The sequence below is a fragment of the Equus caballus genome, chromosome 11 (assembly GCF_041296265.1).
Source record: "Equus caballus isolate H_3958 breed thoroughbred chromosome 11, TB-T2T, whole genome shotgun sequence".
NCBI classification, from domain to species: domain Eukaryota; kingdom Metazoa; phylum Chordata; class Mammalia; order Perissodactyla; family Equidae; genus Equus; species Equus caballus.
In genome coordinates, this window is record NC_091694.1 from 51,869,717 (window position 1) to 53,004,733 (window position 1,135,017).

The 1,135,017-nt window shown below is 46.6% G+C and overlaps 10 protein-coding genes, 2 long non-coding RNA genes and 1 pseudogene across 47 annotated transcripts; 6 read left to right on the top strand and 7 right to left on the bottom strand.

Annotated features, from left to right (window-relative positions):
- Positions 1-5,113: 5,113 nt before the first annotated feature.
- On the bottom strand, positions 5,114-77,092 carry PIK3R5 (phosphoinositide-3-kinase regulatory subunit 5). 4 transcript variants are annotated; one of them, XM_070228205.1, is made up of 20 exons: positions 76,631-76,769; positions 37,088-37,191; positions 34,512-34,627; positions 32,527-32,627; positions 30,372-30,440; positions 29,422-29,560; positions 17,612-17,681; positions 14,775-14,949; positions 14,032-14,185; positions 13,277-13,360; positions 12,313-13,024; positions 12,019-12,181; positions 11,564-11,689; positions 10,905-11,033; positions 10,608-10,701; positions 10,309-10,385; positions 7,795-7,888; positions 7,643-7,725; positions 7,055-7,167; positions 5,114-6,941 (listed from the first exon to the last, which is right to left on the bottom strand). In XM_070228205.1, the coding sequence occupies exons 3-20, from the start codon at positions 34,612-34,614 to the stop codon at positions 6,794-6,796; spliced, it is 2,634 nt and encodes an 877-aa protein (XP_070084306.1). In that variant the 5' UTR covers positions 34,615-34,627; positions 37,088-37,191; positions 76,631-76,769; the 3' UTR covers positions 5,114-6,793. The 4 variants fall into 4 exon arrangements, with proteins under 4 accessions (XP_070084306.1, XP_001504884.1, XP_023509262.1 ...); XM_001504834.5 differs by lacking the exon at positions 37,088-37,191 and having other exon boundaries at positions 76,631-77,092; XM_023653494.2 differs by lacking the exon at positions 37,088-37,191 and having other exon boundaries at positions 10,905-11,030; positions 76,631-76,770.
- A 42,698-nt stretch (positions 77,093-119,790) lies between these two features.
- NTN1 (netrin 1) lies at positions 119,791-306,369 on the top strand. 5 transcript variants are annotated; one of them, XM_070226530.1, is made up of 7 exons: positions 119,791-120,303; positions 135,890-136,971; positions 241,119-241,307; positions 256,146-256,295; positions 259,473-259,526; positions 290,583-290,657; positions 306,003-306,369. In XM_070226530.1, the coding sequence occupies exons 2-7, from the start codon at positions 135,954-135,956 to the stop codon at positions 306,329-306,331; spliced, it is 1,815 nt and encodes a 604-aa protein (XP_070082631.1). In that variant the 5' UTR covers positions 119,791-120,303; positions 135,890-135,953; the 3' UTR covers positions 306,332-306,369. The 5 variants fall into 5 exon arrangements, with proteins under 5 accessions (XP_070082631.1, XP_070082632.1, XP_070082634.1 ...); XM_070226531.1 differs by lacking the exon at positions 119,791-120,303 and adding an exon at positions 135,070-135,147; XM_023653496.2 differs by lacking the exon at positions 119,791-120,303 and adding an exon at positions 135,150-135,436.
- A 9,810-nt stretch (positions 306,370-316,179) lies between these two features.
- STX8 (syntaxin 8) lies at positions 316,180-558,947 on the bottom strand. 4 transcript variants are annotated; one of them, XM_001503237.5, is made up of 8 exons: positions 558,217-558,360; positions 552,786-552,885; positions 547,421-547,515; positions 538,540-538,650; positions 513,024-513,148; positions 492,919-493,011; positions 409,988-410,089; positions 316,180-316,352 (listed from the first exon to the last, which is right to left on the bottom strand). In XM_001503237.5, exons 1-8 carry the CDS (start codon positions 558,303-558,305, stop codon positions 316,285-316,287), a joined length of 783 nt encoding a protein of 260 aa, XP_001503287.3. In that variant the 5' UTR covers positions 558,306-558,360; the 3' UTR covers positions 316,180-316,284. The 4 variants fall into 4 exon arrangements, with proteins under 4 accessions (XP_001503287.3, XP_070082635.1, XP_023509266.1 ...); XM_070226534.1 differs by lacking the exon at positions 316,180-316,352 and adding an exon at positions 318,188-324,421 and having other exon boundaries at positions 558,217-558,361; XM_023653498.2 differs by lacking the exons at positions 316,180-316,352; positions 409,988-410,089 and adding an exon at positions 449,263-450,340 and having other exon boundaries at positions 558,217-558,947.
- On the top strand, positions 556,374-556,442 carry LOC111775817 (U4 spliceosomal RNA; annotated as a pseudogene).
- Positions 558,948-558,993: 46 nt separating the features above from the next.
- Positions 558,994-599,591, top strand: CFAP52 (cilia and flagella associated protein 52). Its single transcript, XM_001504842.5, has 14 exons — positions 558,994-559,140; positions 564,584-564,783; positions 565,177-565,313; positions 567,599-567,727; positions 570,196-570,295; positions 571,187-571,303; positions 576,892-576,992; positions 579,853-580,023; positions 586,859-587,007; positions 590,198-590,343; positions 592,937-593,088; positions 595,394-595,496; positions 598,248-598,359; positions 599,212-599,591. The coding sequence occupies exons 1-14, from the start codon at positions 559,071-559,073 to the stop codon at positions 599,385-599,387; spliced, it is 1,863 nt and encodes a 620-aa protein (XP_001504892.2). The 5' UTR covers positions 558,994-559,070; the 3' UTR covers positions 599,388-599,591.
- Positions 590,339-601,630, bottom strand: LOC111775735 (uncharacterized). The gene is made up of 3 exons (XR_002811696.2): positions 600,404-601,630; positions 594,412-594,498; positions 590,339-591,100 (listed from the first exon to the last, which is right to left on the bottom strand). It is a non-coding gene; the product is annotated as an uncharacterized lncRNA (long non-coding RNA).
- An 80-nt stretch (positions 601,631-601,710) lies between these two features.
- Positions 601,711-660,501, top strand: USP43 (ubiquitin specific peptidase 43). Of its 2 annotated transcripts, none has more exons than XM_023653501.2 (15): positions 601,711-602,376; positions 610,021-610,152; positions 617,147-617,250; positions 624,906-624,998; positions 626,477-626,612; positions 629,099-629,234; positions 630,531-630,666; positions 632,895-633,006; positions 637,220-637,323; positions 642,706-642,783; positions 643,626-643,752; positions 643,859-644,192; positions 646,580-646,738; positions 647,718-647,879; positions 658,710-660,501. In XM_023653501.2, exons 1-15 carry the CDS (start codon positions 601,867-601,869, stop codon positions 659,783-659,785), a joined length of 3,399 nt encoding a protein of 1,132 aa, XP_023509269.2. In that variant the 5' UTR covers positions 601,711-601,866; the 3' UTR covers positions 659,786-660,501. The 2 variants fall into 2 exon arrangements, with proteins under 2 accessions (XP_023509269.2, XP_023509267.2); XM_023653499.2 differs by having other exon boundaries at positions 601,734-602,376; positions 643,859-644,207.
- Positions 660,502-689,476: 28,975 nt separating this feature from the next.
- Positions 689,477-696,708, top strand: LOC111775736 (uncharacterized). Its single transcript, XR_011423077.1, has 3 exons — positions 689,477-691,101; positions 694,731-696,156; positions 696,493-696,708. It is a non-coding gene; the product is annotated as an uncharacterized lncRNA (long non-coding RNA).
- A 25,320-nt stretch (positions 696,709-722,028) lies between these two features.
- DHRS7C (dehydrogenase/reductase 7C) lies at positions 722,029-737,904 on the bottom strand. Of its 2 annotated transcripts, none has more exons than XM_001503245.7 (7): positions 737,635-737,904; positions 737,253-737,412; positions 730,714-730,826; positions 729,220-729,430; positions 727,419-727,511; positions 723,320-723,475; positions 722,029-722,288 (listed from the first exon to the last, which is right to left on the bottom strand). In XM_001503245.7, exons 2-7 carry the CDS (start codon positions 737,404-737,406, stop codon positions 722,080-722,082), a joined length of 936 nt encoding a protein of 311 aa, XP_001503295.2. In that variant the 5' UTR covers positions 737,407-737,412; positions 737,635-737,904; the 3' UTR covers positions 722,029-722,079. The 2 variants fall into 2 exon arrangements, with proteins under 2 accessions (XP_001503295.2, XP_005597837.1); XM_005597780.4 differs by having other exon boundaries at positions 729,220-729,433; positions 737,635-737,782.
- A 6,986-nt stretch (positions 737,905-744,890) lies between these two features.
- On the bottom strand, positions 744,891-750,909 carry GSG1L2 (GSG1 like 2). The gene is given in 8 exon segments (XM_070228381.1): positions 744,891-745,003; positions 745,006-745,067; positions 745,069-745,128; positions 746,432-746,528; positions 749,014-749,154; positions 749,157-749,177; positions 750,687-750,721; positions 750,872-750,909. Coding segments are annotated over 8 exon segments (567 nt in total).
- Positions 750,910-762,382: 11,473 nt separating this feature from the next.
- GLP2R (glucagon like peptide 2 receptor) lies at positions 762,383-828,472 on the top strand. Of its 7 annotated transcripts, none has more exons than XM_070226538.1 (13): positions 762,383-763,033; positions 769,295-769,382; positions 771,148-771,252; positions 775,699-775,838; positions 794,830-794,936; positions 796,849-797,002; positions 798,647-798,806; positions 799,613-799,673; positions 800,523-800,592; positions 809,603-809,691; positions 816,340-816,478; positions 824,661-824,702; positions 825,690-828,472. In XM_070226538.1, exons 1-13 carry the CDS (start codon positions 762,392-762,394, stop codon positions 826,023-826,025), a joined length of 2,133 nt encoding a protein of 710 aa, XP_070082639.1. In that variant the 5' UTR covers positions 762,383-762,391; the 3' UTR covers positions 826,026-828,472. The 7 variants fall into 7 exon arrangements, with proteins under 7 accessions (XP_070082639.1, XP_070082642.1, XP_070082643.1 ...); XM_070226542.1 differs by lacking the exon at positions 825,690-828,472 and adding an exon at positions 825,331-825,609 and having other exon boundaries at positions 762,639-763,033; XM_070226543.1 differs by lacking the exon at positions 825,690-828,472 and adding an exon at positions 825,331-825,607 and having other exon boundaries at positions 762,640-763,033; positions 775,717-775,838.
- A 5,370-nt stretch (positions 828,473-833,842) lies between these two features.
- On the bottom strand, positions 833,843-840,982 carry RCVRN (recoverin). The gene is made up of 3 exons (XM_001503254.7): positions 840,494-840,982; positions 837,300-837,411; positions 833,843-834,315 (listed from the first exon to the last, which is right to left on the bottom strand). Exons 1-3 carry the CDS (start codon positions 840,872-840,874, stop codon positions 834,200-834,202), a joined length of 609 nt encoding a protein of 202 aa, XP_001503304.2. The 5' UTR covers positions 840,875-840,982; the 3' UTR covers positions 833,843-834,199.
- Positions 840,983-845,080: 4,098 nt separating this feature from the next.
- Positions 845,081-1,064,150, bottom strand: GAS7 (growth arrest specific 7). Of its 18 annotated transcripts, none has more exons than XM_023653502.2 (14): positions 1,063,434-1,064,150; positions 932,189-932,309; positions 904,875-904,955; positions 893,858-893,943; positions 884,909-884,962; positions 876,817-876,906; positions 872,851-872,966; positions 870,249-870,323; positions 865,623-865,701; positions 858,909-859,037; positions 857,818-857,941; positions 853,723-853,802; positions 852,105-852,203; positions 845,081-851,403 (listed from the first exon to the last, which is right to left on the bottom strand). In XM_023653502.2, exons 1-14 carry the CDS (start codon positions 1,063,614-1,063,616, stop codon positions 851,290-851,292), a joined length of 1,431 nt encoding a protein of 476 aa, XP_023509270.1. In that variant the 5' UTR covers positions 1,063,617-1,064,150; the 3' UTR covers positions 845,081-851,289. The 18 variants fall into 18 exon arrangements, with proteins under 18 accessions (XP_023509270.1, XP_023509271.1, XP_070082647.1 ...); XM_023653503.2 differs by lacking the exon at positions 1,063,434-1,064,150 and adding an exon at positions 997,581-997,711; XM_070226546.1 differs by lacking the exon at positions 1,063,434-1,064,150 and adding an exon at positions 971,393-971,596.
- Between the last annotated feature and the right edge of the window lie 70,867 nt (positions 1,064,151-1,135,017).

Genomic DNA, 1,135,017 nt, shown 5'->3' on the forward strand with positions numbered 1-1,135,017 from the left:
AGTTCTTTTTTTTTTTTTTTTACAATTTTAGTGTTTAAAAAAATTACCCAAGCAATTCACAAATATATTTTTATTGTAAAAACACTCAAACGTTATAGAAGTATATAGACTAAAAAAGAGAGCCCCTCCACCCCCACCTTCCCAGTTTCTCTTCCTTCCCCACCCAGTGGTCATCACTGTCCATAGCTTGGAGTGATTTATACAAACTGTTCTTCTAATCACTTTGTTTCCTTGGAGATCATTATATATCAGTATGTAAGGATCAACCATAGCCTTTTCTTAAGTTTAAATGTCCTCATTTTCTGGACTAGTGACATTTACATGGGTCGACATGGAAAAGATACAGAGAAATGCCAGCCCACTCCCTCTTCCACAAGCCACTCTTCAGTTGGTGGAGGAAACTTCCCTACCCAGGGGGCTCTTGGCGGGTGCACCTGTCTCCCTCCCCCAATTCCTTGGTGCCCTCAGGCCGCTCTGGGACCCTCTGGGACCAGGTGAGGGGCAGAGAGAACTTGGGGTTGCTGTGGAGGGTGCAGCCTGGTCTCTCCTTGCCTCCCCTCTTCTCAGGTCAGCCTGGAGAGGAAGGCCACGTGGACACTCCTTCCCTGCCCCCAGCCCCAAGGCTTTAGCTTCCTAATACCACGGGTTCCCCCCCGGGGCTGGAGGAGCTGAGCTGGGGGGCTGGCCTGCAAATTTCCCAGAATGCCGAGGAGGTGCTGGAGCCTCTTGTCTGTATAAAATACCTACCACAGTCGCTGTTTCCTTCTCACAGATGAATTCCCACCAGGAAGAGGGCCTGGCCAGCAGGTCAAGAGGTTGGAGGTTGACTAGGATCAGCGAGAAAACTTAAAGATGCCAAGCCTTTATTATCTATGCAAATTGCTTCCCCCCATGCACATGTGCACACACACATGCATACACACATGCGTGTACACACATGCATACACACGTGTACACACACGCGCATGAGACACGCCTCAAAAAGGGAGACAAGCACCCTAGCCAGGCTCTCATTAGTTCGAGCTGCCTCCAGCCACACAGGCCCCTCCTCCTCTCTGGGTCTGTTTCTTTATCTGTAACCTGAGGGAAGGGAGAGCCTGTTCGCAAAGCCCTCACCAGCGTTCTCAGCCTCCAGACGATCCTGGTTCTGGCCTCCAAGACTCGGGGTTATGGTTTTCTTAGAGAGGGCCTCTGGTCCCAGTGATGAGATGCCCCTTCTCTTGGGTGAATGGGGTGCGGGTGGGATTGGGGCTTGGGGTAGGGCTGCCCTGCTCACCTCCCTCCCCTCACACTTCCTTCTCCCCAGAGGTCTCAGGGGACCCCCTTGAGCCAGTTCTTGGGCCTGGAGCCACACTTGCTGAAGGCTTCCTTCCTGACCGCCGCCCCCTCAGCATCAGACAGCACAGACTTGCCTGGAGCCCGGCCAGCCCACTCCGGCCCCAGCTTCCCTCTCTTCCTCCAATGCCCTCCCTGCCACTTCTGCATCCCCACCTGAGGGTGCTTGGAGAGCGCAGCTTCTGTTTTGAAGCCGTCACAGCTCCTCCAGAATTCCATTATAAGGAAGCAACCCTCTCAGATATCTGTGTAAACTTTACTGTTCTGAGCCTCAGTTTCCCCACCACTCACATGAGGGGGTTGAGGGAGTGGCATAGCTTGGTGATTAAGAGCAGGGACTCTGGGGCCCGGCCGTGTGCCTTGAATCCTGGCTTCCCCTTTCGCCATCTCTGTGACCTTAGGCAAGTTCAGTTTCTCCATCTGTTCCATGGAGTATAACAGTACCTACCTCATGGGGCTGTGGGGAGGACGTGCACGATAACACAAGCACGTGAAGCACAGAGACCATGCTTGGCACGTGTGCAGTAATGGCTGTGTAGTGTCTGCTGATACCTCTCAGCGTGTGCCAGCCAGACTTCAGTGGAGTTCCCCTGACCAGGCTGCAACGACTATGAGGCTCAGCCTTCCAGCTCTGCCTTTCTGATTCTCTGAATGGGCAATTTCTTCCCACTCACCATGTGCAGAGAGGGGCACATGCACGTGGCTGCTGTGGCCACAGGTGCCTTTCCAGGAACCACACACTCAGAATTGCCAGGTATTGTGGACTGAATGTTTGTGTCCACCCAAAATTCATATGTGGGCCCAGCGATGTGATGGTATTAGGAGGTGGGTCCCCTGGGAGGCAATAGGTTTAGATGACGCCATGTGGGTGGCGCCTCCATGATGGGATTAGTGTCCTTACAAGAAGACAAAGAGAGGCCAGAGCTTCCTCTTCCACCATGAGGACCAGTGAGAAGGCAGCTGTCTGCACACCAGAAAGAGAGCTCTCACCAGATCCTGAATCTGCCAGTGTCTTGATCTTGGACTTCCCAGCCTCCAGAACTGTGAGAAATAAATGTCTGTTGTTTAAGGCCTCCTAGCCCTGTAATGGCAGCCTGAGCAGACGAAGACACCTGAACCTGGACACAGGTGTGCCTGCCACATGGAAGAGAGAAATAAGGTGGCACAGGTGGGGACAGTCTGCCACCGGCCGTCTTTGCCCCCAGAGAGATGGGGAAGGCACCCTTCCCCAGAGAGCTGGCTTCCTTTACCCCAATTTTACTGGTAGGGTTGGGGAAGAAATAGAGGGATCCAGAGATTTGGGAAAGGAGGGAGCAGTTTCTCCCCCAAGAAAACCGAGAAGCCCTCTTCCCAGGGGGTGGCTAATATCCCAGTGCTGGAGGGTGTGGTAGGTGTGACAGTGGAGAGGGGGAGTCTGAAGGCCCCCGCAGGCACCAGACAGGCAGGGTACACACACATCTCCTGTGTGTGAGAAGCTGCAGGGGCCAGAAACCTCTCTGCTGCCTCTGCTTCGAGCAGACTGAGGACGCTGCAGGTGTTCCCTACCCCAGGGGCTGTGGGAGAGCTGTTCCCTGGAGGAGGCATGACTCGGATGTCAGGGACCTCAGGGAGAGGTCTGAGGATGGTGACAGACCACTACGTTCCGGACCTCAGAGGAAGCTCCAAGGCAGCAGAGGAAAACACATCGATAAATTTGACTTCATTAAAATTAAGACCATCTGCTCGGCAAAAGGCACTGCTAAGAGAGTGACAAGGCAAACCACAGACTGGGAGAAAATATTTGCAAAACATGTATCTGAGAAAGGACTGGTGTCCAAAATATACAACGAACTCTTAAAACTCAACAATACGAAAACAACCCAATTAAAAAATGTGCAAAAGATCAGAACAGACACCTCACCAAAGAACACATACAGATGGCAAACAAACACACGAAAAGATGCTCCACGTCATAGTCATCAGGGAATTGCAAATTGAAACAACAATGAGTCACCTCCACCATTAGAATGGATAAAAGCCAAAACACAGGCAACACCAAATGCTGAGGAAGATGTGGAGGCACAGGAAGGTTCGTTCATCGCTGCTGGGAAGGAGAAAGGGCACAGCCACTTTGGAAGACAGTTTGGCACTAAGAAAACCAAAACTAGACATACTTACACCATATGATCGAGCAATTGTTCTCCTCGGTAGCTACCCGGATGAGCTGAAAATGTACGTCCACACAAAAACCAGCACGGGAATATTTATAGCAGCTTTATTCATAATAGCCAAAATTGGCATCAACTGAGATGTCCTTCAGGAGGTGAGTGGATAAACAAACTGGGGCACATCAGTACAATGGAACATTATCTAGCAACAAAAAGAAATGAGCTATGAAACCCAGAAAAGACACAGTGGAAACTTAAATGCATATTGTCAAGTGAAAGAAGCCAATCAGAAAAGGCTACATTCTGGAAAATGTATAATTATGGAGACAGTAAAAGATGTTTGGTTGCCTGTCTAATTAAGCTAATAATGGCTTCAATTTCTTTAACATATATTAGCCTAGTCAGACTATCCATTTCTTCTGCCAGATTGGCAAATTGAGAAGGGAGCTCTCAGTTTAATTGATGATCCTTTGAAGATAAAGCATGTTTTTTTTCCTCTGGGTATCTTTAAAATCTTCTCATTGCCTTTTCTTCCCCAGGAGTTTGACAATGAGACAACGAGGGGGGTGCGTGTGTGTTTGTGTCTTAGAATGAAACTCCAGACTGCATTGAGAGTTCACCAGTTTTTCCATTATTATCCTCTCTCTGTTTCAGAATCCAACCCAGGGCACCACATTGCACTTAGTTTTCAAGTGTCTTCAGTCTCCCGTGGTCTGTGAGTTTCTCAGTCCCTCCTTGTTTTCAGGACACTGACCTTCTAGAAGGTTACTGTCAGATGATCCTGTCAAATGTCTCACGATCTGGGTTTGTCTGATATTTCCATCATGATTAGACTGGGGTTACTGAGCTTTGGAAAGAATATCAGAGGTGAAATGCTCTTCTCACGTGACTTTGTTTTTATCCTGTGTGACGGCTGCTGAGTTTATTGAATCTATGGGTTGATGAGCTTCATCGATTTTGGCCAACTGAATGCTGGGTGAAGAGTGACTGTGCCCGGTCCAGACCCAGCCCCCAGGAGGCATCACAGATCTCTGATTACCCCTCTGTGCTACCATGCTGGCCAAGGTGCCCGAGGGACCCCCAGAGCACACCTGAACCCAACCTGCAGCTTGGGGCCAAGCCACTCTGAGCTCAGCCTGGAGCAAGTGATCCCTAGACGTCCTGTTAGATGCAGGAACAAGAATAAAAGGTCACCGTTGGAGTCCACTGACTGTCAGGTGTGCTTCACTACTTGCAGGAGCCAGAGCATCCCACGGTTCCTCCTTCCTCCATCCCGAGCACTGGTGCTGGGAGCCTGGTGCTGACCTACTTCTCCCGGGCCACAGGGGTCCTCCACCACCCCGTCACCTCCTCTTCTCTCCCTCCCTATGAGCCAAGTTTAAAAACAGCCCCAGATCCAGAGGGCCAGCACTGAGCTCACTTCCCTTCCTCTCAGCAGCACGATGAGGCTTAAATGATACAGTGTCAGGGAAAATTTCAGCACAGACGTATTTTCTATAGAGAGGAAAATTACAAAAAGATAAAGAAAACAATCCCCAAGAATCTTATTTCTGCTCTATGTGAAATGATTTATGTGAACTGTCCAACTAGCAGTGAATTGTCACGCAGCAAAATAACTGTAGGTCATGAAATACAGGAGTAATCAAGTTTTATTTGACAATAATATTAAATTCCATTTGTTTATTCTAGGACATCTGTTTATCATGTAGTAGGCCAACCTGCTCACACAACAAAAAATTGAAGGTATATGGCCGACCACTCTTCTGGAGCCTGGAGCAGGTACAGATGGCTAGGACAGGGGAGGACAGTGGTACAGGGAAGCAGCTGACTCTGGCCACTTCTTTCAAGTCGTGAGTACTCTGGGCTGGGGTTTCACGGGCTCCTATAAGCCCAGAACCTTTGGAGCAGGATGGAGCAGGGGGAGGAGGGGAAGGAGCGACTCTGTGCAGGATACGATTGTCTGCTTCCATGGTACTTTCCCCCCTCTCCAGTCCAAATCCGGGGCCAAACGCCGCCCTTCACACTTGCTTCTAACTTCTCAAACCCCTCCAGCCTGGCAGTTTTAAATTTCTGGCTCTCATGCTATCGTTCATTTACCCCAATCAGTTACTAAGCTCCGTGAGGCCAGGCACTCCATCCTCTCCTCCTCTGGGATCCTGCCCACGCTCCAGAATGGTGCCAGTGGACTTTGGGGCTGGAAGATTCCACACACAACGTGCAGGAGCCCAAGGAGTGAGATGGGAGTGAGGGGCACAGGGGCCAACCTGGGAGAGGACGAGGTGAAGGCTGGGGGCACCTGTGCAACCCTCCTCTTACCCTGACAAAGGAAATTCCTTCTCCAGAGAACAAAACTGACCAATCCTTAGCCCTCGTCTCCTTCTGTTCCGCCTCATCAGTGATTTGGGAAGGAGAGAATGGAGAGGATGCCCGAGGCCGTGAGAGCATCCCAGTGCCAGGCAGGGGAGTCAGCGTTTAGGGGGAAAGGCTGCGAATCGTTACTAAGCGCCTGCTCTGAGCTAGCCGCTGGGCCAGGCGCTTGGCACACAACCTCCCTTCCATGCTTTAAGGAGGCCTTACTTCCACCATCTTAGTGCTCAGGAAAGGCAGGCTTGAAGGAGCTAATTAACTTCCTTCTGGTCCTTTGGCTGGAAGGGAACCGAGGCACTACCCAGTCTAAGCCTGTCCTGTCTCCCAAAAATCTCGAGCCAGAAAAGGGCTCCAGAGAGAAGCTGTTCCAGGTCCTGACAGTAGACAGGTAAAGTGTTAGTGCTGTTTCTCCAAAGACCCAGTGGATTCGAGGGAGAGAAAGAGTGTGTGTGTGTGTGTGTGGGAGAGAGCGAGAGAGAGGTGGGGAGGATGGTACTGAGGTCAGAAAGAAGAGTTTCATCCACATTCCTACCACCTGAACCCCAGAGGAGGGAGACGGAACTCCACACACACGTCTCTGGCCAAGTAAGGGGTGGGCCTGGCCCAGGCTGGGAGAGGAGGCCTACACCACACTCCAGAGCACCAGAGCCTCAGATCTTCTAGAAAGGCTCCCAGACCACGCCAGTGACCAGGGCCTTCAGAGGTGAGCTCCCCATCCCTCTCCTTTCTACGTGAGGAATCTGAGGGGCTGTGTAGGCAGGCCCCTCTCTCCCTAATGCCTGTTTCTTTCCCAGAGCCCTGAGGCCCCAGAAACCATCCACCCCCTGCCCATTGCAGCACCCACAGCAGGACCCGACCCAGCACAGGGCCATTCAGTTCTCCAGAGGGAGCACGGCCCTCACAGCGACTGTCCTGCCGGGAGGGGCTTCCCGTGCAGGCCGGTGCTAGGGCAGAGCTCCACTGAAAGTCATGATGGGCAGACAGAGGAGGGAGCAGATGTCGGGCGTGGCCTGGGCCGGCAGGTAGGGGGGCCTCTGGGGTGGGGAGCAGAGGCTGCTCTTCTCTGGCTTGTAGCAGGGTGAGACCTCACACCTGTGGGGCAGGGCAGGAGTAAGGGCAGGCCTGTGGGTGGGGGTGGGTGCAGAAATGGACCCTTCCCTGGGACCCCGTTTTGCTGAAGCAGAGCCGGAGGCCCCCTTTCCTACCTGACCACACTCTGCAGGATCTTCCTCTCGTCCTGGTCCAGACACACGGCAAAGGAGCAGGCGTTGGAACCAATGATCTGCACCTTGTCCACTTTGATCTGCGATGTGCTAATCTGGAAGGGAGGCCCCGGTCAGTCCCCAGAGCCCCGGCCACAGAGCTGCCAGCCCTGGCCAGTTCTTTCCCTTGGAACTGCCCAGTCAGGTCTGGGGGAGCCAGGATGGGAGGACAGCCGGCTCAGGGGGGGTCCTGAGGGCTCCCTCAGGCCCTGCCTCCTCCAGCCTCTGCTCTTTCCTGAGTCTGGAAGAAGCAAGCGCCCCTGAGGAGAAACCACACCGCCCACTGCCCTCACCACGAGAGCCCCAGGGGTGCCTCCGCCTTGGACCCAGGGCCCTACTCGCATCCCCCACAGCCCCTTTCCACACCAACGCATCCTCTCCCAAGGGCACCCCTTCCTCCCAGACACCCCACCACTCCACACCCATGCACGCCCCTCACCTGGCCTCTCTCCCACCCACATGCCCCCCGAGGCCTCAGACACCCCTCCTCGTGCACACGCGCGCCCGCTGCTCTCCCGGGGCGGCCCGCACCTGGTTGAAGCCCTTCTTGGACTTGGAGTTCTGCCTCTTCACCACCTCGGTCAGACGGAGCGTCAGCGCCTCCGTGCTGGAGTCTGAAGGGCAGGGGGGCTCAGGCCCGGCTCGGAGGCCGCCCGCCCCCCCGCGGCCCACACGCCCCTCACCTAGCTCCTCCGGCATCCGGCAGGCCTTGTGGAGGTTGACGGAGGTACAGACCTTCTCCATGTTGCTCCAGCGACTTCGTCCACTGATGGCCCCCTGGAAACAGTGGAGCCAGACCCATTCAGCCCAGGGTCCCCCGCGCCTGCCACCTCCTCTTCGGAGGGACACCGCAGCCCTGCCAGTGATGGGGGTCGCCCGCAGTCAGCACACCCCAGGAAACCCTCTCATTCTCCCGAGTCCGCCAGCTTCTTCACCAAGAGCCCCTGGACCCCTGGACAGAGCTTGGGGACTCCCAGGAGGAGTGTCAGCTCAGTGGCTTGGTCCGTGAGCACAGGAGCTGAGAGCACCTCAAGGTGGGGTCTTGATCTCCTTCTAAGCCCAGAGAGAGGAAGAGACCAGCCACGGGCCTGGAGTCTCCGGCAGAGCCAGGCCGGAACCCCTCTTTGGGTCCTTGTCTGAATGTGTCTTTCACTGGGGACTCCAAACCCAACGGTGTTTCTCTTGGCTCAGCTTACTCGACCTCACAGGAGACTTTGATACTGCTCAGCCCTCTTCTCTCCTGGTTTCCCCACCGCCTCCCTGGCCTCTGCTCTGCGCAATCACCTCCCTCTGCCCACCATCCCATGAAGCAGGGCTCAGGACCTTCTCCGAGGTCTTTCTCCACTAGGGAACCTCACCCGTGCCCGGCTCCATGACCACCTAGACACCCGTCTTCACAGTGGACCTCTGAGTTCAGGCCCATCCATCCAGCTGCCTGTTCTGACTTTCTCCTTCTACCTCTCAAAGGCACCTCCAAGTCAACACGACCTAAAACAAACTTATCATCTTCCCCCACTGGACCTGGGCTGCTTCTGAGAAAATGGTAGTATCATGGTACTCACTCAAGACTGAAATCCAGGAGTTTGGCCCTCTCCTTTTCCAAGCCAGCCCTGAGCCCTGCCGCTCAAGTAATCCACATACAGCTCCCATTTCTCCATCTCCAGCACCAGCACCAGCACGCCCGAGTGTGGGTGGCCACACTTCTCTACTGGACAACCACCAGAACCTCTGAACTCGCCTTCCTGATCCCTTGTGGACCCGGCCAACATGTTCTCCACAGAGCTGCCAGAGGGCGCTGCCAACCTCGAATCTGATCTTATCACACTCATTCCTAGCCCCACCCCAAACTTAAACCCCTTCAAAGGATACCCCATGCTCTTGGGACAAGGACATAACCCCTCTCATTGCAATCGAAGCCCTTGGTATTCTGGCCCTACCAATTTCTTCAGCCTCACTTCATCATCCTGTTCCCACTCACTCTCTCTGCTCCAGCCCCTCTGGCCTTCCTCCAGAGCCCTTTGATATTCAAGTTCTCTCTCACCACAGGGCCTTTGCACATGCTGTTCCCTATACCTGGAGAACACACCCCTCTCTTCTTAGTTTAATTAACTAACCCCTGGTTTTCTTTCTAATGTTGACTCCATGTCCCTTCTCAAGAAAGCCTTGTCTAAATTTCCTGACTGGGTTGAATAATCCCCCTAGAGGTTCTCACAGTTCCATTTACCTCTCCTGCATCTGTGTGTCACAGTTGTAATTATACATGTTGTGGGATCACCTCACCCATGTCCACCACCCCCTCTAGACCGGAAGCACTTTGTTCCCTCTTGTGAATGTTTCTGTGCCCAAAACAAAGTCTGGGACACAGTAGGTGTTCAACAAACACCTGGCATGTAGGACTCAGTGAGGGTCAGTCCCTCCTGCCCACCACTTTGGCCACCAAGTGTAAGGTAGCCCCATCATCACTATCCCATCCGCCCTTTTACTGCCTTGTCATTGGTCACCACTCTTTGGCATTATCTTGGCCATTTTTGTCTCCCGGCTTCTTGTCTGTCTCCCTCCTCTGGGAAAATGAAGGTGGGCCTAGCCCTCCCTGCTATTTCCCCTTGCCCAGCACGGAGCCTGGTACGAGGAGGTGCTAAATAAATAGCTTTTGAATGGCTGAAGGAAGCAAGGAAAGGAGGCAGGAGATGAGGCAGGAGGACGCCCCCTCTGGGGGTCCAAGTCTCCCTGGCCTGTACCCCGGGGTGTGATGCGCTCAGAGACCCATGCCCTCTCGTGTGCTCATGGGCACCCCCTCCCACCCCTGCCCCACAACTCTCCCCCCACCAAACCCACCTCCCACGCACCCGGCCAGCCCCACAGCCCCACAGCCCCCGGCCTCTCCCTGCTCTGCCCCTGGAAGGCCCAGCCCTGCCCCCTCTCGCCCAGCCCTGGAGCCGGGCCCCAACGCCTCATGGAAGCTGCTGAGCACATTCAGGTCAGGGGAGAACACAGCAGGAGGGGGCCTTTGGAGGCAGAGGGGGAGAGGGAGGTCCACTCCCTCCCCTCCCCCTTCTCTCAGCCTCCAGGAGAGCCTGGGAGCCCGGGAGCCTGCTGCGGCCCTCCGGCTTCAAGACCCAGAGACAGGGGGTCGGGCTCTGGCAGGGAAGGATCAGCAGCAGATCCCGGAGAGGAATGGGCCCCAGCATCGGTCTTACCTTGCTGTAAATAATCTGTAGTGTTAGAGGGATGGCCTCCCGGTCACCATCGATGCCCAGCCTCTTGCTGCCAGGACCTGTGCCACACATAGACCCTTCATTTCTTCTCTCTTCGGGGGCCCCTCAGAGACCCTGGGACTCCGCCTCCCTGCCCCACCTCCCTGATGACCCCTCCTCCTCAGGGTGCCACCTCCCAGGCCCCGCCTCTCTCTAGCCCCGCCCCCAGGGGGGCCCCACCTCCTAGCCCCATCTAGCCCGGCCTCCCCACCCATTTCCACTGGAGCTCAGGCAGCACCCACCCGAAGCCTTGATGGCGCGTGTGGCAGCAGAGTGACCCAGCTCCAGGGAGTGGATGAAGATCTCTGTCGTCTTCTCCCCGGTGATGAACGTCAGCTAGAGAGGGCAGGAGCGTGGGCATCAGTGTGGACCTCCCGCAGGGGCCCACCAGGCTCCTCCAGCACAGGCGGGCGGTAGGGGGGCGGTAGGGGGGCGGTAGGGGGGCGGGCCCTGCAGGGCGATGCTGACCGCGGGCTGCCAGTGAGTGTGGGGCGTGGGGCGTGGGGCGTGGGGTGTGGGGGCTGGGGGCTGGGCCTTACCTCTGTCTGATAGACCTGCAGCAGCACCGGCCGGGCGGCAAAGCGGCAGTAGTAGAGCAGCATGTCTGCCAGGATAGGCAGCTGGGCAGGGGAGCCCTCCAGGGGCCGCGAGTCAGCCTTCAGAGACTGCTGTTGGAGGGTTGGGGCCCCACGGGAGGGACAGGCGGACAGAGTGAGAATGGGAATATGAGAGGAGAAGAGACAGGCAAACGCAAACACACACTCACACACACACACACACACACACACACACAGAATAGAGACAGAGAGGCAGAGGGAGCCAGGCAGAAGGATGGTGAGATGGAAGCAGGAAACAGAATGGTCAGGGGAAGACCCACAGCCCGGCCCCCATATCCTCCTCACTCAGCACATGGGCCTCTGGGGAGGCCCCTGCCAGGTTGGACAAAGCTGGGAGTTGAGGACGGGGGGCTGAAGCCTAATGCCCCGGACCCTTCTGAGGACCCTCCCTGTCACAGTAGTGACCCCAGCCCTGGGTTCAGGCTCAGTCTTGCTTTCCACCCACCCTCCCTGCTGGTTTCCAAGTGAGCCCTGGTCCTCCACGGAGGCCTCAAGTAGATCCCCCAAACTAGGGCCTTCAAGCAAAGCTCGGTGATGCAGCCTGTGGGCCCTCTCCCCCGACCCAGGGGCCATGGACTTACCTGGCAGAGGACTTCAGGGGGCAGGTGCATGAGGCCCAGCACGTTGCGCTCATACCAGGGGTCGAGCATGCCGAGGTAGTGGGAGATGTCATTGGTGCTCTCCTCCCATGGGGCCGTGCCCAGCTCCTGGGGCAAGGGGTGAGAGTCATTCCCAGTCACTCAGGAGGCCTGCCATGAAAGCTCCGGAGCCCTCGATGGCACTTGCAGCCCCAATCTGAGCTTCTCCCTGCCCCTGCACAAGTCTGACAACTTTCAGTCTATGTCATCCAGCAAAATGCCATCCCCACGAACAGGGCAGGGACCACTCCTGGGGGTAAGGCCCAGGCAGGAGGAGATACCCCATAAACACAGGTGATTGCTTTTGGTGACTTCCAACCAATCCCCTTCAGGTAAGTGGAACCTGCTCATGTCCACTCTACTCTCCCACCCCATTTGGTTCAGGGCTGGGGACATACTGCAGGGCTGGGGTGCCTTGGGGAGTCTGTGGGGAGTGGGGGTGTCTGGCTCCGAGGGGACGGGCAGGTGCTGGAGCTGGTCCCATGGCTTCGCTTCACGGGCACGTAGAAGAACTGAAGCTTGAAGAACCGTGTGAGGAGTGGGCGATTGTTCTCCAGTTGCCTGGCAAGAAGAAGATGGTGAGAAGGGAGCTCCTTGGTCCCTCTTGGACCCTAAGCGTCAAGCCCCAGATTCCACCAGCACCACCACCCTGCTACCCAGGGCAGAGTGACACCCCCCCTTACAGCTCTTACCTCAGGTTGCTATAGGCCCGAGCCACCTTCCCCGAAATCCGATCGGAGCCAAAGACCACGACACGTAGCGTGGAAGCCTTGGGGTCCTCATCCCCACTCAGAAAGGGGCGGCGGCGCCGATGGCGTGATGCAGGGGCCAGGAGCCAGCCGGGCAGCTGAGTGCTGAGCTTGGGCTGGGGCAGGGAGCGGGAGCGCTGGGCCCGGGTGGGGGGCAGTGTCAGGCTGTCCAGGGGGCTGCAGAGGCTCCCAGCCCGTCGCAGGGGCAGGGTATCCGAGCTGCCCTCCAGGCTCCGAGAGTCCCTCCGCAGGACCAGCTGGCTGGTGCTCTTGAAGAGTTTATAGATCCTGTTGAACTTCTGCCCAGGCCTGCGGTGGCCCCGACACTCCTGGCTGCCAGGCTTCTTGGGCCACTCAGAGGAGCTCTCCTCACTGTCCTCCACGTAGCCACTGTCCATGCCATCCGAGAGGCCAGAGACAAAGGAGGTCAGCAACTGACGGGAGAGCGTGGGCCCTGAGGCCTGGGACAAGGCAAAGGACAGGGCGGAGTCGTGGGAAGCTGCCGAGCTGGTGGAGAGCACTGAGTCCCTCTCGGCACAATGCCCATCAGTTTCCAAGTCCTCCTCCTCCTCCTCCTCTTCCTCCTCCTCATCATCCCCCAGGATTCCTGGCTGGAGCAGCTCCTGTTCCTTGAGCAGGATTTCCTGCAGGATGTCTGCAAGGAAGCAAGGGGAGGCAGTGTCTGGGTGTCTGGGCCCTGGAAACCCCTCTCACACACCCTTGGGAGGGGTGACAGGCTCAGACAGAAGGGAGCTGAGAAGAGGACAGAAGGAGGGTCAAAGCCAGCCCAGGACTCAGAGCACTGCCCCCTGCCCTGCTTAGAGTCTGCTCAGGTGGGAGGGCTGGTAGGGGTGGGAGGCAGCCGCACAGCCCCGGGGCTGAGAAGACAGCCCCAGCCGCTGCTTACCGAAGCTGTCCTGGTTCCAGCTGTAGGTGTAGCACCTGGCGACAGGGATGGGGATGGTGCGCAGCTTGCCAGGTTTTGCAGTGCCTGAAGAACAAGGCGGGCAGGGGGTGAGGCTGGGAAGGGCCTGGAGACCGGTCCTCAGCTGAGAGAAGAGACCAGAGATGGGAGAGGACCAGCCAGGGCCGCACAGCTGGGCGGGCCAGGGCTGAGCTGGAAGGCGGGATGCTGGCTCGCAGGCAGAGGGCCTTCTTTCAAGCCCACCGTGTAGATGCCATGTCTTTTATAAGCTGTGAGCACGTGGCCAAGTCACAATGTCTGTGCCTCATATTACAGGGTCCAAACGGGGAAACACTGGCACTATCTGAGCAGGTGTTTGTGGGAATGGTGTCTCTTCTAGATGGACTTGTAGAGAGGGTGTTTCCCAGGGGCTAGGTGGGGCCATGTGACTGAGGTGGGCTCAAAGGGATCGTGCAGACGTGATGTGTGCAACTTCTGCATTATCTTCCGCGTAAAACAAGCCCCTTGCCCTCCATTAGCTCTCTCTTTTCCTCCTCTCACGAGCCCTCACGTGACGGTAACCCAACCCTAACGCTGCAGACAGGAACCCGGCCCTGGGGGATGGGGGAGCCAGATGTTGAAGAACCTGTGTCCCTGACTGACTGTGTGGAGCAGAACCCCCAGGCCGACCGGGCTGCTCACCTGGGAGCTGGGACAGGCCGTGGGGAAGAGGGGCCCCGCTCTCCTGGGAGCCTCACCTAAGACACCAGGGAAGCCGGCTTTCTCTCCCACCGCCTGCAGCTTGGTCCTGAGCCACTGCCGCGCCTCCGCTGCATCCCCGATGCCAGATGCCAGCTCCTGGGCCTCTGCAGTCTCCGTGAAGATGTCCTCGAGCTCTGCCAGGGTCTTGGACTGAAAGCCCAGGAGGAGATAGGCTTGCTCCTGTACCACGGCCTGGCGGCCGACTTCTCCAGCTCCCAGGGTCTTATTGAGGGCAGCTGTGACCAGGCCATATCACCCACTTCTACCCACGGCAGCTGACCAAGGAGCCAGGTCTCCTCCCCCACTCCCTATTCTCAGCAAGTGGTCATGAGAGAAGCCCAGAGCCAGGGCACTGCAGAGTAGGGAGGGACTTCAGAGGTTACCACTGTGGCCCAGAGAGGGCAAGGGGCTGTCCAGGGCCACACAACCAACCTATTACAGAACCTGGCCTGGAAGCCAGGTCTTCCAGCTTCAGCCTAAAGCTCGTTCCTATACCACCCAGCCCATGCAGTCCTCTGAGGCTCTGTGCCCAGCCCCACTGCCCAGGGTGCCACCCACCTCGGTCAGGACCCAGCACAACAGAAACCCTCTCAATGAGGCCAGCCCTCCAGCCAGTGCCCTGCCATGTCACTCAGGGTGAGGGAGGCCAGTGTACCCGAGAGACCAGCACTGAGATGGAGCAGAGAGGGGACTGTGCAGGAAGGGGGTGGTGCTAAGCCCCAGGGCCCCAGGCACATACCTGCAGCCTGCAGTGCAGGCCTGGGAGGTCACAGTGGGCCCCAAAGGTGGCCTGGAAGGCATGCAGGAGCAGGGTGATGTAGGCGCTGTGGGGCGTGTGCCCAGGCGTGCTCAGCTTGTCGGCCACGGCGAGGAACTCGGCCTGCACCTCCACTGGGTTCAGCAAGAGCACGGTGCTGGGGGCCCAGAGGACAGGTCGTGGGCACTGGGCAGCCACACAGCTCACCCCTTGGAGGCCCGGGCCTCTCACAGCCCAGGCAGGGCCTGAGGCCAGGGGCTCGAGGGTCCCAGTTCCAAGAAGAAAGCTCATTGTCTACTTTTGACTATTTTTCAGCTGGTGTTTTCAAAGGCCTTTTAAAAATTAAACTTAATTTTCAAAAATAAATTTTACATTAATTTTAATCTAAATATTTTTCCTATAGGATATCTGAATGGATGCAAGATTACTCAACAGGACTGTATTTTAGGTGAGGTGGCTTGAAGCTGGGTGGTCATTTTGGGAGAAGGGGGAGGGAGCAGGGCACCCATGATGTGTCCTGCAGTGTGGCCTCAAGTTTCAGCCCACGCCCTGCTCTCAGGCCAAGGCTCTGGGCACGGGGTGACATCTGCCAGGAGGAAGGGGTGCCACGTCAGGGCTGCATCTGACTCCTCTGCTCCCAGGGGACGCCTTTACTAACTTCCAAAGCCATCACACGGGCTAGCATGGGCTGGGCGGGCGGGGGCAGCCGCCTCTGTCTCCCTTCTTCCTGGACCCCTGGCCCTCTCTCTCTTGGTGCCAGTGTTGCAATTTTTCATCATGTAAAATTTCAAACATACTCAAGTGTTAAGAGAACTGTGGACCCTAAGGTGTTGATCCGTCAGTTAACAGTTAACAAAACCTGGCTGTTCTCAGGTCACCCACGCCAACCCTCCATCACTGCATTTTTTTGAAGTGTATTTGAGCATCGTGGTATTACACCTATAAATGTTTTAGTATGAACTGCTCACACTTGCTCTTGCTCTCACAAACCTGCTGTGTTTAAACCCAGTGCATGGGGCCGGCCCAGTGGCGCAGCGGTTAAGTGCGCATGTTCCACTTCTTGGTGGCCCGGGGTTCGCCGGTTGGGATCCTGGGTGCAGACTTGGCACCGCTTGGCAAAAGCCATGCTGTGGTAGGCGTCCCACATATAAAGCAGAGGAAGATGGGCACAGATGTTAGCTCAGGGCCAGTCTTCCTCAGCAAAAAGGGGAGGATTGGCAGTAGTTAGCTCAGGTCTAATCTTCCTCAAAAAAAAAAACAAAAAACACCATAAACCCAGTGCAAAGAAGCACCAGGCAGGAGGCGTTCCCACCAGTTTCTGTGGACGTCTGTCCCAGAGCCGGGCCCCAGGGTCAGGGCACAGCAACAGGACCAGGCTCTGTCCGAGTCCCCATCATTTGGGAAGAAACTAATTTTGATTTCTCTATTTGTAAGAGAAGGGAGGGGAGCTCAAGTAAGCAACCTCTAATGAACCCCTCTCCATCACTGAGTGCCGGATCATTCCTTCTGCAGTCATGTGCTGAGCTCCAGTGTGCAGGACCAGACCAGCCAGGCCCACGCCCTCACCACCTGCTTGCTTTCTCTGCACGCTTGTTCCCCACTTATCAATAACAGAAGTGAGACCATCTCCTTGCTCTAAGCTCTTTCTACTAACCTCTCTGTGCCTTAGTTCCCTGATCTAAAAATTCTTTCTCAAGGGTTGACATGAGGATTGAATGATATAGCGATGCTTATAACAGCACCCGGACCTCAGTAAGTGCCGGAAAGGCAGTGGTGTTTTCTTGCCATCCACCTGCCTCGGCCCACTGGAGATGTCTTGTTTGCTTACTAAACTAACCTTTACTAAACATTTTTATGTCCTTTCTGTCCCTCTCAAAATCTACCAAGGACTTTTGTGTTTGTTTTCACCTAGAAAGAACTCAATAGCTGTTTGCTCAGGGGGTGAGTGAGCATTGAACCCCCAGGGCTGAGGACGGAGAGGGGCTGACGAGGAAGAGCTGTGAGCCGGTGATGCTGGGTGCTCCAGGCTCCCAAGAGTCCAGGTGAGACGCACCCACACACCTGGGGACCTGCAAGGGCCCTCAGAATGGAGGCAGCTTCTCTAATGCTTTCCAAACTGCTTTACCCCTGAGTGGTAATGGAATCAGTTTGGGGAGTCGCAACCAGAAATGCTTTTTAAGTGAAATGGAACAGAATGGGACAGGCTCGTCCTATGGGGTAGGGAAACGTTTCATGAAATTTGTTTCAGCTCTGTGTGTGTGTGTGTGTGTGTATACATGCTAGGCTGTCATATAAAATGCATTTCTTATTATAGGTTCTGGTCCAAAAAGTTTGGAAAATGCTGTTTTCATAATAGGCAGAAAGATATGGTAGAAAGAGCATGGGCTTTTGAGTAAGACTGAGGTTCAACTCCTGACTCAGACAGTTACTAGCTGTGTGACCTTGGGGAAATCACTTGACCTCTCTGACCTCCAGTTTCCTCATCTGAAAAGTGGGGGTGAAGTGAGGTAATGTGTGCCCAGCACCTGGCATGATCAATGCAGGTGGTTTTAACCTTTTTTTTTTTAAGTCTCAGATCTGTTTAGGAATCTGATGGAAGACCCCTGGTCTAGAAAAATGAACCTGTGCACAAAACATCACCAGCAGTTCCAGGGGTTTCCTGGTCCCCTTGAAGCCTGTTTGTTGGTGGCTGGGGTGGAGGGAGTGCAGCGATGGAAGGATGCTGGATGCACAGGGTGGGGCAGCGTAGGAATGGTGAAACTGGGGTGGGGAGTGTCCCCCACCCCCCACCCTGGTTCCCCCTCCCAAAGGGCACTCACACGGTGGAGGAGCGCTGATTCTTGATGGGCAGGCCCTGCTCGGCCCTCACCAGTCTCTGGTAGGAGATTCCTGCGGCCAAAAACCAAAAAGAGTTCATGGGTTTACCTGCTCCTCCAGTGATCACGGCCTTTCGCCTCTCGGCGAGCCCAGCACTGGAGAATTGGGTTGGAGACTCCCAGATGAGGCTCAGGGCAAGGGTAGATTAGACCTGTGGCCTCTGGGGCCCTTAACCGTCGACGATGCCCAGGCCCCACCTTGGCTTGACCCGCCTGGCAAAGCTTTGCTCTTTCTTCAGAGACTGTGGGTGGAGCACCCTGGGAGGAGAACCAAGGTCAGGGTCTCCTGCTGTCTCCTGCTGTCCAGTTATTCCTGGTTCCTGTCACTGTGACCCTTTCCGACCCCCAGGTGTCCTCCTGCAGAGGGTGTGCCAGGCACCCCTCGCCTATTTGCTCACCCTGAGCACCAGCCAGGTGGTGAGTTTCTGCAGCTTCTGCCTTCCCGTCAGCGTCCCACGTGCTCTCAGGGGACCCTCAGGGGACCGCGGTCTTGCCTGATGTCCCTCCCTAAGGCTGAGCCTCTGCACCACAGCCCCCCTCCCAGCCTTCCTCTCCAGCTTCTTCCACCTCTCCATCTCCTCTGACTTCAAACGTGCAGAGAAGAAAGGAGCCAAAGTTTTTCCTTTTTTCCTGCAACTTGACTCAGTTCTGTAGCTGGAAAATAGAGCCTTCACAGTGTGAATTGAGTTCTATGTCAACCACGGAGAGGAGACTAAACCGCATTTTGCTCTCCTCACCGACGAGGATAACAGAGGCGAGGGCTGGGATCCAGGGGGCAGGGCCACCCGGCACTGGGGCTGAGCTGGGAGCAGGAAGACAATTCCCTCGGGTTTAAGTGGGAAGCCAAGACTGGGGTTAGAGCCGGCTGTAAACAGAAGGCCGTGCTTTTTGTTTAGTAAATGGCAGAGAATTGCCGATTTATGCTCTTCTAATTTAGGACCTAATTGCTTTGATTTTGGGCCTTTCATTTGATGTTTCTCTTATGTAATTATGTAATTAATGTTAGGTCTGTTTTGATAGGGGAGTCCCTGACACCGTGGCTATTACTACCAGGACTTGGGACACCATCTGGTGGCCGCTCACGTGCATGACAGAGAAGAGCTCCCCTGGTCGCCCCCTCAGCCCCCCAGGAAAACGCTGTAGTGGAGGTGACGGCTCACCCCCCACAGGCTCCTGGCCACCAAACACACAGACAAGCAAAGTCTTCTCTTGACCCTCCTGCACTTTCACTCTGTAATGTTTTTAGCAGGTAACGCACAGCCCGCTGACCCATCGCTTCACTCCAGTTCTGCCTCTACTGACCCGGGACACACAGTAGGCTGTGCTCCAGGGGCGGCAGCGGTGAGATGGCTCTCCCTCCACATCATGTTTCCCCCTGCACGCCAGCCGGCCTTCGGCTCCCCAGCCCACCGCCCTCCTGAAGCTTGACATGGCCTCCCCATCCCAAAGCCCAACGCCCCGACCTTCTGCTCCTCCTCCTTGAACCATCTTTTTTTTGAGTGTTTGATACTGTTGACCACTTTCTCCTTGGAGCTTGCTCTTCTCTATTAGTCTTCACGACAAGGAACGTTCGTTAATATATTTCTCTACCAGTCTGGTGATCTCAGGATCCTTGAGTAGACACATCTTGGGACTGCAGTGCAGTCGGACCCAGGAGCTGCTTCACGTCTATGCAGACTCCGTACAACTTTGTGTTTGCCTGGTTTTGCTGCTGGGGGCATTTAGGAGGATGTCTGTGCCTCTGGGTACACCTGCCCCAGAGGGAGTTGTTTGCAGAGTTGAATATTCTAGATACAATAGTTCCCAAGTGGGGCAGATATCACCAGCTGGAATTCCTCCACCCCGCCAAAGACACCCATCAAACACCCCCTCCTTGGATTCTCTTCATAATGGACCCCCCTGCTTCTAACAGGGTTTGGGGATAATGGAGCACTGGACTGGGGCCTGGGCTGGGGACCCATCAGAAAAGACTGTGCACTGTGAAGGGGGCTCTGAGCCTCTAAACTTTTGTGCAAACTGACTCCTTTAAGCCGGGCCACCTCCCTACCTGCTGGTGCGTGTGGTGAGGCTGGAATCGTCTCCCAGTGTCTGGTACGCCAGGCGGGCCTCTGTTTTCATTATGTTACCTAGTGGCCCTGGGAGGTGGGGACTGCTGAGGCGGGTGTGTGATGTCAGTCTCAGGGCCACCCTCCCTCCATCCTCCCTCCCTCCACAGGGAGGCTGCATCAGGGGCCTAGGGCGATGGGGGCCCCTCTCCCATTGATCTCATCACGCCCCCTCCCCTGGGCACCTCAGCAGATGGGAACGACTCTCTAGGACTGGCTTCCTCAGACAAAGGCTGGTCCAAGGGCTGAACAAAAAATGTGCCTAGGTTGTTCCTATGTCAGGTCCTAGCAAGGAGGAAACAGAAAGAGCCACCTCGTCCAGGAGAAGGCTGGGGACTGGCAAGTGGGAGCGGGCAGCGGGCAGTCACAGTGCAGTTCAAACACCTTGCCCAGGCACGTGAGCCCCTTCACAATCCCAGCCTCCCCTACCCATCTAAGTTTCTGCCCTTTTTTAAACTCGTCACTAGAAATGGCCATTCTGCATAGGACAGCTGACTGTGAAGACAGAGGATGCATGACAATCACTGCTTGTGTCACCAAGCAGGAACGGGTACCAAGTTGATGACGCTCTTACAGACGCATCCGTGACGAGAATGTGGCGCAGGGAGGCAGGCAGCGACACCCTGACCCAGCCGGCCTGTTAGTTTTCCCCTGCGAAGGCAAGGGCCACAATTCCACGGCTCCACAGTGCTCACAGGAACAGGGGAAGAAGCCCGGCCTTAACTGTACGGCCGTCCCAGCAGGAGACGATGCTGTGCTCCTCCTCTCCAGGATCCATGATTAACGTCAGCTCATGGTTGAAGGCTGGAGTCTGCTCTGCACCACACTCTGACACAAACACTCCCGGAGATGGGTTTCTCTTATACTTTCCTCCTTTCTGGGGGTCCCCTGAGTGGCACCTTCCTGCCCCCTATCTCTGGGGTCCTGGGTTCTAGAGAGTCTGGAGGAATTGGGGACTTGAGTCCTGGGAGGGAAGGGGAAGCACAGCCTTTGGTGTGATAAATAAAGGTAGGGGTGGGGAGGACATAACACGGAAGGCTCAGAGGCCCTGACAGCTGGGAGTCTGGGAGCAGAGACCTGGAGGGTGGGAAGGGATGTGGGCTGTGCCAGGTTAGGAGGTGAGAGTAAGATACTGAGGGGAAGGAAACCACTCGGCAGAACTCCATGCAGGCAGAGTGGATTTGGTCCTTGGGATAAATAGGCCACTGGGGAAAAAAAGACATGCTGTTCTGTACAAGTACAGTGACCCCAGGAAAATGTCTGTGGGATGAGGCCTCCGGCCTTGCAGAGCCACCAGGCCTGGGGGTGAGTGACATGAGACCTGCCACCCCAGCCCTTTCACCACCCTGCTTAAAGTCACCCCGACAGGACCAGTCTGGGTCTTCCAGCCTACTCTTATAGGAAGTCATATATGGCAGAGACTTCTAGGCGTCAACCCAACACCCATACCTCTTCTTTACTAATAGGACACTGCATGATAGATCTAGTTGATAAGTCACATTTCTCAACCTCCCGTGCAAGTGTTGGGTGGGGCTTCTGGAAGACCCCTTTTTTCAGTGCCCCCATCACTTCCTCCTTTCTGTTAACTGGACTGGGCCAGATGATGGCCAGAGCTCCAGCAGCCATCTTAGACCATGAAGTGACCTTGATGGTGACGTTTCCTGCTAAGGATGGTGGAGCAGAAAGATGGGCAAAGGCTGGTCTGGAATGTTCGTGAGACCGTGTCAACCCTGGACTGCCTTCTACCAGATTTTTTATCTAAGAGAAAAATAAACCCCTATAAGTTTCCTTAATTTCCCCCTGTCTTTCAGGATCTTGACAAAACAGTCCTGATCAGTTACAGTAGAACGTCCCTCGATTTGGGGTGTCTGATGACATCCCAGGACTGGAATGGTATTAGGCATTTTTAGCAAGAATACTATAGAAGTGATGTTGTATCCTTCCTAATTACTATTTTTAATTGTAAAAATTTCTTTCATTGACATTGTGCTTCAGATATTCAAATTTTTAAGGGTTATTTGTAATGCTTTTGGGTTTGTGTTTTTTTAAGAAAAGCTGCTTTTAGTCAATCATGATTAGGACTTTAAAAAGTAGGGAGTGGATTTCAATTATAAGTTTACCTCTGCCAGTTGTGTTCCTCTCCTTGGGTTCTTATCAAAGTGGGTCAAGAATGAAATGAATCTCCCCCATGACATTGTGATATTATAAAAATATACATATGGTCTTCCTTCGTCCCCATGCCTAGGAGAGATCTCCTAAAACCCTCATAATTTCCTGAGAGATAGGAGCATCTTTTGTTATTTAGACCAGACCTGAGTTTATGCACTGAGGTGACTCTTGGTGGGCCCCTAGATAGCTTCAAGATGGAGGCTGGTCCCCTGAAGGAACCAACCATGTGATTAGAGGGTTGGAACTTTCAGCTCCACCCAATCTTCAGGGAGAAGAGAGGGGCATGGAGGTTGAGTTAATCACCAATGGCCATGATTTAATCATTCATGCCTACTTAATAGAATCTCCATAAAAACCCTAAACAATGCGATTCAGAGAGCTTCTAGGTTGGTGAATGCATTCACAGGCCAGAAGGGTGGTACACCCCAAGTCCACAGGGACAGAAGCTCCTACACATGGGAACTTTCTGGATCTTGCCCTATGTACCTCTTCATCTGGCTGTTCATCAGTATCCTTTATAATATCCTTTATATACTAAACCAGTAAATGTAAGTAAAGTGCTTTCCTGAGTTCTGTGAGCTGTTCTAGCAAATTATCAAACCTGAGGAGGGGGTCATGGGAACCCCCGATTTATAGCTGGTTGGTCAGAAGTAAGGGAGGCCCGGATTTGTGACTGGCGTCTGATTTGGGACCAGTCTGTGGGACTGAGCCCTCAACTTGTGCTAACTCCACGCAGTTAGTGTCAGAACTGAAGTGAATTGCTGGACACCCAACGATTGTCCAAAGAGTTGGAGAATTGGTTGCGTGTGGGGGAAAAAACCCACACATCTGGTGTCGAAGCTTTTTCTCACATCTGAGTAAAAACAACACAGACCCCCACCTACTCGGCAATGATGTTTTCCTTTCCTTGAAGGGGTTTAAACCTTTCATTCCATAATCAGAGACAAAAAGTGGAAAATGCAAATGCCTATGATCAGTAATGTCCCAAGAGAAACTTATTGCCACTGAAGAATATCCAGAATTCACCTGCTACCAGCTGATAGGCAGAACTGACCTAACCCAGGCTTGTTCGGGCTTTGACAGGAGGTCAGAGGTGGGAAGGCAGTAAGTGAAAGGAAAATGTGCAGGAGACATCGCCCAAGGGCGGAAGGTGCCGGGCTGCCGGACAGCACAGGGTCTTCCCATCACACACAGTCACCTGCCTACGTCTCTCGGTAGAAACAGCTTTATGCAAACGTGTGAATGTGGCTTTGGGAGTCAAAGAATACATTTTTTGGAATCAAAAAGATGTGAGTTCGAGTGGCAGAAGTCTTGTTAGCTATGTGACCACAGGCAAGCTGCTTAACTGTCCAACCTTCAGTTTCATCCTCTGCAAGATGGGAATAATACTGACTGCCCAGGATGGTGTTCTGAGGATGCAGGAGACCAGCCCCCAGTAATGTAGAGTGCACGGTAAGCACTCAGTAAATGCAACCATCGCCATCACTGCCGTCATCACCATCGTCATCATCAACAATTACAGTCCTACTTTTGACAAGGAGGCCCAGAGAGCTTATGTAACCTGTCCAAGGTCATCGGCTACTAAGCGACAAAGCATAGGTCCTTGTCATACCAAGGCCCGTGTTCCTTCTCTCACACCTGGCTTTATGGCTTGGGCAAGAAACACTGAACTTCCCCGAGTCTTGGTTGTCTCACGTATGAAATGGGAATGATACCGCTTTTCCCTCTTACTCCAGAGGGCCGTGGCCTGGATGAGACGCAATCGTGGAGGTTTGTATCCTTTGAAAACTGCAGAGTGACCCGCACATGAGATGCCTGCTGTTGCCCCTCAGGATTACAGATAAATCCTTTGTAGGCAAGTATTGTGGTCTGCACAGCTGTGCCGGCATAGAGTAAATATTCAACAAACATGTGGGCGGAACCCAAGAGGGCTGTGGTGGGCAGGCCCCGACAGCACTGACGTGAGGTTTCCTGCCGCCCCCAGAGTAGAGGCAGTAGGCGACCCTGTTGGGGGTGGAGTCAGGAAGAAGAGGAGGCCCACAGGCTTGATGACCCGCCAGCTTCCTCTGCCACCCAGCCACATCAAAGTGGAAGACACTGTTTCACTCATCTCCATGGCAACTGGCTCCCTAAGGCTCCATGGGTGGAGGGCCCGGCTCCCCAGGTCCCTTGTTATCTTCTCCCTGTGACCTTGCCAGGACCAATCTCTTCAGCCATCACCACCCCAAACCCTCTTGCCCCCAGCAACCTGAAATCAATATAAGCCAGCATTAACCCTCAAAACTGCTCTGAGAGGGAGGCATTATTATAGTCTTATTTTACAGATGAGGAAACCGAGGCTCCTCCACGTTAAATGTCTCTCCTAAGGCCTCATAGCTCCAAGATTTGAAACCACAAAGGTCTGGTACCCAGTTCTGGAAACCGCTAAGTGGTTCAGCCTCAGCCTCTCCTCCAAGAGCTCAGTCCGTGGCCTCCCTGCCAGACCCTCCCCACTTCTTCCCGTTGCCTCCCTCAGCTAGGATTACTGCGGGTGGGGCACTCAGCAGTAAGGCAAAAATGTGACCATCTGCCTCTAAAAAGTCACACTGAAGTATTTTCTAACGAGCCCACTTAAGGGTCACATAGAAGAAGGTAATTTGGGTTAACTTAACTATTTGCTATTGATGAGGACTCAGGTTCTGTGAAATTAGAGCCTAATTTGGGGATGTGAGATGAGTGATTTTTTTGTGTGTGTGTGAGGAAGATTGGCCCTGAGCTAACATCTGTATCTGATCCTCCTCTTTTTGCTTGAGGAAGATTGTCGCTGAGCTAACATGTGTGCCAATCTTCCTCTATTTTGTATGTACGGTGCCACCACAGCATGGCTTGATGAGCGATGTATAGATCCAGGGCTGGGATTCAGACCTGTGAACCCCAGGCCACCAAAGTGGAACATGCAAACTTAACTACTGAGATGAGTGATTTTTATTCAGTAGAAAAGATAACCTCAAAGATTACAGTTCTATTCTCCTATATAACATTAACTCATTTTGTGTCTAATTTTGCAGTCTTAGTTTAGCTTACCTGAGAAACTCGTATCAGTTTCTCATTCCCTCCTTTAAACCAGCTCTACCATCTTGGGGGTTCCCTCAGTCCCAAGTTGAATGCATCTTTGACTCAGGCTCACCACACATTTGTATGTGTTAGGTTTTTTCACTGTTGGAAGATGACTCTCTGACATGAGAAGGAGGTAATGGTTTCCTATTTCGGTTCTGCTTTCCCTGGAAGAGGAGAGGTTCCTAGCATGGGCAGCCCCGCCTGAGCCTCTCTCCCCCAAGCTTTTGCCTTCTCCCCTGTCACCAGCGTGTCTGAGGCCTCACATGGTCCCAGGGGCAATGTCGAGAGGAAGGCCCTCGGCAGTGAGTGACAAAGGTTCCAAGGGTCCTCCCTGCTGAGTCCAAAGGACCCTCCTTCCATTTCCATCTCCGGTTGCTGCTCTGCCTGGCTTAGAACCCCATTGTCCCAGAGTCTGGGCCTCACCACAGCTGGCCCCTCTGCCCCACATCTGCTCTCTGGGCTGCCCAGATGAGTTCTTTCTCAGTTGCCCACAAAACATCTTGAGGCATGGCGTGCATCCAGCTGAAGACAGCCAGTTGGTTCTATTTGAAACTGGGAAGCGGTCTCCTCGCATACGGGGGACAGCCCTCCCCCAACCGCACATCTCCCTTACCCAATTCAAAGTAAGAAGGGTCATTTAGATCTTTGGTAGAGACTAAAGGCCCTGCCAAGGCATCTGCATTTTAAACCCTTTCTGTCTAAATTACAGGAGGGAAGAAAATCTTTGCAGTCTTGTTAAAGGAATTCTGGTCACCAGCAAGAAGCCCAGAAGCGATCTACATCTGTTTATTTGGCAGGGCAGTGGGGAGAAAGGGAATGAAAGAGACTAACCTTAAACTGGCTTGTTCACTTAGGGCGCCCTAGAAAGTTCAGTTGGCAGCCTATCTATTCATCATGTGCCCGAGCACCTTTCCTAGTCCAACCCCTTCTCCTCAGGGCCTTCCTGATTTCTTAAGTTTCCCACCCAAGTCTCTAGCATGAGGCAGGTCTATGTAACAGGCAGACTGTGAGGGCAGCCTGCTCTGCTCCTTTGTAACAGCAGACAGCTGATTGGTTGGAGAAGGAAGTCGTGCACCCTCCAAAGGAATTTACACACAAAGCTTCAGTCCTGCGCTTTCTAGGGTCCATGGGTTGTTGGGGAGTAAGATTTGCTACTTCTGTCCTGTGTGTGTTTAGTGTGTATGATGAGAATGAAGTCCTGTAAGTACTAAACAGGGCCTGGTGCATATGTAGATTTAAAAGAAAAAAACAAAACTGGAATTACAACCTACATAGTATTTGGGGGCCTGCTTTTTTTACTGAAATTACTCAGCATCTTTTGAGCTCAGTAACTCTATTTCTACAATACATTTTTTTTTATTAATATTATGGTAGATTACAACCTTGTGAGATTTCAGTTGTACATTTTTGTTAGTCATGTTGTGGGTACACCACTTCCCCCTTTGTGCCCTCCCTCCACCCCGCCTTTTCCCTGGTAATCACTGATCAGTTCTCCTTGTCAATATGTTAACTTCCACCTATGAGTGGAGTCATATAGAGTTCGTCTTTCTCTGTCTGGCTTATTTCGCTTAACATAATACCCTCGAGGTCCATCCATGTTGCTGCGAATGGGCCAGTTTTGTCCTTTTTTATGGCTGAGCAGTATTCCATTGTGTATATATACCATATCTTCTTTATCCAATCATCAGTTTCTGGGCATTCTACAATACATTTTTAATGACTGGATAGCATTCCACCAAACGACTTTGCTACAATATGCTCACCTATGTACAATTTTTAGGTTTTTGGGAATTGGTTGATTATTAGAAAGAATGCAGCGATGAATATGCTTGCAGCTAAATCTTTGCTCATCCCTAATTATTCATCAGGATGAATTTCTAGGAATGGAATTGCTAGGTGGAAGCATATTCTTCTTAGTGCTTTAGAAAAGACAGCCCAGGGGCCGGCTCCGTGGCTGAGTGGTTAAGTTCGCGCGCTCCGCTGCGGCGGCCCAGGGTTCAGATCCTGGGCGCAGACATGGCACCGCTCATCAGGCCACGTTGAGGCGGCGACCCACATCCCACAACTAGAAGGACCTGCAACTAAGATATACAACTGTGTACAGGGGGGGTTTGGGGAGATAAAGCAGAAAAAAAAAAAAAGATTGGCAACAGCTGTTAGCCCAGGTGCCAATCTTTAAAAAAAAAAAGAAAAAGAAAAAAGAAAACACAGCCCGCTTTTCCTGACCAACACTGGTATTTTAGTTCTTTTTTTAATTTTTGCCCATTTGATGGGGGAAAAAGGTGTCTCACTGTTTCATTTGCATCTTCTTTATTACGAGGGCGGATGACTGTTTTGGGGGTGGTTGCTCAGACATTTATGGCTCTTTTTTGATGTGCTTGAGTCACGTCTTTTATTCATATTTCCATTGGTGTGTTTGTCTATTTTTTAACTGACTCCAAAGAACTCTTTATGGGTGTGAATATTAATTTTTACTGCAAATATTTTTCTTAGTTTGTCATTTACCTTTCGCTTATAGTGGGTTTTTCCATAAAAAAGCTTAAAATTTTCTACTCTCAAATATATCGGCCTTTTCTTTTATAATTTTTGCCTTGGGGGTCACGTTTTGTGACTCTTCTCTGCTCTAGCCTCATGTAACCAATTTTTCTTCTATTACGTTTACGGACTTGTTTTCCCACCCTTAAACCTTTAATCCATCTCCAAGTTATTTTTATGTTTGAGAGGGAACTCAATTTTTATTTTTGGAGATAGAATTCTAACTCAGGAGATAGAATTCCAACTCATTTTATATGGTGTGTCAATTATCCTAATACCACTTATTAAATGATCAATTTTTTCCATCATTGGTTTAAGGATGCCACTTTGTTGTATAATATTTATATATATCTAATCTATTTTTAGCTATTCTATTTTGTTCCATTACTTTATCCATTCTTATACCAATAGTGTACTATTTTAATAACTACAGCCTTTGTGTACCTTCAAAGACCCAGTAAAGGAAATATCCCATTCTTACTCTTCTTTAAGAATACATCAATAAATACAAAATAAATGCTACCGTAGAGCATTTATTTTTTCAGATAGACTTAATCTATCTTATTAAATTTTAAAAGATACTGTTGGCATTTTGATTGCAGTTAGATTTATTTCCATAATACCTGATGTTATCACAATACTGATTCAATCTAACCACGTCTCTTAAATTATTTATCCTTCAGTTAAGTTTGTTTTCTCTGTGTAAGTTATTCACGTTTTGTAAATTTCTTTTACATTTTTAGTTGCCATTGTAAATTTCTTTTTCTCATTATGTTTTCTTACTGGTTGATGTTGTTATATGGGAAAGCTCTCAGCCACCTATCTGACAGTTCTCTGGGTGATTCCCTTAGTCTTGACAGATAAGCAATTGTTTGATCTCTGCGTAATTAAAATTTTCTCTTCCCCGGAAGAGGAAACACTCTTTATTTTTGTCTTTTTGCATAGGCAAAATACTTATAAGCATGAAGAGGAAACTTATTGACTTAAATGGAAATACCTCTAGTATTTCACTGTGGGCTATCACCTTATTAAGAATACTTCCATATATTAATGGTTTCCATACATTAGAGGGGTTGTGAATATCAGGAATGGATGTTGAGTTTTATCCAATGTTTCAGAGGTTCAGAGGCATCTACTGAGATGTTTATGTGACTGTTCCTTTGAGCGGCCGATGTGATGAATTACTTTAACATGGGGCCACTTCTCAGTCAATCAGACTTAATTATGTTTCCTTTTGCTCTACAATAGTTCTCTCAGACCTCATTTTCATGTCTGTTATAGCATCTGCTATAATTTCTCAAGAACTCCTACTTTTCAGAACGTGCATATGAAAACTTGGACAGCACCAGGCCCTGTCTGCACTTGTCATGGTGCCCAGCAACCTGTCCATTCCTAGCGCCAGCCACCTGCCCTGGCCAGAACCAAATCTATCCACACGTGCATTTCCCTATTTGCTCCTGAGGCAAAGAGAACAAACAAGGGCCTCTGTCAATATTGTGGGGGCTTCTCCGTTTGGCCTGGGCAGCCCCTGAGACCCCCTGGCTAACCAGAGCACAGGCACAGACCGTGTAGTGGGGTCTCCTTGCCTTGCACCTCGGCTCAGCTTCCCCTAAGAATTCATCCTGGAATTACCGCCTGTGTTCACTGCTTTCAGCCAGCTGATGCTCACACGCACGGTGCACACAGCACCAGGAGGAGGAGACTCTAAGGTGTGAAGCAGGCCCCGGGCAGAGATGAGCTGAAGGATGTGAGGTGAGGAGGGTTGTGGCCAAAGGCCAGTTCCAGGAGAACTGGAAACCTCCTGACCGTCTGATCCCTGCCCCACGTCCCTGCTGCCTCTGCGCTTACCTGGGGCCTTGAGTTCAGCGTCGATGAAGGTGAGCAGCTCCTGGCAGATGCTGCAGTAAGGGACAGGCCAGGTCAGGAACCGGTGGTAGGTTCTGGCTGCTTTCAGAAGGAGATCTGAGTCTGGCGGGAAGTGTGGTGTCTGGGATGGAGAGGGAGAGGCAAGCAGAGGGGTCTGGGTGAGAGAAAGCTCACAGATATTCCAGAACAGACCCTGCTCCTTTTAAGGAATGTTCCACATAGGGCACACATTTCCTGGCAGCAGTATGTCCAAGGACAAGGTCAGGAAGAACTGGAAGTTACCCACAGGGAGTGAGTTACAGATGGGCAAAATGGCGCACAGGAGTGTCTCTGTTATGAGGGCCTTGTTTTTACCAAACAACACAGTTTAGCCCACACATGAGAGTGGCGCTCTGAAAAGCTGTCACCTTGGTGTTCATCCAAATGAGTGGCTGCAAGATGCCACTGCTGCTACTCATTTTGGGGAATGGTCTTCAATGCCTAAACCACCTTTATTTAAATAGCCTCACTAGAGGCAAACGTTTCTTCTTCGAAGTGCATTGGCTCAATGCACACGGAGTCATTTGGTCTCACCGGCCCGGATGACACAGGATGATCACATCGGGTGATACTGACCACCGGGGTACAAATTGTGGTGGACATAAAATCTCTCAACAGAATCTGTTTTGTGGCTCGTGAACACACTGTGACAGCAGCTCCTCCATGGGAGCCCAGACATGCTAGGCACAATGGCGTCCATGAGGAGTTACTGGGGGCCTCTCAAGATGGCTGCTCTGAAGCCATCAGAGGGTTGACACCCATTTCAAGCATCAATGTTTGCCAGTTTCTTTCTCTGTGTCAATCTCTAGAGGTGTGAAGGCTATGCCCCCCATGGCGGTCATTCTTGCCTCTCCTCTCCTGCCTCCCCCAGCCTGGCCCATCCTGGAACTTACACAGAGGACGGTGGAGTAGAAGAGCAGGGCCAGGGGCGCAAGGAGGTCATAGGTGCCCTTCTCTTGCACCTGTGGGGAGGACGAGACAGGAGGGGTGAGGCTCATTCACAGGGTGCAGAACAGATCAGCACTTTCTTGCTCTATTTCCTTTTCTTCCTTTTTTAAGTGAAAAGCAGTGTAACCACAGACAAAAAGAAGCACTCATAATAACCCCCTTCCAAACTCAACCATGGTCAGTGTTTCAATGGAATTCTCCTTATACCATTTTTCTGTATGTATTCTCCTCTGCAAAGTTGTAATCAGAGTGCATACATTTTTACTCTTAATGTCTTTTACACATAATATTATGAATGAATTTCCGTTTTCCTACCTGGCCTCTAGGATCATCTTTTTTTTCCCTTCTGGTTATACATTTACCTGTTACTGTGTTGTAAATATTTTTTTCCAGTTTGTTGTTTGTCTTTTAATTTTATGAATTTTTTTGATGTACAGAAATTACAAATTTTAATTTTTTCATTTATGGATTTTTGCTTTTGCGTACAAGGATCACATAAATATTCACATATATTTTCTTTCAAGCTTCACTTTCTTAAATTTAAATCTTTAATCTACCTAGAATTCTACCGCTGTAGGGTGTGAATTGGGAATCTCTGTATTTTTCCAAATGTTTAGTCAATTTCCCCTAAAACAATTAATAAATGTTACGGATCCAATTTTATTATATATTAAATTTTGTTTATACCCTTGGTTTTTTTATTAGCTGCATAATATTCCTTCTGGTAGATCTCTGTAATTTATTAGCTTCATCTTAGACATTTAAGATTATTTTCTTTCTATTTTAAATACTTTTGCAAGGGAAACCTTTGTGCACATTTCTTTTTCTATACTTTGGATGCTAGGATAGCATTCAAGAAGTGAAATCAATGGATCAAATACTATAAACATTCTTACGATCTTTAAAATGTATTGCCAAATTGCTTTCCAAAAGGATTTTGCCATTTACCACATCTCGTATGTATGAAAGTACCAGTTTCGCTATAACCCTTCCCTGCATTGGTTATTATAATTTTTTTTGCTAATTTGCTAGGCAAAGGCTGACTCACTATGGTTCTATTTTGCATTTATGTTATTATAACTGAAGCAACATTTTCCCGTATTTGTTTATAAGTTCTGTTTACTCTTCTTTGAATCATCTCTTTGATAGAGCCCACCCACCACACCACATACACACACGATTTAGAATGCTTTCGTCAAAATGCTAAAGGTCTCTCAGCCCATTCTGGAACCCGGGGGGGTTGAAGACACACAGAAAGCCCCGCCATCTCCGCTGTGCCTGTGACCACAGCAGGCTCAGACTTAGAATTCTCCTTCTCTTTACCCTGAACAGACTGTGTGTCCAATACACCTGCTGCTCAGTCCTGTCTCCAAAGCCCTCCCCTGCTGATGCATGGTGCTTGATCCTTTCTATCTGGGTTTGTAAGTTCAGCACTCCAGAGGTGGTTTGGCTCTTCTGAGTTGGTCTGCTGGTAAATGGTGGTGCCAGAATCGGAACCTGGGGGTTCTTGATAAACCAAGACTTTCAAAGGGACAGCTAACTGAAAAAGTCACATGTTTTCCAACTCAGTCATGTATTAAAAAAACCCAAAAACTTAAAAGAGAATGCTTTATAAAAGAGAGAGAATCCTCTTTAGGGACGCATAGCTGTTCTGGAACCCAGCCCGGCTCAGCATTCGATGCGCTTCTCTTCTTAGTCAGAAAAGCCTATTTATTGAACTGTTAGAGGAGGTCTCAGTTTATCTTTCTAGTCAGTTTTCTCTTTTGTGTCTTTGTTCCTATGGATCTTTTTGAGGAAAGGAATTTGGTCGAGCTTCCTCTTTCCTTTCTACTCAATTCTTTGACTTACAAGCAATATCTGTCTTAAGAAGCAGCTTAAACTCAGGACCTTGGTTTACATATCTCATGTTCTTGTTGAAAAGACCACACCTGTTCTTAGAAACTTTCAATCCACAAGCATGCCTGAAACAGAAAGCTTCTGAGTTCCCAGTGCCTTTGCCAAGCCCTTTGGTGGTCCAGGCACCCCAGAAATGACATTTGTTGGTGATCTATCCGTCGACTCTATAAGGCCGATCCCAGCTCTGCCCTTCAATGCCCTCACCTCTCGGGTTTTCTGCAGGATCTGTTCGAGGAGGATAAGGAAGTGGCCCGGGTCCCTGCTGACCAGCTCCTGCAGGCTCCAGCAGTTTAGACACAGCCCAGCTGGAAAGGGAGAGAGAGACCAGTGGTCAGTTTGGGGTTGGAGAGATGTGGGAATCCCTGGGACTGTACTGGGGCTTTCCTTTCTAAAGTAAGAGTCTCAGAAAATTCTGGATCAACTCTCAATCCTATCATGTCCCATCAAGACATAATGACAACTTTCTTAGTCCTGCATATACAGGAGGCTCAAGAGACACAGAGATGGGATGGGATCCCCTTTAGAGGCCAGTGAACAGGCCATGGTTCTGCTCCCCGAGCCTCCAGAGGGCACCTGATCCCACAGCCTCCCCCGCCCTGGTTTCCTACAGGGGCAGCTGGAACCTCCAAGACACAGGGAAGGAGGGCAGACGCAGAGATTAATGGAAGAATCAGGAGGGGAACCATAGTGAACTCCCCCCCCAGGACACAAGGCTGAGTCTGTGACAGCCATGGGACTTCCCAGGACGCCTGGCAATGCAGCCTGGGAAGGGGAAGCTACATTCATTTATATTTTGAAAGCTACAATGAGCATTTCGTCACTCTGCAACTTCCCCAGACTTTCTTATTTTGTCAATGTCTATTTCCCTGCAGTCAGCAAGGGTAAACCCCTAAAAATTAAAGAGGTGATGACGGAGGCCTCTGTGTGCGTGTGTGTGTGTGTGTGTGTGTGTGGTGGGGAGTGAGAACAGCAGGAGTGGAAGTGGCCTGACCACGAGTTGCATCCAGCTTAGGCTCCAGGCTCCCTCCTGTGCATGGGCTCCTTCCAAGGTCGTGGAGGCCCAAACAGTGAACCAGGTGGTCACAGGTTTTTGTAAAATTTGCAAAAGTCAGATATTTTTGTATTCTTTTACTTAATGATGGCCCCTTAATTCTATAAGTGTAGGCTCCATCAAAACCTGGCTAGGAGGCAAGAAGGAAGAAAACTACCATTTATTGACTACCTACTCTGTGCCAATAAGGTATGAGGCCTTTGCATACATTATCTCCATTGAGCCTCTCATCGTCCCTTCAGGAAGTGGTTCCTGTTATTATTCTCATTTTATGGACAAAGCAGGTGAGGTCCTGAGAGGTTAAGTGACTTGCACAAGTTTATACAGCTAGTGAGAGACAGTTTGTTTAATTCCAAAAGCCAAGGAAAGCCTCTCAGAGGAGGGGACGTTTGAGCCGAGACCTGGATGAGAAGGAGCCAGCTATGTGCAGTTCTCAGAGAAGAGTTCCAGGCAGCAGGTGCAAAGGTCCTTAGGTAGGAAGGAATCAGGTGTGTTCAAGGAGTAGTGGATGTCTATCTCATGGGGTGGTTAGGGAGGCAAGTGAAATATGTGAGGTGAAAAATCTTTACAAGCATAAGGTATTATTACAATTAGGTACCAGCCTTCAGAGACACAACTGCCCCAGGCTGCAGATACCCCCGTTTCTCAGGCCTGGGGAGCATGGAACGTGGAGGTTGCCTCCTCCCTGAAGCTCTGCTGAGACTCGCCCTTGTTCTCTGTGGAAGAGGAAGATGGGACAGTGGAGGCAACTAGAAACCAAGTAAACAGAGGCATTCTGGGGAGAGCTGTCTATGAATTCTCAGCTGCTCTTTCGGAATCAGCAGCTGTGGTTTTTCGAAGCATGTCAATACCTTCTTCAGGAGCTGTGCTTCCAGCACAGGCTAAGGAAGCAAGATACAGCCCCGAGGAGGCTGAGGAAGACAGCATGGGAGACAGGAGAAACTGCCACACACGAGGGCCTACTCTCCATCAGGTGTGTGCCGAGCACCTGCCCAGATGAGGTCCAGGGGCTTGCTCAAGTCACACAGACAGGGTTGGAGCCAGAATCTGCCAGTTTTTGTGCCTGGTCCAGTGCTCACGGCGGCCCCTGAGGCTTCCTTGGGCCCTAAGGGTGCCTCCCCAGCTCCCTGGGACCTACCTGACCAGGAGGTGGAGCAGCGGCTGAGGCTGAGCCCATGCAAGCAGCGCTCCAGGGCATGCTGGATGCGGTCCTCCGTGCACGTCGTGGCCCCTGGCTGCATCCTGAGTCATCGCCTGCATGGGGGACAGACACTGGTCAGCCTGGAGACCCCCAGGCTCGAGGAGCGCAGGGCCCAGCAGCGCAGATGACAGAGACAATGGGCACTCACAGCCAGTGAGTGGGCTAGAGCTGTGGGCATACACAAGGAGGCTTACAGCTGCCTCCAGGCTGGAACAGCCCCTGGTGGGGCTGCCTGAGCAGCAGGACTGAGCGCTCCTGCAGCCCAAGAACACAGAACTACAGGAAGGGAGGGGTCAGGGATGGCAGCTGAGAGGTGGACAGGGGCTGCCTGCCCCACTGGGCAGTCGCCGGGTCTCCAAGGGCCTGGGGAGTGCCCAGGGAATGGCCAGACCCCAGTGGGCTGGGCAGGAGGATCCCAAGCGAAAAATCAGAGTCACTTGGGGAACTTTTTCTGAATTTCCAGGCCTGCATCCCCCAGCCCTCAGGGAGCCTGTTCCTGATGAGAAGGCCACAGAATCTCTGTCAGTGTGCTGGGTGCTCCAACGCTGGGGCCCAGTGCGGGTTGCTTTCACATGTCCCCCACCTCGCCACAACCTCTACTTGGGTGTCTAGGCCACGGGCACCCGTTCCTTTTCTCCCTCACCTCCACTTTGGCCATTTTTCTTTGCTTCTCTGAGGCTTGGTGATGTTACATTATTCGAAGACCTCATTGGCTTCCCCCACCTTGTTCTACTGAGGGGAGGCCGAGGGTGCTTAGCTCAGGCAGGAGGGCCGCTGAGGAGGGGACTTAAGAAGGTGTTTCAGCACGAGATGGGGAGCTGTGTGAAGTGCCAAATTCCCAGAGCAGGCCCTCCAGTAGGGCCGGCCCAGCTCCTTAGCTGTGCGTGAGGGCTCCCGGGTCCCTCAGGAAGCCATGACAGGTGATTTAGCACAGTGAATGAGCCTGGCCTCTGGCATCAACAGACTTGGACTCAAATCTGGACTCTGATATTTGCCAGCCATGACTGGGCAAATTCTCTAACTTTTCCAAACCTCAGTTTACTTATCTGTAAAATGGGGAGGACAACGGTCCCAACTCCATAGGGCTGTTGGGAGGATTAAATGCCAGAGTGGATGTGCTGAGCAAGCTTTCAAGACACGAAGCCATCATGCCGCAGCCTTTGCCACAATCACTCTCTGCCTCAGGAATTTCATGGCATTCACTGGGTCCCGGCAGACCCCACTGCTGGCCTGTCAGGCCGGGTCATAGAGGGAAGCTGAGGAAGCAGTGGGCCAGTTCTGTGGAACTGGGGATGGACCAGGAAACCACAAGCAGAAGCACAGAGCTCAGGGCTGAGCCATGCAAACGACATGCAAAGAGCTATGAATCCTAACATGGACCCAGCTGCACCCTGGAGCATTCAGCTCACAGAGGCTGTAGCAGGCAAATCCTCCAACTTCCCCAGCCTGGGAGGAATCACGTGCCCACTGAGGGACAAAAGCCTTTGTGAGCTGTCCAGCATCACTTCATGTCAGTGATGTCTCGAGGATGTTGCGGGGGTGGGCACACAGGAAGCAGCTTGCATGCGTTCATTCTTGCAAATATTCACTGACCACCTACTATGTGCCAGGCATGAAGGACACAGCAGTGAATGAAGCTGGTACGCTCCTTAGAGGGAGACACAGACGTTAAATAACTTAACAGCCAAAGAAAGAGGTTATCACAGAAGGTGATGCATGCTACGAAGAAAGCGATGGTGCTGGAGGGAGCTCAGAGGGTGGCGCCTCGCAGGTCCTTCATTTACAGAAGGGGAACCTGAGACCCAGGGAGGATAAGGGGCAGCCTGGGGGTGGGGGCTGAGTGGGGGGAATCAACACCGGTATAAACAGACCAGGGTATCAAGCAGGACTTCTTCTATATTCCCAAATTAGCTGAGGCCCAAATCTCAGCACAAAAGGTTCTCAACAACCGACATGCTCAAGTTCTAAGAGTCGCAGTGAGCTGTCAGGGATGGGGCAGGCCACCATGCTGGGGGCTCACGGGGAGGTCAGAGCTGGCACAGCTGCCCGACCTCCCCAGCAATATAAGACTGGGAAAAGGTCAACCATTCCGAAGGGCTCTCCTTTCCTTGCCCAAAGCCAAGGGCAGAGGGGCTTTCAGAGAATCCCTTATTCAGACCGGATGCCTGCCAGGTGGGGACACTGCCATCTGGTTCTCAGTTCACTCTGTTCAGCCAGCAGGCTTACTTCCCTGCTCCCTGTGAGCCATGGGAGGGCTGAGAGGAGGAGCAGGAGGGCCAGCTTGCAGGTCCACCGTTGGGTAAGGCAAAGATGTGAGCTCCTTGTATGTACGTGTGGGGTGGACACTAGGGACTAAAGCTGGACTTGAGCTGTTTTGTTGACACTGGAGGGTCCCCAGAAGGGAGAGGGAAACAGCAGGAAGAGGCTGAAGGTTGGACCACCTTTGAGGGAAGCTGGAGAGAGCAGGATGAAGAGATGGGAAATCTGTGGCACAGAGAAGTTAAACAACTTGCCTAAGGTCACACTCTAGGAGGTGGCAAAGCCAGGCTATGAACCCAGGGAGTGTGGCTCTTGACCAGTACAGTACACTGCCCCTCGGCACAGTCAGATGCAGTCACTGGAAGAAAAATAAAACCAATTCACGTTTCTACCCCAGCAAGTGAGACTCAACTGTAACATGATCTTGCTCTAAGAGACCTAGACTCCCAGTTGCTAGGAATCTTGAGCCCACCGTCTGTCTACACCAGCTGCCCACTGCAGCCCTGCATCCTGCCAAGAGAGGGTCAGGGCTCACAGAAGCAGGGCTCTCGGTTGGACCAGGCGATGACCCGAGGTGGTGGCTTGAGGGGCTCAGGCCTTCTCTAGCTTGAAGCAAAGCTGAACCATGTGAACTGGGTTTGAAGATCTCTCTGCCGGGTCCCTGCTGAGATGGACAAGTCAGTTGTGTTACGAGGCAGGAATGAGTCACTCCGCCCTATTGTGTCCCACTATAACTGATGCAAACACAAGATGCAAATGACCATTCTTAGCCAGCACCACCTCTGCTACACCTCTATCCTTAGAGGGTCAGGACACACTGTCCTCGGGCTGCTGTGGGCAGCCTTCAGAGAGGCTACAGGCTGTTCCCTCCATAGCCTGCTGGCTCCTGCTTCTTCCCTTCTCCGGGCCCCCTGTGACTTCCCCATCTCCTGGACTCAGTGTCCTTGGCTGTTCATTGGAGACAATCAAGACCTTCTCTACAGCTGGGCCAGTATCCCCAGGGCACTGGGCAGAGTTCCTGCTGTGCCAGCCTCTCTGGCGTCCTGAGGCCACCTAGAGTCGCCCCAAGCTCTTCTGAGAGACAGAACCTGCCCAAGGCACTGGGCCCTGAGAGATGAAGGAAAGGGGAGCCTGGCCGAGGATCCTCAGCTGAGCTGCCCCGGGGGTTAATTCAGCACACCGCGGCTCATGGCCTGGCCCTTTGGCACGCTTATTTCCGTTTGATGAGTCAGTCATCAGCCGTTTCTTGTGACTTGTCAGCAGAACCCCAGTGGCTTTGGGGTAGAGAGGAAGGGGGAAGAAGGTGGCAGCCCTTCCTCTCCAAGGATGATGCCTTTTTTCAAAGGCTTGGCAAGCAAGGCCTGGCTTCCCCTGGCATCCCACTCCTAACCACCTTGCCACCTAGCTAAGAGGAGCTCCTATTGTGAAATTCTAGCTGCTGCCGGGAATGGAACCGCCCCCCCCACCTGCAGTGGGGTAGTGTTGAAACATTCAACAGTGGGGCCTGCCCCCAACTCCAAGTTCCTCTTCTGAGCCAGTAAGGATGAGTCCTTACTGGGGATCCTGAACAGGACAGTGAGGCCTGGAGTTGGGGGGGGGGGGTCAGTGCCCAGAGGGAGATCTCTTCACATGTTGACATGATCCTATGGTACAAGAAAGGGGTTGTCTTCCCTGATGTGCAGGACATGAGAGGGGCAGGGTCTGTGGGTCCAGCTTCCTGAGGCAGCCCAATACGGGGCAGGGAGGAGGGCTTCTTTTCCTGGGGGACTTCTCAAAACAGTGCAGAATGGGGGCTGGCCCCGTGGCCGAGTGGTTAAGTTCGCGCGCTCCGCTGCAGGCGGCCCAGTGTTTCGTTGGTTCGAATCCTGGGCGCGGACATGGCACTGCTCATCAGACCACGCTGAGGCAGCGTCCCACATGCCACAACTAGAAGGACCCACAACGAAGAATATACAACTATGTACCGGGGGGCTTTGGGGGAGAAAAAGGAAAAAAATAAAATCTTTCAAAAAAAAAAAAAAAAAAAACAGTGCAGAATGGCCGAACTGGAGGGCCCATATCTCATAGGGAGGGAAGTGTGGGCCTCCAGGCTCTGATGGGCACTCCACACTGCTTCCCTGGTATTCTGGAGTATTCCAGGCTCAGGCCCATGCTTTGAAACCTTAGTCCCACAGGTGGGGATAAGAGAAGCTACAAAGTGTGTGGTCCTGCGCTGGCCCCACCTGCTTCAGTCCTGGTCACTCCTCCCTCTCCCCCGCCCTGTCATCCTCTGTGGCTTGAGCTCCTTCTCTGCCACCTCTCCTTCTTGTGACTGCTTAAAGCAGAATCTCTTCTGCCTTAGTTTTCATTTCCAATACAGGAAGGATACACCAGAAACTAAGGAGAAGGAGTGAAAAAGGGGTGGAAAGGATAAGGGGATGGGATGGGGGATCACGAGGAGCAACGCTTCTCTGCGATAACTTTATGCACGGCTTCAACTCTTAGAACCACAGCAAAGTACTTCACATATCCCAGATTAAATAAGTAAATCAACCATGATCTGGCGGGGGGCGGGGGGGCGGGGGGCGGCAACAACAAAAATGGAATAGAAACAATAACGAATTAACCTAACTGTATTAGAAATGATTAACATAACCACATGGAAAGGGATGGGGAATGAAAGAACTAACCTGAGTAACTTCGAGAAATAGTATTTTGACGATACTCTAAGGCTGAAGACAAAAAAAAAAAAAGACACTACATAAAAATACAGTTTTCTAGTTATTAAACCTGTTTCTCACGAGGATATGGGTTAAAAATCCTGAAACGTCTTTATGTGTATGCTAGAATTGAACAAATAAATAAATGTATCATAGATAATGAGAGCTGGTTTCTCACTGTTGGAGAGAGAAGTTAGAGATAAGGAAAAGGAGAAGTCCAGAATGAACCCACCATTGGTGTTGGACTAGAATTGGAGAAAGCAGTATGAACTCATGGTTTTTAATGTATATACAGATAGATACATACAGGGGTGAAAAAAGGTGTGTGTGTGCTTGAATTAATATGCATACATGTATTTTCGAGCTCTGCCTTCTGAGAGAGCCTAGAAACAATGACGTCCGAGTAGCAATGAGCACACATAGTGCCCAGACCTTGGTTTCTAAATACCATTCTCCAATCAAAGGGACCAGGGCTCCTTAGAGAAATGGCTGATTCTAGGACTGGGTCAGGAAATATACAAGATAAACCCAGAGCATCTTGTAGAGCCAGAAAGTAAGTCAACACTTGAAAAAGGACGGAGAATGTCAAAAGGACATGGGAACCAGCTTGAAGGAGTTTCCAATGGCAAGAGCCAGGGCAATTTGAACAACTAAATAATGAAAGAGTTGGATTATAATTCATAGGATGAAATAAATACCCTTGAGTCTACATTAATGTCATAAATAACAAAATAAAAAAATAAATGGAGGAGAAGGGATAGGTCTTCTTTACAAAAGAATTCCAATTAATAAATGTGTGAGGGGGGCTGGCCCCGTGGCCGAGTGGTTAAGTTCGCGTGCTCCGCTGCAGGCGGCCCAGTGTTTCGTTGGTTCGAATCCTGGGCGCGGACGTGGCACTGCTCATCAGACCACGCTGAGGCAGCGTCTCACATGCCACAACTAGAAGGACCCACAACGAAGAATATACAACTATGTACCGGGGGACTTTGGGGAGAAAAAGGAAAAAATAAAATCTTTAAAAAAAATAAAAAAATAAATAAAAAAATAAATAAATGTGTGAGGAATGAGAGAAATACAAAATCACCATTAGACAAACACCACAGTAATAACTGTTGCAGATCCACCAATAGATGCTAAAATCTTTGGGTGAAAATATGAGAGGAAACAGGATATTTGCATAGTCTCAGAGTATTTCCCCGAAGAAATTGATCAATTACAAAGAAGAAAATAATAATTTCACAGTGGAGAAACCCAGCACTACCCTAACCTCACAACCAGGGTGACTATCGCCAATCAGACATATCAACATCACGTAGCCCCGATACAATGCACTGAGAGGCATATGACATCACTTCTGCGGGATTCTTGCCCAAAATGCAGAACCATGCAACCTAATCATGAGAAAACATCAGGTAAAACCCAACTGGGAGAAATTCTATAAAGTAACTGATCAGTAACTCACCAAAGTGTCAAGGTCATAAAAGTTAAAGAAAGACTGAGGAACTGTCACAGATTGGAGAAGATTAAGGAGACAGAAAAACTAAATGGAAGGCAGGACCCAGGGGTCCTAGACTGGATTCTGGAACTGAAAAGGGATATTAGGGGGGAAAATGGCTAAAATCTAAATAAGGTCTGTAGGTTAGTTAACAGTATTGTACCAATGATCATTTCCTGGTTTTGATAACTGCCCCATGTCACGGAACTTGTTAACATAGTTATGTAGCCTTACACACCCTTTATATATCTTTCCAGGTGGTTATCCAATGCCTTGCTGCCCTTCATCAACTTGTTTAAAGTAGTTATTTCGTTTATAGTCACAGTTCCTAATCACTGGTGGGTGGACCAGTGCAGGGCTGGCTCCCTCAAAATCCCCAAACCCAGTGTTCCTAAACTGGGGTGGAGAATTTCTGGGGCTCTTGGAGGGTCGCTGAGGGCTCTCTGTGAGAACGGCCAAACCGTATTTTCATTTTGATGGCAATCTAGAAAAAGGCAGTCGTTAATATATTCTGGAACATCTTGTTAACACCCACCAAATATTACCATAAGATGTCGATGCCCAGTTTGCATTTGTGACTATCACCAATTTGGTGTCACCTAAAAGGACAGGGTGTGCCAGGTGTGTTCCTGGGGTCTGTGAGAGCTCAAGGTTGTGCACAATGAGTTAATACGTGGAAAACGTTTAGAGACAAGTGCCTGGCACATAAGAAACATTCAATGAATGCTATCTATTAGCTATCGGGACGCTTTCCTAACATCCACATTTCTGTTGTGCAAATCCAGATGGCTCTGAGATTGGGCCAAGAAAGAAAACACTGCCTGGATGATTCTGATGCACAGTCAGGCTTGGAAAGCAATGTTTTCTATTTTACAAATACACCCCCCACCACACACACATATACTAGACTATAAGACAAGGGAGGCACCTTAGAGACCATCTAGTACAACTCTCCCATCTACAGATGGGAAAATGGAGGCTCTGAGCAGTGAAGGGACTTGCTCAGATTAGAAAGTGGCAAATCTATAACCAGCATCTGAGCCTAAGGCCCAGGATAGTCATGGCACCTCTGGCTTGTGTGGGAATCAGCCTCTGCTGCCTGGCAGTGAGTGACCTCAGCTCCTCTCCTCAAGGTTATTTTTGGAATTCTTTTTCAAATTTCTTTCAGAGTGTTTGGGCTGTTTAGGCATTCAACTTCTTCACATGTCAACTTTGTGATTAGATTTTCTGATAATATCGTTCATTTTAATCAGATTTAAAAACTTGTTAGCAAGGATCTGAATCTCGAATTCCTAAAGAATTTTAAAAATTACTTCTGAATCTGTGATTTTAGCCCCTCTCTTTATCTTAATGTTGTAACATTATGTCTTCTTTTAAAATACGGATCTGGATTTGTATTAAACATCTTTACAGTACATCACAACCCCTTACATCATTATTTTTGACATTTACAGTAAATAGTATAGCTATGATAATGGCAGTTTTCTTTGGACAGTGGCTTTAAGTTTGATTTAATTCATTGCTTGCTGTTTTGTATGTTTGTTTTGCACCCTTCCATTCCTATATATATGTTCTCTTTTTTTTCCCTGCTTTTTCTCCCCAAAGCCCCCCAGTACATAGTTGTATATTTCAGTTGTGGGTCCTTCTAGTTGTGGCATGTGGGACACCACCTCAGCATGGCCTGATGAGTGGTGCCATGTGTGCGCCCAGGATCTGAACCGGCGAAACCGTGGGCTGCTGGAGCAGAGCCCACAAACTTAACCACTCGGCCACGGGGCCGGCCCCTTATGTGTTCTTTATTTTGATTCATTTCTTGTTCAGCTGAGGTATTTCGAGTCACTTCAGAAAGAATGTGTGGGTGAGGTACTTTCTAAGACTTTATTCGTCACATGTTATTCCTTGAGGCTCACTATGAATTACAGCTTTGCCAATTATAGAATTGGCATAATTCATAATTGTTTCACCCTCAAAATGTTCATAGAAAGCCAAAATAATCAACTGAAAAGTGGCTATAACAAAGAAGAGAATTAGGTAAGGTGGTTGGGTACAAATTAAAATAGAACTTATTATCATTCAATTATACAAATAAAAAAACAGAAATTGTGTCGGAAAAAAAGACTCTACATATATAGCAACAAAAAGAACCAAATAAGAGAAAATACATTTTAAAAATATGCAGGATTTTAATGAAATTAAACTTTTGAGGGATACAAAAGAAGGCAAATAAATGAAAATGTATACTCTGTTGTCAGATGGGAAGATTCAATAGCATAAAGAATTAATTCAAAATGGATCAGAGACCTAAACACAAAGAGCTGAAATTATAAAACTCTTAGAAGAAAACATAGGGGGAAAGCTTCATCACATTGGCTCTGCCAATGATTTCTTGGATGTGACACCAAAAGCACAGGCAACAAAAGAAACAATAGATAAATTGGATTACATCAAAATTTAAAACTCTATGATCAAAGGAAACAATCAACAGAGTGAAAACGCAGCTTACGGAAAGGGAGAAAATATTTGCAAACATATATCTGATAAGGAGTTAAGATCAGAATATATAAAGAACTCCTACAACTCAACAACAACAAAAAAACCCAATTAAAATTATGGGCAAAGAACTTGAATAAACATTTCTCCAAACAAGATATACAAATAGCCAATACGCACATGAAAAAATGCTCAACATCACTAATCATTCGGGAAATGCAAATCAAAACCACAATGAGATACCACCTCACGACCATTAGGATGGCTATTACAAGAAACAAAACAAAACGAAAATAAGTGTTAGCGAGCGTGTGGAGAAACTGGAACCCTTGTGCACTGCTGGTGAGAATGTAAAATGGTGCAGTCCCTGTGGAAGATGGAGATTCCTTTAATTAAGAAATTAAAAATAAAACTGCCTTATGATCCAGCAGTCCCACTTCTGGGTATATATCCAAAGAAAATGAAACCATTATCTTGAGATATCTGACTCCTAGGTTCACAGCAGCATTATTCACAATAGCTAAAAAGTAGAAGCAACCCAAGTGTCAATCCACAGACGGATGGATAAAAATATGTGGTATATACATACAATGGGATGCTATTCAGCCTTAAAAAGGAAAGAAACCCTGTCACATGCTCCAACATCGATGAATCTTGAGGACGTTATGCTCAGTGAAATAAGCCAATCACAAAAAAGAAAAACACTGTATGATTCTACTTATATGAGGTCCCTGGAATAGTCAAACTCATAGAGACAGAAAGTAGAAGGGTGGTTGCCAGGGGTTAGGGGGTGGGGGGAATGGGGAGTTGTTTAATGGGTACAGAGTTTTCGTTTTGAAAGATGAAAAAGAGTCCCGTAAATTAGTTGCACAACAATGTGAATGTACTTAACACTACTGAATTGTACAATTAAAAATGGTTAAGACGGCAAATTTTATGTCATGTGTATTTTACCACAATTTAAAAAAAGAGTAAAGAAAACAAAGAAGAATAATTAATGGACATCTTTGTGATATTACACAGGAATGTCAATTCTCTATAAGTTTCAGCCTAGAGAACAGGAGGAAGGAAAGAGGGGAGGCAGGCGGGCAGACTGGCTATTACAGAGTGGCCGTTCTGTGTCGGGTACCATGCTGGGCACTTCCACTTGATTACTTAGTCTGACGATCATAATCACCCCTTGACAGAATCACAGTTATGCACAATTCCTGCAATTCGGGGAGGGTAAGCCATTCATCTGGCCAAATTCTTGCGGTCAGAGTTCCTATGACCTGAGCTGGAAGCACGTCCAAGGTTGGCCTGACTCCCAAGGCCCACGTTGTTTCCTATGCCATGTTCACGGGAAATGAGTTCTCTTTTCTAGACACCCAAAGGGCTGAGTATGTGGTTTCGCCTCTGTGCTATAATTTGAGGCTCCCAGGGAAGACATCTTGCACAAAAATTGCCTGAATTCTCATTGCCAGTGATTCATTCTCCATGAGTTAGGGTTGCTCACTTCCTCTGTCCCAGCTTATTTTTCAAAACATAAGATTCATGGAGGGACATTTAGCTAACAAATGACTCTATTGCGGCAGCAACAGTAGATAGCGGGCAGCAGAAGGACGCCAGGACCAGGAGAAGAAGGAAACGTGAAAAGGTAGGTGATGATAGCGTGGGGGGCAGGCAGGGGGTGGGATGAAGTAGAAGTGTGCAAAAAGGGAGAACCACTAAGGGGGCACAGATAAGCCCTTTCCTGCCTCCCAACTTCACTCTTCTTTACCAAGGAGAGGGCACAGGGATGCTCAGGAAGACAAAGTTGCAGTTAAGACCAAGAAGAGATGAGATGAGCAATGAAGGAGGGAAGGAAAAAGATGCTAACATGTAGGCAGCACCGACTCTATGCCAGACACTGTGTTTCGGGCTTGAAGCACATGATCTCACTTATTCCGAACAACTCCATCAAACTCTGAATATACAAGGATGAGCGAAGGGCAGCTCCTGTGGCTAAATCCTTTTCCCAAGGTCACATAACTAGCAAGTAGCATAGGCAGAATTCGAACTCAGGTCTCTGACTCCCTTCTACCAGGCAATCATCTGGAAGTGTACTGGAAAGAAAACAGGATGCATGATGTTGTCCTTGCATATGACAATTATCATAACAGCAGCTCATGCTCACTGAGGGCTTACTATGTGCCAGGCACTGTTCCAGATGCATTCTATGAATTAACTCATTGAATCCATAGGAGGGAAACACTCTTTTATCCCCATTTTACAGAAGAGGAGACTGAGGCACAGAGCGTTCTCTCATCTGGTTGGTGATGTTTCCTTTCTTGGCACGTCTTAGGCAACTTAGCTTCTCCATGCACATAAAGGAAATTGTCATAGAGCTAGAGACGGGCAAATTGAAATTACTACCAAGATGGGGAAACAGAGAAAGACGATGAGAATTTGCCAAGGTATAAACTCCAGACAACAATCAAATTCTATGGGCCCCTGGGCTAAACCATGGGCACCTGGCACTGGAGACTGTTTAATCCTGCCACCTTTCAAATTCAAAGCCTGTGTTGTTTGCCAGCAAATACTCGCAGAGTAATAAAGTGGCAAAGGAATGTAAATATAAAAACTCCAGAAAGGCCAATTTCACATATATTGGCAGCTTTCTGATTTTTCTGGGTATGGAAAAAGATTGTGATCGTGATAAATCGCATTCATTACAGGCTGCTCAATTTCTGCAGAATAGTTTCTAGTTTGTAAGACAGATGTGAATATTTCATAGTTTCAGGCAAAGAAGATTTTATGGAGGACTGTGACTTCCAGATGCTTTACCATAGGAATAAATTTGGGACAGACTGTCTAACCCATTATCTCCTCCCTCGACCATTTTTTCTTCCCTCCCAGAGTGAAAACCATTTACTACCCCATCTTCTCTCTGTTAATCCAACAGCAGGTAATTGCTGTCAGACACCAGCATACCCATCTTCTTTAGTCTCCTTCTTTTCATTCTCTTTAAACTCCTGTCCAATTATATACGAAAAAAATCTCTCTCCTTCTCCGTCTCCATCTCATTCATGAATATGGTTTATTACTGCAAGAGAAACTTCTCTAACAAGAAAAGAAATCATTAAGGTTTGTGGACAAGACTGAAATCAGGCCTCCTAATACTTGGCCAGGTGTGGTTTTTACAACTTCTTATGAAATAGACACTGATTTCAAGAGTCCCATTTAGACTAGTCTGGAACTCTCTAGGACTGTGGGGCTATTTCCTATACTTTAGGACAGCAGGCACTGATATAGTCTTTCCCAACTTCTTATCAAATATACTCATGAAGACATAGAAAAAAAGGAAGACATACGCACCCAGTCCAAACTGAAAACCAGTGTTGACAGGCCAGAGTCAGGGACTGACATCATGGCTAAATCAGATGGAAATGGATCAAGGAAATCCAGGCTTCAGTTCAGGCCAAAATCTCTATAGAAGGTACGCAGGGCTTATACCATGGCTGATTAAAGTTTGGCCCCCACACGGACGTGCAACTTTTTGGATACTTGATCCCCTTTTGTCTTTTCCTTTAATGAAGATTGGTGGGTCACATTTGCTGAGACGGGGAAGTTTGGGAGGACAATTTGGAAAGGGAAAACAAGACTCCTGCTTTGTCCAAGTTTAGATCCTATTTTGACCCAATGGAGAGGTCTTGACTACAGCTCTAAATTTGGGAGTTAATGGAGTATAGTGGTCTCTGAGGCCATGAATTGTGGGAAGAGGGAAGATGAGGAGGCAGGAGTTTGGCCCCAGGGCATCCACTGTCAAGAGGTGACACATGAAGAGTCAACAAAAGGATGCTAAGATGCAACGCGTGAAGTAAGAGGAGAACATGTCACAGACACTCCAAACCAGAGTGCTTCAAGGAGGGAGTGTGGAATGCTGCTGCAAGATCCATAGAACGCGGGCAGAGAGGTGGCCACTGGACTTGCTGATGTAGAGGGTTTTGGTGACCTTGGAAGAATAAATACAGGGTAAGAAGACCCAATGGAATAGGCTGAGGCGAGGAAGAGAGGTGACAGAGAGGCAACGCCTTTGAGAAGGTTTGCTTAGCAGTATCGGGTTTTATGAGATGCCCCCGTATCCTTCTGCTAAGTTCCTCTTTTTTTTCCTTTATCTAGCCCAAGTTCATTTCTGGTAATTGTGGGGAACAAAAGGACCCTAAGATGTTTCCAATTATGTTTTTTAAAAATCTATATCTACATCTAATAAAACCCTACTGTACATGGTTGCTTGCCAAAGTGTTAACAGTGGTTATGTCTGGGAGGCAAGATTAGATATAATTTTTATTTTTACCAGAAACATTTTTATAATAATATATATATTTTATGCATTATTTTTTATAACAAAATAGTAGGTAAAAATATTGAAAATAGACGAGGGTTCTAGGAAAGCAGAGTAGATGTACTTTTCCCTATTCCTCCTGCTATAAACCCTGGACATTATATACAAAACTAACATAAGAGACTCTGAAAGATGGAGAGAAGAAGGCAGACTGGCTACGGACCTTGAGAACAAGGAGTGACATGGTGGTGAGTTTCCTGGGTTTTCTTTTTGCCTCGTATATCCCAGACTTGGAGCTGAAGAGCCAGCAACCTGGAAACACCAATGGGTATAGACAAAAAGCCCCAAGAAAAGCCTGCTTTATCTGGCCAAAGGACCAGGAAAAGTGCAGCTTAGCAAGACAGAAAACTTTCAGACAGTAACTGCTCTACTCCAGCCAAACACCACAGAAAAAATCATGGCGCCATCTCCACTAGCAAAAGTCAAAAAGGGAGCCTAGACTTCACTCTGGACAGGCTATAATGAGGTGCCGCAACCTCTCCCCCCAACCATGGGTGGTGTCTGAGAAAACCAAGTAGGGAGCCAGGCTTTTCATCCCCACGAGCAGTTATGAGCCTCCTCCCACCCCACGATGTCAGTGGAGACCACTGGGGAGCCGGGACTTCCAGCCCCGCCAGACAGTAAAGAGCTCCCCCACCCAACTCTGGGGTGATGTCAGAGGAAGCCTAGGAGGGGACTCAGGACTTTCACTACTGCCCAGTGGTAATGAGGTCATTTCCTCCTGCCATGGTGTCAGTGGAGAAGTAATGAAGCACTCCTGTCCCTCCCAGCCAGGGAGGGACAGTGGATACTCAGTGGGAAGCCGGAATTCCCACTCTACCCAACAGTAATGAGGAACATCTCCTGGATGTCAATGGAAGCTGTGAATGGAACCTGGACTTCTACCCTCATCTGGCAGTAACGAGGCGATGCCCATCACCCACTTCCCATTTCAGGGAAGTGTTAGAGAAAGTCAGCTAACGTTGAAGGTTTAAATAAGATCCAGAGCCTCATAACTCTTATAACACCCAAAATGTCCACATTTCAACAGAAAATAACTTGTCATATCAAGAACAAGGAAGATCTCAAACCAAATGAAAAAAGGCAGTCAATAGATGCCAGCATCCAAATGACAGATGTTAAAATTATCTGACAAAGATTTTAAAGCAGCCATCATCAAACACACTTCAATGAATTATTATAAACAAAGGAAAACTAGGAAAGTCTCAGCAAGAAATAGATGAGAGAAATAAGTACCAAATGGAAATTTTAGAACTGAAAAAATATAATAACAAATAAAAAACTCAGTGGATTTGCTCAACAGCAGAATGAAGGGGACAGAGGAAAGAATTGATGAACTTGAATATAGAACAGTAACATTACCCAATCTGAACAGACAGGAAATAAATTGCAAAAAAGGGAACAGAGCCTCTGAGGCCTGTGGGTCCATAACAAAAGGTCTAACATTCACGTCACCAGAGTCCCAGTGAGGAAGGGCAGAGCTGAGAAAGTGCTCAAAGAAATGATGGCTGAAAATTTGGCAAAATACATACAACTACAGATTCAAGAAGTTATGTGAACCCCAAACAAGATAAAGCCAAGAAATACACACCAAGACACAGCATAGTCAAACTTCTGAAAACTAAACTAAAGAAAAAAAATCTTGAAAGCAGCAAGAAAGAAACACCACCTCCCCTTAGAGGAAAAACAATTCGAACGACACATTTCTCATCAGAGGTCCCAAAGGCCAAAAGGAATGGAACAAGATTTTTCAAGTGCTGAGAGAAAAGAACTGTCAACCCAGAAGCCAGTTAAAATATCTTTCAGGAATGAAGGGGGAGTCAAGACATCCTCAGGTGAAGGAAAAGTAAGAGAATCTGTCACCAGCAGACCTGCTCTAAAGGAAAAGTTAAAGGGAATTCTCCAAACAGAAAGAAGATGATAAAAGAAACAAATCCTGAAACATCAGGATTGAAGGATATGGCAAGCAAAAATCTGGGTAAATAGTATAGACATTCCTTCTCCTCTTGAGTTTTCTAAATTACGTTTGATAGTTGAACCAAACATGCACCTCTACACTTGATTAGAACTGGTAAAATTATGACATCATTAGACTGTGGTATGTTACGTATATTAAATGTAGTACCCAGAGCAACCACTAAAACATTATAGATAAGTCAAAATGAATTCTAAAAATATTCAAATAATCCACAGGAAGGCAAAACAAACAAACCAACAAACAAACCCAGAAACAACAACAAAAACAGAGAACCAAATGGAAAACAAATAATAAAATAGCAGACTTAAGCCCTAACATATCAATAAATTACATAAAATTTAATTGGGCTAAATATACCAATTAAAACATAGAGATTGGTAGTGGATTACAAAATATGACCCAACTATTTGCTGTCTACAATAAACTCACTTCCAAATACAATGGTACAGGCAAGTTGAAAGTAATAAGTGGGCAAAGATATATCATGTAAATGTTAATCAAAAGAGAACAGCAGTGACTATATTAATAGCAGACAAAGTAAACTTCAGAGCAAGGGAAATTACCAGAGACAGAGAGGGAAATTATATAATGACAAAAAGGTCAATCCACCAAGAAGACACAGCAATCTTAAATGTTTTTTTCACCAAACAACAGAGTTATAAAATATGTGAAGTAAAAACTGATAAAATGGAAAGGAGAATAGACAAATCCATAATTATAGTTGGAGACTTCAACATCCCTCTCTCAATAATTGGTAGAACAACCATATAGAAAATCAACAAGGATACATAAAAACTCAATAACACCATCAGCCAGCAGGATCTAATCAATATTTATGGAATACTCCACTCAGCAACAGCAGAACACGCATTCCTTCTCAAGCACCCACGGAACATATGCTAAGATGAACCGTATCCTGGGTCATAAAACCAAACTCAACGCATTTGAAAGAACTGTAATCATACAGAGTATGTTCTGGGACCACAATGGAATCAAACTAGAAAGCAATAGCAGAAAGATAACAGGAAAATCTCCAAACACGTCGAAACTAAACACGTGTAAATAACCCAGGGATCAGAGAGGAAATTTCGAGGGAAATTACAAAAATACATTGAACAGAATAGAAACGAATATACAACATAAAATGTGTGGGACACAGCTAAAAGAGTTCTGATGGGGAAATTTATAGCATTAAATACATACATTAGAACTACCACGTGGCCCAGCAATGGCATCCTTGGGAATTTATCTCAGAGAAATGAAACTTACATTCACACACAAAAAAGTGTACGTGAATGTTTATAGCAGCTTTATTCATAATAGCCAAAAAGTGGAAACAACCCAGATGTCCTTCAGTGGGTGAACAGCTAAACTATGGGACATCTATCCCATGGAATACTATTCAGCAACAAAAAGGAAACAATTATTGATAGACAGAACAACCCGGATGAATCCCTAGAAAATTATGCTGAATCAAAAAACCAGTCCCCAAAGGACTATCTACTATATGATTCCATTTATACAATATTTTTGAAAGATATAATTATAGAATGCTCATAGACTAGAGGAAAATATTACAATATATATTACCTGACACATGACTTATATCCTAGAACTGAACAGACACTTCACAAAAGATATATAAATGGTTAATAAACACATGAAAATACGCTCAACATTAGTCATCAGGAAAATGCAGATTTAAAACCACAATGAGACTACACTACAGTAGAATAGCTAAAATTAAATAGATTAACAATACCGGGGCCAGCCGGGTGGTGTAGCAGTTAAGTTCGCACACTCTGCTTCAGTAGCCCGGGGTTCACCAGGTTGGATCCCGGGTGCAGACCTGTGCAATGCTTATCAAGCCATGCTGTGGCAGGCATCCCACATATAAAATAGAGGAAGATGGGCACAGAAGTTAGCCCAGGGCCACTCTTCCTCAGCAAAAAGAGGAGGATTGGCAGCAGATGTTAGCTCAGGGCTAATCTTCCTCAAAAAAACAAAAAGAAAAGAAAAGATTAACAATACCAAGCTGGCGAGGATATGGAGTAACCATACATTATTGGTGGAATCATAAAATGGTCCAACTGCCTTGAAAATCAATTTGGCAGTTTCATAAAGTTAGCAAATACCTACCATTTTGACCCAATAATTCTCCTTCTTTACCCAAAATAAATGAAAACATATGTTGACAAAAAGGCTTGTGCAAAAGTGTTCTTAGCAGCTTTGTTCATAATAGCCTCAAACTGGAAACAACCTCATCGATCAACAGGAGAAGGGATAAACATATTTCGTATATTCATATACATTACTACTTAGCAACACAAGAAATAGAAAAGAACAAACCACTAACGCACGTTACTGCATAGACGAATATCAAAAACATGCCATGCAAATGAAGCTGGATACAAAAAGACAGAAACTTTATGGTTCCATTTACAAGAAGTTCTAGAACAGGCAAAACTAACCTATGGTGAAATAAATATAGTGGTTGCCTCTAGAAGATATAGGGGGCAAGTTGACCAGAATGGGCATGAGGGAACTTTCTGGAATGATGGAAATATTCTATATCTGGATAGGAGTACAGGCTACACGTGTGTATATATTTGCCATAGCCCATCAAACTATACAATGAAATTTGTGCATTTCACCGTATACAAACTATACTTCAATAAAAATGTTTTTAAAAACTCATGCAATACATAAATATATAGGATAAATCTTTAAAGTTTTTCTTAGCGTGATTGATCACTTGCACTCCACTTTCCCTTTTCAGACACACACACATTTGCCACCTCAGTTGGCCGGTTATCTTCCCAGTCCTTTTGAATGCATTTATATATCCACATAAATACCCACACACATGCATTTTCTTCCTCCATACATGGGATCACAGCATAGACATGGTTCTATGCAGAGCTGTCTGTGAAAAAGCACATCTGATTGTCATGCCCTCCCTGCCCCTTAAAGCTTTATAATGGTTTTTCCTTGGCTTAGGACAGAGTTCGACCCCTAACCCGGCTTTCAAGACCCCAAGAGGTCTGGGCCTTTTCTCCCTGGCCAGTCTCATACCCGCAGCTTCCCTCTCCTTAATGAACTTCTTCCTGCGTGTGCTCCCTCTACCTGAAACACTTCCATCACCTCCCCCTGCTTTTGATGTGGCTCCTAAGAAGCATTCTTCTGTCTTCCACTCACGAGATCATCTCTTCAGGGAAGGCCTCCTGACGTCAGGTGGGCACCCCACCCACTTTGCTTCCCCTATGCCTGTGCTGTAACTGTTTCCTCTACCAGACTTTCAGTGGCCCGCTCACCTTGCAAACCCAGTGTCTAGCCCAAGGTCCAGACAGATTCTCCCTGGATAGTTAGGTGAGTGTGCAAATGTGCTCGGAAAACCAAAAACCCCACCCAAATCTGTGGCCGTGACGTTATGACCATACAAGCAATAGGGGATATTCCTATTGGGGAAATCACATCTACTGTAACTTCCCGGTGAGTCAGTCCTCAGAGGTGTTGATCAAGTCATTTTTGGCACCCACGGGTGGGCAGCTTGCCTCACAGACCAGCTTCCTCCTGTATTTCCTCTGCCAGAGGCCAACGGAAGAGATTCAGGTCAGAAACCAAGCTTTCCAGGAGCTGTTCCTAAGGCCACAGAGTACAAATGCAGGACAATTTACGGCGCTATGAATTTCTTTCCTTCTGTACATTAGTCCCTCCCTTCACTCTGTCCCCACGCTAAGAAGGCAACCACTTTGGGGAAGGTTTGCGGCAGAGAAGAGAAAATCTGTGACCTCCTGGACAGCTCCTGGCAGGATGGGCGGGGCTCAGACCTGGATTTCAGTTGATGTAAGATCAAAGAAATGGCTATTTCTTTTTTTTTCTTTATATAAACTTGAATTCTTGGAGCAGTTTTAGATTTACAGAAAAACTGAACAGAAAGTACAGGGTTCCCATGTACTCCCTCTGCCCCCCACCTGCTTCCCGCCCACGGTTTCCCCTATTATTAATATCTTCCATTACTGTGGCGCATTCGTTACAATTGATGAACCAATATTGATACAAAAGTATTAACTAAAGTCCACAGTTTACATTAGGGTTGACTCTTTGTGTTGTACAGTTCTATGGGGTTTGCCAAATACAAAATGTCACGTCTTCACCACTACAATATCATGCAGAATAGTTTCACGGCCCTAAAAATCCCCTATGTTTTCTGTATTCGTCTCTTCCCCTCTCTCTAACCCCTGGCAACCACTGATCCTCTTACCGTCTCTACAGTTTTGCCTTTTCCAGAATGTCATATAGGTGGCATTATACATTATGTAACTTTTCGGACCGGATTCTTTCACTCAGTAATATGCTTTTAAGGTTCCTCCATGTCTTTCCATGGCTTCATAGCTCATTTATTTTTATTGCTTAATAATATTTCGTTGTCTGGCTGTACCATGCTTTGTTTATCCATTTACCTACTGAAGGACATTTTGGTTGCTTCCAAGTTTTGGCAACCAAGAATAAAGCTGCTATGAACATTCATGTGCAAGTTTTTGAGTGGACGTAAGTTTTCAACTCATTTGGGCAAATCCCAAAGAGTGTGATTGCTGAATCATATGGTAAGACTTCTTAGCTTTCTAAGAAACTGCCAAACTGTCTTCCAAAGTGGCTGTCCCACTTTGCATTCCTACCACCAGTGAAGCAGAGTTCCTGTCGCTCCACATCCTTGCCGGCATTTGACGTTGTCAGTCTTTGGGATTTCAGTCATTCTAATAGGTGTGGTATCTCATTGTTTTAACTTCCAATTCCCTAAAGATATATGATATTGAGCATCTTTTTATAGTTCTTCTTTGGTGAGGTGTCTGTTCAGATCTTTTGCCTAATTTTTAATTGGGTTGTTTATTTTCTTATTGTTGAGTTTTAAGAATTCTTTGTATGCTTTGGATACAAGTCCTTTATCAGATACATGTTTTGCAAAATCTTTCTTTTAGTGTTTCTTTCTTGTCTTTTCATTCTACTAGCCTCAAAGAATGAGTTAGAAAGTGATCCCTCTGCTTCTATTTTCTGTAGCATGTTATAGAGAATTGGTAGCACTTGCTCCTTAAACGTTTGTTAAAATACACCAGCAAGACCATCTGGGCCTGGTGCTTTCTGTTTCGGAAGGTTATCAGTTAGTGATTACATTTCTTTAATACAAGATACAGATCTATTCAGATGATCTCTCCTTGTGTGAGTTTTGGTGTCTTTCAAGAAATTGGTCCATTTCATCTAAGTTATCAAATTTTGGGGTACTGAGTTGTTCATAATATTCCTTTATCTTTTTAATGTCCATAAAATTGGTAGTGATTTTTAAAAAATTTAATAGAATTCTCATAACAAAAAATTCATTTCAAAGTGCACACTTTAGTAGTTTTCAGTGTATTCACTATTTTGTACAATCATCACCACAATCTAAATCCAGAACATTTCCATCACCCCAAAAAGAAACTTCATACCCTTTTAGCAGTGGCTCCCACTCTCCCTTCCCCTACCATCTGGTAACCACTAATCTGTTCTCTGTTTCTATGAATGTCGTTATTCTGGATATTTCATATAAATGGAATCATACAATATGTGGTCTTTTGAATCTCGATTGTTTTTTAATTAGCAGGTTTTCTAGGTTCATCCATGTTGTAGCGTATAATAGTACTTATTCTTTTTTACGATTGAGTAGTATTCCATGGTATGGGCATACCATGGTTATTCTTAAATACCCCAATTTACAGACCAAGATTCATAGTGGAATCATGGGGGCTACCTGCTCCCAGCCCAGAGCAAAAGAAAATGATGAGAGACATCATTCAGGTATGGTCCACGTTTTCCCTTCGGCATGAGGGACAATAACAAATGAGCCTTGCCTGGAGTTTCCTCTGTAATAAAAAAGATTCCTGCTTGAGTCTTGTGGGCTTGAATACACTGCTGTAGCCCCCGGTGACTCCCCATGATGGAGTTCCTGCTGCCTGCCGGGCACCAGACCAGGCAGGCACTTGCACGAGGAACAATGATTCAAGGCGGACTTTCTTTTACCTCCATTTATACAGAAGGAAACTAGGGCTCTGAGAGATAAACTCACTTTCCCAGGGTCTGTAGCAAGAATGCCGACTCAGGTCTGCCTCACACCAGAGCCCTCCTTAGCTGCCAGGTAACACCTGGAATTCCTTGCCAAACTCTTCCAGTGGCAAGAATTCCTACCCTTTTCTATGCCCTAGACTCACTTGGCAATCTGGAGAAGTCTACAGACCTCTCTTCAGAATAATGTGTGAAATGCAGGAAATAAAATACATGGGACTGCAAAGAAAATGGATTACACCGAAACACAATTATCAATTTTTTTAAATAATCAGACTTGTGAAATGGTAGTATGGGTTCTTCTCATTAACACATTAAATAGCAAAATCTAGCAGTGGGTCTAACCACAATTATCACTTTGAAGTAGTAAAAAGCATAAACGACCTTTGAGGTACGAGCAGCAACTGCAAAGTAACATGAAAACATCTGGATTTCTACCGGTGACCAGCTCGCAGGTGCTACTAACGTGACTGGGTTTGTTGCCGACACTCATAATGGAAGGAGACGCTAAACTGCAGTTAGAGCGAAAACTAAGATGTCACGTGTTCCCCATCCAAGTTCACGGACCCCTGGGTGAGTGTCTCTGCTCTCCGGAGGCTGCGTGACCCAGAGGAATGAGAATGTGGGCTGGGGAGGGGGGAGGCCCGCCCCGTCCCAGGGCCTGTTGTTGCCTCTGGATGTTCACCCTAGTCAGCCTCCTGGTGTGAGGAGGGGTCCCCTTCTCGCCCACTCTCCTTGTCTTGTTCAGAATTCCTCCAACCTGCTTCTTTTCTGGGAAGCTCCCTATATCGTATTTCAGTTTCTCATGCTGGTCCTCCTTCTTAGTCTTACACATCCTATCTCTCTTGGGACAGTTTAATGCCTTTTTAAAACAACACCCTCTGAGAGGCTTGGGGAGTTTCTAATCTCTCATATCAGACTTCTTGTATGACTTCAGAAGGGCAGCCCCTAAGCGCGGTTCCCCTGGGAGAGGGGGAGGCCCCAGCTGAAGGTGTGGTGCAGAGGCGCTGAATGAAACCCAGGGCAGAGCCCGCAAAGGGGGGCCATGGGGGCAGAGCAGCTCCCTGTGCAGAGAGCCACCAGCCTTCTTGCCTCGTGGGGGCCTGCTTGGGGAGCGGAGGACAATGCTTAAGCCACATAACCTCTCTGGACCTGAGTTTCTTCAACGGTAAAAAGGGAGATGGACCTTTCCATAGTGGCAAATGTGGGGTGGAGAACGGACAGCAGAAAGGCTTGAGTACACCCCTAAACCTACCATCAGACATGCCCAGAGTCCACCCTTGACAAGATGAGACCCAGGGACACCAGGAAGCAGCACACTTTCTGGCACTCACTAGAGGCCTCATGCACAAAATGACCACAATAAACAAAATGACCACAGCTCCTGCGCCTGCCCTCCTCCTGCATTTCTGAGACACAGCCAGGGAGGGGATGGCCTGGGGTGGGGCCAGAGCATGGATCTAGACCTCCTCACCCCCTTCCCGCTCCTCCTCTTTAATCAAGGCATCCAGTCTGGGGACCTTGGAGAGCCCCGTTCTCCTGGCCTCAGCGTCTCCATGGATAAAGTGACTTCTGAGGGCCCCTCCAGCTCCAGCCTGACCCGGACGGATGAGGGATTTCCCTTCCCAGCCACAATCGCCCCCGTTTGTCAGCAACAGGACAGCTGCCCCAGCTGCAGCAGGTCCCGGTGCACAGAGACCACTCTGCTTCCTGTCTAACCACCGTGATCAAGGTGGGGGAACACGCTGGAGGGGGCGGAGAGGGACAGGTGCGGGGAAGCACATGCCCGAAGTTAATGCATCACCAAGACACCACACCTGTTGCCATGGTTCCCTAGATCTGTCCCCCTCCCTGAAGCAGTGACTGGGGGTCGGAGAGAAGGCGGCAGAAGGCAAGAGGGAGAGAGGAGAGAGGATGCATGGGAAGGAGAGGAATGATAAGACGCAGGCTTGAAGGGCAGATTGAGCAGAAATACCCTTAAAATGTCCTGAGAGGGAGACAGATGAAAGGAGCTCAAAAACAAAAACAAAGAAGCCAAAATGTACACCAACAGCCCCAAGGTTTCCTGTTTTTCTAACAAATCACCAATGATTTCCAAGAAAAGCAAGCTGTGCTGCGCTCGGCCCTGGGCACAGCCGCAGAATTTGCACATCTGGCCTGTGCTTCGAGAGTGCGCCCAGCAGTCCCCGGGCACAGGATGTGGCAGAGCCACCCGCCCGAAAGGCCTGCAGCTTGAGGATGCTCAGAGCGCTGGCCAGGAGCTCTCCAGGGAGCCACCCCAGCCTGCCCGCACCATCAACACGCTCAGGGAGAGCGGGAAGAGCTCCCAGAGCTTGGAGGACGCTTTCGGAGGGTTTATGTGGATGGGCTTCCTCATGCCTGTCTGAATTCTCTGAGAATGTCCAGTCAGGAGGGTGTGGGGGCTCCAGGGAGGCCCACTGGGGCCAGGGTTCCCAAAAGACTGGCAGCAGACAGCTAAAGGAGCGTGAGGGACCCTGCGACTCCTCACAAGTGAGACCTGGCTGCCATCCCTCTCCCACGGTCTCGCCTTCATTCCTTCTTGCTGCAGAGGGTCTCACAGGGTTCTGAGCTCTTTCAAAAGCCCCTGGATGGATGGGCAGACCCCACAGCTGGGGCCGAAGATCAGTCTCCTCAGCCAGGGATCTGCACCCCTTCTCACCTTGGCTACCTGCTCCTCTCACAGCCTCCCCAGGAACCACACCCCGCCCCTGCTGGCTTGACTCTCTCCAGGAATGCACAGCTGCCCCCTGGAGAGCCCCTCTCTGCCCCCCACCCCATGTCCTCTTCCCTCTTCCACCCATAACCAGAGCATCCTCCTCAGCCTTCCTCTCCCTACTCCTGCTGCCTCACCCACGTCCTGATGCCCCAGGTCCTGAGAAAAGATGCTACGTTGCCTGCTGGCCCATCCAGGCTGGGGAACCAGGGGTTCGTCTGCACAGAACACTGAGCAAGCTCACCTCACCCATTCAGGCTGGGTGCTGTTCAGACGCAAGTTCTGGGCGCAGCACGGATCTTGCTGGCAGAGGCCCTGCTGAGTCCTACCAGCGCCCCCATGGGTGCATGGCAGCAGTGCTGGGAGGCAGGCTGTGGGCGGAAGTTGTGGATGGAAGGAAGGGAGACAGAAGTGGCCCAGCTGTGATCTGCCTTCAGCCTTATTACTATTTGGCTGCTACCCTAGCTGGGCAGACCCGATCCTCAGGTCAGCATCACACACACTTACATATTTTGCTGAATCACATGAATGTAAGTTGCAGGTTGCGGACATCATAACTCCTTCCTAAATATTAGATTGAACCATATTAAACACAAGCAGATATCAGCAAGTTCACACGGTTCAATCTAATACTTTAGCATGCATCCCTTAAGAACAAGGAGGATATGTTATCACACCGGGCAAATGAATAATAATTACGCAATGTCATCCGCTACGTCCCAGGGGACACACTCCCGCAGAGCACCTGCTCTGTGCCCAACTCCCCACCACCTCCATGCCTTGGGGACCTCATCCATACAGGGGACAAGCAATGGGAGGAGGAGGCTACTGGTCCCAGCAGCCACTTACACTGGAAGTTTATGCTGGACAGGGTGCAAAGCAGACATCTGAAAAGCCACCACAGCCCAGTGACAACACACATGGGAAGTCCTCCCCAGGGAAATGAAGGTACATTATGAGACTGTATTTTGCAAAGATGCTCACAACATCTCTCACTGCACGGCCTCTTCTACAATGCAGCCTTGCCACTTCGCATCGAGAGGTGGAATCGAATTCCACTCCCCTTAAACCTGGGTGGGCTTGTGGCTGCTTCAACCAAAGATGACAGTCGAAGAAACGCTGTGTGGTTTCCCAAGCGAGGTCGTTAAGGTGGTGCAGCTACTGCCTCATTTGCTAGATGACGCACACTTGCAGCTCTGAGTCGTCACATAAGAAATCTGACTATCCATCTGCAGGGTGCCATGATGTGAGGAAGCCCAAGCCACGTGGAGAGGCCACTTGTCAGCACTGTGACTTACAGTTCCAGTCCCCAGCTGTTCAAGTCTTCCCAGCTGAGGCCCCCAGACATCGTCAAACACAGACAAGGCATCCCACTGTGCCCTGCCCGAATTCCCAGCCCACAGGACCCCGGAGCACACTAAAATGGTTGTGGTCTCCCACTACATTTTGGGGTAGTTTGTTACACAGCAATAGTATCTGGAACATACATATCTGGTGTAGGCCCCACACCCTGACAGAGACCAGGCCACGTGGCCAAAAGTCACTGGACCATGTGTCCAGAAGAGCCCAGATGGAATAGCTAGAAAGAAGGCTTCTCAGAGATGGGTGTCATCCACCAGGCAGCTAAGACAATCACAGCAATTCAGAGGTGAAAGGGCCCTTAGAGGTTGTCCAACCTAAATTCATTTACACAAAAACTTTTCTTATCAAGTGAATATGACAAGATATTTTGCTGGATGCTGTGGGAGATACTAAAATGACTAATACACTGCCCTCCATTTCAGATACTGAGCTTTGCTGATGCCAGCATGGAATTTGCCACAGTCTGAGGACTGGAATGACCATAGCAACACACTAGGCACACTCCTGCCTCAGGGCCTTTGCACTGGCTATTCCCTCTGTTTGGAGTGCTCTTCTCCCAGATGTCTGCGTGGCTCACTTTCTCACCTCTTTCCAGTCTTTATGTAATGTTCTCAACGAGGACTTCTAGCAAACCTCACCTCTGGCATACGCTGCTGTATTTTCCCACCTCTCTTATTACCAACTGACACCCTATACATGTTACTTATTATTTATCATGCTTATTGTCTGTCTTTCTCCTCCAGCTCATTAGAATATAAGCTCCATGAGGGCTTAGAAGAGTGCCTGGCACGTTTTTGCTGGATGAACAAATGAATAAAGAATGAGTAAGTGAACGATAAAGAGAGTTGGAGGAAGAGAGAAGAGAGGAGCACATGGGATCACACACACCTAGCTGGACTGAGATGGACGCTGCTTTTCTCCTATGGATCATAAAACTAACCCACACCATGGCCTGGGGATGGCAGCGCACTTTGCCTGGATAGCAGCTGGAAGTCTCCTCAGGTTAAACCTGCCATCTGATAGACCCTTGCTCCTCTCAGCATCCCATCGCTTGGAAGGTCGAGCAAGCAATGAGTAAAACTACCACTCTACCTGGTGTCTTTGATTCTGACTATGAATAATGAAAGGTTTGTAAAATAGGGGTGAGAGGAAAACAGGGACAAAATGCCCACATCACCTCAAAATTTGGACTAAGCATGGAAGAAAATGTTAGACGTAGTCAGACACACATCTTAGACTTCAAGAAAGCAGACTTCTACAAGGATGGCTTCACAGAGAAAGAAGACTCTGAAAATTAAATTCTGGAGGCAAGTCATGGAGACTCATCAAAGAGAAAAGAGGGGGAATGTAAAGGGGCCAGCGGCATGCCCTGGGGCATACGCAAAAGATGGAAGTGAGGTGCCCAGCTAAGAGTGAACACAAAAGAGCAAGAATGAGCATGGATGTGACAAGCACAGCTTGAGAGGCAGCCCTGATGGCCTAGTGGTTAAAGTTCAGCACACTCTGCTTCGGCAGCCTGGGTTCAGTTCCCGGGCGTGGAACCACACCAGTCATCTGTCAGTAGCCATGCTGTGGCAGTGCCTCACATAGAAAAACTAGAAGGACTTACAACTAGAATATACAACTATGTCCTGGAGTTTGGGGAGGAAAAAAAACAACACCCATTAACAAAAAAACAGACAGCTTGAGAAAAACATTGAAGACATCAAGAAGCGCCCATAAAATTATTTTCAGAGCCTAAACCTGGAAAGATTAAGCTAGCCACTCTGGACAGCCAGGGCAACAGTTACCAATGCCCAAGACAAGCAGAACTGCTAGGTAGCTATTTCTGCCATCTTTTTTCTCAAGGAAAATGATTATCCTGCTGGAAAGGACAGATCAAAGATGGTTTATTTAGTCAACAGCAAATGTGTATTGAGCATCTATTATTTGAGGGACTTACTAGGCACTGGGGGTCCAGAAATCTCAAGAAGCTCATGGTCAGAGGGGAAGACAGGCTCCTGAGAGGTCACCATACAATGTGGTAGGACCAACAATAAAAAATATGAAAAAGATAGACAACTCGACAGAAAAATGGGCAAAGACTTGAACAGACCCTTCACAAAAGAGGATCTCCAAATGGCCAATAAACATGAAAAGGGGCTCAATTTCATTGGTCATACCGGAAATGCAAATTCAAACCACAATGCAACACCACTGACACACACCAGAATGGCCAAAATGAAAAAGGTGGAACACACTGTTTGTGAGGATGTGAAGAACCTTGAACCCTCCCCACTGCAGGTGGGAGTTTAAACTGGTGCAACCGCTGTCCGAATGGAAAACCGTTCAGCCATACCCACTACAGTGCAACCTGTGCATGCCCCATGACACAGCAATTCCACTCCCAGGTATACACTCAAAGGACACATCGCCAGAAAGTTCAGAGCAGCACCATTCAAAATTACCTTCGAACTAGACACTACCCAGTGGGCGAGGCATCCCAGTGGAGGTTAACATGGGACAGGTGCAACAGGAACTTGGAGGAGGGAGAAGGCCAATTAGCAAAGCTTCTCCAAGAGGGTAACACCCAAGACAGCTCTTCAGGAAGGAGAAGCTGCTCCGAGATGCAGACATGGTGGTGGGAAAATGGACAAAGGCAAGAGGTGTGAAACAGCATGGTTCCTTTAGGGAATGGCCAGGCGTTCAGCCTTACTGGAAGATAAAGGATGACGCGAGGTACGCTGGGAGGTGAAGCTGCACGGGCTGGGGTGGCAGTCTGTGAATGGCCTTATATGCCAAGCTAAGTGCTTGAGGGTTTACTCAAGGGCCATGTGGAGCCATCGCCAGATTTTCAGCTGGTGAATGACAGATCAGCCTTTTTAGATCACACCAGCAAGGTGAGGAGGACAAGACTTGGGGAGAAGGGTCTGACACAGAGAGCCCTGAAGTCAAATAGGGAGTTCGTTGCTTCAAACGAGTTGAGGACTGCAGATGAGGATAAATACAAGTCAGAGTCATAAAGAAACCTGAGGTTGTGAAAGGAACTGCTACTGATAATCTTTAAAGAATTGAAAAAAATGAAAGATGTACGAGAGAAAGACGGAGAGTGAGACAGTGACAGTCACTAGAAAAGGCTGTCTCAATTTTGGAGAACATAAAAAAAGTAGAATGTGGGAAACTACAGTCTCTCATCTTGCCAGCTCCCTAGCAATGTCCTTTACGTGTCATTAAGAGCAGCTTGTGAACACTCAGGAAAGGATCCAGGGACCACCAGGGGCTAGTGGATTCACTGACTAAACAGGTAATACAAGAAAATGCACAAAAATAGCATATCTGAATTTTAGCAAGTCCTGCTATAGTCTCATGACGATGTAGAAAACACAAGCTGAATGATAACAGAGATAGATGGATTCACCACTGGCTTCATAACCTCACCCAAAGGGTTTTGAGCATCTTCATCTGTCGGGACATCTCTCCCAAAATGCCAGAGAATGCTGCTTTTGGTTCTTTAGAGCATGCCCTTCTTAAAATTGTGGTCAATATAAATAACATAAAATTTGCCATTTTAACCATTTTTAAATAGACAGCTCAGTGCACTAAGTACATTCACATCGTTGTGCAACCATCACCACCATCATCTCCAGAACTTTTTCGAAACTTACCCATTAAACACTAACTCCCCATTCCCTCTTCCCTCAGCCCCTGGTAACCTCCATTCTACTTCCTGTCTCTATGAACTGGACCACTCTAGGGACCTCACATAAATGGAATCATACACTATTTGTCCTTTTGTGACTGACTTATTCCACTTAGTATAATGTCCTCAAGGTGTATCCATATTGCAGCATATGTCAGAATGTCATTCCTTTTAAAGGCTAAATAATGTTCCATTGTATGTATATACCACATTTTGTTTACCCATTCATCTGTAGCTGGACATTTGGGTTGATGCCACCCTTTTGTATAGCATATCATTTTTTATTAATGATTTTCAATAGGGCTTAGAAGGCATGCTTACTGAACAACAGAAGGGATAAAGAACACTTACATGACAGTGAAGATTCAGAAAGATCTCAAACTACTACAGTTCAAATGTGAATGAGACATAATTGTCCTTCCATATCCACTCTCCTTTCTCCTATAGGAATACAATTTTTTAAAATTTTAGATTACATTCCCCAAATTCTCTTGCAGCTAAGTGTGGCCATATGACTACAATCTGGCCAATGGAATATAAGTAAACGTTGATGAGCGCAATTTCCAAATCATGTTTTTAAAAGGAAGAGGCATGCCTTCTTCTTCCCTTTTCCTGCTCTTACCAGCTGGAATGCAGATGTGATGGCAATTGCTCGAGTAGCCATCACGCACCATGAAATGAAAGCTACATGTTGAGGAGGGCAGAGCAACAAGACAGAAGGAATGTAGGTTCCCAACCTAGGAAGCTGTCGTACAGTCTGGATCACTTGTGTTCACACTCTTACATGAGAGAGAAACAAACCTCTATCTTGTTTAAGCCACTACCATTTTGGGTTTCTCTGACACAATAGAAAAACCAATATACTAACTAACATTTCAGTCAACACTGAGTTATCTAAGAAGCAAAATTATGTTTTTGTTTGTCCATTATGATGTTATTTAGATATAGCTAGTGGGATTTTCCCCAAATTTGTGGAATATGTTTTATGGTCTGACTTTAAATAGACATCACATGGTGTACCCAAAATTCCCTTGTAAGGGACACGTCATAAAAGCTGAAGTCACCCTCCAGAGAAGTGGCAGACATTTGCTCTATGGCGTGCCCACCTCTGCGTGTCCCTCTGTGGGAGAGCAGCAGCAGGGACTGAGTTATTAAAGCTCAGACATTCTTTGGAGCAACTGGGTGGGCCGGCTAGTACTGAAGCAATGCAAGTTGAGAGAGTACTGTTTTGGTAAATGAATTAGAGATAATCTTTTACTGGTTGATAAGAAGGGTACCATGAGGATAAAGTATGGGCATTACAAAACTTTTCCTCCTTAAACAAGATCCAATAGTTTAATGAAAAATTATGTCTCTAAGGCAAAACTAGGGCGACAATAAAAAGATCAGTGATTGCCAGGGGTGTGGGGAGAGGGAGAGACGAATAGGCAGAGCACAGAGGAATTTTAGGGCAGTGAAAATATTCTTTATAGGGGCTGGCCCAGTGGCACAGCGGTTAAGTTCGCACGTTCTGCTTCCGCAGCCCGGAGTTCACCGGTTTGGGTCCTGGGTGCGGACCTAGCACCGCTTGTCAAGCCATGCTGTGGCAGGCGTCCCACATATAAAGCAGAGGACGATGGACACAGATGCTAGCTCAGGGCCAGTCTTCCTCAGCAAAAAAAAAGAGGAGGATTGGCGGCAGATGTTAGCTCAGAGCTAATCTTCCTCAAAAAAAAAAAAAGAAAATATTTTGTATATTATAATGATGGATACATGTCATTATACATTTATTGAAACCCATAGACTGTACAACACCAAGAGTGAATCCTAAAGTAAACTATGACTTCAGGTGATTATGATATGTCAGTGTAGGTTCATCCTTGGGGAAAAAAAAAATGTGCCATTTTGGTGAGTGATGTTGAGAATGGGGGAAGCAATGCATGCGTGGGGTAGGGGGTATATGGGAAATCTCTGTGCTTTCCTCTCAATTTTGTTGTAAACCTAAAATTGCTCTTAAAAAATTGTCTTTATTAAAAGAAATAATAATGTTCTCACCTCCATCTACTGCGCAAGTCTTAGGAGTAACACAGCCAATGAGAAGTAATCTCCCATCTTCGAAAAAGCTGGATGGGTAGGTAGAGGAAGGGAAATGGGACTCTGTGAGGGGACTGAGCTCTGAACCCAAGATGGAAGAGAACCGTGGCCCCAACCCAATCTCTTCAACATTCCCTATGCAGGAGCCTTGATGGGAACCCAGTAGAGTTGAGCCATGGCCCAAGAAGGGGCATTCTCAGCCAGCTACATCCATCTCTGAAGAGAGTGTTGGATGGGGATAGCACCTTGCCTTGGGCGTGGGGTGGGAGAAGAAGGGGAGTAAGAAGTTGCTGGCACCTCCTTCTTTATCCATTGTACCCAATACATGGCCCAGTACTGTGGGCTTATGTCTATCAATTCTCACAAGTCCCCGCCATCTTGTTTTGCTAGCTGACTCAGGTACCTTCTAGAACAACCTCCTCTCCCAACGCCCAAATAGCTCACATGCCTTCCACCTGAGCTCCTTAGCCTCACTCATTCAGAAAGGAGTTTTCTTGATGCCACACTAAGGCTAGTCCATGCTCAACCCCACTTTTCACCTCCCTCCTCGACCCCACCCCTCAGGCCAATCTCTGCCTCTCTCAAGCAGAAGGTTTTATTATCAGTTTCTTTAAAGGGCAATGCCCTTATTTTTTAGTTCCTTTGTACTTTACAGCAAACCTCCCTACACAAAACAATGTTATTGCACGCAGACCCACAGGCTAACTTGTTGACGTCCCAGGAGGCTTTTGCATCTCTGCCCTGCAGCTGGGTGGCTCATGTTCTGTATCCTTTCTGTAATGGGTTCACAGAAAGAATTTACCACACAGAAAACAACCTCAGGTCATTAGCGTCATGTGATGATCCCATAACGGGGATCCCATGATCCCACTCTTTGATCACCCACTCACTAGAGAGGGAACATGGAGTATTCCTATCCCCGGGGCCAAGAGAGCCTGGGGCACTTTCCCAGACCTTTTCAGATGCTTGTATTGGAGCCCAGAGATAGCAAGGGGTCCTGCACGTAAGCTTGTGTTCTTGTGGGTGCCATGGCGGTCGTTCCAGGCTGGTGTGTGGGTGCCCCAGGGCTGCCACGGCCCTTTGAGGAGGCAGGGAGGCCAATCTCCGCCTCCTCGGCCCATTTCTCAGGTAGTCACGGGGAGGGGTGTCACTCTCCATCTTGGGTGAACTCTGATTCAGAATGGGAGGGCTCTCTGTCCTGGGGAGTCCTTTCCACTGCTCTCTCCTACGCTCAAAAAGTCCTTTTTTCCCTCCAAAACCTAACTCCCCTCCAAAAGAAAAAAAAAGAACCTCATCCTTGCTCACCCTGAATTGGAGGGAGAGAAGGGAGCCTCTTTTGCTCTAAAGTGTTCCACATTAGACTAGCAGGGCCACATTCGTGAAAAACGCTTTGTAAGCTCTAACAGACAATATGCAAATTAATAACAATTATTAGTAATACTTTATTTTCTCCCAATTTAAGAACTTGAGTTCTACATCTCCCTTCATCTCCTCCAGGATCAGCATGGCCAGGCACCCCCCGGGATGTCTGAAGAATCCCCAGAAATCCTCCAAGCATTTCTTTGCCCCATTCCCCCTGTAAACACAGCTCCCGATTGCCCCACAGCCTGCTGGGTAGGCGGGACAGGAAGCCCCTCTGCCGTGTAAACACCATGTTGCAAACAGACACTTCCCCAGGCTCCTGTGAAGCAGGGCTCACCAGCCTGGAAGTGGCTTGTTTGCCGGTAGTTCCCCAGGGCTTCCCTGCTGTCAGACTTGCTGTCCCGGAGGGTGGGAAGAAGATTTTTAGGGAGCAGGGTCTCAGCATCTGGAGTCCGCAGGCCCGAAGCAGTTCAGAGGAGGACCCCTCCCTCATCCCATACTGGAGGGCAAAGACACAGGGTGTTGCCTCTTCAGATGCCCACAGAATCCAGTGAGGTGCCTAGAGGGAGCAGTCTCTGGGGGTTGGGGGAGGATGACTGAACCCCACAAAGATCTCAGATGGGGGTAGCCCAGCCTGCCAGATCATCAGCCATCCGAGGCTGAGGCCCAGGCCTCCTCTGTGCTGGCTGCTCAACCAGGCAATCATTCATTCAGCAAACACTGAGTGAGCACCACCGAACGCTGGCCCTGCTAGGCACCGGGGAGTCAATGCTAAACAAAATGATTGGGAAGTTTTCCTCATCAGAATGGGGATGGGAGAGGCAAGAACACACAGTTAGGTCTTGGGGGAACTGAGTCAGACAGTCTGGTTGGAGGAGAGGGTAAGGATTCATGGAGAAGACTCGAAGAGCGGGATTCAATCTTGAAACCTGAACACAAGACCAAGGACTCTGGACTTTCCCTATGAGCTGAGTTGGCATCAAAGGCTTCTGAGCATGGTGACGCAAGAGTTTTCGTAAGAAGAATCTCCTGGTGAAGCCAGGAAGAGATTGTGGCCCAGGAGGACCATGAGCAGGCGGATGGTGACGAAAGCTGAATTGGGTGGCAGAGAGAACAATGGGGAAATGAGAGAAGTAAGAACCCTGAGGAAAGGAAGTGCCATCAAAACTGGCTGGATAGTGGAGAACAGGAAGACGGAGGGAGGACCCAGAGATGACTCCCAGGTTTCAAAACTGGGAGTCTGGTTTCACCAGAGACAAAAATGGAGAAGTCCGTAGAGGAAGCCTGCTTTGTGGATGAACAGTTGGGCTCTGGACATGGGTTGAAGCTGAAACAGCGGAAATAACCAGTATGGACTTGGAGACAAGGGTTTGGGTGAGGGAGATCGGGGCAGGTACATCGGGGATGGCAAGAAGAGGGATCTGCAGAGGAATGGTAGGAGGTGTCCATGGAAAGAGAAAAAACTCCAGGTGAGAGCGTTGGGCATCAAATGCTACAGAAACTTCAAAGAGAGATGCAGGCTGCGAGGAGGCCATTAGAATTTGCCATTACAAAGCCACCAATGACCTCAGAGGAAGCCACCCAGGAGAGAAGCCTGGGTGGAGGGAGGCGTGGCGCCACTGTGGTCTGAAGAAGGATTTGTAGCCTCTAGGAGTCCTGCCATATGACCACGAGAGAAGGAGCAGGCCATCAGCCCATCAGAGCAGCTCCTACAGGTTCCTTGGTGGTCTAGTGGTTAGGATTTGGTGGCGCTCTCAGAACAACTCCTACAAGTCTACACTTGGAGACTGGACTCCGAAAACTCACAGGATGTCAGAAGAATAGAGTCCATTGAATGCAGGAGGGAACAGTCTCAGAGAGATGAGGAGGCAAGCAGGAGACAGCTCGAGCAGAGGTCAGTCTCCTATAGCCTGAACATCACACCACAGCCCCCTTGGTTCTCTTAAGCACAATAACAAGCCAAGGAAAGCTCTGAGCTTTTAGTTTTCTCAAAATGAAACTCCCAAGATATCAGTACAGAAGTGAATACAAAACACACAGGCCTATGAAACGTTGGCTTGAAAACCCCAAGAACAAGAGGCCTTGAATTCCCAACTCAACCTGGAGGTTAGGTAGGTTGATCCTGAGAGCTTATCTGGGACAGCCACAAAGGAGGGTGATTCTGAAGTGGGGCTCAATTGGTTTATTTCATCAGGTGTTGGATGGAGCCAAGAACAAGAGACCTCAGAAAAGCCCACGCTCCAGCATAAGATGTGGGCAAGGATCCTGGCGTCCAGTCACGGCTCCAGGGTCTCACCATGAACAGCTATAGTTTTCTAACCACCAAAGTGCTCCCACTCTAGGGGAACAGGCTGTGAAGAAGGGCTTCAGGATTTGTGAGAGAACTGCTCAGCTTTGAGATTTGTTTATTCGAGGCCAATGAACTTCTTAAATTTACATTATATTCTCAGAACAACCAATTTTTATACAACCAGTCAGACAAGGTCATTATGATTTGGAGAACTAGACTCTTAGAAATGGAGCAATCTCAGTTTCCATTCTCACGGCTATCACTTCTACATCTGACATGTATTTTCTCTGAATGTTTCCCCGGACAGGGCACTCCCTACCACAAGGCCACCCATTCCATTGCTGACTGCTCTGAATTTCCCCAAGATCTTCCTTGGAGCAAGCTGAAGTCTATTTCCTTACAATTTCCCTTCATTGGTCCCTTTTCCTTCCTGGAGAATAACCATCATGGAGCTGGTCTTCACCTTTCCAAAGGAGGCTGCCCTTCAAATATCTAAAAATAGATATTATTTCTCCTTTGTGTCCTCTTGCTAGAGAAAAACATCTCTACTGCTTTCCTCAGCGTGTATTATCGTCACCATCCTGGTTACCTTTCTCTAGGTGTAAAGTGGTTTATCAGCATCCCCACTAAATGCTGCACCTGGAGCTGAACGGCACTCCAGACGGATCTAAGCAGCTCAGTGTGGAAATGGGCCTGCCCAGAGCTGAAGGGCATAGAAAATGAGGATTCATGGGGACTGCCGGAGGCCAAGAATCAAAGATGACTCTCAGGTGTCAGCTTGGGAACACTGAGGTGACAGGTGTGTACCTGGAGGACTAAGGAAGAGAGAAAAGGAGAGGAAGCCTTGAAGTTTGAGAAACCAAGAATCTGGCAGCCCGGGAGCTAAGGACCAGAGCTGTTCTCCCAGCTTTCAAGGAACAGGTCATTCCTCTGCTCTGTAAGCTGTCCCAAGGTGCGAGAGAAGGTGAAATGCCTCCAAAATCATTTTGCAAAGCCAGCACATCAAAAACTGATAACAGCAGTACAGAAAAGGAAAATACAGGCTCACCTTACTCAGGAGCACAGATGCAAAAATCCTAAAGAGAATCACAACAAATCACACCTAAGTGTATTAAAAGAATAAAACACCTTGACCAAACAGACTTTATTCCAGAAGCGCAGGGAGGGCTCAATATAAGGAAGTTAATGATATAACGTGTCACACAAATCTATCTCAAGGTGCAAAAATACAAGGATGTCCTAGTAGATGCTTAAAGAAGTATTTGACAAACTTTACTTCCATTCCTGCTTTTAAAAATCCTTGGAAATGAGGAATTGCAGACTTCCTTCACACATGGGTCTTGACTTCAAGGTGCTGGCTCTAAAGAACTGTGACCACATCAGAGAACAAAGCTCCAGGCTCATTCCCGTCCCTGGGGACTCAGGAGGCTGTGGGAACATCCGTGGCAAAACGCAGCAGTGGCTGCCTCTCTGCTTCCTAGGCTGTCTCTATTCACGCGAACAGCCACAAACACACATCTTCTCCGACTCTCATTGCCAGCCTTAACTCTAGTTCTCTAGTTGGGGGGCAGAGCAGAGGGCTTCTTGTCAGGACGCCACCAGCAAAAGTAATGCCCTTTAATCCTCTTGGAAATGGGTTGAATTCAAGACTTGATGAGAAATCCAGAAAGCGTATGCATGGCGGTGGCTCAGCCAGTGGCCAGGGCCTCAGCCCCCCGCGCACCACCTTGAGGTCTCACCAGTGAGTCACCAGCGGCCTCCTCTACAGTCTGCAGGCTTTCATTACTCACCTTCACCCCCAGCTTGCCTCTGACAACAGCTTACTCTCGCGCGGTGCAGTGCTGGGCGTTATCCAAAGACATCAGTGTAGAGAAGGTTCTGTTTTCCAGAACAGGGGTTATTAACCTGGGCTCCTTGGTGGACCGCAGAGGCCTGAGAAGACCCTGAAGGTTTACGCAAAACTTTGAAAGAGAGAAGGAGAGAAACTGTGTGCGTGCGTGCACGTGTGTGCTCACGTGTGCTTTTTACGGGGAGGGGGAGGAAAGGATCTATCATCTTATCAGTTTTCCAAAGAGGCCCATTCTCTAGAGAGAGCTCGAACTCTCCTTTGAGAGCTGTAGGTGTAGATGTGAGCTAGCGAACCAGAAAACGCACCGAGGAGGTGGGTCACCTCAGCCAGGCCACGTGGAAGTGGCTGTATGAAGACTGCCTGACTAGAGTCAAAACCACCAAGCCATTCAGGGACAAAGGCTCGGACCCCAAACCCAGAGGTACGTCTGCAGAGACTTCGTGGTTCTGGGAATACAACTTTGGATGAAGAAGAAGAATGTGGGGGCTGAACAAGCGACTTCTTAAATGATCCAGAAAATCAGGGTTTCTTAACCCTGCAAGAGGAGCAGCTCCCGAGAGGCACAGAAAGAAGGCCTAGCAAACAACGTGGTGGTTTTCTGTGGATGGGGGCTCCCTTTGCTGTTGGTGGCCCATGTGAAGGCACAAATACAGAGGACTCCCGCCAGGAGCCCGCAGAGGCAACAGCGAAACACGCTCTCTGGTGACAATCAGTGAAAAGGAAAAGGGAGGCACCCCGTAACAGTATTTATGGCTTTAATGCCATTAAGCTGGACCTTGGACTGTGGGGGAGGGACAAGGGAGGAGATGAGGAGCAGGGCAGGATCCCTGGGTCTATGCCAGCCACTGGGAGAAGTGCTTGCCAGCAGTTGTCTCATCTAATTCTCACAGGAGAGGGGTCCCCAGACCCCACAGAGTTTTTGAAAGGGAGACCTGAGAGGATGCACCCAAAGAGCACTTAGCACACGCCTGTTAAATGTTAGATGTGGTGATTATCAGCATCACCATTTTCTTTTATTTCTTGTCTCAAGTCTCAACTAGAATATGACTTCTTTACGGCAGCCCTTCCTTAACTCCCAAACTCTACTGGGCTTTCTTTACTTAATCGCACAAATCCCCATAATTCTCACAATTGTAATTAAATGGTCTGAGTGTCTAGTGTCTTGGCTACCAGAACTATGATTTCCACAAGGGCCGGAACATTATCTGCCTCTCTCAGGATCCTCAGAGACCAGCACATGCCTGGCACACAGCAGGTGCTCCTTGCAGAAGTACTGAGCCAGTGCATGCAACATCGGAGGTTAGGAAGGGGCCGGAGAGAGCAGCCAGCGCCACACCTCCACCCTGATGGGGAAACTGACACCCAGAGAGGTGCATGGACTTACCCTAGGTCACATGACCAGGAGTGGAGGACTCGGGTGAAAACAAAGCCCCCTGACACCACGGCAGGCAGAAAAACCTAGAAGCCACCTTCAGCCCTCGCACCCCAGCCCTGCCCCCCACAAGGAAACCACACAGGCTCATTTGCCTAGGTCAACAACAGCAGCAAGAAGACTCGGGAGGACACGAAAATGAAAAGCACACCACTCCCTCCTGACCCCACCTTCCTGCGCCCCACACCGTCCTGCATTTGGGCAGCTTCTACTGTTCATGTGCACAACCTTCTTGTCTATGAGATCCTGGGGAGTGACATGGTGACAGCTCGACAGCCACGCTGAGCATCCGGTAACTCTGGTGAGCAAGCCACCAAGTCACTGGTCACACCCTAAGGGCCAGGGCAGTCAGTGCTCTGGTGGGAGGACACAGCAGCCATCGTAAGGACAGACAGAGGGGGTCAGCAGTGATGTGGAGTGAGGAGGAGAGTCGGGAAAGACTTCAAAGATGAGGAAGCTTGAGCAGGGCATCCAAGGATGAATTCACAGTCCATCAGGCAAGTAGAGAAAGTGAAGGGTAATGTGAGGGAGAAGGAATAGCATGTGCAAAGGCACAGAGGTTTGCCAGAGCTTCGGGAGATGGAGCACGTAGGGTGGACCCAGGCTGGGCCACAAGAGGCCTTGCTAGCCGCGAGAGGAGGCCTTCTCTGGAGGGCCATGGCAGCTTGGAAGGGTTTGCAGTTGAAAAGCAACTTGCTCAGATTTGTCGTCTTCCATCACCATGGCAGCAGGACAGAGGCTAGACTGGGAATGGAGGGAGTGGGAGGCTGGAGGCAGGAGTCTTGCACTGAGGCCAAACTCTAAAGTCCAAAGCCTAGCGTCCCAATTGGTAGACTCAGGAAGGACCCAATGTCTGCTCTGAGCCACCAAAGTCAACCACTTCTTCCCATTTATTGGCCCCCACCCTCCTACTGGATATACCTTGCTCCAGCTAAATCTCACTTATCCAGAAGTCATTTAACTGATAACCCCAACTATCCAGAACCTAGCTGCTAGCCTAGAAGCAAACACTAAAGACCTGTGGACAGCCCAACTCATACCCCAAAAGTCACGCCCTGCAGGGCATGCATTTCACACCCAAGGGCACATGCAGGCTGCCACTCAGGTCAAGAGTAGATGCCACAGTCAGTCCAGCTCTGGCACTTTCCAGCAGCGTGGGCTTGACCCTTAGTTTCTTTATGCATAAAATGGGGGCAATGGTTGTGGCTCCCTCGGAATGTGGCTGTGAAGATTAAAGGGCATGAAGTACTTAACCCAGTGCCCAACACCATGAAATTATAGCCAATGGGGAAAAGGGCACAAAGAAAGATGAAAGAAACAGGGCAGAAAATGTGTCCTGAGCAGACCCAAGGTACGAAAGAGAATGGCAGGTAGAACCATGTGATACTTTCAAGAAATTACTAAATCAGGCAAATGTACAATGTGCTACATTTATAAGGACAAGCAACACATTTTACAAAGATTTCCTTTAAAACTGGATACACTGAAAAGTTTGGGTGTTTTGAAGGTAGACCTACTGGAAAAATTAATGCACGCAAATTTGCTTATGGAAATGGCATAATTCTGTGTGTGCCTGTGTACACCTAAAGTATCCACCCAAATGTGTAAAACATACATCATGTTTAACAGCATCTAAGATGCCACCAACTCTAAGATGCACATTATTTTGTGTGCCAAGATTGCTGTCTATTATAATGGTAAGATGCGTCTTGATTTCAGAGTTGTTAAAATGTGAAACTGCACACCTTCAAGTTGGTGGAATATCCTAATATGCACTAGACATTTGCTATGAGAGTGTCTTATCTTCCCCTTGGGTGGAAGTCAGAGCAGTCTTTCCTTGGCCCCCCACTCCCCATCTATGCCAGAGGCTCAAAAATCAAACTTAACACCTCTCCCTTGACCTGCTAGTGATCTATCTTGCCCCTCCAGAAGCTTCCTCTTTTAAGAAGCTGATCCAGGCTTTCGGCCCACCCACAGCTGAGCCAAACAAGTCTTCGGGTTCGCAGGGATCCACCAGGGCCGCCTGCTCAGCCTCTTGGCATGAGCCTCTTCGAACGAAGGCCAAATTTGCACAGCTTGAGTGCTCAGCTGAACCCAAAGTGGGGCATCCAACTCTAGGTTGCCCAAGCCCAAAGGCTACCGGCTCTCCTCCTCTTGCACTTCTTGGCCAGCAGGCCCGTCATCAATGACTTACCTGGGACTGTGGAGAAGCCGCCAATAGCCAGCCTCCTCCACAGCCTCAGCTGTGGAGCCTCCTCATCATTAACCCTCCAGCAACCCCAAACACACTTTTTGCCCAGTACCACCTATTATTCTTGCAAGAAATGAAAAGGGGTGCACGGGAGGGAGGGAGGTCAGGCAGGGGAGGCAGAGGGGGCCAGCCTGCACTGCAGCTTGGGAAGAGAAGATAATTAGTCATCCCCAACCTAAGCTGGAGATAAGGGGGAGGGATTTCTTGAAACTTCAACGTGGCCCCGCATACAAAGACCCCGAGCCTTTCTGCCCCACAGTCCTGGCGAGCTATGCTTCAAAAAGCAGGGGAGGGTGTCCTGAAGCAGGAAGAGACAGCTTGACCTCTCGGAGCTGTCTTCTTTGTCTTCCATAGACTCACACCATCCTGGCCACGCTAAGGAGGCAGGTGAGCCCTTGATGCCCACCCACTCTCCCGTTCGGTAAACGCCCAGGGAGCAGCTCCCAGGTGGAGCCGCTCTTATCACGATTTTCTCATTTAATTTTCCCACAAGTCCATGAGGTTGCTTTTAGAGCCCATTTTACAGGTAGGGAAATAGGCTGGGAGAGGAGCAGTAAGATGCTCAAGGTCACACAGCTGGGCCCGGCTGGAACTCAGGTCTCTTTTCCACGTCACACCGGGTTCCCAAGCAATGGCTCCAGCATCATCACTTAAAGAGCTTATTCAAATTTTAGAAAAACACAGATTCCAGATCCCACTCCTGGAAAGCTGTGCTATAGGGCCAGGGCCTGGAGAATATGTGTTTTAACAAACTCTGGGAACCAAGGCCTTGCCAAGAAAGTGTGGGTGGGAAGACACAGAGACAGGGAGGGAGGAAGGGAAGGGCAATCCAAGAAGGGAACGTCGAGGCAGACCTGGCCTACTTTTAGCCCTCATTTTGCCTAAACCCACCCCTCCTCTCTGCTCGAGGCTTGTGAACTCACTTGATACCACATCCTGCTGCTTTCATCTCGCCTTCCTTTTCCCTCTGAACGATCTCCTTCCTCCTACTGACCTGAACTTCTTGCTTATTTACCCCAGGCCTGGGATGGGCCAGCCGGCACGCGCACGCGCAAACACAGGCACACACGCACACGCAGTCACGCAGGGACACCCGGGGTGTAAACACGGATCCTCTGACAAAGTCAAGTTTGTAGTTCTCTAGAAGAGCAGCCACCGTCTGGGGGCCCACGCTCGCTAGCAGGGGGTGGGCTGAGGCCCGATGGAGGGAGCCTTCGCCAGGCACTTCCACGACTCCCAGATCCCGACGGCAAAGGACTCCTGATGCCACGCTCACAGAGAGCTCCCAGGAAGAGGGACCTCGACCCCACGACACAGCGTGGCCTGTGAAGGAGGCAGGAGGCTTGCGGCCACACTCGGACTGCACAGAGGCGTCCAGCAATGGCTTCTTAGATAAGGATGGACAGTCCCTGGGACACGCCTTCTGTCTCCGGGATTATTGGGAACGCGAGTGTGCGGACCTCACGCCCGGGCAGTGGACCAGATCCACGGAGCCGGAAGACAGCAGGATCTGTCCAGCCTACGCGCTGCGGTCGCTGCCCTCAGAACCCACTGCTCCGCGACGGTCCCCAGCGGCCCCGGCTCTGCCTGGAGTCCCCACGCGCGCGCTCCGCGCCCTCCCGCCCCGGCGGCCCGGCCACACACCTGCAGTCCCCGCCGGGCGCCGAGCCCCTCTCCAGCGGCGACTCCCTTCACTTCGGGGTACGGTCGCGACCACCACGACCCGGCTGAGGCCGCACCACCAGGGCCAGCATCTGCCCGGGCTCCGCTCCAAGGGCGGGCTGGGGGCGGGGCGGGGGCGGGGTCTGGTCAAGGGCGGGGTCGGGAGGGGCTGGCCGCCCAGCCGGCCTCTCATGCCACCTGGTGGCCGGGCAGTGTCGGCGAGGTGCCAGCCCGGCCGGTGCATCCTCTGAGTCCCGCGTGAGCCCGCAGAGCTCTGAGAAGCAGCCCCCGGCTCTGAGACCGTCTGCCCTCGGAAGGAACAGGCCCTGGCGGGTGGGCGGCCACGGCACCGAGCACCAGCGACCCCCCAGGAGTCAGGTGCGGCCGTCCAGGGGGGCGGAAGCGCGGCTTTGTCCCCGCAGGAGGGGTGGGCGGAGCAGGAGAGAGCCTTGTGGTGGGGGCTTTGGGGAAGGAGGAGAAAGGGGAAGCTCGACGAGCTGCTTCCTTCTCTCGCTGAGACCCAGCGCCTCACTTCCTTCTCCTACTTCTATTTTCTTTGGGTGCTCTTAACCTTTAAAATGCCTGCACCCCTGCTGTGCAGACGGGCACCTTGACCCCCACCCTTCTGCAGAGACCTTCCTCGTCATACCAGCCAATCCAGACTTTCAGCGCTGCACCTCCAGCCTCTGGTCTGACTTTCTCACCTTCCTTGGCTGTCACTTCAGCCATTTCTCAGCCCCTGAAGCGGGGAGGGGTCGTCTCCGGAGCCAAGGCCCTCTGCTTGCCTCCTGCTTTCTCCTCACAGACGACGTGGCAGATGTTGTATACCAAGAGTTGGAAGCACTCGTCGGGGAATCCTGGAAGTCACTGCATTTCCCTGTGCCTCAGTTTCCTCATTTACAAAACGGGGATAAGAAAGTTGACTCCTGTGCAGGCAGCCCTTGCGATGAAAGAATAGCACTTTGTTTCAGAGTTAACAAAGGGCCAGGCTGAAATTTCCACTTCCACTATTGAATGGGACTCTGTGTCACCATTTCTGGTAGAGGCGTTCACAATTGACCACAAGGTCATACGTTACTGTTGATCAAAAAACCACAGCCCTACCTGAGGCTTTGAGAGATGTGAACACCGATGACTTTTCTTTTCCTGACTCCCTAAATACCAAGAAAAAGCAACTTCCCCAAAGGCATAGAAACAGAAAGCACCCGGGTGAACACAGAGGGCCGATTCCAGCCTGTAGAGATGGAAACTCAGAAACCATCTAGTACTTTTCCTACTCGTCATCCACCACCTGAATCCCCTACCTGCCACCATTTTACAGATAAGGAACCAGAGCCACGAAGGACTGCGAGAGGACACCCCTAAGTTCATACAATTTGATAAGGCTGGGCAAGGACTCTAGTCTCCCCAATCTCTACTTTTTCTACCACGAAAAGGAGAAGGGCGAAGATGGAGACAGCCCAGAGGTGGCCAGGATGGGGAGGAAGGGAGAGAACTGCTCTGGAATCAGGCATTGAGTAGCAAGAAGGACAGAAGGGCCAAGGGCCAAATTGACATGTTGGATTATGAGACCACTTTGAAAGGTGAAAAAAAAAACAAAAAACAAAAAAACACCGCTGGAGAAGTTATGGCATCCTTGACTTCTTCCAGGTCCTTAGTATTCCTAAACCTGAAGATAGAGGAAAGCTGAAACAGTTGCCTGTTAGAGCTTACCACCAGGGAGCTGAGCATCCTGTGAAGCCCACCTGGTCCCATCCTGCATCCCCTCAGAAGCAGGCATTCTCTTCTCCACCAGCAGGTGTGACCCAGATGTTGAGCATGCATGTTATTCCTCCCTCACTTGGCTCAACCTGTCTCCCTATCCCAAGAGGGCAGACCACCAACCAGGAGATCTGACCAGCACCTGACACCTATTGACCAGAATTAGAACTACAGCCACCCAGCACATTTCTTCCACCCTTTTCTACTCCCACCTCCCCAAAGCAGCTAGTAAGACTCAGAGGTGCCTCTGTCATTCATGTGGTGTCTGATTATGTACCACTTTGTACAGCTCTGTTGTTGGTTCATTTGAAAATATATGTCTGTTTGTAATCTCTCTCTTTCCTTTCTCTGTTTTCGAAGAGGAGTCTACCCCTTCTCCTCTTCCTCACCTTACATTTATTCCTCAATACTCTGAGAAAAATCACCAAGGAAGCCCCAAATGCTGAATCCAGTGTCCTCATTTCCACATTTGATGCTACCCCTTCTTGAGAATTACTCCTTTGACTTCCCTTCCTCCAACTCTGACCACTAATTGTGTTTTCTCTTTCTGGCTTCGTTTCTTCATCATTTCTGAAACATTGGAATGCATAAAGTTTTGTTTTGCTTTGTTTTGTTTTTTAGTGAGGAAGACGCCCCCTGAGCTAACATCTGTTGCCAATCTTCCTCTTTTTTTTTTTTTTTTTTTTTTTTTTGAGGAAGATTAGCCCTGAGCTAACAGCTGTGCCAAACTTCCTCTATTTTGTATGTGGGTCACCACCCCAGCATGGCCAACAAGTGGAGTAGGTCCACACCCAGGAGCTGAACCCATGAACCCAAGCCACCAAAGCGGAGCATAGAACCTTAACCACTATGCCATGGGCCGGCCCCCATAAGGTTTTATTTGAGGCTACCTGTCTTCTCCCTGGGCAATCTCATCCATTCCCGTCATACTGATCCCTTCCAAATCTGTAGCCCAGACTTCTCTCATGAGCTCCAGATCTAAAATTCTAAGTGCTTACTGCACATCTCTACCTGGATACCCAAAGGCACCTTAATCACTCTGTGTCCTGAAATGAATTCCTCATCTTTCCCCAAACTCTTTCTCTTGCCTTCCCTAACTCACTTAATATCTTTACTATCCACCCAGTTTCAATGCTAGAAACCTTGCTATACAAATAACTTATATCCAGAATATATAAAGAACTCCTACAACCCAAAAATAAAAAGACAAAATCTTATTTTCAAATGGGCAAAAGACTTGAACAGACACTTCACAAAAGAAGACATACCAACAGCCAATAAGCTCCTGAAAAGAGTTCTCATTTTACAGCAATTAGAATAGCTGAAATTAAGACTGACAACACCAAATGTTGGCAAGGATGTGGAACTCATATATTGCTTGCGGCAGTGTAAAATGGCACAACTGCTTTGGAAAACTGATTGGTAGCGTCTAATAAAATTAAATATACATCTCCCTCTGACCTAGCAATTCCACTCTGAGATATGTATCCAAGGTGAATGAATTTATATGTCCACACAGAAACATATATATGTGAATGATTATATCAACTTTATTCATAATAGCCCCAAACTGGCAACAACCCAAATATTTATTAATAGTAGAATGGATGTAAAAAAAAAATTGTGATATATTCATATAATGGAATGCTATCCAGCAATCAAAAGGAAGAGATTACTGATCCATGTATCAATGTGGATGAATTTCACAAACATTATGTTAAGCAAAAGAAGCCAGACTCGGAAGAGCTGCTCCGTGATTCCATTTGTATGCAGTTCAAGAGCCAGTATGCCTTTTTGTATGGTTCTGACTTTCAGAACCATGATAGTTTTTTACCTATCCCAGTCCCCGAAAACTAAATTAATCAATAAGTAAAATCAAAAAAAAAGGGAAAAAACTAATCTGTAGTGATAAGCATCAGAATGATGGTTATCTTGGGGGAGGGGAGCAATTTAACTGGAAAGGGGACATGAGTGAACTTTCTGGGGTGATAGGTATGTTTTGTATCTTAATCTTGGTGGCAGTCACCTGGTGTGTACATGTGCAAAAGTTACTGAGATATTCACTTAAAAGTTGCATAGTCTGCTCTCTGTGAATTCTACCTCAGTACATAAAACTTGTGGGAAAAGTAAGTTGGTGTTGGGCTTTTGTACCTCCATGCCCTTCCTCACTCTGATCCCTCTGCTTGGAACCCCTCTCTCCACTGATTTACCTGGCTCATTACTTACTGTGTGTTCATGATGACCAGCAAAACCACCTCAATTGCTGTTATTGGATAAATATAGACTCCCTCTGGCAAAGATGAGCAAACAGAGAAAAATCAAAGAGATGAAAACACAAAAAGATTCAGAAGTTTAAAAGAAAGGTACGTGGTCAGAGAAAATTAGTATCTTTTGAAACTGAGTTTCCACAAATAGAAGAATTTTTTAAAAATATTTCTCATACATGTTTTCAATCATATTTGAAGGATATTCCATTTATAAATGTAGTAGACTGAATCATTAAAATAATTTCAAGCTGAGATCAGGAAACATTTTTGGATTGCTAAATTTGAAGCTCGGTAGAGACAGTGGACAGCAGCGTGGGAAATGGAGACAGCTGAATATGTGAATTGAAAGCTTGAGAATGGGGGTTGGCCCAGTGGCGTAGTGGTTAAGTTTGGCACACTCCACTTTAGCAGCCCGGGTTCATGGGTTCGGATCCAAGGCACAGACCTACACCACTCAGCAAGCCATGCTGTGGTAGTGACCCACATACAAAATAGAGCAAGATTGGCACAGATGTTAGCTCAGGGCCAATCTTCCTCACGAAAGTAAAAAAAAAAAAAAAAAAGCTTGAGAATGTATCCTAGGATTCAGAGGAGAAAGGATGAAGGATTAAGACTATGAGAGAAAAGATGAGCCATGACATTTACAGTGAAGAGATCTAACATATATATATAATAGGAACTCCACAAGGAGAGAGAGAAAGGGAAAAAACAAAATATGTGGTAGAAGAAATTATATCTGAACCGAAGAAAGATTTGCATTTTCTATTCAAAATCCTAACCTTTCCAGTAAAAATAGTTTACCAAAAATCAACTTTAAAAAGACACAACATCTGAACGACCAATAACCACGAAATTTTGTAAATTAACAAAGAAATTCTGTCTTGACTGTCTCTGTGCCTTGATAGCTACATCGATGACTTCTATCAAACTTTAAACTTAAAAAAAATACTGCAATGAAGAACAGAGTGTGTCGCCTTTCATGTGAGAGAGAGGAGGATACAAGAAAGTATGATTGTATCTGCTCGTTTGTGCAAAGAGAAGTACAGGAGGGATGAACAAGAAATTAATAACATTGGTTACCCACAGGGAGTGGGTGGGAATTGTGTGGAAAGAATGGGAGACTAGGCATGGGGATGGAAGGGATGGGAGAAATGGCAGTTCTCTGAGTATGCCTTTTTCTATGGTTCTGACTTTCAGAACCGTGATGGTTTTTTACCTATCCCTGCCCCTGAAAACTAAATTAATAAATAAAATCAGGACATGCTGGGAACCCAAAATGGAATACAAACAGTCACAAATGAACCTAACCCATTTATAACTGAAGAATGTAACCACATTGGGGAGAGTGGAGACAGAAAGAACTAAACTGAGTAAATTAGGAAAACTGTGTTTTGACTACATACTGTAAGGCTAGAGACATGAAGAACTGTCCACACACACCGTGCTCTAGTTAGTAAATCTGTTTCTCATAGGGGTATGAGTTAGCAATTCTGAAACTCTGTTACGTGTTTAGTAAGATTGAACAAACAAATAAAAACGTTGTAGGTAATGAGAGCCAAGTTTCTTACTGTTAATAAAAGAAATACAAATAAGAAAAAGTGGAAGGCTTGAATGAATCTTGTGATGTTAGACTGGAAGCAGATGTATTAGTGTGTATGCATGGTTTTTAATAGATACATACACGGATAAACAGATACCAATGTATGTGTATTTCCTAGCTCCATCTTCTGAAGGGGCCTAGAAGTAATGACGTCCCAGTAGCAATGAGGACACCTAGCTCTCAGATCTTGGTAAAAAGGACCCGAGAAATAAAAAGGAACCAGCATTCCTTGGAGAAATGGCTCATTGAAGAACAAGATGAATCTAGAACATCTTATGATACTAGAAAGTAATGAAGCACTCAAAAAATGATTGAGGCTGTCAAAAGAACATAGGAACCAATTTGAAGGGACTCTCAATGGCCAAATCCAGAATGATTTGAGTGATTCAATAAATAATAACTGTTATGGATTACAGCCTATAGAATAAAATAAATCCATACTGACGTTAAAATTGAATAAATAAATACATGGAGAAGAGACAACCCTTCCTTAATGGCAGAATTACAATGAATAAATGTACTAGAAGGAATGATAGAATTAGAAAATCACCATTTGGTAAACATCACAGTAATAACTTTCACACGCAAGAATCATCAATGGAGGCTAAATGTGGTGGGTGAAAGTATGACAATGAATGGAATATTTGCTTAGACTTAAAGTAGCTCCCCACAAAATGCTTATTAGTTACAAAGGGAAAAATAGTGACTCTATAGTGGAGAAACCAGGGAGACTCCACCTTAACCAAGTGAAAAAAATTAACAGTATCGTAACAAGACATAGCAACATCATTTACCTCTTGATGTGATGCACTGAGAAAGGTCAACATTGTTTTTGTGATATTCTAGTCAAAAACGCCCTCACTCCATCTAATCATGAGAAAACATCGGACTAACCCAAACTGAGGGACATTCTATAAAATCTTCAATAGTGTAAAGGTCAGGAAACACAAAGAAAGACTGAGGGGCTGTCAGAGATTGTTACACAATTAAATGCAATGAGGGATTCTGGATTGGGTCCTGGACCAGAAAAAGGAGACTGGTGGATCAATTGGCAGAATTAAAGTCTGTGGATTCATTAATATTGTTGTATCAATATGAATTTCCTGATTTCGATAATCATACTATGTTATGTATTATGCTAATACTGGGAAGCTGGGTGAAAGTTTTATGAGAACTCTATATTGGCAACTTTTTTTTGTAATTCCAAAATTATCTCAAAATATAAACTTTAAAAAGCAAAACATAAATGTTGCAAATCTTACGAACTTTTTTTTTTAATTTTATTTTTTTCCTTTTTCTCCTCAAAGCCCCCCGGTACATAGTTGTGTATTCTTCATTGTGGGTCCTTCTAGTTGTGATCTTACGAACTTTTGAAAAACTTGCCATTTTCTTTTCTCTGTTACTAAATCTTAGAAAGAAAACTGTGGACCACTCTTCCTTATGATACAGATAGAAAAACCTGAAATAAAGTAAGTGCAAATTATATCCAGCTTTTAATTAAAATAGTAATATGCCATGGCAAAGTAGGGTTTGTTCAAGGAATGCTGACATCCTGGATGAGCCTAAAGGGACTCAGATGTATGTGATGCCTTAATTGAACTTGTTGCCCACAAACATTGGTGGTTAAAAGTCAGAGGCCTGGGAGGAGGGGTTTAGGGGTGGGCCCTGGGTTGCAAAAATGAGGAGTGGTCTCCAGTGGAAGCTCCAGAAGGTCAACCAAGGAGAGGCTTAGAGTCTGATTGGTCACCATTTTAAAATTTAGATTGGACATTTTGGGAGGAGCTGATGGATGTCGGGCCAACCTTCACCCCCCCCCCCCCACCCCGGTGTTGCTACTGATGGGAGTGTGACAACTGTCCCAGGTCAGCCTCGCAGGTTGGCATCTGAACCTTATGGGGAAAGAGCTTCAGGCAGAAGCAAAAGGAGCTGTTTCCATTGGGATCTTGGAGACCTGGGTCGCAACAGCAGAACAGCTGGGTGAGTGGGGGGGGGGGGGGGAGCACACACTGGGAAAGAAGCTTTGAAGGAAGCTGGAGAACTGGAGCAGGATCAGAAACTCAAACGTCTCCAAGAGCCAAGCAGGTCAAACTCAGAAAGAACTGGTGAGATGGTGTTCACTTACTGTATTGTGACATTTCGTAACAGCATTGATTATACTCTTAGCCTCCTGAAACAAACCCTGTTGAAATTTCTGTCCTCTTTTTTGAATTCAATTAGTTTTTCTTTCCCCACACAGCTTTTCCATGTTATTCTTACGATTTCTTTTCTGGTGGCATCCAACGCTGTATTCTTTCAACAGGCACACTTTGCATATTAAACATGTAGGAATATTCTTCCCTTCCTCTAAGAAATATGCTTGCTCCCAGTTTTCTTGAAGCATATAACCCTCTTGGTTTTTCCACATTTGCTAGAGATGTGATTACAAGAAATATCTCATTTTCACATAATTCCATTACAGTCGTGCACCAAATAACAACATTTTTGTCAATGAGAGAGCCCATATATGACGATGGTCTCATAAGATTAGTACCATGTAGCCCAGGTGTGTAGCAGGCTATACTATCTCGGTTTGTGTAAGTAGACTCAGTGATATCTGCACAACTGCAAAAGAACCTAGCGATGCATTTCTCAGAGCGTGTCCCTGTTGTTAAGGGACGCATGACTGTATAAGAAAGACAATTGCACAAATACAAAAACTGGCAACTGATCCTTGACCTTGATGTCTGGGAAACAATATGGTGTGGAGACAATAGGCTGTGGAAAGGATGCAAATGAGGTTACTTCTAAAGGGGCCCCCCCCTAGGGGCCCAGCCTCCAGCCCACTGTGGCCATGTGGGAATTGCAGGACTTGTGTGGTAAAATTTTGCAATTTTTAAAGAGAAATCAAAAAGTGGAATTTTTATTCTGAAATCTCCTGGTTTTTAAATGCTGTAAACTAATTCAAAACAGTATTTGCAAATCCTTTGCTGGCCAAACCAGACATGACCTACCAAATATCAGTTTGTGACATCTCTTCTATATTATATAGGTGGGACCTGCACCAGTGAAACCTGAGTTATTTCTGTTAACGTGAGCTAATTTGTTCCCACTGGCTAGGGAGATACTTCATTTATGCAAGGAGGATCAATGTTAAAAGTTTAATGTTGTTCATCATATGAATAGGACTCAGGAGAAAAACAATATAATTATCATAATAAGATGTACTTTGATGAAAACTCTTAATGATTAAGAATAAAAAAGAATTTGTCAAGATGATAAATATATCCATCTCAAGCCAGCAAACCATATGATGCCTAGTGATGATGTGGAATGGTATGCAAATATAGTCCTTAATAACAATGCATTCCTATGAAAAGGAGAAGCAAAACAAGGATGTCACACTGTGAATAGTGTCAACAATATTCTAAAATTCAAAGAAAAACAATGAGAAGAAAAATAATTAAGAGACATAAATTTGGGAAGGAAGAGTCAAGCTTATCATTATTTGCAAAAGATATCAGTGTCTACCTGAGAAACCCCAGCAAATGGACCCAGAAATGTTTAGAGCTTATGCAAGAGTTCAGTAAAGTAGCTGGACACAAAAATAAATACATGAAATTCAATAGTTTCTATACACCAGCAATGACCAAATAGAAAATAGACCTAATTCACCCCAGCAACAAGAATTCACAGGAATAGGAAATTCAAGGGACCCAGAATAGTCAAAACGATCTTGAAAATGAGGAACAAAGTTGGAGGACTCAAACTCCCTGATTTCAAAACTTACCGCAAAGCTAGAGATAAACATAAATCAGGGGAATAAAATTGAGAGTTCAGGAATAAATACTCACATTTACGATTAACTGACTTTTTGACAAGGGTGCCAAGACAATTCAAAGGGGGAAAGAGTTATTTTTTCAAAAATGATGCTGAGACATTTGGATATCCATATGAAAAAGAATGAAGCTGGATTCCTACCTCACACTACACACAGAAATTAACTCAAAAATGGATCAAAGACCTAACCATAAGAGTTAAAACTATACAACTCTTAGAAGAAAACATAGGTGTAAATCTTCATGACCTTAGATTAAGCAATGGTTTTTTTGTTTGTTTGTTTTTATTTTTTTGAGGAAGATTAGCCCTGAGCTAACATCTGCTGCCAATCCTCTTTTTGCTGAGGAAGACTGGCCCTGAGCTAACATTGGTGCCCATCTTCCTCTACTTTATATGTGGGACGCCTACCACAGCATGGCTTGCCAAGCGTACCTGGGATCCAAGCTGGCAACCCCGGGCCACCGAATCAGAACGTGCGCACTTAACCGCTGTGCCATTGGGTGGGCCCCAGCAATGGTTTTTTTAAGATATGACATCAAAAGCAGAAGCAACAAAAGAAAAAAATAGATAAGGCAGACCTCATCAAAATTAAAAACTTTTGTGCATCAAAGACACCATCAAGAAACAAAAGACAGGGCTGACCCCATGGCCGAGTCATTAAGATCGTGCACTATGCTTCTGCGACCCAGAGTTTGTCAGTTCAGATCCTGGGCGTGGACCTATGCGCTGCTCATCAAGCCATGCTGTGGCGATATCCCACACAGAAGAACTGGAATAACCTATAACTAGGATGTACAACTATGAACTGGGGCTTTAGGGAGAAGAGGGAAAAAAAGACAATCCACAGAATGGAAAAAAATTTGCAAATCTTATATTTGATAAAGGATTTTAATCTAGAATATATAAAGAACTCCTATAGCTCAATAATAAAAAAACAAATGACCCAAATGAAAAATGGACAAAAGATATAAACAAATATATCTCTAAGGATGATATACAAATGGCCAGCAAGGATGTGAAAAAATGCTTACCGTCATTAGCCATCAGGGAGATGCAAACCAAAACCACAATGAAATACCACTTCATATCCACTACAAGCAAAAAGACAGATAATAAGAGGTATTGGTAGGAATGTGGAGAATTTGGAACCGTCATACATACTGTACACTGCTGGTGGGAATGTAACACGGTGCAGCTGCTTTGGAAAATAGTCTGGCAGTTCCTCAAAAGGTTAAACAGAGTTACCATAGGACCCAGCAATTCCACTCCTGGGAACATACCCAAGAAAAGCGAAAACATATGTGCACACAAAAACTTATACACAAATATCCATAGCAGCATTGTTCATAACAGCCAAACGGTGGAAACAACACAAATGTCCATCAACTGCTGAATGGATAAATAAAATGTGGTATATTCATGCAATGGAATATTATTCGGCCATAAAGAGAAAAGAGGTACTGATACATGCCACAACACAGATGAACCTTGAGAACATTATGTTAAGTAACAGAAGCCAGTTACAAAGGGCCACATACTGTATGATTCCATTTATATGAAATGTTCAGAACAGGCAAATCCATAGAGGCAAAAAGTAGACGGGCAGTTGCCTAGGGCTGGGGTGGTTGAAGGAAAATGGGGATTGAATGCTAATGGGTATGAGAGTTCTTTTTGGGGTGGTGATGATGATTGTACAACTGAATATTCTAAAAACCATTTATTATACACTTTAAATGGGTGAATTGTATGGTATGTGAGTTATAGCTCAATAAAGCTATTATTTAAAAAAACGTAGACACTTTTTTTATGGGATACAAAAGAAGCCTTGCATAGAAAGAAAGACATTTCATGTTCTTAGATTGGAAAATGATATTATAAAAGATATCTATCCTTCCCCAATTGAGTATGTCAACAGAATGCAGCTTCAAGCAAAAGCCAAATAAAACTGGAGGGGGAGGAGATTGACAAAATGATTTTACATTTCGTCATGAAAAGTAGTTGTGTGAGAACAGCCAAGAGACGTTTTCAAAGGTTTAGTAAAGAGGGAAGAGTTGCCATCTGAGATATGAAGATGTTCGCTAAAGCCAAAGAGTGAAAACACCGTAGTACTGATGTAGAGAGTGTAACAGACAAATGGGGCCAAATTGATCTGTCAGAAACAGACAGAGGTATCTGAAGGAATTTAACATATGATAAAGAGGATAGGATCAATTATCCCATAGATTGGCTAGGACGGCTAACCAACCATTAGGAGAAAAAAGTAAGTGTGGTTTCTACTTCAAATCTTATACCACAAAAAATTCCTGACTAATTAAACATCCATATGTAAAAAATCAAATAAAACAAGAGTCCAGAAGAAAAAAGGGAAATGTGTATATAATATTGGAATTGTAGCTGGCCTTTTAAAGCATGACACCAGAATCAGAAATTATAAAGGAAAAGATTGATTTGAATATATAAAAAGTGAAATAACTTCTGTACATGAAAAATCAACCATAAACACTAAATTAAAAGGCAAATGGCACACTAGGGCAAAATGTTTGCAACAAATAACAAAGGATATCATCTTTAACATGAAAATATATTTTTTTACATTAAAAAATTTACATACCCTAAAGAAAAGTAATCTGAGCAGATAAGCAGACAATTCACCAAAGATATACAAGTAGCCATGAGTATGTGAAAAATGTTCGACTTTATAAGGAAAAATGTAAATTAAACCAATGAGATAGGAACTTCTATCTGACAACTAGGCAAAGATAAGACAAATTATATTACCCAGAGTTTTCAAATATTTGGAGGCCCAAAATCTCATAAACTGTTACCATAAATATAAATTTGGTATTGGATATGAAACATATTAAAATACATGTACTCTTTAACCCAGTAATTCTATTTCTAGGAATTTGTCTAAAGGAAAAAATAAATCATTCTTCTATGCACCAGAATATTAATCACCAATTTGCTTATAATTATAAGGAGTGAAAAATTGTAAGCAACATTAATGTTTAAAAATAGAGAACTAGTTTTAAAATATGGCTAATCTATACAAGAGTGAAATATTATGAACAATTAAATAATAATAACATTATTATAGAAGAATATTTAATAACATGGAAAGACATCCATGAAATATTAAGTTTAAAATGTAGTTTCAAAATGGTACATAACTTCTTGACCCAGAGATTCCATTTCTGGAATCAATCTTACAAAAATTTTTGTATAGGAGTGTGGGGGGCGATGTGTACATACATACATGGGCTTCTGGTTAAAATGGCAGATAGTACAGATAAAGGAAATATTTCCTGCCTTTTCAATAATATAGAAATACTGGATAAAATCTAACAGCAAACAATTTAAATATAAAGCCAAACGGAAAACCAAGAAAGTGAAATCTCCCAGATGAACAACATACAATAAGCTAACACACACACACACACACACACACACACGCCAGCAAAAAACTAACCCCCCCAAAAAACAAACAAAAATAAAAGAAACAGAGACAAATAGAAGGCAAACTAACAGAGTAGAAACAAGCCACAATATATCAATAATCATAATGAATATAAGTGAAATTAAGTGACCTATTAACAGTTGGAGATTATTGGATGGATAAAACAAATAAAATTCAATTACTTGCATCTGATAAGGGGTATAGCTGAGGTATGAAGACACAGAAGCATTGAAAGTAAGAGGATAAAAAAAGAAATACCAAACAAATAGTGACTAAAATAAAGGTGCTCAGTTGTGCTAATTTCAGATTAATATAGATTTAAGTATTAGAGGTAGAGATAGTCATTATATCATGATACAACTTTAATTTACCAACAGATAAAACAAATTAAACTTTTATGAAACTAACTTTAAAAATCCAAAAAATATATAAAGCAGTGATTAATAGAAGTACATGGAGAAATTGAGAAATCCACCATCATTGTGGGAGCTTTCAACAAGCCTCTCTGAATTATTAATATTTTGAAAGAAAAAATGTAGTAAAGCTATAGAAAATTTGATCAAAAACAATTAAACCTGATTTGATAAACGTATAGAACTCTGCACCCAATAACTTAAAAAATCATATTCTTTTCAAGCCCACATGCAACAACGACTAAAATTAATCATGAGCGAAGCCAGAAAGCAAGTCTTAACAAATTTCCAAGAATTACTGTCATGCAGACTACATTCCCAGACAGCAGTGCCATTAAGTTAGATGTCAATACAAAAAAAAGTTGAAAATTACCATAAAAATTGGCACTTCTGAATATCCCCTTGGTCAGAGAAAGAAAAATCACAATAGAAAAATTTTTAAATATTTAGAACCAAGCGATAATGAGAATATTACGTATCAAAACTTGTGGCATATAGAAAAAGTGGTAAAAGAAGGAAATTTATAGCCTCTTAAATCCTAATCTGAGAAAAGGAGAAAGGCTAAAAATTAACTAGCTAATTGTCTAATTTAAGAAGTTAGAAAAAAGACAACAGAATAAGTCCCCACACCACCGCAAAAGAAGGAGATAATAAAAATGAGCCAAAATTAATGAAATAGAAAACAAATATTCAACAGAGAGAACCAAATAAAGCCAAACGATGGCTCTTTGAAAAGACAAACACATATCTGGCAAGATGGATAAGAAATAGAAATCACAAGTAAATAATATTAGGGGTGAAAAAGGAGACATAACTACAGATACAGTGAACATTATGAAAATAATGTAATATGATGAACACCTTTATGCTGATGCATTTTAAAACTTAGGTCAAACAGGATTTTTTTCCTAGCAAAAGTAACAATAAAACCAACTCAAGAAGAAATAGAATGCCTACAATTCCATAATTTATTAAAATATTGGGGCAGTAATTTAGTTATTTATTTAATATTATTTATTTTATTTTATTGAAGTCACATTGGTTTATAACATTATATAAATTTTAGGTGTACATCATTACATTTTGACTTCTGTATGGACTGCATTGTGTTCACCACAAAAGTCTAGTTTCCATCTGTTACTGTACACATGTGTCACTTTACCCCTTTTGCCCTCCCCACACCCACTTCCCCTCTGGTAACCACCAATCTGTTCTCCATATTTATGTGTTTGTTTGTTTACCTTCCACATATAAGTGAAATCATAAGGTACTTGTCTCTCTCTGTTTGACTTGTTTCACTTAGCATAATACTCTCAAGGTCCATCCATGTTGTTGCAAAGGGCATGATTTCATCTTTTTATGACTGAGTAGTATTCCATTGTGTATATATACCACATCTCCTTTATCCATTCATCCATTAACAGGCACTTAAGTTGCTTCCAAGTATTGGCTATTGCGAATAATGCTGCAATGAACACAAGGGTGCATATATCTTTTCAAATTAGTGTTTTCATGTTCTTTGGATAAATACTCAGAAGTGGAATAGCTGGATCATATGGTATTTCTATTTTTAATTTTTTGGGAAATCGCCATACCATTTTCCATAGTGGCGTCACCAGTTTACATTCCCACCAGCGGTGGATGAGGGCTCCCTTTTCTCCACATGCTCTCCAACATTTGTTATTTCTCGACTTTTTAATAATTGCCATTCTGACAGGTGTGAGGTAAGTTTTGATTTGCATTCCCCTAGTAATTAGTGATGTTGAGCATCTTTTCATGTGCCTATTGGTAATCTGTACATCTTCTTTGGAAATTGCCTGTTCATATCCTCTGCCCATTTTTTGATTGAGTTGTTCATTTTTCTGTTGTTGAGGTGAATGAGTTCTTTATATATTTGAGAAGTTAACTCCTTATCAGATATATGATTTGCAAATAGTTTCTCTCAGTTGATGGGTTGTCTTTTCATTTTATTGATGGTTTCCTTTGCCATGCAGAAGCTTTTTAGTTTGATGTAGCCCCATTTCTTTATTTTTTCTTTTGTTTCTGTTGCCTGAGAAGACATGATATTCAACAAGATACTGCTAAGACCAATGTCAAAGAGCATACAGCCTATGTTTTCCTCTAGAAGTTTTATGGTTTCAGGTTTTTAATCCATTTTGAGTTAATTTTTGTGTATGGTGTAAGATAATGGTCTACTTTCATTCTTTTGCATGTGGCTGTCCAGTCTTCCCCACACCATTTATTGAAGACTTTCCTTTCTCCATTGTATGTTCTTGGCTCCTGTGTCAAAAATTAACTGTTTATAGATGTGTGGTTTTATTTCCAGGCTTTCAATTCTGTTCCATGGATCTGTATGTCTGTTTTTGTGCCAGTACCATGTTGTTTTGATGACTATAGTTTTACAGTATATTTTGAATTCAGGGAGTGTGATACCTCCAACTTTGTTCTTTTTTCTCAGGATTGCTTTGGCTATTCGGAGTCTTTTGTTCCATGTAAATTTTAAGATTCTTTGTTGTATTTCCATGAAAAATGGCATTGGAATTTTGATTGGGATTGCACTGAATCTGTAGACTGCTTTAGGTAATATGGACATTTTTCCAATCCATGTGCTTGGAATATCTTTCCATTTCTTTATGTCTTCAATTTCTTTCAATAGCATCTTATAGTTTTCAGTGTATAGGTCTTTCACCTCCTTGGATAAATTTATTCCTAGATATTTTATTCTTTTTGTTGCAATGGTAAATGAGATTGTATTCTTGATTTCTCTTTCTGGTAGTTCATTGTTAGTGTAAAGAAATGCAACTGGTTTTTGTATGTTGATTTTGTACCCTGAAACTTTATTGTATTTGTTAATTATTTCTAATAGTTTTTTGGTGGATTCTTTAGATTTTCCTATGTATAGAATCATGTCTTCCACAAATAGTGACAGTTTTACTTCTTCTTTCCTAATTTTAATCCCTTTTATTTATTTTTCTCGCCTAATTACTCTGGCTAGGACTTTCAACACTATTGAATAAGAATGGTGAGTGTTGGCATTCTTGTCTTGTTCCTGTTCTTAGAGGAGTAGCTTTCAGTTTTTCACCATTGAGTACGATGTTGCCTGTGGGTTTGTCATATATGGCCTTTATTATGTTGAGGTACTTTCCTTCTTTACTCATTTTATTGAGAGTTTTTATCATAAATGGATATTAGAGCTTGTCAAATGCTTTCTCTGCATCTATTGAGATGATCATGTGATTTTTATTCCTCATTTTGTTAATGTGGTGCATCACATTGATTGATTTGTGGATGTTGAACCATCCCTGTGTCCCTGGTATACATCCCACTTGATCACAGTGTATGATCCTTTTAATGTATTGCTGCATTCAATTTGCTAATATTTGGTTAAGGATTTTTGCATCTGTGTTCATCAGTGATTTTGGCCTATAATTTTCTCTTTTTTGTGTTGTTCTTGTCTGGTTTTGGTATCATCTTAATGTTGACCTAACAAAATGAATTAGGTAGCATCCTATCCTCTTCAGTTTTTTAGAAGTGTTTGAGAAGGATAAGTATTAAATCTTCTTTGAATGTTTGATAAAATTCACCAGAGATGCCATCTGGTCCTGGACTTCTGTTTTTTGAGAGGCTTTTAATTACTATTTCAATCTCCTTACTTGTGATTAGTCTATTCAGATTCTCTATTTCTTCTTGATTCAGTTTTAGGAGCTTGTATGAGTCTAAGAATTTATCCATTTCTTCTAGATTATCCAATTTGTTGGCATATAGCTTTTCATATATTCTCTTTTAATCCTTTGTATTTCTATGATATCCATTGTAATTTCTCCTCTTTCATTTTTAATTTTATTTATTTCAGTCTTCTATCTTTTTTTCTTAGTAAGTCTAGCTAAGGGTTTGTCAATTTTGTTTACTTTTTGAAGAACCAGATCTTAGTTTCATTGATCCTTCTATTGTGTCTTTAGTCTCCATTTCATTTATTTATGCTCTGATTTTTATTATTTCCTTACTTCTACTGACTTTAGGCTTTGTTCTTTTTCTAGTTCTTTTAGGTGTAATGTTATATTGTTTATTTGAGATTTTTCTAGTTTCTTGAGATAGGCCTGTATTGCTATAAACATCCCTCTTAGTACTGGTTTTGCTGCATTGCATAAGTTTTGGTATGTTGTGTTTTCATTTTCATTTGTCTCCAGGTATTTTTTGATTTCTCATTTGATTTCTTCATTGATTCAATCTTATTTAGTAATAAGTTTTTAGTCTCCACATATTTCTGACGTTTCCAGCTTTCTTCCTGTAGTTGATTTCTAGTTTCATACCATTGCGGTTGGAAAGATGCTTGACATGATTTCAATCTTCTTACATTTATTGAGGCTTGTTTTGCTTCCCAATATATGGTCTTTCTTTGAGAATGTTCCATGTGCACTTGAAAAGAGTGTATGCTCTGCTGCTTTTGTATGGAATGTTCTCTCTCTGTAACTATTAAGTCCTTCTGCTCTAGTGTTTCCTTTAAGGCCAATGTTTCCTTGTTGAGTTTCTGTCTGGATGATCTATCCACTAATGTAAGTGGATGTTAAAGACCTCTACTATTATTGTGTTGCTGTCGATTTCTCCCTTTAGATATGTTAATAGTTGCTTTATATACTATGGTGCTCCCATGTCAGATGCATATATATTAATAAGTGTTATGTCTTCTTGGTGGAGTGTTTCTTTCTTTTCTTTTCTTTTTTTTGCTGAGGAAGATCATCTCTGAGCTAACATCTGTTGCCAATCCTCCTCTTTTTTTTTGGCATGAGGAAGATTAGCCCTGAGTTAACATCTGTGCCAATCTTCTTCCACTTTATACATGGGTCACCACTATAGCATGGCTGATGACTGGTGTAGGTCTATACCCAGGATCTGAACACACAAACCCGGGCCACTGAAGTGGAGAGCACTAAACCCAACCACTATGCCATACTACACCATGAGGTGGGCCCCCAGAATGTCTCTTCTTTCATTATATAATGTCCATCTTTGTGTCTTGTTATCTTTTGTTTTTTTGAGCAAGATTAGCCCTGAGCTAACATCCACTGCCTCCTCCTCTTTTTTTTTCTGAGGAAGATTGACCCTGAGCTAACATTCATGCCCATTCTCCTCTACTTTATATGTGAGATGCCTGCCACAGCATGGCTTGATAAGCAGTGCATGGGTCCATGCCTGGGATCTGACCAGTGAACCCCAGGCCAACAAAGCAGAGCACGCAACCTATGCCACTGGGCTGGCCCCAATTATTGTTATCTTTTTTGACTTGATGTCTATTTTGTCTGATATAAATATGGCTACACTTGCTTTCTTTTGGTTGCCATTTGCTTGGAGCATCATTTTCAATCCCTTCACTCTGAGCCTGTATCTGTCTTTAGAGCTGAGATGGGTCTCTTGGAGGCAGCATATTGTTGGATCTTATTTTTCAATCCATCCAGCCACTCTGTGTCTTTTGATTGGTGAATTCAATCCATTTACATTTAGAGTGATTATTGGTATATGAGGGCTTAGTACTGCCATTTTATCTTTTGTTTTCTGGTTGTTCTGTTTCCATTCTTTCTTTTTCTTTGTATTTCTCTCTGTCATTTCTGTTTGGTGGTTTTCTGTCATGTTTTTCTCAATTTCCTCTATATTTATGATTTGTGACTCTGCTCTGATATCTTGTTTTATGGTTACCACAAGGTTTGTATAAAAGATCTCAGATGAGATAGTCCTTTTTCTGTTGATAGCATCTTATCTCCATTAGCTTATGCAGGTTAGTCCTTTTCCTCTTCCCCTTCTATGTTTTTGTTGTCACAAATTATCCTTTTTTGTGTTGTGAGTTTGTTACCAAATTGAAGTGGTTATAGTTACTTTTGATGCTTTCTTTCTCTGTAGCTTTTGGGTTATAATTAAATGTTTGCTAACCTATTCTGATATAGAATTGCAATTTCCTGATTCTGTCTGTCTATTTACCACCTTTCTCAAAGATTTGTAAACTTTTGCCTGTGTTTCAGGTGGGAAGGCTCCTTTCAACATTTCTTCTAAGGCAGGTCTAGTGGTGATGGACTCGCTCAGCTTTCATTTGTCTGGGAAAGCCTTTATTTCTCCATCATGTATTAAGGATAACTTTTCTTGGTAGAGTATTCTTGGCTAAAAGTATTTATCTTTAAGTATTTTGAATATATCGTTCCACTCTCTCCTAGCCTGTAGAGTTTCTGCTGAGAAATCCACTGATAGCCTGATGGGGGTTCCTATGTAAGTTATTTTCTCCTTTCTGGCCTCCCTTAATAGTCTCTCTTTGTCATTGACTTTTGACAGCTTTAATATTACATGCCTTAGAGAAGATCTTTTTGCATTGAGATAATTAGGAGTTCCACTAGCTTCATGTACTTGTATATCCAGTTCCTTCCCTAGGTTTGGGAAGTTCTCAGCTATTATTTCTTTGAATATGCTCTCTGCTCCATTCTCCCTCTCTTCTCCTTCTGGAATACTCATTATCGTTATATTGCTTTTTCTAATTGAGTCAGATATTTCTCATAGAATTTCTTTAGTTTTTTACCTCTTAGTTCTCTCTCTTCTTCCACCTGAATCATTTCTGGATTTCCATCTTCAGGCTCACTAATTTTCTCTTCTATATGGTCTTCTCTATTTCCAATACTTTCTGCTTTATTTTCCATCTCATTAATTGTGTTCTCCATCTCCAGAATTTCTTTTTGTTTGTTTTTTAGAGTTCAATGTCTTTTGGTGAAGTGGTCCTGTTCATTAATTTTATTCTTGAGCTCATTGAACTGTCTTTCTGTGTTTTCTTTTTTAGGAAGATTAGCCCTGAGCTAACTACTGCCAATCCTCCTCTTTTTGCTGAGGAAGACTGGCCCTGAGCTAACATCCGTGCCCATCTTCCTCTACTCTCTACGTGGGACGCCTACCTCAGCATGGCTTGCCAAGCGGTGCCATGTCCGCACTGGGGATTCAAACTAGTGAACCCCACATTGTGGAAGTGGAATGTGTGAACTTAACTGCTGTGCCACCAGGCCAGCCCCTGTGTTTTCTTGTGATGCATTGAGTTTTTTCATGACAGCTAATTTGCATTCTCTGTCACACTGCAATCTTCTGTGACTTCAAGTATGGTTTCTGGAGAGTTGTCATTTTCTTTCTTTTCTACTGTGTTACTGTAGTTCTTCACGGTGCTTGGTGAGTCAATCCTCTGCTAGCACTTATGTTGTGGTAAACACCTTTCTTATTTGGGTACGGCTTTCGATACCTTGGTTCTGAACTTCTTCTGGTTGTATTTGAGAGGCTGCACTTTTCACCCTCTACTTCCTCTGCCAGAGGCATCATAAGTGCCCTCCTTGTGCTGCTTGTCCCTCTGGGGTGCTGGTGCCTTGCTGCTTATGATGTTGCTGCAGTCTTGGGTGTTGCCACTGGGATCACTGGGCTACGAGAACTTCTGCTGCTTCCTGCATTCCTGGGTCTTGTGCTCCCCTATGGACTCTCTACAGGCTCTCCACGGGCTGGGGTGCTGCTTCCCTGTGCACCACCTGCACTCCTGCTCCCAGGTTATCTGGGGGTGCTGGCAGCACCACTGCCAGGGGCACTAGGTTCACAGGTGTTGCTGTTCCTGCCAGGGGCCTGGAGTCTTTTATGCAGCCCCCACTGCTGGTAGAGCCAGTGTTGAGAGTGCTGCCACTGGGGGCTGGGTCACAGGTTCTGCTGTGGCTCCTGAAGCCTCAGGTCACAGGTGCCACCTGCTACTGCTGAGGGAGGGGCAAGGGCTAGGCCGTGAGTGCCATTGCTGCTCCTGCAGCCTCTGGTCACTGGCACACACCAGTGTGCTTTTTGAAACCTCAGGTCAGGGCACTACCACTCCTGCTGGGGGTATCCACACTTTGAATGTCGTTCCCACTGCTGGAAAGACTGGGGTCAGATTCACTGCTGCCTGGGGATGGGGAGGGGCTTGTTCACTGGCACTGCTGTGTTTCCTCAAGTCATGGAAAGACCAGTGCCACTGCCGGGGGGAGAGGGCTGGGTCGCTGGCACCACTGTGTGTTCTGAAGTGTCAGATCATGTCTGCCACCTGCCACCACTGAGGGTGGCAGGGGCTAAGCAATGAGTGCTGTGTCTGTTCCTGCAGTCTCTGGCTTCTGGAATGCTCTAGTGTGCTCCTTAAACCTCAGGTCAGGGCACCACCACCACTGCCAGGAGCATCCCTCTTTTGAATTGTTGCTGCTGGGGGAGGGGGGTGCTGCTCCCCTAGTTCTGATGCCTTCCAGAGTTCCAGTACACCTTCAGATGTGTGGATGCGTGGATATCTCAGGCATTCTGGTGTGCTGTGCAGGGAATCCTTTGTTGCTCAATGGACGTCCCACTGGCTGTAACTTAGAAGGGAGAGACAAAGGGAACAACACACTCCACCACGACACTAACGTCACTGAAGCAGTAATTTAAAATCTTTTCACAAAGACAATCCCAAGCTCAGGCCATTTTACGAATGAGTTCTAGCAAACTTTCAAGGAAGAGACCATTCCAATTGTGTATTAACCCTTTTAGACAATTGAAGGGGAAGGAATAGTCCTGAACTCATTTATTTTTTTTATTTTTTTCTTTTGTTTTTTTGAGGAAGATTAGCCCTGAGCTAAAATCTGCCAATCCTCCTCTTTTTGCTGAGGAAGACTAGCCCTGAGCTAACATCCGTGCCTGTCTTCCTCTACTTTTTATACGTGGGATGCCTGCCACAGCATGGCTTGCCAAGCGGTGCCATGTCTGCACCCAGGATCTGAAACAGTGAACCCTGGGCCACCAAAGCAGAATGTGCAAACTTAACTGCTGCGCCACCAGGCCGGCCCCCAACTTATTTTATGAGGTCACCATAACCTTGATATCCAAACTCAGTAAAGTTAGTAGAAGAAAGGAAAATTATAGGCGACTCTTATTTGTGAATCTAGATGCAGAGATATTAGAAGGCCAAAAATAATTCTACATATGACCACTCGGCTTTATCCCAGGAATGCAAGGGTAATTTGACATTAGAAAATTCTATGGTATCATTCCTCATGTCAACAGTATAAAGGAAGAAACATCATATAATTATCTGATTGGATGCTGAGAAGGCATTTGGTAAAATTCTCAATTTATGAGAAACAAAAAAAAAACCTCTTAGAAAATCAGGAATAGAACTTCCTTAACCTGAAGTAGGGCATCTACCAAATACCTATAATAAATGAATAGTGTTAGTGAGGAAATATTGGAAGCATCCTCTTTAAAATCAGGCACAAACTACTACATAGATGAACTTTGAAACTTTATTCTAAGTGAGAGTAGCCAGTTACAAAGGACCACATATTGTATGGTTCTATTTATTATGAAATATCCGGAATAGGGAAATTCATAGAGACAGAAAGTAAGCTGGTGGTTGCTTAGGGGCAGGTGGTTGGGGGAAATAGAGAGTGACTGCTGATGGGTATGGGGTTTCTTTTGGGGTGATGAAAATGTTGACTGTAGTGATGGTTGCACCATTCTGAATATACCAAAAGCCATTTCATTGTATTCTTTAAATGGGCGAGTTGTCTGGTATGTGAATTTTATCTCAACAAAGCTGTTTTTGAAAGAGCAGCTAATGAGCTGTGGGATGTTGCCAAGAGCAGTGAATTTAGAATAAAAACATCTGGATTCAAAAAAGGAATCAGGCACAAGACAAAGATGTGCAATATGACCGCTTCTATTCACCATTGTATTAGAGGTCCTAGCCAGAACATTAAGATAGCATCAACCACACAGTGTGAAGGCACTGCAAAGGAAGAGAAAAACGGTCATTGTTCATAGATTATATGATTGTCGATATAGAAAACTAGAAAGAAGACACAGAGAAATTAGTAGAAATAAGAATAGATGGTAACAAGGTGCCCGGCTATAGGATCACTGTACAAAAATGGATTCTGTTGCTGTATAGCCGCAACTAACAAAAGACATATTTTAAAAAATTTACAACAGCAACATAAGCAATGAGAATAAATATAAAACATGTGCCAGGCCATATGCAAAATATTGTAAAACTTCACTGAACGACATTTACGAGGACCTAAATATTTGGCAAGATATCCCATTTTCGTGGACAAAAAGTATCATAAAGGTGTCAGTTCTCTGCAAGCTGATCTATAACGTTCAAGCAATCCTGGAGAAGCCCTTCCAGAACAGCAGAGTGAAGACCTCCAAATGTGTGTTCCGTAAAAGCAGCAAAAAGACTGGCAGGAAAGAAACCCACAAAACTATCGGCAACCTGCAAAAACAGAAACCAGTTTAAGAGGCAAAGCATTTATTTGGGATCAAAGAATTGCGATTGGAGGAGCACAGATTCAGGTAGAAACCCAAAGAGTGTCCCAATTATAGGAGAGGGTTCAGGGCTTTATGGGAAAAAGGGGGGAAGATGAGGTAAGTCCTATTAAGGAAGAGGTCGTTGGTGCTCTGTGAGGTCAGGCTAGGCTTGTCCTTCATAGATTGCTTAGTGATTCGGTCATCAGCAAAGTCCAATTTCATCAGTCCTTACAAACAGGATATTCTTGTCCTTACTGACTTCTTGGAATGTTGGCGGTTTGGTCAATAAAGAAAACAAGATGTGTAAGAGAATTTCTCTGAAATGGCTCCTCTGGCTCTGTTTTAATATGGCTCCACTCATGTCCTCTTTCATACTGTCAAAATTAACTTTTTCAGAACTCTGGAAGTTCACCAAAAGCTTGTGACAATCTGAGGAGCCTTTATTCCAGAATAGCAACTGACTCTCACTAACAACGCTGAGCTTTGTGGCATTTTTAACTTGCCCTGTTCCCATCTCCCTGTCCCCAGCTCTGGAGTAGACTGAAAAACCAGCTGCCTTGGAACCAGGGTATCTGCGAAAACCAGCAGTCTTGCAGCTACTGGGGTGGGCAGAATGGGTCTGGGGCACCCCAAAATGCCCCATCCCCCAAGAACTGCCGCTATTTGATGTGTCTGGCAGCTCCCTAGAAAAGCCCCACTCACAGGGCTTGTTGTTATTTGACCTGACTCAGAGCTGGCGCTAACCCAGGGCATTTGTTGAAAACAATCAGCAGTAATTGCTGAACAGCACAGACGCCTGAGGCAGCACTACCAGTTAGGGCAGACAAAAGGCTGGACAAAAAAACTCAAAGTAAAATCTGGGTAATGGGCTGTCTGTAGCAGGCTTTGAAAAGCTCTGACATACTCCTGGTGATCTAGAAAGGCGCATGTGCAGGGCTGTGTGCATGCCCAGGAAAGACCTGAGAAAGCCTAATCCTTCACCTCTGTCTGACCTTGAGGATCTCCTCAAGCAGGAACTGAAAGCTGAGGCAGAGCGGTAAACTGCCAGAGCATTGGGGGTGTGGCCAACAGACACACACAGCCCCCTGGCAAAGGGTGGGATATTTATTGATTTAAGGTATTTAAGGAAAGCTCTATCTAATCATTAGCCGACCACCAAGCTAACCAAGCTGCCTTCCTTGGCCATACACAATAAATGATACAGACTCTAGAATTACTCCAGGAAGATCGCTAAACAAACAGCAGCAGTAACAGCAACAACAACAAACAGCCACAACAATAAACCCTGGGGAGGAGGTATGAATCTGATTTCCAGCTTTAAAATGTCCTGTTTTCAACTAAAAATTATGACACTCAAAGAAACAGGAAAGAATGACCCATACACGGCAAGTAAAAGAGTCAATATAAACTGTCTCTGAGGGAGCCCCGGTGTTGAACTTACTAGACAAAGACTTTAAATCAGCCATCATAAATACATTTAAAGAACTAAAGAAAACCACGTCTAAAGGATTAAAGGAAAGTATGAGAATGATGTCTCACCAAATTTGATGAAGATTCAATGCAATCCCAAGAAAAATCCCAATACAGTTGTAAATGGAGCTTGCTAAGGTGTTTCTAAACTGTGTGGGGAAGAGCAAGGGGCTAAGAATACCCAAGACTCTCCTTAGGAAGAGGAAGAAGTGGTTGGGCAGATGTGCTGGGTTATTTCCTTACAAGAGATGAGAATGTATTAAAGCTATGACTGTGTGGTACTGGTGCAGGTGTAGACAAATAGGTCAGTGGAAAACAGATCTACACATATGTGGAAATGTGATTTATAATGGAGATGATATTCCAGGTCAGTGAGGGAAGGGGGAGCACATCTGATAAACAGTGCTTGCTCAATTGGTTATCCATCTAAAAATAAAATAGAATCCTTACCACCTTATACATAACACAAAATTAATTGCATATGGATTCTACTTTATCCAATTAGGGAAAATTTTCAGTTTGCTGAGAATTTTTATTCTGAACAAGTGTTCAATTTTATCAAATGCTTTTTCTGCATCTATTGAGATGATCATATGATATTTTTATCCTTCATTTTATTAATATGATGAATTACCTTGATTTTTTAAAAAATTTTTTGAGGAAGATTAGCCCTGAGCTAACATCAGCTGCCAATCCTCCTCTTTTTGCTGAGGAAGGCTGGCCATGAGTTAACATCCGTGCCCATCTTCCTCTACTTTATATGTGGGACGCCTGCCACAGCATGGCTTGCCAAGCGGTGCCATGTCCACACCTGGGATCCAAACCGGAGATCCCCGGGCCGCCAAAGTGGAACATGCAAACTTAACCGCTGCGCCACTGGGCTGGTCCCTACTTTTATTTTTAAATGTTAAACCAATTTTATAATTCTGGAAAACACTCCACTTTATCATAATGCATTACCTCATTTACATGTTGCTGGGTTTAATTTGCTAATATTCTGTTTAGAACTTTTGCGTCTATGTTTCGTGACAGAAATTGTCCTGTAATTTTCTCTTATAATGTCTTTGTTAGGTTTTCATATCAGGATCTACCAGCCTCATGAAAAGAGTTAGAAAGTATTTCCTTGTTCTGTATACTGTGCAGGAATTTATGTAAAATTGGTATTATTTCTTCCCTAAATATTTGAAAGAATTTATCAGTAATGCCATCTGGGCCTAGAGTTTTCTTTGTGGGATTAAAAAAATTGTTTACAGATTTATTGAGGTATAATTGACATACAATAAAGTGTACATATGTAAAGAGTACTGTTTGAGAAGTTTTGTCTACATGTATAGATCCATGAAAATACATCACCACAATCAGGACAATGAACATACCTACCACTCCCATAGGTTCCCTTGTGCCCCTTTTTAGTCACTTCCTCCCACCCACCCCCTGCCTCCAGACAACCGCTGATCTACTTTCTGTCACTATAGACTAGTTTTCATTTTCTAGAATTTTAAATAAATGGAATCATAGAGTATATACTCATTTTCGTCTGTCTGGGGTGTTTTCCAACACCAACAACCAATTCTCTAAGTCTCTGGACACTAAGTGGGTGTTCAACAATTCAGTTCAATTCTGACACTAACTACCTGGAGTTAGCACAGACCTCACAGCGTAAGGGCTCAGTCCCACAAGGCTGGCCCAACCTCAACTGCTAGTTGCAAGTCCCAGGGCTCTTGTCCTTCTGACCAACTATGAATTGGGAGATCCCATCACCGCCTCCTAAGGTTTGGTAATTTGCTGGAATGGCTCCCACAACTCAGGAAGGCACTTTACTGATGTTGACTAGTTTATTATAAAGGAAACAACTCAAGAATAGTCAAACGGAAAAGATGCATAGGACAATGTGTGGGGGAGGGGTGGACAGAGCTTCCATGCCTTCTCCAGGAGCATCACCCTCCCAGTACCTCATGTGTTCAACAACCTGGATGCTCATCAAATCCCATTGTTCAAGAGTTTTTATAGAGCTTAATCTGTAGGGTATCTCTCCTCCCCTTCCTGGAGGTTAGTGGGTGGGGCTGATAGTTTCAACCCTCTAATCACCTGGTCTTTCTGGTGACCAGCCCCAGCCTGAGGCTATGTAGGGGCCCTACCCTAAATCACTGCATTAGCATAAACTCAGGTGTGATCCAGAGGGCTCAGTACAAATAACAAAAGGCACTCCTGTAACTCAGGAGTTCCAAGTGTTTTAGGAGCTCTGTGCCAGGAACCAGGAACAAAGACCAAACATATTTCTTATTTAGCCACATGCTGGATTCTTTCATTCAGCATAATTATTTTGAGATTCATCCATTCTGTTGCATGTATCAAAAGTTTATCCCTTTTTATTGCTAAATAATATTTTATTGTATGGATTCGCCATAATTTATCCATTTACCTTTGATGGACATTTGAGGGTTTGTTTTTTTTTCAGTTTTTGACTATTACAAATAAATCTGCTGAGAACATTCATGTACCAGTCTTTGCATGGACATATGCTTTCATCTCTCTTGGGCAAATACCTAGGAGTGGAATGGCTGGGTCATATGCTGGTGTATATTTAATGTCTGAAGAAGCTGCCAGTTTTCCAAATTGGTTGTATTATTTTACATTCCCATCAATAGGTGTGAGTTCCAATGTTCCACATCCTTGCTAACATTTAGTATTGTTTTTACAAATATATTTTTTAAATTTGTTCTAATATGTGTGTAGTGGTATCTAATTGTGGGTTTACTTTGCATTTCCCCAATGACTAATGGTATTGGACATCTATTCATGTGCTTATTTGTCATCTGTATATCTTTTTTGGTGAAATGTCTGTTCAAATATTTTTCCGACTTGGGAGTATGTGTGTTTGTTTTCTTATCATTGAGTTTTGAGAGTTCTTTATATATTATAGATACAATCCCTTTACTAGATATGTAGTTTGCAAAGATTTTCTCCTAGTCTATAGCTTTTCATTCTCTTATCAGTATCTTTCAAAATGCAGAAGTTTTTAACTTTGATGAAGTCCAACTTATCAATTTTTTATTTTATAAAAATTGGCTTTTGGTATAATATCTAAGAAATCTTTGCTTAATCTAAGATCACAAAGATTTTTCTCCTTTCTTTTCTTCTAGAAGTTTTACAGCTTAAGGTTTTGAATTTAGGTCTCTGATCCATTAGCATTCATTTTTGTGAGGTATGGACCCAAAGTTCTGATTTTTTTACATATGGATATCCAATTGCTCCAGCACAATCACCTCTTTGTCAAAAATCAATTGACCATTTATGTGTGGGTCTATTTCTTGACTCTCAGTATTCTGTTTCATTGATCTCTTTGTATGTTTTCATGCCAATACCACTCTCTTGATTACTACAGTTTTATGATGCCTTGAAATCAGATAGCGTAAATCCTCACTCAATTCCAACTCCTCATTGGAACTCAAAAAACTCAAAGTTGTTTTGCTATTCTATGGTCTTTGCATTTGCAGATAAATTTTAGAATCACTTTGTCAGTTTATACCAAAAAGATGCCTACTGGGATTTCATTGAATCTATAGATCAATTTGGGCAGAATTGAAATCTTAGAAGGATTGAGTCATTTGGTCCATGAATATGGTATATCTTTCTATTTACAGGAATACCTCTTTTTACTGTGCTTTGCTTTATTGTCCTTCACAGATGCTGCATTTTTTACAAGACTCTTCACCAGCAAAAAGATTATGACTTGCTGAAGGCTCAGATGATGGTTAGCATTTTTTAGCAATAAAGTATTTTTTAATTAAGGTATGTACATTGTTTTTTAGACATGATGCTATTGGACACTTAATAGACTACAGTGTGGTATAAACATAACTTTTATATACACTGGGAAACCAAAAATTTCATGTAACTCACTTTGTTGTGATATTCGCTTTATTGTGGTGGTCTGGAACCAAACCTGCCATGTCTCTAAGGTATGCCTGTATTTAGGTCTTCCTTAATTTCTCTCAGTGATGTTTTATAGTTTTCAGTATGCAGGTCTTTAATATATTTTATCAGATTTATTGCTGGGTATTTCATATTTTTTGATGCTATTGTAGAAGGTATTGTTTTTTGTTTCCAATTACTTGTTGCTAGTCTATCGAGATAGAATTGATTTTTGCATGTTGATCTTATATCCTGAAACATTGCTAAACTCACTTCTTAGAGCTTGTAGCTTTTTGGAGATTCTTTGGGATTTCTACCTAGACAATCATGTTGTCCATGAATAAAGCCTCTTTTACTCCTTTCCTATCTTGTTTTCTTCTGTGCTACAGTTGTAGATTTTCTATTGAACCACGTTTGGGTTTACCAATCCTGTCTCCTGTCGTTAAGGCCATCGGATTTTAATTTCAAATTCTTATTTCTTATTTCTGGAATGTCCACTTGATTCTTTTTTAGTTACGATTTTCCATTGAAATTCTCCATGTGTTCGTTCATTTTGTCTTTTTTTCTGTTTCATTTAACATATTTATAATAGTCATTTTAAGGTCCTTACCTGCCTACTCCAATATCTGGATCACCTGCCAGACTGCTACTGTTGTGTGTTTTTTCTCTTGATTATTGGTCATGTTTTCCTGCCTTCATACATGTCACATTGGTTTTTACTGTATGCTGGACAGTGTTTATGAAAGAACCACGGAGACTGAAGTCTACGTTATTTTCTCCCAGTGAGGGTTTGCCCTTGCCTCTCTTAGGCACCTACCATGAGGAGCTGACCGTCTGAATCCAATCGGGAATGAGCTAGTGCTGCAACGGGTCACAGCTTTACTTCCACTCAGTCTACTTCTGCTTTCAGATGTCTCCATGGCGAGACCTATCATGTGTTTGTTGTGTGTCCCTGTCTCCAGCAGGACTTTGACTTCTTGCTACCTTTCCAACACACCTCCTGGGCTCCATGCCACCTCAACACTCAGCAGATATCCCATGGAGAAAATCAGCCTTCAGTCTGAGGACACGCTAGATTCCAGTCCATCATGCCAGCCCATGCAACCATTAAAATCACTGATGATCTCTTTCTCTTATTAGAAGCCTCCCTCTATGGCAAGCCTGATCCTCAGTCTGTGCTCAGATTCAACTAATGTCCTTTGGACAAGGGTGTGGATCTTGGCTCACATAAGAAGCATTCTTCCTTTTCTGAAATTTTAGTTAACTAATTCTCTTTGCTTCCACAGCTCCTTAATGTGTTTAAAAATATGGCTTTTGTCGTCTATCCAGTTGTTTCTAGTTGTTGCAACAGAAGTTTACCATTCCACTGCTTACTACATTCTACTGGGAAGTAGAAGTGCCCATATGAATTAAACACTTAAATACGAAAAACAAAATTTTAAAACTTTGAAAAGAAAATATGGGAGAATATCTTTATGACTATGGGTTAAGGAAGGATTTCTTAAACATGATACAAGTCTTCATTATAAAATGGCTTCATTATAAAATAAGATTAAGATATTTAAACCACTTTAAAATTAATAATTTTATTAATTAAAAAACACCATAAGGAAAGTAAAAAAGACAAAACTCAAACTTGGAGAATATCTCTCCAATACATATAACTGACATTTAACATCCAGAATATATAAGAAACTCTTATAAATCAATAAGTTAAAGAAAATATCTGAGCATAAAATGGGCAAAAGACATGAACTTGCATTTCACAGGAGGTAAAAAGCCTAGCCATTAAACATATGAGAGGATGCACAATCTTATTAGTAATTGGCAAGTTAAAACTGCAAAAGTGGGGAGAACAGCTACCTCTAGGAAAGAGAGAGGGTTATGATCGTAGAGAAGCCTGTGACAGGCTTGTCGGGGGAGGGAGTAATAATTTACTTCTTAGTGATAGTTACACATTTTATAATCATTTATTAAGCTGTACACAAATGCTGTATGTACCCTTTTCTTAATGTGTATTGTGTTTCACAATAAAAACGTTTTTAAAGTTCTTTAAAGGTAGATATCTTTTTTCTTTGTATCAACATATGCAGCAACGTTATACTCTTCTTAGATCTGGAAGCTATTTTCTCTCTTTAAGGTAATTCAGCCTAGTCCTGTTAGACTCAGCTCTGTCTCACCATATTATCATATGTTTCTCTGAAAAGGCAACCTCATTGCCAGCATTTGCTGATGCCTAGGAGGAGCCTCATTGCCACCTTCATGCACTAATACAAGCAGGATTTGGAAATTTCAAATTTTGATGTCTCAACTCAAGCCACTGTGTCAACTGTGCGTGGTTCTAAGGCAAAAGTGTAGTCGTCACTCTCCCTCCACTCTCCTTGATCCCGGGTGTCCTGAATCCCACACCTGCACCATGGGTCAGCAGCCCCTTCCTCAGCAGCAGAAGAGGATCTGATTAACCCAGCCCCTTCTAGAGCAGATGTCCTTAACCATTTTTATGTCACGGACCCTTTTGGCAGCCCAGTGAAGCTTATGGACCTTGTTTCAGAATAATGTTTAACATAAAATACATAGGACTATGAAGGAATACAATTATACTGAGTTAAAGCTTTAACATAAATTTTTTTAAAAATTGGAAATCTAGTAACATATATACTTCTTTCTTTCTTTCTTTCTTTCTTTCTTTCTTTTTCGAGGAAGATTGGCCCTGAGCTAACATCTGCCACCAATCCTCCTCTTTTTGCTAAGGAAGACTGGCCCTGAGCTAACATCCGTGCCCACCTTCCTCCACTTTATATGTGGGACGCCTATCACAACATGGCTTGCCAAGCGGTGCCATGTCCGCACCTGGGATCCAAACCGGTGAACCCCGGGCCACCAAAGCGGAACATGCACACTTAACCGCTGCGCCACCGGGCCGGCCCCTGTACTTCTTTATTAATGTAAGTAACATGATCCAGTGGCAGATCTAATAGCTGGCATAATTTCAAAGTAGTGATAAACGTAAATGATATTTCAAGTTATCTGCAACAACTGGAATGTGATATAAAAATACTTGTTAATTTGTTGATGACAAAGTCACAGGTAACTATTTGTTGACACTACTGTGATTTGTTGCACATATTTATTATTAAAAGAAATGCTAAATTTCAGTTGGAGGTGAGCGAAAAATTAAGATGTATATTTTTCCCCTTTAAGTTCAGTGACTCCAGGTCGTGAGCCCTGCAGTGTGAATGGAGACTAGCTCCCACTAGGGGGTGCTGGTATTTTAGAAAGAGGAGTGTACTCCTCTAGCTGAGGGAGAGTAAACTACCCATGACAGTCTCCCGCTTTCTCTGGCAGGTGCCAGAGCTCGCAGTCCCACACCACCTCCTCCTCACCTTCCACCCACCTCCAAACCCTCACCTGCACACCCTGTTGACAGTGGAGGTAAAACTCTTGGTCTCATTGTCTGTAACTCACACAGCAGCTTCCTGGGGCTGAATGATCTGCCAACCAGCACTCAGAGGGGTTTGCCAACATGGTAGGTGCCATTCAAGGCTGCCCAGTCTAGGCCCTTGGCTATGACAATAGTCATGACTCCAGCCCAGTCAAGCCAGCAAGAACCCACAGGAATATCACAGGCTCTGGTTTCAGGCCAACTTCTTGGGCTCTGCCATCCTCCCTCCTGCGGCTGGTGGGGAGCCAGGGCTCACAGTGGCAGCTTCTGATGAAATCGAAGGAAGGTCACTAGCCTTCTAAGTGCTTTCTGTGTAATGTCATTTAATCCACATAACAACATTATAAGGTCAGTACTATTATTATCTCCATTTTGGGGATGAGGAAATGGAAGCATGAAGGTTGAGTGCCTAGCCTGAAGTCACACGTTAAGTAGGTGGCAGGGCTAAGATTTCTAATTTGGGTTGTCTGGAGTCTGCTTCTTAACCACTCCATCACACTGCCTCTCAAATGATTTCAAAGCTAATAAAGGCAAGATAAAGACTTTCCCAAATAAACAAAACCTGAGAGAGTTCATCACCACTAGATCTGCCTTACTAGAAATGCTAAGAAGAATTCTTTAAGATGAAACAAAAGGACGCTAATTGATAACACGAAAACATATAAAAACACACAACACACTGGTAAAGGTAAGTATATAATCAGATTTAGAATACTCTAGTACTGTAATATGGTGGTGTGTTCAGCATTTAAGTCTAATAAAGGTTAACTCCAATCAAAAAGTATTAAAAATGGCTATAGCTAAAATTTGTTAATGGAGGCATAATATTCAAAGATGTAAATTGTGACATCAAAAACATAAAATGAGGCAGAAGTAAAAGGGTAGATTTTTTGTATGTGATCAAAGTTAAGTTGTTAACAGCTTAAAGTACACTATTATGTCTGTAAGATGTTTCAAGTAAGCCTCAAGGTAGCCACAAAACAAAATCCTATAGTAGATACACACAAGATAAAGATAAGAGAATCAAAGTAGGCTGCTACAGAAAGTCATCAGTTCACAAAGGAAGAGAGCAAGAGAGAAGAAAGGAATAAAAGAACAACCAGAAAACAATTAAGAAGATGACAATAGTTAAGTTTTTACCTATGAAAATTATTTTAAATGTAAATGGATTAAATTCTCCAAACAAAAGGCATAGAGTGGCTGAATGGATTAAAAAAAGCAGGACCCAACTATGTGCTGCCTACAAGGGACTCACTTCTGCTTCAAGGACACTCATAGGCTAATGTGAAGGGATGGAGAAAGATATTCCACGCAAATGGAAACCAAAAGAGAATAGGGGGAGCTACACTTATGTTAGACAAAATAGACTTTAAGTCAAAAACTGTAACAAGGGACAGAGAAGGTCATTATATTGATAAAGAGATCAATTCATCAAGAAGATATAACAATTGTAAATATATGTGCACCCAACATTAGAGCATCTAAATATATTAAACAGATTCTAATAGATCTGAAGGAAGTAATAGGCAATACCACAATAATAGAGGACTTCAGTGCCGCACTTTCAACAGTGGGTGGATCACCCAGGCAGAAAAATCAATAAGGAAGCACTGGGCTTGAATTATACTTTAGACCAAATAGACCTAACAGACATATATAGAACATTCCATTCAACAGCAGCAGAATGCAAATCCTTCTCAAGCGCACGTGGAACATTCTTCAGAAGAGATTATATGTTAGGTCACAAAACAAGTTTTAGCAAATTTTAAAAGACTGAAATTCTACCAAGCATCTTTTCTGACTATAGTGGTATGAAACTAGAAATCAATAACAGGAGGAAAACTGGAAAGTTCACAAATATGTGGAAATTAAGCAATACACTCCTGAATAACCAATGGGTCACAGATAAAAATCAAAAGGAAAATCAAAAAATATCTTGAAACAAACAAAAATGGAAACACAACATGTCAAAACTGAAGGGATGCAGCGAAAGCAGTTCTAGGAGGGAAGTTTATAGTGATAAATGCCTACCTTTAAAAACCTTAAATAAACAACCTAACTTTACATCTAAAGGAATTAGAAAAACAAGAATAAACTAAGCCCAAAGTTTGCAGAAGGAAAGAGATAACAAAGATCAGAGCCGAAATAAGTGACACCGAGAACAGAAAAATAGAAAAGATCAACAAAACTAAGAACTGATTTTTTAAAAAGATCAACAAAACTAAGAACTAGTTTTTTAAAAAGATCAACAAAATTGACAAATCTTTAGCTAGACTCACCAAGAAAAAGAGAGAGGACTCAAATAAGTAAAATTAAAAATGAAAGATTAGACATTACAACTGATACCACAGAAATACAAAGGATCCTAAGAGACCACAATGCACAATTATATGCCAAAAAATTGGACAACCTAGAAGAAATGGATAAATTTCTGGAAACATACAAACTACCAAGTCTGAATCATGAAGAAATAGAAAATCGAAACAGACCATTAATAAGTAAGGAGATTGAGTTGGTAATCAGAAACCTCTCAACATGGGTGAATTCTATCAAACATTTAAAGAAGAGTTCATGCCAATTCTTCTCAAACCCTTCCAAAAAATTGAAGAGGAAGAAATACTCCCAAACTCATTTTACAAAGCCAGCATTACCCTGATAGCAAGGCCAGATAAGGACACTACAAGAAAAGAAAACTACAGACCCATATCCCTGAATAGTATAGATGCAAACATTCTCAGCAAAATACTAGCAAACCAAATTCAACAGCAAATTAAAAGGATCGTACACCATGATTAAGTGGGATTTATCCCTGGGATGCAAGGATGGTTCAACATATACAAATCAATGAAGGTGATATACCACATTAATAGAAAGAAAGACAAAAATCATATGATTGTTTCAACAGATGCAGAAAAAAATTTTGACAAAATTCAATGCCCTTTCATGATAAAACTCAACAAATTGGGTACAGAAGGAAAATACTTCAACATAACAAAGGCCACATACGACAAACCCACAGCTAATATCATAGTTAACAGTAAAAGGTTGAAAGCTTTCCCTCTAAGACCAGGAACGAGATAAGGATGTCCATTCTTACCCCTCCTATTCTACACAGTACTGGAAGTCCTAGCCCGAGCAGTTATGCAAGAAAAAGAAATAAAGTCATCCAAATCAGAAAGGAAGAAGTCTCTGTTTGCTGATGACATGATCTTGTCTATAGAAAAGACTCCACAAAAAAGCTGTTAGAACTAGTAAATAAATTTAGTAAAATTTCAGGATGCAAAAGCAACATACAAAAATCAGTAGCATTTCTATATACTAACAATAAACTATCTGCAAAAGAAATTCTAAAAATCTCGTTTACAATAGCATCAAAAACAAAAAAATACTTAAGAATAAATTTAACCAAGGAAGTAAAAGATCTATATACCAAAAACTATTAGATAATGATGCAAAAGATTAAAGAAGACACAAATAAATTGAAAGATATCTGAAGTTCATCAGTCAGAAGAGTTAATATTGTTAAAATATTCATACTACCCAAGGCCATCTATAGATTCAATACAATCCCTATTAAAATTCCAATGGCATTTTTCACAGAAATAGAAGAGTCATATGGAATCCCAAAAGACCCCGAATAGCAAAAGCACTCTTGAAAAAGAACAAAGCTGGAAGCATTACACTTCCTGATTTCAAACTATACCGCGAAGGTGTAATTATCAAAAGAGTATGGTACTGGTATTAAAACGGTCACATAAACCAATGGAACAGAACTGAGAGCCCAGAAACAAGCCCACAAGTATATAGTCAACTAATTTATTTGGTTTTTTTGAGGAAGATTAGCCCTGAGCTAACATCCGTGCCCATCTTCCTCTATTTTATATGTGGGGCGCTGCCACAGTGTGGCTTGATAAGTGGTGTGCAGGTCGGCGCTCAGATCTGCACTGGTGAACCCCGGGCCACTGAAGTGGAACACCTGAACTTAACCAGTACTCCACCAGGCCAGCCCCTATAGTCAACTTATATCTGACAAGGGAGCCAAGAATACTCAATGGGAAAAGATAGTCTCTCCAATAAATAGCATTGGGAAAACTGGATATTTGCATCCAAAGGATGAAATTGGACCCCGATCTTACACGACTCACAAAAATTAACTCAAAATGGATTAAAGACTTAAACATAAGACCTGAAACGGTAAAATTTCTAGAAGAAAACATAGAGAAAAGTTCCTTAACATCAATCTTGGAAATGATTTTTCAGATATGACACCAAAAGCACCAGCAACAAAAGCAAAAAAACAATAAGTGGGACTAAATCAAACTAAAAAGCTTTTGCACAGCAAAAGAAAGAATCAACAAAATAAAACAGCAACCTAGGGAATAGGAGAAAATATTTGAAAGCTATCTATCTGATAAGGAGTTAATATCCAAAATATACAAGGGACTCATACAACTAAATAGCAAAAACAAACCAACCGAGCAATCAGATTAAAAAATGGGCAGAGGACTTGAACAGACATTTCCCCAAAGAAGACATACAAATGGCCAACAAGTACATGCTCAACATCCCTAATCACCAGGGAACTGCAAATTAAAACCACAATGAGATATCACTGTATACCTGTTAGAATGTCTATCATCAAAGAGAAAAGAAACAACAAATGTTGGCGAGGATGTAGAGAAAAGGGAAGCCTTGTGTACCCTGTTGGTGGGAATATAAATTGGTGCAACCACTAGGCAAAACAATACAAAGGTTTCTCAAAAAATTAAAAATAGAACTACCACATCACGCAGTAATCCCACTTTCACGTATATATCCAAAGGAAATGAAATCACTATCGCAAAAAGATATGGGCACTCCCATGTTCACACAGTATTATTTACAATAGTCAAGACATGGAAACAACTTAAGTTTTCATTGATGGATGAATAGATAAAGAAAATGTGGTATATACACAACGGAATATTGTGTATGGAACAACAGAATATTATTCAGCCATAAAAAAGAAGGAAATCCTGCCATTTGCAACAACATGAATGGACCATGAGGGCATTATGCTAAATGAAATAAGTCAGACAGAAGAAGACAAATACTACATGATCTCACTTATATGTGGAATCTAACAACATTGAACTCATCAAAACAGAGAGTAGAATGGTGGTGGCCACGGGCTGGGGGGGTGGAGAAAATGGGGAGAGGTTGGTCAAAGGCTACAAACTTTCGGTTAGACCGGGGGTCTAAGGCACAGCACGGTGACTCTAGCTAACAGTACTGGATCGTATACTCAAAAGTGGCTATCAGAGTAGAGCTTTCCTGTTCTCACCATAACGACAATAACAACAAAATGGTAACTATGTGAGGTGAAAGACGTGGTAACTGACCTTACGGTGGTAATCATTTTGCAGTATACATGTGTATCAAGTCATCACATTGTACACCTTAAACTTACACAAGGTTATATGTCAATTATATCTCTAGAAAGCTGGAGGGGAAAAAAAATGTTAAAAAGAAGGATACAGTTTCTGGAGTCAGATGACTGGCTCTCACACTTTGCAGCTGGGAGACGTTGGGACAATTACTTAATCTCTGTGTGCCTCAGTTTCCCGATTTGTAAAACATGGCCGCTAGTGTCTTATTTCATAGCATCATGGGCGTTGGAAGAACTAATGCCTTAAAGCTCTTGGGCCGGGCTGGGCACAGAGTACGCAATCCATAAATGGCAACTCTTATTGTGATTTCTTGACCACACCCAGCTACTTCTGACTGAGGGCCTTCACCTGTGCTGTTCCCGCCCCTGGGAAGGCTCTTCCCTACTCTCTTCAAATGGCTAACACTTCCTCAGCCCTCAGGTTTCAACATAAATGTCACTTCCTCAGTGTGCCTGGCGTCCCAGCGCCCCGGCCCATGCCAGCCTTTGTTATCCTCCCTCACGGGGCCCCCGTGCTCCTTGTAATGCTCATCTTAATTGCAATCACGTAGCTGTTTGTGTTATTGTTATTTGAGTGTCTGTCTTTCTCGCCAGGCCGTAAGCCCAATGAGAACAGTGTCTATGTCTGCCCAGTTCCCACTGTCGCCATAGCGCCTGGCATACAGGAGGTGGTCAATAAGTGTCCGCACTCTAGATAAAACGCACAGACTTACAGCTGCAGGTGCATGATGCCTGGGAGAGAAGCCATCTGGACTGTTGTCTGCAGAGCAGAAATACATAGTCACAGGCGTCTGACCCTTTCGTTTGATGACGGGCAGGCTTCTGAGCCCTCCAGCTGCCCTTTTTAGGCCAGAGAGTCTGGAAGGGAATTCTTGAGGTGTCAAAACCTGTGTTGTAGATGACCAGCTGGCCTTGAGACATCAATTGGCAGAGGTGATGGAATGTGTACAGAAAGATGCAGCTGCCCTGCTCAGGAGAGATCCAGTCTTGGTTTGCTAAACCAGCTGAATTCCAGGAATACCAGTGGGGGATCGGGTCATGTCATACCTGCCTCTCAAGACAAACAAGCTGAAAGCTGGGCTGGGAGCTGGGGAGGAGGTGTCAGAACTGCCTAGAGAAAGGAAGAGCCAGATGCACAGACCGGAAAAAGCCCCACAGCAGGTGGAGGTGGACATAATTAATGGAGCCCAGTGAGCAAGCCTGTACATGCCAACATGTCAAAACCTTGTTCCAAGGAGCCCTGGTCTTGCTAGCCCCATCCCCGAGAAAGCAGAGCAAGAATAGCTTGGATTGGCACGCCCAGCAAATGTACCGCAGGAAATTCTCATAAGCCAGGGGTTTGCTCAGAGGCCCTGACCCCTGTGGCTAAAATCAGGATTATGTCTGTGCTGATTGACTTCTCAGCTGGGTTTTAGGAAAAGCCTCAAAAAGACCACTGGGTTGTACCCGAGATTGGCAGACGGCGCCAATCTCCGTCAGACCGCACCGCCCCCCCCCCCCCCCCCAAATCTGGACAAAAAGCTAACATGAAGGGAGACACTCAGAGGAAAAGGCCCTATCCCACAGCCTCTCCCTCTCTCTGGAACCCCCCTTTGAGTCCAGGCTCTGGCCCCAGACAAGTGTATTTGTGTGGAATAGAGAAAATCAAATGCCCTTTACAAGTTGAGCCCTAAGCAGACCGAGTGCCAGCTTTGCTAGGAATGCCCAAAGCAATTTTGATCCTGGACCAGTGGTTCTCTCCCAAGATGCTATTGTTCATTTGAAAATTTGTGAAGTGGTTTTGGCCGTCACAGTAATTTGGGGCCACTACTACTATTTAGTAGTCAGGGACCAGAGGTGCCAGATACCTGTAATGCTTATAGGCAACCATCGTGTACAACATGGCTTCCCGTGCAACTTTCAATGTCCCACTGAACATTCGTAAAGACGAAAAATCAGCTGTGCCCAGAGCCTAATTTTACTTTGTTTATAAACACAGAGAATTTGTTTTGTTTTTTCTTGATTCACAATTTTAACATACACTAACGTTTCCAGGAAGGCAACTTGACCAAGAACTGGTGACCGCTTTGGAAAATCGTGTTCCCCGGGGCATTGCCACTCTAGGTGTTTGAATCACCAGAGCAACACGCCTCCGTCAGACGTCGTTTGTTACTGTCTTCCCGGTAATTCTACTCACGGATGTGAGCATCGACTATTTCATTACGTCATCTACTGTAGTGGTGCCCAAGCATTTGAATGTTGAAATGCATGTTATTTTACTGTACATGACTTTATTTTTATTTCTTTGTTATATTACTATCAGGGCATTATGTTGATATGGGGGAGGAAATTATGTGTGTCGGAAAACTATATTGTCTATAAATTTCATTTCAGGATGATAAGGGAGGGTGTTACAAAATTGTGATAAAAGGGAGAGTGGCATAGGAAAACTCACCCACGTGCTTCACCGCCATGGTTGGACGCAGTGCACGAGTTTGGGCGGAGGTAACATTTTACCCAGACCATGCACTGTATTTAGACCTGCACTCTTTTCTGTGGATTGGAGAAAACTTTTTCCAGTGATGTGGCACTGATTAGAGAAATTTGCCGCATTATACGTGATATTGCTATATATAGCTCACAGATGGAACCACAACCACAGCCGGCAAACTATTTGCACGGTTTATCAAAGCCCAGAGTTAACTGGAGGAGGGACCCAGGGGCCATTTTCGTTGCCCGAAGTGGTGCGCCTGCGCCACCTAGTGGGACATGGGAAAGTAGCAGGTCTGCGAGAGGTTAAGCACGTTAATTTGCAGATGGATAACAATAATAACTGAATAATATTTCAGCTGACACTTATGGGGTGCCTACCACATGCTATTATTTTGTATATATTAACTCATTTGATCTTCACATAATCTTTATGATATAGGAACTGTTATCCCCCTTTTGCACTTGGGGAAACTGAGGCACAGAGAAGGTAAGTGATTTGACTATATTCAAGTAGCTAGCGGGAGGCAGGGTTGGGATTTGAACCCAGGCTATCTGGCTCCACAAGTGCTGCTCTTGACCACTGTGCTATGGTCTTGCCAGTGGTTGCTCTCTTGGGAGACACTATTCTGAGAGTCAAAGACTGGGCGTCTGCGGGGCCACCTGCAGCCATTTCTTCCAGGGCAGGAGGATTGTCAAGAGAGAGGAAGGAGAATTGAAAGTTAACACCTAGGTGTCGGGATTTGGTAAGATCCAGAAAACTCTTGCCTTTTTATGGCCCGTGGAAATCTTCCTGCAGAAGTGTCGGGAGGGTGTTTCACCCTTTCGACACATAGTAGGGTCCTGACATGGCTAAAACCCAATGACACTGTAGCTTCATGAGGGCAGAGCCCACATCTCCTTGTTCACTTCTATGTCACCGGTAGTTATCCCACCTGACATGTACTGAGCACTCCATAAGTATTTTTTAATACAACATCTATATTGAGATATAATTCACATACCATACGATTCGTCCATTTAAAGTGTACAATGGTTTTTAGTATACTCACAGAGTTGTGCAACCATCACCACAATGTTTACCACTCTGAAAAGAAACCCCATTCCCATTAGCATCCACTCCCTATTACCCCCAACCTCCATCCCCAGCCCTAAGCAACCACAAATCTGCTTTCTGTCTCTATGGATTTGCCCATGCTGGACATTTCATAATAAATGGAACCGCATAATATGTGGCCTTTGGTGACTGGCTGCCTTCACTTAGCATATTATTTTCAAGGTTCACCCATATTGTAGCATTTCATTCCTTTTTTATGGCTAAATAATATTGCATTATATGGATATGTCACATCTTATTTATCCATTCATCAGTTGAGGGATATTTGGGCTGCTCCCACTTTTTGGCTATTATGACTAATGCTACTCCAAACACTTGTGTATAAGTTTTTGTGTGGACTTATGTTTCCATTTCTCTCGAGTATACACCTAGGAGTGAAATTGCTGGGTCATATGGCAACTGTATGTTTAACCTTTCGAGGAACTGCCAGACTGTGTTCCAATGGCTGCACCATTTTTTTCCATTCCCACCAGAAATGCATGAGGGTTCCAATTTCTCCACATCCTTGCCAACACTTGCTATTATCTGTCTTTTTTATTACAGATATCCTAGCGGGTGTGAAGTGGGCTCTCATTGCGGTGGGGCCATTGCATTTTAATCATAGTCTAATAGACTCCCAGACTGTTGGAGGTGGATGGAACCACAGCAATCCTGTAGCCCAATTTGTTCATCTTACAGGAGAAGCAGTGAAGGTGAAGGGAGAACACTGATGCAAGGTCACAGTTAGTAAAAGGAGGCAGTCACAGAACCTATATACATTTTTCTTTTAAGAAAGTAAAGAAACCTAAAGCCAGATGGCCAAAAACAACATAAAAAGGTCTGAATGATGTTATTCTCTAGAACCTAGGAAAAGTTTCTGCAACTATAAAAACCAGAAGATGACAAATCATTAACTAATAACTGGTAGTCACAATGACATAGTCATGTTCACAGATCCGCTATGTGTCTTAGCCACAGAGCAGAGGAAGCACTCTCCATCGCTTCCCTTTTTAATGCTAACAACATCCCTGTCTTGCAGAGTTGTAAGTGTAAATAAAGGATTACGGATCCTATATCCTACAGGATTCTCTATCTAGCGTCTGCCGATAAGTTATCTGAGAGACATTCTTGGACACTCAAAGACTCAAAAAGTCCACCCTCCACACGCTCTTCTCCCAAGGGTCACTCAAAGTGGCATTTCAGTTGTGTGAGAAATGAATCAAAATAAGGATCTCAGGAGTGAGGAAGACATTTATATACAGAAATAACAGTAAACAATGAAGACAGAAAAGCTGAGTTAATTATTAACGCAGTTTGAAATGTCAACACAAATGTCAAAAAATGTTTTTTGAAAGAGAAGACACGACGTAAAATTTTAATAATCGCCTGAAGCTAGAATCGCAGTTTATGCCTGCACACCGGTGCCCCGTGGCAGCGGTGCGCTCTGCGGCGGGGTCCCGGGTGGGGCCGCGCGTGTGAACCGCCTCACCACCCCGAGCTCGGAGGAGGCACGCGGGAGAGAGGGCTGCTCCACGCTCTTCCCAGGCTGACTCCTGCTTCTCGCCTGATGAATTGGAGTTCCTTCAACCTTCCCTCGGGTCCTCTTAAACTTTTCTGTTTCAAGAGTGTGAATGACACATTTCCCTAGTTTTAAGTGGCGACAGGTCTCTCTCTCTGTCAGTGGTGGCTGGGAGAGGCGTGTCACTCGCCATCTTGGATTAAGGGCTAAAGGATTAGTTTAGCACGGACCTAAGGCGCGTCCTGAGGTGATGACAGTGGGGACAGAGTCGCATATCCTTGGACGACACTCTTCAAACCTCTCCTCCCCACCCCTCCCACCGCCAGCACCTGGTCAGAAAATAGATTCCTCCAACCCCGTGGCCAACCCAAGCTAGAGCGGGTAGGATTGGTGGCTTTCTCCTGGGCATCCGTGCGTCCCAGATTATATCCATCCTGTCCTCCTGGGCTTCTGGCTCAGCTCCGCTGGAGCGGGCGCTGCGGACGCGGAGTGCGAGCGAGCGGCTGGGGCTCTGCCCGGGGCGGGCTGGGAAGCAGGATGGCCGCGGGGGTGAGGAGCCGCCAGGGCCCGGCCGGCCTGACACCACCTGGCGGAGTCTTGGGGAAGAGTCTTAAAGGCGCGCGCTCCTCCGCGCCCGGCGCACTCCAGCGGGAGCCGCCGAGAGCTCGCCTCCCTCTCCCGCCCGGCGCCTCGGGAGGTAAGTGCGAGCCGCCGAGCCGGAGTCCGGGCCCGGTGCGGGCGGCCCGGGGCTGCCCCGCGCTCAGGAAGCTCTGGCTGGGGCTGCGGTTGGAGGGCGGCGCCCAAGTTTTTTGAAGGCCTCGGAGGGCAGCTGGAGCGGCGCAGCGCCTGGGCGGGGATGGCGCGGGTGGCCGCGGGCTTGGGCCGTCTGGGGGCGGTCCCCCCCGGCGGTGCTTCGAGGAGAGGCACCCGCGCGCGGCGCACGCCCGACCCCCGCCCGGCGCCCTGCGCACTTGGCGCGCTCGGGCCGTGGTCTCGGCGAGCCCCTGCCTGCTGGAGCCGCGACCCCGGCTCCGTGCCTTCCTGCCCGCCCGGATCTCTCGCCGCTCGCTCGCCCCGCGGTCGCGCCGGGTCACGCCGGCAGGTCGCGCTCGGCGGCCGGCCAAGCCCTCCTCGGCCCCGCCGCGCCCGCGCCCCGGGCCACCCCGCCCGGCCTCTCGGCGCTGCGCCCCTCGCCTTCCTCATCTCCAGCCGCTTGCTATTTTCACACCTCCCGGTGCCCCGGCCCCGGCGCCCGATTCAGTGCTTAGTAATTAATTTGGCGTTTCAGAATGGTCAGCGGGCTGGATAATGGGCGCATTCATCCCCCGGGCTAATCTGAACAGAGGTGGGAAGAAAGGCTTTCACAGACAGAAAATGCCATTCGCCGGGCGCTCAAAGGGGCTGTCACTCCCAGAATAAATCGCCGCCGCGCCCGCCGCTTCTCTGGTCATTTCCATACAGCTCCGGCCCGCGCCGCGGACCCGCCGGCCTCGGCCTCGGCTCCCGGGAATCACTCACTCGAGCGCCTTCGACGGGAAAGTCGGGCGAGAGCGAGAGCCAGGCGGGGGCCGAGGGGAAACGGGGAGGCAGGGGGCTTGGGTTAAGGCCGCAGGGGACAAAGAGCTTGATTAGAAAATCAAATGCTAAACTAGAAGGAGGCGCAGCTCATTCAAGGCGTGGACGCTGGAGCTGGAGCTTGGGGAGCAGCCGTCCAGAACCCCGCGTTTTGCAAAAGAGGAGGACTCGCAGCCCACAGCCGTCCGTCCCAAACTGTAGATGGAATCTAATCCACAGGCACAGGTCGTAGAGCCCGGGCCCGGCTGGTGCAGTCCCGAGCCGCCCGAGAAGTTTCGTGCCGGGTTCCCTGTGATGTCAACTCTTTCGCGCGCGGGCCGGGGAGCTGACACCGTGTCCTCTGCGGCCTCCTTCTCGTCACCCTTGCCCGGACGCGAGGGTCTGCCCCGCGGGCATCAGCTGAGTGGGTGACGGCTGCTTTCTTCTGACCCCCTCAGTGTTGGACATGAACGGCCTACGGAGTCGGAAAGCTGGGGCCTTTCCTTGGCGGCGCCCCTGCCCTCTGACCGAGCGGCATCGTGCGCTCCAGCCGCAGCCCTAACCCCGCGGACCGCGCACCCGCAGCGCCACCAGCCGGGCTGTGGAGCCTCCAGGCGGGCAGGGCCTGCTTGGCTCTATCCAGGGTGAAGCTCCAGGCGCCTGATTTTCCTGCCATCGGGTCTCATCGTACGACCATCTTGCTGGGCACATTTAGCCCTGGACCCTTCCTCCTAGTGAGACGCTCCGGCCGGGGGAGGAGAAGGAGCTGTGGCTCCAAGGTCGAACCTCAGCTGGGTTGAGAGGCTGGAATGACCAGGGAAGCAACTGGCGGGAAGGGGCATTTCTGGAATGGCTAGATGGGTGTCCCAGGGTGTAGGGGAGATCGAATCCCATGCCACTCCCCAACTCCTGAGTGGAAGTCACTCTTCCATTCTGAGTCTCAGTTTCCTTGTCTGGAAAGCAAGGACGAAATGAGACCATATTTGGCCCCAAGTGTAGGACCCTCAGTAACAGGGTCCCACACACCGCTCACACCCCTAACCCCCAATGCTGCCCCATACTCCCTGGCATCTCTCCAAATCATCACCAGCACCTCTCCTTGGAGCTTTAATAACTCCCCAGATTTTCCCCAGGCTGCTTCCACCCCCCTTGCTGCCTCTGGGTTCTGGTAGCCAGCTCTCCTTGAAGCCACACTTTCGAAGTAAGAGCTGGAAGGGGCCTTTCAAATGTTCTGGAGCTGTTGTACAGATGGTGATATGGAGACCTGAAGTGGCTTGTCAGTGTCACCCAGCTAGTTAATCAGAGGAATTGAACCAGAGTGGACTTCATGGCAGAGTCATGAATCTCAGACTCTGGGCATCAGCCCTGGCCCCACCCCCAGAGAGAGGTTCGCTGGATCCGGGAAGGGCCCAGAAATCTGCATTTTAAACAAGCTTCCCAAAGCATTTTGGTGCAGGTGGTACAGGGATGATATTTAGAGAAACACCTTCCCCAGCAGCCCCTTCTCCTCCAGGACCACGAGCCCTACTTGCCTTCTACGTCTCACACTTGATCAGCAGAACAGTCTTTTCTCTTATCCCCATTGGAGTCCCACAGTGGGTGGGTCTACTTCCAGGAGGTACATTGGGATGCCTCAAATGTGCAGCCTCTGACGGGGCAGCTGTGGGTGACCTGAGCACCCCACCAGGTGAGGAATGGTCTAAGTGGGCCATAGGCTGACTGGACATTGAGCCTCCAAATCTACAGGCCTCCTCCTACCAACAGGCTTTCACAGCCGGGCCTAACACTGCACACCGCGGGCCCCACACAGACAGTACAAATGTACCCGGAGGCCCCCCTTAGCAAAGCAAACCCTGCCCACACCAGGGACAGAGCAGCCCGCCAGAGGGGATCCGTGCCAGCAATAACCCAGGTGTGAGCTGTGGCCCAGAATACTCACACCTGCCTCTTCCCGACTCAGGGGCTCAGAGGAGAGAAGGTGTGTGCCGAGGAGGGGCAGGGGGGAGGCCTGGGAGAGTGGAAGAAAGTTGGGGGCTGGGGGAAGCCGTCAGGAACAGAGAGGGGGGCCAGGGAGGGGACAGGTCCCTATTTATGTAAGGCGTTTGTAGCTGTGGATTGTAAAACTGGGCAGGATTCTCTGGAGTAATTCATAGTGTTTGGACAAGACAAACATTGTTCTGCTTTAAACAAACCTCCAGAAAGGTCAGCCTGGTTCATCCCTTTGCTGCGAGTCGCTGAGACTATCCAGATGATGAGAAAATCAGATCTTAGCTGAGGGGGCCCAGGCAGCAGGCAGCTGCCTCCTGAGCCCTTGGGATCCAGGGTGAGGGCACCCAGCCGAGGGAGAGTCCTTGGCTCCCGTTGAAAAGGGCTGGCTCCCACTCTGGAGCCAGGAGACGACGTGGTGTGTGTGTGTATCACAGATTACGGGGTTTTGATGATTCCAGGGATCATCCAAGTTCTAGAACGAGGCCACGTGACCTACAATGCGAGTCTTCTTCATGTGAGCAAAGGATTGATGGGAAACAAAGGTGCGTGGATGCAGAACCGAGTTAGACCCACTAATCTCAAGCCCAGATATGCTCCTGGACACCAAGAAATCCCTTCCTCACATGTGCACACCCTGGCTGGGCCCCTCTGTGTTCACTTAGCAAACAATTTTTGAGTCCCTACTACATGCCAAGCTCTGTGCTATGTTTTGGGCATATAGCAGTGAGCAAGAAAGATGTCCCCCCCCCACCCCCCAGTCGTGGAGCCTACAGTCCGGCTTATCCTCCCCCTCCCTGTCTTTCCCAAGAAGAGAAACTTTTCACAATTTTACTTCTAGCCTCTCCACTGCCACCATCACTTCAACAAGCTCCCTGGCTGAGACCCAGCATACCAGTTCCCAGACCGGGCCTGACAGCGAGTAGCGTTCTCTAAGTGTGAGCGCCACTATGATTTGATTATGACGATGATTGTGACCATGGTTGTGATTGGGATTATGATTGGGATGGGGATTATGACACTCCACTCGGGAGGGATCTCCCTGACCCCAAGCTGAAGTGGATACTTTTTATTGATACTTATTATTCACTCTCGTTGACTTATTAATTAGTAATTGGTAATCAGTAAAGTATTATTGATGCTTATTAACACCCAAGTACAGTCTTTCTGTAGTGCTTGTTGTCACTGTCCTGTACGTGATCTCCAGTTGCCCAGGGCAGTTTGTCATCTTCTCAAGAGGGTGGCGTCCCTGTGGTAACCATGGTGATGGTAGTGTCACTGAGCCAGCAGGTTCCACACAACTTTATAAAAGTTATATTTGTTTAGGGCTTTGGACACTTCAGGGTCTTTTGTACGTGCTTTTTCACTCCGTATTCCTGATATCCATGCAAGAGAGGAAGGAAGCAAGGAAGGAAGAAAGGAAGGAGGGAAGGAGACAAATAATATTACTATCCACATTTTTCAGAAGAGGAAGTTGATGCTCAGAGAGATGAAATGACTTATCCACTGTCTTAATTCGTTCAGGCTGCTGTAACAGAATACCAGAAAATGGGTGGTTTGAACAACAAACATTTATTTCTTACAGTTCTGGAGGCTGGGAAGTCCAGGATCAAGGTGCTGGCTGATGGGTTTCTGGTGAGAGCTCTTCCTGGCTTGCAGATGGCTGCCTTCTGGCTGTGTCCTCACGTGGGAGAGAGAGAGAGAATCTCTCTTCTTTTTTTTAAATTTAGTTAAATTTAATTTTTGAAATTTAGATATAATTGGCACATAACATTATATTGATTTCATGTCTTTTCTTAAAAGGACACTAATCCCATCATGAGGGCTCTAACTTCTTGACCGAATTACCTCCCCAAGGCCCCACCTGCAAATCCCATCACACTGGGGATTAGGGCTTCAACATATGAACCTGGGGGTGAGCGACACACTCATTCCGTCCATGGCACCCACGGTCACAGAGCTGTAAAGGTCAGGAGAGCGCATGATTGGAGCACAATCCAAACAGACTTCTTGGGCCCATGCCACCCTGCTGACCACCCAAGGAACTCCCTGCGAACAAGGCTAGGAACCAGGGCTCCTGGGAGACCCCATAAACCAGGTGCTCAGCCAGAGGCTAGGAAGTTGCTCCCTAGGCCAGGTCATGTCCAGCCAGCCTCGGGTCTGGTTTCTGGCATCATTCTGGGGGCTAGCCTGCTGGCACTCCTTGCCTGATCTCAGCATCAGTGAGAAAGAGGTCCCCTCCTTCCCCCCAAAGCCCAGCTTCCTTTAATACCTTATTGTGGTTGCATAATCCATGCACTTACCCCATCTGTTTGGAATCAATGGTCCATGTCTATTTTCATCCAGTGAAATTAAGGAATTAAGTCCCTTAGATTTTCTTGAAATTAAGTCCCTTAGATTTTCTCCTTGTGTGATGTGTAGACCAGCAATGCCTCATTTTACTGATATTTGGGGAAACTGAGCTATTCCACAAAATTCATTTTTGCAGTTAACAAAAGCTTCCTCCTTTAAGCATAGAAACTTTATGTAATCATTTTTCCGTCAAAATCATGATTTTTCCCCCCCACCTAAGTTAGCAGAATCAAATATAGCAGGTGTTCCCTAGGTTGGTTGAATGACCTGCAGCCCATTCCAATGACCCCCAGCTATCTTTAGGAACATCAGCTCCTGGGCAATGTGCTCAGCCTGCCTGCTTCAGTTTCCTCCCTTGTAAACCCGCGGAGCCCTGGATGGACGCTCTCCTATTCTCTAACTCCCCCGGCCTCTCACGGTAATGCCCTCAGGAATGTGGGTGGCTGCAGGGCCTGTCCTGAATCCCTGGGTGGTGGCTGGGATAGATTCTGTAGCTGTCACTTCTCAGTGCGTCAGTGTTCAGCAGTCAGCCACTCCTCAAGGATCCTCATCTGTGGTTCTCTGTGACCCTGGAAGAACAGAAGATGCCTGACCGCAGTTTATAAACACTTCTAAGTAAAGAACTCCGGCATCGCTGTGGACCGAAATCCTTGGATATCCTGGCTGCTCTTCTCTCAAAGGCCCAGGGGACTACTGGACTTCCTTCTGGACTGTCCTTTGAATTATAAGGGTGATGCAACCCTGGCCTCCAGAAAAGGGAATCTACAATACCTTAATACAAACAGCAAGCGCTTGGCGGGCTGAGGTTGAAGGCGCTGAGCTCAGCATTGTCAGAGGTAAAGACCGGTGAGATGTGCTTAGTGCTCGTGAGAAGAGGACCCAAAGCAAAACTACAGGAATGCTTCAAGGCCAGAGCGTTGATGTGCTCTCTTTTTGTTCCTTTTCCTTACTTGGAGAGCACCTTTTAAGACTTGCAGGGGACTCTCTTTATTTTGGCATTTCTGGGATTTGTTGGTGTATTCCATTCCCATGGGCCCTGTAATAAATCCCCACAAACTTGTGGCTTAAAACAGCAGAAATTTATTCTCTCACAGTTCTGGAGGCCAGAGGCTTGAAACCAGGATCACTGGGTTGAAATCAAGGCCTGTGCTCCCTCCATGAGCTCTGGAGGAGAATTAGCTCCTTGTCTCTTCCAGCTTCTGTGGCTGCCGGTATTCCTTGGCTTGTGGCCCCATCACTCAAACTTCTGCCTGTGTCTTCGCATGGCCTTCTCCTCTTCTGTCTTGTCAGATCTCCCTCTGCCTCTGTCTTATGAGGACACTTGGGGTGGCATTTAGGGCCCAGTCAGATAATCCATGACAATCTTCCCATCTCGAGATCCTTAATTTAATCACACCTGCAAAGACCCTTTTCTACCATATAAGGTAGCATTCATAGGTTCCAGAGATTAAGACGTGGATATCTTTGGGGGGCATTTTTCAGCCTACCACAGCTGGTCACCACCATCAGTTGTCCACTCCTATTCTGTGACAGGGCAGTCTGTTAAACACTAGGGGTTCAGAGGGAAAAGACACAGATCCCCCCTCAAGAAGCTCATGGATTAGTTAGGGAAAATAGTCTATGATATTAAAAGCTAAGAGAAAAGCAACTCCATGCCCTTGGAGGTACTCAGGACGGATTGCAAAGAGTTCAAATTACTTATCAGTGTCTGCAAGGCCCTGTATACCCTGTACCTACTTCTCTGATGTCACCTCCTACCGCTCCCCATCTTGCTCTCCAAGCCTCTACCAGGCTGGCCTCCTTCCTATTTCCTCACACAATTCAAGTTCTGCCTCAGGACCTTTGCACTTCCTGTTTCCTCTTCCTGGAATGTACACTTATCCCCGCCCCTCCGCCATATTCCCACAGCTCTCTTCCTCCCTTGACTCTGCTCTACTGGATCCTTCTCAGAGAGCCCCCAGTACCTCGTCTAAAGTCCACCTCCCCTCCTGGCACTCTCTGTCCCCTCCTCGGCATTGTGCTCTTAGCACTTATTACAGTCAAATCGTTCCTGTATGGGCCATCTCCACCTCCACAAGCATTTTGAGATTTGATGACTAGAACTTCCCCAAAGATCCTAAATGCATCCTGTTTTTATTTCCGGTTCTCTTTCTGAGAACGTATTTAGCTTGTTTTGCCCTTAGTAGCACCTTGGGCTAAATTTTAAGTGGATCAGAATGGGGTGGTGGGGGCTGTTCTTCTAGGGGTAATTTGTGAATGTGAGGAGCCCTTTTTCAGTTGACTGGTGTGTGTGGGGTGGGACCTACTGGCATTTAGTGGACAGGGGTCAGGGATGCTAAATATCCTGTAGTGGGCAGGACTGTTCTGCCCAGAGAAGAATTTTCCTGTCCCAAATGCCAATAGCACCTCGGCAGACAGACAGTCTCAGGGAAACAGTTTGTACTTGAATCCTAAAATTTTTCGACCATAACTGATACCTTTCACCCTGTAAGAGTCTTTGAAATTCTTTCTCCCAAATCCGTCACCTTCCGCTACACCTGTCTGTGTTCCACAGCCTAATCACACAACCTCTCAAGATTCTCCAACTCATCCCCTTCCTCTTGGCATCACTCCAGTGTCACCTCTAAACGTTGAGGTTTCACTGAGGGGACAGAGTCCCCCCTTCAGATTTTGTGTAAATCTTCAGTGAGCTGAGCCCCAAGTCTGGGCTCAAAGGCCCCCCACTATTTTCTCCACCCAGAGAACTGTCCTTTTATTTGCACCCTTTGTTTCCTTCCTCCAGGGCCGATCTTCCATCCATGACAAAGCTTCCCCCCACGGTGACCCATTTTCTTTATTTTAATAGCGTTCAGGGTGGGACCTTGTCAAAAGCTTTTCGCAAATGAAAATAAATTACATCTGCTGGTTCCCCTTATCCACAGGCATTTTCACCCCTCAAAGAACTCTGGTAGATTAAAGGATTTGGCGGATTTGGGGTTTGTATGGGCTTCTATGCCCAACTCCTGAATCCTCAGCCAAGAAGCCTGCGATAGGGGAGGCCTGAGCTGAAGATGCAGATGAAGAACACTGAGGAAAGGGAGAAATCTCCAGGAACCCCAACACACTCTACAGGCCTGTTCTTCCGTGCTCTAGACCTTTTCCAGAATGGTTGCATCTCCTGAAACCCTGTCAAGGGACCTGGGATCTCTTGAGCAATCTCCATGAGGCTGATCACGTGAGCTGGGCTCTAGAAGACTTGAAATGAGAGGATTCCCCTAATTCTTCCAGAGTGAGGGATCTGAGAGCCAGATCTGAGGATTATGAGTATCAAAAAATAATAATAAATAACCCTAAACTATCATATATTGAGTATCTACTCTGTGCCAGCTTCTTTCCTTTCAGAGACATCTTTTTAATCACCCTAACAAGCCTGTAAGGTAAGTGGGATGACCCCCATTTCATCGCGAGAAAACTGATGCTCAGATGGGTAAAGCCCCTTGGTCAAGGTCACACCATTAGGAAGTGGTGAATTGGAATCCAGATTTGCCTACATCAAGTTCCTTCCATTTCTGAAAGAAACACAATCAATCCAGGGCACACTGACCCTTTTGGAAAGGCTGGATGCTGGGATCGCCTCTGCTGCTACAATTTCCAGCCTATGTTGGGAGTTCTGGGAACCAAATCATGTAACGTCTGTCCTCTTAACTGAACCGGATGTGCTCAGAAGCACAGCTGAGCCAGGGCATAGCTCATACCTCTGGTAGACCTGAGTCCCTTCCCCTGTCTAGAGATGGCTGAGACCCATTTGTGTCAGAAAGCTCATTGTCAGCGAAGAGCGTCTTGCCCATAGGTGCTGACTAAGAGCTCCACACACTGGAACCAGACCATTTTAGTTCAAATCCCTGCTCCTCTACTTATCAGTGATGTGATCTTCAGCATATCACTGCTCTGTGTCTCGGTTTTCTCCTCTGTAAAATGGAGATAACATACCTATCTCGTAAGGTCATTATGAGTATTATGAGTTAATGATTGATAAAGGGCTGAGAAGGGTGCTTGACACCCAGTAAGCATTATATAAATGCTTGATTTAACAGGCAAAACCCTTGGTCAAGACCCAAGATGAAGGCTTCTCTGGTCATCTTATTTCTCCTAAGCCCTTACTTTCTTCCTGTCCTCCTTTCTTGCAAACCCTCAGCCTGTGCCATCTGGTAACCCTCATCCCTGGGATGTGCCCTCCTCTGCATCCTCACCCTGTTCCCTAATTGCTCCCCCACCTTCATGCTTACCGTACAGCCTGGCCCTCCCCTGAGCCTCCCCTCACACTGCAGCCCTCTTCAGGGGGCTGTTCTTCTTCCTCATCACACAAACCCAAGGCCCGGGAGCTGGGAGCTGTTGTCCTCCTCAATCCCCAGCGTCCCTTCCATCTTCATTAAAACAACAACACCCTGCTCCTTTAAGGCCAGGACCACTCAGCTATTCCACATTCCACATCTCTTCCTCGGAATCATCTCCCCATCTGGGTCACTCTTCTCTTTCTTTGAAGACACCAGCACTTGGTTCAGTCTTTGTCTCTGCCCCAAGCCCTGAAGCTGGTCCTGAGTGTCTTTAATACCCAGGTGGACAGCCCGTTGGGCACCTTGGCCTCTGTTTCTCCAGTCACCTTCCCCTCAGCTTCCCAGCAGGACCCACCTCTTGTCTTCAGTGGGTCTTGCCATCACCAAGAGATTTTCCACCTCTGATTCTCAATTCAGCCATGTACTTTTGGACCACAATTTCCTCAGTTATCCCCCACCACATCTCTTTTTCTATCTTCCTGAATCTTCTAGACCAGCTCTGTCTGATAGAACTTTCTGTGATGATGGAAATGTCCTTCATTAGTGCTATCCAAATCACAGGTAATTGAGGAATTGAGCTTTAAATTTTATTTAATTTTAATTCGTTCAAGCTGAAATTGAAACAGCTACGTGTGGTTACTGGCTACCATAGTACACAGCATAGCCTTATACCCCTGGCTTTTCTATTTCCTCTTCCATCTGTGGCCTGCCTTCACTTCCTCCTTTCCTTAGCTTTGTCTCGGTGTCCATCACATCAGCCACCCTCTTCTCCTTGTCCTTCTGTCCCACCTCCTGGAACAAACCCTCAACTCTACATTAATCAAACTATTCGACTTTCTCTAGGTCTACACGGGGCTGCAGAGCATTGCTGGGGGGTGGGGGTCTTCTGACTTGGCTGGTTGACATTCTTTCTCATAGAAGGTCACCAACCTCAATAAGACCTTTATCTGCCCAGTGAGCATTATCTTATTCACCGTAATGACCCAGTCAAGCCTTCTCCCCATCCTCAAACCTCCAATGCTCCTGCCTGCTCCCTCACTGTCAGCAGATGGTGTCACTTCCTATTCCATTGAAACAAGAGAAGCTTCAGACCGCCTGACCACCAGTTTTACAAGGCTGGTTTTATCTGTCTTCAACTCTCCTGCTGCTCCTTCCTGTCAACATTTAGGCATGTTCAAATAGCCCTATCCTATAAACAACAACAAAAAACCCCAGCCTCCCCTCAATCGCATGCCACCTGCCTGCTATCACCCTATCTCTTTCAGACCCCTTGTTTTCACACTTCTTGAAAGTTGTCTACACTTGCTATCTCTACTTTCTCACCTCCCATTCACTCCATAACCTGAGGCAGTCTGGCTTCTGTCCCTACCACTCCTCTGCCACTGCTAGTCAAGGTCACCAATGACTTCCTTATAGTTTAATCCAGAGAACTCCTTTCAGATCTTATCTTGACCTTGAAGGCATGTGACACTGCTCACAGCCCCTCCTTCCCTGAAACTCTAGGATACTGAGTCTTAAGTCTCCGTTTCTTCCTCCTGCTCTGGCTCCCTCTAAGTTTCCCTGAAACTGCCACACTCTCCTCCTCCTCCTCCTCCTCCTCCTCCTCCTCCTCGGATGATCCTCGGGCTTCACAGGTAAGGCTGGGCGCCAAGAATGGCAGCTCCCCCTCCCGACGCATTCCTTGCAGAAACACCTGGGAATTTGCTTTCTCACCCAAGAGCCACACTATTGTGTTTTGAACTCCAGTTGGTACCGTGGATCCTGCTGCTCAGAGCCTGACATGCCTTTTCGGGTGTGTATTTATAACCCTCACTTGGAGAAGCTCTCACAACACTCGGACATCTGTTTTTTTCATTTGTTCCCTCAAAAGGCAGTATGCTTTAGGAAGGGACACTGACAAATGAGAGGGCACTGGGAGAGGCTTCAGAGTGGTCAGAAAACAGTGCCCTGTGAGAACTCATTAAAAGAAGTGGGAAGAGTTTGCCCAGGAGAGAGAAAACAGAGGACAACAGAGGGCTGATTTTGAAAATACGAAGAGGCAGAGTCTTGGTCTGGGCTGCTGTGTGGGACTGGAATTGGACCAACTGTACGAGCGACAGGGATGTGGGTTTTCAATGGACGTAGACCAGTTCTACTGTGTCCCAGAATGTTCCAGACCTCCAGGATACAAAGTGACAGTCTGCCCCCCAGGAACTACTAAAGAAGATCAGTTTAGACCTAAGTGACCACAATAAAAGTGGAAAGTGCCCCCCACCCCTCACTTCCGAAGACCAGTGGCATAAGCTCAGCTGGCAACGTGGAATAGCTATCCCCCGCCCGGAGTGCAATTGCAAACCTGCTGCCACGCAAGATCCCTCAAAAGCCCTGCGGACAGCAGCCAAAGCAGGGGGACGGCTTGGCGCGCACTCGGGGATCTAGTCTTGTAGATACCCCAAAATCGACCCAAGTCGGGTGGGCGGTGCGCTGGGCTCCGATTTGCCTCTTTCAGGCTCCTCCTTGCCAGACCGTCTATTCCTGACTTGTGGGCGACGCCACCAGCTTAGATTGTGGGCCACCAGAGAATCTGCCCCTCGAGCTCACTGCGGTGACCGGTGTGGGGATGTTGTCGAGGACCTTTGCTCATCACCTCACAGTGTGTCCCTCTTATGAGGCCCCCCGGGAGAAGTTCCTGTCTGATTTCAGTACAGAATAGTTGTAATTCTCTTGAGTAATAGGTCTGTTTTTATCTCATGGACATTGAGAATTGTGTAACCGACATGGTCTCCTTTTCACTTTGGCTGCGGGAAAGCTTAGGGACAAGTTGGTAGCCTGCCCACAGGAGGTGAATAGGGCATTCCAGGGTGCATTTCAGCTTATTCCCATCTCCATTTTGTCTTCCCTCTTGGTTTTTCTTTCTTCTCTTAGTGTTCCTTCTTATTTTACTACACAAAATCAAGAACATACAAGCAAAAATAAATAAAAATCATCTGTAATCTCACTATCCAGAGATAACCACAATTAACAATGTTGTCTTTTTATGCCTACTTTGAAAAAAATAAAAATGAGAAGTAGACTGTGATAGTGTTTTTTGGGGCATAGTGTTTTGTAATTTACTTTTTTCACTTTATAATATGTCATGAACATCTTTCCATGCAATTAAATGTTTTTCTTTAAATAATTTTAAATTTCTATAAAGATCCAGCAATTTAAGACTAAGAACTAACACGTGTACATCCACTTACTATGTGCCTGGCTTTACATTTATTTACATATACATATATGTGAACATATATTCATGTAGATTATATAAGTACAATATGTATGTATACATATTATAAGCTATAATCCTATGTGTTCACTCATTTCATGCTTACGAAGCTATGAGGTAGATATTATTGTACCCCTTTTACAAATGAGGAAACCAAGGTATAGAAAGATGCAAAACTTGCTACCATCACAATCTGGCTCCAAAGAATGTGCGTGAAAGGCTGCTGTGCTGCCTCTCAGATACCACGGGGCTTTCACGGTCCATCATGGCTTAACATTTCCTCTATCTCCTCTCACCTCACTTTCTAATTTATGTTATTTTGCCATGTTTTAAGTACCCTTGTAAGTCACCCGAAATCCTTTCTGCCACAAGGCAAGGCATAAATAAACAGTGTAGAGAGTGGTAAATGGCACAAGAAGGCAAAGCTACAGTGCTAGTCCAGGGGAGAGGATGAATACAGGCTGTCCTGCAATGCAGAGGAGTTATTTCCTTGGGCTGTGGTGAGCGCCCATCCCTGGAAGAGCTGGCCTGGGTGGCCGTCTCTCACGGAGGCTGGGGAAGGCGTTCTTTCAAGGAGACTGAGCCAGGCCAGGTGAGCCCTGAGGCCGCTTCTTAGATTCTCAGAGTTTATGAAAATGCCACTAAGACAAAATAAGGCACTTAGTGGAGACAATGCGGCAAGTCAGCCCTTGGGCCAGAGCTAGGAGCCTGGGCTTTCAATCCAGGTCTAGCACTAGATTACACATCCCAAAGCAACAAACTAACAGGATTTCACTTCCAAACTCTCGGTCCAGTGTATTCTTTCCCCAGAGCTCTTTGACTGCTGCTGCAAGACGGTCAAAGGATGCCGTCCCTGTCCTCAGTCCTTTTGTTAAGGTGGCAGAGAATGAGACAAGGAGGAGAAGCTGGGTGGCCTGAAGGATGCCCCGTAAGACTATAATTGGGTGGGATTATCCATCTGACAAATGTGAGAAGAGGAAGGAGCCCAGGTTTCTATTCCTGGATTCGATTTTTACCAGCTGGGAGATCTTGGGCAAGTTTCTTCACCTCCTGAGACCTCAGCTTGCTCATCTGCAAAACGGAGTTAATACCTACTTTGCAAAACTGCTGTGGGGGCTCCCATGCGATAGTACACAGTATAGCACCCTTAAAAACGTGAGCCAGGAAGTACCCATAAGCCTGCCTCCCGGGATCTGGGGAGGGTTGGGCTGCCCCCAGCTTGAGGCCTGGCAGACCCTTCTGCGAGGGGCGCTGGCCAGTGCCCAGATGCTGTCGGCTTCTTTCCCCTTCAGTCTCCTGCCCAGCACAGCTCCCCGCCCCATGCATGAGAGGCGCCGCGTTCCGACAGATAGGCCCACCACACGGTGACAACGATGCGGGGGTGGCGAGGGAACAGCCCCGTCTCTCGGGACCCCAGGGGCTTCGGGCAGGAGGGGTGAGTAGGCAGAGGCTGCATCCTCCTCCTCTTCCACACGATCCCGGCCGTCTGCCCAATGGGGCACGGCCCTGTACGCGGTGCCACCAGGGCCATCGGGCTGGGTTACAGGAAGGCCCGACCTCGGCGCAGCAAAGAAAACAAACACAGATGTGTTTGGCTGGGACCCAGAGGGAGAAAATCGTCCCCTCCCCCCCCGCCCGCGCGCTCCCCCGGGCGTGGGGCCGGCGGAAACCTGCGGGGCTCTCCGGGCAGCGCGGGGCCGGGGCGAGGCTGACAGTCCCCGGCCGCCCCTCCTCCCTCCGCGGGGTGCGCGCCGGGCCCAGCCCCCTCTCCGGGGTTTCCCCGGGCGCTCTTCTCGCTTTCTCTTTGTCTCTGCTGCTCTTTCTCGCGCTTCCCGGTTCCCACCCGCTCGCGCTCCCGCTCTCTCCGCGTCCCGGGCCGCTTCCCTTTAACTTTCTTCTTTCCCGGGGTTAAAACTTTGCTCGCGAGCGGGCGGCTGCTCGCCGACGTTATTGGCCGGCGCCCCGCCCGGCGGCCCCGCCCCCCGCCCCCGCTCCCCTCCGCCCCCCACTCCCAGCGCGAGTGGCGGCGGCGGCGGCGGCGGCGCCTTCGGGGGCGTGCGTGCGTGTGTGTGAGTGCGCGCCAGCGAGCGTGAGTGTGTGTGCGCCCCGGGCGCGGGCTGGGCAGCACTCGGACCGCGGCGGGAGCGGCGGGAGCCGGCGGCCGCGTCGTCACTCGGGCGAGCGAGGCGGCGGCGGCGGCGGCGGCCGGGCCGGGCTGGGGCTGGGGCAGCGGCGGCCGCGCCGGGCATGGAGCTGGCAAGCCCGCGCTGAGGCGGGACGCGCCTGCACGCCGCGAGCGAGAGGCTCTCCGCCGTCCGGCGCGCGGGCTCCCCGGCAGGGCCGGGCAAACTTTTCTTTCTCTTTTGCCCTCTCCAGAGGTAAAGTCCCGGACGCGGACTCTCCGGCGGGCATGCGAGCTGGGGCAGCCGAGAGGGACCCCAGGCTGCGGGAGGAAGGGGCGCGGGGCCGTGCGGGGTCGGGGGCTTCCGCGCTCTCCTGCGCCCGAGACTTGGGGTGCTAGGCGGGCCGGCTGCGGCCGGGCGGACGGGCGCGGGCATGCCCCTCGGGCGGCGTGGAGGCGGCGGTGGCGGGGAAGCCGAGCGTTCGCCCGCCGCCCCGGCTCGCGGCGCGGCCGGGAAGAAGCGCGGGCGGTGCGGGCTTGGGGGCCCCCGGATTCGCCTGCTCCTGGGACTTTGGGGAGCGAGGCGGGCAGTCGGCCGCGAGGTTGGTGCCGGGGAAGCCGGGCGTTTGCCTGCGCCCCCGCTCGCCGCCCCGCCGGGGGTGGAGGGCGCGGGGCGGGCTGGCTGAGCGCAGCTCCCCTCTCTCCGCAGGCGCCTTCTGCGGCGGGCGGACCGACTCCTCGGCGCGGCGGGGCCGGGGCACGCTGGCCGCAGCATGATGCGCGCAGTGTGGGAGGCGCTGGCGGCGCTGGCGGCTGTGGCGTGCCTGGTGGGCGCGGTGCGCGGCGGGCCCGGGCTCAGCATGTTTGCCGGCCAGGCGGCGCAGCCCGACCCCTGCTCGGACGAGAACGGCCACCCGCGCCGTTGCATCCCCGACTTTGTCAACGCGGCCTTCGGCAAGGACGTGCGCGTGTCCAGCACCTGCGGCCGGCCCCCGGCGCGCTACTGCGTGGTGAGCGAGCGCGGCGAGGAGCGGCTGCGCTCCTGCCACCTCTGCAACGCGTCCGACCCCAAGAAAGCGCACCCGCCCGCCTTCCTCACCGATCTCAACAACCCGCACAACCTGACGTGCTGGCAGTCCGAGAACTACCTGCAGTTCCCGCACAACGTCACGCTCACGCTGTCGCTCGGCAAGAAGTTCGAGGTGACCTACGTGAGCCTCCAGTTCTGCTCGCCACGGCCCGAGTCCATGGCCATCTACAAGTCCATGGACTACGGGCGCACGTGGGTGCCCTTCCAGTTCTACTCCACGCAGTGCCGCAAGATGTACAACCGGCCGCACCGCGCGCCCATCACCAAACAGAACGAGCAGGAGGCCGTGTGCACCGACTCGCACACCGACATGCGCCCGCTCTCGGGCGGCCTCATCGCCTTCAGCACGCTGGACGGGCGGCCCTCGGCGCACGACTTCGACAACTCGCCGGTGCTGCAGGACTGGGTCACGGCCACCGACATCCGCGTGGCCTTCAGCCGCCTGCACACGTTCGGCGACGAGAACGAGGACGACTCGGAGCTGGCGCGCGATTCGTACTTCTACGCCGTGTCCGACCTGCAGGTGGGTGGCCGCTGCAAGTGCAACGGCCACGCGGCCCGCTGCGTGCGCGACCGTGACGACAGCCTGGTCTGCGACTGCAGACACAACACCGCCGGCCCGGAGTGCGACCGCTGCAAGCCGTTCCACTACGACCGGCCCTGGCAGCGCGCCACTGCCCGCGAGGCCAACGAGTGCGTAGGTGAGTGGGGCGCAGCCCGGGCGCGGGCGGCGGGCGGGGAACGCGGGAGGCTGCTCCGGGGCCTCCCAGCCGCCGGTTCTCGGTCGGGAGCGCCGGCGGCAGCCGCACCCGAGGATGGCCCGCTGCGTGGATGTCGCGGGATTGGTGGGAGGTGCGTTTCGGCATGTCCTGGACCCGGGAGGGCAGAGAGCGGGTCCACTCACTCGCGTGGCACTGGCCGTGGACACTCGGGTTTTCACCCAGTGCGCTCGGCGAGGCCAGGAAGAAGTGCCGGAAATGCTGCGGGGAGAGGGTTTTACAGAAAATTTGCCGACTGGTCCCCCTAACCCCTCATCCAAATGCAAACACTGATTGCATTACCTCAGTTTGGCGGGACCCCGGGATCCACATCCGCTCCATCCCCCCTTCCTTAGGGCTGCAGCTGGGCGCGCTGTTGGGGACCCAGGCCCGGGTCCCGGGAAGTTACAGCTCCACAGCTGCAAGTCCCTTGGGGGATGGCAGAGGGATTTGCAGTTTGGGGCCAGGTCGGTACCGACGAGTATCACTCCTGGTCCCTCCATTTGTCTTTTATGGTTTGATTTTTTTTTTTTTTCTTTTGGACAGCGTGTTTGTGTTAGCAGAAGAATGATGTGATTTAAATTAATTACTATCTACAGGTTACAAAGGAGAGTTCAGTAATTATTTTAAACTAATTCAATCTTGGCCCAAAATGAAGTATACCAGATTTTTTTTGTGAGCGTCAGGGTTTGGTGAAATTTAAACAGTTTTGAATTAACGAAGGGACCAGATTCTCGAGTTTTAATGGGGTTTTGGGTCCCGAAGGAGAAAACTGACCAGACTGGCACTGATGAATATTATTGAGTCAGAAGTGAAACTTAAAAAAGGGATTCATTCTATTTCTGAATTGTACAACTTTGCTTCTGTAGAAACTCTCTGGCATCAGTTTCTCCCCAGGGGGAAAAAAAAGAGAGAGAGAGAGAAGGTAGGAAGACAATACTGAACTTTTCCAGTGTGAGATGTAAATTTCCAAATCCCACATTTTATTTTAATGAAAATTATTTAGTTTGCAAATGTGCCATTTGGTGTGCATCTTTTGGGAACATATGTATTTTTCCTCCCCCATCCCTCAACCCCAAACAGCCAGTGTGAATCTCTTCAATTGCTTCACCCTCTGAGGCACATGGCAGAGTTTGCTCGTCCCCACAAACGCACGTTTTGAGGTCTGGTTCTGATTAATTGTGTCATGTTGTTGTCGAATAGTTTGTGCCTCATGACTGTGGATGCAGACTTTTGAGCAAGCGAATGGAAAACATGTCTTGGAGAGCCGGGTGGGCACCGAGGCCCAGTCCGGCGTCCTGGGCTGCATGGCAGGGCCTCCATTTTTGCACTCAGTGGGTCCCGCTTTTGCACACCTAATTGTTCTTGCCCCTCCTTTAAGGGACAGAACTGGTTGCCAGTTGGAGGAGACTTTTCAGGATTCCACAGCCAGACAGTAGTTACACCCCGACTTAGGGCTCTTTGAGAATGAAATTCCTTTGATCTGTTCAATTCCTTCAGAAGTGTTGGTTTTTCCCATCTCTTCTTCTTCCCCCTTTCCTCTTTTCTTTTCTTCCTTTTGTGCGTAAGAACCCTTTATTGACATTTAAAGGGCCTCCCAGGGTTTTGCTATAAGTTTTAGTTTGTACGCGAGTATGAAAGATAACTTCACATTGTCATCTGTGGGGTCTAATTGGACAAACTCAAGTGAATACATTGAGGAGAATAAACTGGATGTTGTGGTAACATTTTACTGGCTTGAAGATTCGTCTTAGTTGGTATTGTTCAAATTCACAACCCACCCCCTATCCTCTCCCAGTCCCTGTGGATGTGGAGACTTAACCAGCATTTGTTATAACAATGGTCATGCATTTGAAATAATCTCTATAGTTTAGGATTTTGTCTTTTGACCAAAGCACTAACCATGTGCACAAATTAGATTGACTGCTTTTTTTTTTAGCCAAATTGAGCAGTCAACATATTAACTAATGTAATTAGCAAGCCTTTTTGTTCAAAAGTTTAATTAGGCCTAATAAGTACATAATCTACATGACAAATAATCCGGTAACAATATTTTCAGTTTTTACTGAAGATATGTTAATTCTCAGTAGTTAAAGTATCTTTAAATCTTAGCAGTTATTCAATCATCTCCTAAAAGCAGAGCCAATTCAACTATGTTAAAGTTATTTATAGTTTCCTTTTTGAATAGTTGCTCTGATACCTTGTAGATGTCGCTGGCAACATCAGGGTGAAGTTCTCATAAAGTCTTAATTGAAGTCTTAGTGATTTTTCCATCATTCTGCAAAAGAGAAAGCCAGCAAAGACAATTTAAAAGTGATTTACAATTAAAGGTCGAGCTTTTTATGAAAAGGCCCTGTAGCGGAGATATCGGAATGAATTAGTATTTGACAGGTGTTCTGAGACACTACAGGGCACTGTGCTAGGAAAAAGCATTAATAAATCCTTCAAACACTAACTTTTGTACTATCAGTGGCTCAGGTTTTTTTCCCCCAACATAATCCCATCTTGTGAATTTCACACTGTTGACATATAAAGTCAAGCTACCCGGATTATTTACAATGAAGGCAAAGTAAAGAAGTATATATTTTTTTATTCCAAAAAAGCAGTCTTGATAAAAATGGAGCATTATCACCATGCTAGTTTCTTCTGTCTTTGCCTTTATAAAATAATGAGACGTGATTTATAATAGACTAAAATGGCATCTTTCCCCAGGTTAACCTGCCCCACCCCGCTCAAAAAAAACTCCTAAAACTTTAAAAAACATTGATGTTGTTTGACTAAATGTTTTTTCTTCATAGGGCTGAGGTACTTTCAGATTACTAAGAAATCCGTATATCCTATAGGTTTTCTTTGGTCAAGGTTTCTTTTTGGTGTCGTTTCAAGGTTGAGTTCTCTACGGAGAGTAAATGTGAACTTTTGTGGAGCCCAATTTTATTTTAAATCAATTTTGGATTTCTTCCGGGGGAAAAAAAAACACCCTCAAAACAATATGAAAGACAAGACTATGTATAATGTTACAGCCTCGACAGCTCTCGGTGGAGTAACTAAATTCTTTCTTCCGCCCATATGTATCAGCAGTGTTCACATGCTTTTATACACATATGCATTTATATTCATCGTGTAAGGAAGCATCCATGCATGGTGGGGGGGTGTGTACATTCAAGGGAAAATGCATGAACAATTTTAAACCACCTGGGTTGCTAGGCCCTTTTTCCCCCCTTCCTTTTTTTCAAAAGAGCATCTGAAGACCATATTGTGTTTCATAAATTATTGACATCAGTTTTAATCAGCGTCCCCCTGACGTCGGAGCTGTGTTAGTATTTAGTGCCTGACGAAGCATGCTGTTTAATCTTACTGTGGGGATGTCAGCATGAACCCCTGCCTGGTTTGTGACAGGGGGAGCTTATGAAAACTCGTTTTGCGACTCATTCTATGGCTTTGCGTTGCCCAGCTGAAACCCAAAACCCACACAAAAGACGTCTCTGCAAGATGAGCACCGTGCTGGGCTGGCCTCCTATGGTCCTGGGTACCTGCAACATAATGCTCGTAATTGTTTAAACATGGCTTTGGGAGGGGGTTCTTCATGCTGTAGATCGTTCTGGTGCTTGGGCCTCCCATCATCCCCGGCGAGAGAGGGAGGTTATGTCGGTGGTATTGCCATTGAGAAATCCAATGCCCCGCTAAAGACTCTTGGAAAATCAGAAGGCTAAAATTATTTGCTGCCTAGTCCAGAGTCTGGCACATAGCTGTAGATCAATGAATGTTTTTATAGTCATGGTAATTATTATATTGTTGTCATTATAATGATTAACCCTTGAGGGCTTATTTTTTACCAAGCATTCACATTAATTTAGCCGTTTGATCATCGTGACTATGCTAATAATAGGCGCTATCATTATCCTTATTTTACGGATGAGGAAACCATAACCTAGAGATATTAAATGGTTTACCCAAAGCCATATAGCTAGTGGGTGGTAGAGCTGGGACTCCAGCCTGATGTTTGTGCTTTGTGCTGTTGCATCCTCTATGCTACCTCCCCATAGCATGGATGGCTAGATGAATGAATACATGAACGGCAGTTACATAGCCATGTGTAGGAGAAAAGTTGCAACAACTTGTTATTTCTTGCTGGAACTGGAAGTGGTTCCCTAGTTGTGTTGTGTTGTGTTATATTATATTATAATATTTCTTATATTCGTACATACTTAAATATGAAATTGTGTATAAGAAGTTGTCCTTTATTTTAGCCATCAGGCCTAGTGGGAGCTGGGAGTTAGGAATATAAGTGAAGAGGGTTTAAGTTCTTTCTTGTGGGTTCTCAGCATCCACAAGTGTTGCTGATGGCCAGGTCTTTCTTGATTTTAGGGCCGGGGGTCTCTCTCAAAGGTGGTGGAACAGAGCTTGTCATCGGAAAATCCGCCTTAATAGGGCCTTCTCCTTTTGCCCTAGTGCTCAATATCCCCTTGCTTCTCTGAAACATATTGAAAAAAAATCTAGGAAGTGGCTGAGAAGTGTCATTCAAGAGAGGAGTTTAATGGCATGTCCTGGTTGTTGGCGTGGTGCTGGTAGGTGCAGTTGGTGTGTGTCAGCCGCACAAGGCTGTCATTTATCTCTGTTGGCCCCACAGCAGCTGGAGTGAGGGTCTCTGCGGGGGTCCTCATTAGCACCTGGTGGGCAGGGAGGCTGCTCGCTATGCTGCCCGCCGCCCGCCGCCCGGAGAAGGGACACAGAGCTGCATCAGGGTGAACCTTCTGGGGCGGGTCTGTGCATTTCCAGACTCTGCCAAGGTCTCCTTTGGCCCTGCCCAGACTTCTCTCTGACCTCCTCCTCCTGTAGAAAGATGAGATCCTCGGAAAAGTATTTGAGACTTTATGTCCAGAGTAAATATTGGAAAGGCAGTGGGTTGAAATTCAGATGTTCCCTGGAAGGAATCCCCTCATTTTCTGCTCACAGCTGGTATCGATATTTCCTTCTCGAGATGAGTTGTGCTTTTCATTAAGTAAATTTTTTGTCTTGGGATTAAACCAACATTGTATTCTTAATAGACTTTTATGTTTACACTTCAAAAGTCCGCTGGGTTGTTATTCGTGTTATCTTGATGGCTTCTACAGTGTCTGCTATGCACACTGGCCTCACCAAAATAAATGGCTCTCTGGGGAACTGGATTATAAAACAGCCTTATCTGTTGATGCACAAGTACAGATATTTTGTGAGCCAGTATTTTTTTCTTCCTTTCAGAAGTGGTAATCATACCTTGGGTTTCTGCAGTGCCTTTCATTAGAGGGAGACCGGAGGTCTCGGAGGGCTTTTGAAATTCTTAGGATTTAAGCCTAATACTTGCAGAGCAGCCCACAGCGTTTTGCCTGTCGTCTGGAAAGACACACATCAGCCCTTGTGGTCTCCGCAGCCTCGGAAGGTGTGGCATTGGTCTGGGCGGCCGGGGAGCTGCAGTTTCGAGCGTCAGTCCACGGTGGTTGTCAGGTTGCATCCTGAAGACAGACCACAAACCCCTACTAAGTGCTGGGCATTATACCGGATGCTTTCTTGCAATTAATCAGGTTGCCACAGAAATGGAAGCTTTTCAAAGACACATGTCCCTGCCACCAAAGGGCAGTTTTTACACAAACAGAACTAAGTGTGGACAGGTCTGCAGGGCACATCTTGGCTTATTCAGCGACGCCATTGCGAACAGGGGATATCAGCAGCGCTTGTTTCGAAGGCTGATCACATAAAAGCCGTGTCCTATTAGAATCCAGCTCCGAGGGACGGTCACTCTGAATAGCACCTGAAATGGGCGAGCTGCCTGGGGCAGTCCTCCAGACGCAGGGCTGTTTGCCTCCGTGTGGTTCCTTGTTCCCAGGTTTGACTTGTGTAGCACAGCATACTGAGTTCAGTATGCATTCCTGTATTTTTATTCCAAAAATGTATCCCTACTGTAAACGCAGAGTTAGACTTTCATTTGCCTTTGAAACGTTGTATAATTGATGTGAGTTTCCCCCTCGTCAGAAGGCAGAGACCCATTCCAGTTGTCAGTCCTTTGCCTGTAGAGATAATACTCCCTTCTCATCCCCACTTCCCAGGAGGCCTTGGCTCGGTGTGTGTTCATCCCTGACTGCATTATTTTATGCCGCTTCTACCCTCTGACGGAGAGAGGGGACTGCGGTCGTGTGATGGATGAGATGCAGAATGCCTCTTGTCTGAGCCTTTCTCTTCCAACACTTGAGCGCCCGCCCTAAGACCCCTTCACGATGGACGTTTCTATCAGAGGTGGCCACTCACACTCAGAGAGAAAGGCAAGGTGTCGTTTGAGGGGACAGGTGTCCAGGAGTACTGCCAAGGAGTGGAGAAGTGTGCTTTGCCTTTGCCCGTGTCGGGGCCATCCCTGGAGATCCCTGAGCCTTTTGCCGTCAGGATTAGTATATTAGCTGTAGTCAAGGTGGGATGATTTCATGTTGCAGTGCATTTATGCATGTAAAGAAGATGCAGAAGAAAGATGTCTCTGTAGGGATGGTAGACTTCCAGCTGATTTAAAGGGGTGGCTTTTCAGAGGTCACAGTCATTTTGTCGGATAAGAACCTTGAAAGGCAGAAAGCAACACCCTAGTTCACTCCGTCAACTGATAACCAATGACTCTTCCCAACTCAGCCTGGGAGAAGGAGCTGGAAGTCTGTCTCTGTGGAGGACTCAGGACTAGCCTGTGGGAGGTATGTGAGGTATCAGCCCTCTGCAGGTGGTAAGAGTTCTGGTTGGCGTCCCATCCATGCTCCCTCCTGGCTGGTGCTATTGCTAGAGTTTCTGGATTTTCCCCAGGTCCTTTTCTGCCTACAAGTAAGAGAGTTTATTGGTTGTCATGTTCAGTTTTCACACATTCCAGAGGCTCCACGCTTAAATTAGACAATCTGTAGGACCGTAGGGACCTTTAAAGGGACTGGATTTCAATAACCGAGTCTTTAATAACAAGGAAATAAGATAGATCTCTTTTAGTTTCACAAGCACTTGTATGTTGTGTGTTACCTTCCATATTTGATGGCATGTCCAAAGTGACGGATGCTTCCTGCCTGCCTGATAACTATTGTCAGGGCTTTTCAGTTTATCTGTTCCTGCTTGGAATGGCTGTGGTGAGTACTTAACAAATGTACCACCACTCCCCCATTCCGAAACCAGGGCAGACATTGCTAATCAATCACAGCACTCTTTTCTCCTAAGTCCAGAAATGGTCTTAGGGTATTAGAATTCTCTTCAATGTAATACCCTAGGCAGCCATTACTACTTAGAATTAGGCTAGGAGGTGAAAATCATGGGACATTTTTGGTCCGAGAAGACCTTCCCCCGCTCCTGCAGCCTGCAGACACAGAGGTATCCTGTAAGTGGACGTTCCTGGAGCCATCAGTGGTCAGGTGGCTCTGTTAGGGCTGGGGATGTAAAGAAGTTGAAATCCATGCCCTCCCTGCAGGTGGAGTACACTTTCATTGGGGAGCTTGTGCATGTGCGAAGGTGAATACTTGTACCCTTGCACACGACCATAAACCCAGGGGGCCCCCAAAGTACGGAACTTTGCCGAATGCCCGGGACGCGGGAGGCGCAGAGGCTTTGAGAAAAAGCGGGTTTCAGGTTTGGCTCCTACACCCCAGAAGGATTGGATTTCAGTTCCCTTCACATTTTCCTCCCGCATGTGTCCTGTCCTAGCGTTTCTGTTTTCTTCTGTGCCCAGAGCGTGAGAGACTGCACTTCCCTCAGGAGGGTGGTCTTCCCGGGAGTGTCAGCTCTGAAGTCCCCCTGTGGGCTCCTCTGGACTGGGAGAACTCCAGAACTGTCCCCAGACTCGGAGGAAATTACGGCCCAGCCTGGGTCAGGGCCCCGGTGCATGAGGCTCCCGGGCTCTAACCACCTGAGACGTTGTGTCCTTGACCCCAAGCCACGCTGTGTGGCGCTGAGGCACAAGGACTCTGCACAGGCCACTTCCCTCAGCGCTCTGCTTCCATCTGAGCTGGCGCAGAAAGTGTCGAACAATAACAGCTCCAACCCCAGCATGAAAAAGGAAACACATTGTGTTTACAGATACAGACTTTGGCGTCCGAAACTTGAAAGTACCTTTGGGTTGGGCGCCCTGGGGCAGGGCTGTTGGACAGCGGCCGCCCTGCTCCGAGTCCTGCGGCCAGCTTGTTTCCTCTCCCTGAAGCCAGGCCTCAGAGGTGGGCAGGTTGGGCTCAGCCAACTCTTTATTCCCAGACCCAGCCCTGTCTCACTTCATGGCTCAGACCTGGAGAGAATTCACGGTGAGAAAGTGCTCGGCCATCCCAGCTGCCATGAGGAAGGAAGCTGCTTCTCAGGCCAATCCACCGAGATCGGTCTTTCTTAAACCACGTTTTCAGGCAGATGTGCCATCGTGATGCCCAGAAATGTTAGGGAAGAAGGGGACTGGGCATTCCCCTGTATTTTTCACCCCAGTTTATTGTTGGAACCAGGGTTCGAGAGCTGTGGGTTTTTTTTTTTTTTTTTGAACCAAAGATGTCTGCAGAAGAATATGATTCACATTTAAGTGAAAAGCAAGTTCTGATTTTTCTGATCCATAGAAAATATTTAGCTCTAGAATCAAGATCAGAGAGCACAGCATTCTATTTCATACTGTATGAAATACCAAAATGCATGTGTTAGAAGTTATGGTTGAGACAACTCATCTCTAGCTTCAGATTGCCTGGGTTCTAGACCCTACCTGAGCGTGAGTCCCCAGAAGGGTAGTAACGAGCAGGAGTGACCGAGAGACAAGACGGGCTGTGTGAGCTTGGGCACGTTACTTGAGCCCTCTGGGCCTTCGATGCCTTAATGTCCTAAGGGTTCCAGTCAAGACCACGTTGGTATATGAGGTGGCGTGGGGAGTGAGAGGAGCCATGGGGGGGGGGGTGCTCAGAGGAGGGGGACAGGAAGGGGTCACACAGCCAGAGGCAGAGTGCTCATCTTTGACTTTGGGCTTCTGTCAGCCCACGTTTCTGTAGTCCTTACTGTTGCCGTGCTTTGTTCTCAGCAGGTTACAAATGTTACCTCATCTAGTCCTCATGATGGCCTGGTAAACTGGCCTAAGTAAACTTCTTTATTGAAGTATATACAGAGAAGCACACAGATCTTAAGTGTGCAGCTCAGAGACCTTTCGCCATGTGAACACACCTGCATAGCAGCACCCCCAACAAGAAGATGCCGGCACCCCAGAAGCTGCCTGGTGCTCCCTTCCAGTCACCATGCCCCCTGCCCGCCATATATTGGTTTTGACTGTTTCTGAACTTTATTTGAGTGGAATGGTATTCTGGCCTCTTTGACTCAGTGTTACCTTTGTGTGTAGTAGTTTGATTAGTTCTCATTACTATATAGTGTTTTGTGGTATAATGTATCACAATTTATTTATCTGTTCCATTTATGGTGGACATTTGGCTTGTTTCCAGATTTTAGCTATTACAAATAGTGCAGCGGTGGCCTTACTTGTCCATGTCTTTTGATGTGTATATAATGCATCTCGGTTGGGTTTGTATCTACAAGTGGAATCACTGGGTCATGGGGTAGGTATCTGATCAGCTCTAATAGATAGTGGTTATACGTTTTGTAGAAAGTTGCGGTACAAATTTACATTTGTACACCATTTTACAGGTGGAGAAACTGAGGCACATGGCGGGTGTGTAACTTGCCCCAGGTCACACAGCTGGCAAGGGGTGGAGTAGGAATTAGTGTCTAAGCCCTGTGGTTCTAAAGTCGTGCTTTTTCACCAATGTGCCTGGTTGCCTCTCATCTTTAATCTGTATGTACCCTGTCAAGGAAAACTGTTAATACTGGAACAAAGGTCACTTTGGGCAAGTCCCGTCACTATTCTGGGCCTCAGTTTTGTCTTGCATAAAGTGAAGTGTTGGGACCTGAAGACTGCCTTCATCTCTGATGTCCTGTGTGCCGGGGGCACGCACCTCCTTCCTGAGGACTTTTCCGATCTATATTACCCACCCCCCTCCATTCCCATCTCAACCAGAAGAAGCTCTACAACTTGAATGATGTATTTCCCGTCCCCTCCCTTCCATTGGAGGTCCCTCAAAAGACTGCTCAGGCTCTGACTGGGGTCCTCGCTTGGACCTAACTGCCAAGACCTCTGGGAATTTCCCGCTTCTCACTCACCAGCTCTTCCCCTGGGGGAGGGAAGACTCGGAACCTGCTCCTCCTCTGCCCACCAGCCTGTCAGCTCGTCAGTCTTCTCTCTTCAGATCATGCGTGTTCAGCTGGATGCATGTTCACAGAGTCAACTCACTTCTGTAATACCTCAGCCATCAAGAAAGAAAATATTTCCAGAGGCCTCCTTATGCCCTTCCTAGTCACCACCCCACAGTGTAACCACTGTCTTGCCTTCTAACACCATAGAGTTAGTTTTGCCTGTTCTTGAACTTTATATAAATGAAATCGTACTGCATGTTCTCTTCAATATCTGTCCTCTTTTGCTCAGATTATTTCCTTGTAAATATATACTTACCCTATAGTCTTATAAAAACATATCTTATCCTATAAACATAACTTATCCTGTAGTCTTTTTTAGTTTGATGGATGTTCTCAACTTCTTGGGGTACTGATCATCCTGCTTGTTTTGTCTGCTGACCTTTGCTTATGGTAAATGATTTCCTCACGTGTTTCATAATGTTTGACTGTGAGCTTATCTTTATTTGGGGTTTTGTGGAAATCCTATTGGTCTTAGTTTTGGAAATGTCCCCATCAAGTGATTTTGCCAGACATCCTAGAGGTATCATTGGCTTGGGACCAATTTTTCCATTAATTAATCATCTTGAAAATTCCTGTATCAAATGAGGAGTATGCGTTTGCTTCTAGTCTCTTTCAGTCCTGGGGTTTCTTTTTCCCACTGAGGAGTTTTTCTTCCTTTACTCAAGAGTTTTGGGTAGAGGCAAACTTTGCTGTCGCCTTAGGCTGACAAAGATTTTTTGCCCCCCTTTCACTTAGGGTGCATTTGTAAAGTCCAGGCTTTTTGCCACTTGGATTACTGGCACAGTGTCCTAACTAGACTCCCTGCCTCTACCCTTGTCCCCCAAGCCCCGAGTCTGTCCTTATGGGTGGTTCCCTCTGCCCAGATAGCCGAATGGGTGGCTCCCGTGGCTCCTTCAATCTTTGATCAGTTGTCATTTCTCAGTGCAGCCTGCTCTGAGTATCCTAATTAATAGTACCCTAAAACAGCTCCCTCATCCATCTGTCTCTTTCTCACACACACACACTTACTCTCTGCACACTCACGCAGCCACACAGACTCGTACACTTCTGATCACCCTTATTCTGCTTTACTTTCTCCTTTTTCCCCCATACTACTTACCACCTTCTAACATACTATTTAATTCATTTATTTGTTATGTTTCTTCACTGTCTTCCCATCCTCCCACTTGTTCTGTTCTAACACTTGTTAGAATGTATATTTACATCAGGGCAGGAATCCTTGTCTGTTTTGTTCCCAGGGGGCCTGGCATATACCAGGTGCTCATTAAATATTAGGAAAGAATGCAGGCTCTCATTTCTAACTGCTGGCCTTGTAAGACCCGAGGCCGCATCTCATGTCTGTGTGTGTGCTAAAACCCAAGTCCAAGACATTAAGGCCTATTTCCAGGTCTAATAACAAATACTTCTTTCTCCTCATCTCTCTCCTCCCTCCATTCCACTCCCCACCCATACACACCCCATGATCACCATGGCCTCAAGGTTTCTCTGAATACTTTGGCTTTCAGTTTGTTATTTCCTCTAGCACCTGGGGATTTCCTTTTATTTCTTGTGAGATCTGCTATGCATTAAATATTTGTTAAAATTACATTTCATCTAGTATGTCTACATGTTTGCAGTGGTAGGGGTTCTGCATTAGCTCAGTGCCCCTTGTTGCCAGAACTCAAAGTCATGTATTTTAATCTTTCTCCCATCTGGAATTAATTGTGACATATGGTGTGAGGTAAGGATCTCCCTTTTTTCATCAAATATTTATCCAGTTATTCAATGGCAGCTATTGAAAAAAAAATCATTCCTTCTCAGTGATTTGAGATGCTGTATTTATTAAATGCTTAAATATTGTATAAACTTAGACTGTTTTCTGGATTTTCCATTTTGTTTGACTGATCTATTTTCCTGCCACTTCCTGACTGTTTTAATAGTGTATTTCATCATTTGGTGAGCTCAGTATTTGCTCATTTATTCTTTTTCATTGGTTCTTTTTCAGTTATTCTCATTGCTATTCATATTTGTGTATGTATAAATGCATGTATGTACATATGTGTAGGCTTTAGATGAGGTTGTCAAATTTCAATACAAATGCCGTTGTAATTTGATGGCAGTGTTGTTAAAAAGAACTTGGTGATCACTGATAATCTTACACTTTTTAAATTGTAGTTGTGTCAATATGACTGTTATACTTAATGATTTGATTATTGAAATGTCTCCATTACGGTTGTTAGGACATCAAAAGGGTAGGATGTCTGGATAAAATCACAAATTGTGTGTTTCTCTTTGGTTCTTCCAGATAGATTTTTTTTTTTTTTAAAAGGGCTTTTTTTTTTTTTCCCCCTTTTTCTCCCCAAAGCCCCCCAGTACATAGTTGTATATTCTTTGTTGTGCATCCTTCTAGTTGTGGCATGTGGGACGCTGCCTCAGCGTGGTTTGATGAGCAGTGCCGTGTCCCCGCCCAGGATTCGAACTAACGAAACACTGGACCACCTGTAGCGGAGCACACAAACTTAACCACTCGGCCACGGGGCCAGCCCCCCAGATAGATTTTTAGAACAGTCTTAATGAGATATAATTGAAACTCAATAAATTGCACATATTTAAAGAGTATTGTTTGGTGGGTTTGACATACGTCTATACCTATGCAACCATTACCACAATCAAGTTAAAGAACATACCCATCAGACCCAAGTGTTTCCTAATGCTTCTTGGGGATTTTTGCCACACCTCCTGCCCCTTTCCCCCATTATTCTTTCCATCGTTTTTTTGTTAGTTTGCCTTTTCTAGAGTTTTATATAAATGGAATGGTGTAGTATGTATCTGTTTTCCAAAATGGTTGTATCACTTTCCCCTCATACCAGCAGTGTATGAGAGTCCTAGTTTCTCCAATTCCAGTTCCTCATCAGCATTTGATATGGTGAGTCTTTGTAATTTTAGCCATTCTAATAGGTATGTAGTAGCTACTTGTACAAATTTGTCTTGCAATCCAGAATCATTGAAGATTTCCATTTATTTATGTCTTCTTTTATACCCTTCTTTAGACTGTATACATTCTTTATATTAGCCTCATACTTTTTTAAAAAAAGTGTATTTCTATGTATTTATAATTTTGATTACTTTTATGAAAGAGATTTTTTTCCCTTCTCATTTTGTTTTCTAACTGAGTATTGCTGACATATATGAAAGCTGTTGATTTTTATGTAAGTGTTTTGCAACCTGCAAATTTCCTGAACTCTTTTAAAATTAGTTCTCATGGTGTTTCAGTTAATTCTCTTCTCTTGGGTTATTTTCATATTCACCTATAATCTACAGATCATGGATATTTTAGCTCTTCTTTTCTAATACTTGTACTTTATTTTTCTTGTCTTCATGCGTTAGATAGAACTTCAAAGTAAGGGTATATAATAATGGTAAGATATACCCTTGTGTTGATCCCGACTTGAGTGAGAATGTTTCTGGAGTCACACCATTAAGTATGTTATTTGTTACTAGTTTCAGGTAGATATTCTTTATTGTGCTCAAAGGAATGATTTTTATTCCTGGTTTACTGGGAGGTTTGCTTCTTTTTGTTTTTGTTTTAAATCAAGAATATGTGGAATGTTAATCCCTTAGGTATCAATTAAAATGATCATATGATATTTCTGCTTTGACTATTAATGTAATGAAGTATACTAGTTGATTTCTAAAATTTTTAACAGCTTTGTTGTAATATAATTCACATACCATAAATTCATAATTCACATGCCATGAATTCACCCATTTAGATATACAATTCATTGGTTTTTAGTATGTTTACAGAGTGGTGCAGCCACCACCAAAATTAGTCCCAGAACATTTTTGTCATGCCCAAAAGAAACCTTGTACCCGTTAGCAGTCACTTCCCATTCCTTCCCTCCCACCGCCACCCAAGCTCTAGGCAACCACTAATCTAATTTCAATTTCTATAGATTTGCCTATTCTGAACATTTCATGTAAATGGAATCATACAGTATGTGGCCTTTTGTGACTGATTTCTTTCAATTAACGTTTTCATGGTTCATCCATATTGTAGCATGTGTCAGTACTTTATTCCTTATATGGCTGAATAATATTTCATTGTGTGAATATGCACATTTTATTTATTCCTTCATCAGTTGATGGATGTTTGGGTTGTTTCTGTGTTTTGGCTATTATGGATAATGCTCCTATGAACGTGGATGTACAGGTTTTTCTATGGATAGTTTTCATTTCTCTTAGGTGTCTACCTGGGAGTGGAATTGCTGTGTCATATTGTAACTCTGTATTTAACTTTTTGAGGAACTGCCAGACTGTTTTCCAAAGCAGCTGCACCGTTTCACTTCCCCACCCACAGTATATGAAGGTTCCAGTTTCTTCACATCCTCGTCAATACTTATGCTCCATCTTTTTGATTATAGCCATTCTGGTGGGTGTGAAGTGGTATCTCATATGGTTTTGTGATTTTCTAAGGTTGAGTTATTCTGGCATTCTTGGAATAAGTTCTGTTTGGTGATACATTATTCTTTGCTAATATTTTATTTTTGATTTTTGTATTTGTTCAAATGTCAGATTTGTTGGAACTTTTCTCTCTTTATATTGCCCTTTGTATCAGGGCTGTTCTAGCCTTATGAAATGAAGTGAGAAGTTTCCATTCTTTTCTGTGCTCTGGAATAATTTAAATAGCATGAGAAATAGCTATTCCTTGAAGATTTGCTAGAATTAGTCCATCTGGGCCCCATGCCATTTTTGGAAGTAGTTATTTGATAACCATTTCAGTTTCTTCCATGCTTATATGTTTATTCAGGAATTTCTCAACTGCTTTTTGAGTCAAATCTGGTAATTTATTTTCCAAGAAAATAATCATTTACCCAGATTGTCATTTTTTAAGCATAGTGGTATGTAGTAATCACTGAAAATATTTTTCAAAATTTCCATATGTGGCTCTATCATCTTTCTAATTTTTAATAGTGAATATTTATCCTCATGCTCTTTTTGTCTAGGTTTGTTTGTTTTCTTGACATTTTTGAAAGTGATTATAATAACAACTGATAGTATCTATTTAATACTCACTGTATGCCAGGTCCTCTGCTAAGTACTTAGCATACACTGTCTAATTTTTAAAATCTTTACAACTCTTTGCATTGAGTACTATTATTCCCACTTTACAGGTGGTTGAGAAGTTCAGAAATTTAATTTACCTGATGTCACACAGCTTTAAAGCCCAGAACTGTAATTCAAACAGGATTGGTCTGCTCTCAGAGTGGTGCTCTTAGCTACTATTTTAGGGTGCCACTTAATTGTGAATGCTTTTTATTGTTTCTCGTTTTCTAATTTCTGTTTTATCTTTAGTAATCCTTTTTTTTTTTTTTGTGTGGAAGATTAGCCCTGAGCTAACATCTGCCAATCCTCCTCTTTTTGCTGAGGAAGACTGGCCTTGAGCTAACATCCATGTCCATCTTCCTCCACTTTATATGTGGGATGCCTACCACAGCGTGGCTTGCCAAGCGGTGCCATGTTCACACCCAGGATCTGAACCAGCGAACCCTGGGCCACCAAAGCAGAATGTGCACACTTAACTGCTGCACCACCAGGCTGACCCCTACCTTTATTAATCTTTTATTTAACCTTTTTTTGTGGTCTTCCTAACTTTTTTAGTTGAATGCTCAGTTCAACTAACATCATTGTTTTCTTATTCCTATTAAGCAGTAAAACCATTTAAGGCAATGACTTTTCCTCTCTAGAATAGCTTTGACCACTTCCCCTTAGTTTTCATTTGCACTGCTCTTGTTGTCACTGCCTTTACAATGACTGCATCACTGTAGTTTTGATATTCTTTTTGCTACTGGAGTTATTTATGAATTGGATTTTCATTTCCAGGGGATTAAGTCCTTAAAATACGTATTTCATTATTAATGTCCAATTTTGTATTATTGCAGCTGCTACAGTTTTTCTGTGTATGTGTAACAATCTCATAAGTGTATATATGTAAGATCACTTCAGTCGCTATTCCATGGGAACTGAAAGAGAACTCTGTTTTTAGGGTACAGAGTTCAGTATATTTATTATATGTTGTATTGATTACATTCTTCAGATACTCTATATTCTTGTTTTTATTTTTGTTTACTTGGAGCAACAAAACAATATTAACAGGAGACTCTAGGAAGAAGGACCTAGCCACCCACTTCCAAAAAATTGGTCACAAAGGCCCTATGAATAGCAGCAGAGCGTTGTCTGATATGGTGCCAGAAGGTGAGAGGATGGTGCCAAAAGACCGGGCAGGGTTCTGCTTTGCTGTCCACAGGGTCTCTAGGAGTCTGGATCAACTCCACAGCACTGACAACAACAGTGGGACACTTTAACACGTCACACTCAGTATTTAGCAAATTAAGTGACAAAATCATCTAAGCTTTTAAAAATTAAGAGATGTGCAAAAGCATATAACGCAAATGAACACAAAGTAAGAGCAGGGGTCACAAAATAGTGTCTGAAAGGTAGTATTAAGAGCAGAATGCATGAAATGGGACAAAGCTGGTTGTTTTATACTGATATCAGAAAAAATGCACTGTATCGTGAACTTGAATGCATATCACCTGGGCCTCTGTCTCCTCCTTGGTGAAAAGAGGGAGTTGGCAAATGAGTTCCCAGTCCCTTTCAGCATTCCCATTCCATGGTCATGGTTTTGGGGTTCCCTACTAAGTGGTGCCAGGGAAGGAATTAACTAGGAATAAAGATGAGAAGCAAAGAAAAGGACAGGATGCTTCCTAGCTGAGACTGGAGCAGTTTGGGCCGACAGCTGGGGCTGAGTTTATTGCTTTGGCTCGTTCCTGTCTTTACATGAGCATCTGCCTCATTGCCTTTTGGCCTGGCAAAGGAGGTTTGCTGAAATAGCAGTCAGTCTGCAAGGACAAGATGGTGAGGCTGCAAGAACTCACTGACATGGGGTGCCACATCCCATCATGAAATACGACCCCAAATGGCTTGGTTTGGCTCTGGAATACAACCCCCCTACGCCCACCCCCCACCCCCAGGAGCTCTCAGCTCTCTGAAAGACAGCTTCCTATGGGGACAGGCAGGTGACCCAGTTCCATGCCTGCCTCTGTTTCTCCTCACTCTCCTGCCAGGGGGTGATTAATTCGTGGAAATGGATGGAAGGGATGCTGAAGAGAGGTGTGTGTTTCACAGAATACAGAACCATGAGAAAGGCTGAAAATTAATGAGCTAAGTATCTAATTTAAGAAGTTAGAAAAAAAATTAACAGAATAAGCCAGAAAAAGGGAGAGGGGAGATAAAAATAAGAGCAGAAGTCAATGAACTAGAAAACAAATACTTTACAGAGAGGATCAACCAAAGCCAGAAGTTGGTTGTTTGGAAAGACTAATAAGGTAAACAAATATCTGGAAAAATTGGTCAAGAAAAAAAGAGAAGGGACATATAAACAACATTAGGAATGAAAAAGAGACATAACTAGAGATCTGGCAAAGACTCAAAAAAAAAGATTATATTATACTATGGACAACTTTTTGCTGATAAATTTTAAAAGTGTAACTCTAACGTCTTGATCAAACCCTTGGGATATTTCTCGTAGAGCTGCCCATAGACAATCTACATCAAAATCTTCTGTGGAACCAAAGAAAAAACAGAAATGGGACTTCATCAAATTTTAGGACACTATCGAGAAAATGAAAAGACAGCCCACAGAATGGGAGAAAATATTTACACATCGTATATCTGATAAAAGTCCAGAATATATAAAGAATATAATATATAAAGGAATCTTACAACTCAACAACAAAAAGGCAAAATTAAATTTAAAAACAGGCAAAGAACTTGAATAGACATTTCTCCAAAGAAGATGTACCTGTGGTCAATAAGCACATGAAAAGATGTGAACATCATTAGTCATCAAAGAAATGTGAATCAAAACCACAATGAGATACCACTTCACACCCACTAGGATGGCTATAATCAAAAAGATAATAACAGGTGTTGAAAAGAATGTGGAAAAATTGGGATCCTCGTGCATACACTGCTGCTGGGAACGTAGTATTTTAGCTGTTTAGAAAATAGTTCCCCAAAAGGGTAAACAGAGTTACCATATGACCCAACAGTCCACTCCTGGTGTATACTTAAGTGACACGAAAATACGTATCTACACAGAAATCTGTATACAAGTCTTCATAGTGGCATTATTCATAATAGCCAAAAAGTGGGGGAAAAACCCAAATATCCATCAGCTGATGAATGAGTAAATAAATTTTGGTATATCCATACAATGAAATATTATTCAGCCATATAAAGGAGTGGAGTACTGGTACATGCTTAAACATGGATATATCTTGAAAACTTCATGATAATTGAAAGCCACTTACAGAAGACCATATACTGTATGATTCTACTCATAGGAAATGTCCAGGATGGGCAAATTCATACAGGAAGCAGATTAGTGGTTCCCAGAGACTGAAGAGAAGGGTTGAATGAGGAATGACTGTTAAACGGACATGGGGTTTCATGGTAGGTGATGAAAATGTTCTGGAATTTGATAGTGGTGATGCACAACCTTGTGAGTATACTGAGAACCGTGAAATTGTACACTTTTAAAGGGTAAATTGTATGGTATGTGAATTATATCTTAATAAAAAAAGCCTTGTGGGGAGTGGGAAATGCTTGTTAAAATGAGTATTTCTGAGCCTTCCCCTAACATATTGAAGTCACGTCTCTGGGGGCAGGGCCTAGAAATCTGCACTTTGGTTAATACTTTAGGTGAAACCAGTGCACAGAGGTTTAAGAATCACTGTGCACTTTCCATTTTAGTAGTATTCCAGTCAATAAATGTAAAAAGTGATGGAAATAGAAAATCACTGTTTGGAAAAAAATCCCAGTAGTAGTCGTAGAGAATCACAATGTCTTCTACGGTGAGTGAAGTTTGAGGAGAAATAGAAAGTTTACATAGTGTCAAAGTCTCTCCCCGCAATTTCAAAAGGAAAGATAGTAACTTTCCGTTGGAGAAACCAGGCAGACATCACCTTAACCAAGTGCTCAGAACTGACAGCCAGTAACAAGAGATATTGACATCCTGTGCCACCTGATATGATGCTCTGAGAAGGATGCAATATCGCTTCTGTGGGATCTTGCTAAAAATATGTAATCTGAATCTAATCATAAAGAAATGTCAGATAATCCCAAATGAGAGACATTCTACAAAATAACTGACCAGTACTCTTCAAGAATGTCAAGGTCATTAAAGACAAAGAAAGAACGAGGACTGTCACAGACTGGAGGAGAAAAAGGAGACCTGGCTGGACACCTGGCTCCGTCACCTACCAGTTAGACTGTGAGCCTCTCATCCTCAGTTTGTCATCTGTGAAATGGGATTAGTCACGTTTGTGTCCTAGGATCCTTGGAGGGATGAAGGAGACGATGTATGCACAATGCAAAGTCGGTGACTTACGCGCAATGTCAGATTCTGGGTCAGATCCATCCTGGACCAGAAAAGGACATTAGTGGGACAGTTGGATAAGTTTGAGTAAGGTTTGTAGATTAGATTTCAGTTTCCTGGTTTTGATAATTGTGGGATGGGTATGTAAGATATTGATGTTTGGGGAAGCTGGGTGAAGAGTACATGGGAGCTCTTTGAACAGTTTTGCAACTTTTTTGTAAGTCTCAGATTGTTTCAATTTGAAAAGAATCACGATCCTAGAGCATTGTGATTGCCAGTTGGAAAGGCACTGGTGTAGCAGAGGGAACTCAGGCCTCGGCCGGACACCTGGCTCCGTCACCTACCAGCTGGACCTTGAGCCTCTCAGCCTCAGTTTGTCATCTGTGAAATGGGATTAGTCACGTCTGGGTCTAGGATCCTTGAAGGGATGAAGGAAACGATGTATGCAGAATGCAAAGTCGGTGCCTGGAGATTGCAGCCCTCCCCAGCGGTTCAGAGCTACTCTCCCCGCTCCTCCCGTGAGCAGTCTCCAGGCTCTCTCTCATCTTGGAGCGAGAGACTCGGTCCTCTGGGCTGAGCTGTTTCGGCCTGGCGAGGAGCCATCTGAGAACCCTGGCGTGGCCGCTGAGCAAAGGTGTGTCTCGGGAGGGGGAGGGTTTGACTGAGGCTGGGATGGGGAAAGCGGCCTGGCCTGGGAGCTTTCTCACAGGCCCTCCTTGGCAGGCTGCTTAAAGTTACACCAACTTCAAACAAAAAGGGTTTTCAGACACAAAGGAAGGCTCAACCTGGCCATGCCAGGCCTGGCTTGGCATTTGAATTCACAAGTCCAAGTCCTCGGAGCTCACAGACAGGCCAGACCATCCCAGTGGCTCTCCTGCCCCCACTCCAGGAATGCCAAGAACCTACAGCGGAGCTCCCGTCCCAGGCCTGCTCCCATTGTTGACCCCGGGTCCAAATTAATTAGAGTTAAATGAGATCCAGTCCCCCATGGCGTTGATTCTGCTGACAGCTGAGACTGGGCGACAGGCCCAAAGGTGGTGGTCCTTCCACCTGCCTCCGCTTCTAGCTCCTCTCCACTGTGCTGCATGTGGGTGTATGTGTGGAGGGGGTTTTCTTAATGGATTATTTTAAAATAAAACAGAGCAGGTGGTGTTAGCTTCCCACCCGGGCAGGTACTTTAGGTAATTTTTCAGTCTGTGTTTTTACGGAGGTCCCTCCGTGTTCTGTTACTCGGGTCCCCTGTGTGACCAGAGGGACGCAAGAGGGTGAGCCAGAGTTAAAGGCACAATCAGAGAACATTGGAGTGGCTGAGTGTATTTTCCGTGTGCTTTCCCTATGACCCGGCAGTCCCACCTCTCAGCACCCACCCTCAAGAAGCACACAGGTGCGGAAAGAGGCCGTGCAGGTGCATTTGTCCCGGGTTAATACAGATCCAGCTCCATCTGTATACCTCTGTTATCTTTGTTATTTTATCTCTGTATATCCATTATGTATATCTAATCTATATATAGGTAATACGTATTTCTATCTCTCTGTCTCTATATCTATTTCTATGTCTACATACACAGAGAGAAAGAGGGAGAGAGAAAACACAGCCTAAATGTCTGCCAGTAAGGAAATGGCTAAATAAACTGGTATTTTCACATCGAAGAATACAGCGCTGCAGATAGAATCACAGATGTGTGTGCGCCCACGGCCAGGACTCTGGTAGACAGTATGATACCACGTATGTGTCAAAATAAGATGAGGCCTCAGCCGTCACTGACACGTGTTCCCTGAGCAGAGGGACTTCCTCCTCCTCGTCTCTATTCCTGTCACAGTTCTGGCTCGCTGGAGGCCCTCGGGAGCCACTTTTGGAATAGCAGTCGTTTCAGGAAGTTTGTGACTTCACTGAGTTTGCTGTTATTATGTGGATTATTAATTTAGTTCATTAAATTAGTGAAGAGCCAGGCGCAGAGTTGATTCTTTCTCAGTGCTGAACTCGACCATGTAATTGGCAAACTACAGCCTGTGGGCCAAATTGTGCCTGTTGCCTGTTTTGTAAATAAACTCGCATTGGAACACAGCCACGCCTGTTTGTTGATGGATTGTCTGTGGCTGCTTTCAGTACAACAGCAAGTTGAATAGTTGCAGTAACCGTGTGGTCTGCAAAGCCTAAAATAGTTATTATCTGGCCCTTTACAGAAAAAGTTGGTTGAACCTTATCTTAAACCCTTCTCCCCGTCCAGCTCATTTCTTCCAATACCTGGGGAATATTGAAAAGAATTGGCCCTGAAAGAGCTGTTTGTAAAAGCCTGGACTAATGGTTTCTTCATTATCAATTAATCATTACAAAAGTCACTGCATCCCCTTGCTTCTCCAACATACAAAGTCCTGCAGCAACGCCCGTGGAATGTAGGTCCTCTGTGGGCCTCAGTTATGGAACTTCTGAAATGCTGTTTCCTAAGTGGCCCCCTGCCCCCGAGCAGGCTTGATCCTGCAAGGATAGTCCTCTGGCCATTATCTCTGTGTCCCCTAATGCTGGCACATAGCAGGTGCTTAATAAATATACAATGGGCAAATATGTCAGTGAAAAGTATTTAAAAAATAGAGTCATCTTCAGTCTCTTGCCCCTGGGGCTCCCTATTCAGAGAGCATTCACCAGAAGTTAAGGAAATCTGTGCACCTCAATGAAATGACCAATTGTAAGAATGGCACGCAGATGGCTCATGGGTCTAGTTGTTGGTGGGTGCAAACCAGTCTAGAGGGTGTGTTTTGCCTCCCTTCCCTGACGGCCGATGAAGGTGGACGGTGAGCTGGGTGAGGTGTGGAACATGCCATCTTGCTATGAATGCCTGGGCCCCGCCAGGTCCAGGGACACCATACCCGTCATGTTCTTCGAGGCTGCCAAGACACTTTTCCCAGGGACTGGATGCTCACCCGTTTGCTTTGGCAGGGATCCCTATCGGGTGCCTGACATCTGAATTTTAAGCCACATATAGGAAGTGCGAGGCTGCCATGGGAAAGGAGAATCCACTGTAGTGGGAACTCAGGGGCCGACAGTGAACACGACTCTCTCTCCTGGAGAACCTAGCAACTGGGTTAGCATTTCCAGAGGGTTTTGTCTGATTCACAGGCTAATTTCAGCAGCAGGGTGATTATCTAGAACAATGTGCCACACAGAGTGACATCCCTGACAGGCTGAGATGTTAACTTGGGGAGGAATCGCTTATGCAGGCCTAACGCCTGGAAGGCGGAAGAGCTGGGGTGCGGCTGCCGCCTGCCCAGGTTGGCCCGACCCGCCTCACGGGCACTGGCTTCTGCTTTCTCTCTGAGCAGGGATGGAGGGCGAAGAAAGGGGGACGGCGAGGGATGGATTAAACCCCTGTTTGTTCTATAATGGGGATATTCATCTTGCCTTGTTGAGGGGGTCTTTCATTGGAATGAAAAGTTTCCCCAGGCAGTATTTATCAAAAGGTGCCCTTATGAGGCAGAAAGAAAGGGAGAGAGAGAGAAATTCTTCGGAACAGGAGTCGGAGAACGAGAATACATGCTAAATATCCGAAATGAGAGGGCAAGTTGAGTTTGGCGAGCCAGGAGAGAGATTATGCCAAGTGGCAGGGGGTCAGGGGCTGCCTTGGAGCCGAGCATCTCGCCTGGCCCCACGGCTGCAGCTCGCAGCCCTTCCGTCAGGAACAGCCTCCAGCCGGGCAGCACAACAAGACCTTTGGGATGCTAATGGTCCTTTGGGAATGCTAAATGGAGCATTTCTGCTGCAACAAAGGGGCAAAATGAGGGGAGAAAGGAATTTTAGTTTTGAAGTTGCCTTAGGGGAGGACCAAACAATGGTGGTTTAAATGGGCAGTGTAAAAGTTTTATCTGTGTTATGGAAAAGAAGAATAAAGTGCACATGCCCTCTTAGCAGCATCTTGGTTATGTTAAATGGGTACCAAAGTGGAGGCTGGACTGGAGTGTACTGGGTTTCAGCCTCTCCTGGGCAAAGGGCAACAGGCTGAACTAAAGAGCGCTGGGTGGGTGCCCAGCTGCTCTGAGACACTTGGACCCTGCCTTGCTGCACTCATTCAGCCACTCATCCCTTCATGCACTCCTTCACTCAGTCCATTCATTCCCCTATTCATTTTCTCATTCATTCATTCATCCACTCATTTCATTCATCCACATACTCATTTCCTCACTCATTTATTCATCTAGTCACTCATTCACTCATTCCACCAACAATCAGTTGCTGAGCACCAGGCAGAGTTTTGAATGTTGCAAACCCCACACTGGACAGACAGGGTCTCTGCTCTTATGAAGCTGGTGTTATATGGGAGAGACGGACGTTGAAGAAGTAAAGGATGGAGGATGATAGCAGGTGGTGACTGGAGGGCAGCATCAGACGGGGCACCCAGGGAGACCTCTCTGAAGAGGAGCATGAGATCTGAATGAGGAGAAGGAGGCAGCCCTGCACAGGTTGGAGGTAAGGCCCTTCCAGGTCAAGAGAGTGAGGGTGGAGGTCCTGATGCGGGAAGGAGCTTGCCATGTTTGAGGAACAGAGAAAAGGCCAGTGTGGGAGGTGGTGGAGAGGAAGGCAGCAGGGCTGCCATCAGGACGGGCTTTGTGGGCTCAGTAAGAAGGTTAGATTTTGGGGTCACCCCATGGTGTGTTGTTTAAGTTCTGTGCACTGCTCTGCTTCAGTGACTGGGGTTTGTAGGTTCGGATCCTGGGCGTGGACCTACACTACTTGTCAGCCATGCTGTGCGGCGAACCACATATAAAGTGGAGGAAGATTGGCACAGATGTTAGCTCAGGGCTAATCTTTCTCAGCAAAAAAAAAAAAAAAAAGGTTAGATTTTATTCTGAGGACCATGGGAAGCTCTTGGAGGGTTTTAGATGTGACCTATCTGGTTGCTGGTGGACACTGCAGGGAGAGGCCCTGGGCAGGAAGATCTCTGTTAGAGACCACCCAGGGCGTGTGGCCCGATAGCTCTGAACCAGGGACTGCTCAGCCTGAGGTACAGTGTGTGGGGTGGTGAGTGGTGGCCCCGGGCAGTTTGGGGCTGAGGGAGGGCACTCTTGTGGCCTGGGGCACTCTCCAGAGGAGTGTGCCATTCAAAACGGATGGGCAGACTTGGCAGAGCATTTTATCAAGCGTTGGTGGAGAGCCCTTCTGCTGAAAGTGTGAGGCAGGGCGACCACCTGCAGAGACGGGCCTGCAGCCCTGAGCCTCTGTTCACACCTCTGCAGTTTCCATCAGACGCCCCCCCCCCCCGCCCTACCATACACCCTCACTGGCCAGGAGGGAGGGGCTAGGAGCACTTCTGGAGCCTCAGGGTATAGTTGGACACCTTCTCTTCAGTGGGGTTTCATTGGCTTCGGGGTGGGTGGATCAGGGAGAGATAAAATGATCAGCTCTCAGATGTGGGAATACTCGGAGTGCCTCTCCTCTGGGCCCAGACTGCCGTTAATGAGTAGCCCGGCTCAGAGCGCCCTGAGACCCTCTGAGGCCAGTGAGGACGCTCTGACCCTTTGGGCCACTGGTGACATCGGGAAAGAGTGCTCCAGGCCGGTGAGTAGTGTGGAGGGTGGACGGGCAGCTAGGAGGGCTGACAGCAGGAAGGCAGTTGCTGGAGTCCGGGAGAGGAAGCAATTGTGCCTGGGTTAGCAGCTGAGGGATGGGAGGGAAGTGAGTGGGTCTTTTGGAGGAAGAACTGATAGGATTTGTGGCTGGTCCAGTATCAAGGATGAAGAGAAGCTGGAGAAACAGAGTCAAGAGAAGGCACCGCATGTGTGTGCTGGCTGCGTGCGCCACCCACTCAGCAGTCAAGCAGAGACTCTGTGATACTGGAGGGCTCGCCTTCCTGACTCACCTGCTTTTCAGATGCTTTTTATCCTCAAGGTTCTTTCTTCATACAAAATCTCAGTGGGGAAAATAGGTGAAGGCTGAGCTGTTCTGGCCGAAGGAGGCATTGGTGAAGCGGGGAGCTGGAGTGTGTCACCCTCATACCCCCTGCCAGGCCCCTGTTGCCCCCCAACCCCCGCCCTGAGCCAAGGACCCCTAGGGTCCCAGGGGACACCGTTTGTAAAGAGAGATGCCTGGAACCAAGTTGTACAACCTTTTATTTTTGACCTCCCTGAATTTACTGTGTAAACAACAGGCAGTCGAGTATGCTGGCGGCAATAATTTCATCACTTAATCCTCAATTTGACGTGTGGCTGGGTGATTGCACGCAGGTCCCTGGTGACCCTGAGTTTGTTATCCTAGTGATCGCTCAGGGTTCTCACTGTCTTCCTTGCTTTTGCTCTTGTTGCTGATCTGCTTTCCAGGGGCAGTAGTGTAATCTGTCCACCTCTTTCTTGGTGACCCCTTCTCACTCTGCTTAACACATTCATTTTCCTGTTTTCATTGATCTCTCAGGTTTTTTCCATTCCATAATGCTTTGGCTGCTGTTTCTGCCTTGTTTTTATAATTCATGTGCTGATTGCGGTTTACAGAACATCTCCATAGAGCCATCCAGTGGGAAGGCGATACGTTGACCCACAGTGCAGGCTCATGGACCAGCTTGCCAAGATCAGGTTTGAGAGGCCCCGTGGGAGAAAATCGTCCAGAAAATTACACATGGCCCCTTTAAGGGCAGCACTTTTTATATCATCTTAATCATATTGAATAACCATCTTTCTGAAATGCCCTTTATACTTATCTGCCTTCTTAAACAAAGCACCCCAAGCATAATCTAGCTTTTTCTTAATGACTCAGGTCATCTGTGTGAACGTCACTTATTGCATTATGTTGACTGTAGTGTGTGAAAGTGCATAGGACTCTGTCCTGGCTCTAAATGGCCCCCCACTGGCCAACCAAGTCTTAAGAATTAGCATTGTATATTAAAAGCCTCACTTTTTTCCTACCCATAAAATGGGGATAATTCTACCTATATTACAGGATTTTGAGGCTTACGTAGGATACTTGACCTATCTTGGGCACTCAGGAATAAAAAAGGTAGTTGACAAAAAGAATGAAAAATGGCGCTGGATGCTAAGGAGCTAGATGTTTCCATTGTGAGTTCTTTTACTGTGTTTGACCTGATTTTGTGTTTTGAGGCCCAGGTATCAGGGATCACCGCCTCTCCTTGTAGTGATTGCCTTTAAGGAGTTGAGGGGAAACGAGCATGAGAGAGGCTGATGGTGCAGTGGTCTAAGAGCTCGCATTTTGGACTCAGACTGCCTGGGTTCTAATCCTGGCTCTGCCACTTCACGACCATGCAACTTTGAGCAAAATTGTTTAATTTCTCTGCATCTCAGTTCGCTCATTTGAAAAATGGGGATAGTAGTCATACCTACCTCACGGGACTCTTATGAGCTTTAAATAAGTTAGTACGTGTAAAGCTCTTAGCAAAAGGCCTGGTGCATAGTAAGGCCTCTATATTATCGTTCGTTGCGATGCCTACCTGCGCTGTGGTCAGCACAATGCTGGGGCCTGGATACAACAGGAGGGTATAATATGAAGGTATCTGAGGCATTTCTCCTGCCTACAGATAACCCTGGGGGAAAATGGAGCAAGTACAAATGGAGGAACTCATGCAGGTATCTCAAAAAGATAAACATAGAGTTGCCATATGACCCAGCAATTCCACTCCTGGGTATGTACGCAAAAGAATTGAAAGCAAGGAATCAAACAGAATCTTGTACACCAATGTTTATAACATTATTCACAATAGCCAAAAAGGTGGAAATAACCCAAATGTCCACCGATGTCGATAAATGGATAAACACAATGTGGTATATATACATAGTGGAATATTATTCAGATATAAAAAGGAATGAAGTACTGATACATGTAGATGAACTATTAAAACATTATGCTAAGTGAAAGAAGCCACATACAAAAGGTTACGTATTATATGACTCCATCTATGTGAAGTGTTTGCTGGAATAGGCAAATCCATTGAGATGGAAAGCAGATTAGTGGTTGCCAGGCTGGAGTGAGGGAGAAATGGGGAGTGACTGCTTAATGGGTATGGGGTCTCCTTTGGGGGCGATGAAAATGTTTTGGAACTAGACAGAGCTGATGATTGTCCAACGTTGTGAATGTACTAAATGCCACTGAATTGTACACTCTGTGGTTAATTTAACGTTATGTGAATTTCACCTCAATTGAAAAAAAAGATTTGTGGGGATGGGAAGACCCCGAGGGCAAGTCTAAACCCCCAGGGCCACGTGCAGCTCAGTGACTGCGTCTCTGAGCACTGAGGGTCGGGGAGGAGAGTGGCAGGGTGGCACGACTGACACTGGTCGGTCAGAGGAAACTGGACACACTGCACTCAGGGTGCATGTGTGTAAATGTGTGCGTATTTATAGAAAATATTAGCCATTATGATTAGGGTAGGATACACAAGGAAAAAAGTATATTTTATAACAGAAGATATGTTAACTGCCAAATGAATGGTGCCACCAGTGGGCTTCGAGACACGTGCAGCAGACAGCATGGGAAGCATAGTGCTCTTTGCAGAACACCACATTGTTTATCTGTTCTGTCGCTAGCTGGCCAGCGCTCAGATGGGATAGCAAGGAGCAGGCTACACAGGTTTGGGAGAAAAGTGTAGTTTAAAAAGCATAAAATTGAGAAAATCACTTACAATTAGTTACTCTGCCACAGTTACCTCATTGAGTCACGTTAGGTTGTTTGCTTGCCACTGGGGAAAGACCACCATGTTCTTTTGTAGTGGTAGAACACTCTGGTCCAGCCAGTGGAAGCCCATAGTTCCTAGGGAGAAGGAGAAGCCCTGGAAGAAGAGATGGAGAGGGCTCAGTCTGGGTTACTGGGTTCCCTTTCCTAGGTAATAGAGGATGAGTGGCAGTGAGAGGATGGGTTGAGGAAGGTGGCAGATTCTAGGCAGGAGAGTGATCATGGCCCATAGGGAAAGGGTAGCTGGCATTTTCAGGGAACATCCCGTCAGTGAAAGAGTGGCTAGAACCTAGGCTTGGAGTGGAAGAGCAGTAGAGGATGGAGTGGAGAGGTAGCGTGGGCTAGGAGAGGGGGCACAGGCAAGATGGCAGCCTGGTTAAGGAAAGTGGGATTTTCATAGGCAAGTGGTTGTCATACTGTAGCATGCATCAGTCACAGATTGTTGGAGGGTGGGGCCCCAAAATTTGCATTTCTAACAAGTTTCCCAGTGGTGCTGGTGCTGCTGGGCTGGGGACCACACGTGGAGAACCACTGATAGGCAACGGGGAACCAGGACTAGTTTCTATTAGAGGACAAGCCCAATGGAGCCGTGCAAATGGTGGCCACTGGATGTTGCTGTGAGAGCAACAACTCGTTAAATCATGTGGTTTTCTTCTTCAGTCAGTCTCATATCTCAGTATATCTCTAGCCCTGGGTGCTCAACCTGCTAACAAAAAACCTTTGAGGCCATTGTCGTATTTTGACAACCACAGACTTTCTTGGTATGAAGTTTCCCCAACTCCGTATTATGGGGCATGGCCTAACAAGATTTTTATGCCCCTTCCTGGCTGGAGAAGCAATCTAGAAAGATATTGTTTCTGTGCCTGAAGTATTGAGATATTCAGGATGTTTTAACGAGTTATAGGGTCATTGAAGAGAATATTTGAACTCAGATCTCTTCTGGAAATTTCAGGCTATAGGATTATTATTGAGCCAGAATGTTTCTCGAGGTTTGGGACACATTTTTTGAGATCCCTGTGCAATATTCTCCTACAGAAATATGGCTTCTCCAAGTGCGCATTGAACACTTGCTTCTTTGCAGCTAGCTGAATCTTTCGCTAAGGGAAAAGCCCTCCTACCCTTGGTTTCAAAAGGTTTTGAAATGCTAATTCACAGCCATGAAATATTCTGACAGCCTGAAATGTTATTCAGGGCAATCAGGCACCTTGATTATCACAGAAGTGTGAAAGGTAAATTGCTGCTACCCAAGAAGTCACCCTGCTTTTCAAGAGAAAGCTCAGAAAAATAGCACATAAAATTATATTCAGGCATTACATTTCATGTATCATGTGATGAGGATACTGACACCCTGTGTATCTGTAGGTATGACAATGTCAACCCATAGTAGAAATCTTGCAAATTTGCCGGCATTGCCTTTATGTTAGAAAGAAATCCAGGGTTGTGGCAAACATTTTCAGAATTCGTTACGTGTATCTAAAATCTGAAAGCGTATCTTGAACTTCTGCTTTTCCGTTTTCCACTGAGAAATCCTGCTCCAGAGATGAGACTATCAATACCTTTTTTTTAAAGACTAATTTTCACCCATCCTGTAGACTTTTATAGATGTCATGAATGACTTTTAAAGCTTTGTTGTATTTTTACCACAATAAACACAAAAGTATTTTTCTCCATGGTTTGAACTCAAAGGCAGGGTTTAGTCCGTAATCCAAAGGTCCCACACCTTGCTGTGAAGGAGGTTAGCATGTGTGTTTAGCAGAGTAAAGGTTCCCTTTTAGTCAGGACTGATGCATGTCTGCAGAAAGGAGCCATTGTCATGGCCCATTGCTTCTGCAGATGAGAGAAATCCATCTCGATCACTTTACCCAGGGTTTTCCAGTATGACCTATGTATTTTTTCAATCATTAAGTAGGCAACACAGAAAGCATCCTAGTTACAACTCCCTTATTTGGCTATTTCTTGTTCAAGATGAAGTGGGTAGTTGTAGTTCATTGATGTCCGTGGAGGAGTAGGAAAGAGGAGTCAGATTGTCTTATAGGGATGTAGAAACCAAGTCAATGGAGAGGAAAATGAGTGTATTGAGTAAATAGTCCTGTTTACTTTGTGGATTACAGTAATTGGTTAAGGCTGTTTGCATATAAATCGTGCACGCATTCATCCATCCGTGCACCCATGGATCCATGCATCCTTCCATCCGTTTCCTGCCCAGACCTCTCTCCTGGCTACTCTTCCTTTAACTGACCTCCACATTGAGGAGTCACCCTAGAGTTTCTCCTCTCTTCCTTCTGCACATTCTCTCTGTAGATGATCTCATCCTTTCTCTTGGCTTTACCTAAAGCCAGGCAGAGCCTTTCCGTTTTACCTCTCCAGCCCCAGCCGCTCTTCTGAGCTCCAAACCCACAATTCCCTATTTCTCGCCTCCACTTGGATATCTAATAGAGACCTCAAACTGCTCAGGCCAAAAACCTAGGAAAGTTATCCCCAATTCCTCTTCCTCTCTCACTGCCCCCCCCCCCCCAAATCAACTCATCGCTGAGTCTGATCAGTACTATCCAAAATATTTCTCATCAGTCTATTTCGTGTCATCTCTCAAGCTACCACTGAAGCCTCTTCCTTGCTCTCTTGCTTCCTCTGGTGCCCTGGTTTGATCCACTTCCACATCTGCAGCAGGGAAAACGCAGACCGTCTGCTTTGAGCCCCGATGGCTTCCATTGCACGGCTGCTCAGTCTGCTTCGCTGCCAGTGTGGTGCCAGCTGCCCCTTGTAGGCCTGCCCCCACACTGCAGCCTGTCTGCCCACCCTCTTCAGACTCACTGAGCTCCAGCCGCCCTTTTCTCTCTCCCTTTGGCTGGTTTCTTCTCATTCCTCAGGTTTCAGCTTAAATGCCTTACTCAGAGGGGCCTTCCCTGACTACTCGGTGGTAAGGAGTGAGACACACCCAGAGCATCATATTGTCTTGTTTTCCCCATCTGAAATTATTTTGTTTCCATATTTGTTCACTCATTTGATGCCTGTCTCCTGACACTAGACTGCAAGTGCCATTAGGGCAGGCACCGAGTCTGCTTTGAGACCGCTGTGCCCTAGTCCTGGGACCACTCCTGGGTATGGTGTGTGAGCTCAGTAAACATCTGTCCTGAATGAAGGAAACACGGCATGGGTGAGAACGGGCAGGACACTATGCTGGGTTCCTGTCAGAGTGTGGACTCTGCTCCAGTGTAAGGGAAGTGTGTGGAAATTTAAGCACTTTCCCATTTACTGACAAGTTCCAAGAAAGGCAGGAAAGCTTAAATTTAAACAAATTATTATAATGAACAGAGTTGACCATAAATGCACAAACTCCTCACTTATCATTCTGCTAATCCTAGCTTCTCTACCAGAATATCTACCTTAGCCTGAGATTGAAGACACTCTTCTGTGTCTGGAGAAAGGTTATAAAATAGGTACCCGCAGTAGAATGGACATCCCAATGTGGATGCATTCATAAGACATTTAGAAAAATGGATAAAATGCACTGATATATTTTATTGTCTGATTAAGGAGATCATTAGTTGTATTAAAGACATCATAGGCTTGCTGGTGCATTCTGCGTGGGTCAAACAGAGGAAATTCCACAGGAGATATTCATAATGGCCGAATTGCACCCTGGATCGTGTAAGTAGATAGAATTGACAATGGCACTGTTGGTGGGGGCGTGGACATAGCAATGACTCTGAAAGTCATCGAATGCACATTCAGTAGAGTGTGGGAGTGGAGTATGAGGAAGGAATATGTGCTCTGAGTTTTAGCGTAAGCCATAGAAGATAATAAATGTTTTGCATCTTAGTTTCTTTGAGCCTCCTGCCACCATAGAGTAACGGTTTTCATGATAATGAGCACGTTTGTCAGTGGATAAGGCACACTTATTTAACCACACTCTAGGTGAGATTGTTCACACACCTATTGTGCATTGGAACACTGCCACCCAAATTGCCACCTTCCATGATTCTGAGTCTCCATCCCTGTCTCTTACACAATCGAGTCCCAACTCCTTCACGTGGAATTTGCAGCCCTTCTCAGTCTCTCCCGAACTCCCATCTTTTTAGCTTCTTCAGCCCCTTTCCATGTCCTCCTGGGTTTGTGCTGCACAAGTACCCTTGGGCCTGGGTCTGGAGTTCTTCCAGGCATCTATCTCTGCCTGTGTGGCCCCTCAAAAGGTGGATGGGAGTAGGGGCTCCAGGCTTGGGAGATGAATGCCACGTCTATCACTCCTCCACCAGGATGCTCCCTGCTCAGATGCTGGATGCTCCAGCACAAATCCACATGTTTGCTTCTGCCTTCAGAGAGCTCGGCTTGGGTCTCCCAGCACAGCATCTCAGTGTCTCATCGGAGACACTTAATAATGGTTTCTTGGCTGGATAAGCGAATAAACAGCCAAGCTAAAAAGGGATTGATAAGCTATAGAAGTACCTCTTTGGTGTGAACAGAGTCAGATTATGTTCCCCAGCTAAGGCCTTTGTTTTCATAAGCCTTTTCTCACTTGAGACCCTTGGGAGGGAACAGTGTGTCAACCTCAAGTTTTCAGTGGGAGATCTGAGATACAGGAAGGGAGAGTGGCTGGGTTCCAAATTGCATGGCAGCAATACACACTGATCCCTAGCTCTCTTCCTGGCTGATGCCCTGCATTCTGGACACGCATCTACCCCTCCATGAGTGTAGGAATAAGCTCATCTGCTTTTCAAAGTAGGACGCTGAATTTTCCTATCTTTGCAAAGAGCCTCTGGCTTCCCAGCCTGACTTCTTCCACGGTTTGTGAGGACCCAGTACCGAGAGCCCTGTGTTGTTGAATTTCACAATCCTGTGGGGATTGTGGGCTGCTAAGACACTTTTCTCAACTGTTAAATTTGAACCTCTTAGACACCAAGGCCTTACTTCCCTTCCCAGGAATTTTCCTATTAAAACATTTTAAAGGCCTATTCAACTGGTTTACAGTTATGGGAATTAAAAAAAAAAATGAGTGTAGATTAAGTTTTAGGGACATTTCTTTCTGGTCTCCTTTAAAGATCAGTTTAATTTCCACTTTATTGGCATTGTTATTCCAAAGCAAAAGAATGAACATTTTTTTCTTTCATATTTCATAATTAAAAAGCCCTCAGTAGACTCTGTGTATAAACTATTTTGGTTTCAGTATGTATTAATCACTTTCACTTTGTTAAAATAATGGAGCCAAGGAAGTCGTTTCCTTTTTAAGAAGAGTTTGAGTCTTCTGAGCGGCATCTTAAACTTTGCATATTCTCCAAATTGGAGGTCTTGTCTGCATCTCAGGGACCTCGCTTCTTCTCATCACCAACTGAGAGTTGGGGACAGGAGAGTCAAAAGGCAGCTTGAAGTAAGAATGTGAAGAGTCCAAGCAGACGTATTGCATGGGGCTTCCAGTGGCTCCTAAGGAAGAAGGACTGGTGAGGCTGACCCCCCCATGTTAAGAAAATGTTTCAAGCTTTGATCTCCTATTTGTGGCCCTAATGTGTTCCACCTATGCCTCCCTTGGTGAGTGTACCAAGACCCTGTGTCATGCCACAGGCCAAATGAACTTCCTAAGGACCACCGTCCTGGGAAGAGATTGGTGGGTAACCCAGATATAAGCGGATAGCATAGCCTTTTGGAGAAAACGGTGAGCTAGCCCAGCTATGTTCCCAGACACATGGTTGAGAGCTTTTATGGCCAGGGCACATTGGAAATCCTCCACTCGTGTCTTTTGAGTAAGCTGTGTAGTCTAGTGGGCTAAGAGGTGGGACTTCTGTCCTTGAATGTCTAGTCTCAAACCCCACTTCTGTCACGTACTAACTCAGTGACATTGGGCAAATGTCTCAGCCACTCTGTGACTCAGGTTCTCCTTATATCCATTGGGGTGATAGCGATGCCCTCATATGATTGCTGTGAGTTCAATGAGTTAGTTCAAGTGCATGGGACAGTATTTGCTTCATAGCAAGTACTTAGTGAATGTTATCTCAGAGCTTTCTGGGTGGGTTTTACTTAAGCCTCTGGTTAGGACGACTCAGAAAATTTCATCTGTGGTTGTTTCGTCCCTTCCTGAAAGGAAGTTTGTCCAAACTCACTTCGCTATTTAGAGAGGTCGGAGAGACACAGGGAGTTGACACTGAGCCATCCTGGCTTCTTTAGCCTGACCCCCCCGCCCCCGAGACTTTGGAAAAGTGCACTGTGATGAAAAGATGGAATTAGGGCCGAAATCTCTTACCTCCTTGTCCAGCGCTTTTACCACTAATGTGAGCTGCCACTGATTTGGAGCTCATTTTTAAGAGACTTGTGCTTTGTGTCTCACTTTGTGGGGGCTAGACCCCCAGTTGGGGCTCCCGGAGACTTCTGGGATACTCTGTTTTGGAGTGTTCCTGTCATGTGTGGTGGCCACGTTGCTTCCCACCAGAGCCCTTCTGTGGTCCCACGCTTCCCCCGCTCCCTGCAGACCTCAGTTCCTCCAGCCTCTCGGAACTTTCCATAGTGAAGGAGAGCCACAAACCACTAAGGCTGTGGGGCTCATGAACGCAGCTCTTTTTCACCTTCGTCAGCTGCCCGAAGGAGTCTGCTCTCTCTGGGGACATGGACGTAATTTTGATGTAGCGCGGAGTGACTAAACACTGATGCCCTTGGACAGAGTGGTTTTCCTTAGTATTTCTCAAGCGTTTAAAGTGCAGCCTCTGGAACCACCACATTAAGCTCCCGACATGGTCTAAGGGTGCTCTAAGCCTTTTTTGATCACTTTTCGAATATAATGATATCTGTTCACATTCCCGGTAATTAGACTTTGTAATCCCTCCGTTCTACTCTGTTTGACCTTTATCTTAAATTAAATTTTTTATATGAAGTTGAAAAATTAAGAAAAACCCAAAAATGTGTTTGCAAAGACAAAAATGTATTAAAATGAGTTAGAGTTCAATGTCTGGCACTGTTGCACCTCAACAGAGACCCAAGGACGTGGCTTAGACCCAACCCAGTCTAAGAGTGTGCCCGCCCACCTGCCCGGGCAGAGGGAGAGCCCACACCATGCCCTTCAGCCAGCAGCCTGGAATGGAGCCTGGGGGGCAAGGTGGCAGTCACGCAGTGGCCAGTGTCACTTGTATTGCTTTCCCTACACCCTAGAAAGGGACTGAAACTGCAAACATATGTCTCCAGAGTCACATCCAGTGTCTTGTTTCTCTCCAGCATTCCTCAGACACTCTGAGTTCCAGCTTGAGATCTGAATGGATGCTGGGTCTGACCGAGTGATGGGGGTGCGAGAAGTTACCTTTTGTGGCGTGGTGGTCCCTATGTGTCACAGCCACTGGCAGATGCAGCAGGTTCAGCATCCCCGTGGAGGGGCTGGAGAACCCGCACAGGCCTTCGGGGCATCTGAGCAGACAGGCAACCCTGAGATGAGTGGGAAGCGAGGGCCCAGAAACGGAGCTGCGCCCCTCACAGAGCTGGGGGTCTGCTGCGGTGTCTGTTGGCACCTTCCCGTGTGACCCGTCCCTTCCTGGGTGTCTGCACCCTCACCCCAGCTTTCCAGCCACACACCAGCCCCCTCCCGGTGGCCCTGGAGCCTGGGTTATTTGCTGTTTTTTCAAGCTAGCACCACACCCTCGGACTGTCTGCCAAGAAGGCCATTGTTCATGAGAAGGCCTCGCTGGTTCCAGCTAACCCTTAGATGCACCGTACTGGGGTTGTGCCCTGAATTATTCCTTGTCTTTTTTTTAAGTCCTCCTCCTCCTGACTTATTCTCACCTTCTCTCAACCCGGCCTTCTCATCAAGCCTTCTTTCGTCGTCTGAAAAGGTCTGAGAGGTGGGCACGGGTGCAGAGGTGAAATCTAAAGTGGCCGCTTGACCTGATCTCCAGAGCAGCTCTGCATGCAGCCTGGGAGAGGAGGCAGGGAGGCCCGAGCTTGGGCGGAGAAGGATGTCAGGTAGTCCCAGCCAGGGGAGCGCAGAGCCCCATGGGAAGTGAGTGGAGGTGGGGGTGGGGTGGGAATAAGAGGGAGGCTAAGGAATGAAAACCAATCTTTCTCCCCCCCTAGAACTGAGCTGATTAACCTGTAGAAATGGAGGCCCTGCCAAACCCAACTTCCTTGTTTCCAGAAACCTTGGCACAGAGGCCCCAATTCTGGCAGAGGCCCGTCCTCATCAGGGAACCAGCAAAGCAGCTGCTGCGATTTTCTTTTTCCTCTCATTTCTGGCAATCCCGAGTGGGACTGTTTACTTTTTTCTTCCCCTTTCCTTCTCCACCCTCCTGTAGCAGGGAGTTGGTTCTGGTTAATGTTGAAGATCATAACATGATTACCCCAAAGTCTCACGAAATTAAATCACTTTTCTTCAAAGAGAAAGGGGTGGGGGGACTGTCTGGCTGGTAGGCCAGCGAGGGACGAGCGGATATTGAAAGCAGGCTGGCAGCCGCGCTTCACTTTGTGCCGTGGAGGCCTGGCGAGGAGGAGGCAGCCGCACTCAGGGACCCGGCTTTGCAAACAGTGGCTCAGAGGATTTGAGTCTCCCACCTGGGCCCCAGACACCTGCCTCTGGGAATGGGGGTGGGAGAGGATGAAGGTGCGTGTGGGGTGTTAGAGAGCAGAATCCAAAAGTGAATCATCTGGGAAGAAAATGAACTCTTAAAACAAGCCCCCATGAGAGTTCTCCATCACCTCCTGCCCTGGGAGTTCATCAGGTCAGGGCACACATTTTAGGGCAGCTTTCCCACTGGAATAGCCTGGATGGAAATCTCCATCTTCTCAGGGAAGTCAGTGGTGATGGCAGTGGCAGGCTGGGGTGGGTGTGTGCGCGTGTATCTTTCTTTACGTCAGATTTTCATGGGCTCTTTAAATTTTAAGGATTGAGTGGACTCTAGAGATTCTCCAGCATCTGACCTCCTAGCTAACGCAGGAGTCCCCTTTACACTTAACCCCGACGAAGAACGCTCAGGCTCTGCTTCTTCCCTCTCAATGGCGGGTGTCTACTCTCTCGCAAGGCCAGTTCTTGGAGAGAGATTCTGGGAATTGCACCTGTTGATCCCTGTTGTGCCTTCTGGGAACACAGAGAACAGTGGTTCAGCCTGGTCAGTGACTGGCACTTAGTAGGTGCTTGGAAAGCACTTGCTGTGAATGTGGCCATAGCTTCCTCTTCTGCGTGGCAGCCTGAGGGGGCTGGTTCTCAGTTCTCTTTTGTGCAGTGGGCTCAGCCGTCCTTCTTTGGGTCTTTTTCTGAGCTGGTTCCACACCATTTTTCAACTGTCTTGCTAGGGAAACAGAAACAGGGGAAGCCCTTTGGACACAGGACCTGGAAGACGTGTGATTCTTGCTGCCAGTGTCCCCGGCATCCTGAGCTCTTTGTTTGGGGGACAGTGACCAGCCCGAGAGGCCCAGGAATCGGTGGATATGTTGAGTGAAGACTTCAGGGGATTGGTCTGCTGGTGCTGAGAGCCAGAGAGTACCACTTAGGCAACGAAGGGAGCATCCGAGAGAAGGCAGTGGTGCTGGCTGCTCGCTTGTGGCATTGAAATGGGACCAATGCGGGAAGGAAACTTAGGTTGGCGAGAGTGGCGGCGTGTAAGTTCAGCAATTGCATTTTTCAGAGGGATTAGGGATGGGACGCGGCCAGCTCGCTCCCTGTTGGAGCTCGGTGCTGTGACTCATTCTCATCAAGGGTCACCGAGCGTCTCTCTGCGCGCGGCCTTGGGCTGAACTCCTCACCTGGCCAGCCTTTTCGAAAATGTGTGTCATTCCTTACGAGGCAGAGCCGTGGAGCGGGTGAGCGGGTGTACAGATCAGTGGAAATTCATCTCCACCACTGGAAAAACAACTCCAAGTTCATGACTCGTTGGCTTCAGAAGTGTGACTATAAAGGATGGAGCCGACTTTTTTGTTTTTCACCAAACAGGCCCGAGCTGACAGGTCCAGATGAGTGTCCCGTTCACTTTAGTAGCCACCTTGGGAGGAAACACCCTTCTTCCACTGGCCTGGAGAGCCGTTTACCGGCCCGGCGGGGGAAAGCCAGTTCATTACTTTACTGCCACGGTTAGTTTTCTCTCCAACAACAACATCACCCAAGCTTGATCCCTGAGCCTGTTCCCCACATTTGACACCCAGACGCTGGGGCTGGATGCAAAAGTGCTGTCCGCATCCAGGGCTGGGGAGCTGCCACCACCTGGGATAGGCAGCAACCCCTGAGCAAGTTCTCTAAGACAAGTCCCGGAAATGTTTTGGGCGATGGTGGCATTGTTGGAATAAATGAGCAATCCTCACCCCGCCTTCTCCGACACCCGAGGGTCTTACTCAAAGGAATGCGTGGATGTGGAATGTTCTGGCTTGTGAAAAAGTCAGCCTCACCATGTTGTCGGGCCTAGTTGGTTTGTGTACCAGGTCTCTTTGAGAGGCACTGTAACACAGTGAGTAACTAAGGGCATGCCTTCTGGAGCTGGACTACCTGAGTTCAAATCCCAGCCCCACCACTTAACGGTGGTATGACCTTGTGCAAGCTACCGTCTCTCTCTGTGCCTTAGTTTTTCCATCTGTAAGACGGGGCTCTCTGAGAGTCCTGTCTGGTTGGTGTTAGGATGAGTTGCCCTTGGTAGGTGACAGGAATGAAAGGGGAGGGCCTTTCGTTGTCTAGGCCTTGGGAACCTCAGGGACTTCAGCCCTGTGGCTTTAGCTAGGGCTGTGTGTGGTCCTGCTTCGGCCTGCAGCCACCTGGAGGTGTGGCCCTGAGCCCTGCAGGAAGCAGGGAGAACAGAAGTCGGGGGAACATCCTTCCCTAGGGGGAGAACTTAGAATTGGTCAGTGGTTGGCAAACCCTCTTTTAGTTGACCAAGTCTTACATGGAACCTGTGTAGATGGAGCAGAAGAAAGCAGAGTTGCTTGGGTGGAAGTTAGAGAGGCGCCATGGGCCTGGCCACCCCTCCACGCCAGTGGAGCATTTGAGGTGATGCCACCAAATCCAGGGGCCCCTTGAGGTATTTTAGAAACTGCTGGTCAAAGAGACAAAGCGATCTCCCAGGGTCACTCAGCTGGCCTTGCTCGTGGAAGCTGATTGGAGAGCCTGACCCCCTGGAAGACACACGACCCCAGTGTGTCCTTTAATCCTCACGACAACCACCACTTCCACTAACGAAAGGGGCCCCATATCAAGGTGGAATGGAATCCACGCTGGGTGAGTGGCCTGCAGAGTCCACTGTCCACCCACCCCACATGCGCACTGGCCGCCACTGGGAGTTACTTCCAGGCATAGTGGTGGGAGTGCTCGGACACGTCCCCTTTCCTACTTTAGCCCAGTTCATAGTTCTCCCCTTTCAGCATGTCTAACAAATAGAGTCCAAAGTGAATACACAGAGCCGTGCATTTTGTGCTATTTTTGGTGACTTAAATGATTTTCTAGGGTATTTTGACAATCAGTGATTTCCACCTGCTATATGACTTCATTGACCACCTGCCACCATCCAGGGTGAGGTGTCCCTAGGCTAGGACATGGGTGTCCCGGTTTCACACTGTCAGGAGTGCTTTCTCGCTAGGAGGGCTCCCCTGCACTTGTTCTAGGAAAATCCAGTGTAGACCCTTCATCATCTTCCTAAACGATGGAGATCTCGAGTACCTTGACTCCGACTTTTATGTCATGAGTGTGAGTCTGTGCATTTTGTTCACACTGCCTAGAAGTCAGAGGGGCGGGAAGGCATTTTTGAAGCTGAAACCGTGGCCCCACTGCTGCTTTTCCCTCTTGCCTGGAAATGTGCCCTGTCCTGTTCTCCAGCAGGTAGTGGTCAGACAGTTGGGTGAAGTAGGATTGGCTGCTTTATCATTTCTCTTTCTTGTTTTGGGCATCTTGGAATTGACAAAAGAAAAGACAGAGGAAAGAACTGATAACAGCTGGAGATAAAATGTCTCCAAAATGTGGGCAACCAGCCCCGACTCTCCAGTGGAAAATTAAAAAGAAAAAGAGAGGTAAGAAAAGAAATGGAAGAAATGATGTAGATTTTGGCCAGGAAGAGGGACAAGGTTTGGGGCTACATGTTGTTTGAGGAGCAGGCCCAGGAGAACATAAGTTCAGATGTATTAGAGGTGAGAGGGAGGGCGTCCAGAGGCAACAGGATATTGGAGGTGGAGCACTGGGCTGGGAGTCAAAAGACTCGGCTTCCGATTCACGCCATACCGTGAGCTCATTTTAGCTCTTTGAGCAAGTCACTTCACCTTTCGAGCCTCAGTGTCCTCACCTGTAAGATGGAGATCATAAGCCCCAGCTCCCTCACAAGGTAGTTCTCAAGACCAAATGAGCTAAGACAAAGGGGACATACTTTATTTTTAAGGTGCTATATGAATAATAATAATAATGATAATACAGTCATGTGCCACATAATGATGTTTTGGTCATTGACAGACCACATATGTGACAGTGGTCCCATAAGATCACTCCCATATAGCCTAGGTGTGTAGCAGGCTGTACCATCTAGGTTTGTGTAAGTACACTCTATGATGTTTGCACAATGACGAAATCGCCTTACAATGTATTTCTCAGAACACATCCCCTACGCATGACTGTAAATATGATGTATCTGGTGAGTAAGGCAAGGTTGGGAAGGTGCACTTTAACTGCTAGCAAAATATCCAGGAAGATTGGAAAGATGGAGGAGAAGTCACTGGTGGAAATTTAAGGCAGAAGAAATGTATAAACCACCCGTTTCTCTAATCTTAGACAAGGCATCCCAGACCTCAGCCACGAGGGAGAGCTAAGAACCCTCAGATCGGGTGTGGCAGGGCCGAAGCTCCAGCATCCTCTGTTGGTCGTCAGTCCCTGTGCAGGCTTACGGGGCACTGGGCTTCATGTTGGGAGTGTGAAGGTCACCCCAAGGAAAGTATTTTCCACAAGATGTTTTATTATCATTCCTCAGTTCTTGTGTTCCCATTCCCAGGCGGTGGGTAAGCTCTCCTTGTCAACACACAGTGTTCTGTTTGTTCTTTGGCCCTTTGGCCCTTCCATTGCTCCCTCCCTCCTTCTGTTTTACTTTGAACCTTTTCTTTGAGGTATGTAGAAACTGACGTAGGAGGTCTGGGGTACTTCTGGCTGGAAAGAATTGCATATCTAGCGATGCTCTTGGTGGCCTCTGTGGTCCTAATGGCTCCACAACTTCTCCCTCACGCACACCAGCCTCGGTCCCTGGGAGAGAAGACCCGCTGCAGAAAGCAGGGCCTGAAATGGCAAAGCAGCAGAAGCGCGACGGTACACAGCTCCTGGAATCTTTTGTGCAGCCCGGAACTGAGGTGCTGATGGAGGGGCCTCCTCTGCAGATCCCCATCACCATGCTGTAGGAGCGGAACCACGCTCGAGGATGGTGGGGTCGTCAGTCTTGGGGGCAGCAGGTACCCAGGGAGTGAGCCATGGTGGCTTGTGCTCCGTCTCCTCCTCCACCTTTAGTGTCTGAAATACTTCCTCCTGAGCTTGGGGCTTGTTCATAGTCCTCATGAGAAAGGGTCTTGTGTGATGAGGTAGGCTGGGGAGCTTATCATCTGCTCCCTGCTGTATTGATGGCTTCAGGGGTAAGTAGTGTTTCTTTTTTCATGAACACCACCTGCGACCCCTAACACTCCTTCCAGCTGCTTCTGGGCAGTGAAGGAGTGGTCCCCCAGACAGCCAGGATTCTTGGATCCCTGTGAGCTCCCACAGTTATCTTTAGCACACCATTGAAGCTTTTTAACTGAGATAGCCAATGACCTTGATAGCTAAATCCAGGTGGCCCTGCTTGACCTCTCTGAAGCATTTGGCCACATGGACCTCTCCTTCCCTTTGAAACCCCCTTCACCCTTGGCTTCACGATCATGGTCTCTCCCCGCACCCCTGCTCACGCCTTGTTTCTCTCCCTCCTTGGCTTTCCGTCCTTCTCCAGCCCCTAAAACGTGGGTGCACTCTGAGGTGAGCCCTGCCTCCCTCTTAGCCCTCTATACTTCTTATCTCAAAGACTCCCTTTATCCTCAGAGTTGAGATGCGAATAGTTCCAGATCATCCATCTATGTTCAGGTCTTTCTTGAAACATCAAATATTGTTATCTCAAACTTAGAACATTTGAAACCTCATTCATAAACCAAAACGTACTTCCTCTGTGGTCTTCTCTCTTTAGGCCGAGAGCCCCATCTTGGTCTGTGACTTCTCAGGCAATCACTTGATCTTGTTGATTATCCATTTGTAATGTCCTATTTGCACCTGTTCCCTTCCCCTCACGTTGCCAACATCCAACCTCTGTTCACCTGGAGACTTGACTCGTCTCCTTACCTGCCCTCCTCCCCACCAAGCCCACCTGCCCCACAGATCCATACTCTGTTATAAAGTACCTCTTTCCATCATGACACATCAACAAGGAAGGAGACCTGCTGGCGCAGAGGGCGTTCTAGGCTCAGGCCTGCCTTTCTCAAAGTTTTTACTCCTTTAGGAGAAGATTGATGACAGGCCGGTCAAGTTATGAATGGCAGGAAGCTGGGGTGTGTCAGGTGGGATAGCCATAGGGGAAGTCCTTTAATGTCCCACAGTTGAAGGCAATAGTTGGCTGGATAATCAAATAAGTCAGATAAACATTTAAATATTTGATTTTAACTTAAGACATGTAAATGTACATCCATTTGCTGAGCTTTTGATGCTGGGCCAAGATGTTTATTTGAGTTTGGGTCTGCTGGTTGGGTTCTGTGCTCTTTCTTGCATGAACCTTGCCCGCAATACATCATCTCCAGTCTCCAGTTCCATTAAAATGAAATGATTCCTCAGAGGAGCTTGTGAAGTTATCTGTTTTCAGAATCTTTTATTTTTTATAACGCCTCCCTCAGTCTTTTCCAGATATCTCCTCCACATCTCAGTTGACAGCAGTTCTTTTGTAAATTTAGCAACTTACTTTTGTTGAGTCTTTCAAGTTTAGTTTTCATAGAAACAACAGTGCTTTTCATGCTGTTTTAAATGGGTGAGGAACCTCCACATGCCCAGTGAGAGCAGCAGCCCTCGGGCCCACTGCAGAGAGCCTGGCTGCCCTGGGCAGCACTTACCTCCTATGGACTCTGATCCTGGGCTTTCACAGAGAGAATGGAAAGTGTCACTTATGGTGGCGAGTGCACTGAGTAGAGATTGGTCATGAGAGGTTCTGTTTTTTAAGCTTGAATGACAGAATCAACTAAGACAGCCTAATCAGATGAAAAATTTGAGGGGATAAATCTAAAGTTTTTGCCATAGGTCCAAAAAATGAATGGTGCCATTACACTGTGATGGATACTTATATTATCAGAGAGACTTAGGATTTTAGTTGAAGGGAAGACTTATGTGAGTCCTCCATGGGATGTGGCTGCCAAAGGAAGCTAATGAGATCTTCCATGACTGATCATCTCCCCAATACCTGTTCCATCCCTCCTCCTCTGTGGCCCTTGGGAGATGGCCCATGATTTGTCTAACCCATTCAGGATGACTCCATCCTCCTTGCCACATGACTGATCAACACACAGCGTTTCCCTGCCTACAGGGAGTGGTTCAGGAATGGACGTGTGACCCAATTTGGTCTAATGATGTGTGAGAGGATATTGATTTGAGGCTTCTGTAAAATAAGGTACCTGACTCTTCTGGAGGAGATTCTGGAAGCCAGCCTCTCTCTTACCCTGCATGGTGTAGTGTGTGGATATGAAGCCTAGAACTGCTGCATCCTTTTTGCCACTATGAGGGACACCCACCCTAGGATGATACTGGTACCACAAAGGCCAAGAGGACAGATAGGAGAAACCAAGTCCTCGATGACGTCCCTGAATGAAACCAGCTCTGCCTCCCCGCCTTTCAGTTACCCAAACCCATAACATTCCCTTAAGCCACCTCGAGTTGAGTTTTCTGTTATTTGGCACATAGAGAGTCTCAGTTGCCACAGAGATGAGAGCTCTTGCTTCCTCCAGGAGAGACATGTATCTTGGAACATTGCGTTTGCTTCCGGGCCCTGGTCTTTAGAGGCACACTGAAGAAGTGCAGAGTGGCTGATAAAGAGCTGCTAGGCTGGGGAAGGGATATGGAATCCAGGTTTAAAAAGCATATCCGATGGGGGTGATGTTCCACGTGTATGTGTAGAGTCATAATAGCTCTCCTTTAAACGGAAAGCTCACCATGTACATTTTTAAAAGGATAAGGTTTTGTAGAAATGCAGAATTGCTAACTTTTCAGGAGCTCATTGCATGAGATAAGATGTACTTGTAGCCTCCACGAACATACTGAGAATAGCAAGAGAAAATTTTCACAAAGGCACAGGATGATTTGAATAAAAAGAAGCTATTTTGTGTAGTCATTTTGTGGTAGGGAAACCCAAACCCCAAACTGTCATCATTTCAGTGTAGAAACAGCCACCAGAGTGTTGTTTTCACAAGATGCTGTCACAGGGTGGCCCTTGAGGGAGTGTGGAATGACTTGGTCAGGAGATTTCCATCTGGGGAACAATATCCCTTGAATGCTGGCTCCCCTTTCCTGCCACACTACAGAGCGTTGGTGGACGGAGACCCCGGGACATGTTACATCCCACAGCCTTCCTCGGGGCTTCTTTAGCTCTGGTCTTGTTCTTTGCAGCTCTTCACACTGTCTTCTCATACTTAGAGCAACAGGAGTGAAACCAGCAGCTTCACTCTCTTGTCAGGATGCTACAGAAACAAATAAAAGAAATGAGCTATGTCACTTGGGCAGGGACCTCCTGGTTAGCTGTAGGCTTAGTTTCTGTAACACAGAGACCTCAAAACACACTGGCTCAAGCAAAGTGGATGTTTATTTCTCTTTCACTTAATAGCTTGGAGGTAGGGGGTGAGCTGGGGTGAGTAGGCATCTCTGCTTCATGATGTCATCCGGGGCAGGACCCAGCCTTCTGTGTGGTTGCTCTGCCACCGTCTGGAGTGTCGTCCTCATCTTCACGGTGGAAGCAGATCCCCTAGCACCCTGTCTCCATCCCAGTCTGCCAAAAGAGTGGAGAGAGAGCAATTTCCTTTAAGGAAGTGATGTGGAAGTTGCATGTATCCTTTCCACTCATCTTCCATTGCCTCAAACTTTGTCAAATGGCCACACCTAGTTGCAGGTTATCCTAGAAGTGTGGTCTCTAGCTGGGTGGCCATGTGCCTCTATAACTAAAAGGAAGAGACTGAATAGATACTGGGGACAGTCAGCTTCTCTGCTACAGAGCGTCAGTTCCTGCATCTGCAGAACATGGTCCACAGGACCACTCATGGTGTCTCCAGCCCTTGCCTCAACCCCTCTAAGCCTTGGTACTTGCAGCTGTGAAATGGAAGTAACTAAAGTGTTGACCTCAGTGACATACAGGAAGGGACTTTGCACAGTACCCACACATGGTTGGATACTCGAATCAGAGCTGCCATGATGGCTGTTTTCATTCAGCCAGTCAACAAATAGGTTTTGAGTACCTACTATGTGTTCAAGGTGCTGGAGACTCAGCAGTGAACAAACCACACAAAACCCCTGTCCTGGGGGAGCTCACATCTAGTGGAGGGACAGCGGTGCACGCTCAGGGAGAATTGTCAGCTCTTCTGACTGCTCTCCTCCCTGGCTTTCACTATGACCAAACATGGGATTTCCCAGTCGGGGCTCTTTGCAAGGGTCCTCCAGGTGGTTTCTTGCTGTTAGCGACAGAGCCTAGGTGAGATGCATTTCTGTTGATAGATAGCACCCTATTTGTACTCATTTAAGAAATCACTATTTTCTCCCTTCTTTTTTGTGAGGGCAATTTTTTTTTACTGGTAGCAAGTGGAAGCAGGTGTAGGGAGATAAGTTGTCATGGTATCTTCATAAATAAAAACAAGCTAACAAACAGACATTAAAGTCATTTGGTTAGTATTTCTTAAGCCTCTGTCTCATGCTAGTCTCTGTGGTGAGTGATGGAAATACAGTGAGGACCACCACATGGGGCCTGCCCTCAAGGGACTCATACTCTAGAGGGGCATGCACACCAGCAATTACTGTATAGCGTGAGAAGTGCCACAGGAGGGGTGAGATCAGGCTCCGCGAAAGTCGGAAGAGGAGGCGCCTGGGCCAGGCATGGGGCAGAATCAGGAAAGGCTTCCTAGGGGAAGTGAAAGCATCATCAAATAAATCATCACACCCACCACCTTCATTATCACCGTGATTGTTACCTTTGTCATCACCATCACACTCCTGTCAGAGGTGAGGAGAATGAGGCTCATAAAGGCTAAGCAGCTTAACCAAGGTCGCACAGTGAGTTTGTCAGTGTTGGACTCAGGATTCAAGCCCCGCTGTCTGCTCCAGAGCCTTGTTTTACCCACTGCCCTAGAAGGATGAGTGGGAGTCGGCCAGGTGGGGTGGGGTCAGGAGCATCCCACGAGAGGGAGTCACAGGCACGGGGCCCAGAGATGACAGAGAGCTGGGGGCAGTTGAGGATCCAGAGAGGCTCTGTGTGGCCGGGGTGCTACATGTGAGAGGAGAGAGGTGAGGCTGCACGGTGGAGCGGGGTCCAATTCACAAGCCGTCGTTGGCCATGTCTAGCATTTGGACTTTGTCTGATGACAACAGGAGGAAGATACTGAAGAGTTTTAAGCGAGAGGAAGGGCATGACTGGATTTGTGCTGGAGAAGGATCATCCTGGCTGCAAAGTGGACAGTGGAGCTGAGGAAGGGGAAACTGAAGCAGGGAGCCAGCAGTTGAGGGGTGGTCTGAAGTCGGCTCCCTCCCACGTATGAGAGTCTGGGCAGATAGAGGAAGGATGCACCTCTGCATATGCAGTCACCTTAGGGTTCCCTCGAGGTATTCTTCCCCACAAACGCCTAGAGGGTCGTCAAGCTGGGGAGGCAGGGCTCACAGCTCTGCCTTCTCGGACGGCTGCCCCTCCCTTTGTTTGGGGCTCTGGCCTGTGCCGATTTGCCCCATAGCTTTCCGATGAACTCAGGATCTGATGAAGAAGGCGACAGCTCTGCCTTTTACATGTTTCCTTTTTGAAGGCTGAAGGAAAGGTCCACATTAAGCCAGACTTGTGCTTCCTAAAGAGTTGACCCTTTTGAGGGCCGTGGCCTTGCAGACCACAGGATAGGAGGGTGTAGATCCAGGTGCTCCTGAGTAGTGGCCACTTGACCCTTGAACCTGGTCCTGGAGTCCAGGGAGAGGGCAGCACATCTGAGCTGCTCCTTTCAAGGCTAAGGGTCTGGCCTGGGAGGTCCAGGTTTAGGAGGCCCTGAGGTCCCAGGGTACTAAAGACGGCTCCTTGGGCATCCTGTCCCTGGGGAGCTTATAGTCTACTCAGGAGCAGATGTAGACAAAACAACTCCACCAGGAGCTGAGTGAAGCCACTTTGTCCCATGCTCCCTGCTGCTGTCCCCTTCTTCCCTGAGCCTGCAGCATGGCTTTCAGTGACTTTCCTGGAGAATGGGGCTGCCGCATCCAGAGCTGAGGGCTGTACCGCCGGGCTGGTACCAGAGCGAGCCAGAACCCCAGCTCCACCAAGCTGGCGTTGGTGGTGAACAGCAGCCCCAGTGGGGACAGGCAGGAGGCAGGAGGAAAGGGGAACAGCTGAAGCCATCCAGAGGGACTCCTGTGGGTGCCCAGCTGGGTGTCCACCTGCAGGTCAGCCTCTAGGGTCTTTTGGCCACCTGTTCTATGACTTGAAATTTCCCATCACCCTGGACTTGAAGATCTGGAGGAATCCCTAGTGAGTTGGGGTCGGGAGTTCTGGGTCCTGGCCTGGCTTTATCACTGGCACACTGGGTAATTAGGCCAACCCTCTCCTCTCTGGGCCTCAGTCTTCTTCTTAAGAAACTAGGGCTTGGTCTTAGGAGTCCTCTGAGGTCCCTTCCAGTTGAGAGGCTATATGGTTCTCCGAAGCTCCTAGCACCCCAGCAACCAATGCTAAATAGGTGCCCCAGACAGATGGGTGGATGGGCTCCGAGTCAGACCTCAACACCACTCCCGGGTGGGTTGCACATTTGAGGACTGTCCTCAGGGCAGACCCGGAAGCCTGGAACAAGTTCAAGTGTCACAGATGGAGGGTTTTTCTGCTTCACTTATCTTCTTTGCAGGTTTTGGGTTTTCAGACAGGGCTGGCAGCTTGGCTGAGCCCTGGTAACTATTTCCGAGCTGGCTGGAAGTGTAAGTGGAGGACCTCAGGGTTGAAAATCTGTTCTCCTTCCAGTATCAAGAGTTTGAACAATTTCAAATCCAGAGAAAACAACCTCTCTGAGGGTTCCTTGTGGCCAGCCATCATGAAACCCCCTCTCGTACCCGTTCACCCTGCAAAGCGTGATGTGTCTGAACTATTTAAGTGGTTGGGTCTACTCATTAATTTCTCTGCAGCCCCGTGCCTGGACCTTGGGTGGCCGCCATTGAACAGTAGTGATGGAGGTGGAGTCGGTATGGCCAGCCCAGGGGAGAGGCTCTCCTCCGTGGTGAGAACTGAGAAAACCAGGGACGAGGAGCCTGATTTGTGCTCTCACTCTTTATTATTAAGTTGGCATACATATTTCGGTTACTCTCCAAGTTTTACTTTTTATGCTTGATAAGCACATTGGAGTAGCGTTCTGGATGACGATAATTTCTTGTTGAGAACGCTCACTGTAATCAAAGTTGTGCCTAAGTCTTTCTCAGATGCTCCCTCTTCCAGGTCCCGGTGGGTTTCTCTGGGTCCCGGTGGGTTTCTCGCCGCTGGTCGAACCTAAGTGTTAATTGCCCCTTCTGAGAACCTCTGCTCTGCCCCCTCCCCGCCTGCACAGCCCCCTGAGCCTGGGCTCCCTCAGCCACTCTGGGACCCTCTCCCTCCGCTCACCCCAAACACCACAGCACTGGAGATGGGGCTTGTGTTCACAGCTGCAGCCGCTTGTGTGTGATCGTCTTTTTCCAGTTGGGGGTTTCATCTCCCTTTTATAACCTGGCTCCCGCCACCAGCCTCCTGCAGTTTCTGGCGAGCAGTTGTTAGAGTGGCCAAATAGATTTTTTTTTTCAACATTAACAAAGCTATCTGGACACAGCAGCATAGTTACTAAGCAAAATTAACACCGCTCCCTTCTGTGTCGAGAAATCCCAAAGTCCACGTGTCTGCCTATCCTTTTGAGGCCCAGTGGGGAGATGGGCATTTGAGGATATGGGAGGACATGCCGAGGACGCTGGACAGGCCATGGGTTGTGAGCAGAGGATGGTGTTCATAGCTGCCTCCTCCCAGCTTCAGGGGTGGATTCCTCTTTTGGTGGGAACCAGGGGCTGGTGCCTAGGCTGTTGATTTCTCTCACTTTCCCACGCAGTTTAGGACTGTGACACTGAGTGAGAACGTCATTGAACGTCTCTGGCCATGAATTAGCAGAAAGATGGGTGTATCGAGGCTGGTTTATAAAGCCCGATGGTGTGGGAGGCAGCTGGTCTCGAGATCTTGCTGGGACTGGCTCCTTGCTGCCTGCCTTCTCCGGCCATCTCTGCTTGGGTACAGAAACCAGGCCAAGTGCCTGGGGAACATTTAGCTTTTTGTTGTGAGGAGGGGAGAATTAGAAAGTCAAATGCTCCTATGAACTGGGAGCCAAGAGAAGGGGGCAGGGAGGCTGGCGGGGCCTGGCGGAGGCTTGGCCACACTCGGGGTGCTTGCCCATCCTGAGGCTGCTGCAGGGAAGGGAGGAGGCAGCCAGGGGGCCCAGGGGCCCTGCTGCTCCTGCCATACTCTCCAATGGGACCCGCAGCCCTGAGCCCAGTGGGGCGGAGCTGACTGAAGGGGGATGGGTTGAAAAAGTGCCAGCTTGAGAAGGGCACTGGATGCCAGGCGAAGGAGTCAGCAGTGCCAAATTAAAGGTCTCTGGAGTGTTGGTTGTGTCTCACTTTCTACAATAACACCTCATTTATTTGGCATTATCAGAGAATGAGCTGTTTCTCCTAAGTGGCTTTTCTAAAGAACTGAAGCTCTTCCCCTAAACTTTAAAAATGGAACTATTTTGTGTATCAAACTTTAAAAAAAAAACTGTGGCAAAGTACACATAGCATAAAATTTACCATCTTAACCATTTTTAAGTGTACAGTTCATGTTAAGTACATTCGCGTTGTTATGCAACCGTCACCACCATCATCTCCAGAGCTTTTTGCATCTTCCTAAACTGAAATTCTGTACCCATTAAATGTAAACTCCCCATTTCCTCTCCCTCCAGCCCCTGGCACCCACCCATTCTACTCTCTGTCTCTATGAATTTGACTGCTCCGGGTACCTCATATAATTGGAATCATATGGTATTTGTAATTTTGTGACTGGCTTGTTTCACTTAGTATAGTGTCTTCTGGGGTCATCCATGTTGTAGCACGTGTCAGAATCTCCTTCCTTTTTAAGACTGGATAATATTCCATTGTGTGCAACACTACATTTTGTCTGTCCATCTATCCATTGATGGACTCTTGGGCTGCTTTCTCCTTTCTGGCTACTGTGAATACTGCTGCTATAAATATGGTGAGCTCAAGCTTTCTTTTACAAATAACTTTTAAAAAATGTTATTCTTATTTAGAAGTATATTCATTTAAACACATTTAGAAAATGCAGACAAATTAAAAGGAAAAAAAATCACCCATAATCCCATTATCCAGGGAAACTTCTGGTGTATGTACTGTTTACATTTTGATATATGCAGTTTTGTTTTACTTTTATATATATATAAATTTGGCTTCTAAAAATAAGATTTTCTATTCAGACACATAGTATTTTGTAGCTGCTTTTTTAAACTTACTGATATAATTTTAATGATTGCGTAGCATTTTAGTACATGAATGTACCACAAATCCTGACCAGTTTCCCACTATTTTCCCAGTTTTCCTCTATTACCAACAGCACGTGGAGCACATCCTTGGAGGGAAACCTCTACACGTGTAGTTCTTTCTTTGGGATTGGTTCTTAGAACCACAGCTGGGGGGTGAGAGGGTATGTGGATTTTTTAATCTTTTGAGTCTTTTACGCATATTGGAAAATTACCCATCAGATGAGGTTTACTTATTTACTTATTTGTATTTTTATCAGCAGCACTGAAGAGTAGTGGTTTCCCCACAAGCTCGCTGATACTGAGGATTGTCATTTTAAAAACTCTTTGCCAATTTGAATGGCAAGAAATAGCATCTTGGTTTAAAAAGTATGCATTTTTTTAAACATTTTTTTCATACGTCTGCTAGCCATTTGTGTTCCTTCTTTTGGGAATTGCTTATTCATGACTTTTGTGTATTTTTCCACGAGGGATTAATATTTTCTTATTAATTTGTAAGAAATCTTTGTATATTGAGGATGTAAATTGTTTATTATATCAATTGTAAACAATTTTATCCCAGTTTGCCCTTTGCTTCTCAGTTTTGCTTCTAGTGCTTGTTGATGTAAAAAAATGCTTTTTATTTGCACGTAGAGACATTTCTAAGTGTTTTCTTTTTTTTTTTTTAAGATTTTATTTTTTCCTTTTTCTCCCCAAAGCCCCCCGGTACACAGTTGTGTATTCTTCGTTGTGGGTTCTTCTAGTTGTGGCATGTGGGACGCCGCCTCAGCGTGGTCTGAGGAGCAGTGCCATGTCCGCGCCCAGGATTCGAACCAACGAAACACTGGGCCGCCTGCAGCGGAGCGCACGAACTTAACCACTCGGCCACGGGGCCAGCCCCTCTAAGTGTTTTCTTAACTTCTGCCTTCGGTGTCGTCCTTAGCGACCCGTGCTTCTCTAAGTTGTTGCAGCTCTTCATGTACGTTTTAGTTTATTCTAGCACTTTCGGAGCTTAATTTTTCACACTTAAATGTTGAATCCATTCCTAGAATGACCTGATGTCTCATGTAAGGTACAGAATCCAACCTTACATTTTCCCAGCATCATCCATCCTTTTCCTACTGGTTCAAAGTGCGCCCTGTCGTGTTAATTCTCACATATTCTTGGTTCTGTTTCTGGAGTTCTTTCTGTCCAATGATATGAATCTATGTTCTTTTGCCAGTTCCACACTGTTTTAATATTTTAATTATTTTAGGGCATGTATCCCAAGATTACAAAATTTCTTGGCTGTTCTCTTGCATTTTGTTTCCAAATGAACTTTAGAATGATTTGGTCAGTTGGAAAAAAATATTTCTCTGTGATGCTCATTGAAATTGCGTTAAGTTTATAGATGAGCGTTGAGGGAATTAGAATCTTTGTCATCCTGGAGCTTCTCCTCTGGAACTTCAGTCCGTCCATCACATGTTCACATGGTTTTCTCATGGAGGTCCCTGCACATTTCTGAAGTTTATACTTGGGAATTTTGAATTGTTTGCCAAGGTGTGTGGTATCATTTTCCAGTATATTTTCTAATTGTTTGCTGTTGGTTTATGTAAAAGAAATAGATTTTCATGTATTTATTTAGTAATTGGCTTGCTCGCCGAACAGAGGGGCTGTCTTCCTGGGTTTTTCGGGTCGACTGTCATAATGTCTTCTGTCTCTTTCCAGCATTTCTGCTGTTCGTTCTCTTCTCTGGTCTTGTTGCATTATTTGCACCATCTGGAAGAACTTTAAATAGTAGGGAATGATAGCAGGCATCCTTGTCTTAATTCTGACTTAAGTGGGAATGTTTCTTGTGTTTCAAATTTCTTTGCATAAGGAGTGTTAAATGCAACCTGATCTTACTTGATGTTTCAGAGGCATCGTCAGTACATAATTAAAAATCACTCTATAATTTAGTAATATCGCCAGGAATCAATGAGTCTTATATATCTATTTGACTTGTGGATCCCAAACTTCCATTTTTCTCTCACCCTCATTCTCTCTCTTTTGGATTATTTACTTACTGAGACTTTCCTTGTGTTTCTTCTCTTGTTCCCAAGCTGTCTGTTGTCAATTATTTCTGCTGTCACTGGGTCTACTTCCAAAAGTTATCCGTCTCCCCTTCTTTTTTTTAAAAAAAACATTGTTTTACTGAAATCTGAAAGGATGAGTCACCTATTAGAAGAAATGAAGGGAGAAGTTCATTCCAGGCAGAAAGAACATCAAGGGGAGCGGTCCTGAACTAGGAAAAAGCTTAGTTCTTTCCAGGAATGGGAAGACAGTGTAGCAGAAGCCTAGTGAATGACAGGGACAGTAATACAGGATGAGAAGCAGATAGAGAACAGTTGAGTATAGAGGGATCCATAGATGTTGCTCCCAACTCTAGATCCAAAAAGATTGTTGGGTCAGAATTTTAAAGTAGCATGTTCTGATTTTGACTGTGTATCTCTTCACAGTCGTGGGGAGAACTCTCTCCTTCCATCCTCATTCTAACAGAGCACTCTGTTTATTCCCTTTGAATATCCTCTGTCTTCCCTACCAGATTTAGAGAAGGGACCAAAAAAAACAAAAAACAAAAAACAAAAGAAAAAAACCCACATTGTTTTAATTGAAGTCATAATCCATGAGCATGGAAAGCCTTTCAAGCACTACAGAAGTTAAAATTCAAAAGCAAAAAATTCGAGCAATACAATAAAAAGTGTCTTCCTCTGACACCAAATGCTCGTCACTCTGAAAAAGGCAACATATGTTGTATCCTTCGAGGTATGTTCAATGCACATACCAGAACATATATGAATATATATCTTCGTATTTGTTACACAAATAGAAGCACACTACTTAGACAATTAAGTGCTTTTTTTCCACTTAATATATTGTGACAATCTTTCTAAATCAGTGTGTATTGATCCCTTCTTATGCTGTAGAATGCAGGTAACATAATTTATTTATACAATTCCTGATGTACATTAAGTTTTCCCAGTCTTTTGCTAAAACAAGAACAGCTACATTGAACATCTGTATAAATATAAGCCTTTGCTCTTTTTTTCTAATTTTCTATTCTTACTCTATGGACTCTGGCTTCCTCAAGGAAAGGGAATAGATGGACTGTTCAACACTGAATGTAAACTGAGAGTAAAAAGGTTCTGAATGAGGGTCTGATGATTCTCTCGAGCAAAGTGAATAGATTTATATTTGTTTATTGCAACTGTAAAGTGGGTGTGTTGCTCATTTTTTTAATCATTACTTGGCATTGTTCTGAGTTTGCCTGAAAAATGATCCCTCCCACCCCATCCCCACAGATGAGGTTGATGCCACCTGACCATGTGACCTGCATCCCCCACAGTTGTCACATATTTATTCTTGGTTAGTCTCATCAGCATCACGTGGAGGCAAGGTGAGCCTTACCTGGCCATGCAGCATCCCAAGCCATGCAGCTGGGTGCCCTGGGAGGCACCTGTGCAGTCTGGAGAGTTGCTAATCATAGTGAACTGAACTGAAAGCAACCGAGGATGAGGGGGAAATGTGTGAAATAGGTCTTGAAGGAGGGATGGGAAGAGTCGTTGCAGAGAGTCCTGCCTGAGGCAGTAGGGAGAAAGACAGACTCAGGTGGTACCACGCTTTGGGCAGGAACCTTGTCTATGAGGATCACGTGGCTCCAGGTACAGCCAGAAGCTGTCTTCACAGGAACTGGGCTGGACCAGGCCATGAGACGATGCTGGGCACTTCCAGTGACACCTGCACACAAAGAAAACAAGCTCCATTTATAAGTGTCCTGTGGACCAGAGAGGTTAGTGAGATGCTGCTGGGTATGTAGGTTGTGGGGGAGATTAGCGTTTTTAGATTGATGAACAATTTTTCTCTCACTTTCCCTCAGGCAGGACAGCTTTAGTTAACCACTAATATTCATTTTCTTTCTGATTCCAAAAGCAACGTGTGTTAATTTGAGAAATTTAAATAAATACAGAAAAATACAAAGAAAAAAATAATCTGAAATTCTACTATCTAGAGAAAACACTGATAACATTTTGGCATGCATTTTTTTTTTTGCTATTTTTTCCTATTCCCTTAGAGATGAATTTTTAAAAAAAATTTTTAATTGTGGTAACATTAGCTTTCAGATGTACTTCATAATGTATTTTGAATTCTGTGTAGATTACATCATGTTCACCACCCAAAAACTAATTATAGTCCGTCCCCTCACATGTGAGCCTAATCACCCCTTTTGCCCTCCCCCCTTCGCCTATGGTAACCACCAATCCAATCTGCATTGCTATGTGTTTGTTTGTCATTGTTTTTATCTTCTACTATGAATAAGATCAAACAGTATTTGAATTTTTAAGCAGAATAGAATTATACATATTGTTTTCTAATCTAGACTTTTTATTTGCTACACTGGAAATTTTTTTCATGTTACTAAATATTCTATAACATTATTTCAATAGTATCATACAGTCTCACCCTGTGAGTACAGAATAACTTATTTAAAACCAAGTGCCTATTGTTGGAAACTTAGACTGTTTCCATTTCCTTCTCTCCTTTCCTTCCTTTCTTTCTTTTTTATGCTATTAAAAAAATCCTACAATGAACACCCTAGATGTGTCTTTATTTAAATTCATAATTTCTGTATAATAGATTCCTGCAGGTGAAATTTCTGGATCAAAGAATAAGCACATTTTAAATTTCAATTTGCTCTCCAAAAGAATTAAAGCAATCATGTTTCTACCAGAAATATATGAGAATGTTCTGAACTCTTGCCTACAATAGTTATTATTTAAAAAAATCTTTGCCTGTCTATTAGGCAAAATAATTATCACATATCATATTTTTAAAAGTTGAATTGCTTTTTTCTGAATTTAAAATAATCTATATTGCTTTAAACAAAAATGTAGAAAAAAATATAAAGAAGAAAAAGTTACCAAGTAATTCTTTTCCACCTACAAATAATCAACACTAACATTTTGGTGAAAGTCTTTCAAGACATCTTTCTATGTGAATTTTTCATACATTTTACTTTATGTCATTTAGTAACCTGCTTTTCCTGCTCAACAGTGTATCTATAAATGTCTGATAGGCAGTAGGCGGCTCGATATCATCATTTTGATAGCTCATTGTGTGGATTGCTAGAATTCATTAATTATGTTTGTGGGTTATTATTGTTTTTTTAACCCAGAGGTTAATTTTTATGTCACATCAGTTAGTATCTTTCTTTGTGAATTTTGCCTTTGTCATTCTACTGCCTGATTGGAACTTTCTCTCACCAGTCTCTACTTCCCCAACCTCTTTGTTTTAGTTGGTGCTGTTCCCCATCTGGAGGGCCTTCCCTACCCATTTCCAACTGTTTAGATTTCCCATCCATTGTTCAGAGTCTGTCTCAAACTCCCCTTCCTCCATGAAGCCTCCTTGATTCTCTATAACCAGGCATTTCCTCCCCATTAAATTCACAATGTCCTGCTTGTATTATGTTCTTACCTTACTTACGACACTTAGCACATTCTGCCTTGTGTTGTAGTTACGGTCTTGTAGACTGTCAGCTCTCTGAGGGCTAGGACCATCTTCCATGTCTGTGACCCATGCATCATCCAACTCCGTGCTTGGTGCATAGCAGGGCCTCAGTAAGTACTTGCTAACTTGAATCAGATTGAATCTGGGTGGACCAAGGATCAGGTCAAGCTCAGGGAGTGGGTTGCCATGACTCTTAAGCAAGACCAGACTGGGTTACTCTTAGTTCCTTTACTGATTGCGGAATTCTCCATATTTATGATGTGCGTTCCAAAGAGGACTTACCGTTCCTAGGAATTGCACACTAGTATTGGTTGGCTTTTTGCATCAGCCAGTGCCGATCCAGTGACATCTGGCACCCTTGGCAAAAGGCCTGGTCCTTGGGAGACTGTTATGAGCAAACATTGATGGAGGAGCATGCCAGCCATGTCTAATCCAGGCCAGGGCCCATGACAACAACCTGGCCAGGTGCGTGGAGAATTTAGCCTTATCTTCTGTAACACAGTTCAAGCCTGGATTTCACCAGGAGCCCTGGCTGGACGGGAGGCTTGGGGCAACCGAGCCATGGAAGGCGTTGAGATCCCTGCTGTGTATTCTTGTTGGGGGTTTCTGACCTGTCCCTAAAACATAAGAGGAAATAATGAATGTGACAAGGTGCTCAACTTCATTAGTCATCAGGGAAATGCAAATTAAAGCCACAAGGCACTACTACTACATAACCCCCAGAATGGCTGAAATGAGCAAGAGAATATCAGCTATTGGTGAAATACTCTGCTGGCAGGAGTGGGAACTGGTACAACCATTTTGGAAAACCGTTTGGCACTATCTACTAAAGCTGCCATATGCACACCCTAGGAGCCAGCACTTCCACTGCTGTGTATGTACCCATCAGAAATGTATGTACATGCTTACCGAGAGACGTGTGTCAGAGGCGTCACAGCAACACTATCTGTAATAGCCCCAAACTGGACACTGGCCATAAGAGCCAACCAACAGTAGAAAAGAAACGTGAATTGTGATATATCACACAGTGAGATGCCATACAGGAGTGAGTGTGAATAACCTAGAACTATGTGCAGCAGTTGACTGAACCTCAGAAACATAATGTTGAGTCAAAGAAGCCAGACACCTACTGTATGATTCCATCTATGTAAATTATAAAAACAAGCAAAGTTAATTTATGCTATTAGAAGTCAGGATATTGGTTACCTTGGTTGGGTGGAGGGTAATGACTATAGGAGGGCAACATAAGGGGGCTCCTGGGGAGCAGGCTCATGTTCTGGTTCTTGATCTGGATGCTGATTACATGGATGTGTTTAGTTTGTGAAAATTCCACGAGCAGTACACTTATCTGAGCAATTTTCTGACAAATGTTGTGTCAAGAAAAAGTTAAAAATTGACGGGATATATACCCAAAAGAATTGAAAGCAGGGAGTTGAACAGACGTTTGTATACCCATGTTCCTAGCAGCGTTATTCAATAGCCAAAAGGTAGAGGCAACCCAAGTGTCCGTTGACGGGCGAATGGATTAACAAAATATCGTGCATACATACAATGGGATATTCAGCCTTAAAAAGGAAGGAAATTTTGACACGTGCTACAATGTGGAAAAACCTTGAAGACATTTTGCTAAATAAAGTAAGCCAGAGACAAGAGGACAAATACTGTATGATTCCACTTATATGAGGTCCCTGGAGTAGTCAAATTCATAGAGACAGAAAGTGGAAGAGTGGTTGCCAGGGGTTTAGGGGAGGAGGAGGAGAAGGGAGAGGGAGTGTGGGAAATTATTGTTTAATGGGTCCGGAGTTTCAGTTTGGGAGGATGAAAAGTTCTGGAGATGCATGGTGGTGATGGTTGCAGAGCAATGTAAATGCACTTAATGCCACAGAAACATACTTAAAAATGGTTAAAATGGTAGATTACGTATATTTTACCGTAATAAAACAGTAGATGATTGCAGGCACCAGTGACGGTGCAGAGTGGCTCTGCTAAGGTTCTGGCGGGAAGCTCCGGCAGGCAGTGCCGCTGCTGCACCCAGGAAGGGCGCTCAGGGCACAGAAGGCTCTGGAGGACCTTCCGAGGGGGCGGGGGCCTGACGTGACCTTGGAGGTAGCAGTAGAGTCAGAACCGCCAGGCACACAGGCTGACATGTGGGAACTGGCACATTTGAGGGCGCTTGTGCCAGCCGGGAGGAAGCTTCTCTCTGCCGCACATCTGGGCCGAACGTTCGCCCCGCGACACCCCGGTCTGGCCGTTTTCTGAACTTGGTGCAGCATTCCCGGCAGGTCCTGGAGCCCGGGGACTTCAGAGGAGGCCGTTTGGCCTCTGGAAGGGCAGGATTTCCCATGTGGGCTTTAGTCTGTGGAGTGAGAGGTCGAGACCACAGCCCTGACATGACAGCCGGGGCCTGCTGCCCACAGGACATTTCAGAGTCGGAGCCAAGTTTCTCCACACTGCAGGGCCTCGGTGTGCCAGGCCCAGGCCCCGGATTGCAGTGAGTGCCTCCAAGTGGGGCAGGGGCAGGGTGACCCCTCACTGTGGGAACAGAGGCCCTGCTGACCATGTGGGGCCAACAAGGGACCCAGCACCTGGGGTCCTGGGGAAGCACCTTGTCCTCGGGGCCCCCTGGGAGCAGGACTCATGCTTCCTGTCTGGGCCAGAACCCTGGGGAGCTGTGCGGTCGGGTGTTTTGTTTTGAGTGTCCAGGTTGGCATGGGAAGGCGTGGTGTTGACTCTTTTGCCAGCAGGGACAGGGTTCCCAGAAAAGCCGCCTCCTGACACCTGGACTTCTGGGGCCAGCCCGGTGGGTCAGCTCAGGCCGCTCTCTCTGCCCGGTCCTGGAAATCGGCTCCTCCCTCTCCACCGTCCCACCCCGAGCTTGTCCTTTAGGCAGCCGGCTGCCTCACCGGGCCTTTTCTGGAGTTATCTGGAGCCTGGTCTGGCCCGGAAAGGCTTAGGAACATTTTTAGGCTGAGAAAAGAATGTTCCCAGCCGGCAGGTGGATGGAGGAGGCATTAATCCAGAATAGCTTTTCCTGCTGAGATGGTTTTGTTATAAAGCTATGGAGACGTGGGAGTTCCTTGTGTTCATGATATTATCCCCGGCTTTTGCGTGGAGAGTGCGGTGGGGGTGATGGTTCCACACTAAGGAGAAACAAGATTTGCCCCTAAAATGTTTTTTCTTTGGTTCCTTGGGATCTGGTCTGTCTGTCTGTCTCTCTGTTCATGCTGTCGATAAAGAACAGCCAGACTATCGCTGGTTCTTCAGGAACTGGGAATCATCCTCTCCTCCAAACCCATGGGTCAGGTAGAGAAGAAGGCAGCTGGAAGATAGAGGGGAGTGGGTTCAGGAGAAGGAAAAAGAAATGAATGAATGGGGAGCAGACTAGCTCTAGTATTCTGATCAAAGCGTGCTAGGCTGGGGGTGGGGGAACCAAGAGATCTTCTAGGCCGCTGGTTCCCAAAGTGTAGTCTCAGCATCACCTGGGAACTTGTTAGCAATGCAGATATTGGCCCCCACCTCAGATCTACTAAATCAGAACCTGCATTTTAACAAGATTCTCTACGTGATTCATATGCACCTTGAAGATTGAGAAGCACTAAATGGACTGTGCTTCCTGACCCAGAGGTGTGAAGTGGCTTCTCTGTGATCCCACAGGTGGTTAATTGCAGAGGTGGGACTTCCTACCTGCTGTGTTGGTGAGATGGGACACTAATATGTGACTCTTGGTACTAAGGATTTGTGCTTGGGTGAATCCATTTGCTTTTTGTATCTTGAGGACAGAAGTTTTTGTGAGCTATTATCATGGGAAGATGGTAGAACTGGAAGTTGGAGACCTGGCTCAGAGTTAATGTACAGAGCTGAATATCCTAAATGCTGTGGGCTTGGTTATGATCATCAGTTTGCCATCTGGTCACTGACATTTCAAAACATACTTTGTTATGTCATCATCATCATCACCACCGCCATCATCATCATGGCACTGACCCTTTATCGAGTGCTTACTAGGATCCATGCCCTGTGCTTCACTCTCAGGTTGCCTCACTTGTCACGCCAACCACAGACTGATCTCATTTAAAACTGAGGAAATCGAGGCTCTGAAAGATAAGTAATGTGCTCACGGTCACTCATGTAGATAATAGAAGAGATGGAATTTGGACTGAGTCCATGTGACTCCAGCTTCACACTTATTTACCCTGGGGAGGTTAGGTAAAACTGTAGTACATTTTGTATTTGTGACATTCTCCAAATTCTGTGATTCTGGGGCAGAAGTTATCCTGTAAGTGCGAAATTTGTTACTTATTATTACCATATGTTAAAATTTATCAAGACATTTTATAATATAAGCACTTAATGTCTGTATCAGTTTGTTTCCATATGCATTTTAATTGTATTTTAATTAGAGACTGAAGTGGAGCTTCTATATATCTCATCCAGTTGAGAGAAAAGAATCCTAAATGCTCAAATAAGATATTATTTATGCTGTTGCCAAAAAATAAAAAGTGAAGGACATGTAGGTACTATCTCCCTATTTATGAATCTTTCCAGATTATACATTTTAAGAGAAAGAGAAAGTTGGGGGTTGGGGGGACCCCTGTGTGAACGTGGAGACATTGCCTTACACGTACAGCTCGTTCAGCTGCAAATGGGACAAGGATGCCCAGTGTATGGCCAACTTCTTGCAACTTCTCCACAGGCTGGGGTCACTTTCGTGATTGGTTTATTGTATTTTTAGCCTATGGGAGTGGGGGGTTGGCAAACCATGGTCCATGAGCAGAACCCAGCCAGCCACCTGTTTTTGTAAATAAGGGTTTATTGGAACACAGCCACACCCACTGGTTTACATGCTGTCCATGGCTGCTTGCACGTTACAATGGCAGAGTTGAGTCATTATGACAGGAACTGTGTGGCCTGCAAAGCCAAAATGTTTACTATCTGTAAAATGTTTACTATCTGTAAAATGTTTACTACAGTAAAGGAAGTTTGTCAAACGTTGGCATAATGTTATCTTTTTGGATGTTTCCTAAGTTTTCTTTCTGCTGTATGTCATAAGTGCTTGAAATTCATTCATTCACCGGTTCCTTTATTTATCGAACGTGGTTTGATCATCGTGGTAAGAAATCTTCACTCAGGGGCTGTGGGCTTACAAGAAAAAAGATGTAATCAAAGACCATAGGCTTGATAAAAGAAGCATTCAATAAACTTGTGTATGTCAGGGTTCTTAGCTGCAAGTAACAGAATCTGCTAACTCAAGCAGAAAGGGATTTATTAAAGAGTTTAGATAACGCTCAGAATTGTTGAGAGGTCTGAAGACAAGACCTTGGGGGGACTTGCAGGAACCAAGTCCCCAGACCACCCCCAGAACAAGCCACCAAGGGAGCTGCTGCCTCTGCTGCAATCAGGAAATTGCAGAACCTGGTGGTGGAGCCATGGCTGCCAGCTCCAGAACCACGCCTCCTCACATAGCCCACCTGGTGAAAGGATGCCCCCTGCCCTGGCTCTCTGCCCGCTGATTCCCGTGAAAGCCTAATTCGCAGAGACCAAATCACATGCAGAGCCTAGCTGCAAGGGAGTCTGGGAAGGGTTTCCAGCTCTCTGGCCCCTGGGCATCGATCAGACGATCCACAGGCACACAGCCACAACCTTGATAGTTTTGCCTTGAAACATAAAGTGTTCAACTCTTTCACTTTTTATTTTAAAATTTGGAACTTAAGACATTATTCACTAAACATAGCAAATAAGACTGGCCCAGAGTGATATGGAAGGCATTCTCAGACTCATCTCCAGATCCCACCCATCCATCTTTAAAGGCTTCAGTGCCACTTCCTCTGGGAAGCCTTCCCAAGGTGCAAACCTTTGTCCTTTGTATTTTCAGAACACTTTATCTGCCCACTCTCCAGGAAGTTATGATATTTTCCTTCATATGATAGTTATGTGCTTTACGTTTTCTCTTCCATGTCTTTCTTTTTGACTTCTTTTTAGTAAAAGAATATTGCTGATAGAGTACATTTGAAGTACCTTTCATTCTCCTGTTTAGTTCCATTAAACTCCCTTCCTCCCAGAGACAAATAGTAGAGTCAATTTCTCTTTTCATATTTTTTCAACTTTTATTACATATATGTATCTATACACAATACTGTTAGGAGTTAATGAGTTTAGCTGTCTCACCAGATGTATCGTTTTGTAACTTGCTATGTTTTTGAGCTGGATCCATGTTGCTTCATAGGGCTCTACTTCATTCATTGTAAGGGTTATATGATATGACATTGTATAAACAAGCTACAATTTATCCATTTCCTATCGATGGCCATTCAGCCTTCCCCCAGATTTTTCTTATTACAAACATTGCTGCAATAAGCAGCTTTGTCTGTCCTTCCTGGGGTCATGTGTGAGATTTTTCTAGGGTAAACACCAAGAGCCATGTTGTTTGTCTCTTTCCAACACTGCTAGTTACTGTCAGATTGCTGACCAAAGATGATTGCGCCAGTTTCCATCAGCTCCACCTAGCTCCTGTTTTAGCTAACACTTGTTATCAGACATATCTATTTTTGCCAGTCCGTTGGGTGTATTGCTTAAATTTGCATTTGCATTGTTGTTTTAATTTGCATGTGCCTGATTACCAGTGAGGTTAAGCAACTTTTAATACGTTTATTGGCTACTCAGGTTTCTTTTTCTGTAACACGCATTTTTATAGCTATTGTGTGTGTGTGGGGGGGGGGCGGTTCTTTTGGATTGTCTTTTTCCTACTTATTTTTTGGAGTTCTTTTTATATTCTGGATACCAATCCTTTGTGATATGTGGTGCTGTTGTTTTCTTCCAATCTGTCATTGTCTTTTTTCTCTTCTGTCCTTTGTATCCCCTGACCTGGTTGTGCTTCGTGCTGATGCTTGCGTGAGGGCATAATGGTGCTTTCTCACTGGCTGCCCCCTGACTCAACCTCACCGTCTGCATCTGTGAGAAGACCCAAAATCCCTTTGGGTGCTGCCCCTTGAGGTGGGAGGAGCAGAATTTCTTTGCCTTCCTCCCATCTCCCACAGCTTTATCTAGGTGTGTTAGCTTCTTGTGGCTGCTGTAACAGATTACAGCCAGCTGGGTGGCTTAAAGAGCAGAAGTTTATATTTTCGCAGTTCAGGAGGGCAGAAGTCAGAAATCGAAGTGTTGGCAGGCTTGGTTCCTTTTGGAGATTCTGAGGGAGAATTCGGCTCTACGCCTGTCTCCTTGCTTCTAGTGGCTGCTGGCAACCCTTTGCATTCCTTGATTTGTAGACACGTCATTCTAGTCTCTGTGTCCGTCTTCACGTGGCCTTCCCTTCTCTGTGTGTCTGTGTCTTCTCCTTTTCTGTGTCTTATAAGGACACCCATCATTGGATTTAGGGCTCACCCTAAATCCAGAATGATCTCCTATCAAGATCCTTAACTTAATTCCATCCGCAAAGACGCTGTCTCTAAATAAGGTCACATTCACAGGCACCAGGAATTAGGGCACAGACATATTTTGGGGGGCTGTTCAACCCACTGCATTAGGCAAACTCCACAAATCCCAGAGAACAAGTAATCTAAAAGCTGGGTGTGTGTGTGTGTGTGTGTGTGTGTGTGTGTGTAGGGGGGTGCAGTGTTGGAAGGGGTAGACGAGGAAAAGTGCATTCTGAGACAGAGGCCGTGTGTTCTGTGAGGTGCCATTCGTACAGAGGGCGGTGGCCGTACATGTTGGGCGTTGTAGTTTGTTACATTTTTCATCTGTTTAGAGTCCCGGAAAACAGACAGTGGGTGTAAAGGAAGATGCCCCCTTGGCTGAGCAGGAATAAGCCAGGCAGAACCTTGGAAATGGCCATCAACCTGTTACTCAGCTGTGGAGCCGAGCAGGTGACTGTACCTCTGCAAAAGTGGACGGAGATGGGACCAAGGGTAGGCTCCCCTGTGTGTTAATAGGTGCTAGCTTACACAGATCCTGCCGTTTTGAAGATAAGTACAGGGAAAACAAACAGGACCCATAGGAAAAATAAAGCAGAACCAAGAAAAAAGAATAGTACCATTGACCCTCATTATTTGTGGATTCCATATTTGTGAATTTGCCTGCTCACTAAAATTTGTTTGTAGCCCCCAAAACAATACTCTTGGCCCTTTGACAGTCATCATGGTGTGAGCAGAACAATGAGGAATTTGTCAGCTGACGTGCATGTTCCCAGCTGAGATCAAGCAGTGTGATGCTCTGCCTTCTTGTTTCAGCTCTTAGACTGTCAACAAGTGTTCTTTTTGCAGTCTACTTGGTGCCACATTTTTTTTTTTTTTTTTTTTGAGGAAGACTAGCCCTGAGCTAACTACTGCCAATCCTCCTCTTTTTGCTGAGGAAGACTGGCCCTGAGCTAACATCCATGCCCATCTTCCTCTACTTTATACATGGGATGCCTGCCACAGCATGGCTTTTGCCAAGCGATGCCATGTCTGCACCCGGGATCTGAAGCGGCAAACCCTGGGCCACTGAGAAGTGGAACATGCGAACTTAACCACTGTGCCACTGGGCCGGCCCCTGGTGCCACAGTTTTTGAATTTTTCTGCTTTTTGTTGGCAATTTTGCAGTTTAAAATGGCCCGCAAGTGTAGTGCTGAAGTGCTGTCTGGTGTTCCTAGGCACAAGAAGGCTGTGAGGTGCCTTATGGACAAAATATGTGTGTTAGATCAGCTTCCTTCAGGCATGAGCTGTGGTGCTGTTGGCCATGAGTTCAATGCTAATGAATCAACAATATATATTAAATAAGGAGTCTTTAAACAGAAACACACGTAAAACAAGATTGAGTATTGATCAGTTTGTGAAAGTGCTGTGACCAGAGGCTTGAAGGAACCTAACCCTGTATTTCCCTTAGGAGCAGTGGTTTAGTATTTGCTCACTGAGTGTTCCCAGCAACTTCACGGAATGTAACTGCCATGAATAAGGAGATTCCACTGCATCTGAAAGAGCCCACCTCTGAAAGTGGTGATACAGCAAGATCAGGAGCAGACGTCAGGCAGAAATTGGCACCCTCAAGCTGCAAGAAGACACATTCTCTGTGTAGCTGAAGCCAACATTCCTCAGCAGAGGACAGTCTGAGATTAAAAGGCAGCAGGATAAGATGGAAGTGGAGATGGAATACAGGGAAAGATTAAAAGAAAACTGAAAAGTTCATTGCAAGATCCAAATCCGTATAGACAGAGCCAGGACCAAAAAATGTGTCCAATGATAGATTAGTCAAGTAAACTCTAATATAGCCGTAAAGTGAAATATGTATGATTCAGCTAGTAAGATATTGTGTATTGGGCTGGCCCAGTGGCCAAGTGGTTAAGTTCTCACGCTCTGCTTTGCCAGCCCAGGGTTTCGCCTGTTCGGATCCTGGGCATGGACCTAGCACCGCTCGTCAGGCCATGCTCAGGTGGCGTCCCATTTAGCACATAGAAGGACCTACAAATAGAATATACAACTATGTACTGGGGGGCTTTGGGGAGAAAGAAAAAAAAAAGATTGGCAACAGATGTTAGCTCAGCTACCAATCTTTTTTTTTTTTTTTTTTGAGGAAGATTAGCCCTCCGCTAACATCTGCCACCTATCCTCCTCTTTTTGCTGAGGAAGACTGGCCCTGAGCTAACATTCGTCCCTGTCTTCCTCTATTTTATATGTGGGACGCCTACCACAGCATGGCGGGCCAAGTGGTGCCATGTCCGCACCCGGGATCCAAACTGGCAAACCCTGGGCCACCGAAGCAGAACATGTAAACTTAACCACTTTGCCACCGGGCTGGCCCCTCAGCTACCAATATTGAAAAAAAAAAGTTGTGTATTATTTACTGACTTTAAAGGAGTAAGGGGGAAAAAAAGCAGGATTTAAAATAGTATGAGTATATGATAAGTTTTTCCCTTCCTTTTTAAAAAAATGTATACAGGCGTACTTAGAGGTCTGGATGACTATATTAAGGTATTTAGGGTGGGATAAAAGTTACTTTTAGTATATAATACACATATGTTTCTTTAGTGTTTGACTTTTTGCAAGAAATTTATCAATGTATTCCTTGAGTTAAAAAAATTAAAGTGCAGATAAGGAGAAGAAAGGTATTATTAATGTAAACGGTTGGGAAACACGTTCTCCTCCTCTGTTCTCTCATAGGTCTTGGTTCCTCCCTGACCGGCAGCCTTGATCACATGGCTGTACCTGTGGTGTCTGTGCCCATCTCCCTTTTTAGACTGTGAACCACCTGAGGGCAGTCTTTGTATTTCTAGAACCCAACACAGCGGACGGCTCGTGTGAGAGGCTCAGGGCCTTCTTCCTGGAGGAGAGCGGTGGGTGCGCAGCAGAGAGCCGGCGCACCAGGCCTAGGGATGGCACAGGGCTCTGGCCTCCGCATCCTCCTGTTCCTTGGGGCTGCCTCCATGGCGCTGCCGTCCTCCAGCCCAAGCTTCTTAAGGGTGGGGACGGTGGCACATGGAGGGTCCAGGGAAAGTGGGAGAATGAAGAACCAGTGAACTTGAGCTCCTTCATTTGGGTCCACCAGACGGCGTGTTGAGACTGATTGCGTAGTTCAAGGCTTTTGAGAGAGTGTTCTGAGTTTTGAATGGGAGTATGGGAAGTGGAGGCAGTCCTGCAGGATTCTCCCAGGATCCACTCTGCTGGCGTCAGCTTAGCACGTCTCCCTGGGTCAGGCTGAGTATGCAGGCATCCTGCTGACCAGTTAAATGCTTTCCTTCTCGGAGCTTATGTCAGGAAAAGAGAGCCGTGTCTCTGCTGAAATGGTGTCCTTGTCCACAGAGGTTCCTGGAGCTGGACAGATCCCCGCTGAAATCTGGGGAAGGATTTGATAAATGCTAGAAATTCTCCCACTCGTGTGTGCCGGAGTTAATTTAAAAACCAGCTTCACAAACACAATCAGGAGGCCTCAGAAGGAAAGAAGGCAGGCAGGAGTGAGGTCTGTGCACTGACTCATCTTTCCCCCAGGGGCGGTGACACACGGCTCTGACATTTCCCGAGGCCACAGCCCCCAGAGACAACAGGCCTTGGTGAGGTCTCTGGAGGCGCCAGAGCGGCTTCAGCTGGAGCTTGAATGGAGCTCGCTGCTCTTGGCTGCCCTGTGCAGTGGGAGGAGGAGGGCCTGAGAGGCAAATAGGAGTGAGGTCCTCGCTGTCTCCTAAGCCTCTGAGGAAGGGACCTCATGTCTCCCTCTCTGTGAACAGTCAGAGAGTTTTCCTTTTCATAAACAAAACAAACACAAGCTGACGGGGTGGAGGCCCCAGGGACAGGCTGGGTGGCCCTTTCTTCAACCTCTCTGCGTTTGTTTCTCCAGGGGGCAGATTGTGGAAGCTTCTTAGATCCGGAAAGCCGCCTGTGGGTCTCATCATCTTATTTGGTTAACCGAGCACATCGCCTCTTGATGCTGGCGAGGGCTCTGTTGTTCTTGGAGAAGCGTCTGTGGGCCTTTCAGACCCTTGTCTGCACAGGCGAGTAGCTCTGCAGAACACACAACACAGAACGATGGAGCAGGTGCTCCTAGGTGAGGGCAGGCAGTGTGGTGTGGTGGGCAGAGCCCCCACGGGGTCAGGAAGTAGCCCCGAGTTTTGACCCAGGCACCCACCAACTAGTTGTGTGGCCTCCGGCAAGTCCTTCACTTCCCTGGGCCTGAGCTGCCCCATGTTTTGCTCCAGAAGGTCAAGCTGGATGATTTCTGGAGTTTCTACAAACTGATTTCGTGAACTATTAAAGGGACCCCTGTGATGGTGGGGCTTTCCTCCCGAGGACCCCCTCCTCCTCTGTCCCCCTTCCTCTTCCAAATCTCTCTGGCTTCCCTCTTTTATTTCCAAAGCCGAAATCCCAGGCCTTTCTGTGGAGCTGAGGAAGACGATGCTTGCCTCAGCTTGAAAACCAGGGCCAGAAAACGCTCCCATCCATCACGTTCTCATTGTCGCTTTAGAAGGTCCCAGAAGGTCAGCTTCCAAGCCTCTCAGTACAGAGTCTATTTATATTGCTTGGGGACTGCCCTTTCACAGAACTCCTGGAAAAATGCCGCTTGTCCTCCCCGGAAAAGGTGATAAGAAATGTATTATGTTGAAGGTAGACGAGGAGAAGGTGGGAGAATATTCCTATATATTAAAGTACGAGTACAGGATATAAATATTTTTAAGCTTTGAGTACCTCCTATTTATTTTATTTATCGTTGATTGAGGATATCTTGTCTGCTTTCAGGAAGGATTTGTGGCTGAGGTACAAGGGGTGGCTTTTGATATGAAAATGTGCATTGTGACTCCCTGAATGGGGTGTGGGAGAGGGGCTGGGGTGGCCCCCCCCCCGCTTGGCAGAGGAGGGGCCTCAGTGCGGGTCCAGCCCAGCCTAGCGACACCCGGGGAAGCTGCGAGGCGTCAAAGGGTGCTTTTAAGAAAGTCTGGATCAGACATGATGTTATAGGAAAAAGTGCAGCGTCTAAGGAAACAGCGTGTGAATAGAGAGAGACGGGGCAGGAAGGCAGAGAGCGCATAAAGCAGATTGTCATCAGGAGCCGGAAAGGGGCCGCCTGGCAGCAGAGGCCGCGCTGCTGACTGCAGGGAAGATGGCAAAGGATGTGCGACTTCCCAAGGGGCTGCCGAGCATTGGGGTGGAGCGGTTGTGGAGTGGCTGGTGATGCCAAGAGTTGGGCCTGTGCATTTCAGAAGTATGAGGACAGAGCATCAGACAGAGCCACTGGCCTTGGTCTGCGCCCAGCAGGAGTGAGCTGTTGCCTTGAGAAGCCTTGCCTGTGCAGGGCTTGTGCCCCCCACCCCCCACTACACCCCCAAATCTTTGGGGTGGGGGGCAGAGTTCCATAGTAGGGGAAAGGGAGCCATCTGGCTCAAACACCCCCTTGGACAGGACCGAGAGGGGTGGACTTTGTCCCCCTGTCTCATCCGTGTTGCAGGTGGAGAGGGACAGGTGCTGTCTCTTGGCCGCAAGCAGTTTCTAGCAGTGCCTGAGAGCCTGGACCATGGGCCCACACAGCCTGGCTTCAGATCCTGGCTCTGCCACTTTCCAGGTGACCTGGAGCAGTTTACTCTTGGTACCTCAGTTCACTTACCTGTAAAAGGGGGTTAATGTCAGCGCCTACCTCAAAGGGATGTGAGCATTAAGTTAATTCTTTTTTAAAACAGCTTGATTGAGGTATAATTCACCTATCATATAATGCACCCATTTAAAGTATCGAATTCAATGACTTTTAGTATATTCAGAGTTGTGCAACCATCACCACAATCAATTTTCATCACCCCCAAAAGAAAGATGTATTCATTAGCTGTCACTCCCATTTCCTCCCATCCACCCCCCCCCTTCCCATTCCTAGGCAACCACTGATCTACTTTTTGTCTCTTTAGGTTTACTTATTCTGGACCTTTAATATAAATGGAATCATATACTATGTGGGCTTTTGTGACTGGCTTCTTACATTTAGCCTACTGATTTCCAGGTTCATCCATGTAGCAGCGTGTATTAGAACTTCATTCTTTTTTATGGCTGAGTAGTATTCCATTGTATGGCTAGACCATATTTTAATTATCCATCCAGTTGATGGACATTTGGGTTGCTTTCACTTTTTGGCTGTTCTTAATAAGGCTGCTATGAACGTGTGTCTGTAGGGTTTTGTGTGGGTGTGTGCTTTCATTTCTCTTGGGTATATTCCCAGGAGTGGAATTGCTGGGTCATGCAGTGACGCGGTGTTTAACTTTTTGAGGAACTGCCAGACTGTTTCCCAAAGTGGCTGCACCATTTTACATCCCCACCAGGAACACATGAGGGCTTCACTTTCCCTATGTGCTCGTCAGCACTTGTTAATATTGCCTTTTTGATCCTGGCCATCCTACTGGGTATGCAGTGGTATCTCATTGTGGTTTGGATTTGCATTTCCCTGATGGCTAATGACGTTAAGCCTCTCTTCATGTGCTTATTGACCATCTGTATATCTTCTTTGGAGAAATATCTGTTCAGATCCTTTGCCTCTTTTAATTGATAAGTTGTTTCTCAGAAGTCCTTGGAGGAGGGCCTTGCATGTGGGAAGAGCTGTGTAAGTTACTGTTGGGGAGATTTCCTAGGACTCTGGCACACCAGACTTCTTGTCTACCTCTGCTAAGGTTTCAGGGGCGCTGCATAAATGGCCGAGTTTGCAGGAGTGGGTGGCTTTATGTTTCCTTCAAACGTTCCCCAGAGTCTGGAACATTTGCCCCCGACCACAGGCTGAACGTCCACCTGACTCTTTTTCAGTTTGGTTTTGCCCAAGTCCTTGTAGTGAGGCACCTGGCTGCCCGCACCTGGCTGCCATGGGTGACGACAACTTCAGCGTGGCTCAGGATTTGGATTCTGTTCGCCTGCAAACCCTCCAGCAGCTGGTGGCGGGGGTGTAGGCCAGTGTGCAGTGTTGACGGGGGCCCCATCAAGACACTTCAAGTCCTGCCCCCATCGTGTCACAGCAACTGCGTCTTGTGCTGGGTTCACTTGCGCTTACGTCATTCCTGTGTTGTTTTGTACCAGCTGCTTGCTGCCCAGGTGGCCATTTGGTTCTGTGAGCTTTCCTTTTTGTTTTCTTTTTGCTTAAAAATACTCAGGTTTTTCCAAGAGTCGATCAGTCCCTGGTGATGATTGAACTCGGGTTGGGTTTGACCTCAGCATTTCAAGTACGTCTTTGCCTCTGCCTGGAGACCTGCTGTGAGCCTCAGGAGAGGAGATGATCAGGGATCTTGAGGATGAAGCCACCGGGCTGTACGTCATCCCACGTGGTGGGACCAGGAGGGAGGTCGGCCCTCTTTCAATACAGGGCCATGTGTAGCCAGGAAAAATTAGGATGCAAGTGGTCCAGATGGACACGGAGAGCTGCATGTCATAATTAAAATTCCCTTGAGGGCAGAGCTGATCCTAGGGTGAACCAAGTCCCCGCAGCCAGCTGGTTAATGACCCCACTGGTAATAAAACCCTGGTCTCCTCCCAAAGGACAGTTTTCTCCTTCCTTTCCTAGAGGTCTTTTATATTCAGGTTCTAGTTCCCTGTGGCTTTCACTTTTCCCTTGAAGGAGCCCCTGCCCGGCCGCTCCCTCTCCTCGCTGTGCAGGGGGTGTTAATTTTTCCTTCCGCAGGATAATGTTTGGCAGTTGTACCTTATCCTATTTTTGGTCCCCTCCCCCGTCTCCTCTGTTAATCCGTGCCTGCTGGAAGCAGGCTTCCTCTGTGATTCTCCCCGCTCGGCGCAGGCACTCATTTTCTCTCTGGGACCTCTCGGCGTTTCTGTATGTACCTGTGATGATTATTATTCTGGCACTGGGATAATGTGTGCTCGCTCACGTGTGCTCTGCCAAGGCCCCAGCCTAGGACCGGCAACTCTGGTTAGTAGCACGTTTGTCCCTGGACAAGCGTCCCTTCCACTTCCACAAGACGTCCTCGCCTCCACCGCCCCAGCCTTTTCTTCCCCAGGCGGTCACACCTACTTCCTCAAATCAACCCTCCTGTGACCTTTTCCAGACCTCTCATTGTCTCAGTCGCCTCCCCTGACACCCTCCAATTTGTCAGTGCTCCTCTGGATGTGGGAAAGCTGGAATATGACCCAGTCATTGCCAAAGGGGTGTTGTCTTTCTCGGTCTGTATGCGTTTGGGGTTCTAGGGAGTTAGTTTCAGAGTTACTTTTTTTTTTTAGCATCAATACTCCACCCACACCCCGAAATCCCCTCCAGTTTGGTTCACAGCTAGCAAATGGAGACTCGGATGGGAGGCTTGGGGTTTGGGGCTGTGGTTTTGGTATCCCAGTGATGCTCCTGAGGTTTGAGCCAGACCCAGCGAGTGGCTCTAGGGGAGCGTTACACACCAAGGAGTGGTCGGGTGGTCAAGGCATAACCCCAAGCCCCCCGATCTTGTGCTTTTGTTTCTGATTCAACCTTCTGATTGTTTTATTTTTCGTGTCACAGAGGCAATAGCTATTAGTTGTAGAAAAATTAGAAGATAATAGACTAGGAAAAAAAAGAAGAAAATGCAAGTAACAGTTATCCCGCCAGCCCAGGTGGCTGTGTTAACACCCCAGCGTATCTGTTGCCTTGTAGACCTTATTCCACGTGTGTAGTTTCTGTACTGTGCAGTCATACTACTTTCTCCTGAGATCTTGTTGCTGTCTTTCCATGTTGTTGAATAGTTTTCTACTCTGTAGTTTTGCGCGGCTGTGGGCATCTGTGGATGCACCGTGATTCAATCCGGCATTTGAACTTGGACATTTGGCCTGTTTTAGGATTTTCTGCTCTCTAAGCTTTGCTGTGTTGAGTAAGCTTCTAAGTTGGACTTTGTGCCGTTCTCAGTGTTCCCTTTGGATAAATTCCTAGATGTGGAATTGCTGGGTCAAAGACTACACGCATGGTTAAGCCTTGTGGTCCATGCCGTATCATCGCTCCCCGCCAATCACCCCCATTTACAGTGTGTGGCCTGCCTGTCCCTGTGTCCTCATGTGTATTGGGCACTAATTAGTCTAACAAATGTTGGCCAACCTGGAAGGGAAGAAGTGATATTAATGATTGTTTTAACATGTGTGTCTTTGAAATTGAACAAGAAAGGTTGAATATTTTTCGTAAGTTTATATTTTGTGGGTTACCTATTGAGACATTCATATATTTTTCTAGTAAGCCTTTATCTTTTTTCCTTCATGAACTCTTTGTATATTAAAGATTGTGACTTTTTGTCCATCTTATATCTTACAGATATTTCTCTCAGGTTGTTATTGATTTTATTGTGATTGAAATTTTAAAATTTGTGGTGATTTTGACATTTTATAAAGTTTAAAATTGTCATATGGTCAGATATATGTTTTACAGTTTTTGCTTTTGGTGTCATCCTTTAGAAAGGCCTTCTTGACTCTAAGATTATAGAATTATTTACTTGCTTTTTCTTCCAGTAATTTTTGCAGCTTCACTTTTTACATGTAAACTTTTAATCTGTCTGAAATATCTTGGTAGAAAGTCTGAAAGTGGAATATAACTATTATGCTTATTTTTATTTTATTTTTTTGAGGAAGATTAGCGCTGAGCTAACATCCATCACCAATCCTCCTCTTTTTGCTGAGGAAGACTGGCCCTGAGCTAACATCTGTGCCCATCTTCCTCTACTTTGTATGTGGGATGCCTGCCACAGCATGGCCTGCCAAGTGGTGCCATGTCCACACCCGGGATCTGAACCCGCGAACCCTGGGCCACCAAGGTGGAATGTGCGAACTTAACCACTGCGCCGCGGGGCCAGCCCCCTATTATACTTCTTGAATGGTAAACCAGTTGCCCCGGCATCACTTATTACCCAATCTGTCCTTTTCATGATATGAGTAAGTCTTGTTTTAGACTTTCTATTTGGTTGAGTTTTCGCTCTGTTCTCGTGCCAGGTCACACTGTCGTGATTCTCATGGCTCGTGATAAAGCTTCATGACGTTGGGAGGCTTTGTGAACGGCTCAAGACCACGCAAAAACCAAAGGGTTGTTCTTGGTGTTGTTCCAAGTCTGTGAATATACTTGTGACCACTGGCTTCCCTGAGGAGGGTAAATAACCTGTATTTTAAAGCTTTTCTTCAGGGATCCTGAGTACAGCAACTTTGTCCTTTGAACCAGAGAGTGCTCCGGTCCATCAGCAACGTTTGGCTTGTCCCCTGCCTGGAAGCCTCGCACAGTGCCCGATACCCAGGACGGGCAGGTCTGCGTCAGCCCACGTCCCTCAGTTCTGCCACATCTCATCATCACATCCGTTTTTCTTAAAAATCAGCAACCCCGCTCTGCTGACTCACGTTCTCTGACTCCTAGATGCTTTTCTTCCATAGTTGAGTGTGCCGGGCATAATGCTTGCTTTTTCCTTCCCGAGGTGGGGAAATCAGGGTGGAACTGTGGTGGAGGACATGGAGATCGCCTGAGCGAGGGGCACCCCTTCCTCGCTCCCGTCTCTGGGCTGTTGCCATGACAGTCACTTGGACAGACACGTCCTCCTGTGCCCTCCTCCCTCCAGCTTCTCTCTGGATTCCACTTCCTGAACTCGGAAGGAGCTTGTGGGTGGGGAGCCTGCTGGGTGGTCTGCCCAGACTTCCAAGACATCCTCGGCCACACCTTGCGTAGGGCCTAATATGGGCCTGGGCCACCCTCAGACCTCACTCAGCCGTGCTTTCTTTTCCGACAATGATGCTGACGATGACAGTGGTGCTGAGGAGGAGCCCAGCGATGGCCAGACGGTGGCCGGAGGATGAAGTGGAAATTCTGCAGAGGTCTCCTGTCCACAGGTCATAGTTCAGTTACTGACCACCTACCTGCTTTGTGCCCTAAACAGTGGTAGATGCTGTGAGGAGTTGAAAGAAACCTGCTTTTTCACTGCTTGCCTTGATCCTCTCAGCTCCAGCTGTAGAGCCAGGTGGGTGAGCTCTCAGACCCTGGGGACCTGGCTGCATTGGTTTGAACCCTGACTCTGCCCCTACTTGGAAAAATGGCTTAGCCTTTCTGTGCCTCAGTTTCCTCATCTGTAGAGTGGGGATGATACTTCACAGGGTTGATGTGAGGATGAAATGAGTGAGTATGTGTGACCATTTTACAGTGCCTGGCACGTGCTGCGTGTTTGCAGTTGTTATTGTTGTTGTGTATGTGCGTGTCTTTCCTTTACTTCTAGCGTGCCACAAGCTCCAAGAGAGCCTCCTATCCTTCTTTGTATTGACCGTTGCACAACCTTCCGCAGAGTGGGTGCTCAGTAAATGTTTATTAATGATAATACTGCTTTGAATTATTATTCACTTATTGTGCTGGGCTCATTTTCACATTATCTGATCTAAGCTTCACAAAGCCTTTAAATTAAGCCTTTAGACCCGAAGCTCCGGGAGTTAGAGGTTGTCTGGCTGGTAGGCGGCAGGACGAGGAGTCATCCCAAGTCAGCCTGACTCCAGAGCAGAGTGAGGATGAACGGATGGATGATAAATGGGGTGGAGACAAGGGAAACACATGAAAGAGTTAGGGGACAATATAGCATTTAGGGCATTTAATAGGCTCTAGTGAAGTGGGTGTCATAGAGACTAAGGGCTAATGGTGGAAAGGAGGGGAGACGAGTGGCCTTCAGGTTTGGTTTGTGAGGGAATGAAAAGTGAGGGGTGTGGAAAGCGCTGGGCACTGAAGGGGCTTAGCACACAGTCTGACCCCCAGGGGTGCCCTCCCCTGGCTCACGGGCCGGGACCTGTGGTCACAGGGTTCCCGGAAGGAGGAGGGCCAGGGGTTACGCCCCATGGCTGGAGGGAGGTCTGTGCTCGGAGTGGGAGGGTGGGGCCACGGGAGGCGGCGCACGCCAGGGAACATCCGGGCACCTCCGGGAGTCCTGGCCCGAGAGCATCCCGCTGTGGAGAGCCACAGGTCTCAGCTGGGGGGCCTTGAGTTTAGGCAGAGGGCAGCCAGGATGGGTGTTGAGTGAGGAGCTGGTGGGCTCCTTTTCACCTGGGGAGAGGGCGCTGCGCATCAGGCTGCCATGTGTCCCGCGTACATCCTGGGGAAGGACCTGGAGAAGGCAGCCATGGGTGGAGCAAGTGGGGAGAGGGAACCTGGAGAGAGGGAGACGGGATGAGAGCAGCAGGCAGGGGCTTGTGGGGGGAGGCCAGGGAAGGCGTGTGGTTTGATTCCAGGTGTAAAGGGAAGCTAAAGGTGTGTGTTGAGTTGAGGTGGGATATGATCCTGTTTCTGTTTTCGTAAGATCGCCCTGGCTGCTGTGTAGGAGGCAGAGGAGAGGCCAGGGGGGTTTCCAGGAAGGAGGTGATGGAGGCGTGGGTGTAGAAAGGATGATGGAGAGAAGTAGGCACATTTGGGGGCCATGTGGGAGGTGGTGCCACCAGAACTTGGTAGATTACTTGTGGGGGCAAAAGGAAAGAGGGGATGATCTGTGAGTCCTTCTCAAGTGTTTGTGTGACTCCAAGGTTGGTGCCACTTGTTGGAGGACATGGGTCTTGTGGTGAAGGGTGAGAGCAGTAGTTTCTTTGTCCCCAATTTGTGGCCCTGGGGAGCACGGTGCAGGTTAGAGAGCAAGATGCTCGGAGTGGGTGGCAGATGTAGAGGAGAAGGGACCAGCCTCTGTCTCCTGGTTTCTCTGGATGCGCTCAGCCTCCTCTGGGCACACTTGGCCTTAAAAACCACTGTGGGTTCAGGGGGCTGGAGAAGCGGGTACCAGGTACCCAGACTTCCTGTAGCCCAGCCCTGGGGGGCAGTGGAAAGTCTCCTGAGAAAACGTGCTACCACCAGCGATTTTATTTAATGAAGGAGACTGAGTGGCTTGGGGTGGAGTTAATCTTCCTAGGATTCAGGGAGAGAAAGCTCAAGTTCCTCTAAGGCTATCCCAGGCTACTCTGGCCTCTGTGGTCCAGGAGTGGGAACTCCTGATCTGATCCGCTCCCTCCAGAACGGTTTCTGTGATTCCCCCATGAGGTGGGAGGGTATTGAAGTGGGGGCCATGGATGTGATGCTTCTGGCAGTCAGCCCTGGGCCGAGGGAGCCAGCTGGGGGCAGGTGGAGGTACAAGTGGCTCCCCCAGCCTGACATCTATACTTGGCCCACAAATATCTCCTTGTCCCCAGTACAGAGCAGTGGGCATGCTCCCATCCTCTCCCACATCTCTTACCTCAGACTGCTGTTTTTGGACTAATTTTCTCCATCTGAAGCTAAGGCTGCACCTGGACGTTTTTCTTGGATTCAAATCTTGGGAAGAAGAAGACTCCAGGGTCCTTAGCATGCCTGATCCCTTCAGTGACTACCAAGGAGTCCTCTTCCCCATCCCGCGGGATCTCTAGAATATTCCATCCCCACCCCTTTCCCGGGGCTGCCTGGCTGAAGTTCACCTAAACTGAGTGCAGGGTCATGACCAAAATCAGAGTCTTCCTGGGATTTCCAGGCACAGGGAGAACAGAAAGAAATGGCCCCTAGAGTTAAAGAAGTCCCATTTGATGTTTATCCAAGTTGTTATAGAACAGAAGAAAGAGAATTTAAAAATGGACCGAGGGGCCTGCTACCCCATCTCGGACGGTGCCCTCTGTGTGCTGGGCCAGGGCTTCGTTTCTTTGCTTGTAAAACCAGGGGGCTGGCTCTGGGATCCCCAAGCCCCACTCGGCAGTAACACTATCCGATGCAGCTCTTGCTTTCATTACCTCGTCCAGCAAAAAGCAAGGGCTGAGATTAACACCCTCAGTTACGTCTTTGCAGAGCTCAGACCTGAGGAAATTGAAAAACACTTCAGCCAGCGTGGAACTGGGTTTACAGTGGGTCCACTGGAGACACCATTCAGGGGATCAGTACTTGGAAGTCTCCAGACCGGTCATGGAGCCGGGGCCTCCTCGGGCCTTATTAAAAGACACTTTACCTGGAAGGCCCCAGAGATCCATCCCCGTGGAGGGAAGAGCCGAGTCAGAAGTGGAGGCAGAGCGGCCGATGCGGTGAAAGCATGCCGAATTGTGAGTTTCGGGGGTGCCTTCTGGTCTGAATGCCATTGCTCACTGGTTACTTTCTCTCCCCGATCACTTTTCCTCTCTGAGAGGAGGCGGTCCCTTCAAGCCCCAGCATTCTGAGTGACCTGTGCATTTTGTCCCATCTGAGGTTCTTTCGAGTCTATGGTTTTCGAGTCATAAGGACATGGGTCAGCGACCCAGCTGCTCCTGCATCGGTTCTAGAAGAAGATGCCTTATTTGTGAGCAGGCTCTCAGTGTGCTGATGCTCAAGTCCCTAAGAAGTTCTGTCTTTGTGCCTGACAGCTATTGAAGGCTTGCTTGGACACCCACACGGGGAGCCTCGTGACTCCTGGTCAGGCTGGTCGATGGCTGTCTCTCCTGCTCTCTACCTTGACACGAGTCAGCCAACACGTTCAGATTTCTCACCTTTGGGAGGCAGGGGGTGGGTGTGGGAAGGGCAGAGCCTTTGGGGTGGGACGGACATGGGTTTCCTCCCAGCTCTGTCGTCCCCACTGGTCAGCTCTCCGTGCACCCGTCCCCTCAGCTGTAAGATGGAGATAACCCTGGGGACTAAGGGAGGTGGCAGGGAGACTGGCGTCTTGCTCACAGGTGATAGCTCACAGGGACAGTGTGCACCCCTTCCCCTGCCTTTCTAGGAGCTGGGCGAGGTGATCCAAGATGGGGTGAGTGGCTCAGCACCTGTCTAAGCCTGTCCAAGATCAGAAACAGCCAGTTCAAAGCCCCTGAGGCAGGAGTGTGCCTGGCACGTTGGAGGGATAGCAAGGAGACCGTAATTGGAAGACCCAGGAAAGACAAGCTGGAGTTTCGGATTTTGTTTAGAGACTTTTCCATCCCCTGAACCTGCAGCTGAGGTGGCCGTCCTGCTGGCTGCCCCTCACACTCAACCACACAGAGCCGAACCTGTCTGCTCCCTTAGACATGCCCTGCTCTGGGTTTCCCCTTTGGTCCCTGACATCTCTTGGAACTTAAAGACCTCAGCCATCCCAGATGCCTCCTCCTCCTCACGTGCTGGTGAACAACCCCACGTCTGCCTTCTTCCCTCCCCCATTTCCCCACCCGGATTCAGGCCCCCAGCCGACACCTGAATGGCCTCCAGGCTCTGCAGCATCCCAGCCAAGTTTGCAAGTCCCTGTGGCATAATGTTTGTTCTTACCTGTCGTGAGTGAGATAATCCCGATTATCTCAGCGTCTTGGCCTCTATGCTCTCGTTAATGTTGGGGCTAGGCTTACATCTACCAGGGAGTTTTCTCTGTCCTCCCTCTGCCTGGGGCTGGGTTAGGTACCCCACCCCTCCCTGCCCTAATTCCCTGGGTCCTCCAATTATGGCCTCCTTGTTGTTCCTCCAACCTGCCAGGCTCACTCTTGCCTCAGGGCCTTTGCACTGGCTGTTTCTGCTCCTGCAGTGCTCTTGCCCTCTGTATCGACATGGCTCACACCTCAACTCCTTTAAGCTCTTTACTCACATATCACCTACTTGGTGAGGGCTCCGTGACACCCTGTCTAAAATCATAGTGCTCCCCTCTGACACCCAGCACCCCCATCCTCCTTTCCTGCCTCACATTTCTTCATAATGCCTCTCATCCTTTTACACGCCATACGATTTCCTGATGTGCTGTGTTAGTTGTCTCTCTTCGGTCACTGGCGGTGGGGATTTTGGTTTGTTGGCTCACTGCTGACTCCCCTGTGCCTGCCACATAGGCTTTCAACAGATATTTGCTGAATGAATGAATGAATGAATGAATGAAGTGCATTGACCCCAGTTTTGAATGGTCCATCTTGGCGTCTCCTCCTCTAGACTCTGGCCTCCTGAGGTCAGGGCTGTGTTTTGTTTGTTGTTTTGGCCGCCGCACTTCCTCGATTCCTCCCTCTGAATTCTCTCTTACTAAGGTCTGCGCAGGTCACTCTGGTCTCTGAAAGGTCAGCTTTCTGAGTGGTTTCTCTGTGACATCCAGGCGCCCCGTCCCTTATCACCTAGTCACGGCTTAAATACCTGCTGTCCTCCCCCGCCAGCTCACACTCTGGCTCCTTATTCCTCATTTTGTCCTCTCCCAAGCCGCGTGCCTGTATGAAAAGCAAGGGGCTGGCTGTGGTCTTGCGTTCTGAGAAAGAGCTGCCCAGTGAATGTTTAGAAGCTCCAGCCATCGCAGAAACGGGTCTCTCCCTCAGATCGATTTGCCGGGGCCCCTTAGTTCCTGGGGCTGATGATAGCGTTCCTCTCCCTCAGGTGACTGACTTCTTGCTGCTTCCTCCTCGGTGAGCACTGGGCGCACCTCCCCTGCTCCCCGTCTTCTTTGCACTGCTGGGAGCTGCAGCCACCTCTCCCTCAGACCAGCCTCCCTGGATCTCATTTGAAAAACAAAGGTTGGCTGGGTCAGGGGGTCTCAGTGCTTGTATGTTAAAATTATCTGGGGAGCTTTTAAAATCTGCCCGTGCCAGGGCCTCACTTGGACTAATTAATCAGAGTCTTAGTGGGTGGGGAAACCACATTTTTTTTTTTAAAGCTTTCTGGGTGAGTCTGATCTGCAGCAAGAGTGGAGAGCCATCAGCATAGGTAGTGGTCCCCGCTAAGAACCAGCGACTCCTTCTGTGCAGCCCTGTGCTTTCAGGGGTCCCGTTTGGCGCACAGATGCTCACATTCATCATTGCCCTGCTGGGACTGGTCCAGGCGTGAGGTAAGCACGCAGACATGGCCCCCGCATCATGACACCCAGAGTTTAAGCCTGAGGCCTGGGGTCTTCTTTACGGCGGCTGCTCGCTACCTATTTGCAGGCCTGAAATGAACCTAACCAGGACCGCTCAGTCCTGGGTCCTGAGAGAGGTGAGCACACTTGTTCCAAGACTTGATGGTCTGGTCTAGTTTGGGAGGCCTGTGTCTGGGTTCCAGGCCTGGGCGTGCTGCCTTCTGAATTGGCACCCTACCCACAGGCCCCCAGGGTTCTCTTACCCCCATACCCTGAACCACACCCTCCTAGTTCTCCACCAGAAACACATCCCATCCACACCAGGGGCCCAGTAAGGCACAATGGCCCCCGGCTCCTGACTCTCCCCATCCTCTCTCTCCCCACTCATTCAGCTCAGGTCTTCATCATTGGTCACCGTTGCCAGGTCTTCACATCTCCACCCTCATCGCCCACCTGATCTGGTCTTTACTCACCACCAGAGGGTCCCTGTCCTGCAGAAAGCAGCTGCCATCTGGGTCTGAATATGCCCACCCCCCAGCACACCTTAGCCTACCTCTGTGCCTGTCTCTAGTCACCACCTTCATGCAGCCTCCCCACCAACCAGGCTGTGCTGATGTCCTTCTCATGCCTGGCTGCTTCCTGCCTCTGAGCCTTTGCACATCCCGCCCCTGTTCCTGGAAGACTCAGCTTGACCTTGTTCCTGGCAGTAGTTAGTTCATTAGGCACCCTCAGGGGTCAACTGCTTAGCCCTCGTGAGCGTCAGACTCTCTCCTGACCCCTGAAGCAGAGGAGTAGCTGGAGTCCCACGCTCCGTGGAGCCCATCGACTTCCTCTTGAATCGGACTGCGTGTGACTGAGTACTGGCTGAGCTCAGCCCACTCTCAGAGTGAGTGTGAACCCTCCCAGCCTCCCAGCCAAGACGAGTCTGTGTCACAGCTCCAGCCAGACACGTGCGCACACACACGCTCCTGTCCTCCCCACTCCCTCCTGCGAGCTCTGGGCCTCTTGCCTCACATCTTCTTGTGCTCTGACCCATACTGCTTTCTGGAATCTTCCTAGAGTCAGTCCTCACTGAGGAGAAGCTGTCACAGGCTGTGGAAGGGACATCTTTCTCTGAAAGGAGGGGCAGGAGCTTTTCCATCACCAGTGGCCGGGGTCAGCAGAACGAACGCTCACCGCCGTCTTTCACTCCTCACAAAACCGAACCAAAGCGACCCCGAGCTTACTTTATTCTGAAATGGTTAAGAACGGAGGGTAATAACGGTTAAAAAAAGAGCATGGTGTAATGAATGCCTGTGTGCCCACCCCCAGCTTTGTCAAATTGCAATGTTATGCTTTTTTGGGGGGGGGCTTCATCCTTTTTTATTTTTTTAAAGAAATTGGTCTTTATGAAACCCCCATCCTCATCCACCATCCCATCTTACAAACTGGGAACGTGCCCTGTGGAAAAACGGGAAGGACCCTGGATCCAGTGGGTGAACCCTCACCTCTAGGGCTGCACGTCCTCTGTACAGAATGTGGGGCACTTCTGTGAAGGGGCCCCAGCTCCCTCTACCCTTTGCTGTCCTGCTCGTCCTTGCCCTGCTCCTCACCTGTGGGCACAGGGGGCCCTGATCTCTTGTGTCCAAAGAGGAGTGGACATGGATGGAGAGAAAGGATGCAGTGACTCCTCACTCAGGCTGTCTCTGTTCAGGGGTCAGGAGAGAGGCTGCTGATCCAGAAGGCCCCATGTTGTTATATATTTTTCCTGTGCTGCTTCCTCTGCCGGGAATGCTTTCCTCCCTTCCCCTCCCCCAGACAGCCAGCTCCTATCTATTCTTCGGGGCCTGGTTCAGAAGACATCTCCTTGAAGATTTCTCCTGGCCCCTGTCAGAAGTGGTTTTTGCATTTTCTAAACCCTCTTTGCACATTATCAATGCCTGGAATTTGAGTTTCATCCATGCTCCATCCCCCCTCCCACCAGATTGTAAACTCCCAAGGCCTACAACAGTGTCCTCTGTTCATTTTCTATCTCTACCACCTCCCCCCAGGTCAGTTATGATTTGAAGCTGGAGTACAGTGACTGTTTGTTGAGTGAATATTTGTTTCCTCCCGTGTTTCCTTACCTAGGACTGAACCTACACATGGGGGACACTCCATGAAGATTTGTTCAATGAATGAATGAACAAATACACAGAGGGCCCTATCCCTGGGGTGGGCATGTCTCTCTTAGTAAGAGTTGGTGAGCGTTTCCGGCTTCTGGGGCTAGACCTGGAGTTTTCCTGTGTCTGATTCTGGGAAGGAGGTGGCATTTCAGGATGTCCAGGCCAGTGGCCGCGTCCTTGCACTTTGCTCAGGGCAGGCCCCACTGAAGTCCCACTAGTCCTGTCATGGAGAACTGAGCGACAGGACAGGCTCCATGTCCCTCCCCAGCCTGGCCTCCCCTGCTCCCTGCACTGCCGCCAGCAGCCTCCTGAAGCCACAGGCCTGCTGGTTTGCAGGAATCCCGGTGTGTTTTTTTCCCAGTGAATGACTTTAAATCGTCTTTAAAATGATTGCTCAACTCGAAAACCCCTGCAGGCGGGTGTCTGGGGTGGTTTGGATCCGGCTCAGCTTTTCATTCCTTTCCCCAAATTGCTCATTATTTCATTTGCATAAATTTTAGTGGTGAGATATTGCCCTGGGCCTAGGAAGCTCAAATAGACCTCGTAACGGGCAGCAGGGGAAGCGGCAGGGCCTCTGCTCGCCCGGGCGCGTGGCCGTGATTTTCCCAGGCTCCGTCCTCCGCAGGAGCTCCCGCAAGAGCAGCCGCGGAACGAAGACCAGACCGTGCCACATCCAGGAGGCTCCACGCTAGACCCCGGCCCTGCATGTCCCTGACCTCGACCTGTCCCCCTCTCTCGGCACGTTGTCACCAAAGGCTCTGGCTGGGAGACCGAGGCCAGACAGACCCTGGCTCCCACCTGGGCTCTGGCATCCCCTCCCCGTCAGTCAATCCATCTGCACCGACTTATTGAGCGCCCCCCAGGTACTGACAGCCAGGCGCTGGGTGCTGCCACGGGCAGACAAAGGAGCAAAAGACACAGGAGATAAGACCCCTGTGCGGGGGGCAGTGTGCACAAAACAAGGCAGCTGTGTTAGGTACCAGGCCAGGGGGATGGGCACTGAGAGCTTTGGGGTTGGGGGGAAGGGAGGGCGGGGGGCAGAGAACTTGGGACCCGAGGGCTGAAGACGGGGACTTGAAGAAGGTCTTGAAGGTTGCCAGGAGCTCTCGGGGGCTGAGCTTCCCACCAGGTGTGCCCAGTCACTGGTGGCGGGGAGCCCCAGGCAGCCCTCCTGCAGCAAGTAGACGTGTCCAGGGCTGCAGTCCCCCAGGTATACCCGAGTGTGCTGTTCCTTGTGGCGTGTGGTGGAGGAGGTTGGGTCGGCTGCTCTGGGTCAAGCCTGTGGACGTCCTGGAGGAGGGGGTTTAGTCAGAGGGGTCTTGTGGGGGTAGGTGGGTGGGGCTGCAGCACAGCTTACAGTGGAGGAAGTCATGAGGGTGACACGGGCACAAGGGATAGGGGAGATTTCGAGGAGCCTCGAATGCCAAGCTAAGGAATCTAGACATGTGCTGTAGGCTCTGTGGAGCCAGGGCAGATTTCTGATCAGACGAGGGCCTGATAAAAGACACTTCAGACCTGTTGATCGAGCAGTGGTGTGGGTAAAGGAGAAGGACTGGGGGCTGGAGCACAGGCCTGATGCCACGTGGGTGGGAAGTGGGCAGAATGAGGGCAGAGGGCAGCCCCGATCTCAGACCTGGCACCTCCTGTCCACCTTTATCAGCCTCTCCTGAGGCAGTGAGGACACCCAGGAAAACTGGCTTCCACCAAACCCTGGCTTCAGGTCAAAGGTGAGCCTGTTGCAAGGACAGACTTGGCCTTCAGCTGGCAGGGTCCATGTGAAAAGCTTGCTGGGCTGTAACAGATCTCAGTTCCAAGAGAAGGGGTCCCTGCTGCCCCTCAGGGCTTCAGTTTCCCAAAGCTTCCTTCAGTCTTTCCAGAAACTCTGTCAGTCCCGTGTCTCTCAGTGTTTGCCAAGAACCTCCTAGGAGCCCAGCATGCTTCTATGTCCAGCAAGAGAATAGGGGGAAAATAAAACATGGCCCTCGTCTCGAGGACTAACCATAACCACATTCAGTGGAATTTAAATTAAACATTTTTGGACCATGACACACAGTAAAAATATGTTTACCATTATGAATCATGACCTAGGATATCTATCTATCTATTTGTCCATCCATCCATCCGTGCAAAATAAAAGTTTAATGAGCACTTACTCTGTGTGGTCCACTCTCATAATTTCTGTTCGCTCCTGTTTTTTTAATGCTGTCCCTCAACCCACTGAACCGATCTCGTGACCCACTGAATGGTTGCTGCCTTCAGTTTGTTAAGCACTGGCCACAATGGAGAGTTGAAGCCAAAATACTTACTCCGGTTAGTGGGCATCTCGGAGAGTGTGTGCTTCTTAAAGAATCGGTCTGGCTATACGTGCTCTGGTTCACCAGAAAAGGGGGGGTCATGCCGTGGACGGTAATGGAGAGCAGGACCTCTGGAGTGACGGTGGCAGCGAGTCCAGTTAAGTATCTGGTGGTATCGTGGAATGGGCCCCCTGCCTCTGAAAACAACAGAAACAAAGTACAGGGTGAAATTTTTAAAAAATAAACAAAAACACAAACTTAAGAAAAAAATCTACCACTGAGCTGGCAAGAGAATAAAGGCGTCCGTTCAGGCCCACAAAGTGAAAGTGGGATTATGGAGGTGAGCTGGCTTTGGATGTGAGGGTGTATGTCAAACCCTTGTGACCTGGAGCCTCGGCTCTGTGGGACTCCGGGGACCAGAGATAAAGGCAGGAAGTCTCATAGGTGATGGCCACATAAAGCTTAGACCCTGGAGGGCTACCCTCCCAGTATAAAGGCCCATGGAAAATAGACCTGCTGTGCAGAAAGGGCCAGTGAGGAGACCAGCCTGTTTTGACCTTTGCGCTGGACGGAGGAGAAAAGATGGTCTCCTGAGAATTCATAACCATGAGCCAGCCCTCGGGCAGGTTGAAAGCCCAATTCATGACCCCTGTGCAGGTCAAGGATGATGGTGACTTGGACTAGGGAAAGAAGTAGAGGGATCTGGGGGAGATTTGGGAATTTAAAAGTTAACAGGACTTGGTGATGGATGAGATAATGGGTTTGAGGGAGCGGGACTCACAAAGGTGACTCCTACGTTTCCAGCTTGCACGTGTGGGTAGATGAAAGCATTGTGTCCTGGAAGACGACTGGAGTTGGGAGGGAATATCATGACTTTGATCTTGGACTGTGTTAAGTTTGAAGTGCCTTCGAGAGATCCGAGATGTGGGGTAGGCAGTTGGATGCACGTATCAGAAGCTGAAAGATTTCTGGACCGGAGGTATAAATTTGGGAGTCATTTCTCTCCAAGAAGATGATAATTGAATTGGGTGAGATTATTAGGGGAGATAGTCAAGGGAGAGCAGAGAGGCCCAACTTCTCCTGGAAGAACTCCAGCTTTGATTAAGGGCAAGCCTGGAAGGGAGACTGGGCCGTAGGAGGAAAACCAGGCACGGGTGCTGCTATGAACTTCAAAGGAAGAGAGGACTGCCGGGGAGATGGGGCAAACGCTGTCAGAACTGCTGAGAGGTAATGGGGAGGTGGAAACATCGATTGCATTTGCAGTGTCGCAGTTGTGGGGGGTCTTAGCCTGGGTGTTCCAGTGGGAAAATGGGACAAAGAAGGCAGAGTTGGGTAGACTGAAGAGTGAGCCGGAGGTGAGGCGATGGAGAAGCTGAGCTGGGAAGGCCAGGAGAGAGGGCGGCTGGGGGAGATGTGGGCTTTTAGAGAGGGGAGCAATTTGAGGATAACTGCCAGTTGGATTAGAGGATGAGTACCTGAGAGAGAAGGGATAGGTGATGGTTTCTGGTTCCTTAAGAGGCATGAGGGGTGGGGTCCAAGACGCGGCTTGGGGACTGGCTCTACATCCGGGAGGAAGGAGGGTGCTGGCCCTCATGAAGGTGGCTTCAAGCTTGGGAGCAGCAGTGGTAGGAGATCTTGGCTAACAGCTTCCATTTCCTCTGAGAGGCAGGAAGTGAGGCCACAAACTCCAAGTGTGGAGATGAGGAGGGAGATGGTGGGGCTGGAGCTTTAAGGAGGGTGGGGAGTGTCTGAAATAGGGAGACGTTCGTATACAGGAAGTGGGAGAGAAAGTTGACAAGTCTTAAGGACCCTTTCATTCATTTGTTCATTCACTGACTCAACAAATATTACTGTGATGTACCAGGCACTGTGTTCTAGGCCCTGGGATAGATCAGTGACCAAAAAAGATCAAAAAAAAAAAAACAACTCAAAAAACCCCTGCCCTCATGGGGCTTACATTCTACGTGGGGGAAGCATAGTAAATGAATGAAAGTGTAAAGTATGCTTATACTGTATGGTAATATAATAAGCAAAATCAAGATGTAAAGTATGTGTGTGCTAGGAGGTGATATGTGCTGTGGAGAAGCTGAAGCAGAGGAGGGGGCGTGGGAGGGCTGGGTCGGGGGTCTGTGTTTTAAGTAGGGTGGTCAGGGCAGGCCTCACTGAAAAGGAGCAGCTGAGCTGAGATTGGAAGGCGATGAGGGAGTGAAATGTGACTTTCTGGGGAGACTCCTGCTCATGGATTTACGGAAATGTCATCTTCCCTGTGGTGTGACTTTCTCCAGAAGGGCTGGTGTTTGGATGGGAGCAGAGGAGAGAGGAGGTCACAGTGATGAAGGGGCCACGGACCCAAGGGTCCTGGGCCTTGACTTAATTGTTCAAATAGATGCTATTATGACCCAACCTGGTGGCAGGGTGAGGAGTGGAAAGAAAGAGGCGTGGCCAGGTGCCTGGGGGAGGTGGGTGGGCCTGAGCCGCAAATGGGGGAAGAGTTCCCCTGGAAGCTCAGTTTTCTTCAGCTGGAACGTGAGGGGTGCATGGGATCCTCTCTGAGAGCTCCCCCAACTGTAAATGTCAGTGACTTTAATTTCCTGCGGCAGAGCCTCCTGAGCTATGCTGGGCAGCTTGCCCCTTCTCTGTTGCCCTCACGTCACGTGCTACTTTTGGTTCTTACTTGCCTGTTCTCCCTTCTACCTCACTGTCAAACGTCAGCTCCCCCTTCTTGCTGTGATAGAATTCTGTGTCAATGAAGAGTATGGAGGACCTGGAGAAGGCCCCTTTTGGGGCTAAATAGCACCATCTTAGTGGGGGAAACGGATGACCACCATTTTGGCTGCTCACAGAGATTTTTCCCCTTCTGTATCATTCTTGACTGTCTTCTAGACGGTTTGGGTTCTGGGAAAGGAAGATTGTTACAGTGAGAATCCCTTAAAAATCTGGGCGCCAGCCATACCGGGTGAATGCCAGGACAGTCACATCTTAGACCACGAGGGCTCTTAGAGATGAGCTGGCCTCGCTTCCCTAGGGACAGAGGTCTCCGTGAGGTGACCCCTGTCTGTGACATCCTCCTGGTAGAGTGTCCTGAGTGGATTCCTTTCTGCTTTTGTGTCTGTTTCCCCATGAGGAGCCCATCCAGGGCACAGACCATCTCTTAGCCGGTAGATCCTCCTTGGATGCCTGGAACGCTGTTGTCAGAATGATAATTAATTGTAACTTCAGATACTGGTCCTCTGTGTCAGCCGCTGTTAACAGGTGGGCACCATGATTGTCCTCATTCCCAGTTAAGGAAACCGAGGCACAGAGACATTAACAAACATGCCCAAGGTCAAGTCCACTGAGCCTGGTGTGTGACGGACTGGATTTGAACTCATGCGTCAGATCCAGGCTCACCCTCTTCACTGTGTTTTACAAGCTTTATCTCATCTGATAAGGGAGCGCCTGTAAGTACTCTTCCTTTACAGATGGACAAAGCGCACGGCAGGGGTCAGGTGACCCGCCCACATCTCACAGGTGGAAGTTCTGAAGGCCCCGAGACCCCTCTTAGTGCCTCGAGCTCCTGCCTCGGTGGCATTTGCTGATGAAATGATCGGATGAAATCCTGTCCTGACTCTGGCCTAATGAATCTGCGGTTGCAGCTTGTTTGAATTTGTTAAGTTAATTCGTTTTCCAGACAGAACCACAGACCAGTGTCCCTGCCTCCTTTCCAGTGTGTTCCGCCCCCAGGGGTCCTGATGTCTGCCCCAGGCTATCTCCTGCTAGGAGCTCAGGTGGGAGAGGAGAAGGGGCTGGCTGGCCAGGCCGAGAGGGCGGCAGCGAGGCCAGCGGGGCCTCCCCCGAGCCTGGCCGGCTCCCTGCTCCTGGCTGGGGCAGGCACATGAAATCCGAACTCTGGAGGGAAATTTACTGCACAATAAAGGAGGAATGGCCCGCTTTGGGGACAATTAAAGCCACATTACTGTGGAATTACAGAGGACGCCCAGGGAATTAGTCAAATCCAAAGCAGCCAGAAGTACCAGGGCCAAGAAATGTGGGGCGTTCACATGCGGGTGCTCCTCCGCTTGTACAGAGAACCTGTCTGCTTCCCAAAGCCCCTAATTTTAGGGCAAGAAAAAACATTTCCAAAGCCTTTACCTGAGAGGAACTATTGTCATAAAACTACCTCCACTTAGCCCTGCTTGTGCCTTAAATAGTTCTGTTCTGGTTACAAAGCCAACCGAGTCACCGGCGGGGAGGTCCAGAGGGAGGGCTAAAATGCCGCCACGTGCAGCTGGGAAGGGAGGACTGTGCCAGGAGTCCGGGCCGGAGCCGAGCACGGGCCATTCCCGGTCACCCTCCAGGGCCATGTGGCTCAGCCTTGGGCCTCGACGTCCTCGCCCGTGGAATGGACAGGACCGTGTGTTCCTTGCCCACTGTGAGAGTGTTGAGTGGATAAAATATATAAAATTCGGCCCCTCGTGCCCCCACTTTTTAAACTTTATGGCTTCCTTTTTGAGATGAACAGGGAGTCGCACAGTGTGGGGTGTTCAGAAAAGCAAATGTGTTGGTGCAGGTTTTCTGTCCGTGCCTCCTGTGAGAGGAGGACGGAGGAGGAGACTGTTTCTGAAGCCACCGGTTGGGCAGCGTGAGCTGTCTAGGGTGGGAGACCCCTCCGGACACCTCCACCCCTTTCACGCTTGCCTCACTTGCCTCCATGGCAGCCTTGTGGGCAGTGGCGTGTGCTGTGGATGGGGAAACATAAAGTGAGGGAGAAGCAGCTAGTAAGGTGCAAAGTGGGCGCTGGTGGTCCCTGCGTCAGGGGGAGGTTGTGGAGAGTAAATAACCCCCTGGATGTCTGGGGCTTACCTTGATGCAGAGTCAGTGCCAGGTGGGTCACCTGTCACTGCCGTGGTGGCTAAAATGAGTCGAGATGGCCAGGTGTAAGCTACTCCGTCTTTGAGTACTGCCCCCTACTCCTGCCTCCGGCCCTCTGGTCCCCACTGCTTGCTTAGTGCATCCTTCTGGCTGCCGCCTGGCATTTGTTCTCTGTCTTCCCTTTCTTCGAGCACCTGGAAGTCCCTCACGCCCTCTGGACATCTTAGAGCTGTTGCACAGATGTTCCTGCCTACTTCGAGGGTGTGGCCGCAAGGAGGGGGCGGCCTTCCGTATTTACACCTTGGCGCTCTGTCCTGAAGCAAGCAAGCAGCAGAAGAGTTTAGTCACCGCCTGCCTCCCCTTGCCTTCTGCGGGCTAGAGGGGCTAGAGACCCCACGGGTCTGCAGACACATCCCAGGACCCTCGGCAGCTGTGCCCTCTGGGTTCTGAGACAGAGCAATGCGGCAGAATCTCTCTGACTGTTAGTGAACTGGGTGCTCAGCCACCTTGTTGGTGCTCAGAACAGTTTGGAGGAGGAGAGGGAAGAGGCCAAGCCTGTCCTGTAAGGGCCAGTTGCTTGTTTAATTCTTGCCCGGGAGTTTCAGCGTGACGGAGCCAGCAAGCCGCTGGGGTGGCTTATCACACCTAAATCTAGGGGAGACGTTCAAAATGCTCAATAACCGGTACTTCCTGGCACCAACCGTCACAGAGATGCCAGCTGCATCCAGCTGTATCGGTACATTTCTGCAGATCTGTCTGCCCTAAAGCCTTTGTAACCCGGAAAGAGTGCCTGGGTTTTTAGCAAAGCCACTGCTGTCCCGCTGTCACTTCACTAGTCCAAAGGCTCCTTCAGAAGATGCTCAGCTGCAGAGCCGTCATCTGTCCATGAGGAAGAGATGACCATAGTCCCCAGGCCGGTTTCCATAGTTGTAACTGATAACTTAGGACATCATTCCAGAGGGACTGTTTAGGTTTGTTTTCAGCAAATAAATCCCCCACATTTGCCCACAGAGAACTTCTCGTGCTGTTTCCTTTCGACGTGCACAGTCCCTACCCCAAGGACTCAGGGTCATTTACAGACTGCAAGATTTCTTGGGACACCCGTTCCACTAACTCGTATGTAAGAATGTTAAGGAGGCCAGTCCTAGCCTCACACCTGGAAGGATCTCCCAGTCTGGAGGTGGAACGGTGTCTCCTCTGAGTCTCTCTGAGTTGGAGGGACTTTATCAGTCTCGTTTGATCTCCTCCTCAGAACTGGAACCTCCTGTACTTTGTCCCTCTATTTGAATGCCTCCAGAAATGACAAGATCACTCTGTCCCAGGGGTGGCCCATTCTCTCCTTGATGGGCTGGAATCTGCCGTTCCCTGCCACTCCTTCTGCCCTATGGTAGACCACCTATTCTTCAGTGACGTGATGTTTAACCAAAGTCTTTAATTGTAATCACATAAACACTTTACTGATATCTAAATAAATTAAACCTGATTCGATTAAAATAACTAGAGTCAGAATTGGGGTTTAGAGTCTGATCACTTCTACCACAAAGCGTGTCTTGATGAAAGTGGCCTTTTTGGGGTAAAGAGTATGGGCCATTCTGATCATAATTGCCTTTCACCCCCTGTTTTTCCCTAAACGGCAGTGATTCCATGTGAGATCTTTGCATGTGAAATTGGGGCATGCTAGGGCATGTAGAGTCTGATGGGGACAGAGAGGTGGCCTGTCTGCTCGGCATCTATGGTGGTGTCCGCAGCCAGGAAAGCACTTTCTGAGTCATTGGATGGACCAGATCTTTCCCTTCTCTCACATCTCTGCATGGTTTCAGGCCCGGGATTTCTGTTCTCATTTAGCAGATGGAGAAAGGGAGGTGATTAAGGAAGGACAGGCTGGCTCTGACCAAACAAGGAATGAAGAATCAGACAACTCTGGGCATTCTGAAAAGCCTGACCAGGCCTCTTCTCTCCTGGTCCTGCTGAATTGAGGGGCCCTCTTAACCTCTTGTGGACTTGCAGATACAGAGAAAGTTAGAGTTGCCTTTGGTCAAAACTGTCTTGCAAATCACACGTCTTAGGAAAAGGACAAGTTTGATTGGGATCTGGAAGGTGCCAGAGATAGGATTGCCATGCAATACTTGCAGCATACTTTTACAGAACAGTATTTGTTGAAATTCCGATTTAACTGGGAATCCCGTATTTTTATTTGTGGAATCTGGCAACCCTCATTGGAGAGTGAATTAGGAAAATTGAAAAAGACACATTGGTGATGACCTAGAGTGGCCCACAGGACCCTGGTTTCAGCCTGTCCCCGGCCAAGAACAGGAACCTCTATCTCTTGGGCTCACACGGCCCTGGATTCAGTGTCGTATTCTGGAGCAGCTTAGCCTACCGGTCAGACTGGTCTCTGGAGCTTATAGTCCAAGTCAAAGTTAACCAAAGAGTTGAATTAAATAACTGGTTGAGTAGAGAGGGACGCTGCCGATGGGACAGGGGTGAGGGGAGTGGGGAACGTGTCCCAGGAATTGCGTGTTTTCCTGCTTGGTGTTAGGGGAACAGAATAGACTGCAAGTCGTTAAAACTCCCTCGCCACCAGCCTCTCCTACTGCCGCTGGAGTCCAGCCTTGTGTCTCCGGCCTGGCATGTGCCAGACTCAGTGATGGGACCCATTACAGATGGGAAATGACTGCAGGGAGCCAGGGGCTGGGCTTGGCCAGCGTGGCTGGCAAATCAACCCTCACATGTCTGTTCAATAAGGCACAGGCAGTGTGTGTACCACCTCTGGGGAAAAAGGATTGGAAGGAAGCCCTTTTGCTGCTAGACAGGCATCTGGGCAGGGCGGACAAGCCACTGGGCACAGAGGATTTCGTGGCAACCAACGCTGTGGGGAGAACTTTGCTCAGACAGCCTCTTCTTCAAAAATTCTTGGCTTTTGGGGATGAATTCCAGCAGCCAGGGTTTTTTTTTTGTTTTGTTTTGTTTTCTTTTGAAGATTTTCTTTTTCCTTTTTCTCCCCAAAGCCCCCTGGTACATAGTTGTATATTTTTAGTTGTGGGTCCTTCTAGTTGTGGCACGTGGGATGCCGCCTCAGCGTGGCTTGATGAGTGGTGCCATGTCCGCGCCCAAGATCCGAACCGGCGAAACCCTGGGCCACAGAAACGGAGTGTGCGAACTTAACCACTTGGCCACGGGGCCGGCCCCAGCCCAGGGGTTTATCAGGCTTCTTTTTGCCCATGGTCGCTTGTGCCACCCTCGCTGAGCTGAGGTCTGGAAAGAGCCCCAAGTCAGGAGCGCCCCCTAACTAGTTCCAGCTCCTTGGCAAAGTCTCTGCCTGCTGGGGCCTCATTACTCTCATCTCTTCTATGACAAGAGGGTAAACTAGGAGGCCCTAGAAGCCCGCACCAGCCCCAAGATCCTGTTTTTGCCTTCAGAGGACAACATCCTCTTCCTTATTTGGCTGCTAGATCTTGGGTGTGGATGGGAGTGGGATGGGGGTGTTCATACAGGGTCCTGTTATAAGGGAGAAGCAAGATCCCCCCCCAGTCTCTGGACCTCTATATTGAAACCAATACCCTTGAGGGCAACAAAGTTTGCATGTTGTAGTCAGTGGGCTGCCGTGGAAGGTTCCGGAATAGGGCAGTGACAAGGGGAGAGGAATGTTTGAAGAGGGATTTGGGGTGGAGGGCTGATTGGAGTTGGGAACACCACACAGTGGGCCAGGGCTGAAGTCCCTGAGGGAGGTGGCTGGGCAGGGCCCACCCTCCTCCCGGCTGCCTGGGCGGGGCTCTGGAAGGGGAAGGCCAAGGGAGGATCTGAGGAACAAGGCTGCAGACAAAGAACTGATGGCTGCTCCGGGCTTACTGAAGCCTCCTCGGCATTTCCTCCAGGAGAGGGGCCTGCCCGCCGCAGGGCCGGGCGGCGAGGAGGCTCTTTATGAAGCAGGAGCCCTGAGATGTTCCTCAGCAGTGCAAGGCCGGAGAATGAGACGCTGGGAGGGATTGTTGCCGAGCCTCAGGGGGAGGCGCAGCAGCCAAAAAAGGGCAGGGAAAGAAAGGCCGAGATGTTTACAGAGGAAAAAAGGCAGTGGAAAAAGTGACGGTGAGGTCAAGCCGATTTGGGGGATGGCCCTGCACAGTCCACCGGGGAGGGGCCCGTCACCCACACAGCCAGAGAGAAAGCCACCAGACCGTGGCTGTGCTTTTGGGAGAGCGGGGCCTCTGACCCTGGTCCCCTCCATCCTGCTGTGGCCCCGATCCCAGCCCCTCGAGATACCCTCTCGGGTCTGGCGCGACCGCCATCAGCCTGTTCTTGGGGACTGTATTATGGGCCCCTCTCCCTGCCCGGCTGGGTTCACATTTCAGCTCGAAGAAGGAGGCCAGCCTCGCATAGCTTAGGTTTATCCCCCACCCGCCCCCAGTGCCTTCTCCAGAAACCCCAGAGGGTCTGGCTGGGCAGGGGCCGGCACTCCCAGTAGGCTCTGGGCTGACACCTGGACAAAGGGGCTGGGCCTTTCCCAAGCCCCACAGGTGTGAAGAGCTTGTCACCCTCTGTTTGTTCAGCCCTCTGAGTGGCCTGAAGGACTGTTGACAGAGGGCCCCTTTGTGTGCAGACTCCGCTAAAGCTCTCTAAGCCCTCGACAAACACAGGCCACTTATCTCCCTGGACTTTATCAGAAACCATCTAAAGCCCGCCGGCCCGCCGCCGGGAACGCCAGCCTCCTTGACTGACACCGGACCGTTTCGAAAGCATTTCCCAGTTGTTTTCTTTTCCATTTTTCCTACCACCTTGCTCCCCCTCTTGTCGGTTCTGTTTCTGTTGTCAGAGATAAAGCACAGGTCCAGGGTCAGAGACTTTGTTTTTTAAGTTGGAGCTTTAAAAAAAGATGTTGTGGCTCTGCGGCTGTCTGTCTCCCAAGAGGAGGTGCCCGTCACGGAGACTTCGAGAGAGGTCCATGGGCTCCTCCCTGTGAGAACTTGGCTTCAGGGGGCTCCTGGTCCCATGAGGGGAGTTCCCCGTTGCTAACTGCCCTCCTGGAAATCCTCTCACCAGGCCCCCACCCTGGACCCCCACAAGCCCAAAAGTGGACTACTTTTTTCTCCCTCAGAATGGTTTCCTCTATCAATACTCTAGTGGGTATACTTGCCACACCCTCTTCTGGAAGACCCAGGTGGTCACTAATCCTGTTAGCTACTCCCCTTCTGAGGCTGTTTCTCTGCTGGAGGCCCCCATCACCTCCACCTTGAGCAGGTGGAAGCCTGTAGGATGCCGCCTAAAGGCCACGGTATCATCACGCCCTGTCTCTGATCTACTTGCTAGCAGGGGGTGATCTTAGGCCCTTCCCACAGCCCTGCCACTTGCCTGCTCTGTCCCACCCCTGTGGCTTGTTCATACCTGGAGCACTCCCCTCCTGAACCCCCGAGTACCCTTCTGAAGGCTGCCCTGCTGACGCGAACCTGCCCCCTATCTCCAGGAGTTTTAGTGTCCTGCAGCTACGGACTTTTCAGGCAAGATCTCAGAGGTCATCAAACCCAATGTCCTCATTTTTCAGATAAGAACGTGGAGGCTCACTGGGGCCAGGTGGGCTTTCCAGGAGTACACACCTGGGTGAGCCACAGAGCCAGGACTAGCGCCCGGATCCCAAGTCTCCCAAACCAGGTCCGGTTGTCTTTCCCCTCGTCCCTGCTTCCTTGTGGTGTCGTATCAATGGTGTGCATTTGATTTTACTCAATAATAATTACACTAGTGTGTGTGCACCTAGGTCCTTGTCTTCAGACATCTTTTTTCTCCTCTGCATTATCTGGACCAGTGGCCCTCGGACAGGCAGCATCAGCGTCGCCTGGGAACTTGTTAGCAGTGCACATTCTCAGGCCCCACCTATGACCTACTGCATCAGAAAGCTGTGGGGGTGGGGCTCAGCTGTCTGTGTTGTGATAGGCAGTCCCCGTGAGTCTGTGCACCCACGTTTGAGAACCATCATGTGCTGGGTCTTGGGAGGGGGTTAGTGGCTACCGAATGGAAAACCTGAGCTGGAGAGAAGGAACAGGATGGGGCGTAGCCCTGAGAGAGCGAAGGGCAGAGGGTTCAACTCCACAGCAGGTGTGCTCCCCGACTCAGAGGCTGGCGTGTCACATGGGCCCTGTTAATATTTGTTGAATGAAGAAACGAGTGAGCAATCATGCAGAAGCAGGTCCTGTTGGGGATGTCATTGTGGCCGCATCTCATGTGTTGAGGTGCCACATCTTCCCTCACATGTTCTCTGGGACCCTCGAGAGTCCCCCAGAACATCCTCACCTCACCTGGGCTCGGTCATGCCCAGCATGGACTGTTGACGCTCTTCTCTCAGACAAAACTGTTGTGCGGTTCTCCTAGCCATGTCTAGGTGATGCTTTTCAACAGTTTTTTAATTAAAATTGACATAAGGCACCCCGCAAATGATTGCAAACCTTGGAACCTTGACTGGAACCAAACCGCTCCCGTGTGATGCTTCTAGTCTCTTAACAGTTGCCCGGTCTCCTTGGCTCACCCTGCTGGTCACCACTGTGTGGTATCCGGCTAGTTGATGTCTCTGGTGATGAGCTTTAAGCCCTGTGTTCGGGGGATGGGGTGGACCTCGGAGTGAGGTGACAGTGGCAGCAGCATTCACCAGCCTTGTTCACACCAGGTATCTCCAAAGACTGCGAGGGTGAGGACCACATCTGGCCTGCTCACTGTTACATCCCCAGCGTCTTGTCTCGTGCCTGGAACTCAGTAGGTGCTCAGTAAATTTTTGTTGAACGCATAAATAAATCCACGAGCTACTGGATTTGCCACGTGAAACCTGTGATTTGGCTGCTTGTTTTGTAACTTTATCTTAATCTATGATCATTTCTCTTAGACTCAGCTCACCTATAGACATGAAAGGGTCTTGGCCCCAGAAAGGCTTGGGTCAGTCCTGCCTCAGTCCCTTTCCCCACAGGAGCCCTTTGAGAGCCCAGCTCAGGTGTCCCCAGGTGCTGGACGAGCCAGGTGTGTGGGGAGGGGTGACTGCTCAGCCTGGTCATTTCAGGAGAAGCTGAAAAGTGTGCTCAGAGGGTGGAATACTTAAAATTTATCCACAAGGGTCAAATGATTTCTAAATAAATAGGATACCAAAAAGAGTAGCAAATTAATAAATAATAGGTGGTACAAACTACCTCAAACTCTTTAAAATAGCTCTGAAATATTTTTATTATTCTGAACCAATCATTAAGGAGCAGTTTCTTTTGAAACAGACCCTGTCCCACTACTCCCTCACAAACCCCCTGCCTTTATCTTCCTGAGGGCTCTCTCTCCAGGGAGTGGCTTATATTCCGACTGATTCCTGTTCACTGTAGTTCCAGTTCCACCAGCCCACGCTGGTCTGCAGGCCAGCAGCAGCAGCATCGCCTGGGAGCTTGTTCGGAACGCAGACTCCCAGGCCCTGCCCCAGCCCTCCTGAAGCTGAATCTGCATTTGAACAGGTTGCCCAGGTGACAGCTGGAGCAGCGCTGTCTGAGCATATTTGTCTGTGCTCCGATTCTCTTCTTAGGCCTTGCCCTCTCCACCTCGTCCCCGGAAGGGCCCAGCCGAGTGGCCTCCCTGTCAGTCCCTACGGCCCTCAGCACAGCTGCAGATCTGCAGTTACTAGGCTGCTGTCTGTCTCCCCTCTGAGACGGGAGCGCCCTGAGGACAGGACTCTGGCTTGTTTACTGCTGTATCCCCTGCACCCACACCAGCACCTGGTCCTTTTAAAGGCCTCTGTGAGCACTTGCTGAAGGAGTGAATGTCTGTCACTCCCTGGACAGCATTCGAAGCTGCAGAGTTTGCTCTTAGGGAATAGCATCTTAGACAGCAAGGAAGAGTATAAAACTTCACATACCCTGGGGGTGGGCACATCACAATCTCTCTAACCCAGGGTTTCTCACACTTGGCACTCCTCACATTTGGGCCGGATAACTCTGTCACGGGGGCTGTTCTGTGTGTGGCGATGTGTTTAGGAGCATCCCTGGTCTTTATCCCCTAGATGCCTGTAGTAACTCCCTCCCCAGTTGTGAGACAACCTAAAATGTGTGTAGACATTGCCAAATGTCCGCTGGGAGAAAAATTGCCCCCAGTTGAGAACCACTGCCCTCATCCCCACCAGGGAAGTTGTGAACACTGTGTGTGGAGTGTATCTCATGGCCCTTACCCAGCAGGCACAGAGGAAATAGCAAAGGCACTGGTGAGGGCAGCAGCACCCGCCCCCAACCCTGCAAGTGCCCGTCACGCCCCAGCCTGCCCCTGTGGCATGGACATGTAGAAATATGTCACTAATCATGGCAGATCTGACAGCTGCTCTTCCCAGGTGCATGGGCAGCCCAGGGCTGGGGACCCGTTCCTTGTATACAAAGCCCCCAGTCTGTGGATGGTGCATATGTGGGCCAGATACGTAAGTCTAAAACTCCTGTTATGCTGCAGAAATAACATGGGGCAGCCTTCTCAAAAGAACTGTCCTGTGGAAGGGAGGGCAGAAAGTTGGGAGTGCTCCTGTGTGCTGGGAGGGCAGAGGAGGCCCCTGGGCTGAACCCACAGATCTAGGAGGCCCACTGCCAAATGGCCTGCCTGTTCCACTGAGAGAGCCCCTGAGCCACGTGAAGTTTGGGGAAGTCAGGGCCAGAGTCCCTGGGAGAGAGGGCCAGGATATGGTTTAATGATGTCTGCTAGATTCTTTCTGGGCCTGCGATAGCCCTGGTGGGCTTGGGGGTTAGTTCATCAGGGTCTTTCGGGAGAAGGCCAACACCTGTGTTTGGTAAACTCATCAAGCCAGTGGAGGCAGGTTCAGACCCTATTTGTTTGCAAGATTTTCCTCAGGGTCCTGGGAGGAGTCCAGGGCATCCTAGATGTAGGTTCTTCTCCTTAAAGCACTGCAGTCTACTTGGGTGAACAGAAGCTAAATCACTGAGTTAAAGCATCAAAACAAGTTTCAAGTAGATAAAGCAACAATAAAAGAAATGTCATGAATGTCACAAGGTCAGGCCTTCTCAGGGTGTGGTCCAGACGGACCACACAATACTCCGTCTGTCCTACCTATCTGTTTATCCATCATCCGTCCACCCATGAGCCTATCCATCTACTCACTGTCTGTCCATTCATCCATCCATCCACCCACCCATGCACCCATTCATCCACTTATCTACCCACCCACCTGCCCACCCATCTATTCATCTGTCCATCTACTCATCCACCTACCCACCCACCCATCAATCCATCCATCCATCCATCCATCCACTCATCCACTCATCCATCCACCCACTTATCTGCCCATTCATCCATCTACTTATCCTCCCACCCACCCACCAATCTATCCACTCATCCACCTATCCATCCATCCAGTTATCCTCCCACCCACCCACCCACCCATCCACCCATGCACCATCCATCCACTTATCCACTTGTCTATCCATCTATCCATCCATATTCTCTCTGACTTGCTCACTTTTGCTCACTCTCTCTCATTTGTACAACAAAAATGTATCAAGGTTTGTTTTGGGCTGGAGGATCTAAGGGCAAACACTGTTTCTGTCCTTTAGGAACCAACACAGCTGAGGATAGTATTTGTCGCACTTTAAGAGCTTGCTGCCAGGAATGCTCATCTGCTCCTCCCTCTGTCAGATGGGCAGCTCTGGACATTTGAGAGTGAATCGTCCATCCCTATCTCCCTCGTGACCTGAGGTGCAGGGCCTGGCATGTAGCTGGAGAACCTAAATGTGTGTTGAATTGAACTGGCCTAGAGGTGGCAAGGGGTTGGACCATTCAGGTTGGTGGGAGAGGTTCAGAAAAGCTTAAAGAATGGTGGTGACAGGCATATGTTAAAATAAGACTTAGAGGACCTTTTAGTAAGAGAGAAAATGGGACCCCATCTCAGGACCTTTTCCCTCACAGGTTTCTAGTAGGGGAGGGCGTGGGGGGGCTTCTCCACTTCCTCCCTCCTTCCCCTTCTGATGCCCCTGGGTCTGAAATGCAGCCATATGATGTGTCATTAGTGATCACCACATGACAGCTGAAGGAGGGCACAGAGTTTGGGGTCTAGACCAGACCAGCTCTCTCTGGGTGGCTGGGGGACCCCTGGACAGCACACAGCGCCTTACAGGGCTCCCTGCCCCAGTTGCGCTGCCCCATGCCCCGCCTCCCGTGGTGACCTCTCTGTTCTCACAAAGCTGCCCTTTCCTTCCCGCCTTGAAATCTGATAATGAAACTAATACCCAATATTTTTGCCTCCAAGAGAGGCAGGAGATAAACAGGAAGGCGTGAGGGATTAAGGTGTCTCTCTGAGGAAGGGGCTGGGGACAGGCTAGGAGTTGGGTGACATCTCTGTGTGGCTCTGAGGGATCCAGATGTGAGCTTCTTTGGCCGATGCGTTTTTCCATTTGTGCAGAGAAAATAAAACAAAGAGAAAAGAAAACAAGCTGTAAAATACTTTTGCAAAGCCTGAGTGTGGGCACTTGCCACTTGATGTCCCCTGACAGCTCCAAGAGCAGGGACGGGGAGGGGAGCCCTGCCTTTGGATGTGCAGCCTTTGAATTTTCTTTTGTGTGACCAGTTATTTGTGAAGAACCTTTTGTTGGAGTAAGGTGCATATGGAAAAGAGAAACCAGCCCAAGGTTCCCCTTGGGGTGGGGAAAGGGGGGTGCTGAGCTCCCAGGAAGGGCTCAGAGGCTCCGGCAGCCCCATTGGGGGAATGGGGGACAGTGGAGCTGTCTTTACAGAGGAGGACACAGGATTAGCATCTGCCTCCAGGAAGGACTAGAAGATGCTGCTAGTGAGGTCTTTCCCATTGCAAGAGAGGCCTGAGGATGTGCTCCTTCCAGATGCCTGTCCCTGGGTGGATGTGCCAGGCCCTGTGACTTCTGTGCCAGTAGGAAAGATCCCGATTCTGTGCTGCAGTCTGGGCCCAGCTGTTCCTTCCAGTGATGTGGGTCCTTTCCACTGGAGTTGTGGGCCAGGAACCAGAAGACCTGGGTTCCAGTCCTGGCCCCCCCATTGACTGGCTCTGTGGTCCTGGGCTGGTAGGTCCCTTAACCCTTCTGAGCAACCTTCATCACCCTTGTCTGGCTGAATGAGTCCAAAGGGACAGTGGATGTGCGTATGTACACATGATAGTCTCCTGTGCTGGCGGGCAGGGCGAGGCTGTGCCTCTGTCTTTGTGCCTGGTTGAGTTCAGCCCAAGGGCTGGAGATGCTGAGAGACACCTGGTAAGGCTCTCAGAAGTCATTCTCTGGCCTAATTTGGCATCTAGCTCCTTCCAGACTTCAGAAACCCCTGAAACCCCACAGCGCCTCCCTCTAAGCTTGTGTCCATCACTACTTGTAAATTGAGTGACTGTTTGGTGCGTGATTTGGAGGGTGACTCTAGGAAGAACATTTAAAGAAGGTTTTCATAACATCAGAGAGAAAAATTAACAGGCAAATATTTTTTTTAAATCAGAAAAGTAATATATGAATAAGAAACTCGTAAAAATAATTGCAGCTTGTATGGCAGAAAAGACAAGTGGTTTTTAATCCATTATATGTAAGAGCACTAGACATCGTGAAAAAAAACGAAACACCTTATTTGAAAACTGGGCAAATGGCATGAACAGGCAATACACAAAAAAGAAATATAAATAGAAAAACAAGCCCATGGAGCAATGTCCAGCCTCACTGGGAATCAGAGACATGCAAATTAAAATCATGTGTGCTTGTGTGTTTTCCAGACGAATTGGCAAAGATTGAAAAAAAAGAATGCTGATACCAAATGCATATTGTTATTCTTTTCAAGGGTGTGGTGAAATAGGAGCCCTCATATCCTGCTGGGAGGAGTGTGAGCGAGAACAGCCTTTCTCCAGGGCAATTTGGCAGTTTGGATCCTGAGTTTAAAACATGTAGATCCAAAATTTAACCTGGCAGTTCTGTCTGGAAACTTATGATGTCCCACAGGCATCAGAGCAGAGTACAGATACGTATGTTCAAAGGTGATTACCACTGTGTTGTTTATGACAGTGAGAAACTGGAAACAGCCCCATTGCCCATCCCGGGGAGGCCCCGCTTTAAAACCCGCTGCGGATTCCAGGGAGCCCGTTACGTATATCCGTACAGCGGAGGACCAGACAACCTTTCAGAATCAGGAAGAATGTGATCTGACATTAAAAAAGGTTCATCATCAGGAGAAAATAGGCTAGGAAGCAAGCTGTACAAGTATGATCCATGCCTCAGGAAAGAATTAAATAGTTCCACAGCTGAGCAACTGTTAATTAAAGCCTGGAAGGAAAGCCCCCCCCTGTGTTAACAGTGGTTGGTGGAAATTTGAGTGAGTGTTTTTTTTTTTTCCTTTCTGCTTTTGTTTTTCAAGTGTCTGGTATTAAACATATATTTCTTTAGAAATTACGTGAAACGCAATTTTAAACAAACTTAGCACAAAAGCAGTGCAAACCGTGTTGAAGAATGAGCCAGGTTAGGCCACCAGCTCTGAGCCGGAGTTCTCCTGGGGTTAGAGGCCTAGCTGAGCCGGGTCACAGGCGCCACAGTGTGGGATGAGGAGGGCCAGGTGGGGGCCAGGCTGGCAGGAGACGGGCCTGGGAGTGACATTGAAACAAGACATGAAGGATGAGAAGGATGCAGGCAGATGAGGAGGGGCATTGGGAGGCAAGGAACAGCATATGCAAAGCCACCGGTGGGGCAGGTGAGGGGTCCTCACCACACGGCATGCTCCAGAAACTGAGAAAAGTTTGGCACAGCTGAATCATCACAGTAAGAAGGGGAAGCAGGACCAGCTATTCAGAGCCCCGGAGGCCGTGTTACACGATTTAGATTTTATCCAAAAGAAAAGCAAGGAGCCACTGAAAGATTTTAAGTAACAGTTATCCTCAGATTGGTGTGTAGGACTCCTGCTCTGCTTATAGTGTTGAGAACAGCCTGGAGAGGTCAGCTCAGGCGACAGGGGGGCCAAAGCCTGATGGGATAGAGAGGAATGAATGGACTTGGGGGAGGTGCCTCTGGGTCCAAGTGGAGACCCCAAAGCAAAAGCTGGAAATAGAGGTTTGGGAGTCAGGAGCACTATTGCTGTGAGGGGTGAACGAGGCTGAACCAGGAGACCAACAAAGCAGAGGAAAGAGGGTGCTGAGTCCTGAGGAGCATGGTGGGAACAGGCAGAGGGAAGCAGGACTGGGCAGCAGGGAAGCCAGAGAGGAGGATACTGAAGGTCCTAGAGGACCCAGAGCCCAGGAGTGTGGGCCACCATGCAATGGGAAGTTGCCCAAGTTGATGCAGGAAGGGAGATGGTCCAGCAGGCCCCCGAGCCCTCAGTGGCGTGAGGAGGAGTGGAAGAAGGAGTGTAGAGGCTGGTGGCCAGAGCTCAAGGGCATGGGGAGTGTGCTCCCGGAGAGTTTAATGCCTTGAAAGCAGTGCATGAGTCTTTTCCGGCTGCTAGAACAAAATACCACAGGCTGGTGCACTTAACCCACAGACATTTATTTCTCACAGTTTTGGAGGCTGGAAGTCCGAGATCAAGGGGTCAGCAGGGTTGGTTTCTCCTGAGGCCTCTCTCCTTGCCTTGCAGACGTCTGCCTTCTCTCTCACATGGTCTTCCCTCTGTGCGTGTGCATCCCTGGTGTCTCTTTGTGTATCTAAACTTCCTCCTCTTACAAAGGCACAGTCAGATTGCATTAGGGCCCCCAAATGGCGTCATTTTAATGTAATCACCTCTCCAAACGCCCTGTGTCCAAGATAGGTCCTCTCCAAGATATCTCCAAATACAGTCACATTCTGAGGTCCTGGGGTTCCAGCTTCAGCATGTGAATGGGGGGAGGGACACAAGTCAGCCCATAACAAGCAGGATTCGGGCACAAGAAGGATGCCAGCTCCACCTGCCAACACTGAGGAGGGTGTGTGACCAGTGAGGGCAGGTCGAGGGAGAGGAACTGTCTCCCTGTGCGAGGTAAGGGAGCAGAACCTCGGCCATGGCTCAGGTACAGCTAGGAGGTCAATAAGTGCTTATGGATGCAAACAGGGGAGCCAAGGAAAAGCTCCCTGAGAAAGGACTGCCTCCCAGTCCGCAGTGGAGGAGACGGGGGAGTTGGGGGCACAGAGTCTCCTGGGGCCCCTGCCCTGATGCCTCTCCCTGCCTCCCGCAGCCTGCAACTGCAACCTGCACGCCCGGCGCTGCCGCTTCAACATGGAGCTCTACAAGCTGTCGGGCCGCAAGAGCGGGGGTGTCTGCCTCAACTGCCGCCACAACACGGCTGGCCGCCACTGCCACTACTGCAAGGAGGGTTACTACCGCGACATGGGCAAGCCCATCACCCACCGGAAGGCCTGCAAAGGTAGGCGGTGGGGGCGGGGTCTCGGGAACACGGGCCTCCCTCTCCTTCCTCTGTCCTTTTCTATTTCTTTTTTCTAGTCCCCATACAAATCGGCACTGAGATGATCACACACACACACACACACACACACACACACGCGCGCGACCTCCCTGGTATTTGGAGGTGTAAGCCGAAACAAAGGGGCGATGGAGAAATGGTTCCCAGGAGAAGAAAGGAGAAGGTGTGATTCCTGCGAGGGTGCAGGGCTCCGGTCCCCGCCCCCGCCTTCCTCTGGTCCCTCTGCACAGGTGTGCCGCATACCACAGGGCGGGGGTCATGTTCACCGGGCTTACCATCGGCACAAAGGGCTCTCTTTTACCAAAACCACGCGGACATATTTCTTTGGATGTGTGCGCACGGCCCCCAGGCCCCCAAGCTCACACAGACATGGACAGTCGCAGTGAAGTCGGCGGCTGCTGGGGCCGGTTCTCAGAAGGAACATTTAATCCACCTGCAAACAGCTTTACTTCTCAGGACAAAAAAAGGGAGACGGCGGACTCTATTTTCGTTCACTGGAGCAAGCACTAATGTTTTAACTTTCCGCTGTTTGTTTTCTCTCACTAACAAAAGTGAAGCAATGCTCAGATGACTCAGTGGAGCTGATGAAATGCCAGGGAATTTAGTGACGTTGAGGGGGAGGAATGGGGGGCCCCCCACCCCACATTTGCTTTTGGGAATTCCAGGAACCAGGGCTCTCTGGGTCCAAAACTTGGGGCCTAGAGCTAGGGCTTGCCGTGAGCATGGCTTCTCAAGAAGATAGTTATCCTGAGGGCTCTTTGGGCAACAGTCCCCCACGAATGGGGTCCTGACATGGGCTTGTATAGACCCTGACAAGAGAGACCCGAGCCTTGGCAGACTTAGGCCCAGAGAATGAGCTCCAGTAGAGAAACCCTTCTGTGGCCACTGCCCAGCCTTTGGATGAAGCCAAATTATCATCTTCTTAACAGGAAATCCACCAGATGTTGGGCACTTGTGCTCAGGACTGCTTACATAATTTGCAGGCTCCAGTGCAAAATGAAAATATGGGACTTCTTGTTCAGGAATTACTAAGAATTTCAAAATGACAACAGAATCAGAGCTTCAACCAAGCACGTGCCCTATGAAAGTGGGGCCCATGAAGCTGGCCCTGCTTGTGTGGAATACTCTTCTGCAGAAAAGACAGTGTCCCAGTCTGACTCCTCCAGGAGAAATCCCTTCGTTTCCAAATGAACAGGAATGAATAGGGTGGCTCCCAAGACACAAGCAAGCTCTCCTTCCAGATCTGTGGACCTAAGGCTGCCTCTGGTGGTTGTCAAGAGAAATTTAAACATAAAGGTAGCCTGGCTATTTCCACATCAAAAAACAGCTGATCCAGGTGAGAATCCCCCATGAGACTGAACAGGACTCAGAAGGTGGCCTGGGCAAAGGGACCCAGGAAATGTCTACGGTGGCAGGAATGTGTGACCAGGGAGGGAGGGCTTTGGGTTTTCAGAGCACGTAACTGGAAGGTCTCCAGCTCCTTCACCTGTACCCAAGTGTTCGTTGTCTTTCATTTGCAGAAGAAATTGAAGCCAGGATCTTGTAAACAACTGGTTGTGCACAGATTTCTTGGGGATTTGGCCAATAAATTTTAATCAACAGGGGCCACTGTCAGGTGGGCCTGTGCATGAGAAGGTCTCAGCTCCATGTGGAAGGATAGTGGTCACGTACTGTCATGCCAGTTTCTGCTGTCAGAGCGGGAAAGACATGCCCCTGGAGAGGCGAGAAGGACCAGGCCTTGGTCATCTTCCCGTTTGCCTCCCCTCCCTCTCCTGTGTTGCTGTGGGGAGGGACAAGGGCCATGCATGGCCTCTCATGGCTCGGAGTGAGATGTCAGGAAGCGCAGGATCCTGGGAACCTGCAGATCATTCTCCTGGGCTCTGCTGCTCTGTTTAAATGCTGTAGGGACACCTGGCTTCCCTTGCTGGTTTCCAGGAGGAACAGAGGCAGGCAGACGAGGGTGTGGTCCTGTCTTATTATTTCAAATGCTGTGGCCGGCCTTGGTGGCTGTGTCTTCCCTTCCAGTCCTGGAGAGCAGGTGCCCCCAGTCTTGGTGGGACCCCTGAGAGAAGAACCCATGGAAGAGGAGAAATGTGGGGATGGATTCTGCTCGGAAGGACACCTGCTGGGGAGATGTGGGAGGAAAGGGTAGGACTCTCAGTGCCTCCTGATTGGTGAGGAAAGACAGTTCTTCAGGGATCCTGCCACCTGATTGGTGAGGAAAAACACTGCCTGAAGGGCCTACTGCATGGTTGGTGAGAAAAGACACTGCCTAAAAGATCTGCTCTCTGATTGGTGAGCAAGAAGAATGTGACCTGAAAGGTCCTGCCATGTCATTGGTGAGGAAAGGCATTTCTTGAAAGTTCCAGGTCTTACTCCTCAGCTCTCCTTTTCCTGGTGTCACCCCCTTAGGGGATTTGGGAATTTGAGTCCTCAGATCCCCCACGGAAGACTACCCATCAAAGAGAGACCCTGAGATCTTGGCGGGAGCCAGGCTTAGGAGTTCAGTCACTGTCAGGGGGATGTGTACCCTTGAGATCCTCAGGCAGGGGTCTCTCCATCACCCCCCACCGAGTCCGTCCTCTTGTCTTCCCAGGGCCAGGCAGTTTAAGGAAATGGTTCCTTTGGTGGAAGCATATGGTCCCAACGTTTTGATCTCTGATGGTTTGCTCTCAGAAGCTTCCAGAATCTGGTAGGTGTGGAGCCACCCCCAGGCCGTGGCCTCCTGGGATTGACCTCAGGGAAGCCCATAATGGCCTTCATGGGAAGGCTGCACTTCTTTGCTCTGTTCCAGATGTATCTCACAGGGGAGCTGGGACAACTGGCAGTGGCGCTTGACTCAAGTTAGCAGTTGACCTGAGGGTGCTTGGGAATGGCCATCAGGCCCTCTTTACCCCCTGACTTCCCAGGGCCTGGGAGGAGCCCTGGGCAGGGGGCCGAGGCCACCCATATACATTGCTGGCGATTGGCTGCCTCCCGACCTTGTTTAATTTAGAGCAGGGGTGGACCCAGACAAGAACAGCTTGCAGCAAGGGCATTAGATTCCAAACGTTATTATGCAGCCCCTCATTTGGGAAGTTTCATAGCAACAAATTTGTTGGGTTCTTTCTCCCCTCCCCTAGTTTAGAACCAAACCAGGGCTGGCAGGGCTAGCGCATACAAAGGGCTGTAATAAACATGCCCAGGGAACAGGCGGCTGCACTCTCGGCTATTCAGTGCGATTTCACAGCACTGGGAAGGCCTCATTATGGCGTGGGCTGTTGTCCTATACAAAGTCAGATGAGATGAATTTCTCCCTTTTCTCCGCAGAATGGTTGGTGAATGATACTCGTCCTGGAATCTGTCAAAAGATAGGCGGTTTTGTTTACCATTTGTCTTCTTTATGGACTTTGGGGCTCTTTCTCTTTGGAGCCGGCAAAGAAGACGTTGCCATTTAACCATTTCGGCCATGCCTCCATTTAAACGATATTAATTTATCATCTTCCCAAACCATCTGTGATGGATAAAGACATTCCAGGAGTCTCCCGTGAACTGAATTGCGATGAGAATTAAGAAATTAACCACCGCATCTAGCGTCCCGCACAAAGGGCTTGGTTCCATTTCACTGAGCAGCCTGTTTCTTTCACTCGTTGCCCTGCCCCCTTCAAGTCCACAGTCTGCAGGGCTGAATGCAGGCCGCTAAGAAGGTGCCTGAGTCCTTCAAAGATGCAGGCGGTCGCGGGGCAGAAGCACGCGACGTCCTCACCATCTTTGTCAGTGCACGCTGGCCGCTCCCATCCACCCCCTATTTCTTCCAGCAGCTCTGCCAAGGGTTGAGGAGGAAGTGACTACCTTGGGCCGCCCCCTCTGGCTCCAGGACCACTATGTGCGGCTCCCCATGTGTTTCTCACTCTGGATTCTCGACCTTGACTTCAGGGCATCCTCACTGTATTTGACTCTGACTTGTGCAGAGGTTCTCACCCTTGGCTGCACTTTGGAATCACCTGGACGTTTGCGAATACTGTCACCTGGGTCCTCCCCCCAGAGATTCCGGTTCAATGAATGGGTCCAGAGGAGAGCTGGGCACTGGGAGGCCGAAAAGCTCCCCAAGGCTGAGAACCAGGGCAGTGGGAGGAGAAGAAATGAGGACAGGGAGCCGCTCTTGTGTTGAGAAAGGGAATACTCACAGGTGGCCTAGGCCCGGGATTTATTCTTTTGAGGGGAGAGACTTATTGTCAATAAATTTAAATGTTTTTTATGGCTCTCTTGATGAAAACTTGGTGGAGGGGGCTGTGCTTTAAATTGAACAAAATTTAAATCTTGCCAGGCAAGGCTGGGAGCGTAGCTAGTATAGCCTGAGGTTCCGGTGTCCAGATGGGATTGGATGGTCCTCACTGCTGGATAGCGTGTGTGTGTGTGTGTGTGTGTGTGTATACATGTCTAGATCTGATCATTTGAGGGTTTAGTCATAGCACAGCTAAGAACCTGGCACCCCACCCCTTCCAAACTCTAAGGCAGCGTCCACGCAGCCTGTGAAACCCTAGAGGCCTCAGGAGTGCCCTTTCATTTTATGGGTCCCTTGTCACATTTCCATTTCTTGTCATCATTTTATGGGGTGCAGGGAAAAGGGTTGGTCCTCTTAGGCAGGAAAGTGTGCAGTGGCTGGAGCAGCTCCCAGCTTGGAGGGCAGAGACCACACTCCAAGGAGTAGCCTCTTTTAGGGTGCAGTTAAGGCCAGCACCCACAGGGAGAGAGAAGGTCAGGAGGGAAAATCCCCAGTGCAAGAGCTCCACCCCCCCGTGGCCTCTGTTGGCGCATCCGTTCCCTGTTCCCTGGGGAAAGTGGGGATCAGAAATCCTCGTCTCCAGATCTGGCTCCAGGTTCAAAGCCTGTAGAGAGCATCAGAGCAGTACATGACCTCCTTGGACCTCAGACTCCTCATCTATGAGGTCGTATTCAGATTTAGGGTCTCTGAGTCCATCCAGCTTTGACATTTCACATTCCTTGTACTCCTTTAAATAGTAAAAGTTTTATGGGTCCCTGATACAACAGGGCAAAGTCTTATCAATGTCAAGTCTTTGACCCAGGAACTCGGAAAAGCTGGCAGAGCCAGGAAATCAGGTGGAAATGGTTTTGTTCCAAGGTCTTTACAAATAAAGAGAGTCGCTGTGGCTCAGCACGTGCAGTGCCTTGCTCTGAAATAGGGTCTTTCAGGCCCAGCCCTTCATTTCTTTCCTCTGGGCATCCTTGGCCAGTTTCTTCACCTCCCTGGGTGTCAGGCCCCTCGTCTCTGAAGCCCACTCTCATCCTGATTCCACACATTCCCGGAGGATCCCCAGGGGTCCCTGGTCTGGAGCAGAAAAGCCTCCTGATCTTCCAGCCCCCCAGTTAAGGGAGGGCATTTTACTTGGGAAATAGCTTTTGCTCCCAGGAGAGCAGCAGTTGGGGACCAGCCAACAGACTTGGGATGAATAGCTTTTAAAAGCATGGAGCTTGGAGTTATTGAGACCAGGGTTCAAGCTCCACCTCCGGGCAGGGTGCTTACTCTTTGGTGCCTCAGTTTTCTCATCTGAAGATGAGGATAGTAATAGTCCTCCTCACTCCTAGGGTTGTGGTGTAGAGTAAATGAGGTCCCTGACACAGGGCCTGCACCCCATACCTGAGAACTGTTATGATATCCATACAAGTAGCGGAAAACAGAATAACCAGGACCCCTGCCATTGCCAGCACACACGCACAGCGAGACAGTCCTTGGTTCTCCATTGCCTCGTTCTTTCAATGAGCGGTGGTTGTGGGCGAATGGGCCCCTCGGACTTGAAGGGCTCAGCCCAGGTATGGGCTTTAAGGCCCATTGTCACAGGACTGGGCAGGGCCCTGGGGATTTGACCTAATGCCCAAATGCATACTCTCCATAAAGGATTTACACACTTTGGGAGCAAAAATGACAAATGAGTCGAAGGCAGAGATGAGAGCTCGGCAGCTGCTTGTGGAGGCCCTGAGCAGAGAGGTGGGGACAGGCTGTGTGCCTCTGAACGTGGTTCTGAAAGTGCCGCTGAGAAGGACCCGGCAGCGTCTGCGGGACTCCCGACAGGCCTGGGGCTGGGAGCCAGATGCACGACCCTCGCTGGCCCTCGCTGGCCCACTGCACAGGACCCTGGCGTTGCAGCACCTCTCCCTCCGTACTGTCCAGCTCTTGCCTGTCTGCCTGCCCCAAGCCTGTGCCTGCAGACACACACACACCCTCCCTCTCTCTCTCTCTCTCTCCCCGCTCCTGTCTCCCTCTCTCTCTCAGAACCATCTGTAGGACCTGTGTCTTTTGCCCCAGCTGTAAATCAGGTGCAGGAAGACTACAGTTAACCAGATCATGAAGGGTCAAATAACCCAGTTTGGGATTACGGGGCTCCCCTCCCCTTCCCCTTCCTGCTGTCTGCACCTTGATCCGAAAGTGGCAGGGGAAAGGAGAGGTCGTGCAACTTGAAACATTTATTCTTTTGTGCCTCGTTAGCAACTGCTGGGAGAAAGAAAAGCATAGCTGCGGAGGAGGTTGACACAGACAGCTGAGATGAAGTCTGCGGATTATCTATGGATTTAAATTATCCTCGCTCCCTTATTAGCATGGAGAATTTGGGAGCGCAGAGTGGTCCTAGTCGGGGTTGCCGATGATCTAGGATATGAGGGGATTATCTTTCCTGCCAGCCCCTCCCTCTTTCTTCCAGAATCACAGGGTAAATGGGATGGCCTTTTCCCCATGGAGAGGACGGCAGATGCGTCCCGAGTTTGTTCATTGATTCGGCAAGTGTTTATTGAGCACCTGCTACATGTGAGGATGGGGGTTACAGCAGTGACCAAGACAGACACCCTCCCTTGGAGCTTGCCTTGGAGTGGGAAGTTGACAATAAACGAAGAAGAAATAAGCAGAAGATTATTATAGATTGTGGTCAGTTACATGGAGGAAATGACCAGGGTGGAAGGAAGTGTAAGTGGGGGGAGCCATTCTGCAAGGTGGCCAGGGCGACCTCTCTGAGGACAGGACGTTTGAGGTGAGACCTGGCATGTGAGGAGCGGACAGCCGTGGGGAAGCTGAGGGAAAAGGGATAATAGAGTCAGGAAGCAGGAAAGGGCTGGTGGGCCCTTGGTCAGAAGGGAGGCAGGGGAGGGCAGGGTCAGCTCATGGGCGTGTGGAGAAGAGGTGGGCCCTATTCGAGAGCAGTGGAAGCCACTGGATGGCGTTAAGGAGTGGAGTGACAGGAGGGATACGTCTGTAAGAAGCTGCTTCTGTAAGACATGCCACAGATGGGAGAAAATATTTGCACATCGCACATCTGACAAAGGACTTGAATCCAGAATATGTAAAGAGCTCTCAAAACTCAACAATAGGAAAACAAACAGCTCAATTAGAAATGGGCAAAATACTTGAAGAGATAGTTACCAAAGATACACAGATGGCAAATCATTAGACATTAGGGAAATGCAGATTAAAACCACAATGAGCTACCACTACACACCTATTGGAATGTCGAAAATAAAAAGTACTGAATTTCTAAGCTCTGGTGAGGATGTGTAATGACTGGAACTCTCATAGGCTACTGGCAGGAATTCAAAATGGCACAGTCACTCTGGCAAACAGGTTGGCAGTTTCTTCTCAAGTTAAGCATAGACCTGCCACAACACCCAGCAGTCCCACTCCTAGGTATTTATCCTGGAGAAGTGAAATCCAAGTTGATAACAGCATTATTCATAATTGCCAAAAACGACACAACCCTGATGTGCTTCAGTGAATGAATGGGTGAACACGCAGTGTACGTCCGTGCCATGGACTACTACTCAGCAATGCAAGTGGACAAGCTACTGATTCCCATAGTGACGTGGACACGTCTTACATGCATTTGGCTAAATGAAGGAGGCCGGTCTGAAAAGATTGTGTACTGTACAGTCCCATCCGGACACACTGTACATCCATACCTGGTACCTGCTGTACAGTCCCAGAATAAGATGTCTGAAGAGGTGAAGCTACAGGGACAGAGAACAGGTCGTAGTTGCCAGGAGTAGGGGTGGGGGGCTGACCAGAGGGGGAGCATGGAGGAATTCTTGGGAGTGTTGGAATGTTCTGTATCCTGATTGTAGTGGTGGCTACAAGAATCTCTGCATGTGATAAACCCCATAGAACTGTACACCAAAAAAAGTGAATTTTACTCTGTGTAGATTAAGTAATGATAATGCAGCTGCTTCCACAGGGCTCTCTGACACTCTGCCTTTGGGCCTTCCCAGTACTCATCTCCCGTTCCTCACAGCTCTGAATTCACTTAGACACTAGTCCCCGCTTGGTCAGCATGCACTCTTCGTCCCCCAGCCGAGCCCCACGCCACTCATCAACCTGTCTGGCGTCTTCCCCACCCCCTTATATTAGGTCCCCTCTATTCTGGAATGTTCTGACAGCCTTGGCCAGTTTTCATGTTTATTTTCCTGGTTGCCGACCCTCCTCACCCTGTTTGGAGGAGTGGAGACGACAAGAGCTTGGACATCCCTTAGGGGCGGACGTCTGTTCTCTCCCCAGTGCCACCTCTGGGGGTCCCATCAGGCTTCCTCCAAGAGGCCCAGCATGGTTGCAGGAGGTGAGGGAAGCTTCGGATCTGAACCTGAGTTTCTCTGAAGATGCTGGCCCTTTGTGTCTTCATGCCCTACTCTCACCTGCACTGAGCACGCTGTGTCCTCCCCCTCCCTCCCCCCTCCCTCCCCTTCCTGTCCTCTCCCTCCCCCCTGACCTCCCACAGCAGCCAGAGCTCAGCCTGGCCCACGTGGCAGGGCCAGTCCACAGGGCCCTGCCTGCTCCTCCTTTCTCTGTGGATGGCATCCAGGTACACAGACCAGTCTTACTCGAAGCAGAGCAGAATGTTTCACTCTAACCCAGTGCCACAGGCAGATCTGGACCTTTGGCATGAGCTGCAGGCCTTCCAGCCCCAGGCGGCCTCGTGATTGGCTCTAGGAAGCAGCCCAGTTCGCTGACAGCGACGACCCAGGATTTAGGGCAGGGCGATTTCTCGGCCTGCTACATTCCTCTGTGCCTGGGAGGCCTTGTGAGGACTGGAAAGGGTATTTTCCCAACAGACCTCAGCTGGGAAGGGAGTGTCTCTAATTCCTGGTGTTGGGCACTCTCTTCTTAAAGGACTGGAATAGAGGGCTTCCCCTGCATGCTGGGCAGGCAGGGCTGAGGCCACTTGTGGGGCAGGGCCCTGGCAGAAGCTCTTACTGCAGGTCTTGCTTCTCTGACCCCGTGCCAGCTTCCTGGTCAGCCTGTGGACCCAGCACCCTCCCTGTCTGAGGCTTGCGTGGGCCGTCCTTTGGAAACGGCCTTCAGATTGATGTCTGTGAGAAGTGTTGTGGCATCAGAATTGCGATGGACTCTGGTGATCAAGGAAGCCCTGCTGACTGCTCTGCCAGCTGCTGGAGTCTCGGGGGCTCTCCGAGCCGTGGCCCGCCTGGAGAAGGTTTCCCTCCCCCAGCAGTGGTGTGACTTCCACAGTGGGGCCAGGACATGAAAGGGGGCCCCAGGTTAGTCCAGTGGCAAGACACTCTGCTCCCTCATGAGCCAGGGACAGGCCTGGGGCCCGGGGCAGAGCCCTCTGGGAAGAGACACTAAGTGAGGCTAAACACAAGGTATATGAATGGGCTCAGGTGGCCAGAATAACGTACCGCAGACCAGGGACCTTAAACAACAGACATTTCATGTTTTCACAGTTCTGGAGGCAGGAAGCCCGAGATCAAGGTGTCAGCAGGGCTAGTTCCTTCTGAGGCCTCATTCCTTGACTGTTGATGGGCGCCTTCTCGCCGTGTCCTCACATGGCCTTCCCTGTGTGTGTCTGGGTCCTGATCTCCTCTTCTTGTAAGGGCACCAGTCCTGTTGGATCAGGGCCCACTCTGCTGACCTCATTCTAACTTAATCACCTCTATAAAGACCTTATTTCCAAATATAGCCACATTCTGAAGCACGAGGGTTTAGGACTCCAACATCTGAATTTGCAGGGGGACACAGTAACGGCCCATAACAGAGTGAAGCTGTCCTTCATGACTGGCTGGAGGCCTGGGTGGCAGCCGTGATGACGTCTGAAGCGAGGATCAGGGCAGTGGTTGTCCCGTCCCCGCCCCTGCCTGGAGCTGCTCCAGAGGGTCTGGGCCCCACACTGGCTTCCCTGTCTCCATAAGCATGTGCCCTGAGATCACTGCCATTTGAGGGTCCTGGCTGACCCCAAGGAGCCCTGGAGCCAGGTCCTCAAGAAGTTTAGGCAGACCCTCTGATAGAGTCCCAGGATGCATGTCCAAAAGCCATGGTGTGAACTGCAGTGGAGAGGGGGCCAGCCTCAGGTGGGCAGCTCCTCCTGGCAGAGGCTGTGGGCCTTCAGGGGTCCAGGACAGAGAGCGTCAGAGGGAGCAGGAAAGGCAGCTGCTTGGGACAAGAAGCTGCGTTTCAGGACTGTCTGCCTTCTGGGTCACCTTTGCCAGGACTCCTGGAAGCCCCTAATGTCTTCTCTTAGCTGAAGACAAAACAGGTCTCAGCGAGGAGATTCCGGTGCAACGCAGCGGGCAACAGTGTCAGCTTTAGACTGTTTAGTGGGAGTCTAGACCTCTGTCCTTACAGATGAGCTGCCTGAGGCCCAGAGAGAGCGAGGCACTAACCCCAGGTCACACAGCGTTACTGGCAGGACAGGCCCAGACATGGGTCTCCTGACGCCCATCTGAAACCATTTGTGTGCCCTGAGCCGTCTGTCCCTGTCTCATGGTCCAGAGTAGGGACCGTCTGTGTTCTCTGCGCCAGGAGGCCCTCCAGCCGCCATGTGCATGAGAAGCCTAGTCCTGCCACCCTCTCAGGGCCTGGGCTTCCGTCTGGTCTCCCTTTCCTCTTTAGAGAGAAACCCTCGGGTACATCGTTTCCCATCACCAGGTGCTGCCTGCTCCCTGCAGATGGGTGACCTCCTCTGAAAACGGTGGCTGACTTCAGGGAAACAGGAGTCACCACACAGCTCCCTGTGGCGGAAGACGTCCTGGCCCAGACCACGTTCTCAGAGGGTTAGGGGGGCTCTCTCTTCGTCCCCTCACCAGACCCCTGCAAAAGGAGGGACCTCCACTCACCTCGCTTCCTTGTTCTCCCCAGCTCCGCCTGTCCTGCTCCCCTGCCTGCCGTGGCTCTGTGCGTGCGCGTGTGCATGTGCGTGTGGGAGAGAGAGAGCTTGTGGGAATCTGTGTGCCTGGGTGTGTTTCCGGGTTGAGGGACTACAGGGGGATCCCTTTGGCTTCCTCTTCCTAAGGGCTGGGATCCGGGGCCTCCTTTGTAACTCGTGGGCTCAGACCCCCTTCCTGCGACACTGCCAGCCAGATTCCCTTGTCCCAGGCTATAGAGTCCGCTGTGGGGTGTTGTCATCTGTTAATGCCCCCCACACCTTGGAGCTCCCGCTTTTTTTCACAGAGGTTATGATTTTGGCCTTCCCTATTCATGGGTTTTTGGGAAAAGTCCTTACTTTGGGGCCATTTTGCTTGGAATTGAGACAGCGTTACGCAGATCTCTCTGTTAGGGTTGCATTTGGCTGCACAGGACAAAAAGCCCACCTAGCCTGGGTTTCAGCAGGTAAGTGCATATTTCCCCTTGTGGGAGAAGGACAGAGCAGGCAGTCCAGAGAGGGCGAGGGGCCTCGGTGGTCCCTTAGAGATGAGGCCTTTCCCCTTTCCCCATCCGGCCTCCTCTCGCCTGTCGTGTTCCTCACCAGCCTGTGGTCTCCTCCTCCGTATGGTCAAACTAATTCACAGGGTGGTATAAGAGAACCAGAGGGGACGACTGTATGAGAGCATGGATGTGCTGGGGTGTTCACAGGCGTCTATGCTGGAGGAATGCTCTGCATCTCATGATCGTCCCACCACTCTGGAGGTGACCTGAGTAGCCTTTGAGACCCCCCACCCTTTGGGACCCTGCCGGCTTCTCTTCATGGAATGGTGATTTGCGTGGAGACACGATCAACCTGCTGCCTCTGTTAGTCCAGGCTAGGGGCCAAGGGGTCACATGCTTCTCAGAATCTTGGGAGAAAGATCTGGAAGCCAAGCAGCAGAGCAGCCCTCCGCTGATCAAAGAATGGGCCCTTGGGAAGTGCCTGCTCCCCAAAGCAGAGACGGCTGCCCCTCCATCACTGAGGATGGCCCTCAGCTCCATTTGACCTCAGCTGGCACCTGGCTCCTCCCCAGCAGCACGCCAGCCCCATCAGCTGAGAAGTCGCCAGCTGCAAGGGGCCGTGGGTGAGGGCGATGCTTGGTCCTCCCACTGCTCCCCCCAGATTCTGTTCCGGGCCAGCTCCTGCCGCAGTAAAGACAACCTGGGCCTGCGGTGGTGCCTGTGGGTGACTTGGCTCTCACCCTTCAGTGACCGAGCAGCCTTTAGTGACCTCCTTCCAGCCAAGTCCAAAGATCCAGAAGTTACTGGTGCACAGCTGTGTTCCATCAGCACCGAGGGGAGGACTTTTTGGCTTGAATCTCAACATTACCGGCAGGCTTGCAAACAGGCCAAGGGAGGTCAGCTGGCACAAGCCTCTGGAGTCCATGTCTGAATGGTGCCCACGCCTGTTAGGGACTTGGGACGTGGGGTGCTGTGCTGTGGCCCTCTGCTTTCATGTGGCCAACTCAGAGATGCTGTCTGTGCCCAGTCACCCTTCCTGTCGCTGGGACGGATTTAAGAGGCCAAAGGGAAAGGTCAGAGGTCTTCTCCAGCCATCCCCTCGCCATCATCATCCACAGCTTGCATCAAGGCTGGGTCATTTCTGAGTAAAAAAAAGAAAGAAAAAACCAAGAGGGAATGAAATCAAATTTAGGGTTGATTTCAGAAGACAAGTTCCTAACAAAAGGGTTTACTACTATCTACAGGGGCAAGACTGGAACAGTTCCATTTTCTTCTGTGGATCCTGCAATGTGAGAAAGCTGCAGACGAGCCTCCAGGCTGGCCGCTTGGCACCCGGGGCCTTCCATCCCAGGGCTGCTGCCCCCTGTGCCCCGAACCAGACAGGGAGCACCCTCGGCCAGGACCCCCACTCAGAGCTTCCAGAAGCTCTCATGTGTCCAGACACAACTTCGACAAACAATTCCTCACATTCCTCTCCTTTTTTCTCTGCTCCCTCCCTCTCTCCTCTTCCTGATTCGCCTCTTAGCCACTCCTGAGCCCAATGCCGGCTGGGAGAGGCCACATTTTCATCCGCAGACTTGTGCCCCCACACTGAGCAGTGCTGGCTGGGGAGGTCCTAATTTAGCTCTAAGGAGCTCTGCTCTCACTTAATTTCTTGGATGTTTTTTTCCATTTGGAGCACAAACACATAGCAGCGTGTGGCACCAATTGAAATAGCTGCAGGATGCCTTGCTGCAGACACCGCCCCACCCTCTCCAGGCTTCCCTGGGGATGGCAAGGGACAGAACGTTCGCCTCCTCCATCTCGTCTTCCCTTCCCCACCCGCACCCCAAGTCCTTTGCTAGATTCACGGAGGCAGAGATTCAGGTCCTGCATCTGCTGGTGTCGCAGTTCTTGCTCAGGCGTCCCCGTGTTGGTGGGTGTCTTAGCGCAGGCTGCTATTACAAAATGCTGTCGACTGCAGGGCTTAGACAAGAGACATTCGTTTCTCACAGTTCTGGAGACCAAGAAGTCCAAGATCAGGGTACTGGCAGATTCAGTTCTTGGTGAGGGCTCTTTCCCTGGCTTGCTGACAGCCGCCTTCTTGCTGTGTGCTCACGTGGTCTTCCCTGCCCCCACCCCATGGAGAGAGCTCTCTCTCCTCCTCTCCTTATAAGGGCACTGATCCCTTATGAGGGCCCCTCTCTCATGACATCATCTAAACCTATTACCTCCCAAGAGCCCGACCTCCTAATACCCTGACATTCAGGGTTAGGGCTTCAACATATGAATGGTGGGGGCACATTCAGTCCATAAGAGTGGGATGTCCCCCTAAAGTCCTCTGCCATCCCATCGCTGGGATTGGGTCCTTGGAATACGGGGAGGCAGCCTCAGGATGCATCCTGACGGGGTGGCAAACCCAGCCCTCTAGCCCGTTCCACACCGGGAGGAGGGGTGTGGGGACTGCTCTGGGTGCAGCAGCCACTGGCCTGAGAACCGGGGCCTTGCTTCACCTCCCAGCTTGCCTGTTCCCTTTCTGTGAGATGCTGGGGGGTTCCTTCACCTCCCAGTCTTTGCGTATTTCATCAGGGTGTTTAACTAGATGATCACTGTGGCTCTTCCTAGTGCTACAGTTTGTGGGTTTTGCGATCCAGAAGCCTGAGCCTCAGACTCCATGGCTGCAAATCAGGGTGGGGGCAGCAGCCTGGGGAGTTACACCTCCCAGTGACTCCCTCTGAGTGGGCAAACCCCAGGGCTCCATCAGGCCCCAAACCCCATCCCTCCCATGCAGAGGGTCAGCAGGGAAGCCTGGGGGCTGAGGAGTGAGAACTGTCAAGGTACCTCCAGATTCTGACTCCTCCGCTCATGATCAGCCCGGGGGCTTTGCATTCCTGAAAAGGTATTTCAGTGCAGGCCTTCCTCCTGGGCCTTTGGGAGGGCTCCCCAGCTCACTTCCCTGCTGCCCAAACCGTCCTTTCAAGTCGGTCCATTCTCATGTTCATTCCCCACTTCCAGGTAGGCAGGTGGCCAGTTATCAGAGCTTCTGGAATGTGCGTGGCCTTGGCTGGGCTGCCCCCATCCCTGCTCTTCCCCTGGGTGCGGTGGGACCCTGGAGGGTGTGCACTGGCTTCTCCGCACCCTCTGACCCTCCTATTGTGTGTTCTGTGCAGCCTGTGATTGCCACCCCGTGGGCGCCGCTGGCAAAACCTGTAACCAGACCACCGGCCAGTGTCCCTGCAAGGACGGCGTGACCGGCGTCACCTGCAACCGCTGCGCCAAAGGCTACCAGCAGAGCCGCTCTCCCATCGCCCCCTGCATAAGTATGTGCGGGTACTCTCCTTCTCAAGGCTCTGGCTTGGAGGCGGTGGGTGGGGGGAGGCCCTTCCGGACACTGGTCACTGACATCCAGTGGGTTTAGTGCTCACTGATGCCGATCTCTGTGCTTTGGGGGACCCAACCCCGTATGAGACCCCTAAGCCTATGGGGTGCTTGCAGAAGCAGCTGGGGGCTCAGCACAGCCAGCCTGCTGCTCTCGGTCCTGACAAAGACTGAGTCTCCTGCTCCTGGGGAGAAGTAGGCCCCACTTCTCAGCCCAGGTCCTAGTCCCATATTCTACTGTGACCCTGGGCCTGGGGTGGGCCTGTACCAGGGGCCACTATTGCTGTGGTGGCAGTGGCAGGAATTCCAGTGTTCCCTTGCTTCCACCTGATTCGGAACAGAGAAGACTGACAACCCGAGGCCTTTGAGAGAAGCTGAGCCCCCATGCACGGCTACCCCTGCCCTTATGAAGGATGACAGCACCCCTGAGGGTCCAAGAGGCCCCATCAGGCCAGCCATTAGCCCCTTAGTTGCTAGAACTTGGGGAGGGGGTGAGCAGGATGACAGGGGTCACTCAGGGGCCCTGGCTCGGGAGAGTCTTAATATTTTACACCTGGTAGGATCGCAGGGGCATTACGGGCAGAGAATTAGCCCTGGGTGAGTCAAGCCTGGCTGAGAGCTGGCCCCGGCTTCGGCCTTGTCCATTCCCCAGCTAACTAAGCCCCCCAGGGACGAAGCCTGCTTCTCTAGAGCAGGGTTAGCATGCTCTGGCCTGGGGACGGGGCCCACTGCCTGTTTTTGGGTGGCTCAGTGGTTTTTTACCTTTTTTAATGATTGAAAAAGAAATCGAAAGAATAATATATTGACATGAGAAAATTATATAAAATGAAAAGTTGTGTCCATAAATACATTTCATGGGGACACAGCCGTACCCACTCGTTTACATGCTGCCTGTGGCTGCTTCGAGCTATGATGGTGGAATTGAGTCGTGGCCACAGGGACTGCATGACCTGCAGAGCCCAGAGTGTTCACCAGCTGGCTTCTGTGGGGGAGGCCTGTGGACCCTGCCTGGAGGGCTTCTGGCGTCCCTTAGCTCGGGGTGGGCGCTGGCTTCTCCTGTCAGTCACGAGGGACTTGGAATAACCATAGACACAAGCAAGAGGCTGGGGACCCTCCAGCCCCTTGGGGTCCTGGGAGCGGTCCGCACAGACCTTTGGAGAAGCCCCCCACACGCCTGGCAGGAGCCTTTGACATTACCTTTCTCCAGCCTGAGCTGGGTGTGGCCCTCCATCCAGAACACATGGGGCTGCGTGGGTTGCAGCCCCTCTTCTGACCAGTTTCTAAATCAGGAGATGTTTCTGCAGGGTGTTTGCAGGGGTCCAGTAACAGCAAATAACTCAAATCTGAGCCTCGGGAAATTGAGGTCAGTAGCCGTCCAGGGCCGAGCAAGGTGAAAGGGTTTTCACGGCAGCTAATTGTCAGAGTCCTACAACTTGCCAAATTCCTTCTTTTCTGTCCGTCCAAAAAGCTGCAAAGTGCACATGTTTAGAAAGCTGGGAGGAAATCAGTGCTGCCCCTTGGGGTTATGAAAACATGGGGGACACAAAGGCAGCCAGGGGCTGGTGGGTTGCTCAGAAATGGCTGGAGCCAACCCTTCTAGTCGCCAAGGGGAAAGACCTCAAAATGGAGCTGATGTTTCAGAATCAGATGGAAACCTCAGGAAACAGGAGCTCTCGCTTTCTGACACGCTCTGTCCCTTCTCCTCACAAAGGGCAGGCAGATGCTGGCGCGAGCGTTCCGCCAACAGTCTGACCTGGGTCTCCATCCTGAGGGCACCTGGCTCCGGGCACCCACCATGGCTGGGGGCTTGAGCCTGTTTTGTCACTGCTCTGGGAGCCACAGGCCCTAGCGTACATTGCAGAGCCAGGCCTAAGGTGCTGGGGTGGGGCAGCCACTGGGGCCATGGGCCCAGCTCTCTGGTCCATGGGGACTTGCAGGATTAGGCTGGACGGCCCGGATGTTGCCTCTGGAATGTTTCTGCTGGGACCACGTAGCCCCTGAGGGCTAAAAGTGGGCCTGGTACAAGGTCTGCTTCTTAATGAGCTGAGTCACAGGGCACCTGTGGGTCATTGTTGCTGATAACATCACCTGTGAACAAGATTTCACCCCCCCCCACCCCCCCCCAGATTGAGGGCTGTGTCTGTCCTCTGCCCGTTCCTTCTGAAGGTGCAAAGGCCGGCTGCTGGGGGTAGCCCTCAGGTTTGCCCCCAGGCCCAAATGTCCCGTCTCCAACCACCAAGCCTCAGGTCCCAGCTGGTCCGGAGTCTGGGGGTCCGAGGGAGGTCTTACCCTGAAGAGTCAGACGGTGGCCAGAGTCAGCAGAGTTCATGGTTCGTCACCAGGGGAGGAGAGTCCCTACCCCTCAGGGGCTTTTGGTCCGTGGTTTGGCCTCGTCCAGAAAGAGGAAGCCAGAGCTATGATGCCTCCTCTCAGAGGCTGGCTAAACCCCTCACCATTACTGAGCACAGGGTCGGAGCCAGGGGTAGCAGGAACTAAATGCCATTCTAGGTAGAAAAGGAATGATCCCAATAAAGTGCATGCTTCTCTCAGGCCCTTGCATCTTCCGTAGTGTCAGCCTGTACTCCCACCGAGAAAATGCCTTAGCTTATGAGATGGGAGCCCATGGGAAACTGGGCCAGGGGTGCACACCCCTCTCTGCACGGGTAAGACACCTCCCAGCCCCCTCACCTGCCACCCCTGCCATGGACTCCTTCTCCACCAATGAGTCGAGGTCAGAGGTGAGCAGGGCCTGGGTGGCCCCATCATGATGAGCCGGGGGAGCCCCTCTCTGCTGCCCCAGGGGCCAAGTCAAGTGGACGACACACAGACAGTAGAGGTCAAGGACAGCTCTCCATGCTGTCTGCTCGTCCTGCCTTCTCCCCACTCCTGTCCCTGCCAGGTGGAGGGACAGCTTCCGAAGCAGAACAAGGCAGTGTGCCCGGGACTCCCACGCCAGCCTTCTCCTGCTGACCATCCTCTCCTGGAGCTGCAGAGTGGGGAGAGGGAGGGAGGGTCCAGGGAGGCTGGGGGCAGTCTGTGCTGTGCTCATTCTTTTCTAAGGTCAAAAATAATATCTTCTTGCCTCGTTTTCTCTTCCTCCCGTCGTGAACCTCACAAAGAGATCCCAGTGGCCCCACCAACCACCGCAGCCACCAGCGTGGAGGAGCCTGAAGGTAGGCTTTCCCTTGTGCTGCTCACGTCTTGCTTTTGCTGGGGGGTGTGGTGGGATGGAGTGGAGGGGGATTAGAGGGGCCGGACTCCTCTGGACCACCTTTGGGGTGCTGCTCAGCGTGAGTGGTACTCCTGGGCTGGACTGAGGAGGATGGAGTTTCGTGGTGTCTGTGGCCTAGCCTCTCTCCACGCCTCGGAACCTCAAAACTGTCTTCCTCCTGCTCATCACCAAGGGTAAGAAGCTTTCTGCCAGTGCAACACCATGTGAGTGGGGGGCATGGAGCTCCTTCTGGGGGCTGCAGAGAAGGAAGGAGATGGGTGGTGGGGATGAAAAGGCGTTCAAGCACAAGGGTCCACACACAGAACCCAGGGGGGCCCGTGAACTGGGACGGGGGAAGCACACCCTCAGTGTTCTCACCTCTATCTGAAATTGCGCATTTCCTCCATTGCAAAGGTGGGCGATAAACGTGCATGATCAGCAGCACTGGTGACTCTGCCAGCAGCAGCAGTCACAGCTGTTTGCACATCACGATAGAGTCAGTGCAGCTATCACAAAACACTGTTTGTGCTCGCCGTTGCTTCAAAATTAAGGAAGTTACCAGGCCCGCTGCTAGATCCTGATTTATAATCATTAATAAAGAAGCACATACATTACGTAACTGTACCGTAAATCTGGGTTTTTGAAAATATTTGGAGAAGTGTATTTCAGTATTATTGGTTTCCTTTGTAGTCCTATGTATTTTACTTTTGCATTTAAAAATCTTCCTGTGAGAAAGGGTCCACGGGCCCCAGCAGTCCTTGGTACAAGAAAGGTTACTCAGCCCTGGCTTAGGGCATGCAGAGGGCTCAGAGCCTGGCTCGCAGGGGGAGAGGGGGTGCCAGATGGAGGGCAGGCCAGGCCTGCACCCAGGGCCCTGGTCCTGGGGTCACATGGGGCTTTTCTGTGCTGGTACTTAGAGTAGGAGTGGGAATGGGGCAGAAAGAGTGACAGTCCCCTGCAGGGACATCAGTGCCAGCTCTGAGGACCCCTTTTCTCCTGTCCAGATAGGAGTGTAGGGAGTTGTGGGGGCACATGCACACCTTTGCCGTCGCTTGAATATTTTAGAATAGACTGGAGTTTGGGGAGTATTGGCATTGCACCGAAACGTGAGAGAAAACAGATTTAGAACTTGCGTCTGCACAGTCAACAACCAGCCCTCAAAGAGGAAGGGACAGAAGAGCATTTCAGGGAATGCCTAGGCCACACCGGGGGATACCGAAGACATTTTGATCCTGCGTCGTTGGGCAGAGTCTCCAGGCTCCTTTGGCTGAGCTGCGGGGGATACTTACAGCAGACATAGCAACGGAAGGGGTTGGAAGCAGCATCACGGGTCCCTGGGAGGCGAGGTGAGAAGCCCTTTCTGTAAAAACCCAGTTCAAAGGAACGTCCCAAGTTCATTCACCTCTGGGGTGGGGCTGTTTTGAAGCTAGAAGACACTTCCTTTGATGGAGTCTTGGTTCTCGCTTCCTTGAAGTCACCCCCATCCCATCAGAACTCCCCTGGACAAGCTCTCTGGGCTGTGCACACAGTTCTTGGAGGCCCAGGCAGGTCTTCCTGATCTTTCTCGCCTCCGTTTTTCTAGTCCTTACAGCTTGACTCTGGGTTCCCAGCAGTGGTTTTGTCTTCTTCCCTTCCAAACCAGAAATCGGCAAATGGAAAAAAAAATAGAAAAGAAAAGAAAATCACTCCTGAGATTTCTGTAGAGGCTGCGAGAAGCTGGTGGTGTGCAGCACACCAGGATCCCCTCGACCGAACAAGCTTCCTGAGCAACTGCGTGTAAACAGCGGTAGCGCCACCCTTAGCGCTTCTGGCTTAGTTAACTTCTCTGACTTCTTTTGCTTTTGTTACTGTTTATTTCCTTTCTTTCTTCTGAACCTTTAAAAACATGATTCAAATGGACACAAGCGGTAAATAAACCCCCTTACAGAGTGCTTTCCCCAAAGAGGGGCCAGGGAGCCTGTGTGATGCTTGTCACTCACAGCGTTGGCCAGACCCTTTCCGACCTTCTCTGGGGGTCCCCAGAGGTGCAGGATCTCTCATGCTCTCTGCAGAACTCGGGCCGTGAGCACTGGACTCCGGGGCTTGCCACCACAGTGGCCCGGCTCGCTTGTCTCAGCAGGCCAGGACGTTGAGGCCAGGAGGCTGGGGGCTGCCGGCCTGGGAGCTCAGTACTTCCAAGCCTGTCGATTCTTGCAGTGTTTGAATAGGGAAGGCCTCTGTGCCAGGCTGCCTGGGAAAAGCTTATTTACTTTTGCCTTTGTAACGGAGGAGAATTAATAAACCGAGAATTTGTCCTGAAAGCTGATGGACATAACCTCACCCTGAACCCGTCCTCCTCGAAGGACCAGCTCACCCGGGAAATGTTGTCCACCTGCTTTCTTGGGGCAGGGAGGTGAGGAACGCTGTGCCCCTGGGAGATCTGGGGCCCGGGGACCCAGGAGGGAAATGGGCGGGGAAGGAGATAGGGACCACCCACTCCAAACCGACTACTTATGGTTAGACTCCACCCCGGGGCTAAAAGAGGCCCACTGCCCTTCCTCACCCTCCGGCAGCTCCGCGGTAGCTGTTGGTCTGCACACCGCTGGGTTTCACGGAGGCTCTTTGGTTCAGCGGGAGGAGTGCTGGGTTGGAGCCGCGAGATCTGGAGTTGATTCTGCACTGACTCTGAGGCCTTGGACAGTACAAAGACTTCTCCTTTCTGCCTCCCCTGAAGCATGAAGGGGTGGGACCAGTGGTCCCCAGGGGCCCATCTCCACCTTGCGTCTTGAGGTAGAATTGGGCTCCTCCTGCTAAGCTTTCTTCCTCTGCAGAAATTCCTGCTCACTCTCCTTCTGCCTCTGCTGATCAGCTTCTTCCCTGGTCCTTTGCAGAAGTCCCTGTGGGCAGAGACGTGCTGGTGAATAGTGAACACCTGCCTGGGCGGGGCCTGGTGTGTAGCATTTGCCACTTTCCCTGGTGTATGTGCGCTTTCCCTGGAGGGTTTCAGGCCACCCCACGTGACTTCACTCAAGAGATGTGCATGGATCGGCTCTCAAAGCCCATGTGAGCTGACTTCAACCACCCCTGCCCATGGGCCTCTCCCAGAAATGGAGAGTAGACTCAGGAACAAAGAAATCCAGTGGGAGGGAGGGCTGCCTCTCAACAGAGCGAGAAGCTGTTGGTGCTTTGCTGGCCTCCTTGGTTTGGAGGGGCATGGCTGCCTTCTGAGTGGAAGCTGGACCCTGGGTGGAGGTACAGGAGGGGGGAACTCCTGGGCTCCCCCACCTCCCAGTGGAGTTTTGGGTCCTCTCTCCAGGCCCTGTCCTTCCACTGCACTCACCCCGTTTGGGGCCCTACGTGGGGCTTTCTGCTAACTGCTCCAGCGGCCCCAGCCTTGGGGGTAGGTGCAACTTCTGGGCACCCTGGCGGCCCTCAGGGAGTCTAGAGAGAGAACTCCGTGGAACCCAGCAGCTGAATTTATGTGAACAGCTTCAGGTGCTCCCGGGTGTGTGTAGGGGGTGGGAGGTGACCTTAGAGATGTCATATCTGGTGGCCTCTCAGCACCTCTATTTTTTTCATGGAAGAAAATTGGGTTTATGTAGACCTGCAACCTGGGTAAGCTTGGGTTATTCTCATTTTAGACTTTGGTTTTCCAAGATAGGGACTAGGTTGGGTGAGTATGGGACAAGGACCTGGTGAGACTTGAATGCAGTATTGGCCAGGTGCTGGGTGTGGGACAGGAGAGAGGAAGGGGCACTAAATTGGGAGCCTGAGACCTGAATTCTGCTGGATCTTGTTTCCTCCTCTGTGAAAGGGTGTAATGATAGCCCTGCCTCCTGGAGTTGTTGTGGGGATTAAATGAGATGATCCCAGTAAAGCCTTTGATTCAGTGGTGGGCTTATGATAAGTGCTCAATAAAGAAAACAATAGAACAACATGGAAAATACAAACACCACGGTGGATTGGGGGGCTGAACTGAGCTAAGGTCTCGCAGCTCCTCATCCGGAGGTGGGACTTGCAGTGGGAGTTGTCGGCATGGGGACAGGTGCAGGGTCAGCCAGATGAAAGGCTCTAGGGGAGACCTTGGGAGGGAAGGGGGGCTGCCCAAGGCAGGGGGCAGCTGAGGGAACTGCTCAGTGTCCTCGTCACAGCCTTCCCAGCAGCTGCTGTTAGACCCTCAACTAACAGAGAGTTAAAGACTGGAAATCAATGAAAGGTCAAGTGCTTGACTTCACGATAGCCAGAGGTGGGGGCAGCCCAAGGGTCCATCAGTGGAAGAAAGGATAAGCACAATGGTATGTATCCAGGCAATGGAACATCATCCAGACGTTAAAAGGAATGAAGTCCTGATACATGCTACAACATGGGTAAACCTTGACAACTTTATGCTGAGTGAAAGAAGCCAGACACAGAAGGCCACTTAGTATGTGAGTCCGTTTATATGAAATGCCCAGAATAAGCAAATCCAGAGACAGAGAGCAGATTAGTGGTTGCCAAGGACTGGGAAGAAGGAGGAATGGGGATGCCTGTTTGATGGGTACAGGCTTTCCTTTTGGGGTGATGGAAAAGTTCTGGATCTAAATAGTGTTCAGTTCTTAGTTAAATCAAAAAAAAAAAAAAAGGGGGGGCTGGCCCCGTGGCCGAGTGGTTAAGTTTGCGCATTCCACTGCAGGCGGCCCAGTGTTTCGTTGGTTCGAATCCTGGCTGCGGACATGGCACTGCTCATCAAACCACGCTGAGGCAGCGTCCCACATGCCACAACTAGAAGGACCCACAACGAAGAATATACAACTATGTACCGGGGGGCTTTGGGGAGAAAAAGGAAAAAAATTAAATTAAAAAAAAAATAAATAGTGTTCAGTTCCATTTTAAAATGGCTAAAATGGTCAATTTTATGTTATGTGTATTTTGCCACAATTAAAAAAAAAAAAAGTCAAGTGCTTGAGGTCAGAGTCCAAGGGTGAAGTGAGTCTGGTTTGTCTGGTTGGTGAATGGAGAGAGGGGGCCACGGACAGGGAGCTGGGGCATGGGCAGGACATGCTTGTCTTCCTGGAAGACTTTTGAGGGTAGGGGTGTCTCTTAGCACCTCCCCACCCCAGCCCCAAGCAGTAATAGCTCAGCCAACATGGGGAAAGGGCGGTCTAGCTGGGATTCCAGTTGAAGTCTCCAGACCTCAGAGCCTGTGAGTGGCATTGACCACTGTGTCATTGTGCCTCTCAGTAGTTATACTGGCTGGTCAATTTGGGGTAATTTTTTTGTATTTCTGACCGTGGTGTGGTAACATCTTACCAAGAAAGAAGACAAACTCGTGTTTGGTAGAGATGGAGGGATGGCCAGTTAAAAGCTGCTGTCTTCTGCAGGTGGCAGTTAAAGTGGCACTTGGGAGTGTGGTTGGTTGGCGTGTGGGGCTGGCATGGCTGAGGCCACAGGTTCTGGGCGTGGGAGAACCAGTTAGCTCTTGCCTTTGGTCGCAAAATGACCTGAGTGAAACAAGGCAGATGAATCAGCTTAAACCAGAAGACTGGTGGGGGTTTGCCGGAGAGGACCATGGTGCCTTCTTCATACACCGGCCAGCACTTGTATCATAAAAACACGCCCGTAGAGAATCAGCTGAAAATTGTTAGACTGGTAAGAGAATTCTGCAAGGAGGTCATTACAAAATTAACATTGAAAGGTCAGTAACTTTTCTTATAAATCAGCAATAACTAGTTACAAAAGAGTGTCCCAGCGAGTGAGTAAAGAGCATCTGACTGGATGTCTGGCTTGAGTAAGTGCTCAATGAATGCACATCATTTTTATGATAATGGAAACAAAATCCCAATTAGAATAGCAACGAAAACATCAAATACACAGAAATTAATGTAGCAATAAAAGTGCAGAATGTATATTTTTAAAAAGGTTAAACCTTTTCCATGGGACACTACGAAGACCACAAAAAAATGAAAGGCCTTATGCTGTTCTGGGAGGGCAAACTCAAAATTGTAAAATGTCAAGTCTCCCTGAGATAATTTATAAGGTTAGCATAATTCTAGTCAGAATACAAATTGGATAGGATATGATTCTAAAGTTCAGCTAGAAAAATAAATGAGCGAGAATAACCAAGAATTTTTTTAAAGAAGAGTAATGAAGGGTGAATTGCCATACCAGATATTTTAAAATATTGTAAACAGGGTACTTAAATTAGTGTGATACTGGCATGGGAATAGAGAAATCACGAAAGCTGAGTAGAAAGTCCAAAAATAGACTCAAATGTAAACATAAGAACTTGGTACATGGTAAAGCTGTGACTATAAACCAGTGAGGAAAAGGATGAATCAGTCAGTAGATGGTCCTGGGAAAAGTGGCTATTTATTTAAAAATAGTAATGAAATTAGATTTCTACTTCATGCTGTGAACCAACATAAATCCGAAAGGATTAAATGTTTCTATATTTTTAATGAATCCCTAAAAGTTCTAGAATGAAACATATCAGTATCAATGTGTTGTTGAGGTGAGGGAGCCTTTCTAGATAGGATACAAAAGTCAGAAATCATAAAGGGAAAGATTTTAAGTAGATAAAAATAGAAAACTTAATGTACTTCAAAAATCTCTATAAGCAACATAGAAGGCAAACTAAAAGCTGAGAAAAGTATTTGTGACATGGATGATCAAAGATTAATATGCTCAATAAATAAAGAGCTTTTACGATTCAATGAGAGAGATCTTAATACAACATTGGGTTGAGAAAATAAACTAGAAATTCAGAGAATTTGTACAAATTGCAGTAAGCATCTGAAGTATTACTTATTAGTAATAAATAACATTAATAAGAATACCGTTTTTAAAAAACTTATTAAATTGACACTATTTAGGAAAAAAGGAAATTCCCAGTGTTGAAAAGGTTGGGTAAAGAGGTGCTCACCTACTCTGGTGATGGGAGGGCAATTTGGTACCACTTTTATGAAGGATGATCTGACATCATGGATCAAAATGTATCTTTGACCCCATCATTTCACTTCTAGGAATTTAGCCTAAGGAAATAGTGTTGTGTGCCAAGATTCAGCTACAAGGTTGCTTACCGCAGCACTGTTTATAATGACACAAGAAGGAAACAATCAAATATCTTTCAGTAGAGTTTTAGTTACTCAGTTATGAGGTATCCATATAGTTGTGTTGTAGGAGAATATTTAAATATGAAATGGAAAGATACAATATATTGCCAAAGCAACAGATTATACATGGAGGGTCAACTTTGGTGAAAAGACTGGTTTAGAGAGCATTTCAAATAAATTATGTCGTTGTCCTAATATGTTTCTGTTGTTCTCAGTCAGGTGCTGTTTTGCCCCCAGGGGACATTTGGCCGTTTCTGGACACATTTTTGACGATCACACCTTGGGGAGGTTGCTAGTGGCATCTAACAGGTAGAGGCCAGGGATGCTGCTAAACATCCTACAATGCACAGGATGAGCCCCCACAGCAAAGAATTATGCGGCCTCAAATGCTAGCAGTGCCGAGGTTGAGAAGCCCTGGTATGTGGATACAGCATAAAACCCATGTGTTCTCTCCGAAAGCGTTGAAGAGAGATCCCGCTGCATCATGGAGCAGCTCATTTGTTAGTTACACATCATGTTGAAATGGATGCAGCTGAGGATTTAGACAGCTATGTTTTCAAGTCAGCAAGCGTTTCCTGAGTGATCATAGGAAATGCTGTGTTCACATCGGAAATGTTTTCTGGTTCTTTTTCCTGGTAAAATATAGCCCAACCTAAAATGAAATTTATCTGAAATTCTGAGTTTTACTAAAAATTACTATATTTTGAATTAATGTGATTTAACTAATTGTTCGACTTTTTATTATGAAAAATCTCAGAGAAGTAGAGAGAATAGAGTGGTGGACACTCACATTCCTGTCACTTCGACTTCACAGTGAACATTTTGCCCCATTCACTTCAACAATTTCTTTGCTGAAATACTTTTAAAGCTTAGACATTATGAATTTGACCTCTAAATATTTCAGAATGCCATCTCTGAAAAATACGAACATTTCCCTACATCTTCTCAACAGCATTATTACACCTAATAAAATGAACAGAAATTCTTTAATGTCATCTGATAGCCAGTCCATCTTCAGCCTTTCTTGGTTATCCCCCACATGTCTTACAGCTGGTTTGCTCAATGGTTTAATCACTAAAGCATCATGCAGTAGTGTGCTGTGCAAAGCGTTGTATTTAGAAGTGCATCTGAGTCCCCAGGCATAGGCTGCCTTGCAGGATATAATGTGTGTGAAGCGGCATGTCGGATGAAAAGTGCTATCCACGTGTTGCATGTTGTCATCATTAACTTCATGCTCTTCAAGAATAGGCAGGGCAACGTCCACCCCAAACTTCGGACTTTGGGAGCAGAGGAGTGCGAGCTCTGAGCTTCCTTCAGGGGACTGTCCCTAAGGAAGGGGCGCCTCCACAGCAGAGGGGACGAGGGAGCGAGACACCATCGTAAATCTTGCCACGCCTCTCTTGTGGGAGCAGAGTGTGCAGAAGCTACATTCAGCGGTGACTGAAGGAGCCCCTCGAGGACAAGGGTCTGAAGCAGAGATTCCCAACCCCAGCGCTGTTGACAGTGAGGCTGGAGAATTCTTAGTGTGGGGGCTGTCCTGTGCCTTTCGGGTGTTGAGCAGCATCCCTGCCCTCCGCCCTCTGGACAGCTGTGACAGTCAAATGTCCCTTGGGGGCAAAACCACCTCTCCTTGAGAACCACTAGGTTAAACTTGGATTTCCTGACATCAGCCCAGTTCCCCATGACTCTGGTCCAGGAAAGGAAGCCAGACACTGAGCCAAGGGAACATGGGACAGTGAGTGGGACCTGCTCACTCGGCCCTGGCTGGAGACCAGACTGATCCTGTACGTATTAAGTTGACTGAACGGAATTGCTGTTTTATTTGACCATTGTGACCCACAAAAATGGCATTTTCACATGGTCCAAATTACTGTTTACATCCCCTTGGTCAGGAGACCCTGGTCTGGGCAGCCGCATGAAACAATGAAGCAGTCTCTCTCCAGCCCCGCCCCCTGCCCCCGCTTCTCACTTTCTCTCTCTCTTTCTGACTTTGCTTTTCTCTGTCTTTCTCTCCCTCTGTCTGTCTTCTCCACTCGTTTCCACCACCTTCTCCAGTCTCTCACTTTCCCTGGACTTCTCTCCTCCCCCTTCCTCTCTCTCCTTTTTGGGGCCTGCACAAAGGGCCAGGGCAGAGGTCAGGCTGGGGGTGAGCAGGGCTGGGAGAGCGCCACCGCCCCCACTCTGCTGCCAGGGGCCTCTGTCACCCGGGGGAGCACAAAGGAAGCCACTTGCATTGTAGGTTTCAGGACCCCATTGTTCCCCTGTGGCTGGGCCTTTGCAGGTGGAGCTGCCACCAGCATGGAGGAGGATAAAGGGATGAGCTGGGAGGCCAGAGAGCACGTGGGGGCGGAATATTTAGCCCTTCTTGGGAGCTCTTCCCACTGGAGACTCAAGGGGGATGCCTGACGGGAATAGGAGAAGTGACAGGTGTCAGGGAGGGCAAGGATTGGAATCCCCAGGACCCGCCCCTGTGTCACACAGATGTCACAGGCTCCTTTTTGGCAGAGGCTGGGGTGTTGGGGGCGTGCAGGCTGCAGAACTAGGCTGAGGCAGAGAGACACCCCCCCGCCCCAGCCCAGCACACACACCGGCAGCCCCCGCCCAGAGCTGTGCCTGAAATCCGTTTGGAATTCCTGTCAAGGTCCTGAGCTGGGCACTGTTGGGAGGGGATGCACAGTGACTGGGCTGTGCCAGGCACCCTGGCCTGAGCCCCCCATGCACAGTCAGTCCTCTCCCCCTTCTGGATTGCTGTCAGGCGCGGCCCCAGCAGAATCTCGACAGCCACTGAACTGGAGTAAATAAGCCCCCCTCCCCAGTGCCAGAGCTGGAGGTTGGGCAGCATCCACAGTGGTCCTTTGAGTACTTAAATACCCTGCCAGATTTAAAACCACTCCAGACTTCAAATAATAGTAATAATAGTGTGTTATTTTCTGCTTGGGCTGCCATAACAAGTACCACAGACTGGGTGGCTTAAATAACAAAAATGTATTTTCTCCCAGTTTTGGAGGCTGGAGGTCCAAGATCAGGGTGCCAGCAGGGTCAGGTTCTGGCGGGAGCTCTCTCCCTGGCTTGCAGACGGCCTTCTTCTCGCTGTGTCCCCACAGGGTATGGGAGAGAGCTCTGTGGTGTCTCTTCTTCTAAGGGCACTAAGCCCATCCGCATGGGCCCCACCTCCATGACCTCGTCTAACCCTAATCACCTTCCAAAGGCCCCCCTCCAAATACTGTCCACATTGCCGGTTAGGGCTTCAGCATAGGAATTTTGATGCGACACAGTTCATTCCATAGCATGGAATGACAGCACAACCTTAAATGCAATCTTTTACTTAACAGCATGGATTTTAAGTATTTCATGACCCTCCCCACCCCACTTGATAGACCATCTGATAGCTTTGGGCTCAGTCTTCTCAATGAAATGAAGGAATTGGGCTAAATGGTCTGTTTGTCCCCCTCCCAGCTCAGAATCCCAGGGTCCCAGCTGGAGCCCCTGGAAGGACTGGTTGGGAGGCCGACTGTGATCACCCTGACCCCACCCTCCGTCCTCTCATTCTGTGCTTGCTCTGCAGCCGGGCTGGGCCTGGTGGGCAGAGCCAGCCTCGTGTTCATTGTCACAGTGCCCAGGGGCTGCCCTGGGGCTCTTTCAGGGCTGTGTTGTGGGGACTGTCAGGGATTTGAACCAAGAAGGATGCCCAGCCCCAGGGGAGGGAAGGAGAAGAGGAGAATGGACTGGGGCATCATTTGCCCATGAGCCAGGCTTCCTCCCTGCTGTGGACATAGACCTTTAGAGTTGGAAGGACCAACGTGGCCTCGAAGACTGGGAGGCTACGAGCTGCCTTCTACCACGGCCGGTGAGCTGCTCAGACTGTCCCTCAGCCCCTCCCCTACCTTCTGCTAAGCAGGTCTCTCCTCTCTGCTGTTCTGTCCCTCTGCTCCTAAAGGTACCAGCATGGCCTATGAAACAAGTCCCCACTCTGCCCCGAGGCGTGACCACTCAGGTTGTGGACCTTGCATCTTTGCCCCCCGGGGCAGAGCTGTAATTCAGTAAGAGCAGTGGGTCCACATCTCAGGAGGGGCAGTGGGCACTGCCCCCTTTCCCGTTCCTTCTGATGGAGAGGTCAGCTTCTCCCTAGGGAACATGGTGGCAGCTGTCATTTGCGCTGTTCTCTGGTCTCTGCTCAAGAGTAAGGTGTACTGTAGAATTGAGCAAAGGAGAATGCTGTTTGGTTTGCAGAGATTAGAAATGAACCAGGGGGTCTGAAACGCATTTATTTTGCTCAGAGGTACCTGGAAATGGGTGGTGTGCTGGAGCTGGCATGCACCTGCACACATTGGTTCATCAGAGCTGACTGGGTGTCTCTTCCCAGCTCTGCATTCAGGGCATCATGCTGATGGTTTGAAACTGGCCATAGTGGGAATATTTACACCATGGAAATTGGCAAATGCTACAGATCAAGGCTTTTTCTTCCCAGAGAGCTGGTCGTTAAACATTTCTCAGCATTTTTTCTGAACAGCATCCTGGGAGTGTGATTTGGATCTTGATATCACAATGAGCCCGGAGATAGTTCATAATCTGGCCTCCACATTTGACAGGTGGGGAGACTGAGGCGCAGAGGAGGACAGTGACTTGCCCTAGCTCACACAGTGGGTTGATGGCAGAACTGAGGTGAGGACCCAGGTCCGTCAGTGTTCCATTCTATCACAGTGCCTCAAGCGAGCATCTTTTCAAGCTGTGAGCTATGGAGAGAAGTCAAACCTGGGGGCTTGGAACAGATTCCTCTAAAATTTTCTTGCAGGCCATGACATCTTCCCAGTAGCTTCCCTCTTCACTAGATGGAGAAAACTTTTAGGCCTGATAGTCTGGGATTGTTCGGGCTCGGGACTTCAGGCCTGTCCTTCTTCCTCTTTGTGGCAAATGTCTTGCTGTGGATGGGAGAAGAGGTGGAATACCAGCCCTTCATTTGGGTTATCAGGGGCTCTGGTGTCTTAGGTTGGGTTCCTTATAACCTCAGGGGCCCCAAATAGAGATTCCTGTGCAGATGATTGATTTACTGAGGGGATGTTCTTGGGAGAAACCAGTAAGGGAGTGAGGGAGACAGGGGAAGAAGCTAGGAAAACATGTGGGTTCAGGAGAAGTCTAGGCTCCATCTGATCCCATGCGGAGCTCCATAGGCTGGGTGGTTACACCTGCCCATGTAGCCAGCTACTGGCTGCGCCCTGGGGAGGCCTGTGTGTAACCTTCCAGGTATTTCCAAGCAGAGCAGTTTCCATCAGCCAAGGGCAGGCCTTCAGAGAAAGTGCAAGTGTGAGCTGTTAGCAGCCAGCGCCTAGAGCAGAGTAAAGTGGCTCTGGGCAGGGCACCAGCCACATCTGCTACCCTTGGTAAGTTATTTGAGGGGAAGGCAAGTTTTATTGGGATTCGGGGACCATCTCTGGATTTTTGTTTTGTTTGCTCTCTAGCAGCCTTACACTGTCGAAAGACCTAGTGGTTATTCTCTGAGCCCTGCGTCTTCCTTCTGGTAGCCAGCTAGTCACTCAGTAATGACAGTTGTATGTCTCTTGTGTCTCTCTTTTCCACCATGCACACCACTGCTGCTGCTGTCCTAATGCAGACTCTCTCCTTCTCAGCAGTCCTGTATGGTCAGGGCGGGCGACGTGCAGTAACAAGCAGCCCTCACAGTCTGTCGTAGGTGCTCCTGGTTGGGCGGCTCCCTTCCAAGCAGTGAGTTAGGGGCCCAGCTCCCTCCATCATGGGGCTCGGCCAGCCCCTAGGGCCTTGGAGTCATTGCTGGTTTGGAAAGAGAGCACAGGGGAGCACAGAGGAGACTTTTCCAGGCTAGGCCTGCAGGTGCTATGCATCACTTCTACTCATGTCCCATTGGCCAGAACTCAGTCACATGACCACGCCTAACTGCAAGGGGTGCTGGGTAATGTAGTCTGCAAAGCCAGGAGGAAAATGAAGCGGTGTTTGAGAAACATATACAGTCTTTGCCATAGACCTTTTTGTTCACTCTGGTGACTTTGGAGGCATCTGTGGCCACCTCTCACCATGGGGCCGCAGTTACTGGCATCAGAAGTGGTAGTGAGCTTTGAGGGCCTCTTCTCTGTATAGGAAGTAGTTTAGCCTGGCCTTGGCCGAGGGATGTGCATCCTGCTGGACGGCTGCCTAGCTTTGGGGCATGGGCCCACCCAGGGAACTAAGCGAAGACAACACCAGGTTCCAAGGCATGACCTCATTGGCACAGGCTTTACCAGCTGGGCTAACCGCCCAACCAGCCCGCCGGATGGACGCTCCAGGGCTACAAGCATCCCACTCTTTCATGACCTTCCCAGGGAGCCCCAGCTTAGCCTGTCTCTCTCCTGCTTGGCTGAATCACCCTTTAGTGTTGACGGCAACTCCAGGCTGTGTCTCCCCTTGGCTCTTGCTGGAGAAGCGTTATCGAGAGCCAACTGGATCCCCATTGGGACAGCTTTGTTTTCCCTGCCGAACACAAAATCTCCTGTTCACTCGGAGAGCCGACAAGGAGACCCCATGGGGCTGGCCCTGTGGGAGCAGATACCAGTGAATGCAGCTCCCGAATGGCTTCAGCTTATTAAAGGCGAATACACAGGATAACTCTGCCCTCCAAGTGGGAGACAGAATGGAGGGCACAGAGCTGTTACAGCGGATTAGCAGTCGCAGACTGACGGAGGCAGGTGCAGCCTTTTCTGCAATTTGGAAGGGTTTATGAAATACTGATCCTGTGCTCTGTAAATCCTTCCCTTGGCCTCATCTGGGCTACAGGCTGAAAATGGGGATTTCTTGTCCAGCCGGGCTGGGTGTGGTTTTGAGTACTCCCCATCCCCCCGACTCCCAGTGTTCCTTGGGGATTCTGACCTGAGGATTTGTGCACTTGTCCATTTATTCATTTTCTCTTCATTCATTCAGCGATTGCACACTGAGGGCCGGTGCTGGGTGGTGGGTTTACAGAGATGATAGAACGTGGAGCCCTGAATCCCAGGGAGCCTAGTTTATTATGCGGGAAAGATGCCTAAACAGAGGATTCTAATTCAGACTGCTACCTGTTAGAGTAGAACCAAGTGTACACATGTCAGCAGATGCCCATGTGGCCTTCTATGGGCCTCCCAGTGTCAAGCTTTGCTAAGAGCCTGCTGCCTCTCTTCTGCCCTCATTCAAAGCCTTAAGTCCAAGGTGGCTCATCACCCTTCTGGATGGGCTCCTGTTTCCCAATGGCACCGGTGGCACATAAGGAGAACTAGAATTAGCTAGACATTTGGGATCCTCTAGAAAGTCCATCTTGAATTTGCATGGCAGAATTTACATCTCACAAGAAGCTTGGGGGACTGTACTTCTCTGGCTCTGATCCAGATTTGGTCTCCATGTCTTTCCTTCACAGAGATGGGGAGCCCCCGTCTGCCCCAGTCAGATGCCCGTCTTCCAGCAGGTAGCTCCTTTGCAGCAAGTGGAAATCTCTGTCTGTCCTCTCCACCAGGGTTTACAGGGCTCATCTCTGGCGTAAGAGTTCTGAACTTTGATGAAAGATTTTTTTAATTTGGTCTGTGATTCAAGGTGTTATAGTGGGGAGGGGAGCGAAGGGGGTGGTTTGGACCTCAGGGCTGCCATAAAGCCTGACCTCCCAGGGGAGGAGGCGTGTGAAATCACATGGCTCTGGGTTAGCTTGTCCCAGGGCCCAGTAGATATCCCAGTTCCTAACAGGAGCTGGTGCTTGTGGGTGCCGGGAATGGAGCTAAATGGTGTCTCCTGCACACATGGCCTCCCCTGTGGGCGAAAGCTGCTTTGTCGTTTGTCCCCCAGAGTTGTCCTGGAAGCTTCTCCAGGAGGCCTGTGTGTGAACTCCCAGTGGTGGGTCAGAGGCAGCCCTGGGGACCCACAGCCATGCCTGGACTCCTGAGGTCCATCATTCTCTCATTCCAGTTCCCACCGGTCTTTGGAGGGTGGCTGGGAGCCCTGGGAATGGAGACCCCCGGGGTGCCCTCTGTGACTGGGAGACAAATGGGGAGCAGCCATTGGAAACCCTGTGTCTAGGGAGTTCCTGGGGACAGAAGAGATGGCTAAGAAATGGAAGACTGTAGAAAAGGTGAACTTGGCCATTTTGTTAAAGCCTGGGATGTGTCTAGGTGGGGAGGGCAGGGCAGGGTGAAGTCCAGGGTGTCCACTGTCCTTGTGGTGACCTTCAGCCTCTAGACTCTGCAGTGGCTCTGGGGGAGGGCAGCTATGCCTCTGCCCAGAATGCAGAGGCTCCCAGCACCTTCTGGAGGGGGGCGTTGGGGTCTGTGGTCACCTGGAGTGTATCGAGAATTCTTGTCTTCTCCAAGGCAAACACAGCACCTTCGTCCTCCCCCTAAGGAGGTAGTGGTGTGGTCTTGACAGGGAGACTTCAGGATCTGCCACGGTTCTGGCATTCCTGTGGAATGAGCCACCCCAGATGTACGCTTTCCAGACACCTGAGCCGTAATTAATGGAAATGTCGTGCAACTTTTTTTTAAAACCATTTTGGATGGAAATCTTTCCTGAATGTGTCACCAGCTTTCCTGCCTTATTAAGCAATGCACATCGAACATGATTTTGCCCTTCAGGGTGATATCGCCATTGCAAAAAAGGATTGTGCAGTAATACAGTCGTCATCTCAAAGCTTTTTCAGCTGTGTTAGGACTGTTGGCCTCTATTCAAAATGGCCTTTAGGTGTTCTCCATCTGCTTTTCATAGCTGCATCGCTTTCTGCCTCTTCTGTGTCCTCTCTGTGCTGGCTTTTCCTCTTCCTGCCAGTGGGTCGGTCTCTGGAGGGTCCTCCCACCCTTTAAATATATAGATCCTAAAGTACTATGTTCTAGGAATGGCGATAACAACAATGATTATCAACGTTTGTAAATAAAGGATCATTAAGCAGCGAATGAAGACCTGGGGGATTTCCTTTGAGGTAGCAATTTGGCTGTGTAGACATCTTCCTTCCTGGTTCTCACCTGGACTCCAGAGAACTGAGATGACAGATGAGTGGCCTCCAGTCAAGCAGGATTTTGCAGTCTTGAAGCATTTCCATACTCCACATAGATGTGCAAAGGAAGGAGGAGACAGGATTAGTCTCCTCAATCCTCACATCAGAGAACTGAGGAACAGAGAGGTTAAGAAGAGGGACCAGCATGATGGGGGTTCTGAAAACCATGTCCTCAGAGTTCGAAGGCACCAGGAAGGCTTGGGAGGGAGGGGCACTTTCCCTCGAAGTCTTGAGGGCTGATGTGTTTGTTACACAGGTGGTAGGCGTGTGCTGGGCTGTTCCAGAAAGTGGAGCTAAGGCCATCTGGGGGGAGTTACAGAAACAGGTGAGGCTCAGCTGTTGGAAGTCCTGTCCAGCCCTAGAGTAAGGCAGATTCAAGCAGTGAGATGGCAAGAGGTGGTGCTAGGGTGGACTGACCTTCAAGAACCCTTTCTGGGGGCCAGCTCCGTGGCCAAGTGGTTAAAGTTCTACACACTCCACTTTGACGGCCTAGGTTCGCGGGTTTGGATCCCGGGTGCAGATCTACTCCACTCATCAGCCATGTTGTGGAGACATCCCACATACAAAATAGAGGAAGATTGGCACAGATGTTAGCCCAGGGCAGATCTTACCCCCACCCCCCCCCAAAAAAAACAGAACCCTTTCTGCTCTGAAAAGGTGGATTCTGTGGCGTGTGTCCACTCTGTTAGTCAGTGGCAAGTGACAGAATAAACCAGGGATTGCAAGAATGTGTCAGCTTTTCCCCTGAGCAACCAGGAGTACCTTATTGAGTTCTGGGCTTCCTTGGGTGCTGAGGTTGATTAGTGATGTCTGCTGTGAGCTTGGAGAGGGAAACTATGGTCTGTGTGCTGCCTTTCCTGCCTCCGCACTTGCTCCCAATCAGTGTCTCCTCTGGAAACCCTCATTTTTTTTCAGGGGATAAGTTGCTCATCCTCAAGCCTTTAAACTAGGCACCCCAGGGTTCATACCTGCTTTCCTCTTTTTTCTTTCTCCTCTCCTCTGCCTGGGCTCTCATTCGATACTGTGGACCAGAAGCTCGTCTGCCGTTTTGATGGGGAGCCACTTCAGAAACAGTTGCAGGAAGAGAAATCTACTCCCTGGGTGCAGCAGCTTCTTGAATGTGGCCTCCCTGCTCCTTCCTTTCTCCGGCAGCCTGTGACCACAGCCACCTCTCCCAAGGGCGTGGCTGCCGGGAGGAGGCACAGGGCATCACTGTGGAAGCTGACTTTTTGGGAGGGGGTTGTGGGAAGATGGATGGGGTGGGGCAGTTACACAGAGCTTCTGCCCGAGGACAGGAAGCTGAGCGGATGGTCCCTTGAGAAGGGGCAGCCCCTGCATCAGGGTGCGGGACGTTAAGGGTCATTGCTCAGTAGTCATCAAATTGCTTATGGCTTTGGGGGCAAAGACCCCTCTGGGTGGCCCTGACCTGGAGTGAAGGGCAGCCAGTGCTCAGGAAAGTGGCCCCACTGGCTGGTGACCTGGGACATGGAACATTCCTGGCCTCAGCTTTCTCTTGTATGTGATGGAAATGGCAGTCCTGATACTACCTGCCTGGCCTCATTATAGGTCACTGTGCAGCTCAAGTGGGGTCATGGGTGGAAAGTTCTTTGGTGAGGGCTGCCCAGGTGTAGACTCATCACCATCCCAGGTGTTCCCGCGGGAGTCCGGTCAAGCTCTGTGGGGCTTGTGGATTAGACACAGCCGCCCTTTGAGGCTGAGGCAGCATCTGTAGGCAGGGAACAGGGTGACCCCAAGCCTATGGGGCTGGTGTTAGAGCAGGGTCTGGGGCCATCTTCGAGGAAGAATTAATCCCTTCAGCACAGTTCACACCAGCTGGGGAGGACTGAGGGTGGGCGGCAAAAGGTCAAGAGAAAATTCTGGATGTCCAGGAGCTGGTTCAGCCCGCTAAGGTCTCCTGCCTCCAGTCGGGAGGGCTTTCTGCGGCCCCAGAGGCTCTGGGCAAGAGGCTTTAATCTAATTACATGCTTTATTTGAGCCAATTTGTTTTCCAATCCATCTTGTTCAGCAAGAAGAAAGAGCCTGCTGGGGACTCATGGCACCCTCTTGTTCCGCATGGAGAAGAGGGGCAGCTCCCCCAGCTCCCGTGGCCAGTGCAGACCCCGACCTCTCCAGCCCGGCCACCCCACCCTGAACCAGCTGCAGGGAGGGGCCCGCTGGACCGCAGCTCCTCAGCCCAGGGAGGCAGAGCCTTTCCGGTTGGTCCTCACCTGAAAGCCGGCCCAGCCCTGGTCTCCTGCACCAGGCGGGCTTGGCACAGGACGGGCTTCCAGGACGGGGACCGGCCTGGGAGTCTCCTTCCCGCGAGGTCAGCCCGGATGCAGAGCTTTCCGGGCTTCTCCTGTGAGAGCTCCCCTCCAGCCCTGTATTTGAAATGTGCAAATATATTTTCATAATAAGGTAGCAGATTTAGAATCTGTGTTAGTGAAGTGCAAGCCAAACAGCAAAGCCCCTTGCCCCTCCCTGGAGAGGGAGGATCGATCGCTCCTGCCGCACTTCCCCAGCAAGGAGCTGCTCTCGCCAGGCTTCAGCTTTTTGTGTTTCCCAGCATTTTCCAAAATTGTCTTTTTCCGCCTTCAGAATCCTGCTTCAGGCCTTTGCCTTCCTGCTGCTTAGCAGACTTGCTTTCTGGGGGGGTCCCCTCGCCTCGCGGGGTCTGATGTCTTCCGCCCCTGGACCAGAGGAGTGCTGGAATGGCTGGGGCCGCAGGTCACCCTGCTGGCCCCACGGCCCCACGGTGGTGGCAGCTGACTCTCCTCTTATTCAACTCATTTAACAAATATTTACTGATAGTTTGTAAGCGTCCTGGGCCCTGGGGAGAGAGAGGGAACAGGGCAGTGCCCTGGGAGGGAGGCAGACCATCAGCAAACCAACTGAAAAATGTGGAACTGACTGGGTGACAGGTGCTGGAGGGGACCAGAGCCTCTAAAGATGGGCTTGCTTTTCAGAAAAGCCAGAGGTCAGTCAGTACGTACGGTCCATTGAGTCAGAAATAAGAAAAAGTTCTTTACATTGAACGTGCCAAGAAAGCAATGAGATTGGTTTTCTTCTCATGGCTCCTAATGGTAAAAATAATGATAGCTAACACTGTTTAGTGCTTATCACGTCAGGGTTCATCTCACTAGAACTTAAAGGATTACACACTCTTACCCGCATTTCATAAATGAGGAATCTGAGGTTCAGAGAAGTGCACTGATGTGCCCAAGGACACACAGCTTGAAAGTCGCGGAGCCAGCATTTTGAGTTCTTTGCCAGCCCACCTGCTAACGGCTGCCCAGCATCCTGCTGCCCAGAGCTGGTCAGTATCCTGAGATCAACCATTCCCGCTGGGGCAATGGATTGTGTCCTAGGGTCCAGGTAGGGGCAGTCTGTCTAACTGACGCTCCAGACACCAAGGAGAGCAGGCGAGGACCTGCCGAAAAGCCTCGGATTCGGAGCTTGAGGATGCTGCTCCTCAGACGTCAGCCATGCATCCCAGCACAGGCCTTGCGGCCTGACTTCTGGTGCCACCTAAGCCCTCTGAGGCCCAAATCATGCCCTCTGTTGTCAAAGAGCTTAGCAGGTTAGAAAGGTGCCTAAGCCCCTTCCCCAGGCTTTCTCACGGGTGTCACAAGAATGAGTGCAGAGAGAGCCGACTGGCCTGCGTGGGGAGCCTGTCTGTGGGTTTCTCCAGGCAGTCTTGGTATCTCGCAGAGCACTGCATCCTGCTTATTTTATGCTGTCGTGATCCTGGGCACACAGGGGAACCCAGAGTTTATGACCCCCTGGGTTCTGGGAGCATTCAGTGGTGGCCCACACTGTGCAAGTGCTGGGACCCAGGTCCGATCCACCACCGGGCGAGGAGGCAGACCGACAATTCCAGACCGTGGGATGGGCGCTAAGAGCATAGGGGGTGCGCAGCTGTGCTTGGGGGCTGAGACGGAGGCCACACAGGGAGATGACAGGAGCGGGTTGCAAGGAAGGTCGCCAGGGAGGAAGGCGTTGAAGGCCAAGGTGTGGTGGCTGAACCTGTGCATAGCTGCTGCGGGGTCTCTGGCTTCTCTGGTACCCATGGGGTTAGGCCCTGTTCCTTCCAGATATTCTGCAGAGAATAGGGGTCAGCCGCCATTCACTCGAATGGAAGAGAAGATAGGTTACAGTGAACGGAGTGAGTGTCCCAGGATCATGGACCTCGGGCACAGACAGGTCCTCACTGTGGGCCTGATGCCCTCTCCATCCCGCACCTTCTCTCGCAGCCTGAGGCCTGGCTCTGGGTTCATCGCCCAGAATGGATCCTGGAGGCAGACGTGTTTCTGCTGGGAGACAGGGCTCGGTTGCCCAGAGCTCACTGCACAAGCTGGCTGCTTGGTGTGGGTCAGTTTCGTACTTTCTGGGGAGGACCAGGGCTGGCTCGCTCCATCTCAGATCTGAGCTCTCCTCCTTGCCTCATGAGACCTCACCTTTCCCCTGGCTCTGCCATTCTTCACCCCCTGTTGGCTGTCATTCATCTGGGGCCCCCTGAGGCAGCCTTGAGCCCATCACACCCAGTTGCGGCACCTTCTCATCCTTCAGGTCCCAGCTGAGGGTCATCTCCTCTAGAGACCTTCTCTGACATCCCTCTCACGCACCACAGATATTTCATCCTAAATCCTGTGAACGGGTAGGACAGTTATCATCACTGCTAGCCCATTTCACTGATGAGGAAACCGAGGCTCAGAATAGTTGAGGGCCCCAGATCATAGGGCTGGTGCTGTGATCTCTTCCTACAAGAAACAACCGCCTTCCCTGGAGCCCCTCTCAGTCGACTTCCACTTACACCCTCGGGCCGGAAGCCGGGACAAGGCCGTGGGGAGCTGCAAGGGGGCCTTTGAAGAAGAGTGACATCGGAAACATCGGGGTTTGCTCTTCGGGAAGGAAGGAGAACGGGTACTGGGGAGGCTGTAGAGGACCCGGGCCATCACCACTGGTGGCTCTCTAGGGGAAAGTAGGGCCTGGGCGTGCCCTGCGCAGTGCGCATGATCTCCCGGCGGGCGCCTGCCTCCGCCCCTGCCAGTGCAGCCGAGGGTACCGGCTGGGAAGACCTGGGCGGAGGTGGCCACGCGGGAAGGAGCAGGACAAAACGGCCGGGCTGCCCTGGGGAGCACTGGGTGGGGGCCGGAGCAGCAGCAGCCCCGGCGGCCAGCCTGGCGCAGGAAGAGGATCAGGCGCTCGCTTCGCCGTGTAAAGCACGCATGTCCGCGCTTTTAACCGCACTTGCTGAGGAAGCACCAGGCTCGTGCGGCAAAATGACAGGTCGGTTTCCAGGAGCTGGCGCAGTGGCTCCTTGTAAGGACAGGACAGAGTGGGGATCACGTCCCACTGGCCTCAGGCGAGGTGGGGCCTGGGCAGCCCAAGGACCCTTCCCTGATAGTGAGAGGGTGGAGCCTCCCTCAGTCCTATGCAGCTGAAGACCACCCGCCCAGCAGCCGCAAGTGACCCAGGCTCGGCTAGAACCCTCTAGTGGCTTTGTGTTACATTTAAATAGAATCCACACCGTACCCAGCTGCACACAGCTCTTCAAGCTGGTGGGACTCCTTTCTCTGCTCCTCTCCTCGTTCGCTCTGTGCAAGGCACCCCAGCTTTCACTCAGTCCCTGGACTGTGCTAGGCTCGATCCTGCCTAAGGGCCTTTGCACAGGCTGTTCTTCCTGCTTGGAAACTTATTCTTGCCCCTGCCTCCTTCCCACTGTTTAGGTCTCAGTGTTGTGCCACATCCACAAGCTTCCTGTGACCACCTAGTTACAGCAGTGCCCTCACTCCCAACCGTATTACCGTGCACACAGTTGGCTGATGACTTGCTTTTCCTTTGTCCCTTAATGTTTGTGGTGTTGGGAGAGGATGAAACTACATATACACATGACACACACACATGTGTACACACACCATCTCTTAGGGAGGATATAGCCCTTCCCAGTGGCAGGAACCACGTGGGTTAGGAATACAAGTGTCACCTCGTTGAATACAGATATAAGCTCATTAGGATTCCCCCATAAGCAAGTGGTCCCCATCCTCACTGGAGAAGAGACTTGCCTCGGAATAGTTTTAGTGTTCTTTTTAATACAAGAATTGTATATTCATTATAAGACGACTCATTAAGTGAATGAATGGATGATAAATTCGTGGAAGTGGGGGTGCTGCATCAAAGGATGTGCCTTGTTTTAGGGTTTTGATGTTCGATGCCAGTTACACTCAAAGAAGTTTGTATTAATTTGCACCCAACCATGTCCTATGGGTGTATATGCCTTGGAGAGTTCCCCAGGTAAAAGTCCTATGTTCCCATTAATTTAAGTTGCATTCCTTTGATTATTTGAAGTTGAACATTTTTACATCTTCTTGTCCCCATTTCCCTCTTTTGTGAATTGCTTGTCCTTCTCCTTTGAATTTTAGGTTGCTTATCTTATTGATACAGAAGAGTTCTTTATATATTAAAGACACCAATCCTTTGCTATCTACGTTGCAAACACTTGTGGCTTTTTTCCCGTCACTTGCCCCCTGTAGGTTGCAAGGCACCTCACATCCAGCTCCTCTGCCAGTCCCTTCCTGGGGGCTGTGTCATTTGGGGGGTCCTCGGCCCTGCTACCCCAGAGCCCAGAGTTCAATGGGCGTTACGAGGCAGGTGGGGCTTGGAGGTTGTAGGGTGGGTGGGTGAGACCAGCGTGGGCTTGGAGAGAGACGTGTGGGGTGTAAGATCTGCCTGTGAACCCTGGCTCTCTCAGGGAGGGGGCTGTAGCCTGGGCACAGTGCTTGCGGGTGGGGGTACTCAGAAGGTGGTCTTACTAGGGGGAGAATTATGACGTCACCTGCAGCCTAGGACCAAAAGGAGAGAGTTAGCTTTGTGAGTTCGTGGGGAGTGCCGCTTCCATCCTCACCACGTCTCCCCCACGATGGCCATTCTGCAGCTCGTGGACACCCACCATGTGTGAAAACTGCACACATTGAAAATGGACTCCCTGGCCTGGGGAGTTCCAGGCGGCTTTGTGGCTCCAGGTCAGGCAGAGCCAAAACACACTCTCTGGGCAGACTGGCCTCGCCTGCCTTTTGTTACCTGCTGGTGGGCAGAGTGGCCCAGCCGAAATGGATGGAGCCAGGAGGGTGTCCTTCCCAGCCCCACTCCCTTGAGCTCTTGTACCCCAGGCCAGTGGGCACCAGGGCCCCTCCCCTGTGCCCAGCCAGCAGAGCCTGAAACTCTGCAGCCCCAGATCTCTGCCCTGGGATGGACCGTGATGGCTGGGTGTCTGTTGCTCATCACCCCCAGCGCCCCACCTTCCCGAGCCCAACAGCCCAGAAGCAGAGAGGCAGAGGTGCCGCTGAGAGCAGACCTTGGCCAGTTCCCCACCCTGCTCCAAGGGAGGTGCCAGATGCAGCGCCCCTGGCTCCGACTGGGGGATGTCGGGCCCCGCCTGCCATATGCTTGGAGATGAGCTTCGATCCGGCGAGCAGGCCTGCCCAGCAGGGTTTTTGGCACCTGGGGCACGGGAGGCAGACCAGAGGGGCAAGCTACCCAAGGTGGAGGAAGCGGAGGGAGGGGCTCGGCCACTGGGATTGGGCCTGCAGGGCCCCCTCTTGGCTCTTGGCTGTGGGTTGGTCAGGGGAGCAGGTGGAGGGAATAAAAAGGAGGGTCGGCTGCTCCCGGGAGGAGCCAGGATGCCAGCCAGCCAGGATGGGCCTGCTGCGAGCTGCAGATGGTGGCCTCCAGGTCTCAGCGGCTGTCCCTGGGACAGAGCACAATGAGTTAGGAGCCAGGAGGTCCCCGTGTCCATACATGGCAGCTCCCATCTCTTTGGGGAGGAGGCTGGGAGTAGAGGGTAACCCTGGTGCAAGGGCTCCTGCTGACATTTCAGTATTTACCTGTGCTCTCAATTTGAGCCCCAAACTGTCCCCTGAGAGAGCAGGGTCAGCGGAGCTTTCTGCTCTGCGTCCGTCACTCCTGTGTGGGGCAGGCAGGCTGGGCCCAGGCTGGCAGGGTCGCAGCCACTGGGTCCAGGGAGGATGGGACCCTGCTGGGCGTAAAATATGGGGACGGATTGGTAAACAAGGTGGATCCACTGGTCTGCAGGGTCTGTGCATGTATAAGCCCACGCTAGCTTTTGTGTTAAGGTCGAACCATGTGAAACTGCTTTTTTTTTTTAAGTTGAAAAATCTTGGATTTAGTCACCGTCACGTGGTTCATCCTAATCGCGTTCCATCTTTTTCTGTGTTTCTGACCAGATCAAAGAGAATGAAAAGGGTGTGTCCTTTTAATGACTACATGGACCCAGCCTCTGAAACCGTCTGCATCCAGAGATTTCTTAAGATCATCTATTCAGATTTGATATCTCTTTTTGTTCGACTTGGTCATTTATGTCTTCCTAAAAAGTAAAGCATTTCATTCCAGCATCCAAGATTTCAGCCTAACGCTGTATGCAATGGCCCTGGATTTGCAAAGTCGTCTTCAGATTGAGGTTCTGCCCCTTGTTCGTTTCCTAATGTTGGGTCTGTTTTCTCTCTTTTATTCATAATTAGACCTGACAGCGTTTGGTCTGGTTTTTTGTTGTTATTGTTTTGTTTGGTTGGGTTTTTTTAGATTGTTTTTGGGCTTTGCTGAGAATCAATTCTTGGACGTATTTATAACTTCTGAATTTTTTCAGTCATCTACTTTTCCAGTTTCTCCTTCTGTAGTTGTTAATTCTTTCCTCCTGCTTTCTTCAGGGTTTGTTTTGCTCATTTTCTAACTTCTAGAATTGAATGCACTTCATTTATTTTTATTCTTTTCTGCTTAATAATAAATATTATTTATTACGTCATGGTCAGGAAATGTGGCCTGTATAATTTCAGCCCCTTGGAGTTAAGTTAGCATTCTTTTACTACTTGTGTGTCTGTCTGTTCTCTTTGTATTTCTAATAGTTTTTGCTTAATATAAATCAATAAGATGTTATTCCACACATAACTTTTTTTTATTACAAGGTGAACTTGTTTGTTACCTAGTGACACATATCCAGCTTCTTCTTTAAAAGTTATAAGCTTAAAAAAATGCCGTATTTAGTGATGTAGCTCTGAAACAGCTATTTAATATTCGCTTTTTCAACAGAGAAGTTGAATCCATTTATAGTCATTGTTTTGTTTTTAGATATTTGCTCTTCTGCGATCTTAATTTATCACAGTTGCTTTTTGTCTATTCCACTTTTTCTGGGTTTTTTTCCTTTTGGCATATTAGCTATAATTTCTTTCCTGTCTTCTCTAGTGTTCTGTGGCTATCTTTGGGTTTTTCAAAAGCACTATTTGAGCTAATAGCTCTTATTTGTCAGGGTCAAGTGTGAAATAGTATGGTTAGCATTCTGCCTCCTCAAGACAAAGATTTGTGTTCCCCACCTCATTCTGCTTCTTAGTTTTCGTCAATATGGTCTAAAGTTTTAGACTAATTTTTTTTTTTTTTTTGAGGAAGATTAGCCCTGAGCAAACATCCACTGCCAATCCTCCTCTTTTTGCTGAGGAAGACTGGCCCTGAGCTAACATCTGTGCCCATCTTCCTCCACTTTATACGTGGGATGCCTGCCACAGCATGGCTTGCCAAGCAGTGTGTAGGTCCACACCCGGGATCCAAACTGGCAAACCCTGGGCTGCTGAAGCGGAACATGTGAACTTAAACACCAGGCCACCAGACTGGCACCTAGACTAAGTTTTTATAGTTATTTATACATACATATGCATAGTCTGATGTTCCCTTTCAAAAGCTTGAAAATTGTGTTGAGATTTGTCTTCACTTTTAGAACCAAATTTGAAATCTCTATGGTCACTGGTTTCAGTGTTCATCACCATTGCATTCATACTGTGACTTTCCCCTCATAAACTCTTATTTTTGATTCATTTCGTAGTTGGTTGGAAAACATGTTCAAGTATTTCTCTGAAAAAGGATACCTGATTGGAATATTTGCTGAGCCCTTGCACACTGAGCATGCCTTTTGTTTATTGTGGCCTGCATGCATGTGGGACAGTCTAGCTAGGTATAAAATTCTTGGGTCACAGACTTCTCCCTCCTCAAGACCTGTGGACATTGTTCCATGGTCATCTGGCCAGCTCCTTGTTGCTGTTGATTTTTAATCCGAATATTTTTTTCCTCATTGTGGTATTTCATATGTTTTACAAAGGTGTGTCTGGATGTTGGTCTGTTTTCCCAAAGAGACCTTTCCTCGTGCTGCATCTGTAGGTCTGTCTTTAGCTCGGGAGTCCTATCTTCGATTCTTGTTTCTATTCCGTTTGTCCTCTGCTGTACTTCTCTCCCAATCGTATGTCACCTCTCCACTTTCTTTCTCTCTTACATGCTTATCATTTTCTCTTTATCCTTCTCCTCTAAATATTGTGAGAGTTTCTCCAATTTATTCTCCTTGTTTCTGAATCAGTTTTCTACAGTATCATTTCTCTTTACTGCTTCCAAAGTGGATTTTAATTGTGCTACTAGATTTTTAGGTTTTGGTTTTTCCGGCTCTTTCTCTCCTGCCTCACCCTTTTTGGATCATCATACAGTCTCTTCAGCTCAGCCTAGTCTTCCCTTATGGCTTTCTTCTCCTATTTCATGGAGGCTGTGTTTTAGAATTTTTTTAGTCTGCCATGCCCGTTTGGTTACACATTGTCTATGGCTGTTTTCAGGCTGCAGTGACAGAGTTTGAATAGTGATAGAGACCGTATGGCCAGCAAAGCCTAAAATATTTACTGTTTGGCACTTTGCAAAAAATTTGCAGATCCCAGTACTAGTGTAACAGCTGGGTTCCCATCTCAGCACCAAGCTGGATGGCAGGGGAGCGTGTGCAGCTCCATCTCCAGCTCCGAGTTCCTGCCAGGCTTTCCCTTGGTTCTCTCCTGCTCTGTGGAGGTGGTATCCTCTCTCTGCTGCCTGACTTTCTCATTTTCTGTCTTCGTGATTTAGATAAAAAATGCAAGGTCAGATATCCCTGCGCACACTGTCCTTCCACTCCTGACCCTTCCATAAGCTTTCTCTCCCTGGAGGAGGGCGCCACCATTGGTGCCCCCACCCACTTCCTGCCCGTTTGTTTTCTGGTTGTTGTCTCTCTGTCGCCTTCCCTTGTTTCAGGACCTTTCTGTTCGGCAGACAGAGAGCTGTGTCCTGCGGTAAAACCTGGACAGGTTTTGCTTGTGGCACCACCATCTGCCTTTAATTAATAGAGATTGCTCCCAGATCCCAACACTGGGTCATCTGTCAGTTGAGTTTCTGGCATTAGTGTGAATTTTCATTTTTTTCATTGTCTTTATAGCTATTTTGGAGCACAAGAGGGAGAGGCCACATGGATGGCTGCCAAGTAGATGCCATTTTGAAGGAGTCAAAGCTGCATTTTAAAGCTGTGGTTTGTCCATCTTGAAGCCGTCTTTGTAGCTTTGTGTGTATTTGATAAAAGAAGAAAACACAGGAACGTTTCGTTATCCGGGGACCACTTGCTCGGTGACCTCAGTCCTCTGGAATACGACCAAAACACAGAGTCCACGAGCAGTCGGATAGCTGCCAGGGTGTCCATGTGCTGGAGGTCATTCACTTTACCCAAAGGAGGGTGTTTCAGCCTCTATCCGAGCCTGTTTACCCATGTTTTACGTACAGTTCTAACGAGCTGGGTCTCTGTTTTCCTAGCTCACAACTGCATTGGAATCAGCAAATCTGAGGGGAGTCGGGGACGTTTTACAACATAAGCACGCTGACCCAACGAGAATTTCTGGCTGACAGAAAGGAAAGACATAGGACCCACAAAAAAAAACCAAAAACCAAATAACAAATACAATTACAACTGTTGGGAGCTGGCACCATTTCCTGTAAGGGCAGCCGGCTTGAGTTAGTCTGGGAGCGCTCTCCGGTTTGAGTCAACAGCCACCTCTCGGCCTTTCCTCTGCTGAGCTGGGTGCTCCGTGCCAGTCATGGGAGCAGAGACCCGTCCCCACCTCCCGCAGCCACGGTTGCTTCCGAGAGCGGTTTCTAACCCTGGCTGCCCATTAGAATCACCTGGGGAGCTTAAAAAATCTGGACCATTAGTCTGCTCCCTGAACCTGTGAGTCAGGATGTCCTGGGGGTGGGACTCAGGCATCAGAGTTTTTTAGAGCTTATGGGTAATTCCACCATATAGCCCAGTTGGGGCCCACGGGTTGGGAGCACAGGTTCGGTGTGGACCGCCCCGTCTGCAAAATGGGGCTAATTGGCAGGGCTGGGAGCGTGCCGTGTGCCTCGATGGTGCCACGCTTGTGGCTACCACTACTGAGGGCAGACTCTTGATGTTTATGGGGATGACTGGGATTTGTCAGGCAGGGTCTGGAGCTCAATCTAATTAGGGAGTGACGGATGCCACACGTTCTAGGACAATTTCTGTCCCAGATGGCTACTTGCCTCTGGAGAGAAGAGCTGCAGACATTGCTAGGAGGGAGAGTGATGGAGAGGGAAGGGCTGAAGGCACAGGACTAGGTGGTTGCAGTGCGGGGCTTCCCTGGGCAGGCGCTCCGGACCCTTCCTGAGCTCTGGTCTCCGTCTTGGAGATGGGACTCATGGTCCCTCCCTCCTCATGGGGTCACTGGGAGGCCTGGAGGAGCTGCCGTGCCCCAAGGTGCTCTCTGGACCTGGGCTGTCCCCCTCAGGGCTTGGACAGAGGGTGTGCCTGGACCCACGAGAGGAGGCGGTTCCTACTGACCAGAATGCAAGAACTGACATGAGCCAACGACTTTCGTAAAAAAATAACAAGAAAGCAACAAGAGTGGATTCAAGACTGTCCCGTAATGAGATCACCTGGCACCGCTTGCATTCTAATTTGCTTCCCTAGGTGGGGAGAGCAGGGAGGGGTTCCAGCCAGCTCACTTAGGGCTGCAAGGACTTACGCACAACCTGGGTTCAGCCACAGCGGTCACTTGGCTGTGAGCATCATCTGTCCCTGAGCTGGCAGGGACACGGCCGGGAGCAGCTGTTCCCCACGGTCAAGTGCAGCGTGATGATGGTGGTGCCAGTGCCATTGACCTGTGTGTTTGGCCGCCATCACCTCGCATCTCGACCTCGCGGGCTTGGCCACGGTCGAATGCAGGCCGTTCTCTCTGGACGACCCAGTCCATGCATTCCAAGAGGTCCCTACTCCAGTAACCAACCAGCCATCCAGCTGGCAGGCAGGACTGGCATTGTAGCCTCTGGTATCCCTGGCAGGGCATCCTGGGGGGAGTCCAAGGGCTTGGGCCACAGGGAAGCAGAAGGGGGGCTGTTTTCTTCCCATTTCCTGAGCCTGGTTCCTAACTGGGTACTCCAGGAAGCTGGCTCAGGAGGCAGCAGGCAGCTGCCAGGCCCGTGGCTCCCAGGGCAATGGGATGGAGCTGTTTTGACTTTAAGTGAGGCCCCAGTCAGTGCATCCTGGGACCTTGAAGGAGGCAGCTGCCTCCTGGAGTCCTCACCTGGGGTGAGGTCTGAATATTCCCCACAGATCTGAGCTATAGGCTGGGGACACAGGTGGCTCTGGGGGGCCTGACTTCCTGCCCTGGCTCTGGCCTGCGCTCCCTATATACACATCACTCTTTAGCCCCACCTCACTTTGCTTGCCCTCTGCCAGGTGAGGAGCTGGTCCCTGCTCCTCGGGAGTTGCCTGGGTGTGTGTGCATCCCCTTCACCTTTCTGGTCCCCTTGTCCTCGCCCCTCACCAGGACACACACCCCACCCACTTCCACCACCCCATGCTGTCATTGCTCCTAGAACAAACTGGGCCCTCTGCAGCCCCCAGGCCAGGCTGGCTGGTCTTCCTGCCAGCAGTCTGGGAGTTGCTGGAATACAGGGCAGTCCTCATCCCCACCTCTGGGCTTAACATCCTCCTCACTAGGAGGGGGAATCTGCTGGCGTTTGCTGAGACACAGCGTGGTGTAACCAAGAGTGCAGTGACGTCGGCATCTCAGACCCACCTTCCAGGCCAGCCTTGGCACTAGCTGTCTGGGGCGCATTGCACAGGTGGCTGTTTTCTCATCTGCAGAGTGGGAACAACACACACACATCAAAGACTTTTTGTGAGAATTGACTGAGATCCAGCAGGTCGAGTTGTGGCGCAGGGCAGCCTGGAGGACTTATTGGGCCTCTGTGGTGGGCCGGCCACCATGCTAAGAGTGTCGCACGCGGACTTTGTAAAGGAATTGCGTCACCTCATTCAAAGAGGAGAAAGAGCTGACTGGGAGAGGGCTCGCTGGGCTGGCCTGGGAGGTTTGCCTTCAGTGGGCTGACACAGGCCACCCCAGGAGAAGCAGGCCGATGGCTGGCAGGCAGGCCCCGGGCCCCGCACGTCCTGCCCGGCTCCCGCTTGGACTCCGGGAAGCCCCCGAGGTGATACCCAGCAGACCGGCCCGGCAGCCCTGTCTCCCAGCAGTAGGGCCCATTAGAACTGAACTCTTCTTCGGGGGGCATTTTATTTGCACACTCCAGTAGAGTGGACACCAAAGGGGTTTTCTAATGCTTCATGGGCTGCTAATTTCCTCTGTGACCTCTTTTGTTGGGGCCTGACCCCAGCCAGAGGCTCCGCGCCATGAAAGCCAGCGCCTGACACAGACCCGGGGCACCGGGTGACAATGAGGCCTCTATCGGCTTTAATCAGGCTCCAGTTGCGTCTTAAGAACAGGGGGAATTTGTGTGGCGCTCAGAAGCCCTGGGTGGCACAATACGGGAGCCCCCAAGTCCCTCATGGAGGCCAAGGGGGCTGCAGGCCGCGGCTGCGGGATTCGTCAGGCTGGAGGGGGTGGGTCGGGCGGGGGCCCTTTGTCCCAAGCGCCGCTTCAGAAGGCTGCCCTGAATGGCTGCCCGCTCCTGGCCCATGGGTATCACAGGCCTCTGGGTATTTAGGGAGGAGGCGGCCTCCACTCGGCCGCCAGCCTATTCATCGCCAGCCTAATTAGGTTTTGTCTGTGCTCTCCCCTCCCTGCAGACTGCGATTCCTACTGCAAGGCCTCCAAAGGGAAGCTGAAGATTAACATGAAAAAGTACTGCAAGAAGGACTATGGTGAGTGCAGGGAAGGGGGAGGGGCACGTGACCAGCCCGGAGCTGGGGTCGGGGTGCAGGTGGCCCTGCGAGGGTGTTGGTCTGGAGTCCCTGTAACCAGACAGGTGCTGAGCTGGATGGATCCCATGCCCAGGAATGTCTCATCTCTTCCACTTTGGCCCTCAGAGGCAAGGGGCTTGAGGGGCCACAGGGCACAAGCGCTGGGCTTTCCCCATCGCCCTGCAGGGAGGCATCCAGGCCAGTGGGGCCCACCTGAGGCTGGGATTCCCAGGCTGGCCTCTGGCCCTCACTCTGCCCCGAGGGGCTGTGTGGCCGCAGACCAGTCACTTTACCTCTCTGGTCTTCAGTCCCCTCATCCACATTGTGGGCATTCAACCTGAGCAGCTGCTTGTTCAAAGTGAGGCGGTGCAGGTGTCAGGAAAGGGGTGGGAGCTTGGCGGTGTGTGTAAAGTGCAGCTTCCTGAAGCCGCCTTCTTCTGGGCTGAGCTGGGTCCAGGAATCCACATTGTAAACGGCTCGCTGGTAATTCTGATGCATCAGAAGTTTGAGCACAACTGAATGGGGATCTCTGAGGACCTTTTTCAGCCGGGACCTATGGGGCTGGCGGCCCTGGGGGCCACCAGCAGAGACTCCCTATCACCTGAGCTCTCAGGCTCCCTTTGCTGAGAAGGGGGTGTCCCGTCCCCCGACTCTCACTGCGCACCGGCCCTGGAGACGGTGGACTGTCCTTTTCCGCTCTCTGTAAGCGTGTCCTGAGAATTCCCTCGAGCCAGCCCTGCCCCGTGGGAGGTGAGGAGCCAGCTTCGTGGTTTCTGGTCCCTGAGAGAGTCCACGCTGGCTGCAGGCCGGCGCTGGCCAGACACCACGTGATGCAGGGTCGAGTTCTGACTGCAGTCACGGGGGGGTGGGAGGCCATCGGAGAGCCTGCGGGAGGAGAGGAGCCCTTAGTGGCCCACGGGCAGGTGTGGGCAGAGAGCGAGGGGCATCTCAGAGCCAGAGAGCAAATGAAAGTGCCGAGAGGATGCTCCAGATGTCCACTGGTGGAGCTGGGAAGGCCCCTGTGCAAAGACCAGGGCAGCCGAGGCCCCCATCACCTGGCCAGGAAGTAGCTTCGGCCTGAACCCCAGCCTGGCTCTCTCTGCCATGGGGCCTCCTCCTGACCTGGGCTGCCTGGCTGATTTGGGCTGGGCCTCCCTTCCCAGTGCCTGACAGTCCTCTCTGCCCACCTCCCCACTCCAGCTGGATGTGGCCCTGTCTCGCCTGCGAAGTGGGGCCTCTGCTCATCCACGGGGGGCTGGGTGGGAGGGGAGGAGGCAAGAACCAGAGCTGCAAGAAGTGGGCTGAGAAGGAAGGGCCCCTGGTGAGAAGGCTCATCGTCTGGAACCCGTGCTCCATCCTTCTGCCCCGAGAGGGCGGGCAGCCCGGCCTTGGATGATGGGCCACATGGGGGTCCTGACTGATGGTGGGGGGCACGCACGGAGGCACGCACACCGCATGCTGAAACCAGGGCGCCGTTCCAGTGAGCCAGCCGCACTGCCCACGGGCTGCCTGGCCACCCACTGGCCAAAGCCAGAGCGCCTGGCAGGGTTTGTGGGTCAATTCAGAAGTCGCCAGGCTGAGGATATCCCCGTTCCAGATCCCTCTGGGGTCCACAGTAAATTCTTAAAAGCCCTTTTAAAGTACTTGCATCCCAAGGCAGTGCAGAAACTTCCAGCTCCCCCCGGGAAAACAAATGTAGGGGTGGTTTAGAGATAAAGGAAGTGCTGTCCCCCAGCCAGGATGACAGCCACAAGGATGGGCCCCAGGTTGTTTTGGACGATGCCTGTGTGGCCCCAAGCTGTAGGGCCTCGTCCTCCCAGCCCCAGCCGTCTGTGTCTGCTGGGCACTGCAAGGTGGCAGTCCTGTGGGAGGAGGACTCGGGCCCAAGGGTTCTGCCACATTCCCCGGGTTGGGGTCTGGGGCTCAAGCATGGGCCGTCTACACAGGCCTGGAGAGCCCAGGGTCACCGAAGTGCCTCTCCGCCTGCCTCCCCCTCACCCCCCCGCCCAGAACGGGGTAGAGGAGAAGGAAGAGGCGGCACACTGGGGAAGCAGTGATTTGATTTCAGCCTTGAAGCATCCTTGCAGTAGGCATGTGGAGAGGGGGCTAGGAGAAGGGAAGAGTAAGCGGTCTTTCTGTGAGGTGCTGACCCACAGCCTGGGGGCCTGATTGGACTTTGTTTCACAGTCACCAAAACGGTTCCCGTTTTCCACTTGGTTCTATTTGACTCAGTCCCGTTTTGTTCTCTCCTGACTTCTTTCCCCCCATTGGATTCTGCTCCCCCACTGACCTTCCGGGGGACACTCTGGCCCCCTCTGAGCTCTTCAGACCCCTTCAACCACCAGCAGGCAGGTCCCCTCTCTCTGCCAAAGCAAGCCTGACACCTTCTTTTTATAGACCCAGAGGGGCCCCCTAGGGCCTCCCTGAGCCCCAGACCTGCCGTGGGCCCCCCCGGGCAACAGGGGGCTTCCCTCCTGGGGGTGGGGAGCGGTGGCGCTCAACCTCCGGGTTCCCTTTGCACTCTGCTCCCTGACTCAGTCCTTGTCTTTCCCCTACTCCCATGGATCATCAGAGTGAAGCCAGTGTCACAGGCGGCGGGCTTCGCTTCTCCCGTGTCGCAGGTGGGGACGCTGGCCCAGTTGGCTGAGGTGACTTGCTCTGCGGAGGCCCAGCCTCCTGCTCCTTCCACAGTGGCCTTCCCTGGGCTCCCCACGACACACACACACATCGCATTTAGCCCCAAGGCCAAGAGGGACGAGGGACTGTCTGGTGTGCCCACCTTTCCAGACGTCATCGCGGCCATCCTGGCTCCTGCCCCCATGCCTGCTGCCCAGGCGTCCACATATCTGCTACGGAGCAAGACTCAAGGAACAGCAGATGCAGGAGAAAGCAGGGTGCCCTCTCTGGGAGCTGACGAGGTGTGAAGCTGTGTGCCATCAGCTTTAATGTCCTTCTAACTGTCCCCGCCTGTTGCCCCAAGGCTGGGGCTGGCGCTGCCCCCTCCTATTCCTGCAAAGACCTTGGGGGTTTCTGGTCCCCAGGACTGTCCCTAATACTCTTGGGGTCACCTAAAAGTTGGGGAGCATCGCCACCCTAGCTCAGTGTCTAGGCCTGTATGTTTAGGCAGGAGGTGGGACAAAGAGGTGTCAGGAGAGGGCTCACGGGAACGCAGCAGGGTGGGCTGGCAGGGCCTCGAGGGAGGCTTGCTAAGGAGTGAGTGGCATCTGCACGGCCTGGGCAGGGGCCCTGGTAACGCCGGGGCCCACGGGTGCAGCAGGAGGCCAGCCCAGCAGCAGCTGCAGGCCTGGCTCTGAGGCCGGAGGCCAGGTCCCTGGTCTGGCTCTGCAGGACCTTGTGGAGAATCTGTCCTGCATCCTGCGGGGACCCTGGACCCCGGATGAAGTGTGAGTAGGGGCGTCCCTCCCACACCTGGGGCAGGCCTGGGCCAGCGCCGGGGAAGATGAGCAGGAAGAGGAGGAGGAGGGGAGGAGGGCCCTGGCCTGGGGGTCGGGGAGTAGGCGAGGCTGCTGCAGCAGGCCAGGCCAGGGAGGGCCGGGAGGAGGCTGGGAGGGGCCGCGTAATCCCTGCTCTCTGACTGACACGCCGGCAGGGAGCCAATTAGGAAACACATTTCCTTCGCTTACAGCCAGGGCACTTGGATGTTCCAGAAGCTGCTAATTAGAACCTGGGGTTTGCTGCCCCTGCTGGGTGAAGAGCAGGCCCCAGACCCCTTTCCTCCTCTGAGGCCAGCTCACGAGAGTCTTGATATTGTGCTGTGGGAGGTCACGGATGTGGGTCTCTCCTGACCGGGGCAGTGGCCAGTGGATGGAAGGCTAGGGGAGGCAGAGGCAACGAGAAATGCCCTGGGGCTGGCTTGGGGTGTGCGGGGCCTGCCTTCTGTGCTCTAGGGTTTGTCCCCAATGAGAGAGGGCCCACCCCGGGCACGACTGGGGTGGGCACCAAGCAAGGCAAGAAGGAATTGGGTGGGTGGAGGGCCTCAGGGCCAAGAGACCCCGTGACAGGGAAGGGTGGCTGTTCCACTCCTGTCTGTAGGGAGAGGGGCGCTGGCCCCCAAATCTGGAGAGATTCCTCATTTCCTCTGTGACTTTGGACAGGGAGCCCCATCAGCCTGGGCCTCAGTGTTGTCATCTGTCACCTGGAGGTGTGATCAAGGGGACATGACATCCTTCTAGATAAGACCCATCGCAGCCCCACCAGGCCAGGTGCCACCTCCGAGGGCAGGGGTCCAGCGTGACACTTCTTTGCCATCCCACCTCTCCCAGGGCCACCTCAGTCCTCTGTTGCCCTCTAGGGGACTCCAGCTCACCTTGCAAATGCTTGAAAAGGCACCAGCCTTTAGAGAAGGCTCAGTGTGGAGCCGTTGTTCCCGGACAGCAGGTTCTGTTATTTTCAAGGGCGTTAGCAGTTCCTGCCAACTTCTCAGGAAAACCGAGCCTCGGAGGGGCCCTTCCTCTGTGAAAATGCTCCGAGTGAGTGTGAGCATGTGTATGTGACTGTATGTGTGCAGGTGTGTGTGCCAGTGTGTGCATGTCCACTGCAAAGTCTGTGCCCTGGCCGGCCGCTTCCGTAAAGGCTGAGCACATCCCTGCTGGAGTCTCCTGCTTTACGGCATGTGTACTGGAAGCACGCTCTCCAGAACCTTCCACCAGTAGAGTTAAGGTGATGCGGATGACAAGGTGACATGTTGATCCCAGGGCTTTTGTTGTATGGGGATGTGGGGCAGGCCTGGCCAGGGCCCAGGCGTCTCTCGGGTGAGGCCTGGCGAGGGTTTCAGGCCCGAACCCCCTTGGCTGGTGTGGGAAACCCCACCTTGTAGCATCCCCATCCACCTGGCGTGGAAGGGGGCTCAGGGCGCCTGACTCTCCTGCCCCCTGGCCTTCCACTGTGAGCCCCTCTCCCGGCCCTGCCCTCCTTCCTTTCGCTCTTCCCTTTTCCCGCCTTCCTCTTCATTGTCTTGTCCCTGTGCACCTCTGGAGGCCCCGCCGTCCTGGCCTCACACCCCTTCTCAGGTTTGCACAGGCGCCGCACATGCACATAATCACAGTGGTGCACGTCCCAGGAAGTCCAGCTCCCTCACACGCCCTTCCCCCCAGGAAGGGTTTCGTCCTTGCACACTCATTGAGCACCCACTGTGTGCCCTGTCATGTCCTGGGTGCTGAGCTTACAGATATGGAGGAGACACAGGCTTAGCTCCCCAGGAGCTTACATTACAGCCTAGGGGGGAGACAGACACACGGACGAGACCATAGCAGGCGGATGTGTGGCCAGGGTCCAGCCTGAGGCGGGCATAAGCAGGACGTGGCCCATCCTCCGGAGAAGATGGAGAGGGAGGGCTTCCTGGAGGAGGGAACCCCAGCAGCCAGTGTTCACTGGGCAAAGCAGGGCTGCTAGGCAGAGGAAGAACGGCCTCTAAGCACAGAGGCCGGCTGGGGTGATGGGAGAAGAGCAAGTGTGGGATGTGAGATGCGGGAGAGGCTAGTGTGGGCCTCAAGGCCATGTCCACGTCCACGTGCAGAAACTGCTCTGACCCCCCGAGAGCTGGTCCAGCTCCTGTCAGCCCTTGGGGCTCCTGCCTGCTTTCCGAGCCGTCCCCTCAGGTGGCCTGGGGGCTACCGCCTGCCTCTTCCTTCTCCCTGGGATTCAGAAACAGGGAAGACAGCTCACATTCTCAAAGGTGAGATCATCTCACTTTTGCCAGTTCTTGGAAAAATTATTCGTTCCCAGAAATGTTTATTAGTCACCCCTTTTGTTGAAAGGCATCTTGGCACCACCAGATGGAAAAATCAGAATGCTTTTCACAAGATGACTTGTCTCAAGTATTCCTCCTGAAATCCCACAGGGATCATTTCTGAGGATACCACTCGAGGGGGAAGTTCTGTTGGCATCGCGGGGAGAAGCCGGGTTTGCTGGGCTCAGTGTGTGCGCGTATGTGCTTTCTGGGGGACCCCGTGGCAGAAGTGGGCCTGGAGACCTATGCAGAATTCTGATTGATAGCAGCATCCCCTGTGTGCCCTGGTGCCTCCTGGCACAGTGGAAACCCACGAGAAGAGGCCTTGCCCGGCCAGTGGCTTCTCCCTCCCCGGCCAGGCCCTGGACCAGCACCTCAGCTTCGTTCTCATTCTCATTGAAGCCTCAAAAACACCTGAGAGGGAGGGGATTTTTATTTCTGTCAATGGGATGGTGAGACTCAGCGAGATAAAATAACAGGCCCAAGAGCAGGGACTCCACGGCCAAGGTCTTTCTCCTCCCCCAGGCCAGGGCCCCGGGCCTTTGGCAGCACAGAGTGGGCACGGCAGTCCCTTAGGAGGACACCTGCCTCTCAGCTCCTGATAAGCCTCAGGGGAAAAGCCGCCAAGACATCTTCACAGGGGACCATGCAGGAGTAGTCACCATGGTGTTGGGGTGACTGTCACTGTGGTGGGGCTGTCAGATTGAGCCAAGGTGATGGCAGGGATGCCAGTGATGGTGACAGAGGTGGGGTTGGCACACCCATTCTGGTGATGGGCGGGGCCATGTGGTGGAGGAAGGTCCTGGGCAGATCCGTGTGGAGGCGGGCGTGGAGATGATGCTGGTGGTGCGACTGACTGCCCGTTACCATGGTGCTGGTGTGGATTAGAGGGTGGGGATGGCAGATGGAACCTGGCCCTTGCCTGGCTCTGTCTAGCTGCTCAGGCAGATGAGCAGGGGTGATGGGGAGAGTCTTACACTCAGGCATCTTTTCCTCCAGCCAGCCCTGGGGACGTGGGGCCTCAGCAAATGATGGCCTCTCCCCCTCTTTACACTCCCTCCCTTCCTTCCCTTGACCTTGGGGTCACTAGCTTTCCTGATCAGGATCAATCCCATCAAGTGCAGAGAACTGGACAGGTTATCAGCCCCGCCCTGGGGATGAAGTTCCTGCATCTACAGCATGCTGTGACTTCGGGCCTTGGGTGTGAGTACAGATGTTAAGAGGGGCGCACTGGGGGCTGTCTGCCCACAGGGAGGGCTGCCTGGGGAAGTAGGCAGTTGGCAGGGCCCTGGCTGAGGCCGGAAGACAGCTGGTGGCAATGGCTGGGAGAGGCCAGCCGCCGCCCCCCCGCCCAGCATCGCCCCTAGCTCCAGGAAGCAGGACGAAGGGCAGCCAGCAGCACGTGGCATGGTGTATCAGAGGCTCACTGACCCTTCCCTGGGGGTCACTGGCCCCCTGGGGATCCTCCGATTTCCCCAGCCAGATGTGACCTCCCCCCGGGCCCCCTGGGAGTGCTAGCTCCATATGGAGGCCAGATGTGGAGCTGGCTCCGTGTGAGTCAGCCTGAGGTCTCGGAATGCGGGTGACCACCAGGTTGGGCAGGGAGGGCTGGTGGGCCCCAGTGACAGCTGATCTGCAGGGGTCTGCACTGACGGGGCCTCCTGCCGCCCTTCCCAGCACAGCGACTCTCATCCCCACAGATGGGACGCAGAGCCGGGCCTCCCACTACTGCGGGCAGGCTCCCACGGGCACTCGTCTGTCCCCCTCCCTGGAGCTTCCTCCTGTCTTCTTTCCTCACACTGTTTCACTGTTTTCCCTCCTCTGAATGTCCTGCTTTTAGGAAGGAAGGGTGCATGGGGAAGGCTCTCAGCTGCCGCGAAACCGGCTAATGAAAGCTGTCTCCTCCCGTTTCACAGATGGGGAGACTGAGGCTCAGAGTGGGGCTGGGGGAGGCAGGGATATCCCCATGGCACTGGGAGAGCTGGTGCAGAGTCGGGGCTGGGGGACACAGCCTTGTCTTATCCCCACTCACCAGGGACTGTCTCCAGGATCACAGAGCACTCTCCCACCTGTGCCGGCCTCGGGTGGGCAATTTCCCCATCAGGGTGGATCCGGTGGGTCCTGATAATCCCTAAAATTAGTGCCTTTGACACCGAGGACCCCAGCACCCCAGTGGCTGTTCCCTGGGCTTCCTCCCCAAGACCCACCCCATAGTCTTCACACACCTGCCAGCTCCACCTGCCTGTGCAGGGCTCAGGCCTGAGACGGGAGATGTGAGCGGTCGGCCACCGCACCTGAGGGCACCACACCCTCCCCAGCAGCCTGGGGAGCTGCTGAGGTGGGCGTGGCGTAAGACCGGGAACACCTGTTCCAGTGCTCGCTGGCACCTGAGCTGATTCTCCCAGGTGGGTGTGGCTGGCGCAGGGTCACCCTGGGCTGTGGCCTCCCCCAGCATGGCTCTGGCGCTCTGGTCTGGGTCCTGCTTTGGGTCCTGTTTCAGGGCCTCTTTTGGGGTCTCCTTGGGGAAGCAGGTTCCATCCTCTGAGGGCGGTTTAACTTTTAGAAGCCAGATCCAAGTGCTGTCTTCAGAGGGTGTATGAGGGGACCAGAGGAGCTCCTGGATGCCCCCCTCCTAGGACTGGTGTCCTGGGAGTGGCCAGAAGCACCAGCCCAGCTGCGGTGGAGTGGCTGCTCTGCTCTCTCCTGCAGGGGAGCCTGGCTGGGGAGGGGGTGTGGACGGGACTGTTGTCTGGGGCTCTCAGACCAAACTCCCGCTGTGGAGTGCATATAAATTTGCGGCCAGAAGCATTCTCCGCACCAGGCTTTCTGTGAGCCCTCGAGGCCACAGGGCCTGGGGGATCTGGGGGTGATGAGGGTCCTGTCCCAAGGCCACGTGGGGAAGGCCAACCCTCTTGCCTTCCCCTCCTTGTGAGGCCCGGCCGTTGATGCTGAGAGTACCGGCCTGGGGTGAGGGCACTCACTGTTCCACCTTCTCAGTTGGTTGGTTCCCAGCAGCAAAGCCAGCAGGCCGTGCCCTCCCTGTTGCCCTGTGTGTGTGGAGGGGCCAGGTCAGGGGACCAGATTGGGCTGCTCCTGCCAGCATGGGAGGCAGGTGTGGGTGGTGGGGCATCTCATGAGGCTGTGTGAGGCCCTCCAGGGAGGCCCTCGGTCACCCTCCAGGATGACATTCTGGCAGCTCTGACCAGGTCCGTGGTGGGTCGGGGACAAGCACTGGGCCAGGAGTCAGCCAGGCTGTTCGGTTCCTCCTGACTGAGAGAGGGTGGAAACCCCAGGCTTTTTCCCTGGGCAGCGGGTTCTCTCTCCCTCGGGCTGCTTTGTGGGAGGGACGAGCCCCCATAATGAGGGCACCCAGCCGGGGCAGGCAGGGCCCAGGTCCACTCTCCTCTGACCCTCTTGTAAAGCAAGGTGGCCAGTCTGCTGATGTCTTCTTGCTTGCGAGCTGGGGGTGCAGGTGGCCAGGCCAGCAGTGACCAGCTCCAGGGAACAGGGCTCATGTCTTCCTGAGTTCCCCAGGTCTCCTGGTGTCCCCTCCTCCGTGGATCCTCATGCAATCAGATGGTCTCAGCACCTGACCCCTCTCCCTCCCAAGAAAAGAGCCTAAGCACCTGGCAGGGGGTGCCAGGACCCGGCAGGGGAACTGAGGCGGCCTCCACATTGCTATTCGTTCTGAGAGGAGGAGGTATGCTGTTACTTCTTTGGCTGAGGGAGAAGAGGGGAACCTTTAGCCAGCTCTAAGTTGGGTGTCTCCACCTCAATGAAGGTCTGAGGCAGGGCGTTGAGGGGGTGGCAGGAGGTGGCAGCCCCGGGCTTCCTGAGCATCCTGGGGAGCAGCTGTGGCTGGTGGCGGGTCTGGCTACAGTGAGCCTCCCACCCTCCACCTCGTGCAATGAAAACTGGGCGGGGGCTGCTGCGGCACCCTATCCTGGGTGTGTTGGCCCTGCCCGGCCGCCCTGCATCCCGATGCCGCACACCTGCTCCATTGGCTCACCCCTCCCTGCCAGCAGGTTAGCACCCCAGAACCAGACTTGGCCCTGCTCAGCGGTTTCTGTCCTTCCAGGGGACTGGGAACCACGTGGTCCGAGCTGCGTTTTATGAAAGCAGCTGCAGCTCGTGACACGCTTTCTATCCTAGGGGATTTCTGGGGCTGCGAGGTTTTAATGGTTTCTGTGGGGTTAGTGTCCTCCCCCGTTCGTCCTGGCCGCAGTCTCTGCGGCAGATGGGCGACAAGCCTTCCCTGGCTGGACTGGCCCCACAGGAAGGTATGGCTGGGCGGGGGAGGCCAGGGGCTGACCACCCAGCCTCCCTGGGTGGGGTGGCTGCTGGGAAGCCCCTGGGGCCTGCCCCAAGCATCCTGTCAGTCTCGGAGACCTGCCTGTGGATGTGTTCCTGCACTCAGGGCCTGCGAGGAGTAGAGGACTGGAGGAGGACAGCCGGCCGTCCCTGGGGCCTGTGCCTCGGCCACTCCCCCGGCCCGGCCCTGCAGGTTGTCTGTCTCTGGCTGGCCGGCAGATGAATGAGCAACAAGTGTCTACTCCTCGCTGACCCAGCAGCTTTCCTAGAACCTGGCCTGGGCCGGAGCTTTGATCCCAGTGGGAGGTCCCCAAAACCTGCAAGAGGGGGCGTCAGTCAACTAGGAGCTACCTCCTGCATTAACTGTCCAAGGTGGTGGCAATGCCAGGTCCTCGGAGGGCCCCGAGCTGGGGCCAGGAGGGAGGGAGGGAGGTAGGCTTTGAATGAACAGGAGCTCTGGACAGAGGACAGGGCTGCTGCCGGCAGTCGCCCTTTGGAGGAACCCAAGCGCATGATGGGACCTGGGGCTTCTCACTCCACAGGTCGCCTTTGATGACCCTGTGATTTCCCAGTGTTAGGACTCTGTAGAGGTTGAGGCACCCTGGGAAGGATGGCCAAAGGTCTGTTCCTATGGAAGGACACAGTGGTGCCTCGCACTGCGGCCAGGTATGCAGTCAAGAGCAGACAAGAGAACCCTCGTCTCGGGTTGGGCAAGGCACCCAGCCTGGCAGGGCCTGCCTCCGAGGCCCCTGCCCCTTGGCCAGAGCCAGCACAGCTCTGGCACAAGCTGTTCTTGCTCATGCTGGCCTCCGTGGGCCTGGCCCTTGTCCTCTTCTCACGCCTTGGTGTCGCGGCTAGCCCCCCAGAGCCAGGTGCAGGCCTCTGCTGAGGGACAGAGGAGCATGTTCCCACGCCAGCTGGAGCGGCAGGCTCGAGTTAGAGCAGGGCAGCTCAGTCCTCATAGCCCTGCCCTGGGGGCCGAGAAGGGTTCCCTGCAGGAAGGTTCTTCCTGTGAGCCCCAGAATTGCGGCCCCACCCCGCCTGCACCCTTGCTCCCAGCTCTGTGGCCGGCTGCAGGAAGGAAGGGTTTACAGCACAGAGATGTGGGGCAGCCAGGGATGACGAGGCCAGGACACACAGTGCAGCCTGGCTCCTGGCACCCGGAGGCCGACTCCTTGCTCTCTGGAGACTGTGCGAGTGCTCCCTGCTTTTCCATGGGCAGCTGCTCCATCCTGCAGACTCTTGTCCTCCACAGCTTGCTGGGGGCGCTCATGGGGGCAACAGCTCCATTGGGCCTTCTGGAGCCAGCCTCCCCTGTCTGCCTCAGGGGCTCCAGGTCTCACACCCCCATGCCTGCTTTTGCTGCCCTAGAGCAGAGCAGCTGCCTAGCCTGAGCCCTCATTTTGCTGGTGAGCAAGGGCTTGGAAGAAGGGGGTGGACCATTCACAGTGTGGACCCCAAGTGGGGCTGCTTCTACTTAGAGAGGGGCCCGAAGCATCAGCAGCTGGGGGCCAGGCTGCCCTTCCCAGACAGAGAATGGCACCCTAGCTTCAAGCTGGGACCCTCTTCCTGCAAACTAGTCTCTACTTGAAGGGGTCTCAGAGTGCCTCTTATGGGCCTGGTCTGATCTCACGGTCTGTTTTCTGAGGGTCAGCTCATCACCCTCATTTCTGAATACAGGATGGGGGATCCTCACCAGACCCCACGTTCTGGCCTCACTGAGGTCAATTTAGGACGAGGTCAGTGCAAGGACAGTGGGGGCTCAGGCATGCTAAGGGCTGAGGCCAATTGGCCCGGGGTGAGTGTCGGGTGGGTGTAAGGGGCCCGCCCTCAGGAGCCGTGGTCCTAGGATGGGCAGAGCTGCCCACGGCCACTGTGTGCAACCCCCAGTTGGGCAATGCCACAGGCACCCAGGAGACCCCAGTCCTTCCCGGCTCCCAGCCAGCAGGGTGGTGGGAGGCCGTGGCAGCCCCACACTACCCTGTGCAGAGCAGGTCTGCTGGGGGTCCCAGCTGCAGCGTGTCTTTTGCATGTTTTCAGCTGTCTGTGCCCTGCAGGGGCCTGGCCCGTGCACTGCATGTGCAGCCTATGCTTGGCGGGCTGTGTAATGTGCAGAGGCGTTGCCTGGGGCAGCGGAAATGTAGAGTTTCTCCAGCATAATTACATGAGTCCTGCCACCACCCTCCCTGCCCCTGCCCCCAGGCCTGTGCTGCCCCACCCTGCGGCCAGGGTGCTGTGGTGGGGGAAGGAGGACAAGGCTGGTGCTTTGTCCTGGTGACCAGCGTGCGCTGCTTTGGCCCCTGGATTCTCAAGGACGGCAAGGTGTCCAGGGGTGGGTACCCCCTTGGGGCTGCCTCCTCAGTGTTAAGTGAGTCCCCTTCAGGCCTGTGCTGGCTGGACCTGGGGAAGTGGGGGTGGGGGTGGGGGTGGGGGTGGCTTTGGACGCCCTACCTGTTTCCGGGGCATTCCGAGGGAACAGGGAGCTCCAGACCAGGGAGGGTGGCCAGGGGTCAGTCCTCCTGCTGTGAAGGGCCACATCCTTGCAGGGCCTGGGGGTAAGAAGGGCCTGGAGGGCCAGCCCATGGCCTGAGCTTGTCCAGCCAGCTCTCCTCCCAGCACAGCTGGGAGGCCTCTGCAGTCCTGCCCTCCCACCTGGCCCTGAGCTGAGGCCCAGGATCCCCAGGGCCCTCGATTCCAATGGTGTGAGCTTGCTCGGGCTGCCAGAACAAAGTACCACAGACTGGGGGCCTTAAACAACAGACATTTATTTTCTCACAGTTCTGGAGGCTGGAAGTACTAGATTAAGGTGTTGGCAGGGTTGGTTCCTTCTGAGGCCTCTCTCCTTCGCTCGAAGATGGCTGTCTTCTCGCTGTGACTTCACGCGCTCTTCCCTCTGTGTGCGTGTGTCCTGATCTCTTCTTATGAGGACACCAGTCATGCTGGATCAGGGCCCACCCTAATAACTTCATTTTAACTTAATCCCCTCTTGAAAGACCCTCTCTCCAAATACTGTCACATTCTGAGGTCCTGGGGGTTAGGGCTTCAACATACGAATGTGGGGGGGCACATAGTCCAGCCCATAACACCAAGAGATGCTCAGTGCCTGGAACCAAAGCTGCATTCTCCAGGAGCCCCAGCCACAGGCGCCTTCCGCAGCATCCTCGTCGGGCCACCTCTGCCCACCCGGCTGGGGTGACATTGTGGCTGTGCCAGGGGCCTGAGGTCCCACACGGTGAGACAGCCGCATCCTGAAGGAGGCTCATTCTGTATTCAGCTCAGTCCTGAGGAGAGGAAACCGGGGCTCTCAGGGATGCCGGGGGTGGCTCCCCCGTCGCTGAGCTGAGGGGCACTCAGTTGCCACGGTGACCTCCGTCTGCACAGTCAAACACATCGGCCCAGCCACTTCTCCAGGCTGGAGGGCTCCCCCTCCAGAGTTCACACTGAGTGTTGAGTCCCTTGGTGACAAAAACATGGAAACGGTTGCCATGGCAGCCATTCTTTGGAGCCCTCAGACTGGAGTGCAAAGTTCAAGATGCCCAGGAACAGCTGAAAAGAAAATATGGGAAAATCTGCTACTTCCCTCACCCCAGAAGGATGAGTTGGATGGTGTTTGATGCTCCCTGAGCCTAGCCATTCCTGCCCCTCCCCATTGCCCTGGGCCGAGCGTGGGCACAAGAGGGGAACAGGGACGTTCCTGGGAATGAAGGTGGCAGAGTGGCCCCCAGAGACCTTGAGAGAGGCTGGCCAGCATGGGAGGCCAGGCCGAGCTGTGGGTGGGCCCAGGGCCTGGAGCTAAGTGGGCAGGTGATGACTGCTTGGCATTCTTTGGGGACATGTCCTCGTGGCTGCTGGAGCCACTGGGCCTGCCTGTGTCTCAGTTTCTTCACCTGAATCTGGAGAGACAAACTGCGGCTCCTTTCCCAGGAGGGCTCCTGTCCACTCAGGATGGGGAAGGTGGCCAAAGTCCCCTTCAATGGAGGTTGGTGCAGCAGAGGCCTCTCCATTTATCGCCTGGAATGATTATAGGTCCCCCAGCAGTTCCCAAGTAGGCCCATGGGGCTCTGGTGACCTGAGATGCACCAGCCAAAGGGTTCTGCAGTCAGAGTTGTTTGGGAAACCAACACACAACACACACACACACACACACATACACACTCTTTGTCGATTAAAGGCTCTGAAACGTCCTGCGGTAAGGAAACCTCTTGACTTTGTTTAACCCAGTATTTCACAAGTTTATTTGAACAAAGTTCCCCCGTTTTTAAAAACACATTTCCTCCTATTTTAAAATACCTCAATATCCTACAGAAATAATATTTGTTAACACTGACTAGGGCACTGATTCTCCAAGTGTGTTACCTGGATCAGCAGCATCACCACCTGGGAGTTTGTGAGAAATGCATGTCCCGGGCCCCCTCTAGATCTATTGAGTCAAAAACTCTGGGGTGGGGCCCAGCCATGTGTGTCTGACTAGCCCTCCGGGGGATTCTGATGCATGCTCCACTTTGAGAACCCCTGCACTAGGGGAAATACCAGCAGGGAATTGGGAGGAAGGGGAATTGGTGGGGGGGAAGCCTGGCAGGGACGGGAGGCGGGTGTACAAGGCCCATGGACTCTGCTAGGGCCAGGTGGAAGGGCAGGTTCAGGGTGCACCACCCCGGGACACTGAGATCCCATTATGGTTTTCTGAGATTGGGCCAGGGGCAAGGTGTGTGTCTGGAGGTGTCGTGAGGCTTGGTGTTAAGTGACTGGGGCATTTGGAAATGCCCAGGGGGCCACCTGAGGAGGTTACCCCCTAGCCTGTGAGGAGTGGTCTGCACTACTCTGAGGGCACCTGCCCTGGGCAGATTGGACTCTACCCAGAGTGCTGGCGGGATGCGGGTCCCATTCCTATAGGTTTCCTCTGGCCTTCCTAGACCCTAAGAGGAGGCTTGTCCCCATAGGCAGTGCTGCATGGCACCTTTAAAATAGGCAGGAGGTCAGGCTCCGTGGAGTAGTGGCGCTGGCCCAGATATCCGCAGGTGGGGTTCCACGTCCAGCTTTGCCGCCACCCGCCCATCACTCCGTAGGGTACCCTGTGCAGTCACTTCTCAGCTCTGGGCCTCCTTTTCCTTCTCCATCAAAAGGCTGCCCCATCCTCGGCCTCAGAGACGGAGGGGGAAGGCAGGGCCAACCTAGCCGCAGGAACTGGGGTCCCAGGCGGCACTCCTCGGCCGGTGGCCCACTCGCCTGCCTGTGCTTCCTTGCAGCCGTCCAGATCCATATCCTGAAGGCGGACAAAGCGGGGGACTGGTGGAAGTTCACGGTGAACATCATCTCTGTGTACAAGCAGGGCACGAGCCGCATCCGCCGCGGTGACCAGAGCCTGTGGATCCGCTCGCGGGACATCGCCTGCAAGTGCCCCAAAATCAAGCCCCTCAAGAAGTACCTGCTGCTAGGCAACGCAGAGGACTCGCCCGACCAGAGCGGCATCGTGGCCGACAAGAGCAGCCTGGTGATCCAGTGGCGGGACACGTGGGCGCGGCGGCTGCGCAAGTTCCAGCAGCGCGAGAAGAAGGGCAAGTGCAAGAAGGCCTAGCGCGGCGGCGGCGGCGCGCCGGGCGGGCGGGTGGGCGGGGCGAGCGGCGGCGCGGACTCGGCCCGGGCTGCGTTCCCAGGCGAGGCGGGGCGGGGCCGCGGGCGGCGCGGGGCGGGGCGGCCGGCGGCCCCTCCCCCGGCCCCGCCCCCAGCCCCCGCCCCGCGCACCCCGGGCCCTGGAGAGACGAGGACGAGACTTAGCTACCTCACGGGTTCCTTCCAGAGCAGAGCCGCGCTGCCCTCGGGCCGGGGGCGCCGCGGAGGGGCGGGCGGCCTGACCCGGGTCCGAGGGATGGGCGGGCGCCGAGTCGCGCAGGCGGAGCCGCCCCCGCGGCGCGTGGATGGTGATGGAGAAGGGGACGTGAGGAGGAGAGCTGTGAATTCTCAGGCCCGCGGCCTGTGCGGGGGGGCTGAGCCAGCCCGGCCAGACCACCACCCCAAACACAACAGACCGGAAATCCCTTTCTTTTCCCTCGACTCTTCTTTGGGAATTCCCGCAGGACCCCTGGTTGTGACAACTTGGGCCTCACGGAAGGGGCCTGGCGAGCATTTGGGGGAGATGAAAGTAGCCCTTGCGGCCTGTCTCCACTGCCACCTGCTGAATGGGTCCTCCTGGCTGAGGTCTTGGGATGGGCCGCGGGGTTTACCATCTGTGGAGCCCCGGGAGTGGAAGCCCCTGCTGGTGCCTGGCCCCCTCCCAGCTGGGGGTTGGGTGCTGGCCCAGGCAGAGCGCAGTGGGCCCAAGGACACCCCTGAGAAGGCCAAGCCGGGTGGTCACTGCCTCATGCTGGAGCTGCCTGTTGGAGGAGGCTCTGCGAAGGCAGAACCTCCCAGAGAGTTTCCTTTTTGGAAACTTGGAACCAGCCCCTTTATGACATTTTCCAGGGGAGGGGGAAGGGGTACTGGCTGGGTTTACGGCAGTGACACTATTTGTGTAATGACATCAACTCCCACAAGGCTCCTCAGCAGTGTCAACAGCTGGGGAGGGCCTGGAAGGGCATGGAATGCGGCTCCAAAGGCCGTTGGGCCTGGCTGGGGGAAGGGACTTGCCTGAGTGTCACCAGGTTTGCCGGCTCAGCGAGGTGCCAGAGCGCCCAAGCTGTCTGGGCAGGGGCAGGAATGACCAGGGTCCTGGGTGCCAAGGAAGCCACGACTACTTCCTCTTGCTCCTGGCTCCCCAAGGGGGAACGGACAGAGGCTGCTAGGCCGAGAAGGCCTCCTGCAGCACCCCCCACCCTGGGGCTGCCCCTCGCAGCTGTCTTGGTCTAGCCTGGGCAGCACCTCGCCCACTCCGTTCTGGCTACACCCTTTCTGGAGGTCTCCCACGCTCCCTGGTTTGGCCAGGTCCCCTTTCCAAAGCTTCCTAGAGACACCATCCCCAAGCAGGCAGCCCACAACCTTTGGGTCTGATGGCCTCACACAGGCCCATTCCTGTGCCCTGGGGCCCTCTGCCCGCCCCCCTGAGCTCTTGGCCCTGCCCAGGGGTCCCTGGCCCACATCCTCAGCCAGCACACTGCATTAGAGACCTGCCTCCCCCAAAGTCAGGAAATTGGTGTCATCTTCCTGCTGGAGTTTGGCTGTTCAAAAGGGTTACACCAAGGACGAGGCTTGGCCCCTGGTAGTCCGGCTTCCCTGCGCCTCCCCGGCCCGCGGCCCCTTCCCCAGCACCTGCTCAGTGCTGGGCACTTTACCCACGGGCTCTCCCAGAGTCCTCATGACAACCCTGGGAGCTGGGGGCTCGCACCCCACTTTCACCAGCAAGGAAACTGAAGAACACATGCCCAGGGTCACCAGGCAAATAAGTGACAGAAGTGGATTCACACCCCAGAGCTGCCCCCCGCTATGTGCCAGCTCCGACGCCCACCCCCTCAGTTCCCAAAGCAGGCTGCCCGGGGGCGCTCCTGGGTCGCACTGAGACTCTGGCCCTGGTCCCTGCATCCACCCTAGAGAATGGTGGCCAGGGGGCACAATAGCATCTTCAGAGAGGGTAGCAAGAGTGGTGGACGAGGCCGGGTGTAAACCTGCCCTAGGCAGCCCCCGGAAATGCCAGGTTCCAGGAGGGCAAGGCAGGCAGGCCTTGGCTGATCCTAAGACGTCGTAGGAAGGACGTTTGGCGGCCTGTTTGGAGGGATTCCAGGAGAGACTGGCAGAGGTGCCCACGGGGGCAGGGAGAAGACAGAACTGCCCAAGGAAGGGTATTTGTCTTCCCTGAGTCCAGGCCCAAGGCCGGGAGCACAGGGGCCGCTCTCCAGCCAGCCAGCCCTCTGCTGAAGCCCAGTGTGGCTCGCTGAGCGCCATCAGCATCTCGGAGGCCCTGGCATTTGCTGGCCCACAGGCCTCGAAAGGCACTATGCTAGGGCAGCTGTCTTGTGCCTGCTTGCACCAGCTTGGCTTCTGCTCCCTGCTCAGAAGGGCCCTGGCAGCCCCATCACTTCTCCCCCTGGTCTGAGTCTCACTCCACGTCCACTGAGGGGCTTACACTGGTGGTCTCTGAGGTCCCCCAGCCCTGGAGCCAGCGGCCTTCCAAGCAACAATGCATCTTGCTTTAAACTCAGCCAACCTCTAGCCTTACCTCCCTGCCCAGCACCCGCAGGGCAAAGGCAGTCCCGTCCACCCAGTGGCCTGGCCCCTGGGGAATGGGTCAGGGCGGCCAGATCAGCCAGGTCGGGGTGAGGACACTGTTGGGGTTTCAGTCATCACAGGCTGCCCTCTCCATCTCACAGACCCACCAAACCAAGCCCACTGCTCTTCTGAATCCAGCCACCAACTTCAGCAGTGAGGACCCATCCTTGGGAAGGCACCCCACTTCCACCCCCAGCCTCCCCGGGAGGAGATGGAAATAGGAATTGAGGTGTTCCGGTTTGTACAGTTAGGAGGGGATGTAAAATGGAACTAGACTTTGATTTTGAAGAGTGTATTAACCAGAATTGTGATATGTAGGTGTTTGAAGAAAAACATACCAGATTAGTCTTTTTATAAGAAAAACCAGATTCCCCAGCTTGTCCTTTTTCTTACCTGCTGGGTGGTCTGGAGCCCCCGTGAACGGAGTGCCTGCTTCACTGACACACAGCAATGCCGAGCCTGGGGTGGAGGGCAGGGGAAGCATGTGGGCCTGCCCCCTGACTCCCTGCAGGCTGTGGCTTCTGTCCTGAGAAAGCGGGGCGGCAGGAGCAGCTTCCGACTAATGGGAGGGAGGGCCACCTGCAGTCCAGGCCAGGGAGGCTGGCAGCTACCCCAAGGCCTCTAGCGACCTCCTGGAACTCTGCCTCCATGAGGAGATGGGTACAGGCTTTCCTGGGTTTGCCCCGGGTTGGAATGGGACTGAAATGAAGGAGACCCTGAGGGATAGGAAAATGGTCCCTTTAGGAAGCTGAAAAATGTGAGGGTCTCAATGCTGAAAGGAAGCCCCCCGCCCCCTCCCTGAGAGAGACTGGAGAGTGGACAAATTAGACTCATTGATGGGGTTACTGGGCCACGGTTCATGGCCACAGCCATGCCATACCCTAGGGGTATCAAAATGTGTGCTTGTGGGGCCTCGCCCCCTGCCAAAACCAAGCCAGCCCCACTCCTTGTGTCCTTGGACCTCTCTTCCTGTTCCCTGCTCCCAAATGCACCCCCCATCCTCCCTCAGCCCCCCTGCGTCCCAGAGTTCTGTTCACTCAGAATTGTAAATGTTTAGTTGTGACCATGACATATTGTTTGGGTCAGTGTTCCTTTCCAATGCATACTAATATATTATGGTTATTATATATGAATATATTTAATGACATGGACAAAGTTGTGGATTTTCTTTTTTTTTTAAGTTTTTCTTTTTTTTTTTTGTTAGAGTTGTAATGGACCCAGCTGGAACTTGTAACGTGGGCCTCACATGATAGAACTAAATTCAGATATCAATTAAATAAACTCTTGTACACTGTTCTCTGTCTCCCAGTCTTTATTGGTGGCCTAAGCTGTGGGTGGTGGGCATGCGGGGAGGGCGAAGGCTGGCGAGTCTGGTCTAAGCCCCCTCCAGCCAGACAGAGCCCTGCGTTCTTCACAAAGCCTGAGACAGAGCCCCAGCTACCCCCCAAAAAACTTTCCAACTTTGCTTGGAAAGTCCTAGGGGCTTGCTAGCTCCGAATGCAATTTTGGGCTAAAAGGCTCTCAACGGGACAATCTATACTTCTGTCCCGAAGAAATCATCCTGGGTTCCATCCGTGCCACTCCCTGGGGCTCCAGGTCAGGGGGACTCAGGGGACAGGGCAAAGAGAGGTGCGCCACCTGCCCCAAATTCAACAGCAGGGCCTCTGATGCACCCCCATCTGATTCAGAACCTTCAAGTAGCGTTTCTGCCTTTCACATAACCAGATTCTTCTATTCAAAGCCTAGAAGAGACACAAGGAAAGACAACAGGGTTAGTGAAATTCAAAAATTGTTTTCAAGCCACTGCTAGAGGCTTCGTGCGGTGCAGGGGCTGGGCCCGTGCCAGCACCACGCAGCCACCAGGAGCGGAGCTCTCTGGGTTTCTGAGAGGCTATATTTAAACCTCCAAATGGCTGTGATTTCTTTATTAAATAAACAATCCAGTCATTAGGCACATGTTGTGTTGCCATGCAAAGGGGAGCCCATGAGCACCAGGAAGCTGTAATTTCTGCACCCAGCTGTTTTGAAGACAAGCCTCAGCCATGGGCCCAGCCTGGCTCCTCGGCAACACAGATTCGACTGACCCCTGGGAGACGGGGACAGCCCTTTCCTTGCCGCACAGAGAGCTGGCTGAGATGCCTTCAGCTCCCAAGGAAGAAACGCACCAGCCCAGCCTCCTCATTCGTCCGGCTCTGAGGAACGGGAGCCGTGCTCTCAGAACCAGGGGTCAAAGCCAGGGCAGGGGTGGTCTCCGGTGTCCCAGTCGGTTTCAGGTATAAGTCTCTGCTGGAATGACATACCTGACACTGGGTGGGCAGGGACAGGCTACACAGAAAGCATGCCCTACTGCGGTCCTGGGCTCACCCCAAGGCCAGTTCAGACCAAGCTGGACCATTTGCAAGATTTCAGACCTGCTGAGAGGCTGGGCCTAAGAGGTTTGTGCAGCCCTTGCTCAGCTTTGGTCATTCTGAGTCAAGGGTCCAGTTCTCAAGGGCCTTTACAATGTGGCTTTTTCCTGTCCGTTGTAAGACAGTTGTCTGTGCCTGTAGGAAAGGACCATGTTTCCTCTGGGACTCCACTCCATCCCTCACAGCACAGAAGCTACAGCCCCAGGCCCCAGGCCTGAAGGAAATACGCTGTTGATCAGAGATGCTAGAACACGGGTTGTAAGCAGCCTGGCCACCTCCCAGGGCCTTATACTCCTGCTGGGGTGAGAAGGCACTGACATCTGCCAAACTCAATGCAGGAAGTATACTGAGTCTGCTCAGTACTGGCCCAAGGTGGCTGGAAAAGTCCATCTAGAGACTGAAAGGCTGGGGCACAGGTGGCTGAGTGGTCCCCATCAGGAACTCCAGGCCCAGTGCATCCAGTCAAAGACCCAGAGCCTGCTGGGCGAGAGCATCCGGGCTCTGCCACCTCCCGGAGACTCCCTCCTGGAGAGCTCCTCCCCCTCCTCCCAGAGACAGAGCCCTGGGATGGGGACGGCCTGTCCCGGCAGAGACACTCCCAGGTTTCAGATTTTGTCGAACAGACATCTCTTTCCATGTTCTTCTAAGACTAAATAAAGACATAAGAAATACGCCAAGAAAAACTGAGTGAAAGGATGAACAGAGCCAGTGAGAAATGCGGTATATGGACGAATTAACTCATAGTTTCATCAGCGCGGGGCCTCAAGGAGACAGCAAGTCATTGCCGGAAAGAGGCAAACGCTTTTTGTTCCTGGCACGTGGTTGGAAGTCTGAAGGTGTAGGAAGCAATTAGAGGAAAGATGAATTCTTGGTCCTTTTTTTTTTTTTTAAAGATTCAATTTTTTTCCTTTTTCTCCCCGAAGCCCCCCGGTACATAGTTGTATATTCTTCGTTGCGGGTCCTTCTAGTTGTGGCATGTGGGACGCTGCCTCAGCGTGGTTTGATGAGCGGTGCCATGTCCGCGCCTAGGATTCGAACCAATGAAACACTGGGCCGCCTGCAGCGGAGCGCATGAACTTAACCACTCGGCCACGGGGCCAGCCCCTTGGTCCTTATTTTTAAAATAAAGGAGAAAAAACCTTTAACTTCAGCAGGGCTAGGTTAGAAAACCCAACTGGATCAAAGAGGACCTTGAGCCGGTGCACGCAAGGAGCTCTTGGGATGAGCCCGAAGCCGCGGCCGCAGGGAGTGTGGGTTCGAAGGAAGCCGAGGCCCACCTTGCTGACGCGGAGGGAAACGCAGCCACAGGCCGCCGGCCGCGCTCGGACTGGTCAGGAGAGAGCCTGAGAGCCGGAGAAGCAGAGGGCTGTCGGGAAGTCTGCCGCAGCCTCGTGGAAGGCGAGTCCCGGGGATCCGCCGGGGCCCAGGCGGTCCTGAAAAGATCAGACTGTCTCGGGGCTGATGAAAACTAAGCTTTAGTTACAGTCATTAATAATAAGGAAGTTTCAACAGAACAAAAGTACCAGTTGTAACCAGCTATCTGGATTTCTTTATATGGTATCCAGACTTAAAATGCTTATAATTAATAAACAGTTAAGTCAAACAATACTTACACTGTTATTTTAATCAAGTTTATTTTCACTGAGAAAGCACCCAAGGTGATGGGTGCTGAGGCCAGTCTTGCTTCTTTATGCTCAGGGGAGGTCTCACTGCTCACACCACCGACTGAGTCAGAGCGCTGTGGGCCACCCAGGACCGCCATCCTGACATCTTTGAGGGGAGGACCAGGTCTTGCCAAACCAAGCTGGAAAATGCCACCTTTAGGTCAGCCACATTACTCTAGGGTGGGTCTTGATGCAACAGATTCCCAAAGTGGCTCGTCCCAGCCACTCGGGCGTGCTTTGCCACACTCGGCCTGCCTTTCGGTTCAGCGTGGGTGGGTGTCTCACGTGAGTAGCCCACCCCCAGGGTGCTAAGGGGGAGCCTTTCCTGCGAGCCTGCCTGCCCGGCACTGTCCCCCGCTCCAGCCAGGCCCTGCCCAAGGCTTGGACGGCAGGTCCTCACAGTCTAAGCTGGCCAGCTTTCACCCCCGCTCCCCTGCCTGTGGGTCCAGAGAAGTGAAGTCACTTGTCCAGGTCACCCAGCTAGCAGTGCTGGGCCGGGCCTAGAGCCCACTCAGTCAAAAGAACAGAAGCCGCTGTGTGCAGACATCGGCTCAGTGTTTGGCTTGCAAAGGCCTTTCCATGTGGCTGAGCCAGGACGCCGTGGCTCTGGTTCAAAGACGCCCCACAAGTTGCTGGGGCTCCGTGCTGAGCAAGTCAAGAGGAGGTAAGAAAGTCAAACAGACCCTCAGTGCCGCCTCCCATGGCCCCAAAGTGGGGGGCTCCCAGGAGACACTTTGTACAGATCTGGGGTTTCACACGACAAGACTGGAAGCCGTGGCTCTGCAGATTCTTGATCTTCCATCAGGCCATCCGTTAGCAACCCCTCCCCCCTTCAAGGAAGATGCTTCCCAGGCGCCTTACCACCCAAAAGCCCTTGGCCCCCCGTCCAGCATGGCCCCTCTGCTTCAGGAACACACCCGTCTTGAAACGAGCCTACTTCCATTTCCTCTGCGTCGCTTCGCAATCCAGGCCTCTGACAGCATCATGGTCCCTGACAGCACGACTCATGCTCACAGCTGGCCCCGCTCCTCACCCTCTCATCCCGTGGCCACCTCTCATCTAAACGTGGCCCCAGCCATTCTGGTAAATCCGCTGCCAAGGCTCACCCTTCCAAGGCCTAGCCCTGGTCTGCGTGTTGGCAGCCTGTGGAGGTGAGCAGGAAGCAGGGTCCAGACACACAGGAGCGCCTCCGCTCTGCCTCGGCCCGCTCTCCCATCCTCACATGAGTGTGCTCTGCTGAAAGCACGCGACAGAACCCCCGAGCCTCGGCCGTGGAGACCTTCTGGCCCACTGGGTTTAGACTTGGGCTAAAGGAGGAATCCTCTCCGGCTGAGCTGAGCAGTGTGCTGTGTGCTCACACATGCTAACTCACCTGTCCTCACGGCGACCCTCTGAGGCAGGAACTAGTCTTTCCATTTTCTAGATGAGGAAACAGAGGCACAGAAAGGGCACCTTGCCTTGCTCACATACCTGGTAAGTGGTGTGGTTGTCACTGGGGCCGTTCACCACCTGGTTCAGGCTCTCTGCCTTCTGGGCACTTCCTGGGCCCCTTGTGGGGAGCAGGGCCAGTGAGCTGTGAGCAGAGGCCACGGGTTCCCTTCTGGGCGGAACATTCCGCTGCGGGTATGCAGGCTTCCACAGTCCCCTCTGCCCCTGCCAGAGCCCCAGCGGCCGGCCCATCAGCCCGGGTTCTGGAGTGGGGAGCCGTCATCAGCGCCGGTGGTGACCTGCATGACCACGCAGCAGGAGAAGACACCTATGTCTGGGATGGGTCCGGCTGCTCTGATCTGGGGCGTGTGAACGCAGCACGTCCTGTCTGTTCTGCTGATACAGAGCAGGGTCCAAGTGTGAGCCCGGGCGGGTCCAGGGCTAGATGGCCTCTCATGGGAGAGAAGCGTGTGTCACTGCCACACAACTCCACATGGAAGCAGGACTGCTCAGGCGGGGCCTTCAAGTGACCCAGTCCCTCTAGGGAAGAGCCCCTGGGAAGAGGGCTGCCCGCCCTCTGCAGCGATTTACGACTTACCAAGCAGAGGAAGCCATTCCCCCATGACTGAAGGCCGCACGGCAGCCCCCAGGTCTTTCCAGGACCCCAGAGGCTTAGGTCCCAGGAAACAATGCTGCACCAGGCTGCATCACAACGCTCCTCTGTCTGTCCACAGGCCCTCTTGAGGGCAGTCACCCGTAGTATCAGGGAAATCCACAGGAGACCCTCAGGACTCCCCTCCCACAGGCCCGTTCTCTCCTCTTCCTCAGAAAAATCTTGTGCTTTGCGAACTGCCCCATCACCCACCTTTGTTCTTTCCCCTCTAGCTATGGAGGGCCCAGCAAGGCCACCGGCCCAGCCTGCTTTCTGCACAGAGAGGACAGTGGGCCCTCTGCCCTCCCGACCCAGAAGTCACTGACGCTCCTGTGGGCCTGGCAGCCTTTGCAGGCCTTCCCCACCTGTCTTCCCTTTTCCATTCATGCACACACACACACAGGCACTGCAGACATGCACACACGGGGGTGACAGCCAGTTTAGGAGTCAAACACAGGCACTTCTCTGGACCTTTCTCTGGACCCTAAACAGTACTTTCCAGCCTGATCACTCCCCACCCCACCTCATCCAACAGATTTGATTCTGGCTGCTTAGAAGGGTGTTTCAGCCTTGGAAAATGGGTTTACTATCCCTGAGGAAATGAAAAAGATTGTGCTTCCAGGTCTGAAGGCAGTTCCCATGGCAGAGTTCAGGAATATTTCTCAGCAACGGCAGCAAGCACCACTAGGAGCGGGATTGGGCAGAATGGCAATCACACACCCAGATGTGTGCCTGTGTGGCCACCCCTCCCACACGGCCCTCGTGTCCCTCCTTATCTGTGCCTGGACGCACATGACCTTGGCTGTTCACTTGTTTCTCACCCGGGCATGTGACCTCCCCAAGGAGCCCAGACATTCGAGGTTACAAACTGCTTGGTGGCCCCCAGGACGCCCAGCACACTGCGGGGGGCTGGAATCCCCTGGCAGCCATGGGGCCGTGACCACCTGAGGAACCTTGGACTAGCACCAAAATGACCACGGCAGACACCCAAAGGGCCACACTGGGCCTGATGCTCCAGGCGGCTCTCCAGAGCGGTCAGGCTAACTGCCTTTGCTGAAGCAACGCACATGGAGAGTTCAGAGCTTTGCAGGAATTTATTGAGAGCAGCTTTCGTGTACCAAAAGGGCACTGAACTTTCTCCATCCTTGGCAGGGCACGGCTGGGGGTCCCTTTATTGCCACTACTTGGTAGGCCAGACTGCGACGACCACAATAGCCACGAGCAGCAATAAAATCACCAGAATCATCCCTGAAAAACAGAAGCAGAAAAGACCCCTTTAAGATCCACAGCAGAAAAGCGCTACACATCCTATTTGGTATCTTCGGAGAGGACGGTGGACGCGGCTCCTCAGTATGTCCGTGCCGAGCCTTCTGTTTGAGGTGTGTGTGCGCGTGCGTGCGTGCGTGTGTGTGTGTGTGTGCGTGCGTGCGTGCGTGCGTGTGTGGCTCAGGGGCACTGCTGCTGCACAACTCTGGCTTTGCAGGCTGGTGGGTGCAGAAGCGCGGGGCTCTAGGCAAACCGGAGATGGCCCTCCCACCTCGACTGCGGGGGACCTGGGTGGGGCCTTGCCACTCAGCCCGGGGCGGGGAGGGTGCGCGCGCAGCCCCTAGCCCAGCTTCTCCCCGTGGCTTGGCCCTGTTTTCTGCCTGCATTGATGAGGCATCGATAAAGCAAAGGGCTTCCGCGTGTACAAAGAAATCTTAACTCTAGATCTGCTTTCTCCGCCATCCACATGGCTTTGCCTTTTCTTCTTATGCCCGATACTTAGTCACCCACCTGTACAAACAGCCAGTAGAGGGACTTTCTCTTCATATATAGTTTTTGTACCACTATTTTCGAGATTTATGTCTTCAGATTCTTGGCTGGGGAACACAAAGGAGAGCACTAGCCCTCGCAGCCGGTCTGCTCCCTGCGTCCAGCTCTGCGGCCAACCCGCCCCACCTCCGAGCTCCCGCATCTCCCTTATTGCTGCCCTTTCCTTCCACTGACGCTGACGAGGCGGCCGTCACTCAGCGAGTTCACCGCCTCCTAGTCCACTTACCCGGATGTAAAGAGCACTCACCATGGCCGTCGGACCGCCGCTACGAAGGAAGCACTCAATAAACCTTTGCTCACTCAAGGTCCCCGAGCTACTGAGGCCCGAGAGGGAAGTGAGGAGCAGATGAGATGAAGCCTGTGAAAATGCCCTCCAAAGTAACAAGTGAGTCAGACGCACAGGATGCTGTGGTGGTTTGGCCACGAGGACTACCCTCCTCAGACTGAGGACCCGTTTGAGGAAAAGTCAGAGTCCCAGGAGTTCACCAACTTATTCTCTTACAGGAAGCCATTAACATATTATTGATCTTATTAGCTAGATAACCGCTGGCCATGATAGGCTATTTAAATTTCAATTAATTAAAATTAAAGTCAAAAATTCCGTTTCTCACTTGCACTAACCATATTTCAAGTGCTTAAAAGCCACATGTGGCCAATGGCTACCATATTGGATGGAGACAATAAAGAACATTTCCATCATCATAGAAAGTTCCATTGGACAGAAGTGACACAGAGTATGGAGTTTCGATAATTTTATTAACCGCTGCATCCCCCGCTTCTGTGACAGTGCCTGGCGTGGAGACTCAATACATATTTGTTGAATAAATGAATGAATGGCTGTTCAATGTCTTTTCAACACTCACTCTACACTTGGATAGCTTCCCACAGCAAGAATTCTGCTTTCCCTTCTTCTTGAGTTGGTTTTGTTAAGTTACATTTTGCTGGGAAACTGCCCATTTTTTGAGTATTCAAAAGTATTGGCATAAAACTGTTCATTATATTCTCTCATAATTTAAACACTATGCTGTATCTGTGTCCTTTTCATTGCTAACGCCACTTAGTTGTGCATTCTTCTTCTTGACTAGCTTTGCCACAAGTGTGCCTCTTTTTATTAATCTTTTCCATGAACAAGTTTTGACTTTGTTGATCATCTGTTTATTAATTTTCACATTTTTATTAATCATACTATTCATAGACTTTCTTTGGATATACTTTCTTGTTCTTTCTCTAACTTCTTGAATTGAAAGTTAGCTCATTCATTTTCCATCTTTCTTCTAAATATCACCCTTCTAAAGCTACAAGTTTTGATAGGAAATAATTTCATTGTTGTTAGTTTCTAAATTCTAAATATTTAAAAATGTTCATCAATTTCTTCTTTGTCCCCATAATTATTTAGATGTTTTAAAATTTCCAATTTATATTGAAGTATGCTTATCAAAATACATATTTTTTAAGTTCTGAGATAATACAGGCACTATACTTTGATGTGAATATATCTGTGATTTCCATTGGTGACAGTCACAAGTACGAGCAATACCGCTGTGGCTTGTTGCCTACTTTCTTAATTGAAGAAAACGCTAAATCTCAATTAGAGGTTAGTGAAAATAAGAATGCAATTTGCTTTCCCATCCAAGTTCCCTAAATTCTAGCCACAGATCTCCAGGGTTCAATATCATTCAGGTAGTGTAAATTTTAAACCCAACCCATGTAAACACACCCTGTCCATGGTTTTAGATACTGAGGAACCTTCTTTGTCATCTCCCTGTGACAGTGGGTGAAGTTTTTCTAATACCCCCTCTTTCTCTGATGATCCAATCTTTCGAGAGTGTCCCCTCTCAGGGACCTAAGATTTTTTCCTCCTGTCTACATGTGGACATAAACCCAAGCTCTACTTCAGGAGTGGGCAAACTCTGGCCCACAGGCCCAGTCTGGCTGGTGGTCTGTTTTTTGTACAACCCATGAGCCAAGAAGCGTGTTTTATATTTTCAGTGTTGTCAAAAAAGAAGAAGATGTGACACACCGTCTGTGGTCTGCAACGCCTAACCTATTTCCTGTCTGGCCCTTTCACGGGATTTTGCCCACCCTGCTCGACATCACTACGGCTGATAACGCCCCAGCAGCCGCATCCGTTCGTTTGCTTAGGTTCTGGTTGCCAGTTCTCTCTCCATTTCTTTCATCTGGGGATTTCCTTTCTTCCTTGTAAACTCAGCTCTGCATTAACATTCAGGGGGTTTTGTAACATTTGATCTAGCATTTCGAGATGCTCGTCATAAGGTGTGTGTGAGTGAATATCATCTCTGTCCATCTTCTTGCCAGAACCAGAAAACAGATCTCCTTTTTATTCATTTCTGCCTCCAGAAGCATCTTCAGGTTGACCAAAAGCTCCAGCTGGGCAGGAATCCCACTACTTCCTGGCTGGGGTGAGAGGTTTACCTTGTGCAATATCAGGAAATATAATGGCAATGGAGGAAGCGGACAGACTGAGGCAGAGCACGCGGGCAACTGCCAGGCCGGAGCCTCGGCTGACCCGAGAGACGGGGAGGAGCTGTTTCTGAGGAGCGAAGGCAGATGATGAGCGGTGTTTCAGGAAGTACTCTCACGGATGCTCAGGCGGGATCAGAGCTGGGAGAGCACTTGAGACCAAGAGGCTCCTTGTGCAGCAAGCGTTTCAGACCGAGGCTGCAATGGCCCAAAGGAGAGGCCAATAAGTGACCTTGAATTTTCAAATCAGGGCGATTGTGAGAAGAGCAGAACAAGGATGAGAACAAAGAAATCAGGAACAATAACCGGCTGGGAAGAAGAAACCAGCCATCCGGGTTTAGTTTATTTACACGAAGCTTGCAGTCCAAGGGAAGACGCCTCAAGGTGTCAGTAGTTACCACCATCTCCTCCTTGGGCCACTGTGCTGGAGTGACCTGCTGCTCACTTTACCCAATCCACTCTCCACAACTGAGCTGGACTGGAAAGCAGATCAGGTTACTTCTGGGCTTAAAGCTGTCTGATGGCTTAAAGTGAAACCCGAACTCTTCATGGTGGCCTAGAAGGTTCTGTGCAGTCTGGCCCCTGCCCCTGAAGCCACACTCTGGACCTGTGCTCCAGCCATCCTGGCCTTTGGTTCCTCCAACAATCCCCGCTCCTTCCTGCCTCCTGGCCTTTACACATGCTGTCCTTTCTCTGCCCGGAGAGCACTGCCCGCTCTTGGCCTAGTTAATCCCTACTCGCCCTCCAAAACTCAGCATGTGTCACTTCCTTCTTGACCTCAGATTGACTGTGCTCTCACTGTCCCCTCTGGGTCTCTGTAGTGACCCTTCTTAAATCATGATTTAGGTCCTCAGCTAGTTACCCTCTGTCTCCGCCCTGGCACATGAGCACCTACGATACGGACTCTGCCTGCCTCGTTCCCCACCATGTCCCTGGTACCTGGACCAGAGCCTGCTCACAAAAGAGGCACAACACATCCTTTTGTATATAAATGAATAAATGTATTGAATGTCCGGGAGGGACAAGAAGAGCCAATACAAAAGAAACAGAAGGAACAGTCAACAGGGAGAGAGAAGCTGAGAAAATGTGTCAAGGATGCCAAGAAAAGAGAAAATTCAAAAGGTGGTTAACAGTAGTCTACAAACACTGGGAGGCACCAGGAGGACAGGGAGAAGCTCCTGGCTCTGGAGACCTTTACTGTGTCCGCAGAAGGGCGGGGGTGCCTGTTGGGACTGTATTAATACCTGGTTCCTCTTTAAGCTGCTAATCATTCTACTACAGAAACTGAATTATACAAATTGGGCCATAGTAAAGGAATGACAGGGTACGCAATACCCGTGAAAGACGCAGATGCACTTCAGCTCCTGACAGCACAGGTACTAACTCGATAATATGTGATAAACTGGGTGCTTGTCCAAAGATGAAAAGGGGTACGTCGAGAGCAACGACAAGTAAGACTTTTACATTTCAAACAGGGTTCCTATGGGGAGGAAATTTTCAACAGGTTTAAGTAAACTGGTGTGCACCTAAGGGTCAAGCAAGGAAGTCATTTTAAGATGGCAAGTGACGGTGATAAGCAAGAGCCAGCTGCAGCCTTTTGGACTCTTTTCGTCAAAGAGAAGGTATTTGCTGCTTATCGCTGTGAGCCTTTCTCTTTACGAAGCCCGGCTTTCCTGGAATGTGATGGCAGCGCTGGCATCCTTCTCTCCTCTGAAGGACATTGTGGAAAGAGTAACCAAGGGCCTTTTTAAAGCAAGGGAGCTAAGCCATGCCATACATGGAACATTCACGCACGCCAGGTTCTGTACTGACTGCAGTGGGTGAATCGCCTCGCTTAATTCTCAGCTATAGAGAACTCTCGACTCCACTTCATCGACAAAGAAGCTGAGGGTCCCGAAGGCTGACTCTCTTCCCGAAGCCCTACGACTGGTAAGAGGAAGAGCTGGAAATGGAATCCAGGTGGGACCAACCCCTTGGCCCAGACTCAACCTCCCTCTGCACCAGGGGGCCCGTCTGGGGGGATCCTGACTCCTGACAGCGTGGGGTTTATCAGGGAGAAAGGCCCAGACTTTGGGCTAAAAAACTGGGATAAAGAGCTTCTTCTCTCTTTTTTTCTTCTTCTCCTCCCTTTCTCCTTCTTTTACCTTTTTATGGTGGAAAAATTTAAACAAATACAACAGTAGACAAAATACTGTAGTGACCTGCAATGAACCCATCACTCAGCTTTAACAAGGATCGATTCATGGCTAACCTGCTTTTATCGCTACCCTCACCTGCTCCCTGTCCCCAGTGTATTATTTTGAAATGAATCCCAGACATATTTCATCTGCAAATACTTCAGTAAGTATCACTAAAAGATAAGGCATCATTAAAAAAAGCCCACCACCACACAGAAGCTGTGCTATTTCTTAAAGACGGGGGCAGTAAAGACCCTCCGACACTCCAGATGCAGGAAAGTGGTCCCAGCTAGAGGACGCAGGAGACCATCCCGCCGGATGGCCACGGGGAGAATCTGCACAGTGTTCAGGCACGTGTGAGAGAGAACCTCTTTCTCTTGCCTCAGAGTAGTGCTCCAACCTCAGGGGGGCTAGTCATCCATCCCCCAGCTGAGGAAATGTTTGACATTTCAGAACGAGGAAAGACAGTTGAACTTCTGGGGACCTGCCAACTTCTTAAACAATGAATGCTCTTTGCCCCCAACCCTAGCGCAAAAACACCTGGCGCGGCTCCTGACAACGGGATCATTTCCTCCGCGCCTCACTCGGCTCCGCGCCTGGCACTGCTGGCACCTGGCAAGGCCGTTTCCTCCCAGTGCCCAGTGCCCCTTTCAGGGCAGGCAGGGGATGCCAGAGTTACAAGAGTGGAAAAAAAGGTCCATTTCCTTTGGTCAGTTTACCAGATGAGTATTACTCACCCACTTACAATATTTACAAGTCCAGCTCATGGCAATTAAAAAAAGATGTAAGAAAACAAACTCCTTTTCAAACTGGGAAAGGATATGAAACACGGCCTCTCAGAACAGTGTTGTGTTTTCTGAAGATTGTTCATCTGGATTAATGGTCCATGTTTTTTTCCAGTGAAACACTGGAAACCTGCAAATTACGGAGGCTGTGCTGCCAACACCCCTGCCACAGCTGAGCCAGGTAACAGCACCGAGCTCTTGCTGACAAGGAGGGGGACGAGGAGAGTGCGGAGTCCGTGAGAGGGAGCGCAGACCCCCGGACCTGCCCTCTCCCCCCAGCTGCGGGGAAAGGTGGAGACAAGCATGGTGGGAGAGCAGGGGGCACGGAGCAGTGAGGGGGCAGGAGGCAGGGGGATATGAAGGGCAATTTTATCTGGAAGTCCTTTTATTTGGTTTTGTTTATCACAGGAAAGCCACACTGGCTGCCTGTTATTGTTGGTTGTTTTAAACCAAAATATATAATCCCTTACTCTCTGCCTTGTTCTTCACCCTGGAAGAGTTAGGGCTAAGAAACACCCCTTCCACAGCTAACAACCTCGAAAGATCCAGAGGACATTTACGAAAGGCTGCAGGTCTGGGGGCTTTTCTCCAGCCCATCAGTGGGTGACATTTGCTTATGTATTAGCCAGTTGGTTCTCACTAATCAAACAGAATTTTCGCAGCAGACTCCTGAGCTGAGGTGGGGAATAAGCAAGAGAAAAGACAAAACCGGAATATTTGTTTTCAAAAGTTCATGTAAATGTTCCCTTTAATCCCATTACTGGGCAAATAAGCTAAGAAAAGGGGAGCTGCCACGCAGAGAAGGTGAACTTATTGACATTGTGATCTCAGACTGAACGGCTGGGGAGCTGCGGGTGCCCTGGAGGTCACCCCTCGGCCTAGGCTGCCCTGTGTGCCCTGCTCGTGGCCGCAGCATGTGGGTGGGGGCTGCCCTCTTCCAACCAGCCCAGAAGCTCAGCAGGTAGGGGAGGCCGTCCTGGGGGCTTGGGTCTGCCCGAGTGGTGGGGGTGGTGGGAGAGGGCGCCTACGGCCTCTGCCCTCTCCCCTCTTGAACCTCTGTCCCCCACGGTCCCACATTTCACTCTCCCCGCCCTGTGCTCTCCTTCACACACTGAGCAAAGCCAAAGTCTTCACTGATGTGCTGAGTTCGGTCTGCTCTCCTCAGGCATCAGCCCGTCCCTCCAGGCTCTCGTGGCCCTGTTGGTGGGTGAACCTCCCTCTGCAGTGCCAGCGGGCTCCCCGGCCTCCTCAACAGACCTTCCAGCCTCTCTCCCCGCCTGCTTACACCCTCGTCCCTTCCTCACCCGACCCCAGGACCCAGCTGCTGACTGCTCGGCCGGGCCTCCACCTCCTCCAGGAAGACTGCTCAGTCCACCAGACCGCGCGTCCCCTGGAGTCCGAGAAGCATCTACAGCCAGGTCAATGCTCTCAAACGACTGTCCTTCATCTGTCAATTCTTCTCTTATTTATTACTATTTCTTTCCTTAAGTCACAGGATTTCCGACAACAGGGACCACAGAGTCTGACGTGGTGGCAGGGCGCTGGTTTGGGGGGTCAGGGACACTTGACTTCAAACCTGCCAATTCCGATTTCATAGGCTTGCTGTGAGGATTCAGTAAGATGAAGTGCATAAAACTTCTAGAACATACCTGGCACTCCCTAAATGGCAGCTATGATGACAATAATTTTTGCTCCTTATATAACCCTCTGCCTAAGAATGGTGCCTTGTGTACAGCAGATGCGCCATAAGCATCCTGTGAGAGAGCTGGCCTCTCAGTTGAACAACAGAAATGAAACATCATTCACTCCACAAGAGAAGGAAGAGGTGCAAAACCAGAGGAACACCTGGGTGGCATTTAGTTTAGAAACGGAGAGCCCAGCTCTAGCCGAGGCCCCGCGGAGATGACGGGCGTCCAGGCGAGGCTGGAAGTTCAGAGTGGAACATCTGGCAGCATCCGTTTCGGTGATTAGCCACAGGAAGGGCAGCTGTGCTGGGCGAGACGCTGGCTGAAGTCAAAGGCAAGCAGAGCACAGCCAAGTGGACACCAGGTGAGAGAAGCTGTGAAAACCGAAATGTGAAAGGCCTTTGAGGAAGGGAAGGTCAGGGCAGGGGCAGACGCTGAGGATGGGGTCACGGGCGAGAGAAGAAGGTTAAGAGAAACCCCCAGGGGCACCTAGAAGACGCGCAGGAAGCCTGAGGGAGCTGTGGAGTTGGGCCCTGCACCGTGACATATTCAACAATGTGGGACAGAGAGGGCCTCAGAGGCTGGCGAGCCTGGGCACTCTAGCTATGGCAGCACGAATGATAATGACAATGACGACGAAAATGATAGCAGCAGCGAAACATGAATAGAAGTAAAAAACAAGAGTTACTCTTGTGCCATGAAGTACACACGCTCAGAAAGTTTTACCGTGCTCAAGCCCATATTATCCCCACCATGAGGCAATGAGGCTAACAGAGCAACAATTTTCCCCAGTTTATGGGTGAGAAAATGGGGCTCAGAGGTTAACCACCCCACAATGCCTTTAGGCCAACCCTGTGAAGGCAGGAGGCCAAGAGCAGGACTGGCTTCGGGCAAATGGCCACCTTCTCTGGGAAGGAGCATTGTGGAGCTCAGCCTGACTCAGGCATCTGGGGTTCAGGGAGAGAGGAAGCAACCTGGGCAGGCCTCGGAAGTCCTGCCAGAGAAGGTGGAAACCCACTGTGACACAGAAGTGACAGCGCAACTCCTCAAAGAAATACATTAGAAAGCAAAGCTAGGGCCTGGAATCTGCCTGTGTTTTGGTTCTGACTGAAAACAAAGAAAACTTGAACTAAACAGATCTCAACTTTATCTCGGCTTTGTGTGATGCGGACCGAACGTGTCTGTGACTGTGTTTGAGTCTCTGCCTTTCGACAAGATGACAGTCTAGGAACACAGCATGGGGGAAAGAGGCAGGGTTTGCCAACTCCAGCCTGGCCCCTTGCTAGCCTAAGGGAGCAAGTTACCCAACGCCTCAGGGCTAACGAGGGATGACGCCTGTTTCCCAAAGCTGCAGGAGGATTAGGCGACATTTCATAATGGCCAAGGGCATGGCACACAGCCGCTAACTCAACACTGGCTCCATTCTGAAAAGGACAAGCTTCTTGAAGGTAAGAACTGTGGCCTTCTCTGAAGTGACTGGCCCAGTGTCCCAGGAGTGTGTCTGGATTTGTGCTGAGGTGACATGGGGAGGAGAGAGGCACCCTCCTTACATTGGCAACCCCCCACCCACACCCCCGTCTCCTGAAGGCCCAGGACATCTGGAAAAAATTCACCTCCCCAGTCCCTGGGCTGGCACCCCATTTCTATGCAGACAAGAGGTAATGCTCTTCATGAATAGAAAAACTTGAAAAAAATCAACTCGAAAGAGAAGGTAGCCGACTGTGGGAGAAGAGAGTGGTGGAGAGAGAGACATCTGGGGGCCAGAGAGTGAGAGCATGCTCAGCAGGAAGCAGGAATCAGGGGAAGGTGACCTGAGAGCAGTGGGGGTTGGGATGAGGAAAGAAAAAGGACTTGCCCAGAAACAGGAAATTAAAAGGAATTAAGACTGCAAGAGACAGGGCAGAGGAGCTGGGTGGAGGCCTAGAAAAAGGCAGGTTCCTGGGGTCTGGGCTCTGGGATCCGGGCAAGGAGGGCCTCGGTCACAGCCACAGGCTGCGGTGAGGCCGACACTTGGTCAACAGACCCAATGTGAGAGCTCATTGCAGCAGCACAGGGCAGTCAGACCTGCAGCAGAGCGGGAAGACCTGTTGGTCAAGCTGTTGCGATGGGTAAGAGGAGCTGAGATAGCTGGATTCGCTCACAGCAGAAACGAACCCAACAAGTGTTTACTGAGCGCCTAGTGTGGGCCAGGTCCAACGGGGGCAAAGATCCTCCTGGCCCCATGACAGAGGCAGACAAGCAACCCATCCCCTCCTCCTCAAAGCAAAACAAAAAACCTCTGCAGATGACACCGTTCCTCAGAGGGAGTGTGTGAAAACTCAGCCATTACTGTTGCTTCCCGCATAGAAAGTGCCGGCTAGCTTCTAGGCCCCATCTGTGTTCTTAAAGTGTTCTTCATTTCCCTTCCCTGAAATAAGTTCAGCCCAGCGATTGCCACAATTCAACAGCAGAATTCAATTGTAAATAGATAATCCTTCATATCAGCAATCAAAAGCAGCTTATTAGGAGTTGTCAAGTCAATAATTTAATGCCTATTCTCTGGCGCATCAATATTTGCCAAGAAATATCCCCTCGTTGTGCCGCGTGTTACCCCTGGGAATGTGAAGCTGTCTGGAGTCTGGCAGAAATTCAAGTGTCTTTGAAAAGACAGTCAGGAACTCTGTTATGGATATCTTGTTTTGACAATTCCCTCCTGACTAAGTGTCAAAAGATTTCTGGATGGCTCCAGTCAGGCTGTGGATCCACCACTACAAACACCTTCCTTTTGCTGTATGGACTGGGAACATCACCTGGCATCAATTAGGGAGAGCGGGCAAGGCGACAGGAGGACGCCATGGCCAGAGTTCTAACTCAGGTACGGAAAGGCAGAGCAGAGAGGCCACCAAGAGAATGCTTTTTCAATACATCAAATGCTTATCCATCTGATTTTTTTTTTAAGCAAATCATTTGGCCAAGATGCCGAAGGCTACTGGGTGGCAGATCTGAACTGAGTCTCTGAGTTCCAAACCTCAGAAGAACATATTTGTTGGGGCGGGGGAGGGAGAAGAGGTTGGCAGTAGCCATGTCTGTTCACCGTGACCCTGCCTCTACAGACACAGCTCATGGGGCCAGCGGTGGAGCCCCAGTGGGGCCAGTCAGGCTCTCTCCTCTGGGAATTTGGGATTCTGGACTGCGCAGAGCTGGGGCTCAGTTACAGGAATGATGACACCGGAGAAGGGTGATCCACAAACTCGGTCCTGAAGATCCCAGCACGCACCTTTGTTCCAACTCTTCCTGAGAACTCGCTGGCTCAAATATTCCTTAGATTGTCACAAATAATGCAACATCATTCCAATACATTCCATGTTCTTTAACTTAAATGCCAGTCATTGCTTCTTAACATGCAACCAAGATCTTTCACTAAAGATCCCATCAGCAAAAATAACTATTTGTCTCTAATGATTTGGAAAAACATAAGAGTAACATGAGAACACTTTCACTTTACTGGTCCAGTGCTGAAAGGACAGTCCAAAGGTGCTGCTCCTGAGAGCAGACAGTCTGTGTTGCATCTAGCACCTACTCTGAATGGGCCGAGGTCCCAATTGAAATAGCTGTCACCATTAAGAGGCCTTCTCAGATACCCAACTCTTCTCTTTTGCAGCCACATATCCTATTATTTTACAGTATTCTTTGACTAATGTTATAGATTGACTAACGTTGTAGATATATAATGTTATAGATGTCTTGAAGAGTCAAAGAGGATAAGAGATGTGCTCAAGTTCTCCGGCAAGAGGTATATGGAGCACAGATCAGTGCAGAAGAGCTCCCCTCTGTAAACAAAGCTAACAAGAACTCCTTGGAGGGGTGAATTAGTTGCTTGGAGACTTCCCTCTTGGGGATCCCTCTTACCCCAGGGCACACCACGCCCATCGGGTGTCTGGGTCAAGCAGGTCCCAGGTGAATGCACATTGTTCCTGCCACCACAGTGCTTCTAATAAGAGCCACACCTACCACCCTGAGTGGTGCTAGGCACTTTATAGACATTACACATACTACACATTGAGATGGTCAATAAATGTTTCATCAACAAATGAAACAGAAGGTCCTGACTCCTGATGTCGTTAGGAAAGCAAAAGCAATACTGATATCCTCAGGTTTCTGTATCACTACTGGAATTTAATTTATTTAACAAATATTGATTGAGCATGTACGGGTACCAGGCACTGTTCTAGGCACTGGAGATACAGCAGTGAACAAGACAGACAAAGATCCTTGACCTCATTATGTTGCTATTTGTGTGTGTGTGTGTGTGTGTGTGTGTGTGTGTGTGTGTTTGTATGTGTGGGTGTGTTGAAGGGTGCAGTGGGTGAAGACAGACAAAAACCAAAATAAGTAAATCATGTAGTGTGCTTGAAAGTGGTAAGTACTTTAAAGAAAAATACAGCTCATCTCTTCCTATTGTGTATGGTAGGAGGTAGCTCAAAGGCATTGATCCCCTTTCCCTCAGGTTCTAGAAATGTGTAAGGGGGAAGGAGTGTTAATACTTTCCAGAAACCCGTCATCCCACAGTGGGATCTGGAAACATACTGCGGGTAAGGTTAGGGTGCCTTCCTACACGGCACCAGGAAACTGCCATCCTTGAATGTTAATAATATGTCAGCTTAGAAATAACACATTACGAAAGTTTGCTGGAATGAAGGGTGATGTAATGACAACTGGAAACAGAAAAGGGACTTATTATGGAGTGTAGGAAAAGGCGAGTTGGAGAGGAAGAACTTGTCAATGGGCACCCAGCACTTTCCAGGGCAGGGTACCCTGGCCAGCGAACTCTGGTACCTGCCTGGTCTGTGGGGTCGTGGGGTCTAATACGAAGCAAGAAGCAGTATGCTGCTCCCTGGACAGCGGCTATTCCTCAGATGGCCTGTTGTGACAGTTCTGTGCCCAAATGAAAAGAAGTGTGCTTCTTAAACTGATGGCTGCTGCCTTTATTAGGAGCCCTTTCACTTTATAATAGTGTTGGGCACCAGCTGGTTGCTGAAATTGAAAAGGAAGCCAGGTGGTGGTGGTAGAAGTCGGATGAAATAGTAGACACAAGCTGTCACCAAAAGTTTGGAAGAAACTGGGGAAATGCATTTCACTTAAAGTGGTGCCTGCTAGCACCAGTTCTGGTGCTTTGGGTAGAGGATAACTCTGTCATTTCAGAGGCCACATCTGCCCCCACCTAGTCTCAGCACTCCTTTGGCCTCCAAGGTGACACGGACTATAGATAACCAAGAGCCGCAGTGGGGAGGGCGGAAGAAAGATGACCGTTAGGAGCTGTGGGAGAAAAGAAAAATAAGGGCTGGAGAGAGCAGCCAGACGTGGTCCTTTCCTTTTAAGAGCTGCCTTTTCCCAAATAACCAGAACATATGTCATGATTACTCAGTTTGGCTGTGAAGCCTGTCCCCATCGTTGAGGCTGAAAAATTAGCTCTACTGTGTTCAAGAGGTCACCCCTGCTTTCAAGTGGTCACCGTTAAGTGATCTGAAACTCTCTGGCCCACTAGCTTCTAGCACCGTGTGTCACTTGCCAACTGTGCAGCAAAATGACAGGACAAGAGCGTATGAAGGCAGGCGTGAACACAAGGGTTCCCTCTTTGGGAGGCCGTACAGCATGGCAACTAGAGTTGCACCGTGGGCTGAGAAACCAGCCGGCTTGTGTTCAAATCACAGCTCTGTCATCTGGGTCAGGGACCTAATCCTCTAAGCCTAAATCAGGAGAACACTAACCCTCAGCTCCCAGAGTGGTCATGGAGACAAAAAGAGGTACAAAGTTTAGCGCTGAGCACACTACCTGGCACGTGGCATGTTCTCGACCGACATTAGCTGCTACTATGACCTACTGGAAATTGTTCTTGCTATAAAAGTGGCATTCACAATCACCAATCTTTGGACAGAAGATGCTTTGACCTGTGCCCTATCTGTGATCACCTTAAGTCCTCACTGCTGCCCAGACCTGCCCCCTGCACACCACAGGAGGCAGGCCCTCCGAGAAGAAGCCCGCCAGCCTCCTGCCCTGAGCGTTACTCCCAGCGCAGCCAAATATGGCTGCCACACTTTTCCCGAAAATCTTCTCTCTCTCACTTGTCAAAGACTCTATCATGAAAACAGATTTTGAAATTTACGTTCATGCAAAATTCTCCAAGTCTGTATGCCAGTATGTATAAAAACACCTAAATTAAGAGCACTTCAATAAAATGCAATTCCTATTTGCCCTGTCAGAGGGATATGTATCGCCTACCCAGAGTGCCCCATGGTCTCTTTAAGCCCTGGAACACTAATTCAGCGACACTGCTGCAGTGAGATGCTGGGCTGCCGTGATGGAGCGAAAACTACCCAGCACACTGGTCAGCTGCTAACTGTTCATTAGGAGCAGGAAGAGAGCCCTCAGAATTGTTGGCCCCGTGAGCGTCACCAAGATTGGTAGAGTGAGAACAAAAAAAGAGACTTGGAAGCTGCTCTGCGCTGTGTCATGGGCCTCTTCCAAAAGCAGCATCGGACTTGCAGTTGGATCTAGGAAATACGCAGGAGCAACAGGGACAGGCTGCAGAGCTCTCATACCAAATGCATGGTACCACCACAGGGTATTCACACTGTGGAGTGAACGCTCCCTTCGTCATGCAGAATGCTGCAATGATGTCACTTCCGTTCAGTACTATTCTCAAGCACTTTTCCCCACCCTCAAAGACATCCTTCTATGGAGAACATATCATCCGAGCATCCACAGAACTTGACCTTCGCAGAGGGAGGCTGCCACTTTCAGTAGTGGCAACTGTCAGTGCAGCAGCAAACGGTGGGTATCCCTAAGTGAAAACTTAGAGTGGAAACCAGTGCCCCCCAAGCCCCATGCAGCTCTGACATTGTGCCCAGACTCAACAATGTCACCGATGAGCCTACTGAAAGCAAATGGACAAGACCCCGAGCCATCCGTTCTAGAATATGGCCAGCCTGAACACTGGTGAGCAAGGATTCTCTTGACAAGAAGGACACAGAGAAGTATTTGAGGCCCAAGGATTCACGGTAGCAGAGCCGAAAGACTGGGAAACGGCTGATTCTGAGGGAACCGGCCTGGAGAACTGTCACAAGAAGTGTGGCGTATGTCACTTTCTAGGCTGAGGCAACCCAGGCAGAAGTCTGTCTCCTCTCCCTTTCTCTGAAGGTGGCCAGTGTGTGAGGGGCTTAAACAGACCATAAAAATAGAGTCACAGAAAGGCACGCTGATGACCACAATGTGTGGTGCCATGTGTGGTGTCACAATGTGAGTGTCGTGGGTCACACATTAGCCTGTTTGAGCCAATACCAGGTATTTGCCTATCACGTGCCATGCACAAAAACACAAAATATCTGCCTTTCCAATGCTTGCTGTTAGTGCAAATAATAAAAGGTGTTTGAGGATAATACTAAAATGATGTCATGACTTCTCCTTATCCACTCTCCTGAAAAAAGTAGAACAGACAATTCAAAATGTCAGATTTGGCTTTGAGATATTTATTGGCTTACATTAAACATGGTCTGTCAGATGTTTCAGAAATCATTTCAAAGCAAAATAAAAAAAGCTGAATGATGACACATTCCCAATGCAACGGTCCAGATTTCCCACCTTGGCCCCTCACTCTCAGCTCGCCGTGCTCTCTCACACTCTGAGCCTTGGCAAGGATCGCTCACACGCCTCAGAGCCCTCTGCCGGCTCCCACCCAGCCAGCACTGGCTTTAGGCCTCGCCTCAGAACACTCCCTCCCCCGTGCCCAAGGCGGTCTTTCCTAGGCTTCTTCTGCATCCTGAACACAGACTTGACAGAAATTGACTTAGTACTTGAGTAAATTAACAATCGATTAGGTTCCTGGCTTACCTTCCCTCACAGTGTGTAAATTCTTTGAAAGGGCAGACCATGCATTTCCATGACTGTGTCCCAGTGTGTTATCCACGGGGGCATATAACACACACTCAATACGTACTTGTGTTTTGGTTAGCTGGATAGCTGCTCATCGTTTAGACTCAAATAGTGTCTAAATAGTTTAGACTCAAATAGTGATATTAAGAGTCAGGAGTATGGATTTCAAATGATGTTTTTGTCACTTGGTGGTAGTTAATGTGGAGATATTCTAGCAGCCAGAAAGGTACTTGGCACATAGTAACTGCTCAGTAATTCAATATGTGTCAAATGAATGAATGAATGAATGAGTATAAAGTATCAATAAAACCGGTTATTAAGGAGTATTGGTTCTACAGAACTCTATACAGTTGCTACTGCCAAACTCAAAATCAATATATCGCCCATTAGTGGTTAACGATCTCAATAAAAAATTCTAGGAAAACATATTCTGTATGCATCTTTCAAGTAAATGAAGAGTGTGAAATTTTAGTGAAATGTTGGGATTTTACCAGACGCCTGTGGTTTCTTTTGAACACAGATGATTTAGACTTGGAGTTTTCAGCCAAGTGGACCCTCTTTGTATTGAATTGAACAGTCCAGCTCACTTTTCATTCATTCCCTGTAACTTTTTATCACCCTCTATTCGCAGACATCCTGAGAAGGAAATTACCAAAAATTACCTAACAATAGAAATGCTACGTTTGTTTAGAGCAGTGCTACTCACAGCGAGATGGCAGGAGCAGCAGCATTACTCAGAGCTGGCCAGAAATACCACCTCAAGAGGCCCACCTCCCCGCTACAGAGCCTGAGTCTCAGGTGGGCCCTAGGAGGCTGAGGTGAGCAAGCCGTCCACGTGATTCTTCTGGTGCTGAAGCTTGAGAACCACTGGTTTAGTGGTTAGGATCGAAAGCTCACTGGAAGCTCTCCACATCATAAACCAAATATCCTTTGTGAACATGACAGGAAGAGCTGTGGCTTTCTCTGAGCACTACGCAGATAATGGGTTGGGGGTCCCCAGTTGGTAGGAAGGCCATTGTCCTGGGACAAAGCAGGCACCCAATGACTGTCCCTGCTGATGACACAGCCTCGTGAGGAAGTGGAGCAGCCTGGGATGTGTTCAACACACAAAACTCATTTGCCGTCACAATTCACTCCAGTCCCACACCAATATCACCTTGGCCTCATTTCCTCTTGACAAAGACAGTTCTGTTCTGAGGAGGCCTGCGAGACCAGAGCAGCAGCTGGAGGGCACAAAAGACTGTTCTGGCTTAGAATAGAGAGAGGCTCAAAGAATCACCCCCACTGGATCGCCAGACTCTTCTATTTAGCATCAGGTTGACCCAGATGGCCTTAGCTGCTAAGGAACTCTGACCCTTCTTCTTCCTCACAAAATCCTAAGGAAAGGCCCAGAAGAGGAAGAAGAACCTGTGATGAGAACTACACAGCAGGAAGAAGCTGGTATGATTTCAGCTTCAAATGCAATTGCTGGATGCAATACGCAGTGTGATATTTATTTCCCTGCATCAGGGGTCCTGATCTTAGATAACATTTTGTTTTTCTAGTGCACCCAAAGAATGAAGATTCAGGGTGCTGAAGCACTGGGTGCAAAATAAGTCAAAAGGAGGTACTTTCTCACTCACACACAGCTAGCCACAGCTGCCTGTCATCCCAGAGGGTACCCCAGAGCTAGCACGCTGGCGAGCTGGTTTTAAAGCATGGACGGACTCTGTTAACAGCTTTCTTCGAGCAAAGTGGGTGAGGAAATGAGAGAGGGAATGCCTAGTGATTAGTTCCTTATGGTCCTTACATTCTTGAAGTATACTCTTTACACCCGCTGGAACACTTCTGCATTCTTGATAGCAGGACTGTAATATAAGTGCTTTCCTTTCAGAGCACTGTCTTTTATTGACACACTAAAATATCCTAGGAGCGAGCTTTGCCTTCCCTCCCTCCTCACGCCCCTCCTTCACCACAGCCACGCTCTCCATGTCGTTCCTTGTTCTCTTTCTAAGAATGCAATAAACATTTCAGCACAATCTTTTCAATCCACATTATTTATAATATTATGAACATCCATCGAGCCTGGCTAGAATGGTAAGTAATAAATCAAACTTAACAACAACAAAAAAGGAAGGGGGAAAAAATCACCCTTTGGCTAGGCTAAAGCCTGAGACGTTTCATTCCCCAAAGGGTTTAGTTATGTTAGGAAAAGTGAGATGGGGATGAGACTCAAGGTTTAGAATGACATAGAGTCAGGAACTCAAATCTATAGGCATAATCATAACTTTGTATAAATCTCAAACAAACTTACCTCTCAGGGGTGTCATGAGGATAAATGAGATACGTGGGAAGTACTCTGAGTGCCTCAATTAAAAGCAACTGTAGCCCAGTTCGCCTTTCTGGGTCCAAAAGGTCATCTTGGAAGGAAGAAGCTAAGAGCCCTCCTCCTCTCCTGGAGCTCAGTCCCTGCTATTTAACAGCCCCTCTACAGGTCCACATTTGGTGGGTGAGCCCTGAAGTGGGGCTCTGGGGCAGAGCTGGGCGGGCAGTATGCTTATGGCAGCCTGACCACTATGTTCCGGCTCCAGTGGCCACCCTCAGTGGCGGACCCTTTCCCCACTCCCACCCAGGACCATGCCAGGCCACCCACAGCCAAAGGTCTCTCTACAGAACGATTCTGCTCCCGCCTGGGGGTGGGAAGCAGAACTTGTCCCACACCCATACTGCGTGGCGCTATGCAGGTTTATATAGTCTGACTTTCTCCTCACAAAGAATCTGGCTCAAGAGCTTGCTGATGATTTCAAAATTTATCTAAACAAATGTGGAGGCCAGCATAGGCTATTGGCTAATTGCATAATTGGCCTGAGGCCTTTCTGCTTTGGCGATTTCCCCCTCGTTCCGAACCTCACACTGGAAATCCAAGCTGCTCAGCCTGGCCACGGAGCAGACGTGTGTTTACGTGGCTAGACCTCAACTTAGCGGCGCTGCTGGTGTATAGTCTGACATGCTCGGCAATCTGCTGTAAGAGGTCCCTTCTGACAGTTTCCTGGATATGAGGTGCTGCTGCTTTTCCATTCCTGTTGAATGGTACTGAATATATGATTAGAGTCACTGAATCATAACCCCTCTTTTTATCATTACAGTCTCAAGTTGGTTCTGGGGAAGTGACCATAACTGGTTGGTCACAGACTTTTCTACAAGAAAGTCAGGCAAGAAAATAACTTTTCTTATTAAAATTGTCAAACTTGCCAACTAATCTAGATTTAGCACTCTACCATTTTGCATTTCAACCTAATTTGGTCTTGTTATAGGATAGATATGTCTTCCTGTTCAGATTTGTCACCTGCTTGCTGCATTGGGTAGCAGTAAGATCTTGGCCAACATTCTAGAAGGGATTTGATACTAGCTTTGCTTTGTTCATCACTTCTACCAGTAAGTGCCCCAAAAAAGTAATTTCTGGATGATAACCACATGTTTAAACAAAGTCTTCCAAAATACAACAATTTCTTTATAATGTACCGAGGTCATAGGAACCACCCAAATCTTCATTACTTGACTATTCCAGTTAATGGGCCGTTTACAACTTCCATTCCTTTGCTTCTGATGACACAGACATCCTCTCTCCTCCAGCCCACCAGCACTGAGTGGTTTACCCAGACTCTTGTGTCTCTTCCTCAATAAATCTCCACTCTCACTCCAAGTACCCCTGGAGACATCTTTCCCATAGCTCTTACCTTCTAGGCTGAACTCGTTTACCCTTGGAACTTCCTCCGTTACTCCTAACTAAAGGGCCGGCCCAGCTGATGCGGGAGACCGCCACCACTCTCTGCCTCTTCCCTGGTCATTCCGCCTTTCCCACAGTGAGCCATTTACATATGCTGTCATATTGTCTCCACTCATATAGTGACAGGGACACATAAGGAATGCTTAAGTCCATGACTTTAGAGCCAGACTGCTTGGGTTTAAATCCTGGCTACCCCACTTCCCATCTGTGTGATTATGGGCAAGCTACTTAACCTATCTGGGTGTCACCTGTAAAACAAGGATAACAGTAGTAAATATAATGTACTGGGAATGTTTACAACTGACACAGTAAGTGCTCAATAAATACTCCCTCTTCTTATTTTTAAGGCTTTACCAGACATGTTTGATGGTGTGCCTACAGCCTCTTCAAATGGGACCTGTTTTGACCAAAGCTCTGGTTAAGGGGTGAGCCAAGGCAGCTGTGGTTTATAACCCATGATCCAACCCATCAAGTCAAGGTGACTTGGGCATCCAAAGGGAGGTCAGCCAATCCACAGGCTGGCCTGCAGCCTCTGACCTATTTTAGCCCAGCACATTGAAGCCAACTTGGGTAAATATTCTTTTCTCTGGAGTTGAACTAGAAAATAAGGAGCAATGCAAGCTTCCCAGGTTGGCCCTACTTCCTAACAATGGTAACATGTGTTCTTAGAACAAACACGCCTTTACTGTAATAATGTGAGTGACTCTCTGGGTTTCCCCCCCAACCAAAAGGTCCCCCAAAGAACAAAAGTTTAATTAATACATCTCATGCTACAGATATATGCACTTTAAGCAAAGGACAGATTTTGACTAAAGGAATAAATTCCTAATTGCAAAATTTTGGGCCATCAGTAAGATGGCAAGGTTTTCTACCATTTCCAAAAATAGAGTTTTAAGGCCATCAATGAGCTATCTAAGACATGAACAAAATTCGTTTTAGTCAGAGCTACCTTTTAACATCCACCCCCATTTTAAATCTAGTTTCTGTGTGTCTGTAGGTTTAATTAGGATGAAAGTCTTCATGACTTAAGGAGAGTAAAGAGCAAACTCTTCTCTGGTTAACTTCCTTGTAACTCTGGAGAATGTCCCTACCACTATTTCTCAGATGAGAAATCCCGAAGCTTTCTGGAGCACAGGGTGTGGGTGGAGGTATAGGAGAAAGAACAGCTGGAAATGGCGATGGTGACAGTTAGCTGGAACAGAACTGAATGGCTCCTGATGGGGTCTAGGCTGCGCAGAGAGAAGAGAAGCCAGTCATCCTCCATCCATCACTAACCCACTCCGTGCCAGGGACCATTTTAGATGCTGGGAATACAACAGTGGGCAAGACGGACATGGCACCTGGCCCAAAGGAATTTACATGCTAATAGGGGAGACAGACATTCAAATAACCACACAATGAAATAATTACAAATCATGGATAGGTGCTAAGGAAACACACAAGGTGCTATGATAAGAACCGCTTTAATGGAGTGGTCAGATACGGCCTTCTGTGGAGGTGGTAAGTTGGAACCTAAAAGTTAAGGATTCAGTCACAAGAAAAGCTGGGCAAAACCCATTCCAGCTGGAGAGAGCAGTAAGCACAGAACACTTGGGGGTTTCACAGAATGGGAAGAGAGCCAGTGTGGCTAGAACTGGCCAATGAGAAGGAGAAAAATCAAGATGAGGTAGGTGAGAGAGCCAGGGGCTAAGTTCTGCAGGGCCTCGAGGCCAATGGCAAGGAGCTGGATTTTATTCAGGTACAAGGGGAGCCATTGATGGGTTTAAGCAGGGAGCAGCAATATCTCATTTATGTTACACAGTCATTTATGCCACTGGGTGGAGACTGGACTGGAGGGTACAGTCTCTGGGGACAAGTACTGTCAACACAACCTTTTTGAGAAACTATCACAGCATCCAGACAAGAGGGTGAGGTGGAATGGGGTGGGAGCAGTGAAGATGGAAGGATCTGAAGTGCATTTTAAAAGAGAATTACCAGGGCTTCCTTTTGGATAAGAAAGGGGGCTGTGGTGTGATAGGAGAGGAAGCAAGATTTCCACCTTGAATAACTGGGTCAATGGGGTGCCATTTTTGAAATGGAGAAAACTAGGGGGTTCTGTATATACTGCAGAGGGATTTAAGCTGAGATTTCAAATAAGCAGTTGGACACACAGTATAAATCTAGAGCTCAGAGGAAGAACCATGGGAGGTGAGGGGAGCAGCAGGGATGGGAGAGGAGCAGCAGCAAGAGGAGGTTGGGACAGAGTGGTTAGGGGGAGGGAACTCCAAGTTTAGGGACTTCTGAGACCAGGCCGAGGGCTGGTGAAGGGAGACTGACAGGGAAGTCTCTGGCTCTGCCACTATCTGATGAGGACAGCAGCAGCACCAACTACAGCTAGCATTTACTGAGGGTCTGCCGTGCACCAAGCACTGTCCTCACTCATTGTCTTATATACACCATCTCCAATCCCCATAATAATCCTGCAAACTGCTATTATCATGATGATGATGAAGACGATAATGATAGAGGCACCTGAAGCTCAGAAAAGTTAAGCAATTTATCTAAAGTTTCAAAGCTCTTCAGTATTAGACTTGGGATTTGAACCTAAGGTGACTAACTCCAACGGTCACAGTCATAAAGAGTTTACAATAACGTCAAGACTGTATGTAAGTACAAAAAGACCCAAGAATACCAACAACGCAACTTCCAAACCCTCTCTGCCTCCACAGCCAGTTAGACTAAACTGCTATGAACTTCTCATGTCTTCCCCGCCACAGCACAAGGAGTGTCAACAGGTCTCCCTTTTGCTGCCCAAGTCAACCCCTTTCTTAACTGAAGCAAAGCCCAGCCACATCTATTCCTTGGTTCCCCTTCGAGAACTAGAGGAGACAAAATTATTACCTGCAGATCATGAGAATGCCTAGCCTGGAAATAACAAAATAATCAACAGAAAATCTATTTGAACTAAAATAAAGAGGCTAAGTAACAAATACATTGATAAATTCCAACCCTTTTCTTATAAACTAGTCATAATCCAATTAGAAAAGATGATGGAAAAGTTTATTGATAACGAGACTAATGAACAGAGAACAAAGGAAGTAATGAAAATGAGCAGGACTGATATTTTGAAAATTCCAGAACTTTACTGAGGGACATAAAGGAAAATCTGCACAAAGGGAGAGACAGACCATACTCCTGGATAGGAAGATTCAGTACTGTGTGCATGATGGTTCTCTCCAAATTACCATAAACATTTAATTCAGTTATGATAAAAATAGCAACAGGATGTCTCAGGATATTGCCAAATTATTGTGAGGCAACAAGGACTATTTCCATTTTGCAGATAAGGAAACTAAGGCTTAGAGAGGAGAAGAGAGTGGAACCTATTCCAAGGAAATTAATGTGGAGGCAGAAAACAATACTTACATGCTGTCTGCTGCAGAGGGGTGTGTGTGTGTGTGTGTGTGTGTCTGTGTGTGTGTGTCTGTGTGTGTGTGTGTGTGCATGCAGGAGGTAACGAGGAGGTGAGTTCCCAGACGGCCCTAAGTGCTGTCACAAGGAATCTGGGCAATGGGGAGTCTCTGAGAGGTTTCAGCAGGGAGAAGTGGTGGACGAGGGCAACAGCTGACACCAGCAAATCCACATGCTCCAAAGCTCCCTCTGGCTTCAGTGTGGAGAATGGACTGGGACGGAGCAGAACTGGAGACAGGGAGATGAGTTAGGAAACAACAGGAGTAATTCAGAAGACAAGAGGCATCTGAAGGACAGAAGGAAAGAAGTGCGTGGCTTCCACAGATACAAAAAAGGGAGAATTAACAAGAATCAGCATCAGACTGGATGTGGGGACTGAGCAAGAGGGAGGAGCCAGGAATGAGTGCTGAGTATTTGGCTTGAGAAACTGAGTGGTTGGTGGTCTTGCTCATTAAAACAGAAAACAGAGAAAGAAGAGCGGGCTGGAGAAGCTCATGAGCCCAGTTTTGGCCATCTTGGGTATTATTTCAAGCAAGTTTTGACAGCATAGTATTTGCTTTTCTTCCACTGGGATTATAGAGAACTTGTCTGTTGGGCTAGGAAGCCATCAGGGGGAATTTCCTAGTTTGGTGGGGGTTGTGGGCAGACTTACATCTATGTTAAGTATCCTAAATGTGAAGCAGACACAGTCTCTTGGAGAGATTTAAAAAGTGGCAAACAGGCTCAGGTATGGGGCTAGCATCAATGGCCGGCAGACGCCTCCCTGGCAAGGCCCTCTCGGGGGTCAGAAGCTAAGTTCGATGCCACTGCTCCGTTTTCTCCCCTCTACCCCAAGATGCCCAGATATTCATTTTCTGTTTTTGTACATTTGATAATATTTTGGTTGGTACTTGATGACTATAATCCCCTCCTTGACATCCTAGAGTGAATTCCTTCATTCATTATACTCCTTCAAACATTATACATATTGTTTCCAAGTATGGTAAGAAAGTCTTCAACAGAAAGGCATGTAACTGGAAGCCACCTTTTTTATTAATGAAACATTAGTGTCTCCAGGTGTCTGTTTTTTAACTTATAACCATCAGTGTCACCCCGATCCTCAGACTTAGCTGTTTATCATAGTGCAAAGAAAAAGGTGAGCCAAAGGAAAGCTAGCCATTTTCCTATTTGATACTCCTCTGGTCAACCTACTTGGCCAACAAGAGCAGAACTCAGATTCTCTTGCCCACCTGTGGCATCATACCCAACTGGAAGAAAATTTCTGAGAGGAAATATCCAGGCAAAAGCTAAACTTGCATATTTGAATAGATGCTATGGAGACGAATTTTTTTCTTTACCCAAACTGACAAACTGCATGTATCTGTCCTCTGGCAAAAGGATACCTAAGATACCAGCACAGGCTGAAGCGAGAGAGCTTACGGGCCTGCTGCAGAACCTAGTGAGGGGCTTCCAAGGGGCTGGAGACGGCGGGAAATCAGACGGCCGCCCTCAGTGGGAAAAATGGGGTGCTCACAATTACAGACCCCAAAACCAGCTGCAACCCCCGGTGATCAGCATCTGAGAGAGGTATTTGATGAAGCTCCCACGATTGCCCATGTAACTTCTGAACTCTTTGCCATCAAATAATATCTTTTACTCTGACAAAAAGTTGTGGATAATTAGAAATTACTTTTCTTAAATGAAGGAGGCTTTTTCCTTTCTAGAAATATTCAGCCTTCTGTGTCTGAAACATAATTCTCAGAGTTTTCATTTCATGGGGTTAAAGTATAAACTCAATATAAGTACCCACCATGCCCACCTGGAATGTAGAGCTTTGGCAACGGATGGAATGATGCTCTTCAGTTCATAAGCTTAAACTATATGCATCTTTTTAAATTAAAAACAATTTTCTTAAGCAACTAAATGTTTCCAACAGCTTCTGTCTATACGAATTAAATTATACTTCCCTTTTACTTTCTGGAATTATTTTATTAATCAAACACAAAATTATCATCTATTCAGAAAAGTCTGATGGAAACTGCAACCTGAATAATACTCAAGGATTTTCTTTTGAAGCTGAAAGCCAGCAATTACTGTACTGGAAAGGGCTATTTTACTATGGTGCATTTCCTCAGGAGAGGAAATGATTTTTGAGAATACTGAAGCCTTTTTTATTCTAAAGCAGGCTAGCAACACCTGTACACAATCTTTCTAGACAACAATAAGACTTTTCTGAGGTTTCATGTCATGACCATTTAATTTAATAGCTCTGAGAGCTTAAACAGGACACTAATACTTCAGTTAACTGGCACAATTGGTGAACTGGGGATTCCAGTTAACTTAATTTTTCCATCAACTAATAGTAACTCATTTATGCAATGAAATTTCCTCGGCAGGATATGGGGGATCTGGACATCTCTTTTCAGGTATGTACAATTGTATGTTTTGTCTCTCAGTTTTATTTATTTTATTTTTTTAGAAAAGATCAGCATTTTGCCCTCCATAAATCTTCAAATTAATAGACCAATAATCAACCACACGTAAGAGGCCTCACCAAAAAAAAAAAAAAAAAAGTAAAGTCCGATAGTCTTGGCTAACGAAAATAAACCTAGCGAAGGAAATAAAATATATTCCTCTCAATCCATGTAGCATTCCTTTAACATGCTGGGCGTCGATCTGCACCCAAGGGATGGAGAGAGAAGACATGTTTTTTCGGACCTTAGAAGCTCACAGTTTACATATAGATGAAGTTGAAAACTTCAGAAGATACGAGAAATGGCAGGTGTTTAATTTTTTTTTTCTTTAAAAGCATAAAAAGCTACACTTGCTTTTGAAAAGTCAGGCAAATGAAACACAGTTTTTTGAAATAATTAGTGAAAAGAAACTAAGTTTAAAGTTCCCTCTAGATCTGTTAAGTGGCAGAATAAGGACTGGCTTTATATCTTGACTTGAATTTAGCAGAATTAGAAAGCTTCCAAAGTTCTTAGAAATGTAACAGGGAAATAGGTGAAAGTAACTAAAAAACTTTCTGATTTGTCTTGCCTGGGTCCCAAAGACCCTCGGTCTTCCTCAGGCTCTTGCTAGCTCTAGGTTTTAATTAACAGATGCAGAGTCTTTCCAAGGCACGGGTGGGGCTTGGTTTCTTTTCTCTGATGGTTTCCAGCAGGCAAGCCGGCCTTGGGATCTTGTTTTCTGGAATCCCAGGTTCCCTTCTCCCTGCTCCCAGGCCCCAGCCCCTGGAAATCCTGATTCAGTGGTTCTGTGATGGGGCCCAGGAATTTGTATTTTTAGTAAGAACATCATGTGATCCTTATCATCAAGGAAATTTGGAAAATACGGCCTTGGATGATATGATTGGCCTAAGAATCGGGGGTGGGGGGGTGGGGTGGGGGTGGGAGTGTGGGCGCTTAGAGGGAAGAGCTGATTCCCAGGCCCCAAGATCTGGAGAGTCTGGTTCAGTAAGCCAGGGGTTGGGCTCAGGAATCTGCATTTTTAATGAGCCCCTCAGGCAACATGTGGTTGACAGAAACATCACCCTTGTTGCTGATGAGTTGCCAAACTCTATTCTGCAAGTGTTGGACGTAAAACAACCAGAATCAGGGGAAACTGATGTAGAGGTCTGAAGTAGTGATAGCAAGGAGGGGCATCCGGGACATCTCGGTCTATCCGGGGCCCCGGACTGCTTCCTGCAGTTCCTGATCTGACCCAGATGGGCCACTTCTCCCAGGCCTGCCTCCAGAAGCCAGGGTTAAGCCCAAAGCATTATGGACAACACGGTGCCCATCATCCCTACGTGGGGTAGATCTAGGATGCCTATTGGTACAACTCTGGCAGTCTGAAACAGTGATCACCTCAGGGAAAGACACACAAAGTGGCAAGGTGTCTTTTGGAATGGTCATGGCCTGGTTAGATCATGCCTGAACATCACAAATGAAACTATTACATGTACCATCGCCTGCTCATAAATGAACACATTGTTTACTACAAATTCTGCTGAAATAAACCTGTCTCCACATACAGTTGCTAAGGCATTTTGTGCTTAGAAAAACAAATACTTTAAAGACAAACAATACCTTCACATTTTCCCTGCAAAAGTGACTAATTTACTCAATATTTCTGAAAAGTTTAACGAACTTCTTCTGGAATCCCCATATTACGGGATTTCACACTTGCCAATAACTATACGGCCCTGTTTGGGAATGCCAAGGGAAATATCAGACTTGGTAAGGCTTAAAAAAATAGGGCATGATCATAAATGGGATGAAAAACTCCATTTGAACGCTTCCCCATGAAGTCAGCCTACGTTTCATCCAAATGGTTGAACTCCAAAAGTACCTCAGCAGTTCAGCTGTCTTGATTTCAAACCTCTGCCCACATGGCTCAAATTTGCAACTTAAATATTCAGTACAAAAACAAAGTTATTTCACTGTTAGCACAGGATTCTTCTCCAAAAAAGAGAAGGAAAGGCACATGTTTGAGCCCACACACATACACTGATCTTTGACTTCTAAATATCGATGCACAACACACAATTATTTTGGCTTTGGAAGACTATACTGTCTGCTGTGTTGGGGTGGGCAGTTACAAAAAGTCTTGTCTTGAATACCGCCAGAGTTGAAGATTTTTCTGCACGTATCGTACAAATGGTTCTTTTTCATTTTGGACAGAAAAAGCACTTAAACAAAGGTTTGGGGGGAGGCTTTGCAGCGGTATTTCACCTCAATACATCTTTCAAGTTTGATAGCTCGTAAGCTCACGGCTTTGGTTCTCGTCTTCAGCCTTCAGACAACTCTAAGCTGTCCGCAGCAGCTGCAGAGGCTGAGTCTTTAAACGAAATAAAGAAATAATTGCTTCAGGGAACAAAGGGAAAAAAAAAAGCCCTGTTAGCTGAACTACATGGCCCCTTGGGATTGTGTGTGGTATGTATTCCTGATTAATATTGTCGAGTGTGGTAAGAAGGAATCCCTGAGCAATCCCAGAGAATCAGAAGAAGTGTGGCATGGTCAAAAGAGTGTGAGTTTCAGAGGCATACCTGGTTCAAATCGCAGCTATGCCCTGATCAGCTATGTGACCTTGACAAAGGGCCATCGCTTCTCAGGGTCTTCATCCTCTATCTGCAACATGGGTCTAAGACTACCTGCCTCAGGGGGCTGTAATGAAGACTGAGCGGATGATGGATGTACTGTGCCGACGTCGTTAAACAGCAAATTGAACACCCATGGTTGTCTCTGCGCCACTGCCCCCAAATCCACTTAAAGGAGGAGAAATGGTATAAATCCATAAACAAAAAGAACCGGGGAGAAAATGATATCCGATCAGATATGTCAATAAAATGTTGGAAGACAGGAAGTCAAAGGACAAGTGATAAATGCTTTAGAGTAGATGATGACACTTAACTGATTGAGAGGAGCGGGAATCCACGGTAGGACACTGATTGATACACTAGATCCCCGGAAAGGCTCAGGGATGGGAGGCACCAGTTCCCAGAAGGCAGAGCTAAAAACAGGGGGCCCAGTTAAAGCACATGTGAGGACCAGTTACACCCCAGAACCCTCTGTCACCCCACGCAACCAGGCAAACTACCTCTTCACTACACTCTCAGGAAAGAAGTTCAGTGGAGAAGCTGGAGCACAGGAGTTCTAAACACGGGGGCAACAGATGCTGAGGAAGGGAGGGATAAGGTGAGGGAGTGAAAGCAGGGAGATGAAATCCAAGTTCTCATAGGGAATGGTGAGCTCACCGCTCCCTCCCCGAGTAGGCTCCCAGACATTAACAGCTAAGCTTCTACTCACCAGGCAGGAAACTACAGGGCTCCTCTCGGAAGAAAGGGACTGACCAAAGGGAAAAGACCTACAGACACTAGCACTTGCGATCCCCAATAAAATGACTCGATCCTTCCCCATGTGGTAATCCTCTTGTGAAACCTAGAATTTGACACATCCCACCCACGCATACAAAACTTTTAGATGTCTTTCTGCTCTTCAACATGAACGGGCAGCCAAGCATCCCTAGACATCTGCTGGAAGAGAAAAAACAAAACTCCCAAATGCCCCTCCTCAAAAAGGAATTCACTGAAAAGATACAATATAAAGAACAGAAGAAAATTTCAAAGAAACATTAATTAATATCCTCATAGATATAATAAAATATTTTGTATCTGTGAAACTAGGACAATGTAACATTTAAAAATCAGAAAACTTGAGAGTTAAAAAAAATAAGACAGGGGGCTGGCCCGGTGGTGTAGCAGTTAAGTTTATGCACTCTGCTTCGGTGGCCCAGGGCTCCCCAGTTTGGATCCGGGCGCAGAACCAGCACCACTCGTCAAGCCATGCTGTGGAGGCATCCCACAGAGAAGCACTAGAATGACCTACAACTAGGATATACAACCATGTACTGGGGCTTTGGGGAGAACAAAAAAAAAAGAGGAATGTTGGCAACAGATGTTAGCTCAGGGCCAATCTTCCTCACACACACACACACAAAAATAAGGCAGCAGCAATAAAGAGATTCAATAGAAGGATCTGAAGATGAACTGAAGAAATGTCCCTGAAATGAACAAAAAGACAAAGAAAAGAAAAACAAGAGAGAAAGTAATAAGGAAATTAGAGGAGCAAACCAGGAAACCCAATAACCTACTAATGAGTGTACCAGAAGGAAAGAAAAAACAGAGCAGGTAATTATCAAAGCTATAATATAAGAAAAAACGCTCGGAACTGAAAGACATGAATTCCAGACTGAGGGTCCACAAAGCCCCCAACACAATAACAAGGGGCGAGGGGAGAAGTTCCTCGAAGGCCTTCTGTGTGAAAGTTAGAATACTGAGACTACAGAGAAGCTCTTAAAAGCAAAACAAGACAAATCAAAATGGCAGCAGACTTCTCCATATCAACACAGGAAGCTGGAAGACAATGAAAAATGCCTTCAAAATTCTGAGCACAAACTGTCTCCAACCTAAAATTCTATATGCAATCAATTAACTTCAAGAAGTAAATATATTTTTCAGACATGCAGTATCTCAAGAAATTTCCTTCTCAGGTACTCTTCCTCAGAAAGCTGGGGAGGGTGTGTTCCATCACAATGAAGGAGGAAACCAGAAAGAAGGTACGAGTTCCAGGAAAGAGGCTCCAACAGAAGAGAGAGGTGATGAGAAGTCTCATGAAGACAGTGAAGAGGAGCCCCAGGCAGCAGAGGGAGAGCAGGCTTAGAGAGCGCCCCGTTTGGAATGGAAGGGAAGGACGGGCCTCCAGGAGGGACAGCCCCCAAAGAAACAGGAAAAGATCGATTATTTGATGTGTGTTTTACCACATCCACAGGAATCTCTGAGCTCTGTAATAATTTAGGGAAAATTATGATATGGGAAAAAATGACAGTAAGTCCAGGAAAAACAAAATATTGTATAAGGAAGGAAATCTAATTATAATAAGCTATACGGCTCAGCTAAAATATTGATATGGTCAAAATAAAAATGCTGAATAATGATTTTACTGACACTGTGATTTGACTCTATCGGAAACACGGAGGGAGGAGTGTGAGAGCGTCTGTGTGGGGGGGCAAAGCAGTGAAAGAATTAAGACATCATCTTTCATAGCAGGAAGCTACTAGATGACATCTAAAATTGCAATCGAATCAAGTCATATTAGTACAAGTATATTATTTAGAAATAAGAAAGTAAAGTCCAGAAGAAACAGGTGAAAGAGATGAAAGGACTTTCCTCTGGAGAATGGGACTTGGGGGGAGCGAAGGGGCAGCAGGTAACCGAAGCTCTCTGTTTCCTGTTTTGAGATGTGCCTTGTCTTACTATTTGTCTTCGTAAACTATGCCTAGACATTAGTGTGGCTCATCACCAAGCCAGATTCTGTGCTAAATGCCTGCCACTGTGGCTTAGCATGGGACCAAGGGCAGGTGTGGAGCAGGATGGGGGTGAATGTCACCTCTGTCTGAACCAAATGGAATGAGCAGGTATAGGGTGCAAGAGAGAGAAGAAAAACACAGGTCATGACAGCCTCTCCTCGGCTGCCCAGCAAGCACATGTGTGCATGTGCACACAAATACACACACACGTATAAAATTTCAATAATCTAACAATACATTTATCATAATACGACTCTCCCAAGTGCAGCCAAAACTGCGTTCAGTTCCTTCCCAAATGGAGAAATATCTACTGTCTGCAGAGAGAAGGTCCTGGAGCCTCTGTCCTAGGAGTCCCGGATCCCTGGGTGATGTGCATCCTTCTCAGTCTAGTCCATATATAGCTCTCTGTATTATGACTGGTCAATCACCTCCCTTACATCCAAGATATATACTTGAAAATCCCGATCATGCTACTAAAAGCTCCCATTTGGAAAAGGGGAAAGGGGGCACAACAAAGATTGCTCGCCAGTCCAGAGCACACGCCCCTCTTATCAGGCTGTGCTGTTCCCCGGGAGGCTCATTCCCCTTTAGTGTCCTCTGCTGGGGAGAACACCCCTTTGGGGTGAGCATGGAAACAAATGTGAATATGAACATGGAACAAATGAGCACGAAAACAAGTTCTGGGAAGAAACGAGGGTTCTGTCAGCTCTAAAAGTAGTATCAACCCAAACAAATGCTGCTATCAACCAAATGGAAGAGTTTCTGTGTGTTCTATAAAACCACTGTTGAAGTGTATGCTTCAATTACCGTGATAAATATTCAGTGCCAGGAAAAATCTTGCCTTTCTTGAAAAAGTATGTTCCTTTTTTTTTTTAAGATTTTATTCTTCCTTCTTCTCCCCAAAGCCCCCTGGTACATAGTTGTATATATTTTTAGTTGTAGGTCCTTCTAACTGCGGCATGTGGGATGCCGCCTCAGCATGGCTTGATGAGTGGTGCTAGGTCCGTGCCCAGGATCTGAACCTGGGAAACCCTGGGCCACAGAAGCAGAGCACGTGAACTTAACCACTCGGCCACGGGGCCAGCCCCTGTTTCTTTTCTATTAGATATTATCATTGTGTAACACATCCTTTTTCTCTTTTTGTATTGGTTTTCCAGGATTCTATTCATGGGGCTAAATTTGAGGCTCAAACATGGAATTAGTTTGGTGATTTGATATATTCTATTTATGTTCTCGTCTACATTTAAACACTTTCTGTTTCTTCTTTAGCAGCTTTGAGATTTTAAACACACACACCACTTTATTGTAAGCTAGCCCACAACTTTGGAATACAGAGATTACAAATTATAAATAAAATCTATCTGGGCTATCTTTGTTCAAGTTTGCTCTACAAGATGCTTAGGTTCCAAGATGGGGGAAGAAGCAAGCTGTGGATAGTCTGCAAGCCTTGCTGGCCAGTCTTCATTGCTAGCTATTTTGCTATTTTATCCTTACTCCACAAACTTATCCATTTATTTATGCTGTTGTGTATATTTTGCTGTTGTTTCCAAGGAAAAGTTACTTTTGAAATCCTCCAGGCTTGCCTTGGTTGAACTAAGGGGAAGCTGGATTGTTTTTCTTGTATGTCTATGTGTTCCCGAGTGCTGGACGCCGCCAGCTCACCAGACCAGAACCAGAATTAGGGAATGAGCCATTAGAGATGGGGGCCGAGGCACTGTGAACCCAGGAGGTACCGAATCGGGCCAGAGGTGGGCTGATGCTGTCTCTGCCCACTGGGAAATTCCTTCACAGGGTCAAAGAAAAAGATCAGACAAATCAATGGACACTAAACGTGAATCTTATAAGGGCAGGAGCCAAAGTATCTTAAACGTCAGTGCCACAGTCTCAATCTGGGTGCCGAAGGTGGGGCTTCAGTGCTAACTGGCTTTCCAGACCCACCCCTGCAGCTAAGGTGTGTCACCACCGTGTGGTGGAAGAGAGAGTAACAGGCGCGTCGGACCAAGAGGGTTTCTGGTTCCTGTTCAGAGATTTAGAATGCTTTTCCAAGCCACGGCTTGGAATAAAAATAGAATCTGTTTATTAAACTTGTCTCTTTCATAACACAACACAGACGTCAGAAAGATAACTGTACACAGACAAAATAAAGAGAAAGCTCTCATGTATTTCTCCAGCTACCTGCTCCAGGCTAATCTCCAGCATGCCTTATCCTGAGGCCTATAGGAAGACGTTTCCTCCTCCCACCTCCAACGACGAAGATCCCCCTTCTTAACCTGGCCACAGGATCCCTCGGAAGCACGGCGCTCACTTCTGGCTTCAGCTGACCGGGGCATGCAACATCATCTCGCTTAACTACCCCGAGCTGGTCTGGACAAGGCAGAATTTCCTTTTGAGCCAACAAAGCTTCTTGCTGGCCGTCCTCTGGCTCTTTTTCAGAATTTGCTCCTCAGCTCCTGTGCCCCAAATCCTGGGATACCAGGAGGTATTCAAACGTCATGCCCCTACCCTCTCCCCAAGCTCATGGCCTAACGCCTGGCCAGCAAACTGACTCTTTGGAGACTATTTTTGATACAGATTAAAGTAGTCTGACAGAAAATGGAACAAAACGTAAATGTCTGATAGCTTTCATGATGGGTATTGGTTGGGTAAGCAAATTTAAATTCAATTCACCAACCATTATTTAGTTGGTTATTAAATCACTAAATAACCATAGGAGACAGGAGCCATGGATCTCCATGTCTACTAGACAGATGAGAAAAGAATGGCGGATACTGAGCACCTACCATACACTGCTCTAAGGGCTATACTTGTTTTAACTCCTTTAATCCTCACAAATCTCCTAATATTAGGCAGACGTCATTAATACTCTCAGTTTCCAGATAAGGAAGCAGAACAAAGGGATGCTCAGGTCACACAGCCCGTAAGTAAGGAAGCTGGGTTCAAACCCAGACAAAGACTGCAGAGCTCTCCCTGAGCCACTGCATGGCTCAGCTCCCAGGGCAGCCATTCACCACTCTCTCGCCAGTGCAGGAGGCCTTCACAGGAGGTCTGGGATTTTAGAGACTGTTTTAAAAAATGAGAACATTAAAAGGCGGGCATGGGAAAAGGACGGTTTAGGGTTAGGAGGTATCTTCTGAGAAATCTCAAAGACCTGGGTATGTAACTGCAGTGAGACAAGACACGTGAGAAGGTCTAATGATCCACTCAGAAAACAGTATTATAAAAATAAATCTTATAATTAATTTTGAAATGAATACTGCACTTTGTACTTTGCAAAGAACCTTGACCTGTATTACCCATTTTGAGTTTTGCAGTAACGCCAGGATGTCACGTTTAACTTTTTAATTGGTCACAATCTGTCATCCCAAATCCTATTTTCTCCATCTTACAGATGATGCAACTGATGAAGATTATGTGCCCTGGCCCATAGGTGGACCAGGGTTTGGGTCCTTTGGCACCTATTGCAGTGCTGTCTGCCACTACATCTTGCTAACTTGACCCCAGGGCCAGCCAAGAACTATTAGTGAAGGGGGTGGGCATAAGACGAAAAATAAGAGATAGCAACTCCAGTTGGAGGGCTTGGTGCTGCAAAAGCAGAGGAGAACTCACATTTTTTTGCTATGTGCAAAACTCTATGCTGGGCCCTAATGGCCCAAGAGAGCCAGAAACAGAACAGAATCCCTGAAAGAGAAGATTCCTGGGTGGAAGGCAATTGCTGCTTCTCCATCAGGATCAGATGTGGATGATGGTACAACATCTGAAGCCCACGGTTTTATAAACGAGAGTTTTGGCAGTCTTCTGCTCTTTAGAACAGACATCAAGGAGCAGACTGCAAAAGTTGAATGGCTACTTAAAGACTTCTTGGGGCAGGCGGATGCATAGGAAAGGACTCTTAAAAAAGCGTGGACACGTGGAATGCGGGGTACCTCAGTAATGAGGCATTAGGAGGAACTGGGGGACAGGGACTTCCTGAGTGTTGGTGTTAGGGACTGAATTGCGTGCCCTCCCCCCCCATCAATTGTAGAAACCCTAACACCAAGTGTGACTGTATTTGGAGATAGGGACTTTAAGGAGGTAAGTAAGGTTAAATAAGGTCACAGGGTGGGGTCCTAATCTGATAGGGCTGGTGTCCTTATAAGAGGAGACACCAGAGGGCTTTCTCTCTCTCTCTCTCTCTCTCAGTATACCCACAGAAGAAAGGCCAGTGAGGACACAGCAAGAAGGTGGCCACCTGCAATTCAAAGACAGAGGCCTCACCAGGAACCAACTCAGCTGGCACCTTGATCGTAGACTCCCTGTCTCCACAACTGTGCGACTACGAACTTCTATGGTCTAAGCTGCCCAGTCTGCAGTGTTTTGTTACTGCAGCCCGAGCAGACGGACACAGCGAGCCTTGCCCTCGCTGCCCCTTGGCCAGCACTTACTCAACTTTCAACACTCAGAGTTCCCTCTTCTATGAAGTCTTTCTCCTCTGCTCTGGCCCCTTCCTTCTTGATGCTCCCACTACACAGACATTGTATCTTAGAACCCGTAACACTTTATTATCTCAGTTTAAAAAAAAAGTCTGTCTGCCCCTACTAGAGTCCAAACCCCCTGAAAGAAGAGGCTATCTTATTCAACTTTACGTTCTCAGTCCCTGGCACAGCGCAGGCATTTAATAACTGTTTATGGACTAAATGAAGAAATAAATGAATCTAGGACATTGTCTTAAAAACGCACATTAGTGTAAATGTTATGACATGATTTATTCACTCATTCATTTATTCTACAGTCAAGAAGTAAATGGTTGGGAGAGAAAAGAAGTAAACTGTTAAAAGGGCACACTAAAAACTAAGAATATTTTTAGATAATGAAGAAATGACAAAATGAAGGATGGGTTGTGTAAGAGCACACAAATCCCAGTTATTTGGATGAACTACTCACCATGTGGCACGATTGCAGTTTAGAGCTAAATGTGAAGGATGGCAACACAGAGTTGGGGCGAAGTGGGCTCCAAAGTGAGACAAATGTGGTGGCTGAATCCCGCTTCTAACACCAGCTGCGTGACTTTAGGCAAGTTACTTTACTTCTCTGTGCTTCAATGGCCTAATCATTTTTTTTTTAAACATAAATTTTACTGAAGTATAACAAATATACAGAAAAGAACACAAGTTGTTAAGGGAAGAGCTCAATGAATTTTCTAGTTGCCATATCTCGTAAATAGGGTTAATAATGGTATCTGTTACGTAGGGTGGGTGTAAGGGATTAAGGACAAAATGCTTGTGAAGTACTCAGCAGGGTACCCAGTACACAGTGGGCCTCATAAACGTTAGCTCTCAAGTTACATTCGCCTCATTTAACCGCAATTCTAAATGTAATTCGTAGATGTTCAAACCTTGTATCATTTTCCATATAGCTAGTAGTACATACCCAGACTTAAGGGGAAAAAAAGTGAACACTGCCCCAATCCACTTGTGAATAGAGAAATGCATCAGTAGAGCTGAGCACCGGAATCTCACCACCGCCACGTCACCTGTCTCTGCAGTTTAATGGAGGGACTCTTCAACTACTTAAAATGCCAAGTAAGCTGAGAGTTGTAAACAGGGCTAAAGGAGGCAATAGAACAGATTTGGAAAAGCTTCCTTGGTTGTTACATGAGAGAGAGAAAAAAAAAACTTTCGCTTTTTAGCACATGTGATGCCTCAAACAAGCTGAGTGAGGGCTCCAGTGCCCGGCAGCAGCCAGTTCTCAGTAACGTTAACTAGCCAGGGACACAATCAGAGGCACTTTCTGCAAGAAGGACAATTTGTGACCCCAGTGTTTATTAAGCAGTGCTTCTATAAACGAAGCTGCCTCCATGTATCTAACAAGGCCAGACCGAAAGGTCACCTACTTGGGAATAAGCTGATGAGGAAAAGGAAGTCCTTTCTGCCTCCAATGTCTGTCTTCCCAGCACAGGTTCAGGTGCCCGAAATTCCACCACAGGGGGATTCCTGCTTATATCACGGTCATTCTCTTATTCTGCTCCCATTTGAACTACGGCAACACTTTCTGTCCCCAGTATCTGAGCACGAACGAATTCAGAGTCCTTTGCTCCTGAGCAGAAGAGGGTGGCCAGCTGAGGCACACAATGACTGAAGGAAGAATGGATGTAAGTATAGGAGTGTGCAAGCTGCTGGAGGGGGAGCTGGGGAGAAAGGCTGCGTACAGAAGTGCGGCTTCCTGACCTCTACTTCTGCCCAGGGCCTGCCCGGAACCCACAGGCATAGGAGAGTATCTGGCAATGGAAAGCCTGATGGAACAACTAGTCCAGGTTTTCCTAAGGGCCTTTCCAACATCTTCCTCACCCTGTCCCATTCCTGCCTTGTTTTTTCCCTCTTCTAAGTAACTCTATGTAAGCAGACACACTTCTGTTGTTCAACTTTAAAAAACCAAAAAAACCCCAACCTGAGTGGCATCCATCCTTGAAAACATTCCTCTGCAACTCCTCAGAAGATCCAGGTCCTTGTAAGTAGCTGGGGCAGATGTGGCTTAAAAGAAAGATGCTTGAGGGGAATTTACAGTCTGTGACCAATTAGCCAGATGGGCTAACCTTACCACCTGGTTTTTCTCTTGGCGGGGTTTTGTGAGCTCTCTCTCACTTTCGTTTGCTCTCCAATAGTTGAAGAAGGTCATTTCCCTTTGGCCTGGGGGTTCACTGTCTGAGGGCCATCTTGGGTTCACATATGCTCTTGGGTTCCAGATGGCATGGTGACCAGGATAAGCTTTCTCCAACGCACGTTTTCGCACAGGCACCGTGACCTTTTCTCCTAGATTCATACCTCACCATAGTTTTCCACACTTTTGTGAGCTCCAGCTTCAGCTGGTGCAAATGTGGTTACATGATTAATTTCAAACATATGCTACACAGAATGCTGAATCTTACCATATCCGCAAATCCTTTACAAAGCAAACCGAGGAACCGAGTTTTAGCTATAAAACCCCTAGGATTTTATAGCTATGTATTCATTCTTACGCTATTTAACATTGCTTATACTGCTTCTTGCTTCCCGTTGGTGGAACAGGGTCACTTCTCTTTCTAGGGGCCATCCTTTCAAGCTCTTTATTACTCTGAATGTAATGTAAACTCCTTTACTTTTAGTTTGGGTTTGACTCAATCAACCAACTCTTCCAACACTTGGAGATGAAGAGAAATTTTAAGTGGTTATCTAGTCAAGATCTTTGAACCTAGGCACGGTATGAACATAAACCACAGAAGATAAACATTTATCTCGCCTATTTTTACAAATTTCCAGAGTTGAAAATTCCCCAATTGTTTCAAAAGTCAAAGAAGTTAGACAAGACGTATTTACGAAGGCATTATCATGCATTACACACTCACTTTCCTTTTCAGGCATAGGTTTACTTTCCCAAGAAGACTGCCATTTGCACACACAAAACAAGATCACAAACGTCAGTTTTTCTGACCAGCATTTATTTGCCATGCAAACACTTTGTTAACTGACATTTCCTCTCCATCTCTTCATTCCTCTTTGGCTACAGTAGTCAGTACACACTCTCTTGCTTAAGTCATCTCCGGCATCTTAGAAAATTTTGTACAACTTCAGGTTCTTAGAACTATTCCAAAAATATCCTTACATTTAAAACCCATGTCATCCACCACCACTCCCAATAATGGGCAGGAGCTAAAGTTCTTCACCAACCAACCCCCAAATTCTTCTGAATACTTGCAAGTTCAGATCTGATCTTTTGCACTTTCTTTCTGCTCTTTTCATTTTGGCAAACTTATTCCCTGAATCATATGTAATGTAAGAAGGACAAACTTATAATGTCTAATACCCCTCTTTGATCGGAAAAGCCTAACATAACAAGTAATGGGTGGGAAGGGGGTATGCTTTCTATGTCTAACGAAAAGCCACAGCACCTAGTTCATAGAGGGCATCTGAAATAATTTGAGTGATGGAAGAATATTAGATGTTAGATCTCTGAATATCTAATTCGGAATTCCATAGATTAAATAAAAATTGTTCAGGGAGAAAAGCTTTAAAAATTAGGTGTCAACACTGGATCATATTTTAAGCCTAGGATAGATGATAATACTGAGATGAAAATATACAAATGAAGGCAATTCCTTTTCACTGGGCAGAATTTTCCTGGCTATTCTCACTACATATGTCTGTTCTTTCATATGAACTTTAGAATCATGATGTCAAGTAGTCCCGAAACTCCCTTTGGAATTCTGAACGAGATTATTTGAAATTTACATATTAACTTGGGGGAAAATTTACATCTCTACAAGTTAAGCCAGTCTATTTGGGAATATGGCATATACCTAGATCCGAATCCTCTCCATCTGTAGCTATAATTTTTCCTGCCTAGTGATCATCACTGCAACCAACTGGCACACCCTTCTGATATTATACACTGCCTGTACCCTTGACCACAGGCTGAGTCTAGCACAGTAACCCGGTTTCAGGGATGGATACAAGACCCCAGCCAGGCCAAAAAGAAACCTTCCACAAAGTATGAAGGACTTAAATGTGAGGCTGCCAGTGCCACGTTCTCCATCGCTAGGAGAAAGCCAGTCTGTAGCAGATGACAGTGAAGCCAAAGCAGAGATAAGGGAGAGATGGAAGGCAGGCCCACCACTAACCCAAATGGTGTCTTTGTGTGCACTAGAAACACATACTCCTTCCTTACTTGCCATAAACCTGTTGCCTTCAATATATGAATCTATGATGACCGTGACTATGAATGTCAAGCCCTTAGGTTTAGAGTTGTCCAGCGCATGCCCTGAATATCTGAACTCTGCGGTCCCAGGGAAAGAGGCCTGAGAGCTTTGAGAATCACGTTCTATCCCGGAAGGCCTCACAGCTGCCCTCATTCCGGCAGCTCTTCCTCTGAGCCATGACCTCCCCCAGCTACAGTTATGATAACCGCCCGCTCTTTTATTTTGCTTCAGATACTCAGAGTTGGGTTTTGAACCTTAGTAATGTTTTATAGTTTTCTCCACAGATCCTACTTCGTGTTGAGTTTTTGTACTGATTGTTAATATGACCTTTTTTTCAGTTCTCTGTGACATTTTCTAACTGGTTACGGCTACTCTATGAGAAAACAATTGTGTATATTTATAGTCATGTGCCACGTAATGACACGTCGGTCAATGACGGACCACATATACGATGGCGGTCCCCTAAGATTAGTACCATAGAGCCCAGGTGTGTAGTAGGCTATACTATCTAGGTTGGTGTAAGTGAATCCTATGATGTTTGCACAAGGACAAAACTGCCTAATGATGCATTTCTTAGAATATATCCCCATTGTTAAATGACACACGGCTATATTTTATAATTGGCAAAGGACTTGGCTTTCTTTTTAGTTTTTGTTGATTCTCTTGAATTTTCCAGGTCGAAGATTGTAAATATTTACAAACATGATGATAATTTTGATTTCTCCTTATTCATTGATTTGCATACTGCAGAGGATAGGTCTTCCAAGTTAATGATATGTATCAGCAGTAAGAGGCAACATTCTGATTTTTTTACCCTCAAGCAAAAAGGTAGCGTTTAGTTTGCACTAGTTATTATTTAGCATGATAATCAAGTACCCTTTAATTCCTTGTTTGAAGGGTTGTTTTTTTTTAAACTAAGAACAGACACTGAGTTCTTTATTAAATGCCTTTTTAGTGTCTATGAAGGTGATCATACGGCTTTTCTCCATTTATTAATTTGATGAATTATGTTAATATATTTCCTAATACTAATCTCTCTTTGCATTCTTGTGATTAATTTGTCTTGGGCACAGTGATTTATTCTTTTAAGAGAAATGGATTCAATTTGATAGTGCTTTATTTGGAATTTTTATTTTTAGGATAATTATATTCATAAGTAAGATCGATGTACAGATTTGTGTGTACATGTTATCTTTGTTGTCTTTTTTTTTTTTGCTTTTTGGTGAGGAAGACTGGCCCTGAGCTAACAGCTGTTGCCATTCTTCCTCTTTTTTTTCCCCCTCCCCAAAGCCCCAGTACATAGTTGTATATCCTCGTTGTAAGTCATTCTAGTTCTTCTATATGGGATGCTGACACAGCATGTCTTAAAGAGAGGTGTGTAGGTGCATGCCCAGGATCTGAAACAGCAAACCCCAGCCCACTGAGGTGGAGTGTGTGAACTTAACCCCTACACCACCAGGCCGGTCTGCCTTTGTTGGGTTTTGATATCAGCGTTATTTTAATTTCATAAAGTGAAATGGGAAGTTTCTTTTCTGTACTCTGAAACAATTTATACAACATCAACATTATTTTTCCTGGGAAGTTTGAAAGAATTTGCCTATAAAACTGCCTAGCACCAGAGTTTCGGGGAGACACGCGCTTTTGTTTTTCCTTTTTTGCCATTATATTGACATCTATTTATCTATTTAATTAGCCTTTGCAAATAGGCAGCTTTGATATTTATTAATAAACCTACTTGTTATATGTTTTCAAATGCACTGAATGCTCATCCTCCTCTAAAAGTTATCAATTAGCCTTTTCCTACTGAGGATTATTACATTTGCATTCTCCATGTTGTTATGCCTCATCTGACCTATTCTAATCGAGATCTCTAAACAAAAAGGCTTGGTGAGTAGCAGGTCCTCTCTGTCCTCACCTAACTCGACAGTGCACTTGTACTGTGCTGTCACACCCTTTATCCCTCTGTCAATATCAACAGTGCTGGCAATGCTGCTTTTTGTGCCACTAATGACATTTCTTTATGTGATTTTATAGGCCTGCTTTTTAAGGAATTTATTCACACCCACCCAACTTAATCTTGAAAATTAGGTGGTAGGAGATTGCTTAACAGTTTTCTATTAAAACAACTATAATAATATAATTAAACACATTTAGAGATAATGCACATGTAGTAGTTAAAGAAATAAATGCTTATACATAATTTATTAACCTTAAGCAAGCCATTATAAGAAAGCGATGAACTCATGCAAGAACTGGCCAGGGTGGGGCTGGACCCGTGGCCGAGTGGTTAAGTTCGCATGCTCCGCTGTAGGCGGCCCGGTGTTTCGTTGGTTCGAATCCTGGGCGCGGACATGGCACTGCTCATCAAACCACGCTGAGGCAGTGTCCCACATGCCACAACTAGAAGGACCCACAACGAAGAATACACAACTATGTACCGGGGGACTTTGGGGAGAAAAAGGAAAAAAATAAAATCTTTAAAAAAAAAAAAAAAAGAACTGGCCAGGGTATGAGAAGAGATGGAAGGAGAAAGTCTAGGAACCTTCTGGAGTTGGAAAAGCCATGTACTGCCGTACCTCAAACAGCAGAAGATGAGACTGTGGGTGTTCAGAGCCTTTCTTAACGGCCTCCCATGAAGCCAAAGAAAGAGGTTTAGCCCCATGGCAGAGATCAGGTTTACTTGTTCCTCCTAAATCTATCGTTTCAGGTAACCCCAAAGTAGCTGCTTCTAAAATGGAGAAGACGGTATGAGTCTAGTTGTAAGGGAGAAAGTCAGCCAGAGCTATGGACAGAAATGGAACTTGGATGTGGTTCCTGGCACAATGAATGGAAGTCCCATAAGTTTTTAAAGAAACCATAACCCTGGGTGGGGAGCTGGGAGGGGGAGATACAAATAGTTTGTGTTTTAGTTTTGAGGTCTCTAGACTACGGGGTGCCACCTCAGAATCTGTTGGAGAAGACTTTCCATCAGTCAGAAATCCTGGCCTTTGAGTTGGATGCAGTAACTGGATGGGGCTTGGGGTTGTCTCTCTTGGGGAGACGGTGTGTTCTCTGTGAGGGTAAAAGATGGCTGTGGAGATGTGGGTGGCCGGGCCACGGGGGTGACTGCCGGATTAGGCCATCAGAGTTCACTTTCCTTTCTTTCAACAGTAATAGACTAGAGTTCCAGCTAGGAGGGCATGTAGCTAAATTCTCACTAACGGAAAGCAAGCAGAAGTGATGTGTCCCACTTCCAGGGCTGAAAACATCAGCAGCACACGTTAATGCTCTTTTCTTCTTCCTCAAGTGTAGCACGATGTGCCCATGACCTAGCTGCGACTTTGTGGGTGAGAATCTATACAGCATAAGGGAGAGACAAGACAGAGAGAGTGGGCCAAAAATGACCTCACAAAAAGGCAAAACCATTAGGGAGAGAATTCAGATGAGTGATTGTCAGGGACTGGGGGTGGTGGCCAGGGTGCGGGGGAGGGGGGGCAGCGGTGGAGGGAGACGAGGGAATCACCACTAAGGAGTATGAGGAACTATTTGGGATGGTGGGAATATTTGATACGTTGATTTTCATGGCAGTTACACAACTATCTATGTTTGTCAAAACTCAGAACTGGTCACATAAAAATGTTGAATTTTACTATATGTAAATTAAAACTCAATATGCTTGATTTAAAAAAAGAATGACCCAGTAGAGAAGAGACTTCCCTGTCTAACCTAGACTGCTCACTTAGGGGCTGTTTTATGAAACAGAAATACACTATAAGCCATTATATTGTTCAATATGGTTGTTATAGCAGCTTATTCTTTACCTAACGTGTGTGTGTGCATGTGCGTGCTCGTGCGTGTATGTGTATATCATATACACATAAAAATATTAACATTGGTAAATGGTAGAATTAGGATTATTTCATTTTCCAAGTTCTGTCCATCCATATTTTACTCAGTAAACATATATTGGGGCCGGCCCGGTGGCGCAGTGGTTAAGTGCGCACATTCCGCTTTGGCGGCCCGGGCTTTGCCGGTTCAGATCCCGGGTGCGGACATGGCATCGCTTGGCACGCCACGCTGTGGTAGGTGTCCCACATATAAAGTGGAGGAAGATGGGCATGGATGTTAGCTCTGGGCCAGTCTTCCTTGGAAAAAAGAGGAGGATTGGCAGCAGTTAGCTCAGGGCTAATCTTCCTCAAAACAAAAAAGTATTAATTTTTTCAAACATATATTAACTTTACAGCATGTAAAAGAAGATATTTTAAGGAATGCCATATAATTTACATCTATTTCCAGCCCAAAAGTCAAAATAAATTGCTAGGACTTAAAATTAATCTTCCAAATTAGTTTATGACAATGATGATATTCATAAACTGTAGGAATAAGGATGGTCTTACTAAGAAGATGGTGTTGGGACAACTGAGTAGCCATCTGGAAAAAGAAAAGGTTGGATCTATACCTCATACCCAGGATAAACTCCTAATGGATCAAAAATTTAAATGCAACAAACAAAACTATTGAAGTTCTAGGAAAAAACCCATAGAAGAATTCCTTTGTGTCCTTGGAGTGGAGATGACCTTACCGTGACTGAAAATCTGGATGACATAAAAGATTAATAATTACAATCACATGAAAATTAGAACATTTAGTGGCAAAAAGTCATCATAAGCAAAGTGGAAAGACAAGTAAATTAGGAAAAAAATATTTGAAATTCATTATCACAAAAGATTCTTCTCCCTAAGGTACAAAGGGCTCCTTAAAATTGATATAAAAAGATGAGCAATAGAAAAATGCAAAATCATCAGCAGACTGATCAGAACAAAAAGAAATACAAATGGTTGTTAAAACATATTGAAAGGTATTCTGTTTCACTCAGAAAAATACAAAAGAAAGCTATTAGGTTGAACCACATGAAACTGCAATTTATGTAGGTCAGAAACGGTAGGCCATTGGTAATTTCATATGCAATGAAACAATATTTTTCATCTATCAGATTGGCAAAATTCCAGAAACTGAGCAACACACTCTTTTAGCAAGGCCGTGGGGAGATGCTCTCATATGATACTGCTGGAAGTACCAAACCGTCCAGGCCCCAAGGAGGGCAACCTGGCAAAATTTATCAAAATTTCCACGTCTGGGAATCTATCCCACAGATATCCCATACACATATAAAGTAATGTATTGCCAGGTTCCGAAGAGTATATATATATGATATGCTACCTTTCATATGGGGGCACAGGGATGTAACAGATATACATATTTTCATATTTGCTTGCACCTGCAAAAAGAAACCCTGGGAGGAGATGTGAGAAGCTGATAAAAGTGGTTACCTATGTGGGGAAAGCGGGGAGTGAAGAAGATAGGAGAGAGAAGTATAATTTCTCAGGGAGTACCTTGTTCGTTGTATTGGTGGTTAAAATATATATTCAAAATAAAAAGTAAATAGAAAAGTTAAAAAGTAAAACCGCAGGTATTTGGAAAAACTCACCTTTAAAACGACTCATTCACTATGGTCCTAAATAACCAATGTCACTACAAGATACAATTTATTTCCGTACAAAGATTTTTACCACTACCAACAAAATAAACAAGAAAACATGACTCTGAATTCCCTCCCTAGGCTGAATATTTTCCCTTTGCCTCTCTGGATCTGTTCTCCACTCTGGTTTGGGGCTGATCCCCACACAGTGCATCACCTGGGCTCTGCTGACCTCTGCCTTCCTGTTGGGTTTGGCCAGTGGAGGCACCGGCTGGAGCTCAGAGGTCAGGAGAGAGAGAGGCTGGGCCTATTTCTTCTGTTCTCTCCTTGCTTCAGGGCTGCGCTTCTGGCAATGGCCGCATCCCCTTACAACCACAATTCCTGTCTGCTGTCCTTTTCTGGTTCTGGCTCCTACTAAGCTCCAGGAACACTGTTTTCTCCTCTTGCTCCTTTGCAATGGGGGGTAGGTGTGGATAACAGTTTCCTCTATTGCTGATCCCTAGATGCCCCAATATTTCTTGTTGGTTCCCTCATCCCAGCCTACACCTATGCAAACTACCCAGCTCACTACGCCATCTACTTTATACCGGAAACCTAGCTGATATTTCAGTCATTTGCTTCTTAGAAAAACCACTCAAAATTCATTCTTGTCTCATTTTTATATCCCAAGGCCAGTTTATTCAAGGAATATTTCACACACGTATTTTTGCTCCCATATATCATTACCCTTTCACAGGTTTACAATTCTTTTTGTCCTTTCTTTCTTCCTTTTAACAAGCCTCCTAAATTCTTTCTGCATGGCCATCAGTTAACCCATGAACTCACCCCAATATCCTGTGCCAGAAATACTTTTAACAATTGTACTCTCATCCATCCAGCTATTCATTCAGCAAATATTTTTTTGAGAACTTAGTTACTGAGATTATAATGATGTATAAAAAACAGACGAGATCCTCACATATTTGTGGGAGGTTATATTTTTGTGGGGAGGGTGAGTAATAATTTGACCATACAAAAAATGTGAAATTACAACTGTGGAAATGCTGTGAAACAAAGATGTAAGAGTGCGTAAGACTCCCGAGTGTGGAAATTGGAAAGGGCTTCCTCCAGGAAGTGACGTCTGAGCTGAGATCCGAAGGATGGGAGGCTCACTGACCAAGCAGAGAGGGTGAACAGAGAGAAAGGAAAGCAAGTGTTTCTGGTTCTTCCTTCTTCCACAGCCTTCCTTCCAACAGGAACTTGCTCTCTTCCCTCTAGAACTCTCTTAGTTTTACCTAGTAGTTATGCAATATGGGAAACATAGTATCTTTGCTTTGACCCAATTTTGATTCCACCTCATCCCACTTCCATACCTTCATTTCCACGTAAGACTGTATGCAACCCTCTCTGTCCTCTAATGATACAGAGCAGAATATTCTAACTCCTTCCTTTCAAGATAAACTATATTCTAATGACTTTTTTCCTAAATAGAAAATCCATTTTGGCCTCGTTAGTTCATGTGTTACAGTACTAAGAACTTCAAGGATAAGTGTGAAATGAACCTTAAAAAACCACAATCAGAAAATTTTAGGAAGCACATTTTATTTTTTCTGAAGTAATATTTCTAGCTGTTTGCTTGCAATGAGCAGCTTATTCTTTAATGCTGACTTCACTTAAAAAAAAAAGGGATGGGGCAAATTAGTGTGATCCATTGGAAAAACAGAAACAAAAACCTCCCCAAACTCCTCCAAGTAGCCAACACTCAGAGCTATTTGCAAAACTGCTAGCCCCATCTCTGGAAGGACATTTTTCTCACCCATTTATATTGCGAGGGAAAACACCTTCCATGAAGCAAACATTTTTAAGATTTCAGCTTTTCAAATGCATGGTACTCGTGATAAAGGCTGTTTTCAAGCCTTCTTCTTCACTTAACCTGCCAGCTAACATGGGAAACCATTAGCTCAGGCTGCTACAATTAACTCAGGGCTGCTTCTTGAAAGGCTCACACAATTCCCAGCTACTTATCATGCAAACAACCTGGGAGACTCATTTTCCTGGCAATGCAGTAGGAGGGGCAAATTACTGAGATAAGTAGATTATTGGGGAAAAAGTCACACTCAGAGGCCTTATGAAATGATTAAACCCTGGGAAATTCATCCCCCGAAATCCCTTGCCCCTGATAGTACACATTCATTACTGGCTCCTGGATAATCTACAATGAAGAACCAATACTCCCGCTTCGCTGAATTTTCATTTAACTTTTCAAACAGTGAGTTCTTCAGTTTTGATGGGTAGGATTCACCATGTATGAAGCAAATTAAAGGAAAGGGGGAAAGTTACCAGACTTGTAAGATTTTTTAAAATTTCTAAAATAGAAAAAGTCCAAACACTAAAGCCAATAAAATGATTACTCTAGGAAAATACAGTCTTACTGACTTCCTTGCATTAACTTCATAAACTTCCCATCAACAGAAAACATGTCATATTTGATTAATAGCCACGTTCAAGTCTATTGTGACGAAATGTATCTTCTCTGTAAGAAGTACTTCCTTATAGCACATATTAGTCAATAGGCAATTTGACTATTATCAGTGAAGCTGATGAATAGCCTGAAATGATGTTTCAGAAAGTCCAGGAAAGTAAAGCAACTTAAATGTAACTATGAGCTGGAGACAGAAAATGAACCCTTACTTTCCGGTAAGAGGGAAAAACAAACCAACAAACCAACCAGGAGCAGAGCTCTGAGAACCAAAATCTGAAGAAGAGAACTTCACGGTGGCGGCTGTTAGTATCAATGTTGACTTGACGCTTCCAGCGACTGAACTGGGAACAGCCGGTATAAACAAGCCTGAAGCCCGGAGCACGGGGAGGCGTTTCGCAGAGAGCAGCATGCTCACTCATCCTCATTCTTAGAGCTACTCAAGGGATAACTAACTCTCTAAATCGAGCTTAGAGTGAAATATTTCTGCTGCTTCTCTCATCAATGACTCCTCATTGACTCCCAGGAATTTAGCTTCTTCCCACCTGCCTGATAAAGCAGAGGAACTGAGCAAGGGTAGCCTGAAGCAGGGTGGGCCAGGAGGTTGAGGGCAAAGGAGGCTCAAGGGGACTGTGGGGGCAGAGCAGTGGATGACAAAGCAGTGACTCTTCTTTTTAGAAGGGAAGATTTGTTATGTAGGGCACAATGTAACCCGCTCCTCTATCTCCATATTAAACCTCCAGTAAATGCTGTAATTTATCAAAACTCTGGAAGCTGTCTGTGTGCACGTGCAACACGTACGCGCTTGCTGTGGGAGGTGAGTGGGATATGATGTACCGGGATTAACCTTGTGCGGTGACGGCTGGAGGGGTTTGGTGTGATCTGTTCACGTTCAATTTATAATATGGCTACCTTCATTTTTATGGATGAAATACCTGAAGCTTAGAGAGTTAAGTAACTTGAGCTAGGCTTCAAATCTACACTGTCTGATTTTGGAACTCAAAGTCTAAATACTACACTACACTAACCGTGGAAGACAGCAGAGGGAAAAAAAAATCCTAGCTGACAACCCAAATTGCTATAGTTCATTTACGAGAATATGCATTACTGGGTGTAACAGAATTGATATTTTCAAAGAGGAGGAGTCAGTAGGGTAACACAGAAAATCCATCCCCCTAGCTACTCAGCAGTTGCCTGAAACATTTATCTGCAATAGTACGATACTGTGTTTCACAACAGAATTGACATTCAAATCAGAAGGCACAGCAAGGAAATAATGTGGGAGAGAGAAAAAAATTTTTCATTAAAAAAAACTGGTGGATGTATTAGCGGAGTATTGCTTTTAGAAACTGCAATACGTGATACTGACAGTGAGATATTAATCATATTTATGGTTAAATAGGAAAAAATGTTTTTAATATCTATGTAAAGTTATACAGATATGTTGGCATCCCTTAAAATAGACTAAGGGAATGCAAATAGAGTACAGTTATTAAGAACACAGACAGTTTGAATCTCAGCTCAACCATTTACTAGCTGTGTGGCCTTGGGCAAATCACTTCACCTTTCTGTTCTTCAGTTTCTTCATCTGCAAAATGTAGACATTAAATGTCCTTATCTCATAGGATTGTTGAGGATTCAATGAGTTGATATATAAAGGGCTTGGTACATGGTAAGTACTTATAAGCATTAGCCAATATTATATTCTTATTACTAAATATGGGGGGGGGGCGACCTATACTAGCATGGGACATTTTAAGGGTTATTATCAGAGACAGTAAATGCACAGGTAGGTCCAAAGGGGGAGGAAATTGAGTGCTGGTGGGAGCAGAGTTGAAATGAAGACCCATTAGGTTGGGGCTTATAGGGAAAGCAAGCTGGACTGACATGTTAGTAGAACAGAGAAGGATTATGAGACCGAAGGTCACTCTGAGGTTAAAGAGCAGGTCTGAGTGGAGGAAGTGGAATGACAGGAGGTCGGGGTCAGAGAGAGGAACTTTTAGAGATGCTGCAGTTCCAGATACACTAACTCCAGGCTGTTACCATGACGATGGGGAAATGAGGGATCTACAGTGTTGGACAGATCATCAAGGCAGAATCTTGCATCCCCCAGCAGGATGGCAGGAAAATGGGTGAAAGAGGTAACTGTGAATCAAGTGTATATCCTCAAGGAACACGGGTGGGTAACTGGAAAGTCAACCATATTCTATCAGTGAGGGTTTCTAGTTGTTGATGATAACATCCACTCTAGCTAGTTTAGACAAAGGGGATTTTTTTAAAAGGGTACTGGGAGCATACAGAATCTTCAGGACAACCAGAAAACCAGATGTGGAGGATATACAACCAGCACCAATACAACCAACCATACAGGAGGACAGTTCGGCACCATGGCTGCAGCTGCCTGCCACAGGCCACACAGCACAACAGGAACCAGATGCTGGAACCTTTGCTGAGCTTCCCACAAAGAGCCAACCACTCCCAACCACCATGCCCACCATGCCTTCCTGTGCACTGCTCGCATCTCACACTGGTCACTTTATCCCCAAGTCTTCTAAGGTAGAAACCAGGCCACAAGTGAAATCCTTATGGCAAGGAGTCTGAGAAATGCACTTTTTAACTTTCCAATTTCTGTAATTCAGGGAGAAAGGTAAGAGGGGGCTGAAGCAGCTGAAGAAGAAACCAGTTAAAACTTTCTGCCAGTGATGGCAACGAGGAGGATGGAAAGGAGGTGGTTGCACTCCATGGCATGGCCTTCCCTGGATGAGGTCACAGGAGAACAGAGGGCTGGGAGGGAGAGGCAAAGGGGAGCTGTATCTGTATGTTTTGAGATATTAAAGTCACGGAAGAATGAAGACCCTCAAGTGAACATGGTGCTATCAGAGGAAATCTACACCTCAATTAAGCCAGTGCTAGAAGCAATGTTCTAGGAAAAAGGTATTACCTCATGATGACATATTATGAGCATCTTTGAACTCCTGGCTCTAGTCAAGATGAATTTCTCCTGATAAACCTGGGCTCACTCGAGTAACGCCCTTTCCTCACCTTCATCTCCACCTGTCCAAATCCTTTCTGTCTTTCACTGAGTTGAGCCATTTTCCAATGAGCTTGTCTTAATTTCCCTGACTCCTCACACACACTTGCAGGAAGTAATCTCTCCCTTTACTTGAAGTTCCTGTAACATTTCACCTATATTCCTCTTACGTCGTTGATCGCATTTTGCCTTGTATGTAAGAGTTATTTAGGCACATGGCTTATTTCCCCTATTGAACTATTTAGACATGTCTTATCTTTCCCTCGTGAGGCAGGTATATATCTGACGAACTTCTGTGTTCTTAGCTCCTAGTACAATTCCTTGCACTCTAAAAATCCTTGATGAGTAAAAAACTGAATGAGTTATCATATGCCCTCCACTGTATCATTTGACAATCTCCAATTTCTGTGAGGAAGAGGATTGCCAGGTAGCCAGACAAACTGTCTGAGGTTCATTCTAACCCAAATGCTAAATACCTAAAGACGGCCATAATCCTGGGCCTTGCTCTACCTATACTAAGGGCTTCCCACTAGATTATGAGATTGGGAATATATCTTCTACACCTTTATACATTCTATAACACCTATTGTAGTACACACTCAAAGAATACTTGTTGACTTGTCTAAGTCCCAGATGTTATCTGGGACATGTGGATTGGCCTTGAACTTTGTCTTACTAAGGGTGTCTACTAAGATTTCTGTAGGATATATTTGGGCAGATGAATAGCAATAACAGATACATTAGATTTATTCTGGAAAAGATATGGTTTAAGAGGAGACAAGGAAGATGAGAGGCAGAAAAGAGGCATAGCTCTGCAACAATGAAGAGAACTGGAGAGGAACCAGGAGCGAAAGAGAGATCGCCACAAATTCCTGGAAGACAGAAGACAAATGGGACAGGGCTGACTACTCACACCAAGGAGGAGCTGTAGCTTAGGAAACACATAAGGAGGAGCCAGAACTGAAGAGGGCACCACCCTGCCAAGCACAACTCCTGAGAGGTTCCAGACTGAGAGACAGCAAGTAAGAGAGTGAGAAATGGAACTAAACACAGGATTCATTGAAAATCTTTATATGGACCCTCCCACTTACCAAGTAACAAAATCACCAGGCAGCCAAGTGTTTACACCTACATAAAAAGCTGGAGTGTTTTCTCTAGAGAAATCATGCAAACTCTCTCTGGGGCACTCGAGCTGCTAACATGGCTGCTGCTGTCCTGGAGTAGAGTCCTCTGCTTTTTGGCATATTGGCGGGGGGGTGGGGGGGGACATCGCCCAGCAACCTGGCTGTGAGGCCTATCAGTCAACCAGATCCATCCATTTACACAGAGCTTCCCATCATCCGTTCTACTTCCAGATTCGTACACATGAACTCATCTCCAAGATCCATCAAGCACTTAGGCAAAGCCCATAGCATGACATAGAAAGCACAGACAAACAAATAGAAAAACTGACCCTAGAGAATACAGAGATAATTCTGATAACAGAAGAGAACTTAAAAACAAAACACAACATGACAAAAAAAAAAAACAAAAAAAACCTCTGGTTAATATTCTTGAAGAGATTTGGGAAAAAACTGCACCCATAAAAACAAGGACAGAATCCAGTAGAAAAGGAATAATGAAGGATAAGAAAGAGCTTTTGGAAATTAAAAGACCCACACAACCAGACACACTTGTTTTGACATGTCAAAACAGCAACAGTAAAAGACCCTAAAAGCTTCCAGAGTGAAAAACAAACAATATGATAATGACAAAATAAAACAGGTCACAAACAAAGGAACAAGAATCAGACTGGCGTGGACTTCTCATCAGCAACACTGGATATTACTAGACATTAAAGCAAGTTCTGAAGGAAAAGAATTTACAGTTTAGAATTCTACACCCAGTCAAGCTAGCAATCCAGCATGAGGATGCAATGAAGTATTTGCATACATAAGAATTCATAAGGTATACCACTCTTGCCCCCTTTTTTAGAAAGCTGAGGATATCCTTCAGCAAAATGAGGTTTAAAAATTTTGAGAAAAAGGAAGAGATGTGACCAGAGAAACAGAATAAACACACAACAACCTAGTTGAGATTGGAGCAGAAAAGGTCTAGAAGGGAAAATCTCCAGGAAAATCAACAAACAAAAAGTAAACAACAAACAAACCAAAAGAAAAAGAAATAAAAACCTTGAGAGATCATCTGATTAATTTTCCCATGTGGAAATTAATATTATGAGGCTTTTTTTTTTCTTTTGAGGAAGATTAGCCCTGAGCTAACTACTGCTAATCCTCCTCTTTTTGCTGAGGAAGACTGGCATGCCCATCTTCCTCTACTTTCTATGTGGGACGCCTACCACAGCATGGCGTGCCAAGCGGTGCCATGTCCACACCCGGGATCCGAACCGGCAAACCCTGGGCTGCCATAGCAGAAGGTGTGCACTTAACCACTGCGCCACCAGGCCGGCCCCTATTGTGAGGCATTTTAAAGAGATGTTGATGTATTGGGAAAAATCACTCACAAGTGTGTTGAAAACTGAGCAAAAGAAAAAAGGGAATTACCAATATCTGGAAAATCAAAAAGTTCTATAAAATAGATAATACAACAGTGGTATACCACTTAGTTCAGCAGTAAACAGTATTTAGTCATAATCCCATACAGATTGGAACAGAAAACCTGAGGGCTAAAGGATTTAGGTTTCCAGGAAAAGGAGAGATTCAGTTCAGAAAAACTTTAGGACAAAATAAAGACAAGGAATGTAAGAAAAAAAGAAAGGCAACTGAAAACTCCAGGAAATATGAAAGGCATATAAAACTTTCTTGGTATAGTAGAAAGCAATTTAGAATAAGAAAATTGGAACAGAAAGTTGGTGGGCTTCTAGAAAAATGGAATGGCTTCAAAATAACAGAGTCAGTTAGAATCTGGAAGATATTATGGGTATGGTGAAAAAGACATGTTTCTTCCCTTAATAAGAAAAAAGAAAATAACAAGCAGAAGGTTTACAAAAACAATTTTAAGAATCTGAAAAAATGCTTCAGCAAACTAAAATGTGGTATGGTTTTAAACCAGTGATGGAATGTATGAAAAGAGAATAGATTTGAACATTCTCCTTTGACTAACACAGGGATTATGACTTAGGAATTACAGAGAAGGAAATATAATCAATCATAGTGCACTTCTGGTTTTTCAGTGCACGATATTCATATAGATATAAAAATATGAGCTACTTATTGGCTTTTAACTTTGGAATCAACCTAAAATCACAGTACAGAAATCTTAATTGTGGTCAAAATGGAATGCAAACATTATCAACAGCTCATAGAAATGAAGGGCAGAGAGATGAGAGAAGAGGTGGAAGAAAGGTGAGGCAAACATGCTGTCTACAATCAATGGAGTAGGAAATGGAGGTTTAAGTATATTACTTCAAGTTTCAATAGTAATACATAGAAGAAGAAAAACAATGATATTGGAAAGAAGAGAGGTATGTATAGAGCTTGAGTAAAATTCTATATATCAGATGAATAAATCAGTTGGTAATGTTTAAAGTCGAGAAATCAAAAGTGGTGTGTATAAATACATCATTTAGTAATATGCACGCAATCACCAGAAGAAGAAAAAGCAAAAACAGTTCAAAGTGATTGACTCTGGGGATCAGGACAGGGGATAAGGAGAGAGAGAGGAGCGAACTGGTTGATTTTTTTTTTTAACTGTGTCCATGCATTATTTAATTCTTTTAAAAGTAAATATTCACTCTGGAACCTGCATTTTCTGGCTCATGACTGCTAAGAAATTAACCTTTGACATGTCCTATTGGATACACTTATTTCTACTGGTATAGTTTCTGTCTTGGGTTATCCAGACACTGGCTAGCAGTACACAAGTCCTGGGGGGAAGAATACCCAGATGGCAGCCCACAGGGCCTGATGAAAAGGATGTAGGAAGTATAAGCTGTGGGTTACTGGTCATCTCAGGGAATTTCTACTACAAGTCATTACAAAGAGGAAGATCTCTCCCAGGCTTACGGCCAGAATAACCCTGGATCTTACCAGACTTCTGTGCTTCTGCTGGACAGAATAAGTAAAATGTCTTATATTTTTCTTTTGAAAGCACTAGGAACAGCTCAAGGATTTGTACAGCAGAATGAAAGAGGAGCTGTCACTGAGTTCCTTAGGACTCACAGCTTGAAAGGAAAGAGGAGGCCCACAGGGGGCCTGTGGACCATGCCCAGCAGGGGAGACTGAGCACTTCCACAGCCCAGGGGGTGGGACCATAGCTCTTAAAGCCACAGATCTCCTCTGTAGGCACAGAGACCCTCACAGCAGGAATCCATTCACACCAGTCACCCTTGGAGACTGCTATTTATGCTAAAGAAATTTATCCCACTCCATTGTATGTTTCTTGTCCAGAGTTCTCTTGGATCCCTTGTTTACGGCCTTAGTCCTATATTGTGAGCAGAGGAACGGACAGGCCATTTAAGAGGGCAGAGATGGCTAATGATGGGTCTGTTAGCTTTGCAGTCAGTCTTTCTTTTGTGAACCAAACCCAATTTGGGTGCAATTGCTTAAAAAAAAAAAGGGAAAAAAGAAAAAAGAAAAAACCCTATTTGAAGTTGAAGAAATGTTAGCTGTGTTCCATTTCTTTTACTAGAAAAAACACACACTGGAAAAAACCAAAAACTTTACGATATTTAGAACCCATTCTTTTGGTTGAAATATGTATCCAATTATTTCAGGTGTAGGTGCAAATACTGCAGCCATAGCTCCTTAAGATTGAGAGGATCTTAAAAAATAGGGGCCCTTTTCATCACTAGAGAGATGCTAATTTTTATCTTGCAAAAAGTAAGGGGAAGCCCCTTCTGAAATGTTTTCTTTTGAGGCAGAACTTAAATGTATGCTACTGCTTTCATGAATTCTGTGAGCCAAATCCTTATAAATCCTTTGAGTTGACAGATCAATTATTTCTTCTAACAGCAAATGAACTAATAACCCTTGGAAATTTCTCCTTCCCTGGGTTTAAAATAGAAAAAAAATACTTTACAGGGGGAAAAATCAATTAAAGACTACATAGCAATAAAAAACAATTAAATTCATTATAGCTTTTTAAAGAGAGCTATATTTTGTTCAAGAGTTATGATTTTTAAATTAAAAACCCATCAAATAACCTTGTATTTTATAAACATCATAAATATTCTTAAAATATGCCTTAATCTCATATTGTGTCCTGTCAAGGGGAAGGAATTGTGAAAGGGCAGAAAAAAAGAAAAGAAGAAAGAGAGAGACCCTGGAGAAGACATCAATCAGAATGGTGGGATTAGTAAGCGCCTGCTTGGTAGAAGGCTCTGTGGTAGGCTCTCAGGGAACCAGAGGGCGGGGAGAGGACCCACGCACAGAACAGAGAAAGGAGGAAGAGACTGTGTTATTCCAGGAGGCACTAGACCAGGACGCTGAACAGAGAAAGTCTGTACTAAGCATTTTGCTGACAGAAGGTGGGTGGGGAGTGGTAGGAGCTGTCAGATAGCATAGGTTGGGCATTCAAGGAGTCAGTCACAAGGGAGACACTGAGGAACAGAGCAGGTGGCAGAAGGGGAGCTGGAAGAATGGGAATGCATGTGGGCACTGGAGTGAGCTCTGATCACAAGAATGAAATGGTGTCTGCCGGGTGGTCAGGGCATGGCAGGGCAGAGGCATGGATCCTGTATTGTGGAAGAAGGTCAAGGATTTTAATAGATGAGGAAACTGAAGCGCTGGGAAGACGAGTAAATGATTTGCTCGAGGTCGTGTGGCATCACATATACACACAGTTGTACTTGTATGTAAAAGAAAGTCTGTCTTTTGTTCTTAATTAAGGAACTTAGAGCATAGTGGTTGTCCGGCTACTGGCTAGTGAGCACTGCTCTCCTTCCTTCCTGCGATGTAGTTCTTGGAAGTGAAAAACAGTCTTATTTTAAATTGAGTGAGTAGTCTTTTCTCCCCCACATTACCGTCTCTGGAGGATGACACCCTGGGAGCGTCGTGTACATTCCATAGCCCTCCACTCTGTAAGCTCCTGGTGCAGAGTGTGACCTGGGGTAGAGAAGAGCAAACTCAAGAGTCAGAAGACCTGGGTTGGAACCACAGTGCCACTGTTACCTAGCCTCATCTGCTCTAACTGTAAAATGGGGATAATTATAATCACACCTCAAATCATGAGTAGGAAATAAAATGAAATAACACTGATAAATCAGCATCGATTTGTATGGTATCATAAAGGTCCCCAGAGCCAACTGTGGACCTACAGCCCCATTAAGTAAAGCCAAGGTCGGCTTCATGGGTGTGCAACCTGATTCTGTGCTTAGAAGAACCCAATGCTTGGTTTAATGCTCTGCTATCAGCATCTTGATATTCTTAATAATTCCTGAACAAGGGGCCCTGCATTTTCATTTGCACTGGGCCCCGCATTTAATGCAGCCTGTCCTGGGTAAACTACATGGTTCAAGGAAAGGAGCCCACAAAGATGTCCGTCTTTGGCAAATAACTCCCAGTGGAACTGGAAGTCTGTAGTGGACACGTGTTGGTTTTTCAGCTGCTCAGCATCTGAACCCATCTCTTACATTTGAGGAATTCTTTGCTATATGAGTCTTATTGGAGGCAAGGCCAAGAAGATGTTGGCATTCCCCTGCCTTCCTGCCAGCTAGTGAATAGCCAGACAGGTGCTACAACCACGGAGCACGTAATGCTTAGAAGGAGAGTGGAGAATTCATTTTGGTGGTGGTGGCAGCAACATTAATTCTCCAGGGACATCAGTAGTAGCCCCCCAGCTATGGCCTCTGGTGGCCAGCACTGGCACTGCTAGCTAGCACGGGGCATCCAGCAGCTGTGACTTCGAGATCCTCCACTGGATGGTTCTGGGTGGGGTTGTGGTTATGGTTCTACCCATTCTGGTTTCTCCCCATGTTCTTCTAGCCTGATATATTTTCAAACTACTCAATATCCTTTTAATAAAATCCTTTTGTACTTAAGTAATCAGAGATGGTTTCTGTTGTTTATAGTTAAGAGCTTTTTCCTAATATAAAATTAAACTGTTGTGGCGTTACTACCCTGATAATCCCTCTAACGGAGAGCAAATGAGTTCTGTGTCCTGAGGAAGAACTTGTTGGGCCACGTGCCCCTGGTGATGGACACAAGTGCTTATGCATGCCCACACAGAAGGCACCTGGGAGGTCACCCGGTCCGTACTCCCTCTGAAAGTAGGAATCTTTCTAGAATAATGCAGAGTCTAAATAAGATTTCAATAAACACGCTCCTGATAACTAGAGGGTATGCTAAGCAGAAAGCCTTTATCATGGGTGACAAACCTTAAGGCTGGCCAGCCCCCGGTTACACCTCTCCAGGTCAACGGTCACCCTAGGGCTTGTGAGGATATCCCTAACCGTCATCAAATTGTCAAGGATGAAGTTCAGGGAAATTCTCCATCATTCATGGCCAGAAGATGGAATGTCATTCCTTCAGAGTACGTAATGAAGACAGTCGTTGAGTTCCTAATGGATTTCCAGAGCATGATGGGGCTAAGGTGCTCCTGACTCTGAAAACTGGGGACCACCTAGGAAAGATCCCACACAAATATTACGGCCACAGAAAAAACCAGAAGTGTCAAACATGGTGACGCTGCTTTTGGCGTCTGGGTCAAGGATGCTGTAGGAAAGTATTTTCTATTGATGGCAACAATATTCCACATTTTGCCAAAGGCTGGGAGAGGAGGTGAAAAGAGAGTTCCGACGAGCTTGTTTTCCAACACTTGAACTGAATTCCTGGCTGAAACAAAATCACTTGATCGTTGGCATTACAACTCTATTTCTACAGTGCCACTTGGCTGGCTGGTTGATTTTCCAGTCACTGGGTGAGTGACACCAGTTCCAGGGCACAGCTATTAGCCTGTAACAGCAGAAAGACCCAATTATGAGGTGTCTCCCTCGAAAGCCCAAGGTGAGGCCACCCAACTTTGTCTAAACAGCACGCATGTCAGCAGGGGCAGAAAGACTGCAGTGACGAGATGCAGTGGGGAAGATGGAGAGCGATTCTGAGTCCCATCAGACCACTCAGGCAGTCGCAAAGTGGGTCTCAGGGCAGGACACTTAATGCCAAAGTAATGAGTAGGGTCCCTCTCATCACAGCCAAGTAAATGGCAACTGGATAGAGTTGGTCAAGGGCTGCCAGATATCACAGATCAGGAGAGGCAGAGATGAAAGACTAAAGCAGTTATCATTTACTTGGGAAGGAAGAGATAAGGGGGCTCAGAAGGTCCAGGCAAACGACGGCCAGGGTTCCTGGGAGCTCCTGGGGCAGAGGGTGCAGCCGATCAGAGCCAGAAGGAAGGCGAAGGTCAGCAGGGCCTGCTCTGCGGGAGGAGGTGGGTAGAGGTGCGGGGACCCTGGGAGGTCCCGACAGCTTCAAAGGAAAGGGAGAGAGATGGGCAGGGAGTGAGACAGAGGGAGAGGCGCTCTGGAGGTTTTCCAGCATGAGGAAAGTACTCATACCCCAGGCTTTATTTGAATTTATCACCTCTTATTAGTGTCTTTTGAAATGCGAATTAGCTGATTAACCACCGCTCACAGCCTTCCAACTGCTCTTTATTCTCCAGCATTCAGCAACTTTGTTCTAAATAGGGTAGGCCACAGTAGCCCACCAGGGGGAAATTATTCTCAAGGTTACAAGAACAGTGACCACGGCAAACTTACTCCCCGGGCTGGGTGGAAGCAGGCTGGGGGTGAGCTCGTGCCTGCAGCCGGCCCTAACCCCTGGTTTACATACAAAGCCCTCCGAGGATGCTGTTTACCTCTCGCTTCAGCCCTCCGGGCCATCGTGACGATTTATGAACAGGACTCTGGAGAACAGACAGACTCTCCTCTACCCCCTACCACTTTTTTGTTTACCATATTCATTTGATAAAAGGTCCATTAGTTCTAGGTCCCTAAGGAATGTCCCTACACTTGCTCGAGCTTTCTGTCTGGGCCGTGGGCTCACATTTATGAACAACAAGGGATGACCTCTGGCAGAGCCTCGTCCGCACTTGCTCCTGCCTCCAGTTTGGCAACACGATACAAAGGCGGTGTGGCATGTATACACTTTCCAGGCTGAGCCGCTATTCAGAGGGGGCTGCAGCTTGCGCGTAATGGGCCCCCTACAGACAAAGCCAGCAAGTTTCTTAATTAAGTCTAAGTGAAAGACAGATCCCGCTTACATCTTCAGAGAACCTTCCTTCAGAACTTCAAAAACACCCTAGACTGCCTATCAAATCCAGGCACGAATAACTAGTGAACAATTTTTTCTCTTTTTTAAATATAGAAAGCCAAGCCTCCGGCGCCAACTCTTCAGCCCCCTCTCACTTTCCGTGCAATTTTAGACATGCCTCTGGTTTATAAAACAGGAAACAAAGGGACTTCTTGTGTGTCGGAGAAGCCCTCAGAGGGTCTGCATTTCATTCCGGCCTTCCCCAAAGCACGGTGCTGTCTAAAGAGCTCTTTAACTGGTTTCGTCTCATTAACATTTCCATGAGGTATCAAAGGGTGTGCTAAAACCCAGCATATGTACATATATCACATAAGGATAAACCCTGGTATGGAAATGATAGTAAAAAATTAATTATTAGCTAATCGCCTTTTCAAAAATGTGATTTTTCACCCCTCCACCCCCAGCCCCAGGAACCCTCTCTCAGACAGACCTTTCTGTTTTCTGGGCTTTGCTGTGATAATGTTCTTTGCAAACAGAAACCAATTATTCTGCAGCAGTAAGTCACCAGGAGTATGAATTGCTTTAATTTTTCCTCCTTTTAGCAGCTGCCCAGGGTGGGTTGCGAGGTGGCTGCCATAATGAAGCTGGAATGAATACGAAAGCAGCACCGAGGCCGGGTGTCCTGCAGGGAAAATGATCTTCAAAAATAAAAGTGCGTTTTTGTTGCAAGAAGCTAATCAATGAGTTAGACATTTCCAAAAACGCGCTTTCCACTCGGAATTCGCTTCGCCGGCACTGCTTCCCCAATGAGTCCTGTGCACCTGACTAGCTTGTAAAAATGTCACCTTACTGTTAAAGTGCTAAACACGCCCTGTTTTTCCTCGCCTGTTCTCCTCTCCCTGCCCCCCTTTGCCTTTTTCCTTCTGCAATTCTTTGCTTTCTCATTAGAAATGCCCAGCAACGTCTGGCAGACAAAGACACTACAAACAAAGTGTATGGAAAGGGAAAAAAATTAAAAAGGAAAAAAGTGCAGAGGAATTCTTCATTCACTGATCTCCAGAATACATTAATATCTGAAACTGTTGGCACAGCCTAAAATACTTGGGAGGCTAACAATGCAAGCAATGATTCGAAGTCTGGGATCTTCAAATAAAGCCCAGCGCTGTCATGGCCACCAGGAAGGAGAATAATGGCGATATTAGCTGACCTTCATTTTGTTGTTTCTTCAGACCTGACTGCTGGACCTCTGTTTGCTTGTTACTAGGATTTCTTGGCTGAAAAATTTTAGCATTTCCCAGGCAATACAAGAGCCAGTTTATTAGGTAAATAAACCAGGCCTTAAGCAGGCTTTTCTGCTTCATAATGGGAATTGGGTGAATTGGAATAGGGGTTGGGTTGGAGTCAGGGAGAATGACTAAGAATCAGACATCTCATCATTTTTCCTTCATCCAAAGCACCAATGGACAGTGGGGACAGATTTTACAAATCAGCAAATCAACGTGCTGGCTTTAGTTAACTTAACCAACCTCATCTGCGAAGGAAGGAAGATCAGGCTCACAAAAGGACAAAAATAGCAGCTTTTCTCCTCTAGAAATCTGGATCTTCAATGACATTTCGCTTATCCCAAGTTTATGAGTGACTGGAGACTTTTATAACACATTCAGATGGAACCACCGGTGTTGTATTTCATTCACCTGTCATAATTACCTAAACGTGCTTATGTTATCCAAACCACTCTCTAGTGACAATCTTAATGATGTTAATAAAATAAGTAATGAAGAACTGGATCCATTTTCAGAGCCTTTAGATCCAGAGGGCCTTCTGGCTGTCTAGACTATCCTGAGTGGTAATTATTACCTTCATGTGTCTGTTAAGGTCTCTCCTCCCTCCCCCCACTGCAATGTAAGCTCCATGAGGGCAAAGACCACTCTTGGATCTGATCACCAAGCACCCAAGACACGCTTGCCGAAGGAGGCAATATTTTTTGCCTGCCTTCGGGGAAAATACATCGTATCTTTAAAAGCTTTCAGCTGGCACCCCCAAAAAGAATGAGATGCAATACTTCCTAAAGGGCAGTATTTTTTCACTGAAAATGAACATAGGAGTTCCAGTTTCCTGTGGTTCCTGACTTCCAAATTAAAAATATATCTTCTAATAAATGCTAGAAATGTTTACTCTTGCTTAAAGCAGGAGGTCATGTAAAAAAATAATGCACACACTTTTTCAAAAAGGTGTAGTCACATCGGTCACTGTGCTGGAAACTATGTAAAAACAGAGAAAATTTTCAGACTCTGCGAAGTGAGGAAAGCAAGTTACATGTATGTAAGACATGAACCCAAATTGTTTAAAAAAGGTAATACATGTAGACACATTATATGTATGTACAAAAAAAGACTGGAAAGATATATCAAAAACACTGAGTGATTGTAGGTGGTAGATTTTTACTTTGTTTACTTTTCTCTATTTTACCATTTTTCCTCAGTAAAGCTACCATCAGAAAAGTCATAATCGGAAAAAAATCTTCAATAAGCTTTTTATAAAAAGAAAACATATTAGTAAATGAGCTAGATCTCTGCCTCAAGAGTTTTGAAAAATAAATTATAGTTACATTAATACAACAGGCAGCCGAGTGGTGTGTCTCCTACACACACACGTGCACACAAAACACACTGTGCGTGTCCATGCCGAAAGCTACAGAAACACTGGAAGGGCAGGAGGGTGCTCTGTGGCTATTTCTTTATTCATTTTCAAATTTATTGAGACAAAATTGCTATAGGAGTCTGGAGGAAGTTTTCTCTCTCAGCTTGAAGCAACCTGGTTTCACATTTCTGGGTTTTAAAGGAGACTGTATTCAAGGATGCTCAATTACTCTGAAGAGGTGTGACATTCCAGGCTGATGGGTATTCATACCTGTCAACAGCTGTGCATTAGCATTTCAAAACCCTTCTAACGAGACTTACGAATTTTTTCAGGATGAGGATTCAGCACCTTGCAGAGAAGCAAAGGTTGAGTGCAAACCTCCCTTTCTGTTAGGGAGTGGTAACCAAAGGAATTTTACAGACCCAGCTGCCAAATACCACTTCACAGACCTCTAGGTCCGACACGACCAGGTCGGGAATTAGGAGTAAGAACGCTGCTCTGAATTTTTAATTGGGTACTTGGATGGGTGGTAACTATACCTAGGGAAAAAGCGTTAGGGTGAAATGGGATATTTGATAATATTTCCTCATCAAGGTTTTTCTCTTTTGGCATCACTCGTTTATTTCCACTCTTATTCCCACAAGGCCATGGCGAGAAATGAAAGGAAGAAATGAAGTTCAGAACAACTGAATGGCTCTGTCAAATCAAAACGTTCCCTTGAAAATGCAATTTTAACGTAAGATGGACTTAGGTAGTCCTAACTGCTCAGGAAACAATAAAGGGGAACTTCCCATATCAGAAAGACTCTGACAACGCCCAAGAGGGCTGGAAATACATTTCTAAAATACATCATCCCTTCACATGCACGTTAAAAATATCCTGAGGATTCCACCAGGAAAATACCCACCCATTTATTTACTTATTTATAAATTTGGTTCTGATATCTTGCCTTTTGCTTCCCTGGGTCTCCTCTGTAGAATCGATTGGTCTGTTTAATTTGAACCGCTGCATCCTTCTGCTGCTGACTAGCTCCTTGCTCAGAATAACTTCTCCACACCTGGAACTTCGGTCTAGGATTTCTTTTCACTTTTAGGCACTTCCCTTGACATCAGTGTGTGCTTATAGGAACCTTCTGTAATAGCTGTGTGCGTGTATATACACATTAATATGTATAAAACATAGTTTATATACATTTCATATCATCTATATTATTTCAGTGCCGAAATTTCTTTTTCAATCCCCTTTCTCCACCAATACTCAGATGTTATTATTATCTACTACAGAAAGGGGGAGCAAGGAAGTCAAGGCTCAAATCAGCCCGAAGAAGGAATCTAGAACATCTGAGAACCTCAGAGAACAGAAGTCCAAATGATCAAAAAACATAAGAATGTAACACATGCATTTAAAAAAGAGACTTTCAAGTACAAAAACTAGAGAGAAAAAGCTGTATAAGATACTGTTGAAGCTGTGGAAGCAAAAGCGCTCGTCCGTATTCCAAAGGAGGGCGAGAACTGACTCCCATTCCCACAGTTGCGGGGCAGCAGCACGGGCCAGCCCCTCCTCCGAACCCAGACCACCTGCTCTCCCCCTCCCATCTCCTCCTTCCCTTTCTCTGTGACTGTCTCCGTTTTCTACTGGGCATCTCCCTTCCTCTACGGGCTCCTCCCTCTTTTTACTATTTATTTATTGATAGGTTTTTCAAACCCTTTACTCAATTTTTCAAGTACAGGATAATAATTCAAGTATAGTAACCTCTCCCTGAATATGAGAGTTAAAGATCCTAAAAATTCCCTAAAAATTGGAGAATTCAGCTAAGGATCTTAAAATGCCATAGGGGAAAATGGGTTTAAGTGAACCTAAGAGAACCCTTATAAAAGAGAAAATGTATAAAAGACAGAACTCTGAATGCTGAGACTATCAAGGGCACTTTACAAACTGGAGATAAGTAAGACCTGGCACCAAACAACGACTTTCCATTTACCAAACCTGCTCTCACAAGACCTTCCAGAATGTCCCTCCCATCCAGTTTCCGGTCAATTCATTCTGTTTAGTTACAGATACGTATGCTAAGCAACATCTTTTCCTCCTGTGGCTGGCCCTCCTTCCTAATGCTGAATCATCTAATTTTAGGATCTAGAGTAGGTTGACCTCCGTCTCCCAGCTTCAAGCGAGATCCAGCGACACAGGGTACCGTGAGTGCTCAAAGTGCTTTGAGGACAACCACGTCTTCCTACTCCGCCTGCCATCTTTCTTTCCGTTCTTCCTTCCCTCTCTCCTCCTTCAGTCATTCAACAAATACTTACCAAGGCCTGCCATGCCAGGCATTGCGCTAAATGACGGTCCTCCTGCTATACTGTAAATTCTATGAGCCCAGGGACCAGGTCTGTTTTGTATCTTTAGTACCTTGCACAGTGCATAGCAGAGAACAGATGCCCCATAAACCCTTCCTGAATGAATGAATGAACAGAACACAGCCTCTGCTTTTGGGTAGCTAAGAGTCAGTGAAGGACACAGGCAAATAGTCAGTACAGTTTGAGGATAAGCACCTGTAGGTGTCCATCAGAACCCACACCTGGGGAGTCAGGAGACTTTCTGGTGCCGTGGTTCTCAACTGAACATTAGAATCCCCTGGAAAACTTTAAAACCCCAATGTACTACACTCCAGAGCAATTAAATCAGAAATTACAGGGAAGGGAATTCAAGCACCAGTAGTTTTAAACGCTCCAGGTGACTCTGACGTGTCGCCTGATTAAGGAACTGCTGTTCTGAGTCCTTTCTGCTCAGTCTGAGGAGCAGCAGCATCTACATCGCCTGGGAGCTGGTTAGCCAGGCAGAGGCTCGAGTCCTGCTCCAGACATACTGAATCAGAATCTCCATTTTAAGAAGATCCCCAGGTGCTATGTATGGGCTGCTCTGGGAGGATGTGCCATCTACACTGAATCCTGAAGGACTAAAAAGTTAGCAAAAGGGGATGAGGAACAGAAAGGAGCAGGTATTCTGGGTAGAGGGAGCGATGTGTGCAAAGCCACCGAAATAAAGGAAGGCCTAAAGGGGATGGCAACCAGCTCAGGATGGCTAGTCCATGGTGGGGCGGGGTGGGGGGAGTGTGTGTGTGTGTGTGGTTGAGGGCCTGAGACTAGATTCTGCTAGGATATGGAAACCATGCTATGGAGTCTGGATTTTACCCCGGGGCTCCTGGGGTGCCACTAAAGGGTTTTAAAGCTGAGGAGAGGCCTGATCAGATCCCCTGAAGGCACACTGCTCTCCCCAGGTTCAGTGCTTCCGTTCATCCACTCCCTCAGCCTGAAGTTCCTGACTCATTTCAAGCTAGCAAAATCCCACCCATCTTTTCTGCACTAACTCAAATGCCTTCCAGTCACCAAAGCTGGAAAGAGCTCTCTCTCCATCCTGAACTTCTACAGCACTGTGGATGGACTACCAAATGGTCCTTATCACAGCCACTCTATTTCTGCAGTTATATTTCATCTACCATCTTCCCTCTCCTACTTCCAGACCAAAGTTTTTCAAAGAATAGCTTCCAAGGATCACCTATTTCAGGACATCTGAGTGTGCTCATTAGACAACAAAGCCCAAGACACCCTGAACTTCTTTCTCTCTCTGGGTCCCAGGTGTTGACATTTAGAAAGCATTCCAGGTGAGGCTCACTAGCACCAAAGCTGGAGAATCAGAGTACAAGGCCATGGTTTCCTTGACATCCAGGGCCATCTCATAAATCCTACACTCTGACACTGCACCTCTGCGTACCCCCTTGGCACACCATCACTCGGGTAGATAAGGAAAGGAAGTGTTTTAACTTCCTCTCTATACTCATCTATGATTAAATAACAAATCAAGGTGCTTCCAAAAACAAACTAAGGAAATTTACAGAAACAAATACAGTAGAAAAGTACTCCCTCATTCCTGATTTGTACTCAGTCTATTGTTTTAGGCTCAGAAAGGGCTTCTTCTCTAAGAGCTGGAATGTGTCTGGTTTCTCTCATCATGCATATAAGATAGACAAGACTGGAATCAAAGTTTCCCACAGAGGTGATCTAAGGACCAAAAGAGATATTATGTATCTTTGAAAGCACCGCAGAAACTTCTTTCTCTTATTACTATCAACTTTTTAAATTGGTCATTTAGGAACTAAGAAACACTAATCACATTCTCTCTTGTGTTACTGTGGTTGTGATTTTCTTTATCTCTCCCGCTAGACTTTAAGCAACCTGCAGGCGGGACTATTGCCAACGTACCCTGGGATCCTCTCTACAGCTCAGCATCGCTGAAGGGACTCAATAAAAATGTGATGAATAGATGAAAGATGACTATGTCACAGAAGCCCACATGCAATAAATAATAGTTCATTTGGAATCTGCACCTGTGTGGGAATTCTCTGAACACCTGCTGAGGCCAGCTACTCCTGTTTTCTCAGCCTATCAAAGACGGCAGCTGCTTCATTCCCTCTTGTGACCTTCTCTCATTCATACAACCTGGAAAGGGCTGTGATTTTCCCCAACATACAGACTCTCTCAACATTTAATAGCCCCCACTAAACAGAGCTGCCCTTTAACGTCGACCTGGTAAAATTCCACTTAAAAATTAGTTTCACTGGAACATTTTTATAAAATAAAAATAACAAGGAGACATTAAAGGCATCTGGTTATATTAATTAACAGAGATGTTACATTACTAAATCCATCTGTAAAAGGAAAGAGTGACACACTGCCATATTTTTCTCCTATCATTTATACATGAACATTCAATTCCTGATTTCTAGAAAATCTACTTTTACAGATCCCAAACCCATCCCGAAAAGAACTGTTACTCTATTTTGTCTTTGTAGACTGAATGTACTGCTATTTCATATCCATGATTGCACATGAAGTAGTCTTTAAATTGTAATTTTAAGGGACTATGTTCCTCTGGTAGGTACCACCTTTAAAGCATGATGTGCAAAACTTTAAATTAAGTAATATCACATGGAAATTGAGACTTCTGGCCTTCCTTGAAAAAACCAAGGTAGGTCCACGTGGCTGCCTCAGAGCAGTCACCAAGGCTGACCCCTCTCAAGAGAAGGAGACTCCAATTCAACGCTCTCCACCCAGGCTCACTCATTTCTGCACCTGCCTGACTCTGCTGCCCTGTGATGACCACAGAGAAGAAGGCACGGCTCCGTTCCCAAAGATCCTTATGTTCATGTATTGTTAACAAATGGAAGAGTAAAAATACATGCTTGGCCTAGAGGGAACATAGAGTAGTAGCCACAACACCCAACTCTTAAGTGGAGCTGAAGGAAGATTGGAAATAGAACAGCAAGCGAGGGAGGGTCACCAGTGTGAGCAAATGCTCAGCAGCAGAGGTGGAGAAGCCAGGTTTAGAGAAGTGCAGATAACTGGTTTGGTTGGAGTGAAAGATTTCCACAAGGTACAGGAAGAAGGTAGCGGATAAGACAAAGCGTAGAGAGACTGCAGAAGGCCTTAGATCCAGAGCCAAGGACCATGGGCTGTGTTCTAAGGCCGGCTGGAGCTCTGGAAGGTTTACCACCAATGGCCTGGCAAAACGAGAGCAGCATTTCAGAATAATCAAGTGGGTGGCTGTATCTACGATGCACAGAAGAAAAGTGAGACCAGAGACGGGGACACTGGGGAACTCACTCAGGAAGGTACAGTAGCAGCAATTTGGCCTGCATGAGAGTGGTGACAGTGAAAACGCAGAAGGGAGAGAGTAAGTGTGTAAGAAATGCGACGGCCTGGGGAGCAGACAGTGCTGGAGGAAGAAGGGGAGGAAGGACTCAAATATGAGAGCAACTGTCCAGCTTGAGGCGCTGAAGAGCAGGGGTGCTAAACACAAATATTAGAGAGAGGCTGGCTGTTTGTTTTGGTTTCAAGGGTGTATGGGTATGTGTGTGGCACGTGTTTTTAAGGTGGTGGGGTGGGAGGTTGTAAATGATAAATTTGGTGTGAGACATGGTAAGTGCCAGGAAATGACCAGGCTGTCAAAAGACAGATGAGCAGATAAGGGGTGCACACACAGGGAGGCACTGAGTGGCGAGGACAACTGGAACCAAGGGACAGAGAGAATTTCTGAGACAAAAGAGCAGAGGTCTGATGACGATCTGTACCACCAAACCAGAAACATTTCTGCTCCATTTCAAGACACAGCAGAGATTTAATTCCTCCATATGTAGCCTCAGAAACCAAACCAAACTGTTGTCCTGGATACTCCCAACCAGTCCAAGTTTCTACTGAGCCTTTGGCATGATGGATGGGGCTCAGTTTACCCAGAGACAGAAAAATCAGATGAAAGGGGTCAATTACAGCTGTTCTCACTACTGCTGGGTGCAAAACAGTCACGATGAAGCCATGATGAAGCCACGTCTATTTAAACAGCCAAATTGATCACTCTAACTGCTTTTCTCTCTTAAAAAAAAAAAAACCCCACAGTTTTTAAGCCATATTCCTGCTTCTCAAAGCCTCTCATACAAAGAACCCAAAAGTGAAAGCTGCCAAAATAATCCTAGACCTTAAAGAGGCCTTGATTTATCATTTCACAACTGGTTCCCAGGCACTGCCCCTTTCCATGCCCTTTCCACTTTTTCGGAACATAACTATAAATTCTGCCATCAGATCAGGGAGGCAGGCATGGTGTTGATGGATGTCAGACCCGGGGTGGGGAAGGTGACGTGCACTTCCCCACTGGGAATAGACAAGCATGCACACTGGCAATGGCTGCTTGCAGATTTCTCAGATTGCTCCAGGCACTCAAGCCCCTCCCCGCCCCTCCTGCTCCTGGGCCCTCCCCATCTGCCACTTCAGGCCTCTCTTCCACAACTTCTAGCTAAGCTCACTCCTGCTGGGGACACAATGCTTCCATTCCTGTTTCATCTTGGTTCGGGGTTTTTTTTTTTTTTTTGAAAAATATTAGGTTAATCACTCCTACCTAATTAAAAAATAAACTCCACCCATTTCCCTCAACTTTTTAAATTATCTTTTTTTTTTCTGAAAGAGCAGATAAACATATATGAACAAAAACCAATGAAGCCCAAACACAACAACTTATTAGTGGTACCACGAAATAAGTTACAAAACGTAAAAGTAACTATTTAAAACAAAGTTAATCATGTCTCAGGATTTTTGCCGCAGACCTACAGACTCTTCCTTGCATTTTCTTGTAGGTTTCACCCTTAAGCAAAGGGAGTATTTCTCATTTGATCTGGGATTGAGGGGAGCAGGGAGAGGGACCAGCAGGGGTTCAACAGATGACCTACGAGGCTCCAGGTAAAATGCAGAAGTCGGGCAGTCTGTCTGTGATACCAAACTTATTTCTTTCTTTCTGTGCTCCATTCTCACCATCTGGCCAGCACCCAGGCACCCTGCGAGCACACTCATGCCCCTGGCCTGCCAAGATCCACAGTGTCACACCTCATCCAAGCCTGGTGGTCCTGCCCTCCACCCAGGGTATAAAATGATTTCTCCATCAAAGTTCCAATTTCCCAAATACGGATGATTTCCTGGTGATATATTTTTTTTAATCAAATTAAGTTACTCTAAAAAGTCAATAACAAACTCTTTGACCTCCTCCTACCCCTACACATCATATTCAACCTTTGCATCTGTATTAGAATCTTGTTGACTTAAATCACTGGTCATAACTTGGCAGCCAGGGAGATAGGCCTGGTTTGCAGTTATGTTTTGACCTCGGTAGACTTTTGAAACCTGGCAAATTTCACATAAAATCAGGCCTCTCTTTTTCTTTAAAAAAAAAAAAAAGAAGGAGGAGGAGGTGGTGGCTGATCTGGCATCTTGGGGCCCATAGTTCCAGGGGCTGAAGAGCAAGCACCCCATCCAGATGGGCACGTGCCCCAGTTCACAGGGAAACCCAGCACTCCCAACTGTTACATACCTGGTCTGAGGTTCTCATTTTCCTCACCTAACTGCCATTTGAGTTTGTGACCCCTGACCTAAATAACTCTCTAAATGATGGCACAATTAAAGAATTTCACAGAAGTGAGAAGAAATATTTTGAGGTACAGGTCTTTCCTAGCTTTCTGCTGCAGATCTGGCCATCTGCAATGCCTAATCCAAACATCGGTATTTTTTATAATTGATTCAGGAAATCTTCTAGAAACAAGTCACTGTTGGTTCCTTCACTATTAAGACCAAGAAAAGGAATCACAGTAAAAGAAGCAGATTCCATAAGGGGATACAGGAGGCATTGTTAATGGGGGATCTCTCATCTTTGCCTTTCAGTCCGCTCTTCCCTTCTTCCCCGCCCCCATCTCTTAAGTTTCCTTTCTTTCACCTCTCCTTCTATCCTGCCCTCCTCATCTCTCTCTCTCTCTGACTCCACCATGTATTGCCACAGGAGCATATATCTCTCAGCAGTCTAGCTGTCCACCCCACTTAACCTCAATCCTCAACACTGGTGTGTCATGGAAAATTAAGAACTTTGGAGAGGTACCATGGAAGGAAAAAGTTTAGCAAGCAAGGACCACAAACCACTAACGCTGGCCACATCTGCTCACTGTACTTTACAAAACTCAAAAACTTTATCAAACGCTCAATGGGGGGCCTGCTAGCCCATGCAGGTCTAAGGCTGATTTCACATGCATCCAAATCAAGTATTTTAGGAAAAAGAAAACAAACTCAGAAACCAGGAGGCCAGGAAGTGAACAGGCTCCCTGGAGCTTCTAACTTGCTGACTGGCAATAGTGACACATAGGAACCGCCACATTGAGTCAGACCCAATGTCCTATCCTTGCCAGCTTTATAACAGCGACAAGGAGGGACATACTTAGGAAAAAATGCCTCTCCTTGTTAGCAGCGTCAAAAGTTAGATGCGCCCCCAACTTATCCCGGTTTACTTGAATAACCTGTTGTCATTCTACATAAAACTGTTTTGAACTTTCAAATCAGGAAACCTCTACCCTTCCTAAATTGCCTGTGCTGCTTGAAATCATAGGATCCTAGAGAAATTACTCTTTAGAAGAATTAGTCCCTATTTTTAATGGCTTTTTTCTTTATTGTGGTAAAATACACATAACATAAAATTTACCATTTTTACATGTAAATTCATTGTCATTACTTACATTCACAATGTTGTACAACCGTTGTTACTATCTAATTCCAGAACTTTTTCATTACCCCCAAATGAAACCTCATACGCATTAAGCAATCTCTCCCCTTTCCTCCCAAACCCATGCCAACTACTAATCTACTTTCTGTCTCTATGGATTTGCCTGTTCTAGACATTTCATATAAATGGAATCATACAGTACGTTGCCTTTTGGGTCTGACTTCTTCCAATTAGCATAATGTTTCAAGGTTTATCCATATTGTAGCATGTATCAGTACTTCATTCCTTTTCCTGGTTGACTGATATTCCATTGTACCGTGTGTGTGAAAGCTTTTGCAAAATGAATAATGGTGGCTGGAAGATACTAAACTTAAGGAATTTACCTATGTGACAGTAGTGTTTCTTTTTAATGCTCCTAGGCATTTGGGTATTGTAGACAATGAGGACCAAATCCAAGTGTACCCTATGCACACCATTCATAATCTAATAAACTTTCTATCCCTATTCAAATCTGGTCTTTCCAGACTGACAAATCCTTAAAAAAATGTTTGAAGAGTCAGAAAATCCTCATCTACACTATTTCAGTTGCCTTTCAAATAAATCCAATTCAAAGCCAATCATTTTGCTAGTTGCTGGGAATCTGGATCAAAAGATACAGTCAAAAGACCTCAGGGAGCTCAGGGTCTAGTGAGGAGATAAACATCCAAACAATTTCCCCACAGTGTGACGACTTTCAGGATGGAAAACTAAACTGTAATGACTCAAGTTCACAAAGTACTCCAGCTGAGGGAGCACATAAGCTTAATATGTGAGTAAGTAATGCTTAGATTTCACTTCTTACCTTTTTTTTTGAGGAAAGATTAGCCCTGAGCTAACATCCACCGCCAATCCTCCTCTCTTTGCTGGGGAAGATTGGCCCTGAGCTCACATCCGTGCCCATCTTCCTCTACTTTATATATGTGGGACGCCTGCCACAGCATGGCTTGATGAGTGGTGCATAGGTCTGCACCTGGGATCCGGACTGGCGAACCTTGGACTGCCACATGGGAGTGCGCGAACTGCTACACCACCAGGCCAGCCCCTCAATTCTTATCTTCTCGATGGCCAAGGTCTTCAGAGAAAAGCCCATAGTGGGACCATTATAGAATCTCACTTCCTGAGTGGCTGGAGCCTTATGATCCTACAGGTACAGCATCTATCATGTTTGCCTAATGCCATCTTGCTCACACCAAAACGTATTCATCTGTAAAGCTCTTCCTATGGAATACTAGATTTGAAAGAGTGTATTAGTGGCACACCTAGAAATTTCATCAGGTATTCATTTCCTCCTTAGACAACATATTAAAATGTGAACTAAGATATTAATCCATGGGAAACTTCACTGTTTATATTTTCCCCCTTTTGTCCCAACTTCTTATTTTGAAAAATTTAAAATCTACAGAAAAAATGGAAAAAGAATAAAATATCTAGGAATAAATTTAACCAGAGAGGTGAAAGACCTATACACTGAAAACTATAAGACATTAGTGAAAGAGATATATTGAAGAAAAGACTAAATGGAAAGATATTCCATGCTCACAGATTGGAAGAATAAACATAGTTAAAATATCCATAGTTCCTAAAGCAATCTACAGATTCAGTGCAATCCCAATCAGAATCCCAAGGACATTCTTCACAGAAATAGAACAAAGAATCCCAAAATTTATGTGGAACAACAGAAGACCCCGAATAGCCAAAGCAATCCTGAGAAAACAGAACAAAGCTGGAGGCATCACAATCCCCGACTTCAAAACATACTACAAAGCTACAGTAATCAAAACAGCATGGCACTGGTACAAAAACAGACACACAGATCAATGGAGCAGAACTGGAAGCCCAGAAATAAAACCACACAACTATGGACAGTTAATCTTCGACAAAGGAGACAAGAACATACAATGGAGAAAGGAAAGTCTCTTCAATAAATGGTGTTGGGAAAACTGGACAGCCACAAGTAAGAATGAAAGCAGACCATTGTCTTACACCATACACAAAAATTAGCTCAAAAAGGATAAAAGACTTGAATGTAAGACCATAAAACTCCTAAGAAAATACAGGCAGTACACTCTTTGACATCTTTTTCAATACCACGTCTTTTTGAATACCATGTCTACTCAGGCAAGGGAAACAAAAGAAAAACAAATGGGACTACGCTACTCTAAAAAGCTTCTGCAAGGCAAAGTAAACCATGAACAAAATGAAAAGACAACCCACCAACTGGGAGAAAGTATTTGCAAACCACATATCTGACAAGTGGTTAATTTCCAAACTATATACTCATACAACTCAACAACAACAAAAAACAAACAACCTGACCAAAAAATGGGCAGAGGATATGAACAGACATTTTTCCAAAGAAGATATACAGATGGCCAAAAGGTATATGAAAAAATGTTCAACATCACTACTCATTAGGAAAATGCCAATCAAAACTACAGTGAGATATCACCTTACACCTGTCAGAATGGCTATAATTAGCAGGACAAAAAATAACAAGTGTTGGAAAGGATGTGGAGAAAAGGGAACCCTCATACACTGCTGGTAGGTATGCAAACTGGTGCAGCCACTATGAAAAACAGTATGGACATTTCTCAAAAAATTAAAAATAAAAATACCATATTATCCAGCTATCCTGCTACTGGATATTTATACAAAGAACTTGAAATCAACAATTCAAAGAGATTTATGCACCCCTATGTTCATTGTAGCATTATTCACAATAGCCATGATGTGGAAGCAATCCAAGGGCCATTCAACTGATAAAAGGATAAAGAAGATGTGGTATATACACACACACACACACACACACACACACACACACACACAATGGAATACTACTCAGCCATAAAAAAGACAAAATGTTCCCATTGGCAACAATATAGATGGACCTTGAGGGTATGATGTTATGCGAAATAAGTCAGACAGAGAAAGAGAAACACTGCATGATTTTACTCCTAAGTGGCAGATAAACAAACATATGGACAAAGAGAACAGATAAGTGGTTACCAGAGGGGAAGTGGGTAGGGGAGTGGGTGAAAGAGGTATGGCGGCACATATGTATGGGGACAGATAAAAATTAGACTACTGGTGGTGAGCACAAAGCAGTCTATACAGAAACTGATAAACAATAATGTACACCTGAAAGTAGACAATGTTATACATCATTATGACCTCAATAAAATAATTGGGGGGAAAAAAGTGAAAAAAGCTATAGAAAAATAGAGAAAAAAGTACAAAAACCATCTGTGTACCCCTAATTGAGATTTACCAAGTAACATTAGTGAAAAATTAACATTTAATTATCTAAAATTAATAATTAGCATATCTGTTTTCTCTGTATCTGTATTACATGTGTGTGTTTTGCTGAGACTTTGGAAAGTAAGCAGCAAACACAAGATAGTTCATTCCTAAAAGCTTCAGTATGCGTCTCTTAAGAACAAGGACATTCTCCAACAAACGCACAGTATCACTGCTATACCCAAGAATTTTAACACTGATACAATAACTTTATCTAACACACAGTCGACAGTCAAATGCGCCTCATGATCCCAATAATGTCCTTTTAGCTGTATGGTTTTGATCCAGAATCCACTAAAAATTACAAACTGCATTTAGTTGTCACGTCTCTTCCATCTCCTCTAATCTACAACAGTCCTTCCATCTTTTTCTTTCTTTCACGACAGTGACACTTTCAAAGGGCCCAGGATGTTGTCTTATAGACTGTCCAGGAATCTAAACTACTCTTTGTTTTCTGGATTAGAAATGAGTTAACATTTTTGGCACAAGTAATATGGAGGTGATGTTGTGTTAGTTCCTGCTACATCCCATTGGATAATATATTGGATATAATGCTAGGTTGTCACTAATGGTGGTGATGCTAGGTGTGGTCACTTTGTTCAAGTATCTTTCTTCCTTTGTAATTAATTAATAATCTGTGGGGTGATAATTTGAGACTGTGAATATTCTACTTGCCACAATCTTTCACCAATAGTTTAGCAGCCGTCGGTGATTCTGAAGCAATTATACTGGTGGTTGCAAAATGGTGATTTTATAATTTCATCATAGTTCGTTTATTAGCTGGCAAGAAGACCCTCTCCCCAGTCTCATCTCCACCTCTTTTGACTATCGATGTGGACTCATAAATGCATTTGTTAAATCCAGTGTTTATTACTATCACTACCATCCTTATTACTTTTATTGCTTCAATTGCCCTAAATTTGACCAGTGGCAGTTCCTTGAAGCCAGCTCCTGTGTTCTTCTGATATGCCCTCATCATTGTTTGAGCCTTTCCTTGACTTCTGACATAAGATGTTCTGGGCTCGCCTTATATTTCTCTGCCCCAGACCTGGGATTAGCTGTTTCTGCAAGGAGTCTTGGTTCCTTTTTGTGGTGATCAGTATTTAGAAACCAAGATCTGGGTGCTAATTGTGCTCTGTGTGTGTAACTGTGTGACTGCTAATTGTGTGTGTGACTGTGACTGGAGTATCGTTGCTTCCAGGCTCCTTCAGTGGTTAAAAGTAGGAAATTTCTTTCTTAATCATGAGTACACAATACTTCTAATTGAAATCTAACACTAAACAGTTCATTCTTACTTTTCCCATTTGCTATGTGTATCTCTCTGGTTCCTAAGAGCATCAGTATATTTATTCTCTTACTCTCTCCTGCTAACACACAAAGTAGATTAAGAATTACTCTACTAATATCACTCCCAACAACAAACCGACTTAACAGAGCTCAAGATTTCTGCAGTTCATTGTCTTAGGAATAAGTCCAACTAAGGGTATACAAAGAGCTCTATTTAAAAGTTCCTTGAATTCTTTTTTACTGAATAAACTCTATATTTTTGACAGATTTTTTAATTTGCTATTTAGAAGCTTATCCCTCAAGACACAACAGAACCTACAAACTTAAAGACCCCCTACATTAAAGAAAATTATGTATCAAAATGATTCATGCACAAATTTTAAAAAGTCAAATCTAAAAAGCTTTATAATAAAAAACAGCAATCTTTACCTCCCCCTTCTGACTACTCCATCATTCACTGTCACATTTTCAAATAATACGCTCATACTATAATTTCTAAATTCCATCAGTTTTAGACACTGGATAGTCATTTCCTTTTTCATTATAAGGAGGACTTAGCTCTCCCACACTCCATCTCTTCCCTTTCTCATCTTCCTTAGTTAAATCATACATTTTGGTAATATTAACAACTAATGCCCACATTATTATGGATGCAGAAAGACTCACTCTTAAGTAACACATTATAATTATGTTTCCTTTTTTGTATTACTTTTTGTTTTCCTGGAGTTAATAACTGCCTTTCTTTTTCAATTGCTTAGATTCCCTCCTACTAAATTTCACGCTCCAGCAGCCTCTCAGTGCAATTTCTCATGCACGAAAACATATCATTTTATTTTCTCCCCTGACCTCTAGCTCTCCTCTAGAACGATGGTCTCTTGGTCTGTTGAACAGTTGATTTCCTGGGTCTTCCCAATGCTATCATCCAGGGAATTCTCTTTATTTCTCTCCCTCATTTCTGGCATCACAGATCTCCTTTCTGGAGTTACTCATCATTGAGGTAAAGTTCATCTGCCAGGAGCTTCCTGCAATACTCCACTACCATCCAGCGTTTCTGCTGAGATACCATACTGGATGCCATTCTGATTTCAGATCCTTTGAACGTGATCTCCCTCCACCACCCTGCACCCCGTCCCCCAACTCTAGGAAGCTTATAGGTATTTCTCTTTATGTGGATGTTTTGAAATTTCATTATGCTGTGTCTTGACATGGGTCTTTTTTTCACTTACTAAGCTGGCTACTCTTTCAATATGGTCACTCCTGTCCCTTAGTTCTAGAGAAATTTATTGCATTTTTTCCTTTGAAAATTTCCTTGCTCCTGTTTTCTTTGTGACATTCCTCTTATTTGGATCTTGGACTGATTCTCTAATTTTTATATCCTGTCTTGTCTTTTCGTTCTGATTTCTGGAAGATTTCTTCAACTTTACCTTCCAATCTTTAAAACTGCAGGGTGGCCAGTGGTCCTTTCTGTTTGTCACCTTTTTCACAGGCAACTTCTCATAGTTCTTTCTTCCACAAAGAGACAGAAAGGAAATCTAATTATAAGACATTAAGTCAACTGTTGTACATTTGTTCATATCTATAAGTTATTTAATATGTAGGTGGGAGGTCCATTTGCCAAGCAGTGGAAATGGCATCATTTCTTCCAGTAATGATTAATGTGCTTAATGTGACAACACTGTTTCTTCTGTTAATGACAATCTGTATATTTTTGGGTTTTCTGAAATTCATATTGCCTGGGATGAACGGCTCTAACCAAACAGTTCTTTAGAATACATATAAACCTTTTCTGATTCAACAGGTCCACAGAGAACCTAATAATTCTGAAAGAAACATCAAAGGCTGGGAAAACATCTCAGACGATTTTCAGTGAGATATAGACAGAACATCTCCACGGTCCCCATGGAAAGAGCCTATGTGCCAGGTGTTACCTGTTGCCTCCCAGCTCCACACCTGCTCTTCTCTATTCTGTTCTGTCGTGCTGGGGCTTGGAGTCTGCAAACTACTTTTCCCAGGCTCCCTTGCCAGCTAGCTTCCTGTTATGTTCTGCCAAAATAAGGTACTGGTAGGAGTTCAGAATGCAAGAAGAAGGATAAAACTGTTCTTTCCACGTCTGTTTCTAGCAGTATCTCTGTCAAGTGTCTACATTCCCCGAGTGATCCCATGGGAGCCTCTCTTTAGCAGACTCAGAACCAGCAAAGCAGCCCTGCTCTGGTCTGGTGGCATCTCCTCAAGGTCCCAGCACGGGCCAAGAGACCCCTCCTTGGCAGTTCCAGCACTGGCTGAGCAGCAGTCCCAGGAGAGCAGCCATGAGCATGCTCCTGGGCTCTGGAACACCGCTTCCGCACCTTCCTTCTCCGGGGTCTAGGGGCGGTAGCGGCTGCACGCAGTCCCTGATTTCTGAGTCACTTCCCCCTCCCCTCTTTATTCTCCGGGTCCTTCCAGCAGTACTGCAGCAAGTTCTCTGTACTAAGTCTCCCCTGGGTGAAATACCTAGTATGATTACTCTTTTTCCTGACTGGCCCCTAGCTGAGAGAGCCTCCCTGAGGGATAAAATAAAATTTTTTAAAGCCTCTAGAAGTGCTCATTACCAGAAAGAGCGAAGAGCACAATGCCTCATCTATGGTTAAGATTGCAAAAGTATAATCTGACTTTAATTATTTTATCAATAAAGTCATACATCTCTTGAACATGGCAAAGTTACCCTAACACAAAGTCCTAAATTAAGAGGATATCCACCAGTTTCCAAACTATGTAGCTAAAGGCATGACAGACCCTTCCCCGTAAAGCTTGACTGAGACAAAAATGGTTGGCCAACTGCTAAGATGACCAAAAGACAAAAACACCTTTTAATAAGGAGATGAAACTGACTTGGGCAAAGGCTGCTTCAGTCTTCAATTTTGCAAAATGCAGCCATGCTACAGCATCAGGTGCTAATTCACTATCTTCAACACACTTTAAAATGAGTAATGGAAGTGGCAAGAAAATGTATGTAGAAGATATTTTTAAAAAGTAAGTTGCAGAGTATATCATAAAGATATTATACAATAACATTTTTTAAATGCACTCCTTGGACTATTCCTATATTCTGTTACATTCTATAACACACTTCCAGATGGCTCCATGCTCTGTGACACATCAAGGAGAGAAAGTGGCTGGCTGGGACAGACAAAACAAACCAGAGGATGGCAGGGTTTTATGGATGCTGGCTGAGAGAGTGAGATGAGGCTGTGGAGTGAGACCTTTAAAAGGTCTTTTTTTTTTTTGAGGAAGATTAGCACTGAGCACATATCTGCTGCTAATCCTCCTCTTTCTGCTGAGGAAGACTGGCCCTGAGCTAACACCTGTGCTCATCTTCCTCTACTTTTTATATGTGGGACGCCTGCCACGGCATGGCTTGATAAGCGGTGCATAGGTCCGTACCTGGGATCTGAACTAGCAAACTCGAGGCCATCAAAGTGGAACATGCAAACAACCGCTGCGCCACCAGGCCAGCCCCTAAAAGGTATATTCTTGACTGAGATGATGAATAGAGAAGGGGAGTGGAGAGAGGAAGACTGGAACTGAACGAAAACAGGAAAAAAGGAAGAAAAAAAGAAAAGACTAGAAAGAGAGGAGAGAGGGAGAATAAGGGAGTACAGGAAGTGCCCAGCATCCCACAGCCAGAGACGCAACTTCAAGATGGGAAGTTAGGGCTCTACTTGATTGGCTGATGTCAAAGACCAGAGCCCATGAGAGTGAGCCCCTTGGGGGCTGCCAGTGCTACAGGGCTGTTTGCCCAGGGAAACCTACTTAGGATTATTTACAGCATCCTGTCACTGGAGTGAAGGAGCCTGAGCCCGACTTTGAACATTAATATGAAGGAAAAGAGATATTACTGTCTGTGGAGTTACTACCCTCAAAATAAACACATCAGCCCTGGGAGGAAAGGTTGAATAGAGAATCTCAAATGACTAAAAATAAATCCTCAAAAAAGCTCCTTATTACCTTTCGTCACCTACAAACTGAACAGTTTTCCAGGCATTCAGCAAGGCCAGGGTCCCCTGATTGGGCTCTTCTGAAATGAGCAGCGTAAACAAACAAGTTTGTAAGTCACCTTGGACAGAAAACCTAAATAGTAAAACAACTGGCTCCATTTTGAGGGTTACTATTGGTATAATCAGTAGTAATTTTATTTCTCTTTTTCCAAAAAACCCATATATGCCTTTAAATAGCTAAATCTTCTAATTTGCCAGAGACAACTGATGTTACGTTCCGCTTAGTAAGAGTTTGCAGAAGCAGCCACAGGACGAGCAGAGGCTCCTTCCAGTTGGTCCTCCTTTTTCCCTCCCTTTACATGTAAAATTAGATCACAATCATGGTCTCCACTTTGTAAAGTGCTTAGAAATATGTTTATTTAGTACTGATAGGCTAAAAGGGATTTTGTTCCGAAAAATTTGCCTCAGATCTAGAATTTATGCCACTGGAAATAAAAGCAGTTTTTTAAGGGGAGAGAGAAATATTTCAACTCCAGCATATTCTGACCATTAAATTGATTGTGGCCATCGCATGCTACCAAAAATATAAGAAGGAAGGAAGAAGAAGAGGAAGGAAGGATGGAAGCCAGAAAAAGAAAAAGAAAGAAAGAGAAGCAGAGTTGGAAAAGCAGGCAGAAGAGATGTAAATTTGGATCACAAGAGGGTAAGTATTTTTTGGGAGTACTGGAAGTTTAACCCTTCTAAGGAAGAGCAAGTGTAAAACAAATGCAATGTCACCGTAAGATTTGCCTGTTGTCTAATTAAAATGAGAATGCACACTCCCTGACTCTTAGAAGCTGCATTATCTACAAACAAATGGAAGTCAGAGTAGCAAAATGGATTAAAAAGCATCCCTTATTTATCACGGATATAAATAATATGCTAAAAAGAGTAGATGTCACTGAAATTATATAAAAAGTATAACACCAGAGGGCTGATAATAGGAATAGAGAAGGCTGAAATCAAGCATTCCAGCCATAAAACTCTCTTTTCAAGTTTCAAAAATAAATTGCCAATATTTTGGATGTAGGCGTCTATCAGTAATCAGTAACTGTGCTTTACCGATGGTAATACGAATCGCAAAAATAAGATATAGCAACAATAATGCTGAATTCACTTATATTTATTTTTGAGGTGTCCTCTGCTTTTTAAAGCCATTTTTGTTCCTATTCCTATTTTGCTTAGGCAAATCTATATAGATATGTATAGTTAAGATTCTCTTACCACATCACATAAAAAAATGGGTGTATGAAACAGTATTGCACGTTATTTTATAAAGATGCCAAGGAATTGTAGAAATTATATTATTCTAACTTTATCATAATTTCATGGGATGAGGAGCATCAAGTATTTATTCATTTTTTAAATCGAAACAAAATTTTATTGTGGTAAAATACACATAACATAAAATTTACCACCTGACTCAGTTTTAAGTGTACAGATAGTGGCATTAAGTATATTCACATTGTTGTGCAACCATCACCACCATATGTATTAATTTTTAATAGTGACCATTTTCAGTTTTCTTTCCATTTCTCTGTGTGTTTACAGGTAAAAGCTTATACCAGACACATGCTAACACAATGATGAGAAATATCAGATCCATATCTGCAAGAAATTTTTTTTAAATGAGACTTTTCAGAAATCCAAAAAGTCAAAGGAATTACTGCTTTAAGGGCCTAAAGGGGGAGAAAGCTCCTATAAGCACAAATCGATGTACGGAAGGACACGTGACAAGTGCTCTCCCAAGGCCCACCAGGGTGCACGCCTGATGATGAGCAGTCAGCACCAGGCACAGAACATGAGCGACGAGGAGAGACCGAGGTGCCTGCCACAGGGGAGGCCTGTGTCACGGCCTGCTGATACCCAAGTCTAATACAAAGACCATTTTGCTGCTAATCCGGAGAAATTGATCTCAGTGTTCACACTCATGGCCGGAGAAAACCCAACTGTGATTTAAGATGAGCCCCAAATCAATTTTTCTAAGGAATTTACCACTGGTTCAATGACTGAAAATTGTCATTATTGCTTGGCTCTGAGATAGAAAGAAAAGAGGAGCCAAAAAATAAATACTAAGTCACTGATGAGGTTCTGTTGGAGCTGATTAATGGATCCCTAACGCTGATGAAAACTTTCAGCAGGGGGCTGGCCCCGTGGCTGAGTGGTTAAGTTCACGCGCTCTGCTTTGGCAGACCCGGGTTTCACCAGTTCGGATCCTGGGCGTGGACATGGCACCGCTCATCAGGCGGCGTCCCACATGCCACAACTAGAAGGACCCACAACTAAAAATATACAACTCTCTAGTGGGGAATTTGGGGAGAAAGCAAAAAAAAAAAACCAAACAATTGACAAGTTGTTAGCTTAGGTGTCAATCTTTAGGAGAAAAAAAAACTTTCAGCAATGCAACCAAGTCTAGGGTCAAGTTCTTTAAAAATTAACATTAGGGCTTATAAAACTGCATTTCCAAGGGGTTTGGTAAGGGAGAATTATCTATTTTCTGAATATCACAAATTCCCTTAAACCACCCAACCCCTCCAACTTCATGAAAACATGTGCACTTCCAAGTGGGTGTCTGTTTCTTTGTGACCAAGAAGCAGCCACAAGGGCAGAGTCTCTGGATGGTAAGCACTGCTTTGCAACTGGGCCGCTTTGCACGTGGGCACTGCTCTCAAGCTGCTGCATGGTGCACAGCAAGCAGGAGGGGCGAGCCACTCGTGGACAGAAGAACACATGTGCTGAGAGAGATGCTCCATACAGAGTTAGAAATAACTACAGCCAAGTATTAATTACTATAATTTCTAGAAATAGGACAACTCCTTCTTTAACTTTGTTTCCATTCAACCTTATTTATTAATGGTTCTTGTTTTTCCTAAGCTGTTGAGAAACCTATCTCATTCTCTGAGCTCACGCCAATAACTGGCTTGGGCTAGGGGGCCTCTTAAACAGAGTGGCAAGCACTAGAAAGTCAGGCAGGCAATCTGATATTTGAATTTCTGTTCTGATAATATGCAAAGAAGATAATCCACTTACGAACAATTGTGACTTTAATAACCCTAAAACCAGCTACATGTCCATTTAATCCATTCTATAGTTGCAATTTTTAAGGGGGGAGAGGCATGAAACCTGTACTAAAAACTTAAATTTTAGGGAATATTTTTCAAAAAATAAAAAATGCCTACCAGCTCACTTAAAAAAATGTAACTAAAAATAGCCCTAGAGCTATAAGGCCAACTTGAGAGAAAAGCAGAAGGAATCTCCATCAACTAATTTTGAATACAGAACCCAGGAAACATTGTCAATAACCCCATTCCTTTATTTTCCTAGCCAAATACATACTAAAACCTACCAAACTTTCTCCATATCTTCCATTAACACATTTCCCTATCTCTCTTGTTTTGTTCTGATGAGAAAAATTATACGTTTGTCAAAAAATTTTCAATCGACACAGCAATACATAACACTGAAGTTTGTTACAGCTACGAGTTAGCTCTGCCAGTATCTCTAGCCCGCGCTTCTCCTCATGAAGGGGGAAGAACGACAAACGTCTGGCCTGGATCCCTGGCTCATATCTGATTTACTGGGGATGTGTGTGGGTGTGTGTGTGCAGGGTGGAGAGGAGTGTCTAATTTTCTGCAAAGGGGTATGGAAAGTGGATGACAGAGTTCGGTGAAACCTCAAAGGCCATCTAGTCTAAGCCATTGATGTTACATGTAAAAGGACATCAAGTGACTTCTCTCTCAGGCTCACCCAGGTGCAGTAATTTCAGTCACAACCAGAATCTAATCCCTCATTCCATTTCTGTTTACAAATCTAAAATAAAATCAACATATGAACAAGAAGCACTTGAGTGTAATGGTGAACTCATGAAGGATTCAGCTGGGGTGGCAAAATATCTTGGGCAATGACGGGGCACTCTGCTCCTATAAGAAGTAGACAGATAACAGCAGTAAAGTACACTTTGAGTACGCAAAACATACTCTGGCCCAGGCCTACTGAGAGTCCTACGCCCAGCCAGTGCTCGCTGGTCCCACAGGGCCAGGTGGAAGCAGACGAATTCACTGGAGAACAAACTTTACCAGAAAACACACACAACACGTACATCAGCAGTGGCATCAACCAAAGCCCATATGGTGTAATTATTACTCCATAACAATAGAAGCCGCTCTTGGAAATCACACCTTATCTTTCCAAACCACACCAAGCAAAAACAATAATCAAAAAATGATTCTACTTTGTTATCATTTCTGACCCCTTGATGATAGCAAAAGTCACAGCCTCGTAACACATCAGAGAAGTGCAGCAGCCTCTGAGGTGGTCACGGCGACAGCTCTGAGGCTGTCAGCCCCTATCAATCACCTTCCATTAAATGAAGGTTTTCCAATTTTGCGCTTCTCTCAAAGGCTTCATTTTGCCTGGATTAAGCTGAAGCATCAACATTTGAACTTATTGCTCCTATTCCCTCTACCCAAATAAATGCTGTTAGCAGAAAAACAGGCTTTTCCACAGCAGGAACTCAAAATCAAAGAAGACAATAGTGATGTGGTCACATATGAAGGACATCTGACCACAAAGACTTCACAGGTGCGTTATACAAACTTCCTTCCCAAGCAACCAAGGGCCCAGGAGAGAGGGAGCATTTAGGGCACCAAGAGAAGGGGAGGTCTGTGAGTTGTACATTTTAGCTCCCACAATGATATCAAGCAACTCCAACATATTCATTGAAGAGTCACTGTATCCTCTTAGATTTCAGAAGCAGGTCTCCTAAGAATTCTAAACTGTATGGTTTTACTACTTGGTATCTATTATCTCCATGACGGAGAAAAGTCATTTTTTTAAAACATAGAAGATACCTCTACAGGGGGAAACACTGTTAAATCAATTGAAAAAGGCATGTCCAAAGAATAAGAGCTGAGCCAGCCCTGATGGCAGAGTGGTTAAAGTTTGGTGCACTCCGCTTTGGGCGCCCAGGTTTGGTTACCGGGCAGGGAACCACACTACTCGTCTGTCCGCAGCCATGATGTGGCAGCGGCTCACACAGAAGAAATAGCAACTAGAATATACAACTATGTACTGGGGCTTCGGGGAGGAAAAAAAGAAAAAAGAGGAAGACTGGCAACAGATGTTAGCTCAGGGCGAATCTATCCCAGCCGAAAAAAACCCCACCCCACCTTGGAGCCAGCCCCGTGGGTGAGTGGTTAAGTTCACACACTCCGCTTCAGCGGCCGAGGGTTCAGATCCTGGGCGCAGACATGGCACCGCTCACTAGGCCATGTTGAGGCAGTGTCCCACATGCCACAACTAGAGGGATCCACAACTAAGATATACAACTATGTACTGGGTGGATTTGGGGAGAAAAAAGCAGGGGAAAAAAAAGAAGATTCGCAATAGTTGTTAGCTCAGGTGGCAATCTCTAAAAAAAAAAAAAAAAACCCCAAAAGATAAAAAAGAGGAGCTTAAGGAGGGGGACTCATCTTATTTATCTTTCTAATGCTGATAGCTGGGTAGATGTTTGCAGCAATTATACACCAAAACCAGAAGATGGGGGCCACAGTTTATCATCAAGATTACAATCACACACATTTTTCTGTACCAATAAACAGACTTCACTATTATTTTTGATGGCTATATAAATGTGACAAGAACCAGAAATAGAGTGATGAGAACATAAAGTGAGGGAGAGGGCAGAGAGATATTTCAGAGGTATTCTCAAATAGGCCTTGGGGCTGACTAGATAGAAGTGAAAGAGAAGTCCCAAAGTAGTACATTGCAACATGATTTATTTGGCCCACACGGAATTTTTTAAAACGTTAATTTATTGTCAACACTAAAATATTGGGAGACTTCACTTAAAGATCCAGATTTCAGGCTTCTCTTAAAAAAATAAACAGATGATCTGGCATTCCCACTTGGCAAAAACCTGCTGTTTACTGTCTAGTTTGCCGCTGGAGATAATCACAGTGGCCCACTTCATTCATGAAGGTTTCCTGTCTGGCCTCCAAAAGCATTTGAAGGGATGAAGGCAGTTTTGAGCCTGAAAAAATACGAAGCATGGAAGAGGAAGCTTACTTGGGGATAAAGATAATGAGCCTACAGGAACAAGTACACACTGAGAGGGTGTTGGGGGCAGTAGAGAAACTGATTGGTGGCAGAGGAAGACACAGACCTCGAGATTCAGGTGAAGCCTGGGTGTGAGATGCTGGACTGTTAGCTGCCTATGAAGCCATCCAACAGAGCAGATGGAGTAGCTTCAAGAAAAAGTGCCAAGAGAAAAAGAGCAGAGGACTGAGCCCTAAGCATTGTCTTCAATAGAAGGCGGAGGAGGGAAAAAACAAAAGACAAAGGGAGACTGAACTAGCACGTAGGCTCTCTAGGGTCTGGTCCCAGCCTCACCATCCTGCCTCGTTTTCCATACCTCTCCAGCAGGCAGCCTTGATCCCAGCCAGCCAGTCCTATTTCTTGTTTGAGAAACTGAGTACAGGTTCCTGCCTTAGTGCCTCCTTCAAAACCTGGATGTCCTACTGCCCGAAATGCTATTTTCTCCTACTTGCCTTTGTTACATTTCCACTCAACTTTCTGTCAGATCAAGGTGAGCACAAGGGTGGCCCCAGTGCGGTTGCCCCCACTGCCCTGCGAACATCTAGGGCCTCCAGTGCACTGCCCTGAGTTAGCTGCCTTCCTGTTAGGCGAGTGCTCCGTGAGGCCAGGCGCCACGTCTTCTCTGACTTTTTCTCCTCAGTGCCTGACATAACAAATAAGAGAACAAAGGAAGAGAAGGAGTAAGCATCTGCAGTGGTAGGATCAATCCTGGGAGGATGCTGTGTCACAGAAGTCGAGGGAGAAGAGCTATTTCTGACAGACAGAACCTCCTCAAATACTAGAAGTTACTCAAGGGAAGTGAGGTGAGGAGAGGCAGTGGATCTTAGCAAGCATCTGTCACTCTTACTTCAGGTGGGGGATGCTTTCTGATACATCACTAGAAAATAATTTGGCAATATATATCAAAAGGCTTAACACTGCTCCCACCCTGGGTCTAGATAAATCTACTTGGGAAATATACCCATAATGGACAATGTGTTTTGTTTTGATTTTTTCCCAGCTTCCAGACCCAACCCCCATTTCCATCTTGAGGGTGCTCCCATAACGTGAAGTCCAACACAGCTAGACTCTTTCTCTGCCCACCCTTGGCAGCCAGGCCTGGCCAGTTCGGCACTCCTCCTCTGACCGAGAGAGGCAGAGATGGTCAGAGGCAGTGGTGTCACTCATCAACTCTGGTTTCAGCATCCCGACCTCGCTCACCCTACCCAGGGATGGCTGCTCTGCCCCCTGGCCCTCCAGCTTCCTGTCACTTCTCTGGGCCCCAAACAACCTTCCAATCAGGGCTCCACTGAGATAAGACAGCCAGAGCCAGTCTCTGATTCTGGCTTTGGAAGCATCCTAACCAATACCCTAGTAGACAGAAAAAATCCTAAATGTGGAAACAGCTTTATGCATGTAATACAGCATTACTTATATAGCAAAATGCAGAAATAATCTAAAAGCCTCCAAACAAGTGTATTTGAGTAAATGATGGTACATCTGTTTGATAGGATGGTACTAATGGTACTAAAAGAAAAATAGGTTTATAATAAAATTTTAAAAACATAGAAAGGCTAAAAATATAATATCATTGGGGTCAGACCAAGTGGCTGAATGGTTAAAGTTCACGTGCTCTGCTTTAGCGGCCCGGGGTCGCAGGTTTGGATCCTGGGCACAGACCTACTCCACTCATCAGTCAGCTCCAAATCAATTGTCTGTGTTTGTGGTAGGGTTTTTAAAATAATTCCTTGAGTGATTAAATTGTCTCTAAGGTCAGTTAAATAAACTAAACAACTTAGAACTCAGTTTCTTACCTATGTTCTTTTAGGTTCCAAAGAGCTAACATAAGAGAAAGTATGTTCAGAGTCACCCAAGGGTAAGGCAGCACCAACACCATCGCATGTATACTGGCGGTGGCGTTCACCACTTTCATGGAGTGGTCAAGGACTTCAGCTGCAAAATTCCAAATTTCAGTTTATTTTTTAAAAATCAACTCCATTTCTAATCAAACGAGGATGCTAACTTCCTACCTCCAAAATATCCCTGCATAATTTACTCAAATCACCACGATTCTCCTTAAAGGCCCTTCTACGCCAGCTTCCAACAGAGGTGAGAGCTCTGAGTCTTATCTGCAAAGCCAGCTCTCGGCAACCAGTTTAAACCCACATATTAACATAGCTGGCGTTTAATGAGGACTCACCAGAACCAGTCACTATGCCACCCAACTTGTTCTTATTTAGTCTGCAGAATAATCACATGTACTAGTAATTGTGACACTCATTTTACAGAGGAGGAAGGCAAGAGGCTCTCCAAGTCACCCAGGTTGTAAGGGGCAGAGCTCAAGTTGTGATCGAGGTCTGTCTGTTTGCATGCCCATGCTGTGCCGGCCTGCTGCTAGCCACTGAACGGCTTCACCTTCCTAGGACAAGCACATTCCAAAAAGCTGAAGGCAAACCCAAATCCAATGGTCCCAGGTTGAGACAGCGTCAACACAGTGTCAGCTGGGCTAATTTCTAACCACATCACTGAAATGTTGCTGAAATCACAATAAATGTGCTTCGACAACATTATGTAATAGTCAATATGCTGAGAAGCAACACTGTCCCTCAACTGGAGTCATTCAGAACTCTTCGTCTGGCCTTTCACAATTGGCTCCGTCCGTCAGACTCAGACGAGGCTCTATTTTGAATTCTAATGAGGTCTAGGCACACTGAATATTTAAACTGCAATTACAAAGATCCTGCTTTCATGTAGATGTCCTTCATACAAGGAGCAGATCTGAAAATATATACAGGTACCAATGGAAAATACCGGTCTAATTTCTGTTTAGAAGCTGGAAAAAAATCAATATTGTTTTCTACATGATGTCATTATTGGGGTGGGGGTGGGTAAAGCAAAGGGAGGAAAAACCACACAAAGATGGCAGTAAACATTTTAAAGCCTGGGCTCCCGAGTGAAAGGTTCACAAAGAGGTGCTTGAATCCTTTGTTAACAACTGAACAAACAAATTCATCACCAGGCCCTGGTGGGTGGCCCCCCTGCAATTTGGTCTGTACTTATAACTAGAAATTTCCTCACTGCAAAAGCATCTATGACTGATATATCGGATCAGCAAGGAAGATGTGCTGAGAGTAGGGAAACAAAAGACCATTTCACGGTTCACAACCTATTTTTGCACTCCCTTAACCACAATGACGATGTGCCGGCTGCTGTCCTCAGCTCACTCAAGTCCTCTTAAACAGTAATAGAGTGCCATGGGGACAGTAACCAAGTTACACTTGAGTGAGTTAATTCCCACCCCCTAAGTAGTTAAAACATATCCCGCTTGCAGTTTCATGTACGTATGCGTGTGTTTACGTAAAAATGATCAATCTGGCCTTGCATTTGGGAAGAAGAGATGATTGAGTCTTTGCTATGTCTTGAGGCTTTTGGACCAAGCCCCTGCCCGCCAAATGCCTTTCTTATTAAGGTGGTAATTTAACTTCAGTTGCATCTGGATATCCTCTTGTAAATTTATGGAAAGGGAATACAGTTTATTTTTTCCCTGATCTGTCTTCTAGTTGATTCTCTCCTGATAGTACCAAATTTTCCGCTGAGTTTTGACTTCAGTTATTTTTTATTTCTAGAAGTTCTATTTGATTCCTTTTCAAATCTTCTATGTTACTGTTTATAGTTTCCTATTCTCTGAAGATACTTTCAAGCCTATCATTTCTTTCTTTAGATATAATAAGGATCATTGACTTTATAACCCACGCTTGATCATTCTAATACCGCATGTCTGTGCAGACTGGCTTCTGTGGCCTGTGCTGATCCTTGCTCATGTTGTGCTGTTTCCATGTATGCTAGGTTATCTTTGACCGTGTGCTGGTCACTGCCCTGAAAAAATTACTTTTGGTTGATTCCTAGAGACTTAGGATAAATACGCGCTCTTCCAGAGAAGCATTTCCTTGTTTCTGCCAGGCACCTGGAGCTATAACAAACAGGTGAGTGCCTCAAAACACATTCAGGCTATGAGGTTTCCTGGCCCATCCTGAGCATGGACCCCCAGGGTGCAAACCCACCCTGGGTGTGGCCTTTCTGTGACCACAACTGGACCTATCAGGAACTGTAGTTTTTTCCTTTCTTTTTCTTCTCCTATTCTGTTCGTGCCAAGGCTGCCTTCTTCACAGTCCCCAAGACAGGTTTACTTCTGGGTCACTTTAATCTTAAGGGTGTAGCTCTTTGGGGTCCCAGTTTAATAACAATAACAACAATAATAATAATAACAATAATAATGATAATAGGAAGGGTCTCCTATTACAATTCCCAATTGAGCTGGGCCCAGGGCCTTAACTTTTGCCCCACTTGCCTGCCACTCTCAGCCTGATAAAAAGAGAAACTACTAGAAAGAACCTAAGAGTTTAGAGGCTGGAAGCAAAACAAAAGTTCAGGTTAGTATAGTGGTTCTTCAAAAAAGTGAAACACTGAATTACCATTTGATATAGCAATTCCGCCTCTGGGTAGATCCGCAACAAAGCAGGGACTTGAACTGATACTTGTACACTCACGTTCACAGCAGCATTATTCACAATAGCCAAAAGGTGGAAACAACCCAAGAGGCCACTGACAGATAAATGGACAAACCAAATGTAGCATATCCATACAATGGACTACTACTCAGCTAAAAAAGGAAGGATATTCTGACACATGCTAGAACATAGAGGAATACTGAAGACAGTATGCTAAGTGAAATAAGCTGGATACAAAAGGACAAATACTGCCTGATTCCATTTATGTGAGGTCCCTAGAGTGGTCAAATTCATAGAGACAGAAAGCACGGGTGGTTACCAGGGGCTGGGGGGAGCGGAATGGGGAGTTAGTGTTTAACGAGTACAGAGTTTCAGTTGGGGAAGATGAAAAAGTTCTGGAGATGGATGGTGGTGATGGTGGCAATAACAATGCAAAGGTACTTAATGCCACTGAACTGCACGCTTAAAAATAGTTACAATGGTAAAATTTATGTTATGTATATTTCACCACAATAAAAAATATTTTTAAAAAAAGGTCAGGCTAATTTTACCAAGGGCTGCTAGACCTACTCAGTAAATTCCACAATATGCCTTCTGTTCAAAGGCTTAATACTGACCAGTGAAATACTCAGAAGTTAATTGCTAGGTGTCATAAAGACATGCCTGCCTGACCTCCCCATAGCTCTGGAGGCCACATGCTGAACTGTCATCAATATGCAAAAACTAGCACTGTCTGTCAACAAACACATATATAATCACAAACTTCTCTCTAAAAATATAAAAGCACTAAGTTTTCCTTTAAAGGTATCAGGCATCAGAAATGGTATAAGGGTAGTTATTCGGGTGTTGATCTATGATACTGATGGAACTGCTAAGTAAATATTAGGAAAAATTTGGAGGGCTAAGAAATTTTTTCTAAAGTAATTCCACTGAAGGAATAAAGAAATTTCTTCTTTCAGTATCTACCACACTGTACTGCTGTGCTTCTACCTTCTGAGTCACTACATATAATTCTGTTACGAATAATATATTTTAAAGTATATAACTATTATATAATATATAACAAATAACTAAATACAAATAAGGCATGAGATAAATTTAGAGTTAACATATTTTAAGATACTAAGTTTTAAAAACATATATTTTAGCAATTCTAGGAGTCTCTAAATTTCTGAAACAGTTCAGCTCAGAAGATTTTATGGACATTTCTGGGTATAAATACCGAAACTAGGTAATACCATACAGTAAAAAATTAGCAACAGTAGAATCAATATTCTCCATTATGACTTCACGAATGGTGTGCTGAGGGGCATACGACGTGTCTGAGAATATGTTCACTCCAAATTAATAGCAATATGATTGCTTAGCACATCAAAAAGACCTCAGGAAAGTTGTCATTTAATTGGGAAGACTCTTCCTACTTTAGACATACAAAGGTAAGAGCTAATATTTGCTCACTGCTTACTATGTGCCAAACATGTTCTAAGTGCTGTATATCCATATGTATCTATCTGTATCTATATCATCTATATCTATATTCATATCTCTATCTTTATATTAATTCATTTATTCCTTACAATAACCCTCTCAGTTATATACCATTATTATTCCCATTTCAAAGATGGGAAAACTGAGGTGAAGGGGAGTTTGGGCTTTCCCAGTGTCACACAGCTGGTGAGTGGCGGAGCCGGGATGTGAGTCCAGGTTCTAGAGCCACACTCTGAATGGAGACACTCTAGTGCCTCTCCACATTAATACGGAAAGCCAGGGAAGATGGTCAGCATTAGACACTTTACACATTCTAGACAATTTCATTTGGATAACCAGGTTATCCACTTTTTTACAGCTTAGGAAACTAAGGCTCAGTAAGATTAAGTTTATACAGAAATCAAAGATAATAAGAGACAGACGTGGGAGTGGATCCATATCTCTGTCTCCAAAGTTTCAGGATCTAATGCAAAGAACAAAGTTTCTGTGGATAGAAGTCACGTGAGAAGGTTGGTAAAGCAAAAGCAAGGAGGCCTTGCTTCTGGCAGAAAGGAGGAGGCACACGCCTACAGAGCAGAAGCACAGAGTGGGCTGGTATCGGCTAGATGATAACTGGGAAGCAGGTAGGCCCTCAGAGGTCCACTTCCTCTGAGGTTCCAGAGTCCGTATCTGCCTGGTCCTCTCTCTGTCGTTCTAGACTTCTGGAACTAGCAAACACAGCAAGGGAGGTAATGCTCCTCAGGCTGTACATCTCAGGTGACCCTTGCACAGAGGTCCTTGTTCTCAAACTGGATAGATCAGAGGGACCCATTATGTTTCTCATATTGAAAGGGCTAAAAGTTAGGCAAAGTATGTGCTCCGATCATTAGTTTTTTTAGTGATGTTGTATTTCTATTTATAGTAAAGGTATTAGCTTTATAAACCTGGTACACCTTTGTGAGACAAGGCACCAAATAACAATCATTGTGATGGCTACTACTGTCACCAGCATTTATCGTCGCTCTCCTTTGGGCAAGGCACCGTGCACAGGCAATACATAATTTAAACCTCACAAAACTCTACATCAGAAATTCTACAGAGAGCAAGTACCTGCATCAGAATAGCTTGGCGAACCTGTTAAATGATGAACACTCTTGAACTCCAACCCAGCCCTGCTCGGTCAGAATCTCTAGGGGAGGACCTGGGAATCAGTATTTTAAGAATCACTCCAAGTGATTAATAACTTGGCATGTGAATCCCCATTTTACAAGGTACAAGGTATTAAGGAGTAAAGTGACTGCCAAAGATAACAACACTAAAGAAAGGATTTGAAATTTGTTGGATTTCAGAACCTCGGCTCCTAACTGCTCCGCAGTTCAAGCTTCCACAAATAGGCTTGTGAACAAAAAGAGGCACAAAGTAAGTGAGCTCGCCTTTAAAAACCCATGAGATCTACCACCACCAACCTGCATGACGGCATACAATTTCCCAACTATTATTCGCTGCAAGCACACAGGAAGGTTTCTTATTTTAAATGAAAAAAACCAACAGTGCATTATACTTCCCCTGCACTCATAACAATTCATTTCATTTTAACAAGGCTTGGGTATCTTTGAGCAATTTTAGTGCTTCTGTGTCAGAGGAGCAAGCAAATCCCTGCAGTAATTAGACAAACGTGGGAAATCGAGCAGGGTAAATCCATAAGTGATTCAAGAGGCAGAACCACAGCTACAGCTCTCTCACCGCAAGATGTTGACTTTCTGTCCACCATATTGACACGCCTGGTCTCAGTGCGGAGTTTCTCATCTGTATTCTCCACCAGGTTGGCAAGGTCATCAATTATTTCTAGAAAGGAAAATAAACAAAGATGCATGGTTAATACCCCCAATACCCTGGTTCACATCAAAGTATTATAGCGGTGGTAGTCCTTCCTTGTAAGAATTCTCCCAAGGGCTGTGAGTGAAGAGGTAAAGAACTCATGCCTCTTCTTGGAAAACTGCAATTCTGATTCATAAAAGGGGCGAGTGTGGGGGGAGTAGTCGTAAAGAAAAAAAAACGGTTTAGGACAATTCCAGGAGACAGAAATGTCAAAAGTTCAGGGAAAGAAAGCATGACCTAACAAATTTATGCCCAGCCAAGTTGTCCTTTGAGTATAAAGGTGACAGACAGACAGTAAAGAAGACTTCAGGGACTACTGGGGTCCTTCTTAAGAAAACTACTTGATGATGAAATCTAGCCAACCAAGAGGTGAATAAAAATAAAGAACTCTAGAATGGAGAAGCCAGAGACCATGACATAAGAGATGATGGTGAGAATGGAATCCATTTAAATACTGAGCTGAGAATAAACAAATATATGGATTGGGTTACAGAAAGGTAGATAAATGTTATAAGCAGTGACAAGGTAATTATAACTGAAAACCAGGAAGCAGCTGGAGGGCCAGGGAGGAGGGTGAAAAGAAGTTGACGGTGCTAATTTCTTCATCATTCACAGCACAGTCCCATCAAGCTGCTGAAAAGTAATAAACACAGAAACTTACAGCTTTATACAATCATGAAGCTTCAATGTTTTATGCAATTTTTTGTTAACCTTAGAAGAATCTTTTAGTAGTTACTATTTCTTGTAAAGAATCTTTGAAGTTTATCTTTCTCACGCTAATCTTTGTAAAGTGAAATTAAGCACTTAACATTTAAAATATAGTATGATATTAATTATGCAAAATTATTTCTATCCAACCTTTCATATGTACAAACCTATAAAGATATCTCTGGATGATGTTAATCTAATGTTAATAATGATTATTTCTAGGTGGTGGGATCCTGGGTGATCTTCTGGTATTTTCCGTGTTGCCTGAATTTCTCATAATGAGTATATATTATTTTTTCAATTTTGGTTCTCTTTCCTTTCTCCTTCCCTCCCTTCCTCTTTTTTTTTTTTAGTGATTGCTTTAGAAATAAGTTGTCTGAGTCACCATTTTTCTTAAAGAATTAAATAAAACAAACAGGGAAGTCAAAGGACATTTCCAGAATGACGCTTGAGCTGAGTTTCGGCCGTGTGGATGAAGGAGCAGGAAAAGGGCCATCCATGCAAGCAGAACAGCTTGTGAAGGCACAGAGGAGTGGGGTACTCTTCCTTCTGGCCTCCTGCAGCACTTCCTACAACCTCTTTTTACTTACAGACCTTATATTTTGTCTTCTAATTATTTGTTTGTATGTCTTTCCTTTAGAGAAAGAGTACGACAGAAACTTTGATTCATCTCTATATCTTCTGCCCCTAAGTGAGAGCCTAGTACACAGCAAGATAGAATAAATACTAAAAGATAAAGGCAAAGAATGAATGGAGTCTAAGAGATAAAAGCACTGAATAATTTCAAAGCACTTCGCTGCTTCTCAGAAAAGTGCATCTAAGCCAAATTTGTCAAATATCATCCACGTAACACCTGCGTAGAAAATCTTTCACCATGTAATAATTCACTGATAACTCTCTGTTCCCTCAAATTCAGTAACATGCTGTCTCCCAGTTCTCCTTCCATCTATCTATAAGCTCTGTCTAGAGTCTCTTCTTCCTCTTAAATGTTGGCGATCCCCAGAGTTCTGTACCTTTTTACTCTATAATACTAACAAGGTGATTTTCTACACTTTTCAGTTCATCAATATTTAAATTAAAAACGTGAAAATTCTCTGCCCTACATAGCTCTCCGTAATTCCTGACCCATACAGTCAACTGTCTACTAGTTATCTCTGCCTTGAAATTCCTACAAACATCTGACTCTCAAGGTCTCTGAAACTAAACTCTGCATCTTCTCCCAAATTTAACTTTCTTCCTAGCTGTCCTGCCTCAGTGACAGCACTATTCATTTGCTGCCCAAGCTAGAACTCTTAAGAGTCACTCAGCTCTTACCTCCCCATTATCTCTCAAGCTTACCATTTCTCTTAAACTGTGTTACTAACATCTCACAAAATTTTGCCAGTGTTTCTAAGACAATGTCCTAACTTATGTTACTCTTTCTAGTCCTGAATCCTTTCAATCCATTCTCCATGCTACTGTCGGGGATATATTTTTATTTTTTCATATTTCAATTAATTAAAATTTAAATAGCCACATGTGGCCAGTGACTATTATATTGAACAACACAGCTCTAAAGCAATCACTTAAAAAAAAAGAAAGAAAAAAAAGAAAACCAACACACACACACACACACCATCGCCCAACTCCCAGAGGTATAGCTTAAAAAATAAAAGTTCAATAGAGGGAATAAAATTAAAAACCAAGAATGTATGATTTACCCAAAAGAAGACAGGAAAGCATATCCAGAGGAACAAAGAACAGACAGGGGAAAAAGAATATAAATATCTAGGTGACAGATTTAATTAAACCCAACTATATCAATAGTCACGTTAAATAAAAATGGACGAACTCCTTAATTAAAAGACAAAGAACGTCAGGCAGAATTAAAAAAAGAAAGACGACCCAACTATATGCTTTCACAAGAAACTCATTTTAAACATAAAGCACAGAAAGCATTTGCATGAGAAAGCTGGCATGACTATATTAATATCAGACCAGATAGATGTCAGGCCAAGGGGTACTACCAGAGAGAAAAAGGAACCTTTCATCGTGATAAAACACCATATGTGATGAAAACTGAAAAATCTCCAAATGTGAATATTAAGAAAACCACCTCTAAATAACACATGGGACAAAAATGAAATCACAAGAGGAAACAGAAAATATTTGGAACTGAATGATAACAACCATCCAACATAAAAGTTTGTGGGATGCAAATGAAGCAGAGCTTAGATGGAAGTTTATTGCTCTAAATGCATATATTTGAAAAGAAGACATATGTAAAATCAATGATCAGACTAAGGGAGTTAATCATGAGCATTTCAATAAATGCAGAAAAAGGATTTGACAAAATTCAGTGTCCATTCATGATACAAATTCTCAGCAAAACGAGAATGAAAGAGAACTTCTTCAACCTGATGAAGGACATCTATGAAAAACTTAGAGCTAACATTGTACCTAATGGTGAATCACTGAACACGTTTTCTCTAAGATCAGGAAACAAGGTCAAGACATCTGCTCTGATGACGTCCATTGCACATTTGATTAGAAGTCCTACATTGTTTAATAAGGCAAGAAAATAAGGCAAAAAAGATTTGAAAAGAAGATATAAGTACATATGTTTGCAGATGATATGATCGGGTACATAGAAAACTCTATGGAATCTATTTAAAAACTACTAGAACTAATAAGTGAGTTTAACAAACCTGCAGATACAAAGTCAATTATAAAGAGCAATGTATTTCTATAAACTAGTGACAAGCAACTGAAAAATGAAAGTAAAAAACAGTATCACTTATAGCAGCATCAAAAACTACATCAAATACTTAGAAATAAATCTAACAAAAAAATGCACATGACCTCTATAGTGAAAACTATAAAACAGTGTTGGGAGAAATTAAAGAAGACCTGAACAGATAGAGAGCTGTACCACCTTCGTGGACTGGGAAGACTCAATATTTTAAAGATATATGTTCACTCTCCTCAACTGATCTAAAGATTCAAAGCAATCCCAACCAAAATCATAGCAGGCTTTTAAAATGAAATTGTCCAGCCATTTCGAAAATGTATACGGAAAAGCAAATGATTTAGAATTGCCAAAATAATCTTGCCCCCCCAAAATAGAAAAGAAAAAACCCACCCAAAGTTGGAGGTATTATACAACCAAAATTCAAGCTTTATTATAAATATATAGTAATCGTGACAGTGTGGGACTGGAATAAGGACAAATAGATCAATGGAACAAAACAGAGTCCAGAAATAGATCTGTGTGTTTGTGTGTGTGTGTGTGTGTGTGTGTGTGTGTGTACTCAATTCTAAACACAGGTGTCAACAACAAAGTCAGTCAAATAGGGAAACAAAGGTCTTTTCAATAAGTGATGCTGGAACAAGTGGATGCCTGTATGAGGAAACGAAAAGAACCTTGACTCTTCCCTCCCACCATACACAAAAAATTCATTTGAGATGGTTCATAGACCTAACCATCAAACACAGAAAATTTCCTGGACAGGACATAAAAAGACTATCTACAAAAGAAAAGAAACTGGTCAACTGGATTTCATCAAGATGATAATTTCTGCTCATCCAAAGACACCACTACGAAAATTAATAAACAAGCCACAGACTGGTAAATATTTGCAGGCCATATCTCTGACAAAGTATTTGTATCTAGAATATATAAGGAACTCCTACATATTAACAATAAAAAAGACAGACAACCTAATTTTAAAATAGGCAAAAGATCTGAACAGATGTTTTGTAAAAGAAGATATACAAACGGCCAATAAGTACATTAAAAGAAGCTCAACATTCATTAGTCATTAGGGAAATGTAAATTTAAACCACAATAAGATACTGCTTCACACTCACCAGAATGCTAAAATTAAAAACTGATGACACTACTTGCTGGGGAAGATTTGGCACAAAGGTAATTGTCGAAGTGTTTGTCGGTTCTAATCAAGTTAACCATAATATCTACCTTCTGACCCAGAAATTTCACTCCTAGGTATTTACCAAACAGAAATAAAGACATATTTCTAAGAAAGACCTGTACAAAAATATAAATAGCAGCCTTATTCATTACAATCCCAAACTAAACAAAATCCAGATAGCCATCAATAGGAAAGTAGATAAGCAAATCGGGGTATATCTGTATAACGGAATACTATTCAGCAATAAAACAACGAGCTACTTATAAACACAACAACTATATAAATCTCAAAAGCATTATGTTGGCTAAAATAAAATAAAAATCATATATACTTCATGATTCCATTTATATGAAGCATAAGGATAAACCTAATCTATTGGAAAGAAATCAGAAAGTAGCTGCCTCCGGGGTGGTGGTGGGATTGACTAGAAAGGGACATTAGGGAATTTTCTGGGATGATGGAAATATTCTAAATGGTGACACAAATGTATACAGTTGTCCAAACGCACAGAACTGAATACTAAGTATGTAAATTATACCTCAATTAAAAATATAAATCAGAAAAAATTAAAAGTTTATAATACTATGCTATTCCTAAGATTTTCCAGGAAGGAAGGCAAGCAGGCACACATGCACGATGCATGCATGCATTCTGCAAAGACAAAGCAAATGCCTTAGAATAATAAAATTTCAGCTGTGAGAAGTCATGTTATTATCTTGTAGTTCCTTTCTTTTTTACGATATCCCTGGCAGCAGGATGGCTAACATTTTGCTGAACACTCCCAGGGACTAGTAACATGGAAACTGATGAGAAAATCAGTGCCATGGCTGAGCTGGAGAGTGACTCTAATTATCATAAGGTTCTGTACACTGAGCTGAAAATCTGCCTGCTTTCAACTTCCACCTTAGCTATTTCTAGAACAATACAATGCCAGTGTTCTTTCTTCCACAAGACAATTCTCCTACTATATCTCCTTAGTTTTTCTCTTCTAGGCTAAAGACAATTAACTGAAAACTTTAGCAGATCCTAAAAAAAGGCATTTCTAGATCTTGCGACATCTTGATGCTTTGGGCATAGTACTCATCCTAAAATGTGATGCAAGGACTTGGATACATCGTTTCAGTTTTTGTCTAGTAGCATAGAACACAGTTGAGCTTATATCTAGTACATATATGAAACTGAGTATTTTTATGATCCAATCCTCATGTCCTATCAGGATATTCCACAATAACAGTTATGCTTTGTGTAGTTGCATGACACCTTGTTCTCATGCAACTGATTACACCAAGATTGCACGGTATGTTTTAATGCCGCAATATGTAATATAAAATTCAGGCTTAATAAGGCTCTGTCACTATAAGAAAGTCAAGAGTAAAATACTTCCTATCTGATGCTAAATATATTACATTAGCTGTTATACATTAACTGGGTTTCTACATAGATTTCTTTTAAATTTGTAAATATTCATAACATAGAGGTAAATAAAAAGTTTGTAGCAGATTAGCTCAGCAAAAATCAGTAGTCAGCACTGAAGGGGTTAATGTTTCAATCTCAGACCAAACACAGAAGTTTTTCATTTTGGTTGATAAACCTATTTACTAGTTTATTCTGTTTTTTTAAATAAAACAACAACTCTATTTTTAAGCTTTTAAAAATTATTTAATAGCACTTTATAAATGAGAGGGGGGAAGAAAGTAAAAAGTTATCCAAACACCCCAGTAATCACTTCTAGGTGCTTCCTTCTAAGATCTGACATAAACATATATTTTTATATAATTGCAATATATAAGCCTTTTGCCTCCTGTTAACATGATATCATTTGTACTCATTCATGTTGCTACACAGTCTTCACAGTTATAATTTCTAACGGTTACAAAATATTCATTCCATTAAATAAACATTCATTACAAATAGCCCATTGTGGGAAACTTAGAATGCTTCCATATTTCTACATAATGAGTCAATGAATTCTTTCCTCCATTATCATTCTCCTTCTTATGTATCACTTGCTTAAGTTAACAAAGTGTGATTACGACTGCTGCGTGGACTTTGAAACATACTGCCAAATCAATTTTGAAAAGGTTTCTACTGCCACTCTTGGTTGGTTTCATAGAATCCCTCCGCTTGTCAGTTATCATGACCCAGAAAAAACATCTGAGGGCAGGGAGCCGGGGGCAGTTCCCGCCTGCAGCCCGCCAGCTTCTAAGGTGGGAATTCCCCTGACCACATTCTATTATGAGCAAATTAAAGACAGGTTTCAGAGCACAGGTTGAGAAACAGCCAGCTGACTCTTTCAGATTCCTGACAGTACAGCCTCCAAAGAGAAACTGATATTTTGCTTCCTGGTATTTGCATTCGGTTTTGAGAAGGGGCTTCTATTTCTATCATGTGTTAATTTGAGACACCAAATGCCATTCCAACATAGGATGGAAAAAATGGATGATATAAAATAAAGTATGACATAAAACTGACAGTCAAAAGCAGTAAGATATATTATATGGTATCAAAATATTTGACTCCAACTATATTTCATAATTTTTTCCTACTCTCAATTACAGTCTCAATAAATTCTATAAAAAGGAAGAAAGTGTGCTGCATATTTTCAGATAAGCTTGGTGCCTTTTGGTACTTATAAAAGATGCTGGCAGTTATAAAGTCATTATATTACGCCTTTCACATATATTGGTGACAACCTTTGAAGACAAATGTTAAAAAACAAACAAGGAATATAGAGCTGTTCTTGAGGGTATTAGTTTAACTCCTTTTATTCCCTACAATGGAAACTAAAAATGAGGGAGGGGTGACCTCTTATCATGCCGTACACTAGGAAAAGATGTCAAATATAGGACAGAACCCAGGAACAGAAGGCAAGACCAGTCTACAAATCAGCAAAGGCAAAGCAGTGACTCACCTGTGGCACCCTGTGGCAGGGCAGGTGGCGGGGAACTCCAGCACACCCGAACAGAGGGAGGCCACGGAGAAATCCCCTCGGCTACACCTGCTCACAACTTAAGCAGGGACAGCTAGGCCAGGCTAAGCAGAAAACACAGGCTCCTTTCCTTCTTCCTCCCTGCCATCAACCAAGGCCTTTCATTCTTCCTTCATCTGGGCTTAAGAATGTGTAACAGAGGCCTGGCGCTAAGAGAGAACCCTTCCCAATTTCCAACAATAGACAGACACCAATCTGTGAGGAGCAACAGCCAATAGGTGTAAAAAAAAGAGCTCAAAATGAGGGAGCATCTGAGGAGTATTCGAGGGAACATCCTCTCCCCCTCCCTTGCACCTCTTCTCTAGAAAATACAATTCCTTCCAGAAAAGGAGAAACCTTGAGAAACTGGTTTCTTTTTTTAAAACAAGAGGACACTAAATCAATGCAACCAGAACAGAGAGCCACAATGAGGGAATAACGTAAGATTTCTAGAAACACTGTATCCAGATAGAAACACCATTGTCAAATTAAAAACCACAATGAAGGCAGTTAACTAGATTGTAATATAAATAAAAGATTTAGAAAACAAGCTTGAATAATCTCCCAGAAGTCACAGAAAAAGGTTGGCGAGGACAAAATAAAGGAGGGAAAAAATAAGACACAGGGATAAAGATCCAGGAAAACAGAAGAAACAATAACCAAATAAATAATAATTTTTTCTTGAGCTGAAAAAGCACCCAAGTCTTCATATCAAAAAAAACCTCAGAGTTCTGAACAACATTAATGAAAAAGGTCTAGAAATATCTCATGAAACGTCTGAATTTCAGAATAAAGAAAAAAATTCTGAAGCATTCAAATGGTAGACAGAGGAGAGCAGCTTTACCAGCTGCCGAAATTAAGAAAATTAAAGAATTAATTAAAGAAAATTAAAGTGGCATCAGACTGTTCCCGTGAAGCATCAAATATTAGAAGACAATGGAGTAAAAAGGGTGTGAGGGACAAAGGCTGTGACCTGAGGATTCAAAATCTAGCAAAGCCACAGTGGATGCGCATGGACAAGAGGAAGATGCAACTGTGCAAGGAGTCAGGAGGCACTCACCCAGCTGGTTAACGCAGGGACCAGGTCATGGAAATGGCAGCACTGACTGAAACAAAACTGTCCAAGTGTGTGACAGTCAAGCTCTTAAAACATCGAACGAAGGTCACCACTCACACGTGTTTGGGGGCCCGGAAGCCTCCACATGCCTTTGGTCAGAGTTTCATCTAGCTCTTATTCAGCCATTTTTTTGTTTACTCTCCCACGTTGCAGTGAAATCTGCAGTGCCCTTCACAGCATCAGAGGATTGCCTGCCTGCTCATCTTTAATCTCGCTGTACGCAAAAGCACCTGGAGCTGCCATCAAACATGTGTTTTAAAATCTAGCAAGATCATCTTCCTACATTTCTTCATGACAAATATAGCAATAACTCTTGGACACTTCTCTCAGCCATTATGGCTCCAAACCATCAGAACACCAAGTAAGTGGCAGAAAGACAGACCAAGTGGAGGAAATAACACATGCAAAACACGTTCAGCTTAGGAGGGCAAGATGGTGAGTGCACTCGCCCCACACTGCAGTAATATTCACCACTGGGGCATGTAATCTGCTGGACTAGCTTCCATTTGCAGAAAGCACACAGAAGTATTCTGACCTAGAGAAAAACATGAGTGAACAATGTGCCAAAATGAACTGTCATATGTGTGTATATGTATATGCATATATGTTTGGATACACATATATACACAAACATACATATATGTGTATATACAAACACTTTTATACATTTATCTATATATATACACAAGTATATACATATCTTAGATGATATATAATATTTTTCTGAGATACATATATACATATATATTTCTAAGAAAGAAATATATGCATATGTATGTAAACATATATGTATACATGTATCTTGGTCTCTTAAAATATTTCCGAGACAAATAACATTATAACATACTCCAAAGTGTGTGTGTATACCCAAGTACTAGGACTTGGGTACCCAAGTACCAAGTAATACTCAAGTACTATTCCTGGTTAAAAAAAAAATTTCTTAAAGTATTTCAGATGATAAAGATATCAATAGAAAAAAGGGAAATCAAGATTAATTAAGTCATGGTATAATAACATAAAAACTAAAATAAATCATGGCAAGCAATGAATCCATGAACACAAATCTACATATTCTTGTGAAATGTAATGCTAAAATATGGGCTTTTTATCATGAATATAACTCGTGTATGGAAAATATATGTGCAATTCAACAAATTATCACAAAGTGAATACCCATGTAATTATCACCTAGGTCAAGAAATAAGTGGCTTTTCAAACCTCAACACCTCCTTCTCTCTCCCCTCCCCCACACCATGTCCTCATATAATCACTAACTCCTCCCTCTTCCCCCAAAGCAACTACCATTCTGACTTTTATATAATCACTTCTATGCTTTTCTGTATAATTTTATCACCCGTAAAAAGTCAAAGATGCGCACCATTTTGCAAACACCCATGCAATAATTGATTCAAGAAAGGATCATCAATAGATGTTAAACACCATTGGGTAGAAGAGTTGTTGGAAAACAGCATAGTCATAGTCTCAAAGTATCACCCCATGGATTCTTTCTTAGTTACAGAGGGGAAAAGCTACCTTTACAATGAAGAAATATGGCAGATATTAAGCAAGAGGGCAGGCTTACCATCAGCAATAATGGGACAAACTGTCATTTTAGGTCTCCTGATGTAATGCAATGAGAAGTATACAATTTTACTTATGTGGGTTTTTTTTTTTACCAAAAATGTTTAACCTAAATCTAATCATAAGGAAACATTCAGACAAATACATAATGTAGGAAATCCTACAATTGATATGAACTCTTTAAAAACGTCAATGGCAAAAAAAAAAAAAAAAAAGGGAGGAGGGAGACAGGTTCTAAATTAAAGGACACTAAAAATACACAAATACACAATAACTAAATGCAATCTTTAATGTTTGACTGAATGCTTTAGGAGAGATCCTTCAAAAAAATGCTTTGAGGAGTGACTCCTCAAAAAAAATTAAAGTGGTTAAAGGACATATTGGGACAATTGGAGAAATTTAAATATAGACTCCATATAAAAGGTGCTTCTCATATATGCTAATGATATTTTGGTTATGTAGGAGAACATGCTAGTTCTTAGGAGATACATGCTGAAGTATCTTGGAGACACCCTCAACTTACTATTAAATGATTTACCGGAAAGAAAAGTATATATACACAAAGAAAGCAAAACCAAATGCCTGAAAGTCATATACCTCCAAACTTTTCTGTAGATTTGAAAAAACTTTAAATAAAAAGCCAAAAGAAAAAAGAAAGTTCACAGACTCAGATTGGGTTAAAGAAAAAGAAAAGATAGGTGGTAAGTGCACAGCAGAGTGGGGTAACTAAAGCCCCAGATTTCAGGCTAGAGAAACAAAAAGGGAGATCTAAGAGACAAAAAAGTACCAAAAGACCATGGAGAGGAAGGAGCTTAAGAAAGGAAACCCTTAAAGTTGTTTATGAACTCCTGGACTCATCTCTAAGCTGTGCATCCATGAAGATGAACTAACAGACAGAAAACCATCCAACTCCCAGGATGATGCACACATGGGATAGATCCAAATAGCACTGCAAAGCTTTGAAAACTGAATCGCCACTAGAATCACAACCCATAGAAAGCTACTTGGAACCTGTGGCCTCAACTCAACCAGGGCAAATGCCTGCTAAAATAAAATACTAACATCTCTATAGGATCTAAACAAAAGCTAGAATCTTATAATAATCAAAACGTCCAGGATACAATCCAAAGTTACTTAGCATAAGAAGAAGCAGAAAAATCTCAAGTTGCATGAGAAAGGACAATCAACAGATGCCAATGCTGACGTGACAGAGTCGTTGAAATTATCTGACAAAGACTTTAAAACAGCTATAATAAAAATGCTCCAACAAGTAAAGGTGACTACTCTTGAAACAAATGAAAAGATAGAAAGTTTCAGCAAAGAAACAGAAGGTACAGAGAAGAACTAAATGCAAATTTTGAAACTGAAAAATACAATGACTGAATCAGAAAAACTCACTGGATGGACTCAATAGCAGTATGGAGATGACAGAGGAAAGAGGCTATAGAAATTATCCAATCCAAACAATAAAGAGAAAAGAGACTTGGGCAGGGGGAGGATTGAACATAGCCTCAGGGACTTGTGGGAAAATGGCAAAAGGTCAAACATTCATATCGTCAGAGTCCCAGAAGAAAAGAGTCGGGAGCAGCAAAAATATTTAAAGAAATAATAGCTGAAATTTTATTAGATGTGGCAAAAAACAAAAACTACACATTCAAGAAGCCCAGCAAACTCCAAACAAGATAAACACAAAGAAACCCACGCCCATACTATATCAAACTGCTGAACACTAAACACAAAGAAAAAAATCTTGAAAACAACCAAAGAAAAATGACATATTACCTAGAGGGCAACAAAGACTTGAATGTCTGTGGATTTCTCATCAGAAAGCATGGAGACCAGAAGGAAGTGTAACAATGCTTTAAAAGTGCTAAAAGAAAAGAATTGTTAACACAGAATTCTATATCCAGCGAAAATATCCTTCAGGAAGGAGGGTGAAAAAAGGCACTCTCAGATGAAGAAGTACTAAGAGAATCTCTTATCAGCAGACCAAAAAGACCGCTAAAGAAAATTCTTTAGACAGAAGGGAAATCATACCAACAGTAAATCTGGGACATCAGAAACGAAAGAAGAGTAACAGAAATGGTAAGTATCCGGGTAAATATTCTTCTCTAATTAAATTCTTTAACATTTGTTTGACAGTTGAAAGCAAAACTTATGTCTGGTTTTCAATGCACATAAGTGTAATACATGAGACAATACAACATAAAGGAGGGAAGGTCAAGGGACCTATACAGTGGTAAGGTTTCTATATCCTATCTGAAGTGGTAAAATATATTGATTCTAAGTAGACTGTAGAATGTTAAGTATATATATTGCCATCCCTAGTAACCACTAATACAATCTGCACAAAGAGATACAGTCACGTGCCGCATAACGACATTTCAGTCAATGACAGACGGCATATTTGATGGTGGTCCCATAAGATTAGCACCATATAGCCATATAGCCTAGGTGTGTAGTAGTGTATACCATCTAGGTTTGTGTCAGTACACTCTATGATGTTAGCACAACTGCAAAATCACTTAACAATGCATTTCTCAGAATGTACCCCTGCTGTTAAGTGAAGTATAACTGTATATAGTAAAAAACACAATAGAAAAATTAAAATGGGATACTAAGAAGCTCATGTGTATGATTCCATTTATATGATATTCTCCAAAAGATAAAACTATAGTGATGGAGAATAGATCAGTTGGTGGTTGCCAAGGGTTACGGATGGGGGAGGGTATGACTGAAAGGGACGGCACACGGGAGTGTTTGGGAGGGATAGAACGGTTCTGTGTCCTGTTTGTGGTAGTGGTCATGCAAATCTGTACATGTGTGAAAATTCACGGGACTATGCATACAGACAATTTTGCTGTATGTTAATTTAAAAATTAAAATTAAAAAAGATAGACAAAAAGAGGTATGAGTAAAGGCAGAATCTCAGAGAACACTAGTGCTTAAAGAACAAGAGGAGCAAAAAACTAGAAGCAAAGGAGACAAAAAACCCAGAAGAGAATGCTGTCCCAGAGGGCAGCACTGCAGAAAAGAGGGTGTGGAATATACCACGTCTACTGGCTCGCACGCAACTGGGGAGTCAGTGTGGACCGTGCTAACAGCTACTTTGGGCGTGGGAGGGAAGGGAAGGAAGAGGGCAATGCCTGAGTTGCAGGACTAAGTACACGCCAAAATGTGTGGAAGGGATGACGGCCAGACTAGACTAGTGTATTACCGAAAGCTCATATTATGTAAAACAACTACTACTAATATTTACAGAAAACTTGCTATGTGCTAAGCCATTGTTCTCCTATCTTGAGTTGTACAGAGTTAGTTGTAAAGGTAAAAAAAATCTTCCATATTCCTCAGTATTAATGGTATTCTATTTAAATTATTTAATTAAATGTAGCTGTATATTCCTTGTTTATTGCTATTTATTCCATAGTTCTAAAAATAAAACTACAAAACTAAAATTCTATTTAACAATAATTTAATGTTGGCAGGTAAAGCTTGCCCTGTGAATACTAAACTGCTGCTTAAAGCATGAATATGATACAGACTACAGCACAGGTCCTTTGGGGTTGTCCTGCTACTCCCCATTCCAACTGTGGAGACAGCCTTTATACAGTGCGTACTTATAGCCTTTGCCTTCTCTTGGAAGCAAATACATCATTACATATTAAGTACACCTTCTTTTCTCATCAGTCAAGAACTACTGAGATCCAAGACAATTATACACGCAAATACAAATGTGGGCTAGAAATTGCATGGCAAGACACAATACAGTGGTCATCCTGATGATCCAGAATATTCTTTTAATTTTTAAATATTATCATCAGTATAGAAACATAAAATTTTACAAATCATTTTTAAAAATCAGCTCAGAGAAGATACCACCAGCCCTAATTTGAAGACACAATGCTAAAAGCATAACATATATCATCTTAATTTAGGCATCAAGCAACCCTATGATAAGTACAAAAATAAAGACCTTACCCGTTTTCCTAGCCCTTCAATAAAGAGATTACTTAAAAAAAATGTGAGCCGCATGAGAACCCTTGCTAAATACGGTAACAATGAAAACACAGTTCCTATTATTTTTAGAAAACTGGAGTCCTGGTCCTAATGTACTTAACTCTGACTGAAATGATTTAAAGATAATCAACATGTGCTTCTCGGCACTCTGCATGCCTAAAAAGGCTACATACTGTATGAATCCAATTATATGACATTCTGGAAAACGCAGTAAAAATACTCTGTATGGGGGCCAGCCTGGTGGCTCAGCGGTTAAGTGCACACATTCTGCTTCGGAGGCCCGGGGTTCACCGGTTTGGACCCGGGGTGCAGACATGGCACTGCTTGGCAAGCCAAGTAGTGGTAGGCGTCCCATACATAAAGTAGAGGAAGATGGGCACAGATGTTAGCTCAGGGCCAGTCTTCCTCAGCAAAAAGAGGAGGATTGGCAGCAGATGTTAGCTCAGGGCTAATCTTCCTCAAAAAATAAATAAATAAAATAATAAAACACTCTGTATGATATTGTAATGGTACATATGTGATGTTATGCATTTGTCAAAATCCACAGAACTTTACAGCACAAAGAGTGAACCTGAATGAATGTAAATTTAAAAAAATCATTTAGGAGGCTAGAAATTCCAGGAAGGAATGGAGACTGTGATAAGAGCATTTAGTTGTACTACAAATAGATGAAACAACGTCACTGAAATGGGTAGAAAGAAAAGGTGTTGACCTAAATTACTTTGGAAATGAGCAGAGTCTGTAAGACTAAAGGCAAAAGCAACCGCGTGTAAGCACCGAATTCTGGTTAATAAGGTTGTCTTCCACGGGGGTAGGAGTTAAGAATTCGGATACTGCTTATATATGTATACTGGGACTGAACAGTTAAGGAAATGGATGATGGATTGTGGGAGCCAAATCTTTACTATCGGAGTGGGAATTTAAAGACAAGCAAGGGGACGAGGCTAGGACAATCCATGTGATGATGGATTGGAGTTAGAGACATCAGTATGAGCTCATGTTTAGCTTAATATAAAGATGGTTACATAGAGATATGCGTATATACACAGGTTAGTAAACATACATGTACTTCTGTGCTTTGTCAACTGAGAAGGCATTAAAAAAGCAATACCCCAGTAGCAACAAGCACATCTAACACATAGATCTTGTTTTCTAATACCACTCTCCAATAAAAAGAAATGGCTGATTCTCAGACTGGGGCAGGAAATATACGAGATGAGTCTAAAGTATCTGGTAGCACCAGAAACTCAGTCAGTGCTTTAAAAAACAAACAAACAAAAAACCACATGGGTGGGGATATGTCAAAGGAGCACAAGAGCCAACTGACAGAGCTTCTAATGGCCAAAGCTGGAAAAATTTGAGAAAAAAAATCAATAAAGTAGTTTGGGTTTATAGCCAAAAGTATAAAATAATATCTGAGTCCATACTGATATAAACACATGATTGAATAAATTCATAAGTGAGGGAGAAGAGACAAATCTCCCATGTAGAATTCCAAATAGTTTATGTAGCTACTCCGTCTTCAGAGCGAGAAGTCGAACTCCTCACTTCTTAGGTGTGGGCTGCAAGCAGTGACTTCCTTCCAAGGAGCAGAGTATGGAAATGGGGGAGGGAGAAGGAGGAACTTTCCAGTGGAGAAACCTGACAAACACAACCTCAGCCGGGAGATCCGGGTCAACATGAACAGTCACAAGTCATGTTGACAGTATGTACCCTGGACATTACATGGTGACAATGGAACTGCACCTCTGTAGTCTTCCTCCCAATAACTCATAATGCCAGTCAGATTGTGAGAAAAATACGATAACGCTTATTTTGTACATACTAGCTGTGTAGTATCCTACAAAATACCTGACTAGTGTCTCTCAGAACTGCCAACATCTTCAAAAACAAGGAGAGTCTGAGAAACTGCACAAGCCAGGAGGAGCCTAAAGAGACACGGCAAAGAAAGGTAACACAATGTCCTGGATGAGATCTTGGAACAGAAAAAGGACATTAGTAAAAACTCAGGAAATGTGAAAAAACTATGGACTTTAATTAATAATATATCGAAATTGGTTCATTAAATGTAAAAAATATACCAGGCTAATGTAAGACGTTAACAATAGCGGAAACTAGGTGCAGGGTATATGGGAACCCTCTTGTGCTATCCCCGCAGTTTTTCTGTAAATCTGAAACTGTTCTAAAGAATGAAAGCTATTAAAAAAAATCTTACAGCTAACATTATATTTCAAGATGGCACATTAAACACTTCCCCTAAGATGAGGAACAAGGCAAAAATGTCGACTCTCACCACGTCCAATCACTGTTTTCGGGGTTAAAAAAAAAGTTGGAAAAGTAATACTGATTTCAAGACTTCCTATAAAGCTACAGTCATCAAGACAGTATGGTACGGACAAAAGAACAATCGAACAGAAAAGAGTCCAGAAACAGACTCACACATATGGCCAACTGAGTTCCTATTAAGGATATCCATACGAACCTCAGGTTCCATAAGGAATGTCGACAGGCCTATTTCTTCAGGTTTTTTAGGATCCCTATTTATATGCAAGAGCGAGAACATAGTATGGGAATGCATCAATTCCCGAGTGGCTCCTGTGAGCAAGGTACTATTTCTGTTAATCCTTAAGGAGAACTCTGTGAGGCAAGTGTTACTAGAGGCGAAGCTCAAACAGGTTCAGTGCTTTGTCCAAAGTCACACAGCTGGGAAGTTGGTCTGAACTGAAATGTCTGATTCCAGGGGCTTTTTCATAACGTTCATAAAGGAAAAAAAGATATCCGATCAAACATCCCTGGACTGTCTTGTTTTGTTTTGCTTGGTGTGGAAGATGAACTCAGTCAAGTTTCCCCTATAAATATCTTCTAAACTATCGTTAAACAAATGTTTGTTAATTACTACAAAGAACATATCAGTTTATTAAGCCAAATTTATGATCCAGTTGAATGTTTCTATATGCTGTATATATACTTTCTAGTAACTGAGGGCTTTTTGCATAGTTAGTGGAATTAGTTAAATGCTATAAAACTTAAAATATAACCTTACTTGTAATTGCTGTAAAATGTAGAGTTGTTACTTGTTGTCATGCTATATCTTGTTAGTCATAATCATGGTTATCTGATGTCATGACTCTGGTCAGGAATACAATCTCCAACTGTGAGCCAAGGTCATTTGCTATTATTCTCCACTCTCACAACTGATTATAGAAAACCCTAGACAATTTTTACACTTCCATTTAATCACATAAGCTTCTAGATAGTCCCTCATGAAACATCTAAACCCAAACTACTAGATCTCTGCTCCCTTTGAAAAACAGGCTGCAACTCAAATCCAACACGATTTTTCTACCTGAGTAATTTCCTTTGCTCTGGGAAAGGAAAGGAAAGTGCTAAGAGGATCCTAGTCTTACATTTCCATCGCTGCCCCGACACTGAATATTTAGAGCATGTTCAAACACTTATAATGTAGTTAGAACAAAATACATAAATCCAAAAAGTAACATTAGGAAGGGAGAAAGTCTTGAACATTATTTCCGGGTTCTTCCCCTTAGAGCTCAACAAAACAGACTAGCTTTTTATGAACTTCATAAAACGGCATTATTTCTAAGTCACAGCTTACACTCCCTGTTTCAATTTGATTTCATATAAATGAAGAATTTTAAAAATACTTATGATGATGGTAACATAGTTTTAAAACAATGTAACCATGCATTATCTCATCTGATCCTCCTGACAATCCTGACAAGGTACATAGGGAAAGTGCTATCACATTTTATAAACAGGCCCACACAGATGATGTACCTTATCCAAGGTACCCCACGAATAAGCAGTAAGGCACAAGAAGACAGGTCTCTGGATTTCAATTCAAAAGCTTTACTCAGTAGCTCACGCCTCTTACGTCTCAAATTTCAGGTCTATGTCTAACTCCAGACTAAACACAGTCTGCATTTTTCCCATTCCATAGGAACATCACCTTGATTTCTCCATATGTCTCTTTCTTACAGAAGATCTCTGATGAAGCCCAGATAGTTGGGTAAGACTGACGTGCTGAGGGATTCAGTACCATGACATCTATCAGTCAGAAAGTTGAAGGTAACCATGCACTTTCGTTTTCGAAAAACAAATAACTTGAAGAAGAAACATTTCTCCACCTAAGAGAGCATTCCTCCTTTGCAGAAAAGTTACCTACCTTTCTTCCAACTAGTTTTCATGCTTCGGACATATTTTAGGTGTGTTTCTCCATCCTAAAAAGGGATGTAAAGGAAAGAGATCTATGCCAACTTTTTCCTGGGACAAGTGTTTACAGGCAGATCTCTTAGTACCACAGTTCACCCATGTATCTTTGACTTTCTGATTATATATACATTTTTAATAATCCTTTTGTTTACTTTACATGTATTTTTAAACTCTCCAAGCATAGAAAGAAAATCTAAATACAAACTACTATATGAAATATAGCATAACTAAAAAGGGGGGGGGGGGTCCTATTAATCGAAGAACTGCTGACTGGAAAGTGTCCCAACTTTATAAAATGTGTCACTACACTAATACCTTGAATTATATCTTACTCCTCTACGCCAGTTATCAATTTATTGCCTCTCAGCTGCAAAGTCACCCTTCAGTACCAACTCTGCAGCAGTGGGCTGAAACTCTAAGCATCTCTCCTTTGCAGTGAGCACGATGTTAAGCCTTCTCAGTAGAGGGCGCTGGAGGGACAATGCAAGAAGAAAGACCCATTCTAGGATGGGTGTGCTAGTGTTTTTCTTCCCCCTGCTTCCATGCCTGTCCCACTGACTATGGATACAGACAACATCCAGTGGTGCATTCTGGGTCCCAGCTGTGAACCCAGAATGGACAACCTCTCAGTGAGCTCAGAACCCCGTACTGGTGACCACCTTGCCATGGCCCTCCAGACAGGGACACTATGCACCATCCTGCCAGAGTGCCAGCTCCCAATGCCCCAACTCCCACCGTGTGCCTGCCCACCAGCCTCAGCCTGCCTTCAACCCCGAGGGGTGTCTCCTGCTCTCCAGTCCTGGTTCTGGTTCCTCATCTACTGGCCTCAGCGTACCTTCACCTCAAGAGCAGTGTTTTCTGGGGACCAGCTCTGGCCCAGGCAACCCAGTGAACTTCTCTGTCATCCAGTGGGCAGCGGAGAAGTCCATACCTTCTCCAGTGAGATCTGAATCCTAATTTGGGAGCTCTGTGTCCGGGACACTGGGCACTGCTGAGGAACTGGGGATGGTGTAGTTAAAAGAGGAGTACTAAATAAAAGTGTGCCTACAAAGAAACATGAGCACCCAGCTCTCTACCCCTCCTCCCTGAATCTCTCCCCAGTCAGCATCCAGAACGCTAGCTGCAGATACCTCCTAAGAGACTAGAGGGATATTTTCCAGGAACAGACTAGCCCAAGAGAAAAGAGGTATATATTCTGATATTTGAAACTCCCACACGAAATGGTTGGGTCCTCCCTCCACTGCCCTAAAGCGAGGCTCACCAGTTAAACCTCAGCCAACACCAAGTCCTTCCAATCAACTTTTGGTGCCTCAATTTTGAATATGAGCATTTAGAATCAATAGCCATTTAAAAAAAAGGTCCCAAAACAAACCTTTTGTGGATCAAAAGAAACACAGACACACATCTCCTCAGAGAGATAAGAGATGACAAGGTATCCAAAGAAGAATAGCAAAAGGGGGGAAAAGGGACTTTCAGAGAACCAGGCAGAGTTCTTAGGAATTAGGACACAATCACAGTTCTGATTCCTGATTGCGGCAATGGTTGCACGAGTCTACACATGTGATACAATGATACAGAACCAGACACACACACAACTGTACCAATGTCAAATTCCTGGTTTTGACATTGTACTATAACTATATAAGATGCCACCACTGAGAGAAACTGGGTAAAGAGTATACGAGACCTCCGCACTATCTTTACAACTCTCTGTGGAAATCTAATTATCTCAAAATGAAAAGTTAAGAAAAAAAAATTTTTTAAAAGCTAGGACAGTGAGGGGGGGAGGAAAGAAGTAGGAGGAGGATAGAATTGAGAACATCATTTAAGAAATAAAGCAATACGACAAAGCAATGAAAAATAAGAAAAAAATTTTTTTTAATTAAATGGAGGATTAATTCTTGAGGCTCAATACTGACAATAGGAACTACAAAGAGAGAGAGGAAAGAAGAAAGTCATGTGGAGGAAATTACAATAAAATAATATAAGAAAGTGTTCCAGAATTTAAGGACATGAGTTCCCAGATGAAAAGTGACCACCAAGTGCTCAGAGCAATGAATGAAAAAAAGTCACACCCATATCACTGTGAAATTTCAGAACAGAAGAGATGAAAAGATTCTAAAAGCTTTCAGAGAGAGATGGGAGGAAAATAATAGCTCACAGACAATGGAAATCAGAATGGCAGACCTTTCAAAAGCAGCCCTGAAAGTTGGAAGCTAATGGAAGAATGCCTTCAAAATACTGAGAGAATAAACTCCAACTCATAATGCATTCTTTCAGTCAAACAGGAAGGGAGAATAAAGTGATTTTCAAATGTGTAAGGTCTTAATTTTTTACCTCCCATGCACCTTTTCTTGGAAGTTCCTGGAGAATGTGTTCTGCCAAAAAGAGGGGAGAAGGAAGAAAGAGGACAACTTGAGATCCAGAAAATAAATACACAACAAAAAGAGACAATGGACTCTGTATTCCCAGTGTGGGTGGTGTAGGGACATCCCAGAACAGTGAGGCAGTAGCCTGAGTACAGTCAGTCCAGATTAGACCAGAGAGATAAAGGACTCCAACCAAAAGATGAAACTGACAGGCTGCTGCTTTGGTCTGAATGGCTAAGCGCCAACCCCCTCCCAAATTCATATGTTGAAATCTTAACACCCAAGGTGATGGTATTAGGAGGTGTGGCCTTTGGAAGGTGCTTAAGCCATGAGGGTGAAACCCTCATGAATGGGATTAGTGTCTTATAAAAGAGACTCCACAGAGCTTCCCAGCCCCTTCTGCCACGTGAGGACACAATGAGAAGTCTGTGACCTGACGGAGGGCCCTCACCTGACCATGCTCGCACCCTGATCTCAAGACTTCCAGCCTCCAGAACTGTGAGGAATAAATTTCTGCTGTTTATTACCCTCCCAGTCTGTGCTGTTTTGTTACAGCAGGTGGAACAGACTAAGACAGCTACCAACAGTGTTTCTCTGTATTGAAAGGAATTTCACAATTCTGTCAGAGGTCTTGGCAGCAGTGAGCAGTGGGGACGAAAAAGTATCAAACACAACTAGGCAAATAAAAAAATCAGAAAGAGGCAATTATTGACTTTAGAGGAAAAAGGTGTATGAAATGAAATCTAATTCTAGCACACATTGGAGCTTAGCCGTGAACAACATTTACAAAGTCATAATTCCATAAACACTGATTGAGCTAAAATGTGTGAGCAATGGGGGAGAAAGGAAGCATGTATATATAGGATTGCTGCAGGTTAAATTAACATCTTCCCTAGGAGGAAGTCAACAGTCTAAGATTGGAAACACTAAGAAATAGCAGCACATTGTTCTGAAATATAGATATTACACTGTAAATATTGACATAGAAACCACAAAAAGAATTAGAAGCACTGATTCTGAGGGGTAGGACTTGAGGCTGATGAGGAGAATTCCTACCTCTCCTCAGCCAACTAATTCTTATTTTTCAAACTATGTAGAGGCATTATTTTAATAAAAATAAAAATTTAATTAAAAAAATTCAGCCAGAAGAACTCCAAATGAATAACACTACAGGTGAATAGGCTAAAAATCATGAAGGTCTTAGCAACACTGCCTAGGCAATGAAGATCACTGAAGAGTTTTAACAAGCAAATCACACGATCAGAAGAGTATTTTACAAAGAAAATTGAGATAGAAAAAACAAAGGATGAAATGAAAGACGAAAAGTCTGAAGGTTAAAAAAAATAGTCAGAAATTTCTAGTGGACACCACACTGATGTAAAGAAAGGGCACACAGACTCCAATTGTGGCAGGAATATCAGAAGGGTATGAGTGGTGGCCACTACAAGGATGTCTCCATCTTTATTTGTCCAGTAGTTCTCTGACTATAAATTAGTATTCAATACAAGAAAGGGGATAGCCAGTCATAAATACTGTAGTTTTTCTTGTAGAACATCCTCTCATATATGGATAAAGAACCACCCTGGGTTATGAATCAGTCTTTCAAGGAATTTCACCTAGTGTGGATTTTACCCATGTCCCATTCAGACCACCCTTGAAAAGGCTGACCATCAAAGTCCCGGACCTCAGAGCTGAGAGGCCAAACCTTGAAAGGAACGATGCTTGGTTAAAACCACGAAGCCACACTTACTCATACATCCTTTCACACACCAGGGCTCTGGCTACACGTTTAGGAACAGAGACTAAAGAACATCAGGTTAGCTTTTTCTTTTCTTTATAATATGGCAACAAAAAGATGGATCAAAGAAAACGAGGTAGACAATGTATCTGGATTCAGGAAGGCATGTGACAAAAGAACTGAAGCTATCATCTCCTGCAATTAATCAATCAGAAATGTGTCCTATTTTGTGACACAGGCCATCTGGGGCCCTATGAAGGTCTGTGAGAACCGGGGATTCTGAGAAATAAGTAAGAAGGATGTACCAGGAAGAAAAGTAAGAGTCATACCTACCCGAACGCACTCAGGGCCAAGCCACAAATTGGAAATCAAACCTAAGACCAGGTACCGGTGCCCCCCCCCCGCCACTCACCCTCCCTGCTGTTTAGAACCTCACTACCCCAAGTGTGGCCCTCCGATCAGCAGCAGGGGCATCCCCCGGGGAGCTTGTCAGACACGAAGAACCTCAGGCCCCACTTCAGAACTAACAAATCAAATCTGCAATTTAACAAGATCCCCAGGTGATACTTATGCCCACTAAAGTCTGAGAAGCGCTGACTCTGAAGACAGAGACAGGGGTCCTTCTGGCCTTGCAGTCCCCGAGGGTTCCCCAGATGGTGTCGGAAGGGGTGGAAACTGGACAACCACCCTGGTGTCTAAAACTGCCTAGGCAGCAACAGCGACATGTGTACCGCATGAAAGTGGTAAGGAGGATCTGGCAACTATGTCTCTTCTAGAAAATGCACTGGTTCCAGGACACTCAATTATTTGTTAAGAGCTTGATTTTAGACTAAAATAAGAACACAAGCATGAAGCACAGATTTCCCTTTAAAGCTGCCTATTTCATTTAAACAAAAAATGCTAAACATTAATTTTAGTTGTACTTAATTGAATAATTTCTCAGGGGAATAGTTCAGGGAGAGTTTAAAACTGCCTGTTTCCAAAAGCCATTACAAATTGGCATATACTATAATGTCACTGTGCCAACCCAAACAGCTCGCTTCAATGTCCCTGGGGCTGCCTTCACTCCAGATGTGTTCAGAACTCCTGGTAATATAATGCAGGCAAAACCATGTTTACATGAAGTAGTATTTTGAATATCCTTTTCCAATTATCTGGAATGAGATAATAGATCCCTAAATGGAAGCACTGGGGGTAGGGGGATCAGGTCCGTGGTTTCTCCCTGGTGAATGCCTTTTATTAGTAAAAACTAAGAGAGCCTGTACAAGAGTAAAAGAAATCTCCTCTGCCACATTTAATCACCTGAACCTCTATAAACTTAGAAATTATCCACAGTCACCTCTAATTAACTAGCTGATTTTTTAAAAGATTGATCTCGTCTTTTCCTATGAATCATAAATAGGAAAGGTTTGGGGTTGAGGGTGGGAGAAATGGACCTCAAGTGAAAGAAATCCAAAAAACACTTTGGCAAGAGAAGAGACCAAAGGGGTCGGTGTGCAGGTGTTGCCACCCCCCGCCCCCACCCTCGTCCCCCCATCCCACCCAAATACCTCCAATTCTGTTTCATGCTTGCATGAATGGCACAGAATCTGAACTTCTCTTTTATTTCTGACTAATAATGGTTATAACACTGCCAAGTAAGCCATCATTGTCTATGATCAATTTAACTCAAATTCCAAATTAAACCTACTGATAAGGAATCCTCCTGTTATTCTCTAATTTAAGCATGTATAAGCAAAAATTAAGTAATATATTTTACACTTTTTGCTAAAATTGAAGTTTCTAGCCTTACCATTTATCTAAGAAATGTCAATTTAGAATTCAGGTGTAAGTCAAATAAGCATTTTTGTACAAATTGGCACACTGCTCAGTTACAGTGGAGGCTCTCGCCCCATACATCATAAATGCATGCCATGCAATCACGGCATGCTTAGTTACTGAAGCTGTCTATTTTCACAGATGTCACAGAGACGCCACCGGAAAACCTTGCAGAAATGCAGCTGTTCTTGGCTGTCACCAAGATACACTTGGAAACCTTCTTCCCTAAAATGTTCGAAATCGGAAAGGGTTTTCTAAATATAAATTAATTACCAAATTCCATGTGTTGACAAGCAAACACTCTAATGTTTATGCTTCAACTTGACAAAGGAAATTTAAACATATTACCCAGAAACCTCTAAAGGAAACAAAGTCCATATATGGTATTTACTTCACTACATTTTTTCCTAAAACGTTTAAAAACATTTTTTATCATGAAATGCAGCAAAGAGAAAAGCAAAAGACAGTTCAACAAACAGGTACAAAGCAAAAACTGTATAACCGTCACATGCTCGCACAACTTGGTATTACAATACTATGCCATTCAACCTGGTAAAAATCTAAACTCTTCCACTCAAGCAGGCGTTTGACAAACTGTATGCCAGGCACTATGTTATGTGCGCATTTAAACACTCTAGCAAGTATTTCTGGCTAGCGTATTTGCTCAAATAGCTTAACTACCACAAAGTCCTTAATGTTACCTACCTGAGTTTCAAAGAAAACAAATATATAACTTTATCATATGGACAAGGAGAATTTTCCCCCAATAAATCTACACTAGAGGTTTGTGCTCTTGGGATGCTTAACAATCTATCACTTCTGAAAGGACCACAAGAAAGGGCTTGGTGGTCAGTAACACCCAGATGTGAACTTTTCTCCCTGACCTACACTAGCAGTGAATGATGTTCCCAGTGTCCCTCTGATTAACCCCTGAAGGTGGGCCTCTTCCCCCAGAACAAAGGCCTCTCCACTTGGGAGCTACTTAGAACTTTCCCAAGCACCTTGCAAAGTCTGATTTTTCATACTGTGTCTAGATCTGAAAAAAGCATTTGTTCCAGCACAAAGACACTGAAATCCCCAGTTATAAGACTAATGTTCTCTTAACCCTAGGAAAAGCTTCATCCGTAGTACTGCTTTAAGAGAAACAGTTTTACCTTATTAATCACAAAGTTTTCAAGTAAACTTGGTTTGTGAGATTCTCAGAAGCAATTCAGCTGTTTCCAAAGAGCACATCAGAAAATTCCTACGTTACACAGTCCAGGGTAACCAACGTTCAAACAATACAGTGACAGCAGCCCTTCCTCACTAGGATCCGTTTCTGTTGGGAAAGGAGGGAAAGATTTAAATCAAGATGGTAATTTAAGCCAATCATCTACAAACTGGAGTGTGAAAGAAGATTCATTGGACTGTAGATGGAAAAAACTAAAATCTCTATTAATATACTCTATTAATCTCACCTTTTCTAATTTCTAATTTTAGGAGCTACAAAATACAGAGAACAGTAGTATATATACTTTTATAAATGCAATTATAAAAAAATATTCCAGAGGGTTGTTCATAATTTTTGCTGATGCGATGCGTGATCTAAAAACGTTGGAGGCCAATGCATTAAGACTGGTATAGATTATCTACAAAAGAATACAAGTATATGTAACCCAAGAGTCCAAAAGTTAAATATCTTCGTCATTATTCAAGACAACATTAAATAAGTCCTAATAGTAATAAACGAGCATTCAGTCAACTTGAGCTGGGAGAGGGTTAAAAACCACACAAATACATAACTCAAGGAATACAGTGGTAAGATGTTCATATTAAGGAAAGAGGAGTGAAGGATATAAGGGACCTCTGTATTATTTTTGCAACTTTTTCTATAAATCTAAAATCAGTTAAAAATAAAACACTTAAAAGTGATTTGTAACTAATCACAGCACCAAAATTTGCAAATTTTCAATAAAGCAGAGTGGAGGTTAACCCTAAGACGGCACCCTTACTTCATTACCTAACACCCATCTCTCCCTTCTCTGCCACAGATCACACTCTGTGGCACCCTCAACAGGGGCAATTAGATGTTCTCTCAGAGCGCCACTTCCCGGCGGCATTTTGAGAGCTTTTGTCAAAATATATGTTTGTTCAGAGTGCTCTTTGCGTGTAAACATGACTTGTCTGTGGAGTTCTGAGAGAAGATAACAAAATAGGTTGAGAACTGCTGAACCACAGATTAAGGAGCCCAGAGGAAGTAGAGAAGGGGCATAATCAAAGGAAAGGATAATGAAAGAGTCTCAGGACATGATTAGATGTTTGCTGTAGGAAGAAAAATGACAACAGGACAAATAGCGCCTAATAATAAATACGTATTGGACACCAAATATGTGTCAGACACTGAACTAAGCACTAGGGACGTAAGAGTGACCGGGACAGACACAACCCCTGCCCCCAGGAAGCTGAGAGTCCAAACTAGAGAAAACAGACCAGTGAGCAGGCTGTGTAACAGTACTGGGAAGTAACGGGGAGCCGCACTAGGCCAGTGGCGTGAGTTTAGAAAGGAGAGGCCTGGAGGAGGGGCAATGGGGAACACAGCTCACCCAACTTGTCACAAGGAGAAGAAATTCTTTGCTCACAGGTAAACTGACCATGGCTAAGCAGATCTTTTCCCTTGAGACACAGAACGGCAGGGCAAATTCCTTCACAGTCACTCTACATAAACCGGTAGGCACTGTCCAAAGGTAAGGTGTGGACTGAGAGACCGGTGTGGAGCTGGGAGTCTCAAGAGGACAGCTGTGACTGCTGTAAAGGAGACCTGCCCCGAGAGACCTGGAAGTTGTTCACATCCCAGCACCCAGAAAGGGCCTCCTGAATATCGAAGTGTAATTCTACAAGCATGCGCTGAGGGCTTTGAAAGGTAGCCTTTTCTCTCCATTGTTTTCTCTTCTGTTCTCATCTACCTCGGTTAGAACATTCCACAGGCCTAAAGAAACAAGCCCCAATCCTAGAGGAACCACCATCAAGCTTCCAATGTTTGAAACCACCCCAACACCACATCTATCTAAGGAATACCTGCTGAATGAGCAGATGAATACAAAGAAGCCCAAGGACAAGAACACCTGAGTGACGGAGGGGCTGCCAACATCGACAGAGGGCTGTGCTTGTGTCATCCAGACAGAAAGAACTTGTAAGGGCAGCCATGAATCTATGTGTCCTTACTTCCATCTATCCTTCCGTCCATCCTTGCATCCATTCATCCATCCCTCTATGAAAGCAAATGCCGATATCCAAGAAATGGTGAAGATCCAGCACAGCTTCCTGGAGATAAGCAACAGCTGCAAAGTTTCCATAATAGGGACAGAAAAGCATCAGTTGGGCTGGAGGGGAGGGGCTACGACATTGCTTCTCAAACTCTGTGGTGTAGGATTTTTTTTTCAATTTCCACAATTGTCACAGACCAATGCTTCTGCGAAATACTATAAAAATGAATTACCAGGAAAATGAAATTAAAAAAAATCCACAAAATGCAGATAGCACATTTGGATGTCATGGCAATGCCAAAATGCTGTAAGAAAGTCTGAGTCCTTACTTTCAATTTTTCTACTTACCTCATCACGCGCTGATGAGAACCAGTTCCAGAGCAAGCTCCGGTCTGGCAGCCACACTTTGGGCTGGGGGACCTGCTTACAGCCACGTCTATGCAGGAGGCACAGTATTGGTCCTTCTGTAGCGCTCAGTCAGAACTACAGCTGACGCCCAGGGTGGCCCAGGGTGAGACAGCTCTAACCAGGCTCAACCATGAGAGCCAGTCATACACCAATCTGTTCACGTCCTTTTCAGATCTTGCCCAGTCACAAAACAAAGCTTTTGATGCTGTTTGGATTTGATACCTGATGCGTGAATTCTGCATTCCATCCCTTCCCACAGCCTGAGGAAGGACAGTGTGCCTCCCTGCAGACTTGTGACAAGGCTGGTGGACAAGAGCCTCTTTTCCTAGCACCTTTGATCTTCTTTTCCTTTCTCCAGGCACCTCTCTTTCTGCCTTTAAACACTCACTTCAGTCTGGGTTCCTCTCCTAGTGTCTCAATCATAAAACAAAACCTCAAGATTCTTCACTTGACCTTGAGGCCCTCAGGAGTTCTCTCCTGTTCTAGTCTGCACCTTCCTTTCACTAACAGATTCCTGGCACCTGGGGTCTACTCCTGTGGCCTCTTCAAATAAGGTCCTAGAACCCGGCTTCTGCCCCAGTGCACTCTAGTGAAACTGCTCCCTCATCAATCGCCTTGGGATACAACTATTACAAAAGCAATGGCTTTTCTTCTTGATCACCTTATACAACCTGCATGGCTTTTCAGACAGGTTGTCCACCTCAGCTTTGAAACTGTCCTCTACGAATCCCATGAAAACACACAAACGTGCTTCTGCTGTCTTGCACCTCTGGCTTCTATGCTGGTACCTTTTCTTCCTTTGGGATTTCCTCAAGCCTTTGTTGTGGGCCCTCTTGTTTATAATGGTAATGACTCTCTTAGATTTATTTACAACTTGACAATGACCCCCAAGTGGACAATACCAGGCAGTCATTTCCCTTGAGCTCTGGTTCTCTATCTCCAGGTATCTCTGGAGCCATGCCGATGTGAAGGTTCCACTATCACTTCACACACGCTTCCCAGCTCTTATTGCACATGAGAAGCACCTGAGGCTCTTTTAAGTGACACCATCCCGGGGCCTCACACTCAGAGTTTCTGATTTAATTGGAGTGATGGCAGGGCTAACGCTTTAGTTTGTTTTTTTCTTTAATATTAAGCATTTAAAACCATTGCCCGAGAACAATGCTTCTTAAACTTGACCGCACACTGGAATCATCTCAGGGAGCTTTAAAAATACAGATGCCTGGTTCCTACTCCCACAAATTCTAACTTGAATTAGCTGTGGTATAATAAAAAATACATTTGGTCTACATCCCCAGTTCCTGGCACAGAGTTCCTGAAACTCTTGGGATTTCCTTAGTGATAAGAGTGTCTTGTGTTATTTACAACAAGCCCCTTTCAACATACCTGAGTTTATGCTAAAGAGGTGACTCTTGGTGGCTCTCTGGATAATTGCAGGATGGGGGCTGGTCACTAGAAGGAATCATGTGATTAGAGGATTGGAACTTTGAGTCCCACCCCTGGACCACGGGGGAGAGAAAAGGGGCTGGAGACTGAGTTCAATCACCAACGGCCAATGATTTAATCAATCATAATTGTGTCATGGAATCGCCATAAAAACTCCTAAACAATGGGATTTACAGAGCTTCTGGATTGGTGAAAGCATCCACATGCTGGGAGGGTGGTACACCCCAACTCCACAGGGACAGAGGCTCCTGCACTTGGGACCCTTCTGGACTTCACCCCATTTACCTCCTCATCTGTCTATCCATCTGTATCCCTGATAACAAATTTTAATAGTAACTATAGTATTTTCCTGAGTTCTGTGAGTCATTCCAGCAAATTATCAAACCCGGGGGCGGGAAGGGTTGTGGGACTCCCCAACTTTGTAGTCAAGTCAGACAGAAGGACCAGTTACTTGTGACTATACCAATACTTGTGACTAGTGTCTGAAGGAAGGAGAGTCTTGTGGGACTGAGCCCTTAAACCTGTGGGGTCTGATGCTAATTAGTGTCAGATCTGAATTGATTATAGGACACCCAGTTGGTGTCAGAGAATCCGAGAACTGGTGTCGGAAAAGACACCACACATTTGGTGTCTGGAAGAAAGACCCTTGCCTTGGTATTGGGTGGAGTCTGAGCATCAGGATTTCAAAAACTTCCCAGGTGATTTGAATACGCAGCAAAAGCTGAGACCCACTGCCCGAGATAAGGCGCGCACATCTGAACTTTCACTCCAAGTAAGATCTTCCTTCTTATCTGCGCTTCCCAACAACAGTGAACTTGATCTTTTAAATTAATATATCAATGCAACTTAGTGCTTATTCACACAGTCTTGTATTATCTGCTGATTGTGTTATGTGTATTATTAGTCTTCCCTCCCTGACTATAATGCAGGCTTTGAAGATTCAGACCGCATTTTATAATTCTCTCCTAACACCCACACTGTCAACGACACTGCTAGGCATACAGCAGGTATTCAGCATATACTGCTGATTAAAAATTACTTTTCAGGTAGTAGCACTGAATATAACACCAAATTCCTTGCCACGGTAAGTTTTCTTGAAGGAAATAACTGAATTGTACACGTCTTACCTTCTGTGACAGCTATTGTGGTTCTTAAAATTTTTTATACTAACTAAAAATTTATTAACTGATGGTTGCAGATCCTAGAACAGCAATATTAATACAGGTATTCTTTCTTTCCCCCAGAGAAAAATTTTACATTTTGAAAGTGTTTATTTTGAAAAAAGAAAAATAGTTTTCACATCATAATTGATTAAATTGATCATTCCTTCCCTAAGTAGCAAAAACTTTTTCAGAGAGTTCTGAGAATTGAGTCAATACTAGAAATATTATTCTAAAGAAAAACGAGACACTAAAAGAAAGTACAGGATAAATCCTCTAGAAGATGGTTCTAAAGACAAACGAGAAAAGACAAATCCAGGGATTGATTCAAGAAACAAAATACAAGGGACTACTTTCCCCTCAGAAATTGCTCTTTTATCATGCTCTTCCCAGTTTTCTGAAAAATGGGAAATGTTTTTAATTTATAATTAGCTGTCTTAATTGAGTATTAACAGTCTCTAACTTGCTTTACGAAAGCCTGTTAATAATCAATCACCTTTTTAAACAAGAGGGGGTGCGCTATGGATTCTAGAAAATGTGTGGCATCAGCCGGGATCATTCATAGGAGAAAGGTGGCAAGAGGAGGTTGAATTTCAGCAGCAACAACGACCACAAACAGGAGGCGGATATTCAGCACTAAGAAGGCGAGGGCTGCTCACACTGGGTACTGAAAACCTTTGTTACCAGAGTTGGTCACTGGGTTGTGAACAGCCAATGGCCTCAGGATTCACCCCAAACTTAAAGGACCACCTCCACCTCCACTAAGAAGGCTGTGTTTTCTGAGCTCACAGACCTCTCTCTTGCTCTTACAGAGCTTGGCTTTTGCTAAAACACACAAATAAATAGGGGAAAGGAGGAGAGAGAGGAGGAACACATGTCTAGTTTAGCTGCATCTCGTAGGATTCACAAAAATGCCAGATGAATTAGGAATCATCTGTGTGAATTAGGAATTATCTTTTATTTTAGTGTAGGTTAACTTGTCAACAATTGTGTAAAGGTCACCACTGCTGTCCATTTGACTAACCTATTGTAGTACCGTGCAGTGGAATTAAACTGTTATGAATCAACCCGCTGAAGCTACTTCTGTAATTACCTTCGGCAATAAGAGTGCTGGGCTGCATGAATGAAGAATTAGCAACACTTCTCATACTTTCTTTCACAACATCTTTGTTGAAATGCTAGAAAAGCATGATGTCAACAAGTATTCTTAGGTGGGTAACCCACGGCACATGGACCACACTCAGTAAACACTTGTTGACTGAATGAGTCCTGGGAACTCATCAATTACACTGAACATCAGCCACCAGGGACTCTCAGAAATCCCTGCCCGCAGCAGCTGCCCAAACCCCCGCAATTCTCTTAAGCCCTTGACCCCACACCCACCTCCTTTCTCAGGCTCAGCAGGTGCTCTCATCAATTATTTCACAGAGAAAAGGGTCCTTTAGGAAAAAACGCTGCCAAGTTCTCTCCCTTCCACCTCTAAACTATAGGCGCCCATCAGCTCTGTCCATATGTTCTCTCTCCTCCTAGAAGGAGGACCCGCCACCTATCTGCTGGGTCCCAGTACGCCCTGCTTCTTTGGACCTTGCTCTACCCACAGCTCTCTCCTGCAACTTCAAGAAGATGAAGAGGGCTCCGTCCTCAGCCTGCAAACATACTTACATCTTTCCCTTCCTATTAAAAACTATCCCTCAAGCTCAGCTTTTAAAGCTTTCTTCTTTCCTTTAACATCAACCCTTTTGAGAAGTCAGTCTACAATTCTGCCTCCACGACTTGAACCCCCACTTACTCTCAACCCGTTACAACAGGGCTTGTGGCACCATTATTCTGGGGACACTGCTCCTGCTGAGGGAAATCAATGAGCTAACTGAGAATTCCAATGGCTTCTTTTCAGTCTTCATCCTACTGACTTTTCTACAGAACTTAAAGCTACTCAAAACCCTGGACTCCTCACTTGCTCACTGCCATTCTCCGAGAGTTCAGGCTCTCACCTTATTCAGCTAGAACAGGGTCTCTCAACATGGGAGAGTGAACAGGAATTTTCATGGGCATAATGTATGTACATGTACATAAATTCTGGGGGGTGAAGGGTCCATAGTTTCCTCAGCTTCTCCCTCAAAGTGAAGAAATGCTACTAGACTATTGCAATAGCCTCCCAACTAGCTTTCAGGTCGTAGCACTGAACCTAACACCAAATTCCTTGCTACATTAAGGTTTCTTGAAGGAAATGACCGAATCATATACTTCCTACCTTCTGTGACAGCTACTGTGGGTCTTCGAATTTCTTATACTAAATAACAATTTATTAACTTACGGTTACAGAATCTAGAAAGGAAATCTTAATATAGATATTCCTTCCTTCCCCCAGAGAAAAATGGCTACTTTGAGATGAAAGTCACATAACACAAAATTAATGACTTTAAACAATTCAGTGACATTTAGTATATTCACGAAGTTGAGTAACTACCACCTCTATCTAGTTCCAAAGCATTTTCATCACCCCAAAAGAAAACCCCACACCCAGTAAGCAGTTGCTTCCCATTGCCCCCTCTCCCCAGCCCCTGGCGGACATCAATCTGAATTCCGTTTCTATGTATTTGCCTATTCCAGGAATTTCATACCAATGGAATCGTACAACACGTGACCTTTTATGTCTGGCTTCTTTCATTTAATACGTTTCTGAGGTTCATCCACATTATAGCATGTATCAGTACTTCATTCCCTTTTATGGCTGAAGAATATTCGATTATATGGACATACCACAATCTGTTTACAGAACTATGGCTGCTTTTGCACTCCAACAGCAAAGGGAAGCAGTCGCAACGGAGACTGGGTGGCCTGCTGCAAAGCTGGAAACATTCACGGCCTAGCTCGTCACTGAAAAAGTTTGCTGACCTCTGCATTATACATGCCCCAACCTTCAAAAGCAGTGGTTGTGAGAATCAGCTTGTTAAAAACCGCAGTACTGTTTAGAAGAGAAAAATACTGAAAAAAAGATCTATCATTAGAGGCCTGGTTAAACTATAGTAAGTCCATACTATGTAATACTACGCAGCTCCTGCGAAGAATTAGGTAAAGGTGCACATGCTGATATGGAAAGATCTGTAGGAATGATTAGGTTAAAAAGCCAAAGACAAACAGTACGTGTAGCATATATTTCCTTTTTCTTAAAAAATACTAACCCATACACACATATACATATATCTGCATAAAACTTCCCTGCAAATCACAGGCAACTTTCACTTTCCATTTTGTACCTTCCGTATTATCTGAAATTTCTAACCTTACACATACATTTCTTTATTAGCATTGTCAAAAGATGTTAACTGAATGAGGAAATTATGATCCATTCATTTTTTCTTATAAATCTCTGTATTTATGTTTAATAGTGAAAAAGCAAGCCAATAAATATTATGTTTTTAAAGAGGAAAATAAAAAATTCAAAATAAGATGCTACATGAAAATCTGATACGAGTGACGTATTTTTATGAGATTTCATGTTTTCTTTTTTCTTTTCTTTTTGTTAACACATGGAGGTCAGTGATCCTTCAAAGAAAAAGGAAAAATCCTCTATCACAGGTTAGATTTTTATCTGCTAGACAGCCAGACACTGCACCAGATGATCTTTTCAGATGCACTCCATGTCAGTCACGGACTAAGTTTTGATCCCAGCTTTCCGCTGATTATTATTGAAAAGCATACCGCATCTGTCAGACACAGGACACTGCAAATCTTCTACTGCCACAGAGCTCGGCACGGCGGTGACTTGGCCTTCAACACACCAGTCAGCCATGACAGGTTGGTTTCCAGCGTTTATCTATGTATGCTGATGGTCCCTAAACATTTTCCAGATGTGTTGACCTCATAAAACTGCCACCTACCACAGGCTGTGAAAGAATTGCTCCAAGACTGCATTTTTCCCATCCCTCAATGAAGCAACCCCCGGGCTCCCTGGCTGGGTGACGCCCTCAGTTCTAAAGCTGGGCTGGGTGCAGTCGGAGCCCTGACGAGAGCAGAACAGCTCAGCAGCAGGGCACTTCTGCATCTGCCAAGCCCTTGCTGTTTGCGCCCGGTGCTAGGAGCCGGCCCAGGCCTTGTTCCCTGGGGCCAAGTTTCTGCTTGATTCTGTAGGATTGGGCCGTACCTTACCTTCCCAACCAGTCTGTCCCCAAATGCTGCGCCCTTTGGTTGGGTCCCCATAACTTGCTGCTGAACCTCCCTGACAACCATCAACCCACTACAGACGCCTGGATGGACCAACACTGCACTCCCCCTGCCTCCCAGGATCTCAGTGCCTGTGGCCTCCTGCAGCCCTGCCTCAAGCAGAGTGCCTGGCCTCCCCCTCTTTGCCTACAGCTGGGAGCTCCTTTCTCCCTTGATCCTTTCCTCTCCCATCCTGAATCTCTGGTTTCTAGAGCCTTACTCCTCCTCTCTCTGGATCACCCTTGGCCCATTACTGATCAAGCCCTAATTACAATATCAGCTTTCTCAGAGAAGTATTCTGGACAGGTTGCTCAGGTATGGTAGATATTTGAAGTGTACTTTCTCCAAACTTAGTAAAACTAATTGAGGATCCAACCCAAAAGTGAAAATAATATCTTTCTTGGTGTTGTCCATGTACAAGGCACTTGGTATAACTTTCAAAGACGCAAAGATATGACAGTCCTCTTAAGGATTGTGAAATTCAGTAGAGAAAAAACAAATTCAGAAATAACTATAAATAATCCAACACAAAGGATGCCCCAGGACACAAGAGAGGCACAAAGTGCTATAGAGCGTAAAGGATGAAGAGATCATCTCCGCCTGGGACAGCACAGGAAAAGACTCATGAAGGACACAGCATTTGTGGCTGATGCTGACAAATGATCAGGATTTCTACAGGGTGGGATGCAGGCCATAGTTTCTGATGGGGACAAAGTCTATCTTTCAAATCCTGTGTATAAATAATGAGCAAATCTGGCCTCTTGTCAATATGTTCTTTCTAATCAGCTGGCTTTTTGTTTGAAACATAATACTGTATCACTCAAAGTCGTGCAGAGAAAAAAATATCTTTTAGGGAGTCATCACTCAACCCTTTACAAAATCTCAAAAACTTTCAATTTATCACACATTCCCCAGTCCAGGTTGTTTCTTTTCAATGGCCTAATTAACCATATTTCATATATTCATTGTATTTTTAAATTACATGTACTATTAATATCCGTATGATAAATGACGATTCCTCTGACTGTCATTAAAACAAAGACGTGTGCCTGAAACGGTGGCAGGGGTGGGGAGTGGAACTCCATTTAATAACTGCACTTAATAATGATAATGGCTACCAGCTATTGAGCACCACGTGGACTTTAAACATTACCACTGAAGGTTTTCACGGTGAAAAGCAAACTGTTTTAAAAAATTTGATTATGATCTATTATGATCAAAATTTTAATTTATTAATATGTTATCTTCAGTCATACTTGCAAAATAATTGCAGTGCAGGATTTAGCTCTTCCTTCTAGTTAAGCGACAGGTGAACTGTGAGCCTTCTGAAACTCTAAGCAGCCTCCCTGAGAGACTCGACTACTGCTGTCCTGCTCAGCTCAGACCCCCAGCGTATCCTGGAGTTACAGAGGTCAGCCCTGCAGACAAGGCTCAAAACACACATCTAGCGGCCTGCACTTCTACAGACGAATCCATCTCAACCTCTCCTCCCCTCTCTTACACACACGCGCGCACACATACACACACACAGAGGCACACATGCACACAACACACACACACAACGGAGACAGGGCTTCCGGGTCACATCCTTTATACAGTAATCCTGATTCCCTCACTTCTCAAGTAGGATCAGCCAACCACGAAAAGGCACCCTGCTAATCAGAACCCAGCCCATCTGTCTCTTAATTTGATAAAGTGCCAAAGGAGCCCCCAAATCCTAAACTTGGATATTCTGAAGGATTTCTCCTATGTTAACAAAGAAGTGGGGCAGGAAAAGCTATTCTCTAAAGATTTTCAGAGGTTCTGACCTGAGAAAACAAAATAACTCAATGTAAGTTAGGTCTAGATGTACGCATTAGTTGAGAGGTGGAAAGGTAGTCTGAAATGCATATTTTACTGCTAATTACCTTCTAATTTCTATGATATTCACAACTACTTTCAGCTTCTGAAAGTTCACAATTCTATTTTCTCCTTCTTAAGTGGTGGTAGAGGAGAGAGAGTTGTTTCCTAAGAGGCTTACAGGCATTTGCCAATTTGCAAGGAGAATGAACTCCAAAAGTGTATTAGTGAGTTGCTTGTATGGAACTCAAGGATGCCAGGACACACCTTCCCATAGAAACAATGTGCATATGGCAGACCAGTTCCCAGGCAGCCCATAAGACCTGCTTACACTGTATCTTAAGACTAACACTACTAATCCAGCCATTCCTGATCACCATATACAACAGTCTCAACCTGAGTCTACTGTGAAATGCCAGGAACACACCTTCCCATTGTGGCAGTGGCGGTCACCTTGGTATCCCGAGACTTGTCTACTAAAGGAGCAGGACAAAGCTCACATGGGTATTTCTGCTATAATATGATACATGCGTTCCTGAAAAACTTCACATCCTGCAAAATCAGACTCTAAAAATAACAGGGTTTATGGTAGAAAACACTGTTTGGGGTAGACCACTTGAAACCTGTGTAACTTTGTAACCAGAGCATTAACCAAAAGAATAATTAATACCTAGGGAGATGACTTGGACAACCCAGGCAAGCGGCTCGGCTGCGGCTGCGGCTGCCTCAGGGCATATGAAACACGCACACGACAACAGAGTGGTAAGGCTGGCTTGCAGACACAGTAAGCTTCTGTGCCAGAGGGCTGCTGTGAAGGCGGACACCGAGGGAGTATCCCTGCCAGGAGCCCAGCATCCTACGAGGCTGGGGGTGCCTTCGCTAGGGAGGGAGCCCCAGGCACAAGGCGCTCATTTTTAATTTTCTTAAAATAGAGTTGAAAGGGGCGTCTGCTGCCAGTGAGGGTTCTTTCCTTTCTTGTCAAAGGCTGTGATTCTACCCCTGCTGTTCCTGCTCCTCTTGCCAATGAACCAACCCAACGTCCAGGACCTACTGGCACTATGTTTCAGCTGAGCTGCCTTGTGTTACGGAACCACGTGCGGTAGCAGGTCAAACTGGACTCCTAGGACCGGTGACCTGCTGGCTCTGCAGAGCCCTCCATCCGCTGAGAGAAGGACCTTTCCCAGGTCTGCCATTTCCAAAACCTCTGCATTAGAGAGGAAGGGGCAGCCACCCCTCAGGAGATAAATTCTCTCAACATCTGTGCCAATGCAGGGAATTCCTCTGAATTCGACTTAGTCATCTGAAGTGATTCTTAACCTCTCTCAAAGCATGTGAATCCTGGGTGGATCACTCTGATTTCGAGACCAGCCTGTCTCATTGAAATGTAATATGAGCCACATAAGCAATTTAAAAAAGTTTTTAGTATCCCCATCAAAAAAGTGAAAAGAAACACAAATATATTAAATAGTATATTTTATATAACCTAATATATCCAAAATATTATATTTCAATACGTAATCAACATAAAAATTCTTATCAAGATATTTGGCATTCTTTTCACCTTACCAGATCTTCGAAACTCAGTGTTATTTTGCGCATACAGTACATCTCAATTCAGGCTAAGCTACAGTTCAAGTGCTCAGGAGCTCTGTGTGGCCAGTGGCCAGTGTACCGGACAACACAGTTCTCTATTCAGACACTCTGTGGATGGCAAAGTGTCATACTTCTAAAGATAATAACTAAAACAATATATAACCCAATGAAGCACAAAAACTGTTTCTCAAGTTCATATTCTTATATCCCATGAAACAGTACCTTTCACTTGTTGCACTAATACAGTGCAAATGTATTAGTCCTTAACCTCAGTTAATCAGAACACCCCACTCCCTAACTACACTCAGTGTTTGATTTTTTTTTTATTTTTCATTTTTTTGGTGAGGAAGATTGGCCCTGAGCTACCATCTGCTGCCAATCTTCTTCTTTTTTTTGCTTGAGGAAGACTGTTGCTGAGCTAACATCTGTGCTAGTCTTCCTCTATCTTGTATGTGGGACACCTCCACAGCATGGCTTTATTAGCAGAGTGTAGGTCCATGCCCAGGATCTGAATCTGTAAGGCCTGGGCCACCACAGCAGAGTGTGCAAACTTAACCACTACATCACTGGGCTGGCCCCAATGTTTGATTTCTTTTTCTTTTTCTGAGGAAGATTGGCCCTGTGCTAACATCTGTGCCCATCTTCCTCTACTTTATATATGGGACGCCTGCCACAGCACAGCTTGATAAGCATGCTAGGTCTGTACCTGGGATCCAAACCAGCAAACCCCAGGCCACTGAAGCAGACCACGTGAACTTAACCACTACACAACCAGGCCGGCCCCCAGTATTTGATTTTGGTAACAGTTTTATTGAGATATAATCCACATACCATAAATTCACGCATTTAAAGTGTATAATTCAATGGCTTTTGGTATATTACATCATTAATTTTTAAAAACTGTGGTAAAATATACATAAGAAAATTTACCATTTTCACCATTTCTAAGAGTACAATTCAATAGCATTAATTACATTCACAATGTGGTATAACCCTCACCACTATCTATCTCCAAAACTTTTCACGGCCTCAAAGAGAAACTCTAACCATCTCTGTCCAGAAGGCAGGCCCCCTCTCAGTTTTCCTGGGAAAAGTGACAAGGCAAAGTTGACTTGTTAAGATTAACAGGCTAACAGCAATAACAATGCTCAACATCTCGGCACTAACATCATGGTGTCAGGACCAGGAGTGCTAGACTGTGCTTGCAGAAATTTCCAGAAACCTCCCTTCCCTCTCCTTTCTGAAGTTGGAAAGTTGCTGGAATAACATCTAGTTTCATAAAATGTTTTGCAATGCTGAGTACCTCAGCACATAGTCTATTCCCTTCCACTCAGTCTCCTGGTTTTCTAACAATAAAATCAAACATTTTAAAAATTGCACCACTGTAATGGGTGAAAGAGACACAACTCCGCCATAATTTTAAGTTAAAAACAAACATTCAAAGAAATAAAATTCTAATTCTAATGCTTTTCTTTAACATTTGCTTCAAGTGAGAAAACACTGTTTCATAGGTTCTTTTTTTCACTTAGTTCTTCCTTGTTTCAAGTTCTCAAGGAAAAATAAAGAGGTTCCAATGGATTTTATAAATTTTATTACAGTGACACAAGATGTGGAGAAAACATTTCAGAGTACCAAACAGAGTTAATTCATTCCAGTATCGCCTCTCCACACCGGGCCAGCGCTTGCAAGCAGATGTGTTGGCTAAACTTTTCAGGTCAATCTTAGCACATTATTGAAAGTAACCTTCCATTCCTCAGAAGAGTCTGGCATGCAGCTTGCAATCTACAGCAAACAGCTTGGACACATGGAAAAGTGGAATTTAACATCTCTTAATTTCCACTCTCCGTTTATTTCCAAACCTTTGCATCTAAACAGGAAAAAAAAAAAAAGCGGCCTTATAGTTACACATATACCGTATTAAGCATTAGCCACTAAAATAAAAGATGAGGAAGCAATTTTAAACGTAGTTACCACAAATGTGTTTGGGGAACTTTCACCTTGTTTCTCATAAACTAGAAAGTGTACTTCATGTTTCTTTTGATTTCTAATGACCAATACATTTAAACTATTAACATTTCATTTCTAACACGTGTCTGTTTCAGAACTAGCAGCTGGACTATTTATTTTGCTGGCTGGTGTTAGAATTAAATACAGAGTCTTTGAAAACATTTACAAGCTTTCCCTCTAACCTTCTGTGTACTTTCCAAATTAGGCTACTTTGATTTTTATTAGCTAAAGGTTTACATACTGCAATACTAACACTGTTACCTTCAGAATAAATTGTTTATAGCTCAGGTGCGGTTTAAAACATTTTCCTCTGTGGAATACTCCTGAGATGGAGGGGAAGAAACGTTGAACTGGTTCATTCTGGATCAACAGCTTTCTTTTGTGAGTCAAACAATATTAAGGCTGCACAGATATAGATGCCGTCAGGGAAACCAGTTGTGAAAACATTTCTAGGCCTCTACAAACTGCAGGCTTCGTTTGTGAGCACCCAAGTGCTTTATAATCATGAGATCACTGTCCTCACGGAGGGCCCTGTAATGCACTCTTAAGATTTATTCTGTGACATGGTAGGCAAGGCATGAGCTTGGACCCCAGACCAACTTGGGTTCAAATCATGACTCTCTTGCTTATTAGCTATATAGTCTTAAGTAAAAATAACCCAAGTCTTAGTTTCTAGCTCTGCAAAATGGAAATAAGTATCCCTGCTTTATAACTTGATTGTGAGCACTTGCATAGAACAAATGCTCAATTAATGGTTTCAGATGGAGTCAAAGATCCTCCATCAGAAAGCTTTTCCCAGTATCTTCGGCCCACAACGTTGCTCATTACACATGCATTCATTCATTCAGTCAAAAACTACGGACTGGCTCTTCTGGAGGTGAAAAGACAAATCCAATGTAGTCCCTTTTCTTGAGGAACACACAAAGTAAAGTACTTCTGGGAGTTGCAGATATTAAAATGGGGGAAAAATCCAAAATAATGAATACTTTAATTGGTGCACAGCACACCATAGGGGCCCAAAAAAAGGCGCCAACTCTTCCTAGGAAAGTGGGAAAAAGTTTTATGGAGAAGACGACATTTGATCCATGACTGTGTCTTTGGGATAAAGCAAGGCAAGAAGAGCATCATAAGTAGGGGGACCAGGATGTGAGAAGGTAGAGGTGTGAAACGGATTGTCATATTCAGTGAGCCTACAGAAGAGATGAGGCTGCCTGGGGCTCAAGACGGCTTTAGTACGCCACCTCTGAAACTTGCTACTTTATCCTAAAAGTGACAAGGAGCCACCAAAGGTTTTTAGCATGAAAATAACACAAGCTGATTTGTTTTTAAGAAGCTAATTCTGTCAGCAGAGGGGAAGACAGACCGGAGCACCGAAAGACCGGTAGCAGGAAAAGCTGCTGGGCTGCAGCAAAACATAGTTCTCAAAGGGAGACACTGGCCTTAGATGAAAGCAGGGATGGGAGAGGTGGGGAGAAAAGAGGTGAGAGACATTTCAGAGGTGAAACCAACTGAATTTAGTGACTGGCTGCAGATGTCAAACCTTGAAGATAAGCTGGATGGTGACACCAATAAACAAGAAGGACAGCAAGCAGTGGACCAGGTTTGTGGGGGAACAGAATGAATTGGGTTTTAGACACATTGCATTGGAAGTGCCTCTCCAGGTGAAGACACTGAGTAAAGCCGGAAATACAGATCTGGGATTGTGGAAAAATACAGACTGAAACACGACGAGCACACGACAAGGTGGAAGCCACAGGAATGGATTAGCCATTAGGAACAGGAGAGGGTCCCCCAGTAAGAGCATGCAGAACAGAGAAAACCAAGGACACGGCCCTGAAGAGCCCAGGATTTAAGTGACGCTTACCTGTGTGACTCAGTTTGTACTTAATTATATGCTGCCTTTCATCATTATTTATTGGCATTGTGAGAACATATCATCTCCCCAAATGGAGCAAAAACATAATGCTTTATACCCACTGCTTAAAGAGCACGTGGAACAGTAACAGGGAGGTAAAAGACACATATGGAATTGAAAGAGGAGAAACTTACATGGAGTAAAAAGAAAAAAATTAGGGTTGAATTAAAAAAGGACCTGAAATACTGATGTAAGGAATTTTAACATTATCCATCAGAAAATAAGAGCATTGAAGTCATGAGACAAAAAATAGTATTTTCTTAAAGATTTATAAGAGGGTGGTAGGTAGGGTGGAAGAAACATAGGGATTCCTCAGTGAAGGAACCCATTAGGAATTAATGTGGGCACTGAGCCACTGGTTCTGGGGAACACTGGGGCCAAAAGGGAAATAATTCCACCAGGTAACTGAATGGAAAGACACACAGGGGTCCTAACATGTTCTTCTTAAAAATGGACCCCACCTCTGATTGCCAAAAGAGAGAGAACCACAGAGATAAGCCAGGACTGCATGAAAGGTGAATGAGAAGTGAGCCGGCAGATGGGCATGGTCAGCAAGGACACGGGTTTAGATGTAAAAGTGGCAAGAGACCTGGTACACGTGAGACAAAACGAAGAGCGGATGGGCATCTAAAATGATTATGATTTCGAAAAATATCAATACTTACACAGAAAATCTGTTGAGGGTAAGATCACCAACATGCCTGGGACAGAATCTAGACTCTCTGTGCTCCTTGGGTCTTAATAATCCGGATAACAATTATGATGGTGATGAACATAATATAGGAGATGATGAAGAACCATCTCAAAGTCGGAAGGAGCTGAAAGATGTTTGGCCTGTAGCAACATGGCCGAGCTCTGGGATGTGGGGATAAGGCGGACTTACAAAAGAAAAAGAAGCATTGTGTGTACGCTGCCTCCCACCATCTGTTTTTCCCCAGGTTAGCAGAATGAAACAAACTCTCTAGGCACGATATTGATTCACATTTTTCAAGTGCTGACTCCTGGTTTGGATACAGAGCTGAGGTCAGAATTCTTGTGTCCTTTTCCAGCCAAACTGATTTCAGGACAGGCAAGCAATCACAGAATGCTCTTCCGCGCAATAAATATGAAAATACTTAACCTCCCTGGAGTATTAGGAAGCATAAATCATGTCTTTAAAGGCCCGTGACAAGCTGAAATGAAAAGCATTCAAAGTAGAAAAATACAATGAGACCACTGCTATAGCCACTCATTGAATTCTGTGCAGATAGTTGTACTATTAACTTAATGAGTTTTATGGTTTTGAAAGTATTTATCAATAGCTAAATATCAGGTTGCTTAAATACCCATGACTCACTCATCTGTCTAAATGTGCTATAGTCTCCAACATTTATCGGGCTTGCTCAAAATGGCTAGTTTCTTTCCTTCTTTCTTCCTTTTTTTTCAGTACTTCTTAAAGGAGCCATTAACAAGAGGATTCACTCGTCAGGGCCTAAAATGACTTGCAGCTGGGAGATCCGGCTACAAGCCTGGATCCATTCATAAGGCTGATATTAATAGATTTCAGAGAAGGGATGTGGGAGAAATGAACCCAAGTGGAGAGGAAGAAGAGCAGGGATTACCTTTTAACTGCTTCATAAGTGAACAACCAACACTGTATGCGTCTGACAGCTGCAGACTTTTCAGTGCACACCAGGGCTGACTCAAGAAGTAGTAAGGTACAAATTAAATTATAAAAATGACAGCTAAACATTTACTCTTTATGAGTTTTTTTAATGTTAGGCCTCCGTAGTTTGTTTTTTTAAATCTCGTTGGCTTTATTTTTCAACACTGCAAGTGAATTTATAATTTTGGTAATTTCTTATTTCTAATTTCAAGACCTACTCTTTCTTTCTTTCTTTTTTTTTTTTTTGGTGAGGAAGACTGGCCCTGAGCTAACATCTGTGCCAACCTTCCTCTATTTTGTAAAGAGGATGCCGCCACAGCATGCCTTGATGAGTGGTGTGCAGGTCTGCGCCCAGGATCTGAACCCGCGAATCCCCAGCTGCCAAAGTGGAGAGCACAAACTTAACCACTATGCCACCAGGCCAGCTCAAGGCCTCCATAGTCTGTTACTCCTGTTAACAAAGGTAAACTAGCTGTTGTGCCATTTAAGAGCTATTAATCCAATCAATACCATATCTGTGAGACTAGGCCTTGCATTTGTGAGCAATTCAGTTCTGTCTTCTCACCTTCATATTCTCTCTTCATCTTTCCATTGTCAATCAAAGAAACTAACTGGGAAGAGATCTCAGTTACCACCCTCCACTTTGGGGAAAGTCCAGCCACTTGCCCAACTTAGGAATCTTCTCTCTAAGGCTTCCAGCTTCACCTTTACTTGTAGCCACTGCAATGATTCCCTAATTACCTTTAATCATCGGAAAGTGCTTCCTAGGAACCAAAGCTGGCACCCATTGGCCCAGTCTGGGCTCTGGAATAAAGTAAAACACGCCTATTCCCACTTTGAAATTTCAATACTCTCCTTCACAACACACTTATTTTCTTCCCCCTCTAGGTCCTTGCAAATCAGAGTATGATCCAAAGACTAGTAGTTTTGGCATCATCTGGAAGCTTGTCAGAAATGCAGAGTCTCAGGCCCCAGCACAGACTTCCTGACTCAGAATCTGTTTTTTCACAAGATTTCCAGGTAATTCACAGGCATGTTAAAGTTTGAGAAACACTACCTTAGACTAGAGGTTGGTAAATATTTTCTGCAATGGGCCAGATGGTAAATATTTTAGGCTTTGCAGGCCACATGTCTCTGCTGCAATTACTCAACTCTGCTGTTAGAGCATAAAAGCAGTCATAGATAATATGTAATCAAACAAGCAACGGCTGTATTAAAAATAAAAAACTTTATACACTAAAGTTTGAATTTCATATAATTTTCACATTGTGAAATAATATTCTGATTTTGGGTGTTTTCAATCATTTAAAAATATAAAAACCTACACTCTTAGCTTGTGTACTCTACAAAAACAGGCAGCAGGCAGAGCTTGCTGAGCCCCTCTCTAGACCCTGGTCCTTCACATATTATTCGCCAATTCCCTGGGAGCTTGGTCCTCACTCTAGATAACATACTCCAGTTCCTTAATGTGGCGTGCATAACTGAATCAGCTACAACGGATGATTTTCCCACAACAGAGTAAAGCAAGATCATTATTTCTTTTGATGCTAACACAGTTTTTCTTTTAACGTAGATCATTGCTTAACACAATACTTATTTTAACATAGCAGTACACAACACAGTTGAATGATATATTTTTGAACAATTACGAGGTTTTTATCATTTTGCAAAATACTTCAAAAGCCATGTCTTCTCCACACTATAATAATTGTTGGTTACTATCACTATTATTTTCCTCCATATAAATTCTGTAATTTTTATCAGGAAAGCACCATCAATATTCCTTCCTGACGGGGTGAGGGGGAGGTCTGGAGCCAGGACATACTGCCATATACTACCATTTTTAAAATTCTCACCAAAATGTCCCCTAGTGTACAAGAAAAACAAAACAGATACATGGCAAAGGGCATTTTGTTGGTACGTCCCTCTCCAGGTGGGATTTTTCAAACCTTGGTCAGGATGGATAAGGGAAAGCTGGAGGCTAAGTATTCTGGTGGCATAAACTAACCCACATCCAGAACCCTGGCAAATCTCTCTAGGAAAGAGGCAGAAAGAAGGGAAATCAAAGAAAAGAGTTGAGAATTACGTTCACAATCTAATGGCTTCCAACCTGAGTTACTTCATTCGATCCTATATGGAGAAGTGAATTAGATGACTTTAAAGACATCTTCTAATTCTAAAATATGGAGATTTGCCATTGGTACCATTACTTACCCAGTTATCTGGGCTCAAAGGCTGGGAGTAATCTCTTATTCATTCTGTGCCCTAAGACCTTCCTTCAGATCCATCACCGAGGCTTGTAGATTCCCCCTTTTTCTCTTTCCAATGTATCCCTCTTTCCACTCTTATTGTCACCACCTTAATCAAAGCTTCACCCTCAATCTACCACAGCTGTCTCCAACTGGCCACTGACATCCACGCTATTGCACAATACTGCTGATTGAACCCACAATGACTCCTTATTATTTTGGGTGTATGAGGAAGACTGGCCCTGAGCTAACATCTGTTGCCAACTTCCTCTTTTTGCTTGAGGACGACTGTCACTGAGCTAACATCTGTGCCAATCTTCCTCTACTTTATGTGGGACGCCGCCACAGCGTGGCTTGATGAGTGGCGCTAGGTCCACGCCCAGGATCCGAACCTGCAAACCCCTGGCTGCTGAAGTGGAGCATGCAGACTTAACTACTACGCCACCAGGCCAGCCCCTCAATCACTTTTTTTTTTTTTTACTGTCACTGTCATTCTAAACAATCTTCAGTAGTTTCCCAATACTTAAAACATTAGCCCCACATCCTAATTGCTCTTCAATCTTCCCAAAGCTACACCCACTCCTCCTGCATGTCACTATGACTGACCTCCTCTCAGTTTCAGCATCCAGGGGCTGATTCCACTCCTGTGCCTTAACCCTTCTCACTTGCTTCCCTCACCTCCAAGCTGGGCTTGCCATTTCCACATTGGGCCAAACGGGAGGTATAAAGATATATGCAAACAATTAATAATTCTAACTATGGAAAGGCAAAGCTACGATAGATAGAACAGAACAGAATAGAATGAGAAGGAACCTGAGAAATTTAGTCAAAATATCATTTGCCCTTGTTCCCCTGATTTTCCTCAAACTTCTCTGGCTGCTAGCACACACCACCCTTCCAATAAATAATGGTGTTCCTCAGAACTCTGCCCCAGGCCATCAGCTCTTCTCTGTGCTCAGTACAATAGCTTTGATCACCATCCATATACTGACTCTCAGATCTAAACTTCAAGTTTATAGCTCTCCCTTGAGCTCCAAACTCAAAGGAAGCATACTCTTTCTGACACACTTAACTTGAGAGTACCTCAGGCACTTTTGAACTCAATGTCTTCTCATTCAACCATTATGTAACTTCCTCTTCCTGTGTGCTCTGTATCAATAAATGTTATTGGCATCTATGCAGCTGCACAAGCCAGAAGCCAATCAGTCATGAAGTCCTACTGATTTTTACCTCCTTTCAAATCTGTCCACTTCGCTCCGTATCTTCCCCAACCCCAAATCATTCCAGGCTAGCCCGGCATCATCTCATTTGATTAAACTATTTCAAACCACTTCCTAACTGGTTTCCCTTCGTTTAATCCTGATCCCTTCCTGCCCATCATCCACATTACCCAGAAGTCCCCTTTCCTTTATGCAAATTTAACTAGTTGTCTGGGAACATCAGAGGTGATAGGAAGTCACGGTGGCGAGAGGCAAGCACTGTCTCCAAATGGAAAAGGTGAGCAGCAGTGGCGGTGTATTAACAGCTCAGATTCCTGAGGACTTGTGAGATATCCTCTTGGGACTCATAAAATATTCAAAGAGGGGAGTCAGTGAGATTTAGACATTAATGTTAATATAGTCTCAGTGGGCATTAATGTTAATATAAATTCACTGATACTCAAATGGCTATAGACCGATAACTATTTAGATAATTTCACAGATGGAAGAGCCAGTGGGGCTATGGAGAGCTGCTTTGATGTTTGAGAAGATACTAATAATCATACCAGTTAATACGGAAGAAGATAATCATGCCCTTCTGTAATATGTCCTTCCTGCACATCACCTTCAAAGGCAGGCTTAGGGACTAAGAGCATCACATACTCAGCCCAAGAGGGCAACACCACTATTCCTACGAGCTGGGAACATTCATGTTTGGGCTGAAGATTTAAATCAGCTACTGAAAGCAGCTGGAGGGCCCTCAATGCTTTTCCCTTTGCCAAAACAGAATTCAAGATTGAGTCACTCGTTTACCAAGCATCCACTGTGTGTCTGCTATGTGTAAGTGGAGAGCACAAAGATGGAGGATACAGAGTCTCTATCCTAAAGGAACTTGAAATCCAGCAGCGTGGTGCAGTCTGCTATGATTTCACGGGCAGTATCATACTGGAAGGTACTATTCAGCTCGTCTAACATAACTGTGTACTAACCAGAAATCCCTTCTACGGCTCAAGAAGAATGACCTAGCTGAGCAGCAATTTGAGGCCAAAGTGATTTCCACCCTCTCTTTCCAGAGTTTCCTTCTTTCCATCTTATCTACCTTATTTTTACTAGCTCCTCCACGGGTCTGGAGATCTCTCTTCTTGATGGAGAAATGAGGTACCCCACCTGCCCTGACCAAAGTGCAAAAAGTCCCATTGCTCCTTTATACTTGCGTACTAAAGGACAACAGAATCTGTTCATGCAGAGGGCTAACATGATCACAGACAAGAACACAATAATTGGCGTTACTGAATCCCCACCAAATGATACAACTTTTTGTGTGTGTGGGAGGAAGATTGGCCCTGAGCTAACATCTGTTGCCAACTTCCTCTTTTTGTTTGAGAAAGATTGGCCCTGAGCTAACATCTGTGCCAATCTTCCTCTACTTTATGTGGGATGCCACCACAGCATGCTAGGTCTGCCCCTGGGATCTGAACCTGCGAACCCTGGGCCGCCGAAGCGGAGCATGCGAACTTAACCACTAAGCCACAAGGCAGACCCCTCCAACTTTTCTTTTGGATTCTTCTTCAGTTTTTCACTTTGCCTCCCTCTATCCATGAATAATTTCCTCCTCCTTGTCATCATTCGTTCATTCACATCTACCCCAAACATACCACAGCGCTGTACCATAGCTAGTTCAACACAGCTGAACTAGAACCAGAAGCACGGAGCTGAACTAGGAAAGACCTTCCTTCCACCTCCGCTTCCCATCCACAGGTTCTCGCTCCATTCCTCACTCACATCATCTGTCACACTTTCTTCTCTTAGTTCTTTCTTCAGCTCTACGTTGGTTTCTGGACTACGCTGGCATCTCTCTGCCCTGGTGAACTTTAATAAAGGTCTCTTAAAAGTTCACAACTAGTAAGACATTGCCCATTCCGATTAGCACTGATTCAGCGAAACTACTTCCTGCCTAGACCTGGTCATCTTGCCTTAACTAATAATAGTAATAAGCCTCAATTAAAAGTTTTGGATGATTTTTCACAGCAGTATGACAATGTTGGCTTCACCTGGAGCTTGGAGAAGTCAACTAAAATCCTAAACGCCAGGATCTTTTCATATTGAAGCGAGAAGTCTCCAGAGATGGTACAACTAGGATCATGAGCACATCATCTTTACAGAAGCAAACCGAAAGATATTTATTATCGTGTGTGTGAATACATAAATACACATCTTCTTTTTTTCTTTTTTTAGCACAACTTCCTGACCTCTCCAAACAATTTCCTTAGGATACTGGCTGTGAATATTTGCATGGATTTTTCAATAGCTGGTTGTGTAAAGGGAGACAGACTTTTTGTCTTTACCCCCGAAAAGAATTGAAACAGACTCTTTCTTTTGAAAGTTGGCAGAGATGTGTGGCAGAGGGGTCCAGCTCATTTGGAGAGGTAAACATGTTGCCGTCTAACACAGATTGATCACCAGCTGGGAAGCAAGCCGTTCCGCTGCAGCTTCACAATAACACTGGCTCTTCGCTGCTCTGCTGACCATCAGCGACAGATTGATGTGCATTTCTCCGAGCGGGGAAGCTGGCTAGAGAACGTGGGGAAGCTAAGCAGGTTGCAAGTGTATTATTCATGCACTCCCTGCCTAGAAAAACAAAAGTTTCCCACCTTTCTGACCTGAGTTTGGAGAACTGTTAGGGACTGAGTTTGCTTTGTGACTTGGAAGGCTGCTTAAAGCTTTCCAGAGCAACATAAAAAATGAATACCTATTGGCACTTTCAAATGAAATGCCAAAATCCACAAAGAGAAATGACCAAGCAACATTTTTTTTCCTTTTCCCACTGCGAGTGAGAAAGAAGAGACATGATATTTCATGTCACTGCTAAAGAGTTTGTTTTGTAAAAACGAATGAAGAGGTACAGCTTGTTACACCCTGCGTAGCAAGACAGTCCAGGGTCTCAGAAAAACAATGGCATGTTGCTGGGTTTCTCATAGGACAGGGAGGAGAGCGAAACTCCCCAAATGAAGGGCTTTAGAACACCACGCGAGCAGGTAAGGCATATTTACTTGTTTAAGAAAATTGGGACCTAAACCGACAAATTTGAAAAATAGATCAGCCTACTGAAGTATTTTATTTTGTATAAGTTTGAGTTATTAAATTTTCCAAAATGTTGCACTTTTTAAAAACTAACATGCTTCCATCCCGTTACTTACTTTTAAAATCATGAGGCTACTTTAGGTACATTAATGTTTCAATAGTTGTTTTCTGTGCTTGTTTTCCATCATCTACCAATAACAGACATTTTGACCAAAGACATTTAGCACAAGAAAATGGAGTAATTATATGGGGGTCAGGGACTGGCTTGTTCACCATGGCATTGCCAGCGCCCGGAAGAATGCCTGGCACATGGTAGGGCCTCACTAAATATTTGCTGACTGTTCGCCGGAAGGCAACTTAGCAACACCATTACTTATTATTCTAGCCCAAGAGAAGGTTTAGTGACAACATTTCATGAGCAATTTTCCCACAAATTTCAAAAATCACCTTAGTGAAGAAATACAATCATGGTTGTATCATTTCTGCTTTTACCACTTGGTCCACAGTTAAAACTATTAACTTAAATTAAAGCTGAATATAAAGAAGACATTTCGCCCATGGGATTCATTTCTGCAAAGCTAGTGAGAAGGAGGAAGCAAACTACTGTTTTCCTTTTCATGGGAGTGCTGTACGGGTTACTCTCCACAAAGATAGAAAGGAATAAATATGTAGCAGTTAATGACGGGGAGAAGCCACAGTTTTTTGGCAGTAGTACAAAGCCAGGAAATTTAGCAGTTTCCAGAGACTTGCATATGCTTTCCAGTGAAAAGGTTTGTGATAGCACTTCCTAATGAAATGCCAAAATCCACACCGAGAATGACTGAGGAGCCGTTTTTTCCGTTTTCCCACTGAGAGTGAGATAGAAGATACACGATGTTTCATGTCACCGCCAAAATAGCTTGTTTTGTAACAATATATGAAGAGAGACAGCTTCTTACGCCACCTGTACTATACTATTTGTTAGTATTTTAATAGGTAATTAATCTTGATTTGATAGGATTTAAGATTTTTATTTTTTGGCACATATGCTCAAGCTATTATATTATAAATCTCCAACATTTCAGCAAATGTCATCCTGATTGTTCCCTACTGCATAGAACACTACCAATGAAATATTCAGGGTCAGGAACTTGGATTCTTTGCCCACTGTATTCAGGAAAACCGATTTATTGTTCTGTCTCAGTAAAGAGGGGTGATTTCTTTGGGGCCCATTTCATATTGGCAGTCAATCTAGAAAACTTATAATTACTTTTAGGCAATGGAGGTTTGGTAAGTGCATTAATCTGTCTCTGTGAATTTAAACACATACCCTATAGCTATTACTACGATAAAATTCAGAGTTCAACATTTTATATTACTTTTTAAGAATGAAGTGTGTGCTTAATATGTTTGAATGGTGCACAAGATCTTCTAACATAAATCAAGAGTATGTCTTTGCAATGGGGGTAAAATCTTAGGAAGGTCTTGAGGTGTTTTTAAAGCAGCCTTCATACTAAATGGTCCTCGTTTGGCAGGTTAATTTTCTCGTCAATTTATGGGAATAAAAATATTTAATTAAGTTTGGCATTAAACCAAATCACTACAAATCATTATTTAAATTGAACTAAATTTAAACACTTCTAAAATATAAAAACATAGGTGAATTTGCCCACTTTCTAAAATTTATTTGTAACCCCAAGCAACACTCGGGGCACTTGTGCAGACATTCCTGGACACGCAGAGAGCAGGGAAAACTGTGCGTCATCTGATGCGTGCGTTCCCAGCTGAGGTGGAACAAGACGACGCTCTGCCTTCCTGTTTCAGTGTTCACACTGTAAACATGTGTCTGTTTCCTGGTCTATTTGGTGCCACTTTTTCCACATTTTTGCTTTTTGTTGGTGATTTCGCTTGCTTAGAATGGTCCGTTAACATAGGCTGTGATGCGTCTTATGTAGAAAACATAGGTATTACAGAAGCTTTGTTCAGACGCTTGACCTGGAGTTCACCGTTAATGAATTAACAAAATATATTAAATAATGCGTCTTTAAACACAAACACTTAAAACAAGATTACATATTGATCAGTTGACAAAAATGTTGTAACCAGAGTCTCCTGGGAACCTAACCTTGTACTTCCCCTAGGAGCAATGGCTCAGTATTCACAATTCAGTGTTCACCGTGACTTCAGAGACCATAGGTACCATAAATAACAAGAATTCATTCTATTTTTTAAATGACCTTAATGCAAAATTTTCACTATTCAGAGAAAGAGAGATTTTCCTTTTGAAGGGTGGGAATACATCATGAAAAGTATTAATGAAACCAATTATTAAAGAGATACTAAAAATGGTTAAAAATTTTTTTAAATGACAATACCAAGTGCTGACAAGAATGAAGTGCAACCAAAATTCTCACATGCTGCTGGTGGGAATGCAAATGGTACCGTCACTTTGGAGAACAGTTTGTCAGTTTCTTTGAAAACTAAACATACGCTGACCATACAAATCAGCAATCCTACTCCTAGGTATTTACCCTAGAGAAATAAAAACACTTATTCACACAAAAACCTACACACAAGGGTTTGCAGCGGCTTTATTCAAAATTGCCCAAAACTGGAAACAACCCAATGTCCTTCAGCTGCTGAATGAATAAACAAATTGTGATACAGGCATACAACGGAATATTCTTTAGCAATAAAAAGGAACAAACTATTGATACACTCAACAATATGGATGAAGCTCAAATGCATTTATATTTGGTGAAAGTAGCCAGATACAAAGGCTACATGCTGTATAATTCCATTTACATTCCATTTTGGAAAAGGCAAAACTGTAAGGATGGAAAACAAATCAGCAAAGCCCAGGGGCTGGGGACGGAAGAAGGAGCTGACTACAAAGGGGCATGCGAGAACTTTTTGGGGTGATGGACCCGTTCCATATCATGATTGTACATGTTTATCAAAGCGTATAGAACTCTTCACCAAAAAAGGACAAAATTTACTATATGTAAATTATAACTTAAGAAACCTAACAGACACAAAAAAGGGTAACAAAGGATGCTAATGTTTTAATGATAGACATTCCTTCAAATTCTCCTCTGATTTTTACCAATGTTCACAGGCACACTTTTACCTAGCATCACATAAATGGATGATTTATGATGTTTTTTAAAAATCTGATTAATTTTGCCACTCTGGCAAGGACCAGCATGATGACGTGGCAAGGTAAGGCCCATTAATCAGCTTCAAACCGGCATCTTTTCTGTGCTCATGCAGCAGCGCTTGTCATGAAGCAGCTTTATTTCTTGGTGGCCATCTCAGTAGTATTTTGTGCATATATGTGCTCTTCACCACCAAAGGAGGAAGTCCAACCAACATCCTTAAACAAGGCCTCTTTTGTGGCCTTCCTCCACAAGTGGAAGCTTCTCCTTGCTTCCAACAACGGAACAAACATTTGCAGAGCACAGACTGTGTCCCAGGCCCCACGCTCAGCACCAGGAATATAAAAATGGATCAGACAGCCTGCCTTACGTCACTTGCTCACTCTATCTTACAGCAATGGTGCCTGCATGAACTTTATCCCTCAAAATGTCTAGCATGAGTTATATTTTAGAATTCTCTCCTTTGTTTATACTACCTCTCCCTTCCAGCATTTATCTTCTGAATTGTGCCCTCTTCCCAGATCTAATCCTCACCAGAATCCCATTAACTTCTTAAAGTTTGACTCAAAGAGTAGTCCGAGCTGATTCTACTTAAATCCATCTCCCTGTGGAGAAACAAGAGGGTCACACAAGTCAACGTCATCTCATTTTTTCATCTCACGCTTTGTTACGAAGTGTGCTATCTATGAAGACAGACAGTCCTGGTTTGAGAACTTGCACAAGGCATCATTTCAATGTTTAATGTAATCTTCCAAAGTAAGCACTGATTCCCTTTGGGTACGATGGTTTTCACAATTTTTCTAAATAAAATAGCACCTCTGACATAGATATGGCCCCTGCTAGGGTTCATGGTTTCTAATGACTTATAGAACTTAAAATATTATATACTTTGTGTCAGGTAAAAATAACTAGAATCCATATCCCAACAGTTACAATTTAGCTCCTACAATACATATGTCCAAATTATTTTTATAACTTTATAAATAAACTCATCTCTAAGTTTTCCTTTCAAGGAAAAATGAGTATTTAGGGAAGAATGGAAAAATACCCAAGGTGTTGGTTTTCTTCCCCCAAATGACCACTGACTTTTGAATACTTCATGAGAAACAAATGTGCAATTTAAATACACACATGCACACACACACACACACGTACACAGAGAGTCCCTGAATTCTCGGAAAAATGAAGAAAAGTTTCACTGCTTAGAAAATTTGAGTTTGATAGTTTGTTTCATTTTTCTTATTTGGTTTAATTCAAGCTGTATCTGATGTAGGCATTTCTCTTAATCCAATTAAGTTATTTTGATGATTTATGGTTAAAATGTAGCAGCACTTATAGCAATCTCTCTCAATATAAGGTGCATAAATTGTTCTACTGGGGTCAAATAATAAGGTCAAATAATAACGAGTAACTACAAGATATGTCCCAACGGCAATTTTGTCATCATTATGACCAGGCTGGTAGGTGACTCAAATTCTAGTTACTCAGTAGTAACTATAACATAATCTGGTATCTTCTTTGACGTTTTATTCTAAGCACCTTAATTTATTTTCACTCCAGACATTCCCAGTACCTGAGAGCTTCTTGTCGGAGCCTTTGTCTTGCCTAGAAATACCTGAATCGATTAGCTCTACTTCCCTTCTTCCAAACACAAGAGTGCTTGTGGGGAAGGAAACCGATGCTGGAGAAAGTAGGGAAGCAGGGGAAAAAATTCTCTTCAATCTTTAATGGAATTTAGCTACCAAATGCAGAAAAAAAATCTCTGTTCAACTTAAGTTAAATATAAACGTGTTCCTATTTCTAAACACCAGTTCTCAGTTACTCAATTATAACACTTCCTAGGAGAGGGGCTTAGTCTTTCAAAACACACTGTAGCTCTGAAAGGTTCAGATGGCTGGTAGCAAGGGCCGAACTTTGCAGGTGATGCTGAGCCTGATGAAGTCCAAGCAAAGAAATGAACACATGGGGCAGATGGCCTTCCCAAACTGACAGCCATTTCTGGCTCTCTGGATGACAGCAGCACAACCATCAGGGACTCTCAGATACAAGTGAGCACCCGAAAGATCAGCACGTGCAGGGTCCCGTCACATGAAGAGGGTTCTCAGCGAATGAGCTTCCATACCCCCTCAGCTGCTGATGACGTCAAGGTTAAAATCCACGTGGGAACTCTCAGACAATCAAATGTCTCAGTAGGATGGGCTGGATCTCAGTCTTCTTTTAGGCCCTTCTCATTTCTAGGGCCCAACTTGGCTAGAAATTGGTGTGGGGATCTAAACGGTTAATTTCCTAGGCCCTGAAGCTCACTGATACTGGTTCATAGTATGGGTTCATCCAAATCATTGTAAAATTCCAGAAAACCAACAAAGATAACTATAAATCAGAGTAGTTGCCACAGCTATAGTAAAAACACATTTACCCCGTGGAGAAAATGCTATTGTTATTAACACTGACTATGCTCTAACGTTCATATAAAGAATATACATGTTCAGATCTGAATTAGATAGGAAGATAGGCACTGTGTAGAATTTTCAAGCAGCACTTTATAACTCCTGTTATCTGTCTTTCTTGTAAAATATTGTAATTCTCTGTTCACAGTGCTGCCTTCGCCACTAGAGTGTAAATTCCTCGGAGTGGGGGAAGACCAGGAGGACATATTCCAATTTATCTTCGTACCCAGCACTTAGCACAGTGCAACTAGGGGCTGTTGGATAAATGTTTGTTGCATTAATAAATACAACATGCCACGAGTCTCTTGCTCTCCTGAGAGGACTTATTGTTAAGACGCTCCGAATCCTTCCGTAAAAGCCTTCGCCCCAACTAGGGGGGCAAGAGGAAAGTGTGGATTATAACTGAGAAAGGGGGAAGGGTCAGCTGTGGGATGCTGCTCTAACACAGTCTTCAGTGACAAAAACACTGATGTCAAAGATGCAGAGGAGGAGTTTAAATAAAATTATTTCATAAAATTCAAGTTGAAAAGGCTATATTTCTAAACATGTTTTCCAAGTTATTTTAAATATATATAATTAAATAACAAACTGAATAGCAGAAGCAGAGCATTGATTATTTCAACTATAGCCTTTAGAGTATCTATATTCCAAGTTGGGCAAGAAATCTGGGGGGAGTCTTCTCTTTGGAAAAATAAGGAAATACATTCAGGTATGCATTTTTACAAGAATAGATAAATAATAGTGACGGCTTTGGGGATACTAGGGAAGGCATAGCAAGGAAAATATTTTGGCATATTGATGTGAAAAAAAGGACAAATGAAAAGATTACAATGTAGAAAGTAACTAAAACACCAGTGGAGTGAAAAATAGAAGATTCTCATCATGGTACTGAAAAGGGAAGGAGGAACCCAAAATTTGGCCAAGAATACAGACATCTAGCAATATAGTCCTTGTGCCTACTTTGCCGATGGCACATTGTAACATTATTCACAACGTAGGGTAACTATACACACACACAATCTTCCATGCAAAACTCTCAAAATTATTTACAAAACTTTAGAACTTACTACTATAAGGGAAAGTCTGCAACCAATAAGTCTAATTAGGGTTCTGACCATTTCTCGTATGAAAAACTGTATCAACGAACTCCTCTGTTGTATACAGCTCAGCCCCCTTCTGGGATCTAGGGGTACAACCTACTGTCCCCAGCACACCCTCCCCACTACCCGAACAATACAACTGTGGTTCACACAGGATCCAGATCCACGATGGGAGGGACCATCATGACCAAGGATGTTAAGTATATTAAATACGCAACCATTAGAGGAGGCCCCACTAGACAGGCAGGGTTGGCCGCCATGATAAGAGAACTGTTTTTCCACGTACATGCTCTTCACCTACTTTAGAAAAACAGTTTGCTGGTGGAGGAGCTGGCAAGACTGAGGCAGTGTATTTGGGGGGTAGGGGACGCAGTGAGTGCAAAGGGTGGCTGTGGGTCTCAGGATGGTCTTTGGGGCAGAAATTATAAAAACTAATTTGAAACCAAGAAGTGGTGGAGAAAAGGCTTGGAAACCAACTGAAATAGCATTTGATCTTTGGCCTCTCTGATCTTAAACTGGGCTGAGCCTCCAGCTGAGTTCACCGAGGCCACTGAACAGCTGTCCAATGATAACCGCTTTCATAGTTGTCAGCAACATTTGCTAAAGTCAGTACTGGGGCTGTTCCCACTCTGTGGAGATGGAAAAAGAGTCGATGTTTCCCTTCATTTCTGACTCTGCTTGAGCTATCCTAAATTAGGAAATCATCTGGATTTGTAAAAATAATCACTTCTTGGCATGTTAACAGAGTGTGCTGAAATGTTATTTCGGAAAAGAGAATTTGGATGCCTGGAGGTCACAATAGGAAATGAATCTGGCAATTTGAAAGTGCACCTGCTGAAGTTCCAGGCCATCTCAGTATTCAAATAATTTATCCGTCCTTCCAAACATCTTTTGTGTCTTTTATTAAAAAAAAAAAAGAGTTCTAAGTTATTACACTTAGTATGAATCAGAAAACAGCCCTGCTTCTTTAGATGTGGATTCTGGGGTTTTGCTCCAACATTTTTTCACAATTCAACAAATACTCAGCGTCTACCTTATACATAGTACTCTGCTAAGCATGTATATATCAATCAGGACAGGTTAGGCTGCGAGCAGCAGAAAATCCCACTCAAACTGGATTAAACAACATAGAAGCCTGTCTCATATGATGAGAAATTCAGGCTCCAGGGTTGGCTGATTCAGAGGGTCAGCAAAGTTATAATGTACCCAGGTTGTTTTCATCTCTGTATTAGTTTCCTATCGCTGATGTAACAAATTACCACAGACCTACTGGCTTAAAGCAACACAAACTCCTCTTACAGTTCTGGAGGTTAGAAGTCTGACATGGGTCTCACTGGGTTAAAATCAATGTGTCAGCAGGGCTGTGTTCCTTTCTGGAGGCCCTAGGGAAGAATCCATTTCCTTGCCTTTGTCAGCTTCTGGAGGCTGCCTGCATTCCTTGGCTCATGGCTCCTTCCATCTCTAAAGCCAGCAATGACTAGTCATTCTTTCTCACATCAAATCACTCTGACACTGACTCTCCTGCCTTCCTCCTCTTCCACTTTTAAGGACCCTTGTGATTACATTGGGCCCACCCAGATAATCCAGAATAATCTCCCCATCTCGAGGTCCATACCCTTAATCAATCTGAAAAGTCCATTTAGCCATGTAAAGTGACAGAGTCACAGGTGCCAGGGACTAGGACATGGAATCTTTGGAGCCATTATTCAGCCTACCACAGTCTCTGCTCCTGCAGCCTCCGTGAGGGCTTTGCCCTCAGCCTGGTTCCTCTCACAGTCATAAAATGGTCATTAGAGTAGTTCTAAGTACTACATCCAGACATACCTTCCAGAGGAAGAAAAGGGAGCCATCTCTTTCTTGTTTCTCTTTCTTAGAAGGAGAGAAAACCTTTGCCAGATACCCTAGAACAGGTTCTCCTTTATGTATAATTGGCTGAGATGGGTCACTTACCCATTATCAATCCAATTTTTGACAAGGAGATTAGGTTCAGTGTAACTGGCACAGACTAATAATTTGGGATGGCTGTCAGAGAGTCAGCCATCATGTTCACTATAAGGTGGCAAAAGCCAAGAAAGGAAGATAATCACTAGAGACTACTTAAAACTGGAGGTCCAGTACTGTGCTGGATGTTTTACATGTCATCTTGCTTAGTCTCACATCAACCCTGTGAGGTAGGTATTAAACCGATTTTACCAAGGAAACCCAGGCTCAGTTTGAATTTTACTATTTATTATAGTTACAGATACTTCTGTATAGACTATTTTATACAGAGATGTAGATGTAGAGATGTTGGCTATTAAGGACAGGAGAGTCGAGTTGAAATCTGTTGTTTTCTACCAAAAGAAGACCCTTTGACACTATGACAGTGTCGTCAAAAATAATCATGACTTTGAGAAGCCCACCCTATGGCTTGCTAGAAAACAGACTAGAGGCCCTAACTTCGAGTGTGTTGTCACGCTCTTGCTCCTCAAAGGCCGTCAGAAATCCAGCATTCCCAATACAGTATGAGCACGCCTTTGAGGCTTAGAGGACTGCTCTCCCAGATGAAGACACTGACAAACGATGAAATGGAGCTGAAGCTCAGCACCAGAAATTGTATAGGAGTATCAGTCAGGGCCCAGTTGGAGACAAAAATCACACCAGTTATTTTAACAGAGAGAATTTAACATAGAGAATTGTTAACAAGCTATAAAGCTGCTAACTAGGTGACTGACAGGGTAAAAACACAACTCTTCAGTATCATGGAAGCACTACAGGTAGCAAAAGGAATAAGGTAAAATTACTAAAATCAGGAGCCTGCAGGTGGGCTCTATGGAAATGAAACTGAAGCTTCTGAGGAGGAGGTGCTGCTCCGCTGGTGCTCGTGTCTGGAGGGCACCTAAAGAGGCCGATTCTGCAAGTGTTGGAAAATTGCAAACTGAAGTCAGCTGCTGCTTCAGGAAGGCATTGCTGCTGCCAGGTGAAAAAGCATTGCTTGTGTGATGCAAGCAGGCAGGAAGCAAACTGGAAGGTGCACGTCCCTCTGTGTCCTCCAGCCGTGCAGCATCCTTCTAGCACTCTCCACTGGCAGAGCTTAATAGGAAGCCAGCTGGCAAGGCAGAAACGTGGCTTGCAGAGCGCCAGCTCCGGCATCATAAAGGAGAGCACAGAGGGTGTGTTTGGGGTTGAGAGACAATGGCTTAATCAAGACACACAAGCAAATATCATGTGATGCCAGAGGCAAAGCCTCTTCATTTTGTAGTAGAGTAGAACATCTTCAGGAAAGATAAAGCAGATGCATGGGCTTCTGGTTATAAACAATGGTTAAAAAAAATTTTTTTTTCACATTTTGGGACTGCTTCTTTAGCTTTCGGGACTGCAACTGTTTCCTCCCTTTACAATCACATCACAACATTCACCAATTCTTGCATGGTGCTCTCACTCTCATTCCTTTTTGGGCGTAGGGTGCGGACAAGAATAGTCATATCTGTATCACAAATATCTTTTAAAAATGCTACTACGTTCACAATAACTTATTTTTACTATGTAGAGAGGCAGTAAATATGTACCGTGGTTAAAAGAACATACTTTGTCATCACACAGATCTGGGATCCAATCCTGGTTTTGACATTTAGTAGCCCTATGACTTCAGACAAGATACTTCAACTGCCTCAGCCTCCCCTTCCCCAGCTGTTATGTGGGGATAGTAAGATTAAATTAATTAGGGGCTGGCCCCATGGCCGAGTGGTTAAGTTTGCGCGCTCCGCTGCAGGCAGCCCAGTGTTTCGTTGGTTCGAATCCTGGGCGCAGACATGGCACTGCTCATCAAACCACAATGAGGCAGCTTCCCACATGCCACAACTAGAAGGACCCACAACAAAGAATATACAACTATGTAACGGGGGGCTTTGGGGAGAAAAAGGAAAAAATAAAATCTTTAAAAAGAAAAAGATTAAATTAATTAATTACCACCATAAACTTATTAAGTTGCCCATCAACTGGGGCTTTTTTCCTGTGCATCTACAGCCTAGGAAAGAAAAATGTTGTCCATCCCTGCTTTTGAGCAAACTGCCTTGTAGTCTTTCCACAGCATTCCTACCTCTATGACAGCTCTGATCTCTATGTATTGTAATTATTTTTTAATAAATAATCACATTTCCAGGTAAAATAAAAGTTCTTTAGAAGGAAAACTGTGTATTTTTCACCATGTACACAGCTCCTGAAAAAAACGTTATCTTCCCTGACAGATCCAAATAACAGACCAGTCCAAAATATGAGCCGGCCCACAGAATCCCACACTGCAGATGGAGGCAATGCAGAAGGTCAATGTGGAGAGGGGTGATTTTCAGAATGGGTAGGATGGTACCGGGGTGTGTATCAGAATTACTTGGAACTTTTTCCAAGGGCACATACCCTCTACCCACCACCACCCTAGATTCTAGCTCTCTCCTCTTAGGAAATTATCAATACATGGCTCCTTTGGGAGCTAGAAATAGAGACAGAAGTCAATATAAAGTGAAGAAGAGATAGCCTCGCCTTCCCAGTAAGACAAGATTCACAACAAGCCCAAAGGATAGCCAAGCATCCAGATCCAAATGCAAGGAGAGAGTGTGCATTTGCACAGTGAGTGCCTGTGGGAAGTGGGTGAGGGAGTCAGGAGGAACAAAGCCATGGTGGCTGGTCCTACTAGAGGGGCGCAAATCAGTCTCTTGCCCAGTCACATAGGGAGCAAGCCCAGAGCATTGGGCCTTTACGGAGGTAAACTTGAAGTCAACAGAGAAAGCAGCAGGGAAGCCCTGAGCAACTTACTGAAGACAACTAACCTAGTAGCTTAATAACGGTTTTAAGCAAACCAAAGCAGAGATCATCTGTGACTGAACTGAGAACAAAACCTCATTTCAACCCCGAGTTCTTTTCCCTTTCAAGGACTTCTATCAGGAAAAGGATATGTGGAATGATGAAACATACAATGAAACCCTAAATAACAACTATCTGGGAACAATGTTCCTTTCAACAAAGTGAGTCCGAACGGGGCGGGACTGCTTGGGCACCCTCTTGATTCCTCTACACTGGAGCAATATAGCCAAGGAAGAGAGCCAGAGAACTAGCTAGAGAAACGTCTAAGCTGAGGAGCTGACCATACCCCAAGGCACCAGAAGATCGGGACCCAAGATGGAGGCCACTGCCCTATAAAGTCCAATGAAGAAATATCTATTCAACCTGGGTACTAAAGGGGGTAAAGCAAGATCTCCCTGGTCTTCTACCAAGAAGGGAAGACAGTCTCCCAGAGGAGTAATGTAAAAGAATCCCATTCTAGAACACATCCCTATGCCTGACTGGTCTCATGGTGTAGGGCCTGAGTGGGCTCTGCCACTTTATTGCTGTGACCTTAGTCAACTATTCAGTTCTCTGAGTATCAGTTTTCTGTTTTCTCATCTGTAAAATGCAAATAGCACTGACTCTCACAGGGCTGCTGTGAGGATTAAATACAACACTTAACATAACCCAGGAAGAACAGTTCCTGGAACAGAGGAGGCACCCAACACACAGCAACAATCATATGTTTTTTCCCTACTACAGAATTACTAATAAAAGGTATCACTGAAATCTATTTCATTAAGAGACTTTTTTTTACTATTAAGTTCTTTCCTCCAAATCAAAATAATTTTAACTCTCCAATTCAAACTCAAATATTTTGTTTATCATAGGATTGAAATACTCAGATTTGAGACAACCACCATATATGCTTTATACCTTTCTTAAATCTAATTCTTAAAAATCAGCAGCTGCAAGAGGCAATTATCAAAAAGAGTAGTTACTTTAGAAGATTTTCTAAGGCATTGCCATAAATAGAAAAGTATGCTGAGGGATTTAAATTATGAGCTGCAATTATGATCTTTCAATTACGACACGCAATTATTTTAGGAATACAGCCATGACACAAGGCAAACGTTTACACCTGTATTATGAGTCTATGCTGGGTAGAATCCTTAAACCAGGTCTTGAACTTCGCTCCACGCCTTACACAGAGTAGGGTGAGTAAGTCACTGCTGAGCAGCTTTTCCTTTAGATTTACAAAACCGCACAAGAAGGAAGGAAAAGTATTTAAAGATGAAATCAAACCATGATCTCTGGTCTCCAGGACTTACTAATAAGCACAAGAGAGAGAATCCTGGAGGGCTCTGTGTGCTGAAAAATCTTAAGTGTGTGTCTTAAGTGAAGAGTGTCAGAAGTGGGCAAATAACAAGTGTGGGAGCCAGACGCAGGGACCAGCGACGGAACACAAGTGCCCTCTGATGCCAGTCTCAGCCTCTTAAATACACACTCTTGGTCATGCCTTTGAGCGTTTTAGGTTTTAATGTATTCTCCGCCATGAAGCTATTCAGAATTATTCTTCTCCCCGAAGTCATCCAATTTTCTCTCCTTTCTCCCGAAAAACACTTCCTCGGTAATAAGCAGAGGATTATTACTTCAGGTTGCTTTTTTTTCTTTAAACCGGAGAAATGTCAGGCATGCTATTTTCAGAGTGATTTAAACAGCTCTCGTGTTATAACTAAACAGAAAGAACAAAGATGCTAAAATATTAATCATCCTGCCCAGTTGTCCACCGGGAGTAGCTGCAAATGGCAACATACTGCTGTCTCCTGGCTTCGCGTCTACATCAGTGCCTGTGCAGTTCACAAACACTCCCTTTCCTGAACATATGGAGCAATCTCAGGAAAGAATTTGCCTCAGTGAACCCTGACTAGCCAATCAAAACCAGAAGGTTCCAAGTTCAGTGACTAATATCAGGAATGAATTGTGCGTGGTGAAAAGGAAATTTTGTGCGCTGGAGAAATTTATACCCTGAGATCAGCCATATCACAGGTGTGCAGGATCACCTGGAGAAACTGAACTTTCAAAAAGGCGAGTTCAAACATTTCTTCAAGCAGCACGCCTGTCATCGCGGAGTATGAAAAACTGAACAGCGCCCTGCGATAGCTGAGTACTGTTAACAACCACAAGAGCTGCCATTTACTGAGGATTTCCAGGGCTGACCTGGAGGTAGTCACTGTGCTAAGCACCGCGTACGCAGGAGCCTATTTAATTTAATCCTCACAGCCCATAAGGTAGGCGTTATCATCCCTGGTCTGCATATGGGGAACAAAGCTTGGAAACATTAAGTAAATTGCTCTTGCTCACAGAGCTAGAGAATGGGGTGACAGGGTCTCTCCAATTCCAAGGCCTTTGTTCTTAACTCCCATACTATTCAAGATTCTTTCCCCCTTCTCATGTCCTGATGTTCATCGAAAAGGGGGGAAAAAACCCTGGGGAAAATTAGATGGAAGAAATGTTAAAACACGAATAGTTATGGGCTGTGCAGGACAGTCTTGGAAAATACGTGGGCAGCACCCATTTCCAAAGAGTGGACTAAATTCATTAATCACCTTGGAAGATAAATTAAGTACTATTTCCGAGATGAAAGACACTTTGGCTGCTGAGAAGGCCTAACGTTTTGACATTTCAACACACGGTGTGGAAATAAGCACTGGAGAGATGTTTTGCTAGCTCTTCAAATTCTATATAAAACAATAAAAACTCAAAAGGAAGATTACAGATTCCTAGCCAGTTTCATCCTAAAAGGTACAGTGATATTAAATCCCCACACTTGTTTCCAACCACAAAGTGACACAGACCTGCGTCCAATATGCCCTTGACTCTTCTCCTCGGCCCGAGAGGGTTAATAGGGACAGTGGGTGGCCCAGTGGCTCCATGAGAACCAGTGGAAGCTCGATTCAACAAACCTCCACTGACCACCTACGGAGCACAAGGAATCAGCACGATGATAATCACAAGGAACAGTCATTGAGCGCTTACTATATGCTAGGCAGTGCGCTGAGTCCTTTATATGTTTTACCTCATTTAATCTTCACAAAAACCCTGGGAGGTGGTACTACTATTTTCTCACTTTACAAACGAGATAACCGAGGCACAGAGACGAGTTAAGTAATTTGCCTGAGTCTTGTTCTTCATCACTAAGGCTATGCTGCATGCTCCGTGGGGTGAAACACAGCGCCGCCCCTTCTGGATTTTATAATAATGTAAAGATAAACGTAAAGGTTCCCCTACCTCCAAGGTTAGGGAACAGAGTGAATACCCATCCGCTCCCTCACTCACTGACAACACCGTAACTGGAGGAGACCAGCGAGGACGACCCTTCCCGTCTCCTTGAGGAGTGGGAGGTGTGCTCCTTCAGTTGTGGGGAGACGAGTTTCCTGGAGAAGGGCGCACATTGGAAAAGGAAGAGGAAAAGGGGAAGAAAAGGAAACCACGGAGGTATCCCAAGCAGCGGCCTCCACACGCTCCGGCTTCCCTGAAGTGCAGGGGGCGCCCTCTCCTCTGAGAAGGGGCCAAAGTTGCGGTGCTCACCCCATTCTCCAGAGTGGCTCAGGGTGGGGGAAGATAAGTCCGGGGGTCACCTGCTCTGACCCATGTTGTTCCGGTCACTTCAAGGGCCTTTTATCCAACACAGCAAATACCATCCCTCAATATTTTAACAACTGCTAATTCACAGTTGGATCTTGAGTTAATGTTAGACACAAGAAAACACTTCTTAGGAAGGAGTTATTTTGTTCTATTTTTTTTTCCAGTTTTATTGAGAAATACTTGACACATATCACTGTATAAGTTTAAGGCATACAGCATAATGGTTTGATTTACATATATCGTGAAATGATTAACATAATAGGTTCAGCTAACATCCATCTTCTCATATATATACACTAAAAAGAAAAGGAAGAAAAAAAAGGAAAGAAATTATCTCCTTGTCATGAGAACTCATAGGATCTACTCTCTTAAGAACCTTCCTATGTAACATACAGCAGTCACGTTGCAAGCTACATTCCTAGTACTCAGTTATCTTATAACTGGAAGTTTGTACCTTTTGATTACTTTATTTTAAAAGGCAGAGAGAGCATAAAAGCTAATTCTTAAGGAAAACCTTCTTATTTCCAACTGAACTGAGAGCTGGGTTCTTTAAGAGGTTTCTTGTGGGGAAGTTTACCAGCCTCATGTCAGAATCTGCCAGTTTCATCTTTCCCTTCGTTAATTCATTAGTTAATTAATTAATAGTAAGAATTACCAATGAAGTGTGAAATTTTTAAGAGAATAAAACTATAAACTCTGACTGGTTTTCTTTTTCAAAGTAAAAGGGGTGCGACGCAGAAGCAGCAGTTAGTAGGACAGCGGTGCACAGAAAACAAAGCCATCATTTCTACAGGGTTTGGGCTTTTTATTCTTATTTCACAGGTTCCTGAAGAGAATCTTTTATATCCGGCTGACAGATTCCAATTGTTTTTGAACAAGCTATGACTGAATAAGAATTTTTAAACACAGAAGGCCCTAAAATATACAGTTCCCATAATAACACACACTTAACTCTGAAAGCTAAAGGTGAAAAGCCACACTGTTCCATATTTTTATTGTTACTAACAAAGCTACAGTTAGAAATAGGATAGAAGCAATATACTGGTTTAATTTCAACGATTTATAAATACCTTGCAGACATTTTGGGTATGGGTCAACCACTTCCAGAAACTTGCATTCTAGTTAACTCACTCCCCACCTGACCTGTTGATTTCTTACTCTGTCGACCTAACAGTTTTCAAATGCTTAAAACTGATGGATCAACATCGAATGTGTGGCGGACCCAATGGAGATGCACCACCCAGTTCCCCCTTCAAGGAAGGACTTCTTGCCTCAGCCACAGAGAGTGCTGGCAGCAGGTAGCCTTTAGCCACCAGCCTCCTTAGGGATTGTCTCAAGAGCTGTCTTGCCCAAGGTCAGGCTATTCCCAGGGCGTTCCACATCCAATGACTGATCAAGATGGGGGTATAAAGTCCCAGCCATGTGAATTCAACATGGGCCAACTCTGCAAGGCCATTTTGGCTCCACAGCTCCCCATGGGGTTGGCTGAGGCTGTCTTCAAGCTCAGCTTCTCCCTCTGCCCATCCCGATTCCACGGCCTCCCTCCCACAGGTGTTGATCCCGTTTGTCCTCCCTAATAAACATTCTGAACACTAAACTCCCTCCTGAGTCAGCTCTCAAGAGAATCCCACCTGTGACTCAAAGCCTTTATGGATAAGAAAAAGATACTCAATTTTCACAGTAAGTGGCACAAGTCAAGCAAGGCGGCTGAAGAAAAGCTCTCACAATTATCCTGGTACTTTTCCTCCTCGATACAACCTGCACTCCAAGGGGCTTTAAAATTCTACCTAGCAAAAGACTGAGCAGCTCAGCCGGGCTGGTCTTCGGCATTACTCCAGTCAGATAAAGGAGCACAACAGAACTCTCAGTGAGGCAAGCTGAGGTAGCTGGTCAGCCTACAAATGCCCTTGAGCAGCGTGAACAGTACCTTACCTGGTACTTTTATGTATTGTGAACTCCTAGACCATCAAATATATTCCTATTCAAATCTAAGTCTGAACCCACATCTCTCTGTCTGTCTGTCTGTCTGTCTCTCTCACACACACAACCCTGAAGATGCTCCATGTCTCCTTCTCTTCACATGGAAAATGACACCTAACTAACTATAGTGGTATTAGCCAGGTTACATGCACACAAGTGATCTAAGATGAAAATCGAATACAATCACCTCAGTAATTTACATCCCAAACCACTAATTTAAGCCCAATCTCTCTATGGTCCCCCCACCCCCGGAAACATATCTCCCATAAACACAACTACTTATTTCTTGCTAGACTCTCTGCCCACTTCTGGCAAGAAAAAGTACTAGAGAAAGTATTACCTTTAAAAGAAAGCAAGACAAAAACGGCTACTCTTATGTTCTTTGATTAGATAACAAAAGAAAATAGTAAATGAGTAATCACCTTACTCCCACTCCTAGAGACAGTCCAAGCTTAAAATGAGTTTAATAGCACCAATCTTACATGAGTTAGGAGTGAATCCAGAAACAGAGGTGAGAGTCACTTCCGCATACAAGGCCTTAAATCACCCTACCCAAATGACCCCAAGGGGTACAGAAACAACACGGGGTCTCCCTAAGTTCACTTATTCATAGGTACACAACACTTACCACTGAAATGTACTAAATATACCACTGAAATACACTAAAAGGCTGGTAATAAACATACTCTAAATGACTAGTTAATTCTTTAGTACAGAATAAAAATTTTTTAAAGTTGTGTTTATGTATTTCAAACCAACCAAATTGGTCAACAGAACTATTTTCCTTTTATGTCAGTCTAGTTCCTAAACTACTGTTTGAACAATTGAAGCAATTGTAATAATAGTAAAAATAAAATAAAAGGTCTTTATCACTGCATTCAAAATGTTTTCTCTATGATTTCTCTCTCCTGGAGGGACTGTCCAGATGGCAAGAGAACACTGTGTCTCTCCCCAAACTAAACTGTCAAGACCCAGTTCCCTTCCTGCTCCAGCTCCTTAAAGGATTCTAAATCAACTGCAACTCCTGCTCAGCAGCTTCAGCTCCTTTCTTAGGCTGTCTTTCCCTGCCTAAGCACTTGGTTCTAATCAGACCACTTCCTTCCTGCTGCTTTGGTTTTTATTACCAAAGTTCTTCAATGCTTTTCACCACCCCATATGCTACACAACTTCCACTTTTAGAAGCACATTGTCTGAGACTCCTCAAGAGAAGCCAAGCTCAGCTAAGTCTTTAATAATGGCACTGGCCTTCAACTTCTTTCTGTATCCCTTCCCTTCTGAAGAGCACACTCCCACTTTTCTCAGGAATCCAGCACTGTCATTCTTTCACAGATCCTCCAATCACAGAGAAGAGTAACATGATAAATAAATCATACTTGGTCTAGGCCTCTGTGCAGAAACGAGTTAACACACCAGGCAGAACTGCTTTTCTTACCTGCTTACAAAGTTGGCCCTTGGCTGGTGTTGGGGAGCTTGGATTTGGGGAGGGTTCCCACCATTAACTGATAAGAGCGATCACTGTTCCTAAACTGTGAACTACATGGTTTATGTTGAACACCTCCTTTCCTTCTGGGAGTCTGAAATTTGGGAACACACCAGGCAGAGGGTGCCTTCATGACCAATACCCTCACAAAACCCTAGGTCCTGAGTCTCTGTTAGAGTTTCCCTGGTTGGCAACATTTCGCAGGTGTTGTCACCACTTACTGTTGCGGGGATTACGCATGTCCTATGTGACTACACTGGAAGAAGCCCATTGGAAGCTCGCACCTGGTCTCTCCCGGACTTCTCCCCATGTACCTTTTCTCTTTGCTGATTTCGCTTTGTATCCTTTTCCTGTGATAAGTCATAACCATGATTATAACTAGAGTTGATTCTTGTTATTCACAGTAGTGATGTTTTATAAAGTCACCGTGAATACGGAATTAGCGAATACTGAACCACTGTTCCCAAGGGAAAGATGTGTTTATCCATCTATCTATCTATCTATCTATCTATCTATCTCACACAGATTATAACCTTAAATCTTAAAAACAACTCATCCTGGTAAATTCTATTTTATTTTTCAAAAGAGAAAATGAGGTTTGCAAGTTTTAAGTGATTTCCCTGAGCCCACCCCACTAACAGGAGCCAGAGCTGGGATTCAAACCCCATCCAACTGGCCCCAGAGCTAAAGTCTCCATCCTTTGGTCATCTATGTATGAGAGCAAAAACAAAAAGGAAGAACATCACCTTGTTTGACCTTGGCTAGGAATGTGTGCATTGGATGACTCAAATTTTTCATCTCCTTACACACGTCTACGGATAATTGCAAAAGAACCATGAGTATTGATTTAGGGGCTATAAATAAATTTTAGATGAGTACTGTGAGTCCTCCTAGAAAATAACCAAACCTGGAAGGGGTCTTGGAGACCCCTGGCATAGCCTGCAAGGAGAGCTCCAGCTTTCCCTTCTGCAAAGGCACCAAGGAGGAGGAACAATATTATCTTTGGGCCAAAGTGGTAGGAAGTGGAGCTTCCAGTGTGACAAGCTCTTTGCATCTGTGATCACTTTGGCCTCTCCCTCAAGATTCCCTTTGGCTTGCTTTTTGCCATCCATTCTCTAGTTCAGCTGCTTCAGTTGGCCTGATAGCCTCCCTCTTGGAAGTCAAATAGGAACTGTGGTGAAGCCCAGGGGAAAGGAAGCCCGATGAGTCACCCAAGCCAGCTGTCCTAGGGCCTGAGGATAAATGCCCTTTTCCTTGACAACTGTTTCCACAGCCTCTCCTTTGGAAAATCCTTGCCTCTCTCCAGTTAGATGGCCTCTCAGACTAGCCACACGGCCAGGATGAAGACCAAGAGATGGCTTAGAAGAGGGGGTAAAGGAGGCACTAGGCCAGATGAGCAAAATAAGACCTTGTGACCCAACGTGGACCCAACTATCATCAGAGTTAAAGCTAGCAGCGAAGCTATATGAAAAACACTGTGTATGTGTCTGAGTATCTTTTCTGCAGAAACAGCAAATTCAAATGATCTGGGCTCTTCACATGGCCAAAGATTTAATCAATCATGCCTATGTAATGAAGTCTTGATAAAAACTCAACAACGAGGTTTGAGGAGCTTCTGGGTTGGTGACCATGTTGATGTGCTGGGAGAGCGACATGCCTGGAGAGGGCATGGATACTCTGCGGGCTCCCCCTCCCTGAGACCTTGCCCTATGTACCTCTTCTATTTGGCTTTTCTGAGTTGTATCCTTTAAAACAAAACTGTAATCATAAGTCTAGTGCTTTCCTGAGTTCTGCAAGTTGTTCCATGAACTCTGTACGGAAGTCGTAGGAATCCTGTATTTGCAGCCACTGGGGCAGAGAGCCTGGGACACCTGAGACTTGTGGCTGGTATCTGAAGCGAGTGCAGTCTTGTGGGACTGAGCCCTAAACCTGTGGAGCCTGATGCTAACTCCAGGTAGTTAGCGTCAAAATTGAATTCAACTATCGGACACCTAGTTGGTGTTGGACAATTCTTATTGGAACAACACACTTTTTCTCACTAGCTCACTCTCTCTCTCTCCCACCAGCCCCCATTACAATAAACTGACCCCTTCCTAGAGAGGAATAATGAATGTTCAGATAAAGAACTGATTTTGCATTCACCAAGTATTTAATACTATAAGTGCATGGAAAACAATCACCTTCTCCCATATCTCTCATTGTCTTATCTTTAGGCAAATTCATCCACAAACATATCAGATGGTAACTTGGAGGTGTCACTCAAATCACAGAAGCCCTAGAGCACGATGTTCACAGACTATACTAAAAACTTATTTAACTGAAGCTTCCAGAACACTAGCTGCTTCAGCAAAACAACTTCCATAGATACTGTGACCTTGTACAAAATATAAAAGAGAGACTTTGAGTTCAAGATAGCAGAGTAAGCATACATGGCTGCCCTGTTTCTTTCCAAGAGCACAATGAAATGTCAGTAAAGATATCTTTTGGGAGAATAAATCCATGGTGGCACTGAAAACACAAAAGAGCGTTATCAGTGAATAAGTCATTTTAAAGGCTTTCTTTTGAAAAAGAAGATAGTTGGGACTGTATTGACAAATAAGCCAAAACTGAAAAAAAATGCAACTTGAAATACACGATCAGAGTTACAGATAGGAGCTCTTTCTTTCTGACGGAATCCTGGAGAGGCTCCAAGCTTGGAGTCAATGGCTATTGGGAGCCACGGAATGGCCTACAAAGAGGTGGCTGTAAGGCAAGAATCAGGGCATCTGAGAGGAGAGTTATCCACAGAACAGCTGAGCCAGTTGGCCCTTACCCCTCTCCTGTGTAGACTGCAGTCTGCAGCACTGGCTCCCAGCTGGAGTCCCCACAATAGCTCTCTCTAGAGAGGAGGGTTTGCCTGCGGAGTACCCACGGTGGAGCTGTCCAGGCCAGTGAATGAGACACGAAAGAGAGAAGAAATACAATATATAAAAGACGTCACCCCAAGGTTAAAGTTCTCCTCACCTTAGTAATTTTGGAGTGAGCGTTAGAGCAAAGGGTCCTGAATCTGCTTGTGTCCTCTTCTACCTAACCACACGCCCTTACGGGGAAGCGTGCCTGTTGCTATATCCTGCCCATTACACAGAGTACAGAGCCGGACCTCCCATTCAAGAAGGAAGATTTAGGGGTAAATAAACCTAGCTAAGAACAAAGAAAGTCAGCGTTCTATGCCAGCTACCTATAGTAATCGACATCATCCTTTACTCATAAATAGGAAGTCAACGAAGAATGAGCAGATAGGCAAGGAAAAGCGCATAGCATGTATACAGCTTGCTAGAGTTACCATAAGAAAGTACCAAGACTGAGCGGCTTAAACGATAGAAATTCATTTTCTCACAATTCTAGAGGCCAGAAGTCTGAGATCAAGGTATCAACAGGACTTCTTCTCCCTGTCTTCACAAGCTCTTCCCTCTGTGGCTGGGTCTTAATCTCCTCTTCTTATAGAACACCAGTCACATTGGATCAGGACCCACCTTAGTGACCTCATCTTAACTTAATCACCTCCTTAAATACCCTAGCCCCAAATACAGTCCCATTCTCAGGTTCTAGGGGTTAGGACTTCAGCACATGAATTTTGAGGGGACGTAATTCAGCCCATAAGAGCACGAAAGAGAAAGATTGAGATGAATAAACCAAAAGTTACCTAGAAGAAACAGAAATAATGGAAGGAGAAGAAGGAACATTTTATAGTTCTAACTAGTACCATTCAAAGGTTTAAAAGATTTTACAACCTTAAAAACAACACTTCCGTGGAAAAAAGCAATTGTGAGCATTAAAGCTTTTTGGTATTTAAAAGCATAGTTTTGAAAATTAAAAAAAAAAAAATCAGTTAGAAGAGCTGAGTAATATAGAATGGATACAACAACTACAACAGAAATCAGTAAAATGTGTTGGGAAACCTAAATAAACTACTGACTGTAGAAAAAAAGAGGGCTTCGGTTTAAAACAATATGAAAGATGAGGAGTTTGAAGCAAAGTTTAAGAATACTAAACTTGATTTATTCAGATATTTATTTGCTTTAGACTTTGTTAGAAAATGTAAACTTAGGTATGCATGTTAGAAAAATAAGGGTGGCTGTGGCCCAAGGTAGGCAGCCTAACTCAGCATCTCACTCTTAGGTGGGAATGCGGAAAATTAGTTTTCCCATAAAATTGCCATTTCTCAGATCCTGGCTTTCTATGGAGAGCCAACTTTCAGCCCCTCACAATGCACAGGGACCACAGCCTCAATTCCATCTCTCTATGAGAGTTAAAACGCTAGTCTCGAAGATAAGTATCTGGTTTGGCTAACTGAGGGCCATGAGGCCTCAGGTCCACTCATGCTGTGGGTTAGCACCTTCATTTCTGCCACCTGAGGAACTCCCTTTCTTGCTTTCAAGCTCAGCTAAGAATTGTAAAGTGATTTTTTTTAATGTTTCATCTAACATTTCCATGTATTTGGAAAAGGGAGGGAGGGACTTCCCCATTAGCTCACTCTACCATTTTGACCAAAAGTCTGTACTGTGAATAAACAGAGTTAATAATGGAAAACACTTTTAGAGTGTTTGTGAGGCACTATTCTAAGAGCTTCACACATTATCAACTCATTTCATCTTCATAACACTTTAAAATAAGCACTAAAATCCCCATTTGATAGATGAGAAAGTTGGGACAGAGAAAGATTAAGTAATTTGCTCAAGGTCATGTAGCTACTAAGTATCAGAGGCAATTTGGCTCTTAACTGCTCCATACTGCCCTTCTGATGTTAATTTGCGCCGTTCAGCCAGTATTTTTGGTCCCCCACTCCCCTCAACCAGACATACTGGTAGGATTACGGCTCCTGGTGGTTGGGTGGGGCACATGATTAGCTCTGACCAATGAGTTGTGGATGAAATTGACATGTTACCTCTGGACCAGAGAACTGAACCACAGGAACAAGGTCCTCCAGAGTTCTCTTACTGTCTGACATGGAGACCAGCAATGTTTGAATGGGGACTATTCTATCAGCCAAGAATCTGAAGTAACAATGCCCGCCACTGACCCACAACGGACATGCATTGAAAGATAAAAAATATAAGTGGTGTTTGCTATTTTAAGCTATTTATATTTGGGAGCTATTTTTCATAAAAATTATTTATTTTAACATAATGGTTTATTATTGTTATTTTTAAATGAGTTAAATATTTTTAATTGTCTCTGATTTTAATTTCTAATGCAATAAGTATTGATAGATAAAACCCACATAAACCAAAGTTTCCAGGCATTCTCAACAATTATTAAGAATACATAGGGTCCTAGACCACAAAGTTTGAGAATCACTATACAGCCATGCGTTGCTTAACGACGGAGATACCTTCTGAGAAATGTGTCGTTAGGTGGTCTCATCGTTGTGTGAACATCATGGGGTGTCCTTACACAAACCCAAGCTATATGGTACTAATCTTATGGGACCACGATTGTATATGCAGTCCTTCGTTGACCAAAATGTTATGCGGCGCATGCCTGTAGTAGTTAGCATTAACCAAATGAAAGCCTGGAGAGTGATGTTAATATCAGATCAATAGACCTAAAGGTGAAAAGCATTACAGATAAAGAGATATTTCCATAATGATAAAAAGATAACCACTCCTTCCAAAAATTATCATGTACATATATGTACCTAATAACCTTCCCGTGAAATTTATAAAATAAAAAATTGAGGGGGGCCAGCCCCGTGGCCGAGTGGTTAAGTTCATGCGGTCTGCTTTGATGGCCCAGGGTTTCCCCAGTTTGGACGCTGGGCGTGGACATGGCACTGCTCATCAAGCCATGCTCAGGCGGCGTCCCACATGCCACCTAGAAGAACCCACAACTAAAAATATACAACTATGTACCGGGGGGCTTTGGAGAGAAGAAGGAAAAATAAAATATTTTTTAAAACACTGATCCAATTACATAGAAAAATTGCTAAATTCACAAACACTGAAGGAGATTTTATCACACCTCTTTCAGAAACTGACAGAGGAAGCAGAGAGGTAGTAAAGACATGTGAGACGTGGACAACAGAATTCACAAGCCTGATCTACTAAGTGTCTATTAGATGTCTCCCTGTCTTCCCAGGCTGGAAACTACACATTCTCCTCAGGCACACATGGAGTAGTCACCGACCACAGCCGATACGAAACCTCGCGGGAGATCCTAAGTCCAGAAGAACCGAGATCACGGAGAACATAATTCCCTGATCCCTTCACAACTCAGTGAGGAAATCAACAACAAAAAGATGGTTTAAAAATGCAAATGTTTGAAAACTTAGAAACAATGAGTTAAAGAGAAAAATCAAAGGCAATTAGAAAATATAACAGAGTAAATGATAATAAAAGCAATAAATATCAATATCTGTAGAGTGGAGAAGCAGTATTTGAAAAAGGATGTATAGCCTTTAGTTTATTTGAAAAGAAGAAATAGTAAAAATTAGCATGAAGCCAAAAGCCTGTTCAAAATCACTGTTAACATAGCTGTTTCCTGACTAAGACTGTTGATTGTGGCTAAAAAAAACAGAGTCCTTCCCAGGAAAATATAAATTCTGTAATTTTCAGGGCCTACTAGGTGTCCACACTGTGAAGTCTTCCCAGCCCTGGCTCCAAATCTCTCCACAACTTCAGCTCGGCACCTTCACCTCATTACTCACTCCTTCCCAGCCACAAACGCCCTCTTTTAATTTCTCAACGCTGAAGGTTCTCTCCAGCCTCCAAGGCCTCACATGAGATGCCCTGGCACTCCCTGGAATGTTTCGACTGCCCGCTACCCCTTTACACTGGCCAACTTCGGCCCGTTCCCGAAACCTCGGCCACCACTCACAATGAGACCTTCCTGGTATCGCCTGCCACAGCAGCCGGGGCTTTTCTTTGATAGCACTTATCACAATTTGAGAAAATACCTTGATTTGGGAGTGTATTTATTTAATGTGTCTCCCCCAGCTAGACTGTGAGAGCAGTAAAGAAGGGGATCTTGTTTTTAGTTACTAATGTTTTTCACTATATAAAGGGCCACACATGCAGCTATTACTCAGTAAATATTTGTTGAATGAATAAATGTCCCATGTCAATGGGGTTATTTCTTCTACCCAAAAGTGGCTAAATACCCTCAGTTTAGATATGCTAACTGTTGTGGGACAATGCAAAAAATATAGACATATAGATATATCTCCCTTATTTTAAGTAAATTATATAGGTAAAATTACAGGATTGAGGGGCTGGCCCCATGGCCGAGTGGTTAAGTTCGCGTGCTCTGCTGCAGGCGGCCCAGTGTTTCGTTGGTTCGAATCCTGGGCGCGGACATGGCACTGCTCATCAAACCACGCTGAGGCAGCGTCCCACATGCCACAACTAGAAGGACCCACAACGAAGAATATACAACTATGTACCGGGGGGCTTTGGGGAGAAAAAGGAAAAAAATAAAAAAATCTCAAATTACAGGATTGATAAAGTAGAAAATTGAGTGATGGTACATAATTGGTAACACTAACCTGATGGATATTTAGGTCATTGTATAGTACAGAGCAATGGTCACACCTATGCAGTGATCCTGCCTTCCCACCCAGCCTGCTCTCCTCTCTCATCTCCCCATGCTCTCTGGTCTCTGGGTATACTGGCCTTCTCCCAAGTTTCTCAACCATGTCATACTCCTTTCCATAGCATATGCTGTTCCCTCTGTTTGAAATGCTCTTCCCTTTAAAACCCAGTTCAAATATCATTTCCCAGAAGAAGGCTTTCCTAATCCTAAACTAAATCAGGCTCTCTGGTTACATGTTCTCTAGTACTCTCTCTGTTACTTACCATGATCTCTAACTGGGTATCTGTGTGGGTATCTGCCTAATACCTGCCTCCCCGACTAGAACAAAAGCTCCAGGAAGGCAGAAGTCATGTCTTTTTACCATGGTTGTATGTATGGATTCTAGCACAGTGCTTGGCACATAATCGGCACTCAGCATTTGTTGAGTGACTGGAGAATGTACTAAAGAAGAAAATATATTGCTTTAGCTTTAGGGAAAAGACCTTACTAGGTTTAATAAGGCCTTATCTTATTAGGAAAACAAAAGGGTTATTTAATCTAGATAAAGGACAGTCATGGAGCCAGTGTGTAAAATGTACGTATGTGCACACGTGTGCAGAGGAAAGATGAGTCGGTACTGCTGCTGCTGATTTTGCATATCAAGAGAATTTACACCTTCCAGAAGGCCTCAGAGATGACTAAATGGAGTTCTTCCAAAAGATGAAAAGATGGCAGGGGGAGGAGAAGGGAATGCCTCAGCAACTCCCTTCCATCCTAAGATTCTCTGAGACTAAGTAATTCACAAATTTATTTGTGAATGAAATGCAGACTTGAGAAGCCACTCCACTAATCCTAGCAGCTGGTCAGGTCAACTGAATGAAATCTCATTAAAGGGAAAATTTAAACCCAAGCAGCACAGCCACTTAGAGAAAACCGTTTCCCCACCTGACATTTACGTGTACCTACATTCCAAATTTGGGGGCAGGGGGTTTGGTTCCCATGTCAATTCCTAAAAGCCTGCTAGACCTGCAAAGTGCCTGGTGGCACAGAAAAACGCACTCGCAGTCCTGGGCACAGCTCTCCTGGGATACAGCTCTGGGCAGTGGCTCGGGGCGTCGCCCTGCCGAGGTGTAACCTGCCACCCGCCAAGCAGTAACAGGAACTCCCTATACCTCGAGTCATTTTCTATTTCCTTTAAAGGAATGCAGTTTCTGCCTGTCTTGCTTCCTTCAAATGGCAAGCCTATTTAAGTTCCACGGGTGCGGCATCAGACGACATCACTCCGGCCACAGCCAAAACCTTACACAGTTACAGGCTCGCAGGGCTGGAAGGCATCATTTCAGCAGATCTTCTGATCCCAGCATTCGTCTAACATGTGATCTCACCACCAGGAGGGCCAAGCGGAAAGGGCGCACGTGTTAAATCACTGGGCACTGTACTAGGATGAGGCCAAATACCAAGCAAGTACTCTACAGCAACCCAGACGCGAACAAAAGAGTCTTCTTAGAGCGGTGTTTGCCAAACGTCAGCATTTCAAATGCCACCTTCAGAACTTTCTGCCAGGTTCATATTTTACCTGGATCATATATGCCTAATGTTTTCCTTCACATCAACTCACTATTATTTTTCTGCTTATACGAGTTGACAAAGAAAATTTTATATTACTGTGAAATCACAGGTTTCAAATGCTAGTCATTTTTATTTCTATCACACGTTGAAATATGCAACTATTAAAATGTAAACTGTTTCTCTACATATTACCTAAAATCAGCTTGCCTAACATATACTGGGAAATTCTGATACCAGATAATCCACAAGGAAATTCTTTCACCAAAGTGCCCCCACATTTCACCAGTGCGAGAGTAAATTCTGTTATCAAAGTGCTAAAGTAACAGTTGGAGGGGCAGGGGCTGACTAGGGCACCAGATTTGCAAACTCCCTTCTGTGAAGGCTGCTTTAAGGAAGTCTCTTCAAGAGGTAAGAGAAGCTGTAGACATTGATGGTCTCAGTATACATTTTTCTAGCATAAGAGTAGTTAACCTGAATTCACTGACAACTGACAAAAAGACACAGTTATATGAGTTTCCTGTTGCTGATCGAACAAATTATCACAAACTTAGTGGCTTAAAACAACACACACTCACTCCTCTACAATTCTGGAGATCAAAAATCCGAAATCAGTTTCCCTGGACCGCAATCAGGGTGAGGCTCAAGAGGAGAAGCTGTTTCCGGGCCTTTTCCAGCATCTAGAGCCGCATTCCCTGCATCTCGTGGCTCGGGGCCCTTCCCTCACCCTTGACGCCAGCACTATACCATCTTCCTTCAGTCAGTCATCACCTTCTGTTGTCAAATGTCCCTCTGACTCCCTTTTATAAGGACACTTGTGAATACATTTAGGCTCCAACCACATAATCCAGGATAATCTCTCCATCTCGATATCCTTAATTTATTAACACCTGCAAAGCCCCTTTTGCCACATAAGATAACACTCACAGATTCCAGGGATCAGGATGTGGGTATCTTTGGGGGCTAGTGTTCAGTCTACCACATTACTTTGCTAAACTCTCAACATGGAAATTCAGCTGAGGGGCTCTAACAGACCCTTACAATGGTAATTCACTGATATGCATATGAAATTTTGATCATTTTGTGTCTTTCAAGGAGCACAGTCATATTTCTAGCTCTTCCAAAGAAACACTGGTCTCCTCAATCCCAATGTTGCCACTGTTGAGAAAGTGGCCTTCCTTGTCACCTTGGTTTCTTCTAGAAAGTGACGAAAGCCTCACAGATTGACAGAGAAACATGAAAAGGATTGGCCAAATTTGGAATATCTGAACATCAAAAAGAAGGACGAGGGGCCAGCCCAGTGGCGTAGTGGTTAAGTTCACGCACTCCACTTCGGCCGCCCAGGGTTCACCTTGATCATGATGAACTGGCTAGGCACAAGGGGCTCATGTCAGATGCTGTTCCAGAATGGAGAACTGTGGTACTGGTTTACTGAAAAATTCCTTTTTTGGGTTTGGATCTCGGGCACGGACCTACACACTGCTCATCAAGTCGTTCTGTGGTAGAGTCCCACATACCAAATAGAGGAAGATTGCCAGAGATGTTAGCTCAGTGACAATCTTCCTCACTAAAAAAAAAAAAAGAAAGAAAAAAGAATGGCAAGGACTGGCATGCACTAGCAGAGATCTGCAAAACAGCCTATTCTTGGCACTATTTCATCCATCAGAACTGCACCTCTATGGCTCTTCTTGGTGCTGCCTTCAAGGTTTGGCCAAGGCCAAAATTATGTCTCAGACTGTCTACTTTAGCCAAGTCAATTCCGTTCAGTTTCTTGTATTAATGTTCTTTTCAAAAGGCACTGCCCTCTTGAGCATGAACTTTAAGGAATTTTTCAGTAAACCAGTACTACAAGTCTTCATTCTGGAACAGCATCTGAGCAGTCTCACATGAGCCCTTTGTGCCTAGCCAGTTCATCGTGATCAAGGTGAACCAACACGGTTCACCTTGAACTGAAGGGCACTAACTCTGTGGTTCCATGAGGTGATCTCCTTGGTTTGGCTCTCTATCCTTCTCCCCAACCATCCCCCACCTTCACCAGCTACCAACCCCCACATCCAGCATACACCGAGGTCCTCCATCACTGGCATCTTCAGTTAACTGCTAATCCTTTTCCTCATTAGGCTCGGTCACTGGCATATGAACAAGGTTCATTACTGGTGTTGGCCAGGCCCTTTTTAACTCTATATGAGAAGATTGGAAACTGAATTCCTAAATTGATGATAATTCAACCCTTCAGCTTTGTGGTTATGTTCTAAGTACAGTGTATTTTGTTAGTAAGGATTTGATACTTGATTCTAAAAGCTGGTCTGGCTGGCCATTATCCTGGACAATTGTTTCTCTCATTTAAAGAAAACCAAAAGAATAATTCAGTGGGTCAGTAAATCAAACAGAGATATTTACAGCAAAAGTGGTATCCTTCTCCAGTGTCCCAGACTCCCATTATACACTCGGGTCACAATAGAAACCCAGATAGGGGTGCAACCATGCTCTCCACACCTATAGACAGAATGGCCTTTTTGATTTTGACAAAAGGAATAAAGGCTGATTATAATCCTAGCAGGGATATAATTTTTTATCCTCAGAGAGGCTCTCAGTTCCTATAAAAGAAAATGGCTGACTCTGCCCTATTTCTGAGGAGCAAATGTGCATATTAGAAAACCACCAGCATAACTGCAATCTCTCTGGGAGGCCACCACAGAGAAAACCCAGCTTATTTTGGCAACGAATGGAAAAATACCCCATGTTTGTCTCCATACACATGTATGCATCCGGGTCTGGAATGGCGATGAGGACTGGGGAGGCAGGGAGGAAGAGGTGAAAAGGATGGGGGTAGAGTGTGATATGAGAAGAAAGAGTCCCTGACTGCAGCTGGGATGGCAGAGGTGTATATGTAACTATGCAACTGTTCTTCTGTGCTCGTGTGGGATTTCTATCTGTAATGTGAGCACAGGAGAGGTAATATAAAAACAGAGTGGCAAACATGTTCTCTCAGCCTATTCAACAAGGACACTGGTTCTCAAGCTTGGCAGCACACTGAAATCATCTAGGGAGCTTTAAGAAATACTGATGCTTAGGCTTCACCATATAGATTATGATTTAATTGGTATAAAGTACTGCGGTAGGCAGATTAGTGGCCCCTTAAAGAAGTCTACATGTTGGAATCTATGAATATGTTAGGTTACAAGGCCAAGGGGCATTATGGTTGCAGATGGAATTAAGGTTGCTAGATCAGCTCACCCTAAATAGGGAGATTATTCTGGATTATCTGGGTGGGCCCACTGCAACCACAAAGGTCCTTAAAAGTGGAAGAGGGAGGCAGAAGTTAGAGGTCAGGGTGAGGCAATGTGAGAAGAATTCAATCTACTGTTGCCGGCTTTGAAGATGGAGGAGTGGGCCACAAGCCAAGGAATGCAGGCAGCCTCTAGAAACTGGAAATGATAAGGAAATTAACTCTCCCCCAGAGTGTCCAGAAAGAAATGCAGCCCTGTCGACACCTGGTTTTAGCCCAGTAAGACCCATGTCAGACTCCAGAACTGTAAGGTAAGTTGCGGTAATTTGTTACAGCAACAACAGAACACCAACTCAGGTATGGCCTGGGCTTTGGGAGGTTTAAAAGCTCCCCAGGTGATTCTAAAATGCAGCAAAGTGTGATAACCATTGAACTAGAGGAAAGACAAGATAAGGACATACTGGCGTGATTGCTTATGTGGGCAAAAATGCAGGGTGATTTGACCTGCAAAGTCAGCAAGTCACTTCACCAAAGTATGCATCAATTCTTAACCATCTACCCAGAGTTACTCTACGGGTGCTTATCTAAGCACCTCATAGGATGGGCGAGCTTCACCAGCATGGTAGCTAGCATCCTTTCTAGTCTGACCCACTGAACAAGCTAAACTTCCTTGGGATAAAGAACAACTATACATACGATAGGCGGATTTTCTACAGAGATAATTTTCTCCACTCACAAACCAGTGACCCTCCAATTCCCCCGTGTCCATCACAGTAAAAGGGCCATCAGTCCCCTGCATCCGACCTCTCTTCTCCATTCCTACTGCTGCAACCCCCTCTCAGGCTCCCACATCCTCACAACACACACCTCACGCACAAGAGCCTTTCGGGTAGGCTCCCAGCTTAAAGGTCTGGCTCTCCCAAGCCATCTGCTCATGGTTTGCAAATTAATGTTTCTCCAGCCAGATTCGTCACATCAAGCCCTGAATAAATGTCTTGGAGCACTGCTTTTTGCCCTGCAGCCTGGAAGAGGATGAGAGAGGCGCCAACTCTACTGGGTGTGTAGATGACCCAGAGTCTCCACAGCCTCGGTGAGCCTCATCAGTGTAGACTACACTGTGCCATTTCATTGCATGACCACATAAAGGAAAGCTCGTGGGATAAATGGATCACAAGACAAAGTATTTTTAAAAGCAGCTACAGAGAACTGGAAATGTTTTATCAAATTTCTTGACACAGTATTTGGTAACTATAATCTAAATCTGCCACAAACCACCCTCAATTGCATTAAACTATAATAATCCATTGATGTTAAACCACTTTACATGTTTTGTAATATTAAAGTCATTTAACCAATATTTAAGCTTTTAGTTTTTATACTAAATGGCAAATTTGGTCAGTCTCAGGCATGTGCTTACCATTTTGTTCATCCAGCTCATTCCCAATTTCCTGCCCCATCTGTTTCTGGCGACTTATGATGGAGGAAAGGGCATCAAGGCCCGCGTCCTGTTCTGAAAGAAAAAGAAAAACAATTACCTAACTAAAAGCCAAAGGGAAACGATTTAAAGTCCAGAAATATACCCAGGTATGTAACACAATTCAATATATGATAAAAGTAACATTTTAAATCAGTCAGGAAAAGAGAAAAACAGTTAACATTATTGGAAAAAAAATTTTTTTAATTAAATACCTACCTCATGCCTTGACCTAAAATAATTTCCAGATGACTTACATTTTTAAATAATAAAAATGAAGTAATATAAACTTTGACTATAGAAATGTTTAAATTTTCTAATACTAACACATAAAGAGCATGTACAATCAACAGAAAGACTTAATATTCCAATTTTTTTAAATGGGCAAAGGATCTAGACAGGAAACTCACAAAAGAACAAGAGAAAATAAACAAATAAAAGCTCTGACATCACTACTAATTTTTTTTAAATACCGATAAAAAACAATAATGAATTTTTTTTTGACTTATCAGATTTGTAAGGAATATAAAGAATGCTAACACCCAGGGTTAACTGAAGTGTGAAGAACAAGAAGCTCCTAACTACTGTGTAATGGGAGAGAGTTAATACACCTTTCTAGAGAGCAAACTGTGCCTACCTTTTTATCTATCAATTCTATGTCTAGGAATGTATGTAAGAAAACATTCAGATAGTACACAGTGGGGTATACATAAGGATATTCTTTGAAACACTGCTTCCTGTGCTGGTCATCAATTTATTGCCTCTTAGCTCCAAATTCACCCTTTTTGACTGATCTGTGAAAATGGATCTGGAGCCTTTAAATATTTTTTCTTTGCCAGCTTTGTCAGCAGAGGAGACTGCAGAGACGTTACAGGAGAAAAGGGTTTGCTTCCTGCCTCCAGCCTGCTCTGTCGCCAGGCTCCTGCAGCGCCTACAGCTTCTTCAGCATCCAGCTCCTTCAGTGTCCAGTACCAGCAGCACCCACAGGCCGGCAACCTCTCCCGACACAGCCCTCCTTGGGCAGTTTTATAACAGAGGGCCTCCAGTTAGACACTTTCCCATCAACAGTATTCCCTAGGACCCTAGAGGGCAGCTTTCTAGCACATTCCACCGGCGTGGCTCAGCTGGGCACCAGGGCGACTTCTCTGAAATCGAGTGACCCCAGCTGCGTCCTCTTCAGTAACATCTGTGCCTCAACCCCAGCCGCGGGGCGCTTCCTCGGGCCTCTATCTCAGCGGAGGGCTGCTGACTACACCTCACCTGCTATTTCTGTTCTCTCTCTCTCTTGCCAGTGGATCCCTCATTACTCTAATTTCCTGTTATAGTTAGTAATTCTGTATGTTAAACTTTCCCTGTTCAAATTTTTCTCCTGATTAGACCCAGACTGATGCATTAATAATAGTGAAAAATAGGAAACCACCTAAACGCCCAAACAAAAGGATCTGTTTAAAGACTTAGAGCGTATCGACACAGTAAAACACTATGTAGCCATTAAAAGTGATATTGCACATGTCTATTTTAAAATTGACAAAAGTTCATGAGATGTTATTAAGTTAAAAAGCGGGATACAGAACAATGTGTAGTAAAATAGCATTTTTGTTTTAAAAACTGAAAATGTATTACTTTTCTAAATTTTGAAAATTTAAAGAGAAAAGAACTCAAGTAACTCAAGATTCTTCCTTTAAAATTGATTTTTTTTTTTTTTTTTAACTAGGCAGTCTCAGTGATCTCTTTGTAAGAACCTTTTCCCTTTGCTTTCAGGTGCCCGGGGAAGCACATTCGGAGGCTGAGTCTAATGACTCTTTCTGCGCAAGCAATACGCCAAATGAAGGCAACACGCTGCTTCAGCTTCGCTTGTTGACAGTTCTTAAAACAACTGTTTCACGTAAAGGAATATCGACAAAAGCAGAAATCACAAAGGTCTTCTTACCCAAGATCACATGAACATTTACTTATATTTTTTGCCTAGTCTTTTGATGGAATTAAGCCATTACACTTAACTCGTTAATTCATCTGGAATTTATTTAAACTAATGGTGTGAGGTAAGGACCCTTTAGTGACATTTTTTGACACTACATACTTTTTTAACCATACAAATGACCTGCTGTCTCCAGGGATCGTTCCAAGGGACCATTTTATAGCAAAATCACTTTATAATGAGGTCCTTTTGGTCTTTAGTAACAACCTCTTGGATGGCCTCCAAGATAAATCTATCATCAACCTCGTGCTGCTCTAGGATGACTGATGTTATAGTAAAGTTCCAAACGCATCCCAAGAAGAATCCGTATATAGGACTGAGGGTCAAGCGTCAACACAAATTAAAAGGTAAGACAATTTAAAAAGAGGAGAGGAGACGGGGCTGGCCCCGTGGCCGAGTGGTTAAGTTCGCGTGCTCTGCTGCAGGCGGCCCAGTGTTTCGTTGGTTTGAATCCTGGGCGCGGACATGGCACTGCTCATCAAACCACGCTGAGGCAGCGTCCCACATGCCACAACTAGAAGGACCCACAACGAAGAATATACAACTATGTACCGGGGGGCTTTGGGGAGAAAAAGGAGAAAAATAAAATCTTTAAAAAAAAAAAAGAGGAGAGGAGATGCTTCTACAGTTTTCAGTTATGAAAAGAATCATTAAAGTTATAAAGCTGCTTTATCTAGTAGAGACATAGACTATGAATGAAAAATACCTACATTGCACTCTTTTCTCTCAACCTTGACTCACTGTCTGACATAACTACCTAAAGGTTCTCTAATACAAAACAGAAAGAGGGCTAAAAATTCTGCTCCACTCAAATCATTTCTACAAGAATTTAGCACCTCCTCACTATGGTTAAGTGCTATGATAAATTTGCATTCCATAATCCAAAGACAGAGGAGGTCCAGATGAGATGCTGTGTATGTAATATTAATATTGACCTGAGCATCTCCAAGTCCTAGAGCAGCATTTCTAAGGGGAGGTGGTATGATCACCTTAGATACAACAAGCAAAATAAAATGATGTTACTTGCAAAAAAATATAAACAATCAAGAACAAGGCAGACAGTCATGCAGAACATATAAAACTACCATGATGTCATGATGATAGCTCATTACTATAATCTGCCCTACCCTATCACATAACCCAAGTTATTGTCTCACAATAGATCATTTGCAACATACCCACACTCTACTAATCATCCTTCAATTTTATAATGGTGTTAATTTTAAAAAATGGATGACCATTGTGCTACGCAGAATAATGGCCCCCTAAAGATGTCCACATCCCAATTCCTGGAACCTGTGAATATGTGACCTAACATGACAAAAGGAACTTTGCAGATGTGATTGAGATTAAGGTATTTGAGATGGGAGATTATTCTGGATTGTCCAGGTGGGCCCAATGTAATCATAAGAGTCCTTAAAACAGAGAACCTTTCCCAGCTGTAATCAGAGGGAGATATGAAGAAGGGTCAAGGGTCAGAGAGATGCAACTTGCTGGCTTTGAAGACTGAAGAAGGGAACCATGAGCCAGTGGGTAGCCTCTAGAAGCTGGAAAACGCAAGGGAATGAATTCTTCCCAGGAGCTTCCAAAATGGAACCCAGCCCTGCCAATGCCTTGATCTTAGCCCAGTGAGACCCATATTGCACTTCTGACCGACAGAATTATAAGACAATAAATTTGTAGCTTAAGTGACAAAGTTTGTACTAATTTATCACAACAGCAATAGAAAACTAATACAATCGTTCTCTGAAAATCCCTTTGGAATAATTAGGTGTTTGGATACTTCCTATCTTTAGACATTCAGAAAAACCATCTTCTAACTAAGTATCATGTAATTGTGGGAGGACTATCTAGTGGCTGTAGATTAAAAATAAAACGACAGTCATCATAAAGTATTCTTGCCAAAAATAACAAACTTGATTCTGATCAAGCCACTAAATCTAACTAACAATTTACAGAAAATATGTGGGATAGAGAAATATGTTCAACAATCTATGGGATACAAATAGCAAGATCTAGATAGTGGGAAACTAGAGGACAAATGACCCTGTTTCTTCAACCAAGAAACTGCCAAGACAAAAAGAGAGTTGGCAAAGGTACCTATCTATTAAAGAAACTTCAGGGACATATCAATTAGTTGCAACGTACAGACTATATTCAGATCCTGAATTGAACAACCTAAGAGAAACATCATAGGACCATCTGGGAAATCTGAACACTGACTGGAGATTTGATTATACTAAGGAAATACTGTTAATTTGTTAAGGGGGATAAGGGCATTGTGATTATATATTTTTTAAAACAGTCCTTATCTTTTACAAACATACTTTAGAGATATATTCTGGAATATTGACCAATGAAATTATATAATATCTTGGATTTGCTTCAAAATTAATCCAGGGGATGGGCAGGTGGGTAGACATACAGATGAAACAAGATTGGCTATGAGTTGATAACTGCTGGAGCAAGTGATGGGTAAAATGGAATCATTATCTTACTCTCTCTACTTCTATATGCTTGAAATTTTCCACAGCAAAAGATTATCAACATTTTAACAAGCAAATAAAACAAAGGGATATTCCTGAGAGTTGCAACCTCAGGCCCCTGATTGAGCACATGACGAGAGCACCAAGGGCTGGGGCCATGTCTTCTTTTCCTATGTCTTTGCCTAGTTCTGAGCCCAACTGGTTGCATAGAGCAAGTACTTAATGAGTGGTGTTTAAATCAAAGAATGACCACAGAGGGTCCTCCAGGTTTGCAGAAGAAAGAAATACCATCTCTCCTAGACATACGGAAGGGCAGTAGGAGATAGCCTCCTCTGAATTTAGGTAGTAGAAAAGTAGTTGATGTTGTGCTGTCCAGTGCCCAGAGAGAAGCAATGGAAATTCTCATATTTAACATACAGAAGGAGTTCTCCCTGAATAAAAGGAAGTAAGGAACGAATGAGGAAAGGATTAGGTCAAGCTGGATAAAGCTAATCACTAAGTTGGGAAGACTCTTAGAGCAAGTTTTAAGAATACATGTTTTTATTTTTGTTTTTGTTTTAAGATTTTAGTAAAAGAATCATGGTCTAGGTGACAGCTACAAGAAAGGGCATCTTCAAAGAAAGTTGTGTGTTGGGGCCGGCCCGCGGCTGAGTGGCTAAGTTCGCCCGCTCCACTTTGGCAGCCCAGGGTTTCGCTGGTTCAGATCCTGGGCATGGACATGGCACTGCTCATCAAGCCATGCTGAGGTAGCGTCCCACACAGCACAACCAGAGGCACTCACAGCCAGAATATACAACTATGTATTGGGAGGCTTTGGGGAGAAGAAGGGAAAAAAAGATTGGCAACAGATGTTAGCTCAGGTGTCCATCTTTAAAAAAAAAAAGAAGTGTGTGAAGTTATGATTGCAAGTGTTCAAAGATCACCTACTAAGATGTGCCAGTATAAAATGGAGTCCAGCTAGCCACCTCCACCACGACTATTTCACATGAAAATATTTAGAGACCTAAGAACAGAAATCTAAAACTAATGTACAACTTTCTACTAGAATCTAGAAAGAACATCTACAGAATAACAGCAAACACAGAGATAATTAAGAAACCCCATCAAAGAGACCTCCTGAGTAAAGGTAGAATGGTACTTCATACCTTCTCCAGGGTCTGTCATTGACTCAGACAAAGGACTCAAAAAGCTACCTTCCTTTTCTCTCTCTCGTGGATTTTTGAGAAGACCCAGTTATTGTCATCACCCTACTCATCTTCTGCCTAATGTCCAATTGTGCCTGAAATTACAGCTTACGTAGCACAGAAGCCAAGATTGGCTAACTGGTTGTAATGAGGCCTAGCTTCTAGGTTAGGAAAGGAAGGCATTCATTGCCTCAAGTCTAAGTTCTACCAATAAACTGTTATTTTAGGGTGATTTCCAAAGCTTTTCTAAAGGTCAACGAAAGTACAGAAAGGCTAACAGATCCCATGGACGAAAGGAAGTTAGAAATGCCCTTCATGGTTCTTTATTTTATCTAGTGCAGGACCTGGCAATGAAGCCATGCCACAGCAACCTCAGCACATCACCAAGATTCTTGAGGCAGAGAAAAGGCTGATAAGGGTCTTATGTAAAGATTACTTCCGGTTTTGTGTTTATCCTTGAAAAACAGCTTGCTAAAAAAGCAAAGAGGGACACAGCATTTCAAAAGACAAAGGTAAGAGTAGAAAAACAAAGTGATCTGCAATACGTGCTGCTCCTCTCCTCTGCTCCTTCATCTCCACAAACCCCGCAGGCCAGCAGGCCTTCAGAGGGTGGGCATCTCAATAAGGATGCTGTCTGTTTTGGAGACTCAATGACAAAAACTTGCAGGTGGCATCCTCTCACACCCAACCTACAGCAATCTCCGAACGCAGCACCTTCTCAGTGACAGGGTTATTTTTTTACTTGAAAACAGCCTTTCCCAGCAAAAAGCAACAACACTAGAAAAGTCATTAGTATTAGCTAGCAAGACATGCTTTTCAGGAACCATGAATCCTGAAGAATAAAGCACCGCAAATGAATGGTTGTGCTTTGTGTAAAGCCGTATTGCTCTTAATTTTTTCACTCTGCTTCAAATATGATAATGGGTAAAGTATGTTGAACTGAAGATATAAGGGAGGCAGTATCTCATTTACTGGGTAATTTCACTGTGACAAGGGAGTTCAAAATAGAATTAGACTTCTGCTTCTGGCCAAGATGGACTGACAGGGACCAGATTTACTTCTGGCCTGAAACAACTCAGGGAAAAAAACACAAAACCACAGGAAAAAAGTAAAACAACAATTTCAAGACACAGACGTCAGGAATTGAAGGACAGTGATCCCTGAGAGATAGGAAACAAACTACATGAGCTCTGATTGCCCCAGATTATTGTCTTGAGAGTTCCCAGGCTGTAGTGTGGGGAAGGGGGACACCAGGTGGGGCCGGCAGTCTCCCTGAGTTAAGAAGAATCCAGAGGTCAAGGTGGCTAGAGTATGTAGGGCACAGAACCAGAGAGGAGAGAGCTGCACAGAGAGAAAACTCCAGAGATTTTCACAGGGTCCACCTTGAGGCTTCATGTGAGCGTTGATCAGGCCGTGTGTGTGAGGAAACTAACGAAGGCTGGGGAAGGAACCACCTGAAAGGGTTAAGGGAATATCCTCTGAGCTCAAACAGGGCTGGACACAGTTCCTATTCCCACTGACCAAGTCAGCTCACAATTCATAGGGCATCAGATCGAGTACTCAGAATGGTTTTGGCTCAGTAATGGGGTAAATTACCTCTAGCCGGGAGTCAGCAAACGTATTCTATAAAGGGCCAGATAGTAAATATTTTAGGCTTTGTGGTTCATATGGTCTCCAGAGCAACAACTCAACTCTGTCATGGTAGCAGGAAAGCATCCATAGATAATACATAAAATGAACAAGCATGGCTGTGTTCCCATAAAACTTAATTTATGGACACTAAACTCTGAATTTCATATAATTTTTACAGTCACAAAATATTCCACTTATGACTATTTCTGAACCACGTGGAAACAGAAAAACAATTTTTAGCTTGCAGACCATACAATAACAGGCAGTAGGCCAGATGTGGCGCATAGATCATGGTTTACTGATCCCTGCTCTAAAATAACACTGTTCTGGTCTACCTCACAAAACAAGACTGAAATAACTTAACTGCATCCCAGAAAAAGACCTCAAGAATATTTCTAGAAATACAAAAATATCCAGTATTGAACAAAGAAAAATTCACAATATCTGGCTTCCAAATGAATGCTTCCCCCCTAAGATTAGAAACAAGGCAAGGATGTCTGCTCTCAGTATTTCTATTCAACACTGTACTGGAGGTTGTAGCAAGTGCAATAAGGCAAGAAAAAGAAACAAAAGGCATCCAGATTGAAACAAAAAAGTAAAACTATACCAATTAAAAGACAGAGACTGTCAGAGTGGATCAAAAAAGAGCCAACTATATGTTGTCTACAAGAACCCCACTTTAAATATAAAGACACACATAGAATAAAAGTAAATAAATGGAGAAAAATATACCATGCTAACATTAAAAGAAAACAGAAATAACCTGCCTTACAACAAATGATGAAGAGAGCCTTCTACCTGATACAAAAAGGCAAAGGTTTACAAAGTTTTGAGCAAGGAGACAGATAGACAAAATCAGAAAACTGCAGCTCTATATCAGAAAATGTTAGCAAACACTTAATTATGAAATAAAGGATAAAGGGAAAGAAAGAATCAAAAATAACTATAACCACTCCAACTTGGTCACAAACTCAGAATACAAAAAAGAATAATCTGTGACAACAATAACTCAGAAGGGGAAGAGGAAAGGGATGGAACTTGCTTAGGTTAATGGAGATAAGAGGGTATGAGAAAATGGATTATGTCATCTGTGAGATCTTTTATACAAACCTCATGGTAACCACTAAACCAAAAATTGGAGCAGAGCCACAAATCACAAATAAGGAGAAAACTGAGAAAAACACTAAACTGAAATGGTAGTCAGAAAGAAAAGGGAAAAGAAACAATGGAAATATAGAACAAGTGGAAAACAAGAGATAAAATGTCAGTATTAGACCCTCATATATCAATAATCACTCTAAAAGTAAATGGATTGAATTTTCTAATCAAAAGACAGAGTGGCTGGATGGATTAAAAAACAAGATCCAACAATATGCTGCCTCCAGGAGACTCATCTCAGCTCTAAAGACAAACACAGGCTTAGAGTGAAGGGATGGAAGATGATACTCCAAGAAAATGGCAAGCAAAAGAAAGCAGGTGTTGCCATACTTACATCAGACAAAGCCAACTTCGAGATTAAGAAAACAATGAGAGACAAAGAGGGGAATATATAATGATAAAAGGGACATTCCACCAAGAGGAAATAACACTTACAAATAGATATACACCCAACACAGGTGCACCAAAGTATACAAAGCAACTACTAACAGACCTAAAGGGAGAAACTGACAGTAACACAATAATAGGTGGGGATCTCAACATGCCACCTACATCAATGGATAGATCATCCAGACAGAAAGTCAGCAAGGAAACACCGGCCTTAAATGAAATACTAGACCAGAAGGACTTAATACATATAGACCATTCCATCCAAACACAGCAGAATACACATTCTTCTCAAGTGTACATGGAACATTCTCAAAGATAGACCATACGTTGGGAAACAAGGCAGTCCTCAATAAATTTAAGAAAACTGAAATCATATCAAGCATCTTTTCTGATCACAATGCTATGAAACTAGAAATCAACTACAAGGAAAACACTGGGAAAGGCACAAATACGCAGAGATTAAACAGCATGCTACTGAACAACCTTTGGATCAATAAAGAAATCAAAGGAGAAATAAAAAAATACCTGGAGACAAGTGAAAATGAAAACACAACATACCAACTCTTATGGGATGCAGCAAAAGCGGTGCTAAGAGGGAAATTTACAGCAATACAGGTCTACCTTAGCAAACAAGAAAAATCTCCAGTAAATAACCTTAAACTACATCTAACAGAACTAGGAAAAGAAGAGCAAACAAAGCCCAAAGTCAGCAGGAGGGAAATAATAAAAACTAGAGCAGAAATAAATAAAATAGGGACTATAAAAACAATAAAAAGGACCAATGAAACCCAGAGCTGGTTCTTTGAGAAGATAAACAAAACTGATAAAAATCTTTAGCCAGATTCACTAAAAAAGGAAGAGAGAGGATGCAAATAAAATTAAAAATGAAAGAGGAGAAATTACAACAGATACCACAGACATACAAAGGATTACAAGAGAATACTATGAAAAACTATATGCCAACAAATTGGATAACCTAGAAAAAACAGATAGATTCTTAGACTCATATAACCTCCCAAAACTAAATCAGAAAGAAATAGAGAATCTGAATAGACCAAACACAAGTAAAGAGATGGAAACAGCAATCAAAAACCTCCCAAAAAACAAAAGTCCAGGACCAGATGGCTTCTCTGGAGAATTCTACCAAACATTCAAAGAAGATTTAGTACCTATCCTTCTCAAACTACTCCAAAAAACTGAAGAAGATGGAACACTTCCTTACTCATTCTATGAGGCCAACATTACCCTGATACCAAAACCAGACAAAGAAGGAAAATTACAGGCCAATATCTCTAATGAACATAGATGCAAAAATCCTTAACAAAATATTAGCAAATCTAATACAGAAATACATTAAAAAGATGGTACATTATGATCAAGTGGGATTTATACCAGGGACACAGGGAGAGTTCAACATCCACAAATCAATCAACGTGATACACCACATTAACAAAATGAGGAATAAAAATCACATGATCATCTCAACAGAGGCAGAGAAAGCATTTGACAAGATCCAACATCCATTTATGATAAAAAAAAAAAAACCCTAAATAAAATGGGCATAGAAGGAAAGTACCTGAAAATAATAAAGGTCATATATGACAAACCCACAGCCAACATCATACTTAAGGGTGAAAAACTGAAAGCCATCCCTCTGACAATAGGAACAAGAAAGGGTGCCCACTCTTGCCACTCCTATTCAACACAGTACTGGTGGTTTGGGCCAGAGAAATTAGGCAAGAAAAAGAAATAAAAGGTATCCAAATTGGAAAGGAAGAAGTCAAACTCTCACTACTTGTGGATGACATGATTCTATACATAGAAAATCCTAAAGAATCCACAGAAAACGCTTAGAAATAATTAACCACTACAGCAAAGTTTCAGGGTACAAAATCAACCTCCAAAAATCAGTTGCATTGGGGCCAGCCCTCATGGCCTAGTGGTTAACTTCAGTGCACTCTGCTTCAGCAGCCCGAGTTCAGTTCCTGGGCATGGCCTTCACCACTGGTCTATCAGTGGCCATGCTGTGACAGCAGGTCACATACAAAAACAGAGGAGGACTGGCAACAGATCTTAGCTCAGGGAGACTCTTCCCCAGAAAAAAAAAGGAATGAGTTCCTATACATTAATAACAAACTAGCAGAAAGAGAAGTCCATAACACAATCCCATTTACAATCACAACAAAAAGAATAAAATATCTAGGAATAAATTTAACCAAAAAAGTGAAAGATGTATATACTGAAAACTATAAGACATTATTGAAAGAAACCGAAGAAAACATAACAAATGGAAAGATATTCCATGCTCATGGATTGGAAGAATAAACATAGTTAAAATGTCCACATTACCTAAAGTAATCTACAGATACAATGCAATCCCAATCAGAATCCCAATGACATTCTTCACGGAAATAGAACAAAGAATCCTAAAATTTGTATGGAAGAACAAAAGACCCCAAATAGCCAAAGCAATCCTGAGAAAAAAGAACAAAGCTGGAGGCATTACAATCCCTGACTTCAAAATATACTACAAAGCTATAGTAATATGGTACTGGCACAAAAATAGACACACAGATTAATGGAACACAATTGAAAGCCCAGAAATAAAACCACACATCTATGGACAGCTAATCTTCAACAAAGGAGCCAAGAACATACAATACAGAAAGGAAAGTCTCTTCAATAAATGGTGTTGGAGAAAACTGGACAGCCACACACAAAAGAATTAAAGTAGACAATTATCTTTCACCATATACAAAATTAACTCAAAATGGATTAAAGACTTGAATAAACCATAAAACTCCTAGAAGAAAAACAGGCACTACACTCTTTGACATCAGTCTTAGCAGCATCTTTTCGAATACCATGTCTACTCAGGCAAGAGAAACAAGAAAAAATAAACAAATGGGACTACATCAAACTAAAAAACTTCTGCAAGGCAAAGGAAACCAGGAACAAAACAAAAAGACAACTCACCAACTGGGAAAAAATTTTGCAAATCATGTATCCAACAAGGGGTTAATTGCCAAAATACATAAAGAACTCAAACAACTCGACAACAAAAAAAACAAACCATGAAATCAAAAAAGGAGTAGAGGATATGAAGAGACATTTTCCTAAAGAAGATTTACAGATGGCCAACAGGTATGTGAAAAGATGTTCAACATCACTAATTATTAGGGAAATACAAATCAAAACTACAATGAGATACCTCACACCTGTCAGAACAGCTATAATTAACAAGAGAATAAATAACAAGTGTTGGAGAGGATGTGGAGAAAACGGAATTCTCAATCACTGCTGGTGGGAATGCAAACTGGTGCAGCCACTATGGAAAACAGTATGGAGATTTCTCAAAAAACCAAAAATAGAAATATCGTATGATCCAGCTATTCCACTATTGGGTATTTATGCAAAGAATATGAAATCAACAGTTCAAAAAGATTTATGCACCCCTATGTTCATTGCAGCATTATTCACAAGAGCCAAGACATAGAAGCAACCCATCATCATCAATGGATGAGTGGGTAAAGAAGATGTGGTAAATATATACAATGAAATACTACTCAGCCATAAAACAAAGACAAAATTGTGCCATTTGTGACAACATGGATGGACCTTGAGGGTATTATGCTAAGTGAAATAAGTCAGACAGAGAAAGACAAACACTGTATGATTTCACTCATGTGGAAGATAAATAAAACACATAGATAAGGAGAACAGATTAACGGTTACCAGAAGAAAATAGGGTAGGGAGAGGGCGAAAGGGGTAAGGGGGCAGATGCATATGCTGACAGATAAAATCTAGACTATTGGTGGTGAACACGATGCAATCTATACAGAAACTGAAATAGAATAATGTGAAATACATGAAATATAGACAATGTTAAAAGCCAATATGACCTCAATTAAACTAAAAAAAAAAGAAAGCAGAAGTAGCTATATTAATTTCAGACAGAGCAGACTTCAAAGCAAATAAAGTTATCAGGCATAAAGAGGGGCATTACATAACAATAAGGTAATCAATTCTCCCAAAACACATATCAATTCCTAACATGTATGCACCTAATAACAGAGCATCAAACTACATGAGGCAAAAAGTGATAGAACTGCAAGAAGAAACAGATGAATACACTATCATAGTTGGAGTCCTCAACAAAAGTTATCAGAAACAGACAGACCCAGCAGGCAGGAAATCAGTAAGAACATAACTAAACTCAGCAATACCATCAATCAATGGGATATAACAGACTACTACAGATTACTTCATTAAACAACAGCAGAATAAACATTCTTCTCAAGCTTACATGGAGCATTTACCAAGACAGACCACATTCCAGCCCATAAAACACACCTTAACAAATTTAAAAGAATAGAAATCATACAGTGCCTGCTCTCAGACTACAATGGAATTAAACTAGAAATTAATAACGGAAAGACAACTGGAAAATCCCAAAATATATGGAGATTAAACAACATACTACTAAATAACACACGTCAAAGAAATCTCAGGAGAAATTTTAAAATGTTTTGAACTAAATGAAAATGAAAACACAACTTATCAAAATTTATGGGATGCAGTAAAAGGCATGTATAGAGGGAAATTTATAGCACTGAATGCATATATTAGAAAAGAAAGATCTAAGATCAATAATCTAAGTTTCCACTTTAAGAAAATAGAAAAAGAAGAGCAAATTAAATCCAAAGTAAGTAGAAGAAAAGAAACATTAATTACAGCAGAAATCAATGAAACTGATAACAGAAAATCAACAGAGAAACCAAAGCTGGTTCTTTGAAAAGATCAATAAAATCAATAAGCCTCTAACCAAGCTAACTAAGAAAAAAAGGGGACACAAATTAACAAATTACCAATATTAGTAATGAAAGAAGAAATATCACTGCAGATCTCATGGACATTAAAAGGATAATACAGAAATATTATCAACAACTCTATGCCTGCAAATTGATAACCTAGATAAAATGGACCAATTCCTTGAAAGACACAAGCTGCCAAAACTCACAGGAAATAGACAATCTGAATAGACCTATATCTCTTAAAGAAATTGAATTAACAATTAATAACCTCCCAAAACAGAATGGACCAGGCCCAGAAGGGTTGGTTCACTGGTAAATTCTACCAAACATTTAAGGAAGAAATTATACCAATTCTCTACCATCTCTTTCAGAGGACAGAAGCAGAAAGAATACTTCCTAACTCATTCTATGAGGCCAACATTATCCTAATACTAAAACTAGACAAAGACATTACAAGAACCAGACCAATATCACTCATGAACATAGATGCAAAAATCCTCAAAAAATATTAGCAAATCAAATCTAACAATGTATAAAAAATACTACACACCACGACCAAGGGGGATTTATCCCAGGTATGCAAGGCTGGTTCAACATTCAAAAATCAGTTAATGCAATCCATCTCATCCGCAGGCTAAAAAACAAAAATCACATGATCACATCACTAGATGCAGAAAAAGTATCTGACGAAACCCAACATCCATTAATGATAAAACTCTCAGTAAACCAGGAAGAGTGGGAAACTTCCTCAACTTGGTAAAGAACACCTACAAAAACCTCACAGCTAACATCTTACTTAAATGCTGAGAAAGTCAAAGCTTTCCCACTAAGATCAGGTACAAGGCAAGGATGTCCCCTCTCACCACTCCTTTTCAACACTGTAGTGAAAGTTCTAGCTAATGCAATCAGACAAGAAAATAGAATAAAAGGTAAACAGACTGGGAAGAAAGAAATAAAACTTACTTTGTTTGCAGATGACATGATCATCTGTGTAGAAATCTAAGACCATCAACAAAAATATCTTCTGAAACTTAATAAGCAACTACAGCAATGTTGTAGGACACAAGGTTAATATACAAAAGTCAATCATTTTCCTTTATACCAGCAATGAAAAAGTGGGATTTGAAATTAAAAACATAATACCATTTACATTAGCACCCCAAAAGTGAAATAGGTGTAAATCTAACAAAAACGTACAAGATCTATATGAGGAAAACTACAAAACTCTAATAAATGGAATCAAAGTAGAACTAGATAAATGGAGAGATACTACATGTTCATGGACAGAAAGACTCAGTGTTGTCAAGATGTCAGTTCTCCCCAACTTGATCTATAGATTCAATGCAATTTCAATCAAAATTCCAGCAAGCTATTTTGTCATTATTGACAAACTCATTCTAAAGTTTATATGAAAAGGCAAAAACCCAGAATAGCCTACATAATATTGAAGGAAGAAAACAAAGTTGGAGGACTGACACTACCTGACTTCAAGATTTACTATAAAGTTACAGAAATACAGTAATGTAGTAAGAGAGTGTGACCTTGGATATGGTAATGACATTTTTTTAATTCACTGGTTCCTTCTTTGACGCACTTATTTTCCTCATGTAGATCCACATGTCTGATCTATATTATTTTCCTTCTCGCTAAAGAATTTTTAAAACATTTCTTGCAAGGCAGATCTACTGGCAACAAATTCCCTCAATGTCTGTTTGTCTAAGAAAGTCTTTATTCCTCCTTCAGTTTTGAAGGATAATTTCACAGGGTACAGAATTCTAGGTTGGTGAGTTTTTTCTTGCAACACTAAATATTTCACTCCATTCTCATTTGCATGATTTGAGAATTCAGCTGTAATTTTTATCCTTGTTTTCCTATAGTGAGGTGTTTTTTTCTTGTAGCTTCTTTCAGAAATTTTTCTTTATCTTTGATTTTCTATAATTTGAAAATAGTAAGCCTAGATGTAGTTTTGTTTGGTATTTATTCTGCTTGGTGTTCTCTGAGTTTCTTAGGTCTGTGGTTTGATATCTGACATTAATTTGGGGGGGAAATTCTCAGTCATTGTTTCAAATATTTCTTTGGTTCTTCTCTCTCTTTATTCTCCTTCCAGTATTTCCATTGCACATATGCTACACCTTTTGTAGTTGTCCCACAGTCCCTGGATATTTTGTTCTGTTTTGCTCAGTCTGTCTTCTCTTTGCTTTCCAGTTTTGGAGGTTTCTATTGAGATATCCTCAAGCTCAGAGGTTCTTTCCTCAGCTGTGTCCCGTCTACTAAGAAGCCCATCAAAGGCATTCTTCATGTCTGTTACAGTGTTTTTGATCTCTATTTCTTTTGGGTTCTTTCTTAGGATTTCCATCTCTCTGCTTACATTGCTCATCTGTTCTTCAATGCCGTCTACTTTATCCATTAGAATCCTTAGCATATTAATCATAGTTCTTTTAAATTCCTGGTCTGATAATTCCAACATCCCTGCCACGTCTGATTCTGATGCTTGCTCTGTCTCTTCAAATTACCTTTTTTTGCCTTTTGGTATGCCTTGTAATCTTTTCTCAAGAGCCAGACAGATGTACAGATAGAAGGAAGTGCTGTAAACAGGCCTTTAGCAAAATGTGGTGATAAGGTGTGGGGAGAGTGGGAGTGTTTCACAGTCCTGTGATTAGGTCTCAGCCCTTTAGTGAGCCTACGCCTCTGGACTGTGAACTTAAGAAGTGTTTCATAGCTTTTTCCTTCCTCCCTTAGGTGGGACAGATAGCTAAGGGGCTGGAGTTGGCCATTTCTTTTCTCCCAGGTCAGTTAGGCTCTGATAATACCCCAGCAGGTTAGGCTCTGGTTAACTAGTTACTCCTGAGGGCAGACCTTGTTAAGAAGAACAGAGTGCTCTGCTTATTCCAAAATGGTTCCTTTCTTCCTCTGTCGGAAGCACGAGAGGATTTTTCTCTGATAGTTGCTGTGAGAACCTGGTCGAGCTCCTGGAGGCAAATCTCACTAAATTGTGGGGACTGATCTATCACTGGGTTCCCTGGAATCTTTAACTCTCAGACTTGTCCACACTGAGCCTCTGGCAATTCGTCAATTACAGTGCAGGTTTTCCTATCCAGCACGGGTTCCCACACTGGTTTCTGCTTGGAAGTCTTTGCTCCAGTAAGCTGTGACTCTCTGTTATTCACTTGTCTGTCTCTCCTATCTTGCATGAAGCGATCTGCCCTGTGCCCTCCCCTCTCTAATAAATCCAGGAAGAGTTGCTGGTTTTCTAATCTGTTCTGCTTATTACTGGTTGTTAGGATGGAGTGGCAACTTCTCAGGTCCTTACATGCAGAACAGGAAACTGGAAGTCTGGCAGAGACTTTTCAGATACACCACCAAAAGCATGGTCCATGAAAGAAATAATTGATAAGCTGGACTTCATTAAAATTTAACACTTCTGCTCTATGAAAGATAGTCAAGAAAATGAGAAGCCTTAGACTGGAAGAAAACATTTGCAAAAGACATATCTAATAAACGACTGCTATCCAAATTATACAAACAACTCAGTGGGCCAAAGACCTTAACAGACACCTCACCAAAGAAGATCTATAGATGGCAGATTAAGTATGTGAAAAGATGCTCCACATCACGTCATTAGAGAAATGTAAATTAAACCATGAGATACCACTACATATCTATTAGAATGGCCAAAATCTTGAAATTGACAACATCAAATGCTGACGAAGATGTGGAGCATGGAATTCTCATTCATTGCTGGTGGGAATGCAAAATGGTACGGCCACTTTGGAAGATAGTTTGGCAGTTTCTTACAAAACTAAACAAACTCTTCCCATATGATCCAGCAATCACACTCCTTAGTATCTACCCAAAGAGCTGGAAACTTATGTGCACACAAAAACATGCACACAGATATTTACAGAAGCTTTGCTCATAATTGCCAAAATTTGGAAGCAACCAACATGTCCTTCAGTAGTGAATAGACAAAGGTGGTACATCCAGACAATGGAATATTATTCAGCATCAAAAAGAAATGAGCTATCAAGCCATGAAAAGGCATGGAGGAAACTTAAATGCATATTACTAAGTAAAAGAAGCCAATCTGGGGCTGGCCCAGTGGCCTGGTGGTTAAGACCGTGCGTTCTGCTTTGGCAGCCCAGGGTTTGCAGGTTCAGATCCCTGGCTTGGCCCAACACACTGCTCATCAAGCCATTCTGTGGCAGCATCCCACATACAAAATAGAGGAAGACTGGCACAGATGTTAGCTCAGTGGCAATCTTCCTCAAGCAAAAGGAGGAAGATTGGCTACAGATGTTAGCTCAGGGCCAATCTTGCTCACCAAAAAAAAAAAGACACACAACAACAAACAGCCAATCTGAAAAGGCTACATACTGTATGATTCCAACTACATGACATTCTGGAAAAGGTAAAACTATAGAAACAGTAAAAAGATCAGAGGTTACATAGGGTTGGGGGGGGAGGAAGGGATAAATAGGTAGGGCACAGAGAATTTTTAGGGCAGTAGAAATACTCTATGTTACTCTAATGATGGATATGTGTCATTATATATTTATCAAAACTCAAGAGTGAACCCATTTTTTCTGTTTTGGTGACTTTGCTTGCTGGTACACTAAGCACAGTAAGCACACAGGCGCACAGGGAAATTGGAGAGAGAAAAGTGTAATATTTTGTATTTTATCGAAAGCATCAATACAATCATCACAGGAAAAAAATTAGGACTATGTTGGGCACAACTCACACATAAAATAGAGGAAGACAGGCACGGATATAGCTCAGGGACCATCTTCCTCAAGCAAAAAGCGGATGATTAGCAACAGATGTTAGCTCAGGGCTACTCTTCCTCAGCAAAAAAAAAGTTAAACATCCACCTATTATATGACTCAGTCATTCCACTAGTAGGTATTTACCTAAGAAAAATGAAAATTTATGTCCATACAAAGATTTGCACAAGAACGTTCATGGCGGTTGTATTTGTAACAGCGAAATACTCATCAACAAGTGGAATGGATACACAGATTGGGGGAAATTCGCACAATGGAATGCTGTTCTGCAAGATGACAATGAAATACTCAGCCACGCAACAACGTGGATGAGTCTTAAAATAATTATGCTTAGATAAAGAAGCCAGAACCCCTCCTCCCAAAAAGAGTACACACTATGATTCCATTCCTATAGAATTACACAAAATAGAAGCTAATTTACAGTGACAGAAAGCAGGTCAGCAGCTGTCTGTGGGTTGGGGGAGGGACGACAGTAAGAATTACAAGAGACAAGAGGAAAGCTTTTGGGAATAATGATTATGTTCATTATTTTCATTGAGGTGATGGTTTCACAGGTGTATACAGATGTCAAAGCTTACTGAATCACACACTTCAAATATATGCTATTTATGATACTGTGAATTATACCTCAACAAACCTGTTTTTAAAAAGTAGAATTAGAAAGAATAAAATATCTTTTTTTTTTTTTAGGAAGATTAGCCCTGAGCTAACATCTGCAGCCAATCCTCCTCTTTTTGCTGAGGAAGACTGGCCCTGAGCTAACATCCATGCCCATCTTCCTCTACTGTATATGTGGGATGCCTCCCACAGCATGGCTTGACAAGCAGTGCCATGTCCGCACCCAGGATCCAAAATGGCGAACCCCAGGCCACGGAAAAGCGGAATGTGCAAACTTAACCATTGTGCCACTGGGCTGGCCCAGAAAGAATAAAATATCTTAATACTAACATGAAAAAATGACCATGACACATATTTAAAAGAAAAAAAAAAGCTGTGCAATTACACAGCATGATCCTATTTATGCAAAATATGTGCGCTTATACTGAATAAATGTATGTATATGTATAGAAAAAAAGCCTGAGGAAATACATACTGATTTGTTTACAGTTTGAGATTAGAGAAGTAATCTGGGGAGCTTTTCATTATACATATCCCTACATTGTCTGACCTTTGTATAACAATCACGCATTGCTTCTGAAATTGAAAAAACTGAAGAAGGTAAAAAAATAATGAGCAGATTTAAAAGCCACTGGGCAAGATGAACTTGGACATAAAATCCAAACTGACTTCTTTTATATGAGAAAAAGACAGAGTCCTGTATTTGGAGAATAATTCCCAATTGTGGAGAAAAGGAAGGAGCACATGTCCAGATTCCCCGGGGCTTATCAGATACAGAGCTGCGCATGCTCTCTCTCTCCCAGGAGAGAATCACTACCTCCACGAGCTACCTCAAAGGGTGACATCATTTGTCTATTCCTCAGGTATCCTGAAGCACAAAACTGCCAAGGGCTTTAAAAGACCCACTGTTCTCCATCTGATTTTCAATGTGCATAAGGAGCATACAAGGCTGTAGTAAAAACATGACAAGGTTTCGGAGCCCACACTCCTTGGTATGCAGTACCTTGGATGATTTTCTGCTGCTGCTGCCGGATTTCATCAAAACCCAGGCCTCTGGTCTCCTCTGGCTCCTCGAAGAGCCAAGGGTTGGGTACTCCTCGCTTAGCCCCTCCAGTCATCAGGCTGGACCTAAGAAAAAGATTAAATGCGATACATAACTCAAAAAACATAGCTCCACTGAAAATTACTCCCACAAGTACAGAGGTGGCCAGCCTTGCGTGCTTGGAAATTCAATTCAACCACAATTTATTGCATCCTTAGTTTACGCCAGCAATTGTGTTCAGCGCTGGAAGAGATACAAGGACGAATAAGGCAGAAGCCTAGTCCCCCAGAGAATTACAGCCTGTTAAGGAGACTATCGCAGTATGTAATACTCTTGCTAATCCTCCAAGACAACATTTGAGTCAATAATCATAAATGAGGGTCTTATATTTCAAAAACTCAAGGCCAAATGGAAGCAGTCTTTTCATTAGAACAAGTTTGTCTCATAGGCTATGTGACACCTAAGGCACAAATATTATTTCTCAGGAAGATAGCAATGTTGCAACTATAGATTATAGCATTAAAAAATGACCATAAAATTTCTTATTAAAGTATATTTGGTTGCTCACAGATACAAACACACACAGGTTTTCAAATCCAATTTTATGAATATAATGTAGCATTCGGAACATAAACAGTCAATCTCAACTATCAATCCTAACCTTTACTCCCTCTAGCAACCAATACGGCCCTTCTGGAAGCACCAGATATATTGATCTCCTTGCTGTCTGAAGAATAGGGAACACACGTTTTTGGCTTCAGTTCCCATGTTTGTAGAATTCCTCCCATCTTGAGCATCTCTTCTCTTGTCCCCGCCTGCTCACATTCTGTCCAACCTGCAAGGACCATCTTGTTCATGAGACCAGCTCTGACCACTTCAATCCGGACACGAACACTCACTCACTTTAGAGTATGGTTCATAGGACTCATAAAAATGATTATAACAATGATGGTGACATAACAGCAGTAGCAGTAACAATAACAGCTAACATGTATTAAGCATTCACTATGTACAGGCACAGCTCCAAGTGATTTATACGGATTCACTCACATCTCCATTATTTGTCATTCTCCTGGCCCTTTTCACATCTCTCGTATTGTCTAGAAATAACTGCTACCCTATTGCTCAACCTTTTACATAGGTAAGCCTCATGCCTACTAAATGGAAGGCAGGAACGGAAAATGCCCCTTGACTAGACTGCACACTGCTCCCCAACACGGAGTGAACGGCTGTCAGTGTGAGCTCCAACCCTGGCTCCACTGCCTACCAGCAATATAGGAACAGCAACATCTGCCTCAAAGGCTGCTGGGGAGTACATAAAATAATTCATTTATTTAAAAACCATTACCTTAGTACTTACATGTGGTAGGCACTGTTCTCATCAATGGGGATGAGGAAGAAATAGAATGTAGACAAAATAGACCAAAATCTCTCCCCCTACAAAGTATAAATTCTTGTTATGGGTGTTGCTCTTATTCTGGTTGAGGGCAACAATGTGCAAAATGTGTGCAAAATGCTTAATGCAGTGCTTGGAAGATAATAACCTTTCAATAAATGTTAATTATTGTCATTTTACCAATTACTGCGGGAAGCACTGAAATATTATTGAAAAATAAGTATACTCCAAAGGCAATATTAACTTCTTTTTTAGTTTAGCACTATAAAACCTAGACAAGAATATGATATGTGTCAAGAAACAAACCCATGCAAAACTGGAAGAAAATTTTTCCTTTGACTAAGATTTTAAACCACAGAGCTGGTCTCCCTGCTTGAGTGCACTAACGTGCCAAACAGAAGGAAGACTTTCTTCCACTTTATCAAAAAAGGCAAATGTGCTTCTTTAAAGCCTTACTTGGTTGGCCTCAAGTATCTAAAATGTCAAGATTTTGGATTGATTCTCTATAATAATCTTTCAATTTCACTTAGCTTTGGAGACAGGGAAAGAAAGCAATGGAAAGAGGAAAGAAAGAAGGAAGTTTACAATCAAAGTAAACCCCTTAACTCTTATACTGTCTTGCAAGGGCCAGCTCTTGATCAAAACAGGAGTCATGGGATGTTGCACATGGTCCACTGCAAAAGCAAGTGCTAACAACCAGTACAACGGGTCAGAGGCATATAAAGTAACCTTGAAAGTGCATCTATCACCAGCTATGAGCATCCATTCCAATTAGTATATTGCACGTGAGTTGACACTAGACGTTGTTCCTCTAAAGGTAATATTGGAATGCCCTCCTGGTAGCTTCTGCCACACCTACAGCATATATTTTTTTATTATTAAAGGGGGAAAAAACATATGTAGGAAAATTATTTTAGAAATCTCAAAAAAAGGCAAATTATAACTATAGCCTTTAATTATAAATATATTTTTAATAGATGTATATTTTTTAAACACTAGAGAATAAAAGTATAACATGGGCACAATTTAATATGAATATCAATCAACCACCAGACATACAGGAAAGATTTCCCAGGGCTGAATTCAGACTCATAGAAATTCTAAGCACTGAAAAAATTATTTTGATCTCATTCTCACAGAGTTCAATATGAAAGCAATAGTAAACTGCAATGCAGTTTGCCAAAGTAAAATTTATTCCCTAATGCCTTCTTTCTGGATTATCTGACTCCAAATTTTCTGTTCAGTTCTTCAAGGCTGAACTCACCATCACAGGTGTCACTGTATGCAGAAGACCTAGTTTTCTTTTATTTAGGTTTTATGCTCAACTGAATGTCTGGATGCCTATTAGTACTCAGTACTCTCTTAGGTAAAAAGGAAAACATGAACGAATTTAAGACATAATTCTTGCTTGCAAGGAGTTTACAATCAAACTAAAAAGACTGATGGAGCAATTACTAACTGAAGTAAGAGAACACCTAGCTTTATATCCCTGGGCAATTCCAATAACCTCTTCAGCCCTGGTTTTTTCACCCATAAAATAAGGGAAGTCAGTCAGTCAATAGCTTTCAGCCTTCATTCTGATCCAACACTTGAGGAATACACACCCTCCTCAATAGCGGGGCGGGAGGTGAGTGGGGAGGCTCACCTCGGTTGGGGCAGCCAGGTATTCTTTTTATTCCTGCAGAAGAGGATTTCCATCTTTGAAAATCACGGACTTAGATGATTTTTGAGATCCTTAATGCTTTAATTAAAATTTTTCTCATTAGGTACCAAATTGCATAAGTAAGAACAGAGAAGAAAGAACAATTTCCCCACAAAACCCATTTTCCCCTCCCTCAGTCTTTCTAATTTCAGTTCAAGACCATCACTGACCCAGTGGCTCAGGCCCAAAACCTTGGAATCATCTTTGACTCTTTCTTTCATAGCCCACCTCACCTAGTCCATTAACAAATCCCTCAAAACATATCTAAAACCCGACATTTCTCCTCTACTCTCTTGCTTCCACCCTACTCTTCCTGTCTCCTGCTTCTACTCCTACCCTCTACGTTCTACTCCCCACACAACTGCCACAGTGATCACTGTAAAAACAAATCCGCTTCCTCTGCTCAAAACCCTCCCACATCTTCCCATCACCCTTGGCATAAAATCCACTATCTTTACTATAACCTACAAGCCATGCTAGCCTCCTGGCAGGTTCTAGAACACACTGAGCACATTCCCCTCTCAGGGCCCTTCCACTTGCTGTCCCCGCATGCCCCATGGCTAAGGCACTCGTCCCCAACATGGTCACGTGGACTTGCTCCCTGGTTCATTCTACTCTGCTCAGATGTCATCTCCTCAGAGAGGTTGCCATGACTACTCTACCTAAAACACTACCCTCTCCTGTAACTCCTTAGCCCCCTCCTTCTTATCCGGCTTCATTTTTCTTTATAGCACTTAAACCACCAGCTGTTACATATTATATATTTGTTTATTTTCTGTCTCCCACACTAGACTAAAACCTCTACAAGGGTAAGGACTGTCACTATATCCTGGCATAACAGGCACTGAAAGAAAAATATTGAATGAATTAACTTATTCAGCAAAAACCAACTGAATGAATGAAATAAATAATAGTAGTCAGAAAATTATAGTATCACACACTGGTGCTGTGTCTTGTAATTTCAAAGGCATTTCGTAAACGTTATCCCATTTGAATTGTAGGCAAGCCTGTGTGTAAGTCAGAGCAGGCATTACTGACAAGAAAACCAAGGTAAAGAGACATCAAGTGACATTCTCAATGTCACACTTAATGGTAGAGCTAAAGGTTCCACCTACCTCTTCTAACTCAATCCAAGACACTTTCTTTCTGCTGTCTCAGAGAAGATTTCACAAAGGTAAGGAGACTCAAGACAGCCTTGAAGAACGGGTAAGGTTTAGCTATGGGGGCCGGGAGGGCGGTGTAAGGCATTCCAAAAAAAGGGAAAAAACATGAACGATGTATCCAGGGCAGGGAATGTGTGCTATACACGTACGTGGGATAAGAGTGGAGAGTGGGTGAAATTTGGAGAGCTGGATCTAGAATTAACGCCAAGGTAGGCAGGCATGGTAAACTTCTGTCTGTTCTCCCACTCCCTTTCATCCTCACACTCCTCCAGAATTTTATCATTTTAGCTTTCCACTAGTTGTTCCACATCCTATAAATCCCCAAGCAAAGACTTCCTCTCCTATTCACAGCCAAACTTCCTTAAAGAATGAACTATGCTCATCAGCTGTACTTCCCGACCCTCCCAGTTGGCTCTTTAACCCACTGCAATCCAACTTCTGCCCTATCACTCTACTAAAACTCTTCCCACCCATAACCTCCCTGCTGCCAAATCTCTTCCCAGTTTTCACTTCAGGCCTCATTTGCCACAGCTAACTTATTCCCTTATCCATGAAACCTCTCCCCACTCGGCTTCCTCCACACCACTCTCTCCTACTAACAGTTCCTTCTCTATAATTTGCAGGTACCTCTTCCTCTATCTGCCCCTTAAATATTGGTGTTCCTCAGGAATTCTATTTAGATCTTCTCTTTTGACTATATTGTCTTTCTCTGGGCAATTTTATTTGTTCCAGTGATTTCAGGCTATAAGAACAGAAGCTAGCAGTGCTTAAACACTTTTTATGCCCCAAGACAAATGAAATAGGACACATCACTTGAGTCATTATGGAGGTGGATTCTTATGGGGTCTCTTATGGCAGTGACTCTTATGAGTCATTCTGGGGGTCGGAGAGGGGCATACCCCTCCCCTAGCAGGGCAATAGCAGAACCTAGGGGTGAGGGAAGGAATGGCACTTAAGTAGTTAAAAAAGAAATCCCAGTTAAAATCAAAATCAGGCAAGGCTTGTCCTCCCACCCCTCATCCTGATGGAAACCCACTGTGCTAAAGACTTTCAAATTTATCTCCACCCATGAGACTTTGCCACAGGCTCTCTATCTGCTTTTATGGCTTTTTGTTTAGGAATCTCCAACTGCATGTGTATGCCACTCCAAAGTCAATATATCCAAAATCAAACTCATTACTTTCACCTTGTAAGCTGTTCGTCCCCTACGCTATTTTGTTTAGCAGCGCCACTGTATTCTCAAGTCATCCAAACCGTTTTTTCCCCTCTCTCCCACAACTCATCAATTACCAAGGCCTCCCTCAGAGGTGGTTCTCAAGTCCATGCCCTCTTTTCCAACCCCATAGGCACTGCCTTGGCTCAGACCCTCCTCAGCTCTCACGTAGAACATGGCCATAGCCTTCTGACTGGTCTCCCTGTTCCCATCACCCTCATTGAAATCATCTTCTACTCTGCTGCCAGAACTATCTTTCTAAAACAGAGGTCTTGCCATAACATTTCCTATTTAAAAATTTTCATGACTCCCTAGAAGCTACAGATCAAGTTTAAGCTTTACAATATGGCCCCAGTGATCACTGCCACGTCATCTCCCAATACCCCTTTCCAGATCCTACCCTTCCTTCAGCCTGACAGACTGCTCACCACTTCTCAGACAAAGGCACAAACTTTCACACTCTCATGTTTTTGTATGAGTCTGGAGGGTCCCCGCCCCCACCCCTTTGTCCATCTGGCAAAATTCTATTCATCCCCTAAGGCTCAACTCAAATGTCACTTCTGCTGTTTAGTCTTTCCTCAGCCCCATCCCCACCCACTCCCTTGAACCAATCTCTCCTTGGTGCTCCCTTGGCACTTTGCTCGAAACCTCCGACGTGGCATCTATCAAGCAGGATTGTAGTTATTTACTCATCTGTCTCCCTTCCTAAATTATGAGCTCTGTGAGGAAAGGGGCGACAGGACAGTCATGTTTATATCCCTAGTCCCAAGAAAACAGCGCCTCAGCGTGTGCCAGAGAGTAAGCATTCAGGACATGTTTATGAAACAGAACTAGGAAAACCACCGAGCTTTTTACGCAAGAGAGACAAAATGAGAGGGGTACTTAACATTTTTATCTTCAGAAATTTAAAAAAACAAGAAGAAAAGAAAACCTAAAAACTTTAGCAGCAAAGACTGACATTGTCCAAGCAGATGGAGAGAATACTGCTGGAAAGGGAATTCCATCACAACACCTTGTAGCCCAACCCTGCTTTTGGAAGGACAATGAAGGAGTGTTTCCCTTTTGAAAAGTAAATTAAAGAAAGGAAATGCTAAATACCGTGCTTTTGAGGTTAGGATAGGCTTGAAAGGTTTTAAAAATACATCAATAATTTTTATCCATGTTCTTTCAAGATGGAACTTATCTAATAAGTGGAATGTATCAAGTAAGTGCCATATTAATAAATAGATTAGATATCTGTCTTATGAAGATTTTGCCAAAGTTTCACAGTTGCTTCTACAGATAGAAAAATATTTTTCACCCCAAAAAGCAAATGATGTGCATTATTAAATTATGATAGTCTCTGAGCAGAGGGGCACAGATGATCCCTGTTTGTCTGCTGACAAATGTAGCTGAAGCTTGTTAGAGTTCATAGGGAGGGCGTTCTTATCAACTGAGTACAGAACTGAAAAAAGCAGCGAATTCCAAGAAGTAGCTTTCTTGAGCTTTTCTTAGCATTTCAAAAAGATGTCAAAGTGACTATATAAAATGTTTGTTTTGTTTGAAAAAATAATCAGTGTGTGAGTATTCACAGACCACAGCGAGGTCTGCAGTGAGGACGAGGGAAGACGTTTCTAGGGTGTCAGGGAACTGAAGCGAGCCCGTAAAGCCTTGTAATTAGACTTGCTTCTAGATGTGAAAACGCTGCTACGGTACGAAAGGGTAATGCTTTTTTCAAAACTTTTTCTGGTAGTTTCTCTCTGTGAATATAAAGACGCACAGAGGCTCAAATTTCAATCAGAAATAGATTCTTTGACATAAATTCTTTAGAGACAGAATCTGGCAACAATATGCAGGCTGGCTTATACTGAAGAGAGGCTGCGGTCAGAGAGGCAGGCTAGAAGGCTAGGGTAATTTAGGCAGAGGTGATGGGAGTCTGGAGAGGGGAAACGACAAGACAACAGAACAGTGAGCAACGGACAGTTCCCACAGCGACTCAAATGAAAACTCCATGAGTATTGCTGAATAGACTGGATATACAGGGGGGTAACAATTTCCAAAATGGGTGACTTGGGGAATTGACACAACTTATGAAAAGGGAAACTTCTCATTTCCTTTCAGAATTTTCTCAAACTTCAACACAGTTCCTAAGAACAACCCCAAAGTACAACTGCTCCTTCAAGATCACGATCTACGGATCTCTGGCTACTTGTAGCCATATTTACTAGATGGCTAGCTTCTTTAATACCAGTACTCTGTCCTGTTCTTTTTGTATCCCGTCCATCTATCTGTCCATCCATTCTTCCTACAAATACTTACCGGGTACCTTCTTTGTTACAGCCACTAATCTAGGGGCTTAGAAGTGAACAAGAAACCAACACCTGACCTCAGGGAGCTGATACTCCGGGGACCATAAATGCCTAACAATGTGCCTCTTGCAAAGTAAATACCCAAAATAATTTTTTTGTTGTTAAACTGAATAATCTTTCTTGTGTATTAGTCCAGAATAATAAGAACTCAAAAAGGGAAAATATCTAACTTACATACCACCCAAGGACATTCTCATCGTAGCATCTTTAAAATATACCACAATCAAATATTTTTCTAATTTTAAACCAATCTCATTTTTTCCCCTATTCATTGCTGGCTAAATTTACCAATAAACAGTTTTAACATTAAAATAAAAACCTAGCTCAACAACAAGAAAACAAACAACCTGATCAAAAAATGGGCAGAGGACATGAACAGACATTTCTCCAAAGAAGAGATAAGGATGGCCAACAGACACATGAAAAGATGCTCATCATCACTAACCATCAGGGAAATGCAAATCAAAACTACACTAAGATACACCCATTAGATTGGCAAAAATATCCAAAACCAAAAGTGACAAATGTTAGAGAGGTTGTGGAGAAAAAGGAACCCTCGTACACTGTTGGTGGGAATGCAAACTGTTGCAGCCACTATGGAAAACAGTATGGAGATTTCTCAAAAAGTTAAAAACAGAAATACCTTATGACCCAGCCATCCCACTACTGGGTATCTATCCTAAGAACGTGAAATCAGCAATTCTAAGAGTCCCATGCACCCCTATGTTCATCGCAGCATTATTTACAATAGCCAAGACGTGGAAACCACCTAAGTGCCCAGCAACTGATGATTGGATAAAGAAGATATGGTATATATACACAATGGAATTCTACTCAGCCATAAAAAAGGACAAAATCGTCCCACTCGCATCAACATGGATGGACCTTGAGGGTATTATGTTAAGCGAAATAAGCCAGACAGAGAAAGACAAACTCTATATGACTCTACTCATAGGTGGAAGTTAACATATAGACAAGGAGAACTGATCGGTGGTTACCAGGGAAAAGAGGGGGTGGGGGGAGGGCACAAAGGGGGAAGTGGTGTACCCACAACATGACTAACAATAATGTACCACTGAAATCTCACAAGGTTGTAATCTATCATAATCTTAATAAAAAACATAAATAAAATAAATAAATAAATAAATAAATAAAAACCTAACAAACAAATTAAAAACAAAATTTTCAAAACCGAAAAACAGAAATGCAAGGTGGAAAAGGTCATTAGAAGTCATTATTTTGGCCTCCAACCTGAATTTGAGAAAGCCCAGTGCGCTACTCCTGAGAGTCATTCAGGCAATCTAAAACCAAGCAAAGAAAACCAAAAGGAACAATTCTTTACTTTAAGTGTGATTGTCGTAATAGCTAAAAAGTAGAAGAGGGAAAGGAGGGATGATACTCGGAAACAAGAATTCTAAGTGAAAGATGAATTAGCTGCTCTGCCAAATTTATGGTGACTGAGAGCCACCTGCTGGTTAGCGACTGAAGTTCAACTACAAAGTAAACGTTAAGCAATCTAGTAATTACCATTGATTACAAGCAGCTCCTTACTTTATTACACTACGCACTCTTACAAACATGTTCAGACAGAATGAGCAAAAGTCAACAATAGGCTCACAAATTACGAGGGAGTTTCTGTTGCGAGAATGTTCCTTTTTGGCTCTATTTCCAATAACAAATTCTCTACATCTTCTTCCACTTTGTTCTTCACAACCAAACACTTTTAAGGGACAGATCCAATGAGGGCTCAACGAGGTTAACAATTTGCATTTAGGCATTTGGCATGCCCATTGATTTCCATCTTTGTCTCAACTCCACTGTTTTTCCCCCTTAACGAGCATATTTGTTACCATTCTCACTTATTTTATAAAATAAAAACACACTAAAACATTCAATTAATTGTGCAAATTAACACTGTTCTATGGACAAAGATGTAAGTCTAGTGAAATGAAATTACTGGCTGACAGGGAGTAGAACTAAACAGTCTACAGCGTTGAAAATTCTACAGTTGGGGCTGGCCCCGTGGCCGAGTGGTGAAGTTCGCGCGCTCCGCTGCAGGCGGCCCAGTGTTTCGTTGGTTCGAATCCTGGGCACGGACACGGCACTGCTCATCAAACCACGCTGAGGCAGCATCCCACATACCACAACTAGAAGGACCCACAATGAAGAATATACAACTATGTACCGGGGGGCTTTGGGGAGAAAAAAATAAAATCTTAAAAAAAAAAAATTCTACAGTAGTAGAATTTTGTGTTTGTCAGCTGATGGACAAAAATCCAAATTTGGCATTACAAGACTGTTTAATGGTGTCCATGAATACTGCATGTACACTCAAGATGCACAGAAGCCAACAATCGCTTACACGGTCATCATTATTCACCTCAATAACCTTGCTTTTTATTATATCAATCTAATTCATATCTAAAAACTCAAATTAATGAGACAGGCACATATGCTTTTAACTATGGCATCCTGTTCCTCTGGGAGCAAGGCCCAGGAACCTGTAAGCACCCTCAGGTGATTTTTATGCAACCAGCTGGACACCAATATGCAGATTGGTATGGAAATTATTGGTCTAGAAAGAGTAGGATTAGAGAAAGGACACAAGTAAGAGGGGAAATATATAGCATGGGAATTCTACTCACTCCACAAAGGCTATCTCAAGTCTCATTTCTTTCATAGTCTTCTCAACTTCCTCCACCTCACATGGATCTCTCCCTTTTCTAATCTCCAAGACCATTTATGGCCCAGAACACACAATTTAGCACTTAATTATAAACTATCTATTGCTCTCTAATTGTTTTGTGCAGGATAGGAAGATCTCTCCAAATGGCAGGCCACTTCTGGATTCCCCTCTGCTAAAATCAGTGACAGCCAAGTGTTCAGGGATGTTTATAAAGCACTTTACAAAGGCATTAATGTATGCCTTCACATATATTGATTGCATTTGAACTTCACAATATTTTGAGAAGTCATGATTATCTTCAGTTTACAGAAATGGAGAGTCAAAATTCAAACCCAGGTTTTCTAATGTTCCTGCCACTGAATTAATTACACATGCAAAGTCAGCCATTTGCTGCTGGCATGTATGGAGGTAGACACTGTCTACAAAGTGGTACAATGAATATGAAGAAGATAAGTACACAAAGCCAGTGAGAAATGAACAAGTGATGGTTCCTACAAGGGAACCATGGGAGGATACCAAAATTGCGAGAAAAGGCCCGAGAGACAAACTCAGGGCAAAGGACAAGAAGACTTGAGTTCTAGTTCTCTCTCTGCCATTTATGAATCTCGGGCACAATGACTCCTCTAAGAATCAGTCTCCTCATCTGTAAACCAAAAAAGTAATCCTTTCTCTGCTTACCTCTGAAGATTATTCTGAGGGTCAAATAAAATAATATGTATGAAAGTGCTGGATAGAGAAGAGGAGGAAGGAGAAATAGAAAATTATTCTTTTAATTTTTTCAGTTTCTTAAAAATTTTCACTTACAAAAAGCACAATTGGAAAGTATTACATGGCTTTTTAAAAAATCAACATAACTAACTTACAACACAGTGTGAATACAGGGAACTCCTCCTCCTCCTTCCTGCTTATTCATAGACTGGAATTTTCCTCCTTTTTCAATTCCCAAATGTTTTTTATAATTTAAAATTACTACATGCTGGGGTAAGGAATATTTCTATTTTCCCTGCCAAAAGTCACAACTATACCAGTAGTTAAGGACTGCAATTCAAAACAAGGTATCATTTTTCACCCATTAGATCAGCAAAACCCCACAAGTTCTGTGACATCCACTGACAGCTAAGGTGGAGAGAGAGAGGCTCTCACATACATTGCTGGAAGGAATGGAAAGCACAGCTTGTAAGAAACAGACACAGCACTCCCTGTTAAATCTGAACATCCACACCTTTGGTCCCAGTAACCCCACTGTGGGGACTCCGTCCTACAGAAACAGAAGCCACACTCACTATGGATATTTACTGCAGCATTGTAACGGCAGAAAACTAAACAACCCAATATCCATCAAATGGGGAGTGGCTGGATAAATGATTACACATTTATATTATCGAATAATGTAGCTATTGAAAAGAATGTGTTACATCTATTGATTTGGAGGAATGTCCAAATTTAAATAAAGAGGAAATTAGAGAGTAATATATGGAGTACAGTTCTGTTTTCATTAAAAAACAAGAAAGGAAAACAAACTTATGTACATATTTGTATGAGCACAGATAGATGTGAGAAAGGAAACCCTCCAAACAGTTAACGTTGGTCATGTTAGAAGAATGGCATTGGAGGGAAGGGAAGGGAAAAAGAGAATTAACTTTTGGGGTATACCTCAGCATGGTCTGACTTGTCAAAATGAGCATGGATTGTGTTGATAATTCGTTTTATATCCAATGAAAGATGAGTCATTTCCTCATGGGGAGGGGGAGCAGGGAAAGGGAGCACAAGATGGGAACAAAGAACCAAAAAGGAAAAGACGACCTAAGTGGAGCCTATTAGAAAGAGGTATTAAAAGCATCCCTCTCCTTTTGAAACTAAGAATGGAAAACAAAAACTAAAATCGAGAAACGCCAAAATCAAACATATTCTTCCAGGGGAAAAGAGCAATGGAAGAGAAAGATATGAAAGGAAAAGGCAAGGAAGGAAGATAAAAGACACAGAGAAACAAGAATAATAAAGAGACTGGGAATGGGGCAAAAGTCTACAGAGAGTCATTGAGGAGGAAGTTTTATGACAAACAGGGTTGCAGTTACACAAGATTACAGAGGAAGAAGGACAAGATTACAGAGACAAGTGAAAGGTGAGACAATTCCTTTTCTAAATTTAGGAAGTACAAGTAATCTTAACACCCTCTCCTCACTTTCAAGGGAGAAAAACCCTAACTTTTCAAAATTTAGAAACTGGGACAATCTGAGTAAGTTTCTCCTTCTATTGACTTACATCTCCATCTTGTGGTCTGTTCATGTCATAGCTCTTAGAGTGAGAGTGTGTGTCTGTGCACGTACGTAAATATATACATATGTATGTATAGTTATACACATATATGTTTAGTAAGTAAACTAAGTAAACATATATGTGTATGTAATATATACACATATATGTTTACTTATAAGTATATAAATACTTTTTTATATATTATAGTTACATATATGTATACATATGTGCATATATAAGTATACTTACATATACAAGCATATATACATATACACATATATACGTGTATATGTAATATACATGTGTATTATATAAAATGCATATGTATATGCATACTTACATACATGTTTTTAAGTTCAAGTAGAACATATAAACAGAAAAACCGTAAGTGTACAGCTCAAAGGTAATTCACAAAGTGAACACCCCCAGTTAATCACTACCCAGAGCAAGAAGCAGAGCACTAGCAGAACCCCAGGACCCCTCGTGTCCCCTTCTAGTCACCACTTCCCCCAGAGAGAACTACTTTCACAATTTATAACACCATAAATACGTTTTGCCTTTATAAGAATGGAATCATACAGTATGTACTCTTCTGTCTGCTCATTTCACTCAACGTTAAGTTCGTGAGCTTCATCCATAGTTTGGTGTGTAGTTGGAGATCATCCCTTCTCATTTGCAGCGTGGGATCACTGTGTAAATACACCATAATGTATTTAGCCACTATAGTGTAGATGGCCATTGGGTTGTTTCCACGTGGGACTATTAAGAATAATGCTACTATAAACAGCCTTGTACATGTCTTCTCTATAGTTCGGTCTTAGGAGATACAGTCAAACAATTTTCCAAAGAGGCTGTATAACGGACAGTCCCACCAATAGCATAAGAGAACTCCAGTCACTCCACAGCCTAGCAACACTTGACATGTCTGTCATTTCCATCTTAGCCATTCAGGTAGGTGCAATGGTATGACACTGTGGTTTTAGTTTGCAGTTTCCTGATGACTAGTGAAGCTGTACATCTTTTCACATGTTCATCAGTCATTGGATATCCTCTTTTGTGAAGTCCAACTGCAAGTCTGCCTATTTTTTCTAGGGGTTGTCTGCCTTTTTTTGATTTTTAGGGGTTCTTTATATATTCTGGATACAACTCCTGTGTCAGATGCATGCAGATGTAGATTCCCATTCTGTGGCTTGTCTTTCACTCTCTGTAGTATTTTGATAAACAGAATTTCTTATTTTAATGAAATCCAACTTATCATGTGTTTCCTTTACAATTAGCGCTTTCTGTTTCCTGTTTAAGAAATCTTTGCCTATCCCAAGGTCATAAAGATACTCTATTTTTTTTTTCTAACAGCTTTCTTGTTTATCTTTCACATTCAGATCTACGATTCTTCTGGAAATGATTTTTATGGAGGGTGACAGCAGAAGCTAAGATTCATTTTTTCCCATATGGATATCTAGTTGACCTATTTATCGAAGAGACCATCTCTTCTCCACGGCACTGCAGCATCACCTTTGCCATAAATCAAGTGACAGTGTGCGTGTGGGACTGTTTCTGGATCCTCTCTTTTGTTGCACTGATTTATCTGCCTGTCCTTGCACCAACATCGCACTGCAGCTTTGACAGTAAGTCTTGATGAGAGGCAATGTGAGTCCTCAAGCCTTTTGTTCCTCACAATTGCCTTGGCTCTTCTTGGCTCTTTGAATTGCCATATAAACCTAAGAATCAGCTTCTTAAGTGACAAAACAAAAAACCAGCTGGGGACTCTGAATGGCTTTGCTCTGAGTCTATAGATCAATTTTGAGAGAACTGACGTCTCTGAGTCTTCCGATCTGGTGCTGCGCTGCTTGCAGACAGACTATGCCGTATTACACTGCACATGGTAATCACTGGGTACCTTTGTCGACTCCATCAACAATATGAGATGGCAACGACTCACATTTATTTAGATCTCAAAGTCTCTGGTTTCACTTGCTAGATCAACCATCCAAATGGACAAAAATCTCTTCACAATTAGTCTCTCTTTGGAAGTCAGGCTTCCAAAGGAAGCTAACAGAGATTCCTTTCCAATCCCATGGAGAAAAAAACCTGGGCTAAATGACTACAAGGATCCCTTCAACTGATAATCAGTCTCCCGAGGACGTACAAAACCGAAAAAATTCAAAAAGCTACTTTGCCAAGTTCTGAGACAGTTTCAAGATATTTAAGAGTCCTGGTTTAAACATTCTGTTTCATAATCTCCAAGATATATTGTTAAGCAAAAAAATAATGCATAGTAAAGAGGGCATATTATACCATACTTCATGGTAAAAAATAAAAAAGGTGAGAGAGAGACTGGAGATGTGTGTGTGTATCCTTGTATACGTGCAGAGTCCCCCTGGAAAGATCCGTAGGTAGCGGTTAGAAGCGGCCGCCTCTGGGGAAGAAATGGGCCCGCATGGCAGAGGTGTGAGGGAGCTTCAGTTTTCATTCATTACTCTTTTTTACAGTTGGAGTGTTTACTAAGTGATACATCACTTTAAAGTTAAATTAATGTTTTAAACAATTCTTTGAAAGCAAAATTTTATAAGTTCCCATAAACCACTGGAATATCCCAAAATATCGACATCTCGGCCTAATACCATCAACCAAACTGCCTCATCCACAAAAAAAAGAGTCAGTCACAAAAAATACCTTGTCATATGACATATCCAGTTTTTCTCCCCAAGAAAACATGGTCATTGTACACAGTGCATGGTTGGTATCAGACCAGCAGTTAATATAGGAAAAAAAAATGTGCCGAGGTAACATATAGTCCAGATTTTTCAGGTCAGTCCCTATTTCAAATACTCCCTCTGATCATACTAAGTATTAGTCTATGCACCAAATTAACCTAATGCGTTTCTCCAGAATGGGAGACAAAGTCAGAAGCTATTCCCTCTGAAAATGGAATTAAACAAGAATTAACATAAAATGCACAAGGTCCTCTGTCTGCAGAAGAAACCAGCTCTATGAAACTGTATAAATGTGTCACAGTTAAAACTGAACCGTACTTCAGAAGCACTTCTGCTAACCCTCATCAAGCATTCAGGTGGTAGGTGTAAATATCCCACTTCTTTAAAAAGAGAATTGGAGACTTAAAGCAATTATCTAGGTTTCATTTGAGCCTAAATAACAGAACCCAGAAGGCCAGGGAGCTACTGCTCCTCTGGGATTTCAGGAACAGGAGAAGAAGGTTCTTACTGAGGTTATAGGAGTGAAGAACCCTGAGTCTCTGGCATCGGAAGAAACTTCAAGATGAAGAGAGTTGCTGCTGCTCAGAGAGCTGCAGGGACGAGCTGAGGCAGCTGCTCCAGCGTGCCTGCCCAACATCCTCACGTCTCTTCTCCCTCGTTATCAGAACCTTGACTTTGTTCAAGGCTCCACTGCTCAGGGAAGGTGACCACATCCTCAGTTCCAGCTCAGGGATATATCTATCCTGAATAAACCAAACCAACCACGGCAACTCCAGTTCCCTATGGTTTTTGGCATGTGATACAATCCTAGCCTATTTCTACTTTGAGCCAAAGTGTATTGGGAAGTTTCTAGGAGGTGTTTTCTTGTTCTTAGAAAACAAATAACTGGAAAATTAAGAGAATCAACAGAAAAACTATTAAAAACAATCAGATAAATTAAAGTATTTATAATAGCAGACATCAGATATCAACAGCTTTTATATAAACAGCAATAATCAAAAAGCATGACAGAATGAAAAATTGAATTTAAAACAACAGCCAAAAAGATAAAACACCCAGGAATAAATTTAACCAGAAATGTGTACAACTTACTCAAAAAAACATTCTGAAAGACCTGAAAGATGGCTTGAACAAACAGAAAATATCTCATGTTCTTGGATAGGAAGATTCAACATCATACAGAATTTCAAGACTTAATGTAATCCCAATTTTAAAAAGCAACCAGTTGTTCCTTCCTTTTTTGGAACTAGATTAAGCTGATTCTAGAGTTTGTGTAAAAAAAAAAAAAAGTAAAACTCTTAAAAAAGAAGTGAAATAAGAGGGGATTAGCCCTATCATGTATTAAAACTTATAATAAAGCCTCAAAATTTTAAAAGGTATGGTACTAGCAAATGAGTAGACAGAGAGACCAATGGAACTCATTACAAAGTCCAGAAATAGTTCAGATACATATGGGAACGTACTATATGAGAAATATCATCATCTCAAAATTTGTGAAGAAAACATGGGCAACTCAGTAAAAAATATAGTCAGTCACAAAAATAGGGTAGCCAAGTAGGAAAAAAGTAGGATTCATACTCTTCACCAAATTAAATTTCAAATGGATCAAACATTTAACAGTTGTAAAATAAAATCATGAAAAAACTAGAAAAGAAAACACAGGAGAATTTCTTTATAACCTTGGTTCACTGTAATTATATATAATAACTACATAAAACTCTACTAAGAAATAACAAACAATTTTCATATATTAGATTGGAATAGGATACAAAAGTTTAATAACACTCTTTGGGAAAAACGATATGGAAATAGGCACTCAATATAAATTGTTAGCACAAGCCTAAGTTGGTTCTATCAAAATTATAAATGCATATATTCTTTGACTCAGCCAGACTACTTCTAAGTACTTATCTAGAGACAGACTTTCACACACGTGAAATCCCTTACATACAAGGCTATTCACCACTATATTTTTGTAACAGAAAAAAAAGTGTGTATTAAACATACATGTATACACATAAAAGTATACGTAATGTCATAGACTCAAAATACTCCTAATAATAGGAGACTGGTTAAATTATGGGACACGCATACAATGAAATATTATTAGGCTATAAAAATGAATAACAAAACTTTATATGCTTGTTTGAGAAGAGCTCCAAGATATATGATTAGATGACAAAAGAATGTTGTAGAATGGTACATATAATATGCTACCCTTTGTGTAAAAGATGGAGGAAAATAAGTAAATATATTCATATTTGCTGGCATATGCTTAAGAGAACCCTGGAAGGAAATGCCAAAAATTATTAACAGTGATACTTACGTCGAGGACTGGGGGACACAACAGGAGGAAGCTTTCCACTGAAAACTATTAAATGTGTTTTAAATTTCTTAGCCAAGTGAATGTATTACTTATGCAAAATACATCCTCCTTCCTGTCCTACTGTTGTTTGGAGTGTGGCTGGGAACTGCTACAGGTATTCTGAGACCATGGGAAGAGTCAGTCTGCACATTCCGAGGAAGACGAAACGAAGAGAGAACCTGGATCCGTGACGGCATCACTGGGCTGCGGAACTAACCAACTCTCTCAATTCTCTAACCTGGAATTTATATATGAGGATCTTTTTCCTTACTGAAGCCGCCCTGAGTAGGTTATCCATTACTTGCGGCTGAGGGCATCCTAACCACTGTACTAGTGTAGTGGGCTAACCCAGGCACCCACTTGGTTGGTTAGAGGAGTGAGAATGAGCACCATCTCCTTCTTCCTTTAGGTACTTTACTTAGTCCTCCTCCTCTGACCGGGGGCTGCAGACACAACCTCCCCTTCTAGTCTTCATTGTGCATACCCATTTGCACCTAATTTCTCTGTCTTGTGGTTTTTTGTTTTATGTTTCCCCTACCTGACTGAACTCTTGAAGAATGAGCATTATAAAAGATGAACAAACCCCATCAGGGTCACCTCTCAGGCCACCTCATGTGCGTCTATTAACTTCTGATTCTAATCTTCGCTGGCTAAGAAAGTAGCCTGACTATGTACCAAAGTTACTTACCTTTCCATCAAACTGCCCAAAATAATCAGTGAGGCAGAGACAAGGCCATATGTTTCACCAAGCCCCGTTTCATTTTCCTCTTCCTGAGCACAAAGACTACATTTCCCAGCCTCCCTTGCAGTTAGGTTGGAGCCTTGTGACAGGTTATGGCCAATGGGCTATATGTGTGAAACTTCCAGGCCAGAGCATACAAGAGGGGTGCGTTCTCCACACCCTCTCTCTTCTCCCATCATAGAGAACATGCAGGCCTCGTGTCAAGACAGCACAGCCATACCATGGAAACAACCTGAATCCCTGAGTCACTGTTTGAGGGGAGCTGTCCTGGAGAACCACCGGACTACACAATGCGGGCAAAAAAAGCTTTCACGTGGTAAAGCCCTGAGATGCCCAGTTTGTTCAGTTACCAGCGCCCTGCCTATCACGTCCTGACTCAGTCAACCTCTCAATCAACAAAAATTTGCTGAGTGCCTACTACACAGCCAGCTCTGCCAGGTGTTAGGAAAGAGACAGAAAAAACAAAGATTTTCATTGAGCAAAGATCTATTAATCATTGTGCTAGGCTTTGGTCCCTGTCCTCAAGGTATTTAAAATCTAGACGGAGAAGCGAAACATACATTTGCAAAAAAAGGAAAAAAGAAAAACAACTAAGTATTAAACCACGCAGCCTCCCCAGCTAATCAGCTTCCCACTGATATTCTCTCCAAGTGCAGTATGTTTTTCTGCTGAATTTATTTTACTTATTTGTGTGATTCTTGAATTCATGTCTGTCTCGCTCACTGAACTGTACATAGTTCAAATGCAAAAACTAGGTGTTTTCTGTTGTTTTGGCTTTTTTGCCACTACATTCCCAGTACCAGTCCCTGACACGTAGTAGGCACTTAACTACCTAGAAAGAAGGTTTCTATTTATCTTATTTTCGCTTCCTCAACTATTTTTCATTAAATTAGCAGAGAAATTTAACATTCTTGGTTGCACTCAATACAGCCTTGATTCAACTATCCTTGGGCTCACTGAGAGAGAGAGAAGCAAAGCTTTACTGATCTCAGCACATCCTTTATGTGGCAGTAGACCTAGGAAGTGAACGTCTTTCTGGGGCAGAAGGAAAAGGAATAAGGAATTACGGCTTATCCGCTGTCTCACACGATTAGACTAATGATGCAGGTGTATACTCCTTAGCAAGGTCCTACTTCTGGAAGAGTAGGTTGGTCATGTGTCCCTAACTTTAAGCAACATAAAGCATAAATCAATGATCCTTTAGGAAATCTCAGGACTATCAGATACAAATCATGCTTCTTATAAACCAAGCTTTAAGTGGAAATAAAACATTCAAATATTTAAAATAGAGGAGGAGGGAGTACTTTAATGGAGCATTTAACATAAATTTTTCTTTTGCGCATCTTGGCTGCCAATAGAGTGATATGGAAAATAAATTGGAAGTATCATACTTTTTTTAGCAGCTCAAAGAAAAAGTAAATATCTGAAATTAAATTTAAAGTTCACACTCTTAAGAAAATGTGAACATTTCATTATCATCTTCTTTGGATTTTAACAACTGGCCTGCTTGTTAATATACCATTCCTGACACACAACTACCATCTCAACCTCGAAATAACTTCCTATTTCCTATAATCCTCCATATAGTCGGTGGTGTGAAGATTAAAGCTTAGCCAATTAGCCACCCACTACAGCTGAGTTAATCACATAATCTTTGAGATGGTCACAGAGCAGTGGAGTATGCAGTGATTTTTTTTTTCTCTTTACAAAGATTTAACTAATTGTGAGACTTAGCAATGCTCTCAAATATAAAGGGCAGTCAGGTTTTAAATCAGAAGCTGTGTCATTGCTTTCTAAGTCCTGGCTTATCTTCTTCTAAGAGACATTGTTACACAGAGACTTCTTTAACAAGTTTCCAAGTGCCCTAAATTAGTCAACCATTGCTTATTTAGACCAAAGCTCCACATCAAGGCTTACTGCTTTAGAATAATGATCAGTAATCCGCAAGGTAAAACTAAGATGCTGTCACATGACAGCTACACATTCAATTATGTGATTGCCACATTAATGTCTGTTTAAAGGAAATGCTAATCCAAACTGAAGTTTGACAATACTCTTCTCTCCTTAATAAGGCCACATAAGAGGAGGAAAGGGAGGGGCTGAAGGACTCCTGGGAATGAAGGATGGGGAAGAGAGAGAGAGGAGGCAAAGGGTTTGGGTGAGAGCGAGGGAGGAGGGCACAAAGGCAACAGGACAGAGCGGAGGAGGGAAGGGCTCAGGACGGAGAGGCCCGGCAGGTTCAAGTGAGTCCTGGTCGCTAAACTGATCCTGTGGCACTGGGGCCAGTTATCACGGGGCTTTGAAATCCTGATTAGCAGATTAACCCCGGTTCCCCAACAGTGAATGTGCTGTGGTCATTAACGACAAAACGCGCCACAGTTAGCATGTCTAGAGCATTTTAAAGTTCTGAAAAGGCTTTCTGGCCAATGTGTTTCTGTGGGTCACAACCTAAGGGAAAGACGTGTCACCACCCCCTTACCCCCCACAGTGAAAAAACAACCCACACTGATATCAAGAATTACAGAAGCAAACAAAAATGTTGGAGGAGCCCAGAACTAGAATTCACCGTAGGGAGGACTGAGGAAATCTCTGTGAGTCACTGGAGATGCCAGAGAAACCGACAGGCAGAGGAGGGAATGAGTTTCTCCAAAGAGAGAGCTGAAAGGTCCCTGACAGTTGGTATCAGAAATGACTAGGCAACCTGACAGTCAGCAGGCAGGTGGATAAGGTCGAACTGCTAACCGAAACTGGTCATGCCTACAACTGAATTCAGATCCTCAGAAGGCTAAGTCCAAGCAAAAGAATTCTTAGAGTATGAGAAGTTGGGGATGGAAGGGGAGGCCTCAGGTGTGGGCATTAGGGGTAAAAAAGGGCAAAAACAACACCCTGACAAAGTCAGGTGAGCAAAATCAAAGACCAGGAACTCTGACCTCAAATCTAAGACAATCTACTTCCGGCAATCTACTCTGACTTTAGCATTTATTCAGTCACTCACTCGCTCAACCGTACACTTACTGCTTGCTTGCAGTAAGTCTGCAAAGGTGCTATCCTCCCCAACGAGTTAAGTCAATCCTGTCTGGGCATTCACATCATAGGCTTTGAGCAGATTTCACAGGGATTTTTCTACATAGTGTTTGAGAATGGTTTTATCTGGTATGCATTTTCTCATTGATGGGATTCTTCTGGAATGTCTATAGGACCTGCACTTTTTGGACAGTTATGGGCCAAACTGTGTGTCCACAAACACTTGTATGTTGAACTCTTAACTCCTAGTAACTCAGAAGGTGACAATATTTGGAGACGGGTTCTTTAAAGAGGTAATTAAATTAAAATGAGGTCTTTGGGTGGGCCCTCATCCAATATAACTGGTATATTTATAAGAAGAGGAAATTTAGACACAGACACACACGGAGGAAGAACAGATGCGAAGACAGAGAAGATGGACATCTACAAGCCAAGGAGAGAAGCCTAGAACAGATCCTTCTGCCCTAGCCCTCAGAAGGAACCAAACCTGCCAATGATGCCTTAGTCCAGGTCTCAGCCTCCAGAACTGTGAGAAAACACACTTTGTTGTGTAAGCCCCCGGCCTGTGTACTTTGTTAGGGCAGCCCTAGCAAACTAACAGACAGGCACAGGCAGACACGCTCCTGTTAGGGTGGGCACAGGGGGTCTGAGGCAATCCGAGCCCAACAAAGATTCACCAATAATCCTCCCTCCAGGCCACCTACCACCCTCTGCCTGCTTCTTACCTGCAGTGATTTACTTTCTTACGGTGACCAGTATCCAAGTGCCACACTGGGTGCTGACTCTTGGCCAGACTCCACACCGCCCGGAAAGGACCACGCCTGTCTGGCTGGTCCATCTTTGCTTCTTCAAATCACTCCTCAGGAGTCACCTCTCCTCTACCGTGCTTACACACTTTGAAACAGAATTCTTCTGGAAGCATATTCTGAACTACTCTAGACTTTTGTTCCTGAACAAAAAAGACACAACAATATATATGCTTCCCTCAGTTTCATCTTGAGAGTGTGTAAATAAGCCCAGTGGGTTACCTAATCATTCCAAACTTTGAGGACTTTAGTTATCTTCACAGTTTCTCCTCAGTCTGGTCTCTCTGTCCTCACGCCACCTCAGCCACTCACCAACAAGTAGGTAACACCCTTAGGCCCACCGTGTGGATCAGCCTTCAACACAGGAGGAGGAGGAGACAGTCCTAGTACCAGACTTCAGAGATCTCAGCAGGCCTCTCCCACTAATCTGCACAATTCCCTAAAATTCTCCCATGAATTAATTTACTTTGGGCTCAAGGAGGCTTCAGCTCAAAGACCTCCGGAAGATAAGTCACTGCCAGCCATGGATGCCACTGACAGGACTCACGTGCGACTGTTTGCTAACAGATGACAGACAGCAAGCCGGGCACTGAGGAAAGGGGGCAGAAGAAGATTTGGAAAGGGAGACCCGGAGGGCAGAGGAGCAGGCGCCGCACATGGAACAAGCCTGTCAGGGAGGCTAACAGCAATGAAAAGGAGGCAGAACTCACGGCCTCATTTTAAGGTCAACGATTCTGAAGCCCAGATGACTGAGTGACTAGCAAGCAACAGAGCTGAGTCCTTCTAACTCCTAGTCCAGCTGTTTTTATGGCATAAATTAAGAGTTCAATCTGAAGAAACACAGATCTAGGGGAAATCCAAACCCTGAGACGGGTTAGTTTCAGAATCTTGTGCAAGTTACTTGCCCCTCTGAGTCTCAGTTTCTCTTCTGTAAAATGGAATGCTATAAATATCTCCCGAACAAAGGAACATAGAACATAGAAAACACACAGCAGATGTCAGCTGTGAGCTCTCCTCACAAGTGCACGGTGACAGAAAGCCACAGTTCTAACCCTGCCACCTGTCAGAATCACCTGAGGGGTTTCCCCGACTATACCCAGGCCTCTCGCCAGACTATGAATTCAGACTCTACACATATATGATCCGGACACTCGTATTTCCTCTTTCTCTCTTCCTTTCTTTCTCTCCTTCTTTCTTTTTTCAGTTTTTCTTTTTTATAAGTCTCTCGGGTGATTGTGATGCAAAGCGCCACAGTTAAGAACAAATGATCTGAAGCAGCATTTCCCAAACTGTAACATGCATTCACATCACCTGAGGATCTTGTTAAAATGCAGATTCCGATTCAGTGGGGCTGGGGCGGGGTCTGAGATCCTGCATTTCCGTCACACTCCCAGGTGACGCTGACCCTGCTCCTGTACAGGCTGCAATTCGAATACCAAGGATACAAAGATTAACACGGGAGAGAAAAGGGGTGACAAGCAAGAGGGGACCAAAATAACAACCGAACCCACAGACCTAATACAGAGTTGGCCCCTTCAACATCATTCAATGACACGATAATGAAGAGCAATAAGCACAGCCTGACACACAGCAGACTTCTATCAAACAGGAACTATCACTATTCGTCACAGCGGCCACCCTCACCAGTGCAGAGGAGAAGTACGTAAATGTTTTCTCCCCCGCTGACCATCACCTCTCTACTTGGCCCCCACTCCCCTGTGAAACTTGCTCCCCCTCCTGCCTATGCCTTTATTTAATTTCTGGACTAAAAAGACCTCTTCCTTCAATGGAAAGGCCCTTCTTGACAGATGGTACTTACTTTTCACGTTGGATTCCCTTGCCCCCCTGCTCTGTTTCACCAGCCCCGGATCAGCGCCTTCATCCACTTGCTTCACCCCTGCATGCGGGACCACACACCACTGGGGAAGTGGGGCACCACAGCGAGTCGGCCCACCGTAGGCCCACGTGTGCCTTGGTTCACAAACCCTGCTCAGGACATGACTCCTCCCTCACTGACTCCTTGGTTTTATTTCTCCAGAGAAATGACTTAAGATTTCATCTAACTTTCTGTATTTCGTAATTTCTTTCTAAAAATCTTGGATTACATGCTCCTGAGAAGACTTGGACGAACAGGAAACTGGTTTATTCTCTTCAACTTGCCCTAGGGCAGTGGTTTGCAATCCTGGCTGCACATCAGAATCACCTGGGGCCCCCACCCCCACCCTCACCCCATGGCGCCCTCCCACTTCACTCAGATTTAGTTGTCTGAGGTGGGGCCTAGTAATGTGTGGTCAAAGGTCAAAAACCATTGCCGTCGGGAAGCCATATTATTCCCAACTAGGAACTGAACAGGAACAAGCTGCCTCTCCACCAGGAAAGCACCATCCCTAGTGGGGAAGAGAGAGAGGCGAGTTCCTATCTTAAATTCACTTTCTTCTGTGATGGTTCCCAGAATGAAGTTAAGGGAGTTCTGGAAGCAGGGAGGAGGCCAATTCTAAAGATGTAACAACTTATGGTTCATTAACCTCAACTTTGGAAGGCTGGACCACTTCTCTAGGTCTTCAACGGAGCCAGGTACAGAGAAGCTGTCGACTCTGTAGACTGAGTCACTCACTGGCAAAGAACGGGCAGGAGAATCCCACTGCCGTCTCCACCCCCGTGAGCCATGGACTGCAGGCTTACAAGGACACAATTCTTCACCATGCCGACTGAAAAAAAAACTCACTTTCCCACACAGACAACTACATGCGTGACTTCAGGAGTTTAAAGGGCAGCTAACACAGCAGAAAGCTCAACCAAAGAATACAAAAGAAAGTTTCTGATTTTATCTATATTCCACCGAAATATTCTTCCCCCAAGATAGACTTCAGCTGAACACACCCAGTCTACTAAGTCTGGACAACTAAAGAGAACTAAATTGAATAGAAAATGATAGTCAAACACTAGAAATGAACAGAATACATTTTCCTAGTTAGAGAAATTAAGGCACTCAAGAAACAGCTGTAATCTCTGCAAATAAATCTTCTCCCATCACGTAATCCCTGTAAATGAAAACATCATACCTGATGAGATCTGGTTCTGCACCCTCGTTCTTAAAGGATGCCAGAAGTAGTCTCTCTCGAGTTACAAGGTCATCCAACAGGTTCTGTCTTCGGTCTCCTTCAAGCTGTGTTCTGCAGACATCTTGTTAAGGTCCAACGGTGGGTGAATTACCTCATTTTACCTATTACGTTATTGAGTAAGCTCTCCAAGTCAGTTGTGACTGTTCCAGACCCTAATCAAAACTATCCAGAAGAGATCTGTACCTTTCTTCTCCTGCTCTGACCTGATCCTTCAAGTAAAGGACCTTGACAGCGCCACAGGAGGGGGAGTTAAACACTGACATTAGATCTCCCACGCAAGCTCCCTCGTTGAGAAATATACTAGGTGAATATTCTTTCCCTCCCAGTGACCAACACTGAATGATTATTCCTGTCAACAGGACCATCTGACTCAGTGATTCGCTAGGTTCTGAATTATAGGTGGTCAGTGGTCCAGGGCATTTTCCTAGACATCAGTACCCTAAGATACGCTGTAAAAAAAAAAAAAAAAAAAAAGAAAAAAGGGGGTAAAAAATGTTCTCTATATTGCTGTCTTCCATGTTAACACCTATTAACACACCTGGAATATATTTTGTAAAGTGCTACTTTGCACAACAGATTTGCTCTAAAAGTAGCTACCGTCAGTTCATTATTTAAATACACAGCATGATATTTAACTCTAGAAAATTACAGAGAAATAATCACGTTTTCATGCGTTATTCTCGTAAGCATGTTAAACTAGGAGCCCAAAGCCTTTCAGTCCTATTTTAACCACCGACTATGACCTTGAACCAGTTACTGCTCCTTTTGGGATCCGTTTCATCATATGTGACGCCAGATAACCTCGAACACCTCTTCCAACACAATTCACAAATTATGGTTAAAAAAACAAATCAGGACTAAATCCAAAGTTTTATAAACTAGCTTTCCTGAAGCAAACGACATTAGTCCTTCCAGGCTGAGAGTGTATGTGTGCATTTTAAAAAACAAAGGAAATGCTGATGGAGAAAACTTCTGCCATAAAAAGAATAAGTGGAGAAGCCCAGGAATATTTTTGGAAGGACATACCTGACACAAGACATAAAAAGCACAAAAATCAGCCACCTCAACACACTGGGTTTTATTTGGCTTTCCCTCTTTTATTAAATGGCTTTCGTTTTATTAGAGCTGACATTCGAGCGAGTCAGAGTTGCCCCGGCCACGGTTACCTAGCTCTGGACAGTAAGACATTAGTGAGACTGCTGCTTTAGAGTCATAGACACTTTCCTTTCTAAAACAGGAATACCAAACACTGCATATAGGCTCCCAAAATTTGAGAAATTGGCCGAATCAATTGGGAAAACAATGGCCCTGTGAATACACAACTTTCGTTACTAATTTTGAATAGAAAGAGCTGGCTTACTAGGAAAAGAGTAAATACATCCATAAAAATTTTCCCCAGTAACAGATAGTAGTTAATAAAATCATAAACACCCCAAACCAAAGCAGCTAAGCAGTGTTAGTGGTTCTAAATATTAAAACAATAATAAAAAATAAATTCTCTCAACATTCCAGAATGCCAGGCTTTCCTGAGTAAAATTTCTACCCTTGCTTTTCCATTTCCTCCTTGACTACAGTCACTAAGGACCCCATCTTAGGAATCACGAAGTAGCAACTGTAACTAAGAAACAGTGAGCTTAAGTACTTCCTCTGTATTAATAAAAGGGCCGAATATTAGCCCTTTGATCAACGTAATGTCAAGAATAAATATCGATGTGTTTCAAATTAGTGGTAAATTGTCAACAAAGCAGAAGACTTTTCTTCTATCTAAAAGAAGCTGCTCAGAAATAAAAAAAACGACGACCTAAGTTATGGCATGAATTATACAGGACAAAATGGGAATTATAAATTGTGGAAACTTAATTATATCACAATACTAACTAGCCTCGTCTTATGTTCTGTGCTCAACCTACTCTGGCAACCTGTGGTTTTCAGTACCCAACCATCCAAGCAAACATAAGCTGAACTATAACCCAACGTTACAATTAAGCACAGATTTAACTGGCTCGAGGGTTTAAACATAAAAAGTAAAATTACAGAAGTATTATTATAAGAAGACATTAGAGAACTTTTTACTAACCTTGGAGGAAGAAAGATGTTTCCAGTCAAGACTGAAAACATAGAGGCCATGAAGGAAAAGATAAATCTGACTAAACAAAAACCTAAACTATCTGCAAAATGAAACGACGAGCGACAAATTGAGGCACATAAAAAAAGCGGAAGACATAACAGAGCACAGAAAAAAGAAACACTAATAACTCTAATCAAACAGAAAAACACTTGGTAAAAGAAACGCCAATGGAAACGGTATCATTTCCACCTATCAGGGCAACAAGGAAGTTTTGGAAAGCTCGGAGGAACCAGGCACTCTCTGACATTCTTGGTGGGAATGTAAACAGGTTCAACGAACCGCCAGATTGCCTTCTAAATATCTAACAAAACTTAAAAGGCACATTCTTTCCACAGGAATTTCTCCTGCAGATATATTCACACATCTCCACAAAGACTTAGGAACAAAGTTGTTCACTGCCGAATTATTTATAACAGCCAAATACTGGACATGTCCTACAGTCCATCAATACAGAACTAGCAGATATATATAAGAGAACGCCTTGCAGCCTAAAAAGAAAAAAGAATAGAAACACTTTATGTACTGATGATAATGATAATTAACATTTCCGAGCACTTACTAAGTGTTTACATGAGTTATTTGATATGGAATAATCTCCAAAATACAGTGTTAAACCAAAAAAAAAGCCCTTCTTTTTTAAAAAGATTAATGGCCTTTCTGCATAGAAAAGAGATAAACAGTGAACAGTATGCTCCCACTCTCACTGATTTAAAAAAAAAAATCAGACAGACATATCTATGTTTTTATACACAGAAAATTTCTGGAAGGATACACAAACAACTATCTCTAAGGAGCGGGAATGGGGATTTCAGGGTGTGACGGAGACGCGTTTCATTGAACGTTTTGTATTGTTTGACTATCATATGTTAATTAAAAAAACAAGTTTCAGAATCACGTATAGTATGATCCCTTTATAGTCAAAAGAATTTATATTTATATGCATGTAATTTGTTCATGCCTAGAAAAGTCTGGGATGGCAAGTACCCACAATCAATATTGTTAACTGTAAAGAATGAGATGGAATAAGACGGGGAGGAGGAAGAGACAGAAGAGTCACTGGTAAAAACTAACAATAAGAAGTGTATAGGTAGAAATACTGTACTTTTTATAATAAAAATAATAAAGACAAGTTTTAAAACTTAGACACTAGTTACAGACAAACTAGCTAAGAATGGACTGACTTACTCAAAGAACGTCAGTTTCAAGAGCGGTAACTTGGCGATTACGTTTTGTAGACGAGCAACTGAAGAACAGAATCACACAGCTGATGCTGGAAGAGGCCTCAGAGACCCCCTAATCCAACTCTCTCGTCCTCCTGACCAGGAAACTAAGGCCCCGTGTGGCCAAGTCGCTCGGCTGGTTAATGGTAGTTCTGGGCTAGAGCCCTGCTCTTTCTGCTCTAGGTCAGGGCTCTTCCACCACATCATGCTGGGCTTGACACCACACACTCCGGGGGCTTCTCCACCCTGAGGCTCCCAGTACTGCCCACTTAACTTTGTCACTTCTTAGCATCCTGTTGGAAACAATAACAATACTAGTAATACTGATTCAGAACATTCCCAGAGACTCCCTGTAAATCTGGGAAAACTGGAAAACTAACCAATTAGGAACACTCTACCTCTTTGTTTTATTTTCATTTTAATCTATTGAGGGAACAGAGCATAAGGAATTGTGGGGTTGGAGTGCAGCATAAACAGATTAATGGCCCTTCTACATAGCACACTTACTATATAGGGGTTGTTGTTAACAAGAGGTCAAAGAATCATCCCGGCGATGATCATACTGCATGTATGGGGACTCACGGTAGTTGGTGGGAGTGGGAATAGGGTAGGGAAGGACAACTAGAAAAGAGGGCACACAGCCAGCGGCCAATGCTAGGATTTCCTCTTTCATCAACTTGGTGAATAAGCAAGGAAGGTCAGAGAACAGACAAATAAGGAAAAGGGAGCTCTAACTACCATAGCACTTTGTCATTGGCTAGGCTGACTTTACATGTAACAATAGCCAATTCATGGAGATGTAAGGCTGTAAATGAAATCGGATGCTGATTTCATATTACCAATGGACTTAAGACCAGCTTCTCTGCTGTCACCTGATAAGCACTTTGAACCTAAGATGAAGTGGAGCGAAGACGGTGCTGGACTCATAGATGCCCACCCCGACTCCAGCTCCTGGACTGTCTTTATTTGGTAGAAGGCGTAAGAATTTAGGCAAGCCTTACTTGTGAATTAACTGCTCTGGAGAAGAAAGAAGTTTGCAGATAATTACTCCTGAGTGCCTAACAGAAGAAACGCAAGGAGACAGTTACAAAGTGTCCTAGAGGCCAGAAGATTTTTCTGGCTCACATAGTATGTCATCTTTTTTTTTAAGTTAACAAACTCTATCGAAAATCTATTATGAACCAGGCCACATCCCTACCTTCCTCAGGCACTGATCACATTTTGCAAGTACTATTTTAATACTATCATTGTCTGTGCGCTTTGATACAATCTCCTTACGTGATTATAAACTCCAAAAGGAAGGACTACCTGGAAATTCTCAATGGTAGCCGTAATTTTTACAACATTGAAAAATAATAAGTAGTAGCCACTCCTCGAGGAGGACTAACTATATTGGAAGCACCTTCTATGGATAGAATTTAATCCTCCCAACGATCCTATTACCCAGATGTACCTTTATTATCCCTATTTCAGAGATGAGAAAAATGAGGCACAAAGAGGTTAAGTCTCTTATCCAAGGTGACACAGTAAGTGTTGAAAACTAGCTTGTATTCAACACCCACCACTACAGAGGTCTAGTCCTGCGAGGTGCTTTGAAATTACTTTCTCCAACTTTCACAACATCCTTGCAAAGTAAGTATGATTATTCCTACTCTACAGATCATGAAACTAAGGTCCAGAAAGGCTAAATTGCTCTTTGGCCTTGAAGCAGTGGCAGAGCTGGTCTTCAATCTCAGTTCTGTCTGGTTCCAGAGCTAGTGTGGTTCCCACTATGCCAACGGCGCCCAGGCCTTTGGATTTCACGGAGCATAAATATTTCCAAACAAACTGGAGAAGGAGGGAGACTTATATAAAGTTACCGATTATATACTTTGCCAGGTATGGAGATTCAAAAATACAGTGACCGACAAAACTACCACCGATTTTTACTATCAGGGTAAAAAAAAAAACCCTGGAGATTTTAACACCAAAAACTAGAAAGAATGTAACATACTATAAGTCAGAAAATTTCTACTGACATAAACACTATCTTGCCCTTCTTTTTCTCACAACATCAGGCACCAGTGAAAACCAGCACAGACAGGTGCGGTGCTTGAGTACAACTTCACCTCCACTGGAGCCACGAGGGGCGATGCCCACAATCTGCTCAGTCAGCCTCTCAACGGCCGCATTCATGCGGGTCTGTTAACGGTGATTGCTGTAGCTATCTATCCACCTACCTACCTGTCTACCTGTCTTTTCTCCCCCAAAATACAAAGTGGAGAAAAGTTACTTGTACTTTAAAAAATTATTTCTACAGGACTTCTCCCAAGACACCAAAACACCTTTTGATACTGAACCTTTTTATAAAGAGAATTTTTCATTCCCTTTAAAGTAGTAAAGGTACTGCCTTTGAAAACCCAACAAAAAGCCAAGCTTCACAGAAGGCCACTTCTAGGAGTCATTTTCGTACTACATGACATTTCACATCCAGCCTGCCATAGCAGGCACCTTTCCATAACTGGTGAGGCGACGACAGTTCCCATCTCCGAGAAGGAATGTGACTAGAAGTTAACGTTTTTCAGCAGTTTTAAACCTATGGCCGCAGGACTCTGGTTTATGAATTGCAAACTAACCAATTCAACAGCACAGAACTTTCATTTTAATTTCACATTTATTCTTGCCAGGAGGAAAATACTTTTTCAGGAACGAGCAATAATATCATATGCCTAAACTCCATGAATTTAATTGTTTGGAAGGCATTTCCATAGGACTTATCTTTCTGGCGAGTCCTAGTGTTCTTTGGAAAACTTCACAAAGGCATAAATTTAAGTAAAGTACCATAAACTCTCAACCACCCAACACAGCAAGGAAATATGGTATTCACATATTCACATTAAAAAAAGGCACCCAACATTAATTATGCCTCAAAAAACGATTAAAAAGTCACTCTGCTGGTGATTTATGGACAAAAATTTTTCTAAGAATTACAACATCATAAAGTATACCTAATAAACCACAGTGAACAGTTTAATCTTTCTGATGATTAAGAAGGGTCTTGAGGATTTGCATTATAAACAGGATTTGTCTTGGCACTACTGCAACATGCCAAGTCATAGGGAATTCTAGCTGAACACGTGCCAGGTGACAGTTGACTGTATTATTTCTACTCAAGCAGAATCCAGCTTTTAAACAACTGGCTTTGGGGCCAGACAGCCCTACGTTTGAATCCCAGCTCTTCCATTTCCCAGCTGTGGGGTCCGGGGCAAGTTACTTAAACTCTCAAAGATTCCTCTCCTCAGTGTAAAAAACGCCTCTGCTGGAATGCTGTGTTCTCTTCCCAACTCCACCAGTGACTTGGGCGCAAAGTGTGATCTGGCCTCAGTACCTTTTTTGTAAAGAAGGGAAGGAACCACCAAAACAAATTAATAGTATGAAGTTATTGGGACTCACAAGTTGCTATCTGATATATCTTAAATTTGGAGGATAACTGTCATAGAATTATTTAAAATGTTTGGGAGAGGAAGGTCAGGGAAAGGGAAGATGAGAGGAAGAGGAGGAGAATTAAAAAGAGGCCTTTGTAAATAGAGGCTACTTCCTTCTTTCCGTTCTACCTAAAGAAATGGTCTCCCTGAAAATAGAGGTTTACAAGCGCCCCGATGGGGTGGCTTATCTGAATCCCATCCCTAGTACTGGTTGCAGTTTCAGTAGAAATAGACCCAATTATCTGAAAAAAGAAACAGGATTTTAAAGAAAGCTGTCATATTCCAGTAGAGTTTTTAATTTCTCCTAGAATATTCGAAATTATTCACATTAAGGTCCTTAAATATTTTCATAACGTATTTAGTATCTCTGTTGGGTGTTTTTAAATGCTTGGTGCTTAATTCAGCAAATCCTGAAATCACCAGAAAACTAAAGTCTATGATATTTCAAAAGATGGTAAGACTACAAGCATTTAGAAGAACAAAGTCAATTATTACTGTAGCATGCTTGGTACTCTCCATAATTAATAACTAGTAGAAATTATTAACAGAAAAAGTTAAAAGTTAATTTGTATTTTTAAGTTTAAGCTCTATGAGTTTAGCACGTAAATGTTTTAAGATGAATAATCATCAGTTACCTTAACCAAAGTTAGCAGATACATAGTTACTAATACTACATCGTGAAACAACATTTAGTTACCTTTCTAATATATGTGCTTAGGTAACACTAAAGTGAGCTGGTACACCTTGACAGCACGTGCAGACTTCCTAGTACCTGGTACTGAGAGTGGAGAAAACAGCCCTGCCAATTTGAAACTACTTGAGGTCTATATATTAAGAGTTGTTGATCTGGATAAAATAACTCTTTATATAATAGACTAACTGTGTGGTAACAAACGATACCAGATGGAGGGTAAAGTTACAAACTAAATATATCAGAATATTCCAACTGTGTTAAAAAGAAGACCCCAATTGTTTACTGAAATTAAACTTTTATTTGAAACCTTAGTGGGTTAATAATGGAATATTTAGAAATCATGCAACTAATCTAAACCAACCACCCTGGGGACATAAAAGGGTTACAGTTGGATAAAAATATTTTTTAAAACATCTTCTACTGTTTTAAATCTATCTAAAAAGCTATATTCCTACATTTCTCCATGTTTGAAATTGAGCAGTAACAACCATTTCCTGAGATACCAAAATTTGGGTTTTTAGTATGAACTAGTGACAATTTAAAGAAATGATATGAGAGGACAAGTTTGAGGTCAGTTTTCAAACCAATAAAAACTCAGGTTTAAAGGATTAGTTTACGGAGAGGGTCACATGTATTTTCCTAAATTGATCAGATTATGAATTTAAAAAAAAAAAAAGAAAAGAAAACGTTTTAATACCTGACAGTGTTGGTGGGATGCTGGGGTGACAGCACAACTTGCTTCAAGCAAGTGCCCCTGGTCCCCCCAAAAACTCCCAAACCAGGGGCAGTGTCTATACCTCTGGAAGAATAATAAGGCAAATAAGTCACATCTCAGTAATCTACATAAACAGGAAAAAAAAAAAAAGACGTATGGTTTCTAACTGGTATTGGCCTCTTGGAAAAGAAAACAGCTCATTGAAAACTCTGGAAACTCCAGAAGCGGAATCACAGCTCAGGATTATCATGGAAGTTTTCCTGTTGGAGCAGCGGCTAAGCATCTTCGAGGCAGTCTAGACAGGCAGCAGTGCCAGGCTCTGTGTAAGGATGGCACTGACAGCAAGCATAAGCTGTCTACACTGTAAAGGTTACACTCAAACAAGTTAATTCCTTCAGTGTGTCTTGCTTCGCCAGCATATTCACTGTAAAACATGTAACAGACACTTAAAATAGAAATCAAGATTATAGGCAATATTTTGGAAACCAGGTCTTCCTCAAGCTGTGGAAAAATCTGGGTGGCCCAGATTCCTTCCTTTCTTAAAATAAGACTGCTTTTCCTCCCACTCTAGAAAAGAGGTGGAAATGTTTACATGGATACATCTGACGTGTTGACACAGCTCTTAGCAATAAGTCCTTCAAAAGGGCGATCTTTTCCTTCAGATTCTGCAACAAAGCTCTGATTGTCACGGTAAGCTGAAAAGAAAAGAACACATCCTAAGTATGCTAGTCCAGAGGTGTCGGATCTACTAAAAATATCATGTAAACGCTGCTTTACATACTGGGATCCCGTCAAGGAAGGGCTGGAGGAGACGCTGAGCCTCCCAGTGACAACCTCAGCATCTGAGGAATCCTAACGGTCATCTGGGCCAGCCCCCACCTAATGCTTGGTAGAGCACCTGCTCTACCACCTGACCAGGTAGCAAGTCAGACCACACCTGAACACTGACATTGACTGGAAACTGTCACTTTGCCCTCACAATCAGCTCGATTCTGTCCCCTGAGAGTCTACCCTCTGATCCGACTTGTCTACCTTGGAGCTGGGCAAGAAACTGTGTTCCCCAGTCTTCGTTCACCAGCAAAGACTCCAGGGTTCCCTCAACTATGCCTCAAGTGACAAGACATCAAGTCCCATCGCCATCCCAGCCAGTCTTCTCCAAATACACCGGTATATTTATGGCCCATTTAAAAGTTTTATAGCAGTGTGTTCTTTTTATACAAAAGAAATGTTAACCACGCATGACTTTTTTCAGGCGGGTGTGAATTTTCTCCAATCATTCCACAAACCCAGAGGAAGTTTTCATCTGTGACTCTAAGTGTGACCTTAAAGGATGGAGGAGGAGTGGGGAGACAGCCTCTCAGGAATTTGGAAACATGAAAAATAAGACTGCCCACATAAATCAAACATAGTTAACCATGGATGAAATCACAGATAGGTTAAAAGACAGACTATCACAGGTTTCATTTCCTACCCTGTTAAAAGCAGCAGCTATACAACTGCAGTGGAGGCAGGGGCTTCCTCCTGAGATCAGCCGAGTGCCCCTCAGGAAAAGACAGCAGAACACCAGGGGCTGGCCAAGGGCTACACACATCAAGCAACCCTCCAAGGCTTCAGCAGCCAAGAAAAGTCTGACCTCTGGGAACCATGGAAAAACCACCCACAACGTTTATGGGGGAAACACCAAGGAAAGCAGATCTGTCCTCATTCAACAAGTAAAGAGCAAAATAAACAAACAAAAAAAGCACAACACATGCACGCACACGCACACACATACACACACCCCAGGCCTAAGAAGAGTCTACAAAATTAAACACCAAAAGCATTCAAGAGATGAAAGATATAGCGGGTAAAAAGTATAACTCAGGGGCTGGCCCAGTGGCACAGCAGTTAAGTTCACATGTTCCACTTCGGCAGCCCAGGGTTTGCCAGTGCGGATCCTGGGTGCAGACCTACGCACTGCTTGTCAAGCCATGCTGTGGCAGGCGTCCCACATATAAAGTAGGGGAAGATGGGCACGGATGTTAGCTCAGGGCCAGTCTTCCTCAGCAAAAAAGGAGGACTGGTGGAAGATGTTAGCTCAAGGTTTATCTTCCTCAAAAAAAAAAAAGTATGACATCTAAATTTGTTAACATAGAAAGATATCCATCATAATTTATTAAAAAAGAAAAATATCAAGTCATAAAATGAAATGTCACCTACACAGAGAAGAAAAAATCCAGAAACTAAATACATCAAAATGCCAGGGCTGGTTATCTCTAACTAGTGGGATTTCTTACTATTTTATAAGAACACAATTACTGTTACAATCAGGAAGAAATTTCCGTTATCATAACTTAGAAGCTTTCCAAAGCATAGAAAAAAGATGGAAAGCCTAATTCATATTTTAAGCTAACACAACCCTGGTAACAAGCACTGACAGAGATAACATAAAAAAGGAAAGCACATGCCAATCTCCCTTAAGGATTGTAAATGTAAAAGCCTTTAAAAAATATTAGCAAACAAATACAGAATTACATTAATAAAGACAATATATCATCACCAAGTAGAATTTATCTAAAGAACAGCTTGATGTTAGAAAATCTAATAATGAAGCTAATACTGTTAATGATTAAAAAGAGAATAAACATGATTAATACAGCAGAGGGAAATTAATTAAAAATAAAACAAAAACAAAGAAAGAAAGGAATGGAATACTACTGCCTTAACTGCAATATTATTTAATTTTGGTCTAGAAGTTCTAACCAATGCAATAAGACAAGTTAAAGAAATAGAAAAGGGTTAGAAAGAAAGAGATGAAGTTATTATTTGTAGATTCGATAACAGCTTATTTGGGAAAGTTAACAGAATCGACAGAAAGATTACTAGAAACAGGGAAAGAATTCAGTATGGTGATTAATCACAAAATGAAAAAAATCAAGGGCATTCCTAAATTCAAGTAATAGCTGGGGATAATTTTTTTTAACTATTTTTTTTAAACATCATTAACCATATCAGTAAAATCTAAAAATATCTAGCACAGTGCGTGGCACATAGTAACGGCAGGACGTATTGCAGAAGGAATGAGTAAAAGGCAAATGCTCCTCCATTTAATCTGTAAACATACTACGCATCTATTCAAAATCCCATTTGGAGTTCTTTTACTGGAGAGGAGGTGGTCACTGAGGCACAGCACAACATTTGTTAATGAAGCCACACAAAATTACTCTAAAAGGAAAAATGAAAGAAAATAGAGAAAAATCACGAAAATGTATAGTAAAGGGGGCCTTAAACAATCAGATATTAAATCTCTATTAAAAAACTACAAGAGTATGGTGCTGGCAGTTACCAACAGCTTCATTAGTACAAAAGAAATGAAAGTCCACAAACAATGCAGTTGTGGAAAAATTTAGTGAGTGAAATATGGAATATTTCCTATCTTTGGGGGAAGAGAATTAATAATTTAGCAAATGGGAAAAAAATAAAGCTAGATGCCTATAATACACCAAAATTTTTAAAGACTTACCAAGTATTTTAAATTTAAATACCAAGTATTTTAACACTTACATGGTTTTCAAAAAATAAAAACAGAAGAAAAGCTTAAAGAAAATTTAGATAATTAGGTACAATATTTATATAACTTCTGGGTGTGAAAGGCCTTTCTAAGCATTATCTCCCCACCCCATAAGAAAAGACCACAAATAAAAATACTGATAATTTCAAATAAAATTTAAAAACAAGTACATGTTTTAAAAAAAAGCCAAATTAATAGAAAAAATATTTGTGCCAAATATGCCAGATCAAGGCTTAATATAGTTAACATATATATATAAAACACTTTGAAATTAAGAAATAATAAGTTAGGTTTAGGGCATATATATACAGGCAATTCATAAAGGAAGAAATACAAATATCCAATAAGTATATGAAAAAATGGTCAATAGCATAAGTAATAAAAAAATGCATATTTGGGGCCAGCCCTGTGGCTGAGTGGTTAAAGTTCACACACTCTGCCTCAGCAGCCTGAGGTTCGCAGGTTCGGACCCCAGGCACAGACCTACACACCACTCATCAAGCCATGCTGTGGTGGCATCCCACGTACAAAAGTAGAGGAAGATTGGCACAGATGTTAGCTCAGGGACAATCTTCCTCAAGCAAAAAGAGGAGGATTGGCAACAGATGTTAGCTCAGGGACACTCTTCCTCACCAAAAAAAAAGAAACAAACAAAACTTTCACATGACAGAAGATACCATAAGCAAGGTCCGACTACAAATGATAAAGGAGAGGAAATAATTACAACATACCACAAAGAGATAATCTCCCTAATATGTAGGGAACTCTTAAAGACTAAAAAGATGAACAATCCAAAAGAAAAATAAGCAAAAGACACAACGTTAGTTCACAGAAAAATATATATAAATAGCGCTTAAGCATGTGAAAACATACTTCACTTAATTCGTAATATGAAGAATGCAAATTTAAAACTACTCTGAGATATCCTCTCTCACTTATCAGATTGGCAAAAATTCAGAAGAGTCACAGCACCCTCTGGTGGCCAGGGTGTGAAGGAACAGAAACTCTCACACATTTCTGGTAGCGGTGCCAAAGGTAACAAGCCCCCTGGAGGGGCATTTGGCAACAGATAAAAAATCACGTATGCCCTGGTTCTGAGAACTCATCCTTAAAAGACACCTCCAGAAATACCAGGGAAAAAAGCAAAAACAAGTTTTTGATTGCAGCATTACTCCTAACAGCAAAGGACTGGAAGCAACCTAAAGGCCCATCCTTAGGAGACAGGTCAAATGAACAATGGTCCATCTACACAATAGAGTACTACACGGCCCTAAAGAAGAAGACAGGAGATCTCAATGAATTAATATGGAGAGAATTCTATGATATGTTATTAAATAAAAAGAGCAAGATACAAGAGTATCTTTTTTGTAAAAGGAAGAGAAATAAGAATATACACACAGAGAGAGGTGGTTATTTTTGGAAAGAGTAACAGAATAAACCAGAAATTAATGAAAACAGTTACCTCTAAGAAGTAGGTGGAGAAGGAATGGAAAAGAGTGGGATGAGAACAAGACTTCGAGAGTACTTTGGTATATAATTTTGACTTTTGAACAATGTAAATGCTTTACATATTTAAAATGAAATCGGCAAGGTTAGGGGAAAAAGCAAACCCTAAAAATCAATATAAACAAAGGGAAGAATAAGACCGAAAAAAAATAATCAATTCTAATAACTTTAGAACAGAACAGCCTCAGTAGTCTTAGTGGGGGATTCTAAGTTAAAAAAAAAAGACACAAATCGCAAACTTTACTTAGTGTTTGTAGTGGTACTTGTGCAGTAATTCTGAAACTATTTCTGTAAACGCTAAGATAGACCAAATGAGCAAAAATATGTTGATGCTCTTGGAAACCACGGTTCTCACCCTGGGAGAAGGAAAACACTCATTTGGAATGGAGAAGGTTAGAACGCATCCCGTGGCGGTGAATTTCAATCGAAGGTACTGATAGGAACTCACGATTTTCTAAAAAATATATTTCCTGAACAAATCCCACCACTGTTTTTGTACAGCCCACAAGCTAAGGATGATTTTTACACTTTTAAATGTAACATGTGAAAAAGACTATTATCCTTTTGGCAAGAATAGATACTCATAGTGAGCACACTGCCTCTTCTGCAGAGCCTAAAACATTTACTCTCTGGGGGGAAAGTGTACCAACTTTTGAACTAGACTATAAAATTGTGAGGAACTTTCAAGGTAAAACAGGAGAAATTAAATAGATGTCATGCTTCATTTGGTTTCAGTGATTAAGTAACTATTAACTGGTTGGTTGTAAGGTCAATTCAACATACGTAAGCATAGAGGCCATCATACATATACTCACATACACACACACACACAGCCTCAGAAATAGGAAGGTTTTCAGACCTCAAAGCTCAGACAAATCATTTTATGTCCTAATTCTCTCCTGGTCTTACCTTCGTTGTGTTTTCACCATTTCTTTCATACTGATTTCTCTGTTGAATTTTCTCAGCAATCTCTTGTGCAATTTGGCAAGTAGAATCGTAGGTGGAGAACCTGTACCACAGTCAGAAAGGGAGAAAAATAAGGTTCTTCGAAAGAAATTTCTACATTATCTAAGTGCGAGTTTTTAATTCTAGTCACAAATTCAAACACGAAGGGAGAATAGTAACAGTAACAGTAATGGCAACAGGTGTTGAACAGTACTTACTACGAGCCAGGCTCTATTCTGAATGCTTCATTTGCAATAACTCACTTAATCCACACAAAAACGCTAGGAGGTGGGTACCATTACCACCTCCATCTTGAGAAAATGAGGCACAGAGAGGTCGAGCAACTTGCCCCAGTGGTACCGCCAGCTGCAAACAAGGTTGTCTGGCTCCTAACCATTTTGCTGTTCTGCTGATGACAAAGCGTTTGTATTTGTTCATTCATAAAACATTCAACAAACATTTACGCAGGGCCTCCTCTGTACTGAGCACTGTTCCAGGCACTGGAGAACACAGGAGCAAACAAAATGGACAAAGTCCCGGCGTTCAAGGAGTTCAGTGAAGGGAAAAGGCATGTAACAGACAAATACAAAATATGTCAGGTGTTGATATGTGCAAAGGAGAAAAATAAAGCAAGATCAAGAGAGTGACAGGCAAGGTGTGGAAGCTAGCCCTGCAGACAGCTGGGGAAGGACTGACAGCACAGGAACAGCCAGTACTGTTTATCCTACAGCAAAATGCTGCGGGGACAAAGGACAGGCAGCCACCTGACATCTAAGCTGACCAGAATTCTCTCAAAACATTTACTGAGCTTGTATTTGTTATCTAGCTGTGGGGGAGCTTTGAAGCATTCACAGTGAATTTCCAATAGTCCCTTATTTTTAACTTCTGTTAGAGCTTTTTTACTTTCTATTTGTTTTACAGAAAATACTTCAGTGTGCATACACATTTCACCTCTCCTACCAGAGACGGCCTAAAGAGCAGGGGCTATGCTGTGCTAGACAACCAACATATTTTCCAGGACTGCACGGGTACAAAATATTGAAAACTGCTATTTGATCTCAGGTCCCAAATTTTGCTTGAAAAAATAAATAATCCATTTCTTAAAATCTTCAAACTCCCACATATCACTTGCACACCGAGGGAACCTGAAAATATCTTTTTGAATGAAGGAAAAAACAATCCCAACCACTTCCCTTAGGAATCTTACTATAGTAATAATAGCAATGGCTAATAACTGAGTACCTGGGCTGGGCCGGGTCCTATATTAAGAGCTTTACATTTTAAATTTCATAAGGATCCTCTGACTTGGATCTTCAACCGCTCACCACTATACTCTAAATTAGCATCATTAATATATATGTATATATATGAATATAGATATTCATGTATATGGAAAAAGAGGTGACACAAGACAACACATAATAAGAAAATAGTAAGGAGGCTGACAAGGAAAATTGGGTCACGGTCCCAGCTTTACACACTGCCCCTTTTTCTCCTCCATATTGTCATCTGTGAAAAGAGGAGTTTAGGTCTGGCTCTGTGCTTCTAGACCGTGCATATGAAAATCAATAAGAAATACGATACACCTCCTGCCAAATGTGGGGTACATATGGTATTTCCAGAGTTTGGAAGTGAGATAAATTACTGCTGGCCAAGGCACTCAGACCTGACAGGGCTGGACCAAGAGGTTACATCTTGGGCTGAGCCACCAGGGTAATGCAGGCCTCCCATTGCAAGACGAGGGAGGAGCACATTCCAGACGTGGCAAATGTGCCAGCACAAGGAGCAAGCAAAGATGGAAGGAATAAAATGTGCCTGGCATGTTCAGCTGAGCGGTGGCCCTCAGTGGTGGTAGGAGGGTAAAGCATAAAACGGTAGAGATGAGTAGAAGCTGGTTTCTACAGAGCCTTGACCACCAGCCTAAGAAGACGAGACTTACAAGAGAATTGGAGAGCTGTGGCGGATACTTGAACACAAAAAGGGGGGCCTTGAAGAGCTGAAATGCTGAAGGGCAAATCCCAAGTGTCATGGAACCAATCCTCATGTTCTCACTTTAGCCCTAAAAAAGTGGTTCTGCAACTTTGCTACATTCTGAAATAATGAGGGAATCTTTAAAAAACAAACACACACACAATTCCGGGCTTCCATCCCCAAGAATTCTGATTAAATTGGTATGGGGTTTGACCTGGACAGGAGAAGCTGGGAAAGCTCCCCAGGTGATTCCAATCTGTAGCAAAGTTGGGGAGCCATTTCCCTAGTGGTAATGGGCAACCTCATCAAGGTATCCAGCACACGGTGCCTCAAGTCCAGGTTCGGAAAATTAACCTGAACTCCATCGACATAGTCAGTAAGGAGAGAAGAGTGGCGAGAGACCAGGAGAAGACTTCTCCAGCTCTTCAATTCCGTAACAGTCAGCAGTATTTACTATCTGCAAGGCATAAGGCTATAAAGGATTGGACTATGGCAGAAATAGAGAGCACAAAAAAGATGTCAGAGTGTAGTGGCATTAGCCTGTGTGCCCCTTTAAAAACCATGTGTCCTTGAGGCTCCTGTCTGGGCTATGCGCCAGCAGTCACAATGACAACAGTCCTGGGCTTGGCCAACCCAGCTGCTTTCTCGTAGGAGAGTCAGCACCAAAACCCTTGCGGTCTGAGGGAATGCAGAGGCCCTTGCAGAGGTGGGGCAGGGGGAGCGGGGGGGGGGGGGTCCTTGGAATACAGGTCATACAGGGACGATCCCCCTTGGCAAGCACGCAGCCTTTGTTCCTCTGCCTACTTAAGCAAGATTCTCTCAGCAGGCAGTAGTGGGTGCACATTGCTGTCCAGCCGGCCGCCACTGGACCTTCCCTGTAAGTAACTCCCAATAAACCCACATGTCTCGTTCGCTGTCTCCGAGTCTTTTCTTTGGTCTCTCAGCAACCTATTCCACCTGCTCACCCAGCCGGGCGTGTGGCGGAACACAGAGATTTAAAAGAAAAAAATCAGTGGACGTTAGCGAATAATCTGATATAAGAAGTGAAGAAAAAATGGATGGTTCGAGTTTTCAGGCCTAAGTGACTAAGAGAATGGTGATGCCACGAGAGAGGCTGAGGAAGCAGAAACGGGAGAATAAAAGAAGTTTACAGATTAACAACTGGGCTCGTGTTCCATCACAAAAAACTGACTATACAGTGAAATTGACATATGTGTAAGATTTACTATAAAATACACTCAGGGGAAAAAGGGTATGGAGGACAGAGATGAAATAAGAATGGCAGAATATTGATAATTATGGAAACTGGGTGATGAGTATAAAGCGGCTCATTATACTATTCCATTTTGTATATTTTTTACCTTCCATAAGAAAAATTTTGTAAGTAAATAAACAAAAAAAAAGTCAAACCAGAATGTCATTTTTCCAGAAATGGTATATAATCAACAAGTAAGTTGCCCTGGCAGTAAAGCTCACTAACTTTAGCAAAGAACCAGTTCGGAGACAGTGGTCACTCACTACTTCTATTAAACAGCGAGCTCACCACTTGCTTTGATATGTCATTAAAATAGTAACTGCTCCAGCTTTGAGCAGTGGCAGTATCGTAGCCAATGAGGTTTACCTGAGGTGCGATTATTGCTAATTAAAATAGTAACTGCTATACTCCACTTCTCAACATGAGAAGGCTACGCAGGAGTAAAGCATCAGTGACCTATGATTTTCAAAAGCATGAAGGCAAAGCTCTAGTCAAGTCTGTTTTTATAGTCCTTTCTACCCTTTCTATTCTCCTTTCTACCCTCCTGATCAGCAACCCACTTTGCAAGGAAGCTGATGCTAGCACAGCAGAGTTCCCCTACTGTTTCACTTTCAACAAATAAGAAAGCCACTAAGTCAAATTACTTGAGAGTAACAGGAAAAATTATAAGTGCTTTTTCAACATTCACTGTGGAAGAAGGCTGGGGTCCAATGATAGCTTCCACCAATCTAAATGGATAACCTGGGGCCTCTACGTTATTTCTGAGCTTTATTTCCTACCCTACCTGTAAAGTGAGAGAGTTAGTTTCCAAGAGGTGGAGGGCAACTTAGCAACATGTATTGAGGGCCTTAAAAATGTTCATACCCTTGGACCCAATAGTTCCACTTCTAAGAAGTGAGCCAAGGAAATAAGACACAAAACAAAGGGGCAGTCTCTGCATTGTTAAAAAACAGAAACAAACCCCTAATATTAAAAAAAGGTACAAAGAGGGGAATGGCTAAATAAATTATGGTCACTCATGTGATGCACTATAAAAAATTGTGTTTCCAGTGAATATTTACTGATATGGAGAAACATTCCCTGTTTTGTAAAACATATATGTGTGTTGATATACATATGTACACACATATATTATATAAGGTAATAAATTCATTTAAAACATCAATAATGGCTATTATTCCAGATGATAGTTAAATTTATTTTTTTCCTCTACAAATATTCAGTATTTTCTAAGTTTTCTATTGGGATCTTAAAATTAGGCCGATAAAAATTAGTGTTAAGCCAATTAAGCCATGAGCCCAGATAACCCAAACCCCAGGCAGTGCTAACTCGGATCTTGCAGTCCATTCTCCTACTATCCAGACTGCAACTTAAACAATTATAAACTATATTAGAAGTACCAGCGTGAGACATATACCACAACAAGAACTTTACAGAGCTATAATATGTCTTTAATTATTGAACAAAGCTCGAGTCCAAAATGCTTTGGCTATCTGTCCCTAGTGTCTTTCATCCTTCAGTCCTTGGACTTAACTGATGAATAAAGGACGTTTATCAGCTATTGTTTTGCTGCAAAAGTTGCTGCCACAGAACCAGTCTTCAAGATATTGACTCAGACAAGGGCAAAATGCCTTATAAACAGATGCATCCTTTCTGTCCCACATTCCTACAAGTTTTTTAAAGGCCCCCAAGATCTGGGTCCTGGCGCCAACTGGTTACTAACTGGCTGGTGACGATGGATTCTGAACCTCGGTTTCTCCATCTGTGAAGGAGGGGGCTCACCAGATGGACCGGCACCCCACAAAAAGGTGACTTCTGCTTCACTTTCACAGGAGTCCAGGGAAGCCTGCACCGCCAGCTCCACAACCAGGAGGGGCGGGAAATCCCTGCGGCAAGATGCAGCCAAGCAGGGCTGCAGGAATGTTCAGAGATTCGACACTAGTCCTCAGCTCTCCAGAGGTCCACCTGGTCTCCTTCCCGGGTCACCCCTGCAAGGACCGAGGGTGGCAGAATGCGGCAGAGTCCCCCTCAGCAGGGGAAGGGTCCTCGCTGCCCCTCCCCTCATTCCGAAAGACCTCCAGCCCCAAAGCCTAGCGATCGCCCACTCCCCGGAAGCCTGGCCTCCCGCCACGGACCCTCCGCGCGCGCCCGCCCTTAGCCGGGGCTCACCAGGGGTCCGGGGCCATCCTGCAGTCTCCACCCGCTCCTCGGACACTTCCTGCTCGCAGCAGCTGACTACGGCGGCTCGCGCGGCTCATACCCCGCGGTTCCAGCCTTGCGCAACCGAAACCTAGAGTGTGCAAAGTGAACCTACACCAGGGCCTCAAAGCTACAATAAAGGAAAGCGCTCCCCCAGGGAACAGTAGCTTGGAGCATTCTGCTCCCGCTAAGAGACGCGAACATCTGGGCACAGTTAAAATAAAATTGTTGTTGAACAAAATCTAAGCATTTCCCCAGAAAGGTGGGAGAACCTTAAAACCTCTAGCAGTTATTTAAAATTTTATCCTGCTTAAAACAACAAAAATAAACAAAAAACTGAATTGTGGTCATAGTTGCACAAATGTATAAATTTATTAAAACTCACTCTAAGTGAATTTTGATATGTAAATTATATCTCCATAAAGCTTTAAAAATTTTTTTTTACCCTATTTCGAATAAGGGACCCAAAGAAGTATCAGTTATATATTGTTTTATAGCAGCCTTCTCACCAGAGGTAATCCTCTATGTTTGGTTAATTTCAGATGCCATTAGGTGCTTGATTATATAGCTACGAAGAAGGTCACAGTCTCTTTACATGGGGGAGGAGGGAATTAGTTCTGTGCCTTCAGTGTCCCCTAAGTTTCCAGAGAAATAGAAAGGAAAAAGAAGCCCTCTCTTCGTTTTCAAGAGGGTAAAAGAACTCTGCCGCATGCTGAGTTTCAGCTGGGGCGTGGATCTGGCGCGCATGCGCATGTCCGTTACCATAACGACCAAAAGACGCTGCACTGCCCGAGACGGAGGAAAGTGAGCGGAGTCTCCCGGTGATGGAGAGCCAAATTTCGCCGAAGGCCGAGGTGGCCGAACTGGAGCTGGAGGCCGTGATCGGCTTCAATGGTGAGGCCTCGAGCATGTATGGGCTGGGTGGTTTCAGAACCCCGGGGACGTGTAGTGCTAACAGGCACAGTGAGACACCGGCTGGCACTTGGAAAGCAGTGCGATACCTTGGCATGAGCCCTAGCCGGGGCCCAATCACTAGGGGCCCAGACAGCCCCTCCTGTCCAGAGGCCTTAGAGAGTCACTTCCCTGCTCCAAGCATCAAGAAGTGGCCTGGTTTTTGCCATCAGTAAAAGGAACCAAATTCCTCTTCGCCAGGCCTGAAGAATCAATAAGGGTAGTTGACTTTCTCCCCCTGGCTCAGCCCTCCCTGGCTCTAAGCAGCCCGCAGAGCTGCCCGCAGAGCTGCCCGCGCCTCCGTAACCACCGGATTACGGATTCCGTGTCGGCCCCTCGGACCAACTAACTTCTAAAATCCCAGCTGATGTACTAACGAGAAAGGGCTCGGGGCGGGGGCCGCTTTAGAGGGTGAGCCTGTCCTCTAACCCGAAGGAAGGATTCTAATGGGGGAGGATTTCAGACCACGATGGAAGGCGAAGAGGACGCCAGGGGGAGCTGGAGGAGAGAGATGCTTTGGTCAGAGGAGGCCTCGCCGGTCTGCTCAAATCCTGTTTATGCCTGCCTATGGTTTTCAACATTTAGGAGGAAAAATGCTGTTTGGTTTTTTGTGAAGGATGAAAACAAGCAATGAGTTATATTTTAGAAAAGGCAAACTTTTTAAAAAGTGCGTTGTGATGCCTGAAAGCTTTAAAATTGTAATAATGTCGATGCAGAACCATCAATGACAAGTTTTAGGCACCTTCTAGGACTTGGTCTTGACTCTTTATTTTACTTAGTCTCTGATAGCAAGTGGGCACTTAGTACATCTGAGAGATCAGCCACCTTTCGAGCTGGTTACAAGATCATTGGTAAAGGACCTGGGTGCAGTGAGTGCAAAGGGTCACTCTGGGGACCTGTGTAGGGCCTCACGACAGAGCTCTGCACCTGAATTCATGCTGTTTGGTAGAGCTCGAAGAGTAGGCGTATGGTCAATTCTATCCTGATGTCTTCCGTGGCAATCACTAGTTATCTTGGCCTTTTAGAATGGCCCAAATTGAATTGTTTTTACCTTGGTTTTGTGACCATTTATATTCTTTTATATAATCAAATATACATTTATTTAGAACCACTATATGCTAAGTAGTATGCTATGCCATACTTAAGAAGAAGAGTTTAGAAAATTGAAAAAATACAGTGAAACCAAAAGAAAAATCAGCCATCATTACATTTCCCAAAGATATCACTGTTAAACTTTTGGTGTGAGCCTTTCAAATTTACACTTACGTATAAACGGGTTTTTTTGTAATAAAAATGAACATATGCTGTATATATTGTCTTATAATCACAGGTTTTTTTCCACTTAACAGTATGCCATGTAAATCTCTCCTTAGCAGTAAATATACTCTGTATCATAATTTTTAATATATTTTAATATAATGCTCTGTTGCATGGGTATGCCATAATTTATTTAAACAATGCCCTATGATTAAGAACTTAGGATAATTTCCATTTTTTTGCATTTATTTTTAAATGCTACGGAGAACATCTGCATAGCTAAATCTTATAACTCTTTAACGTTTTTTCTTTAGGATAAGTTCTGAGTACATCTTAAAGACTTCTGATGTATCCTCCAAATGCTGTCTTATACACAAGAGAAATGTGTGCCAAAAAAAACACATATAGGAATATTTATATAGCATTATTTCAAATAGCTGAAAACTACAACCAAAATGTCCATCAAAAGTAGAAAGGATGGGGCTGGCCCCGTGGCCGAGTCATTAAGTTCGTGTGCTCCGCTGCAGGTGGCCGGGTGTTTTGTTAGTTCGAATCCTGGGCGCAGACGTGGCACTGCTCATCAAACCACGCTGAGGCAGCGTCCCACATGCCACAACTAGAACGACCCACAATGAAGAATATACAACTATGTACTCGGGGGCTTTGGGGAGAAAAAGGAAAAAAATAAAATCTTTTTAAAGAAAAGTAGAAAGGACAGATAAATTGTGGTCTGTTCACACAGTAGGCTACTCGGCAGCAATGAAAAAGAGTGAACTACAGCTATGCACGACAGTGTGGACAGATCTCACACACGTAATGTTGAATGAAAAAGCCAGAGGCAAAAGAATTCATACTGTATAATTCCATTCGTATAACATTCTCAAATGAGGGAAATTAATTTACGGGAATAGAAGTCAAAACAGTGATTACCTTTGGGGAGACGTGGACCGGGAGAAGGCACATGAGAAACTTCTAGGGGGTGGTAATAATCTACCTCTTGATTTGGGCTATAGTTAAATGGGTGTGTTTACTTGGTAAAAGTTACTGAGTTTTCCGTATTTTTGTCTTCAATGAAAACCATTTACTTAACTTAAAAAGTCTATACTACCTCTCATAAAAAAATAAATAAGCAAAGCCTTATGAAAGTTTGGGAGAAAGATTCTGTTCTAGGCTTGAGTGAGGTCAAGGAAGGGTTAACTCAAGTAGTCTGTAAAGTTGGGTAGAAGTCAGTGGGTAAAGACTGAGAGGCAGAATATTCCAGATAGCAGGAACAGGGTGAGCAAAGGAGAAAGGTGGAGAGTGTGGGCCTGGTTGGGGAATGGTAAAAAGTCCGGTTCAGCTTCAGTGTCAAAGACTGGCCAGATCGCATAGGAAAGAGAGCCCAGAGTTAGATTATGAAGACATGAAATGCCAGGTGATTGAGTTTAGCTTTCACACAGAAACAAATAGAAGCAACCGCAAAGCCCCTTTTATCATGGCGGCACTAGAACCACTGTAGAGTTACATTAGAGTTTATGAATTTTAACTTGAGGGTGTAAACATGTAACTGTACTTGACTCTTCTAGGTATTGTATTTTGACAGGGGTTTGTTATTTAAGCAAACCAAATATAGTCGTGTTGCTTATGAAAACATTTTATAAAGCTATAGTTATCGAGAGTTTGGTATTGACAGAATAGTCACAGTTCTTCAATTGACTCAAGAGGATAAGCCTATGATTTTACCATTATACAAAGAGTTCTTAAACTAAAACCAGCAACAATAACAAAATAGATCAGGAGTTTGCACACCATTGTCTGTGGGCCAAATCTGGCCCTCTGCCTGTTTTTGTAAATAAAGTTTTATTGGAACCCAGTCATGTGCGTTTGTTTACCTATTGTCTATGGCTGCTTTTACACTACAATAGCAGACTTGAGTGGTTATAGTCCACAAAGCCTAAAATATTTACTGTCTGGCCCTTTATGGAAAATATTTGCTGACTCCACCGCAAACTGTCTGGTCATCTCCTTTGCTCATTTTTCTCTTGGGTACTTTGTGTTTTTCTTATTACTTGGTAGTAGTTCTTTGTATGTTCTGGATATAATCCTTTGTCTGTTAGGTACATTGCAAATATCTTCTGCTTTTGATTTTTCATTTTGTCTTTTGTCATTAGAAGTTTTCAATATTTAACATGACTCTTTACATATACTGGCCTTTTCTATTAGGATTTGCTCCTTTTGTGTCATGTTTCAGAAGTCATTCCCTATAACTTGTGTATACGTTGTCTTGTTTTTCACATTTAGGTCCTTGATCTACCTGGAAAGTGTTGTTTGTGGATGGTGTGAAGTAGAGATCTAATTTTACTTTTCCACATGGATATCCACATGCTTGTTTAAAGGAGCTTGCAATTAGGAAAAATAAATATATATTTTAGTAGTGATAGATGATTCCCAGATCTCACAAACCTTGGTATTATAAGAACTTACTGCATAAAAGAGGAACGATCACAGAGTGAAAGAAATACTTTATTCAATAAATACATTTGGCCATTTGAGAAAAAATCTATTTAGCTACTGGAATCCCATTATACACCAAAATAAATTCCAGAGGGAGTTAAATATAAAAGATGAATTCAGTAAAAGACCAGAAGACTGTATTAATAAATAGTTATGACTCTTCTGTCGACGAAAATAATCCGTAACCAATCTATAAATGAAAATTTGGGTCAGTTTATTGTGAGCTAAAATCTGAGGACCATGGCCCGGGGCCTTTCTTCCCGAAGGAAGAAAGGGCACCAAGGAAGTGAGGTATACAGAGTGGTTATATACCCCCATACAGGACGTTTCACATATGATTGAAATGTCCCCCCCACAATAGTCACGAGATTGCCCTGTCGGCACAGCTTGATGGACACAGCAGGTAGTGGTCTGCTATCTCAGTGGGTGTAGCAGGAGGCAAGTCTATTGTCTCGAGCTGGGCGGTCACAGGTGAGCTCAGCAATCAGTTCCTAGCCTAAGGAAAGACGCTTAATCCCTAAGGAAATGCCAACGTTGGGAGGGGGAGGGAAGTTGCACCTTTATTTCAAGGGCCTTTGTTCTTGCTATAGGGAATCTCTAAATCAAATATACAATGCATGCTCAACGGCCTCGGTCAGGCCCGAATTAGGTTTACACCAAATGGCTTCCTCATATTCTCCAATATATCCTATTGCTTGCCATTTTTGTCACTTCTGATGGGGAAGGAGATAGAAATAAAAAAGATTTTAAAATACCCAAGAATAAATGTAATAAGAAATACGTGAGATGTTTATAAAGAAAAATTGGAAATGTTACTGGGGAACGTAAAAGGAGACTTCATGGAGAAACATATCCTGTTCTTAGAAAGGCGATATAATCCATCATAAAAATTATTTTTCCTTAGTCTATACATTTAATGCTATTGCACTAAAAACACAAACATGATTTTTTAACTACTCACACTGACTGTAAAGTTTACATTGTAAAATAAATATGAAGAATAACCAAAAAACTTCTGACCAAAGATGAGTAATAAGGGAGGACTTCTGACTATTTCATATTAGAATGTATTACAAAGGTTTGCAATTGTTGAGAGAGTTCTTGGCAAATATCTGGAGGATGGGGTCACACTGTGAGAGGTCCTGGGCTGCTTCAGAGCACCTGGTGGAGACTTAGAACTGAAACCAAATTTTTATCTTTGCCAAACTTCTGCCCAAGGCAGTGAATTCACGTTCTCCCTATGTCCATGCACACTCACCCAGACGGGCTGCTTGTGCTGCATGTGCTTGTGCTTCTTATGATGACAAGAATTGGCCCTAGGGCCTTGCCGTCCACAGTGAGGTTCCGGGCCAGCATCAGCATCACTTGGGAGCTTGTCAAAAATGCAGAATCTCGGCCCTACTCCAGACTAAAATCAGAATCTGCTTTTAACTGGGGGGATTATTATGCACATTCAAATTTGAGAAGGGATATACTAGAGTGACCTCCTTGTTAGTAAAATAAAATTACCTATGACCCACACACACATTTTAATTGAACTAAGGCTTATTTCAAGAGTGTTCCCTTTTATATTCAATTTTTAAAAGTTACCAGCCACTTCTGCACGTGATTACTATTTTTAACCTTCCTCTTTTAGGACATGTGCCCTCTGGTCTGAAATGCCATCCTGACCAGGAACATGTAGTTTACCCTCTGGGTTGCACAATCCTCATTCAGGCAGTAAACACTCATGAACAGAATTTCCTGCATGGTCACGACAACAATGTTTCCTGCTTGACCATCTCCAAGAGCGGAATTTACATTGCCTCTGGACAAGTCACATTCATGGGCTTCAAGGTGAGGAAACTGAAAATAACTCCTTGTGAACTGATTTCGAGGTACCTCCCTAGAAAAACTGCCGACCTCAGGTTAGCCCTGTGCTGCCTCACGTTCTTTGCTTTCCTCTTCTTCCTCTTCGCTTCTCTGACTCACTGTCATTCTATCAGGCGGAGAGCGAAGGGGTCTAGTCTGGTGTTTTTACACCAGGTGTTGCAGCTTGTGACTGATAACTGCTTAGGAACAAAAGTTCCTGCTTGAAACTGTCTCCATTTTGTTGCTATCGCGTTTGTAAGACTTGATCTAATTTCTAGAAAAGTGACATTACTGATTATTTTTCACGGAGAGCGCTAGCTATCTCCTCAGATTCTTTTAAAGCCTGTCTCTGATCTGACAGTGTATTCTTGCCCCCAGGCAGATATCATTTTGTGGGATTATAAGAAAAGGGAACTGATTGCGCGGCTGTCACTTCACAAGGGCAAAATCGAAGCTCTGGCCTTTTCGCCAAATGATTTGTACTTGGTATCACTGGGAGGCCCAGATGATGGAAGGTAATGAACTAAACATATTTACTTATTTTCCACGAGGCATATTTCCAGACGTGTCAAGTACCCTCTCCCCCGACACATTCTCTTTGGCCTGTCTATATTGGAGTGTGTGTTGTGTGAAAAGCCTATGAGGAAAATACCATAGGTCAGTTGTTCTCAATCCTGGCTGCACATTGAAATCAACTGTGGAGCTTTAGAAAATTACCGACGCTTGGTTCCCCCTTCAGAGAGTTTGATTGATTGGCCTGGGCCTTAGGAGTTGTGAAAGCTTCCCAGGTGATTCTAATGTGCAGCTAAATTTGAGAACCACTGCTGTAAAGGAAAGATGACGTCATCCTTCTTGCATCAGCATCATCGTCGTCATCAACATAGACAACAGCTAATCTTTTTGGAGCACTTACTATGTGACAGGTGTGTGCTGAGCACTTTGCATCATCTCCATGAGGTGGGAACTGTCAGGGCCATATGACAGACGGGGAACTAAAGTCACCAGCTAGTAAGTAGCAGAGCTGGGAGACAAACCCTGGCAGTGTGACTCCAGAGGTGGCATTTGTAACCTGCCTCGCCAAGAAGGGATCTTTGCCCTCACAGGCAAAAGGAACTCACAGTCAAGTTTAGTAGGCAGAGAATACATTCAAATGAAATTGGGGGGAAACGTAAATATTTAAATGAATTATATTCAGAAGAACAATCAACACAGTACATATTCCTAAGCAAAAGCTAAAGGAACATAGTCTGCAGAAGAAAAATAGGAACACTGAGGTTTGTGTAGGATTTAGTACTTTGGTGCAGTTTTACAGATATTTTCTTGTTTGAGCTTCACAGGTTTATTACAAACGAAATTTACATTTGTGTGTAGTTATATAGTGACAGCTCTCTTAATATTCAGTAAATCAACAAAATTTTCATGAGATTTCCTCCTTTAATAGTCATTCCCTCGCCATAAGTAGTCACACCTTCCCTGAGCCATCCCACTTGACTGTTTTTCATGAGCAATGTATCCAGAATCATCTATTAACATTCTTAGCTCAACTTAAAGCAGTTGTTCTCAATCTTGGATGCAGACTGGAATCACCTGAGGAAAGTTTAAAACTACTGACACTTGGGTCCACCCCCAGAGATTCTGGGAGCTTGGCAATTAGGCCGCTGCACCCCTAGCCCCTGCCAGAGAGATGCCAAGCCCCGGTCTTGGGGGAGAAAAAATGGCCCCTTAACCAAGGTTAATCTGCAAAACTGTTTGTTTCCTCTGTAATTTCAAGCTTGACTTTAGGCTATCTAAAATTTGCTTGCAGAAAATTGGGGGGATGTTGAGAAAAATATCCTAAAGAAAGTTTCTCTTCTAAACAAGAAGAAAACCAATCTTGCTTACCAGGAAAATGCAATATGCCCATCCATGAATAGTCAGGTGGTGAGGAGGATGGGGTTCTGCCAATTGGTTTTGGACAGGAGGTCAACCCTGAACCTGTGGGAGGGTCCATTCTACCCAAACCAGCTGGTTTCAACACAGAGCAGGAGGAACAGAAGGGAGGCCAGATTGTGTGGGCATATATTTTTTTTATAGTATTACATAGCCTTTATGTAACCTATGTAACCTTTATGAAACTTTTTTGCATTAATGTTATCCTCCCCAGCATTTTTAGTATTATTAGCCAAGCACTGTTCAATTTACGACTAAGTTGTATGATTGCACCCAGAAAGAAGGAAATGTAATCTAAAGGGCTGCTTCTCAAAGTGTGGTCCCCAGACCAGCAGCGTCAGCACCACCTGGGACTTTTTAGAAAACCAAATTGTCAGGCCCACCCCAGATCTCCTGAATCAGAAACTGCAGGGGTCGGTCCTAGCAGTCTCTGTTTTAACAAGCCCTCCAGGTGATTCTGATACACGTTCAAGTGTGAGAACCTTATGTCATCCTCTTTTATTGCTTTTTTTGTTTGTTTTTTTGGCTGGAATACTTCCCCAAGGAAATTTTTTACATGAGATAACTGGGTGGTAAACTTTTATGCCTTGCATGTCTGGAAATGCCTTTGTTTTAGCGTCAGACTTGATGGATGGGCTCACTGGTTTCTAGCCTCATCATCATTTTCCTTCAAAACTTTTTAAGTGTCACCCATTCTTCTTCGAATACCCAGTGTGACTGAGGAGATTTCTGGGGGTCAGCGTAGTTCTTTTGCTCCTTTGTAAGTGAACTGCTTTGCTATTATTTCTTTCTTTCTAGAACCACTAAAAGAGCTGTTTCTTACTTTGAAAGCCTGTTTTCCCCTGACTGCTTTGTCCCCCTCGTTTGGCAGTGTGGTGGTGTGGAGCATAGCCAAGAGAGATGCCATCTGCGGCAGTCCCGCTGCCGGCCTCAACGTCGGGAATGCCACCACGGTGATCTTCTCGAGGTGCCGGGATGAGATGTTCGTTACTGCTGGGAAGTACGTGTCTGCAGTTGGGGTTTTTGGTACTCAGAGACCACTGCGTTTGCTTGTGCTGAAAACATGGTGATTCTAATTTGAGGGAACACGTTTTTAGTCTTGGAAAAAATATCATACGTCACACATTTCATTATTTTGTAGTCCAGTCATCCTTTTAGCTGAAAGTCTTTTAAATATGGTTATTTGAAAATTCTGTGCTTCCTACTGAAAAGGCTCTGCTTATCTGCTAAACTCATTTGAGGTTCTGGTGTGTTCCTTACTGATAACACCATACTCAGAGTAATTTGCACAATTGCACAGGTTCACTTACTGGTTGATGTTTCTTACCACCTGCTCTTAATTTAGGTCTCATGAAATAACTGTGGCTGAACTGTGCCAGGAAGTTTCAAATGTTTCACTGTTAGCCATATGATATAATTTCCAGTAGGGCCAGCTCTCACCAGCTAACGGAGGCCAAGCCGAAGGTCTGAACAGAGGCCAGCATCTGTCTAACAGAAGAAATTAATTTACAGATTCACCAATCAGGGCCCTGTTTGGAGTCTGAAGGTTAAACCCGTCTAAAAGCATCCTCTTTAATGTCGTATACCAGTTCAAAGGTCAGAAATCTGTGAATGCAGTGTTGAAGTATATGCCCGGTGGAACTATCCTTTTCAACCCACCTCTGGTGTCCCACCCGGGAAGGGCACACACCGTTGGTTGCTCTTCCAGCCAGAGTAAGGAATTTGTTCTGCTCTACATCTGTACTGTTTCCTGTCCCCACCTTGTGAAATGCAGCATTTGCTTCATGGTTAATTATGAGGAAGGATTTATTCAGAGGCCATGAAACTAACTGGTTGACATGAAAGCCAGCCCCTGAGGAGTGAACCTTATTAGGACAGTACTCTGATCCTACAGCGGATGACCATGTCCCACTCCCTCTTCAGAGGCTGCTGTTGACCGCGAAGCTCCTCAGCTCCCTTCGGGTTTGCAGAGTGACTGGTTTTATGGGGCTCTTTCTGCTCCTCAGCGGCGGCTTACACAGCAGGCATCAGCCCATTCTGATGTCTGTGGACAACGTTTCTCCAGGAGTCAAACTTGAATTTAAACCAAACCAAAAAAATATTTTTTAAGACAATCTATATTCTAGGTCTGCTTTAATTTCATGTGACACTGATAACAGAGAAAAACTTAGCACTTAAGTAAGATTTCTAGTGTGGTTCCCGTATACCCTGGGTTCTCCACGATGGTCCCAATTTCAGGTATTCTGTTATATTGACCCCCAGGAGATGTCCTACAAATTCTAATAGTTCAGCATCCAAATAACATTTACCAAGAAGGCCATGGAAAAGCTGATTAAAAAAAAAATTGGGAGGTACATTCAAAATACTTACTGAGCACTTACTATGTGCATTACTCAGCTTATAAAGAAAAGGGCGACTAAATTTGATCAGTATATTTTTAAATTAATCTTTGCTGCCTTGGGATATTAGCTGAAGTTTTGGTGATACTGACTATGATATTTTTATGCAATTATTAATTCAGATTAACTAAACATACAATGATTAAGTACCTACCGTATGCCAAGTCTTGTGTCGGGTACTGATTTTGTTTGACTTCTGGTTGTTTCATCTCGTTTCTCTTCCTTGAAGACAGGACTCTCTATAATGAAGCACTTCTCTTTAAAAAAATTCCTCGCTACTCAATTTGTTGTAGTTAGTGCCATCGAGTCAATTCTGACTCTAGTGACCTGTGCACAGCAGAAAAGAACCCTGCTGAGTCTTTCTGTGCCATCCTCTTACCTTCTGGCACTGTATCACTCTGCTGCTATTCATACGATTTTCACGGCAAAATTGTTCAGAAGTGGGCGGCCAGGTCCTTCTTCCCAGTCTGTCTTACTCTGGAAGCTGCGCTGAAACCTGTCCACCATGGGTGACCCTGCTGGTAGTTGAAGTCCCAGTGGCATAGCTTTCAGCATCACAGCAACACACAGCCACCACAGTATGACAACTGACAGGTGGGTGGTGTGGTTCCCTGACTGAGAAACGAACCTGGACCGCCACAGTGAGAGCGCTGAATCTTAACCACTAGACCACAAGGGCTGGCTTCACAGCTCACTACCTCGAAAGAAACGTACTTAATGATCTCTGATTTGCTCTTCATGTGTTTACTTGTTTATTTGTTTGTCTGTTTTCATTATAGTGGGTAGAGTGTGCACTTCAAAGTGAGAGAGAACAGGGTGTGAATCCTTGCTCTGCTGCGTATAGGCTCTGCGCTTTCCAACTTGGGGAACGGGGGATCATAAAACCTGCCTCCCAGGGTGGTCATGAGGATTGAAAGGAAGATCTCAGGCAGAGCGCTAGGCTGGAACAACCCTCAGATATGTCTGGTTCTCTTCCCTTCCACTTCTCCTTTAAGAGAATAAGGACACAGAGAAGAGGCGAAGTACTTATTAAATGAGTACCCCTTTGATTTGAGTTTCTTTTCTATAGTGGGACAATTCGAGTATGGGAACTGGATCTCCCAAATAGAAAAATCTGGCCAACGGAGTGCTTAACAGGACAGATGAAAAGAATAGTCATGAGTCTGACAGTAAGTATTACTTTAAGTGTTATTTAAATAAGTAACTATTATTACAAGCTCTTGTTAACAGTACTGACCAAGATGTGTGTGTGTGTACGTGTACCTTGGGCTGGGGGAGGGGAGGGGAGAGGAGGTCTGGACGTACGGGATGTTGAGGAGGCAAAGGTGAGGGAGAGTCTCACTTGTGGAGCTCCTTTCAGAAGTCAGAGAGGAGCTGCCTCGACACAGCTCTGGGTCTTGTCTTGCTGGGCCCTGGGCTGCTATCAGATGGAGAAACCTGCTGCACCTCAGGGGAAGCAGTGTAGCCAGGAGGCGCTCAGAGCCCACAGCACATCCCTCTGTTGCTTATGTTATTTCTGCCACTAGAAATAAAGTTTCTAACAATGAAACGCATTGTTGAAATGCAATCTCTTCCATAAAGAAGAATCCTTCATATATTTTTAACGTGGAGTCATACATATAACTCCATTCTCCACTGAATTGTTCCTCTTGTTTAATGCGTAGTCACTTTATGAATATAGCCTTTGGAAAATGTGAGATAAAGCACATGCGTGTTCTCTTTGGAGGAGCACACCGTCATCCTAGGAGCCCTTTGGAGGTGTCTCAGGAGTTGGAACTGGCGGGGTATGCATACTAACATCAGACACGAGTAGACTTCAAGTGAATGCACGGGCTGATTGGACTCTAATATTTCCTCCAGTTCTGAGTTTGACCCAGATTCTCCTTCCCTCAGGGCTGTTCTTATACATCTTTGAGTCTGAGGAAACAGAAGTAGCCATGAGCACCTTTGCAGATGTTCACGGGGTTTCAGAGGAAGCCCACCCTATCCCTGATCAGGGGCTCATGGGCATCACTGAGGAAACTCAGGTCTTCAAGTGTCTTTTTCTCTCTGATCCCCAGATGGCCGATGATGACAGCTTTTTCTACCTTGGCACCACAACTGGAGATATCCTAAAAATGAACCCTCGGACTAAACTGCTGGCAGACACTGGGCCTGCGAAGGACAAATTCAGTCTGGTGAGTAGAGACCGTCAAACTCTGCTCTGCCCTGCGGTTTTCTCGTGATATCTTCCCTCCCCTGGCAGCACAGATTTACACTAAGAAAGAGTCTGTGGACGATATGATCTTATATATAGAAAATCCTAAAAAAAATCCATCGGAAAGCTACTAGAAGTAATCAACAATTATAGCAAAGTTGCAGGGTACAAAATCAACTTTCATAAATCAGTTGTATTTCTATACTCTAATAATGAACTAACAGGAAGAGAACTCAAGAACACAATCCCACTCACAATCGCAACAAAAAGAATAAAATATCTTGGAATAAATTTAACCAAGGAAGTGAAAAACCTACACAATGAAAACTACAAGACTTTCCTGAAAGAAATTTATGATGACGTAAAGAAATGGAAAGACATTCCATGCACATGGATTGGAAGAATAAACATAGTTAAAATGTCCATACTACCTAAAGCAATCTACAGATTCAATGCAATCCCAATCAGAATCCCAATGACATTCTTCACAGAAATAGAACAAAGAATCCTAAAATTCATACGGGGCAACAAAAGACCCCGAATTGCTAAAGCAATCCTGAGAAACAAGAACAAAGCTGGAGGCATCACAATCCCTGACTTCAAAATGTACTACAAAGCTATAGTGATCAAAACAGCATGGTACTGGTACAAAAACACGCACACACATCAATGGAACAGAAGTGAAAGCTCAGAAATAAAACCACATATCTGTGGACAGCTAATCTTCAACAAAGGAGCTGAGAACACACAATGGAGAAAAGAAAGTCTCTTCAACAAATGGTGTTGGGAAAACTGGACAACCACATGTAAAAGAATGAAAATAGACCATTCTTTTACACCATTCACAAAAATAAGCTCAAAATGGATCAAAGACTTGAAGGTAAGACCTGAAACCATAAGACTTCTAGAATAAAATATAGGCAGTACACTCTTTGACATCAGTCTTAAAAGGATCTTTTCAGAGACCATGTTTTCTCAGACAAGGGAAACAAAAGAAAGAATAAACAAATGGGACTTCATCAGACTAAAGAGCTTCTACAAGGCAAAGGAAAACAGGATTGAGACAAAAACACAACCCACCAACAGGGAAAAAATATTTGCAAATCATATATCCAACAAAGGGATAATCTCCATAATAGATAAAGAACTCATACAACTCAACAACAAAAAATCAAACAACCTGATCAACAAATGGGCAGGGGATATGAACAGACATTTCTCCAAAGAAGATATACAGATGGCCAATAGGCACATAAAAAGATGCTCATCATCACTGATCATCAGGGAAACGCAAATCAAAACTACACTAAGATATCACCTAACACCTGTTAGAATGGCTAAAATAACCAAAACAAAAAATAACAAATGTTGGCGAGGTTGTGGAGAAAAGGGAACCCTCATACACTGCTGATGGGAATGCAATCTGGTGCAGCCACTATGGAAAACAGTATGGAGATTTCTCAAAAAATTAAAAATAGAAATACATATGATGCAGCCATCCCATTACTGGTTATCTATCCAAAGAACTTGAAATCAGCAATTCAAAGAGACCCATGCACCCCTATGTTCATCGCAGCATTATTCACAATAGCCAAGACATGGAAGCAACCTAAGTGCCCATCGACTGATGATTGGATAAAGAAGATGTGGTGTATGTATATATACAATAGAATACTACTCATGCATAAAAAAGGATAAGATCATCCCATTCACAATACCATGGATGACCTTGAGGGTATTATGTTAAGCAAAATAAGCCAGATAGAGAAAGACAAACTCTGTATGACTCCACTCTATGTGGAAGATAAACAAACACATGGATAAAGAAGACAGATTAGTGGTTACCATGGGAAAGGAGGGTGGGGAGCGGGCACAAAGAGTGAAGTGGTGTACCTATAATATGACTGACAAACCAGAATGTACAAGTGAAATCTCATCGGGTTGTAAACTATCATAACCTCAATAAAAGTTTTTTTTAAATAAAAGAAGAAAGAGTCTGTGGAAAAAAGAAAAAGCCTGTGATGCACCCAAGGCCACACCTACATTTGCAAGGTGCGTTGACTTGTTCTCTAAGCCCTCATTTCTAGTTTATATTCAGGGCAAAGATATTCCTACGTATCCTCAATTAGGGAATCAGAGCCATACCTTTTTTCACATCTTCAAAGCACAGGACCTGTGGCCTTGTGATTTGTAACCACATTGGTTCCAGCATTTGGGCAGCCCTGTTGCCATATGTAAGAGACATGTGCTCTTTGATCTACAAGAATATGTATATATGATTTTTTACTAATCTAATAACGAGATCTTAGATTTTAGCCTCAGCCGACATTCTGTCATGAGCAAGACCTAGAAATTATTGATTGCTTATATTTGCAGAATTCCTAACAATTCTGGTTAAAAGTCCAGTGAGAGACTTTGATATTGAAACAAAAATAAAAAGCCTTTGATCTCAGGATAATTTTACAGCGTAAGTGCTGCTGTTTCCAGTACTAGACGCTTTGAATTTGAAAGCTTGTGCTGGGTTCTGCATCTGCCTATCTCGTGTCTGATAATAAAACAGACGGTTCCAACTAAGCTTAGATACCTTTCCACTTAGCAGATATTCCCAAGAGGCTTTGGAATATTGCACCATGTTCCTGGGAAGATGTCAGAGTTTTCTTAATCCTACCATCATTTAATATTCAAGCTTTTAAGGTGATGCCTAAGAATCGGAGAAAGCTATAATATAGGTAGAGACGAGCTTAGAAATAATCCCACAGGAGATCCAGGTATAGTCTACACCAATGCTGTTTGAGTTATTTTTAGGAGAGAGATTCCAATATGTTAAACAGACAAAAGCAAAGCAGAGCAGATTAAGGAAGGACAGGGATTAGAGCTCTGCCAGTCCCAACTCCTGAGACGCCACCGAAGGACTGCGTAAAACACTACTCATGAAATATGGCCAATAGACACATGAAAAGATGTTCATCATCGCTAATCATCAGGGAAATGCAAATCAAAACTACACTAAGATATCACCTTACACCCGTTAGATTGGCAAAAACATCCAAAACCAAGAGCGACAAATGTTGGAGAGGTTGTGGAGAAAAAGGAACCCTCATACACTGTTGGTGGGAATGCAAACTGGTACAGCCACTATGGAAAACAGTATGGAGATTTCTCAAAAAGTTAAAAATAGAAATACCCTATGACCCAGCCATCCCATTACTGGGTATCTATCCTAAGAACCTGATATCAGAAATCTCAAGAGTCCGTTGCACCCCTATGTTCATCGCAGCATTATTTACAATAGCCAAGACGTGGAACCAGCCTACATGCCCAGAAACTGATGATTGGATAAAGAAGATATGATATATATACACAATGGAATACTACTCAGCCATAAAAAAGACAAAATTGGCCCATTCACAACAACGTGGATGGACCTTGAGGGTATTATGTTAAGCGAAATAAGCCAGTCAGAGAAAGACGAACTCTATATGATTCCACTCATAGGTGGAAGTTAGTATATTGATAAGGAGATCAGATCGGTGGTTACCAGGGAAAAGAGGGGGTGGGGGGAGGGCACAAAGGGGGAAGTGGTGTACCCACAACATGACTAACAAAAATGTACAACTGAAATCTCACAAGGTTGTAATCTATCATAACATTAATAAAAAAAAAAAAAAACACTACTCATGAAAACTACTCATCTTGATACTTTTGCCTCCCCAGCACCTGGGGTCTAAGTGCCTCTCCAGAAAAGATGCTGGCTGTCTTAGTGTTCTACGTAAGTGCCATCCAGAGTGGCACTACGGATGCTTTAATTCCTAACCAATTAGGTCTGATGGTAAATTCCACAAAGCAATGGCTCCAAGGTGACTTTTATACAAGTGGAAAGAAAATAATTCTTTTTTTTTTAGTTAGTGGATTTTTCTTTCTTCTCCCCAAAGCCCCCCAGTACATAGTTGTATATATTCTAGTTGTGGGTCCTTCTAGTTCTGCTAATGTGGGAGGCCGCCTCAGCACGGCTTGATGAGCAGTGCTGGGTCCACACCCAGGACCCAAACCAGCGAAACCCTAGGCCACCGAAGCAGAGCGCATGAACTTAACCACTTGGTCACGGAGCCAGCCCCAAGATAATAATTTTCATTACGACAAACAGATAGGAGGTATTATTGAAGACGTTTGGTTCGAATATCAAGTGATCGTGGGCAGTTACCCATTTTGAAACTCTACTTAAATATTTGCTCTATGGTTAGAAAGGTAAAGACTTGGAGTGGTTTCGAATGGACCTATTAGGCATCAGCACTAAAATGAAGAAGAACATGATGATCATCGTCACAATAATATTAAAAGTAGTACGTGCTCAGCAAATGTTGACATGTCAGACATGGAGCAAAGCACCTGCCTTTCTTTGACTGTCACCACCAATCTGATGAGATAGGTGCCGTTTTCATCCCTGCTCTACAGATGAGGAAACTGAGGCACATACCATTTAAGATCTCCTGGGTAGTGAGTAGTAGAGCTGAGATTTGAACCCAGGCAGGCTGGCTCCAGAACCTGCACACTTGAGCAATATCCTCTATAGTTTCAAAAAAGTTTATCTAGAAATTGGATACACGTAACTTTGAGGCTCTGTTGAACTCTACCCCTTGCTTCCCCGAGTCCCGGAAAAAATGCTGAGAATATTCACTCACCGGGGTTGTCTCCTCGTGAGCCAGGCGTTCATCCCATTGTCCTGCTGCAACACTTCTGGAGCCGGGGGCGGGCAGGAGAGGAGAGTGTGTGATTCTGGTCCATGCCTTCATGTTCTTGAGCCTCGGTTTCTCTTCTCAAACATCATGAAATACCTTTTGAGCCAAAACTGGCAAAATTCACTTGAACGTAACTTGACCGGACATTATATTTATTTAATAATATTCAGACTTTCTTAAGGCACAAATCTATAAAGTCATTAGCTATATTATTATTGCATGTTTTAAAATAAAATATTGGTCATGCACATTTTAAGATTAGAACTTCACAGTAGGTGCTATAACATGGCCATGATACATCCCCAAACTGTGAAGATGGCTTTGAATTTAAATGTTTCCTTCAATTGTTAACACTATATACTGCATGCTTTAATTCAGAAAAGTGAACAAGAAGGAGTCTTTTGTGCTTTCTTTGGATGTTGACTATAGTCTCTGCATTACACAAATTAAGTTCTGGTGAAAACAATGGCCACTGAAGAACTAGTGTTGCCGAGGCTGTGCTTATGCTCTAACTGCATTTGAGTGGATATAAAGGGGTTAATTTGTAATAGGTTAAAAACGCACAGATGGTTTTAAAGGGAGGAAGTTTGGTGAATTGTGTTTGCTCCTTGCAGGACCTGGAGGGCTACTTCCTGGCACACAAGCTTGTTGTCCGCCCTGAGCCCTTTTTGCCAGCCCGGGGGGCCATCACTGGCAATGCTTTCATGAGCTCGTCCAAGCAACATGTGGCCGCATTGACCTGGCCTTGGCCACGCTCATTGTGTCAGGTCACACACTCACTCTTAATGATGAAAACAGTTAGGCTTTTTCTCACTGCTGTTTCTCCCCCCAGGGAGTGTCGGCTATCAAATGCCTGAAGATGGGGGTTTTGTTGGTGGGCTCTGGAGCCGGGTTGCTGGTCTTCTGTAAAAGCCCCAGCTACAAACCCATCAAGTAAGTTCCAGGCCCCACATGGCTGGGATGGGGAGAGACCCACCAGAGGGAAGTTTGCTTAAAGTCAGTAACTAAGTGATATTGGCAAAGGGATATTTGGTTAAAGAATCTCATCTTGCTGTTAAAATGAGTAGTTGGAATGACAATAGGTGGTGGTTTCTTTGCCAATGAAAACACAATGGCTTATGTCGAATTAAGCCAAAGTGATCCACTATTACTCCCGGGTTACTGCCCTTCTAATAAATATGTAATTTCTTATTTACACTGAGCCATGACAGAGGAAATATGCTGTTATAAACTTATCCAACCAATAACCTCAAATTTCAAACTTTCAAAATTGTTTTTTTTAATGAACTTTATTATGCAATGGGTACCTATTATGTGCCTGGCACCATGCTAGTAGTTAATGCATCTGAATACAAGTTTTAATACAAATAGCTGACATTCACTAGCTATTTTTATGGGCCAGATACTATGCTATGTACTTTTCATAACTTATCTAATTAAAATAAAGTGAAATAAAACCTTACACATTTTCATTAACAAGTATTTATTGAGCACCTCCTCCATCCAAACAAATGTGCTAGATGCTATTTAAAAAATAAGGAAAAATCAGATATGGTTTATTTTAACTTCCGGTCTGGTTTGGGGATAAGTTACAATGAAAAGTCACTGTAATAGAAGATAATATATAAACACAAATCTCATGGTCCAGCTTGAGTAAAATATATCGTGGATGTTGTAGAGAAGATCAGAGAAGGGAGTGATCTTTTTGGCATGGAGAGGTCACCTCACAGAGGGGCAGAACTTGAACTCGGCTTCAACAGAAGCTACACGCTCCTAGACATGCTCCCATGGCCTCTGCCAGCTCTAAGGGAGTCGGGGTGGTTGCACCTGCATTGTAGAAATGAGCATTAGCTGTCTTCACTGAAACAAATCTCTGTTGAGTGAGCACTCACTAGGTACCAGGCACGATTCTAGACGCTTGGGATCCATCAATGAATAAAGCAAACCAAAAAAAAAGGACAAAGAAAAAAAATCCTGCCCTCAGGGAGCTTACATTCCAGCAGGAGGGAAATGGCAACAAACAGTAAACAAGTAAAGTACACAGTATTAGAGGGTGATGTGGATGGTGGAAACAATGGAGAAGAATGTAGAGTCAGGGGGACTAGATTTTGAAGTGGGGCAGGGGACAGCTTGCTGTTTTAAATTCAGTGCTCAGGATGGGTCTCATTGAGAATGCATTTGGACCAGTTTTGTGTTTGTATGAAGGGGAATGAGAGAGAGGCAACTTACGAACAATGTTGAGTAGACTCTGGATGTGTGAGGTGAGTATCGTAAATCAAACCCCCTGATATTTTCACTCCTTATTTTTACTACACAAGTGGTCCCATTGTAATGAAGATAATTAGACTCAAAGCAGTTATCACCAGGTTTGTGCTATAAATGTCTCCAAAATAACCCTGTGTGACAGCATAGGCTCAAATCGGATGCCGTGATTTCTGGCCCCTTGGGTTTTAGGAGATCGAGAAAGCAGCTCACGTGAGAAGTCATGAGACTGGAAAGGGAGGGAGTGTGATAAAACAGACCATGGGGCTGCAGAGATCCCTGGCCGTGCCCCTGGGCCCTGGGCTTCACCTTGTCTTCCAGGGAGCCCAGGTGACAATAGCCAGTATTTCCTGGCTTGTCCCTACTAAGGGCTCCTGTATCTTACCCCCATTACCTTTAATCTTCACCGCAACCCTGTACAGGAGGAATTATTCTGTGGTTGAATAAACTCAAGCCCAGAGATTTCTGGCAACTTGACCAGAGTCATAGAGCTCTTGTTAGTGAAGGAGCTGGGATATGGCTTGTGGTCTATCCTTGTTTCATTTACTCTTCTGTGTCCCACCAACAAATGAATCTTTGTAAAATGTGCATTTTCCGTGTTGGTTCCTTGCACAACATCCCCCATTGAGTTCTTATTGTCAGAACTAAATTAGTTGCAGAGCAAGGTTGGGTTTCTAGGGCCTCATTCATTTCTATACTCTTTTTTTAAAAAGTGCATACTCAAACATTTGGGGAGCGAGGGGGATCTGAAACGTGGAAGAAGATAAAATAATCCATCAAAGTTCTATTGAAGATAGCCACTATTAACATTTTGCTATTTCTTCTTGTCTGCATTATTCATATAAATTTTAAAATAATTGTACTTATTTTATAAATACAATTTTATATATAATTTTGCATTCTGATTTTTGCTTAATGTGAACATCGTAAATATTTTCAATATTGCTACGTAATCTTTTTAAAATTATTGTGGTAAAAAATATATGTACTCCATAATTAGAATGTGGTTTTAATGGCTAGGCCATTAAATATTCTTTGAAGAACATTCTTTGAAGTTGCTATCCCATGGATCGGTTAACCATTCCATTACAATTGGATATTTAGGTTGCTTCCAACTTTTCGCTCTTTAAATAGCATAATAACATCCTTGACATAAAGGTTTTATTCCCCTGACTTTAGGATTATTTCCCAGAAATAGAATGATAAAGTATTTAATTGCTATGATTATTTGTGCCCACAACCTTGCCTGGAATATTCTCTATCCAAATCCTACCCATGCCGTACAACCCATTTCAGACTATCTCTCACTGATGGAGCTTCTCTGATATAGTAACCTATGCTTGCCTCTCCTTTCACTGACTGTGGGTACCCAATATGGTGAGTAACTTCTGCCTTTCGAATTGTATCACTTCCTTGAAGGTGTGTCCCAGGTCATATACCTAATTTGTATCCCCTATAATGCTTCAGATGGTTAATAAGTACATACTCATTGATTGAGTGAATTTGTTTCACCTTTTGCTTCTTTTTAAAGGAAAATCCAGTTGCAGGGTGGCATCACTTCTATCGCACTTCGAGGGGAAGGGCACCAGTTTTTTGTAGGAACAGAAGAATCTCACATTTATCGTGTCACCTTCACGGATTTCAAAGAGACTCTCATTGCAACTTGTCACTGTGAAGCTGTCCAGGACATTGTCTTTCCATTGTAAGTAGAACAGGAAAATATTTTCTCCCCCAAAAATAAGAACGTGGAGATGTGATCCAGCGTGCAAGGAAATTTAATTTTGTTAATGTATTTTTAACATCTACTAATATAATTATGATTTTTTTCCTCCTTAACTTTTTCTATTGTAGTGAACTATTTTAATAGACTTTCTATTGCTTTCACCGTGCTGCTGTATTAGTTTTCATAATTCAGATTTACATTGGGCTTCTTTAGAATGTTGACTTTTCTAATGAATCCATCATGGAAAGGGTAAACAGACTGGCAAAACTTTTCTATGTTTTCCCAGTGCTGTCTGCAAAAAGCTCAGTAGTGCCTTTTTCAAATTTCTTCCAAGTCATTTGTTTGAACTTCTTGGGTCTTCCAGATTTGGCAGACTTCATGGTCATGGGCATAAGAGGTCTTTGGATGCAGTAGCTGTATTACTTGGTCATGCCCTCACAGAACAAGTGAAACAACCATCAGCAGTTTTGATATCAAAGAGCTTCAGTCATAGTCTGCCATTATTTGATTTTGAAACACACTTTGTCTTTGGTGAGATTCGTTCCATGAAGTTGGTTAGACGGTTTTTGCTCTGAACTTCCTCAGTGTTTAGCTTGAATTTTCAAAACTCAAATCATTGTTGTGCAGGTAGCCAGACTCACTTGGAACACTCAATCCTTAAGATCATGCAGTGTAGTTTGATTCCCTGAGCCATTATGATTAAGTTCTTCCAAATATTTCTGAGTGAAAATGACTAGTGCCTCCCATTAGGTGAATCTTCATTTGAAAATTGGTCATTTCCTTTCTGTCTCACTTTTTCCTCTTTTTCTAAGGAGCTTGGTAGAATCAATCTGTAAAATTATTTGGTCCTGGTGTCTTTTATAAGGGTAAGTTTTTAACTATCTTTTTAATTCTTACGTAGTTATTAATCTATTTGGGTTTGTGTTGCTGCTTTTACTTTTTTTTTTTTAAACAGCTTTATTGAAATATTTATGTACTGTAAAGATCACCCATTTAGAAATACAACTCAATGTTTTTGGGCATATTTACAGCGTTGTGCAATGATCACCATAATCTAATTTTAGAACATTTCATTTTCCCAAAAAGAAACCTACTAGCAGCCATTCCCCATTCCCCTTTGCTTCCTCCCTGTCACCAAGCTTAGTTGTGGAGATGACTGAGCTCAGAGGAAGCACTTGGAGTGAATGAGCATTGTGTCCGGGGCTGCGTTCTTCCTTTACTTGCTAATTTAGCTATGTGAATGTACTTTGTTTTCAGCTGCTATTACTTTGTAAATCAAAACATTAATATATAGGGAAAAATATGTATGAACCACTGTGACTTCTACAATATTCTATCATTTGCCTCTTTACCAATTGCATATGAGTGAATTTATATTACAGAAGCACACGTTGTGGTAGCAAAAGAAACTGTCTTTTTCCAACCCTTTATTTTCAGCCTATTAGTATTGTTTAGTTTTAGGTAAGTCTTGGTCTTTTACTAGAATTTAATCCATTCATGCTTATTACTGTCTAATAAACTTATAGATATTTTCTATTTAATGTTCCTTTTTTTTTCTCCGTTTCTTGTCTTTTATTGTAGTGATCATGTTTTATTTGTCCAGACTTCCCCTTCTCCACTGCACATGACTTGGAAACTATTCATTTTTATTTTTATTCATTTAGTTGTTACCCTTGAATTTTTAATATACATATTTAAAAACATATTTTTCTGTCAAAGACTACAGTTAACCAGCATTTATATCCTATCTTCCAAAAAAGCAAGAGTCTCAGTTTATTTTATTTCCCTCTTTCCCTTTCTCTCACCATCTCCCATGCTGAAATTACTTGGAATCTTAGATCCAGATTACATTATTGTTTTTTACAATTAATTACTTAGATTTAACGCTAACTTTTGTTCTTTGCTTTTATCACTCTCTTCTTTCCACACATCTCCCTCTTTCATTCTTTTATTTTATGTGTAGTTGTTCCAGAGACAGTCTGGGTATAGGAAATTTGGTCCTTACTTATCTGAATATATCTTTGTTTTACTGTCAGATTGAATGATAGTTTGACTAAGAATAAAAAGGACTTTAATAAGCTTTGTGTTGAAGTGTAACATAGAGACGGACAGTACATAAATCATAGGTAACCACCTCATGAAGCATTACACTTATATGACTACCGCCCTGGTCAAGCACTAGAACACTTCCATCACTCCAAATGCTCCTCCCAATCACTACCTTCATCCTCCTCCTCAAAGATCATCACCACCTAACTTCCAGCCCCATAGATTAATTTCACCTGTTTTCGAGCTTTATGTAAATGGAATAGTTCAGTATGTACTTTGGAGGTCTTTTTTTTTTCTCTATGGAAGCTTTCAATGTTGTTAGTGTCATACAGATATTCTTAGCCTTAGTGCTTTTTTGTCTAGTTGTTTTATCAGTTACCGAGAGAAGTGTGTTAAAGTCTCAAGCAATGAATGTAGATTTATCTCTTTATTTCTGTCAGTTTTTGCTTCAGATATTTTGAACCATATATATATATGTATACATATGTATAATTTGTAATGTCTTCCTGATACATTGACATTTTTATCACTATTAAGTGTCCCTTTTTCTCTAGTAATTCTTTTTGCTCTGAAATCTCTTTTGTATGATTAACATCCAGCTTTTTTACTCTTTGCATCATACTTCTTTTTTTATCCTTTTATTTTCAATATATTGTATCTTTATAGTTAAAGTGCATCTCTTGGAACAGCATATAATTAGTTCTTGCTTTTCTATCCAGTGTAATAATCTCTGCTTTTTATTTGTAATATTTAGTCCATTTGCATTTAGTATAATCTTTGATATGGTGGTAAATTTTCCGTTTTACTGTTTGTTTTCTTTTATCTCATCTGTTCTTTGTTCTTCTCTTACTTCTTTCCTGCCTCCTTTTGTGTTGATCCAATGTTTTTAGCCTTCCATTTTAATTGTTCTATTGGCTTTCTAGCTATATATCTTTGCACTAATTTTTTAGTGGTGTGCTAAGGATGACAATAATGTCATCTTTAATGTGTCATAATCTCTTAGAGTTAATATTGAATTACTTAAAGTAAAATACAATATAGAAACTTTGCCAACAGTATTCCCCTTAACCCAGCACCCATCCTTAGTCCTATTATTTTCATATATAGGAATTTATATTATAAACTCATCAATACAATATTATAAATTTTGCTTTAAATAGTATAAATCTTCTCAAGAATCTAAGAGAAGAATAGAAAGAATATGCCTTTTGTGCTTAACCAGATATTTGAGCTTTTCTGATGCTCTTGATTCTGTCTTAAATATTTAAGTTACCATCTGGTGAAATTTCCTTTCAACCTAAAGAAATTTGTTCAGCATTTTTAAAAAATATAGATCTCTGGTGAAGAATTCTCTCAGTTTTCATTTATCCGAAACCATCTTTTTTTTTTTTTTAACACTTTGCCTTTGAAGAATAGTTGTTTCATCGGTTATAGAATTCTTGGCTGATAGTTTTCTATTCATTCATTCATTTGAATACATCATTCCAATGCCTTCTGGCTTCCACAGTTTCTAATGAGAAGTCATTCTGTATCTTATTATTGTTCCCCTCTTTGTAATGTTTCATTTTTCTCTGTCTATTTTCAAGATTTTCTCTTTGTTTTTGTTTTTTATCAGTTTGACGCTGATGTGTCTTGAGGTGGCTTTCTTTGTGTTTATCCTGCTTAGGATTTGTTAAGATTTTTGGATCTGTAAGCTGATGTCTTCCACTAAGTTGGAAAGTTTTCAGCCATTATTCCTTCAAAAATTTTCACCTTTTCTTTCCCCTATCCTCCTGAGATTCAAATTATACATCTGTTAAATAATTTGATATTGTCCCCTAGATCTTTAGGCTGTTCATTTTTCTTCTTTTTCTCTCTGTTTTTTTCATCATGTAATTTCCATTAAACCCACCTTCAAGTTCACAGGTTCTTTTGCCATCTCTAATCTGTTATGGAGCCCATCTAGTAAATTTTTTATTTCAGTTATTGTCCTTTTCAGCAAAGAATTTACATGTATACGTATAGGTGTATATATTTATTATAATAGTATATAATTATACTATTATACATATATAGTTGCTAGATCCCTGTTGAGATTACCTATCTGTCCATTTATTGATATCATAGTTTCCTTTAATACTTTGAACATATTTTCAGTAGTTGCTTTGAAGTCTTTGTCTGTTAATCCAATACTTCAGTCTACGTGGAATCAGTTTATTTTGACTGCCTTGTTCCTGAATCATACTTTCCTATTTCTTTGCATGTTTGATTATTTTTTCTTGTAAACTTGGTATTATAGATAATACATTGCGGTAACTCTGAATTCTGTAGTGTTCTCTGAGGATTGTTGGCCTGGACTCAAACTGAAAATTTGGTCTCCCTCATAGTATGCAGCAGCTGGTGTTCTCATGGCTCCCACCTACTACTACTTTTTTATACTGGCTCTGGGTTCTCCTGTGGGCTTGCATAATTTGACAGTCACTCAAGGATTTATGCAGAGATGCAGCTTGTCCTCTCCAGAGTTTCCTTGCTTCTAGGAATTTCCCATTAATTTCCAGGTGTTCTTCTAACTTTAGGCCCTGGCTTCTGACACTTTAAGCCTGTAAGGTTCAGCTTTCTGCCACCCAGGCTGAGCACAGTTGGTGAATGTTTTCAGTTAAAAAGACCAAAAACTCTCAGATTGACCCCACATAGCTCTGTCTTCAAAAATAGAACCCTAACAACAACAAAAAATCAACAGAATAAAAAAAGAAAAGTTGAATCCTCTCTGATCTCTGCCTGGTTTGTCTTTCTTGGGGTTTCCCCCACACATGTAGAATTTAGCTGTGAGACAGGAATTTGGGCAGTTTTTATAATCAGAATTTAGGTCTTACTCCTGTGGTTCTCTTGCTGCCAGGATTACCCCTTTATAGTGCAGCTGGTTTCCAGTCCTTCACTCCAATCTCCAGCACTTTTAGTGGGTAAGGCTGTGGTTTTTCTGCCATCTTTTTCTTCAGCCACCATAGCTATGGGAGTTGGGGCACCCTCAGTTTAGAAAGCCACACAGTAACGACTCTTAGCCCTTTCCAGTTGCATTTTTAAAAGAGTAAACTTTTCTTGACTTCTGTCTACTTTTAAACATTTTCAGTATCTTTAGGATTTTTTGTTCCTGTTATTGTTCATTTTATCAAGTTTTTATAATTGTTGTCTGTGGGAAGGTTTGTGTGGCCACTTCACTGCTCCAACGTTACAAGAAGTACTCTCTGCTTGTGCTTTTGAGCTGTATTTTTCTGCATTTTTGTTTCTCTATGAATCTTATGTGGCTGATTTCTATTTATCCTCAATGTTTCTGGCCAATTTGATGATAATCTTTCCTGCTTTCTTGACTTGTTAGTGAAAAAATCTATATATATCTGTATCTACATTTACATCAGCCTCTACCCCTATCTCTGTCTCGATCATCTCTATCTCTACCTTTATGTCTGCCTTCATTTCATGAGATTTGTAGATGGGTGGGAGGGAGCACATGGGCCTAGCGCACTGTCTTGAACCAGTCGGTTTGTTTCTTTCTGGAACATAACCTCTCAGATCCTAAACTAAGGATGATGTGCTGCTTGAATGGCTCATTTTTGGACTAGGCTTGACTCCTGAGGAAGTGGACTGCCCATCAAGGGTAGGGAGAGTTTGGAACGTTCTCTAGGTGCATTCATCCTGTGATATTTTATTTTCATGAGGAGTCCATACACCTCTTTAAAACGTCACTTTCCCCAAAGGAAGAGCTCATTCACTGAAGGCGGTATCCAATATAAAACATCTCTTATTTTAAATAAATATTAACAATCTAATGTTGGCTCGGTTCGACCTCTGTTAATCAGGACTGTCTGGCCAGGAGCTCTACCTCATCTACTGTCCTGTTCCAGCACTTACTCTTTCTGAGTAACTAGTCCAGCAGTATAATTTTATCTCTGAACCCCAAAGCTAAATTTGAGGAAAAGATTCACTTACTTTTCTATTAATTCCAATGTAAGTAGACCTGAAAATAAGAGAGTGGGACTCTCTTTTTATGAATGTGATTATCACGATAGGTAGAAATTTCTTTAGAAGTACTTACATCTAAAAGTTAGCTCAGTCTCCACAGAGACTGTAGTAGAAATTCACACTTATAAAGCAGATGGATTTCATTGTATCTCAGTATTACTCCTTTTTCTTATCCAAATTGGAATAATCTGTACTTTTTGGACATATTAGTATTTTTCATTATATTTACAAGTTGTCTTTTTCCAAAAAAATCCTAACAGACCAATTACTTGGATTCTCTTCCTTGTCCACAATGTCACATTTTCTCATAACTAGGAAAAGAAGTGTTTTGAGTTATCTGCAAACATGAATTCTAGCACCTTTGTCATTGTTTTCTTCGAAATTTTAATAAGATTGTCTACTTTACAGGAAGGTTTGTTTAACCTCTTTTAATATAAATATTCCATGATGTATTTTATCTCAAGAAATGTTACTTACTATCCTCCAGTCTACCAGGACATTGAAAGACTCTTAAATGACATTTCTTTTTTGAGCAACTTTATCCCAATTCTTTCTCAAGAGAAGAGACTACAAAAGACTTTCCACAGATAATTTGAGGGCATCAAATGCCATTTTACACAAGAAGTCTGTAAGCCCATCAAGCCATGAGATAATTGGTGCTTAAGAAGCACCTATGTCCTTGTGAAACACATGTTAGTGTCATGCATCTAAGAAACACTGTGCATCTTTTACGGCTGCATCTCTTATTCACTCAGTGGCTTCTTTGCAGTGGCACTGCTGAGCTGTTTGCCACCTGTGCCAAGAAAGACATCAGGGTGTGGCACACGCTGTCCAACAGGGAGCTGCTGCGGATCACTGTACCCAACATGACCTGCCATGGCATCGATTTCATGAGAGACGGCAAGAGCATCATTTCTGGTAATGTCCACACGCCAAGATTCGGCTTTGGGCTGTGTCTGTGGCTTTGGTTCTTGTCATTCTCGTTCTACATTAGTCGCTGTATCTGGATAACCTGGAACAGCCCACTGTCCACCCCCTCCTTGCTCCTAGTCTAGGCTCTCTTTGGAGCTCTCTTCCAGCCTGAAGACTTTCTGAGCTGGGAAGAACCAAATAGCAACTTCTTTTCTCCCAAATTGCTGCATATAGCCCGTAGCATTCTCTCTAGCAGGGAAATTTAGTAATTCAATTACAAAATGGATTTGAGACTTTAGTGAGTACAGGGCACTTATGTTAGAACCTGTTTTGTTGTCCAAGAGATAAAAACCTCACAAACGAAGTTGTGCCTCAAAGGGAATTTATTTTATTATTTTTAGTTTTTTAAAGATTTTATTTTTTTTTCCTTTTGCTCCCCAAAGCCCCCCAGTACACAGTTGTATATTCTTCGTTGTGGGTCCTTCTAGTTGTGGCATGTGGGATGCTGCCTCAGCGTGGTTTAGATGAGCAGTGCCATGTCCGCGCCCAGGATTCGAACCAACGAAACACTGGGCCGCCTGCAGCGGAGCACGCGAACTTAACCACTCGGCCACGGGGCCAGCCCCCGGGAATTTATTTTTAACTCGATTTTTTTTATTGAGTTTATGATAGTTTACAATCTTGTAAAATTTCAGTTGTACTTTATTGTTTGTCAGTCGTGTTGTAGGTGCACCCCTTCACCCTTTGTGCCGACCCCCCACCCCACCTTTCCTCTGGTAGCCACTAATCTGTTCTCTTTGTCCACATGTTTAAATTCCTCATATGAGTGGAGTCATACAGAGATTGTCCTTCTCTGTCTGGCTTATTTCACTTAACATAATTCCCTCCAGGTTCATCCATGTTGCTGTGAATGGAATGATTTTATTCTTTTTTTATGGCTGAGTAATATTCCATTGCGTATATATACCATATTAACTCAATTACTTTTTGTCAAAATATTTTAACATAAATTATGGACACCATGATATTCTACCTCTAAATACTTCAGTATACATCTCTGAAAATCTATAAAATAATAATTTCTTCATATCATCTTAAGTTCAATTCATATACAAATTTCCCCAATGGTCAAAAAGTAAACTCACTGGTTCACATCAATGAAAATTCAAGTGGAATTTTAGGCGGAGCTATTAAAATGGTGATACGAGGAACCCATCTCATGCCCTTTTCTTGGCTCTATCTCCACCGTGTTGGCCTCTTCCTTGGGCATGTCTTCTCACATAGTGGCCCCCAGGACCTCTTGGTTTACATTACACTTAGAGCTAACAAACCCTCAGGTCGTTATCACCTCCCTTGTTTGCTTACACCCCACAACCATTTGCCCCTAAAGGCTCTCACTTTAGAGTATATCCAAGATTCTATCGCTTCTCATCATCTCTTCCCTTGTCTCAGCCACTATCATCTCTCTCCTAGATTATCCTCCTAACTTCCTACCAGTTCTCCCTGCTTCTCCCCTTTCTCACCACCCTTCTCCCCCAGTCTACTCTCAACACAGAAGCCAGAAATCTCTTTTGAAAGTGTAATTCAGGTCATGACATTTCTAGAGCTCAAAGGTCTTAGGTAGTAAAAGACAAAGTCCCTGCAGTTGCCTACAAGGCCCTATGAGAACTTCTCCTCCCCCACCTCCACCTTCTTACCTCTGTCTTTGTCTGTTACCACTCACTCCCACTAGCCATATTTGCTTCTTTGCCATTCCTCAAACACATTGCATATAGGACCTTTGCTCTAGCTGTTCAGTGTGCCTGGAATCTTCTTTCCCCAGATAGCCCCAAGACTCATTTCTCACCCCCTCACTTCCTCAAATCTTTGTTGAGATGGGATCTACCTTGGGCATCCTATTTAAAATTGCTGAGGTCAAGAGGTGACACTAAAGCTGATGGGAAGGAGCCAGCCACATGAAGACCTGGGGGAAGAACATTCCAGGCAGAAGGAACAGCAAGTGCAAAGGCTCTGAGTTGGGACATCACTGGTGTATTTGAGAAAGAGAAACAGGACCAGTGTGTATGGAGCTTTGTGGGTAAGGTTGGGGTCAGGGTTAAGGGAGAGTGGTAATAGAGGAGGTTGAAGAGTTAGAGGGCAGAGACTAGCTACTGTGGAGGATAGAGGAGGTGAATTTTCCTTACAAGTATAGTGGGAAAAGCTTATGAAAGTTCTTGATCAAGGAGGTGACATGGTTTTAAGAGGTTCACTCTGATTCCTGCATGGATAACTGATTATAGGGGAGCAAGAGTCTAAGGCCAGGGAGAAAGCTGTTATAATAATCCAGGGAAGGGATGCTGGTGGCTTGGACAAGGGTGGTCTCAGTGGAGGAGTTAAGAAGTGGCCAGATTAAGGATTTTTTTTTTTTTCCTCCCCAAAGCCCCAATACATAGTTGTATATCCTAGTTGTAAGTCCTTCTAATTCTTCTTTGTGACCCATTGCCACAGCATGGCTACTGACAGACAAGTGGTGTGGTTCTGCACCCGGGAACCGAACCCCGGCCTCTGAAGCAGAGTGTGCTAAACTTTAACCACTAGGCCATCAGGGCTAGCTCTTGGGATGTTTTTTAACTATAGAGTTGATGGGATTTGCTGATGGATTGGAGGTTGGGTTGGGTTGGGTTGGGTGGATGGAATAGAGAGGAGTCAAGAATGACTCTGAAGTTCTTGGTTTGAGCAACTGGATGGATGGTGGCCACTTTTATTGAAAGGAGGAAGGTGATGGGAATGGGGGAACATCAGGTTTAAAGGTGGGAGGAGGAGTGGGAAGCCAACATTTATTTGGAGATGTCAAATTATCCATCCCAGGTGCAATATCAACCCGCTAGCTGAATGTACAAGCTTTGCAGCTCATGGGAGAGGTGGAAGCTGGCTCTCCCTTCCTTCCCACCCCAACTCCTCTCTCCTGGAGTGGGGTGCGCCTGGAGGCAGGCTCAACTAAGGCAAGCCACTGGTTTCCCTCAGCTGGGTGTGACCAGTTTGGGGAATCAGTGAGAGGAGGCTGATTCCTGGAAGTGTGTAGGGGACCGGCCTCTCTCCTCCATCACCACCCCTGCTCCCCAGGCCTAACTCTCATTTATGACTTAGGAGAGCAACAGTCTGCGGAGGGAGCATGAGTGTACTGATCCTGCTGCCTTTTGTGTCCCTTTCACGCCAGCGTGGGACGACGGCAAAATCCGGGCCTTCGCCCCAGAGACGGGCCGGTTGATGTATGTCATTAACAATGCCCACAGGATCGGAGTGACCGCCATCGCTACCACCAGTGACTGTAAAAGGATCATCAGCGGTGGTGGGGAAGGGGAGGTATTGTTCATGAAGGCAAAATCTTTTAGAAATAGTTCTCAATTTAGAGCAACTGCCTCATAGGAGGCCACTTACTTGATTTTTTTTTACCTGTATTAGGAGTCAAACAGCACCAGATTAAGATTTTGATGAAACCCTAAAATACATCATAAATTGAATTTCTAGTAATATAAATACACATATAAATACATTTGGTCACAGAAAGGACCTTTAAGATACAGACATGAAGGCATTCTGTATGGAATCAAGCTGTGGATCGAAGTTGATGTTTTGCCAAAGTTTTGGAATATTTGTTTTTCCTTCAAAGACCATAGTTACATAAATTGTCTTTATCTTATCTTTTAAAGGAGATGCTATTTTTGGACTCAATTCTTTAATCTACCCAGACATGTTGACCATTATTGTAAAATTGTTCCGCTCCACCTTCTCCTTCCATCATTTCGTGGAGCCTAAGACTTCATGTCAGTGTCTCCCGTCGCCAATTCCCCAGCTCTTTCCCTATGGCAACATGTTCCCTTTCCCGACATAGGACATTTTCTTTTCCTTTTCTTTTCTTCATGCTATCATAGGAATGACTTATCAGGGAGAAGAAGGATACAGCATCTTGATGTCGCCTTTAGCAGAGTTGGGGCCAAGCAGAGTAGTGGCTGAGTGTTTGGGTTCTGGAGTCACACTGCCTGGGCTCACATTTCGCTTTCACCATTTCCCAGCTGCGTGATCTGGGTCATGTTCTTTAACCTCTCTGTGCTTCAGTTTCCTGGGTGTAAAATGAAGACAACAATACTCCTATTCATGAGACATTTTACACTCTTAATTTTGTACTAAGTCTTCAAAGTCTGGTGTGCATTTTACATTCAGAGCACATCTCCCTCTGGACTAGCCACATGGCGGGTGCTCCATAGACACTCTAGCCCTGGACCATCCACTCTGTTCTCTGCCTACCACTGCCTTCAAGGCTTTACTCTCTTCCCTCATCCCTTCAGCCACACTGTTGCTGACACCCTCAGCATCCTTGCTCCCTTAGTCTTTTGGGACATCTGCCTTGCTGATGCCCAGACTTGGCTTGGACCAGACCATCTGCACTCTGGGTGCCTGCGCCTGGCTGATGAGGGCTGTCCAGGAAACCACACGTTACAGATTCATTGCCCTGGGCCCCGCTCAGCAATCTTTTCACAGTGTCGGCTCCTCCGCCCGTTCCCCACAGTGACTGCAGACCTTTTCTTCCAAAAGACATGGTCTTCAAGGCCTTTGTGAGTACTAGAGACCAAGGCTGCTGGTCAGCAGATGTGCACTGCGTGTGCACGAATGTAGCAGTTGCTAAAATACTCAAGTACTTCCACTTTCATTGGTAAATGGCCATTGCCTGAGGGCCCCAGTCCCACCACCAAGTCCCCTCCCCCTAAGCATACCCAAAACTCTCTGCAATCCCACAACTAAAGAGCTAATGCCCAGCTCTTCCAAAGTTCTAGTCCTAGGGCTGTTTGGCTGGTGCCCACACCACACTAGTTAGAAAATTTTAATTTGCTAATGACGGAACGTACACCTTCACGTGTAGCAGGATTTCGAGATGAGGGATTTGTTTTCTTTGGCAGTGGTCACCATCCCATCCCGTGTCATAACATAGGGCATTATTTGGACCCCATAGCAATTAATACAGCCCAGCTTATTTGGCATCACCTCATGCTGCCTCATTTTCTTTACTTTGACAATGTAGGAGGTGTCTTAGAATCTTTTTCTTACTTCGTTTAAGGTTATTTTTCTCTTTTCTGGTACAAATAAGTCTAGTCTATTATTTATCCTAACTGGTTTTTAGTCTGGTGTTCACCAGACTACTGTCCTTTCATCGTCTTGTAATACTTATGTGAGATCGTTTCTGCTCTCCTTATTTTTTATAAGTCCAATATTCACGATAAGAAGGTACACATATCTGACTACATTATTATGTTTTCTGGCATAGTTGTGTCAGAGTGTTTATCCATTACAGGACATACTATAGAAATGAAATCACTTTCCTTTTATTTATCCTTTTTATTACAGTTAGAGCATCATATTGACTGTTTTTGAAATGTGTGTAGGTAGTTGTATTAACTATGAATTTCATTTCAAGATAGTAAAGGGATGTCAGAAAATATTTGTTATAGAAAGTGGGTGTTGACTTTGGTGGGGTTGAGAACCATTGATTTTAAATGATTCATCAGCTGATGTGAAAGTTTACATATGGCTCTGGGTACCCAAGAGATTTCCTGATGGCACCAGAAATTTGAGAGCAATTCTTAGCAGAAATGAGCAGACATATTATTTCACTTGGTTTAGCAGCAGCCTTTACATTATCAGTTTTAGCAGAGGGTGTCTGATAAATTTCTCAGCCCTATAAGTAGAAGCAGGTATAGGATCATTGGTAGCATTTTCCTGGCTCCATAGAAGAATATTTCTGTCCTACAACTTAGCATTCCCCTCCCATGCAGCTGAGATGAGAACAGGGAATTAAAGAAACAAGTCAAGCACAGGGAAGATGAAAAAGCTCTTGGAATCTTTTTGTATCCCTTCAAAAGTCCTCAGTTTGTATTAAGAGCCTGTGCTTTGTGGCTTTCAGGTGAGGGTGTGGCAGATAGGCTGCCAGACCCAGAAGCTGGAGGAGGCCCTGAAGGAGCACAAGTCCTCCGTGTCCTGCATTAGGGTGAAGAAGAACAATGAGGAGTGTGTCACGGCCAGCACGGATGGGACTTGCATCATTTGGGACCTTGTGTAGGTACCTGTGACGGGGAAGACGATGCGGCACTTACACCACCACCAATTCCAGCATTTTATTGAACTTGAGAGAAGATTCAAACGAAGGGCAGGAATCTTACTTAAGGCAACAGTAAAGGGATGTTCAGCAGAAGCCATTCATCTCCATGACTGTCCAGGGTTTACAGATGCTGTTAGAAAGGGTATAGTTTCCAGGAAGAGCTGGATGTTAGAAGTTTCTGGATGGCTAGGGAAGTAGCTTTCTGGATACACACAGTGAAGTAGGATTTAACTTACACTAATTCAACTCTAAGTACGCCCAAAAAAGGGAGAAGGGAAATAACTTCAATAATGTAGGCAGTTCCTGTGGTCATTCCACACTGTCCAGTCAAGCCCAGAATGAGCTTGCCATAGTGGGTGGGAGTAGGAGAGTGGCATAAATTTGCCCTTCCCCCTGAGCTGGCCACATTCTCAGGGACCCCCTGTACTGTGAGAATATCACTACCTCACAGAGTGCTTGACCCCAAGCTAATTAGACCAAAGCATGTGAACTGTACTGTTGGAGTAATTCAAAGGATTTTCAAGGATGATTTTTTGACTATATGCATTTCTGCTGTGTTTTTATTTAGAATTAGACCTATTTTCCCAACCCCTCTCCCAGCCCAGCACCCCTCTACCACTCCTAAGATGCCTCACCTCTCTGTCTAACTGCATCAGATAGACTTGAGGAGGTACAGAGGTGGGAGAAGAGACATCTATACCCATATCTACATTAGACATAGAAGTCTCCTCTTCCGCCTCCGTATAGATATATATAGATACATATGGATGGCAAAGGAATATGAAATGTTCTTGATTGGGGAGAAGAGACTGGGAACTAAAGGCAAAGGCAGAACACTTTTTATTTAATACATTAAAAAACAAAAACCAAAGCAAACCTCTGTCTTCTAGCCCTGCGTGTCTCTAACTTTGAAGTGCCTGAGGAATCACCTGGGGATCTTGTTAAAATGTAGATTTTGAATCAGTAGGTCTAGAGTGGCACCTGAGATTCTGCATTTATAACAAGCTCCCAGTGAGCCCCCTGGTGCTGGCCCGACACACTTGCAGGAGGTGTTAGCCTCCACCTGACCATCACACTTGAAAATATACAACTAGAAGGTGTTAAAAACCACAATCCAACTGAGCAAATTCGAAAAGCTAATTGGCTTAATTCAACCATTCATGAATCAGGCAGCATCCCATCCAGCAATTCGAAAGGAGCTCCAAGGAGCTATACAAAATGGGAAGCTTTTATAGGCAGAAAGGGGACAGGGACAAGAAAAGAATGGATTAACTTCCTACCTTTCCTTGGGGGATGGAAAGAGTCCATCAGGCGGATTACCTCACTACTGCTGACCAGCGCATTCCAGACTGGTGAAGATTACATTCCTGAGGGAAGTTGAAACTGCAATTAGGTTGGGTATTAAATCTCAGTTTGGTGTCGTGGCTTAGCACAAGTGACTCCATTTGGGGCCTGTTGTCTCTTTTTTAACAAAGGTATGTATAAACTTATTTCCATGGATGGTTTATGACCACCTCAAATCTTTAAAGTCTCCCTGTTGTGCAGCAAGAATATTTGCTTAATTTGTACCAAAAGCTTTAAAAAATGTTCTGCCCAGATACCATATTTGAAAACCTCCACAATGAGAAGAAACTGTGCAGAAGGTGCACTCTTTTTAGCCAGTAGAGCCTGGCCTGTGAAATGGCCACCCAGCCACATCATCTATGGAAGGAGAAGCGATATTTACCTACTTCTTGGTATAGCTTCTAAAGCAGTGTTTCTCAAACAATTGCACACATGAGAATCAACTGGGATGCTGATTGAAAACGCAGATCTGTGGGCCTCATCCCAACCTAAGAAATCCAAACCGCTAGAAGTAAAGCCCAATAATATCCATTTTTAAGAAGCCTTTCCCCACACTTTGCTGCTCAGCTTATAGGGACCTTCCCTTCAAATTGGTGGCCTCAAGAATAAGGTACCACGTGCGGAAGACAGCAGGTTGACTCTGAGTCTAGGCTCTCCTCCTCCTTCTCACTGGAACTGGAGACTTCCCATGGAGTTCTGCCTTTTGTCTTTAGATAAGGGCGCTGCCCAGCATCTTCTGACTCCCGCGAGAGGTGCAATGGGAGGATGCAGAAGTGGCGTGGGCAGACTAACAGGAAGTCTATTTGGGATAAATAGATCAACCCAAGTCCCAGCTGGTACCAAATCCAGTTTGAATAGGACGTAAGTTTTCTAGGGAAGAGAAAGTTGAGTTTCACAGCTTTTGAATCTATTTTTCAGGCGTCTTAGGAGGAATCAGATGATCCTGGCCAACACCTTATTCCAGTGTGTTTGTTACCACCCTGAAGAGTTCCAGATCATCACCAGTGGGACAGACAGAAAGGTGAGTACTCCAGCAAGAGGCAAGAGCTTTCTGGTACAAGAGAAAAGTAGTGAAGTGCTGTGGCCAAGGGTGCAGGTTGTGCGGTCGAGCCATGCCAGTTCAAACTACGGTGTCGCTGTTGGTGAGCCGTGTCACTTGGGAAATGCTATGTAAGTTTTTGGTGCCTTTGCCTCCTCGTCTGTAAAATGGAAATAACGATACCACTGACCTCATAGAGTGCTGTGAAGATTAAAGTCATACTTGAATATAATGCTAAAAGCAAGGGACACATAGTAGGTACTCAATAAGTATTGCTTTTCATTATTAGGAAATTTCAAAGCCTGGAACAGAATTGCTGTGCCCAAACCACTTGTCACCGTGACTAAATTCAAATCAAATGACAATAGAGCTCCTCATCTCTTCTTATCCCTCTACTTCATCAATATATTAACAGTTTTGTTAGCTGGGGAGTCCATGTCCTCGGATGAAAATTGGTCTTTCTTTTTGGGGGGATATTTCTGCCTTAAAGTGAGCCAAGAGAGGCTTCAGGAAAGAGGCACGTGGAGACGTGAGGATGCTGGGGTGTCTTCCACCCTCCCAGCCATAGCAGATCGTGGCCTAATTACCTGCACATCCAATTAATAGATTTGGATTCCCCTAATTCAGACTTTAAGATAATTGAAGAAGAGGTTGCATATTTATCTTTTCACTAGCAACAGAAAAGCTGATGGAGTTAAAGCATAAAAATGTGCTGGGAAAAATACTAAAGGTGACTCCCCTCCGACCCCCAGCACCAAATTAGAATCGAGGAGTGGGGCTCTTTCCTGTTGAAGGTTCCCAGGTGACTGGGAAGTACTGTCTGAAGACACTTGGTCATAAAAATCCAAGAAACGTTGCCTGGTCCAACCAGGATTGGCCTGACACAGGTGGAATATTGTGGGAGGGCATGTTGGACTCTGTTCTAGCCTCTGTAGGTTGGCCTTCTTAGTGTCTTTGTGTCTCATCTGCCCAGTTGGCTTACGCCTGCCCATCCCCCAACCCCATGTTTGACTCGCTGTCTAAGTGGGCTTCCTCTTGGAACTGGGGTGGAATGGATATTACAGGGTGAATCACAACATCACTATAAATGCTTTGATATATGGTTCGTGAAGTTTCTAAATTAGTGTGACATCTGCCATATTCTAAGTTTCAGTTTATAAGACTTGAAACAGTCTATTTCCCTCTTATTAGAATTTTCACCAGAATATTCAAACCATAAATCGTAAATCTGTAAAACTATTCTAAGTGCTGGGGACATGACCCTGTCCCTGTTATCGTGGAGCTTACTTACTTTACGTATTTATTTTGGGTGGGAGGGGATGGAATTGGACAGTACACATGTAAATGAAGACATGAATGAACTACGAGTAATAAGTGAACAGGATGAGATGAGATGGTGAAAGGGCTGAAATGAAAATAGAGCAGGTTAGATGATACCAGCTGAGGAGAAGGAAACTGCCTCAGCCAGGATGGTCAGCAAAGGCCTCCTTAAGAGGGGTGACATTTGAGCTGAGGCCTCAATGACAGAAGGACCTAGCCAAGCTTAGATCTCTGGGAAGACCATCCTAGGCAGAGGATTCTCCGGAAAGCCTGAGGCTCCATGAGGTTGCCCAGGAGAGGGTCACTTTGACCTCTTGACCCAAGAAAGCAAGGAACCAACTACTTAAATGGGTGTGATTCCTGAGAAACTAGGATTTTGGCATGCGTCTATACTCCTTTATGCTTTTACTATGAAAACAGAACTTTCTGTTAAAGCAATCAAGCATCAGTAGAAATTATAAAGTCAAAAAATACATATATATTTCGGGGCCAGCCAGGTGGCATAGTGGTTAAGTTTGTGCGCTCTGCTTTGGTGGCCTGGGGTTCACTGGTTCGGATCCCGGGTGTTGACACGGCACAACTCATCAAGCCATGCTGTGGCAGGCATGCCACATACAAAATAGGGTAAGATGAGCACAGATGTTAGCTCAGGGCCAATCTTCCTCAGCAAAAAGAGGAAGATTGGCAGCAGATGTTAGCTCAAGGCTAACCTTCCTCAAAAAAAAAACGAGGTTCAAAGTTCAAAAAGCAAAAGCAGTATATTCAGAGAAAAATCTCCTTTCTTTGAGCCTGTTTCCCCCCAACCCCTAAGCTAGTTCTCCTCCCCAGGAGCGGACCCACGTTATCACTTTGTCTTTAAACCCCACCCTGTAGAATGTTTTATTGCTTTGAGGCAGAAGAGAAAGCTGGGAATAGGGTGGGGTGAGGAAGAGAGAGGGTGGGCCACAGTAAGCCGGTGACCCTGTAAGGCCCAGCCTCCAGAGCTGTCTGCACTGCTCATTCCTCAAACTGAAGGCAGGAAACGCTTTCCCCTTCCACCAGGCCTGAAGCTTTGCTCTCCTGCTTTAAGAGCAGAGGCAGGAAAGTGGATGCCGTGGCTGTTTTCTTCTTTCTTTTACAGCTTGCTTCAGACTCCATCTGCTTAGTCTGATTGAAAGCACTTTCTGCCACAGTCCGGCTTTACCAGCATATCAACATCTCTTTAAATAGAATGCAAATTTAAAAACCAATACCAAAAATATTAAAATGGTTTCTCCACCCCCTGCTTTAGCCTATTTATAATTTCAGCCCGTATATCATCCCATAGTATATTTTTGCTACCTTCTATATAAAGTAGAACCATCTTATGTTAGCATGTGCGTGGATGATTCCACTGAGCTGAATTCTGCCTAATGCTTCTTTCCTGAATTCCAGATTGCTTACTGGGAGGTATTTGATGGGACAGTCATCAGAGAGTTGGAAGGCTCCTTGTCAGGGTCAATCAATGGTATGGATATCACACTGGAAGGAGTGTACTTTGTCACAGGTTAGTCCTGGGATAAGAAAAGAAAACCAAGCCCGGTTTATTTCAATGGGAACGTGGAACTCCAGGCAGGAGGCAATTGGAAGTGACTGCAAAAGGGTCTAAAGGGCAATGTGGTTAGATTCAGGCTGGAGCACCGCAGCCAGTGTGGCTGGAAAAGAAACACCCAGAAGTCACATTTCAGTGAATGGAAACATTTGCCCGGGAGCGTTAGGAGCACAAATAAAAGCTAAGCCTTATATTGCTTGTTTTTTTTCTGGTGGGCATCGTAATAGAAATGGGCCTTTAAATGGCTTAGGCTGCCCAGTGTGCTTTTCTCTGTTATTTTCTACTGACGTCTTAAATGCCAGGCTTTTAAATCAGCATTTCCAGGAGGCATTGGCCACACAACATGCCAATTGGAACAACACCAATATCATTTCCTGCCAAGCTCTTTGCTTCTTCAGGACATTAACAAATAAGTGCTCCCGATGATTTAAAGTTTCGCAAACACAGTTCCTTAGAGCAAGATAGAAAGCTAGCCACGGAGTGATCCCAATTACACACACAGACGTCTGTATACCTGTACACTTAGACAGAAAAGACTGGAAGGAGCTAAACCAAGATTTTATTAGTGGTTATTTCTGGGTGGTGGGGTCAAGGGTGATGTCGCCTCTTTGTATTTTTTTCCCCAAATTTACTCCAACAGATCTGGATTTTTATAATCAAGTAAAAGAATTATTATAAAGACAGATTTTTTTCTCCCTTTAAGTTTGCACACGGGGAATGTGTTGAAAAGGAGCCAGTTATTTGAAATCAGGGCTGTTTCTCTCTATTCTATTGCAGCAATGCCATATAACTGTTTGTCTTTTTCAGGGGGAAATGACCATCTGGTCAAAGTTTGGGATTATAACGAGGGTGAAGTGACTCATGTTGGGGTGGGACACAGTGGCAATATCACCCGCGTCCGGATAAGTCCAGGAAATCAGTACATCGTCAGCGTAAGCGCCGATGGAGCCATTCTGAGATGGAAGTACCCATCTGCCTCGTGAAGCGGCAGAGACTGCCTGGCGCACCACGCTGCACACGGTCCTGCTGAAGCTTGAGCTTAGATGGCACCAAGACTGGTCTTGATTTCGCACATCTGTGTTTTTTTTCTTTAGTCAAAATATTTTATGTTTTAAGTTTCTCCTTTCCTTTATAGAATGCATTTTACATTCTTAAATTGTATATTAAAATCAAAATATGTTCAAGAATAATTTGTCCAGACTGTAAGTAAGAGTTTTCTATTATGAATAGATTCCCAGATGTTGGTTCCTATCATAATCTGTTTTCTGTGACTCTGCCAAACCCACAGCCCCTCCTCATATTATTATTATTTTTTTTTTGAGGAAGACTAGCCCTGAGCTAACATCTGCCAGTCCTCCTCTTTTTGCTGAGGAAGACTGGCCCTGAGCTAACATCTGCCAGTCCGCCTCTTTTTGCTGAGGAAGACTGGCCCTGAGCTAACATCCATGCCCATCTTCCTCTATTTTATATGTGGGACGCCTACCACAGCATGGCTTGCCAAGCGGTGCCATGTTCGCACCCGGGATTCAAACCTGCAATCCCCGGTCCCGCCTAAGTGGAACGTGCACACTTAACTGCTGCACCACCGGGCCAGTCCCCCTGCCTCATGTTTTTTCCACAGATGGCTTTGGGAAATCCTCTAAAAGGAAGGGAGGTGAGCTTACCTTCTCAATCAGCATTTCACTGGTCAAGCTTCGTGGGGTACGATGTGGATTTGAATCCAGATCTTGGGTAGGTTTCCTTTTTAAAAACTCTCTGAGCCTCTGTTTTCTCTTTTGTAAAGCAAGAATAAATTTCTGCTCAAAAGATTCTTGTGACAATTAAGTGAAATAATGTATTAAAGCATTGGCAGAGTTCCTGACACACAGAGTTAAACATGAATTATGGTGCTTTCTCCGAGAAAATGTGTGTTGTTGGGGATCTTAGGGTGATTATCAAAGATGAAATTTCAAAGATGCTTTTTTGGAGTTTGGCCATAAAATCTTTCTGTTGTACTTACCATCAGAAGGGCGAGGGAATGGACCTTTTGTATTAATCATCCAACCAGGTATGCTTTCCCAGATAGGGTAAATAATGGCATCTTCCAGAAACAGCTCAGGTCTCCAATGCACAGCGGTCTTTTGTTCTAAGCATATTCTTTATCACTTAACTAATGCTTCTTTTTTGCTGCTGCCCTTTTTGACATACAAAGGTGGATATTTAATAAATGGTCACACATTTATCCAATAATAAGTAGCATTTCAGGCTGTTGACATAGTAATGCATCCTGCTGATCTCTTTTTGAACTAGAAATTGGTGAGAAATCCATTTTGTAAGACTTTGCCTGATTAATTATAAACCTGACAGTTACAGGGTAAAGCGAGCACAGGCCCTCAGAGTTACCCCGGGAATCAAGGGCGGGGCAAGGCCAAGCCCAAGCCCATTCTGATTGGGCAACAATCCAGCAGGGATCTCACGTCAAGGAGCGAACAGAAGACCGCGTAGGGGGCGCGCCTGGGAGCCGAAACACTTCCTGGTAAGCAAATACCTGTACTGAGGTTGGAAAGAGGCAACTTTTGAGTGGCAGTCCGCAGACCTCGGTCCAGTTCCCGTTTCCCTGCTTACGGGTCTTGTGGCCTCGGTAGGTTGCGTTAACCTCTCTAAGCCCGTTTCTTCACCATTTGAAGCCAGGATGATCAAGCCTTGCTTGCAAGCTTTTGGAAAATGACTCTAACCTAGTCTCTAGTTTAAAAAAGCAAACGTATAACTATCGCGGCTGTTTCACGCGGGGCAACTTGGGGTCCCAGTTCTCGTCCCAGGATGGCGGGTCCAGGCAAAGGCTCTGCCTGCCCTACGGCGCAAACCGGCTGGAAGGAGGTGGCGCCACCTGTCCGCACATACCTGTGCTTGCCGAGGAGCCAGCGCTCACAAAAGCGACCCCCACCCCTTCACAGCTCCCAGTGCACGCCTCTCACTACTCCAGAGGCTGCCAGTGGACAGTCTTCCTCTCCCTTTTCTTCATATTCACCTGGACGTAATTACAAGAAACTTAAAAATTGCCAGGGCTTTGTAATTTACTAGGCGCTTCCAAATTTATCGTTCCTGTTATTTCCACAGCTTGAAGCCTGGGAGGGGAATAGGAGCAGAGGTTAAATTCAGGTCCGTCTGTTTACACGCTGTAAGGAAGGGTGGGGAACTCGAACTCAGCGACTCCCAGTGCTTTTATTCCCTGTCCGCGCCGCGGGGGGCGGGCCCCGGCGGGGGTGGGGGCGGCCTGGCGCTGCCCTTGGGCGGGCCTTACGGCTGGATTCCCGCGCGGGGCGGGGCGGCCCCGCCCTTGGCTCCGCCTCCGCCGGGTGGCGACACACCTGGCCCGCAGGTAGCCGGCGCCCGGGCGCTTTTCCGAGGCTGTAAGGGCCTGTTAGAGGGGCGTCCGCCTCGGGTCCCGGGGGCTCCGCGCGGGGAGGTGCGCCGGCGGGAGCCATGGACCCGGGCCCGGGGGCCGCGGCAGGAGAGGGGCTTCCCGCGCCCCGGCCCCGCCGCCGCCGCTCCCTGCGCCGCCTGTTCAGCCGCTTCCTGCTGGCGCTGGGCAGCCGCTCCCGCCCCGGGGACTCGCCGCCCCGGCCCCAGCCCCAGCCCCAGCCGGGACACTGCGATGGCGACGGTGAGGGCGGGTTTACCTGCGCCCCCGGCCCCGCTCCAGCCGCCCCCGGGAGCCCCGGGGAGGAGCGCCCACCCAGATCCCAGACCCAGCTCCCCGCTGGCGATGGGGCGCGGCCCCCGGGAGCGCAGGGCTTGAAGAACCACGGCAACACCTGTTTCATGAACGCCGTGGTGCAGTGTCTCAGCAACACCGACCTGCTGGCCGAGTTCCTGGCGCTGGGGCGGTACCGGGCGGCACCGGGCCGCGCCGAGGTCACCGAGCAGCTGGCGGCGCTGGTGCGCGCGCTCTGGACACGCGAATACACACCCCAACTTTCCGCCGAGTTCAAGGTAGGCAGCGCTCTGAGCCTACCGCCCTTGCCGCTCGGCGGCAGCCGCGTTTTGGCCCTTCTGGTTTCTCTTCTTGAAGAGTGTATGCTCCGTCAGGAGAGGGTTTCATGGGACCTTCTTTAAATGACATTGACTAGTTCAGCCTCGGGTTACCGCCTTTGAGTTGATCTGTTGTGCTATCGCTTGCAGACGTTTTCTTATGAATTAATTTCCCCTAGGTATTTTGAGGGGTGCGAGTGCAGGGACTGGCAGATTTGAGTGTATTCAGCATTTTTGCGTCCCACAGACGTTTGTTGAAGTATTGAAGGCCTTGTGGGCCAGGCAATGTTCTAAGGCTAGGGAGAGAGTCTCCAGTCTGGAGGGGTGCAGTGTGGGGAGTCGGACTTCCACGGCCAAGACCTTGGAGGAAGGAGGTGATGCTTGGGTTGAGATCTGATTGATGAGAAGGACTCAGCCAGGCCAAGATCTAGGAATAATCCCGGTAGAGAGAGGGCAAGTACAAAAGCCGTATGCTTGAAGGAGCTGAGAACTGAAGGCATGGAAGGAAAATTAGTGTGGCTGGAGCCCTGGAGGGTAGAGTGGGGCGTAGATGAGGTCGGCCAGATCACATAAGGTCTTGGACACAACGGTCCACAACGGTCTAAGCCCAGTGGAAGCTGAGAACCTGTGGTCCAGGTACTGTGCTGAGTGCCTGGGAGAGGCAGTGTGTGCCTGTATTGGAGATGGCATCCTTCTGTTTAGTGTACGTTAAACCCCCTACAGTGGGTAGCATGGGATTGTATCCATTGTCCCCAGGATCCCGGTCTACGTACTGGGGATGCTGCAGGGTCATGAGGCTTTGGGAAGTTATGTGTAACACTTGATCCAGGGTTAAAGCAGGGAGTTTGTTTGGGGTCCCAGTTGGATCAAAGAGTTCCTGATAATTGATGTGCATAGCTTGCTTCCTGCTAAAAAAAAAAAAAACCCCACAGCTCTGGACAGAGAGCTGCAGCTCCCCATAGACTAGTGATTGTTGTTCTTGGGGGAGGGGGAAACCTGTCAGTGTTCATTCCACAAGCATCACCGCTCTTGAGTTTCAGCCTGAGAAAGCAATTCTTGCCATGTGACCCATGAGTGTGCCAACCCCCACCTTCCTCTCTCCTGCTTCCACCAGTGAAGCACTATTCTGCAGGAGTCAGTGGGTCGAATGGGTGTCATTAATATCTCTTTTTGGCAATGTTTGCTGTTTGAATAAGAGGCAGTATCCTATAGTGGTTAAGAACAAAGTCTCGGGAGCTCTGTGACCTTGAGCAAGTTTCCAGATGTCACTGTGCCTCAACTTACCTCATCTGTAAAATGGGACCATATTGGTGCGAACCTTACAGCCTTGTTGTGAAGATGAGTTATATGTACAGCACTTAAAACAGTGCCTGGCCCCAAGGAATCTTTCGTTATTCTATTATTACACCTCCTCACCTGCAAAGACCCAGAGGAGGGAGGGAGGGAGTCATCGTGTACCTTTTCTCCTGCCAGATGAATTCTCATCCGCTTACTGCCGAGATGGGAGAGGCCAGAGGAGCTTGATAAAATCTTCCAAATTAGTAATCACCCTTGGCGACTCACCGGGATTTCCTGCTCTCTCCTGCTCTGGAATCCCTAGAGCCTGGAAGCTCCTGGTGAGCCTTGGGGAATTGAAGGATAATCAGGTCGTTAATATGTATATGAGGGTGATATAATCTGGGGCTTCCCCAGACTTTTTGGGTAGCCAGCCTTGGAGGGAGTGGAGAAGAATTCCGGAGTCCAGGGTTTTGAACCTTTCTAATTGAAGTCTAGGTGAGCTCCTCCTGTTTTACAGATGAGGAAACACTCATTCGTCCAACACATATTTCTTAAGTGTCCAGACACTATACCAGGAACATGGAATACATGAGTGATGAGTACAAAACCTGACCCTGGGGCTGCTCCCCAGGAGCTTACAGTCCAGCGAGAGAGGTGGATGTTAATGAAATAATCACATAGGCACATGAGTTGAGCTGGTGACAAGTGCTAGAAAATAAAAAATGAGGCACTGTGGCAGTTCTGGCAGGAGGATGTGATTTGATGCGGGGGGAGGTGGGGCAAGCAGGGGCAAGAAGGCTTCCCACCAGAGATAACCATCGAGTTGAAGGTTCAGAGGTCAACTAAGGACTTGGGAGGGTGAGAAAGTGCATTCCAGCCCCTGGGACTGAAAGTGCCAATCACTGAGGAAGGTGGGGCTGAGGGGCCTTCTGCTGGCTGGGCAGAAGAAATGAATGATTAAATGAATTACTGAAGGCCTATTGACTGGGGAGAGAGGCTGGAGAATTGGTTGGGGACAAGCTATGTAAGGTTTTATAAAGAAGCTTGGTCTTTAGGAGGAATTAGAAGAGAGAAAACTGAGAAGGGGCCAGCATGCTGGAGTGAGTTAGCCCAACCTCAGCCATGCAAATAGGATGGGTTTGCTGGGTTCCCCCTCCCTGAGCCCTGGGTCGCCCAGCCTCCCACAGACAGCAGGACTACTCTTTGTTTTAATGTCAAATAAATAAATACCTTAAAACAATCCTGCCCATGGTATTTGTAATACTTTGCTTATCTAATGTTGTAATTAAATATGTGTATACTATAAAAAATTGGAAAGTGCTAAAATGTAAAAAAAGATTGGAACTCCGTTAGAGATAACTATCTCTAACAGATAACCATCATAAACATTGATGTGTTTCAAAGCATGTACAGTTGGAAATTCTAGTTTTGTATCCTGCTTCTTTCATTTAAGTATTATCATGAGACTTTCTCCTGGTCATTAAAATATTCTACAAAACTTAATTTTTAGTGGTTGTATAATTTTATTAAATGAACCAATCCCTACAGAGACATTTTTATACTGTACTGTTTTCCCAGTTACCACACTGCATTGAAAATTCTTGTGTTTAAATCATTTTCCTCAGCTCTGATCATTTCCATAAGCTTAAGTTCTTGAAGTGAAATTACACGGTCAAAGCAAAGCTATGACTGTTTTGTTGTTTTTATGTTTTTTGGTTTTTATTTTATTTTTTTTAAAGATTGGCACCGGAGCTAACATCTGTTGGCAATCTTCTTTTTTTTTCCTTCTTCCTCTTTTCCCCAAAGCCCCCCCAGTACATAGTTGTATATTCTAGTTGTAGGTCCTTCTGGTTGTGCTATGTGGGACGCTGCCTCAGCATGGCCTGACGAGCAGTCCCATGTCCACAGCCTGGATCCGAACTGGTGAAAGCCTGGGCTGCTGAAGTGGAGCCTGCAAACTTAATCCCTCGGCCACCGGGCCAGCCTCTGTTTTTTGCTTTTTAAATCAACTTTATTGAAGTATAGATTATGTACAGTGAAATGCACCCATTTTTAAAAATTGAGTTATATTTGACATGCAACATTATGTAAGTTTAAAGTGTGCAACGTATTGATTTGATGTATTTATATCACAATATGATTGCCACAGTAGTGTTAGCTAACATCTCTATTGCGTCACATAATTATCATTTCTTCTAGTGTTGGGAACAGTTAAAATCTAGTCTCTGAGCAAGTTTAATGTTTATAATACAGTTTTGTTATCTATAATCACTGAACAGTTTGTTGGGTCTCCAGCTCTTACTTATCTCCTAGATTCGAGTATGCTCCCTTAAACATCGCTCCCACTCCTCCATACTCCCAGCCCCGGGAAACCACCATTTTACTTTCTGCTTTTACGATTTCAGTGTTTTTAGATTCCACATATAAGAAATATCATACAGTATTTGTCTTTCTCTGTCCGACTTAGCATAATGTCCTCAAGGTCCACCCATGTTGTTGCAAATGGCAGAATTTCCTTTTCTCTCATGGCTGGATAAAAATGCACCAATTTTAAGTGTAGAATTTGATGAGTTTTGACATGTGTGTACCTGTATAATCACTATCCCAATCTTAAACATTTATTGTTTTTTCACTTTTTAAGTCAACTTTATTGAGCTTGATTGTTTTTATCACCCACATTGGCACATTTCTTTTCAAATAATTACTTCAAGTTTCAGATACACCAGTGATGCGTATTTTCCTGGGCATTAGATATTCTTCTCTCCTAATAATTTATTGGACAAAATGAAATAGCATCTTGTCTTTATTTTTATTTCTTTGATTGGCAGTGAGGTGTAGGATTTTTCCATGCTTCTTTACTAGTCCTAAGACTGCTCTGGGAATTGTCTGTTCATGTCATTTGTCTATCCATTCCTCCTGGGTCTTAATGTTATTTTTACTTGTTTCTATAAGTTCCTCAACCCTTGTCATATTTGCTACAAATATTTCTCCAAACTCTTTCCTTCTCCCTATCCTAATACTGGAAATTTTAGATTTATTTATGTGATACCTTTTGAGGAATATTCTATCTTATGTGCTTCTAGTTTTTCTATGGTTATATTAAGAATTTCAGCCATCTGGAATTTCTCTTAGCTTGTGTGCTTAAGGATCAATTTTAGACCTACAATTTTAGACATACATTATGCCTCAAGTGATGTACTAGACGCATTGCTTCTTAAGAGCAAGCATGCCTTCTAGATTACTCTTATATTTTGCAAGTTCTGGACAAAACAGTAAGACATGCAATGGAAATGGAGTAAAAAATATTAAACAGAAAGAAACTTAATGACTCTAGAAATCCATATTTTAGAGTTTTCCGCTGTCACTAATGAGGTCAGATACAAGATAGAAAGTCAAAAGCAATAACCATTTAGAACATATAAAAATTAGATTTCACTCATAAAAACAACCAGAAATATGAAATAACTAGAAGTAACTTTAATAAGAAATATGTTAAAAATTATCAATGTTGAGAGAGGGAAAAACCACACACATGGATAGAGCTATGCCATGTTGTGGGGAAGAAATACTAAATATTGCCATTCATCCCTCCCAGGTTAGGATTTAGCTTCAATGCAGTTCTAGTCACATTTTAACAGACTTTCTATGGGAAAATTTTCTGCAGGGATCAATAAGTAAAGTTATAAAAGAAAATTCTGTAATATACCTGCCAGATACTTTTATAATTGGAAAATGACCAATAAAGAACAACGTTCTCTGTAAAAAAAAACTTGCAATGTACAAATGAAAATGAAAAAAAATCACCTATGGTCCCATCCTCCTGTGATAACCATTTGTTAACCTTTGCCATATATTTTCTGGTCTTTTATCTTTCTATCTATAAATATATATACAACAATCTCAAATATATATATTTGCGCTTTTTTAAAAAAAACAGTAGGATCATTTGTTTTCTTTTCTCAGTATTTCCTCAAGCATAATTTTTTTTTTTTTGAGCAAGATTAGCCCTGGGCTAACATCTGCTGCCAATCCTTCTCTTTTTGCTGAGGAAGACTGGCTCTGAGCTAACATCCATGCCCATCTTCCTCTATTTTATAAGTGGGACACTTGCCACAGCATGGCTTGATAAGCGGTGCATAGGTCCACATCTGGGATCCGAACCAGTGAACCCCTGACCACCAGAGTGGAACATGCAAACTTAACTACTGCACCACCGGGCTGGCCCTCAAGCATAATTTTTAAGGCCATCAATATGAATGTGCCACAAATTTTCTCCAGATGACTTTGATGCATAGAGATAGTTTTGCTTGTATCTCTCATTTCCTTAGCTAAATTCCCAAAGATGGGATTACTATGTTTATACAGAGGGACATTTTTAAGGCCCTATCTTGTCTATCTACTTGAAGTTGTCAAATTCTTTCTGGAAAGGTTCTATGACTTGATAGCCAGCTTAGAGGAAGTGTGTTGGTCTTACAGGATTAGCGCGATTAGCAGGAGGGGAATAGATTTCATCTGGAAGGAAGAAAAAATAAAGGTAGAGACTTTTGAAAAGGGAAAGTACGTTTGGGGCACCTGAGTGGCTCCTTTACCTGGAACTTTGAAACGCTTGAGGGAGTGGTGAGGGATGTGAATGGGGTCAGACCAGAGAAGGTGTTTGGACCACCACGTGGTGAGTAAGAGAATAAGGAAGGGTTTGAAGGAGGGGCATGATATTATCCAGCGGGGCAGTGGGAAAATGGGTCTGTTGTCCTAGGCAGGCAGGGGGTTGGCGAGGAGAGATTCTCGGGGCTGGGCTTCTTGGCAGGTGGTATTGTCATCTGGGTCAGCAGTAGTGAAGACTCAGGGATGGGAATGGGATTACTCAAAGGGTGGGACAGAGACATTTTGGGAGCCAGAATCCCAAATGCTTGACAATTGACCCGTGTGGGTATGAGAGAATGAAAGAGGACGCTGATATGAAGAGGAAGAGCTGACTTTAGAGATTTTGAGTTGGAGGGGCTGGCTGCTCCCCCAGGAGAGAACGTTTGTACTAAGGATAGAGGTTTGAGGGCGGCTGGGACTAGGCTCGCCAGCTAAAATACATGATACCCAGTTAAATTTGAATTTCAGATATGTAGTGAATAACTTTTTAGTATAAATCTATCCTAAATATTGCTTGGGACATGCTTAGACTAAAAACATTCATTGTTTATCTGAAATTCAAATTTAACTGGGCATCTTTCATTTTTATTTGCTAAATCTGGCAGCCCTACTTGGGAGTCAAAGTACAGAAAAGCCTGGGAAAAGAATCCAAACGAGACCGTCCAGTGAACCAACCCAAACTAATGTGATTGGGATGAAGACTCAGAACCAATATTTTAATTAATTAAATGTTGAATTTTGCTTTGTCTCATCCTGAAGTTTCCTTTAAATCCCAATGGAAGAATAAATGAAAGAAAAAGAAAAAAGCCCAGGCTATTTGACTTGATTGGCAGTGGCAGAGATTCTCTGGATCCGCAGCTTTGCCCAGGCTGTTCTCTTTGGCTGGCGTGAGCAGAGAACAGACCCGTGTGGGACAAGGCTTGATGCCCGGCTCTGCTGTCTAAGGATGGGACAAGCAACCATAACGCATTGTGTGCACGTGCATGTGTGCACACACATACACAAGAGGGTTTGCTTACACTCAGATGCTCACACTTGCACGCGCATTAAAAAAACATCCCTGGAAAGATGCTTGAAACTGCTAAGAGTGGCCTCCCTCTGGGGAGGGGCACCCAGGGATGGGAGCTGGGTAGAAGGAAGACTTTTCATTATCATCCTTTTTTATATTTTGGATTCTTTTTAAAAAAAGTATGTGCATGTATTACTCTTTGAAGCAAACTTTTAAAGAGCTGGAATGTACATTTACACAGAAAATGACAAAGTCATTACACAATTCCATTGTGGGGTGAGCAGGGACAGACGCCGTGGAGACAGACTGACGGCGGCGGCCAGGGGAGCATGCGCCTCAGTGGTCAAGGGACAAGAGCTTCAGGAGGACAGATGGTCAACAGAATCAAAATATTCAGCAGAGACAACCCTGTGGGTTTTTTAAGGACGGGACATACATTACTAGTCTTTCTGGAAAAAGCGATGCCTTCCGTAGAGAACCCTTGTAGCGTTTGGGGACACCGCCCCCAAGAGGACAGGCTGCAGCAGGAAAGAACATTTCTCATCTCACACTGTCTTCTTCTTGTCCTCCCAGGTCAGGGCTGAACAGTGACCACTGGTAGACCTGGCGCTTATGGGTCCTTGCTTGGTTGTTGGAAGGGCCCAACTGACCCTTTGCTTTTCTTTTTTTCCTTTGAGAATGCTGTTTCCAAGTACGGCTCGCAATTCCAAGGCAATTCCCAGCATGACGCCCTGGAGTTCCTGCTCTGGTTGCTGGATCGGGTGCACGAGGACTTGGAGGGCTCGTCCCGAGGGCCGGGGTCCGAGAAGGTGGGTCACTCTCGAAACAACACATTATATTTGATTTTCTTTTTCTCTCTTGAATATTTACTCAGTTTCTCAAAACGGGATCTTGAGGTTCAGATTCCCAGATCCCTGTGTGTTCTAGCTGCTGCGTACCCAGGGCTGTTGCCTGCTCCTTTCTCTTAGCTCTGTCTGTTTAGACAAGGCGTTTCCTCCGATCTCAGTGTTTTTCATCGTCTCTAATCCCAGTGATATAGTGAATAGGGTTTCCTTTGGGCTTAAAGTTTCAAAAATCCTTTTGTCAGTATTCCGTGCATTAGTGTGGTCATCGGAGGCCATGAGTACCATTGCTTATTATTTTCAGATGGTACGATTTTAACTGGTTCCTTAGTTACTTATCCTACAGAGCAGCGATTCCTAGTCTTTTTTCTCAAGACACAGGATGGATGATCTTTACACGTGTGCACTTAGCGTTCCCAGATCTTGATGAAACCTCAGACCTTTGGGAGTAAGAGAGCACTACAGCCATTTGTAATAGCCACAGTTAATTGATATATCAGCTGTGTTCTCTATGGGCTTTGCTAAATAAAGATCAATGACGGCTTCTGCTCTCCTGCGATCCTTTTATCTCTCACTTAAGAGAGTAAAAGCGAGTGAAGTTATCATACCATGAGTAAGCAAAGTTATTATAACAATATCCATGAATAATCGGCTGTAATTTAAAAAATGTTTCACAAGCTTTGGTAATTAATCAGCCACACAGTACTTTTGATGTGTCTCAAAACTGATCCAGATGCAGTTACAAGAACTGCTTTAGCAATTGTTTTGTGTTAAATCTGGACACTTTATTCCCATCCCTCTCATGAATGAATTATAAAACCCTTTGGAAATGTTTAAGTCTTTCAACCGTCGCCTTCCCATCCTTTCATTATTTGCTTGGACCTGTCATTCTAGAGTAATAAAGAATGAATGACAGTTGCTGTTCAGCAGGATGAGTAAGTCAGGAGATGTAATGTACAGCATGAGCGCTATAGTGATGAGTTCTGTATTGAATACTGGAAATTTGCTAAGAAAGTAGATTTCAGGTGCTCTGACCACACACAAAAAATGTAACTGTGAGGAGATGGATATGTTAATTAGCTCAACTCTAGTAATCATTTCACTATATGTGTATCAAATTATCATGTTGCACACCTTAAATATATACAATCTTTATGTAAAAAAATGAATAGCTCGGGAAGCTGAGTCATATATTTTTTTTAACTTATCCACATAGCCAGCTGTCTTGTTTCTTTCTCTTTTAAAATGAGTTGCAACTTTAAGAAAAGGAGACCATAACCGTATAGTCTCAAGTAACAATGGACCTATTTTAAACAACAATGTAATATAATTAAAAGCTAAGAGCTTGACAGAGGTGCAGAAGCAGTCCTCGTGCCCAAGATAGCAGGTTGGCAAATGCATAGAACAAGGAAAGTAATGATTGTACCATACTCTGTGCTCCTCAGATCATATCTTGGAGTGTTATATACACTATGAGTAACTACTGTCATTTATGGAGTGTTGCTAGAGTTATTAGCCCCATTTTATATATGGGTAAGCCAAGAATCAGAGAGGTTGGGTAACCTTCCTGAAGCGACACAGCTAAAGAAGGCAGAGTCTGGATTCAAGTCAAAGGGCATCTGGCTTGAAAGCCTTATTTCTTATTTTAAAAATAACCACTCCAGTCACCCCCAAACACACAAATGAAACATCACCAGAACAGAACGTGGGAGGACCACACATTCACAGGTTGTGGTAATCTCTCTGGGTTGTGGGATTATGGGCGATTTTTCTTCTATTTACAGTGATTTTCTGATTATCTTGTTCAGACCCTTTTAGTTGCAAGTGACAGAAATTTAACTTGATCCACCTGAAGGAAAGGGCATTTATTGGCTTTTAGAACTTGCAAGTCCAAGGGTTGAACCAGCTTCGGGTAAGGCTGGATCCAAGGACTCAGATGATGTCACCAGGTCTTGGGCTCTCTTTATCTCTTGTCTCTTGCTTCATTCTCAGACTGGCTCTGCCACATGGTGGCAAGAGTGGCTCCTGCAATGCTCACATAGTCTCTAGAGCTTGAGATTCCAAAAAAAGCCCAGGGAAGAGTCTGATTTTCCCAGCTTGGTTCACATGTCCATTCCTGGGCAGGTGGCCAGAAGAATGGAATATTCTGATTGGTCACACAGGTCACATGCCTGTGGGGGTGAGCTCTACCCAAGTCATATGGGCCAACGAGGGCTTTTGTAGAATTGGGGTTGTTGCTTCCCCAAAGAGAGAAATGCTGAGCAGATAAATATGTCCCCTACACTGTGTATTCCATAATCTTAGAATGAACACATTTTCAAATCAGGATGATGTATTTTAAAAAAAACATACTATTTACTGAATATTTGTTATGTTCCAGGCATCTACCTTGATGCTTTCCATGATTTATTTCACTACCTGACACATAGGAGACGCTCGCTGACCTCTTGATTGATTGAATAAATTAGGTATCATGCTATAAGGTTTGAAAGAATAACTCGTATTTTACAGTTAGTGGAAATTTAGGTTAAGTAGGTTGTCTAAGGTCACTCAGCTTCTACTTGGCGGAAATAGAATTGAACCTGAGTGTCTATCTCAGAGCCGGTGTGCTCGATCCCTTTCTTTATCAGGATCCTTCAACTGGATCCCTTTCTTTATTGTGAGTGTCTTGTGCTGACTCGCTTCCCCACCAGGGCGTGCAGGGAGACCGGGGTGCCTCTTCCTACTGGCTGCATAGGAAAGGCTCCTTGTCTTGTCTTCCCCTCCTCCCCATTCCACTCGTCCTACCTGGAAAGTAGGAGGGATAGACAGCCTTCTAAATTGCCTTTCAGTCTTCGGCTTCTGTCCCTTGGTGTCAGGAAAAGGCATTGGCTTAAGGGTGGGAAAGATCACAGAGAGGTTACGTAACTTGCCCCAAGGCAGACAGCAAGTAAACGGGAGAGCCCAGATCCAAATCTAGGAAATGCTCAGGGCTTCTTAACCTCAGGACTTTTGGTCGTTTGGGGCCGGATAATTCTTTGCTGTGGGAGGCTGTCTTGTGCATCGTAGTGTTCGCAGCATCCCTCTACTCACTGGATGCCAGTGGCACCCCGAGTTGTGACTGATGACGCACAGTGTCTCCAGATATTGCCAAACGTCCACTGGGGGGCAAAAGGGCGCCGCCTCCCCCGCCCCCACATTGAGAACCTCTGCTCTAGATAGAGCCTTTGCTCCTAGCCACGGTGCACCACCCCCAAACCTTTCTTTAAGATAACATTGAGTTTATTTAACCCAAGAAGTCCTGCCACTAATTCTTTTTAACAACTTCGAGACCCACATAAAAGTCGCCATTATTGGTCTTCCAGTTTCCGGTGTGGCCCACTACTGTGTGTTCTCTATACTGTAGACACAGTGACCTTTTCAGGAAGGAAGGAAGATCGTGTCCCTCTCCTGCTGAAATTCCTCCGCTGGCTTCCTATTGCACTTAGAACAAAATCCAGACTCCTATGTGGCTGACAGGGCCCTACCTGACTGGGCCTGCCAACCACTCAGCCTAATTTCAGGCCCCTTTGCCTCTCGCTCGTTGTTCTTGGCCACACTGGCTGCTTTCTGTTCCTTTAACGGGCCAGGCATGTCAGAAGTGTGCCATGACCTAGGCAAGAACGGGGGGCGGCTGTGGGCCAGAGAGAGGAGCTTGCCTGGCTCTTAATTTGACCTGATTGAAACCAGAAAAGATCTTTTTCTCTGTCTGGGGTCAAAGCCTTTTCCTGAAATTTGCTCTCAGAAAATTAGGCTGCCTGTGGAGGCCTGGCTGCTAACGCTTGAAGGTAAAGAGCAGAGCTGTTGGAATTATTTGGCACAAAACTTCAATTTCCCTTTCCAAGAAGGGGAGGGACTGTCCTCTGCGTAACTCTGAACAATTTTTCTTTTTGAGGTTATTTCTGTTTCAAAACATATGAAAGCCATATAGCTAGATTTATTTGAAGCTGGAATAGAAAACATAAGGACCACTTTCTTCTCTGTTATTGTAATGATTCTCAAATGTTTTCATCCGGCGAAAAGGGCATATTTTTACTATCCTATAGACACTATCACACAAGCAATCTTTTGGGCAGTTGATCTTACAGAAAACACCAGTCTTACAGAATTAAGAAAGGGATGAGGCTGGGGAGAGGACCAGGAAGCTAACCTCATTAAGCACCTACTATGTGCCAGGTGCAGGATACAAACATCATCTTTTTTGTTTTAATGATGGCTCCATGAGGTGGATGTGATATTCCTAATCCTTTCAGACGGCAGGCTGAGGCTCCAGGAGATGTTCAGGTTCACTCGGCTAGCAGAGTAGAGCCAGCCTGGTCTGACCTCACAGTCCACTCTTTGTGGATGGCCCTCTGCTCCTCTCATCCCAGCCTTGTTTGGGATTTCCTCTTTCTTTACCCCGTCCCCCGGTGACCCCCTCCACGGTCACTCCCAACATGCTACATTATCACCTTAATGCAGAAGCCTCCTAGATCACTGTGAGTTCTTTGGGTGCAAGTGGTAGCAACCAACTTCAGCTGACTCAAGCAAAAGGGAATTTATGAGAAGCCCAAGGGGGAGTGTGTGGGATCAAAGAGAAGGCTGAAGAACCAGGCTTGGAACCATTAAGAATCAGACAGCTCTGGCATGAGGGTGGCTCAGTGGCAGGAACTGCTCAACTCTTAGACCCGGACACTACTGCTAAAATCAATGTTTTCAGCCTTTTGGTCACTCTGCTCATGATTCACATGCAGGGCAAGAAATCTCATTGGTCTAGCTGGGGTCATGTGCCTGTCCCTTGGGAGGGAAGGGGAGGACCTCTGATTAAGGAGCCTTTCCCACCTCCCCATGGACTGGATTCCATGTTCCAAAAAAGCTGCTAGTACCAAAGAAGAGGAGTGAGTCCTGGCCAACCAAAAACACCAGTGTCCACTCTGTGTCCAAGTTATCCCTCCTTGGAGCACCCTTCGCCTACTGGCCCTTAGAGCCTCTGTCTGGGTGTTGAGTCACCTGCAGACTTGGCGTGCCCTTCCCTGACCCACTTCTTCTTTTGACGTCCCCTCTCCAGTTAGCAGAACAGGTGTTCTCCAGGCCCCAGACTGGAGGCTTGGCATTGGCCATGTTTCTTTCCTCCCTCTTTTTCCCTCTGCTCCCCCATCAGGTGCTCAGTTATGAGCTACGTACACAGGTGTCTAGAACCCATCCCTCCTTTTCATTTTCCTGGCTCCTACTCTAGTTCACCCTGTTGTGATTTGGACCCTTGAGCCTCCTAATCTGTGTCCTAACCTCCAGACTTATCCTTCATCCTGTGAATGGCTGTCGAGTTACAGCATCTCTCCACACATGTCGCTACCACTTAGGTTCAGAACCCATCAGGTACTACCCATTGTGGGACAACAAGAAACACTAAAACAGCCAGGCACTAAGTGTTTTATATATGTCAACTCTTTTAATCTCAAAACATCCCTATCAGGTAGGCACTATCATTCATCATCCCTTTATGACACTTGGGGAACCATGGAACAAAGAGATTAATAATTTATTTAGCTGGGTCAGAGGTTGACTAACTCTCCCAGCTAAGAACCAGTGCATGGATTTGAACTCCAGCAGTCTGACTCCAGAGTCTCATTCTTAGCCCTGGTACTCTGCTGTGCACTGAACTCGGTAGTCTTCTTTAGGACGTTGAAGGACCCACTCAATGTGGTACCACACTCACTCCCCAGCCCTGTTTTCTTCTTTCCTTTGCACGTCCTGTATTCTGGTCAAATTGGTCTTAAGGAAATAGTGGGCTTAATAAGTATGACTGTTCTGAGTGTTTGTCACTCTTATTTGTCCCGATATTTTATTATGAGTATTTATTACTCTTATTCATTTCAATATTTTATTATGAAAAATGTCAAACATATGGAAAAGTTGAATTAATTTTACAGTGAGCACCTCATAACCACCACCTAGATTCCACAATTAACATTTGCCTAAAATTGCTTCATCGCATATTTATCCATCTGTCCACCCCTCCATCCACTCATCACTTTATCTTTTCTTTTTTCTCATCTTATTTTTTTTGATGCATTTTAAATTAAATTTCAGACATCAGTACCCTTGACCCCAAGCACTTCACATGAGTTCCTTTTTCCTGGCTCTTTGAAGATGCTGGCCTTAAAGATTGCAGTGATGTGTCCACAAGCCATGGAATTCCTGTAGCCACCAAAAGTTGGAAGAGACAGGGGACCTGTTCTCCCCTGGAGCCTCCGGAGGGAGTGCAGCCTTACAGACTGCTTGATTTCAGCCCCGTGGTACTGATTCTGAACGTCTGGTCTCGAGAACTGTGAGAGAGTAAACTTCTATTGTTTCAGACCACCAGTTTGTGGTAATTTGCTTCAGCCTCAAGAGGAATCTAATACATAAGGCGATGGGAAGAGGAATACAGTAGACTCCTGTGTGGAGCAAAGGAGGCTTATGCATTCGTAAGGTGGTTTGTTTGAGAAAGATGGTGCTCATGTGAAGCCCGGCTCACTGGAGAACGTGGACAGGAACGGTTTAGCAGGTGGAAGATGGGAAGATTGCATATGGATGTGTTTGAAGTGATGGCAGCCCCCTCAAGTGAAATGTGCAGGAGGCATCTAGACATAGGAGAACCACAGGATGGAGATAAAGAACAGGGTGGTCAATCCAGAGGAAATAGATGAGGCTGGCTGAGTATGTGCGCGCATTGGCCAGGGTTCATGCTTTGCTTCTGCTCTTGCACACATACTCTCTCTCTCAGGGGATGCGGGAGGTCAGGTCCAGGGTTGAAGGAGTGGTGAATTACGGTAAGGTAATACTGAAGGTTCAGGTTGTGCAGAGTCCAGGCCCAGGAGGGGATGCTGTGGGCCCAGGAGGAGGCCACAGGCTCAGAGGTCTGGAAGCAGTGGGCTGACGGGAAGTGTTTCTAATCTTGCTTCCTTTCCTCATTTCTTTGCAGCTTCAGCCTGAAGCCAGTAAAACCTCTGAGAACCTCCTGTCACCGCCGGCTCAGCTTTCTCTAGGTCAAAGCTTTGTGCAGAGCCACTTTCAAGCACAATATAGGTAAGAATGAGGTATGTTTAGCGTGTACCACCCAAGGGTTCAGCAAACTCATGCTCATAACCAGCCTCCGTTGCTAGGTTTGCCATCAGATTACAAACAACAAAAACCACAAACACCCTTCTCTCTCCCATTATAAATCCCAATTAACCACTCACCCCTGTCGTCTCTGACCTTTAGTATTTCTTCTTTTCCTTCTTGCTGGCTTCTAGGCCTTCCATCTCCTCTTGAAGGAGGGGTGATGCAAGGCTGGTTCTACAGAGTATGAACGTGGAGGCCAGGATCTCACCAGCAGACGATCATTGAGAAGTTGGCAAGACCCTTCTTGTTTATTCTTTATTGCCAGAGAGCCCAGTTTAACAAGCTATTTTGAGTTCAAGATTTCCCAGCATAATGGAGGACATAAAAAAATGTATAATTAGTGTCTGGCCCAGTGGTGTAGTGGTTAAGTTTGTGTGCTCCCCCTTGGTGGCCTGGGGTTCGCAGGTTCAGATCCTGGGCACAGACCTACACACCACTCATCAAGCCATGCTGTGGAGGCATCCCACATATAAAATAGAGAAAGATTGGCACAGATGTTAGCTCAGGGACAATCTTCCTCAAGCAAAAAGAGGAGGATTGGCAACACATGTTACCTCACGGCCAGTCCTCCTCACACACACACACACATGCACACTATATATATATGTATGTATAATTATATAGTGTTTGACTTCTGAAAGTATATGTTGTCTTTGGGCTTTAAATATGACAGTTCAGAGATTCATATAAGGTAGAATATTTTCAAGTATGATAGTGTTTTAATACTAATTACAGTGAGAGGTCTGAAGAGGGGAGAACCCCCCTGGGCTTCTTGGAAGAGGTGTGCCTTTTGATGGGTCGTGGAGGATGAATAGGATTAACTGGGTGGGAACATATGCAACAAGAATGAAATCTACTTGGAGGTGGGAATGAGCACAATGATCAGGATATAGAGTAAGATGCTGGTTACAGAGAACCTCATCTAGGTGACACGCTCAGCCATATATTTTTTAATTTAATCCTTATAAGAGCCCCAGGAGATGAGTTACCATCTGGGAGGTTGGGCTTTTGGCAAGGGTACTTAGTAAGTGGCAGAACCAGACCTTCCGTAGATCTCTGAAGCACAAGTCTTGCTTTTGCTTTCGTTTTAATTCTTCCTCTTGGGTTGCTTTTCCATCTCACCTGGTTCTTTTCTTGTGATTCTGCTGCTGCTTCAGTTGCACAGAGACTCTGCCCTCTTGTTCTCTGTTATAGATGCCAAAACACTTTTTAATATTTTTCTTCTGGGTGTTGCATTAAATCATTTCCAAAGGTGGGCTTTTCTCTGAGTCTTCTAGATACCTCTCCTTTTCCTTTGCTCTGTGGGTTTTTCACAGGTCTCCTATTGGCTTTTTTTTCTTATTTACTTCAAGCAAAGTAACAATTATTCAGTCTTCTAGAATTCTCTCAACTTACAGCCATTTACTTCCATACTTTTTGGGGATTTGTATTCTTTGTGTTTGGAAAGGAGGAGATGACTTAAAATGGCCCAGAAAGCATCCTAATTTAAGATTTATATTCTATTCAGTGATCACGAATAAATAAATTGGATATGATCATGTCTTTGAGGTGATTGTTTATTTAGGAAGACCGAATAGTTTCTGAAACGCTTTGGAAGAAGGCCAAAGGTACTTTCCACTGGAGCACTTGAGAACTTCCTTCCCTCTCTGCCTCAGCGGGGAGGAGGGCCCTCACTGACCATGAATGACAGCCAGAATGGCCTTAGGGCACTCCATTACCGCCCTCGATTGCTTAGCATATGGGTACTTAAAATCTCTTCTAAATGAGCCCAGATTTCCTTGTTGTACATGAAGTAGGGCCCACTTATTTCCTGAGAGATGTGGTGTGCGTGGAGGAAACCTAGACTCCATGGCTAGTGACCTTTTTTAGCCATGAAAGCTGTTTGTAGGGCATCTGTCTGATGTTTAGGTGCCCAAAGCATAATCTGCTTGAAACAAAAATGAGACAGAGGAAAAGAAGAACAGAGGAAGTGGAAGAATATCTAGAAGGAGGGAAAGAAGAGTGTCAGGTGAGGGCATGCTAGACTGAGGGGAAGGGTCACCAATAATTGCCACCAGGTAGCACTCAATGGTGTCCTTGTGCAATAAATTCACTGATTTCTCTGCTCACTCCATTCTCCTACCCTCTTCCTCTCTTGTCCACACACACTCTCTTCCTTTCCTTCTTTCAAAGATTTGAGCATCTGATATTGTGCTTGGTCCATTGGTTACAATGAGGAGCATAGCTCCTTGCCCATGAGAGAGAAATACTAACAAAGTATACCTGTTTATTCTCTGGATCTTTAATTCATGCCTGCTACGTGCCGGGCTCTCTTCTAGGTGCTGGGAATTGAGCTGCGAACGAGACCCAGCCCCTGTTCTCATGGAGCTCACATTCTTTGGGAGGAGGTGTTAGGTAATACACAAGTCAACAGACAACTTGTGATAGTGATAAGTGAAATGATAAGGCGTAACCTGGGAGGTGGAGCAGGCAGCCAACCTTAGATAAAATGGTCAGGGAAGGCTTCTATTCAGGGGGGACATTTGAGCTGAGGACTGAATGGCAAGGAATCAGCCATTCAGCTATTTGGGGACAGGGTATTGCAGGCAGGGAAACCAGCAAAGGGCCTGGGGTAGGAATGATCTTGGCTGGGTCAAGGGAGAGAAAGGCCAAGGCAGCTGCCAAGGAGTGAAGGGTGGGAGGTGACGCTGGAGAGGCGTCCAGTCCAACTGTGGGTTTTAGTCTAAGGTGCACAGAAAACCACTGCAAAGTTTAAAGCAGGGTGCGGTCTAGTTATCAATTTATGTAATCACGCTGGTTGTTTGGCAATGGAAGGAGGCAAGACTGGAAGCAGGAGCAGCAGCTGATGTGTAGTCCCCCCAGTGGGAGAGCGATGGCAGCCGGGACCCCCGTGGCAGTGGTGGAGATGGAGAGAAGTGAATGGATTGGGAATATGTTTTGGATGTAGAGTCAATAGGACTTGCTAACAGGGTCAATAGTGTGGGGTGGAGGGACTGAGGGACAGATGAGAATCTAGAGTGACTCCTGGATTTTTATATAGTTAGATAACTGGCAAGTGCTTTGAAGGAAATATTGAGGGTGCTTTGAAATGAGATGCAAAAGAGGAGGAAACTCTTGTTTTCCTTTACACTACTCTCTACTACTGCCACACTCACACTTCTGACACCAGATGTGTGCGTGTTTTCCCCACACCAAACAATTCTGCCGTTCTCCGTGGCCATCAACTGAAGGTCCTACAATTTAACCCAATTCTGATACTATCTACTTGGAGTTAGCACAGACCCCACAGGTTAAGGGTTCAGTCCCACAAGACTGCCCCCACCCCACCAGACACCAATCACTAGTCCCAGGTTTTCACCTGTGCTTCTGACCACCTGGCTGTAAATTGGAGGTTTCCACGACCCCCTCCTCAGGTTCGGTAATTTGCGAGTGGCTCACAGAATTCAGGAAAACAGTTTACTTACCAGATTACCTGTTTATTATAAAAGGATACAACTTGGGAGCAACCAGACGGAAGAGACACATAAGGCAGGCTATGTGGAAAGGGGTGTGGGGCTTCCATGCCCTCTCTGGGTGTGCCACCCTCCCAGCACCTCCACAGGTTCACCTGGAAGCTCTCCAAACCCCTTCTGCTCGGGTTTTTAGGGAGGCATCATTACATAGGAATGATTGATCAAATCGCTGGCCGTTAGTGATTAACTCAACTTCTAGTCTGCCCCTCTCTGCTCCCCAGGAGGTAGGGAGGGTGGGGCTGAAAGTTCCAACCCTCTCATCACAGGGTTGGTTCCCCTGGCCAGCCCCCATCCTGTGGTTCTCTAGGGGCTTTCCAGAACTCACCTCTTTAACATAAACTCAGGTGGGCTTATATGGGGCTTGCTATGAACGACGGAAGATGCTCCTTTCACCTCTATCCTTCTTGCTCTTATCACTTGGAAAATTCTAACCAGAAACAGGTGCGGAGACCAAATATATGTTCTTATTCTAAATCACAGTCTCACCAGGTGTGGGGTGAGTCAGGGGAGGACTCCTGAGGAAGTGGCATTTGAGCCTATCAGATATTAAGGACGGCAGGTGCCCTTTGGGTAGATGACTATAGGATGATGAGTAAGAGGCGAGGTGTTCATGCTAAAAAAAGGGCTGGTGACAGCTAAAAATACCTGCTTTATGCCTGAGAGTCTATAGTAAGGAAAAAGTATAGTTGGCCGTGTCCATCAGGCCAGGGCTTTTGCGGTCTGAGAAGTGGTTTTCTGCAGCGGTCAGTGGGTCCAGCTCCAAGCTGGGCCTCCGGGCAGCGGTGCTGCTCTGGGCCCGCTTCAGCCTTCCTCTCCCCCGGGGCGGGCTCGCCTGGGCTGGGCAGTCGCCCCGGTCTCAGCCTTCTCTCTGAGATGGAAAGCTGGAGGTGTTATGATGGGCTAATTCAGAGGCCCTTTCACTGAGGTTCTCTCGCCTCCGTCCCCTTTCCCCTCCTTTCTAGGGGGCTGGGTTTTTGACTTTGTCTGGAGGAGAAAAGAAGGAAGATATAGGGGTGCTGGAGGTTGTAGACTAGGGGAAAAGGAATTATTCTGTTTGATTATTACCACAATCTAAAAACAGCTGCAAGTTTAATATCCAAGGGTTGTTGCTATGTTGGAATTTTGGCTAGAGAAGGGAGAGTGTGTGTGTGTACACGCGCGCATGTGCACATGTGTACACATGTATGTGTATTCATTTCTTCATGTCATTCGTAGCTTTTATTCACAGAAAGTCTAATCTGGTCCCCATCACACGCAGCATTCCCTTTTAGGCAGAGTATGTTTTAGAAGGCTTTCTTAGAGCAGGTCTTGGAGGTGATATCTTGCTTGTGTGTTGTCCCAGTCACCGTTGCCGGCATCGACATCAGCTCCACTGTCCAGTGGGCAGGTGCAGCTGGCCAGGTTTGAGATGTCAGCTGTGTGTTCGGCAACAGTGAGAGGTCCGTGGTAAAGTGTGCAGTGTCAAAGCCTGGGGCTCATTGTTGGGCATTTGTAACTGGTGGAAAGCAGAGAGCAGCTCTGAGTTTCTGAGTGTCACCTTTGTAACAGAAGCAAGGAGAATGAATACCTTAGGGAGATGGCAACTGAACATCGAAGGGCAGTGGGGTGATTTTCTGTCCCTTTCCCCTAGGAGCACTCGGGGGACAATAGGACAGGACTGTGAATGCTCTGGAGGGGATGGTGAGGACGAAAGGACCCCTCGGGCCACATTTGGGGTACGGGAACATCTGGAGTCTGGGAACATCTGGAGTTTTCCATAAAAGTGATTCTGGCCCTCTCTCTTCCTGATCTGTTGGTCCCACTCGCTCTGTCCTCCTTTCTCATCCTTTGAGAAACAGGTGTATTTCACACCTTTTCTGCAGTTTATTATGAAAACAATATATTTTCTTCATTCTTTAAATATAAAATTAGACCATTCTTTGTTTTTTCCAAACTACACATCTCTTGCTCCCTGACCGAGATTCATGGCTCAGTATAGAGGCCACATCCCTGAACCAGTTTGATATGATGTAACTCTACAAGAAAAATGCAGCCTCGCTTAGTTTCGGTAGGTTTAAAAAAAAGAACTTCAAAGAAAAACGTTCCTTTTCATTTGTCCTCTTAAATGCAAAACAGGGATTTGGAAATTTTGCAATGACAAAAATACGTCTTTCAGGCCTATGTTACGTCCGGGTATGTGATGGGTGAAGGTGGAATTAGGAAGGGAAGAGAAACGGGGTGGCAGAGGAGACCCCACGGCGTCAGTCCCCCTGCTGGCTGGAGCTGATGTCTGCCACACCATGTTTACCCAAACGTCACCACCGACTTCCCAGAGGCAGCGAGAGTGTTGAACGTTGAGTCCTCGGGTCTGTTTTCTGAAATCGTGGTTGGTGTTCTATTAACTTGAACCCAGGAGAGCCAACTTGCTAAGAGCAGATCACTCAGGGTGGCACCCTGGAAACCTCAGAGTTACTTGCTTCTTCTTGGTTTTTCCTATTTTTTCTGCTCAACGGAAAACCAGTCAAGCAGGGCTGGTGCTTCCTGTGGAAACTCAGGAGACCTGGTTCTGAGATCAGCTCTGATTTCCTTGCTGACTGACCCTCGGGCTCTCTAGTGGGCAGAGCGTGGACGGCTAGCGGGATGCTGGTCCATATCCCCAAGGAAGTTGAGGTAGATTTTAGGATAAGGAATGTAGCATCCAGAAATCCCTTATATCTTGGAAGAGCATGGTGCCTTGCACGATTAAGGAGATAAAATTGGAGCGGTTTCAGAGGTAAATGCTACAGTAAGGGAGCGTTAAATTGAAAAGAGTTTTAAGAATATAAATAAACTGTATGTATATCTACTCTGGAACGATTGCTGCCTCACTCACTTATAGTAAGGACTCTGCAGGAATGATGACGGACAGGGACTCTGGAACCCGAGCGTAGCTCTGCCGCTTAAGAGCCATGTGTCCTTGGCAAGTTACTTAACTTCTCTGTGCTTCAGTTTTCTTCTCTGTAAAGTGGGGATAATTCTGGTCGTATGGGTAGTGCTTGGGTTAATATATGCACAATGCTCAGAACGATGCCCAGTTCGTAGTAGATGCTGTTTCAGCGTGAGCTTTTACCGTGAGCTGCTCTTTTCTGAGCTTTGTTTCTTCATCGGTACAGTAGGGAGCGGGGACTGCATCAATGCTTCTCCGCCCTTGACTGACTGAACACCGGCATCACCTGGGGAGCTTTGAAAATTCCGATGCCTGCGCCTCTCTCCGCTTCCCTTGAAACGGGATCACTAGGAGTAGGGCCTGGGCATCTGCATTTGCAAAAGGCTTCTTAATTCTGCGGCACAGTGAGGCTGAGACCCAGGGGAGCAGATGGTCCTGAGAGGCCTTCCAGCCTGGAGGTTGGCACGCTGTGTTTCTGTCAGGAAGGGGTGAGGCTTCCCTTCCCATACTCAGTGCTCTGCCATGTGTGATTAGACTTTTTGTCCTTTCTTAAAAAATTGAGATGAGTCATAAAACATAAAATGAACCATTTTAAAGTGTACAATTCAGTGGCACGTACATTCACAACGTTGTGCAACCTCCACCTCTTTCTAGCTCCTATTTTCATTACCCCAAAGAAAACCTGGTACCCAGGAAGCAGTCGCTCCCGTTCCTGCCTCCTCCCAGCACCTGGCAACCACCAGTTTGCTTTCTGTCTCTATGGCTTTACCCGTTCTGGTCATTTCCTATAAATAGAATCATAAAATACGTGGCCTTTGTGTTGGACTTCTTTCACTTTGCATAGTGTTTTCGAGGTTCGTCCACGTTGCAGCCCGTGTCAGGACTTCATGGCTGAGTAATAATCCACGTGTGTATATACAACATTTTGTTTGCCCATTTCTCCACTGCTGGACATTGGGGTTGTTTCCGCCCTTTGATGATTGTGAATAAGCTGCTGTGAGCATTTGTGTACAAGTGTTTATTTGAATACCTGTTTTCGTTTCTTTTGGCTCTGTCCCCAGGAGTGGAATTACAATGGTAACTCCATATTTAACTTTTTGAGGACTGGCCAGGCTGTTTAAGTGTGATTCAACTGTAACCTCGATCCTTTGTCCTCACAGATCTTCCTTGACCTGTCCCCACTGCCGGAAGCAGAGCAACACCTTCGATCCTTTCCTGTGTGTGTCACTGCCTATCCCCTTGCGCCAGACGAGGTATGTGAGCATCGTGCCGGGTGATCTTCTTTCCAGCCTTACTCCTTATGGGAGCCTTCTGGCCTTGCATCTGTGATTTTCTCTTTTGCTTCTCAGCCAGCATTTCTCTAGAACCAGCCTTACAGCTGGGTGGCATTCAGTTATTGAATGTGACAATTAAGTGCCTGTGCTTTAGCTGAAGAAGGAATTAGGAACAATGCTTCTGTTTATCAGCACCGTTGCCAGGCTTACATCTTTGGCCTGTTCAGAAGCTGGCACGGGCACATCGGTACCACGCAGTCGGACAGAGCAAACCAGAGAAAAATCTGTTGCCACTTGCATTTCTCTGCTTTATTTCCAAATCCTTCCTCCTCTTTGTGAAGGTGGAGGGAAAAGGTTTCTTTAATGAGCAAAGAAAAAAGGAAAAGAGTTGTCAGAGGAGATGAGAAGAGAAGAGAAGGGGAGGTAGGATTGGGTAGGGGGCACGGTGGGGCTCAGCTCTATAAATCTAAGCAGCACAGGGCGCTCGTGTCCCGTCCCAGAAGCCCAGGTCTTAGCAATGACCGGTAGGGCGGCTGGCCAGTGTCAGCCTCATGGATGCTCAGTGAGCTCCTGTGTGGGGTGCCTTCACTGGCAGTGAGAGCGGCATTTCTTCCTGTGTCCCCCACCTCTGTAGATACCATTTCTCTTGCCCTCGGCCTGTTGACATCCTCCACCTTTAGGATGCAGTTAAGACATGACAGCTTCATAAAGCCTTAATCCCTGTTTCTGCTCTGAAGTCCTGTGCTGCTGATCGTCTGTGCCACAAATATACACTGGCTTATCCTGTCGTCAGTGGTACCATCAGGTGATGTCTACTGCTACATGTGAGCTAGGGTTCCTGGCCGGATGTAGCATAGCACGGTGGTTAGGACCGCTGACTCTGGGGCCGGACAGTGTGGGTTCAAATCGCAGCTCTATTAACTAGCTGTGTGAATTGGGCAGTTACTGCAGTATAGAACAGGGGAGGCAGGAGCTGGAGGACTGAGCCCAGGTGTGCTGGCGGGGAGAGTGGGAAGTGGGACTAGAGAAAGTGTCCACAGAAGTCGCAGGACAGAAGGGCTGTGTCCTGTTACCAAGGGTGAGTTTCAGTAAGAGAAGGAGAGCATCGTCAAGAGTGTTGAATTCTACTGGAAGAGGACACTTCACTGCTTTACTTGTCAAGCTTCAAAGTTTGTTTTTGCTTAAGATTTTCTAGTTAACAGAACCTTGAGAACATAGATCTGTATTGTGATTCTTAATGAAATACCTTTTATTTTTAACTTGGTGGAAAAGTACACTCCGCTGAGACCTTCAGCGATTTGGCTCTCCACTGCCACCTGGTGACAGTGTGCCTAAAGTACAGTGACCCGACTAGGACTCTGAGATTAGCCTAAGCGCTGAACTTGACCCAGTGTCAAGGGTATTGGGGACAGTTCATGTCAGCCCTTTAAGGATGTGGCCTCCTCCCTGTTTTCCAGATTCTTGAGCGTCACCTTGGTCTTCCTCTCAAAGAGCCAGCGGTTCCTGCGGGTAGGCCTGGCCGTGCCGATTCTCAGCACAGTGGCAGCCCTGAGGAAGATGGTGGCAGAGGAAGGCGGCGTCCCTGTGGATGAGGTGTGATGGAATTGCACTTGGGCCTGGTCACTGGATGACGGAACGCTAACCGGGCCAGCTGACTAGGCTGTTAGGCTAATTTCTGGTTCCCAGGTGACTCCAGCGTGACTCATGAGTTTCTGTTTCGTTAGCAGTCCCTGGTGTCTGTGATGACTGCTCCTTGCTCTCTCCCTGAATTTACACAGGAAAACCAGGAAAGGGCACCAGCTTTGTCTTCCAAGAAGGTGATGATGATGACGATCATAGTAATTCGAACAATAGCTAACCCTTGGGAGTGCTTAACAAGTGCTGGGCACTATTTTATGACCTTTATATTCATAGTCAATTTACTCCTCAGACCATCCTGGGAAGTAGGTCTTACCATTACCCTCATTTTACCAAGAGCAGAGAAGAGGTGTTGAGTGACTTGCCCAAGGTCACACAGCTGGTAAGTGGCTGAGCCGGGGTTTGAACACAGATGGTTTGGTTTCCGAGCTGGAGCCACTATTCTATGTTTTCTCTCCTGAGAATATAAGCCAGGATGCCGAAGGGACAGTAAATGCGATATGAGGAACTCCTCAGGGGCCTGAGGATGTGTAACAGGAGAGAGCAGGCGGGGGACAGTGGGGTCCATGTGCTCTCCTCTTTTTTCTTAAGGAGTCTTGGTAAAGAGGTTGGATTCCCTGGGACTTCAGAGGGCAGAGCTCATAACAGGGGCCCCTGTGACAGTGCAGGGCGGGGGCGATGCCGGTGAACAGCAATGGGGCGTGGTGGGAAGGGCATGAATAGGGTTCCAATTGTGATTCAGTCACTTCCTAGTTTTCTGACCTTGCACATAGTGATTGATCCTCCGTTTCTTTAACTGTAAATGGAAATTTTACTCTTCTGACCACCTCATGGGATTTTTCCAAATTAAAAAATATTCTTAACCTTTTTGTCAAGGAATAACATCCATACAATAAAGTGTACATGTCTTAAGGTTATAATTTGTTGAATTTTTAACTGTGTATCCATCCGCGTAACCACCATTACTGGGCCTCTCCCTCACCCCAGCGGGCTGCTTCCTGCCCCCATCCAGTCAAGCCCTCTGACCCCTACCGCCATGTTCTTGGGGCTCTCAAGTGGGGAAAAATGTGTATCTTGCTTTGTGAGCTCAAAGTGCTCTATCTACTGAGAGAGGGAGAATAGGATGGTGGGTGAGAGTTTTGGGGATAAATGGCAGTAATAAAAAATCAAAAGGGGGAAGTCTGAGGGAGGTAGAGTTTGAATAATTAGGAGAGAAAAAGGACCGTCAGGAATTTGGGAGGTGTGATGTGTGTGTTCAGGGTGGCGGGAATCACTGGGGCTCTTGAATTGGAACTTAAAATCTATTTTGATACTTTGTTTTAACTAGCAAGTTTATTCCGCTTAGATTACCTGTGACCATGGATATATTTGGATTTATTTATATCATCTTATTTTATGCTTTCTATTTACCCTGGTTTTCCTCGCCTTTTTCTCTCCTTTACGGCTTCTTTGGATTGAACAGTTTTTCTCCATTCCATCTCTTCTGGTTTGGGACATATCTATTATATTTCTATGCTCTACCTGGTTATTATTAAAATGTCAATGCCCATAATTAACAAGGTCTTACGTAAATCTTCCCAAACAACACAAGGATCTTGGCGTGTGTTAGTTTCCCTTATACCTTTTTGATTGAAGTATTATTGTGGATGGATACTGTTGTCCAGTATTTTAACCCCTCCTCCCTTTTCTCCCCATAGTGGTAGTAATAGTTATTATTATAGATTTATGTATTCAACACATGTTTACATTTAACAACGTTTACCATTTTCTTTGGTTCATCATCGCTTCTTACAACTCAAGTTTTCCTTCTGGATTCAGTTTGTTTATCTTTTTGTAACCCTGAAATGTATCTTGCGCAAGACAATTTCTCAGCCAGTGTCCTTGAATGGGTTGTGTGGGCTGAGGTGTTGATTACTGGAGCTCTTGAGGCGACGGCGTTGGGTCTGGGGCAGCCGGGACCCTCACGACAGTTTCCCCTCCCCGCCCCATGACAAGACCAGCTGCTTCTGCTAACCTCAGTGCTCCATAACAATATTTTTCATGTATGACATAATGTGAAAAAAGTTGGCAAAACTGGTTAGAAGTTCTTTTAGGGGAGATCTGTTAGTGGGAAATACTCTCAATTTTTGTTTGTCTGAGGAGATCTTTATTTTATTCTCATCTTGCGTGATAGTTTAGCGGGGCGTTAAACTTTAGATTTTCAATTTTCTTCCCCCCACCCTCCCCTCAGCAGTTTGATATTCTGTTGTTGCAGTTGAGAGGTCTGTGGTCAATCTAATTGTTATACCTCGTGTGTTTTATTACTAAAAGTAAATAGTATTTGTCACGTAGAAGGGAAGAAAGAGTGAAAGGGAGGTTTAAGCCTATCAGTCATTTTTAGATTTCTTATTTGTTAAGTTTCCTCTGAGAATCCAGAGGGAAAATGACCCTTCTCTTTCCAGGTGATCTTGGTTGAGCTGCATCCCAGTGGACTCCAGCGGTCTTTCTTTGATGAAGAGGATCTGAATACTATTGCCGAGGGAGACAGCATATATGCCTTCCAGGCCCCTCCACCCACCAGCCGGGAGCTACTTCTGGGTACAGCAGTGCTTGGAATCATTTTCTTTGGATATTATGAGTTAGAGGTTTGAGAGGGTAATCATTGGGTGCTAGGGCATAAGACATTTAGTTTTAGCACTTGGAACTATCAGGCTTATTTTCTCTGATATTTGGTCTACAGATTCTTGATTATTAAAAATTAGTCAACTCTTACAGAGGTTCTCAAAACCTTAGTGAGTATCTGTCACCTGGAGGGCTTGTTTAAGCAAATTCCTGGGCCATACCCACAGAGTTTCTGATTCGGGAGGTCAGGGGTGGGGCCTGAGAATTTGCAGGTGTAACAAGTTCCCAGGTGACACTGCTGTGGCTGGTCCCAGGACCACACTTAGAGAATCGCTATTCACAGTGGGTGCTGGGGTCATCTTTGTCTCCAAGACTCTTGTGGCCCAATGGCTGTGCTTAAAGTAAAAATTTTACAAGTTGGAGCATTAGATGGCCAAGGCATTTATTAAACGACTTTTTGTTAACAGTCCCACTGTCTAATGCTTGCTTTTCTTAAACTTTGGACTGGCTGAAATAGTCCATTTCTGACAGTCTTTCATTGCAGGTCGGTTTACATTTGGCCTAATTAGCCAGTCAGGAGGGCCCATATTTAGAGGACCAGTGCCAGGGTTACCATATAGCCCAGATGAATCCTGTGCCCTGGCCTATATCCTCAGCTGGCCTAGGTGGCGGCAGGCTGTGGGGACTGAGTGTCTGTGGTTGCCCTGTGTCAACAGGGAGCCTCTGGGCTTGGAACCTGGAACAGGACATTGGCCCTGATTCTGTTATAACTCAGTACAACAAGCCCTCATTTCAGATTCAATCGCAGGTCACACATCTGTGCCTTAAGAGTCAGATTTTCAGAATTGATTGGAAATTGAGGCTAGTCCAATTCCTCTACTTCCTCAGTGGCAGAGGGTCTTACCTTCTCTGTGTACCTCTTGTGCTGGCTTTCTAAGAGAGTGGATGCTCTTTGACTCTCTGATCCGGGCATAAATGCAACCAAAATCATTTTGGAGTACTTTTCAGATGGGCTTGAAAAAGTGTTAATTAAAATCCCTGCCTTGGTTTTAAAATGATTGAATGCGCACAACTGCAGATTCGCTGCCGTGTGTTGGATCTTCAGATGCCAGATGGCGCAAGCACTGTGAACCTCACTACCTTCTCCCCTAACGCCCTCTGGTGTCTCCCAGTGGTGGTTGGTAGATGCTCAAAGAGAAGAGGGGAGGCGAAGCCAGGGTTCTGACCCAGCGAGCAGCTCATTGAGTATACAAACCTGATTCTCCTCCCCAGCTCGTCCGCCCGGTCTGTCGGTCTCCCCGCACTTGGCGGCCCGCGAGGGGCAGCGGGCATCGCTGCCTGCCCATGGGGAGAACAAGGTGCTGCTCCTCTTCTGTAACGTGGTGGGGTCGGGGCTGCAGGCCAGCAGGTATGTCTGACCTCATCTTCTTTTCACGTGGTGTCTGGGGTTTGTAGACGTGTACCTGGAATTCTGTCTAGAATTCTAATTTAATAAAATTAAAGATCTGTTCTCAAAGTTAATCAGCTAGGAGCAGGATACTTTCTGGTCGAGAGAATTGGAAAGAGCAGCCTTAAGCAGATGGCAAACGTCGTCCTTAACAGTTAAGCATCGGGGGCTTTCCTGTTAGTTTCAGGAGCAGTTATTATTGCTCCCACCGCTATTGTTCTATGCTGCGTTGTAAGGCTGAGGGAGCACAGTGAGACAAGGAAAAAGAAACTGGCTACAGGAAAAGAGGAGATAAAATTACTGCTATTTGCAGGTTATATTGTTATCTCTCCAGAAAGCCAAGAACTCAAAAGTGATGAGAGCTAATGAGAGAGTTCAGGAAAGTCACTGGTTACATAACAAATATACAAAACCAGGTAGTTTTCTTAGATCGTCCAAATAAAATGTTTAAAAGATATAACTCCAATGAAAAATTTTTAGGTTGCGAAAATGTTTGCCAAATTTATCTGGACTAGTAAACTCATAGGAATAGCCGGAAAATATTGGGGGAGGGAGGAAGAAGGAAGAGGGATTGCTTTATTAAAACAATAAAGTTTTAATTATTAAAATATTGTGATGTAGGCAGAAGAATATACACTTAAATCAGTGGAACAGAATAGGCCAAAGTATATTTAAGTATTTATGATAGAAATGGTATATTTCATATTATTAGAGAGTGAATGAATTATTCAATATGTAAGGCTGGGCTGATCTTTTTCTTTTTATTTTATATAATCAATTTTTTTTACTTCTGCCGTAAATTCACATGTATGAATGCCAGGTTGATTAGAGAGGTGAGTACAGAAAAGGAAACCATAAGGTAGCTTGAAGATAATGTAGGGGGACGTTTGTGTCTTTGGGTGGTGGGCCACTTTGACACCTAAGGCAGGAGGCTATATTGAAAAAGGCTAATGTTTTAAATACATTTAAAATTTTCAACTAAAAGCAAATTTGAAAGGCAAAGTATAAACAAGGAAAAATATTTATATCATGTGACAGGTAAAGGATGCCTATCCATCATATAAAACCTAGCTCTCAGATAAGTGAGATGAATACTCTTTTAGTAAAATGAGCCACAGAGATGAACATTAGTTCACGGAAGAAATACATGCACAGGTTAAACTATTCAGCTTCATATAGTAGAGGAAGAAATTCTGATTGCAATAGCAAGATGCTATTCTTAACCTTTTAGATTGTTGAAGAACTTATAGACATTGAAAATACTCATCCTGGGCAAGTGTCAAGGGAATGGGTGCGTGCCTCACTGATAAATTGGTGTGGCTTTTCTGGAAGGCCGCTTGGGAATAAATAGCTTTGTGCTTGCATTTCCACTTCTGGAACTTTATCCCAAAGAAGCAATTAGTCAAGTGCACCCAAAGGTGTACTTACAAGTTTCTGCCATAGACAAGCGTTGTTTACGTAAAAAATTGGAAGCAACCTGAATGCCTGACATCCAAGGATCAGGTATATGACCCGATCTGCTCATCCCACAGTGGACGCACCGTGCCCTGGCCTGTCCAGACACCCTGCGTCACATTCGTGCTGTGTTTTAGCAAAGGTTAATCAACAGTTTCACATTCTTACCCCATTGGATCGTCCCACAACCTTGCATGGTGTGGCCGTGGAACAATCAATGGTCAGTGATTTGTCCGGTGGTCCCCGTGGCTGAGCTGGAACTGACGGCACAGCCATGTCCAGGGTTCTCAGCTCTACCAGCTCACTGTTGTGTGTTCATCAGGTTGGGTTATGGGAAACAGTCCCAGTTATGGGAATGTTCCTGATGCACAAAACCATCAGTGTGTCCACTCGATGGGGTTCCCTCTGGGTTTCTCCCTGCCTTGCTTTCCTCTGGCTCCAATTTTCTTACTCCACTCTCTGCTGTGGGGAAGAGAGTTTTCCAGCTGGCCGATCACTTGAGACATCTCTTTACATTGCCATGTCTCTCTTTGGCTTTGCATCTCTGGGCCTCTGTTTACCCCGCAGTGTCTCCGTTTGCAATGAGGTTCTCTGACGGGCCATTTTGTACTGTGCTTGGTGCTTAACTCTCATCCAGTGGAGAGGAGCCCAGGAATAGAGCAAACGCTCATGACTGTTGGGGATTGTTGGTTTATCCTTTGCTGAAGTGACCTGATATCCTTGGATTTTTTCAGGTTTGGGCCACCTTTCCTGATGAGGGAAGACAGAACCATTTCCTGGGTCCAGCTCCAGCAGTGCATTCTCAGTAAGGTCCGCTATCTTATGAAGAGTGAGGCCCCCATACAGGTCAGTGTGTGTGTGTTATGGGAGGTGGGGTGGGGGTGGGGGGTGAGTGGGAATGTTGAGGTGGCTCAGGAGAGACAAGAATTTGCTGTTAATGAGAATGTTCACGTTGTTGAATAAAACACTGATTGATGTGCAAGGAAGTAACCGTTTTATGATGTATAGTGTCTTACTCTTTATGATATTGCAAAATACTTTTCACAGATGGAGCTTTTCTCGTTAAATCTTTCAAAACTCCATTGGAATAAAGACTGAGATTTACGTTATTCTTCTCAACTTTGTATATTGGTGGCTTATTATAGTTCTTCCTAGAGGATAGCTTATTGTGATGAGTTGTAACTTGTATGTTTGGATTACACATTTCAAGACACTTGAGATATCACTTCTGTGGAAACTTAAAATTGATGTTTATATCCAAATATGAAAATCGAGATTTTAAAATAATTTTGTCCAGTTTTTTAAAAACTGAGATAAAAACTCAAGAGAAAGCACCTTTTTGCCTTCCTCACTTATTTATTCTCAGATTGGTAGTTTCTGAATAAAAACAACATATTCTAGAGCCGGCCCTGATGGCCTAGTGGTTGAAGTTCAGCCCGCTCCACTTCAGAGGCCCCGGTTCGGGTCCGGTTCGGGTCCCAGGGCAGAACCACACAACTCGTCTGTCAGTGGCCGTGCTGTGGCGGCAGCTCATATAGAACAGCTGGAAGAACCTATAGCTATATGCACCTCTGTGCTGGGGCTTTAGGGGGTGAAAAGGAAGAAGAAGGGAGGAAGATTGGCAATGGATGTTGGCTTAGGGCAAATCTTCCCCTGCAAAAAAAACCACCAAAACACATATCTAAAACCATTCCTTTTAGCCCCTCTAGTATCAGAAACTCTTCTGATGGCCACCTGGCAGTGAAGATGTTGACATTTTGAGGGATAGGTCGTTAGCATTGGAATTTTGTTTTCCCCCCAAATATTCTCTTAGTAAGAACTTTTCATCTGGGGGATGTACCCAATTTATTTCAGAGGTATTTCTTCATCGTTCGTGTTCCTTCCTGTTCAGTGAAATTCATACATACAATTTAGGATTTATGCTAAATATCACTTTGTTAAAGACCTTCTCTACATTTGTACCAATTTTTGTCTCTGAAGGATGTTGCTTTCTGTACTGCCCAGCAGATCTGCCACGGTGCCCAAATTAGAAATGCTAACTTCTCTCTAAGTAGGTCAGAATATCTGGTAGCAGCTTTAGCTTCCCCCAGACCTTGTGCTCCTGATTCTTGAAAGTGGACGAAACCACTTTCATGTGAATGTTTCACTCAGCTGCCTTCATCTCCACCTGGTCAGTGTACTTTAGGCCTCTGCACCCCTATAGTCATTTTGACTTTAGAAGTTGATCAAGTGGTCAATGGGGCCAGCGAAGCTTGAATACAGGCAACTTTCAATTCAGCTATGGATGCTTTTGCACAGATTCATTGGCAAATGTGTGGTTGGACATGATTTTCTGTGGGAATAACGTATTCTAAATGGTTCTGAGGGTCCCAGGCTAACCCACCCATTTAAACAATAATGCATTTAATACTATATGAAATAACTGGCTGAATATGGCAGTAATTTGAAAAGGAACATTCAGAATTTGCAACATTGAACTGAAGAGATTAAAAGTAGTGAACAGATCTTGAAGGTTCTAAAATGAATTTCCCTAGCCAAGAATAGAGGACAGGAAAATAATCTCCTACAAAAATGACCAATTTGCTGGGCAGGATTAATTTGCATGAATTATGAAAAAAAAAAGAGATTTATCATTGCCAAGACATTTTTCTGGTCACTTTAAAATTTTCTTTGTGTGCAGGCAGGGCGAGCTGCCTCCAGACAGTATAGGCGCCTTGATTATGTTGCCATCCAAACAGCAAGGCTCAGTTAGGGGTGGCAGGAAGAAGAGTCTTTCCCTCAGATTTAAAGCACGTTCTCCTTAGGAAGCCCCCTCTACTGTGGCCAGTCCCCAGTCAAAGCCCCTGAAGCCAGCTTGCTTCCAGCCATTGGTTTTGTCTTTGTTGAAGCCACATATCAACCAGAGTGCGGTTATAGTCCAGTTGGGTGTACGCTGTATTCCCTGGTCTTGACCCTCGAGGCCTCTAGAACCGCCTTCTGGTTTCCTTACTGACCTTGTGCGTTGCTCCCTGCACACGTCAGCTGCCACAGCCAAAGGAGGTGACTCCCAGCTCTCTGGGTGTTTTTATGGTCATGCTGTCTTCCCACGTGCTGTTCCTCTTTCCTGGAATTATAATGCTTTCCTCCTTTTCCTCATCTGAATTGAATTATACTTTATCAGTATGTTTCAAGTAAAGATGTCTGCCTTTTACCTTTGTCAGAGTTTGGAAAAAGATTTTTGTTTTTCCGGGCCGGCCCGGTGGCCCAGCGGTTAAGTGCGCACATTCCGCTTTGGTGGCCCAGGGTGCAGACACAGCACCGCTTGGCTAGCCATGCTGTGGTAGGCATCCCACATATAAAGGAGAGGAAGATGGGCACGGATGTTAGCTCAGGGCCAGGCTTCCTCAGCAAAAAGAGGAGGATTGACAGCAGATGTTAGCTCAGGGCTAATCTTCCTCAAAAAAAAAAAATTTTTTTTTTCTAGTTGTAGCCAAGGTCACCAGTGACAGTTTTAAGAACTGTATTTCCTTTTTTTGAAGATTCCATTGATTCTTTTTTTTAACTGTGGTAAGATATACATAACATTTATTTAAATCATTCATAAGCGTACTTTATTTTCATAGTGTTGCATAACCATCGATACTATCTATATCTCAAATTTTCATCATTCCCAGAAAACTCTACACCCGTTAATCAACAACTCCCCATCCCATCCACCCCTACCTCCAGCGCCTGGTAACCTCCATTCTACTGTCTGTCTCTATGAATTTGCCTACTCTAGCTGCCTCATATAAACAGACTCATAGAATATTTGCCCTTCTGTGTCTGGCTTATTTCACTAAGCAAAATAGTTTCAGGGTTCATCCATGTTATAATGTGTCAGAATTTCCTTCCTTTTTAAGGCTAAATAATATTCCATTGTGTGTATATATCACATTTTGTTTATCCATTCATCTGTGGATGGATACTTGGGTTGTTTCTACCTTTTGACTATTGTGAAATAATGCTGTTTAAGACTTGCTTCAGGGGCGGGGCCTGTGACCGAGTGGTTAAGTTTGTGCGCTCTGCTTTGGCAGCCCAGGATTCTGCCAGTTTGGATCCTGGGCATACACCTAGCACTGCTCATCCAGCCATGCTGAGGTGGCGTCCCACATACCTAGAAGGACCCACATACCACATACCACATAACTAGAAGGACCCACAAATGAAATATACAACTGTGTACTGGGGGACTTTGGGGAGAAGAAGGAAAAATAAAATAAATAAATAAGCAACTGCTTATTTAAAAAAAAAAAAAAAAGATGGGTGGGCCTGATGGCACAGCGGTTAAGTGCACACGTTCCGCTTCAGTGGCCTGGGGTTCGCTGGTTCGGATCCCGGGTGCGGACATGGCACCGCTTGGTACGCCATGCTGTGGTAGGCGTCCCACATATAAAGTGGAGGAAGATGGGCATGGATGTTAGCTCAGTGCCAGTCTTCCTCAAAAAGAGGAGGATTGGCAGCAGATGTTAGCTCAGGGCTAATCTTCCTCAAAAAAAAAAACTCACTTCAATTTCAGAAAAGTTAGAATATGAAAAAATATACATTTTAGAATAAAAACATAGATGGTATTTCCTTATTTGGCTTATTTTGAAGTATATAAATATTTATTTAGTGTTGGTATGTAAAATATACACAACTTGCTTTTAGATTACTGCCTCATTTTGGCAATTTGATGATGATGGTAATCATCTTAAGTTAAATTATCTATTAATAATTAATTAACATGGTTGATTTATTTTTCCACTGACTGTACCAGCATCTGCTCCAATTAAACACATGTTACTTAAAACCAACACGTTCACTGTTCTGGAAAATTTAATGTGTTAAACACTGTTAGATCACTATGTTAAAAGCTATGTTAAAAGTGAAAAAAATGAAGCCTTTATATCTCTAGATTTTGAATACTAATTATTAAGGGAATATTTAAAGGAGAGTATAAACAAAAAGGTTATGTTTTTTGAGTAATTTATTTGCACTGAAGAGTCTAATTTAAATCAACATGCATGATGACCCGCCTTCTCTGTTCTTGTCTTGGCAGAACCCAGGGTCGATGTTCTCCATCCGGGTGGTGGGGCTCTCCCTGGCCTGCAGCTACTTATCCGCACAGGACGGCCGGCCCCTCTGTCACTGGGCAGTTGATAGGTAAGGGGATGTTCCAGATTTGGTGAGAGAATGAATGCATTCTTATTTGCCTGGACTCCTTTGAGGTGTCGTAATCAATCAACACCATTGGTTACAGTCTTAGTTTCTCTCGGTCACTTACCTCTCCAGGGCCAGCCGTTGTGTTAAGTCCTTATCCACATTCTGTGCTTTGAACCCTTATGTCTAGAGAGGTACTGTGGTGGCCACTTCAAAGATGAGGCAACACTGAGGTTCCCAGAGGCTGGTTATCTTGCTCACACTCACACAACTAGTTAATGGCGAAGTCCAAATCGGAATCCAGATCAGTCTGATTGAAAAACCCAAATTCCTTCAGTTAGGTCACGCTACTGAATTCAACCTCAGTGCCCCTCTAGGGCAGGCGGGCGTCCCACCGCTGCACCATTGGTCCCAAACTGTACAAGCTTTTGGACTGTGGCTGAGGGGCAAAGCCAGGGCGGCCGTGTCTGCAGGGGCTTTCACTTCCTGCTTCTCCACGTGCCCACCTCCACAGCCTTCCGCCGCATACGGCCTTGCAGAGCAATGCATTGTCTAGCGCTTTTGCTCATTTTCTCACAGACACAAAGTTCTCCGTAAGGTTCTCCGATTTCCTGGCTTGGTCAGTCAAAGCTGACTGACTCCGTAATGTAGGTGTGATATTGTGATTTATAAGAAATATGTATTTGGTCTTCTTCCTGGTTTTGGCACAGAGGTCCTAAAATCCTTGGAATTTCCTAAGTGATAAGAGCAATAAAGTTGCCTTAAAAGTAGCTAAGGATGGGGGTGGTTGCCAGGGGAACCAATCTTGTGATTAGAGGATTGGAACTTTCCTGTTCTGCTTCCCCTTCCCCCACATCAGGGAGGGAAGAGGGGCCAGAGGTCGAATCAATCGCCGATGGCCAGTGATTTAATCAACCATGCCTGTGTAATGAAGCCTCCGTAAAAACCCAAAAGGACGGGTTTTGGGGAGCTCCTAGGTTGACGCACACGTGGAGGTGATGGGGGAGTGGCGCACTCAGAGGGCATGGAAGCTCCACGCGCTTCCCTGTACCTTGCCCTATGCATCTGTTCCATCCGTCTGTTCCTGAGTTATAGCCTTTTACAGTAAACTGCTAATCTAGTGAGTAAACTCTTTCTCTGAGTTCTGTGAGCTGCTCTACAAATTAATCGAACCCAAGGAGGGGGTCATTGGAACCTCCTATCTATAGCAGGTTGGTCAGAGCACAGCTGGACTTGCAATGGGTGTCTGGGGGGGGTGTGGGGGACAGTCTCGTAGGACTGAGCCCTTAACCAGTGGGATGAGATGCTATCTCCAGGTAGACAGGGTCAGAATTAATTGCTTGACCATGTGGGGAAAAAGCACACATTGGAATTGGTGTCAGAATCCTAGTAGGGAAGGGCCCCTCCTCCCTTTATAAAGAGACCAGGAACAGGGTAGGGGGGCAAGCCAGAAGGTTCTGTGCCCTACGCCTAATCCGTACCCTCCTTGGCTGGCTGCTACTTTGCAGAGTTAGGGAGGCAGGAGAAATGTCAGCCAGGGGGCAAAGGGAGGGCCTCTGAGAAGGGCCCCTTCATGACACACTGTCTTGGAGAAGAGAACCGTGCCACTCAAAGTGTGCTCCACAGACTGGTGCCAGCTTACAAGCTGCTCATCACCTGTCCATGACAAGAACTTGAGAGGAAGCATTTAGAAGTGTTAGAGCAACATGGCAGAGAATTTAAAATATGAATATCATAATTTTTTTAAAAATTGAAGTTGTATTTTCTATGTTACCCTCCCCCCATTGCATTTTTATTATATTTTACAAAGGTATTGGTCTACAGCGGTTCGAAAACAAACCAACAAACAGGTCTTTCTCCACAGGTAGTTTGAGAAGCGCTGGAAAAGAGTCTAGTTGCACAGCAAGTTGACCGTGCTCAAGAAGGCCCTCCCTTGAGGCCACAGCCCTTCTGGTCACACCTTCTGTCCACCCAACATGTCCCTGCTGTCTGGCCCCTGCCTGCCCCTCCCCACCCCCCTGCTTGGACAGCTCTTCCCAGCATCTGGTAGTGTCAATCTCTTGCCACCTTCACAGAGCCCTCTGTTCAGCCTCTTGGCCTGCCTAGCCCAGCACCTTCTTGTTCTTATAGAAATTTCTTTCTTTTTTTAAAATTGTGACAAAATACACAGAACATAAAATTTACCATCTTAACTTTTTTTTTTTCTTTTGGTGAGGAAGATTGGGACTGAGCTAACATCTGTGCTAATCTTCCTTTGTTTTCTATGTGGGATGCCGCCACAGTGTGGCTTGATGAGCAGTGTGCAGGTCTGCACCTGGGATCCAAACCTGCGAACCCCAGGATGCCAAAGCAGAGTGTGAACCCAACCACTATGCCACTGGGCTGGCCCCCCATCTTAACCATTTTTAAGTGCACAGTTCAGCAGTGTCAAGTACATTCATAGTGTCATGCAACCATTGCCAGCATCCATCTCAAGAACTTTTTTCATCTTCTCAAACTAAAACTCTGTCCCCATTAACAATAACTCCCCATTTCCCATCCCCCATCCTCCAGCAACCGCAATTCTACTTTATGAATTGACTGCTCTAGGTACCTCGTATAAGTGGAATCATGCTGTATTTGTGCTTTTGTGACTACTTTACTACTTTACTTAGCATGATGCCTTCAAGCTGCATCCATGTTGTAGCATGTGTCAGAATTTCCTTCCTTTTTAAGGCTGAGTCATATTCCACTGTATGGATTTACCACATTTTGCTTATCGCCTAGAGGTGTATTTTTTTCCCTGAAGTGTTCCTCTCCCTCTCTGGGACCCTCAGGTATTGTCGGTCTCAGCCTCCTGGCCGGGCTCAGCATCCCACCTGGCCCACCGCACGCTCCCTCTGCGTTCTGTCCGTGGATGGTCTTGCTTCGGTTCTGTCCCCTTCAGGTCCAGGTTTCTCAGATCCATATCTCCAGCCCAGACTTTTCTCTGAGATACAGACCCACCCTTCCTACTTAAATGTCTTGTTGACATAAAAACTAAACGTGTGCTGGTCTGAGCTCTTCTCGCTTCAACCTTTCCTCTTCCTGTCTTCGGTGTCTAGATGGGGACACCACCAGCTACCCAGGACTCGAGCTGGGAGTCATCCTTGATTCCTCCTCCTCACTTTCTCCTCACATTTAATCCATCATCAAGTCTCGTTGTTCCACATCCTGGTGACTCCTCAGCTCTGTTGCCTCCTCTCCACGTTTACCACCGTTGCCTGAGTTCAAGCCTTGTCACCTCTTAGCTGGACACCCCGGGAGTCTCCTCTGATGTAACTGCCCCCAGACCAGTGGCCCTGTCATCCATCTGCTTCATACTTGTCTGTTTAAAACCCTTCAATTGCCCATGGGGTAAAGTCTACACTTCTCACAGTGGCAGACGAGACCCTCCCTGTGTGGCCTGGCCCCTCTGTCCGTGGCCTATCCCCCCCTCCCTCCGTGGCCTGGCCCCTCCCTTGTGGCCTGGCCCCATCGCTGCGCCTCTGCTCCTCATTCCAGCACACGTCCTACCCTTTGCTCTGTCTGAGCCCTCCGCCTGCACGGCCCTTTCCCCTCACCGCTCACCGTACCCCTGGCTGATTCCTGCTCCTCCTGTGCAGGAAGTCTTCTCCGGTCTCCAGAGCAGCCTGGTGCTCTTCCTCTGCGTCCCCGTCCACACCCTGGGCACCCTCTTTGCAGGACTCTCCCATTCGACTCTGAGCTCTCTCCGGGTAGAGGTGTCTGTGTGTTGCTTGGAATCGCATCCTGTCATAAAGTCCACTAAAGCCCTTTCCCGTTTGACTCAAGGCTGTGACCAGGAGAGAAGATCGTGCTGTCTCCTGAATGACTGTTTCCATGTAACAGTGAACTTCAGGCCACACCCATGCCTGTCCCTTTTCTCTGGCCTAAGGGGATTCGTATAGCGGAGTCTGAAGACAGCAGTTTTCCTTTTCCACTCCCAAGTCTAGACTCCAGTTGAAAAGGAGATTGAGGATTGAGGCCGAGAGAGATCAGCATATTAGGTTTATTAATTATCAGTTTGTTTATTTAAGGCTGATTAAAGGACGTGGCTTAGATGTGAGTCTGATGTGAGCTTTTGAGAATGTTTCCCCAGAATTAAATATCCTCGCTCCCTACCCCCTCGGTCGAAGCCGAGCTCCCCAGTTGTGGGCCTTTCACATTGTGAAAATGGAGAACTGGGGGTCCTGAAGAAAGCGGCTTAGATCCAGGGCTGCACACAGGCTCCCCAGTGTGTCCCCTCTGAATTGAATGTACGTCCCAATCTGCCAGCCTTCCTACAAGGACAGAGCAGCTCCCAGGAGGCTCGGGCATCCATGAGAGACAATGCCAGCATGCTCACCTTTAGCTCCTAGGGAAGAGGAACCAGAAGGGGCTGAGCGGGTCACCTGCCCTGAGTCCCACCTACCAGATAAGGTGCTTCTCCTCCTTTGGGGGAGCGAGGGAGGTGAAGAGGCAGACAGTCACATGCTCGTAGCTTGTTCCCGCCACTCTACAGAAAGGCAAGGAAGGGCCGTCATTGTTTGTCCTGAATCCACAGGGCTCACAAGCTGGAGGGCTGCTCCCAGGCGCACCTTGTTCCTGCTTCTCCTGCCTCTTGTTCATCAGGATGGTGCCACGGCTCCACCCCAGACCTGCTGGTGCTCAGCCAAGGATTTTGTGCTTTCATGAGCCCAAAACCTGTTTTCGAATCATCTTAGTCTCACCAGGGGACTCATGTGACATCCCCACTTTTTTTCTTGCAGTGCATTTTAAACATTATTTTAGGGGCAGACTTCCCCACCAGACATGTATATGTGTCTTGTAGATTTCACATCTTCCGCTTTCTTCTTGTAGGGCCGACTTCTACATTAAGGTCGAGTAACCTTTTCTGAAATGGGCTGAGCCCAGGCAGCTGCGAAGAGCTGTAGGTCGATTCACACTGAGATCTGGCTGTTGGAGGTCTGGAAGGGGAGGAGCTCGTAGGCTGTAGAGGAGGACCAGATGGTGCTCCTCTCACGTGGTGCAGCGACAGTGAGCCACTCCTTGGAGGCGCTGTCAGAATCGGGTATTCGTGTAGGGCAGTTCCACTGAGACACTGAGGAGGCAGCTTGGCTGCAGTGGGAGAGTGGATCTGCGTCCTTACAGGAAGCCAAACCTTCTGAGCTCACAAGCTCCCGAGGGAGTGAGGAGAGCACGTTCAGAGAGAGATTCAGGAGCAAGCCTTCGGCAGACGACGGCTCCCCATTACCTGACCTCCAGTTACGCTCCATTTTGGGCATTTCTCTTTGGAACGTCATCCTGGGGCTGGAGGCAGACCCCTGAGCCTGCGGAGGTGTGGGAAGGCACCTCGGGGCTTTCTGATGGCTCGTGCTCTCTCCCCAGGGCTTTGCACCTCCGGAGGCCTGGAGGGCCCCCCCACGTCAAACTGGCTGTGGAGTGGGACAGCGGAGCCAAGGAACGGTGAGTCCAACTGAGGTGGGCACCAGCAGAGGGGGGACAGTCCTGCCCGTGCACACGAATCTCTCCGAGCCCAGCTCTCCCCAGTGCGGCTGTAAAGCGTGTGCACGCCTCCTGGATGCCGTGTGACCCTTTCCTCTGAGAAACCGGAAGGACAATTGTCTGTAGATAAACAACAATGATGGTGATAGTCATAATGAAGGTGGTGGGTGGTGTTAGTGATGGTAACATGATAGTAGTAAACGCTTATGTGGCCCTTCCCTACTCGCCCTGGGCCAGTCACTGCTCTGAGCAATTTACATATATACAACTTATTTATTCTTCATCACATCCTATGAGGTAGGTAGTATTATAATCCACATTTTCAGATGTGGAAACTGAGGCACAGAGAGCTTGAACAATTGCTCAGTGTCACACAGCTCATGTACACTAGAGCCAGGATTTGAACCCAGGTTGTCTGGCTCGAGTCCATGCTCTTAATCCCTAAACTTGGCTGCTTCTGTGACACCGAGGGCATCTGCCCTAGTTTGAAAAGGGACACTGGTCAGCCCAGCAAGTGTTTATTAATCTCCTACTAGGCGCTAGGCCCTGTGCAAGGATGAGGCAGCAGAGAAACAAGCCAAGAACTTGGTTCCTCATGGAGTTGATGGGGAAGGTGGAGGATTCCAGCAAACAGAGGGCGCCCTGAGTCAGAGTGTGCGCGAGGCACCCCAGGAGCCCTTAGGAAGCCCTTAGGGCCTTTGCCTTGCTGGCAGGCCTTCCACGCTGTTTGCTGTGAGTGGAGACGCAGGAGGAACCCCTCTCGGAGGTGAGAAGCCCTGAATGCTGTCTGTTGTCTCCTGCAGCCTGTTCGGGAGCCTCCAGGAGGAGCGGGTCCAGGATGCGGACAGCGTGTGGCAGCAGCAGCAGGCGCACCAGCAGCACAGCTGCACCTTGGATGAGTGCTTCCAGTTCTACACCAAGGAGGAGCAGGTCCTGCCCTGGGGGTCCACTCCTGGGCCGAGGAGGGGGCTGGGTGCCCATCACGGGTTGGCCATGCGCTTCGGGGGCCTCACGGTCCTGGTGGCTTCCTTTCCAGCTGGCCCAGGATGACGCGTGGCGGTGTCCCCACTGCAAAGCCCTCCAGCAGGGCATGGTGAAGCTGAGTCTGTGGACCCTGCCTGACATCCTCATCATCCACCTCAAAAGGTTCTGTCAAGTGGGCGAGAGAAGAAACAAGCTCTCCACGCTGGTGGAGTTCCCGCTCTCCGGGCTTGACATGGCTCCCCATGTGGCTCAGAGAAGCACCAGCCCCAAGCCTGAGCCAGGCCCCTGGCCCTCCTGGAGGCAGCCGGCCTGCCTGCCCACCAGCTACCCGCTGGACTTCCTGTACGACTTGTACGCCGTCTGCAACCACCACGGCAGTCTGCAAGGTGGGCATTACACAGGTGAGCCTTGCCTCTGGGCCCCGGCTGCGCCGCCACGTGTTGTGCCTGTGGCCCGGGAAGAGGCGCCCCTGGGATGCCGAGCTCTGGGCTCTGGGCTCTGGGCGTGAGCTGAGCCCTCACCCACCGCACACCAGGCGCCTGCCACGGGGAGGGGGTCTGGTCCAAGCCATGGAGCTGAGGAGGTTGGTGGTTGGAATGTAAAGTTAGTTACAGCCCAAATTTTTGACCATATCAAATAGAGGAGAGTGGCTGCTGGAACAGAGAGAGTGACGTTTGTCCTCATCTGTGCTTCAACACGAGGACTCCTGCTTATTGGATTTGGTATTTTTTATTTCTATAGCAGACATTTAATTCTTAATCCCTCAGAGGGACTTAAGAGAAGTAGATGAACGGAAGGACAGAAACAAATAGCTGGGCGACTTGTTTACTTGTTCAAATCATAGGCCTTGGTCTCTCCTATTCTAGAATAACGTAAGTTATTTCTTTTTTAAAATTTTTTTAAAGATTGGCCCTGAGCTAAGATCTGTTGCCAATATTTTTTTTTTACCCCTTCTTCTCCTCAAATCCCCCCAGTACATAGCTGTATATTCTAGTTGTGGGTCCTTCTGGTTGTGGCGTGTGGGACGCCACCTCAGCACAGCCTGATGAGCAGCGCCATGTCCGCGCCCAGGATCCAAACCAGTGAAACGCTGGGCCGCCACAGCGGAGCATGCGAACTTAACCACTCGGCCACAGGGCCAGCCCCCCAGTTATTTCATTTTTAAAAGGATGCTTTGAAATATTTCATCTTTTGATGAAAGGTGCATTTCCAGTGTCCTAATGTACCTGCAATTTAGAAAATACGGGGCTGTGCAGAAATCCAGGGGCATCACTCGTTCATTCACTGAACAAGTATTCATTAAGTCCCATTCCATGCCAGGCCCTGTGCTAGGTGCCGGAGCTTCAGCCATGAACAACACAGACACGAGTCCTGCCCTCGTGGGACTTCACTCTAATTTCAGACACAGACAATAAAAATGTGCTTGTCACTTTAGCACTTTCACTACCTGGCTGTAAGAAAAGTTGATTGATCAAAAAGATGTCTGTGACAGAGATAAGGCCTCTCTGAGGATACCAAGAGCTGAAAAGATGAGGTGGAACTAACTATGTAAATAAATGAGAGGAAGAACATTATGAGCTGCGCTACTAGCATGTGCAAAGGCCCTGAGGCAGAAAGAGTTTGGTGTGTTTAAGAACTGATGAAAGCCTGTTGTAGCTGAAGCATGGTGATCCAGGGGTGAGTCACACAATGGGACTGGAGAAGTGGGCAGTGCTAGATCAGAAGGCACTCTAGGCCATGGACAAAAGTTTGCATTTTTTCCAAAGATCGATGAGAAGTCATTTAAAGGTTTTAGGCAGAGGAGTAAAGGCATAATCTAGTTTACAAATTGAGGTGGTAGCTCTGCCCTGTGGAGAATGGGTAGAAGGGAGTAAGGGTGGAAGTTGGGAGTTCCAGTTAGGAGGATGTCTCTGGGGCTCAAGTGAGAGACGGTGTTGGCTGGTACTCGAGTGATGACAGTTGGGGTATTCAAGACACAGTTCGGAAGTAGAATCAGCAAGACTGGCTTTTGGACTGGCTGTGGAGTGGAGGGGAGAGGGAGGAGCGAAGGTGGACCCCCAGGTGCCTGGTGTGGGTTAGTGCAGAGTCAGCCAACTATGGCCCGTGGGCCAGATACAGTTCAGCACCCATTTCTGTACAGCCCATGAGTTATAAATGTTTTTTACATTTTTTAAAGTGGTGTAAAAGAACAAGGAGAAGAAGACGTGGCAGAGACCATACATGATCAGGAGAGCCTGAGATATTTGCTGTCTGGCCCATTACAAAGATGTTGGCTGACTCCTGGATTAGTGGGTTCTGGCCCCGTTCACCGGGACCTGAGGGGAGAGGAGGAGAACGTGGTGTATGCTTGTTGGCAAGGTGGTGAGAGTCTCATTTACGAACATTTTCTTAAATGTTCCACTTCGATTCTGAGGTAGGAAGGAAGTCTACTGTAATCCCAGCTGCATACTTTCCTTGCACACTGAATCAGATGTGCATTCTGAAGCTTCTCAGAAGAAACGGGGTGAATGTTGACGCGATTGTCCAGCTGAATAACTTGGGCTCCCTTTGACTGCAGATCGTTCCTGAGCAAGTGACAGCACACTGTATCAGTAAGAATCTGGGAGTGTAACTGATCATCTCTCCTAATGCCACAAAATTAATTTCTGGCTAGAAATGGGCCGATTCTTCTCATTCTGTCATGAACACGTCCGTTTTCCCGCTATGCCGGTGGGAAATGGCTTCCTGCTTTTGAGGCTCCCATAATTGGGCCTTGGCATTTGGACTTTTGCAGCCTACTGCCGGAACTCTCTGGACGGGCAGTGGTACAGTTACGATGACAGCACGGTGGAACCACTTCCAGAAGATGAGGTCAATACCCGAGGGGCCTACATCCTGTTTTATCAGAAACGGAACAGCATCCCTCCCTGGTCAGCCAGCAGCTCCATGCGAGGTGGGTGCTGCTGCTCATTACAGGAGTCGGGGAACTGGGAAGTCCCTTTAAGGGCTGGGAAGATGCTCAGTGGGACATCAAGGACCAGGAGAGGTGGGCAAGGGTCTGGAAGGGGAGGATCTGACTGCGGCTGCAGACAGAAGAGCACCACAGGCTAGCACCCCGTTTGTAAGGCTGTGGGATGGACACACTGAAATCCGAGAAAGGGGAGAGGAGTGATGTTTTGTATCTGGCAGGTGACTCGTTGCGGCGTGCGATTTCATGTTCCCAGTCTCGCTCATATCAAGCCAGGTTTTAATTAAGCTTGTGCAGTATAAACCTGCATTAGTCCTGCTAGAAAGGGACGGGCAGTTATAAGGGACGCAGGCCCTTAGTCTCCTAATGTAGCTGCTTAAGCGCATCCCAGCCATATGCGCGTTGGACAGCCTCCAACCCGCCTGCAAGTCTGGAGGACAAACAAGGGTCAAGGCGACCTTTTGATGTGACTTATTTCACTCTGCAATCTAGCCATCCCTATCTCGGGGGTGAGAGAACATTTGTTTAAATTATTATTATGACTCAGATTTTTCTCCTCAACAATTTTTGGAAAATGGCCAAATAAAACCAAGATGCCCCAGGAGATCAAAATCAACCCTAATGAAAAGTCTGCCTTCCTTTTACAGAAGATAGACATAGAAAGAAGAATGAAAAGCGTACGCTATTTAGAAAACTGGACAACGAGTAATTCCATGGAAAGCGTTTTCAGTATTCATCAACATGCTTTTCTTTCTGTGCCAGCACCCTCCCCTGGATTTTTCAGCTTGGTCACATGGTTAATCAGTTGCAGGTTTCTCCTCTGGGCATTAGCTTTTGTTTATGTAATTCTCCTCTGGTTCTGTAGTTCCAGGGCTCGGGGATGGGTGTCTGCCCATGAGAAACTCCTCTGGGGACCCCCGAGGGATGGAGTGAGTCCAGCCTTCCTTTCTGTGCTTCCTCGCAGGTTCCACCAGCTCCTCCTTATCTGATCACTGGCTCCTTCGGCTTGGGAGCAATAACAGCACGAGGGGAAGCCTGGTGTCCTGGAGCTCTGCGCCCGGCCCCTCCCAGCCCCAGGTGCCTGACCCTCCCGTCTTCACAAACAGCCTCTCCAGTCAGGAAAACGGTATGTTTCGTCATGTTGGTTAAATCTGCTGATTTTATTTTCATTTTCTGTAACAACCATTGTTCCTCATCTTTATGGAAGTGTTGGCTCTTCATGGCCTTGGTGTAAAGTGTCGGTCATTACGAGAGATTTATTCGTTTCTCAGTCAGGTCTTCTGTGATCCAGCCCTCGCCTACCTCTCCTCCCCGTCCCACTACCCTCCAGCTGCGGGTACGTTCCTTCTCTTCTCCCTGAAGCTTACTGTCTAAGGGGGAAGATAAAACATCGACAAGTAAACGTACATAATGACATGATGTAAAGAAGGATAAGGGTGCAGAGGTAAATCACCATCAGGGGAAGGAGAGAGCTAGGCTCGGGTGGGGAGAAAGGGTGCAGAGGGCCCCGTGGACGGGGTGGGCAGGTGGGGAAGGCCTGTCCGAGGAGGTGGCTTTGGAGCAGAGAGCTGAGTCATGTAGAAGTCTGGGAGCGTGCTCCAGGCAGAGGGGCTGTCGGGGTGAAGCTCTGAGTGGGAGTGAGCATGGGACGTGTGTGAGCGTGGGTTGTGTGTGAGCGTGGGTTGTGTGTGAACGTGGGATGTGTGAGCGTGGGATGTGTGAGCGTGGGACGTGTGTGAGCGTGGGACGTGTGTGAGCGTGGGATGTGTGAGCGTGGGACGTGTGTGAGCGTGGGACGTGTGTGAGCATGGGTTGTGTGTGAGCGTGGGATGTGTGAGCGCGTGGGACGTGTGTGAGCGTGGGATGTGTGAGCGTGGGATGTGTGAGCGTGGGACGTGTGTGAGCGTGGGATGTGTGTGAGCGTGGGATGTGTGTGAGCGTGGGTTGTGTGTGAGCGTGGGATGTGTGTGAGAGGCAGGGGAGACCAGAGCTGTGAACAAGGAACAGAAAGACAGGAGGTAAACAGGCCAGTCCATGATGTAGCTTTTGGCCCAGCTTTTGGTATGAAGTTTGCATTTTATTCCAAGTGCAGTGGTTAGCTGTTGGGGAATTTTGAGCAGGGAAGTGATCAGTCAGGTTTATCTTTTTACAAAGCCCACTCTGGCTGCTGTGTGAATAGTCACAGCAGGGCGAGCGTGGAAGCAGGAAGGCCAGTGGGAGGCTTGTGTGCTTGTCCAGGCAAGAGCAAGTGGTGACTTGGACAAGCGTCTTAGGTAAGAGATGGTCAGATTCTGGATATATTTGAAGACAGAGCTAACAGGACTTGCTGGTATGAGGTATGAGGGAGAGTCATCAAGGAGGATTGTTTGCTTAGCGTCTAAATAACTCGTTAACCAGTAGTGCGGTTCACGAGATGGGAAAGAGATGGGTAAGAGCATGGTCAACTTTAGAGGGAAATCAAGAAATTGTGACGTGGTGATTTTGAGGCTCCCGTAAGACATCCAAGCCACGATGATACCTAAGGAGTGGAATAAGGAGTTGAGAGGCATCAGCAAATGGATGGAATTTAAAGGCCCAGGGCTGGCTTCGCTCTCTTAGGAAAACAGTAAAGATAGAAAAGAGTAAAGACCTCAGACCAAGCCCTGGAGCTCTCAAGCATCTAGAGGTTGAGCAAAGAAACGGAGAAGGAGCAGCCAGTGAGACAGGAAGAAAATGGGCGAATGTGGTCACGGGTGCAGAAGAGGAGGATCTCTCAAGAAGGAAGTGGCCGCGGTGTCACATACTGTTGAGAGGCCGAGTAAGATGAAGATGGTAAGTGACCACCAGGCTGGAACGGAAGGTCACTAGTGTCTTGCCAAGAGCATCTGTCGTGGGTGGGAGAGAATGGAAGCCTGCGGTAAAGGTGGAGAAGACACCGGGTTGGAGAGGTGACAGTGGGTGTCGGCTCCATCAGGACTGTGATTAAAGGGGCAGGAGCTCAGAGGAATGTGGGCTGACAGTAGTTTTTGTTTTTCTTTGCCAAATAGAAAAAACTAGAGCAAGCTGGCATTCAGATGATCCAGTCTAGAGGGAAAAAGTGATGATAGTGCAGGAGAAAAAGACGATAACCACAGAAACAGTCCTTCAGTAAGAAGTGTGTGTGCGTGTGTGTCTGTGTGTCTTTAGCTGGGGTGTTCCTTCAATCAGAAAGTGGCAACACATTCTAATTACTTTTAGTTTCCATATTCCCCACTGGTGCCTGATTCAGTTTTCTAAATACAAACTTTTCATTGAAATATAGTACATATAGTAATGTTACTACTCACAAGTGTGCATCTGAGGAATTATCATAAAACGAACATACCCATGTAAGTATCACCCAGAGGAAGAAATGGAAAGTTCCAGGCCCTCCCCACCCCCTCTTTGTATCCCTCTCAACGTTACCATTTCTCTCCTTTCCAGAGGGAAGTGTTATTCTGACCTCTAACACCATAGATGGTTTTGCCTGTTTTGGACTGTATATACTTGGAGTCCCACAGGATATATTCTTTTTTACTTGGCTTCTTTTGCTCAAGATGATATTTGTGAGATTTATGTACGTTGTGTGTATCAATGCTCCTTTCATTTTATTCCGTTTGTCAAAAATTTCCCATAACAACTCAGAGACAAAGATCCTTTGCGCAAAGTTTAATTACATATGAGAGAGAGCGAGAGAGAAAGACACTTTTGTCTGTTGACTGTCATCAATGAAAAAGCAAGAGCAGGGATTTGGGGAAGAAATTGCGATGGGTGGAGCGGCAGGAAGCGCCTCCTCCTTTCCGTGGGTTCACGGATGGGCTGGAATCGAATGCAGAGGCTTGCCTGGTATGACCTGGAGAAGTTTGGCTTGTCATCGGGGGAAGCACCTTGAGTTATAGTGGATTTATGGATTCTTGAGTTATTTGTGGGTTCCCCCCAAATCCAGCACACAGGATGGCTTGTCTCTGGGAAATGTCTGTGGTGTTCTTGTGTGGCACCTCCACCTTGGGGACTGCACCATTTCCCTCGTCAAAATCTCCCATGTTGTAAGAATAGATTGCATTTAGTTTATTCATTGTATTGAGGTTAGATATTGAGGTTGTTTCCAGTTTGGGCTACTCCCAGTAACGCTGCTGTGAACATTTCTGTTCACGTCTTCTTGTACATATGTCTGCACTTCTGGTGGGCGTGTACCTAGGAGTGGATGTGTTGGGGCATAATGTATGTGTTTATTCATCAGCTGCTCATTTATAATTTATGTCACTGTTGTAGCCAAGTAGCTGACACAGCGCCAGGCTCTTGTCACATATTTGTGAGTGGATAAATAGAATGATAGAATCTTAAAGCTGCAAGTCGTTTTAGATTAGTATTGCATCCAACCTTCTGGTTTATAATGGTGTGTGCATCACAGTTTGGTTAATTATTCCTCAATCTCTGGCATTTGGGCTCCCAATATTTCACCGTTAGACAGAATGCTAATAGGAACACCTCTTGGTGTGTATTGTGTTTGTCTGATTTCCTTAGAACACTCTCCTGTGTAGACAGACTGTAGAAGGCATCGTGCTCTGACTCGCCTTGTCCGGGCATTTCTTTTCCTCTCACATTTTCACGACTGCACGTTCAGGGTAGTGTCTGGCGAACATAGAAGGCTTTCTTTCCCACGCTTGTCCATCCCCGTCAGCATGAGCCTCTGACGGGCTCAGAAATCCATCCCAGTTCCTTCCAGTGGCCTAGGATCTCGGGCCATTTCTTGGTTCTCCCAAGGGGAGATGTGTTTCACCTTCCCATAAGGAGGCAACTTCAAAAGACGAACCGACTTCTCAACATGGTTCTCCAACGGCAGCGGGAAGCACAGCTCCAGAAAACTCCCCAGAGAGACAGAGCGGGCTAGGATGGGAGGAGAGGTAATGCTGAAGAATAAGTGTCTTCCAGACCCTGGCAGGCACTTTGCTTACTCATTTAGTCATCCGGGTCTGTGGGAGAGGTGAGATGACAGCCCTTTTAAAAAGGAGAAAGCTGAGCCTCGGAAGTCACCAGTCCCAAGCTCACCTCCTAGAACGAGGCAGGGCTGCAGGGGCCCTGGCTCTGAGGCTCTTGGCATAAGTTCCAGGTTCGAGTTCATTCCATTCGGACACTGCGAGAGCCTTGCTTCCAAAGGGAGCTTTCCCTCTTGGAGTTTGAATGAAATGGTGATAGATTTTGAAACCTGTTTGAGAAGCTCTGAGATGGTTGGAAATCCAGCCTTATTTTCTTGTTACTACTAAATCTGGGCCCGATGAAAATCTAGCTTCTAGGTTTTCAGTAGTGGTGGGTACTACCTTCTCTCCCCATGGGTATGGGGGGGCACTTTTTTGCTGTCAAAATGAATAGAGACCACTAGTGGCATGTAGTCCCCGGGGTGGGGCCAAGGACGCTAAATGTCCTGCCAAGCCCGGGGATGGTCCCCTTCAGTACAGAATTGTCCCTCCCAAATGCCAGTCGTGCTCTGTAGAGAAACACTGTGAGCCTGGGAACTTTGTCCTTCCAGCAGCTCTGGTTATGGGACGTTGAAATTATGGAGGTATTTGAAACTAAAATGAACGAATCCAAGCGTTGTGGGGACCGCACCTTATATAACTGGGGACGGGTGTCGGGAGAGGCTCTACAAGAAAAGAGATATAAAAGTATCTTACTTTTAAATTTTTATAAAAACGTGAACTTGTGAAAAAATATCTAGGGTCCTCCAGAGGCCTCCTGTCCGTAAGGGCCCTCAGCTTCCCAGTGTGTGTGCCCTGCTGGTGAATTTCCTCTGTGGCCCTTATTGGGCCGAAAAGGTTTTGTTTTCCTCTTTTTCAGTGCTTTCCAGATAGTACGTCATTTCAGTTTTGATTTCCTCTTTGATCTAAACGTTATCTGGGAGTTTCAAGTATTTAAGATTTTTGGGTCACTTTTTTATTCTTTTTTTCTAATTTTGTGGATTGTGATCCAAGAATGTGGCTTTCAAAAATCATTCTCTTTTTTTTGTGATCAAGTAAGTACATGATTATTATTTTGTCGATGTTCTGTGTACACAGAAAATAATGCATATTGTCTATTGGAGGGATGTGAGCTTCATATCATGACTATTAGATTGGGTGAGTGGGTTGTTGTGTTCATTTCCCGTGTCTTTAAATTGACCTCATCCAGCACTGCCTGGCTAGGAAGGAGGTATATTCCTCTAAAGCTGTATTTTTAATCAAGTACTCCCAGATCTTTAATAATTTTTGCTTTATATTGTTAGCTGCTTTGTTAAGAGGTATCTGTAAGCTGATGGATGTGCCTTTTCTCGTTATAATGTTGCTCTTTATCCTGCTAAATGCTTTTAATCTTAAATGCTACCTTGTTCAAGATTAATAATCCCACCCCTGCCTTCTTTCTTTTTGTTTGCATTTGCCTGGTATCATTTTACTATTCTCTTTTGCTATAAAAAATCCTTTCTTTTAGAGTTACTTTTAAGAGGTTTCTGGTAAGTAGTATATTGCTGGGTATTTTTTTTTTAATGTCAAAAATTCAGAGCCTGTCTTAAAAAGGGAGAGTTCAGTGTATTCATACTTAATGTAACCACTAGAAAACTTGATTTCATTTCACTTAAAAATGTTTCTATCACTTGTTTCTTTTTGTCTTTTTCCTTACTTTTACTGCTTTGATCGTGTTGCTGTCTGTTCCCCGTTTGCCCCCTGGTTCATTTGGAAGTCCTGCTGTTTTTCTCCATCTTGTTAATTGTTAACTTTATCCTTCTCACTATTTATGATCAAATGCATTTTCCTGTTACTACATGGATATGGGAAGCCAGCAATTTTCTGGGAGTCATTCTGCTTCATCACTGCCTTCTCTCCTTGCCCCTGATAAAATGAGACCGATATGATGCTTCCATGTCATTCCCCCCAAAATGAGAGCTTTGAAATGCTTTCACATGTTCCCTCTGGTCTGTTTTGGGAGCTCCCCCACCTCGATCCCCAGCTCTTAGTTTGCTGCGATGGTTTTGTCCTCTGTTCCAGACTTTCATTAGGGTTCCTCTTGCACCCCCTCTCCTGTCCCAAACACTAACTTAGCTTTGTGGTACACCTTCTAGATCATCCATCCGCCATCCAGGTGGGTGGTCCATGGATTGCGGGGTCCACTGAACATGACTGTCTGTCTCCTTTCCGTCACCCTCCTCTGTCCTGAGGTCTCAGTTCTGAGTCATCAGTGTTTGGGCAGAGTTCTTTTCCGGTGTGTGTGATATGTTCTCTAACTCCGCATAGCCACAAATGTTTTCTTTCTCTGGGGAGTGAGCGGCAGCTGGGCTGCCGTCCTTGCCTCTCAGGCATCTGTAGATGTTTTCCCATGGTCTGCCAGGCCCCGGGGTGGCAGGTGAGAAGCCCGTTCTTTTCACGTGAGAGTCACTTGTTCTTTCTGGCTGGAAGATTGGAGATTCTGTCTTGGACCTTGGAGTTTAGAAATCCTACCAGAATATGCCTCAGTCTGTGTTTTGTTTATCAGCCCTTGCTGGACCTCGGGGAGGCCCCTCCTCCTGCAGAGGCAGGCTTCTCTCAGGGAAATGTTCTTGTTTGTTTAATTATTGGCTCTCCTGCTTTTCAAATTCCTGTGTTTTGCCTGTATCTGTCCCCCAAGTCTAGCTTTTCCCTGTGATTTCTCTTTGTCATTTTGCTTTATGGCATGAGACATGGCTTTCACAATTATGAGATTTGTGAAATTTATCAAATTTCATAAACTTCGAGATAATTTCATGCCACTAATTTGAGTCCCAACAGTGACCTTGCATGTCTTCAATTCATTTACTTTCTTTTAAAACCTGAAAGTCACGTTCTTCGGTCCCCTGCTATTCTGTACTTGAATGTCTTCCAGAGCCTTTATTTTCGGTGGTCTGTTTCTTCTGGCAGCTGTTTCGTTAGGAGCCTGTTCTGGTGGTTCTGTCCTCTCTTCCTCTCTGACTGCGAGACCCCCTGTGTGTGTGATTTTCCTGTTTCTGCCCTTCAGGGCTCCCCTCCACACTCTCTTGAGTGGCGATGGTTCTTGGAGTGATGGAAGGGACCGTGGCCTCAGCTCTGGAGGCAGCCTGTCCCCTCGCCAGCCTCGTCCTGCTGGCTCGGCCTCAGAGCTGGACAAGCCTCAGCTCATCTGTGTAGCTTCTCCTGACCTTCTAGGGGGCCAGAGAGAAGTTTGGGGGTCTGGCTTGCCCCAGGTTGCACTCTGCCACCAGAGTCAGAGACGTCTCCAAATACAAATTGGGGCTCAGAAGATGAGGACCCCTAGTGTGGTCCCTTTTCTCCCTTGATTACAGCCATGGTGGTCTCTTTCCTGCTTCCCTGACTCCCTGAGCTCACATGTGCCTCAGGACCTTTGCACTGACTACTCCCTCTGCCTGGAGCCTGTTTGCCCCGCCCCATCTCCACATGGCTTCCTCGCTCCCCACTCCCTTACCACCCTGTATTCCCCCCTCTCACCTCCTCCTTCTTCCTCATAGCTCCCACCACGACATCCCCTGTTAGCCTAGATTTTTGGTTTTTGTCAAAACCCATAAGGGACAGGCACTTTGTATTTTTTCCCCGGCACTGAAAACTGTCCTTGGCACACAGTAGGCTCTCATTAAAGATTTACTGAACGCGTAAGTGTGTGGAAAAGCCTCGTCCTGTGGCAGGTGGGCGAAGGCTGGCGAGGAGAGGTCCCCGCCCTGCTCACAGCGCACGGTGTGAGGTCGGATTGATGCCTGAGCCCGCTGGCCGAGGATAAAAAGTGCCATCGGAGCAGACGTGGCATTTCTCGGGGCAGCGTCTGAGGCTCCAGAGCCCCCATGTGGGCGGGGCTGTGGGCGGGGCCATGGCCACCCGCTGCGTAGGCGCCACCTGTGGGAGGAGGCCTGTCCCGGACCTGGGAGGCTCCTTATGTGTGCCCTGGGGCTTCTCTAACCTTCAGGAAGAGCTAACTCTTCCTGTCCTCAGTGTGGCTCCAGACCCTTCTGGGGTCTCAAGCCAGCCTGGGCGTGAGCAAGGCCACAGACAGCACGGCAGGAGGAGCCATTGCTCAGGCATCTCTGAACACCGCTTTGCCTCTAGCTCCTGGCATCCCAGGAGGTCTCCCTGGAGGAGTAGCAGTGGGCCTTGCCCCTCCCCCAGGAGCCAGATAGGTGGCGAACAGCAGGGCATCAGCGTGGGTACTGTCACTTTGCCTTCTGTCCTTGTGCCATCTGTTTCTCCCTTTATCTAAAGTTCTCACTCTCTCAGAGCTTGTTATAGTCCAGTTAATAGAATGAAATAAAATGAAGATAGCACGGGTGCTCCCTCACTGCTGTCTTGAGAAAGAGGAGAGAGGAGTTTTGTCGGAGTCCGTGGTCCTGTGACGGGGAGCCTCGGGGTGATGCGGGCCGGGCCTCGGGCCCTTTCCTACCAGGAGGAACTGCCCGCCTGTGGGCTCTTCAGGCCCCTGCCAAGGCGTCTCGCCACCTGCCCTGGCGACAGGCCTGTTCTCTCTGAAAGGCTGGAAGTCACAGCATTGTCCTCAGACAAAGCTGCTCTTTCTACCCTCCCAGGGCCACGGAAGAGGAAAACACCTGCACACTCGTCTCAGACCCAGGGCATTTTCTACCCCAGGGTCTGGGCATTTCATGGTGGGGCAATGGGGTCGTTCGAAACTGAAATTACGAAGCATCTTGGGTGAAATTGTGTCTGCTGCTGGCTAATCTAAAGAAATGCTTTAAAGAAAAAAATAGTAAAAATTATCTGTGAAAAACCTGGAAGGTGGTATTCTCCAGGAACCTCTGGGATGCTGTCAGGCTCCTTCTGTTAACGGGCGCTCTGCTCCTCTGTCTTCTGGTCATTTCTCCCCGGGAGGCCTGGCTGGTGGTGCCGCGCTCCCCCCCGGGCCGTGCGCCCTGTGACCCCCTGTGCTTGCTCCCCGGCCGCCCTGCCCCGAGTTCTCGAGTTCTCGTTTGTGCCCCTGGGAGGCCCTCTCCATGCAGCGCGTCCCAGGGCTGTGCTGCTTACGGGGGCTTTCTGTGGCCGCGGTCCTTGCTCCGTTTTGGAGTCGCTCTCATCTCCCGTGATGGGAGCCGTCAGCTGTGGGTGAAAGGCTTACGTCACCGAACTGCGGTCTGTCTCTAAATGCCGCGGCTGTCCTTGTACCCTGTGGGTTGCCTGTTTCAGTTGAAGGTTTTTTTTTTTTTCTCAGCGATTGCAGGCATCTTGTCAATCGGGGCATCTTAATGGTACAATGACTGGTGACTGTTTCCTTTCTTTTGCTTTTTTTTTTTTTATTGTGTTAAAATACACATAAAGTTTACCATCTTAACCGTTTTAAAGTGTACAGTTCAGCGGTATTAAATACATTCGCATTGTTGTCAGCCATCACCGCTATCTATTGCTATAACTCTTTTCATCTTGTAAATCTGAATCTATACCTATTAAACAATAACTCCTGGGGCCAGCCCTGGGGCTCAGTGGTTCTGTTTGCCTGGTCCACTTCGGTGGCCTGGGGTTCACCAGTTTGGATCCTGGGTGCGGACTTATGCACTGCCCATCAAGCCATGCTGTGGCAGCATCCCACATAGAGGAGCTAGAATGACCTACAACTAGGATATACAACTATGTACTGGGGCTTTGGGGAGAAGAAAAAGAAGAGAGGAAGATCGGCAACAGATGTTGTTAGCTCAGGGCCAATCTTCCTCACCAAACAACCAACCAAACAAACAATAACTCTGTTCACCCCTCCCGACAGTTGCAGGCAACCACCTTTATACTTTGTCTCTCTGATTTTGACCCCTCTAAGTACCTCATAAAGTGGAATCATACAGTATTTGTCTTTTTACAACTGGCTATTTGGGGTTCCTTGAGATTCAATATGAATTTTAGGATGGATTTTTCTGTTCTTGCAAAAAGTCCTCATTTGGATTTTGATAGGGATTGCGTTGAATCTCTAGATTGCTTTGGGTAGTATTGATATTTTAACAACATTAAGTGTTCCTATCCATGAACATAGGATGTGTTTCCATTTATTTACGGTTTCTTTACTTTCTTTCAGCAATGTTTTGTGGTTTTCATTGTACAAGTCTTTCACCTCCCTGGTTAATTCCTAAGTATTTTATTCTTTTTGATGCTATTGTAAATGGAATTGTTATTGTAACCGATGAGTGTTTCCTGAGAAAAACACACAACCTGAGTTATATGTACGTTGCGTTGGGAAACATCAAGACTTAGGAAAGAAGTAAGAAGAAAATCAGTCATACACAGCACCCCCACAGCCCCTTCTACACCTTGTCATTTTACTATTTATTTCTCTGTGCTTGTTTGTGTGTTTTCACATGCATGCATTGTACACAGACACACACGTATATGTGTGTATATTTTTGCAAGTTGGATTGTACTATGTTTTTCTAGACGTTATTGCTCACTTAACAGTATTTATCCAAGACGTCTTTGCAACTATATACAAATGTTGCAAAATGCACAATGAAGGCATATGTGGCAGCTCTGATAAAATTAAGCACACGATTCACTTTTTTTTTTAGCCCAGGGTAGGATATCTGAGATTCTTGCGTTTAAAGGTGCAAGCACCTAATTTGACCTGGAAAAGTGGGGACTGTGGCTGAGCATTCTGTATGGGAATATTTAAGGATGAATGAAAACGAGGTTAAGTCTTAGGGCCAGATGCCTCAGAGACTCAGCTTTATCAGGAGTCTGTGCTGCCTGGGCACGTAGCTACCGTCTTTGACACTGGCTTGCCCTGTGGCTTCAAATAAGTAAATTGATTCCATGGAATGGTGGGTGAAAACACTGATGCTCCCGAGGGCGGGAACCATGTGTGTCTGGCTCACTGTGTCCCCACTGCCCAGCACAGCGCCTGATGCATCAGAGGTGCCCAACCTTGTTGGATGACTGGCATCACAGTTACTTCTATTGCGGCTGGAGGGCTATCTGCGCACTGATGCTTTTGGTGTCTCTTTCAGGAGGGTTGGAGTCCAGGCCTTTGGTACGGGGCGTACGAGGCCGAAGCATTAGCATGAAGGCGCCCACCCCTTCCAGAGCCAAGCAGGGGGCCTTCAAGACCATGCCCCTCCGGTGGTCTTTTGGACCCAGGGAGAAACCACTCGGTGCATCTGTCGAGTTGGTGGAGTACTTGGAGTCCAGACGGAGACCTCGCTCCACCAGCCAGTCCATCGTGCAGCTGTTGACGGGAGCTGCTGGTGGGGACGAGAAGTCAGCAGCGCCAAAGTCTAACACCACCCTCTCTGCTAAGGGTGAAGATAGTGGGCCAGCCAGTGAGACAGTACTGGCCGGAGTGTCCTGCCCCTCAGGCCACCCCAGCCACTGCGTGGTCCCTGGAAACTCAGACGGTCTAAACACAGCAAGGAAACTCAAGGAAAATGCAAGCCAGGACATCAGGCTTCCCAAAAAGTTCAACCTACCCCTTGCGGTGATGCCCTCGATGGAGAATGAGAAGCGAGCCCGGCCGGAGGGCCAGAGGACCGCGAACTGGAAGGGAGGTGGCCAGGCAGGGAGCAGCGGCAGAGCGCCCTCCCCCAAGGAGGTTCTGAGGACAATGGCATTGTCTAGAAACAGTGCAGACAGTCACCGGGGTACCTTTGCCAAGATAAGGGCAAATGTGGAAGGAAGGGACTCCGAGACAGACAGAGTCCCCCAGGGGACCCTCACCCTTCTGAGGTCTGTGTTTTGGAAGAAGGAGAACAAGAATCATGACAGGGCAGAGGTGGCCCCCCAGGCGTCCTCAGTCTCCCTGGTGAGTGGCAGGCTGAGCCGGGCCGTTGATGAACCGGCACAGGGCTGGTCTCCACCCCTCAGGATCCCAGGGGACCCGGCCAGCTGCCTGGAGAGAGATGTCCGGTCAGCGCCCAGCTCTCTCCACCTCCCTCGCAAGGCCGGCAGGCCTCCGAGGGGCAGCACCCTTGGCATGTCACAAAGGAGCGCTCCCGGGGAGCAGACTTCTTTCGGCACCTTGCAAAAGGTGAAATACCACACTCTCTCCTTAGGTCGGAAGAAGACATTGCCTGAGTCTAGCTTATGATGCTGTATTCCCGTCTCGTGTGGAGCTTGCGGTCTCACGACTTTGCACTGGGCATCTCTAGGCAGCCTGTGTTAGAGTGGGCTTTTGGGAAGCCAGCTGTCTTGTGAGCTCCGAAAATAAATGGTTTTGGTCTCTCCAGCTAGACTCCCACACCTTTGGTCCAAATTATCTTCCTGTATTGTTGGGTGCTTTTATACTTCTGGCCACAAGAGGATGCTGTTGGGTCAGCATTTCCGTTTCGGGGCAAGAACTGATGTTTTGTTTAAATAATTCCAGGGCCTGAGTACCTGTGCTGGAGAGTGATTTGGCACACCTTAGAGTGTAACTCTGTGGAGAAGCCTAGTTCATAAGAATCTTCAATTCAAATCAAATATTGTCATTGACTTCTCCTTTTTATATCTTTTTTTAAGAAAAAATTTAAAAAGTGGACTTAACAGGAAAGTCTTCTTTTCCTTGTGATGCTTCTCTGGGATAAAGCATTAAAGATGCCAAAAAAGTGGTTGTGACAGTAAGGCAGGGTTCTAGGAGTGAAAGACGGGAGAGAAATGATTGAGATTTTAGGAGAATATTTAATATATAACAAAATAGATGTATTAAAGTTTTTCAAGGTATTTAAAAAAGATAACTATTTTGATACTAGGAAAAAAGGAAGTTCTTTTTTAAAAAATTTAAGTGTGAGATCTATGTACAATTTTAATAAAAGCTCGTCCGTGAAACATGCTGTCTGAATTACTTGGTTTTTTTTAAATTTTCGGATGTACATCATAATATATTTTGAATTCTGTGTATATTACATCATGTTCACCACCCGAAAACTAATTATAGTCTGTCCCGGTCCCCTCACCTGTGAGCTTAATCACCCCTTTTGCCCTCTCCCCTCCCCCCTTCCCCTATGGTAACCACCAATCCAATCTCCAATGCTATGTGTTTGTTTGTCATTGTTTTTATCTTCCACTTATGAGTGAGATCATATCGTATTTGACTTTCTCCCTCTGACTTATTTCACATGAATTACTCAAGTTTGACAAACGATCTTATTTTGCTCCTGCCCTGTAGAGTTGGCTCATTGCTGTTGATATTAGAAAGGAGTTACTTGAGTTGTTTCTGAAATTGTAAGGTGCTTTTAATTAAAGCAACTTGCTGTCTTCTAAAGAAGTAGGAAGTCTCCGGGTCTTTCTCTGGAGGGGCGACCCGAGACATGGAGCCTGTCTCAGTGGACCATTAGCTGACTCCCATTGCCTGGGGCTTCGCACTCTTTCAAGCTCTTCGTGTTCTAACAAATATCCTGTCACTTCTTTCTGGGAAGCTGCTGAGTCTGTCCCCAAACCTGGGGCTCGAAGTCGAGGTTCCTGGTGAGTCTGTAGTTAAATGGTACATTTTTCTAGAACTGCTTCCTTTCTAATGGGAACCATTTGTTCCAGTTACCTGACTCCAACAGTTAAGTTTTCCTCATACATCCTGCATGACTCATTGGTATGTCTCTGCTGCTGTTTTTTTCCTTAAGAAGGAAGAATGGGGTCGTTTTTTTAACCCCACTGAGAAAGACTAGGTCCTTGGGAGCAACAGTTGGAAGAAGAAAGAACTGAGATAATAGAGAAGGCAGGAGGACGCAGCCCCCTGACCCCCGAGGGCGACAAGTGTACCATAGACCCACGTGTTTGCATTTCAGAGGACGTCCAGGCTCTCCTCAAGTCCTTGCTCCTGTGCTCTCAGGCAGTGTGGAAAACATGGTTGTCCACGTCCTCTTGAGTTGTGGGGGACTTGGTTCTTTTTCCTCTGGTGATGCTCGTTTGTCATGTTCAGTTCCCGTGCTCTTCCTACACTCAGCCGCACTTCCTTTGTCCTCTAAGAGGTGGGGTTGTGACTCAGACGTGTACCTCCAGGCTTCCCCCTTTTAAGGTCTCAACCTCTGCAACACCCTTGGATATCATGGGCGGGTCCCAACTGTGAGCAGTGTTTTCAGTGATGTACCACAAACTGGAGCATTGACCCCAGGCTCCAAACTTGGAATTTAAAGAGGCAATTGCTTATGGACCCTGGTGGATATAACTGCCATCCTGGTGCTTCAACAAGGATGCCTGAGGCCCTTGGTATCTCCTTCCCTGAGGTTGGTCCTCCTCTAGAGGGACCTGGAAGGGAAGCTGTGAGAACAGCATGGGACAGGCTTAAGTTGGTTTCTGCCCAGATTGGAGGCATGGTTCCAACCTGGCCGTGCATCTGAGTGTAGGCTGCAGGCATCTGGTCAAGTGATGCCTAAGGAGGAAGCATGGCAGAAACACCTGGATGCTTTTCCAATCACAGAGATCACCCTGGAAATTTGTAAATTGGGGTTAGAGGAAGGTTGAAAGCCGTCGAGTCAGATAGGAGCATAGCCAGTGATGGAGCTAGCTCAGTTTGGCAGAAAGGGCCTCCCATTCCTCCTCTAGAAGCCCAACTCCTCTGCCTGGATCTATCCCTGCCCCTGAGGTGTGGCCACCAGTCTGATGGTGAGCCCACCCCTGCGTCCGGGTCTGGGGCCTCTTCCCTTTATCCTCCACGCCTGCTCTCTTCCACTAGTGGAAAGAAGGGTTTGCAAGTCCAGAATCTTGGGCTGGGAGGTTAGGAGGTTAGGCTGGTGTCAGGAGCTCCAAGAGCCCACAGGGTCGAAGGAGAAAGATCAGACCACTAAAGGAGAGGAGATGATAAGCTCTAGGAGTTACATAATTACAGTTCCGGGAACAAATGGAGAGGTACGTGCTAGCTACATCTGCTTTCCAGATTGGATCAGCAGGACATCACCTGTAGTGAGCTGGCACCAGCATGACTTCCTGAAGGATGGTGAGTTAATCAAGCACCTGCTGACCTGATTACATCTTGGAGCTGCAAAGATAACATTTAATAGTTACAGCTAACTAACATTTCTATAGCACTTACTGTGTGTGCAAGACACTCTTCTAAGCACTTTACAATAGTAACTTATTTAGTTCATAATAATCCTTTGAGGTAGGTACCTTTATCTCTGTTTTACAGATGAGGAAACTGAGGCACAGAGAAGTTAAGTGATTTGCCTAAGGTCACAGCTCATAAGTAGCAGAGCCAGAGTTTGCACCTAGGTAATCCTGGCCCTGGGGTTCGTGCTCTGAATCTCTAGAAGCAGTAAGGCTGACCCTGTTAGTTGAAACCGAATTGCTTCTGGTTTTCTCTGTTTATCAGAATGAAGATGCATTTGCCAAATCGATAGCTTATTCCTGAGTGTCAGGAGCTGTGGTTGTCCATTCCAGCAAGGACACTACATGGGGAAAAGCCCCTGGAATTGGACTCACTGCTTGATCCAGGCTTCAATAGACGCAGCTATTCTGTAAGTCCCGTTAACCCCTGCAGCAGTCAGCCTGGGGAGCTGGGTGGAGCCGTGACGGAGTCGGGACCCAGCAGGCTTTAAGTCTTTGTGGCCTAATTTCTATTCTTCCAGAGATGCAGCTTTGCCTCTGATTAACTTTATTTATTGGGAGGACTACTCCAGTGACATCTGACTGATCCTACCATCATTTACTCTGTAAACTACATAATAAACACTATTTCAGGCTCTGGGAATGTGACAATGTATAAGATGGACATGGTTCCTGCTTTCGAATAACTTCTATGCTAGTTGGCAGAGACAGCGAACTAGTAAACAGAAGTAGGAGAATGTCAGGTAGTGTAAGGATTGTGAAATAAGCAAACAGCTCACATGGGCCTTGGCCAGGGGAGCCCGGGGGCCTTCTGCGGCTTGCTGAGGCCAAACAGTCCATTAAACACTCAGAGTGTTGAAATATCCTCAGAAAGGGCCGAGTTTCCACTGGGCCTGCCAAGATGCAAGCTGAAGTTAGAATTTCATTTATCACCGGGTCCCCTACACCGCCACACAGACTGACAAAGGCCAGGGTGGTCTGAGTTCCTGGGGATTAGTGTCAACCCAGGCAAATGGCTGCAGTTTCTTTTGGTAATGGCTAGGAGAGAGGCTTGTGGGATGGATATGGTATCAGAGCAGGATTCTTCCCCAGTGGGACCCAATCATCCTATCATTTAAGGGGGTCTGGATTTGTGAACTGACTCAGGTCGAGGAATTGGATAAAAACTTAAGACTCCTGGGGCCAGCCTGGTGGCGCAGCAGTTAAGTTTGCACATTCTACTTCAGTGGCCTGGGGTTCACCAGTTCAGATCCTGGGTGTGGACCTATAGACTGCTTGTCAAGCCATGCTGTGCCAGGTGTCCCACACATAAAGTAGAGGAAGATGGGCACGGATGTTAGCTCAGGGCCAATCTTCCTCAGCAAAAAGAGGAGGATTGGCAGCAGATGTTAGCTCAGGGCTAATCTTCCTCAAAAAAAAAATGTTAAGGCTCCTTAATGCAAGTCAGTTTCCAATTCTCCACTGCTGGAGGATTTTTGGTTATTCAAAGTAATTAAGACTTGGATAACTTTCCTGTTGATTTGATTACTGGAGAGCCCAAGCCATAGCCAGCATCTTCTGCATGTCGTACCATCCCTGGAGATCTGGTGACATGACTGCCCAATTCCCCTCGTTTAGTTGATTGCCATTAGCTGGGATGGCCGCTTTGGGCTTCTCCCATTGCCGCCAAGACCAAGGTCCTCATTTGAACAGCAGCCCTGTCCAGCAACGTTCCTATCTAACTCAAACATAGCCATTAAAGGTCTTGTTGCTTACTTCACTGACCTGTCACTCATGGTAAGGTGGAAAGATCTGGGCTCTGTTGGGGGATGTGCAAAGTGGCGGATGGGTAGAACACATAGAAAAGAGCCACACCACTTTTCCTGCCTCCTGAAGTCTGGATTCCTCCCCTTTTATCAGCGTCTTTTAATTTCGTTTCTTTATGACCACATTTGGAGCTGGGTTGTGTTAGCTGGACCAGCAAGCTCTTAGAACCATACAGGCTGATTTTCAAACTGGATTCATTTGTAAATGTATCTGTCTCAATAAAATTGAGCCATATCCCAAATGACATTTCGTCTGTCTTGGCTGAATACTCAGCATATTCATCCCCTGAAAAAAATTTTCCCCAGGTTACGGAATTTCTAATGCTCCTGGATGTCCCTCACTGTGTCTGCCCCTGCATTTCATCCTAAGGGCTGTGTGGAATTCTGACCTTGGTTCCTAGGGGGCAACAATAAAAGGGGAGGCAGGAGGGGAATGACCAGCCCTTTCCCAAAAGGGAGCCATCATTTAATCAGACAAGAAGCACAATGGGGATAATTTCAGAGGATTCCAGGGATCCAGTGGAGTCCAAGTCTTGAGTCCTCCCAGACATCCCAATTCCAATGGTCAGATCCCACTCATTATCAAGCTATTCCTTAACTTTCATGTGAGAGCTTTGGTAAGGTTGCTCATTCAGCAGGCAACATAAGCCAGCAACCTATGGAATCTGTGAATTGATTTCTCACCAAACTTGACTTTTTTTTTTAAGATTTTATTTTTCCTTTTTTCTCCCCAAAGCCCCCCTGGTACATAGTTGTGTATTCTTCGTTGTGGGTTCCTCTAGTTGTGGCATGTGGGACGCTGCCTCAGCGTGGTCTGACGAGCAGTGCCATGTCCGCGCCCAGGATTCGAACCAACGAAACACTGGGCTGCCTGCAGCAGAGCGCGCGAACTTAACCACTCGGCCACGGGGCCAGCCCCTCACCAAACTTGACTTTTGAGAGTTCTTTATATAGTCTAGATACTAGTCCTTTATCATAAATATTTTTGGAATGTATTTTCCAAGAATGTGCCTTGTCTTTTCATGCTCTTAACATGGTCTTTTGAAGAACAAAGTTCTTCATTTTGAAGAAGACCAATTTATTACGATTTTGCTTTTATGGATTGTGCCTTTGGTGTCATATCTAAGAAATCTTTGCCTAGCCCAATGTCAATGATTTTTCTCCTACGTTTTCTTCTAGAAGTTTTATAACTTTAGATCTATGATCCGTTCTGAGTTAATTTTTATATATGGTGATAAAAATATCTTTTCCTCATTAAATTACCTTGGCATCTTTGTTGAAAGTCAGTTAACCATATATATATTTGTATGAGTCTATTTTTAAACTCTATCTGTCCCACTGCTGTATTTATCTACTTTTACGGCAGTGATACACTGTCTTGATTATTTAACTTTATAAAAGTCAGGTAGTGTAAGTCATGAGTTTTATTGTGCTTTTTGAATGTTGTTTTGATCCTTTGCATTTTCACGTAAAATTTAGAATTAACTTGTCAATTTCAACCAAAAAGTTCCTGAGATTTCGCTTGGGACTACGTTGAATCTATAGGTCAGTTGGAGAGAACTGGCATTTTAACCATCTGTGGACTTCCAATTCATGGACATGGTACATAGCTCCATATATTTATGTCTTTTTGTTTTTACTATTTCTAAGTAGGGTTTTGCAATTTTCAGTATACAGGTCTTGCACATTTTTTGTCAAACTTATCCCTAAATGTTTTTTTTTTGATGCTATTGTAAATAGATATAAAAATTTTATAATTTCTGAAATTTCATTGCTGGTATGTAGAAATACAATCAATTTTTTTGTTCATTGACCTAGTATCTTGTGACCTTGAATAAATTCACTAATTTTTTTCTGGCAGCTTTTGTGTAGATACTGGAGGACTATCTAAACACAGTATTATGTCATGTATGAATAAAGATGGTTTCATTTCTTCCTTCCAATCTGTATGTCTTTATTCTTTTACTTGTCGCATTATGCTGGTCATATGCACTGGAACGTCTAGTATAATGTTGAACACTAGTGAGAAAGATATCCTTGCCTTCTTTTCTGATCATAGGGGGAAAGACCTCAGTACCTCACTTTTAAGTCTAATAGTAGTTGTAGATTTTCTGCAAATGTTCTGGTTGGAAGTTCCCTTCTACTCCTTGTTTCAGCAAGAGATGTTGGATTTTTGTCACGCATTTTTTCTGCATGTATTGAGAGGATCACGATTTTTCTTTTCTAGCCTGTTAGCATAGTGAATTACATTTATCAATTTTTGAGTATTGAACCAGGCTTGAATATTGAACCATTCCTAGAACAAACCCCACTTGGTTGTGGTATGCTATCCTTTTTTTATATCGTTATTTGATTTGCTAAAATTTTATTTGTGCATCTTTGTTCATGGGGGTTGTTGATCTATTTCCCTCCTTGCAATGTCTTTATCTGTTGTTGGTATCAGGGAAATGCTAGCCTCACAGATTAAGTTGAGAAATATGCCCTCCTCTTCAATTTTCTGGAAGAATTTGTGTAGAATTGGTATTATTTTTGCCTTAAATGTTTGATATTATTTCTGTCTTAAAAGTGAAGCCCTCTGGGCTTGGAATTTTCTTTGTGGGAAAGTTTTTAACTACAAATTCAATTTCTTTAAAGGATATAAACTATTCAGATTATCTAATTCTTCTTGAGTGAGCTTTGGTTGCTTGTATCTTTCAAGTAAGTTGCACATTTCATCAAAGTTGTTCGATTTACTGGAATGAAGTCCCAATATTATTGTTTGGATATCTGTTTAATCTATAGTGCTGTCACTGCTCTCATTCCTGATATTAATAATTTGTGTCTTCGCTCTTTTTTCCCCTGATCACTCTGGCTAGAAGTTTATTAACTTTATTGATCTTGTCAAGAAACAATTTTTGGTCCTCTTGATTTTCTTTATTGTTTTTCTCGTTTCTTACTGAGTTTTGTTCTTTATTATTTCTTTCTCCTACCTAATTTGAATCTACTTTGCCCTTTTTCTACTTTCTTAAAGTGGACACTGAAGGCATTGATTTGAGACCTTTCTTCCTTTCCAATGCAGACATTTAATGTTGTAAATCTCCCCCTGAAAACTGCTTTAGGGACGTTCCACAAATTCTGATATGTTGTGTTTTCATTTTCATTCAGTTCAAAATAACTTCTGACTTCCTTTTGGATTTCTTCTTTGACCCACAGGTTTTTCAGAAGTGTATCATTTAGTCTTGGGGCCAGCCAGACATAGTGACTCTAAGTTTCTCTCTAGTGGTGGAAACGTGAGGTTCTGAAACTGTGTATGATCCTCTTCCCACCCTGTGGAAAAACTGGTACTTCAGTTGGAGAGAATGAGAAGGACATGCAGAGAGAAGAGGTGGGAGACCGGGAGCGAGTCCCAGGAGAGTCCCCGGTTCTAGGGTTTACTGAGGCCCAGCTCCATGCGAACGTGTGCTTCAGGGAGCAGGTCTCCCTATACTGTGAGGGAAGCATTACCAGCATCTCCACGCTCCTCCCTTAGAGCAGCAGCCAGGGCTTCAAGCCAGATGTAATTTTAAATTCGATCTTTCCAGAGCAAATCTTTTTTCTTTTTTGATGAGGAAGATTAGCCCTGAGCTAACATTTGTGCCAGTCTTCCTCTGTTCTGCATGCAGGATGCCTCCACAGCACGGCCAATGAATGGAGTAGGTGTGTTCAGGATCCGAACCTGCGAACCCGGGCCGCTGATATGGAGCCTGTGGCACTGTAACCACTCGGTCACAGGGCTGGTCCCCAGAGTGAATCTTAATTTAATGTTTCTGCTTTTAGGAAAATTGCTCTATTCTTCAAACTTTGTTTTCTTATTTTCAGTCAAGTATGGAAAGTTTCAGAGGGAAATAGAGCTGTAGCACCCTCTTTTGGAAGCCACCATCAATGTAAATTGGACAAATTTTGAGGCATTTCCATATTTATTGCTCAGTTCCTGCAAGCTTTATCAGTCCTTCAACCATTTCCCCCTCAAATTTCTACCTGAATGGACAAGAAAAGAAGAGGGCCTCTAATGAGAGTCCTACTCTGCACAGGTTAAGAAGCTGTGTGTAGGTCCTGCATTCATGTACAAACAGGTTGCTCACACTCACTTGCAAATCCAGGTCTCCGTGTTGTGCAGAAGAGGCTCTCCTTAGATTGACACCAGCCTGTGGCAAAGTAACCCTGCAAAAGGAGCACACCGAAGTGGTCGGAGAAAGGCTGGGGCTGAACAGCACTCATTCTTACTCGCCATCTTTAAACCTGGGCAAGAGAGAATTACAAATAATCCTCAAGAATAATCCATTTTTGTTTTTCTATACCTAAAGCCCATCATGTCCTCTTTACCTACGGATGTATGGTATTGTGCCATAGACTAATTTTTTATCTCCATGGCCCTTGTGATCCCCAGATGCCCCCAAAGTCATCCTCAGTTAGCAAAACTTGGTGTGACATCATGATGGCACCACAATGGAAGCAGGGGCTGTTGTCCCTGAAGATCTCTGCATCCACACATTTCCTGCGAAGGAAGACATCAGGACCAGACACAGACGTACATGGTGTGGTTAAGGACCGAGACAGAAGCTCTGTGACTTCACAGGATGGAGAATGGAAATCAAGGGGAATTATATTCCTCAGATCAGGGCACTTCTGTTGGGCGTCTTGCTTGGAGAACGCAAGAATTTGGGAGGGTTGAAGGACTGGACCTGAGAAATAATTGTGTGTATGTAGTGGACATGGTCTGAGCAGCCATGCTAGGGAGACCCAGATGGAGCCCTGTGGAGCTGAGTGTCTCCGGGCATGTTGGGGTGGCCCAAGTTGGGAGCTGTGTGCACAGACCCTCAGCCCCTTCTGTCTATCCTTTGGGTCTGAAGGGAAGGATTCCTGAGGTCCTGGCTGGCCTGGCCTTTGGGTAGCCTTGCACCTGACCTAATGCTATCCCTCTAATTCCTCTTGCCACAGGGAAGCACACTGAACCAGGAGGCAAGAACCTGGGTAGAGGTGGCCATTAAGCAACTGAATGACTAGTGAAGTCACCTCATCGTCTATCTTCCCTTTCCTCATCTGTAGGTTGATACTGGACCAGGTCCTCTCTCAGCTCCTTCCCAGCCCTGAGTCTTTAGTTACCACAATGCACAGTTGTTAAGAGGCCAGACTCTGGAGCCAGCCTGCCTGGGCTCAAAGCCTCCTCTACCACTGTCTAACTGTTTGAGTTTGGGCAAGCTATTTAAGCTCCTCTGTGCCTCACTTTCCTCATCTTTGGACTGGGGATAATCATAGGACCTCATTCATAGGGTTGCTGAGAGTAGTAGATGAGCTAGTTAGAAGACATTGGTTATCGCTATTACCAGGACTCTGTGAACTGCCAGGAGAGGATTCAAGTCACTCATGCTCTGAGAACTAAAACTCCTTCCGGTTCTTGAAACAAGTTTGTCTGGACCTTGTTGATATAGGGCATCATAGGGTGACATGGGGTAGATCCTTAGAGGGCTAGTAAGATCATTTGTAGGAAGCTGAATAAATACCTTTGTTGACACATAATTGATTCCAAATGTTTAAAAATCTTCTATTCCACTATCTTAGGAAAAATGGACCAAAGTTTATCTACTCTGTTTTTAGAGATCCTATAACTTCATCTGTTTGCTGATCAGCCCGTTTAGGGGCTGTATTTATTCTTGTACATGGCTGAACCCAGGCATCTCCTACCCAGGGCATGTTTTGAACTTAGATTTTGACAAGTCAACTGACAATTCTGTAAAAACTAGTGTAGTGCTCACAAAATAATTTTGATGTTAACATAAATCCTAGTTTCTTTCAGGTAGGTTCTACCCTGAGTGGGTGGTTTGGCAGGTCCCCTGGGTGACAAGTCACAGCCAGAGGCACTATTCACATCATAGTCAACATAAACTATTTGAGTGTAACGTGAATGGTGCTCTGGGTGTGGTGCCCTGCGGTGGTGTGATGGCTGGTCTGGAGCTGGTCTAGGAGTTTTTAATGGCCCCTCTGTAACTCTAAGATTCTATCATTTCAAGATGAGGGAACAAGAACTGACTGCCTAAAGACGCTGCACTAATAAGAACCCCTTTTCTTGCATGTCATGGACACTCGACTCAAACCAGTTTGAGACCAAAAGGGAATTTAACAGCTCACACGACTGAAAAGTTGAGATGTGGTGTTAACTCCACGCATGGCTGAATCTAGCGTCTCAAGTGATGGTACGAGGGTACAATTTTTCTCTTTATCTTGGCTCTACTCTCTTTTTTGTTGGCTGCACATTCAAGCAGGCTCTCCCTCTATGGCAGCAAAGGAATTCCAGACATATATGCTAACCAGTGTAGCCTCGCTCCCAATATTCCAGCCAAGTCCCAGAATTCCCTCTCACTGGCTTTATTTGAATTGATTGACACACACATGCCTGGAGCATCGCTATGGCTGGGACCACGTCACACACTCATTCTTCAGTCCTAGGTCACAAGTCTGTCTTTGGAGCCAGGGGGTACAGTGAGCTCCAGCCAAACTACGTGGACTGAGAAAGAAAGTCCATTCCCCAGAAGGAAGACACAGGCGCTCTTTCCAGAAGATGGGAAACAGGGCAGACAGAGCGGCAAAGCTCCACTATTGTAGCCACTGGAACATTATTCTCTTATTCCGTCTAGTTATGACCTAGGCTAACATTTCTGCTTAGTCTCCCATCCTGTCTTTTCCTTTTTCCCTTGTCCTCTTTCCCTTGCTCAATTATCTAGGACCCTCCATTTAGTCCATCCTGTGGATGAAGAACCCCAATTAGTGTCAAAATATTGAAAAAAGTCAAATTATAAGAACACTTCCCTTTCAAGAAGGTCCTCTGAGCTATGTCTTTGGGAGAGGTGCTTTCTTTTTCCTTGCCTGCGGTGGTGACTACAAGTGGAGCAGTGGAAGCCATCAATGGCCTTTTTGTAGAAGTTCCAAGTTCAAATCCAGGGCTAGCTGTCAATTATGTGGCCTTACAGCGAGTAAACTGATGTCTTTGGGCCTCAGTTTGTTCATCAGTGTAATGGGAACTGTGCAGCGTGTGCCGTGGTGGGCTTGCACCAGCTCCTGAGGGCCCCTTGTTAAGTGTTCAGGAATTTCACTAGTCGTTGGTAATTGAAATCAGCCATTGTGGAATTATTTACAGCAAAGAAGTCAGCAAATGCGACAAATCATGGCTTTTTTTTTTTTTTCTCCTGGAGAGCCAGTTTGCCAGCGCGACGCTGGAATTAGGATACTGTCACTTGTTATTTCAGAGGATTATTTAGGAAAACATATCTGACAGCTGGAGACTTAGTGTGGACAAAGCGGTTGCCAGCACGCACTTTGGAATCAGCCAAACGCGGCCTCAAACTCTGCTTCTTCCTAGTGTGTGACCCTCGGCCAGCTCCTTCATTGGTGTGAGCCAGGCTGTCCGCCTGTGAAGCGACGACAACACCCATCTTGCAGTGTTGATGTGAGAATTAAATTCCTTACAAATGTGCACGAGTAACACTGAATAAACAACTATCCCACTGTGCAAAGGAGAAAGCACTTTTCCTGTAGAAGGGATGGTTAGGATAATAACCAGCAGAGCTTTCCATAACCTTCACTGGTTTACGTATCAAGTTTCATAGAATGTCAGAGAGGATCACCCACTTGTGTGTCAGCTGGTGCCACTCACGGGGTACGTTCTGGTTCGGTTGGTGCCTCTAGCAAGGCTGGGGAACCCGCTGCCGTGCGGGTCTCTTGTTCTGTACGGCACTCAAACAGGCCTCAGAGATGGAGAGTCTGCATGGCTGGGAAGGGGCCTTCGATCCTCCTTTATCTTCTGCTTCCAGGTACATAGAATCACCTGGCTTGTTGTGGGGAGAGAAAGGACCCTTTTTTCCAGCGTCTCTTAGCTCATTTCTGAGAGGAAGAATTAGTATTCGGGTCAGATTCCAGGACACATATCTATCAGAGGGTGAGTAGAAGTGTTCCAAAAATTCCTGTGGATCTGTTGCTTTTTTTAGCTGCTAACTGCCCTATCACCTCCCTACCAGGCTCACCACCAGCTAACAGCTACTGCTGTGTGTCAGGACGGCTGTAGGGGCTGCCCATAAATTAACTCATTTATTCTTTAAAACTTCCTGTGAGGTAAACCATCTCGTGATCTCCTTTTTGGACAGTTTAAATTCTTAGTTTGGATCATTTTTGACCTACCAAAATGACAGTTTCATGTGTTTCAACCTAATAACCTGACCGAGGTTGCCTGCCAGAATCTGTTCTCTATGAAGACAGCACTTGAACCAAATGACTATAGAATTCTAACAGGTGTCACGAAAGATGAAGAGGACAGGAAAAGATGAAGAGCAATGAATCCCATGATTTATACTGTCTTAAATAGAGATAAAATTCAGCTGGAAATTTAAAAGATATATTAAATAAGGATTATTGAGACGGAAGTGATCTAAACATAGAGAAAAGCCTAATAGTAAATTGAATGTAAATATTTTAAATTATTTCAGCAAAGTCCAGCCGTGATAGGTGAACACTGCAACAAGGGAGAAAAGTGCAAGTCTGGCCATGGGGAACGTCCCCCTGCTTCTTGCTCTCTTTATTTTCCCTGATTGGTGTGGTCATCTTTGAGTTGAGTCGTTTTAATGTGTAGCTCTCTGCTTTCCATCTGCTTTCAGTGAACGGTCAATGCAACCTCTGTCCAGCTTCCAGGTGGGGGAAGGGCCATGAGGCTGTTTCCAGGCTGGAGGGACAATTTCAACAAACACTTCACTCACCAGACTGTTGCAGAAAACCCTGTCTTTTTTTGTAATTGTTTTTAAATTATATACGACCAACCTATAGTTATTTTGCTACTTTCTTTCTTTTTTTTTTTTTTTCTATCCCCAAGGCCCCAGGACATAGTTGTATATTCTAGTTATGGGTCCTTCCGGCTCTGCTATGTGGGACGCCACCTCAGCATGGCTTGATGAGCGGTGCTAGGTCCACACCTGGGATCCAAACCTGCAAACCCCAGGCTGCCGAAGTGGGGCACACGAAATTAACCACTTGGCCTCAGGGCTGGCCCCTACTTTCTTTGTTTTGAAGTTCACTTATTTATTTTGTAAATTTATTGAGATACAATTGACATATAACAGTGTGTAAGTTTGCGGCGTACATCATGTTGATTTGATGCATTTATGTATTGTGATATAATTAACACCGTAGCTAACACCTGTATCACTGCTATCGTGTCACATAGTTAGTATTTCTTCTTTCGTGGTGGGGACAGTTGAGATCTAGTCTCTTAGCAACTTTGAAGCTTATAATAGTCTTGTTGACTATGATCATTATGCTATGCATTCTATCTCCGGGACTTATTTATCTACTAGTCACAAGTTTGTATTCTTATACTTGCTTCCTTGTCTTTTCTTAACTTAAGTGTTTGGAGCTCTTTGCAGATCTCTAACTGTAGATCTGCTCTGTTTTTTTCGAATGCTGCTTGTAACTTGATAACACAAATGTGTTACAACTTAACTAAGGCTGTTTAGATGGTTTCTAAGTTTTTGCTATTAAAAGCAATGATGCCCTAAAAAAAAAAAAAGGATGTCCTGAGCATAATTCATTATCTGACATCCTGTAGGAGAGAAACTTCTTGTTATACTGATTGATGTTCTGACGTGAAGGAATTTGCTATTGAAACATGTTTTTTAGTGATGAAAAAGAGTAGTTAGTGGTGCAAGGTGAAGCTTCTTAGAGATGAAGCCTGCTTTTCCTTACGTGATGACTATTGGAATGTGTTCTTAGCCTTATAAGCTTCCCTAATTTTTGCCATCAGTGACGCACTCAAGCTGGATGTCAATGAGCTTTGAGAATGGCATACCTCCGCTTGGGTGTGACTTCCCCATTCTCCCATGCACTCCTCCATCAGACCGCTGGGTCCTATGACAGATGTTCTCCACACCAGCCTCTCAAAGGCGACCCATATCTTCATTTTCCTTTCAGGAGCTGAGGACAATGGGCACAACACCTCAAAGAGAAGCCTCTACCCCAGCCTCGTGAGAGACCTCAGACCCTCAGCTGCAGCTGAAACAGGGCAAGCCACCTCCTGAGGAAGGAAGCCTTTGTAACACCAGTTAAGTATGACCGAGATTCTTCTCTTCTAAAGATAAAGGAATCTCAGAGAAAGGCTTAGTTTAGGCAAAGGGAAGAGGCTCATAGTATGAGAAAAAGTAACAGAGCTTCGCGACAGCACTGAGGGTACCAAGAAACAACTCAGGAGAGATTCAGCCATAGACTTGGCAGGTTCCAGTTGTAGTCCCAGTCAGCATAGACAGCAGCGACTTTGAGCAAGCCACTTCAGCTCCCTGGGTCTTATTTTGACTATATTTACAATGCAGAAAGAGATTCTTTTAGCTCCAAGGGTCCTTCTAGCTCTGCTAATTCTTTGACTGTATTGGAAAGTGGTTCCAGAATCGGATTTTCTGGAATCAATAACCAGATCCATTATTGACTAGATGTGTGATTGGGGCAAATTCCTCCTCTGAAAAATGAGGTTGATAATAGAGCCTACCTCAGCGAGTTATTATGAGGATTATGTTCATTTGAAATATTCACCCTAGTGCCTTGCACTTAGAGATGCTCAGTGAATGTCCATTTTTATTGTGTCTATCACCTTCCCATCAAGGAGAGCTCTGTAAATCCTTGGGGAAGATTTAGAGAGAGTGTAGAGCAAAGGCTAGCAGCTCAGCTGGGAGACAAGTCATTTGTGGGAAAAGTTCTCTTGCGCTGAGGAAGACTTAGGAAGTACTTAATTTTCTCCTAAAACAGAGAGAGCCCTTCTCTTCGGCTCTGATATGTTTCCCTATCAGGACGCTGTATCTCCAAGGAGGAGGAGAGAAGACCACCCCTCACCTTGCTCCCGTCTGTGTGGAGGTTGGGTTTTCTGCTGGGCCCCAGAGTGGCGGAGAGAAAGCTGAGACCATTTACTTTCCACTCCTTTCCTTGGTCCCTGATCTTCTTGCCTTGTGTATAAGTCAGAGTCCAATCAGGAGACAAAAACCACACAGGAATTTGAACAAGTTTAATATAAAGAAATACACTCTGTTAACTATAACGTGATTGCAGTGTTGAGGAATTGGCTTGTTAAGAAGTAAAGAGAACTCTAAAGAAACTAGGAGTCGCTGATAGGAGCAGCCTGTATGTCTAGGACAGAGGTCGAGCATTTGTGGAAGAGCCTCCATCCTCCCTTGGGCAGAGAAGCCGACCTGAGATCCAGCACAGGGTGGCACACTGAATGGCAGAGGCATTGTGGGTGTTGCACTGGCAAAATTTGCTAGGAATATGCCCTCAAGGGTGCTGGGAAAAGCTGTTCACAGGAGGTGTCTCCCAGGGACACTCCAATGCAATACCCCAAAGGATGTGCTGGGGCAGCTGCTGGCTGTGGGATGCTGCTGGCTGCCGTGCACGCAGGAGCTGGGCACTCAGGCAGCCGCATGTGTGTGCCACAGGAGCCTGCGGAGAGAAGCACCCCAGAACTGGGACAAAAAGCCCTTCTTTCCACAATATCTCTCCAGTGCCCTCTACTGACAAAGAACAGCATCATATCAGCTAGAAATGGAAAAATATTTAAAGGGCCCAGATCGGTTTTCACAGGGCAGATAATGAAGAATGAATTAGAAGGCAATACGTTTGTAACTGGTACAAGTGGCCTTTTTCTATTCCCATTTTGTGGATGAATAGGGCACCTCATCGTAGGTCCGATCTTTATGTAGGGTAGCTCCAGTTCTCTGCCCCTCTCCCAACCTTCCTGAGGTATAAGAAGACCTCCTATGGGCGTAAAACACCAAACAGGATTCAGTTCCAACACTCCTTGGAGCTGTTAGTGCTGCTCACTTCTGATTTTGAATTTCATCTCTATGACTGGAGCCTAGGGAGATCCCTTTCTTAATTTTGAACTTTATTACATCTTACAACTTTTACTGGTTTATTTTATTTCTGGAATCAGAAGGAGAAGTCCTTCGTCTCAATTCAGTCTGCCATATCGACTGGAAGTTGACCCAGAAGTATCAGGCACCACAGAAAAATGAACACATGAACGGAGATGGGGAAGGATGTTTTAAACTTTAATTTACAAATCCCTGATGTGGTTTTGTAGATATAGAAACAGATAGGATCACCTCTTAGCATTTTCTTATAGACCACGTAAATTTATAGTCTGAATGGGCCTGTGGATCTCCTGAATAAGTGGATGCCCAAATTATCCTTGCAACAGGAAGAAAAGCCCCTCACATTCTCTATGAAACATTGACTGCTTCTTGTTAACTACTTTTTCAATTTTAACTAATGCATGACCGTGGCAAAAGATTTTAAATAGTGCAGAGGGGAAAAATAGATCCCTTAACTTTTTGTTATCAAAAATCTTAAATGTGCAGAAAAGTCAAAAGAGTAAGTAATGAATATTTATTCATTAAATAGATCATGAACATTATATACCCCCCCCACCTAGATTTATCAGTTGATACATGTTGCCAGTGTGCTTTCTCCCTCTCCAGGTATAGGCGTACATGCACACACACACTCTTAGATAAGCCATTTGTTATTATTACTTTTTTTTGCTGAGGAAGACTTGCCCTGAGCTAACATATGTGCCAACCTTCCTGTATTTTTTAGTATGTGGGCTGCCAACATAGCGTGGCCGCTAACAGAGTGGTGTAGGTCCATGTCGGGAACCAAACCCAAGCTGCTGAAGTGGACAGTGAACTTAACCACTAGGCCGCCAGAGCTGGCCCAAAACAACCCCTTTTAGATAAGCCATTTGAAAGCAAATTGTAGACATCATGATACTCAACTCCTAAATACTGTAATATGCATTTCCTGAAAAAACAAGGGCCTATCCTGCAAAACCATAATATCATTATTATACCTAAAATTAACAATAACATTTAATATCCAGTTTATATTTAAATTTACACAGCTTTTCCATTAATGTCTTTTGTAGCTTTTTTTAAATTAAAAAAACTAGATCCAACTTAGATTGATGAACTTTTTACAAAGTTTGTGATAGTTATATGGTAGAATGGTCTGGATTCTGGATTCTTCTGGTTGTTCAGTCTTAGTATTGTTTCCCTATTCCCCTGTGTTTCCTGCAAACTGAAAGTTTAAAATAGAATTTTAAAACATTTTGAACATGGATTTAAAAAACCTCCTTACGAAAAGTTACAAATACACATACAAATTGAGCAAGATACACACACGCATACACACACGTGCACACACACACACGGAGTGGATGGGGGAGCCTGCTTTACAAATTGAGGGAAAGCGTAGCAGCATGTATACTTCTGAGTTAAACGAAACAAAGGAAAGTACATTTACAAAACCTTCTCATGAATCCCCACCTGATGTGAGCACGTGGAAAATGTTCCTAGGCGTAAAAGCAACAGGACAAATTCTCAAAGATAGATGTGACCACATACAAAAATCATACAACTCCATATCTAAAATAAAAAATAAAATTAAAAAAATCAAAGACAAATAGAGAAAATGCTTCAAAAAAATATCAGTGTCTGATTGGATCTTTTTCCTGCAAGTATATGAAGTACATAAACAATAGGGCCATTTCTCACCACACGTAAGCATTCCAGAGGCGGCTGGGGCCAGGCGCAGTACATCAGGGCTGCCGTTCTGTTTCTCTGTGGTTCTTTATTCGGCTGTGCTCAGTGAGTTTGCTTTGTCTTCAGCCTGGCTTCCCTCATGGTCGCCAGATGGAAGCTCCAGGCAGCTAGGGGTGACACGCTTCTTCGCTCAAGTCCAGCAGAAGAGAGAAAACCTCTTGCTTAGCCGTGGAGTATAAGTCCTCCTCTGCGGTTAGATTGAACCAGCCCAGCTCACGTGCCCACCGCAGGATGGAGGGCAGTCTCCAGGAGAAGGCCATGCACAGCTCTAGGCCTGAGTTCTCGACCAGTCATAGGCCTGGGGTCGGACCTCCAGACCCCAGATTAGAGTAAGCCGGATCTACCCAAGAGCCTCGGGGCTGGGGTCAGCCTCACTGAGTCACATGGCGGAGGGGTAGATGTCTTTAGGATTCTGTTAGGAAGTTCAAAGGGCAAGTGCATGTTGGGCAAATCAACATCACTGTAGTCGTCTACAACTCTGATAATCATAAGAGAACAATAAACAACATTCAAAACACAAGAGAAAGGACACTAAACTTGAAGTAATACAAACAGGGTGGACAGGGGCCCATATTTTGGAGGCTACCCCTCTAACCTCATCTGCCACCTCTCCTCCCTCACCTGTGCTCTCCTCTCCAATTCCCAAACCAGGGAGGCTCTCTCATGTCCCTTGACCTTTGCCATGCTCTCTTCCTGGAAGACGCTTTACTTCTTCCACTTGGCAAATGTTCACTCATCCTTCGGACCTCGACTCAACAGTCGCTTCCCCTGGGGAGCCCTCCGGACTCCCTGGTGGAAAGCGGGCTCCTCCTCTATGCTGTGCTCCTGTAGAGCACTGCCTATGGCATCTGGATCTCCCAGGAGACCCTAGAGCCTTAAGGATGTGTGAGCCGTGCGTCTGGGGTCTCACACAGTGCTTGGTTGTCTTAGTTGACTGCATGACTTAGTCTATCATCTTACTAGACAGAGAAAGGACAGAACAATTTTTCAAAGCCTTGACACTCCTTACCCTTGCCTGTCCCCACCCCACGGTGGTGGAGAGACCCCTGCAATGTTGTTTGCTCGAGGTTACCCTCTGCGTCCTCTTGGACACTCTCTGGAACGTCTTCTCCTGCAGCTGCCTGTGCCCCTCTCAGCTGGCAGGTGATGGTCCAGCAAGCAGCGCCAGGGCCTCCCCCTTCTACCCGACAAAGGCCAGCAGAGCCATGCCGAGGATCCTGGGAGGCTGAGTTTTCTCCAAGGGCCCACGTCATTGAGTCTCTTTTTGCATTACAGGAAATGAGGACGACTCTAAGGGGAGCTGGAGGACGGATCACAGTCAGGGCTGAGCTCTCAGCAATCTTCACCTGAACTGTAAGGAGAAACAGAGGTTGAGCTGGTCTTGTGGACCATCTTGAAAAATCCAGACGCATGTCAACGGCATGCTTTCTCTGGTCTCTGACATCTCAAAGGGAGCTGGCTCTCCACCTTAAAGAAGTGTCTTGAAAGGGCACCTGGTCTATAGGGGAGAGAGGCTCCATATGACAGAGAAAACTTAGAACAGTGCTTTTATAATTCAGTGGGGGCAAAAGACTGCATAATTCCAGAAAGTGTATTCAGTATTGTAAAATTACATTTGCAAATTGAAAAAAATGCTTGCAAGTTAGGGAAGATATATTGATTCTCAACCAGAGATACCACCCCACGAACACCTGGGTTAGGGTTTTGTGAAACCCAGACCCCATATTAGAGTAATCCGGGTCTACCCAGGAGCCCCGGGGCTGGGGTCAGCCTCACTGAGTCACATGGCGGAGAGGTAGATGTCTTTAGGATTCTGTTAGGATTAACTTGAGATTAGGTTAACTTGAGTTAGACTAAGGGGAAAGGGTAAGACTTTCACATTTATATAAAGTGAGTGTTGCTGTTAAAAGGCTGGGAAAATTGATTTGGGGCCAAAGGTACTCCTGCCCTCTCTGTGCCATCACGGGCGTGAGGAGGGTCCTCACCCCGGACTGAAGCCCTGACCTTGGGAGGTGCAGGGTGGTCTGTTTTCTCCAAGAGCCTGTTGAGGAGTGCATATTTTAGTTCAGAAACAAGAAGGTCCTCTTATCTAGGTGTAATTTGTTTTGCCTGCAACAGGACCCAGGATGTCAGAGAATGGGGGAAGACGCCCGAGGAGGGAAGCTGTGGCTGGGTGGTGGTGTCACTCATAACCCTGATTCCCAGGGTCACCAAGGCCAACAAGTTGTCAATGAAGCAGTAGTCTTTCCCAGGCTGTGCAGAGCCCCCAGCCACGCCTCCTCCTGTCCTCGCAGGTGTTGGCCTCTCTGCTGGGCCCCAGAGGGACGATGGGAAAGGTAAGGGCTGGTCCTTTCTGCTCCTGCCACCCGCTCCAGGCCCTGAATGTGGTACAGGGATACAGATTAGGGCCATGTGATAGACTGAATACAGCTCCCTATAGACGTGCACGTCCTCATCGCTGGGACCTGCAAATATGTGACCTGACATGGCAGAAGGGACTTTGCAGATGGGAATAGGTTGAGGATGGCGAGATGGGGAGACCATCCTGGATGATGCGTGTGGCCCACTGCAAGCACAAAGGTCTTTAGAAGAGGGAGGCAGGAGGATTCGTGTCAGAGAGAACATGACGTGACAACAGAAGCAGAGGTTGGAAGGAGGGATTTTCAGGGGGTGACCAGCATCTGCTGCAGTAGCCACCACATGGGACTGAAGCAGGCTTTCCAAATCGTTGTTGTATGACTTAAAAGCATTGTGGCTTCTCATTTTTAAATATTGGAATCAGGTGAGTTAAAATCCTGCCATTCTGTATTGAAATACTATACAGCCTAAGTTCTCAGTATTTTACATTATGTTGTTTATTTTTTGGACTTGAGACACTCCTTGCTATATGCGTGTGTGTGTGTGTGTGTGGGTGTGTGAGAGAGAATATATATATCGTGGGGGACTGGAATTGGCCACCCCAAAATGTGTCTCTTTGGCATGAGGATTATTTGGGGCTGGTTACTTTTAAAAACTGCAGACATGGGAGCAGCTCTGAGAAGTAGAAGTTACCCTTTGTAAGAGACATTTACATTTGTAAGGGAAATATCCATCTGTAAAGGTGTCTCCTTCTCTGCACCAGGAAGAAGAGGATGACCTTATTTCTAGAAACTCTTATCAGTGCAGAAGGTAAGGACTTAAATCTGCATAATAACCTTACTCTGCCTTTCTGGTGATCTCCCATAACTGACTCCCCCTACTTCCAACATCCTCCTTTGTCTTTAGCTGAGGATGGTATTTAAGATGAGAACCTCTGCCATTTTGGTGAATTGCTCAGCTTTCCTGAGTGTCTCCCATGTGTACATGTGATAAAGCTTTGTTTGATTTTCTCCTGTTATTCTGTCTCATGTCCATTTAATTCGTAGCCCAGCCAGAAGGACCCAGAGGGTAGAGGATTTGTCTTCCTCCCCTACAATATGTATAGATATATACACATACACATATATATGAGAGGATATACATATATATATACACACACTATGTATCTGTCTCTTGATATATATTTATATATATATATATATACAAACACATAATGTATATAGAGATATATCTAGATAGACAGATTTTTTTTACAACATATACAAAGCTTCAGGGACTCCATATTCTGAAGGATCTTGAATGACAAGATGACACATTTAAGTTTGATTTTAAAAAGAATTGGGGACTTTGAAAAATTTTGAGTAAAACTGTGACGTGGAGAAAGTCCTTTAGGAAGTATACTCAGGACCGACAAGGAGATGGATGTAATAGTTCAGATGCTAAATGATGAAGAACTAGGGCTAGGTAGTGGTCGATGGAGTGGAGGAAAACGAATGGTTTCTAGAATTTTCTAGAAGTTGATTTGGAAGTAAACAATGACAGAGAAGGAGGGATCAGGAAGGGATCTGAGATTTCAGTGAAGGGTTTCAACGAGTTTCCTTGAATTTGCTCCCATTATGATTGACCCTGGAATTTCAGTAAAACTTAAAATCATTCTTGGAAATTGGGACTCAGAATCTTTGGGCATTTACCGCAGAAATACCCACTCTAAGCAAATAGCTCTAATCGAGTTAGCCCAGTATAACTTTGGTGATCTTTTCTGTTTTCCAGAAAGTGGAGAGAGCACATGGACTCCAGCAGAACCAGGGTGAGGTGCAGGGGACTGGAGTGGGCAGCAAGGGGCGTGAAGCTTATTTTTCTGTTTTGAAATAAAAATAGTATACTTATGAAAAATAATAAGCTGCAGAAAAGCATTAAGATGGAAAAAATAACTCAATTGTTTATTTGTTAGCTCAAAGACCAGTTTCTAATGAGATTTTTTCCTTATTATTTGTCTTTTCTTCCAAAGTTTCTGACTGTTTAGCCACAAAGTTATTACTTTAAAATTTCTTTATTATAAATCAGACTTTTTTTGATGAATTAATAAATGTTTATCGCCTGCTGCCTGCAAGGTACAGAGATATCTGCAGTAGACACATCATGAAAAGAACATTATTCTACCATGATTATGATTTTCCATTGTGTTTTTGCTTTATATATCCTTCTAATTATTTGGTATTTAAAAATTTCTCTCAATAAAATTTGTAGTTTCCAGTATAGCACTCTTCCTTATTTTTATTTATTTATTTATTTTAGTTTTTTTTTTTTTTTTTTGGTCAGGAAGATTGTCCCTGAGGTAACATCTGTGCCCATCTTCCTCTATTTTGTATGTGGGATGCTGCCACAGCATGGCTTGATGAGTGGTGTGTAGGTCTACACACGGGATCTGGACCTGTGAACCCTGGGCTGCCAAAATGGAGCATGTGAACCTAACCACTATGCCACTGGGCTGGCCCCTTTCTTATTTTTATTGTGTTTATTCCTACGTATTTGATGTTTGATGGAACATCTAGAAGGACTCATTTTTCAGAGTTCATGTTTTCCAATATTGCGTCTGCCCTTTCATGTCTATTCTCTTTTTCTGAAATTCCAATTAGATATATGTTGGAACTCATTCCACGCCTCTTAACCTCTCTTTCAGATTTTCCATCATCTTTGCCTCTCTGGGTTATATTATGGATAATTTCTTATGATCTATCTTCCAGTCTGCTAGTTATCTTTAGCTATGTAAAATTTTCTGTTTGCACCTGTTATGAGGTTTTTTTTAGTTATTTTATTTTATTACTAGAAGTTTTGTTTTTCAATTCTGATAGTCCTTATACTTTATCATTCAATAAAGATATCATTAGGCTTATCTTTTACTTTTTAAAACATGCTAAACACGGTTGCTTCCTAATTTGTGTTTCTACTGCGCATTGTCTATTGTTTCTCTCTTATCATGACTTCTTGTCTTTGTTTTGTTATGTGGTTAGTTATTTTTGACTATGAACTTGTCATTTTCCTTAGACTATATGTTTTTTTGTAGAAACTCTTTGAGGCCTGGATGAAGGTGAGTTTCTCCAAAGAGGATTTGCTTTTTTGGGAACCTAGGAATATTAGCATCCCAAAACTTCTTCAAATTAATTCACAGCTTAAGATTTCTGGATAACCTGAATGATATGAATTTGTGTTACAAATTCAAAGGAGGACATACTTATGGTTATCATTTGTCAGGTGTGGAAGCTGCCTGGAATCAAGTCAACTTTCCTTGCACTTCTCAGAAGTTGAAAGGAGGATGATAGACTTACTCTATTTTGCCTTGACACTGATGGCATACAAATTTGGGGTATTTTATCTTCCAGCTTTATGAATGAATTAGTTAGATTTCGCTATGGTAACAAATACCCCCCAAACCTTATAACTTATAACAGTAAGCATTTATTTTTTGCTCATGGATCTGCAGGTCAGCTACAGCAGGGCTTGGCTGGACATAATCAAAGCAGATCACTTGGCCAGGCCCCAAATCAGTGGTGCAGAGTTGTTTGCCCCACTTCATTTACTAGACGGGCTTCCAAAGTTACTTGGCAAAGGGTATAGATGTATAATCCTATTACAAGGAGGAAGTTAAGAGTTGTGAATAGCAATCTAGTCTACCACAATATGACTGCCTGTTTGTGAGATTCCTGGGCTTTGTTTTCAGTCTCCCATGCCCCACAAAGCTAGGAAAGCTGAAGATCTGGTTTGTTAGGATCAGCAGATGTTCTCAGGCAAAAGCAGTCTCAATGCTTTAGTTACCTCTTGAGTTTGTCTTGTTGCTTAGACCTACTACTACCAACTCATCCACCTCAAAAGAAAAAGTTGGGTTTCTTTTGCTGTTAAAAGTTCTAGCCAAAGTCCCGAATTTGGCATTGATTGGCCTCAGACAGTTCCTATGACCGTCTTTGAACACTGTGGCCAGGAGTAATATGCTGATCGGTTAGGTCTGGGTGACAGGTCCACTGCGGACTCAGGGGTAGGATTGGTCCCATGCAGGTGATGTGACTGAGGGTAGGAAAAATGTGGTTCCCAAAGGAAAATTAGGAGGAAATGGATGCTGGGCAAGCAAAAACAACAGATGTCTACTTTCTGTGCTTATTCCTAAAATCAAGGATTTCAACACGTGGAGAATGAAGAAGAGGACATTCTGGATGGCATGACGGCATGAAGCTGTACAATGGTGGGATTGTTTGGGGAAATAGTTGTGTCTTTTGACAAAGTGCAGAGTATGTGATGGGCACTGGAGTAGAATAAAAGCTGGTGTCTTTTGGCTAGACAGCTGGTGGCCACATGCTCCCCTAAGACACATGGATCTTATTTGGCAGCTATTGGGTCCCTAATTCAAATATTTCCTATAAATTTTTATCCCTCCAGAATTATCAGGCAGAAGGGAAAGACAAATGATGAGGACAGGAAATGCAAGGAAAGGAACCGAAGCAAAAAGCTGACTAATGTGGGTCAGGATAAAAATAATGTAACCAAAGGAGTGGACAACAAGCAGAAGCAGAAACTGGGGCCTGTCAGAGGGCAGAGGAGGAAAACACTCTGGTTCCAGAGGGTGAGGCCCAGGAGTGGATGTCTGCTGGATGCTTCTGACCCTCATCGAAGGAGACAGTGCCTGCCAGAAGGCACCAGTATGGAGACAGAGACTGTCAACCACAGTGAGTCTGCCATTTTTCTGCACTCCTCTCCCTTTATCTGATTTATTTCTAGACTCATTTTTTCTCTAGTCTCCCTGTTTCCCTTACAGATTTAGACAGAATTATTCATTCCAAGGCTTTCATCCTGTTTTTTTTTTTTCCAGCCCAATCACTTCCTTTTCATCCACTCAACGGATTTATCTCAACAAGTCATTTTTTAGTTTGTGGGTCTTGAGTTGCTCATTTGTAAAATAGTATTGCGTTGTCTCTTACATTCCTTTCCAATTCTAATATTCTCTATATCCTAGAAAGCTCCATCCATCTCTCCCATCCCCTACAACCATCTTCCATGACCTCAACCATCCCCTTTCTGGTCACCTCCTTCGTCTTGTGAAAGCCTACATATTTTTATACCTTTAGGTGTATATCTATGTCTGGTACATGCAGCTGCATACAGTTAGAATACATTGGGATGTTTTCCTAACTTATTTTAACTTTGGACTGTATGCTCCTCATCCATATGAGCTAGCTTCTCACAATGCCATGAAAAGCATGCTTATTTGATTTTTAAGGGTAGATAATGTGTTATTTGAGCAGGGGGAACCTAGATTAGAAATCAGAGCAGCTAGGTGAGACATTTTCTAGTTCCGTGACTTTTAACGTCTTTAGGTGGGATTAATATTTGATTTGTCTGCCTCACAGGGATGCTGTGAGAATCGAATAAGACAGTATCGACATACCTTTTCAAATGGGAAGTTCTGTATAAATATGGGGCATGGTAATGAGCTTAATAGATTCATAATGAGCACCATGTGCAAGTGTCAAGCGCAGCTGGGGAGCAAGGTGCAGTCAGAGTGCACAGAATAGTTCTAAGAGATACATAGAACATCTAAAATATGACCACTTCTCTCCACCCTTATGACCCTCGCTCTGGTCAGCACGCCACCAACTCTGTCCCGGACAACCATAATAGCCTCCTACCTTAGGTGTGTGTCTCTCTCCACTCTCGCCCTCTTATACCACTTCACAAAGCATCCAGAGTGAGCTTTTAAACGTCCAAATTGGCTCACGCTTTCGCTCCACTAGACCTTCCACTGGGAGGGCACCATGTGGACACCCCTGTCTTGTACCACGTCTCCCCTCTTTAAGCTCTGGCCTCACTGGCCTGTGCTGCCTTGCCTGGAACTCTCCTTCCCTTCACAGCGCTGGCTTTTTCTTGTCATTCAGGGAGGTCTCAGATATCACCTCCTCCAAGAAGTCCTCCCTGGGCACCTTTTCTGCAGCAGCATCCCCAGTGTTTCTTCTCCTAATAGAACTCTTCGCTACCTGAACTTATCTTCCTCATTTCTTCACCCATTTCTCGTGAGTAACTTCTATGATGGAGAGGCCTCTGAGTCTCCAGTGCACAGTAGGAGCTCTGAAAATAGCACTGAGTAGACGCTCAGAAGATACTTGTTGAATGAATGAACGAGCTAACCCAGCCAAACAAGTTTCTCATTTGGCTATAGTGGCTCTTGGTTTTACAATATCACATTTTGAAATTATTCAAAAGAGCACCAGGCTGGTCTTAAATTCTGAGATTTCATCCCACATTGAAACAACAACAATGCTATTTCTTAAATATTTCTTTCTTTTTTTGCTGAGGAAGATTCATCCTGAGCTAACATCTGTTGCCAGTCTTCCTCTTTTTTTTTTTTTTTTTTTTTTGCTTTGCGAGCCACTGCCACAGCATGGCCACTGACAGCTGAGTGGTGAGGTCTGTGGCCAGGAACTGAACCCGGGCTGCTGAAGCTGAGTGTGCAGAACTTAACCACTAGACCACCAGGGCTGGCCCATAAATGTTTCTTAAATGTCACAGTTCTATCTTTTTGGCTGAAGCATGCTACGGCAGCAAGAAGAAATGAGTACTCAGCAAATATTTAGTGTGTGGCCACTGTGAGAAGCCCAAAGCTCTGGAGCATCTTCATGATTTATATTCAGATGAGGCAAATGTAAGTATATCACTAAAAAGGAAGGATCTCAAGTGAAGGGTGAGCTTACCTATTCATTTTTCTCCGAAATGGTTATTGTTGAGTCAGAGGCAAGAGACTTCATGAACCTTGGGTCAAAAGATTCCTAATAGGCTTATATCTCCTTCCCCTCCTCCACCAAGAAATCGTGCTGCTTCTCATGCTATTCTAAATATTCCCTAAATTCAAAACACACTTGCAGCGTGTGAGAAGGATTCCATTCCTTTAGTAGTTGTCCAGTGGAACTGCGTCTCATGTGGGGATTATGTTTGAAAGTCAGAGTCAAAATTGCCCTTGGAGTTACTTTATGTCACACACAATGAGCAGGTACCCAATTTTGTGTGACCATAGCATCCTGCAAATGCTTTTATTAGATCCTCCCTTCTGTAGTCAGGGCTTCTCAACAGTCCTAAGTTAATTCCATTTCTCCTTTAAGGATGTTTTCATAGCCATCAGTACTTAAATATTTGGCCACCTAAACAATGCCTTCTAGTTCTTTCTCAATGTTGGAAAATCCTTAAAATAACACACTCAGTGTGTCTACAGGCTTTATCAGCAGGCATCGGCTGCTTCATCCTTTTATTATTATTTGCCAATCTACCATAATTGATTTCTCATAAATTATATGTACATAAATTAAATTCATGGGTGATGCAGCTCCACTGGAAGAAAGGTAAAAACGACTTGTTAGTGTAATTCAAGATTCCTGAGGCTTTACTAGGCTGGGGGACAAATGCAACATCAACGAAAATCATCCAAATTCTAACGGCTCTCACGTTACTGCAGATTTTTATCTCATGGACTTTTCAAATATTTCCAGGAGTTTGTGGGGAGGGGCCTCCTAGGTGGTCATGAGCTGTCTGTTCCTGTGGGTGACTGCCACCGCCACACACGTCCTCCGGCGTGGCAGCTCCTCACCCCCTAGCTGACTACTTCACCTGCGTCCCTCCCATCCATTCTCTGGAGCTGGCCTCTCCGCTATGGGAGTACCAGTAATGGTCGGAATAGTAACCTTGCTTCTATATTGACTTCTGGTTAGCCAAAACTTTCACATTTGATTATGTCAGGTGGCAATGAATGCTATGAAGGATAATTAAGCAGCATGGGGGGGAGTATAAAAATAAAGGTAAGGACAATCTTGTTAGACCATCAAAGGGGCCAATTGTTAACATGGGAAAAGTACAATAAATACAATAAATGATTTCTCCTGTATTTCCAGACTTTCTGGACACTCTGTAACACTCTGTAGTGTATTAACAATTGGACTCATGACTTTAAACTCAGGCGTACTTCACCTGGAAAGGTGTGTGGAGATTGAAGAAAAATGTATTGCTTATTTTGTCTTAAAAAAGCAGCATACCATTTAAAAATAAGTTTACCTTACATTTCCCAATGTTTTGAACATGCTTCTGAGTGCTCACGTGCAAGGAACGCCTTCCCCAGGGGGCATCTACTCTCACACTCCTCCAGGCTCATAGTCCCTCTTTCAGAGAGGACAGAGGGAGGAGCTAGTGTCTGTCTTTCTTTTTTTTCCATCATCTTCCAGTGGAGAGGTGGTACAGGTCTGACTCAGGGGCCAGGAATGGCCTCACCATTACTTGGAGGTAAGAGGGTCCCCTGACGAAGGTAGTGTTAGTGGCTCCACCACTAAGGGGCGCTAAGGGGCCCCTGGGCAAAGTCTCATGTTTCTTCCCGAAGCAGATGGATCTGTTTCCTCTCCCAACACATCTGCTTTGTGGCATCGCCCCCTGTTCCAGGTCCTGCCCTCCCAATGCCACACCCTGAAGGAGTTCTTTGCCACCAGCTCAGGGAGGGTGTGCTTTGGCTGAGGGAGAGAGGAGGGAAGACAGGTTTGCCACAATCTGGACAGGTCTTGCCCTTGGGATCCTGAGAGAAAAGGAGTCCCCAGAACTGACAGGAGCCATGTCCCCAGGACACTGTCCTGTTTCCTTAGAAAACAAGTTCTTTCAGGTCTTTTCTTTTCCTTGTTTAGACTGAAGGTACTTCCTGGACCCAAAGGGAAGGTAAGTGGAAGCACTCTGAACCAGCAACCATTTCGGCATCCAGGACTCATGAGACAACAAATAGGTGCTTTCACTCAAAGATACGGGATGGGGGATGAGAGAGGAACTGGGTTTCATCTCCCTTTCTCTCTCACCTGTCTAATCTATTTATCACCTGTCTATCTGTCATCGAATCTATGATCCATCCATCCATTGTCCATCCATTGGGGAGCGGGTGGGTGGGGGGAAGATGGAGATAGCAGAGTGTTTTGTTTAAACACAAATGCTGTAGAAAATTCTTTCGGGTAAGAGTAACTCAATCTTGGAGTTACTGTTAGCTTTAAGATGTGAGAGTGTAGTGTTGTGTTATAATTTTTAAGTTCTTGAGCTTTCAGCTCAGTTCTAAAGAAGCTTTTCATCTCCTCACTAGGTTTTTGCCTTACGTGAGATACTTACAACAAGACCATGGTGGGGTCTCCCATAACAGCCCCACCGTCCTTCGAGTCAGAACTCCACAGGCGCCCATATTGAAACATGCACTCATTTACTTCAACAAAGATAAATGACGTAAATGTACATTTCCTAAAAAACCCCTACTGAGTCCAGGGTTTGCACTCACTGAAGAACTTACTTAAAGCTTTTCTTAATGGATTGATTAAGCCTTTCTCAGGATGTAAGAACTGTTTTGAACTAGTTACTTAAGCAAGTTTCATGTGACGTGAGAATTATTTATGTGTCATCTACCCATTCACCCATCTCCTTTGTTTATAATGATCTCCGCATCTGAGTCTTAAAAAATACAGTAAGTTGGATATATCACCCGTCTATAACAGAGCAAGTTATTTTCCTTGACTGTTCATGTCCTCATTCCCTGGACCTGCCTCCACCACACATGAATACAGTCTGAAAGTGGAAAATGCAATAATTAACCAGTTCCTTATTTTACATGGAACCCAGGAATTGGTTGTTTCCATATGTGGTGTCCCATGAAGTATATTTGGTCAATCTTCAAGGCTTCCTCCCAAACACCACCACCTCTGTGTTGCCCTCCCCAGACCCTGACACAGACTCAGGCCGTCCTCCCGCTGCGGGGGAGCTGTCCTCCCATTACAGCAGATGTCGCATGGCATGGTTTGGGTTTACCTGTCTGTGCTCTTAGGAGGTGTGATCTTCTTCAAACCTAGTGGCAATAATGACGGATGTCGGTGAAGGGAAGGGAGAATACACAGAGGCATAGCCCTGTGTAGATGGGGAAACTGAGGCCTAGATGGTGAAAGGACTTGAGTCAGGGAACAAGAATGACGTGCTCTCCTCTAGTCCCCTCTGGCAATAACTGAATCACCCCAACTTCAGGGTTTTGGACATCTAGTTCAGAAGCCTCTACATACATATGTGTGAAAATCTTTCCAGAAGTATAGGGTTATTTATTAACATAAGATACAAACACATTGTACTAAAATAATCTCTGAGTTGTATTTGTAGTACAAAACAGTTGTCCAACCAAAGGTGTGACACAAAACTCCAGTCACGGAAAGCTGGGCTCAAAAGGATCAGTTTTAGAGCTGAGCTTGAGCTCCTTCTACATGGCTGTTTGGGAGACTCTGGTCTTTGATTTTCCAAGGGCGATCAGAGACAGGGATGCCAGGAAGGGGCACTGTGAGTAAGCATGCAGCGTATGTCCTCTTCCTTAACTTGGTCAGACTCGGAAGTGGGGAGTGTTAGCATTGTGTCTTTTCTCATTCCAGAATCAGAAGGCTGAGCCCATTAATGGTTCCTCACCAGACCTTCTTTGGTCCACTCGCTGTCTTCACTCTTCGCTCATCCTTGGAGGGTACCAGAGGCCATATTGGGTCTTACTTTTTGCGATGCCCCATAGGAGAAAGGTAAAGAGGCTTAGCAGAGGGAAGGGGTATATAAGATTTTCTCATTCAGTACAGAGAATATTGGAAGAAAGTGCTAATTAAGTACTGCAGTAATCCTTATTGCTTCCATGTTCTACTTCTTGTAATTTTTCTTTTTTATAATCTCCTCTAATCCTTAGTCAATAGCCTCCTTATCAGTCAACAAACTCAAATTTCAGACCTGCTTTGGTTTGCATATGAGTTACTCCTTAGAGGAGCTTTAGATATGTGCTAAGAAGACTACTTGGGCAAATAAGGGCTAAATAATGTTTTAATATGACGTTTCTCTAACTCATCTTCAAAAACATGCTGAGATGGACTGGATAGCAAATAACAACGTAGATGTCAAAATAACTTTCTAAAAATTGAACTAATAAAAGAACTAGAAGAAAATATTGTGACTAGTATCTGGGGAAGTCTAATAGAATAAGCAAAGAAAGAACTATAATAGGAGAGGACAAATATTTGATTGTATACAAATTTTAAAATTTCTCCACATCAGAAGCAAGCTAAGAAACATATTTAGGAAATATCTGTATATCTATCTCTAAAGAAATATATAGCTACAGATTTAGATGCATCTATAGAGCTAGAGACAGGTAGATATAGCTAATAAATACTTCATATATGAAGCACAGTTTTATAAATAATAGGCAGATAGTAAAATAGTTAAGCGCATGAGCAAAAAATTCATAAAATAAAGAGAATTGACCAGTAAACACACAGATATTTAAAGCAAGTGATATATTTCAGACCGGAAGAAATGAAAAGCAATTACATTACCTTGGGTAAAGTTAGGAAAGGGCACAGGATGACCAGAATTTTCATATGTTTACCGGCGGGAGTGAAAATTGATGAAACTTTCTATTGGATTGTTTTCTTTGAAAAAGAGCTTCAGGGGCTGGCCCCGTGGCCGAGTGGTTAAGTTCGCGCGCTCCGCTGCAGGCGGCCCAGTGTTTCGTTGGTTCGAATCCTGGGCGCGGACATGGCACTGCTCATCAAACCACGCTGAGGCAGCGTCCCACATGCCACAACTAGAAGGACCCACAACGAAGAATATACAACTACGTACTGGGGGACTTTGGGGAGAAAAAGGAAAAAAATAAAATCTTTAAAAAAAAAAAAAAAAGAGTTTCAAAATGTTAATGACCCAGCACTTACACTTTTAGGAATTTATCTAGATCAGACACGGGCTAATTACTGGGAAAATGTTTATGATATACTTTCAGGTGAATAAGGAGGTTTACAAAATTGTAAACTATTTTGTAAACAAAATGTGATTTCGTTTACTATTTTGTAACTATTTCGTAAACAAAATATGATTTCTGTTATTATTTAAATGTAAATACTTTAAAAAGACCAGATTGGAAAGATTTACTCAAAAATGTTAACAATGGTTAGAGCTGGGTAAGTAAGAAGGGGCAGATTTTAAGTTTTCTCTTCATGCTTTCCAACTTTTCTATATTTTTCTATATTGAGCCATCTATTACTTACATAATAAAAAAGTTCATATTTTTAAAATAAGTTGTTGCTGCAAATAGCAGAGACACTAACGTTTAGCAAACCAACCCTACTCCATCCCTGGGATGGTGCAACAATTCTGATTTCAATTGTAGTTCTTTTTCCTTCAGTCTAGACCAGGGCCGTCTATTAGAAGTTTCTGCAAAGACAGAAATGTTATATATCTGTGCTATTCAATGTGAAATCTACTAGCCACATGTGGTGATGGAGCACTTGAGATGTGGCTGGTGTGACTTTGAAATTTTATTTAACTTTAATTTTAAAAGCTACATGTGGCTGGTGGTCTATACCCTGGTTATGGTGTATGTGTGTCCCAACAGTGTCCCAAGGATAAGCCTTTGTCAATGGCATTCCTGTCCACTCTCTCTCGGAGTCTCATCCACTTTACTTTCAATAGGGGATTCCTGTAGCCACAGCTCAGGTCGAGATTCCTCTCCTGAGCACTGCAATCACATTTCCAACTTCCTGCCGGACATTTTCACTTGGCTGTCCTGTCATCCTCTCAGACGCAACTTGTTAACTCACAGGTCTTCATCTTCCCCTTGGAAAAATACCTCCTGCTCTGTAGATGGTAAATTCAATCTCTTAGTCCCCCAGGTTATAAACCTTGGAGCCGTCTTTCGCACCGAGTTTCCAACCTCAAAGATTTTCCTTTCAGTATCTCCCATATATGTCACTCCCTTCATTTCCACTTTCAAGGCTTTAACTCCTTATGCACAGAAAACTCAGCTCTGAATCAATTTCTGCATCTTTATGTGCACTTCCAGGAGCTCCACCCTGAATCCACAATATATGCTTCCTAACAGGTCGTTCGTTCACTTTCATTCCACAACCACTGTAGAACACTTAGTGTGTTGAGGACGCTGTGCTAGGTGCTGTGAGGGGCACAGGGCATGGATAGGATATGCTTCCTGTGCACAACACACTTGCAGTCTAGTCTGTGATTTGCAACTTGACCAAAATAAAGATGTCCAGTACCATAGCACGGACCTGCAGAAGGGCTGTGGAAGTTCTAAGAAGGAAGAAATTACAATATTGATGAAAATCAATGAAAACACAGGTTTAAAGTTTGATAAAATGGGATGCCATAGGAGGGAAGTGGTAGGACTGTTGAAAAGGTTTCAAGGAAAGACAAGAAAAGCAGAGGTGGAGCCAATCAACTGAGAAGTAGGTCCAAGGTCCCCGTGATGCTGAAGAGCAGGTTCAGAGGAGGGAGGCAGAGGGGGAGTGGTGGAGAGTGAGTAACCACAGCAGAGTTCACCATCTGAACATTTACTTTCTGGGAAATCAACTCTGCATCCTGAGGGAAGGAGACAAAACCAACACATAAAAAACAAACTAAAATATGTTTTTCCTACAGCATGGCTTCTGAACACAAGCCAAGTATCTCATATGTTTCCCAGCTGAAAAACAACCATTTAGTCCAATGTCAGGAAAAGCTGGCTGTTTCGGCTACGTTGGACTTTACTGAAAGAAGGCATAGTCTAAAGATGATCAACATTCTTTTTTTATGGGTGACTTGCAGGATTTTTCAAGGGAAAATTTAGCAATTTTCAATGTTTGGAATTTGAACTGGCTTTAGACGTAACTTCCATCTAAGATGTGATTCCCTGATTACCTAGTGATCAAGGGGAGAGAAATTCAGAGCTTGAGATCTTAGAGTCATCTTCAGTAGAGAATAAGGTGAAGTTGTTAATATATCCCAAAATAACAGTAGAGATTTCATATTTAGAATGCCTACTATGTACCGATCAGGATGTTAGTTGCTAAGATTTCAGAGATGAATGAACCTATGGATAAAGAGTTTTACAGGCGATAAACAGAGGAAGCACTTCTGACTGGAGGGTGGGGATGTATGGGGACAGCATAAACCATCGCAGGAAACTGGGAATGTTTTAGGGTGACGCTTGCCTAGTTGGAGCAGTTGGTTTGTGCAGGATGTTAATTAAATACAAATCTAAAGAGAGGTCTGTGGATGCCAGGATGGATAGTAAGGAGATATTGAATACTTTGGACCAAGGGAGCAACATAATAAAAGCTTTATTTCAAGAATATTCTTGTCTTATAACGATTATGCTTTTCTATTTTAGAAAACCAAAACCTATGAATCACATCCAAAACTAAGTGAAAGATTTGAACCCGGTAGGGAGTATTGCTACTGCAAGCATTTGCTGAAAGGACAGAGAATCTGAAAACTCGAAAGCTCTGGGTGAAGAGTTGGACTGGAGCGAGGAGAGTGGTCGCCGGCACAATGAAGTATTTTGAGTTTGATGTTTTCTGACCCTCTGAAGCTAAACTATAGCCCATTTCATTTTCAAACAGCCTCCCGGGAGCCCTGGGATGACCTCAGTCAGGATGTTCTCAAACATAATCTAGCCTGCGCAGTAACCTGACAAGAATTGGTTTATTTAAGGAACGCGGTGGGTCTTTTAGCCTCTAAAGGAACCCATAGGTCATTTGTAAAGGAACCAGCATGACCTGTTGGAACTTCTCTTGGCACTGATGCTCAGCCGTTTCAGGTTAGAACTTTGTTGCTTTGAGCTGGAAGCTCCACTGAAACTTGTGTAATGGAGACCACATAAAATGTAGTTTCCCTTAAGATTTTAGGATGAGCAGACAAGGACTTTAAAACAGCTCTAATTAATTCAAGAAAGTAGAGGGAAGTGTGGAGAATTTCACCAGAGAACTGGGATCTTTTAAAAAATAGTCAAATGGGGATTCTAAAAATGAAACAAAAATGCAGCATGAGAAATTAAGAACTCAGTAGATGGATTTAACAGCAGAATGGATGCAGCAGAAGACAAGATGAGTAAATGCAACTATGGGTCAATTGAAAATATTCCTAGAGTGAAATAAACAAACAGCAAAATATCATTTAATGGAATACCTTGCATCAAGACCAAAAATACAAACTACTGATATACGCAATAAATGGAATGACTCAAGAAGAATTGCGTAAACAAATGAAGCAAAACACACAAAAAGTATATACTCTGTGATTCCATTTCTATGAAAGTCAAGAACAGGTATAACTTATCTATGAATGACAGGCGTCAAAATGGCGGCTACTTCTGAGGAGTGGTATTGGACAGGTGTGAGGCAACATTCTGGGGCGATCGAAATGTTCTGTACCTTGGTCACCTGATCTGCGTGGTGATTACACAGGTGTTCCATTTGTAAAATTTCATTGAGCTGTACACTTAAGGTTTGTGTACTTTACTGTGTATAAGAAATAGCTCAATTTAAAAAATACCAGAGAAGATATTTCTTCCCCATGTGTTTCCTCTTGTTTACTCTTTCTCATCTTTTCACGCTGGAAGGAAGGCCCCTTCGTGTCCTCAGCTATTTTTACGGACGCTGGAAAGTCTGTCAAGGAGGAAGGGGCCTGAAGGCCTTCAGGAAGCTGAAGACTGCATACCATGAGTCACTGCGCTTGGAGGTGAGGAAAGTCAAGTCTCCTTCGGTGAGTATCTACCCTGGGGTCCGGAGGAAGCCAGTCGAGACCTCGGCTTCCTGGTGAGTAAACACAGCTTTTCAGAAATACTAAGATGGCAGAAGGTGGAGCTTTGGGGACCCTGGAAAACTTTGACAAAAAGTAGTCTAAACATTTTTAAGTCATTAAAAAAAATAGAGAGAATGCATATAATGTCAGTGTCTTTTGGGACCTGCTGTATGCAGTGGAGGAGTTGAAAAGGAATAATTGTGGCCTAAGTGGAAAATAATTCTGATATTCTCGTGAAAGGAGTCAGGAAGGGTTTAGCACTTAACCGAAGAGCAGCGGTAGGAATTTAGGCTGAGAAGGAGGAGACCCCGGGGACTTCAGCACAGGCCACCTCTGCTCACTCCGTCCAGCCAAGTTCAGCTGTCCAGTCCTCCGAGGCTTCGTCTGCCCCTTCAGCGTTTTCCTCCAAGGACAGATCAAACCACCGGAGCAGTCCATGCACAGTTGGGACGAGCCACATGGTTTTGCCTTATTGGCTCTCAGTTTGGATTTCTGGGAACACGTCGAGTCTCTGAGTGGGGAGTCCAGGTAAGCAGGAGGGACTTGGAAGAAGTGGTGAGTGAAGAACTGACTTGGAAGGAAGGAAGGGTGAGATTTTATGGCTGAGCTGAAAGGAAGTTATAGAGCCCCTAGGGAGCCAAGGCCCTTTGAGTGACGGGAGACTAGTCCAAATTTTCAGCCAGATCAAATTTTTGAATAGCTTTTTTGTTTTTTTTAAAAGCATTTGAAGCCTTCTCATGTGCACAAGAACGCTTAGCTGGCCTGGCATTTTCAAAGGGTTTATATTGTGGACAGAGCAAAGGTGGAAGATATTTATGCATACCCCTGATTATTTATTGTGTAAAGCTTTGAAATGCATGAGTGTCTAAATGAGCACATCCTTATTGAATACACATGGATGAGGTGGACCTGGGCTCCCTTCTGTTGGATGGATCCCTAGGAACGACAATAGTGCTCTCACTCCCTGACAGCTGGGCAGTGCCAACTTAGAACATGGAAACAGAATGGGTCTGAGGCTCTTCCCCTCCTCCAAGGCCCCTGTCTCATTGCCCACAGAATCAGGATAATCCGGGACTAAGGTCTTCTCACCAAGAAACCTCAGGTTTAAGTAATTCTTTAGATTGTGAGAAGGTATCTTCTCATTCTGAATTACTCATGACTGATCAAAAGAAAGAAATGTTCTAACAGAGTCCACGTTCTTGTTTTCTAGTGAGGAGGCATGTGGAACAGAAGATAAAAAAGTGAGTCAACATATTTTCCTTGTTTAAACATTGAATACTCAGTTCAATTAGGATGGAATTAGATTACAATGGGAGTCTGGGTGGGCCTTTATTTGGGTAGGGTTGCAAGGTTGGGCCTGAAATAGAGATAGATTGACTCATCTCCATCCATCCATCCATCCATCCACCCATCCCTCTACCCAATTAACATTTATTGACTAAATGCTATGTGTTAGACACTGTTCTAGGCTTTTAGGGTACTCTGCTGATGAGGGCAGACAAAGTCTTTGCTCTCACGAAGCTATATTGTAGTCAGGGAGACACACAAAAAAAGCCAAGTAAATGTTTCCTTATAGTGATACATGTTATGAAGAAAATAAAACGGGGTGATATCCCAAACAACCGGGAGATGGTTGACAACTACTGTGGGTTCCAGTTCAAATCCCTTTGACTATAGACATTCCTTACTCCTAGTTAAACTTTTTTCTTCTAAATTCTTCCACAGTGAGTATTTGGGTCCTCTTTCTGAGATTTTTTTGTCTGGTTGGGTAAATTGCCGTTGTGGGACAGGATTTATTGTGCTTATTCAATAACCCATATGTTTGTATGCAAAATCTGCCTGGAAAAAGACACAGGAAGAAACCCATCAAGATAGAGAGAGGCTTGTGGAATTCTGGAACAGGAGACAAGAGATGGAGTTTACTTTATAGCTCTTTAAGTCCGTAGGGATCATACGTAAATCAGTGATGACGTATTAAGCTCCTCTCAACCTCGGCAGGAGGGAGCCAGTCCCTCTGACTCACTGGCATGTCATTGCTCCACACAGATGGCTCATTGATGGAAGGAGAGGTGTGTGCTCACACACAACATGGTGAGGTTTGGACCCAGGACCCTAGTGGGTGCCAGGAGGGCAAGGTGAGAAGATTGTGAGCCACAAACACAAAGTTTGCCCCATCCTTGCCCTCTACTTCTCTGCTCTGGTCATCTCCCCTCTTCCGTCATCTTCCTTTCACCCTTCAAACCATTGCCATCAGCCATCCACACCCAAGGCTGTGAAACTGCTCTTGCTAAATCATCAATGACTTCCTCAGTGGCTTATCCGATGGCTTCCTATAAACACCAAACATAATGCTTTCCTTTCCATCCCAATCCCATTCCACCTCTCCACATCACTTAGCACTGTAGGTCATTATTACCTTCTGGAAAGTTCTTTTTCTTTGGACTTTTGTGACACCACTCTTTCTTAGTTCCTTTCAAATTCTGGGGGAAAACCAGATTGGCAATAGAGGAGGAAGAGCTGGGAAAAGCTTCAAGGAGCAGGCAGCTGTCCAGCTGGGTTTTAGGGATGAGGGGATGAGTTCACCTTGCAGGAAAGAAGGTATGGCCATGCCTTCATCCCAGCCCCGAGTGTATTCTCTAAAAGATGCGGATAACTGAGATCTCATGTTCTCTTTTTCTAGAAAAGAGGTTCTGGGGACAGCTCATGTCAGGAGGGTGAGTGAGATGGCTTTGAGCCCTTTAAAGCCAGTTCTACTGACCTTCAGGTACAATTGTTGTTCTCAACCTGGGGTGGTGGTGGCATCTTGGTCCCCTGGGGAGATTTGGCAATATCTAGAGACGTTTTTGTTTGTCAACTTGGGGATGGGGGATGGTGCTACTGGCATGGAACGAGTAGAGGCCAAGGATGCTGCTGGTCATCCTACAATGCATGGGACAGCCCCCACAGCAAAGAATGATCCGATCCCAACTGCCAATAGTGCCAAGACTGAGAAGCCCTGGTGTATACTCTTCTTAAGGTATTTATTAATCTATCAGAGTTTTTTTACGACTGCAGGTAGAAATAGTATTTTCATTTCTAAAAGCCCTATTTCAAAGTGGGTGAATAGTGCACGTTTTCAAGGTTTGTGAACAACTTAAAAAAAAAGAGCTTATTCTCAATAGGCAAAAAATCACCTACAAACAGCACCATAAATTTGCTTCTGATCCTTCATGCATAGGTTTTTATCTAGTTGTGATCCACATATTATTTTCTGTTGTAAACCCAAGGAATTGATGAAATCTAAGGGTTAGTGTGTGTGTGTGCATGTGCTTGCATACACATTTGTCTTGCTTGCTGGGGGGGGGCAGCAAATGTGTCTTTAAAAGCAAATGCACATCTTTTGTGGCTCAGTTTTACTCCATTTCAGATCAAGTTCAATGTCCCAGGGCAGTAGAAGAGTGATTGCAGCTCTGACACAAGGCCCCAACCAGGAGCTCGTTTAAATTGAAGCACACTCATCAAAATAATTCTTAATGCTCTTATTTCATTAAAAAATCCCTTCCCCTGCCCAAAAGCAGTGTATGTGCATTTTAGATAATTATAAAATATAGATAAGCAAAAATGTGAAAAAAAATTTCCACCACCCCAAAATTGCCATTAACGCCAAAGTCCTGTCCTTCCCTTTATATATCCAAAGTGAGATCATCTCCTACATGTTTTGTGCCCTGCTCTTTTGTGGTTAATGATCTCTACCTTCACATGTCAGTACCTTTCCATCTCCTCTAATATTCAGTCTCTATTCAGATTTCCCCATGGGGCCCCCGGTACAGAAAAGCTGTATAAACCAAGATCCAATCGCAGTGCATACTTTGTGTCTAGTAGTAAGGTCCTATAAGGTTCTTCTAATCGAGCCCAGCCCCTTTTTCTCACCACATGGACTTGCTGAAGACACTAGGCCAGTTAGATACAAAACGTCCCAAATTCGGGATGGTGCTTCTTGAGGGTGTCGCTTATCTTGTTCCTTTATCCCTTGTACTTCCCGTACCTGGAAATTAGATCTAAACATTTGACGTCTTCTGGTTAAGCATTTCTGGTTAGTATGCCTCATGGGTGATGCTGGGTATTCTGTATGGCATCTGTCATAAGATAAGTGATATTTGGTTGACCTGCCTAGTGATGGGCTGACATTGACCACTCAGTTAAGGTGACAACTGTCTGATGGCTCCATGTACATTCCACGTCGTCCCCTGCTACTAGGAAGTAATCTGTGGATTGCTATTTTGGCAATATGAATTTCCAATCCCCATAAAGCATTTACCTAAAGTTTTTTTTGGATTTTCATTTATAAATAGCTTTACTGAAATATAATTGTCATACAATAAATTTCACATATTTAAAATGTATAGTTTGATATGTTTTGACATCCATCTATCTCTATGAGACTATTACCACCATCATGATAACAAATGTATTATCATCCCTAAAAGTTTTCTCATGTCCCTTTGTAAATTCTCCCTCCTCCCTCCCTACATTCTAGCTGCTCCACTCCATCCCCAAGCAATCACCAATCTGCTTTCTGTCACTAGGTCACTGTAGATCAGTTTTCTAGAATTTTATATAAATGGAATCACACAGTATGTACTTCCCGTCTGGCTTCTTTCATTCAGCATAATCTTTTGAGATTCATTCATGTTGAGTATGTTTCAATAGTTCATTCCTTTTTATTGCTGAGTAGTATTCCATTGTATAAATATACCACGATTTGTTTATCCATTCTGTTGCCAATGGACATTTTGGTGTTTCCACTTTTTGACTGCTACAAATAAAGCTGCTATGAATATTTGTGTACAAGTCTGTGTGTGGTCATATGCTCTCCTTTCTCTTTGGTATATACGTAGGGGTGGAATGACTGGGTCATATGCTAGGTGTACGTTTCACCTTTTTAAGAAACTGACAAACTATTTTCCAGAGTGATTATAGCATTTCCACCAGCTGTGAATGAGAGTTCCAGTTGCTCCATATCCTCACCAGTCCTAGTATGATCAGTCTTCTTAATTTTTGCTGTTCTGACAGATGTGTGGTGGTACCTCACTTTGTTTTTAATTTAATTTCCCTAATGTCTAAAGATGTCAAACCTCTTTTCTTGTGCTTATTTAACATCTATATATCTTCTTTGGATGAAGGGTCTGTTTAATCTTTTATCTATTTTGAATTGGGTTGTTCGTATTATTGAGTTTTGAAGAACTCTTTATATATTTTGGATACAAGTTCTTCCTGAGATGCGTGATTTGCAAATATTTTCTGCCAGTTTGTGACTCATCTCTTCATTCTGTTAACAGTGAGACCACGGGCTAGAAGAGCCCTTAGCGTCAATCTATTCTCAGGCCCTTGTTTTGCAGATGGGAAAAAACGAGGACCAGAAAGGTCAAGCGACTGGCCCAGGGCTGCACAGTTAGTTGGTGGCTGAGCTTAGAGCAGGTCTGAGCACCCTGGTTCCGGGCCCAGGGCTCTTTGTCTTGCAGTAGGCTGCCTGCCTCTTTGAGCTTCATCCATAAAACGGCTAAGCTTCTGTTCACTCTAACACGGGTTGTCGAGAAGCAAAATGTTCAGTCAGACTAATTACTTATCATCGTGGAGACCCGAAGATGCATTACTAAATTCTGCCTACCTTCCCCAGACTCTTTCAAAATGTTTTCCGGATTAGATTCATGCTGGTGTTCTAAGTAAACAGGTAGATTCATGAAATCAGTTGTCTGCAGAACTGTAATATGCCTGCAGCAATTTACTCTAAATGATACGCTGTGATCATTCGTCAGACAGGCCAAAAGAAGAGAGGAAACAGAGCTCCGTTCTGACCCACAGCCTGGCCAGATCCGGCTTGAGGACCCTTGAGGGAGCCAAGAGGGCAGCAGATATTTCTGACCAGTGAGTAGATTTGGGGCTGCAGACATTTGGGGGCGGGGACTCGTCAAACAGATGTTGGGACCTCAGATAGCACAGATCTAAAGGACTGTAAAGTTAGAAGGGACATTGGAACGCACCTTGTCAACCCAACCCATTTCACAGCTGTGAAAGGACGTGCTTATCTGCCTTGGCTGTAGTCACTCGGTGACAGATGCAGGGGGATTCAGTTGAGAGACGACCATTACAGGACTTTATGGGAGACTAGGAGAATGGAACTGAGGCTCAACCACTACGGGACAGAGTGGGAAAAGGGAGAAAATACTAAAAGCTTTAAAAAGGGGGATTTATTATCTTGATCATAGTCTCAAGAACTAGTGGCATCAAGTAAGGACATATAAATCCTACAGGGCTCAAACCACAGCCTCACCCAGGAGTGGCCCAGGATGTCACATAGGATGTCCCTGCGTTTGTAAGAAATTAGGGCTTGAAGACCTCGAAAAGCTCTTACCTGTGCTAAGATTCAATATTTGCACCCTCTTCTCCTTTCCTTCTTTCTCTTTTACTGAATGACTGCATGGAGAGTGCACAGACTATGTGTCACACAGATCTTACTTTCTCTTTTTAGCACGCTTTTGTGAAAAATTGTTTTATATTATCACTAAAGGGGTAAAGTGAAAGAGAACCCTTCTTTGGCTTAAGGGTATTTTCCTGCCATATTAGTCAGGGTTCTCCAGAGAAACAGAACCAATAGGAGATACATATATATATATATATACACACATACATATATATATATATACACATACATACACACACACACACACACACACACACACTCATATATATATATGAAGAGATTTATTTTAAGGAATTGGCTTGGCGTCCAAAGGCAGTCTGCTGGTGAACCAGGAAGAGCTGATACCACAGATGAAGTCTGAAGGCCATTTGCTGGAGAACTCCCTTTTGCTCTGGAGAGGTCAGCCTGCTGTTCTATTTAGGCCTTCAACTAATTGGATGAGGCCCACCACATTATGGAGGGCAATCTGCTTTACTCAAAGTCCACCAATTTTAAATGTAAATCTCATCCAAATACACCTGCACAGAAACACTCAGTATAATATTTGCCAAATATCTGGGCACCCCGTGGTCCAGCCAAGTTGACATATAAGATTAACCATCGTACCCACTTAGAACCTTCTGTGTTTATCTCCAGAATACCTTTTGGAAAGAGTTTTGTAGAAGCAAGCACCTTCTTTCACTCTTGTCATAAGAGTTTCATTTGTTGTACTTTATAGTCATCAATGTTTAATCCCTGCGTCAGTACCCAAGAAGCAAGAACTGTCATTTTCCTATGTGAAGCATCTAAAATAGCCGAATGCATAGAATCAAAAGTGGAAGGGTGGTTGCCAGAGGCTGGGGGAGAGGGTACGGGGAGTCACTAATCACCGGGCGTAGAGTCTCAGTTAAGCAAGAGGAATCATCTCTGAAGACCTGCTGTGCAGCATTGTATGGTACACTTGTTGTATACTATACAACTACAGTTGTATACAAATCCAACTACACAATTGTTGTATAGTCAACAATTCTGTATTGTAGACTTGATTTGTTAAGGGGGTAGCTCTCTTCACAAATTAAGTTTGTGTACCCTGTGCAATTAAAAGAAGGTGAGGAGATGGACATGTATTTGGGGAGGCCGGTAACTGGCCCAAGATTGCACATGCATCAGAGGCCAAGTCAGGGCCCCGTCTTGCTGTCTCTGAAGCAGATGGTCTTGGCCACAAGGCCATCCAGCCTCCTGAGTGTCTCGAGAGAACCCCCACCTCAGAATGGAGCTCCGTCCTCTACTTGCCCTCGCATCATTTCAGCCCACGGGAGTTCTAATGGTCTTCCTCTTCTTTGTCTAGGGAGGAGGCAGCTGGAGTTAGAGATCAGAAAAGGGTGAGTGATGGTCCTAATGACGTGACTTGCTAACCCTCAAATTGCTGTTCTCCATCTGGGGAAAGTAAGGAAGGGGGGTTTTAAACAAGGGCATCTTCAACCGGAATGAGACTTTGTTCAACATGGCCTTCTTTATCACGAACAGTAGAAGCAGCGGTCTAGAGTCAAACAGGAAAATCCTAAATACTGTGTTTCTCCATGGATGACTGAGCAAAAGTCTTCACAACAGGAAACACAGTATTTCAATGAGTCTAGCCATGCATGTTTTCACAATTTAGCATCTCAGAAATTGGGGTGTGTCCCACAATTGATGGCATCTTAGCATTGTGTCATAGTTTGACAGCGATATATTTTTTTCCTTAAGAGAATATGAAAAAAATCAATGGCACCTTAGACTTAATGAAATATAGTGGTAAAGTCATGTGAGAATTGGGTCATATTGATGGTTGCTTGCAATACTTATTCGTTAACTTGAACTTTGGGTTCACTTTTTTAAATTTAAGAATTATCACAGTAAAATTAACTTTTATGGGTGTTACGTGTGCATATCGTTCTATGAATTTTAGCCATCTATAGATTCATGTAATCACCACCACAATTAGGATGCAGAGCAATTCCAGTCGCCCCCAAAGTCTCCTTTGTGTTAACCCTTCAGTCTTCCTTCTCTCCCCGCAATTGCTCCCCAACTCCTGGCAATCACTGATCTCTTCTCCATAGTTTTGTCTTTTGGAAAATGTCATTTAAAAAGATTCATATAATATGTAACATTTTGAGACTAGCTTTATAATTCATTCAATTCATTCATTCTACTGCATGTAATTCGTTCATTCAAGCTACTGTGTGCATCAAAGTTAATTCTTTTTTTTTTTCCTGAGGAAGATTCACTCTGAGCTGACATCTGTTACCAATCTTCCTCTTTTTTTTTTTTGCTTGAGGAAGACTCGCCCTGAGCAAACATCTGTGCCGGTCTTTCTCTATTTTGCGTGTGGGTCACCACCACAGCATGGCCGCTGACGAGTGGTGTAGGTCGCGCCCAGGAACTGAACCCAGGCTGCCAAAGCAGAGCATGCCGAACTTAACCACTAGGCCACAGGGCCTGCGCAATAGTTAGTTCTTTTTTATTGCTGAATAATATTTCATTGTATAGATGAGCTCCAGTTTGTTTAATCAGTCACCTGTTGAAGAAGTTTGGATTGTTGCCATGTTTTGGCAATTTTAAGTAGAGCTGCTATAATCTTTCATGCATGAGCTCTTGTGTGAATATCAGTTTTATCCTCTGGGGTAAATACTCAGGTGTGGCTTTTTATGAAACTGCCAAACTGTTTTGCAGAGTGGCTGTATGATTTTGTATTCCCACCTGCAACGTATGAGAATTCCAGTTGCTCTATGTCCTTGTCAGCACTTAGTATTGTCCGTATTTTTAATTTAATCATTCTAATAGGTATATAGTGGTATTTCACAGTGGTTTTAATTTGAGTTTCTACAATGGCTGATGATGAACAACTTTTCATGTGTTTATTTGCTATCCATATGTACCCTTTGACTCAGTATCTGTTCAAGTCTTTTGTCCAGTTTTTAGTTATTTGCTCCCTTACTATTGAGTTTTGAGGAATTTTCACATATTCTGGATGCAAATCCTTAGTGGGATGTGCGATTTGCAGATATTTCAGTCCAGCCTGTAGCTTGTCTTTTCATTCTCTTAAAAGTGTCATTCATGGAGCAAATGTTTTTAATTTTAATGAAATCCAATTTATCTTTTTTTTTTCCTACTATGATTCTTGCTTTTGGTCATATCTAAAAACTTTTTGCCTAATCCTAGTTCCCCTAAATTTTCTTCTAACTAACCGGTTTATAGTTTTACATTTTACATTTAGGTATATAATCCATTTTGAGTTAACTCTGTATAAAGTGTGAGGTTTTGATTGAAGTTCATTTTTTTTGCATATGGAGTTCAAATATTTCAGCTCTGTTTGTTGAAAAGACAATCCTTTCTCCATTGAACTGCTTTTGCACCTTTCTCAAAAATTAATTGGCCATTTTGTGTAGGTCTATTTCTGGGCTCTCTATTCTGTTTTTCCCCCTCACCAATACAACACTGTCTTGACTACAGCAATCAGATTCCCTCTGATTTTTAAATAGACATCATCCTATTAATGAGATTTGGCATATCCCATGTGGTGTGAAATGCTGATCTAGGCCGGGTCTACACAGAGGTAAAAATCGAAAGACTAAGGAAGCTTCTGAGAGGTGAGGGTGGGTGCCTCTGGGACGCGGAAGCTGGGAGAAAGGAAGGGATGGGGCAGGGCTGCAGCTGTCTGTTATACTCGGAGTAGCCACACCCTGACTTTGTATACTCTATCTGCTTTACTTTGAAATGTTTACTATCAGTTTTATTATTTAAAAGTAAATGGAGGGAAACAGGTGAAATGTTAGTGGACATTTTAGGGGTGCTGGTGATGTTCTGCTTTTGGTCCTGGATGCCACTTACCAGGTGTCTTCCCTTTGTGAAAATGCATTGACCTGTCCCTTTAAGATCTGTGCCCTTTTTCCCTATGTGTATCTTACACTTTAACCAAACAGTTTACCAAGAAATGTAGATTCCTTTAGGGACTGAGATTGTGAGTTGAGAGAGTAGATGAAGAATTTTACTTTTCACGTTATAACCTTCTGCTGTGTTAATTTTTCCCCCATGTTTTGGTGTGTTACCTTTATAAACTGTTATTTAAAGGGATTTTTGGGGAGTTCTCGTCAAGATGGCGCTGTGAGCAGACGTTGAACTCACCTTCTCACACAAACACAACCAGGTTACAACAATTTTAGGAAGAATCACCCTGGATTGAAAACTGAAAACTGGATAAAAAGAACCCCCACAACAAGGGACAGTCCTGACGAAAGCAGAAGAGGCAGTAACTCCGGCCAGAGAGGAAAAAAGCCACCTTTGGGAGCAGTGGAGCTTCACAGCTGGCCAGGCGGGAGCCAACCTAAGAGCATCTCAAGATGCCTAAGAGTCTCGTACTACTATACGTTGGAAGGAGGCCAGACTTCCCCCCGGGAGGAGGTGGAAATAGGTGAAAACTCTCCGATCCCCGACCCCCAACCCCCGGACAGCCTAGTTCCTGCAGGAAGCTCTCTTCCAGCGGACTCCCCCATAGCATCGCCACACACCAAGGGCGGGAGTGTGCACTCACCAGCGGAGCGACGGTGGAAACAGGTGACAACAGCCCTACTCAAGCCCCCCGCGATTACACCTAAGCCCAGGGGGAATCCCCAGGGTCCCGCACCCACCAGCAGGGAAGGCCTCCGCTCGCCATTAGCAGGGAGGCCCCGCCCAGAATCCAGAACAAAGGGAAGCTCCTGGTGGGCGGATTCCCTGGCATGGCACCAGACCGCAAGCTGCTGCTGGGCCCACGGTCTCTGGCACATGGGTCGGTGCAGGGGGCACCCGGACTTCCCGTGGATGTGCTTGGGGACACGGTTGGAGCTCCAGCGCTCAGCTCTGTGGCTAGGGGGGAGGCTCCAGGGTCCTGCACCCCCCTGGCAGGGAAAGCCTCTGCTTGCCATTGGCAGGGAGGCCCCGCCCTGCATTTGGAACACCAGGAAGCTCCCTAGAGCAGAATTCCCCACAAGGCAGCAGCTTACAAGCCACCGCCAGGCCCACGGACTCTGGCCATGTCCCAGATGAGGCAAGGGGCTCCCAGAGATCCTGTGAGAGTGGAGTGGGGCAGAGTGGACCTCCGGTGAAATGGCTACGTAGCCCAGGGGGGAACTCCAGGTTCTTACAGCAGCCTCAGCGAAAGCCTCTGCACAGCACTAGTGGAGAGGTCCTGACTGGCAATCGCAAGGCAGGAAGGCCCTGGGGCAAAAGTAGCACAGCTAGGTGAGCTAACGACAGACTGCAGAAGATACCCATAGCTCTGCTGGGACCTATAGTGGACAAGTGTGATCTTGTGGGCTCTGTTAGGGACAAAGTGGCGATTATAGGTGATCCTGCTCCTGGCTGCTGGGAAAGCCCACAACACCGCTGCAGACCACAAGGAGGGAGCGCATCTAAGTGGGCTGCAACAGTAGGCATCAGCAGCCTGAGGCCCCCTTGCGAAGGCCCCCACAACCGACGAGGGACCCCACAGGACAACTGGGACTATGAGGAGGGGTCCAGGTCCAGTCAGTAACAGCTGACAGGGTTCCTGGTTGGTGCAGTCTAAACAGCTGCCACCCCCACCCCCCCTCCCACAGCAGTCATAACAAGTGGAAGCAGTGACTAAACTCTATCTCTATGTGGAGGCACAAATCCATGCCATCAAGCAGTATGAAAAAATATATTAAATCTCCAGAACAGAAGGAAAATGATAAGCACCCAGAAAACAACCCCAAAGACAATGAAATCTATAACCTAAATGACGATGATTTCAAAACTGCCATTATTAAAAAACTTGAGTTAAAAGAGAATTCAGATAGACAACTCAATGAGTTCAGGAGCTATGTCACAAAAGAACTTGACACTATAAAGAAGAACCAATTAGAAATACTGGAGATGAAGAACACAATGGAGGAGATTAAGAAAAATCTGGACTCTCTGAACAGTAGGGTCAATAATATGGAGGACAGAATTAGCAATTTGGAGGATAGGAATATAGAAATGCTGCAGACAGAGGAGGAGAGAGAACTAAGACTAAAAAGAAATGAAGAAACTCTCCAAGAATTATCCGACTCAATTAGGAGATGCAACATAAGGATTATAGGTATACCAGAGGGAGAAGAGAAGGAGAAGGGGGCAGAAGGCCTGTTCAAAGAAATAATAGCTGAGAACTTTCCAAACTTGGGAAGAGAGATGGAACCTCATGTCACATAAGCCAATAGATCTCCAAACTTTATTAATGCAAGACGACCAACCCAAAGGCATATAGTAGTGAAACTAGCAAAAGTCAATGACAAAGAGAAAATACTAAGGGCAGCCAGGCAGAAGAAAATAACTTACAAAGGAAACCCCATAAGGCTATCAGCAGATTTCTCAGGAGAGACCTTACAGGCTAGAAGAGATTGGAATGAAATATTCAAAACTCTGAAGGACAAAAACCTGCAGCCAAGAATACTCTACCAAGTGAAAATATCCTTCAAATATGATGGAGAAATAAAAACTTTCCCAGATAAACAAAAGTTAAGGGAGTTCATCACCACAAAACCTCCTCTTCAAGAAATGCTCAGGAAGAACCTCATTCCTGAAAAAATCAAAAAAAGGAAAGGGGTTACAAAATCCAGAACAAAGGAGATAAGCAGAAGGACAATAACACAAAGTAACAGCTCTCCATCAGGACAAAATGCAAAAAAACCAGAAAACAAGTGATAAAATTGCAACAGTAGGCCCCACGTTTCAATAATCACTCTAAATGTGAATGGATTGAACTCTCCAATCAAAAGGCACAGAGTGGCAGGATGGATCAAACAACAAGATCCAACAATATGCTGCCTCCAGGAAACACACCTCAGCCCCAAAGACAAACACAGACTCAAAGTGAAGGGATGGAAGACAATACTCCAAGCTAATAATGAACAAAAGAAAGCAGGTGTTGCCATACTTATATCAGACAAAGTAGACTTCAAAGCAAAACAGATAAAGAAAGACAAAGAGGGGCAGTATATAATGATAAAAGGGACGCTCCACCAAGATGACATAACACTTATAAATATATACGCACCTAACACAGGAGCACCAAAATTCGTAAAGAAACTATTAACAAAACTAAAAGGAGACATCAACAGCAATACAATAATAGTAGGGGACCTCAACACCCCATTAACACCAATGGACAGATCATCCAGACAGAAAATCAATGAGGAAATTATAGAATTAAATGAAAAATTAGATCAGATGGACCTAATAGATATATATAGGACACTTCATCTAAAAACAGCAGGTTACACATTCTTCTCAAGCATGCATGGAACATTCTCAAGGATAGACCCTATCTTGGGAAACACAGCAAGCATCAATAAGTTCAAGAGGGTTGAAATAATATCAAGCATCTTTTCTGATCATAATGCTATGAAACTAGAAATCAACTACAAGAATAAAGCTGGGAAAGGGCCAAAAATGTGGAGAGTAAACAACATGCTACTGAACAAACAATGGATTATTGAAGAAATTAAAGAAGAAATCAAACATCATCTGGAGACAAATGAAAATGAAAACACACCTTACCAAATTATTTGGGACGCAGCAAAGGCAGTCCTAAGAGGGAAATTCATTGCAATACAGGCTCACCTCAATAAGCAAGAAAAATCTTACATAAACAACCTCAAACGACCCCTAATGGAATTAGAAAAAGAAGAACAAACAAAGCCCAAAGTCAGTAGAAGGAGGGAAATAATAAAGTTAGAGCATAAATAAATGATATTGAATCAAAAAAGACAGTAGAAAGGATCGATGAAACAAAGAGTTGGTTCTTCTAAAAAATTTTAAAAATCGACAAATCCTTAGCCAGACTCACTAAAAAAAAAAGAGAGAAGTCTCAAATAAATAAAATTAGAAACGAGAGAGGAGAAATCACAACAGATACCAAAGAAATACAAAGGATCATAAGAGAATACTATGAAAAACTATATGCCAACAAATTGAACAACCTAGAAGAAATGGATAAATTCCTAGACTCATACAACCTACCCAAACTGAATCAGGAAGAAATAGAGAATCTGAATAGACCAATCACAAGTAAAGAAATAGAAAAAGTAATCAAAAACCTCCCCAAAAATAAGAGTCCAGGACCAGACGGCTTCTCTGGAGAATTCTACCAAACATTCAAAGAAGATTTAATACCTATCCTTCTCAAACTCTTCCAGAAAATAGAGGAAGATGGAGCACTCCCTAATACATTCTATGAAGCCAACATCACCCTGATCCCCAAACCTGACAAGGACAATACAAAGAAGGAAAACTACAGGCCAATATCACTGATGAACATAGATGCAAAAATCCTCAACAAAATTTTGGCAAACCGAATACAGTAATATATCAAAAAGATTATACACCATGATCAAGTGGGATTTATACCAGGGACACAGGGATGGCTCAACATCCACAAGTCAATCAACGTGATTCACTACATTAACAAAATGAGAAACAAAAACCACATGATCATCTCAATAGATGCAGAGAAAGCATTTGACAAGATCCAACATCCATTTACAATAAAAACCCTCAATAAAATAGGTATAGAAGGAAAGTACCTGAAAATAATAAAGGTCATATATGACAAACCCACAGCCAACATCATACTCAACGGACAAAAACTGAAACCCATCCCTCTCAGAACAGGAACAAGACAAGGGTGCCCACTTTCACCACTCTTATTCAACATAGTACTGGAGGTTTTGGCCAGAGCAATTTGGCAGGAAAAAGAAATAAAAGGAATCCAAATAGGCAACGAAGAAGTAAAACTCTTGCTGTTTGCAGACGACATGATCTTATATATAGAAAACCCCAAAGAATCCATAGAAAAACTATTAGAAACACTCAACAACTACAGCAAAATTGCAGGGTATAAAATCAACATACATAAATCAGTAGCATTTCTATATGCTAACAATGAACTAACAGAAAAAGATCTCAAGAACTCAACCCCATTCACGACTGCAACAAAAAGAATAAAATACCTTGGGATAAATTTAACCAAGGAAGTGAAAGATCTATACAACGAAAACTACAAGACCTTCTTGAAAGAAATCAACAATGACATAAAGAGGTGGAAACACATTCCATGCACATGGATTGGAAGAATAAACATAGTTAGAATGTCCATACTACCTAAAGCAATCTACAGATTCAATGCTATCCCAATTAGAATTCCAATGTCATTCTTTACAGAAATTGAACAAAGAATCCTAAAATTCATATGGGGCAACAAAAAGACCCTGAATTGCTAAAGCAATCCTGAGAAAGAAGAACAAAGCTGGAGGCATCACAATCCCTGACTTCAAAACATACTACAAAGCTACAGTAATCAAAACAGCATGGTACTGGTACAAAAACAGATGCACAGATCAATGGAACAGAATTGAAAGCCCAGAAATAAAACCACACATCTATGGACAGCTAATCTTTGACAAAGGAGCTGAGGGCCTACAATGGAGGAAAGAAAATCTCTTCAACAAATGGTGCTGGGAAAAATGGACAGCCACATGTAAAAGAATGAAAATCAACCATTCTTTTTCACCATTTACTAAAATAAACTCAAAATGGATCAAAGACCTAGAGATTAGGCCTGAAACAATAAGTCTTCTAGAAGAGAATATCGGCAGTACACTCTTTGACATCAGCTTCAAAAGAATCTTTTCAGACACCATAACCCCTCACATGAGGGAAACAATAGAAAGAATAAACAAATGGGACTTCATCAGACTAAAGAGCTTCTTCAAGGCAAGGGAAAACAGGATTGAAACAAAAAAACAGCCCACTAATTGGGAAAAAATATTCACAAGTTATTTATCCAACAAAGGGTTAATCTCCATAACATACAAAGAACTCACACAACTCAACAACAAAAAATCAAACAACCCAATTACAAAATGGGCAGGGGACATGAACAGACATTTCTCCATAGAAGATATACGGATGGCCAATAGACACATGAAAAGATGCTCATCATCACTAATCATCAGGGAAATGCAAATCAAAACTACACTAAGATATCACCTTACACCTGTTAGAATGGCAAAAATATCCAAAACCAAGAGTGACAAATGTTGGAGAGGCTGTGGAGAAAAGGGAACCCTCATACACTGTTGGTGGGAATGCAAACTGGTGCACCCACTATGGAAAACAGTATGGAGATTCCTCAAAAAGTTAAGAATAGAAATACCTTATGACCCAGCCATCCCACTACTGGGTATCTATCCTAAGAACCTGAAATCAGCAATTTCAGAAGCTCCATGCACCCCTATGTTCATCGCAGCATTATTCACAATAGCCAAGTCATGGAACCAACTTAAGTGCCCAGCAACTGATGATTGTATAAAGAAGATGTGGTATACATATACAATGGAATACTACTCAGCCATAAAAAAGGACAAAGTCGTCCCATTCACAACAACATGGATAGACCTTGAGGATATTATGTTGAGTGAAATAAGCCAGACAGAGAAAGACGAACTCTGTATGACTCTACTCATAGGTGGTAGTTAACATATGGACAAAGAGAACTGATCAGTGGTTGCCAGGGGAAAGGGGGGTGGGGGGAGGGCACTAGGGGTGAAGTGGTGTACCTACAACATGACTAATAATGATGTACAACTGTAATTTCACAAGGATGTTAACTTTCATAACCTTAATAAAAAAAAATAGGGAAAGTCTCTTAAAGTGAGACTCCAAATCCAGAAATTTTAAAGAAAAAAAAATAAATAAAAATAAAGGGATTTTCGGCATGTCAACTATGACAAGAGAAAGAAGTGGACTTATATGTATGCACATGGTGAAGATGCCCGAGACAGACTCGTAAGAGGAGAAACAAGTTATAGAACAGTATGGTGTAGTATGATGCTTAAAAAAAGAAAAGACTGGGGGCTGGCCCCGTGGCCGAGTGGTTAAGTTCGTGCACTCCGCTGCAAGTGGCCCAGTGTTTCGTTGGTTCGAATCCTGGGTGCGGACATGGCACTGCTCATCAAACCACGCTGAGGCAGTGTCCCACATGCTACAACTAGAAGGACCCACAACGAAGAATATACAACTATGTACCGGGGGGCTTTGGGGAGAAAAAGGAAAAAATAAAATCTTTAAAAAAAAAAAAGAAAAGACTGGAAAGCCATATACCAATTGACTCAGCAGCACTTTTTCCCCCTTAATTGTACACCTAAGGGACAGAATTGTAGCAGGGGTCTGGGACTTCACTGTCAATATTACAGGTTTCTGTACAAGACTTTTACATAATGAACATGTATCGATTTCATAATTATGAAAAGCAATAAAGAAATAGGAAAGTTGGATGGAGAATAATAAAACTAATGGACACACTTATGCAGGCATTTTGGTCCATATAGACAGTCACGCTCCCTGGGACATCTTTGAGACCATAGTCTGAGCCTTATCTGTCTTTGCAACATCCGTAGCATCTGGACTGGTAGGTTCTCAGTCAGTGCTATTTAAAGTAAAATGAATAAATAATAAAAGTTATTCTTGGGACATGTTCAAGTTAGCATCATTGTTTTGTTTTGGCTCATTACTTCCTACTTTTCTTCAGGTCTTTTCTTCTCACTAATCCACTGTGATTCGTTGCCCCAGAACAGGACTTAACAAGATCCCAGAGCCAGGGAGTGGCAGTCACTGGGGTGTTGAAGGCTGGCTGTCCCCATCATTGGTCCACTTGCTTAGAGCTCTCTTTCTCATCCTTACTTACATGACCCCTGTTAGATTTGTGTGGTTCAGGGGTAGCTTCCCACATGCAGGTTGCTGAAAGAATGGTACTCTGATGCTGAAGGCCTGGGGGCCGAACTCTTGTCATCTGCATACCCCTTTACCTTCAGATCCTCAAAGCACTTCATTTATCCCCAAAACGATGCTATGAAATAAGCAATAGCTTCACCTGTGTTTTACTGAGGATACTTATGCTTACAAAAGCCACATAATGTGCCCCACATCACGCAGCCAGTGAGCTGTGGAGGTGGAACTCTGGCAGTTCTGTCTGACTGCCGTCCTGCAAGCCTTTGTGTTTAGAGAAGAATGAGAGGCTTCAGCCTGGAGCTCTCTCCTCAACCCCGTCCAGATTCCAAGGTCCTAAGGTCTTCCCAGTGGCTCTCTCTGTCCAGGGAGATGCAGCTGACACTCTCCCATGAGCATGAACCCAACAGCCAGTTATGTATACGCTGTAGGCAAGACTTGTTTTTTTAACTTGTAAAAATCATAAAACATAAAAATGGAAGTGTAAATCATGTATGCAAACAGTTTAAAGAAGACTAATAAAACTATCCCTTTTGTACTCACCACTCAGCTTAAGAAGTACCCACTTGACCCGTACACCTGAAGGCCCAGGGCCTCCCCTCGGTCACATGCCCACCCCTACCCATCACAGACGTCACCATTCTCCCGATTTCTCCTAATCCTTCTCTTTTCTTTAGAGTTTCATCACATATGTGTTTATGCCTAAATAGTATATTGATTAATTTTATTTTTGAACTTTAAATCCTTTAAATTTGTTCTGCTCTGTGCTTTTAATTTTGCAAGTTTTAATTTAAAGCCATTTATTTGAGTCTAGAGTCATCAACCTGTCCTCCTTTTGTGAATGGTTATATCTAAGTTGGAAGTGATCTTCTATTTGACTCAGTGACCTTTCCGTCATCATTGCCATCTACTGTCATATTTCGCTTCACTTCCACAAAGCCTTAAAGGACTAGGTAAATTTGGGTGTGAAATTCAATTCAATTTCGTCAGAATTTAATCGTATATAAACAACTATATATCTCTATGCAGAACAAAAGAATGACCCAAATATCTACCACCCTAGGATGTAGATTGATTGATTTGAGTCAGGTGAACGTGCTATCCTAATTCAAACTCAGTATTTCACAAATGTCAGCATCTTCTCCTCTATGGTTGATCTCTCGTATTCCCAGTAAAACCCTCCAGTCACCTTTGACCTCTATTTCTCCCTTATCCCTCACTCGGAATCAACTGCCGAATCTTGGCAGTTACACGTTCCTGCATCACTTCATTCCTTCCACCTGACCCTCTCTGTCCATCACCTGGATTATCTCAACAGCCTCCCGACACGTCTCCCAACTCAGCTGCAGCCCTCCTGAGGGCTCTCGCACTCGTGGTCCGCTGTAGTCTTTCCGAAGCCTGGCTCTGTCCCACTCCCTTGACTATTACCTCCTCTCCCTCACCCCTTTCTTGAAGAGTCAGGCTCACCCACATGGACTGGAAGGTGATGGAATAAGGGGTGGACACAACTCAAGCTGGCCCAGTTTTTCTTTCCCAGAAACTTGTAATGGGGTGGGGGGTGTTCAAGAGACAGAGTCAGCTTGCTCTGGAGAATCAAGCTCTGAGATTCTGTAAATTTAGGGTCAGATTTAACATCTCAGCAGATCAAGGACTCATGCAAGCAGAAATGTGGGGGCAGAAATCCTAAGTAAACGGGAAGAGAGTCTACAAAGAGAAGAGAAAAATGGGACAGATGCACAAAAAGAATCAGACAAGACACCATGCAGAGAGAGAGAGAGAGAGAGAGAGAATAAATTCCTGTTTTACAGGAACAAATTTGAGTAAATTTCAGTTTCTTGCAAACTATTGACCCCTAAGATGCTGGTCTACCTCAAATGATGCCACCTTCCAAAAAGTCTTGAGTCTTAGCTGGGGTTTCCCTGAAGACAGAGCCTGCAACAAGGACGGGGAGGAGGTAGTCATGGGGAAGGTGACCCCAGGAAGCAGGGAGTGGGGAGAGAAAGACAGGACAGGAGAAAAGGCCAAGAGTCTGCTTTATTGAGCTGGGTGCCCTGGGAGCACCTGGGCTCAACCCTGTTGCAGACCCTGTGAGGAACCAGATAGAACGTGTTCAGATTAGCCCCTCCAAAGGGCAAGAGGTTGGGTCACTGCCCGACAACTCCTGTCCCCTGTTGGTTGAACGTTGCCCTCCAGGGACATTAACTTCTGCAATTCTGGCTGTACCTGCAAGTGCAGGTGGAGCATGAAGGAACTCTCGTGCCCCAGAGAAAGCCCCGAGACAGCCAAGTGGAGAGGGGAGGCGGAACAGTATCGGCATGCGCACGCACGGGGACCTGCCACCATAGCTGCAACAGACACTGGGGACGGGGAGGGGATGTGTCATGGGGAGCCAAGTGTCTGCTAAACCTTCCAGATTCCTCTATGCTTTATATACCTGGACATTCCTCTTTTAACCAACCAGGCACTATCTAGTCCAGACCAAACTTCCCCACCATACCTCAGCCGTCGTAACGGAAGCTCCTTGACTTAATCTTGCAACCCAGAGTTCCCCGAATACCACTGTTGACTGGGGCACACTAGGAAGGGGACTGAACTGCCGTACATTTGGAAACCGCACCCAGTTCTAACACGGAAAGGACTATTTTATTGATCATCTTCCTCTGCAAGTACTCCAGCCATCTCCACCCACAAGTCCCATCTCTGCCATCGCCCAGCTGCACAACTTTGGTTAAATTACCACCCCCCACCTCCACACCCCCAGCTTTCTGAGCCTCTGTTTTCCTCACCAGTAGAAATGGAACTACTAATATCTATCTTGGAGGCTTGCTGGGAGCATTGCCTAAGGTGATGTGTGAAAGTACCTAGTAAGGGAACAAGTAGATTGCAAAAGCTCTGTGTAGGTCACTTCCCTTGTGTATGTCTTCTCCAGGGATAAGTACTTGCAAGAGGGGCTGTTTTGCCTGCAAAATGTGTTCTCCTTTTTTTCATGTAAGAGCCTCTTAGCTTTCTCTTGGGAAACCACCCCTTCCCCGCTCTGTCCATCAGACAGAGCTGCCCCACGTCTCCTGACCTAGAATGGGCACATGGCCCAGGCCCGGTAATCAGACCCACAGCGGTGGTTTTAAGATGGCCACGTGGTCCATTGGGTGTCAGTACTTTAGTGTGGACTACTTGGAAAGAGGAATCTCTTTCTACTTGACTTCTGAGCAGATAGGACGTGAGCCTGGAGCTGTCAGCGTCCATCTCGTCACGATGAGGCGGCGAGTCTTCTGAGAGTGAAGCTCACCCAGTGGAATAAGTTGCTGAGAGATGGTAAAAAGAAAAAAAAAAAAGACTTAATCCTGGTGGCACCATTTGGACGCCGGGATCTAACTATGCCTGAAATAGGACTTTCTAGTTACTTAGGTGAATAAATGTTTGAGTTGAGTTTCTGCCACTTGTAACCCCCAAAGTCATAACTGACGTTAGCATTTGCCTTCTTAAGGATTCAAAAGGCCAGCCATGGGAGAAGGAGCGGTAATAAGTGTGAGAGGCCTTGGACAACCAGGGTGGCCCGTGGCCCACTTTGGCTCATGGTGTGTCTCTACCAAGCTATCAATTCACTCTGATGAGGGGTCTCAAGTCGGAGAAGACCACCTGCATCCAGGAAGGGTGAGGGAGGCAGGGCTGGCAGCTGGCGGGGTCTTTCCTGGCTGAGCAGACCGCATGCACGTTCCTGGTTGATGCTGGGCCACTGACCTGGGCCCATCCTCCTGCACTAGACCCTACCCACCATGCCGACTGGACCCTCCCCCTTCAGGGCACCAGGCTCAGTGTTTCTGACCCTCCATCCACAGCGAAACTGTCCTCCTGTGAGCCCAGCCTCGCAGCCACGTACTCAGCTGATGTGTAGTCAGACCTGCGTGGAGCATTCTGGAGATAATAGTTCAACCTGGAGGGATTCTGGTGTCTAAAATTCCCACTAGCAATTTCAGAGCAAGAAGGGCCTTTCGATTAGGAGCTGCTTCATCGTCTGAGGACATACAGAGCCAGCAGTTTCTTTGGGCTCAGTAACACTTAGGAGGATGCTGTGTGTCCTTGAGTGATTGGCCCCCTTTCCTCTGGTTCTCGACTTTTCCCAAGGAAGTCTCACAAGTTTCTTCAGGATATTGGCTGTGTTAGTCAAGATCCGGCTGGAAACTGATACAAACTCAAATGGGGTGTGTTAGTCTGCTAGCACTGCTGTAAGAAATGGCCAGAAACTGGGCAGCTTACAACAACAGAAATGGGTTGTCTCACAGTTCTGGAGGCTAGAAGTCCAAGACCAAGGGGTGGGCGGCGCCACGCTCTCCCTGGGACCTGCAGGAGAGAATGCTTCCTTGCCTCTTCCTGGCTTCTGGTGGGTGCTGGCAATGCCTGGCCTTCCTTGGCTTGCAGATGCCTCACTCCAAGCTCTGCCTGGGTCATCACGTGGCATTCTCCCTGTGAGTCTCTGGCTTCACATGGCTCTCTTCTTATAAGGACACCAGTCACAGTGAATTAGGGCTCCACCCACCTCTATGATGACCTCACGTTAACTAGTTACACCTGCATTGGCTCCCTTTCCAAATAAGGTGACATTTCTGAGGTGCTGGGGGTTAGGACTTCCACATATCTTTTTATGGGGGACAAAATCCAACCCACAACATGGGGTAATGAAGTGTAATGGGGTAAGGAGAGTGTAATGAAGAAACTAGTTAGAGAGGTGTGGTCAACACAAGATGATGGTGCACCCAGGGCTAACAACAGCCAGGAGTCACGAGCACCCTGAGATCTGAAGGGGCAAAGGGAAGGAGCAGTTCCAGAGTGTAACCCAAGGGGACGGCTGCCTGACAGGAGCCGTGGCTTTCAGTGGTGGATGGCAATCAAGCCACAGCAACCTGGCAGGGAGAGAGCTGGGGACCTCATTCTCTTTCTGCCAGCCAATCTGCAATGGCCGAACCCAATCAGTAGCCAAGAGAGCCCACAGCTGCAGCCCAGGAAGGCCAGCCTCCTGGAGCACCATGATGGCAAGGTAACAGGATCTGGAGGGGTAGAAACTGTCTCAGACACCGGCCTTGGCACCCTAGCACTGTACCTCTATTTGTGTTGTCTTCCGGGGGCCATTCTTCAGGGGCCCCTGAGGCTCCAGGCGATGTGCTCTCAACGCCAAAGATTCTCCTGCTCTTCAGAGAAGTGCCCAGATGTCAGCAGTGCTTGCCAGTGTATGTGATTGGTTTTTTTTCTCTGCTTTATGCTTTCCCACTTTTTCCAATTTTTAAAATTTTGTAGATATTGGGCGAAAACCCCAGAAAACCACCTCCCTCTCTCTCAGCGTGGAGTACTGAGGGTTGTTTCAAGCTCTGCAGTGTCCTCCACCACAGTCAGTCACTCTGTGGCTCCTGGAGTCCAGTTCTTCTGTGTCCCAGGGTCTAAGGGCCCTCAGGACGTCCTGATTCAGTCTAGGGAATCTTGCAGAGTTTTCTCCTCTGTGAAATGGATTTATCAGCCCTTGCAATGGATCAAGGTTGCTGTGAAGACAAAATGGGATCTCAGAGGCGAACGCTCATCGGAGATTATGAATTGCATGTAATTGTGCGGGATTACTACTATTACGCTCTGCCGGGTTTCAGCGGAGCGAAGCTAGCTGTAGAAGAGGTTTGGAACAACCGCGACACCTGGTGGCCATTCTTCATATTGCATGACCCCCCCTAATTTTTTTGCCTGTATGTTTCAACTTCAGGGCTGTGAATTTTGGTTGGCTAGGCTGGTGAGATACCCCATCCTGAGAGGGCAGGAGGGCTTGAGGGAACACAGGGACATCTGAAAGGCAAGAGGGAGCATCAATCAGCGGGAGACCAAAGTCCATGGACAGGAAATTCAACTTTGGGGTGCCTGGGGTGCCGGGTAGGCAGTCCTGCTGAGGCTGGGTCCATCCGCGGGTCTCTGACCCACGTCGGCTGCAGGGCCCCTCCGCCAGGCAGCAGGGGACAGCAAAGCAGACCCACTGACACGGGAGTGGGTCTTCCTGCTCCGTTGCTCCACGTGGCTTCTTTTGGGGGAATCCCAGGGGCTTCCCTGGAAGTCTGAGGGAAATCTGAGGTCTTCCCCCGACCTCGGGATCCTCGCTGTCCCAGAATGTGGCTCAGTGCCAGCGTGGACGCTCCCAAGACGCAGTCCCTCCCTATCCTTCCCCGCTCTCCACCCAAAAATATCGTGCCCTCTGCCCCGCTGCAGTGAACTCCCCTGAGGGGAGACAGCGCCCTACAGGGAGCAGGTTAGGACCCCTGTGGCCCAGGCTCCAGCCCTTCTTGTCCTAAGCTGCCACCTCCGTTTCTGGGACCAATCAAGTTTCAGTCCTTTTCCTGAGGCTGTGGTCTCCAGTGTCCCCCACGTCTCCGTGCGCTCTCCGTTGGTTTTGGCTTGAGCACCCCTACGGCGCATGCTCCCCCAAGAACAACAATAAAAGCTCTCGAAGGATGGCCGGTCGTCTTGCTGGCTCTAGGGCTCTGCTGCCCGCTGCTTGACTGACCTCCTAAGTGCTGGTGTCACATCTTGACCGTCAGCCTATCCTGGGGCAGGTCAGCTCCGGCTCCGCGGTGACGCGGAGATCCTGGGCGTTTTGCTTTTAAAATTAAGGGTTATATATGTGTGTATATGCACCATATGAATGTTAATTTTGCAAATGGCTGGGGTTCCGGGAGGAAATTTGGGTCCTCTTTCATGATAAATATTAGAAAAGTTTGAATCAGTAGTTACAACATTAGTGCAAAAAATGGACCCTACACTTTCCAAGATGCCAAGAATCATTAACTGTTTTGATAAGAAAAACTAAAGGAGGAGAAACACCCCCCAATAACCAGGATGAGAGTTTTAAATGAAGTTTTCTTTGAGAATGTAAGAAAAGGCTGGAATGAGGTGGCAGCCCCGGGGCAGAAGTTCTCGAGATTCGCTGCATCTTAGAATTAACTGAGAAACTTAAAATGCAGCTGTGTCTGGGCCCTCCTTCAAACCAATTAAATCTGGGGAAGAGGCTGATTCTGATGTGCTGCCAGGACGGAAAATTAAAGCTCTGGTGTGCTGCCAACCTGGGAGCGGACAGCCACATGTGGCTATTTAAGTTCAGATTAATTAAAATTAAATAAAGTTAAAAATTCGGTTTCTCAGTTGCACAGGCCACATTTCCAAGTGCTCTCCAGCCACATGTGGCTAGTGGCTGCCATATTGGACAATGCAGATTATGGAATATTTCCATCACGGCGGCAAGTTCTATTTGGCAGCGCTGTCCTAGGGGTTGCCAAGCCTTGCTTTGGTTGTTGGAGGCTGACGTGGGCAGGTCACCCTTGTATAAAATGGAGGTGGTTTTCTGAGTTCTTGAGCAGGCTGTTGGTGCATGGGTGTGTATGTGGGGGTTGGACCCGTTATGGTTCCTGTTTTTCTGCTCAGTTGTCACCTTACAGAGTCGAGAAGCTTCTGGAAGTATGTCCTGGGAATGTCGAGTGGGAGACACCCAGAGGCCCCGCAGTGACGGGGCTGGCCCCCAAGCCATCCTCACTGGGATGGTGAACATCTCCCACGGGGAGAGTGAGGCTAGGGGGATGCTTGTGTGGGACTCCCGATGCAGGAGGACGGAGGAACCAGCACCTACCAGGAAAGCCTTTATTCCCATCAGGGTGACCCATTTGGCCTCCTGCATTTAACCCTCCTCTGGGACACTGAGTTTCTCCCTCACCCCACAGGCCACCACAGCGAAGAAGAACTCTGGGAAGAAGGTGCGGATGTACACGGCCGCCTTGGGGATGGGGTTGGCCATGAAGACCTCCTGCTTCTTCCGTCTCACAGTGCGCATCACCTCCTCGGCCACGTCCACAGGGTGTACCCCGTAGGTCAGCTTCCTGAAAAAGACTGAAAAGCCCCCAGGAGAGGGCGGGGGTTACAGCCTCAGCAGGAGAAAGTCGGTCAGAACCCTCTGCACCCAAAGATAGGGAAGTGAGTGCCATGTCTGGAGTGATGGGCTCCGGGCCAGCTCTGCCGTCACTGGCTGTGAGGCCCCGGGGAGACGCTTCACCCCTCTGCACCTCAGCACGTTCATCCGTAAAGTGGGCAGTTTCCTGCCATATTAATTTTGCAGAGTGGTTATGAGCGTAGAAGGGATGAGAAAGACCTTAGAAAATAAGAAGCCGTCAGAGGAATTCGGGGCTGTTGTTTATAACTCTGGCGAAGCTGTGCTTGTCAAGAACCCCCTGGAACCACTGCCCACCTCTTGGTTCATCTTGACTCGTTAGCGTAGACAGAGCGTTGGGCAGTGTTGCAGCTCTGTGTAGAGCGTTCTAGGATGGTAGTAATAATAAGGCACGTCTGCAGAGCCCTCCCTAGCGCTGGTTGCTGTTCCGAACCCTTTACTGGCTGGAACCTTCAGTCCTGCCGATGGCTCTATGAGGTAGTGATTACTATCGTCTCTCATTTTCTAAAGGGGAAACCGAGGCACGGAGATTAAGGAAATTGCCCGTGTTTAAACATTTAGTATGTGATGGAGGCAGGCTTCAAATGCAGTCTGGCGCCAGACTCTCTGCCTCTACTCGGTGCTGCTGCCTAGAGGAAGGAGAGCAGAAAGCTCTTGAAGACCAAATCCTGGCTATTCCACATGGGAAACTGAGGCCCAGAGACAGGCAGTCACATGGCCAAGGTCACAGAGCCTGTGAGTGACACAGCCCAGGCGGGCCTTGGTCTGCTGGTTGCAGGTCAGGACTGTCTCTACCTGGGGTCTCAGGACTGAATTCATGGGGTCCCCTGTTGGGAGCTCCCTGCTGTTCGCTGGGTGCAGGGGCCTCTCTGTCCCAGTCTCATGCTTCTGGGCGCAAGGAAACCGGGCTGTGCCAGGGGCCCCCCAGAGCCCTCTCCAACCCCCTCCCTGCGGCTTCCCTCTGAGCACTCACATTTCCAGATGGAAGCCTCCCAGTTTCCGTGGCCCGGATACACGTGATATGACCGGATGAAAGTGGGGCTCACAGTGCTGACGAGAACGTCGTATTCCTCCACTTCGGCTCGGAGACAGTCAAAGAAGCCAAGTGCTGCGTGCTTGGAGGCAGCATCTGGAAGAGAACCAGCCAGAGGAGAGTGCAGGGGGGACCCATCCTTTAGGGTCTTTATGGAGGCTTTATTGCATAGGCCTGATTGATTAAATCATTGACCATTGGTAATTGAACTCAATCTCTAGCCCCTCTTTCTTCCCCAGAAAGCAGGGATGGGGGTGAGGGGGAGGGGGGTGGGATGGAAAGTTCCAACCCTCTAATCACATGGTTGGTTCCCTTGGCCACCAGCCCCATCCTTAGGTGCTTTCAAAAAGTCGTCTCATCAACATAACAAAAGACACCTTGATTGCTCTCTTCCCTTAGGAAATTCCAAGAATTTTAGGAGTTCTGCGCCAGAAACAGGATGAAGACCAAATATATCTATTTCTTGTTATAAATCAAATATCACAATACTAAATGGCTCATTAAAAAGAAATTGCCAGCATGCTGGCCAAGCCAAACCCAACTGGGCTCCTGGGTTGCCCTCCCTGGGTTACACAACGAATTTACATACGTCGTCTAATTCCATCTTCTCTGCACCTGTGTGAGACTGGCTAGCTCATTAATTTAATATACTGAATCAAGAGAAACAGGCTATTATCCTCACTTTATGAATAATGAAGAACGAGAAACTCAGAGCTTATGTGAAGGGCGCCAAGTTGCACAGCCAAAGGTGACAGAGTGTCCGCTAGCGTCCAGGCCTCCTGTCTCCTATGCTCCGTGAGGACTCCCCTTGTTATTCACGGGGACCCCAACTTTGCCTGTATTAAATGGGTTATCCTCACCAACAGGGAAGTACAAATCAAAACCACAATGAGATCCCTTCACACCACTAGGATGGCTAGAATCAAAAAGATAGATAATGACAAGTGACAGCAAGGAGTGGAGAAATTGGAACCTCATGCATTGAGGGCGAGAATGTGAAATAGTGCAGCTGCTATGGAAAAGTCTGGCAGGTCCCCAAACAGTTAAACACAGAGTCACCATGTGACCCAACAATTCCACTCCTGGGCATATACCCAAGAGAAATGAAAGGATATGTCCACACAAAGACTTGTCCATGAATGTCCATGGCAGCATTCTTCTAATAGTTAATATTCATAATAGCTAAAAAGTGAAAACAACTGATGAATGGATAAATGTGGTATATCTAGACAATGGAATATCATTCAGCCATAAAAAGGAGTGAAGTACTGATTACATGCTACAACATGGATGAGCCTTGAAAACTTGCTAAGAGAAAGAAGCCAGACTTAAAGGATCACATATTGTATGATTCTGCTTATATGAAATGTCCAGAATAGGCAAATCCATAAGGACAGGAAGTAGATTAGTGGTTGCCTAGGGCTAGAGGGAGAGGGGTGGGGGGATAAAAAGGTGGTAGCTATGAGGGTGTGGGGTTTCTTTTTGGGGTAGTGAAGGCGTTCTACAACTGATTTTGGGGATGGATGCACAGCTCTATGAATAGACCAAAAGCCACTGAATGAGTAAATATACTAAAGCCACTTGAAATGAGTGAATTGTATGGTATGTGAATAATGTGTCGATATAGCTGAAACCCCCCCCAAAAAAGGTTATCAACTTGTTCTTCATTCATCTACCAACTTGTCAATTCCTTTAGTCATTCAACAGCACAGCCCCTGCTCTGGGCCAGGCCCTGGCCGAGGAGCTGGAGACAGAGGTGGGTCGAGTGGCTCTGCCCTCGTGGACCCCACAGTGCAGCAGGTGGTTCCCATGAGGTGTGGTTAGTGCAGGAGACGGGCATGAGCTGAGACAGGCTGTGCCACCTCCAAGCCCGTGTATCTGATCTGAGCCTCGGAGACCCCAGTTGCCCTGCCTGGACAGTGATTGGCAGCCAAAGGCATTTCTTTTGGGTGTGGAAGGAGACCCACCCATGCAGTCACATGACCAGCCTCCAGTGCCTGTCAGAAGCCAGACCTGGAGGAAGGAGAGACCTTGGGGCCGGCCCAGGGTGGCCTCTCTGCAGTTGTGATATTTACACGGGAAACCCTGCAGCCCTTAATTCCTCAGTTGCAGAGGAGCCAGACCATGCACGGCTGACGGGGTAGAGAGAGCCTTGTTAGAATTCTCCACCCTCAATGCTGTGTTTTGGAAATGCTCCAAGGAAACCGGTGCATTGGACCCCTGTTGGTTGGTCGCCAAAGGGCCCATTGCAATGCTCATGCTGCAGTGTATCATGTCACTGCTGTCTCTGTCCTTAGCACCCGGCTTTAGGCATTCGATTGCTGTTTGTTGAATGGATGAAGGTATGGAGCTAGGAAAGGGACAAGTAATTGGGCTCCTGAAAATAACATGTACAGAGAGTTTACAAGTAGAGGGAATAGTGGTGAGATTCATCAATGGGCTGGGGAAGAGAGGGAAATGAGGGACATGGCAAAGACTGTCATGTGCAGACCAAGCTCCATTCTTCCCTCCTTCCTGGGCCCACACGTAGACTGTACTTCCCAGCATCCCTTGCAGCTAGGTGTAAGCACGTGGCTGGGCTCTCAGCAGCGGGATGTGAGCAGGTGCTGTGTGCTAACTCCTGGTCTGGGGCTTTAGACATTGGGCATGCCTCCCCAGGGCTCTCTGCCCTCTTCTTGCCAGCCAGAACCCAGATGGAGTGGGAACCAGATTTGACCACGTGGAAAATGATGCCAAGGCAATGACTTGACATGACTCTGGGTCCCTGAGTGACTGTGAGGGTGGCAGTGCCTGCTGACCTGGACCATCCCATTGAGACCATTACATGGAGGGGTGATAAACTTCTTCATTTTTATATCACAGTCTTACAGCATCTTAGGCTTAATCTAACTAACACAAATAGGAAAAGAAAACACTATTAGGAGGACTATTATGGGCTGAGATACGCCCTCCCAAATTCCTATGTTGAGGTCCTAACCCTGCTATCTCAGAATGTGACTGTAATTGGAGACAGGGCCTTTAAAGAGGTGATTACATTAAAAATGAGGCCATTAGGGGCCCTAACGCAATCTGACTGTGCCCTTATGAGAAGAGGAAGTTTAGACACACAGAGGGATGCCAGGGATGCACACACTCAGAGGGAAGACCACGTGAGGGCACAGAGAAGGCAGCCATCCACCAGCCAAGGAGAGAGGCTTCAGGAGAAACCAACCCTGCTGACTCCTTGATCTCGGACTTGCAGCCTCCAGAACTGTGAGACATAAACGCCTGTTATTTAAGCCCCCCAGTTTGTGGTGTCCAATCAGGGAACCTACCCATTTTTCTTTCCTCTTCCCCTCCCACACTTCTACCCACCAGACATTTATGGAGCTCCTATTTAATACATGATAGTGTGGGCCATAAAGCAATGTATAATGTGTGTTCCTCATCCTCCCAGATCCCACCTCATGGAAGGTGGGAGTGTCTCCAGAATTTTCCCATCTGGATCCCTTGAACATGCACTGAGAAGTCCTTCTCCTCCTCAGACTTCTTAAAGGCCTCTCTCCTTTGGAATCTCTCCCTCACCTCTCCTGGAATTCGGCCCCTTTCCTTTTCTCCTTCCTCCTTCCACAGAACTTGTCCATCCCGCTCCCATTTTGTGATGTACACCCATCTTTTCTTTCCCAGTTGTAAGTCTTTCCTGTCCTACAAGGGCGCCTTTACGGAGGAAGGGGCCTCTGAGCCCTGGCTGTGCACCCATGTCAGGGGCGGGACCTTCCTCTGGCGTCGCTCATGTTCAGCCAGGGCACGTCCTGACCACCTGTGAGACGTGAGCTTCCGGAGGAGACGAACCTTATCTTTCCTGTCTCAGCATCTCCTGTAGTCACCACACACCACAGGTGCTCAACCACAGAACTGAAGGGATGAAAGCAAAACCAACAGTCCATTTCATCTCTGGGCTCCTCCCCCCGTGTAACCATGTGCCTGGTTCTAGACACGGCATCTCTTGTCTTGTAAGACGTATAACATAAGACGAAACATTTTTGTTTTAGCGACTTACAAGCTGTCCGAAACGGGATCCCCAGCTTTCCTTGGATGTTATTCACTAAGACGATTTGGCCTGTCCTCCGGGAGATCATGTTGGGAAGCAGGGCTGGAAGGCACAGGACAAGGAGTGACCGTTACAAATCTGAGACAGAATCAGGAAGCAGCAGGCAGACCCTTTCCCCAGACCCCTTTATCACACAGGGCTCCTCTAACCCCCCGGTTGTTAGATTACAGTGGGGCAGATGGGACGGACACAGCCAGCATTGATCCAGTGTTTCCTGTGCGTGGGCTGGGCACAACTGGTAAACTGCTGGGTGATTCGAAATGCCCCACCCACGTGCATGAAGTGACTCAGATTTCAATAGTGAGAAAGGTAATCCCTACAATGCTCCTGCTGCCTCCAGTAGGAAGTCTCCTGTTGATTCCAACGTGTCTTCAACACCTCTCTTGCATGTGCACATCTTTTAACAAGACAGGAAACATTTCAGTCTTGTGTCTTGAGAGAACTTAAGGACTTCGTTTTGATTTCAGATTTTCCTCTATTTATTGAAAGGGAAAGGGGTTTTTAACTTATGGTGGTATTATAAAGATTTCCTCCTAAAATGAATTAACTTAAAAATGAGGAAATTTAGAGAAAGATATGAAGTAAATAATAGTATAGGTGGAATAGGGATATGGCAAGACTCAAAAAACTCCACTTTCAGAATGGTCAATTACGTCCAGCCCTTGCCTGTTAGAGATGGGTAAACTGAGGCCCAGAGCTGTGGACTCAGGTCTCCTAGCAAGTTAGTGACCCAACCAGGGAGATAACCAGCCCTAGCCTTTTCCACTCGACTTCTGCACTCCTCGCTTTGACGCCAGTGAACCCTGAGGTTGACTGAATGACACAGCTTGGCTGGCCTGCTTGGTGTGTCTGGGGACTGGGTTGGAGGAAACTTATCTCTGGGGCACCATTTTAGAAGCTCTGGGAAGGCATTTTTTTCCTCCAATACTTCTTTCCCTTTACGTATCCCAGTTCTTGGAGTCCCATTGTCATGGAGATTCTGGCCCTAGGGAAGGTGGCTCTAAGATGGCGCTTTCTCAGCCCCTGCTAGGGCACCCCACTCCCAAAATTTAGAAATTCTCCATGCTTACATTCTCCCTCTTGAGTTTTCGCTTTGATAAACTTTTTTTGGGGGGTGGGGCGTTTCAACTCTTAGTTATATTCCATGTCATCTCTGGTACCAACCTCCCAGGCTTCAGACCTGCACTTGAACTTGGCAGTGAGAAATCTCCACACAGGAGCCAGCATTTTACCCTCAAAAGGGAAACATCTTCCTGCCTTCCCTGTTTCTGCAAAGGGATGGGCAGTATTCTGCATCTCTTGTTGTCTGGGGATAGACCTTTTTCTTCTTCATTTCTGAGGACAGAATCTCTACCTTTGACCAACTGCCATGGTTAGGAGCAGACCAACTGCAAGGTTAATATATCACAAAGTATGCAAAGGATGAAGAAAATGGGCCAGAGACGTCACGGGGGATTGAAGAGGAAGCCATGGACATGAGTAAGAACATGGGGGCAAAGGGCAGGACTCGGGTGGGGAGGCAGGTTTCACAGAGGGAGAAGTTGCAAGATACCAGTAAGATCCTTTCAAAATCCCTTCTCTTTCATCAACATTTATAGTCAGAATGTTGAAAGCTTTCACCAAATACGAGGGATTTTTCTGGGGGTGCTCGAGACTCCATCCAGAATTGGATGACCATCTGGCTACATAACAGAGCCCTCCCTAGCAGGTGGTGGCCCAGAAATGCATGAGAAGGCCAAACTCACGAGACCTTTGGTCAATGTGATGGGCCCGAAGTAATTGGCATCCATGATCTTTTTGTCGAGCTCCAGAGAAATCTTATGGGCAGGCCCCTTCACCTTCACGCTGGCGTTGTTGATGAGGATGTCCACACAGCCGTAGCAATCCAGGACCTCTTTTGCCACATCTTGGACACAGCTGATATCCGAGAGGTCCAGGAGGACCAGCTTTGGGGTGAATGTCTGCTGAACCAATGAGAGAGTCAAGGCTAGTGTGGGAACACCTCTCTCGCACAGATCTGGGGGGCCCTCCATCTAACAGCCACCCCCTTGGAAATTCAGAGCTCATGGAGTGACTACAAAAGTACAAATGATGAGGAAGAAGCAGAAATGACTCTGGCAGGAAGTAAACTGATGGGGAATCCAGCCTTGGGGACCAGAGCAGCAATCACAACGACAATTCAAACACACAAACATGCAGTAATAAGTCGGAACTTTCGGCCAAGAGGCTAGAACTGATAAATCCACGTGAATATCGCCCATCCCAGTGGAGGCTGTGTGCTGATTCCAGTGGTGAGGTCATTACTTATAACCTTTCTGAGCTTCTTTTTGGGAATTGCTTTCCAAACTGGCCTGCAAGCCATAAGAGAATCTATCACAGTACTTTGTAGCCACTTTTGATTTTTACCAAAATCATACACTCAACATGGTATTTTTGGAGCACCATCTAAAGGCCAGGCACTGTGTTCCACCCTGGACACTCAGTGTCATCAAGACTCTCATGGTCTAGAGTGGGGACAGATGGGAGAATTGATGATACCATGTGGTAAATGCAATTCCAGTGTTTGACAATCACTAGTCCTGAGATAGGCCCTTGAAAAGAGGGTTCCCCAGTCAAGTTTATTTGGGAAACACAGATTGTCATATGTTCTTTTGGAGATACACAATGCACGTTAGCATATCAAAGGCTCTGAAAAGTCCTGCAAAAAAAGAAACCAACCAGACCAGCCTGGCTTAACTCAGTATTTCCCACACAATGGGCCTCAGAAGCTCATTTTTACTCAATACTTAAGAATATTGCAAGAAGCATACCTTGGAGAATGCAGTGTTGTCCTGTTTGCTCCATTTCCACAAATACCAGACTTAGTTCTGAATTATTTCTGGCTGTTTCCAAAACCAAATTCAGCGTCAAGGGCAAAGATTTAACCAAAAAAATCCCGAAGAGAGCTCTGAAGGCAATTCCCTAAATAATACTCTTGAAATGCTTTGAAAACTGCAGCTGCGTTGAAATAAGTGTTCGCTTCCAGGTGACTTCTTAGAAGGGGACTTCCTTTCTCTGATTTCTTTGAAGGCGATATCATTTGCGGGATTATTTTTGCGTGTTTATAATCACAGCCCATACCTGTGACATTCTCTATCTTCTGGATCCTCTTTGAGTGTGACTCAAATAGAATAGGGGGTGGGGAGGGTCAATGAAGGCTCAGGGTGCCCGGGAGCTACTCAAGCCGACTGCTGGGAGGCCTTACCTTGCTGGGGTCAGCCACACTGATCAAGGCATCATATAGCATCTCCAGCCTCTCCCAGTTCTTTCCGCACAGCACCAGCCTTGCCCCGCCTGTGTGGAACACCCGAGCACACTCTGTGGGGAAGAAGGAAAGAGGGCAGGGTGCACTGTGTGGTTGGAGCCACTCATGGTGAGCCCCTCATTCTTACAAATTCAAGAATTCAAAGAATGCAAAAGTCTTAGGGCCATGAGGTCCTTTAGAGGTCATTTCACTCAACCTCCTCCCCAGGCTGGGATTTTTCTCTCATTTCCAGCCTCAGCAGGGTTGCCTCCTGTGAAGGGGAGCTCACAGTGGGGTGAAACAGCCCTTCCTTCATTGGATAGTTCCTATTATTAGGACCTTCTTCCTTAAACTGGACAGAAAAATGACCCTGTGCTCCTAGCCGTTCAGGACTAAAGCCCTAAATGTATCTCCATCTTAAGATATTGGAAACAGCTACCACATTTTTTTTTGTTTGTTTTGAGGAAGATTAGGCCTGAGCTAACATTTGCCACCAACCCTTCTCTTTTTTTGCTGAGGAGGATTGGCCCTGAGCTAACATCTATGCCCATCTTCCTCTATTTTATAGGTGGGACGTCTACCACAGCATGGCTTGACAAGTGGTGTGTACGTAGGTCCCCACCCAGGATCCGAACCAGCGAACCCTGGGCTGCCAAAGCAGAGCACGCAAACTTAACTGCTACACCACCAGGCCAGCCCCCAGCCACCAGGTTTTTCTCAGACCAAACATCACCAGTTTCCTCCACGTTTTCTTTGTGGATAGATACTCCGGCCAGGGTTCTTTTCATTACAAAAGTAAACCTGCCTTCTGTGTAGTTCAGTTCATTCTGGACTAATTCCTGACGCCCCCGGTACAGATCTTTCTCAGCTGGGAGATGGCTGGTAGACACACAGCATTCTTGTTTCCCAATAATACTGACACTTAAGAACTATAAAAGCTAGCGTGTCTTGAGAGTTTACTTGTTCTGGAGACTACGAGAGATTGACCTATATTAGGTTATTTAATTCTCACAATAACCCAGTGAAGTGGCATCTTAGGTTGGGTTCCTTAGAGGCAGAATCAGAGACAGGGACTCAGGTGGCCAGGATTTACTGAGGGACTAATGCCCTTCAGAGAGAGTCTATCAGGGAGCAAGGGCATGAGGTGGTGCAGGCAAGGATGTGGTCTCAGGTAAAGTCTAGCCTTGGCTGGATCCAAGGAAGGTTCTGGATGACCCTGAAGGAAGAAACCGTAACAGAAATGATTTATAGAATTTTATCCTTAAGAAAACCTTCTTTACAACAGAAAACATAAAGAAAAATTAAGAGGAAGATAATTGAGGAAACCTATTCATAATATATATGTCAGAAAAGGGTTAATTTAATGGATCTACTAATCAATAAGAAAAAAGATAAAGACTCTAATAAAGAAATCGGCTAATGAGATGAGTAAGTGATTCATAAGAGAAATACATAGAGCTAATATACAGCAGATAAAATTTCAATGCCAATAATAAAGGAATGCAAATTAAAATTTGACACTAAGTTTAACCTGTTAGATAATTAAAAATGAAAGTGGTAATAGGCACACATTCACTGATGGTGGTAGTATAAATTGCCAGTCTTTTGGAAGAAAAATTTGATGGTATCCTTAAAAGTAAGTGTGGACTTTCATCTAGTAATTTCCTTAATGGACATTTATTCTAAGGAAAAAATTAAGAATGGCTGCATAGACATAATTATAATATTGTTATCTTGGTATCATTATAATAGTAAAGAGTCAAAGATGATTGTAAATGTCCAAGATTGTAGGAAGTTGGTTAAGTAAATGATGGTGCATCTATATATCAAATTTTTTTGTTTGTTTTTGTTTTTTTGGTGAGGAAGATTGGCCCTGAGCTAACACCTGTTGCCAATCTTCCTCTTTTTGCTTGAGGAAGAGTGGCCCTGAGCTAACATCTGTGCCCATCTTTCTCTATTTTGTACGTGGGACACCACCACAGCATGATTAATGTACGTTTGAGCAGTGTATGTTTGAGCCTAGGATTGGAACCCGTGAACTCAGGCCACCAAAGCAGATCTCGCTGAACTTCCACTATGTAACCAGGCCAGCACCTATATCAAATATTTTGAAGGCTTTAAATGGGTCTACTGATATGGAAAGAAGTTCACAATATAGTAAAGTTTAAAAAAAAAGACTCAAAACTGTGTGTCTAATAGAATGCCATAACACTTGACTCTCTCTGTGTGTGTGATTGGATATTAAATTGTACATATGTATATGTAACAGGATTTTAAATTGGAAGTTTGACTGAGGCATGAAGATCAAATAGACGTAAAATTCCAAAGTCAGGTGCCCATCCAAGATGCAGATTTTCAAAGGAAATAACTAAAACGCTGTTTTCTGAAGCTCAATACCTTTTACCCAAAGATAGGACACAACGGATCAAGGACGAGATGAGAGGGGGGACTTTGAAGGAGGATTTTTTTGGAGAGACCTGTAATGTGACTCTTTGCCCATTATCTCCATCCTTGAGGGAAGGTAGCCGGTGGGACCGTTTGAACAGCGTGCCAGGAGTTCCCGGCAGCTGGGCGTCCGGACTGATGAGTCGCAGCTGAGAAAGCTAATGGGCAAGGGCCTGGGGCCCCATGGCCCTCCCAGAGCAGAGGAGACGACAGAAGAGGCCTGGGCTGCCCGTGGGGATGGCTCTGTGCCACCCAAGAGCCCACCGCACAGCCACAGCGGACCAGAGGTAGGTCACGAGTTATGGTTGGGCCCAAGAGGGCCTCCTGGAAGGGCAGTGGGAGTCCGGAAGAGAGGGCCTGGGTGGAGTAGATACCCGAAGAGCAAGGGCGTGTGGGGACGGAGCAGGAGTGCACCCACTTCACAGAAAGTGCGGGCGAGTGTTCCCAGGGAGGCCCTCGGAAGGATGCACAAAAGGGCTGCAATAGGAAGAATCAGACTCGGTTTTCAACACGTGCCAGACCATGGGGCTCGAAGCCATCTTCTAACAGTGTCCAGCAGGCAGGATTTTTCCTGCCCTCTCTCTCCCTTCCTTCCTGCCCTCCACCCCCAGAGGGTCAGAAAGAGCCGCAAGCTGGCCGGCACCTGCGCTAGGTGGGGAGCGGAGCGGAGAGGGAGGACTTTCACCTTCAATGGAAATTGTCACGTTCATTCATGGATTCGACTGGGCATCTCGATTTCTGAGTCAATGCTGTGTCTGGGGACGTACCATGACCAAAGGATTTTGTATAATCTAATGGTAATCAAAAAGTCATGAGACTACCTGATTTTTTTTTAAAAAGTCAAGACACAGAGGCGGGACTTTCCCCTTTGCATGATTTCGAGAGAGGGAGCGGTCTCCCTTCACCCCTGCTTCCGGCTCACTCGCTGCTGGTTACATGCGCAGAAGCATCGTAAAGGGGCTGAAAGGAAACAGAACGAGGTGTTCCTGAGGGGGTGGGGTTCTGCGTGTGTTTTATGTTCTTTTTACTTGAAAAATCCTTTTTAATGTATTTGGCTTTTCTGATAGCAGAATTCACTAAAAGACACTTGATTTGGAGGGAGAAAGCCTGGCCTCCGCCTTTGGGCTGTCATACTGACGGGCGACAGCAGCCGTGCTTGGCATGTTTTACAAACCGAGAGATGACGTGGTTTACCCACAGCCCCACAGCTGGTCAGTGGTGAAGCCGGGATGTGAGCCCAAGCAGCGACGTTCCTGTCAGGGGGCCTTGCTCCACGCTAGGTGGCCTCTTGGCCCCGCTGCTGAGAGAGGAGCTGGCCCTCCCTTGCATGACGATGGGCACACTTACAAGCCGGGCAGGGGGGCAGGTAAGGGGCCTGTGGCCAGGAGCCAGACCACACCTCTGGCCCTGACCTCCCTCGGAGAGGTAGCCGGCCGGGAGCCTTCTTTACCATCACCGTTTCCCCTCTCCCAGCTTGCCTCTCCCAGGTGGGCCCGCGAAGCAGGAGCCCGGGGTGCGGTCACTGCTTCGGTACACAAGCCCCAAGGTGCCCTCCTGAAAAAGTCGTTTCTGCTAACGCCAGGCTTTAGGCATATCCAGGAGTTCTCACTTTCGTTCTTCATCAGCTCAGTCAGCATTTATCACGTGTCAAGCATGTGGACATCGGGCTTTTTCTTTTTCACGCAGCAGATGTAAATTGAGCCCTGACTTCCGTATTTCCTCAAATCGAAGATGCCATCAACTGTAAGATGCTTCCTGATTTCAGAGATATTAAAATGCAAAAGGTGGGCTTGTGACTATTTTAAGGTACCATTGATGGAAAGACAATCAGCTCGATTTCAGACAAATTCAGAAAAAGGTGAAAAACTGTGCATCTCAGAGGTGAAGAAACGCAGGCAGGGCTGTGCTCCCTGAAGCAGTTTGAGTACAGGGGTTCAGTATTTTGAGAGCCGCTCTTGCTGCAGACACAGTGGGTACCAGGTGACTGGATTGCCGCCTTGGCTCAATCGGTGTCCTGCCCTGTCTGATTTCCCGAGTGAACAGCTTGGCCCTGGGCTCCTTGCTGCTATCCAGTACCACCCGCCAGGCTCGGCTGGCTCCCAGGGGACCGGGGGTGTGCATCAGTCACTCAGTGCCCCTCACCTTTTTCTTGCCTCGGATCTGAGAAATGGAGCAGTTGGAACCTGGAGTCGCTGTGGTCAGCAGCATGTCCTGGCTAGGCGTTTATTTAAGGTCACGCACGCCCCACTTCTCAAGTTACTTCTACATGCTTGGACCTTATTTTTTTTCTGCTTTGCATTTCTTTGCAGGGTGGGTCCATGAGAGACAGGAGAAAAGAGCACTGATGGTAGTCGTGACAGAGACCAGACCATAGTCCTCTGAAAATGCCATTTTGCTCCTGAGATGTATTTCCTGGGTATCTGATTTGTAAAATGTGCGACTATAACCAAATGAGGCTGAAAAAAAAAAGACTTCTAAACCAAATATACATCTCTTGGCAACAGTGATTCTGTGTAGTAAGACGGAAAATCAGGGAGGGCAGAGAAGAAATGAGCAGCCTCCTCAACCAATAGGATCTAATCCACATTCGTAGGCCACTCCACCCACCAGCAGAATGCACCCTCTTCTCAAGCACCCACGGATCATTCACCAAGACAGTCCATCTCCTGGGCTGTGAAACAGACTCAACAAATTGAAGAGAACTGAAACCATACAGATATGTTCTCTGAACACACTGGAATCTCGTTAGAAATCAATAAAACAAATATCCAATGACATACTTATCCAAGTGAGTGCCTTCCCTCATCAGATGGTCACTTTTAGAGGCTACTTATTAAATAAACACTTTATTTGAGTCTTACTATGTGCCAGGCTTTGAGGTGGTGGCGGGGACACCAGTGTGAGCACAACACAGGCTCCACCACAGGGAGCTTGTAGCTAGTGGACCAGCCAAGAAACACACAGATACAGCACAGCGTGGGACGTGCACTTGTGGTGTGTTTCTTCGGTGAAGGGGTCTCATGTCGGCAGCTGGCCTGATGCTAGATAGATATATTCTACTTGAGCAAGGTTTTCCCGAAGACTTTGACTCTGAGTGCCTCTAGGTGGGGGTGTCTCTGCTCCAAATCCCCAGGCAACCTACTCCTTGCAATCTTGTGTCTGGTCTGATTGACAAATGCGTGTGCCCTGGTTTGTCCCTGTAGGAGCCGGAGTTTGTGTCCCCCTCCCTTTTGAGTACTAAGTCTAATGCTGCAGGATGTCCTCTTTGGGAATTGCTTCTGGGACCCATTTGGGACCACACAGAGAGTCTAGTTTATCTGCCTTAACGCTTTGTGTTTTTTTTCTTACATGGGGTGCCAGAAGCAGAAGGGCCCTTCGAGACCACCTAATTCAGGGGCTGCAAAGTAAATGCCTTCAAGGCCAGGAGGCGGTATGGTTGAGAGAATCAGGCCACGTGTGACCATGGGGATCAGCGGGGAGTGTGGCACACTGGAGAATACATGTTCTGCCTAAATTTGTTCGTCATTATTACCTTTACTAACACTTGGGTGGCACCCACTCCAGCTCCAGGCGCTGTTCTAAGTACTTTCCATCTGTTAATTCATTTATTACTCACAACAACATTATGAGGTCGAGACTACTAGTGTCCTCACTTTACAGATGAGAAATCCAAGGCAGAGAAGTGCAGTCACCGGCTAGGAAGTGGTAGAACCCAGCTCCCACATCTGGGCTCATAACCAGTCCACTGCCCCAGCTAAGGGCCTTGCATTTGAAAATTTCTGGAAACTCCAAGAAGGCAAAACAGTTCACCTCTGCAGACCCGTTTTGGCCCTTACGCTGTGAGTTTGCAGCCCCAGATATTCTAATCTCCTCATTGCCGAGGCGAGGCAGCTGCAGCCCCCACAAGAGAGGACGCTCGCTGGTTAATGACAGAGGCCAGGAAAGAACACAGCCTTGCCCCCCGCTTCTGCCTCGCAGTCTTGCCTGCACGCCACCCTGCCACCGCTTGTCCCTTAAGGCAGGAGTGGGCACGAGTGGGCGCGAAGCCAGCTTACCCTTTCCCAGTCCTGAGATGGCGTCGGTGATCACCACCACCTTGTTCTGCACGGCTGACTTTGACCAGAGCCTGGACACCTCCTGGTAGATGAAGAGAAGGCCACTGATCCCCAGCAGCAGCAGGGGCAGCATGAGCACAGCTGTGACTCCCATCTTGTTCTGGGGGAAATCGGGAAAAAGGAACTGGCTTTGCAAAGAGACTCTGAGGAGGGCCCCTGGGGCGGGGGGTGGCCCCAGGCTGCAGAATGCACTCGCTCATGCACTCGCTCATGCACTAAGCCCTGAGAGCGGGGCTCTGTGCAAGCTCCCGGATGGCTGCTTCCGCTGAACACCCGTGAGCATGCTCGTCCCCAAACGTCCAGTGAAGAGGAAATTACTCACGGTGTCTCCGAAAGCAAACAGAATCCAGGGGGCCTGCCCTCCCAAAGGCTAATTGCAAATTTAATTAAAATGGGTCTGCATTTTTGGAAGGAAATCCATGTGTTAAGGCCACTTGCTTGGGCCCTAATGGCTATTTATAGCTCTCACTGCGCTAAAGAGCTTTTCAGGGTAAATATAGCGTCTATTCTGATATTCAGGGACACATGCTGGCCGGATCTGATTTCAGAGTTCTTGCCAGCACTTTTAAAGCTCTCTGGCTTGCCTGACGATGAGAGGTTTCCTCTGCAGTTCACGGCTGGGCATGAGGGATTAGAATCAACATCCTTGCCCTCATTTCCTATAATGTTCATATTGAGTAGCTTCCAGGTAGCTCAGACCTGCGTGGCAGTGAGCCATCTGGCCTTCCCTTTCTGGTTGGGGATGAAAAGCATAGCAAAACTGTTAAACAGAATAGAATGAACAATCCCAAGAATGAACCCCTTGGAGGCGTGACGTGAACTATTGAAAGAGCAGTGTTTGGGGAGTGTTTCTCATTAGTCAAGTTATTCTGAGCCTTAGCTTTCTTGTCTATATAATGGATGTAATGGGCACCACAGTCTCGTCCTGTCCCAGAAAGTGGGACAAGGAGCCGAGCATGGGGGTGGGAGTGAGGAGACTGCATTTCTTCCTTAGGAATTGAGATGTCCAGGAACATTAAAAAAAAAGTCCAACCTTTTATTAAGTAATATATTTGTAGAAATATGCACATATCATAAGTATGGAGCTTCCTGAATCTCCATAAACTGAACACATCCGTGGAACCAGCACCTAGATCAAGAAATAGAGCATTGCCAACATGCCCCCATCATGTCTCCTTCCAACCCTTAAGGGTGACAACTTTCTAACTTTTAAAAAAAGCATATATTAGTTTTACCTGTGGTTTTAGAACATTTTTGTTTAAATAGACTCACAGAGTCGTTCCTGTTTGGCTGAACATTACATTTGGGAGATTCAGCCACATTTTTGTGTGAAGCTGGAGATCACTCATTTTCATTGTGCGAATTTCCCTCACATGTTTAAAAAACGTATTGTTTTAAAATTTTATTTATTTATTTATTTGGAAGATTAGCCCTGAGCTAACATCTGCTGCCAATCCTCTTCTTTTTGCTGAGGAAGAGTGGCCCTGAGCTAACATCCGTGCCCATCTTCTTCTATTTTGTGATAGGTGGGATGCCTACGACAGCACGGCTTGATGAACGGTGCGTAGGTCCGCACCCGGGATCCGAAGCAGAGCGTACGAACTTAACCACTATGCCACCAGGGCGGCCTCTTACCTCACATTTTTAATTAATTCCTTCGAGAGTGGGCACTTGTGTAGTTTCCAGCATGGGGCTATTACAGACAGTGCTGCTACGAACACACGTGGCTTTTGGTGCTGTGAGCACTATTTTCACATGAACTTATTGGGCCTTTTGGATGATAGAATAAGAAATTTTGACTCTGATGATCTTCAGGTCCAAAGACATTGGCTTAAAATGTAAAATGACAGGTAAAGGTTCAGTCTACCCCACTGTCTTAGTGTCAAGGATTCCTTGAATTCAGTCCCTGGTATTTCACCCCACACCCACACGTGGGGATGGAGGTGTTTTAAATAAAACTACTCATTGAGATTATGAATAAGGAAGCTTCCAATGAGCATTATTTTAGAGAACAGCTTACACTGGGAGGCTTGACATATTATTAATGTAATAATGTCTACGTACGAAGGTTGGCTTGGTCAATATAGAAGTTCTTTAGTTAGATTGTTCAAGTCTGGCCGTGGCTGTGATTGGACGATTCACAAGTTCCTTATTTGTAGATAAAGCCCCACAATGGTACAGGATCCTTTATAAAAGAGGAAATCTCCGGGTCTCCTGCAGTAGTCGATGGCAGTCTCTCTAGTTCAGTCGATGCAGCCGACACTGGTTATCCAAGCCCTGGCCTGACGAGAAACCATCCACAATCCTGTAGACCTTCTGGATACGGTTTTCTACACTGCTGTAAACACTGAGTCATTGGCCAGCACTCCGCCTGAGGACCAGCAAACATCAGGATTTGTCTCCCCCTCTGCTCCCGAGAGACAGTAGGATGGGTTTGGAGTAGGACTGTCCTGAGTCCGAATCTCACTTCTGCTTCTGACTTGTGTGCAGCCTCAGGCACACACTCAGGCCGTCATCTGGAGATGGGAATACTAGTACCATCACCTTCCTCACTGTGCCATTGCGTAGAATTAGAATATAAGAGGCGACGTGTACACAACACCCAGGATGGGTCTGGCCCCTTGCTGGGCCTGATGGTTTCTGTTTCTCCCTGGCAACTTTTCCCTAGTCTGTGTTTGTTCTCCTCATTGCCTTCCCTCAGTGTATGTCAGGGCCCATTCCTGAGGACCCTGGACAGGGTTCAGAGGTGAAGGATGCCAGGACCAAGTCAGGTAATGTGTGTATATATACTTTTATGAACAGTACATTGTTGGGTCAGTATCATCTCCTCGCCTCCCGTGCATGTTCTCTGGGCTGAAATGTGGGTGCTGTCAGCTCGGTCCTTCTTTCCAGCCAGGACCAGCACTTGTTTTGCTGTGGGAGACTGCTTCCCCTCCCCATCTCCCTTTGGAAGGGCGAGTGCTCCCGATCCACAGAGGCATTCATGCACAGGTGGCAGGGCTGTTGTAGAGGGGGAAGCAAGAATGGAGCAGGATGGTGGGTGTTGGCTAGCCTGACATCTAAAATAATTATTGGAATATGTAGCCTTAAAAAGGAAGGAAATTATGACACACGCTACAACATGGATGCACCTTGAGAACATTCGGCTCAGTGGAATAAGCCAGTCACAAAGGGACAAGTAGTGTATGATTCCACTTACATGAGGGGCCTACAGTGGTCAAATTCATAGGGACAGAAAGCAGAATGGAGGTTACCAGAGGCTGGGGGAGTGGGGAATGGGGAGTTAGTGTTTCATGAATATAGTTTCAGTTTCGCAAATGAGCAGAGTTCCGTGGGTGGATGGTGGTGACAGTTGCACAACACTGTGAATGTACTTAATGCCCGCTGAACTGTGCACTTAAAAATAGTTACGATGGTAAATTTTATGTTATGTGTATTTTACAATAAAAAGTTGGAAAAAAAATTGTCTGGCCTCCTTTGAAGAGACGATCCCAACGTAAGATGATGTCATCCCAACGTAAGATGATGTCAGTCACGTAGAATGTAAAGCCACACAAGACACTTTCACACATAGTTCGTGGTAAATGTGGAATGACCCCGGATGGTGGTTACTTCTTGGAAGAGAGCAAGGAGCGAGAGATGGGGAGGGGGTGTGGGGCGTTAGCTGTATCTCTTACATTTTATTTCTTTTCTTTTCCTTTTTAAAAAGACAGAGATGTGGCAACCATGATAAAGCATTTACTTCTGTTAAATCTGACCAGTCAGGGGTCCGGCCCCATGGCCGAGTGGTTAAGTTTGCACACGTTCCGCTTAGGCGGCCCAGGGTTTCACTAGTTCGGATCCTGGGCGTGGACATGGCACCGCTCATCAGGCCACGTTGAAGTGGTGTCCCACATGCCACAACTAGAAGGACCCACAACTAAAATATACAACTATGTACTGGGGGGATTTGGGGAGAAAAACCAAAAAAAAAAAAAGGGAAGACTGGCAACTGTTGTTAGCTCAGGTGCCAATCTTTAAGAAAAAAAGAAATGCATTTAGAAAAAAAAAATCTGGCCAGTGGGTACATGCGTTTCTGTTAGACTATTTTGTATATGTTGAAATATTTCTTAATTGAAAAGGGAAAATAAAGTAATGAAACAGAGAGAAAGAGAGAAGCAGATGGATCCTGTCTGACAAGCCTGTGATCTCACCTGGCCTCCCCAGTTCTGTTTCCAGATGCTGTCTTCTTTTCTTTCCTGTTTCACAGTGTGGGAGATGGCTCTCTCCCGCTTCATGTGACCACTGAATGCAAACCCCTACTTTTTCATGCCCCACCTTGATATTCCGTCTTTCTGAGGCAGCACAGTTGACTTAACAAGAATGAATAAGGTTGTCAGTCAGCCATCTCAGGGAGGGAAACGTCCTTTGACCTTTAACCTTAGCTGGTTTCCAATCTCTCCCCACCCTCCTCCTGCAGGGCAACAATAAATTGTTTCCACAGGGCAGGGCCAGCTCTCAGTCACCCTGTGTCTCCAGGGCACCCACACAGGGCTTTATCTGCACGTTTCCCTCACAGGTGTTGAATGAGTGAAAAACGTTTACATGAGCAAGCAGAACTAGCCTGGCTGATAGGAGCTCCCTGAGACCTTACTCTGGTCTTCAAAGAAGACCTGTCAGCCCAGACCACCCAGCAGAGGGTCGGTCTGCTGACAGAAACGCAGCTAAGCTGTCAATTCCCCGAAAACAATCAGTAAGCTGGACTCTGAGCCACTTGAGTGAGTTTAGGGCTGAATTCACTAATTCTGGAAAAATAGTTGGCTCTCTGGCGTCAAACTGCTGCTCTCTCAGTTCATCGTCTGTGAACAGCTTGCTTGTTCTTGCCCAGCCACCTCAAGTCACCTGCCGCCCTCCTTTGCCACCCGCATGTGGGAGGGGGCACGGACCCCTCGCTCTGAGGTTCTTCGAGCCTGGCTGGGAAGATCACTGAGGCCAGAGCTTGCTGCTTCTGGCGACGGGTTTGTTTCTCAGGACAACTGATGCTCTGGAAACTGGCTTGTGTGCTGGTGCAATAAGTAGATGGTAACCGTGGACCGGTTCTGTAACAACAGGCATTTTGCTAAAACCGTCAAAGGAAGAAGGCGGACTCCTTACTTCTAGGAGAAACGGCACAGCGCCCGCAACGTTGTGAACACCTGATAAAGCTTACTGGCTGGTGACGCACAATGGATGGCTCCCAGGCTAATGGTGCGTGGATTGGCGCTCGTTTGACCCTGGCTTCCCCTCAGATACGGTCACTGAGGTTTCACTGTTGTTCCCCCAACCCCTTGGCGAGGCTCAGACTCTCTCTTGTGTCCTTATACACCCACGGACCGAGGCTGCGCTTTGCACGTGGTAGATCCCAGCAGTTAGTTAGTCCTCCCTTTGTGCTTATTAAGCACCAGGCATTGTCCTGAGATCTTCACCTACACTCACGCACTTAGTCCTCACAACCCTTACGATGGTAGGATGATTCTCTCCTCTTACAGATGAGAAGACTGAGGCATTGAGACACGAGTGACTTGCTCAAGGTCAAGGTGAGGAGCCCAGATTTATGTTCAGGCAGTCTGGCTCCAGAGTCCATGCTCTTAATCACATGCTGTATTACTGCCCACGAAATGCTAAAAAAGAAAAAAAAAGTCTATCTGACAGAGTATATATATATCCATTTGCTAGATAGCTACCTCTCTCTGTATACACACATACAGATATGTAAGCATATATGTGGGGGGGGGGGGGTTTCTGTTTGTGAACCACTGTTCTAGATGCTGGGGGGTGGGTACAGAGAACAGTTCTTGCTGTAGAGAAATAATTTACAATCTATAAAAGGGGAACCGATGTGTAAAGGGGAGCAGATATGTTTCAGCAACACTGAGGAATGAAATCCACCTGGGTCTGTCCTAGAGCAAAGACAGATGGAAATGAGACACCTTGGTCCCGATTCTCAATCTGGGGGTGGTTACACGGCTACGTTCACTGTCCAAAAACTCATTAAGCTGTACACTTAGGGTCTGTGTACTTTTCTCTATGTATGTTATGCTTTAATAAAATTGACATTTAAAAAATCTAGAAGGAAGCCAAGTGCCTTGGGAGCTCAGAGGATGTAGCAAAGAATCAGGTTTGACTTGGGCCTCAGGGACTGACCACCTTGTGTCCTGCTCTGGTGTTTAACTGATCACTGGCTCCTTTTTCCAGGTGCCACCTGTGCCATCCGATGATGTCAGCTTCTCTTGCGTGGCTCCAGAAAATTCATTTCTTCCTTGACACCTTCAGCCGCAGTCTCCGCAGATATGTTGGTTGTTTTTTTTTTTTGAGAGAACTCAGCGAGCGTCTCTTTGGGGACATTCCTGGCACATTTTCTTCTCTCCGGGACCAGACGCTGACTCAATATTGTGACAGGGCTGGCGGATCTACCCATGTGGACACACAGGAGTGACAAATCACGTACAAGAAGATGCACACTGTGTGTACCGTTGGGTACAAACCCTTCTGCTCTGAGGTCCCCAGGGCCCCCAGCACGCTTTCTCTGCATTGGGTTTATTCTGGAAAAAATCCGTTTAATGTCTCTTCAAATATGCTTGGTTCAACAAATTACAAAATCCCACGGGAACCTCACTTGCAGGCAGGTACCTGACTTGAGTCCCCGATGTGAGGAAGTTGGTGTGATTCTCCCTTACTCTGTGACAGTGTCTGTGCTACAGTTCAGCACCAGGAGATTGAGTGTTTCTATTTGAAAGATTCAGGTTTTTTCCAGAAAAGATGTGTTCACTAAACACATAAACATTTTTTTTTTAATGAATCTGAGCGAGGACATACTTAGGTTTGTTAGAATTAGGCAGTCCATTTTTTTTCAAAAGCCCAAATTCTGTGTCTAACAACTTGTGGCCTCAGAAACATGTTAGGTTAAAATACAAGATAAATTGATACAATATTGTAACTAACGCGGTAGGAAGTAGGCAGCTCACCACCACTTCAAACAAGACTCCCACGGTTAACAATGTTTATTTTTAGAAGCAAAAGGGCCTGGCCATTTAATTTAAGCACCACAATTCAAACATTTGTTCCACTTAACTGTGATAAGATGTCATTCCATTCGACTGTCCTCATTTTGTTTTATCATCTGATTATCCTTCCTGTTTTCACAATAGGCAGAAATTAGAAAATTTTGAAGAAAAAATATTTCTAAAATAACAAAAAACTTGTTTTTAAATTCATGTCTTCTTGATTAAAATAAAAAAGAAAGTATGGGATAGTCACACATACCATCAATTTGTGTGTGTCAGTTAAGGGAAAAAATTTCTGGACTCTTCTGTCAACAAACCTGTGTGGACAACACATTCTACATTCTTTGTGGTTAAACCCTTGCTTTCCCCTTTCTTCAATTTCTTTTACTCTTAGCACTCAAATACTCTGTTTCTTTGTTACCCTTGTTAAACTCACCATCAGGAAAGCTTAAGGTGCTAATTTATACTAAAGTGTCAATGGTTGATATCTTCTGTAAGCACTATCTCACTTAAAGATACTGGTGTTTAGTGGAGGATGAGGTGGTGAGTGGAAGGTTTACCTGGACTGGGGCACCTGGCGGCAGTGCTCAGATACACACACGAGGGCATGCCCAGCAGGGCTGGGAGCAGCTTCTGTTTCCTAAATGCTTTCTGAAGCCTGAGGTCCGGGAAGTTGTGTTGAAAGTGCCAGTTGCCCTTCTGTACCTTCTGCCTCTCTGTGAATTCCAGGTGGGTATCTGCTCACGGCCATGACAAATACAGCCATGTGGAGGGCGAAAGAAGCCCAGGCGAGGCTGTCCACAGAAGGCTCAGTTAGGAAAGGGTGCAGGCCTATGATCCAGGGTTTCCTGCTGGGGGCAGCCTGGTGAAGCGCCAGTTCCTGGTTCTACCCAATTTGGACCTGGATTTTGGATGGCAAATCCCAGAGACCAGCCAAGGTGCTGTCTACTGATGACCAAGAGAACAAATTGTGGAGCCACGGTGCTGAGTTTGTGTCGTGGGTTTGAGTTTGTGTCGTGGGTTTGCGCCCATCTCTTATTAACTGCGTGCCCTTGAGCTGCAGCCCTCACCTCTCTGGATCTGTTTCCTCGTTTGCAAAAATGGAACACTAGTGAGGCGTGCACAGGGTGGTTGAGGAATTACGTGCGTTAAGCGTGGGAAGGGCCCGGCAGAGCGTCTGCTACCTGTAAGTGTTACTTTTTGTTATCGTTGCTGGCTCCAACCTGGGTCTGGTGTTGGGCGGTGTTATTCACATAGCCGTCTCCTCTGGAAGCCCTTGCATTCTGAGATGAATGTCTACGCTCTCCATCTTTCACAGAACCCGGCAGAGTGCTTGCTGGGAGAGAAACTCTGTAATCTGACATTTGTGTATGTTTTCGTGAGGAGGCATCCCAGGTAAAACAGAGGGCTCAGTATCCAGTCACCTACAAAAAAAGCGTACGATACATAAGTTCCTCCAACTCCAGAGCTTCCAGTCGCCTTAAATGTGACTTGACGATCAGGAAGATTATGGATGACGGCAACACAGACATGTTCTACAAACCCTGGGACAGTAGGATGAGGGAGTGAGCCCCGAGTGTGTCATCTATTTTACAAAGAGGAAAGTGACATACGAGGCCGTTACACCGGATGAAAATGTCAGTATGTGTACGTGTATTTTTAAGATGGAGCTATGCTTTGGAGGTCTACGTTGAGAGAACCCCCGTGGTCTTTTAGACACGGCCGAGTCTTTCTGTTAGAGACAGAATTCTGTGTCACGGTCTCGTCTTTTGTTAGAAACAGGGCAGGGTCTCCTCCATTGAAGTATTTAGGAGTTATCGCTCAGAACGTTTTCCCCAAAGCTGTGTTTAAGAATGTGATAACAACAATCTCGCCATTTCTTGAAGACTTTACTCTGTCCTTACTCAAGCATTTTAGAAATATAATCTCTTTAAATGCCTCTGAAAACATTTGAGCCAGGTATCATCAATTTATAGATGAGGAAATTGGGCTACAGAAAGGTGAAGGCACTAATCCCAAGTCACGAGAGTGGCAGGTGGCAGAGCTATGACCAGCAGCTGGGGCACCCTGGCCAGGAGCTCCCCAGTATGACAGCGCTAGTCCCATTTCTGAGGCTTCCAATCTTCTGGTCTAAGGTTCATGGTGATTTAAAATATGGTTGTGTCCATCACATGGGCCACCATGCCTGGGAGCCCTGCCCAAGGAAGTCTTTGTGAGCCACAGTTAAGAGTGTAGTTTCTCTATCTTGCATGAGTTGGATGTAAGGAACCCACCAGCATCCTCCTTGAGCCCTTCCAAGCAGCCTTCATGTTTCACATATACAGTCACCTGCTGCATAATGACATTTGGTCAGTGATGGATTGCGTATGTGGTGGTAGTCCCATAAGATTAGAACCATACAGCCTAGGTGTGTAGTAGGCTATACTATCTGGGTTTGTGTAAGTACTGAAGGGAGGAAGAAATTTGCCTCTACCCTTCTAGGTTCTTCTGGCCTTTCTAAGAGTTAAATTGACACAAGGCAGATTAATGGGAGAAAAACAAACAAAAGTTTAATAACATGCGTAAGTGGGAGAAACCCAGGAAAACCAAGTAACTCACCAAAATGGCCGAAGCTGTCACCTTAAATACCATCCTCAGCTAAAGACAAAAGAAAATGTTGGGAATGCAGGCAATTCACAGGTGGGTGAAAAGGAGAAAACGTTTGGAAAACAAGCATTTGGCCACACAGAAACAGAAGACAAAGAGGGGAACCCAACAAACAGGCTTTCTAGGTTCCTCCCTGTACCACCCCGTTCATGTTGTGCTGACGTGATAGCTTGCTTCTGGAGACAGTGTTTTAATCTGAATCGTTTTAGGCAGTTAAGAGGGAGGTTACAAGAAAAACTTTCTGAGTCTTTTGTTTCTTAAAAATAATCATCCTAGAATAATCCTCACATTAAAGAGACACACTGTGAGGGGGCAAATTTTGTTCCCCTTCAGTACACTCTGCAATGTTCCCATAACGACAAAATTGCCTAACAATGTGTTTCTAAGAAAGCATCTGTGTCATTAAGGGATGCACGACTGTCCACTAGTTTCCTATAGTCCTGAACCCACACGGTGGTATGTGTCCCTTTGCCATGTCATTCCTCCCATGACGACCGCTTTCCTTTTTACCGTGCCCCTGTGTCCCTATGCTCAGAGGCACCAGAGTCACATCCCCTCTTTCCCAGCCCAGATGAGGGTCCCTGAGCTGCATTCGGCCTGAAGCCATACTTTACAGCGTTCTGTCATGTTACTCTTTTTCGTGTGGATTGTTTGCCAACACTTAAAAGTTGGGATACTTCCCATAAAAATCTGAATATGCTGTGGCTCCACTAGGCTCACATGGCAATGATCAGTGGGAACTGAGTCAGTGGTCAATGTGATTTTCTTTCCTTTGTAAGTGACTTGCTCTTTTTGCCTGGAAACCCAGAGGATTTTTTCTTTAACCATTTTAGTAGGATACATCTAGGACTTGAATGTACTGTGCAAATTTTTCCAGGTACTTGAAGGGAATTTTCTGTATATAGATTTTGGCCTTTTGTTCAAGAACATTTCCTTGAATTTTACCTTTAAACATTAGTTGTTTCATTGTTTTGTCTATTTCAGGGACACTGATTATGCATATGTTTTAATTTAATAAATGTATGGCAGGCAGTGGCCAACTGGGGATTAGCTTCAGTGGTCCAAACAGAAATTAGTTTTAATTGGTGGGGGCAATTATTTATATATTAATGGGAATGTCTAAAGTCCTTATGAGGTACCTGCCCTTATAAGTCCTTAAACATTCCACCTTCATCTCCTTCACACAATTCAGACTGAAGAGACATCCAGAAGGAGGCCCACTCATCATCTTGGGGGCCTTGAGGGAGGCCAGTGCCTGAGAAGGAGTCTCCAAGAGTCCACGGCCTGCTTCTTTGCTATGAAGATCCAGAAATTGGATTTTTGTCATACTGTTCACTGATGATAAGACTTGGGAAAGATGCATTACACTTGTCAAGTACAGAAGTGATCTGCCAACCAGACTAATGCACTCTTAGCCTAACAGAGCCTTGTGTATCCCGCCAGAGAAAGGAAGGAAGTCTTGTTCGGGGTTCTTTTCTTGATGGAAACACCCACTTAGGAGACCAAATTAAGTTGCTCTAAAAGTTGCTTAGAGAACACGGAAGTAAGACCATATATTCATATGGGATATTTACCCCAAACTTGGATGATGATTTTTAACAAGGTACCATTTGTTGAGTACTTACTATATACTAGGTGCATTCTTAGTCATCGCTGCAGCCTTTTGAGATGGCTAGTTTAGAGAAGTTAAGTAATTTGCCCAGAGTCACACAGCCATTAAGTAGCAGAGATCTGAACCCAGGCAGGATTTCTGCAAAGACTCATGCCTAACAGCTGTACTAAATCAGGCAATTTCTCTTCTTAGAGCACGTACCCCCTTCCCAGGGTCGTGATAAAGACACACTGATAAACTTTATTCTCCGTCTGTGTCTATCCCCTTTATTTTCATCAGTCACCCAAAGCATCATTGCTTCTCCCAAAGGGATTAATTCAGTGCTGCTCCAGTGGACGAGCTGCCCTGCTGCACTGACCACCGACAGCTTTGCCGTTCCCTCTGGGGCAGGCCGTGGGGAATTTGCCTGTTCTAATGTTGCTATGGAGAGTCCCTGCAAGCTCCATGAGGATGGCTATAGAGGCATCCACCTTGAGCCAGTGGAACCCAGAGCTGGGGGAGCTCCCTGTGCAGCCCAAGCGGAGGGCACTTGTCAACATCAGGAGGATATTTAGGACTTCAGCCCAATGGACAGCCACAAAGCACCTGCAAGAAGTAGGGATGAGAGAGATGCTGGGCATTTAGAATTCAGAAGTACTAAGATGCTCAATCTTTGATTTAGTTCACTTCTAAAACAAAAAATAAAAGCCAAACACCACCGGGTGAAAACCGCAGATATATTTTCTGATTCTTGGAAAGTTGGCAATGAAAGGGGGCTCCTATGGCTTGAAAGAGGAGTTTGTAAAGATTGTTCTTAGCTGGGACAAAAAAACAAACAAACAAACAAACTAAGCAAAACTCTGATGTGGGGGCGTGAGACGTGCTAGGGGTCTCCATTCCCCAGTTCAAAAGTTGACATGTTTCAATTCCACTAGAGGACATTATCTTCGTTGTTTTAAAGAAGAAGACGCACAAACTTAAACAAGGGGGCACAGGAGCCTGAGAGTTTGAGAGCCCTGGTTGGAGATACCGAAACCTCATTTGTTTCTGTGTGAGCCGATTGTTTACTCTGTGGATGGGATCTTGCCTGCAGCTTCAAGGAACCGTGTTGGATGTGGAGGGGAATGGATAGAGGGCACAGAAAGGGACACTAACATTTGTAAAAGGCTTCCTATAAGGTAAATTAGGTACTGGGGACACAGCAATGAATGAAAGAGGTGTGATCCACGCCTCTCAAAACCTATATTCCAGCTGGGCAAACAGATACGAAGAAAGTAATTACAAATTTGATGAAAGTTGTAGAGAAGAAAAGGCAGTGATGTCAGAGCTCATCTCTTCCCAACTCTGCGCTCACTTCGCATTGACAGCTTGAAATTGGCCACGATGGGAGTATTTGTGTTACAGGCCACAAACACAGGTTCTTTACCCACCCACACAAGAGGGGCCAAATAAAACTGGAACGCCAGGTTTATGGGAAGGAAAAGGTTTTTATTTCAGGTGATGTCAGCTGAGAGATGAGAGTGAGTCCTCAAATTCATCTCATCTCCCTGAAAGATGGGAGGCAAAGGGTTTCAAAGGTTGCAAGGAATGTGGCTGCTTGTAGGGAGGGGGACCCATGGCCTTGCTGGTTGGCATTTTCCCACCAGCCTGCGTCTGGCCTTGTGAGGCTGCTTGCAGAGACGGAGATGGTGAGATAAGGGAATCTGCAGGTGGATATTCTTGGTCGTCTGCCTCCGTGGTGGATGGCGGATTCTGGTGCCAGGAAGCTGAGGCATAAGCAGGGCAAGGGGATGAGTGCTTTTGGTTTTAACCCCACATATGCTGGGTATAATGTAGGGGAACTGATACCAGGGCTGGTATCATTTATACCATGGAAAGCAGCAAATGCTACCAATCATGGCTTCCCCTCCCCCCACAAAGTTGGTTAACATTTTCCAGCACCACTGACTTCAGGGCACGTGAAGAGAGCCAGTGGTTTTAGCTTTCTCTGTGAACTCGACTTCATGGAATAACTGTAAATAACCCTTTCATCTTTTCCCCCACCCCAACAAAAAAAATACGAATTGTCCAAATTGTGAGGGTTGCTGGTGGACAGAACATGAGTGAGGTGGTGACCTTGTTCTTGAGCTGGTAGTAGACTCTGGAAACTCCTCCAGTTTCACCTACAAAATAAAGAGAACGTATCCATAAGGGGGGTTAACCTTGGCCATCAGGGACAGCCTGTGTTTCTAGCCCCTTAGGTGTATCCCAGGTGGTTTTGAAGAGGGATTGGGGAATGTGGCAGACTGCTTTATTGTTACTGTTCACAGACATGTGGAGTCTCTCCCTGTGGGAGCATGGTACAGTCCTGCCCTCATGAACCTGGGCCTGGCTGTATGACTTTCTTTGGCTGGTGAATTGAGAGTGGGAATGAGGCGTGTCACTTCTGGTCAGAAGCGTAAACAGCCAACATCCACTACTGTCCGCTCAGTTCTTGTTCTCTTGCTTCAGTGATCACAGAAGCACATGTGCAGGCGTCTCCATCAGCCTGGGTCCCTGAATGCCTACAGTGAGGAGAAACCCCTCGCCAACCTGAAAAGTACATATAGAATGAGCTAGAAATGGATTTGTTGGTGTAAACCACTGGGATTTGGGGGTTGTTTGTTTTTTCAGCAGACCCAGCCTACCTGGACTGACACTATGAGCCTTACACCAGCGGTTCTCAGCTTCCAAAACAGCGTTCATTATGATCCGTCTCAAATAATTTGTTTCTGGTTAGTGGGAAAGTAAATAAGTTTGTAATGATTTATTTTTTAAATGAATTAGAGCAGATTCAGAACTATCTCTGTTCCCGAGTGACCTGGTTACTTGGATCCCATCGTGCTTTCTGGAGTGTGAATGGAAAGGGAGGAGTTACTGTGTGTGCACCAGGTACTGGGCGGAACCCACCGTCAGACTTATTTCGTGCTCCCAGGGCTGTGCTTTGCATGTGAGTATCATCTGCCATGTTGAACACACTGGCTGGAAGAGCTTGCGTTGCTGCTGTAGATATGTAGTTCCCTAGAAAGAGCTGAGTCTCTGAAAATCCACTTGGTGTATGGATGTAACCAAATTCTGGTTTGGAGGTGACAGATGGAGGATTGAGACCACAGCAGTAGAAACACAGACAGTAGAGTGGGAGGAGCCTGGGAAATCGCCCAATTCTCCCCTGCGCAGTAGAGGAGTGGGTCCAATGACCTCCGAGGGAAAACGACTGGTACAAGACAACGCAGGTAGAGGCAGTTTCAGCTTTAGAACCCAGGCCTGCAGAGGCCCAGCCCAATGCTGTCCCGCCATGTCACTGATTTAACGCAATCCCGGAAGGTGCCAGAGGATGCGATGATGCCTGACACACAGGGAGGTGCCTCCAGTCTGGGCTCCTGGGAGCTAAAAGGAGCACGATGCAAAAGGTAGGGGGCATAGATCATTGACTCTTCAAAGGAATGGCTTTCTTATCTCTAAAATAGATTCAAAAGTCCCCACATTAGCCTAGCTTTGAAGATTAAGTGAGATAATAGATAGGAAAGCGTCTCTCGCAGTTAATATTCTCTTAAATCTTATTGGAATAAAATGAGTTCTCTTGGGCTCTTTTGAAGATGGTTGGCGCGAATCATGGTTTATTCCCAGACTGTCAGTACCCGAGGGCAAGGATCACTGGCATCTACCTTTCCTGGAAGTTCTCGGGGACAGAAGTAAGTTTGGGGAGCATCTTTAGACCTCAGAAAATATTTTTCTTTTATGAGAGAGAAAATTCCAGGTAACTTTCCAATTCGAGAACTTACAATGGCTCCCTGTTTCCTCCAGTGAGTCTAAATTCCTCTTCCTTTATGTCCTCCCTCTGTCAACCTGACCTCCTGAGTCAGCCCACCCTTTTGCTTCCTGAGCACAAGCCAGCATTCACCGCGCCCTGCTGCAGGCTCTCTGGGAAGGACCATACGTATGAGCAGGTGCAGGCCTTTGGCGGGATGTGCCCAAAGGCCATAAACCTTCAGATTTGCCAGGCTCACCCCCCTCAAACTCCAAGTGCCCTTGGGCCTCATTCCTTTGCACTTCTGCTTTGCTCCTGCGGGCTATAGGAAGAAGAGCAACAAAGTCTGGGTTTATGGTACAGCCATGTGGTTGAGCCGCTCTGCTGGGATGCTTTCTGGCTTGAGCGTGCATCAGGGGTTCATCCGTCACGTAACTGTCCACAACAAGTAGCCTAAGGGGAGTATTTACACAGCCTGGGGCTGAGGGCAACAGCATCAGGACCGTCTGCTCATCTTCAGCCGCAGTGGCCTCTGCAGTCCGCTTTGGGTTGATGCAGTTGGACATTTTTCCTGGTTGATTCTCTGATTTGGGCAGCAGCGGTGCTGTCATGGTCACGGCAGCAAAAACGCATCCGAGTCCCCCCGGTTCTACCAGGGAGGTCCCCCTAGCATTGGGAAAATCCACGCGCTCACCCCCTGCCCTCTCGCAGAGCGTCTTGTTGCTGATGTGGCACTTTTTTCACAGCATCTCATCAGATCCTCAGAACCCGTGAGTCAGGCCAGCAGCGAGAGCAGCAGACGGACGTCATGGACACAATGGGACATTTAAATCCAAAAGGGCTGCCTTCTGTGCCTGGTTCTGCCACAGGCAATAATCATAGAAGTTTGTTGACCACTCAGCCTTGCTTTCTTCATCTGCAAAATGGGTATAATAAAAGTCCTCCGATGAGAAAGTTGGGAAAGTGTTTTGTGAACCCCTTTACACCCTTTTGTGTGTTTAATTGTTGATAAAGGCAAGTACAAACCTCCGTGTTTTACAGATTTGGAGGCCAGGCTCACACAGGTTGGTAGAGTCAGGAAAACAAACTGGTTTTCCCATCTGCGACCCAGGACCCTTCTCCACTTCACCACCTGCTGTCTTTGTACATAACGCATGGAGGACTAAGGGTCTGTCTTGTCTTGTCAAGAGGGCTGCCTTCCACAGGAATAATGAGGAGGCCAGGTACAGAGCCAGGGGCAGGGCGAGGAGAAAGTGGAGGCTAGCCAGGGAGATTAGGAGAATTCACAATAGCTTAGAAGGGTGAGAATCGCCTGGGCCGAAAGAGTCAGACCATAGTGACCCCTTGATTAATATGAATCCTCAAAAATGGTGTGCCTTTTGAATAAGGCCAGGGGGATTAAAAGGAGAAATCTTTATAAATCCCATGAAGCCAGAGAGGCGGGTGTTACATAGCTTGACCGTGCCTTGCCAGCCGAGCATGTAGCAAGCCGCCCAGGAAACGGCGCCCAAGCGCTCTGTGATTGACTCTCTGGCCCCGCTGCCGTTCCCCCCACCCCCAGCCCTTACGGGGTGTCCCTCTGTCCTTGAGCTTCTTGAGTTTAGCAGAACAGCATAGAGTCAGAAATCAACACGTTTTGTTGACTAATTGATTCACCCAAGGAAAAGTGCCTTTGTCTAAGCGCTGCCTTGGCCAGGACTTTTCATTTCCAGTCTTCGTTTCGGGGTGTGGAATCAAAGGTTCTGGCTCCCTTTAAAGGAATTTTAGGCCACAGGAGGAAGGTGCAGAGCTATTTGTGGTGACGTGCAGAGGATGTCCTGAAATAACACTGCAAGGAAGGGCTCCCTGGGAGAGTCAACTTATAGGGGAATGGAGATGGAGCCTATGCAGAAGTGAGGCCTCAGCGGGCAGCAAAGCTGAGGGCGGTTGGACAGCCTGAGGCTCCTTTCCTGGGCTTGTTCAGGGCCCAAGAGCATCCTCCCCAGGCTGGAGTCCTTCCTGCCGGGTCTGCTCAGCTCCCCTTGCCCTTCTCACTCTCTCTCCAAAGCACTGTTCCAGTGCCTTCCTGTCCGCCTCCAGTGTAATTCTTTCCTTTCTTGTGTTCCAGATCTCCCAGGCACTGTGATAAACTAGACTAATTAGCACACGTTTATGTGGAGTCATCTCCAGACAGGGGCCCCAGGCTATATTCTGCTGCAGACACACTTTCTCGGGCCTATGCAATGTTTTCAAGATACTTTAAAATTGGGAAATTTCAAATGGAAATCCAGATATCTTACTTCTGCTGAAAAATTGGAGGATCTGACAACATTGAGCTCACAAGTCCGCACGACCGTAAACCTCAGCTGAGCCAGGGGCCGCCCCCTTTAGCTGAGGATGAGAGCTCAAGGTCATTGGCGTTGCCGGCCAGCCCTGCTTCATTGGCTTTTGTTGTTACCTCCCAAAGGCATTTATTTGCGAGCTCTGATGTATACCTTTTGTTTTATTTCCTTACATGTTTGGTAGTATTTTAGTTATTGCTTACTAAGAATTTAATTCTAAACTTTTTGCTTTAGGAGCATCTTGCAATATAGGAAAATGATCATCTTTCTCTGGGGGGAAAAATGGCGTTCTGGGGAAGACGTCATCCTTCCTCCTTCTTCATAAAGTGATGACAATATTTAGAACCCTGGTTTACCTGGATGGCCTTATTATATTAGGAAAGATAGAAGAATGTGAGCAGAACTTTTTTAGATTGATGGACACTGATGTTCATTGATAATTACAGACAATTGCCCTTTGGGTAAGTTTTGGGTATTCTGGGGTAACAGGCAGAGTCTGGGCTAAAAGTTAAGAATCTGAGTCCCGTGTCCAGTTCTATCAGTATCTAGCTGTACGGTCTTCAGTGGGCACTGCTACCTCGAGAACTCAGTTTTCCCATCTGTAAAATGAATCCGTTGTTCTAGGTCAGCCTTTTCCAAAGACTGTTCCATTGACCTCTAGTTGCACAGAATATTAATCCTTATTGTACACAGACATTTTATTTTACGGTCAACTGATTTTGGGAAACACTGGGATATGTAATAGAAACAAGTTTCCTTATTGTGGGATTTCTCACAGATTTTAATATGCTAATATGGATTGTGAATTTCCAAGAAGAAATTGCAAATATGTAACATTCCCCAAATTTGTTTGACTCTCAAAACTCTTCTTATTTAATTTTACAAAGAGCATCTCAAAAGGCATCTCTATGGAGTAATCTTTGAGAAAACCTGGCGAGGACTTGTCAAAGTCTCTTTCTGTCTAGGCATTAAGTATGTAAGAGGCACGTAAATCAGAAACAGATCAAGAAAGATATTCCTTATTTCTACTTGGCTTTGTCCGTGAATCGTTGAGAACCTCAACCCTCCTTAGAATTCAGCGTGTGTTTCTGACAATATGTGATGAGCCTTTCAGCGGTGTGATCCATGAGAAGGTGACGTGTGTGTACGTGTGTGTGTAGTAAACACTCTATGGGTTGGTAATGGTGCCAAGGGAACCCCTGGTCTCTAGAAGAAGGAGCCTGAAAGATCCTCACGCAGCCTCTTAACTACTTTTGGCTCCTGTTTTAGGTTGAAAAGGCCCCCCTCCTCCCACCTGGGTAACAATTTTTTATCAGAAAGCCTGGGGACAATTTATATCACCTACCTACATAGTGTTTAATACGTGAGGCACTCACCATGGGCAGGTAGAGAGTTCGCAGCTGCTTCCAGCCCTGAATCCCGCAGCTTTGATCTGATTTAAGAGATGGGGTTTCCAGGTCACCCTTTCCTCGAGCCAGCCCATGCAGAGCCCCCTCTCCCAGTCCCCTGCTCGCTGAGGACACAGCTCCCATCCACCTAATTTTTGAACTATTGTACTCGAGTTCAGGTCCTACTATGGCCCTACCTCCCCTGACATTACAAATAGTAATGCTTCTATTTTTCTCCAATTAGGCTTTTCTTTCTAGGGAATGTGGTCTTGCTCAGTTCCTGGAGTGACCGTGACCTTGTCTTGCAGGGGAGGAGAAGCTGCCTCGGGTGACGTTGAAGAGCCGGTGAGTTAAGGTCTTCTGTAATGAGGTTTCTTCTCCCCTGCCTTGTGTTCTGATGCAAATACCTGGGCTGTCTTGCCTCAGACCTTTGCTCACTTCCCTTCTTCTGCCTGGAATGTTCTTGGCCCTAATCTCCGTCTATTAATGTCACAGTCCTGCTTTGAGGCCTGACACAGTGGCCACCTCCTTTCCCGAGCTTTCGCCATGCCCAGAGCTGTAAATAAACCCCTCCTCCTTTCCATTCCCATGTCATAGGAGTCTCTGTTGTAACCATTATTGTATTTTCCCTTGCTTTAGTTTATCTCAGTTCTCACCACTCTGGCTCACTCACCTTGGTATCCCCTCATCCACCTGACCCTGCACCTAACGCGGGAACGGTTGTTAGTGAATTGTTCCGCACTGCTCTGAGTTCCTTCTTTCCAGAGGGCTTTGCTGTACCCTGGGGCCTGCTTCTTTGACTTTGATGTGTGTCATAATCACCATGGGAGCTTATTAGAAGAATAGGTAACCCAAGATAGAAGAGAGAGTTGAGTGGAATGAAAGATTAGTGCTGTGAGGATGGGAAAAGAAAAGGCAATTAGAAGCTCCAGGAAGGGCCGGCCCCATGGCCGAGTGGTTAAGTTCACGTGCTCTGCTTCAGTGGCCTGGGGTTCACTGATTTGGATACTGGGTGTGGACCTACACACCGCTCCTCAAGCCATGCTGTGGTGGCATCCCACATAGAGGAACCAGAATGACTTACAACTAGGATATGCAACTATGTACTGGGGCTTTGAGGAGAGAAATAAAGGGGGAATATTGGCAACAGATGTTAGCTCAGGGCCAATCTTGCTCACCAAAAAGTGCACTTAAAAAATAAAAAGAAGAAAGAAACTCCAGGAAAAGCAAAAAGCTATACAAGAAATTTAACATAATGATAGTACCCTCCTTGATTCTGTGATGAACAATGTTTATATGGTCTAAATAAATTGTTGGCTTATTGATTTAAATAGAACAGCAATTGGGCCAGCCCTTGTGCCGTAGTGGTTAAGTTCAGCACGCTCCACCTCAATGGCCTAAGTTCAGCTCCCAGGCGTGGATCTACACTGCTCTGTTAGCAGCCATGCTGTGCTGGTGGCCTGCATACTAAAAAATAGAGGAAGATTGGCACGGATGTTAGCTCAGGGTGAATCTTCCTCAGCAAAAAAATAAATGAATAAAACAGCAATATAACTAATTAGGGAGATGGCAGAGCAGATGTGGGATGTGGAAGTGTGAGAGATTTATCGTTGTCTACTATGACAGGCAGTCAATAGATAACATCTAACATGAAGGCATAGCAATGTCAGCATACTTTTTCTGAAACATGGAGGCAAATACGGAAGAAACAACTAAGTTAAAAGTGGTTTTCTGTGAATGTTAGGACTGGGACATGGAGCAGGAAGTGGCAGGGGACTGTTAGTTTTTCTTATAAGCCTTTCAAAATAATTTGATCTCTTATCTATGTGTAAATATTACTGTGGTTAAATATTAAAAAAAAAAAGTAATGCATATTTCCAGACCCTGTCCCAGACCTACTGAATCAGTCTCCAGGGCTGGCCCTGGATTTTTACAAGCTCCCTGGTGACTGATGCACACCAACATTTGATAATTAGTGGGATGCTTATATGTAGCTATGGCAACGGAATGAGACAGTCCTCAGATGTAGATTCGGAAAGGGAGTGGAAGTTCCCAAGCAATTTGCCTATGGGTATGGTGACCATATTTTCCAAACCAAAAATCTGAAACTATCTTGGGGATGCAGGACAAGGATGTAGGATCCTGAGCCTCCCGTGTGTGTCCATGAGGGTTGAGAGCATGGACTTCCAGGAAGATAGTTGCACTCCCTAGAGGAGAGGAGAGGAGTGGGGATGCCCCTCCAGTAGCCTTAGCTCGGGGTACCGCTGCCACGTCTGCACCACACTTACAGCAACGGCCACCACGCTGACCTGGATGCATGGGAGGGGAAGGCAGTGGCCACCACTGGGGCAGGGATGGCGAGACACAGGCTGTATCTCTGAGGGCTACTTGTTGTTGCCTTTTACTTAAACCTCAGGAGTAAGCAGCTAATGCTGTGACGATGGGAAAAGACAAGGCAACTAGAAACTCTTTGGAAAGTAAAAAACTGTACAAGAAATTGAATGTAATAAGCCTGAGTCAGGAGAGAGATGAGGATGGGTGGCGAGTCCTCTCCTTTCCGTCCTGCTCTTGCAGGAGGAAAGGAAGAGCGTCCTGGCCCTGAGCGTGGCCTTGGGTTTGCAGCCGGGCTGCCTAACCCTGAGCGGTCCCATTCTTTCGTCCTCAGTTCCTATGAGGCAAAAACACTCTTTTTCTGAAATATGTGCACCAGATACTAACCTTCCCTTCCCTCTCCTCTCTCTTCCTTCGCCGTTCCCCTCACCACCACCCTGCCACACCCGCAGAAGTGCAAAGGATGCTGACGAGTTGGGGCTGAGTACTCGGTGGGAAAGGGAGCAGGCTTACCGGCTGTGTGACTGTGTGACTCTCTGAGCCTCAGTTTCCTCATTTGTGAGCTCAGGAAATCATATCGACTTTGCAGGGTCATTTCAAGGGTTGCCTGAGATAAAGGTTAAGGGTTTTACTTCTGGGAGGTGTGCCTAAAGGGAGTTCCCTTCTCACCAATGATGATACAAGTCTGTTTTGGAAGAGAACCTTCCATTCCATGACCCCTTAAAAGTGCAGGGATGCAGTTTAGAGTTGGGTGGGGCCGCTTTTGGTTCTCCAGGGGTTGGGTGACACTAGCAAATGGTAAAGGCCAATGTTTATCAACACTTACACCGCATCAGGGGCTGTTGCAAGCGCTTTATGTGAATTCAGTCAGTTAATCTTTATAATAACTCTAGGAAGTGAGTCCCACTGTTGTTCCTATTTTATAGATGAGAAAACTCAGGCTCCGAGAGGGGAAGGGACTTACTCAAGGAGACACAGGCAGTCAGTGGCAGAGCTGCTACTCAAGCCCAGGCAGCCCGGCTCCCCAGCTCCTGCTCGTGGCCGCTGTCCCGTACCTGTCACCCCCAGAACCTGCAGCCTCGCTCACCTGCACCGCTGAGGCCCTCCTGGCAGGACTGCCGAGCCGCACGTGGAACCTGCACCAGATGAACTTGTCGTCCCCTGTCCCCCAAATATCCCACATAGCCTGGCTCCTGTTGTCCCTCCTGCGACTCTGCCACTACCTCTGCTGAAGTGAATGCAGCACAGCCCTCCTGTGGTCCTGGTACAGTGGCTTTGCCATCCTCCGGTTCCCTCACATCCGCTGCCACCTGGCCCTGTCCGTGGCTGAATGAAGTGGTGGTGGCAGGATGAGCAGTGTCCCTGCCCCACCTCGTCGTGGTGCCCACCCCTCCTCAGCCCTGCCATCTGGCATCCTTACAGTTTCCTCTCACATCCCCCCCGGACGTCTGGGAACATGCCAGCATGTGGCGTCCGTGTGAGCACGAGAAAGCACAGAGCTGGGACGTGTTCCATCAACAGCGTTGGCCCTTCAGTCCTCCCCAGGACGTAGACATGCAGGAAGGCGGTGTTGTTGCTGCTCCTTTTTAATTGTGGTGGGATATATATATAACATAAAATTGATCATCTTAACCATTTTTAAGTGCACAGTTAAGTACATTCACATTGTACAGCCAATCTCTAGGACTCTTTTCTTTCAAAACCGACACTCTGTCCCCATTAAACAAAAACTCCTCGTTCCCCCTCTCCCAGCCTCTGGCAAGCACCACTCTACTTTCTGTGAATTTGACCACTCCAGGTATAAGTGAAACTTGTCTTTTTGTGACTGGCGTATTTCACTTACCGTAACGTCCTTGAGTTTCGTCCACGTTGTAGCGTGTCTCAGAATTTCCTCCCTTTAAAGCCTGAGTCATATCCCATTGTGTGGATATACCACATTTTGTTGACCCATTCATCTGTCAGCAGGCACTGGGGTTGTTTCCGCCTTTTGGCTGTTGTGCTTTTAGACTGAAGACCAGGGCAGTCTGGGTGGGTGGTGGGTTTCTGAGTGAGCCCGCCCCACCCTTGCCTTTTGCATTGAGCAGGGTCCTTAGCGGTGGATTCTGGAAATGGGGAATCCCGAGGCCTGCCTGGCCTGTTCCCTGCAGGCCCTAGGGAGATGGAGAGTGCTGAGGATGGCTTCCTGTTCTCAGAACTCCGAGAGACTTGAGGTACAGGCCAGCTGCTTCAGGGCCTAAGGGCTGTGCAGGATGTTGGGGAGGCATGCACCCCACATGGGTGCAGAAGTCAGCACCATCCTGGGGCTTCCAAAGCTGGCAGGCAGAGCCCACTGCACCGTCACTCATGTCCTCACCAACAGGGGGCACTGCAGGAGTGGTGACCCTCGGAGACTTAAGTTGCTTCTTGGGCAGAGGACATTGATGAAGCAGTGAGGGCAAGAGGGTAGCAGAGGATTCCACGAGGCATCTGAAACACGCAGTTCTTGGCTACCTATTAGATCCCTCCTGAAGACCCTCAGCTATAACAGAGAACCTAGCAGCCAGGGCAGGGAGGGGAACAGGGCAGTGCCATTGGCTTAATACCACGCCATCTGCGCTTTCCTGCTGGCAGAGCCTGCGGAACTGCTGGCAGTAGCCGTTAGCCGTGTGCTTTTGTCATGGTTGGCCGCCCAGTCTCGTGGGACGAGGAGTTACCATGTTTTATCACTAGATGGCATGCATCCAATGGACGGGAAGTCATGTATGGCCCTGACCCCTGTCCTGCCGGAAGAAGGATATTTTTGAGAAAAAGTTCAAAGAGATTAGATAGAATATTCTTACCAAACAGCATTTTCTTTGCCAGCGTGCAGCTTGGAAGACAGTTCTTAATGCGCAGTTACAGAACAGCTTTACCGCCACTTCAAAAGTCTCCGTGTCCGTCACGTGGCCACTTTTCTCTCTCTGTGTCACTTCATCCTGCTCTCTGCCGTCCCAAAGAGACAGCCACATTGATTTCAGACATCAGATCATTATAAGAGTTCATTTTGGGGGGCTTTTTTCATTATGAGCATTTTACTGCTCAGGTTTAAAATCTTTGCCACGTGGGATTTTTAAGATTTCCAGGGATTTCTATTAGGTGATGCTCACCTGTTTTTCCCCAACTGTTCAGAATTCCCTCCGTTAGATAAGTTAACCAAGATGAGCTCCCGTGGTTCAAACTGAATGGAAAACAAAACGTAAATGAAAACGTGTTCTTGTCTCTTGCTGACCTGTGTTTCATCCAGTCAGGACATCTTCCGCCTGGGCCTCCAGTTCGGGAGGCTGGGAAGACGTGGATGGGGATGTTGGGAGCTGCACAGGGAGGGATGGGCTGAGAAGGGCCAAGCAGAGCCTCTCAGAGGCAGTGATGAGGCTCCTAGAGAAAAGGAACTTACCTAGAGAGTTAGGGTGAGAGATGGCACCTAACGGAGTCACTGCGCTCAGGTGACTCTGGTCGGAAGACCTGGAGATCCTGACTCTGCCATTTATTTACTGTGTGGCCTTGGGCAAGCAACCTAAGCTCTCTGAACCTCGGTTTCTCAGCTGTCAAGTGAAGAAATAATCGTATCCTTTATTGTACATATCATTATCCGTACATATCAGTATACACATCATTATTGTAAAGATAAATGAAATAGGATGTTGAGGGAAAAGATTTTGTAAATGTGGATGGCAGTGAGAAAGTACGAATATGTTAGTTAGCAAGTGAAGGGTCACGAATTCCACAGAAGGGTCTGCCAGTGGGGCTGAGTGACGTGTGTTCACAAGTGGACGATCAGGAGGCGGGTTTGACTTTTTGCCATGTTGTTTTGCTATCGTGTAGACAGAACTTGAGTTACTGATTGGGTTTTTGCTTCAGACTCTGGGGCAGGAGCTGCTCTCTCCTGGGCCGGGCAACCATCTCTCTTGAAGTCTTGGCATAAACAGGGCCCAGAGGAGGCCCTGCCTTTGTGCCTTGCTCACCCCAGCCAGGAGAAGCTTAATGCCTTAGCAAGAAATGTCCCTCCTCAGGAGACGCCCACCTCAGAGCTGGCTCGAGGCCCACACTCTCCTGCCAGCTGTTCCTCTGAGGCTTGAACCCGAGCCTGTCCCACCCCGGCCTCGTGCGCTGAGTAGGGCCTCAGGGGTAGCCCACTGCCGGCCTTGCTTTCTCTCCCCTGCGGGCTCTGCTGAGGAAGTCCCAGAGAGCACAGCTGACTTGGGGAAGGCCTGGGAAAGCTCTCCCTGCTTTTGGGGGGGCGGGGCGGGGGATGAGCCACGGCCGGCCGATGAGAAACTGGAGATTCAGGAGGTCACTCTAAACTGGTTCAGATGCTGGCGGCACAGCGTGGCGAGGATTTGTGCAAACATCTCCTCGCTGGACGGAGAGGAATGCAAGAGCAGGCTGCCTGCGGTACCTCTTGGGCTGTTAGAGAAATGCGCCCGTGCTTGTGAACGTGCAGCGAAGAAGATGAGGCCGGACCCGAGCAGGGCAGGGCCTGGGAGACAGAAAGTGGGGCCCCTGCCTGGAATCCACGTGCCGCCCCTGGGCATCCCTCCTGCCCGGGGGGCTGGGCCGCCCGCCTCCCGCAGGAAGCGCTCTCTCCCGGCCCCTGCGAGGCCCATCCTCACCCTCCTGCTGCTGGTTTCCATCAAGCAAGTAAGAGCAGTTTTTATTATTATTCCTGTTTTATTATTATCAGTCGTACATATTTTCTGCTTATAGCAGCAATTTAGAACTTTTGCAGGAAAATATCAACAGTATTAAGACAACAATGATCAACCATAATCCTAGCATTCAGAGGTAATCACTGGTAATATTTTGGCATATTTTCTTCAAATCCTTTTTCTATGCATTGCTTTACACAGCTGAAATTATGATGCATAAAACATCTTGTTTCCTGGTTTTCCTCTTTGCATCATATTATAAGCATTTTCCCATGTCAGCCTGAAGGCTGGAAATAGCATTTAAGATTGTTGCGCACATCCGCCTGTCTTCTGCTGTCATTCTCTCAGCTTTGAGTATTTAGGTTGAATGGGTAGTCCTTTTTTTTTCCTTTTATTTCTTCTTTCTTTCTTTCTTCCTTCCTTCCTTTCTCCTTATTATAAAAATATAGAATGTTTAAAAATTCTATTTTCATTGTTTAAAAAAATCCAAGGAAGTATAAATACAAAATACAAGCCACTGTACTCCCACCACCCAAACATCACTCCCGTTCACTTTTGGGGGCTTATATTCCCAGACATTTTTCTATCATTTATATACATATAGTTTTGTTAAAACAAACATAGGATCATACTATAAATATTATCTTGCAATCTGCTTTTTCCTTAACAAAATATACGAATAACACAAGCTAACGTTACTATTGAACACTTACGACGCGCCAGAGCTGGTGCCAGGCGCCTCCCTGAATTATCTCATCTCCTGCTCTCAGCAACCCTGTCCTGTTAATCCCATCTTCCAGATGAGAAAACTGAGTCTCAGGGAGGTTGAACATTTTTCTATGTCAGGAATATAGCTCAGTGGCATGATGTCTGAGGGCTTCAAGAATGCGTTATCATGTACGTAACCATCCTCTGTACGTGGGCCTTCTGGTGGTTTGTCTGATTCTCATCCAAGGAGATGAGGCCTTTGCCCCTTAGGTTCCATTTTCATATGAGGCCGTGAGCTGAGGAACTCCAGTTCCATTGATCTACATAAAGAAAGTGCCTTGAGGAATGGTTCTCGTCTTCCTTTGGTCCATGGGCAGAGTTGGTCCCTGTTTGTAGCCTCGGAATTCTAAACCCCTCCTGCCCCCACACAGGGAGGGCTGGGGTGTCAGGTCTCGTGAATGTCCACCTCACCAGGCTTTCTTTGGTCCTAGCCTGGGACCAGACAGGCAGAAAACCACCATCAAATTCTCTGTCTCCAAATTCTCCCAGAGGCTGACTTCAAGCCCTCTAGATTGGAGATGTGAGCACAGTCACTGGTTTCATGGAATTCTTCCCATGGTGGCAGCCCCTCGGTGAGTGACCAGAATATTCCTAAGGGGCAGGTCCTGGCCAGCCTCCTGCCCCAAGACTTAATCGGTTAGTGGCTGGGCCATTGTTGGGAAAGTTGATACGAAACTCTCACTTTTGCTTCAATTCTCTGACTGTCTCGTATCAAAACTGAATATATTCAGCTAACTGTTCACCTTCCGTCCACAGCCATGTATTGACTGCCTACTGGGCGCCAAGCAGTGCTGCAGCACTACCGTTTATCATAAATCATCTTGCTTCCTCCGCACAGCAAGCTTCTGAGAAAAGTATTATTACCGACCCCATTTTACAGACGGGGACATTAAGATTCACAGGCGTTAAATGATCACCAGCAATCCCATAACCCGCGATCAGCGGAGCTGTTGCGTCTACCCGAGGTGCTGGAGGTCCTGTGTTCTCTCTTTTCCAGCATTCCTTGGAAGCTGTTGACATGTGAATGTTCATATGTTACAGCAGCAGAATCTGCAGAGCCTCAGGCCGGCTTATGATGCTGAGAAAGCCGCACCTCGGCCTTTTTGATCTGGTGTTTTCGTAATTGACAATGCGCCTGTTTCCAGCGCCCCACCCCCTCCGAGTCTTGTCAGAACCTCTTGGCTCTGACTGTCTGTCCTCCATCGTGTGTCTGCAATCCTGGTGTCCCACCTCTTGGTTCTCTGCCTTGAACCCCACGTTCTTTCCCCAGATGTTTACATTGCAGGGCTTAGGGTAGACTTTTCTGATGAATTTTGCTTGTGGACGCTTTCCCCGCATGGAATGTAAATGACCGTGGTGTGTTTTCTAGCAGGAAGTCTTCATAAAATTCACTTAATGAGAAATTCTCAGGGACAGTTTAGTTTCTGAATTCAATCAGGAAAATAGAGCTATCTCCCCACCCCCCACATTCATTTAAGTTAATCAGCAGTTGCTTTGGCATCAAAAAACATAAAGTTAGAGAGTTAGGCTGTTTAAGAAGTGAGTTTGCGCCTCTTTTATACACGGCTGATGGGAGTGTAAAAAGGTGCACATTTTTAAGTTTAAAAAAATGTTTTTGGCGAAGATAGATGGTTTGGCAGCACATTACCAAAACCCTTCAAAAATGTGTATACTCTATGACCCAGAAATTCCAATTCAAAGAATTTCTCCTAATAAAGCTATGCTCAAATGTTTAACTGTGAAGAGTTTCATCACGACATCACTTATATTAGCAAACATCTAAAACAACTTAGATGTTCAATGCTACAGGAATTAAAAAATAAATTATATCACATTACTTCATAGAAACTTATGTAGCTGTTAAAACAGTGTTTTAGAAGTACAGTTCTTGAAATGGAACTATATTCACAATATATCTCCTAGTGACAAACAGACTACAAGACGAAATGAATTTCCTTCTTGGTTAAAATAAAAAAGAAGAAAGTAAAAGGATGTATGTGTGCAGAGAGAAGAGTCTGGAAGGAGGTGGTAATTTCTGAGTAGTTGGAATATGATTCCATCTTCTCCCCCTGTGCTTCTCTGTGATATTTATTTTGTTGACAATGAAGTGTGTTCCTTCTATAACAAAGAATAAGAGAAGATTTGCTTGCAGTGAATCCACAGAAGGCTTGTCTTCCCTTTTCGTTAATCCCTTCTCAGAGAGTTAGTGGTTGATGCTGGTCATCTGTGCAAGGGAGAGAGCACTCAAGGTTGAGCTGGACTTTTCCAGTTATAAAATGTCCACTCAGGTCTCCTTTCCTCGTTACTGTGTTTGGTTCTGCCTGTGACTGAACTTGGACTTGCCTCTTGTGTTTTTGGTGTCTTTAGGACAAGTACTTGGGAAGATAGTCTGAGTTTGTCCACCTCTAGACTGATCAAATTCAGTGCTTCTTAGGGTATTGTTTTTGCTTTTGACCATTAGTCATGGGCAAAGAGCAAGGGCATATAGGAATGTCAGTTCAAGGACAGCTCATATATATGACTAATTTTATCGTCTCTTCCTCAGCCAGGTCCCAGTGAGGTTCCTGAGGAAATAAACAACACTTTATCCAACTTACTTTGGTGACTGGGAAGATTCTGGAAACTTATGGTTTGGTTATCAACTTGTCTGCTGAATAAAAATAATATAGAGTCAGTTATGGTCCCACTAAGATGTTTATTTCTTTAAACGATGTGCTGATAAACTTCCATCTTGCCTCTTGGGCCATAAGTCAGAGAGAGTTATAATTAATGCAGATTTAAAACTCATTGGAAACCAAAACCAAGGAATAAGTGCCAATTCTTTCATCATCATCATTATTAGTTATTGGCTAATTGTGTGCTAAGTTGCCCCAGGGCACTGCTGTGAAGTCACAGGGGTGCTGTAAGAGATTTTAAATTTCTGAGGGAAGCAGTGATACATGGCATCTGCCAGACGCTGTGCGAATTACTAACTCAAGATAGTTCACGGTTTCAACATTATATCATGCTTAATTCCTTTTGGTGATGTCGTATCTTTGCAAAGCTGGGTTTTCTGCAGTTGCTGTGATAAAAAGCAAGTACTGCACAAAATGAACGTGGAACAGGAGCGAAGGTGGTGGTGTCCAGTCTGATTCTTAGGTGTAAGAAGTTGTGCAATCCCCAGTAGGCACTAAGATGTTAGGACATAAATACTTACTAAGTTGTTTGGACCTACCTACTTAATTAATAGGACTTTAGCTATTAAGGGTGCTGTGGAAAGATTATTGAGACATCAAGTCACCGTGAATTGAGAAAGTTTGTGAACCTTGAGTCTAAAGACTACCATACTAGCACTTCTTCAAAAAGTTGGCTGTGTTATTCTCTGGAAAAAATGCAAAGGAACTACTCATAGACCCATCGTGAACGCCGTAATATTGGGGATGGGGCATGCTGGGCAAAGGAGGGAGAAGGTAGATTGGACAAATTATTCAAGAGGTGAAAGCTGGCTACCTGTTGGGCTCATTGATGGTTTTTGTTTGTTAGTTTTGTTTTGTTTTTGCTGAGAGAGAGGGAGTGTGTATGTGTGTGTGTGTGTTTGAATGCCTTTCAATGGATCATCTCCCCAATTTATAGTAGGCTCCTCTACTCCTGTTGTTACACCTATCCTACGTCCTTCCTTCAGGTTATCTACTTGGCCCAAGAAAGCATTTGAGTTTGTTATTTGTTACCCCTTGTGAGAGGAGACGAAGCCTCAAAGCCAACTGATTGACTGGGCAACCTTAGCCCGGATCACATATTTACCCCCCTCACATTCATCTCCTCCACTCCACCCCTCTGATCTCTAGCTGGAAAATGAGAGAGCATGAGGACAATGACTCTGGTCTTGCGCTGGGGGCTTGAATTCAGAGCTGAAAGGCATATCTCAGCCCTCAAGGAACTTATGGGGTAGTTAGCGAGCCACTGATGACAGTACAAGGTGATAGGCCATAAGAATCAGTCGTGGGTGGGGTCACAGAGCACTGAGGAAAAGGGTTACTAGCTCAAGACTTCAGTGAGGGAGGTGGTCAAGTATGACCAGGGGTCATTAGGCTTGAGCTGGGCCTTGAGAGATGAATAAGGAGTGAGCTAGGTGAAGATGAGGATGGAAGGGAGTACTAATGGGAAGCACAAAGATGAGAAGTCATGAAAGAGCAGACTGGGATTGAGAGATTTGGGACAGTGGTGGCTGAGATGCTAAATCTTGAGTCCACAAGACCACGAGGGGAAGACTTTCAGGCCGGACGTGTCATTCTAGAACAATGTGGAGGGGGGATGGTGGCATCAGACCAGAGGTGGAAGAAATGAGAGGCAGAGTTGGAGAGGAGAGAAATTTAGGAAGACAGTCTGGTGCCTAGGTGGATGTGGGTGTGAGGGAGAGAGAGGAGTCAAGGACGACTCCTGGTTTCTGAGAGGACAATGGTGCCAATACTGAGCCACTAGGGGAAGAGCCTGTTGGGAAGCAGAGGATGATAGGGTAAGAATGCCACTTGACTCTGTATGCCAGCGGATTATATAATCGCCTCATCTATGGCAAAATCTATGTCCTTCAGGTCGGAGACTGTGTCTTGCTCATCTTTGTCTCCCCTTCAATTGCTCCCTAATGCAAAGCCTGGCATACAATAAGTACCCCATAAAAATGAGTACATTAAAGAAGAGGAAGCCCCTTTTAGAACCAAAGAAGTGGTAGAGATACAAAATTAGAAGTTGTTAGACAACCCAATCATCTGAAAAGCCCCCAAAGTGTGTGCTGTATATCCAAGATTCCGTGGGAGGGGTAGTTAGTGTCAGAAAGAAAAACTCCCAAAGCCTCGGTATAGTAACAGAGCATCTGTCTACCCAATATCTTTGACTCTGAACCCCCAGGTACCGGGTCTTCTGGCCCTTCTTGATGCATTATCGCCTCCTCTCAGGGTGCTGCTTGTCTCTGAGATCTGCATAGTCTTAGACGCACGCAACTCTTCCTGAAGGTGTGAAACTTCAGGATGAGCGTATTGCATCCTCTTGAAATGTCAACCTCACTTGAAGATTTTTTTGAAAATCTTTCGTATTTGTACTAAAACCAGTATGATTAGATTATGGAGTGAATGTAAAATTTGTATGTATCTTTGTTTTTTTCTCCCCAAAGCCCCCCGGTACCTAGTTGTGTATTCTAATTGTGGGTCCCTCTAGTTGTGGCATGTGGAACGCTGCCTCAGCCCGGCCTAATGAGCAGTGCCGTTTCCATGCCCAGGATCCGAACTCTGGGCCAACAGAAGCAGAGCACGTGAACTTAACCACTCGGCCACGGGGCCGGCCCCTTGTATGTATCTTTAAAATAGAACATAAGATGCCAAAGAAATTCTGTTGCTTGCTGCAGGCCATTCTGGGGACTTCAGTGGAAAGGCTTGAGAATCATGATATGAGATGATAACAAGGCCACCTTTGTGCTTGCAGCTAACTGGGGGTCATCATTGTTTTTTCTGCTCAGGTTACAGGATCTCTCCTTCAGGAGACAACTCAGAAGTGGGCTCAGTACAAAGAGAAGTGTCTGAGAGACCTACTCAAGAAACCTTCTGGTAAGCACATGTATCAGTCATCTATGGCTGTGTAACAAATAGCCCCAAAGCTTAGTGGCTTAAAACAATAATCATTTATTATCTCTCCCGGTTCCTGTGGGTCAGAAGTTCAGACAGAGCACGTTGGGGTTGACTTGTTTCTGCTCTGCAGTGTCTGGAGTGTAGTTCTACTCAAAGGCTGGGACTGGAATCTTCTGAAGTGGGTTCGCAGCCATGTCTGCTGGTCAATGCTAGCTCTCAGCTGAGAGCTGAGCTGGGACTGAAGATGGGCTATATATGCATCTGGCCAACTTTGATAAAAGCCATTTGTCACAGCACACTTACCACCTAATCACATGACACGAGCAGCTGTCGTAGATCGACCTGGGCATCTATTGGGTGGGTGGGGTGGGCCTCAGTCTCCTAGGGTATTAACTGACCTGAGTCATGACATTTCTCTTATCCAGGTCTACACCACGTTTAGAGCATTCCAGTAAATACATTAATAGTTTTGTCAGTCCATAGCCTCTCCTGCCCACATGCTGACTCTGGGTGTGTCCACGTTCATTTCTTTTAAAAGGAAAAAAATGATAGGGAACCTTGGCCCATTGCCTCTGAGCACTGGGCCCTGGGGATGAACGCTGCCTCTCCTTGTTATACCAGCTTCTTTCAGATCACTTCACTCAGGGGCCTGGAGGTTGACAGGACACTGTAAACTTTCTCTTCCTTTTCCTGCCCCAAAGGCAGTCCCAGCCTTCCAGCTCTACTCTTCTTCCTGTAACTATGCCTTCAGTGCAGGCAGGTGGCAATCGAAGTTTGACATCTGTTACAAGAGCCACCTCCCACATTGGGGAATACTGCTTTCTGAGGTCAAAGGAGGGCAGGTCCTCTTTATCTGGAGCCACGCCTTGAGCAGCACACAGACCAGGTGCTAACACCTGTCAGCCAGGTCCACAAGGTGCCCCGAGCCAGCTCATAATCTGGCAGATCTGCATTTGTCAGTTCCCGATGCCAGTAACCCAGCTGTTCACTCCGAGTGGCCTCTGAGTTCTGGCCTAATGGGGAGCAGATGGTGGGGAAGGATGCTTGTTTCCCAGGAGTGAGGAGCTTGCAGTGTGGATGTTTGAGATCCAGCCTGAAACCTCCTCATTTGATTCTGGGAGACCTATAAGTCTGGGCTTGTGTTTGTAGCTTCTCATCACCAAGCGCTGGGGTGTAAATCATCCTCCAAGCTTGAGATAGCCCAAATATTTCATAATGATCATTGGCTTAGTCTTCAAATGGAGAAACACGACCAGGTAGGGCTCGTGTCAGACACATGTGACCAAGAACCTCAATTCTGCAGATACTCTTCTAGCCACTGGTCGTTTTGTGTATTTCACAGTGAAGGTGTTCCAGGATCTAGCTGGTGAAGGTGTGATAATTGTTTAGTTAAGCATGGAACACGAGGCGCCGGCCGGACCTCCCAGTGTCCTCCTGACCCCGAGTTTCTGTGAGAGTCCAGTTCATGTAAAGTAAACCAAAATCAGCATGACGTGCACATTGACATAACTGACTGGACCACTGCCAGAGGTCAAGTTGGGCAGACAAAGCCACAGTGTTTGGGGCTGCATTAAGCATTCCTGAATTCCCTATATCGTTCCTCGTCCTTGACCCATCTGGAGAGTGGGATTCCCATGCCTCTCAGGTTATACCAGCTTCCAATGCCAGCATGGTGGGCTCTGGGCTCCTGGTGCCTCTGCCTCCATCAACATTGCTCTTCATTCGGCCCCTCTTGTCTCCACAGGCATATTTTGTAATGGGACCTTTGATCGGTATGTGTGCTGGCCTCATTCCCTTCCAGGAAATGTGTCTGTTCCCTGCCCTTCATACTTACCTTGGTGGCGCGAAGGTAATAAGTCTTATTTTGCCGATTTCTGACAGTTTCCCGAAAGGCTGGTCCCTCCTGGGTAGACCGCCGGGTGGCGGTTAGAGCAAGAGCTCCAACCAAGGGCTTTTCTCCAGCCCTCTTCTCCTGCCAAAGGCCTCCTTCGAAGCTGTCAGTAATACATCTTCCTTCTTCTCTCTGCTTCTCCCCTTGTCTTCCCACAATTCTTCTGTGCCTGAAAGTTCCATTAACATAATAGTCCTCTTTTCTTTGAAGATTAGAGAGTCCAGGCCTGGCTACCACAGAATTTGCTGCAGTGAGGGTAAGAATTATCACCAGCATGGAGAGGAGGAAGAAGTGAGGGAGAAAAACTGGGACGCTCACCTCCATGCAACTTTTGGCTTGTCAGATGCAGAGGAAGGGCGTCAAAACTACCCTCGAAGTAGTATTGGAAATGTTTTAAGCCCCATGGGACTTGGGTGGAGAATTTAACCACTTAGCTGGCTCAGATCCTGCTTAAAGACAGTGACTGTTACTTAGGATCCACCTCCACCTGCCCAGCCTCTTGGTGGTTTTATCTTCGGAGGAGAGAGAAACAATTACTCGTTAGAACTCTTTTGCCTTTGACTAAAGACCATGGACAAATTAAGAACAGGTAAAACTATTTTCAAGAAACCTAAGCAGTTACAAAGTGCCAGGCAAAACAAAGTGAGAATGGGTTTCTGAGAAGGCAAGATGGTGATATTTGATATTTAATTTCAGCCCAAGAAATCATCACATCAGTTAAAATTTAGTTTCAATTTTTCAACGCCTCTAGCGCAAAGAGAAAGTTCCGAAGGAAGATGCATTTCTGGATGGCAGAGTTAGTGACATATTTTATGGAACTCTCCTCTGGTGAAATCCAGTTGGAATCAGTTCAAGAGGCATGAGGATGTGAGATTTAAGGGAAGGTGGAAGGAAAGATGCTAGAGAGTTTGCTGGACCAGAGGAGTCATCTCGGTGAGGAGGAAAATACACTGGACGTGGAGTCAGGGCCCAGAGGTTAGATTCCATCCCCCTGTTCTACGCTCGGAGACTTTTGGCGCTTTCCTGGAGCCCTCTGAGCTGTGGGTTCTTTGTCTGTAAAGCGAAGTGAATACTAGCTGATTCTTAAGGTCATTCTGAGGAATGAACAGGAAGGCACACACTGAGTCAGCCACACAGTAGGTGTTTCGTAAACAGGAGCCATGGCTGCGACCCAGCTCGAGTCCCATGAATTCTTTCAGGTTTTTAAGGCCCCAAATGTCCACAGACTCCTCAAGGGCACAGGGAACCCACCACCGCCACCCAGCTCCACCCATTACCTGTTCCTTACGAAGAGCTAAAAATATAGGTCCATTCCAGTTAAGAGAAAAAGTGATCAAGACTCCAAACTTACAGTGAAGTTAAGGCTTCAGTGAAAGGCTTTAAAAAAAAATGAGTTCTGGGCTTCTGGAATGTACTGAAGCGAGTGGGATTCGCAAAAGGGGAGAAGTTGCTCTTCCGCTCAATATTTTGTGCAGTAAATCTTTAGAGTCCAAATGGGCCCCTGCAGTAAAGAGAGAATGTGGAGCCCATGGAGGGGCTTAGAGAGGAAAGGATGGAGAAGAATTCATATGAGATGATATTAGAGGAAGCAGCATCACAACAAGAGAAGGGAGAGAATGTACCGGTGAACACAGGCTGCAACGGCGTTTAAGACTGAAGGTGAGGATGGGACCTGATTGCGAGGGAGACTGTGTATTACCCTGAGGGTTTTAAACTTTCCTCTGTAGGGACAGATGACATGGAGCCGCTGAAGGCATCAGACATGAGAAAGACATAGTAAGATCTGTGGTTTGAGAAGATGACATTGATAGCTTGTGGCTTTTGGACTGAGGAATGGAGGGGATCGGGGAGGTGAGTTTGGAAGCTACTTCAGTGGTCCAGAAAAAGAGATGATGAGGGTGTGGATGCAGGCGGAGGAAGAGGATGGAGAGAAGAGGAAAGAGTAAAGAAAAATATTGGAGGTAGAGCAGTCAGGACATCATCAGATGGAGAGGGAACTGAGGAACAGAGAGGAGTGGAAAGGGAGGAAAGAAAGATTCCCACGTGCCACCTGCCCCCACTCACACTCAGCCCTCCTCTGGTTGCCCTGGCCCCTCCTCCCTTCCAGCCCCTCACTGTTCACCATCTCCCTGGCCCCCTTCCAGCCACCTCCACAAAGCTTTCTAAAGGGCACATTGGATTATGTCAGCCCCATCACCAACACCTCTAAACAGTGCTAAGACCTTCCGTCACCTGGCCCTGCTGACCTCTCTAGCATTTTCTCCCACCTCCACTCTAGCCAAGCAAGCAACTCCCAGGCTCCTACACCCGCCCAGCTATTCCCACCCAGTGCCTTCGCTCACGCTCCTCGCCACGATGCCTCAAAGCTTCACCCACACTTTAGTCTATAAATCCAGCTTTAATTCTCAGCTTGAAACTTTCATTCTTCTAAAAAGTTCCTCAGACTACTTCCCACAAGTTCAGTGGCCCCCTGCTTTTCTGAGGCCTCTTATGTACCTGCACAGGCTTCCGTCTTAGTATTTATAACAGCTCATGGCACTTTTATTACGCGTCTCCTTCCCCTGCTAGACTTGGAGCTGTGCCTCCTTCGTCTCTGCATCCCCAGCACAGAGCGTTATGCCTGGCGTGGAGAACACAAGTGTCGGATGACGTGATTGCCATTCACTCGTTCAATAAGTGTTTATTGATCACCCACTGTGTGCCAGGCATCGTTTTAAGTGCTGGCGATATATTAGTGACCGAAACAGAATAAAATCCCTTTCCTTTGGGGCTCATATTCTAGCAGCAGAGACAGACAATAATCAAGAAACATCATAAATCAGTAGAGGATTGAGTATGTTTGAATGTGATGTATTTTAAAGAAGACAGAGTGGGGGAGGGATGGGAGGGTCGGCGTGGGGGAGTGAGTTGGGGTTGTAAACTGGGTGGTCACAGTGGGCTTCAGGACAAGATGACGCTTTAGTGAAAACTTGAAGGAGGTAAAGGATCTAACCAACAGGGGGAGAGTGTTCAGCAGGGAAGGAGACAACGAGCGAAGTTGCGCACTATTTGGGGACATGTCTGGTGTGTTCGACAAAGAGTAAGGAGGCCGACGTGGCTGGAGTGAAGGGGGAAGAGAAGCAATAGGAGGGTAGGTCAGAGCCAGACCTGGGGCCACACCTTACAGGGCTTTGTGGGAGGCCATATAAGGACTCTGACTTGTTTTCAGAGAGGCTTTGGAAGGTTTTGAGCAAGGCATGACGTGATGTAACTGACATTTTATTCAGCTCACTCTGACCTCTGGGTTAACCATACGAGGGGCAAGAGTATTGGAGGCATTTGCAATAATCCAGGTGCGAGATAATGGTGGCTCCAGTTAGACGGGTAGCAGGAGAGAAAAAGTGATGCTCAGATTCTGGATATATTTGAAGGTAGAGACAACAGGATTGGCTGATGGGCCAGATGAAGGGTACGAGAGAGAGAAAGAAAGCAAGGATAGCTCCAAAGTTTGGGGACAGAGGACTGGGAAGATGGGTTTGTCATCAACTGAAGCAGGAAAATGCATGGGTGGAGCAGGTTTGGGGCGGAGATGAAGAGTTTGGTTTGGGATATGTTGTCTGAGATGTCTGTTAGACACCCGAGCGAAGCTTTCAGGTGGGCAAGTAAAAGTACGATGTGGGCATCCACCAGTTCAATTCAGCAGATAGTTCCTGTTGACTCACTACATGCAGGGTCAGGAGTAGGAAGTTCCAAATTTCCATTTCTCGTTTGCAAGTCCAGTCCCTGATCGTCCAGGTAGGAGGATGATGCCTTTGGGAAAGGGCTCCTGGAATAGACGTGACTGAGTCGCAACAGCCATCCTTGTGGGCAGGGTGCTTTGCCCGTCATATGCACACACATACTTTCATTTAATCCTCCCCGTAACTGTGGAGGGTTGGTCCCGTTATTATCTCCAGCTCCTGATGAAGAAAGCAGAAGGCTCAGAGAGTGGGAGGGCCCTGCCCAAGGCCACAAAGCACATAGGTGGCAGAGCAGGCTTTGTCCACCTCTTTCCCTTCTTCACGGCACCACCTCTTGAGCATCAGAAGAGATGCCCCACTGAGCAGGCGCCAGGACGCCCCAGGTCTGTGTCTCCCGGCTGGGCTGCACCTTGGAGGGCTATCGCATCTCTGAGTCACCAGGGACTGTTCTGGCTCCGGAGACTTTGGGTAAACAAAGCAGATATTAGCAGATCATGGTTTGTTACGAAATGTAGAGACTTCTGTGTTTTTCTTCCCATCCCAAATAAACAGTAGGGATGCTAATAAGCCACCAAAAGGGGAAGTGAAAATCCATTTTCCCTGGGATTTTCCACAACTTGGTGGTGAGGACTAGAGCCTTCCATGTCCTCGGGGAACGAGTTGCGTGTCCTGACCTTTCCCCCAGAGCTGTGTTTACTTTCAGAGAACGCAGGAAGGGCCTACAGACACTGCTTGGCTCGGGGCGCTTGGCAGACGCGGGAGAACTCCACAGATACTTGGCAGGATGTCTCCGAATGCTCTGAGAACCACAGCTTCAAACAAAACGTGAGTCTGCTTGGCTCTGTGATAATGCACCCTGGGGCCCAAGCCGCCAGGGCCCCCAGGTGGCGGTCGGCTTTAGGGGCCACACAATGAGACTTTCCCCAGCTTGTCTGCCCCAGACTCCCCTACGGGAAGTCCACAATCACACAAAACGGCAAACCCTGTGGCAGCCACTGAATTTCTTCCACTGCCAGGGTGAAATGTGAACCCATCAGGGATATCAGTCTTCAGCGTTGGTCCTCGCCTTTGCGCATGCTGTTCCTCTGCCTGAAACACCTGGAACTCAAGCTCTTCTGCAGCGTCCCCCTCTCATTGTGCAGGTTTCAGTTCAATGTCTCCTTCAAAGCAAAGGCTTCCCAGGCTTTTAAGGCATTAAGAATGGCCTCCGTGGTATCCCTCCCCCTGCCACCCCATTTCGTCCCTTTACAGCACCTGCCACTCTCCAACATTCTTGCGTGTTTGCTTATTTCTCATCCAGCCCCCCCCCCCCATTAGAATGTGGACTCAGTGGCAGTGGGAGACATGTGCCTCCAGGGAACACACACGTGGCTCCGGGGTTACGAGCTCAGGGTCAATGGCCAGACTGCCCAACTGCATGTCCAGGCTCTTGGCTTCCTGGCTCTTCATACCCAGATGCTTCACCTCTCTGTGCCCCTGTGTCCCCACCCATCCCACGGGATAGGGTGCGTGTGATCACTGTGAGGATTTGAAGGTTAATAGACATAGCATTCTTCAGAGACAGCCTGACCCCTAGTCAGCACTCCACAAGTAGGAGTCACTGCTCTGTCCCCAGGATCAGCGAGGTAACTGGGCAGCAAATCATCAGAGCTGCTCAGCAAATGCTTGTTAGGGGAGCAAACAAATCTATATTCAGACGTCTCTCCACGCATTTTCTTTCCAGGATCTTACTCTGCAGCCCTGTCATTTTCTTGTTGGGCACTTGCTCTTCTCCCCAAAAACCTCCTGTTTGTACAAATGCCACCACCTTCCTTCAAAGTGAAGTGCAGGAGGCCGGAGGAGCAGAGGAAAGTGTTCCGGACACCGTCAGATATCTAGGACCGCGTCTTAGTTTCTTTTATTTGGTCAGGCTGTGAAGCACCTACTGTGTGCTAGACTTTTACTCCAGGCACTGGGCATAAACAATAACCGAGAGATGGATTCTGCCTTCATGGAGCTGTGACTCTCAGGAGACCTAGAGAGACACCGCCTGAAGCAGTTAGGACTTTGCAGGGCCAAGTAGGGGAGGGGCACAACTCTGAGTAGGCTTTGAAACGATGCTCTGGGAAGTCGGAGAGAGGTCAGGAATGGGGCCAGGCTGGAGGGAGAGGCGGGGAGAACAGGCAGGAGTTGTTGCAGGAGCTCAGCCCAGATACGGAGAGAACGCCAGTAGGGGCGGAGAGCAGAGGGAGGTTGGACTTACCCATCGGATCAGTTGTGGAGGTGCCAGGAGAGCGTAGAGTCAAGGGCACCAGACATCTCACGTGTCTGGCTTGGGCCCCCAAGGAGCTCTGAAAGGCCCCACACTGAGACCAGGGTTGGAAAAGAGCCCTTGTCCTTTCACCTCTCCGGGGATCTGGCTATTTCACCAGCCAATTCTTTGCCGTAACTTGAGACTGCAAACCCCCAAGTTGTGGCTTGCTTCTTTCATAATTTAGTTGGATTTTGAAATTCTCTAGCCATTCTTTAGTCATTCTAATGTTTCCCAGTCGAACACTAAAGGTATTTTAACAAAGTCAGGGGACAGGGGAAAGTAAGGAGTTTAGCTCTAGAAACACTATCTGTGTGACGTCAGCCTCATAACTTCTCTCCGAGCATCCACGCAGTGAGGTTGATGATGCTGACTTTGCACAGGCTGGTGGCGAGGCTGGAGGGGGCGATGGGGTTGGGGGGACTCATCATGTCTGGGCACCCACTCGGCGCTCAAGACTCACGATTACGACAGTTCTTCCCCTCAGAACGTCTTCCTTGGTCCTCGACAAACAAAATTCTGTCGGTCCCGGGCCTCTCCCTGGTCCACTCCAAGGCAACGATCACAGTCTGCTTGTCAGTGGGAGTGTCTGGTGTCTGATGGTGGCTTTTCTGCGGTGGCTACTTGGGTTTATTTTTAAAAATATGTAATATTTCATCTGACTTTCAAGAATCAAAAAACTACTTTTGCGTTAAGATTTATATATATGTATACGTGCACACAGACGTATCGCCAGTACCTCTGAATACTTTTAGAAAGGTTTTTAATTAATTTTTGGTGCCACTTACAAACTAGTTATTTCAATGCCCTTTTTTACATTTTGAGCTGCGTTAATACATTTAAGATATTAGATGCTTTAAATATTTGAATTATCATAGGTACTGTATTTGTTATAACAGGCAAATCTTCTTTAATTCTTACGTAATTCTAGTTCATTGAATGCATCAAGCTTATCTGATGAGTCTTAGATTTTCTTCAATAAGTCAATACTTTTTTCATTAAGTTTCCAATTTAAACTTCAAGTCAAGTACTTATTGGCATATTTCGTATTGGAATCCCAAGACTAATCCTAATCTTCTGATATGCTGTATTCTCTAAATAGTAATACCAATGACGTAAAGATCGTGCAGGTCATTTAAAAAGCCCCTATATGAGGGACGAGTAGAAGGATAGATCTGTGATGACGCCCAGCAAAGTGTTGCTGGAGAGGCCGGCTGGGGGGTGCAGAGGGGGGAGGCGTGCGCAGGTGTTCTTGGTAAAAATCCCTTTCCCCCTCGCCGTGGGTTTGACCGTCCTGGCTGTGGCTTTTCCTTCAGAGCCTGGAGTCACATCTTCCCATCAGGCATGAAGAGCCTTCCATGGGAGCCTCTACATCCGCCGAGAATTCTTTGTAGACCTCTTTTCAATGTGATTATTTGAGTTGAGTTGACAGACTTCTGCGTTCCTTGTACAGTTGAACCATGTGACAGGTCACACCTCTTAAAGGTATTAAAATGATACCTGTGGTTGGACTGGATTCAGCTTATCTCAGGAATTTGTCTGACTTTTGTCACAACACCAAACTCATGCTAATTGCATGCCTTGAATTAGGCAAATTGTATATTTTTATCAATTTATACTGGACTAAGCTGCTTGAGAACAATGACAAAGTCGTAGTTATATCTGAGTGCCCGCCACCCCCTGGTGTAGTACTGGGGTGCGGAAAGCCTTTACACACAGTGGGCACTTAGGAAGTCCTGAACGAGTGGCTTCGTGGATTCTGAGTCACTGGGTCTGGGGGGGCCCGGGCGTCAGTGCTGGCACTGATGTGCCCTAGGTGATTCCACTGCACAGCGAGGCTGGGAGCTGAGGCCTGAGGAAGGAACCGACCAGAACGGGGAGGGGCCTGCCGCTTCCTCTGGACTGAGGTCTGCAGCGGTCTGTCAGCGACAGGGACAGCAAAGCGGGGTCTGAAAACGGCACTTTCCAAGACAGGAAGCAAAGGTTTCTCTTTCTAGAAAAGTGAAGGCAAGGGCATTGCCTCCTCCCCTCTCCACATGGCCCTATTTCCAAGAATTTCAATACTTAAAAAAAACAACTTCAGGCCATGTTTACCTGTGTTTCTAATAGAGGCTTGACATTTTGCCCAAAAAAGGCTAGTATTAGCAAATCTTTGCCCTTCAGAGTTTTGGCAAAGAAAATATGTTATGTTCTTCCAACTGACAACACACTGGGGGTCCTCAGGCGCATTAAATGGTACTTTTTAAGGAGATTATGCGTGTGTGTATGTGTGTGTGTGTGTGAGCACACGTGCATAAACATGAAGTATGTTTACATTCCTTGGTATAAAATTATGTTTAGTAGTGTCAAAATAAATTATCTCACCTTTATTCAAGCTGTTTTCTTTGCCCTTAAAAAAGTGCCTTCTATGCTCAAATGCAGAATTTAATTCATATATATGTATATAATTTTAATTTTCAATGTAACTTGTAATATATCTATTTTCCCATTTTATTTTGAAATATCCAAACATACAGAAAAGTTAAAAGAGTAATAAATTAAACACGCGTAGACCCACTATCTAGAGCCAAAATGTGTTCACATGTTGCCACATTTGCTTTCTCTCCGTCTCTCTCTTTCTGAAACGTTGGAAAACAATTCGCAGACGTCATGAGATTTCACCCCTAAATATCCATCAGGTACTTCCTAAGATTAAGGACATTATTCCACATAACTGAAATTCCATTATTCCATAGATGTGTGGTTTTATTTCTGGGCTTTCAATTCTGTTCCATTGATCTGTGCAACCTGTTTTTGTACTAGTACCATGATGTTTTGATTACTGTCGCTTTGTAGTGTGTTTTGAAGTTGGGGATTGTGATGCCTCTAGCTTTGTTCTTTTTTCTCAGGATTGCTTTAGCAATTCGGGGTCTTTTGTTGTCCCATATGAATTTTAGGATTCTTTGTTCTGTTTCTGTGAAGAATGTCATTGGGATTCTGATTGGGATTGTGTTGAATCTGTAGATTGCTTTAAGTAGTATGGACGTTTTAACTATGTTTCTTCTTCCTACCCATGTGCATGGAATGTCTTTCCATCTCTTTATGTTGTCATCAGTTTCTTTCAGGGAAATCTTGTAGTTTTCATTGTATAGGTCTTTCACTTCCTTGGTTAAATTTATTTCAAGATATTTTGTTCTTTTTGTTGAGATTATGAATGAGATTGTGTTTTTGAGTTCTCTTTCTGTTAATTCGTTATTAGAGTATAGAAATGCTACTGATTTATGTGAGTTGATTTTATACCCTGCCACTTTGCTGTAATTGTTAATTACTTCTAGTAGCTTTCCGATGGATTTTTTTTAGGGTTTTCTATATGTAAGATCATGTCGTCTGCAAACAGCAAGAATTTTACTTCTTCATTGCCTATTTGGATTCCTTTTATTCCTTTCTCCTGCCTAAATTCTCTGGCCAAAACCTCTAATACTATGTTGAATAAGAGTGGTGAGAGTGGGTACCTTTGTCTTGTTCCTGTTTTCAGAGGGATGGCTTTCCGTTTTTCCCCATTGAGTATGATGTTGGCTGTGGGTTTGTCATATATGGCCTTTATTATGTTGAGGCACTTTCCTTCTATCCCCATTTTATTGAGAGTTTTTATCATAAATGGATGTTGGATCTTGTCAAATGCTTTCTCTGTGTCTATTGAGATGATCATGTGGTTTTTGTTCCTCATTTTGTTAATGTGGTATATCACATTGATTGATTTGTGGATGTTGAACCATCCCTCTGTCCCTGGTATAAATTCCACTTGATCATGGTGTATGATCTTTTTAATGTATTGCTGTATTTGGTTTGCCAATATTTTGTTGAGGATTTTTGCATCTATATTCATCAGTGATATTTGCCTGTATTTTTCCTTCTTTGTGTTCTCCTTGTCTGGCTTTGGGATCAGGGTGATGTTGGCCTTGTAGAATGTGTTAGCAAGTGCTCCATCTTCCTCAATTTTCTGGAATAGTTTGAGAAGGATAGGTATTAAATCTTCTTTAAATGTTTGGTAGAATTCTCCAGAGAAGCCGTCTGGTCCTGGAATTTTATTTTTGGGGAGTTTTTTGTTTCAGTCTCTTTGCTTGTGATTGGTCTATTCAGATTCTCTATTTCTTCCTGATTCGGTTTTGGGAGGTTGTAAGAGTCTAAGAATTTATCCATTTCTTCTAGGTTGTCCAATCTGTTGGCATATAGTTTTTCACAGTATTCTGTCATAATCTTTTGTATTTCTGTGGTATCTGTTGTGATTTCTCCTCTTTCATTTCTAATTTTATTTATTTGAGTCTTTCTTAGTGAGCCTGGCTAAGAGTTTGTCAGTTTGTTTATTTTCTCAAAGAACCATCTCTTTGTTTCATTGATCCTTTCTACTGTCTTTTTTGTTTCAATTTCATTTATTTCTGCTTTTTGTTATTTCCCTCCTTCTACTGACTTTGGGCTGTGTTTGTTCTTCTTTTTCTAATTCTGTTAGGTGTAGTTTGAGATTGCTTATTTGAGACTTTTCTTGTTTATTGAGGTGGGCCTGTATTGCAATGAATTTCTTTCGTAGGACCACTTTTGCTGCATCCCAAATGAGTTGGTATAGTGTGTTTTCATTTTCATTTGTCTCTAGATAATATTTGATTTCTCCTTTGATTTCTTCAATGATCCCTTGGTCATTCAGTAGCCTGTTGTTTAATCTCCACATCTTTTCCCCTTTCCCAGCTTTATTCTTGTAATTGATTTCTAGTTTCATAGTATTATGGTCAGAAAAGATGCTTGATATTATTTCAATCCTCTTAAATTTGTTGAGGCTTGCTTTGTTTCCCAACATATGGGCTATCCTTGAGAATGTTCCATGTGCACTTGAGAAGAATGTGTAACCTGCTGTTTTTGGATGTAGTGTTCTATATATATCTATTATGTCCCTCTGGTCTAGTTTTTCATTTAATTCTACAATTTCCTTGTTGACTTTCTGTCTGGATGATCTATCCATTGGTGTTAGTGGGGTGTTGAGGTCCCCTACTTTATCATATTGTTGTTGCTATCTCCTTTTAGTTTTGTAAGTAGTTGCTTTATGTACTTTGGTGCTCCTGTCTTGGGTGCGTATATATTTATAAGTGTTATGTCTTCTTGGTAGAGTGTCCCTTTTATCATTATAAACTGCCCCTCTTTGTCTCTCTTTACCTGTTTTGCCTTGAAGTCTACTTTGTCTGATATAAGCATGGTGACATCCGGTTTCTTATGTTCACTGTTAGCTTGGAGTATCATCTTCCATCACTTCACTCTGAGTCTGTGTTTGTCTTTGGGGCTGAGGTGTGTTTCCTGGAGGCAGCATATTGTTGGGTCTTGTTCTTTAATCCATCCTGCCACTCTGTGTCTTTTGATTGGAGAATTCATTCCATTTACATTTAGAGTGATTATTGAAATGTGGGGACCTAATGCTACCATTTTATTGCTCATTTTCCGGTTCCCCTGCATTTTCTTTGTTTCTTGTCCAATGAGTTTTGGACTACCAATTCAGTTAGGTAGTTTTCCATTTTGGTGTTCTTCTTATTTGTAATTTTTGTCTCTGTTCTAATTATTTGTTTAGTGGTTACCGTGTGGTTTGTATAAAACATCTCATAGATGAGATAGTCTGTTTTCTGATAGCCTGTTATTTCCTTAGACTAAGCCAGTTCCATCCCTTTCCTCTTCCTCTTCTAGGTTGTTATTGTCAGATCTTTTTTTCTTCTTGTGTTGTGAGTTTGTGGTTAAAATGACAAGATTATATTTATTCTTGGTGTTTCCCTTCCCTTTATCTTTAATGTTATACTTAAGCGTTTGCTAACCAGTTCTGATGGAGAGCTGCAATTTTCTGATTTTGTCTTTCTACTTATCCCCTTTGCTCAGGGTTTTGTAACCCCTTTCCTTTTTTTTTTTTCCCCCAGGTATGAGGGCCTTCCTGAGCATTTCTTGTGTGTGTGGGGGCGGGGGGCAGTTTTGTGGCGATGAACTCCCTTAACTTTTGTTTATCTGGGAAAGTTTTTATTTCTCCATCATATTTGAAGGATATTTTCACTGGATAGAGTATTCTTGGCTGCAAGTTTCTGTCTTTCAGGGTTTTGAATATTTCATTCCACTCTCTCCTAGCCTGTAAGGTATCTGCTGAGAAATCTGCTGACAGCCTGATAGGGGTTCCTTTGTAGGTTATTTTCTTCTGCCTTGCTGCCCTTAATATTTTCTCTTTGTTGTTGACTTTTTTTTTTTTTTGGGAGGAAGATTAGCCCTCAGCTAACTACTGTCAGTCCTCCTCTTTTTGCTGAGGAAGCCTGGCTCTGAGCTAACATCCGTGCCCATCTTCCTCTAGTTTATACGTGGGACGCCTACCACAGCATGGCTGCCAAGCAGTGCCATGTCCGCACCCGGGATCCGAACCAGCGAACCCCAGGCCGCCGAGAAGCGGAACGTGCGAACTTAACCACTGCGCCACCGGGCCGGCCCCTCTTTGTTGTTGACTTTTGCAAGCTTCACTACTATATGCCTTGGGGTTGGTCTTTTTACATTGATAGTTTGGAGATCTATTAGCTTCTGTCACATGGATTTCCAGCTCTCTACCCAGGTTTGGGAAATTCTCAGCTATTAGTTCTTTGAACAAGCTTTCTGCTCCATTCTCCTTCTCTTCTCCCTCTGGGATACCTATAATCCTTATGTTGCATTTCCAAATTAATTCGGATATTTCTCAGAGAGTTTCTTCATTTCTTTTTAATCTTAGTTCTCTCTCCTCCTCTATCTGAAGCATTTCTGTATTCATGTCCTCCAAACTGCTAGTTCTGTCCTCCATATTGTCAGCCTTACTGTCCAGGGAGTCCAGATTTTTCTTAATCTCCTCCACTGTGTTTTTCATCTCCAATGTTTCTTTTTTTTTTAAGATTTTACTTTTCCTTTTTCTCCCCAAAGCCCCCTGGTACATAGTTGTGTATTTTCAGTTGTGGGTCCTTCCAGTTGTGGCATGCAGGACGCCGCCTCAGCATGGCCCGATGAGCAGTGCCATGTCCGTGCCCAGGATTAGAACAGGCGAAACCCTGGGCCGCCGCAGTGGAGTGCACGAACTTAACCACTCAGCCACGGGGCTGGCCCCCATCTCCAACATTTGTGATTGATTCTTCTTTATAGTATCAAGCTCTTTTGTGACGTAGCTCCTGAACTCATTGAGTTGTCTATTTGTATTCTCTTTTAACTCATTGAGTTTTTAAATGATTGCTATTTTGAATTCTTTGTCATTTAGGTTATGGATTTGTGTGTCTTCGGGATTGTTTTCTGGGTACTTGTCATTTTCCTTCTGTTCTAGAGATTTAATATATTTTTTCATAATATATGAATGGCATGGATTTGTGCCTCCACATGGAGATAGAGTTTGGTTACTGCTTCCACTTGCTGCCACTGGGGGTAGGTGGCAGCCCCTGTGTAATCTTTGTCCAGGATCTCTGCCAGCTGTTCCTGACCAAGCCTAGGCCCCTCCTTGGGATCATAGTGGCCCTGTGGGGCCTCCCGTCAGCTGTGGGAACAATCATATGGGGGCTTTGGGTTACTGGTGCCTGTTCCCACAGACCCACCTAGAACACGCTCCATCCTTAGGGTCTGCAGCAATGTTAGGGGCTTTCATGGCAGCTGGGAGCTGGTTTTCCCAGACTCACAGCTCTGCCACTCTCTGGTTCCACTGCATCTCACTTGCACACTCTGGGCCGCAGCAGAGCTATGGGCCTCTAATGCAGCCAGCGGTTAGTTCACCTGGCCGTGCCGCTTCTGCTCTTAGGTCACCCAGCCTTTGTGCTTGGTGGGTGTGGCCTCCCCACTAGGGCTGAGTAGAGGCTTTCCCTGGGGCTGCTGTGGAACCATGGATTTTCCCTCTGGACTAAGGAGCAGTCACACTGGGGCTCTGGATTGTCCCCACTCACTTGCACAGTCCCGCTGGATCTCACTTGCCACCTCAGGGCCACAGTAGAGCTATGGGTATTTAATGCAGCCAGCACAAAGCTGACATTGGCTTTTTTGGGAGACCATAAAACTTTGTTGTAGAATGTCACACCATCTGGATTATTTGTTTCCTCAGGTTATCATTAAATGTGCTCCTCCATCTTCTGTATTTCCAGTGAGCTCAAAGTTAGGTTTATAGGCTTGGTACGACTCAAGTTAGTCCTCACTGGTGCTGTGTACATTGTATAGCATCACATCAGAAGACCAAAATGTCAGATGTCACACTATAATGATGTTGCGTTTGATCATTGGTCAAGATAGCACCAGCCAGATCTCCCTGTGGTAAAGGTACATTTCTCCTTTTGTCTTTGCTCAGTAATTGATGGGCTGATACTTTGGTACCATGTGTTTATCTTGTTCCCTGACAAAGCTTCATCGGTGTTTTAACCTTCCTTGATGATGCTTGCTTGAATTGATGCAAGCTCTAGCATTCCTTCTACATTTCCTGGCTGGCAGTCTTCTGAAAAGAAGACCTCTTTGTCCTTCCCTCATTTTTTGAGTATTTCTATGGACCTACAGGTTGTTATTATTATACTTATATTTATTCTTGATATTATATCTATTATCATATATTGTATAGAGAGATATTATATATGGTGATGTTATTATATTACTTATATTTATTATTCTTTTTGCTGCTCAATGTCTTCTGGATTTAGCTCATGAAATCCCTTCAAACCAGCTTCATGTCCTTTTTTTATGATCCCATGGTCTCTGAGCTCTTCCTTATTTTGTGGCACGACAAGATCGTCCAAGCTCATCTTATATTTCCCGTTCCAAGCCCAAATGACCTATTTCTTCAATAAGTCCTGGATTCTTTAAATGGAGGAATGGCATTAGAAACCAAGATCTAAGTGCTAGGTGTGCTAGGTCGTAGGACCTTTCAGTGTACGGACCTAAGAAAAAAACATTTTTATAATGAAGACTTCATATTGATAATTCTGCTTCAAATTTAACATTTAGGATTTTTGCTTGTCTTCTTTTACTTTGCATTATGTAGCTGTTCTCTTTCAGGGGAAGTTTTGCTTCCTGATAACTTTATCATAATTAATTATTTACCTTTCCCTACAGTACATGTAAAACGGTTTCAACTTTAAAATATTAAAATTGCCACTAAGAATATGAACCTACTTGGTAAAATTTAAGATTCTTTGCAGCTCTTTTTTTTTTAATAGCAGTAACACTGGTTTATAACATTACATAATTTTTAGTTGTGCATCATTATAGTTTAATTTCTGTGTAGATTACATCATATTCACCACCCTCTGGTAACCACCAATCCAATCTTTGTCTCTATATGTTTGTTTGTCATTATTTTTATCTTCTACTTATGAGTGAGATCATATTGTATTTGACTTTCTCCCTCTGACTTATTTCGCTTAGCATATTACCCTCAAGGTCCATCCATGTTGTCACAAATGGCCAGATTTCATCATTTCTTATGGCTGAGTATATTCCATTGTGTATATATACCACATCTTCTTTATTCATTCGTTTTGCAGCTCTTTTTATCCTCAGACCATATCCCATGTTCAGAGTACTGTAGTCATAATTATTTGCAATAATTATTTTCTCTTTATGGTCATGTTATTAATTGAATATACAGTTTTATTCATTTGTTTCTATTAGTGCTATAAGTTTGCCATTTTTGTTCTTCTCTCTTTAATTTTATTTTTTAGTAAACAACATATGGCAGGCTTTGAAAGCCAAAACTATATAAATAAGTATACTCAGAGAAGTCCTGCTCCCATCACTATCTCTACCCTGTTTCTACCTACCCCCTATAGATAACTATTTTTATTATTTTCTGGTTTATCTTCTCACTGTTTTTTCTTTTCTTTGTATCAAATTATAATATGCATCTTATGTTTCTTTTTGCAAAACTAAGCAAATATATAAACATGTTATTTCCCATTTTTCTCACACAAAAGGCAGTATACCAGGTATCCTATTCTGCATCTTGATTTTTTTCACTTAACAACATATCCTGGAAATTACCTTGTATTAGTTCCTATGAACATTTCTCTTTTTTTCTTTTTACAGCTGCATAGTTCTCTATCATGTAAATGTACTATAGTTTATACTATACTATACTCTCTTGTGGTCATGAGTTATTTCCAATCTTTTATTACTAATGATGCTGCCTTGAATAACCTTGTAAGTGTATGTTGGTTCATGTTTGTGGTGGTTTATCTTTCAGAAGATTCGTAGAAATGGGATTACTGAATTAAAGGTAGATGCATATATAATTTTGTTAGATTTTGCTAAATTCCCCTCCAGAGGGGTTGTACTATTTTTCCCTCCCTTCAGCAATGTATGAGAATGTCTGTTTCCCCAGTGGATGCTTATTGCACATGGATTATGACGCATTTCATGAAGATGTCTAAGTGACTTAAGATTCACCAGTTGGTACTGAGAGTGAACTGGAGACTAGCTGGGCGTTCTGGGGCCTCTGGGAAGTAGCTACGTTTTGGTAGAGCCCTGAATGTAGAAGACAGTTTAAGAAACTCCTCTAAAGCAGTGAATTAAACCAGCTGCACCAGGTGCTATTGGTGCTCATCCACACCCCCTAGCCCTAACCAGTTCACGGCACAGCTGTCTAATCTCTCACCTCTAGTATGTGCATGTCTTCACTGGTCCTCTGGTTCTTGGAGGCCACTTTGTCTGCTGGAAAGTAGGTCCAAAGTTCCAGGGAATTAATGCCCACTGGAGGTAGCCCTCAACCAGAGACTGGCAGGAATTGGTATATAAATATCCCAGCTCCCTCAGCCTTGGGGTGGTTAACGCTGAGGATTTCAGAGCTTGTGCAGTGGGATTAAGATCCAGTTGCCCACAGTGGTAACTGTCTTGATATTGCACCCTTTCTTTTTTTTTTCTTAAAGTTTGGCACCCAAGCTAACATCTGTTGCATTTGTTGCCAGTCTTCCTTTTTTGTTTTTTCCTTCTTCTCTCCAAAGTTCCCCAGTACATAGTTGTATCTTCTAGTCGTAGGTCCTTATTGCTCTGCTATGTGGGATGCTGCCTCATCATGGCTTGATGAGCCATGCTAGATCTGAGCCCAGTATCCAAACCAGCGAAACCCTGAGCCACCAAATTGGAGCGTGCGAACTTAACCACTCGGCCCCTACACCCTTTATTTTTCCTAACTTCTCCCTTCCCCTACTGATGGTTTTTCACTTTCCATTTAGACTACTTGCATTCCAATACTTGCGTCAGGGTCTGCTTCTGTGGAAACTCAAAGGAAGACACAGATAAATGAAAAACAAGCATTTCCCCTAATTTGTTTGTAGAAATCATAAAATACACATTTTTAAAAATAATGATTCAGAAATGGATTATTAGGCTATTTAATTAAATGCATTAGCCTCATACCTCCAATAAAATAAATGATATTAAAATGATCCACTAAAGTTTTGGTATGCCACCTGAACCGTCAATTTAAAGAACTCACACCACTTTGTGTGTAGAAACACAAAACACTTCTCTGCTTTCAAGATGTTTATAGTCTATCTAGAAAGCCAAGAAAATGCAAACAATGTGTTAATGAATAATGTAATTGATGCATCAATTTGTAAAACAGACAACAAGTGCTCTGGGGTTCAGAGTTGACAGTACACAGAGAGGCATTCAGGGAGGACTTCTTGTAAGAGGTAGGTTTGTGCTGGTCTTAGGATAGATTTAGTTTCAAGGAAAGGAGAAGCCAACAAGAGCAATTAGAGACCTGACAGGATTATAGGAATCTTGATGCGGTCCATAGAAAATAATTCTAGATAGAAATGTGCTTGGGCTTGCTTTGGAAAGGCTCAAAAGCTACACAGAGAATTCCACATCTGGACCACCACTAAAAGAAATATTGAAGAAATTCCTTAGCACAGAAAGGAAAATATACCATAGTGAAATTTTGACCTACATAAAGGAATGAAGAGCACCAAAAATGGTAAATATGAGGGTAAATATTTTTTATCTTATTTTAAAAATCTTCTTAAAAGATAAATGAGTGAAAACAGTAACAATGTATTATTATGGAGTCTGAAATATATGTATAAGTAAAATGTGTGACAACAATAGCACAAAGGCCAAGATGCAGGACATGGAAGTATTCTGTTGTAAGGTTCTTAAACTATACATGAAGTAGTGAAATAGTACATGATAGTAGACTATGATATGTTAAAGATGTATACTGTAAACCCTAAAACAACCACTAAAAAGAAAAACAAAGAGATATAGCTAATAGGTCATTAAAGAAGAAAAAAATGAAATAAAAAACATACTCAAACCAAAATAAGATAGAAAAATAAGGAAAGAGAACAAAGAAAAGATGCGACAAAGAGAACCTCAGTGGATTTAAACTCAATCAGATAAATAATCACATTAAATGTAAATGATCTAGACATCTCAATTAAAAGACGGGGTTGTCAGATTGGATTAAGAAGAAAAAAACAAAGCAAAACCCAACCAAATAATGTCTTCAAGACATTTATTTTAAGTATAAAGACCTAGGTTAAAATTTAAAAGATGAGTAAAAGATATACAAAACAAACAAATACTAATGAGAAGAAAGGAGGAGTAGGTATATTGATATCAGACAAAATAGATTTCAGAGCAAGAAATATTACTAGGGATGTAGAAAGTCATTTTGTATTAATAAAGAGATAAATTCATCAGGAGAACCTATCAATCCCAAATATTAATACCTAATAACAATTCCCAAAGCTCATAAGGCAAAAACTGGTAAGTTTTAAAAGAGAAATAGACAAGGCCCCAAGTATAGTCAGAAATTTCAACACTTCTCTCCGAATAGTTGACAGAAACAAGTAGACAGAAAATCATTAATTATATAGAGAAGTTGAACAATACTGTTAAACAAATTGACCTAATTAACAGTGATAGAACACTCCATTCAAAACCAGCATATGTTTTTTTCAACTACACATTGAATATTTATCAAAAATCACCTTAGTTGAACCATGAAACAAATTTTAATAAATGCAAAAATTTCAAACCATACAAAATATGTTTTTTGGCTAAAATGAAGTTAAGCTAGAAATCAATAATGGAAAGATTTCTGGAAAAATTCCCAAATATTTTAGAACTAAATGATATACTTCCAAGTAACCCATAAGTCATATAAGAAATTAGAGGGAAATTAATAAATATTTTGAACTAAATAAAAATGAAAATACAGCATATTAAAATTTGTGAGGTGCAGCTAAAACAGAGAGAACTTTATAGTATTCTTATAGTAGAAAAGTGGAAAGGTCTGAAGTCAACGAACTAAGCTTCCACCTTAAGAAACTAGGAAACTAAAAGAGCAAATTAAACCCAAAGTACGCAGGAAAAAAGAAGTAGAAAGAAATAGAAATTAGTTAGATAGAAAACAGAAAACGATAGAAAAAAATCAAGGAAGCCTAAACTTGGTTCTGTAAGAAGACAAATAAATTTGATAAACTTCTAGAAAGACATTGAAAAAGAGAGATAGAATTAAAGATGAGAGGGGGAAAAAAAGAGAAAGAGAGAGAGGGAGAAAGCGAGAGAGGACATAAATGATCATATCAGGAGTGAGAAAGGGGGATCACTGCTAATACTATAGACTTTAAAAAGATGATAAGGGATTATTATGAACACCTCTCTGCCAGTAATTTTTACAAGTTGGATAAAATTGAAAAGTTTTTTTAAAAGAAACAAACTACCAAAATTCACTAAAGAAGAAATAGATAACTGAATAGCTCTATATCTATTAACAAAATCACGTCATAGTTAAAAACTCTCCTATAGAGAAAACTGCAGACCCATTTGGCTTCAATGGTGAATTCTACCAAATATTTAAGGACAAAATAATACCAATTCTACACAAAATTTCCAGAAAATTGAAAAGGAAGAAATACTTCCCAACTCAGTCTATGAGGCCATCAGTACAGAGCTACCAAGACTGGACAAAGAGAGTACAAGAAAAGAAAAGTATACACCAATATTCCTCATGAACATAAAAGAAAAATCCTTGACAAAATTTTAGCAAATTGAATCCAAAAATATGTTAAAAGATTAATAATCATGACCAAGTGGACTAAACCAAGAATGCAATGTTTGTTTAACATCTGAAAATTAATCAGAGTAATTCGACATATTAGACTGAAAAAGAAAAAACGTGATCATCTCAATAGATGAACACAAATCATTTGATAAAATTCAACCTTAATTCATGATAAAAATTCTCAGCCTATTGGAACAGAAGGCAACTTCCTCAACTCAAATGTGTTGGTAGGTTGAATAATGGCCCCCCAGAGATGCCCAGGTCCTAAGTCTCAGAACCTGTGAATATGTTACTTTATATAACAAAAAGGTCTTTGCAGGTGTGATTGAGTTAAAGATCTTAAGATGAGGAGAATATCCTGGATTACCCAGGTGGGCCCAATATAATCGTAAGTGGCCTAATAAGAGAAAGACAAAGGAGTTTGAGTCAGAGAGAAAAGATACAAGAATGGGAGTAGAGGTCATAGAGGAGAGAAGATGCTACACTCCTGGCTTTAAAGATTGAGGAAGGGGCCCTGAGTGAAGAAATACAGAGGCTGGAAAAGGCAAGCCAATGGGTTGTTCCCCGGAGCCTTCAGAAGGAAGGCTGGCCTGCCAAAACTTTGATTTTAGCCTAGTGAAGCTGATTTTGGATTTCTGACCTCCAGAACTGTAAGAAAATGAATCATGTCGTTTTAAGCCACCAAACTTGTGATAATTTGTTACAGCAGCCACAGGAAATTAATATAAAAGGGCATCTTTAAAAAACTTGCAGCTAATATCATACTAATTGATGAAAGAGTGAATGCTTTTGCCTAAGATCTATAACAAGGTAATGAGTCCACTCTCTCCACTTTTATTCAGCATTGTTCTGGAGGTCCTACCCAGAGCAATAAGGCAAGAAAAAGAAATAAAAAACATAGAGTTTGGAAAAGAAGTGAAAATGTTATTCATAGACAACATGATCATGTGTTGAAAATCCCAAGGAATCTATGCAAAACACTACCAGTATTAACAAATAGGTTTAGCAAGGTTGCAGGATACAGATCAATACAAAAATCAGTTGTATTTTAATATACTAACAATGAGCAATTGAACATCGAACTTGACAGCAGTATCATTTACAACAGCATTAAAAATATGAAACATATGGGGATAAATTTGACAAAAGATGAGCAGGACCTATACACTGAAAACTACAAAGCATTGTAGAGAGAAACTAAAGAAAACCTAACTAAATGGGCAGATATACTATATTCATGAACTCTAAACTGATTCATAGTTTCAATGCAATCCCAATCAAAATCCCAGCAGAGTTTTTGTAGAAAGCGACAAGCTGATTCTAAAATTCATATGGAAATGCAAAAGACCTAGAATAGTCAAAACAACCTTGAAAAAGAATGAAGGTGGAAGACTAACACCAACTGATTACCAGACTTACTATGAAGTGATATTAATCAAGACAGTACCGTATTAGCATAAAGTTAAACATACACAATAATGGAAGAGAATACAGAGTCCAGAAACAGAGCCACATGTATAAAAGCAATTGATTTTTGACAGAAGTGTCAAGGTGATTCAATGGGGAAAGAATAATCTTGCCAACAAATGGTGCCAGAACAATTGGATGCAAAAAAACCCCAAACTTCAACCCTTGCCTCTCGCCATGAATAAAAATTAACTAGAAATGGATTATAGACCTAAATGTAAGAGCTCAATCTATTAAACTTCTAGGAAAAAACATAGCTAAAAATCTTAAGGCCCTTAGGTTAGGTAAAGATTTCTTAAATAGGACACAAAAAGCACAAACTACAAAAGAAAAAGTTGATAAGTTGGACTTTATCAAGATAAAAAACTTCTGCTCTTCTAAAGATGCTATTAAAAAAAATAAAAAGACAAGCTACAGAAAGGGAGAAAAAGCTTGCAAAACATGTCTGAAGAGAGTTCTATCTAGAATACATAAAGAATATTTACAATTCAAAGTTAAGGACACAAACAATTCAGTTTAAAAGATGGCCAAATATTTGAACAGATACTTTACCCAATAAGATATACAGATGGCAAATAAGCACATGAAACGGTTCCCAATATCATTAATCATTAGAGAAGGGGAAATTAAAACCACAATAAGCTACTACTACACCCCCATTAGAATGGCTAGAATTTATATTGTATGAAGTCTAGAATCCAGAGCAGCTGGAACTCTCATATACTTCTCTTGGGAATGTAAATTAATACAACTTATTTAGAAAACAGTTTGGGAGTTTCTCAAGGAGTTAAAACATATAGCATACTACTCCACCATTCTATTTCTGCATATTTATCAGAGAGAAGTGAAAACCTATGTCCACACAAAAACTTGTACAGAAATTTTCATAGAAACTTTGTGAAAGCCAAACTCTGACAGCTACCCGAATGTCCATCAATAGGTCAGTGGATAAATAAGTTGTACTGTATTCTACCGGCATGAAATTCTACTCAGCAATAAAAAAGTAATGGACTATTGGTAATACTATGGCATGGATGAATCTCAAAATAATTATTCGGAGGGAAACAAGCCTGACAAAAAAAAGAGTACATATCGTAAGACTCTATTTATATAAACTTTTAGAAAAGCCAAACCAATCTTTCATGACAGAAGGCAGACCAGTGTTTGCCTGGGCATGGGGTGGCAGAGGGCAATGAGAGGAGATGTATTACCAAGGATGATGAGGAGAATTTTGGGAGAAGAGGGAAATGTTCATTATCTTTATTGTGGTGATAAAATCACAGTCACATTCAGGTACAAATTCATCAAGGTTTGCACTTTAAATGTGTGCAGTTTATTGTACATCAATTATAGTTCAAAAAAGCTGATAAAAGAATTATATAGAGACGTTTAAGATATAATTAAGCAGGTAATAAGTATTTACTGTGGGCTCTTGTACAAAAATCTATTTCAAAACATGATTTTGACAGTGATGTGCATGATGAGTTCAATAAGAAGTTGGGACTCCATTGGAAAATCACACGTGAATTTCCAGTAAATTATCCTCTGTTCACAATCAGGCTATCCTGGGACTCAGAGAAAGCATTCCACTGTTTTCTTGGGTCTTTGCTAAAGATCATCTATGAAAAGTTACTTAAGGAGGGAGACATCCAGGTGGAAATCTGGCCCCATCTTCCAGAGAGAAGGACCTCTAAGGATAGCACTCCAGGGGCAAAGAACCGATCCTCGTTCCCAAAGCAGCCTCTTGTCCTGGGCACAATTCTACGATTCTGTGAATCTTGGTGCATCAATGCCGGGCTGTGGGACAGGCTGTGGGGGTAAGACCCACAGTGGGCTCTTCACTCATCAAGGCTCTCTGGCCTCTAAGATGTGCCAGACAGCAGTCTAAGCTACCCTACTTGGGTGTCAGTGAGAATAGGGTGCGTACCTACACCAATAGTGGTCCTGGGCATGGAACTGGGGTTGGAGACCAGAGCCGCCTGGCTTGGTGGTCATGTCTGCTCTTCCTCTGTGTTCAGGAGGAGCACCATGCCTTGCTGTCGACCTTGCAGCTGTTGTACACCGTGGGTTACTCCCTCTCCATTGTCTCCCTCTTCCTGGCTCTCACCCTCCTCTTGTTTCTTCGGTGAGTGGAACGTCTGCTGGCAAGTGTTCAGGCATGTATCCTGGAATTTGCTCATTGGCTTCCTCTAGAAAGCAGTAGAAGACTGGGCTGGATGATCTCATGGCTCATCAGAGCTGGAAGGGATCTGAGAGTCTCCAGTCCATCCATCCCATTTTGCAGATGAAGGGGAAAAGTGATATCAGAGGTCCAGCGAGAGGCACAGAGTCACCCCAGGTCACAAAGCACAGCCAGAACTGAAATCTGGGACTCCTATCCCTGCTTTTGCCTCTTTTGGATTAGATCACCTCCTATAGATTAAGCCCATTGAATTAGATAACACGCATATCTACTACAGCCCATTCTCACGGCGACTCCACCAAAGGCATTATTTTTACAGAAGAGATTAAGAAACTTCTCTAAAACAAATTAATGAGAGGTAGAGCTCAAATTTTAATCCAGGGCCCTCAAACTCCAATTAGCTATCAATTATTTGAGTGCTTTCTCTGTGCCAGCCACTATTCTAAGCACGTTACACGCATTAAGACATTTAAGTCTCATCTTAACCAGAATTAAGATTAATTCTAATCCTAGGAGATTAGCATTATTATGATTATCCCCATTTTATAAGTGAGTTAACTGAAATATGGAGAGATGAGTAACTTGCCCAGGGTCACACAGCTAGTGTGTGATGAAGCCAAGATCACAACTAGGCATTTCCGCTCCCTTATCCAAGGCTGTTTTTCAGAATCCAAAACCTGAGTGCATTTTACTAAATCATGTTTTCAGAAATCACCCAAGTGAGATATTTATAGCCCCACTAGGGAGCCCTCCATGGCTGTCTCCCAGTCTCGGCCCATCCAGCAATGTAAATGAGTATAACATGGCGGAATTTGCATTTGACACAGATGCAGGAAACCTGGATGGGGACCCTGGGGACGTGGATGAGAGTTCCAGAGCAGCTTCCTTCCTAAGGCTCATGCTAGATCCAGGTCTGGCCCCATCTGGTGCCCCAATCCCAGGGTGTTCTACACCTCCTGGAGCAGTCATGACCAACTATCCCACTGGGAGAGCAATTTTAAACAATGGAAGAGTTCCTGTGCTCACCACTGTCCTTCACCTCCGGCACTCACCTCCCCAAAGTCCCAGAACCACGCCAGGAGAAAATAATTGCCCAGCGCTGCAGGATGCAACTTACCATAGCCTGGGTCAACCAAGTGTCCATTTTGCCTCAGGCACTGGGAAGAGTAAGACCCAGTTCCAACCCTTGAGTAGCACCCAATCTAGTTAAGGAAAAGGATGCATAAATCCTAACACACAAGGACCTGCCTCAAATCCTTTTTGGAAATAAAAAAAGTAATAATAGCTTGAAAGGGAGGCAGGATGGAGTGTGTGTTGCACCGGGACACAGGCAGGGCTGGGAGGGCACAGTGATGGAAGAGGATCCTTTGGGCTAGGGAGACTGAGGATGCACAGTTTTACGTCAGCTGGTACAAAAAGAACCTACAGGAGGCTCCAGGTGGGTGAGGGAGAGGAGGTGAGAGCTGACATTTTCTGGCCACTTACATGCCAAGTACTGTGTGAGCACTTTTCACCCACTAATTGATTGAATCCTCCTGTGACCCTTTGAGGCGAGGGCTCTTATTCTTCCAGGCAGTAGAGCCTCAGAGACCCATATTTTTTTCTTTTTTTGCTGAGGAAGATTCGCCCAGGCATGTTGAACATGTTACACAGGTGTTAGCTGCTATTATTCCCATGTTACAGTGAGGAAAATGAGGACAGAGAAGTAAGATCACAAAAGCCAGCCATCCAGCTCTGGAGCCCGCACCACGAACCCCGGCCCTTGAATGACAGATACTCAGGTGTTTCAGGCACAGGGCCATCCGTCTGAGCTGTTCTTTCCTGAGGGAAGGCACTCGGTTTTCTCCTTGCACAGAAAACTCCACTGCACACGCAACTACATCCACATGAACTTGTTTGCTTCTTTCATCCTGAGAGCCCTGGCTGTGCTGGTGAAGGATGTCATCTTCTACAACTCCTACTCCCGGAGGCCCAACAATGAGAAGGAGTGGATGTCCTATGTGTCGGAGGTACGTTCTTTCTCATCGTTGGCCTCCCACCTGGTGGGTCAGTACTGCAGAGGGCAGGAAGGTGGGCTGGGGAGGGGAAGAGGGAGGTAAAGGGATGTCAAAGCCTTTCTGGTTGGAGATGCATCATCTAGCAAAAAAAAAAAAAAAAAAAAGCCTCCCAAGAGTGGGGCACATGAAGGAAATCAGCAGCAGGGCTGCTGTGGGAGCCCTTGTGTGGGAAATTTCTTCATCTGTAAATAAAAGAATGGGACCAGATCAACCTTTTTTAGTATTACTATTTTTTAAAGCTGCAAAACTTTTCCACATTGAAATCTGCATCTATTGAGATGTTTTTTCCTCTATCCTGTTAATAATGAGTGCAGTAATTGGTTAAACTAACCTTGCATTCCTGGAATGAATCCAGCTAGATTCTGATAGATTATTCTTTCCCCTTTATTGCTGGATTCCATTTGCTAATACCGTTTTTTTTTTTAAGAATTTCCTCATCCACATTTGTAATTTTCTTTTCTCGTTAATGCCTTTGTCAAGTTTTGGGGTAAAGTTTGTGCTGACCTCTTAAAATAAATCAGAGTTGTTCTCTCTTTCTCTATTTTCTCGAAGAATTTATTTAAGATGGGTATTATTTCTTCCTTAAATGTTTGATAGATTACTCAAGTGAAGCCATTTGGGCCCAGAGATTTCTTTATTGGAAGACTTTTAATTATATATTCATTATAACTCATATTCAGATGTTCTATTTCTCCTGATGTGAGCTGTAGTAATCTGTTTTTCTAGGAATTTGTCTACTTCATCTAATTTATTGGCATAATATTGTGCATATTCCTTTAAGATCTTTTTAAGGTCTATTGTGTCCATGATGTGTTCCTTTTTTCATTCCCAGTATTGATTATTTGTGCCTTCACTCTCTTTTTTCCTCCCTTGATCATCCTTGCCGAAGTTTCTCAATTTTATAGGACTTTTCAAAGAAGAAACTTTTGGCATTGTTGATACTCTTTATTTTATGTTCTCTAGTTCATTAACTTCTGCTTTTATCTTTATTCTTTCCTCCCAAGTACGTTCTTTGGGTTTAATTTGCTGTTATTTTTCTAACATTTTTGACATATTGAAGAAAATTGATTTTCTTTTTCTTTTTTTAATAAGTGCATTTAAGGCCGTAAATTTCATTCCTGGCATGGCACTAGCTGCATACCACAAGTTGATATGCAGTATATTCCTTACATTCAGTTCAGAAATAATTTCTAATTTCTATCATCATTTCTCCTTTGGTTCATGAAGTATTTAGAAGTTCATTTCTTTGTTTCCAATCCTATGAAGATTTTTTAGTTATTGATTTATGGCTTAATTGAACTGATATCAGAGAACATACTGTTTTGAGTTTTCTTTATGGAAGTTGCTGATGATGAATTCTCTCTGTTTTTGTCTGCAAATGTCTTAATGTTGAGCAAGAGGCCAGGCTTTAAACCCTAAATGGAGCCCTGCTTCATATTTTGATATGGTTCCCAGTCTTTCTGAGAAAGTCAGCAAGGGTTGGGGAGAGGGGAGTAAAGAGGGAGGGCCTGTGCACGGGGAGGCCCTGTTCCACCCTCCTGGGGTCCAGATGCTGGGAAAGCCTGGACTCACCCTCAGGTGCTCTGTCCTCTGCAGATATCCACCTCCTGCCGCTCAGCCCAGGTCCTCCTGCATTACTTCGTGGGTGCCAATTACTCATGGCTGCTAGTCGAAGGCCTTTACCTCCACACACTGCTGGAGCCCACGGTGCTTTCTGAAAGGCGGCTGTGGCCCAGATACCTGCTGGTGGGTTGGGGTGAGTGAACTGAACCCCTAGCCTCTTCTCCTGGGGACCCATCAGAAGATGGGAGCCCAATAGAGCCTTTTATTGGAGACCCGACTAATGAGAGTCTTCTGGAACAGATAATTCCTCAATGATAAAAGACTGAAGAGAAGGGTGTGTGTGTGCTGGGAAGTTTGAGATCGGGGGCCAGCATGGTTGAGTTCTGGTGAGGACCCTCTTCCTGGCTTGCACACTGCTGCCTTCTTGCTGTGGCCTCACATGGTGAAGAGAGAGAGAGAAAGCAAGATCTCTGGCCTCTTCCTATAAGGGCACTAATCCCATCATGATGAGCCTGCCTCACCTCATCCAAACCTGCTTACCTCCAAAGTTCCCATTTCCAAATACCATCTCTTTGGGGGTTAGAACTTAAATATGTGAATTTTGAGGGGACACAAACATTTGGTTCTTAACACCAAGTAAATCTTCAAGATGACGTCTAGAACCCTTGTTGTGAAAAACTCTTGGAGAATTTAAGGCTGCAGGATCCAGAGGAAAGAACCTGGGCGTGCGACTCAGGAGGTTTTGGTTAACGTCCTTGGATTTACTCTAAGCAGCTTTGCAACATGTTCGTTCTCCTCTCTGCTTCCTGGGTTCTCTGACAGTCAAAGAATGGATGCACTCCGTGCCACCCTAGGTCTCTCCAGCTCTCACAGTCCACAAGTCTATGACAGTTGGGTTTTATAAGTTTTGACCAGCTGTGCTTGGCCCATCAGGCTGGGGTGGGAGGCAGGCAGGTTTGGCCAACTGCCTCCTAACTACGGCTCCCTCTTTTCTCCCAGCCTTCCCAGTGCTATTTGTTGTACCTTGGAGCATCGCCCGTGCGCATCTGGAGAACACAGGGTAGGTAATCTACCTGTTTGTATGCTTCCATGAGCCAGTAATTCCTAGATATGCCCAAATATGAGGAAACATACCATTTTCGCAAAGAGACTATCCACCCCCAGCCTTTCCTTTTGGCATTCTAGAATAGGCCCAGGAATGTAGACAAAATAATCAAAAATCTTTCTTATAGTAATTAGTTTATTAATTTAGTTACACATGCAAATTAGCACAAGGTAGCACAAAAATTGACTGCGTAGGTTAGCAGGGTATGTAGGTTACATCCCCTGGATGTGTAAGGATATAGGTACGAGAATGCTTATTGCATCATCATCCACAGGGGCTGGGGAAAGCAAAACCAAACAAAGAGACAAACCCCCTGAACATCCATCAACATGGGGCTCATCAGACAAATTGTGGCCTACCTATATCGTGGACTATTATGAGACTCCTAAAAAACGAATTAGTTCTATGTCTTTTGACTTCGAGGAACTGAATCTCGACAGCATGTTGTTAAGACTGTCGTTGAGTAATGTCTATGACGTGATCCCATTTCTTCCCTCCAAATAGTCATCACCAAAAAATCCCCTATCTAATTAAGAATTTATGTTTGTATGAACATGGAGAAAAATGCGGAAGGATACACAGCAAGCTGTTAGCATTGAAGAGCACCTTACTGGTAAGAAAAGTAAACAGTACCATACTACCAGGAAGGGACCTGAGTCCTCTCTTGCCCTCTCCCGCCCTTCGGGAGAGTGATGGGTGGAAAGTAAGTCTTGAGTGCAAGTCTCCTTCTTCCATAGGGCATGAAGCTTTTACATCCAACCTCATGTCGTGTTTAAGTCTTTTACTACCTGCCCTTTGTCATAGATGCTGGGGAACCAACAGCAATAAGAAAATCTGGTGGATCATCCGAGGACCCATGCTGCTTTGTGTAACGGTAAGGACCATCCCATCCACCCGTTTTCCTCTCTGAGCTCAGCTGTTATGGAGGACCCTGCCCCCCGCTCCCCGCCACACCACCGCCAAATTCTCTGGCTCAGATCGCTTGAGAAGGAGTTGCTGAACTGTGAGTAGAATCTGTTGAATGAGAAGAAACAAGCAAGAAACTCCTCCTTGTTCTTGTCCAGGACCTAAATTCAGGGTTATACTACAATCCTCCTTTTCTCTGGGTCTTCAAACTATGTATAGGAATCTGTACTCAGCTCAGTGGCCCCGGATGGAATGGCTGCGATGTGTACCCTGGGGATACAGGTATCTTCAGTCATGGATCAGCCCAGGGATAACAAAGCCATTGGCTTGGATTTGAACACCATTAGCAGGAGGGAGGGGAGACTCAGGGAGCTTCTTTTATAGGAGGAAAACATAGAATCACCATTGACCCAAAGCTGAGATGGCCTTAGAGCTAGGAGATGATGCTATTCTGACACCTTGAGGAGGAAGAGCCCAGAATTTTTGGGCTGGGGGGGAACTGCTTGACCCAGATTCATAAAGCTCCTTTAGATGGTAGTGTGTGAAAACCAAAGCTCCCAAGGAAGCTTGGGAGAAGGAACAGAAAGTTAGAACACAGTTGGAAGGGTTAGCATGATCCAGAAGAGGGCAGAACATCTTTCTGCCTGGATATAGGGCCACCACCTCGAGTGCTCTCCGGCTAGGCTCTGTGCTCCCTGCTCTGCCCATCTCTTCTCTAAGATGTGGCCCGGCATCCCGTTTTTACCATTTTATGTAAATCATCTGGTATTTGCGGTTTCATGAAAGAAAAAAGCTTATTTTTTATAATAGAAGGCAGCTCTCTGCTCAGACCTGGGTGTGACAGGGAGGAAAAAACATTTGTAGAAATGACAGGAAATCCAAGGCTGTGGAGAGGCTCTTGGTGACTCGAAGGCCTGTCTCACGTCTAGCCTGAGTGGCTGCGTGTGTGCTGCTGGCTACCTCCCCGCGGGTCGTTCTGCACACAGCTGAGAGCGAGGGCTAGGTGAAGTCTGACCCCACGTGTCCCAGCGCAGCATCGCGAGCTCTGCCTCACCCCCACCCCATCTTTCACACCTCCACAGCGCTCTCCTCTCCAGCCACACTGCCCAGCTACGGTGCCAGCACCTGCCTCCTGGCTCGGCACCTCCACTGCTGCCCGGTGAAATGTACTGAGGGCCTCCTACGTACCAGCACCATTCTAAGTGCTTTGTGTGTATTAACTCATCTAATCTTCCCAACACCCCTATGAGAGGATGCTATCATCATGTTTCTTTTATTAGTGAGGACACTGCGAAGATGAGAAATTACTTGCCTAAAGTCACAGAGCCAGGAAGTGGGGCTGCTGGATCTCAGCCCAAAGAGTCTGACTGGGTGACACTAGCACTTGTACCCACAACACTGTGCTGCTTCCCCCAAAATATTGATTGCTTCCAGCCCACATGCCTGGAGTACTGACTGTCACAGGGTTTTCATGTACTAGGACCTTGCTTCGCACTCTCTCAGGTTTGAACTCGTCCCTCTGCCATCTTGTCCACCTGGCCGCTATACCTGAACACCCACCTCATGAAGTAGAAATGGTCATACCTTTTTGTGTCCTTCTCTGGTCCTGTACATACTTCTGCTACAGCCCCAGCAATGTTTTATTGCAAGTATTTGTCTAAAACCTGACTGCTGCCACTGTAAGCCCCATGTTCTATTCGTGCTGGCAGCCCACCCAAGCATGTGGTGGGCCCTGCATACACTTGTTCAATGAATGCCTGTGACCCACGCTCCTGGGCACTGGAAGGGTCTCGCTAACCAGGCGGAATAAAGCAGGATGGAGGCCAGCAGGCCTTTCCTCGGGTGGAGTTCAGCCTCAGTGCAACTGGATCCCTAATCTTTACCCTGCAGTCTTCTAGAGGCTGTATCAATGGTTCTCAATCTTGGCTGCTCTTGAAATCACCTGGGTATCTTTAAAAATTCTTTTTGCATGGGTCTCACACCCAGAGAGTGTGTTTCTTTGATCTCAGTGTAGCCTAGGGGTTCTAATGTGCAGCCAGCCAGGGTTGAAGAGCATTTTGCTATGCCCTTGCTGCTCCAAGTGTGGTCATCTGAGCGCTTGCTATAAATTCAGGTTCTCAGGCCCCACCCCAGACCTGCTGAAATAGAATCTGCATTGGAACAAGATTCCCAGGTGTTGAGTGCACGTCAAAGTTTGTGAAGCTCTTGGCCCACTCACCAGTGGTTCTCAAGGCTGGCTGTGGATTAGAAACGTCATGGCGGCTCATACCCCAGAGGACTGCATCAGAAATCCCACAGATGAGGCCAGGCAGCTGTAATTTTAAAAGCTCCTAAGTGGTTCAAATGGACAGCCAGGGCTCAAGCTGCTGCTCTGGGCCTTGCTGCTTGGCTGGCACAGCGGGCTGAGCTGTATGCTGGTTTCTTCTGGTGCTTCCTGGTTCCTGGAGCCACATTTTCTCCCACCAGGACAAGAGAATATGCTTCATCTTCTCATCTTGGATAAAATGACCTTTACATGCTCTTGCTTATACACCTCCAGTTGTGGCCAGCTACACAGAAATGGCCAGAGTCACCTTAGCTCACAGTGGCTTCTCATCCTCCCGTCCACAACTTCTCCTCCTGCTCGCCCACCCAGCGAATGACACCAGCATCTGTCTCCCAGGCGCCCAAGCCGGAAAGCTGTATGCCCTCCTGGCTTCTATCCTCCTCCTCCCAGCAGCATCCGCTCAGACTTCCAGTCTTGTCGAGACTTTCTCTGAAGATCTCTCCAGGCTGTTTTCTTCTCCTCGATCCACTGTCACTGTTCTTCAGCCCCTCGGGATTTCTTGTGCAGAATTCTGCAAAAGCCTCCTATTTAATCTCCTTTCTTCCTTCTTACCCCTGACAATCCATCCTCTGTATTGTAGCCAGAGTGGTCTTTCTTGAGCAAAATTTGATTATGTCTCTCTTCTACATGACTTTTTAATGGGTTGCTAATGTCCTCCAGCTTTGTTCCAAACTCTTTAGTGTGGTAAGTATTGTCATTCCCTGCCTACCCATCCAACCACGAGCACCCTATGCTCTATTTACATGAGAAACTCACAGCTCCCGAAATCCATCCTGGTGTTTCGCTCTTCCCATGCCTTTGCACACACTGTCCCTCTGCCTAGAATGCACATCTGATGGCCCCACATCTGCCTGATGAACTCTCTTCCTTCTTGAAGACTGAGACCTTTATTAATCTCTCTATCCCTTAAATTAAGGAAAGCCAACAGGCATGCCTGGAGGGGACAATTTCACCATCACCCTCATGAAGTTCTTACAGAAGACATTGCTGAGTTATTGTTGTCTATGTCTACAGGGGCCTGGACAAGAGGAAATGGTCTTGAACAGAAATGAGAAAAAGTCCCCTGGGTCACAAGGAAGAACATTTGACTATGAACTGCTAAAACATTGACATGGACCACAGAGAAAGGCTTTGGATTGTCCATCGCTATCAATCAATTTCCAAAAGGGGAATCTGTCCTGAAGAGTAGGGAGCAGAACCTGATGCCTTCCCAGCCTGCCAGCTCTAGGATTCTCAGATTCTATTCCCTGAGTTCAGGGCTCCCAGGGGAGTGGCAGTTATTTGTCCTACTAGACATGAAAGGGAACAGAAAGGCTGTGCAGTGACATGCAGGGAGCCCATCCCTGAGTCAGGAACCCGGGCTTCATGACGAACTCGTGGTGCGCCCTCGAGCCATGGGTGTTGACCTCTCTGGGCTTCGGACCCTCACCTGTAAAATCAGAGTTGGACTAGACCAGCGGTTCTCAGCCGAGGGTTATTCTGCCCCCTGAGGACATTTGACCATGTCTGGAGACATGTTTATTTGTCATGCCTGGGGTTGGGTGCTACTGGCATCTAGTGGGCAGAGGCCAGGGATGCTGCTCAACATCCTGCAATGCACAGAACAGCCCCCCAACAAAGAAGTATCCCACCCCAAATGGCAACAGTGCTGAGGTTGAAGAACCCTGGACTGGACAGTGGCTGCACAGTACAACAAGTTGGGAGATTTTAACAAAAGCAAAACAAAAAACCCAGCCTGGACTCCGCCCCAGATTGAGGGAAACAGAACTTCCACTGTGTCGGGCTTCCTCACCACTGGGTTCTCACTCACTCGCTGTCTTGCACTTTCATCTAACAGTTATTAAGCATCTTCTCTATGCTTGGCTTGGTTCTTTCAGGGGGGGAAAATGATGCATGTCCCTATAGTTTCTGCCCTCAGAGAATTCAGACTCCTCCGACCGTGACTGAGCCAATATCTGCCTTCAGCTTTGGTCGTGACCTCACATTGCAATTTTCCACTGACCTGAGTAGATATAACCCCAAGTCCGTAATAGAAGTCCTTGAACCACAGCATGGAAGGCCTGGGCCCCTGAGTGGCTGCGTGGAGCAGAGCTCCTCCTACTGCACTAGATTATCCCATACGCAAAAAATAAGCCTGTATTGTGTTAAGAAAAAAAATTTCCTGACCTCACATATTTTCTAGTTAAGCTGAAATACTAAAAAGAAGCATAATAATCAAGGTCTTGCAGGTGGCATTCGGCATTTCAGAGCATTTCACAGTCTTCTTTCATCTTGGCCAAATTTGAGGCTGGGCCTAATTTTTTGGAGTTTGGAGCAGAGGCTTCTGGGAAATGACAACTGTGCTTGGCAAACAGAGCAATGGGAACAAGGAGAGTCTTGTCCCAGATTCAGACTCCCTGTTGAGCATCCCCACTTATCACAGCCAGGCTTCTCCCCACCCCGTTCCCCATCCCGACTGGGTCTGCATTTGCTGATCAGCATCTGGGTTGGTGTGAATGTCTGTCACGTTGGATTTCCAGACATATTTACTGCTCTCTTGATTCCCTGTGTTTCAGAAATGACCATAATGTGACAGCCTGAAGAATACAGATTCTCTTTCAGTCTTTCACCAGCCACAGAAATTGGAGAACTCCCATCTCCTTGAGCATATGAGACTTCACTACTTAAATTAACCTGTTACCCTGGAGTGTACATTTAGAATAGAACCATATTAGAACATGGCGTATTCTCTTATCCTAGTCACCTTATTCCCAGTAGAAAATCCATAGTGCCTTGATTAGTCCAACCCTTCAAGGACAGCCTTACAAAATAGCTGAACTGTGTAAGATTATGTTATCCACATCCTGACTCCTGGAGTTAACAGATCAACTAGATTGAACACCCAGTTGAATGAGTCAATGAGTTGAATGAACCATCTATTATTGACTTTATGAAGTTGTAAGTCAAATGCTTTCATTCACTCTTACTGAATCTTCTCTGAGAGCCTCGGGACTTGGCAAAGCTGGGAAATTAGTAAAATTAGTCTTCATTAATCTTGTCCCTCTTTAGGTCCTCTTCCTCGCCAGGAACCCAAGGCTTTTCTGTCTCTCTGGGTTTCCATTCCCCTCCTCTAAAGAGTTACAGTGGGAGTTTCCCCATAATCCTGGATTTTCCCACCCCCTCAAAATTTAACCTTTGCTGCATCCCATTTTCTGCTTTCTATGGTGAAAGGAAGTCAGATCGTAGATGTTTATTGATTCTTCATTGTAAAAATGAACAAATGAGAGCTAGAGAGAGGGCTCCCTCCCTTCTTTCCCAGCATCCCTTACCTTCAGGGAGGTAAGGAATGTGCACCTTAGCTGGGCTCTTGGGAATGGAGTATTTTAACCCAAAGGAGTAGCTCTAATGGTGATCATTTTAGTCCACACAGCAGATCTGAGGAGTTGGGGTTTGGGGGTAGGTGGAGGAGTTTGGGGGTAGATGAGGCTCACCTTTGAGCCCCCACCATACTACCAATCACCTCCGTCAACCTGTAGGCACAGACCTGAGCACAGGAACTGGGGTGCCAAAGAAGTGTCACCAAGAATGTTACATCTGATAATGCACTCTGTGCTGTCTAGGACCTGAAAGGGAGCCTTATGTTTGGGATCCTATACGCCCCCATCTGGTCACAGAATCCAAGAGGAGTGGCCTGAGTTCTTGAAAAATGTCCTCATTCAGTCCCTTTCCTGCTTGTGCGCAAATGACGAACAGCACCATCCAAATGGGACTGCTGACTCTTGTTCCTCTGGGAAGCCAGGATGAACCGAGGGTCATGGTCAACGAAGCTGGCGTTGCGTTCCATGGCAATGAGGAAGTGCTTCCTCCGTGTGGCCCGTTGGTTGATGCCCATTTTCTCGTGTCTGGTCTCTGGAAGACACAAAGAACAGTGAATCAACATGCTCCTCATTACAACCTTTCATTTCCTAGGAGACAGTCCTGATTGGAATTAATTTGCTGAAATATGTGCCTTTCCCCCATTGAAGCTTACTTTGTAAGAAAAATGCCTGAGTTCAACAAACCACTAAGCCAAGGACACAACGTTTTCTCTTGTGATGGAAAACAGATATCCCATTAAAGGGATAAATTACTTGGTTACGTTTAGTTTGTATTTAAGTGTTCTGTTACTAAATATTCTTTGGCTGGGAAGCTCCATCATTCCTGTTGGCTTGTGGATTGGATACATAGCCTCTTGCATGAAATTCTAGCTTTCAGCTTTGAGCACTGATTCTCCTGAGGCCAATAAGACAAGTCATAACAGGTTCATGTGGATCCTGCAGCTTGGGTTTCAAGGTGTAGTTAAAGGGTTTTGTTTCTCAACAAGGATATGAGCACTGTGCTGGCTCAACGTCTGTAGAGACTTTACTCCACTAATTGTCACCCAATCGCCATCGCTATTGGCTTTTTCTCCATTGCATAGAGGCATTCTTAAGTCTTTTCAATTTTAAAAGCAATTGCACCCAAAATCTCTTCCAGCCCTGCATCCATTGTCAACTACTATTCTATCAGTCTGCTTCCCTTCACAGTCAAGCCTCTTAAGCGTTGTCTACACTGCCTGTCTTTCCTCTTCATGATTTGTTCACAAAACAAAGCATGGCGATCTGGCTTGTGCTCCCACCTGCAAACTGCAGCTTCTCTTAGTAAGCTCCCTGTTGCTAAGTGCAGTCTTATTTTGCTTAAATTCCGTGTGGCATTAAAACCTTAAAATTCTTCCTGTCGTAAGCATCCAGGAAAACACTTCTTTGTGGTTCACTCCAACTGCCCCAGCTCTTCTTTATCGGTCTCCTTTGCTGTCTCCACTTCCTCCACCTTTCCCTTCATTACAAGCTGATTCTCTTAACCCTCTTTTTCTCCCAGTGTACACAGTCTCCCTGGACAATCTTGCCTACTCTAATGGGTCCATGTTCTGGCGAGGACCTCTCTGCTAAAGTCTACACGTAAATATCTCACTGCCTTGAGACATCTCTTGGCTCAAAAACTAGTGGATTTATACCCCCCCTTGCTCTCCAATGCTCTATCTCCTCCATGTTCTCACTCTCTTGGTGAATGGCACTGCCACACTTTTAAGATCTAACATGAAATTTGGGGGCCATCTTTGATCTTACAGCCAACCAGTAACAAAGGTCATTTGACTCAAACTCCTTAATAATTTCTAATCCATCTCGTCCTGTCCATCACTGAAGCACCTCTCCATCATCCTCCCCCTGGAACTCTGAAAATGCCTCCCACCAGTCTGCCCTCCTCCAGTCTTGCCTTCATCCACCCTGTTCTCCACACTGCTGCTAAACTGATCTTTCTGAAATGCAGGAATGAAAATCTGATCAGATCACTTGACCGCTTAAAATTCATCACTGTCTCTCCATTGCTTTCAGAAGAAAACCCAGAGTCCTTAGTGTGACTGTAACAGGCCCTGTAGGAACTGGTGCTCCCTCTCTCTCCAGCCTCACTTCTCACGAACCTTGTTCTCATTCCTCAAGCTCTATCCAGACTCAACCACTTGCTCTTCTACCTCTCCAGGAGGCTTGTGATCTCTCGTGAGGTCGCTGTCAAGGTGCTGGCCAGGGCTGCAGCCATCTGAAGGCTTGACTGGGGCCGAAGGATCAGCTTCCAAGGTGGCTCACACACATGGCTGGCAAGTGGTGCTGGTTGTTGGTAGAACGACTCAATTCGCCCACATGAGCCTCTCCCCAGGCTGCTTGAGTGTCCTCATAACATGGAGGCTGGCTTTTTCCAGAGTGAGCAATCCAAAACAGAGAGAGAGAGAACCAGGTAGAACCATCCTTTGGAGGACCTAGCATCATCTCCACCATATTCTTTTCATTAGACGCAAATAATTAGATCTAGCTTGCATTCCAGGGCGAAGGGGGAAATTGGGCTCTGCCTTTTAAAGAGAGAAGTGTCAAAGAATTTGCAGACATATTTTTAAATTTCTACCAAGGCTCCCAAGGAAGAGCCTAATGTTCCCAGTCCTCAATAGCTGTGGAAGGTGGTCCAGGGAGTGGAGAGTGGGTGCTTCCCGGTGCCTCCCATGGCAGCAGCAGGACCTCTAGTTAGACACCGATATGGCTGGAGCTCTTTACAGAAGGGAGGCAGTGTGGCATTCTGTTTAAGTGAAGGGCGGGTTGTAATCAGATAAATCTGGATTTAATTACCAGCTCAGTCACTTACCAGCTGTGCGACCTTGGAAATTGTTCTTGTCTCCTCTGTGCCCCTGTTTTCTCATTGTATCATGGCGTAAAAATAGTGTGGCTTCCTCAGGAGCTTATTGCGAGGATTAAATAAAATAATAATTGGAAAATTAGCCCAATGCTTGGCATGGAAAGTACTCAGTAAATGTTCGTTAATAACAATGCTGTAAATGTCCACCTGCCTTGCTCAGATGGCGTAGCGGCAGGCGTCCCTGAGGCAGAAGAAGAAACTAAATGAATTTTCCGGCTCCTTTCCAGGCTTTCAGTTGAGATGGCCCCAGGGGGAGTGCAGATGACTACGGGCACTTACTACCTGACCAGCTGACTGCCAAATTGCCCCGGTTCACAGGGACAAGGATCTAATGGCCAGGCCCAGGCTGACCTCAACATTCATAGCCATATGGAGTCCATCACTTACTTACCTATGTCTGCTTTTTTTTTTCAAGGTCAATTTCTTCATCTTCCTGAAAATTCTCAAACTTCTCATTTCTAAGCTCAAAGCCCATCAAATGTGCTTCAGAGACTATAAATACAGGTGAGTGATCTGAGGTTGGTACCCAATGGACCAAGCTTGTTCTGACCGCTCTGGCTCTTCTGGCTAATGTCCTAGGAAGGGAGAATGAGTTGCAGGAGTGTGTTTATCTCCTAAGACAAGGTATCAGGGAGAGTCCATCTGAAAGAGGGGTCATGGGATCAGGCAGGGCTTTTGCCAACGATGAAGACCTCTGGCCCCAAGAAAATGAAGTAAGTGGAGAGCAGTCAAGGGCTCACATGTTTCCCAGCAGGAAACTTAAAATGCTCCTAAGAATGAGTGGTTGATGGGGAAAGGAAAGAGTCATATGAAGGGAAGTTTGACAAGTACCTTCCTTCGGGAAGGATTTGAGGGAACAATAAAAGACATATTCACAACCCAGAAGAGAATATTTGGGTATTTCTGAGACCTAGAGAAATAAGACCACAAACTCTTGGAGTCCAAGGAAATATGTTCTTCACACAGTCACCCTTTCTTTGTGACTTGTCTTTGCTGTGTCCCACCTTCTGCTTTCCACGGTGACAGCAGTCCCAGTTCACAGGAAATCAGATCATAGGTATTTATTGAGCTCTGCTTTGCTGTAAATACAAATGAATGAATGAATGAATGAGAGATAAAGGGCGCCCTTTCTCCTTCCCCGTCAGTCATTCCTTACCTTCTATGGGACATGTGCTCACGGGAGGGAGAGTTTTAACCCAAAGGGGTAGCTCTAAGGATAAGGATTTCAGTCCACGTGGCAGGCAGGGTGGCGCTGTGCATGAGGATGGCTGTAGCTGCTTCTCACTCCCTCTGAGGCCAGAACAGGGCTGACCCAGGTATGCTGGGAAGGTAGTTTTCCCAGCAATCTGACAAACTTATAATGAATGCCCACAATGTGCCTGGCACTGTGCTTGGAACAAAAGGTGAATACGATGTGGACCCCGTCTGCGAGGAGCACACGTCCTAACCACCAAGGACTGGGATCTTGGTGTGGAATGCGAGTCAGGAGGGCCGACACTGGCCATGACCCCAGACTCGTGGACTGACCTCAGGCAAGTCGCTTGGCCTTCCTGGGCCTGCTTTCCGGAGTGTAAAATGGGAGACCACCAGACCCATCTCCTGCTTTTTATGAGGATTACATAGATACAGGTGTTCAATCTAATCAACGAAGTGAGTGGCATTTGCCCAAGATCCAGACTCCAAGTCTTATCTACTTAAAACCCCTCCTTCAGGAGGGACAGAAGGATAAACACACATGATTCACAGCTGGGCAAATATATACTGTCGTTGGTCCAAATATTTTGCAAAAACTCCTTGTCCTGGGGCACTTGGGCTGGCCTGGACCACACGGAGCCATGCCATCTTTCTTGGTGCCTGTGGTAGAGCTTCCAAGTAGCTGACAGTTTCTTTGGCCCTTTTCCCAGGTCTCAGCCTCTCTCCACACTCTCAGTGGGGTGGGGGGTGGGGGGGGGGGGCCAAGGCCAAGAGCAGAGCTGCTATAGTCTACCCTATGTGGGTCTATTCGGAGAGGGCATCTTCTCACTCACCAGGCACAGGGGAAACCTGGGCGCCCTGGAAACCAACAGAGGACAGCACTCCCAGGAGACAGAAATCCAAAGGCACCACTTTCCACATGGACTGAAAGCATAAACCCTGCTATTCTGTGCCCCAAAGCCCACCATGTACCACTGAGGTCTTCCCATGCTCCAGACCCACAGCAGACCCTACAGTGGCTTTCCATCCTGGCTGCTCCTAAGCATCTCCTGACAGCCAGCTAAAAGCACAGACTCATGTGCCCCTCCACCAGGTATTCTGACTCAGTAAGTCCAGGATAGAGCCCCACCATAGGGACTTCTTACAGTAGAGTTCCCCAGGAGATTTTGACACACAGCCAGAGTGGGGGACCACTAGATCAGATGTTCTAGTGAAATAAAGCATGGAATTTTCTGGTGGGGCCATGCAAACGCGTTTCTAAGCAGCCCTGAGATGACCTTTTTCAAGATCTCCTTTAAAGTTATCCAAGATGGTGGTTTGCAAACTTTTCTAATCATGCATCTCTATCAGTAAAGAAATTTTGAGCATGACCCTCGTCATACATACACATGGTCTATTGAGCTAATCTACATGTTATAAGATATACCAAAATACAGAAAATTATAAAGGATAGATAAAAATTAATATGCATAGAACTTCTATTATCTTCTCTTTCAATACCAAATGGATTGTCTTGCACAGTCCTGAAATGCACACACTTGACTGGGAGTCAATGATCTAGGGAAGCGTAAATCAAGATCCCAGGGAGACCCTCATGGCTGAGTAATAATTCAGGATGGCTATTTTGGGGGGACAAAGAATATCTCTGCCTGACATATACAATCTGTCTGGAAACTTCTTTTTCCTTTCCCCCACCCTTGTTTGAAGAAAAAGCTTGAAAAGAGGAACCTGGGTGCATGCCCACTCGGAGGCCTCCCAGGGTGAGTCACCTCACCTTGGTGAGTTTGCCATCACCTGGAGACTGTACTGGGGATCTCATCAGTGTTCCCGAGTGGCTGACACTTTAGAGGGCTGACCAATGCCAACTGAACTCACAAGAGACTAATATATAAACAAGACTAGACAGTTAGTCATTCTCAAAGTCTGTAGAAGGTGAGGGTGGGGTGGGGCGTTCCTTCCAGTGCCTGCCTCCTTGTAAAGTTGACACCAGAAGATCTAGACATCCAAAGCAGTCACCAGAATGCTGCCTGGTGATCACATCGTCAAAGTAGAGTGGTGGTTGTTGAAGGATTGCCGACAGCGGCCTGAGAAGCCACCACCGCCCAGCAGTACCACCTGCCTGGCAAGAGGGAGGGCTGCTCCCCGAGTTCCACAGATAGGGCTGGGTAACTGAGCACTTCCTGTTTCTTTGTGCTTTTTCCTGCCGTTTTGGTTGGCCATTTCTCTTTCTCCGCACAGAGTACAATACCATTGATTAGCTTATGCTTATTAATTAGCAAAAAGTCAAGGCCCTGTCTCTCAGGATGCTCCTGGGCCACCTTACTGTACACCTGGGCTGGGGAACTCTACAGCGTCAGTGAGCACGTTTGCCCGTTTTTCTCTCCAGGCTGTGCTAACTCCCTCGTTTCCAAGTTCCAGAAGTGCTGCTTCCCATCACCCCATTGGGTCATCAACACCCCAAACTCACACTGCCCGCTTCCACGTTGGAAGGTTCTCTTCTTCCATGACCCCTCTCCATGTCTGTTTTCCTTTGGAGCCATCTTCTAGGGCAAGGAGGAGGGGCCACGGGGCCCAGTGCGTTTTGTCCAAACCCTGGTAGGAACAGGCCTGCCTCCAACTCTCTCCAATTTTGAGAACTTTCAGAATGTAGCTCTCAAGATTTGGCCCCCCTCCAGAGGTATATTTTAGGAAAGTTTTATTAAACACAGTCAGGCCTTGCCAAAGAGGCAAGTTGCTAGGAGCTGGAGAACCTTCTGTAGTCCCAGCCCTCGTCCCTGGGCTTCCACCATTCAAGCAGAGGAAATGTAACTGGCCCATCTGTCTGGCCTGGAAAGGGGAAACTGAGCCAACCCTGGAGGGAGAGTAGCACCCTTGGGACACGGATCCTCAGCATGGTCCACACTCTCGATTCCTTGTGGTTCCCAGCGTGGAGGCGGTTCACTTCCCCTGGACAAATGGTCTTAACTCCCTATGTGATGCGTGGGGCAGAGCCCTTAATGAATTTATAAAGGAGGATCATTTCTTAACATGCTAAACCCCAGAGCCCTTTCTGAAAGGACTCTCTGGTGGGCAACCAAGGATGACAAATGCCACAAATGGAAGTAAAAATGATCAAGTCATTGAGGCTGGAAGCAACCTGAGGGCAGGGACGACCTCTTTAAAAATAGGGATAGGTAAATTTTATTGATCATTCATCAGATAGTAGATACCATTTATTCTGAGGGTTTGCCATGTGTTATTTATTCCTTAGAACAACACTGTCAAGTATTGTTATTAATCTTATTTTTTATTATTATTTTAATATTTAAATTATATCATTATTATTATTATAATCCTCATTTTTACAGATTAAATAACTTGCCTAAGACCATATCACTAATAATTGGCGGTCCTGGGATTGAACGCAGGCCCCAGGGACTGACGCTCTACCGCATTTGGCCCCAGCTCCTGCTCTCCCACTGTACTCGCTTGTGTGCCCAGAGCTGATGCTCAATAAATGTCTGGGTAATAGCTAAATGACTGCAATAAAGTAAACCATTTAAATAAACAAATGATTATAGATGAAAAATAAGCATAAACACAGTTCATAAGAGTAAACTGCTATAGATATCGATGGATTTTCATTTGAACAGGGACGCAAATAGTACTCAGACTAAGGAGAAGCTGGAATGAGGTGAGGAGTGGGAAATCCCTTCTGACGTCCATCCAGAGAGTTGGTAGTTACTAAAATGGCCCAAAACTTCATAAAAAGATGGTCATTCTTTAAAAATTATCCCATACTAAATGTGGGATCCTGGACTGGCTCTTGGAATGTGAAAAGGATGTTAGTGAAAAAAACTGGTGGATCCTGATTTCGTCACATACCAACGTTGATTTCTTAGTTTTGACAAATGTCTCACAGTTATATAAAGTTTTAACATTAGGGGAAACTGAGTGAAGGATATGTGGGAACTCTCTGGCTTGTCTTTGCTACTTTTCTATAGATCTAAAATTATTCCAAAATAAAGAGTTTATTTGAAAAACACAATGCCATAGCATGGCACCAATAATAAGTTGATGGTAAGACACAGGACTGCAGGTAAGAATGTAAATGTGTGTCGTTAAAACCCAGGTAACCCAGAGCAAGGGTCGCAAACTCAAACCTGGCAAGGGCCAAGCAAGTAACAGGGGTGAGTAGGGTGGGCTGGCTGGGGCTGGAGGGCACACGTTCCCTCTGCAGAGACGGCTACCGTCAGGCTGTGGCCAACAATTGCCAAGCAGGAATTTGAGCCAGTGCTGCCAGATCATCCCATTTTTCAAAAGAAGCTAGAAATCTGGACATCTTTGCTCAAAAACTCCTTGTTGTTTAAAGATGGCTCCAGGAACAAAAATTACTCCCCAGCATAAGCAAACACTGTGAGCAGGACAAGTGCAACTGTGGTTGCCACTTTGCAACCTCTGAACCAGAGGGTTTTCAAAACACTCTTGGAAATTAAAAAAAAAAACCCTCTTGAAATAGTGTCTCCTTGGGAGCACCTTCGCTGAGACTGCTGCATGGGTGGGTGTGGGGTGGGAGCAGACGTGAGCTCAGCTGGCGGGAACCACATCAGCGGGGCCGCGCCTCATTCTCCTCCCTGCTCCGCCTCCCCTTGGTGGTCAAGGCCCTGGGACACAGAGCCCATGTGCCCCGGTGAAGCCCCTCCACGGTGACTCCTGCTTGCCTCTTACTGACTTTAGGTCCTTTTAGGGCACAAAGGTGGGGTTTCTTGTTTCCTGGATAACACTGTGTTTGAATGGCTCTCGCAGACACAAGCTTCATAATAAGACCTTTCTCTTAGATAGAGTTAAACCTTCTTGAAGAAACGCCCGTGAGCTGCTGATGACCCTCCATGCTTCTACATCTCTAACTCCATGGGGTTTGGGGGAGAAAACTTCTCCTAGTCTGGCCCTTTAAGACAAATGATCTGGGCTAAAAAATCATTACAATTAAGCTCTTTTTTCCAATGTGTATAAGACAGTAGCTTTGTTTGTACCCTAAATATGAGTCACCTTTGCTAATGTAGTTAGTTTTAAATCAAGGAGCAGCTCAATAGTAAAAAGCAGTCATTCCCAAATGTGGCTGCTTATCAGAATCCCATGGGCGGGGGTCTTTCCTTAAAAATTCACATTCCCAGGACTCAACCTGCAGAGGTTTCAATTCAGGGGGTTGATAATGGGGCCCAGGAATTATATGTGTATATATATACACATATGATTTTTTTAAAAGCTCCGTAAGGAATTCTAGTTGTCAGCCACATTTGGGAACCACCGGTATGCAGTATGGAATGTTCGGGCCCCATCTGCGCACTTTGCACGTGGGTGGTACAAAGGAATGTTTGTCCTTTTTGTGTAGAGTGTATACAACAGCGAGTTCCCACACAGATTTTTTTATGAGGAGGATCAGTTTCTCATTTCCTGCAGCGCTTGCTGTCATTAGGGTTGAGGGACAGCCTGGGGCTGATGGTGAAGCACTGGACGGAGTGTGAGGTCCGAAGCCCCACTTCCAGGCCTGGATTCACCACTTGGTGGCTGTGTGGCCCCGAGCAAGTCATTTTCTTTCCCTTCTCAGGCTCAGTAAAACACTGGCATTGAAAGTCTTGAATAGAGAAAGAGATAGAGGCACCTGCTGGCCAGATAATAGGAAACTTGTCAAATCTGGTAGGGATGTGGTGTCCCAGGGTGACAGCCACATGCATGGAAATCTACCCACCGGACAAAATGTTAATATCTGTAAGTATATCGTAATCTATATGGGAGAATTCGTTCATTCATTCATTCTGTTCCTGTTTTCTGAGCATCTGCCATGAGTCAGGTGCAAGGATGCATCCGTGAAAAAGACCACATTGGCCCTTAAGGCGTTCAATGTCCAGCCAAGGAGACAAACTGGCAAATCAACTGTTTATCACCCTCATAACAGTGATTTGGTTGTGTCATTCGCAGATTGGCAAAATCAACGCTGGTCCTCATTCCTTTACTGGGTGTTCACGAGATTCTCTTCACCTTTGTCACTGATGATCAAGTTGAAGGATTTTCGAAACTTATCCGACTCTTCATCCAGTTGACTCTGAGCTCCTTCCATGTAAGTAGGCACCTGAAGCAGGATGCCTTGGCTTTGACGAAAACAAAATGCCCTTGATGCAAACATGCTCAGAATTGAGAGAGGCCGCAGATGGGAATAGAGTTCTATTATGAGCAGGCTTCACCAGGGAGGGGCTTTGGCATTAGAAGGGTGTGTGAACAGAAGTGTTGCCTGGATCCTGCCAACATGGCTCAGTGACTAAGAAGGGAAAAGTGGTCTGTCTCCTGGGCTGTAATAGTTGGTGTGACTCACGATCAGAATTAGCTGTGAGTGTCAACATGAAGCCTTTTATTAAGTGCCTGTTTTCACTGGGTTCTCTGCAGAGCGTTGCGCAAAATGAACACTGCCTATGCTTTAGGTGGTGTCCTCAGAACACAACACAACTTGGGCAGGGGCCAGTGAGTCAAGACCAGGAGGCTCTTGAACCCTGACAGATGTGTGGGGGCTGAAACTAGAACCAGGAGGCCAGCTGTGGTTAACATACCTGAGTATTTTGGTTATTCGTTGCTTAAGTTATTATCCATTACTCAGTAACTTAAAAGGACAATAATTTTTATTATTTCTCACAATTCTGGGGGTCAGGAATCCAGGTAGGACAGTAGGGATGGCTCACCTCTGCTCCAAGTGGTGCCTGCTGGGCTCAAACTTCCAAGATGGCTTCCCCACTGACATGTCGGATGCCTAAGCTGGGAAGGCTCAAATGAGTGGGGCCGGTTGGAGTGGCTTTATTTGGGTCAAATTTCTGGGACTTCATTTCTCAGTGTCGACTATGTTTATCAGTTCCATACAGTCTTAGGGCCTCTTACTTGCTGCATGTTCTCTTCTCATGGTTTCTCTAGCAGCGTAGCCGAACTTCTTACATGGCAGTTCAGGGCTCCCAAGAGCACAAAAGCAGGAGCTGCCAAAGCCTCTAAATGCTTGGGCCTGGAACTCACACAGTGATACTTCTGCTGCATTCTACTATTTAATGCAAGTCACAGACCCAGCCTTGATTGAAGTGGAGGGGACTGCACAGAGGTGTGAATACTGGGAGGCATGGCTCATTAGCAAAAGCCACTAATGCAAAAGACTACCACAAACAGTGTGGACACACCAAAGGCCCTATACAGTAGTGATCTTGGAACTAATAATCTTAAGAGTCTAGCATAGGGGCAGAACTTCTGGAATGGAGGAGAGAGGACCTGGGAAAATGCTCTCCCTGAAAAGCAACAGTTAAATCGGACAAAATTGTCAATAGCAACCATTTGAGGACCCTGAAAATCAACCAAAGGCCTACAAAAGATTGAGAAGAGTTTATTCGAGAAAAGTCACTGAACTTGAGTAAGAACAGTGGGAGCCTGTGTTATTTTTGTGTGGAGTCGCTCTGGTCCTCCAACTCCTTCTCCATCAGTGGGGCAATTCTAGGGAAAACCAGCAGCTTCACTGCAGAAGGAGGCTGACTTGATAGAGATCAGAGAGGAGAAAAGGCCCACATCTCTGGGCATTGTCAGAGATAGTAGTGATCTTAGTGGCAGAGGAACAAGGAAAGACAGTGTCACAGTCTGTGGTTGTGATCCTAGTTGGGGCAAGAAACAGATGGTGAGCTAGCCAGAAACTCAACAGGGAGATCTGAGGAAGGAGACAGCTATCATGGGCCTCAACAAGCCCCCACATATCTCTCTGGGGGACTGGAAGGTTGTGCACACGTGCAAGGTTGTGTATACACTCAGGAGAAACCAAAGAAGATATCCACATGTCCCTGGCTGAACATGAGTTCCTGGACATGAACAGAGGAGACGTGAGAGGTAGAAAGTAAAAGCCAGGGAAGCCCTATAAACTGCCTGAACTTGGAGCATGTTCCCCAAGCCACGCACAGATCCATTGGCAAAGGGTGTGGAAGCCTTACTGGCTCAAGATGTTTGAGCACAACTTCTGACCAATCACTGGCTATTATTAAGCTTTTATAGATGGAGGCAGGAGATGAGACTTAAACACAAACACCAACATTTTAAAAATGAGCACAGACATCAGCAGCTGTCCACCACAGGAGAGAGAGTCCATAGAACAAGTAGCTCCAACAAGTTATTAAAAAAACAAACAACAGCAGCCATCCGGGGGGGGGGGGGGACGGGGGGGGGGATGGGAGAATAGGAGTCAGAATCCTGAGTTGCTACAATATATTATTTAAAACTTCCAGTTTTGAACAAAAACTTACAAGATGTGCAAAGAAACAGGAAAGTGTGACCCATACTCAGGAAAAAAAGGAAATCAATAGAAAATCTCTGAGGGGTCCAGATGTTAGACTTAGCAGACAAAGACTTCAAAGAAGTTATAAACATGTTCAAAGGATTAAAGAAAAGGATGCTTAAAGGATTAAAGAAAGTCATGCTTAAAGAATTAAAGTATGATGGCAATGACTCATCAGTTAGAGAATATCAATACCAAGAAATTATAAAATAAGAAACAATTTGACAAATGCCAGAGTTGAAAAGCACAATGACTGAAATGAAAATTTCACCAGAGAGGCTCAGTATAGATTAAGGTGGCAGAAGAAAGAGTTAATGAACTTGCAGATAGGTCAACTGAAATTATTCAGTCTGAGAAACACAAAAAAAAGAATTTAGAAAAATGACAGAGCCTTAGAGACCTGTGGAATGCCATCAAGCAGACCAATGTACACACATGGGACTCCCGGAAGGAGGACAGAGATAGAAAGGGGTAGAAAAATCATTTTGAGAAATAATGGTTGAAAACTTCCCAAATTTGATGGGAAACATTAATCTATGCAACTAGGATGCTCAATGAACCCCAAATGGAATAAAACAAAGAGATTCTCCATTAGAAACATTACAGTTAAACTGTTGAAGGTCAAAAACAAAGAGAAAATCTTGAAAATAACAAGATTTATGTACAGAGGCTAACAGTACAGTTAACATTTGACTATAACCAGAAACAGTGAAGGCCATAAAGCAATGGTATGACATAATCAAAATGCTGAAAGAAAAAATAATTCAATCAAGAATTTTATAGCCAGCAAAACTAGGTTTCAAGATGCAGGTAAAATAAAAATTTTCTCAGATAAACAAAGACTGAGAAAATTCATTGTTAGCAAACCCTGCTTACAAGAAATATCAAAGGAAGTCCTCCAGGCTGGAAGGAAGTGACAACAGGTAGTAACTCAAATCCACATGAAGAAATAAAATGCATTAAAAATAGTAAGCCCATAGGGAAATATGAAAGTCTATAAATATGTGTATTTTCTCTTTTCTTCTTTTCACTGATTTTAAAGACATAAGGTTGTATAAAATGACCATTATAAACTGTACTATTACTGTAAATTGTGTTATATAAAGATCTCATATATTATGACAATAATAGCCTAAAGAGGAAGGAGAAAATGGAGCTATATTGGAGGAAAGTTTCTATATTTTGCCAGAATTGTTAGCATTAATATGAAATAGATTGTGCTAAGTTAAGATGCATGTTGTAATCCCTGGTACAAACACTAAGAAAATAACTCAAAAAATATAGGTAGAATACCTGCAGAGGAATTAAAATGGTACACTAGAAAACACCTGTTTACCCCAGAACACTTTCAATCTCATTGAAATCTACATTATCACTGTGAGGGAGAAATTATTAAACCATTTTAAAGATGAAAGTTCTGAGGCTCAGAGAAGGACGTGAACATGCTAACACGTGGCAGAGGTGAGATTTGTATGTGGAGGTTAAGCCCTTGCTGGAAACCACTATGCCGCAGTGCCTCTCAGGTGCCCCGTGAGGGTCAGAACTAGGAGACCCTGAGTTCCCTCTATCAGAGTCTTAAAGCCACTGCCGCCAGACAGGGTGAGGTGCTACGATTCCCTGGAGAGAGTGGAGGGAACGTGGTGCCCACTGCAGACTCACCGAAGGCCAAGGAGACAGAGCCCGGGGTGCTGGGCCGTTGGACAGCAGCTCCTTTTCCCTTCTTAGAGCTGAATTGCATGTGGCTTTGAACTGAGATAGAGGACCCATTGGTAACTTTTTTCATTATGAAACCACGTTTAATTTATTTCTATCTTTTGGGGGATTTCAAAGGCTAAGCTTTAGCAAATTGGGTTTCCTGTGTTGTTTGGTCTTAATCTTCTTTAAAAGGTAACCCCAAACTAGAAAAACAACAACAAAAAGCTTCACCTGCTATGTCAGTGATATTTGGTGGCCTTTTTCCCTCTGAGGGCTCGACCAGTCATGTGAACCCTGATCTCACACAGCTGAGGACAGACGAAGACCAGATGCTCATGTGGGGCCTATGTGGGACAGATTTCTGGGAAAGCCTCCTAGTCTATCTGACTCCTCTGGCAAGGGAGCACGTTTTGGTCCATCTATCGCTGTGTAACAAAATACCCCAAAACTTCAAGGCTTAAAGCAGTAACCATGTTCTCATTTTTAATGATTCCGTGAGCTGGGCTATCTGGACTCAGAAGGGTGATCCTTTTGATACATGTAATTTTTGAATGGGGGGTGCAAACATCTGAAGGCTCAACTGGGCTGGAACATCTAAGAAAGCTCATTCACATGGCTAGACATTGGCGTGGGCTGTTGGCTGGGTGCTCAGCTGAGGCTATCAATTTACAGAGCCTCAGTTCTTCTCCATGTGGCCTCTCCATATATCTTGGGCATCTCACAGCATGGCAGCTGGACTCTTCGAGCATCCAAAGAGCAAATATTCTAAGAGGAAAGAAGTAGAAAGTCCCAGAATGTCGCTTCTAACACATTGTACTGGTAGGAGTCACAGGGTCATCCCAGATTGAAGGGAAGGGAAAATAAGGTCCACTTCTTGATGTGAGGAGTAGCATATGCCCATTGAGGGAGGGGCAGGGAGGGGAATCCTTGGGACCATCTCTGGAGACTAGCTACCACACTGGATCATTTGGTCCTGCAGCCAGCTAGAGTTCTGCTCACCACTGTGCACCACTGAGGAACGCGAGGAATCAGAGTGTCTCTGCAGAATGAGCTAGAAAACACACTTAGAGGGCTTGTGCATAGGCAGAAGCCTCCCAGCTTCTGAATACCCCTCCATCCCGCCAGGCAGAGGTGAGAGCCAGAGTGGGCAGATGTGTGGGTGCACATTCGATGGGTCATATCTTAGTGAGTCAGTAGGAGTTGGCATTGGACCTGCCAGCTCCTTTCTCTGCTGCTTTGGAGGGTCCTTCACTCTTCCAAGGGCTGATTGCTTAGAAAGGTTCCCCAGTCTCCTGCTCTCGAGGGATCTTTGGAGAGACTGCCAAGTGGTGGTGACATATGAAATGAGAGTCATATGTTCTGTGGGACCGCTCCTTTCACACTTGCTTTACCTAGAATGAGAGTTAACCAGATTCCAGGATGTTCCTAAAACAGTGAATCAAGAACCCAAAGAACTGAAAGACATGTTTATCATGTAGAATCCTATTTTAGCCAACTCATTCGTGAGAATGCCAGCACACTGAAAGCCACCCCTTCTAATGTCGTAAGCCTGGAGGCAGCTGTGACCTGCCCTGCCAACCGTACAGGGCAGCTGTGAGCCTCCAATGAGATTGCATGTATGAAAATGATAAACTGGTACCACCATGCCCCCATTTGGGAGCCATGGCCAGGGAATAAAGGGTGTGTAAGAGAAGGAAACTCCCACACTGGTGGGCAGAATGCAAACATGTGACTGATGTCGTGACAGCCAGCATGGAGATTTCTGGCTTCCATAAGGAAGAGCATAAAAATCTTTCCCCTGGGCAACATTTTATAATCCCTCTTCAATTTCAGCTCCTTTCACAGTACCCAACCTTCCTTATTAGCAACAGGGGGTAGAGAAATGTTATCAAGGGAGATGGGAGAGTCAGCCTGCACTGTGACCTTCACTCTTTAGTTGGAAATGTGTCCTTCCCTTGTGAGTCCTGGCATTTTATGAGATTCTTCCCATAAACGCTCAAGTACCTGGGTCCTGCACACATACCCAGCTCCAGCATCGGGCACACAGCCCAAGTCCCACAGACCCTCTCATACGGGGAAAGCCAGGCTTGCAGTTTATGACAGTTGGCTATCTAACAAATCAAGAAGCAGAGTCTGGAAAGACAATGGAAACAAATATTAACTAAAGCATCTTTGATTCCCAACCTCTGGCAGGTAAGCAGCAAATCCAGAAAATTTTTCCAACAACATCAAGAGATCATCCCTTCACCAAAACTTGCCCGACATAGATGCTTTGTAAATGGAAGTGCCGTATAAGGGTGGCCTATTGTTTTCATTGTGATCCTCGTGTCCACAATTCTAAAAAACTAGGAAGAGAACAGAAAGGAAACTGTCCTGTCATATTTTAGAAATGGTCCGATAAGGTACAAGGCAAGACTCTTAGTTGTAAGTGACAGAAACCCAACTCATTCCTTCATTCACTCATTCACTTATTCATTCGACAAATATTTTTGAGCTCCTGATGTGCAGGCATTTATTCCAGGTGTTGGGGATCTGGCAGCGAAAAGACTAGATAAAGGTATTAGTCTTGTTGGGGGCAGGGGGAGGGGAAGGACGTAATAACCAACTTGACAAATAAATAACAATATAATTCCGGTGTTGCGAAGAAATAAAATAGAGATCTGTGATCGTGACTGGAGTGGCACCCAAAATTGAGTGGCTGGGAAAGACTTCTCTTTTAGGTGATATTTGGGCTAGAATCTGAATTTTGAGAAGTCAGATAGAGATTTGAGGGAAGAATGGTCCAGAAAACACAAAGTGTGAAGGGACCTGAGGAAGAAATGAGCTGGGGTAGCCAGTCTGCAACATGGCGCCCCATGATCTTCACCTCCTGGTCTTCACGGCCTTGTGCCATCCCCTCTCACACTGACTAGGGTTGACCTGTGTGACCATTAAGGTATTGTGGACATGAAGGTGTGTAACTTTTGAAGCTAGGTCATAAAAGGGTTTGCGGCTACCACCTTGCTCCCTTGGATCACCCCCTGGGGGAAGCCAGCTGCCATGTCATAAGGACACTCAAGCAGCTCTATGGAGGGAGTCTGAGGCCTCCTACCAACTTGCCAGGCATGTGAGCCTTCTTGGAAGCAAGTCAAGTCTTCAGCCAACATCCTGACTACAACCTGAAGAATGACCTTGAGCCAGAGTATCTAGCTAAGCCACTGCCAGATTCTTGGCCCATTGAAAGTGTGTGAGATGATAAATCTTTACTGTTTTGATCCACTAAGTTGTATAGCAACAGATAACTAGTACGTTAGCTGAGATGCTGGAGGAAGCCAACAGACCCACGTGGCTGAAATATAGTGGCTGAAGGGAAGCATGGTACAAGATGAAGTCAGTGACATAGACACAGAGCCCACATCACCTTAGCCCTTCTGTGGCTAGATTTTATTTTATTCTAAGTGTGATGAGAAACCACTGGTGTGAGATGATCTATCTTTTCAAAAAAGACAAGAGAAAGTGGTGTTTACTATCTCACATAAATGAAAATTTCAGGATCAGGCATAGCTGGGTCCAAGCACTCAAACAACGTCATCAGAAATCTGTCTCTTACCATCTCTAGCCTCTGCCTTCTCTCTGCTGGCTTCATCCTCAGATAGGCTCTCTCCACATAGCTGGGAAGATGCCCATGAGTATCTCCAGGCTTCTTTGAGTATACAGCTGGCAAACGTGGGGAAGAGAATGCAGCCCTCTCTTTTTTTCCCAGTGGAAAGACCTCAGATTGGCCCTGCTTAGATCACGTGCCCTCTTGGGCTGATTATTGCAGTGATGGCCATCGTAGAACACAGGGACCACATGATTGACAGCCCTGCCAGAAGCCCAGGGAGTAGGGGAGGGTCAGTTTCCAAAAGGAAAGGATGCAAGTGAGGCAAAAAAAAATAGCCAGTGCCCACTGTGGACAAGTAGAAATGGGACAGTGGCCTTGTACAGTATTTGTATAATTGAATGAATCACGCGAGGTCTTTGGCATTTAATCATCATTGACCTTGAGCACATAAGCAAACACTTAGGCTGATATGGCTTGTGGGTGGCAAAGTAAGAAGAGACTCCATGGAAGTCCAAGTTAACGTAACCAGTGTGACTAACCCTAGTTAGTGCAAGCAGTGTAGATGCCAGCCTCTTCTGGGTCCACTAAGGCGAGGGGTGGCCTTTGGACTTTCCACGTAACTTTCAGAGACATCTTCTACCGAGTCAAACTTCATGCCACCTCTTCCTTTCATTCCAGGGACTACTTGTGGCCTTGCAGTATTGCTTTGCCAATGGAGAGGTACGTTTTCGATGCTGCCGTGCTAGCTTCCTGTGAGGCTGGGTGGCATCTTACTGTCCCCTGAGGTCTCTATTTATGTGATGGAGCTATGGGGGAATGGGCAGTGACCAGCATGTGTTGGGACAAATTTGTCCTATGAGCATCCAGTGGAGACAGCTCAGATGAATAGGAAAAGGTGTTGAGATGAAGCTCAGAACCCAACCGTGGCCCCGTTGGAGACGTGCTGGGAGTATTAAAGTGTGATAGAGGGAACAAGCTTGAACTTTGGAGACCAAAATTCTGGATTCAAGCCATGACTCACCCACTTAGGAGCTCTGAGTTCGTCAGGTCGCTGTCCTCGTTGAGCCTCAGTTTCCTCATCTGTAAAATGGGAATTATAACAGTCCCTACCCTATAGTTGCCCTGGGCATGCTGAGCTCATGGTAAAGGCCCGATACCTGGTAACTATGATTATTCTTATTATTACTATTATTGCTTAGCTCCAACCAGCTCTCTGCTCCCTGGGAAAGAGGCTTGAGAGGGGGAGGGGCGGAGGCCAGAACAGTGTTCTCCTGACGTGAGGAGTTGGAATTCCCAGCGCCCTGTCCCCTCCCAGGTTGACGTATCTATTTCTGTCTCCTCTCACTAGAATGTAAGCCTCTTGACAGCAAAACTCTCCTCCGTCTTGCTCACCGCTGCTGCTTCTGTGTCTGCACCTGCGGGTTCCTTTTCCATCAGCAGGTCTCAAATGCCACCTCGACACAGTCCTTTCCTGAACTCCATATGTCAAATTTGTGTCTCCTTACCCCACTGTCCTGCTTAACGGCCTCTCGGTGTCACGACCACCTGCTCCGCTCACATGTATTTGTGTGCTTCTCTTTGCCTCCTCCAGTTAGGAGGTAAGTTTCCCAAGGGTGGTGCAGAGTAGCCACTCCATAAATATTTGCCAAGTGGACTCACGACTAAATGACTCCAAGATGGTAACCTCGTCCTCTTCTCACCTGGCAGGTGAAGGCCGAGCTGCGGAAGCACTGGGTCCGCTTCTTGCTAGCCCGCCACTCAGGCTGCAGAGCCTGGGTCCTAGAGAAGAATTTTCGATTCCTGGGGAAATGCCCCAAGAAGCTCTCCGAGGGAGACAGCGCCGGGACGCTGCGGAAGCTGCGACCCTCGCCCGGCAGTGGGCAGCTCCTGCACCTGGCCATGCAGGGCCTGGGGGAGCTGGGCGGCCGGCCGCAGCGGGGTCACGCAGGCTGGCCCCGGGGCAGCAGCCTGTCGGAAAGCAGTGAGGGAGACTTCACCCTGGCCCACACCATGGAGGAGATTCTGGAAGAGAGCGAGATCTAGGCAGAAGGCCCACCTCTCTGGCTCCGCTCACCAGGGCCTCCTGAGAGGGGCGAGCCGGGAGGAGGCCACGCCGGAAGGATGTTGCGGGATGCAGTCATTACTCTTCCCATGCACCATGCGCACTTTGATGTGAGGTCTGTCTCAAGGTTTTTCATGCTCTGTTAGAAAGAGGCTGAGTAAACATTCACTGCTTTTCTGCCTTTGTCATCCTAATAGCCCTACCAGTGTGTTTTCCAGAATGACCTCTGGGGCTGGCCCTAAATTCAAGTGAATGGAGCCCTTGTGGTACAGAGAGATGTCTGCTATGAAATAGAGGCCAGCCAGTGTCTCTTCCTTTACCGCTTATGGTACAAGGTAGTTCTATCTGAGGTCGGGTTTAGAGCGTAAAAGGACCACTTGGGAAGTGTTTCAAATGCAGAGTCCAGCTCATGGCAGAGACTCTAAGAGAGTGAGTCTGGGATGATGGCCAGTGATGGGAATTGTGTAACTGGCATCCCAGGTAATTCTGATTCAAGTCCACGCTTTGAAAACACTGGGCGGGGTGTGAGGGAGCTAGAAGCCCCCCTGAGCCAGCCCATGGCAGCCTGAAGCCAGAGGTGTCCTGCCTTCAGCAGTTCGGCTGTGACACACGCCCTCCTCAGACGGTGTGGAGCTGCACACCACCCACCAGAGCACCACTCCTTTCCTTCTCCCCTCCTCCTCTCTTGTCGAGTCTCTCCTCCCTTTCTCCAACTCAGTTCTTCGTCCATGGTCACTGGAAGTTCTGTTTGATCCCTAACACCCAGCCTTCCTCTAAGGGTTGGCCCAGCTCCCAGGGCCCTCCGAAAGTGCCATTGGTCGTTTCCTCTCCTTTCTGGCTCCACCTGCCTGTCTGAGCTGGGCTTCTTCAAGCCTTATTTGCCCTACCGTTCTCCACCACTTTTGGTTTGCCGTTGACACATTGATGGCTGGACCTCCCACTCCGGGAGGTTTGCCCACTGCTCTCCCCGATCTGAGGCCCCGCTGATGGGAACTGCACTCCTCATGTGAAAAGGGATGCTGAAAGCTGGAGGGGGCCCAGGCAAAATGATAGGACCATGGCTGATCTGGACACGCTGAGGGGGACGCTGGGAGGGCCAGGCCTGTGGGACCCGTGCTGCCAATGGGGTGTCAGAGTTGTGCTCCAGACCCTAAATGGAGGGAGCTTCTGGAGGCTGAGGGGGCCCAGGCAACTAGGGTCAGGCTCAGTGATTGGAACTATCCAGCAAGAGGCTGAAGGAAGATCAAGGGAGGAACTTTCTACAGAAACAGAGTGTCAAGGCCCAGGAGCGTCACTTTTATTGTGTGTAAAATGTATGTGTACATGGGTGGGGCACGTAGCTATGGGACTAAACATCGCCTTATATTAGGGGGAAGGGCAATTTGATACTTAATAAGTAAGGTTGCCATATTTAGCAATTAAAAATACATAAATGCTTTGTTAAATTTGAATTTCAGGTAAATGAATAATCTCATACCATGGGATATACTTTGTCTGACATTCAAATTTAATTGCACATCCCGTATTTACCTGGCAACTCCATTGTCTAGGATACTTTGCAGCAGGGCAGGGACTAGGGTGAGGCAAGTGAGGGGCTCAGTTCAGATGCAAAATTTGAGAGTACTAAAAGAACCTCAATTGTCAAGATAAGTAATATTTTAAGGCAATATTTTAAAAAATCAAATCTGCAAACTACAGCCATTTATTAAAAAAAAAAAAACGTTTATTGGAACCAGGGCTGGAAGGAGGGTGAGACCAGTGAGGCCAGCTCAGGAGAATGCAGGGTCTGATCCTGGCTTTATTTAAAATTTTGATATTTCGCTCGTCATGGACTTTTTTAACATTAATTTTTATTTTTAAATGATTGCATCAAAATATTATTTCTCTTGATTACTGAGTTTTTTGGGCCCTCCTTAAATTTTGCACCCGAGGTGAGTGCCCGTCTTGCCCTCGCCCTAGTCCCGCTCTGCTTTGCAAAAGGGGAGCCTGAACTGAAGGCATTAGGCATGTGCGTAATGAAGCGAAGCTTTATTTTTTGGCGTCCAGATTATCCATGGTTCAATCATTAAAATATACGCCCTTCCAACTCTCCTTTCTGCAAACATCCCTGCCGTTTCTCATCAGCCTATTAGCTCCCAGAAAGCTGGGGCCATGTCACATCCCCAGCTTGCACCCAGCACAGCCGGTTCAGAGCAGGTGCTCAGTCAGTACGCATCATCGAACGAGACAAAACAGAACTGTCTCGGGAGCATCGGACGCTGTCCGGGGTCAGTTACCCAGGACTCGGCCACTAATAGGAGAAGGAACTTCTTTTTTTATGAGTTTGTAAATATGTCCCCATCGCACCCCCCGCCTCACTCCACAAATGGGGTGGCACACGTGGGCTGCTTGCTTTTGTCTTGCTGATTAAATAAGTTTATTTAGTGTGGTTTGTGTTCGGTCGATTCTTTTACATTTGTTTCTCCCTGGGGCTGGAGGTCTCTCACACCCCTGGGGAGTCTGGGGCACTGTTCTGGCCTGGCCAGAAGAGGGAAAAAGCGCTGCGGCATCAAGCCCAGGGACCCAGGTGGTCCATTGTCTCAGGGACCAAGAGGAGTGGGCAGAGGGGTAGGGGGTCAGAAGTAGAGGTCAGAGGTCAAAAGGGCGGAAGGCAAGCAACTCCCTCTTCTAGACCACCCTCGAGATCACTCACTTTGCTCGTTGCCTGGAAGGTCCCCCCTAGTGGGTCTCAATCTCAGCATTACAGTCACCTGGGAGACTTTCTAGAAGCATTGCTGTCTGGGCCCAGCCCCAGAGACTCCGACTGAATTGATCTGAATGGGTCTGGACATTGGTATTTTTAGAAATTCCTGATTTTTAACATTGTATTAAAATACACAAAACATAAAATTTACCATTTTAACCGTTTTTAAGTGCACAGTTCTGTGAGGTTAAGCACATTCACATCGCTGTGCAACCAGCACCACCATCATCTCCAGAACCTTTTCATCCTCCCAAACTGACACTCTCTCCCCATTACTGTTAATAACTCCCCACCCCCTCCCCCCAGCCCCTGGCGACCACCACTCTACCTTCTGTCTCTGTGAATGTGGCCAATCTAGGTACCTCATCTAAGTGGAATCACATGGTATTTGTCCTTTGTGACTGGCTTATTTCACTGCATAACGTCTTCAAGGTTCATCCATGTCATGGCATGTGTCAGAATCACCTTCCTTTTTGTGGGAGAATAACATTCCATTGTATGTATGCACTACATTTTTTTTATCCTTTCATCTATTGGTGGACACTTGTGTTGCTTCTACATTCTAGCTACTGTGAACAATGTGTCTACGAACATGCGTGTTCAAACACCTGTTTGAGCGCCTGTTTTCAATTCTTGGAGGTATATACCTAAGAGTGGAATTGCTGGATCATATTGTAATTCTGCTTAACATTTTGAGGAACCACCAAACTGTTTCCCACGGCAACTGCCTGATTTTATATTCCTAACAGTAATGCACAAGGGTTCCTATTTATTCGCATCCTTGCCATTTTTTTGATAATCGCCATTCTTATGGATGTGAAGTGGTAGCTCAGTGTGGTTTTGATTTGAATTTGCCTAATGGCTAAAGATATTGAGCATCTTTTCCTATGCTTATTGACCATTTATGTATCTTCTTTGGAGAAATGTCTGTTCAAGCCCTTTGCCCATTTTTCAGTCAGGTCGTTTTTTTGTTGTTGAGTTGTAGGTGTTCTTTATATATTGTGGATATTAAGCCCTTATAAGATATATAATTTGCAAATATTTTCTCCTATTCTGTGGGCTGTGTTTTCACTCTCTTGATAGTGTCCCTTGATGTACAAAAGTTTTTAATTTTGATGAAGTCAAATTTATCTTTTTTTTTTAAGAATTCTTTTTTTTTTTTTTTAAAGATTGGCACCTAGGCTAACAACTGTTGCCAATCTTCCTTTTTTTTTTTCTTTTTAAGGATTGGCACCTGGCCTAACAACTGTTGCCAATCTTCCTTTTTTTTTTTTCTTTTTAAGGATTGGCACCTGGCCTAACAACTGTTGCCGATCTTTATTTTTTTTTCTGCTTTATTTCCCAAACCCCCCTGGTACATAGTTGCATATCTTAGATGCAGGTCTCTCTAGTTGTGGGATGTGGGACGCCGCCTCAACGTGGCCTGACGAGTGGTGCCATGTCCGCGCCCAGGATCCGAACTCTGGGCCACCGCAGCGGAGTGCGTGAACTTAACCACTCGGCCACGGGGCTGGCCCCATCTATTTTTTCTTTTGTTGCCTGTGTTTTTGGTGTCATATCACCTGATTGGTTTTCATATGTGACCAAGGTTGGGAATACTGGTCAAAGCAGAAGGGGAGGAGGTGAAGATTCCCCTGGAAACTGACAATACCTTGCTGAGGTCCAGATAACCAGGCTTCCCCCTGTGTAGCATTTAGAGCTTAGACAGTCTTCCATAAGAACAGACCCAACTGACTGTCACAACTTAAGTGATAATCAATGTAGGTGTAGCTGGTCTGGTTTTGTGGGTTTTCTGGAGTGGTGGGCATCCCAGCTGGGGCCTAAAATGAGACACAGACCTATCTTGGCTCATCTGATAAATTTGTGTGACCACCAACCAGAAATGGAGGTGGAGTGGGCAGCGTGGTGTCCATCCCCATCTGGTTCCATGGACAGTGTCTGAGCCCTGGTGAGCAAAGAGAAGGTACAGACAAAATCTAAAAGAGCTGTTTCCAGGGGGCAATGACAATAGCTGTTTCCATGACCAATGCCACACCCCATGGTGTCCCTCCAACAGATTCTAGCCCAGAAGTCACACCAGCAGCCCAACACACAGCTTGGGGATGTCAGGAGCACTGTAGCCTTGGTTGTGGTGGGAATGCGGTGCCTGGTGGCAGCAATGGCACCTGGCACTAAGAGACCTATTGGTGAATCTGTGGGGGATGCCTCCTGAGGATGCTAAGAAATACCTGAGGGACACTGCATGAGAGGCTGGGATCCCGTGAGAGCAGTTTGGATTACTGTTCTTGATGAGACTCCTTTCTGCCCTTGAGTTTACATGTGTGTGAAGAAGCAGAAATTCAGAGATGCAAAGTGACTTCCCAAAGTCTCTATAGTGGACATCTATTCTTACAATCTACCCGTCTTATACTAATAGCATCCAGATTTTTCTCTTGGAAACCACACTTCTCCCGCTCTCAGTCCATGATGTTTGAGTTGTCTCAACTCCATCTTCAGCTGCAGGGATGGACAAGAAAATCTGTTTGGGCAATTCAAGCACGACATCCTCCTGGCACCAGATATTGGGTCAGAAATGGGCATAAAACCAATCAGAGCCAATGAGAGATAGTCATAGAACTTTGGCTGGGACTCTTGACAGAAAAGCATTTTCTCTTTTCTGCTGAAACTGGAATCATGAAGAAGTCAGCCTGGGTCTGCTGGTGGCCATCTTGCCAGCATAGGGAAATGCCTGCCTGAGAAGTGAGCCACCACAGCAGAAAGCAGACCGAGGAGATGGAGAAAGAACCTTGAGACATTGTTGGAGCCCCTGGATGAAGCCAGACCTAAAGCTAGTGCTACTCCTGAAATTTCAGTTAAATGTCAGTAAATTCCTATTTGTGCCCCAACAATTCGTGTTGGGTGTTCTGTCCCTTGCATCTGGAAGAGTCTTGATGACATGGCTCATCACCACTTCTACTTCCTTCTCTTCTCTTCAGTCAAGTTGGACTCTACACTGCTTCTGGCTTCTCTCAGCATCTTCCCCAAAGAGTGGCCTAGAGCTGTCCAGGACCCCAGCCCAAGTGGCCCTGCCACCCCCAGCTAACAGAAGATGTGTGAATTAGGTTATCACTCTTTGGTTCTCCACTGGCCAATAGAAGATCCAGTGGCCCTTTATCTCTCTTATTGAACCACAGACCAACAAGGTTATTTTGCAGTGTGTATGCCCCGTCCTGACCTCAGAGAGAACCCCATGCCCCATGCCCCAACCAACCAGACTCACTCATGCAGGGCAGAGTGTGGGGTGGTGGGAAGAGCACCAGGGTGAGGAATGGCGCCCTTTGGTTCTATAGCTAGACCACCCTGAGCTGGACCCAAGGTCCCTCTTCTCCCCCTGAGCTGCCTCCCGGGTAACCCACTACGTCTGACACTGGAGGCTTGTCGCCAGCAGTGCCTCCTCCTCCCAGAACCTCCGGATCAAATTCCCCTCCCCTTCCAGCTCCGATGTCGTGTGATCCAGAATTCTCTGTCCTGTCATGTCCAGGTCAAACTATCAGGGCAACCTGGTGTAATCAAAGGGACTCTGCCTTACATACCAAATCCTACTCGCACTTCATGGCATCAATGTCACCATCTATACCATGGGGATAATTCTGTCTCCATCGATGAAATAATGCTGAGCATCTAGCAGGATGCCCGGGTCATAGGAAATGCCCCACACGTAAGTGTTAGGATCACTCTCAAGTTCGCCCTCCGCAAAGAGCAGTGCTCTCTGGTGGTGGTGATTGTGCCATGGCTGTGGCTAAAGCTGGTGGGGGGAGTCACCCTCAATACCAGCAAACAGAGACCCCTCTGCCTCAGGGGTTGTACACAGGTTGCTCAGTTGTCCAGGACATCTGTATATTTTTCTGACCTCATCTTGGAAGTTAAGCCTGGAGAATAAATGTACCTTCAAAACAATGAACCCAACGATCTTGGAGAACCCACTGACAGAGTGAGTTCTCAGGTGTCCCAGGTCCTGGAGATCTGATGAGGCAGTGTGGGCCAGTGGGCTGTGCTTGCCTGGCCCCTGCTCATTAGTTGGCTGACCCTGGGCTAGCTGCTTCCTGTGTCTGGGCCTCCTCTTCCTTGTCTCTAAAATGAGAGGCCTCAGGGACATCAGTGGCTCTGTCTTCACCTCGCACCCTACCAAAACTGAACTTGTCATTACCCCTGAATCCAACAACCCTCCCTGTGTTTCCCATCTTGGTAGATGGCATCACCATTCACCAGCACTCAAGCCACAAACCTGGGTGCCATCCTCGTCCCTCTGTCATCCTCCTGCAGCCAGTCAGGTGGATTCTACCTTCTAGATACCTCCAGAGCGGTCTGTTCTCTCCACCCACTGCTGTTCCCCTGGCCCAGGCCACCCTGGCGACTATGAAAGTGTAATTTCTAGGCTCCTTGACTCTAGTCTTGGGTCTCTCATTTATTTCTACCCCAGAGGGTTCTCTTACCTACATAAATCCCTCCTTCTTCAAACTGCACAGTGGTACCCATGGCCCCCACGGTGAAGCCCAGTCTTCCAGGGGCTGCAGGGAAGGCTTCTCTCGGTCTGGCCCCTGTCTCCCTTCCTGGCTTAACTCACAGTCTGCTCTCGCTCCTCCCTCTGCTTGTGGATCCCCGGGCCTTTTCATAGTCCTGGAACTTGAAATTCTCATTCCTGCCTTGGGTCTGCGTGGGCTTCCCTCTGAGATAAGGCGGTTCGCCCCCTCCCTGGCCACAGTCCATTGGGTCTTAACTTACATGTCCCTTCCTTAGGAACACCTTCTCTGGCCTCTGGACAAGTCAGCCCTACCTGTCATATCTTCCCACAGTGTTTTGACGTCTCCACAGCAACCTCCCTGCTTATAATGGCTTCTTCCAGGTCTCTAGTCCCCTCCGCACCCTGAGCTCCCCGGGAGCGGGCCGCATCTGTCCTCTGCCCCACGGCAGTCCCAGCACCCGGCCTGTGACACAATGGCAGTACATCCTTGTCTAGAGGCTGAGCCGACAGAAATCATTTCCTTTCCAGTTCAAGAACGACCAGCCAGCCGTGTGCCAGCTCCTCTTGCGTTTATTGGATCCTGCTTACCCAGCAATCCTCAAAGGAGCTTACACGGGGCTGACATTTAGGACTCCTGTGACCTAATCCCGGGATTATCTCGGAGGCTTGGGCTGGCGGGCAGGGGGAGGGGAGGCGGTGGGTCTAAGGGGAGGGAAGAAGAAAGCCTGAAGACAGAAGGAAGAAGGAAGCGGTGGATTGCTAACGACGCTTCCGATTGGCAGGGAGCTGTGCTGGGGGTTAACGTGCTGTGGGGTTTGGGGTCTCTGTGGCCCCTGGGGTGCGTGCACGTGTGTGCATGTGTGTGTGTGTTTCTGCGAGTGATGAGGGGAAGGAGAGCCGAGCAGTTGGCATCAGTGTTTCTTCTCCTTTATCTTTTCCTTCACTTTTTGAGGCTCAAATTGGATCAGTCGCAGGATTTCCTTATTGGCCAGCGTTCCCTCGATGAACTCTTTCTCTGTAAGTTTATCTGTGCATGGGGAAAAAACACTACAGTCAGGATTCAGGATTGGCTGTTTCAAGCTGCCACGAGGCTGACATTGGCCAGCATGCCCAGGATGGATGTATCCATTATGAAAATACTGAGTCTCAGTGCCCCCGGGGGCACCCCCACCCCCACCCCAGATACCCACCCTCTCCCCAGGACCCCTGGCCCTCCCCATGAACCAGCAACCAGAGGGTTAAGGACTGGCCCTGCCCAGGGCCTCCAGGATGCAGTCCAGTGCTGTGTGTCTCTTCTGATTGGTTGGTGCCTCTGCCCTGCTGGTTATGAATTGTTTTGTATATTACCCCAGGTCTCAAGCCTCCAGGTCTGGGGGAACTTCCTGGGGATTGAGCAGAGCAGAGTCTCAGTTGAGAAGCAGGGAACAGTATCTACGCAGGGAGGAGGGAGGGAAAGGTCAGGGTCTAGTGTGCTGCCAGGGAGAGCCCGGGTTGTGGAGAGCTCTCTGCCCCCTGGCAGCACAGGGGCAGCCCCGTGATGCTGTGATTCTCGGCTGACAGCTCCACCCTCACTCTTCCTTATGCATCTCTGCATCCCCCCGTCTGCCTCCTCACTTGGGATGGAGAGAGTCTTGCCTCCAACTATTGTCTTCTGTTCCATCCAGTTAAGGGCAAGTCACAGAGCCCTTCCCCTGTGCCAGAGCCACCGTGCACGGGGCTGAGGTCACCACAGGGGACAGAGGGCAGGGGGCAGGGTGCAGCATAGAAGGGAGTGAGAGAAAGTCCCTGGCCGCAGGAAACTCTTGGTCTGATGGAGAAGAGCGTCCCATGTAGAAATAAGTTTAGAATGAGACAGGGGCTCCTTTCTGCTCGTGGTTCTGCTCATAGTCCTGCACCCAATAGGTGCTCATCAATGCTTGGCTGAACTGAAATGGGTTTCCGCTGGCTTATGCTCCAGGCCTTTCAGGCATCCTTAATCCCTCCTGGGTTTGGATCCAGGCTGCTTCCCTACACAGGTCTGGGTGGTGCAATTTGGGCTTTAAAGTCCCAGCTACCCTATCAGCCTCACACAGCTTGAACCTCCCACCATCAGAGCCGATGCTGGAGGGAGGCGTTGTCTCCAGGTGGGCGCTGTGAACACACACACACACGTCACCTGGCAGGAGTCACACGTCAGCCCCCAGCACCACCGCCACCTGTGACATTCACCTGGGTCCATTTTCAGGTTAGCAAGTAGCTGAACAGGGGGCTCCACACGTGGCAGACCCAGAGGGATGCCATGAAGGGGGTTAAAGAGCCAATGTGCTGAGGTGGCACAGGGAGGTGGTTAAGCAGCCAGGATCCACGCAAACAAGGAGGGAAGGAAGGCGCTCAAAGGGCAGGTGACATCAGGGCCGGACTAGGATGAGGCAAGTGAGGTGCCAACCCTGTCAAATTTAAGGAGGCGCTCACTTTCAGGGTGGTGCGAGCTCAGGGCCGGCACCTGACAACAAGTGTCTCCTTAAATTTGGTACCCCGGCACCTCACTTGCCTGACCCTAGTTCCAGCCCTAGTGCCAATGACCTTCTCACTTCTGTGACTTCTTCCTGGACTGCAGATTAGCGGGGCCAGGGTCATCTCTACCCACCCTTACTTAACGTCCTACTCAGACCTGTCCCCTGGAACCCTGGTAAGAGACTGCCCCAGAGACCACAAAAGGGCCAACATTGGCCCCTCTGATGTGTTTGGGCCACATAGTGTTTCATCATTCGAGAAACGTCAGATTTTAAAAATCTCGATTGCTGGCTTCTCTTAAAAAATCAGATGATGAGGCCCCAGAGGGCTCCATGTTACCACGTGGCAACAATTAACTGGAGACCATCAGACCAGACATCCACTCTCCACTATTTACCAGTCCCTATCACTTAGTAGGGCTACTGTCCACCTCTCTCACTTTCATCATCTGCCTCCTTGGCCATGTGAGTTTGCAGCACCCGCTGACACCAACTCCTCTACTGCATCCTTCGTGGGTTGGCCACGAGCATCATGCCCAGCGGCCCCAGCGGCCCAGGTCTGGACTCCATCATCGCTTTCAATGCAAGACCACACTCCCCACTGCTGCTCCTAGCCAAAGGCTAAGCGGGGCAGAGTACTGAGACAGGTCAGCTCCTGGAAGAAGAGGGCTCGAGGATGCCCCGTGGGCTTTGCCAAAACTTTCTTAGAACAGCTCTGCAGCCTAAGACTTTCCTTACCCAACATTCGTTCTTTGCCTCTCTGCCCACGGGGGTCCGATCTGCTTTGCAGTCTGACGGCTTTACAGCCTCTCCTAGAACCCTCCCATTTTCCCTGGCAGTCCTCTCCCCTAATAAATCTCTTGTAATCTGGTTTAAATCTCATCTTGTCTGGCAGTGCTTCTCAGATACCCAAATTAACTTCCTAAAGTAAAACCGTGTCAACTGAGGTCCCACTTCCTTGGGATTCGATGCTAATTCAGACGCAGACTGAGCTGAAGTCTGCCCGGTCCTAGCTGTGCAGAAAGTATTTTTAAAAACAAGTAAAGGAAACCAACGTGTCTAAAAACCAGGCACTTCCTTCAGAAAGAAATAATTTGCAATTCCTCTAAACTCGTCATTTGCATACAAACTGATAAGAGCTGTTGCCTGCACTTTTTACCATCTCTTCCTTCACTGTGGGCCGACTCTTAGAACAAAAGGTGTTTTTCCTCAAGCACTTGGTAATTTAGAGCTCTCCTAATCCCCCAGAGAGCCTCAGGCAGCGACGGAGTTTTATAAGCCAGCGGGATGTGGCGCCGTTTCCCACCAGCAGCGGCAGCTCCAGAGTGGCAGCAGCAGCAGAAATGGGTCCTGCTGACTCTTCTGCTCATTCCCCTCAAGGGCCCTTCACACAGCCCCGCAGTGCATGAGCTGTTCCCTGTCCTGCCTGGGCACTGGGACTCAGGATAAATCTCACCGGGGTCTCCAGGAAGCAGCCTGCAGCTGTAAAATCAAAAGCTATGAAGGAGAAGGAACTCACCATCATCTTTCTTTCCAAAGAACCCCCAGATCTTCTCAGCTCGCTTCTCCGGGGTATTTTCATCATCTGGAAGGTTCTTCAAGTCCTCAGGATTGATCATTTTGAAAATCGCCTGCACCAAATAAAAGAAAGAACTCGTCATAAGGAGCAGCAGGGACTGGCCACCCCGGGGAACACGTGGCTGGCAGAGGTTAAAATGCAGATTCCCAGGGCCCAGCCTGGCCGATTGCATCCAAGCGCCTGCGAGGGCGGCCAGGGCGTCTGTCTTTTTGAGATCCTCAGACAGGACAGGAACGTGGGGGGAGGGGGGAGGAAAGCTTCCACTTCTTATTTTGTCCCTTTCTGTCCTGTTTGAATTTCCTGACCATGTAGACATATTACTTTCATTTTAAGTGAAAATAAGAAATAAAAAGCTTCCTGATGGTAATTCCACAGCAGTCCTGAGGTTGCCATTTGGGAACTGCTACCTTGAGCCCTACTGCCCGGAAGTTCTGGAACATCCAGAGGCTCCTTCTGGGCCGGTGGGGTACGGAGCCTGCCCAGCCGAGTTGGCCTATGGTGATACGGTTGACATTTGTCGAGTGTGTGTCACTTTTCTAAACACGTTCACATGTACCCTCCACAACAACCTTATGAGGGGGGCATTGTTGGCCCCATTTTACAGATGAAGAAACTGAGACGACTAACTGTCACCGAGCTAGGAGCAGAAGAGTGGGGGTCCTCACCCAGCAGTTTGGTTCTAGACTCTCCAGGCTTGCATCACGTCAGTCACCTCCTCGTTCCTGGAACGCCTTGGAGAGCGTCCCAGGCACTGGGGGAGGGAGAGGGGAGGCGTCAACCAGAACTTTCTAAAGGTCTCCCTTTGGAAAACAGGAAGCCCCTCACTTACCCTCCACTCAGGGAGGGGGCCAGGGAAAGGTTTAGTGTTAGGCTCAAGGAACCTCTTCACCTCCCTCTACTCTCGTAATAAAGGAGCTGGATGTGCGATGCGGGGCAAAGCAGGAAGTGCCTCCTGCTCTGTGATCAGGGACAGGGACCAGGTGGTCCCCACGTGCCCCTCCAGCCTGAGTGGACTGAGTCTGCCAGCTCAATAACTCCAGGGCTGGCCAGGCCCAGCGTGGACACTCAAGGTGGTGGCCCCGGGCCTGCCCCAGCCTGCACCCTCAGCATTGCAGGGGGCTCCTGGAGCAGGCAGGGGTGTCGGGTGGAAGTTGGGAGGGCACCTTGGAGACACCTGGGACCACAGCCCTGCAGGGGCAGTAAGGTGCGTGAAATTAGCCTGGAGGGAAGGTCAACAGCTGTGAGAAGTTCCCTCTTAGCCCCCCAGGCTACGACAAGAGGAGCAGGAAATCAAACCCAGCAGCTTGGGGCAGCAGCCTCGGCTGCCTCTGCTCAGAGCCCAGAGGTGCCCAGCAACTGAAGTATAAGTGGCTCCCTTAACTCATCTCTCTGTCCTGAGCCCTGGGAACTCTGTGCAGGCCCCATGGCTAAATGGTGGGAGTGGTTGGCTGCCTGCCCTACTCTGCTTCTAACACCAAGGACAGACTGGGGCCTCGATGAAAGAACCAAGAAAGAACCATCAAATCCTCACCGTGGGCCCTGGGACGTTACATGGTTTTCCCAAGCCCCTGGTTGGTGGCGTAGCTGGGACTAGAACCCATAATTTCTGACTCCCAGGCCAGTGACCTTGTGATCTGGTGGGTAAGGGAGCCTTGGCGCCACCTTGCACAGCCTCAGCTGTGGATGCTCCCCGCCTCCCTCCCCTTCCCTCTCTCTCCCTTCCTTCCTTCCTTCCTGGTCTCTCCCTTCCTTCCTTCCCGTTCTCTCCCTCCTCCTTTTCCTCAGGGAGCACCAAGTCGTAGGCCTCCGCTGGGCTGGCATCCTTTAGGTGGTTCTGAGGATGTGGTCCCTCTCCCAGGCCACCTGCCAATCCAGGGGATCTTGCTCTACTGGAGGTTCCCACACACCTGCCCATAACGGGAGGCCCAAGCAGAGTCCACTACCACAAGCTGGTGCTTGGCTCTTTTATTTATGGCTTCTCCTAATAAGGGTGGGAGAATTATGCAAATGAAAGCAGGATTACAAATGCATCTAAAATTATCTATAATATGAAAAGCTTTCTCCCTCTTAACAGGAAGGGAATTAGAGAAATAAAGCAAGTGGCGTGGGGTAGGGGGATAAAAAAAAGATCGAGTAAGAAGATACTAAATGAAGGGAAATACAGATGATATAATAGAGAAAAATAGAAACATCCTAGTTGTCGAAAAATGTAGGAATATAGGGCAATAATTGTATGGCATTTCCATAAGATGGAATTCTAAGCAGCTATTAAAAATGGTTTTGAAGAACATATATTGATATGGAAAATATTCATAATAAAATAGTTACTGAAAAAAGTATGATAAAAGTCACATATGAATATATCATTGTTCTAAAGTTATTCAAAAATATATAGATAAAAGACTGGAAAGGGTTATACCAATATGTTGACAATAATTTTCTCTGGATGATGGAATTAAAGGCAATTCTCATTTTCTTTTGCGTATGTTTCTAAATTTCATGAATTGCTTATATATCAAATAAAACTATTTTCAAGACATGTAAAATCTTCACAATAAATGATCTGACGCTGGGCCAATATGGACAGAGAGGAGAATGTGTGCTGGCCTGCGAGGACCCTGAGGATCTGGTGGTTCCATCTAGGACAGGTGACGGAGGAGAAAGCTGAGAGTCACAGGGGGAGGTGACCTGCCACACGTCGTGAAGACAACCCGGACTAGAACACAGATTCAGATTCCCCCAACTTTGGCCTCTTTCTACTGGATATTTGAAACACGTTGTATGTTAAAAATCACTTGTGAAAGAATCTGAAATCCGAATGCGTAGTGTTGAAGGTTTTGAAGGACATCTTAATGAAGAGAGGAAGGAAGGAAGGAAGGAGGGAAGGAAACAAAAAGTGTAAATAATAGGAAATCCCAGATTCTTCTTTAGGAGGAAAGTGAAAGGGGTTATATTGATAGTATGTTGGAGATCCCTTCTCACCTTGCTCCCAGAACCATTGAGTCACAAAGCCTGGATCCCCACTCCACCCTCCAGCGCCCCCAGCGGCTACCTCCTGTGCAGCAGCAGCAGGGGGCCCTGACCCTGGGTGACCCCAGTCCCGTGCAGCCGGAAAGGGGTAAGCCGAGACTGACCATGATGATCTCCAGCACTTCATTCTTGCTGATGGTGCCGTTGCCATCCACGTCGTAGAGGGAGAAGGCCCACTCCAGCTTCTGGTTGGTCTTGCCCGCAGTGGTCATGTGCAGGGCGATGACGTACTCCTTGAAGTCCAGGGTGCCATCGCTGTTGGCGTCAAAGCTGCGGAACACGTGCTGGGCGTAGGCCTTGGGGTCGGCCTCGGGGAAGAACTTGGAGTAGATGCTCTGGAACTCCTGCCGGGTGATGAGGCCGCTGGGGCACTCCTTCAGGAAGGACTGGTACCAGGCACACAGCTCCTCCTCCGTGAACTTGGTGTTCAGCTGCAGCTCCTCCAGGATCTCCTTGGACAGGGCCCCGCTTTTGCTGTTCCCCATGGATGCAGCAGCGTGGGCCCGGCAGGGCAGTTGCCGCTAGGTGGGTGAGCGGGAGCAACGTCGTCTCCCGGCTGCCGGGGCTGGCTGCCACTGGAGGCGGATGCTGAGATGCTGGCGGATTAGGAGGATTTGTGGCCAGTTCACCCCAATACTTGGAGGGAGGAGGAGCCAGGAGCTTGTGGGGGAGGGGGGCAAGCTCCCAGAATCCCCCTGAGATTAAAATAAAGAGCTGACAGCAGGTGGTCAATACACTGTGGCCTTCTGGGAAGAAAAGACAGGAGGTCAGAACATTCAGAGTGGAAGCCTTGGGCAGAAGCCTTCCTCACTGTCCCTTGCCCGTCCCTCCTGCACCCCCAATGCTACCTCTCTAAGAATAGCTAGGAGACTCCAAGAGTGGACTAAGTGGACTCTGAGTCCACCGCCTGTGTTCTGCCTTAACTCTGAGGGTCTCAGGGGCACGGATGGCATCTTTCACTGAGCCCTATGATGCAGTGCTTAGGAGCCAGGTGGGTTCAAATCCCAGCTTTGCAATTTACTAGCTGTGTGACCCCAGGCAGTTCCTTAACCTCTGCCTGCCTAGAACGCTCTCCTCCTAATCCTTCCCTCCTTCACGGCTTTCCTTAAACGTCACCTTCTCAGGAAGTCCTATCCTGGCCACTCTGTTTACCATAGCACATCCCACCCCGAACCATCAGCACGCCCCAAACTCTTTATCCTGCATTATTTTTCTCCCTCACACATACACCTTCTGACTTACTGTTTGTTTATTCTGAGTGCCGTTGCGGCCTCACCAGAAGGGAAGCTCCATGAAGGCAGGATTCTACCTGTTTGTTCCTGGCTGCATCTCCACTGCCAGAGTGGTGCCTGGCAGCTTTGGGCCCTCAGTGAATATTCCTTAAGTGAACAGGCATAATAATAGTGTCTACCTTATTGTTATTGTGAGGCTGAAATGAGCTCATATGTGCAATGAACTTAGAACAGAGCCTGGCGCATAGTAAGTGCTGGAGGTTAGCTTTGTTATTCATCTACAACAGGGATGGAAAACTGAACTGTCCACAGGGGCCAACAAGTGCAGTGAGTAGCAGGTGGATCAGGGAGGCAATAGGGAGCGGTGAGGCCTGTGTCCTACAAGGAAGGGGCTGCCATTTGAATGTGGTCATATGGGATTATGGCCCAGTGTTCCTAGATTTTTCAATTATCCAAAAGAAATCTGGAAATCAGATTTTTAGATGTAATTTCCAAACTTTTTAAACTTTGAGAGTTAATTCAAAATTTTTAAAAATGTAGTGTGGGTCAAATATAACATATCTGTGGCTCAGTTTCAGCCTGTGGGTTGTCACTTGGCAACCATGCCTGGTGCCTGGAGCTGGCAGACACTAACACACACTTGTTGAGTGAGCGACGGATCAAGGGGCTAGGGAGCTCTGTCTGGGAAGGCTTCGCACCCTGCAGTCAGCGCAGGGATGAGTCCAGGACACAAGGAGGAACCCTACTGAGTCTTCTGTACCTGAATTCTCATCACCCAAAGGAAAAGTGGGTGGCGCTCTGGCTCGGCTGGGTGTAACTGGAGGGGAGTGCGTCTGGGCCCAGAATTCCCATGGGATGGGAGAGAGGGCCCCTCTTTGCCCAGGGCTTGTAACTATGAAGAATAAACCCCACAGTCTCTAGGCAGGTGAGTTGGGGTTTGCACCCTATTTTATAACAGGCTCAGGACAGGGGACAGTAGGGTCCCACTCCTGGGAGAAAGCCACCTGCCACCTCACCCTGATGTTGCTTGGGAAGGACTGAGAAGTTCATGCACCAATGTGCTGACCCACTGCTGCCTCCCGCCCACCCCACCCCCTGCGGTTCCAGAGTATTTCTCAGGAGGCCTTAATGTTGGGGGGGGGGTGTGTGTGTGTGTGTGTACTTAGTATTTTTTTCCCATCAGTTTGTGACAGCATCTTATTTCTTAATAAGAGCCTTTCTCTTTTTCTAGACTTTCACTATCCTGTAGCAGGCATTTGTTCTCAGGAGGAGATAGAAATAGGAGAGTCACAAAAAACAAACAGGAAACAAAACCCAGGCTGTGAAAGTGAGGCCAGAACCCTTGCCTCTGAGCCAGGTGAGCAGAAGTGCCTGCCAGACCTGGGCGCACCAAGCCTGCAGCTAACAGGCCAATGCTACAAAGAAGAAATGGAATTCCAAAAGGCATGTCACCTGCCTGGGTCACGTAGTTGCTACATGGCAAAGCCAGGAGGAAAGGCTGGGTCTGCCAGGTGCCCCGTTCCGGGTTCTCTGCACTCTCTCTACATTACAACTGCCGCCTTTCTCAAGGAGACCTGAGCCGGGGGGACAAGAAGTTCCATTTCCGTAGGTGAGGAGCTGAGGGTTGACAGCAGAAGAGGCCGTGGGCCAGGGGACAGGGCCCTCGGTTAACACAGAAGCCAGAGCCCCCCAGTATCTTCTGCCCTTTCCAAGGGCAAGGAGGAAGGGGCTGGAACCAGGTTGGAAGCAGCCAGGTACTGTCCACATTCTTCACGTTGCTGTGCCCGGGAGGGGCCCAACTGTGGGAGGGGACCACCGGCAGCTGTGTTGACGCTGCTGAGAGAGGGGTCATGACCTGGAGGTTTGTTTGAAAACCTGCATAAACATCTTCTATCAGAGGGAGAGTTTACACTCTTAGCCAAACAAGTTGTTGGAGATGATGTATGGTGAATGGATTTGTTAAGTCTGAGCTGGGGCCATAAACTCGCCCAAAACCCCAAAGCCTGCTGGCAAGAAGGCCTCGCCTCCCGTCAGAGAATCTCAGTTTGTGTCTCCCCCTCCCGGCCTTGCCTTGACTCAAAGAAGCAGGCTGTGTCCTGACTGTTAGCTGGGGCCCAGGCCCTAGGCTTCGCCCTGCTCCTCTACCCTCCTCTGCCATGAGATGAGGGACCAGAGGACCCTTCCTCCTTCTGCCTGGAACCAGAGCCTGCACACAAGTCTGCGCTGAGAGGGAAAAGGGAGTAGGGCGAGGGGTGTGGGAGGAAGAGAATGGGAAAGAACGCTCCTCCCACGGCCGTCCCAACGCAGTATATGGCAATCCATCCTTTGCGTGCTTCGACTGAAATCCTTGAGTCATCCTCAGCGCCTCTCTCTCCGTCACACCCCACTCCAACCTGTCAAGAAGGTGTTGGCTCTACCTTCAAAGTCCATCCAGAACCTGACCATTGTCCCCACCTCCACCGTGACCGCCTCCTACAGGCACTGTCTCCTCTCCCTGTGGTCCACTTCTGTGTCCTCCTGCTTCTGCCCTTGTCCCCTGGAGTCGGACAGCGAGCCCTATAGCAACGAAGTCAGGCCATGCGCTGCTCATCTCGGACCCTCCTACACAAAAGTCAAAGAGCTTCGAAGGCCAGCAAAGTCCTGCAGAAGCTGTCCCCTCCCCTCCATCCCTCTGCTTGACCACACTGGCCTCAAACGAGTGGGTGACCCCCAGCCTTTAACTGGGCCACCTCCTCTGCCTGGAACTTTCTTCCCCAAGCTACCTGCTGGGCTCCCTTCCAGGTCTCCTTGTCTTTGATCAAATGCCACCTTCTCGATGAGGCCACCCACTACACAATTTAACATGGCAACTTCCCCACCCTCACCCCTGGAACCACCAATCCCACTCACCCTCCCCTGTTCATCTTTCTCCATAACACTCAACACCTTCCACACACATACCCATGCTCTATAATTTTGTTATTCTGTCTACGGCTTGTCTCTCCCTGCTAGAAAGGAAGCTCAAGAGCAGGGCTCTTTACCAGTTTCATCCACTGTGTTCCCAGTACCTACAGCAATGTCTGGCACACAGCAGGTGCTCAATAACTACTGCATGAATGAATGGATGGATGGAGGAGAAAAGAAATACTAGCCAGGAGCCCCTTCTGTTCACAGGGACAGAAGTCACCAGGGGAGGGGACTGGGGACAGGGCCAGGTGTGTGGGTCTTGCAGCATGGTACCCACCTGGGGGTCAACGCCCAGGGGCCCTCTGTTCCTCTGCTAAGTCATCAGGAGTAAAATCATCACCAGTCCTGGGAGCCCAGGAGGAACAGAGACCGTTTGTACAAGGGAGAATGTGGCAGCTTTCCAGGAACGGGGGTCGCCCGGCGGGACCCGGCGTCTCTGGACAGTTTATCTTACACGGGATGAATGTCAGCATCTCAACTGTACACACAGAGCCCAAGACAAAGATGAGAGCATTTGACTTCCTGAAAACGCTTTATAATAATGCAGAACAATTATATAGAGCAAATGCCTTCAAAATTTAAACCCTTTAAACATTTAATTCTTCAGCATTAATACACATAAATGCTATTACAGTGGGGTGAGAAGGGCGAATGACAGCCTCCATAGGGAGCAGAGTTCCAACAGTGTTACTTATAAATTATAGTACATCAATTTTATTTACTGATCTAGGCAGCCAGAGGATGGAAGGGTATACAATGTGGGGTAAACACATTCATACCGGGATGAGGAGTGTTGGCAGGAGACACAGCTTTTTAACATTAAAAATGTATAAAGTATTTAGCAAAAGTTACAGAAAACAGACCAAACAAGCAAGTTTATTTTGTTAGAAAATTCCACTTTCATAGAGTTTGCTGATGTGCTCATGTCTGTGAAAGGGCTGCCCCTCAACCATCTCCTTCCAAAGGGCAGAGATGCAAACATGGGGCCCCTGTCACCAAGAATGGCTGGTGTCCCTTTGAATGTCTGTCCCTGGGTCCACATGGCTGCCTGGAGGCCACAGCTCCCAAGAGCCTGTCTGCTGTGCGTGATGCTGGAGGGGGAGCATCTCCACTCGACAGATGAGTACACAGAGGTCCCGAGAGGGGATGCGACTTAACTTCAGGTTATGGGACCGACAACTGAGACAGCACGGCAGGCCAGGTGCCAGGTGCTTTTACTCTCCATCGCTACGTCTCACCGTCCCCATCAGAGCACGCATGTGCCTGGACCCTTCCCATTCCACTACTGCAATCCCATTAGGGATTCCCCTCAAACACAAAGGGTCCATGCCCCCAAAGCAGTGCACAGAGCGGGGCCAAAGACCACCACAATGCCTCTCCTGCAGAGGCACCCCTAACACAGGCTCCTGACAGAGCCACGCCACGGCATCTAGAGGCTCAGGGAAAACGGAACATTGCTTTACGCCATCTGTCAGTCTTTTTCGCACCCAAACCTGCTGCAACAGAAAAGGCCCGACAGAAATACTACTCCCGTGGGGGAGATGTGGAAGTCCTCCCTGGCAAAATTCAACCCAGAAACAACCCTTCAGTGTGACCCACTGTGGACTTGGGCCCCTCGGGCCCTGACCTTCAGCGGCCTGGATCCAAGAACGTCTTCCATTTGGTTGGAGAAGTGCCTGGTTGCCTCCCAGGGCTCACTTCCCACTGAGCACGGCATAATCAAGACATGGCTTGGAGTGGTTACCTCGGGGCTCAGGCCCATAGCCTGCCTGGCATTAGCTGGGTTGGGCCTGTCTCTGCCACCAGATGCCACCACTCAGTGGGGTGTAGGCACAGGCCAGGCTCAGTGTGACGGCCAGCTGAGCAAGGCTCCAGCAATGACAAGAACCTGAGGGAGGCTTGACTTCATGCCTGTCCTGGCTCCTTGGAAGCAGACATCAGGACGTGCTGTCAAAGACCAGGGGACGAGACCCAAAAGGTAACCACTTGCGCTTTCTTTAAGGGTCCTGGGAGGAACTACCTCATTCTCAACAGCTCATGAAACTTAATTTTAGTTCCATTTGCATCTAAGCAGAGAAGTGCCAGAGCACGCCTCTCATGAGGATTCCAGGCAACACCACGCACAACTGACGGGATGTGCTCATGGGATCCAGATAGGCACCACCACGTGTGGAGGGTACAAAACTTGAAAAGAGGAGGGGAGGAGGGTTGAGAGACCATCTAGAACAAATATCCTTAGTTGGCAGATGAAGCAAGAGAGATCGAGGAAAGGACTGAGATTAACCCAAGGCCAGCCCCCTGTCTTCTCATTCATGCTATGTCCATTCGCCTTCCACACCCACCAGTGCTCAATAAATGCCAAGGACTGTGCGAGCTGAAGGGAGGGTCCCCAGGAGGGAGCAGATCTGCTAGCTGAGATGCAATCTTCACGGTTCAGCAGAAGTCGAAGGCAACTGAGACCCCACCCGCCCCCTCCCTCCAATCCCTGGCAGCTGTCTGCATTGTCAAAAACCTAAAATGAACGAAAAAGGCAAGTGTGAGCCCCAAGAACCACTTGTGGGCATAGCTGGAATTCGGAGGAGCCTCAGGAGCTGTAGGAAGCAGCAGGCTGGAAGTAGCCGTGCAAAATACTGAAAGACCCCGGGCCAGGAACTCCAGGGCAAACAACTGGCTTTAAAAGCAAGGAAGCAGTGTGGGACACCCGTGCAATGGACCACTGCTCGGGGATGCACAGGAATAGACTCCTGACACATACAGCAACACGGGTGACGCAAAAGCATTAAGCGAGGGAAAGCAGCCAGAGCCAGAGGCTACATCAGCACGACTCCATTTATAGGACATTCTAGAAAAGGGGAAACGATAGGGTCAGAACATCCATCAGTGGTTGCTGCGGGCTGGGAGTGGAAGGAGTGGATCGACTAGGAGGAGCCTGAGGGCACTTTTTGGAGTGACGGAAATATGTTGATTTTGGTGGTGGTTACAAGACCGTATGCGTTTGTCAAAATTTACTGAACCGCATACTTCAAAAGGGTGAATTTTACTGCATGTTAATAAACCCCAACGCTGTATGTCAAATACCTCAATAAACCTGGAAAAAGAAAGGGCAGTGGCTCTTATGGGGTGGAAAGGATTATGGGAATAAGATGTGCTGGCGAAGCAAAGCATGCTGCCCATCTGTACCCCACTTAACATTGTGAAGTGCTTTCCCCACCTACATGATCACCAGCAGGTCTGCCAAGTCCTGCTTAAACTCTCGTGGTCAAGGCCACTCACTGCTGCAAGTAAACTCGCTTAAACAAGCCGAGGGCTTTGATGTCCTTTTAATTCTATGGCTTGTATTTCCAAGAAGGGACTTTGGCTCAGCCAAGACTTTTACGCACCCATCCATGAATCTCGTAATTGATTGGTTTTCACAAAGGGAAGAGAAGCAAACCCTGGTTCATGAATGTGGACACTGTTTCTGTCTGCCGCAGTCACTGAGCAGCCCCGAGGGGCAGAGAAGTGCCTCCTACTGCAGGGATCCTCCCTGGCCCACGGGCGTCCGGTGGAGGCAGAAGGGAGGCCCAAGGCGCCTGTGGTTTAGGTGGCCACTGTTTTGCGATAATCAAAAACAGTAGAAAAAACGGAGAGGAACAAGTAGCTTTTCCTGGAGGTTATCATGGCAACCAATTCACTTTGAACAGTCTTAAAGATATTTTAAACAATCAGGTTTTCATAGACTAAGTACACCTGTGTCTCCCAGGTGAAGGCAGGTAGAAGGGGCTCACCTGTTCTCAGAAATGGAATGATGGGTGTGCTCAGGAATAACCCAGACTCACTCACTCTGAATACACCTAGGCAAGCCCTCCGATAACCTAGACACCAAAACAAACACGAGACCACCACAACCCAGAGAGACTGCTGCTCCCAAGTGCACTTCCAGTTAGTCTAGATGTCATCCTGATCTTGATCTCATCCACAGGGGTGCCCTGGGAATAGGGATGGGGGCCTGGACTCGCCTCCAGCTCTCAATTCACGGTGTTTGCTTCACAACACTCACTGGCCATCTTCAGCTTCATTCTTCCTCTTTGTAAAGTGAGGGGATTTACTGAAAACAAATCTCTGAAATTCGAGTTGGGTGCAGGCTGTGAGGGCCTGAGGACCAGGTGATTCAACTCTTCTTGCTGCCTACCTTCCATCCGGCGGGTAAATGCCACATGGCGGGAGTTTGTATTATAATTACAGGCTCCCAGAGGGTTACACGTGGAGGGGTACAATGTTCCCACTCTCCAGAAAGGTCTAAACATTGCCCTGTCCACATGGAGAATGGGGGGATGGGGGAGGGGGCCTGTCTTGTACACAGCTACATTTCGAGTACCCCGCAAGATGCCTGGATTGTCCTAAGTACCTGCAGAATAAATGAATGAATATCTATCAGAACAACAGACAGAATCTCTAAAAACCTCAAGTCTGCAGAGAGTACCTGTATGTGAATGCCAAGGTTACAGCCCCTCAAGACCCATGGAGGAGAGATACATCTAAACAGAATAAGAGATCATGGGCTAACCTGGTCACAGGGCCATATCTTGTCCCCAGATCTTAGCACACTGCTTGGCCCTAGCTAAATGCTTGATGAATGAATAAAGGAGGGAAGAAAAAAAGATGTATGTGAAGAGGCTAATGAGACTGCGGTGAGCGGAGGAAGGGGGAAAGAATGACTCTAGAACATAGACTGGCCCAACCCGGGCTACCCTAGAAGAGGCAAGAGAGCCTCCTCTGTCCCAGGGAGGAACAGAAGACTCTGGAATCCTCAGATGGGAAAGAGAAAACAAAATCAATGAGCCATATCATGCTCAAAGTATGTGTCAGTAACAAGGCCATTGGCTTTGAATGTTTGAAAATCATCCACGAATTAGTTTACTAAGCCACAAAGCAGTTACTACTAGCACCCATTTTTAATAAAGAAACCAAGAAATAATATCCTAAAATCGGTAGCTGGTGTCATGGCTTAACCACAGATCCAGACGGGGTAGTTCTCTGTGCCAGGGACAGATCCATCCTGATGGCCTTCGTGTTGGTGAGGGCCTTCACAGTGACCTTTTTGGTTGGGATGTTTCAATAAGGAGAGAAAAGTGACAAAGTTTGGTTTGCTGTAGGATCATGGGCATCTTTCTACCATAAACTATGACAGAGCAATTCTGACTCAACGAAAGAGGTACCCAAAGATTCAAAACTAATAAGTCATCAGTGCCCAGCATGTAAGGCTGAGAGAAAGACCAGTGAGTTGTGCTCTTAGAACTCTACCCTCGTGGGAGACGTATGGGTCTTGTAAAGCCAAAGTAATCAATGGGAAAGATTAACTAACAAAGACGGATTTTCAGGGCGTGGGTTCTGGGCTAGAATCTGCCCTCTGCTAGCTGTGTGAGCTCCTTCAGGGTCCTTGTCTTCTTCTGGTCCCCTTGAGCTGATTCTTAAGACTCAACATGGTGGAGAACATGTTTGCTGTGGTCCCATAAAGGAAGAAAGTGATGAGCGAGGACCCGATGGCAGTGCTGAAACTCCCAAGTCACACGCTCAGACCAGGCTTTCCCAGGAATCAGGAGATGGAGGAAGGGGAAGGTGGGACCAGCACCAAACAGGGGCTCCACGCAGGGCTCTAGAACGTGCAGAAGGAGCTGAGAGGCCAAGGTGGCGCGACACTGCCTGGAAGCCGACAACCTACTGTGGCCATGGGAGTCTGCGAGGCCTGTACGGTGCCCACCAGTGCAAGGAAGCCGTACAAGGGACAGGGGTGTCAATCATCCCCTGCACAAGCAGGTGGAGCCACCTGCGGGATGACAAAGACTTGCCACAACCCATCTCTCCATGGGACTGACCCAGCGCCATGAAGAGCCCAAAGGGGGTGGGGGTGGGAGGAGACGGCTTTCCTGCAGAAGCGGCTGAGGGTTGGGGAGACTGGGATTTCCAGAGAGGAGACTTTACAGAAGATGCCTGATCTACTGGGAACCGCAATTCAACGCTCTGGCTCGGGGCAAATCTGCTGAATGAGGTAGTTCCATCCCGACCTCTCCAGGCAGGGCCAGTCTGGGAAGACAGGAGCCAGGCCGCCTTCCCAAGACTCCCAATGATGAAAAGTGACAGAGAAGGGCCAGGATGTGGGCTCCCAGAATGCAACGGGGAACATAAAGACAGAGGGCCGCAAAGGGTTCTGGGTGCGGGCTTGTTGAGCTGAACAATGCCTTCTATCCACAATCTGATCCTGACACTCGGCTTGGAGACAGAGACCTCCTTCCCCTGACCCTCCAAAGCCCTGGAGACAAGGGGGCCAGCTGGAGGAAGGGCCGTGGGGCCTCCAGGGGCACAAGCGTGTGACACAGCTGGCTCTGGATTGGGAGGCGATCCCATGGTACTCAGCAGGGACCACAAAGTTCCAGCCTCAGTTTGTTCTCGGAGTGGCAAGCACAGCACGGGAGTTGGGGGCTTTGGCCTCAGAGACAAGGGCAGGGCCGTGGATCTGTCTTCTTGGGCTGGGAACACAGGGGGGCTCCCAGCGGGGCAGTGCCGGCCGCCCTTCTGGAATCACCAGCTGTGGCCCACACTCTCCCCTTTCCTCTGTAGACCAGGAGAGCGGGTGGGAGGGCAGCTCCACCTGGCAGCAGGCCCCACGGCAGGAGCCGCCACCGCCTCTCCATGGGACCCCCAGCCCCTCTCCTCGGCAGGACCCCCGGGCTGCACGTGCCCGTCTAGATCTCCATGTCCACGGGGCGGATGTTGCCCGTCTTGTGCTCTCTGACCCACAGCTCCCTGTCTTTGGCTGGGTCCACTTTTCGAAGCAGTTGGTCCACAGGCTCGACTGTCTGCAAGGGACAGAAAGAGGGGACACCGTCAGAGGTGGCAGCTGAGCCAGGGACGTTTCCGCTGAGCCATGCTGCTCGTACCTCTGCACCTGTCAGAGCAGCCTCTCTAGAGGGCTGTGGCCCCAGGGAGGCCCATGTGAGGGATGTGCAGACAGCTGTGACAGTAGGGAGCCCGGAACTCTCGTCCCGGTCCTCAGGGTGCACCCTCTCCTCACCGGGTGCACTTTCCCCTCCAGACCTCAGGGCTGGATGAAAGGGCAGGGTGGCCTCAAAGGCTCAAGGTCTGTGACCTCTTCCTCCATCTGTCCCCAAGTTTACCATCTGAGAACAGGTCAAATGAAACCTTAGCTTTAGATAGTTTGACTATTTCTAGAATTTTTTCTTTTGGTAAGAAATTTACTAGGGGAGGCAATAATGTCTTTAGCTATTTTAACTGTCATGAGCTTCTCCACCTTCAGGGTAACAGCTCTCGTGCATATTTGTTTCATGAGGTTGGGATGGATCCACGTGGCCATCCAGGATAATCTACAAATTGATCCCAAGGGACACCCACAGGCCCGAGCACCTGCCCACGGCCCACCTTCAGGGCACACTCATTTGCAGTGGCCACTTAACCTGCCACAGCACAGCACCCTCGGCTCTCCCTTGGCCCCGGGTCCCCCAGGAGCCCCGCTGGCCTTGGCCCAAGGGCAGGAACTCACGCTTTGGTTGAACATGTCCGTCTCGTGCCGCAGCTGTGTGTACTGACACAGATGTTGCCGGATCATCTCTACCCTCTCCACCTCCAGCCGCTCCAGCTCCTGCAGAGGAGGAAAAGACCAGAGACCTCTGAGCGTGTGCCCTCAACCTGGGGACCTTCCCACCACCCAGGTCCCAGACCACTCGATACATAAAACACAAGTCGCCACCTGCTTATCCTGGATCCCACCTGACCCTCCGGGGTCTGAACTCGACCTTATCTGGGGGTGAAGATGAAGGTGGTGATGATACAGCCGTTATTTCCTGAATCCTCCTCTGCCGGGCGCGGTGGGTGCTAAGAGCTTTATACGCATTACTTAATTGTCCTCATGATAATTTCAAGAGATAGGTTCTGTCTTTATGTGCATTTTCCAAGCAACGGAATTAACACCCAGAGAGTTAATGTCACTTGTCCAAAGCAACACGGAATTATGGGAGGAGCAGGATTTGAACCAAGGTCTGTCATGCTCTTAATCATGATTCTGCACCTGTGCAGCCCCAGCCCCAGTTCCCTGACGGGGTGGAGAAATGGGACACGCACAGGAGCTTCCGTGCCTAAACTTCTGGGGCTTTTTCCCTGGGCCTCTGCTGAGCAGCCTGGTCTCCTCTGTGCACCCCTAGCGCTGTGGGATGGACCAGGCCAGGAGAGGCAAGGGGCTGGGAGAAAGGTGGTCACAGTCAACGGGAAGAGAGGACAGGGTCTCTCCTTTAGTTTCTAGGTGGTTCTGCATCTTGGGAATTGAGGAGATCAGGCTGTTATTCTGTGCACAACTAGGTCACCGCCCAGGTGATTAACCAGGGAGGGCGGTAAGCAGGGGGCTTAATTAGGAGATTAACCAGGAGGAAAACTAGGTCACCGCCCCTGGGGGAGGCCTCTAATCTGCTCTGGTGGGCTGACACCTGGGAAGGCAAAGGGTTAGTCCTGTGCCAGACGGACAGGGATGGCTTCAGGCAGTGGGACGATTCTGGCATGATGCTTCCTTCATCATCTGGCCTAGTGGCCCAAGTGTCAACCCAACTTCACTGTCCCACTCAGGTGGGTGCTGACAGACAAGGAGATGCTGCCCCTTCAAAAGAAATACTCAGGAAGGCAAAAAAAAGGTCTGATGCCTATTCCCCATGCCTCTTGGTCAGAGGCCTCCCCTCCATTCCTCCTACGCAGTTCCCCCGGCCTCACCCATTTATATGCCTTGCATGGATCTCCTATCAAGGACCCATAACTCTTTTGGGGGTGGGGAGGGTCATGCTCCCTACAACTTGGTTATTTGCCCTAAAGGGCCCACTGTCTACTTAGCTAGGTGCATCCTCAGTTGACTTTGACTTGCAGGGGACAGCCAAGGAGGATATACCAAGACCCGACCCTTGCCCATGCTCACACAGCTAGGAAGAGCCAGAGCAAGGATTTGAATCCAGAGATTGGCCCAGAGTGGAGGTCTTGACTCCAACACTAGAGCAGATCTAATGACCATGTCTACAGTCACTCCCATTACATCACCCCTGTGCCCGCCAGCATCGACCCAGGGCTTCCTGAGCACCAGTCCGTCCCTGTATTGACACGCTTACACATCTCCGGTCACTCACCAATGTGGTGGTCACCATCTCTTCAAACCACTTGGACTGGGCCTGGTTGTAGAGGTCCACACAGCGCATAAGGTCATCTCCTGGAAAAGGCCAACACCACCATTCACACTCCATCCTGTCCTCGCCATGGCTGCCTTCTCCCACCTGTGTCCCACAGCCATGCCCTCTCCTCTCCCTGGGACCACGGAGACCATTGGAAATGGGGGACAGAGCAAAGGAAGGGGGCAACCCAGCACCACAAGAGACGAGCTTCAGAGTGTCCATCTGAACTTGACTCCAGACACCGAGAATTCAGGATGGATGGGTGTGTGTGTGTGTGTGCAGGGGGGGTACTCCTAGGAACCCCAGCCCTAGCATAAGCCCAGAAAATGCTTCCCCCTCTAAAGATGGCAGTTTCATTTCCATTGGAGAGTCCTGCTTGGTGAAAATGTGTCACGAGCAACTTGGTACTAGTTAAAGAAGAGAAGCTTGCAAGTCACACCTGTGTGTGTGTGTGCGTGTACACGTGCAGATATCATTCTGAAAAACAAAATAACGTGCCTGGTGGTTTATGGCCCATTCATGTGCAGTAGCGGCATGAAAACATGCACTGGAGCGCTACGCACCAATTCCAGGATAGCGGTGACCTTGGGCAACTGAGAAAGGATGAGTGGGAGGGAATGAGCTTTCTGTAGCATTTTATTTCATGAGAGAGAGATCTGAAACAAACATAATTACTCAATCTTGATGGCTAGTATATTATTTTCTGTAATCATATATACGTTTGAAATATTTTGTAATTAGAAAGAAAACAAACTGTTAAGTAATTGCCAATATTCCTAAGGTACCAGCATCTGAGAATCTTGCTACACAAAACACAGCTCCTGCAGCAGCAGCAGCATGCCCTGGGAGCTTGCTAGAAATGCAGCTCTCAGGACACGCCCGAGACCCAGTGAATCAGAAACCGCATTTTCACAAGATCCTCAGGGGACCCATGTGCACACCACAGTTGGAGAAGCCCCACTTGAGCGCATGGCTTAGTCTACATGCAGCGTCCTGATCGTTAGGGTTCCAGAGAGGAAGGCATCACAGTGGGGAAGATGCACGAGCCAACCAAAGCCAACTTGATTTATTCTCCAGATCTAGCAATTCAAGTAGATTCAAAGTTATTCCTGTAACATCATCACCTTGCTCGTGTGTATTCCAACATGAAAGAGCAAGAAAACAGGGAGAGGTATGTCCACCTGACCCAGAGCCCAGCTCAGTCAGTAACCCCTCCCTGGGGAACCACAATGCTGCCTGGGAGATGAGCCTTGAGTAACAGAACCCAAATCAAGGGCGTTGTTCATTTTGCTCTTGTCCAAGGCCAATGACGAGGCCCTTGATTCCAAGGAGGACTGAACTAGAAGAAAGAACGTGGATATTTCATTGCAAATGCATTCCCACCAGGAGCCTGGCCCTGACCGAGGATGGGGTCAGCATGTTGCCCCATAAACGTACAATATGAAATTCCCAAAGCTGTATGGGTCAATCACGATTTTGAGAAAATGCTTCAAGAATTTCTGCAACGTCAGGAAACAGGGTAGGAGAAGGAAGAGTATGTCTTCTCTCCATGGAGCCCAAGGGTTTGAAATCAGACCCTTCTGAACAGTACAGCTTAAAGACACGGATTCTGGAACCAGAACACCAGGGTTGTCATACCAGCGCCACTGTGTACTAGCCGTGCAATCTTGGACGAGTCAATTAACCTGCCTGTGCCTCAGTTTCCTCATCTGTAAAATGGGGACAATAATGGTACCTTCACAGAGTCATGGTGAAGATCAGAGAGGTCGACATATGTAAAGTGCTTAGAATGCACACTGGCACAGAGTCAGCACATTAACATGAGCTACGTGATGATGATGAGGATGGCAAAATGAAGTCAAGCCCCCTGAGGACCCAGATGCGCACCCTTCCAGTAGGCTTGGAAAAGATGAGGGACAGGAAGGGAAGGGAGCAGAGGAAAGAAGAGCTGACATTTTCTGGGTAACAGCCTGTCCAACCAAAGGATGGCAAGCCAAGCCTTTGGAACAAGAGAAGAGAGAATTCTGGACCAGGTGCTCCATAACCGTCAGTTTTGGGAAAGTTCCTCATCCTGTTTGTCATCAGTTTCGTCACTTGTAAAAGGCTATAAAAATATCTCCCTGTGGCAGGACTGGGGGATTAAAGAGAGAATGCTCGAAGGCATGTGGCCTGGTGCCTGATACACCGAGACGGCTCAAAAAGGTAGAATTTTTACATCTGAGGACTAGTCACTGTCAGCACAAAACAATTCCAAACTGTGGGGACAAGAGACTGTGTCACCTGATGACAACACAATGAAACCAGACACAAATAGCAAGAGTAGAAAACAACAGTAACAGAGCCTGGCTCGTGAAAACTTAAAGATTTTCTTTTAAATTTGGCCCAAAGATGAAATCAAAACACAAACAGCAAAATATCTAGAATATGGGAGAAATGAACACACTGCAAATCAGTACATGTGGAATATGGGTAAAGCAGTGGTGTAAGGAAAAATAAAGGTCTGGTGGACCAAATATCTTTAAAAAACCCCTGAAGCCAAAAGGAAATAAGGGAAAAAAAGTGATTAAAAAAAAAATCTTGAAAAAGGGAAAGTGTTTCTAAGTTTTAGGAAGTTCTTCTCTAGAACTCACACAAGAAAAGACCATTAAACAAAAAAATAACAAAAGAAGCCAAAAGAAGAAGAAAAGGAAAAAATAGAACAAAATTAAAAGATAAAACACAACGTAGGAAAAATATTTGCAATTCAGATGACAAAAGGTTAATTTTCCTAACTTATAAATAATCCCTTTCAATCAGTCAGTAAGAACAAGACCAGCCACTCGACAAGAAAATGGAGAATTAATCAGTTCACAGAAAAAAAGTCACAGGGGACTTACTGAATGGATGGATAAATCAACGCATAGGTGACAGAACAGGGCTATTTCTAAGATGGATCAGTTAGAACATAAGTTCAGAACATAGAGTATAACATGATCTAATGTGCATAAATTTAATTACAGTTATTAAAAAACATTTTTAAAAATTAAAACACCAAGTGTTGATGGTGATTATACCTGTTGAATAAGATTTTATATTCTTATGTGCTGATTAAAATTTTTTGCCAAGTAGTGATATTGGTTTTGCAATATAATTTTACTTTTTAATAAGTTAATAAATTAAACTAATTTAAATATGCCTCTCCTCTGGGGTCTCCTTCTTACTCCAATAAGCATATTATGCCTTCTATTTCTAGAACCAATAATTTACTACTGTGCATTATAAGATCTTTATATAAAATGCTATGTTTCTATTATATTATTTTGTTACTGACATGTTTATACCACCTTATTTCAAAATGTCCACTGGGTAGCTGCTTCATTTTATAATGAATTAATTGTAGCAGGTTCACCAGAAACTGAGGTGAAAGGGACCTAGAGACCATCTAATCCAAACCCTCATCCTACAGCACACATTCTAACACCAGAAAGCCACACGCATTGTCCTCGCACGCAGTGAAACTGGCTTTTTAAAGATAGTTAATAAGCTTTTACCGGTCCCCTTCCTTGTGCATTAGCTAATATTGACCGCTAGGTGGAAGCAGAAACCAACTCACTGGGGGAATCTTTCAGAGAGAATCTGAAATGTGTTTATTTCATTAAACAAAATGTCGGCCTCTGTTCCCGGGGCAGAAGCCCGCCACCATGGGTGAACCTTTGGAAGGTCACTGCTGGGGAGATGGGACGACATGAGTGGGCAGGACTTTGCACTTGTCCTGTGGACTCCACGCAGGGATAGGACCCCAGAATCCTGCGTGCATGGGGGAGTTAGTCCACCTCCTGCTCAGAGAGCCAGGGTTTGGGCAACAAAGAGCCCTTCTGGGGGAGCACAAGGAGCCCAGTCCCCGGCCGTGGCCTGGAAACAGCCTGGCCTGCTCCCTACTCCACAGCGCCCACCTCCCAGCCTCATCCTGTGGGATGCACCTTCCCGGGCACCCCATGTCCCAGCCTCTCCTTTTGTGCCTCCGTGACCAAGTGAAGACTGCGAGGGGCAGCTGGACGCTGGCCCCACACTCACCGGCCTGCGTGGACTTCCTCCGTGCTTTCTTGATGTCCTCCTCCGTCTTGTTGCTCAGCTTGATCTCCAGCTGCTGGGTCTTCATCTCCAGGTCTCTCTGCCGCTCTGTGAGGGCTTTCCGGGCCTGGGGTCCAAGGACATGGAGAAGCCGGTCACGGGGCACAGACCCAGGTGGGTCCCACGGGTCATGTGGCCCACCCTCCCCTTTTCTAGGAAGAGTCCTTTCTTTTTTGTCCTTTTGTAAGTGATGCCCCAGTGGCTCTGAGAGGCCAAGCAGCCAGACTAGTGACTAACCACCACCCAGCCAGTTAGGAACTGTGCAGAGGCTGCCACACGTATTCTCAGCCCCATCTCTTTCAACTGCATCCCGACTCGGCCCAGAGCAAGCCTCTCAGACCACGCTTTCACTGGAGTGTGGACACATACTGGGGACCCAGGCAGTCCTAAAACCACAGCCTCTCTGGGGTGGAAGGGCCCACAAAGGTCATCTACGTCACTCCCAGCAGTGCTTAGCAGACGGCAGCACCAGCTACCCCCTCTGGGCCAGGACAGGCCCTTTGGTGCCTGCAGCAGTTAAGTGTCCTGCACTCGTCCCTACGGCCCTGGAGTCAGCCCAGCCCCAGGGAGAGCTCTCTTCCACTCCAGGGCTGGCCATCAGCAGCTCCCACTAGGGTCAGACTTCTGAGGTCAGAACACTGTGGCCTCTGGGCAGGGAGACTATCAAGAGGGAATCTGCCAGGTGAGGCCCAAAGGGTGCGGACCAGGAGCACGTCCAGGCTCCAGGTCCCACAAAAGCAGGGCGTACCCTGTCTCACGTGCCCTTTGGGGCCCCGCTACGTCTCCCATGGCAGATGCAGCCTCTCTTGCTCCCAGTGATGCGAGCCCCACTGGGGAGCAGCTCTTACCTGCCCTTTGGCTGGGGGCGGGGGCTCTCCAGCTTGGGCTCAAGGTTTGCATTCCCCACCCGCCATCCTGCCACAGCGGGGACAAAGGCCTCGGCCCTGGCACTCAGAGCCCCCGGTGGTCCCCAGCCCATCCTCCCACAGCAGGCCCCCACCTCCCACCCCGGCCCGGAGGCCTGGGCCCCTCACCTTCTCCACTGCAGCGTAGCGGCTGGCGAGCTGCTTGCGGAGGTCAGCGATGTGGTGGTCGCACTTCTTCATGTCTTTCTTGAAGTTCTCCCGGAAGTTCATTAGGGGCTTCTCTACCTCACTGTGAAGCTGTAGAGGAGAGGGGGGGACACACGCTCAGGACCCTTGGGCATCAGCTGCAAGTAACTGAAGGAGAGAGACGGACACTCCCCCCAACCCCAGCAGGTGACACAGGGCCTGGGGCAGTGGCCTGGCTGGTCTACAAGAGGGTTAGAGACGAGCGGCTGCTCATCAGGTGGCAGTCTGGGCTCACCTTAGCTGGAGGTCCCAGCATTCACATCGACAGATGGACGGGTTGGGATCTAGAACTTTCTGAGTCTCTTGTTGCCTATCTCCCTCCGCTCAGCTGCCACAGCTTTTTGTAGGGCTTTGCTCGGCTGTCTGTCTCCCTTACTTTCCAAACTGGGAGCTTTCTGGGGGCAGAAACCAAGCCACCATCTCTGTGTCCCCTGGCACTTAGCACAGGGACGGCCGTGTGGATGCCATTTAATTGGGTGGTCTCAGTTCAGTTCTGTTGACTGACCATCTGCTATGTGCCAGGTGCTGAGACTACAGAGACGGTCTAGGCATGGCCCAAAGCTCCAGGAATCCATGGCGGGAAGCCCCCCAGGTCCGGTGGGGACTCCCAGGGCCCCTCTCCTGAGCTGTGCCCAGCGGGGGAGCTCACCTCACTGTCTGCGTGGAACCTGGCACACCTCCCACCCCCAGGAGACCCGCCTCGGACTCCGAGGGAGGGCGGAGAAAGAGTCTATGCCCTGAGAGGAGCTGGGGGGTGCGGGGTTTTCCAGCTTTCCCCTTCTCTTCTATTCCTTCGCTCTTTCCCACTCGACTCCCTTTCAAAGGAGAACTTTCACTACACTTTTTTGGGAGTCGGAGAACATGAGATGCATCTGATAAGAAAACAGATTAAACGTGGACCTGCTGTGGTCAAAGCCAGGTGAGCTCCACTCCTCCAACTTGGCCTTCCAGGACCCCACCAACACGGCCTTGCAGGGTCCCTCGGCCTCCTGGCCAGGAAGCACCTCTGGGAAGCCGAGCTGAATTTCCCTGGACAGTGACATCCCACTCTGGGATTCTGGGATTTCTCTCCTCTTCCTCCTCACCAGGCACCTGCTACATTATCTGTTTCTCTGAGGACCTCGAGGACTTCAGTGTTCCTAGTTCTAAACCACCGGCGACACAGGACAGTGAGCTCTACGAGGGCAGGGGCCATGTGGGCTTGGCCACTGCTGTGTCCACAGCGTCCAGGCGGAGCTGGTGCGGAGTCAGTGCCCCTTCACTACTTGGAAGAACACACGATCTTCAGGGCCCCATGCCCTGGGTGATAGACGAGGGTTTTGTTGTGGGACCACCCTTAAAGATTAACAGACAGTGGGCCACCCAAACGCCCCTTTCCTCCTCCTGTCAGTTGTAAATGTCTATTATTTTTTTGAGCCCGGGAAGTCTCCTCGTATAGGAAAACACCCCCATCTGATGGCAGTTTGTAAGATGCTAAAACTTGAGAGCTGCCAACATGAAAACCCCATTCCCACGTAGATCTAGCATTTGCAGCGGGGGGGGGGGGGGGGGGGGGGGGAGGGAGGAGAAAGGAGGAGGGGGAGAAAGGGAGAAGAGGAAAGAGGAGAGAGGAGGAGGGGCAGGAGGGGGAGAAGGAGGTGGGAGGAGGGGGAGGAGGGGAGGGGGGAGGAGGAGGGGGAGGAGGGGAGGGGGGAGGGGGAGGGGGGAGGAGGAGGGGGAGGAGGGGAGGGGGGAGGAGGAGCGGAGAGGAGGGGAGGGGGGGAGGAGGAGGGGGGAGGAGGGGAGGGGAAGGAGGGGGGAGGAGGGGAGGGGAAGGAGGGGGGAGGAGGGGAGGGAGAGGAGGAGGGGGGAGGGGAGGGGGGAGGGAGGAGGAGGGAAGAGGAGGGGGAGGAGGGGAGGGGGGAGGGGAGGGGGAGGAGGAGGACGTGCATAACTTAGCTGCCTGATTCGGGGGTCTATGAGGGTTACTCAGCCTGTTGACTCAGTAACTCTGGGGTCTCTCTCTGAGGGCCTGGAAAGTCAGTGATTTCCAGGCTTCCATGTGCCCAGGAGTGACCTGGAGGGGCTTTTGAACATCCAGGATTCTTGGGCCCTGGACCCAGGCTCTGTGGTCTGGGGAAGAGCCCAAGAACCTGCCAATGCACCCAAATGCTTTCCCCAAATTCCAAATGACATTCTGGAAACATAATGCTACTAGCTGTCAGACGTGACTCCATCCCATAGACAAAAACCCATGGATTCTCCCTCTATGTTTAAAATTGCTTTTTTCTCCCCAAAGCCCCAGTAGATAGTTATCAATCATTCTAGTTCTTCTATGTGGGATGCAGCCCCAGCATGGTTTGATGAACAGTGTTTAGGTCTGTGCCCAGGATCCGAACCAGTGAACCCTGGGCTGCCAAAGTGGAGCTCATGAACTTAACCACTCGGCCACGGGGCCGGCTCCTACATATTTTTAAGAGATATAATTTTTCCTACAAAAGCATTGGCCGGTGTCTTTTTACACTCATTCTTGACTCTGAAGCATCTTTGTTGAACCGAGAGTCAGAAGTCCTTCCCAGAAGCTGGATCTCCTGAGCTCTCGAGCTGGCCCGTCCTGGATGGGACTGGCTGTTGGAGCCTCTCCAGAACTCCCGCTCCCTGAGCCGCCTCCTCCTTCCACCGCACACAGCAGAAGAGGATGAGAGAAATCCCAAGTTGGAAGGAACCTCAGGGACTCTCTGCTCCAGTGTTTTTTAAACGGTGGGTTGCTGCTAAGAGTTGTGAAACCAGTTTAGTGGGTGAGGACCAGCTTTTTGAAGAGAAGAGACCGGGCATGGATAGACAATACCAGAACGAGTGCATTTCAGGCAGAAGGATAAGTACTGTTTTGTGAAACGTGTGTTTCGGCTGTCTACGTATCTGCAGGTGGACACCTGGGTGTGGATAGCTCGTGCTCTGGGGGCCCACGTAAAATGTATTACTGTGGGTCACAAAGGAGTTTCAAGTCACTGATCCGGTCCTAACTCTTCCTTTCACACAGAAAAAATGGAAGCTCAGAGATGCTAAGTGACTTGCCCAAGGTCACAAAGCTTCTTAGTGACAGATGACATGAAACTCAAGTTTCCTGACTCCCACTGTCCCCCCCAAGTCTTCTGACTGGATGCATGGCCTCTTATTGCACGATGAGACTTTCCCCCATAAGAAGGAACTCTTCTGGTCTCCCTTCTTCAGCTGGAGGCAGGTCTAACTTTCTCTGTACAGAGCAATCTTATTTCTTTAACGGCCCGATGCTATTAACAATGGCTTGAGCTAGTAGACCAGAAAAGCTTGAAAGGTTGCCATAACAAAATTGCATTTTTTAAAGAGCTCTTGCCCCTGACACAGAACATTCAGAGTAGAATTTCAATGAGCCTTTTGGAGCAGGCGTTCAAGTGGGTTTTGCGCATGTGGAGCCATACTATCCAGGGAAGACGAATAAATCCTTGGGAGCCTCTGTGCTTTCAAGGACTTGCCATTCAACCACTGGGCCGCCAGGACGACTGCCCGAGGCCACCAACCCTGACAGGTGGGAAGCAGCACAGGTTCTCAGAGAAAAGTCAGTTTTGTGCGAACATTCTTCATACACCTCTCATCAGCTGAATGGTGAAGTCAGCCCTGTCTAGTCGTCACCTGACTTAAAACATCCCGGGCTCTTGGAAGGCCAGCCTGCACCACCCCGGCAGCCCTGAAGGGAGGGCAGAGTGCTCCGCTGGTCTGCCCTGAGAAAAGGTCTGGAGGCCAGGTCTCCAATTCGCTCAGTCTTCTTTGCTTCCTCAGTAGCTGAACCCACATGCTGTGTGACCATGGGCGGCGATTTGACTTCTCTGTTCCTTCTCATTTGTGAAACGGAGATGCTGTCTTGCACGGTGGTTGATAAAATCAATAGAGATGAGTTAAATCCTGTGCACAACTATCTAGAACACCAACATCACTGTATGCTGTGATATAATAACAAATATCTATTTTGGTCTTTGTCCTTAGCTCCTGGCGAGAGCTCCTAAAACCTTTGTAATTTCCTAAGCAACAAAGGCGCTAGGAGCGTCTTTTGTTCTTATGAGGTGACTCCTGGTGGCTCCTGGATGGCTTCAGGATAGGGGCTGGTCACCAGAAAGACCAAGCCACAATTAGAAGCTTGGAACTTTCAGCCCCATCCCCCAACCTCTGGGGAGGGCAGAGGGCCTGGAGACTGAGTTAATAGTTGATTATGTCTACCTGATAAAACCTCCATAAAAATCTGTAAATTAGGGGTTCAGAAAGCTCCCAGGTTGGTGACACATCCATGTGCCAGGAGGATGGTGCACCCCAACTCCAAGGGGTCAGAAGCTTCTGGACTCAGGATCCTTCCAGAATTCGTCCTGTCTTTCTCTTCATCTGACTGTTCATCTGTAGCCTTTATCACGCCCTTGAATATATAATAAATCAGTAAACCTAGCTGTTTCCCTGAGTTCTGGGAGCCATTCTAGCAAATTATCAAACCTGAGAAGTGGGTGGGTTACGGAACCCCTGACTTGCAGCCAAGTCAGACAGAAGTGTGGGTAACTTGGGGACTCTCTACTTGGAACTGGCATCTGAAGTGGGGGCAGTCTTGGGGGGCTGAGCCCTTCACCTGTGGGATCTGACACTATCTCCAGGTAGTTAGCGTCAGAATTGAATGAGATTGTAGGACGCCCGGCTGGTACAGGAGAAGTGGCGGCTGTGGAGAAACCCCAAACATCTCGCATTGGAAGCAGTGGTGCGAGTGAGCCGTAGTAAAAGGGACACAGCGCCTCGGAGAGCGTGTTGTCACCTGCTGAGTACTCTGTAAAGAGTCGAGAACCGGGGTCCTACTGATGGGGAGTAAGTGCCACCAGGCAGTCCAGGATCCAGCTGGTGGCTTTTCGGAAGCTCCCGGAGCCGGCTCCCAGCACAGCGGCAGCCTTCCGCTTCATCTCACCCGTCAATGGAGGTTTCTGCCACGTGGTGAACGGCACTCCGCGGGGCTGGGATAGAAGGGGGACCTAGACGGAACACCACCCATGACCTGCAGCTTAAAAATAACTTGCTACTTAGTATGCAAGGCAGCAAAGAGCTCCCTTCTCTCCCAGGGCTTGAGTGGCAATTTTCCTGTGGAGCGCTTGGGGTATGAGGTTAATGTGCCATCACCAGCCCAGGAATTCTCACTCACATCTAGGTGTCACATCACTCTTGGGGCACTAACATTCTCTAGGAGCGGGCAGCTGGGAACAGCACTGCTTTTTCCTCCCACCTCAGCTCTTTATAAAGCTGCGTCACATGTCTCAGCCATCTGAGTCATTCATTCTGCCCTCGACGTGCAGGGAACCATCATGGGGTGGGGAGGGGAGACCTGTCCTCCAGCAGTGCACATCCCATGGGGACCCCAAAGCCCAGAAGCACAAGTGCTGTGGGGAAAACAGCAGAAAAGAGACAGGACCCATGAGTGCTGAATGTGGGAGCCCTGGGAAGGAACAGCCATCTTTAGGGGTGGATGCTACTTTCGAGCAGTAAAGGAGGCAGTGTGCCCCCAATTTTAAAATGGGGGCTCAGAGAGTTTATGCACCTCGTGCAAGTGTCCTCTTGGGCTGCCATGTCTGACTAGGGATGGTGGGAGGGCAGAGGGAAGAGTGTGGACCCCTGTAGGCAAAGGTCACTGGGAATGGTGCCACTCTCAAGGGCCTCTCCTCCTTCAAAAGGGAAGTATGCTAATGGGTAGCCCAGCCAGTCATGCACACTTTAGTGTGAATTATCTCAGTCAGCCACTTGCTTTAGTTTTTCCCTGAAAAGTAGTGGAGAGCCTGAGAAGGAATATGGAGATACAAGCCAGGGGGTGGGAAAGAGAGGGTCACCGGGAAACAAAGAGAAATCAGAGAGAAAGTAGGACTGAAAAGACTGGGGGGTCAGGAGGAGATAATGAGAGGGCCTCGCTGATTCACTACTTGAGAAAACATTAATTGAATGTCTACTGTGTACCAGGCACCACCCTGGGTACTGAGGGCAGAGTGAACAGGACAGAAACATCACTGTCCTCAAGGTCACAGAGCTAGAGTCTTCAGAACTGAATGAAAGCCAGTCTGGAACTGTGTAACAACAACAAACAAAACCAGAAAGTTCCCCTTTGGCACAGTCTAGTCTCTAGACCCCAAGAAGTAGAAAACGCCAATACGCCCGTTTGAAAGACCAGCAAAGCGACAGTGGGGTTTCACCACTTGGGTTCCCCAGAGCTATGCTGGGGCAGCTTGCACTGGCTCAGCAGAGCCAAATGCCCAATTTGTAGGAATTCTGTGAGCTGGTTGTTAAAGACGGCCAGTATTAAACATTAAATGATCTAAACTTAAAATTAGCAAATTATATTAAAAACAAAGGTAATAAACACTCGGCACTCATCACTTCCTAGCAGCACGTTCCTACTATCCATGTTTCAGTGGATAGTTCTCGTTACCGATGCTCTTGTTTCGGTTTGGTGGAAATACCACCCAGTGGCGCACCATTACGTACCCCTTCCCGACTCTCAAAACTTATACCTCGGAACCTGGCTGACACCACGCTCTGAAGAGAGCTGTCAAATGCTCGGAGGCACAGAGCGGGGCAAGACCAGCCCGGAGAGGCGCAGCGAGGGCTCACCTTGGCCGAGAACTTGAGGTGAACTTCTGCCTCGTCCGCAAGGCTCTTCTTCACCTGCGCCCACGCTTCTCCCAGGGAGCTGCAACACCAAGAAGACTGTGAGACTCACAGAGGGCGGAGCCCACAGCCCTTCCTGAGGCGGGGCGGTGGGTCTCGACCCCGAGGCCTGGGGAAGCATCTAACACCTGAGACTGTGAACTTGGATGAGGCAGGGCCCGGGCCCAAAACAAACGTGGGTACCACGCTTCACCTGTGGGGCCAGGGGAGCCATCCCAACCAAGCTGAGGGTCTCTGGAGCTGGGAGAACAGACTGCAGCAGTCAAGTAGCTGGGGCAACACCTGGAGACCCAGAGACCCGGGGGAGATGCGAGAGGAAGGCAGGGTGCAGCTGCAGTGAGGGCCTTGCTACCTGGCCCATCGCTGTCCCCAGCCCTTCCCATCACCCCTCGTTGTTTGCTGATGGAGCGGGGGCGTGCAAACACCTGCTGGCAAATCAAGGAAGGAGAACAGATGCCTTTTTGGGGAGAAGCCCTTCCCAGACAGAAGGTACCACACGGCCCTGCCTGTAGGCAAACCTCCGGTGGTCTGACTTCCAAGAAGGGCAAAGATGGGCCACCTGAGTCCCGGGACCTCTTAGGGATGCCCACACAGCAGAGAAGGCTCTCTGTCACCATCCTCAGGAGCGTGGCTCCCACCAGTACTGATTCTGGACCATGAGCCCCAGGGCAGCCTACAGCCTCCTGGAGAACGGCAGAGTCCTCTTCGCTAAATAGCTTTTCCACTCCAAGGAGGTGCTTCCAACAGAACAATCGCCTGAAGTCCCCGAGACTCGAATGTAGGCCCCCGTGCTACATTCCCCATCATTTGCAACTCTTTAAGCTCACCAACCTTCCAAATGACACTGCTGTGTCCTGGCTCGAGACCTCTCCACCCAGCCAACAAGCCCAGGCTGGATGTTCAGTTGATTTAATTTCATCAAGAAGCCACTTCCCCCAGAGAATTCATTAATCTCAAGTGGCAAAGGTGATGAAAAGACAGCACGCTGCGAGGCTTCCGGACGTTGTGCGGAGCAGCTAGCAACTGAGAATCACCAACAGAAAAGGAGGGTCCCCTCTGACCACAGTCCAGGCCTGTCTGGTTGTGGTGTTGGCTCAGGGTGAGGGGAGTGCTCATGGGAAATGACTGACTGGTTTTATCTAGGGGTCGGGTAGCAAACAACGGTCCCCTTGGGTGATCCTGGCTGGGAAGCCCACCAGGGAAGAGATGGAGTGAGAACAGGGGCAATCCAAGCTGGGGACATTTGTCTGGGCCTGAAGGGCCAGAGCTCCAGGGAGCTGTGCAGGGGCAGCTTGGGGTGGCCTGGCTGCCCTCCTGATTCGGCAGACAGGTAGGAAGTCCACGGTGGGGGGAGGCGGGGGTGGAGGTGGTCATGGTGGTCTCAGAGACACGGGGACAGAATACCAGGTCCAGAAACAGACTCACTCAGATGTGAGTTTGTGGGTGACTGATATGAAACAAAGGTGCCAATTATCTGAATGGGGACAGATGGTCTTTTCAACAAATGGTGCGGAGCCCACTGTACACCCACAGGGAAAAAAGGAAGCTGGGTCCTGCCCTGCCTCGCACACAGATTATCCCAAGATGGATGACAGATCTGAAGCGAACGCCAACACTACGCAGAGCTTACAGAAGCAGCGCCAGGAGGAGTGGGAACTTGATTAACGGGCCATGGAGAGGGGTTTGCTCCTGCAGCTGAGCTACACGTGCAACTGCACGAGGTACAAACAAGAGCCCGGAAGCCAAAAAGGCCCTGGGTGGTGCTGAGTTTGTCAGCCTACTGTGAGCAGAACGTGTGGTCAGGAACTGGCCCAGGGACGGCTGCAGTGCCTGAGAATGTCATCTGAGGGCTCCTGGGAGGAGAGGAAAAAGCAGTTGCATGCTCAGTGTCCTCAGCCCCACCTCCAGGCGGGGCATCCACAGGGGGAGACCGTCACTCCACTCAGAGGGGCCTGTGCGAGCTAAGACATCCCCCATGCGCACCTCCCCTGCCCCAGGATTCCAGCCCCTCGGAGGCACTTCGCAATTGTTTAGAAAAAAGCAATTTAGAAATTCTCTCATTTGAAGAGAGATTTTTCATCTAAGAAGAGGTTAATGAAGAAAATATGACCAGAAATATATTTCTGTTCCAATACACATCCTGAGGCATGCAGAAATCAAAATGGATGTTACTGTCACGATTACCAACCAGAAAAGGCCAAAATCCCATTTCCTTTCCACACAGGAGAGAAAAACCGAAGGCAGAATAAATAACCTATTACCAGTGTGCACATATCCTTCGGAATCTATTGTGAACACAGCGCTCAAGTTGGAAAAGCCAGCTCAAGCGTCCCCATCAGGTTCTCCCTATACGGCCCCAATCTCTAGGCTCCAGCACTACCCTTTGAAAGGTTTGAGGTGGACTGGGCTAATGTCCAAACTGTGCATACATGCAAAGCAGCGTCGCTGCACATGGTGAGGAGGGGGCCCACATACTCAAACCCCCACCCCATGGTGCCTACTGGAAGGAGGGTGCATTGGGTGTGACCACATAGCGGAGATGGGGGGTGTGTTCGCACCCGTGTGGCAGGTGAGCGGCGTCAATGCATGTACATGAGCATGTGCTGGGTTGCCCGTGTTTGTAGGTGCCTGTGTGCAGGGCGTGTTGGTGCAGGCCTGACTTGTACAGCTGGGAGGATATGCCCATGCGTGCTGGCAGGACGGAGTGTCCTTGGCAGCAGCCCAGGCCGAGGAGGTGGAAGCCGGAAGGCTCTGGAGCGACATAGTGGTGCAGGGCACGGGGACACTCGGGAAAGCCCCCTCGGCAGCCCGGAAACTGGCTCCCCCACGTCCTCCAGCCCTGTCTCAGGCCCAGTGCACAGGCAGAAAGGGGCCAGAGCCAGCCTCGCTTACGTCCCTGGAAGAGGCACTGGCCCTGCAGGGCTGCCTGTGCCTGTGGCCAGCTGGGCGGGTGAAAGCCATTCAGAGGGGGCCTCTTGGCTGCACAGCGAGCCCACGCGGAGGCCTTCATCAAACCACAGCCAGGTGGCAGAGCCCATCCCCCTGAAGGACTTCCAAGCCACGCTGGCAGGTTTGGACACATTCAGCATCACGGCTCTGTGACAACCACCACCATCCCACGATAGACGGTCTTCCTTGCTCCGGCGCACGTTCTCCCTGAGGAAGGATTCAAACGGAGGCTGCTGGACTCGAAGGAGGACCTCGGGGGACCTTTCAACTCTAACCTCCTGCATCTTTATTCCTTTTATTATTGAGGTGAAATTCACATGACATAAAATTAACCATTTTAACGAGAACAATCCAGTGGCATTTAGCACAGTCACCATGTTATGCAACCATCACCTCTATCTAGTTCTGAAACGTTTTTATCACCTGTTATGGACTGAATGTTTGTGTGCCCCCAAATGCATAGGGTGAAGCCCTAACGCAGGCCCCCCCGCCCAGTGTGGCTGTATTTGGAGATGGGGCCTCTAAGGAAATAATCAAGGTTAAATGAGGTCCTAAGGGTGGGGCCCTGATCCGATAGGATTTGTGTCCTTATAAGAAGAGACATGAAGAGCTCACTTTCTCTCCTCACTGAGGAAAGGCCACAGCAAGAAAACGGCTGCCTGCAATACAAGAGGAGAGCTCTCACCAGACACCAACCCTGCTGGCACCTTGATCTTGGACTTCCAGCCTCCAGAACTATGATAACTTAAATTTCTGCTGTTTAAGGCACCACTCTATGCATACTCTATCCCTCTTTAGGGCTCAATAATATTCCATCACACATCCATGTATTCCAATGTGTATATCCCACAACTTGTTTATCCATTCATCCCATGATGGATTTTTGGGTTGTTTCCACCTGTTGACTGCTGTGAATCATGCTGCCATGAACACACATCTACATGTATTTGTTTGAATCTGTTTTCAATTCTTTGGATATAAACCCAGCAGTAGAATTGCTGGGTCATATGGTAATTCCATGTTCAGTTTTTTGAGGCATTGCCAAACTGTTTTCCACGGTGGCTGCACCATTTTGCATTCCCACCAGTAGGATGAAATCCTTGTTAACAGATGGAGCAGAGAGGGCCACAGTCTTCCATCTACTAGGGATCCTTCTGTGGCTGGGAGGGAAGCTGAGCCTCCCTCAGCCCAGGTCCCATCCAAGGAGGTCTGGACTGTCACAGCTGGAGTGGGAGGGGAGCCTGGGCCTCGGGCCCACAGGAGAGAATTCTAGACAAGGGGCCAGGTGCAGAACCTTCCCACACACAGTTTCCTGCCAGTCCACCCTCAGAGAAAGGGAAGCAGAGGTAGGCGTCTGGGGTCTGATGCCCAGCTACCAGGGGACAGGCCAGAGGGGGTCCTGACATACTCCAGCATCTGCCAGAGAAGATAATGTGGACATGCCAACCCTGAGCACGGATGCCCACGCCTGAAGTCATGGGTGCCCAGCTTGAGCCAGGCCTTTGGAGCCTTCCCCGGCCAAACGGGAGCATGCCAAGGAGCAGTGATGGGTGAAAAGGGACCCGCTTTCCTGAAGGTCCCCTCTTCCTCCCCGCCCCCATCACTGTCCTCCCCACTCACCCCTCCTCCTGTGCAGCCAAGGAGTTCTGAGAGAGCTTAGCTAAGTTCTTCGCATATTCCTCTTCAATCTTTATCCTGCAAAGGGAGAGAACCCAACACGTCAGCCCCCCAGTGCTAGACAGAGGGTCTGACGTGCAGCCCTGCCGTTTATTAACTCTGTAAAGGAACCCACTAGACCACAAGGCCTGAGAGTACGTGGCTATTGTCTGTCCGCCTGACACACAGGAGGTGCTTAATAAATATCTGTTGATTGAATGAATGAACAAAATTGTCTGAAACTCCGTCACCTCACTTCAAAATGGGATGGTCCCACCTGTCTCCTAGGTTGTGAAGATGAGGCGCTGTCATTTGCACAGCTCCAAGCACAGTGCTGGGCAGGTGATGAATGTCACTTGCATGGACCACAGGGATGCCCAGTGCTGTCCCCTCTCCCTTCCAGCCCCCGAGCTCTGGGTTTACACCCTCCAAGGTGGCGTTAGCCCCTAGGAAGCATGAATAGAACCTCTCCCTCCCGTCTCCCAGCCCCCGATGTCTCTAATTGTCAAGCCTGCAGGGCACAAGTATTTCCATGGAAACCAGGAAGCACCCCCAGCGGCAGCTGATTCCATTTCCTGGGAGAGGGACGTGGTCTTGTATGTCGCTTCCAGCACGCAGACCCCTGACAGTTTCCAGGCAGCTCTCTGGGAAGTGTTGTGTGTTATCAGGCACATATGTGTTAAATGTGTTGTCAAAGGTAGTGTTCACTGTCTAAGCCTTCCTCTGGGCCCCGTGGGACACAGAGGAGCTGTGCTTGTGACAACATCAGCTGGACAGAGGGCTGGGGTCTCAGAGCACCCCTGATCCATCACTCGGCAAACAGCAAGGCCCCAGCGATGCTCCCGGGGCTGCAGCATTTGCTTCCTGCCCGCACGGAAGCTGAGGACCAAAGGGTGCACTGATGGAGAGAGGGCAGCCAGGCCAAGTCCTCCACAGCATTCTGAGGAATCGCTAGTTCATGGTGTGGCGTGGTGACACCCGCAGTCTTGGTGTCCGTTCACTGCTGTGCTCTCACCACCCCCTGGCCCATCCCCAGGTCCTCGCCCGTCTCTCTCCTGCCTCTGTGGCTTCCTCTCCACTCACTCTGCCTTCAGTGCCGCCCTCCCCAGGATGACATGGACGGCCAGCCTGCAGCCTCCAGACTGTGGCCAAGAGATCTCTCCAGAAAGCAATCTAAGCAGGTCACACTCTTAGCTTCAAACCTCCAAAGGCTCCTCATCGCCAGCTGCATGCTCCAGGCACGCATCACCTGCTCCTAAGCATCACCTCCAGAGCCAGCCCTGCATCACCTCCACCTCCAACTCGCCCAGGATGATGCCACGGCAAACCCCGGACATGTCCCGGCCCAGCACGTTCCCCGCCCTGTGCGGCCCTCCCTGCAAGATCCCGGGAGATGGAGAGAAGCTGCAGGCGTCCACACTGCCCAGGGAAGACCAGTGTCCTCAGGTGGCAGATTCCCACATAACGTTTCCATGAACAGAGAACCCACAAGTGTGTTCAGTCTTCAGCTTTTACCACCATTTTCCTAGTCTCCTGTTTTAATGACAGTTTCTCGCACCTGAGCTACGCAACCTCTCAATTTCCCGCCAGTTTAATGGGTCATAAAATAAAGATCTGATTATACACATAGGAAACGGGCCTCCTAAACAAAAGCGGTGCTTTAAGATGCCAAGAATTATTACTTGATTATTGTTATAATTAAAAAAGAAATATTTTAAAAATATATAGCCATTTACTATAAATATTTCCAGTGTGCCCTGGACAGGCTGGCTGGGAAGCTGTGTGTGCGTGTGTGTACACGTGGCGGGTGCACAGCGTGTGGGATGTGAGTGTGCTTCACATGCCCAGAACTCGGAGAGACTGGAGAAGGAAGAAGACGGAGAAGGGAATTCTCTTTGTAGCTTCTCCTGTTTCCATTGGGATCGATTTACTGTTTTCTCATCTCTGTTCAGACAAACCACTATTATAATCCCTGCGCGTATCATAATGACCCCCTCTGACTCTCGCATTACACCAATCTCCCTGCAGGCAGGGATGGGAGGGTGGGTGGTTTCTGCATGCCCAGGCCCAGGACACAGTTCTGGCTCAAAGATGGACTGAAAGGTAACAGTCTCCTTTTTCATTATGATACCAGTGCTTCAAATGAGGGCCATGTAGGTAAGCAAAGGAGCCAAGCAGTCTGTGTGGGGGACACAGCAGGGAGTGGTGGGGACTGTGGCAAACTGGAAACAGATGCTCCCTCTACAAGGGCAGCTGCTACTCAGCTCCAGCCAATTGTTGCATGAGGGAGGGATGCGGAGCCACTGCCAGACTTTCTGCTTTCTCAAGTGATGCTAGATATCCAGATTTTAATGTAAAACCTGCCAGTTTAAAAAAAAGAAAAAGGTTGGCTCAAATATTTAAAAACACAACACAGGCCAAAGCAACACATTTGCTGGCCAGATCTGTCCCAAGGGCCATGAGGCTCCCCCTAGCGCTAACCAAGCCCAGTGCTCACTGCCCTCTGGCTACAGGGTCCAGGTGGGCGCTGTCGCCAGTCCCCGAGCTGGGAGGGCCTGGGCCTTACCTTTCCCGGATGAATTCGGACATTTCCTTCTGCATCTGTTTGCCCTTCAGCTGTTTCTGAAGCAGCAGTTCAAACCCAGCCACAGTGCCATTGCCTTGGGGGTCCTTCTTATCAGCCTAGAAAGGAAACAGAAGCATGAGAGTTGAGGTGACATCGGTGTCCATAGCCGGGTGGAATGGTGTGTAGGGAAGTCGGACCCCAGAGGGGACCCAGATGCACCTGGCGGCCCCAACTTCAGCTGGAGAGGGAGGAAGGGAGCGGCAGACCTCACTGCCCTGACCCGTCTCTCCTGGTGCCCCTGCTCCCGTGTGCTCTCCGACGCGTAAGCCCTTACAGCTGCTGCCACCCCACCTCCATGCTCCTCAGCCTCCCAACCTGGCAAAGAAGGGGGAGAAGGGCAAGAGGCAGGGGCACAGGGTCTGAGGCCTGGCGGCCTGTTACTTTCACGGGATGGCTGCTGAGGCTGGCTGGACCCCTGGGTAGTCTTGGCATCCTGACTCTAAGCTGGGACAGTCTGCGACCTTGGGGGCAGGTGCCCCTAACCCTAAGCCATCCCATCTCTTGTCCTTGGTTGGGCAGTGATGTCCTCCAATGTACAGCAGAAGATCAGAGTGGATTCTGGGGAGACACTGGATTGAAGGGAAGACAGAGTGGAAAAGGGCAGGCTGCCCAGGGTGGCATCCCAGCTGGGGACCTCAAGCAAGTTTGTCACTCAGTCCAGGGCCAAGCTGCGTCATCTGTAGACCTGGGGAAATAAGGGCCCACCTTACACGGTCATTTCTGGATACATGACTTACGGAAACAGCTTAGCACTGTGCTCAGCGTATGCTAACTACTCAAAGAACGGAAGCCCTTCTTAGCTACTTTTAAACAGAAGTCAGGACCCAGGGAAGATGGCCAAGTCAATGAAATGGGAACTTAGTACCCAATCCATTTCATAAGCAAATACTCTTAAAATTTCAAAAATTAAATGCTTTTTCATTACTAGAGACAAAGAGGGGCATTTATATAGTTAGACGTAAAGAAAAAATGTGTGATGATTTTTCAGTATTTCTGGGCTATTGGCAAAGATATGAAACACTAGATGAGTAGGTGGTGATGGCTCCTAAGATGTTTTTGAGGAGCAAATTGAAGAATTAATTGAAGAATGTAGAGAAACACTGACGAGAGAAAATCAAGAACTGATAAATTCTACAAAGTCAATCCCAATGACCGAGAGGACCCAGCAAGTTGGAATCATTATAAGCTAGAAAATATGTGAACTAGTTAATTTCGAAGTAATAGATATCTCTATGAAGCACAAACTTAAAATATCAAGAAATGTTTCAGCAGCTCAAAGTATAATAGTAATAAGTGCTAATTTTTAAAAAAGTAATAAAAAAAATTTTTTTAAAGGGAAAAAAAAAATTAAATGCTTTTTGTTTGTTTTGCCTGCACTTCCTCCAGGACGCCTGAATACCTCCTTCCTGCTCGCCCCCTGCCCCACCTCCTGCCTGGCACCCCCTAACGCAGCCTTCCCTGCAGGACATTTGCCCCAGCGTCTGCCCACACAACCGTGGCTGCTGGAGAACAACCCTCAGAGCCTCCTCAGCCCCGGGAGGGCACCAGCCCAACACCATCCTCCTCCATTGCGGCCTTTCCCACCAGGACCCCAGAGTCAGACGCTTTGATACTTAAGGGAAGGAGTAAAAAGTACATCCTTTGACATCACAGACAGGTGCATGCATGAGAACCCTGTCCCAGGACCCAGGAAGGCCCAGGTCCTCGTCTCCACTCAGCCAGTGGGCGGCATAGTCAGGTCCTTCTAGTACTAGGCTATGCCCACCCCCCACCCCCTGACCTTGAAACAGGAGCCGGTTGCAAGCCTAAGATCCTTTCCAGAACAGACATTTTAGGAGAGGGGAATGGAGAGGGGTTGGTGATGCCTGGAAGGAACCCTACTTTTCATTGTCCAGTAGATGAATGGTTTTACGGCCATATCCCCGTTTCCTCCCAATGTGAAATCCCTTCCCAGGCTGCCCCGACCCGAGGCCCTCTGAGCCACACAGTAATATCCCTTGTGACAAGGAGGTCACCACCCCATGGGGCGCACTGTGTCACAGTGGGGCTGCTCCGGGCATTTAAAGTTTCTCCAAGGACATTTAAGATTTGTGCATTTCATCGTATGACTACTACATCTTGATAAAAAAGCAAAAGAAAAATTAGCCAAAATACTGAGTCCCAATCTGCCTCCCACACGGGATGGAAATGCTGAGTGATTTGTCCACACCAGGGAAAACCAGCCAGAAGAAAAGGGCTTAAAGACTGTATCAGCAGAGAGATTTCTATTAGCAGAAACGGCCTTGAAGGTCGGGGAGATAAACACTAGAGTAAGTATCAGAGTCCCAGGGGAGCTTGAATTAAGATGGGAACTCACAAGTGTCGCTCTCTTGGATGCTGCTGACCAGCGCAGGACCACACGCTCCCCTCGGCTCCCTGACACCCCCACCCGATACCCCACATGCTGACTCCCAGCTCCCCAGGGTGCCCATCCCAGGGCTCAAGCTACTCACCCTTGAACGCTCCATGTCCTGTGCCCCTCTCTAGGGACGACCTCTCCAAAGCCAGCTATTTCTCTCCGTCTGGGAAAGAGCCACCATCTTTCCTGCCCTCCCACATCCACCTGCTACTTTCACTCCTGCCTGCTCCTAGTGTCTCCTCCCTGCATGACACACATAAACCAGATCCCATCATATTCCTGCTTAAAACCCTCCGACACCTTCGTACTACAGATAGAACAAAATGAATGCGCTACGGGGCCTCCTGACCCCCGCTCACCATCGCCTCTGAGCTCACCGCCCTCTCCCAGGGCTGTGTGACACCAAAGCCAGGGCCCTTTTTATAGCGTTCGCTGCCTCTGCACAGATCGCAGAAGACCTGGAAGAGACACAGCCGGGGCAAGAGGAGCTACCCCTATGGAGGCGGCAACAGGAATCACCGGGTATCTCCTAAAGCACCGTGATTTGGTAGAAAGAAAAAAGCACTTTTGTCTAGTACTCGGTTAGCAAATCTAAAAAAGGATAGATAATCCATTCTGCGTGGTGTGAAAAAAAAAGTTTTTAATTTGTTTATTGTTCCTCAGGGTGTTTGCAAAGTTTTTTTTAAGTTTACCATTCAATGGTTTTTAATATATTCACGAGGTTGGGCAGCCATCACCACTATCTGACCCCAGAATGGGGTGATCTCATTTTGAAAGTCATTACTCACTTTAAAATGCAAATATCCAGGACTGTCCCCAGAGGTTCTGAGCAGTAGAACTCTACATTTTTCAAAAGATATTTAATCGTGGAAAAATATACATAATTTACCATCTTAACCATTTTTAAGTGTACAGTTCAGCGGCGTCAAGCACATTCACATTGTTGTGCAACCCTCACCACCATCCATCTCCAGAACTTGTTTTTATCTTACAAAACTGAAACTCTGGACCCATTAAACAATATGCAAAAGTTCCAGAACCACGGAATTATTAAAGCTGGAGCTCCCTACACATCCTCATGAAAAATCTCCTGACTTTGATGGAAACAGTGAGGCCATCCAAGGGGACAAGTGAAGCACTCGTCCAAGGTCACCTACAAGAGTGACCAGGGCAGGTCTGGCACCCAGATTCTTTTAGTGAAATTGATTCTGGTTTCCTGTCTTCACTGAGCAGCAAAGAAAGTGACCCCTCAGCTTACTCACATTCTGGTGGGGGTTTCCATAGTGCCACGAATGAAAACCCCACTGATTCTCTGAGATTTACGGAATGATTTGGAGTCCAAGAGGGTCTTAGAGTTCCTGCCTCAGATGCTAAACCGACAGCCAGCCCTTTAGGGGCTTCAATAGGAGAAGCCCTCTGCTCAGAGCCCAAGGCCTCTCCTGCCCCTCCAGAGTATCCACTCCTGGTCCTCGGAGCCACGGTGTGGGGGAAACGGAGGCACCACTTACCCAGAAATAGTCGCAGTAGCTCCACTCGGTTGGTTTCAGTAGCTGCTGCTCCGGCATCGTGTCTGGGTGAGGGAACGTCACACAGTTTATCTGTAGGGCACAGAACAAGAAAGAAAATTAGCTTGCTGGAGGATTGGGAGAAGCTGGGAAGGCTCTGTTCCCAAGACACAGCACTAAAGAGGCCTCCCTTTAGGGCCAGCTTGACAGAGCAAACATGCACTGGGATCTTGGGATGCTCCAGCAGCCGGCATTTCAGATGAGGGGCAACCAGCAGGCACACCCACCCCAGAGGGGCTGGAACCAGTACAAACTCTCTGGAGGGCAGTGGAACAGGATCTATCAAAATCTCAAATGTCTAGAGCCTTCCAGCCAGCAGCTGCACTTTGAAAAGTCCATCCCACAGATACATTTGCACATGCGCAGTGATGGACGGACGTGGTTTTTCACCATAGCACTCTTTGTAGTAGCAAAAGACTGGAACACACCTCCACCGTCCATCAGCAGGGGATGGTTAAAAAAGCACGACAGACAGGCATCTGTGGGACTCGTACCCATGGTGAAAGACACAGCGAGAAAGTCCTCATGTATCGATAAGGAAGGTGTGCCAGGATATACTGTTGGGGGCGGAGAGCAAGATGTAGAATAGTATTCACTGCGTGCTACCGTTAGTGTACAAAAAAGGGGGAGGACAGATACACATTTGGTTATTTATGTACAATCATGCACCACATAATGACAGACCTCATATACGATGGTGGACCCATAAGATGGGTACCAGAGAGCCTTGGTGTGTAGTAGGCTCTACCATGTAGGTCTGTGTAAGCACACTCTATGATGTTCGCACAACGACGAAATCACCCAACAACACATTTCTCAGAACGTATCCCCGTCGTTAAGCAACTTATGACTGTACAAGATACTTCTGGAAGCTGGCAACATCATTTGCTTCTGGGAAAGGAGGTATGTGGCTGAGGGTCGAGGTGGGAGGCTACCTTGTGAAGCGTATCTCAAGATATGCATGATATTCGTGTATGTTCATGATGCTCGATGAACAAAGGGAGTTTAAGTGATCATCAGGGTGCACGCCGGGGGCTGGCCCCAGCCCAGGAGAGGGCAGTGTCTCTGGAATCTGTCTCGGACTTTTCCACCCAAGCACATTTGCGGCGCCCCTCACTTTGTGTCCTGGCAGAAGTGGCTTTGCTGCTCCTGCTGACAGTGCTTCAAGCCCAGATCAGGAGCCGCCTAATCCGTGCTCTTTGTGGGAGGTGCGGAGACTTGGGGTGCTGTCGGCCTTGAACCCCTCACTGCAGCCCCAGCGTGTGAAGTGGGAGCCGTCAGATGTGTGAGGTGCGAGCAGGGCAGAAACCCCCCAGGTGCTGGATTCCAGTGCCAGGCAGCCACTCAAACGCGGAGCCACATGTCACAGAAGTGCAGCTTGGGCTGGGGGTGAGAAGCCTCGGCCTCGGGAAGGGGTGGGGGCTGTGGAGGTCTAAGAGACAGATTTCTCCCAGCTCCCGCCAACTGTGGTCAAACCAGGATGAGGAGTGCAGGTTGTCAGCTTACATGATGACTTGAGAGAAGCTGGAAATTGGGATTTTTATGTCGTGTCTCAATTTTTACATGTTGGCAATTAATTCAAAGTTAATAATAATACCAAGAACCACACTGTGTAATCATCTCCTCTGCCAGCTGAGTCAGGCTCATGGGGCCCCAGCCGTGACCTCTGGTTCAGGGACTCAAGGGCGGCTGCCAGGGGCATGGGCCTGGCTTGCAGTCCTGGGAGGAGAGGACAGGAGAAGTCTGAGCCAAGGAGGGAGATCCCTCCTCCTGGATACTGACATCTGGCTGACGTGAGGGCGGAGACTCTCCCTCTGGAAGGAAGCATGACACGGTAGGAAGGACCAGAGAACACTGGACACCGAATTCCTCCAGGTCAAGGTGCCACTGGCCTTCAGGAGCCTGCTCAGGGGGAGACGAGCCTTCAACGTCCAGCATCAGCCAACGGTCTCCCCAAACCCTCTTTTCAGGCTAACACCCCAAGGTGTGTGCAGAGATGAGGCTCCTTCTAGGGCTTTGATGACCATTGTCGTGTGGGCCTTACTTGCGAACATCATGGAAACACGGGATGGATTCCACAGTTTCACATATTGCTCATTCCGTGTTCTGGCTATCCTTGTTTCAACAAACAATGGTGGTCACAGTCCATCTTTATTTTGCTTAATAAGGTAGTCCATAATTTCAACCAAATTTAATGATAAATTCACTATGCCATTACACTGGGCATTAAGAATCCTGGAACTAGGGGGCTGGAGGCCTTACACCCACTCTGAAGGGGGTGTAAATGTCTTCTCAAGGGCCCTGTCTGGGTCTAGAAGGCCCTGGAACTCCCACTGAAGGAGAGCTAGCTGGGTTGGAGGAGAGGGGACGGGAGGATAAGGCCTCATCTCTCTTGTGGCTTCTGCGACTTTGTGGGGACATCAGTCCTTGGATGGACTGGCCAGGGGTCCCAGGGTGCCTGTCCTCGCCTCTGTCAACTCTGGTTTTAGGATTTCTCAGCCCTCCCACAGGGATTTCCCCAAATCCTCACAGAGCCCTGCACACCCTGGGGGGCATCTCGAGAACTGCACCTGGCCAGCCCCTCGTGGGAGGCAGCTGCAATGACTCAAATTCCTGGGGAGCACTTCCTTGGGCACCCTGCCAAGAGCGTTGCACGCATTCTCACTTCATCTTCCCAGCAACCGCATGAGCCACGTGACATTGGCCTCATTTTATACGAGGGGACCGAGGACCACAGAAGTTAAGTATTTGACTCCAGCCTGGGCTGAGGGCAGAACTCAAGCCCCCAACCACGATGCTGGTCAACAGAACACTTGCTCGTCCACTTTCCACGGCAACACAGCTCTAGATTCCCCAGCACTCTGCACACACACGATTGCAATTATATGTCTCCTGATTGTTTACTGAGCATCTCTCTTCCTCGCCAGCCCGTCTGCTCCATGAGGGGAGGCAGACCACCTTGTCCTGCTGTTTCCCTGGTACCCGGCACAGCATGGGTGCCTGATGGGTGCTCAGTACAGGTTTGTCGGGGCAACAACTGGAGGCTAAAGACAAGGTATAACCTCTGCCCTCCCGGGGTTATAGCATTGTGAGGAAGGCAAACCAGTAAACAAGTAACGGCAATACTTTGGGATGAATCTACGGCTGGGGTAAGCATGGCGTACAGGCTATGGGAAGGGCCAGGGACTCAGGGGAGGAATCTCAGAGGGAGTGACATTCAGGTAGTAAGAGGAGGATTGAGGCGGGGGCGGGGCGGGGGGAAGGTGACAGGTGACCAGTGCTGCAGGGGGACAGGCCCAGGTCTGAGGATGCCCCCCATGGCTGGGGAACAAGCTGCTCTGTGAGGCTGGGGCTCAGAATCCGGGGACACTGAGGCTGGAGGGGCGCGGAGACGGGGGAGCGTTTGGCAGGGGAGTGCCGTGTGTGGGCTGCTCTGGGGCGAGCCCGCTGCAGCGCAGCCGCACTGGAGCACCAGAGGGAGAATGCGGACCACGACCCCGACCCCGGGGGGAGGCTCCACAGTGACAGGAGATGCGATGGCAGCCCAGAGCAGTGCAGTAAAGAGGATGAGGAGGAGAACACGGGGCACTTTACAGACAGACTTCACAGCACTGTGATGTTAACTCAGTGAGTGTCCACCAGGGTGACTTTGCTCCCTCCATCCCCCCCAACACCTGGCAATGTGGAGACATTTTTGATTGTTACAACTTGGGGGCAGGGTTGCTACTGGCATTGGGTGGGTAGGGGCCAGGGATGCTGGAAAACATCCCACGCGGCACAGGACAACCCCCCAGAACCAAGAGCTCTCCAACGGGAAATGTCCGGAGTGCCAAAGCCCTGAGTGGACTGGCCTGCGTGGACAGGACTGTTTCCGTTCCCTGAAACGAGAAACTAGGGGTGGGAAGAACAGACGATTCCGGGGAGAGGGAGGCAGTGGAGGGGGTGGTGAGAGCTGTGGGGTGTGCTAATATCTGGGAAGCAATCAGAGCTGAAATGTTTATTTGTAGCAACCTATAGTGCAGGATCATGCCCAGATGAGGAAACTGAGGCATGGAGAAATGAAGTCCCTTGCCCACTATTACACAGCTAAAAAGTGGCCGGGCAGGGTTGGGATCCTAGTTCCTAATTCCTGGGCCACCACTCTTATGACTGCCCTGTGCTTCTATGACCACAGGCCTCAAAGGCAAGGCTCAGTGTCCCTGGATCAGAGGGGCCGGAAACAGAGAGCCAGCCTGGGATGACCCCGGGCTCGATCCAGCAGTGCTCCAAGGTCCAGAGAGAGAAGAGAAGGGAGAGAGGCCTCTGCCCCTGGAACCCTCCACGTGCGGATTCCTGTCCCATCCACCTCTGCTGCTCTGGCACAGAGCTCGTCCTCCTCCCAAGGCGTCCTGGGCACAGCAAGTGCCTCAATTCCATCCTCTACCGGCAAAACAGAGGGGGTCCTAAGGAACCACTTCTGCTCTAATAAGAGCTAATCATGTGCCAGCCACTGTTCTAAGCACTTTACGTGAATTAGCTCATTTAATCCTCACAACAATGCTGTAAAGCAGGGATATTATTACCCTATTTTACAGACGAGGAAACTAAGGCACAGACAGGTTAAATAACTTATGCAAGATCACCCAGCTTGTGTGTCATAGTGGAGCCAGGGTCTGAAGCCAGAAGATCTGGCTCCAGGGTCTAGGCACTTAACCTGTGTCACACTACCTTTCCAACACACTGAGACGGACCTATGCCACGCCCCCGTCCAAGGCAGGGGCTCATGTAGGAAGGGGTCCTTGACAGGGAGCAGGAGAGGGGTACGCCTCCCATTGTATACAGAATAGGGGAAGTTCTGGGAGCCACTCCCACTGTTGCTCCCCCTGAGATCACCATCCTTAAAGCAGTGGCATCTTCGCTCTGGCACCAATTCTTCTCTCCAACACTCAGATAAATAGTCACACACGCCCCCCCCCCCCCGAGAGTCAGAGTGTCCCCTGTACAGCTCAGGTTCCACCAGGGCCATCCCACACAGGGGCAGCCAGAGCCAAAAGGGCCGCCCCCACAAACTCTCCGGGGGGGCCTGAGGGGACAGCAGTAGTCACTCAACAAAGGCGCCTGGCCATGGCACGAGAGCCGCTGAACACAAGTGCGACCCACCCAGGGGGCCTGGCGTGGGGAGGCCTTGAGCACACCCCTGCCCCTTGCCCCTGCCTGGCCCAGCATGGAGGCTGTGCTGGAGGGCAGGGGCCACAGCTCCTCGCCCACCTATCTGACCAGCCGCCTGCAGCACAGACGAGGACATGGTTTCACAACCAAGCAGACCCCGAATTTCCTCCTGGAGAGAAGCTGGTCTGGGAGGCTGTGGCAGGGGAAAAGCCAGAGCTGGGGTCTGTGGAAGCAGAAAAGAAATGACCCCAAGGGCTCAGTTCCAGCCCACGAGCTCCCACCCAGGGACCACAGACAGGTGACATCCAGAAGCTGAGGCTGAGGAAAACAGGAGTCCCCAAATTCCTCTTTCTAGGAGAGGAGTGTGGCCGGGTGGCTTTGTCGTCATCTTTTCTGAAATCCTCTAAACCCTGATACATCATGTTTGCGCCGAGGGCTGTGAGCTGCCGTGAGTGCCTGTCACTCCCAATCCAGCAGCCTACTTGATTGCCGGCCCCGCCGAGGCCCTAATGCTGTCAAGAGGCTCACGTATCTGCCCTTCAAAACGTGTTCTGGGCCGGGTGGGGAAGCCGGAGCATCAGAATCAAGCTCCATCTTCGCCCCTCAGCCCCACCATGACCCAGACTGGGACCTGGATGCACCACCCTCTGCTGCCCAGGCTTGCAGATTTCTGCTCCGCGGGTCACACAGCGCGAGAAGTTGCTCACTCCATCCCCACAAGCCAGGGAGACATTAGCTTCTGCCCCCACCTCCTGGGAGCTGGGCTGTGATTCCCTCCGTCCCCTCTGAACAGCCCTGCAGTGTCCCCTCCTTGGGAAACTGTCAGCTCTGGAGGATCAGGACCCAGGCTGAACCCAGGGAAAGCCAGTGCTACGTGGAAGGGAAAGAGCAGCGATACAGACGTCTTCAGCCCATCTGCAGCCTGGAGCTGTGTGGGGTCACCTGGGCTGGCAGCCAGCAGACCCAGGTCATCCTCACTCACTCTGTGCCCTTTGGCCAGCCCTTCCCCTGCTCAGCTTCCCCAGCAAAAATTCCCCAAGACTGGAGTGTTCATTTAAAACCTCTGGGGATATTGGTTATAATGCAAACTTTCCCGCCGAGTCAGCGGGAAGGAGGAGGGAAGGCCCCTGAGGCAGGTATGGACAAGGAGTGCAGCCAAGGAGACCCTGGGCCATGCCCAGCCCCCTGGGACAAAGCCCTGAGCTCTGCCTGAAGGACAGGACACAGCAGGTGACTCAGGCCCTCCTCCAGGCCTGGGCATCATCAACCAAAGGCCTCTTGGGCAAGTCCGGGAGGCATAACACTCTGCTTTTCGCTTTACATTTCTCTTTCTCACTCTCCTACAATTCTAATATATCCCCCTCTTGCACTTTCTTCTCCCTCTTTCCCCCTATTTCAGGGAAGTTTTGGGAGCTTCTGCTTTGCCCCAGCACTCTGGGGCTGTTTTGAGACAATCTGAAGATAAGGGTCTGTGGCCTTGGGAAGTCTGTCCCGGGGCTGCCCCAGTGGCCCCTCAGCTCCAGTAACAAGGAGGCTGCACAGACTCAGTCCACACGGCTGAGCCGCCCTGCCCTCCGGAGGCAACTCCCACCAGGGAAGGGTAAGAGCACAGCTCTGGAGTCCTGATGCTTCCCAGCTGTGTGACTTTGGGCAGGATAGTGCTCTGTGCCTCAGTTTCCTCATCTGTAAACAGAGTGACAAGAATACTAGTGTGTTTCCAGCACTCACTATGTGCCAGGCTCTAAGTTGTTTCCAAGTAGGGACTCATTTAGTCCTTATACCATCCCTGTGGCGCAGAGCCCACCATCTCCCCATTGCACAGATGTGGGCATTGAGACCCAGAGACCTGCCCCAGGCTGTGGCCCAGCTAGTAGGTGCTGAAATTGACACTCTGGGTAGAGTCCAGTTCATAATCCCCAAACTACATCAGTGCCCTCACCCACACCTCACACCATGAGTGGAGAATTAAATGGGCCACTCAGCTTGCTACTTTGCATAATAAAAGCACACAAAGGTGGCAGCGTTATGTCTGTTGCTATTGTTTGCCTGACCCTCTTTTTCCTCCCAAGCAGGATTTTCAGCCTGCCTGAGCCAGGGGAGCACAGCCGCTGCTGGTTTCAGCTCCGTGGCAGTGGTCAGAACGGCTGAGAACTGTGCATGACGGCGCCTGAGACAGCAATGCCCCGCTCCCGGCTTGGCTGCACTTGTGTCCAAATAGCAAACCCAGGACCACACTTCTCACATCTCCAGGTTCTCAGCTGTCTGAGCCGATGGACAACTCGTTTCTCTAGATGGAGGAGGCACTCATGTCCAGCGCCCACTTTCCCCGAGCACAGGGCAGATGTCGGGTGCAGGGGAGCCTCTGCTAGCCTCCACGTGGGGGCTTGGCGGGCTTTTGGAAGAGCCCCAGGAGGCGGTCTGGCCACTCGGCAGAGGCTGCCTGCTTCCCATCAGGAACTCCCAGGAACTCTATTCTTAGGGCGCTTTCTCTTGCTTTTAACTTTGACATCTTCCAGAAGTTACCCTGCACAAAAGCAACCCCGCCGTGGCTGTAATTTACACGTCACGTCACTTGCACAGGGCACAGTCCACCCCCTTCAACCCACTCCTGTACTTGTACCATCCCCTGCCCGCCCCGCAGAAATGGCTTCGGCATCCTCCCAACCACCATCCGGAGAGAAAAAGTGAAATATGGAATCAACAGACGGAAGGGGGTTGGGGGAGGCAGGGGGAAACTTCGGCTACATCCAAGCTTTGGAACTTCCCCGATTCCAGGCTGGGCATCGCTTCCACTCAGCGGTCCGCACTGCCATGGCAACAGCCCAGCTGTGGCTGAAAAGCCCCAGCTTGACGCTCAACCTGTGAGCACGCCATAGGAGCCACTTACCGTGATGGTGTTTTCCTTGCTCTGCTTTTTGCCTGGTGACGAGGATCCCAGATTCTGGGGAGAGAGGCAAGAAACATCATCAAAGCTGTTCTCCATATTGGGCATTCTTTTTCATTCGGGTTCCCTGAAGGTGGAGGGATTGGTTAAAAGCCCCGTGCTGGGGAAGTTCGGGATGCTCAGGCTGCCGTTAACTCCTATGTCACCATACTCTGCGAGAGGGCAGGCAGGAGCATCCTGACCCCACGCTGCTCCCGGCTTGAAGGCAAACTGGAGGAACCCTCCAGCAGAGGCTCCAAGGGAACGGCTCCAAACCAGGTCTGCCTCCTCTTCTCCCAGTCTGTGATCTGGGGAGTTAACCCCTCAGCTGCCCTCTGCTGGTGAGTGGTTCCGCGTGCTGGCTGCCTGAACCTGCAGAATCCACCCGGAAGCAGGGGGTTAAGGCAGATTGCAGGCCACCGCCTCCTGGCACTGAGGATTCAGAACATGACATCTCATTCTGAATTCCCCAGGTCCAACACATCAAACCCTAAATGTGTGCAATGGGCACTGGGGCGCTCGGCCACCTCCAGGACTTGCCGCTCTCCCAACCCTGAGAGCTGGGAGGGATTTTCAGCTGAGCCGTGTTTCGGCTTTCATTCAGACTTTGGATTGCCTTTTTGCGTCTTCCGGTTGCCGGCAAGAAAACCATCGTCCCAAGTACTTCTGAGCCCACAGGTCCTCAGCAGCTTGCCCCACTCCCAGGATGGTTCTGGCACGGAAAATTAAGGGCCGCCAGCCGAAAACACCACACTGGTCCTAAAAGCCTATGACCCTAAAGGGGAGCATCAATTCTGGTCTCTATTGTCTCACTATTAGCAGTTACACTACAGATTCAGTAGGGTCCCTGAGTGGGACATGTGATGTCCACTCCTGTCTTGAGCCACACGACAAGCTGGGAAGCAAGCTCACCCCTCAGGCCCTGTGGGTGGCCACTGTGTGTCCTGGGACTTGGTGCCTTATCCTTTCTCTAGTGGAATGTAAGGCTGTCAGGACTTCATGGAAAAAAGGCCCAGAAAAAGCATGGAAAGACTTTTCCAGCAAGTCTCAGGGAACCAGCAGCCCCCATCCCTGGGCCAGCACAGCTCTGGACCACCTGGGAGGATGACATCCAGGGGTGGGGGTCAGCCCCTGCCTCAGGAACTCATCTGCTCATCAGGCAAAAAGGGAGCTTGACGGAGTCCTTGCTATGGTCACCTCAGTCCCCTGCTCCCATCTAGACCTATTTTGGCTGGTAAGTAAAGTCAACTAATGAAACCGAGGGACCTTTTAGATCATCCATTTCACAGGCAAGAAAATGAACTCACTAACCTTGACATCTTGCTTTGGAGTGTGTCAGAATTAACTGGGGAATTCGCCCAAAGCTGAGTCCCAGCTGCACTTCCCAGAGCTTGTGACCCAGAAGGTCTCAGGCAGGGCCAGTGCCTCTGATGCCAACTCTGGGGACCTCCCTTGGAGGCACACTGACCTATGTTCTGTTATTTCATCAGGCTCCCTACTTAAGGCAGCTGCCCCAGCAGTCCCAACAGGCTCTGGGCAACGTCAAGCTTATGACCAACTATAGCTTCCGCAGATGTTTTTAATGCATCAACTCATCCAGGTCACCCACCCTGGTCTCTCCCAAGCTAGCAGTTCTGCCCCAGGGAACTTGCTAAAATTGGGCCGCCCAGGAGGGAGGCAGGCAGAGGCTGCACAGCACGAACCCCGGTGCCCCTCTCCAAGGAGAAGAGACAGGTGCAGAGCTCTCTTACAGGCTCACTCATGCAGAGGCTACATGCCAGGGGGGGGAGGGGGGAGGGGGAGGGGAGGGGAAGGGGAGTCTTTGGGATGGGTCCTGCAGCTTGTAACAGTTTCCCTGTCGTGGACACACAGCACCACCGTGCTCCCACTCCAGCCCACCAGGAAGGGCAACCAGTGCACCAGCAGCCCTGGCAACAGCCTTCGAATCTATATTTTGGTGCTGATGGTGATGGTGATGAGGAGAAGGACGAAGAGGATAACTACTAGTGGGAGGAAAGTCTGCAAGGGCCCCTGCCACTGAGTGCTTGCTTCTGAGGCAGGCACCAGGCTAGGCATTGGCCATCCTCCCAACCCCAGCAAGTTCAGTGGCATCAACTCCATTTTACAGACTTTGAAACTGAGGCTTGCAAAAACTAATTTGTCTAAGGTCACAAGGCAAATAAACAGAGGAAATTGGAACGCAAGCCCGAATAACTCTTTTCTCTAGCTTCCACCATCTCTCCACTTTTAGACCTGGGACAGTCTCTTGTTTTCCAGGTGTCTCTGCAGGGGACAAAAAAGATCTCCATCATCCACAAATATGGATTTGGGGACCACTGTGTCCAAGGCTCTGTAGAATGAAGCTGGACCCCAAGGCCACGCCCCTCCCTATAACTTGGGCCAGGACAGGAGTGCAAGTAATGGCATTGAGGGTGACGTTCCAAGGGTGTGTGCCAGCACCTTCTCTATCTCTGCCCTACAGCTGTGCAGATTCAGCTGGGGGGACGGGCAGAGGATCACAGGTTCTTCCAGGCAGTCTCAGGCTCTGCACTTGCTGCTGCTGACCTCTGCCTATTGTTCCAGTGTCATATACATAAACATATGTCATATCCGTGCATCATGTACATATATATGCATCACATACACACCCCACAGCACTACACTGAAAGGGCCCAGGAGGAGTGAGACCTCCGTCTCGGTGGGAACACCTACTAGCTGGAAGCTGGTTTCTAAATACTATTGCCCGCTAAAAGGAACTCACGTTCCTTGGCAAAATGGCCAATTCCAAATGCCAGGTGGACCTGGAACATCTTATTGTGCTGAGAGGTAAGAAAGTGTCCAAAGAATGCCACGATATAACAAAAGGACCCAGGCACCAGCTTAAAGAGGCTCCCACAAGCCAAATTTGGGACAATTTGAGCATGAATGTGAATAATGACTACAAGTGATTTACATAAAAAGGCGAGGAGAGAGAGAGGGCAGCATTTCTTTATGGAAGAATGCCAACAAAAAACGTACAAGGAATTAGAAAATCATCATTTGCAAACCCCAAAGTCGAAACGAATTTAGTCCGTGATTATTAAAGATGCTCAAAGCGGTGAGTGCAAAGATTGTTAGGGAACAGGATAGGCACATGGTCTCACCCGATTACCCCACAGATTACTGACAAACTAAAAATGGAAAACGTCCCCCTCAAAGGAGAAGTCTGGTAGCCACCACATTAACCCAGAGCTCAAACTCAGCATCAGCAGCAGGTGAGAGCCTGGAGTGGGCGGCTCCTGGGGCCACGGCAGGAAGCACTGGATAGGCCCCAGGTGGTATTCTTGCCAAAACTGCTGAGCCTGAGTCTAAGCACAAGCAAACAATTAGACCAAGAATGGAGGTCATTCTACAAGACAACTGAGCTGGGCTCCAAGGAACAAACGAGTGCAGAAATCTAGTCTAGACTTAAAGAGACTAAAATGATAACTGAGATGAAATGGCAACGGCAAATCCATACAATGGAGCATTATTTAGCCACAAAAACCAAAGTACTAATACGTATGACATTGACGGACCTTGAAATACTATTCTAAAGTCAAAGAAGCCAGAGTCAAAAGACCACAGATGGCGTGATTCCATTCATACGAACTGTCCAGGACAGGCAAATCTATACAGACAGAAAGCAGATCAGTGGTTGCCTAAGGGTTATGGGGATTCTTTCGGGGTGATGAAAATGTTCTAAAATTGATGTAACAATGGTTGCACAACTCTATGACCACTGCGTTGTACCCTTTAAATGGGTAAATTAACTGCTAAGAGAACTACATCTCAATAAAGCTATTTGGAGCGAGCGAGAGACACCAAAGAGATATAGCAACTGATGTGTCCATGTGTGAAACCTGAATGGATCCTGGACTGGGAAGAAGAGCAGTATTTTGAGGACAATTGGAGAGTACGAATATGGATAATATATATATCAGATGATTTTATTTTATTGAGGTCACATTGGTTTATAACATTATGTAAATTTCAGGTGTACAACATTATATTTCAGCTTCTGTATAGACTACATTGTGTTCATGACCAAAAGTCTACTTTCCATCCATCACCACACACATGTGCCCCTTCACCCCTTTCATCCTCCACTCACCCCCTTCCCATCTGGTAACCACTAATGTGCTCTCTGTGTCTATGTGTTTACCTTCCACATATGAGTGAAATCATACGGTAATTGTCTTTCTCTATCTGACTTATTTGGCTTAGCATAATACTCTCAAGGACCATCCATGTTGTTGCAAACGGCACCATTTTGTCTTTTTTATGGCTGAGTAGTACTCCATTGTCTGTGTGTGTATATACACGACATCAGATAATATTATTGAACTAATATTTTCTCAAGTGTGCTAATGGTACTGTGCTCATGCTTTCCCCCGCAGGGACACATTCTGAAACATTTATAGTTAAAACCGTATGTCAAGAATTTGCTTTAAAATAACCCAGTTGGGGATACAGGGGTTAGCGGTTGGGAATGGGAATATAAATGAGATTGGTCAAATAATTGTTGAAGTTACACGACTGGTCCATGGTACTTTATTTTAGTATTCCTTCTATTTCTATAAACATTTGCAAATCTCCATAATAAAAGTGCTTTTTTTTAAAATTTCCTGTGCCTATGATTCTAGAAAGTTTTTCTCCTTCCCTTTTTTCAAATCGCTCCCAGCCTGCTTTCCTAACCCCACCTGGGCCACTGTACTGTCACTGTGAGGTGAGGACCACTCGAGGGTAGTGATGCACAGGGCAGTGCTTGGTGGACTGCAGTGGGTCATTTGCAACTGATCCAGCAAGCCCCGCTGTGCATGTCCTCTCCCCGCCATCTCCTGCCCTGTGAGCAGTCTGGTCCCACCCCCTCGGCATTTGGGATCCAGTATGAAGCCTCTCAATGGCTTCTCAGTTAGAATAAAACCCAAGCTCCTCCAAAGAGGCCCGTGCAGACTCCTCTAGCCTCATATTCCAGCCTCCCTACACCTGCTAATTTAATAAACCACAGCCCCACTCGGCCTCTACAGGTTCTTTGACATCACTGCTCTCCTTCCTGCCTCCAAGCATCCACATGTGTGTTCCCTCCATCTGGAATGCTACCCCCACCCCCCACCCCCACCTCTTTGCCAAGATAAACCCTTGCTCACCTTCCCAGTCTTAGCTTAAGTCTCTTTCCTTACAGAGTCTATCACTGACATTTCCACCACCACCCAGCCAGGTCCGCATAGCACGCACGTCCCCCAGCCCTTATCACTGCTGGGACAAAATAACCATTTATCTCATGTCTTTCTCCAGCATTAGCTATAAACCCCCATCAAGGCAGGGGCTGTTTCTGTGACTCAGTGCCTGGTCAAGAAGTAGATACTCAATAGAAAGTGTATTATTGAATTGTGGGGGTGGGGGGGTGGGGGGACATTAAGTCCATGAGCTCCCAGCATTTCACCCCTTTGTCCACTTCAAACTCCATTCTCCCATGGGCCCCTTAGGTCTCTAAGCCCTTAGTCACAATCCCTTTCTTCTCTCCTGTGTCTTCCTGGGGGAAGTTCACGGGAAGCCAGAACGACTGAAAGATGGGTCACAAAAGGGCCTGGGCGCTGGTGGGCAGGTCCCTTACCCTTCCAGTCCCTGGGCAGAGATCAGAGGGCTCCCACCACAGCCCCAGACAGGAGGGCAGGGGACAGGCTAGAATGTGCTTCTGCAAAGGCTGGCGAGACTGTCAGCCTTCGGCCCCTCTGCGCCCCACAATCAGGTGGGCCCCATTTATCCAGTACCCAGGCAGCCCGCCCCAGGGCTGCAGACTTGAAAACCTCCACTGGGTGGCACTAGATCACCACACCACCTGTGCCCAGCCGTCCAGGTCTCCCAGGGCTGGGCAATGGAGAGGGCGGCCACCCCAGGGGCTGCTGGGCACCCAGCCATCGGTCCTCCCATGACGGGGCACGGTGGGGACACAATCCTGGTTTCCATGAAGATTAGGTATGTACTCCCCACCTCCACCAACATTCTAATTTCCCTGATTAGCTGGCTCAAAGAGGAACACAACAGGGTTTTTTGACCAAACCCTGAGCAAGCCACCTGACCCACCCACCCACCCATCCATACATTCTTCAAATACTACTAAGTCATAATTGCCATGAATTATAACTGACAGCCTGGGACAGGGTGAGTAAATGTTATGCCCGCTGAAGAGTGCTGTAGATACTTTGGGGATCAATTGTTGGTAGCACTCTCTGTAAATACGAGACCTTCTTAACCTATTTCTATAACTGGCCTCCAGCACCTTTGTGGAAAGCCAGCTCCACAGATTCACAAATCCCTCCACGGCCTAACAGGATAATATTCCACCTTATGGTTCCGGGAACTGGTGAAGAAATGCATATTTGCTCTCTCCACAGACTGCGTTATTTATTTCTGTGACTTCGATGACACCTCAACTCTCAACATTATCATCCAAGGAGACTATGCTCAGCTCCGCCGGTCCTGAAGCGGTCGTGCCCGCCCAGGCCTGGGGTCTCTAGAGCTCTCCTTCCCGGAATCCCCAAGACCAGTGCCTTGCATCTACCTTCTTGTTTTAATAACGCTTATTGTATCTGCCTGCTATAAAAGTAAAATGTGTTCATTTCATTAAATTTGAAAAATACTGGAAAGCGTAAAGAAAAAAAAAATTACTCACGGTCTTGGAACCAAGGTTTCTCAACCTCAGCGCCATTAACCTTTTTGAACTGGACAATTCTTTGTTGATGCAGGCTGTCCTGAGCATTGTGGGATGGTCAGTAACATCCCTGGCCTACTAGATGCCAGTAGCACCCCCACCCCAGTGGGACAACCACATGTCTCCAGACATTGCCAAATGTCCCCCGACAGAGCGCCATGGTCTTAGATGCAGACTCAACTACCATCGATGTTCTGGTTTATTTTTCTTCGAGTCATTAATCATCACATATGAATAGCTTTCCTCCTCCCAAATAAGACTGTACACAGTTTGTGTTCTGCTTTTCCCACTCGATATTATGTTATGAACATTTTCCCAAGTCATTAAATTTTCCTCAGAAGGCAGCTTTTTAATGGCTGCATGATATCATTGGCTGGACGGACGGTCAGTGCCAAAGTCCATTTTGCCCATCCCCTATTGCTGGACGGTTAGGTTGGGTCCCATGTCACTGTGCTGTAAATAATACTTGAACAACAGCTTCACACATAAATCAGGATCCCTGAACATATTCCAAGACCAGAGGCTAGAAGGGAAATTCCTGGGTCAAAGGCTTAGAGTACACACGGTCAAACTGGCTTCTGAGAAGGTTGCATCAGTATACATTTTGTTTTAAATGGTTGTGTAACAACTGCATAATATTTCGGGGTCGGGGGAACCACGTTCTATTACGAAAGGAAGGAAAAATGATTGGGGGTGGGCAGGGGGTCCAATATTCTTCCTGACGATACCTAGGGTAGCACCAGCTTTTTCAGTTACGTTATATCACAGCAGAACTTCAGCGGACGTCTTCAAAAAAACACCCCCAGTCAGATGGCAAATCAAACAGACTGAGAGTGGCTGTGTTGAGAAGGCTACTTGGGGCTCAGCAGGAAACACGCAAGGCCAGGGCAGCGACGTGTGCCACGAGCTGGGGCGTGAAGAGGACACACACATGCTGTGCACTACTGACAATGCCTGGAGCCTCGAGGCTCAAGTGTGGTCCCTGGGGTCCCCGACCAGCGGCACTTGTATTACTTGGGGGCTGGCTGGAAACACACAACCTCCAGCCCCTCCCTAAACCTCCTGAATCAGAAGCTGCATTTTAACCAGAGGCTCAAGTGATTCAGAGGTAAGAAGGCTTGGCCCACTCAGACATCCAAATTCTTTCCCAGAGTTTTAACTGACCTGAACCTGAGCCCAACATTCAGCCTCCTAAGAGAACAAGTTAATTACATTTCCGAAAATTAACACTCTTAAGCTGCACTTAAAGCTAAGTGTCACATTGTAGCCTGCAGTAACTGTAGTAACAGATCGCAAGGTGTTCTTTCAGTGACTGGCACCGGAGTGCCCACTGTTGTTGGTGACAAGCAACTATTGTTATCAGCAACAGCATCATCATCACCACCACCCTTGGGGCCTGGCATTTTAATTCCTGGAAAAGGTTGGCAGAATTTCGAGGCTTCATCAAGAACATCTTCTTGATAGTCCACAGGTAGACTATAAATAAGACTAGTCTTTAGTTTCTTAGACGAAGTTTAACGCAACTTAGAACCACAGGGCTTGTCATCAAGGGCCAGTCTGACCACTTAGTAATCAGGTCAACCTGAACAAGCCACTCAACCAGTCTGAGGCTCAGTGACCTCACCTGTAACACCAGTACTGACACATACCACAGGCGTTTGCACAAGCGTCAGCTGAGATGACAAATGCAAAAGCAGACTGGGAATCTTAAAACATACTCCCATTTCTTCCCGTCCTGTCACTGCCTCTATGCTAGATTATTAAATACGGTAAAACATTTTACAAAATGCCACCCTGGGTGAAGTCTGGGGTGGGGGAGGGGCACGTAGAAAAGGAAAATGGCCCACTGCATCCATATTCCTAAAGTGATGGAAGATCTGGACTCTACGTCTCAGGAATCCAGACAGCAGGATGGAGCCCCCTGCTCCAGCAACAGTTCCTATCCTACCACCATCAGCCACTCCAAACTGCCCTCGACTTCTGGAGAAACCAACAAGTGACAACCGCCCCCTCCCCCAGTCACAGTACACTGGAATGGCCCAGATATACCAACCACTTTCTACTCAGGGCAGAACTGGGCTGTAGCCACCTGGACTCCCGTCATGTCCTTGTCTTAATGACCCCTCTTCCTTGGGCCTGCATACACAGCTCCCCCTACCTCCCGTAACAGGACCCCTTACCTGGGAATCACCGGTGGATTTTCGGACACTCATGTGGGCAGTCTCGGGAGGGTGCGCTGGGGTCCCTGATGCGTGGTATCCATTCACTGCGGGGACAGAAACACTGCTCAGATGCCACAGTGGCCGTGGGGGGGGCGGGGACCTCCAACTTTCTGCAAACACAGCCCCTTCTCCCACCTCAGGGCCTGCCTCTGAGAAGTCTTGCAAGGCTGGCAGCACCTCTTGGGATCTTACCAGTATCTGCAGAGCTGGAAAGGGGTTGAGAACATCTCTCTAATCCCCAGAACCCAGTTATTGAACTCATGGGGGACCAAGTTGCTTTTTGAACCGGAGAGGAAAAGAAATGTGCTTCATAGGAGGCGAGGTCACTACAGCCCAATGGCCAGGGCCAAAAATGCCGCATCAGCTGTGGTCACCGGGGCTGGTCAAGGGTCCAGTCTCTCTAGAGTCAGCAGGCCCCGCCACCGCCTTCCTGAAATTCCTCTGAAGCACCTTCTCTCTGAGGGCCTTCTCCACCCTCACCCTACGTGGGTATAATGGAAAGAGGACTGGTTTTACTGGTTTCCACGAAATTTGCCTTTGCCAATTAATAGCCAAGTGGTCAGATGATATCCTTCTTGAGTCATAGCTTTTTCTAAAGTTAAAAAAAAAAAAAAATTCAAGGCTCTGAAATTCCATCTTTATGACCCTCACTCATGCTCCTCAGGTGTGCCGATAAGCCTGCTTTCCGTGGCAGGGATGGAGGAGCCCTGGTTTGTAGTATTTGCCAATTTCTGTGGCATAAATACTCCCATCGTGGCCAATTTGAAGCCCCCAGCACCGCTGCATGCTCCTGACATCACAGATACACACGGTGGCTCATGCAGACTCAGTCCCCAGAGGTGGTGCTGCCCGCTCAGGGACACAGCTATGTGAACTTCGGGAGCCTACGTGCCTCCTCACTGAGCCTCAGCTTCTGTACCTGTAAAATGGGGATGATTCTACCTAGTCTCCAAAATCAAACAAGACAACACTTACAAAAAGGATCTGTAAATTAGAAAGTACTGCATGACAACAGAGGGGAGGATGGAGAGAAGGAAGGTCACTACTCTGTTCCTGAATCCGGTCACCTTGAACCCTATGCCTGCATGATCTCCGGAGATTGGGAAGGCTGTCTTCCTCGTGCCCCAGGCTTGGAGGGATGGCTGCAACATATATACCATGCAGGTCGGGCTGGGGCAAGACGCAAATTGATGTCCCACTCATGGCTCTTGTTGAGAGAGCTCTGCAGTGTGGCAGGCAGCGAAGGAGAGCATGCCTCAAAGTCACTAAAACCTACTCATCTGGAGTGGAAAGTGCTGGAGACAAGCAATGGAGTGATGAAGGCCACCCCATGTAGAACCCTTTTCATGCTGGGGATGTCCCTCATTCTCCACCACTTGCAGCAAAAAATCCAGGGCCACCTGCAAGCAGAACCACACTCCACAGGTTCCTGCGGGCAGCTCAGCTTCTCCCTGATCTTCGGGGTTGGCCCAATGCTCCAGAAGAAGGGTGGGCACAGATACACTAAGACAACAGGAACTGAGGCACAGAGCTGGCCCCCAGTGCAGTGGCTTGAGGAAGCAGCTAGAAACAACAAATTAACCCCATGTGGCCAGCCACAGTCCTGGTCTATACTCACACCCCCCAGGCAGCTGATCAAATGCAGATACTATCCACATGTCTTCTAGCTAAAGAGGGGGGACCAGCATTCCAAGAGCATCGGAGAATGCTGAGGGGGCTGAGGAGAATGTAGATATGCCAGGAAGGAAATTAGACTGATGATAAATAGCACTCACAATGAAGGCATAACATTCGAGAAATTTTACTTATCAAGTGGCATAGCACTGCAATGGATACAACACAAATGCTGGAGAATCTAAAGACGGCAGGAGGAAACCTTAAGGCGCTGCTTTCAGTCCACAGCTGATTGCTGGACAAAACTGAGGATGTGGACTATCTCAGTAATTTAATTTAAAAGGATGATTGAACTAAATGTATTAAACATCATATCCTACAAACAATGATGATATCTTTTGCCAAGAAGCCACGGAACATTAAAAAAAAAAAAAAGAAAAAGTTGGGCATATTTAAGCCACAATAAAATATCAATAAATTGCAAAAGACATAAATAACACAAGCTACATTCTTTGACCAGAAAGCAATAAAAGTAGATATTAATAATGAAAGATCAAATATACAAGGTCCCCATTGCCCCAACTCCCAAACATTTGGAAATTTAAGAAAATGCCCTCAATCTCTGGTCGAAGAATTGAAAACCATAATCACACAATATTTACAAAATAATGAGGAAAAACATATCAAAACAATTGGATAAGGCCTGAATTATATAGTTGAAGGAAAATTCATAGCCTTAATTATTTCACTATCAAAGCCAAGGGAGTAAAAATAAATGGACTAAACATTTGACTTTAGAATTAAAAAAAAAATTTAAGCCAATAAAATAAATGAAAGGAAAACACAAGAAAGGGATATAAATATGGCAATAGGAATTAATGAGTTAGCAGGCAGGATAATCTCAGCAACCCTGGCTGGTTCTCTGTGTGTGTTTGGGGGCGGGGGGGTTGATCACAACAATAAAAACACAGATCAGGCTAATTTGAGACTGAGACAAGCACAAATGCTCAGTATTGAGAATTAGAAAGAAAACATAAGCACAACACCGATTTTTTTAATGCTAATAAATGCAAAACCTTTCATAAGATTTAAGTTATCAAATAGGTTCAAAGGATACTAGAAACACCAAAACGAGTGAAACCTTTGAAAAAATGACCTCCCTCCAAAAGGCACTGGACCCAGACGGTTATATGGGCAAAGTCGTTCAAACTCTCAACAAAGATATACCCAGGCACGAAGTGCACCAGAGCACGGGGACACGAGGTAAGGTTCCCAGTTTGTAACACAAAGCCAGCGTCACCCTGGTCTCAAGTCTACCACCACCAACAAAAACGGACCCCAGTGCAGTTTGACCCCAACAAGGAGACAGGTAAGTTTGCAACTGAGCAGGCCCCACTTTGGAATCAGCTGCCACTTTTGATGGTGTTGATCACTGTAAACCGAGGTTGCCCCCAATTCCTCGAGGGCAGAGGCTGCCCTTCTGACCCCGACTTGGTCCCTTCATGGCACCTCAGAAGCGACCCTTAATACACCACGCTCTATCTCCTGCTTTCAGCCTCCCCAGCTCTCAGCCCGCCACGCTGAGGGCAGCCGCGAGCTGTCTAACGCAGGGGCTTTGTCCCCTAATCCATTCTCTTGCTCTCGCTTCAGTTCTGGTCTGTCAGCTGTTGGCTAATTACCGCTCATGTCAAAACAATTACTGGGAAAGGAAAAATAATTTTCCCTCCAACCATCTCTCCCCATGCAGCAGCGCTCCTCGGACGCCCCCTCTTGCCTATTCCTCCAAAAGTCCCAGGCACCGTCAGAGAGGCCATCCACGGAGACCTGGCCGCCAGGGCACACCTGCGAGCGCTCCCGACGGGCACTCCTGCCCTCTGGGCTCCCAGGTCCCCAGGGGCAAGATGCAGACCAGGCCCAAAGTGGGTGTTGTCGAGGCCTCCCATGTCCCGGGGAGAAAAATAAGATACAATTGGTCAAGGATCACTCATAACCATAAGAAACATAACTCAGTGTGGATACAAGAAAAAAAACATAAAATGCTAAGTTCAGCTGTTTTTAAGATAAGAAAAGGGAACAAAAAGTTCTCTGTAGTAACTTTAGAAACGTCCAATACACATTTAAACACACGCAGGCACACATCTCATTCCTCTTCATGGGTGGTTAGACAGACAGACAAAGAGACGGCTTGGGAGATGCCTAATGCGAGGAGGGGACAGATATTTGTTTAGAAAGGAGGAGGGGGTCTTAGAAGGTGGAGGAGCGGATAAAACAGGGAAAAGACGGATCACAGAAAGAGCTGTCGAGAGAGACAAAGCAACAGAGCAGAGCCAGCAACACCTGCTGCGCAGGATTCACCTTTCCAGAAGCTCTGCTCTCACTTCCCAGATCCAGCCCCCCTCGGAAAAGTTCCAGACCCCAAGGCCCGCTGTCCAGGAGCCTGTTCCCTTCGGAACCCCAAAGGGTACACGTACCCCTCCAGACAAGAACACCAGCCCTGGACACCCCACTTCTGCCATCTCCCTTCTCTCCGGAGTGAACACAGGAACTTCCCCTCAAGGTTAAGAAATCTGGCAGCCCGGAGGCCTTGTTCCTGAAACCCTCCACCTCCCTCCCGTCACACACTCAACAGGGTAGAACGTGACCTTCCCCAGGCGTGTGACACACAGCCCCAGTTGTGCTGACGTTTGTCACAAGTGTTAAGCAGCGAAGGCAAAGGGTGGGATCTTATGATCCCGAATTTGGGACGAATTTCCCCATCATTCAGATTTAAACCGCTTTGCTTACAGGAGGCCTTTAAAAATAGTTGACGTGCTCTGTGAGTCTCAAACAAGGCAACTGTGTGCGGTGTGGCCTAGGGACACAGGACCCATTCGGGGCAGAAAAGCAGGAACACCATGGAATCCACTTTGGGAAACACAGCTGTGGCTGCGGGAAGACAGGTTTTGAAGTCAAACAAACCGCGGCCAACTCGGGACAGAGCTGGCTGGTGCTCGGCATCTCTGAAGGCACAGCAGACACACCCCTGCCTCTCCCTGCACGGCCCCCCGAAGGCCTCGGAAGGGTGCTCTCCTATCGTCACAGCCGCTTTCTCGGGAGCACGCAGCGTCTATGCCGGTCTGCTTGTGGGGGCAGGTTTACATTACAGGCTTCTAGCCTGGAAATTCCTGTCTGACCTCCTGGTCTGGCGTCTCCCCTGGTTGTTAAGATGTAAACTGTGTTCCCCAAAAGAGAACTCACAATACACTCATCTGTGTGCGTGTGAACGGTTGAAACCCTGGGGCCATTCTCCAGGGCATCAAAGCTTCAACAGGCCTCGGGGAGGTTCCCTTGGGGCCTCAGCTGACAAGAACGAGGCTTCTACAGAAACCGCCCCCGGCCCCCGGGCCTTCCCTGAAGCCGAGGCGAGGTGTAGAGGAGGGCCACGGGGCCCCTGGGCCTGGCTGCTTGCTAACTCTGCAAGGGCCCCATGCTGCTCCTTCGTGGGGCAGAACAGCTCTTCAGGGTTTCCTGACCCGGAGAAGACAGTGCGGCCGTGGGTAAGGCCTTGGGTTCTGGAGCCCCTTTCTCAGGGGACGCACAGAGGTCTGCACACACTCCTGGCTGGCCCCACAGGCTCGAGGGCAGGCGCCCCTGATCTGCAGCGGAACTCACTCACCCCGCTGTGATCTGGCTCGCCAGGCCTGCAGGCAGACTGCTTCTCCAAGCATGGCAAAGCCAGAGCCTGCACCCAGCTTCCCTGACACCCTCCCCGAGCCAGGGTAATGCAGTAAAAGGGAGATTTCCTCCATCCCCAAGAGAAACACAAATGCAAGCTCACTGCTCGGCCAGGCCCAGAGCTCAGAAAGGAGTTCGCTCTCTACAGCTGCCTGCCCCGTCTCACGGGGGAGCCGCTAGTCACAGCTGCCTACTTAAATTCTGACAAGTTAAATAAAATCTAAACGCAATATGGTATCCAGGACTGGATCCTGGAACAGAAAAAGGGAATACTGGAAAAATTGGTGAAACTGAACAAAATCTAGTTTAGTGAATGATAATGTACAACATGAATTCCTTAGTTCGAACAAATGAATCAGGGTTACGTGAGACATTAACATCAGGGGAAACTGAGTAAAGAGTACAGCCAAACTCTGCACTGTCTTTACAATTTTTCTGCAAACCTAAAATTGCCCCAAAATAAAAAAAATTGTTAAATTAAGTTAAATTAAAAACTCAGTCCTTCAGGTACACTAGACACATTTCGAGAACTCATGGGCCACGTGTGGCTAGCGGCTACTGTATTAGAGAGAGTGTAGATACAGAACATTTCCATTATCACAGAAAACTCTACAGGACAGCACTGCTCTGTACTGGGAGGGGACGTAAATATAAATAAACACACTGTCATTCATTCTACCCATGACTCATACCCGACACACCCAGAACCTCATTTTTCACTCACATTTTCTTGCCGTCTCACTGATACTATTTCTGTTTCTCTAAGTCATTACTTCCACCCTGCATATTAAACCAGCCCAAAGATGATTGTCAATATTTGCCATAGTCACCGAATAGAGCCTCAGGTATTCTGTTCGCGTTTGAACTTTACTTACAGGGTTCTCCCCCAGAAAGCCCAGCATTAAACGCCTCTGGTAAAGCTGTCAAATGCACATGCTCCCCTAACTCTGGTGACATCAGAGGGAGCCACACAGGAAAAGTCCCCCGGCCCAGTGCTGACCCCAATAGGCACCCAATGTCCAATTTAGGGGGGACCCTGGGCGTATTTCCAGAACTCTCTCCCCAGCTGGTGACCTGGCTGTTGGGCCTCTGGGATCCCACAAACCTGCATTAAGAAGAAAGAGCCAGCCCTGTCTGTGGTGGCCCTTCACACCCTCTCCCAGAGATCACGGAGTGACAACACGAAAGTAAAACTGAGCCCCAGGGCCTTCCTCGCCCCTGCCTGGGCTTGGCTGGGTTAAGCTGTGGTTCCCGCCGACATTCTTCCTCACCTGATCTGATGTTCCATGTTCTTCAAGGAGTGACCACATGCAATGTTTGCTGTCAATGAACGTGGCTGAGTTTCCCACACTGCCCTCGCCCACACCCCCGGCCGTCTCGGAGGTAACTCCCCCCCAACCCCCACCACTGCTAACCGACAGCAGTCAACAGAGCCAAGTGCCACCTGGTTGCTTCAAGGAGTTATCAGGAGGACAAGACACCTCCACTGCATTTTGCTCTAACCCCCAGCTCCAACCATCATGCTCAGAATGAAACCTCAGCACCTGCCTCCGGACTGGGGAGCTGGACAGGTTCCACCCTAGCTGACCGCCCCCTCCAACCACCCATCACCTACCACTCTCCCCCTTGTGCCCCACCCTACAGCCACAAGGGCCTGCTTTGTGGTCTCAAATATGCCAAGGTCACTCCTGCCCCAGGGTCTTTGCACTAGCTGCTTCCTGGCCTAGAAACCTACATCACCACCCCACATACATATCCGTTTTTTTACTTTCATTAAAGCCTGACCTAAATGTCACTTCCTCACTCAGGCCATCCCTGACTCCCCTGTCACGCTCTCTGTCACACTGCCCTACTTTAATCCCTTGCGTTAGAACATACAAGCTATATCTGACATACTTCATGTTTTCTTGTTTGTCCAACTCCCCCACTAGAATGTAGGTTCCTGGGAGCAGGGACCACAGGTCTGGCCTGTCTATGGCTGTACCCCCTCTACCAAGAGCAACCTCTGGCGTATTTCTTGAATGAAAGGTTTGAAACTCCATCTCTCCTGCTTTGCAGGAGCACGAGCTGAACAAAAGGGGCTGAGATCCAGGGCCTGAGTGGTCTCCAGGAGAGCAGTCAACAACCCTGGAGCGTGAGGCTGGGGACAGCCAAGATCTGAAGCAACCTCACGTCCTCGCTGAGTCTAGTCCTCTCCCTGTAATAGAACCCCACGTCCTGAAAGCTGCCTGTAAAGCGAATGAGAGCAGGGCTGGGAAAAATCCAGCGCCCCCGGCAGAAAGAAATACCAATGCGGCTGCTATTTTCTTCTTCAGGTATGAGATCTAATTCAAAAACTAGAAAGGAAGATGTCAGAACATCCCAGATGCAATAGCCTCCCTGGTGGGTTCTCTTCCCTTCCACCCCAGGGTGCGGATGGACTGTTGATGCACATTCATGCCCCAGGATGGAGAGCATCGTGAACCACAAACCACAGAGACTGGACAGGACTCGGTGCGGTCCTCCTCCCAGCCCTCAACTGGTAGGCGGGCAAAGTGAGGCAGGAAGCAGCGCGCCCAAGCCCCCAGGCCAACGAGCCGCAATTTCTCAAATCCAAGACGTCACTGGCTAGTAGAGGCACCCTTATTTCAAGTACCACTAAGAAAGAAAAACAGATGCTTCCAATTAAACTAGGGTACACCATTGATTATAGGATGCACCTAATTTCCAAGATATTAAAAACGTGGGCGAAAACAAAAGGCGGGTCTTAGAATCAAAGAGCCAGGGTCCTGCGTGTTTTGCTGCTGCTTCTCATTTTGACGAGCCAGGTTGGCCGTCCAGTGGCCCCCAGAACAGTACTGACCTGATGTTCTGAGTTTCTCCACCCAGCGCCACTGACACTCGGGCTGGACGGTCTCTGTGGAGTGAGCTGTGCTGTGCACCGTAGGACGGTGAGCAGCATCCCGGGCCTCCACCCACCAGACGCCAGGAGCACCTCCCTGGAATGTGACAGCCAACAATGTCTCCATACTTGGTCCAATGTCCCCTAGTAGGAGAATCACCCAGAGCTAAGGGCCTCTGCAACTGCAGTCAGGCAGCATAACGAGCACGTGTGTACACAGCAGACCAGCGGAAGGGTGGCAGCTCCGAGTCAACAGGTATCTTCACGGCAGCCCCCTCTGAGCCTCTGGAAGGCTGATGTACATCTAGAATCTCAAAGGGGAGCGGAGGAGGCGGGGGGGCCCAGCTACATTTGACCATGGAGCCCTTTTTGGCAGACACCTTGACAGACCTAGGAGCCCATGGATGTGGGACACTGGTGCCCTGGGCCCCTGCGGTGGGGGCAGAGGAAGGAAAGTCAGGGTCCACACACTCTGTCTAACGCCTTGGCTGTGCCCATCACGGCTCTGATCCCCTCCACTGGTCTCGGCCCCCTCCGAGCCCCAGCCCAGCTCAGCGCTGGGTGGACAGGCCTCTTGCTGTACTTGTTGAAGGCAGGAATCTGTCACACCAAGCCCTCTGGGCCAGGGGGCCTGAGCCAGCTCCTCCCAGCCCTCCTCTGGGGGATGGCCCCCCAGAAACAGTGGAGAGGGGACAGGATGCTGCTGGGGATGGTGCCAGGGAGAGCTGGCTTTGGAGAGGTGACCCCACTGGCTCAAAGGGCAAGTCCTCCGACCAGCCCAGGCAGCAGGTGCGGCTGTTCACCTGTCACCTCCATACACCCAAGCCTCCCCCTGACCGAGCTGATGCCCCGTCCTGCTCTGGGGACCACTCTGGCCGGAAAAGACAGCTAGAGCCAGCCCAGGTACAGGACCGCCTCACATCATGCACGCTGGTCTTTCTATTGTGAAAAAGCACAAGAATAACAACGAAAGGCAAGGCAGCATGCCCAGCACTGCCCACTGTCACACGGCAGCTAGGGAGGCTGGACGGGCCCAAGTCTGGGGACTCGGTCTGAGCGTGGAACACTCACCCCATTCCTGGAAACAAGGAATAAATGCCCCACCACCCTGACCCTCAGGTGCTCCTTCTTCTTTAAAAAATTTAACTAAGAAAATACAATATAGAGCCAGTCCCGTGGCCAGGTGGTTAAGTTCGGTGTGCTCTGCTTCGGCAGCCAGGGTTCAGTTCCTGGGGGCAGAACCACACCACTCGTCAGTGGACATGCTGTGGCAGAGACCCACAAACAAAATAGAGGAACACTGGAACAGACGTTAGCTCAGGGCCAATCATCCTCACCAAAAAAAATAAAATAAAACATAAATAAGAACATTCTAGAAGCCTAGAAGAACTTTCAGTAGGAAGCACCCACCCACGCCGTCTCCCACAGCTCAGCTGATCCTCCAGGTCTGTTTTCCCACCTTTTCGGTTCTGAGTTCTTCAGCTGGCAGCTTTCATATCCCTAAATAACGTACTTTGACTATACTTTGATTTCTGAATGCATCCGTGGCAGACGATGTAAAGACTCCCCACAACGAAAGGTGGGGGTCTGGCCCAGTCTCTCTGTGTCCCCCGCCCTCCCCCAGAACCAGGGTTTGAGGGTCCTGTGACCGTCTTTAGCTCTTCCCCTGGTGACCTGTGAGGTGTTAGGTAAACACGTGTCCACGATGGTCACGGAGGCTCTCCCCACCCTCCTTTCTCCTCCCCGTGAGCTGAGGATGCTGCTGCTGCCCCACCCCACTCTGTCCAGCTACAACCATCTGCCACATTTTCAAAGCTATAAATGTCTAAATTCTGGGATGCAACCCCAACTTCCAGGCTTGGCCTCCAGGTTGACACCTTAAGTGGAAAACCAACAAACGGGGCTCACGCACCATCTGATCGTGGAGACATCTGTGAATTCACTCAACGTGGAGTCCAGGCTGTTTGGGGACTGAGGATTCCACAAGGATTCCAAAGGAAAGGGACAGTCCCCACCCTCAGGGAGCTGAGAGTCCAGTGTGGGAGAGCAACAACCCACAGGAAGAAGTACTCTGAGGGCAATGAAACGGCACGCTGGTGGCATCCAGAGTCATGAGCAAGGGCTCTAAATTGAGTGGTCAGGGAAGGCTTCCCGGAGGATGTGACCTTTAAAACAAGGCCTAAACCACGAGAAGTCAGAAGCTGTTCTCCCTGCTGGCGTGTCCTGCAATCTGCCTCCTGGGATCTCAGAACTAGACATCCCCTGAGAGTAACCAACCTCCCACCTATGACAAGAAAATATACCTTGATCCGCTGCACTTGATTACCTTTGCAGACAGAGAACTCATCTCCTCCCAAGAACTCTCACTTCCCTTTCAGAATGTTCAGTTTGAAAGTTGCCCTGCAAAAACCTGCCTCCTTAAACTTCTACTCCTCGATGCCTCCGGGAACCGTGTGGAGGGGTTCTGCCCCCACTGGGGGTCCCTGCACTGGCAAGCCGGGCAGAGCCGTGCACCTCACCTCACCCAGCTGCCTCACCTCCCTGACCACCTGAGCGGCGGGGGTGAGGGTGAGTCCGCCAGCACTGCTGCTGGCACTGCCAGACGGCCACCATCCTGCGTGGCAACAGGCCACGGGACCCCTGTCTGGGTCTGGCCCGTAGGTCCCCAGCCAGGTTTCAGACTCCGGGATCCAGAGTCCCGGCCTTTCCGACGAAGGTGGGTGTGTGGCCCCTCCCCGATGCCCCAAAGTAGTGAGTGGACAGTACCTGTCGGAGGCAGAGAGCTCCTGTGAGGGCCGGGGCTGGCCGGAATCCCAGGAGAACTGCCGGGACGCTCCCAGGTGGTCTCTGGTCAAAGAAAGAAAAAACACAGTTGCTTTGAGAATTTCATAGGGCAGAAGCTCCGAGTACCACAGAGCAGAACTAGATGGTCAAAGCTGGGAAAAACAGAGACTTGGCCGGTCCTCCCTCCCCAACCCCGGGACGCACGTGGGAGCCTGCTTTCTGTTCCCACACCCCACTCCCTTCCTGCCTCTCGCGACGACAGGGCCTTCTCTCTGCTGGGGACCCTTCTCCAGGCAGCTGGGACCAGAAGGAGCTGGCCTTCTGGCTGGGATCCTCTAAAACATACCAAAAGTCCCTCTCTTATCCCCCGAGGCTGCTAATGCACGCACCTCCACCTCTGTCTCTAGTCCTGGAACCCTAGCTACCAAGTGGGCATTTCTCCCTGAACGCCCACTGTCCCCTGAAACTCCAAAGCCCAGTGGAAGGAGCCCGGCCCAGACATCTGCACAGACGTGGTCCTCTGTCAAACGAGGGTGATTTCCAAAGTCCTTCCTGGGGTTCCACAGCCCTGCATCTTTGTCTGAATTACAACTGCTGCATCTGATCGGCCACTTCTCCCTCCTCCGATGCCCAGCTACACGGTCCAGCCAGAAATAAAGCTAACACCACAGCTATATCATCACTGCGAACACTGCCACTTCACCGCCGCGAGCAGAGACCGCTCAGGAAACTAGCTGGTGATAAAAATAATGCTTTCTCACTATATACAACTTGATGGTGTAGAAAACCATAAAAGAAAAGCATCTCACTCCTAATCCTACAGCGCGAGGTCACGGCTCTCAACACTGTGGGATCTACGTGGATTTGCTCTCTAGGCATTTATACATCTTTAGAACAAAACAAAATCAGATTTGCCATTCCCTCCACATACTGACTTTTATGAATATCTTTGCAAAATCATTAAAGGGGCCAGATAGCTCAGTGGTTAGGAGCAATGAACATCGGCGAGTCCAGGGCCGGCCTGAAGCCCCGCTCTGCCTCTTAGCACCAGCTGACCTTGGCCAGGGGGATGGTCCTCTCACAGTCTTGGTTCCTCCTCTGTAAAAGGAGATCGACAATGGCATCTACCCGAGGCGGTCACTGCATTCATGCCAAATGCCCACATACAAGCTTTTAGCATAAAGCTATTTTTAAAGTTAGCCCAATATATGGATATGACATTACTTCATCAAAAATGTTATTACTGAAAATTCAATTGTCTTAAAAATTAAAAGCAGAAAAAAGTACAACCTTTCCATGGCTGCTCTCAATTAGGAGTCAAGAGACTCCTCAGTCCCAACTCTCTGCCTCAGCTCTACCTCTAGTCTGCTGTGCAACCCTGGGCAAGCCACACTACCTCTCTGATCCTCCAATTCTTCATCCAACATGAAGAGGTTGGGCTAACTGGTCTTTTAGGTCCCAGTGCTCCTGCCCCCCAGGGCTCTGATCAGTGGTCTTAAAATCTTAAAACCCACTGTTTGGGTTTAAAGAGCTTACGGTTCCAGGAGTTGGGTGATAATATGGTCCTTTTATGTCTTAAGAGAAAACGGCACAGAGGGTCAGTGAGGGAAGAGCAGGGAGGATGTGACGAGGAACGAGAGTGCAGCGGGGTCGTTCAGGAGAGGCGACCAGAAGAGCAGGCTCAGAGGCGTCCCTGAGGAGGGGCGTGCGCTGGCGCTGAGGGCACCAAGACTTGGAGAACCCACTGTGAACACCACCGGCCACTCGGAGCCCGAGGGCAGGGGAAAGCATTCCGGGCCTGGCTGCCCACACGCTGAGCGACCTTTGGACCTCACCTAGCCCTGTATTTTCTTTTTCTCGACTGTAAAATGGGGATAAAAATGGTACCTAAATAGGGTCATAAGGGCATTAAATGGATGAATGCACGTAAAGGGCTTGGGTGACACGGGCACATGGCCGGCAGGTGCCTCATCGGAGTTAAATTAAACAGAGAGGCCAGCTGGATGTGGAGACGCCATTAGATGAGAAAACAGCCTTCGTAAAAACCAAGGCGGGCTCCCCCAGAGTACAGACGTGCCTCCCGGCCTCAGACCTCAGTCTCTTTTCTGAAGAGGCCTCCCGTCCTCCTGCTGGATCGGCCCCACCTGGGGGCCACAGTGTTGCCCCGAGGCCCACAGGGTCAAGTTCAGGTTCTCCTCTCCAACCTGGCCCCTGGAGCTCCAGGGACAACCTCCACAGCTTCACCAGCTCCTCCCCATGGCCCACCAGCCGCCTCTGATCAGTGCCTGGGGCCTGGAGGCGCCCCCTCCAGGCCCATACCCCCTTCCTCTCCTCCTTTCCGTGTCCTCCTGCCTCCTGTCTCTCCCCACACACAGCTAGCAGACCCCTCGCCCCGGAGCCCCGCGTCCTCTGCAGCTCACTCACCAGTGAAAATCCATTGCTGACTCTTTTCCAACACAGCACACAGGATAAAGTCCAAACTTTGTAGCGCCCACCCCAGCCCCTCAGCATGCACCCATCTCCAGCAAAGCACCCGTCTGTCTGTTCAGATGGACTTCCCACTGACGTCACTCCAGCTCCATCAACTCCACGTGCTGGTCTCAGAAGATGTCTTTGTTATAGTTGTTCACTCACCCCCACCACCTCCTGCCCCCACCATCCCTGAATGTCAGAATCTTAGTCATTCATCAAGTCCCAACTAGAATGCCTCTTCCACCACGCAGCCTTCCCAGATTGCTCCTCTCCTCTGTTGTCAAACGCCCAAACTCTCTAGAGTAGATGCTGTAGTGCGCCACCCAGGTGTCCCCAGCTGCAGCGGCTCATAGCCGAGTCCCTCCTTTGCCCAAGGTTGTAGCTGGGGTGGTGGGGTATGGGGTGCCACGCATCCAATGGCTAGTCAGTGTTGGGGTACAAAGGCCTATCAACTCCCGTGCCTCAAGTCAAACAATTCTGAAGGGCCATCCAGCTCAGAGCTCCCGAGGGGGCTGGCCAGGACTTCTCGTGACTGCACTGCAATGCTGCTCTCAAGAGCACACCCCCTTCTTGAACCTCCTGCACATGAGTCTGTCTGAGGACCTGACCTAAGGGCCCCACCCCCAACGCACACACTCTGTCCAGCTCCTTCCAGGGAATCAGCTCTTCGTCCCACCTCTCAGGCAGCATGGATCTTCACCTCGACATCTACCTCCTCCCCCAGAGGTCCCAGTCTGTGGCTAGCTCCCCCTTTCAAACACAGCAGCTCACGTGACAGACGGGCAAACAGAACGATGGACACTGTGGTGACATCATGTAGATTCCCAGCTGATGTGCCCTCCCCCTCTCCAGGGATAAACAGACAGCCCCACTCTCCCGAAAGCGGGAAAGGTCCCCAGAGAGCTGTCTGCACTGTGCTTTGACTCCATCCCTTCAGTGGCGATGCCACCAACCTTATTTCAAAAGAAGACCCTACAGCTCTTTCCGCCATCTTGCAGCTTGCGGAAGTCTGCGGGGAGCAGGACTTCTAAACATGTCTGGAAGGCTAGGGTCCAGAGGGAGCCCAGAGCTCTTCTTAAAACTGAAGGTGTTTAAGCCCAAGGTGAAACTGAATTCTGTTTGGGCAAGAGATGTCCGTATATGTACAAAGAACAACACAGCAACTCCTGGCAGCAAATGGAACAAACCAGAGGAACGTGGGGAGAGGTACCCTGTGCCCATAGAAACAGCCGCACACTTCGTGCCAGACTCCAAAGCAATCTTCCGGCTAAGGCCACTGAGTCTGTGTGATGCTGTCCCCTCAAAGATTTAAACTTCCTGAAAAGTAAATACAGTTACACACTGCATAACAATATCTTGGTCAATAATTAACTGCATATACAACCGTGGTCCCATAAAGTTAGTATCATAGAGCCTAGGTGTGCAGGTAATCTAGCTGGACTGTCTAGATTACAAATCATAGTGTGTAAGTATGATATGTGTACAATGACGAAATTGCCTAACAATGTATTTCCCAAAATGTAACCCGGTCGTTAAGCAATGCATGACTGTAAATAAAAGTGTGAACTTGTTCTCGTTTAAAAAAAAAAAAAAAAGGAAACCCTGTAGCAGATGAGAGGACTCTGCCACCTTATCTCCTGGCGATAGCAGGGGCTCCCAATTCACGCACAGACTTGTCTTCCCGTCCACTCACCCGTTCAACCATTCCTGTGTGCTGCCACCCGCAGGACACCACTATGCATGGGGGCACAAAGCAGAGGCCACAGTGAAGACTACTACTGAGCAGAGAAGCTACTGCACCCGGTTCCTCCTTCCCTGGCCTGGAGCTCTCCAGGAAGGGAACCACGGCAGCAGCGTCCACGGGCACCTAATGGGAATGTGCTGAGAGCACAGAGCAGGGAGTAGATGCCACTAGGGGTCCATTCGCCTCTCCACTGGGAATTCTAATACAGAATAGAGGGGCCAGTATGGCATCAGGTAGCCCAGGGGACTGTGGGAAGAGGCTCTGAAATCACAGAGAGATGCTGACCTACAGTCAGAACCCTGCTGTAGATGCAGGGTCCTGATGGAAGGCCCCCCCGTCCTGCACTCGCTGGCCAGGGTCACTCACCAGCAGCTGCAGTCCCTTCTCCCCATAAGTACCGCGTGCAACTCCCCATCCAGCCTCCGCCAGGGCTCCATCAGGGACAGTGCAGACGCCAGAAGGATTGAGCCCAGCCCACCGCCTAGTCTTGGCCAGCTCTGTCTGACCCAAAACACAAAGCCACTGTGAGCATGGGGCAGGACTGGGGCCAGGCCAGGCCGGGTGGACATCTGGAGAAAGCCCCCAGGGTTCTGGCTGGGTGACCTCACCAGCAGCAGGGAAAATCACCCCAAATAACCATACCACCCACTGGGAGGAAGTCATTCCCAGGTCTTCTCCAATGAAAGACTCCCTAATCTATTTATAGCACACCAGGCGCCCTGACTAAGCCAAAGCAAACTGAAGCGGCAGCTCAGGGCCCAAGGTACCCTGACCGAGGCCCTTTTGCATTCTCTGGGGTTCCGTCCCTGGGGTCCTAGGTCATTCCAAGTGAGCACACAGACTCCTACGAACAGAGTCGCTGCCATGCGGGCCCCAAAGGCCCTGTGGGGACAGTGAGGTCAGAGTGGAAGAAGTGAGACCTGCTCTTGGAAAGCCATCCAACCCTATTCACGAGAAACACATTTTTTCCTAAAGGCAGCTCTAACTCGATTCAGACCTCTTCCGCTGAAACCAGGGGAGCCAGAAACACACAAATGAACTGACTGTGGGTCAAACCGGCCCAAGGGAGGCTGCTATTCTGGTCATGAACGCTGCGAGCCAGGAATTTCAATTTCCCCACCAGTGGATTACAGCGGCTGGCCCCCGACTCCCGGAGAATAAAGTTTTAAAGAGGGTACAGTTGAAAGGTGGAAAGCTAAGTAAATCTGAGCACAGATGCCTTTTCCTTAAAATAATCATCATCATCATAATTAATAAAGAAAACAGTAAGCCAGCAGGAGTTATGAAATTTAAAGTCACTTCTGGACTTCATTTCTCCTTGTTAAGACTACATCCTGCTTGCATTAGCGGTATTGGCTTCCAGTGGGAAGCCCACAGTGAGCCCCTGGACCTAGGCCTCTGGTCAAGGTGACCACCCTGGGCCGATCAGTAAGCCAGGCCCATCTTCTCCCCCTCCAACACCACCCCCTCTGCGCCCCGACCCGACCCCCATTCTTCCCTACCCGCCCCCCCCCCAACCCCGTGGATCCCACTCGTGATTGGTTAGTTCTCTTGGTCGTGTGGTGGCTCTCTACTGCCCCCAGTGGCTATCGGGTGAAATGACCACAGGTACCAGCCCAGGAGGAATCGGGCTTTCTCATCCTGGCTCAAGAGACATGCCTGCAACCCCCTCCTCTTTGGCTATAGGTTCACTCTCTCTGCTTCCCACTCTCTCTCCTCCCCCACCTCTTGTCTCTTCCTTCCCCTTGTTTGGCGGTGGCCCCAACTGTGGCTTCTCTCCTGGAACCAGTTTTCCTTGCCAGGAGGGTCGGCTGGGCTGTGCTCAGGTTTTCCTTGACAGATAGTTGCCACCGGGCCGCCTGCACTCCTTGGTGGCCGTGTCCTCCACACCCGCCAGGGAGGCGAGGCCGGGAGAATCCCAGGAGCCCGCCCCGGTCCCGGTGGTGGGTGGCCTGCTCAGCACCCAGCAGCAGCAAGCCACGGGGCGGGCTGGCACCGGGGGCCTGTGCGGCTCTCCCTCGGGACCCAGCAGCAGAGGCTCTGGGCCCCTCCTGCATACCAGTGTTTCTTGGGCCCTGGCTTTTCAATCACCTTCCAGGTAGGGGTCTATCACTCAGGATGACACCCAGGGCATTCTCAACTCCTTAAAATTCAGTGAAATCTCCTTATGGACTCTCAGCAGGAAAGAAACTTCTCTGAACATCCATTTGTGCCTGGCCCACCTCCACAGTGGGTATCTCCTTCAGCGGTTGCAAAATACCTATGAAATGGGTGCCCTCTTTTCCATCTTTTTAATGTAAGAAACTGAGGCCTGGTGAGAAGTGGCAGAGCTGGGACTCAGTCTGACAGCAAAGACTACCACGGCCGGACACACCAATGCCTCTGAGCTCCGTGCTGGGCTCTGGGAGCTGCAGGAAACACTGCTGTTGTAACCCACACACCACTCTCCACTTGAGAACCAGCCTCAAAATTAATATTATCATATTAGTTTAATAAATATTTAAAATATTAGAAATATTTATCATATAAATATGATATATAAAAATGTATATATATAAATATATGATAAATATTTAACAAATTATATTACTGGATATAATGTTAACATATATATTATATATATATTATTGTTATATTTCAGGGCCTACTGTGTGTCTGGCAGTGTTCTGGGCACTGAGGAGATGCAGGGAATAAACAGGTTAAACTCCTTCCTCCTTCAGTTCCCATTCTAGTAGTCACAATGCTATTCTATTTTTGAATATCAATATACAAAGTTTTCCATGAATGAAAACTTAAAACTTTTCTAATGGCGGTAGAGGGCAGAAGTCATACCAGGAGACAGGTGATAAATAACTAAAGCACATCAGGTTAGGCAGTGGGGCGTGCTAAAGAGAATAAAACAGAAAAGGGGGATAAAAAGTATGTTACAAAGGGATGTGATTTTAGTAGAGTGGCTAAGGCAGGCCTCACTGAGAAAGGCACATTTACTGTTCAGTATCTATTGCTGCATCGCAAATTACCCCAAACTTAGCTGCTTACATCAACAGGCATTGATTACGTCATCTGGTTCCAGTGGGCCGGGAATCGGGGCGGGGGGGGGGGGGGGGGGGGGTGGCTTAGCCAGGTGGTCCTGGCTCAGGCTCTCCTATGAGTCAGTCAGTACGTCAGCTGGAGCTGCACTGCCTGAAGGCTTGACTGGGGCGGGAGGAGCCACTTCCAAGATGGCTCCCTCCCGTAGATGCCAGCCGAAGCCATGGCGCTGCTCACACCATGACAGCTAACCCCCTCCCAGAGCGAGCAAGCCGAGAGAGCAAGCAGAAGCCATGATACCTTCTATAGCCTAGCCTCAGATTCTACTGGTCACACAGACCAACCCTGCTAGAACGTGGGAGGGGCTCACAGGGGTGGGAGTACCAGGAGGTGGGCACCTTGGGGGCCGTCTTGGAAGCTGGCTACCCCAGAAGTGAAGGAGCAAGCCAGGCACATATCTGAGGGAACATATCTGAAGGTAAACAAGCCAGGAACACATCTGAAGGTAAAAAAGTCTCTGAGGTAGGAACATGTCAGTCAGCTTCAAGGGGCAGCAAGGAGGATGGTGTGGCTAAAGAGGATGTAGGCAGGAGAGCAGATGAAGAAAAGGTCAGAGGTAACAGGGACCAAACTGGATCATCTTGGGCTGTGGTTCTCAAAGTGGGGTCCCCGGAACAGCAGCATCAGCATCACCTGGGAATTTGTTAGAAATGCAAATTTTTGGGCCCCACCCACGTTTCTGAATCAGAAACCCTAGGGGTGAGCGCAGCATCTGGGTTTTAACACACCTTCCAGGTGATTTTCATGCATGCTCAGTTCTGAGGATCACGGCTCCAGGGTCTGAAAGATCACTGTAAGGACAGGGGCTTCTGTTCTGAATGGAGGGACAGCCACTGCAGAGCTCTGAGCAGAGAAGTGATATGATCGAATGGCCACTGCTGTGCTGGGACCTGCCTCCGAGCAGGCTTCCTGTACTGAGCCGCCATACGCCCTCAGCATGCCTGGAACCCTAAATGGGTCATTTGTGAATGCTGCCTCTCCCCATCCAGCCTGTCAGGCCTCCAGAGGCCAGACAAGGTGGGCTCTTCCCGAACCCCCTCCAGAGGAGCTGCAGGAGCTGGGGAACGTGACATGAGTGGGGCACGAGCCATCCAAGAGCCTCTGCAACTCTAGTCAGCACTGGCAGCACCGTCTCTACCGCCAAGAGCCAAGACATGAGCTGTCCAGGACGTCTCCTTCAAGCAGGGTCGGAGAAAGGGGGTCTCCCCTGCCCCCAGCTCAGGAACCTGACTCCCTCTTGCAGACCCCGTGTGCATACAGATGATTCCTAAATGAGCTAGTGACACCCAGGAAGAACAGCTTGACTAAGAGATTCTTGCTTGGGCTTCATCCCCCTTCCCCTCGCGTGGGGCTTCCACAACTACCCCTTGACCCAGTCCACACCGGCTCAGATCCCCTCAGCAGGGACAGAGCAGGTGGACCCTGGGCAAAGAGAAAGACACAAAGGCTCCAGGCAAACAGCCGCCCCGGCCCCACCAGCAAACTGTAGGATCCGCTCCGTAGGATCACCTGGGTCCGAGCCCAGCAGGACGGCTGCCGATCCTAGGCTGCCGATCCTAGGCTGCCGATCCTAGGCTGCCTTCATTGTCAGGCAGTCTGGAGAGACATCCCCCCAGCCACTGGGCCCAGAGTCTGCTTCCTGAGCTTCAGCAAACAGATCCTGAGCCCTGGAGACCAAGGGCTTCAGTGAGAAATGCGCAGCAGGAGTCAAGCCCGGGGGTGGGAGGTGGGGTGGCTAATGCACCCCAACTCCCAGGGTACAGGAGCCACAGGCGCGCACACAGCCCTGACGGCCCCGGGCTCCCCTGGGCAAGGAGACTGCTTATGCTCTGAGGAAGAGCGAGCTTGGGGACACCAGGACTTCACTGTCACAAGAAAGGAAAGCAACGGAACGAAGACCTGGCCCTGGTGTTTAAAACGCCCCTCAAACACTCTGAGGCCTCCTAGGTGTGTTACCAAGAGCTCGGGCACTGGTGTCACACAGACAGATGTTCCAATCCCAGGTCCCCCCCCCCCATAACTGAATGACTGGGATCCTCAGTCTGCTTCCTCACTGTAAAGCAGCGATGACACCCCAGTAACCTCGTGGGGCCAGGACGAGCGGTCTGTGAGGCATATACAGCTTCCAGCACAGTCTCTGACACAGAGTAAGCCCTCAAAACACAATAATAATATTAATAAAACAAAACCCTCCCCACTCCTTCTCTCTGCTTCCCAGCTTCCAGCCCACAAGCCCCTCCCAGCCTCATTCCTCCCCTTCCCGCCTTCACAGTGCCCATCCCCCAGAGGGACAGGGAGGAAGGGCTCTCTCTATGGTGCTGGGGGAGGGGGTGCTAGAGTGCTGTCTTTAGCATTTCTGAGCTGTAGGCTGCCCCTTGGTTAATGAGAAACAAGTCCCCACTTCACAGCAGCTCATGGGATCCTTACACAAGCCTGTGATCCAGGTGGGGCAGGGCCCTTAGACCCATTTCACAGATGGTCCAGAGGCTGATGATGCTGATGAGATGCAGCAGTGGCCCCTTCAGGGCCTGGCCCTTGGACTTTGGCCTGAACCGAGCTCTGGACTAGCTCTGGCCGGCACAGAGGGCCTGGAAGAGCTGGGCCGGGAGCTGGAGGAACTCTGGGTGGGGGGGGGGGGGGAAGGAGGGAGTGGCCTGCCTGGAACTCGAAGAGCCTGTCCTTCCATCCCATTAGGATCCCTCTGTAGCAGCCTCCTTATAGAGCACAGCCTCAGGCAATACACCGGGGATCCCCGAACTTGGCTTGAGGGGTAATGAGGGTTGACTACAGTGCAGGAGAAAGTGTGTCTTGTCATTGAGCCAACAGGTGTTGGCAGCCAACTGCCAGCTCACAGGCATCACGACCCCCACCCAATGGCTGAGAAAATTAGGTAGGTACCGAGAAGGAAACCTTATTAAACCCAAAGCCTGGACACTCAGCCTCCGAACCGAAGCACAGCAGTTCTGGCTAAGCTCCAGGCTTGTTTCCTAAACTCGGTTACTCACCAGGATCATTGGGGCCACTTGTTAAAAATACAGATTCCCAGACTTCACACCTGAAGATTCTAGAACCCAGAAGCCAGCATGTTAACAAGCAGCCTCAGTGATTAACCAGATGTGGGAAAAACTAGTAGAGTCCACAGTAAGACCTCACGGGAACCAGCCACTGATGGGGAGGTGCCTGGGTGAGACAAACCCAGGGGACTAGGATCAGGCAAGGGGCAAAGCAGGACGCATGGTAGCAATGTGGGGTGATTTCAGGAACCCCCCAAATGTCCATCATCTCCAGCCCAACCTTCTAAAACTATCAGGTCACAGTATCTGTCCCCAGAGAGCCACTGCTTTGACATGAGACTTGGTTACCTACTTTAGTTTCCAGAGGAGACTTACAAATTAGAGTAGATCGTCCTAAACCCTTTAGCATGACCGAGTCCTTAGAGCCCTTCCTAGGATAGGAGAGGACGAGGGGAGAGTCGAAAGCACTGCAGTGAAGGAAGCCAAGAAGAAAAGGACAACGGACAAGGTTCCAGTGAGTGGACCCAAGGCGGAGAGGCACTCACTCCAGCAGGGCCTGACCTTCCTCACAAAGCCTTATCTTAAGCCCCAGAGGGCAGAGTCCCGAGTTAGGACAAGAAAGATGGTCTTACGCAATCCTGTTCCCAGGTGCTTGGCATGGACAGAGCTGAGAGATCAGGGCCGGCAGGATATTCTCAGCTGGCTGGGACCTAGGGAGAGTCCAGGTGACCTCAGGGCCCTGTGAGCTCCCCGTCAGCATCATTCAGAGTTTGAGTACTAACTGAATGGGGCGCCAGGCCTGGGGAGGGGCTCCGGGAGCTCACAGCTTCGCCCCTGCCCTCAGGGAGCTGACAGACCAGCTAGGGAGAGGGATGACCTCTTCCTCCCTCAGCTGTCAAACCTGCGTTCACATCCATTCCTCCCACCAGATGTGCTCTCAGGGCAGGGACTGTGTCACCATGAGGCAGCCCTGTTCCCCTGCACCCCGCAGAGTTGCTCAGCAAGTGTCGGGAGAACGAATGAAGACCCAGCTCAGAGCAACTGTCCGAACTAAGTTCAGTTACATGGCCAATGATTCTAAAAGTAAGTGAGAGTGTGTAAAAAGACAGATAGAAGGACGGACAGAAAGATAAGGAAGGGCCAAGGAGAGAAGACAGGGCACTGATTCCCTGCACGTAGTATGAATCACAATCAAGCAAGCCGCCCAATCGAAAAAGAACAAAGGACGTACACAGGCGATTCACAGGAAACAATTACAAATGACCAAAAAAGAGGGAGAGATGCTCATTCTCACTCAAAATTGGAGAACACAAACTAAGACGACAACAAGACTTTTTTTGCCCACTGCACCTTTCATCTCTCAAGACTGATCCTAGGTAGCAGGGATCTGGAAAAACAGGTTGGGAAAGTCTCCCTTCAAAAGGCAACGTGCAGACAGCTGTCAAAAAGCCCAAATGCACGTCCCCTTTGACCTGATGACAGTTCTAGGTGTGCAATGATGTAAGTATAAAATATATTGAGCATTTTTGGTTAGAGGAAAAAAAAACTCCTAAGAAATGATGTAAATGCCCACTGCTAGGGGAGTGATGATGCTGTGTTGACAGGATGGCATTCTGCGCAGCTGTTCTGGGGAATGAGGTGGATCTGGGAGTGCCGATGCTCAGAGCATCTCCAAAACACGCAAGTGACGAGTGCACAAGAGGTTCTCAGAGGCATTTATAAACGGGCATAAAATGTTTACGTGCAGAAAATTGCCGAAAGAATACACAAGAAATATTTGATGCTGATTAATTCTTAAAAATGAAACCAATGCAAGAAGATTATATTTTTACAGTACACGCCATTTGAATGTTTTACCAAGTACATAAGAACGCCCCATGAAAGAGAGACAGACAGTAAAGGGTCGGTGCAGGAATAAGGAGAAAGATCGATAGAAACCGACCCAGCAGACTAGTTTAGTATCGTGGTGAAGAGGCGCTCTTCAGGGCAGCGGTGAAGGCTGAATCAGTCAATAAATCCTGTTAGAACCACAGGCCAACAATCTGAAAAATATTAAGGTAGATCCATTTCTCACACATTTTCTGAAATTAAATTCCATCTGGATTAAAAATTTTAAAGGGGGGGGGGAAATCCAGTCCATGAGAGCGCTAGAAGAAAATATCATTCTCTTTTGCGGGAAAGGCCTTTCTAAAGTGTGACCTCAAGAGGTAGAAACCGTAAAGGTAAAGATTGGCTAAACTTGCTAGAAAACTAGAGTCTAGAAAAATCACAATCAGAATTATAAAACATCACTAAAAAATTGGAGCTATTTGCTACACGTGATCAAGACCCTTCTCTAAGAACCGTCCATCCCCAGCTCTTCCTATGCAGACCCACACAAGGGGCATGCCTACTTGGCCACTGCCGTTTGGAGCAGGGAGCATTGTACAGAACAGGGCTTGGGGTGGGTATCTGCCACCATCGGCAGCCATTTTCTGCTAAACAGCTGCTAAAGCCAAAGGCAAGTCTGCAGAGAAAAATATGTATGAAGTAAACCCAGAGAAAGAAGTAGGCATAACATATCATGAGGTCCCAGAGACAGGACAACTCATCCAGCACCCGATTTTCCAGTGCTTAAGCCAGGGCTTCTATGAGATGTCCCATTTCCTTCTAATAAAAGTCCTTTGTTCATAAGCTAGTTTGGGTGGGCTTCTATTCCTATAACAAGACATTTCCTGCCTATGGACATTCACCAAACTGCCTTGTCCTGTAAACGGCCAACACCTGATGCCATTAGCTCTGCGTCTGGGATATTCTGTGACCATGCTGACTTGTGGCTTCTTCACATTCCCCAAGCAGGACTTCCAAAATCTCTCCATGGAAAAATCACGCCGCTCAACCATTCAGACACTTCTCTTCCCACGAAGCGGTATTTTCCACTCACACATCACCTTTTTGTTTTGTTGTCTGAGAAACTTGGCATTTATGGACTTCAATCGCTCTGCATTGCTAATCCATATTTAGAAGACTTTCCAGTAAAAGGTGTGACTTCATGTTTATAAATAATGCTCGAAATCACTGAGAGTGTTGCTTTTCACAAGCCGGAGGAAACTGTCAGAAAGAGTGAAGGTTATTTTGGGAACTAGCAATAAGTAATAATCTCTGTGAGGTGCAGCCACAAAGGTCCCTCCAAGCCGGCTGGATTCTCAGGAAGAGCCACCAGTGCCCAAATCACCAAGGGCCCACCGCACCTCCTTCTGGTGCACAGGAGAAATCCTTATCGTGAACCAACACTGCAAAACATGTATCGAAATTCTGGGCAAAATAAGCTATTCTCCAACATCAAGAAAGGGCATTCTGGGTACAGAAGATCACGAAATGGGGAAGAAAGAATGAAGTAAGATTTCTTGGGAAACTGCATGAGCAGGTTAAAAAAAACCTCTCTGCAAAGACGCGTGAAAACTCACGCATTTAGGGAAAGGCTAGGACGCCAGGAACAGGGGCAGCCCTCAAGGAGGGTTTAGGGTAGAGCTTCTCCAACTGTAGAGCACGTCAGAACCTTCTGGAGGGCTGGCTAAAACACAGATGGCAGGGCCCTACCCCCAGAGTTTCTGATTGAGGGTGTCTAGGGTAGGGCCTGAGACACTGCATTTCTAACAAGTTCCCAGGTGATGCTGCCGCTGCTGGTCCAGGAACCCCACTTTGAGAACCCCAGGCCCCGAGGAAGACCAGAAAGGGCCCAATTCTCTGGTGCCATGCACCCTTGTCTCCAGGTGTTGGAGGTAGGGCCGTTAAAACCTGCCTTTAAAAAAAGGTGCAACGATCAAAACAGCTTACAAATTATACCTGACTTGAAAGCGCCCACCGCTCAGGCCACTTCCTCAGACCAGTGGTACTGCTGAGAAGCACAGCAAATAGGCAAGTCGGTGGGCGGGATCCAGAGAAAGAAAAGTCAACCCACCAGGGCAGATGCCCTGGGAGCAAAGAAGAAATCCTCCGGGAGCACAGATATGCAGGCTGTTGTGGAATCCATCTGAAGGTCTCATCTCTGTGTCTACAGTCTGCCAGCAAGGAAGGTTTTGCATTGGCACACCTGCTAAGAAGAATTCACTCTTCGTGTGCAAAAGGTGAGTCAGCTGGGTGGGGATGTGGTGTCTAAAAGTGCTGTGTGCCCACCCCCCCCACCCCGCCTTCTGTTCTGCTTCCCCTGGCTCTGCTCCTGCTCTGTCCTCTCTGTATCCATCTGTAGTGTCCAATCCATCAACACACGTCATTTTTATATACCAGCAGCAGAAAGCAAGCGAAGTCTTTTATCTGCAGCCAGGAGAAGGGGGAGGAGGAAGAGAAGGGGAAGAGGGGGGGAGAAAGAAGAGGAAGGGGAGGACGACTCCTGGCCCGGCATGTTCCTCCTCCTGTGGCCGAGAGCACGGGGATGTTCCTCCCACCACAAAAGAAAGACTAGGGCCTTTCAGGCTCCGGTTTGCACAGCTCAGCCCTGGAACAAACCCCCCAAACCCAAGACCACTTCTTCAGAGAAACAGAAGAGAATGGGATGTTATGCTGGGGAAGAGAAAGCAAGCGAGAGCATTTGAGCTCAGCTCCAGTCCTCTCCTCCACTTCAGAGAAACTATTTTTATCCTCCTTATAAAAGTAGCATGAGTCCAGGAAGAAAACACTGGAGGAAACTCGAACGAGAAAAGCCTCCCTAATCCCATCACTGTGAACAAGTACCTCCCCCTGCACCTGAATGCAAAGACGCATCATGGGAGTGGGGGCACCCCAGCCAGCAGGAATCAGGGACAGGGGGGTGGCAGCAGAGAGCTGGGCCCTCAGCAGAAATACGGAGCTTGAACGGGCTTTCAAAACCACCCAAAGCCTTTCTTTTAGTGATGGAGGAATTGAGATGTCGGGACGCTGGACAAGCCCAGAGGAACTGACTAAAGCAGGAGAGAACAGAGCTGGAGGCGTGACCTCCGCCAAGCCCTCTCTAGTACCCTCAAGAGCAGTCAAGAGAAGGATCAAAAGTACCCGGAAAGCAATTGCTTTACGTGTCTTTTGTCTGCGGGCTGTATCAAAGCTTTTCTGCACGCACTTGTCTGGGAAATATCAGAATTCTGGGACCCAGGCAGCTATTTTAAGCCAGAGCCCTCACCCCACATTCACAGATGGGCTGTCAGTGCACGAGGAAAGCAGGCCACCCTTCCTGATGCTAGTGCCACAGACCCTTAGGCCAGGCGTCAGAGAGCACCTCTCCAGGGCGCCACACACCACTTGTTTGGCTTGGCAGTGCCCAAAGAGACCACTAATGGCACATTATGCTGGGGCACGGGAAGTATACTGTTTCCTGGGGCCGCCCTAACAAAATACCACAAACGAGGTGGTTTAAACAACAGAAACGTATTGTGTCACAGTCGGGAGGCCAGAAGCCTGAGATCAAGGTGCTGGCAGGGTCAGCTCCTCCGGAAGGATGTGAGGGAGAATCTGTTCCAGGCCTCTCTCTTCGCTTCTGGCAGCTTCAGTCGTCCGTCGGCTCACAGCTGGTGTCTCCCTGTGTCATCACATCGTCTTCCCTCTGTGTGTGTCTGTCTGTGTCCAAAATTCCCCTTTCTGTAAAGACCCCAGATATTGGATCAGGGTCAACCATGCTCCAGTACGATCTCATCTTAACTTGACCATCTGCAAAGGCCCTATATCCAAGGTCACATTCACAGGGACTGGGGGTTAGGACTTCACCGTCTTTTTGGTGGGACACACAGTTCAACCTATATCCAGAAGCAAAAAGCTGGAGCTGGCTGGGGACAGTGGGAGGCCGGAATAGCGGTCGAGCCAAAATGAGGAATTGATCTGGGGGCTTCAAAGTCTGGATGAACAAGAAACAGTCATCGGGGGTTCAGCAGCAGAGGGTCTGGGTCTGTGGTGGGGCCCAGAGGGGCAGCCAGGAGACCGACCACCAGGGACCAGGGGATACTAAGCCCCAGCTCTAGCGCAGGTCCCAGATGGCTTCCAGGTGGAAAACATGAATACAATCAGACCGGTTGTGAAAATAAGGAAATTTTCTGTACCAGTTGCAAACTGCTTCTGCTCCAACCTGCCCACCCCAAGTGCCTCCAGTCCCCAGGAACCCCCCACCAGGTCCCCACAATGGCTACAAAAGGGTTAATGCCTGGGGTGGGAGGTAGGGGCAAGACCTCACTCCAACATACTGCTCCCCCAGTCCATCCCTGTGTCAGACCACTCGACCAACTTCCTCTACTCTCGCTCGTTGCAGGAGCTACTTCTTCTCAGGCTGAGGGTAGCTTTGGGCATGCAGATAGGCATTAATCACAGCTGGCGAGAGGGCAGGAGCTTCATTCAAGAGGAATGTCCAGGGGAGCCTGCTATGTGCAAGGCCCAGCTTACGATCTGTCCAAGGACGACACGACCCTTCATCGCAGGGTCTCAGCGCCCGTGTGCAGAGCCCCAAATGCTGTTCCCAGGGAGTGGCATGCAGTAAACACAGGCGTCTTGCATGACTAACTTCTCACCCCGCGCTCCTCCTCCCACGCCTCTTGGATGAGCACTGCCTACTTTGGAATCCAACTCGGACTGAAATGACAAAAAAGCTGTTACCCCCACTTCAAGATCTTCCTCCATTAATAAAGATCTGATCGCCGGGAAATCACATCAGCTTTACATAGGGAGGCGCATTCCCAAACAGCGATGGGTGAAGAGCATGCTGGTGCTGCGACTCCTGGTTGCACAGAGAATTTTAAGAGCCAGAGGGGACCTTCAGAGGCCTATCCAGGCAGGAAAGAAAATTGACTCCAACCCACAAGGAAAGGCCCATTTAGCAAGCTCATCTCCACTTCAGGAAGCATTCAGTCTGTGCAAACACGTAGCCATTTGCATTGTGATCGCCCACACCACCCCTGCAAGAAGCCCTCCAAGTGGATAATTAGAGATGGGCACAGAGAAGCATTTAGCAAACACTTGTTGCTTGATGATCGATTCACATGGTCCTTGCCCACTCACTTATTCAAATATAACCTACAGATAACTTCCATTTTGGCTAGGAGTTCCATTGACTCCATGGGACCTAACCCTTGAAACAGCTACACTGGTTCTCTCTGTCCAGGCTGCCCTTCGGTGTGGATCCCGACTTCCTGCTGCAGCCACATGCTTCCACTGCCCCCCAACACACACACAGGTCTTGTGGAAGCCCCAGAAAGGCAATGCTGCCTGCACTCATATGTTGGGTGCACATAGAAGCTCCATGAATAAGGCAGAGCGTGGGATGAGTTTGAAAGTCCTTGTTGAAGTTGGTGTTTCGTAAATGTTGGCCAGTCAGTCATTGCTCCCCAGATTCTTTATTATCTTGCCTGGTCCTCTTTCATAATCTCCAATTTCCAAGGATATTTATAAAATATCTTTCCAACTTGGTGTCTAATGCTGCCTCTCCTCTACAATACTTGGTGCAAAAGCATGAGGCTCTGCCTGAACACAGGTCAGAACTCCCACAAGAACTAGATGTGTAAAATGCATGCAGGAAGCCGACTGAGTATACAGAAAATCGGGGCAAGTGGCAACCTTGGCTCCACCCAGTTGTGTTCAGGCAGGAAGCTGGGTCCAGTTGGCCACACCTCATGATGTTCAAGGGAAGACAAGTATCCATATGTTTAGAAAAATCTCCCAATTTTTCAATGTTGGCAACTCACTGACGTTTTTAAACACTGTGCAAACAGAATAAAATGCTTCTGTGGACAGCCTCTGGCCTGAAGACAATCCAGCATGTGACAGCTACTACACTCGCCTCTTTTCAGGACAGCTCACCAGGATCTGGAGGTCCTGACCCCACCTTCACCATCATGCCTCCCGCCACCACACACAGAAGCGCTATAATGCCATTGCCCTAGAAATGTACTCATTGTCATAGACCAGTACTTTTTTTTTTAAAAAAAGAGTTCAAACCAAGCAAACGTCATTCCTTATGGGTACACGACTCACAGTCATCTTGTACTTTTCTTTGCCTTTAATTAATGACTACTGTTCAATCGAATGACTGGTAGAGATCCTGCCACTTGATACTGATGGATTAGCCATTTGATACAATCAGATCCCATGGGCTCTGCAGTGTGACGGACGGTGAGGGGACAGTGCCGGTATACTGGCACACACTTCCTAAACAAAGCAGAGGTAAAAATCTCCGGAGAAGAGAAATAGGAAAGAAGAAACCTGACAACTCCTCCACATCTCTAAGGCCCGAACTGTTTCACTAGACTCTAACTCCCTGAAGGCAAGGCTGGTGTGCATTCTGTCCGGTTGTCAGAGTGCTACAGAGAATGGGAAAATGAAAATAGTATAAGCCCCAAATTCTTTGACTTAGCCTTAGCTAGAAACAAAGTGGAAACCAGAGACCAGCGGGTTTTTTTAAATAGCAAAAATGCTGAGATCAAAAAAATTTTTTTGAGTTATTGACTCAAAAGCTTGGAAAGGATGAGACCTGCCACTACATCCTGTTATGCGGATAAGAATAAAGGCTGGAAATATACACAAGTCATCGACTCTGACAACACTTAAGAATATAAACATTAGCCAGGTGACGGGCCTTTCTTGGCAGTTTTATACTCATTCTCTATCTTGTCACCATCAAATTGAGTTATTTGTTTTCAAGTAGCCCCTCCATGAGGTTCTAATTTAAGAGACTGTACAATAGTTTATGGCTGTATAACCTTTAACCTTGGGACTATAATGCCTGTTTACTTGTTTGAAGAAAATTGTATGTTTTTCATTGTATTTCTCTAAGAGAAAATTGGATGTAAATTTACTCTTCAACTTCATAATACTGGATCCACGGACTATGCCTTCATCAATCTTAATTTTCTCCTTGTAAGTCAAAAACAGGCGATGACAATTAGAAAACACTCATTTTTACTCTTTCCAAGTGGCAGATTGCGACTCCATAGGTCTGGGGTGGGACCTGTGCATTGGCACTTTTTAACAAACTCCCTGGGTGCTTCTGATGCCCACCCAAGTCTGGGAGTCAGGCAGAGGAATACACAACTGAGGCGTCTAAGCAAGTGTTTCTGAAGGACAGCAGGAAGGTCACTGACTTGCCCTTGCTTGCCAACATGCCTGTTTCTAATAACAATTTTATTGTGACATGATTCCTATACCATAAAATTCACTCTCTAAAAGCACACAATATAGTGCTTTTTAGGATAGTCACAGACTAGTGCAACCATCACCTCTACCCAGTTATAGAACACTTCCGTCACCTCAAAAGCAAGCTGGTACCCAAGAGCAGTCACTCCCATTCTCCCCTCCGCCCGGTCCCTGGCAACCGCGAATCTACTTTCTGTGTCTATGGATTTGCTTATTCCAGGCATTTCGTATAAATGGAATCATACAATATGGGGCTTTTTGTGTCTGGCTGCTTTCACTTACGTGATGTTTTCATGGTTTATCCACGGTGTAACGTTGTATCATTCCTTTTTATGGCTGAATAATATCCCATTGTATGGATACGCCACATTTTATTTATCCATTCATCAGCTGATGGACATTTGGGTTGTTTCCGGCCATTATGCATAATGCCGCCGTGAACACTCGTGTACAGGTTTCTGTGTGGATGTATGTTTTCAGTTCTCTTGGGCATATATCTAGGAGTAGAACTCCTGGGTCATATTCCACACATCCCTGTTTGTTTCGCTTCCATATCTGAACCATTTGCTCCTCACCAGTGACCCCACCTGACAGCCAGTGAGGAAAATTCTTACACTGTTTACCAATAAGCAGTCTTTTTCAAAGAAACTCAACTTCCTAAAATACAGCAAACACTAAAATCCTTTTTGTCTCCTTTGTCTTTCGAATTTATGAGTCTTCCACTTAGTGGCAGTGTGAATGACTCTCTAACCCAACCGGCATTTGCCAAAATTCCAAGAGATTACCGATCTTAGAAATTGGTGAGAAATGAGGAATGTGTTGTGCACATAAGTATTACCCTTAACATTACAAATTAAAATGGATTCTCTGGGAGAAAAAACAAAACCCACACAGAAGCAGATTAATAAGAAGCTTTAAGGTCTAACAGTCTTTCACTACGAGTCCATGAAAGAAAAATAATAAAGCCCAAATAAGAAACATGCATGAATACACGTCCACACAGACACACACACTAATTGAATCAACCAAATGTGCCAAATGAAAGCATCTTTTTAGTCTCACATTTGTTCAACACAGATGGACAGAAGAAAATAAATCGATGTTTTTGGGTAGAGAAGTTTCTCAGGGCAATTTTTATTAACAGGGAATTATCAGGGCTATTCTACCCAGGGAGTTAGAAAAGTATCCAATTACTGGTAACGAAGAAAAGCTAAAAGAATGCTTTTAAAAGTGTTCTGGAAAACTTATCCAGAAACTCACATTAGCTCCCGGTGTAATAAAGTTAAATGGAAATCTACTCATTTAAAGAAAAATTAAAACAAGAAATCAAGAAAACTCCCGACTATTTGGCAAAGGAAACCAAAAGCTCAAATTCCGGTTTAATCCTCCAAGCTTCACTTACAAACACAATAAAACATTTATACATAGGGATTCTTTGTCAAAAGAGCTTAAGAAAAATTCCCATCTCTCCTGGGTTTCAACCGAAGCTTTAACGAGACAGTTACATTTCCCTTAAAAATAAACGTTATGTCAGATAATTTTTGCTCCTCATCCATGAACTCAGTTATCCTTACTGCAAATTAAGTTCCCACCATCACCCAGGCCCATCCTCCTGAATACCGAGGCAAAAAAGAAAAGATTAGAAGACTGGGGACCCAGGCATAGCCTGGCATAGGAATGGCCAGGAAACTCTGAGCAAGTCTGTCTACACACGGGGTACCCCGTTTCCTCCTGCGTGAAATGAATGGGTTCTATTTGCCAGATCAGGGATCATCAAACAACTTCTTTCAAGAGCCAGATAGTAAATACTTTTGGCTTTGTGAGCCACATGGTCTCTATTCAACTCTGCCATCAGAGGGCAAAAGGGGCCTTAGACTATCCGTAAACAAAGAGCACAGGGGTGTGCCAATAAAACTTTATTGACAAAAATAGGCCACAAGCTGAATTTGGCCTACAGGCCGTACTTTGCCAAGCCCTGTGTTAGATGACTTGGAAGGCTGCCCCTAGGATGAGTGAAGGTCACTGGCCACTGAAACCCTATAAACAATCAAGTCGCCATGGTCTGACCCTGGAGAGAGACGCACACCACAGCACTCAGTTCCGCGGGAGTGTCACACTGGGACAGCGACGTTGGGCTCTTCCTCACATTCCCATCAACTGCCTCCTACTTTGGCTGATTCTTCACCCATGCTCCATCAACCATCCACCTTGGCCGTGGATGAAGCATCACTATGTGGGGTGGAATCAGGCTTTCTGAGAGGATGCTAGGGGTCAGACGTTACAACCCAAAGTATGGGCAAATAGCTCTCTAAAGGGAGAAGCTTGGCCAGTGGGAAACAGGAGATAAGAGCAGTGAAGTGAGCAGATCAAACACCTCTGCCCTCCCATGGACCACTCAAAGGTATGGCTCCTCTTTGCAACCCCTCCAGAGAAGTGAACACCTGCTTAGTGACCTGCTGGGCCTCCTTGCAGCTCGCTGTCAACACTAGCCAGCATCACATGGCACCTTCCTTTGCCTCTCTTCCCTCTCTCACCCACTCACTGCTCTGGGCTTACACCTCCTAAATAAGGTGTTAACACTTAATCCTTGCCTCCGGCTCAGGTTTCTAGAGAAACAAGGCTAAGGCATCCCCCTCAAATAATCCTCTTTCTTTAGAAATGAAAGACACAATAAGTGGAACCATTAAAGTATACAAAGATTAATACATAAGAGGTAATATACTAACTCATACTTAAACAGAACTAATCTTGGCCTTCATTACTGGCTTGAAATAGCCCTCCGATGTCCACATGGTAAAATATATCCTAAACAATATCAAAAAAAGTCAGCATCTCTCCAAAAAGAGGACCTGAATACCTATGGCCATAACACCGTTAAGTGATAAATGTGTCTACCTGTCCTTCCAATTAGAAATGGAACAAACAACATTGCACGACATCTCCTGAAATGCAATTCTCTGTTGTACAAATCAGAGGTCCCCCTTAACACTAGTCAGGTCCCTGGACAGGGTCAGCTATTGATAACAGCTCACCATCCAGGAACTAAACACAACCTCAATTTTTGGCAGTAGAGTCAACGTGTGGTGGGAAAGGAGCACTTTCTGCGAGAGTGTAGCACAAGCAATTTCCTGAGACCAGAACCTCTGGGGTTCCTGCGGCCTGAGCTCAGGGCCACCCTGCATGATGAAACGCCGTGGAGAGCCATTAACCATGGGGTGTAAGGGGACACGGGGACTTCCCAAAGTCTCATAAAGCACGCTCTGATGGCCTTTCACACTTCATAAGAGAGCACCAGCATTACTGCGTTAACTTACCCACTAGAACCTCCTGTTACTCATCTGGCCCAACACCATTTATTAAATAACCTGTGCTTTCCGCAGTGATTTGAAATATTATCCTACCATAAATCTGATCTGTATCTCAATCTGTCTCTAACTGCCCCTTCTTGACAATCTTTCCTTCCTTGCTTTTCATGACATTCCCTTCTCCTGGACTCCTCCCATCTCTGACAATTCTTTCAGTCTCCTCTGCCCCTCCCTGAAACGTTGCTCTGCAGGCCTTCCTCCTAGAGGCTTGCTCTGGGTGATCTCTTGCGTTCTCAGGACTTCATTTCTCTGCTGATGCAATGCAAATTCTGGGCCACCACCTTTGGTTGTGCAGGTTGGTCACTGCACAATGGTGCCGGGCCAAGGGGGCAAGTAGGGGTGAAATCCATTCTGCTCTCTGCTTGCCAAGCCGTGCACCCCCACAGCTCCCCAGATTCCCATTTCTAGCCCAGGTGCCCCCTGAGTCACAGACACAACCATCCAAACACATGCTGGCCATCTCGCCCTGAATGTGCCCCGAGGAACCATACGCCCAACAAGGATTCATCTTTCTTCCAAACTCGCGCCTCACTGGTATCCCCTATTCTCACTGCACGGCTCCAGCACACGATGCAGAAAACTCGGAGAAGTCTGAGCGTTCTCCCTTCCCTGACCTGCTGCAGCCTGCCTGACAGACCCCACCTCCTCCTCTGCAGCCACAGCTGGAGACGCGGTGCTGACCTCATTCCTTCTCTTCTCATTTGGTCTGCCCGGCTCCACGCTCACCGTCCTCAAATCCTTCACTCTGCTGCACAAGCAGTCTTGTCACAATCTTCTGATCATGTCATGCCACCGCTTTGAACCCATCCACGGCTTCCCACTGCCCACAGGGCAAAGAGCCAACTCCTCAAAATGCCTCCTGGGCTCTTTGGTGGGGGGTCAGACCCTTAATCCCTCTCTTGCCTCTTGGTTCCTGACAGTGCCAGACACGTCAGCTGCACCCTTGCTGCCTTGCCTTTGTGCGTGCTGAGACTCAGCATGGAACCCCGAGTCAGGGGGCCCCCTCCTTGAAGTCTTGTTTGATACCCAGACAAAGTTGCCAACTCCCTTCCCTGAGCCCCCAGATTTCCATGCTAACACCCACAACGCTGACTCTTTCTCAGTTTCTCTGCCTCCAGTCGAACTGCCTTTGAAGGAGGAGATGGCCTCTTGTTTGATTTTGTGCTCATTTTGACCAGCACTGTGACAATCCTCATCCATAAAAATCCTAAATGGATTTGAAAATAAGCAGATTAGCCAGAGCAAGGTAACGCAAATGTCGATTGGTCTTTAAAACCAGTTATATTTGTATGTGTGTAAAAATGGGGACAGAATACCTATTGGGCCCAAGCGCCCTTTGCGAGAGGGGTGACCAGGGGTGAAAGGAGACTAGAAGCATCCGGAAGAAAGGCAGCCGGACGAGGAGCAGGGAGGAATGGCCGTGGAGGCTCAGAGCAAGGGCGCTGCCTCCTGGGCAGCAGCGCAGGGCTTCGGCCTGAGTCACAGGCGGGGTACTCAAGAGCTGAGGCAGAAAGGTGGACACGGGTGGCCCAGCTGTGAGGGGACACAGCCTCAAACGCCTCCAGGGGTCAGGAGGTCAGATGAGAGCAGGTGTGAGAACAGCGAGGGGACATTCTGAGGAGTCCTTTCCTGCAGAAAGGCAGTCAGGCTCAAAAACAGCAGTTGAGCAGCCAAATAAGACTGGTCTAAGAAAGGATTCCAGAGGAGAATCAGAAAGACAGCTGAGCATCCCACTCCCTTAGACTAAGGAACAAAATCCTCAACACAACGTTCAGGGTCTGCGTGACCCCTCCAAACACCACTGACTATGCCATCAGGAAGGCATTTCCCATCAGCGGCCCCGCCACTTCCTTCCCAGATCAGCTAAAGGGCGTTTCCTCCTCCAGGAAGCCTCCCCTGACTTCCCAGGGTCTCTCTGGGACAGGTTCTCGAAATACCCTGGCCTTCTCCTTCACAGCCCTGCTCACAGTCGTAATCAAACACGTATTTATTTAAAATCTGCTTCCACCACAAGAAGGTAAGTGCCTTGAGAACAGGGATGGCTTCTTTTTTATTATTATATCCCCAGCATCCAACAGTCAGCCTGGAACATATTTGAGGCCCACTAAGTGTTTGTGGAATGAATGAGCCCATCAATCAAACAGATAAAGAACGAACAAAACTGGCATGTGCCTAGAACGTAAGACAAAGGGGCCGGGATTACCCTGAGTCTAAGAGAGAAGGAGGGGAAGTGAAAGTCGGCCAGTTCTACTGGAGATGACTGACAGCCTAGAGCAGGGGCCAGAACGGCCTGCTGGCCGGGCCCACCCCAGCCCACGCCAATTTCATGTGGCCCGTGAACTCATGACCTAAGATCATCTTTTACATTTTTAAATGACTGAAAAAGAACTGAAAGAAGAATATTTCATGACACGTACAAGTTATTTGAAATTCACGTTTCAGTGTCCATAAATAAAGTTTTATTGAGACACAGCCACACTCATTGGTTTACGTATCATCCACGGCCGCTTTCATGCTCCATTGGTAGAGTTGAGTAGCTGTGACAGGGACCATATTAGCCTCAAAGCCTAAAATAGTTACTACTTGGCCCTTTATAGAAAAAGTGTGCGACCCCTGGCCGAGAGTCTCTTGGGACCGCTATACTGCGGGACCCCGGAGAAAGCCCTGACCCAGGAGCATATGCTAACGTCTGGACCTCAGAAAAAAGCTGCCCGACACTGTCTATTAGTGTAAGATGGGACTTAAATACCGCCTTGACAAAGAGGGGGCTAGTTAAATTAATGGTCGCATACACTTGCAACGGACTATACATAGCAATGTTAAAAAATGAGTTAGACCGAAATGTACAAGCATAGAAAGATGCCCACAGTACATCATCAAGGCAATTTACAGAACGATAGTGTTTTCCCATTTATTAAAAAGAATAACCATACATATGTTTAGAAGGTGAGAGAATATGAATCTCTGCAAGAAGATGCATGATAAACAGCTCCAGGGTAAGGGACGAGGGATTTTCACTTTTTATTTTAAACTCTTGTACTCACTGAATTTTTTTTTTTTTAACCAAGAATATATTACTAATTTAAGGAAAGGGTAAACAAAAATGCTGATTTTAGAAAGCCACTTTTACCCTCACGTGCCTTTGCAATAGAGTGACTAATTCAGGACATGCATGGATCTAAGTTCTTGATGAGCTCAGGACCACATGGTCCGATTTCTGCATTTTACAGATGGGGAGCAGCACATAAACGCACTCTCCCCTGAAACTTCGAAGTCTGATAACAGTGCAAGCTGCTCCTGTGCTTGTTTTGAGGAAGCTTAAGATTACAACGGTCAGAAATAGTTCTACTTCCCTTTTCCTAGAAACCCCGGCTAGCTCTTCAACTGGAGCACCCCCCGTGAGCCCACAAAAGGCCAGGTTGCCAGGGGTTATGAACAAACTCAGAGTGGCAGCTGTCAGCTGCTTTCTCTGTTGCTCCCTCTCAGTAGCAGCCGGCTCTCCTGTCACCAGGACCCCTCCAAGTGCAGGCTCATACTCAGCAGCCATATTAATGGTCCTGCTGGGTGGGAAGAGGTGGCCATAAGTCAGGTGGGCACAGACGAGGGAGGTGAGAAGCCAACGCTGGCTGAGCCGACAGGTAGATGTGGGTAGGATTTCACCTTCTGCCTTGATTCCCACCAAATCCAACTTTCTGTATTTCTGCCCTCTCCATTCTCTCGGGCAATTGCCTCCAGGAGTCATGGAGGTTTTCCTCTGCCCTGCGCAAGACCACAACCTGCAATTCTACTCTGCTCGCCTTATTCTAGAACCTGCCACTCCTTCTCCTGTAAACCTTCTCCTACCTTCCCAAAGGTCACCCCACAGCCTACTTCCTGGATCCTGGAGTCGCTGTGAAGGCCCAGGAAGCCCCTAATAATCGGGGGTGTGGAGCTGCAGTCCAGCTCAACTCAGAAATGCACGTGGGACCTGTGTTATCTGTTAGAATAAAGAATCCATGAGTAGCCCCAGCATTTCCCAAAGAACATTCCAAAAGATGCCAGCCGGTGAGATCTTTCAGGGAAGAGAAAGAGATGTAGTGATGAAACTAGGAAAACCCCACACTTGCAACGCCTGTTTGGGAGCTTCTGTACCATGAGCACATTCCAAATTCTAAGAGATCATGGAGGAGCTAAACCTGTTCAACTTGATTTAAACCAGCTGTTGACCAGAGAACCTTTTGAGATCTCGATTTGGAAAACACCATTCCACACCATGAGATGCCCAGCGTGCTGGTGGGTTCCAGGGATGACCCCAGTCTTGAAAGGCAGCCTTCCCAACCCAGGCTCAGACCCCCACCACCCACACCCACCCAGTGGGGAAAGCAGCCTCTGAGGTTGATTTCTGAAGGAAAAATCTAAAAACCAGGAGGTGGAGGCAGGAGGAGAAAATTGCCCCTCCAAAGAGACAGACCCCCGGGGGCTGGGGCAGGATGCTCCCCAGAGTGGACTCACCATTGGTAGCCGTGTTGACATAGTAACGCCGGCCCTGAGGAGACAAGTAGCTTTGCCAGCCGGGTGGCAGAACGACGGTCTGGCTTTCCTCTCCCGGCGGAGGGGGGACCATTCCAGGCTTCTGTTGAGGAGGAAAGAAAAGGTCACACACATTTGGCATTTCTGCAACTGTTTTTCAACCAGGAAGTCAGAGGCAGATGAAGTCACCATGGAATAGCTGGGCCTTAGGGAGGGTGTGGCCCAGGGGCCTCCCTGGGGGATGTCACCGCCGCACTTGTGTGATTCCGGGAGTTGCCCGCCCGAGTGTGAGGAGCAAGGAGCGGTTGCTTTTCCAGAGCCCCTGCAGACGGGGCAGCATCCCCTAGAGGACAGAGGGGAAGCCAGTTAGGTAACAGAGCTGGACCTTCTCCTCGGCAGCTCCTAGAAAACCACTCGCAGGGATGCTGTGCTTATTGGGGGCTGTCACTCCACGAGCTCCCACTGAGGCATCTGAACCCTGAAATCCCCAGGACCACGGAGCACAGCCCAGGGCCTGCTGTTAGAACCTACCAGAAGTAATTAATGCAAGTCTCAGCAGAGCGAGACGTAAAACCTTCTGTGATAACGCTGAGAACTGATCAAGAGCGAGGCGGGGTTTTTCTCGTCAAGTGTCCAAATCACTGACAAAGAGAACTGGGACTCTGAGGCGAAACAGACTTCCTTTTCACTGTATGTGCTTAGTGTGGTTTAATTCTTTTAACCCTGCAGAGAAGTACTTTTCTTAAAAATATAAAGCAGAGAAAAATAATACACAACATAGAGAAATCAGGTGTAAACACAGATGCTAAGTCAGAGGTGATTTCTGGTGGTGGGATTACGGGCAATTTTATTCTTTTCATTTGACTTCTCTCTTCCATCTAAATTTTCTTCAATAAACACAAAAACAAAAGTTGTTAGCTAAAGAACATTTAAAAAATCAGGAAAGACAGTCCAAATCAGCCCACGCAATTGCTGTGCCTTGTGAAGAAAGTAAATTGACTGAAATCAGGATTCTAGCCACAGGAGAAGGGCTGTGAATTTCTCAGCAAAACTGGACCCGACTCAGAAGTATTAAAACTAATCAGCCCCTAAATATCCTCAGCATCCCCCAGCCATGCCCACAGAGGCAGTTTTTGGTCACCGACGGCCACTGCTTAGGAAAACAAGATAATAGATTGAAAGCGAGGAGCAGAAATGCACGGCCCCCAGGCTGCTCTCAGCTTTCTGAAGGCTGCAAAACCACGTGCTCCCGCTTCCTGTGGTGCACTGATGCCCTGTGAGGGGATGGGATCAACCCTGGCTGCTCCTGGGACTTCGAGTAAACACAGCCTCCCCGTGGCCCTCCGTGGAGCTGTCATGTATGTTTCAATATGAATTTTCACAATTTAATTAAAAGCTTTCCCCAATGCCCTGAATGCTCTGCCGCCCACACCTGCTAACCGGCAGCGCCTCTTTGGTTCGGTACGGAAGACCAGCTTCTAAACTGCTAGCTGCTGGTGAGGTGGACAGCAGCTGCCGCCTTCTCCCCAGCAGAACACGCCCATCGAGCCCAAGCACACACCTGAGCAGTTTACCTGGGCCTCCAGATGCTGCTCCCAGATTGGAAGGTGATCAAAATACATGCCAGACAAACAGCCTTATGATGAGTACAAAGTGTGTGTGTGTGTATAAAGTATCCCACATATGGGAGATATACCTCTTGATCAAGTGGGGTTGGGAGTAAAGTAGGAATAGGGAGGTCAGGGGCTTGGCTGAAGAGAGTAATATTCTAGAACCAGAAGGGTAAGATGCCAGGTTGTTTCTGCACGAGTCAGATATCTTAGAGCACTGAGGATGGGAAGACCATATGGTGCTTGTCTGAATAACCTGGGAGGAAATTGCTAAAGGGTTTTAAGCAAGAGTCAGAGATTGACATGGCCAGAAATAGGCTGCTGAGGAGAAAGGGACCCAGAAGCACAGTAGAAACAGCCCTCCGGCCTCAGGATCAATCTTGACTCGCCTACTTAGTAGCCACGTGACCCAGGGAAATGACTCAACCAGCTGCATCTATTTGCACATCTACAAAACAGAAGATGATAGTATGAGCCCAGTTGTGGAAGACACCATGGAGATTAACAATAACAAACTTGCACCTAGGACAGTGCCTGTCACCAAGAATGCTCAATAAATGGGGGTTCCCAGCGGAAGGGGGGCAGTTTAAATGCTGAGCGAGACCAGGCTTCACACAACCTCTGCCTACTGCGATGCAGAAGTTCAAAGGCCCACACCCCAACTTTGCCATCACCATGTCTGAAATGTCACCATTAACAGTCACTTCTCCGAGGTTTCTGTTCCTAAGACTACTCAACTTAACAGGCAAACACAGACCTGCTGGGGAGGCTAACGTGTTAGGATACTGACTAATAGGTTCCGGTGAGAAGGCTGGGTGACGAAGAGACCTCTCCTGAGCTGGGCTGGTTGAGTGAGTGAACAGAACCTTCTGACTCGCTGTGCCCTACTTGTGAAGTAGCAACAATGACACGGTCCCGTCTCCACAGCTCCACATTCTCTTTAGAATGACTCTAGTTAATTTATCTAACTCTGTGGGGTCAGAATAAGCTTTAGTTTACATTTGAGGACTGATGACCAACGAGGTACCATAATTGCCCTGAGGACCTGCCATGTGTGAACGCTATGGAAGGTGTCTGGGAGGGAGATACCCCTGATACTGAACCAGGAAGGGCCAAGAAGTGCTGAAAGAGAGCAGGAGAAGGGCACCCGGGCCAACCTCACCTACTTTCTAATTTGGCCAATGTGGCAAAGGCGGTCTCCACATCCCCCTCCAGTATGGCCACGAGTCCCACTCTGCCTGCCATCTGACTGTGCTCTGTCTGCCTTGGCCCTCCAGGCAGCCACAGTCCCCTTGCCTTTCCCCCTCCCAAAAAGAAGCTCCTCCTGTTGGCTGGCCTGAAACAAGTCGGGAGTTAAAAGATATGGAGACAACTAGGTACGTACCCAGAAGAATTACAAACAGCGCTCAAACACACACTTATACACCCATATTCACAGTAGCCAACCAAGTGTTCATCAACTGATGAAGAGATAAACAAAATGTGGTATATCCATACAAAGGAACATTTAGCCATCAAAAGGAATGAAGTAGTGAGACATACTACAACATGGATAAACCTTGAAAACACGTAAGTGAAATAACAGAGAAACACAAAAGGCCACACATGGTATGATTCCATTTATATGAAATGTCAGAACAGGAAAATCCACAGAAAGAGAAAGATCAGTGGTTGCCAGGGGCTGGGGAGGTGGGGGGAGGAGACAGGTACAGGCTTTCCTTTTTTGGGGTGATGAAAATGTTCTGGAACTAGATAGTAGTTGCACAATACTGTGAATGTATAAATGTCCCTGATGATAGATTTTATGTTAGGTGTATTCTACCACAATAAATTTTTTTAAGATGTAGAGAAGCCAGAAGTTGGCCTCCCCACCTGCAGGTTCTCAGTTAAGAGGCCCAAACCACCACCATTACCTCATCCTCCATGGTGTGGAGGGGTAGGCCTCCTGGGAGAGCTGCCCCACAGCCATCAAGAGTATATAGTGTGAGTAACTACCCAACAATTAAGTTCTCTGCCAAACTTACTCTTCTAATTAGTTTCCTTCCAAGCCAAATCCTTCTCTTCCCTTCCCTAGTCCTGTGGCTTCTCCCCTCCCATTCTATCGGCTCTTTCCCATGGGAACAGGAATTAGAAGCAGAGGTGACACAGGCTCAGAGGTTGGAGGGCCCTACCTACAAAGGAAAAGATCAAAGGGAGTGGGAGTCGGGGAGAGGCAGACAGTTTCTTCCAAGTCAGAAATTCTTAACCTAACGCACAGGATGGCTTTGCGGGAATTATGAAATGCTGCCCCCTCCTCCAGATGGGCCATCCCCTGAGTGCAAGACCAGGTTACAGACTCCCTTGGTACCCCCCTCATCTGGGTCCCCTTGTTCAGTCAACAACCTGTTCAACTATATATAGAAGCCCATCCTGTGAGAATCTCAAGAAAATCACGGATCTTCTGCCCCAACAAAATGGAGGCGAGTGTGGACATACACATTCACCCTATTTCCTATAGAATATCAAGAGGTTTCTAGAGCACTTCAGAACCCTACTCTAGTAGGTACTCAAGAAACATCTGAGCTGAGATCCCATTTGCACCCATCGTTAAGACTCCTCCCACTCATCAAATATCTATAGTGCACCAAGGACTGGGCGGGGTGCCCTCCACACTTATCTCTGATCTTTACAACAAGACTGCCACATCGATGGCATCTTTTCCCATTTTAAAATGAGGAATCTGACACTCAGAGAGTTTACTAACTCACCCAACCCTGAACAGCTAGTGAAACAGTAAAACCAAACTTTGAAATATTAGCTTTGTTCTAGAGACTTCTGTCCAGTTACCTAAATCCAGGCCCCTCTCAGCCCATCTCTCCCCAACTGTCCATGATCACCTCCATTTCCTCACCTGGACCACCTGACATCCAGCTCCCTTCCTAGGAGGATGACAACCCAGGCCTGATTCTCCTGGCTGTCTCAGTCTCCAAATGAGCATATGCCTTCCCAGGAGAAGTGCAGAAATATCACCACCCACACCCAAGCAGTCACGTTCCCTGGCTGTAGGCTGACTTCCTTGTCTCCCTATTTAAAACAACACAACCAAAGAAATTCTCCTCTTAATCATGGCTACTGATTTCCCCCTAGGGGGCAAAAAAAAAAAAAAAGAGCAGGCAAGCAAAGGGAAGTGACTCAGAGATTAAAAACAAATCCCCCTACAGCAGTGTTTCTCCAAGCGTGGTCCCTGGGACACCCAGTCCGTCACCTGGGATGCAGGTTAAAGTGCAGATTCTGGAACCCTGAGCCAAACACGAAATCAACCTGGAGCCTGGGAAGCTGCCTTTTAACAGGTATCCTGGGTGAGTCTGATGCTCAATGAACTCAGAAGAGACTGATTTGCAATTTTAGAGGGAGCAATTGAGAGAAAACATCACTTCTGAAATCAAAACTGGAAACATAAAATTTTAATAAGCACAATTTATAAAAAGAATGTTTAGCTGTATAGCTACTTATTAAAGAAAAGGCTCCTAGCCCCTAGCCCAAATCCTTCAAAAAGACTATTTTAAGAGAGATTCGATCTTGTCTCTGCAGCCTCCAGGCAGGACGACCCCCACACTTAGCTCCCCACAGCCTCCGCCACTCTTCAAGTTCAACCCAGGACTCCTCCCCACTCAGGAGGCTTCTGGAACACCTGACTCTTACCTTCCACAGTCGGGAGCAAATGTTACTTGCCAATGTTAACGGGTGGTCGTCAGACACTTGATTTAGCAGCCAGATCAGACAGTTTTAAGGTCCCCCCAATTCTTCCACGTCTTCTCACACTCCAAACCCAGAAGCAATAGGGGCTCTAAAGAAAGGCATATCCATGAGGCCCCACACCCCCACGCCCAGATCTATATATAACATCTCTGAAGTTGTCAGCCTAACAAGCCACTTTCTGGCAGACCCGTTGCCATGGCAATGACTGCTAATGAGCCCAGTTCCGTGATTGGCACTGCTTGAAGGCTCCTCCACAAAGAACTCTCCAGCAAGTTCTCCCTTCCCCAACCACACAGCCGGCCTGGACCTCCAGAAGCAGCCAGCGCATGGCTGGGTGTGTCTGGGAGGCCTCGGTCCCTGGGAACCCGTTCATTACTAGTAAGCCCTGAGAAGTCCCAGACCCAGCAGCCAGGAGTAGCCTCCAGGAGTGTCTCTCCACTGTCACTCAACATGGGTCAACCAATTAGTGACAGGGGCTGCAAGGGAGCCACCAAGAAGACCAAGACCCAGCTGGGCTGGAGACTGGAGAGTCACGTCCACTCCACACCTGTCTGCTGGACACCCGTTTAAGGTGGACAGACTCCTACACAGAGCTGGAAACAGCTACCCAAGGAAAGATCATCTCCTCTGACTACAGGTTAAGATACAAAGCAGGAAGCAGGGCCCCACCCCCGACAGTGATGCTGCCAACTCAGGCTCTATGTCTACAATATTGGGCACCTTTCCTCTGTCTCACAGGTGACAGTACTGTTCTCCCCAGTTCTGGCAGCTTTTCTATCCATTCAAAGGGAGTGACTCACAGAAAGTAGCTGGGGAGGAAGGAGGAGACCCATGGCAATGGCACAGTGCATTCTGGGAAGTGTAGTTCCCCACAGTTTTATAGGCTGGTGGGGTGAGGATGGAGCCTGGCAGCATCCTCATGTTCTTCGAAGGGTGAGAGATTTGGAGCCCTGGCCAGAGGGAGGAGGAAGAAGAGAAGCCACACAACAGAGAAACAGACCATAAGATTCAGAGAGGCAGAGCCATGTCTATCTTGCTCCTAGCTTTAGTCTCAGCACAGTACCCAGAACATTGAGGCACAGTATCTAGAAGCCTCAGGAGAAGAACAAACTTCTAATCATGACCTCATATGGTATCTAGAAGAAAAATCCCAGGAAACCATTTAGCAACCTCAACAGAGGGCAGGAAGATACAGCACATCTTAAGGAGATGACAAACTAAGGCAAAAAAGGCAAGTTGGTTTGCAAAAGAAAACAAAATGATACAAAAAAGGACAGGAAATGATCGAAATTGAAGGGAAATTTAAAAGGTAGTAACAGAAGTAATGTCCACATGGGAGAATACAGAATTAATATTGCCAAAAGAAAAACATTAGTTTTGTACAAAACAAATTTAAGAATGTTTTTCCTGGAATGCAAAGGAAATGGGAAAAAATGAAAACAGGGAAAGAAGAGCAAGCCAAGATATGGATGTTAGGTGTTCCTGAAGAAGAGACTAGAATAAAAACTGTAACAGAAAATAGACTATAAACAAAGGTTGATGGGGGGGGCGGGCGGGGGTGTCCCTGAGCTGGAAGAAGACATTTACGTGCAGCAAGGAAGGGTCAGCACTGCTCGAGGCAAAGATTTTAAAAGCCCACCAGGCAGAGGCAGCCTAACAACATATCGACACAGCAAAGATGAGGATGAAGTCCTATCTCCGTGTCAGTGGGAGGAGGGTGTCGCCAACAAAGGAGCAGGAATGAAGCTGGTCTCAGGCTTCTCTGTAACCGCATTTCAAAAGACACCTCTGGATTGTTATATGGAAAATGCTGAGACTTTCGTCTGGGGCCAAGCTGTCTTTCACCAGTACAGATGATCGAAATACATTTCTCTACAGACAAGGGTTCAGGAAATATACCACTCGTATGCCCTGCTTGAAAAGAGTGCTTGAAGATGTGCTCCAACTCCCTGAAAGATTAAGACAAATAAAGGAAGATGGAAGAAGTCACGGTAAAAAGGACCAGAGATGAACACTGAAAGCAGCATAAAAAAAATGTGTAAATAATCATTATAAACCTGGTTATAGAACATGTGTGTGTGTGTCACTATTCTGAATACATAGTGTGAAAAAAATGAAATAATAACCTAGACCACAAATTCCAGGTCACACTAGAAAAGATGGAGAGGTAGGAGAAAATAAAGCGAGGACACTGAAAGAAAGCAGGGACCTGCTCTTCCTTCCCATCCCAGAAAAGAAACACTGCCCGTCTTCCTCTCCTCCCTCCCGCCGAAGCTATCAGGTACCTGCCCAGCTTGCTCCCATCCTCTGGCACCCCTAGCATCCGCTCTCCTCTCTTCCCTGGAGAAGGGACAGGTTTCCAGCTGGAGGGAACACAACACAAGGGAAGGGTCCCCAGAGACCACAGACTCTTGCTCGGATCCAGGCACTGTGAGTCTGACCTCTAGCCCTCTTTCAGTGGCCCCACGTGCAATCAGCTTCCACAGGGAGTCCAGAGCCCTGGAATCTATTAAGGTGGACAGGGTGGGACCAAAGCACTTTTGAGGGAAAACTCAGGAGGAACCCAGGGCTTCCTGAAGACCGCATTTGTACCACCTGCTTGCCTTTGGAAGTCCTCAAAGCATTCCAGAAGCCAAAGACAGCAGTGTGGCTCAGTTTGTCTGCTTCCCTTGAGCCACTCTGGTTGGAAAGGGGGTCCAGCACACGAGGGTCCCCTCCAGCTCTTACCAAGAAGCCAAAGAGTGCCACGAGGGAGGCCTTTCTTCCTTCCCCTTCTCCATTTGCAGAATTTCTCAGTAAATGTGACCAACCCATCAGAGGTTCTGCCAGAACCCTCCATGTGTATACTCAAACCCCTCTTATTAGAAATCACCTGGTTAGCAGGGCCACCTCTCTGAGTCCATTAGAGGAACTTTCCAAACCAGGCTTTAATCACTTAAGCGCAAATATCCCCAGGACTCTTCCAAACCTGGTACAACCCAAGTCCTCAGGCCTCACTGCTCGGGGTGGATAAGGCCACAGTCACAGCAATAATCTACATCTCACTGGCCTGAATTCCTGACTCCCTCATGCCAGACCTCCACCCCCATGAGAAGACCCCCTGGATGATATCCACGAGTGCCCAGAGGATGACTCGCTCAGGCTCCCCAGCTCTAGTCCCCATGGAGCATGTACCATACTCTTCCTCACATGCATCAGCTACCCTCCCCGACAACCCCATCTCATATCATCACTGTCCTCTGTCCATGAAGCTGCCAGAGGAAGCCTCACACCGTGGCTGTCACTGGTGCCCACGACAAGAGGTGGACATCAGCGCCATGGGAGTTTTCTCCCAGCACCTGCGAAGCTGCCAGCCATGGGCCTGGAGGCTGAACCACTTTGAGCATTCCAGATGCATCTAGCTCCTAGAAGACTCAGCGAGGGTCCTGCACCAGGAACACCCATCTGCAAGCCCCCCAGCACCTCCCTGAGGGCCAGTCAACTCACTGAGCCTCTTTCTCAGGACTGGGCAGGGGGAGGACACAGAACAATAAACCCTATTTTCTGACCCAAAAAAGGAACGGAGTGATCTGGCTAACCAGGAATTTTGATTAACACAATTACAATGTAGTCTCTGCAAGGACACAGGAAGTTAACCCTCACAGGAAAACTCCCTAAGCTGGAACAAACATGGGGTCTCTAGTGGGGCAAGGATAGACGAAAAAGTTTACAGACGATAGTGCAAATTGCAAGGATAAGTTGGACGGTTCCTCCTAGGTCAGAAGCCATTTCACAGCCTTGAAGAGTCTGGGGGTCAGGCAGTAGAGGGTAAGAAGGAATGGATCGCGTAGGAAGTGCCTTCTACTGGGGCCTTGCACACATTCCTGCAGGAACCCTTACTTCACCAAGACTGGACGAAGAGATTTTTATCATCGTTCCACCTGCCGTACCGATGTAAGACAGAATGGCCCGTTAATAGGGCTCCAAAGGAGACAACGCAAGAAATGAGGAACTCTGGATGTCAGCTCACTTCTCGTACCTGAGACGGCTGGTGCTTTCGCTGGCGGCATCTGCCCAGGGACACCACACAGCATGACGGGCATCTGAGAGAGGCCCACTGCAGCATCTCTCGGGAGAATCTCCACATTGACCAATCACCACAATTGTGCCGCCAAATAGCACAGTCGCTCCTGCCACTTACAGAGGTTTAGAGCCAGTGCCCAAACGCCTTAGGGCCACATTTAGGGCCACCTGGGGAAGGGGGTTCCCACAGGTGCTCCGGAAATACAGAGAACAGCTCCAGGAATGATGGGAAGATGTGGCTGCTTCCTCACCTTGGAGCCTGGAGAACCCCAAGAAAAGCCCATAGGTTTTCTCCCATTTCTAAGGTATGTCTGGTCCTCCTGTTTCAAGGCTATAAAAGGCAAGGCAGCCTGTTCCAGCTTCTGGCTTCCGAGCAGGAAAACCTGATTCTGCTCACCCGCTTGTGATTAACAGAGACATTTTATTCAAACTCTCAACTTCCGAAGACGGGCTGTTGAGGAACGTTGGCTCCTTTCCTCCTACCCCCCTCCCTGGCAGATAAAAATAGCGTGGGCCACTGTGACGTCCCACCTCCACCTCGGGACTACAGAAGCCTCGTAGTGAGCACATGGGCCTGGGCAGAAAGAGACTGTGTTTCCAGGCAACAAGCTGTAATTTGCGCAGTTCCCTCTGCCTCTCTGGCCCTCTCTTTCCTCATGTGTAAAACCAAGGGCAGCCAGCCCTCCAACACTGGGGTTCTACGGCCCGAGGCACGTCTTTCGTAACAGAGCTCAAAACCACCACGATGGAAACTTCAAGGCCTTTAAATGACCAGCGTGAGCTTGCAAAAGCAGCAGCCACATAAACAGGAGATGACAGAGACTTTCCGACCAGGAGGATACATGTTGATGAAACATTACTTTTTTTCCTGCACATTTCTCCCAAACTCTTTTGGGTTCTAAGGAGGACGAGGTCTCGAACTCTTTTGGCCTAAATAGCCGTTCATTGACTCAGCCAAATCCAGCTCGGAACTGGTGGGGAGGAAATGCCGACTCAGACACCAGTAGAAAGGGAAGTGATTTAACACAAATTGGAAATCATTAAATTTAAGCCCAAACCAAGATACTAAATTGTGGGCATGACCTCACACCTGTCTGGGGAGGCGGAACACTTAATTCTCCTCCCCTTGCCGCCACCAGTCACTGTGCTGGCTTTAGGGCTGAAAGGTCCCACCTGTCAGAGGAAGGAGCTGGGCTAGAGATCAGCACTTTCTAAAGTGCTAGAGGATCCCCAAATGCATCCTAGATTCTTGACACTAGCTTCTATCTATAACGATATCAACGATCCTGCCCTAGAGGATGCTTTTGAAGAACTTTTTGAGGATCGCTCACCAGCAACACTCTCCCTGGGGAGCTCCCAGAAGGGTGAGGACCCTTCCAGATGACTCCTGTCAAGTGTCCCTTTTCAAGGGAGAAAGCCTGGGAACAACAGAGAGACTCCTGCCAACACTTTGTATGGGGGGTGGGGGTATACTCCTAAGGCCCCCTCCCCAGCCTTCCTTCAGTATTAAGGTGCAAAATCCCCAAATGCCTTTGCCAGAAACAACAGCATCTTTCTAAAGTTGGTACACCTCTGAAGAAACTCCTGTAACCAAATTCACCCAGCATTCTGTTCCATCCCAAACGGATTTAAGAAGTTCAGAAGTGAGGAAGGGAGTTGAAAGTTGCCAGCTCGGGCAGGCATAGGCTTGGTACCTCACGCAGGGCATCCGCCCGCCGGAAGGAAGCTTCGAGGGCAAGTGACACAGCTGCTGCCACAGATGCTCCAAGGCAAAAGCAGGCTTCCTCCGGGAGCTGGTGCTGTTTTAAAGAAAGGCCGACTGGAGCTCATTAGGGTACACGGGCAGGCATCTCTGACGGCCTGCCTGTGCCTGGAATCCAGCTGGTTCAGCTTTGTGGTCGCTCATTGCTGGCCCACGGGCACCACACGCAAACCAGGGCAGCAAGTCCCCTGGCCACGGAGACTCCTTCCAGGCACTCCACGTGCTAACGGCCGTGCTCCAGGTGCTGCCAATCAAAGACCTCTGACTCGGGAGCTGGCTCCATTGAGACCTAATTGGTTCTGAACCAGGAGCACCGGAGGGAGATTAAGCTAATAAGGGCTAGGACAGTTTCCACGTGTCAGTAAGGGGGGGCAATTCCACTCAACCCAATTCAGCTGCCATTTTTGGAGCCTCTGCTACTGGTGCATATAAAACTAGACAAATGGTGACAGCCAAGGACATTACTATAGAGGTTTGGGACCAAGCACCATTCTGCGGCACCGTGCTAAGAACACAGGACATGAAGAGGGAGGCGGGGTGCCAGACCTGAAGCCGCCGCCGCCATGCCATGAGATCTTGAGCAACTGGCTTCATCTCCGCTGGCAGGCCGCAATTTCGTCATCTCAAAAACACGGAAGTTGGACCAGATGGTCTCCAAGGGTTTTTTCTTTTTTTAAATATATAAAATACATAGATATGTAAATATATATATCCTAATACTCAGTGATTCTGGATGTTAGTATTAGGAGATCAGTTTTAAGGACGTGCCATTTTTGTAGGAGGAAAAAGTCACATTCAAGTGTAGACAGATTCAGAGGCATCAGACTGTCCCTGGAATGTGGCCCAGGCCCCTAACACCTGGGATTCTCCCTCACTACCTCAGAGCTCTGTGCTTCCACCTCCCACCACGGTGAGCTCAGCCCTCCGATGGGCCAGTGTCCGCCCCTTCCCTGCCATGCCCAGAGCCACGCGCAGCTGGCTTCTATTTGCCTAGCAACCAGATTTCTGCCCTGGCATCCTGGGCTTCCCTGTATCTGAAGTTGGGATTCACCCGGTGCCCAAGGCAGGCTCCAGCGGGGTTGTTCTGGGCCTGCTAGCAGGGAGTGCTTCTGTTCACCACTCACACCGCACCCCAAACACACAGTCCCCTTCAGCTTGGGCACACCCGCCGATGGCCTGCAACCCACTTGCCTCAGGCTCTGCCAAGAGCGTTCCTTGGGCTCTTCCCCACTCACTGCCAGAATGTTCATCTTCTTTGCTAATCCCTTCTGCCCCATAAACCTCCTGCCCCAGGTCCACAGCCAGGGCCAGACGCGCCAGAAGCCCCAGCACTGTGCAGTCAGGTCCTGGGCAGCTTAACTCTGCCCGAACTTGATTGATTGGCCTGGGTTCTTTACAGCAGTCATTTTCCAGGTGTGGCCCCTGAACCAGCAGCACGGGGGGCCTCTGGGAGCTGGTTAGAAGTGTGGAGTCCCAGGGCCCGCCCTAGAGCCAGGCTCTGCATTTTAAAGGTCCCCGGGCACCCTAACCTTTGAGGAGCCGTGCTGTGAACTTTCCTGGGAGGGCCACTGGCCGGTGAGATGGATGATGCTCCTAGAAAACAAGCATGTCTCTCCCCTCCTGGCACAGGTCAGGCCTCTATCAGAAGCTACATGAAAATCAGAGATGCTGACTGATCCAGCCAGCAGGAGAGAGCGTCCTGGAGGAAGGTTCTGTGCAGAGACAGACCAGCCTTTCCATAGAAACTGGACCTCTTTCAGCTGTTCAGAGCCTCAAGATAGCGGTCACTAGAGTCTTGGTTGGTGAGAGGTCCCTCTTTCCAAAGGCAGGAAGGCTCGTGAAATAAGGCTATTCTACTCCTAAGTCTCAAGACAGCGTTCACCATTTTACTGCAGCCACTGCAACCACCACCATCAAACCTGACAGAAGCATCCAGCCCAGCGTGGAATCAGTGCAGACACCGGGTTTCCTGGGCAGAGACTCAACTACCTTCTAGGGAGCTAGGTCCCCCAGCGGGCTTTCACCCTACAGTGTCCCAGCTAGAACCGGGCCATGGGGTAGAAGGCAGGTGGGTAGGTACGTCGAAGCCAAGCTTGATATCTGGGAGAAGTCGAGTGGGAGAGGCAAGATGTGGACGCCAATCCCCACAATGGAAATCTATGTCACCAGTCTGCTTCTCCGTCACACGCCTTCAACTAAACTGCTCCCCGGGTAACCAGGGAGCCAAGACTCCCTTTCCTTCTACAAACATCTCTTTTTAAATCTGTCTCCTCCTCCCCTCCTGATGTCTCAGGCAACGTCTTCTCTCCTCCCCTGCTCCTGCCTTGGGCTCATGGAAGATGCCCTGAGCACACAGGGTCCTCAGACCTTGTAAGCTCAACAGTTAGAGCCCACGACCCAGGGGGTTCCCAGAACTGCTTTTTAAAACGTTGAAGTCATTTTAGAAACAGGCAGAAAAAGCTGAGCACACATCTGCAGGTGAGCAGAATCAGTTCTTACCATCAGCGAAGAGCTACTCTTCTTTGGGGGCTGCTAACTCAGAGGAGAGTCTCGGGTCCTGACAAGTCCCCAGACTCAGGGCCAGGCCCCTGCCAGCTTCCTCTCCATGGCACCCTCGGTGAGAAATGAGGTTGAGACAAGCAGCTAACCCAGGGTCAGTGTTCTGGGCTCCCCAGAGGATGTTCCTGTGGCTTTTCTCATTGCTGCTCTTTCACAAAGAACCCACTGCATTGCACAGTTCCTTCCAAATCTGCTCCCGCTCTTGTGAGGAAATCAACAACGCATTCTGGGCTTTCCAGATACAAAGTTTCTGGGGGCTTTCTTTTTTGCACTCTCTCCCTTTTTCCCCTTTCTCAGCTAAAAAAAGTTGGCTGAGGTCACGACATACAATGGCCAAGACTGTGTCGCTGACCAGATGCCTCCCACCCCCCGGCCTGTGGACAAGAGCTCCTTTGTCCACCGTATTTTAGGCGGGACTCCCTGGGCCTGCCCAAGCCCTCCTGGGGAATGTTCCGCCAACTTCTTCCCAACCCTAAGTAACGGCTCTGGCCCTGGCCCCAGCTGTGTGAACCCAAGGCCAGATAAAAACCAACATAAAAAGAACAGAGAATGCTCCCCCAAAGAACCATTGGGTTGACCCGCCCACGGATGGAAAGCTGCTGCCCCCAGAGGGGCAAGACGAGGGTCCCCTGCCCTCATGCTGCGCTCACCACCTCCAAACCTAGACAGACAGCAGGCAAAAGAAGGGGCAATGCTGTGCATCTCAGGTGAAAAGGATCACACAGCTGTTAGGTGCAAGCGAAGAGAGGATTAGGCCCTGAGGGCAATACTGCATCCGCCAATGACGTGAGTGCAGGAAGGGACTGGATCCTTGGTGAATATATCCCATCGCTCTGTTCAGAAAGCTTTCTGAAGCAGCTGAAGGTTGAGCACTTAAAATGTCACCCATTTCTGTGCTTTTGCTGTCACATGCAAACCTTTGGGATTTTAGGAACTGATTCTTTACGTCAAAGTAAATATGGTTTTCCAGAGGGACGTGATGATACTGAGGTCCCGAGGCCTGGTGGTTTCCTATAAAATGTCCCTTCTTCTCTCAAACGCATGGATGAAGTGCTGACTTATGAAGGGGTTTCAATGCCAGCTGGTTGGTGGGGCTAAGACATCAGCCCTATCATCTAGGGACAGAGTCGGATCAGGGCGTGCCCTTGTTGGGTCTCTGAGTACTCACTGTGACACTGAGGGCAAGGCCTCTCGGCTTCAGTTTCTTCAAGTGAAAAATGGAGACGGTCACAGTGTCTTTCTTGAAAGGTTGTTGTGAGGATTAAAGGGGGCGGGGGCGGATCTACGTAAACACAACACAGTGCGAGGGTGATGTCAGCAGTATTGTTGCTGTTACTGCCAGCAGCGGCTGGAAGAGCAGGAGCTGTAGCTTCCCTGGACGCAAAAAGAGTTTAGATTCAACAGCAACAAAAAACTGACAATCCAATTAAAAAATGGGTGAAGGAGAGTTCTCCAAAGACAACATAGAAATGGCCAAGAAGCACATGAAGAGATGCTCCCCATCACTAATCACTAGGGAAATGCAAATTAAAACCACAATGAGATATCACATTGCAACCATTAGGATGGCTGCTATAAAAAAGAGAAAAGAGCAAGCATTGGTGAGATGCAGAAAAAGTAGAACCCTTGTGCATCGCTGGGAGGAATGTAAAATGCTGCAGCCACTGTGAAAAACAGTATGGCAATTCCTCAAAAAATTCAACATAGAATTACCGTACGATCCAGCAATTCCACCTGTGGGTATTTACCCAAGAGAATCAAAAGCAGGGACTCCAACAATATTTGTGCACCCATGCTCACAGCAGCATTATTCACAATAGCCAAAAGGTGGAAACCCGTGTCCACTGACGGATGGATGAATAAACAAAATGTGGTGCATACAAACAATGGAATATTACTCAGCCTTAGAAAGGAAGGAAATTTTGACACACGCAATATGGATGAAACTTGAGGACATTACGCTAACTGAAATAAGCCAGTCAGGAAAGGATAAACACCATGTGATTTCACTCATCTGAGGTCCCTAGAAGAGGTCAAATTCATAGAGACAGAAAGTAGGAGGGTGGCTGCCAGGGGCCGGGGGGGAGGGAGGAATGGAGAGTTACTGATTAATGGGGACAGAGTTTCAGTTTTGCAAGGTGAAAATGTTCTGCAGGTCGATGGTGGTAATGGTTGCACAACAATGTGAATGTACTTAATGCCATGGAACTGTGCACTTAGAAATGGTTAAAATGGTGGATTTTATGTTATGTATATTTTGCCACGATAAAATTAAAAAGTCTGGGACCCACAGAGATAGTTTAGATCAAGGAACCAGTGTGACACATAAGCCACCTCATGAGACACACAGGGGCAGACTCTCCAAGGAAGGTAAACCATGCCCCGAGAGGGAAGCCGCCCAGCCTCTGGTGAGGGTGACAAGAAAGCCAACTAGAAGACAAGGCTGGGACATCCATAGCAGTGCTCACTGTGGTCCCTTCTGTGTTCAATCTCGGGGAAACTGAGGCAGCACAGCCAGCATCCTTATGTCAACCATGGGCTTCTCTGCTTAGGGGTGTGCATGCTCAGGGGCCCCTGGAGGGCAGATGAAAACATGCCTCTCCCTGGACACATCCACTCCCTGCTTTCTGTGTCCATGTTCCACCTTTCTAGTCTCTTCCCTTCCACCTCCAGCGGCAGAGCTCACCTCTTCCTCCTCAGTGCCATCGGTGTCGCTGCCCGGGGGACTCCACCTCCCCTCTCCGATTGTTGGGCTCCACTCAGCTGCAGGAGTGACAACAAGATCTCGTACTGGGCGCTCGCTCTGGGCCAACCACTGTTCTAAGTGCTTCGCATGTCTTATGTCACGTAACTCATCCAACGAATCAACAAGGAAGTTTCTATTAGTGCCCCATATTAATAGAGGAGAAAACAGAGCCTCTTGGGATGGATCAGGAAGGGTGGGTAGGAGGAATGAGCTAAGGGGATGATGCTCTGTGGCCGGTATGAGCACAGGCCCAGTAAAAAGCAGTGTGGGAGGGCGTGAGGATCACTTCCGTCAGTTTAAAGTGCACAGAAGGTGAAAGAAGTAGTGGCTACGATGGAGTCAGACCCTGGGAGGCCGTGACAGCACGAAGGCTAAGGAATTCAGACTCCCTTCTATAAGCAAGAAGAAACCTCTGACAAGCTTTGGAGCAGGGGAGAAACCACCACCAGCATTGAGCTTTGGAGAAATTATTGCAACGCCAGAGTATAAAAAACTATCCAATGTTGGGGAGAGACTAGAGGCAGGGAGGGAACTGGTTATGGGATTCCCCTCTCCCTTCTCTCTCTCTCTCCCATCTGAAAACAAGAGAAATGCAGTGCTTTAATCTACATTTGTAAAATGGTCCCAAACCACCCAAGAAAGTGAGCATCGTATCCAGAGGTGAGGAGTCCTCCAGTGGCTGCTGAGTTATTTGCATCTTCTCTGGGGTGTGGGAGGGGAGGCCTGGTGGCGAATCCACACCCTGACCTGTGAGGGCAGTGAGGCCACTGGATTACAGAGATAGGAAGCAAGGGGCTTCGCTGCTCCTGGAAACGGGCTCCCACCCACGAGAAGAGAAAAGCAAAACCTCATTTGCACCTGGACAGCCAAGACGCTCACCTTCAGTGCTTTGGATTTTGTGGAATTAAAATGGCCATAGAAGCTTTCACAGCCCATAACATCTCGGTTTTATAACAGCAAAGAGGGGAGGGCTTTAAGGCTGTTCTGCCTTGACCCCACTCCGACACTGCATCTCACAGATGAGCAGATGCACAGACAACAATGCACCCATGAGCTGCGCAGGACCACCCAGCCTGCAGAGGCTTTATTCTTTAGGATTCACCAAAGTTAATATCTCAGGGTGTGTAAGAGTCGTGAATACATTCTAATGGGTTTACTGTTTGGGGTTATCCTAGCGTCTCCACCCAGAAGTCACTTTAGTTTTGCTTATTGATAGTCCTCTATCCTTAGAGTTGGCTGTGAAAAGCACAGATTGTTCTCTCCTTTCTGGTCTCCGCAAACACACAGCTTTCTACACAGGGAGCCACCTGGACAAACGAGAGACAGTAGAAAAACCCGTGATCAAAAGGCGAAAAGACTGACAATCATTTCCACGGAGCTGCGTTCCCCCCCCCACCCCCGAGTTTAACGGTGTCAGATGCAACCAACCTCGTTATTATTCTTTGTTTCAGTTGAGTTGAAAAGTGTCAACCCAAATAGGCCACATTCGCTGTGGGCCCTTGTCCTCCGTAGGACGAATCATGTCGTATAATGATAATTAATAAGAAAGAACATCTGGGTATGGCGATGACTCACTCTTTCGAATGCTTCACAGTCGTGAAGGGGAAAATTATTCATCAGCCCGTGCAGCCTCCAGGGTGCAGGGTCTTGAAGACACCCCCACCCCAACATGCAGTCCCTCAGCTTACGCGATCAATCCAGCAACTAAATGTTACTAACTACCCTTTCCCAAACGTTGTGGAAGATGCAGGCAAGTGTAACACAAGGGACCTGGCTTCTAAAATTTGGAAGATAAGGCACAGACATACACAGGGAACAAAAGGAATAACTCTACCAGGGAGTCTGTAATAGTGCCAAACGATAAGTCGGCAGACAATAGAGCTTTCAGAATCCAGAGGAGGGCGAGATCGCTTTCCGCTGTGATGGTCCAGGGAGGCTTCTCGGAAGATACAGAATTTGCCTGACAGCAGGGATGAAAAGAAAGGGCTTGACTGGAGCAGAAGAACACTAAGTAAGAAGTAGACTAGGCCTCGATAACTGATGAGACATGGGGGAAGCGGAAGAAAGTGAAAGTCGATTTTGAAGAGAATGAGAAGCTCGAACCAGTCACCCAGAGAGACCCAGCTGTGGGGGAAGCCAGTTTAGGGGGACGTGCTAGAGTTTCTTGGCTACATACCCAAGTTCAAAGGGATCAGTGGGCACCTGGAGCTGGAGCATCCGCATGGAGATGGTGATGAAATCCTACAGATCAATCCAGAGTTCACATAGCTCTGACACTCTGTGGCCCAATCCCTCTCTCCTCCATGCTCTCCATCAGTGCACGCAGCAGCCCAGGGCCCCTCTCCAAGACTCTCAAAGGCAAGAACCAGATCTTCATCCTTTCCCCCTCCAACACAGCCCAGTGCCTCACCCTCACGGGCTACACGATGGAAATGAATGGATAGGGGTTCTGAGAATCAGAGTCACGGACAACAAACGAGGAGGGGATCATGGGAAGAAATACATAGCTAATAATGTCCACTGAGATACCAAAGAAAATGCCACTTTGGTACAGGACTACAGGAGAGGATGTTTCCCCTGCTAATCTCACAAAGAAGAATATGGAAGTGAGGGGGACATGGAAATCTGATCGTGAGCACACAAGGAGCTGGTGAGTGTGGGGATACCCAGGGAAGGGAGGTAAGAGAGCAAGACAGATGCCGCTATAGAAGAAAGCCAGAAAGAGGACAGGACTGTGAGTAGTGCCTTGTCCCAGGCCAGTTCCTTGCACTCAACATGGTTGTGTCCAAGGCCCCTCATAAGGTTTCTGTGGGGGATCTTGGGAAATGATTCCCAAGATCAAGAGGACATATCAGAAATGGCACCCAGTTGAAAGGCCTCCTAACAGGCCCGATTCTAGACCTATGGATCTCTCAGCTTGGTGTCTCCCAAATGTCAGCCATTCATTTTCCCATGTCGCAACTTTGCCATCACTGTGCACCAGCTACACCATTATTCATGTAAGTTTTTTTTTTGAACTGACTTATATAGAACTTGAATTTAGACTGGCCCTAAGCTACAATATCTATGAAACATGTATTTGCTTTGGCTGTTTTATTTTCTATTACACACTAAAATAAATATAACTTAAAAACTGTCATCTCAACATGATCTAAGATTATCGGACATATCCTTAGTTGTAAACTCAGGCCCACTTTGACGAACACAGTTTCAGGCTATGTGGAAAATTACCAGGGAGCACCCACAAAATGGTTTAGCAGGTTCTTTTTTGAATCCCGGAAAACCAAACTTGAATTCTCTACTGACCACATACCCACAACTGCAGGAGTGAGGTCCCCGGTGTGTGCGCAAAGCACCACAACAGCAAAGGGAAATGCAGGGACTACCCACGGTAAGGGGCATCCGACACCTCTGCCAGCTTCCTATTAGAGAGGAAAAGAAAAGGAAGAAAAGAAAGACACACCCAAGCTTGAAAAAAACAAAAATGGTGGACAATCAGAATCTGAGGGAAGAAACTCCAAGAGCCATTAGGCCAGTGGAGGAAATGGAGAAAATCTTACAAACAGAGACGAATTGTGAAAGGGGAAACAGCACTTCACACCTTCACCACGCTCTGTCTCTAACTTGAGATGCACTTGGTACCTACCTCGTTCCCTGCCCCCAATTTGAGATGCAGGATCTGCACTAACCTGGCCGCGGAGCAGCCAGCCCCCTACGGCACGGAAGCTGCCGGAGAACTGCTCTTCCCTCCCCATCACCCATTTCGGCACAGCAATTCCCAGAAAACGAGTGAGCAGGACATATAGGTGGGTGCAGGGGCCTTGGGAGAGGTGCTAACCATTCTAGGAGGCATGGATCTACAGGTCAAGCCTAGAAAATGCCCAGCAGCAGTGCACGGGGATGGGAGCAGGGGAACAGTGAATTCTCATGCACTCCACCAGTTTGGAAGATCAGAGAGAGCCAAGCAGTGGAACAGCAGTACACTAAGTGAGAGCCAATCTGAAAACAAGAACTAGACAGGGAGATGGGTGCATCATTGAACCCACAGGTAAGCAACTGTGAAGGGGATTCAACCTTCCACCAACTGCACACATGCCAAGGCCAGCGACAGACTATGTACATTCTGTCTGTTGGTATATGCAAAGTCTACACAGATCCTGCCTTGTTCAAGAACCAGTAAAGAGGCGGGTGGGGGGGTGGGGGGTGGCGGACATGGAAGAAGAATGAGGAAATGCCACCCTGAAGGCTCAAAGGAAGAGCACATCTCAGATAGTAACTCAGAAGAAAATGTCAGGAAACTGCTAGAATGCAAGTGGTAGCCTCTCTGAAAGAGGAACAGAAAATCATAATGGAAAAAACCAGCCAAAATAGAAAGGGTGGCACAAAGGAGAAAATGGATGTGATAAGGATTATATGAAAATTACTCATTTACATCACCTTACCAGTTGTGGATAAATAAAAGTACAAAAAGTTAAATCAGTAAAGTGCAGGGTAAATTAAAAGGACCTCTCAAAATTGCAAAGAAAGAAAAGCAAAGAAATAAAGAAGCAATGTATATTTAAGAACTACTCCATTAGAAAAGTTCAGAATAGATTAAAAATCAATAATCAATTGCAAAAATAATAAAAGATAATAAAAAATCATGCACACAAACAGGCAAAGAGAGAAGTCCCCAGGAAATCAGTTTTTCCTCAGACCTTTCCTCTATTCGTATTAATGGTTACAGGACACTTCCCACTGGACTAAGAGCTCCCTGAGGTGGGGACCTTGTTTTGCTCACTGCTCACCAGGGCCTGGCACCCCTCTGAAAGTGCCAGAAACTGCTAGAAGACAAATTGCATGGAAGTCAAAGTCTCACGGGGCACGGTCATTGTTTTGTTCGTTACTGTGGGTGTTCTACAAAGATTTGTTGAACGATGGAACGAACTGAGCCGCAAAGATGAGTTTCTCTCCAAAAAGTCTGAGATCCAGGCCATATACATCTAGCTAAGGTGTATTCACGTTTAGCGTGAAAGAAACAGGAAGGTTCTCTTAAGCACACAAGTGAAGATCCACCCCTGCTCACTTTCCAGGCACTGAGGGATCCATTAAAATTAGGAAGAGGACAGCGGGGCAGCAACCATAGAAATGCATCTGTGAGTCATTTCTTCCTTGGTGCAGACCCACAATTCAGAAATCCAGTGAACTGTGTGCCGTCTGGGATTATCCGGCTCAGGCGTGAAGCTCGGTGCCCTGGTTGTTGCCTTGGACTGTCTTCTGCTTCACTCCCATCCTGGAGCCAGGAGACAGGTTTCCCTGCAGCATCCTTCAGGGCCAGTACGGACGAAGCCTCCGGCCATGTGTGGGGAGCACTTATAACTGATGCCGCCCTTCTGTCCGAGCACATGCCGACAATGGGGATCCATGGAAGCTTGGGGGACACTGTGCTGAGAGAACCACCAAACAGAAAGTCTTTGTCTCCCCCTCCACCCAAGCAACACTGAGCCGTACAAAGCACCATAGTGGCCACTTTCTCTGCCAAGGAACTTGAGTAATGATTTTCTGCATATTTAAAACTCATATTGAATGAACTAAGTCTTTTCCCCGCTAAATCAGGAAAGACTAATAAACCACCCAGTGGCCTATGCTTTCTGTCATCAAAACCCTCTTTTGTATCATCCTCTCTACGAGCTGTTCTTGCTTTAGAAATCAGAGGACGCAGCACGATCTCAACTATGGAAATAATGCCCTCCCACCCCAAATGAAGCAAGCACTAAGGGAGGGCACCCTACAAAGGTCATCATTGTATTGTGGGGTCCCTCTGGCTGTTTCACTTATATTTATTTTATCACACTTTAAAATTTTATGTATTAATTTTAAAAATAAAAAAATTCACTTTTGCCTTGTTTTAAAAATGCGTTTATAAAATTACTTTTACAATCAGAAAAACACTGCCCTCCCCCAAAATCAGCATATACAATTCTAAATTGAGTCCAACTATGTAAACAAATATATATAGCAGAAAAGGGAAGAGAATGCTAAATATTTTGATTTCTGCTTTTCTGTATTTTCCAAGTTTTCTATAATGAGTACATCAATTTTAATGCATTTAAAAAAATCTTTAACTTATTCTGTTACGAGCAAATGTATGAATATAGCCTTATTTAAAATATTTAGATAATATTTGCTAATAAAATCCCCCTTGACATATCCCTTCTCACTTGCCATTCTCTATAAAGGGCAGTTTATCAGATTAGGGTTCACTGTGCTATCTTTCAAGTGGTGGGGAGAGTTGGGGGTTTTGTTTTCAAGAAAACGAATTAAATTAAGACGAAACGAGCAACACTAAAAAGCTTTCTGAACCAAGGCAAGGCTGACACAAAAATTAGAGACGGAAGGGACCTTAGAGACCATTTGATCTTGTGTTGCCATTTTACATCTTGGGAAACTGAGGCCCAGAGACAGACAAGGACTGGACGCCAAGTCTCCCCTGTCCCAACACAGAGTCCCCTCCTTCTCACTCTTTGGCTGCCCTAAACCTTGGAAGTGAAGTTGCCGTCATGGCTAGAAAACTGGCTCTGGTCAGATGGCACAGCAGAAGCCAAAGCCCCACTTAGGACAGCTCCCGGGCTGACCCCAACACTGTGCTGTGCAAGGCGACCTTTACCAACGAGTTCAGCTCTCTGCTCAACCACGAGTCACTTCCCCTCTGTTTGTGGCCAATGAGTCCCCATGAAGGGAGGGGCCCGGGAGGAAACATCTGTGCACACGAGAGGAGTGAAGTCATAAATGCACTTGATTTTCCTGTTGGCAGATCCTCTTCTGCCTCATTTTTTTCCACTCATTGAAATGCAAAGCTCCATTCCAACAACGGGGACTGGAAGATTCCAGAAACTTCTAGAATCCACAACCTCCACTTTGCAACAGAGATGCTCAAGACAAGGTATGCATGGATGCATTGAGGTGTGGGCAGGGAGAAGACACAGAAGCTACAACCCCATAAACCACTTGATTGCCCACAGACATCCATTTGCTGGTCCCCAAACCCAGCTTCTAGTCTCCAGCCAGGCAGAGAGGAAGTTCAAGCATAGGTTCCATGGCTTCCCAGCCATATAAGCTCACGCAAGTCACTTCACCTCTTTGAACCTCATCTTTTTTATTTTCCACACATAAAAACGGAAATACTACCGCCTAACTTCACAGAATCCTTGTAAAGATTACCTAAGAGGGCCCAAACACTGGTTGATACTCTGTAAATATAAGCTTTGCCCCGTACCTTCCCATCCCCATTAAGTCACTGAGCAAACCTTTGAGGAAATCCATCAGCTGAGGTCACCAACGCTGAGTCACTCACTCAGGGTGCACCCCTGGGGCTTTCCCCTCCCGCAGCCAGAGCGAACCTCTCCAGAATGACACCTTCTAACTTTTCTTACATAGACTGAGCTCATCGAAGGAGAAGAAGGAAGGGAATATGAAATGGAATCACTGTGCTCAGTGGGCAAGATTAGAATTTAGAGAACCATCAGAAGGGGCCGGTAAAAACCCATGGAGCCAAGAACACTCGAGTCCACTGGGGCCTCGGGAAAGCGGGCGACCCCCAGCAAACCAGGCCAAGAAACACGGGGCCTTGGATGAGAGCGGCACGCCAACCAGTGCAAGGCCCTGGCCACCTGCCTGAAGCCGCCTGCACACGCCTTCATTTGAACTCTGTTGCCATCACCAAGGACACCCAGAGAACACCCCTCACACTTCAAGCTCCTAAAAACGAGACAGGTTGGATAAAAGGACAAAAGGTCAGGTTTCTTTTTTCACCATCGTTCGTCCCCAAAGCCGATTCCACTGCCTGTACTTCCACCATCAGATCCTGTCTGTTTATTGTTCTCAGCTGCTGAAGTGCTGGCTATTATGAGCCAGTAACTCGTATATATCATAGCTTATTTGGCCTTGACAAGAACCATGGAAAAGTAGTATTGTTACTTTCCTTGTATAATCGAATAAACCGAGGTCTTACACCTAACAAGACACAGAACCGGTTTGAACCTGGTATCCCATCTCCAAGGCCGGTGCACTTCCTCCTCACCCCCAGGCGTCCCCCACACCCCCATCATACTCAGGCTCCTCTGCAGAGGCCAGGGACCCTCCAGGCAAAGGCAAATCCTCCAGGGAGAAGTCAGAGTTGAAGCCACGACCAGCCAAGCCCCTGACTGTCAATGTCACATGGTAACAGCTGATTGCCGGTGGGGAGCTTCGTTAACCCGAGGGAGAGGTCAGGGCAGAGAAGGAAACTATCAAGATAAGCGTTTCCAGAGCCAAGAGCCCTGACCAGCACCCACGGGTGAAATGACACTCAAGGAGGATGTTGACTGAGCACCACAAACTGAGTAAGTGTGAGCAGCTTTGTTTGTGAGCTGGCAGAGCTCGGGGCTCCGGCAGGCAGCCCCTGCCCATCCACAGGAAGCCAGAAATAGAGGCAGCAACGAGGCTCGGCCGGGATACAGCGCACCAGTCAGGATGGGGTCCGCCTCGCTCTGTCCGGTGGGCCACGCTCCTCACTCCTTGCTGTCTGCTGGGAGAGGCAGCCCCCCACCCCCACCTCCCTCCCTCCCACGTGAGCTGGTCCGCCCCTCACCTCCGTGGCTGCCCTTGTTTGTGGCCTATGATGAGCGGTCCTCATCTCCTGCTCCTCTGAGCTCCCGAGAACCAGAACAGTGTCTTACTCAAATCTGTCCCCAGAAACAGAAAACATCCCCAGTAAACACGTGTTGAATTGAGGGCATTCCCCCAAGTCTCTAAGCAGGCTCTGTAAGCCCACCTAGAAAGTGGGTGTCTTACTTTCCAGGAGTCACCTGGGCACCAGGGTGAGGAAGAGGAAGATGGGGAGACAGGAGGTAGAGGCAGAAACGCTGCCCCGTGTGTTTATCTGTTTCACACTAGGAGGGCCTGACGCACTGCAACGCTGTAGGGGACTCCATACCACAAACAAACTGAACGGGCCTGGGGGAAAAGGTCATCAATGGCTCGGTCATGGGCTCTGAAACAAGCCTCTCGGGCCTTGGGCCCTCCAAGTAGAAATATTCGGAAAAGACCAACTCTCTTAGCTCAGTTAAACTGTCCACTAAAGTAATCATTACGCCTTGAGACAGACACAAAGCAGGCAGAGGTCAAGTGATCACCTCTGACAACAGCAGTCTGGGTCACCAATGCTAGATGTGAAATGTATACACGTGACTGGCTCTTATCCATACGTTTTTAAAGAACTAGAATATTATTTTCACCTAAGGACTCCAGCACATGAATGCCTGGTCACCTTCAATAAGCCTGAGCAGCCAACCGATCTCTCTCAATGTGATTCAATGCCCTGGGCTTATCTGCTAGGGTCACACGCTCGCTGCTTCTCCCTTGGGAGATAGCCCAGCGACCATCCATCTCTCCAGGACAGTGGAAGGCACCAGGGCTTGTTCACCACTGTTGCACTGATATGCCGCACAGACAGAAGTGTTGCAAAGCCGGTGGCTGGACAAAAAGAGACGGGGATTTGCTGGGATCCCCAAAAACTGGAAGGACTCCTCCAGCCCTCAAAGCACACGTGGAACTCTGCCTGGAGTAATGGGGGGGTGAAACCTCTGACTCCTTCTCTTCAGCTGGGGATCCCTGCCTCTCCTCCCCTCTGGGCCTTCAAAGGACGGAAAGTGACAACAACACGTACAGGCACCCTATCCATGCTCTGGGCCTCAGAGCAGTTGTTCTCAACCCTCAGCTCTTCCAGCTGCATCAGAAGGGCCGTTGGAACACAGACTGCTGGCCCCATCCTCCGAGTTTCTGTATCAGTAGGTCTGGGTGGTGCCCATTCATCTGTATTTCTAGCAAGTTCCCAAGTGATGCTGCTGCTGCTGGTGCAGGCATCATACTTTGAGAACCTCTGATTTCGAGAAAAGAAGGAGCCTGTTCTAAGTTTACCTCTACCCCTGGAAAGCTAATCTTTAAGACACTCATAAATTCACTTTCAGAAAGAAAGAGACATTTTAACATCTTCTTGAAAAACGTGGCCCTCTTATTTTCCCTCTTTTCATAGACACGGGCTCAAGATATATTTCACATTTCCCTAACCATAATAAAACATCAAAAATCAAATGAATAATGGCAACTGTTCCATTATTGGTCTCAGTGCTGGTGAACAGCAGAGATGGGTGGGGACTGTGGCAAACTGGAGAACCCGCCACTCATCATCAGCATATTGTTGCCATGCAGGATGACAGGCTCTGTGTTGCCAAAGCTACTCATTTTTGCAAGAGAAGCGGGATATCTGAATTTTTAATGTGAAATCTGCTGATTTTTAGATGTTGGCAACCAACTCAAAAATTTTTAAATGAAACCATGGGCAAAAATGAAAACAAAACAACAAAAAACCCCCACAGTTCTGCACTTGATTTTGCCCGTCGGCTACCAGTGTGCAACTCCTGGTTTTAATTGTTGGGCATCTGCATAAGCAGTCATTTGAAGACAGGGCTGTCTCATTTTAAGGAATTGAATACCGCCATCCTAAACTAAGAGTATGAATTAGCACTTCCACCCTATACTAAGCATCCTTTTAGCCGAGACCTCTTACTACCAATATCTCCTGGTGGTTGCAGCTGGATGCCAGCTATCAGTGCACACTTCCCAAGGGCTGCAAACGTATGGCTGACTCCCTCTCACCCCAGAGCCACGCCACCCAGCCTAGGTCTAACTTTCCTTGGAAGGAAGGCATAGGACAAGGTTTCTGCGGCAGAAGTTTCCCTGGAAAGTCTGTCCTACTCTGTCTAGGGAAAAGTGGCACCCCCTCAGCTGATGAGAGGGTTCAGAAGGGGAGGAGGCGAGTGAAGAAGCTGAAACAGCTTAAGGAGTGAGGCCTGCACCAGCAGCTGCGGAGGGAGGCAGAGACGGTGGTCAGAGGCAAAGCTGGGCACGGAGCAGTCTGAGTGAGCGAAGATCAGGGATCCAGGAGCTGAGGAGAAAGTGAGCCAGGCATGGCAGCCCCATTGAGGACAAATGCACATCCACGGGGTCTAAAGGTGAGATGACACTGTTGCCACAGTGAGCAGAGAGATTTCCCTGGGGCGGCAAGAACGGGGGGCAGGAAGCCAGCACCCTCAAGAGTGCCTGGTGGGAAGGAAGCTTGGCTCCACCCCTCGTGGGAAGAGCAGGGGATCCAAACCTGCAGAGCTCAGGTCGGGTGGGGCCTGGAGACGTGTGTGCTGGGCCGCTGAGAAGAGTGCGGGGTGAGGGAGCAGCTGCCGCCGGAATCGCAGGCCTGCTTCTCAACCTGCCCACGGGGAGCTCTCCTCCTGCCTGCAGGTCCTGGGAGAAGGGGCTGCCTGCCCCTTCTAGTCCCCAGACCTCACGCTTCCCCAGTGGTCTGCTCCTTGCCGTCTGTGCTGCACGCTGCACACATCAGCTTCTCAAAATGCGGCTTGCATGGGGCTCTCTCCCGCTGAGAACTCCTCCCTTCTCCTTCCCAGTTTTCCATGGAAAGGAGATCCCATCCTTGGAAAGGAGATCCCAACCATGAACAGAAGAGAGAGTTCAGGCTCACTAGGCCACCACTCAAGGTCAGCAGCTTCCACACTTTCTTTTTGAAAGTCTGACCCACATTAAAAAAGCACATTTTACTTCACGACTCAATATACACACAAAGCAAAAGTTTCATGGGCCGATACTTGCCTTAAACCACATGCAATGCACTCTGATATTCCCCATTCTACTTTTTACGCTGGCTAACGCCGATTACATACGTTGTGGGCTTGTGACTCACGGTTCAAAAAAACACTGCTTTAGCTGGTCCCGGTCCCCTTTGTTAAAGATTTTATTTTTCCTTTTTCTCCCCAAAGCTCCCCAGTACATAGTGTCTATTTTTAGTGGTGGGTCCTTCTAGTTGTGGTATGCAGGACGCCACCTCAGAATGGCTTGACGAGCGGTGCCATGTCCGCGATCCAAACTGGGGAAACCCTGGGCTGCCAAAGTGGAGCGCACGAACTTAACCACTTGGCCACAGGGCCGGCCCCTTATAATTTCTTTCTTTCTTCCTTTCTTTCTTTTATTTGAGGAAGATTAGCCCTGAGCTAAGTTCTGCTGCCAATACTCCTCTTTTTGCTGAGGAAGACTGGCCCTGAGCTAACATCAGTGCCCATCCTCCTCTACTTTACATGTGGGACGCCTACCACAGCATGGCTTGCCGAGCGGTGCATAAGTCTACACCCAGGATCCGACCCGGCAGACCCTGGGCCACCGAAGCAGAATGTGCGAACTTAACTGCTGCGCCACCAGGCTGACTGCACCCCCCCCATCTCCATTTTTCAGAATCCCCTCCTTTACCTCCCTTTCTAGGAATTAGAATAAAAGGTTCCTTCGCTCCCCTGTTCTTGACCCATCCAGGCAGAGATGAATGCTCCTAATTCTGAATCTCCCAGCTCACGAGGGCTGTACACCACTCACAGGCACTCAGATTATAATCGTGCAAATTTTCTCCCTTCAAGAACTGGGTCCAAGTCTTTGGATGCAGTGCACTTAAAATGTTTGTCAGATAATGTGATAGGAGAGAAGCCTGAACAAGATTTTCAACAGCGATAAAATCATACTGCGTTCCACAGCACTCCAAGAAACCCAGTCTTCAAAGAACCCCTCTGTCGCTGGTGGCACCTTCTCCCACAGGGGACGGGAGCTGTGCCCTGACACTCAGGGGACAGCTTACGGCTTCCAAACATCTCCGCCCTCCGACACATTACACCCCCACGCAGGGCTGGAACGCAGTCCCGGACAGGTTCACACTGGCAGAACGCTGATTCCGCACCCCTAGTGCTTAGGTGGGGAAATCCAGCCCCAGAAAAGTTGACACAACTGTCACACAGGAAGAGGCTGAATCCACATGAATCCCAGTTTTCTAGCCTCCAACCTCCACCCTCTTTCCAGAAGCCTAAGTAGCTGCTAATCCCGTTACATAATCATGTCTTCGTTACATGTCCCCCAACTTGTGACATGAGAAAGGAACACCCTCAAGCTGTCCTGACCTTGAGACAGACCCTGCACACGTGCAGCACACGCACATGAGTCAGGAGATCCTGTGGACCTGACTCCTATCCCTCTTTCTCCCTGACTGGCTGTGTGACATCTTGCAGAGCACAGCACCTCTCTGGGCTTCTCCCTCATATAGAACCCAAGGAAGCTATACCTGCCGACCCCAAGGTCCCTTCCAGGCTTCCCTTGAGGACTCCACCTGCACCATTTGGAGCCATTTGGCCCTGACAGGGACTGGCCACATTCGAGAACTAAGAAAAAACAAAATGGAGTTGGCGAGGATCCAGAACAGCGCACTGAGGTAAGTCAAAGGAAACAAGAAAAACTCACTTTCCACTGAGTGCCCCTCAGACACCACCCCTGCCCCAGGGGTCTGCTCTTCTTCCCAGAGCCTTGGGTCCCTGTGTGGCCCAGACTCACTGAAGGCCTCAGGAGGGGAGACAGGTGCGGAAACAGAAGAATCTCCCGGGCCCCTCCAAAGCAGAGCCAAGCCCCAGCCAGGCAGGAGGCCAGCTGAGGACAGCTTCCCTGTGGCACGAGTGGCTGGGCCTGGCTCCCGCCCGGCTCCAGTGGGCTCCAATGAGCTTCGAGCACCTGCCCCGAAGATAACCAGCACTGCCCCAGGTTCCGACTCACCTCAGCCCCGCGGGCCCTCCTCTTGTAAATCTGACACGCTGGTCATTTTCTGCCACCCTCTCCACATCCGCTGCTTCCCCGTGGCATCAGCTAATTCACCGTGCAAAGCAGCATTTATATATAGAAAGTTGCAGCCACGCAGGTTAGCATTAAAATAGAGACTTGACGTTGCCGTGGCAACCAAACAAATGATATTCAAAATGAAAGAGAAGTATTCTGCAATCGAAAAAGCATGTCCACAGCCTTCCAAGGCAGCTGCACCCCGTTCCCCCGAGGGCGGGTGGGACACCAGAGAAGGGACCTTCCCTCCCACAAAACTCCTCCTCCCCATTAAGTCAACTGCTCTGGTTTCAGCTGTGGCCACGGCCCCTGCACAAGCTCCTTCTGAAAGCCAGCTCCCTCCCAGAGCAGGGCCAGGCCAAGACACTGAGGGAGGAGGAGGATTCTGACCAGGTGTGTCAATCTGCAAAACCACGTCTCTTCAGGCACCAAGGGGAGGCAGCCTGTGGCCCCGGTACCATTACCAAAGATGCTTCTGGAAATGAAGTTGGCTTTTGCCCCTGCCCACCACAGGCAAAGGATCAAGAGGCATCAGTGAGCTGTGTGACGTTTGGCAGCCTGCTCCACCTCTCTGAGCTTCAACCTAAAAATAAGGGGAACCAGGGGATGCAGAAGTGGCCCGGAGCCTTCCATCTCTGATTCCAGGACGTGCATTTTTTTCTCCTTTGTCGCCTCCTTTTTTGACATTTTTCTTGTTTCCCTGGTCCCTGGGCATATGCCTTAGCCCCTCCACACATGTCCTGATATTGCTGGCGCCCCTAATCACATGCAGAAGCCACTGCTTCCTAGCTCTGGTTCCACACAGCCACCACCCAGAATGTTCACAGCCTTCAAGGCAAAGGGTCTGGATTCAAATATTCGAGGAGCCACCAAAAGGCTGGGGGCGGCCCTGGACAACTCTCTGAGCCTTTCTGAGGCTCATTTACACATTCTGAACTCAAGCAGGATCTAGAATGACTAAAATTTAAAAGACTGACAACACCAATTGTCAGCAAGGACACAGAGCAACCGGAATTCTCATACACTCCTGGTGGGAATGCAAAACGGTACAGCCACTCCGGGGAGCAGTTCAGCAGTTTCCTATAAAGTCAAACACACACACACCATACGACCCAGAAACCCCACTCCTAGGTATTTACCCAGGAGAAGTGAAAACATATGTCCACACACAGTCTTATACGTGACTGCTCACGGTAGCTTGATTCATAACAATCCCCCAAACTGGAAACAATCGAGAAAGATCTCACTGGGGACTAATGAACAACGATGGTACATCCATACAATGGAATACTACCTCCCAATACAAAGGAACGAATCAGTGATATATGCAACAACCGGATTCATCTCCCAGGTATTATGCTGAGAAGCCAGTCTCAAAAGGTTACATATGGTATGACTTCATTTACACAACATTCTCAGAAAGGCAGCACTATACGGATGGGGGACAACCCAGGAGGGGTTGAGTGGGGGAGGGTGTGAATGCAGAGGGAGAGCACGAGGGCGGGTCTCGGCATGATGGAACCATTCTCCGTCCTGGTTGAGGTGGTCACGGTTACGTAAATCTATAATATGTGTCAAAATTCAATGACCCGTACACCCCAAAAAAGTCAATTTTACTGTATGACAACTGAAAAAATAAAATAAATGCTACTTTCACCTTGAAGAAGAAAAAAATCACAGAGGATAACACTTTCTCTCCATAGGATTATTCAGATCAAACCGTGGGGTCTTCACACATAAACTGTAAGGTCCTGCAAACTACTAGTCATTAGCACCATTTTTAATTACAAACATCCTCTTCTTGGTCTACACCAGTGGTTCTCAACTGTGGGCCGGCAGCATCAGCAGCATCTGGGAATTTGTTTGAGAATACAAACTCTCGGGCCTCAGCCCAGCCGTCCTGAGTCAGAAACTCTGGGGGTAGGGCCCTGCAATGTGTTTGAACAAGCCCTCCAGGTGAGTGGGTCTAATGCAGGCTGAAACTTGGGGACCCCTGGTCTCTCTACACACCAATTAGACCCAGCTAGGCCAGCCCTTCATGGAATTGTCTGACCCACGTCCCTTTCATATAAAAAAGACACGGATTCAGATGGTATGTTTTTCCATATCCAACTTGCTCACTGACTCTTCCTTTCTTTCCTTCTCTCCTGATCTCTGCCTTTAGTCTGCCCCAAGCATGGCCAGCTGTTGCCCTGCAGGGAGGAGTCAAAGGCCACAGCTCCAGCTGCCCACCCCAAGGCAGCAGGTGACATGAAACCACCTGCTATGTCAGCCAGGACACCTGGAATGAGGTATCACTGTGACCTAAGCTGAGGACCCAGCAGGCGCCCTTGGCTGCACAAATCCACGCCTCCCTTCTGACCCAGCCCGGCTCCTGGGCCAGCACCAGAACCAAGTGTGCCAGTCCACTTCCCACTCTCAACTCCTGGAGTGCTTCTCGAATCAAATGGGAACCTCCTGGTTGTCCCAATGAACCCTAGAAAAGCACAACTTCCTACTCACCCCAGAACAACGACTTCAAAGCCGCTTTGCATGGTTTCTGGCTCCACAGCCACCCAGAGATGACAGATCACAAAGAAGAAATCAGAACCATGTGGGTTTCGTATTCAGCAAAAGAAACAGGATCTCAGCATCGCGGTTGGGTCCAAGAAACCCAGGGGGTTGTGTGTTTGGCCCAGAGCCTGGGCTTGGTGGCCCCCAGCACAGGCTGGGCTCCCCGGCCTCTCCTTCCCACCCACGACTCCCACAAACAGTGCTGGCAGCGCCCGGCATGCTGCCCCTCCTGGCCGAGGTCTCTGCGAGCAGTGCTGCTTTGGCTGCCAGACAGTGTTTTATTGAGTTTTTATATTCTCTTTTATGGTGCAGCTTCTTTTCTAGTTTCGTCCAAATACACACAAGCACCGACAGGAATACTGTGCCATTAATGACAGAGTGACAGCTCCAGGAGCCTCTGGGAGGGGACCCGGGGGGAGCAGCTGTGGCACCCCCTCCCTCTTACACCACTGGTTCCTTCCTCCCAGAGCCAACCATGCTGCATGTACCGCTCCCAACTTCATTCTCATAGCAGAACAGAGACACTCTTTCTTCTCCCAGTTTCTAGGGAAACAATATGGAGCTCCACACAGCCAATCTTTCTGAACCAGGGGCGACTTGGCCCCACAGGGGACATCTGGAGACATTTACTGGTTGTGACGATGGGGGTGGGAGAGATGGGCAGGTGTATCAGTTCTGTAACAAATTACCACAAATTTAGTGGATTGAGACAACACAAATTTATTATCTTAGAGTTCCATAGTTCAGAAATGGGCCTCACTGGGCTAAAATCAGGTGTGGGCAAGGCTGCGTTCCTTCCAGAGGCCTTTAAGAAGGATCTGCTTCCTTGCCTTTTCCAGCTTCTAGAGGCTGCCTGCATTCCTTGGCTTATGGCCCCCTCCTCCATGTTCAAAGCCAGCAATGGCAGATCGGGTCTTCACACTGCCATCTCTCCAGTTCTCTCTTCTATCTCCCTCTTCCATTTATAAGGAGGCTTGTGACTGTATTGGGCCCACTTGGATAATCCAGGATAATCGCCCCATCTCAATGCCAGCTGATTTGCAACCTTAAATCCATGTGCAACCTCAGTTTCCCCTTGCAATACTCACTGGTTCCAGGGACTAGGACGTGGACATCTTTGGGCGTGGTGGGTCATAACTGTGCCTCCCACAGGGGGTTACTGGTGTCGAGTGAGTAGATGCCAGGGATGCTTCTAAATATCCCACAATGCACAGGACCACCCACCCACAACCAAGAATTATCCGGCCCCAAAATCAACAGCACTAAGATTGAGAAACACTGGTACGGCCTAACACTGACCGGGCCTTAGCTGGTTCCCAGTGACCCTGAGCCAAGTCCATTTCCACAGAGAGGTCAACCGGAGCACTTCTGGAGAAGTCGGAGAAGCTCTGGTCCAAAATTAGGAAGGAATTTTTTTTATCATTCTGTTAAATATTTTAAAGTAGATTCTGCAACTGTTCCAGAATCATCCTCAAATGATTCTCGTTTGATATACAGAAAATACAGACAAACTTTAAAAACATATAAAATGCATCTTGCTTGGAGAAGGCACATGAACACAGTGGGCATAAATCATTTAAATCTCTTTAAGGGAATAGCTTCAAATAACATAGTTAATTCTGCTTTGCTGTTGGGTTGCTTTTTGGTCTCAGAAATCCCTGAATTAGCAAGCCAGAGCTGCTCACATCCCCATTCCCTCTCTACCTCCCCCAGGAGTGCTGAGCCACCATTAGCTGGTGACAATTCCTAATGACCCTGCAGATCTCACTCCCCACACCAAATGCTCTTCCCACCCCCACCCCACCCCCCCCCCGGGCTCCTGTGGGTACCCAGGGGAGTCCTGCCCTCTCGGGGTGCAGCTGGGGCGGCCTGGGGAAGGGACGGCTGCTCAGGAGGCCCTGTCCAGGCCTGCAGATGGCAGGGGGCACCCAGAAAGTATGGTCCCCCAGAGAAGGCGACCCCCATTGCACGCTGTGATCCCGTTTGTGGGCTGGGTTTCCCAGAGTGGACCAAGACGGGGCAGCAGAGCCGGACTCTGTTGGTTTCCTCTGTGACGGACTCCCCTGCAGGGGCAGGCAGGCAGGGAAGAGGAGCCCCTGCTCCCTCCCACCTCCATCAACGTGATGAACGGAGACACGGTGGCACCTGGCATGGGTGAATGTGCATGCATGCACGCAGACGCAGGTCCCCAAGCCCTACGCCCCAAGCGAGGCCCTGCCATGCTCTGCTCAGCACAGCGATGCGCTCAGTGAACTTGTGTGTGGCAATTAGGCCACATTTGCTGCCAGAGCCACCATCTCTGCCCCAAAGCCCGCAAGCAATGGCTCTAGTGAAGCCTTGACACACGACGTCTGAGATACTCAGGGACTCGGGACCACCTGCATCAGGACATGGGCTGCACAGCACACCGTGCTGGTTCCCTGGGTTGTCCCATAAACATTCGCCATGCGTCTTCCACGCTCTAGACACCCCACCTGAAACCACCGTGGCCAGCCAGACAGGAGAGCCTTGCCCACCAGGAGCCAAAATCCAATGAGGGGAAAATTGACAACACCCCGCTCCATTCACGCCCATCATCTCACTCAACATTCACACCAGGGACTGGCCCAGTGGCACAGTGGTTAAGTTCACGCACTCTGCTTCGGCGGACCAAGTTTTGTGGCTGGATCCCAGACATGGACCTAGCACCACTCGTCAAGCCACGCTGTGGCAGCATCCCACATATAGTAGAGGAAGACTGGCACAGATGTCAGCTCAGGGACAGTCTTCCTCAGCCAAAAAAAAAGAGGAAGACTGGCACAGATGTCAGCTCAGGGCCAATCTTCCTCACACACAAAAAAAATTCACACCAGCGTCAGAGGCAGGTCACTCGAAATCGTCTCCATTTTCAGATCATTACAACCATGGCAGTAAATACCGATGGGACACTTAGAACATGCCCGACTGTTCTCCTCACTTTACATGCATTCACTCATGCAATCTTCACCACAACCCTATGAGGCAGCTTCCATGATTATGCCCCTTCTACAGAGGAAGAAAGTGAGGTTCAGACAGTCAGCCGCTTGCCCCAGGTCTGTGCACGCAGTTCCGGCCAGTGAGTGGCAGCTCGGGACTGCACCCCAGGCGGTCCTGAGGCTTCATCAGGGTGACAAGCTCACACTCACGCCGTTAACAGGCCCGGACACTGAGCGAGGGCTGAGCCTGCACATCTGGCTCTAACCTGCTCACCAGAACAGGGTCCTGACCACCACCCAGCATGGTTCAACCACTGGTTCCCGTTCCTGGCCACATGCCTCCTTTAGGATGAGCAGCCCAGGGCTCCCACTTGCACGGGGCGGAGCAGGGGCACAGGAAATACCTTTTTCATGCAGCCACAGTAGTTCCTTTGTTGCTCAGTACCGCAGTGAGTCACCTCCCTCCAAAGACCGTTGCCCAAGAGAGCACCATCGTAGCGGAGAGCTCATCCCCACTTCCCTTTCCCACTTCCCAAACACAGTTTTCACCAGATCATTAGTCATGTAAATGCCCACAGAAGTTCAAAGATGCTTTCATAATGGGATTTCCAAATGCAAGCATCTGTGGCGGCAGCCGCTGCTGCTGCAGTTTCTTGGGCCCCTCACTCAATCCCCACCTTTGGGGACCTCCAGGCTCAGCTTCTTCACCTCCGGTGATGTGTGGCGCTGCAAAGTCTAGTTGGAACACCTGGGATTCCTGTGGCAGAGGCCAGGGCAGAGGGAAAGTCTTAATGGCATGACCTGGCATTGCCGAGCACACCATGGGTGACCTGGTGGCCCGGAGACCACTGCGGGCTCCAAAGGCAACTTACCAGCCTCAGAAACCACCAGCCTGGAAGCAACCAGCGGCAGCTCTCCACTGTGGGTGCCTGCCCTGCCTGCAGCCACCCACACCCCTCCTCCTGGGGAGGGCACAGTGATTCTCCTTTGCGGACACACCTTGCCCCCAGTCATCATGGTTTCTGGGGGCAGGGGGCCCCTACCTCTCCAAGGAGCATATTCCATCTCCCTAGCCCCAGTGACTAGTTCAGGGATGGGCATGTGGCCCAAATCAGTCATCTGAGGCTCCATCCCTGGACTTCGGTTGGAATTATCGGGGAATGGAAGTAGTATTAGGATGGGACGCAAGCCTGAAGCTACAGATGGCCACCTTGACACTTCGCAAGAAAAACCTCCCTGAGAATGAAGCCAATGCAGAAGAAGAGGGACTGGTGAGGAAGAGAGGGAGGAAGGGACAGAGGGCAAAGAGAGACATCCAGACTGTGTGAGCCTCTTGATCGAACCATTCCTGAAGCTGTCATTCCTGAGAATGTTTCGGTTATACCAAGCTATAAATTCGTTTTTTGTTTGAAGCCAATTTGAGTGGGATTTCCATAATGTGCAATAGAAAGTATCCCAGGTAATACTCCCTTAGTGAGGGCCAGGGTGTAATACTGACAGCAACACTCGAAGCTTAAAGAGCATGAAGCAGACAGTGTTTAGAGACTCAGCCCCTTTCCTCAGCCTGTACTTGCGAGTAAGCTCCTTTCCCAAAGACGTCTATTTCCAAATACCCCCTACACTAGCTTCCTATACCCACTATAAACACTACCACAAACCTTGTGGCATAAAACAGCAACAATATCTTCTCTCACAATTCTGGTGGCCAAAAGTCCAAAGTCCATATCACTGATCTGAAATCAAGGGGTTGGCAGGGCCATGTTCCCTCTGGAGGCTCCAAGGAAGAATCCATGCCTCACCTCTTCCAGCTCCTGGGAGCTGCTGGCGTCCCTTGGCTTGTGGCGGCTTCACTCCAATCTCTGCCTCCCTGATCATCCTCCTCCTCTTCTGTGTGTACTAACATCTCCTTCTGTCTCCGTCTTACAGGGCCCCTCGGGGTGGCACTGAGGGCCCACCTGGGTAATCCAGGATAATCTCCTCACCTCAAAATGCTTGATTTAATTATATCTGCAGAGACCCTTTTCCCAAATAAGATGGCATTCCCAGGTCCTGGGGATTAGAATGTGGGCATATCCTTGGGAGCCAATATCAGCTGCCGCTCCCCCGAGTCCGGCAGGACCATCCTGTGCATGTGGATAAGACAGGTCTCTGATTTCACCTCTGATGCCTCGCAAGGTCTGCCTGGCTGGGGCTCCAACGAACCACCGGGCACAACCGAGCAAGCTGCATGGCACTGGGCAAGGGAATAATTGGAGTGTTGGAAAAATGGGCTCAGAGCAGAAGATATGCAAGAGTGCCAAGCACAGCCAAGCAGGGCTGGCAGCACCAGGGGGAGGTCTGGGGGCACTGGGGGCAGCTGGAGTCAGGGGCCTGTCTGCTTGGGGGTAAGATGCAACTTGACCTCAGAGTAAGATGAGAATAATCAGAACACAGCCCACATGCACCCCAATTTCCCCAGTGACCAGCAGGGCTGTGGGCAGGGCAGGGTGGAGAAGCAGCTCTGTCCCGAAACAGGAGGGAGTGGGAGCAGGGACTGAAGGAGAGCAGGAGAGGGTGGCAGGCAGCCACGTCCGGCTCAGACTATTTCTTACAACTTAACTGACTCTGACCTGTAGCTGTTGTAAAGGGGCCCCTGGCCGCTCAAGGGTGGTCCATGCCGGAGGCATCAGAGAGAAGAAAGGGGAAGGGCCACCAGCTGGAACCTGCTGATGCCGGTGCTCCCCAGAGGGGGCACAGGTGGGACCCTGTACCTGGTGGTGGCCCTCCACCCTTGCCAGTGGGAGAACAGAGGCGGCCTCGCCTACAGGGTATCAGGCTGGACCCAGATCCAAGCTGGTTGTCTGCTGCTGCCACCCCCAGAGACTCGAGCAGCTGGGAGAAAGCTCCTCTGCTCTGACCACAACCCGAAGCCCACGCGCATCTGCCGCGTGGAAGTACCGTGTCAGCGCACAGCACGGGGCAGAAGCAGCTTTAGGGGAACACAGTGATCAAAGTCTGACTTCTCAGTTTCCGCTGTGGTTGGCAGACCTAGGTCGTGAAGCAATGTAGTCAACTGGGGTTTCCCAAAGCCTCATGTTCCGGTAACACTTGCAGCACCCAAGATAACCCCTTAGCGGGTGTGCGGGATGAGGCAGGCGGTCTAAGAAGCTATTTTTAAACAGCTACATATTCACTATAAGGCCTTTTAGGAAAAATCATCTAACTAGTCCACACAGCCTGCGACGTCACTGTCATCCTGCAAGGCAGCCATGAGCTGCTCTGACTGCCTCCTTGGAGGCACTGTTTGTGTCCCCTGTCTCTCGTTTCATCCCGACCCCTTTCACTCCTCCACGCAGACAGTGCCCCACGCCTCTGAGCCTGCCTCTGTCCCACCCCCCAGCCCCCAGCCGCCGGGACAGTCAGAAAGGAGGGCCAGCAGGACCACGCGCTGTGTATTTCCCTGGCGACCCACGAAGGACAACCAGGCCACCAGCTCACCAGCCTCAAGCCATGATGGTTCCTCGAGAATACAGCCCAGACGCTCTGCATGCCCTGCGCTGCCCTGGCGCGGGGTGGCCGTGATGGGAGACAAGGAACCATTCCCTACCAGTCTGAAGACAGATCCGAACTGACTCCGTAACTGAGTCGGCTCCCTCGGAGGGAAGTGGATGCCAACATTCCTTAATCCTGACAGTGACCCCCGAGGTGTGGTCACGTCACATTTTGTAAAGAGCTGGGTGTGGTGTCTCTGACGCTATCGTGCCAAACCAATGGTCTTTGCCTCGGTCAATTCTGTGAGAACTAGTTTGGGGCTGTGACGGGTCCTTTAGGAATCTGACACGAGCCACGGCTGACGCTGAGGCCGGACACAAACACACCCCCCAGTTTCTCCCTGACCTCGTAAGCCGCTTCGTGAGAAGCTCAGCGAGATCGCCGCAGCACCCCAAAGAGGCAGCCGTCCCCCCGCATGCTCTGGACAGCCTAGCTCTTCCCAGAAGCAGCATCAGCCCCTCTCACCCTTCCTCAGTCGGACTCCAGGAGACCTTTTGCTCAACGGGCCGATGGAGCCCTGGGTCTCTTCCCTGACCTGAAGGCAGACACAGGCCGTGGCGGGGGTGCCAGGCCCACCCCACGGCTTGGCGATTCGCAAGGACTCCTCACGGGACTCAGCTTGCAGTCCTGCTCGCGGCCATGAATCACCAAAAGGACACAGGGCAAGGTCAACAGAGTGGAAAAGTGCCTGGGATGGGGTCCTGAGGAAACAGGCACAAGCCCCAGCAGTCCTGTCCCAAGGCAGCCCCACGGGGTGCACTCGATCCCTCCGCAGTGGGCAGTGACAGCGGTGGGACGTGCTGACTGCCGGGGAAGCTCACAGACTCAGTGCTCAGGGGTTTCGCTGGGGGCTGGTCACGTAGGCACCCCCTGCCTGACAGGCACCGACAGTGCAGACTCCCAGAAAGAAAGCAGGTGTTCAGCAGAAACCCTATTGTTTGAATAAAAGCCACCCCTACCATTTAGGAAACAGCGGGAACTCTCCCAAAATTCACATTCCCAGACACCAGCCAAGGGCCAACACTGCAAGCAAGCCCGTGCAAGGGGAGCGGTCTCGGACCTGCTGTGTTAACCGCACGCTGGCTACAGAATACTTGTTAGAAGGAACCTCCCCTGCTGCCTGGTTCATTCAGCGACTGATTCCTGCCACCGAATCCGAGGCAGGCGACAAGGCTCTGAAACACTTGTGTTGACAGAGAGCTCACTCCCTCACAAAGCATGCTGGTCCACGGCTGGCCTGTGCTCGTTGTTAGCACCACTCCCAGGAACACTGGCCTCCAATAGTAGTGTTTCAAGTTGATGAACATTTCATACAATAACTGCCACTTACTTTGTGTCAGGCATTGGGCCAAGCATATGACATGCATGAGCTCATTTAATATTAATATTCATGCTTTACAGTGGAGTCAGCCATAGCTTAGAGGCATGAAATGACTCGCCCCAGGTCCCACTGTGATGGGCGTGAACTCTGGTTATGGACCTTGAACTCTTACACCCAGCTTCTCCTGGGAGCCTGTCTTTCACTGACCACCATTATTGTTTTCAGTATCATATCATACTACTCTTTTTCCCATTTACTTAATATTTTCAATTTACACACTTGTTTACTTTTTTAAAAAAAAACCTTATTTCTCAGGAAATGTTATAGTATTCTCTGAATGGAAAACTACTAACATTTGCCAGAAATATACAGTAGGCACAAAAACCACCACAATAAAAAACCAAGCGATGCTATTCAACCCTAGCTGGATACCTCTATCCATCCTGACGAGGTCGGTCCTCACCCAGCACCACCTGAAACTTCCTCCGTCACAGAATGGGGAGCACCGAGAGAGAACTGCAAAAGGAAAACCCTCTTCCTTTTGTGATTCATGGGTCTGAAAGCCTTGCCCACGGGCCCCTACACCCATCTCCACACAGTGCTTTGGGAAATGCTACACCATACCACGTGCGCTATATGGACCTGCCTGTCCAGCTCACCAGGCAGGCAGCAGGGAAGCAGGGGCCCCCGGCTTCCTGTGGACCCCACGCCCCATCCCATGGCCCAAGGCGTCTTCCAGCTCCTTCCTCCCCCACTCACTCTCATTTGTTCTCCAGCCTCTGTGGCCGTGCTGTCCCAGGAGTCATGCGGCCATCCACTGCCAACCTGGACCAGCTGCCCCGTCAGTTCCCAGCCTGCTCCCTGCTCTCCCTTCATTCCCAGTTTCTGCTTCCATAAGCTCCATTCAGCCGGTCAGGCTACTGGCCTGGCCTTGGAGAAAGAGAAAATACCAGCAAAGACACTGTCGCTCTGGCCAAGTTCCAAAATCAAGAGGCGGTTAGCGAGAGAGGGGCAGAGGCTCTCTCACGGGGAGGCCATAATCTGGGAAGTGGGGGTAGGGCGAAAGCATACAGAAGGCAGAAATATGCCATTTCTCCAAAACAGGGGACTACATTCCGGATTCCCACTTCCCCATCCCTACCCAACACCACACAACCCTCTGGTCCGGCCAACCAGAGGCTCTGAGCAGTCACCCAGTCAGAGTCAGAGGGTCCCACACAGAGGCATCCAGTGGGGTATTGCTGGGCAGTAGGCCAGAAGGGCACCAGAGAACTCCAAGCAGAGAAAGACAGTGGGCGGTTGAAAGCTTGGGATTATAAGGCAAACAGACCCGGGTTCAAGCCCTTGGTGAAGTAACTTTCCACATCTGAGAAATGGGACCAAAAATAAAACATAGCCCACAGGCTTGTTGCAGGACAATGGGAACCAGCCAGGGTCTGTGGTCAGTAACACATTTTACAGAGCTGGGCTCAGAGTCTGGGGCCAGAACCAGAACAGGAAAGGGCCGCGGGCACGGTGTGTGAAGGCGGGCGTGCGCACCCACCACCCACGTGTGCGCAGAACAGCCAGCCAGGTGGAGCCCTGTCCAATGGGAGCTCATGTCAGAGAGGCGAGGGCTTACTCAGCACATGGGCCAGGGACTGCAACCTGGACCAGGGGTGAGTCCAGCCTCTGGCTTTACCTGGCACATGGACGTTTGAAAAATGTTCTACTTAGTTGCCAATGTATAAAAGCCAGGAAACTTCCCAGGAAAATAAAGACTTCAATCATCTCTTGAAAAATCAAGAAGGCCGTACTGAAGTTGCTTCCGATGGGAGGAGGAGAAATGTTGTCACCTTCCCCATATTCTCTGACGCAGTGGTTTTCAACTCTGGCTGCCCAGGAGATCACCCGGGAGCTCTAAAATTGCCCTGCAGCCCAGGAATCCCCCGACCCACGAAACAGGGTCTCTGGAGGACAGACCTGGAGATCCACTGCCTTTCCAGCTTGCAAGGGGATTCTAACGTGAAGCCACCACGGCTGCTGTCCCGTTTCCTTGGCCCTGAGGAAGGCGCCTCCACCTGCCTCACAGGTGCTGCTACTGCCTGGCCCGGACACCACCTGGCCCATTTGTTTGTATAGCCAAGGTTCAGAAATAAGCAAAGGCTGGGGCCCCAGAACACAAAGCCAGCACGCAGGCCCCTGCCCACGGCCCCGCTCCCACTGCGGTCCATCCCACAGCAGGTGCAGAGGAGGTGATGAAGAGCTGGGGTGGCGCCCAGGGCCTTCGCTCGGGGCTGCGTCACCTCTGCCCATCCTAGGGAACGCAGGAGGATGAAGCTCGCCGAGTCCAGGAGTGCATTGGAGAAGCACTGGGCTGGGGACAGCCCAGAAAGACAGTCCAGCTTCAGATGTTCCCACTGGGTAAAAGGTTCTTCTGGTTTGAAATAGACTTTCTGTAAAACCCTGGAGGCAGACCACGCCATAGAAACCCCAGGATCCACCGCTTATTGATAGAATGATCTTTCTGTCCACAAGCCTCTCCAATCCAACAGAGTCGATAGGAACATAAGGTGAAAAAATAGAACAGACCACTTGCCGGCACTGTTTCTGAGACGTGATGGGGAGAGCCAGGGAAAGAGGCTCGGGGACGGGCCGGCACCCGTGGTCAGTCTGGTGCCAGGGTGGGTGCATTAGCGGTTTAATTTGGGGCACTGCTCACTGGTTTTGTCATCTCTCTAAAAACAGGGGCAGAAAAGAAAGAAGAAAGTCTGTGTCCGAACGTCATCATCTCCAGCCCATGTCATAATTCCGAGGGTACACAGTAAGGCCACCTGTCTCCCCCAGGGCAGGCAGCACAATGAACTGTAAGAGGAGGCCCTCCCCATCCGGGGACCAGAGCAACAGCTAGGCGAAAGGTCACAGGAACGAGGCAAGAAAACGAGATTTTGATTGCATAGATAAAGTCTGGCAGGGCCGCACAGCAGTGACAAGCGACGTGTGAATTGCAAAGACGAGGGCTTCCCAGGATGCGACGTGTCTGAACAGGCTGTGCGGCTCAGCCTGAGAAACAGGAAAGGGAAGAAGATCCTGATCACTGTGCAGGGAGCTCGCAAACTCACCCCACCTCAGGGCCAGCACAGAGCTGGAGACGGGTCTGTTCGTGACATGCAGTTTGAGGCCATGAGGTACCCCTCCCCAGCCACTGTGGGCTTGCATCTTTCACGTTCACTGGTAACAATCCTAGAAGTCAGAACAGTTTTCATTTGAGCCAATTCTCCAGGTACAGGGCCTCTTTCTTGTTGTCCCTGAGCACCCAGGGAAAGCCCCAGTACAGGTGAGAGACTGAAGCCTTGCAACATAAAGCATGGTCCGTGGACCGGTTGCACTGAGCTTGTTAGAAACGCTGCATCCGGGCCACTGTCCAGACCTCCCGCATCAGAATGTGCGTTCTAACGAGAGCTCCGGTGAACCGTGAGCATGTTCATGTTTGAGAAGCACTCCTGTGCAGAAGACAGGCTATTTTACCGCTGCACACGGTACCTGTCCGGATTGAGCGACTAACAGCTACATGGACGCTTGAGGAATTTATAGGCGGTGTCAGTTTAGGCATCTCACACTGACTTTCTTCCCCAGTTGAAGGCAAGGCTGCAGCTACCTCCCCAGTTCCCTGACTCACGGACCAACCAAGGCGATCGCAGATTAAAATGTCTCCCAGTGGCCATGGAACCCGACAGAACAACATTTCAGGATGTATTTGCCCATCTGTTCACTTACTTATTTGTTCGCCAGGCTCATTCAAACATTTATTGGGCACCTACTCTATGTTAGGCACTGAAAAGAAGCAGATAAATGATCTAGCTCCGTCCTGAGTCCACCTCCTGTAGGAGAGAAAGATGGCAGACAGGCAGTCCTGGTGCAGTGACAGACAGACAGATGGACGGACGGATGGACGGATGTGTGCAGTGCTCCGGGAAACACCCAGGGGTCCAGGAAGGCCTCCTCCGAGCAGGAGCTGCCTAAAGGTCATCATCGTGACACGCTTCCTCTTTACAAGGCTTTTCTCTATGCTTTTTCTGTTCCCTCTGGTCTTGCCTCCTACTGGATTGATTGCATTTGCTTTATCCTCCCTCCCATCCTCGCAAACTTGGCATTCATAGAGTCTATTTATACCAGTTAGGTGGTTACACTGACATTTTTAACACGGGCACTTGACTTCAAGCATAAAGTTAATCAATAGCTCTTTTCTCCTTCTGAATAATACAAAACTCTGGGAGGCTTTAACTTCCATCTCCTCCCTTCTGCTTTCCAGGTATTGGCAGCATGAACCGGCTGAAGCTGCTATTTTCCCACAAGTCTTGGATCTGCCTGGTTATTTCCTATCTCCTATCACTGATCATTTTCCAGAAAAATTAAAACTTCCAAATTGACTCAAGAGGAAATAGAAAACCTGCATAGATCTATAACCTTCAAAGGAATTGACCCAGCAGTCTAAAATCTACCTTAAAAAACTACAATGGGTCTATGTGGTTTTACTGAAACTTTTTTTAAACCTTTAAGGAAAGGACAACACTCATCTTACACAATACCTTCCAGAAAGAGCGAAAAAAACACACAGTTCCTTTTATAACACTCTGACACTGACCTTCAAAGAAAAAGAATACAAGAAGAATGAAAAGCCTACCTCCTAACCTCCCAGGGCATAAGTGTAAAAATCCTAAACACACATTAGCAAATCCTAGGAACGGAGGGATAGCAAACCATCAGAAAACTCGTTAAACTCTCCACATTAAAGATTCTAAGGAAAAAAACAGGATAATCTAGATGCAGAAAAAGCATCTGACAAAACTCAGCACCCCTCTGTGATTAAAACTCCTTGCAAACTAGAAGGGAATTTTCTTAGTCTGATAAATTATAACTATCAAAAATTAGAATAAACTTCATACTTAATGGAAAACGCTGGAAGCTTTTCCTTTAAAGTCAAGAAAAAGAAAAGGCTATTCACCACCATTGCTTCTTTTCAGCATTGTACTGGAGAACCCACAGCACAGTGAGACAATGAAAAGAAACGAAAAAATATGAGGATTGCAAAAGAAGAAACCGCTGACATGCTCATTCAACATAACTGTCTACCCAAAATAACCAAGAAATTCTACAAACTAGCAGAACTAATAAGACAGAAGTTCAAGATGTAAATATCAGCAACAATCACAAAATATAATACTTATGGTTAAAAAATGGCTGACAAAAACAGGTTGTTTGTGACTAGGCTTTCCTGAAATCTCATTAGAAATGACTGGGGAAGAAAGGCACAAAGAGAAAAAAAAGAAAAAAGGATTGACAATAAATGAGACACATCCACAAAATTTTGGACAATGGAAAACAAATGGATAAATGGTAATGACTTAGAGGAGAAAGCTGAAACCTACACATCTTCAAAGGGAGCTATCAACAAACAAGCCAACTTACAATGCAGAACTTCAGAAAGACTCACTGGCACAAGATATCAATGAGATGAGAGTTTAAAAAGGAGGTGGAAGAGAGTTTTCTGGATCAATCTCTACCCTTGGCCACCAAGTGCCTACCCCTCCCCAAATGGCAGGAAATGTTAGGCCAACTCCCAAGGGAAACAAGTTCAGAGCTCCTGGACTCTGGGATACCTAGGGGACAGGTTGACAAGTCATAACAAAAATAGGGTAATTAGGCAAACGTTTATATACTGCAGCTTTAAGATCAGACCCATTTCCTTTCCAATAAGCTACTGAAGGGTGTGCTCCAAGAAAACAAGAGAGAAAACCAAGAAAGAGGAAAATGTGAGACCCACGAAATGGCCAAAAGCAAAACAGAGGCAAAGGGAGCGATGGCAACTGACCATCAACTTGAAGAGCAACAGACTCTTCTATTGCCAGTGCAAAAACAGACCCGATAGATTACTTCACGTGTTGACAGTGTTCGGGAAAATTTTACAGGTCTGGTGAAGAGTCTGGGGGAAGAACTGGAACAAGGGACAGAGAACACCAAGCAAACAGAAAAACGATTGTTTTTGTTTTTATCTACTTACTTTTTTTTTTAATTGGCTAGGGGAAATTAAAAGCTGTGCCATCAAAGAAGCAGAAACCCATCAGTAGCTCAGCTATAATTAATTTACACAGGCATACCTAATGCAAACACTAGACTGACATAACCAAACACTGTGGTATCACTACCTTGTCGGGGGAGGAAAGAGGTTATGTGTGCTCATGGGCGGTGGGTAGAGTGATGGCAGGACAGCCAGGTTTAATCTTCTATACGAAGAGGTTCAACAGACAACGTGTAACACTGGGAGTAGGTGATGGCGGGGAGGTGGAGCCTAAGAAATAACGTTATAAATATATTTTTTAGAAAAATGGCAATAAAACCCTAGAGTTAAAAGTAGTGGCCTCTGAGGAAAAGGATTCAGGGCTTGAGTGGGGTAGGGGAATGCACTACTTTTTAAAATTCTATTACTTTGATAAAAATAAACATCAAATTTAAAAAGAAAAAAATTTTAAATATGCCATTCACAATAGCAACAAAACTACGTCAGCCGAGTAAATGTAACCGAAGAGCACAAGTCTTGTATGAAGAAAGTTACAAAACCGTGTTGAGATACACTAAAGAAGACCTAAATAAATGGGCAGATACAATTTGTTTCTAGACAGGAGGCTCAATATTGCTAAGGAGCTTTTTCTCCCCAAATTAATCTCAAAATGCAGTGCCATTTCAACAAAACGTCACAGAGCTGTTCCTAGAAACTCAAGGGTTGACCATAGAATTCGCACGAAATAGTAAAGGGCCAAGAACACCCAAGACAAGTTTGAAGAAGAATGCGGATTTGTTCCATCAGAGAGTAAGACTTCTTAAAAAGTTATAACAATTAAAACAGTGAGCAGACAGACAGACAAACAGACCAATGAAACAGAAGAGTGAGCCCAGGAAGAGACCTCACACGTATGAAAACATACGGCAAAGGGGGCCATCAAATCAGTGAGGAGAGGACAGATTCTTTAAAACATAAAAAGTAACGGATGAGGGGCGACTTGGTTAGAAAAAGAGCAGAACTGGGCCCCACCTTGTAGCAAAGAGTAGAAGGAAATTACAGATGGTCAGAGATCCAAATGTCAAACACGAAACTTGAAAACTTTCGGAAAATAGTTTAGACCATCTTATGACCTCAGCAGAAAAAAGTTTTCTTAAATAAGACATAAAAAGGGCAATCCATGAAGTCAAAGATTAAAAAAGTTGATGAGATGACAATTCAAAACTTCTATAGGACAAAATACACCATAAAAAACGAGAAGATAAAGCCATGATTAGAACACAGCACGACAGAAAAGTGAGCAGAGTATGAACAGGAAACTCACAGGACAGGAAACGCAAACAACTGTAAATACACATGTGAAAGTATGCACAACCTCCCCAGCAATGAAGGAAATGCCAATGCAAATGAAATCCAAGGTGCAATATTTCACACCCTCAGACAGCGAATACGTCTGACGTGTTGGCAAGGAAATGGAAATTCTCATACTCTGCTGGTGGCAGTACAGACGTATTTGCAAAGCCTCTTTGAAACACTGTGCCACTATTTAGCAAAGTCCAGACGCACATATTCAGGCCCAGATACACTCCTTTTAGGTAACCAGCCACCGGAGAGAAACTCACACAAGTACACAAGGAGATATGCACGAGGATAATCATTGCAGCATTGTTCCTAATAACCTAAACGTCCACCAATAGGGATAAACTGTAAAATATGCACATGCTAGAAAACTCTACAGCAGGTAAAAAGAAATAGGTCTACGTGTATCAACAAGGATAAACCTCAAAAACACAATGTGTGAAAAAAGCGAATTGCAAAAAGGCAATTATGCTATGACCCATTTCATGTAAGTTTAAAAACACACAAGACATGAGTGAAGACTATTTTGGATTCATACATGCTAATAATAATTTTAAACATGCCCATGGAAAAGATACACCAACCACAGAATAGTGATCACCTCCAGGGAGAGAAGGAGAAAAGGGAATCGAATTGGAGGAACACACAGGGATTTCTGAATACCAAGTAATGTGTTATTTCTGATTGACACTTAGCAAATGTTAATAACTTGTCAGATCCAGAGATGATGATAAGCACATGAAAATGCTCAACATCATTAATCCTCAGGAAAATACAAGTTAAAAGCACAATGAGAAACTACTTCATACAAGTAGAATGGCTAAAAAAATGTTGGCAAGGAGCTAGAACAAGTGGAAGCTCACAGATGGCTGTGAGAGATGAGTAAGGTGGGGTAACCGCTTCAGAAAATAGTTTTGCCATTTCCTATAAAGTTCAACATACACTTATCATATGATCCAGCAATTTCATCGCTAGGTATTTACGCAAGAGAAACAAAAACATGTCCAAAAGCCTTGTATACAAATGTTCACAGCAGAATTATTCATAATAGCTAAAAACTGGAAATAACCCAAAGGTCTATCAATTGACAAATGGATAAGCAAATTATAGTATATTTAACTAATGGAATTCTACTTAGCAATGAAAAGGAATGAACTATTGATACAACAATATGGATAAATCTGAGACGTTATTTTGTGCTAAAGAAGCCAGATTCAAGAGTACATAACGCATGATCCATTTCTATGAAATCCTAGAATAGGAAAAACTAATATATAGGGTGGAAATCAGAGGTGACATGAGGAGATGAGTAGGAAGAGAGAAACAATGCAAATGAGCCAGAGAGAACTTTCTGGAAAGATGTCCTATATCTTGATTAGAGTGGTAGTCACATGGCTGTATGCATTTGTCAAGTCACTGACCTATACACTTAAAATGGGTGAACTCCATTTTATGATAAATTATAGCTCAGTAAAGTTGATTTTGAAAATAGAGATGGCAGATATATTTGTTATAATATAATATTCTGTAGACAAATTTTATTAAAAATCAAGTCGGTTTTAGAGAATATTGGTTATGTAATTACGTATATTGGAGGTTTCGGGGGAGAATGTAAAACTAAGAAGGCTAATAATGCTAATTCTATTTCTTCCCAGTGGAGAAGTCCCATCAGAAACCAAAGGGTCCTTTGAGATCATTTGTTCAAGTCTCTCATTTTCAGAAAAGAAGCCCAAAGTGCAGCAGACATTTGTTGCTTACGCTGCTCTGCAGCATCTCCCTATATCTTAATAGCACCTCACTCCTATTTTAGGGAACTACCTTGTCCCCGCTGGGCACCTTGTCTGTGAGGCTCTTAATCCAGGTGCCAGCCCCTCCAGCTACAAACCCCAAGGGGCGCCAGGAGGCTCCCTCCTCTTTCACAGGGTGAAGGTGTGCAACCCACACTTGCTCTGGATGCTCTCCACGGACACTTGGGGAGACGAGTGGAGTCCGCCCATCACAGCCAAGAAACCTGACCACACTATTCCCGCTCTAAGATTGCTCCTGTCCTCCCTACTTCCTGGCCTCACACAACTGAGCACCTTGCTTTCTCTCTGTCTTCAGGAGGTTTCCCCAGCCTCCTGCCCATTCTTCCAGTATCTTTGCAATAAATTCCACTTTGCTTACATCAGCCAGCACCAGTTTCTGATGTTTGCAACCAAAGAACCCTGTGTGACGCATCACCCAACCAGACCAAGGCAGACCGGGCCCACAGCACAGGGTCCCGAACCGTAGACAGCTGTCTCGGGGCATCAGCCACCTAGCTGTCCTCTCCAGATCCTTAACATCCACACCTCAGTCCCCCGGGCTGCGGAGAGACAGGATGAAAGAGAACAATCACTGACTGAGTGGCACGCCAAGCCCTCTGACATGCTTTCATAGAATCCTTCCCACCGCCTGGTAAAGTAGGGATTACCCCAATTTACCTATCGGGCACTGGAGAGGAAGGAAAATATTTTCCCAAGCTTACAGAGCTCCTAAGTGACAGAGCGGAAACTTGAGCCAAATCTGTCCAACTTGAAAGCCTAGTTCTCATCACCTCATCATACTGCCTCGCCTCAAGAAAATATTCGGTCTTCTGCTTCCCCTCCTTCACCATTAGGTCACTGGCACTTAACGACTGGATGTTGGCTGCACCTACAAAGTAGCAAGGGGGGTTCCACCGCATTCACTGGGCCAGGACACCCACCCAGGAGAGAGTGACAATGGATGGGGAGAGGAGCACACTGCAGCCTCAGGGAGGGGAACAGTGTGGGAAACAGCCACATCTCAGAGGAGTGGAAGAGAATCCTTTCTGCTTTGAGAAGAATGCGTGTTCACGTTCCCATGGCAACGGAGCATGCTCGTGGTTGTCCACACCTGTAACTGAATGACTCACATTTTTGGCATTATACTAGCCCAGTCCAGTCATTAGCTAATGAGCCTAGTATGCATGTACTCTCTCACTGATCGCACCTGTGGGGATAAACAGGGTCTCTGCGTGTCCCCCGGGGCTCTGAGAGCAGGGGTCACATCTCCCTTGCTTTCTAACAGCATTCGCAATCCCTGGCACACTGCCTGCTACCACACAGTGTGAGGACCCTGGGTTTGTTCTGGGTTCTCTAAGCCGACAGAGAGGGTGGTAACGGAGCTGGAGTTAAAGTCAAAGGTGTGGAATTAAGCGTGACACAAGAAGGGAATAAACTTGGGTTGCAAAAGCTGGGGGAATCAGTAAGAACCGCTGCTAAGTGCAGAATTCTGATTTCAGGCCAAAGCTTGTTAATAAACCCTGAAGGGTCGCATATGGAAGAAATAATCCTGAGAGATCCTGCTGTGGGGCAGGCGTGGTCTCAGACTGACTTGGGTTCGGTCATTCACATTTCCAGTGAGGAGGAAAAGGAGTCTTAGAAGACACTACACAGCCACGGGCTCCTGGGACTGAATCATGGCTGCTTAAAGAACCAGAAGAGAGATGGGGGGGGGGGGGGGGGGCACAGAAAGAGCCGTAGCATAGACGCCAAAGAGATCCCAGTGCCAGAGGCCTCTGCAAGAAGAGGCGGCCTAGGAGCTACAAGGATTCACCAGACCAACCTGGAAAACCTTGAGTGGCTCCCCAGTAACTAAACGATTCTGGCAATTTAACAAAGGACATCTATAGGGCACCAGCACGTACTGCTAAGGGTCCGTAAAACTCAGTAATAATAAGAAAGGGGGTTTTTTTTTCCCTCCAAACAAAGAGAAAACTAGTAGTTCCCACCTAGTTTCTTAAGAGTTAGTCAAGAAGTTCGGGTATGCATGGGGAAAACCCAAAAAGGAAAATCCATCAGAAACGAAGAGTCAAGAACAAGGAGACCTCCCCCCGCCCAGCTTGCAGAGTGAGCTCACCCTGGCGTCCCCAGGAGGGCGGTACACACAAACTACCCCGACTTATGCTAAGCCGACAGCCCTCTCCCCAAAGATGGGGTCACTGATGAGGAACCAGACGAGGTGTTTTTTTGAGGGGCACTTATCACCAACACCACCTCAACAGACTTGTCATAGAAAGTTTACGAGGGAGCATGGCATATGCTTGTCCCAGCCTGGCAATGACTTGTAAGCTCCTGGGACACAGACAGCCAGGTGTCTGCACTAGGTGTCCACACTGCCCACAGCACGCAGCAGACATGCCTTGCACACTGAAGAAATTCAATAAAAGTTCGCTGAATCGTGTTAAATGAATGAATGAAGGGGGCTTTCTGAAGAGCCTTCTCGAACAGATCAGAAGCCTTCGTCATCACAAAGAGGACTGACTGAGCAGGCCTTCAGGTCTCAGATGCAGCCAGTCTGCCACTGCTGGGCTCTGAAACGAAGGCCACGATGGCATCCTGGGAGAGGTTTCATGTTGCCGTCCTCTCAACTGCAGAGAAATGGACGCCATGCTGCATTCTGAGGCCCTGTCAGTTCTGAAATCCGCAGGTCCCTAAGGATCCCCCATAAAGAAAGCAATCGAAAATAAAGAAATGCATCAGTCTATTAGGGAGTGTGTTCAGAAGGAGGGAGGGAAGGAATAAACCCTGAGGCGCCGTGTGCCAGGAGCAGACCAGTCCTCTCGCCAGGAGGCCTGGGGGCTTCAACTGGAGCAGAGCGACTTCACCTCGTGGTGAAGGGGCAAAGGCACCAGGTACAATTGTAGTATATAAAGCAGGTGGGGGTGCGCTGGGCGGTGAGGAGGCTGTGCTGCTTTCAAAAACAAACAAAAAAAAAGATGAATAATTTAGTGAGCCAGCGTAACTGTGGCTCTGTTAGGGGTACCAGGGAGATGGGTTGTGGTCCAAAGGAGGGAAGGAGGGCTGGGGACAAGACCCCAGGCAGACTGGCTGCTGGCGACCATCCTTCTTGGCTCTAAGATTCCGATACTCTGAGTCCCTAAGCTGAGGCAATGAGGGGCTCAGGAAAAGGAGACGCAAGGGTCCCAACAGAAAGTTCCTTGGCCACTGGCTGACTCTCATTAAACCTGCGCAGGCCCAGGCCGGAGGGCGGCTCCACACGGCACTAATTGCCAAGCATCTTTTCACACAGCTTGGTGATGTGCTCTGAAGGGACTCGAGGTAAATCCTCACCCAGCCCAGGGTCTCTAACAGAGACATAAATCATCCCTAATTACACGGGGCGCGTTGCCACGCCGTCCTATTTCTGGAGCGGTTGCTTCTCATGCAGGAAAGAAGTGGAACGTGCAGAGTGGGCACAAAACCCAGAGCAGGGACGTCAAGTTCAGTGGCCCTATTTCAGAGCAAGGGGGGGCTGGTGGCATGCAGGGGGCTCAACATGAAGCGTAGCTTCTCCGTGCCCATCAGGAGCAGAGGACAGAATCTGTGAAGTCCCCATGCTCTGTCTTCGCTGATCCAGACACCAAAAGTGCCAAGTTAAACGAAGAGAAATAGGAGCAGAAAAAGTAAGATGAAGTCGGGGTGAGGTCAGGGACCTCTTCAGTCCAATCTTCCAGCACAAGCGGTGTGCCCCAAATTTGGCACGGAGCTTTGCAGCCAGCGCAAAGAGAGAAATGTGTTTGGCTAAATGGTCCTCGGTGTCCGTAAGATAAAATAAGCCACCTGCTCAGGGAAGCACAACCATTCCTGCCCTACCACCACAGAAATTCCTCCCACGGGTTCACAGAGAACACACAGCGGGGAAAAAAAGAAAAACAAGTCTTTAAAGACTGCGAGTTTCAGAGAGCCATTAATTCTAGCCCTCAGTTCGAACCAAGTCCTTCAGAAGCAATTCCCGGGTATCAGTTTCTGGCCGCAGTTCCTACCACCCAGGCGTCAGCGAAGACCCAGCTAATAGAAGCAAAAACAAGACACGAACTCTCACATCTGGGGAGAAGGGTAAGGAGGGAGGCGGGCAGAGCGTCAATAACGCCTCATCCTTCATGACAGGGAACCAACGGATAGCGCGAAAGGTAATAAATCATAAAACAACATCGAGGCATTTTATTTTAGATTTTGGAAGTAACTGCCAGGAGAATAAAATAAAATGTGGCTGGGAAGGGGAGGAGTGGGGAGCGAGCGTGTTGCTTTAGATTCTAAGCCCTTAGTACTATTTGATTTTGTTTTGGTTTTTTTGTTGTTTTTTTAATATTCTTTCTTTTTTTTTTGTAAGACTGGCCCTCAGCTAACATCTGTTGCCAATCTTCCTCTTTTTTCTTCTTCTCCCCAAAGCCCCCCAGTATATAGTTGTATATTTTTAGTTGTGGGTCCTAGTTGTGGCATGTGGGATGCCACCTCAGCGTGGCCTGACAAGCGATGCCATGTCTGCTCCCAGGATCCAAAGTGGCAAAACCCTGGGTCACCGAAGGGGGCGCATGAACTTAACCACTCGGTCACGGGGCCAGCCCCTGATTTTGCTTTTAACCACGCGCATGTTATTACTTTTGCTTAAAATAAAAACAGGCTTTTAGGTTTACGGCATAGAAAATGAGGAAAACACACAAACCAGAATGCAACACCAATGAGAATGTGTGCTTATAGGGGTAACCTTGAGTCTACTCTGGTTTATACACAAAAGCGAATCTCTGCAAACTTCAGAATTATTAGGAACAGATCTCTGCAACATACCTCACAATCAACAGACACACAGCATAATTCACCACCACAACGGAGGATGCTCCTCCAGGCAGTCCCTTAAAATCCGGCATGAGGGAAATAAGGCAGGTTCCAACACCTGACTCATTCAGGTTGGCTAACTTTCACGGAAATTCATCTTGCCTAAGAACTTCAGGCCACTTTCCAACTCGATGGTGCTAGCCAGCCCTATCTACAGCCTGCTCTTGGCTTTCAGAGCCTGGGGGGGTGGGGAGAAATCCAGGTGTGCTGACACAAAGACACCAATTCCCCAGATGCTGGAGCATTTTCACAAATGACAGTGATTCATCCTCGGGCACAAAATCACTGAGCTGTGGACTCTTGAAGCAAGTTAATGTCCTCAGCTTTTGGATGAGAATGCGGAGCGCCCAGATGTGAAGCGACTGGCCTGACGTCTTGAACTATGAGGTGGTAACCTCAGAACTTGGTTCTCCAGGGTTCTAAACCAATACTCTTTCCACTACATCCTGGTGTATTCTGGAACACTGCAACGTGTTGAATAGCTACTTGAAAAAAGGTGTTGCACTGTCAAAGGTGAATTAAACCGAGTCTTCACAGAGGCCTTAACGCGATGATGGAACACATCCTGAATCCGAACCCTACTCAACACCTTCCTCAGCTACCTGCACCCTCGGCCACCGCACAGGCCGACCACCTCTCTCTCCTGGACCAGAAAGAACCTGACTGCTCTTCTGGTGTGTACTGCAGCCCCCACCTCTCCCATTCACTGTCCACCCAGCGGCCAGAGGGACTCTTCCAAAAGAAGCATCAAAAGTCATGTCATGACAGATATGACCTATATAATCCACAGAGGCTGAAAGCAGACTGGTGACTGCCAGCGGCTGGGGGTTGGGGGAGGGGGGATGGGCAGTGACTGTTTAATGGGTACGAGGTCCCCTTTGGGGGTGATGAAAGGGTGGAGGTCACACAATATTGTGAAGGTACTAAATGCCAGTGAATTGTACACTTTAATGGTTAACTTTACATTAGGTGAATTTTATCTCAATTAAAGAGAAAAATCATGTCGTGCTTCAAATCAAACCTCACCCGTGGATCCCCACCTTCCTCAGAGGAAGAGCCCAGGTCCACGTGGCCTGAACGGGCTCTTCACCCCTGCCCTCCCGCCCTCTACTCCAGATGTCACGGAGAGGCCAAGTGCACGTCCACCTCTGGGTCTACTCTTCCCCCCACCAGAACACTCTTTCCTCGCATGCCCACAGGCTTGCTCCCTCATGTTATTCAGGTCTCTGTTCAAATGTTAGCGACCAAAGACCCCTCCTCGACCCCGTCGAACACAGCCCCTCCTGTGACCCTCTGCTCTGTGAGAGGAAACAGAGCCTCACTAGCTGATGCCACATCACAGTTATTTGTTTTTACTGTCTGCTTCCTCCAGTGGAATCTACGCGGTGGGCCAAGGGCTTTGCTCCGAATGCCCAGCACCTAGAAGAGGGCCTAGTGCACAACAGGTGCTCGGTAAAAATGTGGTGAATGAAGGTGCCTTCATTCAGGGTCCACAGTTATTCGCCCAGGGATCACTTTTTCCCTGAGGGGCTTCTTGACAGGCACATGTTGGACAGGCTGCCTGACAAATGCCCACAGTATTAGTCTTTACGGCAGCTGCGACAAATTACCACACATGGGGTGCCTTAAAACAATACACATGTGTTCTCTACAGTTCTGGAGGCCAGGAGTCCAAAATCCATTTCACTGAGTCAAAACCAGGGCGTGAGCAGTGCTGCACTCGCTCTGCAGTTCTAAGGGAGAATTGCTCCTCACCACCGCCAGGCTCTCTGGGGGCTTCAGGCATTCCTTGGCTCGTGGCCCCATCTCCCTGATCTCTGCCTCCGCAGAGAAGTGGGAACACATGCTTAACCCACGGACTGAGTGATGGGCAGGTGGGTTCATCAAACCAGCCTGCAAATGTGGGACATCTCTTTGTTGGCTCTCTCTTCCAGGGTATAGAAGGCAGTCCAAAGGGGCCAGCCCGTGGCCGAGTGGTTAAGTCCGCACGCTCCGCTTCAGCATCCCGGGGTTTCGCCAGTTCGGATCCTAGGCACGGACATGGCACTGCTCGTCAGGCCATACTGAGGGGGTGTCCTACAGGCCACAACTAGAAGGACCCACAACTAAAAATAGACAACTATGTACCAGGGAGCTTTGGGGAGAAAAAGGAAAAATTAAAAATCTAAAAAAAAAAGGAAGGCAGTACACAACAGCAGCCATGCAACCAAGGAGAGCATGACCCATGACCCATGGGTGACAGGCTGGTACTCACTGACGTAGGCAATGACCCCAGGGTCAGCCTTGTGCAGTCCCTCATCTGCATCCTTGTGGATGACTCCCAAATCCCCACTCAGGTTCATGTGATAAACCACATTCTTCTCCAGAGACACAGCCCACTGACATCTCAAATTCAACATCCAAATCCAAACTCCACTCCCCAACCACTCCCTGCCATATATACATACATCATACATATGCCATATATACAATATAAAAGTATATATATTTGTATATGATATATATTTAATATATTTATATTTACATTCCTACCCCCCAGAAGCCCAAATCCCCAATCAGACATCTTTGATTTTTCCATTTATCAAATTCCCCAAGCTCAATCACTTCCAAAGTAGTCTTTAAAGACCATGAGTTTCACAGGACTGTTTGTCTTAACCCTCAGAGTCTGAACAAAGTTCACAAGAAGGAATCCTCGGGCATCAGTCTCTGGCTGCAGTTCCTGCCTCCCAGGAGGCAGTGGAGGCCCAGCTGGGAGAAGGAGTGAAAGAAAGAAGCAAACTCTCATATCCGGGAGGAAGGCAAGGAGGAGGCATCCCACCTGTCCGACCACCATTTCTCCATGTCCTCCACCCCGCCAGTCCCTCTCCTGTTTGCCAGGACAGGCTCCACCTCCTCCAACCACCTCTGACAGGCCCTGCATGGCACCAAAACAAAATCCACAAACCCTTCGAGGATCTTCAACATCCTGGTGACCCAGTGGTGACATGTTGATTCTGCCTGCCGATCCCCTGGCCCTCTCCTATAGCATCAGCACCCCATGTGCCAGTGGAGCCACACGACTCCATTCTCAGACGTGGGCAACACCACTCACCCCCCCAGACCCAGGGCTAGGGCCCATTAACCAGCCAACCAGCACATTCCATTCCCCTGGCCCAGTATCTGGCTCTAAAAGCCCATCTAATTCTATGAGTTTTAGTCTTGGGACTTTACGGAGAAAGCTGCTCTCTTTTGCTGATGGCCTCACAGCAGGGAGCATGCCAGCCTGAAGTCACCAGTCTTCAACACGGGGCTGGCCTGACGAGAGTGGGAGGCCAATGCAGCCGAAGTGAGAAAGAACACACCCTGACATCTCCGGAGCCTGTGGATGCTACAGGGGAGTGCAAACACTCTCTTCTTTGCTTAAGCAGCATTGAGCTGGTTTTCAACATTGGCAATAGAAAGGGTCCCGTCAGAGGCGACAGCTTCCTTCTTTCTCTTATCACTTCCCCCTTACCCCACCCCTCAGCTATGCCAGATCAAACATTTTCAATCAACACAAAACAATTTATCTATTCCCTTATTTAATTCCCGAGCACTCCTTCGGTGCCTCTGTGCCTTCACTCAGGCTGACCCTTGGTCTCAGTTGCCCTTCCCTCTCTGGCCTCCGGGAATCCTCCTCCTTTTAGAGTAGATGCCCTCTCCTCTGTGAAGTCCTCTTCCCCCATCTTCCGAGCCACCGGAACATTCTGAACACGTCTACTACAGTTACCTGTTTACAACTGGTCTCCCCACAGGACTGCAAAGAAAATGGCAGTGGTCATTCACTATCCTCTCTGTGTCTTACCCAGCAGGTGCTCAATAAACACGGTCTCAGTGGAATGGGGAGAAGATGGCAGAGCAGAACTGAGACCCTCCCACCTCGGGGGGCTCAGACACTCAGGGGTCTGCCAGATCGAGACCTCACAGAGGCCACATTCCCTGGAACACCCAGAACACGCTGGCATATCAATCAGGTGAAGCTGGGGCAGCGCTCTCGAGGGGCACAAGCCCAGGTGCCAAGCCCTGGCCTCAGTGAGCTCGGGGCGGGGGGGTGGGGGGGGCTCCCTTCCAGGCTGCTTTGTTTTTCAAACAATGTTTACAAACCCATGACCTCGGAACTGTATAAACTCACTCGGGCTCCGTGCCTTTGCCTGAATCCACAGGCAGACCCAGCAGGTGCACTCTTGGCAATGTCAGCCCACGCTCTGGGTCAGGAGGGAGGGTAAAAATGTGCATTGGGACCCACTTCCTTTCGTCCAAGAGACCCTGGGGAGCCCCAACTCCTGTTAGGTTCCGAGGCTCCCAGTCCCCTCACACTGCCCCTCTCTCCTCCCCAGGAAACTCTTCTGGGGGGCTGGGCAGCCAGAGCACCTGGGATGAGCAGGGACCTGGGGGGTGAGGGATGCACAGGAACTCCCCCAGCGCTAGCCTGGCCAGGAAAGCAGGAGGCGGCTTCCTCAACTGATGCTAAGAGACTCTTCTAATCACAACTCCCCATCCACCCCAGGCAGTGGACTGCCCTCGGCCCTTCCCCCTCTTTCATGCCACCCTTCAGTGACTTCTTCACTCAGATATTTACTCTGCAGCTACTGCACAGGATGGAGCTAACGGGAGGACAGGGTGATCAGGTGGTCCACACACCAGCTAGGAAGGAAGGCTTCGTTTGCCTAAGGTGGGCCAGGCTTCCTGTCCCAGGGGCCGAGACGGCAGAGGAAGAGTATAAGGTGGGAGGCGAGAAGGTACAAGGGTCAGCTCAGGGCTGTGGGAGCTGCATGCGTCCCCTGTGCCAGGCACTCACCTCCTCCTGAATATAAATTATCCAAAAGGTTAACTGATAGGGCCGGCCCAGTGGCATAGTGGTTAAGTTCGCATGCTCCGCTACAGCAGCCCGGGGTTCGCAGGTTCAGATCCCGGGCACAGACCTAACACGGTTCGTCAAGCCACACTGTGGTGGCATCTCACATAAAGTAGAGGTAGATTGTCACAGATGTTAGCTCAGCAACAATCTTCCTCAAGCAAAAAGAGGAAGATTGGAAACAAATGTTAGCTCAGGGCCAATCTTCCACACAAAACAAAAGTAGAAAGGTTAACTGAGGGGCCGAGTTGTGGCCATGGGCGTGGAGGCAACAGACAGGTACCCGATGTCTGCCTCTCCACTAACTGCTCCCAGGACCTTCTCTATGTACGTTTTCTCATGCTTGTGCAAGAAGCCTGCTGGATTTGATGATCCAGCTCTGAGGCCCCTTCCAGCATCACAGTCTGTGAGTCATCGGAAAAAAGCAGTGGGAGTTGGGGACGTGCCTGTCAACCCTCCCTCTGCCACGCCCCTGTTTACCAAATAGCGCTTGCTCCCCCAGCCCACTGCAGAGTCAGGATCCATTCCTAAGAGCTCCTGGGAGCCGGTTCCACATGGCCCGGCAATGCAGAAGGCCCTGCGAGGCTTCCACCACAAACGCGGAGGTCGGAAGCCTGAGCAGGCAGGGGCTTCATAAACCTTTCCGGCTGGTGAAAGGTTTAAACACGGTCACGATGTCAAGTGGCCTGAGAGGCCACTTTCCACTGCCCTGGGGTGGATGTGGCTACGGTCTGCTTCCTTCCCTGGCGCTAAGGCAGGCAGCACCTCCACGCAGGTGCTGAAAGTGAGGAATGAACTTCGGTTCTTAATTTCTCCTCCAGCAGACTTTTTCCCCCAGTATCCTTGCCTAGGCGGCCAAGTTGGAGGGTTAAGCACGAGCTGAATCCTGTAACAGCCTGCACACCCAATGAGATGGAGACTCCAATACAACGGGAAAAAGAGCCATCCCAGGCAGGGCAGGGCCAGTGACAGGAGCGTAAATGGGCCTATGTACACAGCATGTGCCTCTGAAAAGCAAGCTGCCCCCTGTGATTTTTCCAAGATTGGTCCCCTGGGTGCACCACCAAGTGTGCCAGTCCATACGGCACCCAGTCTTTCTCCCCAGAGCTATACTCTCGCAAACCTAACACACCCCAACCCTGACAGCAGAGGAGCTAACATCGTCTGAAACTCACTGGAAACTATCAGCCCCCATTTCACACCAAAAGGCACACGACAGGGACAGTGAAGGGCCAGGACTTTCTCCTCTCCTGCTGAGCCTGAGGGACTGTGCTTAGTTATTAGTCAGGCTCCTTAGCACCTACATAGGAGACCAGGAGAGCAAAGAGAGAGCAGAAAAGAAGAGGTGGGGATCCATCTATTCCCCACCCCGTTAGTTCTACAGGCTCAGAAGGAGGAAACGCAAACTTTCGGTTAAAAGAAGACTTGGGGGAATTATTCAGGTTTAATGGATGTTGAAACGAGTGATTTACACAGTTCCTTGCAGCCTTGACTTTTGGTGATAAATTCATTATATTTCTAGCCCAACCTGGAATCCTGTCTCCTGTTAGCACAGATGATCAAAATCCTGCCACCAGACTCCTCAAAAGAATGGTCTCTACCTGCCTTGGCGTCCTCACTAGCATGTTCCCTTCTTGTTGTCTTTGCATGGATATGGGCATCATACTCTCACACGGTTAACACCGGGAACACCACCCATAGGCCTTTCCTCAGCCCTTATCCCCCCTGGTCTCTTTGCAGTCTTTGCCTTCACACCTTGAGACTTTTCCATTGTCTTCAATGACACTAACCACTTAGCTTCCCTCTGCCTGAGCGCTGGACCAGTTCTCTCAAACCCCATCCAGGTTAACATCAAAGATGCCATCACTTCCACATCTCATCAGTTACCATTTGGGGTAGATTTCCATTCTCCTCCCTGTGGAATCAACTGGCCTTGATTTTCCTTTGGGTACCACTCTCAGTCCATGTGGTTAGGATGACCCCACCTCTCAACCATGCTCTCCCGGGCTCCATCGGAAAGCTGCCCAGTGATTTCCCTTTTTTCTTGGAATTACCGAAGATTTTTAGAATCTTTCAGAGAAGGTTGCTAAGCTAGAAAATGAAGCTAACGCAGAGGAAAGTAAAGCCAAGACTTCTGATGACGTTGCCTTCGCCTCTTCTATTAATTCTTTATTGCTGCGTAAGCCCATAAGTTGTTTGTTGTTCAAACAACAAACCTTTATCATCTCAGTTTCTGTGGTCAGGGGTCTGGGAACAGTTTCCCCAGACCTTGGGCCTTATCCAGGGTTTCTCTCAAGGCTGCAATCAAGGTGCCAGCCACAGCGGTAGCCATCTGAACACTCAACTGGAGGAGTTCATTCCCAGTTCACCCACGTGGTTGTTTGCAGACCTGAGGTCCTCGATGGTGGGTGAGGCATTAGTTCCTCACCACAGGAAGGGATGCTCTCGCTCCTGACTCTATCACGACTTTCGTCATGAGTTTTGGCAACTGGATGATAGTATCCATCTTACAAGTTGGGCTCTCAGTCTTTCAACCTTTTTGTTCCTCCACCCTTTTTCCTGACCAGGCTGCAGGGCTCAAGGGGCCCCACCTTTGGAGTGCCTTCTTTGAAATTTTCTAAGGTACCTGGGACCAGCAAGGACTGGCAGAACCATCTGAACAACCCCCTCCCTAGGATCGCCCACCTATGAACCCCATACATAAGGTAGACCAGATGTCCAAGGAGCTCTGGCCTGTGTGCTGACAGGGTATTTCTCTGGTGGGACTAGGTAAGACTGGGCAGCCAGAACAGCCTTGGCATGCTGATTTGGGGTGACTCAAATTGTTTATATAGACAGGGACCCACACATCCTAGGAGCAGCCCTGCCTCCACCCACCTTGGCTACCTACTCCCATGGTCATCTCCTTAACCTGCTATTTTAAATCAGTGCTTCTCAAGCCTGGATGAACATTAGAAACCCCAGGGGAGCTTTTGAAAAGCAGCGCGCCTTAGGACCCATCCTACATCAATTAATTCAGAATCTCAATCAAAATCAAAATCCTCAGGCCCTGTTTTTTTGAAGTTCTCCAGATAATTCTAACATTGAGAAGACCTGCTTTAAATAGATGGCCACAAATCTCAAATAGGCACTCAACTCTTGCTCCTCTGCCCTCAGTGGAACAGTTCAATGGGCAAATAATTTAGGCATCTCCTGGACGTATTAGAAAATTGTGCGTCGGGGCCGGCCGGGTGGCGCAGCGGTTAAGTTCCCACACTCCGCTTCTCAGCGGCCCAGGGTTCGCTGGTTCAGATCCCGGGTGCGGACATGGTGCTGCTTGGCACGCCATGCTGTGGTAGGCGTCCCACATATAGAGTAGAGGAAGATGGGCATGGATGTTAGCTCAGGGCCAGTCTTCCTCAGCAAAAAGAGGAGGACTGGCAGTAGTTAGCTCAGGGCTAATCTTCCTCAAAAAAAAGAAAAGAAAAGAAAATTGTGCATCTTTCTAAGCTTCCCATGGCAGAAGCGCTGTGTGGTCTTGCTACGCGAAGTGGGATCCAAGGACAGCACATCAACATTCCCCGGGAGCTTGTTAGAAATGCAGAATCTGCATTTTAACAAATCCCCCTGTGATTCATTTGCACACTCAAGTGTGAGAAGCTCAGTTCAAGCCCTGTAGCAACCCTACTATAGTTACCCAGTGGGTTTGTTTTCCAACTACCAAACAACTGTTTCATACTCTTTCTCAGATAACGCCTTGCCTCACATTTAGAAAGACAGGAACATCTGAGGGTAACTGCACATCAGCCCACTGCCCAAATTCCATTGTACCCACATCAGTGCCCACATTCTCAGCATTCCCTCCCATTACAGTGACGAGAAGGTCCTCCCCCTATCAAAGACAACCTACCTGCTTTCTACCTGTCAGCACATCACACTGAGCTTTCAAAAAGGAGAGAGAGAGAAATATACCTTTGACCCCACTCCTCCAGCCCCCGACTATTCCTTTGCTTCTCATCGACAGCAAATGTTTTCACCAAAAGAGTTACCTGTAGTCATGACCTCCACTTTCTTACCTCTAACGCTCTCCTGCCCACTCCGCTGAGCCTACTCCTCTCAGTGTCACCAATGACCTCCATGCTGTTAGCAAATCGAAGGGCACCTGTCTCTGCTCGAGTCCTTGGCCAGCCAGGGGCAGTCAACATTCCCTCCTTCTTGGCTTCCATGGCATCTCACGTTTTCTCAAGCAGTCTCCTTTCTAGAGCTTCCTTTTAAGCTCAATCTTAAATGTTACAGCTCTCTCCTGCCCCTGCCCCTCTTTTCTATCCACTCACTCTCTTGAGGGGCCTGATCCAGTCCCATAGCTTTACACACCCACTATTTCCTGATGACCCTAAATTCCTATCTCTAGCCCTGATCTTTCCCCACGTCCACATGGCTACTTGCCATCTCCACACACATGCTCAGAAGGAATCTCTAACAAGTCCAAAAAAGAACCCGTCTTCCTCACTTCCAAAACCAAGGCCAATCAATACAAACCTGCTCGCCGGGCCTCATTTTAGCAAATGACACCACCAGCCATCCTGCTGCTTAAGCCTGAAGTCTAAGATCATCAAGCTCTCCCACCTTCCCCACCCAATCCCTCTCTACCCCTGTCAGTTCTCCCTCTAAAACTCATCCAGGAGCCATCCTCACTTCTCCATTTCCACAGCTGCCACCCTATTCCCAAGGTACCATCCACACGTCCCTGGTTTACTACAATGATCTAACCGGTCTCCTGGTTCCACTTTTCATCCCCTACAATTCATTCTCAACACGGCAGCCGGAGGGAACCTGTAAAACACTAATCAGGTCATGTCAATCTTTAAGGAAAATCATCCAAAGGCTTTGCACTACTCTTAGAAAAAAATCCAAACTATTTAGCCTAATTCACAAAGCAACAAAGTCTGCCTCCTATCTACCTCCTCTTACGTCATTTTATGCCACTCTCTCCAGCCACACCGACATTCTAGCTCTGCGCCCTTCAATACAGTAGACACGAGCTGCATGTGGCTATTTAAAGTTGTCAGCTAAAAATAACACAAAATGTAAATTTCAGTTCCTAAGTCTTACCGGCCACATTTCAAGTGCTCAGTTGTCACATGAGGCTGGTGGCCTCGTGGCTAGTGCAGTATAGAACATTTCCTTCAGTGCAGAAAGTTCTATTGGACAGTGCTGTTCTGGCTGTTCCCTGCATGGGGCAAGTTTGGTCCCTCCTTATGGTCCCTGTACTCACCGTCACCTCTGCCTGAAGTGCCCGTCCCCCAGCTCCGCCCATGGCTGCATCTAGACCTCAGCTTAAATGTCACCTCCTTGGAGAGGCCTTCCCTGAGCACCCAGTCCAAAGAAGCTAGCAGTTAGCCAATCACATGAACTGATTTAACTCTCCCCAGCATTCACCACTGGCTAATGCTCTTCTAGTTCATTTGCGTTTGTCTGCTTATTGCCTAACTCCACCACGCCACCTCGCCCCAAAGTGGACTTATGAGCTCAGGGACCTTGTCGGTCTTGCTCACCACCGCATTCCAGCTCCTGTCCTACGCCCGTGGAGTGCAGTGCCCGACAGGCTCTGCTCAATTAGTATTCGTTGACTGTTAGACCCATGTCGTATTCTCAGTTCCTCCTAAATCTTTCACAACCATCACCTTTCCTCCATTTTCCCTGCCACCACCCAGTGTGGGCCGTCATCTGCTCCACCCTGACGTACAACAAACAGAATCCTGCCTCTGCCCTCCAGCCAACCCTGCGAACACCAGCAGATTACCTTGTGACTATTCCTCTTGTCAACTCATTTCCCTGTCCCTGTCCCTGCCCCTGCCGGGCCCAAATGGCCTTCACGTCCCCAGACGTGGCACGCTCGTTCCTACCTCAGTGCTGCTGGTCTCTCCCTCCACTTGGAGCATTCTCGCCGTTTCTTGGTGAAGCCACACCTTCTCCTGCCTTCCAGGTGTGGCGCTGGTGGCAGTTCCTCTGCAGACACTGGCCCCTCCTCTGGTCTTCTCCAGCACTTCCTGTCTGCAGCCTTGCTTTGGCGCTTACAAGAAGTTCCACCTCTCACATGCACACAAGCAGATAATCCCTGAGATTATTCCTAAGAGCAATGGTTCTCGAACTTTGCTGAGGATCAAAATCACCTGGACAGTTCACAAAGAACACACAGGTCCAGGCTCACTGAAGGAGCCTAGGTCTGGGCCTCTGTCCTTTTTCCACATTCCCTGGGTGACTCAGAGATCCATCAAATGGGAGACCCACTTCTTTAGAAGAGCAGACCTGCAAGAGCAGTTGCTCAAGTTCTGTCCATTTCTACCAATTCAGAACACCTGGGGAGTGACCAACTGGGTTCATAACCTTCTGTCTCACAAACTGGCTCTTCTTCAAGTATTCAAAGCTACCCACTGTGACAGACTGAAAATAGCCCCCCAAAGATATCTACATCCTAATACCGGGAACCTGCAAACATGACTTTACATGACAAAAGGGACTTTACAAGTGTGACTTTGAGATTTTTGAGATGGGGAGGTCATGCTGGATTATCTGGGTGGGCTCTAAATACAATCACAAGGGTCCTTACAAAAGGAAGACAATAAGAGCAAAAAGGGAAGAAGCTATATGAGGACACAAATGGGGGGAGAAAAGGCTATATGATGGACAGCCATGAGCCAAGGACAGGGTCTCCAGAAGATGGAAAAGGAAAGGAACAGATGCCTCCCTTGACCCCCGAGCCTCCAGAAGCCCACCCTGTGACACCTTGGTCTTGGCCTTGGCGGACTCATTTCACACTTCAGACCTTCAGAACCATGAGAGAATAAATGTGTAGTCTTAAGTTGCTAAGTCTGTGGCAATTCGTTACAGCAGCAACAGGAAACAAACACACCTCCTCTTCTGTAACATGACCAGGTAAAGTTCTAGGGGTCCAAGGATGGTCATCTTCTAAACCCATGTGTCTGTATTTAACTCATGTATTAAAATACAGCACAAGATGCTCCATTTAGATGGCACTGGGTTGCTTTGTTCCTTACTGTGCCCACAATGCCCAGCTCAGTGCCTGCCATGTATGTCTGTGGATACCAAAATTCCTCAAGGCAGGCCAGTATTCCACCTTGGAATTTGGGACCCTCCCTGATAGGCCTGGTAGCCTAACCCCAATGGTGTTACAAGAGGGGAAATACATGAGTTCCCGAAACCGACAGGTCACCACGCTTGGACGCCCTGGGGAAGAACCACCACTGTTTCAACTTGAGTCAAAACGTAGACCAAACAGACTGCTTCTTAGACGCCTGGTTTCATCCTGAAAAGCGTACAGCTTAGAGCTGTGCTGTCCAATATGGTCACCACTAGGCCACAGAAATGTTTAAATATAAACTAATTAAAAACAAAATTGAAGACACAGTTCCTCAGTCACAGTAGCCATATCTCAAGTGCCATGTGTTAGCAGCTACTGCATTGGGTGGCACAAACACAGAACATTTCCGTCATCATAGAAAGTTCTACTGGACTGTGCTGGCTTAGAGCATCTCTCAAGCATTCTTGGCTCCAGCCCCCTGATTAGAAAAACTTAAGAGAGAAATGCAGCCACCAGACCCCATTCCATTCTACGCTGGAATTCATTCTCGAGCGTGCGTCTTCTGACGCACAGCCAGGAAAGGTGCCCAGAGCTATTTGCCCAAGTCTGACTTTTCACTGAAGAGATTCCATCTTTGGAAAGTGAGAAGCAGAAGTCACAGGGTGAGGAAACTGTGAACAGGAGACAGGACTCACGGAGGGGTGAGGTGAGGGAAGGCGGGTTAGACAGAGGAAGCAGTAGGGAAAAGAGAAGGGGAGGAGCACATAGAAAAGGATCCTAGTGATGTTGTCCAGAGCAGAAACTTCAAACGTTGAAAAGGAGGCCTCCTTTGAGACCTGTAAGCGGGTAAAACAACGCGCCAGCCTGGAGAGGGGCTAGACCACTGCTCAGAGAAGGGTCTGCAGGACAGAGGGTCCTCTCCCTGTGGCACTCGGGAGCCTGGAGGGCCCCCACAGGAGGCAGCGATAGTGTGGGGGAGAGATGGAGAGAGCAAATCAGCTGAGAGCAAAGACACAAAACTCTTCCACACAGAAATTTTTATAATTTGTAAATACACTGTGCTGGCGAGGCTGTGGGGAGACGGGTACTCCTGGACACCGCTGTGGAAGGGTAAGCCAGCACTGCCACGCTGGAGGCAATCTGGCACTTTCTAGCAAAATCACAAACACTTACAGTCTTTGCTCCAGCCTTTGTATTTCAGGAACTTATCTTTCAGAAGACTCGCTCATGTGTGGAATGACGGACACACAAGGGTATCCGCAGCAGTGAAGGCAACAGGAAAAGATTAGAAGCAACCTTTATGCCCATCAGTGAAATTAGTTCAGGAAGGCACTAAAAAGAATGAGGACTTCCTTTCTATTGACTATACTCCAAGATATATTGTTCTAGGGCTTAAAAAACAGCAGCAGCAGCAACAAGGTGCAGAAGTAAGAAAGAGCTCCCACCCGTGTGAAGGAAAACAAAGATGCACATGGACCTGTGGATGCCGCCCTATTTCTGGAAGTTCCCGTAAGAAACTGGTCACTTGCTTCCCTCCAGGGAAGGCGCTGATGGGCAGAAGACAGGAGCCATGTTTTCACCCCAGGTTCTTTAGTTCCCTTCCAATATCAGACCTGATCTATATATCACCTACTCTCCAAGTGTGAAATTAACAAACGGAGATACACTTCCGGGTAGTTACAGATCTTCCTCAACTTACAATAGGCTTACATCCTGATAAATCCAGTGTAGTCAAAAATGCATTTAACACACGTCACCTGCCAAACATCATAGCCTAGCCTACCTTCAGGGTGCTCAGCACACCTACATTAGCCCCCAGCTGGGCAGAATCATCTCACACGGAGCTCATCTTATAATACAGTGCTAAATATCTCACGTCATTCATTGAATACTGTCCTGAAAGTGAAAATAGGATGGCTGTCCAGGTACAGAGTGACCGTAAGGGTGCCGGCTGTTCACCCTCGTGGTCGCGGGGCTGAGTTGGGGTGCGGCTCGCTGCCCCTGCCCAGCACCACAGAGAGGATCGTGCTGCAGATGGCTAGCCCGGGAAAAGAGCAACATTCAAAATTCACAGGCCGGCTTCTACGGAATGCGTATCGCTTTTACACTGTCGTAAAGTTGAAAAATCCTAAATCGAACCATCGTAAGTCACGGACTGTCTGCACATTGAACAAAAAGTTTAAAACATACAGCCTTCTGTACTAATGCTACAGTCTCAATGGGAAGACAGCACCTGCCAGGGTGAGCAGGCCCAGGTACCAGCCACATGGCAGCCATGAGCTCCTGGGGGGCCACGGGTTCCTCTGTCCCCTCTCTCTGTGGCAGTCTCTCTCCCTCTGTGGTCCAGGGCCTCTGAGGGGGAGTTCCCAAACCCCCGGCTCTCAGCAAATCTGGGCTGTAATTCAGCCTTGGAAATGACCAGGGATCGTCCTCCCCTGCCTGAATCCCGGCGTCAGGATCCCATTTCTGACCAGGATGCCACCACATCCCAGTGGCTGCTCGAGAGTAGGGCGCCCACAGCCACCGCCGATGTTCGCCGCAGCCTCTCACTTTAGGGAAGAAAATGAAAGCAAGTCTAGTGGCTGCCATCTGATAATCACTATGGACACCGGACACCAGCCTGTGTCAGGTCTGGGTCCAATTAGCCACCCCCACAACAACACCATAGCAACAAAGGTAATATTATTGTTCTAAAGAAGAAGAAGAAAAAACCACAGACAGACACCCTGCTGTACACAGCTTTTAAAGCCACAGAGATAACGTTTTTCCACACCCTACAAAACTTGCGCCTCTCACTTCCTGACAATGCGGCTTCTTCAGTAGGAAGCCTCAAGCTTGGGGCAACCAGCTCTTCACAGCACTCCAAGATGTGCGTCCTTCACAGGAAAGACAGGCATGAGAACAAGGCCCAGGAGTCGGGGCTGTGCTTCTCCCTCCGCCTCCTTCTTGGAGGCAGGGAGGCTGGTGGGCTGTGCCGGTGGGAAGCAGGACAGCCTCGGGGCACAGCTCCAAGCTGCCCTCTGTCCCTGTCTGTATGCCTGTCTGCCTTCTCTGTGCCAGCCCCAAGCTGGGCACTGGGGTTTTGGTGGTTGCAGTAATGAGCCGCACACTAATCTCCAGACCTAAATGTGGAAAGCATTAACCCGAATGAAAAGACATAAATCAGGAGGGGAGCTTATGACACGGAGGAAGACAGCTCTTCTCAGAGAGGGGAGCCTGGAGTGTTGCACAAGAGCTGAGTGAGTCACCGGCCAGCAGAGGGAGGACCGGAGGAGGAGGGAGGAGACAGGAGGGAGGGGTGCCCCCAGTGGGACTGGCGAGTGCATGGCCGTGGGCAGCGGTGCAAAAACACAGCTGTAGGTTCCTAACTAACCATGCTTCACCAGCAGTCTGGGCCGGGGAGGGGGGCAAAATGTCACCTCCCCTCCCCAACTCAGAAAGTGTTTCAAAATGTGTCCTCCCCAGAGAAGACGGCAGGAAGGAGTCTTCCTAACAGCCCACTGGTCACCCTTTACAGCCTGCAGCTGTGTCCTGGGGAAGCAAACCTCAGGCCCCTAGAGAGAAGGCCTCCTTATCCTTCTTTGCTCCTCCCTGACCACACGCCATACTCTTTTGGGGTCCCCAAGCCTCAGGTGCCCATCATGGACACAGAATTCTTTCTCCACCTTCTCGTCCATCCTCACTACCGCTTCTTATCTTTTCTTTCTTTCCTTCTCCCAAACACCCCATCTTCCACACAAGCTACGGCTGACAACGAGACAAACCCCTCAGCTTCCCCTGTCCCTAGTCCCTGGGGAGAACCTCCTACCTTCCCTTAAGATCTTGCTTCACCCATCAACTCCTCCACCAAGACGGATTCCCAGCCTTTAAGCTCTAAGTACCTGCTATGAGCGAGGCCCTGCTGTCCCTGGGTGTGGTGGTGGGGAGGAGGAGCCCCCGAACAGATAACCCAGCTGGGGGGTGGGAGCACCAGGAGGTCTGAGCCCTGGAGGCTCTAGAAGTTAGCTCAGCGGGACCCCTTCTGCTTTGAGCAGGACCCTTCCCTCTCTAGGTCATCTTCCTCTTGCTCTGATGGAGGACGAGTTGGGTTTAAAGATCAACTGGGTCGCTTCGAGACTGACAAGGTTCATCTGTAAGAAACACACAAAACAAAACTAACCTGCCCTAGAGCACGGGGCTGCTGTGGGGCTTACCCCAGAGAACTCACACTGAGCGGAAGTGCCGGGGCAGAGTGGGGCGTGGCAAATGGCCAGACCACTCACCGTTACTGGGTACTCACTAAGAGTGATGAACACAAAGCAAGATGGAACCCTGAGAGGGAAATCGCTTACAGGAGAGGACTTGGGAAGAGGGAACACTGAAATGGACTTAGAGGACAGCAAGCCACGAGGACAGGGTAGCAAGAGAGGGCATTCCAGGGCAGGGAGCCATTCATTCATTCACTCATTCATTCAACAAACACTGATTGAGTGCTCCTTATATACAAGACACAGTTTAGATGCTGGAGAGCACTAGTCCACAAAATAAAGATCTGTGCCCTAGTGAGCTTACATTCTCGTGAAGGCAGACACACAATCCACAACAGGCCTGATGGACAGGTAAATGACCCAGTTTTGTTGCAAGGTGATAAATGATGGAGAAAAAGAAGTAGAACAGGATAAAGAGACGGGCGTGGCAGAGTGAGCAAGAGACTTCAAGGAGATGAAGCAGTGGATTTGTTTCCGGTGGCTGCTGGAACAAATTACCGCAAAGTAAGGGGCTTAAAATTACAACACAAATTTACTACCTTATAGCTCTGGAGGTCAGAAGTCTGAAACGGGTCTCACTGGGCTACAGTCAAGATGCTGGTAGGGCTAGTTCCTTCTAGTGGCCGCCCGCATTCTTTGGCTTATGGCCCCTCCTTCACATCACTCAACCTCTTGCTTCTGTTGTCACATCTCCTACTGACCTGGCCCTCCTGCCTCCCTCTTATAAGGAAGCTTCACTTTACGTTGGGCCATCGGATTATCCAGCATCATCTCTTCATCTCGAGATCCTTAATTTAATCACATGTGCAAAACCCTGTTTGCCTTGTAAGGTAACATTCACAGGCTCTGAGGATTAGGACGGGGACATCTTTGGGGGATCATGCTGAGCCCAGTGGGGGGGAATTCGTCAGGTGGGCTGCAAAGGCCCAAACAAGCGAGCGTGCCTGGAACACGTGGAGGAACGCCCCAGCGGAGCCAGTCTGCAGGGGAGGAAGGAGTGAGACGAGGCAGGAGGAGCAGACCCCGAGGTCACCGAGCGCCTTGTCAGCCGCGGTGAGGGCTTCCTCAGCTTTCACGCTGCCCTCACAGGGACCCATGGGAATGTTCTGAGGAGAAGCACGACACAATTGGACTTACTATTTAAGAAGAACAGACCGGGGTCTGGCAGAGCAGTCAGGAGGCGACTGCCATTCTCCAAGGGTGCAGTGGCTGTAGGTCCAAACAAGAGGACGGCACTGGGAGTGGGGAGAATGGACCAAGATAAATCTACTTGGAAGGAGGAGCCAACACGTTGACCTGACACAGTGAATGTGGGAAGGGAGAGAAAAAGGGGAGTCCAGGTTTAGGACTCAAGCAGCTGGAAGGACAGACTTGTCATTTACTGAGCCAGGAAAGGCTGCGGGTGGCCCAGACGTGGGAGGAAAGACCAGACACGACATTTCTGGCAGGTTGAACAGAGATGTCAAGTAAGCAACTGGCTAAATGAGCGAGGAGGTCAAGGGCAAAATTGTGAGCAAAGACTCGAGACGGATGTGCTGACCCACAGCTGAAGGCTCTCACAGGGCAGGTTGCCGGGGGTCTGGGCTGGGACCCAACCCCAGGCCGAGAATCCTGGTCTGGACTTTAGCCCGAGGGCAATGGGAAGCAACGGGCAGGGTGCGGAGCCAGCCGTGACTGCCCCGGATTAAGTTTGCGAGCCGGGCACTGGTCGCAGGATAAGAAGGCCCAGGCTGTGTAAACAGGGACTTTGCCTGAGCCCTCTGTTGCTCAACCAGGCATTTTCCACTTCTCACAGCCCACGGGGTGCAAACTGAGTTGTGGGGCAGGGAGGGGGAGCAGGGCGGGATTCAGGAATGCGGTCCTACCACGGGCTCCAAAACCCTTAGCTGCACACAGCTCCCGCTCACTAGCTGTCAGCTCTCTAGCTCGCCCGTGGGGCCCCGCTGCCCTGCGGTGGATTCAATGGACTCGGGAAAACCCTGGATCTCCGAGCTGTCATGAGGGAGCAGGCAGCCAGACTGTGTGGGCCCCTCCCAGGGGACGCGGGTCTTCCCCTCCCTCGGGACACTGGCACAACACGCACCAAGTTCAAATGGCGACGTCCACTGCAAGCGATTCCCAGGCACAGATGGCACCAGCCAATTGCTTCCCAGGCACCTTCATCCATTCATTCATTGAACGAAGATTTAGTGAGCACCTCCCAAGGGCCGGACGCGTTTCTAGCCATTTGGGGCACGTTGGCAAACAACAGAGAAGGAAAAAATACCTCTGCTTCATGGAGTGTGTGGTCCAGCGAGGGGGTGGGGGAGCTGGAGCAGACAATAAACAATAAATAAGTGAATTGTAAAGAATGTTAGAATGGAGGGAAAAAAATACAGCAAAGCAAGAGGATAGCCTGGGTAAAGTAAGGGGTAGCCTGGGGGATGGGTGGCAATTTGAAATAGTTCAAAATGTTATGACTGCTTCTAAGTCACAGTTGAAGATCTTTCTCGCTCTTCTGCCCCCTTGCCCCCTTCCTCCCTTCCTTCCTGCCTTCTTTCCTTCCTTCATTAAATAGTTACTGAGCGCTCACCACAGGCCTGTCCCAGGCGCTCTCTACTCTCATGAAGCTTTTACATTTTATTCAGGGAGACAGAATTTCAGACAACTAATTCTAGAAGGGTTATGAATGAGCAGAAACTCATATCTCAGGATTCCTGCAATCATGCCAATCACAATGAAACACGGAACCTGCTGGGACAAGAGCTGGGACTCTCCTGAGAGCACCCGATTCTTGGTCAAAGTCCCCAGTCCACTTCCTTCCTCCTACTTCATCCTCCTTCCCCCATCACCACCATCACACCACGACCTGGGTTAGTTAGAACTGCTCCCTTCTCAGCTACCAGAAACCACAGCTCAGTGGCTCCTCTGGAAGGTGCCCACAGAATGCCCTTATGCCTTGCCGGGTCGCCATCCCAGAGCATCTCCTGGTTTTAGGGCCTTCTCAACTAACTTGTCTGTTCTGTGCTTCAGATTCAACATCTTCTCCAAAGTGCCAACACCAACACTGAGTGGGCCCTGCAGGCTGCCCTCGCCTCTGATCTAAGCATCTCTGTTGGGCAGGTTTTGATTCCTCTTGCCTGGCTGCGCTCACTCCTTGGCCCCTGGCAGCCTAGGGGCAGAGGATGAGCAGAGGAGGATGTCACACGTAGGCTAGTCAGAGGATCAAACCCGTCTGGCAGCTTGCTCCTCCGACCACAACTTGGAACTCGCTTATCAGCGGCACTAACCACCAGAACTGCAAGTGAGCTAGCACGAAGGCTTTTCCTGTCTGGAGGAAAGTCAAGACTGACCTTTGGTGCACATCCATGGCAGTCCCTTTGACTCTGGACCCTCCATCTCTTCCCACTCTGCATCCAGTTGTGAGCCAGCTGGACCGGTGCTGGCCCAGGCCCCAGTGGACAACACAGCCACCAACGGGAAAAAACAGACACTAGGAGCTGGCCCAGCCAACGTCCACCTCTCTCTGCCCTCCCATCAACTCTTCCAGTCTCATTCCTCCCAAAGCTGTGAGGACCTGAGAAGATGGTTCAGCTAGACCAGGACCCAATCCCTAGACCACAAGTTGAAGGTCTGTTCCCAAAAGCACAATGACGCTTCTTGGCAGAGCTGCTCTGAGCCCTCCCCTCCTCAGCGGCTTCACAGATGGGCAGCTGGGGGCAGAGGAGAACGGCCCACAGGGCAGGGCGGCTATGGGCACCTCTTCCCGACCCCTCCTCCCATTCCCATCGCTTTGCACCATTTCCTCCCCTCGGCAACTGGCACCTGAAAGCAAAGCCTGCTGGATCCCCAAACCGGAGAACCACCTACTTATCAACCAAGTGTGCAGATATGTTAAGGACGGGGGACATGACGAGTTGCACGGGCTGAGGGGTCCTCCACGCCCCTCTGTGGGATCGGGCTACAGAGGAAGGAGTACAGGTCCGGCAGCCAGTGGTTCAGATCATGGGCTCTGGAGAGAGAGGGTCTGTCACTGGCTAGGTGACACTGAAGAAACTTAACTTTTCTGTGACTTGGTTTCCCCATATGTAAAATGGGCCTGGTAATACTTATAGGCTTGTTGCAAGGATTAAATGAGTTAACAAATAAAGATACAGTATTTAGAAGGGTGCTTGAAAAATAGTAAGTGCTACGTACATGCTGTCTACTATTATTAAATATTTTTGAATCGACAGATCTGTTTTAAAATGCTCTCTCCACCTGTGAAGGCCATAGGCCTGTTCACTGGTTGAGAAAACAGGGTCAGTACAAGTACGGAGGTATTGAAGAAGGACGTTTGCACTGCCGACGTTGCTTACTTATTCCTCGTGGGCCTGTCCACTGTGCTTCTCCAACCCCATTCCTTCCGACGAAGTCTCAGAAGCCCAGAAGATTCCTGGGTGTCACCAGCACCCCAGCAAAGAACTCAAAACCGGCCCCAGGGCACAGCACAGTCAGCTGAGAAACCAGAGACTTAGTCTCATGAGGGAAGATTTGGGAGGCGGTGGGCCCACGGCTGCCCGGAGCTCTGGGGGTCCCTGACACAAAGCCCCCAAAAACACGTGGTGACAGCCTGCCCTCTCAACAACGGCACTGAGATATGACCGAGGGGCCAGCCACGCACTTCCACACTCAAACAGCACCAGCCAAAGCACCGCTCTCTGAAGGCTGTCAGCGCCTAGGCCCTCTGAGTTGGCAAGATGGAGGGAGAACGTCAGAGGACACAACTTCCTTATTGGCTGTGTGACCCGAATCCCCCGAGGGTATCCTTTCCCATCTGTAAACAGTGGTGCATCTCCCAGACCCACCGGTGCTTCGGAAACTCCTAAAGCCTCCAGTATTTTCATTCACCCTGCCTTCCCACTGGAGCCTGGCAAACGGTGCTTTCTCCTTAGAAAAGTAGCTGGCGCCCAAGCCAGCATCTTTTAGGAGCCCTCCTATGTTGAGATAGGGACGCAGACACCCTTCACGCAAGGCACTTTCCCAAACTCTTGGGCTCATGTGTGGCCCTATTCAAATACTCAAAAACACAGGCATTTGGGGCTGGCCCCGTGGCCGAGTGGTTAAGTTCGCGCGCTCCGCTGCAGGCGGCCCAGTGTTTCGTCAGTTCGAATCCTGGGCGCGGACATGGCACTGCTCATCAAACCACACTGAGGCAGCGTCCCACATGCCACATCTAGAAGGACCCACAACTAAGAATATACAGCTATGTACCTGGGGGCTTTGGGGAGAAAAAGGAAAAAAATAAAATCTTTAAAAAAAAAAACACAGGCATTTTCTCAGATCGGGCTGGGAGCCACCTGGGGCCTGGCTCACCAGGAGCCCCCACAGGAAGGGGCAGCCTCACCTGCTGACCTGGGGGCTGAATGTGGCTTTGGGGGAAAGCCCCAGCTCACAGTGGAAAACCCTGCCTCCTGATCACACCTCCACTGCACAAACAAGTTATTTACCACCACGAACCTGAGTGTTTTTCACCCATAAACCCAAACACATCTTCACAGGGTTGTAACATGTAAAATTGCGCAGGTTGAAGATCTTTTTTCCTTTTAAGGCTGAATGGAAGACTCCAGGTTCAAACAAAGCATTTTTCTCTCTCTTTATTTGAATGATTTTAGGTGGGGCAGATGCCCTCCAGGTTGCCATGGCCCTCAACTTGAATCACCTCAATTTGAATCACCTGTTGGACCTGGGAACGCATTGAAAGTTGTTTTCCAACGCCTTACTTAGAGCAGTGGTCCTGGAGCTTCAGCAGGCATCAGAACTCCCTGGAAAGCATGCTCAACACAGACTGCAGGGCGCCACTCCTGGTTTCTGACTGAGCAAGTCTGGGGGTAGGGCCTGAGAACGTGCATCTCTAACAAGTTCCCAGGTGATGCTGGTGTGGATGCTGCTGGTCCAGGGGCCACAGTTTGAGAAGCCCTGCCTTAGAATCTGAAGGCTCGAAAGCTCACTAGGGATCACCCAACACGAGCACAAGGAGAGCCGGGGAACATTCCATGTGCCGTGTCTGCGTAACAGCTCTTGGGTCAGTCCTGCTGCTGAAGTGACGCAAGCCCGTTCCAGCTCCCACCTCAGACACAGGTGGGCCTAAGGGTGGGAGCCCCAGAACTCCGTTCATCACCCACACATCTGTGGCCCCTGCCAGTTCCTGGTTCCTGTCCACTGGGGTTGCAGAAGGAGGCCACAGGGGTCCCCAGGCTCCTGCGTTCGACACCGAGCCACCGGCCCTCTTGTGGAGCTTGCTCCTCACTCCAAACAAGGGTTCTACTCCCCCGCTTCCAGGAATAGACAGGCCTGGCCCCTCGTAAGAGGTCTCAAAGCTGGGAGGGTGGAGTGTGAGGCCCCAGGGAAGGGATGGGGCACAGCAGAACCCTGGGCAGCTAATTCCAGGCCAAGCCCTTCCATCCTAAGCAGAGTCTGGAGACAGTGGTCTCCAGGGGGGCCTGGGCAGGCACGCACGCACACTGTAGCCAGTGTCTCAGCCACACAATGCACAAGAGGCTGGCGGGGCAGGCAGCCAGGGCCCACTCATGCCAGTACCATCTGGGAGCCCTTGCCAGGCCTCGGAGGGCAGGCTGAAGAAGCTGGACTCTGTCCTGGGGCACAGTTGGGCTCTATTCTTATCTCAAGGGGGAATGCGTGACTCTCCTTGCAGTGAATGGGGGCCCCTGGCAAGGTGGAGGAGGAAACAGAGGCGTCACTGTGCCCAAGAGGGCTCCTCGCATGGCTCCCGGCTCCGACCGGCCCCTCGTGGCGGGGCCTTGCACAGCCTCTGACAAGGAGAAGCCGAGCCGAAGGCTGACAAGCAAAGGGGCAGACTGGCCCTGACTCGCACTGCGGGGCTGGGCGGAAACTCGCACACACGGCTCCCAAATGAGACCCAACGGGAAAGGCCAGGGAGGGCAAGAGCTTCCCACCATGACACGGCTCCTTGCCAAATCCCAAAGGAAGGCACCCAGACACCCCATGCACCCCACACAAGCCCCTGCTGGCAGAGACGCGCCCCTCTCAAAAGGTCTCATGAAGGGCCCCCTTTAGTTTGATAGAAAGAGCCGCAAGAGGCATAGGTGATTCTGACTTTATTCGTCTAAGACTTCTGGATGTCTGAGGGCAAAGCCTGGCCCGCTGCTAGGTGCTCAAAGATTCGAATCACCCATCTCTTAAGTCTGCAAGCATGAAAGTACCGTGCATGGACTAAGTGACACATGAGGGTTACAGGTAATGCCAGGGTTCAGGCAGATGGAAGAGAATTTAGGTATGCTGGAAGAAGTCGGGGAGGCCTCCGAATAAAGAAACAGTTACTCATCACCCATATCTAACAAGCATATAATTCTTTGAGCCAAGTGTCCCCATTTTTTTTTTTTTTTTTTTAAAGATTTTATTTTTTCCTTTTTCTCCCCAAAGCCCCCCAGTACATAGTTGTGTATTCTTCGTTGTGGGTTCCTCTAGTTGTGGCATGTGGGACGCCGCCTCAGCGTGGTCTGATGAGCAGTGCCATGTCCGCGCCCAGGATTCGAACCGACGAAACACTGGGCCGCCTGCAGCGGAGCGCGCGAACTTAACCACTCGGCCACGGGGCCAGCCCCCCAAGTGTCCCCATTTTAAAGATTAGAAAACAGAGTCACCAAGAAGACATGAGATTTTCCTTAGATAGTTAAATAACTATCAAGATCTGGACCCTGGCCATCAAGGCCAGTGTACTCTTTACGACACAAGCCCACTTCTTGGAAGGGGGTCTGGAAGGATAGGCAGGAGCAAGGCACTGAGAAGAGGGAAGTGTTGAGGAGGGAGAAGGTGTCAGGCACGGTGACCCCTAAGGACCTCGGTCAAATACGATGCCAGCACAGTCTTCCTTTCACATTTTTCTCTCTAGAAAAAAAAAAAAAAAAAGCTCCCTCTAGGCCCACAAATCCCAGTCTGGACCATGGGCATCAGACATCCTCAAGGGCCGAACGTTGGTACAACCTTTCTGAAGAGCAGCCACGTCAAAATGCACACCATAAATGCACATGTCAACTGCAACAGCCCTCTTGTTCCCGGGAAACCATTCTCAGCGCGAGAAGATGCCGACACAAGAAACGTCAGCTTCGGGGATTTTAAGAATAGAAAGGGAAAAAAAAAAAAAAAGGAAGCAACCTCAGTGTCCATCACCAGGGGATTATAAATAACAAATCATTCATCCAAACAGTGAACTAATAGCAAACACTGAAAATAATGCTTTTGATACATTTACCAACATAGAAAGATATCCAATAAATGATACATTTAAAGCAAAAAACAAGTTGCAAAACTGCATGGACAATACAATTAAAAAGAAGGAAGAAAGGAAGGAGATTGTTCTTTCCTCCCCAGTAGGATGAAAGAGGGGAGTGAATGGAGACAGGGTGATGGGGATGTGGTTAGGGTGGGGGCTGGGAATGAGGCCAGGGTGCGAGGGGTCGGCTGAGCAGGGAGCCACTGGGGCAGAGAGCCTAAGTCCCACTGGCTTTCCTCTGGAGCAGCCTGAAAGGACCATGAAAACATCCGGAAAATATTCAGCTCGTAAATCTTTCAGAAACCCCTCTACCCTGCTTTATACATTAACACTTCCTATGAGCTCCCCTGACCCTCACACACACCCAACCTCCCACTGGATTCCTAACCCAGAGCCAGAGGCGACTGGACAAGGTGGACTCCCTGAGCGCCCAGGGCCAGCCCGCTGTGGCTGCTGCCAGTCTGTGGCCTGGACCCATGTGTCCCCTGGCTCACCAAGGGACCCACAGCAGGAGCTCAGCCTGGAGACACCATTCAGGTGCCCTGGACACCAACTCGCCAGCAGCGATGGACCCAGTGACTCGGGGAGGGCACAGGTTAAACGGGCCTTTCTTGCAAAGGGGAAGCTGCTTCTCAGACAGGGAAATGTATTGGCTCCAACTCTCTCCCTTCAGCGGGAACTCCTCGAAGTCCAGGGAGAAAACCTGCGAATACTGAATGGGTGTGAATTCACACCCACATGTGTGCACACAGAAACGTACACGTGCACACACCCTCAAGATCTCCTCCTGTTCCTGAAAAGTCCACAGAATTTGGGGAAGCTGCTCACAGGTCAATCAATAGCCCCATTTTGAGGTTTAGGAGCCAATCCCAGTGTGGAGCTGTGAGAAGAGAATATCCTGCCGAAGCAAGCAGAGTGGATAGAGCCAGCTGGTTCTGGGTTCGAATCCCAGCTCCGCCACTGACTAAAGCTGGGTGATCTTCCTTAGCCCCATCGGGACTCCGTTTCCTTGACTAGGGTGTCTAGGGCTACGGTGGCCCAGACAGGCTGAGAGAGGCTGGCAGTCTAGAAACCTGGTGTGAGTGCAGGCTGCTTACTGGATTGGGGACCTTGGGCAAGTCACCACCTGTCTATGCAGGGAGGGGGTTGCAACCTGAAGGCTGAATCCAGGCCAGCGCACTACACTGTTTGCTGCTGTTTCTAATTTGATCAATTACCAACATTACCAACAAGATGGGGAGCGTTGGGATTTTCAGCTGGGCATGAGGCACCCGTGATTAGCTGATGCTGCCTGTGTCCAATGGCACATAATCCCTCGGATCCTAGTGACCTGCCTGGCCCCTGACATCTGAATCTGTGGCCCCCAATTAGCCCCAAAGCTGGGGTTGACTAAGAAGCAGTGACTCAGGGAGCCCCAGGAAGAAGGCAGGAGTGCCTCCATAAGCCCCTGCCTGGACCCAGCTCCGGCCAGCATCAGGGGGACACCTGCTTTCAGGGGCCACTGAGTAGTCCTCTCACACTGCCTGCCATGTGATGCTGGGCCAGCTGAGGGCTGGCAGGGCAGAGCATGGCGCGTTCGCTAACTGGCTCCATGGTCTGCAGGAGACCTGGGCTTCAGGTACTGCATGGAACGCTCCCTCTTCTTTGCTCCAGAACCCTCAGCATCAACAGCTCTACCCAGCTCCCTTAAAGGCATTTCAACTGTGCACTCCCAGAGGGGCAACACAGGGCAGAGGACACAAAACCCTTCCTTGAGAACTTTGATTTTAGAGACACTAACCTGAACCTAAGGAAACGCTGGCCCTGGGCAGAGAATCCCTTAAGCCCTGAGCTCTGACTGGACTCCCTCCCAGATGGCAGCCCCCGCTCCAGCCCCCCAAGCCCCTGAACCGGGCAAGTTCCAACCAGGCTGAGTGGACCAGGGCAGAAAGCACTGAGTAAATCCTGGAATGACAGGCCTCTCCCTGGAAATGCTGATTAAACACCAGAACCACGCAAAGCTCTGAGCCAATCCCAGGACCACCTCTGGGGCCACATAAGCTCTCAACAGCACAGGCACAAACACTGAGTCAGGCTTCTAAACATCTGGGGCTGAGCTACTCCTCTGCTCTCGGCCATTCAGCTCGGGTGGACTCCCGGGAGCAGCCGAGCTGGCAGGGGACGTGAGTCCAGTTTCCAGGGAGCTGGGCCAGGCCTGGGAGCCCAGTACACAGCCCTGCCCAGGCTGGGGCCCCAAGTCACACACGAGGCCATGCATGCATCCTCCTGGCCTGCACCCACAGTTCCGGGGCGGCTCCCCGCCCAACCCACACGTGGGAGGCAGAGGCCTCAGCGCTCCAGGATTCCATTCTGTGGTGGAGGCTTCTAGAGGAAACAATTCCTTAATCCCCTTCCCTAAATCACGGCCAAGAAACAACTTGTGTCCCACAGAGGACCGCTCTCTCTGCCCAGCTGTCCCTGCACTGACCTCCTGCCACTAAGGAGCCACTGTGGGGGGCGGGGGGGGACACGAGGTTCCTGGTGCTCACAAACCCACAGCCTGGGCTCCCACTCTTGATGCAACCAGCTCTGGTGTCCTTTCCACAGACCATTGAATTCCAGAGCAAGCTGAAGCCAAGTGCTCCCTGACTCACCCTTAACTGGGCCTGGAAAGAAAACTCAGTGCTTCGTCACTGACATTTATTCGACAGCACTGTTTGTTGCCTATTTTCATTTTCAGTGAAAGGTTTAACTGAAATCTTTTTGTAAATTCCAAATGAAATCATCTTTTAATGTAAATGACCCTTGATTTCTCCCTGCAGGTCAGCAGACAGACGTGAGAAGACATTTCCTCACCCAGTGACTTAAATAATAGCATAGTTAAAAGCAGCCTGGATGACAAAGTGCCAAGACCATAAAATAGGGAGAGGACAGTCTTTTCAACAAACAGCGCTGGGACAACAGACATCCACATGCAAAAGAAGGACATTGGGCCCTTTCTCACACCATTTACAAAAATTAACTCAAAACAGATCTAAGTTCTAAATGTAAGAGATCAAACTATGAAAGGCTTAGAAGAAAACACAGGTGCAAATCTTCATGACCTTGGATTAGGCACTCTTTCCTTAGATATGACAACAAAAGCACAAGGGACAAAAGACACAAAATAGATAAGGTGGACGTCATCAAAATCAAAAGCTTTTGTGCATCAAAGGGCCCAAAGAACGCACAGAATGGGAGAAAATTTTTGCAAATTGTTTATCTGATAAGGGACTTTTATCTGTAATATATAAAGAATACTTACAATTCAATAATAAAAAGACAGTTGTTATTTAACCCAATTAAAAAATAAATGGGCAAAGGTTCTGAAAAGATCTTTCTTCAAAGAAGCTATTTTACCAACAGCCAATAAACACATGAAGAGATGATCAACATCATTAGCCATCGGGAAATGCAACTCAAAACCACAGTGATGTCTCACTTCGCAGCCACTGGAATAGCTATAATCGAATAGATAGATAATAACAAGTGTTGGCAAGGATGTGGAGAAACTGGAACCCTCATTCAGGGGGGAATGTACAACTGTAAGGCAGGTGTGGAAAACAGCCTGCAAGTGCCTCAAAAGGTTAAACCTCATGACCATACACCCGGCAATTCTGATTTCCAGACTGTCCTTCAACAGCACCCCACCCGGCATACATGTACACACACAGCTGACGGTCACGCACCATCCAAGTTCTGTCTCCACAGCCTGGCTCAGTCTCGGCATGCTGTCACATTCAAACAAACATCACTCAGGCAGCCAAAATCATTTTCAAAGCAATTGGATCTTTAAAGTCCCTTTTAAAAAGGGGGGTAAGGGCTTCGTTCATAACACGTAGCAAAACTTTAAATCTTCTTATCCTTTCACTCTGACTCACAGACAGCAATGTTGCCGAAATCTCCTTCCTGCCTTTCTCCAAGGGACTTTAAAATCCTCCCACGCCCCATGGCTTTGCTCTTTCTCCTCCACAGGCATCCTTCTCCAACAGACAAACACACACACACCTTCAGGGTCAGTTCTTTCTCTCTCCTTCCTGAAAGCAGCCTTCCAGACCTCCCCAATTTTGTCCCCCTGCTCATTACTCAGATTGGTTCACCACCGCAAAGGCCAGGCCCTGAGCTGGCCAGAGCGAGCTCCCCTCAACTAGGAAAGGCGGGGGAGCAGTAGGAGCGCCCCAGCTCGCTCTGCTGGTTTACGTTTGTTTATGTTTCCGATTTCGCCTCTTAATATTATTTTTAACGTGTGCTTTCCTGTCTCCACGTGGAAGGAATCAGCCAGCAGTCAGGCACAATGCCTTCTTTTTCTACCCTATCCACCCACAGCTCCAGTACCTCCTTCTGAGCTCCGAGCCCAGGGAGCACGCGAGACGCAGTGCGGGCGCCGCAGGCCTCAGAAGTGGGGTGCTGGCATGGCAATGGGGGTGCCCGCCGGCCAAGGCAGGGGTTTGCATTGCTCGGAGCTCAGCTCTGGGGGGCAAATAAATTTTCGGCAGAAGATCAAAGGCAGGAACACTAGCAGAAAACAGCGGGGAAGCCTTGAAGCTGTAATATTCAGGGAGAGACGAGACTTTTCCCAGTTCAGAGATGGGGGGAGAGTTTAAAGAGCAAGGACATAAATTATCAACTTGGCCCACTGGAGCAGGGCTGGGTTCAGCCCGTAACAGCACAAAGGCTGTCTGAGGAGGACTAGACACCCCAGACCAAAGCAAATGCCTCCCAAATGTTGTCTGTCTTTTATTAACTCATCACGATGTCACCCGTGGCGAGGTCTCCTATGAGCAACGCCAACTGTAACTGGGTGGCCCGGGGCCAGCTCGCTCATCTTCCTTTCTGAGCGAAGCTCCGATGAGCCACAGGGAGGCTGGGGCGTGTGGGGAGCCACGTCCCCTGTGGACCAGATCAAACCGTGGAGTGTGTTTCTGGGCTTGGCCTCAGAACAGAATTTCTCCCAGGACATCAAACCCCCTTAGTTATTTTCATCTCTCAGTCCAGCCAGAGGTCTGGAGAGTTGCTGGGGGTTTCGAGAGTTTCTCCGGACTCAGCACCACAGGGCTGTGAAAAATGCAGGCCAGATGGCCCCAGAGCGTACAAGGGTGGCTGACACATTTTCCTCTCACAGGAAAAGCCAAGTGGTTGTCTCTACGATGCGACTTGCAATTGATCAGCAAATGCTGTCAGCGCCTCCTTCACAATGGACCCCAAATCCGACACTTCTCACCACCTCCGCTGCCATCATCTTAGACTGAGCCACCATCCCCTCGGGTCTGTCTGCTCGACTCAGAGCCAGCTTCAACGCATTCTCTACAGGCAGCCAGAGTGATCAATTTAGGACGGAAACCTGATGGCGTCACTCCCGGCTCACAATCCCCCAAAGGCGTCCCTTCACACCTAAATGATGGCCCACAAGGTCCTGCGTTGTCTGACCCCCCTCGAGCTCCCAGACCTCAAAAGCTTTCCCTCTCCTGCCTGCTCGCCCAACTCAAGCCACAGTGGCATCGCTGCTGTTCCTCAGGGCCTTTGCACTTGCTGTTTCTCTGCCCCGGCAGTCTTCTCCAGGTCTCCTTAGGGCTGGTTCACTGTCTTCATTTAGTTCTCTGCTCAAATGTCACCTCAGACAGGTCTTCCTCGACCACCTCACTTAAAGGACACCTCCCCACAACGTACCCCACTCTCCACCCCTCTCCCAGCTTTAGCTACTTTCATAGCACTTACCACTTAGCTGACACAAATATGAAAGCGTTCACTGGTTTCCTGGAACGTAAGCTCTGCTGTGCAAGGAATTGGTCTACTTTGTTTACTGCTGGATTCTCCACGTCTGGCGCAATTTCCAGCACATTACAGTCACTCAATAAATACTTGCTGGATGAATGAATGAACAAATGGATTCTTAGTTGATGATGGTACAGTAAGTGGGATCACGACAGCCCCTCATGTGACACTTTTTCCACAGTTCTTTGACAGATGGCAAAGCATTTAAATAAATGAAAAGGAAGGAACTATTGACTTACCTTTATCCTCCTAACTCACCAGCAAGGAAGGGAGGGAGAGCTTAACCATGCCCATTCAACAAATGCGGACACGTTATTGTGGGATATTTGCTAAAGGGACTAATGAAACGTGCTGGCTTGCCCAAGTTCACATTTGTAATCAAGAACCAAAGTGAACCAGAACCCAGGTTTCCAGACACTCTGTCCCATGCGCTTTCCACAGAGTTAGCAAGACTTCAACTTGCTAGAAAATCTACTCCATTTTTCTAGAAAATCTATTAATACCATTAATCATATTAATATTTCAAAAATGAAAAAATGTATGATCATCACAAAATATGCTGACAAGGCCCCATTTGATAAAATTCCACGTCTATTGGTGGCTTCGAAAATACCTCTTCTCGGTATTAGGACCAGCCTAATCTTATTCTCTCCATGAGGACACAGACAAACATACATAAAAAGGATATTAAAATGCTAAGTAGAAAATATACATGCTATCTAAAACCAACAGCCAGTATCAGAGCTATGAGGAAACCTCAGAGGAATTCCCATTAAAGACAGAACATGACTATTTATCAACATCCCGCTGGAACTCTATATCACCAATAACCAATTTAAAACATAATTAAATTTCATTCAAGAATTATCAACTTCCTAGGAATGCAGGGAATATACAGCCCTATGTGAAGAAGCCATTTACTGAGGGGACAGAGTGAAACTTAATGACGGGGAGAGATGACGTTCCTGGAGAGTGTCAAGAACTGTGACAGGTCTGAGATTTCTTACCTAGTTCCAGGAGCAACGCGAGACACCTGACATCCTAACTCCATTTAATCCTTCCAATGAAAAATCCTCTACAAGAGGGCATTACAATTACGATTCCCCCGTCATGGAAGAGGCACAGATCAGAGAATTTCCCTAAATTCAGGTCGTTTTCACTTCCAGACCTGTCGAATTCCCACCAGTGCACCCAACCTTCTGTGGTGTGACAGATTTCTAAGGTGTCGACTCAGCGAGGCTGAACTTCACTTCCCAGAATTCACCTTCCCGAGTGTTCTGGTTAGGGGGTACCATTCGCAGATGCTTGGGAGGTGTGGAGGGCGAAAGGGAAGCAGCAGCCACCTTGTAGCTCACGCACGCATGCGGTGGCTGACGTGTTGAGTCGCCTCACCAGCATGAAGCACAGGCGAGGCTGCGACTGCTCCACCGGCCCCCAGACCCTATTTCAGCTGCTTCCGCTCCTGGGCCAGGCGCGTGTGGTTCGCTCCATGAGAAAGGACCCGGCTCCTGTGGGACGCCCGTGCCACCAAGGGCAGGGGCCACTTAAGTCCATGCTCTTGGGGTTCCAGCCTGTGACCTTCCTTTCCTGACCCTGCCTGCCCTGTGGGCTTCAAGCTCCAGCATCAGACGTGGAGACAACAGCTTAACAGAGACTGCTCAACCAGCCCTATCATGGCATAAGACCAATTCCCTGTAAAAACTTTCTTTAAAAATGTATATATTTGTGTGTCTATGTGTATGTGTCTGTGTACATGTGTCTCCATTCACTGTGAGTGTCTATGAACGTGTCTGTCTACACGTGTCTCTGTGTACAGGTGCACGTGTGTCTCTGCCTCCTCGTGTGTACGTCTAAATGTACACATATCTCTCCACAACTACATCTGTCTCACCTGCTTCGGCTTCTCCGGTCGCAGCCTGGCTGATACAGGTGCTAAGGTGCCCCTCACCAGAAGTCCCCCGAAGAATGGGCAGTGGTGGAAGTGGGGGGGTGTCACGAGAGAAGGTGGAGATGGGATGTTGAAGGCTGGGGCGTACAAAGCAGTAGAGAGTGGGGTCTGCCCCCTGTCCCTCTGTGCTACCACACTGAAGGAAAAAGAGTTTCTGAGTCCCCTCTATGTCCATGCCACTGCTGACACAGGTGTTGAAGCCGAAGGGCCCATCCTGGTCACCACCGCCCATGCCTCAATGGGGCCCCCAAGCAGAGGTAGGCACATACAGAGGGGTCTCCATCAGTACTGCTGGCTGCCGGGCTGACCCCGCCCTAGCTGACACCCAGCTAGGCCCCTCTGAGAGCTATGAAAAGGCTGCTTCTGGAGACCCATGGTGGTGGCCCCAGGGCCCTGGCCCCAACTCACCTCTGGAATTTCCTGCCATGGGAGGCTGCTCACAGGCATCGAGGGGAGTGTAGAGCCCCTGTTTGAATGAGTGCCTGGGCGGCCCTGAGCAGACCCTGCAGGTACCCTAGGGCAGGCCCAAGCCCCTAAGATCTGCAGCTCTGAATTCTCCCCTCCAGAGAGCCCAGCTCCAAAGAAATAAAAGGGAGGGAGCAGGGGCGGTGGAGGGCTTACCCCGAATGTGCAGGCCTAACGAAGCAGGGCTGGGGGAGGGCTGTGGAATCACACACCCCAGGTCAAGTTCCAGCTCTGCACACACTACCCCGAGTGGCCTTGGGCAAGTTCTCTCCGAATTCCTCACCTTTAAAAAGTGTAGAATAGATACCTTACAGCGCAGGGTTGAGGAGACAGTTAAAATTTTAAATTTTTTTAAAAAGATAAAGTATAATAGGGGCCAGCCCCGTGGCTGAGTGGTTAAGTTTGTGTGCTCAGCTTCAGCAGCCCAGGGGGTTCCCCAGTTCAGACCCCAGGCATGGACCCAGCACTGCTCCTCAAGCCATGCTGTGGCGGCGTCCCACATAGAAGAATTAGAATGACCTACAACTAGGATTTACAACTATGTACTGGGGCTTTGGGGAGAAAAGAAAAAAGAGAGGAAGATTGGCAACAGATGTTACCTCAGGGCCAATCTTCTTTACCAAAAATAAATAAATAAATAAAAATAAATAAATCTTAGTTATTTTTGTTAAGCTTATCACTCTTCAGAATAATTTTGTCACAGCTCACAGTGGTGAGTCAGTAAGCACATCTAAAGAAACAAGGACGGAGTGTATTATAAAGTTGTATAGTAGTTACCAAAATAACTACCAGAACTAAAAGCTGATTGGAAACCTTTTAAACTATCTGAAGAAACACAAAATAAAGTCAATAAAACGGACTATATAGTAAGCATATAGCAAGTAATTACATATTTTTAAAGGTTTAAAAAAGAGGAAACAACACAAAAGGAGAGCACTAAAACCAATCATAATTCCTATAGAAAAAGATTCACAGATGTCCACAATATACTCCAAACTTAGACAAATTTTATTATTTTCTTAAATTGCATGCAACCTTGATCAAGGATTGCAGTTCTACAGGCAGGCGTCTGAACTCACTGGGTTCAGACAAGAATAACAGAGTGGGTACTAGGAGCTGAATTGTGCCCCTTCCCTAATTCATGTGTTGAAGTGCTAACCCCAGGACCTCAGAATGTGACAGTATTTGGAGAGAGGGGCTTTAAAGAGGGAATTAAGTTAAAATGAAGTCACTAGAGTGGGCCCTGATCCAACATGACTGGTGTCCTCATAAGAAGAGATCAGGACCCAGACGCACACAGAGGGAAGAGGGCGTGAAGTCACAGCGAGAAGACAGCCATCCACAGCCAAGGAGAGAGGCCTCAGAAGGAACCGACGCTGCCACCACTTTGATCTCGAACTTCCGGCCTCCAGAACTGCGAGAAAATCAACTGTTCAAGCGCCCCCATCTGTGCGACTCTGTTTGGGCCGCCCGGGCAAGCTCATCCAGTGCTGGTCGGGCTCCACAGACAAAAGGGGCGTCGAGGTCAGGGTTGCTGTACATGGAAGAAAAACGAGCCAACAAGGAGGCAGTGCAGAGAGGCCCAGCCCTGTCCCCGCCCGACCTGACCTGCCCATGGCTGAGAAGGGCTGCGGTGGGCTCCACCCTCCAGCTGCCTGGAGGAAGCAGGCGGTGCTCTGGGAGCGGCAGCCCCTCGGCCCACTTGAGAGGTGATCATGGGCGACTCTCACAGCTCCAAGGACTCCCAGGGCCGGGGGCAGCTGGTGATTGGTTCCATTCTGGGGTCCTGTTCGAAACTGATGAATCTGCCACTGGGCCCACCTGCACCCCTCACTGTCCCTAACAGAGCCAGCAATGCGTCCTCACCACGGCTGCCAAAGTGCCCCCAAAAGGGGCCCAGGAGGACAGACGAACCTCTGCCTCTCCGCTAGTGCCGGGCCCAGGGGCACCGTCCCCCAGTGGAAGAGAATGACTCCCACCAGAGCATTCCATGGACACACTTTGGGGGCCCTGGGTCCATCAGACCAGAGTGAATGCCGTGCACAGCTGTGAGATCAGCCCAAAGCGGCCCATCTCTGCAGAACCCCGAATACCAGGTAAGGAAATGTCTGGGAAATGTCGCTGTAAATCAACATCCTTGGAACTGAATTTCTAAGAAAACGTATAATCTTTCTTTAAGCTAGAAGAGAATCATACGGCTGACACAACTGGCCAGATCAACAGCTCCTGCCTGCTCCTGACCACAATCCTCTGGAAACCAAACCCCTAATCAGAGACGGCCACCTTGGTGAGGAAGTGGGGAGAGCCCAGACAGAAGCCACCTGGTACCAAAGATCATGAATGTTTTCCGGAGATGCACAGCCAGGTCCCAAAAAGCAGTTCTAAGCTATGGCCAAGACACTCCACCAAGATGATGCAAGAAAGGCTAGTTCCCCCAGGCAGAGCATGGAAGACCCACAGAAAACCCACAGCCTATCGCTGGCCAAGCCTTGCTCCGCTCAAGCCTGCGAGCACCTGGTGTCCGGGGTGCCTGCCAGGGGCCCGAGGACAAGGACTGGTAGGGAGCTCAAAAACACTCCCAAGGGAAAGCGAACAATGTCTGTGCATCAGAGAAGCACTGGGAAGGGTGTGTACGCAGAAGGAACAACAGGACCCCCAGGTTCCTCTGGAGCGAGTCATGCCCAGCTTAGTCTAAGTGAAAGGTGCTCAGGGAAGCTTGGGCAGTGTTTAAGACCGGAAGGGGTCCTCCTCCCACCATTAGAAAAGTCAGTTAAGGGAGGAGGCAGCAGAGGCATGGAAGAAAGTTTCAAGGCCGTAGACCCAGACGCCGAAGCCCCGCCCAGGCCCTGATGGTCTCTCACTCTCACATACTCAGCACTGAGGCTGAGCAGCACCGTGGCCCCCAGGACCAGGCTGAGGGGCCACAGGTACAGCAGCCCAAACTGTGGCCTGATCCTGGTGTGGTGAAGAGAGGTACCCGGGGGTCCTCTGTGCCTGCCAGGGTACCACCACACCGGCTGCTGGGCAGCCAGGGAGTCAGCACCTGGGGAGAGGGGGCAGCTAGGCCTTCTAAGACCCCCCAGAAATGAAGGCCACTTCCCAGCCCTCAAAGGGTGTAATGCTGGAGCAAAGCCCTGGGCTCGGCGAAGTGGAGAGGCACATTATTTCGTCTCTATGGGGGCAAGGACAACTGCCTCAAAGATGAGAGCTTACCCCTGCTGGTCCAAAGCCAGGATCATCCTACAAATGGTCCAGAGTGTGAGCCCCAGGCCCTTTGAACCTGCAGCCCCTTCTCACAGAAGCCTGGAGCCTGCACGCACCAGTTCCTCAGGGACATGGTGACCATACAGGACAAATTCAGAAACTGCACCCACACACGCGCAAAGAGTTGTGGCAAAGGAGGCACCTGGAACCCCCTCAACTCGGGAAGTTCACTTACAAAAGTGCCCCCACACAGCTGCAACAAAGTATCACAGTGTCCTAAACTTTAGGAACTGAGTTTGATAAATCCAGGTTTATACGGTCTTTGTAACCAAATAATGTATTTGTGACCAAAACTAGTGTTAAATGGAAGATATGGATAGGAAATGGCCTGTTTTTGTCCTTTACAGCCCTGCGCCCACCTCCCAAGGGCAACCCTAGAAAAGAGGCCCCAGAGAGAACCCTGGGAACGGGTCCTGGCCAAGGCTGCAGAATTGTCACCGATCGTCACATCCTTCTTCACAAAGCAAAATGCTCCAGAGCCTCGCAACTCAACGTGTGGACCGCAGACCAGCGGCACAGGGAACCTGCCAGAAACGCAGATTCCCAGGTGCTCGGGGTGCCTCCAGACCCGGTTGGCTTTGAGGCGCCGCAGCTGGAAACTGACGGCCTCAGGATGAAACGGTCTCCACCGCAGTCAAGGCAAACAGCTTCAAGACATTCCTCTTCCTGCCGCGAGACAATAAAAATTCCTTCTTTTAGGACCTGCTATTTTAGAATTTATGCTCCTTCGGGCACGCTAAATTGAGATTTACCCATTAAGTCAAGAATTTCGATAAGCAAGGAGGAAGACAAAAGGCCCTCTTCCCATGCTTACTCACGCGGTGCACTTTTGTTTGGGGTTTTATTTTAATGTGTTAACAGCAAAATATTTCTCCATTCCTCCCCAATTAGCTTTAAAACATTTTAAGGTATTTTGTTCATCCTATTTGCACCAGATCCACTATGTGCCTGGTTTTTGGCTTACGAATAAATAGGTGTTTTCACACATCCAGGCAAAGCCATAGAGTGGGGTTTGGGGGGGGGGGGGGCGGGGAAGGGGTCATGTGTTTAATCACAGAGAAGTGGAAAACACACAACTGCTTCTGAAACTTGGCCAACACCTTCTGACAACCTCAATTAAGTGGATTTTTAAAACACTCAGACAAAAAGAAACTTCCGAAAGTTTCTGTAGATGGTTTTCGACCCCATTTAAAGTCACAGGAACATCTTTCCTCTTACAGCTCAAAGTGCGACTCTAGAACCAGCCAAGAGGGGTAAGTTTCTCACACACACATCAATACAGAAAATAAACCTGTGAAAACACACTGGGCAACGGAGTTTGTACGCACGGATGGGAGCGGGGTGCACACGGCCACAGCCGTTCCTCTCTCTCAGCCGGAGACCCAACCATGGTATTATGGAAGCTTCCGAAAGCCAAGCTCCAACTCTCGTACTAACACATTTCTTTAAAAAATAATAATAATAATCAAAGAAGCTTTATCTATATTTCAAAACGAGTGTGAACACTGCCAAGAGCTCATCATAAAGGAGTGCAGAACACCAGGTCATAAGGTCTGAATGCTCAGTCTGTCCCTCACTAACCGCCACTTCCCAGCCTGGAGCAAATCACAGATTCGGGGCCTCCCGGGGGCTCGGCTGTGAAATCAGGATGGAGGGCGGAGCGAGGGCTCGCCCAGGCTCAAGGACCACCGTGAGGACCGGGTACCTCCCACGCGTGAGCACACCTGCTAACCTGTGAAGCTTGCACAGACCTTCCATCGCCTAGAATGGGCATTTCTGACGGAGGGGCTCGGGGAAGGGGGAATCCGGACCAACTGTTTTTTAACTTCTCCGTTGCGTTTTGGTGCTGGGGTCACTTTTCTGGGGAGTGGCATTGTTGGTTTGGGTTAACCCAGCCCATTCTCAACCCGATCCCTCAGATGACCCTTTACTGCTGGTCAAGGATCACCGTGGGGGGTCCTCTCTCAGGACGCTGCATCCCTCAGGGGGCCTGGATGACACCACTGGCCTGGATGAAGCCACAGCCAACTTCTTGCTCCATAAGGTTGGCACATGGCACATCAGCTTCAACAGAAGAGGGTCCATTTTCAAGGGCATATTAATATCCCACCTCATAGAATTTTAAGAGACTGCAGCCAAGCAATGAAGACACCAAGTTATATTTTTGCATCCTTCTATAAATGGCATTTAAGGATTAGATGTGAAGGAGCTAGAAATAGTCTGGCAGTTCCTCAAAAAGTTAAGCATAGGGGGCCGGCCTGGTGGCATAGTGGTTAAGTTAGTGTGCTCCGCCTCTGCAGCCCACGGTTCACAGGTTCAGATCCCAGGCACAGACCTATACACCGCTCATCAAGCCATGCTGTGGAAGTATCCCACAGACAAAACAGAGGAAGACTGGCACAGATGTCAGCTCAACAACAATCTTCCTCAAGCAAAAAGAGAAAGACTGGTAACAGATGTTAGCTCAAGGCCAATCTTCCTCACCAAAAAAAAGAAAAAGAAAAAAGAAAGAGTCAAGCATAGAGTTACCATGTGACCCAGCAATTCCACTCCTGAGTATATACCAAGAGAAATGAAAACATGTCCACACAAAAACTTGTACACAAATGTTCATAGCAACATTATAGATAATAGCTAAAAAGTGAAAATAACCCAGATGTCCATCAACTGATGAATGGATAAATGTGTTCTGGCCATACAATGGAATACTATTCAGCCATAAAAATGAATGAAGTCCTGATACACGTCACAACATGGATGAACATTGGAAACATCATGCTAAGTGAAAGAAACCAGACACAAAAGACTACAGAGTGTATGATTCCATTTCTTTGAAATGCCTAGAATAGGCAAATCCATAGAGACAGGAAGGAGATCAATGGTTGCTGGGGGTGGGGGGGGGGAAGGGGAGTGAGTGTTAATGGGTATGGGGTTTCTTTTTGGGGTGATAAAAATGTTCTAGAATTAAATAGTGAATATACACTGAATTCTAGACTTTCAAAGGTGAGTTCTGTGTTATGTGAATTATATCACAATAAAAATATATATATTAGAAAGACAAAGAGGTAGGAAGAGTCATTAACTAAGTAAGACTTCAAAGGGGAGCCCTAACAGGGGTCCGGCACTAACACCCAAGAGAATGTCAGCTGTGACATATATAGTCGATTCCCTATCACCCTCAAACCCCAAACCCCACACACTCCTCTGCATCTTTTCACTTCTTCTCTCCTTTCTCCCTCCCCTTCCATCTTGTCACCCTCCTTTCTCTCCCTTCTCCATTTTCCTTCTCTTTCCTTTCTTCCTCTCCCTTAACTGATTAAGTCCTCAAGGAAAAAAAAAGAGTAATTGAATGCTTCTGTAGTAGTGGGACTTTTAACAACAAACAACTTCTCTCCTTTCAGACAGCAGCTGCTCTATCCCCGCCCACGGGAGGCAGCACACTACAGATGTGCAGAGCTGAGTTGGGAGGGAGGCTGTTAGGTTTAAATCCAGGCGCCGTCACTGTGTGACTGTGGACAAGTCACTCTACTTCTGTGCCTCAGTTTCCTCACCTGTAAAATGGGGATAATGGAACCTACCTCATGAAGTCACTGTTAGGATTAAAAGAGTTAGAACGTCTGACACATAGCATGTGTTTTATAAGCATCTGATAAAAGAAAACAAAAGAAAGAAACCTGTGGCCTCAGGCTGGTGCTGAGGTTCCCCAGGTCTGACCTATAAGACTTCCTGATGTAAATTTTTTTTTTTTTTTTTTTTTGCTGAGGAAGATTCGCCCTGAGCTAACATCTCTGTCAATCTTTCTCTATTTTGTATGTGGGTTGTCACCACAGCATGGCTGACAAGTGGTGTAAGTCTGTGCCTGGGATCCAAACCAGTGAACCCAGGCTGCCGAAGCAGAGTGCACTAAACTTGATCAATATGCCACAGGGCCAGCCCCTGCAAAACTTATTTTAAAGATTGTTTCCTTGAGCCAGTGCTGATGGCCTAGTGGTTAAAGTTCAGTGCACTCCCCTTTGGCAGCCTGGGTTCCAGGGTTTGGTTCCTGGGTGTGGAACCACACCATCCATCTGTTGGTAGCCACACTGTGGTGGCGACTCACATAGAAGAAGTAGAAGGACTTACAACTAGAATACACAACTACATACTGGGGCTTTGGGAAGCGGGAAAAAAAAGAGAGAGGAAGATTGGCAACAGATGTTAGCTCATGGTGAATCTTTCCCAGCAAAAAAAAAAAAAAAAAAATGTTTTCTAACTGCAAAACTAACACATGTTCATTGTTCCTTAGTGATATTTTGCCTTATTAAATATTCTTCTACATCATTTAATGGTAGCATAGCATTTGATTATGGAGTGATACTATATATACATTTGAAATAAAATCTTCCCGTTTTGACATTTTACTTACAACACTCTTTCTCTTACCCCTCAGCTAAGAAGACAAGAGAGATCATCACTGTCTTCCAGGAGGGAAGGAAAAGAGAGCCAGGACTTTCAGTTGCAAGTGGCAGAAATCCAATCTACAAATTTAAACCGAAAGGGTAGGGTGGGGGGATTTATGAGCTTGTAACACTGGGTGGAGTTCAGGGCTGACTGGTTCAAGGGGCTCACTCAATGTGAACAGGCCATCTCTCACCTCTGACTGGCTATCCTCTCCAGGTGGACTCTCCTCAGTTAGGGGGCAGTTGGTAACTTCCTCCCAGCTTAGCAACCTACCTTAATTGACAAGTCCCACCAGAAGGGGAGGGGGGGTTCCCCCAAAATGACAGATGGGACATCATGATAGGCAGATCAAAACAAAAGCTAAATCAGTTTACTTTGAAAAGCAATCAACTCCCCCAAGAGGATTTTATTGGGAAACTACTGTGCGCTCAGCATCGGCTAATGCCTTCTGGTGGAATACAGGATTAATAATAGCACCCCGAGTTTCTATAATAACACTTCCCAGTGAGGAGCTGATTTCACATACATTCATCTCTTAACAATGACAACCCCCAGTATTATTAGCTTAATTTTCACACATGATAAAATAAGGCCCACCTAGACAAGGCAACTCATTCAAGGTCACACAGCCGAGATGAGAACCCAAGTATGTGGACCCCAAATCTTAGTGCTTCATACATCACTGCACAGGGTACAAAAGACCACGTTAAAAATCGCAGAAGAGAGAGACACAGTCCCTGCCTCCAAGGACCTCTCCATCTCATTTCATCCGCCTAAAACCTGCCCGTTGAGGGCGGTCCCTGAGGTGCTCCCTCCCAAGGAAGCAAGGCTCCAGGAGCCGGGTGATCAGCCAGACTTCCTGGAGCAGGGCCTTGGGGGATGGAGGGAGAAGGCAAGGAGGGCCAAACAGGCCAAAGCAGGGCACAAATGGCAAAGCGGCCATCTGTAGACTTCGTCAGAAGGTTCCCATGAGAAATCAGTAGGAAAAAAAGATAATTAGATAAGAAAATCTATGAACCACTGTTCTAAATCATTTACATGTACTAACTCCTACATTTAATTCTCCCAAAAATGCTATGAAACGAGTCCCATTATTATGCCCATTTTACAGATGAGGAAACTGATGCATCAAGGGGTCTGAAAAGCTTGCCACAGGCCAGAGGGACCGAGCCAGGATTCAAACCCAGCTGGATCCCCTTGGGTTCCCTGTGCTCTTAACTACTGCCCCATGCTGCCTATAGGAGATGCTCCAAGCCAGCCAGAAGACATCTTCCTTCCAGCTGAAAAGAGACATTCACGGCACTGTGTCCCAGGGAGACCTGCCCTGGAGAAACGATTTATAAAGGTGGAGCCACCATCAACCCCATCTGCATGCATGCACACACACACACACACACTCACAGAACCCAGCTCCACAATGCATCGTGGGAATCTCTACTCCTAAGTCCCACAGCACTAGTAACTCTTCAAGATGAGAAAGAAAGCATTTCACTAGAAGTCTTCCTCTCTCTCCACCTCCTTTCCGCCACCACTCTTCCTTCTGACACCCATGCCCTCAAGCTCTCTCCTAACTCCGCCCTATTCAGACCCTGAAGGTCCTAGTAAACTTACTTATACTAACGTGTAAATGACTGTTGAGCTTCCAATAGCTGCCTCTGTGACAAACGGCCAGCCTCCCAACAAGCTAACTCCAGGCAGTTTCCTTGAGGATCAGGATCAGTTTGGATCATGGCTTCCCTCCCATTTTCTCTTCTCTGGTGATACCACACTCTTCTCTTCCTCCCACCCCGACCCCAAAACTGCTCCACTTAGGCCTTTGGGACAGTGTCAGAGAACCAGGAGGTTAAACCATAAAGCGGTGGTCTCAACTCTCGCTACCCACTAGAAACACCCAGGGAGCTTTAAAAATCTGCTAACGCCAAGGCCCAACCTCCAGGGGATGCTGGTTTAATTCATGGGGCCCAAGCAACGGTATCTTTAACAATAACAACCATATTACTCGATTACACTGACTGCCTGGTTTCTCTGTGCTCAGCGTTCTTTTTAGGTTTATGTCTATTTACCCACCTAAACTGCAACACAACCCTATGAGGTAGATGGTGTACGAGTCCCATTTTCAGATAAGAAATCTGAGACACAGAGAGGTTAAGTAATCTACCCACAGTCTCACAGCTAGGAAGTGGCCGAAGAACCCAGCGCCCTGGCTCCAGAGTCTACACTCTGAACCACCGTCTACACTGCCACGGATGAGCACCACATCGCCAGGAGTCAAGCTCCCAGGGAATAACCTCTCCCCCACCAGCAACTGGCTTAAGCTCAGCCCATTCCACAGCCCTCTGCTCCCAGCCATTGTACCTCCTTCCCTGGCCCACGAGCCCGCCCAGAGCCTGGACTCCACCTCTGACCTGGCTGCTTCTCCACCTCCGAGCCGACTCTTCCTTCCTGCCTGGCACATCCGTGCCCCTTTGGTCCTCGATGCCCTTTCCACGGTCAGCAGATTTCTCTGTGTTTTCACCCTGGGGAGCTCATTCTGGCTTCTCCCGCCTCCTGAACCCAGTCCCGCTAGGGCGCCTCTGCCCCCCCCCCCGAGCGCCCCTCTCCCACCGCTTCCCCACCGAAGCCAGGCAGCGGAAGGGTCTCCGAGTTCAGGAGCTGCACCCACGTCTGAATTTGAATTCTGATCAGTTCTGAGCCCAAGGCTCCCTTCCAAACTCTCCAGAGCAAATATTTTTGCACTTTAACACGGGATAAAGGTCCGGAAACACCTCCGGGCTACTCTCCGCTTGTCAGGGTCTACCCCGGCCCGCTCCTGCCTGCTCCCTGCCCCAAAGGGTGACCTGTACCGACTGCACCCAAGGACGCCCCTGCGCTCTGGCTTCCAGGGGACTTCAGCCAATGGGAGATCCAGAGTGGAGGTGAGAGTTCAGGAGGACGGGGGCCGGGGCCCTGGCACCAGCTCCCTCTCTGCGGGCTGTCGTTGGGCTGTGACTCCCTCCAGCTCCACATCTCTCTCCAGTTTCCATCGCTGCTCCCCCGCTTTGCCTCTCCGGGGCATGCTTCACCAGCCCCCAACAAATCTCTGTAAACGCTCCATTCTTTAAATTCCCCACCAGCTCTATGATTCCCCTCCGGCCCCTATGGATACACCCTCCAATGGTGCAATTCGGACCTGACGGCCGGAGGACACTCTCTCTGGGAGGCCTGGGGCATCACGACATTTTGGTGACCACCTCCCCTAACCAGTAGCTCCTTCACAAAATGACACCTGAAAAGAAACAGAAAGCTAAGGGAGGACTTGGGTGACCTCACTTTGCTCCCTACCCAGCCCGTTCCTCACAGCGAGGCCACATGTGCCCAGCTGCAGGACCAGACAACAGGACCCCAGGGAGAAGGAGGAAACACCCAGAGACTAGGGCCTCCGGTGGGTGGGGATGGCGCCCGAGGCCCTGAAATGCAAGACCTGCCAAACCTGCAGCTGACCAGGGAAATGATTTTTTTTAAAGATCCATTTTTGTCAACTTCCCTGAGCACACGCGTCCCTGCGCCAACGCCCTCGCCTCTCAGGATGAGGACGAGTCTGACACAAGCACCGGCAGCTCAGAGTCCCACTTCCTCCGGCAGCTGCTGGTCAAATCTCTCTATAAATCTGCTAATGATTCTGTGTTCTCCTGCTAGATTGACACTCCCTGGAAAAAGTTATATAAGTGGAAATGATTAGAAGATAAGGCTTCAAGACGCAGGCTTAAAAATTTCACCACGCTATCCAATTTTTGGATGAGTTTTTAACAAATCAGCATTTCCTTGCTGGGAAGTCTTACTGGGTGTGAGAGTTCACCTTCAATTAACAGCAGACGCTGGAATAATATTGTTACAGGAATACACTCTGGGTCCCCTCCACCACCCGGACTCTTTCCCTCACCCCTCCTCCAAATTTTAAAAGTCATCCTTAGACAGGTTACAAGAAAGAAAACCCAAACGGCCAGTGAGCATATTAAAAAGTGTTCAGCATCACTGGTCCTCAGCAAGATGCAAATTAAAACCACAGTGTGAATCTAGAGTGGGAAACAAATAAGAGCAATGGTTGTTTCTGGAGGGGTGGGGTCTGGGACTAACAGCAAAGGGGGTTGTGGGTGATGGTCACGTTCTGTAACTCGATAAGGTTTGGGGCTACAAGGGTGCAGGCATCTGTCAAAACTCAACAAATGACACTTAAGATATGTGCAGTTGACTATATGCAATTAAACCTCAAAAGAATAAAATAACTGTAAACAGTGTATTGTGGTTAATGCTGTGTCTGCTGGAGTATTTAGGGTGAAGTGTACTGATGCTCTCAGCTCACTCTGAAATGCTTCCCAAAAAACTAAGATTGACGGATGGACAGAAGGATAGATATGTGATAAAGCACACATAATAAAATACTGTCGGCAGAATCCAGATTACAGCACGGGAATGGGCCCTATAAAATTCTTGCAACATTTCTGTACGTTTACAATTTTTCATAATAAAATGTTGGAAAATGTTTAATTAAAGAGGTAAAAATAAAATGCAGACATACACGGTGAGACCATGACACACTCAGCCAAATGACTAAAATTAAAAAGACCAGCTATAGCAAATGCAGACAAAATGCAGAACCACACGAATCTCGGACATCGCTGGTGGGAACAGAAATGGGGACTACCACTTTCGAAAACCATTTGTCAGTATTCACCAAAGCTGGACATAGGCGTAGCCCACGGCCCAGCATCCTACTCCTAGCTGTATACCCAACACAAATGGGAGTTCTTAGCCACCAAAAACAGGAACACAAGAATGTGCATGGCAGCACTATTCATAATCGAGTGAAACAACCCGAGTGTCCAAGAGGAAGATAAATAATTGGTGGCGTATTCGTACAGTGACAGCAACGAGAATGAACTACGCAAAATGTGGGCGAATCTCACAAACGCGACGTTGAGGAAAAGCCAGACGTCCCTCCCCCGCAAAAAGAACAGTTACTGATGCTTCGGTTTAAGGTAAGTTCAAACATGGGCAAAACCAATACATGGGTTAGAAGCCAAGACTGTAGTCCCCTTGGGAGGAGGTACTGACGTGGAGAAAAGAGGATTCTGGGCTGCTGGTTCCACGTCCGGGTCTGACGGTCGTTACATGAGTGCGCTCAGTTTGTGAAAATTCATCAGACCATACGCTTAATGATTTGAACAACTGTCTGTATGTAAGTTGCACTTCAATTTAAAAACGCACTTGAAAAAAATGGATGGATCTTTAAGCAATGTGCAGAGATCTGGAGTCTGGGGGTACTTTTATTTGTTTGCTTTTGGGTTTTATACCTATTCCAATTGTCCATTTAAAACACAGACATTAGGGGCCGGCCCCCTGGCAGAGTGGTTAAGTCCGCGCACTCCGCTGCAGGTGGCCCAGTGTTTCGTTGGTTCGAATCCTGGGCGCGGACATGGCACTGCTCATCAAACCACGCTAAGGCAGCATCCCACATGCCACAACTAGAAGGACCCACAACGAAGAATATACAACTATGTACCGGGGGGCTTTGGAGAGAAAAAGGAAAAAAAAATAAAATCTTTAAAAAAAAAAAACACACACAGACATTAAGTCAAACTGTCATAGGATCCTGCAGAGCTGAGAGAGACTTCAAAGACCAACTAGTTTTTCAGACGTTGGGAGCTGCAGCTCAGAAGGATTAGAAGATGTCCCACCCAGTGCAGACAAAGGCACCCTAGAGCCTGTGAACCCCAACTCCTCATCTAGCAGTCTCTCCGCTGCACCCCAAGCCACAGCAATCACTCTAGGACTGCACGGGTTCATCCATGCCACTGGGCCAATCACAGTCTTCATAATATGGTGCTTCCCTCCAAGAAATGGAAAGTTCATGATGTAGTTTAGATAGGACACAATAGGTTGCAAGCCACAGGATCTAAACCAAATTGTTTTAGACACACATACAACCATACGCAAACACACACGATGGAGGGATGGCAATATTTATTGGCTCATATATAACTTGGAAGTTCACGCATATACTGCCTTCAGGTACTGATGGATCCAGATGCTCAAACAATATGGTCTCAGCTCTGCTTTCTTTCATGCTAACTTCATTCTCATATACTCCCCAAGTATTAGCAAAGATAGTCACAGCAGCTCCAAGCTTATAATCCTACTGGCTTAACAATCCCAGGTGGGAAAAAGCATCTCTTTCCCAAATTGAATAGCAAAAGGCCCTAGAGGGTGGAATCTCACTGGACCAGCATGGGTCACATGCCCATTCCTGGATCAATATGGCCAGGGGAGTCAGGTCAAGTTGGGGTCATGCATCTACCCTTAGAGTTTAGGGGTAGCACCTGCTCCAATGAAACCATTTGTTTTCTGTGAATCCCCTGCACTGCTGGTTCTCCAGGGAAAAACTGAGGTGTTAACAGAACAAGAATAAGAGTCAACAGACAAGGGGTATCTGCCACAGTAGGTGTCATCCTTGGCCCCTAACTCGAGCATTATAACAGAACTCTACCGTGTCATGGGGGAGGCAGGTCACAGAGTTTGAACGTGAGCTTCCTGCAGCCTCACACTCCCACAGTTGCGGCTGACCGCTCAACAGTCAACCTCGACAGATGTCAGTCGCTCCACTGCGTGCTGAAGCATGACACCTAAGTCAAATATGCCTTCCGGTCCCAGCCAAAGACATCCAGTGACAGATGAAGAAGCCAAAGACAAACGTCAACTTGCCAATCTGCCTCAGGAAACGCCTTCCCAGCATTCCAGCAGCATCCTCCATGGGTGCCCACTCCAAAGGCGCTAACATCCCCAGGGGATGCCGGGCCCCAGGGGTGCAACTGCGAGCACTGAGGAAGGGGAGCTGCCCGTGTTAGACCCGCGGGAGTGTTCAGACAGCCGCGCGGGCTTGCTCAGGAGGGAAAAATCACACGCACCCCCTCTCCCTCTAGGAGGGAACTGCATATTGTATGAATGGTGGGAACCCCTCCTGGCTGTCACTTTCTGAATTTATTTGAAGAACTTAATTTATCCTTCAAGTTTCCTGGGGTCCCCCTCCCACTCTTGACAAGCAGTCTGGGGGAGCTTCTGATTTTTTAAAGAAGAAGAAAAAGACTCGAGAAATTGCAAAGGTCCCAGTTTGTTCCGCAGACCATTTTTTAAAAGTTCAATCTTTTCATGTCTCTGACCACTTGTCACATTGCTTTTCCAGAGTAAAGTGAGAAAAATCAGAGTCATACCATATTTTCCGATGAATCTGCAACTCGTTATAAGAGAACGGCATAAAGTATTTGCCTATTAAAAATGTTTTAGAATGCTGAGTGAGATAAGCCCATCACAAAAGTACAAACACTGCGTGATTCCACTTATTTGAGGGCCCTAGAGGGGTCAAATTCAGAAACAGAAAGTAGGATGGTGGTTGCCAGGGGCTGGGGGAGGGGGAAATGGGGAGCTAGCGTTTAATGGGCCCAGAATTTCATTTGGGGCTGATGAAAACGTTCTGGAGATGGATGGTAGTGATGGTTGCAAAACAATGTGAATGTACTTAATGCCAAGAAATTGTACACTTAAAAAAGGCTAAAATGGTAAATTTTACATTACGTATATTTTACCGTAATTTTTAAAAAGAAATGATAAGAAATGAACAAGGAAAACGTGTTTAGATAGGAAAACATCTATGAGTATAAGATTTAAAGAAATAAAAATATCTAGGTCTAAAAATGCTTTAGATGGGGCCGGCCCCGTGGCCCAGTGGTTAAGTTCATGTGCTCCGCTTCAGCCACCCAGGTTTTCGCAGGTTTGGATCCTTGGCATGGACATGGCACCGCTCATCAGGCCATGCTGAGGCGGCGTCCCACATACCACAGCTAGAAGGACCCACAACTAAAATATACAACTATGTATTGGGGGGACTTGGGGAGAAAAAGTAGGAAAATAAATAAAAATAAAAAGTCCCAAGACAAAGAATTCAGACATTACACTTTCAAAAAAAAAAATGCTTTAGAGAAGAATACACAGCTAGAAGAAAGCTGAAAGAAAGAAAAACATCTAAGACATTTTAGCTGGCACCTGCTAACCGTCTATGGTTCTTTATCACTCCTGCATCTTACCTCCATCCTTCCAGCTCAGTTGAGCCACATGGGCTGTACTCTGAGAGCCATCCTTGGTATTCCCAGCCTCTCAGCAAGCCCCTGCGACTTTCTCCATTTCCTCATGTCGCTGCTTTACACTGAGGCTTAGAGCTCACACGGAGTCACACAGACCTGGGACCCACTGTCTAGCTGGCTGCCCGTAGGCAGGTTACTCCACTCCTCACCTGTCTAATGAGCAAATAGAAAGCACTTACCTCGTAGTGTGTGCGGATTAAATCAGAGAATGCAGGAAAGGTGCCCACCTAACCCACTGTCCGGTGCAGAGAATGCTAGGGAGGTGATGGATGTCAACAAAAAGACACACCTCCCCCGCCAAATGTTTCCCACTTTGGGCTGCTCATTGGAATCACCTAGGGAGCTTCACCTGGTCTGACTTCACTGTCCTGGGCATCCATGGCCAGTTAGGATTCCTAATGTGCAACCAGGATTCCAAACACGGCCCTGACTAGTCTTTCTCCTGGGAGAAAACGGCCCTAAACAAGATCTGTCACCTTTCCCTATAGATGTACCCTGACTTCATCTTCTGCTTCGAAAACAGAAAAAGAGGAGAGAGCATGCGCTGCCGGCCACGCTGAGCCTGCCGTGAGCCCACGTGAACTCTGTTCTCACCCAACTGAAGAGTTCTCGTGGCACCAACGTAGTACCCACACTGACCTCCACAACCTCTTCTTTACCGAGCTGCGCCTTTGCCAGCAAATTCCATAGATTGCTCACTATGTAGGCAAGCTTTGTCCACCAGTTTAAAAACATTAGCTTTTTGCCGAGTGCCTTTAAAATGTCAAAGCTTCCTCTTCCTCTTCCCTATAGATATCTTAAAATAGAACTGTGCCCCCAAAGTAAATATAACCAAAGGGTCCACTGCATGTATCCTTCTACCGCACTTACCCCTCCCACACAGAGGCCCCAACGCCGGCTCCTCCCACTGCAGCCCCACAGAGGGTGAAATTTGAGCCTGCTCTGTGGATGAGCCTGATCCACGCACTTTTTTTTTCTTTTTAATTGAGGTCACATTGGTTATAACATTACATAAATTTGTTGTGCATTATTATATTTCAACTTCTGTATAGACTGTATCGTGTTCACCACCAAAGGTCTAGTTTCCATCCCTTACCATACAAATATGACCCTTCACCCCTTTTGCCCTCTCCCCACCCCCTTCCCCTCTGGTAATGACCACTCTGTTCTCCGTATCTGTTTGTTTATCTTCCCCATGAGTGAAATCATACAGTAATTGTCTTTCTCTGTCTGACTTATTTCGCTTAGCATAATACCCTCAAGGTCCATCCACGCTGTTGCAAAGGACAGGATTTCATCTTTTTCGTGGCTGAGTAGTATTCTGTTGTGTATACACACCACATCTTCTCTATCCATCTATCTGTTGATGGGCACTTAGGTTGCTTCCAAGTCTTGGCTATTGTGAATATTGCAGCAACGAACATAGGGGTGCACATACCTTTTCAAATTAGTGTTTTCATGTTCTTTGGATAAATACCCAGAAGTGGAAACAACTGGGTCATATGGTATTTCTATTCTTAACATTTTGAGAAATCTCTATACTGTTTTCCATAGCAGCTGCACCAGTTTGCAGGCATTCTCTCACCTGTCCTGTTCCAGGGGCTCCAGAGACCCCGCTATTACACAGGAAGGCCATTCTGCCCTTGGCCAGCCTCGCAGAGTTCTCAGAGAAAAAGTCAGCCAGACACCCAGGACCACCAGCTCCTTTCCTGTGGCTGAGGTCCTAAGGGAACTCCTTCATCTCACTCCCTGGGAGAATGTGAATTTCACAAATGAGCACCAGAGTTTGCACCATACCAAGTTAGGGAAATCTCTCTTTTCTTTCTCTAGTTTCCTTCCTTTTGATTTTTTTCTTAGTTTTATTGTGATAGATAAGTTTACGGTGTATACAGCACTGTATAAGTTTAAGGTGACAGCATAATGATTTGACTTACATATATTGTGCACTGATTACCACAATAATTTAACATCCAGCACCTCATACAGATACAAAAGAAAAGGAAAAAAATGTTTTTATCCTTCTGATGAGAACTCTTAGGATCTACTCTCTTCACAACTTTCAAATACACTATACAACAGTGTTAGCTGTAGTCATCATGTTGGACATTACATCCCCAGTACTCATTTATCCTCTAACTGGAAGCCTGGACCTTTTCACCACCTTCTACCAATTCCCCCTCCCCCACTCCTCCACCTCCCAAAGCTGATCTCTTTTCCATGATTTAGTTTGGGGAGGTTTTTTTAGATTCCACATATAAGTGACATCACACAGTATGTGTCTTTCTCTGACTTTTCACTTAACATAATGCTCTCAAGACTCATCTATGTTGTCACAAATAGCAGGATTTCCTTCTTTTTATGACTAAATAATATTCAGTTTTATATATATATATACACACACACACATACACAGACCAGAACTCCCTTATCCAGGCATCCACTGAGGGACACTTAGGTTGTTTCCATGTCTTGGCCATTGTGAATAATGCTGCAATGAACATGGGGTGCACACATCTCTTCGACATAGCTTCCTTTTGCTTTTCAATGAAATATTTATTGATGCTTCTGTTTCATAATATATTGTGTTTCTCTGATTACAATATTCATATTCATGTGTTATTTGAAGGAAATCAAGGAGAGGGGCTAACCGGAGAAATCCCAAAAAAGCAACATAATTCCCACAGTGCCTTCACCCAGCAATAACTATCATTAGCATTTCGATGAATCTTCTTCTAGACTTTCTTTTATATGCGCACACCCACACATCTTTTTTTACACAAATTGGGAATTTTACTGCATATATCTTGTAGACTGCTTTTTTACTTAATATATATATACTGAAGTAATTCTTTTAAAGACAATTTTTGCCTATTCTGCTTAGTCAGTGAAAATATAGGATAAGAAATAATACATTCTTGTTATTTATTTAAAATAAGAACTGGCTCAGGGCTAATCTTCCTCAAAAATAAATAAATAAATAAACAAACAAATAAATAAATAAAAACTAAAATAAAACAAGAACTAAACCCACAGATCATTAGGATATATTTCCACAATGGGCTGAGGAGGTCGTGAAGTCAGATTCGGTTTCTCAGCCTTGTTTTCACGGTCACCCTCGCTCAGGAGGGTGACACGTCTTTCCTAACCACTCCCCACCCACCATGAAATGTCAACACCACAGAGCCACTGTTGATCTGGACGTGCACGGCGACCCTCTGCAGGGCGGTAAACACTGGTAACACCTAGGATGCTTTTGCCATCAGAGAGCCAATGCCCTCCCCGCCATCACGGATGTAGAGTTTAATTCTTATGTTACATGTGTGATTAAACATTAATAATGAGGGCCGGCCCGGTGGTGCAGCAGTTAAGTTCGCACGTTCTACTTTGGTGGCCCAGGATTCGCCAGTTCAGATCCTGGGTGCGGACACAGCACTGCTTGGCAAGCCATGCTGTGGTAGGTGTCCCATATATAAAGTGGAGGAAGATGGGCACAGATGTTAGCTCAGGGCCAATCTTCCTCAGCAAAAAGAGGAGGATTGGCAGCAGTTAGCTCAGGGCTAATCTTCCTCAAAAAAAAAAAAGTTAATAATGAAAAAAATTCTTCCCTCAGCACCACATGAAACAGCTACATCTCCTTCCCCAATCTATTCATGATGGGACTGCCAGGGAGGCCCTGGTGGGGTTCTGGGAAATGCAGACACGGCCATTAGCCATGCTAATATGTCTATGTGTCTTGTGAAAGGATACAGATGACATGAGAAAATCCGAATCATCCTGGAACTGCCAGCCTTAGCCCAGACATTGTTTGTGGGTGCCCAGGGCCCTTCGTGTTGTCTAATCCTTGAGAGCTCCCGAGGGCCTGATGACTCTGCGCTGCCTTCTCAGAGCCCAAAGAGAGAATGTTCTGGTCTCCTGGTTTTCCTTCCGCCCCTTGGCTCAAGCTTCTCTTTTGTGGTTGGTTTCTTCCTCATCCCCTCTGGGGTGCCCGGGGCGCCGTTCCTGGCCCTCTTGTCTTCTCTATCCACCCCACTCCCTAGGCGATCTCACCCAGTGTGGCAGCTTGAAGAACATCTATACCAGAATGACCTCCAAATCAGACTTCAGCCAACTTCTCCCCTGAACTCAAGCATCGGCTTTGCACACACCCACCCGATACCGTTACTCGAACAGATACAGGAATCTCAAACTTAACGGGCCAAAACAAACTCTTGCTATCCCCCCAAAACCCACAGCTGCCAATCCTCACTTTCTCATTTAACACCAGCTCCTTCCTTCCAGCTGCTTAAGCCAAAAACCTTGGAGCCACCTTGAAGTTCTCTCTCAAACCTTACACATCCAATCCATCAACAAACCCCACTGCCTTTCCCTTCAAGATGCACCCAAAAGCCAACTGTTTCAACCACGTCAACATCTCCCATCCTGGTCAAAGCCACCATCATCTGTCACTTATGTTACTGCGATCATCTCTTTACTCATCTCCTTCCCTCCATCCTTGGTCCCTGTGATCCACCTGCATCCCCCACATCTATTCTTAACAAAGCAGCAGAGCGTTAAGTCAGGTCACATCAATCCTCTGCTCAGTGGCTCCTCCTGGCATGTGGAGTTTGTCTACTCGTCACGAGGGTCTCCAATGACTTCCCGCCCTGGGTCCCCCCTCAACCTCTCACTCCAGTCACCTGTCTGCCTCCACCTCCAATACTCCCCACCGCACATACACTCACTTTGCCCCAGCGATAGTGACCTCACTGCTGCTCCTGAACTCCAAGTGTGCTCAGGCCACAGGGCCTTTGCACCTGTGCCTCACTCTGCCTTCTGGCTGGAATGCTCTTCTCCCAGAAATCCATACACTTGCTCCCTCATCTCTCCCAGGGCTTTGCTCAGATGTCCTGCCCTAATAAGACCTTCCCTGCCCATCCCATTTAAAATTATAAATCTTACTCACTTCACAGTTTAGTTAGTTTTGTTTACTGTCTGTCGCCCTCCACTAGGATGTACACTCTGTGAGGAGAGGGACGTCTGTCAGCTTTGCTCACGACTCCATCTCGGGCTTTGAGGATGGGGCCTTGCCCACTGGAGGCGCACAGCTTCCATTCACTGAGTGAATGAGCTGATCTGGATCATGTGCCAGAGGGTTCCAGCGTGAAGGAAGCGCCCTTTTAACCTCTAGCTTACACCCAGCAGTTCTGTCACCTCAGAGAAGTTCTCCGAGCTTGAAAATGCTACCTCTCCCCCAACACATACACACAAAATGCCACCACAGATCCCTGAACAATTCAAAGGCTAGTGGACACTTTCTGTGGCTGAGCCAGCAAATGCCACCAGTATCATATGTTTTCTAAGCTCAGCGATTTGCTAAGGGCCCAGCCAAGGGCAAAAGCCCCTCCACATTGCCAGGCACTGTTCTCCTCTCTGCAGAATCTAGGATCCATCAAGCTTGGAGCTCCACTCACAGAAAACCCTAAACCTTCCCACCTCCCTCAATCAGAGTCTTTTCCTCTTCTGATTTGGAAGGAAACCAGAGGTGTTAAACCAAACATCTTGACCGAATTTCCTCCGGGCAAGCTTTCCCCGGGCTCGCTTGCGCCAGCACGCCCGTCCCTCCTGCCTGCCCCAGTTGGAGCCAGACTTTTCAGCGACTCCGTCCAACGCCGAGCTCCGCCAGGGAAGCCGGAACCCCATTCCAAGCTGCAACATCGCTCTGAGCTGGCCCCACGCCTGTCACCAAGAATGACAACAGTTCCTGAAATCAGACCCTCTGGTAGCAAATGAGGAACATCTCAATTTAGCAGGAAATCGGCTTTCCTTGAAGCTTCTCTGAAGTTTGTTGAGAAAAGAGGAATCTAGACTGTCTGAGTAATAGGAAAGGCCACCTGCAACTTCTACAGCACTTCTTCTGGACTTGAAAATCCTAAGATGTTTAAAAAAAAAGCCTCCAAAATGAACGAGGTCCAACTGCACAGGGATTCATTTCCCATCTCCCTAAATAACTGCCGCCACATGGTTCTTATCTGCTGTAAATTCTCTGTGAGGGAGGGGGAAACAGTGGAGAGCACTGGTTCCAAGCAGGGAGTCCAGCTGCACCTCTGGCTAGCTGTGTGTCCTGAGCAAGTTCCTTAACCTCTCTGGGCCTTAAGCTTGTTTATTTGAGAACTAGAATCCACCTGGCCAGGCCGTTGAGAAGACGAATGAGAAATCCTAGGTGAAAGCCCTGTGTAACCATGAGAGCACTGAACAAAGGGAGTCATTGTCACATATGTTCAACACCATTTATGTTCAGACTCTGCAAAGGACGCCATGAGCAAGCACCACGGGGAGAAATAAGACAGTCATGGCCATCGCCCTCAAGAAGCTTCCACTTCAGCTGGGAAAATGACACGCACAGGACTGCAGAAGAGTCAGCATTTGCAAAGCAATGCACCAAGAAAACCACACAACTCCATCTGCTGCGTGGCTCCCAGGGTCCCTTGGGTCTGCTCCCTTGGATTCTAACATCTGCCTAAGTATCCATCAATCTGGCCGACGCGAAAGGCCTCAAAGCTGTCTGCAAACGAAGTCTGCAGAGCAAACCGGGTGGAACGGCAGGGCCACGGCAGCCACGCTCCCCCTGCTCAGGTCCAGCTGGGGCTGACCTCACCCCAGCACCCAGCCAAGACTGCCAACCGCCTTCGCGGGCAACCCGTCCTGCTCTGCCCCAAGATGCCACAGGCGACATCCCATCCTCTAGTCCCCCTCCAGGACCCACCCTACAGAACGCCACCTTCTACAGCCCCAGGCCATCTGAAGAGGCAAGGAGAAGAAAAGGAATTCAAACGCAGCCATTAGCACAAGGAGGAAAGAGGAAGCGGAGTAAAAAGCAGAAAATGAGAACATCAAAGGAAAAATGGGGAACAGAAATAACTATCACTTCACATCTGACTTTCCAGCTGAGGAAGGGCTGCAAGTCACATCTATGATTTGCACCTCATGCGACATTCTGCAGGGCTGCGTAAGGAAGGCAGGGAACTGTGTACTGATTTCAGACACGAGCGAACTGAGGCTTGACAGAAATCTCAGACAGAGCGAGAGTCAGGACTGTGACCCTGCCTTCTCATTTCCCAAGTGCTTTTTCCACTACCAGGAACCCACGCTTACCACCAGTTAACCACCAGTAATGCGTCGGACAACTAGAGGCAGCATTTGGAGGCAGAACTAGAGACAGCAGAAGCGGATGGTACTATTCACAACAGCCAAAATGTGGGAACAACCCAAATGTCCGTCACCTAGCAATGGATAAGCAAATGTGGTACAGCCATACAACAGAATATTATTCAGCCATAAAAAGGGATGGAGTGGTGACACACGCCACAACACAGATGAACTGTGAAGATATTATGCTAAGTGAAAGAAACCAGACACAAAATGTCACATATGATATGATTCCAGTTATATGAAACGCCTAGAGTAGGCAAATCCATAGAAATAGAGAACAGATCCGTGGTTGGCAGGGGCTGGGGTGGTAGGGAGAATGGAGAGCGACTGCTTAATAGGCACAGGGATTTCTCTCTGGGGTAATGAAAATGTTCTGGAACTGGACAGTGGTGATGGTTGCACAACATTGTAAATGTACTGTCACTGAATTGTATACTTTAAAATACTGAAAATGGCAACTTTTATGTGAGTTTTGCCACAATTTTTTTTTAAAAAGGAGAGAGAATGAAGAGAAAATTAGACGCAGAGTAGGAGGAATCGGACGTAGGCAAAGACTCTTAGGCAAGTCATGAGTTTCCCCAAACCAGGGACCTTCCCTGCTCATCAGACCAGGGGGGTTCTGCCGTAGAAAAGGGGACTTCTGGGGCCGGCCCGGTGGCACAGCGGTTAAGTGTGCATGTTCTGCTTTGGTGGCCAAGGGTTCGCTAGTTCAGATCCTGGCTGTGGACATGGCACCGCTCGGCAAGCCATGCTGTGGTAGGCGTCCCACATGTAAAGTAGACGAAGATGGGCACGGATGTTAGCTCAGGGCCAGTCTTCCTCAACGAAAAGAGGAGGATTGGCAGCAGTTGGCTCAGGGCTAATCTTCCTCAAAAAAAAAAAAAAGAGAAGAAGAAAAGGGAACCTCTCCTCTCACTGACAGGAGGCCACGTAGGGGCTGCAGGTCAAAGGTCACCTTGCTGAGTGAACCTGCTGGAGGGTTAACGTCGCCCACACCCATCGGCTGGTCTGATCCCATTTAACGTCATCTGCAGCTCAGCCCACCGAGTCCAAAGAAAAACTAATCAATGAACCTTTCTCTCTGATGTTTAACACATTTTGATCACATCTGGTGGCTGGACAGAGATTAGAGAGAGAGAGAACGGACACAGTCTGCAAAAACAACGGTCACCTTGCGGGGTGAGCTCCGAACCAAGACCAGGGTGCAGAAAACCAGCTATTTTAATTAAAAATCCTGGATTTAGGCCCAGAGTGAGGAATTTGACTTCAGGTCATTGTTTCAGACAGAATTCATCCAAAACACACGTCCCAGTGCTCATGTAGGCATCCCCCGGCACTCAGTCCTCCGAACCTGCAGGGAACAAACCAGATGCTCAGCTCTGCCCTCGTGGGGCTCCTGCTCCAACGAAAGAGACACACAGTAACGGGACACAGCGCGTCAGCTGGCGACGCAGGGTAGGGAGGAAAGCAGGCACCAGCACAGTGCCCCTGTTTCTTCTCAAGGTTTCGATCCCACACAGAACCACGTAACTGAGTCTCCTACCCAAATCCGGGTTCAGGTCCTGGTGTGAGTCGGCTTAAGGCTGCCAGAACAAAGCACCACAGACCGGGGGCTGACACGACAGAAACCTACAGTCTCACGGTTCTGGAGGCTGGAAGTCTGAAATCAAGGTGTCAGCAGGCTGATTTCTTCTGAGGCCTCTCTCTGTGGCTTGAAGATGGCCATCTTTTCCCTGCATTTGCATGTGGTCTTCCCCATGGGTGTGTCTGTGAGCTGATCTCTTCTTGTAAGGACACTCATATGACCTCATTTTAATTTAATTCCCTCTTTAAGGATCTCATCTCCAAATACAGTCACGTTCTGAGGTTATGGGGCTTAGGACTTCAACGTACGAATTTGGGGGCCACAAGCAGCCCGTCACAGGTACCAAGTGCTCCCACTGCCCTGCACTGCCTCCTCGGGCCCCTCACTGCATCAGACATCTCTCTCTGGCCACTCACCTGGCTCCCCATGGACGACGAGCCCTCTGACCACAGAGGCCTGTGAGTCCTATCCACTCAGTCTTATTCTCAGCTGCATCCACAGGTGCCCGGGTGAAGCCCACGGGGAAAGACAAAGAAGGAGCTCTTAACTCCAAACGGTTCAAGGTTGGGACAAGAATTTCAACAGCTTTAGCCGAGGAGGTCTCAGGAGGCGGCTTCAGAAGCAAGTTCAAGGCGTCCAGTGGGGAAAGGACCACAGCAGAGGACTGAGCAGTTGGGACAACGCCGCCGGGGAGAGTCAGCTGAGTCCACGGGCACAGGCCCTCCTCCGCCCCCACTTCCTGCACAGGCTCCCCTAACAGGCCGTGCACTCATCTTCCCCAGCACAGCCTGAATTCCAAAGCAGGCTCACATCCACGATCGTTCTCAAAATCCTGAGAGGCAGCGCAACGGGTGCCACCTCTCTGCTGGACAGACGGAGAAACTGAGGGTCAAAGAGGCAAGGGGTGCAGGGGTGGGGGGTCCTACAATTAGAATCCAGGGCTCCTTCCATGGGGCCCTCAGCCACACCCAACTGCCCCCACAGCAGCCCCACTGAGAAGATGGGGAGAGAAGACCAGTCCGTGCCACATCTCCTCATCTGTCGCCCTTCCACTCTCGGGTGCCCTGTCCTGCGGCTCAAGGGCCTTGTTGTCCAGGACCTAGTGGCCTTCTGTTGATGTCCAGCACTCTGAGCTGACCTGGCTGCAGGCCTTCCAACCCTGGCCTTCCGTGACCCTAAACTTCACCTCAAGACAAGGCCATTCATGCCTTTTTGGAGTAAAGGCTGCCTAAGCCATGAGCCCATATCAGAGCGATATGTGCCCAATTCTCTAAGGCAAGCTCTCTCCATATCCTCTTTAATTCATCCGTCCATTCATCCAGCCATCAAATACTTATTGAGCCAGAACTCAGAGATGCCAAGCACTGTGCCAGGCCGGGGCAGTTACAGAGGTTTATGAAGCTGGTTTCCTGCCCTGGAGGAGCTCAGAGCGCAGTGGGGAGGCAGTCACATAAACAAGTCATTGAGGTCAATGTGGTCCATGCCACCACAGGGGACTGGCCTATGGAAGCCGGAGGAAGAGTGATCAGCTTGCCTGATGAGAGGTGGAAGGCCATCCTTGCCCGGGTCTGGATCATTTCTAAGGCAGGCATGAGGGGAAGGAACTCTAGACAGAGGCAGCAGCTGTGCAAAGGCACAGGGTGTAGAGGTGTGTGCCAGGAGGGAGCAAGTGAGGGGACTGGAGAGAGGCCAGGCACAGCTTGTGCAGGCCCGTGTCAGCCCAGCTAGAAGCGCCTGACACTCAGGCAATGGGAGCCAGTGGAGACGACTCTGGAGCACTCAGATTTTAGGAAGACACCACGGATGGCCAGATGGTCGTGTGAGGCTAGGTGAGAGTGGGAACACCAGGCCTAAGCCTGGGATTCCTGGCTCAGTGAAAACAGAAGAAATATTTATTACGGATCAGGTTAATGGAAAACTTGTCCACTCCCAGGGGGATGTCAGTCACCTTCCAACTGCTTCCCTCCAGCCTTCTCACGTGGAATACAGCCCTCCGAGAACAACTGGGGCTCCTCCCCACCCCCCCATCCACCATGAGAGAACCAAGTAAAGGCAAGTCTGTGATTATCAATCACACCCACCGCAGGTCCACACTGTAACTCTTTCCAACTTGCCCACATCTCACATCGGTCCTCATTTGCAAGAGACTTGCAGCTGGAGCCGAATATATATATAGTCTTGACGCTCTGCAGTGACGCATAATTTACACCTTCCACTGCTTCTGGCAGAAATCATTTCCCCCAGACTAATAATAAAGCAGACCAGCCACCTAGAGTAAGAAAGCACCCCAACCACCCCCTGCAAGCCATTCGGAAACAAACCAGAGGGGCACTGGCATGTGGCACCCCCCAGGGCAGTGCTGACAGCACAGAGGAACCCAAGCATTTAGCGTCACTAACACTGGGCTTTTCAAACTGTGTCCCACAAGCCCTAGGGTTTCCTGGAGGAGTCTCCTGGAGTCACTTAGAAAAGGAAAGGGAGTGACCACGGGCCCACGCCACAGCACAGTCCACTGGAGGAGTATGTTGCTGGAAGAGCAGCTCTTGTGTCCAGACCTGAAGCCAGTACCAGGGAACAGCAGGTCTGGGAGATGGGAGACCTCAGGCAAGCTCTGACTCCCGGCCTCCCATTCATGCTCCAGTGTAGCTGTCTTCTTGGGCCACGTGCCTAGTCAGGAGCAAAGAGCCAAGGGCTCAGGGCAGAGCTGGCTCTACAGTCCCCCTGGAGTACCTGGTAATGCCTGGCCAAGCCCCACTCCCAATGGCTCCCCAAATGGCAGGGCTCCCCACCCGCCAAATTCACTCAGAGGACTCTGCAAACATGAGGAGGAAGCCCGGGTACATTCCCATTCTGGTTGTTTTCTCCTGGGTGAGACAGGAAGTCCCTCTGAAATGCTACACTTAGCGGGATCTCTGCAGCCACACCCATCACAGGGCTCCTTAAGGGTACACACACACAGAGGCTCTCCTATCCCTCTCTCCCTGTGAACACCCACAAACCCGGCTCCCTGTCAGTCTGATCCAGGTTCCTGATCAGCAGGCAATAGCCATCTGGCCAGAGCGGCAAGCAGACCCCTTTGGGAGATCTGCACAACTATTTTTTCCTAAGGACCAAAGATTGCCTCCTCTTTTCAAAGCAAAGAGAGAGAAACAGGAAGACCCTCCCTGCCCTCTGGGTGGACTATCTGAGCCCAGAGGGAAGACGTTTTAAATGGGCCTGGGAGGTGGGAGACTGGACGACACAACACAAACACAACCTACACGGGACAGGAGAGAACACGACTGAGACAAAGGATGAGCAGAAAGCCCTACAAGGGTCACCTTGAAGGACCAGATTGCAGGGCCAGGGAGGATGGGAACTGGCATACAGGCAAGGCAGAGTTTCCCACTACCATGGGGCGCTCCTGCCCTCAAAGGACCTACAATGGTGCTCAAAAACTCAGCAGCTGGCTCGATGAAAGAAGGAATCAGCGTCCCTTTTGCCATATCACAAAACACGTAACGGGTCTGTGACCCCAAAATGCGAGGAGGCATTCACCCTCCCACTCTGAGCAGTAACTGCCCAGGGCAGAAATTGGTCTAGGGCCTCTGGATGAATCTTCTGCAGAAAAATCAGCACTCAGAGGCTGGTTTATCTGCCACATGCTCTGAGATAAGATTCCCCTTAATTACTGACCTGTAGTTAAGATTCTAATCTCGGTCACACCCAGGCAACTTTATCGTACCCCCAGGAGGGTCGATGGGAGGCATTCAGACAGCTGTGACATTCGAAAAGAGGAATCTCTGGTTTAAGTTTGTGGTCTAAATACACCAAAACAAAACCGAAGATCCATGTGCGGAAGGGCCAGGGCTTCCCTAGGCAGACACGTCTTCAATGACGATGCTAAACCTGACAGAAAGAGACTTGGAAGAACCAAGATGGAAACTGAGTTGAGGTGACCAGAGCCAGAAAGACCAGGTCACGAGCAGAAATGGTGACCAAGGGGTCTGGAGTGACTCTCAAGGAAGCAGGCCTCTTTTACAAAAAAAAGCAAATGACAACGGCCAGCACCCTGAGTGATGGATGGGAAACCAGAAGGAACCAGAGCTGCCACCGCACAGACTGAGCCCGACCCCAGGCTCTCCATGGAGCACTGACATCAAAGGAGATAATTCTAACTTTCACAATGATTCTTGGACGTGGCCTTATTATCCCCATTTTAAAGACAGGGAAACTGAGGTCCAAGGTCAGGTAAGCAATGTGCCCACGGTCTCACACAGCCAGCACCCAAATCCTGGTCTGGTCAGCTCTGAACACCATTACAGCAGACTGCCTAGGAAGTGAGACCACCCACTCGAGGATCCAGGAGGGACCCAGTAAGTAACCCAACGGTCCCAAGGCAGGTCGACTTCCTCAACACCTGTTTTTCCCTCCAGCAGGAAATAATGATGGGTGGCTGCCCTTTGCACACAAGGTGACAATCCTACTTCATGTAATCTGACTTATTTGCTGCCACAGCGCAATGTTCTGCTGAGTCACGCACACTCTCTTCCTCAATCTGTCCTGTTACCCACAGCCATGCGTGTAAGGTGCCTGGGTGAGGAACAGGGGTTCTGTCAGTGTGTCACTCTGCAAACTCTTTATTTTTTTCCCTCTTATTCTTCTTCTCCCCAAAGCCCCCCAGTACATAGTTGTATATTTTAGTTGTGGGTCCTTCTAGTTGTGGCACGTGGGACGCCCCTCAGCATGGCCTGACGAGCGGTGCCATGTCTGCGCCCAGGATCCAAAGAGGCAAACTCTGGGCCACCAAAGCAGAGCACGCGAACTTAACCACTTGGCCATTCAGCGGGCCGCTACAAACTCTGTATTATTATTTTTTTTCCCCATGTGAAGCCAAAGAATGATCATGATTAGCAAACTCATTGATTCTTGAATTCATTGGTGTCACAGTTGAAATGACTGAACTATGGTCCTTCGTTTTTCTAACCAAATGCCCATGCCTGCTTGTTTGCTAAGGGCTGAGTCTGTAAAGACCACAGACCCAATCCTTGACCTCAAAAAAATCGAGAGTGTAGTGAGAGCACAGACAGTTCTAGAACAGCAGGGTGAGCACGAAGAGGTCTAGAAGCACACAGGGGGGCTGTGTCAGCAAAGTCTTCCCGGGAGAGTAACACGAAAGCCAAGAAATGAGCACAAGTTAATCTGGCTAAAAAGAAAACAGACCATAGCAAAAAAGAAAACATGTTTAAACCAGTTAAAAATAGGCAAAGGATCTGAATAGACATTTCTCCAAAGAAGACACACAAACCATCAATAAGCACATGAAAAGATGCTTAACATCATTAGACACCAGAGAAATACATACCAAAACCACAATGAGATACCCTTTCACATCCACTAGCATGGCTATAGCTTAAAAGACAGATAATAACAAGTGTTGGTGAGGAGACAGAGAAACTGGAACTCTCATACATGGCTGACAGGATCGTAAAATGGTGCCGCTACTTTGGAAAACAGTCTGGCAGTTTCTCAGATTATTAAACAAAGAGTTACCATATATGACCCAGAAGTTCCAGGTCTAGGTACATACCCAAGAGAAATGAAAACATACACCCACACGAAAACTGGTACACAAACCTTCACAGGAGCAATATTCATAATGGCCGAAGAGGAGAAACCACCCAAACGTCCATCAACTGATGAATGGATAAATAAAATGTGGCATATCCATACGGTGGAATATTATTCAGCCATAAAAAGGAATGAAGGACTGATTCATGCTACAACATGGATGAACCTTGAAAATATTATACAAAGTGAAAGAAGTCAGACACAAAAGGCCACAAATTATATGATTCTATTTATATGAAATGTCCAGAATCGGCAAAATTATAAGACATACAGTAGATCAGTGGTCACCTGGGGCTGCAGTGCTGGGGGGAAATGGGGAGTGACTGCAAATGGGTAAGGGGCAATGAAAATGTTCTCAAATTATCACGACAATGGCTGCACAAGTCAATGAATATCCTAAAAAAAAATCGTTGAATGGCACACTTTCCGTGGTATATGTGTTAAATCTCAATAGAGCTGTTAAAAGGAAAAGGGAGTGGGAGTAAAAGAGAAGATGGGGAGGAAGCTCACTTCGGGGAGAAGAATCGCCATGTACAAGGACACAGCAAGAGAAAGTAAAGTTGCATCCCAGAATTAGCTAGTTCCACATGGTTTTGATAACATTACTCATGTGAAGGAATAGCTAAAAACGCAGCTGGGAGGGCAGGCAGGCCATGAATGACCTTGTGGACAAAGCGAAGGCATGTTACGTTGTAAAGGCGAGGAAAAACCTACGGAAGGTCTTAAACAGGAGCAATCCATGATCAGACTGGCTAGAAAAATCAATGTGGCGTTACTATGGAGAATGGACATCACCGAGGGATAAAAGCGGTGGCCACTGCTGTTAGGGGCCAGGGCAGGAATGCAGGCAAGAGAAGAGAGAGGTCAAGCCCAGAGCAGTACAGACCTGAGGGTTCCACCCATGGGCTGCGGAAGACGCCTGCGTTGTGGCACTGGCACCATCTCCAGCTTCGAGCCCTGGAACACGGCCCCAGGATTAGCTTCTGAGCCCCACAGCAACACTTCAAAAAGAGAATTTCCACCCAGCCCCTTGAAACAAACCTTCCTTTGCTCCGGGACTAGGCAAAGATGAAAAGGAATGCCTAAGTCCTTAAGCAACCTCTTGCATTTCACCTCTCCCCACAAGCAGCCTTTTCCTCATTACACGCAGATCCTCTTCTGGGAGTGTCAGGGCAGCCAGAGGCCCCTCAGACCCAGGTAAGGAGCAATTAAGACTAATTAGCCTAGCCTGAGCAGCAGCAAACAGCAACCATCAGGCAGCAGTTTCAAATAAACTAGAAGTGGCCAGCAGCCGCAGCTCCGCTTGCTTTAATTACTAAGACCTGTGTCCTAAAAACACCCCAAAAAGTGCTCTCCAGTCTTGCTCCTCAAAGTGTGGGCCCAGCACCGGCAGCAGCAACATATCCTGGGAGCTTGTTAGAAACGCAGACTCCCGGGCCCACCCCAGACCTTCTGAATTGGAATCCGCATTTAATATGATGCCCGGGGGGTTCTGTGCCCATGGGTCAGGAGGCCTCGACCACAATGCTGTAACCAGACAGTCTTCCACTATGACCTCAGAGGGGCCCACGGAAAAAGGTTTCTCCCACCCCAGCAGCCCCCCAGTGGAAGCCCCAGTTAACTAGCGGCTCTCAGCATTCACCTGGCACGATCCCAGAACACGTGGGATGTAAACTCCATTAACAGAGCGTGTACAAGGTGCCGGCGACCCTCCCAGGCGCCCTTCGCAACTCAGATTCTGCAACTTGCCCAGGGTCTCACAGGTGGGGGGCCTGAGCCAGGATTTGAACCCACAGATAGCACACTCTTGCGCTACCCTCTGCAGCCCACATCAGGGGGAAGTTCTGCCCCTGTCCTTGAATGTGGTCCGAGCAGTCCACACCGGCATTAGCTGTGGGGCATATGCTCCAACCCACAAACCAACCCACACAGGGCATCCAGCACTGCTGGTATGTGGCAAGACCATCCCACCTGCTCTCTCTGTCTCTCTGTCATTAGGTTCATACCACAATCAAGACCCTGGGGCTGTCACGTTCATGTTACTCATCCTTCTGCCCCCCAGCCTTTCTTCCTCCATAGCCAGCTCCTGGTGCAGACCCCAGTAAGGCACTCCTGAGCCCCACCCCCACCCAGAGATCGAGGGACCCCTCTGGGCAAATAGGAACACCAGCCACCACCCTCCCCCATCCTACCTTTTACCCCCTCCATATCTGTCCTCAGATTAAATAGACTCAAAGAGAAGGCTAATTCCAAAACCTGTGTTCTTTCCTTGACCCTGTGTAGCCTCGTATAATCCACTAAAAAAAAAAAGCAAACTAAATCCAATCTAATTCCAGGATTTAATCATGACTTGCAAACTTAAAAACCCCTTAGGGTACTCAAATGCTTTGCTACTCAAATTGTGGCCCACAGATCAGCAGCAGCTGTATCACTTGGGAGCTGGTTAGAAATGCAGAGTCTTGGGCCCTGACTCAGAATCTGCATTTGGGCAAGAGCCCCATGTGATCTGCAGACACAGTAACATCTGGGATGTGCCAGTCTTAACGTCCTGCACGGTAATGTTGTACCGATAGGTTCCACACGCCCACACCAGGAGACAGGCCCCAGGGACTCGGAACCTTCTTTATAACATGAAAATAGACTGAGTACCAGATTAGTGGATTGTGTGTCGAGCATGTTCTTGATTATCAAAAACTCAACACAGTTTTATTTTTCACTCCAAGCACAACAAAGCCTTGTAGCTATTTATCTATAAAACACTTGCTAAATGAGAACAGTAGATTCCAACTTCTTATTTCTATTTCTAAATTATATTATGAAACAAATGCCTCAATGACACTCTCATGAGCCACGGCTAAAATAAGAATTCTCTGTCACGATTAAATTAGGACAAGAGCTCATTTCTGTAGAATTTTTAAAATATCATCTCTAAAGAGTTTTTACAACTTAATTAGTTTTTTGTTGACTAATCGTGGAGTTCTCTGTGCATTTGACAAGCAAATGAGAAGGGAGGAGAAATTAAGGCATCTGAGAAAGAACAATGGAAGCTAAAAGTCTGGAAAGGCTTTCATTCCAACAGAACAAGGCTGAAACTGAAGCCTTTTAGAGAGGTCACCTGCCAGTCACCCTAGAGGGGACAGTACATCCCCAAGAGCTGCTAGCCTCAGTTCCTTGTCTTGGCTGCATCTGATGAGCCTTTCGGAGAACCTGTCGTATAGTAAGTGCTCAAAAATAAATATTTGTTTTCGTTGAACCAAAAGTTGTGACTGATCTATTTACGGCAAAGAAAAAAAACCACAGGAAGTCTGGGATGAGGCCAAGTGTAAGCCAAGCATGTACCGGTGTGCCCTGCACTATGCTAGATGCCAGGATAGCTTGACGGAGGGGAACCGACTTGAAAGAAGAGTATGAGTTCATCCTGGCTCTCAAGAACTAAGGGCACCAGCTGGGGCCTGCACTGTGGCTGAAGTCCTTGCAGCAGCAGGAGCTTGTCAGACATGGAGAATCTCGGGCCTTGTCCCAGACCTACTGAGTCAGAATCTGTCTCCCACAAGATCAGGGAATTCGTTTTGGTCTAGAAGCATTGAAATCAGTTTGAGAAGCATTGCTCCAGGTATGGTCATAAAATACTGAGACTGAAATAGACCACAACTGGGGTCATCCCCCTGAGTGAGTACATATGTGATGGTCAATGGAGCCATCCACACATAGACAGCTTGCTCCTTTTCTCCTTCCAGGCGCATGGCAGGATTGCGTTTGCCCACCCACTTGAAGTTAGGTGTGGCTGTCCTTTAGTCAATGAGATACGAGCACAAATATCATGTGTCACTTCCAGGAAGAAGCTTTAAGAGCCATGTGCTATTTAAGACAGTCACTGGCAAGATTCCAGACAGTGGTCACTCCATCATCCTGGGTCCTGCAGGGTCCTACAGCCCCAAACCAACTTGCAACAGACTTGGAGCATAAGGAAGAAGCAAACCTATGCTGTTTTAACCATGAGGTTTGAGGGTTGTTTGTTACAGCAGCATATCCTAACCCATCCTAACTAATAGAGCACATATGCCCACAATGCTGCCCTAAACACTCCCCCACTGAGAACTGCTCAAACTCCTCATTATCCTTGAGGGTAGGACCTCCTTTTAAATCCTGAACAGCATTACTTAACTCAAGTACCCTCTTCACTCTGCAGACTCCAAGTCATCTTACTTTCTCCTTTCCCCAGATTTCCTCATGTATTTATGCTTTTATCTTATTGTACTGTGTGCTTTTTGGTAAGCTGCTTTGAATCCTTTTCCCAGCAAGGTGATAGACACTCACACGTACAGACACACCAGACTTGGCTCCCAATGAATCGTGGCCATTTCCAAAAAAAATCAGATCTACCCCTTGAAAGACAAAGATTTGCTGTTGCTGAGGATATTTAAAAGAACGGGGCCCTGGGCCAGCCAGTCTTCCTTCAACCTGTTCTTTCCACAAAAGGATACTTACAGAATACATGGCATACACAGTCCCTGCTTTTAAAAAGCAATTCATTCCTGGACACACCACCTCTCTCTTTACCTCGTCATAAGGTGAAATCTGAACTGCGCTAATTGCATGAAAAGACTTAGCTTCATTGACCAAAATTTTTTACTTTTAACATTCAGCTTTAGTATAGTTATCGAGCCCCTTCTGCATGTCTGACTTTGTGCTAACCACGGGTGAACCTTCTTTTAACCAGTTCCTCCTGGTGGGCAGTTAGGGTGTGGCCAGTTTCCCCTATATTAGACACAGTGCTGTAATGGACATTCTGACACCTACAGCCTGCCTATCAGACGCTTCCTGAGTCCAAATTCCTGGAATAGGACTTGCCACATCAGACAGCACGTACGCTGTTAAGGTTTTAAGGTATATTGCCAAATTACCTCGCAAGGAACATATGTCAATTTTCCTACACCCTTGCCAATATTCATTCTTTTTTTCTTTTGACAGTTTTCATTAATGCTATCTTTTTTAAAAAATTGCAATTCTTGGGGCTGGCCCCGTGGCCGAGTGGTTAAGTTTGCGCGCTCCACTGCAGGCGGCCCGGTGTTTCGTTGGTTCGAAACCTGGTTGCGGACACGGCACTGCTCATCAGACCACGCTGAGGCAGCGTCCCACACGCCACAACTAGAAGGACCCACAACGAAGAATATACAACTATGTACCAGAGGGGCTTTGGGGAGAAAAAGGAAAAAATAAAATCTTTAAAAAAAAATTGCAATTCTTTGATTACTAGCAAAACCGAATAAGCTGATGACTTTGAATATCTATTATTATGAAGTGTCTGTCCAAGTTCTTTGCCCATTCTTACCCTGCTGTGTTCCTTTGTTTTTGTTTTTGAAAATAATTTATAAAAGCATTTTCTGCATGAAGGACATTAACTTTTTCCCAATTTTTACTTGCCTTTTACCTCATTTTTTAAGGCAGAGGTCTCTGGTGGCAGAACCAACGTTTCACAGATGAGAACAATACAGGAGGGAAAGTGTACCATAACTGATTTGCAAGAGGCGAGGCCCCTCAGCCCAGTCAATCCAGCAGCAAGTCCTCTTGACCCAACCTGTAAAATACTTCCAAATCCATCCACTTTTCACCATCTCTGCTTCCACCACCCTGCTCCGAGCTTCCTAACTGGTCTCCTTGCCTCCCTTCCTACCCTCCTCAAATCCATCTCCACCCCAAAGTCCAGATGAGCTTTCCAAAAGAAATCAGAGCACGCCAGACCCTTCCATCCAACCAAAGGCTTTCTACTGCATTGAGAAAACTATCCACTGACCACTAAAAAGAAAGGACATAGATGTATCAAATTAACACGCCTTACACCTTAACTTTGCACAATGTTCTATGTCAAACATATTCAATTAAAAAAAATTATTAGTATCTTGAAATCAGCCATGGTGGGAGTATTTAACACCCTGGAAATGTGCAAGAGCTACAAAGCAGGGCTTCCCTCTCTCCATCCTCCACCCCCACCCCCCAGAGCTGGTTGTTAAGCATTTACCAGCACAGGAGTGGAGGCGGAAGAAGCCTTGCAGTGTCAGAGAATGATACCTGTCCTCTCAAAAATTGCTGAGAAGGAGAAGAGAGAGCTCCAGATGGAGGAGCTTCAGACAGGAGACCGTCTCTGGCAATCGCACAGATAGACAACAGAGACCCAGATGCCCAAATGATATCGAGGAGCAGCTGGGCCCTTGGAATAATGCTGTTCTTAGTTAAGTTCCCCAGAACCTAAAAGCAAACCTGGGGAAAGGGCAAGAGATCTCAAATTATTTGACAGTATATTTCTTCCACCACGCAGAATAAACAATCGAAATGCAAATTAAATTCTTATAGAAATATATATATATTGTGGAGGGGGGCACAACTATTTAACTTATCTGCCTCCCTCTGTCACATCCTAGCCTCTCTTGCCCTAGCTCACTGCTCTCTAGCCATTCTGGAATATTCTGAATCGCTCAAATATATCCCACATATTCCCTCTTCAGGGTTATCTGCACTCATAGCGACCTCTGCCGCAAATTATTTCCCACCAGATACTCACAAGGCTGGCTCCCTTGCATCATTCAGGTCTTTGCCCAAATATTACCTCCTTAGAAGCCTTCTCTAACAGTCTTAGTCGAACCAGCATCCTGCACCCCACATTCCCACTCTATCACCGCACCCTGTTTTACTGGCCCCATACCACTTTGAAATTATCTTTTTTTTTTTTTTCGCTAGTTTACCATCTCCCCAACTAAAGGTAAGCTTCTTTCCTTTTCTGTGTCTTTCACTGCTTCACCTCCAGCACCTACAAGAGTGCTCACAGCCCACTGTAGGCACCCACTTAGGGATTGCTGAATGAATGAATGATCAACTTTCGAACAGGGATTGGAAAACTACATACAGCCCATCAGCTAAGAATGGCTTTTACATCTTTATATGGTTGAAAACAAAGCAAAATAAGAATAATACTGCATGACACATGAAAATTGTAACAAATTCAAGTTTCAGTGTCCACAAATGAAGTTTTATCGGAACACAACCACGCCCACTGGTTTCAGATCATCTACGGCTGCCGTCGCGCCCCAGCGGCAAGAGCGGAGTAGCTGTGACAGAGACCATCTGGGGCTCTCACGGCTTCTCACTGCCTCTGGCATGCTGCAACTCACAGCGACACAGCTCAAATTCGATTTTGCCTCTTGGCCCACAAAGCCTCAAACGTTTCCTGGCCCTTTACAGAAAAAGTTTGCCACTGCAAGTTAAGAAGGAGAAGGCTTTGAGAAATGTTGCTGAGGGAGAACAGACAAGGCTTGCTAACCTAACGAACAGGAGAGGACCGGTCAGAGGGGGCAGTGTCAGGGGACATGGTGGATAGACGGATGGTGGTGATACTCACTATGGTGAGGGGGAGGGTAGAAGGCAGTGAAGAGAGGAGATTATGAGTTTAGTTTGTGAAATCTGAGTACCTGGGGACTGCGTCTGGATACCAGCTCCATAAGCTGGTTCCACAATGAACCAGGAAGTTAACCTAATAAAACCAATCTTTATCAGATGGTAGATGGGGAGAGACGAAATGTAAAAGGCGGAGGTGGGTGAGGCCTCTTATGAATTCACAAAATCCTCTCACAACTCATACACCTGTTGCAACTAAACCTCCACAATGTCACCCCATGCTCCGGTCTAGCAAGGGACAAGCCAGACCAACCTGCCGGCCCCCGTTTCTACTTCTCTCTACAGGTATAAGCACCATCCCAGAAGCCACGCCATTGCAGAGAGAGAGGAATAGACTAATTTTGCAATTAAGCACAGGGATCAGTCCTGACATTCTCTTAGAAAGGTTGACATGTGTGGCCTTGCTGCTGTGAGTAATAAGGGAGCAAGCTGGGAAAACAATGTCCCCCGGAGTGACCTGATAAAAATCCTAACATCTGACATGTACACCAGGATTCCGGGCTTACCAAACATTTTCTTTCACCAGCAAAGTGGGCACCAGCATCTACGCTCACAGATGAAGTCGACCAGGCTGTCAGATAAAACGTGGGCTTTCTCAGGCTGAAAAGAGTACAAGAAGGTCAGCATCTCATTCACGTTTCCAGGCGATAATGGACGGCGGGGATTCACGTGGCGGTTAACAGATGTCAGGGATGCCTGCTGACTTGTTGCTAAGGGAACTTTTGTGAAGATGCCTCGAATCCACACAACCCACAAGCCCTACCCACTGCTTTGAAGTCCTGCGGGGTGGCCGCTTGACCAGACCAGCACACGGCAGTGAAGAGGGGGCAGGCACCTCCTGAGCAGAGGCGCACAGAGGGGTGGGCCAAGGGTAGATTTTCAAACAGCAGGCGCTACAAATGCAGGCCACAGCCCCCAAAGCAAAGGGCAGGATGACTTAGCAAAGACGGCAGAGAGGACCCTGGTCTTTGTGGTCACAATTACATAGTACTCCATGAGCCACCAGCCCTAATTACACCTTTTGTGAACAGAGCTGATGACCACCTCAAACAATATTTGCATGAGGGACCAGGTCACACCCATTTTAGGCAATTTTCACATTACAGAAAGAAAGGCACTGTATTAAAATCAATTTGTGTAACAGATCATTCATCTACTAGATGCCAGACAGCTCAGATATACTACGTCTATTAATAACCAGCACCAAATAGCCCTGGCCTGAAGTAGCTGGACCGGTATGTCAATGGCCCAGTGGACAGACTTGGGCTTTAGGGACAGGAAAATCTGGTTTCAAATTCAGCTGCATCATTTATCATGTGGCCTTTATAAAGAAATCCCTGGCATCTTAAAAAAAACAAAACAAAAAAAACCTCCAAGGATGGCGATGGAGAATTTCCTAGCAGAATGGCAAAGTCTCCTGCATCTCGCCCCCTTCGGGGGTACCGCCCTCTCTCTCTCATCAGTCTGGCCTGGCAGTGCTCCCCTCTAATGGATCATCTGTCCCAGGTGTGTTCTTCTGACACTTCTGAGGTAGCCAGTCTGCAAAATGGCCCTCAATGAACCTTGCCTCCCTGTATCCACACCTGTATTCACCTGCCTCCCATACTCAATCTAGACTGTTCCTGTGACGCACTTTACCAATAGAATGTGCCAGAAGTGATGTGCCAGTTCTGAACCTAGCCTTAAGAAGGCTTGGCAACTTGCACTTTTGCGTTCTTGGAAGCCAGCCACCATATAAAGACTCCAACTACCCTGCTGAAAAGAAAGACGATGTGAAAAGGCCCTGGACTATGAGACACCATGTGGAGAGACAGGCCACATGGAAGAATAGCAAGGCACCAGATGCGTGAGTGAAGATGCCATTTTGGAGGTTCCAGTCCAGCTGAGCCTCAGGATCCCAGTCTCAGCCACTGCAAAATGCAGGAGAGACTCCAAGACAGGCCAGCAGAAGAACCGCCCAGCTGAGCCCCGTCAACCCACAAAAATGGGTGAGATATTAATAAATGGTTGTTTTGTGACACTAAGTTTTGAGGTAGATTGTTACATAACCATAGGTAAAACATCATTCCTTAATTATCCACAGCACAGCCCACTTGCCAGCTCGCTGTCTCTCCCCCACAGCCACACCTTGTAAACTCCTGCAGCACGATCACATGAATCCAAAATGGGAGAATAGAAGGTAGAGAGAAGGAGATCAAGTTCAAGGGTGACCCTCCAGCCGTCTAGTTCCGCTGGCAAACAGCATCATATTATTCTGTTAGTACCTCTGAGGTCCAGACCTGGCAGCCAGATCCCGGATTCTAAGAAGAGCACCTCAGTCAAGGAAAACTCTGTTGTGTTTGCATTCCAATCTTACTACCTCCCAGAATTATTTCCCAAAAGCTCTGGGAGGTTTGCAGATGCCTTTCAGTATCTTCTAGGTCCCTCATTTCTTACCTCCATTCAAGCTAAGAGCAGGACAAAAGGAATTCCCGGGCCAAGGTTAGGCCCTCTAGCCAATGGACCTGTCCAGCCATTGGACCACGTCTGACTCTTCAGCTCTTCCCTAGGGATGGGGACAGCTCCCCCTTCCATCTATCTTACCCAGGAGCTGTTTCTCAGCCTCCATGCTCATGCCCCAGCTGTCTGGTAGGAATCTTCTCCCTTACAGGGCCTCCGAGTCTATGGAGGTGAACTCAGGCCTGGCTTCGAGCTGGCAGAACATGCTCCCGCAGCTTCCGGCCCCCATCTCAGCTCTCTCGCATCACCCCAGCTCCTCCTCGACCATGTCTCTCAAATCTCAGAAGAGTTCTCAGCTCCTCTCCCTCTTCAAGCCTGAAGGCACCCTTAAGAAAGATTTTTCTGGCTGCTTTTATCTGAAGGCCATTATATCTCATAGGCAGCTGTGGGTCTTGTCTACCAGGCCTCCTCCCTTTTCTGGGAGTAGCTGGCTCCCTCCTCCTGGCACCCCCTGGAAGGCTCCACCATCCCCTGAAGAGCCCGGTTCCTTGTGGCAGGGCCCTGAGCCCACCAGGGTCCTCCTCACTTCTCTGCGTGGGCCAAAGCTTTCCTGGGGGCCACCCTCTGGATGCCAAGTATGTGCTGCACCGTTCCACCACTTCCTTGGAGTCTTGACCAAAGAGACTTCCCCAGTAATCAGGACCAGAATCTCCACCAAACTGGCCTCTCCCCAGGGGCTGGCAGACCGCCAGGGCGGAGCTTTCAGCGCTCTCAGAGTTAGCTCCCAACTCCCGTCCACGGGGTATGCTTTCTGCTAAATCAGGCCTCTCTCAGTTCTCCTTTTTTCACATGAACAATGAAGAAATCCTTGGGGAGTGTCCGTTTTGCACACACTACTCTCGACCCTTAGCACCCTTCCACCAAGATGTGGTTTCCTGGAACCACTCTTTCCCCCAGAGAACAGAAGGTACACTGGGGCGGGGACTCCGCTGGAGATGCCCTTCTCATCTGCGCACCGACCATCCCACTCCTCCCCCAGGAGGCGGGTGAAGTCCATTCTGTCTGCACTTGCATCCCCAACAACTCCCTTGGCCTTCTGAACTCCATGCCCCCAGCAAGCTCAGTGCCAGGCACCTGGCTAGCAGACATCCCATGAGGTTTGCCACCTCCAGGACCTATGGGCCCCTTCTCTGGCCTCCTGGCTTCTGCACGAACTCCCAGCCTCGATGAACACCTGGCTGGTGCCCTCCGGCTCAGGACTCCATATGCTGGCCAGTCCACCGCCAGTGACTCCCTTGGGAGTCCTACATTCTCCACTAACCCAGTCTGTCTTTGAGGACTCACCCCATCCCAAGGTACTCTACCTGCATATCCTCCATCCCCACCCAGGCCCAGCCTGTCCACATACAAGGTTCCCAGACACAAAGGGCCAGATCTGTGATCTTCCCTATTGAAAATGCATCTGCTTTGGCTCTGAAACAAGTCCCAGGGCTCAGGCCCACTCCTGCCTCCACCAATGGGAAAACCAGTAGCCTCCGAGCGGAACCAAACGTCAGGGTCAGCAGGAGAGAGGCTCCACATGAGAAGAAGCAGCTGCCCTCATTTTAGCCCCAGTACTTCAGCCTCCCCTTAGGGATGCTGTCACCAGCATGCTGACCTTGGGGGCTGCACTTGCCCTCGCCCACAAGGATCCAGACCTTTCCATCACTTGCCTTTTAACATAGTTGAGCCCAGGCTATCATGTTGAAGAGAGACACAGGCACAGGCAGAGGGTAATATTCAGCCACCTGAGCTGCTAACCAAATATGTGAGCATTACTCCTTGGGCAATTGCCTTCACCTCTCAGATTCAGTTTGCTCGCCTGTAAAATGGGGGGAGTGCCTCCCCCTTCACAGAGCTGTCAGGGGAACTGGTGACAACTATGCACCATGCCTCCCGCCTGAAGGCTGCTCAACAAACGGAAGTCCCTCTCGGCAGTACTGCTCACACAGATGGGCACTTCTGTTGCCCATCACCAGTTGGGAATTGTCTGAGGCCCTTCAGGCACCAGAGATTTCCTAAGTATGCATGTGTCATGGGACTAACTGACACACCCAAGACTGTCCCGGCTGATCATTCTGCTGGTTCCCCCGTGTCCTCTCCACCCTTCCTTTCCCCCAGGAAGAAAAAGCAGAGCCACTCCACTCCGGCTAACACAGCCTACAAACCCATCAGCCTCCCCCCCGCCCAAAACACAGCTGGGCGAGTCCAGCCAGGGACCCTCCTCACTGGACAGACATCCAACAGCCAAATTTCCACATCAGTATTTCCTGGAAAAGCGTGGCCACCGGAGGAATTCTAAAATAGCAGGCTTTCCCAGGGCTTTCAAGCTAGAAACAAGGAGGCTCCAGGTCCTCGTAAGAAGCAATATGCTTGCCTTCCTTCACATCTGAAGCTCAGAAGAGGAACTGAGAAAGCTGAGGAACACACCTGAGCCTCTCCTACGCACACAGGTTTCTCAAAGTACAGAACCAAAGGCTTCCGGAACATTCTCTGCTGACAGCCCATGAAAGCTCCTTCCAGACTAAACTTTGTTCAAATGCTACTAATCCATTTAGGAGAGATTTTGTGGTTCTCCTCTGGAAAGAAACACAATGTCCCTCTATGAGACTAGGCTCTACTTTTCGTAATATTTCCACAGGCAAACTCACCAATAACCATTCCACTCCTACCTGTCTTTTTCTTTTTTTTTTTTTGGAGCATTTTCAGTTAAAATTTGCTACTTTGTTCTTTGTGAAGTAGGTCGGGGGTTAAACTATAAATAAATTCAGTCTCCATGATTTGGGCAGTGTTTTACTAAAACGGTTCTGTATACTTAGCCAATTGTGGGTAACCACTTATTTAGTCTTCACAACAATCCTGGGGTCGGGCAGCTTTTTACTAAAGGAGATGTCCTGTAAGGTCACTCTCCCCCACCCCCACCCCCCGCCAAAGGACTTGAGAAACTTCGGATCCTACTCAGGTTGTGACCATGCGCTCAGCGATTAGAGGACGGCGAGGCCTCCCAACTGTCACCCAGACAATAAACAGCCAGCCGACTTGGCTCAGCAGGTCCTGTGTAGCCCCGGGGCCAGACCAGAACCCCAGGAACAAGCCACTTTCAGGTTCTGAGCCGGGGACTACGGGCGGCGGCTGGAACAGGGGAGGGGGCACTGGCTGGGGGCTGTGGCACCCCTGGATCAAGCGTGCTGACGGGGCTCAGGCTGGTGGCCAGCCAGGCTCAGCTGACCAGCAAGTGGGCGGCCCCGAGGCGGCCAGGGAGCCCGACCCGGGCAGCACGACCGTCCACGGGCCAGCAGGCTCCGAGCTCCCGAGTGGAGACACTGGGCTGCGGGGCCGGATCGGTGCCACTTTTCCGACCCCCAATCCTCCGTGCGCCCTCCCCAGACCGCCGGTCTTGGCAGCCTTTCGCCGGCCCCTGCCACTGCCGGGAACGCGCCCGCCCGCCCCAGAACTCACACAGGCAACAAGTTCTCGCTTCCTCAGGCGGCCACGATGTGCTCGGGAGGCCCTGCCCGGGGAGCGCTCAGGGGGCGATCCCCGCGCTGCCCGCGCCCCAAAGGGCGCCCGCTGCCTTTGCCGCCCCCGGGAGCGCAGAGCAACGGGTAGGGCGCGCAGCAACGGCCCCCGGCTGGCCCCGGGCCGTCCCTCGTACCGGGACGGCTCCGGCAGCGCTGGTGCAGGCAACAGGTATGCTAGCGCGCCGAGGACGGAGCCCCGGGTCTTCCAGCCCCGGCCCTCGCCCCTTACCTCCAGCAACTGCACGTAGCTCGCCGGGAACCAGCCGCGGAGCCCGTCCTCCTTCTCGCCTTCCCACCAGCCGCCGTCCGGGACCTGCAGCAGCGTGATCAGCTCGCCGGCAGCAAAGCGCAGCCCCTGGCCGTGCCGCTCCCCGGAGAAGGGGTACAGGGTCCGGCAGCGGGCGCCGGACATGGCCTTGGCGCCCGGGCTCACAGCCCAGCCTGCATCCCTGCCGAGCCCCGCGGGCTGGGCAGCGGCTCCGCGGGGTCCCAGGCGCCCGGCGCTCCGGGCTCCCGCGCTCTGGGCGCGCGCCGTGTCGGGGGGTGCGCGGGGTTCCCCGGCCAGGCGGGGGAACGCGCGCCCCACGCAGATTAGCGGAGACTCGCTGGCTTCGGAGAGGCAGCGGCGACGCCCCCGGGCCGGGCAGCTCGCAGAGCCCAGCTCTGGGCGGGGGGGCGGGGCTCAGGGGGAGGAGACCGAGGCGCCGCGGGCTCCGGAGACAACTTCCCGGGGACGCGGAACGCGGGCTGCCGCCGCGAGGGCCGGCCGGAGCTGGAGCCGCCCTGGCGCGCGGAAATGCGCAGCTCCCCAGGGAGGTGGGACCCGGAGCATCACCCTCGGCCGGGCTCCGCGGCGAGGGAGTGGCCGGGCGTACGTGGAGAGGGGGCCAGCAGCCGGGTGGCCGAGCCGGGGCTCTCGCGGAGACGAGGGGGCGGGGCGGGCGGGGGCTGGACCAGGGCGGCCACGCCCGCTGAGGGCCGGGCGCTCCCTCTCAAAGCGGGCAGGTCACCGGGGAGGGGTCTCTCCGCTCACACCCCAACCGCCGAGGGCTGCTGGTATGGAAACACCCGCTCTGCGCCTGTCTCGTAGGCCTGGTGACGGGCGGCGGGCGGGCGCCTCCCCCGAGGTGGCTGTGGGGGAATGTGTTTGTGGCCGTCAATGTCGTGGTTGAACCTGGGGTTGAACTTGACTCACCGGAAACTGAACAATGGGTGAAAGACAGGTTTGAAGCCTGGCGCCTGAGCCGGGAAGCCAGGTGGCAGCGTGTTACAGCGGAGGGACAGAGCGAGGAGGAGACGGAGACGGAGTCGGAGTTGGTAGAATTGGAAGCAGGTCGATGGGGATCAATGGAGAAAGCGGGAAAGGTGAGAGGGACGGCCCCCACCGCTTTGACGCGCAGAGGAGGCTGGCCCAGGGTACCCGCCCTCCTGAAACCCAGATGGACCAGGCTGAGGAGTCTGCTCAGTCCACGAACGTCAGGGAGAGGCTGCCGCATTCCATGCCAGCTGCCAGCTACCTACAGAGATCATTTGGACAAGTCCCTGCTCTCCACGGACCAGAGGACCTGGGTACTGAAGGAAGCTGACCTTGAATTGAGGGTAGAGAAGTAAAGGAAAGCTGGGTTTCTTTGTTAGCCTACCATACAGGAAGACTTAAAGGCCATTCCCTAAGCTGTAGATAGCTGGACCCTTTAATCTCTCTGTATACTTCTAATTGCCTACTCATACATCCTGCTCAGGAACCGTCCATGGCTCCTTACTGCCTATTAGATTAAGGACAGGCGTCGCAGCCTGTGCCTTTCAGGCCCTCCACAATGCCTCCCCAGCCTCTCTCTCACTTTGCTGGCCTGGATATGCTCTATAAAAGCACTCAGGCTGGGCTGCAGGAGCCGTAAGATTTTGCACATCTTCCTGTGCTGATTCAGTGCTTCTCAGTCCTGGCTGCACCTTAGAACCACTTGAGTAACTTTAAAGATGCTCACGCCCAGGCTCACCCTAGCTTTGGGAATCGTTGCCGAGCCATCTTCCAGCCGTCTCACCTGAGCGGGCTCGGCCTGGCCTCTGGCCTTGGGTGAGTTGACAGATGCAGACTGTTGATCATATTCCATCAACTGCAAATTCACAGACCCTTGCTTGGCTAGAAACATGGGAAAACAAACTCCTGACCACGGTGACCACTAAGTGTCCTTTAAAGCAGAGCTGTGAAATTCGATATAGAAAACAGCCACTAAAAGTAACCTCATCAAGTCCTAAAGGGACGAAAATTTCCTGTGTCAGGAGAACATGTGACTGTCAGCAGGCTGTCCTCGGGCTTCATATCTGATGATACGGCCTGGCTCAAGGAGGGCAGATGGTCCAGGGCCTTTCTGCGACCCAGCATCCTCCGTGGTGCCTGTGAGCAACCTGTGATCCAGTTTGGACTTGAGAAATCTCGGTCTACACAGCATCCCATACACTTCAGCTCCAAACGACCTGCCCCAAACAGTGCTGCAGCACGGGCATTGATCGTGGCTGTCCATTTCTTCAGTTCTTTCATTTCATTCCTGTAACCTGATGAGCTGGTGTGATTATTGCCCCCAGCTTATGGGTGGAGAAACTGGGCTCAGAGGGTGTGACTTGTCCCCATCAACAGCAGAGCAGAACCAGGCTTGGCACTGAGGGCTGGCTTATTGTACCTCGAGTGCTGCTTCCTCTAGTCCACCTGCCAGACACAGGAAACGTGTACGTCCTTGTGGCTCAGCCCCAAAGGGCGTGTTAAGAAAGAGCTCACTGGTGATACCCGTGTCAGTCTTGATAGAAGGAAGACTGGACAAGTGTCAGTGGAATGCCTGTCCCTGATCTCCCATCTATCAGTAAGCTCAGACAAGTCCCCTGACACCTTTGGGTCTATTTCCCCATCTGTGATTAGAGATCAAATCTAATAACTGGAAGAAGGAGGTCAAAACTTCCACTTCTAGTTATAAAATAAATAAGTCATGGGGATGTAATGTACAGATGGTGACTGTAGTTAATACCAAATTGCATGTTTGAAAGTTGAAGGGCTGGCCTGGTGCCATAGTGGTTAGGTTCACACACTCCACTTTGGTGGCCTGGGGTCCACAGCTGGGATCCTGGGGGGGGACCTACACACTGCTCATCAAGCCATGCGGTGGCAGAGTCCCACATACAAAATAGAGGAAGGGGCCGGCCCGGTGGCGCAGCAGTTAAGTTCGCATGTTCTGATTCTTGGCGACCCCGGGTTCGCCGGTTCGGATCCCAGGTGTGGACATGGCAGCACTTGGCAAAAGCCATGCTGAGGTAGGCATCCCACATATAAAAGTAGAGGAAGATGGGCATGGATGTTAGCTCAGGGCCAGTCTTCCTCAACAAAAAGAGGAGGATTGGCAGTAGTTAGCTCAGGGCTAAGCTTCCTCAAAAAAAAAAAAAAATAGAGGAAGACTGGCACAGATGTTAGCTCAGGGACAATCTTCCTCACCAAAAAAAAAAAAGAAAGAAAGAAAAAAATCAATTAATTAAGGGCTTTCTCTTAGAGAAAAAAGTTGATAAGAGAATAGATCCCAAAAGCTCTCATCACAAGAAAAAAATTTATAGTTATGTATGGTGACAGGTGTTAACTAGACTTATTGTGGTGATCATTTTGCAATATATACAAATATTGAATTATTATGTTGTACACCTGAAACTAATATTATATGCCAGTTATACCTGAATTAAAAGAAAGAAAGAAAGAAAGAAAGAACAGAACATTCTTATATAAAGTAATTGATGAAAAAAATCTTAGGGGCCAGCCTGGTGGCACAGTGGTTAAGTACGCACGTTCCGCTTTGGTGGCCCAGGGTTCACTGGTTCAGATCCCAAGTGCGGACATGGCACCACTTGGCACACCATGCTGTGGTAGGCGTCCCATGTATAAAGTAGAGAAAGATAGGCATGGATGTTAGCTCAGGGCCAGTCTTCCTCAGCAAAAAGAGGAGGATTGGCAGCAGATGTTAGCTCAAGGCTAATCTTCCTCAAAAAAAAAAAAAACAGACATTGAGCCTTAACTCATTCTGTTAAAAAAAATAATAATAACTGGAATATGGAAATTGAGACAGTTAAATGTAGTTAGTGGTTAAATATGTAGGCTTTGGACTCCCTGTATCCAAATCTCACCTGTGTCACTTCCTAGCTGTGTGCCCTTGGACAATTTACTTAACCTCTCTGAGCCTCATTTTCCTCATCATAGAAAGAGGATAGTAATATTTATCTCATAGAGTTATAAGAGGATTAAATAAGTAAACATGTAAACTATTTAGAGCAATGCCTGGCACATTAAGTAATCAAATATTGGCAATTATTATTATCTATCTAGTCCAATGGGCCTTGTTATTTATTGTCTAACATTTCTTTTTGAACTAAGATTTCCAGGACAATAATAGAAATGGAAACTTACATCTTTTAGATGCCAAAAACTTTAAAGGAACACACACTGTGAGTTTCTGTTTTCTCACAAGATCTCAAAGGAAAGATGAGTTTCTCCCTTATCTGTCTTCCTGCTTGCCTTCCTCCTCTGACCTTCTATTACTACTTTGAATTTTTATTTGAATCTTTGATTTTTTAACTTCTTTGATAACTAAGGCTTATTTTACTGATTAACTCTTCATAACTCAGAGGAGGGAAACCCTGTTTATTTTGAATTTCCATCCATCCCTCTTAAAGCCAAACATTGAGTCTTACACAAAGTAGGCATCGCATCCTTCCTGCATTCGTTTTGCATAGACCGTTTGGGCCTCTGTCTGTGTTCAGATTTTCCGTATTGCCAGGTTACTCTGTGAACACGTGTTAGAACACCTGGATCAGACTGCATGCTCCCAAGAGCACGCTTTCGTGTCTCTTTCTCAGCTTTCTGTCAAAACTGTGCATTTGATAATTATGTGCTGGCAGAGATTTCTTTTCCACCCAGGACAGCCTTGTATGCCTTTCCATCAACAGCCTAAGGATGGCAGAGAAATATAAGGGTTTCAATCTCTTAAAAAATTAAACATAAATTTGCTGTATGAGCCAGCAATTCCCTCTTAGGTATCTGCCTAAGAGAAATGAAAACAAATGGCCACACAAAAACTTGTGATGAATGTTTCCAGGAGCACTATTTATACCAGCCAAAAAGTGGAAATAATCTAAATGTCCATCAATTGATGGATAGATAGACAAGATGTGGTATACCACTACAATGGAATATTCACTCAGCCATGAAAAGGAGTGGAGCACTGATAGACTACCACATGGATGAGCCACAAAGACAGTCTGCTGAGTGAAAGAAGCCAGACACAAAAGGCCACGTGTCGTATGCTTGCGTTTATATGAAATGTCCAGAAAAGGCACATCTATAGAGATAGTACATAGATTCGTGGTTGCCTGGGGCTAGAAGTAGGAACGGAATAAGCAAAGAGGTGGGAGGTTTCTTTTGGGGATGATGACAATGTTCTAAACTTGGATTGTGGTAATGGTTGCACAACTCAAGAAATCGTTGAATTGTACACTTAAAACAAGTAAAATTTTTGGTATGTAAATTATACTTCAATAAAGCTGTTATCATAAACCAAAAAATAAACAAAAATATGTAAAGGCCTCATTCATTCAACAACCATATTTTTTCCCACGCATGCGTGCTAGTTCATTCAACAACATCCTGAAGAGCTATGAAGCACATGCTATAAAATGGACGATGGGCTGGCCCTGGGATAGAGAGAGAAATACGGCAGCATATACTAAGAATTCCTATAGATCCATGAGCAAAAGGTGGAGGACACAATGGGAAAAAAAGAGCAAAAGACTAGAACAGGCATTTCACAAGAGAAGATACCCAAATGGCCACAACACAGTAAAGGGTGCTCAACCTCATTAATCATCGAGAAAAGCAAGTGAAAATCATAAGGAGGAAACCGTATGTACTCACCGGGCGGGAAATATCAAAACAAAAGAGAAAGTACCATGGGTTGGTGAGGATGGGGATACTTGGGGCGCCCATACACTGCTGGGGGGAGCCCATTGGAAGGCTTGATAGTTAGAAAAGCTGAACATAGCATCCTGTATTTATTCAGTGGGAAACTCGATACTTTGATACCTTGAGAATGGACAAATTTTTGCTACATGTGAGCAAATCCCGCGGATGTAATGTTGAGCAAAAGAAGCCAAACACTAAAGATCCATAGAGCACAGTTCCATTTATATGAAATTCCTACAAGGCAAAAAAGTGGTTATTTGGGGTAAGGGTAGTGAGGGCCTAAGGGGGTATGTGGGATGCTAGTAATAATCTACTTGTTCTGGGTGCTGGTTACACAGGGCTGTTCTCCAGGCTATATACTTATTCATGCACTTTTCTATATGGTTGCTATGTTTCAATACAGTTTGTTAAAGAAAATAATATTGTCCCTGACCTCAAATAATACATAATCTACATTCTAGAGTGATGCTCTTTGAACTTTTTGACTGTGCGTCTCTACCAGTAAAACTCCCAAATATGTCTATTTCTATTATTTATAAATTAAATACATGAACCATTAAACTAATAAGTATATTATAATACACAAAATTAAGATTTTTAGAGAGTTATGTTAAAATACATATTATATACAGGTAGAGGTTCTCATATTGTCTTCCTGTACCATGGGGATGTTTTGTACACTTCTTGAGAATCAGTGATCTTGAGCATCAGCTTCAAGAAGACAGGAAGAAGGAAAAGAAAGTTAGTCAACTGAAAATAAGCATTTTGGAATCGTGACTTTCGAGAAAATGAATGAGTCTAGTTCTCTTCTTAGAGAAACCTGGCATTGGGCCTACGAGGAAGAGAAAGCATTAGGAGCTCTATCCATCCCCTCCTCGGGTCTCCCATCTGGAGTCTGAGAGTGAGGTCCAGCCAAAGAGTCTGAAACTTAAGTAAGGTAAAACCAAACTAAAATGGAGTCACTAATGTCAGGGACAAAATGGAGATGGTCGACGCAGGTGCATAGAGGAAACTTAACCTAACCTTATAGGAATTTACAGCTCTTCTGGGACACCAGCCAATCCCCAAACACCAAGCCTGCTGACGCCATCTCTGGACTTCTTGTTCCCCTGACTCACCTACCATGGTCGAAATAAGAAAAGACCTCTAGGCAACCAATCAGCTGAAAAAGCCAAAAGACTTCTGTATTTACCCCATAAAAACCTCTCAGTCTGTGAGCAACTCAGAACTCATTGCTCCTGTAGCCTCGAGTTTCCCAGCTTGCAGGTTGAAAGTCTTGGTGATAAACTCATCTTTCTGCCTTGTTTTATTCAGTGTGCAGAGTTTGGTTTTTGACAGTGTATATAGGAATTACCTGAAGAGAATGTTAAAAATGATGCCTAGGGCCAGCCCCGGGGGCATAGTGGTTAAGTTCAGGGAGCTCTGCTTTGGAGGCCCGGGTTTGGTTCCTGGGCGCAGACCTACACTACTCTGTTAGTGGCCATGCTGTGCTGGTGGCCCACATACTAAAAAACAGAGGAAGATTGGCACAGATGTTAGCTCAGGGTGAATCTTCCTCTGCAAAAAACCCCAATAAGAATAAATAAAAATGATGCCTATTCCTGGGCCTTGCCCCCAGAGATTCCCATTTAGTGGGTCAGGGATGGGACCCAGGAATCTGCCTTTTTAACAAAACCCCCAGATTATGCTGCTGGAGTCCCCAGACCATACTTTGAGAAACACCATTTTAGTGTAGGCCATCCCAAACACCAAAGCTGTCATACATTTTCAGGTATTATTTGTAGCATCAGAGAATGTCATTATTTGTAAGTAATAATCCTGCTTTGCCTCCTACTTGGCCAGGCACACCACCATCTGAAAAGATGACAAGGAGAGTGGAAGGAGGGCCAGAGGCCGGCAGAAAGTGGGAGGCAGAGCACATGACAGATAGACGGAGAATAGGAGAGACAGAGACTATAGAATAAGAAAACGGGAAACGGGGCGGAAGAGAGAGGGGAAAGGGAAGAGAGAGCAGAGAGGGAGGAGGGAAGAGAAAAACAAGCCCATCTTTCTCCCAGCCGAGCCCCTCTCCCCCACACAGTCTCCGAAGCCAGAGGGACCCCAGCCCCACCCTGCTTCCACAGGGAAAGCTAGAGGTTTCATTTGCAAAAGAAGCGTGAAGGGAAGAAAAGAAAACAGGGAGGAGAGAAGGAAAAAGGGTCTCAAAGAAAGTAAGTCGTGGGACCAAAAATAACATTTAGAAGTAGAAGTCCATCTATTCACTGGTCTTGGCGAGTGGGTGGTGAAAGGAGTTTCCGCCCCATTCCCACTGTCCCCGGCTGCCGCAGGGAAGTATGGAAATGAGATTGCCCTTTGGGAGTAAATAACAACAGAATATCCTCCAAGGAGCCCAGCAGAGATGTGCAAAGCCGTCCTAAAGAGACAGGAAGTCTCCAGGGCCAAGACCCACCTCCAACTTGATGGCCGCTATTAACATATCTACAGCATAGAAAAATCCACCCTAAGTAAGCTTAGAATAGAAGAAGTTTAAGATGTTTATGAGAGGGGCGGCCCCACTTCTCTTGCCCCAAAAACAAGCCAGACCCTCGTTTCTTCCCCCAACCGTGTGGCTGGAGCTGGGGTTTTCATTTGTAAGTGGTGCCCCTCTAATCTAGGTGTGAAAATAGCTCTCAAGTTTTCATTCCCAGTAGTTTAGGGTGACACACCTCCCTGGGGACTCTTGAGCTTTGAGAAAGGCGCACAAGGGTGACCTGGCTGCTGGTTGGCTTCCCCTGGGAGGAGGGGCTGGCCAAGGAAGCCTGTGAGGGATAGCATTTCTTTCTCTGAACAAAACCCCATGAGTCTCCATTCTTTTGAAGACTAAAAATAAATTCGGAATTAATCACAACAGAAAAGGAACAGTCTCTTTCACGACTATAATTAGCCCTCCGTTTATTAACGAAGACTCAAATTATTAGGCTCATCTAAGTCCCAACTTTTTCGCTTACTAATTACACGCTGGGACGCGTGGCTTCACGTCCCTGCACCTCCATTTCCTCATCTGCAGAACGGGGACACGGTGAGGGGGGCGGCGGTGGGGGGAGGGGGGGGAGCCTGCCTCGCGGGAGACAGGAAGGCTCGCCCGAGGCCGTCTGGGCCCTCTTCTTGGTTAGGGGTCCAGCTCCATCCAGTGTGCACGGGCTGGGTTCAGACTGTAAGAGAACTCACTGCGGGAGTTTGAGAAGCCAGAGAGTAGTCTGTGGAAACTTCCAGGCCTGGTATCCTAAGGAGGTGGAAGTAATGCTTATTTACTCTCTAGGCTAATAAAAATTCCTTCCAGAGCCTTCCAGAAAAATCTTGGTGAGGAAATAGTATGCATGCAGGTTTCCATTCCTCCTGAGGTCCCCAGCAGGATCTCCCCCGAAGAATCTTTCCCAAGGCCTCCCCATGATCACCCCGGGGCAGAGACTGAGATGCAGGAACTACTCCTGTGGGCCTGTGGGGCAGCCTGGGGAGCGGGTCGAAGCAGAACCTTGCAGCAGCTGTGCTTCAAGTCAGCCAGCATCGTGAGTGACCTCCAGGAGATGAAAGGGCATGGGACCGGGGTCCTCTCTGGGTATTCGAAGCTGGTGATACTGGTACAACAAAGCTCTGCTTTCCCAGAGGTCAACAAGACCCCAAAACAAGATATCTGCACAGCAGGAGTAAGTGCCAACTGACACTTTGACAATAGGGGGCTAGGGATCAGGAAGAATCACTAAAAAAGACTCAAGAAAACAGGGGCCGGCCCCGTGGCCCAGTGGTTAAGTTTGTGCTCTCCGCTTCTGTGGCCCAAGGTTTGCAGGTTCGGATCCTGGGCCCAGACTTAGCACCACTCATCAGGCCACAATGAGGCGGCATCCCACATGCCACAACTAGAAGGACCCACAACCAAAAATATACAACTATGTACGGGGGGCTTTGGGCAGAAAAAGGAAAAATACAATCTTTAAAGAAAAAAAGAAAGAAAAGAAAAAATATCTAGCCCAGAGCCAATTGTCTCCTAGTAAATTAGTGTTAGATTGAACTACACAAAAATAATAATGCCAGATCATTTTTGGTCTATGCAAATAACAATTTTAACTTCATGGTTTCAGTGCAACATCCCCCATCCAGACCTACCCCTAGAGGTAAAGCGAGGCCCATGGAAGTCTCCCATCTACCTGGCTCCTCCCACATTCCTTACTGACCACGCACTCTGTGAATCTTTGCCTTATGTTATGCTGGATTAGTGATATGAAACGCCGGTGGCTCACCAGAATCATTGGGAGCTTGTGACAAATTCAGATACTTGGGACCAACTGGGGAGATTCTGGGTGAGATCTGGGGAGTGTGCTTTAAGTTCCCCAGGAGGTTCTCGTGCACAGAGTTGGCCGAGACCCTTGGCCCAGTACAGTGCTTCACACCCTTTGTCCACGTTGAAATCTGCTGGAGAGTTAAAACCCCTGACGGCCAGGTCGTCCTCCATACCCAGGAAATCTGAATGTCCAGGGGATGGGAGCCAGGCATCAGCATTTTTTAAAGATCTCCAGGTGATGCCAGCATGCAGCCAAGTTTGGGAATGATGGAGTTTACTGACCTTCATTTCCAGAGGCGGGAGTCACCTGAGGCCCAGAACTGACCACCTCATCAGGGAGTAAAAGTTGTGCAGGGAGGGCAAAGATCTGCCCACGTGGGTGGCTGTGGTTAGGCCCTGGGTCCAACTTACCCCATTCTTACTGCGGACTCACTGGTTTGCCCACCTGGCTGTCTGCCTCTCGAGGTGGGACACCTGCTAAGCCTATCTCCTCAGCCCCTTCTGTTTCCCGGGCAGCCTCGCCTTCTGATGCCCACTCTGTAAGGGACACACACTTGGGAGCTGTTTCCCTGCCTGGGAGTGCAGCCCAGGACCCACCAGGGAGCGTGTTGCCATGGCGATCGTGGCTTACTGCTCCCCAGCCCCCTTCTGCCACTGCAAAAGCCCTGTGAAAAATCAGAATTCACAGGCCTTTTCAGGCTGCCCGGACTTCCCCACAGAAGAGCATGTGGGAGATTTCCCCCTCTGGGCTTTGGGAAGATGGGGCAAAGGACAGAACAACAGCCTCAAAACAAAAACAAAATTTTCCCAGTCTGTTGAGATACGTAATGAAATCTACTTTCTTATAGCAAGGACTGTCAAGTGTAATTGTTGTCAGGACATTTGTCAAGAGGAAAATGGTTGGGGAGGAATGAAGGAGAAAGCCATTTCTTCAGATGGAGGAGGACGGCAGAGCCAGGGACATAGATAGGAGAGGAAGCATGGGGCAGCGCCAAAGGGTGATTCTTAGAGAGAAAACTGCAGTTGAAGAAAGAGAGTAGGATTGAAGGGCTGTGTAAAGCTGGGCGTGGGGAGCCTGACAAAGAAATGAGGGAATTTAGCCAAGAGGAAGAAATGGATCCAAGGAAGAGAAGACAGAAGAAGAAGGGTGCACTAGTTAGTGGAACAAATTATCGTGAAATGTACTGGCTTAAAACAGCAATAAACATTTATCGTCTCACATAGTCTGAGCAGATCAGGAATTTGGGAAGAGCTGAGCTGGGTGCTTCTGGCCTGGGGTCTCTCATGAGGTTGAAGTCAGGATGTCAGCAGGGGCTGCATCATCTGAAGGCTTGACTGGGGCAGGAGGACTTGCTTCCAAGATGGCTCACTCGTGTGGCTGGCGAGCTAGTGGTAGCTGTTGTCAGGAGGCATCTGTTCGTCAACATGTGGAGCTCTCCACAAGGCTGCTTGAGTGTCCTCTTGACATGGCAGCTGGCTTCCCCCAGAGGGAGTGATCAAGGAGCCAGTAAGACGGAGCAGCAGTATCTTTTATGACCCCGCTTCAGAAGTTACTCACCTTATTTCTGCAATATCTTATTGGTTACACAGTCAGCACTACACAGGGCTGGGAGAGAGTACACAAGAGCATGAGTACCAAGAGGTGAAGATCATTGGAGGCCATCTGGGAGGCTGGCTGCAAGGAGAAAATCCTTTCTGAATCATGGGACTGCCAAGTATGGTTGTGCAGGTTAGTCCCTGTACAAGGAAACCCAGCAGATGGGGCAAGTGGTGACTGCACTCCAGGCTGAACTCTGACAGTCTGGCCATGCTCCAGCTAAAGCAGGCAGGTGCACCTTTTTGTAATATACCTCTCTAGAAGGATAGAATACCTAGATGCACTCTTCCTACAAAGGTGCAGCGTGTGCCTCAGCCTCAACTTTTCAGGATACTTTTAAATGTAGGTAACAGAAAATCCAACAACAACAAAAAAGAATAATGTATTGATTCATATAAATGAAGGTGCAGGGGTATGAAGCTTCAGGCATGGCTGGATCCAGTGTCTCAAACTGTCATGACCTCTCTCTATATCTTATCTCTGCTTTTTTCCGATTGGACATAACTCTGTGTCTGCTTTATTCTCATAAAGGTCTCTCATTACCATGGCACCCAGCAGCTCCAGTCTTATGGACACTCAGGTTCAGCCTAGGTATGGAGATTCTTTCTTCCAGTATTTGAAATAAAAGTTCTAAGGCTGCCTCTCTTCAACCCCTCCCTTGAACATCCAGAAGATAGGATACACAGATTGGCTTAATCTGTGATATATGGATATATGGCTATCCCTAGAAACTAAGGGGGCTGACTCAGCTCCCCTCAGCAACTTCAAAGATGTTTTCCCAAAGGGAGGTCCAGGATACTGATGCCAGAAAAGAGAAGAATGATGCTGGGAGGATAAAAATCACAGCAATCTACTGCCTCCTGGAGTCAGCATTCAACTGACCCTGGAGGGAGAGTGTTCCTCCAGGAGCCTGGGGGTGATGCTGGCAGCTGGAAGATGGACCAGATCAGAGCCGAGGTACAGAGGTAAAGGGGAGCACAGGTGACCGCTGACTTAAGTGAGGTCAGAGGCCTCAGTCTTCCCCAGGCTTGGCTGGTGGAGCCTCAGATCATACGCTTGTGATCCGAGACATAGATCTTCTAGAATTAAAAAGTAGAATTCTGTTTTCAAATTATTTTTCTCAGCAGTAGAAGCAATGTATAAACTAAAAGAGAACCAATTCATGCATCAGTTTTTCCATCAAATATGTTGGCAGGGCTTCCTACATGCACGCTGCCTAGTGATGAAACAATGCTAAAGAAATGGGAAAATGTAAGTGCAAATCCTGGCTCCTTTTAGAATGTAACTGTCAGTACCCATGGCTTGTCAATATCTACTCCCAGGCTTAGGAGGACTAGCCCGGCTCTCTTTTTGCAGCTGGAGACCTCCCTGGCTGTGCCCGTTCGGCAGTTCCAACTTCCCAGGTGAACTGAACTGTCTGAGTGTCTGCTGCTCTGTGGGTTCCTCTGCTTGGATCATGGGAAACTTGTTAATAATCGGCATTTTCTTCGCCATCTGGAGGGCTTATCAATCCTCCCACCTCACCATTAAAAATCCTTGCACCATCCTTTGCAAAGCAATTCCGGCTTTCCCTATGTGTCCCTCCGTCCTGGCGCAGAGAAGAGAGAGAAAAACAGGAGCCCTGCAATTCTGGTTCAGACTGGGAAAACAAGACTCCTGTCAGCCAGATTCCACCAGCAGATCAATCTCCCTGCTCGCACACTCTATGGCTCCCTCCTTCCCCTTCAGGGTCTTTATCTATATGTTCGGAATGCTACCAAGATGATTTAAGATTCTGCTAAATTCTGCATTTTAAAATCTGGCTCTGCGAAAATTTGCAGGAGAAATGGCTTCTATTTTAAAAGAAGCTGATTCTTTCTTTTTTCTGATCATTTTCAAAAGAAATTTGAACTTCACACAGTCATTTTGAAAGCCCAGCTGTGCATGGATTCTTCCCAAGCTGTGCGGAGCTGGGTCTGTGTTCACAAAGTGAGGGTCACTGCCACCGGTGGTCTGGCAGTTCCTCAGATAATTGTAGGGGGCACAGGGATGAGCATTTAAAATGATGTTAAGTTGAATATTTTTATGGGTATCAAACTTGTGATTTCATGATTATTATTGCTAGCGCAAAGCGAAAGTCGACAGCTATGTTAGCTCAGAATGCATTTGAAGAGAAACGTTAGGACGTTAGGATACAGTTACGCTACTGGTATGCAGACTTGGCAGAAGTCATGAAGGGGACTCTGTTCCCTTCCTGTGGCTGCAGTAACAAATTGATACAAGCTCGAGGGTTTACAGCAACACACATTTATTGTCTTACGCTGTGGAGGCCAGAAGTCTGCAGTCAGTGTCACTGGGCTGAAATCAGTGCTAGCGGGGCTGCACTTCCCTCCAAGGCTGTAGAGAAGAATCTGTTCCTCACCTCTTCTGGTTTCTCCAGTGGCTGTCAATAATCTTTGGCTTGTGGCCACATCACTGCAATCGCTGTATCTCTAGTCACATTACTTCTTCCTCCTCCGTGTGTAGTAAAATCTCCCTCTGCCTCCCTTTTATCAGGGAGTGATGGCATGTGATGGCCTTTAGGGCCCATCGCAATAATCCAGGATAATCTCCCCATCTTAAGTTCCTTAATTTAATCACACCTGCAGAGTCTTTTTTTTTTTTTTTTGCCAAACAAGGTAACATATTCACCAGCACGTGCATTCTGGTGTTGCTATCTTTTGTGGAGGGCTGTCATTCAGCCTATCACAGTGGCGCAGGAAGCTTGGCAAGCACAGAGCAGGTTAAGAAATAAAACTCGGCCTTGCAGAATTCATAAACTGGAGGGACCCTCTGCTGTTGTGGAAAGGATTTGCCTTCTACTCACACCACACTCTCTCTGGAGACACTGGAGGAGTGGAATGTGTGAGGGAAGGACAATTGTTTCCAGGCTCCTGTTGCCTTTGGAGAAGAAACACTTGTGGGAGTGGCCCTGACCCCATTCATTCTCCATAACCTGAGACTCTGGGATATGGTTTGGTCACAGGTGCATAAGTTTGATAGACAGGCTCCTTAGAAAACCAGAATTTTAAATGCCCCGGTTCAAGTGGGCATTGTTTTACTCCACATAGATCACCACCTTGGGGCCCCAGCTCAGATTTGCACTGTATTTATTTAAATTGCTTTTGAAATGTTAATCACTGAATGTTAATAAACAAAGTAATTATTCTTGATTTTCTTGTGGGTTCCACTTATTAAAGAGAACTGATAATATTCGTGATTTCACGAGGAAACATGAGATCTATAAGTAGGCTAATGTGCTTTTCTTACAAAATTAACAAGACATTCTTTTATTGCATAATCGGTAAATTGGAAACGGGACGATTGCATTCCAGGGAGAGGGGCTGTAAGGCTTTCTTGCTCCATCTGATTCGTGCATTCACAGTGAGCACTTTCTCTTGGGAGCCTTTCTGTGAGGAGGGTTTATCCACTGAACTCCTGTAATTCGCAAGTTGAGATAAGTGTGCAGATGAGGCGAGTGGGAGAGAGCGACTACCTCTCCGCTGGCTTTGATCACACTGAGCCTGCTCCCCACCCCAGGCCTGCCGCCCACTCTCTGCGCATCTGCGTTGGCCTGTAACTGCTCTGACACCAGTGGCACCAGCAAGTGATGTCTCCTTTGGCCAAGCAGACAAGAGCAGACCAAAGCAGCCAGAAGCTCTGGGGGAGAGGCACGACAGCCTGCAGCTGGCGAGAAGAGGAAGCCAGGGGCGTGTTTCGCTCTTTGTCAGAGCAAAGCCCTTTGACCCTTGGCGGGGAAGCTTGTTCAAACACCCCTGAAGGTGCGGCCTGACCACCTTTCTTTGCTGCTGCTCTCCGTGGAGCTCACCCGGGTGAGTGGGAGATGCTGGCTTGGATCCACGATGATGGACCCCCACCATTTTCGCGCTCTGCTCCTGCTTCATACTCATCCTGATTAAAATTACAGTGTAAGGTCTTCTCCCTAAATGGGGTCCTTTTAAATAAAAGATGCTTTGTTAGAGAAGACAGGAAGGTTTCACTCCTGTGACGGGGTCTTTAGTCCAACATAGAACAGACCTCCTCAAGGAAAGGGGATGAAGTCATACAGAGGCTGGGGTCACAGGTCACAGAGAGACAAAGTTCCCATCAGAGCTGGTCAGACACGAGGGGAGGAGCTCGCTGTTTTATTCACAGGAACTTTCACTACTGACCAATTGTTTAGAAGCAATAAAGAAAGGTCTCAAAAAACAAAATCAAAAAAGAAAGAAGCTTAAGTGAACATGATATACATTTACTTGTGATAAATGGCGATTAGTCTTTCTATAAATTACGTGTGAAGTATATAGAATTTGCCTCAAATTTTTGATAAATTTTCCCTAAACTGACCATCATGTTTACAACAAGCAATAATTAAATAAAATAAATTTATTTTCAGTCTTAGAATATTTAAAAAAGAGAAAAGGAAGGCTCTCAAGTCCAGTGGGGTGATGCACTCGGTGACTCTAAGGGTCCCTCTGGTCCCACGAGTCTTCTTCTTTTAGGATTCACTTATACACTGTAGGGGAAGAAGACATTTCCTCTACCTGCTCTGGGTCCTTCTGGCCGGAGAACAAATCAAATTCACACGAGACAGAATAGCAGGAGAAAATTAAGCAAAGCTTTATAACATGTATACATGGGAGAGGCTCGGGCAAACTGAGCAACTCCACCAACTGGCCGAGGCTGCCTGTTTAAGTATAGTCAGCTACAGACAAGGAGGACGTTTAGGGTAGTGATTTGGGGCTTCAAAGGGGAGGAAGGCAACCCACATGGAAATGGAAAAGCAAATGTTTGGTAAATAGAACTTTGATAAGAGTGATCTTACCAAGGATCCTCCCAGTCTACTGGAACCCAGAGTTATCTATGGTGATGACCTGTCCTGGAGACAGGCCTTTATTTTAAATTTCTTTTAGGCAGTTGGGGGCAAATGTTGAATGTTCTTGCTGAGTCTGAGCCTTTACTGTCTTCACTGCGAAATATTCCGCATACCAGAGTGGTGCATCTTGGGGCGGCCTGCCCTCAACCCCACCACATTCCTGTGGGCAGAGCCATGGGGTGGACAAAACGCGGGCTCTGGCATTAGACTGCCCTGGCTTTGAGTCAAATCTCACCACTCACAGCTGTGTGGCCTTGGGTTTGTCACTTCTCAGGGTCTCTGGTCCTCATCTACAGAAATGGAGGTGCCACCTCTCTCGTGAGGTTTTTGGTCATTACGAAACAGAAGGACACTGGGTCAAGGTCCCAAGTCCAGCTATTTTTATTTTTTTATTAGATTGTCACCTGAGCTAACAATTGTTGCTAATCTTTTTTTTTTTTTTTCTGCTTTTTGTCCCCAAATCCCCACAGTACATAGTTGTATATTTTAGTTGTGGGTCCTTCTAGTTGTGGTATGTGGGACGCTGCCTCAGCATGGCCTGACGAGTGGTGCCATGTCCACGCCCAGGATCTGAACCAGCGAAACCCCGGGCCGCCGAAGGGGAGTGTGCCAACTTAACTACTCGGCCACAGGGCCGGCCCCCCAAGTCCAGCTATGTTTGACAAGCTGATGTCGGTTCATGGAGCAGATATGCAGTCCTCTCAGTGTGTGCACCCAAGCTCCTGGTCGTAAGCCCAGCTGGGCCTTCTCATCCCTTCCTCCCATCCCCGGCCTCGTCCTGCTCCTGCTTGGCTTTGCAGGTGGACACTGCCCTGCCGCATCTGGGCTCGATAGGCAGGAATACAACCAGAGGAGCCAGGAAAATTCCGATAAAGGGAGGGCCCAAGAAAAGTCCTGAGAAGTCTGAAGAGAGTTGGCCACATGGACCCGAGAGCCTTGGACCACTTTGCTTGTCACACCAGATGGGCCTCCCCTTGGCACCTCCCGCCCAGGGTTTCTGAGTTTGGCTCCATCAATGCCTTTCCTCCCTGGGGGTGGAGAGTGACCAGGTGGGATCAGAGGGGAGGAAGCCCTGAGCTCCCCCTAGTGGCCATCGCCAAGCATGTCGACAGGGGGCCTCCTGGGGCTGCTGCCGCCCCACCTCCACCCGACTCCACCAGCCTTGTCCTCTCAGAACCTGCTTTCCAAACCTAGCCAATGCTCCTTACACAAGCCTGGAGACCATAAATTAGAGATCCGAGGCTCTAATTTATTTGGCCAGCACAATGTTAGAAAAAAATTTGGGGGGCTGGCCCCGTGGCCGAGTGGTTAAGGTCACGCACACGGCTTCTGCAGCCCAGGGTTTCGCTGGTTCAGATCCTAGGCAAGGACATGGGACTGCATCAGGCCATGCCGAGGTGGCGTCCCACATGCCACAACTAGAAGGACCTACAACTAGAATCTACAACTATGTACTGGGGGGCTTGGGAAGAAGAAGAAGAAAAAAGAAAGAAAGAAAGATTGGCAACAGACGTTAGCTCAGGTGCCAATCTTTAAAAAAAAAAATTTTATTATGTGCTACTACTTAAACATCAGATTTGACATAAAAATCCGATACGTGATTTCTCTTGAAAAATCAGAAGCTCTGGCAACACTGAGCTTGGGCTCCTGCATGACAACAATTGGTCAGAGCAGTTTAGAAAACAAGCAAAATTCCCTGTCTCGGGAGCTTCTGGTCTGGTGGGGGTGGGGAGAGACAGTCAATTATGATGCAGATGGAGATGGGGAGGTCAGACCACGCAGGGGTTTTAGGCCACTTGAAGGACATCGGTGCTCTGAGCAAATTGGAAGCCACTGGAGCATTTTGATGAGTCCAGCAACTGATCTTATATTTACATTTGACTAGGTCGTTCTGGCTGCTAGAACCGTGTAGACTGCAGGGTTTGGGGACAGAAGCAGGAGGTCCCGTTAGGAGGCTGTTGTTATAATGCAGGTGGGAGGTGAGGGTGCCTTGGACCCGGGTGGTGACAGTTGAGGAGATTGGAAGTGCTTGGTTCCACAGAGAAGTAAACTCTCCCAAGAATGAACCCAAGCATCTCTCCTTCCCTGTTTCTCCAGATTTCTGCTCCCACCCAGGCAGAGGGTCCCTGGTTGCAGCCCCTTCAGCTGTAGCCCCAGCAAATTCATTATCCACTGGAACTGATGGGCCCCTCCAGCTTCTCCATAGAGGGGTTGCCCTCCCCTCAATTCTTCATAGGTAGCCCATGTTTCTACAATTCCAGGGCGTCGCTCACCAGGACCCAGAAGAATACCAGCCCTGTATCTCAACATTTAGAAGACACAGCAGATGCCAGCCCACGATCTGACTAATGCACAGTGAACCACCATTTGGTCCTGCTGACGCGCCAGGCTCTCCCAGGTCTCTGGGATTCTCTACACACTGTTCTCTCTCCTTAGAAGACGCCTTCCTTTCACCAGGCTAGCCCTTTCTCAGCTTGGACATCTCTCTCTCCAGAGAGCTTCCTTGACCCAGAGGCCTTGACTGCAGGGGGAGTGCCTCTCCCAGTCAGGAGGCGGCTCCAAATCCACCTTACACGGGACTGGGACGAGGGTGCAGACTTGTGGGAGGCATTACTCTTAGGGTCGTGCAAGTGTAGGGGTGGGGTGCCTCCTGAAATTCTGCCTCCTAGGAGCCCCCCTCACCTCACCCAAGTGCCGGCCCTGCCTATGGTCTGACATGTGAGAGCACCAAGCAAGGGGGTTCTGCATGGCCCCCCATCTCCCTGAGTCCCTTAACAGTATGCTTCTGGGTTTGATGTGCAGCGGGAGGCGCTGATGTGAGATTTGGAAGAAAGAAGAGTAGCAGGAGCCATCGCTATCTTGTGGCACTGGACTCGGCCCACCACGACGTTCCTCATCCCCGAGTCACCTTCCAGGGCTCGCCCACTTGGGTGCTGCCAGCTGCTGAGAACATTGGTGAGACCATCCTCTGTGATCCCCACGCTTGGTCATTTTCTGAATTGAACTTCCGGACCTCCCCTCCCTACGCTTCTAGTTCCTCTAATAAACCTCCTGGTCCCCTACATACCTTGAGTGGCCCCCACGGTCCAGGGTGAACCCTGACTGATGCACTCCCACAGTCTCTCATGAGGAAGTCACTAAGGTTCTCGGGAGCCGTCTCACCAAGCCCCACCCCGCCAGCCCTGCGCACTGCCTCCACCTCCGCCCAGGCCTACCCAGCCTTCCTTCAGCGCCTCCACCTGGCACACGGCTCTTTGTCTCTCCTCAGGCAGATGCCTCAGGGACGCCTTCACTGGCCGTGCTCCCCCTGAAATGCACACCGCTCTCTGCCCTGCTAAATACTCAACTGCTCACTCCATGGTTTTTCCCCTTCATATAATTTATCCCAGTGTATTTCTTTGATTATTCAGCAACTGCTGGCCTCTCTCAGCAGATGGTAGGACCCATGGGGGCAGGCAGTCCTGTCCACTGTGCTGTCCTGTGCCCAGCAGAGCCTGGAGCTAGTGTGTGCTCAATGAGCAATTTGTGAAGTGACTGGATAGTAGGTACTGGATAAATCATTTGTTGCATTGAATTGCTCAAGCAGCCAGCATCCACTGAGCACTCAGGGCAACATCAACTCAGTGACAGGCCTTGTGGGAGAGGTAAAAAATAAATGATCAACTAACGGAAGTAAAGGACTAGGCATTGTGAAGACACATGTTCCATTATGGCCACCAAGATCTCTCCTATCCCATCTGGTTACAATGTAACCCTGACACTCCTTCCATCAGAAGGTGGCTCTATGTCCCCTTCTCTTGAAATTAGATGGGTTTTTGTGCCTATTTTGACCAATAGAGGACGAAAAAGGTCATGACAAACAATACAGCTGCCACCTCACTCTGGAAAACTCGCTTGTGAAGTTTTCAGATATGGGCAGTGCAGCTGTCCTGAGGCCGCCGTGCTGTGGGAAAGGCCAAAGTGCCTGTGTGGAGAGGTCCTGAGACGACCTGATGAAAGGTGCCCAGTCAGGCCCCGCTACGCCAGCCACTGTCTGACTGCAGTTGCATGAGACCCTCCTGAATTCCTCACCCACAGAAACTATGAGAGAGAATACAATGATTATTTTTATTTTAAGTCACTGAATATTGGAGGGATTTGTTACACAGCCAGAGATCGCTGGAACAGCTCTTCACTTCGAGGAACTTCAAATTGAGTTGGAATGCCAAGAAGTGAGTGAAGTTAACCAAGGTTTTTAGATAGCGCCAGCAGTCTTTGGGTGACAAAGGCCCAAACGGTAAGATCCTATCTATGTAAATATGGCACATACACCCACCCGCATACCCCATCTTCCCTGTCCCATCTGCTCCTATCCCAAATCCTTGATTCCCATTGTCTGTCTGCAATTCACTGCAGGGCTCACACTTTCTCAAACTCTCAGCCTGCTAGTGCCCTAGATTAGCAAGCGGCCAGGTCTCCCCAGTTTCCCTTTGGATGTACTGCAGAGAGTAGAGTCAAGGATGTTTAGAGCACACATCCCTGGTCCCGGCTCCTGGTTATTGGCAACAGTGATCCCATAAATTTTCTAACAAGAGACACATCCGCATAATGAGAGCAAAGATATAGCAGACTCAGACACATGCAAAGAGGGCAGGGCTGGGAGAAGGGTACTATTCATCAAAACCTCATCATAAATTCAACTTGAAGGGCTGAAAAGAAACAAAACATGGACACTTCCCAAACCCGGCAGCTGGACCTCTCACTGAAATCCTGAAATCACTGCAGCTCCACTCAACATCTGGGAGAGGATAAAAAATAATAAAGATTTAAAAAGAACAGACGCTGGGCAATTACCGATTGCAGCGCAGATCAGGAATGTAAATTCTCTGAGAGCTTAAAGACAGAAATATACATTGGCACATGCGTCTTGGAACTGTGAGTTCCATCCAGCTGTCACCACCATTCTCTTTTATTATGGCTAATATTTAGTTAGCAAAAGCACTTTCTAAGCAATGAACATAATTATGTTCAGTTGACACGACCTGAATTAGGGTTACCAAATTTTTACTTACCCAACATTGTCATGGAGTAAAATGTCTGGGAGGCTTTTGGGGTTAAACAATAGCACCAAAGAACTTTGGGAAGAATGTTGTGTTTATTTATTTAAAGATTTTATTTTTCCTTTTTCTCCCCAAAGCCCCCCGGTACATAGTTGTGTGTTTTTAGTTGTGGGTCCTTCTAGTTGTGGCATGTGGGACGCTGCCCCAGCATGGCCTGATGAATGGTGCCATGTCTGCGCCCAGGATCCGAACTGGTGAAACCCTGGGCCACTGAAGCAAAGTGTGCAAACTTAACTACTTGGCCACGGGGCCAGCCCCAAGAATGTTGTATTTAGATTTGAGAGACCTGTGTTGGTTCTGGCTCTTCCCTTTATTTTTAATTTAATTTAATTTTATGTTTTGAGGAAGATTAGCCCGGAACAAACTGCTGCCAATTCTCCTCTTTTTGCTGAGGAAGACTGGTCCTGAGCTAACATCCGTGCCCACCTTCCTCTACTTTATACGTGGGACGCCTGCCAGAGCATGGCTTGCCAAGCGGTGCTATGTCCGCACCTGGGATCCCAACCAGCGAACCCCCGGCCGCCGAAGTGGAACATGTGCACTTAACCACTGCGCCACCGGGCCGGTCCCTCTTCTCTTTATTAATTGTGTGAATTGGCATTATTTAACCTTCCAAACTTGTGGAGAAATCCGGAAATAGAGATAAATCTGCCTCACAGAGTTTTTATGAGGATTACATTAGGTAGGATATCTTCAAAAGCACATTGCTTTCAGCTTCTTCACCTGTGAAATGGGAACAATACTTCTGTCAAAGGGTTATGTCATGTTGAAGGATTCCTTAGTTTATGATATTACTTAACCTATTTTTTTTTTAAGATGTTATTTTTCCTTTTTCTCCCCAAACCCCCGGGTACATAGTTGTGTATTTCTAGTTGTGGGTCCTTCTAGTTGTGGCATGTGGGATGCCGCCTCAGCATGGCCTGATGAGTGGTGCCATGTCCGCGCCCAGGATCCAAATCAGCGAAACCCTGGGCCGCCGAAGCTGAGCATGCGAACTTAACCACTTGGCCACCGGGCCGGCCCCAACTTAAGCTATTTTTAAGACACTTAACGTACTTTCAGTTGTAAGCAACAGAAAGCGAGGCTTAGAGTAGCTTGAAAAGGAAAGGTAATGACTTTTCCTAGTTAGTGAGAAGGCAGGAGGTAGGTGGTTCCAGGGTCCCATCAATGATTTCAGTGATCAGTAATATCAAGGTATAGTCATACGCTGCATAATGACATTTTGGTCAACGATATATTGCAGGTGTGATGACGGTCTGGTAAGATTAGTCCCATGGAGCCTAAGGTGTATAGCAGGCTGTTCCGTCTAGCTTTGTGTAAGTACGCTCTATGATGTTCGCATAATGATGAAATCACCTAAAGATGCATTTCTCAGAACTTATCTGTGTCATTAAGCGAAGCATGTCTATATCGAGTCCAATACTCTGCAGCCATGTGGCTCTTCCCTCATGGTGGCCGTACGGCTAATCCAGCTCCAAGCATCACGCCCTCACACCAGAGCACCCAAAGCACAAAGGAAGAGAGGAAGAGGACTCTTTTCTCACATCTCTCTTATCAAGGAAGAAACATTTCTCAAACACCTCCCACAGATTTCCCTTTGCGTGCACCTGCCAGAACCGGCCACGGCTGTCTGTGGTTGGGGGCTAGTCTGGGGAGATCAATCCCAGGTGTTTCCAAAAGCTAACACAGGAAGCTACTTCTAACAGCAAGAAAGAAGGGTGAGAAGAATGACCTTGGGGTCAGAAACACCCTGGACCCGCCACCGTAACATGTGTGGGTGCGTACAGTGATGGGACCCATTAGTTAGTGGAGGTGACATTTATTGAGCACTTTCTGTGTGCCAGGCATCATTCTAAGTGTTTTCCACGCATCGTCTCATTCCATCCTCTCAACAACGCTATGAGGAGGTGCTACTACTATCCTTGTTTGATAGATGTGGAAACTGAGGCACAGAGAAGTTAATAAACAAACTTGCCCGAGGGTATACGACCAGTGGGAATTGGGGCTGAGATATTTGATCTGAATCAGAGCAGACTGAGTCTTCACACTAGGACACAGGCGGATGCTCAGCTCATCTCCAAGGGCTTCCTTGTCCTGACTCGCACCCCAAGTTCGAGTACCTTTGACTTGTCACGAGGTTGTTTGGTTATCTATCTGTCTCTTGAGGCATGACCACCAAGTAATAAGATCTTTTAAATCGTCCAGAATGCACACGTTCAAACTGTAGTGGTCGTTGGGGAGCGGGGCTGCATGGTCAGATCAGCTGGCCTGTGAGGTCAGCGGCCCCATCTAATCTGAAGACTAATTTGCCCCCATCACTTCACATGGGCCTGAAAGATCATCTCCAGAGAGGGGGCGGCAAGCGATGGGGAGACTGGGGGTCAGCTGTTCCCAGACGGGTCTTGTGAACTGGACAGGGAGACCACCGGGAGGAAGGCCCTCAACATGGACCGTGGGGCCCCATGGAGAGAATTTGAGCCTGGCAGGAGCGCCTGCAGGCTTGCGTGGGGCAGGGGATCTGACTGTGCATGAGCCCAGGCCGGGGAGCTGAACAGCGAGGAGGGGGCACTCTTTCCCAAACTGGTCTGGAGAGAAAAGCAGCCCCAGCATCCCAGGGCAGCACAGAGCTGACCGGGTGCCCGTGCCGACGGCGTCTTCTGGGCCTGAGGCATGACAGCCCCAGGCACACCACCAGCTGCCCACAAAAGTCTGTCGCTGACCTCCGGTTGTGCGCCAGGCTGGGGCTCGCTCTGCACACGTGCCCTCGACAGATTTACCCACAAGTAAAAGGGAGATTAAAAGCAGTGCTCGAAGTTCTACAACGGGGGACGTGCAGGGAGCCGAGACATCCCTCGGGAGGGGCAGGCCCCTCACTGGGCTTCTGGAAGCCTTATTAGCTCCTTTCTAAGTCTTGTACTGCCTTGTAATGCTTCTGCTGCCTCACTCTTCCCCACGGCACTCCAACCTGCATGGGGCGGCCAGGTCGTCATCCTAAAACGATTTCTCACCCTCTTTGTTGTTATCACCTCCCTCCACCCACTCCGGGAAATTTCAATACCACAGATGTATGGTATATCTGTTTATGTATTGTACACGTATCTGTGCTTTGTGCATGAAAAGAATAAGATTCTTTTACCTCCCAAGAACCAATTTTTGCAACCAAAATTGCCTCTGGTTGAAAATGTTCTTCCTAAAAGAATAAGCCCGTTTTCCACAGATTGGCAATATAATCACCCTTGGCTCTGCTCCAGTGTGTCTTTGTGTAAAGCCATGCAATCCTTCCTGGGGAGTGTTTGGCACAGCCCTTCAGTCTGGTGCTGGAAGGTTAAGGCACAGGTGGAGGGTACACGGAAGGAAGACTGTTGGTCAGTGGGTTATCAGTTATCTGTTACTCCATAACAGTTTCTCTGAAACTTAGTGACTTAAGACACACATTGCCTTTCAGTTTCTGTGGGTCAGGAATCCCAGTGAGGCTCAGATGGGTCCTCTGGCTCAGGATGTCCAACAGGCTTCAACCAAGATGTTGGCCAGGGCGGAAGTCATCCCAGGCTCAGCTGGGGAAGAATCCGCCTCCAGGCTCATCCATGGGCCATTGGCAGGATTCAGTTCTTTGTGAGCTGTTGGACTAAGGACTTCAGTTCCTCAATAGCTGCTGTCTGGAGGCCCCCTCAGTTCTTTGCTGTATGGGCCTTTCCATAGGGCTGCTTGTAACTTGGGAGCTTGTTTCATCATTGTGAGAGAGGGAGAGAGGGAAGGGGAGAGAAGGAGAAAGGGAAGAAAGAAGGGGGAGTGAGGGAGAGGGAGAGAAAAAGACAGAGGAAGCTGGGGGGAGGATAAGGAGGAGAGCATGGGAGAGGGCAAGAGGGAGAGAGTGTGAGCAAGACAGAAGCCACGGTCTCTTGTGACCTAATCTCAGGAGTGAGGTCCCATCACTGTTGCAGTGTTCCATTCCTTAGGAGTCACTGGGTGGGTACCAGGAGGTAGGATCTTTGGGAGCCATTTCAAAAGCTGACTATTGCAGTGATCAAGCTGAAATCAGGGAACACACAGGTCACAAAAGTCAGGTCATGGGTGGTCTAGGTAGGGTGGATGGTCAACAATCAGGCAAGCAGCTGGGGACCTGTGATTAAGGCAAAGCCATGGGCTGGGACCAGGACGGTGGCGGGGAATCAGGCACCTGCAGGAGTCGGAATTCCAAGCTAGGTGTTGGGTCAAGTCAGGAAGGATGCCCCGGACACTGGGAGGCTCCTTGGCCAAGCAGCCCCAGTAGTGGAGATGGGTCAGAACAGTAGGAAAATTCTAAAACTCAGGAATGGCTCTCCCAGCCAGGAAGCCTCTTGCACAGCCTCCCTCACAGATCGACCCCAGACCCTGGTGGGCCCAGGGCCTGAAGGTGGGAGCTGTGATCCTCTTTAGGAAAGATGGGAATTGGGCAGCCTAGTGGCAGAGCTCAGAGCTGATGGGGAAGCAGCACAGGGAAGGTTCTGGAACCAGGCAGGTGGGCTTAACATCCCAACCCAGCCATTTGCTAGTTGTGGAAACTTGGGTGAGTCAACTGACCTCAAACCTGAGTTTTCTCTTCCCTGAGATAATGCTTAACTCATAGTGAGGCTGAGAAGATGAAATGAAATACTAAAAGCCCTTAGCACAGTGTCCGCTGCAGAGCAAGCACTTAATAAATGTTTATTATCATTATTATTACATAGAAGTAATGCATTTAGGAAGGAAAATGTGTCCATTCCTTAAAATCAAAACAGCAACAGCAAAAAGAGCCTCATCTTCTCGTTTGAGGAGATGCCAGTTCAAGCTCTAACTCAGTTTCACATTTGCTAATAAAAGGTAGCAGGCACTGTGGGAACCACAGAAGTTGAATGGCTATTTCATGATAGGCATTGAGCTGGGTGCCTTACAAAGCTAGCTTCATGCCATCCTTTCAACCCACATAAATGATAGGGGTTGTTATTCCCATTTCACAGATGAAGCAACAGAGATCCAGAAAGGTCGAGTATGTTGCTAGAAGTCATGCAGTTAACAAGAATCAGAACCAGAAATTGAATGCAGGAATTGAATGCAGGTCTTTACCCAAGGCTTGGAAAAGACCATCGATCCTATTCTACATTAAAAACCTGGTTGGGTGGTGATGTTAACCAGAGCCTACCTCGCTTACTCATGGGACAGGGAGGAGCTGTGGGAGAGTCCAAGTTGTAGAAGGTGTTACAAGAGGAGATCACTAGTCAGCCAGCTCCCAAGGGCAGGAGAACGATGTTTTCACCCATGACCTTTTGGGGAAGGAGGCAAATTTCTTCTTAGGGGATCAGTCAGAATCCAAGATAGTAGAGAACACGTGCAACTTTATTAATAGGATCGGTTGTTTATCATTGGGGTTTCCTAGGAAGGAACGCCCCCTCCTCCAATCCATCATCACCTACAAATGGACTTAAATTTACACATGGTCTCCAGAAGGCTTCTGGGCTTCCTAGCAGGTTTTCATTAAGGATACAAGATTCCCTGACGTTGTTTTTTCACAAAATGCCTTCTGAGGATGAGTATGCACTGAAGGTCCAGTTGTGGATACAACAGTTGAGGTTCTTAGTTGCAGAAAAGTTTAAGCAAAAAGCGGTGTACTAGGGTCTTCTGCCATTTGTAACATGTCCAAGAAGGCTGGAGACCCAAGCTTGGGCGTCACCCAGCCAGGAACAACACAGACAGCTAACCACATCGTAGGACTTTTCCGGTTTTTAATTCTGTATTAGGAGATGTCTGGGATTTGATTCAAAATAATATGTGAGGGGCTGGCCCTGTGGCTGAGTGGTTAAAGTTCCGTGTGCTCTGCTTTGGTGGCCTTGGTTCGTAAGTTCGGATCCCAGGTGAGGACATAATCCACTCATCAGCCATGCTGTGACAGCATCTCACATACAAAGTAGAGGAAGATTGACACAGATGTCAGCTCAGGGACAATCTTCCTCAAGCAAAAAACAAAAGAAAAAAGAAGAGGAGGATTGGCAATGGACTAATCTTCCACACACACACACACACACACACACACACACACACAAATAATAATATGGGAGAGGGAAGAGCACATGGGGGTATAGATGAAAAGAAATTGGCCTCAAGTTAATAATTGTTGAAGCTGGAGCAGATAAATGAGAGTTCGTTTCACTAATCTGTTTTTAAAAGCAAATTTATTGAGATATAATTTACATACCTTAAAATTCACCCATTTAAAGTATGCAATCCAGTGATTTTTTTGTATATTTAGAGTTGAGCAACCATCACCACAATCTAAATTTAGAACATTTTTGTCAACCCCAAAAGAAACACCGTACCCATTAGCGGTCACGCCCCTTCCTCCTCTTCCCAGCCTCTGGCAACCAGGAATCTCCGTTCTGTCTCTAGAGATTTGCCTGTTCTGGACTATTCATATAAACGGAATCATACAATATCACTGGCTTCTTTCACTTAACATAATGTTTTCTGGGTTAATTCATGTTGTAGCATGTATCAATAGCCCTTTTTTTCACTGTCGAATAATATTCCGTTGTATGTATATATCACATGTAGTTTAACCATTCATTTGTTGATGAGCATTTGGGTTGCTTCCACTTTTAGGCTGTTATGACAAACGCTGCTACGAACGCTCATGTGCAGGTTTTTGCGTGGACTTATGTTTTCATTTCCCTTGGATAGATACCTAGGGCTGGAATTGCTGGGTCATATGGCAACTCTATGTTTAACATTTGGAGGAACTGCCAGTCTGTTTTCCCAAGTGGCTGCACCATTGTGCATTGCCAGCAGTGACGTACGAGGCTTCCAATTTCTCTATGTTCTCACCAAGACTTGTCCTTATCTGTCTTTTCATTTCTTTTTAATTTTTTTATTGCGGTAAAAGGTATATAAAACAGCATGTTCCACTTTAACCATTTTAAATGTACAATTCAGTGGCATTACATACATTCACGGTGTTGCGTAACAATCACCACCGTTTCCAGAATTTTCCATCATCCCAAACAGAAACTCTATATCTGTTAAATAACTTCACATTCCCCTTCCCCACCAGCCCCCTACTTTCTGTCTCTATGAATTTGCCGATTTCAGCTACCTAGTATAGGTGGAATCATACAGATTTCTCCTTCTGTGTCTGATTTATTTCCCTTGGCCCGCTGTTGTCGAGGTTCATCCATGTTGTGGTATGTCAGAATTTCATTCCTTTTCATGACTGAATAATATTCCCTGTCATGTATATAACACTTTTTGTTCATTCATCTATCGATGGAGACATGGGTTGTTTTCACCTCTTGCCTATTGTGAATGATGATGCTGTGAACATTGGTATAAAGGATCTCTTTGAGTCTGTGCTTTCAATCCCTTTGAATCTATACCTAGGAGTGGAATTGCCGGATCATATGGTAATTCTATGTTTAACTTTTTGAGGAACTGCCAGACTGTTTCCCACAGCAGCTGCGCCCTTTTACGTTCCCACCAGCAACGCACAAGGCTTCCAATTCCTCCACATCCTTGCCAACACTTGTTATTTTTGATTCTAGCCATCCTAGTGTGTGTCAAATGGTATCTTATTGTGGTTTTGATTTGCATTTCCCTGATGGCTAATGATGTTGAGCATCTTTTCACGTGCTTATTGGCCATTTGTATATTTTCTTTAGGGAAATGTCTATGCAAATCCTTTGCACATTTTTAAATTGTTTTTTTTAAACTATTTTTAATTGAGTTGTAATACTTCTTTATATATTCTGGGTGCAAGTCCTTTATCAGATATACGATTTGCAAAGATTTCCCTCTATTCTGTGTTTTGTCTTTTCTCTTTCTTGAGGATGTTATTTGAAACACAAAAGTTTTTAATTTTGATGGAGTCCAATTTATTTTTTCTTCTATTGTTTACGCTTTTTGTGTGATGTCTAAGAAATCATTGCCTAAGCTAACTTCATGAAGATGTATGCTTATGTTTTCTTGTTAGAATTTTATTGTTTTAGGTCTTATATTTAGGTGTATGATCTATTTTGAGTTAATTTTGGGGTATGATGTGAGGTAGGGGGTCCCAATTAATTCTCTCTCATCTGGCTTTTTTTTTTTTTTGACGAAGATTAGCCCTGAGCTAACTGCTGCCAATCCTCCTCTTTTTGCTGAGGAAGACTGGCCCTGAGCTAACATCTGTGCCCATCTTCCTCTGATTTATATGTGGGACACCTATCACAGCATGGCTTTTGCCAAGTGGTGCCATGTCTGTACCCGAGATCTGAACTGGCGAATCCCTGGCCGCCGAAGTGGAACGTGTACACTTAACCGCTGCACCACTGGGCCGGCCCCTATGTTTTTTCACTGATTTATTTTAGGTAAAAATGTTCAGAGGTAGGTACAGCTGATATGGCAGTTCTATAATCACTATTGAACCAGGATCCTGCTAGCTGTTTCAACATTCCTACATGTGGCCTCTAGCCACAAGTTTGCCTCCTGGTCACAAGGTAGCTGCTGGAACACCAGCCAACACCTCTGCATTCTGAACAGGGGAAAAAATGGTAAAAAGGGAGCCATCCCTCTTTAGATAACTTTCCCTGAAGCCAATTTAAAAACTTGGGTTTATAATACATTTGCTACTCCTGTGGTAGGGAGGCTGGGCATATTAACACACTTGTCAGTTTAGGGGTTCTGACAGTAAGTTAAATGTGTGTGCAAGGATATCAAGTAGCCAAAGCCGTGGTCTGTGGTGGAGAGTGGTAGTTGCCCACCCAATATCCATTCTTTACCATTCTTAGTAGCAAGTAGGATTGTGGTTTCATAAGCCCAGTACTGCCAGAGCTTCCAAGTTTTAGAGGCTTGAATTCTATACTTTATATGAACCCTCCAGATTTTTCAGTGTTGGCAACCAATCAAAAAGAGTATTTAAGCTTGCCTGGGCCAAACACAATACACCTGTGGCCCACATCCCATCTTTGTGCCGCTCGTTGGCAAGCTCTGCTTTCAGGTGAACGGCAGAGCCCTCTGATGGGCACGGGGGCGGTATTACAATTCCTCTGTGAGGCTCTGAGCCAGAGGGCGGAAGTCACGAGGAAGGAGATTTGGGCTCGACTTGAGGAAGAACTCCATCCGCAGAGCTGTCAAAAACAGAAGGAGCTACCCGGGGAGGTAGGAAGTTTCCTGTCGCTGGAGGTGTTTGAGCAGATGCTGGAGAACGGCTTGGCAAAGACTTCTAAGGTCTCCCAACCCAGGAGTCTCTGCGGTGGTAGGAAAACTACCAGGATGACTGCCGCTGCTGCGGTGACTTGCTGAAAGGAGGCCCCGTAGGAGTTGGGAGGAAGGCGAGACGCTATGCATCTGGATTGTTGGGGCACTAGCAGCCTATGAGCTGCAGTGTCCCCACCCTCTAAATGACAAGGCAATGGGAAATGAGAAATGCCTTCACCGACCAGATGACCTCTATTAAGTTTAGCCTGTAGGGAGAGCAAAGATTTATTTCCCAAATATTCCCAAGCACGATTTGATTCATCTCCACTCGGTGCCTAGGAGTATACAACAGATATGGCTTTTCTTATAAAGGATGATTCAGGCTATTAAACTCAATTCATTTATTCAGTCATACTTTCAGGGCTGGCTTCATGGGCATGCAACCTGCACAAAGGGACCTGCGTTCAGAAGGACCCCATGTTTAGTTTAATGCTCTTCTGTCAACTTCTTAAAATTGTTAATCACTTTTGAATAAGGGGCCCCATGTTTTTATTTTGTACTCTGCAAATGAGGTAGCTGGTCCTCCACACTTTTACTCAAAATGTCTTCCATGTCTAGCATGTGCCACATTGAGCGTACAGAGCCACACCCAATGTGTTCATAGTCTAGTTGAGGGCAGAGAGATGGGTGGAACTGAGAGATAAACCACCACTAAGATAACTGCTATGTAGTGACTCATGAGCGCTCGCAGGAGGGGCATCTGACCTAGACACAGAGGTCAGTGGGTAGAGACAGCTATTCAGAGGGATAAAGACCTGGGCTTCAATTGTTTGTTGAAATTCGTTCTTCCACGCTTCCATTCTAAGAGTACTCTAGGCAGGTGCATGGCTGCTTGACTAGGGACTGCATTTCCCAGCATCCTCAGTGATAAATTATGATCATGTGACTAAGTTATCACCAATCAGATGAGTGGAAATGTTGTGGCTCGCTTCTGGGTCTGGACTTCAAAATATCCCTGCATGCCGTCTCCAACTTCTCTTCCTCCTCCTTGCACATGGAATCCTTTCGTGGTGGTGACCCAGCTTCAATCAGGCAGAGGACCATGAGGGCCTAGAGGCTGGCAGAGCAATGAGTGGAAGGAACCTGGGTTTCTGAACGACCACGAGGAGAGAGCTTCCCACTCACCTGGACTGCTCATCTCAGAATTGCTACATGAGCGAAAAAGAAACTGATATCCTTTCCACTGCTGCGTTCTGGAATCTCCTTGTCAGCCTGCTCTACCAAATACACTGAGTAAGTAGGAGTTAGCCCTGTGAAAAGAGGGAGAGAAGACACTCCAAAGCACCCAGGTGAGAGAGAACATGGCACGTTCAGGGAACTGGGAATGGCTCAAGATGCCTGGAGCGATGGCTGTGGGAGGGAGGGCGGTGTCTTGGTCCACTCGTCCACTGCTACAATAAAATACCTTAGACTGGGTGGCTGACACAATAGACACATTTCTCACAGTTCTGGAGGCTGGGAAGTCTAAGAGCAAGGTGCTTGCAGACTCAGTTCCTGGTGAGAGCCCTCTTCCTAGCTTGCAGATGGCTGCCTTCTTGGTGTATCCTCACACGGCCATGACTGGAAGCTCTAGGCTGTCTTCCTCTTGTCATAAGGGCACTAATCTCATCACAGGGGCTCCATCCTCATGAGCTCACCTAACCCTAATCACCTCCCAAAGGCCCGTCTTATTGGGAGTCAGGACTTCAACATATGAATGGGCAGGGGGGATGACACACAAACATTCAGTCCGTAACAGGTGAGAAGAAGGAAGCCTGGCCACATCTTGGATCTTGCATGCCAGGCAAGGAACTTGGGTGTCATCCTGTGGGCTGTAGGGGACCAAGCTGGGAAGTGACATGATCAGATTAGCTTTTTGGTTTGTCAGCTTGAGTTGGAACCTGGAAATTTTTTAATTTATAAACTATTTCAGAAGACTAGCCAATAATACAAAGAGCACTCATGTACCCACCACCTAGCTTGAAAAATAGTTTACAGGGGCTGGCCCGGTGGCGCAGTGATTAAGTTCACACGTTCCGCGTCGGTGGCCCAGGGTTTGCTGGTTCGGATCCCAGGTGCAGACATGGTACCACTTGGCACACCATGCTGTGGTAGGTGTCCCACAGAAAGAGTAGAGGAAGATGGGCATGAATGTTAGCTCAGGGCCAGTCTTCCTCAGCAAAATGAGGAGGATTGGCAGCAGATGTTAGCTCAGGGCTAATCTTCCTCAAAAAAACAAAGTTACAGATAAAGTCCTTGGTATTCCCTTCCTGATCCCATCTTCAGCTTAGTTTTTTGTTTATTTGTTTTTATTTTTTTAAGGGCTTTTGGAAAGAGTAAGAGTGGAAACAGGACTTTTTTCATGGAACGTCTCCTGTGTCCTCAGTCCTGTGCCAGGTACTGTAGTGTATGCATATTGAAGCAGCCACCACAGCCAGTAGAAAAAAACCCTTGTGCATGCCCAAAGTGAGATGAGTCTGTCCTGAGACCAGGTGTGGCATGTTGGGTGGGGGGGGGGGGCACTGTGTTTCTGGAGCACACATCCAAGATGTGATGGAATATTTGCACGAATCTCCAGCCATTCTTCTGATTCACATACAGATACATGGTGCAGTCAAAAGAAATCTGAAATACGACTCTGGAAGTTTTAAAGTTCTAAGAAGGACTTTGAAGTATTTGGGGACACAGGTTGTGTCCCATCTTTTCATCTAGCTGATAACTGTGACTTTGGAAGAGAAAGGAGAGGATATTGGGAGTGAACAGCTGGTGATGTTGATGGTGTTGAAGAGGATTTCATTTCCTGGGCAAGAGCCCAAGAAACTAGAATTGAGGCTACTGGCAAAGGATGGAGAGCACCACAAAGACAGGGAAGAATGTGTTTGGCAGGAGATTTTCCAATGGCATCTAAGGGCACTTACAAAGATTGTTAGGGGATGCATAGTGGACAGCTGTTGTTTTTGTCTCCTCAGCATCCATTGCCATCTTCTTTTCACAGCCTCTCTATCTTTGAAGGGAAACCATTCATCTTCTGCTCATAATCTATGTGGCCACAGAGAATTGTCACCATCCTTTGTCTCCAAGGGTGAGCATATAACCCAGAAAAAGTCTATCAGAATCTCAGTGACTGGTTCAGAGGTGGGCACATGACCTGATCTGGACCAATGAGAGTTGTCTCTAGCACTTTGCTCGAATGATTGGGCATGAGGTATGCTCTCTTTCTCTATGAGAAGGGCTAGATTATAAGCTTGGAGCTACTGAGCGCCGCTTTGCCTTAATGAGACTGAGAATGAAGTCAGCACAGCAGAAAGCTGAGCCTAATGATGGAGAGAGAGAAATTCCTGAAAAGTTTGGAGCACCTGGGTTTAGCCATGTCTGAAGCTAACCCTACCCCTTGGACTGTTCAGTCATGTGAGCCGATATCTTCGTCCTTCCCTCTCCCCCCCCCCCCCCCCCCCCCCGGTTTAGCGTAGTTTCAGTTGACTTACCATCACCAATAGTTGAGGAGAAAATGGAAAACAGCCTTTGTGACATAGACAGAAAGAGGATATTAGAGACTGCTGTTATTCTTTTTTTTTTGTTTTGTTTTTTTTTTTTTGGAGGAAGATTAGCCCTCAGCTAACTACTGCCAGTCCTCCTCTTTTTGCTGAGGAAGCCTGGCTCTGAGCTAACATCCGTGCCCATCTTCCTCTAGTTTATACGTGGGACGCCTACCACAGCGTGGCTGCCAAGCAGTGCCATGTCCGCACCCGGGATCCGAACCAGCGAACCCCGGGCCGCCGAGAAGCAGAACGTGCGAACTTAACCGCTGCGCCACCGGGCCGGCCCCCAAGACTGCTGTTATTCTTAAGCAAAAATAAAGACAACTGGATCAGAACTTTATTGATGGCCTTACATGTCTATCTCCCAACGCAAAGGGTATAGGGAACGAATAAGGCAAGATTTTCAAGTTATTGAAGGAAGAAAAATATAATTTCATAAGCATCACTGTCACATGGAGAGGATTCATAACTAGAAAGTGACAATGAGAGGAAGTATGTTGTTCAAAAGATGCAAACCTAATGGAAACGGAAAATTGTGTAGAAGCATCTGCAGAGAAAGCCTGCCCATCAACTGCAGAGCTTTTGGGTCAGGAATAACAAGGAGAACCAGAGAAACAGACCCTACTCCACCCCCGGGGCCGGAGGAAGCTTCCAGAGGATACTTTCCTAATACCTATCAGGAAGGCCACGAAACAGGGTTTTCCCGGGGAATTCCGCTTATCCAGACATAAGTTGGGATTCTCCTTTTGCTAAAGTTTAGAATATCTGATAAATTATTACCTTACTTTGCTAACAGTTTCTCAGAACACAGAATTAGTAATGGAAGAAACTGTTCTTTTGTTGATTGATTTTTAAAAATCATTTTCCTCCTTGGCTATAAAAGGAAGACGTCCCTTCTGTGGAAAACTGGATAATGTGGGGGTGCAACAGCACCCACTTATAAATCTATTCCCCAGATATGTGATGGGGCTTGCATGCTGTGCCAGATGCTGGCTGAGTATTTCACAGATAGGCTCGTTTAATCCCCACAGCAATTTTAAGAGATACATTGTAGTATGATCCTCGTTTTGTAGGTGAGGAGACTGAAGTTTAGCAAAGCTAAAAAAATTCTTGAAGATCACGCAGCCAAGTTGATGTTATCGCCAGGATTTGAACTTAGCCATCTGGGCTCCTAACCACTACATTACATTATGTATTCCCTTCCACTTATATAAATTCCTCATTTCATTGTGTATTTAACATTTCAGCTTTTTCCCTTCCACTTAATATTATAATATGAGCACTTACTCACTTTGTTAAAAACTCTTACATTTTTTTTAAAGATTTTATTTTTTTCCTTTTTCTCTCAAAGCCTCCCAGTACATAGTTGTGTATTTTTAGTTGTGGGTCCTTCTAGTTGTGGCATGTGAGATGCTGCCTCAGCATGGCTTGACGAGCAGTGCCATGTCCATGCCCAGGATTTGAATTGGCGAAACCCTGGGCAGCTGAAGTAGAATGTGTGAACTTAATGACTCAGCCATGGGGCTGCGCCCAAAACTCTTAAATTAAAAAAAAAAAAATTTACACATATGTACAGAGACTAATCTAAGGGATGCCCTTGGAGCCCCAACACAGCTTCAACGATTATCAACCAATCTCGTTTTCTCCATCCACTCCCCACTCCATTATCTAAAGCAAATTGCAGATGTCATATCATTTTATCTGTAAATGTTTCAGTATGCAACTTTAGTAATTCTTTAATATTATCAGACATCTAGTTGGTGCTCAAATCTTCCCAGTGTAAACATTATTGTAAATGTTATTCTCAACTTGGTTCTGAGGACACGTCAGGAAGAATTGGTGGGTAGTGTGGAAGCGTCAGAAACCTGGAACCAAAGTGACTCTGTCATTTTGGAGTTTGCAATAACAAACAAAGATGTGTCCCAAATTTAGAAAACTAGATTTCCAAAAGTTGAGTAGAAAGAAATATGGACAACTCCATTTCAAACCGCATTGTCCAATGTGACGGCACTAACCACATGGGACTATTTACATTTAAATTAATTAAAATTAAATAAAATGTAAAAGTCAGTCCCTCAGTTGCACTGGCCACCTTTCAAGAGCTCAGTAGCCATGTGTGGCTAGTGGCTATTGTATTGGACAGCACAGAACGTTTCCATCATCATGGAAATTTCCATTGGGCATCTGGCCTAGAGTCTAAGAAGGAATAGTATTTACAAGGGGCAGGAGATCCTAGACAGTTAAAGACGTCTGCATGTATAATTGTGGAAGGTCTTGAAAGAGTGCAGCGTGCCTGAGTGGGGGCCTTGCCCAGCCTAACATTCCAGAGGAATTGGAATATATATAGTAGTTAACAGCTTTAGTTGAACAGGCCCCACTTAGCCATGTGCCAACAAGAAGTTCGCTTTTTTTTTAATAAGTTACTTCCTTTTCTCCAAAAAAATCCTATTCCTGTTCAGCAGTGGAAAACCTGATGTTTAGTCCAATCTTATAAATATCAACTACGTCCAGCCACTTCTAGTTTAAAATAGTTTCATTTCGAGGAAGCATTCCATTGCATTCAGATACTGTTATTCTCTATCACCATCTGGTTTGGAGCCCCTGCCCCGGGCTTGGGAAGCAGAAGACAGCTTCGTCTGTTGGTGCCCCTTCTCTTCCTCCTCGAAGTCCCTCCTGCCTGCTCCAAGAGTCCCCTCATGGGAAGTGAAGAAGGAGGACCTCTCCTTTCTCTGCCAGGCCACGCTTCTCCATTTGACTGGGCCCTCAGTGTCCAGTGGTAGCTGTGCACTTGGCTGGATCCACCTTTGTGGGGTTCCAGGGAAGATTCAGCTGTGATGCCATGCTTGGTATAAGTGATGGCCCAGATAGCGTGTCTTGTCCAAGGTCCTGGGTTGGGTGGACCCTCAAAGGCAGGTGGTCAAGCTTTTAGACCCTTCCCCACTTCAACCCCCATCAGGAGACCCCGTCCTTGGTCAACTGGAATGACTCACCTCGGTCAGCCTGCTTGCCCAAGACAGCGGGAATTTCCTAGGTCTCCTTCTATGAAATCCCAGAGGACAGACCACCACTCTTTCTGTACCCAGGTGTGCCACCCCAGCACCATGCTAGGCCCCTCTGTGAGTTGCCAACTGCCAGTAAGTAACTCCAGAGAAGAAAGGGGTACATGCCCCAGGTTCCAGACTCATTCTTCCTCCTCACAGGTGCTTCCTTGGAGTCCCCCCATTTGAGGAGACAGGTCAAGAATCCCCATATTGCGTGGAGGTGGGGGACTGGCTAAAGAAACAATTATTTCATAAGGAGCTCTACTCCCTCTCAAAGATGTCCCTTATCCCTGTTTGTCTCCTGCCCTTTTCCTTACCTCTTCTTGGTGCTAAAAGCCAGTAACCTAGTTTAGAAGGGTATATTACTTATCTGTTGCCACAGATCAAATTACCCAAAACTTAGCAGCTTAAAACAACAAACTATTATTATCTCACACAGTTTCTAAGGGTCTGGAATCCAGGTCTGGCCTAACTGGGTGGTTCTGGCTCAAAGTTTCTTATTTGGTTGCAGTCAGGATCTCAGCTGGGGCTGTGTCATCTGAAGGATTGACTGGGGCTGGAGGAGCCACTTCCAAGATGACACCCCACAGGCCTGTTGGTGAGAAGCTTCAGTTCCTTGCCACATGGGCCTCCCCATAGGGTTGCTCAAGACATGGCAGCTGGCTTTCCCCAGAGCAACTGATCTGAGAGAGACAATGACCAAGATGGAAGTGTCTTTTATAACCTAATCTCAGAAGTGATGTACCGTCTCTTCTGTCATATTCTGTTGGTCTCACAGACTAACCTTCACACAATGTGGTGAGAATACATGAGGGCGAGAATACCAGGAGGCAGGGATCCTGGGGGTCATTGGAGGCTGGCTACCATGATGAGGTTCATGGATAGTGAGGATTTGGCTGGGAATCAAGCTCTCTTTTAACTCAGTCTTTTAGAATTTAGCCAAGTTGTTTTTGCCTTGTATGAGCTTTTCCAGGAAAGATCCAGGAAGTGTCTTTGCTGTAATTACCCTTGATACACACAAGTATAAAATTACATTTTGTTTTATTATGTAAGTAATATATGCTAATTGTAGAACAGGAAAAAAACATACAGACAAATAAAAAAGCAGACAGTCATCTTTTAGTCCACCATTCAAAAGTAAGCCCTGACATTATGGTTTTACAGAATTTTCTTCTGTACACATAGTTACTTTTACAGAATTTTCTCTGTTCGTTCATGCTTTTAATAACTATTTTTTGAACACCTACTGTGTGTCAGTAATTGTACTTACAAGAATTTACTTAAGGAAATATTCAAAGCCATGAGCAAAGAGTTAGCTACAACCAATTTAATCCAACACGTTACCCAAAAATCTTGATGCTGTTTTACATAAATACAAATTACATTTGTATTTCAGGTTTAGAAATCTTTTTCTGTATGGCTTTTGGTTCCAGAAGTTCTTATCCTCATCTAAGATTACATAAATTCGTTTTTAAGTGGTGGGATTTCAAAAAATGTTTCTGCTTTATTTGCTTTGTAATCAGAAAAGGTATAACTAATGGCCTCATTAATATTCAGTATCTTTCATAGCTATGCTTTTCTTCATCAGTTGTTTATCTCTGAATCTCTTCCTTTTCTCTGAATTTTGGAAGAATTTTTCAAGTTGGTCTCTACACATGAATATTCACCTTTTAAAAATTTTAAATTAAAAAATATTTAACTAAATAATTAAAGCAGACCAAATAATATTCACAACATATATAAGATATCAGCTACCACCGTCAGTTTAAAAAATCAAGTAATATCAGTATCTTAGAAGCTCCCTCCTTCTCCCTGGTAACCACTATCTTGATATTGGTGGTTATCATTCCCTTGCATTTCTGTATAGTCTTACAACGGCCACGTATCTTTATACAATACATTGTCTGGTTACTGCAATTTTTTCCTTACGTAAATGCAATCAAGTTGTATATGCTCTTCTGTGAATTGCTTCCCCTCCCTCCCAACATTATGTCTGCGAGATTCATCCATGTTGATGGACGTGGCTGCAGCCAATTTTTCCTGTGCTGTAGTATTCCATTGTATGAGTGCATCACATTGTATCAATTCTGCTCTCGGACAGTGAGAAATTTCTGGATTCTTGCAATTACAAACAGTGCTGCTGTGAACATTCTAGTAGATGTCATCTAATTTACACATGCAAGGATTTCTCTAGAGCAGTCATTCCCAACCTTGACTGCACATTGGAATCATGCAGGGATCTTTAAAAACTATTGATGGCTGGCTCACAGCCCGAAGACAGTCTGAGTTAATTGGTAGAGGGTCTGACTTAGGCATCTGGATTTTAGAGCCACAGCCCTAGTGCATCTGCCTGGGAGTGCAAGTGCCAGGTTGTGGGCTATGTGCATCTGTAGTTGCATTGGATGTTGTCAAATTGTTTCCCCTGAATTCTGCAATGGTTCCAGTTGCTTGAGGTCTTCACCCATGTTTGGTATTGTCTGATTTAATTTTTTTGGTAACATCAATTCTACCATTTATGAAGAGAGTCGTGAATTGTGATCTGCTTTTGTTTTCATTCTCCCTGCGCTCTTCCTTTATCACTCTTTGAATGCTACTTTTATTTATCTCGGTCTATTGCCCTTTTGCCTGAGTCTGTTTTCTCCTTATGATTCTCTATTTCAGAAAGGCCATGTCTTCTCATACCCTATGGTGGATGCAGAAAAGTTTCCTGACATCTTCCTGTCAGTCCGGCAGATGGTTATCAGCGGTTCCCTCTTCCTCTAGCCTTCTAATCATGCATCTACTCTTCAACAAAATATGATCTGATGCTTGTCAACAGGTAGAAGGCAAATTGCCTGTGTCTCACGGGGGCAGTGGTCCGTTTCCTTCTCAGTCTACAGCTGAAGTGAGGCTTGATAAGCACAGATCCTGGTCCACTTCCTTGATTAAAATAGGCTCCTACTTGGGACTCCACAGCCCTGTGAGGTGGCATCTTCCTCTTGCTCCCATCCAAGGCTTTGGGAGGGGTCAGAGTTAACTGATTAGCACCAGGTCTGCCTGCGTTAATGGTGGGCAGGGCAAAGTTAAAGCGCCAGCGACCTTTTCTGAAAAATGGAGATGATAATGTCATCTGCAGATTAATTGCACAGAAAAGTCTTCACACAGCGTCTGACAGATGACAAACATTTAAGAAGTGTTAGCTGCCATCTTCATTATTTTATTAATGGAATATTGTTAGTATATGTACATTTGTGTGCATATTATTGACATGTAGTATTATTACTATTCACCCTACTGAAATGTGAGATACAATGAAGGTAGGGATTTTTGTCTATTTTATTCATTTTTTTCTCCTCAGCAACTAGAACAGTGCATGGTAGATACTCAAGAAATATTTGTTGGATGAATGAATTTTTAAGGATTTGTAGAGGCTGTGGTAGGAATTGCTCACCATGTGCCATTTTGAATCAGAAGTTGGCAGCGTTATTTATAATAGCGAACAATTTGAATCAACCTACATGTCAAATAGCAGAGGTGAGTTGAATAAATTATAGTACATCATATGCTGGAATGATATGTCCCTATTGCAAATCACATTGTGCGATCCTTTTTGATGGGGGAAATGTTTACTCGTTGGAATGAAAAAAAAGAGAGTCATAAAATATATAAAAAGTGTGTGTATAGAGAAAAACTGAAATATAACCAAAACATTCACAGTGGTTGTCTCTTGTGGTAGGATTAAAAATAATTGTGAATTTGCTTCTTTGAGCTTCCCTGTACTTTCCAAATATATTTATAATAAACATATATTATTCTTGAAATAAGAAAAAATATCACTTTTAACAGACATATACCAAAGATGAATTAAAAGGCATAAATCCCAGGGATGCATTACAACAGTGCAGACCTGAAAGAGGGATGTCAGGAAGGCTAAAGCTAAGAATGGTTTAGGGCTCTAAGGAAGTTCTGAAGGACAATACAATGGGTTCCAGATCAGCCCGCATTCTTAGTTGCAGTCAACAGAAACTGACTATGGCTGACTTAAGCAGCAAGGCAATCTATTTAAAGGATACAGGGTAGCTCACAGAGTTGCCAGGAAGGCTGGAGGACCAATGTCAGCAACCTTCCAGTGAGAAACAATGCTCCAAATCCCGGCACAGGACTAGCCCAGCTTCACTGCTGACACTGGGTGCCGTGCCAGCTCTGCTGCCCTGGGAACCCCATCTTGGCCCTGAGAACCACGGTCATCACCAGAGAGTTGTTCTTCTCAAAGTGGTCCTCAAAGTCTGGTCCTTAGATCAGCAGCTTCAGCATCACCTGGGAGTGTGTTAGAAATGCAAATCCTCATGCCTCACCTCAGACCTATCGAATCAGACTTTCTGGGGATGGGACCCAGCCATCCGCATTTCAGCAAGACTTCAAGGTGATTCTTCAGGGCAGTAAGGTTTGAAAAGCACTGCTCCGCAATCGCTAATGATTCTTTGTATTCATTGTCTGAGAAGAATGTGTCTGATTGGCAGAAGCTGTGTCCGCATCCTTGTCGCAAGAGAGGCTGGGAAAGTGGTGTCAGCCATGATCCAGCTCTGCTTTGTACCAAGACTTGTCAGGGTGAGGGTTTCTCAAGACATAGAGAAAGGGTTCAGGTGCTGACCCACCTAAAGGGATGACGGGTGTCTACAACCTCCCCCAGTGTTTGGAGCAATCAAAGAAGCAAGAAGGAAGAAGGGCGTTATGTCGGAAGATGGCCATAGGGACGGCAGCATTACTTGATAATTATTTTGCTCTGGTCTTTGTCAGAACCAAGAACAAATCTTCAAACTGAAAAACACACAACAAATTATTTAAAAATAGGTGCCAGCCCGGTGGCGCAGTGGTTAAGTTCTCACGTTCTGCTTCTCGGCGCCCGGGGTTTGCTGGTTCGGATCCTGGGTGCGAACATGGCACCGCTTGGCACGCCATGCTGTGGTAGGCATCCCACATATAAAGTAGAGGGAGATGGGCATGGATGTTAGCTCAGGGCCAGGCTTCCTCAGCAAAAAAAGAGGAGGACTGGCAGTAGTTAGCTCAGGGCTAATCTTCCTCAAAAAAAAAAAAAAAAAAATTAAAAAATAAACTACAAACAAAAGTGTTAGCAGAGAAGTTTTGGCCAATTCAATTAAACAACTATTTCTAGACTGATTAAAGGAATAAAAGCACAAAGATAAATTTTAAAACATTTAATTAAAAACATAGAAGAATATCTTTTTTATCATTTAAGCATTTCTTACATCAAATGCAAAGAGCATAAACTATAAAGGAGAAAAACTGGTAAATTTGATTATATTACATGTTAAACCTTTGTTATCAAAAAGCACCACAAATAAAGCAAAAAGAAAAGCGAAAGTTTGGGAGAAGATATTTGTACCCTATGTAACTAACAAGAAGTTAGTGTCTAGGATATTCTTAAAAATTCCTACAAATTAATTAGAAAGAGAAAAAAAACTCAATAGAAAAATGTCCAAAATATGTTGTTTTAGTTATTTGTGGCTGCACAAAAATTACCCCAAATTTAGCAGCTTAGAACAGCAAACACTTGTTATCTCGCAGTGGGTGAGGAATTCAGGTATCTTAGCTGGGTGGTTCTAGGGTCTTTCGTGAAGTTGCGCGGAAGATGTCCCTGAGGCTGCCGTCAGCTGTATTCGCTTCCCAGTTCATTCATGTCGTTGTTTCCTGGAGGCCTCAGTCTCTTACTGGCCGTTGTCAGGAGGCCTCAGTTCCTTGCCGTGTGAGCCTCCCCACAGGGCTGCTCACAGCGTGGCAGCTGGCTTCTCCTAGATTGAGTGATCCAAGAGAAAGACACCAAGCGAGATGGAAGTGAGGTGTCTTTTACAATCGAATCTCAGAAACGACATACCAATCTTCTGCCATATTCCATTTGTCTCACAGACCAACCCCAGTACAATGTGGGAGGGGGCTCCCCAAGGGTATAAATACCAGGAGGTGAGGGTTACCAGGGGCCCCTTGGAAGTTGGCTACCACAGTGATGGACATGCAACTCACAGAAGAAGAAACTCAAAAGAACCAATAAACTTATGAAAAAGATGCCCACTGTCACTGATATCCAGGGAAATGCAAATTAAAATATTGAGGAAGCATTTCATACCCAAAAGTTTGACAACTGTTAGTAAGTCAGACAATACCAAATGTTGGGGAGGATGTGGGAAAAAGGAACTTGTATAGTCCTGGTGGGAATATACGTTGGAACTAACTGCCGTGTAGAGCAACTGGGCAGCATACGTTTGAAGACGCTCATACCCCACGACCCAGCAATTCCACTGTGTATCTATCCGAGGGGAACTCTCGGATATATGTGCGTGAGGAATCACGCTTAAGGATATTCACTGCAACGCTCTTTGTGGAAATCGTCTAATTGTCCTTCAGCAGGGAATTTTTGTTTTAAATGGGAGATTATAAAGCAGTTAAAATGAATGAGTTAGACCTATATGCATTAATATGGACACACTTCAAAAATATAGTATTGGGGCCGGCCCCGTGGCCGAGTGGTTAAGTTCCCGTGCTCTGCTTTGGCTGCCCAGGGTTTCACCATTTCGGATCCTGGGCGTGGACATGGCACCGCTCATCAAGCCATGCTGAGGTAGCGTCCCACATGCTACAACTAGAAGGACCCACAACTAAAAATATACAACTATGTACTGGGGGGCTTTGGGGAGAAAAAAGAAAAATAAAATCTTAAAAAAAAATACATACTATTGAAGAGTCTTAGGGAGAAATGTACATGTAAAGCTGCTTACACAAAATTTTCAAATGAAAAACTAGTAATGTACATTGTTTGTGGATACATATGAGAGTACTAAAAGTATAAAATGCAAAGGAATTACAAGCGCCTTCTTTCGGGGGTGGGAGGGGGATGGGAGTGGGGCTTTAGCTGATTTGACACATTGTATTTCCTCAAAAAATGAAAAGATATCTGAGACAATTATGAGAAACTACTAACCTCTGTTGCATCTTGGTAGTGGGTGCATGGATGTGAGGTTGGTATTCGTAATACCTAACCACTGACACACCCTGGGTATTGACCAGACAGAACAGACACTGACTGCCATGTTGGAGCTCCATCCTGCGCTTCCAACCATCACCTCATTAGCTGCTGGATTGTGGGTGAGTCCTTGAAAGGACCGGGTGAAATGTTAGCTGCCACCAGAGCTGTTAGGTAGGTTTGTAGACGATTATCTCTCAGGCCGAGGCACACCTGGTGGATTGCCACAGGGCCCAGCTCTTGGCTCTATTCTATTCAACAATGTTATCTGTAGTTTGGATGAAAACATAGCCAGAACATTAGTCAGATTTGCAGGTGATACGAAACCAGAATGGATGTTTATCTCATACTTGACTGAACCTCAAGACTCCTCAGCTTCTTACTTGACTCTCAAGAGTCAAGACTGAGTCGCTAATGTAATGATCTCAACAGGTGATAATGAGATGCTAGAGCCAATTAAACAAAATTAAAGAAGTATAAAGACAGTATTTCATTTAGCTTAAAACCAATGACTCCTTGTAGACACCTGGCTTGGCAGGCTCTCATGTGAAAATTCCAGGAGTCTTAAAGCTTTTCATAATCTGCTGATGGCAGTATAAATTGGTTTCTGGAGGGTAATTTGGTAATATATAATTAAAAGCTCACAAGAAAACACATACTTTTGACCTAGCAATTCAACCTCTAGGAATTATTAAGAAATCATCAGATACGGTAAGTGAAAGAAGTCAGACAGAGAAAGACAAATACTGGATGATATCACTTATATGTGGAATCTAAAAAAGCCAAACTCACAGAAACAGAGCAGAGCAGTGGTTACCAAGGGCTTGGGATGGGAGAAATGGGGAGATATTGGTCTAAGGACACAAAATTCCAGTTATAAGATTAACAAATTCTGAGGATCTAGTGCACAGCATGATGATTATAGCCAATAACACTGTATTACATACTTGAAAGTGGCTAAGAGAGTAGATCTTAGAAGTTCCCACCACACACACACACACACACACACACACACACACACACACACACAATGGTAATTATGTGACAAGATGGAGATGTTAACTAATGCTTTGGTGGTAATATATAAATGTGTCAAATCAACACGGTGTACACCTTAAACTTACACAATGTTATGGGTCAATTGTGTCTCAATAAAGCTGAGGAAAAAAGAAATCAGAGAAGTATACAAAGATGGATGTGTATTCTTATATTTATCAAAACATTGTTTATGATAGCAAAAACAAAACAAAACAGTAAAGAATTCACCCAGAGGGTGCTAGTTAAATATATAACATACACTGAAATATTATACAACCAATAGAAAAGACAACATAATAAGCATAGAAAATAGTCTGAAAGATTTTACAAAAATATATTTATAGTGATTATCACTGGGTGGTGAGTTGTGAGAGTTTTTCTAATTTATCTTTTGCTTATTTGTATTTTTTAATTTTCAAAGATTATGTATTGCTTATATGATGAAACAGTGAGTTTTAAAAATTAGTTTTAGTTGACAATACATCTATATAATCTAACAATGTAATGTTGCTGCTGAAAAAGAGCCCATTTATGTAGTTAGGGAGGAGACTGGGCAAAATGATGATCCCATTATATCCTTCATGGTCCCCTGAGGGGGGTCCCATTTTAATGGTTCAGAGGAGTGGCACCAGGATGTTGATGGTTTTGGAAATTATGTTCTACAAGTAACTATTGAGAAATCAGGGCTATTTATTCCAAAAAATTGATGACTAAGGGAAAGTATATTGTTCTCGAATGTTTGAGTGTCTATCATATGGGAAATATTGGCTCAAAGTTGCTCCAGAAAACAGGAAACAGTTGCTCTAGAAAGCAGTAGCTTCCGAAAACAGAAAAGGGGTAAAAGTTACATGGAAGAGGAGTTCGCTATGAGGAAGAACTTTCTAACAACTAGGGGTTGCTTCTGTTGCCATCATAAGTTAAATCAGTTAGAGTTCTTTTGCTGCAAATAGTAACAGACTCCAGTTAACACATGCAAGAAAAAACTTATTGGAGGATTTGGAGTGTCTCCTGGAGATAAGCCTGGGGAAGCAGGCTTGGAAAAACGAAACAAGCAAGAGATGTCTAGGATTCTAGGTAGAAGGAACGACTCAACAGGATGCTACTATTGGAATAAATTAGCCCTCCCTCCCCCTTAAAGGTTTTGGCATCACTGGGCTCAAGATCCAGAGTTCATGGAGTAAGAGTCAGATGAGCCTGATTTGGCAAAGGGAAGGCAGGACATCTTCACTGACAGTTCCCCCGAGATGTCCCAATGGATGAGGGGTCATTTGAGAGAGAGAGAGAGGGCTGCTTCCATAAGATGGGAGAATGAATCGTAGGGACAAAGGCAACCAATGCCAACACATCATTCCACTGGGCCAAGCTTTTGCTTTATTGCTGAAGGACTTTACCCAGAGGCCGAATGGCTGATGACTGAGAACTCTCTGCTTAGGCTGCTGTCGGGGGGTCCCTACATCGGGGTGGAGAGGCCTGTGGCCCCAGTGAGTTCTGCAGTCCCTCAGTAACCTGGTCAGCCCCATATTCTACCTCTGAGTCATACTTAGGGTATTTAGCAGGAGCCAGTGACAGTTTTCATCAAAGGATATGAAGGATGTACTTTGTGAAACTCCCCATGTCCTCTCTACCATCTGAGGGGGCTCCGTTAGCCCTGGACTAACAAACTTTTCATGAACCCTTAGATTTTTTTATACTCTACCTAACTGGATGCTTCACTGGGGCCAGCAGTTTATGAAATCCAGAGACCGCTGCCCTGTAAATGAGTCCTTCTGTTTCTTGGTCCCCCGAGTTCTGCTTCTAAGCATTCTCAGGTGTCCCCTATTGACATGTTTTGGGGTTTGGTGAACTAGTGTATGTTTGCCCTGAAAACTCCTTTCATTTAAAAAATCGATGGCAATTTAAAAAATTGCCCAGCTGCTCCCTCGCTCCACCCTGGGTTTAGAGGCTGTGGAATGATCTGTCATGGGAAATGGTGGGGCACACGATTATGGAATGCAGAGACCCCACGCTTTCTTTACATGGGAGAGGTTTTCCTCCCACTGATCAGAGGATCACGTAGTTAGAATGAAACTTGAGTGGAAGGAAAGAAGCTGAGAATAAGGAGCCAAGAGGGAAAAGGAATCGGTATGGAATTCTCTCTCTGTGCCAGGCATTGTGCTAGGTGCTTGTGTAGTTAGGATTCCTAGTTATGAGCACAGAAATTACTGAAGCAGATTAAAGCAGAAACAAACAACTTTGAGGCTATTGCGTGGTTCACAGAATTCTCGGTAAGAATAGATAACCAGATGGAACAAATAGGTAGGAACAAAATGGGACTTTGCAGTCAGAACAACAAAAACCATGCCACAGGATTGGTTCTGTAAAATAACTGTTGCCAGCGTCATCAAGGTCCAGAGGCCAGAGCTTGCACTGCGGACCCCTGTGGCCTGGACTCTGGACACTGAGCCTGGCACCATTGCCACTTGCACATTACTGTCACCCCTAACCCCACCCCACTCCTCTTTCCTAGCTTCAATCTCCTCTCCACCCTCATTCAAAGCCTGGGAGCGTGTGTATCTGATTGACTGAGCCTAGGTCACTGGCCATGACTGAGCTTCAAGGAAGGCTGGGAGAGGAGGATCCAGGATTGTCTACTTCACTAGTTACACACCAACCCTATGAGCTAGGTGTTATTAAACCCATTTGGCAAATAAGGAAAGAGAAGTTTACTCGAGGTTCCCAGTTTGTAAGTGGTGGGAAGCAGGTGGCATGGCCTCAGAGTCGGTCCTTCAGTCGCTGCTTTGTACTGACTCTCTCTCATGCTTTCAGTCTTTGTCAGGCAGACCTTTGGGGGGCATGCCAAGTGACCACTCAGACACCCATCTCAGGCTACAGGACATTAACCACTCTGTCACCCAAGCTTGGAAGCTCAGAGCATTCTCCCAGCTTCTCACTCCACATGTGATGAGTTGCCAAGTTGTTTTTCTCATGCAAGATATGTTTTCAATTTCTCCTCCTCTTTCACGCTCACAGCTGCATCTCCAGTCCAGGTCTTGTTGCTTTATGTCCGGAATCTTGCACTATCTGCTCAGTTGGTCTCCCTGTCTCCGGTCTCCCCCGGGAGCCCATCTGCACGTCAACAGCCAGGGTCTTTGCAGTGGGCATCATGACTCACTCTCTGCTATCGCTCCATCTCAGATGACTGGTCTAAGCCAGCCATGGCAAATGCTTCCATCTTCAGGCAGGGCCGGTGACCCAGTGAGACGTGGGCTGGGGTGTCTGCTGGGAGAATGCTGCAGGATTTGGTTGTGCCTGAATGTGTTCTTGGAGCTGCCATTTTGTAGCCACCTCAATAGTAAAGCGATAATTAGTGTTTGCTGAATGGAGACATGGAAAGATCGTGGGTCTTTGAGGGGCTGAGTATACTTGCCTGCGACCTGCCTACCTGCACCTAACTGCTATCTCCAGTTAGGCGAGATAATAAACGTCTTTGTTATTTAAGCCAGTTTTAATTGGGTTTCTGTTATTTGCAGTGGAAAGTATTGTCACTGATAGTCTTTTAGCTGAAATACAAATCTAGTAATTTCGCTCTTCTGTGGTTTTGCATTGCCTTTGGAATCAAGTGCATGTGGCTTAACACAGGTTCACAAGGCCCCTGCTGGGCTCACGGTCCACGCGTCAGCCCCTGGGTCTCAGAACCCGTCTTCCACCCCGTCTCCCCAGGTCCTAAGGTTGCAATCAGACCATCCTGCTTCCTCTTCCCCAAACACACCCTGTATTTCTATGCTATTACTTCTCTAGAATGTTCTTTTTCTCTTTCTCCATCTTCGGTACTTCTATTTACCTTTCAGGGTCAGTTCAAGTGACAACTCTTCTTTGAAGTTTTTCCTAGTGTCTCAGGCAGTTAAGAAGTCCCTTACACATCTCTGAGCACTTCGTGTCTGTGTTGTGGTGCTTTCTGCAGCCTGACATGCAATCACAGGCGCTTCCGTGTCCGCTCCTTTGCTAAAACACGGACTCCTTAAAGACAGCGAGTATGTTCCCTCCACCTTGGAGCTCCAGTACCTTGCACAGGACCTGACGACTCTGTAACTGCTAATGAAATGTTTGGTAAATATATCCTTGTTCATTCAGATTGTGGATAACCTAACATATGACTATTAACTGTTGTTCATTTTAAACAAAAATAAAGCAATGTTATCATCAATAATGTCTTTAGGCCTTTGCAGTTTAAGAAACTCTGTTTTCTTTTTCTAAGAAAGATTCACCCTGAGCTAACATCTGTGCCATCTTCCTCTATTTTGTATGTGGGTCGCTGCCAGAGCATGGCACGGACAGACAAGTGGTGTAGATCCGTGCCTGGGAACCGCACCCAGGCTGCCAAAGTGGAGCACCCTGAACTTAACCACCAGGCCACCAGAGCTGGCCCTAAGAAGCTCTTTAATATACACCATCTCAGTTAATCCTCACAATATTCCTATGACGTCAGATTATCCCCACTTCACAGATGAGGAAGCTGTGCACCCACTCAAAGTATATTTGTTGAGCACCTACAAATTGTATAATATTATGCAAGAGGCCAGCCGTAGAGGCTGCAGAGAAGTAAAGTCATAGCCGGTCTCCTCACAGAGTTTACAATTTACTTGAGAAGATAAGAAATAAGGCAGAGTATTTCAATCACAAGAGAAAAGAGCAATGCAATACAATAGTGAAGAGATGTTGAAGGCAGTAATTTATTACATAATAAAAGAGGGATACAAACCTAAGTACCGTGAGAATCAAGATGGAAGACGACACCGTGGGCTTACAATGGAGTCTAGGAAGGACCTTCCAAAACAAAATGGAACCTGGATTGTAAGGATCAGCAGGATTTCACTAAATGGAGAAGGGGGAAAAGCATTCCCTGTGAGAAGGGAAGGTTGAGTGTGGTGAAAGAGCATCTCTCCTAGGCAAGGAAAACCCCAAGGAAAAGAAATATTTGTTGAATGGATGAATGGATGGATGGATGGATGGATGGGTGGGTGGGTGGATGGATGGATGGATGGATGGGTGGGTGGGTAGATGGATGGATGGGTGGGTGGGTGGATGGATGGCTAGATGAGTGGAAAGATAGGTGGATAAGTGGATGGGTGGATAGATGAATAAATGGATAAATCTGTAGGTTGCAGAGACTGGGGCTCACAATAGTGAGAATGTCTCCAAACCTAACAGCATGCTGATGAATCATATTCTCTTCACAGAGCAACTTGGTTTAACTTGTCCAGATGAAAGAAAGGCATTGTGGATATCCGAAGTCACTTGTTGAATTAAAACATTTGAATGTGGTCAGAGTTACAAGGACAGGCCAGGCTTAGGATGTAATCAGGCCAGTGTGGCTTTTTAACATTATGTGTGGGTGTTTTCTCACAAACACATATGCAGAGACACACACAAAACTTTGTTTGGGGTTTTTCTTTTCCATTTACTGTGACACGCCAAACTTCTGTTTTGACTGAATTGTCACTTTCGAACTTCCCTTGTGTGGGAGGCCAAAGCCCCGTGAGTCGGCGTAAATGAGACACTTAGACCCATGATAATGGTGGTAGCGAGTGTTTACATAACTTGGGTAAAGGATACAATTCAGCTGGTTAGGGAAACAGATATTCTTGATGGGAAAGTGGACTTGGCTCCTCAGTCCCATCCTTATTCCTGACAAAATCATGTCCTTAGTTGATGGGCTTATGTGACCAACACGAGGTGGCAGTTGCCCCTTCTTCTAGCTTTTAATCCCTAACAAGTGAGGAAGCCGCATTATTAACACAATATCTTCAATTTCTGTCTTACTCCACAACGCAGGGCGTCATCTGGGCTCCTGGTGCTGGATTTCTGGCTGGCGGCAGGGCTGCGAGTTGTGCATCTGCACACACAGGCTTTCCCTCCAGCCCAGGGGCTTTCCAGCCTCGGGTTTTCCTCAAACAGACCTAGCTCTGGTCTAACTCACAATGTTTGGATTCAGCCTGAAATGTGCCTTTTTTCTCAGTTTTAAAAAATTTCCCAGCCTAATATGGCTTGAGCAATCTTCAGTCTGATGTCTTGTGGGTTCTCTGTGAAGGCTTTTCTGGCAGACACTGTTGTTTGCCTACACAAGCCATTCCCAGCCCCCTTCTTTCTCTTGCTGCCTCCATGATGGAAGCTGGAAATCCAAACGCAGACTTTCTCAGTCTCCCTTGAGAAATGGCCATGTGGCCATGTGACCTGGCTTGGGCCGATGATAAGAAGAGGAAGTCTACTTGGGGCTTCTGGGAAAATCTTTTTTCTTTACGTAAGAGACAAGTTGAATGCTCACTGATGTCACCTTTCCCTCTGTTTTCCCATGTTGAATGCAGAAGCAGGGTGTCTAGAGCTGGGGTAGCCATCCTGTGACCTAAATGCTGTAAGCATGTGGGAAAAAACCCAACACACTAAGAATGGAAGAATAGAAAGACAAAAAGAGTTAAAACGACACAGTTGAGCTGCCAGACAAACAGTGAGACCACTTCCAAGAGATGTGCACATCATTTAAACTTTTGGTGTTGAGTTCTCTGATACTTGCAACTGATCACATTCCTAACTGGTCTGATCTGCCAGAGCTTGGCCGAAGGATGGTGGTGAGGAATAAAAAGTGGAAATATGGATCGTAGAGATTGATCTTGGATAGAACCAACAGTATGGGGAGCCAGAAACCTGGAGAATGGGTTGATAAAAGGTCATTCCTGTAGCCATCTTCCTTCTTCAGTTTCCCTAATTTCTTCTATCTTGAATATCTGTTGACTTGAGTTTTAATGTGTTAAATCTCTATAGGAATGCGAGATATTGTTGTTGCAAAACCCCTTATGTACCTACATCAGTAGCAAGTTAAAAATTATCTTCCCCTAGAATCAAGCTCCATGAGGGTATGGATTTTGGGCTGTTTTGTTCAGTGTTTTATTCCTGAGGTCCAGAACGGTGCCTCGCACATAGTAACTACTCATTAAATATTTGTTGATGAGTGAATTATTGAAACTTTGCCTTAAGAGGCTGTTGTAAGTTTGAAAAGCAAAAGGGTTAGCCAATGAAAAGCTATGAGGCTTATGATCAGATCATACGATTTGACTGTAGATTTCACTCCTCTTCCTCTGAAGTCTTCTTTATAATAGACTTAAGCTCTAACATGTCAATATATACCTTAAAAGTAGTCAAAAAGGTACCAGTTTTGGAAAAGGACTCAGAGAAAGTGACTATTCCCTTGAGACCTTCCAGCCATGCTTTTGAAAAGAGGAAATTCTGTTAGAATTTGAGACTAGATCAGGAATGGGTGAGCCTAGTTTAGAGATATTTTGAGGGCAGAGTTCTGAATAGCCCACGTGGCCAGCTTCTTTTATTTTATCTTAGTTGTACAATAAGTATAATGCACTTAGTCTTAACAGTCTGGTCTGAAACTACCCTTCCAGCCCGATCTCCATCTCCCACCCACACCTGTGACGTGCCTGAAATTCTCATTCCCACCTCTCATCTGACTATCTCCTAGTTGACCCTCAGGGCCCAGCGTGGCCTCTCCCAATCCCCCTAAGTAGGGATAGCTGCTCTGGTCCCGGGGATCCTACAGCCCCTCTTTCCCGCGTCTCCCATAGCAGCTTGTCTGGCTGCCTCACATGCCAGAATTCTGTCCTTCCGTCCTTTGCCTCTAGTACACACTGGGTTTGTAGAGTGAATAATTATGGTCATAGCTAGCGTTTGCTGAGTACTCACTTCATGCCAGACACAGTTCTAGGTGTTCTACCTATATTGACTCATTTACTCTGCCCAATAATCCTGACGTAGGTACTACTGATAACCCCATTTTCCAGATGAGGAAATTAAGGCACAGGAGGGCTAAGTGTCTTGCCTGAGGCCATGAAGCGAGTGTGTGGCAGAGTCAGCATTCACATCCTGCTCTCTTAACCACCCCGTATTTTCCCTAATGAATCGTATTCACGTTGGGATATGACTTGAATAGTCAACGATGTTTGGTGGATTTAACAAGTTCTGCAGATGTTTACGGACCGCTACTGTGTGCTTGGCGCTGTCCCAGGTACTAGGGATGTAGTATGGAACAGGACAGGGAGGGCACTGTCCTCATGGTGTTGACAGTCCAGTCCCAGGGAGAGGAAAGTCAACAAAGAAGTAAATAAATTGATGGGCCAATATCTATAGAAATTGAGCAGACCTGATGCATCAGAAAAGAGCTTTCCAGGTCTGAGGAGCGAGAGGGGGACGGACCGTACCACAGGTGTGACTATTAAAACACTGCAGACAAGGCAGGCTAAAGCTGAAAGAGTCGGAGTGGGAAACCCCACAAAACCTGCTGGGCAAAGATCAATCTTCACCATGAAAGGAAGGAGCAAAGTGGGGGGGCAAAGCAGAAAGGAGCGATGCGGGTGTGAGGGGCGCGCATTCAAGCTGCAGGCAGAGAAAAAGGAGGTTACAGAAAAGCCTTCAACACTGTCAGGGCAGAAAGGGGGGCTTGTGGCAATGAAAGGGATTCTTACAAGTGCCTGGAAATAGGCTGGCGACGATTGTACAGGGTTAGGCTTAAAAAGGCTTTGTTTTTCTGTTGGATAAGGAAGGCCATTGTGGTTGGCAGGAAATAAGGAGCTTGTGTGTGTGTGTGTGTGTGTGTGTGTTAGAGAGAGAGAGAGAGAGAAAGAGAGAGAGAGGGAGGGAGGGAGAAAGAGAGACAGATTGAGGGGTAAGGGGGCATTTCCTAACCCCAAATGCAGAGTGGTTGTCAGTGTCTATTCTGTACCTTGAACCTGCCTGAGTGGAGAGGCTGGAACCATCCTCATAGGTCCGTCCATGATGAAGCCAGGTCTTGGGGCAGGAAGCATGGGATGTCGTCATGTGCCTGAATCACAGCATGTGACTTTCTGTGACCTGGCACAACCCTGCCACATCAGCAGCGGGGCTTTGAGGCCCTGCTTTGGGATCCCAGAGCCCACCAGGTGGGGTGTGGATGTGACAGGAAGAAACAGAGACCAACTATAGCCCGAGACCCTGTCCCCAGGGCCTCTGGGTAAGACAGAGAACCAGTGAACACTGGGCCACAGCTGCCCTGAGGGAACTCCTTGTGACCTCAAAGGCCGGGTGGGTCATAAAGTCTGACTCAAGTAAGGTCTGGAGAGTAACCCAAGGGCTGCAGAGACGCCAGGCTGGGATTTCCTCCCTTTCCAGCCATCCCTTACTGTTAGAAGGGTTGTGTAATGAGGTGCTGAAAAGTGTGGGCTCCAGAGTCACCCTCAGGGTCAAATCCAGGCTCCTACCCTTTCTACAGTGTGACTTTGGGCAAATTTTAACCTCTGTATCTGCACCTAGAAAATGGGCACAGCAGTATCTGTGGAGTTCAAAGACTGACAGCGGCTCAAAACAAGGTTGACATAAGGGAAGCCATATTGTAGAAAAGAAACCACACTGTAACTTTGAATGACCTCTGACTAACCCAGCTGGATCTGCACCCTCCAGGAGACCCACCTGCTCTGTAGATTTATGACCCCTGCTTGTGTGCATACCTCCCAGCTGCGATAAGTGGATAACTTCTTTCTTTTGAGTCCTTAGGAATGTGGTGACCCCCGGAGAGAGAGTCTATGCTGATAGTCATCATCAATGACAACTGGAAGATCTGTTCTGCTGACTCCCAGTCTGTAATACCAGAGGGTCAACGTTCCTAACCCCTCCCCTATGGCCCACTGGCCTGTATAACTGCTTCAAGATTCTGTGCCTCCCTTAAGATGATTCTTTAGGACACTAGTCCCCCCATCTTCAGATTTGCTAGCTTATCACTTAATAAATGCCCTTTCTCTGCCACCATCTTGCCTCTTGATGGCAGGCTTTTGTCTTGCAGCCAGCAGATTGTACCCTTTGTGCAGTAACAAGAGAAGTGAGGAACTTAAAGAACATAGTAAGAACTCAATAAACATAAATAATAGTTGTTATTATTATTATTGCCCCTGGGAGTTGTTTGGCAAGGGAAGTGCACACACTCTTCGGAATATACTATTTCTGCTTGTTCCCTAGTTTCAAGGGCAACCAAAATTTTTCAGTACAGGGTGAAGTCTAAGGACAAATCTTAAAATGAAGTTCCGGACCTCTTAGCTGTCACTTCCTTCCTCCTTTGTCCTGACCAGTAGTGAGAAGCCCCCCAGGGGGGACATGACCCTGGGTTGATAACTGCCAGGAGGCATGCCTGGAAACAAGCCCAATTGTCACTCCCCTCCAGAAGAGGTAACAGCTGAATGACATTAGGGGTGATGTGGGCATCAGCTGCCTGCCCCCCTCCCCCCACAAGGCCGTGCTTCATTTTGGGGAGACAGTGTGGGAGTTCCCAAGCCCTGCCACCATGACATGGTGCCTTCTAGACTCTGTCCAGCCGGTGCAGCCCTCGCTCTTTCTCTGCTCGGTTTCTCTCTGGCCCTGGGAGAAGGCAGGGGCAGGGGGACGATTTGCATAACATTTGAGAACAGGATTTTGGCAGCTTTTGTTAGATGCCAGGGGTCTTGTGAAGGGCGCAGTGTGAAAAAGGAAAAAACAAAAGGAAATATTCTGGGAATTCCCAGTCTGTTCTTGGCACCAGTAGGAACCCTAATTCCCTGGGAATTTTCTCTCTGCATCTCCCTCCCCTCTGGCCCTCTGGCCCCCTTCCTCCTAAGACTTTCCAGAGTTCTGTGAGTGTCTGGGACTAATTTGAGCCTGAAACAAGCCCTTGGAGGTCCCAATGGGTCTCTCGGGTCCAGCTCTGGAGATAACTCTCATAGAGCAGGGAGCTCAGATGGGGAGCTCAGGGTGTGTCTGAGTCTCTCTGGGGTGTTGGTGGCGGAGCCCTTTGGGGACCAGGGCTTCCACTGTGGGCCTTGGCCTGGCCTGTTTCTCATTGGTATTCCCAGTGATGTTAAATGGGGTAATAACAGTAGCTCCTCTTTGAAATGTTGTGTGACGATTGAATGGGTATATACACAAAAACGTTTAGAACAGTGCCTGGTATATAATGAGCTCTCAGTAAACATTAGCGATCTTCTGTAGCATACCATCTGTTAAAGGGAAACTGCTTCTTTTTAAAAAATACGTTCTTCCCAGGGCCCCACGGGGCCCTTTTGGTAGAGTAAATCTTTCTACCTTGTTCTTCTTCTTCAAGAATGCCTTAGTTATTCTTGATCTTTTGCATTGCCTTGTAAGATTTAGAATTAACTTGTCGACTTCTGCCAAAAGAAAGAAAGAGAGAGAGAGGAATGGAAGGTGGGAGGGAAGGAGTAAGGAACAAAGAAAAAAGCCTGTCGAAATTTTTAACCTGGATTATACTGAATCTGCAAATCCCTTTGGGAGGAACTGATAGCTTTAGGTTATTGATTCTCCTAATCAATGAACATGCTGCGTCTTTGTTTTAGGTCTCTTTTAATAGCTCTTAGTGATAAAGTTCTATCATTTTCTCTGTAGAGGTCTTGTACGTTCTTACTTTATTTGCTGCTAGGTACTTGACTTTTTTATTCAATTACAAATAGTATAATTAAAAAATCATTTTGTACCTATTTGGCGCTGCTAGATATAAATACAATTTACTTGTGTATTTTGGTTTTTAAAATTTTTATAAATAAAACTTCAATTTTGGATTAATTTTAGGTTTACAGAGAAGTTGAAAAGATAACACAGGGAGTTCCTATCTACGCTTCACCTAGTTTCCCTAATGTTGACATCTTACACAACAATGATGCCTCTGTCAACACTGAGACATCAACACTGATACAAGACTAATACATGAACTTCAGATTTTATCAGCTTCTCCAATAGTGTTTTTTTTTGGTTCCGGGATCCCATCCAGGACACCTCATTGCATTTAGTGAGTTTTTATTTTTGAAAACAGTTACCTTGCTCAGCTCTCCTATTAATTCTTTTGTTTTTTTAAAGATTTTATTTTTTTCCTTTTTCTCCCCAAAGCCCCCCAGTACATAGTTGTATATTCTTCACTGTGGGTCCTTCTAGTTGTGGTATGTGGGACGCTGCCTCAGTGTGGTTTGATGAGCAGTGCCATGTCTGTGCCCAGGATTCGAACCAACGAAACACTGGGCCGCCTGCAGCGGAGCACGCGAACTTAACCACTCGGCCACGGGGCCAGCCCCTCTCCTATTAATTCTAATATTTATATATTGGTTCCTTGGAAAATTTTATGTATACAATTAGCAAATAATGATGATTTTATTTCCTCCTTCCCAATCTCTGTATTCTTATTTCTTTTTCCTGTGGTAGTATTTTGGTCGGACTTCTAGTACTCCGATTCATAAAAATGATGATGGTGGTTATCTATGTCTTATTCCTGATCTCGAAGGAAAAGCTTTCGACATTTCACCATTAAGTCTGATGTTTTTGTAAATCTTTTTGTAGAGACTCTTTATCAGATCACAGAACTTCCCGTTCATTCCCAGTTTAAGAAGCAGCGTTTTTAAAATGGTGAATGGGTGTCGAATTTTATCAAACATCTTTTTCTGCTCCCGTTGAAATGATCATACGATTTTTTCCTTTAATTTGTTCATGTAGAGTGTTAACACTAACTGATTTTCTGATATTAAATCAAATTTGCAATCCTGGAATAAACCCAATCTTATCCCACAATATATTATCTTTCTTATATATTGCTGGATTCAGTTTAACATATTTTTTAGAATTTTTTTGCATGTATGTTTGTGTCCATGTTTGAGATTTGACCTATTATTTTTTGTTGATATGCAAGGTTACACTGGCTTCATAAAAGGAGGTGGAGCATAAATTTCTTTTTTTTCGTTCTCTGGAAGAATTTGGATAAGTTTGTAATTATTTCTCCTTTAAATGTTTCACTTCCACGAATGTCTAAAGCCCAGAAATATGGGGATCCTGACTTGAGGGTCTCACAGCTGTCTTAAACACGCTGCTTCCTTGCAGAGCCCCGGAGCACCCGTGTGACTGCACTAACGGTTCACAGAAATGAGCGGAGCACAGGTATATCGCTTGTCCTCTCTGGGCTCTGCGACGCAGGAAGCAGCTGGCAGGCCACAGATCATTTGCAGCAGCCTCTCCTTCAACTGAGCGGAAAACTGGCTTTGGAAGCTCCTGGGACATGTGACGGCTGGAGGAGGTGCCCCGGGGCTTGTGTTTTCGGGGTGGGGAGGGCCTGGAGGATCACAGAAAGCTGAGGTATGTGGAACCCCAGCGACCCAGTGCAGCAGCTACACCCCTGTTCACCCCAAAGCTGTGCACTAGAGAACTGGCCAGCAGCAGAATCATCACAGCGTGCAGACGACAAGAAGCTCTCCTTGCTCTCTGGCTCCGTGGCCTCCCTCCGTCTCTCGCTTCTCCCAGCTGGCCAGGACATTCTCATTACCGTCTGTGACGGGAAACCTCGACCGCCATTTGTTTGGGAGGACAGGGTGTGACACTCTGCAAGGGGGCCTGTCAGGACACATTCCAGGAAAGGAAGCGGGAGGTTTCCTTTTCCCTTTTCCTATACTGCACCCTGGGGATGTTCGCCTCACTGGGGGCAGGTCGGGGCTGCGCTGGGAAACGAGTGGAAGGAGGTGTCTACATTTCTCTCCAAAGCTCCAGCCGCAGCAGGCCCCTTCACTAAACTTTAGCTAAACTTGTGTGTTAGTGGGTCTCAAAAAGTGTTGTTCTCTGAACCCCTTTATACTCCAGAAAATTATTGAGGACCCCCAAGAACTTTTGTCTCTGTGGATCCCATCTATTGATATTTGCTGGACTAGAAAGTAAAACTGAGAAATTAAAAAATATTCAATTCATTTAAAATAACAATAATTAACCCATTAAGGGGCCAGCCTGGTGGCATAGTGATTAAATTCACACCTTTCACTTCACGGGCCCTGAGTTCACAGGTTTGGATCCTACACATCACTCATCAAGCCATGCTGTGGTGGCATCCCACATACAAAATAGAGGAAAATGGGCACAGATGTTAGCTCAGGGCCAATCTTCCTCACCCCTACCTCCAAAAAAGAGAGATAAAAAGAAGAATTAACCCATTAAAATTAAAATAAATAATATACTTTTGAAAAATAACTGTATTTTCCAAAATAAAAAAAATAGTGAGAAGAGTGACATTGTTTTACATTTTTGCAGATCTCTTTAATTTCTGGCTTATTAGAAGACAGCTGATTCTCATGTCTGCTTCTGTTTTCAATCTATTGCAATAAGTTTTCTTTTTTTTTGCTAGAGTATGTGAAGAAAATCCAGGCTCACAGAGATATGTAGTTGGAAAAGGAGGAATATTTTAACAGCTTTTCAGATAATTGTGAATATCTTTTTGATTGTTCACCAAAGCTTAACAATTGGTAGTTTCCTAAAAGTCAGGTGCAATGTGAAATCTAAAACCATAGCCTTAAACTCTTCAGACCTTGCTACATCAAAATCCATTGGTCTATTTTGCACTTTGACTAGATCTTTTACCCACATATGATTTATAACATCATGCACTGGTCATGAGGGAAATATTGGTTCATGGAGTTATACAGATATCACAAAATGTTAACACATTTCACTGTAAAATATTTTTAAAAAATCACGTTTATTAATATCACCACCAATCTCATCAGAAATGTCTTTAAGTAGTGGGAAACTATCAAGCTCAGAGTAGCAGATACAAGTTTTCAAAAATTCTAATTTTCGCTTGAAAGTTCCAATTTTATTGTTGGTCACAAATATTGTCATTTGTGTTTTATTTGCTTTTCTTTTTTGCTGAGGAAGATTTGCCCTGAGCTAACATCTGTTGCCAATCTTCCTCTTTTTGTATGTGAGCCACTGCCACAGCATGGCCACTGGCAGACCAGTGGTGTAGGTCTGTGAGCGGGAACCAAACCTGGGCTGATGAAGCGGAGTGTGCTGAACTTAACCACTAGGCCACCAGTGCTGGCCTGTCATTTGTGTTTTCTTAAGTGATAAGCACCCTTGATCCACTTTCAAGATATTGTTTGCTAAATACCTGCAATTTGTAAAATCCAGCCCCATATATGAAGTGAAATTAGTGTTCCATGAAAAACGTGGCTAGGGGCCGGCTTGGTGGCACAGAGGTTAAGTGTGCACATTCCGCTTCTCAGTGGCCCAGGGTTCACCGGTTCGGATCCCTGGTGTGGACATGGCACTGCTTGACACGCCATGCTGTGGCAGGCATCCCACATATAAAGTAAAGGAAGATGGGCACAGATGATAGCTCAGGGCCAGGCTTCTTCAGCAAAAAAGAGGAGGACTGGCAGTAGTTAGCTCAGGGCTAATCTTCCTTGGGAAAAAAAAAAACAACCTTGGCTAGTGTAACTTGTAATTCCATTGCACAAGTGCTCTTCCTTCCTCCTTCTTCTTCAGTCCGCAGCAAAAGTGTTTTTGTATTCTTTCCATTACGTCACACAGAATATTTAAAAAATGTATTGTGGTTGTGGTTTAGTAAAATTAATAATTTGCACTGCTTTGCTAAAGACTGGCTTACATAAAACTGGATTTGTGTTTTCTGAGTGCCCCGCGGAGAGGAATACAATGGCTGCTGGTACAGTTTGCTGCTACTGCCTTGGTTTGGGCTAAGGCATCAATAATTTACCACTGCTTTTGTACCCTCAGTGCCAATGCCAACACAGTGAACAAGAGAAATGACATCTTGGAATTATAATGAAAATAGTTTTGATCTCACAGACCCCCTGAAAGGAACTTCAAGACTTCCAGAGGTCCACGGACCACACTTTGAGAAATGACACACTCTGACCTCAATTCAGCTGGACCTACAGAAACTTGCTCATTCCCAAGGACCAATAAGCCCTCAAGGTGCTGGTACTGGTGATGATGATGATGATGATGACGGCGATGATGTCTCCCACGTACTGAGCTGAATGTGTGGCTGGTCTCGTTTGATCACGCCACATGAACCGTCTCTTTTGATTCCCACAACAATCCTATGAGATCGACTTTATGATTTTCCTTTCACAGATGGGAAAGCAAGTTTGCTGTACCCAAGACCATCCAGCTGGGAAGCTGGAGACCTGTGAACGCGATCTCCTCGGCTCTCCTGAACAACCTACTGGGGGCATGAAAGCAGCAGGACTGGTCTTGGGAGAAGGTGAGTTGAGATGCAGTCACGACAGAGGTCTCAGTCGCTCCCATGGGTGTGGGGCGATGGGGTGTGACTCTGGGGTTGGGTTGGTTCTTCAGTGTTATCTTCTTTGGCAAAGGGATCGTCTTCTATCCCCTCTCTGCCCAGTCACTGGATGCAGACTGCCCTGGGCAAGGGGGCATGGCCCTGGGTGAGGTGACTTCCTTGGGTGGAAAGCAATTCCTGGGGAGAGAGTTAGCTGAGTGCTGTCAGCCACCAACACTGCCAATAGTGCTAGTAACAGGTGCCTGGGTATCCGGAGGGATCCTGGGAGGAGCACCACAGCATCCACTATAGACTGTTGAGTACTTTAGTGCAGCGCCTGACTGCCAGTGCAAGGACAGCTTCCCCCAGGAAGACAGGTAATGAGGCTGACGGATCTGCATGAGCTCCTGTGAAGCAAATGGCTGGAGTTCGTGGAAGAAGAAGATCCAGCTTCTTCAAGGGAGGAGGGGCCTTGAAACCATCAGACCCGAGCTCCCACCTGGTGCCGGAATCCCTTCAGCATTGCCTGAAGGGTGATCCCTCGGGGTCCATCTGAACCCCTGTGATGTGGACCTGCTTGGCCATTTGACCCCGGGCAAGTCAGCTTCCTCATCTCTAAAGCAGAAAAGATAAGGACTTACCTCGCAGGGCCATTGTGAGCTCTAAGGGAGACAGGGTGTGTTAAAGCATTTTGTAAACTGTCAGCTCACCTGTTTCTGTGCTAGATGACACTAGAACATTCTTCTTTCTATTAAGCAAGAATCTGAGTCCTGTAACTCTTGCCCACCATCTGGACCTGTCTTCTAGTCTAGAGTGGTGGTTCTCACCATGTGGTCCCAAGACCTGCAGCATCAGCATCACCTGGGGGCTTGTGAGAAATGCAGATTCTCAGGCGCCACCCCAGAACCAGTGAATCAGTAACTCTGGAGATGGGGCTCAGTAGTCTGCACTTTCACAGGCCCTCCTGGTGATTCTGAGACTCGCTAAAGTTTGAGGACCGCTGGTCTGGAGCACAGCTTCTCAAACTGTCTGTGGTGAAGGAGTTATTTTCTCCAATCCATGTGGACCTAGCGGGCGTGGCTACTACTCACCTCACATCACAGGCCAAACTTACAATGCCAGTTCTGCAACACTGAAGATGTGTCCTATTCAATGGATGGGTCCACTGACCATGAACCTGGGTGTCACAGCAGCGTCAAGCTGCTTTAAAACTTCCCATCTTAGTTTCTGTACTTATCCTGGGAGGCCATTAACAAACCGTTCAGAGATGGGCACTGGTCCCTGGAACACAATGTGAGTGGAATCGCTCCAGATCTGTGTTTCTCAAATTTGATGTGCTCAGAAATCACCTGAAGATCTAGTTAAGGTGCACAACTGGATTCACCATGTCTGGGAAGGGCCAAGATTCTGCCCAGGGGATTCCGGTGCTGCTGGCCCGTGAACCACATTTAGAGTAACAAGGCTCTAGACTAGAGTAATACATAGCACGTTCTACCTCGTTTCTCTTGAGCGTCTACCTAAATATTTGAAGCTAGTCATTGTGCTCCCACTCCCAGCCTTCTTCTCAAGGCTAAATATGGCCAGTTCCCTCAACTGCTCTTCAGACAGCCATATTTCCACATCCTACCCCTCTATCAGGCTGCCCCTGTGGGTACCATCCACTTCCTGCCCCTCGGCATGCGCCTTCTCTTCTCTCATCACCCTTTTCACCTCCTCTTGGCACTGGACCTTCAATATTTCCCAGGCTGGCTCCAGTCCTGGGGGATTTTCAGATCGCTCATGCTTCTGGGAAGCTCTTCAGGCCAGAGGAAGGAAATCACTCAAGAGCTGGACAGTGCAGTGTGCGTCTGCCCAACCTGGACTCATGCCCCGCGGCCCCTGCTTCCACCTCTCTGAGGACTCCTGCCTGCCCCGGCCAGAGTCACCTCAATACAACACTAGCAACCTGGACTTTCCGATCTCTGTTGCCTCTTAAAGCACCCTCGGGCACTTGGGGGGCTGGGGAGGCAGCACAGAGCAGACAGCGGTCCTTTCTTCGCTGGGAACAGGGGTTTCTCCCAGGCCAAGAAGAAGTAGCTTTTGTGGCAAAGTTGACACTTTTGTGACACTCTTCACGAGGATCCCCTGTCCCCACCACCCTGAAGTCTCCAACTCCATCTGTCAGGACCAACCCCACTCCCCCAAAGCCAGCCTTCAGCCGAGGCTTTGTTCCAGAAGGTCCCTGTGAAATGTGGAGCCGGTCCCACGCTTAACATCTCAGCAAGGATTCATCTATCAAATCAGTGAATAGTTTGTGCAGCCCCAGGGCATCAAACTGACAGGTAGATAGCTTTACAGAGAAATGAAGCCTCACGGAGTTTAGAAACTCCACTTCGTTACCCCAATCGTGGGCTTGTCTGACGCGTCCACACGTTTTCACACTGCTATAATCAGTATGTATATATTAACTTACACTTCTTTCATTTAACTTCTTTTAGTAAATGCGTTAATAAATACAAGTCAATGTAGCCAAATGTCATTTTTGCTTTTGCCTTTTAAAGTATACAGACTCTCCAAGTAGTCCAAGACCAGCATGGTGGGTGCAAGCTCCCGCCCTCCCACTTACTAGCTGTGTGACACTGGGCAAATACTTACCCTCTCTGAGCCACACCAGTAAAATGAGGATAAAATAAGAGCCTACGGCATAGGAGTTTTGGGAGAATTGAATGAGATGATGCAAGTTAAGTTCTTAAAGCAGTACTTATCACATAAAACATGCCCAATTAATGTTAGCTGGTATTATTATAGTATAACCATAAGGTATTCAGGCAGTCCTCTATTCCTAAGCATTTTTGGTTATTTGCAATTATTTTATTATTATGAAAATGCTGTTATGAACATTCATCCTTTACCAACAACCTCTGTGGACTGCCTCGCGCACGTTAGAAGATTCTAAGATGATGAAGAGAGTGCCGGCCTTGGTGGAGCTGGCAGTTTAGTGGCGGAGAGAAACTGGGGAATGAATGATGACAGTGATCCAAGGGCTGGATAGGAAGTGGGGTGCGTCTGCGGAGGGATGGGGGCGAGCAAGTGAGGCACATGAGAGCCAGGAGCCGCTTGGGGGAGCAGTTGACGTCTGAGATGAATTTGAACATCTTTGAGAGGAAGCCCGTCTAACACGTGTTATTTATGTCACTACTGCACTCCCAGCGCTTAGAACAGCTCCTGGCTTGTCGCAGGGCCTCAGTCAATTTCCTGGGGATGGATGAGTGGTCTGCTTGCTCTCCAGAAGGAGCAATGCCCCAGCAGTGCGACCAGCCTGCTGTGGGCCGGCCCTGGGTTCGGATCCCAGCCATGTCCTCGTCTGGCCCCAGATGTTTTGTCTGGACCTCTCCTTCCTGACTCACAGGACAGGAAGCTCCTGGCTGCGGGGCAGCGCCCCTGAGCAACAGTCTCTCCCTCCTCCTGTGAGCAGTGAGAGGCTCTCCATGGAATTTGGGGCATTGGCTGGAGAGGAAATGATGTTATGTTATGGGAAGCTAGACTCTTAGCAGGAGTGTTGAAGGACGAGGTTGTCTGCTGGGTCTGAGTGCCAGCTGGTTCAACCGTGAGCGGGGAAAGATGTGATGTACGTACCTGATATCTTAGAATCTTATATTAGCAGTAGTTTCTCTTTTGTGGGAAAGAGACAAGGGAGGATAAGTAAGGAAGAAAGGAAAATGCCAACTGGCATTCCTAGACAGCCCACTTTGTGCCGGGGGTTTACAGCCATCGGATGGGTTTGTCCGCACAATGACCCTGCGGGAAAGCACAGTCAGCCCAATTCAAAAATGAGACGCAGACTCAGCAAGGCCCACAGCCACCTGCTAGCAGGCCCTCGGAACGCAGAATTGGTGCTGTTCCCCCACACTGCCTCCTCTGGGAACGGGAACTTGACCTTGGAGGAGGGAGAGGAAACCCCCTCCTTATTCTGCTCATGGGGTTTGGGTGGGGCTGGTGCCCCTTACTCAGACCTGACCAAAGTCCCACATCCCCTCCACCTCGGGATTGGGGGTCCCCCCATCCCAGGCCATCAGAGCCAGTGAGAACCAGCCTGGGGCTCTTGCAGGGACTCCTGGGAGAGAGCAGCTCTTTCCTTCAGGCTGCTAGTGTAAGATTTTAAGATATAGGATATAAGCCTGGCCGTTTGTAATCACAGAGGGGCAGGCTTCCTGGGAATAAAGTTAATTTAGAGGAAAGCAGAACTGAGAGATGGAAAGAAAGAGAAAAATGAGAAATCCTCTGAAAACCTACCTCCAGCCACATATCCATGCCTCCAGTCAGCCTGAAGATTGACTACCCTTGGCCTTTTCATTTAAGTGAACCAATAAATCTTTTTTGCCTAGACACTTGAAGCTGACTTTCTGTCACAGCTGAATGAGTTCTTATGACCAGGGTATGGCGGTGGAATTGGGACCTGGACCACATGGTCCACACCTTCCTTCCCCACTCCCTGCAGGGTGGACATCCCTAGCCATGAGGGTCCTCTCAACTTGCTGCCTTGCATCAGCTGACCTACCAGGACTGGTGGGAGGTTGGGGGTGGCTTGGCCCTACATACTCCAAGATATACAGAATTGCAGACTGATTTTCGCTTGGGTTTCCTTGGTTCCACTTAGTGGTGTGATGTTAAATGTTTAACACGCAAACAAATAAAAAGCCCTGCTTTGTAGCGTTCGCCAGTTTCTGTAGTGTAAATATTTCCACTACGGCCAATTTCAAGCTGTCACCATGACATCACTGAATGCGGAGGTGGGAAGAGACGCGCGCAGCATCCCATTCAATAGTATTTCCACCAAACAGATATGATAGTTGTAAATAACCTCAAGAGCATAGATAATAATGCAATGTAGTAATTAATTAGGAAGTTATGTTCTGAATTTTTATTAGCTTTGTTTTTAATATAATTAATTTCATTGTAAGTTTATGTAATTTAATTTTTATTACCGTCTGTGTATAACAACCAGCTCACAAAATTCCTGAAAATTTTATAATCGGCTCTTGTGAGCTGTTACAAGCTGGTTTCGATACACCTCTGGTTCCACCTAGATCCTAGAGAGAATGACCGCTTCTTCACGGGTTCAAGAACTATGAGTGTGAGCTCTGATTTAAATTTAAAAGGGGAACTGGAAGCACTCCTGAAAGCTTGATTTTGGTGCAGGCCTGCGCCAAGTTGACGTGGGCAATGAAACAATGTGTAATTAGCCATCTGAATGGGTTTTATGCCCCGGGGAGGTCCGCACGGTGCAGACAGGTAGCGCTCTCACTTTGCATGGTCAGCTGGTCCCGCTCCCTAAGCGGTGAAATAGACAGGCGGGACCGGGGTTCTGTGGCAGTCAGTGCTCCGTCAGGGCTCCAGCAGGAAACAGATGGCACTCCAGCTTACCAGAATGTGAGGAGCGTTTGAGGAAGAGACTCCACACGAAGGTGGGCCAGTATCGGGAAACCACAGGGACACAAAAGGCAGAATCCAGGTCCAATATCCCCCGACTCAGTTACCTTCCCCAGGCCTGAAGGTGCAAGCAGGGCTGCGGGGACCGGTGCCCGGAGATGGAGGCAGAGGGCTGGAGGGGTGGGAGTCTGACAGGAAGTGGGACTTCTGCCTGCAGGGAGGGATGGGGGATGAACACCATGGACCTTGCTCTCTTCCTTCCTTCTGCTCTTCCATCCCAGCTCCCCATTGGCTGGACCCACCCAAAGGCCAGAGAGCAAGGAAGCCAATTGTTGCCAACTTCTTGGGGGTACTGGAGAAAGGCGGAAGGGGTCTGAAGGGTCACATGGCACAGGTCTTGACTTTGGATTTCTCACTGCAGAGTAGGCATGCTGACCCTTTGTCTTGGGCCTCGGAAAAGGAGCCTCACCTTTGGAACTGCCACAGGCCATGTTCATCCCAGAGACATTCAGGTCTGGGGGCAGGAGGCTGTTTGTGTGGGTGCACTGACTCCCACCCTGGACGAACACGTGTCTTCTAGCCTGGCAAATGTTCCTGGGATGAGGAGAATGAGGTCTGGGGAGCAGACCCTTGTCCATGGTCCCACCCTCTGCTGCCAGGGCCACCAGCAGGGACCACTCTCTGCCCGGCTGGTCCTCCATCTCGAGATCCTTCAGGGCCTCCTTTACAGACACTCAGTTGGTGGAACTCTGGCCCTGGATCCAGGAGACCTGGGTGTCTGGCTCTGACACTATATTCTGAAGGGTTACCAGATTTTATCACTAATCTGAATTTTCTCACTTGCGTAATTAGAGAGCTGGACCAGATGATCATGATTCCAAGGGACACCTCTGATTCCAAATGTCTAATTTCAAGACTTAAGGAGTGTAATCTCTAGGTTATTTGCATAATGATAAGTGTATCTTTCCACAGCCAGGAGGTGGCAGCAAAGCTCTGTTTGGAAGGGGCTCAAAGTCCAGGTTTGGTGGCTAGGTTTTACTGCTGAATAGTGATGGTGATGACAATAACAATAATAAAAATACCATTCTTTTCATTACTGTTAGGAAGACAGCAGCCACATGCCCTCTCCAGTTTGGGCTGTACTGCATTGTTTTTTTTAAGATTTTATTTTTTCCTTTTTCTCCCCAAAGCCCCCTGGTACATAGTTGTATATTCTTCATTGTGGGTCCTTCTAGTTGTGGCATGTGGGACGCTGCCTCAGAGTGGCTTGATGAGCAGTGCCATGTCCGCGCCCAGGATTCGAACCAACGAAACACTGGGCCGCCTGCAGTGGAGAGCGCGAACTTAACCACTCGGCCACGGGGCCAGCCCCTGTACTGCATTGTTGAGGACACCTTTTGCACAGGATCACATAGGAATCTTTGAACAGCCCCGTGGAGTAGGTGGGGAGTCCCAGGACATTCAGCCGCATGTTGAGGCTCAGAGATATTCCCTGACTTGCCCAAAGCCTTCTGGAAAGTATGATGTGCCAGGACAGGAATCCAAGTTTTGGTCCTGTGCACTCTACTCTCTCACTGTGTGGGAGACCCAAGGTGAGGTCCTCCGCCTCCCTCTTCATATTACAAGAGAATTAGAGCGGCCCGGGTGCCCAACCAAAGAGCCAGAGGGCTTAAATTTGGCTTCCAGCTGCCAGCTGGAATTCGACATGCAGATGCTGGGGAAGAAAACTCAGCACAGGAACCTCATCTTTACTTCTTTCTCTTTCTTCCAGGCCTCAGAAAAGAAAATAAAAAATATTTATCTTTATTGAGTCAGCTCTCATGGCCTAGTGGTTAAAGTTCAACACGCTCTCCTTTGGTGGCCCAGGTTCGTTTCCTGGTTGTGGAACCACACCACCCGTCTGTCAGTAGCCATGCTATGGTGGTGGCTCACAGAGAAGAACTAGAAGGACTTACAACTAGAATATACAACCACGTACTGGAACTTTGCAGAGGAAAAAAAAACATTAGGACGATTGACAACAGAACAATCAGAGCAATTGCAAGGCATATCTTTTCCTGAAAAAAAAATTTTGTCTTTATTTTACTCTCATCAGGGCATGCCTGCTGTCTAGGTATGAAAGACTCTCATTCCTTCCCTCATCCCTCATCCAATAATCAGGATCCCAATGTAGTATAAGACACTGTTATTAACTGTGAAGGATAGAGGAATGTTCTTTCTATTCTAATTCAGAGATCTGGGGGTCCAGAGCTGGGATGTGGGGGGCCAGGTAAGTGCAGAGACACTTGGGGGTGTCTCCGTTCTAGGGAGCCCCAGAGAAGTGGGGAGTGCTTGAGCAGATGGACCTCAGATCTGCTTTGGTTGGGGAAGCCAGGAGGAGTGATTCCATAGGAATTGTTTTGGACCCCTAACTGCATGGTGTGTTAACTCCTCACATCAGAGGAAGCCCCTTAGTGACACAGGCAAAGCCCCAGAGTGTTGTCTGTCTGAATCCCCGTCTTACACCCCACATATTCCTGAGCCGTGTCTCACCCCTCTCCATCATGATAACAGGTACCCAGAGTGCCAGCCTGTGCCAGGCTCTAGACAGAGGTGCTTCCTGCATATTCTGCATACTTCTCACAACAATCCTGTAACCTACATTGTTATACCCCACTTCACACATGAGGAAGCCGAGGCTTAAAGTCATGAAGTAACTTGTCCCAAATCACAAAGCTAGTGAGTGGTGGGCAGCACTGGATTGGGTAGGTTGGTACCCAGGTCTCTGACCTCTGCATCACATGCCCACACAGCAGGAAAGCCCACCACGGTGAGACCCCCTGTGCTGTAGGGCGAGCTGAAGAGCAGCCGTCTCATCTGCTTCTCGACACTTGGTGAGCCCTGGCCTGTCTGCAGCACCTCTAGAAACGAGAGTGCTGATGCCTGCCCAATCTCCCAGCAGGCTTGTTGGAGGCTGAGATGGAAACGGCCACGTGAACGCTCAGGAACACAAAATTGTTCTGTGTATGCAAAATGGTGTCATCGCTCTTATTGGGGAGGTGACATGGGGAGGCTGGAAGGCTGGACTAGGGGCTGGTCTCTGGGGACTTTGAGAATGGCCTCAGTTTCCTTGTCTGTAAAATTGAGGAGATTGAAGATATCATTGTTAATAGACTCTTCCGGTCCTAAAGTTTAACAATGACGATGATGGTGGTGGTGGTGACAATGTGATGATGAGCAGGTGAGGGTGGTGATGATGATGAGGTCAGACATCTGAGGTCACCTGACCTCAGAATCATTTCCTGCCGCCACCAGTGCCTCCAGCTCTCCTCAACTTCCAACCCCGCTGTGTCAAAGGCACGTGGGGTGGGCTAGTGATGAGATGGAAAGGAGGACCTAGAAGGCCAGAGAGAAGGGGTGATGCAAGATGCTAGAGGACAGTGCGCTTGTCTCAAGGCCTGGTACACAGTAAGCCAGTACTGACTGCCAGTTAATGGTTTTATTGAGCTACAGGTCACATACCATACAATCCAATGGCTTTTAGTATATTCACAGAGGTACACATCCATGTCGGGGTCTAGTGGTGAAGATTCAGCACTCTCACTGCCACAGCCTGGGCTCATTTCCCAGTCGGGGAACCACACCACCTTCCATCAGTTGTCACATCGTGGTGGCTGTGTGTTGCTGTGATGCCGAAAGCTGTGCCATCAGTATTTCAAATACCAGCAGGGTCCCGCATGGAGAACAGGTTTCAGTGGAGCTTCCAGACTAAGATAGACTGGGAAGAAGGACCTGGCCACGCACTCTTGAAAATATTGGCCATGAACACCCTGTGAGTAGCAGCGGAGCATTGTCTGATACAGTGCTGGGGGGTGAGAGGATGGCGCAGAAAGACCGGGCAGGGTTCCGCTCTGCTGTAAACGAGGTCACCAGGAGTCAGAATTGACTTGATGGCACTAACAACAAATACATCCATCACTACAATCAATTTTAGAACATCTTTATTACCCTAAAAGAAAGCCTGCACCCCTTGCCATCAACCAAATCTTCATCTGTCCCAATAAAACCATGACTTTTATTGTCATCTCTACCTTACAGAACAAGGAAAATGAGGCTCAGAGAGTCTTAACTTGCCCAAGACCACACGGCTGGTGTGTGACAGCATCGGGATTCCATCCAAGTTTACCGGAACCCAAAGCCTACGCTCCCGATCACATAGGTCAATTTGACCATTAAGGCAACTCAGGGTCAGAGAGTATGTGTGACCAGCTGAGGCCACACAGCTACTGCTATGAAGTGGTCAGGCTGAGGTTCAAATTTATTCTTGGCTCCTCATCCTATCCTTATTCCGTCCTGCTGCATCCCTACCCCTTCAGGATAAACAAATCAACATAATCAGAAGCAGCAGCATCCTAGGATCCTAGGATCCAGGAGCGAGCCCTAGAACCAGCAGGAGCTTCTCTTTTGGTGCCTGGGTCCAGCCTCAGCCTGCTCTTTGGATGTGAATGGCTCTCCGGGCCCCGCTGCTCCCTTCACCCTTGGCCCTGAGCACGGCGGGGAGGATCTAAGCAGGTGGAAGGAGTGAC

Bases quoted from the DNA above. Each gene is read 5' to 3' on its own strand.
- PIK3R5 (XM_001504834.5), bottom strand. From the start codon at position 34,614: ATGCAGCCAGGGGCCACGACGTGCACGGAGGACCGCATCCAGCATGCC. The intron at 30,441-32,526 runs GTGAGGGCATTG...TCCTCCCCACAG, and splicing joins TCCTGCAGAAAACCCGAGAG to GTGCAAGAGAAGGGCACCTA. The intron at 7,889-10,308 runs GTAAGACCGATG...CACTGTTTCCAG, and splicing joins TACAGATTATTTACAGCAAG to GGGGCCATCAGTGGACGAAG.
- NTN1 (XM_070226530.1), top strand. From the start codon at position 135,954: ATGATGCGCGCAGTGTGGGAGGCGCTGGCGGCGCTGGCGGCTGTGGCG. The intron at 241,308-256,145 runs GTAGGCGGTGGG...TGTTCTGTGCAG, and splicing joins CCACCGGAAGGCCTGCAAAG to CCTGTGATTGCCACCCCGTG. The intron at 290,658-306,002 runs GTGAGTGCAGGG...GCTTCCTTGCAG, and splicing joins GTACTGCAAGAAGGACTATG to CCGTCCAGATCCATATCCTG.
- STX8 (XM_070226534.1), bottom strand. From the start codon at position 558,305: ATGAGCCGCGCGAGCCGCCGTAGTCAGCTGCTGCGAGCAGGAAGTGTC. The intron at 538,651-547,420 runs GTATCCATGTAA...AGATGTCTGCAG, and splicing joins GCTGTGTCAACACGTCAGAT to AACACAGCTTGAAGGAGACC. The intron at 513,149-538,539 runs GTATGATGTTTT...TCTTTTTCTTAG, and splicing joins GCAGAACCAGATCTCATCAG to GTCCAGCCTGATGACTGGAG.
- CFAP52 (XM_001504842.5), top strand. From the start codon at position 559,071: ATGGAGAGCCAAATTTCGCCGAAGGCCGAGGTGGCCGAACTGGAGCTG. The intron at 590,344-592,936 runs GTATTGTTCATG...TGTGGCTTTCAG, and splicing joins GCGGTGGTGGGGAAGGGGAG to GTGAGGGTGTGGCAGATAGG. The intron at 593,089-595,393 runs GTAGGTACCTGT...TCTATTTTTCAG, and splicing joins TGCATCATTTGGGACCTTGT to GCGTCTTAGGAGGAATCAGA.
- USP43 (XM_023653499.2), top strand. From the start codon at position 601,867: ATGGACCCGGGCCCGGGGGCCGCGGCAGGAGAGGGGCTTCCCGCGCCC. The intron at 624,999-626,476 runs GTATGTGAGCAT...CCTGTTTTCCAG, and splicing joins ATCCCCTTGCGCCAGACGAG to ATTCTTGAGCGTCACCTTGG. The intron at 630,667-632,894 runs GTATGTCTGACC...GGATTTTTTCAG, and splicing joins TCGGGGCTGCAGGCCAGCAG to GTTTGGGCCACCTTTCCTGA.
- DHRS7C (XM_005597780.4), bottom strand. From the start codon at position 737,406: ATGGGAGTCACAGCTGTGCTCATGCTGCCCCTGCTGCTGCTGGGGATC. The intron at 730,827-737,252 runs GTAAGCTGGCTT...TCTTCCCCACAG, and splicing joins CATCTCAGGACTGGGAAAGG to AGTGTGCTCGGGTGTTCCAC. The intron at 723,476-727,418 runs GTAAGTCGCTAA...GTTCTCTTCCAG, and splicing joins GATCCCGTTTCGGACAGCTT to ATGCTGCCTCCAAGCACGCA.
- GLP2R (XM_070226538.1), top strand. From the start codon at position 762,392: ATGTCCCTCCTCAGGAGACGCCCACCTCAGAGCTGGCTCGAGGCCCAC. The intron at 798,807-799,612 runs GTGAGTGAACTG...CTTTTCTCCCAG, and splicing joins ATACCTGCTGGTGGGTTGGG to CCTTCCCAGTGCTATTTGTT. The intron at 824,703-825,689 runs GTACGTTTTCGA...CTCACCTGGCAG, and splicing joins ATTGCTTTGCCAATGGAGAG to GTGAAGGCCGAGCTGCGGAA.
- RCVRN (XM_001503254.7), bottom strand. From the start codon at position 840,874: ATGGGGAACAGCAAAAGCGGGGCCCTGTCCAAGGAGATCCTGGAGGAG. The intron at 837,412-840,493 runs GTCAGTCTCGGC...TATTTGGTGCAG, and splicing joins AAGTGCTGGAGATCATCATG to GCGATTTTCAAAATGATCAA. The intron at 834,316-837,299 runs GTGAGTTCCTTC...CCCCATGCACAG, and splicing joins CTTTGGAAAGAAAGATGATG to ATAAACTTACAGAGAAAGAG.
- GAS7 (XM_023653502.2), bottom strand. From the start codon at position 1,063,616: ATGTCCGGCGCCCGCTGCCGGACCCTGTACCCCTTCTCCGGGGAGCGG. The intron at 884,963-893,857 runs GTAAGGGGTCCT...CTCTCTCCCCAG, and splicing joins AATCCACCGGTGATTCCCAG to AATCTGGGATCCTCGTCACC. The intron at 870,324-872,850 runs GTAAGGCCCAGG...CTCCCTTTGCAG, and splicing joins TCCGAATTCATCCGGGAAAG to GATAAAGATTGAAGAGGAAT.